The 1,153,433-nt window shown below is 43.7% G+C and overlaps 1 protein-coding gene and 1 pseudogene across 6 annotated transcripts; one reads left to right on the plus strand and one right to left on the minus strand.

Moving 5' to 3' along the window:
* Window positions 1-4,805: 4,805 nt before the first annotated feature.
* Window positions 4,806-603,545, minus strand: FRY (FRY microtubule binding protein). Of its 6 annotated transcripts, none has more exons than XM_069205566.1 (62): window positions 603,143-603,544; window positions 411,636-411,835; window positions 391,295-391,348; window positions 350,112-350,251; window positions 310,846-310,936; window positions 289,360-289,439; window positions 289,173-289,253; window positions 285,591-285,759; window positions 282,192-282,284; window positions 281,997-282,095; window positions 273,830-273,931; window positions 265,486-265,589; window positions 262,971-263,079; window positions 260,651-260,737; window positions 258,265-258,436; window positions 252,117-252,249; window positions 245,317-245,424; window positions 231,409-231,664; window positions 230,378-230,560; window positions 228,920-229,006; window positions 227,663-227,922; window positions 220,877-221,066; window positions 219,525-219,649; window positions 215,685-215,742; window positions 211,425-211,516; window positions 211,163-211,335; window positions 174,343-174,503; window positions 170,804-170,914; window positions 170,229-170,383; window positions 165,262-165,361; window positions 160,662-160,833; window positions 158,118-158,374; window positions 157,221-157,367; window positions 155,336-155,504; window positions 151,139-151,229; window positions 146,574-146,656; window positions 144,474-144,624; window positions 143,780-143,883; window positions 139,207-139,392; window positions 138,320-138,518; window positions 136,247-136,368; window positions 123,896-124,083; window positions 121,961-122,055; window positions 119,534-120,141; window positions 118,027-118,124; window positions 117,740-117,910; window positions 111,663-111,803; window positions 109,275-109,454; window positions 107,046-107,207; window positions 103,449-103,523; window positions 98,787-98,957; window positions 89,096-89,296; window positions 88,426-88,584; window positions 82,909-83,069; window positions 70,563-70,752; window positions 62,986-63,135; window positions 58,741-58,839; window positions 57,209-57,292; window positions 45,805-45,822; window positions 43,011-43,121; window positions 39,906-40,108; window positions 4,806-6,294 (listed from the first exon to the last, which is right to left on the minus strand). In XM_069205566.1, exons 1-62 carry the CDS (start codon window positions 603,348-603,350, stop codon window positions 6,036-6,038), a joined length of 9,186 nt encoding a protein of 3,061 aa, XP_069061667.1. In that variant the 5' UTR covers window positions 603,351-603,544; the 3' UTR covers window positions 4,806-6,035. The 6 variants fall into 6 exon arrangements, with proteins under 6 accessions (XP_069061667.1, XP_069061669.1, XP_069061670.1 ...); XM_069205568.1 differs by lacking the exon at window positions 603,143-603,544 and adding an exon at window positions 496,559-499,378; XM_069205569.1 differs by lacking the exon at window positions 603,143-603,544 and adding an exon at window positions 444,989-445,237.
* A 155,594-nt stretch (window positions 603,546-759,139) lies between these two features.
* On the plus strand, window positions 759,140-783,345 carry LOC138249593 (6-phosphogluconolactonase pseudogene; annotated as a pseudogene).
* Window positions 783,346-1,153,433: the final 370,088 nt, after the last annotated feature.

The raw sequence follows: 1,153,433 nt of genomic DNA on the forward strand, positions 1-1,153,433 counted from the left end.
AAAAAAACACACCGGACACTAATACCCAAACCACACCCACCCACCAACAGCACTATAAAATACAAACCAACATTATCCACAACCCCTTACGAACACGAAAAATAACGAGACAGACACTAACAAACACACAGACACCCAACAGCCATCCACCTCACACACGCACTATCCAGGCACCTGCATCCAAGTCCAGCAGACGTACACCTCCGACAACCACTCCCTCAACCTCCATTCCCATTCCTCCAACCACATCCCACCCCAATGCCCCTAAGAAGCTTTTCTTTGCACGTCTTGACCTCTTCTCTCCACCCCACCCCGTCCTGCCCGTAAGAGCAGGGTCCCAAAGACCCAGCCCAGCACCTCAGCCAAACAGTCTGCCACTGCTCCCATCAGATCATCAGCTGCTGGCACAAAGGGGCCCCAGAGTGTAACAGCTGCCACTCCTACTGAGAGTACACCTCAGGCTCAGAAAGGGAGGACAAGGGTGGTAAAAAGCAAGGGACATGAGACAGGGACAGTGGAGGCACCTCCTAGTCCTGGAGACAAGGACCCAAGTGACATTTCTAAGGCCAAGGGGACCCATCACAAGAGGGGACACATGGATCCCCCTCCACCAGCCAAGAAAGTGAAGGTTCCCACTCAACCACCAATTAAAGGCAGGGTGCCCACTCAACCACCAATTAATGGGAAGAGCCCCACTCAACCACCAATGAAAGGCAAGAGGCCCACCTCCAGCAGAGACACAGCACCCCTCACCTCCAGCAGAGGGCAGGAAGCCCCCACCTCCGGCAGACAGCAGCCCTCACCTCCAGCAGACACAGCAGCCCTCACCTCCAGCAGAGGGCATGTAGGCCACCCTCCAGGGACTGTTGTACAAGGAGCCTCCTCCAGCACCAGTTAACAAGTTCCCCACTTCAGTGACTGTGGCCTTGCACTCCCCAGCAAAGACAAATGGGCATGGCGCCCCCTCCAGCACCAGTGGGCAAGTTCCCCACTTCAGTGACTGTGGCCTTGCAATGGTGTGGTACATTGGCTGTCTATGGGAGGTATCACTGCCATGGTCATAATTTGGCAGTATTTACCGCCAGCCTGTTGGCGGTGTTACCACCACTTTATCACTCTCTGCCAATGTCATAATGACCACCTATGTCTTTTAGTCCAAAATTGGCTTTGCAATAGGAAAATGGTAATGGGTTGTGAATGGTGCCTAGGTTTTTTATTAACAGTATACCTTTATATGCCCAATCCTCTAAGCACTTATGAAGTGAAAGGGTGAATGTACCGTATTTATCGGCGTATAACACGCACCGGCGTATAACATGCACCTCATTTTAAGAGGAAATTTCAGAAAAAAAAACCTTAACATTATATCGGCGTATAACACGCACACATCATTTGCCCCCTATTTTCAGGGAGAAAAAGTGCGTGTTATACGCCGATAAATACGGTATTTGTTTCCTTGATGGCATTAGCACCAAGGTGTTAGACTCAGCTACTGCCCAACCAGGGTGAAACTCTACCAAAAGGAGTTTTGATGGCCCTTTAACTAAGGCATTTGCGTTAGGACCAGCTGCAGCTAATTGTTGCTGATTGGTGCGCTGAATGCAATGACACAAAGTGCAGGTGCTGCTGAATAGTCCCTGTGTCTGTAAATTGCACAGGTACACAATCAGCATATTTCACTCGGATCGTTTCATATCTGGCTGAACAATAGCCCTCTCTTTTCCAAAATGATAGATGGGAATTATAAAATCCAATCACCTGTGACTTGTTTTGTTTATCTAGGGCACACACAAATGGGCATTGCTTCTGAGGAGCGTCGGTCTTCTGCTTCTCATCCAGGTGGGATTGACAGAACATTTTTGTTTAAAGATTCTGGTTGGAGCTCAGGCTTTCACACCCTTTCCTTTCACAGGTCCCTTCTTAGTCACCCTATAAGCACAAAGAAAAGTCCCCAAAAGTTACTTACCTATGGTAAAGAATGGTGGATACTCTACTTGCAGATTCATCTGTAGAATAATCCCAGGTACCAGACTGGATCCAGAAACTTCAAAAATCTCATGTTGCTGGTAGGGCCGCAGGCTTCGTATTGACATGCACAGTGGCATCAAATGTCATTAACAAAGCCATATATCGCCCATCTGGCACAATGACGTCAGTATTCATCCATTGTTTCCAAACTTTTGAGGCGAGTGGACAGACTTACATAAGCAGTGTAGTACCAAAACCAATTTGGGATTTTATTAATTCCTTAACATAATCTATCAAATGAGGAGGTGGGCGGGTCGGTGAGGAATCCACCAATACGATCATTACTGCAGGTAAATAACTTTTTGCTGGATACTTATACCTGTAGATTCCTTACCTGTGGAATGAATTACAGAGCAATACCCTGCCTCGAGGATGATTATACTAGGAAATCCAGCAAGAGGGACCCAGGGTAGTGATCATCTCAGCACATTTCACAATACAGGCAATAACGCTTGGCAAAGGAGTGCAGAGAAGCCCATATAGCCACTTTAGAGATCTCTGTAATAGGAATTCCTCTTGCAAGGACAGCACTGAATGATTTAATCCTGGTGGAAAGGGATCTGATCCCTTCAGGAGGTACCTTTTTGGCAAAGCATAGCAAGTCTTGATGTGGGGGATGATTCACATGGATAGGGTTCTTTGATAGGATTCTTTTCTGCACAGCTTTGCCTTTCTTAGTACAAAGGACTCAACAAAGTGCTGGTCATCTAGTGGTATGTTTTTGTTACTAAGTAGTAGTTGAATGCGCACGTAGGATCCAACCTATGCAACTGCTCCTTTGGATGGATAGGAACCACAAACTTTGGCAGAAAAGAAGCCCTGGTTCGGAACATACATTTTTCCAGGTCAAAAGACGTGAGGTGAAAGAAGGATGGGAACGAACCTGCAAGTTGCTCACCCATCCCACCACTCTAATAGCCACCAAAAGCACTGTTTTCATAGTTAACATCCTTAAAGGACAATTGTACAAGGGCTTGAACAGAGTACCCATCAGAAAAGTTAAAACAAGATTAAGGTCCCACTAGCACACAACAAAGAGTTGGACTATACAGATTAATCTATCCTTCATAAAAGAGTATCACAATGTGGGTTTTAAAAAGGGACGGCTTGTATGGATGATAGAGAAATGCTGAAAACACAGCCAAATATCTTACGACAGTCTATTCACACAACTCCTCTGGGACAGGAGAGTGCAAATTGGAAGACTTGGGACAAAGTGGTCTATACTGTTGACTGGGCACCATGCAACAAAGATGCCCCATCTTCTAGAGTAAGCTGACTTAGTGGAGAGGCGACGCTCTGACAGAATGGCATCAACTGCCTCTGCAGGTACTTGAAAAGAGCTTATTTGTCACCGCTCAATCTCCAGGCATGAAGTGGAAGCCTGGGACGTTAGGGTGCAGTACCATTGCATCTGATTGGAAGAAGGGATCCAGTCTGAATGGCAGCTTGAGTTGTCTGTGGTTGTCACAGCCCGTGGCCCGCCCCTTTTACACGGAAATGATAATATAAACATAGTTTATTATCATTTCCTTGTAAAAGTTTTAGCTGGTGGGGGGTTAGGGAGAGGGGGGTGACGTTCCTTCACCATTCCACCATAGCAGAGGAGCCACCCCTGGAACTATATGGCTTTGGTGATGTCATCTGAAGACACTTCTGGAGTCAATATGAAGGCAGCGCCAGACATGAGAGCCTTGAAGTTTCCGGATCTAGTCTGATGCGTGGGATTATTCCACAAATGAGGAATCTGCAGGTAGAAGTATCCATCAGAAAGCTACATCTTCAAGTACTATCTCCATATGTCTCATTTTAACATTGTGCACTAGTCCATTAAATATCCACTTAGTCACCCTTAACGTGCCTTTACTGCAATGAAATGAAAAGGCTGGATAGATACAATTTCAGGCATAAAATAGTCGCAAGTCAAAAAAATCTATATGTAAGCACAGAAAACGGCTTCACCAATTCTTTTTCAAGCTTTCCTTTGGGATTGTTTGGCTGGTAGACACCAGGGAGCTTGATATTCAGTTCTTAACACGTTCCTTAATTTCTGAAAGTTTACCTTATAATTCAATTTTGTTGCGCATGACATTAGCACAGAATAACCTAAAAATTGGTACTAAAGTCAAGTGTGCCAAACAGACAGCCCCAGAATACGTAAGCAGCCAATGTTTACCCAGTTTCCTGTTCACACTGGTACAGGTTTATGTGTGCATCTGTCTAATAATTGTCGTATTTGACACAGTTAGCACATCTGCTTACTCTTTAATTTCCTCTGCAGGTATAACTTTATCATCTGCATTCTTTGTGTGTGATGGGGCATGGTGTGCCAATCTTTAACCTTACACATGTGTTGTCCCAATGCAGGTCCAAGGGGATGTAATTGAACAGGTGAGGAACATCTGCTGATTATGTTGGAGGTTTCCATTAAATGTTCTGGAAGTACCTAACATTCATCGTACACCGCTGCAAAATGACGATCAGCTAATCCTTCTTGCGATCAGGATGACTAGAGGGCAGCAATAGCAGGTTCATCAGTTTAGCATAATACCACAACATTAGCAAAAAACCTCTTTCGTGCACAGTGCCACAGACTGTTTAACTACAATGAACTTACATTAAACAATGAGGGACCTAGTAAGAGTTGGTATAAATTCTTCTTTTCGCAGTGCCCAGACTCTGTTGAATTAGTCATACGGCTTCATTTACAACAGGCACATCATTTCCACAGAACAATCAAATTACAGATACATCACAGCAATAATAAAGACGTAACATTTTGATAGACTACAGTACCTTTATCTTTCAGTTCAAAGATGTACTGAACAAAATTTCAATCGGGTTACTTCACAAAAATCGCAAGTGTATTTACAGAGTGAATAAGTTACATAGATAATGCCTGAATAAAAGTGCCTCAGATGTGCAAATGAATTCCATGCACACATTCAACACTTAACAGCAGTCCATATGAGGAAGAATAAACTTAGCAGAATGTCCTCAATATACAAGTACATGTATAAGAATAGATACATACACATTTTTGGGTATGTACATACTTTTTTCAATAAAATTATATAATAAACTTAAGGTGATAACTTTCAATTTGCTATCAACATTTTAAACGTTTGAGAACCAAATTTATATTTAACAGAAATGTGCATGCTTAACAGACTGAAAGATGACAAGGAAGATAAAAAAAGACAGTCATATTAGCTTTCTTTTTCATAGTATAAATATATTCAGAAAAGCAACCCTCTAGTAAAAAGCAGCAAAGATCCGTTAAAAAAACATATCTACTTTGATGGTACTTGGGCCATAACAGAAGACCCGCGCAGTGAGATGCGGTACCTTAAGGAGCCTAGCCTAGCAAATTTAGGAAACATACTTCATAGCAGCTCAGTGTTTTCAAGATACAGTAATTGAGTTTAAATTACAGTGTACATTACAGTGCAGTCCATTTACAGCTTGCTTCCATATGCACAGGCCCCTCAGCTTTTGACCAAAATCCTTGTTGTATCCTGCGGCCAGCTTCATTCTGCCTGTCATCCAATTAGTCCAGAAAGCAAGAAATAAGTTTACAAGTACTTAACACTGATATATATACATATACACACACATATATATCTCTCATTTCACAAAACATTGCACTTTTGCCACCCTAACATGAAGTTCTGAAGAAAGGGAATATTGTTCGAGAAAGTAGGCTTTGGTATGCAATGGAAGTCACTTTTCCTTTCAGTAGTGAGTTACCGTTGTCAGTGAAATACTAATTAGTTGTGCAACAGGGCAAGACAGTGTTCTGTCTTGGTTGTTCTAAGCTACCTTTGTTCTTACTGCATTGCTACACAGTTGAAGATCTGCCCATTTATTTGCAGAAAATGTCTTGAAGGTAACAATAGTGAGAACAGCTGGACCAATCCTTCCTAAGAGTGGGAAGACTCCAACCGACCTTGCTCCAGCACGCAAGCACTTCCAACTTGTAACGAAAGGTAGGCACGGTGTTCCTGTCAGAGACTTGTGCCGGAAATGCTGGAGTCGGGAAGTAAAGAAGACACAACCCGGTAGTTTTGGGCTCTGCGGATCATATCTCGGATCTCCACATTCAGTTCCATCAGTTTGGTGCAGATTTCAGACAGGTTCTGGTTGCATCCTACCAGTGCATATGTGCCCGTCTGTCCCAGACTTTGGTGTCGGAAATAAATATTCAACAGAGTCTGGACCTCGTCATCAGAGCTGCTTCCAAAGATGTCATTAGGCCATAGGTATCTAAAACGGGGAAGATAACTGGTAAGTCCTTCATAAACAAATGGACGGGCAAGGAGACTAATAGTATTAACACAGTATTCTACGCACAAATATTTACATTTGCATATACAAAGACAAATTTGGTATAGTTTAGGTAATGTAATTATTAATACATTGTTTGTTAGGGTTACCAAATTTATATTTTCTAAATCACCTTGTTCCCTGAACATGACAAAATGTGTACTTTATAACAAAACAACTCAAACTGCAATATGTTAATTTTAAGTGTATGATTTATATTGACTTCTGAAGGCCTCCATTTAAACCAATTTTGGGGTCTGAAACCAAAATCTGTGTAAGCCTGAAAATGCAGTTGGAATTGTAACGCTCCAAGTGACCTCATACCCATTTGTTCTACTCTTGGGACAGCCAAGTAACCCACTCGTTATAGCAGAGAGAAAGAGGGTTGAAATAATAAGTTATTAGGAGAGAGGATAAAAAGTAGATCCTCGCAGATGTGGCCTTACAAACATTTTGGTTGCAGAAAGAAACAAACCTCTACAGCAGTGGTCTTCAAACTTTTTAATGCTGCGCCCCCCCTGTTGAAAAATAAAAATCATTGGGCCCCCCTCAGAATTTTTCACAATTGTTTTATAAAGATGGCAATGTTTAAATCTGTTTAGACCTATTTAAACATTACAGTTCAGTACCGTTATCTTTAAAAAAAAAAAAAAAGCAATACCAAGCTTCTGCTTAAAACAAAGGCATGTTATCTGTACAATGCTTCTTTTGGCCAGTGTCTGGCGCCCCCGGGATCAATTGAGGCCCCCATAAGGGGGCCGCCCCCCCCAGTTTAAAGACCTCTGCTCTACAGTGTGCACCTCTAGGAGAATGATTTCAAGTTGGAAATAAAATATTTTTTTCTGCACTGGATAGATGTAATCAGCAGCAACACATTGCATCGCTAATAAGAGATAGCATTACGGAATACTTGAGTAAACAACTCACAGACAACAGAAGATGATCTATCCTATTATTCGTTTCGAGTGTATGCATTCGACAAGAGCCAAGTTTAAAACCAAATTCTCACTCATTTTTTAGAAACTGAAAGACACTGGTTCATAATGTTCATTCAAGGAACAAATGCACACTAAACGTTTAAATGTTAACCCGACAAAAAGTTACTGTGCTTCTTTTTACAAATAAAACCTTATTGCTGAACACGATTTCATGAAGGCATCGATTGAATTTATCAGCAACACACATTAGGCTCAAAGAGCACTGAATTAATTAAGAGATGGTTTAACATCAAAGAAAGACAACATTAATTCCAGGCATCGTCAGAAGCCTAAAAGGAAGTTGAGTACATAAGTGATTAATGTGTTTTTAGAAAAGAAGACTGACTTTCAAAAGACTAGATTTATGTATGTGTATGTGGTGTGTGTGTGTGTGTGTGTGTGTGTGTGTGTGTGTGTGTGTGTGTATATATATATATATATATATATATATATATATACACACATATATATATTAATTATGTATATCCATATATCTATTACCTACTGGCAGTAGCCAGTAGGTTGTTATATCTAGGACTAACTTTTCCCATAGACAAAGCGTCTTTTGTTTTGTTAATAACTTGGGCGCAATTTGACGAATCGTGATGAAAGTTTTGGGATGATTCGTAAAGTGGGGACCAAGGAAAAAGAGGGGGGGGGAGGAGGGGCCCTAAAACACCTTTTCCCCATGCAATGTCTTTTGGAATTTTTCCTTTTTTCAACAAGGCTACACCCCGAACCACTGAACGGATTGACACCAAATTTGGCAGAAAGCTTGATCTTGGTCCAGAAAGATCTCTTTGTGTTATCTGGGGTAAAACTGTTCAGTAGTTTTGGAGTTATTGAAGAAATATAAATATAGATATCTAGGGACGCGGATCTGTGAGTAGCCGCAGATCCGGGCAAAAAGCAAAGCCCTGATTGGCTGGCCGCAACCTGAGGGGGAAAATTGTGGCCACCATTTTGTTTCTTGGCTGGGCCCCCGGGGAGAAAACATAAATAAAGACACACATAAGGGATCAGGACAGAGGTATCCTGAGCCCATAGGTCACAAGGAGGTGTCTCTAAGAGACCCCTCACGAGCAAAAAATGACTAACTTTTTTTTGGGCTGATCTGCGGATCCACTGCAGTGCACAAAGTGACCCCCAGTGTAAATCCTCACTGGATCTGTTGATCCGAAGCCTAAAACAAAAAACATTACCCACTCACACACCATACCCTCGACGCACACACCCAAAGGCTGTGCGCAGCCTAGGATGGGTACATGTGGGGGGTCGGCTGCAGGCTAGGCCCTGTGGGCAAACCCCGCTACGCAAGGCTGAAGTTCATGCGCGTTGGTGGTTGTATTAACCTACAGTAATATATGTTATTTTACGTTTAAAAAAACCTCAAAAAATTCACTGAAAAAAACAAAGGTTACAGGAACGTTATAGTTAGATTCACATTTATAGTTATACTTATCTGAAAAAACTATACCACGTGCTGTTAAGTAACTTTAGGTCACGAGTTATAGTTTCTTAATGTAAGTATAACTTTAAGCATAACTATAATTGCTGAATGTCTATGGTTATGTGTGGGTAAAACATAAACCTAACTAGAACGTCACTGTCACCTTTGATTTTTTCAGTGAATATATATGGAAAATGTCACCTACCCAGTGTACACTCACATGTTATGCATAGCTCTTCCGACATCTAGTGTTGGGCTCGGATTGTTACAAGTTGTTTTTGTTTGCAGGAGTCTTTTAGGAGTCACGGGATCGAGTGACTCCTCCTTTCGGTTCCATTGCGCATGGGCATCAACTCCATTGTTAGATTGTTTTCCCGCAGAGGGTGAAGAAAGGAGTGATATAGTGTATAAGAGAAAAGAGATGTCCATTCAAATGTAAATGTATATACATATGTACAAATGTTAGTAACTTAAACGACTAGAGGCTTCCGAGGAGGAGGGAGGGTGCATGTGAATCTGCAGCACTACATGCCACGAACAAATGTACACTGGGTAAGTGACATTTTCCGTTCAATGGCATGTGTAGCTGCAGATACACATGCTATGCATAGCCTACAAAGCAGTTATTTCTCCCCAAAAAGCAGTGGCTAGCCTGTAGGAGTTGAAGTTGTTTGAAATAATGTTCTTAAGACAGCTTGTCTTACAGTGGCTTGTTGTTGTGAGAAAACATCAACATAGTAGTGTTTAGTAAATGTATGAGGGGTTGACCAAGTAGCTGCTTTACATATATCAACCTTTGGTATGTTTCCTAAAAAAAAGCCATTGTTGCACCTTTCTTTCTTGTAGAATGTGCTTTAGTAGTGATTAAAAGTTGTCTTTTTGCTTTGATGTAACATGTTTGTATACATCTAACAATCCATCTAGCTAAGCCTTGTTTTAGGCAGATATAGGATTGCCTGTATGTGATTGTTGGAAAGCAACAAAAAGTTGCTTGGTTTTCCTAAACTATTTAGTTCTATCTATATAATACATAAGAGCTCTTTTTAGATCTAGGGTATGAAGAGCTCTTTCTACCACAGAATCTGGCTGTGGAAAGAAGACTGGCAATTCCACTGTTTGATTGATGTGAAAAGGAGATGCTACTTTTGGTAGAAATTTTGGATTTGCTCTTAGTACAACCTTATGTTTGTGTACTTGGAAAAAAGGTTCTTCAAGAGTGAATGCTTGTATTTCACTAACTCTTCTTAAAGAAGTAAAAGCCACAAGGAAGGCAACCTTCTATGTTAAAAATTGAATTTGGCAAGAGTGCATGGGTTCAAAAGGTGGTCCCATGAGTCATGTAAGTACAATATTTAAATTCCATGATGGAACTGGTGGTGCTCTGGGTGGGATGATGCGTTTTAATCCCTCCATGAAGGCTTTGATAAAAGGAACTCTGAATAAAGAAGTATGTTTAATATGTTTGTAAGTATGCAGATATTGCAGAAAGGTGTATTTTTATGGAGGAAAAAGCTAAAACAAATTCTGTAAATGAAGTAAATAACATACAATATCTTGTATATATGCTGTAAGTGGATCTATGGTTTTAGATTGACAATAGTAGACAAATCTCTTCCACTTGTTTGCGTAGCACTGTCTAGTAGTGGGTTTTCATGCTTGTTCAATGACTTCCATACATTCAGATGAAAGATTTAAGTATCCAAATTCGATGACATCAGGAGCCATATCGCTAGATTGCGAGCATTGGGGTCAGAAGTGGAAGGAGTGGGAGAGGGGGAAAAGCATAAGCAAATATCCCTGACCAATTGATCCATAGAGCATTGCCCCTGGACAGGGGATGAGGGTGTCTGGATATGAAGTTTTGGCATTTTGTGTTTTCGCTTGTTGCGAATAGATCTGTTTGGTGTTCACTACCTTTGAAAGTACTTTTGAAGTACTTGGGGGTGAATCTCCTATTTGTGTGTTTGTTGGTGATTTCTGCTGAGGACATCTGCCAACTGATTGTCTATTCCTGGAATGTATTGTGCTATTAGGTGAATTTGATTGTGAATTGACAATTTCCAAATTGTTTGGGCTAGAAGGGACATTTGAGATGAAGGTGTCCCTCCCTGTTTGTTGAGATAATACATGGTTGTCATGTTGTCTGTCTTTATGAGAACATTCTTCTCCTTGAGAAGAAGTTGAAATGCTTTTAGGGCAAGGAATATAGCTCATAATTCTAAGTGGTTTATGTGTAGCTGTTTCTGTTTGACATTCCACTGCCCTTGAATGGTGTGATTGTTTAGGTGAGCACCCCAACCAATCATTGATGCATCTGTTGTGATTATGGTATGAGGCACAGGGTTTTGAAACGACCGCCCCTTCATTAAACTGCTGCGATTCCACCATTGAAGGGACATATGTGTTTGGCGGTCCATCAACACTAGATCTTGAAGTTGACCGTGTGCTAGTGACCATTGTTGTGCAATGCACTGTTGTAGGGGCCTCATGTTTAATCTTACATGTGGGACTACTGCTATGCAAGATGCCATCATTCCTAAAATCTTCATGATAAATCTTACAGTGTATTGTTGATTTTTGCTGTATAAGTGGGATTCGATTTTGGAAAGCTTGTATCCTTTGGTTATTTGGATACGCTAGAGCTAGTTGAGTATTTAGGATAGCACCTAGATACGGTTGTACTTGTGCAGGTTGAAGGTGTGACTTTTGGTAGTTTATAGAAAATCCTAGGGTGTGCAAAGTTTCTATCACGTAACGTGTATGTTTTTGGCAATTATGTACGATTGTTTGATTTTATTAGCCAATCGTCTAGATATGGAAAGACATGGATGTGTTGTCTTCTTAAGTATGCTGCTACTACCGCTAGACACTTTGTGAACACCCTTGGAGCTGTTGTTATGCCAAATGGTAACACTTTGAACTGGTAGTGTTTTCCTGCTATGACAAACCTGAGATATTTTCTGTGAGCTGGGTGGGTGGGTATGTGGAAATATGCATCTTTTAGGTCTAGAGCTGTCATAAAATCTTGTTTTTGTAGCAGTGGAATAGCATCTTGTAGAGTTACCAGGTGAAAATGTTCTGACAAGATGTACAGATTGAGGGGCCTGAGGTCTAATATTGGTCTGAGGGTGCCATCTTTTGGGGGAATTAGGAAGTATAGCAAGTATACCCCTGTTCCTTGTTGGGACTGTGAAACTACTTCTATTGCTTGTTTGAGTAATAGAGATCTAACTTCTTGTTGTAACAGAACTGTATGTTCTGAGGATAATGTGTGATATCTTGGTGGAATATTTGGAGGGGTGTTTACACATTACAGATAATTGATAATACCCAATTGTCTGTGGTGATATTTTGCAAATGAGAGTGGAACTGCTGTAGTCTTCCCCCCCACAGGAGATCTGTGGAGTGGAAGGGAGTGAAGTAAGTCACTGCTTTGGTTGTGTAGCTGGCTGTTTAGAGGTTTGGAATTTAGCTCTATTTCTAGAGTATTGACCTCTGTATGTTCCGCTAAACCCACCTCGCTGGTACTGAGTTTGAAATGGTTGCTTTGTTTGTGAGGTAGAAGCCTCAGAGGATTGTGCTCTAAAACCTCCTCGAAACTGAGGCTTACGAAATGGCCACCTATATGGTGTGGTGCACAGAGCACCCACTGCTTTTGCTGTATCAGAGTCTTTTGGTAATTTCTCTATTGTAGTGTCCACTTCTGGGCCAAAGAGGTGCTTTTTATCTAAAGGCATGTTTAACACAGCCTGTTGAATTTCTGGTTTAACACCAGAAGAGCGTAGCCATGCATGTCTTCTGATTGTAATGGCTGTGTTAACGCTCCTTGCAGCTGTATCAGCAGCATCAAGGGCAGATCTTATTTGATTGTTACTAATGGTTTGCCCTTCCTCTACCACTTGTTGTGCCCGCTTTTGGTGTTCTTTTGGGAGATGCTGTATAATATCCTGCATCTCATCCCAATGTGCTTTATCATAGCGGGCTAGCAGTGCTTGAGAATTAGCTATTCTCCATTGATTTGCTGCTTGAGAAGCAACTCTTTCCCCTGCAGCGTAAAATGTTATGCTCTCTTTATCAGGAGGGGTGCATCTCCTGAAGATTGGCTATTTGCCCACTTTCATGCTGTACTAACCACCACTGAATCTGGAGGCACCTGATGAATAATACAATCAGGGTCAGAGGGTGCAGGCTTATATTTCTTTTCTATTCTAGGTGTGATAATTCTAGATTTCACAGGTTCACTAAAAATTTGGTTTGCGTGTTTTACCATGCCTCGTAACATTGGGAGGCATTGGTATCTAGAATGTGTTGAAGATAATGTATTCAATAAAAAATCTTCTTCCAGTGGTTCTGAGTGCATTGTTACCCCATGATAAGCTGCAGCCCTGGCTATGACCTGGTTGTATACTGTGGTATCTTCAGGTGGAGATGGTTTGGATGGGTAAGTATCTGGGTCATTATCTGGGATGGATCAGGATCATAAAGGTCCCATGGATCTACTATGTCTTCCTGCAAATAACTGCATCATTGTCAAATAGAAAAGAGTGTGTTGGAGAAGGCGTTGGTGGAGGGCTGGTGTGGGTGAGAGACAGATAGCTGTGGAGAATGAGGAGGAGAAAAGTGAGGAGGTACTGGCTTCTCTTTTTGCTTTTGCACCTTTGCTGGTGGCTGTGCAGTGTCCAGTTCCTCTTGGAATGCCAGCTTTCTTTTTGTTTTTAAAGGAGGTGATGTATTAATCTTTCTGTCTCTTTATGGATGTGTATTCTGGATTGTCTCTCATCCATAACTTGTAGAATGGGCTCAATGTCCGACTCTTCCTCAGCGGTTTTATGGCTTTCTCTTAATTAAAGTCCTTGCTCCTCTGTATATGATGTCTTTTTCGGTTCCGAAGTCTGTTGTTTTTTCGGTACCAAAAATGTTGTGGAAGGTCTCGGCTCCGAAGCTGCCTTTCGAATTTTCAACTCCAAAACTTGGTGTTTCCTGCTGGAGTCTGAAATGAGGCCCTTTATGGTTTTACTTGACTCCGAAGTGGACGGAGGAGTGGCCTTTTTGGGCGCTGATCCCGAAGGTCGGTTGCTGACATTCTTTTTTTGGGGCCGAACCATGGCCTTCCGGCAGTGGTGTATCCAAGGCCTTAGGATGTTTCTTGTGTGGCGGTGCAAGGCCAGACGTACTCACATGCTGGCCAGCTGTGATGGTTCTGTCGTCTTCGGATTCTGGTTCGGAGTCTGTGTCTCGGATGGAGACTGCTGTCTGTGCCTGCTCTTCTTCGGTGACGTCGAGATGTTCACTGCTTCTCAACGCCATTTCAAGTCTTTATGCTCTTCGATCTCTGAGAGTCTTTTTTGATGGAAACGATCAACAGGCCTCACAACTTTCCTCCCGATGGTCTGGAGAAAGGCACAAGTTGCAAACCCAATGCTGGTCTGTATAGGGGTACTTCGCATGGCACCGAGGGCAGAATCAGAATGGATCCATCAGGCTCTCCACGCAGTAGGCCCGAATATGCCAGAGTTGGGTGCCAGCGCACTGAAGGACGAACAAAGTGATTTTCCGATGGTACTACTGGTTCAATGCTAGATGAAGAACGCAATTGAAACAATACCGACGAAAAGGAAGGTTTTCTAAAGTTTCCCACATCGAAATCTCGGAGCGAGAGGAAACATGTCCGAACCCGAGGGCGGAAAGAAAACAATCTAACAATGGAGTCGATGCCCATGCGCAATGGAACCGAAAGGAGTTGTCACTCAATCCCGTGACTCCTAAAAGACTTCTCTGAAGAAAAACAACTTGTAACACTCCGAGCCCAACACTAGATGTCGGAATGGATATGCATAACATGTGTATCTGCAGCTACACATGCCATCGAACATATATATATATATATACATATATATATATGGAAAATGTCACTTACCCAGTGTACATCTGTTCATGGCATGAGACGCTGCAGATTCACATGCTGTGCATTATCCTGCCATCTAGTGTTGGGCTCGGAGTGTTACAAGTTGTTTTTCTTCGAAGAAGTCTTTTAGAGTCACAAGACCGAGGGACTCCTCCTTTTCAGCTCCATTGCGCATGGGCGTCGACTCCATTTTCGATTGTTTTCCCCGCAGAGGGTGAGGTAGGAGTTGTGTATATAGTAAAAAGTGCCCATGCAATGGAGTGAGTATGTATGTACATAATGTGTATAAAAAAATATTATATATTTACAAATTTATAAATGTACAAGTTTCATCAACTTATAACGGCTACAGGCTCCCGGGGAGGTGGGAGGGCGCATGTGAATCTGCAGCATCTCATGCCATGAACAGATGTACACTGGGTAAGTGACATTTTCCGTTCGATGGCATGTGTAGCTGCAGATACACATGCTGTGCATAGACTAGTAAGCAGTTATCTCCCCAAAAGCGGTGGTTTAGCCTGTAGGAGTTGAAGTTGTTTGAAATAATGTTTGTAATACAGCCTGTCCTACTGTGGCTTGTTGTGTTGTTAACACATCTACACAGTAATGTTTTGTGAAAGTATGAGGCGTAGACCACGTGTCTGCCTTACATATTTCTGTCATATGTAAATTTCCAAGAAAGGCCATTGTGGCGCCTTTCTTCCTAGTGGAGTGCGCCTTTGGCGTAATAGGCAGATCTCTTTTTGCTTTAATATAGCAGGTCTGAATACATTTCACTATCCATCTGGCAATGCCTTGTTTGGATATTGGATTTCCTGCATGAGGTTTTTGAAAGGCTACAAACAATTGTTTTGTCTTGCAAAATTGTTTTGTTCTATCAATGTAATACATTAATGCTCTTTTGATGTCTAGCGTATGTAAGGCTCTTTCGGCTACTGAGTCTGGTTGTGGAAAAAAGACTGGGAGTTCCACTGTTTGGTTTAGGTGGAACGGTGATATAACTTTTGGTAAGAACTTTGGATTTGTCCGGAGAACCACTTTATGTTTATGTATTTGTATAAAGGGTTCTTGTATAGTGAATGCTTGAATTTCACTTACCCTTCTAAGAGATGTGATAGCTATTAGGAAGGCTACTTTCCAGGTTAAGTATTGCATCTCACAAGAGTGCATGGGTTCAAATGGTGGACCCAGGAGTCGTGTTAATACAATATTGAGGTTCCACAAGGGAACTGGTGGTGTTCTTGGGGGTATGATTCTCTTTAGACCCTCCATAAATGCTTTGATGACTGGGATTCTAAAGAGTGATGTTGAATGTGTAATCTGCAGATAGGCAGATATTGCTGTGAGATGTATTTTGATAGAAGAAAATGTTAGGTTTGATTTTTGTAAGTGTAATAAATAGCTTACGATGTTTTTTGCAGAAGCGTGTAGTGGTTGAATTTGATTATGATGGCAATAAAAAACAAATCTTTTCCATTTGTTTGCGTAACAATGTCTTGTAGTAGGTTTTCTAGCTTGCTTAATGACCTCCATACATTCTTGTGTAAGGTCTAAATGTCCAAACGCTAAGACTTCAGGAGCCAGATTGCTAGATTGAGCGATGCTGGATTCGGGTGTCTGATCTGTTGCTTGTGTTGAGTTAACAGATCTGGTCTGTTTGGTAGTTTGATATGAGGTAATACTGACAGGTCTAGCAGTGTTGTGTACCATGGTTGGCGAGCCCAGGTTGGTGCTATCAGTATTAGTTTGAGTGTGTTTTGACTCAATTTGTTTACAAGATAAGGAAGGAGTGGGAGAGGGGGAAAAGCGTAGGCAAATATCCCTGACCAACTCATCCATAACGCATTGCCCTTGGACTGAGGGTGTGGATACCTGGACGCGAAGTTTTGGCATTTTGCGTTTTCTTTTGTTGCGAATAGGTCTATTTCTGGTATTCCCCAGCATAGAAAGTAAGTTTGTAGTATCTGGGGATGAATTTCCCATTCGTGTGTTTGTTGGTGATCTCGACTGAGATTGTCGGCTAACTGGTTTTGAATCCCTGGGATATACTGTGCTATTAGGCGGATGTGATTGTGAATCGCCCAATGCCAAATCTTTTGTGCTAAGAGACACAGTTGTGATGAGTGTGTCCCTCCCTGTTTGTTTAGGTAATACATTGTTGTCATGTTGTCTGTTTTGACAAGAATGTGTTTGTGGGCTATTAGCAGTTGAAATGCTTTTAATGCTAGAAACACTGCTAACAGCTCTAGATGATTTATATGCAGTTGTCTTTGTTGAACGTCCCATTGTCCCTGTATACTGTGCTGGTTGAGGTGTGCTCTCCACCCTATCATGGAAGCATCTGTTGTGATCACGTATTGAGGCACAGGGTCTTGGAATGGCCGCCCTTGGTTTAAATTTATAGGATTCCACCATTGAAGCGAGGAGTGTGTTTGGCGGTCTATCAACACTAGATCTTGAAGTTGACCCTGTGCTTGTGTCCATTGTGTTGCTAGGCATTGTTGTAAGGGACGCATGTGTAGTCTTGCACTTGGGACAATGGCTATGCATGAAGACATCATGCCTAGGAGGTTCATTACAAACCTCACTTGATAGTGTTGGTTTGGGTGCATGTTTAGTATTACATTTTCGAAGGCTTGTACCATTTGTGGACTTGGACTGGCAATCCCTTTTTGTGTGTTGATTGTTGCTCCTAAGTATTGTTGTATTTGACACGGTTGTAGATGTGATTTTTGGTAGTTTATAGAGAACCCTAGTTTGTGAAGGGTTTCTATGACATATTTTGTGTGTAGGAGACACTGTTGCTGAGTGCTGGTTTCTATGAACCAATCGTCTAAGTAAGGGAATACGTGCATGTGCTGCCTCCTGATGTGAGCAGCTACTACTGCAAGGCATTTTGTGAATACCCTTGGGGCTGTTGTTATGCCGAACGGTAACACTTTGAATTGGTAATGCACGCCTTGGATTACAAACCTCAAGTATTTCCTGTGGGAAGGATGTATGGGTATGTGGAAATAAGCATCCTTGAGATCTAATGTTGACATGTAGTCCTGTTGTTTGAGCAAGGGAATCACGTCTTGAAGTGTCACCATGTGAAAGTGATCTGATTTGATGTAAAGATTTAGGGCCTGATTACAACTTTGGAGGAGGGTGTTAATCCGTCCCAAATGTGACGGATATACCACCCGCCATATTACGAGTCCATTATATCCTATGGAACTCGTAATACGGTGGGTAGGATATCCGTCACATTTGGGACGGATTAACACCCTCCTCCAAAGTTGTAATCAGGCCCTTAGTGTTCTGAGGTCTAATTTGGGTCTCAGTGTTTTGTCCTTTTTTGGAATTAGGAAATACAGGGAGTAAACACCTGTTCCTTTTTGATGGTTGGGTACTAGTTCTATTGCTTCTTTTTGTAACAATGCTTGGACTTCTAGTTGTAACAGATCTAAGTGTTGTTTGGACATGTTGTGTGCTCTTGGAGGCACATCTGGTGGCAAATGTAGGAATTCTATGCAATAACCATGTTGGATTATGGCTAGGACCCACGTGTCCGTAGTTATGTGTTCCCAGTTGTGGTAATAGTCTGTGAGTCTCCCCCACCACTGGTGTTGTGTGGTGGGGGTTTGTGACGTTGAAGTCACTGTTTAGTTTGTGGGGTTTTTGGGCTCTGGAATTTCCCTTTTGTTTTAGGGAACTGTCCACCCCTATATTGTCCTCGAAAACCTCCTCTCTGATATTGGCCCTGATATGTGGGTCTGACTTGTGAGGTGGAAGGCTCTGTGGTCTGGGCCCGAAACCCCCCTCTAAAGTGCGGCTTCCTAAAAGTGCCTCTGCTCTGTGGAGAGTAGAGCGTGCCCATGGCTTTGGCTGTGTCAGTGTCTTTCTTCAGTTTGTCTATCGCTGTATCCACCTCTGGCCCAAACAATTGTTGTACGTTGAAAGGCATATTCAGCACAGCCTGCTGGATTTCTGGCTTAAATCCGGAGGTCCGTAGCCACGCGTGTCTCCGAATGGTTACCGCTGTGTTTACTGTCCTGGCCGCCATGTCTGCTGAGTCCATAGCCGACCTTATTTGGTTGTTGGAGAAAGTTTGGCCCTCCTCGACAACCTGTTGGGCACGTTTCTGGAACTCTTTGGGAAGGTGTTAAATGAGATGTTGCATTTCATCCCAATGTGCCCTGTCGTATCTTGCCAGTAGAGCTTGAGAGTTGGCAATTCGCCATTGATTGGCTGCCTGTGCTGCCATCCTCTTGCCTGCTGCATCGAATTTCCGACTTTCTTTGTCGGGCGGTGGTGCGTCTCCAGAAGTTTGTGAGTTTGCCCTTTTCCGGGCTGCTCCTACTACCACCGAATCAGGAGTTAACTGTTGAGTAATGTACACAGGGTCCGTAGTGGGAGGTTTATATTTCTTCTCCACCCTAGGTGTGATGGCTCTGCTCTTGACACACCTGTTTGGCGTGTTTTAACATGCCTTGTAACATTGGCAAACTTTGGTATTGGCTGTGTGTAGATGACAGGGTGTTGAACAAGAAGTCATCTTCTATGGGCTCTGCATGCAATGCTACATTATGAAAAGTAGCTGCCCTGGAAATCAGGTGCTGGTGGCCTTGCCGGGTAGCAATCCGGACTATTATCTGAGACCGGTGCATCATACAAATCCCATGCATCCGGGTCATCTTGGCTCATCCCTGTGTGTGATGGTGACTGCATCATTGGGGGTGTTGCTACTGGGGACAGATGTGGCGAGTGCGGTGGTGATGGCTGTGGAGAAAACTGTGGTGGTGTTTTTTCTTTAGCCACTTTTGCTTTTGGCTGCATTTCCGCCTCATGGAATGCGAGCCGGTATCTCGGTGCCGAGTCTGTTCGGAGCCGGTATCTCAACTGTCTTCGGCTGCTGGGAGGCCTTTTTCGGTGCCGATGTTTGGTCACCGTGTTTTCGGGTAAAGCCATGGCCTGTCGGCGGTGGTGTCCCCTTGGCCTTCATGATTTTCGACTGAGTTTTTGCCGGGGCTGGTTTACTCACGGTTTGCTGCGTCTTCGGCTGCTCACTCTCGGACTCGTCAGAGTCCGAATCTCGAATAGAGAATGTCTCCTCTTCTTCGACGTCGGTGTGTCCGGCCGGTGACGACGCCATCTGAAGTCTTCGAGCTCTACGATCCCGCAGTGTCTTCTTGGATCGAAATGTCCGACAGGCCACGCAAGTATCCTCTTTGTGTTCGGGGACAAACACAGATTACAGACCAAGTGTTGGTCTGTATAAGGATACTTAGCCTTGGCATTTGGGGCAGAAGCGGAAGGGGGTCTGTTCCATGAGCTTTGAAGATGGACGCGGTCGGGCCGACCAGGCCCCGCCGAGGAGTGGAAGCCCCAAAGGGCCGCTGGAGCTCTTCTTTCTTCGGTGTCGATGTGCTAGCACTAACCCGGTACCGAGCGCAAACAATACCGTCAAATTTTCCGATGGATAAGTATCTTTTCCGAACCGAAACACGGAGCGAAGAGGAACACGTCCGAACCCGATGGCGGAAAGAAAACAATCTAAAATGGAGTCGACGCCCATGCGCAATGGAGCCGAAAGGGAGGAGTCCCTCGGTCTCGTGACTCGTAAAGACTTCTTCGAAGAAAAACAACTTGTAACACTCCGAGCCCAACACTAGATGGCAGGATAATGCACAGCATGTGTATCTGCAGCTACACATGCCATCGAATATATATATATATATATATATATATATATATACATATATACACACACACACACACACACACACACAAAAATAAATGTTTGAACATTTACATATGTTTTAAGCAACTCTTTTCATTAGATGTTTACCACTAACAAATACCCATATGACAAATATGCAGGTGGAACACGTGTGTCAATATGACTGCATCAGTGTCAAACAACATGACGCAGAAAAAAAGCTATCTGACAATTGTTAATCTGATGTGTGCAACACTTAAAGAGTTATGGAGACTGAGTGTAATACCATCAGGGACCACAAATTATTTTATGATTATTAGTTCAGCCTCTCCATTAACACACCTATTCCTCCACTTTGGCACAATAGTCCATATCCCTAGACCACTTTTCTAGCCATGGGCAATCAATACCCCCCTTCCCAACAGCACACAATCTGTGTTTAGCGATCAAAATTCCCATCCCGAGCAGGGTACTGGTTGAACTAGAGCCATCTCCATTCCACATTAGTCCAGTAAGGCCACGAATGGACATACATAGGACTCTACCCAATAGGATGTGTATCCATTGCCAACAAACTTGAATCAGGGGCTGTTCCCACACAATGTGATAAAAAGTTGCTATGACGACGTTATGCTTGAGACAATATGGGTCAGGCACTTTGCCCATTCTCCACAGTCTTTTGTGGTTATAGTAAACCTTTCAAAAGTAATTCCCTGGATTAGTCAGAGTCTTAATGAAATGGCTAATAAATGGGCCACCATTCTTACCCTACTGCTATTCTGAGGCCTCTATTTCAATAAGATCTTGTTCCCAACTGCACCATGCCTTTCCTAGCAGGTTGGGAATGTTAATACCAGAGACGGATACACCCTGGGAATCCTTTTACCAATTAATGGTTCCATTTTTAGTTTGGCTTCGAAAGAGTTCACGGCCATTTTATGAGATTCCAGAGAATGAGGAATTCCAAATATTGAGGATCAATGATTTTTTTTCCCAGGGATTCACTATCTTGCACCCTATCCTTTCTTCATTCTCATCAGAGCCAATGCCTCTCCTCTAATACCACTTTGAAGACCTCAAAAAGATTAGTGGATGATGAGACTGATTGCACATTGAGCCGGAAGTTTTCCTCTGTAGCACCTATCAAATGGTCTGCCAGCAGGTTGTCTTTTAAACATCATGAGGCATATTTACAAGCCCCTAGCAGCTCCTTGCACCACTCTAGTGTCACTTTCTTTTTTTACTTTAAGGCGGCGTCACAGAGCCTTTTTCCTCGCACCAGATTTACAAATTGTGCCACTTTGTAACCCCTTGCGCCACATTATGCCTGCGCCAGGCATAATGTATGCATGGGGGGCGTTCCCCCATTAAGAGGCCCAGAAAAATGGCACAGTGAAATTTATATTTCGCTGAGCCATTTTTACCGCAATTTTTAACGCATGCCCAAGGTGGGCATTAAAGTGACGCTCCCATTGTTTCCAATAGGCCTCCCCACGCATTGCTGGAATAGCGGCATAATGTTTGGCGCTAGTCAGCCAATGCGCTGCAATAGCATCAATATTTTTGAAGTTATTGTGCTAAAGTGCGCCATGGTGCACTGTACTGTAAATACGGTGCTACCATGGTGACGTTAGGGGGGCGCAAGAAAAGTGCCACTTCATAGCTGATGCGCCACTTTCTTGTAAATATACCCCCATGTAGTTAGACGCCATATTCCCCTGCAACCGTAATCCGGGTGAAAGAGCTGTATCATGACAGGAGTGATCAGAGTGCCTGCACACTAATTCGCATCATCAGTAATCCCACCCAACTTGGCCCCAGGGACAAACAAGTAGTCAGGTTTGGGAGAACAGCATTGATGTATGGAGTTGTGCGTGCATTGTCGGTCACTCATGTGCCATTTTCGCCACACATCACTGAAACCTACTGCATCAGACTACTTGGTCAGGACTGTGGATCGTGGAGACTGGGAGAAGCTGTCTATGTCTAGTGAAAGGTTTTGTAAGTCAAGCTAGGGGAGGTACATATAGTTTAAGAAGGGTGCCTGTTATTATGACCAACTTGCTCAGATCATCAGTGCAGACCATTGATGCTACCAATGGGAAGGATTAGTGTACGAGCATGGCGATGCCTGTTGAGCCTCGAGTAAAACCTGTGTGAAACACCCTAGTGTATACCTGCCTGCCAAGGAAGCTGCAGTGTGTACCCAATAAGTTAATCTTCTCTAGGAGGAGAATGTCAGGGACATGCTTTTACGTGTACTGCATCACTGCACCTCTCTTAATTTTGTTAGGAGGTCCACTGTCATAATGTGGTATTGATTATGTGCTTTAATCTGCAACATCGTAATAAGATGAGTTTTATCCGCTCATTCGTGACATGTTAATGTCTGTGTTACAAAACTGAAAACAAACTGTAACAGCACTGATTCCCACTAATACCCCTACCTATCCTTACCAAACAGTATTTGTCCCCACCAAAAAAGTAACTAAAACCCCTGAACTTGAGTAAACTAGAGGGGTTGCCTGTGACATGCATAGACCATGCTCAACCAAGGTGGCACCAATATACGTATCAAGATTGCCCTGTTTAATCAATATTGAAAATCAAACATCAAACTTCCCCAGGGGAATCCCTGACACCTAGAGAACGACATTAAGTGTGCCAAAAGTACCGCAACCCTCTAGCTTTTCCAGCGAGGGGGGGTCCCACAAGTCCTAGAAAATGCTGCACTCAGAGACTGCCAGCCCGTCCGCCCTGTATTTAAAGTGGCACAAGCTGCCAGGCTATCCTATGTGATCTGAAACCTCAGTCCAGCTAATTCAGGTGTAAAGTTCAAAGCCATTTTACAGATCCCAGTGGGATCAGTGGGTGCCTAGGGAATGGATACCACTCAAGGTGGAGAGCAGCAGTACAGTTCAGCCACAGGATCCTAACAGTGCTGGCCCCTCCCCACCGCCCACCCAGCGGGCAGGTGCTTTCCCCACAACAGGTGTGGTAGCCCCGGCTCCATCGCTGTGGCTGAAACAATCAATCAATGGTTTTATAAAGCACCCAGCTACTCAAAGTGTCCCAGTGCTAATAGACTCATTGACCACTTGCACCAAAAACCATTTACTGATTCGCTAATTCAAACAGACAGGTTTTGAGGTTGCGTTTGAAGAAATAGTCAGCCTTCAGAGCCCATAGGTGAGAAGGGAGGGCGTTCCATGCGGAGACAGCAAAGAAGGAGTAGAAAGTGCCACCCAATTTTTCCTCTTAATTCTCGGGACCACAATCAACATGGTGTCAGAGGAACACATGGTTAGTGCTGAAGAGCGTGGAATGATCCTCAGACCTGCCTGATGGATGGCTCTATGGGGCAGCATAAGCCCCTCAAACCATACTCTTTCATTGACCAGCAGTCTTTGCAGCTCTTTAAGGTGATGACGGATATGATGGCCTCTCTGACGTTTTAATAGCAGCTGAGACACTGCATTTTGTACCAGCTGGAGTCTTATACTTTGATATGTTGGTTGGCCCCAGTAAAGAGATTTGGCATAGTCAAGCTGAGAAGTGATGAAGGCATTTATTACCATCTTCGGGAACTGCATTGGTAGTTCTGCATTTCTTTAGTGATTTTAGAAGTCTGAAGCAGACATCACCACACCATCCACCTGTGGGCCAAAATAAGTTCTACTGTCAATCTTCACCTCTAGATTATGTGCTGTGGGTGGCAGGCGCTGATCGGGACGGGACAAGACTGGGCCAGCATTTGCCATTCCAGACAGTGCAGCCAAGGGGGTCATATAGATGTTGAACAGCACTGGGCTGAGGACAGAGGCCTGGGGGACACAGAACTTTAAAGGATTAGGATCAGAAGCATAAGGCTGCATCCAAAAAGAACGGCTTCTGTTACAGACATGAAGAGATCTACACCAGCGTGGATCCCCTTATGCCTATATTGTTCAGCTGTTGCAAAAGAATCAAGTAAGACACAGTGTTGAAAGCCACAGATAGCTCTAAAAGTAACAATGTGACCGGTTTCCCTTGATCTACCACCAGCTTAATGGTGAGAGTGAGTTCCACAAGGGTGGATTCCATGCTATAACCTCGACAGAAGCCCGACTGAGAAGGATACAGCAGCTGGTATTGTTATAATTACTTAGACAATGGCAATTTACAAAGTTCTCCAGTATCTCAGAAAAAGCAGGCAGTAAATATATAGGTCTGAAGGTAGCCAAAATTGATCTACCTGCAGATCGCTTCTGCAGGGGAATTAGTTTGGCTGATTTCCAGCATCTGGGTCCCATGGCCAAGAATATGGAACTATTTACAAGGAGGTCGAGGATGGGACTGATGGCTGTGCGACTAGCCATGAGGATGACACGGGTCGTTTGGTGCACCGGAGCTGCAAGTTTTTAAAGCTTTTTTAGACTTCTCCAATGAAAAGGCACTAATTCTTGTAAATAGCAAAATGTAGTCTTCGCTGAGATCGCTAACTGATCCTCGAATCAGCCCATGTCGAGGGGGCCATCAGGCCCAGTAGTGTGAAGTGCATCCACAATGGCCCTAATTTTGTTATTAAAAACAAAAAAATCGGATAGCTGTGTGCACATTTTAGGGGAAGCCTCTAACAACTGTTGGATTGGCGAAGTTAGTATAAGGTAAAGAAGGAATAATCCTTCTGCCTAAAGGACCCTGTTCCACCTTCCACGCAAAGTGAATCATGGCATATTCTGATGAATCACTCATTTTAATATCCAAAAGCTCAACCAGACAGTTTGAAAAAAATGGGTTTGCGAATATGACCGGGGGAATATGTGTGGGTTATTTAGTAATTGTCTCATATTCCAGGTGGTCATATTTTCAAGAAGTAATTGACCATGTTGGTCTGACACTATCAAGGTGAAGATTCAAGTGTACTAGGACTGTAAAATTGGAGAATGTTAAAAGACACTTGGATAGACACTCATCTAGAGATGACAGAAACTCTCCTGCTTAGCCCGGGGGGTCAACAAGCTAAGACCCCTGCCAAGGGTGTTTTGGCTGATAGTGTGACAGAAACCAAGCAATTCTACTCCAAGGAGCTCTGTCAGCTCGAACGATGTACATCTGAACAGCTGCTTAAAAATAATAGCTACACCGTCTGGTTTTTTTCCTACTCTGTCACAGTGAAGCATAGTATATCCTTCAGGAATCACTACTGCGATGTCCAAGTCTGAGCTCTCCAACATCCAAGTTTTGGTAAGAAAAAGGATGTCCAACTGTTCCTCCCTTAGTAAGTCAAAAAAGTGCAATGCATTTTTTAAAAGGAAGCACACATTAACTAGCGCTACCTCAACCGTAAAAGCATTCTCACACTTCATGAAGCGCACGGAAGGCAAGTGAGCAATACTCTCAGTCCTATACAGTCCTGACTGGAAGCATGAACAAAAACACAAACAGGGAGTAAGGTAGTATGAGGGGTTAAGCACATATCTTTGCAGTGAGAACCAGAGTGTAACGAAGAACAAGTTCCACACCTTCACTAACGCCTTATCAGGTAGAGGCAATGTATCGTTGCTGATTCCTTACCTTAGAATTCCCCCCCTAGCGTCAGTCTGGGTCTGGAGATTTTTTTTTTAGCAGTACCCCTGCGCGTAATTACGTGGCTTTGATCCACTCTGCATCCGTCATCCGCGCCAGGAATGACGTCGCAGGCCCTCTAGAGGCACCAACCCAGCGTGTTGACGTCAGTTTCTTTTCACAACTTCCACGCTAGAAGCGCAGAGCCAAGAAGAACACTGACCACTGGTGCGTCAAAATAAAGCCCCCAAAAAGGGAGTCCCAGCCCCTAGAAATCAGTTCGCAGAGCAGGGAGGAGGGGTGTGTCGGTAAGGAAACTGCAACTAGACATTGTCTCTACCAGATAAGGCATTACCATAGGTAAGTAACTTGATCATCTGATAGAGACTTCTAGTTGCAGATTACTTACCTAAGAATAGATACCCAAGCAATACCATCCCAAGAGATGGGTCTGCAGACTAAGGGCCAGATTTACAAGACCCTATCGCCACCGGTGCGTCACTTCTTGTGACGCTTCGGTGGCGCTAACCACTGCTCCATATTTCCAGGAAGGTTTAACATCACTTTTTGTGGCGTTACGTCTCCTTGTAAATATGGGCCCCTCCAACACAGTTTTCTGCAATGGGTGTTGCAGTGGATGTTCCATCGCAACACCCCTTGCTTTTGACGTTGCCCCAGAATTACAAGAAATCATAAATCTGTGGCAAAGCTAAAAACTAACTCCATTGGACTTGACTGTCTAGGCATTACTGCTTAATAAACGTGTGTAGAGATGCCAACGTTGACACCTGACAGATGTCAAGGACTGGAACTTTGCATGCTAATACAGTGGTCGCAGCTTTAGCTCTGGTAGAATGAGCACGCAAAACCTCAGGGGGTTGCTTTTTTGGCCAGCGCGTAGCAGTTCTTGATCCAGAGTCCAACCCATCTGGAGATGGTCCGCTTCTACACAGCCCTACCTTTCTTTGCACCCACATAACTGACATAGAGTTGATCATCCACCCAAAATTGTTTCGTGCAATCAAGGCAGAATGCCAAGGCTCTTTTTGGGTTTAGTTGGTGGAGTATCTCCTCTTCCTCAGTAGGTTATGAGGGTGCATAAAAAGTAGGCAAGGTGAAGGATTGCCCTACATGAGAGGGTGTAACCACTTTTGGCAAAAAGGGGGCCCTACTGCGATGCACCACTTTTTCAGGGTAAATGGAAAGGTGGGTGGCTTAGATGACAATGCCTGCAGCTCACTCATGCTGTGGGCAGATGTAATGACCACAAGGAAGGCTGTTTTCAAGGCGAGAAGCCTGAGGGGACAACTGTGGAGAGGCTTGAAAACAGCGCACATCATAAATGTCAAAACAAAATTCAAGTCCCATGGAGGCATAATGAATGGGGACGGAGTAAACCTACAAGTACGGTCATTGAGGAACCTTACAAGGAGACTTAAACAAAGGAGGTTGATCAGGCAACCTTAAACAAGCAGAACTAGCAGATAAATAACCATTGCCATACCAGAGCCCTGCTGGGCTAGAGAAAGGATAAAAACAGAACCTCAGAGAGAGGGGCAGAAAGGGGGTCAACAGACTGATTGTGCACCATGCCACAAATTTCTTCAAACAACAGGCGTATACTGTCATGATGGAGGAGCGCCTAGCTGCCATGATTAAGTTACAGAATCAGAAGGAAGGTCAAAAGCTGTCAACTGTTGCAGCTCAATCTCCATACAACAAGGTGGAGAATGAACATGTTAAGATGCAGAACCATCCCCTGCTACTGCGACAGAAAATCCTCCCAAAGGGGTAGTCTGATCGGAGGGCCGATGGCCATGCTCAGTAGCTCAGGATACCAGGCTGTCCATGCCCAGTCTGGAGCCACAAGGATTACTTGGGCCTGGTTGTTCATGATCTTCTGGAGAACTCTGGGCAGAAGTGGTATGGGTGGAAAGGGATACAGGAGGCCTCAGCTCCACTCAAGATGAAAAGCGTCTCTGAGCGATTGCTGCCTTGGAAACTCCAATGTGCAATACTGCTGACATTGTGCATTCTCTGCGAAGGCAAACCAATCTAACCAAGGATTTCCCCACTGCTGAAAGAGACCTTGCACCCCCGCCGGATGGAGACAGCATTCGTGATTGACTCAGAATTGTCAGCTGAATTTGTCCGCTCTGGCGTTCAGAGAGCCCGCCAGATGTTGATCCCACCAGGGATATGCCCTGTTGTTCCAGCCACGACCTGAAGTGGAGAGCCTCCTGCCAAAGGGTCCACGACCCCACCCTGCGAGGCTTGTCGCAGCACTACATGGCCGTGGTGTTGTCCATGAACACCTGCACCATCTTCCCCTTGATAGAGGGAAGAAATGCTTTCAATGCTAGCTGGATTGGCTGGGGCTCTAACAGGTTGATGTGGAGTCCGGGCTCTGCCGGAGATCAGATGCCTCTGATCTCTGCCTCTCCCAGATGGCTGCCCCCATCCCTGGAGTGACGCATTTGTCACTACTGTCAGATGTGTTTGGGAAGGTAGAGATTTCTGCTTCTGACCCAATCGCGGTTTGTTAGCCACCGCTGCAAATCTCGTGCAGTTCCCTTGAAGATCTGGACCATGCCCACTGGAACTTCAGGTTCCACTACAGAGGCCATATATGCCACCTGGGATGTGTCACTTGCAGGATGCAGGAGGCCATGAAGCCCAGCAGCCTCAGAGTCATTTGTTACCGAAATCCAGGATAGAGGCTGAAACATCGGTATCATAGCCTGAATATCTTGGACTCGTCACTCGGTAGGATAAGCCTGAAACTGCACTGTGTCTAGAACAGCTCCTATGAAAGCGAGCGTCTGAGAGGGACTCAAGTGTGACTTCAGCACATTTATAGTGAACCCCAGTGAATGCAGGAGGTCTGCCATAGCCTGAAGGTGGGAGACAACAGCCTGGGGCTGGCCCGCCTTCAACAGCCAGTCGTTAAGATAGGGGATGACTGCTACCCCTCATCCAAACAGATGAGCTGGTAATCACCACCATCACCTTGGTGAACACCTAAGGGGCTCTGGTAAGGGCAAAAAGGAGCACGGTGAACTGAAAATGCTTTTGGCCTACCGTGACCGCAAGTAACGTCTGTGGGCAGGCAGGACGGGAATATGAAAATAAGCATCCTGCAAGTCCAACGCTACCCTCCAGTCTCCTGGGGCCAGGGCAGATAGGGCCAGAGCGAGCATTTTGAACTTCTCCTTCTTGTGGAAGAGATTGGGGGACCACATATATAGGATAGGGCGGAGGCCCTTGACCTTTTTGGGTACCAGAAAGTATCTGGAATAGCAACCACAATCTACTTCTGGAACAGGGACCCTCTTCATTGGCTCCATTGGCCAAGAGAGCCGTAACTTCCTCTTGGAGAAGTGCTAAGTGATCCTCCATCAGTCAACTGTAGGATGGTGGCATGGATGGGGAGGTAGTCTCTGGTAGCTCATTTGGACAATCTGCAAAATCTACCTGTCTGATGTGACAGATTGCCAGCGGAGCAGATGATGGTAAATCCTGCCTCCAACTGGCTCCTGGTGGGGGAAAGTCAGATTAGGAAGGTTTGGAGGCAGCTTCAGATGGTGGGGGGCGGTGGACTGGCCAGACTGCTTGCTCCCTGATCCACGAGGCTGGTGGATCCTACATCCACATTCATGCAGAGGCTGGGCAGCATCTGTGCATGGTGGCGTGTTGGGAATGGATGGGGTTGGGTGCCCCTTCCATAGCTATGAAAGGGGCGAAAGGCAGACTGAGGTAGATGAGGGGTTGCCACGAGGCCCAAGGAATTGGCATTAGCACGAGAATCCTTGAAGCGTTCAAGCTCTGAGTCTGCCTTGTCTCAAAAGAGATGGGTGCCATCAAAGGGCATGTCCATAAGACTGGCTTGGACATCCCTTGAAAAGCCAGACATCCTAAACCAGGAGTGGTGCCTCAGGACTACCGTCGACGAAACCGCTCTGTCCAGTGAATCGCTTATGTCCAGTTTACATCAGATTGTGAACTTTGCTGCATCGTTCCCACCAGCAACTGCTTGAGAGAATACAGCCCGAGCCTTTTCTGGGACCTGTGGCAGCACTTGGGCAATCGTATCTCACAGCGTGTAGGAGTAACAGCCCAAAAGGCATGCAATGTTTACGGACTGAAATGCAAGGATAATGGAAGAAAAAAATATTCTTCCGAAGTGTGTCCAGCCTTTTGGATTCCCTATCTGGGGGTGCAGAAGGGACTGTGCTCTGGGAAGTGGAGGCGTGAATAACCAAGCTTTCAGGGGTGGGTTGTTGCGTCAGAAAGCTGGGTCACCCGGAATGAGGCGATGGTAGTGGGCAATTGTCCTGTTTACAGGAGCACCTGTGCTGGGCTTGGACTAGGTACCCCTGTAGGACATCTGTAAGTGCTTCGCTAAACAGGAGCAGGGGTTCAAAGGATGAAGGTCCAGGTTGAAGCACCTCTGTAAGGAGGTTAGTCCTGACTGCCACCGAAGGCAACCCAAGGTCAAGGACCTCAGCTGCTCTTCGCACCAGCATTGAATACGAAGCTCCCTCCTCCGTAGTCAAAGAAGGGGGAGAAAGCATCCCAGTATCTGGAGAAGAATCCAGTCCGCTGGGTTCACCCAAGTCTGCACGCCAGTCCCTAGGGCCTTGGAGCTGGTATTTTAAAGGGTCCAGTGACCCCTCCCATTCTTCACCATAATCTACCCCATAGGAAATGGGCTCAGAATCCAACATAGGAGGCAAGGCATCGTATGACCCCTATCTGACTTTATGTCGGTGTCGGCAATAAAAACGGGGATAGCACCCCTCGGGGCATGGGTGGCACCAGGAGCGTTGGCGTCAGGGCCTGGGTCAGGAAAGGTTGGGGTGGCATGACTGATGCCGGTCCGGGTCTAGGCCAGGGTCCATGGGTGCCCCTCAGTGCCGAGGCCAAATCTGATGGCGCAAAACCAGAAGGGGCACCTTCAAACTCCGAGGGGCCCAAAAGCACACAGAACTCCTTTTTTTGGGAAGGTGTTGCCCCGGCTCCTGGAAATTCGGGGAGGTGCGGAGTTGACCCAGATGCAGGCTCTGCAGAGAGAGGCCTAGAATGAGGATGCTCCCTCATCTAGTTGGCCAACGGGTGAGTAGACGTCAAAGAGTGCTTTGCCTTCTTCCTATGCCTCGACTTACCTGATCACCCCGGGGATTTTGAGTGGGATGACGACGAGGGGAGACTCCGCGCGATCGCTCCCTCAAAGCCTTCAGATGCATGGTCTGACACTTGGAGCACAACTTCGGGCCGTGGTAGTGTTCCAGGCACCAAAGACACACGAGGTGCTGATCCGTCACAGACATCACCGATGACAGGACCCGCAGGGTCTGGAACCCACTCTTCCTCAATGACATCCTCGATGCATTGAGTTAAACAACTCGAAAAAGCCAGTCAAAAATTGACTGAGGGGTATTTCTCTTCAGATCAGCGCTGGCTGGCGTGGAAAGAAAATAACTGATGTCAGTATGCTGGGGTGGTGCCTATATAAAAACCACGATGTAATTTTTGGCATGAACGACACCGACAACTGATGCGGAGCTGATCAACACCACCTAACGGCGCACAGGGGTACTGCTGAAGAAAAATCTTCGGACCCAGACTGACGCTTGGGTGGTAATTCTAAGGTAAGGAATCTGCAACTAAAAGTCTCTATCAGATTGGAGTTCCAATGAGGAGTAGAATAAGGGATTATTCCTGAGCTGGATGAAAACAGGCAACCTGGCTGCCGCTGAGCATGGGTTGAGGCAGACGAGTTTGCCTTGGGTTCACTTTTGGTGCATCAGCGGTGCGTGTCCACTGCACGTCTGCGCACCGCATCACTTTATATGGGGTAGGGACAACCCCTGCCAGTAAGTATACCAACGGCTGCTTCCCAAAATGGTGGCTCGTTTGGCAAAGGGGGACTTCTCCAACCAACTCATGACCCGGCCCTCAGACAAGAACCAAGTGAGAATGCAGATTAAAAAACAGATGCCCCAAAATTTAAAAACAGATGCCCTGAAGGCAACTGCATGCCAATTAGGAAAAACAAGTGACTACTGTAAGATTTGGCAACACAGGCAATTAAGCTTCAGTACAACTGTGATACCATTTATTAAATGATCTAAAAGCATTAAAATTCCAATGTCACATAATCCGATTCAATTTTAAAAAGGCAGCATAACATTAGCGTTTTTCGTACAAGTTTTCAACAAACCTATGCTAGCGTTCATGCACTGGATTGCCTTAAATGGGGTAGGTACTGCCACTAACAACAAGTACATTGCTGGCTGCCTTGCAAAATGGTGGCCAGTGTGGCACACGGGGATGTCTCCAACCAACTTATGACCCAGCCCTCAGACAAGAACCAAGTGCGACCTCAGCAAGCTCACAATCAGGAAGACATCTCCACCTGCCACAAATCACTGCCAATCTCAAGGGCTTTCCAGGTCGGCGCGGCTTCTACACCAGGAACTCTATGTTGCACACAGTTGCCAATATGGCAGCAGGGGCCAGAGCTATCGTTCTGTCCTTGACATCAGCCGCAGCAGGTCCAGAACTGGCCCAACAAGTCATGCTGGCCTGGGGACCTCTAGTCACCCACCCATACAGGAAGATGGAAGATTAGAGGGCAGGATCATGTTGGATTACGGATGCAAGCAAGGGAGCGCTAGAGAAAGGCCACGCCCTCCAGTGCAACATTTATTTCTAACAGTCACTACTACGTTAAAAATATTTATGTGGATACCTATTTACCATATTAAGAGATTAACTGGGTGCCTTTTTTAATTTATGCCTGTATTATTTATTAATGTTCGAAAGAACAATTTACTTACTTTGAGTAACACTCTTTGTTGTAGATACTAACCACTGATTCTTCACTTTGTGAATACCCCAAACACCAGACTGGATCATGAGATTGTTCTCAGTATTGCTCCCCTGCTCCAGCAGATGGGGTCCTGCAATTCCTGCCCCAGAAGTGATGCCGGACCCACATATAATGCCACGCCTCTATGCAGAGGTCAGTTTCTGTCTTGACTTGGTCTATGCCATTGGCTGTGGAGCTGATTGGCTATGATGTGTGCAGATCTCTAAATTGGGACCATTGTACAAATGGGAATAAAGAGACCTGTCCACAGAAAGGTGGAGGTGGGAGGATGATGCGGAATCTGTGATTAGACAGAGTATCCACCAAAAAGAGCATTACTGAAAGTAACTTTTTCCTCTGATGGATATTTCTAACCACAGATTCATCACCTTGTGAACAGATAAAGCAGTATCACTCAAGGTGCAGCTGGAACAAATATGCAAAATGCCCTTCCTGTGAGACCTGAGTATCAAGGCAGTAGTGCCTCATGAATGTGTGGAATGGCATTCATATCGTGGCCTGATATGTCCATAACAGGTACTTCACATGCAAGGCAGTGGTAGCAGCTTTGTCTCTGGTGGAATGAGCCCTCGTCCTTCCACAGGCTGCTTCTTAACCACTGGGTAGCAGAATTGAATACAGAAGATTATCCATCTCGATACGGCCCCTTTTTAACACTGAAGCAACTCTTCTTTGTGCCAGTGAAACCCACAAATAGCTGATTGTTCATCTGATGGTCCTTGGTGCACTCTAAGTAAAAGCTATTTTGGGGACCAAACAACTCAGCCTCTCCTTGTCTTTGAAGGGATGAGATGGACTAAGAATGCTAAAATAGTGATGATTGTCCGACATGAAAAGATGTCACAACCATTGGAAAGGTGTAACCTTAGTCTGCAACATTAGTTTGTCCAGTAAAAAGGTGGTGTGCGGTAGATGAACGGGTAGAGAATGTAGCTCACTCATGTGACAAGCTGAAGTCACAGCTATGAGCTATTACACCAGGCCATAAACTTATCCCAATATCTGATGTAAATTGTTTTTTTGATGGATGCCAGCCATGAGAATGACATCCACTATTTTGTGAGTGAGGCAGTCAACTGTTGCAGCTCAATCTCCATGCATGGAGGTGCAGGAACCTGTCTTACTGCTGCAACAGAAGATTCTTTGGGAGCGCCAAGCTGATTAGAGGGCAGATGCTCATGCCAAGATGTTCTTGGTACCACACTCTCATAGTCCAATTTGGATCCTGTTCGTTCCTGATCTTCTTCAGAACTTGGGGCAGGAGAGTTAAGGCTTACAGAAGTTCTGTGCTTCATTCTTAGTGGAATATGTATGAGAGAGAGCACCTTCTTGGGAATTACAATACGCAAAAGTGCAAACACTGCATTTTCTCAGACGTGATGAAGAGATCGAACCAGGGTTGTTCCCATCGTTTTTGTCTGCTCTGGAGTTTAAAGATTTCCCCGCCACCCTCAGTTGGCTCATTAATAGGGAAGCCGCCCTGCCGACTCAGTCCGCTCCAGAGGCGCAGGGCCTCCTGGCACAGGACCAGTGACCCTGCTGCCCGTTGCAGTACCACATGGCAGTAGTCTTGTCCACAAGGACCGAGACCATAAGAAGACCCACAACGCCAAGCAAATAGCTCACAACTCCAACAGATTGATGTGCAGGTGGATATCTCCCCCTCTCCCAGATGACCTCCCCAGCTCAACAACATTGCATGAGTCACCACCGTCAGGTCTCGGTAGTGTAGAGAGAGGAGCTGCTGGTTCAATTGTAGTTGAGATGCCACCACTTGAGGTCTTTTACAGGCTCCTCTGAAACCTGGATGGAATCCAACAGGTTCCATTTATGCTGAGCACACTAAGAATTTCAGGTCCCACTGCAGGGCCAGCATGTGCCATCTGGCATAGTCAACAAGCAGGGTGCAGGAGACCAAGAATTCTCAGAGCCATGTTCACTGAGACCCTGGACCAAGGGTCATTGCCTGATTGTCCTGAATTTGTTGAACTGGAGACAGAGCTCAAAAGTGAACCATACACAGAATAGCTTTGGTGAACGGGAACTTCTGCAAAGGAGTCCAGTCTGACTTTGGCACCATCAATTGAGAAATACAAACAAGTTAGGAGGTGACTTGTCATCTGGAGGTGGTCTACGACTGACTGTGGCAAGACTGCCTTAAGCAGGCAGTCATCAAGGTAGGGGGGGAAGACAGGCTCCCCAGCCCCTGAAGATGTGCTTCAACCACAGCTATCACATTCATGAAAACTTGACGGGCAACTGGTAAAGCTGAATGGGAGCACTGAAAATTGGAAATGCTTCTGGCACACCTTGAGCCACAGGTAAAGCCAGTGAGCCTCTAGGACACAAATGTGTAAATAGGAGAACTGCAGGCCCAGCACTACCATCCAGCCCTCTGGAGCCTGGGAAGATAGCTCCTGGACCAATCTGAGCATTTTAAATGTATCCTTTTCAGGAAGAAAATGAGGATGAAGAGCCAAAATAGGAAAAAGGCCTACGTCCTTCAGCATCAGGAAGTAATGAAAGTAACATCCAGCCCGTTTAGGATGCTGGGACCCTCTCTATGGCATTTTGTCCAAAAAAGCCAAAACATCCTATTGGAAAATGGACGAATGATCCTCCAACAGACATTCTGATGTAGATGCAGATCTGAGAGAAATGGTACAGCATCCCCTTGCTGGAATATCTGGAGCACATATCTCTATAATGCTCTGCCATCATTGGAGATAACACATTATCCAGCCGCCAATGGAATGGCCATGTGCCAGAGGGAAAGATGAAGTGGTTTGGTGATGGTAGTGGGGTGGGCCAGGGACTGAGCAGTACCGTGCCCTTGAGGGCCTGGAAGTTGGGTGGATTCCCAAACCTAGCCTCGAAAGGACTAGCCAGTCTGATGCTGTGGAGGAGGACCCAAGCCCCTTTCAAAGCCTCGCAATGGGTGAAACTGTTGGGGATACTTCGGTACAGGTGCAGAAAGGCCAAGGGCGCGTGGTGTAGTACTGCTTTCCTTGAAGTGGTCCAAAACAGAGCCTCCCTCATCTCCAAAGAGGCGATGCTAACAACTGGCATGTCCATTAGTGTGGATTAAACGTCACTGGAGAAGCCTGTGGACTTTATCCACACATGGTATTGATGCACCACACTGGTAATGACTGTCCTGGCTAAGCAATCAGTGGTATTCAGCCCAGAAGAGAGAACGTTTCTACACTGCATCCTGACCATCTTGAATGATCTGAGCAATATTGTTCAGGTATTCATCAGGAAAAGTTGGCAAGATTTCGCTACCCATATCCCATAACAAATGTGAATATCTTTTAAGGAGGCAGCTGGCATTTACTGAACAAAATGCCAGACTGGGGTAGGAGAAAATAAGTTAGATTTCAGTTTACTGGTCGGCACCTAGACCACCAAACTTCCAGGCGCAGGGTGTTGCATGAGAAAAGGTGGGTCACCAGATTAAGATCTGTGCATTCTGGCCACCTGCCTATTTACTGGCATCCAAAACACAAGGTTTGACCCACGTGCCCACTTGCGTGTCCACAGAAGCCTGCACAGGCTACAGGACTTCTGTCAGGACATTGGTCTTGACCCCAACGGATGAAAGAGGCAGGTCTAGCACTCTGGCAGCCGTCAAATGACCACTATGAAAGAGGTTGATTCCTCTGTAGAAACAGCAGGTGGGAATTCAACCCTGAGCCCACTAGTTTCCTGATGGTCCACATAAAGATTGTCTTTGTCAATATAATGGGATACATCATCCCCATCATCTCCAGTATCATGTTGACTGTGTTCAGAGTCTGAACCAAAAGGAATAAGAAGTGAGTTCTGTGTAATGCCAATGTTCTGTTAGAATCAGAATGTGGTTGGACTGGCTGTGCAAAAGGTTGTGGGGTGTGTGTGACTTCAGTTGAAGTTGAGCTGGGTTGCCTCAGAGTTAGAGAAGACAAAAGGTTTTTCTTCCACCGTCTGTACCACTGTCAATGCACCCAGGACTGACCAGGGCCATGGCTCGAGTTTGAAGACCGGTTGGGTGTCCGGCCTGGGGTCAGACAGGACCCTGCAGCAGGATCAAGAGGTACATTCAGCACAGAGGATGATGTGCTGATGGAATGCCAACTTGAGACTTCCTCAGATCCTTGGGGCCTGAAGGCAAGCCAGAAAGAGCTGGACAGTTTCTGAAAATGAGCATTAGTTCCTTGAAAGCCTCTATCTGTTGTAGCATCAACAATAAATTTAGAAATATGGGCGCATCAGAATTACTTGAGGAATTGGTTCCTCAGTAGGAGACCAGGCCTAAAACCAAACATCACCTTGATGTCCCTGTGACTTTTCTGGTCAAGAGTGATGGGCCAAGGGAGAATCCTGCTTCAACTTCTTTTGATTCTTTTTAGACTTGGACTTACCTTGGAATGTAAGGATGATCTTTCAGAGGCATGGCTTTGGGAACGGGTCTGTGTCCTCAACTTTGACCTGGATTGGCCCTTGCACATCTTCTGAAGGTGTTCGGCGACATAGAGCTAGGCTTTGAAGTCCCAGATCACCTTTGGGTTCATCTGGATGCTGACCCTGCAAGACTGGGAGCCGTGCAAGAACGCTAGGCACCAGACACTTGTGACAGTTCCCTACAAGCCTTAAACCCTGTAGTTTTCAGAGGGTACATGTTTCCTTGCGTACTACAGAGAAAACAATTTGCAAAACAATTGTCAAAGCCGAGAAGAAATTAGGGAGTGAGCTCAGGAGCTATATCCACAGGCATGGAAGGAAAGGAACTGACATCACAATGCAGGGTTGGCACTTATATGTGGCTCCGATGGGGGTGGTACTGAGTCAACACAGAGCCGCATATTGCCACCTGATTTCGTGTGGAAGCAATGCTGAGAAAAACGTCTGGATCCAGTCTAGTGTCCGGGGGGTATTCACAAAGTGAAGAATCTGTGGTTAAAAATTTCCATTAACATTTTCAATGCACAGTTCTCTTTATGTTAATGCATACCATATTTATTTTTATTTTCATGTGATCACCATCACTTGCATTGTTTGTAGAGGACTAACGGAGTAGCTGCGCTACAGAGGAGTATAATTTAGCAAACTATATATTTTGTTTTCAGGCAATCTTTATATCATAGTTTGTTTATGCAACAGAGATACTGATTAATTTGTTCACATATTTAGTTGCATCTCTTGCCAGAACCATGCGCAGAAACCTCCACTGCAGCACAACAGTACTTATCCTGGGTTGAAAATGTTCGGAATACTGATATTCTAAATTGTATTACCAGATTTACACCCACAAATGACCCCAAAACTGTAAAAATACAAAAGCAAATTTTCCCCCAATATATCACTAAGAGGTCCACTAGCTGGAATCAGGGAGGTACTATTAAGGGACTGTTGCAGCTTAAGGGTGGGTGGCAATGAAGAAACAAACTTTACGCCAGGTTACACCTATCTGAAATACTCCAAATGTTGTCATATACAAGTCTAAATGTATAATATTCACAAATAAAACACGTTTTTTCCTAACACGTCACTAGTGTATTTTTAATCAATAAAATCTTTCCCTTTTGATTTAAAAATATTATTCCCTCACTTGTCTCTCGTTCTTACATCCATAGGCCCTCCAGCTCTGTAAAATCAGGGGTAATTGGGGCGATTTCCTACCAGTTAGCATCACTAAGGCCTGGATCTTCCAGGTGCAAATAAAACGTTCTTAAATATTTGGGATAATATGTTTGAACTTATTTGTGAAAACACACTCAGTTCTAGCTGTAAATGTGCACAGAATGTCTGTGGTCATTCCTAGGTCACTTTCCTGGGAATGTCAACCAGTATGAAGGTTATGGACCAGTACCGAACCTGCACCTAAACTTTGGGAATGCGGCTTAACATGCGTACCTTATGCATTTTCCATGCTTAAGACAGATATTGGACAGAAAAACTTGTTTGAAAAGTTGGACCTAAGCTACTGGTTAAAATTTTATGTAGGCAACTAAAAATAAATAAAGCTTCAACAGACGAGGAAGTGCCAATGGTTTTTTGGGGCACAAATGAGGAAACAGCTGTTTTTTTGGTTAAATTATGGAGAGTATTCGAGGTTGAGTTGACTTCTTTGATGTTTAGATACTTAAGTAAACATATTGTTCATGCTGGAATATCAAAAAGGCTGCAACAATGTGCTAGTTAATTAACTATTCCAGGTGGCATTTATACAGCGCAAACCTATCGACAAAGCAATGAAGTGCTGTAGAAATATGGGGACATTACATTACAGTCTGGCTGTGGACAGGGATGGTCAGTGCAGCAATATTAAGGGATAGTGAGATGCAGTTTGGATTGAAGTATCTTCAGTTTCTAAAGGAAGAAGAGTTGGGTAGGTGCTTGTTGCATCGGGCCTAGGATTTTCTTTCTGATTCTCAGGGCGCAGCGAAAGAAGGGTTCCCGTTTGGTTTTGCTTTCTTGTATTTCTTGGTCTGTAGCATTACTTCATTGGATACTGTTCTGCACTGACTCCAATGAAAGCTTCTGCCTAATGCTGTGGATCGGCTTTCCGATGTCAATGCACAAACACTTCTAGTTCCTTTGACTTATGTAACTTAATTTGTATTTTTTCATGACGCTTACCATCGCAAAGTTAAACAGAGGTTTAAGCTATTAGGCGGAGCTCTGGTATATACGTTATACACAAAATCCAATACCGGATAAGGCCTGGGTGAATATAATATCTAGAAACGATGTCCATACACTATGCTGGACAATAGAATTGTTTTCTTTTCCTTTTCCAAGGCATGCAATTATTATGTAGTATTTCCAGACTGACATCCGCTTGTAAATACTGAGAGGATGGTACACTAGGTCTGAGTGTAAACAAAGAATTCACAACATTTAGCATTATGAGACTTATAGTTTTGCTTGCTATTTAAAAGGATGGACGTAAAACTCCCAGCATGCAACTTGCTGTTGGCAGTAAAGCCAGAACAGGCTGAGGGGGGCCATGGAGAAGCCAGACTTCAGCGAATCTGATATATATATAATACTAAACATTATGCAATGGCCATTAACCAACACAAACTTGCCTGCACTCTCGGATCTGCCGTATGGCTTTGCTGAGTTCGTTGTTCTTTAAGCACTCCAGCATTGATTGGATTGCAGCCTCAGTAGTAGTAAATGAGGGCTCAGACAAAATCGCTTGCACGTTTACAGGATCAGCAGAAATAATTGCTGTTGCCTCCTTGAGGTTTTTCTTCAGGTCGCTAAGTTCTCTTGACATGTTCAACAGCTAGGCAGAACGAAAACATGAATTAGTTACAATTAAAGCATGCACAACAGGCCTTGCAAAGCAGTCATCAACTGTCATAAAGCAACACTAGGTATATTCCAGTGTCATCAATGCACTGTTGATCCACCATGCACTCACAGCACAACGCCATCATTCCACTTTGTATTCCAAAAAAAAAAATGTAATATTGAGATTGTGATGCAAATTCTGAAGCTTTACCATTCTAAGGTTTTATCACTGGGTAAATGTGATTGTGTAACCCCCCTTGGCAAATAAAAATATGCAGTTATTGTCAATTTTACCACAAATATTCAATGCTTGCCATACAGTTCTTTGTAAATCTTCCAAAACTGCTATGATTAAGTTACGAGAGCTCTGCAAAATAAGTATTTCCTAAACAAAGGTTGCACTCCTGCTAGCAGTCCTGGCAACACCAAAGTTTGGCCTTCTCACGGAATGTGACACTACATTTCTCAGGCCTAGAAGAGCCTGTGCAGGGCTGAACTTCTGCCTGAAAGTACAAGCAGGAGTAAAGGTCAACCCTACGTCAAGGCAGAGTGGTGAAATGCTTCTGGAGCTCTAATAACAGGTTGTGCTAGAAGGCTGCAGTGGTAAGAGATAACTGACAAACTGACAGTAGGACATGCAGGCCCATGCACAGTCTGAAGCTTTCCTTTATACATAATAAATTCTATTCATTTATTGTGTGCAACTGTCCTTCTTACAACTAATGGTGGCACTTTGCTCTAAGGTGTCAAAAGGTGCATTTTGTATTGTGCATGACACGAGATCAGCCACCTCTAGGCACCTGGCCTAAACTGCTCAGAACAGGTACAGACTGAGGTCACCACCTGCCAAGCAAGAATATCATGAATAATCCATGTTCTTCAGGAAAGTCTGCTGAGGTCAAAAACGGAATACATTATTTTATGTGTTTCAGATGCAGACTATTATAGTTGCTATCAGGACGACCACTGTCGAAGGGAACTAGTACAATTCTGAGAACTTTAGGGTGAATGCATGGGTCATATACATCTTAAGAAATGAAAGAAACCCTAAGACACACAGATCTGTCTGCACCTTCAAACACAAAGGGTCTCATTGTTATCCACCTTCAGACTCAAAGGGGTCATTCTGTTTACCATCTGAAACAATGGACTTATTCGTGCACACCTTCAGAAACTATGACCTATTGTGGGTACATCTTTTTTTATTTGAAAAGATTTTATTGATTTTAACAAATCAAAATTATATGCATAATGTATTGGACCACACAGGGCGTACGTCATGTGCAACTTTGGTAACTGATTCAAATAGACCAAACTATAAATAGGGCCTTACTTGTATTCAAATGCAAAGTCCCTTATTAAAGTACACTTTCAAAAATGAAGGCCCAGAGGTATTCAGATTTGAGTGGGCACTCGTGCAACAGGACATACGAGATAGTGTCTATTTAATTGCCATTTTAAAGGTCTGCAGGTGCAGCGCTAAATTACGTTGCTTAATATCAGTGCCTGCGTATACATAAGTGAACGTGGGCTAAAACTGTAGTACACATATTTGAAAACTAACATCTTGATTAATTCGCACCTTTGGAAACTAATATCCCAATTCGTATCCACCTTTAGAAATAAGTTGATGGATTTAAAACAACAACATGTATGAGACTGTACTAGGAGCGGCTCGTGGGGCTTTGTAGAGGCGCGGGGAGGTGGAAGGGGGTGCGCACAGGAGAAAATTAATAAAAAGTTCTTTAAAAAAATCACTTACCTGCTCTGCTCCCGCACCGCTCCTCTCCTGTCGCTGCTGCAGGCACAGGCTCCCGGCCTGCCCTGCGGCCAATCTTGACACTGCTCAGAGCAGCGTCAGGATTGGCTGGGGGCGCCCAGCCAGGGCTCTCCCAGGCAGACTGGGAGCCTGTGCAGGCCCTCTCCAGCCCGGCAACTGTGTTCACACATGCGCTCTGAGGGGACTGCACAGTGCGTTCCCATCTGCTCGTCACCCCCCAGTGCCCCGTCTCTTTCACAAGGAAAGGATAATAAACAAACAGAGGAGCCGTGCCTGCTCTGTACACCTTCAGAAACGTAACTCTCAATTAAAATGCAACCTTTGCGACAAATTCTTGAGGGAGCTACACCTTCAGAAACAAAGGCCCAGTTCATGCACACCTTTCAAACGAAAAGGCCTGATTAATGCGCAATTTAGAAACAAGGGGCCTAATTCACATACAATTTTCAAATGAAAGGCCTTATTTTTCTACACCATGAGAAATTAGGGGATATTTTGTTAACATGTTCGGACTCAATTGTGCCGATTCATATACACCTTCAGATACAAATGGCTGGATTTATATAATACTTCAAAAAGAAAGGGGTCCAAAAAAAGGCCTTCTGGAACAAGGAGTTTGATTCATGTACACTTTCCAAAGCAAAGGGTCCGTTTCATGTACGTTTTCAGGACAAAATGGCCATCTGTATATCTGCTGGGAAACAAATGGCCGGGTTCATGGAGACCTTCGGCCGTACCGCTGTTCTGCAGAGCCTGGAAACTCCCAGGAGCAGCTGTGTGCTTTACAAGACTCCGCTCATCCGTTCACTATTTGGTAAGCGCCAAAGTCTGAGCATGGTAGTGTTGCTATAGGGAGCTCCCTACAATAGGACACTCACATGGTTATCATGTTCTGCACTCAATACCTGGGATATGTGCAGTTCCTTTATTTATATGTGTCCTGATGTCATCAGGACTGTTCCAAGTGTAAAAGAACCCGAGAGGGTCATGCCTTAATTTCAGGTACGCCCACCCTCGGATTGTGACCACAATAATCCTCTCAAAATAAAAGCCTGTGATAAAGGGATATCAAACAACCCTGCTTATAGAATGAATGGGTTTAAGCGACACCTACCTCTGGCATGGTGCTCACTTCATGCACCTGTCCAATGAGCTTACAGTAAGACTGAAAAAGCAGCAGCAGTTGGAAGTGGAGCTTGTACAACCTCTGGCACAGTTCCAGTTGCTGAAATAAAGATGAAAAAACACCAGAACAAAATCAAATGTGGTTGGACAAGAATGCGCATTAAAAACACCCCTGTTACTCATATATTGTATGACTGTGGAGAGGAAGAAAGAAGAAAAAAAAAAAAAACAATCCTGTGAAGGTGATGCTGCACACTCACTCTCTCTATTTTTATGGTCCCAATGAAAACCCTTATAATGATACCTTGAAACTTGTAGCATTGTCTTCTAAATTATGGCATTTTGAAAAAACGCATGTAGTTTTCATGGAAGTCTATGTTGGTTGTTCAAGCAGAAACGTGCTCGGTTTGGAGAAAATATTTGCATTTGCCAGCTGTTTACAGACATGGCACATTTCTTCTGCTAGTTGCTTCATGTACTGGCATATATAGAACATCCTACATGACCTGATCACTGTCAGCGAGATAAATGGGAACATCGAAACCATAAACAGAGGGGAACACCCTGCCCAGAGCCCATAGCTTTATGGACTGGACAGGAAACCAGCAGAGCATTCTAAGCAACTGTGATCACGGAAAGACATTCTCAGCTCCAAGGGTATCACCTAGTGTCAAGTCTAAGTAACAGTGGTTACAGTGGGATGTCGTAGGGATATTTCAGCTCAGTTTTCCACCAAGGGATATCAAGTGACTTATCTTCAACAGTGGGGAAGGGCATGCTGAGAGAAACCACCAAAGACAACCAAAATAGCTCTTTGCCTTGGCCCCTTACTGCAGTCCTTCATTGACCATTCTTCTACTGCATTATAGAAGTCTAAAAGCAGGGCTGCCAAATAGGGCTGGGGTCGGGAATCAGAGGAAACTCTACAGGTAGAATTCAGACATGTTCTGTGAACCTTCTACCAACTTCAAGACACTGTACATGGAGAAATATATTCTAGCCAAAGAAGGGGCATGATGGTGGGAGGATGCTAGGCATCGTCTTACCATAACTCACATGTTGTTCCAAATGTTATAAATAGCACCTCAATGGATGCCACTTCGTTCCTCCAATGTACTAAGATTGACAAATATAATCTAATGTGATACCCTAATGGTTAAAGTAATGCCTTAACCAAGAAATGTGTGTGAGAAATGGTTACTTGAAATTATAGCTGCCGTTTCTTAGCTGCACACTCGGACAGGACAAATACATTATTCATGCAAGGAAGGGGAAATGTGCTTATATAGCAGCACCCAAGTTTGGGCCCCATACCCCCAGCCACGTTCTAAGGGTAAATTATGCCACAGGGTTTGAACCAGCTTGCTCATTTATTCAAAGTTGACCCTTATATCCCGGCCAACCAATTTAGGCAAAATAATATTATTGTGGCACCCACCAGGAATTCAATCGTGGATACTTGTTACCATCAGAGTCCATAAATTAGTCCAATGGACTACACATTTATGTGTTTTGATTTCTACAGGCAGACATTTGTAAAGTTTTAGAACTGTTCAAGCCGTATGACAACCAGTTGAGATGGAACCGACATTCATAATGACCTTCTTGGAGCACTCCTAATTCAAGTGCAAAAACTGAAATTAATGGTGAAAACCCTTTATTCTAACCGATGTATACCTTGGGGAAATTGTCAAAAAAGCAGTGGGAAACCAGGCTCACATCAACGGATACACCTGATTACTGAAATGTTGCTAGGATCCTGGATTTTGCACAAACCCTCAATAATCTGGACTGTTGTCGGCAATTTTAGGAGAGTAAAAACAGCACCAGCATTAAAATCGCCACAAATTACAATTGAAGTGTGCATTTTGGCGACTAACTGCCAATTATGTTAAGTTTCATTTTGACTTTGAGTGTTGGTATAAAGCTCTTTAGGGAATGGCTTGTGTCACTTTATTTGAAAGGTCTTTTACACAGATCTTCTTGCTAGAAGATAGACTGCTGGACTGATCATGGGAAGGATGTTTATGTAGGGCTGACAGGACAAGTGTTCACATTGGTGGGAAGGGGTGTGGTCTCTATAGAATATGTCCTACAGGGGCCCTTCCATATTCCATTGAAAAGTTGCCCAGGCAAAGTTCTACCTAACATGGATCTTGATAAGAGCTACCCTGGGATAGTAATATCTAAGGTGGCTTCCAGGATTCCCCTGGCGTCCCGGAAACTGAGACAATTTCACACCTGATAGGGTGAAAGAGAAAAACAATGTTTATCTGGAAGTGACTGAAATGTGTTTCTGAGGCTCACAATTGTAGGAGTGTCCCTTTTTGTGGAATGAAGCTAAAATAAAGGATGAACCCTGGAAATGGGGGTCACTTGACAGTTGTACGTTGTAAGTGACTTCATCAGTGGAGGCGGGCAGAAGGAATGCACAATATATTCTGAACAACATATTGAAGTGTCTCATTTAACATTTTAATTGCATGAGTCTGAGATGGTCACTTAAATTTGAACAGGCATGACAAAGTTACCACAAAGCATGTAAAAAAGTTCACATTGCTTAACCTTTTTCAAACTGTATAAAATGATAGACTGCGTGATCAAGGCAGTTTGTCGCATTTCACAGAAACTGAGACAGTGCTAAGTTCTGTGATATCGCCCAGAATTAAAGCAACAGCAGCAAAAAGGGAAGATCAAACATTAGAAAGAAGAACAGTGATAAGTAGTGCAGTTCAAGTGCATTCCAGGTCGGTAAAGGAAAAAAGTTAAGAAGAGTAACTTACTGCAAGAGATTCCATTTGCTATACAGCAAGCATGGCACAGGAGGACGGGAGAGGAGAGAAAGTACACAGCATCAGTGAAATGCATGCAACAGAAAGCAGAGACCTTGTGTCCACAGAAATTATTACAAGCGGCATTAGCAGCTCTCATTCAGCCTGCAGCGTTTGAAGGTATTGGCTCATTCAAGACATGCACAGCACTGTTAAAGTAACAAAGACAACCTGTCATAAGTGGGAGGAAAGCTTAACAATCTGAGAACAGGGTGTGTTGTGTTGGCATATTGAGTGTCGGGTAGTTCGACTACTAGGACAATGTGGCAGCCTTTAAGATTTTGGAAAGTAGCATACACTTTGTTAACGCTGGTTATGCTGCTACAAAGAAACATGTGCATCATATTTGACAGTCAACAAACGTGATAAATAATGTAGCTGTATCTGTTAAGGTTTGAATTAACAACAACATACATCAATTACCATTGGCAGCCAAACAATTGTTTCAACCCCAAAACACTGAAAATGGCACACAACATGTAAGTTATAAGCTTACATTCTTGTTAGAATTGCTGCTCATCATTTCATTTTTACATACTGTATCCTAAATCATACAAAGGGAAACTGCCAAGTGAAAACAACCTTATGAGGAGGGAAATATGAACAGAGGAAAGGGAGGGGAAAAGCAGCACAAGGAAGCAAAAAGATCTGACGAGGAATTGTGTTTTTCTTTTGAAGAGGAAATATCATGATCTCAACTGACTTTTTAAAGTGATATTGCAAGCTTCCCCGTGAAGACTGCTTCGATTACATCAAAATTGCAATGGAAGCTTTCCTCACAAGTGTTTTCTTGCTCGTTGGGGGCGAAACCGTCTTTATATGTTGCACGTCCCTGTATAATCTTCCGAAATTAAAACAGTTAATAGAGGTTCCTTTTGCAGCTCGTGGCATGCCAATGGCTGTATCCTTTAAACCTTTTTGTGAGAGAGCACTGAGGTGAATAGCACAGTCAAAAAACTGAACCCTTTGCTTAAAGCACTGTTAGGTAAATCCCTCACCTTGCAGTCACATCGAGTTTGCTGGACATCTCCTTCAAAGCACTGATAATTCTCAAGGTATCAATGAGTGCAGGAAAGCCACCTGGATGTTCCTTGAAGTGACTGTGCAAGAAACACCACAGAATGATCCGTCTACTGATCATGGGAAACGTATATGCTGTGCATGAGGGACAGGTGGCATGGCTAACTGCAAGTTACATTAGCAGTTCCTTATGCCACACTGTGACGCTTGACCAATGACTCAAAGAATGATAAAGAACACCAGGACCTTGGGCTTCCAAGGAACAAACCAGTGCATTCTGGGGGCTGTAGTGCTGGTTCACGTAAGCCATTCCAGGTGACATTGGTTCTAAAACAAAGCCCATGATTAGGCATTTTAACCACAGTAACATGGAAGCATCTGATAAACCTAAACATTAGGCTGTCTGAGGATCTTCAGACCCAGGGCTCTTGATGTATTACTCTTGTAGAGGAATTTAATTTCAAATTGGGGGGAGCACAATATCAATGTATTTATTACCTGCTCTATTTTACGTAATGTAGAGTAGAAGAAAAGGTGACAGGGTGACAAATGAGACATATATTTCCATATAATCTTTAATTATGGGTGCAATAAACCCCTAGGCATAAACAGTGCCACTATATCGACTACGACCTTGTCCGTCTTCCTCGTGATCATTCTACACTGAGGTGAAGTATCAGTCCGAAGACAGAACTTGCCAGCTCTAGTCTAATGAAGCTTATACTATCTAGAAGTAAACATCTCTTTAAGAAAATGCAGAAAATAGTAATCACAAAATCCTTCCTTCGCAATTAATAATTTAGGGCCTGAGGTACAAAGTTATTTTGGGGTTGAAGTGCCTGCGATTCATAGAATTCCGAGGTATGACAACGCAAAATGCTTTTTAAATATTTTTTGCTTTCCTTGATATCTATCCACACATGAAACTATTTTTTAAAGCAGCATCGGTCTCTTTAATGGGTAAGGACAGCTTTAAAAAATAAAATAGTTTGTTTGCAAATGTAAATGCAGGGGCAAAAACTGCTGACTCTTACAGGGCTCTATCCAAGTTTTCAGCCAAAAACAGAGGGTCATGAACCACGCCCTGCCTGATTAATATTAATTAGGCAGGTTCTTTTGTGACCTCCTGCGAAGGAACAATTTCAATCAATCAGGATTTGTAAAGTGTGGCTTGTCTCCCGTGAGGGTATTCCGGCACTGATAGTGAGGCTGCCTAGCTTAGTCAAACAGCCAGGTCTTGATACCTTTCCTGAATCCCAGAAAGGAGAAGGAGGTTCGCAGGTGAGGTGCGATGATGTTTCAAGGACGTCCTCTGCTGTTCTCCGGTGGATGCAGGGAGAGGGATGCAGTGTGCAGGGGTGGGGGAGGGTGCCACATGGAATTTCAGGCGGTGGTTGAGGTATGCTGGTCGTTGATTGTGAGGAGTTTTATAGGTGTGGATCATCATCTTGAATTGGTATCTCTTTGGGATGCAACCTACTGTTACATAGGTTGTATTGCAAACTGCCTTCCCATTCGCCAACCACTAAGTGTGCAAATTGCGCATCTTGGGTTGGCAAATGGGAATAGTACATCACACACCTAACTTTTAGTCCTACTCTTCCTTGATAATCATTACTCATGGGACATCATGGGCCCCTGTCGAACCTCGGAGAAACATCAGAGATGAAACATCTGTTGAGGACCACTGTACCTGTAATGTGAATACCGAGGCATTATGAAGAAAGAAAAAAAAATCGAACTGCCAACCTCAACCCAATCTCATTCCATTAACCTCCACCCAAAGCCTCACACTAGCCTCCAAAACACCACAGAGGTCACTAAACTCCTTAATCGCTGTCCACTTAGAAGAAACACACAGATTCAATCAAACTAAACCACACTCTAAAGGAGGCAATGACCACTCTGCACACCTTGTAGAAAAGCGTCCTGGTACCTAGAATAATACTTCAAGGCATAGCTTATTCTGTAGCCCACCCTCTCAACCACCCTACTAAGAGATGCACTCTCCCTTCTAATAGACTGTCCTGTAAGTGAAGGGGAAAGGGGAGCAAGCAGATAGGATTCACATAGCCTGCAGCAGAGGAAAACATTCCTTACAGGGTCACAAACTGACCTGTCCTATCATGACCACATCTGCCTCCTAGCGAGTAGCTGCTGGACTTGGCCCCTTTCTGCAGGGTTATCCCCAAACATTTTGCCTTAGCTCCTCATTGTTGCTGAATTTGTTTTCTTGTTACATTTTAAAAGTGCAATTTCCAAATGGGAATAGGTAACCAGTTCATGTCTGGTGTCTCTAGAATCACATTTTAAAATCCTAACTTACGGTGAAGTCAGATTTTAAATTGCAATTTTGAAAATGACACTTTAAGAAGGGTGGCATTTTCTTGCCTTAGTCATTTGGTGCCTGCAGCCTGACTCTGGGTCACATGACTGGGTGAAGTTCATAGCTGGTCTTTGTGCTTTTTTTCCTAGACAGCCACACACAATGGGGAGCCTAGGTGTAACTGGACTTAAAAGGCACAACTGTGTATTAACAATGGACCTCAGACACCACCTCTTCAGTACACTTGTGGACACTTTGCCAAGAAGAAATATTGCTGTGCTGAGGACTGACACTCTTCTAGACTGCTGCTCTAAAGGAACTGCTGCCCTGCTGTGCTGACCAGCTACCCTCTTACCTGGGAAGAAGAGCTGGACCTGCAACTTCATCTTGAACCCAGGAGCCCAGAGTGCTAGCCTCCTGATCTGAGCCTCAGGGACATAAAAAGCTCACCAACACCCTATACCAGCCTCTGAACCCAGTTGCAGCGAGTTCCTGACCCCTAAGTGGTGCTTCTCAGGTCCTGGGCCCTTGGTGTGGCACATGGGTGGTAAAATCAAGCTTTTGGGATCTTCTCAACAGTGAACAGGCCCATTCATACTGAGACATCATTGCTCGCACCCTAAATCAGTGCAATGCTCCTTCAGCCTGAGTCTTCGCACTACAGCACTGACCGCTCACGGAGACTGACACTGTGAAGCTCTTGCAACACCTGCCAGTGACACTGGCAGACTCCTCGCAATTAACTGACAGCCTCCTGCAACGCTCTCCCTGCTCCTCACTGCCCTCTGCAACATGGCTGGGTCTCTTGGTACGAACTTGAGACGGTAAACCTTCAGTGGGACCAACCTTGAACTGTATCTGACCCGCACTGCATCTGGGTTAGCTAGAACTTTTGAATTTGACTTGGTCTTGTGAGACCAAATAGTTGCAGTTGGTGCTTTGTTGCGCTAATTTACACTTTATTCATAAATCCAGTTCTACTTACTGGATGTTTGTCATTTTGGCCTTGTTCTATTTATTACATATTACCCTGTTTTTCTAATTTGGTGTGGGTTACTTTTTGTGTGATCTTTGCACTGTTTTACTGTTTGAAGTGTTGCACAAATGCTTTACACGCTGCCTCTAAATTAAGCCTGACTGCTCTGTGCAAAGCTATGATGGGGTTGAGCACAGGTTCATTTGGGGTTTGCTGGTAACTTACCCTGACAAAGATTGTGGTTGATGCTTGACCAAGGTTCACACCCCAGTGAACCAACAACCCCATTTCTCATTGTAACTTTCGCAAAAAAGAGAAAGGTCAAAAGGCCACAAGAGATTCTGAGGCCATCTGACCAGCAAGCATCAACCTGGCTTAGGGAAATTTGAGTAAAATCCCATGAAGCAAACTGGCCCAGGAATATTGACCTGGACCACCAACAGACACCATGTAGGAGGTGGCAGCATAAGGAAAGATTATGGAAGTTCTTCAAGATCATGCTTAGCTGGTATGCTTGAACACTGTAAATGAATGACAGGCAAAAAAAAAAAAGATGGTATTCGATCCAGACGTCCTACTGGAGAACCACGGACACCAAGCACTGGGAGCAAATTCCATCTGCCTGTTATTATTATTAACAGTAATGTCAGTCCCTCTGCTCTGGGCCATGAGTGGTCACCGCTTCCAGAGTTGCACCCACTTGAATGAATAGACATACAGGATCACCATAAGTGAGGTTCCTGTGGGGAGAGGATAGCCCTGGGTATCAAACGGGGACCTAAAAACACTGGGGCTGGAGACACTTCAGCAGTCAAGGAATTACGGCCAAATGTTCTCAGACGCATTGGTCCAGGGGCTGTCTAGATGGAGAGGAGAGTCTGATAATGCAGTCGAGCCTAGAGGGCAGGAACATACACAAGGCCATATGTATTTTAGCCAGAGTCTCATCCTGGACTGCTTTTGCCTCGGAATTTGAGTGCACTGGCTGCAGTTACTTCGCCCTAGAAGCTAGGAATACTCTTTTTCCAGATCTATTCTGGAGCAAGGTATAGTAAACATCATATTCTATGTGGGAATCAAATAGAATGTCTTATCATTGATCAGCAACAAGGGATATTCCAAGGATGAGAAACTGCCACCAGGCCTTCCACCTTTTCCTCTGAGGGACAAGGCAACCAATCACTTAGGTAGTGGAGCAGAAGGCAACCCTGCAAGTGAAGGAGAGCCAACACCAGGGCCAACGGTTTGGTGACAATTTGTGCGAAAGATGAGGCAAAACAGCAGTGCTCTGAATGATGATGCAGCTTCTGTATAAGGAAGTGAAGGAACCTCTGATGTTGATCCACAACCAGTACACCATATGCAATAGTAGTCATCAAGTGTTGTGGCATGACCATGACATTTCTTGATATTGTTAGTCAAATAATCCCCTGCAAACTCCTCATCTTGATTAGAATGAACCACACCCAAGCAATAACCTTAATCTGCCCTATTAAACTTGTACATTTCATTTAATAATCTTGGGGACCATGAAAATTATGGCGTAAAGTCCACTCACTTGCTCGTCTTATGGAATTGACAGGGCCTCTCTTGTCCAAAAGAACTTTGATACCTTGAGAGAGAACTATTCTCTTGCCCTGACAGTTTACTGGGAAGTTTGAAGAATTTCTGAATTTGAGGCACAGGGAAAGTAAATCCGAAATGGTAGCCCTTCTTGATCACACTAACCATCCAGGTGTTTGAAGTGGTTTCCTCCCAAGGCTTTACAAACTATTGAACCTGACTCCAGTGTACCGGTTTTGGCCACACCTACCACTGTCAGAAAATAGGAGGCCATGTCCTCATGTCCTCATCTCCTACCTGGAACTAAAACTGTTCTGATGTTGAGTTTTAACTTGCTGGAGATGAAGCCTCCTGAGAGGTTGATGGAAGAATTTACAGCTAGTGAGGGTGATGAGACTAATGCTTTTCACAGAACGAGTATTTCTGATCATTAAAGAGATTCTGTATTCGGTCATCCTATGACAAATAAAAAGCATGGGATTTCTGAGAGATACTGGAATGCCAATCTTTTAAATGAATTTATGTCTATACCTGTAAAGTATATACCCATATGATATCGAATGAAGCAATCGGAAAGGAACTCCACATGGCGTTTGAGCATTCATTTCCATTTTCTACACCCTAGGAGAGCTTTCTAAATTTGGAAATTAAAGCCACTGCTGTATATGTCGAGTAGATTTATTGCCATGGGAGTCAAATGGAAACCCAAGTATATTTTCTTTAGGGAGGCCTTTTCATTTTTTGCAACTTTACTGAGAGCATCCTCACCATCAACATAATACTAACTTACCACAATAGAGTCAAATAATACTGAACCTGGCAGGGTGATATCCATGTCCAATAATGGGTACGTTTATTACAGAGTTTTCCATACCATTACAATTACATCAAGGAAATGCTGAGAACAGTCCCTGATGAAGTACCAAAGTTTATAGAAGAGGAAAATTCATATTATGCCTGACCCTAGTAAGCAGTTCAGGATACAGATTCTTGTCAATATACTTCTCAGCTGCTCTTCAGGTGCCAGTTCCTCGTCATGCAGATCACATTCTTCCCCCAAAACAAGCTATTTAGCATAAGGGGATGTAAGCATATGTTGCTCTGTAATCCAAACCAGATGCATCACTCCCTGAAAACAGGTGGGTTAAGCATCACAGGATAGCCAATTTGAGCTTCTGCTAAAGGTCATGTAGCAACACTAGTGCGTAAGGTGTCATTTTATAGTTCTTCTGGAGGAAACCATTGAATGCGTTTGTTTGATATATTTTCTAAACAAATATCTCATTATACAGTGATATGCTGACATCAACTCCTGGAGAGGCAAAGTCTCCTTAGCAGGTGCGTATACTCTGGCTCTTCTCTTGCATTTGTCTCATCTCCATAGCTTCGATGTTCTAACAGTTTCAGACTTGCAGATGTATTATCAATATAACTCAGAATTGTCATCGTGCCTTGATTACAGAAAAGCAGCATGCCTCGTTCCTACAAGACATATATATATCCTTCCAACAGTCAGAGGGAGTTCCTCAAGAGCACAGAGCATATGTGGTTCTGCAGTGGGTGCAAAGGGAGTAAGTGTGGTGGCTCTCATCTGAACAGCAAGCTGGGCTGGACTTCTGCCAGGGGCAAATAAAAGTAGACTCATCTGCCATGTTCATTTGTTATTTATATTTGTGTTTATTCATGTTTTTTTTAATTTTTTTTACTTGAGTGGGCTATGTTTTTTCAACTTGCTTTCTTCGAATTTCATACATGGGAGGATATACTAAATTATCAAAGAAGACGCAAACGTTCTTAGTAATTCAAAAAGGTTCCCTGGGGGTTGTTTTGGTTACATCAAGAAAAAAAATTAAAACACTAAAATGTTATCCATCTATGTTATCCATCTGTACCGTTTACTTTATCCAAAAACAATTACAGAGATCATGGCAGATGATCTACGATACTACTGTAAGGAACGTGGACCCAGACACTAAGCTGTGGAAGTTCTGCTGCTTTCCTCAAGCCAATGAAAGCAGAGTAGGTAATGGCGTTGAGTGCAGTGGGGTTAACGGAGTGTGAGGCAGAGCGAGGAGTGCTGGGTCACAGGCGAGGATACTAGTTAGCAAGGAGTACTTCACAGCTGATTTACTAGAATTACCCATCTGTGTGTCATACGTACAGTCCTGGCGGAATTTGACATAGTGCGTGGCATCAGTCTCATTGCATCAAACGCATCCTGACTTTTGCATGAACAGAAATCAATGAAACCAGTTTGGTTAACAAATAATGCCTTACAAAGTCACCTACCATGTAAGGAGCTGCGACAGTTAAGGTTTCTAAAGTCACATGCACACACACATTTGATTAATATGGACTTGCTCACATGAAAATTAATGTACATTTAGAATGAAGATATAAAATATCATCAACTGAAAAACACTGAGTTCTTGGGAACACGGCACCATTATCTTCTAAATACATATGCAGTGCCAACCATTTCTTAGTTTCACAATGCACTTTAACTCAGTACCTTTCTTTGAAAAGTTTATATGGTTTCTCTAACATAAAAACACAGTGATAAAGTAATAATAATTATGATATTAATAATTAATGAGGTGGCTTGACAGCTCAACTACTCAAAAGAGAAGACTAGCCGCATCAAAGCTGCTGGTCCATGTTGTGAACCTAGGCAGATATTCTAAGGCACTGGAAAATGGGGCATAATTAATAAGGCACTACTACTTTGTATCTAAAATTCTGTAGCCACTGCCCTTAAGTCTTTTGATATATTGCAAACCCGGATCACAAAGCTTTATTTTTCCAGGAGAAGGTGTCCCACCTAGATTTGGAGTAAGCCACGCTTACTCGACAAAAAAGAGAACTCTGAAACTAGGCCCATGTATGACACAAAATGGCAAAAATGAAACTTGAAATAAAGTAGTATGAAAGCGACAGGTAGGTCGTAATTCTCAGTGGTGCAAAATTGCAAATTTCTCTGTCTAGTCAATCCTCTGCAACTCCCACAGTGAACATTTTATCACACTCAACTAACCCCTCCATCTAGCACAATCAATTGGAGACAAACAATATCCTAGAGTATACTGTGCTGACAAATAAAAGGTGATCCAGGATTATATTAAGACTGATTGCTAGCCATTCTCCTCCTGTTGACAATTTAACTGGTTTATGAGAAGCTCACAATCGATGATTGGCAAAAATGTGAAATCAGAAGTGTACAGTGGTAGAGAAAGAGGTTTAAGATCCACTTCCAGTGGGGCTGGTCCAGGGCATAACCCAGGGTGTCACCCATTTGTTGCACCAGGGGCAGTTTCAAAGGCTCCCAGCTCTACTAAAACCATGTAACTAGAGGAATCAAATGTGGCAATGACCCGGGGTCAGACAGAAGCTGAGCGAGCACACATGCAAGCACCAATTACTTAAATCTTCACTACTAAATTGCACTGCACTAGTACTAGGTCTTTTTTATCTAGAACAATCTAAGGTGATTCAATAGGAAGTCCATGGTATGTAGGTGTTTGTCTCTGAATGCTTCTCTTATCAGTTGGAGAACTTTTCAAAAGTACTCTCTCTGCAAATCTTACTGGCCGTTATCACCTAGGTCATTGAGCCCAAACTTTCATATTCCCCCAAACTCTTAGAGCTGCATATACCTGAGGCACAAGTAACTCTAGGGGACACAAATACTTCACAATATGAGATTTTGGGAATAAACTGTGTGAATCTGTATTTCTGTGCTGATCACTGCCTGTGTGTCAAATGAAGACTTTGGCCACTAATACAATGTCCAAATCTCTGGTTGAAACACCACATAAAATAATACCTTTGGGAACAGTAACTCCAATATATAATCTATGGTATTAAAATACATTTTGCACAGCATCTTCGCTTTAGAACAGATTGTCTCACAGTGGTAGTGTCAACGGGCTAGGCTTGAATGGGACTACTACCTGCAACATAACAAGGTGATATTGTGAGGAGGATCACTGACAAACTTAGTACTTTTGCCTGTGATAATTCTACTTATGAGCACTCTGAAATGTGGGTTGATCATGTAGAGGAAAACAGGGCTTGGCTTTTCTAAGATTTCGCTCTGGAAGCACAGAGCTTGGTACCAAAGGCCTAATCTGTTACACTATATTAAATGTATTCTTTGTTTCATGCACAGTTATGATGATTTATTCCTTAAGCGATGCATTCAAGTCATTTTTTTAAACAGTGTTTTTGATTAGAGTACCTCATAAACATCATTTCTTAATACCACAGACCTCAACACTGCCAACATATAAAAACTAAAGCAATAAATACCAGGATAATGGCTTTCAGAGTTATCTATTTTATGACAACTATATGCAGATGACCTCAGGTAAAAGGTGAAAAATTAAATTGCAACATAAAAGTAGTGGCAGATACAACTGAAACGAAAAGAAAGTCAAAGAGGACAATAAAGCCATAATCCATGTAAAATTGCCCAGATGTATCCTGTCCTTTTCTCATGGTATGACTAATTCCTGTCAACCAATTCAGGCTAACACAACATTGCAACACAGACTATAAACTGGAATGATAAAATATATTTCCTGTTAAATGTGTTGCATGCAAGGGACATATGGAAGGACTGATGATTCATTTCTATCTTTTTACATTCTTTAGATTTAAATTATGTACTATGTTTTTTTTAAAATGCAACCAATACATTTCCTATGCGTGTACCAAGGAAGCAGTTTAAAAAAAATTATATCTATTGACCTATCTATTTATATATATATATATATTCACTGAAAAAAACAAAGGTTACACAGACGTATAGTTAGGCTCACATTTTAAACGCACAAAACCATAGAAACTCACCAGTTATAGTTAGAGTTATCTCCAGTAACTATAACTCACGCCCCTGCCATGCACAATTTTTTTGTATTTTTTTTTAATTGCAAATATTACATTGATATTATCAGTGATTATATCAAAGATGTCATGAGTGCTGTAATTTGTGGGGTAATTAGCAGTGCACGGCGAGGGCCCCCCTGCGCAACATTAGTTCAGTGCCCGGGGGAGGTGGTGATTCCCAGGGTTGCGGGGGCCGCGCGGCCCTGCATCATATTTCCTTAGTGCCCTGGGGAGGTGGTAGTCCCTGGGGCTGTGGGGGGCACAGCACCCCTCACATTAATCTTGAGCAAAGCCCTAGGCTGCCGGAGGGGGCATATAAATCAATGCCCCTGGCACCTGACCCACCCCTGCAGCTCTATAGAAAACAAGTGCAGGAGCCCAAGCTTGTTTATTTTAGAAAGCTTTGTGAAGATTAGTCAAACAGTGCCAAAGATATCGGCAAGTCAAAAAATGCTTGTTCTTTGGGAACTTGGTCCTAACTATAACTACCTAGTAGCGACCGCCACTAGGTAATATATATATATATTAAACCAGTCTCTGTTGAGGTAATGGAGCTAATGCAGCTTTTATCCCAAAGTTCTCACCTTTTCTTCAGAGTCTCCAGGTTGACATGTAATAACACCGTCTCTTGAACCACCAGCAAAAGTAGACTTGCAGCTTGTGAGCCACTGTTTTGGAGAAAAATAAAAAAATATTCAACCTTTACAGCACATGGAGGATCATGTACTAGTCTGTATACTGTTGGAGCACTTAGTGGGCTTGGGTATTTTGTCAATCATGTATTAACAGCATTCAGACACGGTGAGAAAAGACAAAGAAGATACAAAGTACAATTATGGAACAGTCCAAATCTATTGGCTCAAGAGTAAGTCTTTAAATATGGAGCATATGCCAGAGGCATAAAGACAATAACTAATGTTTTTCACAAGACAAATAGTGGGAGAGGTCACAAAAAATGTAAACATAAGGAAAAAAAAGAAATGCATTACTAGACATAGATCTCACCATGTGGCAGAAATTACAATGTAAAAATGAATATTTACACAAAGTCTGGCGTTTTATGCCTCTTTAATCCCACCTCCTTACTCCCTTTTTCTTTGGCAGTTGTCTTTATGTTCATTGACAAACCACAGACATAAGTGGTTTATACACAGTCAACCACAGTATTTGACCACATAACTGTGATTAAAAGACAATATTGTTTTGAATTTTGACCTCTTGCTCTGTTAACTGCCACTTTGACGGTTAACATATTTTTTTTTAATGGTTTAAGATTTTCCACAGTTCTGTTACTGGTGTTTAAGACACCTAATATATAGTCATCAAGCTGAGCTGCCAAGTAGAGCTATGTCATGACTTGTAGCTAGGGGTATTCCTGCCACAATTATAAGCCATCAAAAGACAACATCCGAAGTGATTTTGATTGAAAAGCCAGGCCTGGGTCAAGGGGTGTTACATGAGGCCTTTTAACAACTAAGCCATGGTTAATGAATTTATTCGGGAAGTTCTATGCCCTGAGCCCTCCTGGACTAATGCTTGTTGCTAAATAGAAATAGATGTCTATTAACTAGATGCTGGGGTAGTGAAAAGTACATACCTCACCCTTCAGTATCACAGGGATGCTCCCTTGTACCTCACTTTCTTATCTCCTATTAGTTGCTGAGGGTCTATGGAAAGTTCAATGAGTTCACAGAGGGAAAGCAGGTTTATTAAAGACCCGGTTATTTTCTGTTTCTTCTGCTGCTGCCTTCTTGACCAATGAGACCAGGGGCCTTGAGAACTGTGCCAAAATTATCAAAGAGCAAGGCAGAGACAGCACTGGCTACACGTGGCTACTTCTAGTTGATCTCTATGGCAACACATTATTTATGTAGGATTGGTTAGTATTTAAGAAATGCCTAAACATTCCGTAAGCTGATATCTTCCCCACCATAAAACTATTTCTGCTTCCCTTATGCCCTCACAGAAAATCTTCCAATATAATGGATTGCATTAATGCCACCAATCCATAAATTGCCATGGCCAACACCCATTTGGTCTGCACTTGCCTCAGCATTTTATGATGTAAGCGAAGGGACAACAGTGTGTTGGTGGAAAGAAAGAGAAATAAGGTTACCGAGACAGTTGCTTCTTTTCTGATGTTGTATGTGTCTAGGTATTCCTGCAGCTCCAGCACACTGAACTTTAGCTTTTCTAAAAGACCACAGGAAAGCAGCTGGAAAATAAATACAACAGCGTTTAAGTGATCAACAGCAAGGGACGCAGTAGAATTCAATTATTGTAAGCACAGAAGGCAATTGCACACCAAAAAATGATCAAGTTGAGTTTCCAATGAATCACCACTTTTCAAATGCACAAACTTATATGGAGAACGCCTTCACTGTTCAGTACCAACATGCCAGCTCTACAAACCTGGTGAATGACATTCTTTTACAGTCAAAATCAAATACTTATTTATTACATACTTTAACCCACTTGCAAGCTCTCTTAAAAACAAAGTTGTGACATTAAATGGACATTTTCAATAAGGGTTGAGAATAAACAAAATATATTGATGGACTCATTTCAAGCATTTGTATATGAAGGCATACATTTATCTCTCTTGTCAGCCTGACAAAGGTAGGTCTTACTCGTCCTTAAATCCTCTCTCTTAAATGGCTCTGTTCCAATGTGGAGATAACTAATTACAAAGTGGAGCACACTGATGTCACCCATGTTTTTGCCCTATCTTATACCTGAACACAATTACAGTGAATCAGTTTGCGTCATGTATTCTGAGTCAGTAACATTAATTGTATACAATTATTTTTTTAGAACTTTTAATTGCCATTTTCTGAAATGCCTACAAGTACCTCTGGTCACATTAGTAACAAGAACTAATAAGTACATTGATTTAGACCTAGGCGAGGCTGAAAAGGAAAGGGAAAAAATAATAAGGGACTAGGTCTCTAATGAAAATCTAATGGCAACAAAGAGATACAGAATAAAGTAAAAGCCAACAGCAGCAAAGGGAAAAAAGAAGTAGTCAGTATATACAGAAAGCATCTGCATTGCCCTTTGCTATGATGAAGTGATGGTTGGGGGTAACAATGAAGTTGCCATCAATAGCTAGACAATAAAATAATTTCAAGTGTTGTGGGAGTTTCAGGGGAAAACAAGATGGAATAGTCTGGGAGAGCAAATGTGTCAAGACTTAAGACCGTTTGAGTATTAGATTTTTTAGTGTTTGGTGTGTGTGAAGGTCTGTGCCACACTCGAGGATAAGGGGCTAACACAAAGTATTGGTATTGTCTGTGTGGGCGGCGTCTGGAACTATAACGATTGCCTGTTGTGGAGTGGAAAGCCCTTGGATGAGCTGGTTGTGGCTTAATTTCCTCTGAGAGGACCCTTGTGTAAGGCTTAAAGTGGCCCATGGAATTGGATGGCATGGTGGTCTGCTTAATCTACAGAGTGGGAATAAGTGCGGTAGAGAGTGAGCACAGTGAAGAAGATGATCACTGGGTTGGTGTAGAAAGGGAGATTCATTGATATAATAAGCACTATGGATTATGTTTTTGGTTTTGGTGGCAATGTTGCTGCTACCTTGAAGTCCATCTGGTTAGTGTTGTATTTGTTTTTTATAGTGGCAGGTAAATCAAATTCGGCCAATTTGCTGCAAATGTTTTTGGTGTGCCCAGGTAGTCTGTTGATGAGGTAGAAGATGAAAATATGTGTTGGGCTGATTTTAAAGTGGTGTGCAAGAGATGATGTAATAGTGGGAACAATTCGTATCTGTAAGTGCCCTTGTGATTCAGTGGATAGTAGAAATACCACTAGTGTTGCATATTCAATGGATTGTGTAATTGTCTGCTATGCAATTATTGAAGATGAGTGTGTCTGGGTAAGTATGCTAGATAGGAGGGGAGGCCAGGAGCATCCGCTGCCTGATAGCTACCTAATGGGCCTCCATATGGACGGAGGAGGCCCTCTTGAATCTCCTTCCTTGTCTGCAATTAGTTACAAATTGCTTTCCTTGGCTTCACACGGATTCCTAGACACATAATTTCAAATATATGTTCCAGTCCTTATGTTTCAATTTTGACCAAGCCAGTTATAGCCATTCTTTGGAAAAAAAATACTGATCCATCACTGTAGCTTGTTCTGTAATCTAAGATTGAATCATCAGAAATCCAAAGTGCACCTTCAGTAAAGATGTAAAGAGTCACTGTGACTGTGTTCTGGTATGGACAAATAGGTACCAAAGAATACATCTCTTTGGAAAGTTTCTAGGCCAGGAGGCTCCAGAGATTTCCACAGGAACTGGAATGTATACCTTCCAAAAAGAATTCCTTTTTAACAAAAGGAAAATGTAAACTCCAAGTAGGGTGTACAGGTACTGGGTACTCTTTTTTCAGACGTATTACTCAATTCTCGATTGTTTTGTGCTGTTTATAATGCTTGCTGAAAAGGGATTAGCAAACTAATGTAATTATAATGCAGTTGTTCGGTTTTGATGGTATAAAAATATGAATTAATGGCAATGCAGGCAAGATAATGTTTTCTGCTACAGCCAAATGGTTTGATGTATGCTGGTTCTTGATTGTGAAGGGCCTTGTAGGTGTGGATCAGCAACTTAAATTAGCATCTCTTCTGAATGGGGAGCCAGTGGAGCTTCTTGAGGTGGTGGGGGGGGGGGGGGGCGGGGGGGTGTCAAGTGGGTCTATTTGGGGAGGTTGTGGATGAGTCTGGCCGCCGAATTCTGTATGGCCTGCAGTCTCTTCAGGAGGTATGTGGGAATTCCTACGTAGAAGACATTGCCGGCTGACTAGCCTTGAATGGCAGTTTTTCTGGTGTTGACGGGAGCCATTTGAAGATCTTATGAGCATGCAAAGAGTGATGAAGCAGGCAGATGAGACTTCATTAATACATTTTTTCATGGGAAGCTTGCTGTCCAGGATGATGCCAAGGTTGCAAGCATGGTTGGTCGGTGTGGGTGCTGGTCCTAGTTCAGTAGACCACCAGGAGTCGTTCCACAGCAAGGTGGTGTTCCCGAAGAGCAGCACTTCCGTTTTGTCTCTGGTGAATTTTAGGCTGTTTCTTAAGATATGCCAATGCAGAAGACGTGCAGTCTTTGAATTCCTTCTGGTGAGACCTATCAGAGCTGAAAGGTATCTACCGGATGAACAACACAGCCCTAGGAAGGCAATAATGTGATTCTTCCATGAGCCAGCCAAGGGATACAAATTTCCTCTGGTTGATGTACTCTGGCAGTGGCTATTATGAACCCCACTGTCATGAATTACAAGGCACAGCTGACAATACATGGTCTAGATTAGGTCACATGAGGATCTCTGCAACTGTGTGTTAATAGTCAGGTACTGGGACCACTTAATATAATGGGCAAGCCTCATCCCCATTATGGATTACACCACAGCAATAGACAGACTGATGCAAATTGGCACCGTAACAACTGACCCCAATACGGGATGAAAAGCAGTTACACAATTGTTTGCTACACCTTTCTATGACAGACCAAGCAGCAAGTTTGTTTTCTGGTTATCTGGCTTTAGATACAATTACTGTGATGCCATCTTTAGATCTGCAAACGCCTTACCCCACTTCAGACTAACACTATGACCTATCAATGAAACACGAAAACAATGATCGCGAGGACTCTTTGGCTGAACACCATACCTCTCTTTATGCAGAAGTGCTTAGTTGATATTAAGCAATCAATTATATAAAAACATTTGATATAATCTTTTAAATGTGGCTAAGTAGTTGAGGATGTCTTTCTTAATGGGTGTCAATGTGCATTAATGACCTTTATAATCAGGTTTTACTTTAAACCTGTCTTGAATCTAGCATAACAGTGGACTAAATAAGATCTTAATGGTATCTTATCTATTGCAGTTGTACTTTATTGATGTGATGCTAGAAGTGAAGCTTTACTTCCTGCTTGAGTGAGTGGGGCAAACAGAGATTCAGAGAAGATGAAGAGCAGGGAGCAATGGCAAAAGTCCATCCAGAGCGACCATTAACAGCAATGCTTCTTGTTCGGTCAGCACAGGGAAACCACGATGCACTATTTAATCCATTTTGATAATCAACGCAAACTCTGAGAACCTCTGCAGACTTCAGAAGATCACAAAACCGTTGAGCATTTAATAAGCAGCAGGAACAAAAATCAAACTTCAAGTCACAGAACTCAGTGAGAAGAGTGTGTGCGTGCCACAGAAACGGACTTACAGGAAGGCAATCTGGTCCGTGCAGAATCCAAAGACTAAACTTGGAAGTTAGAACTTGGGAAGCTGGACCATGAGTCAAAAACTAAGATGTCCATTACACAATGACACTATAGGGCTTGCAGAACGATACTCACTGTTTCTGCATCCACAAAGAGAGTAGGGCACTCTGAGCACAGTGTCAGCATCTGTGATGTGCTCACAAACTTTGACCCTATTCCGCGAAGACTGTCACCGAGATACCCGGCTGCATCGCAGGTCAGGAAGCAGAATCTTTTCTGAATACTCTGGAAAAATGAAAAAAAAAAAAAACATTCACTAGTCTGGGAACACTAGTTTCATTCTAAAACAGTCACACAGAGTCTGCAACATAAAAAACCTTTAGCTTTTTTCTAAATATCTAAAAGTTATAGAAAACGGAGGAAGGTTTTCTAATAGATTTTCTAATGTGACTGTTAGGTTTTAACTTACTGTTTGTCAAATCTCTGTAAGAGAAAGTGAGAACATTTGGTGAGCCAAATTGAGGGAAAAGATTTCTCCTCTAAGTTTGGACTATAGTTTTGTGTAGAGACACTGTACTAGTGCTCTTCAGAGAATAGGAACCCAAATGTTTATACTGCTGTATGTACCTGTTGGGTCCCCCGATTCAGGGTGAGTTTTCTGGTGAGTGCTGTGAATAGGTTGCATGAGTGAATGTTGTTTTTAAAAGGGTGACTGACTTGTGTGCAAGCTCCTGTTGACCCTTTTAAATGACAATGCTTAATACAACTTAGTGGGAGTGGGATACTGGAGGGTGCATGTGTGAAAGCAGAACATGGATGTCCGTGTGCACAGGGTAAGTGTGTGGTTGAGCAGGTAAAATGATGAGCGGTCCTTGAAGTCTGCCTGAGCCAGCGTGCTTTGTAAGGATGACTTACTTTCGGGGTGCCTATGGAGGAGCCAGTCTCCTTGGAAGCCAGAGCTTCACACTTCCAGGGTTGCCCTCTCCTTGATGTCACAGTCTCAAAGAGATCTCTAACTGAATAGTACAGGACCCAGTGGTTAGCCTAAGAGAAGGACAGATGGGAAACAGACCCAATCTGAACAGCTGCTGGGTAAGCCCTTGTGGTGGCATGTCCCCTCAACACTTCAAAGGACATAGTGGGGGGAACCATCGGAAAAACTGTGCCCTGCACGGTAATCAGAGACCATACAATGAAGGTAATCAGGATCACCATTATAGTGGCACCCAGCAACGAAAGTGGGTCCTGATGCAGTAAGTTCATTTATTCTTCCATGGTAGAAGCTGGCCTCCTTTCTGGTAGCAACAAAATGTAGCCTGGCCAGATCCTGGTGTATAAGCCACAGCAGCTCAGTTCTGGTTGTTTCCATAGACCGGGATGGGAGGACTAGAGCTTCTCAGTATAAACTCAAAACCTGACAGGCTTGGTGGTGTCGGGCAGATGATGTTCATCTCTTTTCGGCCTACACTGAGAGAAGTCACAGCAGACAAAGCTAATAGAAGAAGGGGCCTGATAGTCTGGGTAGCCTACCATGGGGAACAACTAAGAGGCACAAAGAATCGTCTCTGTCCTCTTAGCCATGAACCTTTATGGCTAGAGGTCATTTGGGAGCAGAGTATTTGTCATCTTCTATGTAGCAGGCTCCAGAAGGTCTGAGTAGGTCCCTATTCTCTATCCGCCAATGCCCCTGTGAGAATGCAACTTGCACTTTTTTGTTAACTCCCTATTAAGGGAGTTTGCACACATTATTGGTGTCTGTGGTCACTTGGAGAGAGGTGGTGGGGAAGTAAACAGCATCTAGGCAGCTGGTATCTAGGTGGAAACACTAGAATTTATAGTCATCTGGAAGGAATCACTTACAGCACTCCACACTACAACCATCCACACCTTCAGTCCTCCACGAGACAGGGAACATGCTCTGCCCCAGGACCCCATGGAGGTCATGGAAGGCTACATGTGGATTGCACACGGCTGTCGCTGTTGCTGGTACTGCATCATAACAAACACAAAAGCGCACACACTCACAATGAAAAGAAACAGACTGTGCTCTCTGACAAACTTTAGGATGCATAACGTTCATTTTAAAACAAGGCTATGTGACCCTGCCCGAAACCATCTGAAGAGAGCTGCTACGAGAATGAGAGTCATTACTTTCCTACACTTTTTGCATTTAAGCACTTAAATCTGTTTTATGATTCATGCACTCTGGAAAATACTTGCATATTTCTACAAATGATAAGGGGATAATGGCTTTTTTTTTATGGGAAGGAGCAGTATTATGTGATGCATCACTTTACTGATAGCACTGGGCACCTTTCCATTGATTTGCTGCGAAGAGACTGACTTTGTTGTCACAGTTCATGTCGTTTATCAAACCTATTCCAGAACAGGGGAAAATTATTTAATGTTTTGTATTCCACCACTTAAAATGGCAGTACCTCTATTATTTTTTGATGATCTATTGTGTCCATGTCTCACAGTGTACTTCCATGGGCAGGTTACAAATATTAGGCAGGGAATGAAATCATTTAATGCAGGGAGAAGAAACAAGTACTGCAACACAAGCACACTGGGTGAAAGCACCCTTCTGAGCTGTATGACTCTGTAAAGTTTGGTTCTGAAGTGGAGCATGGAAGAAAGCCAGGGTACTGAGTAGTAGAGTGGAGTTACCAGAAGGATCAGAAACCCTAGAGCAGCCTCCTGCATTATTTCTAGCCAGGATTGTGTTTATGTTTCTTTATGTGACCCTTTTTGCTGCTTAAAACCTTTACGAGCATTATTCATAGTAGAGCTGAGCAATAGGTATGCAAGTGTAGTGTTTATGTAAATATTCTTAAGTAGTTACCATTTTGGATTACTGGGAGCCTTTGGTTACTGCACAGCATTGTGTGGTCCATAGTAAATGATCGGCTCAAAGGTAAAGAGCTGGTCTTGGGCCATGAAAGAAAGAAGAGTGCAGTGCGTGAGAGGCAGTGAAAGCCAAAGATGAGTATCTGTGTGCTGAAAGGAACTCAAAGTGTTAAGTGAGAGCAAGGCAACAACTGTGATAGCAGAGAAACAGAAAATGTTACACCAGAATGCCAACTTGAAGAACATGTTGCCCTACCACCTCATGAGGGTAGGATTACACCTTTCTGAGCCAATGTTCTAGGCATTCCATGTGATAGAAACATGTGGCATTACGACAGAAACCTTCAAGCTAAGGGCCACTAGGGGGTTAAGTCTTAGGATCCCTCAAGATACTGTCCTTGAATGATAGCCCTAAAAGTGAGGAAAGAAGAAAGTTGACGGAAGAGACCAAAATTAAAATACGGAACACAGGATGCAAGACTTGTAATTTGTGTCTAGAAAAGCGGACTACAAACTCAGAAAATGAAAACCCAAAGCAAAAACAGAAAAAGAGCATGAATAGGAAGTGGTTTACCTAAATAAAGTTTAGCAATGTTTTATATGTATATCTTTAACCTTCAAAAACGATTTTGCATCCAAAAATGATTTTGTCAGCTATCAGTATGCATCTCAGTTGTCTCATCAATGGTTATCAAAAAATGCATATCCATTTAGCTGTACTGAAGCAGAGCATGGTGCAGTAGTGCTGGAAGGAGGGATGTAGGCATGATGGCTCCTGAGCAGAGATAACTTCAATGCTGATTTTGGAAGCTATTAGCATCAATGATTCCAAAACGGGTTTAATATCTCCATTCTAACAGGCCAGGATAAATTGCTGCCTGTGGTCAGCACACTATGTACACAAGATAATAATCAATGTAGATGCAACTCTGCCAAGGACCAGTGCTGTCTACCCGCTAATAGTGTTAATGGACAGCACTGATTACAGGACATTTATGGACTCTTTTGTGCTGTGGAGGGGTTGGACACCTACGTGGCAGTCGTCACATGGATGGTATGGTTAAAGTTAAAAGATTATCTTTAGTCATAGTATTGTGCCTTGGGAAGGTATGTCCAAAGTGGGGGAGAACTTGATGACATCTTGAGGGATGTGGTTAGAGCTTTGTTTTTGGGGTAATCCTGTCCCTTTTAAGAGAGGTGGGAAGTGAGCTGTCCACCGTGGATGTAATGATAAATGTTTAGGTGTAAGAGCCTGGCCACGATGGGAGGCAAAGGTAATTGCTTGTTAGATTATGCTGGGATTAAAAGCAGTGGGAGAGCAACTGTTGGGCCGTTCAGAGACCCAGATGGTAGTGGGTGATCCGGGGGCTTTACGTGGAGTGGAGAAATGTAAAGTTTGTAGCTCTTTTGTGGATAAGATGCTAAGAAGCGCATCCTTTCTGATGACTGTAAAGTACATTATGTAGGTTTGGTGATGTGTATCTTAAATTATGTATATGATGTCTGCTACGCATTGTCAAAGTGGAAATGTACAATATGCAAATCAAACCCTAACGTGTTCTTTCACTAGTGAAGCAAATACGGTTCTCTTAACTGCAGAATGTCATTTTCTCCAAAACTGCCAAAAAGGGAGCTCTTTTGCATTTTTAAGAACGTGGGCGCTGATAAACATCTGCTTCACTTTATTATTGTTAACACAAATAACATCTCAAACATACACATTGTTAAAGTGGTAAGAAATGTCACTCTGCAGTTTAGGAAGCAAGCCCAGTACTGGAACAATCTCAGGAAATGCTCAGGGTCTTGCTATTTTTAATCATTAAAGTATCTGGACTGCATTAAGCACATTCAAACAGAAGGCATCTAAATAGCTGTGCAAGCTTCCCATTCTTTGAAGAACTGCCCCTTGCTCGGCCTGGGAAGTGGCCTCCTTGCACGTATTTTCCCAGAAAGGGCAAGTGTGGTAGATGATAGAGTCTAACACAGAAACTGCCAAGTAACCTCTTGCTGATGAAAGACCTGGAGAAACTGCCTCATGTACGCTGAGCACTGACATCCTTTAATGTTAATAATAAGATGAGCACTGACATCCTTTAATGTTAATAATAAGGAAGAATATAGCGCAGTGCATCTTAGCAAATCTCCATACTTGATGTCTTATAATTGCAATCATATGAAGTGTGACTGTACAACAGTCTATCCAGCCTACCGATAACTAACACTAATGGTATTCCCCGCGTTCTGGATCTACTCTTCAGGTTGGTGTTCATGGGGAGGCACGCAGCACAACGCTGCACAGGATGATGGGGAAAAATTGCACAGCACACCCTCTTATGGCACGGGACATGGATGCGTGAGGTAGCTTCTTTGGAGGGCTTCTCTCAATGGGATGCTCTAGGTCTAACACTGGTCGGAGATATATGGTCAGGCACACATACAATGCCCTTCCAAGCACTTCAACAAACCCACACCCTGCCCACTAAGCAATTTCATATATACTTACAATTACGACACGCACTGAAGACACACATCCCCAAGGATACCCATATACCTGAGAAGAGTTTCTCAGATATATCGATCCCTGACGTTGAATGCCACTGGGACCCTCCAGCTCCTGACATCCCTCTTGGAAGCATGGCTTGGACCACTAGGGGACGATGACTTGTGGGATGCATTAACAGCACCATGCGAGATCACTATCTTGGTCAGGTTGCGAGTGGTGCACATTACCTGCACTGTTCCTCTCTTAACCCGTCCAGACCGCACCGAGCCGGACTACGGCAGTCACCCCAATGTAATCGATGTTCTCACTCACCTTCAAACTTTTTCCATGTGGTGAGGGCTTGCCCAGTTAGTGCATACTATTGGACACAGATCCTGACTGAACTTTCTACAGTGCTGGGTCAACCAATAGAGCCTTCCCCCATGGTGGTCTTACTGGGTGTCATGGAAGGGTTGGGGAATTCTCAGGCGGCGAAAGACTCTCTGGGCACGGCCCTTCTGGTGGCAAAAAGGGATACTGTGGCGCAATGGATGGCGAGCAGCCCACACATGCTCTAGAAATGGAGGCGGGTGACTGGTGCGCCCAGATGGAACAGCCAGTATACAGGGCACGGTGGTGCCCAAAAAAACATGCTAAGATTTGGTCTAGGTGGATGGAGGATATCCTGCCTGTAATAGACTCATTATAATTGTTTATTGGACTGGGGAAATTGAAGCCAATACTGACTCTATATGAAAATAATCTGGGCTCTTCTGGGCTTGCAGGATATAAAGATGTTATGCTTTACTCTCTTAGCTCTGCCAATGTGACATATTACTGTATGTATAAAACAATAAAACTTGTTTATAAAAAAAAAACAATAGTCAAACGGGCAGTTCTCCAATTTCTTGCACTCCTTCTCTATACTGGCTATCTTCCCCGGATCAATAAGATCTCAGAGTGGATGATCTTCTGCTACTGCCTGCATAAGAAATCAGACTGAGCATATAAAAGAAAAAAATACCAACATCACAAAGGGGCCTGCAGATCTAATCACAGCTGGCAACATACCACAAACTATAAAAATGCACCATCGCTCTCACACTTCCTCATACATCACACCAACAAGTGCTGCCTCCCATAAAAACAATGACCACATCTCAGTGGTCATCACATTCAAAGCAAAGACAACACACTTCCAACTACACACCCACACAGTTTACTATCCGTGCACACAAATGATTCAGCTTCCCGCAAAGGAGTAGTAAGTGCTTTACAAATGCTACAATATAATATTCTGATGCAGCACAAGAATATCTCTACATGAAGAAAATCATGCCTGGTATTACTTTACTCAAGAGCTTAACCAATGACACCAACAGCTCCTTATGTGCAATGTATATTGTGTGTTATAAACATACAGCTTTAAGAAAAACGGATGCAAAAACACTTGTCAAAAGAGAAAGCATGAGGAAGAAATCATCAGCTTTTGGTATTTTGCTAGCAATATCTTCCTCTGTACTATCCACTAATGTTGATTTCTAGTTATTGGTAGCTTGGCAGCTATTAATTGCATGGTGCAATATATCACAATGTCAAGAGCTAGAGTACTAACCCATTTTAGAAGGGTAGTAGGGGTCTTCTCCTAGATTTTGACATACCTTCATTTCTATATTCTGTTCTAAATTGTTCCCAGTTTTGTAACAGTAAAAATATGTTGTTTAGGAAAATCTCTAGCAAGGGACTCTTATTTCAGGGTTATGGGTCATGCCTGTTAAGACTCAGGACCAAAAACTGATTCCAGAGTTAACGACTCGCCACTTTCCACGCATTAGTCGGGGCATAGAGTGAGCAGCCCTCGGAGGCTGATCATCCCACTCAGGATAATGCTTTCCCGGCTTTCAGGGATTTTTAAATCCATGAGCTGCTGAAGCCACAAGTAACAGGGTCACTGCTAAGTGTGTGCTCATGTCAAACAACGTGACAGGCATTATCCAAATCATACATATCAGTCATAGCCACCCACTACTGTTTCTAAAGCTGCATATGCCAAAAATCCTAATAAAAGAAAAACAAGCAAAATTTCCTACCTCTGGGCACCTAAACAAAAGAAAGATGCATCAAGGGTCCCTATGGCACTATATATATATTGGAGGAGGCTTCTATCCTGTGGCACCAGCATCAAAACCTTCTCAATATCTATTGAATTATGTCACTAAGTTATGAAAAGATGCTCATGTTCAGTCCTGAGCTCTCCAGACGTGCAAGGAGGGTACCCAATAAACCATACTTCAATATCTAGGAAATCTCTTTAATTCTGAGAAAACGTTACTCTAATACGAACAGTAAATACTTTGTCGGTTTGAAGGCACTGGCTTACCTTAAAGAGGGAGGAGAAGACATGAAATGTATAGACTGCACACGAGCCATCAGAGTCCGACATAAGCTGGTTTATATGGCTGCGCCATGCTTCTTCTGCGTCGTCGCAGGCTGCGGGCTGAAATGCAGCGATGATGGCAGAAAAGAATGGTGAAGGAGGTGGCGAGGCACTCCGGTCACTTTCTGCAAAGCTGAAAAAGATACACAAAGTATCATTATCATACTATAAAGGAGTACACACATAACAGCGTAAAGATGTATGCCAGGTGCTGCAAGAAAGTGCATAAAGCAAGGTTATGTTTGTAAGGTACAGGACTGAGAAGGAAGACAGACTAGACTGTGTGTATGTGACTGTTCTGTAGAAGGCCCTGTACGTACTAATCACTACACTAGAGTAGCAAATGTTTCTGTACAATGAGTTGAATCTTTTACGATGTATTGCAGCTTCCAAAGCCTCCAATGGCTACTCTATTGCGTATTAGCTGCCAAGTTGAAGCGTCTCCCTAACAATTACAGGTGAGAGTCATTGCTCGCTTCTTAATATTAGTTACGTGTGCCCTTCTGCCTTTCAACTGCAATTTTTATGTTTATTTGAAAGTTCGATAAGCTGTTTGTTTCTTGAAGCTGGATGTACGGTGATGCTACTCTGATCTTTAGGTAACTTGCTAATAATATTTATTTAGTTACATAATTAGTAAAGAGTGTGGTTGCCTGCTAAGGCTTCCTGGCACTAGTAATGCTGATTGTAGAATCCTTGCACAGACATCTGAAATTATTACAGATGAAGTAGTGTATAGGAAGGGAGTCCTAAATATGGAGCATTGGCATAAGCAATTCTTGAGTGTGCTATAGCCTGGAGAATTTAAATATATGCGCGCATGGGGATGAAGTGTACAATATACAAAACTTTCAGACAGTGAACAAAAAAAAACAACAACAAAAAAAAAAGAGGACATAGGTACATTAGCCACGTATGTCTAGATCGACAATCATTGAAATAAACTAGCTGGTCTCTCTCTGTCCATGCAGGAGAGGGCACTGGCCCAAGGTGTCGGCCACCAGGATGACGCTCATACTAATGGAGGTCTCCCAGCAACACCACCTCAGCCGAAGACAGTTCTGCATCATCTAGTTGGAAACTGCAGTGAAACAGCTATGAAAGCTCTACGTGCCAGGTCAGTGTTCCCATCCGCCCTCAAGATGAACTGAGTATTGTACATACTAGATATTATATTAACTGTATTAGACCGTATGAGTCGGGTCAGAGGGAACACTTAGAGTGAATAGGGCAGGGTTGGCTATATCAGGCGGCAATAAAAGGCAGATTATGCTGCTTAATTTTCACAAGGCAGAGCTACTTTGCTATTTTCCCATTTTCCCACCTTAACACTGTGCGGGCAAAGGTTAAAACTCATTCATGCCAGTTTAACACCTAAATACAGCAGTCAAACTGAAAGGTGACCACCCTCTGCACGACAAAAGGCCTCTCGACATGACTGGTTGCATTTTTTGCAGTGTTTGAATTGAGTAACCTAGGAAAAAATACTTTGCTAAAATCTATAAATTATACAGAAGATGATGGATCATGTTCATATTCATAAAGTGGAAAATGCTGCGGCTGCAGAATTGCAATTCCAGTCGTCATGAATCTGTGTGTGTCTATGTACAATACACTTCTAATAGCCATTCGACAGCACTTACTGTCTATCGCTACTCGAATGAAGCCCCGTTTTATCAACCTTAAAATAATAACAAAAATCTGATAAAAACGTGCACTGCTTCAAACTTACGCCTTGTAGGTTATAAGCAAATGTTTGAGGGAGGTGTATAACTCTGAGCTACAGTACCTGGACTATAACTTGTAACCTGCAGGTCACGCAAGGATTGCTGCAATGTAAGTACTGACCCACTCAGCAATCTTGCATCAAAAATCTGTGACTTCTGTCCTCGGCTACAGGTGCGGATTGCTTCGGCGAGTGCATTAAATGCCAAAGTTACCTTTTCAGCATTATACCCCAAACCTTGTTTCATGAACCTTGATTTCTGCAGCATGATCCTTACGCTAGAGACCTATCTTGAAAAGGAGTTTAGGAGCGACCAATTAGGTAAGCCAGAGAACTTTTACTATTAACAAAAACAAGACACTGTCAACAAATCTATTGCTCGAGCCGCAACACTTCATGACTTCGCCCTCTTTCAGGCTTGCCATTCCATGGCCCACATTTTATGGGTTTTAGAAAAGTGATTCTGAATTTCCAGCTGTCTTTGATTGCATGGGCAAGTATGCTCCTCGTGTCCCCATGGCTGATGTATCACCATAAAGGGCAGATCTAATCCAGCAGTCTGAGCTGTACAGAGGCATCCATGCTGCAAAGCCACCTGGGACAACTCCGGCATGTTTATGGGATGACAGTCAGGTGGACATTGGTTTGGTGCCACTGATGGAAGCAGAAACAATTGTTTCCCTTTTTCTCGGGGAGGGGATGGTTTAAATGATCTTAACAGAAGCCTCAAGGCTGCATCATGCTAATGAACATTAACTGGTGGTACCAACAAAAGCTACAACATGCTCACACTTAAAAGATAAGAGGCCAGGATGGTTTAATCACAAGGTTTCCAAATAGCAACATTTTTGTAGCATTTGCAAATGTTGGCTGCCTCTAAATAACTAACTTGACTCTTGAGTAGGCGGGGCTATTGGAAGGCAGCCTTTGAAAGCCCCAGAGCGAATTTGAGATCATGCCCACCGTGGTGTAGGGCACAGTTATGCTGGTGTCTAAGGTCCCTCCTCAGCAGTCTGAAGACAGTGATCTAGAGAACTTTGTGCCAAGTATTTATTTTCAGAAAATTTCACATATTGTATATACACTCAGTGCGCACAGTGATGTCTGCAAAGCAATGCTTTGAGGTGTATTCCTTTGAAAAGTGTTACGATTTCCTTCTCACAAAGGCCGGAAGTCCATTGGTGTCAGAAAGCACAGATCACAAGAGGGCTGCTGGGCTGCTTGGAAGAACTCCAAAGCCCTGTCCAGGCAGGGGCGTAGATACAGTGGGGCCGTGACACCAGAGGTAGCCTACACCAGGTCGCCGCCTGGGGGCTGACATTGTTTACCCTGGATGAGCGAGGGGTTCTAGGGCAGAATAAGGAGCTACACACAGCCAAGAAAAAAATACATGTGGGAAAAGAGATCTAAAACAGTATAAAGAAATGAGAGAATGGAGAGATGGTGTGTTCATACACTAAAGAGATGGCGAGAGCAAGGTATAAGGAAATGAGGAGGAAGGAGCAGAGATGCACGAGTTAAAACACAAATGTATGACAGAATATAGGCAAGAACGGAGATGCAACCGGGAGAGCGCAGTGAATCAAGGGGAGTGAAGAGATAGAGGTAACAATGGGGGGATAAGGGAGAGAAAGAACATAACAGGCAGGGAAGAGGAGCGACAAAGGGAAGAGCAAATAAAAGGGTCGAGAGGAAGAGGTGTAAGGAAAAGAGAGGAGACGTACAAAGAAGTAAGGAAGGTACGGGGGCGCGATGGAGAGGGGAGAGAAAGCAGAGGTGGAATGGGGAACATAGGAGAAAATGGGGAGACAAGAGAATGGGGAGGAACCACAGAGTTGAAAGACAGCAGAAAGAATGGCAAGGGGGAGGGAAGCAGAGAGATATAAAGAGGAGAGTGGAGGGAGGGTGAAAGATGGAAAATAGCGAGTTGCAGAGGCGAGAGGAGATGTACAAGAAAAGATTTAGAGCTGAGAGGAGGATGGTACCAGGGGAACATGAGCCTAGTGATACTGGGCACCTGGAGGAGAGTGAAAGGTATAGATACCGCAGAATGGGGTTGGAAAATGTCAGGGATTGAATCAAGGGTACAGGGTAGGGAACAGATGCAGGGGTAGGTACATCACTATCGTTAGTGCACCGGCTTCGATGACATCTACGCCGGTAGGTGAGCAGGCCTCACTTCTTAATTGGAATGGCTGTTTTAACTAGCAACCACTCATGAGGGTGGAGGAGCGGCAAAGGGAGGGTGTTTGTGGGCGGGATTATCCTAACTTGCATTAGGGCCTATGACTCCCTGGCACACCACTGTTTATTGTTAATCTACTTCCAAGCTCCAAGCGGTAGAAATCTATTTCACAACACATTCTGCAAAGGTTGAGTGTAAAGTACAAACTTTAAAAAAATATTATTTTTAAGTGTGTTAGGCACCTTTGTTTTTGGAAACACAAAAAGCCTCATATGTTCAAGTGCTTGTAAATTTTGGGCTTGGGCATAAACAAGAAAAAAGAAAATAAAAAACAAAAAACACAATTATAATGACTTATTTTAAATAGCACTTAGGCCCTCATTCCGACCCTGGCGGTTTCAAACCGCCAGGGTGGAGGGCAGAGGAAGCACCGCCAACAGGCTGGCGGTGCTTCCCGGGCCATTCTGACCGCAGCGGTAAAGCTGCGGTCAGAAAAGGGGAACCGGCGGTTTCCCGCCGGTTTTCCCCTGGCCCAGGGAATCCTCCATGGCGGCGCCGACCCCCTTCCCGCCAGCCTGTTCCTGGCATGGGCAGTGCAGGGGCCCCCTAACAGGGCTCCACAAAGGTTAGCAGACAGTGAAAATCGCGACGGGTGCCACTGCACCCGTCGCACCCCTGCAAATCCGCTGGCTCCATTCGGAGCCGGCTTCCTCTTTGCAGGGGCTTTCCCGCTGGGCCGGCGGGCGATCTTTTGGAGATTGCCCGCCGGCCCAGCGGGAAAGTTGAAATGACCACCGCGGTCATTTGACCGCGGTGCGGTCTTTGGGCGGTTTCCGCCCGGCGGGCGGTGCCCGCCGCGTTCGGAATGACCCCCTTAGTGCCACAGTCTTGCAGCCATGAAATATCGTGTATACCAGGTGCCAACATTTTCCAGATGCATGTGCATTTTATTGGCTTCACAACAATCAGGACACCTCTGAGATGTAGCAGATGCATTATTCCTACAGCTACTGGGCCTCAAGAGTGTACTATTGACACCCTCTGCTGTAGACTGGCAAGCAACCATCCTGCACTTGGTTTGGTGTTTGCCTGTTAACTTATTAGACATTTGTTGTCAGTATACTGTAGCATGGTGGACACTTCTCAACAACAGAAAGATATTATGCTGGGAACTGTGAAATATGTATTCCTATTAACTATATCAACTTTAAATTCCTTCAGTCATGTTTCTATGATCAAACTAACAAATGCCTAAAGGATGTGCCTGTTTCTGATGGTCCTTTTTTCGCAGCCTCGCTCCTAAGGCAAGAGTGCATTGATTCGTTTTCTCAGCCACAAATGTTCACATTCTTGTTGAAAATGAAGGTCATCTTCTTCCTTTCGCATTATCTCAGTGTTTGGATACCTGTACGCTCTCTTTGTTTTGTTGCATCACGCGATCCCCACTGCAGAAACGTGCACAAAATACTATAAATGTGTGTCTCCCTTTACACATTGAGCAAGCTTTACTCCCAGCTTTTTAGTGGAACCACTGGCCAGCTTAATCAGTGATTTACAGGCTGTTTATTTTGCTCTTGTTAATAAAAGTAGCGTATGATGAGATTTTCTTAGACAGAACAAAGTGTAACCATTCAACAGTTGTCCTGAATTTGGCTGTAGTTTCCATTCCCAGATATTTCTCACAATCCCATTTCTAGCACAAATGAAGATTCCATTCAAAAGATTACATTTTCTCTCGACAACGATAAGGTCCAACACATAGTTTCCGTGATCATTTGAGATTATCGGTGCTAGTGCCTGTAAAAGTAGGATTTTGAGTCCTCAATCTATAACCTGTAGGTCAGCTGGTGATTTAATTTAGAAAGCAATTAGGCTTCCACACCATCTACGACTTAAGTTAGGTGGGTCGAGTGTGTTGTGCGAGAGGTGCGTTTCTTTCATGTCAGCGTGTATTCAGCTGAGGAAACAATGGTCTTAAAGGATATCCTTAGGAGCAAATGGCAGGGCAACATTATGAAGATGACAAATCAATAAAGGTAGACCATTTTTCGTAGGTGAAACTTTAGGCTTATCAATTAAGTAGTTCTGATGGCTAAAACGTAACCTTTGAACAAGTATGACGTGTGCCTCTTGTACGAATGTAAAGTGTCAATAACCCTGGCTAATCGTGAGGGAAAGGCTGGATTCTGTGGAGGCCTTGGAGGCAACTGTGATCCCATCTTTGATTAGTGTAACATTCGATGGCAAGTGCATAGACAACTATGCCAACTTTTTCAGAGACTGTGGGCCTCATTACGAGTCTGGCGGTCCATTGACCGCCAGACTCGCGGTGGCTCTCGGACCACCGCCGACTGGGGCGGTCTAACTGCCATATTATGACCGTGGTGGAGGCGCCACGGTCCGACCGCCTGCACGCTCAGGTTGGAAACGTTTGTGTGTCCAGTGTTAGGCAGCCTTAAAGGGAAAGAGAGCAGCAGGAGACCCATATCTTAGTAGATATGACACTGTCCTGCTCTCCCCCTCTCACACAATACAGCACAGCAACTTTGGTTACTGCTCTGCATTATATCAAATATTAGTAAACCTGCCCCAGAACAGGGTTACAATTGTAAACTCAGCCAGTTAAGTAACTGTATAGAACAATGCACAAATGGCTTTGTTAATGACGCCCACTGTTTGTCACATAATTGTATCAATTGTTGTTGATTGCTGCTTCTTAAAAGTAAGTATTCTCTATTCAATCACTTTTTGTAAAGAGTTATGGTGCCACATACAGTGAGGGCAAGTGGTCTATGTCTTAACCTGCCCCATCCAAGGGCGCTGGATCAGGCAAACTGCAAGTTTATACCTCAGCTGTGCCTGCAGTCCTCCGCCTCCCATCTGAACAACTGGGTTCTGTTTTGACATCCCTGCACACTCCTGGCAGATTGGATGGGTACATGCAGGGGCGGGTAGTGGCTCTTTTGGCCCGAGTGCTAAAAGGAACTGGTTCAGGGCCAACATTTTACTTAGATGTTGCCTGCAAAGAGTTGCAAAGTGAAGTTGTGCCAATCTCCCTACCACTTCCCCCCTTGAGAAACCGCAGGGCCACGCTTCCCTTCTCTTCTCCAATGCTAACGCGTCCAGTAGTGCGAGTTACCACAGTCCTCCGTGTGGTGTTGTAACAAGAAGAAGCGAGGAAAACAGGCACTGAGTGTGGATGAAACATGCTGGGCACACCCTGTTGCCGCCACCTACTTTCTACACAAATTCGAAACACTGATGGTGATTTAGTAAAGCTTTCCTCTGGAAATGAAATATTCATGACTGGAGCTGACGCTCATAATAAAAGTCTATTTTATATAGTGCATAACACCACATACGCCACTTCTGAGCGCTGTAAATATCATGTATAACTATCACCCACTGTAACTGTGCCTGAGCTGCTGAGTTTAGATTAAAATCTTGTACCATGCTAGATGTGAGCAGCGTGGAGTTAACTGACCAGCCCACCGTATGAGCTCAGAGAAGCAGCAGACCACACTGCTAGTAGTATCATCATTAAAAGTTACTTGAGCTAAGATTCTATAGTTATTTTTATTGTGACTGGCAATATGAAATGCAAGACATGGCACAGCTGCAAGTAATAATCAACTAACATGCTTCTTTTGCTTCATGGGTTATAGGCATGCAACTGACCTCTTGTACTGGAGTAAACATCATGGATGTCCAGTCACCAAAATGCCAGGGGTAGTGGAGCTGCCATCACACAGCCTTTGACCACCAGTGAAATCACAGGAAGGACATTATTTGGCCTCTGACTTAGTGGTGTTCTAGGAAGTGATGTCACTAAAATTCCCAACCATGAAATAAGTGCAGTGCCTATTTTTTATGAAAATAAAAAAGCCTATGATTCTGTAGCACAACTATTAAATGCTCCAACATTCATCATTATTGCTCTAGTGTCCATCATCATGCTATAGTGCATTACAATGGTCATACTATGCTGTATTTATTTACTAGAGAAAATGCGACTTTCCTTGCCCCGTCTCCCTATTTTATCTCTCCCCTTCTCTCATATCAAATCTCTCTCTCCCTTGTCAAATTTCTACATTGCGTATATCTCTTCTGTGCTTTACATCTCTCTTGTCTTATTCTGTTGTCCTCTCCTTTGCTTCATCTCTCATATCCCCTCTCCCCGGTCCGCTCTTCCTCTTTACTGCCATCTTAAGTCCTGTTTCTCCTTGTTGTAATCTGCCTACTCTCCCTTTCCTAGATCATGTGACTGTTTCACCTGTGTCCATTTCACATCTATCCCTTTTTACCAGTCTCCCCATTAGACACCTGTTTCCCAACTGTTTGTTTTTGTCATCTCTGACATGTCTCCTCTGCTCTCAGCTAAATTACTCAGCTATTGCTTTCTTTTTTACTCTCACTTCTTTCTGTATCTCCTCTTTATCTTACATCTGTCCTTCCTTCCAAATTCCATTTCTCAGCTGTCTGTTTATAACCGGTCTGCTTCTCATTATACCCTGTCTCTCCCTTGTCTATCCCGCTTTGTCTCTATTTCAGTTGTCACTTACCTGCCTGCCTCTTTTTTGCCTCTTTCTAAAATGTCTCCACCCTTCTCATCAGTCTATGATCTATTTTCCACATGTCTATCCCTGCACACTCTTTCAGGTGTATCCTCCTAGACTGTCTCTTTATCATTGTTCTCTTGCTATCTTCTGTCGCCCTCGCTCACTCTTATCTGTCTCTCACCAGCCTGCTTTGTTATCACACCTCTCTCACTGGCTGCCTTCTACTCATTTGTCTTACCCACTCACTTGTTTTCTCCTTTCATTTTCCTGTCTCCTTCCTGCATGTCTCTGTTTTGCTACCCCTTCACACCTCTGACGTGCATCTCTCTCAAGTGTTTTCTATCTCTCCCAGCTCTATTCTCTCTCTCATACCCAAGCACACACACCTTCTCACCTATTTCTTTGTAGTCTCCTCTTTCGCTCATCCATCCTTAAGCTTTCCCTCAGGCACTTTCTCTTACCTCCTCCATAGTTCCCTTTCCCTCCAGGGGCAGCTAGAGAAACGGAGACACCTTATTCCAAGTTTATCTATTTTTTAGTTCCTTCATGCACGAGTTGCAAAGTAAGCTTAGGGGCACCTCACAAACATACCATCAGGTTACTAATGGTGTGATATGGCTGCATGATCTTTTACTGAACGTGCTTCACATGATTACGTTCCCTGTAGGCGACAGAAAGTAAAGAAAGCTCCGAGAGCCCTCCTTAATTTCTGTTCTTTGCACTGCCTATGCGGCCAGAGGTCGCAAAGGCAGTGCCAGGGGTTGCAAGGGACACGCCAGGGGTCGCACCTGTGACCCCTGGCGACCCCAAAAGGACGTCAGTGGTAAACATATCTCCTTACACCCAAAAGATGCATAGCAACTCGGTGAACAGACTCAGTTTCACATTTTGCTGATGAGCCTCCTCTATTTAGGACACTTTTATAGTAAAAAGACTAGAAATGATAGGCCCAATTTTTCTGCATTCCAAAAGCTTTCGAGAAACAGTAACCAGGAAAAGTGAGCAGAGGGAAATGGGACTGCTGAGTACCACTACATGGCTGTGCTTGTAAATCTACCATGGAATGCCCAATGTTCTTCAAATAAAAGTGCAAACGCAATTGCAGAACACCACCACACAACTGTGCTTGCAAATCTGGCATGTTATGCCCAATGTTCTTCAAATTATAGTGCACCAGCATAACTCCTCACATCAAAGATTTGGACAGAAGGAGAATTTGGGTCAAGAAGGGGACCGGTTTCAACGTATGGTTAATACGTTATAAGGTGGGTCAAAGAAGAAATCGTAAAACAAAAATTGACAATTAAGTGCACTTCTCTGTACACTATGTTAGTACCAGCATCCGAATTATGGCATACACATCTCAGACTGTTCTGCACACACTGATCCAATAGACAGCTGCTTCAATAGGCTTCTTATATTCTGAGTATAGCTCCAGCAACTAGGGTACCGTAAACATGTTCCCAGATCCCATACCAGGCAAAGGGTGTATACTAGATGGATCCCCAATAGTGTCAGGTTCCTTCAGATTACTTGGAGGATATGAGAAATGTCAAAAGTGTCATGTGTTCGCTCCTTACAGCTAGACATCCGAACCAACTACACCTTGTGAAAGATTGCCATCACAGAGACATTACACCATGGTTACATTTTTACACCCACAATGAGCAACACAGGAACTTTAAAGTACACTGACCCAGGAGCGACACGTAGCTCTTCCGCAACTATTTTTCAACCCATTATACCATGCAGCTCTTTAGCCATCCCACAACACATCCTCCTACCCTGAGTGACATATCTAAGATTTGCTCATTAGGGCCTATGAACGTCAAATTATTATTGACCAGGATCCATTCCTCCCACATCTCTGCAAACTGTTTTCTGTTGAACTTAAAGGCAAGATGCACTCATATGTACATGTACCACTGCACCCTAAATAAGAATATTTTGTGCACACACACACACACACACACATATATATAGAATTCTTTTTGTGATGTCATATGTACTATTGCAGTGGCTCTCAGATCACTGTGCTGACTTCAGCATTGGGCATTTCTATATGCAGGTAACAGCCAATATTCTGCTGTAGTCATCAAATAAATTACGTACATGTAGGTCGAATACCAAACCCCTTACACTGCATGTCTGTCCGTTCATGGACCATTAATTACTTTTTCATAACAATATGTATGTGCTGGTCGTTCTCTCGCAAGTTTAGTACATGCGATACTTGTCAGCAGTGTGACAAATATTTTAGTAATACTAAGTTTGTATGTTGATGAATCCATTATATACTTATGCCTGTATAGGTAGTGCTCTTTATGCAATGTAGGTTGATTGTGATATGTGTACACACTCTGATTAATTATATTGGCCCGATTTACAAGGCTAGATGTGCAGCTAAGAAACACCTGGATTCTTGAAAGCAAATTAAAGTTTGTGATTTGAAAACGTGAATTTGCACCAGTTAGAAATATTTACCCAACATTAAAATTCTATCATTGTGGTATAGTTTTAAGTGTGACTAAATCCCTTCCTAGGTGTTTGTTGTAGGTGCTACAGAGCGGGTAGTCTTGGAAAGGTGGTAAAAAAAACACTACAAACTCGGGCTTTGTGTGTATTCAGAAACCTTTATGCAGGCGGTTCCCGCTGTGAAAGCAGTGGCAGATGCTGTCCGGTAAAGAACAGAGAACATCTGTTTACAGTGTGGTACAGGGCAGAACGCCCAAAACTATTACTGGGGTGTAGAAGAGGTTCTTACAACAAGAAGAATACTTTCCTTTGGAGCAACAGCAAAAAAAAGTTATTCAGTGTGAATGCAAAGATTTTGTTATTTATTATGCTTTCAGAATTGAACACCACCTGAATTCCAAATGCACATCTGCTAATGCATGTGAATGACCCTGGGGACCTGCAACATTCGTAGGTTCCCCGAGATACACTTGGAATTATATGTGAGTTCCTAAAGTCAGCAGGAATTTCTGAAAATGCAGTAGTAACCGTCGGTGAGTACATTTCAGATGTTCTTAGTAAATCCGTTCCAATGGTTTTTCTGGTATCAGCACAAAATATTAGAATAAAAAATATTGATAAGTTTCTATAGGTAAGCAAAGTTTTACTATATATATATATATATATATATATATATATATATATATATATATATATCTCCACATGTGTCCCTTGGCGATATATACATCTCCAAGATACGTAGATGTGCAGTTTCGAACAGTAAATCTATACTTACCTGTTTGCACTAACCTTCAATATTTTGGACACGACGTTCTGTCCACACGGTTTTGGTGGTTCTACTATTCTCTTAGTTATGCGGTATTTCGCTACATTTCTTAATTCCAGCAACTCTCAAACCCCGTTTCTCCATACATGGTAATCCTTCTCCCCCTCTAAACGTTCTCAGGAAACAGGCCCCTCTCCCCATCTCGCCACTTCAGAACTGCACCAACCCCATTTTTGCTCTCAAGGGTAAGTCCTCCTAATTCCTCATCATATTTCCAGACATTTAGACCTCCAGAGTCTGTAAGTTAACTTAAAGTAAGTATGGCACCGTCCTGCCCAACCACCATAAACTTCACTAAACTCCCCACCAGCAGGTTCCCTGTGATGGCATATGCTCACTTATGCTGGAGGGTGATCATTCAACGGTGCTCCAAGGCAACAAAGGATCTTGTGTACTTTGTTTCAAACCTGTGGGGGTAGCATTTTGTTTACTAGAAAGGGAGCAGAGCACACAGAATTTAGGAACTACAATTAAATACATTCATGTCCAAGTTGTAAAGGGCCAATTCTGCTCCTTACCTGGTGAGAGCGAACTGGTCCAGGGCTCGGTCATCTTTCTCTTCCAATTCAGTCATCTCTAGGCTGTCATTACATTCAAAGGCAGCTGGGATTTCACTCATTGACCCTGAAAGGTCATCTTCTTGAACAGTTGCATCATCCTCTTCAAGCGCAACTTCCTCCTGGAAGACATCACTATTTAGAAGATGGAAATAAACCCCCCGCCACAGAGCTGTCAATCTCATGTACAGCCTGCAATGCCAATAAACTGTTAAGTATCATGGGCTGCTGTAAGAATTAATAGATAAATTCTGTGTTTTATAGACAGTAAACTAGTCAGCTGTGGTAGAAAACAAGTTCACCGGTGCCTTTAAGAGTGAAGAATGGTGTGAATTATAAACCATAGGCAGGGCCACTGGAATTATGTGATACTGAGACCGTGGCATTGTCTGCAGATTAGCCGCATTTGCCACATAATGTATCATCTGCTAAATAATCTACAGATTTTAAAATCCAACTCAAATGGACACAGGTTACTAGAAAAGTGGTGACACGTGTTGGAGTGGGAGGACCTTTACAATGGCTGACTGGTTCCCTTTTCTGTTGCTTTTGGGTGTTGCCTAGCACTAAAGAGGTGAAACCTTTGCCCTCCCAGTGTTAACCTGTGTAACAATAATTTGGCTCGTCTTGCTGCATAATTTTGTCAAACCTGCCACATGATTAGGTCCTCCACTGGCCCTGGCTATGGTTAGTGTCCCTTAGTAGAAGAGCTGGGTGTAGTCGCACAAGCCAGCTGTCCAATGGAGTTTGAAAAACTGTGGTAGATATAGCATAGGGAGTTCCAATGGCAATGTATAATGAAATCATGGTGTGGGTCAAAAGGGACTTCTGGGTGGACAGGGGTTGTTCAGTGGGAAAAGTGCTGGAATTACAAAAGGAGTGGATGTTCAAGGTTCGGGGTGGTCTTGGTCTTATTTTCAATTTAAGTGGGCTGGAGATAAGAGGAAATGCAGATACTGGAAGCACACGAGGACTACTAGGCCAACACATAGTTTCAATTTCCGAGCCCTCTTCAACTCTGCAGGCTCTCCTTTGTCTCAAGCTCGGTCTAACAGTGATCAAGCAGCTTGCAGGAGAATGAGGCTGAAATAACACACATCTCTACACAAAACCTGAATGATCACAGCGGCTCTTGGACGCAGTATTTTGGTTGTTCACCTCATATTTATTAGAAAGGCCTTAAATTGTGCAGATGCTAACAGTCACCTGCAGAGTGCTGAAAGAATTCATTTTCTCTCCGTTCATCCTCAACCTCTATGGTCACTTGGAAGTGTCAGGAAGAAATTAATTACGTTTTTAAAATACACAAAATGAACCTGAGTGACTAAGTCCATAATGACATAGGACGACCCCTGATCCGCCTCCCTCAACCTCAGGATCGGGGCCACATATTTAGTATAGGGAGCACTGTCTTGGTGCCATGCAAATGAGGGAACTGCTTCTTGTGACCATGCTGGCGCAAAATGTATGCCGTCTGATCCATATTAAAGAAGGGGCTGCACAAGCATCTGCAGAGGCGGACGGGGGACTCAAAATGGGTCATGGCATAAATGCTCAAACCAGCCCTACATCCTTCATCTCCTCTCACAATCTCTCTCTTTCCATCCATTCTCTTTCTTTGATCTCTCTCTCTCTCCCTCTCTTTCTCTTGAAGCCTTTCTGTGCCTGCTGCAATATGGGAGCCGTGAAAAAATGAAGATGCACCATGAGTGACTGGGGTTTCAAAACCAACCTCCAAGGGCTCTAGCTCACAGGTAAAAGCCCGGGGGAATAAAAGGCCTGTCCAGCCCCAAGCATTTGCGACTTCTTCAATAATACCAAAGAGCTGCTGGGGCACTTTTTATAATATAGCCTTAGATGTCAAGCATGTATTTAAAAATAAACTCAAGAATGTCTATCCTGCGTGAAGCTATACAGATTCACGTCCGCTGTCCACTAATACCAAATTGTTTGGAAATCACTTTTGACACAAAATTGTCCAAGGCAAACGTTATCAAGTAAGTAAAGATGGCACAGTGTCAGCTTACACTGCTGCAGACAATGAAGCCATACCTCCAAAAAACCGACCTCAATGCAGCCAAAGCACTGATTGTCTTCCACATTGATGGGATAATGTCCTCCTTGCCGGGCCCACTGCACATTGACGTACAAGTCACCACCCATCTCATCAAAGGACTAAAGAAATACAAACACATCACTCTGACGCAAAAGCATCTGTATTGTCTGCTGTTCCCAGTCTTCTTCAAAATCTCCAGCATTATGGACTTGTCAGTGTTATGAAAACTCTGGGTCTATGAACAGTCCTCAACAAACCAATAGAAAGAGAAAATTAAAATACAAGGCTTGAATAGCAGGTAGACCAAAAACTAACCACCTCATGTGGCCACTGGTGTGAACGGAGTCACAGCAACACAGACAAGCCTGAAATCAAGAAATGTAATAAGAACAAGGCCAGAGGGCAAGCATTTATGCACCAAGGGTGAGGAACAACATTCTACATTAAATGAGAAGTGCACCATCATTAGCTCATTCAGACAGGAACCACGCAATTAAGCAACTCGTTGTCCCTGGATAAAAGACCCCAGACATATTTCAATATCTGAACTCACTACTTCTCAGAACTGTGCACAATCTCATTTACCCTCGCTCCTGGGCTGTTACCTTACCCTACTATTCTGTGCAGTCAGTCAGCCCTTTCTCTCATAATTCTGTGAACATGGAGTTATTCAAGAACTAATGCACTACTAAATAACTGATAAATATCAACTAACAAATAGTAAAAATGAGTAAACAATCCATTGCATGGTTCTTGACCAATGGACCACAAAGAGAGTGCCATGTCAGTAAATATAATGAACATGCAAATACTCCTTTCAGAGCAATTTTAAGAAAATTCATCTTGTTAAAATACATTGGGGAAATCTGAACTGGCTGCCTAAGGTTCCAAGAGACACTAAGGGCCTCATTTTGAGTAATTGGGTGCTTAGGCTGCCAACCAAACTCTTTCGGATGGAATACCGCCACTCTGGTTTTCTGCCCGCTGGCCATATTACGAGTTTTCCACTGGGCCAGCGCGAAACAGGCCACAACATTGACGCCGGCTCGTCGGGAATGCTGCAGTGCGTTGGGTGCAACAACACCCGTTGCGCTTTTCACTGCCCGTAATTCAGGCAGTGAAAAGCGCGATGGGGCTGTCCATGGGGGGCTCCTGCACTGCCCATGCCAAGTGCATAGGCAGTGCCGGGGCCCCCAACACCCCCTTTTCGCCAGCCTTTGCATGGCGGTCCGACCCCAATGCAAAGGCTGGTGGAAAGGGAACTCGTAATCTGGAGGGCAGCGCTGCACTTGCGGATTACAACCACCGACACCTCCAGGTTGTCAACTGGCAGCAACCCGGTGGTTGGACCGTTGCGGCTCCACCACGGTCATAATATGGAGACCGGACCGCTGCTTTTGCAGCAGTCTGACCGCCATTGTGAGTCTGGCGGTCTCAGGGCTGCCAGACCCGTAATGAGGCCCTATATGCCTATAAGCTGAACTATAAAATTCAATTGTCTCCCATTAAAAGATATCAAATGTAGGACACAGGAGTGGCTAGGAGGTATGTACTCATTGGAAAACAAAAATTGCAGATGCACACATTGAGAGCGTCAATGTATAGTTCAACACTTCTCTCTGAATATTTACCTAAAAAAGCAGTGCTATGAAGTTAATTTTCCTATATTCCAGTATTCTTATCACTGGATAACTTAAGAGAATACATATGCAAGTAGGAGCAAAACACAAGAAAACGTGCCGCAGCAACTCAGGGGAGCCCATGCTCAGTTACAAATATTTTCACTTGAGCCAGCAAATTGTAGTTACTCAGCAAAGTGTTTGTTAAAAGTGATCCGACTCATTTAACAGCTGATTAAACTGATGCAAATAGAAATGAGTATTCAAAGAGACTCGTCGACCTCTAACCCCAGCTAAACCAACTGCACTTATTTTTATGAAGCTCGTCTCTGTCCTAGCACGCTCTGCATCTGTAGCTCTCTGTATTGTTCACTGTAAGAATCCTTTCATTACCATCTCCCAGTCCTGGATGTGTGCTATTATATGTATTCGATCATTCATGGAGAACATCTACCAACACCCGTGCAATGTAGTTGTGCTTCTGAGAGCAAGGGCTTTAAGAGGGGAGAGTCCCTCCAGGTGGCAAACCCAGTAATAATTAAAAACAGATATGGAAACAGATCCCTATCAGGCCCAATATTTATGTCCGGTCGGCGATCTAGTTCTTGTTTACATTTCACGCGTTTTATTTAATCTTGCAGTCTGAAGGAGTGCTAGCTTTTTCTAAGATGTGGTGTTTCTGTAGTATCTTTTATTGCAGCCAAATAATTTTGTATGGTGCTTACTGTGAACTCATTTGTTTATAGGTATCTGTGTGAGCTCAGATTGTGGGTGAATGTTTATAATGGCCACGAATGAGAGCTCTGAATTGAGGCTGAAGGCACTAAAGATCATCCCATTGTCTGTCAGTGGGTTATGAAGGTGTTCAGAATGCACGCTCATCCAATCCTGGGACTACCTGAAAACCGCAGAGCAATACCAACTGTCATTGTGATTCTTTGTGATAGTGTGCGAAGAAGGCACAAAGGTGTTGAAATACTGACAGGGAGAAACTACTACAAAATGCTCTGCTTACAGGCGAGTGTGATGCATGTGTGTAGAGGAATAGTGAAATAAATGGGTTTCCAGGAAGTGCATGCAAAAGAGAGTGAAAAGAGGGCTGAAGAGGAAAGGGATGAGGTGCGAAATATGCAGATGGAGGATTTCAGGCAGGCGTGGGTAGCAAAATGATGGAGATATCTAACAGACTTCAGAGAAAAAACTCTGTGAGGGTAAGAATGGTGGTGGATGAGACACTCCGAAGATCGGTATCCCTTTCACAGACCTAAGTAAATTTAAATTGACCAACTTGTATTTTCATAATTTAAACATTTTCAATTCCAATTATTTACAACAAAAATACTGTTACTCATTTATCCGATACTGCTAACAAGCACAGGGCGCTATCTGTTACTAGGTGATATGTGTGGTTGGAATAACAGAAAGGTCACAGAGCGGCACCAAAATTCTGGTCAGGTGGTACTTCTAAAGGAAGCACAGGATTTTAGTTGATATATTGACTACATAGGCCACGCCCCTTTGAAAGAATTCCTAGTTATGCTTTGGCCACGCCCCCTTTAGAGCCTCATTCCACTTAAAGTCCTGTGTGTTTTCTTAACAGTGAATGCCCTGGCAGAACTGGCTCCGCCTCTTGCGCGGAGGTTGGATGATGATATTAACAATACCTTTCTTTCAGCATACAGTGTTAGGTTTTATAGATGATCATTACAATTAACACTGCCACGCAATAATCATGGCAATTCACTGCTGCAATATTCTTACTTAAGAAGAATTGCAGGCATGGTGTTGCCTGCGCTACCTCACCTTTGAGTCCACGGACAGATGACTAGTCATATCAGGCAAGGAGGCATCGAAGCTGGAGGTTCTTGTGTTGAGGGAGTGTTGGTCCACCGAGGGCGTGTCGCAAGATGTGGAGGGAGAGTCCATATGGCTGGTCTCATCTGATGGGGAAAGAGTCATTATCTGGAGAAATAAAAACATGTTGTGAGATTCCTTTCATTTACCACCCAGGTGACAGCATGCACCAAGTTGGCATTTCAACCTTCACACAGAGAGCTTTCCATTCCCTCACCTCTTTCCCAGAGAAGGACCTTGCAAGCACAGAACGCTCTTCACTACTGCAACACCACACATGCAACAGCAAAAACAACAAAGCAACTGAAGCCGCTGCACATACGATCCAACGCTGTAGATACCATCAATAACAAGGACTTTAGGAAGCAAGCATATCTTGATGCAGTCAGGTTGCTCTCTACAGCCACCCTGGCTCACCACACACAATTTTTAGAAGGTTAACGTTGCCCTTATCAGATGTGGGGCTTCCTGTGTTTGTAATACCCGCAGATGTTCTCCTGAACAAAGGCTTGATCTTAACCCAGGCCAAGTAGGCGAGAGGCTCTCGGCACCCACCCACAGGCTAGGGCCCTAGATTTTGTTCCAGTGCAGAAGAGAAGGCTGGAAGAGGTGGTCTTACCAGGTCTGAAGGCTCCAGGATCTGGCTGGTGGTGAGTTCCTCCTCCTCCGACGACTCGTCCGAGTCCTCGTGGTTGCTCTTGCCGAGGCTGGGCGTGCTCCCGGAGTGCTGGCTCTGCTCCAGGAGCTGCAGGTCGCACTTGTCCAGGCTGTCCAGGGACCGCCTGCGCACGCCCCAGTTGAAGTTGTCCACGCTCTCGCCCTGAAACCACACAGCAGGCAGTGAAAGCTCCCTATGTCCGTCAGAACACAAAGCGTGGCGCAGCGGTCTACAGCTCGTCTTGCTTAAAGAAACTTTTTTTTTATCACTATCAATGCAATCTATTCATTCCCCAACTTTGTCACAGAAAAGACTGAAAACATAAAGAGAGTTTTATTCATGTGAAGTTGCGCGTTTGCCAGTCCCAGTATCCCTGCAGACGTGTGGAAAATGCCAGTGTATTGAAGGGCGTTGCACAAGTACTTGTGAGTATTCTGCCGGTATTGTGTACGGTGGGCTGGCAACTTCCCTTGCTGGGTGACAGCCAAAGTTTGAGGAAATAATTTGAAAGGGCTCGAGGCAAGGGGCGGCACTGACTAACCTAATGATTCATCCACCCCGCCTTGGGTCTTCTAGCTCAGTGTAGAAGAAAACACAGTGACTCCTTTAATTCACTTCCCAGCTTTCTACCCGCGTTTCACAGGTACGCAGAGGATGACGTCGGTGCCCGGCCTGGACTATACAGAACTGCCCCGTTTGCATGGGGTGCATCACTTGCAGCCACATTCACCAGTTAACCTGACACCACCATTTGCACACTCCTTCCATTCTGGCCTCGGTATCTATCCCTCGTTCAGCAAAGTCCCCGGACTGCTGGGTTCATTTGTTACATCGATTCATTACCAGCGGCCTACGCCCTGGTTTGTCAGATCTCCTTCAGAGCCTTGTAGGGTTGCGCCTCCCCTGGTATTAAATAGAAAGATGACCTCACGCTTAAACAACACTGTTTACTTTAAACGCTCGCCCCGCCGTGTTTTGGTTGTGTTGGCTCAGGACAACATCAAAGCCGAGGAAAACAACAGAGCTCCCGGCGCCACGTCTGGTTACTTTCCAGCCCGCGTCCTGCAGCGCCCCCTAGCGTTGCATTAGCTCCAGTGAAGTTCACACTTGGAGGTTTTACTTAGCACTTTACAAGTATATGAAAAAGTGGTGCCCAAGCCATTTCTAAAATAGAATTTGAACGCGGCTATAGAACCTTAAACACAATTTTTAAAAAATTGTGGTGACTTTTCTGTGTTGGTTGATTTGTTCAGTATTAGTTAGATCTCGGCGATTATGGACTACGGGTTCCAGGCTAGCACGCTCCTCTTTGACTTAGCCTTCATACCCAACGCTTTTAAATGTGTATTTGACCCTAGATATGAAATACCTTCGCTCTTCTTTAATGTATTGCGCGGGGCTGACCAGGTCTAATCGAGGGCAAGAACTTGGCACCAGAGTGAATAACTTGGCGCTAAAACTGGGAGTAAGGATTTGTGGTGGTTTATGCATATTTGTTTATATTCACCCACCAATATAATTGTTTTATTCCCTTTAATAACCTTTGCTTGAATTTCAGCAAATGTTCTTAGAACTCCGAAGAAGAAAAGGCCCCCACACCACCTTGTTAATACCTAACTACCGGCTAGAAGAACATACGGAATTTTGATCTCCCCCCCCCTTACTGAATGAAATTTTATATCCAGGGTTCTGTTTGTTCGAGCATTGGAGAACTCCGTTTTGAGACGCAGCCCACATGGTTATTTGTACCCGTTTGTACAGGAAAAAATGCCTGCTTGGTAGGTGACTTCTTCAAGGACATGCGTGCTAGATAGCTGCAAAGGTTTTCAACCCACAGCAAAAACTGACTACCAAAAGCCATAATGCAAGTGCGGTGCATTGTTACAGTCCAGTCCCGAGGATCCGTGTATTTGGATTTGAAGAAGGATCTTGTGAGGCTAAACTAACTCCTAATATTCCAGAAACACTTAAGGTATATAGTTTAAATATGCGAAGAACAGAGACGGGAACAATACTTTTTGCTACAAGTCTTTTTATTGATCTTTGTCAATGCTGCAACATTGGAGAACTGTGATTTTAGAGAATGTCAGGGCATCCGTTTTAAACTAACAATATGAGTTTTGCCTAATGTATTCTTATGCTGCCAAACAAAATCTGGAAATCCCCATCTTGGTGCAGCATATTTCCCACAAAGCATAATAATAGATTTTTTTTTTTTTTAACTCGGTTAGAACCTGATATGCTTGTCTCTGGAAACAAATGTAGTTTGAATCTGCTAAAAAATAGTTGCATTAGGATTCTTGCTAACATTTGGACCATATCCTTTTAGGGGTGTACCCCACTACACCAAATCTACAACATCAGCAGTCACTACATCGGGCATAATTATGTGAAGGCAATACCAATGGTTCTAAAATGATAAGCTGTAAATTATAGTTTAGAGCCTGAGGCTTGGCATGGTCTGGTAAAACTTACACCAGGCTTCCATAAACCGAAGTAACACAAAAAGTTACTGGGCACCAAAAGGCATGCCTTAAAATTGAATCTTTAAGTTGAGAACCCCTTCACCATGAATCTGGTCACTAAAAAATCCAATTTTGATTCTATCATACGGCAGGGAGGCCAATAGTTTGTATTAATCTTCCTTGAGTGCTGCCAGCAAAATCAAAAATAAACTTTACAAGCAGCACCAACAAAAGCAATATTGCAATTCAAGCTGACGGTTCAGGACAGTATAAAGCATCTTCAAAGATTTTGAATGACTCATCCAATGCTGCTTTCCACATAAAATAGACATGTATGAATTAATCATAACCACTAGGACCCCTCAGGCCCAGATTTGGGTCCACAGCTCACTGTTATAAGAACAGTCACTGCTCATCACTGGGAATTCCCAACAAGGCTGAAATGTGTCTGGCAATGCTTGCCTTTCACCCAGCAGTACAGGCGGAACTGTAACTTTTGGATGACATAAGGCCACTTTTGCATATAATTTGTGCCCCTCAGCAATGGTGTGGGCAAGCCAAAATGATGCAATGGAATGCCATCAGCAGAGTTCCCCATGGCTATGTTTAATTCAAATGTCTCCAGTCATCATTATGTTCTACTTGCGCAGTGCCCAGTCTCAAAGCCATACTTTATTTACATTGACAGATTCTGCACTGGCTTCGAGAAACCATCCCTTTTCTCACGAAGTATTTTAGAAATCACCACTTTAACTACTTTCAAAAGGGCACGTAGGTAATAACTTAAATTACTGAGGACTTAATTACTGAGACCTCAAGGGTCTGAGCCAGAGGCACAATATCTCTTGCCTGAATCCAGGAATTAAATGCTGGCTAACAGACATCACTCCAATAAGGACATTTGGCAGTCACTTCTAAATATCTTTTTAATTCTCTGGAAATTATTGCATCAGGGTTTTCAAGATCTTGAAATCGGATAGTTCATGTTGGCAAGTTACGACTACTGGTGAGGCATACCACCATCTGTACACGTTTTAACATTTCCAATATGTCGAGAAAGTACACAAGTCCTCCCTTATATGTCTGGTTGTGAAGGCACGGCAGGGAATCTTACATCTTTACATGGCTTACGCTGGTAATCATTGTAGTTGCTTGAACATCATGAGCATGTGAAAAGGCGTACTATCTTTAGGAAGTTAAATGTGCTGCAGCATTTGACCCTTGGTAAAGATGACCCTTTAGGGGCTTGAATACCTGCACTAAACTCACACTGTCTAAATCAATTATAGGCAAGTCTAGGCTCTCAAACCGCCATTCAACAGATGAAAATGGCTTATACTTACCAGCACATAAAACTGGACATTGGAAGGCTGGACAATGGTCCTGCAGGAATTATCAAGATGTACCCAGAATCCAAGTTTTCACATCAAAGACCTAGGGCCTGATTCGGAGTTTTCCAGATGGGTTACTCCCTCTCACACACAACAGATCTCCTGCCTGCCTTATTACAAAAACCATGGGATATAATGCACTTGCAATAAGGCAAGATATCTGTTGGACTTTTTGCATTACGCAGGGTCATCCCCAGTCTTTTTGCCTCCTTCCTCCTGGTTTTTCTGACCTCTCGCTGTTGGCTCTAGGACTCTGAGCACTTTATCACTGCTGACCAGTGCTAAAGTGCAGGTGCTCTCCCATCTAAAGTTGGTATGATTAGCTTATACCTAATTGGCATATTTAATTTACCTATAAGTCCATTGTACAGTGGTATCTCTATACCCAGGGCCTGTAAATTAAGTACTACTAGTGGGCCTGCAGCGCTGCTTGCGCCACCCACTGAAGTAGACTTTCAAACCTGTCTCAGGACTGCTAGTGCAGGGCCTGGCATCTAAACTTACTTGCCAGGCCCAGAACTCCCCTTTTATTACATGTAAGTCACCCCTAAGGTACGCCCTAGCTAGCCCTATGGGCGGGGTGCCATGTATGTAGAAAGGCAGGACATGTGCCATACTGCATGGCCGGTCCTGGTAGTGACAAATAACCTAACTTGGTGTCTCACTGCTGTGAGTGCTGCCTTCTCATAGGATTGCATTAGAAATGCCCTGCCTTATGTGTAAAGGGTATTGTCTGATTTATGAGGGGTAGCGTAGGCGTGTTTGGTATGGTTGTGATGGTGATAATAAATACTGCTTACTAGTGTGGGTGTATTTTTTATTACTATCACAGAAATGCCACTTCTAGAAAGTGCGCATTTATCTGTGCTTATGACTCTGGTGTTTTGAGGCTTGACTCCAATCCACGTCTGGGCAGAGTGACAGTTGGGGCTTTGTGCATACTTTTCAGACAGCCTGTACACAGGGAGGGTGGAGGTGTCACAGAGGTGCATCTGCATACTGAATAGTCTTCCTGGACTGAGAGAAGGGAGAGGCGGGGCACACCTACATTTGTAAAGGCTGTGCCCTGGCCTCACACAATAGGGTTGTTAACCCCCCACTGATGTTTGGAACCTGTGCTGAAAGGAGAGAGGGGGCACTCCCAGAACCAGTTGTAACTGGCTGGAACCTCCTCTCCCTACTATGGTAAAACACTGTAAGAACCGACTATAAGTACAGGGGAATTTTCCCCACAATTTGGAGACTCTTGGAATCATCTTGGAACTGGTCACCAAAGGCTGAAAGGACTCACCAGGAACCGCCATAGACTGCTGCTGCTGTGCTGACCAGTGACCTGCTTGGTCACTGTGAAGGACTTGCCACTTGCTGCCTTCCCCTTGTGCTGGCCTGTTGCTGGGCCCTCCACCTGAGGACCTTTTCTTAAAGCTCTGCTCCCCAGGGGCAGGGTGCTGTGGCCCCTGACCCCTGCATCCATCACTGGCACGAAGAGTGCTCCAAGATCTTCTTTCTTACTGAAAGTGCTTTGGAAAATGCTGCATATATGGAGGCCTAGCGCTGGAGGTAGGAAAGCGCTGCCTCTTGCCAAAGGATCACCGCCGCGACCCGGGCCGTCTTGAAGGCAGCACCGAAGTCGCACTGTGGTCTGCGCCCCAGGGGCATGAAGGACACTGCAAAACTAGAGGATTGGAGCGAGCGTGCTCCTATCGTGCCCCCGGGGTAAAGCGCGCTCAGTGGAGCACCCCCGGGGCACAAGCAGGAACCAGCTTTGGTGCCTGCTGCTTCAATCGGCCTGGGTAGGCCGCGCCGTGTGTCTGCAGCCAGGAAGGGGGGGGGTGGGGGGGAGCGGAGGCCTCATCGGAGGTTCCCCGCCCCACGGGCCCCTTTTTTTCTCGACCCCGAGGGGCAGGGGAGAAGGAGGTCTCTCCCTGCCCCGAGTGAGCCCTCTACTGAGCCGCAGGCGGGGCGGAAGCCTTATCGGAGGCTCCCCGTGCCGCTGGGCTGAGTTTTGGACCTGGTCGTGGTCCCCCCGGTGAAAGGGCCAGTGGAAGGCCTTGGGGGGGGGGGGGGGGGCCAGGGATCACGGGCTCCCAGAGGGGCCCGTCACTAAAACCGGAGGGGGTGCGTGGTGCCCCACTCCTTAGCCTTTTCTCTTGCTGTTGGTGGACCCTCCTTTTTGAAAGCCGGTTGAGGCCTGGAGGGGGGCCCCAAAGATCAAAGGCCCCAGGAGGGACCCAGTAAGGATCAGGGAGGGTGCGTGCTACCCCTCTCCATCTACAGCATCACGAGGCCCCCGTTTTGCGCAGGGAGCGCCGGGGGCCCCTTGTTTCCGTTTCTTAGGCACTGGAGGTGCCTTTATCATCTACCAGGTATTTCAAAGGGACAATATATATCAGAAGTTCTTATTAGAGACTTTATTGCATTATATATTGCCTACCTGTTTTATGATGTTTTTGTGTGCTTATGCAAATGTTCCTTTTATGGGCATGACTTGCTAATATGTTTCCCTAACTTGCCATATGTTTTCTAATGTTCCTACTATGGGCGTTTTATGATATTCTTATGACAAGTGTTCTAATGTGATAACGTGTTTCCTGACTACTGCTTATGTTGCAGAATACTGAGTAACCTGTGTGTTATGTGTGACTACTGCTAATTTGCAGAGTAACTAATGGGTAACGTTCTGACAACTGCTAAGGTAGCAGGATAGTACTAATATGTGATGTTTGGTCTGATAATTGCCTTGTGTACAATACAGTATATTTTCATATAATCTGGTGTTGTGTTTCCTTTGTGGTGGGGATATTGCGTCACATGTGTTGTGTGTGTTGTGCAAATGCTTTACACATTGCCTCCGGGTTAAGCCTGACTGCTCGTGCCCAGCTACGAAGGGGGTGAGCAGGGGTTATCTTGGGCTTGTAACTCCCTTACCCTGACTAGAGTGGGCAAGTTCTGCCTGGCTGAGGTGCATACCCTGGCCAACCAGAAACCCCATTTCTAACAATATTCATCACATTGGTGATGGAGTAAGCTGTTCACCAAACACTACATCAGGCCCCTAGTTGCAGAGAACCAGGAACTGTTTCTACTCAGCTTTTAACCTCATAACTCGATGAGCATCTAGAACGTTTGCCCATCTAAACAACAGGAATTTAGGCATTGTTGATTATGCAATGTTTCAAATAATACTCAGGGACTGAATAAGTATGTGTGACATAAATTTAACATGAAAAGCCAGCCCTAAATAATCACAATTCAGTTGGGCCATAACTGACTTGGTAAAGAAAAACCTAATAAATGAAGTAAAGGACAATTGCTACTTCACTGCAACTACCTTTAGGAGAAACAACAACTTAAACACAGTTCCAGCAATTCCCCTTACACCAAGGCAACATCACATGCAGTAAAGTCACCGTTACACATGGTTACGGCAATGATATTTCAGTCCCAGTTCACTACTAGTACAATTGCCTAATTTGAGCTGATAGTTGCAGCAGGCCCAAGAGCTATCATTTTTGGGGACTGGTTTCCTCATCAGATTTTCTCCCAGAACAAAAGAGAGAAAAACACAAGTAGGAAAGAAGGAGGAAAGAAAGGCGTACAGCACTGACAAAAGGTGAAAGCAGGTATAAAAAAGAAACTGCAAGACTGAGATAAAAAGTAAAGGGGGTGTCTGGTGGTGGATGAAAGAGGCATGAGGTGGGATCAAGACGATGCAGCCTTGGTATACGGCACGCCTGATACTCGTAATGCCAGCCAGGACTATTGAGCAAATGTTGCCACTGTTACTAATGATTAACAAATAAAGTACTGTAGCAAATATTCTAAATTTGGTGCCTGTTAAAAAATGTAGTATCCTTGAGAAAAAGAGCCAATGTGCTTCTCTTGGCCTTCTCTTTAAGTAGAACTGAAACCCACACACAAATGTGTGTGCACCACTGCCTGGGTCTTCCTTAGTTTATCAGTTTGGAAGGAATGCCTAAATGGCCATTTCAAATAAATAAGTTAATTCGATCACAGTACAATAGAAAGGAACATGTAAAGTCTGACACCTTAAGTAGATCAATAAATAAAAACTTAAGTTATAACTCCGTGAGGAAATGTAGTTTCTGTGGGGGCATATATGTGCACCCTCAAAGGCTGTCTCATTATCTTTATGGAGTGTTAGCCGTTAAATAAGAGCAGCCATTTATTCCAAAACATTGAAATATGTTTAAATTATGCAAGATTTAGGAGAAATTAACTACAGTCTACCAAAACGCACAAAGTAGAAAGAGAAGAGAATTATTTTCTATTTAAAATAACATGACTACATCAATGCACAACAATAACTAGCATTCAAGTGACAGACACCATCATCTTACCTGAAGTTCCTGGAGAGCAGATATAGTAAATGAAAAAGAGACAAACAAAACATTGATTTGCATTTGCTGTATAATAGATTACTTTAGGCACCATGGGGTAGTGTCATCTGCCCTGGTATAAATACAAAAATGATTTTACAAGGCCCTTATGCTGCAGTTTCACCCCACTAGCTACCTACCACTATCTGAATAACTACCCAATGAAAGATCAAGAATAAATACATTATACAGGAAAAAAATAAAAATGCACATCCCCACTCTTCACAAATATTTAACTAACACATTAAATAATGTAAGAGGAGTTTGCTACATGTCTCCTTTTGGTTACATCAGAGCACTTAAAAGAGGGATGAAAAATACAGTAAGGTGTCATACGAGGTCTCAGGTTCTTTGATCACGATCCATGTTTTGTATTGGGGGCAGTTAAAGGCAAGTCTAGATAGTTTGGTTTTAAGGCGCTTCCTGAATTGCCAGCAGGTGGGCTTAGATATCAAGTTCAGTCTAAGGGCATTCTAGATTCTAGGTCGAAGCACCTCCAGAAATCTGAATCTGGATTTACACCCATTTCAAAGTTTGTTAGTTGGTTCAATGAATGGACAATGAGCATAGAGGTCTGGATTTAGGATTCTATGATCAAGTAGGCAACAAAATGCAGATGAGAGTCCTTTTAAACTACATTGTGGTTTTTGGGTTCGGTCTTTTTTTATTCTGGATTAAATTATCTGCCTCTTTTTAATTTCTTATGGTTGGTTGCATCTTTGATATGTACCTCTATTAGGACAGGGAGGTTATAGAGCCATCTGTAATACTTCTGCCTCCCATATTCTCTCTACTCTGTCCCTTGCAATGACAGGTTAGATGGGACTGGCATGTTTGGTTCAGACATTTTTGCTGGCCTCCAACACTACTGGAAGGAGTGTGAGGATCTGACAGCAAGGTGGTATTATGTTCATTACGTGTACTGCTAAGATTTGTTAAGCATTTGATTTCATACATGTATCTGTACACATATACTACTGAGTGGTAAACTACCATTAACTCCTGTGTAGTTTTGATAAAATTCCAATAAAGTCTTGAAAATAAAAAAAGACAAAACAGAAAGAAAACATTCATTTGGATACTACACTGTCTTACACTGTCTTAAGAGGTTGTCTTCCAAGTTTAATTTTAAGTATTCCCCTCTTCTGTGTTTGTTGTTTAAGCAACCCTTTAAATGTATGTGCCAAGAAAATACAAAGTCCTCACCACCCCCACTCAGCAGAAGTCTGCTTCGAGCTCTCTAGGGCAACACTCTTAGATTTCACCCATCTTTGGCAATGACAAGTTTGCTATTGAAAGCTATCACAGTATGTAGTGTTGTGCTGCAGTCTGTCGGGTGAGGAATAGATGGCGGGCAAAGGACCGTCAATGTGAATGTGATGTTAGGATACTGTACCTCCCCATCCTCTAGTTCCACATCCAAGAAATCGAAGTCCCGAAAGACCCTGAACTGCTGCTCACTGTTGGTATCGTCCATGATCTCCTGCTCCCGCACGCTGTCCTCAGAGGAGACCAAGCTGGCCTGGTGATCAAGCAAATCCAGATCGCCACAGGAAGAAAAAATCACCTACAATTCAAAACAGGCAGTAAGCAAAGAATTCCTTGTAATTACTGTTGCTGATAAACTACAACTGCTCATCAGGAAGAATTTCAGCAGCACACCCCTAATTCCGTATACGACTATTTTTAGAAAGCTATTACATTATTTACGTTGGCTTGGTGCCCCTAGGTTTGGATAACAGCATCTATTTTGTGTTGCAGAGACATGTCAAAGAGTTTAGCTCTGCTCATTTTCAGTAACGGAGGACTGCACGGTGCCTAAACATTATAATGGACCTTTGAGGGGAAAGTGTGACTGTTGTGATAAAAAAAACTGCGCCTTGCAGGGACAGCGGTTTACAAAAGTGACAATGTGACCAGCATTTACTTGCGAGAAAGATAAATGGTCCTCAATCTTCGTCCACAAATTGTGTTTTGGGAGCGGTTTCATCCATTTTTAATCGCCACAGTGCAGCTCCAGTGAGCCATTCAGACAGCAGAGTGGCAGAAAGTAAGCCTATTGACTTTGCCTCAGAACTCCCTGATAAGGACACTGAATGCAGGCCATGAGAAGGGGCGCTCGGTAAACACTACCAGGGAGGAGCAAATACAGGAAACATAATTTGTATTTACCTATCTGCTCCCCCATCTACCCAACCAGATTGGGTGCCCCTCAGACTTTGGGGACATTACGACATATGGAGTGGGCATGTACGTAAAAGAGACAACTTATACTGAGGGACGGTTGTGATTGGTGTTGTTAAGCCAAGGATAACTAGAAAACAGCTCCCCGTAGCTGCTGAGTGGCCATCACACAGCAGCTTGACATCCCTTCCAATTACCATCATTGACATGTTACAGAACTGCAGATTGTATTTAGAGGTAATTGTCACTGTCATGAAGAATCCTCAAATCCTTCTCCCATTTTGCTCTCAGCTTTGTGAGGGTCGCTGGGAATTATTCACAAGTATTCTGTAGACAACGGATATGTCCCCATTTGCACTGAAGATGCTAGGACTTCGAACTGCTTTATTAGCAATTATTTAGAGTGCTGTGTGAGTCCTATATGCACTGTGCTACCTTTTTTTGCGTTCTATACCAGGATGCCTTGGTAGTCACAGTAGGCACAGTGGAGGTACATTGTCCCACAGATAGATGTTAGGTTGGGGCGATCCATTCCAAACCCCCCTCTGAGGCACTATATTTTGTGTATGTCTGTAGAGAAGTTTAGGATATTTCACCCTCCCCGTTCCCCTTTCCGAAAGGGATAGTTGAGCGGAAACATCCATTTTGTGTTAAGTCATCACCTGGAGACGCTGCCAATTACTGCACTTGATTGACACTTGGTGAGAAACATCACACAACTGCCAAGTGTGGCCAAGTTACATGAGAGAACAAAGAATAAACTGCAGCACTTTTATCAAAACCCGTGATCTATTAAACTCTCAGCAGTCTGGACGGAAGGAATCCTCGTACAGGGAATATGCAGTTCTGCTTCCCTTATTTTCTAGTTTCCAAATATCAGCAGTATCAGTGCCCTGACTAATTTTTTTTAGCAATATTTGAAACCATCATATTCGTCTGGCTACACAGGAAGGCTGTGTGTTTTTTAGCTGCTTAATTCGGAGTGGATGTGCTCCTCCTCACACGCCACCTGACGGCCAATGCGTCACACGCCATCTCTATATCATTCTATTGTTACTTAAACTAGATCACTGGCTGCAGAAAAGTATTTAGCATGTCTTCTGAGCTCCAAGTTTGTTTACATCCTGAGGATATCTAGATGTTACTGTGCTTGTATGACACGGTCAGTGCTAACTCCATAAATACCAGTGCCACGCAGCTGCGAACACCTGGATGTGCTCTGGTGTTTCAAAGCTGAACACACACATGACCAAGATGCTTTCTGTAGGCAATGGCCCTAATTGTTGTGGTAGAGACCTTTATTCCACTAAGGACAACTGTTATATGCGATGAAGGTGAGAAATCTACACCTTATCTACCTGATTTCAGATCTGGTCTCTCACATTAGTGTCAGAGTAACTTACTCCAGACTGCTGTGGGTTGTGCTGCATCAAGTCTGGTGTTTGCTACAGCAAGACATAAGATTCGACTAACACTGCGTGATGCTCTACAGCATGGGTACTCGCAAACATTTTCCCAGGGGCCAAAAAGTTTGGTCTGTGACGTGCCTGGGGGCCGCATTGATGCCAGGGCTGTGGCAGTCGGGTGGGGTGGCTGGGGGGATTGGTGGCAAGGTAGATGTAGGAGAAGCAAATTATATACATCTAGTGGCTGAAATAAACAATGGGAACCCAGAAAACCTGGAACTAATCCCGGCTTACCCACTTTTCCAAATTGTGTGATCCTAGGCAATTGTTTAATCTCACTTTCCCTACTTCTAAAAGTCTTTGTTATATGATATACATTTTTACACAGTCAAAGACATATCACTAATGTCTACTGAGTACAGGGTCTAAAATATATAACAGGGATTCTGCTGATCAGTGTAACTCATGACACCCATGCAAACTTTGTGGCGTGCAAAACTTGACATCCATTGTCTTGGTAATAGGAGAGGGCAATTCAGGCTTTTGTTAATATTTCGCTGGTGATTTCAGTGATAGAAGGATTAAAACCAATTAACAGCCTGGGCATTGTTTGTGTTGTAAAGGATGAACTATTAGAGAAAAAAAAGACAGATCCAGTTTAGCTTAACATAGGCTGATTGACTTTTTTATGTAAAGGTAAGCAGCTTGACATTCTTAAGAAAATGGCTTTTGCTGTAATAAGCAGCCCATCACAAGGAAGACTCCAAGCGCAGGTTTTTGTCTTGGCACTGTGTTAGCTGAGCTTTCAACATGATCAGTTGGAGACAGATCAGGCAGATGGAAGGAGACAAAGTGCAGAGTGCTTTAGGAGAGGGATCAGAGGCCATATTACATACAGTGCACTCGGGGTGCAAAGACCGTGTGCACCTGTTTTCTGCGCCTCCGGGACACTATTGTTTTATAGAGGGGTGTGGACGCTTTCTATAACATCAATAGCGCTGGTGCACATATAGTGCCAGTGCTATCTTAAGGGGATGCTTAAGAGGATGCTCCCTTCATTGCTGGGGGCTCTTGGCCAATGCAAATGAGAAAAACATTATGCACCACCCATTTTATAGATCGGGTGCAGAGGCAAAAAGGCTATCAGGAGGAGATCTCACTGTGCCACAGAGGTGGCGCACATGCAATGCGCCACTTCCCCTAAGGGTGCCCCTCAGTAGGGGAGAAAGGATGTCCCATGTATCCCCCAGCAGGTGCATGCAGTCAGGGGGGTGTCTGTGCTCTCTCTGAAGAACAGGCTGGAGTGACCTGCACAGTAAAGGATGGATCAGATGCTACAAACAGCTGCTCCACCCTTCCTTTATTTTTTGCCTCTGGGGCAGGTGTGAATTTGCAGCTGCCCTTGGGGCAAGGTATTGATTGTACTATGGCACACTGTCCCTGTTTGTGGCCAGCGCACCTGTTTCAATGTGTGCCATGGTGCAAACAGGAGAAAAGCACCCATCACATAATATGGGCCTAGGACTTTTGGTGGATTTGTACAGGTTATGGAGTGGTGATGTGCAGATAAAGAGGATACACATGATGAAACGTGCACTATTATTGGGATGGTTGATTACTTAGGGCCACATTAGGAGGTCTAATTTCCAATGGGGCTAATAGCACTGATTACTTTTCCAGTCAAAATTAAGAAAGCCCCCTCCAAGAAACACTGTGGATCTGTTGTTTTTCACCCAGAGGTTTTGGCTGAAGCTCAAGATGAAAATGAGAAAATATTGGGGTTGGGGTCTGGGGGGGGGGGGGGGGGGGGGGGGGGGGTAGGGGACTCAAACTTAGAATTACTGATTCACCTAACAATTCCTAATTTCTTAATGGGGCCAATACAGGAATCGCATAATTAGGCCATTAGGGCTCTGAATTCAATAATAAACATCCACGGACGTGGTTTCCTTTTTGGAGCTCTCCAACACAGCATTCTGGAGAGGATGAAGAGAAGGCATGTGATTTCCTTTTTTAAGATGAAAACCTCTAGGCCTCAAATCAGTCACATTTCTCAAAGAAGCAGGACACTGGGCTGGAATCACGCCAGTCAGCCTTTCATTGACATCCAGCACCCCTGTAACTGGCTAGGTGTACCCCTTCCCACCAGCAGCTCCTGGTTCCATTATGTTAGACTAACAACATTTTAACTTAATATAGCTATGCTGCTCGCAATCTGGAAAATGAAAGGTAACAAATAGCTAAAGCTTCTTGACAGGAGTGAAATTGTCAGTTACATTAAGAAAGTAAAATATAATTTTGTGAGTTCTCCAAACTTCTTTCCAATGCTAACTAGAAGCTGTAGAAATATCTTTGCGGACAGCTGATCTAATGAGAAACTATACCTTGAAGTCAGTCCTCTCATTAAGACAATTGTAGCTTATCTGTCAACATAAAAGTGCAAAAAGATGAAAATCATTCCCACTTACAGATGGGTTTTTGCTGAGACCCACTTCTTGTCCGCAGAGCGACAGAACATTCACTAGCTTTTCCCTTGTCTTTTTCTAAAAATAAAGAAACATTTATTTCACAGTTGTTTCAGGTTTTTAATTCGTCATAACAAACACGAGTGACAATATTTCTATACTCACTTGGTGATTTTCTTTGACACAAATAAATGTAAGTGAAGACACTGAATAAATAGCGGTGGTTGGGGAATATCATCAAATACTATATCAGCAAATATTAAGCATCTCTATTCAAGAGACATTAATATAGCCTTGTAGCCCACTGCCGTGAGCTATAGTGGTTGGTAAAGGCCGTAAGCCCCGAAGGCCTATAACAAGGGAAAGGGCCTAAAAAACCATTATAGCCTGAGGTAAAAAGTCAATAAGGCTATTAGATTGAACATTCCAACCACTGTGGGTCAACTGCTCCAAACCAGTGGGTCTTAACCTTTTGACTTCTGTGGACCATCAATGAATCATTATTAGAATCTCAGGGCCCTTGCCTAAGCATTTTTCAATGATTTGAACCTCAAAGCAGTACTCACGAAATACAGAAATAAGCATTCGAATAATTAAATATATTATTTAATTCATAAACAAATATGAAAAAAACATCGGCGGACGAGTTACTCTATCACCATGGTGACAGATATCCTGTCTGCCAAAATCGAAATTCCATTATATCCTATGGGATTTAGATTTAGGTGGATGGGATATCGGAGTAACTGGTCCACCAATATCTAAATCAGGCCCAACATTGTCATCTTAATGAGAAGGTTGGAACTTTTCTAAATTCAATTGAGGCCATTCATTGTCCATACTAAATCGTGTTTGATGCACTTACACTGCTCCCATGAATCAATCTGAGGATAGTTACTTACATTTTCGCCTCCCATTTCAAATTCCTTCACATTTCACAAAACTTTTAGAATTTTCAATTTTGCATACACTTTATTAATCTGTAAATGTTTTTTTTTTTTTTAATAGAAACAGACCCCTCAGTAGGCTTTGTGGATCTCCAGGGGTCCCTGGGCCACAGGTTAAGAACCACTGTAAACAAAAATATGGAGAACCAGAAAGACAAACATTGGGATCTTGGAGCAGAAGGCCCATGCCAGACATTACTAGCCCTGATCCACGTTTTCATTTTCAAAGGGGCTCTCAATGTTCTAAGGTTCTTTTATTATATATGTTATTCTGAAGCTTTGCACGCATCGGAACACAACATTTGTGGTATTTTGCATTGCTCTAAGATATGTCTGCCTTCTTTCCTCTTTTTATTATTTTAGCTTGAAAATTCACTTACATTATCTTCATATCCTATCCCCTGGCTCCAAACCATTATGCCACAGCATAGGTGGCAATATATGCTGATACCAAACCAGGACTGCAGTGTCACTGATAAAAACATTTAATGTATAAAATGTGTTTTTTAGGCTGATTTTCATCTAGAAGGAATCTCGTGGCACCAAGGCTGAATACAGTATTTCTTTTCTAGAAGCGCAGGCCTCTACATACAAGCGACAACACTACAGGGCAAATTGATTTTGCTGTAAATTTGATTCCAAAGGTTTTCCCAACAAAGCAATTCAAAGTGAACTAAAGGGCAGCTGGATGCTCAGGAACAATCTACAAAGAATTTTAGTATTGATCACAAACCTTACCAGAGGCACGTGACTTCTTTCTACTGGGGCTCTTTACCTACGTATGTTATTAATAGTTAAAATAGTCTTCCAGCCAGTGGTGTCAGACTCAATCCTGATGCTCCACAAGAGGTCACAGCTGAGGCTGTACTGCTTTGTGCAGCTTTGGAATACATTTTACTACCTATATTGACTGTGTATGGAATGCAAATTATAAGCAGACGGAAAAGAGAGCTCTGTGAAGGAATCATCTGACAGCCTTGGCTCTGAGTACAAAGGATTGCACACGATAGGGTGATGGTTTGTAGGATGCAACGATTTAATGTGAGTGTCAGTGGTCTTTATAGTCAGAGAAACAAAAGCAATGACTAGCTGCTGACCGAGAAGAAACCAGGTTCTTGTGTATGAATATTTGAAACTCTGAATGTTGTGTCTTGAGCAACATCTGGGTTTCTATTTAGTCTGACTACAAAGCTGCCAAATTCGTATGGGCAAGTAATAAGGCAAAGGCCTCCAGAATTAACACTCACATCCCAATGTCCATTACCTCCATTTGTGAGCCAAATCTGTTCTTGCTCGTATCTCTTGTCCTGGACTGCAGGAAGATGCTAAACGGATGGGCACAATTCACTGCGCTCTACAGCCTTTTTTTCTACTTTTTGTAAAACTAGAACCTCAAGAATCAGGCTACTGAGGGAATTGTTTTCATTGTAATATTGGAAGTTCGATATCTCTGGCTGTAAGGATGTCTCCCTCACTCTCATTACAGAGGTCACTGGAAAGATTTAACCTTGCTAGGGAGTCAGTCTCATAGGGACCACATGCCTTGGTCTGGAGGTCACTCTTTAGAATCCATTTCAAGAGACTGTGCGTCTGGTAAATACTTATAGCCAGACACCTGCTTATTGATTGGGAGTAAATGCCCTTTTTGATAACCAAAATTTACAATTGCATTCTTTCCATCACCCAAGATCACAATTCTATCCTTGCCCATCAAGATTCGATTGCTGGCCAGGTCAACACTTTCCGCAGTCATTTGAGAAAAATGAAGCACGTGCAGTGTTATGCCTTGAAGCTTCCCTTGTCTATTTTGTCAATAACCGCCATTTTTGGTACGCCCCAAACAGCCTTCACGAAAAACCTTTCACCCTCACATCAATCTGGTACGCTTCTTTTGTTCTATGTGGAATTAAATCCTTTGAAGATTATTAATCACAAAATAGTGAATAATCTAAGTCTGCTTGTGCGTTTTATTTTAATGCCAATTAAAGTAAATTTTAAAATCATCGACTTTAAGAATGTATTTGAATTTTACTTTCACAAAGGCCTAGAGACCAATAGAAAACACATTTGTACAGCGTTGTTCTTCCTTAGTTTCTCCTTCAGTGACTCTGTTAGCTTTCACTCAGCACTTCTAGCACAAACTACCACGTTTACTTTTCGCCGCAGCGGCCTTCAGGATACTAAGCAAACAGAGAATTCCAACCCAATACACACTGCAATGAATGGGTGTGGTGACTTTTTAGCTATGCCTGTAACTGGGCTATAAGTCCGGCCTACCTCTTACCCAAAAAACGTCTTAAAACAGTTAAAAAAAAAAGGTAAACTGAGTCATCCTTGACCTGCTATAAAGGTTGCTCCACTTGTCTTGTGGTAGGACAATGAATTTGCAACCACGTCTTGTGAATAACGGGCTGCCTATTTTGTTACTGCGTACACTATCAGGAGTGTGCTGTTCATCTTCTTTACATGGGCTGAACATGATGGGAAAAACAGCACTATGTGAAATGTTGTTTACCATGCAGTTAGGCCTCCCTACCAAAACAGCGCCATACTCATACCTGGTTTGGATTATTCACAAATTGTAACTCAAGTCGACTGGAAGGTCTTCATATCTATATGCTGAACACAACATACATACTTAAGTTAATATTACCTGGGAGGTCTGAGGTCTTTTCCAACTCACTGGGACCAGCACGTTGGAATTCGATCCAGAAGATGTCGAGGATGTACTGCGAGTGACCGGCATTGCTCTGCTCTTGCCATCACGGCCTGAGGAACTCTGCAGATCATCAAAGCGCCTTCCGATAATTGGAGTCTTCAAGGAGAGAAAAAGGAGAGCTTACTATGAAGTGGTCCGCTGAACGTACACTAGAAAATTGCAGAGAACCTGCATTAACTCCACCTGTGTCTTTGCTTGACGGATAGTCCGGACGTTCAAAATCTGCTTGAGTATCTGAACCATGCATTAAATCTTAATGTTTGCAGACTAAGCAATGAATGTGGCTTCCAGAATTTCCCCTCCCCGGAAGCACCTTATTTCTTAAGATACACAGACGAGTGCTACAAGGACAAAACGCGTTTTGGCTGCAGGCAGCTCCAATATAATGGGGCTGCAAGACCATTCAACTGCGACTTTATCTGACAGGCCATTCCCATTAAACATCACCAAGCAGACTATATTTATTATTTTACATCATGAAGAAGATGAAAAGCTGTAATTTGAAACCAATGGCAGAACGCTGCACCCATTAAAAAGGGCAAGTTGTTTTCGATTTGCTGCTGTCAGTTTTGCAAGCACTGCCCTCTACATCCCATCAAGAGAAGCAGATGCGAGCCCTGAACAGTTTCTGCTCTCTCAATAATTGATGAATGAACTGAGCTGCTCTCAGAATATGCACCAGCTCTCAGTGACGTAAAGAGTGAGATAGATGCTTTCTTCTCCGTGGAACATTTAGGAAGGGCCCAGCCTTACAGAGTGCTTGTTCAACAGACCACGCAGTTCAACGCTTAGCTGAAGGATTGCATGCAGAGACCGGGCTTCCTTCACAAGACTTCTTTCAGTACAGGCACTGAATGCACAGTGGGTATTGGGGGCAGCCAACCGTAGGGTGATATGAGCGCCCCCTGGCCCTCCCAAATCTCAGGGTGATTGGGGGATCAGGATAGCTCAGGCTAAGGTTGAGCTATTTTGGGCTTCATAGTGGATGGAGCCCAACATATATAACCAGCCATTTTAGGGCAAACAGCCACCATTTTTAGTAAGGGTGACACAGCGGGTGGTGGAGCAGAAGAGTTTTTTCCTGCCTGCCCTTCCCTATACTATGGTTTAAAGCTGGGCCTACATACGATTAGCACTGACCGAGTTTATTTGCTGTTTTAAGGCAGGCTTACGTTGGATACAGGTGCGCGGGGTTGGGGTGTCATGTTATGGTGGTGTCACTTGGAACAGGTGCTAGGCAGTTGGCTGATAGTTTGGCATGTTTTTTTAGGTTAAGTTTATTGTTGTTGACATCGGCGAATCAGTATAAATAGAAGGGGTCAACGAGGGCACACTTGTTTGAGGCAGGACATAAAATGTTACGCTTACATAGTTAGATGTTAATAGATGTACGTCAAGTGTTAGAGGAAGTTAAAGGTCACCGCTAGGTGAGTGCATCAGGGTAAGAGAGACAAGGGCAGAATAATTCTGTTGAAGGCGGGGAATTCAGGGGTGGGAGACCGTGACCATAGGTAACATGCCGTCTAGTGAGATTTAGTTTTATAAAGACATAAGGGCCTAGGGTTGTTTTTGTGATGTGCACCTGTTTCAATAAAGTCACCTTTCCCACCCTTAAAATTGCGTACTTGGTCTGTGCTGCTCCCCTCTCATCCAATCCTAAGGTGTCTTTACATTGTCTCAGGAGCAACCGTGCTACAGTGACGGGCACCCAGACGATACCAAGATATAGTCATTGGACCAGGTCTTAATACTAATATTATCTCATGTGGACATGGCTCATGTTAGATCTAGAAATATGCTCTAAAGAGCAGGACATTTAAACCCAGTGATAAAGCAAAGTGTGGGCCTGCTAAACTGGAATTCAACACAAGCGCCTAGAAGCATTATTTATCAAAGTTTATTGATAGGTCACATGTTTTGACGCACATTCTCTATTACAAAGCATAACTTAGACTGTACTGGAAACTGATTTATTCCTCAAAATGGCCACTTCAATTGCGTCTATGAGAGACAGTGCCTGCACTGTTAACATGTGCCTTGCACTACCACTTTTTGTGCTTCCATCGCACAGAATTCCAACATGCCTGTGCTATTTGTCTATGCTAGATGTGAGCGTCTGTATTACATGGGATACATATTTTCACCAACCATGCCTCACTTTACCTCAGAAATGTCAAAGTGAAACTCAAGAGTTTTTCCAGGTAATTCCTTGGATGTGCTGTTCCAAAGTCGACTTATCTCCATTTTCGATAGGCCGCTGTGCTTGTGTGCAGGCAACACCAGGCTTGCAGATCGAGAAACCACCAGCTTCAGAATGTTGAGAGCTTCTTTCCAGTGGATGCTCTTTCAAATACAAAACAGAAATCAGCCAAAGTGTGTGAATATATGGGAGTACTCACTATGTTTGTTCATTAATGCATGATTTCAACAATAAAACAACTAATCACATCTTCAGTGCCTAGTCGTTAAGTTTAACATAACGAAACTACACGATGAAAAGAACTGTTTTAATTCCTCTGACCAACTAGTAAATACTCTGGGAGCATCACACTACATTGTTTTTAAAATGCCTCTGCAAATCAGAAAAAAAAGCTTTGAACCGGCCTTAATGGAGACAGTATCAATAATCGATCACTACATTTGACGCTTTCTGATACATACACTAAAAACAAATACGACAAATAAATCAAAATTAGAGTGGTATACCCTGGGAGTGGTGAAAGAGAGAACAACCGAGTAAGAAAGATGGAGAGACAGAAGAAAGCAGAAATGAGAACACAGGGGCGGAGAGGAAGAGGAGGAGGGGACCAAAGAATTATGACTTGGGAAATTCCCAAGGGTATGGGGGTCTCCATCCTTCCATCCTAAACAGCATCCCAGATTATTGCTACAATTTTCCTCAATAATCTTCTCCCTGGCCTCATAAGCAAATTGGTTATGTGACAGCACGAATGAGCCATGGGGACCAACATCCTATATGGTCATAAAGCTTCGAGAAGCGTAGCAAGGACGGGTTTGCAGACGCGTGCAATGATTAGGATGGAGAGCCTCGACCATGGGATTCCTCAACCTCCCCACCCAAAAAAAACCTTTTTCTTTGATATCCTCCTCTTCTTCCTCCTCTACTCCAAACCCTTGGCATTAAAACATACCTGCTTGGCTTCTCATGCCACTGCTTGCCAGATGCCACCCACATTTTTGTCTCCATCTTTCCCCTTCATCATGCACGCCATGCTTGCATAAACGACTCCCTTCCTGCTAAGGGCACTGGCTAGAACCCATCTGTAAAACTGATCCCAGCCACGAATAAGATCACCTACTTTACCTCATTGTCCTCCCGTACAAAACAATCAAAATCTCTTTTGCCTTTTCTAACCATAACATACTCCCCCACTCTTAACACTGAACTTGGACTCTGAAGCTTAATCAACACAACAGTCACTTCCATCTGGTAAACATCTGCAGAATTCACCTCCCATCCACCTACCGAGCAGAAAAGCCCACCACATTCTTTCGCATTTGGTAAACCAGACCACACAACACCCTTCCTAATCAGCCTTTATTCAAGCTCGTTTCTTACGTCCTCAACCTAAGTACCGTATCCTGTCCTGCCTGACGCATTCACATGTCTCCTCCGGCAAGGCAAGTGTCACTCTGTGATTCCGACAAACCCAAGAAGTGTCAAACGATCTATGAAGCATCAGTTTAACTGCATCATGTGTCGCTCTGAAGCCACTGGCGTTGTCGGAGATGGATTTTGTGCTACAGCGCAGCAAAAGGAACTTCGCTTATTTACTGATGTTGTATAATCTTGACTCATTTCCCTCCGGATGCTTGGCAAGTCCTTATCGGCCGAGTCTGGTGGCTCACTGGTTTAATCTATGAACTGCACAAATTGGTGCTTAGCCTCAATGTCACAGGTTCAAATCATGGGAAGTCAACAGAGCCTTTTACACTTCCGAGGTTGATAAAGTAGGTACCACTGAGCTGGGTACAGCAAACGTGAACGCCTTGAGTATGTAAATGCAGCCCTCACAAGCGATTTCAATTGAAAATAGAACTGTGGATAATCACAGGTTCACAGCGTCCTCGTGATCCAGAAAAGTGGAAGCTACTAAAGCACAAAACTCAAGGATACAAGCCAGGATTTATTCTTTTAAAAATTGAGATTTGTGGATTTCGATGCTGAAGGTACCTGTGGCTCAATTAAAACAATAACAACTCGAAGGAGAATCAAATTTAGCAGCACAAAACCAAATTTGTCACTAAATACTGTTTTGGGCTACCATACAAGATAATATAAACTAAACAGTGCTTCTTGTGTTAAAATCAGGAGTGAAATGAAAATGCAAAATGCCTTCGCCAAAATTGTACCCCTGCATAGCACATGCCCAGCTCTTCAAGCTCTGCAGCTGCTCTGGTGACCTCAAACCACGATCATTTTCCACATCCCCTGCTGTACACGCAGGGGTCAGATGTAAGCATACATTCTGCACCGCACAGAGAATATAATATCCCATGGCACAACACTAACTCACAGTAGGCACTCACCTGCACGTATTTTTCAATGGTCTTCAATACTTCTAAGTTAAATTGCTTCACAGGAATGCCCGAAAGGTCCATGTGACAAAGAAGGCTATAAATCATTTGCAAGAGAGATTGCTGCATGCATGGTAGACCTTTCTCTAGCAGCTGAGGAGCAAAAGAAATACAAGAATATCATTTGTGCTCCTTTCCTTAAAAACATTCTTTAAACATAAAAAATAAAACAGAAGATAAAGTCTAAAGCAAACCAAAACTAGTGCTAGATATTGAGATAAAGTGAAGTATTGGGACCAGGTTATATAAAAAGAAGCTAGTGTGATAACGCACGAAGAAATGCCAATGTACCACCTGCGAGCAGTGTAAGGGCACACTTTCTCAGGGTGCGCTTATGCAACTGAGCATTCGGTGGCCCTGCTTGCCAGTTCCCAGCCACTATGTAAAGGCACTCTAGTGGATCACAGCCTGTGAGTGAGTGAACAACAGTGGGAGTTCCAACCCACTCCTCCATGGGTGGGTCAGAGGCTTGCCAGTACAGAAGCTGATTGCTCAACCCTGGGAATCTTTCCGGCTCTCGACCAGGAACCCCCAGACTGCTCTGGAAGGAGCCTTGCCATAGGGATCCCCTGGCACCTGCTGAATCAAGGGTGGGTGGTGATAAAGTGTTACTACCTCCTCGGTGGCCTGCCTTCGTCAGGAGGGGAGGTCGTTCTAATGAGAACATGCATAGGGTCAAAGCTAATTAAATTGCTCCGGGCCTCTTGTTTTCAAATGCATAGGCCAACGCATTCTTTAAACTGTGGGGCTGATGTCCTAGGAAGGGCATAAAAACCCATCAGTACAGTGGAAGAGCAATTTAGGCAAAACAACGGAATCAAAGCTGAATCCAGAACACGACGCCAAATTCATCCTCAAAGAGCAGTGCTGCCAGGAAACCAGGCCAATCAACCTACAACGAAACACTTCAATGCCTAATAATAAACATTGTTCTTCCAGTGTGCTGAAAAAGATTGATTCCAGTGTGTTGACAGAATGCATACCTACACATAAGTTCTAACTGAGCGTATTGACTAGATCGACCTTTTGTCCCCTACTGACCTGTCACTGCTTGAAATGTCCACTATTTCAATGTATATGTTTTGCTGAGCTTTACTGAAGCAAATTATAAAATTAACATAAATAAGAATTTCCGTAACATACAATAAAAAATACACACTTGCGAATTATAAACAGTAAAACAAGCAACATGTGTGGAACAATCCTTCTAAAGTGCCAAAAAACACAGAAAGAACACATCTGGTTTAAAGAGCAATTTGTAATATGTGTACAGCATTTTCCATAGGCACTCCAGCTGACGCGAACATATGGCTCTTTCCACTGAGTAAACAAATATGCAAAGCGCGCCACAGTTTTATATCACAGGAATTGCCTACCTAAGGAGCACGCTACTTACGATACCAAGTCGTTTATATATATATATATTTTTTTAATCTCCTTGCTAACAACACATCTTAGGTCCGGTCACTGGGTAGCACCTGACAAACTTTCTACGGGCAGGACTGCAGGTTGCAGCAATGACCACCGGAGGTCGCTCAAACAACGTTCCTGAAGTCTACTTTTCTTTTTGTACTGTAGTTTGACCCTGGCCAGGGGATAAGACGACGGGTCGGGTGGCGCTCTTAAGAAAAAGTGCAATTGCCTCCCATTTACATATTCAACATTTGAACAAAGTGGGGCAGTTTCAAATGGGTGGAGAGAGGAGTTTGGTGCTGCGAATCTTATTAAAAAACATTAGTGTGCCTACTAAAACCACCAACTCTCTCTTCTTTCTCTCTTCTCTCTCTCTACTTCAATTTCACACGAAACTGAACATTAAACTTCGAGGGCCTTCGCAGGTTCCAATGGTGCGATGACCATGGTACACGGTATAAATGGCTCAGCAGCCCCTGCTCTTTGCTGTGCTCCTTAGACAGAACCCAGTCATTGGCTGAGCAGAACCAGTGCTTTGGATGGGCAGGTACTGTCTGGTACGGAGTAACTGCCCTACTTTAATTTGAGAGAGAAGAGTGCCCTGCAATTCTCAGCACTGCTGCAATATATTTAATAGGAGAGTACCTGCATTCTACTTGAGTTAACAGGTAATGTGAAAAGTAAGTACATGCACTTCTGTGCATCCATTTAAATCAGTGGTTCCCAACATTTTAATGTCGGTGGACCCCCACTTTATTATCACGAGAACCCCAACTGAATCATAATTGGAATCCAATGACCCTCGCCCCCCACCCTCACCCCCCCCCACTGAGTCATTACTGAAAGCTGGGGACCTAATCTGTTAAAATTATTTAATGTTCCAAGCAGTCGCGAACCCCCTGAGGAGGCTTTACGGACCCCCAGGGGTCCCCGGGCCACATATTGGGAACCACTGAGCAAAACGACCGCATGGGAAACTGTCTCCTGAACCACCTCCCTCCACTTTGGAGCCGGTCAGGCTCATCCTAGATAGTACAAGGACTCCTTCCTCTTTTCCTGGGGCCACAGTGTTACCCAGTACCCCTCTCTCTCTTGATTAGGTTACTGCAGGCCGAGCCTGCTGTCAGCAGCTCTCGCTGTTCGAGGTGGTGCGCTCCACGCAAAGTCCACCAAATGGTGATTTTCTGCTGTTTGCCTTTGCCCAGCTGATGTTATGGTGGCCCGTGGCTAGTGAGCCTGCATATGCCTATTTAGGTGAGCATTAGCGGCAGCAAAACTGGCAGTGGAGCGGCTGTGTTCAGTTGGTGCTGTTTGAGGTCAGGTTGGTCTTACATTTCGGTTACTTCATGGAGCTCAAACAAAGGTCCTCCCTCCAAACAGACCTAGAAGTACCAGCTGCAGCCATGGTGATATCAGGGTGTTGATCAATGTCCTCCCAGATGACAGAGAAAATTTTCATCCTGGGCACAGTTCAGTGGGACAGCTACCTTCTCCCAGCAGATTAACCTGAAAGGATTGTTGGAAAACTTCTGTAAGGCCTCACGGCTATGGACACTTCAATGGTCACCAACACCGCAGGGACACCCAAGATAGTCAGACTTCACCCCTCAGCTTGAGCGGTGCAGGCCCTCCAAGTTGCAGCAGCAGATCCTGTTCCCAGCTATCACAATACCTTTGCTGTCCCCCTCTTCTAAGCATCATCCCTCTTGAACAAGGATACCTCTAGTGCCCCTCCCCATCTCTTAAGCAGCCAATCAGATCCTTCCTTCAAGGCAGGCATCTGGTCGTGAAATTGGTTAAGTGGAGTTTGCAGTCCACATTCCATCTTTAGAATACAAAAGAGTTTCTCGGTGTCCACTGGAGTAGGTCCCCAGATTCTGCTAGATTATTGGCTGGAAGTGTCTGTCCCATTTGCATGCTAAAGTTGCAGACCGCGTTTGTGCATACCAACAGTCGACTTTGAGACCATTTTGGGCAGTGCTTGCCTTTTGCTTATTCCTCAAAGACTGGACCTTGCCATGGTCTTTGTCTTCAGTTGTCAGCAGGAAGGTGGGGTGGGTTTGGGAGCCTTCTATCGGGGCACAGAACAGATCCTTTTAAAATTAGAGCTATAACGAATGTTGAATTATTATGAGCCTCGAGCTACTCTTATTAACAAATGTCACTTTTCATACCGGTAGCCAGACTGAATTGAGCGCTCAGAAGAATACATCGACAAAAGAAGTCAATCTACCTTTCTCAATGGCAGAGATTAAACGCTTTTTATTGACTAACAGTTGTTGCACAACAAGTTCGACTTTATCAAGGAATACCGTATACAATAAGGCATAGGAGTGGAAGTGGATTCAGCGTGATCTTCAACTTTGGTACAAGTTATGTGAACTGTAGATTTATTTTTTGTGTACATGATTATAGCTCGATGGAATCAGAATATATTAAATTGAAGTTCTATAACATTTCTTACTCTGTAATTTATCCACGGTTCTGTAGAGCCTATAATGATATCAGGCAGCACCAGCTGGCAGTAGTAGTATTAACACAACATCTTGCAGGATTACCCCATGATACGGGGAATAGTGGTGTGCCTTGGACTGGTCACTTCGCTATTAGTTCTTGGTATCTTTAGGGCTAGAGAGAGAGATCCTTTAGACTCAGGCTGGCTTTGGAAGAAGGAGAGGGTCTAAGTAACACAGACCTTGATACGTGCAACTTTCTTCCATGAGTAGGTGGAGACGTACTCGGGACAATTCAGCAATACCTCATCCTCTTTTCCTAAAAGATGTAGGTGAATCAGGCTTTTCATGAGGACTCTGAGAAGAATACTTGACACCGTATTGTTTTTAAAAAATTGTGCTAGCTCAGCTTTTTATTAAAAAAATAATGTATTCAAATTTATGAAGGATGAGAACTCAAGAAGAACTGTACTGACATTAGGAGTTAAATGCTTGGGAGAGAAAGTGTCAAAGGTCATTTATTTGAACAACGAAACGACCAAGAGGGAATTAATTAGCAGACAGCGTGCAGAAATGTTACAGAGATTTAAAAATCATTTAAGAGAAACAGTGGTATAATGAAATTAGCACTTCTTACCGGAATTAAGATTACTTTTGACCGCTTGTATTTCCGGAAGTAATTAAAACACAGATGATCTGCTCCGTATAAAAGTAAAACTCTAAGCATGTATTCGCGCACAGAAGAATTCTCCGAACTCCCATCTTGAAACTACAATCAGTCTTGACACCGGAGCACAACGGATGACCAGGCCAGAAGACTCTAAGAAGATCAAGTGTGCCCACGGATGCCAGCTCTTTCGGAAGATGGGGCTCTTGGCTTCATTTATCGGGTAGACACCAAGGCAGACAGCTCAGACCTCACTGGAACCATGCATCATTTATCATCCCTATGTTAATTCCAGGAATTTATATTTAGAGATAGGCTGACTTTTAGCTTCAGTATGCAAGATGCAGACACCAAGGTCTAATCTCCATAGTTGGAATTTTGTAACTGAGCAGTCTTTTTCCTATTTATAAAAATCTTCTTGAGATGTAAATTGCATTGTATTAAATAATTGCAAACATTAAAAAGCTGTTCACTCTTTACATTCAGAATGTCCCTATACCAGTTATTGATGGTTCATGATGGCATGGAACCAAGTATGGATACAAAACACAAGGCTTTGAGGTAATCCATGCAAGGTGAAAATGACTACACCGTTATTTCTTCCAGAATTGGGCTTTGTTAGCACACTGTCAAGAACATTCACTGACCAGGCAAAAAGGAATAAAATCAGGCTGGTCATTTGTCTAAGCACCAACTGATAGGAGAAGGACACAACAGCATCACCTGTTGGAGCAATACATTGATTTTGTGGCACCACACCCATCCTAGCTTTAGTCACCCTGGCCCACATTGATGAACACTCAGCACCGGTACTAGAAGTCTGCAAGATGGTGAAAAACAAGATATCATTGCTGTTGACATCATGGTAGCGACAAGTTCACCACGTTTGATATGAGAGAGCCAAAGACATTCATACATGGGCACGAGGAACTGCCTCATACTTGTGACTGAGCTATACTTTGTGATACCCACATCTCGGTACTGGCAAGCCCAGCCATTGAGGCATAGTAGCCTCAAAGAGGGCGTGGTCACCATCAAAAGATACCAGGGTTTAAACCACACCGAGGTCCTGTCACGTGCCACGACCCCAGCCGCTGAGCAAATTCTCGGTTGAGAACACAGACTTTCTCTTTGATCCCTCCAACAAGGTGCACAATAACAAACAAGCATCAATATGGTGTAGGTGAGAAGTTTGTCAGCAATGAATCTCGGGGGAAACCAATATCATACAGCTTAATAACATGGCAATTATAAGTAGATTCCTTCACTTCTTTTATGCATCTCTGCACTGAGATCCATTCATCTTTCTGTGGAATCGTTTATTGAATGCATCATTGGGTTAAACTGTCAACGTTGAAACCAGGTAACTCAAGCTCTTCCATTTGATGAAATTGTGTGCCTTTGGGCAAAATAAGAGCGTCTCTCTTTAATGCAGCATTAGACAGCAGCACAACCATGCAGACATTTACAAACTAATAGTACAACTAAGTGCTTACCTCAGCCAAGTATGTCACCATGTTCAGAGTTATGTCTGTGAATGCTTCGTGGAGATAGCGGCAAACAACGTTCACCCAGGTGGCACAGTCTCTCGTGTAAGTATGCGTCTTATAGAGGGTCATGACGTGTGCAAGGTTTGATAGCTTTGGGTTCTTTTCTTCCAGACACACCTGGTGAAGAGTCACATTACGATTGGTTAAGAACTTGCAGGTGACTGATAAGCAAGGGGCAAACAGCTAACGTGAACAATGCCTGTAAGGATAAGCATGGAAGAGGTGTTTCCTACCTGAGCAATCCTTTCTGCAACATCCTTACAGAACTGGTTCGGGGTGTCAAAGTGCTGGATCAAATGAGGCAGGAGACACAAGACATTCAATGGGAAACCTAGTGCAGACAATACAATCAGGGCAGGCCTTTGGTAGGAGAACAACAGCATTTCACAGCAACAACACATTTCGTATATCAGGGAATAAACACAGTAAATAATCATGCTGATTCCTGCACTAAATAATGACATCAATGGAATGACTTGAAGAACAACGCCTTGTGTTTCAGGGTTTTATCCGCATAAACACATACATGTAGTTTAAATGTGCAATGAAGATTTTGGGGGTGATTCACAAAGGTATGGGATTAGCCGTGTTTACATTTTTCCTTTTCGTAATAATCTTTCCAAAGATGATTGGTTTCTCATTTGGGTTTAAGTTAGGTGGTTAGTTAAGTGCAGAAAGTGCAGTCCTCAAACTTAGTGAATAGCTAGAAAATTGCAACGTTGTGGGTGTTGGCCAAATGAGCATTGCATGTGTGTGTCTTGCCAATCCTGGAACTGCCCACGGATGCCCACATTTACATTAACTTTACGCAGAGGCAGGACATACCTAACTTAGAAGGTTGTACCAACTCCTGGTTTTGAATATTACGTGTGGTATGCTACTTACACAGTATCTTTTTGTGTATGCTCGGCTTGCCTGGGCAAAAAGCTTAGTGAATATGGCCCGTGGTGTATTAAAATTATAGTCTTTAAAATTAACAATCACCATTCCCTAAATATAAATACATTTTCTTTTCATTATATTTAAACGGCTTTCAAAAACAATCTACACCTTTATAAAGGCCAATGTATTTAAGGATATTAAAATTTAAGGATATCACAAACATATTCCCATTTAATAGACTTTTCTTTCTATCAAGCAATGAAAAAGAAGTCTTGTTCAGGTGAGTATAAAAAATCGAACCAGACTTCAATAGCAATGGCATCACAAGCTCCAGAAAGTGTGCAACAGAGCTGCATAGCTCTTTAAAAGAATGCACATTGTGAGCTCTAATAAACGGCCTCTGATGTGAGAGCAGTGTTCTATGATTTGGGGACCATCTAATCTGTAGGGAATGCATGCATGCCCCTCTCCCTATGACCCAAATGTTTTAATGTTATTTAAAGCACTTCACAGGTCTGAATCCGTGACAGTATTAAACTAATACTGAACGATAATTGGAAAAGCAATTTATTTTATATAGTACTTTATACTGCTACTAATAGATAATAAATACAACGGTACTCCATTTACCCAACTCAGAAAAACAAGGCTGCGTTGGCCTTCTCAGAATATGCACAAGCAGATCACACCAAATGCCAGTACCTCATCGGTCTTAAAACAGATCACTGATGCACTTGTATACTTCTTAAAGAGCCATGTTGATGACGAGTGCAATTATATCTCAGGGTGCATCATTGCTGTGTAACCTGGCTTGCATAATCATTTTTAAAAAAGCATTAGGAGGTGTTTAGGCCTTACCTATTGCTTGAGAGGCATCCACCATGGATATACGCGACACCGGCGTCAGGGTGCTGAAGAGCTGGAGCGTCAGATCTGTCGTAGTGAGAGAAGTGAATCCTTTCAACAGCAGTTGCTGTAAGCCGGAAAAGTCAGTCCATTTTAGCTGACCCTGCAACTTCTCCAGCTTGTCCCTATTTTCGGTCTTCTCAAGGGGTAAGTGGGAAAGCAGTTTATTAAGCAACCTTAAAGCCATCAGATACTCAAATTCAAAGTCCGACTCCATCAAAGCGACAGCCACCCAAAAGATGGTGGCTAGGAGGTTGGTCGGGTTATTGATATGGGAGGGGTCCGTGATGCTGTCTTTCAGAGAGGAAGAACTCCTGGTTTTCGAGGCCACGCCTTGCTGTGTGCAGGCCTGAATCCTGTCCAGTGTGGCGCTGCGTGGTGGGTCAGACGACTTGTCCACATCACCAAACTTCTTTGGAACAGAGAAGCTTCTTTGGTGTCTACTGCGTTCTGCGGTGGTGGTATTGCCACCCAAGCCTCCAGCGTTTACATTTAATTGCCCAGTGCTTTTCCGGTTTGCAGTCTGTTTGGCCCCTGAACTCAGATCAGGCGAGGATGACCTGAATAAAGTGTAGATTTTCATAAGTTAATCAAACAGGTGAAATTTTGTTAGCAACCCCCCCAAAAAAATATACATTAAATCCACATCGTTACCTTTACCACAATGCATAGAGAGGTGCAAAACTCATTAAAGAACCAGTCTAATGCCTGCACTTTATTAAAAGCAGTAACTGGTCTTAGCTGGACAACAAAACTACCTGCCTTTCTCGTTGCCTCACCATAATGTTTAGATTTGGATACAATGGGTACACAAATAAAGACAGTAACTGATGTCATAAGGCTACTAAGAAAGTGATTGTCTGTCAATATGACATCATAAAATATCTCCTTCTACATTGGTTTAGCTTTAGTCACTGTTCAACCTTGCTATTTACACCAATTTCACAGGCTTACATTATGGAGATTTTTTAACCAACCAAGAAACTTAAGACATTTAATTAAGGTCGACGTAGCTCTTTTAACAGCTCGAAGGCCAGACTTGATTTATCATATTTTCACCCAAAACATTACAGACATCATAGCATATTCCTGAGGAAATATACTCCCAATTCTCAGCTGTAAAGCTTTGGCTGCAGTTTTTTCAGAAAGTCGATTTCACTTAACCATATTTCAGCACCAAGGACAGCTTTTACTACTGAGTGAGCCTGGTAAACCATCTACAGGGCATTCATTGATCAGGCTCCCGTCACTTTATTAGCACTGAGCATCGCTCCATTGGTCAGACGAGAGCTAAAGAGTTTATTTCGATATTGGAGGATAAGGGCAGCTGCTTCACACCGGCTCTTAGATCCAAGCAATCACTGTTGCAGACCTTCGGTATGAAGCACTAGTCGCAACCCTCCTGTCTCAAGCACCTCTCACCATAAAGGGGCCATCCAGTGAGTGATGTCACAATACATTTGAAAACTCGAGCAGACATCAAACAAAGCAACATTCGATAATGCATATTGTTGCTGATTGTTAGTGAGGTACGACTGGGGAAAGAGAATGTATTTGTCCGCCATACTGGATGGTCGCTGCAGTACACTCCAGAGCTTTATCATACCACAGATGACCTGTCCCATCCCATTATGTATGGCTGTGCATCTAGGTCATATGTTTAAAGCCACTGCTTTGGTCATAGCTCCACGGACCTTCAGGATTTCAGAGGGACTCCTTTTGAGCTACTGTGAGTTGTGGGAAAGAGAATTAAGTAGATAGTAAACGGCTTAGTAGAAGATCTCTTGGGTGCATTTTACAGTCTCTACCCTTAATTCTTTTCATCATCCTCTGAGTGCCACACAGCTGAATCATACTTTCTCTCAAGCAGAAGAACCACTTCAAAATTAGCCACCCTCCTGGAAAAGCCTGGTCCTTATTATTATATATTTTATTATCCCATGTTCCATTTTATCTAGTTTTTAGGAGCTCTGCTGCATTGGCAAAAAAAAAACAGACATCCGCTGCAAGACTACTGTAGCTGGTGGTTAACAGGAGATTATCAGGGACTGGTGGATAAGGAGACAAAAAAATCTGAATTAATTGATGAAAATGGACCTCTGAAATAATTGTAGATACAATTTAAAACTTAAAGTGCAAGGGCATCTGGACCCTTAGTGCAAACAGTCCGTGATTTATTATTAACAGGGGTCATAAGTTCACATAAACCATGGGACAGGTCACAGCACATAAAGCATGTCGTTTGTTGTAAGATGCTGCATGCTGCTCTTTTGGTGCAGTCATTCATCCCGGTCATTGCAATTGCTGATTATAAGTCAACCCTCCCAACAAATACAAAACGATGAGCTTACAAGGAGTCCTACAACAGATGCATCTTACCGGGATAAAACTGCTAGCAAATCACTGTTCTTCAGGCAGTCTGATAAATTATCCACTGCAGCCTCCAGGGTCAAGAGCGCTTCCATGACATAGCCCTAAAAAATGTGCAAAGACAGCAATTTTGGAAAGACAGTTCATCAACGTAAACACAAGTAAGCACTACATCAGTGACTACCAACAGAAATGACTGCATACATGGGGCATAGTACGGGTCGTGATCATTTCAGCCCACACGTACAATTTGCATGCAATGCTCTACAATGACCTGAGAATTATACAGTAGGCAATGTTGCACTTTGGACACAGTGATGATCACCCAAACTAGACATTTATAGAAAGCCTTCAAATGAACTTTAAAATTAAGGCTCTAATTTGAGCTCACATGGTGTCTGCCACGTGTCTGTGACAAGAGTCCTGCTAATTACATAGGATGCCCTCATTAAGTCCTATGCATCTGTGTGAAGTATGACAGTGATTATAAAAATATTAATACAATGATAATAATAACTTTTTTATATGGTGGTGCTATATCTGTAGTGTTTCTATCACCCAATATAATGGCGCTTAAAGCTACCTTTATGGACCCTCCTGAAGTCCAGAGGTTATCTCTTATTCCCAACGTCTGGGTACCATGCCATCCTAGTGCCAGGACGAGAAGACATCAACCTACCTCCTGAAGCTTTTGTAACCAACACCTTGCTGAGTCGGGTGGCCCAGAGGTATATGCATGGCGTATGTGGCCACATCCCAGTCCCTCAGTCTCACCTGGTCCTTTTTCTGCAGATGGACATGGACTGTAACCTGCTTTTGCACTCTTGACTATTCTTTTTTATTTTGATGGGACTCCTGCTTTATCGCCTGAAGGCAATTTCTTGACATTTATTTTTCTGTAACTGTTTCAGCTTGGTTAGCCAAAGGTGCATATGACCCAGGGATTGTGTATTTCCATAAGCAGTTTGCAGCTTATGACCCTCATGTTCTCTTTCCTGCTTGATGAACAGACATCAGGTACAGGTCTGCGCTCTGTGTGCTGACAAGTCAAGTAGAACATGGAAGAACTGCATCCCACAATGTAGAGCAAGGGTGACTCATCTGCATGTGGAAGCCACTGTCCACATGAGAGAGAGGCCCCATCCACTTTACAACAAATATAATGCCCTTCTCACCTTATTACACTGCTCCCCAAGGCTTTTCTTTTCAAAATGCATACAGTTCACTTAGCTACAACAGATGCTACATGTCAGCAATCCACCATTCTAGCACTACGATAGTTATCTGTCATCCATATGAATCCAAGTTTACCCTTATATTGTATTATAACAAAACAAATTAATTCATTTTGTGGTGCATATAAAGAACACTGTTTCAATAGTCTCATTATTGTCGGTATCATGATAAATACATGTATTTATTAGCAGTGGAAAGAAAAAAAGACAAAACCAGAGATTGTGGTAACATTCAGGCACAGCATCAGACTTTTGCAAAGGAGGGTGTGCCTTCATCACATAGTATTATGGCCCATACACCCTCTGTATGTGCCAGGTTATGATTTGATTTGTTCTGCAGCCTGGCAAAGTAAGCACCACCTAACTGGTTTTTAGCTTAAATGAAGACCTTAATTTAAAGTGAAACATCATGATGTCAGGAGATTACCTTAGTGAAAATGGAACTGTATTCTTTAAATGTAAGATTACCTCAGTGAACATTTACCCGCATTTAACTGCTAAAATGACGTAGGAAAACACAATGAAATGCTAAAGGGTTGCAAGCAGCGCAATGGTACGTGGCCTAAGAAGGATGAGATCTCTGCTGCTTTGAGTGCTTCCATAATTTATGTCAATGTTTCTGAAATCAAAATGCACGCACATTCTCACGTTAAAATGATTTCTTGCTGTCGCTATCCGAACACAAAATGCAATAAATGTTATGTATTACCTGGATCTCATCACCATGTTCTCCAATGACTTCCACCAACCTGGAGACAAGGTCGGACAAGGCGTGTGCAGAAAGGGGCTGCTTCAGGGCTCTCAGTATTTGGAACGACCGACCCGCATAGTGCCTAGAGGAGCTGGCAAGGGCTGTCTGCAGCGCAACCTCACTCAGGTGCTGCTCCAGATGGAAACCTGTAAGAAGAAGGATTCAATAAAGCAAGCTTACAATCAAAAACAGCTTAATGAGACCAGAACTGAAATGAAACCCAAGACATTTACTCCATGAAATATATATCCCAAATCTTGCCCCTACGCGAATCTAATGTGCATGATCACGGGATATTTTATATCTTGGAATATGCTAAACGTCCTGCAAATGTACAGAATATCCCAATTGAACATATCATGAGAAAAACACTAAAAAGCATACGAACTAAGGAAACTCGTACATGGGAAACACTGCAAAAGAGTATAAAGCCTCTACTGTAGCACTGTGACTGTTACTTAAAATCTAATTTTAAGTTGGGCGAGCAGCCTGCCGTGATGCATAAGGCCTTGTTTCTGCCATCCCCGCGTGAGGACCACCAGTCCAAACTTAGAGACACCACCCCCCCCATCTCCCCCCCCCCCCAGGCCACCCATGCTGCTGGCATGTTGCAGCCCACTCCGGATTTAGTTTAATTTTCTAAAACAAACCCTCTCAAACAGTCAATGACTGTCGCACACTGGGAGTTTTTTTTCCCCAGTACTTGAGGATCTTTTAGTTTTTTGTCCCTGAGGGATGCAAACAGGAAAAATATGTGCTGGAAAGCCCCGTCCTGGCTGGCATGGCTTTCCAAAGTGCGGCCTGGTAGTCCTGTGGCGATGGGCTGCCCCGGCCAAAGGATCCTGACAGCAGAGCCGGCTGTGGCTCCGTCATCTGAAAGATGGCAAGCGCCGGACTCTAAATGTGGTGGGGGGACCGTAAGTCTGGTATATAAAACCTATGCCAATTTACAGTTGTGGCTCATCCTGCCGAACTATAAATGATGCCGATGCATAAACTGTGATAGAATGTGCCATAACTCCCGGATCTGAATGGCAGTCTACATTGGGAGGAACCAAATTAAGGTAATGGTGCACCCTTGTACAATGCTCTTTACCATCTCCCAAACCAATATGAGTAAGTGATGCCATCGTAGAGATATTCTATAACATGGAGTATCAATGCTTGGATTTTCAACAGTATGCCGGAATAATCTCTCAAACCAAGGCTTCAAAACTGCACTCTGAATAGGTAAACAAGCTTGGAATCCCACATGAAGGAGTCCAGATTCCACAAGAAGAATTCTGTAAAGTAGTTACAATAGTAAATGGAAATGCTCTCAATAGAGCACGGAGAGCAGGACTTGGCAAAAGCACCTTACTGCTAGTTATACAAAAACCTACATAGATGTCAAAACTAATCTAAGCAACAGTCAAGACATCCATTAGGAGAGTAAAACATAAAATGCATCACAACATAGGATAAACTGTAGCGGATTATTTAGGAGACGCCACGACCTAACAGAATACTTACTGAGAAAAATCAAAAAATGCTAAAAACATACAGAGTGACCAAATACAGAGTAAGTAACCACAAGCTTGAATAGACAGGCAGACTTGAAAACGGGAGGAAACCAAGATCTGTACCCAATGTAACATGGATTTTATTGAAGATGAAGCTGCCTTTCTTATCCACCGGATCAAACATGAAGCATCAATGAGATGCTGCTTCAGAGTTTTTGCAAAGAATATGACATTTAGAAATAAGCGATGTATAAAGTTGTAAGTGTTGCTCAGTGAAAACTAGGAGATGTCACAATAGGGTAATGAATACCCAGGCGAGTGTGACAGTCAAACAAACAAAAAAATCCAGGCATGTACAGGAAGCAACACACTAGCAATCCGAGAAAATCTTTAGACAGCATGTAAACTTCACACAACAGCATATGTATACCGTATAAATGACGACCTGACAATGTAAAAAAAAAAAAGAAATACTCTAAACCATTGATACTCAAAGTACGGCTCGGGGGCCGCATGCGGCCCTCTTGACCTCTAATTGTGGCCCCCTGGTTAATAGCAGCACTGGGCTGCTGTACACATGACAGAGAAGGAACATTCAGAAAACCGTGAAACGCACATCATTTATTTACACGTTAACTAAAGTAATGGGAAAGAAGCAAAGATGGTGTCCTAGCCAACTTATCTTTGGGAACACCTTTAGTTTTCAAGACATCTATCACTAAACATGGAGAGACATGATAAACGTCTCTGCAAACTTTTAAAAAAGTGTGCTTTATTAACATGCATGAGCATTTTTCCTTAGTACATCAGGTTATGTCACTGCATTGAGAGACATTTATTAGCAGTGATATTTTTCAAACATGATCTTGGAAACAATCATACTGCCCATATTCGGAAATCAATGGCATTATTAAAAGAAGAGTCATTTGTCAGGTGCACCTTCTGCATAGTCCTGGTTGTTATATAACTGGAACAACATTATAGTTTATTAAATAAACCACAAGAAAAGGTATTGTACAGTGCACATCTGGAACTAGTGTATTTCAAGGACTCTCATGTGATAATGAAGAAAATTGAGGCAAAGTGAAATTAATCAATTGCCTAGGATCACACAATTTGGTCAAGTGGGAAGCCAGGACAGATACCAGGTTTTCTGGTTTCACATTTTGCAATTCAGCCATCAGATGAGTGACTCTTTTCCTCTTGTGTTTCACATGAGAAGTTTATGCTTTGACTTAAATTCTTGGTGCATGAGAATAGAGCATTGGTGGCAGGCAGAAGTCATGCAAAGGCTTGGTTTGTTGTCCGCATCTGCTTCGCATCCCCCTACTCCCACCTTTCATCACCGAACCCTTCCCTGCTGGTTTAGGTGCGGCCCTCGGGCAAGCCACAGAGAGTTCTTGTGGCCCCCGAGGAAATGTTTGTGAGTACCCATGCTCTGAACGAACTTTGTGTAGTCATGCCAATAAAACAGTACTGTTTTGGACTGCACTGTATTGTGAAGTTAGTACTAAAAATCTCAGAGGTCAACTGCAGAGTTATCAGACCACATTCAATACAATATTAAATCCGCCTGTCAACAGTGGAGGGGCGGCGTTACGGTGTAATATTGTAGGATCTCAACAGCAGGCTTTGGCTCTGGTGTACTAATACTATGTTGAATACTGGTTCTAGGTAAGGTAAGCTTGGCCACTGAGGTAAAATATTAGCACAGAAGTTCAGCCACAAGTTCTTCCCTACTTAAAACTCTTTCAAACAAAACCACTGAACACTGTTACAAGTTTGTTTTCTAATTTGATGCTGGTCATTTACCTGAATACAAATATGTTATGCTTCTCCACGTTTTTACCTCGGATCTCGGTTAATTTTAAGTAATACTCGTGTGCTCATGGTGCAAAAACAAAGAAAGAAAAAATAATACGGCTCTGTCTAAGGCTTGGAGACAAGTAGCATTATCATCAAAAGAGGTTACTCCTAATAAAGTTGTCGTTAATAAATAAATATAATTCATGTTGTGATTCCTTCTACAAACCACATCTGACTAAAATTAAAAACAATATCGGTTAAAACTTATGATAACAATCAAGTCTAAGAAAAACCTCCTTGCCTTTATTTTTACATGTGACTACTTGGTTAAAAGCTTCCTTAAATAAACCAATCATCTGTAGAAGTCTTCTGCGTGCATATTGTATTTATACGGGTAAATCAGTCGACCTTGAGTTTTCATGCACAGTTATTCTGAACCCAGAAGTAATAATGTGAGATTTGTTATTGCTTGGGTGTCGGGAGAAGGCAGAATTAAGCATGTTTAATTTAAGAGGAAAATATTATTAAGTGATAAATGGTGGTTGTTGCACCAATCAAAGTTTAAAGCAATATTGAATAGGAGATATCTGAAGAGCACAAAAACTTCATCGTAGTGAAGCGTGTATGAAGGCACTCTAACGTAGCCTTTGATACATACGCAAGTGTCAGGATGCACGCATGAGCATGCATCATAGCAAATGCGTCTGCATACATCATGACACAGCAGTGTCTTTTTTGGCGCGTTTACTTTACCACGCCAATGGCCTTTTTAGAACACTAAATTAAAAGTTAAAACAAAGTATGCAGGAGCATGAAAATTTTAGCAAATGGCCTGGTGGCACTGTTTTCAGCTGCCCTGCCCTCAATAAAACAAATTAGAGTTAAAAAATAAAATAAAATAAGAATTCAGACTAGCGAGCACCAGCGTCGGCGCAGGAGGAAGAGGGTGGAATATAGTGCATGAGGGTGGGTGAAAAGACGAATGGGGAGAAAGGTGGGGGTTGGGTAAGAAAACAGAAGGAGAGAGTGGCGAGGCAGGAGAAACATAAAAAGATGCTGTCACATGGGGTGCTGAACGGGCAAGAGTCCTTGCGGCCCAGCCAGAACGCTGAGTCAGAAATCCACCAGGGCGGGTCCAGCCCAGTAAGAGGTGGGAAAGCCATCAACACAAATTCAGAGACTTGAGAGAGACAACAAAGCCATCTAATCACAAGCAAAGGACTAAACAAAGCCCCGCTAAAGCTCTCTGGAGCCTAGACCTAAAAAAGGGCAAATCCATTACAGCAACCTGAGGAGGAACACCACCTGGAGGCCTTTTCAACAAAACAGGCTTTATTCAGGTCCAGGCTTCCACATTGTGATCATGACCATTCAACCCAGATTGGGCCTTTGTGTTTACTTCTCTTCTCACTTTTGCATAGAAATCCAATGCTATGACCACTGCTGGGTGGACAACCTAACAATCAAAACTCACCAGTCTTGTAAAGTAGGAACAGCAGCGGAACTGCAGACTGTGGTGTGCTTCTAGGTAATGTTTTTCAACCAGTGCATAACAGCAAAGAACTGACAGTGGGAGACTCCAATATGTGAGATGTAGACCACAGCCTCCTAGTAACAATTACCGGAGGACGGAGAGACATCAAACATCCCCTTACAAGAGACACGCCTCTGATAACTAGCACATAAAAGGAGTAACTTCAAAAACACCGTTAATATAATGGTATACTCATAATGGAAAAAAAACATATAAATACTTGGAAAGTATTTTAGTACTCGAGTGTGCCAGCAGTCTGAATATATGTCTAACAAACAGTGATCTAGATACGCTGCATTCTTCCGGAAACGCGGCGATGATGCAGAATAAACCAGACCAGCATCGCCCAGACTGCTTCACCGACCGGTTAGGGCCCAGACCCTGAGGGCCTGGCCACAACCGAGCACGAACCACCTGCCACTGACTGCACGAGAGGCGCCGTTTACCACCTTTCAGTCACAAGCCACCAGCTCATTAAACCCAGCACGAGACACGAGGCGAGGAGCCCACAAGATAACACCGCAGTAGCGGCTGCTTGTTCCCTTTGTCTTCGGAAATGAAAGCAATAGTTTCCAAACCACCGGGGCACTGTTTACCTCATAAAGGAGCACAAAGGACAAGGTGAAGGGTCGAGGCCGGGTGAATAGGGTGGAAGAGAGAATCATACAGCAGGGGCGGCCAGGACAATGCCTGCCTTTTCCCTCCAAGGCAGGCACGCGCACAGCACGGTAAGAGGCAGGTGTCCGCGCCAGGTGCCCCATCCAGGTGTCCTAGACAGAAACCAGCACGCGGGTGGAAAACAAGAAAAAAGTTCCTTCAGGCTACACGGAGGGCGTGTTATTCGCTGGGACATATTTGGCCTCGGAAGGTTTCAGGAGAGTCTAAATGTTATTGGTGCGACAGGAGAAAACGGGGCTTGGGATCATTATGATTTTTGTTCCACGAGCACAACCGCAATCAGGAAAATAATGAGAAACTACGAATGACGTCATACTGAAACTATAGGCTCAGCAGGGAAAAAGCAAGATAGAAGAGTAAGTCCTGCACAAGCACAACACCGCCGGAGCACCGAGCAGCATTTCACACCAGAGGAAAGAGAATGTGAAATCGAAGTTGCACGTGAAAGGCACTGACCATCACTACAAAAAGGCGAGTGAAAGGCTCAGAAGAGGCAGTGTCGGCACCTCTGATGGCCGTTCGGCCTAATTTCTGTGCTACAGAGAGCCCGTGGCACAAGGAACCAAACAACGTAAGTCAAATCAGAAAATGTGCTGCCACGGAACAAATACATTTTTATAGCAGAGGAGGAGGGACAACGATGAATTGTTCTAAAAGTTAGGGTGTCCATCAACTGAAGGTAAGGAACCTGTTCCTCCAATGCAGGGGTCTCCAACCTTTTCTGTAATAAGAGCTACTTATTTTTAAAGAGAATCATTACGAACTACTAATATCATCAGTGCTGTAATAGTCACCACATTAGACAAGATTACATTAGTGGCAACCCCATGCAAGATTATAGGCAGCAGTCACCTTAGCGCTTCAGGCAGGACCGCCAGCAGTAGTGTACACAAAAAGGCTTTATCATTGGGATCTGTCTCCTAATACGGACCAGCAGCAGCTGGAATGTATGACTTACCGCACATGACATTACAAGATGTCTTTTTGTGAGTTTCTGTACTTATATATGTATACATATATACACACACACACACCATATATATATGTGTGTGTGTATTACCTAGTGGGGTTGCAAGACAGAACCACACATGGCTTAACAAGGCGGCCAGAACAACGACTGCATCTTAACCACGTATGCCTTTACCACGCATGCCTATACAACAAATTTCATTGTAAAACCATGCTTAGTAAATGTATGTTTGTTAACACCATGCGTGGTTGTGTGCTACAACCCCCACCAACCCCTTTGCCCCCGCCCTAAACCCTAAAACGTACCCTGTCCTAAAAACTACCCCGAACCCCCGCCCTAAAACCTAATCTGCCCTGTCCTAAAAACTACCCCAACCACCCACCCTAAACATACGATACCAGGCACTGTCCTAAAAACTACCTCAACCCCCCACCACTGCCCTAAACCTTACCCTGACCTAAAAACTACCCCACCGTATCCTCAAAACTACCCCGACCCACCCGCTCTGAACCCTAAAAACTACCCCGCCCTGTCCTAAACACTATCCTGACCCCTGCTCTAAACTCTAAAACTTACCCTGTCCTAAAAACTATCCAACCCTCCCCCCTCGCCCTAAGCCCTACCCTGTCCTAAAAACTTTCCCACTCCTGCCCTAAACCCTTAGAGCTACCCTGCCCTGTCCTAAAACCTACCCCACCCTGTCTCAAAAGTACCCCGACACCCCACCCACGCTCTAAATCCTAAAATGTACCCTGTCCTACAAGCTACCTCACCCTGTCCTAAAAATGACCCCACCCTAAAGCCTAAAACCTATCCTGCCCTAAAAACTACCCCGATCCCAACCCTGCCCTAAACCCTAAAACCTACCCTGTCTTAAAAACTACTTGGACCCCCACCTTAAACCCTATAACCTACTCTGTCCTAAAAACTCCCCTACCCTGTCCTAAAAACTACCCCAACCCCCTGCCCTAAAACCTACTCTTCCCTGTCCTAAAAAACAACCCCGAACCCACACCCCACCCTAAACACTAAAACCTAACCCGCCCTGTTCTTAAAACTACCCGACCCCTGCCCTAAACCCCAAAAACCTACGCTGTCCTAAAAACTACCCTGCCCTAAACCCTACCCTGCCCTGTCTCAAAAACTACCCTGACCCCCCAAACCCTAACACCTACCCCACCCTGTCCTAAAAACTATCCCTCCCTGCCCTATAAACTACTCTGACCACCCCACCCCGGACCTGAACCCAAAAACCTACCCCACCCTGTCCTAAAAACTACCTCAACACCACCACTCCTGCCCTGAACTCTAAAACCCACCCTACCCTGGCCTTATAAATCCTCCAACCTGCTCCACCCCCACTTACCTGGCTGCTGCGTTCCTGTTCTGGCTGTTCCGCCTGTGTGCCTGCATGGTGCCTAGCCCACGCATTTGTGTGGTTCAGGCACATGTGTGGTTCAGGGCAAGCATGGTAACACTTGCGTGCTTACTGCCTGCGTGGCTCCGGCCGTGCTGTAAAGACCGTTTCCCACCTACTGGTGGTCACCACTAGGCAGTTATAGTTAGGACCTAGTTTCTATAGAAAAAGCGTTTTTTTTTTGTTAATAACTTTGGTCCGTTTGATGAACCTTCACAAAATAGTCCCAAAAAATACGATGCTCACTTCAGCGTATGCCTGGAAATTTTCAGGGTGATCTGTGAAGTAGGGGGTGACAAAATGAGGGGGGGTCCCAAAATACTTTCCCCCATGCAATTTTCCATTGGAGTCTTGAACAGGAATAGCGCCTGAACCACTGAACGGAATTACCCCAAATTTGGCAGAAATGTAGCTCTTGGTCCAGAAAGCGACCTTTTGTTATTTGGTGTAAATCCATTCAGTAGTTTTTGAGAAATTAAAGAAAATCCGTATATGTAGGGATGTGAAGGCTCAGCGAACCCTCCTGATCTTGTGCTGAGATCTGATTGGCTGACAACACTTCAACAAGGAAGTGTTGGCAGCCATGTTGGGACTTGTCTTCAGCTGAGCCCCAGAAAAAAAAGATTACAAAAATAAAAAAAAATAAAAAAAGGGCCCAAGGTAGGGACACCCTGATCCCTTAGCTCTATATCAAATAGAACATTAATTTTAAAAACAAAAAAAACAAAAGAAGAGCAAATGAAAGGCAAACCCGCTACATCAACTAGTCAGGCTATAAAACTGCATGGATTGGTTTAACAGAAAAGGCTCAAAACTATCCCAATCATAGCATATATATTGGAGACATCATTTGAAAGGAGAGTTCCAGGGTCTCAAGGGTGCAGCTGGAAAGGTATATTTTAACTCTTTCACAACCATTCCTCAGTGGAATTGAGGAATGCAAAAATATTCTGCCAAGGATTCTTATACAGTACTAATATCATTCTTTCACTAGCTGTGGACAGGTAAATCTGTAGGTTTCCATGCACCCATGCAGTCAAACAATTTCTCTAAATGAACCATTCTCAAACTTACTCCCTTTGCAGGTAATATACTTTGCAGATGGGCGCCTGACAACTAAGTCTTACTCTACTACCACAGTGGGCAAAGAATAAATCACCAGGGTCTGCCTTTCTGCCTTCAAGCCTGAAGGCAGAGGATTTTCAGGTTTGGATTGAGACCACTGCTGCAGATGGAGGTGGTCTTATCCTATCAATGTTCATGACGAACAGAGACAGGGCTAAAGGGGATACAGAAACAATGTATTGGCCCAGTCTGAGACAATCAGAATAACTTCTGCCCCTTGCTGCCTGATCATCAGTAGCATCATCCGAATTGCTGGGACTATGCTGGGGCCATGCATACTGTACTAGAATGACCCAGATGAAGCTGAAATCATCAGCTAATGTCTCCTGCAGAGGATATTAAAGGCAATCAAAATGCACATCCACAGCCTACCCTTGCACCAAATATCACCACTCATTGTATGCCAAACTAAAAATATTTCTCCATTAGACTGAATCGCTGTAATTAACAGTAGTGAATAGCCAATGTTAAATTGTTTGGTACATCTGCCCGCACATGCATCACAACAGTCAGATGAACTACCATTACTCAGATTTCTTTTAGAATACAGTAGACCCAGAGCTCAATGGCTTTGCAGCACAGATTCCAGGAGCCAACTCCTTTCTTCATAATAGCATAATGCGTCACCTTACTATTGTCTGTTTCTTAAGGATGGATGCAGAGAGAAGAGGAATCCCACAAATGTCAGTTAAATGTCCCAAACTGTTTGTGCACAACATACACCATTGACAAACAATCTCTCGACCTGAAGTAAAAGACATCGCCAGGCTGGAAGAACGAAACTTTCTGTTGGTACATTTTGGCAGGATGGCAACGACCTTCTTGATTACGATGGCTTTGGAAAGAACGGTGGCAGGTTGGGCAGGGGGTACTTCAGGAAAGAGGAGAGGATTATTTTGACTATAAAATGTGGAGCAACTGATTGAATGTCATCTGCTTTAAACTCAACAGCAAGTCAGATGTCACCCAATGGGTCCCTATGCTTCTGCCTGCATCCAATCATTTCCTTGCCCCTCACGGGTTGGCAGAATTGCTGGGGATGCTACAGTTGAGATGTTCATGGCAATCTATAATATTCAGGGAGGCAGTATCACAAAGAGCCTTATATCAATGAAAATGAGGCTCACAAGCACGGTTCGAGCAACACCCAAAACAGTAAAGGATCTCATCCAAGTATGCCTTTGATATCAACACTCATAAGAATTGAGCAAGCCACTGCTACAACCATGCTGGGATTAGTACGGAGGGCTTTCCTTGACACAGCCATCCCACTAAATATGGAAGGGGCGTAATAAAGGAACTTTCTTCCTATGTCATCAAACCTCTACAATTCTTTGTGTGAAAGTACAGAAAGGTGTTATATGAGATTTGTGTCAAGGGGGGCTTCAATACCACAACCATAAGTATTGGGTTTCCACCCATGAATTTAAGGTCAGATGGCACTGGCCTGAGTTTTCATTTTGCCTGCCTATATATGGTGGGAGCAGAATGGCTCCAAAATAGGATAGTGGTGGACCTTATTAAACCATAGCTCAAGCTCAGCTAACTACCCTGGGGCTCCAAGCATGTTGATCAAGGTGAGTCAATGAACAAATAATATCTTCAGGGCCACGGAAGTTAATTTTTTGTAACCCATGCAAAACAGATGTGCCCTTCAGTAAGGGAGGGAGAGGTAGGAGTGTATGTGTGTGTAAGGGGGGGGAGGGGTAGAATGGTGATCACAAGTTCTGGGAGCTTTCCCATTTGGTAAAAGGTCTACTCCACTAGAGACCAATAAAAAGCCCTGTGTCTGAATTACAAAATTAGCATATGGTTATCAGATTGTAAATGTTTATTCCCATCTGTGTCTTGGTCAGGGTAAGGTTCAGGAAATCCTAAAATGTCTGAGCGAAACCAATTAAAGCACTGGCGGTCCTCAGGGATTGGAGCAGTTTAGCTAAAGGATCCCAATTTGAAAACAGAGCAGTCACTTTACTCTTGCCTCATTTGAAAGCCTCCCTCTCCTGGCTGTTTGGTGCCTATGTGTAGAGGAGTAACAGGCCCCAGTGTCATGTTCCAGGATAAACCAGTACATGCACCACTCACATAGATCCAACCTGGAGAAGTAGCTCCTACTAGCTCCGTAAGGGTGCTGAGAGGAGTAGGGGAATAAAGTGACAGCCTAAAAAACTCAAATACGAAAACAACAAGGTGATGGATGGAAAGCCTGAATTAATCTCAGTCACTGGCAATCGCTCGGGCCACATCCCAGCCCATCGTTTTTTTGCCCACGATGCCACCTCAGTTTGGGCCTAGCCATATGCAAATCAGTCTTGATCTTGCGCCTCATGGGAACAGTCCAATGCCAACTGCCAAGCCAGGTCCTCCCTGAACAGGAACACAAGCAACCCAGGACCAATTTCGCCCTAGCTAGGGCTCCTTCAGCCAGGTATAGCTTGGTTCCTGTATCACAGTAAGCCTGGGACCCACGTCTGGGCATGCCTTGCGTACTTGAGGAGGCAAATGCAAAAACAAGGTGATGGCAGCGGCAGCTCCTCCGTTAGGGCGAAGGAGTGTCGCCCCTCACTCCCCTCCCACCCCAGCAGCAGAAACTGCAAAACCTTTAACAAACAAAACTATAATAAACCAAGTTTATTATCGGTTTGTTTGTTAGAGGTGGCGGGCCAGGGGGATGATGAACAGTGAGGGAAGTGCACTGTACACTCCCCCTCACTGCGCATGTATGATTGGTGGGCCGTCTCGAGCCAGCCAAACATACATGCGCAGTAGGCTCTCTTCAGCCCAGCAACACAGTTGCTGGGCTGGAGAGAGCATGTACAGGCTCCCAGTCTGCCTGGGAGAGCCCTGGCTGGGCGCTCCCAGCCAATCCTGACACTGCTCTGAGCAGCATCAGGATTGGCCGCAGGGAGGGCTGGAAGCCTGTGCCTGCCTGCAGTGACGGGAGAAAGAGGAGCGGCGCAGCAGATCAGTTACGTTTTTATTTATTTATTGTTATTACATTTTAACCCTTCTCACTGCCACCCCTCACATACCCCCGCCCCTTGTGAGCGAAGCGAGCCGCAACTGGATGATGGATGGAATGCTTGAATTAATCTCAACCACTGGCAATCGCTCGGGACACATCCCAGTCCATAGTTTTTTTGTCCACCATGCAGATGACCTAGCTATCAGTCATGCTGGGCTTGTAGCCCAAAACGTGCCACCACGTTTCAACACTGAAACGCACAGGCATCGAGCGCAGCAGGAAAATACAAAATTAAGCAAATCTATTTATTACCTGACTTAGAATCTTTAAAAATAGACACCAGGTGTCGCAGGAAGTTAGTAAGTTGCTCTGCACTTTTGGAGTTTGGGTTCTTAGGTGTGATGTCTTCATGACACCAAAGGGGACCAAATGCCCTGAAACAAATAAATGTGTTAATTATTTTTAAGTACTGGATAAGTTGCCAGATGATAGCAGCCTGGTCATACATTCACATATGTGGAGTTCCTAGTTGAACACAATCATGCTACCCAGCATCATCAAAAACACAATGAAGGACCCAGATAGTGGTACTAGATAGGATTGCTCAGCGGTGACGCATGAAGAGAGGGAATACATGTGCCTAGCGGCTTTACGATTACAGCAATTTCAACTTGTAACCTGTCTTCTGAGCCCTTTCTGTGTATTTTAAAAAAAATTAAATACCACCCTGGATTAGCTTTTTGTTTTCCAATGTAAATGAGCTTTACAATGTCAAACTTTGAATTTGCCCTTCACTTAGTCCTTACTTTACATAATCAGTAATTACAAGTAGTTGTGTTGTGCATGTGTTTTGTACATTTTTTGCGGCTTCGTATAGCATGAAATCGACCCAGAAACAAATCCTCAACAGTGCTCTCTCCGCACAGTGGGAGAGCTGATACTATAATATTCACTGCCCTCTGGGAATCTCACCCCATAATGCTTGGCAGACATTCCTTTTACAACACATTTCTGCCCATAATATAGCCTGTCTTGGGCCTAGGGCAATGTGTCCACCACCAAGACATTCAGAACGAGAAGCTATTTCTGTCCAGGCCATCTTGTGGGTCACACTAGGTTAGAGGGGGGCCAAAAATCATAACCTCTCCCACCATTCAATGCAAATTTAAATTATTTTATAGCTGTAACTTCTGTTTTTACAGCTGACAGAAGTTCTTGTTTCAAGGGCCTTGTTTATAATAATATTCAGAAAGCCTTGCTTGGCCTGCAAATGTGTAATGTACTATACTCTCCAAGGGCTGAAGGATGATAATTTCTCCAAGGCACTACTAACTCAGTAGGCTCCACCGGGACATCTAGCCACAACCAGTGTTATTGCACCTTCTGCTAATGCACTCACACACATTTTATTTCTTATAATCGTTTAATGTATAGCATGGCTAAATAATTCAGCCATTTCACTGAGGACCTGGTACTTCTCCAGCCCTTTCTGGGTTTGGGGGACATTCTGAGATCCTGACGTCAGAAGTTCAGGCAGTGTTCTGTGACACTGTACTCTGAGTGCTTTTAGCTCCACAGGGATATCTAGCCACAACCAGTGGTACTGCACTTTCTGCTGTTGACTCTACAGGGGCCTCTAGCCATGACCAGTGGTACTGCACCTTCTGCTTTTGACTCTAAAGGAACGTCTAGTAATGTGTGATACATTATGCCCTCAAGAGGCTGATTATATGGTTACACTGTAATGTTCTTTATCATTCTTTTTTATGTGATTATGCCCTCTAGGAGTTTAATATATGGTTACACGACCATGTTTATTTCAAATGCTATTTTTACTGTGGTGCTATGTAGGGGCTGTTCAGACCATTACAGTCTAATGCTAATGTATGAAGGATTGCACTAACACAGTTTATTTCTAATAAAGGTTTAATGTGCTGCATAGCTAAATATTAAGGTCCCAAAGGCAAGGTTGTCATTATCATTTACACACCAACAGCTCTAACTCTCGCTAATTTGAGACCTATTGCATTGCAAATGCTTGTTTGTCTTTATGAACCAATACTGAATTTTATAAAAAAGACATACATCTGATAACACCAGCATGAACATAGAGGGAAACATGAACCATGGGCAAGTCTATACTCAACCTAAACAGGATGCTGAATCAACAAACTGGATTGACTTAGAAAAGCTAGGTCAAAGTTATGCACTACATAAATTAAAAGTCTTGAAATTGTCTAGCAAATCTTAATCACTTAAAAACGATGGAATGTACTGATTGATGAACAAGCCTGTGCAAATCTTTCCGATCTCCCATTGATCATGCAAATGTCCAAACTCCCACCACATAACAGAAAACACCTGTTTCGCAAATTTAACCCTTACCTGGTGGTCAGAAATTCAATGAGCTTGTTTGCTTTTAGATCCACCTCTCCTGAATTGTTGATGTCGTCCATCTCTTGAGCAATCTGGGGGAGATTCCCACTGCTGCCTCCCAGGCTAATGCTGGAGGAGGTTGAGCTGGAGCTTAACCCAGAGTCTGGCACGGGTGAAGACTGATACTCTCGCAGAAAGTCAAAGCCGCCTGGTAGTGGTGAAGAGGAAGGGGAGAGATTAACGGAGGCAGTAACCCATTCATCCTCAACACTAGCAATTCGGATAAGGCAACCCTAAGGCCTGTCAGAGTACAAATAAATAATTTTTTTTGCATAAACATCTATTCTGTATATTGCTGGCCTTGGATTACAAAGCTATTATAAATGGCCATACCACGATCGCTGGATCACACAGGCTCTAGTCAGGGAGTAAATAAACATTCTTTTAATAGCTTCAAAGCTAAAACAGACTGATATTTGTATTTTTTTTTTACAAACTGGATCGATTTAGACAAGCTAGGCCAAAGTTGTAAAACAGTGCTTCAAATCATTCAGTATTGAAATCGCCTAGTAAATCAAGGTTGAGGGCAGTAGATGCTTTGCAATGAAAGTCAGGAATAGAATGACTAACATGATTATACACAGCTCAATAACAGAATTGTCTATCCCAAGTACCTTAATGTGTGACATTACGTTCAATGAAAGTCTCATATACTGTTCCTCTCGGTCTGATTTACTGCGGATTGTTTTTCCAGAATCATCATTCATGACTACAGTACCACGAGCTGAAAAGCTGACCTCTGAGGTACCTCGCCCACTGCACCCTTTTCCCTAAGTTTGTAAGAAGGATGTGTAAAAAGCGTTTTTCTCACCAACCACGTTTTCTTTGTATTGTACCTGTGTAGAGATATTCTGGAGGATAGGCCGGCTGAACTGTTAGAGTCTTTGTTTCATTGGTCTCTCTTGTCTGCAGAAGCACCGAAGCGATAACTTGAAAATTGCTATTGCACGACAAAGCGATCAAAAGATGAAGAAGTAACTTTTTACTATGTTCAAAAACCTCAGGGCGGTAATGGTCCAGACCTGGGCAGAAAAAAAAGTAGAAAAAGCACATTTAGTTTGAATGGTTGCTTAACTTCTCCCGAAATTCCAGAAAATAAATATTGCAAGATTACTTAATGGCACAGGAGCAGGCAAAACTCTGGCCAAAACATCACTGCAAGTGTCAAACGTGTAAGCCCCCAAAAGTAAATGATACAGATGTAAATTATTTATTGCTTTCTTCTCGAAAACATATTCATCTGTTTCTCTCTACAAAAAAACAGAGATATTTTCAAACTTTCCTAGACTGATTTCAAAAATATTTCTTTTAAACACCAGCCCAATTCTGCAGCTTTCGTCCTGTGACTTGGGTTTTGCAGTAAAACAGAGTGGTTATTCACCTGTTCACGGTCGCTTCTGTACAGTGCAGCAGCATCTCTACTACCACACTTTGTTAAGCTGGTCCCTAGGCATGCAATATGTCTGCGGGAAGCCTCTACAGGTGTGCCACTGTGCTAGACTTCACCCAGCAGTGGTGGATTATTCCACCACTGAGACAATCTGCATATGGTGCCAAAATGCTTAGGGGTTTCAGAATCTGCTTAAAAAAGTAACTTAACACAAAACAACACATTACAGCATGGTTTGATAGAAACACACGAGGAGCATTTCGTGACCAAGACACTTTCCAACCAGGGCCAGACTGGGAACCCAAAGCAGCCCTGGACATTTTGTTGGCTAGCCCTTCCTCCCCCATCCCCGCCCTAGGTGGGGTGGACAGGGTGCAAGTGTAAGGCACTGCTGCTTTTGTTAGTGGGTGGCCAATATAGCAGCACCGCTGCAAAACCAGTCCCCCACAGGCCCCCACCGCTGCAAAACTGGCCTGCAGCCTTCTGGGAAAACGCCCAATGCCCACTACGGCCAGTCTGTAGGTGATTTGGTTTTCTGGAAAGATCAATGTAATCTGGACATCCCTACTTATGAGTCATTGGCGGCTTATGGAGCATTGAGGGAGGATCAGCATAGTGGGCCACGCTAGCAGAATATATAATTTGTACTTCATGGAGTGCTTGTGAGCCACTGGTGTGATGTTCCTCACTAATTTAATTCACTAGAAATGCGGCAAGCTTTAATCTTGAATTCAACAATTCTTAAGGTCGCGTGTAATATAGACTTGGATCAAGTGAGTGGAACTGGGTGTCGGTACGTGAGTAGTCTAATGAGACACAGAGCACCCCCCACATTGGCCTGAATTTGACAATAAGTCCAAATCATTGAGGATAATCCTAAAAGTGTGTGTGTGTGTGTTTGTGTGTATCAAAATAAGAGGTGAATGAAAGAGTAAAAGCATGTCAAAGGAGGAAGTGTTGGAACTGGTAACATGAGCAGTATACACTTTCTAAACCTCCTACTGCTAAACAAATACACCCCAAGAACGAGCAAGGAAGTGGAGTGGCCACCAAGGCAGGCAATATGAGCAAACGTTACAATCTTTACAAGGCTCAGATTCCTTCTACTCCTGCTAAGCAAAATGGAGGCAAAAAGCTGGACACCCCAGTCCCCTCACAAGCTCTCAAAGCTGTATCACTGATGATTCTTTACTTGGAACCTTGAAGTTTTAAAATGTTTCAAACTAATTCTTCTTTGTTTCCAAACACAGTTCATTGGGTTTTCAATTTACATATACCTCGGCAATCAGGGCGTTCAACCACCACATATACATAACGAGTAAATAGTGTTATCTGGAGGTCTCGAAATCAAAACAAAAACAATATAGTGTTCAGTAGAATAGCTCAAGGATACAATGTAACAGAGGTGCGTTGTCCCTAATATTTTGAAGTCTCTCAACCTAACCCTCTCGCAACACTTAATAGAACCGCATAAGAACAAATCATCCTCTAACTTCCCTCCTCCCTCCCGTTTCAAACTAATACTGATTATTGGTTCTTATCAATCAATCATAATGATGCATTCCCTCCACCAGAGTGAATCGAACCTCCATAGACGAGGTCCGAGGAACAGGCTTCTGCTCTCTATGGAGCCACTGTATCTGGAAAGCAGACTATGGAAGATGGGAGACAGCTAGTCTAGGGAGAAAGGGCCTGGTGGAAAAGATTCCCTGCCCTGGAAGGACTTGAAACCCCTTCCCTGGTTGGAAAGAGGCAGGCACACAGCTCAGCTGCCGAAAGAGATCTTATGACATATTAGAGAAGTCTGAATTTACACCTGTAGAATTCCACCTGTCTGCACACAGACACTTCTTCAGGTTCTTCGGTGTCAATGAGATCCCAGGAAATTGGCAGACCTTGCTATTTCCAAGTCTAGGTTGAGCACAAAATGATACAAATACATATTCCGGTAGATGCAACAGGTGCATATTCGGCACGTGTGTTCCACACATCATGATATTACCTCCATCTGAATGTAAAGTCACTGGTAAATATGATTGCGCAATGTCACCGTAAGACAGTGAACCAAATTGTTATCCGACTGCCTTACTGGGACTGACTCCCTTCCTTTTCATTACTGATAAATGTGAACATTGTGGGTAACTGCTCCTTATACAAATGCACTTGTGAAGATATCGTTGTAAGCATGTGTTTAACCAAAAAAAGTCAATAAAAACACTTTTAAAAGAACATCTATGTGTTCCATCGTGTTTGTAAGCATCGGTCCATGCAGCTGCAACATACAACTCTGGTCTTTGTAGAGTGCCTATCTGCTCCTAGGACTAGGGATTCATATAGCCCCAATAATATGAACTAAAATAGGAAATACAGAATTCTCTCTTCTCTGTCCTTTCACTTCCTTGCCAGTAAGACATCCAAGATGTCACATACTTAGGAGGGTCATGCACTATTCCTTTTGCCAACTCGGGTACTATCTTGTAGTCCAATGAAATCATAATATGTCCTTTTCCTTTTGCTGCTTCAGTTGCTAATTTGTTGTTTGGGGAAACTTCGGAGTGCCCTTTCTAGTAGGATGACTGGCTTGTTAGACTGCGGAGGGATAAGGGCCTTTCTGCTCACTGTACAAAGGCGGGATCATTCATTTATTATATTTTGTAAAAACAAAATACATTTGCATCATAAAGTACATTGTCAAATAGCGTTACACACGCCCCGTCAGCTGTTATTTATGTTTTTATTTGCTAATGACATATGCTTGGACCGCTCCTGCAGAGAACTCATGAGCTCCATAACCTATAAAATGGGCTTGCTAAAATTTAATAGATGAGTGCCCCCAATAACTGTCTAAGTACTTCTGCACTGTTTCAGTCACGGGCTTGATGCATTAATTGCTTCAGGACAGAATAGTCCATGTAACCATCAGAAGAAAGAGAAAACTTGTGTCACTTTGACACTGAAAGGAGGGCACTACCACCCAGACCATAAGTATCCCCTACAATCTTAATCAATGCACATAAAGTAATCCATTATAACATATCTTTCTATAGAGCGCCCATTAACTACGTGAGGCGTCTAAGTGCTGAAAAACAGGTCTTTATTGTTATTCTACTTAATTTCTCATTTTTAGCAACCTCAGTAGGATGAAGGGCTGAGTGGGCCTCTCGGGATCTGAACCTGTAATCATGTGGTCAAACACAGATTTCTGGAGTGAATTCGTTAGTCTACGGAGCCGACACCTGTCTTTGGTGCATCACCCATTACATAGAGAAGAGAATGCTCTTTCACCTCACCGACATCATAATTTTTATTTATTTCCAGGGCACTCTTACAAACACTCTGCATTACCAAATCCTGGGAAGGGGTGTCACTTGCTGCAGTGAATAGCCACCTCGTGGCACATGATCCCCCCAGGACTCTGAAAAAGAGAACACTATTTCAAGAAACCTCATAATCCCTGCTTGTGTCCCTATGTGCTAAATCCATCTGCTGGAAGCAGCCACCTCATAGAGCTTGAAGTCCCACTATGGCTGAAGAGCAACAAAAATAAATGTAAGAAAAATTAATAATTAGCAAAGAAAGGGACAAGGTTGCCTAAAGTACAGTTCCACTGCAGTAGTGACTAAATGTGCGACCCTAACTTGTTATGTTACTTTTTCTACTAAAAGTGAGAGCTACTCTATGCGTGTAATTAAATGTTCAGACACACTAAGGCCTTGCCATCTCTTGTATCAATCTGCTGCCACAATTTACAATACTGCGGACCAAGATTTCATGTTGCTCAACCCCATCTCTTACTTCAGTACTCCAAGCTCCTCCCCAGTGAAGGACGGTAATGCCTTCCTCTGCTGCGCGATTGGTAACATTTGGATATATGATTTTTTCTGAACCTCACTTCTAACAAGGTATTTGCTACCACTTTCAGCAGAGTGAGACAGCAACCCCAAATGAAATGCAGGCAATACTTGGCAAAGTTTTCAAGCGAGTGTTGAAAGGGTGCACTTCGTATCATGCACACTTACCCAGGAAGAGTGCATGAAGTAACAGCGGGAGGTGGAGGGCCCAGTCCTCTCTGACACTGTGATCTACCACCATCTCGGTCATGAAGATCACAGCAATGTTGCACCTGGAAGTGAGAGAACAGGATCAACAAATTTAACAAAGTGCTGCTGCTCTAAGGCTGTTTCTGTCTAGCTAGGTCAGAGCCTGAACCTATGCTTCTAATTAATCTGATTTCACAACATTTAAACAAGAAATAATCTGGTCATTTGTTTACAAAGTTCTTTCAAATAAGACGTTCTGACAGCATCCCATCCTCTGGGATCAGAGGGTCAAGATAACTTATGAAGCTTGTTGGGTTACTGGATGTTCTGAGCGCCTTCTTGAAGGTATGCTGGCAACGCCTGTGTGGACTCTGATGTGTAGGAGTTCAATAATTTGGAGACATAAAATGCAGCTGCAATACCCAAATAGAAAAAATAACAGACTAAGAGGAGTCTTTTTGAGGGCATTGGCCAATCTAGCATTCCTTCTTCGTCTCAAACGTGTTCTAAACACGTCAGAGTCTTATCTTAATTCAGAGGCAAGCACATTTTTGGGAGGAGAGGCAGAGGAGACAGCAGTGGGAATGCAAGCTGTCAGGCTCGTATCAGCAACGAAGGCAGCCTTCCAAAAACCTGTCCATCAAGAGGCTTCTTTTTCTCGCACTTGTCTCACCTGTGCAGTGGTCCTCGCGGGGTGACGGTTTCTGGGAGGTAATCCACCAGCGGAGCCCAGCACCCTCCATTTGCAGGCATTGGTAATGGCTGTGGTTGGTTTGTTTCTACAATAGTTAACAGCCAACTAGTGTACGGAGAAACAGGATCATCTGCAAGTAAAACAACAATACCACGTCAAAGCATATTAATACCAACCCACACTCTCTAGTGTTGCGGTAAAAACCATAAGGGAATGAAAATAACAAGAACTAGTTCCCCTACTTTTGCCTTGAATTATGGAAACGAAGACATCTTATAGTGCTGAACTAATAGATTTGATCCTTCTTACACTTGCTTGGAAAGGTGAATAGTTAAGTTGAGTTTTCCAAGACTAGATCATTCACTTCTGGCTTCATACTTATTTTGCAGGCCTGGTAAAGTGGTCTCTTTTACTCAGTACTGACACTGTTACTCACTGCTTACTCACTCATCCTACAACCTATGGCTTTGATAACCAAAATGACCTCAAAGATAATTGACACAACCTGAGGACTTACTAAAGACGCACATATAGGCTTACAGGCCTACAGATCAGGTGTGTCTGTCCCAGATGTCCTTACGCTCTAAAAATAACTGAATGTGATGGTATTTCCAGTGTGCATCGTTTACTCTATGTAATTACAGCCTATGGAAATGTGATTTTATCATTCTGCTCGAGAGCCTGAAGAGACACAGAAGAAGCGGGGTTAGAGACCGACCGGAAACCACAGAAAGCGGCAGACTGGCAGATAATGCCTTACCCAGCCACAGCAAAACAGTCAAGTCTTTTCAATGGCACAAGGGATGTGCTAATTTTCACACTGGACAGGGAGCTGGAGTGATGACCTTGTACCCCACACTGAACACTAGAGCACGCAGAAATATGAAAATGAACCAAGGCTCCAAGTCACATGAGAAAGGAAAAGGGACTGGGCGTGAGAACTAGACCGCGAAAGACTAATTATCACAAACATTAACAGAGATGGATAGAAGAAAAGAACTAACCAGAGAGTGAGAATCCGTGCGAGCACGAGAGAGAAAAGGACCGAGTAAGAAGGGTAAAGAGGGAGAGGAAGAGGGAGGGATGGGGGAGGCGATGAAGTTACAAGAAGAAAGGTGGAGAAATAGAGAAAAGTGTGTGATAAACATAGGGGGCCTGATTACGACCTTGGTGGAGGGGATTACCCCGTCCCAAATGTGACGGATATCCCACCCGCCGTATAAAAGTTTCATTATATCCTATGGAACTTGTAATACAGCGGACGGGATATCAGGATATCGGGATATGGTCGTAATCAGGCCCATAATCTAAGCAGTTACAAAAGAAAAACTAAAGGCCAGCTCGGAAAATCGAAAGCGAAGGAATGGCATGCAGACAACAGAGCCACCCAGCGAAAGAATGGAAGTGATGAACACAGAGAGATGTACAGAAAGCCACACAGACACAAATTGACAAGCACACAGAGATACAGTGAAAAAGATGGACTGATACACGACACATACAGAGACAGTCGTGCCAAAGAAAGCGACTTCTACCTCAGAGACACGGACAGTAATAGGGATGTGACTTGCAGATGCCAGCAAGGGAGGCAAAGTGAATGAAAGATACACAGGGACAAGCACAGAGAAAGAGAGCGAGAGAAGGAGCACAGGGGGCAGTGACTGGCTAGTTCATAAGCAGTTTCCTTAAAAAGCTGAGATGCCGGCAGCAGAGGAGGGGCCAGACTGAAGCACAATGGTACTGAAAAGAGTGAAGCCACTGACCATCAGCACTGTGAGACAGCCAGAGGGAGACATGCAGGAAAGCCATTTAGGCAAAGAGAACATAGCGTATGAGAAGCAAAGGGGGGGACTGAGAGGCAGGGAAGAGCGCTTGACAGACAGGCATGTATTAATGAAACTTAATTAAACTTAACCTAGAGTACAAAGTGTCTGAAATAGTGACTGAAACATACCCAAAACCTATTTGGAACCTTGCAGTAGTTTCTGTGCCGGGTCTCTTGAAACAGATTGGCTTGCTTTTCCTTCTTTTTCAGCATCACAAAAACACGAACTGTTAACATCAGCAGATAGTACTTACTCTTGTCATCATCGTAGGATCCTCCGGAACTATTGCTGTATCGTGACTCCAGTCGAGAGTGCGCTCGGATTACATTGCTGAACCTTCAAATACAAGGCGCGCTGTTAGGAGCCTCATTCAGTGGCCAATCATGATTAAAGGCGCGTCTTTCCAGCACGGTTCAACCCGAGCTGTCTGACACTATTTTCACACCACAGTTTCTAACATTGTATATCTGACGACCTTTGTAAGACAGTATGAGAATTAAACAGCCCCTCTCTAGATTTTCATGTACATACATTTCACAAAGTTAAGTTAGTGGGCCCTGTACAGTTTTCAAAGCAGGTTTGGTAAAACCACCACATAAAGTGCCCCAACATTCCAATTTACAGATGCTTTTAAGAATCCCAGCCAAACTCTAACTGTTTTTAATCGCTTACTTGTGCTGAAAAGCAAGGAGAGGTGCAGGCTAAGAAAATCACGCCAGAAAAGCAGCAGATGTGGGCACAGTAATGAAAAAAATATTTTGGATGCATTTTCTTGTTGTACACAGAATGTGAAAACTGTAATCGGGAGTTTATTAAAAGAGTAATTATGAGATAAAGGGTAGCTTCTCTTGTTACATTGTTAACAAATCACGTTTGTGAGTAAATGCTCTTTGAACTAAAAAAACATGGGCATTAAGCAGGAAGAACATCCCAAATGCCGTTTTAAGATACCTAAACCCACGAACTCAGAACGAGGCTCGGTTTCAGTAACACATTTGCTTTTGCCCCCGACCTTGGTGTCCATTATGTCTAGTCTCCTTATAACATGGGCCATTTATTAAAAATATGACAATGAGGAGTTTGTAATGCAATACTAGGATCACCAGAATTATGATGCCTCATAGTAGCTGCCTGTGCACTTGGTAATGCTGAATCCAATAAAAAGAAATTCACAAAGTCTAACAGGATCTAACTGCTCATGTGGCACCTTAAGGTCCACCTCGTCTGAAACCACAATATGTATTTTGAAACTGGTCATGAATAGACATCTACACTTATAAAGCATACACAGTCTCCAGCACAAACACTACAATTGTTCAGTCTTTGATTATGCACCTGAATCTGCCTGCCCAAACACCCATGGTGGAAGTTTCAAGCAACTTCCACCTTTCCTGCAAAAATATGAGGCATAAACTACTCCCTGCCTTACATCATAAGGGTATTGCAAGTCACCGAGGAAATCTGCGACCATATAGAGGAATAAGGCTGGATGTTGTTTCCTTTATGAGTTCTTGGAACTCTTGAGTTAACTAGCAATTACCTTTTAATGTATGAAGGCCGTTTTCTTTTCCTTATAACACTTGGTCACACTATTACCCTGTCAAACAAATCACTTAAATGCACCAAAAAATCAAATCAGTTTATTGCAAAAGGATACTAGAGTCAGTTTAACCTAGGTCAGATTAAAAATGTTGTAGCACAGAATCTGTAGAAACAGTCAGAGAGATTCTGTCATGAACCAATAGTGTGCAAAAACGAGCATGGTACCATAGATATCTTTTTCTGCTGATCACTGTTCATATTAGAAAAACAGATCAGAAGAATGAAAAACTAGTTCCCGTTTTCCTTATATAAACTTTGGCTAGAATTATGCTCTGTGACATGCCTTTTACCTTGGCCACTGGCAGCAGAAATGATGGTGTAACAACTCAACTGTAATAAGTTATTACAGCTGAACAGCTATATCATTTCATTAGAACAGGTGCTAGAAACATCACAACTAGACTGTAAAAAGGAATTTGGAGAGGGGCATTTATACAGACATTGCAGGCTCCGATGTATTCATTTTGTTACTTGTTAGTGTCTCCTGAAAAGTCTTCTTATATGTCCTCTTAGTCAAGCACCACAAACCTCTGCTTGAAGTGCTTATATGTAGCAGTCATAACCTCGTTCTCCCACCTCACTCCTGGAGAGAAGTGTCTAGTGCTTGCGCTGCTTGTACCTACAGGACCTAAAATCACCCACTTTCCACTCTGATGCTGGTGGTCAGCACGTCTTGTTCTCCTCCAGCCACATATCGACTGAACCATGCAACTCTTCCTATTTGGAATGTTTTGGATTCACTGCTTTATCCTCTGCGTTGGCAGAACTCTGCAACAATTCCCCTGGAATGTGTGATGTACTTAAATAGTAGGAGTTATTTTCCATCACTTTATAATATTTCACAACTAATATCCAGATAGAAGGGTCCGTTGTCCACTTATTATCAATACTTGAGTGCTGCTGTATTAAATTGTGTATATATTTGATTCTCACTGTTTATATTTACTGTTTCACTGCACAGTCTGCACTTTTTGACTCACTTTGTTCACCATTTTCACTATTCGGATATCTATATTAAGACAGGTAATGTACTAGAATATTTACACAATAAATTGATGCGTACTAATTAAGTCTATTAGGTCAAGATAAGATTCTCAGAGGCGTGGACTTTAAAAAAACGTTGAAAATAAATTCCCATATGGAGATGTTCATAACAGTGTGATACTGTTTGCTTTGTCCAAATCTGTTATGTAAAGCTCATTATATTGTGGTTTTCCTCTGTGGAAATTCCACCTGGTACTAGTGAAAATCATTTGGGGTAGGGATAACTGATGGGGTGCGGTAATTATCACACATATTTGAATTCCAATCAGGATTTTTAGCCAAGTTGTTAAGATGGTGTTTTGTCTCGTGTTGCTTTGCCAATTTATAGTATTTTTTTAATTTATTTTTTTAGCAATTTAAGGCTAAGCCATTGCTATTTATCCCACCCATAGGTCTTATGTGCAGAAAAATATCAACAGTTTTTTGTAAAGCAATCTGATCACACTTCCATCTACTCCATGGGTAAAGTAAAAAAATGTTAGATGTATGTGTCACGACCTATTCCTAGAGCAACCATGTTGCTTTGGACATATAATTTCATAGCTTGGATAAATTCCACCCATGTGGTGCCCATTACAATGCTCAATGTGTCACAAACGGAATAAGGGCTCCAGGAACAACCCACAACAGCTATGCACTTCATAAGCGTGCTTCCCATATTTCAGCAGCCGTGAAAGCACTTAGTGACCTAGATAACATGCTTCCCCTCAAAGAATATTAACATTTTAACAGTGTTCACATGGCGATTAAGCAGTGCAGGAACTGCACATCAAATGACAACTTCCTAATCACGAGCATAGGCACTAATTAGCTTTGTGTCACACTCCTTTTTTCCAAATCAGAGTGACAGTGCATTCTGCATGCCCACAGGATAATTTATAGAACGCCTTCTTAGAAGCATGAGGCCTTCTGGAATTGATCTTGGGTCATACCTCACACATAGTCATGCAGGAGATTCACTCATAAACCTAGTAGCCTCTAAATGTCTATGGGTCTAGTATAGTGGGAGAATGATGGCACCTCACTTACCTGGATTATACTTATGCTACTCTGCACTAAGGTCCTTGCACTATTATTAGGGTGGGGTACCCGTCTCACCCTGGGCAGTGAACAACATCACAGCAGTGTGGGCAACGATAGTCATGTGGGTCTAGGCTGAGACAAACTCATATCTTCCCACCATATAAATTTTAAAGAAAGCTAGCCTGCCAAATATATTACTAAAGAGTTTATTTAGGAAACAAAGTTGTGCCAATGCTTAACAGTGGCAGCCCAGGCCTTTAAAGGACAAAACTAAAGATCCACTTGTTTGAAACCCACGATCAACCACATTCATAAGCCTTATCCATTACCTTTAGCTCCTCCAATTCCACTTAGGAGGAATGTGCTAACGATGTTATTTGTGGTGCAAATTACTTGAAAAGGCATGTAGTAACAGAGACAATCTCTTAAAAACAGAGATACGTAGTCATCTCAAAACCTATGGAACTTAAGATTCCTCTTCAGAAAGTGCAAACAGAGTTTCACACAAAGAACCATTAAAATAATTATTTATTATCATTTGTTTTAATGGGTGTAACTGGGTGATTCTGAGTCAAAATCTTTTTTAAATCCAAAGTTAGGAGGTCAGAAGTCCCACAGTCAGGTTGCAGACAGTGTGGCCGCCTCCCTGCGGGCACCATTAAAAGTTCCCCGCTGGGTCAGTGGGCAAAACGATGTTTCCGCCCTGCTGGCCCAGCGGGAACAGACTACAACATTGACGCGGGCTCATAACAGAGCCAGTGGCAATGCTGTAGTGCATAGCGTGCTACTGCCATGCAAAAGCTGGCAGAGAGGGTGGTCGTAATCCCCAGGACGGCACAGCTTGCAGCGCTGCCCTGACGGATTACGACGCTAGTTCCTCCTGTGTAAGAGAACTGGTGGTGCTGGCGGTCCCACTACGGCATGACTGCTACAGTCATAATGTGGTGGTCGGGGCACCGCTTTGGCCGTGGTCAGACTGCCACTGCGACCGCCACGGTCGTAATGAGGCCCTTAGTCTGTTTTTGGTTGCTTCAGCGTTCACCCTAGCAGGTGTACTAAAAGTTAGTCCAAGCCACGGGCTATTTTTGTCAGCTCTATAGTCAATTGTGCATCAAGTATGTATCCACGTTTAAAGAAAATTTTACACACCTTTCATCGCTTTCTTTCAGTACTTTGCCTTCATCTATATCTGGAAAGCCATCATGACCAGCCACAACAGTATTGCTGCTTGAGGTAGTTCCTAAAAGCACAAAAAAAGAAATTACCCTTTTAGAAGTCAATACATTCTCTTACATTGTTTAGTACTGGTGAAAACTTTTAAAGTATTATGTGTATCTACTTAGGGGCGCTATTCTTAAGTCGGTGAAGTTGTGTGCGATGGACAGTGCCACTAACTCTTGCAGGGCCTGAAAGTCCGTGCACTAAGGAGTAAGGCTCATGCTCAAGCTTTAAGTATCCAGCGATATAGATTATACATATGATTGCCAAAGGTACATTTTTCATTGATAGCTTCCTTTTCGTTTCCAGGGTGGGCCCTGATATCACACTAACACTGCACTTGTCTTTGTTTACAGAACTACTTCTGTTTTGGTCACTTGAAACAAAATGAAAACCTCGAAGAACTCATTCCTGAGCAAAAGACATTGGCACACAGTTAATTATCAAGAAGGTGACATACTAACAGGGTGAGAAATGTGTTGGCAGTAATTAGCAATACTACTCAATAAGCCATATGATTTTCTTTGAAGTATTCTCATTCAGGTTCTGTAAGAAGGTGGATGTAGGTATAGGTACATACACAGAGAACATGAAGCAATCCCAGCAACAGTTATCTGTAAAAGGGTGACAAAGTGCCTAGAGCCCTAAGGTTATTAATGTGTCTCTAAACGGGAGGATATGGAGTACACTAAGTGCAGGTTATCTAGGGAAAGCATATCCACATAAGATGTGGTGTGCTGAAGGCGAAAGAAAGCCTCAGTAAGCAGTGCCAGTGCAGGTCATGCCTGAGAATGACTGTCAAACTCCAAATAGGGAGTTGCCTTTACTGAATAATAGGTTGCAAATTCCTGGAGCAGGGTCCACAGCGTCTTGCACACCATGGAGAAAACCCCAAGGATTCCTCTCTCAAGTTGGGAGGACAGAGTCAAGATTTTTGTAGGAGAAGGGGGATCTCAAGATCTAGAAGCCAATTAGTGAGAAAAAGAGGTGACACTGTGGGATACAAGTGATCCATTCACCACGGATAACCATAAGTGAGGAAGAGCGAAAGGGAGAAGGAACCAGCCACCATAAAAATCCAGTCCATTCTCAGATAGGGCAAATACGAGCTCAGATGTAGGACACTCTGTTACCCGAGTGTCCCCTTCTTTACTGGCAAGTGCATGGAAGGGAAGGGTGGAGGGGTGGAGACTGGGAGGCAGAACCATTCCTTACCTGACAAACGTCTTCCTGACAGGTGGGAGGATACCAACCCTTTCATGGGAAGGAGTGATAGTAGGAATAGTCCCTCATTATAAAACGTTGTGTGGTTGGAAAAGAGAGACTGGAAAGAAGAGTTGTGAAGACCATTGATTCTAGAACTGTCATCAACGCGTCCAACGCGTTCAGCTGGCTAGAGGCCCAACAGGTGAGCTCTGTAGTGCCTTCTAACTCATCTGTTGAGAATCCTAGCATTGTGCTCCTTGCCCAACAGGATATAAGCTCAAACAATTGATTAGTTACACTGTGGTTTACAACGGATTCTTGAGCATTGTGTTCGCTTCTAGAATAATTCCATTGCCCCGGTGTTGCAAAATGACTGCTTGATATTGAATCAACACTCTACCAAACCATTGTGCTGTTATCCACGAGGACCAACTTGTTGCTATTCTTATTGTAGCCAATTTGACTGTGGTAGTAGTAGTAATGAGGGCTATTTTGCTGCCCAAAGTGTTGTAAAAGGGCTGTTTTAATGCACTCACACTTTAATTATATGACTGTGCTGCTATTATGGAGGAACAATTTGCTGCTACTTTTGTTGCTCTACCGCCTTCGTATGTTTGACTTTGTACCATTCACTTAGTAATCCTGCTGCATTCAACACGTCATGTTCAATTTACCAGTGTGGTACTTTTTAGTAAATTTTTAATGCAAATTACATTGGCCATCTAAGTGTGAATTTGCCCTCTCTTTTATTAACTGAAATTATTTTAACAATTGTAACCATACGCATTTTATTTTGTAGTATGTGTTCAGCGTTTTGTTTTTAACTGTATTAGTTTTAAATAACCACAAGCAATAAAGATTTACCAACTGTATCAGACCATAAGGGATAAAGACTTCACTAATGAGTCAAATGCCAAAAATGAGATGTGTGTGGGCACTTCTTAATCAATACATAAGTATATTCAATTAACCGAATCCAGCATGTGTGTTCTGTGGTCATTACATGTACTTACTAATCACCTGCCTAAAATGTTTTCATATTCAGTGATATCAGAAGCCTATCTAAGTGCACCATGATTGCAGATCCTTTGTATTGTATTTGTAAATTATTGTTGACAAATGCTAAAACAAGACGATCACCATAATGAGAATATAAATCAGCAATTTACAATGAAATACCATATTTGAGATCTGGTGGGTCCAAATGGTCTCACTCAAGCTCTCTTGCACTATAAATGTGACTGCAAGGCCCAAATGATTAGACAAACTTCCTACAACTTCCTAGTAGGTGATAACTGCCCAGCATCTCCTTTAGTGGACATATCATATGGGATCCAGATTTTAAATTATAATATTCTAAAGAGACTAGTGATTTTAAAGCAGATCCATTTAGGAATCACTCCTATGTAAATGAAGGATTTCCAGTAGCAATCAGTGAACGTTAAGTAGAAATAGAAGGACTTAACTGCATTGCATGGACTAAATTAGTCTAATTCTAAAATGTAATTTCTAAACAAGTATTTCTAATTCTTTTTTCACATATAAAGTGTTTACAAATGAAATCTCCTTCGGGAAGTTGAGCCTTTTACACATTTTTCATTCACTTTCCACATTGCGTACAGTGGAGTTATTCAGGTTTAGAAATGCAGATACATGTGAGAAATGCACTACAAATGCTTCTGTAAACCCATAAAAGACTGAGTGCTCACCTCATTTGCATGGAAATTTCTCTAACCGCTCGTCATCTACATATGTAAGTGTCACTTTCGATAGAAGATGCTCTGCAAAGTTTTTGGATTTTCTGCAGTTCTAGTGTTACACTGTCATGCAAAACCTAGATATTAACCCTGTGACTCAATATTAAGTTGTGTATGCCTGACCTACAACGCTTTGCATGTGTAGGTGGGTCTTAAGCATGTTAAAGTTTTGTCAATCTTTCCATATATTTTCTTTGCACAACCATTACGTATTTACTTATTTACTGAGTAATTACAAGAGGTACGCTGCATTTTGGGTACTTTAGAGTACTGTGGTTGAATAAGAAAAACATACATTGTGAGGAAAGGGAATGTATAATCCAGTCACCGAAGGGAAACTCGAGATAAGAGTAATGTGCTCTTTTTTTCCACAGGTTAAAGCACATTATGGTACCCTAGTTTTGGAGTGTTGATGAGCTTCTTCTGGAAAGTTGTCTATATGACAATCTAGTAGTCCAGATGGGCTCCAACTTAGAATTTATCATCTCACTGGTCATTATGCATGAGTGGAAGAATGAGTAAAATGTGTAATTAAATGGGATAGAGGGTACATACGGATGTCAGACCAGGACCATGCACTAAGTCGAAGATTAGCTCCTCAGCAGCTGGAAACCTTTTTGCAAGAAAGGCTGTGTAGCGCTTCATAGTTTATTTTGTGGACCCTTGCATCTTTTCTTGTAGGGTGGTATGACAATAGCCACCACATACAAGGCTATGTCTGTATCACCCAAGCTGCTTGTTTAAATAATAGCAGCAGCAATCAATTAAAACAAAACGATAATCTAACTTCACAAAACAGAACCATCATATTAGTGAACCTAAATGTGTAGGTCTGTGCTGCACATCAGAGCACCAGAAAATGAACTTTTTATTAGGGTTTCTGCAACTTCCTATATAGCCATTGATGGAATTTGTGATATGTTGGAAACTCCTGAGGGGACCTTAGACAAGGTCATTAACATTTAATTAGCTAATCTTTTGAACTTTTAACTGATGAAATTTCAGTGACAATTACTTTCATTTCCTTATCTGCCATGTACAAATCCTGTCTCTTGGCACGCTGCCTTTGGTGCCACGCCCAGACACAATGAAACACTGAGCTTCAGAGGTAGAGGATGGCAGCTAGAGTTTCAGGGTCATAAATCATACTCAGTCATTGCCATACCAGACGCAGCAGCAGAACCTTTGTTACTGGAGGCGAAGCGGTAAAAGGGTGGATTATCACAGTGCTGGACAATGGGGTTCACAGGATCTGTCTGCTGCAACTCAAACAGGAGCTCTTCCATGGTCTGAATGGTGTTGTTTCGACACAAATATATTGCAACCTTTTTGATCTACAAGGTAATATAAAAATATTGATTACAATACTGACATATCTCGCATGTGTGCAATATCAGCAGATTTGGACAAACATCATATCACTTCAATTTAGGATGTTCACTGATTTCACAACTTTTCCAACCGACATTAAACCTCTCATGCCTTGGCAGTAAAATGTAATCCTAAAAATGAAGAGGACATAATCCGGTTTCTACTTGGATGTGATGACGATATTAAACCCCTTACACAACCATGGAATACAAAAGGGCAACAGATGAAACAACACCAAAATATCCAGCTCCCTGACAGAGTTAGGGTATAAATGCTTAAGGACTGGCAGTACCTTGCCACATTAATTGGGGCAGAAGATATTTGCACAGCCCCTTCTGTAACAAAGCTAGCACCTATGCTGTCCTACGGGGTATTCCCTCATTTGGATGGAGACATGGTCCCATGTGAATAAGGGAAACACTTTGCGTCTGCATGTGCATTGTTATGGACGTAGACACAGAGGCAAGGACACCACCAGGAAGCAGAGGTGGTGCACAGTCAGTGTCCCCTCTGGTGGTGACCCCTGCAAGGGAGGGGTGGGGGGAAGGTGCTACTATGGACCCCTGAAACCCTCCGCAGGCTCAGTGCCCCAGCCTGCAGGTGCATCTCTGCTGCTTTGTGAAGCAGGCCAGGTGCCCCTGGACTGCAGCCTCTCCGCCTTTCACTAATGCGCAGTCACCACTCACGGATGCGCTAGGAGCAGGGCATTGTGTGCACTACAGCACAGTGTTCCCGTTTGCAGCCAGGTCACCCTGATAAAGGTGTGCAGCAGCGCTAAAGGGGACTGTGTGCCATTAATATAGCGTGGCCTTGATGCCTAAAGACAAGCTGAAAAAGTTACTTTCTCAACAGGCCTAGCTCCTGGCTTATCTGTTTAGCCATGTGTAGGATCCCAAACGTTTCTGTTTCACTTAGTGAGAAGAGACTGCTCAGCGCTTTAAAAAGAAAACTACAGAGCAGGGGCCGTATTACCTGAAGCGTCCTGGGGGCAAGCTGTATTCTGTAATACTGGAGGTGCTATCCTGAAGGAGCATTCTTCGTTCGCATCGGGGCATTGCCCCATGCAAATGAGGGAGAGTATCTGCCTCTGCACCGAAGCAGTATTAGGGATGCGTGTGCAGAGGCCAAGAGTTGATCAGGGTACGAGTGACTGTATGCTACCAAGAGGTGGTGCACACTCAGTGCGCCTCCCGAGGGCGACCCTCTCCATACATCTCCCTGCAGTCACCCACTGCACCTGCTTGTAGGGGATCTCCGCCCCCCTTTGTAATATAGGCTGCAAAGAAACGCCAGAGTAGCTGCTTTACACAGACACTCTGCCTTTCCCTGACGCGCAGCCCCTGCGGCTGGTGCATTTACTTCATCTGTAATGCAGTGCACCAGCCACGTTTGCGCCAGATGCGCCACCGCTCAAACGTGGACAGTGCACCCTCTGCGTAATGTGGCCCTGCGTGCAGAAAATTCCACTTTTCTTCGTTGCGCCAGTTCCCTTACCTCCAGCGCACACGAATATTATAGAAAATAGTTTGTAGGAAGGATGACAGCCCAACGATCACCGTTTTATATATTTCATTTATTGACCAGCAATACTATTACATAAACACTTTCAGATAGTACTTCCTATCAAAACAGTAACTAAAAGAAGGAGCATTTTACTTTTAAAGTGCTGCTTTACTTACGTAAGGCAAGAGTGTTGTATCGCTGCTCACGCCGCACAGGCTGATGAGGAACTGTAGTGTTATCCGGAGGTTGTTGCTCCACTTCTCATTGTTGGCTAACGCGTTCCACGCATTCTCCACCTCCGGTCCTGGGACCTCATCCCCATACTGCAAAAGAGATTAGAGGAGCACGTTAAAGATGTAGTGACAACAAATCTACACAACTCAGTCCAGTGACAAAGTTGCTAATCAATTTATGGTTCTTGAACGAAATGCTTTTGTTACATACAGCAAAATATGTAATATTTTCTGAATAATGGCACTCGTTGCAGGTGCTGGCCATCTTTGTTGAGGTGAAAAATGAAATTACAGGAGGTAGCTTTTTGTAACTGCTGACGGTGCTCTGCTTTAGGCCTTATTGAGGTAGGGGAAGGTAATGGCTATCAACGGACTTAATCATAACTGGGGAACAAAAAGAGAGTGTCTATAAGCTAGAGCCTCTACTACAAATTCTTTGGAAAACAGAACTAGACCAACAGGTGAGGAGTTAAAATGCACAGATAAATACATAGTATAGCTGAGGGGTGCAAGGCCTCTGTGGGGTTTACTTTCCCTGGTCCAGCGGTTAACGCCTGCCCCCACGCCACCCCCTGAGGAACAAAAGACTCATACATTATTGGCTGCTCATCAATGTTAACGCCAAGGGCACAAATCACTTGTGTACTGTGAATTGGCTATCGTTCATTTGCCATATACCGGGCCCCACCTTCATATTTTTCATTATAATCTCAGAAATATTATCATCAAATGTAACACCTGCTGAATTGACTAAGAAACAAATGACTGAAAATTAATGTTTGTTCAATAACATAATACGATTTCAAGCATTTGAGATGCATTGGTGCTAAACTGGTTCACCTTTGCAGTCATGTACATTAAGTTGTTCAACACAAGGGATGTGGCATCCGGAGAACCCCAGCCATTTCCTTTCAGTCCCTGCGTCGCCACCAAATCACCGTCCTTGTCTTTCAGCTCATCCTCGGGCGTGCTGGGGCTGGACCCAGGCAGTAGCAACCTGCTGTCCACCAGTTCTATGTTGTGAAGCCAGGGGAACAGGTAGGTGAGCATGATCTGACGCCCATTAGGATGTGTGGTTGGGAATCTCTGACTTACCTCTGGAAAAAAGCATGAAGAAAAGTGCAATATTTTATCCCAAAAAGACAGAAATATAACAAAGGGTTTTACATTGTATGGATATGTGAGAATTAGGGTTAATGAGTTTCCCTTTATTTTGTAATTTAGAATTGTTATTCATATCGCTGGTCAGCTGAAATTTAATGAGATATCTTCTATCACACACTTATCTATTTACCTATTCATCAAATCATCAATTCACTCTGTGATCTGAAACACACTATTCAACCAATCCCTCACACCATATATGAGGCTGACTCGCCAATCTAATATCTGCATCTTTGGTGTTTCTTCTAAGTTAGTTAGTTTTTGCTCTATATGTCATACTAATACAGTTCTTAGGGCTAGTTAGTAGTGGTTTAAAAACCTTTGGCACCTGGAACATTCAAAATGTGTTTTTGTTGTACCCAAGCACGCTAATTGGACTGCAAATGAGATGGTAAACAAAGTCATCAAAATAAGAAATACAGTTCCTGATGGAACTCTTTTGACTCCCGGTCAAGTCCACACCGTCTTGAAAAGCAGCTGCACCATTTACAACGCCATTATGACCAGCATCACTGCTTACCATCTCTGGTGGCTCTCTGCACACCACAACCAGGAAACCATTAGACTGCAGATTAAGGAGCATGAAGAAGAAAAACACACAGCAGCAGGCCTTTTCTCAATGTGCACACCGGATCTATAAGACCATCCTCATATCCATCAACGCTGTCCCAATTTAAGAAAGAGGGGACTCTGCACATCACAAAGACACACTGCATCACAAAGCCCTAGACCAGCTACTTCTCCTATTCTCCTTTCAGTCATCGCTTTTAAGCTTGTCTGTGACATGTACAGCTCCGTGCTGGCTAGGCTTGTGCTGTAGAAATAGCACATATTTAGACACACAGGTAGTTAAAAACTATGATGGTAGGACTGAAGGATAATATTTGCCTTAACACTGAACCTGATGGATTTCTGAATGCACCATAGGTATTCATACAGCAAGGCGAGAAAGCTGCTACAAACGCTCTGAGGGTTAAGACTTCTGTAAATCGCAGAACAGAAAAAGGTCTGAATCCTGGTGGGCATTTTTTAAAGTAGATTATATATATTTTCAATGGCTGAAAATATGTTTTTTGCTTCTCAAACTATTTTTGAAGACTTAAATGTGTATTACCATTCATAAAATTATTACTGTGGAACACTGCATGCTTTTAAATATTTTAATCGCTCCTTTCGAGGGCCAAACAACTGGTTTTCTTAGTCTTTCATTCCATTAAGATTTATGATGAAAAAGAAGCCTTGGATACTCAGATACTCGGCCGCCTTTGTCACGCTCTGGGATTGTTTTATGGCTCTCAATCCAATGAAATCAAATTATTTCTTTCCTCTTAAGATGAATATTGGTCAGCCTGGGTTAGTGCTGTTAAGGGTAGTCTGCGGATGCAGTACTGGTGTCGTGCTAGATACTAATCCGGTGCCTTGCCCCGGTGGGTTCAATACCACTGAGCCACGGGACTTATTGGTTTGCCCATACGAGGCCTATTTTGGGGAGTTGCCACAATAATTTGTATGATTAATGATAAAATAGGTGAGTAGGTTGAGGGCCCAACCGGGGATCTGTAGATGTAAAGCTTAAATCCTGGTATAGCGCATTCAGACTATTATAGTCTGAAGGAGAGAAAAGCACACCATAAAGCCGGGATGCAGTAACAAGTAGTATTCAGGCACCAAGAGGCAATTAAGTTGGTACTGTGCTCTAGATAAGCAACGACATAGCACTATCTTTTTATATCTCAGATTACTTGGCACAAAATCATGTCTGCAAACCTATGTTTCACCCTTGTGCCAGTGAGCAAGAAATGAATCTGGAGAATAGCCCCATCTACCTTAATGGCCACAAAAACATTATCCAAACATACATGAACAGTAAACACCCACACAACCTGACAACTTTGCACAGCACATTTGATTTCAACACTCTGACAAATACAACCTTAGGAAAATATATTAATTTTGCAACTATATTTATAACAGCAAGACTCACATTTTTAAATGCAGTTTCTTCCATAAGCATATGTGCACTGTAAGTCTGGCCTCAGTTAAGCTTTTAAACGATAGCCACATCACACCGGGAAGAGTATTACTATTTTATAGGAACTAATAAGAGCCAGAGGGAGTTAATCAGCAAGTCATCAAAGGCATAGCCCTAGATTTGAACATGGGCTCATCAGGAAAGCCCACGCTGAAGTAGCCATCAACAGGATTTGAGCCTTATATTACCTGAGAAAAGGGGCAATGTGAGCTCGGGATACATTCTTGCCAGTTCACTGGAAAGGACCGACAATGATACGCTGTACAGGGGTGGCAAGACTCCATGTGTGCCATATAAGATGTTGCCAGGTTTTTGATCAGCTACTTTCTTGGAATATACAAACAGTTTTGCCTCAAGAATCTAAAAGAAATGCACAGTGGAATGTATTATTTATTACAGTGTAATCATATATAACATGTTTAACAATGAAACACACAGAGACACACACCTTATGTAAGAAACCAAAGTGTAAAATAGTTAATCACTGAAGATTTATTAAATAAGTGGGAGACTTATTCAGTGATTCACTGGTGTGTTATTGCACAAAGTCCTGTGTCAGATCTGGTCACTGTGAAACTCTCTGAAACTGCACTAAAATACGTTTTATGTGGATTCAAAACTAACAGATTAAACATGCCATTTTACATTAACATGACAACTTAGTTTCTAATACTGCATTATGCAATTTTCTACATTACCAATATTGTCGCATAGACTTCGAGTTAGGAAATGTTACTCACCTGTTCAGTATTTATGTGGAATAGTAGCCTCAAAATCCCCGTCATTCATAGAATATGGAACGATCTCCTTACGCACAATAGCAAAACCTCTGCTAAATGTATGCACAGTGATACTAAGCATGTATACCCCACCCATAAACTATATCGCACATGTCCCACCCCTAAATTTATTAAAATCCATTGACTCACTGCATCAGCTCTTTATTGGTCCAGAGCTGTGTGGAACAAGGTTGGGTTCATGTGAAATGATCAAATGCAGGATTACAAATAAAGAGAATACTTTAGTGTCACGCGCGGCTGCCCCAAGCACCATTTCAATGGCTTCTGAAACTTGAATTAAGGTGCCTTAGCTCTGAAGAAAGGGGCATGGATGAGTAGTCTTGCACAAGGAAGACGACCCTAATGTTGTTTATTGCCACCAGGTGCACTGGGAAGTGTTAGAGTACAGCAAACTGTTCCAGAAATCCTATACCAGATGGCAGATAATACAATGAGTGCAACTCACAACAAAAGGTTAAGGAAGAAGACTTGACCCCGCCCTTAGAAGCACTGCTGGGAACCCTAAAGCAGAGAAGTATTGTGAGACTATATTGTGTAGGACCCCTAAAGTGTCCTCTGAACGCTCAATTTAAACTGATCAACTATTATGTTATCCACAGAGTCTACCTTACCCAAGGCCACATTAACAAATGCTTTTACATGATAATGCAGTTCTTACACATGCTTTGGGTCCGCCCCTCACTGCAAGCGTGCTGGGTAGAGATAACAGGGGTAATATCAAATGTGATAGGCGGAGAGGTCCCCTGCAACCCCGACCATTGCTTACTGCATTGGTTCCCACACACACCCAAGGAAAAGGCCACTAGCAGATTTCAGGACCTGGCTTTCATCTTAGCTAAAAGGGAAATAATCAGTCACTGGAAGATCCCCTAGAGGCCCACGAGTGACCACATGGTGCAAGGAACTTGTAAGGTGGGTGGAATACGAGGGTGGAGTGTTACTGTGGGAGGATAGAAAGGGAATAGGTTTGCTAGAAATGGCCAGGGCATGGGAAGCGTTAATAGATAGCGTCAGGGACCCAGACCCACCCCTCCAGCACCCTCACCAGGGAGAGAAACTGTACATAATACTCCATGAAATACATGAACATACAGGAGTGCACTGCACTACCGAAAGGACTTACAGGCCAGTCACTAGAAGAGATCATAGCACAAGATAGCTATGCTTGCTCTCTGATAGGAGCATAGAGCACATAGTACACTGCCACCATAGAATCGCAATATGGGGTATGACTCAGTATGGATTGGGTTGATTGGGGGTGGGGGGAGAAGCTGGGGAAGTCGGGGATGGGTGTTGAACATACTAATATGATATCCTTGAGATAATTCACGGAATTGGATTGTAAGTTGCTGTTGATAAGAAACCTAATAAAATATGGTTACAAAACAAAAACAATGATGAACTTCTTGGCTGAGCAGTAGAAGGTTAGTACCAGCTACAAATAATTAAACAGGAGAAAAACAAGAATTTCCATGGGCACAACAGCAAAGTGAAAAACTGCCACCAAAAATCCAATGCAGATATTGCAGACACTGAACTGATGAGGTTGACAACCTAAATGTGGTGCTATCTGGTGTAACCTTTAAGTCCCACCTGGAATTGATGCAGTGCCCAAAGCAGTCCTGTACCACTGCAGCTGCTAAACACTGGTCCTGCCAAAGAGACAGCAATATGTTGTCCTTCTAGAATGGCGAATTCAATTAGAAACTACGCCTCTCCGTCTTAATCACTGGTCTTTAATCCAGATGCCAGCTCTTTCATTTTGTGGTGAGTTATGTACGTTGGTATTTATGCTTAGAAGCAAAACCATGCCACATCATTTGAATCACTAATATACTCTCAATAATGACACTCTACCTGCCCTCTTTGATGGTATCTTAGCAGACTTAATCACATGGATCCACTTCACATAACTATGATGAGATCCATTTAGTTCAAAGGGCAGTTGGTTGCTGTCTCTTCTACCTCAAAAAGTACTCAGCAGCGCCTCTTTTCTGATTTTGTGTGTTGTTGAAATACCCTGCTGCACCATCCTTGGAGACACACCAGGAGTTAAAAGGTCTTGCAGATATACTGTTATTCAATCTAAGACGCAGTCGGGCAGGTGCAGAGTGCTACTCCCATATGTCATCAACAATATCTTGGTGATACTGAGACAGAAAAATAACACAGGAGAATAAAGCGATATTTAGTTATGAAGGGAAGTATGAGATGGTTATTTGCATGAACTATCAGCCACTTCATACAACAATATAAAACATCAGGAGTTTCTGTTGTGGATGTAGTGTAGGGTTTGGACTAAGGTACACATTAACTTTTTCAAATGGAATCTGGTATACCCATCATATCCTTTGGACTATAATGTAGCTACACTACACACTCTTGCCTCTGAACTATACTGACACCAGCATAATGGCCCGCGTAGCCTACCATTTCTATACAATCGTGAGGCTTTTCTGAGTTCACTGATGGAGGTGATATATGAAAGTATTGTGAAATAAGAAATATGAAACTATGGAAGACCAATGAGAGTATCAAAGAACACTCTGCAATATGAGTCTCCAGTTCTCTTGGTGTGGCGAATGTCCTCTATTTATATTAGAATACTGGTGTGCAGGCAACTGAACCAAAGTGTCAATCTGAGTTCCTACTTGAAGATGGTCTATGAGAACACAATACAAACTTCATTAGCACTTTGCTTGAAGATCCAACAGACTTATCAATAAACTAGGTAGCATGTGTCGGCATCAGATTTATGGAATTAATGGAGGGTTTAGGTGTCACTATCGTGTCCTATTGTGGTTGAAATTGTTGTGTGTAGCCAGAGAGAGAGAGAGAGAATGCATTCTGTCTTAGAAGAAGCTGAGGCTCTACTTTCAACATGTTACATAAGCCGAGTGAACTTTAGTCACATCTGCCATCTAGTGAGGACACCACCAGCATTTCCTACTAATGAGAATGTTTTAAATGGGACATTTACTCTTACCTCCATCTTCTATCTGATTGTGGAATGCACCACAGACCTCAGTGAGAATGAGTTCCTTATCTTCGAAATGTCATACGTCAGCATATTAAAGTGAGCTAAAATGCAATTAAAAAGGCCTGCCACGTGCTTTTTCCTCAGCATATCAAACTACACGCCATTTTTTGAAGCAGGTGGTTGGGCTAATGATGTGGGACCTGTCGTCAAACAAAGGGCAACTATCACAGCAGAAGATTGAGCAGGTGGTAGAGAGCATCACAGGCTGCTTTGTGCGCTGGAGCTACGAACACGCACGTATGTGCTTTGTCCCTTGTAAAGACTACCTGGGATTCTTCAAGTTTCACCTGATCAATTCCAGAATAACCAATTACAACATGATGGTGGCTGCTAGGCAAGACTGTTTAAGGCCTGTGAGCCATTTTATACCTTATCTGAGACTTTGATAGGCTAACTGTGCTCTGTAGTAGCGAAATAGATGGTGCCGAGTTTAATATGTTTAATGGAAAACAAGTTCTATGAGCAGAATAATAATCTGATGATTTCTGTGTTCCAGGGAACTCACACAGAGACTTCAGTGCACTAATACTGAATAGATGATGACAATCCATTTAAATCAACACAGACCATTCAACGCCCATCAGGGATGAGTGTGGGAACTCTTGCAAATTTTTTCTGTTAATTATAGCATAGAAATGTAGTAAAGGGAAAGGTCTTCCTCCACTAGGAAAAATTATTTCCTGTGATAAAAGGGAAAACACATTGTAATCTTTCATCACAGCGTCTTTGTGAGTCAGGCTCTTTAAAGGTATCCAGGCAATCTTTGTAGTCTTGCTGAAATTTGTCTTACTAACTTTCAGTCACAGATTCTTCTGCCAAAAGGGACAACTGTAAATTGGCTGAAAGAAAATGAGAAGACCTAGTAGCTCGGGGAAAGCTTTTTTTGCAGAAAAATCATTTGTATTAGCTTACTGTGATAAAAATGGATAGCTTCCAGATGCTACATACCTGCATGAGTTGCATTGAGATTTCGTACGTCTCTCGGTTGGTGTCAGATGCTTTAAACAGGACCAGATTCAAAAGTGTCACAATGTCAAATGGATAGTTCCTGTAAAATTCACAAAATAAGAATACTTATCCAGTGTGAAGATCACAGAGAAATGTGAAATTATTTCTTAACTGACTCTCCAGTGTACACATAAATTGGTCTGACAGTTCTTCCAGCCTCAAAAGGGAAAGTCATGGCTGAGATATCTGATTATTACAGATTAAAAAGATTATCAGAAGTCTGTGTCAGAGTGGCAGCATTCAGATTAGAAACAAGTGAAACGTCATCCCTCCAGAATGTTTTTTTATTCAATTTCTTTGTTCGGTTACAAAAATAAACTGGTACATTGCCTACTTTTTGCCGAAGTCTATTTTAAAACGTGCTCCCACACAATATGCTTTCCATTTTTTTTTACGTATGTCCCCTCATCATAACCAATAGGCCCTAAAGCACACAGCATTACATGCAAATTATGCAGAGAGGACATTGTGGAGTAGCAAGTGGGGTGGTGAAGACAGAGATAAAGACACAGACCCACATTTATATTTCTTTGGCACCGCATTTGCGTCACTTTTTAACGCAAAAGCGGTGCAAACTTACAAAATACAAGTGCATTTTGTAAGTTCATGCCACTTTTGCGTCAAAAAGCGGCGCAAATGCGGTGCTAAAAAGCACAAATATGGGCCACAGAGCAGGAGGCAGCCCTGCAGGGCATGCTGCAGAGAGAGGTAGAGGTACAGTGAAAAGGGGACAGCTACAGCAGAAGAGGCAAAGCTGCAGAGAAACAAAAGGCTGAAAAGAGAGGAAAAGCCTACAGTGAAAGAGGGAGAACTGCAGAGCAGACAAAGAGGCAGAACGCAGAGAAAGAGGTAAAGCTGAAGACAAAGAGAAACCACTGCAAAGAGAGAGACCGCTACAGAGCAAGTGAAACAGCTGCATAATTGCAGAGAAAGAGGCAGCGCTGAAGAGAGAAAAGCCAACTGGGAAAGAGGCAGCACTGCATAGAATGTGGCAGAACTGCAGTGAAAGAGGTGACACTCCAAAGAAAGAGTTAAAGCTGCAGTGACAGAGGAAACTGTGAAAAGTAGAGGTACACTGAGAGAGAAATGCAGAGATACACAGCAGTGCCGCAGAAAAAGAGGCAGTGCTGCAGAGAGGCACACCTGTATATGTATTGCTATGTTTATTCCTACTGCTGCAAATTTCCTTTTAGCTTTGCAACAGTATTTATGGAAACAGTACAATTAACAAAAGAAAACAACCCAACGTAGCAAACCAATGTATTGTGTGCCAGTAAACGGGGGAAAGCTATGACAACATTTAGTTTCCCCTTGAGCTGGAAGACATTATAGAAAGATAAACTATGAGACACACAATGGTAACGTTTACTGGTACACTGGCATCTCCACAGTAGGTTTGTGGTCAAATAAACTTTCATCAGATCAAAGTATTTTTGCCTTGATCCCCATATTTAGGTGATTATTTTGAGGCCCCCCGGTCTTTCACTGAATAGGTTTTTAAAGACCATACACCAATCCATCCCACAATTCCACTTCTTCTAATCCAGTGTAGTTGCATTCCGTGCCATCATCACCCCCATGTCAGAGACACCCCCTTACCAGAATAGGCAAAAGGTTTGTATTGCAGTGCATGCCCAAACTGTATTGAAGAATTCCCACTTCTCTCTTTTTTGAATGGTTCAAAATGTGATTATGACAACCATTATGGTGCATCTGTTCTCACTAGACCAGTGAACAAATTATTGAGAGTGTTTACGTAGCCACCTGTAGAGTGATAAACCACAAATACACATTTCACTAACTCAAGCACTGACACACACACACAGCAACAGCGAGTGGCACCCCTCTGGTCACTGTACTGACATGAGAGACAACTCTGTGCCTGGGATCGATGTCCCACCCATATATTGGCTGCATGGCAATGTGAGAAACAGAAGCCTGCCAAAGTGAGAAGGGGTCTGTTTGTGCAAAGCTAAATAAGAATAACAGCAATTGATGCAATGTTTTGAAGACTTTTCTGCATAGCATGTGGCATTTGTAGGAAGTTTGCTCTGTATATACTATTTCAAAGTAAGAAATAGTGTGCACAGAGTCCAAGGGTTCCCCTTAAAGGTAAGATAGTGGCAAAAAGAGATAATTCCAATGCTCTATTTTGTGGTAGTGCAAACAGGCGTCGGGTTTTCAATAGGAATCAATGGGGAGACTCGGGGGTCTCTTCAACGATGCAGGCAGGCACAGGGGGGGCTCCTCGGGGTAGCCACCACCTGGGCTAGGCAGAGGGTTGCCTGGGGGTCGCTCCTGCACTGGAGTTCGGTTCCTTCACGTCCTGGGGGCAGCGGGTGCAGTGTGGTTTCCAGTCGTCGGGTTCCTTGAAGCAGGCAGTCGCGGTCAGGGGGAGCCTCTGGATTTCCTCTGCAGGCGTCCCTGTGGGGGCTCAGGGGGGTCAACTCTGGCTACTCACGGGCTCGCAGTCGCCTGGGAGTCCTCCCTTTAGAGTTAGTTTTCCGCAGGTCGAGCAGGGGGCGTCGGGTGCAGATTGGAAAGTCTCACGCTTCCGGCAGGAAACGTGTGGTCTTTAAAAGTTGCTTCTTTGTTGCAAAGTATTGCAGTTTCTTGAACAGGGCCGCTGTTCTCGGGAGCTTCTTGGTCCTTTAGATGCAGGGTAGTCCTCTGAGGCTTCAGAGGTCGCTGGACCCTGTTGGATGCGTCGCTGTTGCAGTTTTCCTCGGAGTAGGGAGACTGGCCAGTGGGGCTGGGGCCAAATCAGTTGTTGTCTCAGTCTTCACTGCAGGGCTTCAGGTCAGCAGTCCTTCTTCTTCTTTAGGTTGCAGGAATCTATCTTCCTCGGTTCTGGGAGCCCCTAAATACTCAATTTAGGGGTGTGTTTAGGTCTGGGAGGGCAGTAGCCAAAGGCTACTGGCCCTGAGGGTGGCTACACCCTCTTTGTGCCTCCTCCCTGTGGGGAGGGGGGGCACATTCCTAATCCTATTGGGAGAATCCTCCATCTGCAAGATGGAGGATTTCTAAAAGTCAGAGTCACCTCAGCTCAGGACACCTTAGGGGCTGTCCTGACTGGGGAGTGACTCCTCCCTGTTTTCCTCATTATCTCCTCCAGCCTTGCCGCCAAAAGTGGGGGCAGTGGCCGGAGGGGCGGGCATCTCCACTAGATGGGATGCCCTGTGGCGCTGTAACAAAGGGGGGGTGAGCCTTTGAGGCTCACCGCCAGGTGTAACAGTTCCTGCAGGGGGAGGTGTGAAGCACCTCCACCCAGTACAGGCTTTGTTACTGGCCACAGAGTGACAAAGGCACTCTCCCCATGTGGCCAGCAACATGTCTGGTGTGTGGCAGGCTGGCAAAAACGAGTCAGCCCACAATGGAAGTCGGGTATGTTTTCAGGGGGCATCTCTAAGATGCCCTCCGGGTGTATTTTTACAATAAAGTGCACATTGGCATCAGTGTGCATTTATTGTGCTGAGACGTTTGATACCAAACTTCCCAGTTTTCAGTGTAGCCATTATGGTGCTGTGGAGTTCGTGTTTGACGGACTCCCAGACCATATACTCTTATGGCTACCCTGCACTTACAAGATCTAAGGTTTTGCTTAAATACTGTAGGGGCATAGTGCTCTTGCACATATGCCCTCACCTGTGGTATAGTGCACCCTGCCTTAGGGCTGTAAGGCCTGCTAGAGGGGTGACTTACCTATGCCACAGGCAGTGTGAGGTTGGCATGGCACTCTGAGGGGAGTGCCATGTCGACTTAGTCATTCTCTCCCCACCAGCACACACAAGCTGGCAAGCAGTGTGTATGTGCTGAGTGAGGGGTCACTAGGGTGGCATAAGACATGCTTCAGCTCTTAGAGACCTTCCCTGGCATCAGGGCCCTTGGTACCAGGGGTACCAGTTACAAGGGACTTACCTAGGTGCCAGGGTTGTGCCAATTGTGGAGACAAAGGTACAGTTTAGGGAAAGAACACTGGTGCTGGGGCCTAGTTAGCAGGGTCCCAGCACACGTTCAAATCATAACTTGGCATCAGCAAAGGCAAAAAGGCAGGGGGTAACCATGCCAAGGAGGCATTTACTTACAGCATTAATTTCAGAATTACTATAATCTACTTAGCATTTGGGCATGCCAATGGTAATCAGTCTTTCAAGTACATTCTGCAGATTTAAATTTAAAAATGTCCACGTTATTTTTTAATTCAGAAGTAACTTTTGTCAACAGACAGCATGCCAAAGAGTGTAGTAAAATGTAAAGGAAATAGGTTATTCCTAACAAAAATTGGGGGGGGTGGGGGTGGGGGGGAGGGGGCAGGGGGGGGCGCGTTCTTAGAAAAGGAACAAATCCACAGGAAGGCCAAGTGTTCCTCTTCAATTCCAATAAAACTGACTAATTCCCCTAGCTCAAACTATGATCAGTTTGCACCATGAAACAAAGAAAGTCACTTTCTGGGAACTAATGAGCAGCATCTTCTTGCTGAGCATTCTGGAATGACTTTGAGGGTGTCCTGTTTTGATTTCCAAAAGTAAGCCATCGTTTTCCATTCTAAGGAACCCTTCTGAACAGCAGTAAAGAGTACAATCAGGCTTGCCAATAAATGGTTTATTGTATGTTTAGTCTCCACATGAGTCTAAAGTAAATGGAGCAGCAAGAATGTAATGGGTGGCTATGCCTCGCGATATTCCAAACATGTGTTTCAAACCCTCCATAATCCCTCCTCTGCACTTGAATGGAAACATTTAGTCCGTGTGTCTCATACGGGTGTTTTTTTTATTCAGAAGAATTTTGTTTAGCAGGAAATATCTGAAAACCAAGAGTGCATTGCAGCAGTGTAAATGTATATACGTCAGCAGAGAGGGTGCAGAACAGAAAGCCACAGGCACATACTGTTTGATCTCATATAATACCTGCTTCCACACACAGTTGCTATGGCTTTGAAGCATCCAGAGGCAAGCTGGTATGATCCAGTGTAGCAGCGATCTATTGCCCAGTTAAATAGATTTATTTGGTCCGGATTGAGCTCCAGCAACAAGACCACAACTTCACAACCAAGATGATGAACCTGAAGGAATTAATAAAAAAAATAACATGTCTGGAACACAATCAGCAAGTATTGCCATTTTCAACCACTCAGAAACATCTCCACTCCACAGGACTCCTACTCGCACATATCCCATACATACACAAGAGCCATATCAGGAGGACGGGTGTTCTCTTACATTGCTCCTAAAGTGTGGAACGGCCTCCCACTCCATATCAGAGCCTCCTTCTCTCTTCTTCAATTAACCAATCTAACATTGGCAAGTCTAGGCAAACACACCTGCTTAGTGCCAGGATAGCCTTGCGAGTGATAGGGCATGTTACAAATACACATAACAACATGCTCATTTTTGTGCTTGGCTATGTATTGACTATATCAAGGCTAAAAACGCACAAGGTGGCATACTGCGTCAAAGAAATGCATCAAATAGAATATACTTACCCGCAAATCCTGACAGGCTAAAATGTTATCAAGCCATTTGTAAAGATAGCCATCTGGTGAAAGACCCACATTGTCAAAGACAGAACCACAGCACAACACAGCAGACATTGCCTAGAACAACAAATGTATATTTTAGTTAGGTTCTTAAACATCATACTTACTTATTTTTTAAGACAGACAACTTTCTCAAGGAAATATGTCACCCCACGGGAAAGCCTTAGCCACTGGTAATGCATGTCAAATTACAACATGGAATATGATGGCTTCAAGGTATCAGTCCTCTCTCCAGTTCTTCATAATAAACATCATTAAACATCACTTAGTCTGTGCTAAACAAAACCGTGATGTTCTGAGCTCTTCCCATAGGTTCTGCACAGTGAAGTTCATTTATAATAGGATGATGCCTACACTGAGATGTGATTTTTTGGCAAAAGCGCGAAACAGAAAAAAAAGAAATGGGTCCAGCAGGAGAAAAACACATGGATTGTATAAGAATGAATGCAAAATACAATGTGTGAAAAGTATACCTTTAAAGAGGTAGGGAACATGTGCAGCAAATAGGAGAATGCAAGGTGTTGAAACAGGCCAAGTGCAGGTATTTTGGATATAAGCAGGCAATGGATTCACAGACAGGCAGAATATCACCAGAACAATTAAGTTTAATTAGACATGGAATGAACACATCAAGTAAAGATTAAATGGAGTTGGTCCTTGTGGGATAGTTCTTTTAAGCCATTATGAAGCTGTACTGGTGTTAGAAAGAGTCCCTGGTATCAACAATAAAAGGAGAAACCTAATACACTGGGGTTGGGGAAAAATAAAAACTTTGGCAAGCAAAGTAAATTGTCATCACATTCATAACTACCAGTGCGGTGGTGCTCTTGAAATCTCAGAGGAATACCTCGATCTCCCACCTGGTGTATGATGAGAAAGCTTGGCATTTGTAAGACAGAGTTAAAGGTGAAAGACGGTAACTTCTTCCAATAATGGAAGAAATGTTCAGGATTGGACTGCACATTATTATTATAGTGGTCAAAGACGTACAATGGGAAATGAGGAGAATAGATTAGAAGTGGCGTGAAGAATGTAGAATAAGTTGACTATGCATGACAATAGACGAACTTCTAATTATTTTATCAGCCCAAAGTTGCTTCAGATCAGTGTCTCAGGACACTAGCTGGACTGATGACAACAGATTCAATGAGACCGTGAAAACGGGTGAGGCAACAGCTATGGAATTTGTGTGAACCTGAGCGCCACAGCCTTTCCCCTTTTTGGCTCCTGATAAAGGATCACATTGAGCTGAAGCTATCATGAATAACACAAACCACCCAAGTTGAGCAACACCTCTTGGTCCTAGGTAATGGCTTTGAGTCTGGCTAGAGATCTATAGTCAAGGAATGCCAGCACTGGTGGTAATAAAGAGAAACAGGAAGACACAAGCAAGTGGCCAGTCATGGTTGCTAAACTCTGGAAACCTCTGCTACATCACCTCACAAACCACTCCCTATCATTCAGGAAGATCCTGACGACATACCTATTCCTTGACTAATTTCAGGATTAAAGTGCCCCAGTGTACTATATTAACATGCATTATACTGTTTCTGTCCAACAGCCCCAAGATGCAAACGTGCTTGTGAATGCTGTATTTTTTAAGATGAAACTAACGTAATATAAAAACGGTGCTAACAGTAACAATCCCAATTGGGCCTAAGTGAATTGCTAAATAAAAGTATGTACGGCTCCTTAAAAAAATAAAAAAAAATATGAATTACATTTGTATAATTCTTGCACTTTTCCAAAGCACAGTCTGGACTTGGCCCAGACACACACATGAAACTAAACCTCCCATGACCATGTACTTTTTACCTCTTAATCCGGTAATGACTGACTCCCTGTGGATTACTCCTATTCTGAACACTTCCTTCTTTTGAACCTGTACTTTCCTCTTCGAGGTGACCTTGCCCTCTGAAAGATCTCCTGGCTAGTCAGGGTATTTAGTTTGTGAATCAAGAAACACAATCTGTATAGCTTGAGACTATCACATTTTTAACCGCAGGAACCTCTGGGTCAAAATTATGTCATTAAGAGCCAGTTACAAACAATTCTGCAGTATTTTAGCAAAGAACATTTTGTACTGGTAACAGTGATCCACCATGTTATACGATAAGCAAACACAGCTCTAATAACATTAATTGTATTTGGCTAGGATAAGCTATGTTAAGATGTCTCTGTCCTTAAGGCTCAAGGCAGTCGAACCGGATATAATATCTCACATTTCGCTTATTTTTTGATTTGTGCCGTGCCCTAATGAACAACGCAGAATTCAAATGGCAATCTCAGCTATTCAGTCTGTGCACAGCTCAGACCCTCACACAATTCCCATTGCAGAACTACCTGTCATTAGAAAGCTCCATTAGACTTTGCTGCAAGTGAATAACAAACTGAATGCCAGGCAGATCTAGTGTTGGCGCCATATCTCATCAATAGGCTCATAAGAGACTTTATGATGATGAATTAATCTGGGACACAGCCTAGCAGATGGACGAGAAGTCTGTATTTGCAGACACATCAAAGACATGCAGTAGGGTTAATCCAGGGAGGATGGGACGAGTGGTTTGGAAGGTGATCGCAACAATCAACACACCCCAGTGGTTATACGCTGCACAAACCCAGGGAAACAGCACCAGTGTTGGTGTGGATCTCAAGATCATCAGGCCGTAACGGGATTTAGGGTGGTAAAAGATAATCTTACAAAGAAGCCTGGGAGACAAGCATGAAGAGTTGGTCCCAGACATGTTGGAAGTGCATGTGGCAGATATTACATGAAGAAAAACGGAAATGGCCTTTAGTTGGGATCATGCTATACAAATACACACATGCATGTAAGTGGCCAAATTATGAATAAAATGTCTTCCCAAATTGAAGCCTATTTATTGACTGTTCAAATTATTAATAAGATGTCCTCCTGAGGCTTATGCGTGTTACTGTCCTGCGACATGGGGGTCACCTCTACAGAAAGACTGATAAATTAGATACAATTAAGGTGTGGACCATCAGTTCAACCAGGCTATACTTATAAATCTAACTATTAAATAGCAAAGCGTAAAAGTTCCCAAGGGATTATAAAAATAAGATTGATTAGAGAGGGGCAGATAACATGTCATGGGGACCTGAAGTAAGAACATACATGCAAAGGTTAATAAATGCATGAAACTCTCCTCATTCTTTAAAATGTCTATCACAAATACAGCAGTAGAGCATCGCTACTCGAGTAGCTGCGTTCTGATGGAGTATCTGCTTTCAGATTATGAGCCTTTAATATTTCTAGAAAACAAGCAATTGACACCTAACGCAAGGGGTGTGCAGAGAATTTTAGATTATTATTTCAATGTGGAGGCAACCCAAGCATACTTTAACACATTCTATCTGCATTTAAAGGTTCCCATGGATTTTAGCAAAGTCGTATGCTTTCATCCTTACTTGTCAATCAGGCCTCCTATTGTGCATGGCATGTGTCTTGAGAAGGAGAAACTTACCTTTAATGCACTGTACTGATATCTGGTGATCTGATGGTTCCTGTCGCTGTACCGATCCAGAGGTGTAAACATAATACTGAAGGGCCCAGCCCATTGGCTAAACAAGATAAACAGGTGGTGCCTCAGGCTCTGTTGGGGGAAGAGGAATCTCCTGTGATGCACTACGGAAACACAAAAGCAAACAGGACATTATTATGACTATAGCAACGACTCTCGGAGAAACGGGTGCCACAAGGCTGCCACCAGTACTGATCCCTATGCCAAACACTATCACAGCTACAGAACAGAAAATGCACTCTTTGACTATATTACATTGTTTTACTGGGCACTCATAATTACATGGCTAACACAGTTATAGGAAGGCAGGTGGACCCTATGATAGAGTTTTCCTCGAGCTCGTAGTATAAGCAGTGCTACCCGGCAGTGATCCCAAGAAGTAAATAAAGTGATCAATCAGTCAGGTTGTTTCGAAAAAGTAAAATAAAACATTCTCACCTTACCCAAAGATTATATTTACAGCATCACTTTTCACCTAGTCAAGGATGCCTAGAAAACACTGAACACCCATTAATGCGAAGATGTATCTCAACCAGGACATTGACAGAGGCTGCAGGTACTATCTTTGAAGGACACTTATTCCACAGCAAGTTATTTTAGGAGCTCCCGTCCTTACACTGACGGTCTAGCTCACCAACCCAGAGGGAGTAAAGCAGGAAGCATCTGGTATTTTCTTAACCATTTAAACAGGCTACCTGTGCTCCTGGGGTTGCCCATTGTGCTACAATGTGGGTTCTACTACTGCAGTGTTGTGATAATTTGTTACCATTTTCCTTTCCACATACACAAAAGAATCCCAGTCAAAAGAGTCACCAGACTGAAAGGTAGACATCAATTTCCCTATGAATTCCCTGCTGCTGTCATTTTTGAGCCTGGTACACAATGGTGCCTTCTCTTGCTGTCTGGGGTATGGCAATGGCCTCAGGAGAGTGTGTAGCTGTCCTAGATCAATTATCATTAAACCGACCCTGGCATTGCCCTTATTCAAGGCTAAGATCAAATGAATGACTAAATCCTATCCTTACTTTTGCCTGACCCTTCATAATCTTCGATTTTGCTACACATGTATCCGAGTTAGCAAAGCAATCAATCTTTAATGCTTTTAGGCAGGTTACCTATATAATTTTTGTTTTATTTATTTTTCCAGTTTTATATAGCACCAACTCGACCCTAAGGTAGTGGAGCTCTTCACATGAGCACCAGTTATATTATACACGGTCACATGGATTTATTTATTTTTATGCACAGAAGATTAAGTGATTTGCCCAGCATCATAGGATGCTGAGCCGATGCTGAGACTGAAACGTGGTTCTTCAGTTTCCAAGTCGGTACCTCTGGCCATAACACCACATCCTCTCACCTATCTTTTGTCTCTGGCCAAATGAATGAGTTAGCACACACTTCAAAACACCCTCCGAGGATCCAATTGCAGATTAGAGGTGGTCATGTAAGAGTGCCCGAAAAGAAGAGTGCCCAGATGTGTAAGTCACAACAATACGTTGCTAATTGGACTAATTTCACATCCCACACTATTATTCACATTCAACAATACTGACTCATTTCCCTGATTTGATTTGAGTATTCTATGTTATCTTAAGAACTTGTGATGATCTAGCTGCAACAGTCCGATTATTTAAACATTTCTCTTTCAATTCACTTCTTGTGCTTCAAGGCCAAGGAACAAATGCATAGGTTGTAACCTTCATGTAGAACCAAAGCAGAATGTATAGGCTCTCTGTAAGGTGAAAGAGACGGACGGGTTAGCTCCCTAAACCCTTTATTTCTAATGGCTCAGAGGATCGGTCATTGAATTCCCGCCAGAACATGACATTTTTCCAATATTAGTATATTCTTGCATAAATAGCAGCCAAAACTGCTCACATTATTATAAAAATACTCTGCTCTCAAGCAAAACTACAAGAAAACTAGAAATTAAACAGGCACTTCCAACACAAAAAGACCTGCTACACGATGCAACCAGAACTGTATGGCTCGTCTGTGTCCCACCAAGTGTGGTAACTAAGGCACTACGAGTATGAGGGACCAGAGTGGCCTATAAAGCATCAAATACGGCCTTTTGCCAATGTATGGGGTAGCACAGTGCATTTTCTCCTAGAGTGTAAAAACCTTGCAGTGGCACTCCATACCATTAATACACACCAACCGGTAAGCAACTGCTGTCTCCACTACACCAACCAGCTACTGCTCATCCTAGTTCCTGCCTCCACTGTGGAACCCTCCAGCAGCACTACCTCGAGCACCCATGTAAAATAATTATTTTGTTCTTCCAAAACTACCTTCCATGCAGCATTAAGGCAAAACATGTAACTTTAAAAAAAAAAAAATTGATGGATGTTGTAGATCTATATGATTGTTTTTTAAATGTCCGTTTTTGTTTTTATAAGTGGCCTTGTTTTCAAATAATTTTTAACAAAAGGTTATTGCTGGAAAGATGTGGGGCCCTCGTTAATCTAAAAAAAAAAAAAAAAAAATACAAAGCAGGGGCTAAAACCAAAAAATATGTCTATGGTCTCAAAAAGCACACACTGCCATAGTAGTCCCTGCCAGAGAAAGAATCAACTTTGAATGCGCTCCTTCTGAAAGGACAGAATGGCGTCACTCACACTGAAGTTAGCCAATGGCTGACAGGGGGCGACCCATTGCCCCACACTGTACACTGCAGTTGGTAGGAGAAAAATGTAAAGGACACAATAATTGACCAAATGGATGAAGAGGGCTTACTGAAAGCTACTACAGCGAAGTATATTATACACATAATTTTACTAAAATCGAAAGGTCTTTGCTAATGCCAAATGTAAAAGAAAAACCTCTGAATTGCACTTTGTGCCTGGAAGGCAAGGCAGAATGCCACGAGATATGGTACATCAATGAAACGGGAAAGAGAGGTTGGTTATGGGTCAAGGAAATGGAAAGAAAGGAGGGTAACAAGGGAAGGTTGGGAATGAGCAGGGGAGAGTGGAGTTTACTGGGGAACCGACTTTCAGAAAACAAAGATAGTGCAGAAATTAATGTAAGACATTTTCCAGAAAGGATGATTGGGGAGAACAGAACAAATACTAACATCAGTTTTTAACACCTGCTATGCCAGGAATTCCCTTTCAACTTGGTCATGGGGCTGGAGGGGGCAGAAGCGAAATAAAATCTATTAAAGGTATCAAATTCTGTTTACATATTAGTAGCATATGCCAACTTCAAGAGTTACTCTTTCAGATATATGATGGTGCCTGGCTCACAAAAACTCAAAAAGGGAACAAAGTAACAAATACAGAACCTAAATGATCAAAAGTTGGATGCATCAAGGGGGAAATGATGTATTAACCAAACATCACATTGAAATTCAACAGAGGTCACCATGAATGAATTCACAAATAATTTCACGATCTCAGTCAAAGTGGGTGTATCTTCTAACCAATGGTCACAGACTGTGCAGACAGGTTCACAGCTCCCCCTACCCCAGTCTAGAGCAAGGAATGGGATGACAAAGCTCTAAGTTTCAATGAGGGTACCTCCAATTCTTCTGTCCTAAGAAATTCAGTTCACAGGACTGTATGTGTTTAGACTAGGCTCAAACAGCAAATCTTCAAGCAAGTTAACCTTGAGTAACATATGTAAGGATTTCATACTCAGCTATACATAAATATTTTCTCCACAGATGATATAATCTCACTCAATAACACCATAAAGAAAACCCAGCATTGCCCTCAAGCAACCATCTCAAACTGAACTCCACAAAGACAGAATTCCGACTCGCCTCCCCATAACATGTCTCAGTTCTATACATGAATGGATCAACCACATAAATGCCCTGAACTGCAAGCCAGTCATCACCAAGTCAAAGAAATCCCTTGGGATAACCAAAGACAAGAATCTTAACATGCAAGCATACATCCGCGCAGCCACATGCAATGTTGGTTTCCAACTCAACCCCCTCATGAAAGTTAAACCATTCATCTGGTCACTAGGCCTCAAGAATGTAGTGCAATCAATATTTGTAGCTAGAATGGATTATGATATTGCGATCTTAACGGACTTATCAAAATCACAAACTGCACTACTCAGAGTAACCCTCAATGCCGCAGCACCACTAATAACACGAAAGAGACCGTTTGACCACATAACACCCTCCTTCTTGTTTCTCTACTGGTTCGCATTAGAGGCTAAGATCCAGATGAAAACAGTTTGCATGAGGCATAAAGCCCTACACCAAGATCAACCCAGGTCTCACGATCTCAGGAGGCAGCTTACCCCCTGTCCAAGCAAGGACCCTTACTCTAGTCAGGGTAAAAGAGAATCACCCTCAGCTAACCTCTGCTTACCCCCTTGGTTGTTTGGCACGAGCAGTAGGCTTAACTTCAGAGTGCTAGGTGTAAAGTATTTGTACCAACACACACAGTAATTCAATGAAAACACTACAAAATGACAACACAGGTTTAATAAAAAAATAGAAAATAATGATCTAAACTAAACAAGGCCAAAACAACAAAAATCCACAATACACAAGTCAAATTATCAATAAAAATGCAAAAAAAAGTCTTCATGTAATTTTAAACACACACTAACACTGTTAGCGTAAAAGTGTACCTTGGGTGCGTCAAAAATAACCCTGCACGGGCGAGTGTGTGTCAAAAAGGGCTTGCAATGCATTGATTTCACTCACGAGCGAGACCCTGCATTGTTTCTCCTTTGCTCAGGGACCCCAAACTCCACATGTCCATCCGCTCCCAAAGGGAATTTACACTTTAATCATATTTAAAGGTAGCCCCCATGTTAACCTATGAGAGGAACAGGCAACAGTGAAAAACGAATTTAGCAATAGTTCACTGTCAGGCCATATAAAACACATTACTATATCTCCTACCTTAACCATACACTGCACCCTGCCCTTGGGGTTACCTAGGGCCTACCTTAGGGGTGCCTTAAGGGAAGGTTTAGGCCTGGCAAGTGGGTACACTTGCCAAGTCGAATTTACAGTTACAACTGTACACACAGACACTGCAGTGGCAGGTCTGAGACATGATTACAGAGCTACTTATGTGGGTGGCACAACCAGTGCTGCAGGCCCACTAGTAGCATTTGATTTACAGGCCCTGGAAACCTTTAGTGCACTGTACTAGGGACTTACTAATAAATATGCCAATCATGGATAAACCAATTACATACACATTTTGTAAAGGAGCACTTGCACTTAAGCTCTGGTTAGCAGTGGTAAAGTGCCCAGAGTTATAAAAACAGCAAAATCAGAGTCCAGCACACATCAACAACCTGGGAAACAAAGGCAAAAAGTTAAGGGAGACCACGGCAAGGATGAAAAGTCTAACAGGAACCTAGTGGTTGTGTCATTATATATTTTGATGCTTTCAGTTATTCCAGTGACATCTACCGGTTGTGGTATTCTTTGAGATGGAAGCTTGTAAAGTGGGTAGTTCTTGCAACATTTACCAAAGCCTGTGCAAAGTAGATCTATGGGGAATGTTCACCCATGTCGATGGCCATCTCCAGTTAGGCACACAGAGAGTTGTGCTGGATATCAGTTCCTGGCAAAGTGGTATTGCTTAAGTACCTTTTGGGACAAGCACAGCTCTACAATGCAAAGTTACTTGCTTACCATGGTCCGATGAGTCTTTATGAAAAAAGTAAACAAAAATTTAATATTAAGCAATTACTCACTGATGAAGAAAATACAAAAACGTAATGAGGGATGAAAAACTGCTCATTTTCTATGGTAATGCTCACCATAATAATGTCAATCAAAAGCCCTCAAAGACCATGATAGAAAACTGGTCAAAAGCAAGGATTAGGCCTACAAATATAGGCTGCAGCATTCATAGAACTACCTGAGAAGAACAAATGTAGTGTGCCTGGAGTGCAACTTTATGTGAAGGAACATATATTATTAAGGCCTTAAACTAAAGGCCATTAATATATAATGGGGTTAGAAGACTGCACAATTGTCCCGTTTAAGGATATTTTAAGCATAATAACCTACATTGGATGCTTGTGAACAGTGATTATCTGAAATAAATGAAAATATCAATATTCATATGTGTAGACCAACCAATAGTTAATATGATTCGGATCCTACTGGGAAGACTGTACATTTTTCAAAATTCTGTTTTCATAGTGCTAGATCTGTAGAAACCCCAACCCATCCACAACGTCAGGAGCACCTCTTTGAAAAGCCATATTCGGTCCTAAATTATTTACCAGCATCAGTCAAAAATGCAGAAAATCAATTCCGTAAATGAAACAATGCCATCATCAGTGCATTTGTCCAGTCGAGGTTTTCAGAATATGGATTTGACTGTGTAACGTAGTTCCATTATGCTCATGCCCCTAAACAACCTCAGCAATCCACTGGAAGAAAGAACTGCTATGTGAAAGATCAAAGAAGACATGCCTTTCAAGTCTACCTTGAGGGATTAACTGAGTGATATTCTGAAGCAGGTATTTGAAATATCTAAAAGCTTCATGCTTGAGACTTAGCAGAATTGCTAGCAGGCATTCTGTGACTCTTAACATTGTTACAAAAATTAATCCATTGCTTAAGTATCCGACAGTAAAAGTGCTGCCATAAGTCAATGGTAACAATGTTATGAAAACGTATTGACTTTCTTACATAAAAAAGCACGTAAGGCATTAGTTTCTTGCCGCATAAGAATTGAACCAGGACCATTAAGTGCCTGATTAAGAGTTTGGCAGATGCATGACATTCGCTAAAAACACTGTAGAGTTTATAAACTTGAATATGCTCTAAATGAGGCAGTCATGACACCCGCTACTTTTTGGCAGATGTCCCACATCTGCCAAACCCTCACCCCAATTATTTTATCAATTTATTCACTTGTCTCCTGTGCTTACTCTTCAGTCTTTGTCTGTACTTCACTTCATACTTCACATACATGCATGGCGCACGGACAGTAGAGCAACCATGCTAATGAAGCCTTTTTTCTGGCTATGGAACACAGCCAACAATCTGCTTCTCAGAGATCTCAGTGCAGGTGTGCTGGTCTAGTCTGACCAATATGTTGGTTTCAAACTCCATATCATTTGCAGTTTATCCATAGACCAGACCATACATTAAGATGAGAAATTCATCTTGTTTACACTAAGGACTAATCACTGCAAGATGCTGATACTGTAGGCTCCTTAGTGACTAATTATCGAGAAGACAAGACACAGTTACATCATTTACCAAGACAGTAATTAGCCCTCAACTCAGCCAGAGGAAGGTGGCCAATATTAGCCGTTCCTGAACTGCTGGATGAGCTGTCCATCATATCGGCATTGTGCTACTAACTTCAATTCTTAGTGCAAAAAGCCATGTCATTGCTGCATAACATTGAACAAAGGCCACTACTTTAGTGTGCACATCCGAGGACTGTACATATCTGTACAACTCCTTTCCCTAAAGCAATTAAACAGATCACTGTACAAAAGTAAAACATCTAGAACAAATCACAGTATGGAATAAAAAGCTATTTGGTGTGCAAAAGATGTGTATGTGAATGATTGATAAGAGAACTCTCTTGCGATTTCTGCATGAGGGTAGGAGCAGCCAGGAGATTTCCTATCAGTGGTGGACTGAGTGTTGTCTGAATGGATGGGGTTTCGTCTCCTTTATAAAATAACCACTATAATGCACATTAAATTATCTATAAAGATCAGAATCTAGAACGATCTTTGTGCTTTCAGAAGCCCCCTTCAGCTAGACCACTCACAAAACACTGACTGCTCAAATGCACAACCATGGGCCAGATAGAAGGATACAAAATGCACAGTACCAATTAAACCATTTATTCAGTCGCTAGTGACACTTCCAAATATCCTGGAGGCCAAGCAACTAGCTAATGAGGCACAATACAATAACTTACACTCTAACACACTAACATAACAAGTGTCGGTGTGATGAAGTGATCCTACTCTGTCTTGTGATGTTCGAGATCCTACATGCAAAACTTGAGTTCTGGCCATTTAGGCCCTCATTACAACAGTGGCGGTATTGACCGCCAACCGCCATGGCGACGGCAGCCAACATACCGTCGCCGTGGTTACCAGCCGGCCAACTGCAGTATGACCGTAGACGGAATTCCACCAGAAGGCTGGCGGAATACCATTGACGGTCATGGCGGCGTACGGCGGTAAGGTGGTGCTGCTGTCAGCAGCAGCGCCACGCCAGCAAAACACCGCCGACCGTATCATGAGCAATGATACGGCCTGGCAGTGTTTTGCTGGCGGACGCTGCTGCTGGCGGCAGAGCTGCGTCCAGTCTCCTGCCGGAGGACCCCCTGCAAGCAGGTAAGTCGGGTTCTCCGACAGGAGAGGGGGATGGAGGTGATGTGTGTCTGTTTTTGTATGCATGCATGTGTGAGTTGCGTTGAATGAGCGCGTAAATTACTGAATGTGAGTGTATGTTGTGTGTTGTGAATGCGTGTGTGCGACAATGTATGTTGGTGTGTGTTGCGGTGTGTGGGTATGTATGTGTGCATGCGTGGGTGAATGTGGGTGTGTGTGTGTGTGTATGTGTGCGCATGTGGCTGTGTAAATTTGCGGAGGGCAGGAGAGGAAGGGGGAGGATTCTGGGGAGGGGGAAGGGGAGACCCCTATCAGTGCCAGGAAGGATTTCCCTGGCACTGATAGTGCCTACCACCATGGTTTTCGTGGCGGTACGCTTGCCACGAAAACTATGGCGGTAGGTGGGGGCATAATCCAGAGGGTGAGAATGTGACGGCCGCCTGGCTGGAGACCGAAGTCTCCAGCCCAGCGCCAGTTACCACCCTGGCGGACGGAATGGTACATTGGCGGTTTGGCTTAAGCCAAACCACCAATGTCATAATTTGGGAAAAGGTACCGCCAGCTTGTTGGCAGTACCTTTTCCCAAATTAACGTCGACCGCCAGGGTCGTAATGGGGGCCTTAGTGTTGATTGCAGGTCTGCCTGAGATGATTGGTTTCAAAGCGAGTCAGGTTTATATGTTGCTAATTACTTTGTGGAGAAAGCAGCAGGCCTTAAAAACTACACGAGGTTGTAGTGGAAGTTAGTCATGGTTCCAGTGATTTAGCAATAATGGTTTTGGTAAGCTGAGCAGTGCTGTGGTTGACTTGGGAAGAGTTGGCATTGCCAGGGTGTAGGGAAGGGACTAGGGTCGATACTAATTAACCAAAGGTAATGTCTCAGGGGAGTTAATTGTGCAGTACATTGAAGACTCACACCTAAAGTATTTAGAATTTGTGATTGGCTGCTCTAGTGCTTTTTGTGTTGAATATTTTTCATTCAGAACTTTTAACTGTGAATACAGAAATAGTCTCCGGTTTTTCTTCTTTCGTTGATTAGGGCAAACTTGAGAAGAATGTGTCGAGAGGTCGTCAAGAGTGCACAGATTGCCTGTGGGAGTTTTCGTTGCACAATGTATCATTTTAAGAGAAAACCGTTGGGTGTTCACAGTGATTCAGCAAAAAACAAACCAATTACATAAAACTGATGTGTTGAAACTGCAAACGTGATAACAATGCAGAAGTTCTTATAGTTACCCATCTATTTATTGAAAACATTACTGCTCAGTTGTTCGTGTGGTGGCAAACAAACGCAGTCACGTCACAAGTGAGGTTCTGCTCAACAGATGATAGATACAATGGAAGAAATGAAAAGACTGTGTTTGCGGACACAGATAGTTTATTTTCACAAATTGGAAAACTGGTGTTAAAGGACAATTCAATTTAATAATTAAAGAGTAATTGTTGTTGTATCTAGAAAATGACAGACGAGAATATACAAATTTTCTAAAAAAATGTCTGTGGAAAAAAAATCAGTGCATTTTCGATTGTGAGCGAATAGTAAGGCAGATATTTGGTCACTCATTGTTAACGTCATGGCATAATTTAGTTGTTGATAGATGGCTTGTGCTTCCTGCTACGATGGAAGTTGCTTTACTTATTTCTTTCTAACAACTTTATTTAAATTTTGGTCATGACAACAAGGTGTCTCATCATGAAATAACACATGTCTATGTAGGATACGACTGGCAGCACGACCCAAGCTTCGCCAACAGGAAGGACATACATGAACAGGTTCAAACTACGAAAAGCAACAGCTCTGTCTTTGTGGCATTAGTTCTCATCCTCGGGGGAAGAAGAGGAAGGCGAGATCAGATTTCTCCCACCCCCGAGCATCTGTGTTTTGCTTCATGTAGGTTTTAAATCTGAGTCAAACCCTGTCAAATGTACACTGTGTGTCATTCACCTCAGTGGACAGTTTCTCCATTGCATAGATATCCCAGTTTCCCTCACCATATGTTCAGAGAGACATAGATGGGAAGTTTCCACCTGTGAATATGGTTAGTTTAGCTGGCAACAATAAATGTGAAGAGAGTCGCCCCATGGGTGTGGTTAAAGGGTACATGCTGTTATCCATAGGATCATCTAGTAAGTAGGTCGAGGGGTGTGATGCTACAGTGAGGCCCGTGATATTTTTAATCAAGTCATGTACCGTCCTCCAAATGATCTGTACCTGAGTGCAGATACGAAACAAATACAACTCCTATTACAACCACTCAAAAAGGCATCCAGGGTGCCAAACATAGCGTATAGTCTCAGTGGAGACAAATACCATCTAGTTATTTTTTTTTATAGTCCTTCTCTTTAGGATAGTCACAGATGTAGAATTGAGCTGCTCTAGACCATATTTTCTCCCATATGTCCTCTCCTACTCCCACTAAATCATGCATTTGTGCTAATGCTGAAGTTGTAGCTCCAAGATGTGGCTCTAGAGCAACATGATACCTTTGTTCCATTGTTTGTTGGCAAAGATTTTTTTCTAGAGGACCTTTATCCCTGTCTATTAGTTATTTTGTTCTCCATTCCCCCAATCAGTGTAACAGCTGTTTTTGTAACTGCCATCTGCTGCAACTGGAGAGTGACACGGAGTTCATGTTGGCCTATCAACTTGTCCCTGCATACAGTTCCCAGAGCCTGGCGAGTTATTGTCATTCAGTATTCGGAATCAAGAGTCTGACATTCCTGGTTCAAAAGCCAGGATATACACAATTTGGGTCATTCAGGAGGCAAAGGCAGTGGTACCTTTTTTTTTTTGGCTATCTGATGCCAGTATTCAAGAGGATCAATGTGGGTTATAACAGTATCCTGTGGGGAGTAGGGGGAAGGGGTGTAAGAAATTGGGATGTTGGTTGACTGGGGTGTGAATAAGACAAAATCAAATCCCAAATTAACCTGCGCTCATCCTCCTGGTAGCATGGCACAGAGCAGTCAGGCTTCACTTAGAGGCAATGTGTAATGTATTTGTGCAACACTTCAAACAGTAACACAGAGAAAACACACCACAAAAGGTTCTGCCCAGGGATGCGTCGCTCAGCAGACAGGATGCATCAGTTCCCCTGGCAAGCAGTGTTGACCAATTTCCAAGGATCCAGGATTGTGGTGGAACTACTTGGCAGGATAGACTCACAGAAGGCAGAGTCCATGTACAGAAGCAGTGTTGTTGGAAGTCTGTTATGTCCCTGTGACTTCAGGTCAGGAGGCCAGCCAACTAGCCTTTGGAGTCACTCTGGATTTTGGGATCAAGAGACACAGGTCAAGTCCTTCTCTCCTACGCAAAGGGGCAGCAGAGAAAAGCAGGAGCCCAGCAGAGTGCCATCTAGCAGAGTGGCAGTCCTTCAGCAGCACAGTAGTCCTTCTTCCTGGCAGCGTATCCACAGGTCCAGAAGTGTACTGAAGAGGTGGTGTTTGACGAACAGTATTTATAACTTGGTACCCTGGTTCAGGAAGGGGGGAAAAACTTCTAGACAATGGCTTTGAAGTGAAAGGAACTTCCTGCCTCCCCTGCCCTGGCTCCAAGCTGGCTGAAGTGACAATACAGGGTCCGTTCTATCCTGCCCTAAATGGCCCATCAAGTCACACCTAAGCTTCCAATGTATGTGGCTGTCTAGGAGAAATACACAAAGTCCAACTGCCAACTACACCCAGTCATGGGACCACAGACAGGCTGCAGGCACCAAATGGCTAAGACAAGACAATGCCAAATTTCTAAAAGTGGCATTTTCAGAAGTAAAATCCGACTTCACCTTAAATTAGGATTTTACATTGTGATTCCACAGACACCAAACTTGATTGAGTTAGGTCTTACCTTTTAAATACATTGATCCCTGCCTGCTGGGTTGTCCAGGGACTTACCTAGGGCTGACTCAGATGTATTAAAACGGAAGGTGTGGGCCTGACTAAGGGTTTATTTTGCCAGGTCAAAATAGCAGTTTAAAATTGCACACACAGGCTCTCCAATCGCAGGTCTGAGACATGTTTAAAGGGTTACTTAGGTGGGTGGCACAATCAGTGCTGCTGGCCCACTAGTAGCATTTAACCTACAGGCCATAGGCACAGGTACTGCAATTTACTAGAGACTTAAAAGCAAATTAAATATGCCATTTGGGGATAAGGCAATATTATCATGTTTAGAGGAAACAACACATGCTCTTTAGAACTGGTTAGCAGTGATAAAATGTTCAGAGTCCTAACAGCAGCAGAAAGTGGAGGAGGAAGGCAAAACATAGGGGGGAAACGCACCCTAACGCTGCCAGGTCTAACAGGGAGCATCTGATGGCAAGAGAAGGTGGGCCGGTGTATCGGAAAGTATGCTTGTTCCACCTGAACTCATAATTTACCTCCCACGTTATAATTGCAGTAAAAAGCTGGTCTCAAAACTGTGCAGCCTGTATGCACAACTGAAAACTGGAAAGGCTCAAGCCCCACTTTTGTACATTCCGACAAAGGGCCTGCAGTAGAGTCAAGGTAACTGGAAAAATCACAAGGGTAATGTCTCAGCAACATTGAGCAAACAGTGAAAAAAAACATTTTAACACTCATCATGCAGCCCAGCCACATTATTGCCTCATCTTTATACATATTGAGTCTAGTAGGTAGGGGGAATGTTCGCCTTGAAAGAACCACCCATCTTCCATACTAAGTTGATTCCCAAGTAGTTTATGGGACAAGAGGTTCCAGCTAAACCTAGAACCCCATTCCATATCTATACTGATTTTAAAACTGAGACTGACGCAAATTTAACCAATTCTGTTTTTATAACTGGTAGAGATAGCTCAGGTTCCGTGCAGAGGATATTGTCGGCAAACAAGGCTAGTCTGTGTGTTATGTGCCCTGTCAAAAGGCCCTTTATGCTGGGGTTGCAGAGGATAGGTTAAACCAGTGGTTACAATTCCAGGGAAAACAGGGGTGATAGAGGGCACCCCTGACACATGCCTCTGGTAAATTGGATTGCTTCAGAGTACTCCTCATTTTTTTTTTTTTTTGGTGGTGGGTTTGGAATATGTAGCTTGAATGAAGGTCATTAGCCGTAGGCTTAAGTTTAAATGATTTAGGCGTTTTTTGAGATATTGCCAAATGACTCTGTCAAAGACGTGTTCTGTGTTCAGCGAGAGAAGGACCATCAGTGTGTGTTCCTGTTCCACTACTTCCATTGGGGTCATAGCTACTCGCATGTTGTACTCAGTGTTAGGCTTTTTCAGACACCGGACTTCTGGGGAGATAGGAGTTGTGGCAAATTGCATGGACTCGTATGACCAAGATGTATGTGAATAATTGTATGCTGCTATTCAGCAGTGCAATACTTCAATAAGAACCACAGTGTATCCGGTCCTTGTCAGAAGTTTGTCTGACAATATGGTGAGATTCTGTTATTGAATCAGTTACCATGTTTGTCACTACAAACATCATTAAAGACCCTAGTTAGAAGGGCTATTAGGAATTCCCGAAAGGCTTTATAGATGGAAGCTGGGAAACTATTCAATCCTGCTGCCTTTCCCCCAGGCATTGTCCCAATTGCTATTCTCACCTCTTCTTCAGAGATGGACTTATTTAGAGTGTCTAAAGTCCAGGTTTTGCATCGTGGCGTATATTCCCTAATGTAATTATCTTTTCTCTGTGGATTAAACTGCTGCCTGGCGAACAGCGCAGTGAGGCAACTGATAAACCCCTTGACAATGGGCAGGGTTATATTCAGTAAATTCTTGCCCTCATCTCGTATGGCTTGAATAACGATAAGCGTATGTTGGCCTTACGTATCATAAGCCTTTTCAGTTCCTCTCTCACCCGCCTCAGTGCCCTCTGTATTAAGTGGGACGCTTCTAGTTTGTGAAAGGTTTCCAGTTGTTGAAGATGGGCTACCAAATCCACCTTTTCCACTTAGCCATCCATATGAAGCTGGAAGACTGAGATAATAATGATCCTAATATAACTGCTTTGGTGGCATCCCACAATACCACAGGGACAAATCTCAATTGTTGTTTTCAACAAAGTAATGGTCAACATCCTCCCAAACAATTCACAAAGGTTGAATCTCTCAGTGCTGGGGCATTCACGACACACAGCTATAGTCCAGGATCATAAGTAGTGTAGACAAAAGCTAAGTGTCCAATGAGCTGCTTGTCTAAGATCTGAACTAGCACTTAGGGAAAGTTCAATCCTCATCAGATGGGAAGACCCAAGCCTCACTATACTAAGGATGGCTAAGCTTCCTGAGCTCTATCACCTCCTTCCTTGTTCCCGGGGGTCCCAACGGCAGTGATCCTTTCAGCATGAGTCAGCTATCTCAAATGCTCTTTCGCCTCCCTGACCTCTCTCACCAACAGCTGTTTACCCCCATATGTGAAATGAAGTCGGAAAGGATAATCCCATTGATAAGGGATCTTCTCTTTGCATGTATGCCATGATCTCTGTCAATTTCATTTGCTTTGCCAAGGTGAGGGGGGAAACATCCTGAAATAACATCATGGCATCATCTTGAAAGGTGATTGGTTCCTTTTTGCGAGCTGTTCAAAGGATCTATTCCATTTCCTTAAAATAGGAAATACTCTCAGCCAAGTAAACCTTGTGCGTCTGTCCAACCGAATGAGATGCTCTCCTAGCGATTGAAGCAAGGAGTGGGAAAGAGACTACATGGGGACTTCTAAGACTGCAGGGGGATCTCAATGCAGATTCCACAAATTCAGATGTCATTGCAGTGTAAATGTTTTCAAAACTGTCCATTTTGTGTAAAATCGCCTTTTGTTTCAACTCCAGTGGCATTGCTTGTTTGTGGGAGTGTTTGGCTAGGCTAGTTTCAACATGATCTAACCATGTCCCTTGAGATGGTTGATCTGCGGATCATAAGTGCCACTTCACAACTGCTAAGCAACCTATGACTTTTTAGTCAATTACCTTGGAAATGGTGCTATAAAATGCCCTTTTGCCATGCTCAATTTTCCCACGTTTGAGTCCAGTGAATATATATATATACATTCATTGGTCCACTATTGTGTCATTCACAGTTTTCTTCTGCCCACTACAGGATACAACATGGGCAAAGGGTATACACACTTCATCCTCTGGTTACCTTCACTCGTATTCTTCTCTTTCACAAGGAGCTCACCCGCACAGAAAGCAGATGCCTTATGGAATGCAGATTTATAGAGCGCACTATCACCCAAGAGCGCTGAGGAGTTGTGAGTCTAGCCAAACCTAGGGCATAAAAGGGACTACTCAAAAAGCCAGGTCTTCAGCTTTCTGTCAAATTCAAGAAGTGAGGAGGAGGCTCTTATGTGTAGAAGCAAATTGTTCCATGCTTTAGAAGAAATACAGAAGAAGGCTTGACCGCCGGATCTTATTCTCAGTTTACGTGGAACGTGTGCAAGTAGGAGTCCTGATGAGCAGAGGTGTCTGGAAGATTTGTGAAAGCAGATGCAATTGTTGAAATATGCTTGGCAAGTGTTATGTAATGCATATGGGTGAGGAGTTTGAATTGTGCTCATTTGTGCATGGGGAGCCAGTGACGCTCCTTCAGATGGTGTGATCTGAGCCTGGCGGAGGAGGTTGAGAGTGATTCTTGCTGCCAAGTTCTGAAAGATCTGCAGCCTTTTGGTGAGTTTTTTTGTTGATACTAGCACATAGGATGTTTCTGTAGTCGAGCTTGTTGTGAAGAGGGTGTGTGTGACAGTTTTACAGGTTCTGACTGGGAGCCATTTGAAAATCTTCCTCAGTATCTTCAGGGTATGGAAGCATGAGCTGTTGACGGCACTGGCTGTGGCGGTCATGTCGAGTTTGCTGTTGATGACGATCCTAAAGTTCTTGGCGTAGCGGCGGGTGTCGATCCTAGCTCTGTTGGCCTCCAGATGGAGTCCCACTATGAAACGCTCTTCCTGAAGATCACGATTTCGGTCTTGTCGGTGTTCAGCGTCGGACAGATGTCTGATCAATAATTTTATTGCAAATGTTGCAGTGATAATATGAAAGATGGCACAGAAGATGTCATCAACAATATAACATGTGGAGTAATTAACTGTGCATGGTGAATGTGCAAGTTATAGTTACCTTAGGGCGCGAGTTATAGTTACTTGAAAGAGCTCCAATTATAACTGCTGAATTTCCATGGTTTTCTACGAGTAAATTCAAAACCTAACTATAACGTCCGTGTAACTGTTTTTTTCAGTGAATGTCTATGGTGTTTTTAACGTATATCAATTTTCATTACTATACGTTAAGCCTTTGGCCGTGCGTGGCAGCGGTTGGCCACAGGAGGCTAACCCCCTATAAGCACCCAACATAGCACCATGCACAGCCTTCTCCCGTGCACAGAAGAGATTGCCCACAAGGGCCTGCAGCCAGTCCCTACTGCCAACACCCCCCCCCCCAAACGACCCAACCCGATGCTGTGCAAGGACCTTTGTGCATGCACTGCAGACGCTGTCTGTGGCCTCTCTGGTGTGTGAGAACAGGTGCGAGAGGCTCAATATGGGGGTAAAAGCAGCTGTCAGAGTGTCTGTCTGGGTGTGAGAGTGCATACATCAGTGTTTTTGTAGATGCGTCAGTATGTGCATGGGTCTGCTAGTGGATGCATCAGGGTGTCAGTGGGTCTTGTGAGTGGGTGTGTGACGCTCTGAGTGAGCGTGTGCATAACTGTCTGAGTGGGTGTGTGAGGGTCTGACTGGAGCTGTGAGTGCATGAGGATCTGAGAGGGTTGTGAGTGGGTGCGTGAGTGCCTGAGTGGGACTGTGAGTTGGTGCGTAAGTGTCTGAGTGGGTTTCTAATTGGGAGAATTGATTGAAAGAGACAAAAAGAGAGAAAGAAAGTGAGAACGTTTTTTAGGGTTTAATATCTCATACTTAGAATGAGATATTTTAGTTGGACTTTATTAGAATTTTGAGTTTATGCAGGGTCATCCCTAATCTTTTTGCCTCCTGCCTCCTATTTCTTCTGACCTGTTGCTGTTGGCTTTTGAACTCTGAGCACTGTACCACTGCTAACCAGTGCTAACGTGCACATGCTCTCTTTGTAAATTGTATGTAATTGGTCTCTCCATGATTGGCATATTTGATTTACTAGTAAGTCCCTAGTAGAGTGCACTAGAGGTGCCAGGGTCTGTAAATCAAATGCTACTAGTGGGCCTGCAGCACTGGTTGTGCCACCCACATAAGTAGCTCTGTAATCATGTCTCGGATCTGCCATTGCAGTGTCTGTGTGTGCAGTTTTTAACTGTAAATTCGACTTAGCAAGTGTACCCACTTGCCAGGCCTAAACCTTTCCTTACATGTAAGGCACCCCTAAGGTAGGGCCTAGGTAGCCCTAAGTGCAGGGTGCAGTGTATGGTTAAGGTAGGACATATAGTAATGTGTTTTATATGTTCTGACAGTTAAATATTGCTAAATTCGTTTTTTACTGTTGCAAGGCCTGTCCCTCTCATAGGTTAACATGGGGGCTACCTTTAAATCTGATTAAAGTGCAGATTCCATTTGGGAGCGGATAGACATGGGGAGTTTGGGGTCTCAGAGTTCACAATTTAAAATACATCTTTTAGTAAAGTTGATTTTAAAATTGTGTGTTTGAAAATGCCACTTTTAGAAAGTGAGCATTTTCTTGCTTATACCATTTCTGTGACTCTGCCTGTTTGTGGATTCCCTGTCTGGGTCAGTTTGACAGTTGGGCTAGTTGCAAAGGAAGCTGGGGTGTAGTCTTCATTTCCTGATGAGCCATCTGTGCTAGGGGGAGGGGAGGAGTGGTCACTCGCATCTGAAAGGGCTGTGCCTGCCCTCACACAATGCAGTCTTCAACCCCCTGGTGAGTGTCTGGGGCCTGGCCTGGGCAAGGCAGGATTTCACATTCAAGAGAGACTGTGCTTTGAAGGAGAAATTGGGTATAAGAAGGGCACCCACTACCACAGACTTTAGAACACTTCTGGAAACAAGAGGAACCTCTGCCTGGAGAAGAGCAGAGGAAGAAGAGCTGCCCTGCCTGTGACTGTGTTTTGAGGAGCTATCCTGCAGTTGCTGCTTCTGCCAGATTAAGAGAGCAAAGACTGGACTTTGTGTGCCTTCCATCTTGTGAAGATCTCCAAGGGCTTGATTTAGAGCTTGCCTCCTGTTGTTTTAAGTCTCAGGGACAGCAAAGACCCCTCTCTGCCAGCACCTGGAGTCTCAGGAGAGACTCCTACTCTGCCCTGTGGTGCCCATCCAGTTCCTGGGACCCTGAAAGGAGAAGCTGGCAGCCTAAGAGGAAGAAATCCACGCACATGACGCCATGAGGGCCAAAGATTGACGCAAATCCTATCTGCGGCTGAAGAAACGAAGCGCAGCCGACTCTGCGGCTGAAAATCGTCGATCACCGGAAACGCGACCGTAGAATCAATGCACGGAGCGCAGCATCGCTGACGGAGGCTTGGAGATCGCAACCTGCGCTACGTGGTTTTCGGATCATCATGCGGCTGGATTTCCAACGCAAACACCGATGTGCGTGTAAAAACAACGCAAGGCCTGTCCGGACCTGAGAGTGCTGACCGGATCAACCTATCGCTCTCCTGCAGAGAGAAGAAACGATGCACCCCGAACCGACGAAAGGAGAAACAACGCAAGGTCTCGCTTATGAGTGAAATCGACACATGGCAAGCCCTTTGTGACACATACTCGCGCGTGCAGGGTTATTTTTGACGCACCCAAGGTACATTTTCACGCTAACAGTGTTAGCGTGTGTTTTAAACTACAGAAAAGACTCTTTTTGCTTTTTAATTCATAACTTGACTTTTGTATTGTGGATTTTTGTCTTTTTGGTCTTGTTTTGTTTAGATAAATATACTCTATTCTTCTAAACCTGTGTTGTGCCATTTTGTAATGTTTTCATTAAGTTACTGTGTGTGTTGGTACAAGTAATTTACACCTAGCACTATGAAGTTAAGCCTACTGCTTTGCCAAGCAACCAAGGGGGTTAGCAGGGGTTGGCAGAGGGTGATTCTTTTTTACCCTGACTAGAGTGAGGGTCCTTGCTTGAACAGGGGGTAACCTGACTGTCAACCAAAGACCCCATTTCTAATAGACTTAAAAACATATATTTATTGTTTTAAAAGAAAAACACAGCAAACAATGGAAATGAGTCTGGACTCGAACCCCCATAGCTCAGTGTGAAGGTCTGCGAACTTCACACAGAGCTTTGGGGGTTTTCTTCTTTTTTTTTTTAGCCCTTTATGGGCTATCTGGGACCGGGAGGGAAACCTTAAGGGCTCCCCTGTGGTCCCTCCTTACATATGTATTTATTTATGTTAATAAAATGCCCTTTACGGGCTACCTAGCACTGCAGGGGACGCCTTAAGGCTTCAGCAAGCACAGAGCTACTTTAAGCAGCAGCTCCATGGCTGCTGAAGCATTTCATCTCTGTCACTGCAGGTGTGCAGGGGACAGAGATGAAAATTCTTGTGTTTGACAGCGGGACGTGCTGTCAAACAGCACAGTGTTTCCTGTGGCTTGGCTTCAGCTGCAGCCACACCACAGTAAACAGCTATGTCCCGCGGATGGGAACCCCGGGACATAGCCGGAGTCGGCCCTGTGGGTGGCTATTCCCAGGCTCATCAGAGGCTCCAAGAAGGGGGCTGCATGGTCCCTCTCCAACAAGGACATAGCCCTGGGGGTGGTGGTCAATGGGATGTGTGGATCCCGTAGGGACCTCTTTTCTTTTTTGAGCTTTTGCTCCAACGGATAGTGGTCCCCAGGGCATGGGGGAACCACAGCCCCCGCATATTATTAGCTCAACACCTTCGGAGGTGGTGGTTCCTGGGGCAGCAGGAGGGGGCCAGATGCCCCCCGCATACTATATGAAAGCCCTGAGGAGGTAGTGGTCCCCAGGGCCGAGGGAGGGCACAGCCTCCTCCCCCCGCATAGGGAGAGGTTGGGATCCATGCGATTCTGCTCGTAAAATTTTTAAAAAATGCTTTTTGGCCTGGAAGGGATCCCTTTGGGCTCCCAGGGATCCCACCACCAGAGCTAAGGAGTCAGGGTGTCCATACCCTGGCTCCTTTCTTTTATTTTTACATTGGGGGCGGGGGGTGGAGGGTGGGAAGGACTCTACTTCGGCAGAGTCCCAAGATGGCTGACAGCACTTCAACGAGTTCTTTTGCTGAAAAGTTATCAGCAAATCAGATCTCTGCACAAGATCGGCAGGGGTTGTGAATCCTTCACGTCCCTAGATAAGAACATTTGTTTTTCCCTCCATTTCTCAAACACTACTAAACGGAATTACACCAAAACAAAAATAAAAAGTACCCTTTCTGGACCAGGACCTACCTTCCTGCCAAACTTGGTGCAATTCCGTCCAGTAAAAATGAATGGGAAAACGTGTTTTGGGACTTCCCTTTTTTCTATGTATGTATGTGTGTATATCTATCTATATATATATATATATATATATATATATATATATATATATATACACACCACAACAGTAGTTCATGAAAACCACTGCAAAACAGAACATGCAGGCAGGCAGATAATGCCACAGTGATTGGCTTTTCCATGCTTTTTAAGAACATTTACAATTGATTATGTGTTGCCAGATTTCAGCAGCATCGGATAAATAAGGCCCAAATGGCTGTCTCAGTAGAATGATTTATGCATGTGCATGCATCACCAATCATGCATGTTTACATGCCATGACACTGCAGCGGCCAATTTTTTAATTTACTGTTCCAAGATGGTGGATGCCCATCTTGGAGCAGTACATTAAAAAGCACAACAAAAAGAGCGCAAAAGCAATTACAAAAAAAAAAAAAAGAAGCAACCCAGCAACATAAGGCAGCTGCCAGACCATCCACATAAAGAAAGAAAGAAAGAAAAGAAAGTAGGAAAGAAAATAAATAAATAAAGGTGGGAGATTGTGGGACAGAACAACGCCGAACAGTGGAAGCAAGAACATGGAGGGACAGGGGAAGCAACAGAAGCATGTGGGAGGGGATTAGGGAAAAAAAAAAACAGAAAGAGATGAGCTGGGGCCTGAGGGCGGCACACAGAGGACAAGGGGCTGTGAGGCCGGAGCAGCTCTGTGGGAAAATGCAAGAAAAAGCATGCTCTCACACTGAATGTTCAACCTTAGGGTCATCTTCACCCAACTTTTTGCCTGACTTCCTCCACTTTTCTGACATTGTTTTTGCTGGTTTTAGGACCTTACCACTGCTAACCAGTACTAAAGTGCATATGCTCTCTCCCTTAAACATGGTAACATTGGTTCATCTCCGAATTTACATATTTGATTTACTTATAAGTCCCTAGTAAAGTGCACTACATGTGCTGTGGGCCTATAAATGAAATGCTACTAGTGGGCCTGCAGCCCTGATAGTGCCACCCACATACGTAGCCCCTTAACCATGTCTCATGCATGCCATTGCAAAGTCTGTGTGTGCATTTAAAAGTACTTACCATGCCTTAAACTCCCCTTTTTCTACATGTATGTCACCCCTAAGGTAGGCTCTAGGTAACCTATAGGGCATGGTGCTAGGCAGGTCAGAGGCAGGACAGGTACATATGTGTTTTATATGTCCTGGTAGTGAAAAACTCCTGAATTCCTTTTCCACTACTGTGAGGCCTGCTCCTTTCATAGGCTAGCATTAGGACTGCCCTCGTATAATTTTTGATCTGAAATAGGTAACCAGGTCATATTTAATATGGCCAGAATGGTAATAAGAAATCCTGCTTATTGGTGAGGGTGGATTTAATATTACTATTTTAGAAATTCCACTTTTAGAAAGTGCCCATTTCTCTGCACTTAAAAACAATCTGTGCCTTCCAGCCTGTCTCCAATCAATGTCTGGTCTGTGCTGGTTGACAGCTCCTTTGTGCATTTCACCCAGACAACTACAAAACACAGTCACATCTGCATTCATCTGCATACTGAATGGGCCTTCCTGGGCTGGAAGGGGGAGGGCTGACACATTTTGAAGGCCAGTGGCCTGCCCTCACACAGTGGACTGATAACATCCCACTGGGACCCTGGCAGACAGGACTGGGCTGAAAGGGGAACGTGTGCACTTCTAAAGCACTCTTTGAAGTTTCCCCCACTTCAAAGGCATTTTTGGGTATATAAACTGAGTCTCTCACCCCACCAACTCAGACACTTTCTGGACCTGCACCCGAAAACTGTCAGAAGATCTGCCTGGCTGCCCAAAGGACTCACTGGACTGCTTTGCTGCAAAGGACTGCTGTCCTGCTGTTGCCCTACTGGACTCTGACTGTGCTGGAAGGACTCTACCGTCCCCCAAAAGTGCTCTCCAAGGGCTTGAATTGACCTTGCCTCCTGTTTTGGGTCTAAGGGATGACAAAGACCTCCACTGCTAGATTTTTGCTAGTTCATCGACTTTGGAAAGACTTCAGCGACGCCACAGCCTGCTCCCACTTCGTGAACATCGCTGCACGCAACAACTGTGGCCTGCAACACAAGTCTGGCATTGCAGCAACTCTGCTGACGTCACACTGGGCCATTGCGACCCTGCAAAGTCGACACATCACGTCCTGCTGGCCTGGAACTAGTGACCCTGCCGGGTCGCAAAGGATTGATGCATCTCTGACGCCGCAGCCTCATCTCTCCCTGCATCCGGCGGGAACATCGCTTCACCTCCACCTGCTTCACAGCGCGGACCCGACGCCTCTTTCCCAGGGCGCTGTAAGGGACTGAGGCTGCACTGACTCTAGCGATGCCTCTCTTCAACTCCGTATGGCACACTTGTTCTACATTTACTTCAATTTCGCAAGATACTGTACCTCAGGGTCCATGCGACTACGTGACCGGCACCAGTGGTGTCGAATTGTTGGGAACCACTCCGTTAGCGACGCCGTGATAGCCCCAGTTGGAGCTATTGTGTCTTCTCAGTACTGTAGTGGGATTTAAACCCCACATAACGCATAATTTAATGACTGTACATTGATTTTGCATTGTTTCATCAATAATGTAATTAGATAAATATATTTTTCTAAACCTGTGTGGTGTCTTTTTGTGGTGTTTTCATTGTGTTATTGTAGAAGGTTCTGCACAAATACTTTATACCTTGCCTTCTAAGTTAAGCCTGACTGCTAAGTGCCACGCTACCAGAGGGTGGGCACAGGATAATTTGGATTGTGTTGTCACTTACTCTGACTAGGATTGTGGTCCCTACTTGGACAAGGGTGCATACCTCTGCCAACTAGAGGCTCCATTTCTAACAAGTTCCCTCAACATAACTAGTATAATTATAAAATTAATCCATTCAGAAGGATGATCAAGAAGCAGTGCTCTTGCGGTAAGGGGGGTAAACATAAGAGCAAGAAGGAAAGCCACTAAATAAGAAGTAAGCAAATGGGATTGGCAAAGGAAAGAAAGCCAACCAATGATAAGGAAAAGGCAGACCAAAAGCTCAATGTAATTATTGAGCAGACTGCTAAAGGCGTCCGTAGATGAGACCTAAATACCTGTAGCTAGACTGTGGGGACAAAGAATTAATTAAATCCTGAAAATGTTAAAGTGAGTGTTGCATAGAATCACTTCTACTCAGTTCAGCGAAGGAGTTCAGAGTGGGGCATGCAGAAAGCAAGCAATCAATCAATCAATCAATCAATCACATTTATAAAGCGCGCTACTCACCCATAAGGGTCCCAAGGCGCTGGGGGGAGGGGGTCAGTGCTCGAAGAGCCAGGTCTTGAGCTGCCTTCTGAAGGGGAGGTGTTCGGGTATGGCGCGAAGGTGACTGGGCAGGGAGTTCCAGGTCTTCGCTGCCAGAAAAGAGAAGGATTTTCCTCCGGCGGTGGTTTTGCGGATGCGGGGAACGGCTGCCAAGGCCTGACCGGTGGAGCGCAGAGTGCGCGGAGGGGTGTAGAAGGAGACGCGGGAGTTGATGAGTTTGGGTCCGAGGTTGTAGAGGGCTTTGTGTGCGTGGGTGAGGAGTCTGAAGGTGATCCTCTTGTTGACCGGGAGCCAATGGAGTTTTCTCAGGTGTCCGGAGATGTGGTGGTGGCGAGGTATGTCCAGGATGAGTCGTGCTGCGGCGTTCTGGATCCGTTGAAGTTTCCTCTGCAGCTTGGTGGTGATGCCGGCGTACAGAGTGTTCCCGTAGTCCAGGCGGCTGGTGACGAGGGCGTGGGTGACGGTCTTCCTGGTGTCGATGGGGATCCAGTGGAAGATCTTGCGGAGCATGCGGAGGGTGTTGAAGCACACTGAGGTCACCGAGTTGACCTGTCTGGTCATCGAGAGGGAGGAGTCCAGGATGAAGCCGAGGTTGCGTGCGTGGTTGGTCGGTTGGGGAGTGCTGCCTAGGGCGGGGGGCCACCAGGAGTCGTCCCATGCGGAGGGGGTAGGGCCGAGGATGAGGACCTCCGTTTTATCTGTGTTCAGTTTCAGTCGGCTGTCTGTCATCCAGGTCGCTACTTCCTTCATGCCGTCGTACAGTCTGGCCCTTGCTGATGTGGGGTTGTTGGTGAGGGATAAGATGAGCTGGGTGTCGTCGGTGTAGGATATGATGTCGAGTCCGTGTTTGCGTGCGATGTTTGCCAGGGGGGTCATGTAGACGTTGAATAGGGTGGGGCTGAGGGAGGATCCTTGGGGTACGCCGCAGATGATCTCCGTGGCTGCGGATCTGAAGGGGGGGGAGGCGGACTCTCTGGGTCCTTCCGGAGAGGAAGGAGATGACCCATTCCAGGGCCTTGCCTCTGATGCCGGCGCTGCAAAGGCGGTCTATCAGGGTGCGGTGGCAGACCGTGTCGAAGGCTGCAGAGAGATCCAGGAGAATGAGGGCCACGGTTTCACCCTTGTCGGTCAGGGCTCGGATGTCGTCCGTGGCTGCGATGAGGGCGGTTTCGGTGCTGTGGTTGGCCCTGAATCCGAACTGAGTGGAGTCGAGGGAGTCGGAGGTTTCCAGGGCGGCGGTGAGTTGAGCGTTGACGATTTTCTCAATCACTTTGGTGGGGAACGGTAGGAGGGAGATAGGCCGGAAGTTTTTGAGTTCGGTGGGGTCTGCTGTAGGTTTCTTTAAGAGGGCGTTGAGTTCTGCATGTTTCCAGCTTTCAGGGAAGGTAGCAGTGGTGAGGGAGGCGTTGATGACGTCTCGGAGGTGGGGTGCGATGATGTTGTCGGCCTTTTTGTAAATGTGGTGAGGACAGGGGTCGGAGGGTGATCCCGAGTGGATCGAGTTCATGACGCGGGTGGTTTCCTCGGTGGTGGTAGGGTTCCAGGCGAGGATGGTGGAGATGTCGTTTGCGGCTTCCGGGGGCGGGTTCATGTTGGTGGTCGTGAAGCTGTTGTAGATGTCGGCAATCTTACGGTGGAAGAAGGTCGCGAGGGAGTCGCAGAGGTCCTGTGAGGGAGGGATGGGGTTGGTTTCTGCGTCCGGGTTGGAGAGCTCTTTGACGATGCCAAATAGTTCCTTGCTGTTGTGGGTGTTGTTGTCAAGTCTGTTCTGGTAGGCTGTTTTTCGTGCGGTGCGGAGGCGTTGGTGGTGTTGGCGGGTGGTGTCCTCGAGAGCTGTCAGGTTTTCCTCTGTCGGGTTGAGGCGCCATGTCTTCTCGCGGAGGCGGCATTCTTTCTTGGAGTTTTTGAGTTCGGTGGTAAACCAGGAGTTTTTCTTGTGGTTGTTGGTGTTGGTTTGGGTCTTCAAAGGGGCCAGGAGGTTGGCGCAGTCGGAGATCCAGTTGGTGAGGTTGTTGGCGGCCTCGTTGGGGTTGCTGGTGCTGGTGGGTTGGTTCAGGGAGAGCGTTGCTGCGAGTTGTTCTGTGGTGATTCGGTTCCAGTATCTTTTTGGTGGTTGCCGGGTGTGGTGATGCACGGTGGTTTTCTTGAAGCTGAAGTGGACGCAGCTGTGGTCCGACCATGTGAGTTCGGTGGTGTGGCTGAAGGTGATGTGTTTGCTTGAGGAGAAGATGGGGTCGAGCGTGTGTCCGGCGTAGTGGTTGGGGGTGTTGACCAGTTGTTTCAGTCCCAGGTTGGCGAGGTTGTCTAGAACGGCGGTGGTGTTGTTGTCGGTGTGGTTCTCCAGGTGAAAGTTGAGGTCTCCTAGGAGGATGTAGTCTGTGGATGAGAGTGCGTGGGGGTTGACTAAGTCTGCGATGTCTTCGCTGAACTTGGTGCGGGGTCCTGGTGGTCTGTACATGAGGGTGCCTCTTAGGGTTGTCCTGGGGTCGATGTGGATCGCGAAGTGGAGGTGTTCGGCGTCGGGAAGTGAGTTGTCGGTGTGGGTCGAGATGCTGATGGAGCTTTTGTGTGCGATGGCGATGCCTCCTCCGGTGCAGTTGAAGCGGTCTCTCCGGATGATTTTGTAGCCGTCGGGGATGGCTATGGCGATGTCGGGTGCCGAGGAGGGGTTCATCCAGGTCTCGGTGAGGAAGGCGATGTCTGGGTTCGTTGAGTTGATGAGGTTCCACAGTTCGATGGCGTGCCTGTGGACGGAGCGGGTGTTGACCAGGATGCATTCGAGGTTGCTTCCGGGGGCGTCGTTCTTGGTGGTGGCGGTGTGGGTCCGTAGGCAGGTGAAGCGGCAGTTGCTGCAGGTGAAGGGTCCGTGGGTTCGTTTGGGGGTGGCACGGTAGCAGCCCGGCGCGCGGCCGGGGTTGAGGGTGGCGGAGTCATAGGTCAAGCGGGGGCAAGGGGTTCGGGCGCTGGGCGCGGTCCAGGCGCGGACGGGCGCAGACGGGCTTGCCTTAGGCGCGCCTTCGGCACGCCAGCGGCGCGTCCGCTGCGCGCGGCCGCCATTTAAGGGGTAGGTGGGGAGGCGGGGTCAGCTGGGAGGTGGGCGGGCAGGGGAGCTGGAAGCGGCAAAAAAGAGCGGCAAAAAAGAGCGGCAAAAAACGGCGGGAAAAGCGCGGTAGGAGCGGCGGGAAAAGCGGCAAGACGGCGAAAAGGGAACAAGAGCCTACTACAATCTACTAAAAAGGAGGGGCTGAGAGGGGAGGACGGCGCACGGCACTCGGGGGCACACGCACGGGATACAAGGAGAGAAAAGGGGAATTTCAGTCACTCGGGGGCACACGCATGGGATACAAGGAGAGAAAAGGGATTTCAGTCAGCACCAGCACAAGCTCAAGCACTCGGGGTACACGGGCAAGAAGGGGGGAGCACACTCACAGGAGAGGAAGGCAGTCAGGGACTGGAGGCGCTGCGTGAGCAGGGGAGCGACCTACCCGAGGGTCAGTGGTCGCTACCTCTGCCTCGCAGCGGCCGCCATTTAAGGGGTAGGTGGGTAGGCGGGGTCAGCTGGGAGGCGGGAGGTGGGCGGGCAGGGGAGCTGGAAGCGGCAAAAAAGAGCGGCAAAAAACGGCGGGAAAAGCGCGGTAGGAGCGGCGAGAAAAGCGGCATGACGGCGAAAAGGGAACAAGAGCCTACTACAATCTACTAAAAAGGAGGGGCTGAGAGGGGAGGACGGCGCACGGCACTCGGGGGCACACGCACGGGATACAAGGAGAGAAAAGGGGAATTTCAGTCACTCGGGGGCACACGCATGGGATACAAGGAGAGAAAAGGGATTTCAGTCAGCACCAGCACAAGCTCAAGCACTCGGGGTACACGGGCAAGAAGGGGGGAGCACACTCACAGGAGAGGAAGGCAGTCAGGGACTGGAGGCGCTGCGTGAGCAGGGGAGCGACCTACCCGAGGGTCAGTGGTCGCTACCTCTGCCTCGCAGCGGCCGCCATTTAAGGGGTAGGTGGGGAGGCGGGGTCAGCTGGGAGGCGGGAGGTGGGCGGGCAGGGGAGCTGGAAGCGGCAAAAAAGAGCGGCAAAAAACGGCGGGAAAAGCGCGGTAGGAGCGGCGGGAAAAGCGGCAAGACGGCGAAAAGGGAACAAGAGCCTACTACAATCTACAAAAAAGGACGGCGCACGGCACTCGGGGGCACACGCACGGGATACAAGGAAGAGAAAAGGGGAATTTCAGTCACTCGGGGGCAAACGCATGGGATACAAGGAGAGAAAAGGGATTTCAGTCAGCACCAGCACAAGCTCAAGCACTCTGGGTACACGGGCAAGAAGGGGGGAGCACACTCACAGGAGAGGAAGGCAGTCAGGGACTGGAGGCGCTGCGTGAGCAGGGGAGCGACCTACCCGAGGGTCAGTGGTCGCTACCTCTGCCTCGCAGCGGCCGCCATTTAAGGGGTAGGTGGGGAGGCGGGGTCAGCTGGGAGGCGGGAGGTGGGCGGGCAGGGGAGCTGGAAGCGGCAAAAAAGAGCGGCAAAAAACGGCGGGAAAAGCGCGGTAGGAGCGGCGAGAAAAGCGGCAAGACGGCGAAAAGGGAACCAGAGCCTACTACAATCTACTAAAAAGGAGGGGCTGAGAGGGGAGGACGGCGCACGGCACTCGGGGGCACACGCACGGGATACAAGGAGAGAAAAGGGGAATTTCAGTCACTCGGGGGCACACGCATGGGATACAAGGAGAGAAAAGGGATTTCAGTCAGCACCAGCACAAGCTCAAGCACTCGGGGTACACGGGCAAGAAGGGGGGAGCACACTCACAGGAGAGGAAGGCAGTCAGGGACTGGAGGCGCTGCGTGAGCAGGGGAGCGACCTACCCGAGGGTCAGTGGTCGCTACCTCTGCCTCGCAGCGGCCGCCATTTAAGGGGTAGGTGGGGAGGCGGGGTCAGCTGGGAGGCGGGAGGTGGGCGGGCAGGGGAGCTGGAAGCGGCAAAAAAGAGCGGCAAAAAACGGCGGGAAAAGCGCGGTAGGAGCGGCGGGAAAAGCGGCAAGACGGCGAAAAGGGAACAAGAGCCTACTACAATCTACAAAAAAGGAGGGGCTGAGAGGGGAGGACGGCGCACGGCACTCGGGGGCACACGCACGGGATACAAGGAGAGAAAAGGGGAATTTCAGTCACTCGGGGGCACACGCATGGGATACAAGGAGAGAAAAGGGATTTCAGTCAGCACCAGCACAAGCTCAAGCACTCGGGGTACACGGGCAAGAAGGGGGGAGCACACTCACAGGAGAGGAAGGCAGTCAGGGACTGGAGGCGCTGCGTGAGCAGGGGAGCGACCTACCCGAGTATGGGTCAGGATTAAAGGGTGACATGAGATGGATGCTCTGGCATAACCTGGATTCACAAACGTCTTAAATGGTAAACGCTGCCTGCTGGCACTGGACGAATATGGAAAAATTATGTAAAACAGTGATGATCAACATAGTGCCAGATTATGAGTACATTACAATACGTTTCGCATCAATTCACCATAGGAAACTGTGGGATATCTCAGGGGCTGGTGCGGATACTAAACAGGCACTGAAAGTGAAGCTACAGCATCTTCATCCCAGCTGCCTTTCAACATGCAGACATCTCTTTTGTCATCCATCCCACCTTATGCATATCACATGGCACCTAACATTATGCAGAGCAGGCTGTGCACCAGTCGAGGAAATGAAACATGGTGGGTGTTGTAGGGACCTCTGCTGGTACAGTTTTGAAAGAGTGGGAAATACACACTGTCGTGATCCTCTAACTCTTCCCCCTCGGTTTCACATATTAACGATAAGCCCCTTCCTCTACTGCAGCCTGCAAATGCACTCCTCCCCACTTCACCACCCAGTGACTCCACAAAGCAGCATATAATCCATTGGAAGCAGGCTGTATCCTGTACCGGCTTAATGTTGGCCAGACCATCAGAGTATCAGAAGCTCCTGCACCCATCTGATCGCCTCGATCCTTACCGAGGCAGATATTTATGGACCACAGATCTTCGTAGTTACAAAATCTTTAGAAAGAATGGCACTTGCAATGATTCTACGCCTTTCTCGTGACATCTGACAAGTGCCCACTTTACGCCCAAGTCTTATGGCAAATTCATGTTGTACAAAACATGGAACTAGTCATTGACTCTCTTGCCCTATCGAACTACAAATGATTTCGTATTAGTTCAGTCGTCATATGAATCCCATACGACTTTTATGTGTGCAGGAATCCATAACGTATACTTACGCCCTCCCTTTTTGTTATTTAAATGAACTATTTCCAAAATGCCTGTGTGCCTCAAAGGCTCTGCATTACATCTATAAATATATATTTACATCTTTAATCTTAGCTCACTTGCAGGATATTTTCGCATATTTTTGGCCATCAAACGAATGTTGTTGGCGGTCCCAGGCCCAACGCAGGGACGGATACTTCATCACATAGGAAAAGGACTGAGTTACCGCCTCACCCGTTACCGCAGCTCTACAAAGCGGCCTCCGTCAGAAACCTTTGCATTACAAGACACATACACAAACCTGAGGCTTCCTTTGAATAACTGCTTCCAAAAGTAACGTTTAGGAGTCATATCCCTTTACGTTAAGCATCTGTGGGCGGTTGGAAATGGGGTGGTGAATGTTCCCATCACCACCAGCCGGGACACAGTACCGGGAAGCCTTCTGCACCATTGGAGAAGGGATGGTTGATTGAACCAGTAGTGCAGCAATCACAATGAAGCGGTCTATAAGTGTCAGGTGCTGCCAACAAATCACCAAAAATAACTAAATACACTAGGAAGCAATGCCAGCTTGGAGAAAAGAACTACAGAGTGAGAGGGCAGGCTTACATAGAGGGCACAGCTACAAGAGCACAAACAATTACCACGTATTATTGATTCACTGATTTAAAAAATAAAAACAAAAACAAAAAAACACGCCAGCTTTATCAAACGAATAATTCAAATTTCCAAAGTACGCCCACACACCTGGTGGGGATGGGATCAATGCACCAGAGGTCAGGATAACTCCTTGAACGCGCTTCTAAAAACTAATTCAAGGAACAAAACTTGGACCAAGTAACACACTTTGAATCAAAATGCACTCCCCTAAGTCATGCTAACTCCTCACCTCTGCCCCCCACCTCCCCGTCACTCCACCGTCCGTAATCATCCCTTCCCGCACCTCCCACGCCTAATCTCCCCCTCACTGGCCGATCCCCCCCCTCCTCTCCCACTTCCTCTCTCCCATCACACGATCAGCAGGGGCACCTTCGTAAAGCCACCGCCGTGTAATACTCCGCACACATCTCATCAAAATCACACATCTCCACAATATACTGAATACAGCTGTATGCACTATATACAGCACAAGCTGCTCCCACACATCGCATACTATAGTACTGACCTGAAATATCCTATATGTTACCCCCACGGGAACCTGTTGTTCATTCCTCTGTACATCTTTACTGCATCCGTACTTTACTCATGTAATCCCCCAATAAAACCTAAAACCAACCCGAATTACACCATTAATAAAACAAGCTGAAAAGTTGCGCGTTTAACGTGACAAGCTTTAGCAACAATTCACACCATTCGTACAACTGGCGAGTGTGCAGTGGTAAACTGGAACGTAATCACGGCACACTGCTTTATCGCTTAGTAAAGAACTAGAACTAAAAACACGCCGGGCTAAGAAAACTACTTAAGGTATGCGCTTGGCAAAGTAAAACCATTAGGCTGGTAGGAGGATACTGGCAGACAGAGCACGAGGTCACTCAAATAATCGCTAACTCGAAACCGCGTCCATACAAACGCTGCCACCCTCTACCGCGGCCTGGCTGCAAACAGCGGTGTATGTCGTCCCAGGAAAACATCCCCGTGCGGAGCAGCTGCTTCACACTAGAAAATGTTGGCACAGATTGACAATAAAGCCTTCTCGTCCCTGGATGTACTCTGCTTCATATGATGTTCACAAACAACAGAAAAAACACTATTTTATGCTACTTTTAGTTTAATGTTTGAGGATTTTTTTTAAAAATGAATTGCAAAGCCCACGTTAACTAGTCATTTGTAAGTCACCAAGGCTCGAAGGACAGTGATGCTGCAATGCGTGCTGCTGGCACAGCTTCTGCATTTCAAGTGACGCATGGACGATGGATGGGGGCGGCTGTGTTGCATGCCCTTCCAAGTAAACAGGCCCAGCTGTTTTGTACACACAATACATTCCTCACCTGTTATATGCCAGAGCAGAAACGCATGAAAACAAGTTCTTGAATTTTTTTTACTGACAAATATTTACTTCTGGCTTCTGTAGTTAATTTACAGCAAGAATAAACAAAATACAGTGCCTGAGAACAGTCTAAAACAAACAAGTGCAACACGAAGGTCTGGTCAAAAGAACACTGGTCCAGAGACTTAGTAGGAGGGGAGCTCCCATGTTACTGTTGTATCATAAATGCCAAGGCGCCCAGGCAACAGAAGAGCTGAAGGGATTCTGATTACCCCACCTGCCTATAAAGAAAACAAGCATTGGAAAAGTCAATAGGTATCGCCTATTGGAGAGCTATTGGCTTTGTCGATGTCTTTTAGCCATATTGTACAGTTGCGAGGCTGTTGTGCAGCATCGCTGAAACCTAAAACAAAAAAGCGCTATAATAGACAGCGCTGACTGCGAGGGGTCGGGATCAATTTTCTTAGTATGGGATTACTCTTTGCCTTCATTAAAAAAAGGTTGCATTATCTTACGTTTGAACTGAAGCCCGCTGTTTTGTGGAATGACCGTGGGAAGCTTTTTATCTGTCGGGACAGGAGGTTTCAAGCAATGAAGAGGGAGGGGGTGGATGGGCAAGCAACGATGGGGGAAGGACGATGAAAGAAGGGGTGCAAGTTAAAGGAAAAAAGTACCTCTGAAGCAGCAAGCAATGTAAGGACAATGTAGTGGCAGAGCTAAACCACAGTAAAAAGATTTATGTGTACTGTGAGGGTCATTATGTGCTATATCCCATTTGTAGGCCCTTCAGGCGTGCTATTTTGCTTGAGGAGGGATGTGCATTTGGTATGCTCATTCTACAGCTGCCATAACATTTTCCTGTACAATGGTCATCATGTTCCCTAACGAGTGGGAAAATACTTTCTGCAGCTGTTTACCATTCTTTCTGACAAATTGCTGCTTTGCATGGTCTATATAAAACCAAGCCTTTGCTTAGTCAACATCCAAGGACTAAGCTCATTCTTCGTGCAAATGGAGGAAATGTAAAACACATTCCTTACACTGGACTCTCCAAATTGTTTGTACTCGCAGGATAGATACATTTTCACACCATACACTTATGTTGACACGTTGAGGGAAATCAAACCAAACTCTCCCACAATTCTCATTGATCCATCCTACAATTCCCAAATGGCTATTGTACTGGCTGTCCTGGTCTCAAGGAATGTACGTGTCAGATCTATGGCATGTAATAACCACCAGCTTCAGGAAAACCTCATGCTATGCAATACTGGCAGCAATCAAAAGAGACTATATTATTTACTCCTGGAGAACCAAAGAATTAAGGAACTGTGTTCTTAAGAATTACGAAACAGATTTTAATAAGTCTTTGACTTATTCCCTGGAGCTATGACTTAAATCAACAGGCCTCCTTCTGGCTAAATGTAACTAAATGCTTTAAGTAGCACCAAAACAGATTACAGTAAAAAAAAAGGAAAATTCCCAAATACATTTATTACAAAGAACAATCTATTGAGTAAAACAACAACTAAAAGAGGAAAAATGATTTAGGGGAACACAAGTTATTAATTTTTTGATTGATCCATGTCAACAGTTTTACTTTCAGTCTCTAAGAAGGATGTCAAAATCTTCCAGCATACTAATTTTAAGAACTGTGGTGTGTTCTAAGGTGATTTATCTAGTGAGAAATGCTCGTCTGCTGGGATTTGATGAATTATGTTTGAAATAAACTTTTTTTCTCTCATGATTTCCCCATAGAGGTTATAGAAGGTGGTCCAGAAGCTAAAATGAGAGCACATTTTCTATATGTTTACACTATGTTCCTCAGCCATGTGGAAATAAAGGGGGTTATTACAACTTTGGAGGAGGTGTTAATCCGTCCCAAAAGTGACGGTAAAGTGACGGATATACCACCAGCCGTATTACGAGTTTCATAGGATATAATGGACTCGTAATACAGCTGGTGGTATATCCGTCACTTTACCGTCACTTTTGGGACGGATTAACACCTCCTCCAAAGTTGTAATAACCCCCAAAGTCTGATATTTCGAGTATAACATGCACTTTCAACAGCAGCAGCCCATCAGTTAATTCCCCAGTGTTCTACAGCAGTTTTACACAGTGTTCTAATGAACAACTAGAGCACAAAAAATATGTATTCATGACAAAACTATGAGACACCTGAAGCCATTGAGGTGTCATCAGTGATGTCATTAATTATGTCATTTTTGAGTTAATACGCAAGGTCATAAGAAGTGCACGGCAGGGGCGCACCTAATCATTAGCTCAGTAAACTATAACAGATACATTTCAGAGGTCTATTTATTTTTAACCCTTAGTTTCTATCTTATTTCAGCACTTAACCATACCATCACTTTAACCTTTTTTTAGTGACTATCTATAGGTAAGGGTTAGAAACACACATCACCACAAACAGACAGTGAGTCATATATATATATAAATAAAAAACAAAAAACACACACACATACATATATATGCACACACACAGATATATATATGCATTTTAGAAGGCTTACTCCTGTCACACGAGAAAAGACTAAGCAAAATATTTTCTTGAATCTCCAAAGCTGAAAGCCATTCTGAAGGACCAGGCACAATGATCTTCTGCCACCCCCAGAAAGAACATAGAAGGATTGCTCCAAGAGAAGCCACTGCTGTTGAATGACTTCTGCTAAGGTTGCAAGAATGAGGAAGACCGCAGGACATTGTATGCTGTGTTGCCTTGGAGAAAACAGTAGGATTAACTTTTGAATGAGGTCCTGAAGAGAGGGGATCTATAATCTAAGGGTGGTCACCAGAAAAACTCTACCAAGTTAGAGAAGTATTTGGAGCAGTCAGGAAAAAGAAATGTAACTTCTGGTAAAGTGGTACTCTCAAACATTTTGACTTCATGATGAACAAGAGAAGGTACTAAGATTAACCGAAGGAGACATGACCTTGCCTGGCACTTTTTCCAGGCTTATCATACTTAGAAGCTTTTGAGCATGAAATCAATGCTACTGCAGGACTGCAAAAAGGTCTTCAACCTCTTGGAGCCCTATTTAGCTACAGCATCCAGCCTTGCCCCTGAACAGGTTTGTAGCTCTGAAACGTTTTGATGAGGACAATGATCACCCTTGCTGATTTACCAGTTTGCCAGTCCTTTGTTGAAGTTGATTGGGGCAGTCAGCTCTAAATGATGCCTAGATCCAAGTCACATTGATTTACTTGGATTTTCCCCCAACTGTTTTCCCTGGCTGCTTCTCCAGACTTGATTCAAAATTCATAACTCCTGATATCCTTAACCAATTTCTGCTGATTAAATCTTTCTTCTGTTCTTATCAAGTTGGTTTGGGAATTTTTCATATTTAATTTTTTCACTTTAATATTGTTTGGGTGCTCCTAAAACACTTTAAACACTTTTTCTCTGGTGAAGTCTGTTGCTGGAGACACAGTTACTATGTGTAAGCCCAGGACTTCACACAAAATCATATTTTTAGTCTCCGGGCAACAGAATGCTCAACTATGTGGAACACATTGACTGCTCTCCCACTGGTTATAAATCATGTTCCATACACCCACACAATCATATCTTACATCAGCATCAAAGTGGGGTATTCTACAGCAGTTCGCCACTAATGCCCTATTATGTTTCTTCCATTTCCTAATTCTTAGATCGACAAAGTCATGGTCAATCCATGGGCTGGGCTATCTTTCTTGTTCGATTAAATCAGTGATTATTTCTTTGAACACTATAAATACCATTCTGACATAAGGCATATCGAGGTAGATAAACTGGTGTCTCTTCTAATAATGGACTTCTGCCAGATTTATCTCTCTACAATGCTGGAAAAATACTTGTGTTTCAACCCATAAATTGAACAGGCAATGCTAGCCAGCACTTTATGTGTGGGCTCGTCAAGCTCAGCTGTCCTAGCCCTTCTGCTTCATATGTGAAGCATATAACATATGTGCTTAAAGACCGAGTCCTATTCACCAAGCTGTTACTACTCAATCTAAAATGTGACCCTAAAATGTAAGCCCCACGTTGTAGACTGACTTGTGAATATTACGCACTGTCCAAGACACTATAGAATTCCTTTCAGCTGTACTAAAATATCAGCTCTCTTTTGGCCGATAAAAATGCCACCCTATCCACATTTACATCCCTTCTGGATGAAGCAGAGTCAAAGACTCATTCTTTAGTATTGTACTGGCAGTAAAATGGTCTTAGACTAATTACCCAAAGATATTTGATGCATCTCTGCTTTTGATCATCAGTGTAGTGGCAAATGTTCACTTATACTGTGATCAGATTAAAAGACAGCTCTTGCCTTTAAAATTACATAACAATAGCATCCTTTGCCTGCCCATGTCAAATTAGCAGTTTCCTCCATGTCAACATCTCTTTCACATCCTGTCCACTGCACATACATGCTGAAGTAGATCCACACTGAAAATCACAACTGCTTTGAAACACATCATTTTAAAACCACCATTTCCAGTTTCATTATAACCAAGCTTGATGTGGTACTGTACCTGGAACACACTGAATTAGATTGGCAATCATGGCACTGAAATGAGCTCGGATATCTTTCAAAATTTCAACCTCTTTGTCATTCTCTGCCTCCAGCAGCATCCGAGTCAAATCCACGTACTCTAGGAACAGGGCCCCGAGTGCCAAGGTGTCTCGCTCCAAGGCTCCGTTTGTACTAGAAGAAGAAGAGTTTGCCAAGCCATGAACAAAACACAAACAATGACAATCCACAAATCTGGCTGAAGAAATACTGTAAAGACTTACCTGTCACTGATAACGCCTGCGTCAGCAAGTAATTCAAAGATCCGCAACAACTGCAGCCTCAGAAGATCCCGACGCTCTCTGCGTTTCTTGTTCTAGTTTGAACAATATTTTCATAGTATTACTTTGTCGGTTAATTTGTACTTTTTATGCAGTAAAGGGCATTCACAAAGGTAAGATTTTAGAGTGCTTTAGAACACTGAACTTATAAACGTTCATACGCATTACAGTATAAAACATCATTCCATTTGTAACACTATACAGTAATTCACGATCCCCCCCACAGGAATAAAGTTTTTCAGTTTAGGAGTTTTTGTAGAATACAAACTTCTTACATCCAAGTCAGTCTATAACGTGAAGCAGAGCTACCGTCTTCTAACTGCCAAGAGGGTTATGATTTTCCTATGCAGCAAAAATACCTTTCCTAATTAGGTGCAGTACTAGGAGTTGGTGTGACATCTAAGGGTGAGGGGTCCTTGCAAGCACAGCATTTCAGGGCCATGCGAATCCTGTTGGGTAACAATTTGGCCTGCCTAGTCCATCTGCACGATGCACTACCTTACAAACTTCCTTTTTGCAAATATACATCAATGCTTCTGGATGCAAAAAGGCAGCACAAGAGAAATTCGTATCCATTTTTCCCTGCTGCTGAGGGTTTAGATGGGAATTCAATCTATGACAGGGTGCTGCAGTCCTATAAAGTAGGATGTCTGCACATTGTTATATAGGCAGTGCTGGGGTTCATCTGCTCAAACACTCCCCTTACTTTCCACTTGAAGGACAGGTTAATCTTCAATGGCATCTGTTAAACATTACACAAGCAGTCATTATTTTCTTAAATTTTTTTTTCAAAGTTTCTCTAAGTCTCTCTAGGACCTTTAACAAAAAATATGCCTGTCAGTACGAGGTCATGCTTGGAGTTCACGAATATAACGAGCATTGGAAAAACCAAAAGCGGTTGCCTTTGGGGCCTATTTGCTTTGCCAATAGTTTTAGCAATGCATACAGCATCGCTACAGAAGAATACAAATGTGCAAACCTACAAGATGATACAAACTTCTTTTTTTTTTTTTTTTTTTTTTTTTTTTTTTTTAAACTTTCCAATCCAAGATGAATCAGTACATAAAAAGAAATAAACTGTTAAAAAGAGTTAAAAAAAAAAAAAATGCGAGTGGTAGAAAGCAATTCAGGGAAAGACAGATGCAACACAGGGGACAGGGCGGTTGGAAGCAACACAGAAGTGCAGGTGGGGAGGAAGCACTGCTAGGGGTGCAGAGAAAAGGGAACAGGTAAGAGAGAAAGAGTAACGTGGATCTTGGGCAGAAGAAAGATAGGCAATATAGCACCGTGGAGCTGGGGGGAGAATCACTCAGGCAAGAAAGCAACATGGCGGAGAAGCACACTAGGGAGACAGCTTGAAAAAAACATGCACTCTTGTGGAGTGCTTAAGCAAAATAAAAATTTAGTTCCCTAAAAGTAAGCAGTGGAAGAACACAAGTAAATTGGTAATGCTCTTGAGGAGGGAAAAAAGCAAGACGGATAAGGCAAGTCATTGAATGAAAAGCAAGCAAATGAGAGTGACAGTAAAGCCAATCGATGGCAAGCAATTGGTGTACTGCAAGCCACCCTATGTTCTTGGTAAGCCCACAATATGTCTTTCACAACCAGAAAGCTGCACCGTTGATCTAAAAATGTGCTTGATTTGCCATCTTTTCAGAACCCAAATGGGAAAGCCCTGATCCAAGGAGATCTGGCTAAGCACCACAAGTGCCCTTTCTAAATAGGTTGCGCCTACGCCTAACGTGCACACAACCCAAAACGTTATTTTATGCATGAGCTTCCTAAAGTCTTGATCAGTCTTGAAACTTCCGACTTTCTCATTCTTAAGGCACCAAGCATCAAGTCGTACACACAAGCAAGTTCTATATCACATCCTTGAAATATACAGGTTGGTGCTTCATCCTATTTCGGTGCTAACTGAAAATCATTTATTTTTCAAGCTTTTTGGCAAGCCTGATTGTTTTGGCTGAAATTCCTGATTTTGGAAGTGGGCCTGCTGTTCAGGTCCTATCATATAGACTCCTCCAATTTTTGAGGAATAGTGAAACTCCCAATTCCTTCTCCCACTGTTTCTGTCCCTGTTGATGCTGGACCCATCAGATGTTTATAGATATCAGATATTACATGTTTTTGATGAAAAACATCTTTAAGCTATCTTTCAAAGCGTGTAAATGATCTTGTGGCACACTGCCTAACCAGGGGTTGTAGAACCCAATGTTGGGCCTCAGCATAGTCAAATCTGTCCAAATCAGACAGATTTTATTGGTCTTTAAGATCCTCTAATAGTTTAATCTGTCCATTTTGTAACAATGGCCCTCTCATGACGCATCTATTTTTCCAACAGTTCTGTAAGGAATCTTGTGCTGTTGTCGGAGTGGAATCCGAATTAGAGAAGATAGGCATCAATGGCGACAAATATGATGAAAATCCATAACAACAGACTACTTGGTCAAAGACTGCTAAGGAAATTCTTGTTCCGGGAGAGGAGTATTAATACCAAATCCATTGTATACCTCATAGCCACTGTACTAGGCAGAAGGGGTAGCCACAATGCGATACTCAATGTAAAACCATTGCTTAGTCGTAAAGTGACTTCCGTGATTAGAAATAAATGAATAAATCACATTTTCTCAGCATACAGTAATTTAAATATAAAAATTACATTCATTTATCAATAAATATGTGAGATTTTATTGTAAAACAGTAACAGCCTCTCTAATCGTTCTAATGTTTGCTTCTTGAAAAAGTGTCCGCATATACAATCTACTGAGTGTTAATTTCAGACAAATGCACAGTAAACGTGCGTTCCTTAAAACCACAAAGACTACAAGCACTTTCCCCTTTGAGTTTCGGATTCCATGTTCCCTTGAATTTAAATGTTGGTATCTAAAGTAATATGAATCTTAAATATTTATTTTTTAATGCACCTTGTGAATTTGAATCAATACATTCTTGATTGACCGATAAATATGATACATACACCAAGTGCATGTGTCTATACTTCAGCATAGAGGCAAGGTCATTCTCCCTGTAACCTCTGTTAAGATTCTTCCTTTGTAGGTCTTTCCGCATGAACGCAATTAATTTTTATCCGATGTATGAAGTGCTGGTTGATTAAATTCTTTGATTACCTTGTTTATTGATAAGACATTTAATTCCATGTTTCTGTTTGAAATTGTTTTTAATTCCAAAAAGATTAAATATTTTAATGTCAAAATCTCTACTGCAGCACAGTCACTGAAATAGTCTATTGTTGACCCAATATGAGTTATGGATAAGGATTTTATATTTATTTGCAGCCTTCAAATGCAGTATGTGGTGGACATTCCAAGGTTTAGGAGTCACTTGATGTTTTGCATATAAATGTTTTCCAATTCAGCTAGCTATTAGCATTAAAAGAGGGAAAGCATATAATAGCAGAGAAGCAAGTTTCATTCTTAATACTTTTAGTGATGGGTCAATTGCTCTACCGCCAAATAATTTAAAAACTGGCATTATCCCACTCAGTCGGGCGGACCAAATGCTTGTGAAGATTTTAAAATCTAAATTCAAGAGGGATATGGGACTGTAAAACATGCACAAATAGAGACCTTGAACTGGACAGGGCAAAACCCCAATCACAGCTTCTTTCATTGATGGTGTCAGTGTGTCTGTGGCTTTAAATCCAGCCTAGTCAAAATAAGGTCTAAAGTATGACCAAAGGTTTTATATAAAAACAAAAAAAAACTGGTGTAAAGCTGGCAGCTCCTGATACCTTGGCATTTTTCAATATGCCTATTGCAGCTATCACCTCCTCCAGTAGTATAGGTTCATCGAGGGTGGCAAACTCGGTTTTAGATCGGCCTCTGTGTACTGCTTTACTTGGGGTGGTAGCACATTTTCTTTAGTATAAAAAGTATGTTATTAAACTGGTAGTTCCAGCTTTATCACCCGCACAATACCCAGGTTATCAGGGAAAAGATAAACAACAATGTACTCAGACATTTAAATGAAGATTCTGGCAATCATATATCGTGCTTGCCATGCAGCCAGATGTGTATCTGTTCAGTGCATCCAGATGCATGGAAGAGCAAGGTTTTCAGACAACTCTGCATCCTCTGCTTGAAAGTGCCACATGGGAGATACTGGACCATCACAACAACTTTCATGCAGGTCAATGTGTCCTTTCAAACAGCATAAAACATAAACCAAACAATAATCCACCTCTGGTCTGCGCTCCAAGGCCTCTTTCATCAGTGGGTGAAGCTCCTCTACTAGTTCCCTGAAATGAGAAGACATTTTACCAATGATGAAATCATCGTTACAATGTTAACACTCTTTAGGATAACTTCTAATGCCAATAAAAAGTGGTAAGTGGCAATGCAAGCACCGCACACGTCTGTGATGTTGAATGAGAATGCAACTTTAGTAAGTATGAATTGGGATCTTGGTGGTGACAAATGTATTAACTCCTCTACTGGGTGGAAAATAAAAAACCTGCTATTTAGCCAGTAGTCCCACACGTGATAAATACCTCACCCTATTGCGAATAACTTGTGATGAGGGCTTTTAAAGGTAAAAGCACTCCAGATGCAAGCAGTAAAGATTGAGATAGTCTGATGATACCAGGACCCAAGGCCAGACTGAGCCTCACAGATACAGTTGGAGTGTCCTAAACCTCTCAAGCTCTGCTTTCTCTTCATTGGACCTCAGAGACTGCACTGTAGTCTGACATGGACAGTGTGAACATTTTCCCACCAAGGATGATGTGCAGCACCTGACTGAAGACCAAAAAGGCATAGCACGGCGGAGATATGGCAGCAGCGGTGTTTCATCTTTTTAAGCTACCCATCTGTCCATGACCTATATAATAGCTAGCTAATCAGTTCTACAATCCATAGCACATTGCGCGTTTCGAAGCCTAAAATGCAAATTTCTGGTTTATAATTATAAGATCTAGAGTCCGTGAAGTCACTGGAAGCTATAAGAAGAAACGAAGAGCAAGAACACAGGCAAGAGGTATGAGAAGCAACACACGGGATGGAAGGCGGCACAAGGGAGTTGGGGGGCAACAAGGAGACAAAGAGGGGAAGAGTGAAGCAGAGGGTGAAGAAGAAGTGACACGGAAGGAATATGAAGGAGCAAGCAGGAGTGAACTCTAGAGGAGAGGAGCTGAATGACAGAGAAACTATTTTTTAATTTTTTTTTTTTAAAACAAAAACAATGTGGAGAGGGATGGGTGATGCAACAGACATGCTGGGGTACAGAGGGGAGCAACACAGAACATGTGGGGGCAGGTGTGCTAATCAGGAAACAGCACTGGAAAGAGAAAGCAAGACAATGCATGCACTTGTATGGAGTGCTGGAAGAGAACAGTAGTAGTTTGGTCTAGCTTTGTGCATTTTCTAGAGTGGTGATACATTGTCACCTGTCCACTCTTGAGTGTTTTTAACCTTGATCAAGATCCATGTAGTCCCAATTAAAACTGAATTTGTGTTGAGATTCGTGAGCCAAGTTTATCCCACTTTTGTTCCTGCTCTTTTTCTCAGCAGACTTACTTTATCCTTACTGGATTTCATCACTGCACCTACTTCTTTTCCAAAAGATCTCCAGCAAGAGCCCCCCGTGGGGCCCGTCAGACATTGCAGCGCCAGTCTGACGAGGAGCTAGCCCTATGATGCAGCATGATATCCAATGGATGTGTGAGGGCTCTTGCTTTTAAAGGTAGAAATGTCCTTAACACGTGTGCCTTAACATTCTCACTGTTTTCTCTGTTTAGGAACTGTGTACTTTTTTGATTGATTGTACTTACACAGCTGCAAGGACCCTAAATACACCGATGTACACCATCCTATCTGGTATAAAACTATAATACCTGATGCGTTAAGTTAATGCAAACGCATTGTTAGGGAAAAGGGGTATTGGGTACTTTTAAACAGATGTTGATATATTACAATATAGTCAAAATTTCATTTTGCTTATATGCTCATAAAGGAGCTGATCTATCCTTTCCAAAGCAAATTTGCAATTTTGGAATGGGTCAATAGAATTCTCCTTATACACGGCAGTCTACGGAATGCCACAGTGGTTATTATAAAATGTACCATGTGAACATCCAAATTTACAATGAAAACACCCGCATTCACCTCTCACTTGAAAGCAGGAAAGCAGACTATGCCAGCATCCTGACATGACTGGACGACACATTCTACTGAATGAAGGAGAGTTTCTTGCACATGGGTAAACCAAAGGCCAAGGCTACTGGTGCTATGAGGAGTGCAGCTCTACTTACTTTCCTTCAATGGTTATCCAGTCACTGAGCTGAGTATGGATGGAAAGCAGTAAGAAACTTACAAGTGTTAGTCAACTCTGAGTACTACTGCTAATCAATATATTGGTCAACATGCAGCTTGCCATGCTCAGAAAATTCTACAGCTCCTCCCAACTCACCAGCGAGTGGTAATGAAAAGACCTTCGGAGAGATGTGCTATTGCAACAACATTTATAATAGGCTTCCAATGGAACAGGCTGCAAAATGTTTAATACCCTACAGCCAGAATGCATCCGACCCCAAACCAGCCCTGAAAGCGCACTGCCCTAGTGGAAGCAAGGATCATGCTGACAATTCATGGTACCCTATTTAAAGACTATTTATCAAACAATAAAGATACCCATGGAAACTACTGCCCTACTACATGCCTATGTGGCACCTATTCCTTGTAAGCACATATTAGATCCAACAACGAGCACTGCAGTGAAAGAGAAATCAGAGAAGATTAGTGGTAGGTCTATGGCCCCAAGCTGTGGAATATATTGAATTAAATGAGCTCCAGTTAAAACAGAAACCTGAATTATTTCAGCTTGCCTACCACCGAATTCCACGCAAAGTATCTCTTACAAATAAAGAATAACAGAATGAGTCCAGTCCTTTCCAGATCAAATACCAACTTCTCCACCTCACACCTACAGGACTTGGAAGTTATCATAAATTGACCCAATACATATCATATAACTACCTCATAAAACATTTTAAGTGTTTATTAAATGTCATGGTTGGTATAATTCATGGGAGCCTGCAAGCCCAGAAGATAACCCATCTCTAGTTCCTCATTACTAGAGACTTGTTATGTCTCTATTCACCTGTAATAAAGAAATGACACATCTACTCAGCTGTAGTCAGTTATTAGAGTTGTGGGCTGATGTCTCAATGTTTCCTAAAAGTCAGCAGCGAGGATGAAAGGCAGGTCACAGAGCACAGTTGCAGCCACACATTAAAGAAGGAAAACAGGGGTTCCATGACCTTAAAAAAGGAATGCGTTTCTCTATATAGTAACTCCTCAGTGACTTGCAATAGCCATATAATGTACAGAAAAGGGTAATTTATCCAATATATAATAATACGTTATCATATTATTTGGAGAGAATAGCAAGGCCTGCTAATTGCTGCATATGGTATTTCAATGTAACCTTTAAGATCTGTCAGCCTGACGGTAGTCTTTGCCCAAACGTTTAGTCTTACTCCTCCGTATTTTGTTAGGTTTCACCCCACTCAACCAGGAACCCAATTTCCTACAGAGCCCAAGTTACAATTGTATGAACCCATCCCGAGGTAATACCCTTATTGCTCATCCTTCTCCATGTGTCCTAACTCCAAACTCAATGCAGAGCACAATAGGGTTTGATGCAAATATTGCCATGAAGTCAAATCATATTGGTAGGGCTTTGCTTGAAGATTCCGAAGCACACCTCCTTGCTTCTTGGAGCTCAGGACACTTATTCAGGGCAATTATTTGTGCGCTAGACATTTAAAGGACTACACAAAAATACTATTAACTGGGGCCACAAAGCCCACTGTATGCAAATGTTACGAAACATTAAGGATAGGTTAATCTTTGAATAATTATGCACTAATCCCCGCAGACGTTTACTAACTGCAATGGAAACAATTAATGTGTGCCCAGCATTTTTCCACCCTACACAAAGTAAAGTAGAAACAATGATGAGAGTGGAACCATCATACAAAACTGAGCTATGACAAAAATAATTCCATATTGCATGCAGTACCTGAAAACAAGTGAATTTGTTCTTCCAAATCCTAGCACCAATGATTCTGTGATTTCTATGCTTTCAAGTCTCATTAAAGGCACAAGCTGCTTCAGAAGGACTCCAATGGAGGGGGTTCCTATCACCTGCAACACAAGGTTAAAATAATTAACATCAAAGGGGGAAGCAAAGGCCCATTCAACTTAGCCTTCCAAGGGATGGCACAGAAAACTCTTTGGTAATGGGTTACTTATTTAAAACAAATAATCTGTAAACCCCTCACATAATTACAATAACCATCAAAACACACTCATTGTGTCATGTCCATATCTTTAAATGTTTCACCAACTTTTACTTTAAGTGCATTTAGTCTTAGTGAAAGATGCTGTGTCAAAGCGTCAGGCCTCCGTGTGTCAACAAGACAAAGGCATTTTGAACAGGTTTACTCACACATATTAGGTGCAACATTGTTCCTCTGCTCTAGTGCGAGACTGATGGCAGACCCAAAGGGGAAATCTTGTAGGGGTTAAGATGAAACGTGTGTGAAACAAATGTACAGTGAGTAAGGTGGGGGCAAATAAATAGTGTGTATGAAAATGAGACAGTCTGGTCAACCGGGAGAAGGGTATGGCATAGATGGAAGAAGCCAAGATGGACAGGCAGCAGTGGGTACATCAGTGGGAAGAAGCAGCATTGGATTAATGGCCATGAAGAGCTTTCCAAGTCAAAGTCCCAATAGAAAGTGATAAAAGCTGCAGAGCCATGTTTACTAGACTAGAAATGTTAATTTAATAGTATTTTCAATTTATTGTTTTATGTTAAACCCTCATTCTGATTCTAAATGTAAGCCTTTTGCACGGTCTCTCATAGAACATCATTGAAACTCTGGAACTCTTTATGAATGATTTAAGAATTGTCAACAAGTGAGGCGCTGAAGTGGCCATCCAGTTTAGAGAAAAACAGACTTCTCTTCCATTCAGCGCTGCACTTCTAAAAAGTGCAAACAATATACATTCCAGAATATTTACTGTTTGATGGTGTCTGTTTGGGTTTAGAGATCTATTGTGATCATTCACCAGACGTCCCCTTTAATGTCTGATGGCACCAGGTTTCGCCATTAGAATGACTGTCCTGGACGCTTCATAATCCTGTTTTCAAATTCTTTTAGTACAGCACATGCTCAATAACCTGTTTGCCACAGAGACTACAATGAACTCATCAGCTCCAATGATGCCACTTAAAATATCTTACTGTATTTTAATGTAACAGATCATATTAAAAGAGGATTTCAGAAGACAAATGTCTGCAATCTCTTTGGGAAAAGAACAAGCCTGTTTGTAGCTATAATATTTTTTTTAAAAAAACAATCTTACCTTGTTGTCATAGCTGATGGAGCCATCTGGCGTGGTAGCCATTATTTCTGGTGTGGAAGCACGTAAGTGTCCGGGGCTCATAATGCTGGGCCTTGCCACCCCAAAGCACAGAATTAAGTAATTCCTCCATAGAGTCACATAGTTGTCTCCACCACTCGCTGTGCTGGTTTTCTTAGCATTAACAGGGCTACTGGATAAGCATGGTGAAAAAATAAATGTAATTTGGTTTACCTTTAATCTATGATGGCAATTACAATGGGAATGCCCAGTACTAAAACAAAACAATAATATAACAAGCAACACTATGTGTCACTGTTTTAAAAAATTACAATTTTTATAAATTCCAAGAATTAAGAGTATTGATTGTTTAATGCTACCTAATGTGGAGCTATCAACACATTATTAGGTGTTCAATAGAAAGCCAAGTGAATGAAGCATAATATTGTTTATCTCACAAAATGCTACTCAAAGTGGGTGAAATGTTGCCATATATATATAGAAATATCCACCACAGAAAGGGTAGAAGTGATTAATGCAGAATATGGATGCACATTATTAGCTGCTCCAAAACAATGTATATAAATAGTAGCAATAGAGTATCAGTGGGAGAGTGGATAGCACAGTTCATAAGGACACGCCACTTTGGAACAATAAGAGAAATACTGTGGATCGGCAGCCGATCAGACGGGCTTCTATGGGAACAATGGGGAAATAAATCAATTGGAGATCTCCTTGATGGGGACTCGCATTGACCCTTTGAATCATTAAATTCAGAACTTTCCTTTCCCCAGTCACAGCTCTGGAAGTATTGGCAAGTGCGTCATTGCTTGAGAGATAAATAAGGGCAAGATCCGATACATCTTTCAACTTCCCCGACTGTGGCCTACCTTAGCTTGTGAGACTTTTCCAAGGGTAGTGTGTCTAATATGTACCAAATACTTATTGACAATTCATGCTCATGTGATACTCGTTTCACGGCTAACTCCTACAGGCAGGAGCGGTTAGGAGTGGAATACTCAGAGGGGGCTGGAAGAAAATCTTAGAGTATTGTGCTAACTTGATCAGAGAAGCATGCTTAAAGTTTGTTTATTTTAAAATTCTATATAATTGGTACTGGTCTCCTTTTAAATTGTATAAAGCTCATCTAGTTCCCGATGTGGCGTGTTGGGGGTATTCTAGCATAGCATGTGATCTGTATCACATACTTTGGTCATGCCCTGCATTAGATACATATTGGCATTATACAAGAGAAACACTAAGTGCAGCTAGTTTAAGGAGGAGTCTGTTACAGGACTATCGATTTGGATGATATGACGACCCACTCTCACAGATGGATGTCGAAGGCCCTTACGGTAGCCAAGATCTGCTTTTTGAGACATGGGCATACATCACAGGTGCCCACGCATTAAGAATGGGTAGCTGAGCTTTATAGGCTGGCTATGTATGAACGCCGAATTTATAAGGTTCTGGATGAAATCCATGTTTTTTTATAAGGTTTGGGGTTCTTTTTTGAGATTGTGATCGTTTTCCTTTGGCATGGGGCTACTACTTATTTTATCCATTTAACTGAGATACCGTTTTGAGTCCATTCCCTTAAGGATTAGAGTCTTGGATGATTTTTTGGGGGCTTGTGGCATTATATGTTTGTTTAGTGGGAGTATGTTTTACATGGGGAAGGGTTACATTAGGTATTGCTTACTCTTATACAGACTTCTATTTATTGTTACCTGTGACTATAAAAAGTTCAACATTTGGTAAAACCAGCAAACACTGTTTGCAGACTTCTGTTGTTTCAAAACAGAGATGTTTCTTTATGGTTTGTTCTAATTGTTTTAACTGAATCAAACATGGAAGATCAACCTAGCACAGAATCCCACGGTTGTAAAATTATGTATTCACTTAAGTTCATCAAATGTAAGGGGGCCTGGACTGATAATGTTTCCAAATGTAATACAGAAGCTTTATGTTTTAAATTTAAAAGGACAAACTCTGAGAAACAAGGTTGTGTTCTAGCCATGATTACAGTTGTTACAGATTACCTTTCTGTGATATACTTGCATGAGGTAGATGGTTCTCTTTTAGCTTGACTGATGAGTAAACAATGCTCCTGCTGCCAATCAAGTTGGCTTAATGGGCTGCGTCATGAGAGTATATTACGGGGGACAAGTTCCATTTAGAGCTACTTGTCTGTGGGTTGAGCTGGGGTTTTTGACTTTTGAGATGTAGCCTCTGACCCCGGTCTCAGCACTCTCCCCCGCTGCCTTGCTCCTCATGTCTGCTGCCCAGCTGCAGCACACAAGGACACAGGCTCAATCCCGCCATCCGCCTGGACTGACTCACCGCCTTTGTGTAATTGCTGTCACAGTAATTATTTGTTTTGTGAAGTGTTCTTTTTTAAAGTGTATTTATTGCTTTGTTTTTCTGTAACCATAGTTGCCCTGTTCTGTTTTGCCTCATTGCTGTGCCCTGTTGTTGCCTATACTTTGTTTTTTACCAACCTTTTTCCTGCCGTTTTTTCCCTCCCCGTCTGACCGCCACCCTTCCACCTCCCTGCCAGCCCCTCTCACCTCCCAGGACTACTTAAGGAGGCCACTGTATAAGCCTTCAGTGAGCAGCTTCTGATCCCGGCCTCAGCGCTCTCCCCCAGTGTCTCTCCCTTGCTCCTCGTGCCTGCTGCCCAGCTGCAGCACACTAGGCTGCCGGTTCAATCCCGCGGTCCACCTAGACTGATTCACCATCTTGTGTGATTGCTGTCACTGTAATTGTTTTTTGGGAAGTGTCATTAGAATCTCGTTTTTCTGGATTCTTGGTAACGCTGTTCTGTTTTTTGCCTCCTTCCTGTGCCCTGTTGTTGCCTGTACTTTGTCTGTTTAATCCTGCCATATTTTCCCTTCCCCACCCGCTGCCCTCTGGCCTCCTTGCCAGCCCCTTCCATCTCCCAGGGCTACTTATTGTGGGCCTGTGTGTAGCTGGCATGACAAAACCACTCCAAAGGCAAGTTTGTCTGCGCCTGGACCATGCCCAGCGCCATGGACCCTGGCTCTACTCATCCCCACATTTACACCTCTGCAGATCTCTGAGCTCTCAACCCCGGACGCAACAACAATTGTCTTGCATTATCTTGCCACACACCCGGACCATACACTTGCACAGACTGCTAATACTCCTCCACCCTAGGACTGACCGCCATCACTGCCACCAACGCCTCACCATCCTTGCAGACCGAGACGGCCTTGGAACGACTCAGGTGCATCCTGTTCAACGTCAGATCACTCTGCAAACAAGCAACCGAAGTCTGCACACCCATCTCCACCCTCTCCCCTGACCCCCAACCTTCACCACAAAAACCTGGTTCACCCTCGTCTCAGCCCTTCACATAGCCACAGCAACACCCCCAGCTACAAAATGAAACACTGCATCTGCACCAACAGGTACAAAGGTGGCACCACCATCATAGACCAGGAAACCACACCCATCATGGAACACATGAACTTCCAGCTCCACACTGATGAAAACACCACCATCAAAGGCACCCTCGCATAGAGACCACCAGGACCAAGAACCGGCCTCAGCAACGCCCTCACTGAATTCATCACCCCGCTTGCCACTGAATCCAAACACTATGTCTTCCTGGGAGACCTCAGCTACTACCTGGACGACCCCACCGAAAAATTCCACTGACCTACTGGAAAGTCTAGACAACATCGGCCTCAAGCAGCTGGTCCCGGGCCCCATGCACAAAGCAGGACACACGCCGGACCCCATCTTTACGTCCAGTAACAGAATCAGCTACAGCTATACCATGGAACTCACCTGGTTGGACCACTACATTGTGCACTTCACCCTCGCTGGATCCCTCTGCACCGCCCCCATCTGCCACAGCGCCCCCTCCCTTGGCTGGACCACGGTCACTCAGCAGCATGGGATCCACGCCCACAGTACCTCACAGTCTAACATCTCCACCAATCTGGATCAGACTGTACAGAACTTCAACAACTGGAGAGGAGATGGCACACCAACAAGAACCACGCTGACAGAGCCACCTTCAAAACGACTACCACCACCAAATAAAAGCTGCAAAAAATAGAGGCCCTGCCCCGCCTGACCAAGAACAGCACCAAGCAAACCAAAGAAATCTTTACCATTGTGAGAGTTTGTCAGCCCATCAGCCATCAAAATCTCCATCCCCCTCTCACAAGAACTCTGCAATACCCTCATTGACCACTTAAACAAGATAAAAACCATCTACAGTAACTTTGGTCCCCAACCCTCCGACCTCCCCAGCATCCCATCAACCTCCACCGCCAACCACCCGCTCACCACATGGGGACAACTCAGCATACTGAACACGATCACACTTGTGAGCTCCATCCACTCGGGAGCACCCAACAACTCCTGCCCCCACAGGATCTTCAACCTCAGAAAAACAAGATCAGCCGCCAGCTCACTGCCATCCTCAACGCCTCCTTAACCACAGCCACTTTTCCAGAAGCCTAGAAACACGCAGAGATCAGACCCCTGTTCAAGAAGCTCTCTGCAGATATCAGCGAGCTCCAGAATTACCACCCGATCTCTCTGCTTCCGTTCCCCGTCAAAGTCCTGGAGAAGGCCATCAACCTCTGACTCACTGAAAACCTGGAGAGAAACAACCTGCTAGACTCCCTTTCACTCAGGCTTCCGAGCTAATCACAGCACTGAGACAGCTTTGATTGCCAAAACATACGACATCCACACCCTGCTCGACAGAGGAGAAGCAGCAGTCCTGATACTGCTTGACCTCTCCGCTGCCTTCGACACCGTTTAACTGACTACACCAGATTGGGATCACAGACGATGCACTCAGATGGATGGCATCTTTCCTCATGGGATGCACCCAGAGAGTATGCCTCCTCCACTTCACGTCACAGGTCAAGCACACCATCTGTGGCGTACTCCAAGGCTCCTCCCTAAGCGCAAAACTCTTCAACATCTACATGACACCACTTGCAGACATGGTGAGATCGCATGACATCAACATCATCTCCTACGTTGATGACACGCAGCTTGTCCTCTCGCTCTCAACAGACCCCACCAAGACAAAGACCAACTTCCACAACTGTATGGAGAACATATCTGACAGGATGAAGGACAACTGCCTGAAGCTCAACATACACAAAACAGAGGTTCTGATCGTCAGCAGACACTCATCCCTCTGGAACGACTCTTGGTAGCCAGCAGAGCTCAGATCCACCCCCACACCGAAAGATCACACCTGGAACCTCAGCATCATTCTCGACAGCAAACTCTCCATGAAATGCCAGGTCAAAGCTATTTCCTAAGTCTGCTTCCACATGCCCTGCATGCTCCAGAAGATCTTTAAGTGGTCCTCATCAGCCTGAGGAAGACTGAAATGTAGGCCCTCATCACCAGTCGACTGGACTACGACAACGCACTCTACCCAGGCACCACCACCGAAGTCATGCAAAGACTTCAGACGATGCAGAATGCAGTTGCCAGACCTGTCCTCAACCTGACCAAGAGAACCCACATCACCCAGCACTCCATTGGCTCCCAATCCAGAAAATATGTCATTTCAAGCTCCTGACCCTTGCCTACAACACCCTCCAAAACCAAGGACCTACACAGCCTTCTCCTCTACCAACCAACCAGTAACCTCCACTCGGCACACATCAGTCTCGCAAAAAATACCATGCATATGCCGCTGCCACGTCGGAGAACGCTCCTTCTCTCACCTCGCCACAAAAGCATGAAAGGCCCTTCCCTTCCACCTCCAAACTGCACCCTCGCTGATCCACTTCAGGAAGGGACTAAAAACCTGGCTTTTCGAATAAACACCTGCAACAACTGCCTGGATATCCACCTGGGTGACAAGTTATGCTATACAAAAAACACCTGATGGATGACTGATAGCAGCAAGATGCTTACTTTGGATAATACTAGAGGTGCTTAGGTCCTACTTTTAGATGTTGGCTCTTGGAGACTCCTGGGCTGGTTACTGTGCCCCTTAGAGCACTGCACCCTGGGATTGCAAAAGGGAAGAGCTGGAATGTATCAGGGAACAGGTGCGGGATGAGAGAGGAGGTTTCTGAAAGAAGAGGCTTCAACTTGTTTGTAACAGGGGCGAAGAATTCATTTGAGTAAATAGGAAAAAGAAAAGCTTTCTGAAGGCATATCTCATGCTACCAACTGGTTATTTTAGCCTGATGCAACCTTCCTTTAATTGTAACATGTTTCAAACATCCCAGGGCAATAAACACTTTGGTTCCAGGAAAAATCACAAAGCAATACTGACAATTGCTATAGCGTACACCACAAAAGAAATTCTCTGGGCACTTACATATTAAGGATTAAGGCACTCATTGTATTGTACTCAGAAGGATAGAAGCCAAATTTGGGCCTGCTGGGATTCAAAGTTATCACGTACCGGTCTGTTGGTAGCAAGCCAACCCTTTCAGCTACAGTATATAATTGACATATTCATTTATTAAACATGTATATGTATTTTGTACACAATTAGTCTATTACCAGGTCCTAGGAATACTGTTCGTGGTACAATGGCACTCCTGTCATTGTTTATATTTTTGTCTATATTTTTATTATATTAATATAAACTCAATTTAGAGTTTTGGAATTGGTGCCCAACATTCAAGATATCATCAGAATGTGCTATTAATTTATTGATAGCATGCTTTACTTAACAAAACAGTGAAGGAAATGCAAAGATCCTAAAATCAGAAAACATGTTTGAAGAGGGTTTAACCAGTCGATAAAAGAAGGGTAACTTACTTTGGATCCACAAGTGGCATCAATAGCTGTAATCTGGTGAATGCATATGGCCAAGCATAACTGAGAGCTGTGGGGCAATGTTTTGGTAGATTTTCCTGGCGAAGGAAACTGAAGAGGCAAAGGATCCATGGGTCTTTAACAGACTGTGCAAATATCCACACATGGGAAGGACTTTTGACATCATAATGACTGTTCACCAGGACGGCATTCCATTCTACCAACCACTGCAAATCCACATTGTGAGTGAAAGGTAAGGTTGCCTGTGAAAACACACAAACACACTTTAACAAATTTAATGTAAGGGTCAAACAGAACATAATGACCTAACAGTTATTAATTCAAATAATAGTGTGCAATCTAATTCTTGTGCAACTACCATTATATTCATTGGTACTGGTTGCACAAATACAGAAAATGTGTGTTGTCATCACTGAGCGCCAATGTATTTGATTACAATTATGTTTTTCACATTTTGTATGGCATTTATTAGATATTTCCTAGAAATATAGCTATTTATTTTCCCGCTAGCTTTTGCCAAAGCTAAGGTGTGTTTTCTGACAAACAAGAAGACAGCTAGTGATTACCGCGTCTTAGAATGCAGATTTCTCATCTGGCACTCACAAAGGCCCATATGTATGGAAACCATTCCTCTAAAAAATACAGCACACTCACTCCCTCTTGTATTTTAGAATCCCCTTCAGTGCTGCAGAAGTCCCCCATCTAACAAAGCAGTGTTCCCTCTTTCACTGCAGGGCTGAATTTTCCTGCAGTTTCTTTTTAGCAACAGCACCACAACAGCAGAAGAAAACTATGCAAACAAGAACGCCCAGTTGAACTGGTACAGGATCCCACCTGAAATCGGAAGTCATCCTTTATGATCAATTAAGATCTGTATCCAAAAGTACAAAAAACAATATGCAGCGGCATAGGAAACACATTATAACATAAAAAATGCATGTAACCAAATACATCTGTACTCCTCGGAAGGCAAAGCGGAAACAGCAATGAAGAGCTGAGGAAAGAAAGTCCAATCTTTAAACATGGAATTATGTAGCTCATTTGCAGAATATTAATATGTACTTTCACACTGAAATAAATAGCAGACTATATTTTATCTATGGGATGGCACCCTCTTACAAAATACTTTGTTGAACATGTGGGCCATGTGCTGTTCTGCATAGCATTACCTAACATGAACTATGTATGGAGTATTTAATGAGGTATATTACCAATAAAAATTAAAACAAGACTACTTACTGAATCAGAAACAGCAACATGTGCAAAACTTTCGAGGACAGAAGAGCTAAGCTGATCCAGGACATCAATCATGGGCCGGTCATCATCCTGGATCAAGGAAGGGCAAACCAGTCAGTGCTGCTCACAACAAAACAATCTGTTCTTATTCATCCTTAATTATCATGAATACTTTCCTGGGATGCAGTGCTTTCTTATAAACTTGATGGGCTTGCTCCTTCCCACTAGGTTTGATATGTCCTTTATGGACAGTCACTCACTTATGACTTAGAACATCGTCCTTTACTTTTCAGAATCTGTTTCCATCCTATCATTGTCTTATTTCTATTTCTATAATGCACAATGGGTTGCACATAAGAGGATATGCGTGTGTCACTCCCTCGCATCTCTTTTTCTCACTCTCTTTCAATGTTAAGGAAAAGAATAAGTGGGTCAGAAAGAGATGTTTTTAAAAACCTGAGGCCCTATTCATGAAAAAAAAACAGGAAAGTAGGGGAGATTTCACCTCCACTCAAGAATATTTTTCCTTTTTTTTTCGCTCTTTGCAAACATCCTCATAAATATGCCTGTAAAACAGTTAAAGGTGGAGGTTTCTAAGAGCACTACTGGGAATGCCACATGACCTTCATGTGAAGGCTCCTACTCCCCCTGGGCAGAGGTCTCCTTAGCAGAAAACTCCGCACAGAGGGAACAGAGGTAATGCACTTTTTGTTTGTTTGTGGGGAAAACATTTTTCCTAGTAGAAAGAAATCTTTTTTCCTTCAATGACTGTAAATAAGAGCCGATCCAATGTACTTCCTATGTGGCAAAGTAAATATTCAACTATGTCCAGAGTATGAAGAAGAAAAATTCAAGTTAGAGAATGTCCTGAAATGTATATCTTTGTGGGAATTCTCAAACTTCCAAAGCACACCACGCCTTAGAATGCCACTTTCCACCCTTGAGTCGGTTTTATTCCTGCATATTTCTCTGTCACAGTAAATGCACTTATACCTGCCAAAAATCCCTTAGAGAATCCATAGCGTTACAACATTCAAAGTCAGCACTGCCAAGCACAGATGAGTTTCTCAGATGAATTGTAATGGAAATGCTATGTCATTATGTCAGGAGATTACTTCAGTGAAAATTGAACTGCACTGATAATGAATAAAAAGATAATTTTATTAAAATTGATCCGTTTTTTTTACTGCTAAGTGAAGAATGAAACAAAAAAATTAAGATGCAAGGACTATCCACAAAAATGGTATGGCGACTTACTGAAGACCAACTGTACAGCTTACTTTGACAGATCACACATTCTATGTTTATGGCAATGGAATTTCCAATGTGAACATACCCTTTTACAAATTATAATAGTTAAATACTGCTTAGAGGTATGGGCACACCATCCCAAGAAATTATGCATAAAAGCTAAGCGTAGATCTGGTAATACTGTTGGAAAACAAAAAAGAAAAGGCTTACCTCTGCCTGCCCCAGTGCAATAAATAAGAAACGAATTTCCTTGAGAATCAATACAGCTAATTTACGTGTAGCAACCTGAAAACTACACAGCAACAGTAGTGCAAAACCTTCCACTGCGTGCAACACACTGGAGTAAGGGCTCCTTTCAGATTGTGTTCTGTGACTGGATCCATTTGGAATCAGCTGTAAAGTAAACCAGAGACAAGGGGGTAGGGCAAAAATGATACATATAAGAAAAATATGGAAATATTCAAATAATGCTAGCTCACATGAGAAAGAAAGAAAGCTAACATCTATGTACACTTCATAAATTCCGCGTACTGCTTAAAAATGATTAAAACTAGCTTCTGGTGAAAACAATAAGCACATATGTGTAAATCTTACCACATACGTTTACCAAGACATGACATGCTAGCACTTCTGTCCAGTCCATCCCCACTAAGTAACTCAGTTTTCATACATGTCTTCATTTCTTTAAGTGTTAACTGGTCCTTTTAATACGAATATGTTTTTTAGATGAGAAACTTTCCACTCTAAAAAATACATTGTTTTTAATGTTATACACTAAGCTCACATTCAAAATTCATATGGTGTTAGCTGTTCTCAGGGTGATAAAGGGTGATTGATTTAGAACTGTTACTTCGTTCTTGCACATAAAAAACAGAATTTATTACATGTGTAAATTAATTCCAGTTAAAGTACCTCAGGAAATGAGAACGCTGAACATATAGTGTCAATTGTGCATAAGCTGGGCCACAGAATCAATCCGGTAACATTTCAACATATCCAATCCCATCTCTGCACCAGTCTAAGGATTGTGGTGCCTAAAAAATAGACTTCTGATTTCTTTTCCACCGCAGTACGACACTAATGTAAGAGTGACTCTGATAAGGGAATTAAACTGGTAAACACTGGACAAGCAATAACGTATTCAATTAACGATAACTGTATTTGGTTCCAAAGCAAATGCTTCAAACCTTACATTGAACCTCGCATGAAGAACTACGTCCTTTGCGTGAGTGGAGACATACCTCTGAGGTTCTGAGCTTAGTTTGATCATAGGCTGCTCCGGGGGTCTGAACTACAAGTTTCCATTGGGTGAGCAACTGCAGGAGCAATTTCAGTGATGTATCGAGAAGCATCTGGTGCACATCTGTGACTTCACGCAACAGGAAGTTCGTAAAACCGAACAACACATCTTCTCGCCAGTCAACAAAGTCAACAAGAAGACCCTGAAGGGAGTTCTGAGCGATATGTCGGAGTTCATCATCCATGTGGATTGACAGCCTGTAGGAACAAACATTTTAAAAAAAATACAAATAGACTACTGGAGGCAGTTTGTGCATGTTACTTTTAAGGGGGGTGTACATCACGAAATTAATATCTGGTATTAGAGCAATTACAAGTAATTCACTTTTCCATTAATTTTTTATTGGTCAGCCTCAGTGAGCATGCCTGTGCTCCTAGACCACGAAAGGCAATTTTTGAATCAAGAAACATATCCTGTGTTATATTTCAGTTAAATAGAAACAGTACACTTAAAGCTAGGATGTATGCAACAGTATGTTCCGCTGTCAATGCATGTCTATGTTGAAGTCAATGAAATGTGACAACGTAAACAACCTTCTTTAGAATAGCAACACTAGGTAAGGCAAAAACGTGCTTATATCTACGTTAAGGCCAGGAACAGACGTATACAACAGCAATTATTTTTTGCAAAATTACCCTCGTTGTATTTCAGCCTTTCATTCACATCTTTAAAGGAACAAAAAGAGGAAACAAAAACACTGGACACATCGATAGTAAGCTTTGATGAGGCTGAATCGTGAAATTAACTACTATTGAAATTAACTACAATTGAATGTAGCTTGCTACTTCCTACTGTGCATCCAGTCAACATCTACTAAAAAACCTCTTAGTTCTTTTTGAAGTTTTATGTCTTACCAGAAAATAAATAAAACATTCTGTACAAGAGATAAAATAGATATACACACACAAGAATTCACAAATTATGGTTAACAATAACTCACACCAGTGCACCAGCTCAAGACCTAACATACGATATCACAGATGACAACACAAATGTCATTTTTGAGGAAGATGATAGCATATCCCCACACGCAACAAAAATAAACTTTATTTCACTCTGTACAAGAGCAAGTGTATGTCTGTCAACATATCAGGGCATAGCATCAAATCTACTGAAATATCCCTACTTAAGTCTTACAAAGACCTGCAGGAAATGCTCAAATGCAACAGCTTCTTCCAGTGTCTTTCCTCCTCCAGATCAATATTGCACGGAAATTCAGTGTAAGAAAATAACCATAGATTCCAATAGTTATTGGCGATCTGCTGACAACAGAACAACGGTGTATTCAAGCTGCTGTTTTGTTTTTGAATCAATCCTCTATCCCAGAGTCTCAGTTTGTAGGTTGATGTAATAATATTGACCAACCTCCTTTGTATATATTAAAGAGTTATAATAAGTCTCCCAAATTGCTTAAGTTCACATAAGTAGCAAACAAAAAAACAAAAGCACAAAAAAGCTATGTCTAATACATAAAAGGCAGTGTTTAAAAGTCGTAAATTTCCTCCTCTGTTTGGAGGAAACTTTTCACTTTCAGAGATTTGCACAGAAAATGCCAGGAGTAGTCCTGAAAATTCCAACTAGTCAAAGATCCCTAGAGCACTGACAACGGTAAGATTTACACATGAAGAAAGACTTTCCAGCAGGTGGGAAATGCAGCCAGGATAGATGTACATTAGCACCCGTAAACCTTTTTGGTTCTCCACACGGAGAAACCACCTATCTTATTGTCCTGTATGGGGTGTTACAAGGATGGCGCATTATGATGCCTTTAGTTAAAGGAGACTGAACATTATTTACTTCTGGTAACCCCCGGTGAATGCTTATTGTAAAGCTAACAATGGGGTCCTACAGCGATAAACAATGGTATGTCTAAGTGGAATCTTGATAACACCGCTCTCAATAAACAAAAGATAGTCAATTCATGGCACTAGATGGAAGTGTCATCAGCAACAGCTTTCTGTAGAGCAGCAACATGTCTGTGCATTATTGTGACTGTAAAAAAAAAACCTTCAAGACACAAGAGTCCTTAAAATTTCACTTGGATGGTCTGTGGCATACATCCAAACATTATTTTCCCAGTTCTTGAAACCCTGTGGAGCAACTTACAGTCATTCACGTATATAGATAGGCTCAACTTGCTCATGGAAGTGACCCTTTGCAGAAGTACAAAGTCATGTTTACGATTTTACACATGTATAACGATTTAGTGACAAGTGCTTTTTTTCATGTTAATAAATATTGTGTACAAGAACGTCCTTATAGATCAATCTAACAGGTCAGGCCGGGAGTTCTAGGGCGGAAATCCCCTGGAAAGTTTGGTACCATTCACATACTTGTTTCTGGGCACTCACAATGTTTTTCCACAGCCCATTTCAGTGTCTGGGAGTTGGAAGTCAGTTGTGTTTTCCAGAAGTGGTAGCTGGAATCTGACTGAGTACAGGGGTACTCTTGAGATAAAAAGCGCAAAACAAGGGACATCAATGAGCGAAGGGGTGAGCTATGATTTTGATGGTGGGGGCATGAGTAGCGGTTTGCGTAGCAGACCTTAACTGGGGAATTTCAGGGATTTACGTTCTGATATGGAATCATATAAGTTTGTTCAGTTTTTTAAATAAGTGAATGCTGCAGTTTTTTAAAAGGCGCGTTCAGTTATTAGTGTTTAATGCAGCCCGTTTCCAGCTTAACGGAGCGCATCTTTTCCACGCACTAAATTCATTTGTGCAACATAATATGATCCAAATACAACAACATAATTTTACTTTCCAACCTATCTCTCATTTCCTATTCTCAAAATATTTCCCCACCTATTTTTAAAATATGCAACACTGAAGATAGAAAGCATTTTAGAATAAATTGTAATCTTTGAAGTAAATGTCTGACCATGGGATCCCAAGGTATGGCATCAGGGGCAACACTAAAAAAAAAACTCTGAAGGGGTAGAGGGTACCTCGAGGACTTCCTGAGGTGTTGGTTACAAAAACAATGGCTGAATTCACAACATCTCTGGAGAGACGTAGGAGTAAAGTATTACAGGAAAGCAAAGGCAACGATGGAGACCATGCAGGGTCCCCGTGTGAGTCAGAGGAAGGTAGGGTAACGAGTAGACAAGAAGGGCACAACATTACTAATCTCCTGTAGGATTCCATTTCAAAACACAACTTTATACCCAAACCAGACCGGAAACAATTAGAAAAAAAAGCTTGCTGACTTGTTCTGGGATTTGAGCAGATAATATCTCGAGTTTGTGTTTAATAAGGCAAACAGAGCAGAAAGGCAGATCGCTAAACTACCGATCTCAGCGGAAAATACAAACAAATCCCACAGCATATTTTGGGACAAGATACGAAGTGTTTAAAAGAGACAACAAACACCCCTGTATCGTATTCCAATAAATCATTGTACTGCCGCTCCACGCCCACTTAATCTGTCATATTCTATATACCACATCACCACGTGGAGTGACAGCTGTGGTACGTTTACCACTGCCAGATTCTTCCCTGAAAGGCTTCTGGAGAGCTGTACTGCAGGAAAGCGGACTACAATGCTTAACTGCTGTATGCTAACAAACAACACCCGCATTCAATGTGATTTTTAAAGAAATTACAATTGCAGACTAAGTGGGAAATTAGACTCTTCTTCTTCTTCAACAACTCTTCTTCTTCACCAACAAAGTTGGTTGAACAATGACGATGTGTGGAATGGGAGAGCCAGTTTGGAATAATACCACTTCCTGTGTTCTTTGTACCTGCAGGTTACTATTGGTCAATGAAAGGCACGACTTTGAGATGGCACCCAATGGGAGTGTCTAACCTACGTCTTTGCAGTCAAAATAGTTTAAACTACACAACCAAGCTTTTACAGGTATCCAGATGAGAAAAATCCTCCAGAAAACAGCATTTTTGTTAGACGAATAAAAGGTGAACTTGGATAAGTTAATAACCCAGAGACAACTCTTAAGCCTGGTTGATGCAGACCTTCCAAACTGGTTCTCGATAAAGGGTAATGCCCTTTCCTAAAGAGCCACTATTTTACAAGTTCTTTTCCATATTCGCAGGAGCATATCTTGCTAGTGACACCCAGTTAACCATGCCAAGGCCCGCTTTCTATTGGCCCACTGGAATTTACAGAGTCACGGTGTGTTGTTTAATGCTTCCAGACTCTTCTGCAAAACGCAAAAGAGGACTGCCATTAGTTAACAATTAGAAGCACCTGCAGACTCTTGTGCAGAGGATTTTGGATGTTCCTGGCAGGTCCAGGGGCACTGTGCTTTGCTTTGAAACTCTGGAAATTCAGGAAGCTGAGAAGGCTACTCTTCAATTTCGGGCTGACTGGGTAGATTGGTGCTGGCAGAGGTATCTGGATGTCATTGTATGTCTTTTGATAAAAGTGGGTTTAGGATATTTTTCAACTAATTGCCCTAGATCCACGCGGAGTCGTGTCTCACTAAATAGCCTCTTCATAGTTAATATAATCTAGGTGGTAGACTTATGGGAAACGCATGTTTGAAGAGTCTGCACTTACACTAGCGCTGCATCTTTTGTATAATATGACAAATATGATCTGTTTTATTAGCTTTGTGCAAAAATTCATGCTGAAGACTACAGGAATATATCCAAATGTGACATTTATGGAATAATGGGTTTACTTCGCCCTTGGTGGTCTTGTCTCTGTCCTGCCAGGACAGTGGATGGATTTACTCTGCTGTCCTGGCAAACTAGAGTCTGCCAGATTTAGAGATCTCCCCCTCCTCCTAAAGGTCTCTCTGCCTTCTGGGTTGTGGCTGGTGCCGCCACAGCAGGTCGGTTGAAGGCAGTGAAGCTTGCTGGGTGGGCACCATGTTCAGTGCACCCACACTGCAAAGTATTTTGTTTTCCAACAACTAAATCCAAAAGTTGGATTTTTTACGGTCCCTGACAGTCAGTTTTCTCCCAGAATGGAGGATTTATTATTTGTTTTCCTGTTTATGATCACCAGGTTTTGCCTGGTAGCCTCAAACAGGAAAAAAGTATGTTGGAACATCTACTTTAAATTGGGTGAATGGTTACATTTACCGACAGCATAATGTGTGTTGGGCCACATGTCGAAGGTTTCCATCCACAGAGAAAATACAGGTGCCACTGGTAGAAATATAAAGTGGCGCCTGACTAAACAGAGAAGGCAAATTATGAGTTTGGTGAATAAAGTACCATTCCCACCAAACTGTACACAAATTATTAAGTATTTTGGGGGGCTTCATGCATTAAAGTAATGGATACAGAAAAATAAGAGTGCCGTTCATGGTCCGCTTTAAATATCTACAAATCGATCCATTATTTTTTACTCTTTTAATGTGATACTATTTTGTAAACTGCCACCCAATATAAAATAGTATGCAGAAACAATCACAATAAAATCTATGAAAGGACCGCTACTTTAGAACCATGACATTAATTATTTAAGATGCTATGGGACAGATTAAGAATATTTTGCTTCCCTCAAACGAGTAGGTATGGGTTTTGTTGGTGCCTCAAGGACAACGAGAATAACACCGAAGGCTTTATTTTCATAAGTCATATGGGTAAAGGAAATAAGTTGCACTTTGTCTTCTGTTGCTTTAGCATTTGGGCAAACGATGGGGAGAAAAGGGCATCTAAATCTCTCACACCAGGCTGCACAGTGGCAGGTCTGTCTTGCAGCACATGGAATATCAATTATTCAAAAATAAAGGTCTTTCTTCCTCTGGTGAAAATGTCACTGTAAAACGGTCACTTATTTTTGTGATCTGTAATCAGATATGAGCTAATGATAGACCTGTTAAATGTTTTTATATCTGTTTCCTCATGTTAGGGCTCAGAATAGCTTACTACACTTTGGGGATCCAGTATTCTTCACTTATAGATTTGTAGATTTAGTTCCTCCTATAATTATTTCTACATTCATAGCCATGTCTTTTGAATTAATGTGTCTATTTTTCTACTTTTCAAGACGGCAACCGTTACTCTAGAGGAGTACAACATTGGCCCTTCTTTATGTCTATGCTTTTTAACCAAAGTCCTGTGTGACCTTTCAAGGATGGCGACCGCGCTCTTTGTACTATTAACGTAGTCCTTTTTTGATTTCTATGCTTGCCTAACATGCTCTACCTATCTATAAAAATTGGGCTTCGCGCACCGGAGCATGATTCCGGATACACAGAGCAGGGGTATGTGCTGACGACAGCTACGGTTCTGTAATAAGTAAGTACCCCTTAAGACCCCCCCTTTAGAGCCCTGTATAATTCATTAGTTGTATGATAACTACCGGTAGCGTAAAGCTGTACTGTCTACCTAACACAAGCCTTAATAGTGGCGATAGGGGCAACAGAGGTTCTTATCTCTCAATGAATCCTGGTACCTACGTGGTTCACTACTAATGTATGTAGATATTTATGATTATCTTTTGCACAACTGCACCCCTTACGCAGTGGTGAAGCGGGATGTATCTATAGCGTGTGTCTACAATATGAGACAATAACAAGTAGTTTATGTGCCAGTGATATAATGCTGAATCCGGTTGATTAAATTCTTTCTTCAACTGGCTGTATTAGCTTATGGTGGGAGCTGCCATCTACTCACTCCACCGAAGTTTTAATTATTGCTTAGACAATTTATAACAGCAGTTCATCTTGATATAATCCTTCTGTTTGGTTGTTTTGTGTTTATCACGCAGACAATGGTTACTACCATATGCGAGGTGACTATTCATTTTCCCGAGGAATATTAGATTTCATTCCCTGAGACAGTGGTCTCATATATACTTAAGGTACTTTCAGTCTTAGTATGCATTCTCTTCTTGATATGTATTAACCATTGTTCTTCCTGATATTCCAGATTTGCTGATGAATATATCTGCATGATTACGTAAGCCTCCTGCTTTTTTCCATTGGAGCCCATTCTCTAATAGGAGGCTGGTAAGAAACTCAGCTTTGGTGTGATTTAGAAGTGATAATTCACAGGTCACTTGAGCACTACTAGGGTTTTTCACTCATGTGCTCACTGACACGTTCTTTCTGATTTGGTAAGATACCGAATTTTGGGGTCCATGTTAATTTTCTCTATATTTTCTCTTTGTGTTTAATTTTTCAGGTTCCTGGCCATCAAACATGTGCTTATTATAGTAGTGAGTTATAGGTAGGTTCTATTTAAGGTCCTGACAAATCGCGACCAGATCTTTTTGGACGTATTTTGAGTGAGAAACATGTTGACCTTTTTTTTATTTTTGGTAGTATTGGGATTTTCCAATCCTACTGCATAAGCAGTTGACCCCTAGACTATAGGGCTCACTGGGATTTGATTCTATTTTGTGTAAGGGTGAGATAGGCATTATTCTTTCTTCTCCTCGTGTAGTTGTTTATAACCTTGACAGGGGCCCATATCTTCATTAAACATTCTACCACATGGTCCCTCTAGCAAATTTTAAACAGTTGATATATACCAGTCCCACATTACTTGCATTCACTTTCGTCAATTTTTCTATAAAAAGATCTCGGGTAAAGAGCCCCCTCATAGGGCCCGTCAGACGAGGAGCAAAGCCCAATGATGAAGCATGTCACCTATTGGTGAGTGAGGGCACTTTTTCCTGCTTAAGGCTATTCCCAAGAACCACAGCTGGATCCCCCTGAAATCAGCACAGTTCAAGATGATAAAGCTGTTACCCTATCATTGTTTTTCACTTATTTTTATCAGCATCAGCCAAACAGAAGGCAATTTGTGTGGGTGAAATAACTCAAGAGAAAAAGACTGCTGGGCCAAATCCATTCACCACTGTAGTTTATTCAGAACTAAAGTGTAATGACAACATTTGTGTCAGTAAATTCAACTATTAATAAAAAAATGTACAACCTCTATTGTTAATAAAGCACCTTTCTAGAGCTCGCTTACCAGATAGCTGAAGCTATCTGTTGGTGAAAAGACCTATTGTCTGCTTACTTTGGGCTTAGAGTCCGCCATTGCTTACCACTGGCTGGTACTGTCACTCCGATTTGCTTGTTTATTATTTGTCAGGTCTTGTGGGGGCTTTAATTCCTCTTCTTGTGTTTCGACTTATGTTCTTACATTGCTCACTTTTTTGAAGCACTACTTTTTTGTTCTTGGTTAAGCACTTCATAAGAGTGTCTGTGTTTTCCAGCTGTTTCTCTTGTGTATTGCTCTTTCGCTCCACAGCCCTGTTATTGTCTATCAACAGTGTGCTCGTGCCCTGTCCCCCCCTGTGCTGTGATTGCCATTGTGTACTTCTCCCCCATCTTTCTTTCTGGCCTATGTCGTTCCCACTAGAGTTACATGTTCCTCTCTCTAGCCTATGTGCTTCTCTTTCCTCTGCATTCCACTTTCCTCTGTATCACCCATGTTAAATACCTTGCTGTCCAGATTACTTCCCTCACCTGCACTCTCTGTGCTGATTCTAGCCCTGTATCCTTCACATTGCTGTTCGTTTTTGCTTCTCTCCTCCCCATATTGCTTCTTTCCTTACCCAGGCCCTCTGTGTTGATAGTCCCTGAAAAAAAGGTACATGTGCCATTTTGAGTGCCGCACACACCTACAAAACGAGGAGGGCGTATAATGCGTCATAGCACCTTTAAAAAAAAAAACTTTTTAACCAACCTGGACAGAATAAGGGATCATGTATAGTATTGCTAAGGAAACACTTTCAAAGCCAGTAGGTCCCAAAGACAAGACCTATTGGCTTTGCCAATGCTTGGTAAATTTCCCACTTCACCAAATGGGCTCACAATACTCACTACTAATTGGTCCAACAAAATGCACCCTTGGCTGAAAGGCCAAAGTTTTGATCAGGGCCACTGGAAATATGTGCCAAAGAAGGATCAAATTATGCAGAATAGTTTATTATATTCTGCAGCATGCATATTAACTAGGCATGCTGCACCTCACTACTATCAGCATCACGGATGAATACAGCACTTAGGAAATGAAAGGTAACCAGGTACATTTTTTAAGAGTTTGTCACTGCAGGCAACCTGGGCGGTGTTTTTTTTTTTTAACCTGCTTGACCTAGAAACAATTTTTTTTTTACAAAATCTGCAACTAATGCAGCAAACGGCAAGCACATATATTCATAACAATGCATAACAAGCATTTACAATGCATCGGGTCTCGCGTTTGCTCATGTTAGAGCTGATCGCGTTGTAAACTCCTAACCTGACTTTTCACCTATCGGGCAAAAGTGCATTTATGTACATAACCCGAAAAAGTGAAATCAAGTACGTAAAGCGCTCGACTTCTGCCAAGCGAGATCGGCTCGTAAATTAGAGAAAAAAAAAGTCCACGAGCCCGATGGAAAACAGCGAGCCTCGCATGTTTTCTGTACTTGGTCGCTGCGCTGGAGGAGGGCTAGCCACCGGAAAAGGCATGCCATATGCGTGCCTTCGACTAATGAAAGCAAGCGGATTTTATTAGGGAAGCCCACCAACCAATAAAAAAAACTGATGTGAAGTTGACAGGGCTCCGAGCCCTTTCATAAATACAAAAGAGTCTCCTTGCGAAACGCATGCGCGAGCGCATGCAACGCAGGCTCGACCCTAAAAAGGTTACTGTGGCAGAATCGCTTAATACAATGTTCCTGCTTCCGGTATGCCTCCCTAGGCATTTAACCCATGTATAATGTACCTGCAATTTACTTAGAATTAATGGACTGAAACATTTTTTTAAATGTGATTCTGAACAAATCACTGACAAAGGACACCAAATAACTCATAGCCCAATTAAAAAGTGTATTAACTGTGTGGGATATAGATTCAGCTATTAAACCACTTACCTGTAGTTCAACTAATCTGTTCATAATGACACTAATAGCAAAAGGGATACATTGACTTTTGAGCAGAATTGTGTATTGTAACTGAGTAAACATATATGCCCTCATTATGAGTCTGGCAGTCTTGAGAATGCCAGACTCATGGTGGCGGTCCGACCGCCACATTATGACCGTGGCGGAGTTGCCACGGTCAAACCGCCGACCACCACCAGGTTGCCGCCAGCCTGGTGGTCTTGGCGGTTGTAATCCACCAGGGCAGCGCTGCAAGCAGCGCTGTCCTCCGGATTACGATTCCCCATATCGTCAGCCTTTCCATGGCGGTGTACCCGCCAGCTTTTTCCACTTCCATGGAAATGCTGGTGGAATGTGTGAGTCGGGGGGCTCTGCACTGCCCATGCACTTGGCATAGGCAGTGCAGGAGCCCCCATGCACAGCCCCGTCACGCATTCCACTGCCAGAATTATGGGCAGTGGAATGTGAGGCGGGTGCTGCTGCACCTGTCGCACTGCCACATTGCCGCTGGCTCAATTACGAGCCGGCTGCAATATTAAGGCCCTGTTCACCGCCGGCCCGGAGGTGAACTTCAAATAGGGCTGGCGGTGTTTGAACTGCACAGGCGATCTCTTGATGGTTTGAGTTTGGTGGGCGGCCTCTGCTGCCCGCCAAACTCATAATGAGGGCCATAGTGTTGGAAAGTGTACACTGCTTGTTAATATAATCTGTTTGACGACTGCAACCTCTTTGTTTCCAATGCCCCACCTTATCCTTTCCCTTTCTGGCTGATTTCAATCATGTGCTCACTGGTTAAACAATCAGTCAAAATCTAGATGAATACATGGCTTTGTGAATAGCATATTTAGCTAATAGATTTGCTAACTATTACTAATGCATTGTCTGGTATTATGTGTCAAGTACTGAAATCCATCTTTCATTCACTAACTTTAGATCTGCTTACTGATACAGCTATTAAACATGCAAATACAAGTCTACCTGGTGCCGTCTCCCGCAGTATGTTGACAAATATATCCAACGAGATTTGAGTAGAATTTAAAATTGGAGTGTTTTCATATATCAGTATTTACAATTGTGTGCCTATGGAAACCAATCCTTATATTTCACTTTTTGAGTAGGGGAGTGTATAGGCTCAGCATTTCAGGGAGGAAGTGTTTTTGAGGGTAAACAAGCAGTGTGTGGTTTGCTGCATGACACAGTGTCAACCTTTTGAGTAGGAACTTCGCAGTACAAGCTTTAGTGCAACAAGATCATGATAAGATATTGGTGGTAATTACTGTACATGTGTCCAGGTTTATCTCAGAGTTCATGAAAAATGTCAGCCAAACAGAGAAATGTCTTCAGCAATGGCCTTCACACATGGGTATCACATATGTGAGCGGGATTAATCCCATGACAACAAATAAAAAGTGAGAAACTAAGCACAGAGAGTCATTTGCATAACGCCATTTCAATGTTTAATCAAAGGTTAGTACACAATGCTTTATCCACATTTCAAAACTGTCATGTCCATTAAAGGAGGTTGGGCTGTGAAAGTCTGTTGTTCTAAAAAGTGGGTCATGTTTCTAAAACGTTTGGGAGCCACTGATCTAGAGACATCTGCACTTCAGAGAATGCCTTGCATCAGTTTCATCAACAAAAGATTTTGCGTCAAACACACTGGATGCCTTCAGTACAATTGTTAGCCACAGTAAACAAAAGAGCAGAACAGCAAATTAAATTCTACCTGTAGACACTAGCTGGCAGACAAGTGGATACTGTTACCTAGTTAAACTCTGGAGTATGAGTAAAGTGAACCACCTTTTCACAGTCTCTGGTTCTATACTGTCTCCAAACTTACCCAGGGAGGTGAACTAAACTCATCACAAGTATCACTCTACTTTGGCCCATTGGAAGACTCAAAGGGATTATTTCCTATAAATGGTGTAATCACAGCGATAATTTGTAGGTAGACACTTCTCACTGAATTATAGCTAACCAATTTCCTGTAGATATGCCATCAGTTTGTGGCAGGGAATTATCTGCTCGCACAGGATCTCATCATCAGGACTCACCATCAGACAGGGCGTACTCTGTCCCACTGGCAACACCCATGGGCACAGAAAAGGGGGGTTCACTCCCTCCAGATGCTTTCTGAGGCCCATTTGCCACAATCCTTAGGATGCAACTTGACACAAAGACAGAGGACTGACCCAACCAAGCAACAGTCACACTGTTACAGGGTGTGGGCCATTAGATACCCTGGGAAATACTGTTTGTATAGCCCAGGAGGCCTAGCTCATACCTACAACTTACATAAGGGCATAGTCCCGTCCACAAGATCGACTGTTAACCCTAATAGAGGTTACAGAACGCTACCAATTTCCTGTTATCATTCAGGACCCTTCTTCTTTGCTGTAGCAATAGTTGGGCATCTCTGATATACACCAGAGAGCCCACCACCTGTTACTCCAGCCTACCTAATGTGGACACATCAGACAAGGTCATTGGGGCTCATTACCAGGTAAGGGCTCCAGAGGGAAGAAGGACTGTGATTAATGTTCTTCAGTTCCAACTTTCAACCCCCCCACTCATTTACACATACCAGGTCCATAGACCACATGACCTTTCAGATACAGACCACCTCTAGTTGTGCAGCCCTATTTAATGGATACCATATTGTATTCTCACTTCAGGCAGGCTAGCTAAAAACCTATTAGTCAACAGGAGCTGGCAGGGTTTCCTCTGTCCTAGGGCACACACAGCCAGACACACCAAGTGACACAAACCTAATTCTCTCTCACAACATACATCCTGCAAAGAGAGAGAGCAGAAGAGGGTTTTTACATGTAATGGGCCTGACCAACCTAAAGAGAAGCAATAATATTTCCTGAAAGATGGCATCCAAATTTTCATATAAATTTCATATCTGTAAAAGAGTATGATGGGTTGGTGGCAGGGCCAGCTTTAGTGCTGGTGGTGTCCTGTGCAATAGTCTTTTTTTGCACACCCACCCCATGACCACCGCATCCGATTCCCTCACTTCCACACGGCAAAATGCCCCTCATCTTTCCATAGCCTCTCTTTCACATACATTCATTTGTTTTAAAGCACTTGGAAAGGCTACCTTTACTAATCTACCCCGCTATTCACATAAAATATAGGGCTAGATGTATCAAACGGTTTTACCCATTCTGAGTCTATGGGAAAATGTTTTCGTACATATGGCCCATAGTTCTGTTCACTGCAGCAGACTTATTAACTCTCTACGCTACTTTATGATGAATCAAAGCTGCTGTTAAACAAAACTTCTATCTCTTTCCCTAGCAAGAACATTAATCACAATTGGCAACATTGACACTATAATCGCTTCCTACAGACTGGACGCACAATGAACTTTTCAGCAGGTGCTTTTAAATTTCAAGTTTCAAAGTTATTGCTAAACACAGTGCCCCCCCTAAGGTCAGCACCCCCCAGTCCAGTTCAGCACCCAGTGCGGCCGCACCGCCCTAAAGCTGGTCCAGGTTGCCGGAAGCAGAGGTGGGATGGAGAATCGGATGGGCAACTTGAACTAAGCTGATTTCATCTCCCAACATCCAAGTACACCTTCCAACACACTGCACTGTAAACCCAGTGAAAACAATTTTGCCACAGATTGTAATGCAGTGCATTATTATTTCAAAGCTACACATTATTTCTGGAAAAAGTACTAATATCTCATTAGCAGTTTTTCTTTTTAGTAAACTAATTTGCCTATACATGTACTCTCAAGGCTAATTTAAATTTCTTCTAAACAACGTAAAATAGAAGAAATGAGAATATCATGTGTAATCTGCAAATAAATGTTGTTGCTAGCATTTAGCTTGATTTTTTCTCCTGATCATACTATTTCAAATGGCAGGCAGTAATATATTTCATAATGTAAAAGGTTATTTCGCCTTCTTCTACAATCTATTTTATTTAATATATTGGTTATATTATTTATGAGATTTCTTATGAACTTTGTTAATGCACCATTTCGCCTTCCCATTAACTCCCCCAAAAGATATACTTTTAAAAATCACAAACTAACCTGGACAGCAGATCGATCAGTTCAAGCTTGGACATTCCATCAGGAAGTAACCGAGGAATAGCAGCTACACACGTCCTGAAAAGGTCAATTTTTGGCTTTCTCTCACCACTGAAAAGTAAAGAGAATTTCTGCATCAATAAAAAATAGAGGTAAATAGTGCGCACACATAGATATATTAGAACATTGTAACGTGGAGCGCTCCGTTTAAGACAATGGAGTAGCTCTGGGCTTCTAATGGCTGGTATTAGCCTGGAGCTCCATCATTCCAATGTTTTGTCCTTCACAGCTGCTGCTGTGAACAAAGGCCTCACGGAGCTCGAGGGGATTTCACCCCTCTAGGGCTCAGTGAGACCTATGATTTACTAATGCGAACATTCTGCCCTCTGGGGCGGAATCTTCTAGTAGGCCGCCGTAGCTGGGCTATAAGGGTCATTAAAGGTCTGCTCCCTTGTTAAAGGTCCTCGCCTTCGACTTGGACGTTTAACGTTGGAGGGGGCCTTTGCTGCCTGGTTTAGCCCGCTACTGTGGGCTATAAGGCTATATTCCATAACGTGCTGAAGTCTTCTTTATTCAGTGGTCACAGTGGCAACCACAACATATACATATATATATATATATATATATATATATGTATATATATATATATACACACACACACACACACACACACACAAATACATACACACACTTTAAAGTCCATTCTATTAGGTTCAGATTTTGGGAGAATTGTTTACCCCGACCAAATATGGTTTGAAAAAACAAAGAATCATATTTTTATTTATAGTGCAGATGAGACCCCAGAGTGTCAGAGCGCTTCACAGAATTAAATGGCAACACCAACTTTGCATACAAGAGTAAAAGTCACTCTCTTTTTAATATATGAAGGGGTTGGCAGTACATTAGTAGAAATAAATGGTATAGATTAGGTTGCAGACCAATAATTAGTGAGCAGATATAAATTTACAAAAGCTGCTTTTAATGTGTCAATATTTTTGCTATACTTGTCATTAGGAAGTTACTAGAAAATAGGGCTACTGGTTTGAAATCATCTGATCCGTCGACAAAATCTTATTTGGATTTGTGGTGCTTTGGTCGAAGCACCTCTGTCATTGCCTACTGCATAATGCCTCGTGATTGGGCGAACTCAATAATTGATAGTTGGCAGTCAAAGATGCTGAAGGAATTTAGCCATGATTTCACTGGGGCTGGGCATGTGGAGGGAGAAGAGTTCAATATTTTAGAAATTTACTTTAAGGAGGTGGTGGGTGAACCACACATGCATCTTTCCAGGATCCTAGAAAGCCTGGTAATGTCTTTCAGAGACGTTATTTTCAAATATAGCTGTGCGTCATCAAGGTAGAAATCTCATAAAATATCACCTTTTTCCAAAACACTGGTAGATTAACAACACATTCCACCCGGAAACTACTTGGCTGACCTCCCAGTATAATCAATTTACTGGTAGATTATTTAAAAAATATTTGTTTAGAAGAGAACTGTTGAATAGGGAGTCCATAGACAGGCATTACACAAACCAGCATATTATAGCAGCTCGTGTCAACTGCTGTAATTTTACTTCAATGACAGTCACTTAAAAGTAAGCATGCACTTGCAACCTGCCAGTACTGCATCCCACCTTAACTCTCTTGTACAGGTTTACACTGCTTTACGGCGGGGTTGTGATTCATAGGTACACGTACATACAGGTTACGCTGATGTAACATAGTATGTGCAGCCCTCTTCCACTGGCACCCACTGACCTCCACATAAAGGAGGAAGGAAAGAAGAGGTTGCTGCTGCCAGTATCTCATCCTCTACCCGTGTATCTACACAGTTCTTCTGGGCAAGCAGATGAGAGGGAAGCTGGGAATGGGCCGGTGATGAGGTGTTGCCTTCCTCGAGTCCGGAGACATCAGGGGGGAGAAGAGGAAAAAAGGACGAGGATGTGAGGGCTCTGTCATTCTGACAGAACAGATGCTCAGAACGTGACTGTTCCTGCTCTTATAGCAGAGGCGGTCCTAGCACATGGGGAAGGAGAGATTTATGGGAGTAATGTGACAATAGCAGGAAGCTAGGTATATTTTTTTATAAATGTAGCATAGAGAAGGATTACACTAAGGCAGGTGAAGGAAAGTGGCTTGGTGACATTGTGGCCTTACTCAAAAACGGTACTTTGCAGTACCTGATGACTCATGTACTACAAGTGCTATTTCTAACCCTATGGCTGTAGACCCTGTCTCTCCTATCTTTTCTGTGCAGAGATCTTTGCACATGTAGGTTACATTTTGGTAGTAAACATGGGCGGGATCAAGGGAGTGCTGGGATTTGTGACAATCTACTACTACATAGGACGAGTGAAGGGAAATCTAAAAAGGGATTTGATGGGGCATGCTCATACAAACATCCATACACAAAACAGTAAGACCGTTACTATTCACAAACTACTCCTTTAAAGTCAGTAAAGCCATAAAGGTGTCAAAACATGTACACATGTACTCCAGCCCAGCCTTGGACTAAGTCAAGAATCACATATGACCACTCACAGGTAAATATTGAAATAAATTAGCACCCCATAAGATCTACCAAAGTAGTTACATTATTTTGGCATTTGAATATGCGTGCGTGTGTGTGTGTGAGACGAGAGAAGGAGTAAAAAAGACTAATATATGTGTTGTATTACTTGTAAATGAAACCAGAAAGAGAAATTAAACAAAAATAATGTGACTTCATTCAACACAGCTTTTGACACAATTAACTACTTTTAAAGTATGAATAAAAATGCTAGGGAGGGCGCTTTTTAAACTATTGCTGAGAATGATTCATAAATTAAAATATTTAGATTCATTAATTATTACACATTGAATCTGATTAGTTCATCTCCTGTAACATTTTATAGTACTGGTTGTAGAATAATAAGTAATATTATTTACATTTATATTACACATTAACATATTTTAAAATATTTGTAAAGGTTAATAATAATACTTCAATAATTTCACAATGATTATCTATAGGGAGTTCTCTACGTGCGCGTGCAAAGCAACTAGTAGTAACTAAACACTTGCAAATCCTGTTGTAGAAAGCTCCATCCTCTGATTTAAAGGTTGGGGCATTTAACTCTACACCTCGGTATAAATCTACATTCAGAAATGGTGAATAGAAAAAAGTGTGCTTACACCCAGGTGCAGCACTAAATATAGATTTGAGTACACCTATTTTTGTGAATAGGCACAGTGTTTCAAGGAGGCAGGGGCATCCGGGGAGGGGAATGGCAGGAGGCAAGTGTTTATTTCAGGGGAGGGATGTGTCTTGCAGGATGGGGAAGAAGGGCATTGCACAACGGGGACTTTTAATATTATTTATAGCTGCCTCTTCTTATGAATTACAGTGATGTCTACAGGGACTGCCAAGAGGGTGAGGAAGGGATGGCTATTGCTCAACATGCTGACAGACAATTTAAGCTTTGTTGTCATTGCCTGTTATGCCAGTCTGAAAACCTCGGAGGAAAACATGCCTGATATTAATATTTATTGATGTGTTACTGAATATATTGCCTTCTCCGGTTGTTTGTCAAAGGTACTTCCCATTTCATGAAGAGCAGTCTGTGCATAATGTATTCCAATAACAAAATATGCTATAAAGACATTCTATATGGTTACTCTGGTTTTGAGTTCAGTGACTGATCAGTTCCATTAAGGCGGCGGCGGGGGAAGGTGAGAGTTTAATATGGAAGTGGATGTCTAGTTCCCAAATCCATGACACTAACACACTGTCCTCACTTGCTTAGGAAGCTGACCGACAAGTAATGGCTATAGCCGACTTCCTACAAGCAATTTGAGGGAACATCTCTATAATAATGATGGCCTGGCATTTAAGGGGGACATCCTTTTAAGATTTTTGAAAATACCTGCTGAATGACTATGGGAGAAACGATAGAGAAAAATGCAGACTTCTGTACCTTTCCTTTCCTACTTACTGAAACCAGACAATATTCTGATGATACTAGTTTTATGGCTGAATTGACTTGAATGATTTACAGTGAAGGATGTGGGAATATGGAAAGGGCATCCACTGAGATGTGGGGTGGCTGCTTCAAAGTCAATACATGTTTCACAGTGGCATGCCTGCAGTTTAAGAAGGAAGAGCGCGTGCCCCTGCAGAGGTGGGTGCAGTGAGTGATTGCACTCACCTGCAGGGGGGGTAGCTGGGGAGGGGTCCATGGCGGCCCCATTCCTCCCTCCAGAGGGCTACGTTCAGGCGGCGCAATGACAGTGGGGCACTTTTTTGTGGCATATTGTGAGTGCGCTTCCTAAGGGACTGTTTGCGTTTACATCTGTGCCTGCATCAATAATATGGCGCTGGCACAGAGGCAAAGAGTTCGCCTCCCTTGAATGGGACCACGCCCCTGTGGAAATGAAGAAACACCCTTTCATGAACGCTCTGGGGCCTCAGGTGCGCCAGCGCTATCAGTATTACAGAAGGGGACGCAAAGCATCTGCAGCCCCGTCTATAATATCATTGTTCCCCAGGGGTGCACAAAGCGCGTGCACTTCCTTTGCGCCCTCTAGGAACGATGTATAATATTCCCCAGATGTTCTTTTATGAAAGTTTCCAAAACAGAGAAAAATATTGAGAAAGAAGCCAGACATTAATAGGTATAATGTAACAAAAATGGCCTTAGCTATCAGAACCTTTGGGTACATGACGCGTTTTGAAAATCTTAGTGACGTCAGAGATTTTGTTTCTCTGATAAAACCCTGTCCTTCGTTAAAGTAATTTGGCTGTAGCGAATTTAGTCGAGTCTTTATGCATACTTAGTATCCGGCCAGGAAAGTAGAGTGTTGTCATGTGTGGTTCTCTAAGCCATGTTATACAACCAGTTACTTTTTCTCTGGGAAACTTGTCGCTATAATGGTGCCCCTTCCTTCAATCAAATGTCCGGAACTAGGTAAGGAGCTGGACTAATAAATCACCCAGAGACATTCATGTAATCCTTCTTTGGAAAACATAATGAGAGATTAACTGCTAAAAAGGGCAAAAACTGGATTTCCAGCAAGTTCAATCCTCCCTATCTGAAAACGAAATCAGAAAAAAGTGAATCGGACAAATGCCCAAGATATAATTTAAGGATATCGACAGCCTTTGAGAGGAATAACTACAATTAAAGGATATGGAAATATATGTTTTTGGGCACCACCTGTTGTGGTCCCGTTGCAAATGCTTGGTTGATTGATGCAGCATGCTCATGGGCTCGTTTAGACCGAAGATGTCTTTGTAGTCGCATGGATTTTATGAGTATATACATAATGGGGTACAGAAAACATCGATACAACATAACTTTATCCACCTCGTCTACCTCTCCCTCAAATGGTTACAAGAGATCTACCCGGACAGGGCTTAGGATGTGTGCACTGTCATCATGTAGTTGCTTTCATACATGTTGTGTGGGGATGCCCGATTATAGCGCACTATTGGGAGGAGATACTAGCTCAGCTTAATATGATAACGGGTTGGGTGGTTGCTCACATGGCTAAGCAATGCTTGCTTGATCTACTCCCTGAAAAAAAGAACAAGAAAATGAGCAGAAAATTCTTAATGATGGGCCTGGTTTTAACCAAGAGGCGGATTGCTATTAGGTGGCTGAGCATGACCCCTCCCAGGGTAGAGGAATGGAAACGAGACCTACTGGAGTGGGGCGGGGCCAAAGAGGCGCATAGGAAGGGTGAGAGAGGACGAAAAACTGGCGGATGACCTGACTGCCTAGGGGGACCTAATGTAGGCCCTCACCGACCCCCTGGATGATTGAACTCTCTGAAGGGGCTGGGGAGAGATCATACACACCAGGCCTGAAAGTAAGGGTGTTGGGGGGGGGGGGCAGTGGGGAATAAGGAAAGGGAACTGGGATTACATGATTGGACCTACTGTTGAAACATGGAGAGTGGAGGGTGGGGGAAGGGGGTGATGTAGTATTTTGGTTGCAACGTATTTGCTGGTTTTAATTGTATCCTGTGATATACTACGCCATTGCCCTATCCTGATACACCGAAGTGAATGTACGCAGTCTCAACTGTAACACTGAAATCACTTATACGCATGTATTTATTGTCCTGCACCGATTGTAGATCTGTTTTTAAAAAAGCCAATAAAGATAATTAAAACAAATATGAAATACTTTTCACATCGTTTAATGGTGTCATCATGGATGATACCAGAACTCGGTGAGCCATAGGAATAGTAAAAGTTTAGGAGCTTTGCAGAGAATGGCAAAAGTGTTTGAAGTCTGGGCAATAGTCGTGAAAATAAAAAAATCTGAGAACACTACACCGAACAATTATAAAACTAAGGTGAACAAACAGAAAGAAGCAAGGAAAACAGATTCTGTAAACAATATTTCAGACCCAGACAGAGATCAAAATGAAGTCCGAATCAGAGACACAGATAAGAAGATGAACACAATCCTAATGACCAAGTACAAATTAAAGGCAAAGAGACAAACTGAAATGAACTCTAACACACATAGAAGCGCACATTCTTTAAACGAAGCATATGTGTCAAAACATTTTAAAAAAGACTGGCATTTTTTAATGCCACATACGGGACACCAGGTGTGATTTCGTATCAGTAACACCTGCACCCTTCGTGCACAACGGAAAAATGCACAACCGTGCTTTGCCAAATACTTGGCATAACACGCATTCTGAAAAGCTTAGCATTTCCTTCCTTGGTCTGCTTTCGATCACCTAACAATGCTGCAACCCACAGGCTTGACATATATGGTGTGAGATGTATGTGGCGCTCACGTGATCATGTCTTCCGGCTCCTTGTTTAACATCTGCACGTTGGTCAGCATCATACACCTGCCCACCTCCTTGTCAAGGTGCCGGAGCATGTTGTCCACTGCCTTTCGGACTTGGGAGTAATACAAGGACATCCCTGCAAAACATGCAAAAAACAGGCATGAGCACATTTTTCAGACATGCACATCCAACACGGTGGCTTCAAGGAGGCGTTGGCAGTATCTGCTTCCTAAATTTAACTGAAAAAGATGGGAAGGTAAAAGTGACAAATAGTTACAATTATTAGACACTTCATAACTGTGCAAACAAATATTTCAATTGTGCCTGCGTGGGAGGACCCAAGGTGCACTCCCTGTTTTTTTTTAAATTTCATATCGCACACAACTTAATTGCTCAACAAGACAGAAACGGGTCTGGGATTGCTCGTCCTACTATTGCACGGACGTGGCTTTAGCTGCTCTGTAGTGCTTAAAGCAGCATCAAGGCCAATTTGCATACGGTTGGTTTCTGTTTGTATTGACACAGTGAGCAAGAAATGATGGTCTGGAATAGGACTCAAGGTAATTATCACTGTGTGAGGCGAAATTTAGCACTGCACCTAGCAATTGTTATTTTTCCTACTTTGGGTCGAAATACTCAAACTTTATGCCGTGATTTGGCCATGATGACCCCGCATAAGTGTCTGAACCTGAAGTGACTCCCATCCGACAACCCCCTACTTTTAGACTACAAAAATGACATAAAGAAAGGACTGCATCGACAGGCTACGGGTAACTATGACACATTCTTCAGACTGCAAGCACTCCCCGAGGATGACTGGGAAATGACAACTGTGCAGCAGTTTAACAAGAGAACCAGGCTCCTACCAGAAACCTACTGACCATGAGAAGTTGTACCTTGCAGAGTAACCTGCACTTGGCCGAAAGCGCCGGGTGGACCTAAATATACCCAATGCTTCAGACTGGAGGGCGAGCTTTTGAGAGGACAGGGATGATGATGTGCAAAGATGTATCTAGCGTGACACACTCTGAGGAGAATCTAGGCACTCTGTGTCATTTAAGGGAGCCTAGCCGTTCCTATGATTCCCAGCCCAAGGGCACAGCTTCTAACCTGACCAAACGTTCACGAGTAGCAGGGAAATAAAGACCTATTCAGCATCCACATCAGAGATCTCTGCAGGTGATAAATCTAGCAAAAGAAGTCTTTTCGTCATGGGTCCTTCACCCCGCGCCCACAGGCTAATTGCTGCGCTACATGGTACATTCTGATTGAGCAAGGAGTATTTTTAGCAGACAAGCTGAATATGTTTGCCAGCTTAAGTCACAACCTTAAGCATTACCTACATTGCTGCAGCATAAATGTAATGTCTAGGAAGAAAAAAGAAGAAAGAGGAATAATCCACCTCCCTATTGGATTGGATAAAGTGCACAGCTTGTACTCTCACTTAACACAACCTAAGTGCAAATGCACACTTTTGGCATTGAATGACCAAAATGCGAGGGATTTCTGATATGGGAACACACACCTTTTGACCTGTGATGACATCACACTGGACCCTTTTGCCTAATATTCGCTGCTGAAAGGCTAGGGTACGGGCACGTGTTAGTAAATATAAGTGGAAAGGGCTCTCAGAGCTCCGGTCACTGTCCATTTGATTCAATAAATATTTATTCAGACCACAAGTCTTTACACAGCATAGAACACCTTGCCTGTAAACAACTTCCACATAAATAACATAGAATAAAATGTTCCCGAGATAAAACATTTAAAATCGTTTGAAACCCTCAATTCTTATCTATACATGCTTTATATATTTATTTCCCCAACGTACTGTATACGACCAAACTCCTAAAATAACCACATTCAGAATGATAATAATCTGCTTCAATCTCTTCATGTCACTATCCTGAAGAGTCCAGAATCCAGATGTAGCTAGGGCAGTGCCAATGGCAAAGCATGGGTACCAGCTGCTACCGCTTTCTACACCCAATTGTCGTCCATGATGTGCATGTGTTTTTCTTGCAGCAATGAAGTTTCAAACTCCTGGCATCATGAAAACAGAAAGACACCACTCACACCCACATTCAGAAAGGTGATCGAGAATATCACCTGTATTTCATCAATCGAAACCCAACTGTGATCTTCACTAAGGGCTGTGCACGTAGACCTCTTTATTTTTTGTGACTGGCCTTGTCTTTGAGAAGTGGTCCAAAACTGTAATAACCCTCAATGCACTACAGCCACCATATTCCTCTCCCAAGAGCTTGCCCTTACGTCTTTTTTCATTCCAAGAGTATTAAACACCAGATCCAATCCCACCTCTGGCCTCTCCCTTTACTCAGCTCCTCAGACAGTACCCGAAGAATTAAAGCCACACACATTTGAATTCTCAGAAATACCCAGAAACTCCACCACGCCCTTCCTCCAAGGCCTCAACCCAAGCAAAAACCGCTGTCACCCTATTCAGAAAAAAAAACCACTCGCTGGAATAACACCACTCAAACGCATTCTTTGCACGCTTATTTTTTTTAAAAGCTGGTTTTGTTTCACTTTGGCAATAGATCTGGGGAAAACCTTATTCTCATTCCAATCAGCTCTATTAACTGCATATGCCTGGTGGATTTCAATATTTGGATCGACCAATCTATTCTGTGTGGGGTCATTCAATAGAATCCTTCTTAACAATAGGTTAGGCCCCTAGTTTATAAGAACACTCATTGGGCTGGTCACACACGCGACCTCCTCTTTGCACAGTCGGACACTAACATCTCTAACGGAACCCCGATTCTGCCTCAAACTGCAGAAATACCTTTCACCTAGGCTATCTCTTTACCCCTATACTTTCTAACCCATTCTAAAAACGACCAAAAATCCACGGCACAAAGCCTCGACTGCTAATTTTACTGTGACACTTGCGATTAATCTCCCACAAAACAAAACAAGTCATTTGAAGAACTGGTCTCCAGTTCCAGTAATTGGATTACACACAATGCAGATCCCATTACTCCACACAAAACAGTCAGCAATTACAAATCAAAACTTCCGCTCCCTCTTTTAAAGAAATTCTCCAAACAGCAAAAGTGGCTTTTAAGAAAGCTGAAAGAGAATGATGTTCTGATTAAGCCACTGATGAATATTCCCTTTGCCAAAAATCATTGAGGAGCTATAAGTAACGACCCAGGAACGTCAGGGCATCATACTCCATGTCGAAACAGACAACACTGTTAACTTCTCAAAAGCAATTAAAAAAGTGGTAAAGTAGTCTCTAACTTAGTTAGCCCAACGTGTTGTAATATGCCAATAAATTATTCACAGGTCTTGTGCAATGGCTTCTTTCACAATAAGCAAAATGTGTGACTCTCTATTCAAATACGCCTAGACCATTACAAAAGATACTACACTTGATATGATGAGCTGCACTAAATCCGGTATTTCGGAATTCAAGCCGCATAAACTGGATACTTCAAGAAAGCTTATTCTTTCCGTAAATCAGACTCGCCCCTTGACCTGTGTCAAAGCACACATACTCCAGTTAGCCACTAACGTTATCACTGCAGTCACAACTAAGCTTGATAACATGTCACTTGTACAATGCTGTGTTCCATCCATTTAAAAAAGAAACATTGATGCTACCTGATAAAAACACTGTTTTTATGTAACTACCTCCCCATTTTGCTGTAGCCTTTGTTGACCACATTTATAGAAAAAGAAGTGCATTCCCCAGTGTGCATCTTTCTTGGAAACCAATAAATTCCTGGAACTCAGCTATCTGGATTGCACCCACTCCACAGACCCACTTAATATCTCTACTTGATGATTTAAGACTCTTAGTAGTCCAGGTTGACTCAACAGCTCCGGTTTTACTCAATCTCTTGGTGACTTGATACTGTATCGTGATATCCTGCTACAGCATCTATACTATGTGGGTGCCCAGGATAAAGTTCTCACCTAGACAGCTTTGAATTTGCATTGCCGTGCCCTGTCTATCTTCCTTCCTTTCAGTTGAACTCAGGAAACTCAAGAGTATGCACAACTGAGCTTATCTTTGAGCCCTACCCTTTTTAATGTATATGTTTATCCTCTTGCACAACTCATCTGAGCTACATGACTCAGATCCTGTTTTGGCCAGACGTAACTTCCTACAACCCTTGCTCGAACTTGCAAAACTTTCTCATAGAAATGATTCATGGATGAACATCAATTTTATAAAAATCCCCACTGACAAAACAGATTTCAGTTTACCCTGAAACTCAACTACTCTCTGATCGATCAACTGGTGACCTCAGAAAACTGGGTACCCCCAGGTACTGGAAGTACAAAATCTTGGTTTCTGGTTAATCATAATTTTTACTTAACCACATAAGGGACTAGTTGTGTTCTTCTTGTTTCCACCAACTGTGACTTGCATAAGTGTTTTTCTCATCTATCCACAATCTTGTGGTAGGTAGCAATAAAGCCCATGGCATTATTCAGGTTAGACTATTGCAACTCTTTGTATTTAGGTCTTCCAGCTTACTTTCTTTCTAGATTCCAGCGAATTTAAAAATATGGCTGTGCACCTTATTTTGAAACTTCCTTGCCACTCTCACATTTTGCCTCATATGACTGTCCACTATTGGTTAATCATTTTCAAATGTGTATTGTCCAAAATTCTTCGGATGGCTCATCATGCTTTAGCACAATCAGGGCTCCATCTATCTTTGTGCTAAACTGGTCCATAATCCTCATTCCCAAGCACTCAGATCTTCTCATGGGTTGTTTCAAGTTCTTAAATTCTGACACTACTAGATGGGAAGTCTGGCTTCCTTCTATGTAGCTGCTAAACACGGGAACTTACTACCATTGGCAAGGCCATAAAAACATCTCTTCGTTATAAACCTGCTTCAGCCAAAATAGCTTTCACAAACGTTTTCCTAGCACCTGGATAACCTTCTACTTGATCGCTGAGCTCTATAAATGCTAAGAATAAAATAAACTTATCCCATCTGATAAGAAGAACTATTGCCCCATCAGTGGTCTCAAATACATTTGTAAATTTTTGGCGAAAGTGGGAACCTCCTGGTTTCTAATAATATATTGGCCACCAATTAACCTGGCTTCTGCCCCAAAGATGGGACATAAACAGCTGTCCTACATGCTTGTGATGTTATCCTTGAAATTACTGGCCATGGATCTCCTTGCAAAATGATCTTCTTTTGATGCTTTGATAAGGTGGACTACGTCATTCCTGCACAAACTCGATCAGTGCCCCATGTCACAGGCCAAACAAAATGGTTTGAAATAATTTATCAAAGACAGGTTCTAATAAATATAAAAGTGGAAAGCTCAACCTTAGTCTCCAGCTGTCTCCATAAATCTTCAACATTCACATAAAGCTCCTTATGGGCCTCCTTTGCTCCCGTAAGCTCCTACTCAACTCCTATGAAGATAACATACATATTTACCTGTGAACACCTCGAAGACGTAAATCATACTGCTGGGCCACCACTTAAAGAGAAATTACATCACCTACACACACTCCAGCCTTCATGGAAAAAAACTGTGGTAACTAAAAATAAGTTTGACAACCTAGGCAACCTGTGAAAGGCAGACCTGAGCCTCAATTTCCATATTAGCAATAGTGGCCAAAGCACATGCCATCAAGCAAACTTGCTCAAAATAAACATTACTATTGATACCCAAATAACAGCAGCACCGTTCTGCCTACCAAAACATACTTCAAATGGTCTGCCCTGAGCAAATCCCATAATATCACCCAACATTGCTAAAATCTCAATCAGTTATAGCGGACCCTCCACTCAAACCACCTGTGGCTGGACCTCACCTGTCGAGCAACTGGTCCCAACAACTATGCTATGCCAATAACCACCTGGCATTCAGAAAACTACTGAAATCATTTCTATTATAGCTCCACCTCTCCGTCCCCATCCACCCGCCCCCGTGGCCTGCTCTCCTCTCTCTTGCTCTCGCACCTGGAAGCGACACATTTATGCAATGTGCACTATTTTAAAATGGATAAATAAGTAAATATTCCCAGTGTCTATGGATGGGTTTCCAAGCAGCTGAGAGTTGAACTCTTAGGCACGGAAGCAAGACAGGAAGCCATGCTGGTAAAGAGATGATATCAATAATACTGTCACTGGCTACTGACCTATCGTCTTAGCTTCGTCCTCAGTGAGGGTTTTGCTTAGGTAAGTCTTCTTCACCCTCAGTGTGTTACCCGAAGGAAGGACGGCTCCAGTAACTGGCATGGGAGGCTCTCCGTCTTTCTGCTGCAAGCTGTCTGCGATGACCAAGAAGGCTCGCAAACCAATGTTCATTCTCTACAGATAAGAAAATATAAGGTAACTGAAATATACCCATTTAAATAATCTCATGAAGCAGTTTGACCATTCATCACAAGAGCACCGTACCAGGTTATATAACAAATAATGTCAGAGACCATACTGTCCTTCTTGTGCCAAGAACACACAACTGGAATTCTGTAACCACCTTAGAACTTGAATCTTTAGTTTCTGAGATGTGTTAGTTGCATATTCCTTCTACTCAAAATGATTCACTTTGCAGGGGCGTTCTCTCAAATATCAACTAAACCATAACTTAGAATGTTATGACAAATGCACATTTTGACAAGACCCAACATCATTATAGATATCAACTCAGAACCATAAGTGTTAGCCAAGATAGCTCAGCGAGCACTGCTGAAATGTGATGCAACCGACAGGTCACACATCTGAATCCTGGTATGGCCAACTCAATGTGATATCCTTCCAAGGTGCTGGAATCAAGTACCATACAACAGTAAAATAACTTGCTATTAAGCACCACATACACACATATTACTATCATTAGTACTGTTACTATTATCATTAGTACTGTTACTATTATTATTCAGCCCCTGTTTGAACCAGGTGGAAGCTTCACATACTAGAACACTTACTGGCGAAGCTTAGGATACCATTGGCTGGCTGAATAATGAAAATTAGGAAGTCTGAAAGTTTAGGACTAGGTTCCCTCACCAAGGGTTAAAACTGGAGCATTCGTTGGAACCATGACAAAAACTGTGAACTGAAGATCGACTCCTTAGGCGCAAGAACTGGGCACAAAGATGATTCTTTTGTGTTGAATTTGGCCAACACATTGATGGATGTGAGCAGATGACTTCAGAGAGCAGCAGCATTTCCACCATCACACCACTTATCACATATTACTCTCAAAACCTTAGCTGTCCAACTTTGGAGACTACATTGCCTTTACCATATTATTTAGATGAACTTCAAGCAACCCATCCATGGTCCTTCTAGCTATTGTACCTTCAGGCAGTCTAAATACAAACTTATGAATGAAATATGCTAATTTACAATTTAAAGCTACATTATAGAACTTGTGTTTGCTACTGCTTTTACACTATTTACAGCAAACGTTAGTGCTGTGTGGCTGCAACAAACAAACCAGCAGCTTGAATTTATCTCTCGATCCAGCCTTTCAGTTACATCAACTTGGAACACATTAGCTTCTTTTTTAAACAGTTAGTGTAACACCTGCAAGTATGTTCCTACCTCCATAACTTCAGAGTCAAGAGGTGGAAAAATGTAGCACTGGATCATTATCTTTTCGTGTTGATTACCTCCCGGTTCTAGCCCCATAAACCTAAATTTGAAATTGGATATCCTGACCAATCACTGCAATCGATATTAGTGCATATTACTTTTCAGCGACAATTCGTTACTTGTCTGTGAAATACACTATTATGGGATTACTATACAGCAACCACACAGTATATTTTAATGTTTGTATACTAATTCACCCTATAGGAGTGCAAGTGGGTTTTAACTTGTACTTGGGCATTAGATTGTACAAGATATGCACAGAATCCTTGAGATTATGCATTGATTTGGGCACATTTTTGTTTAAGAAAAGTTGACAGGTGATCCAAAATTTGCATTGATGACAGGCTTGGACAGGGAATCACACTGTTTGCTAATTTATTAAAATCAATCTATATGACAATGCTTGGAAATCAATTGGTAAAGGCTTTTCAAGCCTGAGTTTGCTATCAGTGAAACGTTTTAAGTGTGAGAACCGCGTGAACATCCCATTCCACATACATCTTTTACAAGTATTAGCTTGCAGCCAGTTCATAACACTTGTATGTGCAGCATATGTTCACAATGTGCCACTACAAAAGTCACAGTGATAACATGGTACATTCTACATTGTGCAATTGCAACTACAGATTGGAAATTCATGTTTCATTCTTGAGAAGCAAGATTATTACATAACTTTGACCAAGTATATTACTTTGGATAATGCGAGGTAATTAAGCATTAAAGCATCAATAATGCAATCCAAACATTTCCTTAATAGTCAAAAACTCAAACACAGAACCTTAGTAAAGTATGCAAGCAGGCCCGGCGTGGGAGTCAAAAACACACCGTTAGCCATTTTCTCCCTTCCACCATGCCACACAGAGTGACAGCAGACCCACTCAAAACACTTCAGACACACTTCAACTACGGAAACACAGGGGGTTCTACCTCTGGGTTGAGACTGAAGGCTTTTGCTGGCTTTCCCACAGAGAGCAGGTCGAAGATAATTTCTTTCATGGCGAAATCAAGCCTTTCCTAAAGCGAAAAGACAATGAAAATGTATGACTGAAATTTAATTACATGTCAAATTTATCGGAAAAAGGGCTTTAAAAAGGCAGCAAAACAAAGGTGTGCGGGGTGCCATGTTAGGTGGTGCTCTTGCCTCCTGCTGTAATTAAGTGGCCTAATTTGTGCACCTGAATGCTCCTTATATTCAGCTGCAGTCCATGTGCAACAATCTCTTTTTGATGGGGGAATGGCATTACAGAGAAAATGGCAGAAGACTGCTGATTTATCCTCATTTGTGTCCAGCTGTCCTGTAATGGACAGCTTGGCTACCTCGTGCAGTTTAGTTTAAATTTTTGCTTGGGTAGATTATATGAATAATCCCTTTTGCTATGTTGAGATTTGGGTTTCAATCAAACGCTATCTTTATTTTATGTTTCCCATATTACATTATGCTGAGTGCGATTTATTTGATATATGCAATTTTTTTATCAATTAGGTCCAAAATGCACAACTTTTTCTTCCGTGAATTACATAAAGATGCATTTTGATGGAACCTAGCACACACCTGAAGTGAAAACGAGAGAGGCATTGGAAATTTAAGCATGAAAATCTATACATACATACTTACCAGTTGATATTTTAGTTGCAATATTGTGGCTACTAAATATTATGGAGCTACCATACTTAAAGACAAGTGTTTTGATTCCTTATCTCATTACTCATATTGAGTATTTCCCCATTAAAAGGTGTCTACAAGGCTTTTCAATAGGCAAAAAACACTGTTAATTAGTAAGGCTTACACAAAGTAAATAGATCAATTTTCACAAAACCCTGATGTGAAATAAATATGAAAACAATAGAACATTTCCCTGGTGGTCACTTTGTGGCCTATTGGTCAGAATATTGTTTTGGAACTGATTACCCTAGCTCTATGTCTGGCATTTATTTTTAATTGAAATGTATTTCTATCCACTAAAAAAAATCCTACTCTTCATTGGTAGAATATTTAAGTTATAGAAAGACTCACAAACCAATATTTATTCTCCTGGGATAAAAATATACCTGAAGTGTAGGTATATCTTAATGACTTTTGCTCAAAGGGTGCTGTTTTACTTGGTTTAAACATATTCGATGGGACGTGCACAAAACTGTTTATCATGTGTGCAATAATGTCAGTAGCTTTAGACAGTCTGATTGTCATATATGGAAACATGGCTGGTGTCATATATGGAAACATGGCTGGATAGGTTTAAAGCATGTGAAATATCTGCTATACATACATCATTACCCAAATATCCTCCAGGGTTATCCACTGCCTATGAATCGCTGTTTTCTATAATGGGAATGGTACGCACGGTCATTCTGCAGGATGGAGTAGGAGAATATATGAAAATTGCCTGAAACAACAATGCCTCCTGGCCAGTCACTATCAAGTGTGGGCTGAATTGCAGCAACTGCAAACATACGGACACTGTTGGGATTAGGTGCACTCCTAGGAGGGTCTACCACAAAACGCAGATGAACATTATTTCGAAAGACACAAAAATATTTTTTTCTGTGAAGAGCAGGAATAAGTGCTTTTCCGGAGTGTAAATAATTAAGGAACACCCCAACAGGGCTGTAAAGGAATGGGGTTCTCAATAGGGAAAACAGTTACCCCTTGAATAAATAAAGAAACAGTTATTATGCAAATACATATTTGACCCAAATTTAAGCACACAGAATGCATAATTTTTTACTTGTTTGAAATTTGCCCATGCATACAATTTACACATTCGTGTGAGCGGGTGGTGGTGTGTGCAAGTCTGGGTTTTTTTCGCGACTGCTTAAAAAGCTATAATTTTGGACTAGTGCTACATGAGTACATTTCTAGCTGGCGTACCCAGGACTTTGCGAACCAGGCCCCAAGTACCCTTATGAGAACAACACATCACACACCCATTTTGGCTGAGTAGACTGTACAAGACAAAAGACACAACAAGTATGCATATCTGAAAAACTAGAAGGCTAAGGTAAACTATAAAGTGTAAATAACCTATCAATACAGAAGTACAGGAATGATGCTAGGGAGGTTATACCCTAAACTTTTGAAGAAAAAAAATAAACGCTATTTATCGTCACCCTAGAAGGCATTTACTGTTTGTCGTAAGCTCTTCCAGTCACTACTGCTCTTAAAAACATACAAGTGTCCTTTTATCAAGTGTGCAAAAAGCTAGAGGCACTATACAATATGTACTTACATAACCGCTCTGTTCCATACCTGTGCAATAAACTGTATAATTTTTACAAAGATGTTGAGCGGCATATCCCTTGGTACCACAACACGGGAGCCCTTGGGGAAAAGTGTTGTGATGATGGTTATCAGTCGGCTGGGGGAAGAAGAGAATAAGACATTGTTAAGCATACTATTACTTAAATGAAAAGGCATAGTTTTCTGCACTCTGAAGAGTCCCTTGTTGGGGCCACCAAACTCGCAATCACGCCCATAGTCTATTGATAAATATTTATCTTGGGGTATAAGAGCACAACTTGATGTCTGCACATGTCTGTGAAAAGTATGCCATTAGTAAGTGCTCAGTCTTTCCAAATAACCAACTTTATAGTCATTTTCAGTGCACTAAATCTCAAAGGACGTTTGCAGTAATACAGATACATCCACCTAGCAAAACACCATTTCAAATGATATTTAGGCGACTCTAAAATATTACACCAAAGGGCCCTAAATCTTCTGATGCATCTGCAGGCTTCACATAATGGCGTCCTTAGTACCTTACAGAAATCGAGACCCGCCAACCCATTTGCCAAACAAGGGGCCTCCATTGTTCTCCAGTCCTGAGCAATGATCCCCTAAGCTACAAGTCGGTGTAAACTGATAAAAGCCTTCCATTCCCAGTGGCTTTGTGGTCCTCAAATATACAGAGTAGAGATTTCTCCTGGGTGAGGACCAGAGCCTGTGAATGGAATTCGGCTAGTCCATCCCAGCATTCCCAAAAGACCCTGCATCTCCATACCGTATGAATGAAATCCCAACACTGACCTTCATAACAAAGGCAGAGTGTGGAGGAGTTAAGTTCGCCAGTATGCTAATATGTATACATATGAGGAATGTTAAAGGTTTTTACATTAGTGCCCAGAGCCAGGGGAAGCTGCCAAGAGCAGTGAAAAGTAACTATTATATTAAAAATAGAAGAAAACTGATTACAAGTATACCAGGCGTTTTTATTGACTTTTGACCCAGAACCAATATCCAGACTTCTAATTAAGGCTCTCTTAAAAAATGTGAGCATGTGGATATCAGGTTGTAGAGTTAATCTAATGTCCGTAACCACGCAGGAAACATTGGTAACCCCGAGTCACATTCGATTTTTTTAAAAATCCTTCACAATTAAAACAGTCAGAGGAATTTGCATCAGAGGGCCACTGGGCCGAATTCTTAATCTTCATTCTCTTCCGTCCATGCAACCTATTGCTCAGGTTCACAAATCCAAGATAAAAGCACATAACATATTCGTAAAATGGACCAAACCTGAGAAGTAGGACGTAACCAAACTTAGCCAAGTACATACCCTGCTTCTGACACCAGGACAAAATAAAGAACATGTAAACACACCTTCTAACAAACAATGTATGCTCCGAAAATAAGTTTGTACTCTATGCACCAAAGAAGCATTGTTTTCAGACAGCTTGGTTACTATGATTAATGGCACTTTCCACTGGGCAACAAAATCTTATGCACAATGAGGGAGAATACAACAGAGGCAGTGGGATGAAACAGTAAATACTAAAAGAGGTAACATACTGAGATTAAAAACTGCAATGCAAGCAAGTTCTGAATGGATGACCACCTAGTTCACAATCAACTGAAATGATCCCCTGGTCACAGGCGTGACCTATTGACCTATACGTATGTTAAGTAGTGTGAAAGTTTAGGGGATCTACCAGCCATTTGTCTGTAAATTGTGCGTTTGTTGCATGCTGCTTTACCCTTCACTAAAGCCTGTATTCCTGCCTTATCCTCTTGTGCTCAGAGAGTCTCGCAATATGGTTATTGTGACAGGTCAGCCAAACTTGCCAACATGGTCTTTTACCACTGCATCGCTATCCCACCCCGCCCTCCTTCCGCAAAATCTGTTTCTTTAAATCGGTGTAATTATGTAAAGAAATTATAAGAAAACTACATAGGATGGAATCTAGTACTGCCCCCTTGGAAACTAAAATGCAAAACCAGGCCTGCAACACAATCTGACGGGACCTTGCCTGCTTCTTTAGCTTCGACGGTACAAACAAACGAGATTATGAAATGGGGTGGTGTCCTTAGGACAAGGTCATACCAATATTTTAACCTGCAATTCCCCTCCGCCCAGCTGACTGGATATGGGATTACAGCGCATCTAGACTACTGCAGCATGTTTACACTGAAAGCTCTCCTGACGTCCACTGCAGTTCAGTGTTACATTCAAAGTCATTTGCAATTTGTGCAAGACTTACTCAAGCAATGGCTTATGATACTCTGCTAATAAATCCTTTTGTACTAGGAATGCCCTTGGGGTTTTGGCATTGGCACAGATATCAAGTAAGAATGAGATGTGCTCGTTTCTCCTTGAGTTACACTGAATACTGATGCTCTGCAGTCCATTACTAAGCTGGGGAAGAAGGGTGTACGGTTAAAAACAGTGTGGCGTGAAGCACATTATGAGGTGTCAAACATACCCAAACTTTGATGACCTTTCAAACTGATATGTTTAAACGCTACAACCATCAATGGTGATACTTACCCCTGTGTCGCAGTATTACTTTCACATTTAATTCTGATCATGTAAACCCATAATAATCTATACAAGGATTCCAATGCAACTCGAGCCATTTTGGGGTCTTTATTCTAGAACAAAGGGAAACAACACAAAAGTAAAGAGCAATGACTGGGAACCTTCTAATATAGCACATTAAAATGACATATATATATATATATTCACTGAAAAAACAAAGGTTACAGGGATGTTATAGTTAGGTTCTGAATTTACTCGTACAAAACCATAGAAATTCAACAGTTATAATTAGAGTAATTTCAAGTAACCATACCTCGTGCCCTAAAGTAACTATATCTTGCGCCCTTGCCACGCAGGTTTCTTAGCACTAATTTTATTGCAAATGTTGCAATGATAATATCAAAGATGCATAGAAATGTCATCAATGATATAATATGTGGAGTAATTAACCTCAATTTCTCAAAAACTACTGAATGGTTTTAAGCGTCAAGACAAAATGCATTATTTTTGGCACCAAGATTGAGCTTTTTGCCAAATTTTATATTTTTCAGTTCATCAGTTTTGTGGTATCGCTGTTCAATTTTGCTATGGGGAAAATTAATAAAGAAAATGCTTTTTGGGACCCCCCTTCTTCATGGCCCCGGTTGACGGATTACCCCAAAACTTTCCAGGAAAAGCTGAGGTGGATGAGACTTTGTTTGGAAAGTTTTGTGAAGATTCGTAAAACAGCATCAGAGTTAGGCACAAACCAAAAAATCCAGTTTAAATGGAAATGTGGTCCCAAATATAAAAACCCACTGTTGTGTGTACAACATATATGTATATTTATATGTCTGGCTGTGTGCGTATATATACATACATAGTCACCGAAAAACAACAAAGGCTAAAGTAACATTATAGTTAGGTGTGATAAAATGAGCTGTTTTTGTTTAAATAAAATAACCTTAGAAATTCATTGGAAAAAAAAAACCAAAGGTTAAAGTAACCTGATAGTTTGGGGAATTTTTCAGTGACAATATTAACATTTTGAACTAAAAAAACAAAAACAAAAAAAAAACAGAAACTCACCAGATATAGTTAGCATAGCTAACTATACCTTGCACTCCTGGCCAAGCATCCCTTATAACCTCACATACGATAGGCCTGATGATGTTATACGATATCATTTATGACATCACTGATGACATCATCCAATAAGTGTGTTCGTTTGTTTTATAATTTACATAGTGGAAGGTAAGTACCATGTTACTTGTCTACCTAATTTTGTACAGCATGTGTCCAGTTAATCGGTATAAGTGTTTCAATATGCATGTGTTCTTAATGCACCATAGATGTATAGAGGTATTGAACATGTTATAAATCTTTGTACTGAAGAGTAACTCTGTGTGCAGGTGACAGTTGACTTGTGTTTAGTATGTTCCAGACACTTTTGTTGATACTGCGGAAAAATGTTCCAGCAGGGCAAAGATTCAACGTAATACATACTAAGTATTGTAGCATCCTTGAGTTATTAGACAGAATCATCTAAGCATGACAATTTCTATTTAACATAGAAGACTGTCTGCACCAGGTACTAACCTATGTATATGTGATTGTTTTGCTTCAGAAGATGGGCTATCTGAAATGTTTTCACCACAGTATGAAGGCGGCGGGTAATATGACCTTAAGCACCTTCAGGCTTTGCTTATTTTAAGTGAATAATAGCTCTTTAGACAAGTTCTACATTGAGTGCACACCGTGCTTAGTAGATACTTTTAAATACTCTATGGTGTATTCCTCATGACAGTTTCAATGTCTGCAAACAGTGTGGTACATAGTAAACGCTTTCCATAGAGGAAACAGTGTTTCCAATACCCACTTTTCTACGAATATCCACTTAATTCCTTTCTATGTAAGTTCAGTGACCATCAGGAGTTTATGACAGGTAAAGACTGTCCATAGTATTTCTGTAATACAGCTTGGGTATCTGGAGGAACCGCTGTATGCAGACCGTGTCCAGGATAGTTTAACCTTTCATCTGTGGTTCATAGTCAACATTAACTTGGCTGCCCATGCGGTGAATGGTATTGAGTTAATGTTGCAAATTACATGAGCTTGCTTTACCTATGGAGGTATTATGTATGACATCAGTAAAGATGCTTCATATTATTCTGAGCCAGTTTGCACTAACTGTCATAGGTCAAAGGATATATCCATTTATAGAGAAATGTGTACTAAAGAAGCTTGGCTAATGATGTTATCAGTGATTACAGTGTTATTGGTGATGTTATCAATGATGTCATTTGAGATGTAATCAGTGATGACAAATTATGTAATAAAACAAGTCATGAGTGATGTCATATGTGAGGTCATTGGCAGTTCATGGTGGGGCGCAAGTTGTAGTTAGCTCTGCTAACAATAACTGGTAAATTGATGTGTGTTTTTTGTTTTAGCTCAAAACGTTAAGGTGGTCACTGAAACATTTCACCTAATCATAATGTCACTTTTATCTTTGATTTCAGTGAATTTCTAAGTTTTAATTTTTTAGGGGTGGGGCAACATGCCCCCTCCTTCCCAAGCCTATAATGGCCCTGGGAACCCCATCCCCCATGGCCATTACTAAAAATAATGGGGGGGGGAGGGAGGGCGGGCAGTGCGCCCCCTCCTTCGAAGCTGTGTTAGGCCCTGGGGACCCCATGCCCCAGGGCTGCTGATTTCAGGAAAGGGGAGCACGGTGCACAGCCCCCTTCCCAAGCTTCTTTAGGCCCTGGGAACCCCATCCCCCAAGGCCTAGGTTAAAAGGGGAGGGGGCATCAAAAGGCCTTGGTAAGCCCACTTATGGGGCCAAGATTATTTGTAATAGGGTGGGGGTGTGCTACCCCTCCCCAAGCCTCTAAAGGCCCAGTGAGAACCACCCCCGGGCCGAAATTTTTCAATTTTACAAAATAAGAAGGGGAGCTGTGCAGCCCTGTTCCTGAGCTGCTATCAGCCCTGGCGAATCCATTTGCCAGGTCCCGCATTGTAAAAGGTGGGTGCCCTGGAGCCCACCCAGGACATCTACCATGCTCTTGTTGAGGACCACAGGGGGAGCTACAAGGCCCTCATGGCCCCAGCCGGCTCTCCACATGCTACGGGATCCAGCATTGCTCCTGCCTGCAGGGAGCAGCTACTTATCCTGCTCCTTCTGGGCGGAAGCATTATTTTGATCTGTGTTTCTGCCCACATCAGTGCGGGCAGGGAAACAGATCAAAACTCCCCTCCCACTGGGTAGGAGCATTTTTAAAGCTCTCTCCTGCTTGGAGCGGACTTGGTGTTTGCTCCCTCTTGGCAAGAAATTGAAAAATGCTCCAGCCAAGTGTGAGCACAAATAGGTTTCACTTCCCACGTCGCTGCAGGCATGAAAACTGTATGTACCTGGGGTGGGCTCCCCGGGACATAGCTACTGAACTGGACTGGACATGGGGGGGCATTATTAGCTCAGTGAGGGGAGCGGCATGGCCTCCCTACCATAAAGTGTTCAACCCCAGGTGGTCGGCTCCCTGGGGCCTTTTGAAGTTCAGGGTGGAGATTGCAGGGCCCCACCTCCCCATATAAATTGATTTCAGCCTAGGGATGGGTTTCCTGGGGCCTATCTAGGCACAAGGAGGGGGGGCTGTGCGGCTCCCCTCCCCATATAAAGTAATTTTGGCCCCAGAGGTGGCCTCCCCGGGACCTCTGGAGGCTCAGGGAGAGAGGCCACGCCCCCTTTTTTCCTACAGCATGGGATTGTGGCCGTAACGGCTGCCAGCAACATTTTTGCCAATGTTACTGCCAGCCAATCAGAACACTCGTTCTCGCTGGAGTCTGACTCCCACAGGAGTGAGATGTCCCAAGGAAAATAAAATATCCTACACTAATCAGAATGTTCTATTTCTAAATTGCCATTCCTGCAAGAGACTTAAGTCTCTCACAGGCCCAACAGTTCAGATATACAATTATTTTTCAACCTTAATTTCACAAAAACTACTGAATAAATTTACACCAAATCACAAAGCACAATCTGCTGACCAAATTCTAGCCTCCTGGCGAATTTGGTGTAACTCCGTTCAGCGTTTTTAGCTGTGGACCATCTAAAAAAAGTCTATGGAAAATGCATGGTGACTTTGCGTTTTGGTACCCCCTTTTTTTCTTGGCCCTTGCTTGACGGATCACCCTAAACTTTCTACACATAAACTAGTCAAAAAGTAGCACCTTCTCTGAAAGGGTCGTGGAGATTAGTTAAACATGCCAAAGTTATAAGCAACATAAAAAATGCTTTTCCTATGGAACAGCAGACCTAACTATAACTACCTAGTGGCGATTGCCACTAGATTCTATATATATATATATATATATATATATATACTTTATTTTGTGAACATTTATATATAACATATGTAAGAGAGAGTAAAAATTCTACGGTGGCTGCCAATTTTGTAGAAAACTCAAATTTCAAAGTAGATGTTCCTGAACAAATAAGCCATCCATTTATAAAAACATGTACATCCATGGATTTCATCCTTCCACTACTACCCACTTTCTATGCCCCTACCACTGTCAGTCAAGAAACGGACCATTAGATTACAAACCATGAAGGACCGTATAGTACATACAGCTAGAGGTTCAGCAAGAATTAAGTGTCAGGTCAGATCCTAATACTTGTTTATCCCCTTTACAGCTGCATTGTAAGATAAATTCTGAAGAAGGGGAGACATTATCCCAACAGATAATGCTAGCTTCAGTTAATAAATATATGATTTGAACTATGTGAAACTATCCTTCCTCAAAAGATCCTAGAAATAAGCTGTAGGAATCTTGAGAAGGCTTGTATCGATAACATTCCAATAAATACTGCTAACGAAAAAAGTCACAAAAAGAGTAATTAAAAGGGGACAGAACTAAACACCTGCCATCTTAAAAGAGTAATTGTGTGCAGATTAAACATGGTTGACAAAAAGAAGGAAACAAGAACGCTGTTTCAGTATAGTATATAAATATCAATTTCCAATTACCTATGGGGTTGCACATGTTTTCATTAAATTATACTAAGCCTCAATGTCCCCCTGTTCCCATCATCCTTCATTAATTTATCTTTAACTGGACGTATACAATGATGTCTTTCAAACTGCTGCTGCTTCATTTTTCTCCGTCTGCTCTATGCATTTTATATTGCTGGTCTAACAGTGGCAGACTGCATTCGCTCCCAATATCACTCAATTTGGGCAAGTGGAAAATCAACGGCTAGGCTCTGCTCACCACTACGTTCTGCAAGGTTTATCTATCTAATCTAATAAAATGGTCTGATATATATGTAAAACCCAATATTTTGCTACGCTCAGTGCTTAATTTGTGCTTGTTGTTTCCGGTGCTGAGCACCAGCGCTTATTTTTGAGGGCCGGCACCTATTCTTCTGCGTCAAGCATTTACTGTGAACAAAAAACACATATGGGAAAGACGGGGGAAGAGAAAAACGAAAAAGCGTCACAATGGGGGAAAGCAGTAAGCTGCAAGAGTGAGCTGAAGGGGCAGGGAGTGGCTTTAAATGGATTGAGGAGGCCCGAGATGGCTTCAGGATTGCGCTGTCTCGGTATTCCGTGTTCGCACATTTAATTGCAACAGCCGCGTGTTTAAGATGAGGGCTTTGGGCACTGGCACCTTTTTGTTTACAAATTAAGCACTGGCTACGCTGTCATGTTAACTAAAATCTTCCAAGGAATTCTACCTCATCCTCCTCTTTCGGAGTCTCCATTCGCCTTCTCCGCTCGCCTTTCTTCACTACCATACAATGGAAATCCCTACCAGAGTGTATAGTGTACCAGCTTCACATCACTACTTACTAACATTTAGAACTTCTCAAATCACATCTCCTTTAATACACTAAATAATTATATATTTTTCCATTTCAAAGTATTCCTTCTTCATTTCTGTCGATGTAAACACAAGCTCCATGCAACACATCAACTCAACCATCAAATTAATGTTTGAACTCCAACAATAACAAGTGCAGTGCGACTTTACATTTTACGGCTGTACACGAATGACATGACAGCAAACTCAGGAGTGGGTTTAATGGAGTGCTGGACAAAGTCAAAGCCGAGCATAAAGTCAACAATTGATAGGCGGAGGTGGGTTATGGTCAGTTAATGCCCTGTAGTGTAGTTATCTTCCAAGAGGTGAGTTGTCAACTCTTTCCTAAGGTGAGGCAGCGTTGGGGAAATATCGGACTCAGAAAATCAAAAATTGTGAATATTTTCGTAACAGGTGTAAGGTTTTTTTGGCACAGTGGCAGTAACCTCTATGAAATACCAGCATCTCAATCAGCACTAATCAAACAGTCCGTGCACACAAGTAAGAAAGGTTAAAGGATAAAGTAAAAAAAACAGAAAGGATAAAAAGAGAACCCAGGTTGAGATTAGTTTATTATATTTTCAAAGTGGATTATGTATAATAAATGTGTTTGCTTATGTACCGAAATGCAAAACATATACCAGCTTGGCCACAGCCCTTGGGCAATAATACCCCGGGGAAGTTGTGTTCCAGCTACTCTACAATTCACTGATTCGACTATAATGTGCTCTAAATAAACAATAAAGGACACTGAGCATTGCCTTGAGCAGTGCTGGTGCTGATTGCTTTTCCCAGAAAGTTGCTCATGATTGTAAAACATTAACGGAAATACCTTGGTACTGTTTGGATCTGGCTACAGAGAGGTTTCGCTGTCTAGAGCTCATGCCATCAATTATTTATGTGCAATAATGCAGGGTAAGAAAGATAGTGAGTGATTTGGGTCAGGCCCTTCAGCCATTGCCTTTCATATGTTTTTCGTGGCTTGCAATTGCTTGGAACAGTTGTCCATCAAGGCCATGGCATTGCATGGATGGTTACACTCGTACTTTTTTGTGTGTTTAAGGTTTTGATGATAGCTAGTAGTAGTCCACTGACTTCACCTATGATATCATGTGCAGCTTGTAATTGATAGCTAGTGTCTGTTTTTTTTATATATTTAAATACTCTTTAGATGCTAACCATCATATAAAGATACAGTGCTATTTACTAATAGCCCTTCCATGCTCATTTGTTTTACTATGCTCTCATGATAACATGTGGGAATTACATCCTTTTTGTTCCTAAAGTACAGATAATTACATAGGTAGGCTTTCTTAAAGGTGCAAAAAATAGTTGCCATTTATTGAAAGTGTCTACCTGGCAATATTTGCTGTGTGTGTCTCTTAGATTTACCATTTCCAATGCAAACTTCCGATGTCTTTTAATAAAACTCTTATTTGAGGGTACAACATACTTTGTCTAATGCTGTCAGATGAAGAATGGGATCCCACTCCCAGCTTTCATACAGTTGTAATCTAAGTTGCTTCATCAGGTTATTTTATTTCTGGAACTGCTGGGGCCAACCCACAAAGCCACAGAACTCTTACCAACACTTCTGCTTGTGAAATGCTGGAACTATGCACTTTGCCTATGCTTGTTCTGAGCTTTAGTTTTTTGTGCCCTTCACCCACTCACCTTAAAATAAGGGTAAAAACTAACGCATCAAACAAGCAAAAAATGATGTGAAGAACGCTTCCAATAGGTATAACCACTGGCCATCACTTGAGTAGCATTCTATCCCCACCATGCCACTTCACTTTGGCCCAGTCCTTTGCAAATCAGTCTTCACCTTGCGCCAATGGGAACAGCCCAGGTCGACCTGCCAGGCCAGGTTCTCCCTGAACCGGAACACCAGCAATCCAAGACTGATTTTTCCCTGATTGGGGATCGTCAAGTGGGTGTAGCTTGGTGGCAAGGGCACAGTGAGAACAGGACCCACTTCTGGCCATAACCTTGCCACTTAGTACGGTACACCAAAAGCACAGAAAGTGATGGGAAAAATGTTTGCAATAAGTCCAATCACTGGAAATCAGTTGGGGTAGCATTCGATCTCCTCATTCTTTGGCCCATCATGCGACATCTGTCTGGACATGACAATATGCAAATCAGTCTTGACCCAGCCTCAATAGGAACATAGCTGGGACCAAACTGAGGTGGCATAGTGGGCAAAAGAACGATGGGTTGGAATGCTACCCCAACCAATTGCCAGTGGTTAGAATTATTGCAAGCTTTCCTCCCATCATTCTTTGCATGTTTAAAAACTACCACAAACAGGGAGGATGGGCAGCCATTGACTCAGCGAACAGTCTTCCAAAGGCTGCTAGTGCAGGATGAACGCATTTTATGAATCCTTAAATTGTCAAGTTTGAGAAATTGCAGAGTCGGCAGGATATTTACTGGTACACTGACCAAACAAAACTAAAGCGGGTAGGAGGTAGGTCAGTGTAATGTTACAAACTAATGTACTTACTTTGAGATTGGATAAGCAGTTGTTGAGAAAAATATGCCATCTGTTTAGGAAAAACTGCTTCTGGCTGACACAGAGCAGACAGGTCACCAGCGGGTACAGCGCCTAACAAGGAAAGAGAAGAGAGGCAAACTCTGGATCAACACTTCGGGTAACAGTTCATCTGAATACTTTGGGGGTGTTTCCATGGAAGGGGAAGTGGAAAGTTTAGTTGAAAAGGCATGCATGCCATTTATCACACTTCAAATGAAAACTGCACGATGATCTGATGTAACCTATAATTATATGTTAGTCTGACAAGCTGAAGAGTGACACGTTCACTGGTGTCTCTACCGTTCCAGTTATGTTGAGATGGTTTGACAGACGTCGCTGTAGCACATCACTGTCTCAAACAATTAACAGTAAGAGGGAAGCAAAGAGATTTACAAACACCACTCAATTAAAAAACAAAAACAGGAAAAAAACGCAAATGACTGTTAATTCAAGACAAATAAACCCTTGTAATTCCAAGTATCCTATTCATTGTACGTATCATAAACATTGCTGATATTTTACAATAAAAAAATCCACACATCTGTTTTTTTTTGTTGTTAATGTCAACATTTAATTTTTTCCAGCTATCAGTAACAATACTTACTCATGTTTCTTCCGTCAGTAGGACATTATGTATAGGCTGATGTACGAAGCACAATAAACTATCACTCTACAGGGCCCTGTTGCTGAAAACAGAGGGGTCTGTGCCTCAAAAGCAAAAATCTGTTCACGTTTCCAAAGAGATCACACATAACATGAAGTATCAAAGTATAAGAGGCTTCTATGAGGAAATCGGTATGTTAGTCTAAATGTATGGTTCTTTTTGACAGAAGATTAAGTTTAATATTTATTTCATACACAGGAAACCAATATGTAATGAATCTATATGCCATGATGTTTATTGTTTGCAGGTATGGGTTAAATGAATGTCTGGGTAATTAGAAGTTTGGAGGGAGCCACTTCTTTACACAATATGCATGTGACTAATTAAAAATAAAACTAATGGCAGGTGTTAAACTGCCCCTCAAGCCACTGCTGGAAAGTGACAATAGGTGAATTTCAGAGAGTTTGCTGCTGCCGGTTTCCTCGTTTATACTCTCTTTTAAAGACAGTCTCCAGTGGGTCAATTCCAACAGCAGCCAACTCAATAAACCGTTCTCAATATTCATTTATTGTACAGCGCGCACCAGGCCCCTGACAGAACGGGGCTACATAACTTAGGACGAGAATGTGAAAGCAAATAAACATAATATTTTATGAGAAACGGAGCATTACAGAAGCAAAGAAAAACATACTGCTAAGCCCATGTTCACGAAAAGGGATCACATCTACTGTGACTTCTTTCCTGTCCGTGTCCCCAGGTTGTTTCTACCATCACCTGATTCTCGCCCATTGTGTTTTGGTTCCTCTCCATTTCCCTGGTCTGCCACATGCTTCCAAGGCTCCCTCCCTCCAGATCCCAGCATCTATTCGTTCTAGACCCACAGGCCGGCTCTATTTTTTAACGCTGTGGGAATCTCCCTGTTCAACATAGAAGACTGTCACCAAAGACATGTTAGAAATGAATAAGCACTATAGCAAAACGGTTTTTATTTGTTCACTGTCCCTAAATAATGACAGATTCACATTCGATTCCTTATATTTATGAAATTGCTGAAAGATTTGAGGATTTGACAACATATGATTTTACCATCTGCCGCCGATTTCATAACAGTTGTGTATTCTGTCATCGACTTTACACGTGAAAAGCTAATTGTCAAGCTACCCATTATTCAGGAAATGCTCAAAAGCTCGCCAGGAAGATATTGCTAATTCTTGTTTTGTTGAGACAAAGTAGTGACCCAAAGAAGTCTGTGGTTTTATGATCTGCGGGCCAGTGAATAAATATTAACCATGAATATCATCAGCCAGTGTAGCATACAAATTCTCGCATACTCTGTGGCAGAGTTCAGAACTGATTTCCCACTTTAAAATTCTATTGCTGCAACAGTGGTTTCATGATGCATCTTTCTAGCAAAGGTGACGTGGTTTAAGAGGCACCAGAGTTGTAGATTCTGTTTTATTTTCTATCTGTTGGCACTATACGTAGCTTTAACACCTATAAATTCACTCAGCAGATAAATACTTAGGACCTCCCTGCTTCATGTTGCTGGACAAGCTAGACAACTTTCGATACAGAAAAGAAAGCTAATTGAAAGCAAAGCATTACATCAACAGGAAATGCAAGTTGGCTCATAGGCAAATGTTTGGAGCTGAAAATGCACCAATGGGCTTCCTTTGCTTGAAAATAATATCTCCCCCCTTGAGAAATGTCCAGAGCCGTGCAATTCTTAGTAAGCGGCCACCGAGATCTCAGAAAACGCACATACACCAGGGATCTCACGAGCTACCCTGAGAATAATACGGGAAGGCGAGCAAGCGAAGCAGTGGCAATGCTGTCGATGTGATGCATCATTACCAGCCTTGTCCTATGTGTTCATTGTCACAACCCCCCGGTGTGATAACAAGCCTTCTGACCTGGGTTTGAAAGGAACATCAGTAGCAAGACCCACAGTCTCCCTCTTTGAAAATAGTTAAGGTGAATTCGTCAAAAAGGGTCAATAGTATCCAGGTTTCCATAATGCAAACAAACCAGTGCCCTGGACTTATACAAGTGTGCTTCACACATGGGCACGTAGGTAAGATGATGGTAATGTTATACCATCTGGAACGTGGTAATGTGGCACTTGACAGGATCTGTAAACCAGCACTACAATACATTGGCGTAACAAAACTTAGAGTCCCACCTGCAAAGTAGCTGTAGCCCCCCCCTTCTCCCTGGACCCAGTCAGAGGCCTGCCCCCCGTACACAGTGCGTCTCCCTGGAGCTCTCCCCCTCGGACTACGGGGGCTGCGGGGTTCTTTGTTATGCCACTGCTACAATAGGAAAAGCTGCCTTTCTAGACGAGAGGTCTCGCAATCTGTAGGCACATGTGCATTACAAGGAAAAGCATGCAAATTAATCATGGAAAGGGAAGAGGACTGGTAAATTGATTTCACCATCTTAAACAAACAAGCATTTGCAATGCAATAGGTCTCATATTTGCTTGAGTTAGAGCAATTGGCGTTGCAAATGCAGAACAGGACTTTTCTTGCCACAAACTGGTCAACCTGCCGCATAATTTGACACCTTTTAATGGCAATTATATGACGGATGACTGTAAAATACACTATCTAGAAAATATCTTATTCCCTTTCAGTCTATTGAGGCCCGTTACCTCTTGCTGATCCACGAGATCACAGAGCGGACAACAGCTTGCCAGAGAAAGTAAAAGAAATAAGATACTAGGCATAAAAGATCACCTCCAAACACAATAAAATGACCTAGAGAGTCGTTTTTAGCTGTCAGGGTAACTTTTTAAGTATGTGCGTCTCTCACACTTAATTATCCCTCACATTGCCAAGTGATATGCCCCATACCAAGATGGCCAGTGAGGTGCAGTTATCATACATGACTGTGAAACAATTCCAAAATGGGCTCAAAGTGAACAGCATTCTGCCAACAACACACACCAACACGGTGCAGTGTGATACCAGCGTTGTGTGCCACACATGCTATAAAACAAAACTACATCTGGGTAAGAACAAGCTTTATACGTACACAAGAGACTAGTACACTTGGGCAGGCAACACGAAAAAAGGTTAGATGCAAAATCAAGTGTGTAAGGAAATCGATGTAAGCACAGCTGTGATCACAATTGTCTTTACGCAATGGCAGGGAGTGGAAACAGGTGCCCTCATAAAACAGCCTCTAACATTTGACATCAGTCTTTGAATGCACAGCACATGTAGCCAGAGAAGAACATGATTTAGAGCCCTGTTAACAGAAAGGGACTGGAGCCACTGAAAACATCCAGCGCTCTGGCCAAATGCTCTTAGCCTAAGAAAAAAGTAGTCCCTAAGCACATGCTACAGTTGAACAAGTGGAAGGGTACTACTATTGGGGCCATGCTCCAGTGGAGTGTACAACTGAGGAAAAGCTGGGACAAAGAGGGAAGACTGACCACTAGCAAGCAAAGATTTTTTAAGGACACAAACAAACCAATGAAAAAGCAGAGAGTCCACAAAGAAGTATATACTAAAGTATATGCAAGAGGTCTCGAATGCTCGACCTAAAAAGGCGATGAAATCCGAGGAATTACATGTCTCATGCTTACCCTCCATGTCCCTATAAAACCCACCCCGAAAATCAACAAAAAAGACACAAGTGTCAGAAAAGACATAAATGTCAGAATTGTGCCTGAGTGTTGTAATCTATGGATGAAAACAAGACATATTTTGGATAGCTTCCTTTCCTGTTTCAAGCATTTTCCAGAGTTTCCAAAAGATAGCCAAGGAAACATGAAGCAAAGGTAAATTATGTTGAAGGATAGAGCACTGAATCAAGTAAGAGAGAATGCCAACTTGTAAAGGTAGATACCTAAGTGGGTACCTGTAGATTTTACACATTGTTCCCTATTAAAAGCATTGATAGGACACTGGGGCCTGCAGAGGGGGGAAATGCGTCCAGTGCTCCAACTGTATTTGTCTCCAGCTGATCCCAACCCCGGCACCCCTTCTCCCATCCCCTCCTCCTGTCATAGTGCCCCATCTCCACAGCTGCTGACAGTTGCTCCATGACAGCAGCGGCATAGGGGAAAAAATTAACCCTGCATCTTGCAACACATAGGTCCACGTATCTTTCTTTGCAGCAATTCTTTGAGGCTCTTTGTGAGGCACTACAAATATATATTTTTACAATACTTAATTTCTGTTGTCGGGAGATCATAACCCTCGCAGGTTGGCCTCGGCGTGCGGGAACGGATACCCGCTGTCATTATACTTTCACCTCGCCCTCTAGAAAAAAAGAAAATGCTGTACACCCAACTTCAGTGCGTTCTTGTCAGGTATTTATTTTATCCTCAATACAAAAGATATGGCATATCGCCACAAACCCAACGCGTTTCGACTCGCACTGAGTCTTGCTCACGGACGGGTGGTGTCAGTCTGCCCCTCCATTTTGAAGTGACAGTGCAAAATGAAAAAAAAACTAAGAAACAACTCATTTCCTATCCTAAACTATTTCTTTTGGTTTCCATCCATGAAGGAATTAAATCTTCTTTAAAAGATACAATAAACGGAAAAACAGGTGGGGAAGGGGGCTAAGGGAACTTCATTTTCTTCACTCAAACCCTGATGGATATAACTTCCTATTATGCAGTCAACTAAATATTTTACAAACAATCACACCAACAAATGGGAAGGGACTCCCTCGAAAAAAAGGAAGAAATCATAAGTAAAGGCTAACCGTAGGCTCCCCCCACCAAAAAAATAAATAATAATAAACCTGACGGAGACTATTATTTCAATCAGCAACCTCGCAGAACATTAGTAGTCATACCACACATTATTATTTGAAATGCTGAATATCCAGGCAAAGGGTGTATTAATGGCCTCCTCTTTTTAATGAAACGAATGGTTGAAGAATCACTTTCTACTCAAGCACCTTTTGGATTTATATGTGAAATTAAGTGGACATGCTCGGTCTCTGTCATTGTGATTGGAAAATTGGAATGCAGGTCAGACATTTTACCTGGACACTCTCTTTTACCGGGAAACTCTTTGTTTGTTTGTTTATATAGCACACTGAACAGAAATGCTGGTTGCAGCTCACATCAGTGCTGGAACGAAAACACTAGATTCAAGGAAGAAGAGTAGATGGGGAGCCAGCACAAGATAATGAATCATTTACACGGTAGCCCTCACAAAGAACATGACCATTTGTTGATGTATGAGTTTTGTAGACTACCATATGTCAGCTTACGGCCACTAGCGTGAAAAGTGGTAACGTCTTGGGAATACCACCAGAGTTGAGAAAAAATAGTGTTCAACTAAAAGTGAAGTGTAGGTCCTATCCAATATTCTTCATTTGCTACACTTGTCCTAACCTGCATTCAGTAAACAGTTCAGTTTTCAGGCTTTTTATGTAGCCCAAATGGGCTCTTAAGGTGGAGTGTAAGGCATTCCGGAGTTCGAGGCACTGAATGCCGAATGAACTGCCTCTAAATTTCTGTCGTCTAAAAGGTTTGGTCATGAATTAGCTAAAGAACAGCTGATCACAGCTTCTATAGCTAGGGTCTTTGTTTCAGTATACCATGTTTATGGTGCAAACAGCTTTGAGTTTAATCCTTGGCTCGAACGGGAACATGTGGAGTACATTCAGGGTTGGTTTCATGTGATCATGTTTCTGAAAGTTGAAGGCACAGATTGTCTGATTTTGTTATCTCCGATAGTCAATGATGTTTTGTTCTGAAGTCCTATCGAGACAGTGTTACAGTAGTATAGCTCAGCCATCACTATCGCACGCCCGGTTTATCTTACGTTTGGTGAGCAGTATGGAAGATAGGGCATGGCACCATGCTTTAGTGGTCTACAGGTGCACTGACTACAGATTGAAGGAGTATACCCAGGTAACTGTGAAATGTATGGAACGGCCATGAAACTTGAGTTTTTGCCAGATTGCAGAAAAACGTCCTCAGGGGAACTAGGAAGATTGGAATAGGCCACTATATTTTTATACTGGAGATCGCAGGGAAAAGACCATCAATATAAAAACTTTAAAAGGGGAGAGCTACAATTTTTCATAGCAATTAAGTCCAGAAAGCGTTTATGAGCAATGGTAGCATTTTACCAATTCTCCATATTGCTCTTCAAAGGACGTAGGGTTAGCAAAAACCTTTTTAGTTTGATCCTTCTGTGTATGAACCTATCTCCCTTCTCTAGAGCACACTTCCATCTAACTAGGTAAACAGCCATTGTTATGACCATCACTGTGATCATGCAACCAGGGAATCACAAGATATTATAGTAAAGTTAGTAAATAGCAAAAAACAGCAAAGAATAGTGTTTAAATTCAGAGCTAATGTACAATATATGGGTTGCGTTGTTGATTTGATTGAAATCTGACAATTCTCTGTCAATATCCTCTGCCCATCTAACAGCCCGCTAAATAGAAGCTATCGCTTGGTATGGTGGAGGTGTACAGGGAACTGTGAAAAATCTTCCAACCTGGGGCTATTGCCCAGTAAGGACAGTGTGTAGAATACTTGAAAGAGTTTACTTATAAGACAGGGGTTACTGCCCATTATGGACTGTGCTTATTGTTCAGGATGGTGGACAGTGTACAGAAAAGTATGAGGAGTATGATTAGTACCAAACTGAGGTTATTGCTCAGGATGGACTGCGGTTATTGCACAGTATAGATGAGGGTGTTCAGGGTAATGAGAAAGGTAAGTATACGCTACCAAATTGAACAATCTCTTCCAGTCCTAAGGGATCCATCCATGATGAGTGAGTTGAAAATGGCTAGGTAATTTCCTCCTCTGCCCTGAACCCTCCTCCTGTGTGCACTGGTAAATCCTGTGGGACAGAATTACTTACTTTTACATGTTTTTAGGGAATAATACACAAAACGCTAAAGGTTTGGGTGAAAAACATCAGAACACTCGGAGTTGAGTGGGTCCTGCAATCCAGATGGAGCCAGTAATTCCTTTTACCAGCCCCGTCAGGATTACTGGCACGCGCACATGGAGGGCCCATGTTGTTAAGTACAATAGATGAGTATTGCCTACATTGTCACAGAGCTGTTCACAGCCCAGATGGAACGGCGTTGGATTATCCATGGAACCAGCAAATGTCAGTATAATATGCCTGCGTAGTATTTTCAAACAAGTATTCTGGCCTTCCCCTTGAACGTTCACAAGATCATTCAAACAGGACATCAAGTGAAGAGAAAATAAATCAGTTGCGTGTACCACCAGTCACGTATCACTAACAATCACCAACAATGGGCATTCCAGGATGTTCATTTTTTATGTTGTCTCCTTGGGTTTTGAAATCTATGGAGACATCATTAAATGGATGCCCCCTCTTATGAGTTGCAGCAAAAGGTTAACGGGCAGACAGGAGTTAGAGGGCATTCTTGCAGCAAGGTTAAGGAGAGGTTAATGAGTAACTGCATGACATACAGCATCTAGCAGAGCCATGGAGAGCATGCTCTGCGTCTCCTATTTATAAATAATTATAAAAGAGATTCATCATAAACCTTTTAACCACTGACCAGCGAGTGCTTCTTTCGCGAAGAAAGCTCAAGTGTTGTGTCGTACAGGCTTTCAACAAAATTCCTGAGACATGGAACATTCACTTCGTTTTTGACAGCCTAAAACCAGAAGGAGACATCGTGAGTGTTTTCACTACTGTAGTTAGGGTTAGTGCTTAATCTAACTAGTGCTATAGAAACAAATCACACACATACAGCAGCTACAGGAACGAGGATTTCCACAAAGAGGCCAGCCAAAGCATGCTTGATATCTTTGTCTTTAACTTCTAAGAAGTAATGAGCACAATCCTGGAAGACAAAAATAAAATAACCAGTTAGAGTCAGTCATGAAGTAGAATAAAATAACACTAAGAGCAAACATGACATCTTTAGATCTAATGTATCTTCTGCTGGTGTACTTATGCATCACATAACGTTGATCTCAAAGTTTTACTTAGCTGATCTTTCTCACGGATATTTTTCATAGCCCAACACATTTGCAAATTGAGTGCATCAAACTAAAATTTCAGGTCAGCTTCTTAAACAAAGTGCAATTTACACAAAGTCTATTGAAGATTCTGAAATGAAAACACAATGTGGCATGTACTTAAGTTAGCATCTAGAATGACCCTCAAACTCCAGGAACCTTGGGTTCGCCTCAGAACCTGCACCTTCAAGGGTACTAAGATGAATCTGCCTGCTTTAACCTTCAAAGAGCATGTGTTTCAATCTTCCACCAGTTGTATTATGGCAATGACCTATGCTTATTTGGCTTTGGATAGCACGTGCTGCAAATCTAATTGCCTCTACATGCTAGTGTAGCAATGGGGAATCCAGTTGTCAGGTTACAGACTGCAAAAGAGCCTGAAACTGTGCACTTATATGTCAAGTTAAACGCACGTGGCCCCTAGAAATCTGAAGGCACGTTATAAGTCCCTTACTTACATATGCAAGCTCTAAATCCCCTGGCAAATGTGGAATACGAGGTGAACATCGGTTGCCCTAATTTTCACATTTTGAGTCGGGCGCAAATTGCTCACCGACTTGGGTTTTTCCCCGTGCAAATCCATCCATCAATCAATCATCTGTAGGAATGTGGCTTGACAAACAGGTCAGAAAGGGGAAATGCGTATGGTTATACCATTCGGAGAAATGGAAACCCACATAATTCACTATCCTGATCTCTGGCTGTTGAAATCAGGCAGTAAAACCACCCAGGTTAATGCTGAAACTTACGTTAATAGAACGTTCCCTGGCTGATAACTCTGACAAGCTCATAATGAAAGCCTTATTCAGAAAGATTCTGTTAAGATCGCAAGAAGTGACATACTTAGATCCTTACATGCACTCAAAGAGGATGAATTTGAGGGAAAGAATTGGCATGTTACGTGTGGCTTTAGATGTAATATAATGGGATTGTAGGGGGTTATGGGGGGGGCATTTCTTTCTGAAGGTGTAGGGAGTGGGCAGTGTTCTGGCTCCCTAAAAAACGTATCCAAATTAAAGCAGGGTGTGTAAATGCTGGCCATACATGCTGAGCCAAGGTCACCCATCCTCGAAGCCTTTATTTTGCCCTCAGGACAGGGCAAAATACTTCTCAGCCTTCAATGACGGGTGTGGCATTTCCGGCTTAGAAAAATCTCTGGAAAACAACGGACCAGACAGTTCTCTCGCTCTGAAAGTAGTATAATGCCCACAGTCAAGGAACAACCATATATTAAGGTTTTGAGTCTTCTGTAGAGGGTTATGCCAATGGACCTCTTTAGCTGTGAGAAAACCATGAACACAGTCTGTGCTTCTAGATGTCAGGACTCTTTAGTCCTACCCAGCCCACCTGGCACTGCTACCAGCAGCCGAACTGTACGGCTTGCATTTCAATTCCCAGCTATAAGCATTCGAGTGGGGTACAGCCTCCCGGCCCAGCCTTTGTGTGCGATAAAAAATAAACTAACAACATATGCATTTCAGAATTTGAGTGCTATAGCTTGTAGGGGATTAAATCACACACACAAATAAATCATAAAAAAGTACAAATTACATTTCTGTGTGTCTACATATAAATATATACATTATAGTGTGGATATCAGTCTTCCCTCGTTGTCCATTTATTCCCTCCACTGTGAGTGACAGCATCCTTCTTTGTGCACATCTGCCTAGTAGTCCACTTAGGGACAGGGCTGGGAGGCAAAATTCGGCTTTCACTTCATGTTTTTAAACTTACTTTGCCATTTCTTTTACTTTCTGATCTTACAAACATTATGTATTACTTTCACGTTTTAATGTCTATTTCATATGTTTAAAAAACAAAGAAATAGACAAAACATTGCAGACTTGCCAAGGCAAGATCTTTGACATTGCCCTTGCTTGTTTCAGCTGGGGCTTCCTCTGTGCAAACGTTTTAACAACGAAGCATCAGGCCTTGAGCTCTGGCAACCCTTGAGGTAGGAGTGCCAGGGCTTGCCCCTCTGCACCGGTCGGAGCGCTTCTTTCCTCACACCTGATGCCTCAGCCTCCCATTATCCTCAGAGCTCTTCAGGACATGAAAAGGAATGCAGCCAGCATGCCCTTGCTTGCCCTTCCTCAACCTTTCAGCTCTGCAGGTGAATATTTTGATTATCAAGGGTGGAAGAGTGAGGTTCTGGGAACACATCAACAATGATGCAGGAAATGCACTGACATTGTAAGGGTTGAAGTCTCCATTCTGCAGTAAAAGGATGTGTCTTGAGCGGCATGGAAGATCATTAGATCAGAGGTGGGCTGGATATCGATAGGCAGGCTACTGAAAGTTCTTATCAGATTTCTGACCCCATGGCCATTTGCAGACAAGTATTTGGAAACAAACATTGGCAAATCCAATAGGTCTGGCTTAATGTGATAAGTCAGACAGCGTTACCACATTAAAGCTAGGCACCTGAGAGGGAGCCAGCAGGAGTGCACTGAGAGGGCTATAGTTGTAAAGCAGCCCTTCATGCAGTCAATGGAGGCACTTGAATGGAAGCAGACAAGACGTCCAGACAGCCAATGCCTTTAGGTGAAAAATCGGTACTCCAGAAGGTTGAACCATGAAATATTTGGGATAGTCAATAGCCAATGGTTTAAAGAGGATGGTTGAAAAAAGCCAATAGCTGAAAGGGCAGGACCTTAAGCCCATTCTGTTTATATTGTTTACTGCTCTGTCAAAGCTCAGACCTAAGAAATCATTCTGAAGAGTGTTTGATGGATGAGGTAGACGGGGACTGGAGCTGATTGGCATCTAGAATCAGGAAGAGAGCTGAAACAAGAGCAGCACTGATAAAACACAGCACATTTTAGAAAAGAAGCCGCCCATGGCTCAGTAGAGTTTGAAAAAGGCTACAGACACGCCGGCTGTGCTGCAGGGGTCTAGGCATGAGGGAAATGAATATCACTTGAAGTTTATGTCAATTAAACATGGACAGTATGAGCACGCTCTCCACACTTTAGAAAATCAAACATCAGAATAAGCACCAGCGGGCTTGAAACCGGTTTCAAATAGTCCAATAATTTGCAAGTACAGAATTGGGCAGAACATTTAGGACTGATCCAAGGTGGTGGCAAACACGGATTTTACTCGGACGTTATATTGAGGGAAATTACCTGCATAAACAGAAGGGAGGCTTCAAAATCCTCGACAGGATACATCTTCACACGGAAGAATTTCATCCCCATTATGAGGCTGATCACGCTCTGGACCACGTAGGGGTTCTGCTCCTTGTGTCGCAGTTCTTTTAACTCTGCTATAAATTTCTTCTTCACCGCTGGAAACCTGTGGAATTACAGACATGGTCCTCAGACAAAACTTGCAACGCAACTAGACAAAGACATTTCTGAGTAAATTTATGTTCACCTAACTCAGTAATTATGGAGCAAGAAAGACGGTAAAACTTGAGCACTGTGTTTGGAAAGGCTCAGTGTAATGAACCCTCGCTGCGGTGATCTGCATCTCACAAGTGCAAATGCCAACAAGGGAGACAGCCTTCTATCCTTCTGAGGCGGTTCAACTGAGTGCAACTGAGATGAGTAATAGTAGCGCCTATCATCATTACTATTTTTCTATAGCCTCGTTTTTTTTCTTCACTTTTTGATATCTGAATTTGGCCTATGCTGGGTTTTTGTGGCCTATCCCTTTACCAACAATATCTGGCGGATTCTGCAGCACAGAAATGAATAGCACGCATTCACTGGCATCCAATGCAAGGCAGAGTCTTCCTTGTAACATTGAATAATTATGCCACCTCATTAGCCACTAATGGAACAGGGTGGTACAATATTAATCATTAACTGCATGTTTAGTTAGGAATGTCACTTTCAGAATGGAACCATGAGTTTTAAAAATCCCCCAAGTCAAAAAGTAGGTTGCTTGTTCTCAAATTAGAGGGACACTTTTCCCAATCACCCTGAAATGCAGCCCTTTATCAATGAAAGCAGTACAGATCACCCAAACTCCTTCCCCATGGAAATTCTGCCCGTGACCACTTGCAGACAGCAACTGATTCCCAGTTCACAGCACTCACACACCCAAAACACAAAGGCCACATAAGTGACCCTCTGCCCCCGATCCCCAGCACTCTGCTCCAATGCCATGGAAGCATGGCTCACCCTACTAATCTCTATTCTCCAGCACTCATCTCCTGCTTTGCTTATATCCCCAGGACTCACAAGAGACTGTCCCATCGCCAGCAGTAAGTGCATTCATGCTCGTGCTTTAGATCCCTTAAACTTGGGTTGCAGCCTTGGTTTCCATACTAGTATAAAGCTTCAGTAGAGCAACTTGAGGCATCACTGAAGAGTGGGGACTGATGGAGTGGAGGGGGTCTGCCTGTGCACATATAACCAGGGTTGGTGCTCCCGTAAGTATTTATGGGAGCACAAACCCTGGTTTACATAAGCAAAGCTGTACTATTAGGGCCCCGTGTAGCTGCAGTGCAAAATTACATCAAAAAAGCCAAAAATGTCCTTGCATCCTGGGAGCTTGCCTGCGGGCATGCACTTTATTTTAGCTTGGAGTGCAGAAAAGCGTTAAAGTGTTGCCGTATGTACCTGTGAGTGTATCCGCCGTATGTGTGGGCTTGCCGGCATGTGTATATCGGACAGTGGCAATATGGCTGTGTGTGGAAATATCTATTTGTACGAGAGAGAGAGAGACTCTCTCTCTCTCAATTGATACTCTGCGAGTCATCATTGATCATCCTGCCTGATATGACATTAGTGCCAATGTTGCCTGGTGTTTCCATTATTAATATATTTTGCAAGTATTGCTCCTAAAACAAGAATTAAAAGAATATGACAAGATGATTAACTTTCATGCAACAAGGTGTACATAACGAGGCGGACGTAAGAGCAGACGAAGGTAAAATCGCAGGGCAGTGTAGTGGGAGGGAGGCGTTTCCGCCTTCACGTCTTCTCTTAGAAGATAAGATTGTGACTCTCTTTGGAGCAGCCGTGTGAGATGTGTCTGGCCTCGTGCTTTCTGCTCTGCTATCTTAAAGTCTGTGCTGGTCTCCAACTCAAACTGCCCAGCAACCTTAAAACCACAAAGGCAATGAAGGAGCCCTTCATATGTTGATCTAGTATGTTCTGTGTGCCAACTAATAGGGTTTAAGAGTCGAAAGCACGTTAAAGTTAAACATTCAAAGTTGCTTTTAACGCATTTTTAAACCTTTTTAAGAAGTAAATCGGGCATGTGTGAAAGATGGACGTAACTCAGAGTCTAGTAAAGTCACCTATCCACCTTTACCTTAAATACAATTTAAACTTTTAAAATATTTACAAATTTATTAACATGAATTATTAAGAAACAACTTTTTACAAAAAATCATAGAAATATGTTTCTCGCATACCATTTAGAAGCGGCCTTAAAAAACACAAAGCATGGCATATTAAACGTTCGACTATAAAATCAAGGCAACGTTTTTGACCAAACATTTGCTTTTTTTAACGAAATTCAGCATTTGTAAACATAAAATAGGTTTAAGAAACAGAACATCTAAAAAACTGTTAATAAAATTGCAATCATATTTAACTTAAAATGACAACACACTTATGTTTGAATAAACTCTTCAACTATTTCCAAACGTGAAAAATTATTATCGAACAGTAGTTCTGGATTCAAGGTGTTTCAATCCGTATTACATTGTCAAAAGTTTTGCCTATATTTCTACCTAACTTTTATGGAATTGAATTTGCTAGCGTGTGTTACAGTCAGGGTCGAAGTGGAACACAAAATAGGCAGGACACCGAAATAAAAGTGCCCCCCCCCCCCCCCACCTTTGGCAAACCACATAGCTGAAAAAAATGCCCCACACTTGCAAACTGTAAAGGCAGCTGTATGAATATTTAGCACGGTATGTGAGACTGCATGCATTTGTGTGTGTTTGCTGCAGGCAATGTTTGTGCTAATATCAGAGAAATCAACAGTAAAACCAGGCCCACCTTGCTGTAAAACCGCCCATAAACTGCTAAAATACCGGCCCACGCTCTGGTCTGACAGACCACGCCCTGCCTGATTGCCCTATAGGCCAGTCCAACTCTGGCTACTGTTTTCCAGTTATACACAATCCATCATTTTTGTTGTTGTTAATGGAGTTGATTTTCGGACAGCCACTCATGCTTATACTTGACAGTTTGTTTTCACTTTGTGACATCAAGCTAGTCTCATTGTAGATCTCAATGTAGGCCCATGATCTTTTTTTTTTATTATCAAACATAAAAAAGATTACACATAAAAAACAATATATATCATTGCAGAACTTAAAAGGTCCTCGAGTCCTAAACCCACAGTACATTCTGCAGTTACTTTGATGGAAGCCAGCCAGGACTAGGTAAAGCAGTGTTGAGGGTTGCTTTGACACACCACTGACACATGAAGCTTCAGGTCAGTTTATAGTTAAATAAACAAACAAAAAACGGAGGGTGAACATTACATTCCGTCACATGCAAATACTTCTAAAGAAAAGTGCAGGATTGCAGTTCTTTGCAATACGTACCATAGGAGTTAGACTGAAGCTTCCTGCTTACCGTGCGACCGACTTTTTGTGATCGCCTAAAACGATTTGCCTGAGCAATGAAAGAGTTAGCGCACAACTAGAGCTGTTCGAAGGTCAGAGAGACCCACACCGGAGCAAAGATGCAAATAAGGACTCAGGAAAGCATACCAATTCTCACAACACAACCACTTACTTTGACTGTGCTAAGACACCTATAACTTCAGCATACAAATCAGCTACTATGTGCATATTTCCAGTGTTGGGACCGAGGTACCTACAATAAAAGGAAAAAAACATGCGGCTCATAAGACATCTTCCTGCTCAGCAAAGCACAGAACAAGCAGTAACAAACGACTGGAAATGAAAAAAAGCTGCATTACCCTTCTTTGTACTTAAAGTGCTTGAAAGCCAAGTTAATGACGTCATGTACCAGACTGTCTATGACGGGATGAAGTGGGATCTAAAAACAAAAAAAATAAGCATGAATGAACATTAAAGCTGAGGTGATCTGAAATCTGTGTACACAGAAAGGTGATTTAGATACATCTCTTCCATAAACTTAAGACAATTGAAACGGATGGGGCAGCCTTGCACGTATGGTTGCTTTAGGTCAGGTGGTAGTGATGTCCCTAGGACCAACCTCAGACCTGCCTCTAGCGCCATGATCGTTGTACAGCACTTTAAGCTGCTTCATAGGGCAGGCAGTCTCTATTTGAGCCTGTGCACTCTGTTAAGAGCTACAATCTCACAGCTGCTCTGTAAGGAAGTTCATAGCTACCCCACAAAACTCCTTAGGCCCAAAGATGGTCTGCGTCAGCGGGTGTAGAACATCACTGGGGTCCCTGGCTCAAGGCAGGAGAACCATGTGATCCGGCCACGCTGGGGTGCAGTGGGGATGCCGTCACTAGCATGGGGAGTGCTCGACCAGGAATGAAGAGCTCCTCAGAGCACTTCTCCAACACCTACGAACAGAAGGAGGTCTAGACCAGACGGGGCACACATTGACACAGTCCATTACATTTGTGGTGTAAGGGCTATTGCTTTCCTTATTATACCTGCTTGCCCAGGCTCTGTTTTTAGAAGTCAGTATTGTAATCAGTGGCGGCCGGCAGCTATAGGAGGGAGGGGGGCGGGCGGGGCGCGCACACACATTCTTTCACACACATACATGCACGCACATCCATTAACAACACTCATACCATTCAAACATGCACGCACGCACCAAACTTTCATTTTAAAACATCACACACACTCATTCTTTCACACACGCACATCCATTAACAACATTCATACCATTCAAACATGCACGCACGCACCAAACATTCAACTTGAAACATAACACACATACACACACACACTTACCTTCGGCCTCCAGGTCCCAGGAGGGTTGGGACTGCTGCCTTCCCTCATTGGCTGACCTAAGGTCAGCCAATGAGGGAAGGCAGCAGTCCCAAACTGCCTCGTCACAGAGTGGAATGGGGACAGTGAGACTGCTGACCCCACCCCACTCTGTGACGAAGTGTCATTGATTGACACTCGCCCTGGGCACTTCAGGGCTTAAACTGAAGCGCCCAGGGAGAGTGTCAATTGGTGACGCTTTCCTCGTCACCCAGGGGAGGGCCTCGAGGCACCTTTGCTGGGCTGAGGAGGTCACACCCATAGGAGCTGTGATCTCCTCAGCCCAGCAAAGTTCAGCTCAGGCAGCCAGGAGTCTGCGCAAATCGCGCATGTCTGCTCCTGGCTGCCTGACCTGAACATGAAGAGTGTCTGTCAGGCTGACCTTTGTTCAGCCTGACAGACACTCTTCTTGGGGGGCAAAAGGTGGGGGGCGTGGCCCCTCCGCCCTAAAGGACGGGCCACCACTGATTGTAATAAGGGGCATATGTCACGCTGAGATAGAATAACAATAAAATATTTGCATCGGTCCATAAGCCTTGAAATATTTTCACAAATTCCAGACTATGCATTAATTATCTACTTAAACGAGAGGCCGTTCTAGCAGCATTTTTGGAAGTATTGACCTGGCGGCTGCACTAATACACAGGTAGCCGAAAGGAACCATAGATCGTAGGTTGCTAACAGGCGTCACAACAACCCATTTGCATTCAGGAAGCTTGAAGCACAAAGTCAACTACCCGGTCAACCCTCGAAGCTTTAAACTGTGCAACATTTTTATGTATTCTTCTGAAGTGGTCGTCATACAAATGTCACATAATTCCCTTAACCTGTCTTTGATGTAACTATCAAAGACCCTTGTATTCATGGTATCCCCTCCCTTATTTGTCCTCAATGTATTTCTCTGAGCAGGCTAACATTTCCTGTCTAGCACTCTCTATTGTACTAACACACATCAACAGCCTTTCTCCACTCTATCTTCACCTGAGATATTTGTTCTACATCCCAAAGCCACTTTTCTATGTACGCTCCAAACACTGCACGCGCACCCAAAATATACTACTTTTCTGTCAAATATGTTCACATTCTGGAACCCTTTTCCGATGTATTTGCTCAGCAACCACTTGCCGTTTCTTGCTTTCCCTGGTTACTCATTTACTAAATCAACGTTTCGATATTTCGGGAAAGGGCAATGTTTAATGTATTTAGTTTGGCAACTTTCCGTGGTCTATCAGTAACCACAACTACCATTAACTCATGATTTGATTAAACAAATTATTTTTACATTGGAGTTCCTAAATATCAAACTTCCTTTTTACTGATGGTCCAAAAGCTGCAGGTGAACTGGTAGATGAGAAGTACATTGGGGTCTTCATCCTTGACATCAATACATTCTCGTCACTACCCGAGCCATCACCAACAAATGCATCCACGAGAAAGCCTTGAATATTCCGTGAGAAAATACACAACTATATCACTATACATTCCCTGCGCATCTAAAATAAAAGCCTCCCTCAGGACCACTCAACATACTACGTCCCGTACGGAAGAAAACATTTCTGAGTCATCCCCAGGGCGAAGAACATAACATAGGTCTATCTGTGGTTATGTCTTCTTCGCCCATTCACAAGTAAAGATTTAAAACCTCTCTTTTATAAATCTCCCTTGAGTGGAAAACTCCCTACACAAACAAGCTCCATATTGTGCTCAAAATGCTTGAGCAAACAATTCTAAACCACTACCCCTATTATTTTTGTACCTTTGTTGAAAATGGAGAGGCTAGATCTCCTCTTCTGATAAATGAACGTTTAATGGACAATAACTACTTGACTTGAAACATGACCTTCAAATAAGAGTATGCGAAGTGTCACAACATAGACTATGAGCCTACTGTGAGGGTATAGCAAATACGCTGTCATGAATAATTGTGTAATGTAATGATATGTAATACACATTGCCATGAATAACTGCAATCACTCCCTTCTTTGTAAGGCATTAACTATTTCCTAAGGAATCCCAAGACAAGCAGTATTTTTTTATTTCCATTACAATTTTAGAAATGTTATACCGTACTCCCAAATTATGTAATATTAATGATGCAATTACTAGATTAAGTAATACATTGATTTTCAATCATTTGAGGCCCAAAGTGACCAGAAGCAACGTGGTATTCCAAGCCTCACAATATGTGGGACAGCCATCCTAAAATTCCTTATTCTCGCACTGAATGCAGAGGATTCCGGCTGGAGAAGGTGATGGTGAACTGCTCCCCTGACATGAATGACTCTGATGGACAGTTCTTCAAGTGGAGCACTAGTGACCAACTCTTCCTTCGACTATTCATACCGTGTGACATCCTCACGGCAGCAATAAGCTCAAATTAATCACAAGTGTGGCAGTGCTCACCATGAAGCTCACAGGACCTGCTTCTCCACACGTGACACTGCTTGTAAGTGCTGCATCTAACAACTGAGCACTTGACAGTGATTTTGTGTTAATATACAACAGTCCTTATGATTCCTTCACTATTTTGACATGCCACCGAATCCTCGAGTAAGGATAAATTTCCCTTATTCCACCCTAGGTGCCATGAATCTCTGGCACTCAGATAGGTGAGTCCATGACCGTATGAGTCAATCGTTGTTCGCTATATGCGTCATGTCTCTAATCTTCCCAATATTAAGACGGGACCACCTATGCTATGCAGAACGGTACCACTGGACCACGTATTCACCCTTGTGGCCATTCTCACTCCTGTGACACAAGCAGCCAATCAAGCAACACTACCTAAATCCTACTCTGAGGAGTTTGATTAAGTTCCCCTACTTAATGTTCCACATATCTGACGAGATCACAATAATACAAACAAGATCAGAATTCCGTCACACAAATACATTAGAGCTTACATAAATTGACATTATTTTGGACTGTAACTGTGTGCAAATAAGTAAACACACACTGGATAGTGTTCAGCCTGTAAATAGAACCATTTCCTATTCTCTTCTATGTGTTGTTCACTATGAGACAGAGCACAATCGTCATCTTGTCTATTTTGTCTATATTGTGTATAGTCTCCTTTTGATTATTTATATTCAACTGGCTCTAGTTTCCTGTTCCAATTAAACTCACTCAACTGTCTAGAGAGTAATTTTGTTTTTCTACATTAAGTAAATGCATGAAACATTTTTCTGCTAAACAATATTCATGCTTGAATGAATTCCAAATGAACCAGTGTTCTATTTATTGAAGACATTTCCATTTTTTTGTTCGTGTGTACCATTATATAAGGAGATAAACTCAGTGCAAATTAGTCTATTCCTGCACCAGAAGAAGCTATTTAACTTAAACGTTTAGAGCATGCACCATCTGCATGGCATGTGTATCCCACAATACATTCTGTCAGTGAGGGGGGTGTACCAATACAGAAAACAGGCTCTAGATCTTGATATATTAATTCCACGGAGATGTTTGAATAAATATCCAGCTAATAATTCAACAAAAACAGTGGGTCTAATATTGTGGGTCCCGTTTTTATTCCCCCATCAGTGTATTAGGTCAGCACTTCGTATCATATCAAGTCTACAGAAAAAGCTTGGAACCTGTTCTTGTTCTGAAGCAAAGGCAGGCGAGATGCTTAATGCGGGGCTCTCCCACCATTATGGTTGAACAGAAGAGTTTGCACCGCTCTAGTGTTTGAAATCGCTACGGACATCTTGGTTCCGCTCTAAATTCAAATCAGGTAGTGTTACTCATAAGCATATAAACTTCATTGAATTTCCTCTGCGTTATTAACCCCAAACAAAAACCCACCTCCTTCAACAGAAACGTTTATTGTCATGGCTGTTCGCCTCTAAAATGTTGTTCCTGTGACTAGTGAGGAAGTAACAGACAATCAATGAGTTCATACAGCAAGTAATATATGGCTTTACCTTAATGCTCACTGTTTGCCTAAGGTACATCTAATAATGTTCTTCCTCAGGACAGACATGGCTCCTCCATGTAGAACTTGTGCTCTGCAAATGACCGTACAAACATTTGATGACGCTCTAGAAGTAATGTTTTGAGGCTCACCTGGCCAGGTGTACAATGATTACTAAAGAAACTCCGTTAGGTAATATTTAGCAAAACATTATTCCTGTGGTTTATCAACATGGCCCTAATATTTTCTTTAAAAATGCTGATCAGCTCCACTATTAACGCATATTAAATAGACAGGGAAGAGGCTGATTTTTCTTAGCTCTGTGTTCTAAATGCTTTCAAATTTGAGGCGACCAAAACTCTTCCAGGACTGGGTCAGCACAGCTTTGTTGTCGAGTGAACTGATAAAGATTGTTTGGGAACCAAGAGTAGCCACGCAGACTTTTGTTATACCAACCGCAAATTGAATCTAGGAAGCTTAGCAAGTTGCCTGTCTATCTGAAAGGGTATTTTTTTTATGCGGCGTTTAACAAAATTGAGTCAAACCCTTATTTACATCTGGTGGAGCCACAGTGACATTCCACTAGATCAGCAAAATTGGCCTATGTCATTGCTGCCCTTCTAGGAATCATGTCTTTCCTGTCCTGGGCCGAGTGTCATCAAAACTGACCGGTTTGGCGATAAGATATTAGATGGAAAATAGATATACACGTGTTAGACAGGTTTTCAACATGATGTGAAGTCAGAATTCTGGGTACCTAGATTTTAACTCCTCTAAAACCAGCTCTCTACAGCGACTTCATCAATTAAATTGCCCTACCTTTGCAAACGTGTCAATAATTAATCTTGTTGCTATCGTGCCAGCCCCACAAGTCCTCTCTTCCATCTTACTTCATTGGGAAATTATCAATAATTGGGCCTCGAGGGAGCAATGGAGCTTAAATCATCTCCCACGGAGCAAGAAACGTTGCAACGTGCAAAGTTTCCATAGAAAATCCAGCTGTTGCAAAATAAAAGAAACCTGCATGCATTATTCAGTCTTTTCCGTCCTCCGTTTCTTTGCTCTCAACAAATATTTGATCTTTTAAGGGTTTTAAACAGTGTAAAGTGAACAGAATGCACGTATTACACCAAATGAAACATCAGTCTTTGCCTATGTTAAACTTATTCCACTCACGTCTGTGGATTTAATCTAGAAGTATCCATTAAGCATTATCAAATAGCGCAATTTTGCTTTACTTATTTCTCGATGAACATGTGACTTTTATTCTGTTATCAAAGACTGATATTGAGGGCCTTTAAGTACATCTAATGTCAAGTCGAACTTGGCCAAAGGACCATGGCTGCTGCGTAATGCTGACAGGCATGGCAAAAAAAAAAATTCTATGAAAACCAAGTTATATTGAAAACAAAACGTGGTTGGAAAATTGTCACGCATTCACCTTAATGTTGATATTTTCCATCCATGTTCGCAACATTATTCGTTTAGTATACATGCAAGGATGTCTTTGCAATGCGTGCCATTACCACACATGTAATACCAATGTGTTGACATTTACAATGCGTGGCATTTTGACATGGACCCTTACAGCACATTTTTGTGAAAATATTTTATATATATACATAAAAACCAGTGTCTGTCGCCAATGGGTAGTTATAGCTAGGAACGTGTTTTCATAGGAAACACATTTTTTGTTTGCTTAGAACGTTGATGCTGTTTGACGAACCTTCACGAAACTTTAAAAAAAAAATGTTCTCTACCTCAAGTTCTTCCTGTAAAGCTTTAGGGTGATCTGCCAAATGAGGGCAAGAAAATGGGGCGGTAACCCAAAAAACATTTACTCCATTGATTTTTCCATAGTAAAATTAAGACACAGCTACAGCCAAGACGGTTGACTAGCACTACACCAAATTTGGCAGAAAGCAGAAACTTGCAAAGAAAGCATGCTTTTTGTGAATTAGTGTAAAGTCATCTGATTGGCTGTCAACACACTTCAACAACGATGGGCAGCAGCCATTATAGAAGTTGAGACTCAGTCTAGAGTCCTAGAAAAAACTATGAAAGAAAGTATAAAAAAAAAAAAAAAAGATATAAGGTGTAATGGTAGAGATACCCAGAAGTTGGGACTCAGTCTAGAGTCCTAGAAAAAAAAAATGAAAAAAGTATAAAAAGGATATAAGGGGTCATGGTAGAGATACCGTGCACAATTAGGCCTAGTGTGCGCCCGCCTCCCTGAGCATTTAAAGTCCCTCGGGCCCCCCATTTTCTGGGGCCATATTTTTTTTTAAATGGGTGGTAGTGCATCCTCTCCCCCCCCCCTGTGCCAGTTCAGGCCTGGGGAACATATTTATTTTTGAAGGGGAAGGGGCACGAGCCTCCCTCTCAGAGAGAGATTTGGAGGCTAGATGAACCTAAGCCCTCTCCGCATAGGAATAACTACTGCCCCTATGCATCACTGCATGTAAACAGACTAATTTTAATACTATTCCCATTGCCGCCACACACACAGGTAATGCAAATCATAACAATGCAAGCTTAGTGGAATTACCTAGGTTTGTAATGCTTATCAAGCCTTTGCAAACCTATTACTGTTTTAAGAAATTACCTTAGACACAATAATGCTGTTGCATACAAGCAGTGAACATTAAAATAAAAAAAAGGAAAAATTAAAAAAATGCAAATACTCTGCTTCATTGTTGCTAATTTTGCAAAATAATCTCTTTCATAAATAAATTACTCTAAAGAGATTCCATGATATATCTTAAATCTTACTGAAGATAAATGAAAAATCCAGCCAATGGAAAAAAAAAACTCCAGTTCCTTGTGCAGTCATTTAATTCAGTAAATTTATTTTTGTAACAATTTTTATCTTCATTAAGTTGTAAAAATTCCATGAGAAGGTACAATATCAAACTTGGACTATGTAGAGTAAATGACAACATCCAGCAAGACCAAAATCTGCACATGAAGTCAAGTAAAGATTGAGTCCGATGGGTGTGAGCTACAACATATCTGATCACACTATGCACTACATGAAATCCTTTCAGAAAAAAATTGATCTCATGTATATTCTTCATCTCCACAACAGTATAGGTCACATGTGCATTTAAATATAGCCACTCAGACATCTTCTATTCACCTAAGCGACATGATGTCTTCAGCGTTTTTTTTTTTTTTTTTATAACCTGTACTTGATAATGAAAGAACCTAATGGCCAGACAACAGGGAAGTGGATAAAAAATAAGAAGTGTATGAGGAGAAGCATAAAAGGGGCACACAAATTAAAATGGGGGATAGTAAGGGAATGTGAGCAAAGGTGATCAGATTAGCTATGCACCTGATGTTTCACAAAATGCCATTAAGGATCCCCATATACGATTAAACAGAAACTTGATCCTGTTGCCTTTAAATGACTGGTTTGTAGTCAAGTAGCCTGAGGAGTTCCGAGGTCCATTCGTTTTAGTTGGGCAATAATGCCGATCTCCACTGCCTAATTATGCAGATTTTAGCCACTAATGATGCTGTACTCACCCATATTCGCCAATCTAAAGTGGTGTTAAGTAAGGCCAGTTTGGCAAAAGGTTGGAACGCGCAGTCACTGGTTTTAACCAGAAAAGTCTATAATTCCAGCCAATACTGTGATATATTAGGGCACAGCCAAAGTACATGTTTTGGGGCCTGACACGTCCAAAAGAGAGCATTAGGGGCCAGGTTTGAAACAGAGTCCGGAGAGGAGACAGTACCAGCCATGCACAATTTAACAATATGTGTTTACAAGCCGTAACTCTTTGTCATATGCGGCTAACAACCAAGTTCAGTCTTCCTTTGTGCACTCCAGTGATAACTTTGCATGCAAATACAGTCATGTTTCCTCTTCTACCTGTTTGGAGAATACTTCTGAGATTAAGATGGAATATATGCCCGACATCCCCCATATCTTTGCCCCACAATATCACATATGAAAGTATTGGGGATTCCGGCAGTGTAACGATGCCCAACATAATCGTCCCCTTAGGTCATGTCTTAATGTTTGATGTTTCCATTGTTTGGACGGTCACAACTGGAATTTCTCATGAAGAGATTCGCAGGGCTTCTGTGTATCTCCATTAAACAGATATTCTATATAATTTATGTTATGGAGGACCACAGTGGCCCTTGGTGTGTGGAACTACAATTTATGAGAAATGTGCACTGTGCCATATGAGTGCTCCCACACGTATGCACCTACAAATTCTGGGGTTCCTATGAGTTGCAGCCCATGAATCCAGTGTTGTGTTAATTATCGGGGGCACTGCAACATCTTTAAGAGGTGTATTGCTATATAGCGTGCTGAAGCCAAGAAGGTTCTCCATGAGTGAGTGCTCAATGATGACCTATTTCAGGGATCAGATTTGTTGCAGGCCAGGTATATATTAATTGTGAAGGCAGCTTTAGAACTCCTAGCGCTTGAGATGCATGTAACTTAACTGGTTTAGGCCTAAGTCACCTGCCTGCTCATTTAACGCTTTTTTTCTTTGTTCATAGTCTATACCATCGATTTAGAATAAGGAAAGGTAGCATGCCTAGTAAATAACTGTACCTTGGAGCCACTACAATTTTGACCACTTGTATCTGGCCCCAGGGTGATAGCTGTTGTGATGGTCATCTGACCAATCTGTTTTCTGTTTTAGCACTGAGAGGCTGACAGCTATCAATGAGCGTCACCACCAATCTCTTATTGACCAAAACAACCTGGTATTTCAAGTCTGACATCAAAATGCTTTTTCCCGCCACTGGTACCCTCATTGTACATTTAGAAAGGTAAGTACCAATTTATCCTGTAACCCGAGAGCGAAGAGAAGTCAGAAATGATGGGTATCAGCCACACTAAAGGAGCTCCTAGGTTCCCCGAGGGTGACAAGGATTTCATCCGTGTATAACATGTGTTTGGAGCATCCTGCAGTGGTATTAATCCCATGGGTGCTCACAGTTCGCCTAATAGTGGCTCTAGCACTAATAAAAATAGAAGAGAAGAGAGACAACAAGTATGACTTTTACCTTTAGCAATGGGGAAAGTGATCTATGTATCTATCTATCTATCTATCTATCTACCAACATATGTCTAATCTGCCAAATAATGATGGAGAAGAGCCTCATATGGCTTTAAGACGTGTGATCAGTCACAAAATCCACGCAAGTCATAAAGCCTGGGATGACCCTTCCCAGTCGATTTGCTAACACATTTGACAGTATCATCGTATCAAAAGGGAGATGGTTCTGTACTGGTGTATAGTAAAGGGTCTGGGTTTGGGTGTAAGACCTTGTTGAACTCACTACAAAATCCACTTGTTGCCTCTGCCTCCTTAGACATCTTAAAGTATGGGGATGATCTGAGTTTTGTTAATTTTTTTTAAGTTCACAAGAAACGTTCACCAGGAAGACCACAGTCTACAGGTGCTCTAAAGTATGGCAGTTCTGATATTACCTGCAAAATATATTTTACCATGATTTACCCATGTAATAAGTTCCTATCTTCCTTAGACAGTACTGATACAGTCACTACAGAGAGAAATTCTATTTCTTCCACTAATGTGTCAGTACTGAGTGATATAAGTGGCTGACATACCTAGTAAAGGTCTCACTTATTTCATCTGGGTGTGTACTAACTAGACTACCAGAAGTGTTGAAAACAGCAAGCATGGCAGTTTTCTCGTCTTTCTCCCTAAATTGTGCCACTAAATGATATGCTACCTTCTCTTCTTGCTCATAGTGGGGCCGCCATACATGCATCAGAGTATACTTATATATTTTGATGTGAATAGTGCAGTAAGATCCATTTTTATCTACTCATGTAGTATTCATTCTTTGGAGGTAGGTGCTCATTGTAGGGTTTTGTTGCCAATGTAATCGCTTACTCCAATTTAGACTGTTCCTTTCTTGATTTGGACATCGCTGAGTCCCTCATCAGGTAACCCCATAAAAGTGAACAAGGTGAGAGGGATATACCCTACGACCTTGGTATTGGAAATTATGTAAAACATGTGAAAATATCTTTATGCAATTCTGTCTGGTTGTAGTCAAATGAGGAGGACACACCCAGGACAGCCCAAGCACACATTCTGAGCTGCTGAGCATGGTTGGGCTTGGTCTTTAGTTGGATCAAATAAAGAAAAATCTTAGAAATGGGGTCTCTGATTGGCAGTCAGTTTGCACTCTGTCCAAGCAGGGACCCTCACTCTAGTCAGGGTAAGGGAGTTACACTCCTAAGACAAACCCTGCTCACTCTCTTGGTAGCCTGGCACAAGCTGTCAACTCATGTCAAAGGCATTGCATAAAGTATTTGTACCACCACACACAGTAACACAGTGAAAACACTACAAAAATGAACACCACACCAGTTAAGAAAAAAAGGTAATATTTTATCTAAATCAATCAAGACCAAAACGACAAAAATCCAACATACACAAGTCAAGATATAAAATTTAAAAGTAAAAAGAGTCTTACTCCATAGAAAACAACGGAAAAGTTGATTTTACACAAAGTACCTCGCTAGCGTCAAAAATAAAGCTGCACGGGCGAGCGTGCATCGGAAAAGTCAACGATGCCTCGATTCCTTACTCACAAGTGAGACTGTGCGTTGTTTCTTTTCCAGTCAGGCAGGCGATGCATAGTTTTTCTCCCCCGCAAGAGAGCTGTGTGGGGTTTGCATCATTATCAGCAGCTGCAAGCGGGTGTTGCGTCGTATTTCCAGCAGCAATGCGTCGATCTCCCAGCCACGATGCAGGTGGAGCATCGATTTCAGCCACGAAGCGGGTGGCACATCGTTTTTCAGCCACGTTGAAGGTGGTGTGTCGAAATTTCCCCCGCAAGGCTTCCTGTGTGTGGATTTCCATCCTTTTTCTACCAGCTTCACCTTTCAAGGGCCAAGGGACTGGACAGGGAACCACTTGGCAGGGCAGGAGTCTCAGAAGAGGGTCCAGGTGCTGGCAGAGGAAGTCTTTGCTGGCCCTGAGACTTCAAAACAGGATGCAAGCTCAGCCAAGCCCTTGGAGATTCTTCACAAGCAGGAATATACCACAAAGTGTGGTCTTTGACCTCTTTCAGGCAGAAGCAGCAACTGCAGGCCAACCCAGCAAAGCACAGTCACAGGCAAAGGGCAGTACTCCTCCTCCAGCTCTTCTCCTTGGCAGAGGTTCCTCTTGGTTCCAGAAGTGATCTAAAGTCTGGGGTTTTGGGTCCACTACTTATACCCCTTCCTGCCTCTGAAGTAGGCAAACTTCAAAGGAAAGTCTCTGTTGTTCACAAGATCCTGCCTTGCCCAGGCCAGGCCCCAGACACACACCAGGGGGTTATAGACTGCATTGTGTGAGGGCAAGCACAGCCCATTCAAGTATAAGTGACCACTCCTCCCTCCACTCTAGCTCAGATGGCTCATCAGGATATGCAGGCTACACCCCAGCTCCCTTTGTGTCACTGTCTAGAGGAGATTCACAAACAGCCCAACGGTCAGTCTGATCCAGACAGGGAATCCACAAACAGGCAGAGTCACAGAATGGTTTAAGCAAGAAAATGCCCACTTTCTAAAAGTAGCATTTTCAAACTAACAATCTAAAAAACAATTTCACTAAAAGATGTATTTTTAAATTGGGTGTTCAGAGACCCCAAACTCAATATTTCCATCTACTCTCAAAGGGAAACTGCACTTTAAGGCTTTTTAAAGGCAGCCCCCATGTTAACCTATGATGGAGATAGGCCTGGCAACAGTGAAAAACGAATTTGGCAGTATTTCACTGTTGGGACATGTAAAACACATCAGTACATGTTCCACCTTTAACATACACTGCACCCTGCTGCCCATGGGGCTACCTAGGGCCTATCTTAGGTGTCCCTTACATGTATAAAAAGTGAATGTTTGGACCTTTTAAGTGGGTACACTTGCCAGGTCGAATTGGCAGTTTTAAAACTCCCACACAGACACTGCAGTGGCAGGTCTGATCCATGTTTACAGGGCTGCTCATGTGGGTGGCACAACCAGTGCTGCAGGCCCACTAGTAGCATTTGATTTACAAGCCCTGGCACCTCTAGTGCACTTTACTAGGGACTGACTGGAAAATCAAACATACCAATCATGGAAAAGCCAATTACACATACAATTTCACATAGGGAGAACTTGCACATTAGCACTGGTCAACAATGGTAAAGTGCCCAGAGTAACAAAAACAGCAAAAACAGAGTCCAGCACACAGCAACAACCTGGGAAACAGAGGCAAAAAATTAGGGGAGACCACGCCAAGGATGTCAGGTCTAACAGAGGAGGACACACCCAGGACAGCCCAAGTTCACATTCTGAGCTGCTGAACATAGTTGGGCTTGCTCTTTAGTTGGATCAAATAAAGAAAAAAAGAGATGGTTTAACAAAAAGGGTTTAACCACTGCACAGCCTATGGGGAGATCTAGAATTAGCTCTGCCTCTACTTGATTACTCTCTTCTGAGCTGTTCCTATCATCCCATTTGCTTGTGATCAACTCTAGCCTCTCCCTTTCCGAAAGTGAGGATTCTGCATTAGAGGGTGAGTTACCTTCCCTGCTACAAATGTGTGTTTCACACCTGCACCATGTGGCTGTGCCTTTGATGTGTCCATAGCAGATTTCATCATTTCCAGAAATGTTTTCCGATCTCTGTCTGGAGGCCCTGCAGCGGATTTAATACCAAAGATACCAAAGGGAGCTTGTGCTCTGAACTAGTTCTGGCATCCCTAAAACATTAAATTATTTCAATGGCTTCTGCCATCCAGCTTGTCTTTCTTTACAGATCCCACAGTTCTTGTCATTGGTTGTGTTCCTTGTTATCCAGTTGATGTGTCCTCCGAGCCAAGCCTGTTTTTAAAAGATGCTGAATCTGTTCTTACAGATTTGCCCTCGGTGGCCATTGTTGTACTATCTTCTCAGACTGACTCTCAGATTTTATAGAACTGGGAAACAAAGAACAATGGGGATACAAGTCTTAAATTCCTGATTCATTAAAGAGTTTCCACACATCCTTTCAACTCAAGAGATGTCAGGACTGGAAGTCTTAGAAAACAGTTGGAGATTAGCTCATTATGCTTAGTTAGACCAACAGGGAACACTGTCTGATTCTAAGGAGTAGAAGTAGCAGTATAAAACCTTCTTCTGCACCAGCTCAGGTATCACAACCTCTGAGCACTGATGTGTTAATTACCGAATGCAAAATAACAGATGCCAGTTATTTGTATTATGAGTATTCTGATTATTTCATGTTGTATTCTTTTCAATGAGTATCAAGCAATGGTTCCATAAATGTCCTGTGCCAATATCCAGTGTCTGTTCTTAGCCCCCAGTGTCTCTGGTGTCACTTCTCCCAATTTCCCCTGGATTCTAATTGAGATATTTTGTCTTTATTTCAATTGGAATGTGTTCAGTTTGGGTTAAACTACTCTTTCTCCCAAAACAGAGACCGACTGCATTATTGTCATTATGGACAGTAGAGGTTTGAAGGTGATTTCTGGCTCTCTGTTAGAGAAGGTGGTAGTAGCAGTCATGTTCCACTTCCCGCAAATGACTCAACAAATAGGAGCTGACTCGATCGTTTGAGTTTCAACATGTGGGTGCAAATGCTCTGGGCCGGATGGAAACAGCACTTCAGGTACATGGATCACATCACTTGGGGATGAATAGATGTGCTTTCTTTTCCATTGTCCTGAGTCAAACTCAGAAACCGTGCAATCGATCTCTGTAGTAAGAAAATCAGCAATTGTACACTGCCAGAATTGTTTTCTTCCATTGTGGTTTAATCAACCTGAAGATGTGGTTCTGCCTAGGCAAATCCACAACTGCCAATCTTAGTCCTATCTGCAGTATGGAACAGGCATCTCACGCATTCACCGAGAAGGGTGAATTGGCCAGGGCGGGAGAGTTACAGGGTATGCTGCAATGTGAGTACCATTATCCCCACCCCACAGAGGTAGGTCATCATTATGTGTGTTTCATTATTCAGATGCAAAGGCATAAGTAGTATCCATGCATCATTATTGGGGGAGTTTCTGTAGTTGGTGGCACATCCACTGTAATAAAATCATAAACTGTTTGGCTGCCTTCGATCTTCATTAGAGCCCTAGATGGGGAGGAAAAGCAGCCACAGAGCCTTAAAGTCTCCCATCACTGTCTTCCAGTTGCCTTGTTCATGAAGGTCCACCTCTGAGGAGTCCCTGACAGAGCCCTCAACTCTCCATCACTGCCTTCCCCTTGCATCGTTTATGAAGGTCCACCTCTGGGAAGTCCCTGACAGCATTTGGGCTGCTGCAAATACTGTGTAAGTGGTAAGCTGTCATTGGTGTGCTCGGGCAGCAGGCAGTGCCATCTCAGTGCCCCTCCACATCCAGATTAATGGCGGCATCATTCACCTCTGATGGGTTAGAGGAGCCTTGCCATGCTTTCCTCCACAGACCCTAGAGCCACATTAGTCATTGTTCACGGATTGCACCCATGCATCGCTTAGCCACAGTGTGGCGGTTCAGGTCAGGAAGACAAGACGAGAGGAGGAGTGGCCATCACTGCAAACTGGACGCTCACTCCAAGGCTCAACCGCGCAGCAGTCTGTCACATGACATCAGAACAGTATCGCACTAGGTCGTAATTTTGGGTATCCTCGGTTTTCCTTACTAGAGCGTTAAGCTGGGAGAAGAGCTTTATTGGAAGCCCATCATCTTTGTTGAAGCCAAACCCTATCTCTCAGTAAAATATGTTTTTAAGCCTTTGGTGCAGGATTTTCTTAGAATGTTAAGGTATCTGCATCAGTTTAATTAACCTTTAAACACAGGCTGGTTAAATAAGCTTGTTAGCCTTTAAGCTCCGTCAAATTTCCAATTCTACATTTACTTTGACAGTATTCTCTTGTTACAGTAAGCACCGAACAAGAACAATGGGATTTAAAATGCTCGGTCTCTGGTATTTCTAATAGGCTGCTTATTGTCACTGTGCAGTCAGGATCATAATGCTTGTTATAAAAAATATTTTATGGAACACAGAGAAACCAGACATGAAAACGTACTATCCTTCTCTTGTAAAGTGTGCTGGGTGTGTGTTTAGTGGGTAATAGCACGTGACCTTCAGCGCGGGCTTAAGTTTGAGAAATTCTGCACAGCTTCAGAACTAAAAAGAAACCAAAGTGCAATGTCACTTTCATCGGTGTGTGCTTTCTCAGCAAGAGAATGGAACACTGCAGCTTGATTTAGAGTAAACTATACCTGTGAAGCAGGGAAGAGCCTGAAATCTGCGTCTGTCCACGCTTCACCACTGCTACGTCACACCTACTGTTTTTACAGGTATGGCCTTTATAGAGAATAATGAGTCCTTTTCAGGCCTTCACAGTATAAGCTAAATTACCTGCAACAACTAATAACGAGATAAATGGACAATGGCTGAGGCCTTCCGCTGTCAATGTAAATTGTACATTTAAAATTCATATTGCTCAGCGATGACTGAATCGCTCACTGTCACAGAAATATCCTCATGCTCAGAATAATTTAAGGGTTCTAAAAATATATATTCGAACACAAGATATTAGAAAATATATTATTTAAAAGCGTGCTTCTTCGTCTTGGAATTTACCTTTGGGACTCAATAACTAAGTATTCATTCCAAACTATAAATGCGGCGGTAAATCATTTACATCGGGTTTTCTTAAATAGTTTCATAGATGCCACACAAAGGAAATGGTTAACCATGTTGCAGTCTAAATACAAATGGATGTGAAGTGAGAAGTAAAAGACAGTGTGAGACTGTCAAGGACTGGACACAGTGAAGGTTGGTTACGCGCCTTCTTGTTGGGAATCTCTTCAGATGCTATGTGCCATCCTGCACTTAATAACACGTGAGAAAGATGCCACATGTCTCCCTAAGAGGGTCCCAAAGAGGAGGAAACACCACTTGAGTAAGAGATCTCCTTGGCAATCTGATATCTCTTGATTGGAGGTGGAGATAAGTGCAGCAGCAGTTAAACCAGACACTAGACTCTGCTGGAGATAAGGCAAGAGAAAGGAGCCACGCCCAGACATCCATAAGAAGATGCAAAAGAAAATCCAGCTTAAGAACCAAATAGATGGAGCGAAAAGAGAAGCAAGTGTGAGATGAACACAATGAAAAATAGGAAACGAATGCATGGGGATGCATCTACCATTACTGACTACCTCCTTTACATGTGATTCAACAGAGATGGACATTGCAGGAAAGAGTCTCCTTTATCTTAAAATGGGAACCTTTGCTAGAGTTCTCTGATTCTCTATTCAAACCACCCTATAGAGAAAACTGTTATTCCAAAGCTCAACCACGCCCCTTTATTCAGACTCACGGCATTTGTTTGATACACATTGTAGAAGCCATTGTATCATGTAATTTGCTTGTTGCAGTACTCTGCAATCACACCGCTACCTTTCCTGACCGATGCTTCCAGGTGAACTTGGAGGAGCCTCAAGGTGACCACAACCATGGAACTGTCAGCTGGTAAGGGCACGTGGACACCTAGGCAGGCAGTGAGCGAAGCATTCAACAACATACCACCTTAGTGCACAATACAAGCACATCTTTCTTCCTTCCGAAGACAGTCGCTGCTAAGTTCTCTGCATAGATATAACAGAAATTATGCATTCTCGATGTGTCTTTGAGGTCCTAATGTTTGCACAGGCAGTGTAGTATTTGTAGAAAATCTGGGGGTTTGAATTAGTATCTAATGTGCAGAGGATATGGTAAAAGCTATCTTGAAATTACAATTTGTCTGGAGTTTGCTGTTATTGTGAGCACCTTTTCCGTTACATTATTCGCGACGTGGAAGACTCTGATATGCAGCGATACACATTCATGATTGAGAAAGTTTATATTACCATTGTAAAATGTACTATTATCTACCTTGATGGATCAGCATAAACACTTGAAAACGCTTCCATGTGGACAACATCCACTTGCTGTCTTGAAAGCTACCAATTTCCTGAATGCTTAGAGCGTAGTGGTTTACATTTTCCCTGTTGGTTTGAGCTCAGAATAGCATGTTTGTGCTTCGCTGTTAGAATATATGTTCTTTATGACTTTTGTTGTCTTTGTGGTGCGTACCCCCAGTAATCAATCAATCATAGATTTGTAGAGCGAGGCTAATCACCCATAGGGTCTCAAGGTGCGGTTTGTGGGCGTGCTGCTCAGTCGAAGAGCCAGGTCTTGAGGTCCTTCCTGAACTGTTTTAGTGATGCTGTCTACCTGAGCTTGAGAGGTGGAGTGTTCCATGTCTGGGCTGCTAGGTAGGAGAAGGATCTTCCTCCTGCTGTGCTTTTATGCATCTTGGGGATTGCTGCAACGGCGAGCTAGGAGGAACGGATTTGTCTGTTGGGTACGTAGAAGGCGAGGCAGTGGTTGAGGTATGCCAGCCTTATGTTGTGCAGTGCCTTGTAGGTGTGGATCAGGAGTTTGCATGAGATGCGCTTGTTGACTGGGAGCCAGTGTAGGTCTCCGAGGTGGGAGGAGATGCAGCTGTGTCGGGGGATGTCCAGGATGAGTCTGGAAGCTGCATTCTGGATTCTTTGTAGTCTTGATTTAAGTTTCTTGGTGATGCTGACATAGAATGCATTGCCGTAGTCCAGTTTGCTAGTGACAAGTGCGTGGGTGACTGTCTTTCTCATGTCGGAGGGAATCCACTTGAAAATCTTCCACAGGAGTCAGAGGGTGTGAAAGCATGACAAAGAGACGATGTTGACTTGGCAGGTCATGGTTAGAGAGGAGTCCAGGATGATGCCCAGGTTGCGTGCGTGGTCCGTGGGGGTGCTTTTTGAGATCGGTGGGCCACCAGGAATCGTTCCAGGCAGATAGGGTGGAGCCGATTACGAGGATCTCTGTCTGAGTTGAATTCGAGGCAGCTGGCCTCCATCTAGGCGGTGACTGGTCTCACCCCATTGTGGAAATTTCTCTTGGCCTTTGCAGAGTCCTCGGACAGGGAGAGGATCAGTTGGGTGCCGTCTGCGTAGGAGACTATGTTTAGCCTGTGTTGTTTGATGAGCTTGGCAAGCGGGCCATGTAGATGTTGAAAAGCGTTGGGCTGAGTGAAGATCCTGGGGGCATCCTGCAGCATGTGTCTTTGCGTTCTGACGTGAACAGCAGTAGTCTGACACTCTGTGTTTTTAAGGTGAGGAAGGACCTGGACCAATCCATTGCTTTATCTTAGATGCCGGTGTTGTGTAGTCTGTCAGAGAGGGTGGAGTGGAAGATGGTGTCAAATGCAGCGGAGCGGTGAGGAAGATAAGTGCAGCCGTGCCGCCGTAGTCCACTATGATGCATATGTCATCGGTGGCTGCTAAGAGTGCGGTTTTAATGCTGTGCTTGCTTCTGAATCCAGATTGGGATAGGTCTAGGATACAGTGTGTCTTGAGGAATTCGGTGAGTAGCTGGTTGATGGCCTTCTCCGTTACCTTGGCTGGGAAAGGGGGCAGAGAGATGGGTTTGTAGTTATTCAGCTCCCTAGGGTCGGCGGTGGGTTTCTTGAGTAGCGGGTTGATTTTGGTGTGCTTCCATGCTGAGGGGAAGGTGGCGGTCTTAAGGATCGGTTGATAGTTCAGCAGAGCTCCAGTGCTATGGTGGTGCTGGCCAGGTTGAAAATATAAAGAGGGCACGGATCCGAGGGTGCTCCCGAGTGGATGGCGTTCATCAGTCTTTGGGTGCCCTCTTTGGTGATGGGGCCCAGAAGTTCAGTATCTGATGAGGTGCTAGGTCCGTGGTGGTGAGCGGTGCTGGTGGGTTTTGGTTCCTGAAGCCTTCGTGGATGTCCTGGATTTTTCGGTGAAAGATGGTGGTGAGATCATTGCAGAGATCTTGGGAGGAAAGGATGAATGAGGTGTCTGTCCCGGGGTTTGTGAACTCCTTGATGATGGCGAACACCTCTTTGCTGTTGTGAGTGCTGGTGTTGAGGCGTGCTTGAAAGGTGGCTTTTTAGGCGGCTCTGATGTTTTGGTGGTGCGTGGTGACTGCATTCTTGTAGGCTGTGCGGTCTTCGGTTGATTTGCTGATCCTCCATTTCCGTTCCAGTAGTCTGCAGGAGCACTTGGATTCCTGCAGGTCTGCCGTAAACCATTTAGGTGTTTTGCTCTGCCGATTTCCTGCTGTTTTCCTTAGGGGGGGGCTACATTGTTGGTGCAGTTCGATAGCCAGCGGTGTAGGTTGCGTGCGGCTTCATTTGAGTCCAGTGGGAGGGAGTGGTTGAGAGAGTTGGTGAGTTGTGCTTCCGTGACTTTGCACCAGCGTCTGCCGGGGGCATAGTGGCGTACGGTGTTCTTTGTGTAGGTAAAGGGGATGCACTTGAGGTCGGTCCAATTGTGTTCAGAGGTGTGAGATATGGTGATGTAACAGTACACAAGTCCTAAGTAGGCCGAACCCGACCTGAGGTTGCTTGCGTAGCCATCTGGAAGGGATCTGGCCTGGCACTGGTTCCTGCTGGAGAAGGACCAAACAGGATTTATATGTCAGGTCTCTGTCTACAGCAGAACAGGAGGCAAAAATGATGGACTGGAATGCGACCCACGGGGATCACTAGTGGCTGATGCTAATTTAAATGTTTCTTGTTGTTTGTTACAATACTATAGAGCATAACACATTTCAGAATATCCTGAATAGTTCTTGTGGAAACGCTTTGCCGTTAATCTGTTACTCTTTTCTCCATGCAGGACCTAACACTGTCTTAATAACAAATTCTGTAGCGACATTGAATTCCCTTCATACAGGTCTGTCTCTCCGTTTATCCAAGTCCTTTAGAACTACTACCTTTAAGAAGCATTAGTGTAGTACTTTTGGCATAGGTGCAACACATCCGTATCAAAATCTGGCCAACATATACATAGGTGGAGCTCAGCCCATTATGGAATAAAACAATACCTATTCTGTTCTCACACTCCATGCTCCCTTTGCACACTGAAGTGGCGGGTGTCTGAGGTGGGCTAGCAAGATATATTTTGTTTTAATAGTTTCATTTGTGACAAGTTTTACTTTTTAACAACAATAGTGTAATTATACATATGCTTATTGTAATTTTTTTTTTTATAAAAACGTTTACAAAGAACTCTAGCACAAATATTTCAATCGAAGCAAAAGTCTGATCAAAGTATGCATTGTAGTGTAATAGCACGTAATTTTTATTCCATTTTAGTTTTCTACACGGTGTGTATGGCTGCCCTGCACTGTACCACTGCAAGCAAGAATAAATGTAATAGAAACAAACAGTCACAACTGCATTTCACTCCACCTCATCGATCCACACTACCAAAAGGCACCCAGCACCTTGTCAGCCTAGATCTAAATGACTGCTGCCAACAATACACCAGCAAACCTCACTTGATTATCGCAACGCTTCTCCTCCAAGACCATGATTTGTAATCAATAGTAGGACCAGACAGTGTCTGCGAATTTTACATGTTAACAACACAGCTTGACAAGGAGTCCGAGAGATAAAAACATCAATTGTCCTAGACGCGGTGCCTGATTATTTACCGCAAAAGCAAATGAATAAACCATCGGACGCCACACATACCTGCTTCAGAACTTCGATCAATACTAAGGAAAAAATAAAATCAATTGCCAGATCTCTTCTCTCCATTAGGAAGTCTCGATGCTGTTCATCACTGCAAAAAAAGAAAAAAAAACACAAATGATAAAAAATACGCGATTATTGATTCATATATGAGATTATTGATTCGTATATAGCGTGATTCATACAGAAGTACATTTGGTCCTGTGGTCCCAATCTGCAATGAATAGCAAGTTGTAAAATCAGGGAGGAGCTGCATATATTCACATTTTTTTTCCAAACTAAAGGACAGACTTGCCATTTACCTCCCCTGCCCAAGTGTAAACGTTGTGTTATTTCAGGGACCACTCTGTGCTGGCTCGCTTCCAGACACTAACAACCTGCTGTCTGTGTAGGAGTCAGGCTAAAGCTAGTGCCTGTTCCAGGGCTGCCTTAAACTTAAACCACACTGGGGGTTCGCCCTTCCCTCGACACCAACCAGTGACACTTTGTAAACAAAAAGCACAACGAGAGCCTTGTCACCTATGTGCTTCTTTCGCAAGCTTTAAGGGCTCCGCCGCAGCAGCAGCAAAACTCCTGGGTACTCAGGATGGACGTGTGGAATAGGAGACAATTACATTTATTTGTCACTTACTGCATTTCCATTTCTTAATGAGTTGGAATTACAAAGCAGTTAGCACGACTCATCTCAGAGACCCACACGGTTCGCAGAGCACATTAACTTCTAAGCAAACGGAGTTTGTCCCACAGGAGACATTTCCTGCGTTTCAGAAACTGCTGAAAACCTATGCGTTTATAAGAAAGTACTCATAGATGGTTTTCTCTGTGTCACAACTAGAATTCAACTGGAGTCAGGCTAAATCCCAATACACAACACTGTAGAAAAACTCAAATAATTTAATACAACGAGGTCGTTAAACCCATGTACTCTTGGCCGAATGTCGTTTGTGATGTTACTTTATCATTTTATCCAGACATTAAAATTCCGTTTTGCACTTCAAGTGGTGCTCGCCAGGAGACCATCTGGAGGAAAAGGCACCTGCAGTGCGGTCATTTAGAAATGCTTGGATGAGCAGACCCTAAGTCTAAGAAAAGTATAGAAGCAATGAGTGGGAGGCGATGGAGTTGAGTTGGGCGCGTTAAATGCACTGTGATGTAGTTTTCTTTAAAGAGGTGAGCCTTCAACCCTTTCCTAAAGTGAAGCAGTGCTGGGTTAGTCCTGATAGGGACGGTGATGTTTTAACAGATCCAGAATGCATAGATGGAAAAGGCTTGTTGTCTTTTTTACTCCTCTTAGCCTGCATTCCGATACTGTTGTGGCTGCAGGTGTGTAGAGATCCACCTGAGATAGTAAGCTTATCTGTGAGATAAACTAGGGTGCTACTCATGATAGCTTTGTAAATGTTATAGCTGGTTTTGAAGATGGTGTGGGCCGCTAAGGGAAGCCCATAGAGTTCAATCAAGATGGGGAAGACGTATTTCTTCAGGTCCTGGATGAGACTCGCAGCAGTATCTAGGTGCCCCAGAGGGGTGCCAGTGTGGCTTTTGGGACACCATGGAGTGGGGCATTACCACCATCCAGATGCAACACTACGAGGGTTTGAACAGCTGTTCTAAAGTCATTTCTCAGAAGGAATGGTCTGACTTGCTCAAGTAAAGAGAGCTGGTTCCAGGTCATCTTAGTTTTTTGTCAGTGTTTTCATTGAGGGTGAGGCTGGTGTCCCGGGTGAATCCAAGTGACTCAGCATTTGGTGAAAGATAGGATTAGATGCCATCAAAGTGTGGTCGGGCAAGATATACTGGTATATCGTGGGAGAGAAAATGGGAAGATATCTTGAGTAAGGAAGGCATTGACAATGGTAAATAGGCATAGAAGAGCACCTCCAGAGAGAGCTTTGATGAAGGACGATGGTAGGACATTGCCTTGATAGGAAGTGGCTTTGAGGGACCTGAGGATGTCAGCAGGATCTAGGAGCACTAGGTTTTTGAAGGCTGACCATTAAGCATGGTACTCTAAAAGATTCACCTGCTCTGTCATTTTTTATCCCACGAAATACCAGCATGCCCGGCAACACCAATTTATTTCTAGATCATTAAGCATTCTCTATGTCTAGATCATTAAGCATTCTCTCTCTGAGCAGCAAGAAATTTCCTTCCACGAGAACGATGCTAGATACTTCACTAAATGATGTTGTAGGTGTTAAGCAAAGAAGCCTCCTCCATCCAGTTATGGGCTGGAGACCTTTTTTTATTTTGTCCATCGGAGTTGCTTAATAACTCCGTATAGTGCGAATGGACAGTCTCACAACAGAGTGCATTTTGCCCCATACCAATTTGCTCTCTCCCAAGAAGTAACTCATTTTTTTTTATTGTTCCATACTTGTGGCATAATGCAGATATCTCTGAATTGTTGATGGACTATCAGCAGATTTCATCTAATCGGATATACATAACTTCTCTCCTGTTAGCGCTAATCCAATAGTTTTATTGGGGTATCCAGATTTTGAGAAGTTGTGCTTCACAATTATTTCCCAAAATTTGTCAATGAAACTAGTAATTTTGAACACAAAATATAGGAAACTTGTGCCAATAATATACGTCCAACGTGGAGCAGATATTTCACAAATATACAATTATTGCGGCCTATGAAGACCTTCAGAAAATCCCTATCCGATATTTTTTGCGTCAAGAGGCTAACTCATTTTTAATCTCTGATTTATGGTCAGGGCCACTGGAATCATACCCATCATCTGTTGTGAGATCTGCAGATTTTGACAAAAAACAGGTTTCTCGCTCACACGCGTCAAAAGTTAGGAAAACACGGTGACACGTGTTCCTACGAACCGGAATGTAATTCTCAAAAGGTTTATTATTCATCTCGCAGTTGCTTACTGCTGTATTTGGGCGTCAAACTGGTACTAATAAGGTGCAAGCTTTCCCCCAGCCAGTGTTACCATTTGTAAAAATGACAAAATAATGAATACGGTTACGAAATGTGCTGCTTTAGGTAACGTAATTTGCCTTTTCTTCCGCGTAATTTAGTTAACCCTGCTGCATAACTTGGTCCTTCCCTCCCTCATGATTTCAGTGGTACCATTTGTAGGGCTCTGGAACGTGCTATTCTTTATTGCGGAATTCTCTTTTGATAAGGGAGATCAACAGATAATAATGCAAACAAACCTAGATTGCCTTTAGTTTTCCAAGCTCAAAAGAAGTAACAAAGCACCTTCAGTTGTGGACACTGACTGAAGCAAGGCAAAGCTACACAGTGTAATCGATTCTAAATTTGCCAGAAAAAAAAAAAACAATGGAAGAAGGTATTCATATTTGAAATAAAGAAGTCAACACTTCAGGCAAAGCAGTTGTTTTGCTGCACTTCAGCAAGAAAAGAGTGTAAACAATTTCTGTAAGTTTCTGCCTAGCTACAGCTTCTACTTTTTTTTTTAAACAAAAAACGCTTTATCTCATTTTATGAAACGGAAAACAAACTCCCTCTTCCAATAACGTGAATTCACAGAACTGTAACAATAGTACGGCTGCATTGCATAATATAGATGAAATGCACCGTAAGACGATATCGATCAGCATCAAGACGGAAAAATCCCAAGGTAGCCCCAAATAGCAGTGTAATCTACAGGAAAGCATTAAGTAATGCAGATCATTTCTTTTTTCCTTATTTTTGCAGGTTTATAGAACGTGAATGTGGCCCAAGGGCATTGGAGTGCTTTATATGAGCACCAGTTACATTACACAAGGTCGGAGGCATGGGGAGATTAAGTGATTTGCCCAGACTCACCGGATGTTAAGCCACTGGGACTCAAGCCTGCTTTCCCATATTAAGACTTGGCAGCTCGGCAGTAATGCCACATCCTTTCTCCATATACAATTCACTGTTGGCTTCCCGCCACCCGTGATAGGTCACTGGCTCATCTTAACAGTAGGATGAGCATGAAGTATCTTTAGGCCATGCTGTATGTTTCAGGAGAGTGGAATGTGTCGTCAGCATTTTAACAGAAGACCCAGTCAATCATTCACTCTTCTCCTGTGAGTTTTGGGCCCCGTCCCAAGCTCATCACCACCCTGCTCTTTGCTAGTAACAGTGCCAAGGTAGTATATTACCTGTCCAAAGGTAGACAACTTGTACATATCCTATTAAAGCAGAGGGGGAGGGTAAAACAAAAAATAACATTGGGGAGAGCTGCAGGAATACATTTGACCAAAATCCTAAAATAAGAGGGCACTGCCAAGCACAATGGATTGTCAGCCTTGGGGAGAAAACACAGCTGGCGTCTACATTGAGACCTAAGGCCTGAAGTTCAAAGGAGTGTGGTGGATCCCATTTATAGTTTTATTAAAGTAAAGCTGCCTGTGCCTACTCTTGAAGGAATTAGTCCTAGTGAGGTTGCACCACTGCTCATCCCACTGTGAGCAGACAAGGCCCGCATCTCAATGCTTCTTCGTGCCTACACACCCCCTGGCATGGATCAATAGGTTGTAAAGTAAGATGAGAGAGAGCAGCATTTGCCATGCCAAGGTTTCAAGAGGCAGTATGGAAAACGCCACCAGTATTGATCCCTGTAAACGGTAATACAAATTCAGCGAAATAATTATCGTCTAATTCATCAACTAGCACCAGGTGAGAAAAATACACTTTGGAAAGATATCACCCATTAGAATAAGGGTAAGCTGCCCATGGGGTTTAGGTCCCAAAGTCTGAGGCAATAGGGGGTTGGCGCCCAACTGCATACACAATAAATAATGTAACCTAGTGCAAGCAAGGTGGCATTACTTTTAATTTAAGTTTAACTCCCTCTTGTTCACTTATGTTACAACGGGCAAATATCTTTAGTGAGTGGATATGAAAGGTCATCATTTTTAGGCCACAGCCTACCAGATAGCACAGCCGTTTGGTTTGCAAAAGACATCTTGCAGACTTTCCTAAAGTTGAAGTAGGAAAGAATTCCGCTTATTGATTACAATTGGCTTTGTGGTTTGTAACTCACACTTTCTGGCTTCCCGTTTACTGGCTTTATTTGCTCTAGGCTCTCCAGGTTCAGTTTGTCCTTTCCATTGCCTAAACCAAACTCACTTTCTGTTAACAGGCCTTTTAATCTTGTTCCCATTTGCAGTGCGTTCAAAGATCGAGGTCAAATGTCAGGCGCTGTCTTACAAAGGCGGTAGTTTACTTTTCTTTCTCTGACTTCAGAGCAAGAGGATATATGTGACAATCTGGCAGGATACTGGGGGGTAGGAAAGTTTTTTTCCAGCACAAGCCAACATTTAAATAAACTCTAAGTATTTCAGAATATATCAGAATCATGAACGCACATATGAAGCACATTTTATGTTATTTCTGAAGTGTGTTGGAAACAAATACTTTAATATCATCAAAACATTAAACTAGGTGATTACATTTCCACACATTGTCGCCTGTGCACTGTATAGTTTTATTAGTAAAACTGTATGTCTGTGCAAATGTAATGGTAATTTCAATTGAAAATGTGCTGTCTGTAATGGAAGTGTGCCACACCACACCATAAATACTCCACTCAATGCCACTCCACTCTACTCTGCACCACTTCACCTTACACCACTCCAAGCCTCTGCACCACTCCACGCCTCATTCCACTAAACCTCTCTACTCTACCCTGTACCACTCTACTCTATGCCCTCTTTGCCACTCTACTCTACACCACTGCACTCTTAGTCACTGAACTCTACACCACTCAAGTCTTGGCCCCATCAATCTACTCTGCACAACTCCACTCTACACCACTGTACTCTACGCCACTCCGCAACACTGCAATCTATGCCACTGCACTCTATGCCAATACACTCTACACCAATGTGCTTTACTCTGTAACACTCAACTCTATGCCCCTGCACTCTACGCCAGTCCAATGTACGCCACTCTAATCTACTTTGCGCCACTACACTCTGTGCTACTGTACTCAACATCACTTTACTATACGTCCTTACTCTTTATGCCACTTTATGCAAATGCACTCCACCCTATACCACACTACTCTACGCCACTTTACTCTGAAAAAAATCTACTCTACGCCACTCTACTGCACTCTACGACACTCCACTCTTTGCAACTGCACTGTATGCCACTCTACTCTTAACCACTGCATTCTACACACCTGCATCTCTCTCTTCACTTTCTGCCAAGGAATCGACCGCTGACTGCTCTGGACGCCTGCAAAACCGCAACAAAGTAGCAAAGACGACTACTGCAACCTTGTATCGCTGATCCGGCCGCCTTCTCGACTGTTTTCCTGGTAGTGCATGCTTTGGGGGTAGTCTGCCTCCTCTCTGCACTAGAAGCTCCGAAGAAATCTCCAGTGGGTCGACAGAATCTTCCCACTGCAACCGCAGGCAACAAAAGACTGCATCACCGGTACTCTGGGTCCCCTCTCAGCACGACGAGCATGGTCCCTGGAACTCAGCAACTCTGTCCAAGTGACTCCCACAGTCCAGTGACTCTTCAGTCCAAGTTTGGTGGAGGTAAGTCCTTGCCTCCCCACGCTAGACTGCATTGCTGGGTACCGCGTGATTTGCAGCTGCTCCGGCTCCTGTGCACTCTTCCAGGATTTCCTTTGTGCACAGCCAAGCCTGGGCCCCCAACACTCTAACCTGCAGTGCAAAACCTCCTGAGTTGTCCTCCGGCGTCGTGGGATCTTCTTTTGTGACTTAGGGTGAGCTCCGGTTCACTCTTCTTCGTAGTGCCTGTTCCGGCACTTCTGCGGGTGCTGCCTGCTTCTGTGAGGGCTCCCTATCTCGCTGGGCGCCCCCTCTGTCTCCTCACGCAATTGGCGACATCCTGGTCCCTCCTGGGCCACAGCAGCATCCAAAAACCCTAACCGCGACCCTTGCAGCTAGCAAGGCTTGTTTGCGGTCTTTCTGCAAGCTTCTTCACGACGTGGGACATCCATCCTCCAAAGGGGAAGTTCCTAGTCCTCTTCGTTCTTGCAGAATCCACAGCTTCTACCATCCGGTGGCAGCTTCTTTGCATCCTCAGCTGGCATTTCCAGTCGACTTTGTCACGACTCTTGGACTTGGTCCCCTTGTTCCACAGGTACTCTTGTCCGGAAATCCACCTTTGTTGCATTGCTGGTGTTGGTCTTCCTTGCAGAATTCCCCTATCACGACTTCTGTGCTCTCTGGGGAACATAGGTGCACTTTACACCTACTTTTCAGGGTCTTGGGGTGGGCTATTTTTCTAACCCTCACTGTTTTCTTACAGTCCCAGCGACCCTCTACAAGCTCACATAGGTTTGGGGTCCATTCGTGGTTCGCATTCCACTTTTGGAGTATATGGTTTGTGTTGCCCCTATACCTATGTGATCTCATTGCAATCTATTGTGACTGTACATAGCTTGCATTACTTCCTTTTGCCATTACTGCATATTTTTGGTATTGTGTACATATATCTTGTGTATATTTGCTATCCTCATACTGAGGGTACTCACTGAGATACTTTTGGTATATTGTCATAAAAATAAAGTACCTTTATTTTTAGTATATCTGTGTATTGTGTTTTCTTATGATATTGTGCATATGACACCAGTGGTATAGTGGGAGCTTTGCATGTCTCCTAGTTCAGCCTAAGCTGCTCTGCTATAGCTACCTTCTATCAGCCTAAGCTGCTCTGCTAAGCTATCCTTTTCTATCAGCCTAAGCTGCTAGAACACCTCTTCTACACTAATAAGGGATAACTGGACCTGGTGCAGAGTGTAAGTACCCCTTGGTACCCACTACAAACCAGGCCAGCCTCCTACATTATATGCCACTGCACTCTACATCACTGTACTCTACACCACTGCACTCGGACACTCTACTCTGCAACATTGCACTCTCTGCCACTAAACTCTACGCCACTCTACTCTGCACCACTCCACAGCACTATACACCATTCTGCACCACTCTATGTGACTACTTTTCACCACTCCATGCCACTTGACTCTACATCACTGCATCATTCAACTCTACATCACTTCACTCTGTCCCACTCCACACACTCCACTCTGCACCACTCTAATCTATGAAACTGCATTCTACAACACTGCATTGTAAGTCGCAGAATTAAATGCCACTGCACTTAATGGCACTGCACTCTACCCAATATTCTGCAACACTCTACATAAATGCACTCTACACCAGTCCACCCTACCCTGTGTCCAGTGTATTCCACTTTATGTGACTCCACACAATCCCACTCCAATACACAATACACTCTGCCACTCCACTCTATAAGACTCGACTCCACTCCACCATTCCACTCTACGATACTCCAGTCCTCCATGCCACTAACCTTTAGCCATGCTGAACAGCACCCGCACTGGGGAACAACATGGCTTAAACAAACTGGCAAAGCCAAGAGCTCTTGATAGGCACGGCCTGTTGGCTTTGCCAATGCTTGTTTCATGATGTGCTCAAATACAGATGGGACCTAAACACAGCTCAATCAAATAGTTCATAGTTTGGAGTTGAAAGTAGTTTCTTAATGCAGGTTTCCCATATGAATAACAAAACAGAAATTGGCATCCCTTATGAAAGAAAAGTAGGTTAGTAGACAGGATCTGGCAGATGCCATAGCTATTCTCTTCCCTTCCAATCGCTAGATGTGGAGGCTCCAAAGGAGGCTGGTCGTAAGATCCGAGTAAATGTGGCAAAAGGAGCAAGAGAGTGTACCGTGCTTTAGCAAACAAAAGGGCAAACCTGTTTATATTTAGGCTGGTCCTTTTACTACCCACTCAAAAATATAAGCAAACCTATAGATGAGGACGTTTTAAACACTGACCCAACCAAATTGTGGTGATCTTTCCAAGCCTCCAATAAAATGTGAAAACGTGGCTGTCCTTTGGTTAGTTCCCAACTACATGTTGTTTTAAATTAGGCTCTATTTAATAGTCACTTTTGAGGGAAAACATAGCTTTTTTAAAGCCATCGTGACTGTGATGGTTGGAAATGGGCACAGCAGAATACCTACTTGAGAAGAAACACAAAAAAAATAACTATGTTGTAATTCTTATACATCACATGCTACATAGTGGGTCAATTGTTTGTAGACTTGTAAGTAGTGGGAGTTATTACTGCTCATTGTAACTGTACTTAATTTACTGAACCCAGAAGACAAAGCCTTAGGCTGGTATGGGAACCTATGACTTTTAGGATATTGAGATCTCAACAGCAAGTGCATCATAACTTCCCTAGGTATCCTATGGAAATCTGTTAGTGACCAAAGCACAATCTGACTAGTAGGGAAATTAAATTATTAAAAACCAGATGTCTGAAATAAAAAACAGTACTTAACAAGCAGAACAGGCCAATTTAATACACTCAGTATCAAAATAACGCAGCATACAAGAATCTACAGTGATTGACAAAAAAAAAGGAAAGGGTGTACATTTAAACAAATAATCCTAGTAAAAGTGCCATATATAAAGTAAAGCAAAGGGATCAGCAGATGAAATCCCTGGATATTCGCCCCAAAAGAGCACCCCGGTCGGTTGGATTGATAATTCCACACCACTGGACTGTTGCGACTGATGTGAACCTGGCACCAGAACTGCAAAAGCAACCAAGACAGAGAGACAGAAGATGGAGCCCCACTCAATGTGCTGAAGCCACATATCGCTTGGAGCATTTACTGGCTAAACGAAGGTACCAAGACACCCTGAGATACAGGGAATAAATAAAAAAGGAAAAAAATGTTACCCATTCTAAAATATCTGGATCAAGCCACCTAGGCGGAAATTGCTGTACAAAGAAGCCAAGGAAAATAACTAACATCTGTTTTAGTGCCAAACAAGATAAACTCATTCAAACCCCTTCACTGGTCAGGAGCTAAAGTACTCTGAACTGTGATGGGTGGACTAGACGGCAAATTGGCAGCTAAACTACTGTACCTATCACATAATTTGGTGCATTTTGCTTCGCTTTTGGAGATTACCTTTAAAGTCTATAAATGTATTTGCAGGCTTTTATTGCTTGTCCATAGGTATTCCTACTTTCAAATACAAATGAGAAAAACATTAAAATGCCCTTGCCTAGCAAATATTAAAAAACAATTACCCACCCCTCAGGGACAACGCCTTGAGCAATCCGCCCTCACTAAAAACCAGTAATCTGCTCACGTTTACACCCATTACAATTCCACAAGTTGGTAAGCCCAACTAAAGTACGTCCAAACACGACACTTTCAGACCCTGTTTTAAGTACAGAGTGGCGCATAGTTGTCAGTTTTGTGGTGGTTTCTCCAGTAAAACAGTCTCCTGCCTCCTTTAGGATTCGTTTGTACAAAGGAAAACAAACACCTGTAGAACTAATGAATCGAAAGGCATGGCTGCAACTGCCACCAGGTGGGCACACTGGTAGATGAAACACTGACAGTTGCACAACGTTCTTTGTCGGGGACAAACAAGTCTGTAAGGTGAATAACTCCTGCAAAAGAACTCACAAATGATGCAGCCAACGCTTCAAAAGCTGTCTGCCAAGCAAAATAATGTGAATACTCACTTGGGTCTGCGGCAAAAAAAGAGCTCGCACGTAACATCTAAAGTGAAATGTCCACTCGTCAAGTAGAAGTCAGGGATAAGTCAAGAAACAGTTGCAGCAATTAGCCCACGAGTTCAACTCAATGGTCAGATTGAGGATTAAAGGATAGGCAGTAACCATTCCAGCGCGAAGCACAACACAAATGAACTCTAAATATGGGCTGGACAGTCTGCCGAACAACCTCAGTCCTAGATTTTCGACAGAATGGATGGGGACAACATGAAGGAAAGCAGGAATAAAAATTATAACTCAAAGACAACAGCATTTTACGAAAACACAAATGAGTGGATGCCTACGACAATGGGTAGAACTAGACAGGTCAGTACTGAGCTAGACTATACAAAAGACTCAGCTTCCAGCACAGGGACCTGTTAGTGCTGGAGAATGTCAGACCCTTCCTCGTGTATGTAAAAGATCTGCATGATCAGTCTTAGACTTCTTAAATTTCAGGATAGGAAGATGGACTGTTCAATGAGCACCTCTGGAGGCAGAATACAGAGCACTGACTTCCAGAAGAACCATACTAAACTGAATAATTTATTTCCATTTCTTTCAGTGCCTAATTTATAAGAAATAAATAATTAAAATAAACGTAGCAGTCAAAGTTTTTCTTAACAGCTTGCCACTAGTGTTGCCAAAAGCCAGGGTTTTCAGAATACCATGGCTTCCTGCTCCCGATTCCACCTCATGCGCTTTCTTCCACCAACCTGCACTTCCTCTAATTTTATTAGGTTGAGCGCGCAAGCGCTCGGACATGTTGTAATCTATCCGAGGGCTTTTAACCACGCCCACCGCACGTCCATCACTATCACTCATTCATGGGCTTGCCTTTCTAAAAGCTTTTATCATCATTGGTAAATGCTCTACCTTTGTTCCTCCTTGGGGCGATTTTGTTACCGCCTTGGCCATCGACCCTGCTACATGGATAATTGAACGTTTGCCAATATATACGAGCAAACTGTTTTCCTTTTGTGTATCTCCTTCGCGCTCACACTCATGACAGCCAAGGCGCTTTGAAATGGCTCGCTTATGTCAACTGTTTTACTTTTCATTTTCAATTCATGTGGCAAGAAAAGTCCAGTTAGGAATTTTCAACGCTAATAGATCTAACTTGAGCAAACGCAAGACCCACTGCGATGCAAATGCTTGCATTGGTCTTGTAGCTCCTTTTTTTGCCTCTGCTCTTTACATTAGTCACAGTTTTCTCACCTTTCTCTTTTTTTCTTCTTCTTTTCCATTTGCTGCCTTTCTCTTGCTTGCTTTGGGTTAAAGTCTGATCAATAAAAATAAGTCCACAAATTCACTGCTGGTGCCCATCAGCTCTAAAAACCTACACAAACTTAGCAAGGTTTCCTCCACGCCAGGATAACAGGTTCCAAGATTGAAAATCACTCGCAGTATTTCTGCCAAAACCTGGTAGGTAACACAGTGGCAGCAAAGTTTACTGCTGCTATACTGTACTTGAGGGGTGCGCTAAGCTGACAGTTTTTGTTAGCAGTTCTTGCGGACTGACAAACTTTCATTAGTACATTTCAAAGGTAAAAAAAAGACAACCCAACTAAAAGAACATTTTATCTTTGAATGTGATGCCATACAAGGATTGAATTTATGATATATTGTTATTAACATTACTGGGTGTAAACTAAATATTGTAAATAAGCTTCCACAAGTACCTAACAAGCAATAGCAAAGGCAATCAATACATTTTGCCTATGCAAAAGCTATTGGCTTTGTCAATGTGATTTACCATGGTATACACCAGCGTGGCTGCTGTTCAGCATGGCTAAGAGTGAGTATCGTAGAGGTGCATGGCACAGAGTGAAGTGGCGAAGAGTGGAGTAGAGTGTCATGGAGTGGAATAGCGAAGAGTGCAATGGAGATGAGAGGCATAGCATGGGGCAGAGTGTGAGAGTGGAGTGGCATAAAGTGTCATTGAGGGGCACAGAGTGGCGTTGAGCAGAGAAGAGTAGTGGGCTGTAGATTGGAGTGGCATAAAGAGAGTTATGTAGTGTGGAGTAGTGTCAGAGTGAAGTGGTATACTGTGAAGTGGCATAGAGAGAAGGGAGGTAGAGTGGAATGGCGTACCACAGCATTGAGTAAAGTGTCATGGAGTGGCGTAAAGTGGTGTGGCGCAGCCTAGAGTAAAATGGCATGGACTGACAGAGTGGAATAAAGTGTTCTAGGGCGGAGGGGCGTGGAATGGAGTAGAGTGTTGTAGAGTGGAGAGGAGTGGAGTGGCAGGGTTTTGCAGAGTGGAGGGGCACAGTGTGACGTACAGAAGAGTGGTGAGGAGTAGAGTGTCAGAGTGGAGTGGCACAGAGTGTTGTATGGAGGGTTGTGGAGTAAAGGGTCATAAAGTGGAGTGGTGTAGAGGGCAGCTGCTTTGAGTGCAGGCTCATAGAGTGCAGTGGCTTTGAGAACAGGGGCATAAAGTGCAGGGGCGTAGAGTGTTGTAGAGTGGAGTGCCATAGTGTCATGGAGTGGTATAGGGTGGAGTACAGTGCCGTGGTGTAGAGTGTAGTAGTAAAGGAGAGTGGAGTAGCACAGAGTGTACTTTTGTGCTGTAGAATGGAGTGCCGTAAAGTGTAATGGCGTAGACTGGAGTGTCATAGAGGGGAGTAGATTGGAGATGTATACAGTGAAGTAAAGTGGCATGGAGTGGCATACAGAAAATTGTTAAGAGTGGAGCAGAGTGTTGTAGAGTAGAGTAGATTGGCAAAGAGTGGAGTAGTGTGTTGCAGAGTGGCCTAGAATGGTGTACAGAGGAGTGGTGTAGAGTTGAGTAAAGGGGAGTAGAGTGTCTTAAAGTGGCGTGGCATAGAGTGAAATTGAGTGTCAGAGTTGACTGTCGTACACTGGATGTCCTAGAGTGGAGTGGTGTATAGTGAAAAAGCATATAGAGTGGAGGAGCGTAGAGTGGAGGGGCATAGAGTGTTGTAGAGTGAAGTGGCATAGAGTGGCATACAGTGGAGTAGAGTGTTGTAGAGTGGAGTGTCCTACAGTACTGTGGTGTGGAGTGGTGGAACGCAGAGGGGAAGAGCACAGAGTGGAGGGGCATAGCGTGTCGCAGAGTGGTGTGGCCTTTGGTGGCATACAGTGGAGTAGAGTGTTGTAGAGTGGAATAGAGTGTTGTACAGTATCGTGTCACAGAGTCCTCCATAGGCATAGAATTGAAGGGGGTGCAGAATGGAGGGTTGTAGAGTGGAGAGCTGAGGGGCCTAGAGTGAAGGGGCAGAGAGTAGAGTAAAGTGAAGTGGCGCAGAGTTTAGTGAACTGGCACAAGTGGAGTAAACTGACATGAAGTGGAGTATAATGGAGCTTCAATGCAGAGTAACACAGAGTGGAGTGGCAAGGCATAAAGTGGAGTTAGAGTGGCCCAAAGTGAAGTGGCATAGAGTGTCACAGAGTGTAGTAGGGGGTCAGAGTGTAGTGGCATAGAGTGGAGCAGAGTGTCAGAGTTGAGTGGCATACAGTGAAGTGACGTAGAGTACAGTGGAATAAAATGTTGTAGACTTAGGTGAAGTGGCGCACAGTTAAGTGAAGTGGGGTGGAGTACAGTTAAGTGGAGTGGCATAGTATTAGAAAGTGGAATGGCATGGAGTGGAGTAGAGTGGGGGTTTATAATGTGCAGCAGAGTAGAGTGGCATGGAGTGACAAAGTGTAGTTAGAGTTACAGTGAAGTCGCAAAGAGTGTTGTAGAGTGCCATAGTGTGGAGAGAGTGGAGTGAAGAAGAATGTCAGGGTTGAGCGGCAGAGTAGAGGTGCGTCAACTGAAGTGGCGTAGTGTAGAGTGGAATAAAGTGTCAGAGTGGATTAGAATGGAGTGCCGTGGAGCAGAATGGAGTGGGATGGAGTGGAGTAAAGTTTCACAGAGTAGAGTGGAGAGGCATAGTGTGGAGTGGCATATAGTTGACTGGGATGGAATTGCACAGTGGCGTAGAGTGGAGTTAGGTGGAGTGGTGTGGCAGATTGTCAGAGCGGATGGCGTAAAGTGGATTGTAATAGAATGGCATAGCTCAGAGAGGAGTAAAGTGTCGCAGAGTGGGGTAGAGTGGAGGGGCGCAGCACAGAGTGGAGTAAAGTCTCAGAGTGGAGTGGTGTTGCACTGAGTGCAATAGAGTGAACAGTTATAGAATGAAGCAGTGTAGAGTGGAGTAACATGGCGTGGAGAGTTGTAGAGAGAAGTGACGCAGAGTGGACTGTCGTGGAGTGAAATGGCACAGAGTATAGTGTCCCAGAATTGAGTGGCAGATAGTGTTGTAGAGTGGCCAAGAGTGAAGTATCCCTGAGTGAGGCAGAATGGGGTGGCATTTGGTGTGTGGTAGAGATGAGTGTCACAGTATCAGAGTGCAGTAGAGTGGCATAGAATTGAGTAGAGTGTAGTGGTGTAAAGTGGAGTTCGCATGGTGTGGATACACTGCCATTACAGACAACATATTTTCAAATGAAATGACAATTATATGTGCACATCCAGTTTTACTGATAAAAGCATACAGCACACAAACGATAATGTGTGGAAATGGCATAACCTAGTGTATTGATTTGTTTTGACTGTATAAAAATGTGTTTTCACCACACTTCAGAGTTACAAAAAACGTGTTTCATTTGTGGTTTCCCAATTGTGATATCATCTGAAATATTTGCACAGCTCATTTACAGATATGTAAATGCTATTGGCTGCTAGGAAAAAAAGGTTCTATTCCCACCCCCAGTATCCAGCAAGACTATCACATAAATCCTTTCACTTTGAAGTCAGAGAATGTAAAGTAAACACCAAGTTCTCTCAGAAGACCGAGCCTGACATTTGACCTCTGTCTCTGAATGCACAGCAAATATGACAATAAATAAGGAAATAAGAAACAACATTTAAAAGCCTGCTTACAGAATTGAGTACTCGTGGAAGAATAAAAGGAGAGATGGTAAACAGGCCATACTCCAAAAGAGGGACAAAGACATACTGGACAGTCTAAAATAAATAAAACCAGCAATTAGAAAGCAAGCAAACAAGTAAAAAACAAAACAAAAAAACACAAAGCCAATAGTAAGCAATGGGTGGAATGCATTCCCAGGGAAGCTTTCAGAATGTTCCCAAGACGTCTTTTCTCAACCAGCATTGACTTAAAAAAGGCCATGCTTGACTGCAAAACTGGAAGAAGAAAGGTAAAACACTGTGGACGAAAAGCCGAGCTAGAAAATGCATTTCACATTTTAACACAAGGAACATGAGCAACTGGGGGTGTTATACAATTGGGGGAAATATCCTTTGTAATCTGTTTGCAGATAAAGGCATGAGTAGAAAACAGTCTGTACCAGACTAGAATCTGTGGTAGCTTTCTAAAGGAAGCATTAGGCAACATTTAATTAAAAAAGAACTTTACAATCTACTACAGAAACAATAAGAAAAACACAAAACAATGATTACGACTTTCACAAAAACTTTTTTTTTTTTTTAACCTTGTGAAATACTTATCTGCCATGTTAAGAGCAGCTCACACTCATGTTTAATGGCCCTATCATTATAGTTCTAAAGCTTGCTTGCTTGGCCTTTCACAAGTAAATTATAGTAAATGTATCATTTTAATGGGAAAGAGGTCAACACGCTACATTGCATATGTAAGCCCTGGGAATGTCTAAAAGATAAGAGCTCAACCATGTGACAATTCCCTCAGTCTGGCCAAAATAACTGCAGGTTCATAGAAGTTTCCTATAACTTAGACTTTTGAAGAACATTTAAAATGTGGGTTCCCAATAAAATGTGTGATCTCAATCACCTGATTCCAGTTACATTTCATTTGGCCTAGGACGTTCTTAGTTACTTCAACCGTGACAGTATGTATGTATATGTTAGACTTGTCAGCTCTTGGAGTGGTTTGCCCTGTGTTTCTGGCTTCTGCCCTCTTGTTTTTGATCATGTGCTGAATCTCGTTTGTGCTATCTTTAGGACTCTGGGCACCTCACCACTGCTGTCCAGTGCTAAATTGCAAGTGCTCTCTGTCTAAACGGTACTGGTGATTAGTTTATCCATGATTGGCATATTTGATTTACAAGTACGTCCTTAGTATAGTGCACACTGTCTGGCCAGGGCCTGTGAATCAAATGCTACCAGTGGGCCTGCAGCACTGACTGTGGCACCCACATGAGTAGCCCTGTAAACATGTCTTAGACATGTCACTGCAGTGTCTATGTGGACGGTTTTAAACTGTCATTTCGACCTGGCAAGTGCCCCCATTTGCCAGGCCAAAACCTTCAGTTTTACCACATGTATTTGACCCCTAAGGTAGGACCAAGGTAGCCCGATGGGCAGGGTTCAGTGTATTTAAAAGGTAGGACATGTACTGGTGTGTTTTACATGTCCACGTAGTGAAATACTGCTAAATTTGTTTTTCACTATCGCAAGGCCTATCTCTCCCGTAGGTTAACATGGGGATTGCTCTGAAATATCATTTAAGTGTAATTTCCCATTGGGAGCAGATAGAGATATCGGGTTTGGGGTCTCTGAACTCATAATTTAAAAATACATCTTTCGGTGAAGTTGGTTCTTGAATTGTAAGTTTGAAAATGCCACTTTTCGAATCTGGGCATTTTCTTGTCTAATCATTCTGTGCCTCTGCCTGTCGGAGGAATATATGTCTGGGTCAGGATGACAGTTGGGCTGTTTGTAAATTTCCTCTGGGTAGTCACACAAAGGGAGCTGAGATGTGCTCTGCATTTCCTGATGGGTCTTCCTGAGCAAGAGTTTTGGGAGGAGATGGCACTTGCACCTGAATAGGGCTGTGTCTGACCTTATACAAAGCAGTCTCTAACTTCCTGGAGTGTGTCTGGGGCCAGGGCAGGGAAAGACAGGGTCTTGTGCACTATAAAGACTGCTCTTTGAAGTTTGCCTACTTCAAAGACAGAAATGGGTATAAGTACTGGACCCCTGACCCCATATAGTTAGAACACCTCTGGACTGAGGACATTCTGTCAGGAAGAAGAGCTAGATGCTGCAGGAGGGTCTGCCACTCTGCCTGTTGCTTTGTTGTGCTGACCCGCTACTTGCTGCTTCTGTCATGGGAGTGAAAGGACTGGACTTTGCTTTCTACATCCTGCTTTCCAAGGTTCTCCAAGGGAGTGAGTTGAGCTTGCCTCCTCTTAAGAAGTCACAGGGACATTAATGACTTCATCTACCAGCACCAGGGGTCCTCTGCTGAGAGCCCTGTACTCTCAAGTGGTGCAAAATCCAGTTCAGGGCCCTCGAAGGAGGTTTCTGGTGCTACAAGAAAAAAATCCATGCATTGACTCACAGCATCATTCAGAATCAACGTATCGGTGCAAGGATTCAGCACATACCTGCTACCCACACCGGAGCATGGTCCCCGCTTGACACATTGGCCATGGTTTTCAACGCAGGCCCCAGCTTTTCATCGCAGCATGTCAGAAGAACCACTGCTGCATGGGTTTTGAGCCCCGCATCACCAAAATTTGTGATGTAATGCCCCGACCCCAAGGCACCGCCTGCTTCATCGTTGTAAGATCGATGCATCACAGCTTGACTTGTGATGCATCATCAATGCATTGTCCCTGGGTGCCATTTTCTCCATCAACACCGGATCTCTGCAACCATTATCCCCATTGTTGTTTTCCTTGGCCGTGGAGCCTCTGGCAGCTAGAGCGAGGCAGGGAACATGTTATCAATGTCTGAAAGTAAGGGGGCATTGGCATAGAATAGCATTATATGCGTATGACATGTTGTTATTTTTACAAGATGCCAAAGAGGAACTAGCTGGGGCCAAGAACATGCTGGAAGAATTTGGGCTATTATCAGGCCTTATGGTACACCGGCAGAAGTCTTGGGTGTACCCAGTGGTTGAAGGATAGGCACCACCGGAGGACCTAACCTCACTGCAGTGGGCCCCTGCATGTGTGTCTTACTCGGGTGTCAGGATCTACCCTGAGAGAGCAGACTTATTGGATGGCAATGTGGGCAGTGCTCTGCGGGCCTTGAAAACTAGTATAGCATTTTGGTCAACCCTTCTGCTATCAGTCATAGGTAGAAAAGCACTACTGAAGATGGTTGCCCTGCCTTGCCTCTTTTATTACTTTGGAGCACTACCCCTGTGGATACCGTGGGCGACTTTCAAGGAACTAGACTCAACAGTGATGTGATATTCATTTGGGGATCTTCCCGCCGAGGAGTCCCATTAACTACACTGCAATGCCCTGTAGCAGAGGGAGGGCTAGAGGTGTCAGATTTTGAGTGATATTATTTAGCAGCCCAGCTGCATAGGTTTGCCCAATAGGTGGCAGGGAGACAAGGACCAGAGAAAGGGGGGAGCCCGTTTATACCAGATTTGTCAGATCTGATACGAACATTCCCGAGTGTGAAGTGCACTACTGCAACGGACTATGAGAAATTCAAGGTGATCATCAGGTGCTGGAGGAGGTGCCTACAGTGAGCCAAGTCAGAGTGCCCTACTCGCCTACCCTACCGATAATAATGCTGACCACACTTCCTCATGGGGGAGATTGGAGAGGCCTGGCAGTGTGGGGAGAAGCGGGGGATTTCCACTATGGGGGATCTCTATAGAGACGGGGAGTTGCTGTTATTTGACGACCTTAGGGTAGACTATGATATCCCAAGGGGACACTTCCTCTTATATAAAGCAGCTACTATGGCGATACGCCACAGTTGGAGGAATGGTACGGTTGAAGCAGCGGTGATGGGTAGCTGTGATTATTTGGCTTGCTTTTCAGGCACTGTTAAAATAATTTCTGATTTGTATAAGGCTATAGCCAAGGATTGCCGCCAGCCACTTGAACAGTTGAAGGCTAAATGGGAGGAAGATCTAGGTACCCCGATATCAGAGGAAGCCTGGGGCACCATCCTTGACAGAATGCCCAAAGTATTACGAAACATCCGATTTAAGTTGATTAATTTCTACGTGCTGCAGAGAGCATACTTGACCCCAGAATGTATACAACGCTACTTTAGAGTGGAGGAGACAGGCTACACAAGATGTGAGGATATCAAGGCAAGGCTGCTCCACATGCTGTGGAGCTGCACCCACCTGTACCAATACTGGATGGGGGTCACAGAGCAATTATCCATGGTGCTAGATAGGACAATCCCCTGCACACCGGAGCACTGCCTGCTAAGTTGGTACCCTTATAACTCGAAAAACAGAGTGACTAGTAAGTTACAAAAGTGTGAAATAATGCGTAAATGGAACACAGAAGTGGGGCCCAGGCTACCATGTTGGTGCACTAAACTAGAAGAAAAGGTGTCATAGGGCGCAGTATTATTTAGAGAGGCAAATAGGGGAATCGGGTGCCTGGAGAATGCCCGAGCATGGGAGGCATAGTAGAAGACTTTCGGACAGCTCTTGTGGGATAAACTGCCTCAGCCCGAGAATATGATTTACTTGCAGGGGCCCATACTGCCACGAAGTGGCCGCTGCTGAGAGAAATTAGTTTGTGGCCCTCTTCGTGTCTGACTACTAGTGGAGCTATCAGGTATTTGGCTTAAATAACATACACACGATATGGCCCAAAACCCATAAAGACGAGCACTGTTTTCCTACATTCAATGCAATCGATGGGGGATGCGGTTGGTTGCTGAAGGTTGGAAGTGGGCATCATCAGTAGAAGACGTAGTGATCTGATTATGTACAAGACATGGCATGGCATGGCATGGCGTGTTCATGGCATTCTTGACTCATTTTGTAAATGGATCATATGCTGTAATGAACTCAATTGGGCCTTCTGTGTTGTTGAAAACCAATAAAATCGTTTTTTTTTTAAAAATGCATCACAGCAAGGAAACAATGCTTTGTGCTGCAAACAACGCAGCACCTCCCCTGTGGCAGTAAGGAACCTATGCATCACCTCCACTGTTAGCAATAAGACACCAACACATCACCTCCCCTGCAATAGTAAGGAACCAACGCATCTCCGGCTCTTTCAACACATCACCTCCCCTACAGCCCACATTGTCTGTTTTTGACGCATCTCAGGTACTTTGCCTCAGTCAAGCGTTTCATTGATTTCAAGGAACTACAATTACATTTGATCTTTTAGAAGTGAAAACTTTGCTTGTGTATGTTGGATTTTTGTCGCTTTGGTCTTGTTGTACTCAGGTAAATATTGCCTGTCATTCTAAATTGACGTGGAGTCCTTCTGTAGTGTTTTCACTGTGTGTGTTAGTGTGTGTGTGTTAGTGCGTGTGTGTGTTAGTGTGTGTGTGCGTGTGCGTGTGTGTGTGCGTGTGTATAAACACTTTACACATTGCCCCAGAGATAAGTTGGACTCCTCGTGACAAGCTACTGATGGAGTGAGAAGAAGTTATCTTAGCTGTGTGACTCCCTTACGCTGACTGGAGTGAGGGTCCCTAATTGGACAGGGTGCAAACCACTGCTAACTAGAGACCCAATTTTCAACAGTATGTATGTAAGGATATATGTGATAATGTAGGTCTGTCTAGGAAGCAATGGAAAATTTTGCAGAGTGCATGTCTAGAGGTATGATCCATGATTGATGCCCAAACACGGTCTGAGTGTTCGCAACCACAGGCTAATTGCTCAAGGACTCACTTACACACACATTTGAGGTTCATTAATAAGCATTTGTTACTGTGTGTAATGAGGCACGGAGTCAATTCCTACCACTTGAATATTAATAAGGCTAGCATTGTCTGACTCATTGCACGCAGTCCCTTTGCCAAGGTGGTTATTTGTAAAATCACTACTGTGCAAAGGAGGCAGCTGCTCCCAATCTAAAGTAAAGAACTTTACACAAACCAAGCCCATGTGAATCAGGCCCTAATCAACACATCAAAGAATGTATTTGGCTTTTTAAAAAGGACACTGCAGTATGCTCCAGTTACTAATGTTCATTGCTCCTAATGTTTCTGACCAGTCATTTTTAGTAGGGGGAATGCAATGTACTTCTCATACTTGATATGGTCGCCATCTGTGTGCAGACCCGTAGCTATCAATACAGGTGCTCAACAAGAAACCTTTTGACCATGAAAAAAACTATGTGGTGCTGAAGCACTTGCACCAGAAACAGGCTCTGGCAGCCAGAGTCGTGTAATATGTTAATAGTCGAGAATCTTAATAATTAATGAGAAAGATTTGTGCATTTCTATGTGAAGACATACACACTCTACTCTACTGTGTGTGTTTTAATTCTAGGACAAACACCACTGATAGACTGCTGAAGGTTCGGGGTGTTTGGTGTCTGGTCAGAGGTAATGTTTATTTTCTTCTGCACTAATATATCACACAATGTTTTTCTAGTAACAACTTAAAACACATATTTAAGAAGAAAATATTGAACACAGTAGTGCTTCAATTTTATAATGAGATTACAGCCAGTTCTCTTCTAGAGATACTGCAATGAGCTTGATGACTTTCATCTACTACATATCACAACAGTCACAGAGTGACAGGTCGAGGCCCAGGTAAATGGAGACACCTCTGGCTATAACGTCATCCACTGGGAGAATGACCGCCTTATAGTAAGCCTAATGTCACTGTGCCTGGTGCAACCCATGCATTAGTGGTCCCCCCATGCCTAGGATCCTTTTAAATCTACAGGAAGATAGTCACTTACTCCAGGAATTTGTGAACCCTTGCTAACGGTTCTCAGACATCTTGGATGAACACAAACTCTTAATAGGATCCCCAAATATGGTTTGAGTGTCCACAAACGCTGGGTAAATGTTCATGGAGCCCCTTGCACACATTTCAGACTTATGGTTCTGACTTCAAGATCTATGACCATCAGCAGTGCTTTTTATTTTCAAACCTTTAGTGAAGGTCTCTTTGGGCTTCTCCAACCCCCTTTATATTGGCCTGGGAGTCAGAGTGTGCTCCCCTCTCTCTCCAATGTGGCATTTCATAACTTAAATTTTTCAATGGCATCTTACAGTGCGGATAAGAATGTGCATGGACTCTTGGATGAATGCATCTTTGTTCATAAAAGCACTGCATATGTTCCAGTGATTATATCAACCAGGTAAGAACATCCAGGAAGCATTCGAGATTCATTTGGCACATACATTTACAGGGCAGGTAAATCACCTAGTATGATCATAGATATTTGAGGTCTTGCAAAAAAGCAGACAGTGTGGTGGAACAATGATTTTAGTCGAGCCTAGCTGTGCTATGCACCCTGAAACTAACAACACCTCAGAGCTTAACTGGCTACTAGATTGTGACATGGAAGAAAACAAAATAAATAGATACAAAATGATCTCAGAGAGCAGGTTTAAAGGTCAGGCCCCCAAAACAGTCGCAAATCAGAAATGTGGAACTAAGTTAAGGGTATTCTCACCTAAGCAAATATACTGATCTGATTTCTTTTGTGTTTCATGCATTCTTTGCTTTTTCAAGAGAGGAATGAAAAGAGAACTAATAGTGATGTTTGACACCCACTGCCTGTATTCAAAAATCTTCATAACATTTTTCTATGAAAGAGCTTAGCTTGGCTGTGCCAGTATGTCTCCGAAATATGAAAGTGAAAGGGTGGTCACTTTCTTGTGGTTACGATTTGGTGGCCATATTTTGTATAACCTGACGAAGTGCTTTTATATGCCTGGAGTGCATCATTGCATAGAACATTTAAGTAACGTTTCATGTATATCTATTTGAAGCTAACATTTTGGAAGTATTATTATGTACAGTATAATCTTTCGTATATTGTCGCATGTAATGCTTAGAATTAATTTAATTTGAAAGTATATTCATATTTTATTAACAAGGCCTACACACAATTTTCTTCTCACAGTTAACTTTCAATGTGGAGTTTGTTTTTAAATGTTTTCTCTCCGAGATGAGCTGAGACGGAGCTAAAAAGGAGCTAAAAAGGAGCTTTTTGTGTGTGTGAGATAAGAAAGCCTGAGATGAGCTATACATGGATGTAGAGGGGTATTCTGGAAGTTGGCAGCTGTAAATCTTTTGAAAGTGCTAAGACCAAAGAGTATCAAGATCGGAAATGCGGGGTCTCTGAAAGTTGTAACTTCTAATTAAAATTAATTGTTATGTAATCGTCTTGGGAAACTTTGAGTTAAAGAAGGTTTAGTTGCTAAGAGAACTCAGGTTCTTTTTTTCCTTTGAGCTGAACGGATCCTTCCGAGGTGCAGACCTCATATATTCTATGTGGCTTTATGCCTCTGCACCTCTCAACAGAATATTCTACTGAATTTCTGTTTGCAGACCCTTTCTCAAATACTCTTAGCATTAGAATAGTTTAGGGTTTAGTCTGAATGGTTAGGCAGGAGAACTTGGTTCTGGTACCCAAGAACGACATGTTTTTTTCTGATATTCTGCATTGTGGCAATCGAAGTCTTGGTCTTGTACACGCTGACTAAATTCAATATTGTACTAAGCTTTACGTCACTTTAACTCTCCATTGGGACTTTATATAGCTACACTACGGTTTTGAGACTCATTTATGTAACGTTGACTTTGAATCTGTAATAAAGCCCTATGAATCTCTGAGTCGACTCTGAGTATTATAGTGTGACATCTGGGTTGCACAGAAATTGATTGAAATGATTTGATAACTGTTTTTCTCTACCTCTCGGAACTGAGAAGAAAAGATTAATCAGACCCCAAAATTAGAGATAGGTCCTCAGGCTCCATCACCTTTAGCAGGATTCAACAGCAAATGTCCTAGCACTCACTGTATTACTGAGTCTGCTTTGGTGACTCAGTGACGACAGCATCTCTTTAAAAAGTTGACCGAAGCACTTTTGTTTTTCTGCCAACATCGTTTTTTATTCGCCTGCCTACAGAGGCAAAAGTTAATTAAGTATTTGTGGGTGTGAATTTACGTGAGACGTTGTTTGTGTAGGGACTTGTACAGTTCCCGAAAAATATACAAGTCACACCATAGGTATTAGGAATATTGTTCATTTCACCCTGTCCTGCGTCTTTTTAAATACAAACCTCTATCTATCCAATTAACCACATGGACCTCGGTTCACCAAATGGAAGTGGTAGCAAGCAAAACATCTTGAACCTTTAATACCTGATGACGTAACAAGTTGGACCCCTTGTGGTTTCCCCCAAAAGCCCTTCAACAGACTCCTATTTGTTACTGGGGTGAAAATAAATTGAATCTACAGAAACGTACAACATTCTTTGAGTTCTGTTTAATTTTTGTATCAGTTTTCTTGACTTCTGAGAAAAAAAGGTAGAAAGGATTGTTCAGTGGTATCAAAAAAATAATCTCCTGGCTAATCTCTTTGATGATAGTCCAAGACCAAACAGACTGCACAGCTTGGCAACCATTAGGGGCCGTTGCTCCGATTACTTCTCTGTCAATCATATAAGTCAGCTTTTGCATCTATCCTCTATTCCCAACTCTTGATCTCCTTATGGGGACATTAGTTATTTGTGTTCTCTGGTGTTGCTTTGATTTATAAACATGATCTATACAATGTTCAGTTTCCCTTTGAAATATTTTCCACATATTCTTAAGGGAACCAAGTAGAAAACGTATCAGTGAAAGTATGTCCACTCCTGGTTCAATCACATAACATGAGTTCCGGGGCGTAGCTTCCATTGGTGCAGCAGATGCAGTGGCACCAGGGTCTAAGGGGCCCACGGAACCCTGATGGTTGCTGTATTTTTGCACTACGGCCATGACACATTAGCAGGCTACTGCATGAGTTAACATTTTGGGCCACATGAACCAAATGTCTTTGCACCGCACCCACTACAAGTGACTTTGAAAAACTAAGTTACCAATCAGCAATGCACTGATTTGCAAAATGCAAGGTGAAAGTTTCTGGCACTGCACACTCTGAATTAGCAGACATCAAGAGGAGCAGACATTCTTAAACAGACATTCTTAAAGATGCTACACATGCCCGCTCAATATCTATTCAGGTTTTCACTTTGTGGTATTGTGAATGTACATTGCGAATTCAAACTGTTTCAGCGTTTGATAAGGCAGAGAGTCAATTGGTACCTCTTTAATATTAACAAGGATAGCATTGCCCGTCTCATTTCACACAGTCTCTTTGCTAAGGTGATGATTAGCGAATACTCAAATGTTCAAAGGCGGATGCTGCCCCCAATGCAAAGTAAAGCACTTTGCTGCAAACCTAGCATTTCAGGACTTTTCTAAATAGAGGCTGCAGTCTGTTCCCTTTACTAATGCCCATTGTTCACAATGTTTCTCAGCAGTCATCTTTTAGTGGGGGGCCATACAGTCTACTACCCATACCGGATATGTTCGCCAAGTGTGTTAGGGTGTGCAGTCCTATAGCTGTTACTATAGATGCTCAGCGAGAAGCTTTTCGGCTAAGACAAAAGCAATATGTTCTACTGCTGCTCATTCACCAGAAACAGGCTCTGACGACCAACGTCCTATTTAGTATTAGAGCACCTACAACCCGAAAATAAAACGCAAACTATAGTTTAAAGGCTAGTAGCTCTGCCGCAGTTCCAATCGCAACCTGAAACTATATTCACAAAGCCAGGAAAGTGTTACCTATAGTCTATTTCCATACCCTCTGTTTCATGGTAGTTTCCTAATAGTCAAGGATCTTAACCGTTCACAAGAAAGATTTTGTGCTTTTCTATGTGAAGGCATGCACACTCGTTTCTATTGTTTGTGTTTTAATTCTTGGACACATACCACTGATAGACTGCTGAAGATTGGGGGTAGCGGGTGATTGGTAACAGCTAATATTCATTTTCCTCTGCACTTAGCTTATCACACAATTTTTTTCTTGTAATAACTTGAAACACAAACCTTAAAGCATACAGTTAACACCACAATGCCTCTGTTTTATAAAGGGACCAGAGCCGGTTCTCTTAGAGAGATACTGAAATTAGCACGACGGCTTTCATCTACTGACAGCTATATCATTGCAGTCCCATGCTGACAGGCAGAGGCCCAGGCAAACTGAGAGACCTCCAGGGTTCACCTCATCTACTGGAAGAATGACCTCCTGTATAGAGAGAATAATGTCCTGGAAGCCTGGAGCAACCTGTGTTCTAGTAATCCCCCAGGGCTGCCGGGCCTTCGTACTGGGACTAGCTCATGATGCACCCCTGGCAGAGACCCTTACAAGGCTGGGTACCGACTTCTATTAGCCCCGGATGAAAATGACCTCATATGCATTCTGAAGGTCCTGTTATCACTGCCAAGCCAGAGGGAAGACAAGGATAAAGCAGAAGGTTCCCCTGATTCCCCTACTGGTTCTAAGTGCCCCCACTGGAATAAGTGGGCATCAGCAGGGTAGGGCCAAGACAGACCTGGGCAACAGGTTTATCCTGCTCTTCGTGGACAATGCCGCCTGGTACCCAGAGGCAGGGCAGTGACTGTGCCTGCAGTGGCAAAGACACTGATGAGGATATTTACTCAAGTGGATTTCTTCATGGAGACAGTGCCTGACTCGGTCACCAACTTCATGCTGGCATACATGAAGTTTATGTGGGATGAGTGTGCAGTGACCAACAAGTTCTGCACACCCTACTATCCCCAGACCAATAGGCTTGTTGAGAGGTTCAACAAGACCTTCAAAGGCATGATCATGGGTCTGTTATAGCCCTTGAGGTGTAAATGAGGCATCCTATTGCCATGGCTGTTGCTTGCTTACTGGGAGGGTTCATTCCCATTGAACTTCTGTTTTAAGGATAAGCTGTCCGAAATGTAGTAGCTAGGGGTGATTAGCACATCAATAGCTCTTGATCCAGGCCAGTGGTTCTGGTATTCAAATCCGCCGACCAGGCACCTCAGCAGAATTTGGGATCTGTGTTGATTACCGGGGGTTACACTCTGTAACCAAGATTGATGCCACACAATCCCTCAAAGTTGATGAGCTCACTGATCGGTTGGAAGCTGACAAGTTGCTGAGTGACTAACTTGACATCGGGGTACTGGCACATTGTTTCTTCCCAGGAGGTTCAGGAGAGGTGTGCATTCTCCACCGCTGACAGCCCTTTCAATTTTTGAGTGATAAGCCTTTGGGTTAAAGAATGCCCCGGACACCTTCCAGAGGTAGGTTAACTGGGTCCTGGCTGGGTTGAGGGACGTCAGTGGCACCTACTGAGGTGGCCATGTCATATTTAGCTGGGATGACCACCTGCACCACCTCCAGGCAATTTGTCAAGCCAACCTGTAGCCTTCATCAGCAGAAAGCTGCGGGAACAGAGATAGAAGGCAATAAAAAGAGAAGCCTTTGCAGTGGTCTGGGCACTGAAGAAGTTGAGACCATATTTGTTTGGGACATACGTTCGGATTCAGACAGACCACAGACTCCACCTATGGCTAATGCAAATGATGAGTGAGAACTCAAGTGTTGAGCCAATGCTTATGGTCTTTCCAGGTTTTTCTGCCTTACCGAAAAGAAATCCCACGTGAGTGGGCAGTTCTTCCTGTTCTCTGCTGGGAAGGGGTGGGGGGAACACGTTAGACCTAACATGGTATTCCCCTAAAAGATAGGCCTTCACTCCCTTACTTTGCTGAACTCATTTTTGTTGCCATTAGGACTTTATTCCTGCTAACCAGCGCTAAAGTGCTTGTGTTCTCTCCTTGGAACATGGTAAAATTGGCCTACACCTACTAGGCTCCTTTAATGTACTTGTACATCCCTAGTAAACGGTACTACATGTACCAGGGCCTGTAAATTAAATGCTACTAGTAGCCTGCAGCACTCACTGCACTACCCACTAAAAAAAGCCTCTTAAAACATGTCTCAAACCTGCCCCTGTGGCCTGTAGTGCAGTTTTAAACTGTGCTTTCGACTTGGCAAAATGAATCTTTTGGCAGGCTTTAACCTTCCTTTCTAGTACCTGTAAATCACCCCTAAGGCAGGCTCTAAAGGCTCATAGGTCGCTTTTAGAACATTGTAATTTGTCTGCTCTAAACCAATTGTGCCTTCCTGAGAGTGTCCTGGGTCACATGACTGTGAATGGTTCTGAAGTGTGGGTGCTGTATTGCTTCCAGACAAGGGAACAAAGGGATAGGTGTGAGGGGAGTGGGGCTTCCTGACAAGATGGCTGGGGAAGAGCTGTACCCTGCAGTGATTACACTTCAAAGGGCTCTGACTGCTGCACACACAAAGGAACCTGACACCGGGCCTACCCTTGCCTTTGTCACCCTAGACAGCTTGCAGCCAGAACCAGAGGAAGGGGAAGAACTGACCAGAACCAGTTTTAGGGTAAGTCAGGGAATTCCCCCACACAAAGGCTGACACCAGATATAATAGTGAGAGACTCAAAACCTCTCATCAGAACAGTCCTAGACCCACGGATGATTGACTGCCCTGCTGACAAGATTGGACTGTGCCTTTAATCCAGGCTCTCCAGAGTGACTCTGGGGGTCAGCTGGCTAACCTCCTGTTTAAGTTACAGGGACACAACAAAGTTTCAGCAGCCACTCCGCAAGTGCCCAGCTGACCAGCGCCAAGTAGTTCTGCCTGAGCCCTGCTGTTGGTTTCTGCTGGAGTGAGTCTTGATCTGCTGGTATCCTGGATCCTTGGCTGGTATCAGTGTGCACTCCTCCAGAAGAAAAGGTGAAGATACTAAAGTGTTGGGCTCTTTTTGATCCTGAAGTGGCCTCTTGCACCGAGAATCCACCACCACCACGACCCCCAGTGCAAAATTCCACCAGGACCTGCTCTTTCCGCCAACAGCAACCGTTCATCATGATCAACAACAAAAGACCTGCACTTCGCGCTGACCGGAACAGCCAGTATCAACTGCCAATGTAGCGCTCTAGCAATGACTGGTTCTTTGTGCTACATCAACGACCATCCATGACGCTCAAACTGCTGCTCGCACCAACAGCCTCCTACTCGTGATCCGCCTGCAATTGCGAAACTAACTGTAAGAAGATAAAAAGATAAATCTTCAGCAAGATTTACCTGGCCCTTGAATCTGACTTGTGCTCCATCACTGTCAATCTGAACTTGTGGCTTTCCCTTGGTCCACAGACTCCAGGTAACCATGAATAGGACTTTGTACTTCTTGGCACTATTTTCAACTAGAACTTTAAAAACGCATATCTCTCGTTCCACTGATTGGATCTTCTTGTTTGGTGTTACTTTATGTATTAAAAAATACTCTTTTTCTAAATTAGTTCTGCATTTTTCTTATGTTGGGTTTTCCCTTTATCACTGTTTGTGTGCTGCATAAAGTCACTGTAAACTGGCATCTGCCTGCCAAGAGGTTGCCTGGTAGTCAGGGAACTGTTGAGTTTCCTGCCACAGAAGCATGTGTTTCATACTAGGTAATTATCAGCGCAAAAAAATGGAAAACCTGATGCTTAACATATTTAATGAGCAATGGGCAGGCAGCTCTTTGATTCTAGAATGCTTGATTAATTATTCCAGAATGCTGATGCCTCGTTGCGTGTATATTTCGGAAGGCTGCACATTCTTCATCGAGCAATTATGGCTCTAGAATAGTCCTTGGTGTTTCAGGTCTTTCTAGGTTGCTGCACAGCTCTGACTTCCTCTTTGGTCTCTCATGTGGTCTGGTAATTGTATTTAAGAACAGAGGGGAGAAATGTAAACAGATCAATGTCTGAAAGGACACATATGGTGATATATATTTTCATATAAGCCAATCTCCCTTTGACCCCTAAGAGACTGCATACAATCCACGTGGGTGATGGGGAGAGCCTGATGAGAAAAATAGTTCTGAACAATTCTTTCACACAGATTTTTTATATAGTTTAAGGAATTTACTAATTATATATGTCAAAAGCATTATTTTATTGTTAGTTGAAGACTAAGATGTCAAAGACTGACTAACTGAAGCACTAAGAAATATCTAAAGTCCAGAGAGCGCTAACTTACGATTTCATATGTAGATGACATATGTAAGTGGGGTGGACAAACTTGTTTCGGTAGGCTATGAGCGTTTAATGGTTTCACATGATAACTTAGACCTGGTGGCAGAGGGTCTCGCTAAAAGGTAATACAGTGCAAAAAATACCCATTGTTTTCAGCACGTTTTCTGTGTATACTGAGTTGTGACCTATGATCTTGTAATGTGCCTCCCCGCCCATGGTAATCAGATCCTTTGTACGTGGGTAATCTGATCGTCTAACACTAAATATTGACTAATCTTACTAAGTGATTTCAATTTCACTGAGCAGAGACTCCAAGCTAACAGACGCCAAGCGACTTTACCACGTCCTTTAATCCAGTTCACTTTGTAACCAGATTTAGACATACAGGTGGTAAGACACGATCTCATTCTTTTCAAATATTTGGACATTTTAAGGTCCGGCTGAATCCTGTTTTCACTACTCAAATGATCTGGCAAGGTACGAAGTATTACTCTAGGTGCGCTGTGTAGCATTTTAGGCTTTCAATGGCCAAATTACAAAAAGTGCCTCGGGCCCACAATGTGCTTTTGGGGCTCCCTCGGTCATGCTAGTATTATAGAAAGGCCCATAAATGCGTGAGCAGCCCCTTCTATAACATGGATTGAAATGGCACACGTTTTGAGCTGGCGCGATCATGAAGAGTGGACGATCTTTTGCATGGGAGAGGCCCCATTAAAATGCAGGGTCACTTTGCCTTTCCACCGGAAAAATATTAAACACGTGGGTGCAGAGGTAAAAGAGAAGTTGAGAGGAACCACTGACTGTTTGTCACATCAAGCTGGAGCATCCTCAGGGCACACCCAAAGACACTGCCCAGAAGTCAATTGCTGTGCTAGGATCTGAAGAAGAGGCCGGATACTAGGGTTACGTTTTCACTCCAGATAACCCAAACACTAAGGGTTGAGTCCTGAAAATCAGTGCCATTTTGAATGTGTAGTCTTTAGGAAGAATTTGAAAAGGATAACCGCTGTTCTGCTTACATGGAGAGGTCGGTCAAGTCAGTACTGACATGCAGTGAGTTACTCAACTGCAGTTTGACTATCCCGCAGAGGATGAAATGGTGACTCAATGGTGATCTTACTCAAGGATGACTGCCTCAAAGGGAACAAGGAGTAGGTAAGCACAAAGACGTAAGTAGAGCAAGAGGTGGATATGATTTCGCCAAGAAGAGTCCAAGGATCATTCTTACAGAGTGAATGTGATTTCTTTAAAGGCAGGACTACATCTTAAACCTGCTTCTTCACAAAACAAATCATGCATCCATCCACCACTCATACAGTCATGTTTATTCCCTCTTTCTGTTCTCTGGTTCCACCATCCTTTTTTGTCCATCTTTTGTCTGCAAGGGTCTCTTTATATCTATTGATCTGTGAGCATGATAGTCTGTATGCCTGTTGGTATGTTTACATGGGCAAGGGTCTCTATATGTCTGTTGATCAGGGAGCATGATTGTATGCCTGTTGGGATGTTTACAAAAATGCATGTGCATCTCTTTGACCGTCGGTAGAGTGTATGTCTTTTGGTCTGTGCGCATTTGTGCCTGTATGAGTTTGGGTGAGTGCCTAAATGTACCTATTTATCTGTTGTTCAGTTCATAGGTGTGCTACTTTGTATACAGGTGTTCTTCATGCACCCATGCTCTCTGTAGCAATGCGTCCATGCGATTTTTGGTAAGAGTGCATGCACTATATGAAAGATAAACCGATTTTCTTTGTCAATTCTTGTTAAGTTCGTTTTTGATGAGACCGTATTTACAAGGGCAAACAGCATTTCCTAAAATATCTGCTAGAAGGTGGGTCAATTAGTCTAACCACATATACTTTACAGGGTGTTCTGTATTAGTTCCTCTTCCCTTGCCAATACACACATTGATCCATTAATAGAACAGAGCAGTACAAGCCGCAGAAGAATAAGGACAAACAAAAAAAAATAGTTCACGTGCAAGGACGATTAACAATCCCTCGAATGAAGTAATAATAGAAACAGGGCACTGCCGTCTCACGTACAGACTGTGGCTGGTAAACAGGTTTAGAACAAGTATGGTAAGGTCCAAAATAAATATTATAAGAGCTAAATTATTCTTAACTGATGGAGAAATGTTTACAAACCCAGCCGTGATGGGAAATCTACTTGACACAAATGTACTGTAGTCAAAATAAAGAAACAGAGTTTGTGTTTTTCAGTTACAATCGATAATGACCAATAAACCCACTCCCAAGCTAATATTTTCTTTCCAATTTAAACCAGAAAGCACAGCATGTTGCTGCACTTATACTGTTTTGGCGCCCTGTGTTATCAAAGCAGTATAAGTGCAGGTCCAATCTCGAAGCACATTTTATGATAGACGTTCCCACTATGCCATACTTAGGGAGCCTTGGTAAGCCACACATTATGTTCTTGTGTCAATACCCAGTGCCCTTGACTCCCCATAATCTACTTCCAAAACGTCGGCCCAGCCATTTTGAGAGCATTGCTCAGCTCATCTGTAATCAGATTGAGGCTCTCTGCATTCTGCTGTGCTGATTTAATGGCACCATATCTAGTTGTGCATATTATTTCTGCACAAGGCAGAAAAACACACCAAATATGTGCATGTTGGACACCTCTGCACTTAATGAAAAGCTTAAGTACCTGATTTAACTCTCACAAAAGCTGGCCAGGACCACAACTGACCTGGAATTGCTTTCAAATAAACATAGGCCCAAACGCCGGGCAGAAATAAACCATTAGCGGTCCTCACGCAGACTTCCAAATAAACAAGCACAAGATCTGCTAGGCACGACAACAATATAAAAAAAAAAAAAAATACGATAAGAAGGAAACAAAGGTTTCATGAAAATGAGCAGGTCTTGCTTTGTAGTCTTCCCGTATTTAGCAGTTCATTTCCTATGTCACATAAATTGACTTCATTCACAATTTGAACCAACCAGTCAAAAGATCGAAGGTCTCTTAGAGGTCATAAAGGACAATTTACTCACCTTCGGCAACACTATATCTGGTAGGGACTCTGTCTAACTGCAGATTCCTCACCTTAGAATTTTCCCCGGGCGTCGGACTGGATTGGGAAAATCTTGAGCAGTAGACATCTGTGCGCCAATAGGTGGTGTCCATTGGCTTCACATCAACTCTGTCCGTCACCTTCATAAGCGCCATCCGGAGTGATGACATCAATTTGTTTCATGACTGTTTCCATGTCAAAAATGCAGAGCCACAATAAAATCAATGAACCAATGTTGACCAGTGTGCAAAATCTAGAGGGATCTTTTGGGAAAGTGCCCAGTTTGCAGAGTGGGGAAGATGGAAGTATTGGTGAGGAATTTGGAGTTATAAAAGTGTCTCTATCAGATAAGGCGTTACCGAAGGTGAGTAAGTTGTCCTTCTGACAGACACTTCTAATTGCAGATTCATTATCTCAGAATAGATACCCTAGCAATACCTCTCCAGAGGTGGGACTGTAAATAGACTAGACCAAAAAGTCTAGACGACCGAAGGAGCAAAATTCCTGTCATGCCAGACCTGGCTGTCAAGGAAGTAGTGTTTGGTAAATGTTTGAAGAGACGCCCACATGGCTGCTAAACAGATGTCTAGGATGGGAACCCCATGTGGTAATGCAGTAGTGGCAGCTTTTACCCTGGTGGGATGGGCATGCAGCCCTTCATGTGGCTGTTTCTTCACCTGTGCATAGCGGATTGTGATACAATGCACAAGGTGATGGTGCACTTTTGAACAGCTTTGCACTTCTTTTCCCTGACAAACCAAATAAAGAGCTGATTGTCTACCCAGTGAGGTTTGGTGCAATCAATGTAAAAGGAAAGAGCTTGTTTGGGGCCTAGGTGATTTATTTATTTAAACATTTATAAAGCGCTCTGTGACCATTCAGGTATCCTGGCGCTAATATAAGCTCACCGTGACAGAGGAGGAGAGGGCGAGGCAAGGAGTAATTGCTTCAAGGAAAAAATGAAAGCATGTAAAAAGCTACAGTAAATGATATAGGGTACCGTAATCTGACATTACTGTGGAAAAAGCCACACTTTCAAGGCTTTCCTGAAATGCAAAAGGTTCGGCAAGGATCTGATACATGATGAAGTCTTTCCTCTCCCAGATGGCAACCCGAACCCAGAAGTGACACTTCTGTCACCAGTGTGATGGGAGTGAGAGGGGTCTGCCACTAACCTAATCATAAGAGATTACCCTAATGTTGCTCTACTGAGTCTTCAGGTCACACTACAAAGCCCGCATACGCCAGCAACCTCAGAGTCAGTCTCACAGAAATCCAGGATAGAGGTTGAATCATAGGTACATAGCCTAAATATTCTGGACTTGCCGCTTTGCATCAAGCAGCCCTGAAGCAGCACCAGTCAACATCAGGAATTATGATGAGCTCGTCATTAAGCTGTACCAACAACACTCTGGGAAGTGACGGATGGAACGGAGCTGGGATAGAGGGAGGTACTCAAGGCATCTCAGATCCAGGGAGGCCCTCAGGGCATGGCAGGCATCGAGGGAAAATTAGCTGCCGGTAACCCAATGGGGGCACCTGTCTGTTTCATGGGGCACAAAGGCACACTACAGGGAGGCAGGGCCCCAATGATGGCAAGCACAGAACTGCTGTAACTGGGCAAGTGTTGCCCCAGTGCCGGGAAACTCCAGGTAGCGTGGGATGGACCCTGATGCCATTTCTACAGGTGGAGAGTGAGAGTGGGGCTAGCGCGAGGCTGAATGGCTGAAGCCGAAGAATGCTTCTTCTTTTTGTGCTTCCTCGACTTTCCCAACTTCGACGAGGAGGTCTTGGAGCTCAAAAGATAGCCATCTGCTGGATCAACTCCTAGACCAGCCTTGATAATGTTCATTGGAGCAAGATTCGGAACGACTCAGAGTCTTCTTCTGTGGCGCCGCCAGGAGATTCATCGCCGACTTATGAATTGCCTAAGAGTGCATTGACTTGCACTAAAAACAGGCCTTGGGGTCATGCCCTGAATCCGGGCACCAGAGACAAACCAGGTGGGCATCTGACACCGACATTCTAAGGTGGCAATCCCCATACGGCTTGAAACCAACCGGTTTTGCAGGGGACATGTCCGTAACACACATGGAGCAAGCTCAAAAATAAAATCTTTGACAAAAAAGTTGGCCAAAAGTGACAGAAGTAACTCTCCAGATCCGCACACAGAAAGGAACTAATGTAAGAGCGCTAGGGTGGCGCTTATGAAGGCATAGCAACACCACTTCCAACACAGACAGAGTCAGCACAGACCTGAACGACACCAACTATCGGTGAACAGAGATCCTGTTGAAGATTTTCCAGATCCAGCCTGATGTCTGGGGAATATTCTAAGATGAGGAATGTGCAGGTAATGTCTCTATCTCATGTTTCTTTACCACTGCATCTGTTTTTCCAAACAGCAGGACAGTACAATGTCATCAAAGGTCATTGAGCCAACACTATGCATAATATTCCCTTTGCAGGCGACTGTCATATGACCAGACCAGGAAGAGACCGAGGTCAGACAGTAACAGTACATTTATTAGTCAATTTGCTATCTTGGTATCTTGAAGCACAGAAAGGATAAACGTTAACTGCGGCTTTTAATAATGGATCACAGAATTTCCCACAACATATTCCCCAGGTAAGAAGTAGAAAATCCTCCTTCAGCCAATCACTGCCTTGTGACTAAAGTAAAGAGCAGCAAGATGGTACATTAAATGCCTTAGCCTTGTATGTGCTGCAATCAATTGTTAATAAGATGCAAACTTACAGTTTTGGACATGGGAAGGGAATGGGCACTGAGAAGAAGAGAAGAAGAGGTTGAGTAATGAAATACAAGACAGACAGGAGGTGCCGGGGAGGGGGGGAGGAATTATAAAAGATTACATGAAAGACCAAATTCAAGGAAAGGTAGAAGTATGGGATGAAGAACAGGAAGAATAAAAAAAAGAGCACTGAATGAGGTCTGGAAGGATAAGAAAACAAAATTATTTCTAAGCAATGAAAAACACCATACCCGTGGTTAACTACTGATTTCCATGAGTTTAGAAAACACTGAAAAACCCGAGCAAAATTCACAACAAATACAAACTGAAAAAGGAAAGTTTTATCACAAAGTGACGCACTATTTATTGTACATACAATGAGACCTGTGCGGAGGACGAAGCCCATAGTTGCTTATTACAATGTACACTCACTCGGCTTACACTCCTATGTATGTCCTGCAGCACTATCTACCGCTCCACCCTTTGACCGGTTGAGGCATTCCCCTTCTTTACCGAAAGATTCCTTATGGACTACATATATGGAGTTATTCCTCTTCATCTTCGACCTAATATCCTACTAACTTATTGGGCACTTACAGATCTCTTCTGACTACCCTTGCACCATGAAGGATTACAGTGTACCCTCTGAGCTGTCAGTGAGCTACGTCAAGTGCCCCATGCACTTAGGGCAGTCCCGGACACAGACAGTAGCGTATGCTCCTATGCACTGTGGATAAAGAGGTGATGCCAACTTTATGCATGCTAAATCAACAACAGTTAGTCCCACTACATACCTACTATTTGCCACCCTTCCTCAAATTAAAATAATCATAACAACATCACCGCTACACCACTCTGCACTTCCCCACTCCCTCTGGTCTCCCTAGATAGCCCAGTGACGTGATCTGTGCAATTCCTCCACTGTTCTTGGTAGTATTCCACCTTGGTTAGCATTTCAAAGATCAAGCAATAATGTAAGAATACTCGACAGCACAAAGTTAAGGCACAGTGTTTTTTCTTCAGACTACAGTCATCCGTCCCAGGATTAGGCACTCCCCTGGCAAGTACAATAATCTTTGTTCATCAATCTAGAACGGTAGGCACTCATATCTGACTCCTAAGAAGGAGTTCCTCTCACCAACAATTCACTTGAGTGTAGTCTTTACCGTCGGTTCCCAACTCCCACACGTCATATTCTTCCGAATTAGCTACCGTAATGTAACTAAAGTTCTGATGACTGTAAATCCACTTCTTTCTGAGATCATCACTTATTTACCTGATACTTCAAATGCTCCTGCCTACTTTCCCCCTTGCATTCAATAAACTATCCTCACAGCACCACTACAACATGCACTAATGAACCTAACTCTTTGTCTTATACCCAGTTGCTATACTGCTCTATTGCTAAAGGCTATTGTGTGGATGACAACACCCTAAGCACAACAATGTGTAGAAGCTGTCTTTAATGCTCTCACATTTGGGTTTTTTCCTGTATTTGTCATACGGGCCCCCACCCTACCTGTCTGGGACTATGCATCCTGGATAAGATTATTAAGAGTCATTTGTTACTCTCTGTCTCCTTACTATGTTTGGCTCTATTGATCACTAACTACTTCACCATTAATGCCAAGATATAATTATTTGGCTCGTTGAAAATTTAAAATGATTGCTTTGCACGCAATCTCTTTTTTCCCCACACACAGTCCTGCATCTGAAAAAATCTAAAACAAAGATCCTTATATTTGGTGTCTAATAAGTTCTAAAACAACGCAGTGTGCACCTTCTCTACTCCTTCCCCCATTTCAGTGTGGTCTCCCTCATCTAGCCAGTCAGATACCTCAGTCATCCTATATCCTGAGAGTGTTGCCCTCCTCCGATTAACATGGCCACAAAAACATTCTGACAGCTAAGCTACAACCTTCCCTTCATCTGCATTAGTAACAAACATATAATGGTTTGATTCAGAATGTGATTTAAATGAACTTTCACTGAAAAGAGAGACTCTACATTGGGTCTACGTGGATTCACAGTTGTCTACCCTCCTACTGCTTTCCCTCTGAACATTCATCCCACTCCTAACGTCCTCTCTCTGAAAGGCCCATTCAAATCCCATCTTGTCAAATAACATCACTGGCCTGATCTACGTGAAAAACTGCTGACCTCACTCAAACATTTCTCTAGGACTACAGATTTGTGTACAGTCGCCAACAATAATTTTAATTTCACCTTATAAATTGGGCTTCCTCTTACAAAGTCTAGATGATTTTCCTCCTTTCATTCTTGTTCATATTTTTCAATGCATGACAGCTCTTTTAGTGCCAAATTAAAGCTTTAAAAAAATCTACACCTTTCCTGTAGATTATCTCAGTATATGCTATCAGGGTCTCTTGGATGAAGAACCTCTTGAACCTCTTTCCTCTTCGGAGCCCTACGTCGTCATCTTTGATTTAGCTATTGATAACCGGCTAAAATGCTTTAGCCACTGGGGACTATCCTCCCAAGGAGTTATTCATATCTCAAAATCAGAGTAAATCTTATCTGGGTTGTTTGTACAGACGCTCACCACAGCTTATGACAGGACACAGGATAAGTAACTGACTCTTAGTACATCAATAACATTTTCCTCCTGGACATACTAATTGCCAGTCTACACAAGTCATAAAAGTTCGAAGTACAAATAATTGAACACACTCTCCGATATAACCCTAACAAGACAGAATATTAGTGGAAGCATGTACTAGCATCCGTATTAATAAGTGTATCTCTTCACACAGCCGCCTATTATGTTAATTCATTCACAAAACCTCAATAATGTAGATGGTAATCTTTGTCAACAACGTATCTGAAAGAAGTTTAATGAATGTTCAAGAATAAGATCAAAGACAGCATAGACATGTGCCAAACTACTCGGCATACATTATCTACAGCACCATAAACAAGTGCAATAATGAATGGTTGATAACATTCCCTAAATAATTCCACTTTTAATACCATGTTTGACATCACCCAATCTCAAGTCCTACTCTGATACAGTGCAGATAAAGATCTTAACTGGACGCAATAAGCAAGAAACGCGTAACATTTTGTATTCGACATCATGATACCTTACATGCATGTACCTTTTAGACTTGGCACTGGTTCTCGGCCTGTATTCATGTGATTCATCCTCAATGCCATTTTGACGTTTATACCAATCAAATAAAGTCCTCAGTATGGACGGTAGACAGTAGTCAGACAGTGAGCTCATAGAACTTATTACCTGTGAGCAGAAAAGAAAGAACAATTAAAACACAGGAACATATTCTGGAGCTAATGCCATAATTTCCAACCCACATTGATATTGTGTGGAATCATGGGTTTAGAGGCCTTCTTTAGTTACCTGGAACTCAGTTTGGAAGTTTAACAGCCAAATACACAGCAAATTGTAAATTAATAAGAATTAAGGTCACATTAACAGTATCAAAACAAATTTCCGAAATGCTCACATGAAAGACCAGCAATAATGAAGTCTGATTTTGTCTGTGTTAGCTACATCAGCCCTAATCCCCTGATCACGTGTGAGGGCATGGTAGCACATTTATATGGTTACCAATTGGTGACATGCCTCAATTATCCATACATATTTACCACCATTACGTATAGGACCCCCTAGATGGATACATAAATCTTTCTGCCAGAGTGCAGATTATAACAGAGTAAAAAAAAAAGTTGGGTTACGTTTGATGTCTTATGATGAACTATCTGCCTTCTAATTTTGGAGGCTTATACAAAAGGAAACTGGTTTGAAAGATATTGCCAATAGCGACGCTGAATAGATGGACAGGTTTTTCTGTTGACACCGGATTTCGGTGTTGAATGAAGACCTGAAGAAGTCGTTTGGGATGAAAGAATTTCCCATGACGAAACACGTGTTGGCTTGAAATGTTTTTCCATGGATGAAGTATTAAGATATTGGATGATTTGATTCAATAAATCATTTGATTGGACCGGATACTACGGAACTGTGTTTTAATGTTAATGGACTGGTTTTCTACAACATTACTCATTTGAGTTATCACACATCTGGATTATTGAAATTGTTATTATTGTGGGGTGCCTCATTTTGTTTTCTATATGGTGTTGGGTTTATTGATAAACCCTTGAGGAATGGGTTTTTTCCCTTGTGAGGGTGCCTCTTAGTTTAATGAATTTTGGCTAATGTGTATCCAGAGCACCAATTTTTCCCTTATTAATACACCCTATTAGTTAGACTATATTGCCAATATCTGACCTATAGTAAAATGTTCTATCTCTGAAACAATACATTACCTCTTCCCCTCACTTTGGTCACACCTGTAACTACAATTGCAGAGGACTACCCGATTAGAGGTTTAACCCGGAGAAGAAGCAAGTTGGGAAGGCACACTATACCCAACCAAACTACACAAGGCCAAATTCTCTTCTTCAGCCAATCATACCAATATTTTACTGATCATGGGCATTTCCACTGAGCTTTTTCAAAGCAGCTGTAAGCGAGTACCCATCTATTATCCACTTGGTACTGGTATAGAGTTTTTTTCTATGTCCGGTAGCGTCAAATAAGGCAACTTGAAGGCATCAAAAAAGCCAATTTACATAAAACACACACACTTTAATTGCTTGCTTTTCTCAGAAAAAAAGAAAAGTGTAGATCTAAAAAACACACAAGCTCAACCCATATTCTTGTCATATTTGAGCAAATACTGAACTTTCCAAGACCTAATGATCAGGTTTGCATATCACTAACACATACTGAGGCAAAGAGACACACAGTTTTCCAAATTCTAGATCTATATTTATAAAGGTATATATGAACTTCAAATCAGTGTTGAATTGTGTGTATGTTTAATCTACACAATATTTTTGTTGCTGAGATATTTGACAAATGAAAGGAATACAAAACACAAAATGTAAATTTTCTCAGAACAGGCAAACCTCATCTATGACTGGGAGGCAGGAGATAAGTGAGGTTGGACAGCACTGGAGGAAGGAGAGACTAAGCCCTCCACTGTCTTGGTCTCTTCTCTCCAGGAATGCCAGCGATACACTTCAGCTGTCTCTCAAAACAACCTTACCTTTATTTTTGTAGACAAGACATAAGTATCCAAAATGGACCCTACATAACTCCATTTCTTTGGGTCCCTCTTGCACACAATGCATGTACTACGCAGGCACACACAACATGCACTTCAGATGTTAGCACTAGAACATGGATTAGCGCATAATAGCAAAACTTTACACAAGTTAACTAATATAAATCCACTCCAGTGACACAGATAAAAACCTCTGGTCACCACTATGGATTCCCATAATATGACCTAGACAATGGAGTGGGGAGAAATAAGACAAAGCTCCTCTACAAATTCTATTAGGCCTTTGGCAGTCAGAGTCTGCTGATAAGGCTTCCAGTAGCACTGCAATTTAGTAGATGGCAAGGGTGAAGGGTCAAGTCAGTCTTTAGTCTTCCCCGGAGTATTGTTCAGGGTGGCTGATGAAAGCCAGATACTGAGAACTCACACCTTTTCATGTGCCTCTTGTGGGCACTCCAGGCTGGAGACTACTGTGCACTGAGGAGCATCACTCTACACAAAGACTGTCTGGAGAGGTGCCTGATGCGGACACTTAAAAGAAGGGCCAACCCAAACTGACAGCAGATAAATATTGCCCGTCTGTTTTTTGCTTTTTTTGTAAGTTTGAGTTTTTTGACAAACAGTGAACTGCGTTTGTAATTGCCAGTCTGTTTTAATGTTTAACAGTGGGAGCCAATGGCCCACTTGTGATTCCAGATCCAAGTTCTCTTTGCAGTTTTTAATCTGATGGTTGCACCAGCACTCACTCACGTTTCGGGATTGGCGTTTATTTTTCCTCAGCAGGCTTTGGTCTAAAGCGAAAGAGAGAAAAATGTAAAAGAATGCATGAAGGAAGAGAAACCCACCAAAGGAGTGACAAAGGGAGGATGTGGCATGGACCACTATAACAGTCCACCACATTCAGAACCCAGAAGTAGGCACAAAACCAACCGTGACCTGCCCTGTCCAACTGGGCCACTGTGACTCCAGTTACCTGTACTTCTGGGCTCAAAGTAGGTCACGCCTGAAGAAAAAGGGTATACTGTCCCAGAAGTGGGGAAAAGAGAATGCATGGGTTGCTGGTTCACTGTGGGCTCTAGTCCTGAATTGGGAAGACCTGCGTGTGGTGACAATTTAAAGGCAATAAGGGGAAATTTACTGAACTACTTCACATAATAGATGGGGTAATCTGCATATGAGCCTTGAGTTATTCCCACAGGGAAGATCCACTGGATTAAGAAAGGAGGCAGATAGCATACCGAGACTCAGTAGCCCCACTACCAGTTCCATAGACTGTCTTTTATAGATTACTAGTGGGGTATTTAGTTTTAAGTGTGTAGTAAATGAATTTTCTTTTATAAAAATAAAGTATTGGGTTGGACAGTCGGTTATTGGCCGGCTGGGTGATTGTTGAGCTCTTAATTTGCAACAACTGGTGTGTGGGGCAGTGTATTGGGCAACTTATCACTGGTTCCCAGGTAACCGCAGAGTTAGGGAAGCAATGACAGACTACATCCCTTCATGCTGCAGGAAAATGCTGCCTTGCAATTGGCTCTACAGGTTGCCACAGATGTTGCTGTGGAATCATAGACTAGTGTAGTCATCCTCCATGAAGGGTCTGTGTGCAAAAGGACATAGCGTTGTTCCAGCCTCATCATCAGCGCCTCACAGCAAAGTAATTCCATAGAAAGAAGGTCTTGGGGGGGGGGGCATAGCAAAATTTACTGGTGCACCTACGTTCCTTTAGTGTTTGCCCCTCCCTCTGTGGTCTCCAGGGGATTTCCACATTTCTTTACCGACAGGCTGATCAATGTGTGATTGAAAGAGCCAACAACTAATGGCTGGGGGGAGGGGGGCGGTGTGGATCTTTTGTATCGTTTTGCCATAGGACGCATAAACAACTAAACCTTTTTCAAGCCAACCCTAAAAAACATCACCAGCCACATCACATTTACATCACGACATAATAATTGTATGTTCGCATTGCACTGGAGGAAGTTTTACAGTTCCAAGCTAAGACCTGCATGAAGAACGGATTAAAATGTACTACGAACGCTCAGGAGACATTTACTTCACCTTGATGTAACCGCAATGCTGGAAGCCCAACTCGGTGCTATGCTGGAGAATGACTTCATTCACCGTAACAGTGAGGTGATTCATGCGGCCCGAGCTCCGCGCCAGGCTTTATGTGCTGCACCCACACTGGCGGCCTTCTCTCTGCAGAATCGCCCTCTTTAGGCGCGCTTCACGGCTTTCTGTCACCGCGCTTTCAAGTCCCTGCAGGAAGGAAGGGTGGGTTTCTGAAAGACCTGGCTGCCAGGGAACAGGAAGGGAGGAGAGTCTCGGCTCCCTGTTGGCTTACTCAACGCCTCCGTTTATTGGAAGCGAGGCCCGGGCCAGATGAATCCTAGCTCTGTGCTGCTGCTCAAGGGCGCGTGCACGGGGACAAGTGCGGCCTTGTTGCGCGGGCCTCATTAATGAAGGATGCTCAGCGCCAGGGTATCAGGTCCGCCTCGGCCCTGCGTTCATTAGGCATCCTACGTACCCTGGGTACATGCTCTCTCAATATTTACGTTGGCATCCTTTAAATAAATAAATAAACGGCATGGCACGATGTGGGCACTGGGCCGTGCTTTGCAACTTATAGAACTAGACATTAATGTCTTATTCATCTTAAAGCAAAGCCGGCGGAGGGACACGTGAGATTCAGCGCCAGGCTTGGAGTACCAGAGGTGGTGAATCGCCTAGTGAATGATTTCACAATCGGCTTAGAGTCTAACCGGACATCAAACAAAGGAGCATTCTGGAACCCTTAATGCTGGTCACTGTTGATGAATTAAGACTGGAAGACAAACCTTTTTTTCTTTTCTCTGCTTGCTCTCTACAGAAGGAAACCAATTGACCGTCTTCTGTCACTGTATCTGCTATGCATTTGTTGAAAGGGCCTAAATGTTCATCTACATAAGGTGGATACTTACCACGTATATAGCAGGAAGCTCAAAATGCACTGTATCTTGAGGATGAAATAATAGGTAGGATTTGTCTTAGTAGGATGAATGGTTTAGTCTGAGCCCTTCTAGGATTCGAACATGCCATCTGGGGCTTAAGCACAGACCACTGTAATAGGCACTAAACTCACTGAACTAGCCTGGTCTACTTCTGTATGTTCTAGTCAATTCAGGAAAGCCGCTAATTCAAAGACATATACCACTGGTGCACTTGTGTGACTTTAAGAATTGGATCCCTAATTAGGTCTGGCGTTAAATAATTTTTTTTTATTAGACTTCTATTTCTCTCTGTATCTTTTGACTGGCTTTACTATGAGAGATCGCATTCTGATCTTCCACAAGGAGCATATTGGCACAGAATAGTAGTTTTGTTCAGTGCCAGGAACTACTGTGGCAATCAGTGGCGTAACAAAACTGGAGGGGGGGCCCTTGCAAAGAACATGCCCCCCCCCCTCCAGACTCACTCAGGGCAGGTGCAGTACTGAGGGAGCCCAATGGAGGGGGGGCGGAGGGGTCTTTGTTACGCCACTGGTGGCAATGTGTGGTTTTTGAGACCAAAACATTTTTTTTTCTTTTTGCCAGTGTTGGTTACAATGGTGAGGGCCTGGAAGCTCCCACAAAAATAAAGTGTTACAAAAGCCAGGTCAAAACAAGACAAGCATTGACGAAACCAAATGACACACAAAAAATGTTGGATCTGTTGGCTTTGCCAGTGCTGGTTTATTTTTATGCTTCCCATAATGTTGTTGAAAACGGTGACACTGATTTTTCATTAGGAATATTTTTTAGAAATACCAGCATGCATCAATACATTTTACTAAAGGATGGTTCAAAGAAATAGCACCTAAAATATCACAGTAGCAAAACTTGTTTTTCCTACTCGCATTTTTTTCTCAACATTATATTTTGAAAGCAAAGAAGCATCACTCTTGCTTACAAGCTTCCGTAAACATTTGCATCTCATCAGAGAGCATTCTCAGAGCATTATACTTGGCATCATATTGTTAAACTTTTTCAAACGTGTGTACACTTTTTTTTTTTTTTTCACTGGAATCACTATCAGTAGTGCAGTGTGACCTTAAAACGTATACTTACAACGCTCACACTAATAAGGAAGGCTTTTCATTAATGAACCAAACATACAAGTTCGAACAGCAATAGCATATGAACACACATTACCTCAACTGAAGACAGATCCCTTCTCTATAAACTGGCAACCAAAGGGTTTGTGCTGTAGGTGGTTGGCCTACTTGTCCCAAGGACAAAATAAACATGAAAAGGCGTTGCCCTTTGCCCAAAACAATATGTCCCAGGCCTCAGGCATATGAATTCCACATCCGTGAACTATGGAGCAGATCTGTTCACATCCAGGGCAGCAGTTTAAATAGTTGCATTCCTTATTTTTTCTAATCTTAATACAAAGTTTGAATAAAAACTTTTCCAGCTGGCGTCAAAAGTGCAATGACTTCGATAAATGCCACGGGCCCAGACACGTGCCTTGAGCTTAATGCATGTAACAGCTGTGCGGTCACCCCCGAAGACATGCTTGCGCCCACAAAATTATTCTTTCATGTGGAGGATGGGAAATGCACTTATATAATGTAGGTAAAGTAAGGTAGACATCTGTGATAGGGCTGAAGTACAATTTCGCATGCACTGCTTTCTTTAATCAATTGCTGTCCTACGGTGGGCAAGTCTGTGGTCTTGCTGCTGAAGCCCTTGACAGATCTACACGATTTTAACTTAGAGCTTCCTTCTGAGTCGCTATTGCTTGGTGCCTTCTTTGGTCACTGATTGGGCTGCTTAGAATCCTCTGGCGGGTCTTTCAATAGTGCAGTCATAAGACAGACTTGCCTGCGACATGCAGGCGTCGAGGACACATTCAGTGTTGAGCTCTACTTGTTATGATTGGGTTGGAAACAGCCATTAAAGCAAAATCTTGGGTAGAGCACCAAGCGTCCATGTAAAGATTTAAGATAACAAGGGACAGTATGAAACCCTGGAACGCCCCACAAGTGATAGGGATCTTTTCTGACCTGGACATGCACATGTGAACAAACTGGTATTGGTTGAAATGCTAGAAGGAGAACCAGTGAAGTACATTGCTGGTGAATCCCATTTGAAACTCCAGTGTGCGTATGAAAGTGGGATGATCAACTGTGTCGAAGGCACTTGAGAGGATCAGAAATATCCGGGGGCAAGGGTCACCTTTATATGTGTTCAAGAGGGCACTATTTACAATTTACAAGGCAGCTCTTTCCATGCTGCAGTCTGAAGTTATACTGGTAGTGTGCAGAAGCTGGCTATCACTGATGTGATCTTGGAGTTGAACACAAACTACTTTTTCAATTATCTTGTCGATGAATGGTAGGTGAGTGATGGGCCAGTAGCTGGTGAGGTCATCAGGGACTAGTGTAGATTTCTTTAGGGGCTGAAGGATCTGGCCTGTCTTTAGAGCTTCTGGGAAGATGTTCCGAGTGAGAGAGGCATTGGCAATAGGAAGAAGTTGTAAGAGATCTTTCCAAGAGACAGCTTTGAAGCTTTGATGAAAGACAATGATAAGACAGCATTTTCATAAGGGGTCACTTTGAAGGAGTTAAATATGTCAGAGTAATCTGGGCGAGATACGGCTTTGAAAGCTGACCACTGCGAGATTCTAGGGGAAGGGGTGGGTTTAAGGGATGAAGCAGGCTTGGTGTTGTTGATGTACTGTTGAATTTTCTGTATTTTTTCATTAAATAAAAGGTTGATGGCACTGCAGTTTTCTGTGATGTGAGCAATAGGTGGATCTAGCAGGGGACTGATTCAATGCTGGATAGTCTTCAAAAGTGGTCTAGTTCTATTGATGGCTTCACTGATAGTAGTAGAGTACATTGATTTGGCTGATGTGATGAGCTATTTGCGTGTTGCACAGAAAGACTTATGTATCATCGGGTTGTTATGAGTTCTGCTTTTCTTACATTTCCTTTCCCTTATGACTATGGATTGTTTATTTACATATAAGGAGGAAGGACCAGGAGATTAATTGGTCCAGTGTACAGTCTCCAAATAATTATGTTACAAATAAAGGTACACTGTTCCATGTGTTATATAACGGCATTCTGGAGGGTAGGTCCTGAGTTTTGGACCGGAATCAGTGATACACAGTGTTGTTTCTGAGTCCTTGGAACGCGCCTCCCAAGGAGCCTGCTTTCTATTTGGGGACGGGCGACCTGACTTTGACATAGCCAGTTCTCTTTAATGTAAGTGACCGGTTTATGTAGTATTATTCTTCTGTTGAGACCTTTTTGAATTGGAGAAGAACACAAATGTTGGTCCTGATGAAGCGTCATTGGATCCTTTTGGACCGCACGACGCGAAACATGTCGACCTTTTCCTAGAGGTACTATAATAATTATAGACCACGCACATTAGTTGTCTTTTTGAGAGTAATTGAGCATCATTTACTCAAGCTTTACTCTCCTTTTGTTTTTAACCTTGGTCTTCATCTACTCACATTGATTAAATTAATGATATTGGTGGTGATGAATAACCAATTTTAGATTCTTTTCTTTTTCTGTTCTCTTCTATTTGTGCTGGTGCCGGATTAAGAGGCATTTCTGTTTAGATAGTTCGAACCCACCAGTCACTATCAGAACAGTACGGCTTAGAGCCCCCTCACGAGGAGCCCGTCAGGCGTTGCAGCACCAGCCTGGCGAGGAGCATTTCCCGATGATGATACCGGTCATCCATTGTGATGCTTGAGGGCTCTTGCTCCTGAAACTTCAGGTCCCCTTGGCCATTATATAACACATGGAACAGTGTACCTTCATTTGTAACATATGGATTGTTTATTGTCAGCAATAACTTTAGAGTGCCGGGGTACTTACAGCTTTGGCTTGAATTTGTATAATGCAATTGAGGGGTGGATGCTCCCACAGCTTTCCAAAAAACTAAGTTTTCATAAAAGGGTTTGGTGTCTGATGTAGAGTTGGCAGGGTGAGAAATGAGCTCAAGTGGGTTGTCTATGAAGCTGAAGGTTTGGTCTTCTTGTATGTGTCTGATGCTGAGCAGGGAGAGAGGGTTGGCAAAGTGGTCTGTCCAGGTCAGGGCTATGGGCAGTTTGCGCTGGATTATTGGTGATGTTGAGGACAAGGTTGAGGATATGACCTTTGGAGTATGTTGGTTGTGTGACATGATGTACCACATTGAGTGTATCAGTGTGGTTGAAGAGAGTGTCTCTTGTTTTTTGAGCTTGTGTTATTTTGGAGGTTGAAGTCACCCAAGAGGGGACTGAGGATATGTTGGATCGACAAGGTTATGAGGAGATCTGAGAATTCATCAATGACGCAGAGCCTCTTCTCTTTTTGTGTGCGCAGGTCATACGATAACTGTTGTTGCGTGTTGTAAAAAGGACGCATTTGATGACGTACAAAGATAGGTGCATGAATCATGTTTTTGTGATGAAGAGGGTGTCAAGCATGTGACAGGTGATGAGGTCTGGATTTCTGGTGTGTTGAGTACTCCAGAGCATGCCTTACAGATAATGAGCTGGAATGTGTGTTCTGTAGTTTGAGTGTGTGTGGTAGTTAGGTGGATGTGAACGAGATTGGGTCTGTCTGTAGTGCACATGGTATTATCTGCCCCAGGGCCCTTCATGGCCCTAAAAGGCCCAAAAAGGTCCAACCCTTGTCTGTGTCCACCCTTAGCAGGGGACACCCTGAAGTCTTAACTGAAGGCTACTGATATCTCATGCACCCCCACATCCTATGTGTGCACTATTTACTCCCCTGTCAGTACTTGCTTATCTTTCACACCTCAACGCTATCCAGTCTCATCCTCATCCTGTTCCCCATTTTTAATTCACTTTATTTATGCTTTACGGGGGCTTAGCAGGTTTAAAGTTCTAATGGGCAACTCACTTCCTTTTTTGACACCCCCCATACATTTTTCGCACTTTTAATTTACCTTTCTAAAATAGCTATCAGTCATTCTGGAACTGTAAATTAAAACATACAAAATAGTACCTGTGCCTCACAATCACAGTGCATATGCATGCATGTGTCACTGGCTTCATGTAGTGGTACTAGGTAATGGCAAAGTAGTCACCAGTGCATCACAAAAGGTGTCCTGGCACACGCACTCACATGCAGATTCAGGGGCAACCATCTTGAAATATGCTTTCTCTCAAAGAAAAGCCATTCCAAAATGACTGCAGATGCATATGCGTGTGTTGGGATACATGCATTCATCCTGACACACGCATGTACATGAAGCCAGTGACACGTGCATGCATATGCACTGTGATTGTGATGCACAGGTACTATTTTGTGTGTTTTCATTTACAGTTCCAAAATGACTGCTAGCTATTTTAGAAAGGTAAATTAAAAGTGCAAAAAATGCATGGGGGTGTCAAAAAAGGAAGTGAGTTGCCCATTAGAACTTTAAACCTGTGTAGCCCTTGTAAAGCATAAATAAGTAAATAAAGTGAACTACTGATAGCTGTGACCCAATATTATTAAATTTTCTAAGCAGTCGCAGACCCCATGAGGAGGCTTCGCAGCACCTCAGGGGTCGCCGGCCTACAGGTTGGGAATCACTGGTGTACGCTGCTCTGCAATACAAGTTTTCAATGTTATGTTGGTCTTCCTTCTGCAGACCTGGGAAAGTGAGCAAGCTTCCACAGGTGCTAACTTTCCAGAGGTATGATCAGTGCTTTACTTTGAGCCTGTGGTTTCTGGTGCTCGGCACCAGCACTTTATTCTAAACATCATGGTTGGTTGACTGTCTATTGTACAAATGAAGTATAGAACAGTCATTTATTAATTCAATTTACACTAAAAAGGGCAAATACCTGCTGCACAAGCCATTCTTATAGTGTGAGGCGCTGGAATACTGTGAATAGTCACACTTATAAGTGTGCAATGGTTAGTAGTTGTATTGGTACGGCCATTAGCAGTCATGGCAGTGTAATGGATGGTGCAAACTGCAGTGGCCTCCTGATGAGGGTCATTTAGGCCTGCCTTGCCCCTTGTGACCCCCGGCACTCCCTTTGCGACCCCTAGCCTCAGAGGTGGCAAAATCAGTACCAGGAGCACAGGGCCAGCTCATCCTTGCAGACATCAGTTGGAGCTCCATTTTTTTGTTTTCCGACAGTGTTTTACTACACTAATAGTGAATAAGATGCTATTCACTATTAGTGTAATAATGAATGGAGTACAATTAGCTGGAACATGACCCTCACTGGAATCTGAGGTAAGTAAGGATATTTTTAAAAGTATGGTGTGTGCGTGGTCGCGAGTGAGAGTCTGTTTATGTGGGAGATTGTGTGTATGTGTGAATGTGTAAAACTGTGTGTGTAAGCATGTGTGTGAGTAAAAGTAAAGGTCAAATGGTGTGTGATGTCACTTCCGCTACCCCTGGCATTCTGGCGAATTGACGTTCACGATCCTGGCACTTAATTTGTAAAAAAAAAAAAATAATTAAGGACAGCAGAAACAAGGTAACACACAAGTCTGAGAAGCGCTGCTGGGCGGCAGGTTAGGAAGAAGCAGGTAAAGGGCAACTACACCACCAAAACAATGAGGTCCCGATGCACAAAAATACTTATAAATTATAATCTGCAGGTTTGCTTCCTGGCCTGCGTGCAGATTTTTGAATTTGGAATTCTAAAAACGTTCCCAGCAGCAACTTGGCAGCGCAACAAAAGTACTCTTGGAAAAGTTCTGTGGTTGGTTTTGCGATTCCCTAATAGTCCTGGAAGCGTGAGGGAATAGGACACACTTGTGCACGCATAATTGTTTTAGATGCAAGTGCAACGGCACTTTCATTTTTGAGCCATTTTTTAACGAACGGGGGATGTCAAGAAACACCTTCCTAACACACCCACCAGATTTGAGGGTGTTCATTCCCGTTACCATGCTTCAAACTGATGTATTGATGCCAATGACCAGATTTAACCTGTTTTCAGGATGGGAACTGGTTGAGAATACGTTTGTAAATACCCAAACTTCCTCGCCCACAACTACCCACTATTTGTACCGGTTAATAGATTTACACCTGCAGAGCGGTGCGCGGGCTCAAGACTGGCAAGGCGACAGTCGGTCTTGGGCCGAAGGGCTTGTGGTCGAGGCCAGATGGTGGGCCTTTTTTTGGGTGGACTAAGTAGTCCAATTAGCCATGGCAGCCCCATCTCCACTGCAGGTGCACAAGGTGAAAGAAAGGCTGTTGTTACAGCCTTTGTATACATATAGTGAGCCCGGACCACGTCAGGCCGGATAATTGCCAGAGCAGGGCGATAATGGGCTGCGCCCTTAGTCGTAGCACGAGGTGTGCTTGCCCCCTGGCTCCCTCCAGGTGTGACAGAGCCCTCAAGTAGCGGCTGATGGGTATCCATTTGCACTCGCTTTGCAGAGCATTGGAGTTATGAGGGCCAATGAGGGAGTTTCTTAATCCCTTAATTTGATTTTGTGCAGTGTAATTTGTGCTCGCGTAATTTTTCCAGTACCGTCGGGCCGAGTTCAGACTATAGAAAAAAAGGAAATAAATAACGATTCGGGAAAGTGGGCCACTTTTTTGGGAGTGCCCGGGCCGAATTTTGATTCCAATCCGACCCTGGCGGTACGCCATCCCGAGATAAAACTGCACACGTGAATTAATTTCGGGCTGTATTTGACCTTCTTGTATTACTTGCACTTGTGTGTAAATCAAGTCACCTGCAGGTGTAAATTGGACACACAGGTGTAAAATGCTGTTTGTGAGGGGCGCGCACTCTTCAGGAAAGTGCCCGCGTGAGGGCCCTGTGTTCGTTCGGTCAAGAACTGCATGAATGGCAGTCTAAAAAACACGTGTATATCTTATTATTTTTAGTTCACGCGAGACATTCCATAACTACTACGCTAATAATGAGGGGCTATAAATACTACGGATGCATTTTTATGTCATCTAAAGTTAGACGCCAGAGGGCCAGCCAATGGCTGACGGCCCACGCTGCCTTCCCACCCTAACCTGCGCTGCCTTCCCGCCCCCAGCCTCGGGAGCTTCCACAAATCTGTCCGGCGTTAGTGAATGGTGGAAGCAGGGCAGACAGAAAAAAACACATCAAGACGTTTATGACACGGCTGAGGCGGCGACAAATAACCCCACAAAAGGGGGGCCATTTTGGGACGACGGGGCAGCACTTGAGATAAGGCGCACAGGGTTTGGAGAACGCGGCTGAATCCGGATATTGCTCAAGTGTCCTATTCCAAGTCCCGGAGATAACAGCACCTCTGACGAGGCATCGAGGCCTGCTCGGGGCACTGCAGCTGCGGAGCGACGGGGCTCTTGAGGCGAACGACCATCTCCAAAAGCTCCGGCACTGCGTGCCTCATTATCAGCAATAACTGGGCTCATGTTAGCATTTGCGGGGGCCTTTCAACCACTTTGAGATGCTGCCCTTACACATGTTCTGGGGCTCCTCTTGGACCATCTAACATGCAAAGTTATTAAATGTATAATTAATACTGTGAATCAAACTTTAAACATCAGAAGACATCTGGGCCAGCATTTGCAGGAGCTCCTTTACTTTAGGTTCATTACATTTGATGTTTCTATTCCACTGTATATGCCCTCAGATTGCTTTTATGGTGTGCTGACTTTCATTCTAGTGCAGCATAAAGCGCTCGATATTTCCTTAGATATGTACTATATATACACTTCACGCATCCAACCCCTTAGCTGGCCAGCTGTCCTTGCTGAAGCAGTGGTCTAACAGTAGCCAGACAGTGGACAGACTATTTGTCTGAGTTTAGGGCCTATCAAAAAGTACCTAATATAGCCCATCTCTCATGGAAATAATGATGTTTTTTTCTACGGTTTTGTATCCTCCGAGTTTTAAAAGTCTACTCTTATGTTCCCAAAACCCTGCATTGACTTAAAACTTCCAACTGTCCCTTCTCCTTTTTCTTCAAATGGCCCTTTCCTTACTTAACATCCTAAGTATTTTCCCTCTCCTTAGGTACAGCCTACTTTAAGTGGTGTGCATAATGGAATTCATCTCTATTCTGTATTTCTAATAACTGATCACACTTCATTTCAAGATCACAACCTACCCTCATTTGAAAGTCATAGCCTGAAACCGAGCAATACTTAGTCTCCTCTCGCTACTAATCCCATCAGCTATTTACATGAACTCACATACTTCCCCACCCACTAATAACCACTCTGAACTACTAATAATTTAACCCACCACAAACGTGTTGAACTAAATGCATGCAGTGTTCTTCTATTTCATAGCACAAGAGTAATCCCCACATCAACTAATTACACTGGATTAATCACTAACCCCGGGTTTCCTTCTATAAAGTGCTTCAACGCCTAATTAGGAGTAGTAAGAACTATATAAATGCAATTACAATAAAATGTAGAGTTTTATAGCATCTCTGTCAGTGGTGCACTACTAGGTCCCCTTGAAGGGCACGAGTTAGAACAGATTTTTTTTTTTTTTTTTTTTTTAACTTGGGACCTGAATGCAGTGAAAAAATGTATCAACTTGTACGTTTTTAGAAAGTGAATTTCAAGTTTGGATTTTGAAGTTAGCCATGCTACATCATTCCCGTTTTAGTACTGGTATAGTACCGGCCTGGCGGTTTGATAAGGTTTGATTTTTCTTACCCTTCTTATCCCTGCAGCTGAGTGAACCTCCACATCCTTTGCCTTTTATCGTTTTGTTTAATGTTGCTTCCCTATGCTAACGTAATACATGTGGGTACAGCCAATACATCAACTCACAATGTATCCAATAGTTCTAGGCTCTATGGGAACCAGGCCTATTGCCATTTATAAATGCAAAAGAGGGTACATAATAGCTGAATTGTTGGCACATTGATAGATTTTTGTTGAACTCCTCCACCCCTTACTACAACTCTACTGGTAATATGGCCATTTTATAAAGCATTAAGGCGGAGAGCTTGAGCTATGGAGAAAATGTCTTTGGTCGTTGTCCCTCTGATCTTGAATCTAACACTGATTCATGTGTAATTTCTCCTGTGACAGGCAATCTAACATGTTGCCATATTGATCAGCAGTACTACAGGTTTTTGGTGCTCTGTGCCAGCAATATATTGTTGCTAATATGTTACGTTCATAAATGTTCCTTAGGAATAGCTTCATATAGATCTATCCTCCAAGTAGAGTATAATAAAGACAAACAAACCCTGATGCTCCCACACTCTAATTGCCTCCTGGTGAAAGTAAAGCTACAAACCTAACTAAAGACAATCTGTAAGTAATGAGGAAAACCAGCCCTGTGAAGTCCCCTGACTCCTGTAATCCTTTCTAGGTTCCTGACTAACAATTAGTGGTCCACTATGCCACATGCATCAAAGACTTAAAGCATGAGCAGCACAGCCATTTTGTCCTCATCCATCATCCTTGACAGATAGTCCCTAACATAAATCAGCACAGACTCTTTCCAATAAAGGGTGCGGAACACAGACTGGTACAAAGATGATCCCACGTCTGTCAAAATGATTTTGCAACTGACTGTTAAATATTTTTTCTAAAACCTTACTGGCTATAGGTGATCCCCTGTTTGGTCTAATTACTGAGTGTCATAGCATCCAACCATAATAAGTGGCTACTTTTGAAAATGATCAGGCACAAATCCTTTTGGGAGGGAACAGCTGATAATGAAAGCAATTATGAGCTTGAATGGCCTTGGGAACTGATAGACGAAACACCTTAAGCCTGGGTATTAGCCCAGATTGCTTACTTGACAGAAACCAAAATGATTCTCCTGCTCACTAACCAGATGGCGTAAAGCTGGGCAATACTTGGAATGTATTAATCAAGTTTAATTTGAAATGTCAATACTTTGTGCTTGTATCTGGCTTAGATGTTACCAACCTGATTCACGAAGAAGTTTTGAGTGGCAGCCAGTACCCGAGTTAGAAATGTACATGCTGTACCAAAAAAGGCTGTTGATACACTTTGTACTGACGTAATCTTGGAATCAAAGTTTCTTTACTTGTTTTGAGATAGTTTCACGCCCAAGTTCTATACTATACAAAAGTGTCACAAAAGACTCAATGAGGCTCAATGAGAATTGCACTATTACTAAAAAGAGTTGCTGAGCATCTGCTGATTATACTATAATATATTAAAAATGTCATTGTTGAGTGGCAATTTTTCTTACTTCACAGGAAACTGCTGAGGATGTTCATGTAGTAGAGGGCTACAAGTTTCCACTCCTGACCTACTTATATGACCATGCTGTACTATTCCGAATAGCCAAAACCCTCCAGCAGCTACTGGACATTGGCACCGGATGCAGCAAAGGGAAGAAAATTGAAATGTACAAGCAGAAGTGCACGGCCAAAGCCCGGGGCCATCAAACATCGTAACTTAGAAACAAAATGTTATTCTCTGAAGAAACCTCCTTACAGTAAGTAAAACATGTCAATGTTTAAGTCTCACCTTCTGTACAAGTAGCTCAAACCACACTCGTATTTAAACACAGCTGCAGAATCCATGGCAGAAAGTGTACTAAATTATGGAATAAAAAGCATTTCACAAACTACCCTTTCCTTGACAGGACCTGGAAATCCAAGGTGAACACTGTGATGTTGTTGAAGCAGAACTACGGGGGGTAAGTCCTCGGATAACACGCAGTATATGGATGGATGTTGGGCCTACACAAAGGTGCTACCCTTGTCTTGATACTGCAAAACTGTAGATTAACGTCTATCTCGATATAAGGAAGGAAGGACATTACTACACACTTGAACACAACTGCTCCTAAGTACCGAAGCCTGACAAATATTTGCTGAACAGTTGGATGAGGAACAATGTGCCTGAAAACTTTGCAATTAAACTGAAGAGTGAAGGACATTCCTGTAGCAAAGACAAGGTGACCCCAAAATCCCTGAAAAAGACATCCCATGAACAACTGACTTACATTTTGAAGACTAAATTGGTCGACATGAAGGCGGTTGCAGAGACGTAAATATTTTGAAAAGAGTCTTTATGTCCACGTATCAGTAATATTTTATGCCTAGGGGTATTTTGCCAGGGAAAAATTTATCACACTGAGATTAGATAAAGTCCAAGAAGCTTGATTGTTTCAGGAAACTGTGATCTCGCCTTTTTATAACTGTCCTGTTCCACTTCCAGACTTAAGGAATCAAAGAAAAAGATTTCTCATGAAAACTATGAGAAATACTAAAAGTGTCTAACAACATGAAATCACCAGCTATTTGCTGCGCCACAACTCAGTAGCGGCTGGAGTCCTGTTTATGGACAGACCAACACCTCCAAGAAGGGTGGTACCTCCATGGAAGGACGTGCACAGGGGAAAATCAGAGGGTGTAAGTGGTTTTAATTGTATTTGTCTACCTGCAAGGGTAACCCACACTTAATTGTTAACACTGTATTTTTTAAACCACCTTTAACGAGGTATTTCCGTTTTCAGGTCTCCAACCTATTCCGTTTTAAGCACATATATTTCTAAGTTTAACATTCTAATACTTCCCCCATGTGCATAGTTTAACAGTACATTGTGCTTTATATCATCTAGCACTTAAATGTAAACACTCCATAAAACCTTTACATTTCTATCATATTTTTACCAATAACCCTCACTATCCTTATGTTCGGCTTATTACAATCATTCTAAATTATTTGATTCTTTCACGCACTCACTGCTGAATACAGTGCCTGAAGTTTTTGGTACTTACCCAGATCGGTTTCTCACACCATTGTGCCCCATTTTTGCTCTAGTGCAGCGGTTCCCAACCTGTTGTCTGGGGACCGAGGGGGGTCCGCAAAGCCTCATCAGGGGGTCCGAGGCTGCTTAGAAAACTAAATAATATTAACAGATTAGGTCCCCAGCTTTCAGTAATGACTCTGTGGGGGTCCCCGGATTCCAATAAAGATTCAGTGGGGGTCCCCGGGCTCCAGTAATGATAAAGTGGGGGTCCACATAAGTCAAAAGGATTGGAACCACTGTTCTCGTGTGTAATGTTTATATCACCTTTTATCTTCTTTTTCCCTTGAATGTAATGGCCCAAGAGGATGAACTACTAATAAAATAAACAGGTATAGGCAAAGCCACTAGGTCTTGCCTATACAACAGCTATTGGCTTTGGCAATGTGTTTTGCCATGTTGTACACCAGTGTGGCTGCTGTTCAGCATGACTAATAGTTAGTGGCCTGGAGTGTCAGAGTGGAAGGGGGAGTGAAGTGTTGTAGAGTGGATTTGTTGGAATGTAGTAAAGTGGAGTAGGAGTAGAGTTGACTAGAGAGGAGTAGAGTTCAATGGTTCAGTGACAGAGAGCTATGGAGTGGACTGGGTGGAATACAGTGGAGTGGTCAAAGGTAGAGGGGTGGATTGGAGTACAGTGGGGTGGATTAGGATTGAGTGGGGTGGATTGGATTGGTGTTGATTGATGTGGGGTGGATTGGAGTGAAATGAACTGGGTTGATATGGATGGGATTGTGGTGGATTGGACTGGAGTTGGGTGGAGTGAATTGGACTGGAGCGGGGTGGATGCATGGGGTGGACAGGAGTGGGGTGGATTGGTCTGAAGAGGAATTGATTGGGATGGACAGGATTGATGTGGGCTGGATGGATTGGAGTGGATTAGAGTGCGTGGGGTAGAATGGGGTGGGTTGGGTTGGAGTGGACTGGATTGGAGTGGACTGAAATGGGGTGGGGTGTGTTGGAGTGGGGTGGATTGGAGTGAGGTGGATTGCATTGCGGTGAGGTGGGTTGGAGTGTGGTGGGGTGGATGGATTGGACTGGAGTGGGGTGGAATGAACTGGGGTGGGGTGGACTGGAGTGGGCTGGCTGGACTGAATTGGAGCGCAGTGGACTGAAAAAAAATGGGGTGGGCTAGATTAGGGTAGAGTGGGTGGACTCGAGTGGAGTGGGGCAGATTGTAGTATGATGGATTGGATTGAAACAGGGCGGGGTGGACTGGGTGGGGTGGATTGGAGTGGTGTGGACCAGAGTGGGGTGCATTTGATTGGAGTGTATCTAACTGGGGTGGTGTGGAGTGGATTGGAGTGGGGTGGATTAGGATTGTGTGAATTAGGGTGGGGTGGACTGGATTGAGAGTGGTTGATTTGATTGTGGTGGAATGGATAACCTTGGGGTGGATTGAATTGGGGAGGGTGGATTTAATTGGGGTGGGCTGGGGTGAGTGGACTGGAGTGGATTGAGGTAGATTCGAGTGGACTGGATTGGATTGGAGTGGGATAGATTGGATTGAAGTGGGATAGATTAAAGTGGTTTGGAGTGGGGTGGATTTGACTGGAGTAGGATGGGTTTAATTGGAGTGGGGTGGGATGGAATAGAGTGGGTTGGATTGGAGTAAGGTGGGTTGGATTGGGGTGGGATGGATAGAATGGGGTGGGATGGGATGGACCGGAGTGGGGTGGATTGGACTGGACTGAGTGGGTTGGGGTGGATTGGATTGGGGTGGACTAGATTGTAGTGGGGTAAATTGTGGTGGACTCGAGAAGGGTGAACTGGGTTTGAGTGGGGTAGATTGGATTGGGGTGAGGTGAAGTGGATTGGAGTTGGGCAGGGCAGAGTAGTGCAAGTTGGAGTGGGGCAAGTTGTTTTGAATTAAAGTGGGGCAGACTGAAATTGATTGGAATGGGCTGGTTGTTTTGGACTGAAGTGGGGAAGATTGTTTTGGATTGGAGTGAGGCAGATTGTTTTGGATTGGAATGGGGCAGATTGGAGTGGGACAGACTGCTATGGATTGCAGTGGGCAGACTGGAGTGGGGAAGATTGTTTTGAATTGGAGTGGGGCAGACTGTATTAAGGTGGATTGACGTGGGGGGGGTTGGTTTGGTGTGGGGTAGATTGGATGAGAGTGGGGTGGGGAAAAAAGTGGGGTGGATTGGATTCAGGTGAGGTGTACTGGACTGGAGTGGGACGTATTGTTTTGGATTGAGTGGGGCAGATTGATCCAAGTGTGGGGTGGAGCAGACTGGAGTGGGGCAGATTGTTTTAGATTGGAGTGTGGCAGATTGAGTGGGGCAGATTTGTTTCAACTGGAATTGGGCAGATTGTTTTGGATTAAAGTGGGCCAGATTGGAGTAAGGTGGACTGTAGTGGAGCAGATCTTTTGGATTGGAGTGGGGCAGACCTTTTTAGATTGCAGTGTGGCAGCTTGAAGTGGGGTGGATATTTTTGGATTGGAGTGCAGCAGATTGCAATGGGGCAGACTGTTTTGGATTGGAATTGGGCAGATTGTTTTGGATTGAGTAGGGCAGATTGCAGTGGGTTAGATGGGAGTGGGGCATATTGTTTTGGATTGAAGTGGGGCATATTGTTTTGGAATGGAGTGGGGCAGGTTGTTTTGAACTGGAGTGGGGCAGGTTGTTTTGGAGTGGTACAGATTGTTTTGGATTAGAGTGGGGCAGATTGGAGCAGGTTGGGAGGTTTGGAGTGGTGTGGGTTGGACAGAACTGGGGTGAGTGGTTTCGATTGGAATGGAGTGGATTGGGGTAGGTTAAAGTGTATTGATTGGGGTAAACTGGAGTGGGGTAGATTTAAGTGGAGTGGATTGGGGTGTACTGCATGATTATGTGTTAAAGCATAATTTTATAAATTACACATGAAGAAACAATGTTGCATTGCAATATTTCGGACAAAATAATCTTTTGAGAAGAGCGCCCACGAGTGAAAACAAAATGAATCATGAGTGAAACGTGAGAAAACACGACTTGGAAAAATAAAAGAAAGTTAGCTGTAAAAAAGAAATCTTTGCAATTTTGTTTGTCCTGTTGGGCACGTTCTTGCCAGTGACAAGCCTTCAGTTTTCAGGGTACTAGAAGTTAAAAAGAACAAAATAGTACCTTGATCACTCCGGGAGCAGCGGACTGACAATGACTAAGTTAAATCAATCAGTGCTTGGCCCCTGCACCCCAGAGAGGAATGGAAAGATGCCAGAGGTGGACGAGTTATAAGGCTGGAAAGAAGAGTGCCATGCATGTCAGCAAATGGTGAGCAACAGGCGGGCTCCAATCCCTTTACTGTACACAGCAAGTGAGATGCTAGCACATGCAGGTTAGTGCCTAAAAATAGCAGCTTTCTTTTGAGGTAGTTTTATGCCCACATACTATTTCTATTTATGTTACTAGCATGGTAAAAAAGAATCAGCTTGGTAGTCCCCAGGGGTGTGTGGGCTTTACAATGAGCGACTCCAGATCTTCCACCTAGCTCAGATAAATGTCACTAGCCCCCGCTTCATTCATATCATTTTATAGCAGCATTTGTCAGTGTCTCAAATGCTTTTGCACATCTAAGTAAAATACTGGTGAGCAAAAATGTAATCTTAGTGTGTCAGCACCGCAACCCTCCTACAAAGAGTCAGGATCTGTTTGCAAATACTCCTGTTCATGCAACTTATCACTGCAGACAGCCGCTAGAATTAACTTGGGGGTTAGGAAATAAAGTCTGTTGGGGGAGGAGATGGCCATAAAAAAAATATGAAACAAATTGCAAGCTTGGGGCTTTTCAAAAACCTTGCTCAGTAATTTCCCAAGTGGCAATATCCGTAAAACTACACCTGCAACCGGAAGTATTAAGTGTGTTACCGGAGGGGGGGGGGGAAGATATCTCGCCCACATTTCATAAGGATGAACAAAAAAGGGGTTCTCTAGCTAGAAAGTATTTTTCCTGTAGATAAATAAAAAGAAGCATGTTGTTTGTTTAAAGACACAAATCAACGAAACTTACATCTGCTGATGATCACTCTGGGCCTGGAAAAAATCCATTGCCAGGTAGTTAAGCAATTTAAATTCTCTCCAATCAAAACACAGTATTTCTTTGTTAACATCAAGTTTAACACTTTTTGATGTAACTTAGTTCCATTGAGCAGCCCCAGAGGTACCTTACTTGCCCACGTCCCTGCTGGATCGAGGGTAAATTCTCCGTACAGTCTCCCATCCAGCTGAACCTCTTCTCCAAGTCTGCAATTAATGCACTATTCTGAGTAATGGACACTGGAATGAGGGGTAATGTGCTAATTGAGTACAATTTTCTTTATTCCAAGGTAAACAAAATTAAAATGTGCTGTGTCCGCCCTCACAATATGTGCAAGGTATTTCCAGCCACGAAGCTTGGGGGCAAAAGCCCTTGTAGTGTGCAATTAGTTCAACAGTAATAATTCTGTTTAAGCACAAACTTGTGCTTGCGCCCAATAAAGATTTGTCCAGCAGTTAGAATGAGCCTCTTAGATGCAAGCTACACACAAAATCCTGAATGAAAAAAGCAAAAGGTTGTAATGTTCTTGAAAAATGACCGAAACATGAGTCGGCTGGTTAAAGAGAAAATGCACCCATTGAATGAGCTGCTCTTGTCAGTTCTGCCCTGGAAGGCATGTCCCCGGAGGACGAGAAATAACCAACCACTGTCTCTTTGGGCTATCTTTGGCTTCCCAGGGAAACTATCAGATTCCTATAAGACTAGCCGGATCAATTCAGTGTGAAACCAGACTCCTTCAGTTTCCACAGGCCCGAGACTAGACAAATGCAGCCTCTGGGCAGCTTCTTAGATTCCCATACGGCCTGGTCTTTTGTTTCCTCGCCTCCGAGCGAGACGCAGGACAAGTAGAGATGCAGAAAGATGGGGGAACACTGTACACCCTGGCGGCCATTTTAACGTTTCTGTTTCAGTAAACAGGGTAGGAGTTTCAACGCAAGACCACAGTAGCTTTATAAAGTTCATTTCTGCAACCAGGCCCACTTTTGCCACTTAAGTAGAGGATGTTTACAGACTTAACTCACACGCAGTGCATGTTGCCGTTCATTTCGCCATGGATAAACATCAAGTACCAGCGCTCTCCATGTAAAGCCAATCCTTCTACAATCCGTGATGGTGGAGACTTTGATCTCACAGCGTTTACCATTCACAGTACTACAATTTAAACCGCAGTCTATGCCTACACGGTGCAGGGAAGCTCCGGCTTAAGTAGAAAGAGATGGGCCACGGAGGTAATCTGAGTGAAGGATACTTGAATACTAGAAAAATGTGATCTCCTCAACCTAGTTTAAAAGTATGTACACAATTTATTAGTATATTACTTTTATTTGTCCATGAAAGTACTTTGTCCTCAAACTAACAGGTCCTTCAGACCTTCTATTCGAAACCCCATTCTGCATATCCATAGAGGGGCGTTCTATATACAGTCATATAATAGTGATCTGGAATTCCTTACAAAGTACTACACTGGGAAAGTCTTTAGATCGATTTAAAGTCAGACAAAGACCACTCTTTCCATAACCCTCCACTTTTTCTTGGGCTTGGCAGTAAGAATTCAAACACCATCAAGTTATACTAAAAGGCCATGGTAATGACAAAGGGAGGTGTTGGGACGGGATTGTCCCTTGTACAGCACATAGGTGTGTTACACCCCTGCGTTTAGTGCTTGGGGTCATGACTTTTGCTATGTGGCCCTGCCATCATGCTTATCTAGTTTGTACAGCGTCATCCGCCTATCCGTGACAACGAGTAGGTTCTGGACCTCTCCTGCGACATGATGCGGCACATCCAATGTGCCCTCAGTTGATGACAGGGGACAACTGTTCCTGACAATAGATTTAGTACATAGAAAATTGATAGTGTAACCAGAACTTTTTATCTGAGTCACTGGAGTGGAGGCCTCCTGGTCCACTCATGTAAAGTTCCACTTCAGTACACTTGCTCATGTTTGTAGTAAGCTAACATCTTGAGTGCGTGTAAAGCATCCTTGAGCATCTGTTGTAGGTGCTCCAAGCCAGAGACTATTCTGCTGTGAGAGACATTATTCTACATAAATCATGTGTCTAGAGAACATCCCGGAAAAGACACTTGAAAGGAGAACTACCCTAAATCGGCTCTACAGTTTCAGACAGTGAATCCATATTGCCTGTCTGCTAGTTGCGTATAAGAGTGGGTCTCCACTACCCTATTTGAGCACTCAGATCCAAGCCCCCTATGACCAAGGAAGGGAGTATTCTGCAGAGTACTGAGAGGGCTACTGTGCACTTATGGCTGGTTTCTGCCTGGCAGCCAATCTCCCAGAGGTGATATCTTGCTAGAGATGCTGCGTATCTGTCCTGAAGTACCTAAAAGCCTGCCTGCTGGCAGAGGGAAGGGGCCTGCCTACCCTGCAGGTGGAGGCACAGTGCAACCCCAGCAACTGTGGCGTCCCCAAAAGAATAGACTTCCGAAGAACAATCCAGAAGAACCTAGGCACCCAAAGGCCCCCGATCCTTCTCAATATCTCCAGGCAGGCCTCGTCTCTCTACCACTGCCCAGAGATAGGCCCGTGTGGGGCTTCAGCTGCCAAAGTTGTGTCTGGACCATGTGGGACGGCAACTAAGTTGTATCTGGCCTGTGCAGGGCTGTATCTAACCAGAGGTCGGCCTGTGGGAGCCTGCAACTGCTCAACTTCTAACCAGCTGGGTGGGACTGCTACTGCTGAATTTACCATCAGCTCATGAGGGAGTTATAACTCCTGAGTATCCCAAGGCCCTGTTGGGGCTATGGAAAAGGACCCTGTCTTGGGCCCATTACCAAAACCCAGAGGCCCCAGACACTCACCATCTGTCTAGTCAGGACTGTACTGAATCCAGACAGCTGCCTCTATGCTCCCACACACCAGAAGAGCCAAAGTGGGGTGCTGCTAAACACAGGCCAGCTGTTGAGGTGCTAGAGATTGAGGACTGCCTGCCGATGTACTGCAGCTTACCCACGTTTGCTGGCTCGCCCTATTGGGTGGGGCAGGCCAGCCTTGGACAAATTGATAGTCACCCATGTGTTTGGGGGTGATTTAATCTACATCTGTGTCAGACTCATTGTACTCCTATTCCTTCTAAAAAACAGAAAGGGGAGTTACTGAGAACTGGGGAAGAGAGAACCTGGGGACACCAGTGGCAAGGTCAGGGAATTAGGTGAGCACAGCACCTGCCTAAACTGCGTCCAGCATCACTAACTTGTCTTCTGTTGCTAGTAGTGTGTAGTATTATGTCTGACTGTGTAATAAATTACGTTTTATCTTCTAAATACAAAGCACTTCATTCGATTTTTGAATGATTGTTGATCTCCGAGCTCAAGCACCTCCACACTAAACCTTAGAGAAGCCTTTGACTGCTCACCCTCCTCCATACTCTGAGACAAGTGTGGAAAGGTTTGCATTTGGCCCAGTGTGCAGAGCCATAGTAGGCTTGATCTCAAGACATTAGAGGCAGGAGACCTCAACCTTCACTGTAGAGACCAGTAGCCCATGCTCGCCCGTGTTTCCCCAAAAGGGGGTTTACTTGTGGTAAGGAATCAGTTAAGGCATGTCAGGTAAATGTAGCTTGCGCACTCCCTTTCTTTATATAGCCTGTGAAGAGTTGCATCTTTTTCAAACGAGTGCCCATATGCACACAGGGTCATCAACTTCAAAAATTTGAAGATGAACACAAGATACACAATCTGCTGGTGGAAATACAAGAACTGGTAGAAAAGACAGCAGAGCACTTGACAGCTTTAAAAACTATCACTGGAATATAAAAAGCTTGAAACTTGTAAAGCTTTGCCAACACTTGCAAATCCATAAGACATGCTAATTAAGACATACTGTACTGCCAAGAGCAATAATGAGAGTAGGCAGAATATTAAGTGTGTTTCTGTCTAAACTGACAGAAGTATTAGTGCATTTGGTCCTGTGTGACAGCGATAACCAGAGACCATATTTGGAAATCACTGCATGGCTTAGCTATGGGTCATCTCAGTTCTGGTAGGCATTGGCACGAACAATTACAGAGAAGAGAAAACAACAAGTGTCCCATCATCTATGGTGGTAAGGAACCACCATCTTCCATTTTTGTCCATATTAATAATCCACACAACACAGAGGCATGATGAAACCCAGAATTGTGTGCTTCCTGCATAAAGGAACAGCATAGTCTTGCAGGGATGATGAAAAAGAAATCACTAAAATCTACCTGGCAGTTTTCATCCTATCGCCTGGGCAAGAGAAAGTTCTGGTCTACTTTATGTGATGTTCATTAGTTCACTGCATTACCTTGAATCTATGGGATGGCGAAGCATAGCGTTCTATTGCCTAGTTGGCAATTTTCATTGACATTTACTATATTCACTCAACCCAAAACTATTTTAGATACTTTGAAAACATTGCTTCACAATGGGAGACAGATAATTTGGGTGACGGCCATACATTGCACTGGCTAAGGATACATGCACCAAAATACTTTAGCTCACCCTCACAAAAAAGCTCAGGTATCTTTTTGAAACCCTCGTGTGCTCACTACCTGATGCGGGAACTGCGTTCTCTTTGTAGATCCACAAGTTGCTTTGGTTTACTGTTTCCCCTTTACTTATGTATGATAATCTGGGAGGCTTGAATCAAGCCCAGGTGTGGCATTTCTTCAGCCATGTTAGCCTACTTTAATCTTAGCACCCTGAGTAGGCACAGTACCTTCACTCTTTTCACTAAAAACTGATCAATTTCATAGCTCATGTGGCTGTTGAAACGACTGAAATCTGCATGTATCCCAGCAACATTACAGCATTTAGATTTTGTCGGCTGTGCACGTGCTGTGGGATGTTTAATGATCCACTGCATAAGTGTCACGACCATTGCTAATGTGGGGTTTTCAACTATACAACAAACATTTTAAAAGTAAGTAGGGCCACAGATGGAATTTAGCTGCATTATTAGGTGTTGGCTACACTACAGCCCAGTTTCCTACCAAGGACAGCCTTAAAACTATTACAATACCACAATACGAGTTATCACTTGCTATTAGTGATCTCAGTGTGCACCAGTGCACCAGTGTGGCGTGCGCTCCCTCGGTACACACCCCCGTGCTGGCCTCTGCTGGACAGTCTCACCCTGGCCTGCCGTCTACTCAAAGCATCTGCGGGGCGGCGAGAGGTGACGGATACACGGCGTGCCAGGACCTCGCTCTAATGCTTGAAATCTCAGCGAACCACCAGGTTCTTTTTAATGATGGACTTGGGGACCAAAAGAAGTTGCCCACTTTAAGAGCTGCATTCAGATAATGACATCAAGACATCCACGACTAGTGCAAACTATATTACATATATAATGAGAGATGCGCGAACTACTGAGAGCTGATAACAAGGGAATTATGTTTAATTTCACTACGTCTTTAATCAGACACATTTCCGAAGTTGGGAATGTGAAACTCCCACGGCGGTCTCAGAACCAGGTCTTTTTACATTAAAGGTTCACTTATTCAACATGCAGATGTAAAACGTACTATATACAAAGCAATGGTAAAATGTACAACGATACACGAAAGTGAAAACAGTCAAATAAATACACAGATCACAGAAACAGAAGCAAATCTTAGCACCGACACGGCAAAGGCTGCTAGGCGCTAGCAAATAATAAATCACATCACAGACATATTAGGAACCTGCAATGCAATGGGACGTCTGGCAATTCGCGGAACGTTTTACCGCCTCAAAGACGTAACATAAGTTTCCTGTACTACTGTAAATGGGGGTTTGGCGCTGACAGCACATTAAACAATCCTTTTTCAAAACTAAGTCTTCAAGTCAACAAAGAGAGGCCTGTCGTGCCTTCGCCTGTACATCATCTTGTAGACTCAACAGGTTGAGTGCTTGCATAAAAGCATGCTTTGACAAGTGGATGGCAGCTCACATCCTTAGTCTGTGTTGGCAAGTGTGTGCCGTACATCATATCTGATATGTTTAAATATGCTGCGGCATTGACCTCTCTGAAACTTGGCAACTAAATGTGTGCCAATGCACCACTCCAGATGCTTTTATAACAGCGTTTGTCCCTACCAGTCATGCTGCTTGCAAAATGTCATTGATATTTTGGTTGCTTTCTGGTTCTGTAAGGGGAAAGGCCAGCTATTTGCCTACGAGTGCCACAGAGAAAGAAATTATAACTGTTTTCAGGTCTGGCATCAGCCAATACCTTTTTTGTTTTACTAAAATGTAATTATAGGGGCTTTCAGCTGCCCCTCTTCATTCAATGAGCTCTTATGTACCACATGATAAACGTGGACTGCATACCACGTAACTATTGCGATTAATTATACATATATGTATTTATATAGAGGGGTGTAATCAAGCAAATACAACTTTACAAAGCAGTGTGTGTGTATGTGTGAGAGTGTGTATACATAATTTACAATTTGCTATTATAACAAAAAACCCTTCCCATGTCTTCTCCATCTGACTCACCCCACACTTTCTGACTTCTATGAACTCCGAAACACCCTTCTCAGTCTTCCCCCATTCTTTCTAGCCAGGTCACCCAACTAACAAGCACACATGGCCATTGCTTACAAAACAACTCACTACTTCCCTTTTCAAATCTACTCCTACCATTCTATCTCTACCACAAACTACTAAACACACAAGACATCATGAGCACAATCTTAACACAACTAATGCACAAGGAAAAGACAAAATAAAAACATTGTACTAACCTATTAATTTTGGGTTCCCGAGAAGAGTGCTACTTGCAGAAAAAAAGTGCGTCAATGCCTCGTTAGGGGATTGTAAGCGCTCAATACATTTACAATTAAAATTCACATTTTTCTTCTCACTACAGAATACATCATGGAGCAGTGGGTCCGCCCTCTTCCGCCATTTTCTAAATTCACTGTAAGTGATGCCTTCTGACTTTTGACAAAGTGCTCCAACCACCACGGTCTATAAACTGTATGCATAGGAAGAATATTTTTTCCAGACTGCAATGCACAATGCATGTAATTAAAAAATGAACCAGTTTTGAAAATAAATGAAAGGAAGTAACAAAGGGACTGAATATTCACAAATATTTTCTGCAACATTCAATGCAGGAGTATTACAAAAGTCTGCAAAATCCGAATGGACTTTGGTCGATTTCGCCAACGGGTACACGGCCGAGGTTGTACTTTGGTAAAGAAATGGGAGAATGTGTGGTATGTTTTAAGCCATATTTTAAAAAAATAATAAATACTGAAAAGGCCAAATCGTGAAAATCGACAAATATGGGCATAATGAACTTCCTCACTGTGAAACACAAACAATGTGTTCCTTGGCTTGGAAGGATACAATGCTCTTATAAATGAGCCCTGTTTTTTGCTGTGATTGATTGGCAACGTAAATAAAAGCAAGCATTGGCAAAGCCAACTGACCTGGTCCTGGCAAACTGGTGCAACAGTTATTTCTTCTTACTTTTATTATGTGGTTATGCAGCAAAAAAGGGAGTTAAAACAACCTGCTATCACCTAAATGAGGCCACATTAGGCTTGCAATAAAAATGCTACATTTACAAAATAATCCCTGGTGTGGCAGTTTACAAAAAGATGTTTTAACACTAACATTAGCCAGTGCTGGCAAAACCACGGTGTCCGGTATTGGCTGCCAGCCTCCAGTTTTTTAAAATTTTGTAATGGGTTTCGCAAACTTTAATGTGGGGGACACTACGGGGACCTCGCCAAACTAGAAGGCAATAAAATATATCTTGATCTCAAAAATCACACATTGACAAGGCAGACTTTAATTTTAATGTCGGTGTGCGCCTAGTGAGAGGATATACTGTCATCACACATAATGACGCTATCTGATGACTGTAAGCTGTGGTGGGTGGAAGAAAATGTGCCTAGCACAATAATGCATCAATGGATGCAGAGATCAAATCAAAAGTCTCGGCTATTGCTAGGTCTAGAAAGGATATAGAAAACAAATCACCATCTCATTGGGTACCAGAGGTGCAGGCACAAATCGGTAGCATTTAGAATAATCTAAAAAATAAATCAGAGCATAAATCAGCATCTACTGAAGCATTCAAGCTGCAGGCTGCTACAACGCTACAATGTCACTTTGTAGCACCAACTTTATAAACAAGATGGGCAATAAATCACCATCTAACCAGAAACGGTGAAGTGTAGACAAAAGAAAAAGGCAGTATGTAAATCTAATGTAAAACTAAAATGAAAAACACTTTAAACCAGCTTTCATACTGAAGACTAAGGGATTATTTTTACATAGATGTGAACAAAGTGTACAGGCCTTGCGCAGTCACTCAAAGTGAACAGAGCCAATGGGTAAAATGAGCTGAGCCAAACCACATGGTGCATTCTATGGTGGGTGGAAGCAAAATGTGAATTACAATTAAACACGCCAGTGGATAAATCCAGATAACCAAAGGCCCCTCAGTGTAGGTGTTTATGTATTATTATTTTGAAAAAAATCAATAGTAAGACAGCTAAGCTTATCTCAAAGGCAAACCTTAAATAAGCATTTGCAGTGCAATAGGTCTGCATATTTCGAACAAGTTAATCATCATCTTTTGGGAACATCGTCCACGAGCAAAAACAAAATAAAACATGCAGAGAAACCGAGAAAAGACGACTTGGCAAAATAAAATAAAGTTTGCTTCAAAAAAATAAAACTTCGCAAGTTTGTGCCTGCTGGGCACGTTTTTGCCAGTCACAAGCCTTCTGTTTGCAGGGCACTCAAAGTTAAAAACAACAAATCGTACCTTGATCACGTCAGGAGCAGAGGACGTGCACTAATTAAGTTGCATCAATTAGTGCTTGATCCCTGATCCACATAGAGAAACATAAGTGATGCCAGGCGTGCCTTGACCAATTACGAGGCTGTAAAGAAGAGTGCCACGCAAACCAACAAATGGTAAGCGACAGGCGGGATCCAAGCCCTTTACTGTACACAACAGAGTCTCGCAACCGAGACGCATGCGCTTGCGCGTGCGCTCACAGGCTCGACCCTAAAAACAGTCATTTGAAATGTAATGGATTTGGGGTAAAGGGGCAATGTCATCAAAGCAATTTCTGTCAGTCCTGGGTAATCGACTAACACAGGCCCCAGAAATCGGTCAGTTCTGTGTGACCCATTAGTGTAGATTCTGAAATGGAAACTCTGGCCCTAGAAGTGACTTACACTTTCTTGCCACATATTTCTCATTGCTGACACGGATTTCGCATTTCTAATTGTCCCTCCCACACTAGCTTTACTTTCAATGGGGCTCTCACCTGTTTAATGAGGAATTTCAGGGTTTTTCTTCACATTCTTGTTAACATATTGCTCCACTCCTACTCTCCGGAGTACCATACTGCGTAGAGAGAAGTCAGATCTCCGTAGCAGCTTAATATACCATTTTTGACATCACAGGACTGAAGTCCTACAGAGTGCATAATGTCAGATCTGCTACTACCTTTTAAAAACCTGTTGTAAATTTATTCTAGCTATCATTACCTCATGCGGTTTAGTGCACTCTGGGCAATAGCATAGACTCGTAGCGCTGTGGGTTGGGCTGGGTGCACCAGGCTGACACAAGCCCATGCTCATGACTAAAGCAATGAGTAGTTACACAATTTAGTTTCAACGTCAGACACAGTTCTGTCTAATTGAGGTGGGTTGCTTCAGTTACAGCATCCTCAGCCTTGCCAGTCCCACGCAAACTGGGCAAGGAGAGAACTGGAATATTTCATGATGTTATGTTATGCTATTATAGAGCGCATGGCTACCCTCGGGTTTCCCAGCGCTATCGGACCATGACCTAGGAACGGCGTAACCCATAACAAAGCTAAAACAGCCAGGTTTTCAGTGCCCTACAGAAGGCGTATTCTTGATTCATCTGTCATAAGCTAAGAGGTAGGGAATTCCACAACTTAGCACCCAGAAAAGCTAATGTGGAGCCTCCCCATCTGACCTTCTTTATATTGGGGAGGATGGCCAGAGAGGTAGTGGACGATCTAAGTACTCTATTAGGTTTATAAAAGGTGGTGAGATTTTTAACAAGTGGGGACCCTTTATCATAAAGGGACCTATGTATATAACATAGGCCTTGAATTGTATCCGCTGTTCAATGGGTAACCAATGTAAAGTAACTAGAGCAGACCTTACTGAAGACCATCTCTGGATTTCTTGCAGCAAACGTGCTGCCGCATTTTGCACCCTTTGCAGTTTCTTCTTTACATAAGAAGGAGAGCCAAGGAAAAGTCAATTGCCATAGTCTAATCTGGATAGAATGATAGCCTGCACAATGAGCCTTCTTGCTAATGCAGGTAGAATAGAAAAGACCTTCCTTAGAAGTCTAAGTAAGCTGAAGCACGTCGACGAGATGTGCTTCGCATGAATGTCCAGCGTCAAGAAGGGGTCAAGCCAGATGCCTAAACTTTTTATCTCCTTCTTAGGAGGGGGAAATTCCTCCAGCACCCGTGGGATCCAGTTCCTGATCTGGGTTCCGGACCTAGGATCATTATTTCTGTTTTCTCCTCGTTTAGCTGTAATTTGCTGTCAGCCATCCAACCTGAAACCGCTTGTAGGCAGGAGGATAATGTTACCCCTTCTAGGGCTACATTAGAGGAGGTGCATAAGACACCAGCGTTAATCCAAAAGATTCCACCAAAGATGCTAATGTATATATTAAATAGTTTCAGACTCGGAGATGAACCTTGTGGGACGTCACACTGACACTGTAGGGTGTCTGAAAAATAGGAGCGAGCCAGGACCTGAAAGGACTTGTCTTCCAGGAAGGATGAGAGCCACGCAAGAGCTAGAACCCTAATACCAATTTCTCTCATCCTCTGGATCAAAACTCTATGTTCTACAGTGTCAAATGCTGCACTTAGGTCCAGCATGATGATCACTGTGGTATGTCCCTGATCAACGCACTTCCTGGCTTCTTCCATAGCAGCAATGAGTGCTGTTTCGCTACTATGCCCTGGTCTAAAGCCTGTTTGAGTAGGATGTAGGAGACTATCATCTTCAAGAAATGAAGAAAGTAGAAGATTAATATATTTATCCAGTATCTTGATGGGGGTAGGTAGTAGGGAAATCAGCCTATAGTTCTTAAGAACTCCAGGATTCAGAGTGGGTTTTTTAAGCAGAGGCTTAATTATCGTGTGTTTCCACAGGCTGTGAACTGATCCTCCAATTATAGATGAGTTCAACAGTTCTGTGAGCACTGGAACTATAGCTTCCGCCCCTTGTACTAGAATGTGGGGGGGTGCGGGATCTAACGGAGATCCTGACTTAAGAGAAGTAAGCGAATCAAGAACCTGTGCCTGGGAGAGGGGGGAAAAACGAGATATAGAAACTAGTCTGTTTTCAATATATCTCTCCCCCTCTTCTACTCTGGGACTATTATTATCAAAGTTAGAGTAAATTTCCAATATTTTCTGTTGGAAGAAATTAGATAACACATTACTGTGATCTATCGAGGCTTCCGTAGAATTCTCTTCCACCGGTACTTGGAGGATTTCCTTGAGAACCTTGAACACTTCTTTTGAGGAACCAGCAGCGGCTTCTATTCTCTGCTGATAAAAGGAGCTTTGTGCTCTTTTAATCTCCATATGATACTTACTGATAGCTTTTCTATACGTGTCCCTGCCTGACCCATCATATGCTTTCCTCCAGTTCCTCTCTAGCTTTTTACACTCTTTTTTGAGGAGATGCAGCTTGGGGAGTGAACCACTGGGCACTGGTTTTCCTACATGGATCATTTAGTTTTCTACGGGGGAAGAACAGTGTCTAGGCTATCAATGATCCAATCATTGAAAGCCTTTACTGCAATGTCAGTCCTGTCCTTAGCCCGGAGTTTGTGGAGTTCTAAGGTAGCTATGAATTGCTTGCAATCCAGCTTACTCCACTGTCGCCCGACCTGCCTCGTTGGCCTAGATCCCTTTACCACAGAATCCTGAGCTAGTTCAAGCGGGATTAAAAAATGGTCTGACCATGCAAGTGGGGTGGGGGGGTTTGCAAGTTAAGGCCGCTGTGTTATTAAAAACTAAATCAATTGTGTGTCCCTTTTCATGTGTAGGGCCTCTGACAAGTTGAGCCAGCCTCTGACAAGTTGTTTCTGCAGGCAGGTCGCTCTCCGCTCCGCCATCCGCACCACCTCCACTCCGTATTTTATCTTCCTTTTCCCCGCCGCTGCGTCCCCTGCGGCCCCTCCCGTCTCCCACCTCCTCCTCACCGTCTTAGTTTCCCCTTTTCCCACCGCTGCATCCCCTGCGGCCCCGTCCGCCTCCCCCCCCCCCCCCTCCTCACAGTCTTAGTTTTCCTTTTCCCCGCCGCTGCGTCCCCTGCGGCCCCTCCCGTCTCCCACCTCCTCCTCACCGTCGTAGTTTTCCTTTTTCCCGCCGCTGCGTCCCCTGCGGCCCCGTCCACCTCCCCCCCTCCTCACCGTCTTAGTTTTCCTTTTTCCCGCCGCTGCATCCCCTGCGTCCCCTCCCGCCTCCCCCTCCTCCTCACCGTCTTAGTTTTCCTTTTTCCCGCCGCTGCGTCCCCTGCGGCCCCACCCCCCCAGCCTTCTCATTCGACAAGCCCTTCATCCTCCCAGCTGCCACTCCCACCCTCCCCTCCCCTCCTCGTATGGCAGCAGTGGCGCGCCAAAGGCAAGCCCGTCTGCGCCAAGACCACGCCCAGCACCAGTCCCCCTGGCCCTCTCAGACACACCTACTCACCCTCCACTCTCTCAACCCAGGCCCCCGCCCCACGTGCACCCCATCTAGCCCCACACACACTCATGGCCCCTTCACCTGCCACACCAGTCATTTCTCCTGCTCCTCATCCCTCACACTACACACTAACCATAGCGACCCCACCTTCAACAAACACAACACCCCAATGCAAGACTCACCCGTTCTGCCCCCACCAACCAACCCCGCCGCACACCAGCCCACAACCAGAACACACCCTGCAACAACACCCTCACGCACCACACCAACACCACCCACCACAACCACCTCAACTGCCTGCTCCTTAACACCCACTCCCTTCACAAACATGCCATAGAACTCTGGGACCTCATCACATCACACTCACCTGACATCACCTTCCTCACGGAAACCTGGACCAACCCCTCCTCAGAACCAGACATAGCCATCGCCACCCCCAAGGGATACAAACTCCAATGCAAAGACCGCCTCAACAGGCCAGGTGGTGGCACCGCCATCCTACACAGGGACACCATCAAAGTCACCACCAGCTCCCAAGACCCTATCAACAACACAGAACACATGCACTTCCTGATCCACATCAACAACTCCTCCACCCTCAGAGATACATTAATCTGCGGTCCACCAGGACCACGCCCCGCCTTCTGCGACACCATCACCGACACCATCAGCTCGCACGCCCTCACCTCCACAGGCTACATCCTCCTCGGTGATTTCAACTTTCACTTAGAAAACCTACAAGACCACAACACTACCTCCTTCATAGACAACCTCACCAATCTCGGACTCAAACAACTGGTCACCGCACCCACCCACTCAGCAGGAAACACGCTCGACGCAATTTTCACCGCAAGCCAACACATAGCCTACACCCACACCACCCAACTCCTCTGGACTGACCACCACTGCGTCCACTTCTCCTTCACCAAACCCCCCACACACTACCATCAACACACCACACCCTACAAGATCCCCACAGAACGACTAAACTCCAAACTGGCCCATAACCCCCCCCCCCCCCAACGCCAACGACCCCAACGCAGGAGCACACAACCTCTCCAAATGGGTCACCACCTGCGCAGACATACTAGTCCCCTCAGAAAACACATTGCCGCCCGCAACATCAAGAACGCCCCATGGTTCACCCCTGAACTCCAAGACTCCGAGCGCAAATGCCGCCAAGTTGGGAAAATATGGCGACTAGAACCTTCCACAACCAACTTTTCCACCCTCAAAACCACCATTGGCACCCATCACCAACTCATACGCACCGCCAAAAGAGATCACTACAAGACACGCCTTGACAACAGCTCTCAAAACAGCAAAGATCTCTTCACCATCATTAATGAATTTGCCAAACCCAAAGCCAGCAACATAGACCCCGCACACACACAGTCCCTATGTGACGCCCTTTCCAACCACTTCCTCCACAAACTCCTGGACATCCACAATAGCTTCATACCGCACACACCCACCACACACACACCCCTCACTCACCCAACATCAAGACCAAAGTCGACAAAGGCGAGACTGTCGCACTCATCCTCTTAGACCTCTCCGCAGCCTTTGACACCGTCTGCCACCACACACTCCACACACGCCTCCACAACATAGGAATTCACCACAAAGCCTTAGACTGGCTCACCTCCTTCCTCAATGACCGGACCCAGAGAGTCCGCCTTCCACCCTAACACTACCAAGATCACCGGCGGAGTCCCCCACGGGTCCTCCCTCAGCCCCACACTCTGCAACATCTACATGATCCCCACTAGCCAACAACCTCCGAGCACACGGAATCACTATCCTCTCCTATGCAGATGACACCCAACTCATCCTCTCCAACATCCGCAACCCCACCACGCCAAAACCAACCTACACGCTGCTCTCCTCGACACCGCCAACTGGATGACCACTAACCACCTCAAGCTCAACTCCAACAAAACCGAGATCATCATCTTCGGCCCCAACAAAACCACATGGGACAACTCCTGGTGGCCCACCGCCCTAGGCCCCACACCCACCCCAACAAACCACGCACGCAACCTCGGCATCATCCTGGACCCCTCCCTCACCATGACACAGCAAATCAATGCTCTAACCTCCTCCAGCTTCCACACACTCCACACTCTAAAAAAAATCCTTCAAATGGATTCCCCCATAGACCAGGAAGACAGTCACCCACGCACTCATCAGCATCAGCCTGGACTATGGTAACGCCCTCTACGCCGGTACCACACTCAAACGCAAACTCCAGAGAATCCAGAACACAGCTGCACGCCTCGTCCTTGGCCTCCCCCACCACGAACGAATCTCACCACACCTCAAATCCCTTCACTGGCTCCCCATAGACAAGAGAATCACATTCAAGATCCTCATCCACGCACACAAATCCCTCACCCACACCGGCCCAACCTACCTCAACGAAAGAGTGAACTTCCACACGCAACCTCTGATCAGCCGACCTCGCCCTAGCCACAGCCCCCCCCCATCCAACGCACCACCACAGGAGGCAGGTCCTCCTCCTACCTCGCCCCCAAAACCTGGAACTCCCTCCCCACCAACCTTCGCAAAACCAAAGACCTCCTGCTCTTTAGAAAGAACCTCAAGACATGGTTGTTCGATCAGTGACCCTCCCTGCCCCCCTTAAATCCCCCCCCCCCACATGCCCCCCCCCCCCAGTGCCTTGAGACCCTCACGGGTGAGTAGCGCGCTCTACAAATTTTTTTGCTTGATTGATTGACCCAACGCCTCCATATTCCCTGTCAGACGTCTTGAGTCCGACTGGTCAAGAGTTTCACCATGAATATTAAAATCACCTAAGATAGTAAGAAAAGGTTTAGAGCAAATAAGATTGGCTGTGTGATCGGAGAGGGAGTCCAAGAATTTCTCTGATGCGCCAGGAGGGCGGTAAAGTAAAATCCCTGAAAATGTATCGTGGGGGTTGAGTGCCAGTGAGAAGGACATGCCTTCACCTTCAAGTAATTGTAGAGATTGGTAGGTAAGGTTAAGAGAGTCCCTGTAGATGATTGCGATTCCTCCACCTTTAGAGGACCATCTATCCACCCTGGCAATTAGGTAACCAGTAGTGCCAGATTAATGTCTGGACCCGATCCCTCATGTAGCCACGTTTCCGTGAGGAACAAGGCTGCAGGGGCCGACTCAGTTAGTAGTAAGTTAATATCCAACTTATTTTCAGCCAAAGAGCGACAGTTTGTATATAAAAAAGGAGGTAGAAAATTTAACTCCTGTATCTGGCCTTACCTCCCTACACTGAGGAGTCCACTGACAGATGGAGCAATACAAACTATTTATAGTACCATCCAGGCAAATCATACAATCTTTATCTCGGGGAAGTCTCAGTGCGTTCAACTGCTCACTAGTATAGCAGTAAGTCGGCATAGTAAACCCTGAGGATTTCATAGCGCCAAGGGGACGTCCCTAAGGCCCGGCCTGGCGCAGACAGGCTTGCCTTTGCACCTGCTGCGCGCGCCCGCCGCAGCGTGGGTTAAAAAGAGTTACTGAATCCCGAATGAAGAGGCTGAGCAAGACTAGAACGGCAACCCCCTAAAATGGCGGCTAAAGAGCGTGCTTCTTGCCTTAGATAAAAATGGCAGCCGCAATCAGGGCGCTATTACAAATATTCAGATTCACACCAAGAGAGAAACGAGGGCACAACTGTTTAAATAAAACCTGGATTTCCCCCGCCCGAAGCTCCTAAAATTATCGTCAGATTCAGACATTAAAAGTATGAAGTAAAAAAATATGAGCAGGTTAAAATATTAGAAGTAAGGAGTAACAAATTTGAGCGTAAATCAGTGCAGATATAGTGCAGTACAGTGCAAGGACTGGCAGAGGCTCACGGCCAAGGCCCTATCAAAGTGCTTTTTAAGTGCTAAGAAATTTTTAGCAAATGTATTTAAATACTGAGCTGTAAAACATACTTTTCAAAGTTTTCTTGAGGGAGAATGATGCCAACCTTCGCTAGAGGAGTGCAAGCTCACACACTTTACTTGCTTGCTGCAGTCCAACTTTGGACATTGTCATCCATGTAGCACTAGTGGTGGATGGGGGCAGCAAACCCCGTTTGGGAAGTAAGCGTAGAATCTTAAGAGAAAACATTAAAAAAAACACACACGCATAAACACACAGACACATACACACTTAAAAAAAAAAAAAAATTAAGTATAGGCAGGGAGGTGGTCATCCTTCGGCCAATATAAATTTTGGGCCCCACTACTTGGAAATCTTTTAACCTTTTGTCATTTCCAGCTAATTCAAGTCCTCATAATGACGAACAAAAGACTCACCTGAATGCCAAGACCTTCAAAAAGGGGCATGTCACTACAGTCAAAAACTTAAGCTGCCAGGCGTCTGCCAGCCAGAGCAGCAAGAAGCAAGCTTGAATAAGTATTAATAAACACACTTGTTTTTGTGCTTGAATGTATGTTTTTCAGAATTTCAAAAACAATATTTTATGAAGAATTCGAGTTCTAACGAGCTTGTTTCTTCCATTGCATGAAAGTTATGTTAAGGACGGATGATTAGTTGACTAGTGCCTAATATTAAACAAGACATGATGAACAACCTTGACAAGTGGCTCTGAAACAGGAAACATAAAACCACCTCTCCACGGAAAGCCACAATGTCACTGGGTGAATACTGATAATATTCTCCACAGTTCTCTCCCCGTCCCCTCCTCTTCTCCTCCTGTGTGGCTACAGAGTGGACCATGGCTTCCCAGAGCATGAGTGATGTTAAAGGGAAGGGGACAGGAGAAAGTCTGATAGGGGAACCGCCAGTCAGACCCGCACAAAGAGGGGGGTGAAGAGGAGAGGGCGGTACAGGCAGAGGAGAGCCAGTGGGGTAAGGAAGGTGGAGGGCGACCAAGGGTAAAGACAGAAAATGATACGGAGAGAGGGAGAGGAGGTACGGAAGGGTGGAAGAAAGACATGGAAGGTGAGCTACAGGCCGGGAGAGGCAGAGGCAGCGTCAAGAGGGGCGCCAGGGAAGGGGCGAGGCCGGGAGAGGCAGACAGGCAGAGAGGTGAGGCAAAGACAGAAGCAGCGAGATACACAAGGCGCAGAGAGGGAAGAAGCATATTTGAAAAATAGAGCACCAGTGAGACTGAGGGGAGGATCTTGTGGTAAAGAAAGAAATGGAGAGAGAATCTTGCGGTACAGAGAGTGAGCTGAGGTAGAGCGATGTCCGAGGAGGCAGAGGGAGACCTTAACTAAAGAACTGAAAAGGAGGCGAAGCAAAGAGATGAGAAACTGTGTGAGACTGGAGTAAATGACAGATGGAGAAAAAGATAAGGAAGGCGAGAGGTAGTGAGAAATGAGTATGGTAGTGGGAGACCTGAGGTAGAGACAGCAGAGGTAGAAAGGGAGCGGTGAAGTAAATGAATCTTCAGGTAAGCTGAAATGTTAGACAATGGGAGAGCGCAAGGTAGTGAGAAAGATGTGAAATAGTAAAATGAGATAGAGCAGCATGAGGGAGAATAATGAGAGAAAGAGAAAGAGATGAGGCGTATAGAGTGAGGGGGGAAGGTAATGAGAGATATGAAGTACACGGAGGAGAGACACAGGGAGGTGAGATGGACCCAGAGCAATGAGAGGTTGGAGGTAGAGGTTAGAGGTCGGTGCAGAGAGTGAGAGGGGAGGCCGTGACACACATGGAGAGGGGTGGGGCACAGTAAGGTGTACTGAAAGACCGGTAAGTAGAGTGAGTAGAAGAAGAGATAAAGCGCAGGCAACCAGACATGCTGAGATAGGCAGACAAACAAAGGAAAGAACGAGGGTGAAATGGAAGAGGTGAGAATAGAGAGAGATGTACAGAGAAGTGACAGTAGGAGAAGGGTAGCCAAAAGAGTGAGGTACAGAGTGGGCATTCCATGATTGGCGAGGCAGAGGGAGATATGATACAACAAGATAGAGCGGAAGGCAAAGAGAGAAGTAGATAAATAAACTTTTGATCCAATGTTTAGGGAAAGATGGTCTCTACTTTTTGGTTCCAGTGCAAAAAGTGGTGGTAAAGAGAAAGACATCCAAAATGGCACAATCGATGACATCAGTGATGGGTTATTTCCTGCAACACCTCTTGAAGGCCACATGCTATAGAAAGACTGACAAAAAGATGTCCTAACAGGCCATAGCTCTCGTCACAAAGACTAAAAGAGGAGAAAGGTTACAACTCTGCTGACAACATAGTTGTCCAATGGTAGCTTACTGCAGAGGAAAATCTGCAGCTCACAGACAGTCAGTAGAACTCCCCACTAGAGGAAACAATACGCCACAGTTCTCCTAATAGTCAATAGATGCGATCATATGCTTATTGGGGTCTCTCCTAAACACAGATAATTAGTGATGGCAACAATTAATTAAATGAGCCATTAGAAACTATGATATGTTCAGATTTAGAAGACTGACCATTTTTGTTTATTAGCATGTGGATTTAAAATATTACCATTGCCCCCTCATCATTTACACTCATTTAAACTCATTAAGGTCAATCAGTCAAGTCTGGCAGATGCCCCTTAGAGTACTTGACTCGGTATTTGCGTACACACTCTCCATAATGAATGTAACCGCAGTTCTCAATCTAACATAGATTCAGATTGTAGTTCACAATTGGAGACCTGGACAGTGTAGAGGTTACTAAGTCTGACCCAAAAACCAATCCCATCTAAAGGGGGTAGCTTAAGTCACAAGATGTGAAAAGAAACAAAACAAGCAAAAACAAAGGAATGTCAAGAAAAGCAACACTTACTTGATCAAACTGGGGATCTTCGCCTCGTTGTAGAGATTTTGTCAATGGCTTCTCCTGCAGAAACAGAAAATAGTTACTAGTGTGACAACGAATGAAGGGCAGCACTTAATATTACTCTGAGTTGAGATTTTAAATGTGTAAGTGCATTTTCACATATTTTAGAATGCCAAAACAGAGGGCCAACTGTGAAGGGTGTTTGGCAGTGCATTCTAAGGAATTACCAATGCCCACAGTTATGTTTTACTTCTAGGAATACGAATCGAATGCTGCTCATCTGATCGACACGCTCCCAGTGGAGAACAGAGAAAGGGGTTGGGGTTGGTAGGCTTAACAGTGGTCCGCAAGGGTTTGAGCCACGTCATTTTTTAAAGGAAACCACTATGTAAATATCTGCCATTTAGGTTCATTTTGAGCAAATCTATATAAAAATCTGCCACTGACAGGCTCTCTTAGACCAAAGCATGGTATAAGAAGAGAGTGAAGGGTTTGCTCGTAAAGATACGTAAGGACTGCATAAATCTTAAACCAGGTGAAAGTGAAGGCGTGGCAGAATGTATATATTTTGCCACTGCGAAAGTGACTAATATGAATCTGAGTCCAGTAACAAAAAAATAATTGCATCTGGCATTATGGTCTCTGATGTGCACCACTAACCTTCTCCTCCCAACATATTTACAAAGAATTCAGAACACTACAACATGGGAAGTTGTGTCTCTAATGCCTGTACACCAATGGTAGAAGCCCAGTGTCCCTCCTAATCTCCCATTACAAAGCTATATTCCTCAGATAAAACAGGAAAAGTGAGTTAGGGGTGCTCGTCTTTTTTCAAGGCAAACTTTATGGCATTATACTAATCAAAATGCCTTTGTCAGTTTCAAGCTTGGCATTGATGTGCTCCTTTGCTAAGCCTAAACTTAAAAGACTGTATCAGAATGCAGACAACAGGGACTAGCAACAGAACACTGCATCTCACTAAGACTTGCTACTGTTACAACCATCTTTACATGAGGCAGGGAACACCCAGGTCCAGCAAAGGTAAAAGTCGCAAAGCGCGTGAAAATGCAGAATGTCAACAAGACTAACTGGAGGACTTAATGGTGCAGCGTACAAAAAGTGTGTGTGTGTGTGTGCGTGTGCGTGTGTGTAAAACAGTGAACGAATGTACCACTGCACTCCAGGAAACGTCTTTCTTAGCTTATTTATTCAGCACAGTGTGAATGCCTCGACCAATATATCAGACACAAAATGCAATGCCCCTGACCACTCCCTTAAAACCATTAATATGAGGCAATTAAAATTGTTGTAAATTATCTTACACATGATATTACATTATTGCATATCACCCTTCCCTTACCACTTTGACAGAGATGGCAATGAATGTAGTATCATTAACTAGTTTATGTGTCGATTTATCTGTTATTTTGTTATATTTCACTTACAGATGTTATTTATTGATATAAATATTATGAGATCAAAAACATTGCATTTGTAGTTTGAGTTATGCTTGCATGACTGAGTTTTTTAAAGACATATGTTGGGGTGTTACACCCAAAGCTAACCATTACTTACCTTTAACCTTTGTTTGTTTCTGTGAATTTTGGATTTTTTTGCTAATACACCACAATTAAGAGTTCCTGCACCCAATTCCCTGTGAGCTGCTAACCCCCGCAGCGTGGCAGTCTAGAACGGACCTGCACCCAACGCTCCATGGGTGCCCATTCCCTGAAGCGCATTATTTTGGCAGGGGTTGACAATGCACTCGCAAGGCCCTGCTCAAACCCCGTCACATGCAGTTAACCCTCACGTGTGGGAATTGTAAAAGTGCAGCAGCAGTTCAGTGAAAAGTTTTTTATTAATTTATTTTACATGATTCACAAAACTCATGCTCGGTTCATAAATCCTGGCCCCTCCATGGGCACCACAATCCAAAACCCGTAATTTTGATTCCTACAATATTTTTTTTTGATCATGATTTAATTACCAAGGGTTACTTTAGTCTCCCCCCACAAAGTCCTTGGGGTCAAGGTAGGTTCACCCTGTCCTATTATGCCATTTTTTAATACTTTTTTTTTGTTTTTGTTTACTTTTTCCAACACGGTACACCATGTTGAATTATATTGGCTGCAACAGCAATTCTTCTGTGGCGCCAATCAGATCATGGCATGTTTGTGAATTAGCAACAGGTCAAGAAAACAAATCTTTCAATGGTATACCTTTTTCAATCAAATTTGCGAACCTTCTGTGAATTTGCGAATCCATGGAAGATCTATACATTAACAGTCCAGGTATCTCTAAAATGTAACATCCAAGCCCACACTGGGACACTTTTAAAAGCTAATTTCCTGAAAATAACTGAACAGATTTGCACCAAACTAAGTAAAGGCATTTCCTTGAGTAAATGTCCATGTACAGGCCAAGTTCGTTGCTATTCCATTTAGCTGTTTTTTTTCTGTATCAAGCGGCAAAAACCTCTATCGAAGTTAATAATGGGAAATGAACATTTTGGAATCTCCACCCACCCCCCTTTTTTCTCCTAGGGCTCCACCCGACACAGCTGCCTGAAATTTGTCGGGAAGAACCCAAAGCAAATGTGCTTCTTTAAAAGTTGTATGCAGATTTGTTGGATTGCACCAAAGTTATTAAGAAAAAATGCCTTTCAATGGAATGATTTAGCCATAACTACAGAGGTCGTACACCTCTTCAAGCAGGGCGCCTCATAATGGTGCTTCAGGTGTCCCCTCTAAATTATACCAACTTCTAGACCCGGGATGTGTTGGGGACGAGGGCTGCGTCATTTCTCTGAGACTCTCCACACGTTTGAATGCTGCGCCTTGTGACAAGTCGAGTTTGTTTTCCCTAGGAACGCTAATGTTAGCATATTTAGTAAGAAATGCTTGTAATTGCCTTTGAAGGGCTATTTCTGCCCCTCACCCAGTGGACTGTTTAACTCTACCGTGCCTACATGAAGAAAAGGCAGAAAGGCAAGAACTACATTTTATTTTGCATTTCACAAGCCTGCCAAGTGGCACATGATACCATCGGCCATGCCTGCCTTCTCAGCCAAGAGCATGTTGCATTGCAGGCCATGGAATTTTGTTTTAGCTCAAAACCACGACATGTAAGGTGCTGCTGGTTAAAATGCCTGAAGGTGTTATACATGACATGAAGCCTCTTGGCAGATTTGTTTTACAATTTTGCAAAAAAGTCCTTTAATCCGTTTAATAAAATGCTGTTTCGCATATGAAACAAAAATAAACTCTGCTCACATATTTTGTGAGGATTCACATCAGGCATTAAACCCAGAACAGAAAAAGCAAATCGTTTTGTCTTGTGTATTGGGAAGCATTGTACTGAGCTTCACAATGCAACAAAGGCACTACCTGGGCAGCAGAGCAACCTCCCCCGACACAAAGAATAAGTAACAAACAGATGTCAGTAGCACAGGGAACATTAAAGGTTTCCCTCAGTAACAGGCACGACACAGATAGCTAACAGGTCAAAGAGTGAGTCACAGGTGTAAAAGGACTGCTGTACACTCTCTGTAAACAGACAAGGATATAAGAAGTGCAGCAACCCTGGAAGAAACAGCCAAACTTCTTTTGGAACTACCATATATCCATGTACTCACATAGGATGGTGAACCCCCAATTTTCTAGTGTGGTATGCTACATCAATGGGTTCTGCATCTAGCACCGAAGAACATTCGAGAGCACTACTGTTCATAAGTTGTATAGGTCCCTAGTTATGGGTTCCCTACTTTCAGTGGGTTTTTGTCCATTATATTCTCTATATTATGGGTTCCCTACTTTCAGTGGGTTTTTGTCCATTATATTCTCTATTTCTTAAACTGATAGATGTGCATTAAAATCGTATGAGTGAGCTAAAAGGTTACTGGTGTTTCCATACCACTAGTATCAGAGCAGGAGGGTCAAGCAGCAAACCCTGCTTCTCTTTTACGTCAACATGTTTCGGTGCTTGATCGCAGCCCAAAAGGATCAGGGGCATTCCTCTGGATCATAGGTCTTAATATCTCAAGCACATATTGTGAAGCCGTCGCTAGTTCACTGGGCAAGTTGTGCAAGTGCACTCGGTATATATCCTTTGTTTTTTCATAAGAACGGGCAAAAGCAGTGGATATAACCCTTCTTCATTGAAGAGGTACCCCTTGGGCAGAAACAGTGAAAGCTACCCTTCTTCAGAGGATAGGTACAGCTAGGGCAGTACCAGAGCACACTTTCTCAATCACAGGACACGTACCAAATCAGGCAGCAGCTGTGCAAGCTTTGCTTCCTCAAAAAATAGATACAGCTTGGCAGGAGCCAAGAAAGCATCCCTTTCTCACAGAAGGCAACAAGTGCAATCGTCCATTCCCTGCAGAACAAAATTAGTAGCACTGACCAAAACAAGGTTTCATTGCTCACAGAACATGTACAGGTAAGGCCTGAGTGACACATAGGTTACAGGTAGATTTCTGTAGCTAGTGCCTAACTCATTAAGAGGAACTAATAGGTAGAGGAGTTAGTGAATACGCGAGCTCTAACACCACGCTCACTTAGGTGATATTTCATGTCATTATCCTGAAAGCCCTGCTGCTGTCACTAGGTAACCTGCTGATACTGCTCTAATTCAAACTGCCATATCCCCTAGTCTTTCTGCTGTCACATCTTGTAGTTCCAACTGCTGCCATGCACATTTGTCAATAAAATTAGATCTCAAAGGCTGGGCTTATGGTATACCAATTCTGAAATTTTCCCTACATGAAGTTTGAAAGGAGATGGAGGGAGAGGCATATGCCTAGTAGAGTTGGGCGAGCCACAGAATTAGTGGCAGAAGCCGAGCCAGTGGTCCTGCTTAACTCTTAAAAGCCCAAACACGAGCCATGTCAACAAAAGAGTGATCATTTTCCAAGACATATAACTGGGGTCTCTAATCAGACTCTAAAACAGAGTTGTACTCAAACTTCCGCATATTTATCACTATATGCAAACACTCACCTACTCACCCTCACACACTTCTTTCACATTCACTCATTCTTTTACTCTGACACTCGATCACTCCCTCACCTTCTCTCTCTGTTTAGTCTTTATATCTTTGTCTCTCTCCCTCTTTCTAACGTATACACATATTCTCTTCTCCATCGCATATCTTTCTAACTCTAGGTCTCACTTTCCATTTCTCTCTGTCTCATATTTCTTCACCACTTCTCTCTCTCTGCCTACTCTCTCTCTTGTTCGTCTCTCTGCTCCTTTTCTTTTTATCCCTCCTTCCTGCAAAGCAGTGAGATGTAAAACTAAAAACATTCCTGAAGTTACCTACAGATATCTACGTGGCAACATTGCAGAAGTTCTGTCTACACGGGTGAAGCAAAGCAAGCGCCAGCATTAGAGAGGGCCTTTCAAATGTTGAAAGGCCCAAAGCACTGGGGCTGCCTCGGGGCACTGCAGAGGAGGCCTCAGAACTAAGGACTTTTTGCATTTTTGATACTCCATAATGAAAATGCAAAAGTCCTGTAGCTGGTCTCATTTTTAGCCAAATGGTCCCAGCGGTCTTCCGGCTGAACCAGAGCCAGACATCATCACCTCCTGGAGTGCTTGGTCCAGCAATGTAAAATCGAAATGGTAGAAACAAAAAACACACCTCTATGCTGCTCTCTTGTTCTCTTCCCTCCGTCTCCCCTTCTATCTCTATACCCCCCTTTAGAAACTCCTCTTTTCTCTCGGTTACTCTTTCTCTTTCCCGTCTCTATCTGAATCCTTACTCTCCCTTCATCCGTTTACTCTCTTCCCCTCCCTCTCATGTTCACCTATTCATTTTACACCCCAATTCTCATTTATGTTCTTATTTCATCTTCATCTATCTTTTCACCCTTTTCTCTTATCCTGGGCTCCCTCTAACTCATCTTTCACACTTGTCTCTCTCACCCGCCTTTATCCCAACTTGAATTCTTATACATACCCTCTTGTCACACTCTGGTCATTTTTCCCTCTTGTCACCCCCTTTACCTCTCACCCGCCCCTCTTTGCCTTCCTCCTCTTTACTACTTCTGTCTCCCTCTGCAGCATCTGGGCCCAGCACGTTTTTATGTGATTTAGTTCTTTGTATATATACCCACTCTAGCACTGTTGTCACATTTGTTATTTGTACTGGTAATAGGACACCTCCTGTTGGTAGTGTTTCTTTCTCTAGCAATTACCCTGCTCTCTCATATGTCTCACATCGCTACCTCTTCTGATAGCTACTCAAACTATTGTGTAATCATTCACCCTCTACTCTCTTCTTAAACGTATGATTCTCACACTATCCTTCCTCACCCTTCTACCTCCCTGTCTCTCTCACATACCATCCTCTCATACTTTGCACTCATATACCTGTTTCTGTACTATTTCCTGACTATCCTCTAATATCATCATTGAGTCTCGTACATCCCTTTATCATGTCCTTTTTTCATATATCTCCGAGTCTCACCTTCTTCACACCCTTCCCTCAAACATCCCACACACTCCTCTTGCCCAAATACTCACACCCTCAAGTCTCCATTACCAGCTCCTCTGAAAAGCACACATGTATACATTCCGGTCCTCTTTCAAATCTTCCTTCCACTCACAAACCCCACTTACTTGCCCTTCTCACAGACTTAGCCACCCACACAGTGACTTATCAAGCTCACTCACCCCCCTTAAACCGATGCAAACACTCAATATGACTGTTCTATGCTCCCTATCACCATTGCAACTGTTGAATAATCATTTGTTCACATTTTTGGTGGTGAAAACAGAGGACCTGATTTACGAACTGCCTTCGGTAGCATGTAGATAAGTACAACACTAGCACTACTTACTACGAAATGTGATTTAAAAACCTACAAGTGTTATTCTTCACCTCTTCTATTGCTTCCATGAGGAGATCTTCGCACATACAAGTTTACTACTTAGTGATAAATGTGGTGGGGGCCGGAGGAGTGGCTGGAAAAAGGAGGAGGATACTTACTACTAAATAGGGGGGGTGGTGCTTTACGGATAGGATGACCAGATTTTCAGAATTAAAAACCAGGACACAGCCATAAAAATAGAAAACTACTGCTTTGTTCATTTTTGGTTCTAGTAACTTTACAAACTAAGCTTCACTCTCTGTTTCAGGGGCTGGAGATATGCAAGTCAACACTTTGTAGTAAATTTACACTCCGGAATGTTGAAAAGTAAAAGGAAGTAAATTTACTACAAAGTGTCAAAGTAATGGAGATTTACTCATGTGTAAATTTAGCTTTGTGTATAGGTCCCAAAGTTGTGTTCCATAACTATGCACTATCTACTTAGAGGCCATGCTGAGGCGTCTTGAAGAAAACGTCCTATACATGATGGCAGACTTAAATCAAAGCAATGATTATTTCAAGATGAAACACTAATACTTAGTTAAGAAAATGGAGCAATATGAAGGTTTGGTGTCTACCACATTGTTCTCTTGGTAGCTCTTTTTCTACACCATACAAACAAATGCCCTCTTTCTGGGTAAAGTTTTGATATCATGCCCAGTTTAATGTAACTCCTTTCAGCTGTTTGGAATGTAGGTGTGAGCAAAACCTTCTATAAGAGCTGATATAGAAAAATGCATCTTTTTTTCATCCTGCCCCTAATATTATGCAAATGTTCTGCTCCTTGTCTCCCCTAAAGAGCTGATAAACAGATTGCAGCGGGTGCAGAATGTGGCTGCCCGTCTGGTGCTGAACATACCATTTCGCCAATCAATTCAGAGGGTCTAAGAACCCTTCACTGGCTGCCTCTGAGCCAAACCCTCCTTTTCACATTTATGGGTCTGTAACAAACAGATCCTCCCTGCATTTAAAACAGATAAAAAATACCAACCCCTCAGAAATCTTAGCTTGTCTGAGCAAAATTTGCTGTGCATCCCTAGGATTCACAAATCAAGGGCGGGAGCCCAGCCTTCTTCTTTCCTGGCTCCCAAGCTTTCAAATTCCTTGCCCAACTATCTTCAAAGTATTTTCTCAGAGTCCATCTTTAAAGCTTGAAGACCCACCTCTTCAAGGACATTTGACTTTTCTTTTGATGTTTTTTCCTTTTTTTATTTTATTTATTAGGGCTTCCCTCTCAGTTTATGCTTCTTTGCAACTAGCGCCGGGATGCTCCATTTGTAGCGGCTGTTGTGCTCTATAAAAAAAACTTCTCATTCATTCATTTTAAGGTATGTTGCACTCTATAAAAAACGTCTCATTCATTCACATTAACGTATGTATAAAAAATCTTTGAAATCCAATATCAAGTACAGTTATGATTAACTTTACAATCTAAAAATCGTGCAAACGCCATGCAAATCTTTACTTATCCACCAAATGCAATGCTTGTGGCCTATGGCTAGGCCATTCGCCCAAGCCCCAAGTGACAATGATCCCACCATGCATATCAGTGGTTAGCATGTGGTCAACCTTTGCGGTGCACAGCTTTGAATGCTCTAAGCAGATATTGGTTGCACGGGGGTTTGGCCCCTGTGCAGGGGAGATGGTTATGGTCGCATATCTAACCATGATTAGCAAATTTCAGAATGTTTATAGAAATCTATTGAATACAATATATAGCATATAGAGCTGTACACCATTTTTACATACAAGACATTGTTTCTACTAACAGCAGTATATAACACACAGATGCACATCATCATGTACATGTTTGCAATTGAGTCTGTCTTTTCAGCACCAAACTCCCATGCTGTTGTGACAGAATATATAGTACCACTCTCAGTTCAACATGCATGTGAAGTCCTAACCTCAAGGAAGCACTATTCAATAAGAACGTGCACTAAAAATGTCTGTACTTACAATTTACTCAAACTATTTTTGCCAAAGCCACAAGGAAGGCCACCAGTGCGTGGCTCACTCTGTAAACACCTCAACATTCTCACAGTTCACGCCCAACCTCTCTCCCTTCAACCTCTTCCAACACCCTCTGACATGTGTAAGGCTGTTCCCTCTCGCCACTCCTTATAAAAACAAAAGCCTAACTCTCGCCACTTCCCTCTCAACAAATCATTATCTTTCTTACCTGTTCCATTTCTGCACGTTTTTCGTGCTCGTGATTCAGTTGTGGTTGCCACTTTCTGTCCCAGGAGCAGTAGGCATGAAAGATGGACTACCACAAGCTGGTTCACTTTTAGGTCTGGCTGCAGGCAGTGTTAGCTATTTGCACAACTTATGTCACCAATTCTACAAAAATGTATCATAAGAAAGAAACAGAGGGTGAGCTTTGGGACGCCGGCCTTCAGCCATTACCTGTCATGCATCTTTCCTGGTTTACCATTTGCTGGATGGGCAGCCAATCAAGGGAATGTTATATTGCTCTGTTTCAGTTCTCAAACGGTTTTAGTGATAACGGCATCAACTAGTCCTTTTGTTAGGCTGCTGATATGACATATAAGTAGCTTGTCATTTAGAGCTTTCTCGATATATTTACTGTTCACAATAGTTTATTTGCTGACTGAAGGCATTTTTTTTCGGAAGAGCTGTGGTTTTGATGCTGTAGCAGGTCATAAAAGTTATGCCCTATTCATCATTATTTTCCTTTGGAGTCATGATAACATGTTAGACTTGCAGCTTTTTGTTCAGAAAGAATTACGCACGGCATTGATACTGGATCCAAAGGTTATTATTCCACAATTTTTAGGTGTGACTAACTGATCATTTTCCATTGTGACCATTCATCAACATGTCCTTCTGTCAACCTGGATTCACCAATTTGGAATTCACTACATTTCTGGTATTCCAAGTTGACACACAACAAAAATGTTTAACTTCTTGTGGACCTTCTCCTTCAGTCATAAAAAAAGTCAATTGCTGTAATTCAATTTGCAATAACGTACATCCCTTTGTTGACTTCCAACAATTATAGAATCACTTTGCTAAAATTGACAGTAAATCCTGGGTTTACGGAAGTCACAGCTTTAGCTATAGAGCCTACTGAGCACCCAGTGGGCATTTGTTAGGCATCTTGTACCGTGGGAGGTTTCAGAAATTACCTCTAAATCCAAATAACAAAGCCTTCGTCAGTCCACAGAGAATGCATTTGTTTAGAATGGAAAGTTCCTTAATCCCAATGTGCTCTCAGAGTATTTTATATCCGAGTTCCAATCCTCTAGCACTATACAACGAAATTCTGGAAATGCACATTTATATGTAGTATTCATGTAGAGGGTATTCAAGGAAAAATGTGACTCGTGCATCTGATGCAATAACCAGTGTTTCACCGCATGGTCACAGGTTCGAATATTGGCAGGTCTGCTTAGCCTTTCATCATTCCAAATTCGATCAAATTAGTACTAATACGCTGGGTAATAAACATCAGCGTTCTCTTCCAAGATGCCCCTTGTGCTCCTTTACAACTATGTATCTTATTTTATGCTGTGTCCTAGCCGGGAATCCAAAACTATTCCCACCAAAGAGCCACAGAAGGGCGGTCCAAGAAAACACATGTCCAAAGTCCCAGACAAGTCACTTTCTAATTTACACTTTAAGTCCCAAGCCATCAAATGTGGATACTCGCTCAACTGGGTATCTTGGGAAGATATAGGCACTTTACCACTAAAAGAAATTCTGTTTCTGAAGTCTCAAAAAGGAAGATAAATTGTTACTCTGAGTTCTCATTAAGGACTAACTAATGAAAGGGCCTGCATTTGGATTTTCCCCAGTAACATATTGTTCAGATTCAGCAACTCCAGAGTTTGGCAGCTCGTGTGGCCTCTAGAGCATACTGATATTTTCAAATGTTTACTGTACATCATTGCTTACATAAACCAGTCAGTAAAGATTTAAGGTCCTTTGTGTTATTCTCAAGGTCATATATGGACTTGGGTCTGCATTTTTTGCTGTCAGACTTGCTCCTCACATTTCCCCGTTTTCGAAGGTCATCTGAGTGCTGGACTCTGCCCTGCAAGCTGCTTCCTTGTGCAATTCCATGCTCATCCCCTAGAGGATGACAACTAATTATTTTACATTCTGCTGAAAATTGAAAACATAACTTTTCTACCAATGAGTTGACTACTATCACCCGTCTAATTATTTTTAGGTCTGGTCAAGACACAGTGCTAGCTTTCTCGTCAGCCTTATGTAATCTTAAAACTTCACACAAAATACAAGAATTGGCAAAACAGATAGGTGTTAGCTTGGCTGCATACCTTTTGCCTTTGCCAATGTTTGGTACGGTGTTAAATAGTTTTCGTAAAACTTTACTATGAAAGGCTTTCAAAATTGCTATCCTTCCATGCACAAACATTCGCACACGTGCACAGGCAGCCATTTAAAGAGTTTCTATAATAAAGTTCTCAAAAAACATTAATAGACGCGTACATGAGCTTCCTGCTTAGAATTCATTTTTAACAAAAGGGAGAACATTCGAAATGCTTCTTACAGTAATGCCACTGGTGTCATTTACTTTACAGTAGTAAAAGTAGATGGTAATCATTACAAACGACGTTAAGCGGTGGAAATCGTAGTCGTTTTCATTGTTCAACTTAAAAACGTTCTGTTCCCTCTCATATCCGCACGCCACCGGGGCCACTCACTTCCGTGCCTGGCGTAATCGCTTTTTTTTGCAGCCTCACCTGAAAAACGTGCCAGTTAGAAGAGCAAAGTTTGGTGCGTTAATACCAAACTCCTACACATACCCAACTATCCATAACGAATAACACGTCGACCCCAAATGTAAGGCCAAGAAAAAAACCCAGAAAGAAACATTCGCCTTTCATCACATATAGGCCAAGAGCCAGACAAGGGCAACAAACCCAGCTACAAATTTATATTAAACATTTCCCCAAAAGATGGAACTATAAGCAACGGCAGCTATTCTCATGCAGCTCAGGGGGTGAAAGAGCAGCGGAGAAACATTATGGAAAAGAAAACACGAATACAGCGCATACATGTCCCCCCCCACAGTCACATCCCCAGTGAGGTAGCCCCCTTGTCTTCAAACCTGAGGAGTATACAATGCCCCTTCCTCCAGGCATGTGAAAGTGTGCCATGTATGGTGCCATGTCCGTGAATGTCATTATCTAGGGCCTCAAAGAATGTCTTCGCCAAACTGACCTGAATTTGCATTTTTTTCCTCTATAAGCCACCCTGCTGGAAAGCTCACTGGTGCCTGGCATCCTTTGGCTGTGACGTCTTCCTTAATTGCCATAGGTTCTCTCTTCTTGAGCAAAGTGTTGGTATGTAGATATAGAAATTAGCAACAAGTGACGCTCCACCATCATCACAATTTTCATCAGTACTGCAGCAGAGAGAATTTGCTTTCTGCATTCAGTCAAGAAAACCATCACCGTGCCACCTACAGCATCTCAGCTCTTCTTCGTAATGAGGTAAGTAGATAGGTCTTTCCCACCACTCTTGGCTGATCACCCTGTCTGCCTCCCATGAACTCTAAAGAACAACTTCTTCCATAATTCCTCGAAGTCACTTTGTGGGATTCCACCAGGGACACCCAGTGCACGCACTTGGCTACCCATGCTCATGTTGTCAGGAATTTCAAGCTTGTCTTCCAGCTTCAAAAGGACATCCACAACATTATCCATGAATGTCCTCAGGTCCTGCACCCGATCTGTGGACTTGGACACCGAATCACTTTTTGGAGCTCACCTCTTAGCGCCTCATGTGGTTCACCAAATGACAAGACTCTTTTCTTCCAAGTCTCTAAGTTTTTCTACATTCCACATACTGCAACCTCAATGGTGCCCAACCTCTAGTGGCAGTCATCAAACAAGTCAGTGCGTTCACCCAATCTCAGTCCTGCTTCATCTGAGGGTTCTTGATATTAACCCTTTTCAGCGCCACTAGATTGTGGCCTCAGCAATGTAACAAAGTTCTCCATACCAGTGTTTTACTTCATCATCATTTTCACCTCTTTTACAGCAGTGATAGGATGCCCTCTCTTCATATTTAAAGAAGAGGGGCACATCTTGTGTTCTCTTCTCTCACTTATAGAGTAGTGTCCTCACTAAAATCATCCTGACCGGGGGCAGGACACTAACAGTTTGTGAATCCCACCCTGCAAGCTACAAGGGTCCATAATGTCTCCTCAGGTGGATCTTCAGGAACTCCACCTCTCCTAGCACCTCAGAATAAAGACACGTCTGGTCCTCCTTGCCACAAGATTACCGCTGTCCCAAAGCTGACCTTCGCAACACTGAATTCACCAGTGCTCCTTACAGTGCCCCCTCTTCCTGTCACTCAGAGGACAGTCATAGCCACGGCATCACCACCAGGAACAGCAATCTGTGCCACATTCCCACTCTCATGTAGGCCAGAGATTGCGTGGGGAGCTGCTGTGGTGTCATCAACAACAGGCAGGTCCAAAAGGTGGCCTCCAGTACACCAACCTCTTCTCCTACAGAAATGTGATGGGGAAGAGATAGGAGAGGCTGGGAAGTGCCCTTAAAATAAAATAATGAAAACTCCAAGGCATTACACTGCTTCACCTAGGCAGGGTGCCCTGATATCCATGAAAAAAACAGTAAACAACCATTGGCAAAGCCAATAGGCCTTGCCTATGCAAACACTAATGACCAAAAACTACTGACTTTGTCATTGTGTTTTAGCCATACTGTACACCAGCATGACTGCTGATCAGCATGGCTAAAAGTTAGTCGCGTAGAGGAGAGTGGTGTGGAGTGTGGTAGAGTGGAATGGTGAAGAGTGGAGTAGAGTGTTGTTGTGTGGAGTGGCAGAGAGTGTCGCATACTGGAGTGGCACAGTGTGGAGTTGCACAGAGTGGCATACACATATAGAGGGGAGTGGACTAGTGAAGAGTGTGTTGGCGGACAGAGTTGCAGAGAATAGTGGCACTGAGTGCAGTGCCGTAGCGTGCAATGGCATGGAATTAAGCGGCGCACAAGGCAGCGTAGTAGAATGCTGTAGCACAGATTAGAGTGTGCATACTAGAGTGCAGTGGTGTAGAGTGGAGCAGAGTGGAACCGGGCAGAGAGGAGTGTTGCAGAGTAGAGAAAAGTGGTGCACAGTGCAGTGCGGCAGATTGGAGTGGCATAGAGGGGAGTGGCGCAGAAGGGAGTGGCGCAGAGTTGACTGATACAAAGGTCAGTGGCATAGAGTCGGGGGCACATAATGCAGTGGGGTAGAGCGTAGAGTCGAGTCGAATGGCATAGAGTGCAGTGGTGTAGAGTGATAAAGAGCAGAGAAGCATGGAATGGTGCAGAGTATAGTACAGTGCCGTAGACTGCAGTGACAAAGTGCAGTGGCATAGAGTGGAGTAGAGTAGAGTTTAGTGGAAGAGAGTTTAGTGGTACAGAGTACAGAGATGTAGAGTGGAGTGGCACAGAGTGCAGTGACAAAGTGCAGTTGTGGAGACTGAACTGGTGTCAAACGCAGTGGTTAAGAGTAGAGAGGCGTAGTGTGCAGTGGCCTAGAGTAGAGTGGTAAAGAATGCATTGGCATAGAGTAGATTGTCTCAGAGTACAGTGAACTGGTGTAGAGAGGAGTGTTACATAGTAGAGTGCAGTTGCGTAGAGTGGCATGGAGTGTAATGGCATAGAGTAAAGTGGTAAAGAGTGCAGTGGCATAGACCATAGGGTTGTAGAGTAGAGTGGTGAACAGTGGATTGGCATAGAGTGTGGGGGGCATAGAGTTGAGTGTTACAGAGTAAAGTGCATTGGCGCAGAGTGTGTTTGCATAGAATGCAGTGCAGTGGTGTGAAGTTCAGTGTTGCAGAGTGACGTAGTGTACTGTGACGTGGAGTAGAGTGGAGCTGTGCAGAGTAGATAAGAGTGGCCTAGACTGAAATGGTGTAGAGTGCAGAGGCGAATAATGCAATGGTGTGGAGTAGAATGGAGTATTTATGGGTGTGGTGGCACACTGCCATTACAGCCAACACATTTTCAGTTGAAATGACCATTACATTTGCACAGACATACAGTTTTACTAATACATCTATACAGTGAACAGACAAAAATGTGTGGAACTTTCATCATCTAGAGTGATGATTTGTTTTAATCATATTAAAGCATATGTTTCCAACACACAAGAAATAACAAAAAAAAGTGCCTCACTTGTGTTCCTAATTCTGATACATTCTGAAAACACACACTTCATTTAAATGTGGTTGTGTGATAGAAAAAACATTTTCCTACCCCCACTATCAGCAACATTGCCACATAAATCCTCTCACTTTGAAATCAAAGAAAGAAAAGTAAACACACACCCTCAGAAGAAAGCACCTGACATTTGACCTCGGTCTTTGAACGCACAGCAAATGTGACGAGATAAGAACAGGAGTTACAGGCCGGTTTACAGAAAGGGAAGGTACTAACTGAAGCTGGACAGCCTAAAACAAATAAAGCCAGCAAAAGGAATGCAAGAACATTTGAATTACAAACCACAAATCCAAAGCAAGCAACTGACAGAATGCATTCCTAGATCAGCTTTCTGAAAGTCCCCAAGATCTACTTAGCGTCGGATGCAACCTAAAAAGGAATTAGAACCTGGAGTAAAGGACCTTACGTCTTAGACTGGCACTTAAGTGCTAGATCACCTACTGTGTTTTTCAGGTTGACAAGCTTTGCAATAAACAGAAAAGCAACTGTGTGTGGGAATGCAATGTCAAAGAAAACAACAAGAGTCTCCCACTTCCTCAGAAATACCCAACAGCTGAAGTAGGTTGTAACTTGTTCACAAAATAAGCAAAATATAAACAGCAACTGGATACGCCTTCAGAGCACCAACAATGAAAAATATCTGCACTTTAGCTACTGTAAAGCAGCTCTTCCAATCTGAGAGACACACAAGTACTGCAAGGACGCAACAAAGGAAACCCCACCTCAGTGTTAAGATGAAACCACCATTTAGTCTTTTTACAAGAGCTAAATGTCTGGAAGGGAGACATGTCACTCGTCCACAAGAGCGTTGTCTCGTTGTAAATTATCTTTGCAGTATGCAGCAAAGCTGAGTCCATGTTAATTATTGTTTGTAGACAAAACCACCACACATCAGCAGAGCACTTTTAGAAAGATCCCTAGGAATGTAAAAACCCAAGAAAAAAGACACTTCTCTATTTAAACCATACAAAGCTAATAATTATTCTAAGCATTATACAGGAATGTTCTAGGGCAGCAGTTCTTATAATCTGTGGTCTGGGGATCGCTGTGGGTCTGCAAAGCCTACACAGGGGCTCAGCCACTGATTAGAAAATTAAATATTATTAACAGATTAATAAAGTGTGTATAAACAAGGGAGCAAAATCTAAAATTGAAAAATTCAAAATGTTTGGCAAATTCGAAGGAATTTCAAATTGAAGGCTAAAAAAGTAGTTGGTATCCTCACATTGATTCATGGGACAGTTCAAGTGCATCAAACAGAATATAATATTGGTGATGGGTTGCCTAAATTGAATTTAGAAAATCTCCAACCTTCCATTTAAAATTTCAATTGTGATTGTTTTTTTAGAAATTTTGTGAATTAAATAAAACAATGTATGTATTGTTTTGTGGCTCAAATCATCGAAATTGGCTAGGCCGGGGTCCCTGACTTCCAGTAATGACTGAACAGGGATCCCTGGACTCCAATAACTTCAGTGGGGATCCGTACCCTCCTGTAATGGTTTAGTGGTGGTCTGCAGACGTGAAATGGTTAAGAACCACTGTCCTAGGGTTTATTTTCAGATACTGGAATGAAGTGTTACAAAGGGACACAACATTATATCAGCAACTATGCAGTGCAATGTGCATTTGTTCAAGAACATCATGTTGCAGTTTATAGAGATGTAAATATACATTGGCTAAATATTATAATTTTTAATAGTTAGTATTCACTTATGTAGGAATCAGCAGGATTGACCATTTAAGCCGAGAAATGATTATCTACCAGTGGTTTTCTTCTATGGTAACTGTAAGGTTCGAGCAAGTGCCAACAACTGGCAGTTTGTTTCTATGGTAACTGTGTAAGGATGGAGCAAATGTCATCCATTGGTGGTTTGCTTCTATGGTTACTGTATGGACTAAGCAAGAGTCAACTTTTCTACTTTCTGCATTCAACACCGTCTTCCACCACACCCTACTCACACACCTCAACAACACAGGAATCCGCAGCAGAGCACTGGACTGGATCACCTCCTTTCTCACCAGCAGAAGTCAGAGAGTCTGCCTCCCTCCATTCTGCTCTGAAGCCACCAAAATCATCTGCGGCGTACCTCAGGGTTCGTCCCTGAGCCCTACCCTCTTCAACGTCTACATGGCTCCATTCGCTAACATCGCCTGACCTCACAACCTCAACATCATCTCATATGCCGATGACACCCAGCTGATCCTCTCCCTCACCAAGGACACCACCAAGACCAACCCCCACGAAGGAATGAAGGCCATCGCCAAATGGATGAAGAACAGCTGCTTGAAACTGAATTCCGACAAGACTGAGGTCCTCATCTTAGGCTCCACCACCTCCGCATGGGACGACTCCTGGTGGCCTGCCACACTGGGAACCACACCAACATCCACCGACCACGCACGCAACCTGTGACTCATCCTGGACTCTTCACTATCTATGACCCAGCAAGTCAACGCCATCTCCTCCTCCTGCTTCAACATCCTCTGCCTGCTTCGGAAGATCTACAAATGGATCCCCACTGAAACCAGAAGAATAGTCACCCAAGCCCTTGTAAGCAGCAAACTGGACTACAGCAATGCCCTCTACGCAGGAACCACTACCAAACTCCAGAAAAGACAGCAACGCATCCAGAACTCCTCTGCACGCTTAATCCTGGACATCACCCGCCACTGCCACATCACAGCCTACCTGAGAGACCTACATTGGCTCCCCGTCAACAAGACAATCACACGTTCAAACCCCTCACCCATGCTCACAAGGCACTGCACAACACCGGACCAGAATACCTCAACAGACGACTCTCCTTCTACAACCTGACCCGACAACTTTGTCCGCCGACCTTGCCCTCGCCACTGTCCCACACATCTGCAGAACAAGCACCGGCGGCAGATCGTTCTCGCACCTCGCTGCCAAGACGTGGAACACTCTTCCCACCCACCTGCGTCAGACCAAGGACCTCCCTTACCCTTCAGGAGACATCTCAAGACATGGCTGTTCGAGCAGTAGCACCCCCCTCCCCCCCCCTTAACCCCTTTTAAGCCTAAATACCTTATAACATGCTTATATGGTGTAGTGCTGTCTCTATTTGCTTAATGACAATGGTACACAATTACACTTTCCCATACGATGGATCGCAATACAATAACTCTGAAAATAGCTTACACAATGCTGCATGAGCCCTCTGAATAATACAGATTTCCCTACATAATCGTTTTATTTGGAGAGCTGTGTAAGGAATGGATCTTACTCTGAGATCGGGGGGCCTGAGACTGCTCTGAAGAGAGGCGCGAGGTGACCCCAATCTGAAGGGAGTTTGGATAGGGGACAAATACAATAAAGGAAGGGCAGACGTTGTGCCATGAACCTGCTTTATGGAAACATTTTGTTTGTGGATAGGTTCTTTGGGATTATTAGCCGAGATCTGGTGACAGCGGCATTCATCTGATACTTTGTGCAATGACTGCACTGCCAGACTTAGTGCAACACCGTGGAAAATCAGCTAAGTGCCGATAGAAAATTCCAGTTCATCTCCTGTGGTGTGGAGCACTCGGGCTCCACCTTGGACCTCGGGCCCTTTAATGTCCACGTGTGACAGAAACTTACAATGCAATTAAATGTAAGGTTCTTGCACGGTACCGTCATTGCTAGCCAGCATGTCCCAGTAAGCAGACGAAAGCAGGAAGATGGCGGATACATTTAACAGGGTAGCCATTTAATTTTCCCTACTCATGTATATATTACTGCTCCATCTTACTGCTTAAGGCAAGCATAAATACTCTAGCTAAAGTACTGGCAAACAGATTGCTACCACCAGTGCTTAAAATGGAAAAATAGAAGTGCAGGTATGGTGTAACAGAGTACCTGCTTTGTTTTGAGTGCCGGTACTCTCCAATGAAAAGTATTATGTTTTTCTGGAGAAGTGCAGCTTCTGCCTCTCAAAATAAAAAAGTGGCAGTACTCAGTACCGGCCAGTACCGGCCAATTTAAAGCCCTGGCTACCACAGATAGAGCAATAAGTGCAGCTGGGAAGATCAAGGGGGTTTTGTAATAAGAAGGCTGCTGGCTCATGCGATCTGAGGAGAGTGAGAAAAGGTGCCTAAAGTGGCAGTGTCACTGGATGCGGAAAAGGCTTTTGTTAGGACTCAATGGGCAATGTCGTATCATTCGACTTGTTTTACTTTAAATGAACACATGTTTTGAAATATCAGAACAAAGTAGATGAAATGCCTAAGTCATTTTACTGCACTATTGTATCAAAATTGTCATGAGCTTGTGTTTGTTTACAATTACAGCAGCAAATAGATGGCGTAAAATAAATGTTCTGGGTGAGACATAAGGGCTAGGAAGAGCCTAAAATACATGACTATTAGTAAGGTCAAGCGACAACAATGACTTACCAAGACAGAACCTGGTTTTTATGAACAACATAACAATAAATAAAAGCAAATGCATTTGGAAGAATATGAAGTGGTGGCAGATCTCCACGCCTGAAGGGTGACAATGCATAACTCTCTTGCTCGGACAATACCAAACCCAGCAATTTAATATCGCCCCTGGGCTCCTTAACCTCCACACAGATTTGGTGTGTCAGCGCTGTAAGCACCAGTCACAAACTCAGATCTAAAAGCATGTTAGATTGATGTAATTGTGTTTTATGAAAACACCTGTGTAACATTTGGTAAATAATAATCACAAATATATTAAAGTGAAAACAGACAAAGCAATGTGATCTTTTTGAATTGAGCACTGAGAACTTCACCTACTACCAAAAAGTTTAAAAAAAAATAAATATTACACAACAAAACTCAGTATTAACAGAAGCATTCAACATAATATCTGAATTGTTCAAAATGATTTTCACTACACCATTAATCAATTGCATCGACACTAGGACACAGAAAGAGCATCTTAAGCCACAAGAAGCACAGTAGTGCCCGGAACTGTAGACAGCTTGGGCCCGTCATCAGGGTTCATGGTGGCTTGTCAATCAATAGGAGAATATGGATGCCAAGTGGGAGATGTGTAGGAAGCTCGTTAAGAAGAGAATTAACAGTAAGGGTTGGCAGTGCTGATACTAAGATCTAAGGACCCTGGCAGTGCTGTGACTCAAATTTGCAAACCCAACAGTGTTTAATATATCGCTTTCTTAATAAAAAAAAAATCAGGATATCTATCACTTGGTGCATTATTCAAAGTGTGAATCATTCATAGTTCTAATTTTCTCTTAACTCTACCCACCAGCGGTTCAGCCATGATGATTCGAATCTTGCGTTCAGCCAGTGTAGTGAAGTTTGCAAACAAGCTTTTTAAGATGTATTCCCCTGGTTTGCTATCTGGGTCAATGTTGATGGGTAGCATGGCTGGTGGTCCTTTTTCTCTCTGGGTGCTGGAAACAGGTGTGACTGGTGGCTTGATGTATCCGTTACCCACAGGAGAGGCTGTAAAGACAACAGAAAAGAGATTTCATACATCTGCACACCATACTATTCATTACAGTGTTACCTCATTCATACAGATAATAATAAAATATATTAAAAAATACAAATACTTTTACCCTCCAAATAGCTGGAACATACTACAAGAGCTTTACATACACACTTGTCTTATTTAGCCATTTCTACAATTATCTCATTACAATGGTCCCTGCAATAAAACTCGGGAGCTATTCAGCAAACTATATGCATCTCTTAGCGACATCAGGGCACACGCACTGCTTTTATATAAAACCAGAGAAAGGGGCTTATGTGTGCATCCTACACTAAATTAGTCTGCTGTTAACACTAGATGTATCGTTTAGGGTAGGTTGACGAAGGGCAAACATGCTCTGCTGCGTCATGAAAGAAAAAACAACTTCAGAACTGGAGGTCGAGCAAAAAGAAAGTAGAGATTAACATCCTCTTGAAGGTAGTATCTACTGTTAGTGATCTCAAAAAAGTGATTGGGGCAACAAAAGAGGGAGAGGGATTGCAAACAAGAATATATATGTGCCTAGCATCATAGTGTAAGCTAAATGGTATTTTCTGACAGTCATAGATCATATGCATAAACAGTGATGAAGGAAAAACTACCTGAAAGATGGATCTAATTTGAGATAACCACAGAAATTTGGATATAACCCGAATCAATGACCCTGTACCAGCAAGATGCAAAACAAGCATTTGCAATTTAATGGGTCTCGCATATTTCAAACAAGTTAATTGTTATCTTTTGAAAACAGCACCCACGAGCTAAACAAACAAAAAAAACGAGTGGAAACTGAGAAAAGACGACTCAACAAAATAAAGTTAGCTTTAAAAAATAAAACTTAACAATTTTGTTTGTCCTGCTGGGCATGTTTTTGCCAGTCACAAGCCTCCTGTTTGCGGGACACTGAAAGTTAGAACAAAATAGTACATCGATCACATCGGGAGCAGCGGACGGGCACTAATTAAGTGAAATCAATTAGCGCTTGATCCCTGCTCCACACAGAGGAACAGAAATGATGCTGGTGTGCCTTGATGAATTACGAGGCTGTAAAGAAGAGTACCACGCAAACCAACAAATGGTGAGCAACAGGAGGGCTCCAAGCCCTGTACTAAACATAGCAGCGCCTTGCATGTGAAACGCCTGCACTTGCGCCTGCACTCACAGGCTCTAACCTATAAAGGAGAGGTTGGTGTTAAAAAATTCAAGTACATCTGTGTAAGCTGTGAATCGACAGATGTTTACTAGCTGAAGCAGGTGGATTGTTCCCTTCTCAAGTGCAGACCCACTCAGATGGTGTAGGAAGGTAGCCTCTTTCTAGCCTTGTTACCCCCACTTTTGGCCTGTTTGTATTTGTCAGGGTGTTTTCACTGTCTCACTGGGATCCTGCTAGCCAGGGCCCAGTGCTCATAGTGAAAACCCTATGTTGTCAGTGTGTTTGATATGTGTCACTGGGATCCTGCTAGCCAGGACCCCAATGCTCATAAGTTTGTGGCCTATATGTGTTCCCTGTGTGGAGCCTAACTGTATCACTGAGGCTCTGCTAACTAGAACCTCAGTGTTTATGCTCTCTCTGCTTTTAAAATTGTCACTGCAGGCTAGTGACTAATTTTACCAATTCTGTTCGGCACACTGGAACACCCTTATAATTCCCTAGTATATGGTACATAGGTACCCAGGGTATTGGGGTTCCAGGAGATCCCTATGGGCTGCTGCATTTCTTTTGCCACCCATAGGGAGCTCAGACAATTCTTACAAAGGACTGCCACTGCAGCCCGAGTGAAATAACATCCACGTTATTTCACAGCCATTTTACACTGCACTTAAGTAACTTATAAGACACCTATATGTCTAACCCTCACTTAGTGAAGGTTAGGTGCAAAGTTACTAAGTGCGAGGGCACCCTGGTACTAGCCAATGTGCCCCCACATTGTTCAGGGCAAATTCCCAGGACTTTGTTAGTGCGGGGACACCATTACACGTGTGAACTACATATAGGTCAATACCTATATGTAGCGTCACCATGGTAACTCCGAACATGGCCATATAACATATCTAGGATCATGGAATTGTCACCCCAATACCATTCTGGTATTGGGGGTGACAATTCCATGCATCCCCGGGGCTCCAGCATAGAGCCCGGGTATTGCCAAACTAACTTTCCAGGGTCTCCACTGCAGCTACTGCTGCTGCCAACCCCTCAGACAGGTTTCTGCCCCCCCCCTGGGGCCTGGGCAGCCTGGTCCCAGGAAGGCAAAACAAAGGATTTCCTCTGAGAGAGGATGTTACACCCTCTCCCTTTGGAAATAGGTGTGAAGGGCCTGGGAGGAGTAGCCTCTCCTGGCCTCTGGAAATGCTTTGAAGGGCATAGATGATGCCCTCCTTGCATAAGCCAGTCTACACTGGTTCAGGGACCCCCCCAGCCCTGCTCTGGCGCAAAACTGGACAAAGGAACGGGGAGTGACCACTCCCCTGACCAGCACCTCCCAGGGGAGGTGCCCAGAGCATCTCCAGTGTGTCCCAGACCTCTGCCATCTTGAATGCAGAGGTGTGAGGGCACAATGGACAGCTCTGAGTGGCCAGTGCCAGCAGGTGACGTCAGAGACCCCTCCTGATAGGTGCTTACCTTTCTCAGTAGCCAATCCTCCTCTGTGGGCTATCTAGGAACTTTCCTGTGAGCATCTCACCAGATAACAAATGCAGGAGCTCACCAGAGTTCCTCTGCACTTCCCTCTTCAACTTCTGCCAAGGATCGACCGCTGACTGCTCCAGGACGCCTCCATACCCGCAACAAAGTAGCAAGAGGACTACCAGCAACATTGTAGCGCCTCACCCTGCCGGCTTTCTCGACTGTTTCCTGGTGGTGCATGCTCTGACGGCTGTCTGCCTTCACCCTGCACTGGAAGCCAAGAAGAAATCTCCTATGGGTCTACGGAATCTTCCCCCCTGCTAACGCAGGCACCAAACTTCTGCATCACCGGTCTTCTGGGTCCCCTCTCATCCTGACGAGCGTGGTCCCTGGAATACAGGAGCTGGGTCCAAGTGTCTTCAACAGTCCAGTGGCCCTTCTGTCCAAATTTGGTTGAGGTAAGTCCTTGCCTCCCCACGCCAGACAGTAATCCTGTGTTCTGCGTGAACTGCAGCTGCTCGGGGCTTCTGTGCACTTTTGCAAGACTTCCTTTGTGCACAGCCTAGCCCAGGTCCCCAACACTCCATCCTGCATTGCCCAACTCGCTGAGTTGGACTCCGACGTCGTGGGACCCCCTTTTGTCGTTCTGAGTCGACCGTCGTCCTCAGATCTTCTAAGTGCCTGTTCAGGTACTTCTGCGGGTGCTGCCTGCTTCTGCGTGGGCTCTCTGTATTGCTGAGTGCCCCCTCTGTCTCCTCCTCCAAGGGGCTACCTCCTGGTCCTTCCTGGGCCCTGGCAGCACCCAAAATCCTCAACCGCAACTCTTGCAGCTAGCAAGGCTTGTTTGCAGTCTTTCTGTGTGGAAACAACTCTGCATCCTCCAGCACGCCGTGGGACATCTTTTGACCATAGGAGAAGTTCCTGGCACCTTCCATTGTTGCAGAATCTTTGGCTTCTTCCACCCGGAGGCAGCCCTTTTGCACCTTCATCCAGGGTTTAGTGGGCTCCTGCCCCCCCTGGACACTTGTGTGACTCTTGGACTTGGTCCCCTTCCTTTACAGGTCCTCAGGTCCAGGAATCCATCTTCAGTGTTTTGCAGTCAGTTGTTATCCTTGCAGAATCCCCTATCTCGACTTTACTGTCTTTCTGGGGTAGTAGGGTAACTTTACCCCTAATTTTCAGGGTCTTGGGGTGGGGTATCTTGGACACCCTTGGTGTTTTCTTACACTCCCAGCGACCCTCTACACACTACACTAGGCCTGGGGTCTATTCGTGGTTCGCATTCCACTTTTGGAGTATATGGTTTGTGTTGCCCCTAGGCCTATTTCTTCCTATTGCATTCTATTGTGTACTACATTGTTTGCACTACTTTTCTAACTGTTACTGATTTTGGTTTGTGTGCATATAATTTGTGTATATTACTTACCTCCTAAGGGAGTATATCCTCTGAGATACTTTTGGCATATTGTCACTAAAATAAAGTACCTTTATTTTTAGTAACTCTGAGTATTGTGTTTTCTTATGATAGAGTGCTATATGATAGAAGTGGTATAGTAGGATCTTTGCATGTCTCCTAGTTCAGCCTAAGCTGCTCTGCTATGGCTACCTCGATCAGCCTAAGCTGCTAGAACACTTCTAATCTACTATTAAGGGATAACTGGACCTGGCACAAGGTGTAAGTACCACAAGGTACCCATTATAAGCCAGGCCAGCCTCCTACAGATGGTGAGAATGGCCCCTGCATTGAATAAGGCAGTCAGGCATTGTACAGGAAAATGCTAAGGCCTTCCTTAGTGTGTGCGGAAACGAAGACGTAAGCATGATAGAAAGTGACAATTTTAGAGTAATAGCAAGGAAGTGTGACCACAGAAAGCGTAGCAATCCTAGAACCTCTCTGCGATAACATCCGGACCTTTTGCCTACCAATAAACATTAGTGCCACTACTCCTTGGGTCATTGTGGCTTCAAAACAGTTTTGATAACAGTTAAAAATGCAAACTATGAAGCAAACATTTTCCGGATCATCTAGGTGGCATGCCAGCACAAACCCAGCATGTGCAGGAAGCCTCACTGCTTCACCTCAGAGTGTGGAGGCATGCATGACACAGCATGCTCACAGCCGCACCAGCAGGACACACCACCATATAAAGAGGACAGGGTGTTCCTCTAAGGCCATGATACTCCAAGTACGGCCCAAAGGCTGCATGCGGCCCTCCTGACCTTTATGTGTGTCCTCATGTCAACAACAGCACTGGACTGCTGTTTACTCGACTCCGCACTCATTAAAATATTTTTTACAAACTGGGAAGCATTTATTTAAATGTTAATTGCAGCTAAAGAAAGGCATTAACTAGGATGTCTTGCACCGCTTAACTTTAGGAACACCTTGATTTATAAATGCAGCTTGTAGCAAACCTGGAAAATTATGATGTCTCTCAAAATTCAAAAAATGAATTTTGTTAACAAGCAGAGCTGTTTCATTTTAGTAAACCAGGTTGGATCAGTGCATTGAGAAGTATTATTTTTAAGTGACAGTTTTCAAACATGAACTTAGAAACATGTATACTTCCTTACTCACCCTGACAACGTCAATAGTGAACTAAAAGACAAGTCAGTTATTATGTGCTCTCTTTGGGTGGCCAGGGTTGCTATTATACATAATGCAACATTATAGTTTATTAAATCAAACATATGAGAAGTTTTTATACAGCGCACATCGTGAAATCATGTATTTCGAGGTCCTCATATGTGATAATGATGAAAAAGGAGGGAAAGTGAAATAAAACAATTGCCTGGGATCACACAATTTGATCAAATGGGGAAGCCAGGATTGATCCTAGGTTTTCTGGTTCCACATTGTGCAATTCAATTCAGCCCCTATATGTACATGCTTCACTTCCCCTACTTCCACCTTAACACCCCGCCCCCCCCCCAATCCACTGAGCCCCACCCTACTGGCCCCAATGCGGCCCTCATCACACCACCGAGCAAACATTTTGACCCCTGGGAAAATGTTTGCGAGTACCCACGCTCTAGGGCATGGTGAGGCAGAGTATGCTCAGGGTCCGCCCCCTTTTCATGAATTGCGCATTGACCAACTACAAGTGCAGAAAGTACATTTGGGTTGTAACATTTAGCAGATAAAATTAAAATCGGAGCTCTGCTAGTCTGGTTACAGGTCTTGGTTATGTTGGAAGCTAGGCTCTGGAGGTTGATTATCTTTGATTGCCTATCTTTAGGCAATTTCGTGGCCACACCCTGGCTTATGTATGTGAAGACGGATTTTATTTATTGTGGCTCGAGAGCTTGATTTCCACCTTGATGAAGGATGACTTTATTTATCTCCAACAAGAGATCAGAGTGTGTGCATTTGGCATCACAAGTGTGGAAACTATCAATCAATCAACTTGACATCAGGACTAGGATGATATCTCTTTCACTTCTAACCCTCAGTATAGATTCCTTTTAACTCGGCTCTGCTTTTATATGATCCATTTTTAGTGGCATTCCCCATCCAAGGCACCTGGTTTGCAGACTTATCAAAATGTCCCTGTGACAATGCTACATATTAAAATACATCACATCTTTCACTCTTCTATGCACTTTATAGCTCTATTTCGAAAAGTTATTTAGTACCAGTTTTAAAAGGTAGCTAACATTAGAAAGCCTAAATCAGCATTAGTGTTCCTGCAGCAACTGAGTTCCACTACGATCTGTGTGGCAACATCAAATGTTATCAGTTCATTGATTGTTAGAAAGCGCTATGGAGTAAATGTCATTATGTAGATTACACGCATTGCTTTTTTCGTATGCTATTTAGGTTTACCTCTGATGAAATGCTGTTTTATATTACTGAAAATTGTATTTTAATTTGTGTTGTTACTATTTGTGCTTTTATGGTTTGTTTGTCTGTTCAGCTTTATTCACATTAAAAAGACTGAGCTGAGAATGTTGTCAGTAGAACAACATGTGGGGGAAGGGATAAAAATTAAATGAAAGAATGGATTACAAGCCTGCTTTGCTATTATGGCTGCTGGCAGCAGGTTGCATTTTCACGTACTGGGAGACACGGCAGAGGGAGAGTCAGAGGTTGAACAAAAATACACACTCTGGCAGATGCAAAAGAGCAAAGCACAATTGAGTTCAATGGGAACCTTATTTGGTTGAGAGTCAAACGAATGCAACAATTACCTTAATACACATTATTTCCTGACTCCGAAATTTTACATGACACCTGGTTGAAAAATACATTTTTATCACTGAATAATTATTTAAGAGTGGGCAACCTTCCAAAAGGAAGACAAGGGAAAGAATAAATTGAAGAAATCAATTAAGACCAACACAGTGAGATAAAGAAGGTAGAGCAGGGAGAAGATACAAAACAAAACTACGACCGAAAAAGATGAGTGCTACATTATGTTAGACAATCAACTGAGAAGAACTGTAGCTATCAATGATGTTTGCATAAGTCAAGAGTTAAATGTCACAATAATTGTGCAACTATCCAAAGAGACTGGGCTCCTTCATGTTACATCTGTTCACATATAAGGGTCTCCGACCTTTTCTGTAGTAAAAAATTACTTGTATTCAATTAAAATCATCCAGAGCTACGAATATTAGAATTTTAATACTGACCACATCAGACAAGTTAACATTTTTGTTTTGCAAATACACTTTTCAGTTTTTGTAGGCTGGGCTACACACAGGAGAGCTACTAGTAGCTCACGAGATACTCAGACACCTGATATAGCAACCACTTGGTGACTTAATTTAATGGGGAGAGCAAAACAGGGCCACTACGAAAAACACAGGTAAACTTCCAACAATTCGCTCCAGAAGCTAGGTAGGATTTTCAAGAGAGGTGTCCTCTCCCTGGTGAAGAGGGCCTCCCAGTAACTTCTCGGGCTCAAAATCGAGACAAACCGTAGGCGAGCTTCAGGGAGTGTGCTGAAGACTGCAGTAGACTTGGCCAGCATGGCTTGCCACTGTGCTGAAGAGCAACGGAGGCACATTTCAGCACGCTCCTTCCATGCTCAGGATTCCAGCCTTTAGATTCCCAGGCTGGCTGCCAGGAGAAGTGGAGCATGCTGTGAAAGGGAACGCTCAACACTTGACTTTGTAGGCTATCGCTTCTGCAAGCTTCCCTCGCCCCGCTCATGGCAGCGGCTGACATGGAAACATATTATCTGGTGCCAGATAAGGGCCACCGGATCCTTCCGGTCGCGCCTACACCCTCCTGACCCCCGTCACCACAGGTTTAATTTAGCCACTGATAAGTACAGATGTACTGGGAATGCTTGACTTACTGCTGGGAATAGCTCTAGGCGCATTCATGTTTTGTTTTCCATTTTGTCTGTGACATTACAGGGGACCACGTTTGTGCAACGCAAATCCACAAGGAGAGTTTGGGCCCAAGACTACATTCCCTGTGGACGAGAAACCCCACTCCATGCGAATCCCAGACTAAACAGGCTTCAGCAGTAACATGCAGCTTTCGTCTTGAACACCAAGAATATTCAACTTGAGTCCAGGAGTGTTGGATCTATGCCAGGTCTGCGGGAGAGCCCCTGACAATAGATTGAATTTAGAGTCATTGTAAGTACATTTATTGTAGGTGGTTATCCTGAAAATATGACATGGATTCGCCACCCATGTGTCCATGCTGCTCTTCCCACACAACACGTCCACCCACCCTACGCACAGGAACCAACAAATTCCATGTCTGGACATATATAATCCGGTTGGAAAATCTTTAACAAAAACTTTCAGATCTCTGTGAAATTGAAACAATGCCGTTGCCTTGTTTGGGCGCTATTTTTAGCTTGACTGTGCGATTACATAAGTGGGCCTACCCTACCGCATGATTTAGTATCTTAAGTGTGGTAGTCAAGTGATGTTTAAAAAACAAGTGATATTTGTTTCAATCAAATTTCTTTATTAGCTATATGATTTAAATCACAACTTTAATACAGATATAAAATGCTGCAATTATATGTCCATAAAAGAAAAATCAGAATAAATATTCCCGCGCAGACAGGACTAAAACGCATCCTTCGCAAACTTAAATACATATAGCGTCAGAAGGTAAAACAGCGGTGGCGCGCAGCACAGACGAGTGCGTTGTAATTATCCAAGTCACCAGAAGTATTTCTTCCATTCCTAAACTCGGTCTCACATTACGACGGAATCAGTGCGTCTGCCTCGAACACTGGTCTCTGATCTGGACTGTGCAAAGGTCAAAGCCTGCTGCTGTAGGAGGCCAGGTTTGGGTCACTGCTCAGAAAAGGACTCGGGTGACGAGGCGAAAATGTAAACCCAAAACAATCCAATTAAATCAGGAAATGAGCTGCGTCACCAACGTTTCTAGGCGTTCTCCGATTACAGTTCATTCATTGGGAACTGCAGGTCAACGACGTGACTCAATATTAAACATATACCACAACCTTGAAACACAGGACGTGGCGAACTCTCTTGACAAGCGGGGGTCTCCGTAGTGTAGCCCCCGCCCCCATTGCCTGGTAGTGAGCGACAGCCATGAAAGGTATCCCGGGGTCCCCTCACGCCCCTAGGCCATTGTGCCAATGCACCTGCTGCTGCACACTGATGGCTAACCTCCTGGGAGGGCTTTAATGAAAACATTCATCTGGTTCCAGTGTTGCTGCAATCCCACAGACCTGCATGGTCGCGGCGGGCCCCAGCATGCCTGTCTCGGCCACGCGTCCTTCCTCGGTCAATGAAACTATTACGGGGATGAAAATATGTATGTTGGGGCGCATTAGAGGCTGCAGGAAAATTTAGATTTGAGAGCAAATTCGAATTTGCGCCTGAGTCAGGGATATGAATGGTGGACAAATAGTGCACCCCGTGGGTTTTGACTGAACTATTTTATGCAGTTAAATCGCTCTGACAAGTAGTTCCCACACCCACGCAAGGAGCAAACCACACGTTAATCAGAATTTTGAAGGTTCTGCTGCCCGCTGTGACTCAACATTCTCCGACGCCGCACTCTGCGGGCTGGTGTTTCATACGGGTACCCTCTCCCCACCCGCACCGTAGACGCATCACATAAAATACATCACATAGGAGATACAACGTGTCCCGCTGTAAAAAACAAAGTTATGTCTGATCCCCCCAAAAAATAAAACGCTTCGGGTAGTTAACAAATGCCACAAGCATTAACAGAATAGCAAAGATTAGGCGTGCAAATGCTAAAGGCCTTACGCATTCATTGCAAGAGGAAAACTAAAGGTCATTCCTGCCAGCCCCCATATACAGAACTTTCTTTACATTTTTACTTTTCTCGATGAAATGTAAATGTTAATATTAGCGAAATGTTGCCATTTTTATTTCCTATTAATAATCGTTGTAATTTCAGCATCGTGAAGAGGTGGACTGTGGATGGTGACAGGTGCAGGAATTTACTGAATAAACAGCACATCAAGGCCGCAGGTCTGGCATCCCAAACAGGAACTGAGCACAGGGACAGTGAGGAGGCCAGGGAAGGAGGTGAGGGGATCTGACTTTAAGATGAAGCAGAGCAACGCCAAGTGAGGCCCTAACTCACTATGAGTGGGGGACTAAGTCAATCTCAAACCTTCAGTCAGTGCAGTGAGCGTGTGGTACGGAGGGCGCGCAAGCACTAGCACAATGAAATCTATGTATTACTACTAGGGGCACTGGAATTATGTGGAACGGAAGGCCCAAATTATGCAGCAGGGTTGACAAAATTAGGCAGCAGTTTAACATTAAAATTTAGCAATACGCCAGAGAAAGGTGGCCAGTCAACCTTTGCAAGTACCTTCCACTGTGCAGCAACACATATTGCTGCATTTTTAATAACTTTAGGACCGTTTGAGCTGGAAACTATTTTTTTCTAAAAACTGCAGATTATGCAGCAGACGATGGATTATGTAGCAAATACAGCAAATCAATATTCTTGCACAAATAAACACCACGTCCGCGCAATCATAATTCTTGAGGCCCTTATTACTACTCTGGTAGGATCCAAAGGAAGAGCTTAAGAGGCAAACGCAGAACTTTCATAACCCCAACATTCCAAAGCCTAGTCAGCACGCACCTGACAGCGCACCTGACAGCGTAAGAGCACATACACAGGGACAGTAAAACAGGGGAGCTCAAATAATGGAAATCTTCAGACACACCTCTGATAATAAGGTTATTTCAGATAATTTCAGTTCTTTATAAAACAGTGGCAGCACCAGCCTTGAACCTGTATGTCATGGGCCCTAGTGCAAGGAAGAAAATGAACCCCGGCCCCCACTCTCTGAATTACGAATTACAGCACAAGTTACAGTTCAGTGGGTCCCTCAGGTCACTGGGCCCGGTGTCAATGCATCTTCTACACCAATGACAGTTACAACCTTCTGTAGCCCACAGTGCCTAGTGTTACCGAACCAAATTGGTATTTGGATATCTGTACAGTCAGTTGTCGAAAGGAACTGACTAACATAAATCAACCATAAAAAGTTAAATATCATAGAAAGACACAAAAATCTTTCTGGGAATACTTTTTGTAAGGCTGAAGCGTATCAAGTGGACTCTGTCGATAAAAAAAAATAAAAAAAAATTGATTAGTCCTTGGTCAAGCGAGAAGAGTCTCCATGCACTCGTAGGTCCAGGGTAAGAACATTAGATTTTGCTAAGTGCCAACATGGACTTGCTTTCACATCTATTTCTGCTTGCTGTAGCGCATGCTTGTCCGTCCCACCTTGCAGCGCTCCTCATAAAGACCTGACATGTCCAGTAGCATGACCTTTATCATTGCGCCTTGCTAAGAAGCTGAAAATGAATGCATTTGCTGCACCAGGCAGGCACATTAAACATGAATTGCAGCATTCATGTCTGCAAAAGCAAATTTGCCAATGGCCAACACAAACCCGAACGCCCTTGGGAGCTCTCAGCCCCCTTTCACAGCCGGGTTAAACACTGGACACATTGTGTACATTTACACCAGAGCAATGCCTCCATAATTAAACTTGCATGTCATTAGGCTGCGGCCTGACGAGTAGTCACTTAATGCTAGCATGGACAGCGCTTTTATGTCGCACTGAGTTGTCATTTTCATACAGCACTTCATTTATAATAGTTCACAATGTTTGCAGAGTGCGATTGAAGGACCAAAAGCAGCCCTGGCAACATTGCTCAATTTGTTTCCTGGCATAATCTCTTTATTTACTTCCATCCATTCCCTCCGCTCCCTCTCTTCTCCAGGGCTTTAGGTAGGAAGACCCAGCAGTAATTTAAAATGGACATTAAAACTTTAAAAAACTGTAAACTTTGCACTTGTATAGCGCACTACTCACCCGTTAGGGTCTCAAGGCGCTGTACTCATACCGCTATGGAACCCCTCCTGGCTTTTTCCCTGTGAGGTGCCCACTCATGGGCACCCCCAGGGTGAAGCCAGGCATCCAAGCGCTGTTGGGGCCATTGTGGAGATTAAGCAAGCTATTGCCCAGAGTTGCAGAGTGGGACTCATTAATTAGATTAGGCACCGAGGCGAGAATTATCTGGTCCAAGGGAATTGAGCCCAAAACCTGCCGAAGCGGGACTTGAACGCTGGTCTTGAGCCAGATCTCTGCTCCAGGGTCTGCCGCTCTAACCATTGTGCCACACTTCTCCACACTGCCACACTTCTCCACACATTGAAACTGTTCACTACTGGGCCCTATATTCATGCCCTTAACTTCACTGGTAAAACCACTGGTGATTTCGGTACAATTTATGTAAAAAATGTCAACTTATTCCATGTCAGTGATTTAGTTGCTGTTTATATTTCACATGTTTTACTTAATCATACACCCCATATGAGTGCTGACTATTTCCAGGATGTTGTGTTTTTGTATGTTTTTCGAGCAGAATATAATTTTGTATAGTGCATACTTTGAACTAAGTCACCTTGAGGTTTATCACAGCACATGATTGGGAGCTCTGGAGTAGAGTTTTAAAGTTGTATGCGGTTTCATAGAAAAATGATTTAATCTCATTACTGAGAAAACATTTCATCTGAACGGTTTAATGGACATTTTCAGGATGAATGGTATTTACCATTTCATGGAAACCAATTCATAGAATGTCTTTTTCGAAATTAGCTTCCCCATACTTATTTTCTACGGTGTAAAAAAAAAAAAAAATGGTTGTGGGTCTTTCTTTCAAAAAAATTTTTTTTCAAAGGTATTCAATACTTTGGCCCTTATTACGAGGCTGGCGGTCTGCTCACTGTGGCGGTCTTACCACCGCGGACCCGGGGGTAAAGACCGTTGCATTACAAGTTGTGGGGTTTGGCAGAAGCCAAACCGCCACAACGCCGCCTGGCCCGCCAGTGAGGTCGCACCGCCGCAGCCGGTGGTGAGATCCTCCAGCCCGGCGGCAGGCCCCAGCCTGACGGCCAGATTACCACGGAAAGCCTGGCGGTCTGCAGATTTGTAGTCACCCTGCCACGAAAACCCTGGTGGTAACACACCCAGCGACAGGAATCCTCATACCTGTTGCCGGCACACACATGCACACATCCCCACACCTTCATGTACTCCCTCACACACTTCCTTAAACTCCCACCCATTCAAACACTTCCATACACCCCCACAACTGTACAAATGCATCCAAACAACCCCACCCGCCCTCCCCCTGCACCGCATACATACACTCACCCAGGTCTCCCCGTTCACTCACACAAACACGCACCTCCCTCCCTGTCCACTTACTTTAACACATGCACACCAACAAACAGCCCCCCTCGTACCACTATCCACAAACACTCACTCACCCAATCCACAAACAATCGCTCACACACACATCCCCCATCCACATTCATTCACACCCCCACCCCCTTTGTATTCATGTACACCCCCACTCATAATACGGTGGGCGGAGTCTTGCTGGTGCTAGTGATGCACCCGCCTCTTTGGAGTTGGACTTAGTCCTCCAACGACTCCTAATATGGCAGTCTGTCGGCTGCAGTGACTTTGGGGGTCTTTCAAAAAGACCACCTAAGCCGCAATGAGGGCCTTTATGTCAGGATACATTTCAGATTTAAAGCTTTTACATAGTCACACAATTACCCTGGATGCTTTTAATTAGCTGAACCCTCACCATCCGTAAACACCAGCCATCTCTGCATCCTAAAAATGCCTCCCTGTGCATTAACTCCACCCATCCCTGGCCACTATACTCCACTGATTTAAAACCCCAAACATAACCCATCCCAGAACCAAAAACCCCCTTCACCACACCTAAACCCTATCCATTTCAGACCCCTAAACTCCACCCATCCCTGAACCCTTCAAACTCTTTCTACTCCTAAACTCTACCCACCTCTTAACCTAAAACTCTCTCACTAATCCTAAACTCCACCCATTCCTGAACCATAAAGAACACTTTCTATACCTAATCCCTACTCATCCCCGATTTCTTAAAACCCTGCACCACCCCTAAACTCCACTTATCCCTGAACCCTAAAATCCCATCATCACCCCTAAATATCACCCATCCCTTAACCCTCCCACCCCCCAAAAAAACTAGCCCTAATCTTCACTTACATGTGTGATTTTGGATGTTGGATGTTTTCTTAAAATGATCTGTTCTTCAAAATGTTTCTTTAATTTTGTATTTATTTGTATTTCCTTAAATTTGTCCTTCTTTAAAATTGTTTTCCATTATTTGTTTTCCTCTAATGTGGTTGCTCAGTTTTCATTTTCCATTAACTCACATACATCAGAGGCTGAAGACACTGCTAGTTCCTCACAGTGCCTGTCACATGTTCAGAATACCAGGTCATCTAATCCTTGGCTTCTCTGATAAGCACACAACCATTGACAAAGCCAATAGTCCTGTCTGGTTTTAGGTGTAAGTCGGCTGTTATGATATTATATATATATATATCTCTGGATGCAATAATGGAAAGCTCAAAGAGCTACCAAAATACCAGTAAGGGTGGCATGCTATGGGAATCCCAGAAATGTAGTTCATGTGTTTAAGCCATGCATTTAATTGCAAATGCCACGCCCCATTTTATACCCCCCCCCACCCCCCCCACCCCCCCCCCCCCAAAAAAAAACTTTGGGCATCCTGCTTGAAACCCTGCACTTCTTCCTGTCCAATTGCTTTCTCACGACCCTCCCCCTGCCTCCATCCCTCTGTTTCTCTCTCTTGAAGCACTCCCATGCCTGCTGCAATTAACATGGGAAGCAGTGAAAGGGTCAGAGGCTCCAGAGTAGCTCTGGGGTTTCAAGCCCCACCTTCGAGGTCTTCAGCTCACCGGGAAAACGCCCGGTGCAACAAAAGCTATTTAAGAGTTAATAAAACGGTCCGCGTGAAATAACATTGTGAGCAAGGTAAAACTGACTGTGTTTCATGGCATGGCGTGGCCACCAGCACATAACCGGCTGGTGAGGTAAAAGTGTCCTTCAACAAATCCATTCGCGGGGCGGGGGATAGGGGGGTGCGGGCGGCGGGAAAAGACACGTAGACCGCGCGCCTTCAGTGTTCAGAGCTAGTGAGCCCCAATGGGACTCGCAGCAGCCTAGAGCCTCGACGCTCCGCGCGGGCACGTTTATCTTCCACACCCACACTTCCATTCCCACAAAGCTTTTAATCCCCGAGATGACGGACGTTCCCAAAACCTTTCCGCATTACCATATGGTTTATTACGTGGAAAGCACGCCCGCTTCCGTTCGAGGGATAATAATAAAAAATAAAAAAAAAAACCAACAACAGTATTTCGTCTCTCTAGCATTGACCTCCGACTTTTATTGCTCAGGCCCACGATGCGGCAATAGAAATTTAACCCTTTGCTGTTTGCAAAGTGGATGCGATGGCAGGCGACTGTGAGTGGGTGGCGACTATACAAATGCACACAGTCTGTGAATCCTAGCGTGGCAGGAAGGAGCTGCACAAGGTACAGCCCTGAAACCCGACTGGCATTCAGGCAGCGTTTCGTACAAAATCGTACTGTTCATGGCGGACGCTCTTGGGACTTCTTATTCCACATTAAAAACATTGTGGTCCTGAGACACAGCTGCAGGAAATAGGGGCAGGCAAGGAGTCAAGTCAGGCCAGGCAAGGAGTCAAGTCAGGCCACGAGACGCATTAGGGCCTATGCTGTCGTCAGAAAATAATTTATGTCCAATGACATTTTCAAGGCAAATACTCAGCTCTACCATAACTGGAAAAAACCTAAAAATCAACATTCTGACCTTTTCAAAATTATAGTTCAATTATAAATTGAAATTAATTTATGGATAAATATAAATAGCGTTAAATAAAAGATAGCTCATGCTTTTCTCCTTCCAGTGCCTAGTGTAATTTGAATTAATCATCCTTTCTACGGTCACTGTACAAACAACTTGTACAGGTACTAAGCACGTCCCCTTTCCACTGTAATCTTGTCCAGCGGCAATAGCTAACAGCCATGCAGGTATTCACCCTAGGCTAGTGTAACACAAGGACCCCATCCCCCTCAACTACCATGCAAAATGTGCCAGCCAGCTACCCTAGCCTCCTCTTATGAACATTCCACCTTCTTACCGAAAAAAAAAAAAACTTTAGTGACATTCCCAGAAATAGTTTTTCAGTTGTGTGTTGGGATGAAATGTACTTTGAACCTGAATCAGTGTTTGAAATTGCCATTGGTTTATAGGAGGGTTGGCGGAGGCGTTCAGGCGCAGGAGCAGACTGACATTAAGACTAGCCCTTGCAGTTGTCCGGGATCACTTTTGGTGGATTGTTATTCCGTGAGCCCACTACTGCTTATTCCATGGACGACCATCTCTCTCCATTAACACATACACTACTTAGTTACAGTTCGAATTAGACACTCCGTTGCTGTGGTGGCGTAGTGCGCTCCCTCATGAAAGGGGATGGGGTCAACCACCCTTACAAACTGCACAGTCCTCTCTCCCCCCCCCCCCACACAGAGGCAACAGACACAACTTCTTGGGTTAAGTGGTGGCAGTGTCAGGCAAATGCGAAGAGACAAACCAGGAAAAAGGCGAGCAAGACAATGGCAGCCCCCCTTAACGTGTGCAATAGCTGAAAGTCTCTCTATCAGTACATCTTTGAGTGAATGCATCGGCCCAAAGCTCTGAATCAAGCAATAGTAGAGTCATAACTACAAAGGCCCAAATTGGATCCTAAAGACGTGGCTAATTTTACAGCAATCTTCCAGTTATCTTGGTAAATAAAGTTCTATCCACAAGCCTTACCAGGCGAGATGCAAAAAATCACATATGACTTCATGTGTTTTCAGTCTGCCAAAAGTAACAAATGACATAGGACAGAAACTGACGGCGGGCACAGACTGTGGACAGGCATCGGTTTCATACATACTGAAGCTCACGTTAGACTTTGATACAGCAGAGTATCAAGTTATGAAGAATGGGCTACAGCAGTGGAAGGGTGATGCAGCAATGGACCTATAACAGAACTCCTATTTCTTGAGCGACTGACACCATTAGGCTGAAAGAACTAAATTCTAGACTCTGACATAACGGCAAAGTTACATGGTACCACCGCAACCTGTAGTCTCCCATCCTTTTTAAACTTCTGAAGGGTTCTTTCTGCTTGCAAACCTTCCACATTTGACATACTCTGAACTTCTATAGGGACCTGAGTATGTTGGCAGTGTAGTTAGAGGATAGTTTGTCATTGGAAATGCAATTGCAAGATACAACTCAGGATAGTAGTGGCTGTACAAAGAGATACAGAATTGGATTTAAGTTTGATGGCTTTTGCTAGAAGGTACTTGTGGTTTTCAAAAGTCGTTGACTAAATCTCCATTAGATCAACAATTTAAATCAGTTATTTGCAACACAAAACAACATTTCAACAAGATATGCTGTGCATAGCAACCGAGGACCATACATGGAATATTTTGACCGTTTTGGATGGGAACACAGAGCTGTGATTTGGGCATGATGAGTGATGACCAACAGAGGACAGTACATATATTGATCATAAAGGCATACATACAATACTACGGTGATATACTAATGCCACAGATATATCGCAAAGGTGTATATATCCCGGTCTGTTACACTTTATTGTAAGTACTCTGCCAGGTGCATGAGTGAAGTCAGTGCCCATCCAAACCCAAAACAGCCAACGGTTAGCAAATAACAGTCCCGCTGGTACTCGTTTCTAGATGTATGGTGATTATCGTATGCATGGGTAGATGCACAATGAACCCACACCTATGCTACTTGCATCTCATCGCTTTGTGCTCCCTGCAATCTAACAGTGTTGAAGAAGGCACTCGCATGCAAGATGCTTGTTCCTAACCGGGGCAGTGCATTAAGATAAAGTACCCTCTGTGTAGCTAATATAAGGCTTTTCATTTCTATTTGGCACCAGAGTACACCTTCAAAGTCATCATATTATATTTCAGAGACATTCTACCTTCTCAGAGAGGGGCAAATGAGGCAACAGCTACTGAGAGAATGAGAAACGATGAGTCGCAAGCAAACCGTAGTCAAAACAATACCTGCTGCAATGCCAAAATTATACTCAATAGCTTTTCTACTCAATGCCAAACACATCAGTCCTGTACAAGACTGCCTTACTTAATTTGCATAATCATGTTATAATTAGAATGTTTTATCTCAAAAAATTAAGCAGGCTGGGAAGTGATTAACAACATAAGCAGAACTGCCGATTTCCTCTGGCCTTACTTCCAGTTTTGCAGTCAATGTGGCAAGGGCACTTTCCTGACGTGTTTCTAACCCCACCACTCACATGCTGCTGATATGCCTCTGGTCCTTTACTTAATACTGCTGTACTTCTGTGTCTGTGTATGTGGATTGGCAGTCAGCATTTTAAGTGACTAGCTCATACAAGACAGTAATTAATGCTCTCCATCACACTGAAATTTCCTTTCCATTCTAAATTTGGGGTCCATCAGTGCCATGGTCCCTATGGGTAATAATCTAAACACATCACAGGTGGTGCACAGAGGTGCATATGGCCACTTGGGGCAATGCCCAAAGGCTTGTCCGGGATTAAGAACTATTAACCACAACTTTCCATGTTCCGTGCTTCCATGAACTAAAAAATTGAACATGCCCAATAATAAGAGCTCCTTGGAATCACTGCAATAAACTGTGAGTACTTTTCTGGTTACCTTTTGATGGAAACAAAGTGCCTGTTCACAATGATTCCAAGAATGAATCCCAGCCTCAAACTAGATCCCACATTTTCTCGCAACACATATGTACAACTCCATGGCATTTGTCTGTGGCACACTCACATGCATCTCGGGCCAACTGCCCTGAAGAGGAAGGAAGCACCCCAAATCCTAAAAAAAGTTTAATCTCGGCATCCTCAGCACTTCTTTCAAATGAGTCATGCTGGAGTAGATGTTTATAGCATTAACAATGAATGTCCTTTACGGTATCCTAACCTCAATGTCCTGGCTAACTCCTGAAGCACTGGCACCTCAAAGTAATCCCATTACTTCTCAAGCGCCATACGGTTCGGAAAGGGATGCCATCCTCCTGCACGCAAGCAAGCTGTGGTCATTACCTTCTAAACAAAACACGTCTTGGCATTGCCCACTGCTACTACTAAATGAGCCATATTGTGAATATTTCCTTCTTTCATGAGAGGGAATTCCATCTAGACATTACACCATAAAGTCATTCTCGATGTATGTAATGCACCTGATTTCCATGGAGGTGAAACCAAGCGTCCTAAAGGTACCAATGCCAAATGAAATTCCAATCTCCGCCTACCTGGCATGCAAGAGCATTCTGACAGCCAGCCTCCCCGACCTCACTTTGTGAAGCAATCCACCACCTTCAGTGACAAGAAGCTTCTTAGCTCACATTGGCAGGCACAGACACAAATGTAAGGTTGCCTATAGGATTGACCCGAACATTATAGCCTCTGCCAGTGCTTAACTTATAAATAAAAAATGAATGCCGGTGCCAAGGGCTCTGCTCAGGGGCCTGCGGCCGGCGTTTTAAATGTTGGTGCACCTGATGCCAAAGCTGGTAGTCTTCAATCCCCTTCCTGCCTCTGTACTACACTACCAGACACTGCTACCTCTTTATCTCACTCTTGCAAGTTCCTGCCTTCTCAATATATGAGGCTTCTCCGTCCTTCTCTTCCATCTTTCCGCTTGGTTATATTTTTAACGAATGCCAGTGGGTCCCACCAGCAACCATCGTCTCAAATTAAGCTCTGGCCTCAACCATACTTCATGTCCAGAAGTGCATAGCACAAGCAGCAACTGTCAACCAGCATGTAAACAATTTTGGATGCAATGACCATCATTACAAGGTAATGCACATAACACATACCATCCTCAAAACTGGTTTGATAAACTGACATGGCGAATGCAAACGTATGTTAAAGTACCCCTGAAAGTACCCTGACCGTAAAAATGATTAAAACTGGTGCACACTAGGCCTGACAGAAAACTGGCTCCCCGTAACTCCGTGGCCATATTTAATTAACTACTTATTTAGCTACAATAACCATGCACAACACACACAAAGTGACAAGTAGAGGAAGAGTAGTACCAAACCACACTAAAGAACTAATCTGTGAAAAGCTGTAGGTACTACACAAATACTTCCAACACTGACGCTCAGTTAATCCATATACCTTCTTCAATACCGTCCCCTCTTTACTAAAAGTTGAATGCAAAATGTAATTCCTACAGCAGATTCTCTACTTCGCATTTTTCTCCAAACCTCATCCGAAAGAATATTCTTAGTGGGTGGCTTTATCCTATTGTTCAACGAAAAAGACAATAATCAAACCTCCAAAGTATTAGACAAAGTGGCATCCCGAAACTTAGCGCAGCTAACAAAAGACCCTAACCTATAATGCCGATGACACATTAGCCTGGATGCTCACCGAGGATATTCACCACCACCGTCAAAAATGCAGCCTTAATGAAAGACAGATCACTTCTTAATAAGAGTTGACAAAACCGGCCTTTCCCTTCCACACACGCTGCATGTGTGGTATCTCCATCCAATGCCGTCTTTTTACACAACACTTTTCATGTTGTTGGCTTACTGTCCTTCAAGGTCAAAAGTGAAACAACTGGTCCCAGAATGCAACATGTCCTTGGTTACACCTTACTTGGGAGTACTCGGCAGTGCAGACACCACAGAACCCCTGATCAGAGTCCATTTCGGGCCCCAGCAGAAAGTCCCAATAAGATGTAGGTTTAAGTTAAAAACGGCAGTCTTCGTTGCAACCTTGCTGCACTCAAGCATCACCGTTATAGGCTCCGTGCTGCGCGCGGGAAGCAGTACACACTATAGAATAATCATACTTATATATATACAGCGACGGGGTCGTAATCAATTAAATGAAACGAGGTAACTAAAATGTTTGATAGAGTTCTTCTAGTATCATTTTAGTAAATTGTTAACTTGTCTAAGTTGGGCGGGATGTTTATATAGAGTGGTTTATTGGTTTTATTGCATTGTACTTCAAGGCCTTCTCGGGACATTCCGGGTTGTACATTATGGAAGCACTCATTTGGGTCTCTCCACAGTTACTCTTGTGGAGATGGTTATAAATAACGTTGGCAATGTTGCTGTGCATACTTCGATGACGTATGTTACTCAAAATGCCAATAAGAATATATAGTTTTTAAAATGTAGCCGCGAGATCAGGTACATCTACGCGGAGGACCAATGTCGTCCTCAAGTCTGATGATGCTATCGCGGGAGTGTGGGAGGGAGAGTCAGGGCGCAGTCTCCCCTGTAACATTAAATGAAGCAGGCATTAATGGCTGCAGCGGGGCCACTAACACACCTATTGCTCTGCTATTTTCAATGGTTCATAGCTGACCTCCCCCGCAATGCTCTTTTCTTATCCCTGTACAGCACTACGCTCTCAAAGTTGGCCCATCTTATTACTGTGTGCTGCCATTATGTCTGGAAGGGGGGCACCGGAGACTTCCACTCCATGGCAATCACTTTCTTAGCTACTAACAGTGCTGAGTCTACAAATGTGGTGCCCGGTTTCTTTCCCTTGAAACAGGGAACAGTCCCAATATACTGCTGTTCCGATTTCCTGCGTTCTTTCTCCCAGCGATTTTTGTTTGCACCGTGTGAACTCTTCCCGACACCCCATTACCATCGATCCGACAATCCCAAGCCACGAGAAAGAAACCTGCATCTCAGAGAAGTTTTAAGGCAAAGTGGGCAATTGTCCATGGTCCCCAACTTCCGCGTGGGGGTGGGGGGCGGGGGGGGAGGCTGCCTGGGGAAAGTGACTTTTTTAGCTCCACTCTGCGCATTTTTGTATCTTATATTTAATTCTACTTTAAAAGTTGAGGGCGTGGATTAGCAAAAAATAGGTTATAACGTTCAAAACTGTTCCAAACAGGGGCCTCCAAAATATTTCTGGCCAAGGGGTCCCAATATCTTTAAAATGGCACTGCTGCATCTGCAGCAACTCAAAGTGACTGTAGTGTACATTCTTTTAGTTTTCCGCAGGCTTGGGTGTGGTTCATGTAAAACGTTGGATAGCATATATTTGAACTAAGGTGTTTGTGAAACTTTGTGCACATGTTTTTCTGGTCACCCCTGTTCACCTCTCTCCTCAGGTACCCGGGTGTTCCACTTGTCCTTCAGTACCTCCATGTTCACCTGGATCATGTTTTGTAGGGCCTTATACAATCAGGAAACCATCCACCTACCCTCACCTATCGTAAACCACCACTTGCCTTATGTTTGGTTCCATGGTCTCCTTGTACCGACCCCATAGGAAGTGCCCCCAACACTGCACTACATTTGAGTAACTGCCCTCCAGGAAGCCCGTGTTGTTTGTGTCTAAAACATACTTAAAGATAAAAATAATTCCTTACAGCTCTAACTTCATAGAAATTATGGTGATTACACAAACTTGAAAAGCAACAAGCTACAAGCAACAAGCTACAGTAGATTACATTGTAGAAAATAAATGTGGCCAGTGTTGAATGAAAATAATACTAAGCATTGGCAAAGCCAATAGGTGTGGAATTGGTCACCTTCTAGCAATTCTGGTTTTGTTTTGTCATGCTTCCATTTTCTTGCGATAATGGCATTACTCCTAATCCTACTCCCTCGCCTTCCTTTAAACCAATGAGGCCTCCCACCTCCCCCTAGACCCTCCCTTCCCCTTTTAAACCCCCCCCCCCACCCTTACCTCCTCCTGTACAAAAACCAAGCCCAAGCAGCAACTCGGACAGTCTGTACCGGGAGGGCGGGAGGGAACGGAAAGGAAGGCGAGGGAGTAGGACTAGAGGAGTAATGCCATTATCGCAAGAAAATGGAAGCATTACCTCCCGTCCCTCCCTCGCCTTCCTTTAAACCAATGAGACATAGCAAGAAAAACACAGGAGACGGACACTGAGTTGCAAGAACTTTATTAACCGCCTGCACCAAGGCCACCAAAAACCCTACCCCTATTACCTCATAGAGGATAAGACTCAGTGACCTAATACCGACTCCAAACTACCCAAGTCCGACAGCCTATAATGTTGCACAAACATCGAAGGAGAAGCCCAAGTGGCAGCCCTGCAAATTTCCACCACGGAAGTCCCCTGAAGCTCCACCACCGTAGCTGCCATACCCCTGGTAGACGGACCCTGAATCCCTTGAGGAGGAACCACCCCTTTTAAGGAATAGGCCAACAGAATCAATGATCTCACCCACCGACTCAAGGAAGCCGTGGAAGGCTTCTCACCTTTACGTGCCAAACCGAAATGAACAAAAAGCGAATCACCCTTACGAAAAGGAGCCACCACCCGCAGGTACTCCAACAAAGCCCTGCGTACATCCAACGAATGCAAACGGACCTCCTCCCCTGAGGAGGGATTCGGACAAAATGAAGGAAGGATGACCTCCTGGCGAGCATGGAATGAAGAATTGACTTTCGGAATAAATGAAGGAATCTGAACCAGAACCACCCGATCTTGAAAAACCTTACAAAAAGGAAAGGAACAGGCCAAGGCCCCCAATTCCCCTAAACGGCAAGCCGAAGTAAGGGCTACCAAAAAGATCATCTTCGAGGACAGATGGCGCAAATCACAGTCCCCCAATGGTTCAAAAGGGGCAGCCGTCAAAACATCCAAAACCAAAGAAAGATCCCATAAAGGAAAAGAACATACAGGGCGAGGAAACAAATTAATAAGACCTTGAAAAAATCTAGGCATCAAGCGCCCTTCATCCGGAAGATTACGCCACGGACCTCTAAATGCCTGAATAGCCGCCCACTGTACCCGCAGAGAAGCCACCGACAACCCCAACTGCGCACCGTCCTGCAGGAACTGCATCACCTCAAAGATAGACGCGCAGGTAGGATCCAACTCATGACTCAAGCACCAAGAAGAAAAAACCTTCCACTGTCTACCATAGGAAAGTAAAGTGGAACGCCTCCTGGAAGCCAGTAAGGTAGAACTCAAAGCCACAGGTACCCCCAGACCCGTCAAGCCTCGTCGTTCATCTTCCAGGCCGTCAAGTGTAACCTCCTCAACGACCCCAATGGGAGGCAGGGAAACTCCAGGGGAGATGGACAAAGAGGCAGAGGCCACATCCTCCCTGCTGCCATCAGCCGCAACAACGGGAACCAATTCGCCCGTGGCCAAAGTGGCGCAATCAGGATAACCCTGGACCCCAGATCCCTCACCCGCAACAGAAAAGACCTGAGTAGCTGAAACGGTGGGAACGCATACAAAAGGCCCCTCGGCCAAGGACATGACATCCTGTCCACCTCCCAGGCCTGGGGACACCGAAACCGGGAGCAGAAGCGATCCAACTTCGCGTTTTCTGCGGACGCAAACACATCCAGCACTGGAAGCCCCCAAAGCCGAACCAGATGCAGAAACAGAGACTTCCGGAGGGAGAAAAGTTGAGAGGAAGGAATCACCCTGCTCAGCAGATCCGCCCAAACATTGACCACCCCCGAATGTACGTAGCCCTGAGAGAAGGAACCCACTCCTGAGCCCATACAAAAATCTTTCTGGCTAGACCGAACAGAGCCCTCGACCTGGTCCCCCCTTGCCGGTTGACATAAGCCTTGGCCACTAAATTGTCCGTCTGAACCAGAACCGCCGCACCCCTCAGGGACACCTGGAAATAGATCAGAGCCAATAAGACCGCACTCAACTCGCACCAATTCAACGACCGACTTGCCTCCAGAGGGGACCAGAACCCCTGAATCTGAGCCGACCCCATCCACGCACCCCAACCGGAGAGGCTGGCATCCGTAGTCACCACCACGGGTCTCAGAGGTGACAAAGAAACCCCTACCCGAAGATGATCTGCATCCAACCACCATTTCAACTCCCTGCGAATCAATCCGGACCCCGGAACCCTGGCCCTCAGAGAACCGGACCCTGGCGCCCACCTTCTCAAGAACCATGTCATCAAGCACAGGAGATGGAAACGTGCCCAAGGGACCAGAAATACCACAGACGCCAAATGACCCTGTAGACGTAAACATAGAAGAGCTCGGGGGCAGTCTGTAACACTACCTTCCTCACCAAGGACTGGAGTACACCTAGCCTCTTTTCTGACACTGTCACCAAGCCTAGAAGAGTCCGAAACCGAGCCCCTAGAAAAACCAGATCCTGGGACGGAACTAAATCTGATTTCTCCCAGTTGATTAAAAACCCATGGTTTTGCAGGACAACCAGAACTTGGGCCACCTGCCTCTGCAACAGGACCCGTGACGGGGCATGAATGAAGATGTCGTCCAGTTATGGATGAATAAACACCCCGTCTGAATGTAGCAAAGCCACCAGGGGAGCCAGCACCTTTGTAAAAATTCGAGGAGAAGACTTGAGACCGAAAGGTAGAACGCAAAACTGATAGTGTTCCTGATCCACAGCAAACCTCAGGAACCTCTGTGAAGACCTTGCCACAGGCACATGTAGGTAAGCATCCTGCAGATCCAGCGACATCAGAAAGTCCCCTTGCCTGACCAATGGAAAGATAGTCTGAAAAGACAGCATGCGGAAATGCACCGTCCTGATCCAAGCATTCACCTCCTTCAGATTGAGCACCGGTCGAAATCCCCCTGAAACTTTCTGAACAAGAAACAAGACCGAATAAGTGCGTGACCCCTTTCGTCCAGCGGCACGCGGGAAATGGCCCCTTTGACCAGCAAGTCCCGGACTCCATCCAATAATGCCCTTCTACGTGACCCCCTTGAAGGCAGAGGGGTGGGACGTACCCCTGAATCTGGAGGCACCACCACAAAATCGATGACATCACCATTGGCCACAAGGTCTAGCACCCAACGATCGCTGACACTCGCTTCCCAAGCTGAAAGAAAGTGACTCAGCCTTCCCCCAACCGGCCCTATGCCAGGCCCACAGTGATTGTCAGGACCCCTTCTTGAACCCACCCCGGTTCGCAGGAGCAGACTTCTTAGGAGAAAAACGAGGCTGAAAACGCCGCTTCCTAAATGAAAAGGATTTGCCATCCATTTTAGGCGAAGAGCGGGAATGTTTCTTCCACCCTTTACCCGAAGTAGATCCCCCTTTAAAAGGCAAGGCATGCTTCCTTTCCTTAAATGCTTTGGAAAGCATGGATGGCAATTGATCCCCAAACAAGCTACGACCCTCAAAAGGCAGTCTCAGCAATGCGGCCTTTTCCCCCGGGTCGGCTTTCCAGGAACATAACCAGAGGGACCTACGAGCCCCAATCAAAGCACCAGAGGCCAGAGCCGAAGTACGGACCACATCAGAAGACACATCTGCCAACAATCTGGCCTGCTGCTCCATACCAGCCAGGAGCTCCGAACATTCTGCCCCTTCCTGAACAGCCACCGCCAGCTTATCAAAGTCCTGCACCAACGATTGGGCCGCATAAGCAGAATATATACCTGCCCTTAGCGCCAGATTCTCAGCTGCAAAAGCTCTTTTAAGACCTGAATCCACTTTACGGTCCATGGCATCCGTAGGCACACAATCCTCGGGATTGACTGCCGTTTTGCCAATCAGGGTAGCTAAAATTGAATCCAGGCGGACCGAAGGAGGCAATACCTCCTCACCCTCAAGTAAATACAGTTTCTGCAGGAATCGTGGAACTTGAGCCTTATCCACATCCTTCCATTCGCGAAACACCATATCCTTCACAGGTCCCTGAAAAGGCATGGCAAACTTAGAAGGCGTCTGATATTGTGGAAATAAGTGAGATTCCGAGTTTGAAGGTTGAAACACTGGGAAACCCAAATTGTCCCGAACATGTGCCATCACCTCCCACATTTCTTCTCTGGAGACATATTTACCCCCAGAGGACATAGATGGGGCCTCATCACCCTCACTATCTGAGGAGGACTTCCTTGCAGATGCCGAAGTATGGGCAATTTTACCCTGACCAGGCCTGGCCTTCCCCGCTTGAAGAGCCCTGGTAACAGCCACCTCGATCATCTCCTGCCCGTCCTCCCTGGGCATGAGGGGAGTACCCCTACCCTCCTGTAACTGGGAGCCCCCAGGAGCGGAAACGCCAGCAGCACCCTCCTCCTCGGAGGAGGAAGAAGAGACAATCCTACATCTCTTAGCCGGAACCTTAGGCATAATAACAATCCAAAACACACTGCCCTTCACATAAAAGCACTCCCAATATATAGAGATCTGGACCTCCCCCAACAGGAATCCACCAATCCCTAAAAAGGTCAAAAACTAAAGGCAAAGTCCATAAAACTACCTCCAGAAAACCAAAATCAGCACTTCCGCATCTCCCCGCGGTGCGGAAAACCGGAAGCCGACGCCCCCAGCCACAAAGGGCTGGCTGACCCCGTCAGCCGGCCCTCAGAACGCGCCTCCAGAGCAGCCCGGCTGCTCGGCAAAGCCGTATCCTGGCCGTAGCACTCCTCGCGGAGCTCCGCGTCCCGAGGAGTGCTTCCATCGATGACCCCCAGGCCCCGCCGTGCAGGTAAGGAGAAAGAAAAACGTCTAGCGTGGGCTGGACAAAAGAACAGGAGGAGGTAAGGGTGGGGGGGGGTTTAAAAGGGGAAGGGAGGGTCTAGGGGGAGGCGGGAGGCCTCATTGGTTTAAAGGAAGGCGAGGGAGGGACGGGAGGTAATGGCTTTTGCAAAACGTTACTGTTTGGAAACATGCCAGGCCCTCATAAAAAAGGCAGTTGCTAAAGGCAAAATGTTTTTTAGTCTCTCAAAAACTCACACATTACTACAGCAGTTCCTGGTACTGACAGGAACTACTATGTATGTGGATGCGTTCCTTGAGAAAAGATGCCATGACATAACTCAAAGTGAGGTCAGCCAATGGTTGAAACAGGCTGATACATTGTCCCTTAATGCATGTTGGAGTGAATGGTATAAAACTTTGAATGACACAAACCACAGACTAATGGATAAAGTCTGGCTGAAATCCCTGTAAATAACTATGTTATACACATAATTGTAGTGAAATCAAAAGGTCTTGGCTAACACCCAGACCTAAAAAGTCAATCATTCCGTCATTGGCTGCACGTTTCTAGAAAGAAAGAAAGAAATAGGTATGAAAAGGACAGAAGGACAGGAAGGAGGAGTTAAAGAACAGGAAGTAGAAAGAGAATAACTATTCAGAACAGTTTCAAATGAATACAGTCTGCTATGCTGTGAAATAGCAGCAGTCAGAAGAGAAAAATGCTCCAAAAGAATTGACAATAGTATTGGCAACCGATGGGATTTGATATAGGTGGTGTGCATCAGAAGTGTCCTCTTATCACATATGGCTCTAAACACTGAGGCAACCCTAAAAACATTATAAAGTAAAAACAAAAACACTGGCATTGAAAGGAACTAGCTTGTGTGCATATGTGCTCCATGTGAAAGAGCAAAACGCAGTCACTCAAAGTGGAGTTAACCAATAGCTTAAATAGGCTGACCCATGCTATGTGCTGTAGTGGGCACAAGCAAAATGTGAATGACAACAATAGATCAATGAAAAGAGGTGCTGACAGCCACTATATGCAACTATATTATACATACTTGAGTAAAAGCTAAAGCTCTTGGCTAACATGGACCTAAAAACACAAAATAGCACTCCGAGCAAATAAAAACACCAAAAAAAACTGTTCAGAAGACCATTACGCATGTAATTTCAGGGAGAGATTTTAACACAAAGTGTATCATATGGGTAATTCTGAAATGTGAGCAGCATTTCAGTTTTTTTTAAATTTTCTTTTATTTTACACAAGCGTATTGTTTGGATAATTTTACCACTAAACTACAAATCTGAATGTGAGTCAATCAATCAAATAAACATTTACAGGGCGCAACAAATCACCCGTGAGGGTCTTGCGGTACTAGAGCTGTATGCTTTCTGCGTGGAGGAATGATAATCGAAACACCAAGGTCTTTAGTTCTCTTCTGAATCAATGGAGTGACAGTGCTGTCCTGAGGTGCAGGGGGAGGTTGTTCAAAGCCTTGGCTGCCAGGTGCGAGAAGGAGCGACCTCCACTACTGGCAAAACAGATCTATGGGGTGTCTGCGAGGGACAAGGAAGTTAATCAGAGGTGCCTGGTCGGTTGGTGGAAGGTCAGGCATTGGTTGATGTATGCTGGTCCTTCGTTGTGCAGGGCCTTGTAGAAGTGGGTCAGCATCTTGAACTGGCATCTCTTCTGAATTTGGAGCCAGTGTAGTTTTTTTTAGATCGAGTGTGATGTGGGTCCTTCTGGGGAGGTCGAGTACGAGTCTTCCCGCTGAGTTCTGTATTGTCTGGAATCTCTTCAGGAGTCGTGGTGTGATTCCTATGTACAGCGTGTTTCTGTAGTCCAGTCTGCTGGTGATGAAGGCCTGCATGACGGTCCTTCTAGTGTCTGCTGGGAGCCACCTGAAGATCTTGCAGAGCATGCAAAAGATGTGGAAGCAGGCAGATGACACTGTGTTGACTTGTTTCTTCATGAATAGCTTGTTATCCAGAATGATGCTGAGGTTGCGGCCGTAATCTATTGGGGTAGGGGGTGTGCCAAGCTCTGCGGGCCACCATGTGTCAGTCCATGGTGAGGTGTTGTTCCCAAAGATGAAGACTTCAATTGTTTTGGTGTTGAGTTTGAGAAAGTTGTCCTTCATCCAGTTCCCTACATTCATCATGCACCTGTGTAAGTTAGCTTTTGAGGTGGAGGGATCTTCGATGAGCTGTGTGTTGTCGGCATTGGAGATGATGTTGAGTCCATGTGATTTGACAGTGATGGCCAGGGGGGTCATGTAGGTGTTGAAGAGAGTCCGGCTGAGGGACGATCCTTGGGGGTCTCCACAGATAATCTTCTTGGGCTCGGAATAAACAGTGGTAGACTGATTCTTTGGATTCAGCTAGTGAGGTACGAGGCAATCTATTTGAGGGTGTTTCCTTGAATCCTGATGTGGTGGAGGGTGCTGATCAGGATGTGGTGGGAGACGGTGTCAAATGCGGTGGACAGGTCCAGGAGGATGAGGCCTGCTGTTTCCCCATGGTCCAGGTGGGATCTGATGTCATCTGAGGCTGCAGTCAGGGGTTGTCTTGATGCTGTTGTTCGATTGCAATCCAGACTGAGAGGGGTTCAGGAGGTTGTGGTTTTCTAGGTGTTGTGTGAGTTGCTGGTTGATCGCTCTCTCAAGGACTTTTGCTGGATAGGGGAGCAGAGAGATGGGCTAGCAGTTCTTCAATTTGGCTGGGTTGGCTGATGATTTTTTCAAGAGAGACCTCCTTAAGTATGTTTCCAGATCTCCGGGACAGAGGCCACAGTGATGGAGGTATTCAGGATCTTCTGAGCTCGTTGCCGATTGTCTTGCTTCTGAGGTTGTAAACTGGTGGGGCAAGGGTCTGTGGGAGCTCCAGAGAGTTTGGCGTTCATGAAGAAGATAGTGTCTTACAAGGTGAGGAGTTTGCCAGTGGGTGAGGTGTTCGGGGTTCGTGCGTGTGAGCTGGTTGATGCTGTCTGAGGCAGAGGGTTGGAGTTCAAAGTTTTTATAGACAGTGGAGATCTAATTGTGGAAGAAGTCCACAAGGTTGTCTCACAGCTCCTGGAGGGAGTGATGTCGTTCTCAGTGGCTGTGGGATTGGCCATCTCCTTCACAATGTTCTTTGTTGTGGTTTGTGTTGGCTTTGATGCGGTCTGCCAGTGCGTTCTTCTTGGTTTCTTTCAGGAGGTGGTGATACTAGTTGAGGGCGGTCCTGAAGGCGGTGTGGTCTTCTGTGCTTTTTTGGCTAATGCACCACTTCCTTTCAAGTTGTTGGCAGTTGCATTTGGAGGAGTGCAGTTCCTTGGTGAACCAACTTGCTCTTTTGCTTTGTTCTTTGACCTTGGCTGTCTTGGCAGGGGCGATGGCATCAGCGCATTCTGTGATTCACTGGGAGAAGCTCTTTGCTGCTTGCTCAGGGTTGTTTTTAGAGCCTGGGAGGTGGGAGGGGAGAGTGTCCTTCCACTGGTCCTCTGATACCTTTTTCCAGTTTCTTTGCATGGATTTGATGGGCACGGTGCTGGGATATGTTAGTCCGGAAATGGTGAAGTGTAAGCTGTGAAGTTCGGACCAGGTGAGTGGTGTGGATGTACCTGACTCTGTCACTGGAGGTGAAGATGGGGTCAAGCGTGCGACCCGCGATGTGGGTAGGGTCGGTGACAAGCTGCTTGTGGCCGATGTTGCTCCAGCTTCCTGGGAGCTGCAGTTCCTTTAATGGGGGACGTCAACAAACATTTCAGGTAGATTTTTTACCTGAGCGGACCATCAGAGTAATTTTTTAGCGCACAACTACAAATTTGAAAACAAGTGGCAGTATTTTTGATGTGAGCAACCAGAAACCAACTTGAAATTACATGTTCGAGATTAAATTTTACCTGATCAGACCTTTTGAGTTTGAGATCTATTTTGTATAACTAAACAAAATTTCACACAATTTTGTATTGATTTGGCGTATTTATGCTGCAGCAAATTATGAGTTTCGCACACCCCTTAATCTTAAAATGAAATAAAACAAAAAAGAACCTGCCTTTAGGTTTGTCCATACATTAAAGGTTTGAAGAGACTTATAGCATACCTAGTCAGGAGAAGTAATGCAAAGCTTCAACCCCTTTTAGTCAATGTGGGAGGATCCTGTCAGATTAAAATCTCACCATGTACGCAGATACAAGGCTTAGTCTACAGCAACCAGCTGATGCCTTATGCTACAGTCCTGCCAGCTTGATGACGCTCATCCTCCTTACATGCACCATAGTGACTTCAAAACACATAACAATCCTATGACTTGCGGAACCTGTGATCTTTCACCTCAAGAGGTGAGGTGACTGTGTGTGAAAATATTACTACACACTCATATTATAATTTTACTGCACAAAATCACTGATTGCCCAGTCTTACTTAGTGAACAATTGGAACACACAGGATTCCATTCCGCAAACACACTCAGAAATCACACTGGAGTACCATTTTGACAAGTGAGAGTTATGGAACATCACAGTGTTCCCACAGACTCCTACAGGAAGCTCTGAGAGAAGGATGCCTTACATCCATAAAATAAGATAAAAGTGGCAAAACACAAAATCACACCCTTGCTTCCTGCGGAGTTTATTTTTTATTTGATTTCCAGAGGCTGGAAACAATAAGGACTAAGGAAGAAGACTGGCTTGCTGTGTTCGAAGCATATTCAAATCCATGTGGGACTGGTTCAGCCTTCCATTCTACCGAAGTCTGTGAATTGAGTGGCAGTAAATTGGGTATTTAGAGTACCTACTACTTGCAGTGCTTAGAAGGAGCTAAAGTATCTATTATGTCCAAAGACTAAATGCAACACCACATATTTTTGTAAAAAAATCTTTCTCAGATCTTATGTACCTAAAAAATGAAATCAAAAATCGCTTGGGAAATGTAGACTCCGACATAAGCATTCAGCTTTCCTAAATAAAACCAAACACTGAAAGTTAGCTGCAGAGAAGCAGAGCCACCCTTCCCATTAAAATACAAAATAATGATATCTTTAGTAATTCGAGTATTTGTTTGGTGTGTACTCCTTTGTGTCTTTTTTAGGTATTACTGTTTTAATGTTTGAAATTTAAATCGTACAAATTTCTTGGGGGCCGCTGGTTTCCAGTAATGATTCAGTGGGGGTCATCAGAGTCAAAAGTTTGGAAACCACTGCTCCAAGTTTCAGCTTTTTCAATGCTGCTGCCTCCCATGTCATAACAAAGGGACTGAAAGGACTTAACAAGAGCATCCTTCAATGAAAGCGCGCTTTGTCTCCAAGAGATGCCACTTAGAATGCAGCGGTACTATGTCAACAATAGCACTTTATCAGAGGCTTGGGCACTCTGCACAATGCTGAATGTTTTTACTCACAGTTAAACTGCCGGGAAAACAAAACAAAACGCCAATGTACCCGCTTAAACCACAGTGGCCTCTTTCAGGCCATCCTTCACGTAAACAGCAACGTCTCAAGTACTCCGCGCACTATTTTACCATTTGCAGAAAAGGCGCTAAATTACTTCAGTACACGCAGTCTAAGCAACCTGCGAAAGTACACTCACACTCGGGGCGCGCGCACCAGTCAGGTACCTACCAAGCCCCTTAATGAAGCTGATGACACTCGACCTCCCCCAACACGCCGCTGTAATCTCCATGAGTTTGAGAGAAGGGTCTCAAAAATCCGATGTTTTAGAACTCCATTTTGAAGAAATCAACTTGCTGGGGAGCCCAGTGCCTGGAAGCCATGGGTGGCAGCGGCAGAGGCTTGGAAGAAGTCCTGCGAGCAGGAACGCGGCAGCAGGCCTCCCTAGCCACAGGCAGCTTCCCATAGCCACGCTAAGAAGCAGGCCATTTTTAGCCCGAGCACACGGAGGCGGCCTGAAGCCAGCAGCACTGCTGGGCTATATTTACCCACAAGTACATGCTCTGCTGACAGATGACAGAAGCCACTCCGAGGATAAGGCGCTACCCACAAACAACATACACATACCACAACGCGTGATCAGGAAAAGGCACCCTCGGTTTGTGGGCAGGCACCGAAGGCGGAGAGGAAATTCACACAGGGTGGTGGGCAGGCCCTCCGTGTACAACTACCTGGGATTCTGGAAGACGTCTTGTTCGCAAGCGGAAACTATTTGTATATGGAAAAAGAATAAACAGAGCGAGGACGTGTTCTGTGACAAGTGCGTGCGAGGAACCATCTACCCTGCAGGGAAAGCACACAAAGCACACCTGCTCGAGAGGCTGTGGCTACAATGAAACAAACAAACATGTCCAACAAAAGCTGTTTAAGAACGTAGGGCACATTCACAGAAGCCTCCACGCACCTGTGGTATATTTAGTTTAGACAATTCAGTGAATTAAAGAGGCCACAACAGAGAAAATATCTAAAAGCCCCAGCTGACGTCATCAAACAATGCAACATCCTAGGACACTGGTGATTAAATTGTGGTGTGTGGACCCCTGAGGGTCCGCGACACCTGCTCAGGGTATCCGCGATTGTTTGGAAATGTAAATAATAATAAAAGTATATATAAAGCTGTGAAATGAAAGAAAAAAAAAACCGATCTGTGAATGTGAAGGAATTTGAAACTAGTCTATAGATTAAACTGGTATCCTTAGCTTGATTCGTTGGAGCAGTGCAAGTGAAGCCAACATAATATAGCAGAAACGACGTATAGCATTAAGTGAAGCAGCCACAAAAAGAAAACATGCATTAGGAGTAAAAAAACACAAAGTGATTTGCTAGAGTTTAGCTTATCTATTCATCTTTAAGACGTAAAAAACAAACCTTCCAGTTAACACTGAAATTTCATTATTTCTGTATTTGATTGTTAATTCAATAAAATATTTCAACATTTGTCTATTACATGTATAGTTGAGTCTTTATTTTTGTGCATTATTTTGAGGTTTACATCATAGAAATTGCTTAGGCTGGCGACACTTGATTTTCGATATTGACTCATGTGGGTCCCGGACTCCAGTAATGATTCAGTGTTGGGGGTGGTCCAATAGACGTTTCATCCATCACAGATCGATTATGCAAATACAAATGAGTTCAGTGGTTGGTGCCATGAAATCGCTTGGGAGGTAGAGAAGGGATCTATAAAACAAGATATTATTTAATGTCACAGATGGGGGCTACAAGCGCAGAAAGTCAGATGGGTGGCTGGATTTTCCACATTTTTTGGATGAGAATGTGGTAAGGAAAAGGATTTGCCAGTACACAGGCCAAGGGTGATTACTGAGGATGTTAGGCACATCCAAAGTTCAAAAATTCCAATGCTTTCCCCCATCAAAAATGCAAATGTTTATTTCCACCCAAAAAAGTCTTGGGAGTTCATGTGAAATGCGGTTGGGAAAAAAGTCAACAACATCACTATATTTTAAGGGGGAGGAGGGTTTATACACACAGTAAAGTGTTTTCCTCTGAGAGAAAAACACAGAGTGGGAAATTGTGCGAATGCAGGTTATGCCTAACCAGCAGCAAGCAAAAGTGTGCGGACAGAGGCAAGCACCTAGAAGCACAAGAATTTCTAAATCATTCAGATATACTCCTGTGGATTTTTGTAAGCCACACTAAATTAATACCTTGATCAAAATAGCAGGCAGTGGACTACGACCGAGACATACCCACCGGTATAATCGAGGAGTGTTTCTAGAAGGTTAGCAAAAAGCTGCCATAGTACGTTTCTGTCTGTAACAAACAAGCATGTCTTTATTTATCGTGAACACAGCTCGAATGTTCACTTCTTAAAATAACATTTGGAAATGCTACCAGTATTTCCCTGTTCTCAGTACCCCTTAACTGTCTTGGGGCCCGAGAGTCAAAAAGCAGAAACAAAATTCCATGTCCGATTGGCATCAGTTTGGGTAAATTACTCATTCCATGGATATACAGCAATCCCAGGGCCACCCGAAGCTGTAGCATTGCACCTCAAATCCCTTCACTGGCTCCCCATAGACAAGAGAATCACATTCAAGATCCTCATCCAGGCACACAAATCCCTCCACAACACCGGCCCAACCTACCTCAATGAAAGAGTCAACTTCCACACTCCCACACGCAACCTCCGATCAGCCGACCTCGCCCTAGCCACAGCCCCCCGCATCCAGCACACCACCACAGGAGGCAGGTCTTTCTCCTACCTCGCCCCCAAAACCTGGAACTCCCTCCCCACCGACCTTCGCAAAACCAAAGACCTCCTGGTCTTCAGAAAGAACCTCAAGACATGGCTGTTCACCAGTGACCCTCCCTGACCCCCCCCACCCCCAGCACCTTGAGACCCTCACGGGTGAGTAGCGCGCTCTACAAATTTTTTGATTGATAGCCATTTAAAGAATGTTAGCAAACTAACAGTGCTTAATTTGTGCCACTGCGTCAGGGGGTGGGCACCGGTTCTCACTTCTGAGGGAGGGATTTTATTTTCCACTATCAGACTTTGACCCACAGAAATAAAGGGACAGAAAAAAATGGAAACAGAAGAAGGAAGGGAACGATTGGGAAATAGCTACAAAGAGGGAAAACAGACCTGAAAGAATCTGCAATGACGAGAACGCGTCAGGAAGCGTAGGGTGTTGGAAGACAATGGCATGAGCTGGGCTCAAGACTAAACAGCTATGGTATTCGCAACTCGTGCATCCAGCAGCACCTGGTTCCTAAGACCAAATATTTATATAGTTTTACACATTAAGAACTGTGCACTTCAACCTTTATGCTGCAATCCTTTTCTTCTGGGGCATCCAGACGGGTTTAAATGGAGTAGAATTTCCCCTGATGACTTTTCTCTCATCATCTGTCTTGTTTACAGTTGTCAACACATAATACTTCTCCAGGACTGAACTGGGAACCCAAAGCAGTGCTGGCAAATTTTGTGAGACCAGCCCCCATAGAGTGCACAGCGAGCGAGCCTGACCACTACAACGTGGCTTTGAAAAAAATTGCAAAACAGTGCATTCTACAACACAGTTTTCATCATATATACCCTTCTCCTCAACTGTGGATCCTATCTATGCTGCAGCTACCTTTGCCTACTGAGATGCATCTGTGAGCAAGTTAGACAGTAGCCAACAAAGTGATGTGGCCCATTCCACCCCTTGGGTCGGACTTCTGTCCCCAACCCAAGGAAAACTCTGTCCGCCAGGGGTCTGTGACCTCTGTGGTTTCTCAGAGTGGGACACAGCAGCCCCAGATGCCTTGCACCCTTTAACCACTCTACCACGCACCAGTTCAGAGGTGGCATCCTGAAACTCACCACCCTGCCTAGGGTCTGTACCCTGAGGCCGAATAGAAGACATGGGTGGCTTCTCCCCCACCCTGTTTCTTCATCTGGAGTCCTACATCCTCCACTTGGGAGTGGTACCTCCAGAAAACTGAACTATTAGAGTGCCTGTGGCAGCTGCCCATCCCAGTTCCCCTGACATGGGGGGTAGGGGATTTCTCATTTCCCAGAATGTGATTTATGGGCATCTGGGGACTAACTATGACCATCCTCTGGGTCACCTCCCCACCCCACACTAGGGATACCAGGGCAATAGGGAGGAAGAAGTCCTGCCTATGGGCAAGTGTCACCCTACACACCTGGCCAGCGTACTGCTCTGGGGAAACTGGCCTTTCCATAACCATGGTCTGACTAGCCCCAGTGTCTCTCGGAGCACTGACTGAGACCCCATTCACTGTCACCTGGTGTAAGTGATGACTCCCACCCTCAGGGATCACAAACTCACCCTTTGAGTCCGCATCCCAACTAAGGGAGATTATGGCAAGGTCTATGATCTGTCCATGGGGACTACTTACCTCTAATGCCACATTGGCCAACCCTGTAGAAATCCCACCAGTGGATGGGTTCTTAGGACATACCTCCCTGCTTGTGTCCTAGTTGAAAGCAATCAAAGCAGTGGGGTTGAAAATGAGGCATCCTGGGCCACCGCCCACCAGAATCTCCTCCATGTTTCTCAGAAGGGGCATGGGAACCCTTTCCTCCCCCTTTACTCTGGGACTTGTCTGTGTCTCCCTTGACCACCCCATCACTCTGCTGGAAGGAACCTTCTTGGGGTTACTCCCAGGTACCTTCCTGTGGACCCTGGTGCTGATCCAGCGGTCCTTAGCAAGCTCCCTGGGGTCAAGGAGCTTACTGTCAATAAGGTATTGGCGCAGATCTGGAAAGCAAAGACTGAACATGTGCTCTTCTGCAAACAAATTATACAGCCCCATGCAATTCTTTACCTCACTGCCCTTCACCCAATTATCCACTGTCTTGCAAAAGGAATCAACACAATCTACTCAGGTCTGTTGGGATAGCTTTTGTCCCTAGACTTCTGTCTGTACTTCTCTCGGGTCAAAACAAATTTCCTGATTAGGTCTTCCTTCATGGGGAATATCTTATCCTGTCACTCCACTCTAGGGCCAATACAGTGTCCCTCCCCTCACTAAAGATATGCCTCCATAGACTAGCTTACCAATCCTCCTCATGGACCTTGTACATCTGTAGGGCAATGTCATCGGCCTCAAACCATCTATGTCATCTCCCAGCACAGTCAGACACCAGACCTCTGGGCATGTGCACCCTCCTGTCAGAGGACACAGAAGAAATTCTGCACCATTACTGCTGGACTCAGCCCAGCTGGCCTTAACGTCCAGCTACTTCAGACTCCGCTCATGAGCTAATATGTGTTTCCGCTCCTCCATGGCCACTCTTTTCTCCTCTAAGGCCACCTCAGCCTTTTCATCCTCCAATTTGAGCTTGGCCAACTCCAATTTCAACTTTTGTCCTCCCTTCTGACCTCCAGCTTCTCTGGGGATAGGCCTCTGAATGACACACTGCTCCCTCCCCTGGTTGGAACGGGTCCAGCTCCTTTTCATCCAGTTCCTCATCATCATCCTCTGGGGTTACAGCAGCTGCATCACAAACTTCTATCCAGGACTCATTGCCTTTTGCAGCTCTACTTTCCAAAGCCTTTAGTAGAAAGCTCAAACCCCTTGCAGAAATCCTTGAGCTGGGCCACAATGTAACTATCAAGTTTGGCTAGCTCAGAATCCATTCTTGCAGGTGCAGATGTAGATGTAGATATGGAACCTCGAGTCAAAGACATGATTTTATGAAAAAGTAAAAACACCAATCAGGCAGAATAGAAAAATGAAAAACGCCAATTAGTAAAGGTAAAGAAAAAATGTCAGTCAAGAAGAATTTATTCAAATTGGTCGAAGGTATGGAGTGGTACTGTACACCAATTTACACAAGCTCATCCTCACCGTTGATCACCGATGTTAGTAACTGTTTTTCTGGCTGGCACAAGTATGCACCCTGTCCAAGCAGGAACCACAATCCTAGTCAGGGTAAGTCAGGTACACACTAAAAGTTAACCTGTGTCTACCCTCTGGTAGCTTGGCAAGAGCAGTCAGGCTTAACTGAAGAGGCAATGTACAGAGTATTTGTGCAACACTTTAAACAGTAAAACAGTGAAAACACCACACACAAAAAATCCGCGCCAGGTTGGAAAAATAGAGCTTAATTTAAAAGAAGACAAAAACTACAAAAATCCAATAAGTAAAAGTCAAGATATGAATTTTTAAAGAATAAATCTGACAGTAGCGCTTAGAAACAATAAGTGTCTATTGGGGTAGCTGGCCGCGCTGGACAGGGACCAAGTCAAGAGTTCAGGTTGCCCAGCTACAGGACTCACGCAAGGCCCACGGAGCAACAGTACATTAATCCTTGTTGCAGCACAAGTTGCGTCGATGATCGTCATGCAGTCATGGTGTTGTCGCATTTCTTAATGCAACTGCAGCGATGCGTTGGTTCAGAGTGCGGCAGTTCCCAATCTGATGCTCTAGGTTAATCCATGTGGGAGGGGTGATGCATTAATGTTCTTCACACAGTTGTGGCGATACGTTGGTTCCAAAGAAATTGTTCTGGAGGCGATACAGCAGTTTTTAATGCAATGCACCGGTCCGGTCCCTCCAACAGTGGTGATGCGTCAATCTCACAGCCTCAGTTCTGATCGGCGCAAAGGCGTTGGTGCGCAGGTTCTGGCAGATGCAATCAATCAATCAGTATTTGTAAAGCGCGGCTCCTCATCCGTGAGGGTCTCAAGGCGCTGGTGGAGGGGCCTCATCTGAAGAGCCACATCTTGAGGTTCTTCCTGAAGATGGTGAGCGACGGGCTTTGCAGCACTTCATACTCAGTTCCAAGGGCTCTGGCCTGGGTTGGCACCACTTGGCAGAGGAAAACATGCAGAAAGCAAAGGCCAGGTGCTGTTTGTAGATTGAAGAGAAGTCTATGATGTCCCTGAGACTTCAGAACAGGAGGCAAGTCAGCAATCCCTTGGAGTAACTATGGTTCTGGGTTGGATAGATTCAGGTCCAGTCCTTCTCACTACCAGGCAAGAAGTACAGCAAGAAGCAGGTCAGCACAGCCGAGCAAGAGTCTAGCAGTATCCAGCTGAGTGACAGTCCTTTCAGCATCACAACAGTCCTCTTTCCTAGAAGAGTAGCCACAGGTCTAAAAGTGTATTGAGTTGGTAGGGTCGGAATTCCAGTTCTTATACCCGGTGGTGCCTTTGAAGTGAGGAAGACTTCAAAGATAGGCCTTTGAAGTGCACAGAGTCCCTGCCCTGACTCACCTCATGGGGTTATGCAGCTCTTTGTGTGGGATCAGGATACAGCCCATTCAGGTGGGTCATCTCCTCCCTCCCATCCTGCCTAGGATGGGCCACCAGGATGTGGATGGCCCATCAAGCGCACCTAAGCTCCCTTTGGGTGTGGCTGTCTGGAGGCAATGCACAAGACCCCAGCGGTCACCCACCCAGATGTGTGTTCAAAGACAGACATAAGGCACCAGATGATTTAAAGTAAGAAAATCCCAACTTTCCAAAAGAGGCATTTTCAGAATTAATATTTCAAATCTGACTTCACCATAAACTGTGATTTTAAATTCACAGAGACACCAAAGTTTTGGGGTCCCATTTCTTCCTGATTGGAAATGACACTTATAAAATGTAATAAGGCAATCCCAATGTTAAGCTATCGGCTAGATAGGACTTGCAGTACTGAAAAACAAATTGAGGAGTTTTTCACTACCTGGACATGTAAAACTTAAAAGTACATGTCCAACTTTTTAAATGCACTGCACTATGCCCTGGGGGCTGTCCAGGGCCTACCTCAATGGTGACATATATGTATTAAAAAAGGAACAGCTTTGCATGGAAAGAGGGTTTACTTGCCAGGTCCACATGGCAGTTTTAAACTTTACACACAGGCTCTGCAATGGCAGGTCCTAGTCACGTTTGAAGGGCCACTGAAGTGGGTGGCACAATCAGTGCTGCACAACCATCCGTAACATTTAATTTACAGCCCCTGGGCACATGTAATGTACTTTACTAGGGACTTATAAGCAAATTAAATATGCCAACTGTGGATTAACCAATGTTACCATGTTTTAAGCAGAGAGCACATGCGCTTTAGCACTGGTTAGCACAGGTAAACTGGCCAGAGTCCTAAAACCAAGAAAAAGGAATTCAGCAAAACAGGGAGGAGGAAGGCAAAAAGTTTGGGGACGACCCATCACCAATTTCGGGTATGTTGCTGTTCACTCCTTATACCCACCATGCACACAAATGTACTCCTCCCCTTGATAGCAGTACATCTCCAATTGTGTCCACAGAATGTCAACAAACTTGCCTGTTACTAGGTGTTAACCTACTTTGTAAACCATCCACCCATTCGAATGCGCACTCCCCACACCTCGGATTCAATTTGTTCATAAGTAATATCACACCACACTGGTATTATACTAAGTGCAAGTAAATGCATTTGCACACTTAAATGTACACGTACACACAGAACACGCTTTTACCATTGTGAAACTAGGCATTTGCCCACAAAGGTTTTCCTACTCGAAGTGCTACAGAAATCTTTGCCACTTTCTGAATGCTGCAAAGCTTATCATATTTGTTTAAAAGTTGTGACTTTCGTTACAATATATGTAATATATACCCTTATTTCACACTAATGTATTGGTTCTGTATAAAATATCCTTTGCTGAAACCCTTGATTATTTTACCCGCACAAAACTACAACAAATAGTAAGCTCCATTAAAGTAAACGTTCAGACAAATAAAAATCTACATACGTGTGCAACTGTACACAGAAAATCCCCATAAAAGTTAAACTTGCAGAGAAAAATACTGTATACATTTTGTAGGGTGTCTGTGTTCGATTACAGCTAACATTACCTGGCTATCCAATGAACAGTATCTCGCAATGGTATACACAGAAAACCTTTGCACAGGTGACGAAAGACCTGTGACTTCGCAAAAATGTGCAGAGAAAAAAAATCCCGAGCACGCCCAAATCTAAAAATGAAACCAGATATGACGCGTAAATGGCTTTGTGAGTTCAGCCCAATTCACAACGCCATTTACGTGTCCTGCGGAGGCCCCACAGCAGTTTCTATACTGTCTCCCACTGCCCCAGGAAACACATCCTTTAAAGCTGAAAAAAAGTGCACTCGTCGTCCAGAAGCATTTAACTCGAAGATGCGTCATCATTTAGGTAATAGCAAGGCACCTACCTGCATCCCTATTCAGACCCTTCACAGCCAGCTCGATCGTCAGTCTAAAGCAAACATGCCGGCTGCAGTAGCTGCGCTCCCGTATTTAACTTATGTAAATAATTAATAGAGAACCAGGCATGTTTAGGACATGACATCATTTTTGGGACGTTTCCTCTTTCTTGTGATGAGACTGCTAATAATAGCCGTGTTGTGACCTGAGCTGAAGACACATTTCCCTGCACTTGCAGTCATTACTAAATGTTTCCCATTGAAAGGCCGACCCCAGCTTAAGAGGCCTGTTGTAGGAAATCCTGACATCTTTCAGTGATTACTGTAAAAGGGCCCAGCGGCTCTACTAACCTTCACTGTTAGGAAGCAGAGGTTATTCTTAGACCAAAAAAGAACTACTGAAAAGTCATTTAGATCTTGTTCTTTGCACGGTTAACGTGTAGGTGAGCAAGCCCAGCCGGACTGCACATCCCAGATGCCCGCAGGCGACCTATAAAAATGTTCCAAATCTAGCCTTTATACTGAAAGCAGATACAATAAAAATCGCTAAACGAATGCAGAAAAATATGGCGTGGAAAAGCACATTAGTTACACAAGCAATGCCATACCCTGGACAACCTAGGATCCGGTGGAAAGCTATTTGGGGAGTGCAAATGAATGAATTGTAAAAATACCACCAATGATCTGACCAGCATTCTTGGAGAGCATCACACGCCTGCTTTTCCCTGGCAAAAACTACTTTTAATGCTATTTGCAACAAACTGACAGCACAGGGTGTAATAATGGCAGACCCTTTTGGAACACCACTAAAACAACCCGCAGCTCACTGCTAAGGATTTATCACTATCCAGGGTCACCCACACCTGACCAGGCCGGAGGAACAAGTCCCTGTGCTCAATTGTTTCATTCCATGGATCGAGAGTTACATTAAGGGCACTGTGGCAGCAGGCTCATGGCACAAATTTTGCCTATGGATTCAGAAATCCTTGCACATTTCCTGCCCGAACCTCTCGTACAATACTGTAGGCGTGCCCACTGCTTACAGAGAGCTTTACAAAGTGACAATCAGCTGCTCTGCAAAGTTCATTCTACTTAACTTGGGGCCAGATGAACAAAGCTATTTTGCCATTGCAAAGTGTGAAATTCACCTTCTGCGACTGCAAAATGGCCTTGTTGCATGTACTATCCATTTTTTGTGAGTCAGTATCCTGTTAGGAAGGGGTGTGCCAAGGACGTCCCTAGTTAATTTCAAATTGGTGGTAACCCATTTGCAAACGGGAAGGGGTCCCCAAGGGACCCCTTCCGCTTTGTGAATGGGGGGTGCCAACATTTCTTCAGAGCAGGTAGTGGTCCCACAAACCACTGCCTGCTCTGAAAAAATGAAAAGGTAACTTTTCATTTTTGTTTTTCCAATGCAACCCATTTTTAAATGCATCCTGTTTCCCTTTAAGGAAAACGGGATGCATTTTTTTTAAAAATTGCTTTATTGGCAAAGCAATCACAGACATGGTGGTCAGCTGACCCAAGCAGGCCACAATCCCTTTGAGTGTTGCCATTCACAAATGGGTCGCAAATTGCAACCTGGCTCATGAATATTGATGAGGCAGGTCCCTTGTGATTCATTTGAGTATCGCAAAAAGTGTGGATGACATTGTTGCACATTTTGTTTTGCGACTCACAATTAGCAATTTGCTAAAAATCACAAATTGCGAGTCGCAAAACAAAATGGTCGTACATTTGTCCCTTGGTACTTTATCATCATCTGTAAGGAAGATGGCACAAAAGGAAAATGTCAGGGCACCAAGGAAAGGAGAGAAAAGGAGGGTAAGAAGTGGAGAGTTCAATAAGGAAAAAAGCAATTTAAGAAAACAAAAATAGTAAAAAAGATTACAATACATTACAGGAAAATGATCTAGAAAACAATTGAAATGTAGAAAAAGGGAAAATACTAGGATGAAGATATCTGCAGGAAAAAACAACAAGATGAGAGTTGAAAGGATGGCAGAATGTTCTAATAACCTTAGAACCCACTGTACCGGGCTCTACCGGCTATTAAAGGCCCTCTCTGTTGTTAAAGTCCCTCGCCTTCGGCTTGGGCCTTTAACACGGGAGCGGGCCTTTAATAGCCGGTAGAGCCCGCTACGGCGGGTTCTAAGGCTAGAGTGGTGATTTGGTACACTCATTGAGTTATGTAGGTGGCCTAACCTGGCCTGTTACACCCCTATAATATTAAGGTCCTGGCTGTAACTTTAAAAAAATGGTAAGGAGGCAGTTGGTCTTGAAAAGGCTTTTTCCTTTCATAAAAAAATGAGTGAGAATAAAAGAGAGCTCGAGTCATGGAAATGTTAGGAGAACATAGGCTTGTACAAACAATTGGCATATTCTAGTATGTACAATTGAAACATTCATCAAACTCAAAATATCAGTGGCCAAATATACCAGGTGCATGCAAAGCTTTTAAACATGTGCACTGGCAGTTTATATGGTACACCAATGAAAACAGGAGTGGTTAAGAATGTATTGTCACCATGCATAGATTCCAGTCATGCCTCTAAACAAAACTTGCAGTAAAGGATTAAAAATAAGAAGAGGCATTTTTAAGTCTGTATTTTATAGCTATTTGAATTTTTATTTTGCATTAAGTCATTAGTTAATGGTGCACACATCAGGGATAATAACTGTGGATGGTTTTAGACAACTTGGACTAGAAGAAGGTTGAACAGAAGAGGCTAGGGATGAAAAACATAAATAATCAGGGAATATTTGAAGGTCTCTGGCTTCAAGTTGAAGAGGGGATTTAAAAAATAGGCTATACTAATACTATAGATATGTGACATGTCTAGATTTCAGGCATTCAAATACCCAGGAATATTGGCCCTTTGTACTCGTAAATATACTTTACAGGTTAATTATAGGAGCATAATTATGAAATACAAACAGACCTAGCGAAATGATCATGGTGTTTGGGGAGGTAGCCTGTTGGTTGGCCGGAATAAATCTTCGAGTTGGGGGTTTGTTTAGTTGCTTGGTAAATGTGAATGTTTGAGAAAATTATAAGGTTAATATGTATGAAAAATGATTCACTAAATACACTGTACATCATAAAAGTGTCAATCAAAAGCATAATAGAATGTAGGGAAGGCTACAAGTGAATGCTCTGTGTTATGTCTTAAGTAGAGTGAGAATGGTAAAGCTGTGCCTGCTCTGGAGTATTACAAAATATAAAGCCTATGCACTCACATACGTATGAAGAAGACCATTCACTGTAGCAGGCAAAAGTCCCTTATAATCAAGGGTTGCGTATTCTTCAAAATATTACAAATTAGTTCACGCCTGCCCAGAAAGTTCCTACACATCAAATAAGAAACTCAGCTAAGAAGCCTCACTATATCCAAACAACTCAAATATACATGGTGGATCACATTGGATTTACTATGCGGAAGGGGAGCAGTTTCATCATACACACCTACTTATGCAATACCACAAATCCAAAATGTCACAAGGAAGAACAAATATTGGCCTGAAGCCATGAATTAAGATATCTTGTTTTACTGATTTGTACGGATCCCGAGTTTTGCAGAAGAGTTAATCCTTCCACGTTTTTACAGGGATGGCTGAAAGTTGTTGTTTTCTGAATATGCCTACAAAACAGAGTCTTGAAATTCGACACATTAAATGACAACACATTGTCCCAGTACCCTGGACACTGCACTTACCCGAACAAATGCATATTATTTGATTGTGACCGCGTGTGCTTCCCTGCAACTGCTTACCGAGAGCTACCATGGATTGATTATTTTTCTGGAGGCTGCCAATTGGGGCGGGTGGGTGGGAGGATTGGGAGGGGGGTTCACACTATTCTGAGTCCTGAGGAACTTCAGATATCCCTGACTCACCCCACCTGCCTGAACTCTATTTACCAATGCTCTCCTCCCCACCCCCTCTTTCTGGCTCCAGGACTTCCAAGTAATAGCAAACCTCTACAGAAGCCCTTTCTGCAATCAAGTTACTCTATGTATGTAGGCATTTATGCAAATCAACGGGATTACTGGGTGCAAGTCTTGATGTGATGCGAAGCATTGCTGAACAGGCGTGACAGGTGTGATGTTTACATCTTCATGGCTAACAATGTAACCTTCCAATCAGCCCGACAGCAGTTCCTCTAAGGATGCGAAATATTCTTGAAGACAGTAAACATTCTTGTTCTGCAATGATTGGACCTGCCTTCACGTTCTTCGTAGACCATAACAATTCAATTTTCCCACCAGAGAGGGATGTAAAAGCTAGCTCGACCAAGCCACTAAGGTAAATAGTTTAGAATTCTGTCCCTATACTGATTGCATAATAAAAAGAGAAATCCTCTTTATTACTGCCCACTACCTGTTGAGCCGTACTATAGACCTGGGCTCCCAAATTCTGACTGCGCTTTCCAATAAGCCACCATTAGGCAATGTTTCGTCAATACATTTCCACAGTTCCACCAGCCCCATGTGTATCACTTGCCTCTAATTCTTCGGCTTCGAGTAATGTCCTAAATCACCTTAGGGCAACGAGTCAACTTGCAACTACTGCCGCCAGGCACAGAGGCAACATAAAAATCAAGATTATCTATTTTGCATATCATAACAGAAATTCTCAAAATCGTCAATAATGTTAGTTATACTTATGTTTGACAGGCCACAATTAACTTTACCTATAATTAATATTGAGATTTGCATTCTTGTTACGCTTTTCTGGACCCAGCCACTACTACAGACATCATGAATTCAAAGATTATGGCGTGGACGCATCTCCAAAACATCCCCAAATCTTCATTGCCACCATGCTCACAAATCTTTGGATAGGCCATAAAATGCACTTTGGGTATTGCTGCACAGCTGCAAAATAAAACTCTCCAGATCCATAATCAACCCTCATATTCTTTGCTTCATTAAAGGCAACTACAAACGTGCATTAAATCCCCAATGTCTCCTGTGACAGCTTATGTTTTCAGTGTACTGCACATTTCAGTTTTTATGTTCCTAAATTTAAATACTGGAACTACCTTAGCACTCATATGCATGTCTCTACTATTATACATGTCTCCACTATCACAGTTAAATAATTTTGCAAACCATATATAAAAGGTCACCACATGCAATCAGAAGGGCCAAAAAGGCTTACCAGCTATGACTACAGGCATTAAAAAGTGAGGGTGATCTTTACAATTAACCAGAACAAGCTCAATGCTCCGAAACGCAATCCATGCGCATCTACCAATAACACTGCAAAGACTTACTAAAGTTCTCAAAATCCAAAATGTTAATCTGTATCTCCTATGCACCAGTATCCTCTTCATGCCCACCTATCATGAATACCCCCACTACCATCCACAGTCACCCTTTTAAGGCCTGTAGAGTTTAATTTGTTGCTAAGAGACCTGGATCCAGAGTAAAAGGATGCATCAGATTAGGTTTTTAATGCCCAAATAGAACTTAATTATAAGTACAGGCCAGCCTTATTCTGGAGACACCCTTACTCTGGAATGCACTTCAGTCTGAGATAAAGCTTTCCATCACCCTTATTTTCAGGAAAAGGCTGAAAAATCTATTGTTCTTTTAGGAAATCTTAGACCAGGTCCAAGACACCTCTTCATGGTGATGGGCGATTTATAAATGCTGCCACTCACTCATTTTCATCTATACTGGCTTCCCTAAGACACTCACTGCCAGTTTACAAAGTCTACAAAAGCATGCTGCCAGAATATGCCTCCTTAAATGAGACCGGGATAAAATTCAAGATTCCCTGCACCATACACAAAGCCTTCAGAGGAAAAGGCTCAAAGTACTTGTAGCCATTACATCCATGCCACAGCCAAGTTAGCAACCCTCTGTCCATCAGCTGCCATAGGCAAACTTGAAGAGTTCAAGGCTCTAAACAGGGGAATGCCCTCAATCCATTTTTCAGATCTGAACCAATCAACCTGCATTTCAGAAAAATCCTAAAATCGGAGCTACCATACCCTGCAAGTTAACACAGAGCATCACTTATGGGCATTCCTCTACCTGCTCGGATGCTTTCTTCTAATTTATTTTGTTGATTGCACATTGTTTCAACAGATAAATAATACTGTACCAACCATATCTAATCTGGAATGAAGGACAGGTAAAACTATTCAAGTAATTATTTCCCAAAGCCACCCTATTGCTTTAACAATAAACTCAATAGCTGTTGAGGCATCCTCTCCCCTTTCCTTATAAATAATCTCTGGTGTATAAGTTGGGGAATCTGCGTACTGCATAACTGGTAGTATGAAGGACAATGAACGTGTGGATCGGTGCCAACCACAGTTGCCAGAAGTCCATATCTCTCTTCCTCCAAGCTCTTAGCATACTGGCACCAAGTTAGCCATGCAGGTCCAATTGAGAACTGTGGATGACACCCAAGTGCACATCCTCTCAGAAAATGTTGTAGATTTAATACATGCCTACGCAAAGAAATGCTGCAGTCTATTCTCAACTACACTGTTTACTGCTCTACAAATTATTTTAGTTGTTATCCCCAACTACTTAAGGACCACTACAAACTTCCTCACTCATATCTTTGTTACTTTCATTACGCGCTCATATATGCCTGCTAACACATTTGCTAATGCACAGGTCATATCTTTTTTCCTTAATGCACCATCTTAAGAGGTCATCATCAAGTGGAATGATGTTCTTCTGCGTCCTCTTCAGTGCCCCTTCTTTTGCCAGTGGGTCACTGGGTCTCTCATCCCTTTAGGTCTCGCCATGTCCTAAATACTACTACACAACTTTCACTTGGGTCACAGAACTCACAGAAAAAGCAACCCAGGACGCTAAAAAGGGTCTCATATTTTTTCAGGTGCTCTTATAACTCATACCTCCTAGGGCTTTGGTTCGCAGATGGAATATTGTAACGATTTAAGATATGCGAACAAAAGAAATTCAGAAACTCAACAGATTACAAAATCAAGTAGTCATAACAAAGAAATCTGACTGTGTCATTACAGCTCAGAATGATCATAGTTCTTTTTTCGCAATGGGAGCCACTGAAACACAGAATTAAATTCAGAATCTACTGTATGGCCTACAAAGCTTCTGGGACAAAAGACATTCCTAAAGATTACAATAGATCACGTGACAAGAAAATTATCATCCTCCCTATGCATAACCAAAAAGGTATGAGGTAGAGCTTCAGAGTACTGCATGACAAGTCTAGAGCACCTCGATCCCAGACCAGAAAAACAAACATAACCTAACATCCTTCGAAAGATCTCAGAACACCACCACATCCAAGAAAGGATTCACTTCACACCGCTCATTGTCATCTAGAGTACAGTGAGTCTGACTTCCCTGCAAAACGGGACTACTAGCCTCCTGCAATTACTTTCCTTCTGCAAAACCAATACAACAGAAATCCAAGTTGACATCCTGTCTACTCATGCATGATGGGTCACACAAAGCTCTTGAATGACTCCAACTATTTTGAAAACAAATATGAGAAAATTCTAACTGTTTGAGCTCAATAACATCTTGAACTAGCTCTGAAATACATTCACCTATTCAATGTCCTCAGCCAAATGTCAGGAGGGATGGAATAGTTCACCAATGCTATAACAAGGTCTAACATTTTTAAGATATTTGCAGCCTGTGGACTGTGCGGACTTTGACCATTTAATGAACAGTCAGACCCTTCATGGTTGTAAAGCAGGCCAGCGGTTGTAAGTGGCTGACCTGCTCCAGGATTTTTTTTAAAGCTAAACATGATGGACATGGATACTTTAGTTACTTGTAAGCACTAGGAATTCCTGAGGATGGTGGTCTCTTGCATTATTTTTCAATCAACTGTGCCATTAAAAAGTGGATAAGAAAATGCAAATCAGCCTTGGCTCTGTCCCAAAGCAGTCCATCCTGAACGGATGTAGTCACTTCCTGTTCTACCTTAGACCTTCTCACTGCTGGCCAGTCTTTAAGTTGCTTTGGGCCTCCTCTGTGTAAACTTTACTTCTGCTTTACATGAACTAGGTCATTGGGCTTATCCTGGCCTTTCTTTTCCCAAAAAGAGACAGATACGCAGTTCTCATCTCACCATGTCACCCTTACGTAATCAAATGACATTACTGATCCTATGATTTGTATGACAGTGAAGGAGTAAAGTCAGCAGCCACAATGTTCTCCTGAACCCGGCTCAAAAGAGCAGAGGACACCTGAATAACGGAACTGACAATATATGCAAAAACAGAACCTATCAGGATTCAACCCTGTGGTGTCTAGGTTACGAAAAGTGCACCGCCACATCGAGATGGTGCCCCAGATGCCATTAGAAAACTGCCTTCCCCTTCCTCGAGTATCAAATGATGCAGTGGAATAGGCATCTCAGCAGAAATTCATTTGCAAAATGTTCACCAGCAACCTAATCAAAGAAGTCGCCACCAGCTGTGAATTAGTGAAGTAAATATACATGGGCCCATGGAATCCACGTCAGAAGACAAAGGCTTGGATCGAGTTCCTGACACTAATCTCTGTGGCTGACTCTTTGATGTGAAAGTCACACTTCCCACAGCAGCCTGCATGCACGCAGCAAGAGTCTGTTGACTGACTTCCTACTTCCTATGGACCTGTCCCCAAAACACACAACATCTACATCAAACGCATTCTCTGGAATTTGAAAGGGTGAGTTTAAACTTCACATTGTACTAGATATTTCCCAAAATGAGTGGCTGCTCTCTTTTTCGTAGTAGGGGGTTAGATTTTTTTGAGAACTGTACCTTTTCTAAATCTTTCCTAACAAGAAAGGCATTTGTAAAGACACAACTGTATTTATTTTCCCAAGGATTGGTATGTTTTGTGCTGAGATCTCATTCAATAAAGTTAAGACTATAAAATCTGTCTTCAGAGCAATTTTGCAGCCCTGGTTTCAGCACAGATTTTTTCAGTGCCATTCCTTTTTTATGGGTATTGGCCAAAGTTTAATGTCTGAAAACGCAAAGGCCAGAATGCTTGTCCAATTATATTTTTTTGTTAAAAAATTATTCTACGATAAAATAAAACGTATTTTGTAATTAAAGTCTGTGATTGATTTTCTATGTAACCTGGGGTCTTTGTGGTCAGTGTGCGACACCCACACATCGGTGGTGTTTTGCTGTGTAGCAAATGCTGTATGTTCAGTTGTGTTTTCTTCAATCTCCTTACTTTTCCAATGGTGTCACTGGGTCCTTTCTTCCCTTTGAGACTAGTCAATCGGAGAGGAGCAAATTGTCTGTTGTCTTCCTACACATCATTTACGCAGTGCTTGAACTGTAAAAGTGCAGGTACCCCCATACCACAGCGCGTGCTTGCTTCTGAGAAGCGCCCGTGCGGTCTAATGAAAGTACTGCACCTCTGCTGAAAAGTACAGGTACTCTGCCGTGCAAAATAAAGAAGTGCGGGTGGTCACCACCTGACAGAACAGGCCCATTTAAACCTTGCATTTGTCCCTGATGGAAGAATAAAAGTAAGGCACGCATCTGTCACAGCTTCACCACAGTTATAGATGGACACTTAAGGACTGATGAAAGTTTTTTTTTTACTATGGTAAACACTAACTCTGCACTTTATAATCAAAACGCTCTTATGCGCTGAGGGGAATTCTGGAGAAAAATTAAAGCTAAAAAGAAAGTAATTGCTAAAGGGCTTATCAATCCAAGGAGGAGTACTTAACTAAAAATGGCTGGAATTTGGAGCATTCTGTGTTAGCGGGGCTGCATAAGAGAAGTAAATGGGCATTTTAAATACCCCACGTTCTACAGGGTGTATGTCTTCCTCTGAAGGTTGCCAATCTTGGCAGATGAGGGTCAGATGGCACAGGGGGTGAAGCCGCCAAACCACCTCCAGGCTCCTGGATCCTAAGTCAATAGAGGCCATTGTGGCACATTAACTACAGCGTAGAGCTCCTTGCAATGAGAAAATGTTGCACCAGGTAGGCCATTCAAGCAACTCCACTTTGTTCCAAATTCACAACTTGAATGCATATCAATCAACAGAAAAAATACTGTGATGCCCATTTCTGCGTCAATCAAAGCATGAGGTAATTGTATTTTAGATTCATTCCATTTCCTGTGATTCACTACATTTAGTAATAATATGAACGAGTCCCACAGTTATCTGTATTATGATTACCTTGCACCAGGTGGTCAGACTGGGTTCGTCTTTGTTCATATAATACTGCACATTAAGTGTCAGGGATTATATGCCAGTTCATTTAATTGCATCTCGCACCACCTGCACCTAGTAAAGCGCAGCCCTTTGCACTGTCATGCTCACCTGTCCTCCCCACCCCGCTGTACACCATCTGGCTCCGTACTCCAGTAACAGAATGTTCTATGGCACCATCTACCTTTTCTACGTACAGCTGTTCTCGTCAAAATGCTTCAGCAATCAATAAGTACTAATAGCTGTACTTCCCTTACTCAGAAATCCAAAAATACCATTTAATGCTTACTTAATGACTTTTATTTCTACAAATTAGTTTGCTGACATTCATCTTTTATAGCACTGAAACAAAGAGGAAGACATTAGTACCACTAAAGCTGCATCAAAGAAAATGTATGGTAGTCACCGTGATGTCAAGTTGACTCTAATGGATGAGAACTAACATTACTTCAGATAAGAACCACGGCTGATGTTCATTTTAGGATGGAAGTGGGCATCCTGCCTCAGAGATTAGATTAACTTTACTTTGCAGGTTCTACATCAGGAACAGATACACTGCAGGAGTTACATCGGGTAAGTCACAGGTAAGTTTTCAAGAGCTTTAGACGGAAGGTAAGTTACTTTTCAGGGTTCTCATGTTAACAAAATACACATATGTCCTAACATACATATATGTTGGTAAAGTTAAGTTCTTTAATATTGTCATAATTTAAATTAAATTTTAATTAATGTTAAGTGTTTATTAAGTAAAAACAATCTGATATTAAGTAATTATTTTAAATTAACAAATAAGTAATTTAATTCAAAAAATAACATTAAAATCTGGATTTCTAGTTTTAACTTTTTTAAGTTAATACAGGGGTAGTAATAGTATTTCAGGGTTGAGGGATGACAAATGTACCACTATATTCAGGATTTTTTAGGGTTTGTGGATGGATAGTGTATGGGGTAGGATGGTGTTTTTATGGCTCCTAGATTAGAAGTCTATACAGGGAGTAAGGAGTTTTTAGTGTTCAGGGAAATGGCAGTTTAAAATATTACATTAAAATTACATTAAATTAAAATTACATGAAATCATATTACACTAAAAGTAATATTACTTTGTATTAACATAATCAAACGTGAATGAAAAAATGATTACATACAAGACTTAAAATATCAGATTTAAGAAAGTACAGACATATATATATATATAAATACATATGCATGCACCTACCTTCGATGTAAAGGTACCCCTAATGCAATGACCACGATGAAAAAATACCTGCGATGTAACAAGTGGCCATGGTCACAGAGGAAATTCCTTCCTGAGATGTCTATTAGTACTTCCATTTCCTCTCCTTCACCCTCCCACCACCTCGCTTCTTTCTCTTTGTTTCTCTCTACTGAACCCTCTTCAGTAGTCGATTCCCATCTCAACAGAGTTACCCCTCAACTGCCCTGCTTCACTTGGCACGCACCACTTCTTTTCATTTTTTGTAATCACTGATTTTTATTTCTTTTTTAGAAAGCAGCTTTGTCCAAATTTATGTTCCATCAAAAAAGCTTCAGGGTCACAGTGCGAACACCCACCCTGACATGCCAACACTTTTTCACTTTCTTTTTTTCACTCTTTCTTCTATTGGGGATTGACCCACCTTAATTCTCTCCCAAACCCACCGTTTCATTTTTTCACCATTTAGATTAAACAACCTATTTATTAAAAGCATATTTAAACTCCAATGCTGCTGATGCTCATCATTAGTGCAGACATCTCTTTGTCTGACTTTCACAAAACTGTAAAGGTCAACACAGAAAGGCTTCTGTTTTATGCATTTCTCTTGTACTGTACTGTACTGTGGCTGCATTTAAATAGTACTTCGTCTTGGTGAACTACTTACTCGGAAAACTATGTTAAAGTTGATTTTGCTGCTGCTCAAATAGAAAATGTACTCTGGAAGCAGCCCTCTGATCGTGACCACTTGCAACCACCCAAGTTTGTAAAATCTCATCAGAACTCCTCCTAGCGACCAGAAGTCATACTGGGGGATGCTAAATCTCACTTCCCCTTGCCAGCTCACATTCTGAAATCTTGTGCTGTTCCCATTGTCATTGCATTGCTCCAATGGGAAACAAGCATTTGCAATGCAATAGGTCTCAAATGTGTGAGAGTTAGAGCTACTGGTGTTGTAAATTACGTCTTTTACATATGTGTTTTAGTTTGGGGTGTAGTGGATGTATGCCAGGTGCCACAACAACCCTCCCAGACCTGTTGCTGCAGGAGAGAGGACACAACAAGGCTGCCATCTTGGGAGTGTTTTTACCTCATTCCTACAGACTGGCTGTGATACCCTAGAGAGCAAACCCTTTCTAGTGTGTTAACCTAAACCTTTATAGCACCAAACAAGCCACAAAGAGGCACCTTTGTGGCATTTTACCCTGAGAATGAGGGGGTCAAAAGAATTAGGAGCAAAGAAAAGGGGGCAGCCATATATTTCTGTGCATCAAACTTTTAAAGGAATTATTCCTCTACATTGGCTATATCAGCCTAACTTTTAAAAACATTGACTGCCTACAAAGAGAATAACAACAGAGGCAGCTTAACTGCAAATGAATCATAGCGATTTTGCTTCGCAGTGCTATGAAATGGACCTGTATTACCAAGCAGTATATATAAAAAAAAAACATTTACAACAAGTGTTAGAAATGGGGTCTTTGGTTGACAAGCAAGCAAGGACCCTCACTCTAGTCAGGGTAAAAGAGAATCACCCTCAGCTAACCCCTGCTTACCCTCTTGGTAGCTTGGCAGAGCAGTAGGCTTAATTTCAGAGTGCTAGGTGTAAAGTATTTGTACCAACACACACAGTAACTCAATGAAAACACTACAAAATGACAACACAGGTTTAGAAATATAGAAGATATTTATCTAAAAAAAACAAGACAAGACCAAAACGACAAAAATCCACAATGCACAAGTCAAGTTATCAATTAAAAAGCAACAAGAGTCTTTATGTAGTTTATAACACACACTAATAATGTTAGCGTGAAAAGTACCTTGGGTGCGTCAAAAATAACCCCGCACGGGCAAGTGTGAGTCAAAAAGGGCTTGCAATGCTTCGATTTCACTCACGAGCGAGACCTTGCGTTGTTTTTCCTTTCGTCTGGTGTGTTGTTTCTTCTCTCCGCAGGGGAGCGATGTGTCGATCTGGTCAGCACTCTCGGGTCCAGGCAGGCCTTACGTTATTTGTTACACGCCCAGCGGTGTTTGCGTTAGAAATCCAGCCGAACGATGATCCAAAAACCGCGAAGCGCGGGTTGTGATCTCCCAGCCTCCGTCAGCGATGCTGCGTGTCGTTTCTCCAGCTCCGTGCGTCAATTCTTCGGTCGTGTTTCCGGCAAGCGTTGATGTTCAGCCGCGGAGCCAGCTGCACATCGTTTCTTCAGCCACAGATCGATCTTTTCCCCGCACGGCGCTCTGTGCATGGATTTCCTCCGCTTAAGCGGCCAGCTTTTCCTTTCAGGGTCCCAGGAACTGGATGGGCACCACAGGGCAGAGTAGGAGTCTCTCCAGAGACTCCAGGTGCTGGCAGAGAGGTGACTTTGCTGTCCCTGAGACTTCAAACAGCAGGAAGCAAGCTCTAAATCAAGCCCTTGGAGAGTTCTTCTCAAGATGGAATGCACACAAAGTCCTGTCTTTGCCCTCTTACTCTGGCAGAAGCAGCAACTGCAGGATAGCTCCACAAAGCACAGTCACGGGCAGGGCAGCTCTTCTTTCTCAGCTCTTCAGCTCTTCTCCAGGCAGAGGTTCCTTTTGGTTTCCAGAAGTGTTCTAAAGTCTGTGGTTTTGGGTGCCCTTCTTAATCCCATTTTTTCCTTTGAAGTAGGCCTACTTCAAAGTAAAGTCTCTTTTGAATGTGAAATCCTACCTTGCCCAGGCCAGGCCACAGACACTCACCAGGGGGTTGGAGACTGCATTGTGTGAGGGCAGGCACAGCCCTTTCAGGTGTAAGTGACCACTCCTCCCCTCCCTCCTAGAACAGATGACTCATCAGGATATGCAGGCTACACCCCAGCTCCCTTTGTGTCACGGTCTAGTGTGGGGTGCAACCAGCCCAACTGTCAAACTGACCCAGACAGGGAATCCACAAACAGACAGAGTCACAGAAATGGTATAAGCAAGAAAATGCCCACTTTCTAAAAGTGGCATTTTCAAACACACAATCTTAAAATCAACTTTACTGAAAGATGTATTTTTAAATTGTGAGCTCAGAGACCCCAAACTCCACATGTCCATCCGCTCCCAAAGCAAATCTACACTCTAATCAGATTTAAAGGTAGCACCCATGTTAACCTATGAGAGGGGACAGGCCTTGCAACAGTGAAAAATGAATTTAGCAATATTTCACTGTCAGGACATATAAAACACATTGCTATATGTCATACCTTAAACATACACTGCACCCTGCCCTTGGGTCTACCTAGGGCCTACCTTAGGGGTGTCTGACATGTAAGAAAAGGGAAGGTTTAGGCCAGGCAAGTGGGTACACTTGCCAAGTCGAATTTACAGTTAAAACTGCACACACAGACACTGTAATGGCAGGTCTGAGACATGATTACAGAGCTACTTTTGTGGGTGGCACAACCAGTGCTGCAGGCCCACTAGTAGCATTTGATTTACAGGCCCTGGCAACTATAGTGCACTTTACTAGGGGCTAACTAGCAAATCAAAGATGCCAAATCATAGATAAGCCAATTACATACACATTTTGTAAAGGAGCACTTGCACTTTAGCACTGGTAAGCAGTGGTAAAGTGCCGAGAGTAACAACAACAGCAAAGTCAGAGTCCAGCACACATCAACAACCTTGGAAACAGAGGCAAAAAGTTAAGGGAGACCACGCCAAGGATGAGAAGTCTAACAATGTGTTAATCCCAGACTGCCCCAACACGCACCAGATAAAGAACCCTCGGGGAGAGAGTGTAGCGTAAAGGTCAGAGCTGCCAACTTGGGAGCTGGGGAACACAGTTCAAGTCTTGGCACTGCCTCAACATCCTGTGATTCTGGGCAAATTACTTTACCTCCCATGCGACCAAAAATGAGCGTGTTCTTGTGTAATGTAACCGTGCTCATGTAATGCACTGTAATACCTTTGCATCGAGCTCGCGCGAACTGAACTCTATTTGAAGAGGTTCAATTTACATCCAAAGGCTAGTTTTTTTTTTTTTTTATCAAGCTTGAGGCCGTGAAGTGCTTGGATCTAGAGTCACAACTTCTTTTCCACCATTATGCAGACAACATTTTTCGCCATCTTCTTGCCTAGATCTAACCTATGTGCTTGGTTGTGATCCTCCAGAGATTGTCAAGAGCATGTGCCATCACCTAGTGTTAAGTTCTATTCAAGTCAGTTGGTTAACGCATCTACTGCAGAGGATTTGACAGCACAAGAATGTCACAGATTACAATCCTGACATAGCTTTTTCACCTCTTCACCTCTGCAAGGTTGATGCAAATGAATTACAGCGATTTTGTTAAGAATGGCACCTGCTTTGCAGTGTTATGAAATGGCAGAACCTGTATTACCAAGCGCTACATTTAAAAAAAAAAAAAAAGTTATTCCCAGACTCCCCCCTACACGCACCAGACAAAGAACCCTAGGGAGGAGGATGTGGCGTTAGGGCCAGACCTGCCGACTTCAGAGCTGGGGAACAAGGTTCAGCATCGTCTCACCATCCAGTGATTCTGGGCAAATGACTTAATCTCCTCTTGCTACTGAAAATGAATGTGTTCTTGTGTAATATAATCAGTGCTTTTGTAAAGCGCTGTAATATCTTTGCAATGAGTTTGTGATAACTGAACTTTATTTGAAGAGGCCCAATTTACATCCAAAGTCTAGATGTTTTTTGCTACAAAGCTTGCGGCTGTGAAGTGTTTGGGTCTAGATTCACAACTCCTTTTCCACTATTTTGGAGACAACACCTTTTGCCACCTTCTTACCTCGAACTAACCTATATGCTTAGGTTGGTGATCCTCTGGAGGTTTTCAAGAAATATCACCTAGCGTTAAGATCTACTCAAGTAAGTTGGTTAATGCACCCACTGCAGAGGTCTTGACAGCACGAGAATTAAACAGATTACAATCCTGATATAGGTTTTTTCACCTCTTCATCTCTGCAAGGCTGATGCAAATGAATTATTGCGATTTTGTTAAAAATGGCACCTGCTTTTCAGCACTATGAGATTGCAGAACCTGAATTACGAAGTGCTATAGAAAGAAAAGAAAAAAAAAAAAAATTCTTCCCCGACTGCCTCAACACACACCAGACAAAAAACACTATGGGAGAGGATGCGGTGTAAGGGCCAGAGCTGCCAACTTCAGAGCTGGGGAACACAGTTAGGGTCTGAGCGCCGGCTTAACATCCTGTGATTCTGGGGAAATCGCATGGGGCCTCATTACGATGCTGGAGGTCTTACGACCGCCAGCCACGCAATGGCGGTTGGACCGCCGCAGACAGGGCGGTCCAACTGCCCCATTATGACCGTAGTGGAGCCGCCACAGTCAAACCGCCAACACCATCAGGCTGCAGGCTGGCTGAAGCCTGGGGGTCCCAGCGGTTGTAATCCACCAGGGCAGCGCTGCTCTGGGGATTACGAGTCCCAATCCGCCAGCCTTTCCATGGCGGTAAGCACTTTACTTTTGCAAAGTGTAATTTATTTTATTTTGTTGACTGAAGCCCCTGAAAGATAGACAGCAATAAAAAAAAACACAAGCATGAAGCAAAGGAGATTGAGGTGCGTGCGGTACACCCCTAGGGCTGCTCCATGCTCCTCCCTATGCTCGAGCACATAGTCGCAAACTAGAACCTGTCCCTTGTGGGTCGCTTTCACTTTGAAAAACCAATATCACCCTCTTTTAAGGAGGTGGTATGTCATTAATACTTCACGACTGCAATTATGGCTGCCAAAGTGCTGATACATTCGAATGTGATTTGTAAAGGGACTGACCCCTCCCCTCCTTCCTTAGCACAATGAGTTATCTAGTGCACCTTGATAGTTGGAAAGACATTTTCGGCTGGTGTGCCTTCTGTGCATTGAGTTACAGAATTCGGCGCTTGCAAAGCCTGAGGTATTGTGACTTGTCGACTTTCCAACAGCAAAATAGTTTTAAATCAGGTCCTAAATGTCATATAGTTTTAGAAAGTGCCTGAAATAGAAAAACATCGCTGTTTTCGCCCCTCCAGGAAATTCTGCATTTAGTTTCTCTCTGGTCTTCACAAACAGTGTTAGTTCCTTGCCTCGCTAAATATTTAATGAACCGACATTCTGTGATGTTACTGCCTATGCCTCCAGCCGTCCAACTGGAGATGGCGGAAGCAGGAGGAATGCCTTGAGCCCTCAGCATATAAAGGCAATGCCCTATTTGACTGCTGCTGGGGTAGTCAAACACAATAATTCTATGGGTTCGAGTAACCCTTCTGTGCTCCCGGGCACCACTGCGCCTGCTGCACCTATTGCATTTACGCCTCTGGATGGCAGAATTCAGAACCAGGCAGAGCAACCACTCACGTGAGGAGCATGGAGGCGGCCACGCGAGCAGTGTGTTCTTAGAAAGCTTTCGATGTAAAATAGGTAGGGATTCTCTTCTAATTGAAAGCAGCGCTGCAAAAGCAAAGATAATGCAATACCCGGTATTTTTTAACAAGCAGCAGAGCAGGCTCAGGTACACGGAGAGCCTGTCCTAATCCCGTCTCGCTGTTCCTAAGGCTGGATCAGTGTGCTTCTAAAGAGGGATAAGCAACTCAAAATTAATGAGATTTCTAAACAACACCAGAATACAAAACGGTTTAAAAGTAAAAAAGCAGCTGCTGATCACATAGCTAATCCAGGGATAGGGGTGCAGAGTTAGTCTATTAAACAAGGAACCAACAGAAGGGTCAAAGGGAACACGCGTCATATTGTTTACAAACGTAATATCTGTACAATCATCCGAGCGGCCATTTTTTTTCTACTAGGCCCAATAATTGCGTTCTATGTGTGTGCAGCCCGAGACAGTTGCCTTTCAAGAGAGACTTACTGGAAGGCATCGCTTGTTTATTGCAGAAGGGTGCGTGTGAGTGCGTGCAGCATATTGATGGAAGCCCGTCCCCTGGGCCCTGTGAGCTCACCAAGTGACTTCACTGACAAGCAGAAAACAAGTGCGGAAAATACACGAATCCCTGGGGGTGACGCAACGAGCCGGGGCAGAAGGTGACCAGCAGGACGTATCCTCATCCCTTCACCCTTCAAGAAAAGGCAGCATGAAAGACAATTTTAAGTTGGCACTTGTATTTGTGAAACATGCTTGGAAAATGCTTAGTTATGCTTGAAAACAAGCGTTATTAAGTAAACACTAATTGTAATGAAATAAATATATAGATCCATGCGCTGCTTCTTCTGAGGCGGGGAACTGTGTCTGGTAATCAGGGCTTTAATATTAACGAGCAACTATTTTATTTTTTGCAAAAAAAAAAAAATGAAATTTTCAACACAAGTAAACAAAAGTTGCCACTCTACTTTAACTAGCTTTTATTTTTACAAAAAACAACAACACATACAAATAAGACCTAAGTTCGTTAACTTCAGTAACATGTACATTTTCTGTAGGATTACAGACCATGTTCTTGATGGTGTATTATTGCTAAATAGTCTGATGCTGCATGCTGACGTTATGTAAATATTGTGAAACATATGGAAAACCCCAAAAACAAATGCGCTCACCACAGTTCCAATAGGACTGGCTCTTTCAGGCAGAAGTTGAGCGACTGGAGTTGGAAAGACTGGTAGTCACATAATGGTAAGCAAGTATGACTAGATTTCCCCCCCCCCCCCCCCCGCCCCTTCCAAACAAGCCTACTTGAGCAAGTGCTCTACTGGGAAATGTCTGTGCTTCACTTAAGGCCAGCAGACCCATTATTGGGAATGTATGCAGTCTAATTACTAACTTGGCGACTGTTGTCCAAGATGATCTAGGTTCAAACTTTGGCTCAAATTCATCACAAAGTCGATCTTGGGCAAATATCTGAACTTCCCTGTGCCTTCGTTTTGTGAGCGGTCAATATCAGAAAAACTCATACAAGAGTGTAATGTTAGTGTTTAGCAGTTAAACATTGTTAATTGGTCTTGGGTATTTATTGTAAGGAAATGCCTCTTTCTGCATGAACACCCCCCAAGGTTTTGAGAATGATGCTGCTGTTTTTTTTCTCTGAGAACAAGCCTCAGTGCCAGTGCTCTGCCCCTTAAAATGTATATGCTTGATTGGTTCACCCACAATTGGCATGTTAGCTTACCTCTAAGTCCCTAGTATATGGTACAAATGGTACCCAGGGGGTGTAAATATAAGAATCTCTTGCAGAATGCAGCACTTATTGTGCCATCATGAATGTGACAAAGCAAAGCGTGACTCCAGCCCACCACTGCTGGCTGGCACAGCAAGTTTCAATCAATAACTTGACCGCCACTCAAAGTAATGGCAACGTCCAAACCTTCCTTTTTAATATTCATAAGTCACCCCTGAGGCAGGCCCAGTGAGCCCTAAAGGCAGGCTTTACATTAAAAAGTTGGACATGTCGTTCTTACCTTTACATGACCTTACAGAAAAAAAACCTGCATTGCCGTTTTTATTGTGAAAAGATTAGTAGCACCATTGGGGAGTACAGAGTTACACAATTACAACTTACCAGTGGTAACTTCTGAATGGGACTACTAAATATGCTACTTCAAGCTATCAAATAATCACTGCACTAAACCAGACCTGAGGCTCAAGTGGAACTTCCTGTAACTTTTGCACAAGTGGCAGCTTTACTAAAGCCTTCTGTCTTCCTGGGAGGAGGGGCAATTGTGAACGACTCTCAGGAAGGAACACAAAGGGCCTGCTGTTTGGAGAGGGGTCACTTCTCCCTGGCAGAAAGGAAATAAAGGATGTGAGCCCAAAAAGCAAGCTTTAATGGGGACGTCACCTTTGAAGGGTAAATGGGGGATACACATGGGAAGGGTTAGTCTTTTGCTCTTGCAGACACGTTTGGTTGAGGACAGAGAAGGGGAAGCCGTTGCCAAGCTGTATTTTTGTGAGGCTCCATGCATACACACCGCTGAGGTTGGCTAGGGAAGTACATACCATTAGAAGGGTACTGTCACCTTGGAAATGGGCAGAATAGTGCATTCTATTCTAGCTAGATGCCGCACTTTGCTAGGTGGGAGGGGACTTGGTAGCCCACTGGCTAGTAGCTGCCACATCACCGGAGAGTACAAACTGAGCATAAAAGTGGCACCCCTGGCACCCAGACCACAGATCACATCAGTGCTGGAGAGAAGATCAAAGAAGAACGTCCCTGCTGTTCCCTGGACCCAGCAAAGAGAAGCTTCACCAAGACTGGACTGCACCTGCTACTCCTTGGGTTAAAAAAACACGAGAAGCCTGTGTGTCTTGTGCTACTCGAGGAAAAGTCATCCTCACCCCAGATACAAGAACTGACTCCAAGGGTCAGTTGGCTGACTGTTACAGCTACAGAACCACAAAAGATGAAGTCTACCTTGTCGGGTTGGTAGCTAAGAACATCTGACTGCCGCTGACAACCAAAATGCAGCCTGGAAGACTGACACCCGGCCTCCAAGAGTTTACCTGAGTCTCCTGGACCTGGGAGAGCCGGCTGAGTGCAGTTTGGTCATCTACAGCAGAAGTTATCACTAGAGTAGACCACTGGCAATTGATTTTTGGCTGGACTTCAATCAGACTTTGAGGGACATCCAACCCTGTGGCTAAAGTTCCCCCACCGTGGTCATGGACCAAAGAGTAGTGTCAGGAAAACCCACTGTCACTGGATAAACACAGTTCAACCAAGCCTCATTGACCTCTGTGACTCACTCCGTGCTCGTGTTAGCCACCCAAAGCAGGCGGAAGTATAGTTTACAAATTTATACAAATTTTACACAGTTTGCAACGTTTGACCGCAAGCGCTGCCTATTACAATAATTTATTGTGTTGAATTAAGCAGTGATTTATTGTTCCTTTAAAAATTCATATCTTTCGAACCCTCCAGTGTTTTTGGTTGTTGAGGTGTCTATTTGAAAATAAACCTACAACCTATTTTTACAAATTGGTTTTAGATTTTTATTGAGTCTGGTTTCTTTTCCAATGATTTGGTACTTCTTAATGCTTTACATGTGTTCCTTTGATAAAGCCTTTCTGCTGAGTCACAGGTACCCAGGGTTGAGCTACAGTTTTTCAAAAGAACCTGACTCTACCCAGCGTTGGTAGTGAGTTTATCACACAGATGAAACTTCGCAACCACACCATGTAATAGACCGCTTTCCTTACAGATATTTATTAGCAGCATCTGGCATTACGATGTGTGCTTCAAGGGCTATAGGGAGAACATAATACATGTAACAGCCAGTTGTGAATAACTACAAATGTGGTGGAAACCAAAATACTAGGTATTGAAAATAGTCAGGGGAAGCAACTGTCACTATTTAGGGAAAAAAATGCAAAGCGTTCCTGTAAACGCATAAGAGCCAGTTTGTGTACAATATGTATGTTTTGCAGTGTGGTTGAAAACTGAGAAATGTTCAACAATTGCTGCTTTTTGTTCCCACACACTGAATGCTGTTGGGAATATACCTTAGTGATACAATTGAGAGGTTAGCCCACACAGGGGATAAAGTAAGGGGAAAAGAGGTGTATTTCTGTCAAAAACAGAGCAACAGACAAAAGAGAAAAGGATGTTACAAACAGGAATGGGGATTGACATTGTTTGAGAAAGGGAGGACGACATGGATAAAGGAAGATTCTTCCATCTTTAGTCCTGACTGTACTGTGAAACAAAAGAGATGTAAAAGTTTTATGCAGGCAAAGTGAAAGGTTAAGTGAGAAAGGAGACAAAGCTCAGGGGAGAGTACTAGGTTGCAAAGATAGACTGACATTTTTCTAGATCATGGGAGCTGCCTTTGAAAATTAAGGCAAACAGAGTAAAAACTAGGAGTTGTCCAGGCGCCATACTAGTCAATAATCAGCAACCTTGGCCTGGAGTGGGATGCCTCTTTTACATAAATCAGCCCATGAAATCCAACACACAATCAGATAAAAAGTCAACAACTAGGGAAGCCTGAGTAAGTAACAGCAAAAGTGGAACAAGAGCCCAGTCAAACAATGCAGGACATCTCTCACCACGCCACCCCTCAGATGTGTAAACATTACAAATTTACACTTGCAGCTATTCTGGAGAGTATGCACCATTCCTCTGTTGGAGACAGACATTTCCTTGGTCTCACAGGTAATAACAGAGGGAAGGGATTTTCTGCCTGTCTCTACGCAAATCATGCATAGGAGGAAATGATAAAACAGAATGGATATGCAATATACATATTAACAAACCAAGAAAGGGGAGTTCAATACATGTCACTGAAACCCTTAACCACTTTGGCACCACTATCACACAGCACCAGCAACATCAAACTAACCTATTCCTTTAAGTAGCTTTTCAAATCTTTGCTAGATAGATGAACTTTCAGAGAGGAAGCACAGATCAGACGTTCCCCTAGCTATTTCATATTAACGCGATGCACCTTAAGGTCTGGCATAACAACACAGCTGTCATCAGCCATTTTAGGTTATTACCAGAAAATGAGCTTTAATAAGCAGTACTGAGAGAGGGGCTTCAGCTCTTCCAAAATGTGGGTCTTCTCTAAAAGATTTTGACTGCACAGAAAGTGTGTGCCTCCACTGAAAATGAGTGCTTGCATTGCCCTCTTTACTTTACGGTAAAGCTTATGCTCTCTGCAGCAGGTCTGAGTTGGTTATGGTGACAAACCTATGATAAAGGCTGCAGAGCTGATTATATCATTGGCAAGTATGTCAGATGCCACAGGGATGATCTTTTTAGTATAAAAAGGTACAACAGAGACAGTAGACCTGACTCGCTTATGATGAAAAGCATACGTGAAAGCTAATAGGCTTTAAAAGGTGGATTATTAGTTCAATATGTTAAAGCCAGTAAATGATAATTAGTTACATGGAATCACTGTAGCATGCAAGGATTTGGTGTTGGTTATTCCATCTGGCAAACCCCGGGAGTCAGAAGATTTGTACCGTGGTAATCCATTTTAGACCCTCGTAGGAGGTGCAGTGTATTGTTTTGTCAAATGTATTTGTGTGCTTGTTTTTTAATTTTATGGTTGTATAACTGATGGCTGACTTGTGGGAAGGCTTATGCTCATTAAAGCACACTCCAGTTGGTTATGGTGACAAGCCAATGACAAACTATAGGCCTGATTGATTCACTAGAAAAACAATTCAGATGCAATAGATCTGATCTCTTTATTGTGAAGAGTTACAATAAAGACAATATCCCCAATAGTTTAAAAAAAAAAATTGTTTTTAAAGTGCATGTTAAAGTTAAAAAGCCTTCCTGGGGGAACTGTTATTACTGTGTTTCTAGGGCCGTCTTTAGGGCAATGCGAGTGGTGCGGCCACACCAGGTGCTCACGTGAATTGGAGGGAGCTGACCTCAGGGAGGCGCTGTGTTTAGCAATAACTTAGAAACTTGCTATTTAAAAGCATCTGCTGGGGGGGGGGGGGGGGTTAAAGCTCTTTACAGACTACAGTAGGAAACAGTTTTAGTTATCCCTGTAACAAATCCTGTTTTTATGGAATATTATTGTTTATTAAAGGTATGGCTTACCATTGCAGCTGTTGTCCAGAGATTATGTGGTCAAAAAATATTTTTCAGACATAATAACACAGTACTAAGAGAGGGGGTTTGCCTCTGCCCACATGTTAAGCATCTATTCTACTAGAGGCGGGTAAGCCACTGAAGGCTTGAGCCAGAAGTCTGCTTCACGCTCAGTTTAAGCTCCTCTTGGACCCTAGAGCCCAAAATGAACCAAGCTTTCACACGGCTTCTTCCTGCCACTCACGCTCTAGCCTCACACGCCAAGAGTTAAACACAAGTCATTAATTGAGCTTTGATGTATAACTCAATAGACAAGGAGATACCCATCTAGTGGATGAACTGCACAATGTAAATCCAGAAAATTTGGGATTAATCCCGGATTTCCCGCTTGACCACATTTCATGATCCTACGCAAATATTTTATTTCCCAGTGCCTCCCTTTTCTTCATTATTGCATGTGAAAGCACCTTGAAATCCTTGAGTACAGAATGTGCACTGTATAAAAACCTCTCTTGAATTTCATTTAGTATTCTCAACTAATGCTCCTTGTATAATACAAATTTAAGCTGCACATGACAACAACTCTTATTTCACTAATAGCATTGCTTTAAGAGTGGGGGAAGGCATGAATCTTTCTAACTTTATGTTGAAAACTATCACTTAAAAATGCCCCTCTATGCAATGATATAAACTGGTGTACTAAGGTGAAATTCTTCAGTATGTCAAAAAAAGACACTTTTCCAAATTTTGAAGAGACTTGATCATATTTTTATATGATGTTTGCTGCACAATTTACATACATAATTTTTATGGCTCAGCCCTTGCTCAGGCTTTTATGCTTAAGTTACACTACTGGCTTCGGCTCGCCCTGTTAATTTGTTGGCTCACCCATCTCTATTCTTTATACACATTTAATTGGTCGGAAATTGTATCAATCCATCTGACAAGTAGTTCCATAGCTCATAAGTGATAGGGTTATTGTTAGAGGAGACCCCTTGTCAAATTCATGTATGAAGGGGGCTTTGCATGGTGTAACCTCATGACCAATACAGTAGAAAGGAGTTTCACATTGTAAACCCTCTGACAAACACAGTAAGAAAGGGTTTACTTTATGAGCTCTATGACAAAAGCAATAGTAATGGGGTTTACAATGAACTTTTTACCAATTCAACAGGAAAGGGTTCTCCATTGTGAACACTCTGACAAATAGAATAGGAAGGATTTAATATACATATCCCTTTTTAGGTCTAGCCACAATAAATTATTGGTTTTTCAAGGGAAAACGTAATGTTCATGTCACTGTATACTTTGGGTCTTGCTGAAATATTTGGTGGATTTCTCTAGTCAGAGACCACATGGTCATGTCTGTGAGCTTGCTAAAGCTGGTAGGTTGCATCATTTGTTATTAAATATGTTGACAATATGTTGACAAAGGCAGTAGATCTCTCATTTTGCACTGTCAAGTTGACAAAGCCTGTTACCTACCCTAGTTGAGTGGGAAAAGCTTTAGGTTTTGCAATAGGCCTATTCAGTAGCATTAGTTGTTTTCAGGGTAGAGCCTTCAGGTGCAGAAATGGTCACATGGTGCACCATAGATAATGGAAACAAACTAGATTTAAAGGGACATTTGCCAAGTGTGATATTTCTTTAGGGAAAGTGATTTCCATCCTGGTTATTCTATAAGGCCCCTTTAGGAGGAGTTCCAGTTATTAATTCCTCTGGAAATATTGAAGATTTTTGTAATTTTGTATAAGTAAATGTAAATGTAAATTTCGCACTTGTATAGCGCACTACTCACCCGTTAGGGTCTCAAGGTGCTGTACGCATACCGCTGTGGAACCGCTCCTGGCTTTTCCCTGTGAGGCACCCACTCCTGGGCAACCCCCAGGGTGAAGCCAGGCATCCAAGCACTGTCAGGGCTGTCTCCACTTGTATAGTATATAGTCTTGCAGTGTATGCCTGGACATCATTTAGGGGTCGCAGTTGCGACCCCTGGCTTGCCCTTTACGACTCCTGGCACTGCCTTTGTGACTCTTGGCCTGAGAGGTGGCAAAACTAGTGCCAAGAGTACAAGGGTAGCTCGTATTACCAGCGTCAGGCTCCAGCCTCCTTTTCTGCTAATTTTGTATTACATTAATAATGATTAATAATCTGTCATTCACTATTAATCTAATAAAAAGGTGGAACAACAGGACCTGGAACAGAACCTCCGCTGGCATCTTAAGTGAGTGAATTAAAATACTTTTCAGTGTATTTTATATGTGCGCATGTAGATGAAAGAGTTCAGGTGTGTATGTGTGAGCATGTATGTTAGTATGGAGAGAGAGAGTGTGTGTGTGTGTGTGTGTAAGAGTGAGAATGAGTGAGATAAGGTAAGAGTGAATGCAATTATTGTGATGTCATGAGGGGTAAGGTCATGTGACCACTTTCTGTGACATCATTAAGGTCAAAGGGTGTACAACGTCACTTACTCTACTCCTGGCATTTTGGTGAATCAACGCTTATGGGTGTAAGTACATGAAATTACTTGTCTACTTTAAAGAAAAAGCCCTGGCTGGACAATGATTTAATAAATGTTAGTTCTGTGCCTGGAGGAGTGCAGAGTTACTAGCTTACAGCACTTTAGTGAGCCAATCTTGAATTGTTCTACCCATTACCCTGAGATTCAAGTGCTAAAAAGCGTACATGGTTCCCAGCCTGGGGTTCTAGAGTATGGAGGCCCAATCCCACAGGTGAAAGACCTCCTTTGACACAGTTGAGGCCCAGTAACTTGTGACTGTTCTGGAACCTTCCAAACAGGGTTTCTAAAATATAATACAAAGGGGTTTAATTTGTGAACTCTGACAAATACAATAGGACGGGGTTTTACACTGGGAACTCTGACAAATGCAATGGGAAATGGGTTTTCAATGTGAACTCTCTGACAAGCACAATAGAATTTATTTTTTTCATTGAGTACTTCATGCTAAACACAATGATGATGACCTTTCCATTTTGAGGTCTGTTACACATACAATAGGAATGGGTATTACAATGTGAACTCTCTGACAAACACTAAACAAGGGGGCCTTGCTTTTACAACTGACAAAATCAGAAGGCGTTTTATACCATAAACCTTTGAACAAAAGAAATAGGAAGGGGTTTAATATGCATGTCCCTTTTTGGAAAGGCCACTGTAAATGCTTGATGTTTTAAGAGGGAGCTGCAATATTCATGTCAAGGTATAATGAGGGCCATACTAAAATGTTCTAGAAGAGACTACATGGTCAGGTTTACTTTTAATTCTAAGCCAAAAAGCTTGCTCTAATGATTATTAAAGGTGGTGAAAGGAGCAGTAGGCCTCATTTTACTTTGTGAATGACGTGACGCATGTAGGTGTATCCTTGTTGAATGTGAAACGCCTTAGGTGTTGTAATAAGCTGATATACAAGCATTTTTTTTTTTTTTTTTTAAGGTCAAAGCCCATCAGTGCACAAATTGTCATGTTACATTGCAGGTAATGGAAAAGACTAGATTTGTAGTATTAGTTGTCCCCTGTGATATTTATTTAATGTATGTGATTTGTGCTCCGGTAGTTCTGCAAGGTTTCATTTCAGGGATTCCAATCTGCAGTTCCGCTTGAAATATTTTAAATATTTGTATTTTGTGGATAGTTTAAGCTTACGTATGCATTAAAGTAAATTTCCTTTTTAACTAAAAAGCACTGGCTGGAGTATGATTTAAAGTCTGTGATTCTGTGCATTTTTTAGTTCTAAATTCCTAGCCCACAGCACGGAGTCATCCTTGAACGTCTTTGCTTGTTACCTCCAGAGTCAAGTGCTAAAAAGGCCACTTGGCCCCCATTTGTAGTACAGAGGCTCCAGGATACCAAAGGTGAAAGGCCCCCATTAACAGAATTGGGGCCCAGTAAATTGCAACTGGTCAGAGATCTCATGATCCGGATTTGTCAATACATTAGGAAGGGGGGTTCATTTTGAACTCTGATACATACATTAGGAAGACTTACACTGTGAATTCTCTGAAAATAACAAAACGGATTGGTTATACTTTGTGAAAATCTCTGACAAATATACCAGGAATGGGTTTTACATTGCAAACTCAATTTCAAACAACACTTGGCAGGGCTTTAAACTGTGTAACATTATAAAAAAGCAGTAGGAAGCAATATTACTTGTTGAACTCTCTGACCAAGACAATAGAAAGTCGTTTTATACTATGCCCTCCTGAAAAAATACCGGTAAGTAAATTTACCTCAAACCGGTTACATGAAATCCCCGTTGGTCTTACTTTTCAGTTAGACAAGTGAAAACAATGTAGGAGGCACTTGGGCTATGAATCTCAACTCTCTGCTTCAGCCCCGCATACCCTCTCACATGCTTTGATCCTCGTCTCAAGCACTCTTGGTTGTGCCCAGTGCTTAATTTGTAAATAAGAATGTGCCGGTGCCCAAAGCTCTCCTCTTAAACACGCAGCTGCTGCAATTAAATGTGTGAACACGGAATACCGAGACAGCGTAATCCTGAAGCCATTTCAGGCCTCTTCAATCCGTATAAAATCACTCTCTGCCCCTTCAGCTCACTCTTGCAGCTTTCAAATTTCTCCCTTTGTGACGCTTTTTCGTTTTTCCCTTCCTCCGTCTTTCTCATATGTGTCTTTTGCTCGCAGCAAATGCTTGAGGCATAACAATAAGCCCCGGCCCTCAAAAATAAGTGCCGGTGCTCAGCACCGGAAACAACAAGCACAAATTAAGCACTGGTTGTGCCCATGCTCCATCACGCCCGAGCTAGAGAACAATTTTGTGCTTCACGTTCCCACTTCCAGTGACCAGCGGTAAAAGACTGTGTTCCAGTGTGAGTGCAACGTAAATATTGTGCCTGTGTACGTGCAGGATGCAACAGGTTACGGACAAGCCTGTAGACACTGCTAAATCTTTTATTTTTCCTTTTTCAGGAGCGCAATAATAAATTTGTGCAGGCATCTGAACTTTGTTTGTTACCCCACAGCCGCCTCTCATCCCACCGATTCCACATTTTGTGTGTAGGCCAAACTTTTCAATCCCAATAGTAGAGAATACATCTGTTCAAGTAGTGCATTCACTGTACTCTGCACCCACAAACTGTGCGGCAGTGTAGTGCTTCTGTGTCCCTTTTGACAAACGCATGTTGGCAGTCTAAACACATGCTTGGGACGTCTACGCTCGAAGCCAGGCCAATCGTGTGTACTTCTCAATTAGCTGAATGAAAGGTATGCTCTTATTTTAGCATTACTTGCACTGTAAACATTACTTGAGTGAACTCTTTGCCAAAACACATATTTATTCTGAGTTGGGCTCACAATATACGATCATTAGAACGCCTGTTCCATTCAAGCATTGCTCTATATTTTACATGCTTTTAAGGTAATAATGCGCACTGTGCTCTGAATAGAGGATACTAAAATATCCTTCTTCATACCACTGAACAGATTAGCTATACAAACATACACACTAGAATTTTAGCCTCAACCTATTCAACAAGAAAAATCTGTAGGAATCTTTAACGATGGAATTATTTCCCTAGAATCAGGGCCACTGGAATTATGAGTCTGGCAAGGCCCAAATTATGCAGCAGTATTGTCCAAATTATGCAGCAAGAAAAGGTAAATATTATAAAAGTATTACTTAATTAAATTGTCATTTTTTTTTTACACATGGTAACACAGCCTGGGCAAAGATTTCATTTTATAAGTACTATTTTAACACCAAAATACAGCAATTAGTAATTGAAAGATGACCACTCAACCTTTGAGAAGGGCCTTCCACTGCGCAGGAATGCATGTCGCCTCACATATTCAGTAAATTGTCATCTGTTTGAGCTATGAAATTTTTTTCGTCAAAACCACAAAATTATGCTTGCAGCAGATGATGGATTATATGGCAACTGTAGCAAATCCATGATTATGTGGAAAACGCCAAAGCATCACATAATTTCAATGGCAGCCTCGAATCTTTGCATATTTACTTAAAAAAACAATTAAGAAGACTGGGCCCACGTATGTTATGAAGTATTGTATATGTCTTATAAGGAGATTAACATCAGGTGAGCTGTCCGGGCTTGTAGCGGAGGATGGAGTGTTTTTGTTCTCTAGAGACCCTGAGCAGCTAAGCAGACCCATGGAGTGAAAGCAATCCACTTACATTAACGTTGACAGACTCAAATGACCACAGACCAGAGGCCCCTTCTTCCACACAGCACAGCTTGCTGACGATCCTAACTAGACAAGATCTAAGAGACCACACATATTATGGTACACAAATAATGGGCTAAAAGTCAACTACACTACTGAATGCCCTCAGGCAAATACATTGTTTATTCATTTTTGCAGATGGCGAACTTGACTCTAGGACATTAGAGTCATGTACATGAGAAACAGACGTTTTACACGACAGCCAGACGTTGCACATTTTTTCTTGGGCTCGGGGAAGGTTAAGTCATTTTCCCAGAATCACAGGATGTTGAGCCGAGGCGGGATTCGAACCTAGTTTCAAAGTTCCCTAGTCAGCTGCTCTGGTTATTTCTACATCCATCTCCTCCGTTACAAATAACGACCACGAGTACAGAATGACGGGACATAGCTAAGCAAAGATATTTTAACTCGCTAGCAAGGGAAATAACATATAACCATAAAATATATGTGATACATATGAATGGATGCATTCAAGTAAAAGCAACAAAAAAAAATTGTGAATACAAAGTTTTGAGGATTTCAAAGTGACCTGCAATTCAATAAGAAGGATGAAATCAAAGAGTTTGTCAAGTGCTGAAGGAGCATCAGATGTGTACATCCTTGATTACAAGATATCAGTAGCAATAAACAAATGTGAAGGCAGGAAGTGCACATGGAGAGTTGCTAAATACGAACACACAGATCTCAGCAGGACAACGTGATGTCCGTGATACACAATGGACTTATTCTTGTTCATGCAAGTGGGTGGTTCTCTGGTATTTTAAGCAATAATAATAAACAAGAAAAGGGGAAAGACAGAAATCACACGGTGACCCTCTTTTACATCCAATTTAATTTTGGAAGTGGCTTTTGGTCACAGACTTTAGCTTGATGATGTACAGAGTACCACTGATGCAATGGATGGACTAATATGGGTTGACTAGAAGGCTCAAAATCATAAAAATAGGTGGTTATCAAATCAAACTCAATCCTTGATCTTAATGAAAACCTCACTATAGCTCAAACCTAATCCGAAAGGAATCGAGTGAGTTACATAGATTAACTTCAGTTAGCAACACAAAAGGATGATGGACGGAGTGCTGAACAATGCAAACACTCACCTCCAGTCAGATCTGGGTTTAATTCATCGTTCTTTTGCTCACCATGCCACCCCAGTTTGGACCCAGCCTTATGCAAATCAGTCTTGACCCTGTTCCCCATGGCAACAATCCAGCCCGAACTGCCAGGCCAGGTCCTCCCTGGACCGGAAACAAGCATCCTGGGAACAGTTTCAGGGTTCTAAGTGTCTGCCTTCACATAAAACGTTGACCACTCCACTCGTGTTAAGCAAGACTAAAAGACAAGGATTTCATAAAGTACAAAACAGTATCCATCTCTTCTGTGAGAATGAAACTGTCATCTTCTTTGTAAATGCACACAATTCAAAACCCACCTGTTTGTATAGCACAAAACGATCATTGCCATCGTCTGAGCCCGTGAATGCCCTGCTTTCCAGCCCACCACCACCTCGCATGGTGCACAAAGCATGCTTGCATGTATTGACCTCACATACCCATTTACTCATTCAAAGAGGCGCTCAGACACAACGTAACAAGAGTATAGTGGTTCCATTGTCCGCTACCTGCATTTCCACTGTGCACACAATAAATCATTAAAGGTAGGTGATCACCCCCCGTAGATGAAAATGCAGACCAGCATTTGCCAGAGCAGCAACTTTAAGGTACATTAGCCAAAAGCAATCCTACATGTTTCCTCTGAACCAGGCAAAGCTTGTGGAACCACATTAGTATGCAGACTCCAGTGCTCCATATCTGCAAAAATGCCACACCACATGCAGCTGGACACAGACTGCTGCTGCCACTCTAAATACCATTGTTTGATAGGATGCTATATGACGTTCTTTGACGTTTTCGTTTTTTCTATGTCTGAAGCTTGTATTTGTGCTGTTTTAGTAAATGTGAGGAAAGTGCTATGGTCAGTCTCTGGCCTCAGCAGATTGTATGAACTGAAGCAACCAGCTGTCCGCTCAGCACTTCCCTTGAAAGGTTTGTCAGCACTCAAGATTCCACAGCATCAAAGTAGGGCTGAATTATGATACTGAAGGGATGAAGATCATGCCAGAGATCTAGGGCTGAACAGTTGTTATTTTGTGTTACATTTTAGCAGAAGCATCATCATTTATGACCCTGCTAAAGCAGACACCAGGGCACTAATAATGCAAGATGTGGGAGCACTGCTGCATAGGGGGAAATTGTGTTAAAAAGAGCAGACGCCATTGGCTCGCATCTCAACGGATCAGATGGTACATACATCAACTAACTGCTTGCTGAGCAGTACGAACTCAGACGTACCACTCTCAATAATCAGACTCAATGGAATGAATGCAGCAATTAATTCAAGACAATTACATCCACTGTAATCAATTCACTTAATTGAAGTCAGCACTGTACATCAACACTATTTTCTTCTTCCAATAAGTAAATATAGAGTGTCTATTAAGAGAGATTGCCGCCCAAACATAAATTTTACTTTTCTACACTGATCCACCACTCTTTACTTTGGACTTGATGGCCCTATATTTTGACATTGTGGTCTGCCCCGGTTGCTAACTGAATGGTCAGAAAAACATTCCAAATGTTATCCCTGTATTGTCAATCAAATTCTTCATTTAGCAATGAACTTAAAACTTTATAAAATTCTTATGCAGAGAGAGTTTATCCTATTTATTCTAGTTTCAACGTGCAGATCAGCAAGGAAAATTCAAACAGACGTGCAGCCCCTGACTTCCCTCGTCCACTACCTACTCCTGGTAATATGATGAATGAATGCAAATGCCCCATTGTAATGCATGTGCAATTCCAAGAATGCTCATAAGCATTGTTTAAATGAGGCTGAGAGACCCTTGTTGAAAAATATGACACACCACGATCTTACCAAGGCACTTCCCTATGAGGCAAAAACAATGGTTTCCATCATGTGTAAAAAAACAAAAACAAACACTTGGCTCCAAAAAACATGGGTGATAAGTCTTAAGGAAGAAATGTCTCACTTGGGGCCATATGTACGAACACATTTTCCCATTGACACAGAATGGGAACAACCCTTTGATACATCTGGCCCTTGGTGCTTAAGAGGCCTACATGACTCTGAATCCTAGCCTTGCCGTATCTGACTCAGCTTAGGGCACTGAATCTATGTTTTGCAATTATCATGTCAGACTACATCTGTGATGATGATGGGGAGGGGCACACCCTGACAGAAGAAGGGGTACTGTAAAAGTCTATGTGTGAGTCCAAAAACGGTTGGATGTGGCATTGTCCTGGATGCTCTGCGGTCATAAGTGGTGGGTCCAGGCACAATAATTAAACGTTTACTGGGCAACCTCTTACCTTTCCCTTGCTAATGTAAGGTAGACATACCTTTTGAGTATTTCTAAGTGACATGTATGTGTTTTCCTAAAAACTCAATACAATGCATTCTGCGAAAATTAGTAATGAGACAAATTGAAAGCATCTTGCTGCCAGTAAAGCCCACTGTACATAAATATCTGTCTGAAACCCAGGATTTCCATTAGCAAAGGCAATGTGACATTTTGCTGTTTCTAAATATCTTGCAAGGGCCTGATATTTACAAAACAGGCACAGAGCACGTTAACCATGAACTGTTTCTCTGATCGTCAACTTATTTCAACTGATGTTTTTTGTGTCGACGTAAGGAGAGTTATTGTCATTTTCAACATATTCATATGTAACTTAGCCAAACTTTGTGTCATCACTGTGTTCAATGTAACAGAAATTGTAATCTCCGTTAACTGATTGCAAAAACTGCATTTGATTGCATTGTTTTAGGCAGAGAGGATATTCTTTAGTTTTTAACTTCCTGAATACAGTACAATCAACAGGTCAAAGACAACCAGTTAAGTGTTACGATATGCATTGCATTTCGTATGCAAAATTTTGTAACTTTTCACTTTTGAACTAGGAAAACGTTTCTCGGTGATATTTGCAGGTTATGAAGCATATGATGATTTATGAAAGAACATTATGGGCCAATTCACAATTTACCACAGCCGCTGAATCAAACCCTCCTGTAGCCCAGGCCCTAAATCAAGCAGTCCTTTTTTCATGCTCCTTAACTGGTAAACACTATAGAAGCGGTTCAAGCCCAAAGAAAGGCAAGTGACCCCATTTCGGAGCCGATGTGTTCTAAAGATGTGGAGCAACAGCCAAGTGCATAAGAGCCAATACAGCCAACTTGCACTTAAAGGCAAACCCTCAGGCTACCGTGCTCTGCCTCAGAGCCTCTCTCAATCAGCCAGAAACCCGTGCTGAGTGAGTACATTTCTGGATCAATGTGGTACCCTTGCCCTCAAGAGCTCCAAGATGCAGGCAGCTGTCATTGCAGGGCCCCTTATTTGCTTTGTCTAAAATATGGAATTGTTTTTCTTGTTTTAAAATATATATGTGTGTGTGTATATATGTGTATAGATATGTGTGTGTGTTATATATACACACACACACACACACACTAAAAAAAAACAAAGGTTAAAGAGACGTTTTATTTAGGTTCAGATTTTACATGCACAAAGCCACAGAAATTCAAAAGTTGTAGTTACACTTTCTCACAACACTATAACTCGTGCTGTACTGTAACTACAACTCAACTATAACAAGAATGGCTTTGACTGAATGGCCACATTTATTTAAAAAAGAACATCAAGATGGATTGTAAATCCAACGCCATCTTCTCTTTTAGGAGCCTTTGTTTTAGTGGCATTCTGTCAAAGAGAAATATGGTAAGGAGGTCTTGTTGAAGTGGATGTCAGAATTTTTCATGAGTGGGAAGACTATGTAGGGAGAGGGAAGAGTTTAGGCTAGAAAGAGATAAAAAATATGAAGAATGGCTAGAATATGCATCTCTCAGCACAAGACCCTGACTTTGCCCTTGGATACTAGATGTTAGTTTTGTCTAAGATAATGGCATTCAATGGACTGGCCACTGTAAGATGAAAGATTGAGACAGCTATATCGGAATTCAAACTGGTGACCTGCAAATTATGGGTGTCGTGAGAAAGGAGGTGGCAGTTCTTAGAGATCTTCTCGGGTTATAAGGGTCAATGAGAGCACGAGGAATTTGAGGTCCCTTCCTGTAAAAGGCCATGTACCTGTTGCTCTATAGGTAACCAATGAAGGTCGGCCAAAGCCCTCCATAGCGTGGGGATCCAAGATTTAGGGAGTCCTGGTTGTCCAGCTGGAAGATGACCAGGTCCTGAACGATGAGGCTTTGTGACAAAGGGGGAGGAGATCTAATACTTTTCTTAGAAATTGGAGTATTCCAAAACACTTCCCTGCTAGTGTATTGGGCTGGCTGTACTTCCATCGTGAGTGTGTCCTGTAACCAGGTACCCAGACTTTTTATTTTTGTTTTTCTGACTCAGTGTGGGGCCCAGAGACATTCCGGCCATGGTGGGTAACTCCCTATTGGCTTTTTTGTTCCCTAACAACATGAGCTACATCTTGTCCCGTTTAGTTTTAGGGAACAGCTGGCCATCCAGTTGGTGTCCTCCTTAAGGCAGGGGACAAGTTGTTTGCAATTTGAGCCTTGTTCAAGGGCAATTTAGGCAACTAATTGTGTAATGTCCACATACAATCTTATGGTCAGGTCAAACGACAGGACGGACTCTGCTAGGGGGTGCTTGCAGAGGTTAAAAAGAGTGGGGCTTAATGTGGAGCCCTGTGGTACTCTGCATTTCAGGGATAAGATAGTCAAAATACATATTTGGTCCAATACCTCGAAGGTTCTGCCTTTGAGGAAGAATGTGAGCCATTTTAGGGCATTGTCCCCTATCTTTACCTCAGCGAGCCTCTTGATAAGTCTTGTGTGATCCACTCTATCAAAAGCCGCGCTTAGATCCAGGATGATGATTGTCGCTGAGCCTCCCTGATCTAGGAGTTGACTATGTTCTTCTTTTATGGCTAGCAGTGCAGTCTCAGTGCTGTGCTGTGCTGAGATCTGAAACCTGTTTGGGTGTAGTGAAGGAGATTGCTGGATTCCTGAAAGATCGAGAGATGTTGGCTGGCATGTTTCTACAGGAGTTTGGATACACCTAGCAACAAGGAGATGGGTATGAGGTTTTCCAGGAAAAAGTGGTCTAAATTTAGCATCTTCTGCAGTAGCTTTACCACAGCATATTTCCATTGTTGAGGGACTGTGCTGGAGGAAAGTGACCAGTTCAACTAGGACTTGAAAGATGCTCTCTGGGCCTTGTGATAGGATGCGGAGGGGAGCTGGGTCAAGAGGAGAGCCTAACTTTACCTGGCTAGGCAGGAGTTGGCTGTGAGCTATCGGGGGAGGGCCAAGATCTTGGCAGACCAAGGGTGGAATGCCTGTAGGATGTATAGTCTCCTTTATACTATCTGAGAACGACGAACAGATGTCTAGAACTTTTTGGTAGAAGGAGGCTAGTTCATTGCAGCAGGCAACTAAAGGTTCTATGGGTGAACAGCCAGTTATCACCTCTATGAGTGATTTTAAAATGTAAAAGATTTCCCTAGGTGAGTTTGAGGGGGTTCTCAATTTTGGTGGTGTAGTAGGTTGCTTGAGAGGCTCTGATCTCAGAATGGTAGAGCCTGATTGCTTCCCGGTATTCTCACTTACTCTATCCGTTGTATTGTTTCCTCCATTTCCTTTCTAGCTTTTTTGCACTGTTTCTTGAGTGTTAACAGATGAGGGGAGAACCACTGAGATTTTTTTCTTTTGCTGTGAGACCTTACAGGATTTTGCCAGGAGAACTTGGTCCAGGGAATTTCTGATTCAATTAAGGAACTTAGAATTGTCCCCAGAGAGATGTTCCCCTAAATCAGGTTTGGTTTTACTGGTCGTCCAGAGTTCATTATCTAGTTCGGACCAGCAGCAGTCCTTCGTCTTAGGCAGGGGAGGGGCTCTAAGCGGGGAGGAAAGGTGCAGGATGATGGGAATCAAGTAGTGATCCGACCAAATGACAGGGATTGGTTGTAGAACCAGCAAGCTGGGGTTATTGCAAAGAACGATGTTGATGGTGCGCCCTTCCTCGTGGCTAGGGCTCTTGACCTTGTTTCGAACTGTAGCCCTGGAGGAGGCTAACGGAAGCACCCACTGTGCTGTCCTCAGTGTGAATGTTGAAGCCTTCCAACAGGGAGAAGTTTGTTTTATTCAGAGCCATATCCACAATTGTCTCTGGGAGTGTGTTGAGAAAATAGGAGGCTGGGTGGCCTGTAAAGCAGGACAACAGAGAAGGTGAAAGCTGAGTTAAGCGAGACGGCAAAGCAGAGGCTTTCGCAGTCTTGGCAGGTGGAGAGCGTGAAAATGCTGTTAAGGTTGTCTTTAAGGATAATGGCCACGCCCCACCTCCTTTGTTTGCTTGGTCGTGACACGTGATGTGGTATCCTAAGGGTAAAGTTTGGACTACACCAGATGCAAAGCCCTCGTATAGCCATGTTCCTGTCAAAAACAGGATGCCAGGGCTAGTCTCCCCAATCAGGGAGAAGACATCCAGCTTGTGATAAACCAGTGAACCACACTTGATAGACAAGAGGCATAAGCCTTTTCCCCCTTTTTCGCCTCAAATGTAACAAAAGTTAACTATAACTGAGCTGGCCCCGGTGTTTGGAAGCAGACACAAGCCTGCTCCAATATGGGCGTGGCTTCTACGACCAGGTTCTGCTACAGTGCATATGCAAGTGAGTGGGAGCTCATAGCACAAACATACAAAGTTGGCACAGAAACTTTACTGAGTGGGCTGGTTCAGTTTGCAAGATTTGCTTCAATCTGACATCACTCATCCTGGAAGTATGAAAAGGGAAGATGGGTGGAAACTGAAACACCCCATCCAATTGCAACAAGACTAGGCCGTCTGCCTCATTACGGCCAAACAAGACCATGCTGGAACAAAGGCTGGCTCCCGTCACTCAGTAGACTAATGCATACACTGCAGACGGGTCTGTGTCTAAACCCCTACTCACATGTTTCAATCCTTTCGGCTTGATCTAGCCTTTCAAACTTCCATTGTCAATAAAACCAATACCATTGAGTAGGGTAATAACATTCTCTAACTTGTGTTTCCCAACTATGAGGTTGAATACAGCAACTGGTTGGGTGGATATTAAGTATTTACTCTTCAATCAGTGGTTTTGACGGTTTACTCAAAATTAGATAGGTGTGTGATGGTATTCCCAAAACGGAACCTTCATCTATCGTCTTCCCAGTATTCATCAGTGAATGGAAGACTGAGCATATTACTGAAAACTTTTAACATTCAACACGAGAAAAATAATCAGTTTTTCTAATTTATTTATTTAGTTTTTTTTTATTTTATTTATAACCGATTTTTCTTAATTTAAATGCTTGCTCACACAGCTTGAGCTTTCCTGGCACTGTATGAAACGTGTTTACTATTAATATTAACACTTTAGGACTAAAAGGTGTTATGGTTTCAGACTAGAAGCAAAAAAGGATAAAGCATAGATAGGAGACATCTTCAAAAATTATATTATAAGAAACCTCAATGGTTCTGCTATTTCTAGAATTCAAAAGATTATTTTGACCAGTTGTTCAAAAACCCAGAATTTGGCTGCCTCTTCACCTATTTAATAACTATATTGCGTCAGTTACATGTACAAATTAGAAGAAAAAGAGCATTTACAGATCCCAAACATTTAAACGGAGGGCCGCCGTGTGCTCGACATGGTAGAATAAGCCCTGCAGCTAAACCTGCCAAAAGGCTAACTGTGGGGTAGGTCGTGTTAAATACTGAAAGGTTTCCCTTCATATTCTGGAGTGTTTCTCATTTGTCCATTGTGAGAGTGCCAGGGGAACCACCAATAGTAAAGGGGCTGTCTCCACCAGGTGTACCAGAGCATTACAATTTCATAATCCAGAACTCTACACATGTCCCTTAAATTCGAAGCAGGGGCATAGCTATCATTACTGCTGGAGCTGCAGTAACATTGCAAGTCGATGAGTGTGTTTGTGTGGGGGCATTGCACCCCAACAATGTCTGCCTCTACTATACAACCTTGAGTTGGGGAGTTTCCCCAATAATGGGACCCGTGGCACCCGTGCTATCCCAACTGTTCAGTTTCCAGTCATTTATGAAGCACGCCCGATTTTTCCATTGCATCTTGGTCTTTGCTTTTGCTTATTTTAGGTGTTTCACGTGGCATCCAACATAATGGCTTATGCAGCTGAAGCGCTTGAGCACTTACAACTTCCACCGGACTAAGTATTGTCACTCGGATACTAAAACGACTGTATTTTGAATGATGCAGCAAAGAAGACTTGCCAATGATGGCGCCCCTCCTACAGCATGCTTCCACCTTCAAATGACACAAACCATCAACATAATTACTTGCTGATGAAAGAAACCGATTAATTATTAACAGTATTTGCTCTTGGTCCTAGCATCAAATCGAATGCCCTGGCTCCAGGATGCAAACGGATTGTACTAAGCGTCTTTCTTCTGTGACACACAAATATTCCCACATTACTTCTTGCTGCAATGGGAACAGCATTGTGACTTTTACCCACTGTCGCTAGAATTTCATAAAGCACGCGGATGACATCAAAGCTGTACATTACAGTCAGCAGATTATGGGCTTGTTATCCTATTTTTCAACAACAGTTTTTCCTTAAAACACTACTTTTTGTGAAATATTAACAAAGATGTAAATATTACATATAACATGTTCTGCACATAAACATGCAATATGATAGATAGATAGATAGATAGATAGATAGATAGATAGATAGATAGATAGATAGATAGATAGATAGATTCTGTTATCTGCTAGCAGCTATATAGGTAAGATCACAATGGGACGTTTAATGAAATCCTAAGCTCAAAACTTTAAAGATAATAAACGTCGATCAAACTTGGCAAAGTTTTCACACCAATAATTACTAAGCATAGTGTTGGATTGATATCAGGAGGCCTGATCAAAAATGTTGATTTCTTTCTATCTGGCACGAGTAGATGGAATCTGAGCCTTTTATAGATTTGTAGTTTCTGCTCCTGGTGTCAACTTTGATTGCTTTCACTTTTTCCTCGCTCATCAGCTGTATTCAACCAGAAGCAGTCAGTACTCCCTGCCTTAGAAATGTCATGGATATTGCTGAAGTCACCAACTTCCGCTCCTGCCCAATTGGCATCATTTATTTGACTGAGAACATCTGTTTTGTGCACGCTGTCACATAGATCAGTGGCCCTTTCCAATTGTCCCCTTTTTGGTGTAAACGCACACAGCACCCTACTACCCCTTGGCTAGGTTGGGACTGCCTAGCATATTACTGCCTAATACTGCCTATTATTAATACGTGTTTTAGTCTCCTGAGCCCCCAAGAGGACTACCTACAGCACACACCATCCAGATGAAATCAGTGCCTTCCCTCTTGCCTCTAGAATTACAGATCCCACGGAACACAACATGGTATCTGCAGTGTACACCACAACCACCAGCTGATTACAATTATATTTTGCATGCATATTTTCTCACATCTCCTTCTCCATCACACTGTAAGACAGGAGCCCCTCTCGGGTCACTCAGCACAACTTCGAAATGCTTCTCACATAGTACCACAACATATAAAATTCTCTACTAACTATGCTATGTGTCCACAAATGCACGTTGGCGTCCACAATCAGGTATGCCACACAATATAATGCTGCAATGCAAGTAATCTAATTATCAGCAATTTATGGAGGAGGACGGGCAATGTATAGACCTTGGTTGCTGCATTCCAAAACGTGAGATTTTAAGCCTGACCCTGCTTCAAGAATAGTTTTTCAATAATGTGTTTTGGTACTGTACCTTGACATCTACCACCAATGTTCACCACAACTTCAAATTAGCAGTTTTATTATAATGGAAAAACAGCACACCTCGTAACACTCTCCTCCCCCTCTCGATCTGTAGTTAGTGCTCTTTGGGCATCTTTTATTTACCTTCCTGACCCTTAACTTAGCCTGCAACACCTGGAAGCCACGCGTTGCCTCGCCTCGCCGCTATACTGTAAGGTTTCCTGGGGCTTGAAACGCTAAACTTAGCTTTTATGAATGGCCAGGAACTGCACAGTTGGGGTACATCGGGCGCCAGGCACCCTACTACCGGAGAATCTGACCCATGTTTGTATAGCAGCGGCAGATATTGTTGTCCACCGCCCCCCCCCCCCTCCCCACCACCCACACCTCCACTTGCCATGGCCACTGCCGCTCCAGCAGTAGTGATACGTATGCCCCTGCTAAGCGACATGGCAAAGTCCGGGATTAAAGATGTAATGCTCTGGTACACCTGAGGTAGGCAGAAGCTATACCTCTGATAGGAGCAGGGAGTCCTGTAATTATATCTATGTAGCGCTTACTACCCCCGACAAGGCGTCGAGTCGCACCCCCCTCTCCCTGTCTCCAAGAGGCCTCTATGTCTGTGACACGTGTGCCTTCACTTTTAAGGCTCTCTAAGGCCACTCTACACCGAAGCCCCCTGCGAGAATGCCCCGGCCAGGGCGTGCTCTGTGTAAACACAGTGAGACCGGCTCAGACTTGTTCCGCTGTTCCTTGGCCTTCCTCGCAGACCCAGGGCGCTGCTTTCCAGGGACGGCGGCTCACTTCCAACTAAACGACTAGACCTGGCCAAGGAGAGCAGGTGCGCCTCTCCTGGCCTCCTCCACCTAACAAGACCCTCAAAGGCTTGGGATGCTGAACGCCACTGGCCTGGGCAGCAGACATTCTACCCAGTGCAGCCCGACACAGAGCCACAGAGGACGGCAACAGCGAGCGCTGTCCTTTGGATGAGGAAAAAGCATCGTTATTGAATTAAAATGAAAGCCGCAGATGGACCAGCCCGGGGAGCTCCGCCCGCTTGTTTACATTGCAGCCCGTATCCTCTGCGTCTGGAAACGAAACAGGTTGGCCTTTCAGGGGGATGACATGACGTCTGAGGGTGAACTACAGCCCCTATGATGGGCGAGGAGAGTGGGCTGCAATTACCGCCTTACCCCGGTGCTTGCATTAGCAGCACCCACAAAGCAGGGCGAACCCCAATGTTTGAAGTTTGGCTCCTTTTTGCTAACCAAATCACAAAAGGCGCACAAACATGCCTGTCACAGCCTGGAGCAGGCATATGTAGGGATGCGCACATCTGAAGGTTAAGGGCGCCAGATAAACATCAGGCAGGAAGTGCAGGCGCGCATCACCAGCTCCATTCACACACACGCAGGAGCTGGGAGAAAGGGGCCTTTCAGGTTGCAGTGAAGCAATATCTGCGCTTATCTCACCACAGGGCTTTGACTTAATGAAAGGCATTTAAAAGCTCGGACGTTTGGCTGTTCGCGAGAGCTTGAATGGCAGTAAAAACACAAGACTTGTTCCCAGCCAGGCACATCTGCGCACGCACAATTCCCTGACTCATGCGCTCCCCACGCCCCTGCACCGTGCCCTCCTGCCCCGGCCACGCCGCCCTGCGTGTACTCACTGCTGCTCCACGATTTCAGAAGGTATTTGATGCTGATCTCGAAGAAGCCCGAGTCCTGCTGGCTGGCCATGGCTGCCGCATGCAGAGAGGCGCCGGGAGGGCCCGGGCAGGTACACGCCGTCTGAAGAGGAGGCTGTCAGCGGCAGCAGGGGATGGGGAAAGCCCAGGTGAGACGGACGGGGCCTGGGAAGGGGTGTAGCCCCTCTCAGACAGCTCTGCCTCCCCTGCTAGGGATCTGTCATTGAAGGCAGCGGCGGTCCTGCGATGCACCTTCAGAGGTGGTACCCGCGCTCTCCTCCCCGGCGCTGTTGTTGTCTATCCCTCCCATGCAGACATCATGGGGCAGAAACAAAAGGCGGCTCTGGGGCCCGGGCATCAGCTGCCTGCCAGCATCGCACGTCCGTGGGGTGGGTTTGAGGAGCAGCTGCTGGAGCACACGCTCGTCCGCGATCTGCAGAGCCCCGGCCCAGTCAGTGCCCTGCCATCACGGCCGGCTGGCAGCTGGAGAGGATGAGCCCACTGCACGCACCTCCTCCGGCCCCTCCTCCGGGAGACACCCAGCAGCAGCAACCTGGAACCTGCTCCTGCAGCCGGGAATGTCACAGGTCCAGGGGGTCGGATGGGAGGCGAGCCTGCGCTGAATGCGCCTCAGAGTGCTGCTGCCCCGCCGCCCCCAGGACAGCACACACACACACTGCGGTAAAGCGGGGCTGCGCCCACAGATCTGGTTGCAGTGACGTGAAGCAAAAGGAAAGCGCTTGCAGCAGACCAGGAGCCGCAGCCAACACCTCGGCTTTCGAGTTATTACTAATTAATCACCGCATTTACATCTATGTGCTGTATTCCAGCTAGACAGCACTGGGATGCTGCTGACAGGTCATTTATTTCTCCCAGTGACGTCTAGATCGTTGCTACGCCCCGTGTGTTTTTTTTCATAACACACGTGTGCTGCTGCCGCCTGTTTTTCATGTATTGGTTTGCTCCTCTCATTGCACTGGGGATTTCAGCACCAATGTAAGAATAACATATCACACTTCCCTGCAAGCAGGCCTTCTTTCACTCGCAAATACTTTTTCCTTGAAGAAGCGTTGATGGTGGCACTGAGGTTTTGTGAATCATGACAACACTGCTATGCTCGATTTTCTCAGCTGTTCTTTCCGAGCGAGCCCACTGGATGCCTTTTTGCCCATATGGACCTGCACTGCATGCTGGGAAAATCTACTAGGCATGGCTTTCAATGCATCAGTGGTACCTTTATCCCAAATGTACAGTATGTCAGCTTCCAGGTGTTCATACCAGCTGACAGTTTGCAAATGGCCTCTGCTGGTGTTTGGAGACCCAGCTCACTGCTGTAGATTCACATTGCCTCTTAGAACTGGGTACTAATGACACAATTTGCGACAACTTTTGGGCACCCAGCTACTGACTCTAGTAATACAAAATCGCGTTTGTTATCAATTATTCATCTACAGCATCTATATTTCTTTATGCTCAGAAAAATTCTTCTTGTCCAAACAATGACCTGCATAATTAAATCGTGGTTAAAACACTATTGACAGCCTTACAGCACCGAAGGACATTAATGACTCACTCGAGAGATTAGTATAGTTGTTCCGAATTTCATTTATTTGATAAGTCTCTATTTCTTCTCAAAATTACCAGCTGTCTGTTTGGCTGTTATTGAATTACTTTGTCTGTGATCATGTTGTTGGGCCACCATCCACTCCGCAGCACCACGTGTTCAATACATACACTGAGTACATGCTTTAAATTATGCATTTACTGGTCTTTATGACTAATTATTGTTTAGCTACATTTATGCATTTAATAACCATGGGTCCTGTCTCTTATGCTTTTTTTGTTCTTTTGTTCAACACCTTCATTGTGCTCACAATATACATTTTCGAGCCCTGACTACATATTCACCTTTTTTTTTTATTAATACATACTTGGATGCTGTTGAATTAATCTTATCCACCATCAGTCCATTGTTCTATGCCTTTCTAGAAAGAGACCTGCCAGAATTAAAGCAGTCTTGTTCCAGTAAAACAATCCAATAGGAAGCATCCAGCCCAAATGGCTGTGTCCACTCCAGACGATCCAGACGGCAACACAAGCAACTCCAGGTTAGTTTCAGCCTACACAGACTTCGTCAGTAAGGAAAAGCTGAGTCCTGTGGCACAGTGAGGAAGGGGCCCAAGTCTGGGCACACCTGTTTCACTTAGGATGAGGAATGCCACCAATAGGAAAGCAACAGAAGCATTAATCCCACCCATGAGTGAAGGCCTGGGTGTATGCAGCACTTCACTTTACCTGTGAGGGGAACAATGTCCAGATCAGGAGTTGAAGACCACCTATTGCAATCTTCAGGTTGTGGTGTCAGTTAATGGTATATTACTGGAGTGTTGCAAGTGCATTTTAGTGTGGCTCACTGAAGACTTCTTGGGGGAACATTTGATGGTTGACTATTGCTTCTGGGTGCACTTAGCCAATAGTGCGAGACTGAGTGGAGAGATAATAAAGTACTTAAAACTCACTGCACACATCTTTATTCTCTCTGCACAGATGAAACGGGCAACTATAAAATGTACATGTTTGGGACAAGTGATACGCCTTCGCAAACTATTTGCAGCCCTGCTACAAGAAGCCGCTATGAAATACACATGACCCTGCATCCCAGCCACCAGCAGGAGAAAGACTATCATCACAATCCCAAAAAAAAGGAAAACAGCCACACACTTCCAAAGCAGATGCTAATATGTCCCCCACATCAAACTGTGTAACAGCATAAAAGGGAAAATATTTACAGCTCTGAAAAACTTGGCCAAAAAAACAAGAATCAAAACAAAGAAAAAACACACATCCAGACCAGTTCTGGTAGGCCCAAAGGGTTCAGAGGTAGTGGTCAATCTTTGCGAGAAGTGCCATTTGTTAGCACTTCAACCCAAGAGATTGGTACGACAGTGCAGTCCACCGAAATGGCAAGTCTGTCATTTTTAGGCTTTGACTTACAGGGAACAGCAAGGTAAAACACTCAATATGCTTTACTCCTGAAAAGAAAGTATCATCTTATATCAAATAGTCCTATTCTTTTTTTTTATAAGGTTTAATTACTCAGTGTCTGCAGTAGTTTCAATTTAAATATGTTTCTGTACAGAAAAGGACCCCTTTTTTTTGCTGGTTAGGATCACGTCCAAGCACAAGGATCTTATCAGGCACAGAACACAGCTGTGTTTGTTCTACATTTTGCAGCTTTGCACTGTATGTGTGACAAGTGCAAACAGTTGAAAACGGTTATGTGAGATTGTTGGTGCGTATTTACTTGAAACCTTTCATTAATTCCTCCATCACTTGTCCCCACACCACCTCTTGCTCACTGTTCGACGGCTCTCTTTCACTCCTCCTCTACTGCCTTCCCATCCCTCCTGTTAAAACCCTTCCATTGTAACCATATCAAAGTCACATTAGAAACCCACCTCCTACATCATTTCCTTTTCCAAAAAAGCTTCGCATCCCATCCCACAACATCCCTTTTCTTCTCCATCACTACTCATTTGTATTCCCTTCCCTTTCCCCCGCTTCTTCTTACTGCACCGCCTTCTGGTTCAATCGGAACTTCTTATTTTATGTTATGGAATGTGGCATGAAATCCCATTATTTTTATTTTTTTCCGCACGATACAGCAATATCTCTAATAAAGTGAATAGCAGAAATTGGTCGGGCCCTGCACTGCTTGACTATTATCAATGCCGGTCCCATGAAAATACTCATTACCGTTGCACATGAGTACAACAATGCGCCACTGGTCGACAATCAAATAATTATTCTCAAATGCCTCTTGTGCCGTGAAAAATGCACCATTAAACTAGACCAAGGAGTCCTGCGGGTGCTCAAAAAGGTGCAATAGCATGAGCAAGGTAGAGTCCTCTACAGCTGCCCTCCATGGGATCCATTGATGGTGAGGCAGTTGTTCAGTTAGCTGACGTGATTAATATACAGCACTGTGGGCACTCTAATAGTACCTGAAATGCAAACTTATCTTCTTAGAGCTTCTCAGTAGCCAGCGTCCGAGATTTTCAACAACTTTTTTTCATGACCTCTCTCACAACCAATCAGAATGGTTTGACAAAGAGGAAAAGAAAGAGAAGGTCCTAACTAGTGTCTAGGGTTCTGGCAAAACGGTGCAATTAGCAATGTTATTTTTACTGTGAAATTACTCCAGAAACGTGCCCAAATTAAAAACGTAAACGTTTTTAAAATTGATTTACGCAATCCTTTGTTTTTACTATACAGTTTACACAGTTCATCATTCGGGAACGCAATAAAGCAAACCCCCCCTACATAGTTAATATTTTTAAATCTATTCTGGAAGATGTGAGGGACAAGTGATGGAGGAATTAATTAGGGTTCAAGTAAAAAAAAACACACACACACACACACACACACACACACACACACACACACACTGCAGTGATCTCATTAGCCAGCAGAACTTTCATAACATAAAAGAATGCACTTGCTACCATTTACAATAACCTACATATATTTTAATTTAAGGAGCGAGGGTTATATTTTATATGTATTTACCTAAAGGAGAAATGCCAACAATATATTTGCAGAAGGCTTGTTCTGTTTTTTGGGTACGTCTCTGGCCCCATTCCCTCAGGATCACGGTTTCTATACGGGGGGGGGGGGGGGGTTGCTCCAAACTCTAGGTAAGGCCCACAGTGTTGGAGTGCATATGGGAGGTAGAATTGTGAACTGGCTTTCTGGGGAGGGCAGTGTGGGAGCTACTTAAAAGTTATGGTCTGCTTTATTAAGAAAAACGGCAACCGAAAATCAACTTCTGCGTGTTATACAGCAGTCAATTAGATGGGCCACAGCATAACAGCCCCCCTTTGCAAAGAAAATAAGGGTCAAGGGACACAGTGTTCCAGAACAATCTAGCAAGTGCTAATCCCCAATGAAAATGGACAGCATCGGGGAAAAAAATCTGAAACATAAACCCCTGCTTTGAAGTCCGTTTTCCTCCTTTACTTCAGTTCGCCTAGATCTCAGTGTTTCTGGTTCGAAATCAGTATGTTTTCATCAGACACCAGAACATTTCTCTGATAGCAGCACATTTTTGGCAGCATTTAGGAAACATTCTTCAAACAGCTGTAACAAGCTGAATGGCCTATAAAAAAAAACACGAGGCCTTATTCAGATGGACGGAAGCCCTGCCTGCCAGAGTTTAACAAGAATAAACTTTCAAAAACAATTTCAGTTTTGTTGTGTTATGTATTAACTAGATTTGTTAGATGTTTTACATTTCTGCTACGGTTGGATTTTGGTGCGAGGTGCATTTGGGAGATGAGACTTATTCTTTTTTTCTTTAAATGACTATTTGTTTTACCCACCATCGCTTAAATCAACAACAAAAAATGCAAACATTTCTGCTTGGCCTTGTATATAAATATCAGCTCATCGGGAACTGGACCGGCAAAGAGTCACCTTGATTAGAAAGAACAGGAACCCCGTGAGCAGCACAGCTATGCCATTCTGAAGTTAGCTCTCCACCGTTCAAGTCATCCAGCAAACTCAACAATGCATCGACGTCCGGACATACTGATCATCTGACAAGCCTGCCTTCACGACACAGACTTTCTCTCCAAAAACACAAAGGAACTCATAAGTACCAAAAGCACTCGCCTACAGGCTTCCTAGTCCAAGCAACAATTCGAATGTAACTGCCTGCTACTAAATTCCAGTTTAACCAATGCTCATTATCCTGAAACCCCAACCTCATTTCACACCAAACGTAGCTACGTACCTACCATGAATATGGTTTTATTTTTCTGCTGCTGGCTCAGTCAGCAGCATATGAAGATAGGGGCAGGCTGGACCTCGGAAAGTAGTAGGGGGGACGAGGAGAGAGTGCACTAAGTGAGCATGTGTGTTTAGACGGCCTAAGAAGGCCCTTCAAACACACATGCACACTTAGGTTTCTCCAGTCAGGCTGTGAAAAAATGCACAGGCCCCAGGGTTGTGTCTGAGCAGCAGTCTGAGCCACTCAGACCAATCCCGGTGCTGCTTTCACGCTAGCTTGAGCATGAAAGCAGCACCAAGATTGCTGGGGAGCCTGTTCTGTTCTCCCAGCGAATCCTGGGACACCAGAACAGGAAAGAAGAACGAGCAAGGCTGCAGGAGAGGGCGGCCACTGCGACGAACTTTAAGCCTTCTCTTTTTTCAAATGTATTTACCCCCCGACCGTCCCCCCTTCCCCTCTCCTTGATATTTGCAGCAGCTGCTGCCGGTATCTAAAACAATCTATGAAACACCTGAATTACACAAAATTACACACATGCAACACTATCTACCTATATATTTTCACATACTCAAACTTAGAACTATTTTCACCAGCAAGTTCTGATTTTTTTTTTGCATATGATATGTGACAAAATAGAGTGCACATTTTATTCTGTCCTAGACAATGTAGCAATACTTATATCCGCATTTCTCCAACCCTGCGATTCTCTAGTTAATTGTCACGGATCCAGAAGTCATTAAATGCATCAACTCCATTCCAGCAACTGGTCAGACAACTTTCTTAATTCCTTTGGCATTCTTCCCTCAGCATCAGCCTTGACCAACATACCTCTGTCACGTAAGGGTGGATTTGTCCTGTGATTAATTTACATCAAATACTACTCTCCAAGACCCTGCCCCGCTTAAATAAAGCAACTGGATACATCACCAGACATCAATGGCCATGCCAAGAAATCTAATTGTGTCATTTAAATGGTAGTGAACTTAGCAGCCTCTCTTGAGCTAAAACATTCTAAAACAAACACTGGCAAAGACAATAGGTCTTGACTATATTAAGATCAATTGGAGCTCTCAATGATTTTAGGCATGTTGCCCAGCAACATGGCTGCAGTGCAGCATGGATGAAAGTAAAGAAAAAAAGTTCCATGGTAGGGCCAACGCTGCCCGCGTCATAGCGTGTTTATTTCTTTACTTTCATCCACTGCGGGCTGCTGTGATACCAGTGAGGTTGACTAGGGGGTAATAATACGGTCATTCTAGCAAGGGGATTACGAAGGTAATCAGGACTATTACGATGTCAGTAAGGGTGCATATAGTATCCACAAGGGCATCTATAATGTCATTGGAGTTGCTATGCAGTCAAAGGGGGTGATTTTATGGTGTCAGTGTGAGTGGAGGTAATATCATAAATGTTTTTATGCAGTCACTAAGGGTTATTAGGATACTAACAAGGAGATTTATGATGGCAGTTATAGGGACAATGTCAGTGAAAGTGGCAAATATTTTTCAAAGGGCAGATGTGATGTGAGTGATCATGGCTGTGACGTCAGCGAGGGTCGCAGTATCGTTGTGCGGGTGTTGCCTGCGAGAGTGCTCTCGTGCAGTGAGGGTGAAAGGGGTCAATAAGGGTGGTAGATGTCTGCTCCCTGCTAGTGGGGCGATGTTTACACACTGCAAGCCACTGATTCGCAGGTCAAACGTTCTGCTGAAGTTGGAGGTGAAAGCAGGATTGGTGCTTCCTTACCATAGTTAAGAGTAGCATGGTCGTCTAATGCCGTGGCGCTGATGGGTACAGTGGGTGGTAAGGTATTGGACTGAGGCGAGAGGCGTGGGATCGGAGTGAGACCCGGAGTGCCCTCTGCACCCAGACTAACCTCTGGAGATGGAGCTGCCGTCTCCAGGAGCCTGGGGCTGGGCTCTGCTCCGTGGCATAGGAGGCCGGAGACAGGCTGCCCTGGCTGCCCCTCACCTCCGTCTCCAGATGAAACAACAATGTCTAATTGGAGTCTTTGGCGCACACGTTTGAAGATAGTCTGAGGAGGGCCAACATCACCACAGTTGCGAACAGAGGCAGCAGGCAGGGCAGGAGTTGTGTGAGGGAGAGAGGGAAGGAAGAGTGGGAGGGAAGGAGTCTGACAGGTGGACAAAGGAAGGGGAGCACAAGGTCAGGAGAAAGAAGGAGCTGCAAGCTATTAAACAAGCAGAGAACAACAAAAGCTCTTGGACCATCTAGCACTGGTAAAGTCAACAAACTCTGCTTAAGGACCTATTGAGTTTACTAAAGCATCTGCATTAACAAAGTGATGCAGCCATAGTGTCCGCATCATCACACCGATCTGTAGATTGAAAAAAAAGCTAGCATGTTTTTAAAATAATATTTCCCATGCTAATTGGATGGGGAAGGGCTGAAACAAGAGCAGGTCAGGGATAAGAACAAGGAGGAAACAGAGGAAAACGGAGAATGGGGTTGAGGGGCAGAGAACCAAGTGGTGAGAGAGAGTAATCGGGTTTTAGGGGTCAGGTGGGGTGTGGCACAAAATTACACGCAACATGGAACGCAGGTTGTGCACCGAAGCGCACAGTGTCAGAGCACAGGAGGGGAGAGAAGTAGGCAAGGGAGAAAAATAAAACACATACACTCTAAATGAGTGCTTCACAAAAAGGGAAAAAAATAGTTCCTGGAAAGCACCTGTGGAAGAATATAAGAAGCCAATCAGAGAGATTGGCTCCAAAGGGGGGACAAACACAATCTGGACAGGCAAAAAGAAACAAAGCCAGCAAACAGAAAGTAAGCAAATAAGAATGGCTAATGGCAAAGCCAATGGTAAGTATTGGGCGGAATGCATAACTAGGTAAGCTTTCAGCATATCCCCAAACTGTCATCCGCAAGCAGACAGCTGTGCTAGTTGGTAGGCTTTGACCCAAAAAACAAGCTAATCGTGGATTTCCAAATTACTATAGAATAGGAAAAGACGGATTATAAACATGAAACATATAGAGTGTTGAACAGCCAATTTTGCAAATATGTTTTGTACATATATGGAGGAACTAATGGGAGGAGTGTTAGTAGATCAGTTACAAATTGCAATTGATTATCCAGAACCCCTTGCGCGAGTTACCAACCCAGTGCTGTTAAGACTCAATGGATATACCCTCAAACAAAGTGACCATCAGATAAGTCCATGCAAGCAACAGAGGAACACTCTCCCGCTGTTCCAGCTAAATGCCTCTTTTTTATCCATAAAGCGCGTGCAGATTGTAAAGCAGTTTTGCTTCACGTCTACAGAAAACGCACCACCTAACAACAGACCTGTCATTTCTTTATAATAAGGACCTTGAATTTGAGCTGATAGAAGGGACTCCAAATATGTGGTGCAGGTGACCTCAAAACAACAGAAAAGGTCCTAATCAGCGGCTACCAGGCACTCAAGCATCCGGTAAGTATAGAGAACACTTGCAACTATGTCAGAGAGAAGTTGAAAGATCCCAAAAAATGTGTGCAGTCATGTTCGAAAGTAATTTCGCCGAAGCAATGTGGACGTTAACAAACCTGAGGCTATGAGAAGAACAATAGCTTGTCAGCCTTGAAGATCAGCAGACCGCAGTGCCATAATCCCAACATGGTACAATATGAAAAATGACATTTCCATAGAGCCACTGTAATCCCTTGTAAAACCAGAGTTGCTACACCAGCGTCTGCTTTTTTTGTTTAAATAAAATTTAAAAAGATGATTATTAGCTGCTAGTGAATGTCCAGTTTCAGAGCCGAGAAATATTGCCCTTTAAGGGCTAAACAGTGGAAATGCTAACTCAAATAAAGCATGTTTTAAAAGACACGAAAAGTCTAGTGTGGTAATATCTTTGTACCTACCCATATCTTACGCTTAAAAGGTGCTGTTTATGAAGCTAACCATCTTGCCATCTAGATACCAGTATTAAGGTACTCAGAGGTCAAAGTTCCTTACTGTAGTGCTGATTTTCAACATTTTGCTAACAAGACGTTTTGACAGCATCAGTTTTTCATCAAAATCATTCACAATAAAAAGGAAAGGTACCGAAGGCGTGATAGTGCATTGAATGCTATTTAATTACAGAAAAGACTGTGAAATATCTTTGCCTACTTGAATCATACAGACATACACCGATCCCAGATTCCCAAACAGTTGGCCAAAGATCTAGGTATTTTGATTGACCACATGCTTAGCATGAAAAACCAAGTGGGTGCTGTGCGTGGCTCCTCTTTGGAAATTTGGCGTATATTATGGAAAACATTTATATGGATTCCACCCCACTGTCGTAAGCAGGCCTTGACTACCTGTCGATTTTGACAATGGCAGTGCATTTTTGGTAGACATTAACACGACACTGCTGTCCGGCTTGCAAACTGTACAAAATTCAGCTGTCAGGTTGGCATGCCATTAGCCACCTGGATCATCTCCATGTCTACTATTGAAAACCCTTCCCTGGCTGGCAATTAGAAAGGGCAGCATTTTCAAACTACTCTGCCAGACACATCCTCTTGCTGCCTTGGTCAGTTTTTGACCAAGCCTTAAGAAATCTTAGCTCTTCAGCTGTGGCCTTGGCTACCCGTGGGTGCAATCGCAAGGTCAGAAGTGGTGAGCACTCCTTTGCCTCCCTCCTCTGGGGCAGGCTCACTCTCCCCCTTCGGTCTTGCAAGTCTTTGTCTAAGTTTAAGAAAAGACCCCAAGAAAAATAAGCTTTTGCAATGCAAAGGGTCTCGCGTTTGCTCGAATTAAAGCTATTAGAGTTGTAAAATTTTAACTGGACTTTTCTTGAGCACAAATTGAAAATAAAAAGTAAAACAGTTGACATAAGTGAGCTGATTCAAAGCGCCTCCGCCGCCATGAAGGTGCGCACCAAGGAGAGACACAAAAGGAAAAAGAAGTTCGCTCGCAGTCAAAGTTACAGGCAAAGGTGCAATCATCCATCTGACGGGGTTGATGGCCAAGGCGGTAACAAAACCGTCCCAAGGAGGGACAAACGTAAAGCATTTACCAACGAAAACAAAGGATTTTTGAAAGGCATGCCCATGAACAAGTGATAGTGACGGGCGCAAGGTGGGCGTGGTTAAAAGCCCAGATACATACGAACACGTTGGAAAGCAGTAATGTACAAGTGTTTATGTTGAAGCTGCCGTGCCAGAGCTCAATCTCCCTCCACTGCAGTAAAGTTAGGTGGAAGGATGAAGACTCTTGTATTAAACACCCCATTCCAAACACCGTTAGGAAGTAGTGCTGCTCTTCATGAGCCCGCGCTGATCTTTTCATGTGTGTTCAGTGGCGAACGAAGCACCAAGCAAAGATTAGAAAAGGCCTAGTCAAGATCAGAGAGGGCTGTTCAACTTTCCTTCATGACAGTATGGGCTCTCTTCCTTCCGGCCTCTGACCACACTTAGCAGGTGGACAATGATTGTTCGCAGAAATTGTCATAATATAACATTCCATTGCATAACATAGCTCAGATTAACAATCCGCTATTTGTGCCACTGAACCCCACAAAGAAGAGTTACTTCAGTGATGAAAAAGAGCCGTATCGAGATGGATAATCTTCTGTATTGAAATCTGCGAGGCAGTGATCAAGAAACAGCCTGTGGGAGGTCCGAGGGCTCATTCCACCAGAGCCAAAGCTGCTTCCGCTGCCTGGCATGTGGAGTACCTGCTATGGACATGTCAGGACACAAAAGACATACAAGTGCACAGACCAAGCGTCATCCTCCAGTCCTTGCCAGGATGGAGAGTGGTGACAAGAGTATACAAGTACCAATACAATACAAAACAATGCAACACAAGGTCACATATAACAAAGACACTACTGCCCGATTTAGAGTTTGGGGAGGAGGGTACTCCGTCACAAAGGCATCCGAGTACCCTCTCCGCCAAACTGAAGGTCCGCTGTCAAATATACCAATGGGGGTACATTCACTATATACGAAAGCCAAGACTATTCAGTCTTTGCCACCTACATATCCCTACAACAGAGTATGGGCCATCGGAGGTTTGACCATGTTTCTGCCCGCCCAATTTAGAGTGGACAGACACATGGCTAGATTTTACTTTTACAAATCCCCACCCAAAATGTGTCAATATGTAAAAGTAAAAACTTTTCAATCACCTCCATGTAACAGAAGAAAGCTCACATGGTGAGGGGGGTCATTGCTTTTTTTATTTTCAAAATCAAAATATAGCTCTGGAATTTATTTTTTATAAGTAAACACAGAACATGAAAGTGTGAAATACATTGATATAATGTGGACAGAGGTGCACAGCACACTTTCAATGCATTTACAGGAACCACCTTAATGTTGGTTCCTGTAAATGCAAGTGATGTCTCAGGGCTGTCAAACATCTCTAAAGTTGGTGGGTAGAGTGTCCATGCCATTAGTAAAGTACTCCACTACGGCAACAGCACTAATGCCGTCCCCAAATTCAAAATCAGGCCAGATATTTAAATAAAATTTAACAGCAACTGGAGAATCTACTTAAAAAATAATCTAAAATAAAAGGTTTGTTATTGTTTGCTGACAGTTGGCCTATCGAGTGGCACGATGATTCCATATTACAGAAGTACATATATCTTTATGAATTATGTAATGACAACACCAATGGAGTGGATATTTTAGGGCATGTGCAAATGTATGCACCCCTGATTAATTCCTGAGGTAAGGACGAAACCTGTTGGCTGAGCTGAGTGATTGTTTTGAAGAACAAAAAGGAGTGCACAATGAACTGGCTTCCTTGAATAAATTAATTAACTGGAAGAAGTTACTATTGGACTCTAGAAACCTAAAACTGTTGCATTTATACTGAAACTGTGAATTTGACTTTGCACACTATATTGAGTGTTCCTCTCTCTGTTGCATGTATCTATTTGTGAATTACATGAAGGTTTATTGGCAATAGGGCCTCAGGGAAGTGAGCACCAAAACTGAGAACGTTAAAGAATTGCCTGTCAGTGTGGTAGAATACAACCATTACAGCCCTGATCTTATGTTGCATTATATTCTACAGAGAGACTAGATTAAAAAAGGGTCAGATAGCTGTGATGTTTGGTGGGCTCCACCTAAATTGGTATGGTCTACAGAGGCAGGGGTATAACACGGAGATATAGGACCTGATTTAGAGTTTGGCAGAGGAGTTACAAACGTGACGGATACCCCATTGGCTGTATTGTAATTCTATTAGGCTATGATGGAATTGTACTATAACGGATGGGATAGCCATCATGTTTGCGACGGAGTAACCCCCTCTGTCAAACTCTAATGGCCTGGTTACGACTTTGGCGGTACGACCGTCGGACCACCAAAGTCGCAGGGAGGAGACCACTGTCAAACCGGTGGCCTCACCCCCGTTGTATTACTCTGTTTCCACCAAGTTGACTGGTGGAAACGTTGCAATTGCAATGCTTTGGGCAGTCAGCCTGGTGGAAACAGTGCAGCGGCATTGGTCTCGACTCCCTGAGGGAGCAGAGGCCTATGCTGTCGCACACCCGCACCCTCAGAATGCTCACTGTCTGCACAGCAGACAGTGCACATTCCGAGGGTGATGGCAGATGGACCACTGCAATGCCCATGCCATAAGCAGTGCAGGGCCCCCCTGCCAGCCCCAGCACTGGTTTTCGCCAGCCTTTCCTTGGCGGTACAACCGCCATGGAAAGGCAGGCAAAACTGGAGTTGTGCTCAGCACGGCAGCTGACCACGTCTCCGACCGCGGCCAACCCATCTGGATTCCTGATCCTGGTGGAGGACTCCTGGCAGTACGACCACCAGGATCATAATCTGGCTATGAGACTGCCTGGAGTGCAGGCCTATAACCTAAAGAGGCACAAGTATTCAGGGATTATGAAGCAGCCTTCCAATTATTTTGGCCAAAACAATAGCAAGTTTATGTTTAAACTGTGCCAGTACTAGAAACATTGTTTAGACAGAAAGTGTGTACCAATTCCAAATAGCATTTAAGGTAGCAGTTCATTAGGCCAATGGGCAGGTAAAATGAAAGAAGTAGTCTTCATCTGTACGTATTGCCTAAGTTTCTTTCTTGAGTTGATAAAAAAACATGCATTACTAACCTGTGGAGGTAGTGGACACATATTTAGTATTCAGAAGCACTGCACTGCCTAGGAAACACAGTGACTATCAGTGTAGATTGTTATTAAATAGCAACTACTATGAATTGATAAACCCTCTTAAAGGTAATGTGTACAATCCTATTGACAGTCAAGTACTGACTCCTTTCCAAGTTTTCCTCTCTAATTAATTCGTGCATTTTCATGGCTTATTCCCCTTTGGTACTACTCAGTAAACTGGGAGTTCGTATTTTAACAAATAAACTGTGTTGTATTCGCCCATGACTTGAAAAGTGAACTGTGCTATGCACAGTGATGTCAAATGAGGCGCTGTGGTTTGCATGAGATTTTCAAGCTCTCATAGAAGGCAAGACATGCCCTCTGATAAGCGCTTAGTATAATTTAAAAAGGTACATTGAAAATGAAACAATATTATGTAAAGAGTAAACTACACTAAACTAGAAAAATTAAACTATTAAATTCAACTCTAAAGAGGAGAGGAAACCCCCAAAAACTTGCAATTTCTGAAGCAATAATTCAGCCCCACAGCACTTTGAAATTGACAGCTGTTACTCGCTAGGTCAAAAATGACAAAATAAATCTTACACTTTTTTTTTTGTTTACATGCCCGAAGAACAAAATGTATAAACATTTCAGTCGTTCTTGTCATATTACACTAATCCGACCTAGTCGCAAAAATGCTTTAAACTGCTAAGAAAGGTGTTACATTTAAGCAGCTCCCAAAATTATCTCTTCTAAGGTTTCAACTTTGTGCTCCACTCCCACCTTCATTTATTTTTCTCCATCACAGTTTTTCACATACTGATGTCTGATGGCCCCAATCTAGTTTCATACTGCATCTTTTAAATGGCATCCGAAAGTCTGGTATTTACATTTAATCCAGGTGAGAGAGTCCAACATCATGTTTAACACAAATATGTCAAAAACTACCGAAGGATTTACTCCGAATGACAAGTGAATCTATTATGAGTAACGTTTTGAGTAAAATTCTACTTTGGTAAAATTGTGCTGTAATTATGTTCAGCTGTTTTTGCTGTAGGGGCTGTAAAATTTTCGATGGGGCCCAAAATAGTACACTCTTCATTTTTTGACCACTCTTAAGTCTTTCATGCCCTGGACAGATCAGCATGAAACTTCACATATTGAAACATGAATGTGCTAATGATATGATACACATCATGAAACTCCACTAATGTTATTACTAAAGCTGGTGTTTTCAACGTTACGTGAAATGTAACCATACCTACAGACCAGGCGTTGCCACCTATGGTTCTATAAATGCTCATCTTTCCAAAACCTTCTCAGGAAATGTGCCCCAATCCAGTAACTTGCTCTCCATGGGCTTCCGTCCAGCACCACTAAAAGAAACTGTATGCCACCTTTCCTGCTGATGTCTGATACTTGATCTAGCCTAGTAGATTCCTTTGATGAACAAGCAAGCCCTCAATCCAGGTGACTTGAACATCTGAGATGAGAGCCCTTCCAATAAATATGCAATGGAAGCATGGAAGGTCTCACAACTAATGGAGAACCAACCTGCTTGGGATGGAATTGTCTTAAACTGCTGATGTACCTGAAATAATTTAATTACATGTTATCATGTCCTCATTTTCTTCCATAGGAAACACTTGGGCACAAAGCTAAAACAAACAATTTATTGATGCTTGGCCCATCCTACAGAATTTGGAATAAAATGCATTATGAGACATTTGTGCATGTGCAACTGACCTCAGAGTACCTCCTTCTGAATAGTCCATCGGGGCTCCTTGACGAAATTGACTGTTTATGCAGGATTCGCTGGGGCGAATTGGAGTGGCCCCACTAAAAAAATAAAAAACAAGCTCATCCAGGAGCACAAATAACTGGCTTGTCAATGGCCTTCATCAGAGGACGTGATAGCAGAACACTCAAGGAAAGATATACAGGGAGTGCAGAATTATTAGGCAAATGAGTATTTTGACCACATCATCCTCTTTATGCATGTTGTCTTACTCCAAGCTGTATAGGCTCGAAAGCCTACTACCAATTAAGCATATTAGGTGATGTGCATCTCTGTAATGAGAAGGGGTGTGGTCTAATGACATCAACACCCTATATCAGGTGTGCATAATTATTAGGCAACTTCCTTTCCTTTGGCAAAATGGGTCAAAAGAAGGACTTGACAGGCTCAGAAAAGTCAAAAATAGTGAGCTATCTTGCAGAGGGATACAGCACTCTTAAAATTGCAAAGCTTCTGAAGCGTGATCATCGAACAATCAAGCGTTTCATTCAAAATAGTCAACAGGGTCGCAAGAAGCGTGTGGAAAAACCAAGGCGCAAAATAACTGCCCATGAACTGAGAAAAGTCAAGCGTGCAGCTGCCACGATGCCACTTGCCACCAGTTTGACCATATTTCAGAGCTGCAACATCACTGGAGTGCCCAAAAGCACAAGGTGTGCAATACTCAGAGACATGGCCAAGGTAAGAAAGGCTGAAAGACGACCACCACTGAACAAGACACACAAGCTGAAACGTCAAGACTGGGCCAAGAAATATCTCAAGACTGATTTTTCTAAGGTTTTATGGACTGATGAAATGAGAGTGAGTCTTGATGGGCCAGATGGATGGGCCCGTGGCTGGATTGGTAAAGGGCAGAGAGCTCCAGTCCGACTCAGACGCCAGCAAGGTGGAGGTGGAGTACTGGTTTGGGCTGGTATCATCAAAGATGAGCTTGTGGGGCCTTTTCGGGTTGAGGATGGAGTCAAGCTCAACTCCCAGTCCTACTGCCAGTTCCTGGAAGTCACCTTCTTCAAGCAGTGGTACAGGAAGAAGTCTGCATCCTTCAAGAAAAACATGATTTTCATGCAGGACAATGCTCCATCACACGCGTCCAAGTACTCCACAGCGTGGCTGGCAAGAAAGGGTATAAAAGAAGGAAATCTAATGACATGGCCTCCTTGTTCACCTGATCTGAACCCCATTGAGAACCTGTGGTCCATCATCAAATGTGAGATTTACAAGGAGGGAAAACAGTACACCTCTCTGAACAGTGTCTGGGAGGCTGTGGTTGCTGCTGCACGCAATGTTGATGGTGAACAGATCAAAACACTGACAGAATCCATGGATGGCAGGCTTTTGAGTGTCCTTGCAAAGAAAGGTGGCTATATTGGTCACTGATTTGTTTTTGTTTTGTTTTTGAATGTCAGAAATGTATATTTGTGAATGTTGAGATGTTATATTGGTTTCACTGGTAATAATAAATAATTGAAATGGGTATATATTTGTTTTTTGTTAAGTTGCCTAATAATTATGCACACCTGATATAGGGTGTTGATGTCATTAGACCACACCCCTTCTCATTACAGAGATGCACATCACCTAATATGCTTAATTGGTAGTAGGCTTTCGAGCCTATACAGCTTGGAGTAAGACAACATGCATAAAGAGGATGATGTGGTCAAAATACTCATTTGCCTAATAATTCTGCACTCCCTGTACATTCTTCCTCAGCGGCGACTGCTCTGAGTGATGGAAACATGCTGATAGGTATAAGCATAGTTCCCAATTAAGGACTGGAATTTCTTCCCCTCTGCACTCGGTGTTCAAACCAGCAATTTTGCTCAGCCCTTAGAGGATAATAATTGAACATGGGGTTCTATGTAAATACAGGCATTGCTCAAGGATATTGTGAATTGGAAACAACAGAGGTAGTTTCAACTAATTACAGTTCAACCTGTTACCTCGCTACTTTACTGCAACCCTCATAATATCAGGGATGAGTGGCTAATCACCACTGAAAAAGGCAAACTGTGTGAATGAATTTATGGGGAGAACTTCATGGTATAGAGCAAACAATTATGTTTGATTGTATGTAATGTATAATAACAAATGGGTGCCCGTCCTAATTTAGATCTTCCTACCTAGGAATCATTTAAGATCTCTTTTTTACATTATTCAACTTACAAAAAAGCATTGAGCCAACATACAATCTCAAATGTAGCGATGGTGGCCAAACTGGTTCAACACATTCAAATGGCGATAATTGAGAGAAAAGGCTGGAATGGGGAACATAAAGAGTTTGCTGTAGAGAGCTTACTGATGATAGGAAGAAAGATTGTACCAATAGTCCCATTTGAGATAAGACAGGTTTGCAGTGTGTGGGACAAAGCAGTCAGAAAGGTAATAAAATATGCTCAATTTGTGCTAGGTATGCACATTTGGAATATTAGCCCCATAAAACACATTGCCCACAAAACACCAATGGATAGCTAGAAGTGTGGGGTTGTTACACAGTGGCATATTTGTACCACACTAGGTGGGATGAGATCGAGGAGGGCCTTTTACCTGGCCAGAAATCGTTAGACTGTTGGCTGATCCTCCAGATGGGTGACATCCCTCCCACCCAAGTAGGGCGACAGACGGGCCAGATGGGAATTCACTACAGAAATGGTCCGATATGGTGTGTATTTTTATTTTTAGAAAAAGGGTTGTTTTTCCCAGTCAAAGTTTGCTGGATATGGGGCAGCCACATTGTCAGTTGTGGGTGGTGGAGTGCAAGGAGGACACTATTTGTGTGTACTGACTGTACATCAGCCCTGGGGAGAAATGAGAAGTAAACATTGTTTTAAAACTGTGTGTGGGGAACGTCAGGGTAAGTTGTTAATGTATGCAAGTTATTGGATAGTTTCTGTTATGTTTTTCCTCACAGTTTGAATTAATGTAGGATGTACTACGTAGGAATTGGGATAATGTTGAACCTGCTATGGAATTTGTATGGTAAATATGTGTAAAGCAAGAGGAAAAAAAGACAGTGATAAGATGCAAACAAACGCAACGTTCAAACTCCAATACTGTCGCAATGCAACTAGAACACTGTAGCGAACAAATTCGGCCGCCCAAGCTTGTTCCATCTACAGCAAAGTGCTGCTTCCTAGAGGTCAAGCACCACACCATCCACTCTCCTTCTCGGTACCAGAGGGGCCTGCTAAAAGAAAACAGCTTGTGTGCACATGCCAAGAGACCCAGTTCAGGCGAGACTACCACCTGAGATTACCTCTGCTTTCATATGCCAACAGGCAAAATCTCCCTGTTTCCAGTTTTGAAAGGTTGGCATGTAGGCCTGTGTGGCGAGTGCCAGCAGCCCATGCCTCCCGATTACCGTCTCGTACTTTGTGTACTGCACGCTTTGTGGTGGGACTAGCTGGCCGAGCGGTGCCTGATGTTCAGTGAGTCTGTCATGGGAACGGGGCCGATGGCTCCAACAAGCCAAAATGAAAACATTGCGCAAAGGTCAAGAAAGAATCCAAATATTTTTGTTGGAAGAAAGAGCCTTATGTTCGAGATTGGGAGTAAGCATCTAGTGGGAGGTACCAGCTTCGGGAAAATGTCCCAACTTTACTGGATGCCTTGGGTACAGTATCTGCAAGGACAAAAATGTTAATTACTAATTTAAATATGACTGAAAATATACAAGAATACAATACAAACTTGCTGGCAAGCACACTCCGACGTACGATGTATATTTACATCCACAGAGAGAGGTAAAAGAAAATAGCTTAATACATCTCATCCTAGAATTGTACAGTTACAAACATTCTTAACATCAGTCATTTAAAAATTACAGCTTGGCAATGTCTAATACACAGGCCTTAATTAAGATATACTACTCAACATCTGTTTACAGCCACATTCCTAAGCCTGGGGGCAGACTGCCTGCCCTAGACAGTTCATAACAAATCAAAAGACTAGTGAGAATCCGGAATGATGATACAGGGTTCCAGCTCAGTGAGGCAAAAGTGATGCAAGAAACTGCACTACAGTAATTAAGCGATATTTTAACGAAACACTTTTTTGGTACAAAACGATGAGGAGGCCCCAACATTAAACGTGAAGATGTCCATGCACGTAAAACTAAGTTGGAAACCGGCAGAAGCCCTCCGATGGCTGAACTCAGTGCTGCTTCCTCTTTGACTCGTAAGTGGCAGTGCAATCTTCCTCTCCTAAACTTTTGCGTGCATTTCTTCTTTATTTTATATTCCATAAATGTTATCTCATGAATATACAAAAGAAACGCGAGTAAAAGCTTAACGTTAGCTACCAGTGGATGCTTAGTTCAGCTTATAATCCATTCTAGCATGTAAAACGTGTCCGCATTCAAAATAAGGGGGCGTCAAAGCTCCAAAGTGGACAGAACCAACTATCTGACACACGTTTAGTTTGTGATGCTGGGACCACATCACACCTCATTTAAACATATTGCAAAAGCCTAGTCTCCTTGCATCTTCCAAAATACACTTCGTGGATGCATCCCAGCATACTTCCCTGGAGGTCTTCAGTGCCAGCAACCAACCACACTTCAGAGACTGGTCGCCCTCAACTAGCATGCCACTCAACCAGCAAATCACAATAGCTCTGAAGGCAGATCTCTTTATGCACAGAACTCTCACATATGAAATCACCCACTTCACACGCAGACACACATAAAAGCACATATTTGGCAAAAGGAGTCACTTTAGATTTTGCAAGAGAAATATGATCATCACTTCGAATTAATAAATGATTAGATGCACCTTCATCCATTAGCCAAGTGTATTCCTTATACCTTGACACCCTGGGACCCACCACAATTTTTCACTGCTGTCCAGTCAGATGCGTAAGACAGTCAAAAGATTTGCCCCACTCTTCTTGGACTGTTCACTAATGTTCCATACTAATCTCCACCAATGTATTACCTTCTGGAGACCTTCTTACTTGCCAATCTCTCCGATTCCCCAACAAAGATGTCAACTAATTACACCGGATCCTTTCCAGTCACATGAACATTACCTACACCTGATGGGGCTTCAAAGATTCATGACTTCTGCATTTCTTCTGAGGATCCAGATACATTTTCCCTTCAGAGACTAGTGCTGCCTTAGCTGTATCCTACATGACCCTATCACCCTCCCGTAGAGCACTCCTGAAAGGCCTTCTATTATAACTAACACATTCCATAAAATTGAAAATAAAAGTAAAGATTTAGTATTGCATTGTAAACCTTTCCTACTAACAATGTAGTGTTTGGAACTTATAGGGAATTCCAGCTTCATCCTCAACAAGACTCATTTATATTCATGTTAATGACTGTAGAGTAGCAAAATCTAGTAACTACTTCCGAAACACTGACATGGAAGAGCAGCATGAGCAACTGAGTCCCGGCCTCTGCTCTCAACAAGGTAGTGCACTGAAGTTTGTAAAGTTAGGCTCAAGTCCTAAGCCCCCAGACATATCACCACCTCTTTTTGAAGGAGATGAAATAAAACATCGGTTTGGAGATCCAACTTGGAAACTCTGAAGATCAACCACTGCTAAGCAGGAAAGGACTGCACAAATCCCAGTACACACCTTTCAGCACGGGAAAGTGTATATAAGTCCACAAAGAAAATAAAGTAGTGCGACAATTCTAAGTAGCGTGCCAGCACACCGCTGACACCCCTCATACTATATCCCAGCACTGAAGCCCCTTATACCCATAAAGGAAGACTTGGCTTGTGGTAGGAATCTCACTTTAGTGAGAAAGAAACCTATCATTATTACACCAAAGCAAGGTACCAACTGAGTTCCCAAATCAAAGAACCTTAAACCACATCGATAGAAAGAGGGATCTAAACGAGTAGATATTTACAAGCTGGATTCAACAGTCCAGTACTTTGAATGCATTACTACAACTACAGAATTATGAGTCAGTACTTCCAGTGAAACCACGTAAGGAAATGGTCACATAAAACAGTACAACATGAAATTAGTGGTCATAAAATGTGTCTGTCATATTAAAAAGAGGGAGTATCAGCGCTGTCTGCACTGTAAAGTGGAAATCTGTACTAGCTGAGCACACACGGCAGTGTACCATGCACATACAAGAATGCTGCAACTTTTCTTTGTGCTCCTAAATTAGAAACATGTCATTGAACCCAGTCTCAGTTCAATAGGTGGCTCAAAGCCCCTTGTGCATCAAGGACTTAGCAATTAATGAGCGAGATATTTCTGCAGCAAATTCCTAGAAAACAAAGCCATAGCCCTGACGACAGGACATAATGCTGCTCTAATGCAAGTAAAGCTAGAGCAGGTGCATCAAACACAAGATGCTGAAAGAAAACAGAACACACACTGGTTTCACAAACACAATAGCACTGATCCTTATCATATTATGCAAGTATTACTTTTGAAACAAGCAATAGACAACAAAAAAGTCACTCTCTTGCAGAAATAGTACATTAACCAGTTTGTAGTACAAAGCAACCACCCCCTAGGTGTGGACAAAATTGTAGAAATGTCGAGCAGGGTAAATATTAGTGAGGGGGTGGTTTCTTGGAAATACAACTAACCCCTTTCCTTTCAAACTTATTTTTATAATTTATTTGGCTTCACATTTTAGATTTATGCTTACCGTGTGTGTCATTAATCCTGTTTAATTATTATAAGAGATAACTAACACCATAGTGTTGCAATGGAGCTAGTTATATATATTCCTTTCCAGCTTCATCATCCTGACAAAGATTCAAAGGTCTCATTTCAAAACTGAATTTCTACTGCTACAAAGTTCACATGTGGTCCCCAGCTTGACTTTAGATAGTACCTCGTACTATGGTGGACTGAGACCATAGTATTGTACATCATCATAAAAAAACAAGAAATACACCTGACACTTAGAAACAGGAACACAGAGGGACCTTCAGATTCCCCACCACAATCTCCTCGCAACCTGAAAGTGCTAAAAATAAAGGTACTCCTCACCCTCTACCAGCTAGTGGTGCTCAAATAATTTACACATAATTTACAACAGAAGCACAAAAGGTCGGACTCATCTCATCTATGTTTGCCTCAAATCTGACTGGCTGGTCTCATGCACATCTCACCTGCATATGCTCAACCTATTAGCTTCTGAACATTAAACTAACATTAAAAAAACATATTTGATAAATCAACCGTGCGGTGCCAAGGTGTATCAAAACACTATTGGTAGTCCCAAAGAGAGATTGCTGTGAAACATGCTTATTTCTAAGAGGAGACCTCAGATACCCAGAGCCCTTGTTGATAGTCGACAGTGGCTTGGGCTGTAGTGTGTGAAGCTTATTATACTTATCGACAAAGCACATTTCTGATAATTGTTCCAGGAATAATGGATGCACGGCTTACTTTCCCAAAAATGTAGAATCAGCAGAATAATAATATGTAATACCTAACACAAATTTTCTATTTGCTTTAACTGTATATTCTGGTTAAAATAAAAATAATAATGAATACATTCCACACTGGAAAAAGCCTGAGTTACATTGAACACTACGCTCTTTACTTGATGTCCAAGGTACCTCAATCCAGCTGAAAGAGGATGACACAGAATATAATGGAAACCCTAGTTAGCCATTGACATATTTCACCTTCACCCGTTTGACTTCAAAACTGGATGTCAAACGATTCCTAATGCTATATCAGCAATAGCGTTCCTACTTATTACGTCTAGGCTAGGCTTCTCCAACGAGTAGCTCATGAGCTACTTGTAGCACTCAATTGTGCAACCCAGCCTACTTAATTAGAACCTTGCTTGGCTAAATTTATATATGTATACCAAAATTGAAACATGTGTACTCTAGATGAAAATGTGTGTATTTTCAGAGCTAATGTTTGGAGAAAATTGGTTGAATTTACAAACTATATTTATAGCGGATATATGAGTGAGAAAATATGTTTCGCGGGAGGCCTATTACTGATATTGTTACCTTGGTGCCAGTATTACTGCAGCCATGGTTCTTATGTATTACCCATGTAAAGACATTCCAAACTGATCAAAAGCTTTTTTTTCTTTTTTTTAATTTTAACATTAGTGTTGACAACGTTGCCTGATCCACTGAGGTGATCACTGCTAGTAATATTGCATAAGCTGGGCATTGTAATTTAGTTTGATGTGGTCACTATTACAACACTAATAATATCAGTAACTCAGGATAATTTTCATTGAACTTAAATAGCTCTTATTACAGAAACGTTTGCAGATGCCTGGTCTAGACAAATTACAAAAACTTCTCCTTCATTGAAAAACTAAATGTAGGAGGTTTCTCACCTTCCAAGTCTATCAAAGTTAAATCACTGGGCTTTACTTTTGACTTCACCTTCTTACTAGGCACAAACACATCAACAACAAAGCCCAAACTGCTATTTAACTCTAGCACTCACTAAAAAAAAAAAAAAAAAAAACACTCCTATTCCTCTGACAACTTGAAAGCTGCAATATTAATTATTCATCTTGACCGTGGGAATGTCCCATCCGCAGGGATATCTCAGTCCTCTGTAGCACATCTGAAAACAAATCTGCCCTCCAGAATAGGACTCCTAATCCTGACAAACAATTGACCCCATTTCACCTATTCCAAGAAACATGTGCTGGCTTCCCCTACAGACCAAAATGAAATTCAGGACTGGCTGGTTATAGATCTACTAATGTTATGCAGTATTTCTTAACCTGGGATCCCCACGCCGCTAAAGGTCTGCAATGTCTAGTCAGGGAGTCTGCCACTGTTAAGCAAATTAAATAATAATAGTAAAAATAGATAAAAAAGGAAACTATAAAACTGAAAATTGTTAAATGCTCTGTAAATGTGAAAGACATTGAAATTAAGCTAAAAAAGAAAGTTGGTATACTTTACTTGATTCGAGGCTAAAAAGCGAGTACAGCACGCAGAATCTAATATGAATAATGAAGTACTATTATGCAACATCATAAAACACAGCATGCATTAGGAGTAAAAAGACAGATATGGTGGAGACTCTCTAGTATGTTAGTTCATCGTTTAGAAAGAAAACTACATTTTGAAAAGCTCTTACCTTCCCATTAAAGTTAAAATTTAGATTTTTGTATTTTCTTAGATTTGCAATTTAAACAAAAGAAATTCCTATCAGTGCATGTGTGTGACGTACACTACTTCTGCATTGTTGTGTATTGTTTTCAGGTTCAAACAAAAGTAATTGGTTAGACCAGTTAGTCCCCTGCTTTCAGATGGGGTTAATCGATAAGTCAAACCACATCAAAATGACTGAAGAATTCTCCCAATTTAACCAACCTGCTTACCATTTCAGGAGGCCAAGGAGGACGTACAAGCAAGGGCTTTTTTCTTCTTGAAATCCTGAAGTTTACATCATGTCAAGCGAACAAATAAAACTCTCTCAATGTTGGCTACATCATTCTGGACCCCTGCTTCTTGATTTACAAACCCAGTCCTTTTGCTTCACCTTCAGGAAGTATTTCATAACTCACCTTCTGAGGTTAGCCCTGAATAAATGAGATACCCATCTGAACTGCAATATCTGTTTGAACTGTTTTTCTCAATCAACAATGTCTCACCCTTCTAATGGTCGCAGATGCTCAGATGCAGTGTTTGTGACAGTTAAAATGCATTTTGCTTGGTACTAGTTATATTTTAGGAGTCGGAAAAGGCTTTCCGACTCCTGAAATGGAATTCTGAGTCAATTACAATTCAGTATGGGTATGCCATTGGTGCCCCTTTGGTATCATATGTATCACTATTCGTGACCAAAATCATTCAAATTTTAACAACCTCCCCTAGGTGGGGTGGTAACCCATGCGGAAAAGGAAAGAGGTTGTTTGGGGGTCGGTAGTAGTCCACAGGCCTACTGTCAACTCTCAAACAAAGCAAGCTTTTCGTTCTAAAAGCAGTCCTGGTTCATTTATGGAAAATGGCTGTGTTAAAAAAAATATTATTTTATTAAAAGGTAATCACAGACCTGGTGGCCTGCAGACCACAGTGGGCCACCATTCATGGGATGGCCTTTAATCTGAGCGAGTCGCAATTTGGGACTTCCCTCACGAACGTTATTGTGGTATTTAAGATTGCAACTCTCTCCGAATCTGAAATTATTTACTGGTCAGAAAAATACTGGTCACAAATTGCAAACCATATTTTGCAAGCAGTCAATGGGACATCTGGTCCCTGATAAGTTGTTGCACTCCTTGTACTTATGTAAGTCTTGTTATAAACTACACGAATTGCACTTTGTTCTCACTGCACTGCATAAAACTGTAAAATAAATATGTGAATTTATGTCAATATCATTGCATATTCATTTTTGCAAAATCATTCCAAATCACACAAGTAGCAGTTACAAATTATTCACCAGCAAAAAATGCAGTTGTGAGTTTTGCCTCTTAAAGACCATTTCCCCACAAAAATAGTGTTCAAAGAATGCTAAGAAAGGAATTCCCAAGCGACTTCCTCAGCTTTCAAATTTTACATTCAGTGGGTTGGTTTGCTGGCATTCCAGGTTTTGCATGCTATGACAGAGTGCTAAACTGTAGAACTTTCTGTCACGAATACCATGGGATAATACAAACCAGGATGAATTCATATTTAGAAACAATGTAAGAGAACAGTTTTAAGTAGAAATAAGGTAAATACTGGTTGCAATAGAAAGCGCTGTGGGTTTGATGCTTAAGACAGGTCTCCAGTAAACTAAAAAAAAAAAAAAAAAAACACAGGCAGCACTCTGATGGTTTCTTTAAGTCTGAAGACACCATCCATTCAGCTTTTCTCCTTTAAATAGTGGATACAAACACCTGAGTGTGTATTTATGAACTATTTAAACACATACATATATATGTGTATATATATATACACACACACACACACACTTCATTAAAAGCAATTTCAATAACAGACATATAAGCACATTCTTGAAGAGGATTTAGAACATCATTTTAGTTTTTCTTGCCTACCTACTCCATTCAAATATTTCACTATAAGTACAGCAACATGTGGTGCTGACTTTTTAATTAGAAAAAACAGTACATGTGCAGATTAGGCTATTGTTTTCATGCACGTTATTGTCTTTAACTGCAAACCAATACTAAGAAACTGATAAACGTTGAAGTACTCAAAATGTAATGGGTATCATGGTAACTGTAATCCTGAGATACTTTGTGTCATAATACCTATTTATTATCTGGATGCTTTGTATGTGTCACCTTAGCTTGATTATATGAAGAATTCAAGGAAGGCTTGGAAGTAATCGTTGTTTATATTTATTTGGACTGCAGCATTGGAAATGCGGTTTTAGACTGTGGAACTTGTGTCCCTTACATCATGAAAAGTTGGGCCTATAGTTTATGAATGAATACATCTTTCTTGAAGACAATACAGCGGACAGGTCCAGTGAACTAAAGGACTGAACAATTGTACTATTGAAAGTGGATTAGTGTTACCTTAGGGTGTCTCAACGCACTTTGTTTCCAGACTCATCAACTAAGGGGGGGGGGGCTGTTGAGAACAGCCAATGGTATTCGGTCTCCTTACAAAATATTAACTCCTCCTTCACCTTCCTCACTACGAACGAGCCTCCACTTAGGGACATCCGCACAAGTAGCAATCAAGAAAACAACATTGATGCATCAGACTTTTTAACCCAAAGCATCCACATGGAAGCAGTGCTCCGTTCCTATCTCTGTAGACACAAGGGGAGAAGTCAGCCAAGTTTCGACCTATCTTTCTCCTCCATCAGTCTGCCGCTCCCAGTAGTGCAGGTCCCAGGGTTGGCAGCTCGAGGCATTTTGAGCATGTTTGAGATTCTGCTAAATCACTTGTGTTTTGGCATCCTGCACCAAGCATCCGGATCCTTTGCCAGGCCAATGGACACCCACAGACACCATTAATCCATCCCAGACACCATTAATCCATCACAAAAGGACAGGGTGCACATAAGATGTTATTTGAAAATAAAATTGATGAAAAGCAAGGAAGCAAAATACAGGGGAACGTGTGTGAGCAGAGGTGACAAGTCCAGATCACCAAGTTGGGAACACCGCTATCCCAGACTTATGAACCAAATGCAAAAATCTGTGAAGCACTGTGCGTACAGGTGAGCAAGATAGAAGTTTCATTGAAAGGCCCGAGTCAGGGATCCACCCTGGCTCTAAAAGCTGGTAGAAAGTCAGCATGTGCATCCCCTCTCTCTTCACGAAGATTCTGTTTCTCTCGCTAATTCTCTATTTCAGTCTCTCCTCTGTCTCTTTGTGCCTCCATTTTTTCTCTCTCTTTGGTCTCTCCCCTTTCGCCATCCCTCACTCTTAATCTTCCTTCTCCTCTGCCCTCCCTCGCAATCTTTCATTACCGTTTGCAGTGTCTCACTACTCCTCTGATTCTTTGATTACCTCCTTCTCCATCTCACCGTTTCTTCACCCTGCCCCGTGTTTACTTTTTCATTCAGAATGCCTCCAACCAGCGTCCTCTGCCTATTCTGGAGCCTACATCCTTCCTTTTCAGTCTCTCCTTCACCCCACTTATTACCACATCATTGTACAAGCCCCCTGGGTGCAGCAGAGGAGGAGCTGGTCGGTGTCCTGGGCTACTCTGCACACAGAGGGGCTTGAAAAATGATGTAATGGTCAGGGCCGGCTTAAGCGCTGGTGACGCCCTGTGTCTTTTTTGCCGATCCCACCCCATGACCAACTACTCTGAATCCCTTACTACCACACAGAAAATGGGCCCCTCATCTCTCCATAGCTCCCATTTCACATACATTCATTTGTTTTAAAGTGCTTGCAAAGGCTGGCTTTACTAATCCACTCAGTTATCCACATAAGATTTTGTTCTGTTCTTTACAGGAGGTACGTTACCTCTCTACGCTACTTTATGGCGAGTCAAAGCTGCCACTAGACAAAAAACTCCCATTTCTTTCTCTAGCAGGAACATTTATCACAAAAGGTATCTCGAATTGCTTCCTGAAGGCCGGATGCAAAAGGAATTTTTCAGCAGGTGCTTTTAAATCACAAGTTTCGTAAGTTATTGCTAAACACAGTGCCCCCAAATCCAGGTCAGAACCCGGTGGGGCTGCACCTTTCACATTGCCATAAAGCCAGCCCTGGTAATGGTGCACGAGAGGGGTGCAGAAGAGGCTGAGCTACAGCGTTTCAGCTTGGCTGGCTTTTGGCTTGAGTGCCCAGGGGCTCTCAGGCAGAGTCAAAGCAGTATATATGGCTCCTTCAGCATCTCACCTCTCTCGTACTGTGTGGTTGTGCATATATGTTTCCCTCTGTTCGCATATTCTTTTCCTGCAGAGTATAACCCAAAACGGCCTTCAGTGCTATTTTTTTGTGCTTCACAGTTTACTGGGTTTGCAGGGGTGAAGGGGTTTAAATATAAATGAAAAAAATAAATAAAGTTATACTTTTGTTAATTATTATTTCTAATTATATTGCGATGTTCAAAATATTTTAACATTTTTGGTGAGTTTGTACAGAAGTAGGGTTAGTGGAGCATATGAGTATATTTTTATTAATTTATAAAATGTATTTACTACTTGCTGAAATCATTTATTAATTTTGTAACTAAATGTTTTATGTTTTTTTTTTATTTGGTTACTTTTTTATTTATATTTTTAATTAAGTCACATTTAAATTTAATGCATATTTCTATATGTGTTATTTATAATTTTATAAATGATTTTTTTAGGAGTAGCTTTTCATTGATATGTTTAATTTTTATTATAATGAATTAATTAATATGTTTAATAAAGATGTGTTTGGTTGACTTATAGTGGCAATTTGTTTTATTTTTTATACTTTGTAAGTTGGTTTTAATGTCATTTTTTTTTTTCCCAAGACATATGAATAGAAGGTTCATCCCTCCAAAGTCCAACATTTTCTCTACTGTTGCTCTGTGTGGGGTGGAAAAAGTAAATATAATGTTCTTTCAAAAACATGTTTTTTAATTTTTTATCTGAATTGAATTATAATTATATGCTTGCTATATTGTATAATGAATCTTATTTACAGTTGTATTTGTGAGTATATTTAATTATTTTATTTGTGTTTTATTTGTATTTGTTTTAGTATTTTTGAATTTTTTTAATTTACTTTTGAGGTATATTTATTTTAATTTTACATTTTTTTGTTTTGTTTGATCAGTTTAATTTCAGTAAGGTATAGCTTATTTTAATGATTTGATTGTTGTATTGTAAAAACTACTTTTTATATAGATGTCATGTTTTATACAGTTTAAAAATGTGTTACTTTTACTTATTTTTTATATTCTGATTTCATATTTATATTTTTACGTTAATTTCGGTTTATATTTTGAGTTTGCATATTTTCACATTGTAAGTTATAAAATGTATGTTCATTTGATTATACATTTTAAATGTTATATCTGACTTTGCTACAATGTTAAATACTTTAAAAAATATAAACATATCTATATTCACTATATTTTCCCACTTTACATAGCAAGTATGTAAAGTCAATATTTTTGTTGCAATATTTTTGCTTTGCAACACTATGCCAATGAATAGGTTTTTTTTTTCTCCAAAAAAGTTTAGTGAGGACTGGGACAGCTCCAGGCAGAGTTTGTATTAGGGAGAAAGAAATAACAATCATAATTTGCACACAGTGAGGTAGGACCAGGGATGGCAAAATACTCCTGATGTTGGATGAGGACAAAAAACGTTTTTACCAACCAGACCTTTTTTATTTTTTTTAGATCAAGGCTTGTTTCTGGTCACGTAGTACAGTACCAGAATCTCGGCTTTTGTTCTTGCCTTATTCCTCCAGTTTTGCTGCTCTTGCTTATGTTGGTCTTAGGAGTATGTGCACTTTACCACTGCTAATCAGTGCTAAAGTGCTTGTGCTCTCTCCTCTAAATATAGTAAAACTGGCTTACACCCAACTGGCACATTTAATTTTCTTGTACGTCTCTAGTAAAGTGGCACTTCATGTACCCAGGGTGTGTAAATTAAATGCTACTAGTGGGCCTGCAGCACGTATGTAGCTTTTCAAGATGTCTCAGGCCTGCCATTGCAGCCTGTGTGTGCAGTTTTAAACTGCCATTTCTATCTGCAAAATAAACCTTTTGACAGATGGAAATGACAGCTTACAAGGAAGTCACCCCTAGGGCAGGCTCTAGGCAGCCCATAGGGAAAGCCCTAGAAAAGTCCACATATCACGGTGCACGGTCTTTAAAAAGTTGGACTTGCACTTTTAAGTTTTACATGTCCTGGTAGTGAAAACCTCAAATTCATTTTTCATTACTGCAAGGTCTACCTCTCCTATAGGATAACCGTGGGTTAGATCATCATATTTAATAAGTGAAATTTTGCTTGGGAACAGGTAGAAGTTTTCTGTTTGGTCTCTAAAGAATTGTAATTTAAAGCCCTCTTTAATGGTAAGGTTGGATTTTAAGTCACAATTCTGAAAATACCAGTTTCAGAAAGTTAGCATTTTTTTGTCCCAACTATTTGCTGCCTGCAGTATGCATTCTGGGTCACATGACTAGGTGTAGCGGGAAGTTCGTCTTTGTACAGTGCTCCCAGACAGTTAGACAAAGAGGGACGAGTGTTGGCTGGATGGGCTAGCTCTAACTTGATGAGGGGGAGGAGCTGTCACCTACCAAACTTGCCTATCACCAAGGCTCTTTCTGAGCACATTCACAAAGGGTTTAACACTAGTCTTTTGTGGCCCCAGACAAGCATGGGTCAGGGAAGGGAGGCAAAAAAATTGAAACCTCCAGAACCTTCTCCTACTTCAAACTGGGCACCAGGTATAAATAGTGTACCCTCAGACCCAGTTCTTCAGTGCACATCTGGGCCTGTAGAAGACTCAGAAAGACTACTATGCTGCTCTGCAAGAAGGAATACTACTGTGCTGCCCTGCTGCCCTATTGCCTGAGTGAGAAGGGCTGGGCCTGTATCTTGAACCCAGGACCACCAGAGGGGCACCAAAAGCAGCTGGTTGGCAGGCCTCCTCATCAGAGCCTCAGGGAAAAGAAAAGTCTCCAACCACTTTGGACCCAGAACCTGGACTCTGCCTGTTAGGAGTCTTCCCTCAAGTGGAGCCACCCCAGGACTGGACCCCTGGAAGTCAGCCTGAAGGTGCTCTGCCAGCCAAGCTGTGGTCCTGTGAGCAGAACCAACGTGGTGCCAGTCATCTTGTTGCAGCCACTTCAAAACTGCCACTGCCCAACTGTTTCCTAACGCGGGACTTCACATCGCAGCCCGCAGCTTCCCGGAACTGTCACTGCATATCGCATCCTTGATGCAGGCCTTTGCATCGAAAGCCCCTCGTCAATGCCATTCTTGACAACAACGTATGACTCCACATCGCAGCAGTGCAGCTTCTTTGGAACCGCCCCTACATGACCCTTCCTTGACGCGGGTTCTTGCAACAATCCACAAACCACGATTTAAGGTACTTTGTTCAGCAGGCCTAACTTGATCCCTGCAGCTGGCCAGCACACCATCGTGGTCAGCCTGAACTTATTACTTTGCCCCAGTCAAGAACGACTAGATAAACACAGATGGTGCTTTGTGCTTCGAGGCACTATTGTTGCTTAAAACATTTAAACTGCATATCTCTGGTTCTACTGATTTGATTTTTGTAGTTTTGGTCTCAATTTATTACCTTTTGCTCTATTTTTGTAAATTGATGTGGGAATTTTCTTTTGTTGTGTTTTCACTTTATTACTGTTTGAAGTTCTACATAAATATTTTACACATTATCTCTAAATTAAGCCTGTCTGCTTTGTGCTAACTACCAGAGGGTTAAGCACAAGTTAATTTGGGGTTTGCTTGTGTTCCACTCTGACAAGAATTGTGGTTGCTGTTCAAGTAAGGTTTCTACCCCCTTCAACCAGTAACCTAATTTCCAAGAGTTAGTCCATGCCATCCATTTCTCAATAAACATTAACTACTCTGCCAATTTGGAGGTGTCCTTTTTTTGCCGTAGCTTTGACCTGCAAGAAGATCAGAGCACAGTCTGCATAACTGAAGTATGAAACAACTCCAATCAAAAATAAAAATATCCAATTGTGAGCTAAGTCCCAGGTCACAATTTCCCAGCTAATCCAAAAGTACTTCGACAAGGTTCAACTAATGTCAGGTATCTAACACAGTTTTACCCACCATCACTATTAGAATGTTGAAGGCAACCACTAGGGATAGGCGATAAAGATGGGGTTTCGCAAATGACCTGCTTTTGATTGACAACTAGTAGTTCAACAGTTTATAGATTTAGCTGACCAGAAAAAGTTGATATGTTTTCTGTGTGTTGAGATATAGAACATTAACACAATTTTCTTTAGGCTTTTGGCATCAGATCCTCAGTAAAACACGAATTTACCAGACTGCACATAAAAGGGCCATCTGCTGTACAGTAGCTATCTTTTGAATAAGGTTGGAAGTTACCTGGCGAGCCAGCAGGCAACTGTCATATATTTAGTGCTTGTTTTTTGTTTGTTTTTTAACATAGTTTCTATGGTGATGTGTGGATTGTCAAGTTAGAAAGTGTGACACTTGACTTTCTGAGATGAACCTACGAATTCAGCTTTAGCTAGGAAATTGGTGTATATCCTGTCAAATTAAACCCAGCACTGATTAGATCTATTTTTTTTAGTACAGATAGCTCCAAGATATATAATGAGTTCAAACAAGCTGTGGGATAAAATAGTGTTAAGTATTTTCTTAGTGACAGATTCTTTTCAAAGATTCTCAACAAATCCTCAAAGTCTTGCATGTGGCATACTATTATTTTATTAGTGGGTTTGTTATGTTTATTTCTTAAAGGAGGTCTCAAGATGCATAGGCGATCGCAGAGGCCAAATGAAAGAAAATATGGGGAACAACTCACAAAAACATGTATGAGTATGGGACATTTTGTAAGAGGAGTACACTTTTTTATGTACTCTTACATGTCTTTAAGAATCAGTCAGAAATGCTCAACTCCCCATTAGTAAAAGTGTGAAGAGGGAACAATTATTTAGACTTGTACTAACTATATAGGAATAGTTACCAAATATTCCCATTTTAGAGGTTTTGAGGCAAATTCACAAAGCCATGCAAGAGTATATAAACGAGGTTTATGAGGCAAAATCAAAAAGACATGGAACAGTATGTTAACAAGTACTACAGGAGGACTACTTATCTATGCCAAATTACATTTGTGATGAGGACCCCATTTATTTGCCAAATGTCTTTACTATAGATGTTTGGAGAATATCTTTACTATGTATATTGGGAGATTGATTGATTTATGAATTTGATGCAATCAATCAATCAGGTATTTGTTGAGCGTGTCTTGTCACCCATGAGGATATCCAGGCGCTATATATGGGCCTCATTTGAAGAGTCAGGTATTGAGTGCCTTCCTGAATTCAGTCAGCGAGGGGGAGGTGCAGAGGCGGAGGGTGTTCCAGGCTTTGGCTGCGAAATGGGAGAAGGTGCATCCTCCAGCGTGGCAGAGGTGTGTGAGGGATCTGTGGAAGGGCTAGGTGCACTGAGCAGAGGTTCCTGGGGGGCAGTGGTAGTGCAGGTGTTGGTTCAGGTAGGTGGGTCCTTGGTCGTGGAGGGCTTTTTAGGCGGGATCAGGAGCCTGAGGCGGCATCTCTTCTGGACCAGGAGCTAGTGTCGGTCTTTTCAGGTGCTGGGTGATGTGGACTCACTTGAGCAGGTTGACGATCAGTTGGGCAGCTGCGTTCTGTATTCATTGTAGTCTCTGCATGAATTAAGTGGTGGTGCCTGCATACAGTGCGTTGCTGTAGTCCAGTCGGCTGGTTATGAAGGCATACGTTACTGTCTTACTTGAGTTGGTAGGAAGCCACTTGAAGATTTTCCAGAGCATGCAGTGTGTGTGGAAGCAGGCTGAGGAGACTGCATTGACCTGGCATTTCATGGAGAGCCTGCTGTCAAGGATGATATTGAGGCTGCAGATGTGTTTTTTGGCATGGGATGGGTCCGAGCTCTGACGGGCACCAGGACTCAATCCAGAGGGTGGTGTTTGCCAAAGATGAGAACGTCTATCTTAGCTGTGCTGAGTTTTAGGCAGTTGTCCTTCATCCATTATGAGACATTCTTCATGCAGTTGTGGAAGTTCGTTTTAGTTGAGGTGGGGTCGGCGGAGAGTGATAGCACGAGTTGTGTGTCGTCAGTGTAGGCGATGATGTTGATGTTGTGTGTTCTGACTATGTCAGTGAGGGGTGTCATGTAGATGTTGAAGTGTTGGGCTGAGCCCTAGGGAATGCCACAGATGATGACCTTATCTTGCGATGTGAAGAGGGGAGGTGGACTTTCTGGTGCACCCTGTGACGAAGGAGGCCATCCATTCAAACAAGTTATTGGTTATTACAATCTGGTGCAGGCGGTCAACAAGTGTGTTGTGGGAGACTGTGTCGAAGGCGGCAGAGAGGTCAAGTATCATCAAGTCAGCGGATTCTCCTGTCAAGTACAGCGTAGATGTCATCTGCTGCGGCAATCAGGGCTGTCTCAGTGCTGTGGTTGGTCCTGAATCCAGATTGGGAGGAGTCTAGTAAATTGTTTTCCTTCAGGTGTTCGATAAGGTGGAGGTTGATGGCCTCCTCCAGGACTTTGGCGGGGAATACCAAGATGGGTCAGTAGTTCTGGAGTTTGTTGGGGTTTTGCCAAGAGTTTCTTGAGGAGCGCTCTGACCTCTGCATGTTTTCAGGCATCGGGGAAGGTGGCGGAGGTTGGTGAGTGGTTGATGATGGTGGTGAGTTGACGGATGATCTTATCTTTTCCAAGGTTGCAGAGTCGGTGGGGATAGGGGTCCGTGGGTGCTCTGGAGTTGAAGGAGTTCATATGGGTGGATGTGTTAGATGAGCTGAGCTGTTTCCACGTGGTGAGCTGGCGGACAGTAGCTGTAGATTGGAGGCTGGGCATGTTGGAGGTTTGGGGATCGAAGTTCTTATAGATTGCTATCTTTGTGGGGAAATGGTCGGTGAGGGCATCACAGAGTTCCTATGAAACAGGAATTGAGTTTTCAGTGGCTGTGAGGCAGGAAAACTCTCTGATGATATTGAAGGTTTCCTTTGTTCAGTTGGCGCTGGTATCAATTCGGGAGGTCTTTGTCACTCCGACCTGTCGATGGTAGTTGTTTTGGACTGGTTTAAGGGAAGCTCTGTCACTCTCATTCTTGCTGTTGTGCCATTTTCTTTCAAGTTGTTTACATCTGCATTTCGACGTGCTGTGTTCTAGGGTGTACAAGCTGGCGTGTTTGGAGGGTCTTTGCCTTTTGGCTGGTCTGATGAGGGCGATTTGGTTAGCTGCGCTGGAGGTCCAGTCATTGAGGTTCTGTGCTGCCAGGTCCAGGGGTTCACTTAAGGCTTAACATTTTAGTGTACCTGAAACTGACTCGGGGAAGCAAGTGACATTCTTGCAGAAGGAGATTCATAAGTTCCGTTTACGGCCAGCAATCCTATACATGACACAGACAGCGTCCTTTGACCTGCTGTACACTATGCCAGAGTAACAGCCAAATGGTTAATTGCACCTGCTGGAAAATCACCAATCAGGGGTCATCATTCGCAATTTTCAGAAACGTATGCAGAACGGCAATCTCCAGTGATAGAGGTGAAGCTATTTTGCCTCTATATTATTAAAAACACAAGTGTCGCCGACTTTTTAAATGAAACAAGTAGGTAGCAGTGCTTAATTTGAGCCAGTGATTTCCGGTGGAGGCGCCGGCATTTATTTTTGAGGGCCGACATCTGCATCATGCATTTACTGAGAGCAGAAGACGCTAAAGGGAAAGACGAAGGAAGAGAAAAACGAAAAAGCATCACAAAGGGGAAAAGTAGAAAGCTGCAAGAGTGAGCTGAAAGGGCAGGGAGTGGCTGTAAATGGATTAAAGAGCCCCGAGATGGCCTCAGGATCACGCTGCCTCAGTATTCCGTACTTGCACCTTTACATGCAGCAGCCGCGTGTTTCAAAGGAGAGCTTTGGGCACCGGCACGTTTTTATTTACAAATTAAGCACTGGCAGACAGCTACGTCAAACAAATCAAAAACGTGCGGGAGCCCTGTGCGGAGCAAAAAAATGCACAATAACAGTACCAATAACGCGGCTATTCAGAGTTTCACATGAAGTAAAATTGTAATTATCAAGTTCTCTCCTAGCACAAACTCACTGTCTATGGAGTGGGTTAAGGACAAAGGCTTTCTTCCTTCATAAAGAATTCTCACAAGGATCTTATTTTTTGTTTAACCACGGTGCCAAGGTTCCTTGCCAAACAAATTCGCCGGTGGGGTTTGTTTGCTGTTGCAGTAGTTTATGATGGACAGCACTGTCTCGTGAGCTTGACCCGTCTGTGATTTCTCTTGGCCCTGTCACAGGGCAGCATGCTTTCAGACCCTTTGTGGTTTTGACTAGCTGCCCTTGAGGTCTAGTAACTGATTCCATGGGTGAGACTTTAAAGTCAAGAGGGCGAGAAGTAAACATTGCACTGTCGCTTCAAAATGAATCTGAAAAGTAATCCCAGAAAACAGACTATATACTGTGGCTAAGTGAAGTCCGCCTGTCAGTTCCATATCAGCAAAGCCCTGAGAACTGCCCTGTGAGATATGCGACTTTTAGCGTCTTTTACACGAATCGTCTTTTCTCAGATTGAAATGAACGCTGAGCAAGTGCGTGCCAAACCCGGCCCCGGTGCAAGTGTTTGTGTTTACGCAGGGACTGCACGCCTTATTAAACCAGACCACTGTTTGCAAGTCTAAAGAAGCGCCACTTGCCACAATCCAAACAGAACTGGCTCCGTGCATTTGACAGGCGAAAAGGAGGGTGTGGCGAAGCCACGCAACCAACAGCCGGAACGAGGCTAAAGTTATTTGTACATCTTGTGGGAAAATGCAATGAGCGCGAGAGCAATTAAAACCGGGCGTGAGAGCAGGGTGGATTGCGATCGTAAAAATATCAACTTTTTTTAACCTCGTCACTTTGCCAAAGCGGTCATAGACAGATTAAGGCAAAAGGATAATTTTAAATGTTTTGTGCACAATAAAAGGAAACTTCACCTCCATTGTCATCAAGCATTGGCAAAACCAATACACGCTGATTATTGATTTAGTCACGTGCCTTTTGGCTTCGTCGGTGCCTGTTCTGTAATGGTTTCTGCAAACTTTTTCGTCAATGAAACTAAAAACATTGACTAAAATTAAAATAGGTCTTGGTCTTCACTCACAGTGAAGTTAGTCAATGGCTGAACTGTCCTGACCCACTGTCCCCTGCGGTGTGCAGCAGAGGGTGGGAGAAAAATAACCAGATTGGAGAGGCAGCCACTATGTTTAACCACTCAACAGATAAACAGTACACATTGTGGTTATATGTTTCTCATCTCGACTGAGAAGAGACATAAGTCAATAGTTGGCACATTCTAGATAGTTCCGTAGATTTACACCAGATCATTTAATCTTTTCCTTTAAGCAGATACAATCTTTTTTCAATCTTCACAAAGAGAAATATGGAACGAAGCTCTACCTAATCATCCAGTCGCCCCTAGGTGTGATCAAATCCATCAGTAATCTAATTAATTAGCTCCCGTTTTACTAACAAAATATGTGCCCTCCCTTTCTAAGATACATAAATGTATTCAAAATCAACGACGTGTAAGTTTTCCCAACATTAAAAGAGGATCTGGAAACAGAATGATATCTTATGGTGACAGCGGGAAGAGACACTGCAAGCTGATCCGAATCTCAATCCTTCATTTGACAACGTCTTACTTAGTAATGGCTACTGTTCGGTCCTACTGGTCATCCATGAAAAATGTCTAACTAAACCTAGCAAACGGCTAAACCTGTTAGAAATGCAAACCTAAAATTAATCCCGCTCACATATGTTGTGCAATAGTTTAATTGCCTAAGAGCTCTCAAATTCAATTCTTACTAGATTTTCTTTGATACAAGGGGAACACATATTAATAAACCTACTTGATCTTCTTTAGGAAAGTTACTTCTGTTTTGGAAAACGCGTTGGAGTGATAATGATTAATACAAGATTTAATGGTTTCAAAATCCATGCTTCTTGAAAAATTGGAAATCTGCACTAAAATGTTTATTGACAAGTAAATAAGGCAGACGTCCTCCAGTGCTGGACCCGGAAGAACATTATATCGGCTAATCGACAATTAAGAACTGATTTCCAAATTCTGAAATCCATTTCGGGAAATGTAAATTTACCAGTGATATTTGCTTTAGTAACCTCACCTGTTTATTAAGCAATGTAATATTTAAGTCATTTCCACTTGTAACCTGCTCCTCCTATTGTGTTATGTTTGTGGTTTGTGTCAATTCAGTCTCTTATTTACTATTTTTTAGTTTAATCTTGTAAAAGTAGTATGTTTGTGCTTACTGAGGTTTTATCGGATATGTCAAGTTCAGGGAAACATGTTTCAAGGGGTTGCTTTGCTACTTAATGAAAATTCCTAATAAGGTCACTTTTAAGACAAAAAGAAAGTATTATCGTCATGTATACACTCTTATGATATCAAATAATGAGTCTCAATTAAATGGCCACTGACTAAAATACATCACAAGAAAATTGAGCAGTCATCCGATCTACTCAGTATGGCATTATCTCCATTTGTGTCACCTGCTTAAGAACAACAAATATCAATTCAGGAACCAAGCTTCTACAGAAGGCACAAACAGAGACGATGAAAACAGAAGGGGTGGTCAGGTAAAAGTGGTGGAGAGGACAGACGAGACACAAAGTGATTAAAGGCGAAAGAGCGAGTCTGAGGGTGAGGCTCAAGTTGCTAAGCAAGGGAACTAAGAAAAGAAGGGTTTGGGATTTGGGGAGAGGAGCGTAAGACAGGCCGTGAAAGAGAGGGGCGGAGGGCTAGACTGAGGTGTGTCTGTCTATATTTAATATGTGCATGAGCGAAGATTAAAAAATGGCTGCCATATTTTATATTTTGGTGTTATGTAAAACACAGATTTCACTTTAAAGATATTCCAGAACGCTACAAGAGTGATGTTGCAACATTTGTGTTTAAACAGATCACTCAGCCAGCACTGCTGTGCCTCATGGCTTTACTCAATACCTTTTGGTAACCCTATGAATGAGTGCACTTTGTTCTGCAGTTTTATAACCACACATACACTGCATTTAAATATATACGATGTTAAAAAGAACAGCACGTGCGTACGTGAAAGTTCTGAGCCGAATCATTTGCAGTAGGCAGCGTTTCACAACATTTTGCTTTTTTGTTGCTCACAAACAGGAAGAACAAGTATTGCGCTTGTCTTAACTGGGTAAGATTGTTCTGCAAGGATGGGGCTCTAATATTTGCACAAATATGGCATTTTAGATTGTTAGCTCAGTCTTAATAAGATGATGCAAGCAGTCATGCACAATAAAATCTCGGTGCAACTGTGCCAAAGCAAAGCAGCCATTATCTTCCGACAAATCTTCTAGCATTATAATAGGCCTTACATTAAGCACCGGACAAGGCTACTGAAGATTTCATTACAAGCCCAAAACTAGTCAACCCTGTATTCCTCTAGCAATAAATTGATTCCCTTGAAGAGGAAAGTAGAAGTAAGTATGTGTGGGCCAATGGATGCAATACTAAAACATAACTCATTTTAAAAAATACAACCTCTGTGTACAAACAGCAAACCAGTGTACTAACGCCATGCGATAGCGTTCAGTAACTATGATCTGCAACACATCAAGGCAGCATCCAATTACAATGATCATACCTGGAGAGGGTAGCTTTGGAAATAGAAAACGAGTGGCAAAATTCCAACTTTAATGGTATAAATCATTCATAAGCCAACAAGAACGCCTATGGCTATTGCTATCATAACCTCAAAAGGATATGACACGACCATCTCAGATTCTGTACCCAAGATAGTTTTTTTATTTTTGCGAAATAATACCCAGGAATAAATTCCACCACCAAACAAGCGATAGGTGGATAAAAAGATCCTACACTGGGAATCCATCAGGGGGTTGAATCAGAAGGGCTATTCGCCACAGAGAAAGATGCAAATTGTTGAAGGGATTGTTCAAAGTTGAAGACCTTTATAAGAAAGTCCCTGCGTGAAGCAATGCTTTACTTCAGGTGTTGGTTAATAGTAAACTTTTGTAAATGTTTACTGACAAATCCTTCCACAACATGCCTCTGCCCCTGCTTGCAACGACACTAGGCTGTCAAGCATAAACTTACCCTTCACTTGCTCATGCTGCAGGAGGCACCAAGGATCACAGGAGTATGGGTGCGCACATATTACAAAGTAGAGACTATTTTAAGGGGTTGGCTATGCACATAAATACGTTCACTTAGAAGCCACTGTTTTTTTTAAATATTTACCTGGTTCTTAGTTTACACATTTCAAAGAAATAGTTGTAGTGTTAGCACAGTCTTGCCTAGAACGTGAATATTGCTTACTCTTGTGTATTACTAAGATTAGATGGTGCTACTATTCATCTTGGAATGTATATATATATATATATATATATATATACACACATACATACACACACAACACACACACACACACACACATAATATTCTATAGGTTCTAGGAAGAATGAGGTAAAGATGTGTTCAGGAGCTATGGCTGTATTTGTCCTGTGCCCAGTCTGCTAACACCACTGTGATCCCAGGTGTACTCCGGAGAGCCAATGCAGCACAACAGACAGATGTCAACAGTGTTGACATCAGGTCTGTTAGTCTCTCCCAGCAGCAAACAAAATGCCGTGATATTATAGGGGCTCTGAAGGAGCGACCACCGATTTACCTCTTTCCTAACCACTCAGCAACAAATAGGAAGCTACTGACAGGCCAAGTGTTGGGAGATTTGAATTATAACTAAAATTCCCCGTGCCTTCTCTAACGACCGAGGACCTTCTATATTTCTGCCAAAGAGTTACTGGAAGAACAGCAAATGGGAACATTTCCTATCTGGTCCATGCCACTAGGACATGGGCGAGAGGAAAAAACACAGAAGGAAGACTGCAGCCAGTGCCACGTGGAAACCATAGGAAATCGAAGGGTTAGCACTCCCATGTGCTACCCCGCCTCTCTCTAACCTCTAGTGGTGCAACCATGCAAGATGCACATCACAGATCATGAAGAGTGCCCCTCCTGCTGAGGTAATGGTAACCCTTCACTCCAGGGTTTTAAATGGGGTGGGGTTTGGTCTTGCCAGGGCCCAGACCTGGTGGTAATTAATAAATTGATTTTGAAAAGGGGCCCCTAACGCACTCTATATCCATGTCCTTTACCTTACAGATAAATACACTTATCAATTTCTCAAAAATGTCTGTGGAAACGCTCAGGGTAATCCATATGAGCAGTGCAATCCCTGTATGCTTTGCTTTTTAACGGCTTTACTTCATCTTGCATTCCCTCAAAATATTTGGCCTTCCTGATGTTCTGTTTCATGCAATATCACACATGTATAGTACATACTATGAATTGAGTCACATCCAAATCTCTGTGGGAATTCAGGTTGTAGATGGGTGCTTCAATGGACTATACTGAAAACTCTGGAGCGGAGGCTGAAGGCAGTGCAAGTTTTTCACAGTGCATGTCAGTGCATCTTAAAAGGGTTCAAAACATATACTTATCCAATCGCTGATGCACAGAGGAATGGTCACATATGTAAACTTTTATGTGGAAAAAATAAATTGTCCACAGTCAAGGAGAAAGAGTGGAAGGGTGTGTGGGCACCGGCATATGTGTCTATGTGAGAGAAATTGAAATGAAAAAGAGGAAGGAGAGATGTTAGATATGTACATTTTCAGAAAGATGTAGGGTGTACATCACTAGCAAAGTGAGAGCCTGCAGACCAAAGTAGTGTGATTGAACACTCCGAAGAACTTTACCCCTTCCACAGACCTTAGTAATGTTTAAGTCAAAGTCTCCTATTTTCAGATTTCATACATTTTCTATCAGAATTATTCATAAAAAATGAATTATGTTATTCGTTCATCTGATGCTGATAAACATTGGCAAAGTCAAGAGGTCAGGTTTATTTTAGGAGCACATTGGTTGTGTGAAATGGCTGGATATAATAACAGAAAACAACAGAAAAGAAACTAAGTTCTGTTAAGGCGCATGGTGTGTGAAGCACAGGATTTCAATTTACATATTTTAAGTCATGCCCTTCACTACAAAAGATTAAGCTTCTTGGAAAAGATTTCTAATTATGCTTCTTTGGTCATGACTCTTTTAGAGACCCACCACACCTTTTTAATCCTTCTTATATTATTCCTGTTCTCCCACCTCCCACTCCATGAAGGAAGCGTCAAGGAGGCTCTAATCTATCATGTCTTTCACAGTAGAGTGGTGGAGACGCTGTGGATAGGGGGATGCAACCAAATATCTCTTCTCCTACACTTGCACTGCAAACCACTTCTACAAATCCTACAATCCACTTCACTGCCAGACTCCGAAATCCTAACCCTTGCATCCTATCAACTCATCAAAGACTGATAAAATAAAGTGGGTCGAAAAGGGAGAAACAAGACTGCACTGGTTATAAGGTGCAATACATGTCCGCACGGGGCTGTACCTAGAAAAATGGGGCTGCATGGCATATGGGGCCACCTTTTAATAGAAGATTGTAGCCAGGTATCTGAAGCAATAACTAGGGATTCTGAGGTGAAAGTGGCCCATCTACAGCTGTGCTTATTCTTGACATAGTGTCTTGGGATATGATGTCTGGGGACTGGAAGCTGTGTCTCGCCACAGAAGTTTTCTTAGGCATAAGGTCAATATCCTAGCCATCAAATGAGACTGATGATGTAACAGCCTTAATGTGGCATTTTAGGCTATAATTGGGCACCTCGAGCTATTTCTGTGAATCAGAGGCTCTATTTATTAATAATATGATGCACTTGTGTATGCTTGGCTGCACCGCTGGCATATCAAGGATGTTCGACCAGTAACACATTATTGGTCCCCAAAGAAGATGTTAAACTGCTTTATCAACTTCACTGACTTGAAGGCTTCGTGATATCATTGGAGAAAAGGGCAATTGATGCAACGCCCTGTAATAGAATAGGCAGAAAAGTGTGTCCGGACATTACTTCGGAGTTAAGGAACATAGGAATAACTTGGCAATCCTTGTAACAAGCCAGTGTCTGTGGAATCTCAGACTGTATAAAAATGTCAGACCTTAACCCACTTAGACCTCACAGAAGCTGTCCCCTTGCACTGTGCTATCAGGAGAGGTTTTGAGAGAAATATGGAAGGACTGTCTGAGGAACAGCCCTGAACCCCAACGTAATAGGTTTGTACATAACTATGTTTCTGCCAGGCATCCAAAACGCTTTGTGTTGATATGCAGAGGTGAGTGTTTGCCTGGGGATGCTAAATAAAGCTGCACATCAACGTTATTAATAATAATAATATTGTTAGTAATTATTTATCACTTCACACAGAAATTCCTTTTTCTAAATGTTAGTAACAGGTAGTACTAGGACTTAATTTAATTGCACTACATTTACACACCTTAGGCCCTCATTCTATGCTGGGTATATTCCGGGCACAAGTTCTGCACCCTGTAAAAGTTGAGAGAGGGATGTCCAGTATTTAGCACATGTGCCAATTGCTCTCCATTCCAATTTATGCACCTCACATATTATTTATTATTCCTCATTGCAATGTGTGCATCATCAGGCTATATGCCATTGCCTTGCACAATTTGCTTCTGGTTTTATCTCATGAATATCATGGAGCCAAAAACCCCAGTTGTGCATAAATTGCATCAAGGTTATAATTGCAATTCAGACGCAAATGGGAGTGTGCTACATACTGGGATTTGTGCCAGACATGGAATGAGGGCGTTCGAAGGATTAAAATCTGAGCTGGATCCACCAGGTTCAAACTCAATATCTGCAGATTATGCTAATGTTAGCAGTGAGCATTTAACTCAATCAGACACACTGGCACCAGATTGATAACTTTGTCCACGGAAGAAAATGGGTGCTGTAATCCGCAGTCTAGAACTACTTCCAGTAGTCATGTTTTCTCATTAATTAGGGACAAGGTTGTTTGGTTTTATTTACAATCCTTAAAAACATTATTGGAGATAGAGCAAGGGAAGTTTAGCCTGTATGAAACAGCTTTCAAACAGTCTATACTGGAGTCTCCAGGTGAAGGAGGAAAAGCGGGAAATATTAAAAGATTTGTGTTCCACCCCTCAGACGTAGGTGAAGTGTAAGGTGAAGTAGTGCCCGGAGAAAACAGGGGTGGATATGCGACAGAGGCAAGGGAGTCCCCAATATGTAAGGGAGCAGGCAGGGAGTGTAAGGCATACACCTGGGAAAATCAACTGAGAGTCTGTGGTGCCAATCCAGAGTTGTGCTCATGATACCTAGGGAAACATTGTTGAGCCCTGGGGCCGCCCTTGAGATTAAGGATGGAAGAGAGGTAATAGTGAAGTGATGAGATGATAAAGTATCATATGTATGTAACAGCAGTTAAAAACAAGTATATGCAATGCACTAGGGTCTCGCATTTGTCGGAGTTACAACTGTTCACAGTTGTAAACTCCCAACCGGATTTTCCCTGCATTAAAAGAAAAAAAACAGCGCGATTGCGCTGTACAGTTGGCACAAAGTGCAATTATGTTCGTAACCGGCAAAAGTGCAATTAACGAAGCACTCGACTTCTGCCCAGCGAGATCAGGCTCCGAAAACAGAGAAAAAGTAGTCCACAACCCCAGCGAGCCTAGCATGTTTTCCGTACTTGGTCACTGCGCTCAAGGCGGGCTAACCACGGAAAAGGCATGACATATGCGTGCCTTCCACTAATCAAAAGAAGCAGATTCTAACAGGCAAGCCAACTTGCCAATGAAAGACACTGACGTGACGTCGACGGGGCTCCGAGCCCTTTTCTAATACCTAAAGCGTCTCACTAGCGATACGCATGCACGAGAGCATGCGACGCAGGCTCGACCCTAATAAATGGTGATGCAGGACACATGCACCCAGGCTCATGAGCATCAAAACTGTCTCTTTCTAGGGTTTCAAGTGCTTGAGATTCACCAACCATGCACAAAACTGAAGAAGGGCGTTGAAGTACTTTTTCTTTTTTTCACCTTACCTTTCATTATATAATCTCCACACCTGAGTTGGCCACCAAAGAAATACAGGGTCTAACGCACAGAAAATGTAGATTGCAGCACATTTTTTTCCATTGAGCAGTTGCCAGCCTCGCCTATGCTATTCAATAAATGCTCAACATCCTCACACTACAAAGTTTTTTTGTTTTTTTTAATAGAAACACAATCTTCCTACCTCATGACTATTAATAAGGCAGGAATAGAATTATGACTCCTTGTGTAAGTAGGAATGTTGGGATGGAGGCCAGTGGCGTAACGAAACTTAAGTGCCCCTCTACCCCCACCCTCTGCGAAGTACCTGTAGGGGGGGGCACTACCCCCCAGAATCCTGCCAGGGGTCTGTCGCCATGCAGTGTACTATGCCGAGGCGGATGCGGGGGCCATTTTTACACCTCTGATGGAGTCCTGCACGGGTCAGCAGACCTTCAAACTACCAGTCCCTTTCACAATATATATGCACTGTATCCCCTGGCCCTCAGAGGGATACGGATTATAATAATTATCTGCACCTCCCGATGTCTGCAACCTCCACAAACTATCAGACTTTGACAGTTTACACTTTGTGAATGGTTTCTGCGTGACCTCGGCAGGCGCTATCCTTTCCATCCTTGTGACTGCAAAAACGATGACAACATTTTTCTGCATTTCCTTGCGAATTGCAAAGCGAATGGACGTCACTTTGCTGCCCCTCCTCCCTTGTGACTTGCAAAGGACTACAATGCATGCCTGCGAACTGCAATGCACTTTTCGCACAGCAAATTCTGCACGGGCGCCCTGATTGGGGTGCCCCGCTTATGCCGACAGCGTCAGGCCAAGGAGAGGAGGGATTGGGGCTCGGGAGGGGAGGCTCCCCGACCCCCACCCTCCTACAAAATCACAGCCGATTGGCTGGGGGGCTACAGCGGCCCCAGAAGCACTGTTTGTGTTTCCGGGGTCATGCACAATTATGTTGTCACAGGGCTGGCCTTGAAAAGGCGGCTGCGGGCGGCAAGTGCATCTCTTGTTCGCACTCGCCGACCAGACTAGGGCACCTAGCGACCCCCAGAAGACATACCCACCCGCCTCCCCCCATTCTTGGGCATTAGTTTCTTCTGAATTAGGATTTTGTTTTTTAAAGTTAAATATGACTGCTCCTAAGGTATAGTTATAATCTGTGTGCTAAAGCCCCTTTTTTCTTCTCAAGGGTCTTGATTAGCTGTGCAATTGGTCAAGTAGGGATTGTTGTATTTTTATGTGTAAAGGTGGGCGGGGTGAGATCATGACTGGGAATACAATTGGGTACCTTTTATTGCAGGGTGGCAAGCTAATTGGACCCTTCAAGGGGTGCTGGCTGGAAAGTGAGGATGACATACAGGGGCACAGGGGGGTTGCGAACGGTTGCTGGCCAACCACCCGCGCATGCGCAGAAGATAAGACGCAAGCACTGGCCCTTGGGGGGGGGGGTTGGAGTCTGAGGGTGGTGGGGGCATCCGAGATAGGTATCCTGGCAGGCCCCTTCCACAGTAATCCTGTTTGGGAAGGGATGAGAACACCCTGATGGAGATCCTACACCTGGGACGCTTAGCGGGAGGAGGGTCAGGGATTGAGGGTACTAGAAAAACAGTCATGATCTCATTCACAGCCACCAACATTGGGGACGCAGGAACGAAGTGTTTTGTTTAGTCAGTGTCAGGAATATGAATGTATCAGCGTACTCTGTTAAGGCTAGGTATTCACTGAAAACTCTGTAAATACTTTGTGAATATGGTTGTGGTCACTGCATATAATTTTGATGACTATGATTAACAATTTCTGTCAACAATAAAACACAGCTGGGGGTCCACCACCCCTAACTCCAAGAGAAGTGTCTCTGAATTTTGAAAGTAGGTTTGGGGGAGGAGGGTGAGTGGTGGTTGGTGGTAGGAGGCCTCAGCGATACCCGGCCATATGACTTTGCAATAACAGTCAGTTGCACTGGCTTCGTGGATGCAAAGTCTTCTGGAATCAAGCCCCTGGCCTGTACAATTGAGGCAATAATTTTTATATCTCTTTGAAAATGGGATTGGCGCTGACCTGATGGACAAAACGTAAAACACAGAGACTTTCCAAACATTTGCAATACACGATTCAAAGCCAATAAAGAACAAAACCTAATGAGACAAAACACCAAGGCCATCAGGTTGGTGAGCCCTCAGCAGAGACGGTGTTGAAAATTACATTTTTTCCAGTTAAAATTAGCATCCAGTACTCAGCGAGAACCCTCTTTAGGTGAAACTAAAGGTAAATGGCAAGGAACCGTTGTAGGATATGCTTTCATTAGTGTAACTTCTTAACAATTTATATATTAGCAATTGCTGTGGAGTGATGATGAAACTAAGCACACATAATTCTAGGGCACACCTAGGCCTGATTTACTTGTTGTTACAAGCACAGGGTGGTTAGTGTAAGATGACCTCAGAGGAACAAGTTACTAAGCCTCGGTGCGCGCTCGCTAAGTGGGTTACTATGACCTCATCCTCCTGTCACTTAATAAGACCCAGGAGGCTTAGTAGCATGTCAAAACAATTAAACCGTGCCAATCTTTCACACACGTGCCTACCAGACAAATTACAGGAGCATGGCACGCTAGTGTCCAGCATTATCACCTCAGAAACAAAATGGCAGGGATGCATGGGTGCCTTTGGTGTTCTCCATTATGGTTTTACGCAGGTTAGGGCTATCATCATAAACACCACGTGGAAACCGTGCGCTGACATTTAGATGTTATATTACTCAGATGACGTCACGGGGCTATTACATACTCGTATTGTGACTCTAGCTTTCATGTAAATAACGTGAAGTGGTATGGCTGCTATAGCATGGTGCGTCACTGGAGGTAGTATAGTTTTGCTTTGGCAGTATTGCATGGACTCTATACAGTGTGTTCTTCTGGCAGCGGTGTTGGTGGACACTACCACCGACCATGGCGCACCCCATGTGGCCACGGCCACGGTTTGTACCGACTACAACCCTTATTTGATCAAACCAAGCTCCCTTTAGAACGGTTTTTGAACCTCATTAAATTGCACTGATGCTTTTGGAAAAACTTTTTTTTTCTCCATTTGATAGTCCTCAACCAAAAATGAATCATGTCTATCCATGGTGGAAGGATGGACGAACATGTGGAAGTAATCTCGCTTGTACGGCTGTTTTGGAGCGACCACCCATTTAGACCAGCTTTACTCCGAAAGTTTGCCATTCATCACATGTATCCTAAAGATTCCCAGCGGGCTAATAACCCGGCTGCAAACACCTTTTAAATTTGAATTAATTTTTATCAATGCAACTGCACGGGTGTTTAAAAAGACTCACCTTTCGCTACAAGATTTGCTGAAAACTCCTTGGGGAAGAAGCCCTAAATTCCTGTCTCACTGATTCTAAGCCGTGCTCAATGGACCAACTTTCACCCAAGTTACAAGTCCAGAGCACTTACAAAGGTGCAATCTGCCACAGACTTCCTTAGAAATTCCACGGTGAGAGCAGCCACCTAGTCTGTAGAGATCTGTTCAGTGTTAAAAAATCTCAATTTGTAGCAATTGCAGTGGAGATGGAACAATTTTCATGGGGTGTGGGGTGCTGATCATCAGTGTCACCTAACACGGCTTGTGGAAAATAGTTATGATTATTAAAAAGTGAGCAAAGCCCTCCTGCAACAGTGTCAGGGAGCAGTGGGATTTAGTGGTGCATTTGTGTTCCATTTTCCCAAATTTATCACTAAAACATGTGGTACGCAATTTCATTTTCATACACCACATTCTCAAGCAAAATTATATTTTGTGCAAATCCTGCCAGGCATACGAAAGCACTATTTAAATGTTCCAGAAAATACAGTCACCAGAAACAACCACTGGCGTGCCAGATCCTTTGACTGCGGAACATCGAGGCCTTCGTCATGTTTACTACCTTAAGAAGGTCTGTTCTAAAAACAGATTGTGAAGAATCGTGTCTTCTCAACACAAATTAGCTCCATTCTATAGGCCTTTCAGTGCCAGAATCCATCCCAACAGCCACCAATGACAGGTCCATGCAAATATGTGAAATAGGTAGAGGCTTTTAAGACCTATTCCTGGTCGTTATGCTCTTCCTGTGTGGACAACTGCTGTAACCCATGACAAAAATGGACAAATCGGTGTGTTCACTTCCTGATAATTAACTGTTCAGAAGAAAGGCATACTGCGGCTGGTAGATTATTTTTTTTAATCTCTCTCCCTTACTCGTCTAACAGTATTTCTCAACTAGTCAACCTTCTAAGCAAAAAAGGTGTAGTAAATAATGGGGGAGTGACTTAAGCTGCCACAGGCAATGTGGAAAAAGATCTGTGCTGTTGGAGGTGTAATAGTTCTAAGCTCTCACTATCCACTCACTGTAAATGTACAAAATCTCCGTAAACACAAAGACACATTTGCTAGTGAACTCAGGAAATCACTTAAAACTTGACAACGGTCAAGGGTACTTTGCAAGTATTAATCCTTTGCACTTTAAAAAAATGTTAATATTTCATTAGGAATATATGACCACCTTTCATGAATTTAGAAACTGAAACACTGAGCCTCTTCCGAAGAACACTCCACTGTAAATGCTGCCTAGGGAGAACTGATGGCACTCAAAATTATTGCACGTTTTTGTAAAATAAAAATAAATCAAAAAATCAAAAAAATCAAGGTGGTCAACTCTGATAGATACAATTGCCCCTGGATGCATTCTATATCTGGTAGATTTCATGTGCTGCAGAGTTGACCTGGAATGTAATTATTATTTCCACCAGGTTACCACAAAACTGTACTTCTCAGAATATCAGACCACCAAGCACACATTTAAATATGTGCCAGACGGCAATTCCACCCAAACAGAGGTAATTCTTCCTAAAATGCGGTCCCAGATTTCTCTGTCACAGGAAACAATGTCACCAGTCGCTTTCTTTTTAAGGGTGGGCCGAACTCGCGATGTTTCAACTCAGTGCAATTCTGCGAAACTACCTAAAAACTCTGCAAGATTCTGTGAAGTTCTATGAGTGGCATAATTCAGTACGTTGCGCTGCTGATGCTGATTTTTAGCACTGGGAGTTGTACTGCGCTACACAATCATCGTGAACAGCATCACATGGCATGCCATGGAGGCTTCATCTTTTTGCTGCTCAAGTAGATTTTCTACACGAGCAGCAGCTTTCTCAGTGCAAGCGGTAGTGACCTGACACGACCATCCACATTGAGAAATCTCACTGGGAGGTGATCTTCCGCTCGATTTTCTAACTCACCAACTTAAAGTTGGTGAGCCCCACTTTAACAAAAAAAAAAAAAAAAAAAAAAAAAAAATCTGTGACGTGGCAATTGGGGGATTTTTCCGAAACTACAGCATACTTTGCAGAAGGAGCGGACGTTACTGCCCACCACCAATTAAATTTACTGATCAATGTTTTCAGGTGTGTTGGGCCAACTGGCTTCCCTGAAGCAAAAAAAAAAAATGGCGTTCAGAGAATCCACTGCTTTCTTAAATGAAAGCCCATGTCTAGAAACATGGTGTCATACTGACGACATTCGACACCGATATCCCTAACATTGCCAAATGCGGCCAGAATCCTTCCTGTCTACAGCCTTTGCTGAGAAACACTCTCATCCAGCTGTCATCCCACGGACCTCATTTAGAGGTTGCCAGGGGTCGCAGCTGGCTTTCTCTTTGCTACCCCTAAGCACATCCAACAAAAGTGACAGAAAAAAACCACAGCGCTCTAAACAGCTATGTTTATTTTCTTCAATTTGCAATTTCGTTTAAGCTCATCAGCATAATTAACATCCCAGCAGCTTTTGTGCCACTTGGTTTTACCCCAGAAACCGCACCTGCTCTGTGCAGCATGCTCAAGACTGATGCCATGTTGTCCCCGGCCTCTTTGAATTTGCTACTTTCTTTTTCAGGAATCAGAATTAAGAATTAAGTTGGCAAGTACTGGCTCTCAGTAAACGTGGCTGCATTCTCGTGTATATGTATAGTTACAAAGCGTTGCCTGGCTTCAACCCGCTCATCCTTTCATCTGCTGTGTCGGAGATTTATCTGCCAACCCATCTGACATCTTAGTCTGCTTTCCCGAAGGCCCGCACTGCCCTTCTGCAGTATCGCGTCAATGGATGGTAAAATATTTCGCTTCGTGAATGTTCACACAGAGGCCTCTACTTTCCAAAGTCGACGAGTGAGAAGCTCACACAGTTCAGGTTTTTGATTTGCATACGGAGTCTTTTAGTTAATTTTCCCCATAAACTCTGGATTGCAAGTCACAGAGTGCACAAACAAAATCTGGACTTGGTGACGGACCCATGTGCTGAAAAAGGTGAGAGCTCTGCTTTACCATAACTCTTGGGGCATGTATGCTGCACTTGTCTGTCTCCGGTGATCAGGGGCCTCCTTAAGTTTCTCAGTTGATTGTGTGAAACCTCATATAAATTCACAACAACTTCCATTTTCAACTCACTCATTTATTTATATAGATTGTATTGCGGAAAACCTTTCACTGAACTAGAAATTGCATTTTTTCCACTACTGCAAGGCTGTATGTGGAATAAAAGGGAACACTTCTTTCCTTTCTATTTCTGTTCATGGGTAGCTCCACCCTAGGAAGAGAGGTGCTAGAGTCTTGATTCTCCCCGAGTAGGGCACTATATATGTACACTTAGTCACAGCAGCTCTGGGATAGTCCAGATCAGATCCTCAGCCTGAACCAGACTATTCCATGTCATATAGAAATCTTTATATATTTATTTGTGAGATCGGTAGCCAGGTCACATTCACCTCACTTTCTTTCTCACACTACATTATTTATCTACACTACCAGAATATCAGAACAATTTAAAAGTGACCTTCTCACTTTTGACTGCGACAACATTAACTACTTTAATTACTTGTTGGGCCCGATATTATTGGGCTACCGCCTGGTAAATCCCCAAAGCCCCAAAATGAAATGTGACGTTTTCAGAGAAAAGGATTCTTGATGGTGCCTGGCACTCCTCCTCCAGGGAGAAATGATCTGATATTTGGAAAGTGTTAAGAGTCAGACAAACTTCTCCGACAACCTCTTGTCTGCAGATTTAATAATGTAACGCCCTGTCCTCAACCATTAATCACACAATGGCCGGCATCTTATACTATGCGGTTATTATACACCATTCATCTACAATAATTACAATGCACGTGATTTGTAAACAACTCCGCAATTATTACAGAGGGTGCTAATCATATTTTATCATACACTCCAAACTTAGTCTACAGCTGACCAAAAGTTTTGTCAGTCATATGACTTTATCGATTTGTTGTTAATATTATGCCAGGTCATATATAGTTCTCCACATAATGTTGCCGTTAGGCCTGAAGTTGCAACTCCATCTCTCAGCATCTCCATCCAGCAATTGGTCCATATGTCTCACCTCACACATGCAGCAGGACCTCATCTATCTTTATCATGGATGGTTTCTAATGGAAGTAGAGGGTTCAACTCATGTTTAGCTCCAATTTGGTATAACAGTTTGCAAAAAAAAGTTTCTTGCCTTAAATTCTGCAGTAAGTGTACAGAAGCTATACGCTGCTTTCCCTCCTTTCTTCACGAGATGAATTCATCTCTCCCTGTAGCCGCTGCCACTGAAGGGAAATTGTCCTTCTCTGTTTTGTTAGTTAGGTTAACCTAGATGGTTTAAAAAAAATGTGTACTTTAAAAGTAAAGCATGACAGTAAAACTCACATTAGTATGACTATGTGAATCGATTAACCTGCTTTCTAGGCCATGTATCTAACACATGTATCCGAGCTTGCTAAGCATGCACAAAAAGTTGCCATGTCTTGTATGTAACATTCAAAGGACTACATAAGTCCTACATAAGTCCTACATAAGTCCAGCCAAGTCATGATGACAGTCAGTTGCATTTTTTAAACAGAAAAGACAAGAGAGGGAGGCCTGATGCACCAAGGTTTTTTTTCCTGTTTGCGTCTATGTAAAAATGTTATAGTTCATATTGGCCAAGATATTAAATGAAAATGCTTATTATTACAGTGACCAGGTGACCACTGACACTCATAATAGCCTTTAAAATAATTAAAGTAATGACCTCACTTAAAGTTATGGGCAAATAGCCAAAACTAATCGCTTGATAAAACGGTGCCAACAGTTTCTGCACATTTCATCCTTTTAACACCATTTAAGTTAATTGGTAAAATGGCTGATGTGATGCAGTTTTATTCTACTGCACTTTGGAGAATGGGCTAGGCCGAAGGTCGCAGAGGTCTGCATCTGCTTCTTGCACCTTTTTCAGCCTTTGCATGCTGTGCAGCAGTACTATGCAAGGACAGAGAATATGGACACAGAGGAAAAGCCAGCAGAAGATGGTGAGAGGTCAATCACTCATGAAACCAGGACTTTCCTAGTGTTTAGTAGTAATTGGTATTCCATGAGATAGTAAAGACTCAAATGTTATATTTACTATTGTGCTCCAGTGTCTGCTTCAGGAACAAGCAATCTGTTCATTACTTGCCAGGTTTTGGTCATAGACCCTCCACTGCTTCCAACTCTACCCTTGCTGATAAAGCACAAATGTTCTCCTGTTACCTTCTAGCCTGTGTATTATTTCCTACTCATTCTTTGCTTACAATTGTCACATGCTCTTTACACTTCTTTCTTTAAACTGCAACTCAACCCCAGTTGGGCATTTAATTGCTTTTATTGCAACCGATTCTGCTGGAGTCTGGCCTCCAGGCACAGAACGTCACTCACCCTGCTGGCCTGTTGCCACTGTTAATATACTAGGGCACTATGTTAATAACATATCAACATAAGATGAGACTGGTGCCAGATATTTGACTGACTGCCCACTTGCGTTGTAGAGGCACGACTAGCCTCTCTAATTCATGTGTGGTGGCGTCTGCCCTGTTACAGTAGCTTAACTTCTTGACATCAGCCTGCAATTCCCTTTGGCCTTTCATCAGCACAGGCCTTTTTGTGTCACCCAGGTATCTCTGATCCACCTACTCTGGTAATTCAGTGGCATCATTATGCCTGCCTTTCTTTTTGCTGGCCTCCGAGGCCAAGGAGGGTCAGTTTAGCAACGTTTTAATCTGTGGCAAAATAAAACAAGCATTTGCAATGCAACCGGTCTCACGTTTGCTTGAGCTAGAGCAATTAGCATTGTAAACTCCTAACTGGACTTTTCTTGCCACATAAATTGAAAATGAAAATAAAACAGTTTCACATATGTAACTGGACTTTTCTTGCCATATAAACTGAAAAGTAAATGTTTCACATAAGCGAGCTCACGGGCGCCATCAGTGCAAAGCAGGCACACAATGGGAAATAAAAGTTCACTCGTAGTGAAACCTAACAGCAAAAGTGCAATTATCCATGTAACCGGCAAAAGTGCAATTAACTATGTAACAGGGTCGATGTCATGCAAAGCCTCGACATCTGCCCAGCGAGAACGCGCTGCGAAAAAAGAGAAAAAGTAGTCCAGAAACCGGACATATAACGTGGAGCCTCGTATGTTTTCAGTACTTGGTCACTGAGCTCGAGGAGGGCTAAACACTGGAAAAGGCATGACTAATGCATGCCTTTCACTAATGACAGCAAGCAGATTTTAAAAGGCAAGCTCACAAAACAATGAAAGAAACTGACGTGATCTGGGTGTGGTTTGAAGCCCAAAGAGAGATTACAACACGGGACGGAGCACTTTGAGCTGGCCCATAATAAGAAGCTGCGTGTGATGGATTGCGAGTTCCAAATTATTTTTCTTTATTGTGGTCCGATGGAGTTCTCAGCGTATTTCAAGCTGTGTGCATTTGTGTAACTTTCAAATGTCAGCCGTGACCAGGAGAGACTCATGGTTACTGGGGTCCTTCATTTGGGGTGTATCTCCATAGAACATATTTTGTTGTAGCCAAGACTTACCCACAGGTAGCTCTGGCTTGTGAAAGGCTGCATAAGGATGCTTATAAATGGCAATTCTACATTGGTGATTTGTGGTGTGGCCAGTGTGGGAGGAGGACAAGTGACCATGTTACTGCTTTGTTGCAGTTTGTTGATCCCCACTTATGATCTGTTCAGAAGGCTATCTTGAATAGAACGTGGCAGTCTAAATACAACATATCCACTAGACGTGGTGTATCACCTTTGACAGAATGAGTGTTATGATGTTTGAGAGCAGTTGGAAAGTACAGAGAAATGCAGGTAACTAAGAATCCGAAGGCAAGCCCAGGAGGAACGAATGGACCATGTCTATTGGATTCCTAACACCAGATGACAGTTTCCATTCTCCAGAGAGAATAGGCCGACTGCCAGGTGTCATATGAATGCCATAAGACTGGAGTTGCATACACACTTAAGGAACATTAAAGATGCTTTCAGCCTGTTCCAAGACTGCAAGTATCCAAAAGAGATTATTTTGGTAATTGTTTGCTTTAGATTGATGGTACTGCTTTGTACTAATGTATCAGTGTCACACTTATAGCATTCAAATGTCACACATACGGACACTGAGAACATGGAAATGTCACACATAAGCAAACTGAAAGTTTGGCAGCGATGTACAAACCGAATTGCAGGGACCAAGTTGCAAAGAATACATCTAGACTGGATACGATACTCAGCAATGGATTGGAGAAACACGAGAGTTCATACAGCATGATACAGATTTCGGATTCACGCACCCCCCTGTCCATGTTTTTAAACTGAACATTATTATATTATTCCCAAAATGAAAAAGGAATGCAGTACTGTAACCGTTACTAGTAGTGCCCAAATTACTACAAAATGTGTACTGTAATGACTTAAGCAGTTGTTGGTACTCCATGTGCCATTTGCTGAAGATGCGCGTCATACTCTGTATACATTTGCAGTATATTCTTGAATTCTTTTATGGTACACTTTCAACTCTGCTCAAAACAGTAATGTCTTTAAGGGCAATACATCATGTGTTTAGAGCTTGGAAGGTGATGCTTTGATCCTTTCTATCAAATAAGACAGGCAGTGTCACAAGCATGCCATTCACTGGCCTGGAGTAGGTCCTTTTTTTGGAGGGTCACAGTAACAACAACAAACCAAGTGAGGGTCACCTAAGATATAATAGATTGTGTTAGAGTAGTCTAGGTTGCATTTACGAATCATGCTATGCACAGGAGCATTGTCTTGTGGAATGTGGAGTCAACGATCCTACCCAATTAGAAAAAATGCCTAAATCATTATCTCAAGCATACAATTTATTTCTAACCATCTATTGCAATGTGCCTATTCCTTTATGATGTTTTAATCTGGTCAATAAGCCAAGTGCTTGAAGTGTTGCACTGTGCATTTCTGTCAAGGGATGCTAAATATGGCGTCAATCTGTCAAGTTTAAGTAAGGTTCATTTGATATTTTCCCTTTGACAATTAATTGCCCAGAATTATATTTACATGAACTAGTCCATGATACAGTGGCATCATACACTGACAGTCAAAAGTAATGTAATGCCACTTCCTGTGATGTCTTCCATAAGGCAACAGACATGTGATGTCACTTCTGTTACCCCTAGCATTGTTATTGACTGACGTCCATGTGTCATCCCTTCCCACATCACTGTAACGAGAATGGTCCTGGCAACTGTCAGAATGAGTATACAGGCTGGCGCAGTGTGCCGCACTAGGAGGAGAGCTGAACCAAGACTGGGCCTGTTTTGGGTTGGTAATCAGAAATCATGTTGGGCAGAGACGTATCCCTTGTTGGACCACTTCTTAACCCCTGACGAGATGTCAGTGTTACACAACCTGAAATGAAAGGGCGCAGGGACAATGACTATTTTCCCTGCCAGGAATTCTGCCCAGTAAAATTTAGTTGTAAATGAGCACGGCCTGGTGGCATGAGTGTAGCCCAACCCCGGAAGAACTCCTTCCTATTGCACAGTGGCAGCATTGAAGGCTTTCTACTCTCTGGCACCAGCCACCCTTGATCAGCTGACCTCCCTGCCTGCTGTCCTCAGGTCCACAACAGTACCCTTGTTACCATTCGCCAAATGATAAAGGACCCTGGTAAAAGGACACAGAACATTCCCAGTTATTCTGTGTGGACTGGGAATCTGCATGTTGATTTTTCTACAGAGTACAAATAGATCCGCCCTTATCTCCCATTAAGGGCAGCATTGCTTGTAAATTTACCATGCAGGGAAAGAATTATTATCCAGAATTTGTAATTTATAACTGAAAAAATGTGATATACTGCAAAAATAAATGTGAAATGTATGAGATCACGAAGCTAAAAGAAATATAGTAGTCCATATAGTATAATAACTTGGTTAAGATCCACAACAGACCTATTTTGTGGTGATCTTGGAGGAACAAAGGTATAATGTGGATAGCGCAATTCTTTGAAAACAACGTTCCTCTCTCTTTTCCTCAATTCAAACAGACATTTAAGTGTCTCCAATATTTTCATACCTGTTTTTTCTACTTAGAAACACTACCTTGGATACCCTATTCTTCTTACAGGACAGTCCTCTCTCTATCACACAGGTCTCATCTCACCAACCTTCTTACTTCTTTCCCTAACGCATTTACTATTTACAAAGTTCTTTTATCCTTAAACCAAATCTAAAGCCGAACATCTTTAGGAAGAAGAACTTGGAGTGAACTGGAATGTTACTTATAAGATTTGGTCACGCATGAGTAAAATCTCTAGAATACCTAGTATTACTCATACCCTGTTTTTTTTATTAATCACAGACTATTTTACACCCCCAAACTGCCCAAAATTTTCTTCATCCACCTCATGTCAATGCTAGTCTTGTGAATTCCCCAAAGGTGATCTTAATAGATATATTATTTTGGTGTCCCAATACACTTTTCTTTTGGTATAAAATCTGGTCACAACTTAAACATATATTCTATTTACAGCACTCCTTTAACATTATGCTTCTATTTTTAGGTACCTTAACTAATTATCTCCTACCTTTCCAGAATGTAAATTATTAGATATTTAATTGGAAATTGATTTTCAACAAATTGCTTATAATTGGAAATGCTCCTCTAGATTATCGTAAAAGACTTGGGATTGCGTATGTTATCACCATAAATTGGATAACATATATATATATATACTCCAGTTCTCATAATACTCAATTGTTATGGTTACCACTAACATCTTTTCTTAATAATAAGGATAATTAGATGGCACTGACAAGTTGTGTATTGTCTGAGAACTTTCAACCATCATGAATTTTCTATCACTCTGTTTCTTATTAGTTCAGCCTACTATTGTTTTACTGTTATATTATTATAATAGAGCAATCTCTTTAGCTTCTTTATACTAGATTTCTAGTTAACAGGACGACTTCTTATATTTATGTAGCACTGTTTTCTCTTAATCTTTCTTCCTCCCCCACTCTGTGTTTTTACCCTTTTTAAAAACCCTAAATGACTAAGGGCCAGATGTAGTAAAAATCTGGATTGCGACTCGCAAATTGTGAGTCAGACGACTCGCAATTTGCGAGTCGCAATCTAGAATGTAGGGATGGTGTCCCTGACACCATCTGCGACTCGCAAGGGGGTCGCAAAGGCCCATCTCATCAATATTAATGAGGTGGGTTGCAATTTGCGACCCCCTTGCGAGTGGCGGCACTCACAGGGATGGTGGCCTGCTGGAGACAGCAGACCACCATGTCTGTGACTGCTTTTAAATAAAGCAGTTTTTTTTTTGTAATGCAGCCCGTTTTCCTTAAAGGAAAACAAGATGCATTACAAAACTAAAAAATGTAACGTTTTCGTTTCATTTTTTCAGAGAAGGCAGTGGTTCATAGGACCACTGCCTGCTCTGAAAAAAATGTTTTCATGCCATTGACTAAGGGGATCCCCTTTGCGAATGGGTTACCACCAGTGTGAACTGCGACTGCTTTGCGACCGCGTTCGCGGTCACAAAACAATACAGCATCGCGCTGCGACTCGCAATTAGGAAGGGGAACACCCCTTCCTAATTGCGACTTGCAGTCCCGTTTTGCGAGTTGGTAACCAGGTTACCGACTCGCAAAACGGGGATTGGGCATCGCAATGTGATTTTTGCACATCACAAACAGCGAAATGCGCTGTTTGCGACATGCAAAAAGCTTTGAACATCTGGCCCTAACTGTTTTATTGTAATGATATTCCATTGTAGCAGAATTGTGCATAACTTTGATTTTGAATTTCTGCTCACTTGTTAAATAAAGTTTTTTTAAACACAAAAAAGAAATATAGTATTTCTCACTTAGAACACAGCTGTAAGTAGAGAGTTAAAAACTGATAGTGCAAATATTTGGAGGGGAAATTAATCAATGTTTGTTTGTATGTTTGTTCCAAGTTTTACCATTAGGGTTTTGGCAGTGGTAATGTGTAACAGTTTTACACGTTGTTGAGTCGTTATACCATCCCACAACTGATTTTAAAGCTACACTCAGTGCTTTAAATGGGCAGGTACTCTCAGGTACTGAGCACCTGCACTTCCTTAATTTGCAAGGGATAGTCCTGTGCTTCCGAGCCGGCACTTCTCAGCAGTAAACATGTACTTTGGAACAAGAGTACCTGCGCTTCTATATTTCCATTTCAAGTACTTGTGTGTGTGGTTCTGTTCCAGGGTAAATTAATCGAACCGAAAAAGATGTAGCAAAAGAAAATATAGTTAATTTGATATTCAAGGACTCTAACCTCAAATAAATCTCCTCTACTCACTCTCTCCTCTCTAATCACCTCCTCCTCCCCCATTCTCTCTCTCACATTCCACAGAGTGGAGAGAATGCTAAGATCAGAGGATTCTATGGTTCTAATACAAAAACAATCCAAACATAAAACATGATAAATCACTTAACAATGAAGAATGAAACTAAATATACATAATGAAGAAACAGTAAGTTACTACAAAGTTACAAATGCAGTACTTAATGCAAATACATTGTGATTAAAAACAAAAAAAAACAAAAAAATACAAGCAAAATTATGCATTAACTACAAAAATATGTTTCAAATTCCATATACGCTCATCTTGAAGTTTTAAAGTACCCCAAAACAATTTGATCACTCTGATCAGTTTGGAAAGTTTGTGAACTGATTATTTGACAACCATCAAACCTCCTCCAGTTACCTTCATATCTGACACAGCCTTATGTATCTCATATTTTTTTTCCTCTGTGCTTGTCTGGGTCTTTCTTTCACCAAACACTTATAGGAAATCCCCAAATTTGGATCCAACCAATCAACACCACTAATGATGGTATTTTTTTCTTGGGCAAAAAAGGCATACTTTGGTACATGGCTGTCTCCTACGAAATAACTCAAAGGGAGTGTACCCAGTAGTGGCATGAGGAGGAAACCTTCAAGTTTCTATTTGTTGCCACAGATTTTCCTTCCAATCTTTCCCACAAGACTTGGAGATCTGCAAACATTCTTTTATCGTTCTATTCAATGTTTATACCGTACCATTGATTCGAGGATGATAAAGTGAACATTGTTTTGTGAATACCCCTTTCTCTTAGAAAATTCTCCATAGTATATGATGAGAATTGAACATGAACACCATTATCAGTGAGAATGGCTATAGGTTTACTCTCCCTACTAAACACCTTTTCCAAAAAACTTGATCACTTACACTGTAGTAACTTCCTTTAAAATGGCAGCATATGGCGACCTAGAAAACATTCGTTAGCACTAACAAATTCGTGGGCATAGAACACATTCCAGTTGGTACCACAATGTCAATGGCTACCTCCTTCAATAGCCCTACTGGAAGTTCTACACATCATGGGAAGAGTCCTCACTTTCCTCATCCTCTCACTCTAAGCACATTCAGTACAATCTGTTAATCCCTCGACACTAATAGTTACACCCTAATCTCTCCTTAGTTTTGCTCATACCTGGATATCAAACATGTGTTAAATCCATCAACTGTCATCTTAAAAGTTCTGGAGGTACTAAACATGTACACATCATGACAAATCCTCATTTACTCACTGTGTCCCTTATCTAATCTTTTCTCTGACTCGTTGGAAGATTGTCAAACTCCTCTTTTTTAGAGGTTTATTCCAAATCTCAAATTCCAAAACACACCCACCTATAATTTTACATACTTTGAACTCCCCTTCTACCCAGCAATCATTAACCAAACCAGCTCCACGGTCTTCGTTCACCAAGCTAGAGAGAGAGTCATAATTTGCAGTACCAGATATGCATCTTACATTAAATTAAAACTCCTGCAAAGCCACAATCCACTTGTAAATGTGGCTAGGTACAAAATGTAACCCTTTTGTTTCTAAAAGGTCTCATGCAAGGGTTCGTAATAAGAAAGCAACTCTAACCTTACTCATCACAAAAAATTCTTACATTTCTTTATTGCCCAGTAAACAGCAAGTGTCTCTCTTTCTATAGTCAAATATTTCAATTCTGAACGTCTCAGTGCTCCGGAAGCAAGTGCTATGACCACTTCCTCATTACCCTTGTTTTGCTTCAACATCCTTTTGTCACTGGCATCTGTGCAAAAAGTACAAGGCAAACGTGGACTAAAAGTGCTCAAGTTCTGCGATTCTTCCAAACATGTTTTGATATCCACAGATTCCTTCCCACACTGTTAATTCCAAATAAAATCAGACCCCTTTTTCAAACAAACACATAAAAAAGTCCTACTGGCAAAATTAGGCAAGAAGCGAGAATAAAACTCAGCCGTCCCCAAGAAAGTATGCACATCATCTTTTTTCCAAGTCCAGGTAATTACTGTATGGCACTGACAAGATCTTCTTGAGGTTTAACACCCTCAACAGAAATAATATGCCCCAAGTACAATAATATGCCCTAAGTACACACCTCTTGAGCACAATTGCATTTCTTTGCTTTCTGTGTGAAACCATTTCTCATCAAATAAGCCTTTGACTCTTTCTAGATGTCGCTTTTCATCACATCCAAATATCAAAATGTGGTATTGGAAGAACAAAACCCTTCAATATTTCCAAACCAGTCTTGCCATCAAGCTTTGGAAGACCGATGCATTAGAACAAAGTCCAAAGGGCATGAGGTTGAACCTATAAGTTCCAAATGGTCAAATAATGATGTGTAATCTTTAGATCTTTCCGGATGGTAGACAGAAGAAAGATATCATGTAGTGAATCATTTTGCTCCGGAGAGAGTTCCTACCATTTCTGAAAAATTAGGTAGAGGAAATGTATCCTCCATCACTCTTTCATTAAGTTTCCTCAAGTCAAAAAAGAGTTTAATTTCATTGTTGGATTTGTGGGCAACAATGACAAGAGATAACTACTCTGTTGAATCCACCTGCTCAGTGATACCTTCATCATACAAATTATCCAACTCCTCCTTTACAGATTCTCTAACACTATAAGGTATATTCCTCGCTTTGCAAGAGGATGGGATTGAGCCTTTCTTGAGTTTGATTCCATGCATATAATTGTTTTTAACACACGCCTTTCCCATAAAATACAGTGGAAAATTCTGCAACTAAATCCAAGGGAAACTGACTGATACAGTTAACCTTAACGTGTCGCCAAATTTGTGGTGATGTTCCCAAGAAAATAAATCACGCCGGAAACAATGTGTCCTTAAATTCCATAGTTGAGGACTCTAACCTTCAATACATTTTCTCTCCTCTCCAGGCACCTCTTATTCCTACACTCTCTCACTTTCACATTCCATAGAGTGGAAAGAATGCTGTGATTATAGGGTTCCATCGCTTTAATACATAAGTAATGCAATTTCCACAGCGTGCAAATCAAAACTTGTTTTCTGCACATTTTAACATTTACCTGGCATTCTATGCAAGTGGCAATGTGTAAAATAGAAGATTAAATGTATCATCTGCCAATAATACTTTGGACTTACCGGTTATGTTACAAAATACAATTTTGGGATTGTCAATGCCAAACAACAGTAGGGCATATTTAGGAGAAATAAAAATTCAGAGTGCTGCAACCTTGTATGCATGCACAAAGCAAAATTAAAGTATCTAGTCTTGTACCTAAAAATCCTCTACACTACAGTTTTAAGATACACTTATCCTGATATGCGAAACCATTATGGGGTTACAAACATTTCAATTTGCAAAATGCACCTTTAAATTTGTGTTAACCCCATATGCAAATTGGAATGGCATTTCTGACATTGAAACTGGGGTTTACAACCCATTCTTAATCACAAATAGGCAGGGACATGAAAGGGACAACTCTCTAATTGCAATTCCAAATTACTGTAAGCTACGAATAAGTTACCAGCTCCTCAAAGGAGGCCAGTAGTCAATTCACAAAGAGAAAGCGGTCTCAGTTGGACAGTTTTCCTTTTGGAAATTGTGTGGGGCGACCTTAAGGAGAGTTGGCTGTGGTCCAAGGAACCACTGCCTGCTCCCCACAGGTTTCCCATTTCAGAATGAAAACGCAGTGTTATTGCATCGCACTCAGGCTGAGCCCTCAACCCTGGTCTGTTCCTCTCTCTCCAGCTCACCTACCTTAATACATGGGGGCAGTTTAAGGGTGGGATGTTTGGGGTGTATAACCTCCTGATTGGCCATCTCTACTCCCAACCGCAGGCAAAACGCTTGATGGCAGCCTGACAGGCTCTCCTTCAGGTTGAGGACGAGGAGGCGGATTGTATTAGCTTTTGGAGAACCTATGCCAGGGAGCACAGAAAGCCCAGATGAAATTAAGCCTTTTCAAGATTTTACAGGTGTGGCATTGGCCGCCGGCCTGGCTATGGTCCGCATATCTATTGCCCCACTCCTCTTCTGGACATGCAACCATGCTCTTTGTAACACTGCTCATCTGCTCCACAAAAGTCCTCCGGCATCGCCTCCTTCTGGACCAAGGTGGGGTCCATGCGGAGGGAGTCCACAGCCATGCCCACCCCTCTGCCAGGCCCACTGGTCCTACTCAACGACCTGGCGGTCTTCCCCCAGTTAGGTCATCATGCCCGTAGACTACTCACCACCAACCTTACAGAGGCCAAGATTTGTATCCTATGTCTCTGGTGAGCCCCGCAGCTGCAGGTGTACGAGGAATGGCTCCTGGCTATGTATTAAACCGCCTCTTATGAGAGCACAATCCATCACCTACTGGACACGGCTGACAAGTTTCTTCTTATCTGGTTTCCTTTCTTGAAAGAGGACTGAAGCTGTTGAAGCTGTGCACTCAGTGTCTGTCTCAACAGCTCGTTCTTACGACCTTTCACCCCTGCGGTCCCTGCCTTATTCCCCCGCTCCCTACAGCCTCCCCCTTTTTTTTTTTAACCCCTCCGTCTCCTCTGCCTCATCCACTCTCCCCTTCTATACCTTGCCCTACCTCCTCACTCTCCTGTACTCCCCTCTTACCACCTCATCTCCTCCACTCTGCTCTCCATAGGAGACGTACGCCACTGCTGACCCCTTAACATCCTGTTTCCATCTTACCCTGCTCGTGAATTTCTTTTCTGCACTCTACCCTCGCCCATCCCATTAGTTATCTCCCTATTGGGTTGGTTACGTCCCTTTGTTTAGAACCCACGTACTATCACTGACGGTCGTAATCGTGCATTGCACTTCAGTCTGTTTGACTTACTGTATTCTTGATGGATGTACATTGCGTTGCTTTTAAAAAAAAAAAAATCTATAAAAAAATTACAACACAAAATAGAATGGAAACATTGGGTGGTGATATGCTGTTCCTTGAAGGCCACCCTTCCTATGTTTGTGGTCAACCAGAGGGATTCGCAAATAGCAGTCTGCCTAATTAATATTCCTTAGATAGACCATTCTGCGACCTACTACGACTGGAGATTTTGTGATGTGACCTGTTAGTCACTGATGTACTTGTTCATAAATTACCACTGGAGTAACCTAAAAAGTAAAACAGATGCAAGCCTTACAATGCAGAAAATAGGCCAGTGAGTACAATCATCACTTGTTATTAATAAATTCAATCAAGCAGGTTAGGAGACCCAGTAGGTACTAAAAGATTGTCTCCCTTGCACAGCTGGGCATGCTTGAAAGAAGCGCACCTCTGGCATGACTCGCGGTACAGGGCACCCTCGGAGTTTCTATAATATAAACAAGCATTTGCAATGCAATAGATGTTGCGTTTGCTCGAGTTAGAGCTATTGGCATTGTAAAGTCCTAACTGGACATTTTTTGCCACATAAATTGAAAATGAAAAGTAAACAGTTGACATAAGCAAGCTGATTCAAGGTGCCACGGCCGCCATGAGCATGAGTGCGAAGGACAGACACAAAAGGAAAAAGAAGTTCGCTCACAGTCAAACGTATCGGCAAACGTGCAAATATCCACGTAACAGGGTCAATGGCCAAGGCAGTAACAAAACTGCCCCAAGGAGGGACAAACGTAAATCATTTACCAATGATAAAGGATTTTTGAAAGGCAAGCTCATGAACGAGTGATAGTGATGGGCATGCTTAAAAGGCCTCAGATAGATTACAACAGGCCAGGGTGCTCGACCTAAAAAGCGGAAGCCTGAACAGCAATGGCAGCAAAGGTTGGGGTGGGGACAGAGTTTGAGGCCAGGCGGGAGGGGGAAATAGAAGAGTGTGCATAACATTTTAAGCTGCAACTATAAATCTGGATTCCTTAGCAAAGGCTGTTATAAAAAATTAATGAAGTCTAAATGCATAACACAAACTGGCTAAACATAGGCCACAAGAAGGAGAGATTAGCCAAAGTAAGAATGTTGCCATTACTATGTGCATTTGGAAAATACCAGGCCCTGACCCAATCAAGTCATTTCAGCGGAGTTCAAAAATATTTTTATTAAGACCATAGTCTGTGAAACCTAAAATAATAGAATACATAACATTATTATTTATGTAATTATCACTTAATAAAAAAACCTACATTACAGCATAATCTAATAGCTAATAGAAAAGTCCTACTACACAAACAATATTGAAAAACTGAATAGAAAATAGAAATGTCATTGCTTCCCAACAATTGTTTACTCCATATTTCATTAAAACTGTTTTTAAAACTCTGCTCCTTTCCTTGTATACAAGTAAACAATGTAATAAAGTATGTGAACTCGAACATTTCATCTTTATCCCACATTCACAGAACACCTCAGCACCCCCTCCCACACACTGCCTTCTAGTCACCGTGCCATCTTGGGTTGGATATAATACGGATTCAGGCTTATTCTAAAATTTCAGGACTGCTTGCCTCATTTCAGGAATTGGCAAAGGAGAAATATATGGGAAGGCTATTTCCATCCTCCACGAATCCCAAATTGCAATTGTAGACTTCCAAAAAAAAAAATACCTTAAGTTCCTTTGTTGGGAGATTTCGTAACTCCTTCTCAGGATTTCTGATTTTAAAATCTGCACTGGAGATGCTGGTGGTGTTAAAACAGGAGGGTTGAGAGAGAGCTATTCTGCAATTCTCCCTCTTAATCTGCCGCACATTTTAACTCATTCCTTGAATCTCAGCTCTAAAATAAAATGCACTAATCTCCTGATATCAGTAGTCTATTCCAAAATTGTAGTCTTAACCTCACTGAAATGTGATACCAGGAAGTCAGATCAGTCCCCACTGGTATCACCTCTACTTTAGAAGCTTTGAGTAGCGTCAATTTATTTTTCAAGCACTGCTTATACCCACTATGGCGAGTCATATTTTATCAGGTCAAGCTACTTTTAGGATCTACTCAACCCTATCCTTCTGGCGAGTTGACAAAGAACAGGTGTTCTGTTCAGTCAGAAAGTAAAGGAGGCCTTTAAATATTCTTGTGACGTCTGTTCTGTGTTCAGAGACAGAGGTCAAAAGTTAGTTTATCTTACAATTAATTTCCCTTCTGACTGCAGAGTTCCAGGATTGTCAGTTTTTTCCTAACACACAACAGTTAAATAGCTAAATCAACTGTATAGATGTTTCAAAATATATTTCAGTAGTTGTGAAAGTCCATTATTTGCACTTTTGTGTGATATAAAATTATTTTAATAGGACGAAAACAAATCAGACCTTTTTACTTGGTGATGTGCAAAGAGTAAATGTTTTCTGAAACTCAATTTTCACAGATTTGTTAATACATTGTATAGTTTTATTAGTAAAGCTGCAAGTTAGTGGGAAGGTTTTTGGACATTTCATGGATCTCTTCTCTCTGTAAATAACAGTGTGCAACCACATCATGCTTTATTTATTAAAAATGAGTGTTTAAACATAAACCTAGAAACCCTCCTGCTTTGGTAGCAATATTGTTAGTAAACTAAGAGACAAGTTATGGATCATGTGTCCCCCTATATGTGGGCTAGATTCTTTTTATACACAGAGCAAACATTTACTCCATTTAATCAAACAAAGAAGTTTTTGTACAGCAGAAATGCGAGCTCACATATTTGAAGGTACACTCATGTGAGAATGAAGAAAAAGGCGACTCTGTAAAGTAAAATATTTGCCTACGGTCACACAATTGACACCCACTTAGGGGTCAAGTATATTACAGTTATGGTTGAGTAGATTATTCAAGTTACTCGACTAAAATTGTTATAATTTTGAGAGGCCTGCAATATTTATCAGAGTAAAACAAGACCAAAACAACAAAAATCCAACACACACAAGATACACATTTTTTAAGATTAAATCTTAGTATGGCGTTTGGAAACACAATAGCTCCAACTGGGGATAGCACAGCTTCAACAGAGTTGTTCCCAACAGTCTGATGCCACTCGGGAGGAAGTGCGGGCCAGTCACGGAGTCGCACAGACCCGAGGCACAGCACCTTTAAAAACAAAGAAGAAACAAAGAAGTTTCACGGAGCTAGGGAGGTGAGGTGTCATTGGAGCCAGTGGAGCATCAGTTCCTTACTTCTACTGGGGAGATGAAGAGTCGGCTCATCACTGCTAAACAGGGGAGGCTAGGCGCTGGTTCCTTACGGCTGCAGGGTCGATGAATCCAGCAGGTCAAGACGCAAGGAGTCAGCTCTGCGGTGTTGCGATCACACCACGGGGCTACATATGCTGCGGCAGAGTAGGAATTTAGTGTCACGGACATCAGTGACACAGCACTCACGCTTTGATGTAACTTTGGAGATGCTGCAGCGACGTCGGCCCTGCAGCATTATTTGAGTCGTTGCACTTAGCAGGACTTTGGCTCCAGTGAGAGCAGCGTCACGGATTCGAACAGCGGCACTGTTTTCGAAGTCGCTTTGGAGTCGACGTGCTTGTTTCTTCTTGGTTACACCAGAACTCACTCCCAAGGGCCCAGGAACTGGATCTGGCACCTTTTGCAAGCAACTCCCTGCAAAAGAGCCCAGGTCCTGGCAGATGAAGTCTTTGATGTCCCCAAGACTTCTTAACAGGAGGTAAGCTCAATCCAAACCCTTGGAGAACCTTTGAAAGCAGGATGTAGAAAGCAAAGTCCAGTCCTTTCGCTCCCAGGACAGAAGCAGCAGGCCAGCACAGCAAGGCAGCAGGCAGTGGCAGCCCCTCCTACAGCATCCAGCTCTTCTTCCTGGCAGCATTTCCTCAGTCCAGAAGGATTTGTGACTTTGTGGGGCCAGAGGTCAAGTACCTATACCCATTTCTGCTTTTAAAGTTGGCAAATTTTAAGGAGAAGTCTTTGTAGTGCACAAGATCCTGCCTTTTCTGCCCTGGTCCTAGACATGCTCCGGGAGGTTGGAGACTGCTTTGTGTGAGGACAGGTACAGACCTACTGAGGTGTGCAAGTGTCAGCTCCTCTCACCACTCTAGCTCAGGAAGGCCCCATCAGGATATTCAGGGCACACCTCAGCTCCCTTTGTGTGACTGTCTAGAGTGGAATCACAAACAGCTTAACTGTCAACCTGACCCAGGCGTGTATTCTATAGATAGGCAGAGGCACAAAATGGTTAAGCAAATACATTTACACTTTCTAAAAGTGGCACTTTCAAACTTATAATTTAAAAACCATCTTCACCAAAAGATGTATTTTTAAATTGTGAATTCAGAGACTGCAATCTCCACATCTCTAGCTGCTCCCAATGGGAAATTACACTTGGGAGGTATTTCAAGGCAATTCTCATGCTACTCTACAGGAGAGATAGTCCTTGCGAGATAGTCCTTGCAATGTAAAAAAAATAAAATGAATTTAGCAGTATTTCAGAACATGTAAAACACACCAGTACATGTCCTACCTTTACTGCATCCTGCCATGGGCTGCCTTGGGCCTACCTTTGGGGTGACTTACGTGTAGCAAAGAGGAAGGTTTGGGCCTGGCAAGTGGGTGCACTTGCCAGGTCGAAATGGCAGTGTAAAATTGCACACACAAACACTGCAATGACAGGCCTGAGACACGTTTGCAGGGCTACTCATGTAGGTGGCACAATCAGTGCTCGAGGCCCACCAGCAGCATATGATTTACAGGCTCTGGGCACACCTGGTGCACTATACTAGGGACTCACTGGTAAATCAAATATGCCAATCATGGATAAACCAATCACCAATACCAATAAGACAGAGCACTTGCACTTTAGCACTGGTCAGCAGTCGTAAAGTGCCCAGAGTCCTACAGCCAGCAAAAACAAAATTCAGCACAGGATCAAAAACAGGAGGTCGGAAGCAAAAAGTCTGGGGATAACTCTGTAAAAAGGGCCATTACTAACAGCTTATAATGTCAGGAAAAACAAAAAGCCAACGATTTTCGATGTCAAAGCAAAAGACAATATTTAACACAAATGTTTTAAAGAAACAAAATAATCAAAGTATATGGTAACAGGTTAGTAAACACACTTGTGCTCAATTTAGCCATAAGGACTACATCTATGAAGATTTACTTTAGAGTATGTAGATCGTCTTCCTACTAATTGGTCTACAATGCACATGCCTATTCATGCAGCTGGCAAGCCTCCAAAAACATGCACTCCTGTAGCAAGTCAAGGCTTTTAAAAGCTCTTCGTGTTCAGTCTACCTAGAGCTCTGGATGAAATGAATTATTTCCATATAATCACGCACATTAGCAGTAACTTGGAAGCGAATGACGTTGTTCTACTGAAAGAAAAGGCTATAAAAAGACACACAAATTGCAACCAAAGGAATTATATTTTATGTAAAACACGTGTGTTTATACAAATTGCAGTAGAAATAAAATGTTCCTGTGAGAGCCCATGAAACACTTTGGCTGTTTTCCTCCACAATTACAAGAATTCATTCACATTAGAAATCAGTCAAATAAAGAATAAAAGCTTAAATAAAGGACTGTGCTTTGTCAGGGCTGGCCTGACTCATAAGCATCTCATGACTGCAGGCAGACATAAGGTGGATGGCTTCGACGTAGCTTATGTTGGGAGGCACTATTGTTTTTGTAATAGCTTCAAATTATGCAAGTTAGATCTTTCTCTGCTTTGGGTGCTCTCTGACGGAAAGGCATCTGAAGCATTCTAAAGCAAAAGCTCACATAAAAATTGGAATACAAATATTGGCAAAGCCAATAGGTCTCGCTTTTCGGACCAATTGGCTTAGTCAATTGCTTTTAGGCAGGCAGTTGCTTACCTGATTGTGTACAGCATAACTAAGTAAGGATAAAAAAAAAGCCTTCGAAACGGGCGGCAGTGTCATTTTATGGGCCACAAAATGATGCAGATGCTTATGGTTTTCTTTTTATTTACCCATCGGAGTCAGATTGGTAAATGAAAAGATGAAAGTAGCATGAAAGCATTTTTTTTTTTTTTTTTTTAAGTAGGTGAGGGAATGTAAGTAAGTAAAATGGGTATGGGGGAATGTAAGACAGAGGGTGGAGGAAGCAGCACACAGGGTGGAGGGTAAAATAAAATTGGATGACATGAGTGGGGGAAGCAACACGGACAGCCAGGGGGGTTAGAGGCAACACGGATGGCCTGCAGTGGGAGGTCGGAAGCTACACTGAGGGCACGGGTGGGGAGAAAGGACACAAAAAGAAAGCAATGTAGAGTGGGGAGTGAGGGGGCAGAAGAGAAGTACATGGACGAGAGAGCAACAAAGACACTTGGGAGAGGCTCACGTGAGAACGCAACGTGGGGGTGAGGGAAACACTCTGGCAAGTGAATTACAGAATTGTGCAGGGGAGAAGCGCATGGGTTAGAGAGAGCAATGCAGCACAGCAGAAGGGTCAAGAGGGATACAAGTGGGGAAACACATGCAGTCTCATGGTGTGTCTGAGCAGAAAGGAAAAAGTAGAGCTTGAAAATTAGGTAGTGAAAGGACACAAGTAATCCGTCCATGCTCTAGGGGAGGGACAAAAAAGAAAAGGAACAAAAGCCAGCACAAGCTTACGCATGAAAAGCAAGCAAAGCAGAGTTACCATAAGCTAACCAATGGTAAGCGATGGGCAGGCTCTATGCCCACTAGAAGCTTACAATAGCTCTTTTCGCCAACAGACAGCACTCTCTGGTAGGTGAGACCTAATAAATCAGCCAAAGTCCCAATCACGAACTGTTGATGCAGAGTGTAAGAATACAAAACAATATAGAAAAATGTAAATCAAAGTAAAACATTATCACATAACAGCTGCAAACTGTCCTGTGTAGTGAGCATCACCTTCACCAACGTCAGGATATAGTTAAAAGGCTTTGGATTTTGTTGGATTCTGAGGCTTGCACAAGTCCCAGCAAGGACTGCTGACTGACACTCCAGACCTAGTTAAATGTGACTTTTGCGACACTGTAATATTATTGCACAGATAGGACCAGCTACTTCAAAGGGCATCACTAAAGATTAACTTCTTAGATACAGTGTAGCAAGGGCGCATGTTTCTGATTTTCAGCACTTTTTGCAGATCAAAACCAGGTCCTAACCTACAATGCAAAGTAAATTTTGAGAGCTGAAGTAATCTCTTGGGTAAATATGAGGAATATAAGAAGCGCTGTATAGCATATTATAAAGTATTAAAGGGTAAGTTTATTTCAAGCACACAATAACCTACCACATGTTTATGGCACCATGAAAGAACTGCAACTCCAACCCATATTTGAATAAAGGTGTTGAAGACAGACAACCATGTTCATTTGATTAAAACCATCTTCTCAAATAAATCCATAAGCAGTCTTTATAGATGTATGGTAGGAGAGTCTGGTTTCTTTAACGATGTACAAAACTATTTATATTCAGGCATGCTGCACAAGTAGGGCACACAAACTTTAGAAGTGGTCCAAAGAAATGGCCAGTAACTCATCCCCTGTAGTTATCAATACCTGGGGGCACTGAGAAAAGTTGAGACAGAGGGCAAGGCAGAAGAGGAGGGTCCAAAAGGCAGCAAGTCTATCTTTAAAGCATACTCGACTTCCATCATTTTAATGCCTATCAATACTTTTCTTCCTGCGTTTTTATTAATTTAGGTTTACGTTTACACTGCAGAAATCTATCCAAGAGCACCTGGTTTTCAGCACTTTTGTAGTCACTGTATTGGTATTGAGATTACAAGCTTCTATTATGAGCGACAGTGATCATATCTAAAACGCTTCATTGATATTAGCCACTTGCTGTAGTAATACCAGATCTGTACAGTTAGCACTGGTTCTACGTAATTTGCTTTGCATGTGAAGTCACAGCTGTTTAAACACAGCTAGTATTGGGTCTACGTAATTTCCTTTCTAGGTAAAGTTCTAGCTGTTCAAACTGAGCTTTGAGACCATTACAACGGATGGCAAACATTGCATAATGTACTAAGGCAGGGACACTGGCTTCAATATAATACAGTGTTCTCTTTTGCTCAATCTGCTGCCTCAAATTCCCACCTGAGATTATCTTTCTTACAGTGAGATTATTTGCTAATTTCACCATTGCTATATCATATTGTGTTTTCTACCAGGTTTGGTGTGTTGTTGTGTGTATACTGTGCTAATTTGCACTGTAAATATATCATTCTAAAGGATATTGGATATTATTAAAAGTGGGAACATACAACCTTGACTAGACATTTTAACTTTATTGCTGCTTGGATAAGTGTGTTGCTCTGAGCCTAGACTGAACCCGCAGAACTTCTAGAGTTTGTGTGGCCCTGGACGGCACTCCTTCATCTGTGCAGAGTCAAAGGTGCTCAAATAAAGTCCACTTTCTGTTGTGGACTTGATCTCTTGAGCATTAGAGACCAGGAACTCTTAGCTTTTCCTTTAAGAAAAGCTAAGCAGTCACTGAAACTGCACAATGCAGAGAACCCGGCCCAATACACTGTTTAGAACATCATACAGAATTACTACATGCTTAGGGAGAATTGTATCACATTTAGCAATTGTTTTAAAAGGAATAATTCACAGATGAAGCATCAGGCATATGTGGTTTTGGTCTCAACTGTAATTGATTAATCATCCTCTTGAATTACAGTTTTTCAGCCAGTGAAGACAAACACCACAAAATAAACATATTGTTGGATTTAACACTCTTTGCAGGGTCATCCCCAAACTTTTTGCTTTCACCCCTCCAGTTTTCTGAGCCCATTTTTGTTTTCTTTTAAGATTCTGTATTTTACCACTGCTAAGGTGCTTGTGCTCTCCCTCTAAAACATGGTACAATTGGATTGCACCCAATTGATACCCGTCACTTACTTGTAGCTCCCAATTATATGGTAGCATGGGTACACAGGGCGTGTAAATTAAATGATACTAATAGACAGCAGCATTCACCGTGCCACCCACTAAACTGGCTTATTAAGCATGTCTCAAGTCTGCTGCTGCAGCCTGCAGTGCAATTTTAAACTACCAGTTCAACCAGGTGAAATAAATCTTTTCCCAGGCATTAAACCTCAATTTTTAATATGTACAAGCCACCCCTGTGGCAGGCACTAGAAAGCCTATAGGGCAGGGTGCACTGCATTTAAAGGACAGGACTTGTGGTTTTAAAGTCCAAAATGTATTCTTCACTACATTGAGGTCTATCTCTCCCATAGTATAATATTGGGTTACCTTATTACATTTACTTAGTGCTAACTTCTGACTGAGAACAGGTGACAATGTTATGTTTGGACTCACACAAATTGTAATTTGAAATCCTCTTTAATGGTAAAGTTGGATTTTAGATTGCAATTTTGAAAATTTCACTTTTACAAGATTCTAAAGAACAGTGTTCCGCTAGGAATCATACAACCTATGACTGATATACGATACCATTGGACAAATATGCATGCATGCATGATAAACCGACGCAATACATTTTTAATGGTAGCTGATGGTTTATTCGAGTATCAAAACATGAGTCCAGAGGATAGCCAAAATAGTCAAAAATAGTCAAAAAACAGGTGCTCCAAGTGACAGTGCAGCACAAGTGCAAATAAGTGAGACAAATAATACCAAGTATATATTTGATAGCCGATATTTACAATATGTACAAAGGGGCCCCGCACACAGGGCAATAAGACTTCTTAAAAAATCCAACGATATAGACATTTAGGTTTGAACTGTCCAATAATCAATGATGTGGCTGGAACCCGATAAGTTGACATTTCGAACCCTTAAACAGAGTCATGTTGGGGCCACATCAGGACAGAAAAAAGTAGCAACATAGAAGGAAAGGTACAGGAACTATCAGAGACATTGTTTTGACTATTCAGACTATGCATTTGTTGGAAAATGATCCTCTCCAAAGGGTGAACCCAAACTTTTTGCCTTCGTCTTTTTCTGACCTAATTTATGTTGGCTTTAGGAGTCTAGGCACTTAACCACTGCTGACCAGTGCTAAAGTGCATGTGCTCTCTCCCTAAAACATGGTAACATTGGATCATACCCAATTGGATTATTTAATGTACTTATAAGTCCCTAATAAAGTGCTCTATATGTGCCCCGGGCCTGTAAATACAATTCTACTAGTGGGCCTGCAGCACTGATTATGCCACCCATATAAGTAGCCCCTTAATCATGTCTCAGGCCTGCCATTGCAGGGCCTGTGTGTGCAGTTTTACTGCGACCTTGACTTGGCATTTAAAATACTTTGCCAAGCCTTAAACTACCCTTTTATTTCATGTAAGTCACCCCTGAGGTAAGCCCTATGTGACCCACAGGGAAGGGTGTAATCCATCTACAAGGCAGGACATGTACTTGTAAGTTTTACATGTCCTGGTAGTGAAAAACTCCCAAAGTCTTTTTTCACTATTGTGAAGCCTGCTCCTCTCAAAGGCCAGCATTGGGAATTCCCTTATATAGTTTTAAGTGGTAATTTCGGATCTGAAAGGAGTGGTGTTTTCATGTTTGGTATATTTAGATTTTGTAGAGAGAAATCCTGCTTACTGGAAAAGTTGGATTTAACATTACTATTTTAGAAATTCCGCCTTTAGAACGTAGGCATTTCTCTGTTCTTACTGCTCTCTGTGCTTTACAGCCTGTCTCCAGTCCTCGACTTGTCTGTGCTGGGTGACAATCCCCTTGTGCATTCCATCCAGACAGCTATAAACACAGGACACTCGGCTGCATTCATGTTCATCTGCAAACTAATGGGCCTTTCTAGGCAAGACGGGTGCAGGGGTTCTCACTTACACTTCAAAGGGTAGTGGCCTGACCCCACACAAAGGACCAATAACCCCCCACAGATGTCCTGGCACATAGGACTGGGCTGAAAGGGTAACTGGTGCACTTCAAAAAATTGTTTTGAAGTCTCCCCCACTTTAAAGGCACATTTGGGTATAAGTACTGGGTCTCCAACCCCCTTAAATCAGACACTTCGGGACCTGCAACTGGACTCTGTCAGAAGGACTGCGATGTGGATCAAAGGACTGAACTGGACAGCGTTTCTGGGAGTACTGCTTTTCTTTTTGTTGCCCTGCTGCCTGCTGCTCCCTGACTCTCCTGGCAGGGCTCTGCCTTCCCACTACAAGTGATCTCCACGGACTTGTTAGTTTGCCTCCTGTTCTCAAGTCTCAGGGACATTAAAGACTTGACCCATCTGCACCTGGACTCTACAAGCTGTGAGTCTGCCCTGCCTTGGAAGTGGGCCTAAGGAGTTCTACCTTCGGTAGTGTTCATCAGAACTGTCGCGAAGCAATGCAAAGCCACGCTGCGCAGCTGCCAGCCTCACCAGACTCAACACCAGGCGGCGCAAAGCCCCACAAAGCCTCGCCATGCAGCTCGCCATCAGAACCAACGTAGAGTGGCAGCAAGCCATGCAAAGCCTCATCGCACGGCTCCCCAGGATCGACCCAAAGCGATGCCAAGCCCCGCGGCCCAGCTCACCAGGATCAATGCGCAGTGTCTTCAAGCCCCACAAAGCCTCGCCACACAACTTCTCTGAACCAACAGTGTATGACGCAAAGCCTCGCACAGCAATATTGTGCAAACAGCGCATCAGGATTTAAGGTACTGTGTTCACCGCGCCCAAGTGGGTTCCTGTAGCCAGCCCGTGCTCCATAACGGTCAGCCTGAACTTGTGACTGTGTCCCTGTCTAGCGTGACAATATAACCACAGTTGGCGATTTGTGCATCTATGCACTATTTTCACCCAAATCTTTAAAACTGCACAACTCAGGATCTTCGGATTGGATTTTTGTCATTTTGGCCTTGTATTTATAAAAAGATAATCTATTTATATAAACTGGTGTGAAGTCTTTTTGTGGTGTTTGCACTGTGTTACTGTATGAGTTATTGCACAAATACTTTGCACAGTGCCTTCAAAGTTAAGCCTGCCTGTTCTGTGCCAAGCTACCGAAGGGTGAGCACAGAATAATTTAGGTTCTGTTGCAACTTACCCTGACTAGGATTGTGGTTCCTGCTTCGATAGGTGCGTAGCTCTGCAAGCTAGAGACCCACTTTCTAACATCACTGGATTCATGTTTTGATACTTGAATATAAAGTATCGTCCAGCATTGTAATTGTGTTGATTGCATTTATCAAGTATGAATATGTGGCCAATTGTATCTTGTATCAATCATATCTTAAATGATTCCTAGGGGAACACTGTTCTATATGAGGGTTTTTCCTATTCATTTTTGAGCACTTATTTCTATTTTTGTACTTAGGATTTTGCTATTTGATGTGTCTGAGAAGGACATGTTTTCATATAATGAGTAATATACTGAGAAACTTTTAAGGGACTCGTCCTTTTTGGGATCAGTTCCAACTCCAAAAGATAACAAATAACACATGTAAAGTTGATAAATTAGAAAAACTGAATAAGAAAATAATACGCAGACAATTCCATTGTCATCATATGTCCCAATATTTACGATCTAATACGCTTCCACTAGGCCTCCAGGTGAAAAAAGTGCCAGCTTAATTTGTTGATGATCCTAAATAATCAAGAAAATGTCAGCTTTGTAGCAAACTATTGCTCAAGACACTGGATGGTCTCGGGCATCAATACAGCTACAGAACATGTAAGGAAATTTAAACAAGAAATAGCTGACTTAGTGAAGGAGAGTCTGGATGATAAGACTTGGAAGACCATTGAAGAGGCATTAACAGTGTTGGGGAAAACTGTTTCAGAGTTTAGAATTGTTACACAACAAAATAAACTAGATAAATTTACTAGGGATATCAAGAATTACTATAACATAAATCACCTATCTTTATCTCTCAGAAGAATATTTTAAACATTGAATAGGTAAATTTACAATCATGGGGTGTTAACACCCCAAAAGGCTAGTGTCTTTTTCTGATACATCACCATCAGACTGCTCAGTTTCTGAACCAAGGCCGAGCACAGCTCATCACATACCCAGGAACTTCAACTATAAGAATTCAACTTTTTGGGAGCTAGAAGGAAGAGACCAATGGCCACAGGGGAGGGGTTCCAATCGGGGATACCAGGACAAGAGATGCAGAGGCAGGGGCGGGGCAGAGGGAGGCCCCGTCGATATGGCTACTACCAACAAGACACCCATGGGGAGGGACAAACCAGGAGTCAGAAATACGAATGGTGAACAACAGATCCACCAGCAATGTGAACAAAGTAGCACCAGTTTCCAAGTAGTCTAAGCATACTCTGACACCAGGTGGTGTAACAATACTAAATCAAATCAAATCATTAACATTTATAAAGCGCGCTACTCACCCGTGCGGGTCTCAAGGCGCTAGGGGAAAAAGGGGGGGTTATCGCTGCTCGAACAGCCAGGTCTTTAGGAGTCTCCGGAAAGCGGAGTGGTCCTGGGTGGTCCTGAGGCTGGTGGGGAGGGAGTTCCAGGTCTTGGCTGCCAGGAAGGAGAAAGATCTCCCACCCGCTGTGGAGCGGCGGATGTGAGGGACAGCAGCGAGTGCGAGGCCAGAGGAGCGGAGGAGGCGGGTGGGGACGTAGAAGCTGAGGCGTCTGTTGAGGTATTCCGGTCCCTTGTCGTGGAGGGCTTTGTGTGCGTGGGTGAGAAGTCGGAAGGTGATCCTTTTGCTGACTGGGAGCCAATGCAGGTGTCTCAGGTGTGCGGAGATGTGGCTGCTGCGGGGTACGTCGAGGATGAGGCGGGCTGAGGCGTTTTGAATGCGTTGCAGGCGATTTTTTTGAGTTTGGCTGTGGTCCCGGTGTAGAGGGTGTTGCCGTAGTCCAGGCGGCTCGTGACGAGGGCGTGGGTCACGGTTTTTCTGGTGTCGGCGGGGATCCAGCGGAAGATCTTGCAGAGCATGCGGAGGGTGAGGAAGCAGGCGGAGGACACGGCGTTGACTTGCTTGGTCATGGTGAGAAGAGGGTCCAAGATGAAGCCGAGGTTGCGGGCGTGGTCTGTGGGGGTCGGTGCGGTGCCGAGGGCCGTGGGCCACCAGGAGTCGTCCCAGGCGGACGGGGTGTTGCCGAGGATGAGGACTTCCGTTTTGTTCAGAGTTCAGCTTTAGGCGGCTGAGCCTCATCCAATCTGCGACGTCCTTCATACCCTCTTGTAGGTTGGTCTTGGCGCTGGCGGGGTCCTTGGTGAGGGAGAGTATAAGTTGGGTGTCGTCGGCGTAGGAGGTGATGATGATACGGCGTTTTGTTCCCATCAATGATCCGTTCCTGGTCAAGATGGAATTGTGAACATTTTTCTGCAAGATTAGATTGAGGATTTTTTACCGTAACAATCCCTACACAAGAAATAACAGTGCCTCAGGGCTGCACTCTTCCTTCACTTCTAATCCTCCCACAAGCACTATTCAACCAGAGACCACTACCTATGAAAATGTTGTAACCAGGGATATAGAAAAATTTCACAATGTCTGAAGATACATCAGGTATAATATCACAACAGAGGAAAGAGAGGCCTTGCAGACACTAGAGTCCAACCAAGAAATCTTAATAAAATCTCTTGACAAACAGGGAGATATAGTCATACAAGATAAGGAATCATAATGTTCTGAGATTTTGTGACAACTCTATGTGGAGGACCATTACACCAGAATTAGAGGGGACCCCACTTCAGAGGTCAAATCCCTTGTCAAGACAGTCACACAGAAAGCTCTAGAAGAGGGCTTCTTATTTAAAACCGATCTTATCACAAAACTCCCTACAATGCTTATGATATACACTCTGCGTAAGATCCACAAAAACGTCCCATGCCCTTTGGTCATCCTACCTCCAGTCGCTGAGGTTCACTATGTCAATATGTAGACATCGTCCTCAAACAGTTTTGTACCAGACAGCATGGATTTGATCCAACAGATAGAAGATATGACCTTTGATAGTCCTAGCCAATTATTGGCGACTAGGGCTATACATGCTTTGTATACCACTTCTCAACAGGAGACTCTCAAATTTATCAGAGACACGTTGGACACTAGGGAAACCTCCCATTGGGTACCCACCTCATGTACGGTACAATTACCTAATTGCACTGAACAAAAAATATTTTTCAAATTATAAAACACACACTACAATCAAAGAAAGGAAGTGGTGATGAGTGCTGGATTCTCTCCAGATCTAGCTAATCTTTAAATGGACGACTATAAAAGGGTATATTTTTAGCAACCAGAACTCTTATGCAGAATGCTACCCTTTGGCATCACTATACTGATGATGTCTTCTTGATTTAGGATGGTAACAACACTTTGTTTAAATTGTTTGTTGAATGTATCAATTCCTGCTAGCCCGACATTCAGTTCACTATGGATCCTAACACAAGCATAGCATTCCTTGATTTGACCATTATGATAGAAGAAGGCTCATTATATACCTCGTCGTTTAGGAAACCCAGAGAGGAATGCTTTACTCGTGTACACCAGCCACCACCCCAAGCGTCTTTGAGACAACCTTCCCTATGGCCAGTTTTTGAGGGCATGCAGGAGTTGTAGTAGAAAGAGTTTTCCCAGTTAATCTGATTTATTGATCACAGGACTAGCTGATAGGGGGTATGCCCTGCGAATGTTGAAGAGAGCCAGGAAAAGAGCCTGCTATACACACACAGAACAGCTGAAAATACCCAATACACACTGCAACACCGAAGATCACATTATGTTTGTGAGCACACTTCATACCAATAGTAATGCTGTTAGTAACAGTGTTGGCAAACAGGGGCATCTTGTCAGGGGCACACTTGAACGTGATCAATATGCTCTTTCAAAAGGGGACTCAATATCCGGGACGGTGAGGGCCGCCCAATCTGCCCGTTTCCCCCTCAGTACAATCAAAGAGGGGGCTGACACCCATCAAAGAACATTTCAAGTGTAGAAATGCTTAGCATGTAGGTAATGCCTTGAAACAAAGTATTGTTTCGTGCACACAGATGTCAAACATAAACTGAGTTCCTCTTTCGATTGTAATCAAAAAACTATTTTCTAACATATAAATGTAAAAACACATCGATATGATCATATATGAACACCTTTACTTAGAAGCACTCAATACGAGGAAAATGCAAGCTAGATGTATAAAAATTAAAAGCCGACCAGGAAATGCAAAAATTAAAAGCTGACTAGGGAGTTATGCAAGCTCATGTCACTTGCATTACCTCTTGTGAACTCTGCTGAGCCTTTCCGGAAGAGACAGATGTACATTAGAAATTACCTTGTTACGGCGAATGAGCGGAACCAACCCACACACCTGAGTGATAATACTTAGCCCTTTTATCTGAACAGGCCCCAGGCAGTCAGTCCCACGTCTGTCTGTAGTAATTCCGGCTCCCTCCCTGCCCACTACATGCAGGAAAAACAAGGGCTGACAATCAAAGGTGATGAACAGCCAACAGATCGCTGCGTTTTACAAATACCAATTAGATAAACAGGTAATCACCGAGTCGTGACGTAAGAGTTCCTTATATTTACCCACGTCTTTACTCCACAGGCAGACAACACGCACTGACAAACCCACCAATGAGTACACTGAGATATCCATACGCAGGCGTTAATGGTGGAGGAGACAACATATGCAGAGCGGTGCATGTGGCAAATGTTATTAGAGGCGCAAGCAGCATGTGCCGTGAAAGGTGTATAGTTATTCATAATACAACAAACAGTAGATTTAGCTGAGAAACATATATATTGAACGATCCAGTTAACATACGCCAAGATTGTTATGAGAGCACTGTGGTGTAATGTTTTAAACGGTGCACATTATTTGTAGTAAATTATTAGTAGTAAGATATGTTCGGAAGTCTGTTAACGGGAAACAGAACTAGTAAATTGGGTTAGATACTGAAAAGATGATTGCCAGCTTGATAAACCTCACAGAAGAGGTTGCACATGGGCAGCAGTAATTGATGCTTATGTCCCACTTATAGGGAATTCAGTCCTGTCGCTGCTCATATTTGCCTGCTCTGTGCGTAAGAAGTTTACGCAGCTGCTATCTGCTCAGTTTGTGTTCTGGAGATTCGTACCGTTACAGTCTGTAGTGGCAGGAAAATGAAAGATGCAAGGCAGCTGTGTTGTCTCAATATTCTTTAATTCAGTGCTATAAACAATAAGCCCACGAGGAGCCGGCAAGCGCATCAGCGTCCGATCTCCGCGCTCCGCTCCCCTTTGTCCCTCGCACCGCCCCCTGACGTCACGACCATCCTCGATCCGGATTGGCTGCGACGTCATGAGGAGGTCAAACACAAAGGAAGGACCAAATTCTGTCCCCCCGCGTCTCGTACGTTAACTTCACGTACGACATCTCCCTTTTTTTAACAGAACAAGAAAACATATGGAACTTCATCTCATAACAAAATCTTCAAACCTCTTGGGAGCTCGGATATGCCTCACTGGCCTGCTCAGAGTAATATACTGGGGTGAACCCATCCTGACGGCGCATGCATCCTCTCGGCCTGAACTCATTACGTTGTGACTGTCGCTTTTCACAGGTTCGGGCCTGCTACCATTCAGTCCCTCGGCATCCACCAAGCTGCGCCATGCTTCCTCACACCGCTCTGCACTTCCGTGCCCGATTCGCCCTCGCATGGAGGGCGTATTCACACACTCCTCATCACCAGCGACTACATTCCTGGCTTCGTGACTTTGCCACTCATCTACATCGTCCGTGCTCTCAGCACCATACACACCACTACCTCTCATGATGATTTCCTCTTGACCAGCCTTGAGCCTGACGATGTCGTCCTTGCTTCGCCACCCCCCTCCTTCCAAACAGACTGCCCCTCTTGTCACTCCTTGCACACGTACAGGGGTTTGGAACACAGATTCCCCTTTCTTCACCTTGTTAGGTTTCTTCACCAATACCCAATCCCCCTGCACTATATTTTTAGTTTTGGCTCTGTTCACAGTGTCAGCATATCGCTTGTTGCTTTCCTGTTTAGCTATTATTCTTCCTTTGACTCTCAAACTCTCATCAGATACCACCTCTATTTCCTCCCTCATGTCATACCATTTATTGAATTTGGGGGTAAGCTCACTCATGCACCTTCTCCCTCTCATCAAGTAGAACGGAGTGTGTCCCGTAACTTCACTGGGCGTGTTATGAAAAGTGTGCACCTTGTCCGCCAGAAACGCTTTCACATCCATGTTGGAGGCGACTGCCTGTTGTACACCCTCTTTAAGGAACCTATTCATCCGCTCAACCTGCCCATTGCTCTTCGGGCTGTACAGCGGTGTCTTCTCCTGCTTAATCCCTAACCTGGACAGAAAATCCGTCATCTGCCTGGACACTAGCTGGGTGCCATTGTCGGACACCATGATCTTCGGCTGCCCCTCAATAGCGAAAATTTTCGTCAATGCCTTGATCACTCGTTCAGTGGTAACTTCCCTGACGAACTTGTAGTGAATCCATTTGGAGAAGTAATCCTTGAGGACGATGAGATGTCTACAATCTTCTGGTAGCAGGGTGAATGGGCCCGCGAAATCAATGGCAATCTTGTTCCATGGGCCAGCAGGAATGTCCACCAGCTGCAGCTCCCCTTTTGCCGTCTTCCAGTGCTTGTCGGCCCTTAAGCACGGTCCACACCGATCAATGAAGCTGCTGACGTCGCTGCACATCCCTGGCCACCAGTAGTACTGCTTGAGGAGATTCTTTGTAGCGGTACTGCCCGGGTGGCCCTTATGGGCAATCCTGATTAGCTTGTCTCTCAAACTTTCCGGAGGTACAAACAGCTCGTGTCTCTTCACAAAGCCACCCTCAATGGTGAGTTCAGAGCTAACTTGTTGAAAACTCCTGAGTGCTCCGTGCAAGTTCCGGACTGGGGGCCAATGAGCCTTCATGTGGTCCATCACCCTCCGAATAGTCGTGTCCTTCTCCTGAGCCATCAACCACTCTTCCTCCAATATGGATCCCTCGCACATGGCTGTCGCGTCAATCATTGCCACCACGCATTCCGTGTCATCCAGGGAACCATCCTCCTCACCCGTGACCGGTAAACGCGATAGGCAATCCGCCCTGCAGTTGAGACCACCCTTGATGTGTCTGATGATAAAGTGATATTCTTGCAACTTGGACAGTAAACGTAGGAGCCTCGAGCTGGCTTTGCCATTGCCACGTCCTTCACCGTCCATCATGTATATCAAAGGTTTGTGGTCAGTGACCAGTTCGAACTCCCTGCCCCACAGATAGTTCCTCAGTTTCTCCACGGCCCAGACGCACGCGAGCGTCTCCCGCTCGATGGTGCTGTAGTGCTTCTCTGCTTCGTTCAATGACCGGGATATGAATGCAACTGTGTTCTCCTTCTTCCCTTGGAATTGGCAAAACACTGCACCAATACCCTTGGCACTAGCGTCAACCGTGATTACGTTCCGGAGGTCCTTGTTGTACGGCTGTAATACTGGAGCCGCGGCGATTGCCTGCTTGACGGATTCAAAAGCAGCGCTTTGTTCCTGCGTCCACGTGTATTTTTCGTTCTTCCGCAGCAGTTTCCTTAGAGGTTCCACAGTGGTCGCGTATCCTTGCATGAACTTGGAATAGTATTCGCTGAGTCCCAGGAATGATCGCAAGGCGTCTTTGTCTCCTGGGCAAGGAGCATCTCGTATGGCCCTCACTAAGTCATCTTTAGGCGCGATGCCATTTGGAGTAAGCACATGCCCTAAATATTCTATCTTCGCTTCCATGAACTTGCACTTGTCCTTGGAGACCGTCATCCCCCTTCTTTTTAGCACCTCCAGCACTCTGCCTAGCAGTTCCAGGTGTCCCTTCTCATCTTCTGTGTGTATCAGAATGTCGTCCTGGAAGGCTTCAACTCCCTTCATATCGCAGAAGAGAAGGTCCATCAGCTTTTGGAAGACGCCCGAGGCCGATGCAAGGCCGAACGGAAGACGGACGTATCTGTATGCTCCAAACGGGGTAATAAAGGTGGTCAATTCCTTGGAATCCTCCGTGAGACATACCTGGTGGTATGCGGACTTCAGGTCTATCAGGGTGAAAAACCTCGATCCTGATGTGGAAGATAATATCTCCTGAATGTTGGGCAGGGGATGGCAGTTCACCAGGATATTTCTGTTCAAGGATCGCAGGTCTACACACAACCGAATGTCCCCTGTCCTCTTCTTCTTGGACACCACGATTGCGGACACCCACTCTGATGCACCTGCTTCCTCTATTACTCCTTCCATTTTCAGCCTATCCAGAACAGCCTTCAGCTCCCCCCTTACAGAAAGAGGAATCGTTCTAACCTTGTGCTTCATTGGTATGGCACCCTCTTTCAACCGTATGGCATGCACAAATCCTCTTACACACCCTACCTTGTTTTCAAAAACGGAATCAAATTCTTCGAGAACCTCAGCTAATCCTTCATGCAAATCCTCGGGCTGTACGTAATTGACCCAGTCATCCCTCAGAACTATGGGATCTTCTGCCCCAGGGACTAGCATCACACCCAGCTTCGCCAGGTCCTTCCATCCCACAAGGCTCCTCCATTTTTCAGCCACATATATCTTTGTTCTCACCGTGCGCCCTCGAAAGGTGAGAGAGTCCCAGAAGTACCCCCTCATCACTATGTCATGTTCCCCGAAAGCCTTTGGATTCACATCCGTCTCATGCAATCGTACATCCTGCCATTTCAAATCGAATGTCCTATCAGAGATCGGGGTAAGGGGGGGGAACCAGAATCAGCCGTAAATGGCAATTCTACCGCACCGATCATGACGGAGCCAATAGGCCCTTTCACTCTTCCGTCCTCATCATCAATGGACAACACGATGTCCGCATCCGCATCCGTATCACTCTCGCTCACCGAGCTCACTTTCATGCCCGTACTGTATTTCTTGGCTTTGCACACTGCCGCAAAGTGGCCCATCTTCCTGCATTTAGAACAGCTTTTGTACAAGGCAGGACAGGTCCTGCTGTCCGCTAAGTGGTCCCTTGACCCACATCTAAAACAAGCGAGAGGCCTCCTGCCTCCCCCTCTATCGCTCGCCGCCCTGTCTGGAGTCTTGGGCGCATGTTTATGCCTGTCCTGCACATAGAACACATTTGAGGCCTGACTAGTGCTCGCCAGTTCCTTAGAAGACACCATGGAGCGTTCCACTGCCTTTGCAATGGCCATCACTTCCTTCAATGAAGGGTTCCTGCATGCAAGCAAACGTTCCTGCACTTTCTTCGAATGGCAGTAGAACACCACCTGGTCTCTAATGTATGTATCAGTCATCTCCGCAAATTCACAATCTAGGGCCAAAACTCGTAGGCACGCAATGTACTCTTCGATAGTCTCTCCTTCCTCCTGTTTCCGCAGTGCGAATTTATGGCGCCCCACCATGATGTTACACTCCTCAGCATATTGCAGCTCAAGTCGCTTAACGGCCTCCTGGTATTCATTCAGAGGAGCTGTAGCCCCAGGGGGATTCACATAAACCAGCAAGCTATCGAAAAACTCCTGGCCAGCCTTCCCCAACAGTCCGAATAACAGCGACTTTTTCCGCTCGGGGCTATACCCCTTACCATCAATGGAGACGATATAGTTCTCAAATGCGCACAACCATCCCTTCCATTTCATGCACGGCTTACCAGGAGAATCGAGGAAGAGAGGAGGCACGCAGATATGACCGGTCTGCGACATGGCCGGAAAGCGATCACCACACCGGGAGAGACCACGTGATACAGGTGCAGCAGCAACTATGGAAGGCTCCTAGGCGGCGCGGAAGACAACCACAGCACGCCGGATAGCCGGGGACCACCAGTACACTGACCGCTTCCAATGAGGTGTACACACATGTACAGGAACCCGGAACATAGGCCTAGGGCCTGGTCCTCGCGTGGCAGGGGTCGTCAAAGATCTATGATACGGAGCTCCCCAGCATCAGTTCATCCGAGGCAGTGCATGTGGTCACCGGCGAGGAAATATCAGCGCTCCCACTGGCATCAAGAAACATCAGGTATGGTGGGCTACTCTCGTGGGCCTTGTTATAAGCTGTGACCCTCGTCGCCATTTGTAGTGGCAGGAAAATGAAAGATGCAAGGCAGCTGCGTTGTCTCAATATTCTTTAATTCAGTGCTATAAACAATAAGCCCACGAGGAGCCGGCAAGCGCATCAGCGTCCGATCTCCGCGCTCCGCTCCCCCTTGTCCCTCGCACCGCCCCCTGACGTCACGACCATCCTCGATCCGGATTGGCCGCGACGTCATGAGGAGGTCAAACACAAAGGAAGGACCAAATCCTGCCCCCCCGCGTCTCGTACGTTAACTTCACGTACGACACAGTCTCTTTTATAATTGTAATGTGTAAAGGTGGAACTTAGAAAACACCTTTTCACTATTACAAATGCCAAAGGGATTGGCACCATTAATAAGGTAAAATTAAGCTCATGGTGTAAAGAGTTAGGGGAGTGCAGCGTGCATGCAAGGTGGATGTAAGACGCAAACTCAGGTGTGCCTGCACCCGGCGGTTTTGGGACCCCCCACTTGCCTTTCTGTGGCAGACAGTGCTCCTGACATGTGACAGGCTCTGCTAAGCCCTACCAGCCTGCCACATGCCGGTCCGACACCGCCAATCGCTCTTTGCTTGGCAGAAGAGTCCTTAGATGTGACTGGTATCGCTCCCTTTCTACGAAGGTGCACCTCACACGTATGTGGCTGATGCTGCAACAGTCCTAGCAGTCTTTTTAGAGTTGCGACTCACACAACTGATCCTGCCTCTACTTTTACCAACATGACGGAGATGCAAGCACCTGCCTGCTAAAGATGTACCTCGTATGTGGTTGAGTCTTCCACAACCTAAACAAACTTGGAGAAGTGCATCCATCATGTGATGAATTCGGTCTTAGCCAAACTAGCTTTCAAAGGTCTGCCTATCATGTGAATGACACTGCCCCAGCTCTAGTCAGCTTCTGGAGGCTCGAATGGAATGTGATTAAATCTAGCAGCATGTCAGATGTACAGCTGGCATGTGACTAACTGTGCTCTAAACTTACTGCCCTGCCCCCGCTCTGATGTGAGCGAGTCTGCCCCAGCAGAACTAGGCTAAAGGGATGTGTGTGTCTGGCATGCGCCTGACTCCGCGCAGGATATTGCCTTTTCAGAAGCATTGCCAGTCAGGAATTCTATCTATCTCAGAGGTCAGACTTGATCCACCACTACTTTCCTCCTAGTCTTCTACTTCTCTTTTAACACTCTTAAAAATGGGTCATCAAAGATATAAAAACGCCTATTTTTCTGCACACACAGAGAGGCAACGTGCCCTCCCTAAAAAATGTGTATTTGTAAAGCTCAGGTTCACCTACAAGCCGATCTTGGTGCTGAAATAACAGATGCTTATTGTTAACCAGCTTAATGGTACACATTTTAGAGACCTCAGTATGATGAAAGGGTGAGTGGCCCCTCTGAGAATTGAACTTGTGGCCATGAATTCAACACAGACCCTGCAGTGGATGCATTAGTCCACTATGCCACCAGACTTTTAAATATCAGGCAACAGTAAAATTTAGAAGCACGCTGTGTCATTACGTTAGTGGAAGGTTGTATGACTTTGCAAAGCATGCCTTTCCTTCACTTGTAAGCAAAATTAGGGTTATTAAAAGTTGTGGGTGTGTTTAAATTTAACAGTAAATTTACTTTATTTTTTTTCTTTGGGGGAGGGACTCCCCCCAAACGCCCCTTATTTAATTTACTCCTAACCTGCCTGTACCACATGCTTACTTTAAACATACCACCATGCATGATAAAGGCATGTGTGGTGAAGGCATTGTAGGTAGACCCTTTTTCCTAGTGAAAAATGTTTCCCAGCTTAAAAAATAAAACAAATAAGTGTCTCAAAACATACAAAAGAGAACACACCACCATAAGAGGATAATTAAATGATGGCATGCCTTACCGTAATTGTGCAGAGAGAACAGAGGCATATGTAGAGGGGCCCTAGCTCTTTAAGTACTGCCTCCCCCCTCCTCCAAGGATACGAGAGGGAAAGATCAGACACTGCACCTTGCCACATATTAATTTGCCCAACCACCTTCCATTGCAAAGCAGTGTTTGCTTAAAATTTGTAAATGACTTTCTAGGAGGGGGAGGGTGTGTGTTTGTGTATATCACATACATATATATTAAACAAAATCTACATGGATATATGCATGAATTAAAATCGAAAATATATACTTGCATATCTATTCACTGAAAAACAAAAGGTTATAAGAAATAGAATTTTTAAAAACCATTCAAATTTACTTAAAATTTTTTTTTTTAAAAAGGCTGCAGGGACATAAGTTAGGCTCACATTTTAAACATGCAGAACCTTAGAAATTCACCTGTTATAGTTACAGTTATCTCAAGTAAATATACGATGCACAGTTTTTAATGAATAATTTTAAAACAAATGTTACAGTGATATTATCAATGGTGTTATAAACAATGTCATGAGTGTTGTAATATTAGCAGTGCATGGCAAGGGTGCGAGTTATAGCTACCTTAGGGCACGAGTTATAGTTACTTGAGATAACTAACTATATAAGAGGTGAATTTCTATGGTTTTGAACGTTTAAAATGGGAGCCTAACTATAACGTCCTTATAACCTTTGTTTTCTTAAGTCCATTTCTATGGTTTTTTAAAATTCTATTTACTAACTACAACGTCCTTGTAACCTTTTTTTTTTTTTTTTTTTTAACATAAAGTAATTTCAATTACTGTATGTTAATTCAACCACCGCCGTGCACGGCCTTTGGCTATGCACAGCTGCGATTGGCAGCAGCCCTGTGGCCAACCCCTTATAATCATCCAATTCTGTGTCGCGTACAGCCTTCGGCAATTGGCCGCTTGGACCACCCCACATTCATTTAACAACATTTGCCCTGGGGAAGTGGCGGTCCCTGCTGGGGCGCAGGCGGGCTGAGCCAGACCGCCCACATACATAAACAATTATTGTCCAGGGAGGTGGCGACCCCCCACAATCATTTAATAACAGTTGCCCCATGGACTTGGCGGTCCCTGAGGCACGGGTGGGCTGAGCGGGCCCCCCACATACATAATATGCAGTGCCCCGGGGAGAAGGCAGTCCCCGGGCTTTAATAACCCCTAGGAGGAGGGCCCTGTGCCCCCCTCTTGTATGATGGCAATACCCCCAGGACCTCACCCTTCCAAGAGCAAAATGAAATGCAAGCATAGGAGACAGCGGTTGCTTTTAAAAAAAAAAAGTTTTATTATCACAGTGAAATTCGCTGACCCACCGTGATTTTTTAAAAGAAATGCTTTTAACCCTGGGGGGAGTATCTTCAGGACCCCTGCACCACAGTTTAGGGCTATGTGTATCCCTACCTTAACCCCTTTTCTTTTTTTAACATTTCTTTTTGAGACTCGGCTGAAGCAGAGTATTAAAATGGCTGCCAACACTTCCTGGTTGCAGTGTTGGCAGCCAATCAGATCTCTATACGAGATCGGGAGCGCTCGTGAAGCCTCAGCACCTCCGGATATACCAATCTGATTTTCTTTTAATATTTCAAAAACTACTGAACGGATTTACACCAAGTAACAAAATGCATTTTTTCCCGGCCCAAGAGCTATCTTTCTGTTAAATTTGGTGTAATTCTGTCCAGCAGTTCAGTATGTAGTCATGTCTAAAGTCTCTATGGGAATTAAAATGGGAAATGCACTTTTTTTGGACCCCCATCTTTTTCTCAGCCCCCGCTTGATGGATAACCCCGAAACTTTCTATGCACAACAAGATTCTTGGGGACGCTTTTCTGTTTTTTTTTGGAAAATTTCGTTATGATTTGTGAGATAGTGCCAAAGACATAGACAAGTCAATAAATGCTTTTTCAATAGAAACTAGGTTCTAACTTTAACTGCCGGTGACCACCAGAAGACATAGAATATGAAATGCAAATGGTCTGATCAGATTTTCGATCAGCGCACTCAGCTGGTGAAGGATGAGGCCACCCTCAAGATAACAATTATAACGAAAGGTAATTCACTGCAATCCAGAAGGTCCCAACAAAAGTCTCTGTATTTAAATGTTTCAGCAACCACCAACGCATTTCAACGCCCTAAGAGTCTTGCTCACGGTTAGTGAGTCCTTCTACTATTGGCATTAAATAGTGAAAAGTCCATTTTGCCCTTAACGTGGCATTCTGGACCTTGTAGTTTATATAAAAACCTAAACAATCAAATAATATAAATTTTAAAAAGTAACAAGTCATGATGGTTATAAACACATAACGTATTTGTAAATCAGCTGAAGCCATTAGCAATCAGTGCTTAACATTGTGTTATCGATGATCAGATTGAGTCATGCCAGTACTTTTTAAGTGATGCCTCTGGGCAATTGTATCTTACTTGAACTTCAAATCGTTCATGCATCAATATTCATCAAAAGATTTAAAGTGATGGTTTGAACAGTACTGGCTAAGAGCCATTCATATGTTGTGTTTAATAAAATGTTGCCTAGGTAGTTCCTTTGGGTGTCCTATACAATCACAGCTAAGTGCTGTATTTATTATCATTACAGTTATGTTCTTAAACTTGAAGGCAAAACATTATCAAACCTTCAACATCACTTATACATCACTTACATCAGCAAGTACCTATCAATTGTGAATTAAAGACATGCTATAGGAGTGTACTGTTTTGAGCTGTACTAATCTGTCATTTCTAAAATGTACAAAAAGTTCCTCATCTATATTTAGTCCATAAGGTGTCTTGTTTCGGAGTTGAATTGTATTTACTCTCAAGTTGTTACAGTTTTAAGATTCTATCTCCGCCACGTTCAGTTTTATTGACCAGAGCTAGGACAAAAAACTTCAGTCTTCTCTAGTCTGTGGTATGATGTTTATTATGATGTTTCACTATTGCATCACTTTGATCCTAATGTTGTATCGCCCTAATGTGTTCCAATATTCCCCTTTTCAAAAGGCAAATTGTACTGGCTAGATATCGTAGACCACATTCGCATTCGATCAAATAGACAACGAACTCACTGCTGCATGTTATTCACTGTGAGACGCAGATGTCTTTCCCCTTATGGTCCTTAAAGGTTTTGACAGTTTTGGCTATTGCACAGGGCTTGCAATTGTTGCATTTGTAAAAGCCCATGGATTCCTTATCTAGCCAGTTTCTTGTTGGTTGTATAGTAAAGTTACTTTTCACCAGCATGTCTTATCGAGCGCAATCTTCTATATGTTACTAACGGTCTTCCTCCTATTACTGGTGCAATATTATGATAAATTCTTAGTATTTTCCAATGTTTTTTTAAAATATTCACAATTTCTTTGCTCTCTTTCCTATATGGGAGTATTAGGCGATGACATTCCTTCTCTGCCTGCGAAGCAATAGGTGTTTTATCAATTAGGGTTTGCTGGCGATTTTTTCTCCTGCTTTTTTAGTTACTAACTCAATGTGAGATCTAGAGGGACGTTATAGTTAGGTGACGTTTTACCCATACAAAACCTTAGAAATACAGCAGTTATAGTTATTCTTCTAGGTATACTTACGTTAAACTATAACTCATTGCCCAAAGTTACTTTCCGGCACTAATTATAGTTTCTTCTTATAAGCATAACTACAAGTATAACTATAACTGCTGAATTTCTATGGTTTTGTATGGATAAAGTGTCAACCTAACTAGATCGTATCTTTAACTTATGTTTTTTTCAGTGAATTTCTATTTTTTTTGTAACTCACACGTTAATTTCTGTCAGGTTGTGACCAGCCAATCAGGGTCTTGCTTTTCCACAGGATCCGAGGAGGATCCTCGAATTCACGGATCAGCGATAAACCAAAAAAATTCGCATTTTTTTTTGCCCACGAGGTGTCCCTAACCCCTCCATGCGTCCTATGGGATCAGGATACCTGTATCCTGAGCCCTTATATGGTTTTTAGACAGTTCCACCCCAGGCAATGCGAGAAACAAAATGGCAGCCACAACTTTTCCGTCAGATTGCGGCCAGTCAATCAGGCCCTTGCCTATCCCAGGATTCGAGGAGGATCGGAGGGGAATCTACAGAACAGTTTAACACCAAATGACAAAAAGGTCACTTTCTGTACTACGACCTAGCTTTCTGCCAAATTTGGTGTAAATCAGTCCAGTGGTTCGGCTGCCATTCCTGATCAAAATCTCTATGGAAAAATAAATGGGGAAAAAGTGTTTTGGGTCCCCTCCTTTTTCTCAGCTCCTGCTTGATGGATCACCCCGAAACTTTCCAACTTTCCACTTTCTTAAAGTGGGCGTTGTATTTTTTAGGAAAAGTTTGTGAAGATTCGTTGAACGGCGCCAAAGTTATTAGCAAAATAAAAAACACTTTTTCTATAGAAATTCGGTCCTTACTAGAACTACCAACTGGTATCGCCAGTAGGTTAAAAAAAAAAAAAAAAAAATTATATATATATATATATATATACACACACACACACACACATACATATATACACACACACATACATACATACACACACACACACCTCAAGAAAGACTGTACCTACACATATATGTGGTATATGCAATTTAGAGCAAACCTAACCAAAAGACAGTGGGACACTGCAGAGGGTCAAAGGCAAAGATGCATTCATTGAACGAGTATGGAAGCCGTGATGCAGTGTTCTTTAAAGAAGGGGCTGATTAATGTGATGGTTGACACTCATAACAAAACCAATGGGGGAACTCGTGATATTAACACCAGCACCGGGACGCCTCCCGAGTTACACGTCTTATGTAAGGCAGCTAATGGCGGCCCCGTCTTAATGTGCTGCAAATAGAGCTGCGCGTCGCAAGGAGCTGCTAAGTGATATCCTGCTTCCCACCAGTCCTCTAGATGAAGGTATTCAGACTCCCTTTAGCATGCCTGAGATTCTACGCTGTCGCATTCACTTCCTCCTGGGAGCCACTGCAGTCACTGAATAAACACTGATTTCCAAGTGCCTTCCTGGATTGTTTTTTAGTTTCCGCCGCTGGTACCTTAGAACGTCTTTGGAACTAACCTGTAAATGTCTGAAATAATGTAGGTTTTTGTACATTGCGCAGACTAATGGAACATAAGACACATGCAAACGTTGTATAAATGAAAAACAAATAAAAAAATAAACACAGACACTGCTATTTCAATTGGTATAGTGAGTTTTAAAAATACCGGCCCATCTTACCTACGGATTGTCTCCAACACCAGAGAACCATTTGAACACAGGGCCTCACAATCTTGTTGCTGAACGTGGAAGAATATCGACGTTTGGGGCTGTCTGCAGGCTACTAGCACATTAAACTAATGAACGCGTCCACCGCAGGGATCTGTGTTTGACCCAATGTTCATAGGTTCAAAACCTAAAAAGCTTTAATCCTTTCGAGATTAATAAACTGAATATCATTGGCGCTAATTACGAGCTGCATGGCACTAAGGCCATTTTACCACATGGTAAACTCGTGATTTTACCATTCCCAGAGAGTACAATTGTTCCTATACTATGCAATTATGAGTAGAAAGCCATGAAATGGGAAATTAGCGTGGGGCCGATTTTTCCAGCCATAAAACCATACAGAATCCTCTGTTCGAGGCTCTGAGCAGGTGCTAAATGTATGGGAGACCACTGTATGCGTCCCCTGGTAGGAAAAAGGAAATCAGACTGAAAAAGACTCTCTGCTGCTGCAGTGAGTCTCATATGATTTATGTGTTCAGAAAAATCATGCCTGGTTCTTCCACACCCAGTAAATATGGGCGAGGAAGAACATCACCACTAACAATCAGGTTGAGCCCACCTAACAAGCAAACGTGCATTAATTTTGTTCCGCATGACTTGTGATCAGGCCCTTGGGAGAATGCGTGTCAAGAAATGACCATCTATTGTTACTAAGTTTAGGTGTGCTGGCAAATATTGAGCCAAATATAAGGCCAGTGATATAGCAAGGGTGCCAATGCCCTCATGCAACCAGGGAGATGGACCACCATAGCTAAAATACAGCCTTCATTAGGGTCCAGAGGACTCCTCAAACCCCAGTACTGGTGTCACCGCACCTGCTGCACTACTGATAGCGCACACCTACATAATGCTGATTCATTTGGCTGCAGTGACCTAAAACAGAGCTGTCATGAACAAAACAATATCATTTTTAATTCACCATGCATCGTTTTTTGGTAGGATGTTTTTGTCACCTGTCCGTCTCACCCTTTGGTCACTTCAGAGCTTTAGTGGAACATGATCATCAGATCAGAACGGGTGTTGTGCACCCACTGTAATCTTCTGTCAATTTATATTTGAATTGGTTGGAATAAAGGTTGCTGATTTAATTGGCAGTTGAGATGATAAAAAAATCCCATAGTTCCGAAGAAGAGCGTAGGCAACCATAAAAACCAAGATGCGAGGCAATGCCAAAACTCATATGGTTGATAAAACACAGCTATATGGGAGTTTCCTTTCATTTCTCTAGAGATGGATTCATCAATGAATAGTTTCAAAGGGAGAAAGCAGAAACTACAGTATAGGTTCCACTATGGTTTGATATGTTGCAGGATGACTTCCATTAACACCAGTCATCAGGACACATAGAGCTTAAATCGATCCTTTTATGAAACTAGGCTAAATGTCTCTGTTTAAGTTTAGCTTCAAAGAGCCAGATGGTGGACAGTGCTATGAGGGGAGAGCTACACATACAAGATCTTATTAATATTTTAGCTTATATACCAAGTTCTACATTGCATTATTTGGCGATAAAGAATGTTTCACCTCTTCCCAGAAGTAATTCCTCACCATGATAGCACACTTCTCTTTACCAGAAGATGATGAGCTGAGTTTTACCACTGAGGTACAGGAAGCATTCCATCACGCCAAAGAAGGTATGACTGAAGTCCACAAGGGTCCTATTCTAGCCATCCTGGCCTTTCTTTGGCCTGATAGGGATCTGTGGACTATCCCCATACATATGAAATTAAAGCAGGTGCTGTGCTATTATATGCAGCAGTGGCAGTGCTTAAGTTATTTTTTTTTTAAAGTGAAAGGCCCAACTTTTCTTAGGAGTCTACATCCAGGGCTGCCAAATGCTGGGGTTGCAAATACAAAGCTTGCCTAATCTTTATTCCACGTCAATACTTCTCCAACCGCTCAACACTTAGTGTTTCTTTAGGTCAGTGGTTCCCAAACTGTGGTCTGGGGACCCCAAGGGGTCCACGAAGCCTCCTCAGGGGGTCATATTAACAGATTAGGTCCCCAGCTTTCAGTAATGCCTCATTGGAGGGTCCCTGGGTTCTAATAATGATTCAGTGGGGGTACACAGATTCCAGTAATGATAAAGTGGGGGTCCATAGGTATATATATATATATATATATACACATATATACACACACACACACACATATATATACATATATATACATACATATACATACATATAATACGTACACACACACACACACACACAACACAATACATAAATAAGAGGAGTACAATGGAGCTGGGTCGTGGTAACATTTGTGATATATAGAACTTCAAAGTCATAGCTGTTCGGAATATTACTGGGACTAACGTGCTCAGAGACCTTATTTGGGTGTTTATTAGACAAGTGCCCATTAACATGATAAACAAGAATCTGTTGTGAGAGTCATAATTCTTCATGGGTCAGTTCAAAAAGTGTTCCTCTTTATTGAATATTGGGAACTCAACAAGGTGCATTTCTACATTTGTAGACGTAACACTATTGTGGGCGTCTTTGCAAGGAGAAGATATACTCATGGCCTAAGCTTTCATGGGCACAGTTTGCAGAAAAACATACGTCCCCTTCTCGGTTACTAAGCAAAACATCTCAGTTGACTATTTGGAACTGCACTGTACCCACCATGCATATTGACAGGAGTCACATTCGGGCCCTCGTCCCCCATTTATACAAACATATTCTTTTTAGGTATCACAGCACAAAGAGCATTACAGAACTGTTAAGTATTGACCACCTAGAGATGGCTGTCACTATTTAACCATGGCACCCTCATCAAGCCACAGCAACTAGTGTTCAGTTGGTCTTCAATCTTGCTTTCGGTTAACTGTATCTTCTTGAATTGGCAGGATTATTTCTACAAGAGACACTGTACATAGCAATAAGTATTTGCACATAGGTCGATCTTGGACTGGATGGTAATTGAAGACAATGACAAGACTATTACACATACAACACACTCCACTTGTACACCTATACTAATTGCTTTTGTGGTGAGAGAACATGGAGGTGTTAAGAAGCAACAAGCAAGGATCCGAGATGTAATTTACCAGTATGTGTTCTTGAAAGAGGAGGCGAGCTTTCAGTACAATCTTAAAAACTTGAAATTAGGCTATTGCTTGTAGGTTAATAGAAACCAAGCTCCAAATGAGGGGCACCAGTAAGTTTAATGAAGACAACCACTACATGGCACAGGAAATTTTTCGAGTGGCTAGTAGGTTTTGGCTGCCTAGTAAAAGTTGGAGCTGGGATTAGTCCACATTAGATAGTCTAGAACTATTCACCCACCATACTGCAGGCTCTACAGTGTCATCTATGAACTCACACATTAACGCTGGGTGGCCACCATTTCATTCTCATTCACTGCCTGGCCAGAGCTGCTTCCTTTTTCAATACAAGTCAACTTGTAGTCACAAAAAAATTAAAACATTTGAATGAGTTTCCACGACGAGGAAAGTGTAAATTGGATTTGCCGCTATTCATCCACAATTACCACAAACGTATAGCTGATGGTAAATTTCCATGAAAGACATTGGGGGGAAAAAAGTACTAATATGGGCAAAACTTGCTCTCATTATTGCTCATTGAGTAGCACTGACATAAATAGGTGGAAAATCACACTAGAAGTCTGCCACAGCTATCACTTGAATCAGGATGATTTTGCGCTAGTTATTACCACAAGAGTCTAAAACACCTGTTCCCAAAGTTTTTGGAACGGCAACCCACTTTTTAGAACAACAAACTTTGACGGCCTCCCTAAATTTAAGGGACTTGAGGTGGGTGATTTCTGAATGTAACTAAAGCCTTGTGTGTTAGCATATTGTCATTTACAGATAGCACATTTTCCTATGAAATGGTTACTAACTTTGCTCAGCCATACTGTTTTAATAATAATTTATAGAACGCAAAAAATGTGTGGAAGTCAGGTTTCTGTGACTATTTATCATTTGTGCATCATCAAGCGTCTTTAATTGTTTTGATCCTATTAAAATGTCTGTTTCAAGCACAATTCAGAAATACAAATGTGCTTAATTTTTGCTTTCCTAACTGCTGGATTCATACAGTTAATTTACAGATATTTACATTTTGTTGTGTACTGCAAAAGCAAAATTCCGACATTGTCACGTAATTCACTTTGAAAATCCCTCTCACTTAGGAGTGAAAGAAAGAAAGGTAAACATCAATCCCATGCTAAAAGAATAAAACAGCCATACATTGACCTCTATCTTGTAATCACCGCAAATGGGACAAGGTAAACACAGAAATTAAAGGCATCTCTAATTATTACTCTGACCTTCGTGACCCCAAAAAAAAGCTCTCAACACACTACATTCTTTTGGAAACACTGGTCTAAGTGATTCTCCAAGTTATACTAAACCAACATTCCTCTCTGGTTTCTCTCCCCGACTGTCTCTGTGAGTTGACCCTCAGAAATCAGGGCCAAGAAGAGCATGACCACACATTGTGTGCACCAATACAGACTGGGAAGGTGAAAGAAGCAGCAGTTCTCCTTTATATACTTGCTACTGCAAACCCCAACATTACGTACGGTCAATCAATATCCCAGATCCTCATCATTCAACACACTTTCATTTGTTAAGTGAGAATATCCCGAGAAACAAGAGCAGCAGTTATGCCCCCCAGAAAAGGAAAAATGCTAAGAGCCTAAATGAGGTGCAACTGCTCTTGACTCATGTTGGCCCCACACCCAGAGTTGAGCACCAGTGCTGGTGTTGTACTAATACACTGAAAATTCATTTTTCCTGAACGCAGACAAACATTCTCCACTACAGATCCTGAATACCAGCGTAGAAAGTATGAGCTATGTGTATATAATGTTCTTGCAGAAACAGCCATATGTCCAATTCAATTATCCATGGAAGCAGTGCTTAATTTGTGTTTTAAAAAAAATGCCATGGCTGTCGTCAGGAGGCCACTGCAGCTTGTACCCCACATTGCTCCTGCCATACTGCTAACGATAGTAGCAGCACAATTACTAGCCATAACACTCCTACAACTGTGACAATTCTGACTATTTCAGGCCCCTAAAGCTATACGAATGGCTTGGGTGGCAACAATAGTCGTTTTCAATTAATATTGAATTAATAGTTAACTGTTATGAGGTCATCTCTAAATTAGCCAGAGAGAGCCACCTTGGTGTCAGACTGTCCAAATCGCCAGTGTGGACAATTAAGTGCCAGAGTTGAGCACCAGAAACCATCAGCTCAAATTAGGCACTGCATGGAAGACCCATTGTAGAGGCATTTTGGACAGAGGTCTCTAGTGTGGAGCACTGCCCAGGTAAATTTCATGTCACTAGTTACCATTAAGTGAATTGTGGATAATGCCAGATGTATGTGTTACATCAGGTTGAGTGCTTTTCTTAGGTGGCAAGCATGTAGGGAAAGATGGTGCACTTACAATGGAGCCAGGTGAGTTGTGTTAGAGAGCAAATATTAGTAATAAAATAAGAGTAAACCAATCGTATAAATAATGTGTACTAAAAGGCCTAATTAGAGAAACTAATACTAGAACAGTAAAACACGCATGTTTGAAATGTGGTTGACAAAGTGTCCACCAATTCAAGTTCTATGTGAAATAATGTCATTGAACTGAATAATGTACTAAATATGTTTTGAAATATATGCTATTAATTATGTCATGAACTACTAATTAGAAGTCTTATGGTTTATTTATCAAAACTGTTTAATTCTTCATATATAAGTATTAGTCAAAAGGCCTAAGCTTTAATATTATGCCACAGTATAGTGTTGAGATGTTAGGCTGACTTCACTGAAATTATTTTGTAAACTTTGTCTGTTAGCTATTCAGGTGAAGGCTCACATTGGAAATCTACTACCATTTTTTACTCTGTTCATTCTGTACTTCCTTATGATAAATACTGAAAGTTTTACCAATGGGCCTTAGTACCTGGTAGGAAGTAACATTAGTAAAAACGTCATGTTCTGTGCTGTTTTCTACAATGTTAATACTCTGCCGAAACTGCAACCCAGAGAGGAGTGTCAAAATGGGCCTATCTTGAACAAACACAGCAAAAGTTATAAACCAAAGAAGAGATGTAATTTGATTGGTTGCTCACTGTCACACTGCATAGTCTTGTCGAATTGGAGTTTAGCTAGTACCTTTTAGGACTTTAATTAATCAAAATTGCAGATGATGTAGTTCAGTGATGTTCAGTTGTTCACTGCTTTCCAGTTCAGTTTCTGTCCAGTTCTGTTCCAGTTGGTAGCAATTATGTCCAGTTACTTATAATTCTAACAGTTCTGATACCTTATGCCCAAATCTACTGAACTGTTACCCTTTTTAAGTCCCTTATACAGATCGCTGAAGGCCAGTTGTTCTTGTGCTTTGCTGACGAAGATTCGGCTAACTAATGTCTCTTTAAGGAGAGGTATAACCAATGTGCATTTTTTTTTTTTTTTTTACAGGTTTTCCCTTAGAAATCCAACCACATTTTGTTAGTGCCATAGTTTAGATGTTTTCCAAATTAATTTTTGTCTTATTTTAATTTTTGCATGTGACCAAGCCCGGCCCCACACATGCTTCTCGAATTTGAATTTGGTAGCAAGGATGACCTACCCAATAATTGAAATGAATGTTTATTAATTGAATATGACTGATTCAACTACACAATTAAATCTGTTGCTATTTCTCAAGTAATTATATTCTGTATAATTCTTTTAGAGTATTTAATGGTGATTGTTCTTGTTAGACTAAATTGATGTCGTCATTCATGGCCACATAGGTCACAGTGTGTGGAAATTACTGACTTCGTATTGCACACTGTGGTTGTTTATGGCTATTGGTTCTTATTGTTTGATTTGATTATCTTATTACTCCTGTCTGAGTCAAGAGATTTGAGTCAACTTCTGAGGGTAGTAGATGTCACTGCCCTGTTACGTGTCACCTAAGCCTAATATAGGAAGTCACATGCCCACAGTTGTAGTACTCTGCGCATGACGTGGCATCCTCATGGCTTAGACCATGGCATTATGTCTGCAGTCATCCTGAGTTATGGCCTGCAACTTATGAGAAGAGCTGAGTACGAAAAGCACTAGCAGGACTGTGGATTCATAATTGGACAAAAAATGTCAAACTTGGTCTCTTTCTTGGTGTGCCTCACCTGCCAGCATGGCTCAGCATTACAAAATGCCCTTACTAACATGGTGGTCCATCCAGGGATTACTGTGTGAGCTATACAATCCAAGATGAAGTTTAATCTTTTTCTTCGATGCACATTTCTATTTAAATCAAATCTAAATGAGACCTCCATGAGTGATGAATGTCACTGCTATTTTTGTTCCTGATTTATGCTCATACTGCCAGAATTTCTATTGGGTCATCTTTTTAGATGCTCTGGCACAGCACGTTTTTCTGCTCTGAAATCAGGGAGAGTTTGGTGCCTTGTTTGTCTACTTCTGCGTTAATCTTCATATCTTTAATCTGGATCAACAACACTGCTGAGTGGCATCTTACAAGGGGATTAAAAGATGTACTCTTAACTTTTGCCTTCTAACTGGGACCCTCTTAGGTGACTGCATGTTTGTAGGAAAATGGCTCCTTGTTGCAGTTACCCCCCCCCCCCCACACTTTTTGCCTGATATTGATGCTGACTTGACTGAGAAGTGTGCTGGGATCCTGCTAACCAGGCCCCAGCACCAGTGTTCTTTCCCTAAAAATTGTACCATTGTTTCCACAATTGGCACACCCCTGGCACACAGTTAAGTCCCTTGTAAAAGGTACCAGTGGTACCAAGGGCCCTGTGACCAGAGTAGGTCCCTAAAGGCTGCAGCATGTGCTATGCCACCCTAAGTGACCCTTCACATAACACATGTACACTGCCATTGCAGATTGTGTGTGTTGGTGGGGAGAAAAAGGCAAAGTTGACATGGCATCCCCCTCAGGATGCCATGCACCTAAAATACTGCCTGCGGCATAGGTAATACACCCCTGTAGCTGGCCTTAAAGTCCTAAGGCAGAGTGCACTATACCACAGGTGAGAGCATTGCTGCATGAGCAATATGCCCCTACAGCAGGGGTCTTCAAACGGGGGGTGGGCCCCCCTAGTGGGGCCTCAAGTGATCCCGGGAGGGGGGGGGGGCAGGGGTGCCAGGCTCTGACCAAAAGAAGCATTGTAAAGATAATAGGGCTTTGTTTTAAGCAGAAACATGTATTTGCGTTTTAAAAAAAGTAACAGTAATTAACTGCAATGTTTAAATAGGTCTAGAAATATTTAAACATTGTCAGCTTAAAAAAATAATTGTGAAAAATTCAGAGAGGGGGCAATGATTTTTATTCTTCAACTGGGGGGGCGCGGCATTAAAGAGTTTGGAGACCACTGCCCTACAGTTTCTAAGTCCATTCTTAGACATTGTAAGAACAGTGTGGCCATATTAAGTACATGGTCTGGGAGTTTGTCAAAACGAACTCCACAGCTCCATAATGGCTACACTGAATACTGGGAAGTTTGGTATCAAACTTCTCAGAATAATAAACCCACACTGATGCCGGTGCTGGATTTATTACAAAGTGCACACAGAGGGCATCGTAGAGATGCCCCCTGTATTTTTACTCAATTCTTCAGTGCACGACTGACTGGTCTGTACCAGCCTGCCACTGAAACGAGTTTCTGACCCCATGGGGTGAGAGCCTTTGTGCTCTCTGAGGCCAGGAACAAAGCCTGCACTGGGTGGAGGTGCTTCACACCTTCCCCTGCAGGAACTGGAACACCTAGCAGTGAGCCTCAACGGCTCAAGCTTCGTGTTACAATGCCCCAGGGAACTCCAGCTAGTGGAGATGCCTGCCCCCCCCCGACACAGCCCCCACTTTTGGCGGCAAGTCCGGAGGAGATAATGAGAAAAACAAGGAGTCACCCTCCAGCCAGGACAGCCCCTAAGGTGCCCTGAGCTGAGGTGACCCCTGCCTTAGAAAATCCTCCATCTTGTTTTGGAGTATTTCCCCCAATAGGATTAGGGATGTGCCCCCCGCCCCACAGGGAGGAGGCACAAAGAGGGCGTAGCCACCCTCCAGGACAGTAGCCATTGGCTACCCCCCACCCCAGACCTAAACCAACCCCAAATTGAGTATTTAGGAGCGACCCTAAACTAAGGAAATCAGATTCCTGATGGCCTGAAGCAAGAAGGACTGCTGACCTGAAAGCCCCCAGAGACGACAACTGACTTGGTCCCAGCCCTACCGGCCTGTCTCCAGACTCAAAGAACCTGCACAGCGACGCATCCAGTGGACCAGCGACCTCTGAGGACTCAGAGGACTGACCTGCACCCAAAGGACCAAGAAACTCCAGTGGATAGCGGCTCTGTCCAAACAACAACAAAAAAGCATCTTTAAAGGGACTCCAGCCTCACTCCGGAAGCGCAAGTCCCCAACACTCTGCACCCGACGCCCCCGCTCGTGTTTAGAAGAACTAACAATGCAGAGAGGACCCCCAGGCGACTCCAACGACGTGGACACCCTGAGACGACCTATTGGCACACCCACAGCGACGCCTGCAGAGAGGATCCAGAGGCTCCCCCTGACCGCAACTGCCCGGTAACAGAGGAACCTGACGCCTGGAAGAAGCACTGCACCCGCAGCCCCCTGGCCCGAGAGAAACCAACTACTGGTGCAGGAGTGACCAGCAGGCAGCCCTCATCCTTGCCCAGTCGGTAGCTGGCCCGAGAAGCCCCCCTGTGCCCTGCCTGCATCGCCAGAGTGTCCCCCGGGTCTCTCCACTGATTTCTACCTAAAACCAGACACCTAAATCATACACTGCAACAGGCCGCACCTGTGCCGCTGAGGGTGTATTTTGTGTGCCTGTTCGTAACCCCCCCCAATGCTCTACAAAAAACCCCTGGTCTGCTCCCCAAGGACACAGGTACTTACCTGCTAGCAGACTGGAACCGGAGCACCCCTGGTCTCCACTGTCGCCTATGCTATTTGGGCCCTACTTTGACCTCTGCACCTGACCGGCCCTGTGTTGCTGGTGCTGGGTGTTTGGGGTTAACTTGAACCACCAACGGTGGGCTGCCTATTTCCCAGAGACTGAACTTGTAAGTGCTTTACTTACCTGAAAAACTAACCAATACTTACCTGCCCCAGGAACTGTTGATTTTTGCACTGTGTCCACTTTTAAAATAGCTTATTGCCATTTTTGCCAAAACTGTGTACATTACTGTTTTCATTCAAAGTTCCATATTTACCTATGTCAAGTACCTTACAATTTATGTACCTACTTGAATGCTGAATCTTGTGGTTCTAAAATAAATTAAGAAAATAATATTATTCTATATAAAAACCTATTGGCCTGGAGTTAAGTCTTTGAGTGTGTGTTCTCATTTATTGCCTGTGTCTGTACAACAAATGCTTAACACTACCCTCTGACAAGCCTACTGCTTTACCACACTACCACAAAATAGAGCATTAGCATTATCTAATTGTGCCACTATCAACCTCTAAGGGAAACCCTTGGACTCTGTGCTAACTATCCCTCACTTTGAGATAGTATATACAGAGCCAACTTCCTACGATGTTTCATGTGTACTTTAAAGCGCAGGGTAGTTCGTGGCTACTGAGAGTAGCACCCTTTCCACAGGCAGTCAAGAAGGAAACTTGACGGACCTTCAAAGAGTTGAGTCCCTGACCGCATGGCTATAAGTAATGGTATTTGTGTTGCATGAACAGAGGCACTGAAAAAGGCCAAGAGGCAAGGAGTCTGATTACAGTGATGGAAGTAACATGTAAGTTATACTGTGTTGTGGACAGTGTTGCTTGAAGCTATGAATCCTCTGCTCCTTTCTGAATAGCAGGAGGGTTTTAGAAGTTCTGATGTCTGCACATAGGGACAAGGGAAAGGGTAACAAATGCAATCGAGAGGTACAGCTATCAATTGGCATCATATCATGGGACCCACCTTCAGCCAGATCGGTTCTTAACAACCAATAGCACTAAGCAGGCTGCCACTTCTTTTTCAGATTTCCCATTTTAATTAAAAGCATCCAAGTCCCAGCGTGCAAAGCGCTGGTGTCCCAAAAGGCAGGAGTAGCAGATAATCACCCTCATAAAACAGAGACAGTAGACCAGCTATGCAGCCAATACGCAAAACAACAACAGGAAATTCTGCTGGTTAAATGCAACTACCGCTACAGAAACAGGTGACCTCAGAAACCGGTCCCAACATGCACTGGAATTCCACCAGGAAGAGCACTAGTTGTAAACACGATTACAGTGTTACACGCCACACTGTGAATAAACCAACTTAACCTACACCACCCATCACATATTCCTCCACAGCTGCAAGCGCCCCCCGCTCTTGCTGAGCCAAGAGGAGCGTTAAATAAAACTACTTACTACTAACATTTTCAGGCTCCGTCTGAGGGCAGGAATTCAGAGCATGCACAGGGCCTGAAACGATGTCCATTTTCTTCCCACGCAATAACAACCACCTCAAGTGGAAAGGGGCGACTGCCCCTCCCCCACGTCAAAATCAGCCATCAAATCCTCCAACGTGCACTCGCTTGAAGGTGAGCCTGATAATTGCCCTCCCCCCCCCCCCAGTAAGAAAACGTGCTGTCTAGCAGCACTTGTCTGTGCCAACCGGCTGCGAGAAATGGAGCACGCAGCGCGAGCAACTTTCAAAACAAACACTGCAAACCGCACTGAGCATAAATTACGACACAGAAACGTTGCGCTACGACGATCTTCTTGGCAAATGTTTTCTTCCTGTGCTTATCACATTAGCAACTACTGCAATGTCTGAAATAGCAACGCGACCTTTGCCAGGTGTGAGAATTTAATCTAATCTAGTTTTTCACCCGAATTACGTCGCTTTCGGGTCTACTGTACTAAATGGGACTGCAGAACTACCAGTAATAGATGCCACAGACCGCAGAACTGGATAAACTGTCCAGGAACAACTTCAGAACTCGCCCAACCACAATTCGTACACCTGCCTTTGTCACGGATGGGAAGCAGCGCCGGAGCCCTACCTGGGATGATGGAGGGCCTCTTCCTCTGGCGCCTCAGGTATATGGGCTCCAGGTTCTTCATGTTCCGCTGTAGCCTGACTCTAACGTCCACCCCCGCGAGCAGCAGCTCCTGCGGCAGGCTGCACCTCCTGGGCGTGCTGTATTCATTGTGATAGAAGACCACCTTCCCCCTGGACCCGGAGAAGAGGCTGCTGTCATCGCGCGCCATCCTGCGCAGTAAGACAATGCAGCCGGGACTCCCGGTGGGGCTCTTTTCTGTCCCCCGTCACCGGGCGGGCGCCCAGAGCCGCGGTGCGCTCATGCCTCCATGCACTTGTTTGGTAAGTTCAGCTCGTGGAAGGGCGTGTGCTCAGACAGGTGTAGGATTACTAACGCGGCCCCTCCTTTCCGCGGCTAATGGCACCCAGCAGCAAGCGGGAGGAGGATCTACAAAGCCGTTTAAGTTAACAAAAGATTTCCGATGTCTGGAAAGTTGCAGCGCAGCTGAGCTCGTGAGAATATGCTGCCAGCTTCTTCTTTGTCAACGGCCCATCCATCTGGTCACGACCTCGCAAACCCTCGGCGGCCACTCCAAGGGACACAATTAGGACTCAGATCAAATGCCATTGTCTTTTAAGTTTTAACATATGACAGAACGCGCCCATGTTACAAAACCAGCCCAGGTAGATCGGGTTCAGGCTCTTGTGTTTGTGCGAGTGTGAGGCACGCTCATTTATAATCCCGCTCTTTGATTAGACGAAACAGAATAATTTTAAAACAAAAACAATTACAGAACGCTTCTTCGATTTAAAAACATACCGTGTGCTGCATCCAAACCCACCTGTCCTCGTACTTGCCGGTCGGTATTCCTAGCTTTTCCCCCCCGAACAACATCAAGCCAGCATATCGCTTACTAAAATTAATGCTTTTTAACCTTTTCTGAAATACTTTACGAATGTTTAACTTTCCTCCAAATATTTCAGGACTCAGTTATAAAGTTTTACTTTCCTTATGTGTTCTAGAATTGCAATTAGAATAATAAATTTGATTATCCTGCGCCCACCACAAGCAAAAATGCATTAGCAAAACCAATAGGGTTTCAGCTATGCAGGCGCTATTGGCTTTGCAAATATGCTTTAGCCATGTTGTACCCCAGCATGGCTAAAAGTTAGTGGCATAGAGGAGAGTGTTGTAGAGTGGAGTGGCAGAGGGTGTCGTGTACTGGAGTGGCATAGTGTGGACACATGCAGCATGGCATTCACTGGGGTGGCATAGAGTAGAGTGCATTGGCGTAGAGTGTTGCAGAGTATAGTGGCATTGAATTCAGTGGCGTATAATGCAGCGTCATAGAATGCAGTCTCGTAGATTAGAGTGATGCTTAGTGCAGTGGCACAGAGTGGAGTGCAGTGGCATAGAGTGCAGTAACATGGAATAAAGTGGTGCAGAGTGGAGTGGCATAGAGTTCAATGGAGGAGAATGAAGTGTTACAGAATAGAGTGGCAGAGTGCAGTGCGGTAGAGTACAGTGACACAGAGTACAGTGCAGTGGCATAGAGTGGACTGTTGCAGAGTGGAATAGAGTGCCATGGTGTAGAGTAGATTGTTTCAGAGTAGAGTGAAGTGGCGTAAAGTGGAGTGGGGCAGGGTAGATTGCCGCTGCACAGAATGTAAGAGTTTAATAGCATAGAGTAAATTGGTGTAGAGTGCAGTGGTGCAGAGTAGATTAGAGTAGCGTACAGTGGATTGGTGTAGAGTAGGGGCATACAGTTGAGTGTTACAGGGTAAATTGCATTGGCGTAGAGTGTAGTGGTGTAGAGTGGCATAGAGTACAGTGGCGTAGAATGGAGTTCACTATTAAACCAGCCGACAAGGGGGGAGCGATTGTGATTATGAACACTGAAGATTATAGACAGGAGTGCCAACGACTTTTAAGTGATAGAGTTCACTATGCCCACTTGACTCATGACCCTACTACAGATCTACAGAAAACTATCAGAAGTATGATAGAAGAGGCCAGAAACAACACATGGATCTCCCCTAAGGAAGCCGAGTTCCTAGATACTACACACCCTAGGACTCCATACTTCTATTGCCTGCCAAAAATACATAAAGGGACTCTCCCACCTCCTGGGCGACCCATTGTATCAGGCATTGGATCTGTTCTAGAACCCCTCTCCGTTTTTTGCGACTTCTTCCTTCAACCACTGGTAAAAGAATCAAGCACCTTTTTGAAGGACACGACCCATGTTCTTAATTTGTTTGAGAACATCAATGTATCTAATGAAGCGAAAGCCCTCATCACACTTGACGTGGAAGCTCTATACACGAACATTCCACAGGACTCGACCTTACAAGTAGTGGAATCTGCTCTACTTGCTAGTACATGGACATCGACTACCCCAGTCCATTTTATTATGCAGTGTGCCACTCTAGCAATGAAAAACAATTTCTTCCAATTTGAAGATTCCCTATTTCACCAAATTCAAGGGACCTCAATGGGTAGCACTTTTGCCCCTAGTCTGGCATGTTTGTATATGTATAATTTTGAGATACTTTTTATATTACAAACATCCAATCCATTCCATAATAAGATTTCTTTATGGAAGAGGTACATCGATGACATTCTTATCATCTGGAATGGTCCTTATGATGAAATTGACGAATTCACCATTTGGATCAATTCTCTGGACCCATTCCTGAGATTCACAGCCCACTCATCTCTCACACAAGTACCATTCCTGGATTTGGTGATCAAAATTGACAATGGCATACTTACCACCACCACTTTCCATAAAAGCACTGATTGTAATAGTTTACTTGTGTACGATAGTCATCACCCAAAAGCATTGCGGGATAATCTTCCATTTGGGCAATTTTTGAGGTTACGACGGAATTGTAGTACTATCCAAACCTTTGAGACCCAATCCCGTGAGCTGAAACACAAACTACAGGACCGACACTATCCGAATAAAATCATTAATTCAGCTTATAAAAGAGCTCGCAACAACCATAGGGAGGCTCTGTTAACTTCAACACCCAAAGATCCGGAAACACGTCTGACGTGTGTCTCCACTTTCACTCCATTGTCCAATACCATCAAAAAATTAATCACTAAACGATGTAACATACTACAGAGTGGTGGAACGATAATTCCCAAACCTCTTTTTGCCTTCAAAAGATCAACAAATATACGAGACCTACTTGTTCATACTCGCCCTCGTATGCCCAATGAGACACAGAAACAAACTACATTATGGAATTTACCTCCAGTGATGGGTCACTATCCATGTGGCACATGCAATGTCTGTCCCCTCACCAAACGCTTAGACAGCATTGACCTTAACTATTTTGGGATTTGGCATCTTAACAAACACACTAATTGTAATACACGACAGTGTATCTACCTAATCTCCTGTCCTTGTAACTTAAAATACATTGGTATGACTACTCGTCCAGTGAAATTACGTATTAATGAACACCGGAGCAATATCAGATGCTCCCGCATTACCACGAAACTTAGTGCACACTTTTTGGATGCAAAACACGGCCCTGACGATATGTGGTGGATAGTACTACAAGTACCCAGATATGACAGCAATAACCCTAACTATCTATTCAAGATCGAACAGAAATGGGTCTTCCGATTGAAAACCCATAAAGAAGGACTGAATGACGACATACCTTGGAATTTATTAACTCCTTAATTTTCTGAGAGAACAAGGGTCATTATATTACGTTCAACATTGACAGATCATTATTTACCAGTTATTTGCTCCCTTTTTCTGAATTCAATTGAAATGCAACTATAACAGATTGGGCAATATATATATATATAGAAATTTTTTCTTGAATATGGATGATCAACTTCTCCTCTTTCACAGTGATAAGAATACTTTTTCTATACTGAATTGATTATTTTTGAATTGTGGAATTGTTTTTTTCAATATAAAGAATGGGTGCCTCCGGTTTCTTTGCCTTTACAGTTCCATCACATGGTTTTTTTGATAACTCTGTGTTAATAAAATATGGCCCCCATAGTAACAACCCCCCTTTCCCTGTTCCTTTTTGGGGCGCCTGCACAGGAATAGCAACATTCGACTATCACTCGATGTCTCTGAATTTCCTAAGATGGCCGCCGAGATGTTAGTCCTTCCTTTAGTTTTAGTACCCGGAACAACCGGCTGGTGTGTTCCGGGTTACTCGCGCTACACAGCGCTAGCTTAAATAACCTCCCGCCTCACTAACACGCCGTCTACAGGCACGCAGCAGAGGGCAGGTTCCCAGACGAACTGAGGATTTAACACAGTAAGCGTATGACCATAGGCGAGATTTGTTTGCGCTGTTCAAGCGCAAAAGACCAGACTATGTTTACTTTGTTTGTTTTACTAGTTGCATGGTGACTCTATCTTGATCGGGCGATCGCCACGATTTAGTAAGACCAGGGAAGATCAGGATATTTTCTGCTATATGTTATGTTTTTCCATTCAGACGTGTAGTATTGTGCACTAGCCTTTCCTGGGACACTGCAGCATATAATATTTTTATAAGAGGTAATTAAATGGCCGAATAGAGGTGCATTCGCCACACGTGTTTTTGGCACTATGATCCCTAAATATTTTTAGGATAACCTACTTTTGAGAGGATTGTGCAGCCTAATAGCACCAAAACCTTTAAGGTCAGAGACATTGCCATCAAATGCATTAGAATATACTCTTCTCCATACAATTGCTCCTTAACAAACACTATAAATGTGTATATACACATCTGTATGCAAAAGTGTGTCTAATATGGAAGTTATTGACATAACTCAGACGGAAATACTCAGACTTGTCCAACATTAGGTCTCCATGTATTACTATGTGGCGCTACATTATTACTTTTTGTTAATATTTTTATTTAGTTCGTTTTCCTTGGTTGATGCTAGCGCAGACCTAGGGAGCCCAATCTCTAATATGGGATGGTAAGCATCGCAAAAAACTTTTTTCACCTTTATGTGTTATACACTGATTATGGGTGGTTGTTCACTATAATTGTTTTTCGATTGTATGTTTTTTTCTGTGTTGACTATTGGCACTAACTGTTTTGTGTCTTTCTGATTACATGCAGGGCGACTATACTGACCGATTGACTTAGACATATTTTGTCTCCGACTCTGTAAGTGACTGTATGTGCACTTGATAAATTACTGATACATAGGAGAAGTAGTTTGATAATCAAAGGCTTTTTTCGAGGGTCCTGAAGAAGCGTCACTGGATCACTTTGTGACCAAACATAGACGCGAAACATGTTGACCATGTAGGATTAGGTGAACTACCTTCCCTGATTATAGAGTGTAACAGTACATTATTTCCAGTAACACTCTTATATTTTTGTTTTTAATATTGGCCTGAACCCAATTTCTATCGCATTAAAACAGTGGTTTAGGTTCAGAGCTAATTTTAGAATTTTGTCTCTTGTTCTACACTCTCCGTTTCTGATTTAGTTTCTTTCCCAGACCTTCGTTGTTAGCAATTTTACAATGGTTGAGTGCCACCCAGAATGTTGGGTGGCCCGCCAGGCATTGAAGCACCAGTCTGGCGAGGAGTAAGCCCGATGATGATACCTGTCACCCAAATGGGTGCTTGAGGGCCCTCCTAAAGAATACCCAGTATAGATTCGCCACTTTTAAACTCAATTATTTTTCTTGTTTCTCTCTCTGTTGTGGAACAGTGCACTTATTTTGATATTATAGGTAGAATGGAGTTGTGCAGAGTGGATTGGTGTGGCTCTGTCTGGAGTGGTGAAGAGTACAATTGAGTAGAGTGGCAAAGAGTGTATTGGCACAGAGTGGTACAGGGTAGAGAAGAGAGGTATAGTGTGAAGTGGCGTAGAGTGGAGTGGTGCAGAATGCAGTAGTGTGGAGTGGTGTAAAGTGGGGGATGCAGAGTAGAGAACAGTAGTGCACAGTAAAGTAGAGTTGATCATTCATGGTGTGGTAGCACACTGCCATTACAGACAACACATTTTCAATTGAAATGACCATTACAATTGCACAGCCATACCGTTTTACTAATAAAACTAAACAGTGCACAGACAACAATGTGTGGAAATCGCATCACCTACTGTAATGATTTGTTTTGATCATATTAAAGTATTTGTTTCCAACATACTTCAGAAATAACAAAAAAGTGCTTCATTTGTGTTCCTAATTCTGATATATTCTAAAAATACTGACACAGTTCATTTAAATGTCATGTGCTATAAAAGAACTCTTTCCTACCTAGTATCCAGGAAGATTGTCACATACATCCTTTCACTTTAAGAAAAGTAAACATGCATCCTCAGAAGGCAGCTCCTGGCATTTGACCTCCGTCTTTAAATGCACAGCAAATGTGACAAGAACAGAACAAGATTTACAGGCCTTTTTACAAAAAGAGAGCATTTGGAAGGATACTGTAAATAAGGTTTGGGCAAGGGAAGTTATGAACCCAAGCTGGACAGCCTAAAACAAATAAAGCCAGCAAATGACAAGCAAGAAAATGTGAGTTACAAAGCCAAACAAAGCCAAAATGCATTCCAAAGTCAGCTTTCTGAATGTCCCCAAGATGTCTTTTGCAAACCAGACAGCTGTACTGTCTGTTAGGCTGCCACCTAAAAAAACATGCAGGTCAATTTCATAGGTATACCAATGACTTTATCACACTGGTGATTAAACGATTTGGTAAACTTCACACATCTAACAATTGTGATTTCCTTTATAAACAAGTGCTTGCGCCTTAGAGAGTGGTGTATTTGGACTACAAATATTAAGACAGCCAACATTTTCAAATCACCCTGAAGGACACTTAGAGCGCACAGAGACACTTTGCCGTTGCATAGCCATCAGAAGATGCTTATTTGGGATGGGAGGGAGAGTTGCTGAGGATGTTTTGTGTTTTCATTCCGTAACAAATTTCTCTAAATAAGGCCCCTAGTTTCTATAACAGCTGTAGGTCTGAGTGGACACAGAGTTACGGAGTGTGATTATTGTACAATACTGTATCCAAGTTGCAGTCCGTTTCTTTATCATCTCATGGATTTAGTATTGGATGTTCATTACCGCTACCTTTGAGAGTCAAGTGTACAAAAGGGACTAGCGAGGTCACTGAATTTGGATTAAATAGTACAATAGGGCCTATATCACCAATAATAAAGGGCAGCATCTACCATGGATACTGCCTAGCAAACTCCACTGCCCTAGGACCCTACCTTTCTCTTTTCCTATTTGCAAATATGGGAAGGACTTCGAAATAACCTTAATTTATGTAGTGAGAGTTAGTAAAAGCACCAGCAAGATGGCACCATTAATCTTTAAAAGTGGTCCTGGGTCTTTAGCTAATATATTTATGATTTCATACACTGTCATGGCTAGGGGTGATAGGTGATAGGTAATTACCACCTGGGCTACATTGGTCCCTGATTAATGAAACACCATTACATACTATTTAGTTTCAAATGTTGTCTTTGCTCTTTCATTATGGTTATATTAAAGATGTGCTGAAATATAAAACTTCCAACACACTTCAGAGTGCTGGAAAATAGATTTCAAAGATTCCTAAAACCACCAAGTTGTATTTCCCTTTTACCTCAGACAGTAAACTTTTTACAATCTCTGATTCATAAGGGGTCACCGAATATTTAGTCTCCAAGGCTGGCTGGGCATTAATTCAATCTGCCTTGTGTAAATATTTAAAATTTAAAACTGCTTCCTGGCTTGTTCAGGGCCACTTCAATGCAGGTTCTCAAGTTCTACTTTTTAGCACCTCTAAATATGAATGTGTTCTTGAAGAAGCCTGTGTGGGATACCTTACGTGCTGCAACTACTAAATATCCTTCATTGTCATATTAGGAACAAAAGTGGCACATTTGAGGCCCTGCACTAGCTGGGTGCAGGACATGGGACAGACTTCAAATCCAGGACAATCCAGCAGAAATAGGACTAATAGCTACCCTAGTCTACAGGTTTCAAAAGAATGGAATGCTACTTGGGTAAGTGGGACAGCCAGATGTGTTTCACGGTGGTTTAAATAGAATTAAAATATGGGGAGAAGGCAGTGCGGAGGGGCGCAAACATCTAAAAGAGTCAGGTTCACAGATTTATTAGTGGGGCTCACATCTGCTCACGTGAGCAGAACCATCAAGCCCAATGGTCTGATTACGAGTTTGGCGGTTGACTTTACCGACCCCCATACCCGTGGTGAGGAGACCGCCATTGAGGTCAGTCTTCCCACCAGCCCTATTACGATTTTCCGACTGGGCTGACAGTGGGAACCAAGGTTCCCACCCGTCAGCCCAGAGGGAAAGGTGAGGCAGGATTGCCGCCGTCTCATAATAGAGCCAGTGGCAATGCAGCTGCACGCAGGGAGCCCCAGCACCTTCGAAATATGCACTGTCTGCACAGTAGGCAGTGCACATTTTGAGGGTGCTGGGAAGGCGGACCCCCTGCATAGGCCGACTGGGCTACATGCCATAGGCATGGGCAGTGCAGCCCCCCCGCGGTCCCCTGCACTTGCTCTCCGTCAGCCCTTTCATGGCGGTTTACAGTAAACGTGTAGCAAAAGTTTTTAGGGAATTGCTCTGAGAATCTGGAACTCCCTGCCCCCTGAAATCAGACTAATCACCTCAACTGCATCATTTAAAAAAGAAGTCAAAATGCTTCTATTAATACATTTCTGTCCTAATACCAATTGCTCTTCTCTACAAATACCAATATGACGCAATGTCTACTTCCATGATTCGTACTCTCTCGCTTTGGCCTTCACCTTGTGGTGGCCTCAGCCCCCACCTTGGAGCTGCTACACGTTGTAATGTTTGCAAATATGATTTCCGTATAATATACATGTTTCTTCTTACCTAACGTTTGTAAGGAGCTTTCAGACCCTTTTAGGGTCATGTTCGAGCTATTTAAAACTTTATAAATAAATTATGGGGCCTGTTCACAAACTGCATTTTGTAGTATTGTACTATTACGTTACTAGTTCTACTAACTTACTTACTACAAAATGCTGTTTGCATACCTGTGTGTGAAGGTATACACTGCTGCCTCTCCTGTCTTTTATATGCATAGATATCAACCCAACTGTGGAGATCTCTGCACGCAAAAGTATGTTTTAGTAGTAAATATGGAAGGACAAAGGGGAGTGGCTGGAATATCAGGATAAGGTACAACTAAAGTGGAAGTGTGAAGGGAGGAGTAAGGAGGAGTTAAGAGAGGGGCAGAGACAGGTTTAGGGAGTGCCATGTGCTCACCCACAAGAGTAAGGTTCTTCCTGTCCACTAACTGCCCTTCTGTAGATACTACAGAAGAAATGACCCCAAAACAGTCATAAATGTAGTTCAGCTCAGAGCTGGATTAAATCCAGGACCACCCATGACCACTCACAGGTACTGAAACACCCTCCCACAGAAAAGAAGGAAGATACAGACTTAAAATCCCATAGAAACGAATGTTAAAATAAATGAAATTATTTTAACAGTTTAAACATATGATTACATTATTTATTTGTTCTAAAACAAATCATAATTATTAATGTAACAACAAATTACATTACTTTTAGATATGCACCACTTTTAATCATTTTAAAAACATAATAAAATATGTATTTTTTACTTTTTTGCTGTGAAGTTTTTGCATTACTTTATATTTAAAATAAATATACAAAATTAATTAACATTAAAGTATTTTCTCAATTTTTTTAAAACTTTAAGAAACTTGTAAACTTTTCCCTAAACTTTACCATATGTAGATCTCTGGCTCGTTGGGGCCAAGTAGTAGTTTTACACTCATAAATTAGGTTCTGTCCCCTCAATTCATGGTGTGGGTCTATATAACCTTAACACTCATAAATGGTGAATAGCCAAAAGTAGTAAAGTTACCCAAAAGTGTAAAAGTAAACATACACATGTAGATTTACTTACATATAAGTATATCTTTGTGAATAGGCCACTATTTATCCACCAGAAATATCATTATTGAAAGTAAGTACCTTGTTCTACCGAACAATAGATCTTCCTGCACCTTCCTTATCCTAATAATGTGGCCCAAAGCAATACCCTGTGGGAGGTAGGAACGAGTAGTGCCAATTAACCAACAATGTCATGCAGACCAGCCCCAACAAAGTATCCGTCACTGCATGCTTAGTCTGTGAGGCAGCAATGTTTAACAGACATTCGCAAGGATGGCCAAGTGGCCACTCCACTGCTCTCCAGAGGGTCTTTCTTGGTCAAGGTGTAGAACATTTTGATACACAGAATGACATAATTAGAAGTGGAGAGCTGAGTCACCAACTTGCCTTTCATGACCGGCAGATCCTACAAAGAGCTGTTCATCTGCTCTGTACTGTTGGGTTTGGTCTGTGTAGTAGAAAAGCACACACTAGTCTTTGCAGCTGCTCTTTCTCAGTAGGATGAAAAAGAGGGAATAAAGTGCGAAAGGTGATAGAGTGGGCCACATGAAAGGCCAAAAATGTTGGGCAGTTGAGGAGGACCAACTTGTCTGGGTAGAAAACTATGAAATGGGGACAAACTAAGAGGGCATGGAAAGCTAAGGCATGGGGAAGAAAAGAGAGGGCATAAAGTTCTCCAACCTATAAGCTGAATCTATTGCTGCTACAAATACTATTTTCGAAATAAGGAGTCTGACTGGACAACTGTGTATTGGTTGGAAAGGAGGAAACCATTAAAAAAATTCATCACAAGTTTTAGATCCCACTGAGGAATAATAAAAAGAATTGGAGGAAACAGGTAAAGTAACATTTTCGTATTAACCTGTTACTAAAGGCAACATAAACAATGATGGTTTACCAGGGAGACACATAAAAGGTGACATGACAGCAAGGTAAATCTTGATTGGAGCCACTAGCAACCGTTATGACACTAGGAACAAGATGGCTTCCTGGATGGTAGCTATCTAGTGAGCTCCATGACCGGGATCACCATCGGTTGGAAATCTCCATTGGTGATCTAAGTATAAACCAAAGATAGAAGCATGAGTTTGAATGCTGTGTGATTGCTGATGCCGGCTATATACTGCGTGGTGGTAATTTGCTGGGCCTAGCTGGTGCTGAAGGGTCAGCTATGGTACAGATGTTGTTGGGCATGACCCTAGATCAGAGGTATACACACTGTCGGGCATCCCCCCAGGGGTCCGTGGCGGCATTCCTTGGTGGCAAAAATGCCTCAGTAAGCTCTTGTAAATGAAAGTGGCCTGGAGCTGACTTTGTTTATTTTTTGAGTTTTCAGTTCATCTTCATTTTCTTGAAGTGTTTGAAGTTAGGGTTGCCCCCTTTCACAGTGAAAATGATTTTATTGCTCCTGAAGATACGCGAGTGGTCTACGAGTCTGTTGGCGATGCAATTTGCCTTGTGCGAGGCTGTGGGAAAGGGTCCCAGTTTGCAAAATGCAACATTAAGGCGTCTTTCAGGCTGTTGCCCATTCACCCGGAGGATTTTAGTTTGCTTGGCATGCAGTTGGATGGGGAGATTTTCGTGGACAGGGTCCTCTAGTTGGGATGTGCTATTTATTGTGCACTCTTTGAGATGTTTAGCACATTACTTCAGTGGGTTTTTGTTAAAGTATGTGGACACAGGGAGGTGACTCATTATCTGGACGATTTCTTGTTCATTGGTAGATTGGACTCAGACGACTGCGGAAGGGTACTGGCATGTTTTTAGGGGTTGGCTAGAGAGATAGGCGTTCCATTGGCCCCTGAGAAGACTGAAGTCCCAAGTTGTGTTTTGACATTTTTGGGTATTGAACTGGACACGGTTAACCTGGTGGCTCGTTTGCCACAGGGTAAGGTGGAAGAGATGTTGGACTTTTTGCGGCAACTACGATCCTTACATAAGATGAAGCTACGTAGAGCGCAGCAGTTGTTGGGTTACCTGAATTTTGCATGTACAGTCATGAAAGGGGGCAGGACTTTTTGCAGCCGTCTGGGCTTGGCCATGTCAGGCGCTTCCCTTCCTCATCACAGGATCCGAGTGTCGATGGGTCTACGGGAGGACATCAAGGTGTGGGAAACTTTTGTGACACAGTTCAACAGGGTCTCCATGATGTTTTGGGAAGTTTGGCAGGTACCAATTTTCTCAGCTGCGGTGGGCGCGACGGGCTTTGGTCTTTTTGGGGATGGACGGTGGTGTGCGGAACAGTGGCCGGCATGCTGGTTGCAACAAGGCAAGAGCATTGCTTTCTTGGAGTTTTTTCCCCTGTTAGTGGCCTTGTCCGTGTGGGGAGATGAACTAGCAAACAAGGTGGTGTTCCACGTGGATAACATGACAGTGGTGGAGTTAGTGAACAGACAAAGGGTGAGGGATGTGAGAGTCTCTTTGATATTTCATGCTCAAATGTTTATCACTGAATGCAGTATTCAAAGCGGTGCACATTCCGGGAGTCAGTAATGCTATCGCGGATTCCCTGTCTCGTTCGCAGTGGCAACATTTTTGGAGTTTGGCACCAGCGGCAGAACGACACAAGACGGCGGTCCCGGCCGACATTTGGGAATGGGGGGCGTGAGAATCATTGAACTGGCAGAGATGTCGCTAGTGGATTCCACACAGAAAAATTACCGGCTGGCATGGTTGGAGTTTCAGAATTTTGAGAATGTTGCGAGGAATTTTTGGGAGCAGAATGAGGCAGTGCTGCAAGCTCGTACGATGCGCTTTGTTTTTGATCAGTAAGGGTTTGTCACCGGCAACTATTAGGGGCAAATTGGCAGGTGTTTCCTTTTCCGGAAAGTTGTTTTTTGGTTGGGACCCAGCACGGGACGACATCCTAAGGAAAATGTTAAAAGGTTGGGGCAGGACTAGGGGGTGTGAGGGAAAAACGGCAAGGGAACCCATCACGTTTGAGTTGTTGTTGGAATTGTTACATGTTTTGCCAGTGTGTTGTTATGACGTGCATGAGCTGGCATTGTTTCGCCCGTGCATGGTGTGGATGTTTTTTGGGGATTTCCGTGTCTGAGAGCTTTTGGGAGTGGGGAAGGCAGTCCTGAAAGTGTGTGAGGTGTGTTTGAGCGGTGAGCGATTGGGAATATGGCTGCGTAAGTCCAAGACAGACCAAATGGGACGGGGTAAGTGGGTTTGGTTGGAGATGGGGGGGGGGGGGGGGGTTAATGCAGCAGCCCGTCCGGTGAGGGAGTGGTGTGTTTTTCAAACACAAAAATGCATACAGACAGCGATGTCGTTTTTAGGCATGCCAATGGTGAGAAGGTGACAGCTTTTCAGCTGTTGGCAGTGTTGCAGACTGCGCTGCGTCAGGTAGGCAGAAGGGCACAGTGCTATGGGACTCATTCATTCCGGATAGGTGCAGCTACGGCGGCGGCTCAGGTTGCATTGAGGGCCCCAGGTGTGGGGAAATGGTCACCTGGATTGTGGGCCACTCATTTGTGCATTGGGCAGCGAGATATGCCGAACGGCAGATCTATGGACGATCTTTGGGACTTCCCAGCTGGAGACATGAAGTGGTATGGTGGGGAAAGAGTGGCATGCGGTGGGGTAACTTGCTTCCTTTTTTTACATCCATCACGCCAAGCTGGGGTTGACCAGATTTGCTGATATTGCACTTGGGGGAAAATGATTTGGTAAAGCTATCAGGGCTCAACTTACTGCAACATATGCAACGGGATCTGGAGCTGATTGGGCAGCAGATGCACGGTACATGCATAGTCTGTACGGAGATTGTACCCAGAAGGAAATGGCAGGGCGCAGTCAAGCATAGGGCTATTGACAGGGCTCGGAGGAAGCTCAATAGAGCAATGAGGGTTTTCTGCTGGACACACGGTATTAAAGTAATGAGACATGAGGGCATTATTGAAAGGGAATCCGGTCTTTTTTGGGCCGATGGTGTACATCTTTCAGAGCTGGGTAATGCTTACTACCTGATGGAATTGCGTCTGATTGTGGGGGATCTGTTGGGGGAAAGGATGTGGCTCCAAGAAGCTGTATGAGTTATTGCAATGTTGCAGTTGGTTCGCCGGTGGGGCAGCACAACGCCTAATGGGTTGTGCTGGGTGGCAGTTGATGGGGAAGGGTGGAGAGTCAGATGCAAGCCTGGCCACCCTTCCAAGGGGAGAAAGAAGCAGGTGATGCATGATAATGTGGGGGGTGCCCGAAGCAAGTTGGGGATGAAAGGAAAGGGGAAGGTGTAGGTGAATTGAAGTGAAAGATGAGTGAAGAGAGGCATAGTGAAAGGATGAAAGGGAAGAAAGATGGAGAGAAGTTCAAAGGGTGGGGGGGTTTGTTAAAGTTAACAGTTTGAATTTCAGTATACATAATGTTGATGTATGACATGCAATCCTGTCCTAATAAATGGCCTTTTGCACTAAGTACCAGTGTGTCAGTGATTATGTCCCAGTGAAGGGTCCCGCGGAGAGCAGACTCGGTCTAGTCTCTCCACGGGATCATTTGGGGCAGGGGAAGTGATGCGGGGGAAAGGGATTGGAGGTAAGGTACGTGGGGGAGGGAGTTAGGGGAGGTATAAGTAGGGGATGGGAAAAGGGGACTGGCCTCTTCCACCCCAGCTCTATTGCGGGAAGGACGTTTTTGTCTGCCCGCCCACCCTACAGGAGAAAGGGTTTTTGGGGATTTTTTTACTTTTGAAGTTGGGGAGGTTCTGGGGGGATCGCCAGTTAGGGCAGGTTGAAGTCGGAGTTGAGGTGGCAGTGGATGGGGGAGGGCGGAGAGTCAGATGCGGGCCTGGCCACCCTTCCAGGGGGGCGAAAGAAGCAGGTGATGCTTGATAGCATGGGGGATGTCAAAAGCAAGTTGGGGATGAAAGGAAAGGGGAAGGTGTAGGTGAATTTAAGTGAAAGATGAGTGAACAGAGGCACAGTGAAAGGATGAAAGGGAAGAAGGATAGAGAGAAGTTCAAAGGGTGGGGGGGTTTGTTAAAGTTATCAGTTTGAATTTCAGTATACATAATGTTGATGTATGACATGCAATCCTGTCCTAATAAATGGCCTTTTGCACTAAATACCAGTGTGTCAGTGATTATGTCCTGATAACAAGGCATCAGAGCATAGCGGGCGACTACAAGCGGAGACGGGTGCAGTGAGTGAAGGTGCACTCTCCAGGTAGGACAGCAAGCGCCACTGCACATGGGCCTGCCACTACGCAACATGAGAGTGACAGCGCCATACTAGTCCACCAGGGACTCTAACGATTGCCTCCCTTGCGGATGCGACCAGATGCAGAGATAGTCAGCGTGCCTTATGTTGTGCTCATTGCAGACTGACCGTGACTGATTGTACCAGTAAAGCATCACACCTCATAAGAATGGTTGTGCTGGAGGACTTCTTGCTGTATTGCATGCTCTCTAGTGCCTCTGCGACCTACCATGTGGCCTAGTAACATCTACATCACATTGTGAAGTAATGCCGGGCATATCGCCCATGGGAGACTTGCTTGGGGGTGTTTAGAACCTGCACTCAGCACCCGGCAGGTGGGGGAAACGATAACCAGGCCATGTGAACCCAGCGCCCCCATCACCAGTTGCTGCACAAACACACTCAGTGGCAGTGGGGTTTCCTCACTAGGCACAGGTCTCCTTGCACGGGGATGTCTCCTTTACTGCAAAACACTAGTTGTGTGGCTCAGCATTCTGGGACCTGAAAAGCGAGGGGAAAATAGGTGCAAAATCATCTGTTGGTCCACTTAGTCCTGCACCAGGACAAAGCACCTCTCCAAAAAAGACACTACTTTAAAAGACATGCTGAGCAAACCCCCCCACAAAAAATCAGAGCAGCACCCTGACACCCCGCCTGACATATCACCTCAGTTAGCTGTGCCTGAGACTGAAGCTTTGCCGTCTGAAGAGCCTGTGACCCGTATGTTTCTAGAGCAGTTCTTTGGGGCCCTCTCAGATGATATTGCGTGATATGACAGCCGATGTAAAAGAACTTAGAAAGACTTAGTGGAAATGGGACAGCTCCTCGACACACTGGAGCAGGTGGGAGACCAATGAGAGGAAGAACTTGGCAAACACCAGAGGGAACTACTGGAGCTATGGGACAGGAACGAATACTTAATTATCACTTGGAAGACCTTGAAAATAGATTGCGCCACTCCAACATATGCATCAGGGGTGTAACTATTCTGGCAGGTGGCGCTTGAACTGATGAACGAAGACATTACATTGGACTGCACCCACAGAGCGGGCAGACCCATCAAGATCCCCGGCACACCTCAAGACATTGTCACATGCCTCCACTCCTACAAACAAAAGGAAATCATTATGGTGGCTGCCTGAGACAAGACAACCATCAGCTTTTAAGGCACAAAGGTAGGGATCTTCCAAGGCCTCTCCCCAGTCACGCTCCAATGACGCAAGACAATAAGACTGGCTACAGCATTTCTGCATGAGAAAGGGATTTGCTATAGTTGAGACACCCCTTTCGCCTTATTTATGTTTGGAACAAGAAGCCTCATGCACTGCATACCCTTGAGGAGGCACACTCTGTCCAGGACCTCAAGATCACCTCAGATGACAATGCTTGACTCGTTCACCTTCTCACCCCACTGTTGAGTCGCATTGGTGCTCACGAACGATGAAGAAAATAACAGCAAAACCTTCTGCATCCCAAAGCCACATGAAGTGGACAGCGCTCCTGCGACAACTCCAACAACAAGGAAGTACATCTAAGCCTGAAAATGACTGACTTCTCCGCCGATGTTTCATATAATGAGTGCCAGTCATCCGCCTCCAGATACGGCGCTCACCTTCTACTTCTGGCCCTAGCGGCGTGGCTACAGCAGAGTGATCATTTGCACCTCATGTGGCAAAGCTCCCCCTCTCCACTACGCTTTGGTAAGGAGATGCCAAATCAGCATAGACATGGATCCTCATAATTTGAAGAAGCTGGTTCCCAGGAGTGGGAACATTGTTGTTCTGTAGTTTTCCTTCCCTCCCCATGCCAACCCCCTTGACAACTCACTCTCATGCTCACACTGGGATCAATGCAGTCCTAGGGTCATGACAAGAACACCTGTATTGCCCACAGTTCTAGACCAGACCACTCTTCCTTGTAGACCGGGCATGACAGACTACCCCATTCTATCATTAAAGTACTTAGCCTCAATGTCCGAGGACTTAATGCTCAAATGATCCAAATGAGACATCTGCCTTATTCAGGAGACTCATCTCCTCAACAGGGACTGGCATTGGCCGCACGCCAGCTGGTTCAATCACCAGTTTTTCTCCTCGGTCCCACAGAAGCGAGTTGGAGTGGCTGTACTTTTGGCCACACTTCACTGGTTGTGTAATACAAACACTAGCAGAGATAACCGGTAGACTGCTTTCCCTTTGCATTGCCATACATACCTACACATTCACTGTGGCCACAGTATGCGCCCCCAACGACCACCCCTATGGCCCTACTTTGAGACACCTTGAAGGTGGTAATAAGGGGTACCTTTATAGCCATTTCTGCATGACACAATAAAGATAGGATGGATAACAGACTTCACCTTGAGGGCTGAGTGAGCAATCTCAAAGAGGAACATGAACAATCAGGTTCTCACCAAGTGCGGCGCCAACTCACATCAGCCCGTAAAGAGCTTAAAGCTCTTTATGAGGATGAAGCAGAGTATAGATTACTATGCATTAATTAGACTTTTTAAACTGGGGGTAACAAGGCGAGACGCCTGTTAGCACACCAGGTACGTGCCCAAGCTCTCAAACAGAGGATAATTGAGATTGAGACGTCACAGGGTGACAAAATATGTCAGGATTCACAAATTGCACAGGAATTCAAGCACTTTTATGCTGCATTATATACAGCAGAGATGTTGAACTTAGACAAGGCAAGTCTATATGTGCCCCACTTCCTATGGAACATATCCCTGCCAATGAGTCCTCTCATATGGATAGAGATAGCCACATTATTCAAACTGATGAGGTGCTTGCAGCCATAGCCCGACTGTAGTCAGGAAAGGACCTAGACAGGATGGCTTCCCTTCAGATTTTTATGAGTCCTTTGCACCGACACTGGCTTCCCTATTAGCCTGCTTATACAACTCCTTTAGCATATTAGGAACCCTCACAGACACAATGAGAGACGCCATCATTACAGCGATTCCCAAACCAGGGAAAAACCCAGTGCACTGTGCCTCTTAATGCCCCACATCGCTATTCAATTTGGAAGCCAAAATATTCACTAGCATATTAGAAGCCCACCTGGCCCCCTATATGCAGGGTCGGTCAACCCTGATCAGACTGGATTTATCCCCGAAAGAGGATGTAGTGGTGATAATAGGTGCTTCTGTAACCTTCAAGACAAGACGCATCGCTCCCATATACCAGCTCTCCTGCCCTCGGTCGACTTGCATTGGCAATATCAGTTGTTATTACCGGCCAAGATTGGCCTCGGCCCTCAGTTTCAGCGATAGGTGTGGTGTAGTTATGTGAACCCAAGGGTCCGTGTAAATGGAGTGGTGTTGCGACCTCTTCACATTGCTTGCTGCTTCAGGCAGGGCTGTCCCCTATCACCTCTTCTCTTTGCTCTATATATGGAGCAGCTGGCTGAGAGGATATGGGGTAACTCGCAGATAGTGGGCATCAATATGGGAGGCAGGGAACATAAATTGGCTATGTACAGGGATGATGGTTTGGTATTGCTCACTCAAATGTTTGTGCCACTTCCACAGTTGATATCAGAGCTAGAGGCCTTTGGGAGGGTCTCAGGTTTTAAAGTCAATCTGCAGAAAATGCAAATTCTGGGACTCACAGTTCCACAGACGGACCAACTACATCTTAGCTGCTTCTTGCCATTCACATGGGCCACCCAGGGTGCCCCTTACGTGGGCCTACAAATTCCATCTACGGTGGAGAAAACTGAAGAGCGTCATTACGCGTTGCTCTTCTCCAGAGCAGACCTGCAGTCCTGGAAGGGAGGCTCCCTCTCCTGGATGGGAAGACTAGCAGCAGTAAAAATGACTCTCCTGCCCAAAATACTGTATGTGATGCAGACATTACCGTTCCACCCTTTACCCCACATGCACCAAAGAAGTTGCAGCATTTAATCAGGAATTACATCTGGGATAGCAAAAAGGCCAGCATAGCGAGGAACCGGGCTTACTGGCCCCTTAAGTAGGATGGACTGGGAATTCCCCATTTAACACATTACTACCAGCCAGTACAACTTAGATATATAGTGGAGTAGTATAGATCTGTGACTGAGAAACACTGATGCTTTACTGACCAAGCAGTAGTTGGGATCCACATTTCAAAGATACCCTGGCTCCCTAAACCTCAGACACCAGTGGGGATTTATAACTCCCCAGTGCTCCGAGCTAGAGTTGGCACTTGGGACAAGGGACAGATACCAAATAAATTGTCCTACCACATCTGACCACAGACGTCGATACCTGGGAACCCTGACATCCCACCAGTCCTGCAGGGCACGTCATCCTCACACTGGTAGTTTGCTGGCTGTACAAGGGCGGGAGATCTTTTTGACCACAACAGCCTTATGGATTTTCCACAAATCCAATTGGACCACAACGTCCCTTCTAATGCACATTGGCAGTATCTGGCTCTCAAACACTGGACCACACAACCACACATCAAACCACATGCCAGTTGCCCACTCACACCTTTTGAGAGGTGGCTTCTCACTCACAACACAGACAAGTGACTTCTTTGTGATATCTATGTCTTTCTTAACACACCGACATGTAAGGTCCCATCCCCTGCACAACGGTGATGGGAGCTCGGGTGCAAACTTCACTTTACTGCCAAGGAATAGGCAGACATTCTGCATCGAACCCGTACATCCACCTGCAGTGCCAGTGACAAAGAAACACTCTTAAAAATCATACATTACTGGTACTACATACCTGCAGAACTGGCCAAGTGGAAGCTGGGAGGGGTCTATAGTTGCTGGTGACATTGTGGTCACCCTGGAACACTGATGCACATCCTCTGGCATTGCCCCAAACTGCAGACCTTTTGGTATAAGCTATTAGAGGATATCAATGAAATGTATGACGCTGACATACCACGCTTTCCCAGCTACATATTGCTAGGGCTCCCAAATGCATTAACATACCCCCTGCACTCGATGCGGGGCAGAGCCATCACTCTTGCCCTATATGCGGCAAAACAAACCATCTTAGCTAAATGGGGTATAGATAACATCCCAACGAAACTGGACTCGGTACACAAACTCTGGGGCCTCCTGTGCATGGAGAAACTGACATCAGTGGTTGACCATAGGCTGCCCCAATTCAAAAATATATGTGGACCATGCATATGCTTCCTTTCCCAGGAGTTTCGGGAACTGTCCTGCCTGAGATATCTAAGAGTACTCTGCCCCACCCAGGTGGACCATGATCCAATTGGAGGAGGTACAGCTACTTCATAATTTGAACACTGTCATTGCTGACTTGCCAACATTTTACTCTACATTATTGAGCTCTGTTGAGGGTACTACCCTTATGTTCTTCACGTTTTACTCGCCTCCTATGTCCCCCCTCTACAACCGTTCCTTCCACCCCCCCTTTTTTTTGTTTGCATTGTTATGCCTTTCTAACCCCACCAGCCTGGGTATGTAGGTGAGGTTTCATTTCTATGGTTTTGATTCTTCTTAATAGTGTAATAAAACTGATTTAAACCTAAAGCTAGCACTGACTCCATGCAAAGTGATCTTACAAGCATTTAACAGAATATGCAAATTCTGAACTCAGCCAAAACCATGTCAATCACCACTTCAAGACTGGAGGGGAAATATTTGAATCTTTGGCCTCTCAGAGGGCTCTGAGGATTTTGCCTGTTGTTGGGCCACTTTCATAGAAAAGTGGATACCACAAGCCCTAGGCTTAAGTCTTGCAAAGTACTTTGAAATAATTTGGGCTCACAGAAATCCTGAAAAGAAATCTTCACCAAGAGCCCTGATTTTCTACCCAGTCCATTGTACACACACAGAACTACTTCTCTCCCAGATGAAAAAGGTGCAGAAGATCAACTGGCACAGCTCCTCTATCGGTATCTCTCAAGACTGCTCCAAGGACACAGTCAGGAGGAGGAAAGCATTCCATGCCCAAATGAAAGTGCTTAAAGACCTGTCAGTACAATTCTCCTTCATTGACCTAGCTCGCCTGAAAACGATCTACAATGGGAAAGTATCAATCTTTAATGAACCAACTGACTTGGACTCCTTCATCGTGGAAATTCAGGAATTGAAAATGAACTCTTAAATTACCTATCTTTGGCCCAGTTAACCTAATGTAGTAAGCAGCTAACCCTCAGTCGCTTGCACTACACTATTATGCTACTAACTTTTCAGTTCCTATTCCTTTAAACTCAAACGCCTACCTAACTGACTAAACACTCCCCATTACTCAAACCACTTTCATACAACATTGCCATAGTTACTTATAAGACTCATGAAACTAACGCTTTAAACTCAACTACCTACCAATAGATGTTGTGTTACTAACAGTCTGCGTAAAATTAATCCTTAAACATCTAAAAACATTGAGCAGTAGCTCGGATATTAATGTTTCTTAGATTTCAAATGGTTGATACGCTCACTTCAATTGGTGTTGACTCACACCCTCAAATACAAGATTCACTTTTTGCCCCGTCCATAAGTTTTTTTATACATCTGCTTGGGGTATTGCCATAGGAGACTTTGGCCCTCATTATGAGTCTGGTGGTCTTAAGACCACCAGACGCATTGTGTCAGTTGGACCTCCAAATTACGGCACCGCCAGAAACAAGGTCCCCGACGGGTAGGTGGCAGTCAATGTCGTGCTCAGCCGTGACAGTACTTAAAGCAGCATGGCTGAGTTGATCACAACTTCACAGGGTCCCCGCCATGAAAAGGCTGGCTGAAAGCTAGTGCTGGGGGCTACAAAGGGGCCCCTGCATTGCCCATGACCCCTGCCAAGCACCCTCAGAATGTGCACTGTCTGCTACAGGAGACAGTTCGCATTATGAGGGTCCTGGGGGCACCCTCCTTGCGATGGCATTGGCTCCATAAGGGCTGGGCTGACTGGTGGAAACCGTCAGCAGGGCTGGCTTTAGGGCGGTGCGAGTGGTGTAGCCGCACTGGGTGTTGACCTGGATTGGGGGGCGCTGACCTCAAGGGGTCGCTGTGTTTGGCAATAACTTAGAAACTTGTGATTTAAAAGCACCTGCTGAAAAGTTCATTGTGCGTCCAGCATCCAGGAAGCAATTAAAATGTCAAGATACCGCTTGTGATTAATGTTCCTGCTAGGGAGAGAGATGGGGGTTTTGTTTAGCAGCAGCTTTGACTTGTCATAAAGTAGCATAGAAGGTTAATATGCCTGCTGCAAAGAACAGAACTATATTTTACGTGGATAGCTGAGTTGATTAGTAAAACAAGCCCTTACAAGCACTTTAAAACAAATGAATGTACGTGAAAGGGGGGCTATGAAAAGATGAAGGGCACATTTGCCGGGTGGTAGTGAGAGAATCCGAGGAGGTGGTCATGGGGTGGGGCTTGCCAAAAAAGACTGTCGCACAGGGTGCCACCAGCGCTAAAGCCAGCTCTGAACCTCAGATTTCTGAGGTTTCCGCCGGTCAGCCCAGTGGAAACCTTGTCATTTTCCTGGGGGGCATGGAGGGGGAGACCGCCATCTCCATGGCGGTCTCCTCTCCATAGGGCTGGCAGGCCAACGGTCAGTCCGGCAACCTCGTAATGAGGCCCTTTATCATCTCGCTCTATCGGTGAATTATATGTTCAGTATGAAGCGTTATAGCTACTCAAACATAATAGGTACTTGTTATGCCAGGCGCTCCAAGATCACTGTGATTGCCCAAGTTTGTAAGAGTATAAGCTAAACACTTTACTCTGTGCCATAGTGGACTCTTGTACATGCTCCACAGCCAGTTATAAGATTTCAACAAGGTTGTATTAAATTGTGTAAGACTACAACAATTTCTGCATTACCAATAAAGCTTGACTTTTTAACCACGACTTGTTAACCTATCGTTAGATAGCTTTGTCTGCTGCCTTTCCAAGAGGTGTCTCTTTTCATCCTATCTCATACACTCATACCCCCTCAATGCTGTATCCCTTAGCAATACCAATATAAGCCCTGTCTTCCACCAAAAAAAACCAATCATTCGTGCCCAAAGATCGTTTTACCCCATTCCGCAGAAGCACCCAGTTGTACACTGCTGATGGCTCTACGCTAACAGCATACTACGATTCATAATTCTTCTTCTCATCAATGCCCCTCCATAATTATTTTATGGGATCTGACCAGTTCAAATACTAAACATCCTAAAACCACATTAGGGCATGGTCTCTAGCCTTGTGATTCTAGGCTCAACCCCTTGTGGCCTCCAGCACCTAACCTCTTGTTGAAGGTAGCACTATTCCTGAGCATTCCTCTCAGGTACATGGATTCTTGCTTGTACTTTCCTTCTTTTCTTTTTCTCTCTCTCTTCTCCTCTCTTTGCTCTCCTAGCTTCCCCACTCTCTTCCGTCCTCACTGACCACCATGTCCCTCTACATAACATCTCTCTCAACCCCCCTCACCACGCCTCCCCCAACTGCTTTCCTGGCCCTAACCCCCCTTTTCCTCCCTACTTACAGTAGGTGGCATCAACATCATCAATTGAACCTCGGACAGTACTATACAACTACAGACATCTTCTGTGAACTTCATATATCCCAATATGCATAATATAAAGATATTATCCCTTGGTGTGAAGGGAGTGAACCACCCCACGACATGTCAGATAATTGTGGACTACTACATAAACAGAAGGGTGACCTAATCTTCTTACAAGAAACCAAGATCGCTAATAAAAAATCATGACTCTTACGAAACCTTTGGGTGAATGACCTCTCTTGGGTCCCAGCCAGCAAAATTAAAAAAAGGCCTCATTACCCCTACCCCCAATTCCTCAGGCCTCTGGATCACATCCTCGCAGTCAGACCCTGAAGGCAGATGGCTAATAACAAATCTCCAAGAGGATGACAATGAAATCGTTGTGGTAAACATTTGCTCTCCCAACAACTACCTCTCATCCTTTTAGTTACAACTACACAAGAAGTTATCACAAATTTCCCCCAAAAAGTAGAATCATTATGGTTGGTGACTTCAACCTACCATGGGACTGGATCCTAGACAAAAACTCCACCAGCCCCCTTAGACCAAGCAAATCTCATAACCAAATACAAAATCCATGCAATGTCCTGAAGCAGAAAGATGTATGGGAACTATTTAACCCTACAAAGACTACTCTTTTTTACTCCCACCCTCACAACTCTTTTTCTCGTATACGCTACATCTTAGTAGACGAGTCTCACATCCCGAACACCTCTAACCCCATCATCAAACCAATTCTAGTTTTGGACCTTGCTTGCATATCCCTCCTAGCTGACATCTTCCAACCCACAAATAAACAAAACATTGGAGAATGAGTAACCCTTTCAAAGAAGACCCAACCTTTAGGAAGAAGATTAAAAATGATATCATTCAATTCATAGAAGGCCTCAACCCCCACATTGTATGGGATGCCTTGATATCTACAATCTGTGGTCATATTATCAGACTAATGCCTTAGAAAACAAACAAGACAACACCAACCTAGATAAACTAGAACAACAAATAAAATCCCTAGAGAGAGTTCTTAAACTAAACCCAGGCAGTTCAAGTTCATGTCCATACTGAGAATGCTTGAGCATTCAAACTACTCAAAACTGGGAAGCCGGATACTTGGGGATCCTCTCACATCACACCCCTGGAAGTCCTCTTCAACTACTTCAAAATCACAGGAATAGTCTGCTGCGGAAGCCACAACAATAGTCATTCCCAAGGAAAGTAAATACCCTTCTATCCCAAGAACTAACACCCAATCTCCCTAATAAACAATGACTGCAAAATATACACAATCTCCTAGCCCTCGGATTGGAATGTATCCTCCAAACAATAATACATCCATCCCAATCTGGACTAATTAAGGGTAGGTTCAGCACAGACAATATCAGACTCTTCGGTCATGTTATAAAGAAAGCCCAACACCTTACCTTCCTGTGCGATTGCACTAGACGTCGAAAAGGCCTTCAACAAGATCTTGTGGTCTTTTCTGCAGGCTACTTTTACTGCATTTAGACTTGGTCCTAATCTGTCTAGGATGATTCTCACACTATACAAGAAATCTAAAGCCTTAATTAACATCAACAGACACCAGTCGAACAACTTCAACCTACAAGGCACTACACAGGGTTGCCCCTTTTTTTCCTATTCTAGTCCTAATTACCATGGGACCACTCCTTATAAAAATGAGAGAGAACCCCTGTATTCCTGGTATCCCATTCTCTGTAGGACCACAAAAATTGGAAGCAGACAACATCCTCCTCTTCACATCTCAGGCTGACTCTGCCATACCTAACATCATGCCAACTATTTGAGATTATGCTGTAGTCTCAAGATACACTCTTAATAATGTCAAAACAGAGGTTCTCCCCTGAACATCTACTGCAACAGCTCAGTTATCGAAATCCAGGGCCTTAAATGGACTCCAGACAAAGTAAAGTACCTAGGCATTTGGTCATGTCAAAATCTTAGAGAATCCTTTGGTATCAACGAAAAAATAGCCCTAACCAAAATTAAAGATTCTGCAGATCCCACACCCTTCTAAAGATTGCCAGACATAAACCTCTGATAACTCCCAACCTTCCCTCCACAATGGAGATTATAGCTAAGGAAGGGCACATAGCCTCAAACCTTCACTTCAAATTGACTCCCATGAACACCTACATCACTAAGTCATTACAATCTAAATGGGAATCTATTTTGAGTAAAACAAACTCTACTCTTAACTCAATCCTAAACTGGCCAACTATTTGGTCCAACTTAACAACCAACACATTTACACCCTCTTTAGCATAAGGAACATTTTGGACTGTACACAGGCCCACTGGACTCCCTGTAAACTACACAAACTGGGTCTCCTAGATTCAGACAGCTGCTGGAGCTGCGGTAAGGCACCCGGAGATCTATTCCATATGCTATTTGAATGTGACTATGATAACAAATTCCGGTTGGAACCAGGGCTTACCATCTTGCAGATTCTTCATATAAGCTGGAGCCCCAACCTCACCTCTTTAGCACTGGGTATTCTCCCTCCTGAAACATATCATTGTCTAGACAGCAACGGACGTAGCTTATGGAACATACTTGTTTCGATGTGCCTTAAATTTATTCTGCCTGAATGGAAAGACGTCTGCAAACTCCCAACCCATGTATGGTGAGAATGGGTCCAATTTACCAGGGGGACAGATAATTCCCTGAACACCTATCTAAAATCTCAATTGAAGAAAAACAAAAAATCCGGGTGAAACTAGATTCATTCACATCCAACATCACACATCAGAGATGCCACCATCTCCCTTCCCTCTACACTTCACCCTATCTGTTTCCCCTTCCTCCTCCTTGTTATGTGAAAACACTGATACCTTGACATAATGTCAATATTTTTACCTGTAGGTTACCCTATTTTAATCAGCATAATCCATTATACATCACTGTAGGAAAGTACCATCTTGCCTGGCATGTTACCCCCATATTTCACTGTATATATGTTGTTTTAGTCTATGTGTCACTGGGACCCTGCCAGGCAGGGCCCCAGTGCTCATAAGTATGTGCCCTGTATGTGTTCCCTGTGTGATGCCTGACTGTCTCACTGAAGCTCTGCTAACCAGAATCTCAGTGGTTTTGCTCTCTCTACTTTCCAAATTTGTCACTAACAGGCTAGTGACTAAATTTACCAATTCACATTGGCACACTGGTACACCCATATAATTCCCTAGTATATGGTACTAAGGTACCCAGGGTATTGGGGTTCCAGGAGATCCCTATGGGCTGCAGCATTTCTTTTGCCACCGATAGGGAGCTCTGACAATTCTTACACAGGTCTGCCAGTGCAGCCTGAGTGAAATAACGTCCACGTTATTTCACAGCCATTTACCACTGCACTTAAGTAACTTATAAGTCACCTATATGTCTAACCTTCACCTGGTGAAGGTTGGGTGCAAAGTTACTTAGTGCGTGGGCACCCTGGCACTAGCCAAGGTGCCCCCACATTGTTCAGGGTGAATTCCCCGGACTTTGTGAGTGCGGGGACACCATTACACGCGTGCACTGTACATAGGTCACTACCTATGTACAGGGTCACAATGGTAACTCCGAACATGGCCATGTAACATGTCTAAGATCATGGAATTGTCCCCCCAATGCCATTCTGGCATTGGGGGGACAATTCCATGATCCCCCGGGTCTCTAGCACAGAACTCGGGTACTGCCAAACTGCCTTTCCGGGGTCTCCACTGCAGCTCCACTGCTGCTGCTGCCAACCCCTCAGACAGGTTTCTGCCCTCCTGGGGTCCAGGCAGCCCTGGCCCAGGAAGGCAGAACAAAGGACTTCCTCTGAGAGAGGGTGTAACACCCTCTCCCTTTGGAAATAGGTGTGATGGCTGGGGAGGAGTAGCCTCCCCCAGCCTCTGGAAATGCTTTGATGGGCACAGATGGTGCCCATCTCTGCATAAGCCAGTCTACACCGGGTCAGGGATCCCCCAGCCCTGCTCTGGCGCGAAACTGCACAAAGGAAAGGGGAGTGACCACTCCCCTGACGTGCACCTCCCAGGGGAGGTGCCCAGAGCTCCTCCAGTGTGTCCCAGACCTCTGCCATCTTGGAAACAGAGGTGTTTGTGGCACACTGGACTGCTCTGAGTGGCCAGTGCCAGCAGACGTCAGAGGCCCCTTCTGATAGGCTCTTACCTCTCTTGGTAGCCAATCCTCCTTCCTAGGTAGACAAACCTCCTTTTCTGGCTATTTAGGGTCTCTGCTTTGGGGATCTCACCAGATAATGAATGCAAGAGCTCATCAGAGTTCCTCTGCATCTCCCTCTTCACCTTCTGCCAAAGGATCGACCGCTGACTGCTCAGGACGCCTGCAAAACCGCAACAAAGTAGCAAGACGACTACTAGCAACCTTGTATCGCTTCATCCTGCCGGCTTTCTCGACTGTTTCCAGGTGGTGCATGCTCTGGGGGTAGCCTGCCTCCTCTCTGCACCAGGAGCTCTGAAGAAATCTCCCGTGGGTCAACGGAATCTTCCCCCTGCAACCGCAGGCACCAAAAGACTGCATCACTGGTCCTCTGGGTCCCCTCTCAGCACGACGAGTGTGGTCCCTGGAACTCAGCAACTCTGTCCAAGTGACTCCCACAGTCCAGTGACTCTTCAGTCCAAGTTTGGTGGAGGTAAGTCCTTGCCTCCCCACGCTAGACTGCATTGCTGGGTACTGCGTGATTTGCAGCTGTTCCGGCTCCTGTGCACTATTCCAGGATTTCCTTTGTGCACAACCAAGCCTGGGTCCCGACACTCTAACCTGCAGTGCACAACCTTCTGAGTTGTCCTCCGGTGTCGTGGGACTCCCTTTTGTGACTTCGCGTGGACTCCGGTTCACTCTTCTTCCAAGTGCCTGTTCAGGTACTTCTGCGGGTGCTGCCTGCTTCTGTGAGGGCTCCCTGACTTGCTGGGCGCCCCTCTGTCTCCTCCTCCAGGTGGCGACATCCTGGTCCCTCCTGGGCCACAGCAGCACCCAAAAACCTCTACTGCGACCCTTGCAGCTAGCAAGGCTTTGTTTGCGGTCTTTCTGCGTGGGAACACCTCTGCAAGCTTCATCGTGACGTGGGACATCCATCCTCCAAAGGGGAAGTTCCTAGCTCTCTTCTTTCTTGCAGAACTCCAAGCTTCTTCCATCCGGTGGCAGCTTCCTTGCACCCTCAGCTGGCATTTCCTGGGCTCCTGCCCACTCTTGACACTGTCGCGACTATTGGACTTGGTCCCCTTGTCTTACAGGTACTCAGGTCCGGAAATCCACTGCTGTTGCATTGCTGGTGTTTGTTCTTCCTGCAGAATCCCCTATCACGACTTCTGTGCTCTCTGGGGGTAGTAGGTGCACTTTACACCTACCTTTCAGGGTCTTGGGGTGGGCTATTTTTCTAACCCTCACTGTTTTCTTACAGTCTCAGCGACCCTCTACAAGCTCACATAGGTTTGGGGTCCATTCATGGTTCGCATTCCACTTTTGGAGTATATGGTTTGTGTTGCCCCTATACCTATGTGCTCCTATTGCAATCTACTGTAATTTTACACTGCTTGCATTACGTTTCTTGCTATTACCTGCATAATTTTGGTTTGTGTACATATATCTTGTGTATATATCTTATCCTCATACTGAGGGTACTCACTGATATACTTTTGGCATATTGTCATAAAAATAAATACAAATTATTTTTAGTAATTCTGTGTATTGTGTTTTCTTATGATATTGTGCATATGACACCAGTGGTATAGTAGGAGCTTTACATGTCTCCTAGTTCAGCCTAAGCTGCTTTGCCATAGCTACCTTCTATCAGCCTAAGCTGCTAGAAACACCTCTTCTACACTAATAAGGGATAACTGGACCTGGCACAAGGTGTAAGTACCTCTGGTACCCACTACAAGCCAGGCCAGCCTCCTACAATCACTTAGGGCCTCATTCTGACCCTGGCGGTCTATGAACGCCAGGGTGGAGGCCGGCTGAAGCACCGCCAACAGGCTGGCGGTGCTTCATTTTGTATTCCAGCCGCGGTCGCCCAGCCGGGTCCGGCGGTTTTCCGCCGGATTTCCCCCGGCTGGGAGAATCCTCCATGGGGATTCCGACCCCCTTCCCGCCAGCCTGTTTCTCGCGGTTTTCACCGCCAGAAACAGGATGGCGGGAACGGGTGTTGTGGGGCCCCTGGGGGCCCCTGCACTGCCCATGCCACTGGCATGGGCAGTGCAGGGGCCCCCTAACAGGGCCCCATATAGATTTTCACTGTCTGCTTAGCAGACAGTGAAAATCGCGACGGGTGCAACTGCACCCGTCGCACCCCTGCAACCCTGCCGGCTCCATTCGGAGCCGGCTTCCTTGTTGCAGGGCCTTTCCCGCTGGGCCGGCGGGCGCTCTTTTGGCGGTCGCCCGCCGGCCCAGCGGGAAAGCCAGAATGGCATCCGCGGTCTTCTGACCGAGGAGCGGCCATTTGGCGGTTCCTGCCGCCCACCAGGGTCAGAATGACCCTCTTAATATCTTCCTTCTGTACTGCTTATGTATTTTCTGTATTACAAAATCTCAATAAAAATGATTCTGAATTTAAAAAAGGACACTTCCCAAAACTCAGCATCCTTACATTACCTCTCTAAATTAATAAATGTTTATCATCATAATACTTCAAGTGACTCCTTAAATAAAAGCATCCTCTCCTTTCAGCACCCTCCAAGTACTCCAGGTGCCCAATAACAGTTCAGGGTTGGTTGTTTTTAACAAAATGTATGGAATCCTTTTTTGTAAATGTAAAACATCTTGGTCCCCATGCACGTGGCCAAGTTTGACCTCTGTTTATATGCAGATGTTCTCTCTGGTGAGTCGAGGGGGTGGCAGGGAAGAGGACAAAAGGGTCATATTCAGAGCCCCGATAACCCTAACCCCTGGGGTCTAACAGCAATGGCCCAAGAGAAAGTGGAACAGAGCAAAATCCATGGATAGCATTAAATCGATAGCCTAGAGAGAAGTGGTTGGTATGTAGGGTCTAATCTTTTCATTTATAAATGGGCAGAGACAGCTTCCCAACTTCCTCAATTAGATGCCCTGAAGAAGGTGTTGAGAAATGCAGACACTTTTTTTGTAAAGTGTCATCACTACTATTAGTGCAGAAGATGCATTGGTACTGGGGCAATGGTGTAAGGGTTTGCTTTACCCCAATTAAGAAAATGTAACTAGCAAAAAGGGGCGGGAAGTGAGACATTTTCCTTGCTAGCATTGGTGCCCAAGTCCCCTTTGCTGCACAGGTAACAAATCCCAAGCGACAGGAGGGTGAGATGTGGGTCTTGTCCCTATTTTTTACACGAAAAGGCAGGCAGCGTGCTTCGGGCCTCTGGCCTAGGAATGATGGCCCAGTAGCGTGTCCTGAGGAGTGGGTATTATTGGTGAAGGTGCAGTGGCACCAGAACCCAGGGGTGTGAGGCCCAACTAGACCCCTATTATGGCTGCTTTACCATCATTCCTTGCTTGTATTATTAAGGCTCAGTGCACCCTTGCTGTGCCCATGTTGCTTTGGGCATTGAGCTAAGGGCCCAAGAGAGGAGAACACTGAAGCAGAAGAGACATCCTACCTCGAACCTCATAAAGATGGCAGAAAGGAAGATGGGGACACACAAACTGCCTGATTCACAAGGCATTAGCTTTCATGTGAGGCAGATGCAGTGGCACGGCTGCCCAGGAGTGTGAAGGGCCCACACATCACAATAACGGCTGTCTTACTTTACAATCAAGGAATGAGGGATGAGAGCACTGTTGCTGCAAAGACGCAGGCAACACATGAGAGCACATTCTTCTGCAATGGACAGAGTCAGTTTCCGGATTGAAGTGATGACCAGGCTTGGTGGGGAAAGGGTGAAAGAGGCAAAGGATTTAGCCTACTACTCAGGACTGCATCTATCATTAGTGCAGCAGCATTACGGCCCAGGGGTGTGTGGGGCTCACAAGACCACCAAATAATGGGAGTAGTGTTTGTGTCTATTTCAGACTTTTTTTATATGTATTTTCTCATTTACAAGACTCACATTTAGTACCTCTTATGAGATACTAAAAAGTACTCCTGAAATGATCTCATACACCGCTGCTCTCAGCCCAGCCTCTCCCGCTCACCCAATTCTTTCCATAAAGTTTTGGATGGGCCCCACTTCAAAATATTTTAGGTAGGGGGCTCAGAGTAAGCAAAAATTGACAACCTCTGCCCTAGATGTTGAGGCATCACCAGTGGTTCCGATTGTGTGCAACACAGCTCTGCGGATGATTCGTAAAGCCTGACCTGCACTGAGTGGACAGGCTCGGCATGGATAATGTTTGGCGCGAAGCCCTGAATCAGGAACCAGGCTGGATCTTGGATCTAGGGACTATGCCCTTGCTCATTGTCCCCAGTAACACCAAATTCAGAACATGTGAGCCTTGCTAGTGAAGAAAGAAGGCCCCACCACCAGTCCCTATTGGTGCAAAGAAACACTCACAAACACCCAGCTTGCATGAGTCCTATCCATTTTTCCAGTGGCAGAGTGAGCTGGGTTTATGGGTCACTTACTTCTGCATGCACAGAGCTTCAGCTTGATTTTGAGGCTGGGCTATCACATGACGGTTCAAAATTGACTGCATTCCTCAAACTATCTGTTTTTGATATCATTTTTACTCATCAACACAATGAGCAGTCCGGCTGTAAATAACCAGCATCTTTAGCTTCTTCACTATATTGCCTAATGTGTACTCCTACTGCATAGTTAAACAAATAATTTGAGCTAGAGAAGACATGACAGAGAGAAACGACTACTGCTCCTCCATCTATGAAACCATAAGGAACCATAAAGCAACCCCACACACTCTACAAAAATAGGGCCTATTCACAAAAGTAAATTTACATGTGAATAAATCTACACATGCAAATTTACTCTTACACTTTCTAGTAAATTTCTACTTTTAGCTATTCATAATTTCTGAGTGTAAATTTACTACAAAGAGTAAACATCCATGACTCTAACCCCTGAAATCGGAGGTGGAGCCAAATTTATGAGTGCAAAGATATTACAGCCAGAAAGAACCCAAAACAGCCAGTGTCAGCTTCTGGTAGGGAAAAGTAGTGGGGCAGCGTGGGGGAGGAGGGCAAAAAAAAACCCAATAAAAATACAACGTACCTGCTGCCTCGCTGCGCTCTTCAGCTCCCGGATCCCAATGCACATAGGCTCCCAGACTTCCCTTGCGCCAATCCAGACGCTGCTCTCATGCTAGTATTACCCAGAATGATAGAAGAGCCAGGATTGGGCAGAGCAGGCTGGTTTCACGCTCCAGCAGGGGCTGGGAGCTAGCGCTCCTGACACCTGCTGATATCTCCAAGCAACAGCCTGGAGATATCCAAGTGCACATGTCGGTTTGCCATCATAAAACTGGTTAGTGCCCTGTGCCCACCATTCCTCCTGCTGCTGATGGCCCCGTCCTCAAGACTTGGCAGCAGCTCCTAAAAGTAAAATAAAATGATAATAAAGCAGTTTTATCAATTGCTTTATCATTTTATTTTATGCTTTGATCTGCTGGTTCCAGCAGTGGGGCGACTCTCCTCTGCCATAATGGCAGAGCTGTCCCTGAAAACAGCAGTAGCTTGGATTCAAAGTACGTTGAGCACCACACATGGCCAAAGACTGGTATTGCAACACTCTCCCAAAGATAATATTGGAGACAGGAACTTTAAATAGAAGAACCCCGTAGCAAAAAATGTTAAACTACTTCAAATTAATTAATTTTGACATTTTAAAAATATATATAAACTTAATTTAATGTTAATAAATTCAAATAAATAAAATTATATATGATTGTATCATAAGATATGTTTAATAATAATTTTGAATTTGAAAGTAAATTAAACTATTTGTTTAAATATTGTAATACATTTAAATTCATTCCATATATAACTTTTCATAATCTTTAATACATAATAAGTAAATACACACATTTTACTTCAGGTGGGATTTTTTTCAAATAAATCTTTAAAAAAGAATTTTAATTTATTATCTTAAAATCAATGAAATACTTAATTAAAACTTAAGTTAATAGTGTAAAGTTACTACTAGTAGCTTTTCACATGTAAGCCGAGGTCGCCACAGCTGGGATGGAGAGCTCATTATCGTGAGGTATAGGGAAACGTTTATTAAGCTTTAACAAAAATGAGTACAAATATGTTTATGTAAAAAATGTAAATTCATTTTATAAATTTATTTTTTAAAATAACAAAATAAAAAAGATACGTTACTAACTTAACTGAATAAAATATTACATATATGACAATGAATGTTTTAAAATATTTACTGAAAAAGTCACCTGAAGTAATATGTTTATATTTCCATATTATTCACTAAAAATGAGAACAAAAGTCATCTATAAAATTTATTTAAACTACATTTCTTTAAAATAAAATGTATTTATTTTTAAATTTCAAAAAAAGTAATCAAAATATTTTACCAAATAATATTTATTATTTAGTTATAAATATATATATATATATATATATATATATATATATATATATACACACACACTTTTCAAAAATATATTTAGATGTGTGTAAGTGCTGTGTTTTGATGTAAATCTGTTCAGTAGTTTTTGAGCAAGTAATGCTCAAAAACATTGTATATCCTTGGATTTGGAGGGCCTCCACAGATATGACAGATCTCCTATTGAGATCAGATTGACTGCCACCACTTCAACCAGGAAGTGTTGACATTCATCTTAGGATTCCTAAGAAAAGTGCAGGAAAAGACCTAAGGGGGCATGTTACAGATACCCTGACCCATGTACCTGGTGGTGCTGTTCCTCTGGGACCCCATCCGCGGCCAAAAATGTGTTTTAAAAATGTTTTACTGCTAATTCATGGAGGAGCCACAAATCCACAGCAATATTTTAAAAAACACAGGCACGGGTTTGGGGCAATGCTGGCTCCTGCTGCACCCATGATGGGTGCACAAAGGGGAGCCAGCAGGACTGCGGGGGCCCTGAGCCTCCCCCTGCAGTTTCCAATAATGATTGCACTATGAGGTGCCCAGGTGGGTACCTGGGCACCCCACTAAAAAAAGAGAAAAAGAACACCTCTAGGTGGGGCATGCCCTGGTTGGGCACCGGGTCATGGCCATTTTTCTTTCCCAAAAAATAATTAATTGTGACTTACCACTGGTGGGCACCAGGGCATGCCACTTTACAGAAGGACAGTCCAGCTTCCCCTGCTGGTTTTGGTAACTATAACTTGTGCAGTTTTTTTATCAATAATTTTAAAACAAATGTTACAGTGATATTATAAATGATGTTATAAAAATGTCAAGAGTGCTGTAATATCTGGGGTAATTAGCAGTGCATGGTGAGTTATAGTTACCTTAGGACACGAGTTATAGTTACTTGAAATATCTCTAACTATAACTGCTGAATTTCTGTGGTTTTGTACGAGTAAATTCAGAACCTAACTATAACGTCCCTGTAACTTTTGTTCATTATTATTATTATATATATATATATATATATATATATATATGATAAAAGTCGAACAAAATAAATTAATTAATTATTTCCTATAGGGTTCTTTCTAATTTAAGTCCCTGCCTTCATTCTTTTCATTGAACGGTATTGCGGTTGACAATGAGTAGTGATGGACTTACTCCAGGTCTGAGCTGCACTACATCTACTAGTGTTTTGATCCATGTTTGGCTGTAGTAACTTGATAAGTGTAGTTTGTGAATAGCAATGGGTTTACTTTTTTGTGGGTGTCTGCCCTCCCTAAAGCCTTCCTTAGTTCTCCCGAAACCCTACCTTACTCCTCCTGAAACCGCTCATATTTAGTAGTAAGTATTCCTCTTTTCTAGCCAATCCACCTGGTTCCTCCCTCATTTGCTACTAAGTAGTAAATCTATATGTGTGAGGATCTCCTCTTAGAGAAGATAGTAGAGGTGGGGGTGGAGATTTACATTGGTAGGTTTACAAATTGTATTTTGTAGTTAGGTATACTACTGTTGTACTTCTTTAGGTTATTACAAAATGCAGTTTGTGACCCAGGCTCAATGTGTATAGAAGAATCAGTCTTATCACCCAAGAAATACTCTCTTCCAGTAGATAACTTAGATAGACTTCCTCACATCCCGCTTAGAGAGAATCATGCAACTTGAAGATCAACATGAAAGAAGCCCTTTTCTCTGGAACCTCTATTGGTACTAGGAATACGTAGTAATCTTTACACAGTCAACTTGAGTTATATGGATTGAGAACACAAGTCACTAGAGCATACCAATGTTATAAAACTGATGTGACTCCAAGATCTAAGTACATATAGATCTGTACACCTACATCCTGATAATGGCCACCTTTATGTCAACAAAATTAATCTACTCTGATTGCCGAACTTCTCGTAAACCTACTTTGACTCTACTTCTTACAACCATCTAACCACTTAGCAACCAATTGTTTCAAACAAACGACTTCTGAACATAGACCTGGCTTTTAATGATAGTCCATAACAACAAGAACTCCCTTTCAAGCACATAAGTGAAGCTGGCCCTAATTCACACAAAAGGTTTACCCTACCTAATCATTTGAAGGCTGCCACAAAGAATTACAGACACAAGGTTATACATTAATTCCCTGAAACACTCGGTGTGGATCAATACATTTATGGTTGAATCAACAAAAACACTGTTGATCACAATAACCTCATCTCAATCCTGATTCAATTGACCAAGAGCTCCTATCTCGTGTCTACTCCATAATTTCAGATTAGCGCCCAAACACAATCTCGAAATTGAGGTTGTGATAGAAAAACACAATACAAATGTACTATTCTTTACAAAAAATGGCTATCCCTCTCATTCAAATCCACTCGGCACCTCGTCATCTCTCCTACCTATGAAATGACTTACAGTGCTTGAGAAGGAAAACCTGTTAGTGGAGTGGCAGCTATCCCCAAATACTTAATACAGTGTAAAACTTTGAAAACAGTCCAATCATCAACCTTCTGATGCGTATCTACGGAAATCAAAAACATCTCAACTGAAATAAATAGTATTACACACCATCTACTGGGGGAAAATACACTATAGACGGAACATGTTATTGAATTCATGGTAGAAAATATCAGTTTTATCCCAAACTACATAATTCTACAGGGCTTCAATCTCCTACAGACGCACAAGATGATATACTAGATAGATCTGAATAATCCCAAAAAGAGCAAGAATGAAGATGGGCTTGCCCATTACTGTTGATTTGTCAGACTATACCTTAATACCCTTCGATCTTCTATGCTGTAAAACAATGTCATCCAAAGGCCTGGATCAGGAACTCCAAAGAGGTTAGCTTACAGTACACAACTTGACCTCCATAAAAATACTGATGATCTCAGATGACCCCAACCCTAACACTTCTATGTGAACACTGATTTCCGAGAAGAGGCAGACAAAATTACCCACCTAAAACTAAAACAAATCAGGATGAGCATAGTCAGAAGATGGTACACAAAAGCACATACTGAAGAATGGAAATCCCTTAGACTAGTGGAACGCCCATGGCACAAAAATCCCTTTTCATCAAATCTATTATCTCTGTGAAATAAATACACAGAGTTCAAACTCACACCATGGAAACCAATGCTAACTATATCAGATCAGAAATCAACACTTGTAAGAATCTTCTAAGGAAACTCGGTGGTGTTGTCAAGAATCTAATCGAACCACATATTGCCACGGTCAACCTGCAACCAGAGTCGCTTGCGATAAATTCTCACAATTCTTTGACAATAAAATAAAAACAATCAATTGCTCTCTTCATCCAGCAACTAACATGATGCCAGAACTCCTTTCAGAGGGCCACAGGGCATGCAGGATTTACTGGGCCCAACCGTGGGCGGTTGAGGCCTTTTACTCCTGATATCCTGGGACCGACCTTCTATGGGTCCTGAGCAACTGGGACAAGTACCCCTTATGTACTTGACTGTCAGTATTACCTAGGGTCGAGTACTCCATGGCGCCGTCGGGGGAGGGTGTGTGAATACACATCAGTGAACACAACTCTTAACTCTAAGACTGCACAGCAGTGTCAATTAATCGATTTCCAATCAAGTGCTTCATTTTTATAATAAAAAGAAGTATTTTATTTCAAACTCTATGCATTCAAAGCAATGTTACAACATATAGAAACAATAACACATTTCTCCTTCAAGTCATGGCTCTAGTGTTTCACTAGATGTCCTACTTGCTAATGTGGTTGGGGTTATTCCCTACTCACTGTTGGCCACATCCAGGGAATGCTTACTAGTAGACCTTAACTCAAGTATCCACTCTGACTCTTAGCAAAATAGTCAAAATTGGTATAGCAACATAGCAGGGAGTCACCTGGGGCCTACAGGCCCATAACCAGTCTTACCCACTCCAGCAGTGAGAAGCTTGTGATGTCCCAGTGAGTGCCCCAACTGCAGGTACTCCCAATGCTCCACTCCTGTCTGGCGAGTTGGCTGCATGCTGGCCCTCTCCTGAACATACTCAGCCAGTTCCAGCAACAATCAGAGGTACTACAGTGCGCTTCAGGCATGATAAGTGTTGTGCTGTCCAATTGGCAGAGGGTTGGGGGGAGGGCAAACCCAGGCTCAGTCCTTGATGCGTCATGGTGATCTATGGGATACATCTCACAATTCTCTGGCCTGATAATTGCAACAACTTGGGTAATGGCAGCTACTCCAGGCATGTAGGTTTGTCATTGTCCTACTGGCCAAGGGTGGTCTGGCATACAGGGTTGCCGCTAGGCTTCACACAGGTTTCAGTCCTTCTTTTACGGCAATAACTTTCATGGCAGCCCCGCCTGGCATATGGTGTTTCTGCATCCTGTGCCACACAGACATCACTTTCCCAAAATGCACTGCAACCCAAGAGCTTCGACCTGATTGGTGCACCAGTTGTCTCCTCACACCTTGCACTGGGAGTAAACTTGGCTGGGGTCTCAACTGGACCTCGCTCCCTCCAATGCTGTACTCTTTCTCTCAGGGCACACTGGCATAATTGCCAACATTTTAGAGGAGGCAAGTGGGAGAATATATTTTCCCCATTGATTATATTATAGCAGAGGCAATCTGCCTGAATGAGGGCTATTGGTATGTATGGTGACAGGCAATCATCATTTCACTTTTGGTCATTTAATAACATAGCGCAAACAAAAACAGAGTTTTAAGCTCTATTTTTGTTTATGCTATGTAAAACTGCCAAAAACAAAATGTTGAGGCCTGTCACGTGCTCTAATCCCCCCTCCAAGAATTAAGACAAAGGGCCTCATTATGACCCTGGAGATCACTAGACCGCCAGGGTCTCAGTCGTGGTGTGAACGCCGCCAAAGTGACGGTCTTACTGCGACATTACGAACGTGGCGAAAGTGCCACAGTCAACTGCCGGCACCGCCAGGTTGCCACCAGGCAAGAGCCTGGCGATCTCAGTGGTTGTAATCTGCGAGAGCAGCGCTGGGGATTACGAGTCCTCTTTCTGCAACCCTTTGCATGCATGCAAAGGCTGGTGGAAAGGGGGTGCCGGGGTCCCTCATGGACGGCCCCGTCACACTTTCCACTGCACCCGCCGCACCGTCACATTGGCGCCGGCTTGATTACAAGCCACCGTCAATGTAAAGGCCCTGTTCACGGCAGGACCGGCGGTGTTCTGCTGTAAAGGTGGCCTGATGGCGGTATGAGTTCACCCTCCAAACCCATAATGAGGGCCAAACTGTTAACCTTTGCTGTCAGAGGTCATTCTTGACGGGAGGGAAACTGGAGCATGCGTGACAGGCATCAACATTTTATTTTATTTTATTTTTAGCAGTTTTACAAAACTGCAAATCGTGTTTCTGCATGCAGGAATCGGGAGTCTGGAGACCAGCCTTGAAAATGGTAGTCTCCCACTTGAATAGAGAGGATTGTCATGTATGCACTGGTCTTGGTAAGCAGACAGGCGCTAGTGCTTCAGACTCCATAGCAGGTGGTCTTGGTTTCCCTGGGTGATGACCCTCACTCAGCAGGGAGACTAGCAAGCCTTTGCCCCCCCGTCCTAGCACAGGCAGAAGTCTTGTAGACCTTCCCTTCCTCAGGTAGCCCATCTAGCCGCATGGTAAATGACAAATGTTTGAGGTTTCAACCCCCCTTCTTATAGTCCATTTCCAGCCACTAAATTTGATTTAGGGTCTGGCTCTTTAATGATTGATGTTCTGCTTCTTTTGAAGTACACCACTCTCCTCTCCCTCCTCCTTTTGAAAGGTTGACTGTCAGAGCAGGAGAGAATCTGAAGGAGATAGTCCCATAAAACAGGCCAAGGGAGTGACTAGAATTCACACCTGGATGTCAGCCAAAGTAATATGTGCATTAAATATTTTATCTGGGGTTCCCAGACATCCTCTTTAAGATTCCCTTATTGGTCGCATATCCTTCTTGAGGTGTGTCCTGGCCCCTTCCTCGTGATCTCTTACTGAATCAAAAGCACCTTTTGAAGTGCAGAGGGGAAGGCTCTCTCTCCCGTCTCCAGTGTGTTTCACCCAGCTTACAGAAATGCAGCGATACACTAATCTGTCAGTGGGATTTCTCTACCTCCGCATGCCTTCACTAGGTAGGCCTGGGCTTCCCAAAATGTAACTTAGTGTCCTCCATGTAATGTACCATTACATGCATACTTGCACTCAGAGCTATGACTTTGGACATTTCAAGGAAGGAGACTGTTTCCTCATAGAATGAGAGGATTTCTCCATCACATGGTGCTTTTTGTGTTTACAGAATATCGGTCATCAGTCTTAAGTTCAAAGCTATTTTGCGGCGGCAAAGGCTCTGATTCAGAAAATCTGGGTCATTGAGACCTAAAAATAGATTTTGGGTAAGTACAAAACCCAAATTGTGATTCAGTAACTTGTTACTGTATCACAAAATTGATTTCCTACTACATGCTGAATGACAAATTGTAAAAGACGTTTTTTAAGGCATCCCTTCCAATTTGCGATTTCTTAGGATATGTATCAATGTGGTCGCAAATCATTGATAAGGAACCGACACTTCAAATTAGGTGCTAACCCATTTGCCAGTGGGAATGAGACCCTTTAGAATGCCTTTCTCTTTATGAACAATGTATAGAACATTTTTCAGGAGTAGGCAGTGGTCGCTGTGACTTTTCAAATTCTTTTTTTAAATGCCGCATATTTTTCTTTACGGAAAACCGGCTGCCATAAAATAAATGATTGCTTTATTTAAAAGCTGCCACCAGCAGGCCACCACCCCTATGATGGCAGCAAATTGTTTTGGGTCGCAATTTGAAACCTACCTCATTAATATTCATGAGGCAGGTCAAATTGCGACCCACTACCATTTGGTATTTTACAAACCAACATAATTTAACATATGTTGGTTCAGAAAATACCAATGCATTATGTCAAAATCAGTGCATAAAGTGTGACCCCTTTTACCAACTTCATTGTATAAACGTAAGGCCCATTGTTCCGTACCTAGAAACTTACTTATGAAAGGGTTATGCTTTGGTGTGTCCCAGGCGGGCTTGGCAAAAAATTAACTTTGCATCCTGCTTCCTGGTGGCCTTCGGGTGCATCAGAGAACATGCGCCAAACACGCCGTGGAGTCAAGGCGGTAGCCAAGACACCACATGTCTGGATCTACTTGTGGTGCTTATGACAGGGCTTGAACTTACAAACTTTCATAGGAGATACTTGACCTAGTTGCTGTGGAAAGCTGAAGAATTTCCATTTATAAAGCACAGACTGAGCACTTCAGAGCACGTCAATGATGCACAAAAAAGCAGGATCTGATGTGAGCACGCATCTAGGCATCTATGATAAGCCAGTATTGTCATGTTTGGTGGGCAGAGTTGCGGCACTGAAGAGCTACTGGTGGAAAACAAACGTTTACTGGGTCAGCCAGGCACCTACAGTGATATTTATTCTTAAAGTGAGGAATTTGTAGAAACGTATCTATCAGAAAACCTCCCTTGTTTGGGGGGGATCCCTTCAGCTCCTTACATTGCAATGCTAGCCTTTCCTATTCCCTTTGCCTTCCAGAATAATTCTTATACATGATCTCTTCTGATTGGTTGAAATGGTGGCCAGCTATGTGACTGGACAACCTTTCCACCTATCAGTTTGGGGCCTTGTGTTAGGACCATTTTAATTAACTGCTGACTGCCAATCTTAAATGCTGTGACATGGACTGCTTCTGACTTGCATGCAGGCTGGCATTCTCAAAGTAGCCTGTAAATTGTTGTGGAATGCTGCCTGCTGCTCAAATTTTATGACAGTGAGTGGTAAGAGGCAACATATCCACAGATAAAGACATATTTGCTACAGGAATCACATCAGATTACTGCAGGCAGAAACAAAGTATTTGTCCAAAGTCACCACCAAGCCATGTGGTGCCAAGGTCTACTGGATCTCAGAGGACTTAAAGCTGCTGCCCACCGCAACTTCAGTTCTGAAGAGGATCAACAATGACACCCAGGAGGAAGTGGCAACCAAGTGACAGTTTGGGGGTTGCTGGGAGTTTGAAAGACAGAGAAGCAGTAGTGAGGAGAGGGTTGGTGCAGGCAGTAATAGCTAACACAGTATTGCAAATAAGTCAGTGCTATGCGTCCTCCTGTTGTTGACTTTGCCTCCATCATGCTAATCAATAAGAGGAGGAACTGGAGCTTTGAGGGATTTGCATATGTCTTCTCAGAGCTGAGCTCCTCAAATGTGCTCATCTGAGCCTTAGAAAATCATACGCTTTTGGTCCCTCACACACTCCATGCACAAAAGTGTGATCTGAAATTGAAGGCATCACTTTCACAAACATTGTGTGTATGTGCGTGATTACGTATCTGTGTGCTCTGTGGCACGCCTAAAGCCAAAATCAGTGGTGTACTTGCAACTGAACAGTCTTCTAACCTCTTCCTAGTCTATCATTGCTTAGCTGGTGGTGTTATGCCCAAAATGATCATGCAAGTGAATTGCCCCTGTTAATTTCTCACTTTTAGGCTCCGGGAAGTAGTAAGAGAAATCAGACTACTATTTGTTCTCATTGTCTAACCCCTACACAATGAACTCGATCTCACAGATTACCTGTCATTGGCAACCACATTTATTTTGATGCACTGAGCAGTCAGGCTTAACTTAGAAGGCATTGTGTAAAGTATTTGTGCAATAAATCAGGCAATAACACAGTAGAACACCACAAAAATACACCACACAGTGTTTAGAAAAAATATATAACATTTATCTGGTAAGATGCAGGTCAAAACGATTAAGATGCAATAAGTATATGTTGAAATATCACTGTAAAAATGATATAAAGTGTCTTTAGTCTTTTAAAAAGCAACAAGTGTCTCTTGCAAGCACAGAGTACCAGGTTTGTGTTCAAATTCCCCACATGGGACCGCAGAGGAGGAGATGCGTGGAAAACAGGGAGGTGTGCATCTAATTTTCTGGTGCACACAGACGATGTGTTGTTGAGTTTTCACGCAGGGCAGGCTTTGTGTTGATTTCCGGCACATAGACTGGATTCCTCTTCGGGTTTTCAGACGCCCCTGGGAAGATGCGTTGAAATCCGGCGCTGGCAGGACGAAGTCACAGGGGCTGCGTCGATCCGCTGGGAGTTGCGTGGAAAATTCTAGTGCACGGCAGGCACTGCGTTGATTCCTCTCAGGAAGTCGGGCTGTGTCGTTCCAGCTCCTCTGTGCTCTGATCCAGTGGGCACTGCGTCGAATTTCTGGTGGCTACACTGGCGCTGTGTTGATCTACTCCTTGCAAAGTCGGGCTGTGTCGTTCCGATTTGGAGTGCAGTGATTTTCTCACCGCGATGCAGGCTGTGCATTGTTTCTGGCAGGCTGTGCATCGGTTTTCGCCGAACCAGGATTTCTTCTTGCAGGAACAACATTTTTTTTGTCCTGAGACTTCAGGGAACAGGAAGTAAGCTCTATCCAAGCCCTTGGAGAGCACTTCTCAGCACAGCCAGAGAGCAGCAAGGCAGCAGTCCTTCTCAGAAAGCAGTCAGGTGAGTCCTTTGGGCAGCCAGGCAGTTCTTCTTAGCAGGTTGAAGGTTCTGGTTCAGGTTCTCTTCTCCAGGAAGTGTCTGTGACAAGAGTGTCTTGTAAAGAAATGTCTGAGTTGGTAGGGCCAGAGACCCGGCTTAAATACCCAAATGTGCCTTTGAAGTGGGGGAGACTTCAAAGTGTGGCTTAGAAGTGCACAAGGTCCCCTTTCAGTTCCATCCTGTCTGCCAGGGTCCCAGTAAGGGGGTGTGGCAGTCCTTTGTGTGAGGGCAGGCTACTGTCCTTTGACAAGTAATTGTCAGGCCCTCCACCCTCCCACCCCAGGAAGACCCATTCAATATGCAGATGTATGCAAGTATGACTGAGCATCCTGTGTTTGGGGTTGTCTGAGTGAATGCACAAGGGAGCTGTAAACTAAACCTAGCCAGACCTGGATTGGAAGGCACAGAAAGATTTAAGTGTAGAGAAATGCTCACTTTCTAAAAGTAGCATTTCTAAAATAGTAATATAAAATCCAACTTCACCATTAAGCAGGATTTTGTATCACCATTCTGGCCATACTAAATATGACCTGGCTACTCCTTTCAGATCAGGATCTACCACTTTTACAGTATATGAGGGTAGCACTAATGCTATCCTATGGAATGAGAAGGCCTCACAGCAGTGTAACAGGCTGGCGGTGCCCCGCAGGGCATTCTGACCGCGGCGGTTTGGCCGCGGTCAGACAAGGAAAACCGGCGGTCTCCCGCTGGTTTTCCGCTGCCCTGGGAATCCCCCGTGGCGGCGCAGCTTGCTGCGCCGCCATGGGGGATTCCGACCCCCTCACCGCCATCCTGTTCCTGGCGGCTCCGACCGCCAGGAACAGGATGGCGGTGAGGGGTGTCGTGGGGCCCCCGTAAGAGGGCCCCACTTTGTATTTCAGTGTCTGCTGTGCAGACACTGAAATACGCGACGGGTGCCACTGCACCCGTCGCACATACCCACTCCGCCGGCTCCATTCGGAGCCGGCTTCCTCGTGGGAAGGGGTTTCCCGCTGGGCTGGCGGGCGGCCCTCTGGCGGTCGCCCGCCAGCCCAGCGGGAAAGCCAGAATGGCATGTCCTGCCTTTTACCTACATAGCACCCTGCCCTACAGGTTACCCAGGGCCTATCTTAGGGGTGACTTATATGTAGGAAAAGGGGGGTTTAAGGCTTGGCAAGTACTTTTAAATGCCAAGTTGAAGTGGCAGTGAAACTGCACACACAGGCACTGCTGAGACAGGTCTGAGACATGGTTAGTTGGCTACTTATGTGGGTGGCACACCCAGTGCTGCAGCCCACTAATAGCATTTAATTTACAGGCCCTGGCCACATGTAGTGCACTTGACTAGGAACTTACAAGTAAATTAAATAAGCCAATTGGGTATGAGCCAATCTCAGCATTTTTTAAGGAGAGACCATATCACTTTAACACGGATGAGCAGTGGTAAAGTGTGCAGAGTCCCAAAGCCAGCAAAAATGAGGTCAGAAAAAGATAAGGAGGAAGGCAAAAAGTTTGGGGGTCACCCTGCAGAAAGACCATTTCCAACACTTAGCAATTAGGTAGTAACCTCTTTTCCTTCTGTCGTTTCAAGTGCCCTTACCAGCACACTGCTATGTAACACTGCCCAGTCTGTCACCTTCTGCTGTTCGCAATACAAAGCGTGTGCTCTGTAAATGAGGGTTTTGTGGGAGTGTGCTGTTTTGAAGGATGTTACATATTGCATCAAAGCACCAACCATAAAAACACGCACACAGAAAGATATTCCACCAGGGTACCTTTGTAGATAGGTTCAAAAGCTAGAAAACTAAAACAAGGGCACTGAAGTCTACTTAGGATGGTGTGAAGCCAGTGCACTGCTGCATCCAGTGTCAACCAATTCATATTTCAACCACTGCCTGACACACCACCCACATGGAAATGCACAGAAAACGTTTATGGACTGAAAGCAGCAAACCATAAGCTGGTCCTAACCTGGCTATTACAAGTGAGTTGAAACACTTGTCACAGAACTGAAAATGTAATCAAAGCAAATGCAAACGGTCGCGTATTTGGTAATGTTGGTTGTATGTCGAAAACAGAAAAATTACCTGAAAAATTTCAGGAACCGTTTCTAAATTATTCAAAGATGAACTAGTCTTTGAAGGTCTTACGACAGCCACTTCTACCACACAAAGCACAACATTTCTTAACCTCTACATCTCTCAAACCATCCTGTGGTCACTACCTATTTATGCTTCTGGCTTTTATTTTTGCAAAGTAGGGCTCTCTGTAGAACAGGTTGCCAGGAAGGAATGTGTGATAAGATCCTGTGTTCTGTGCCGCATTTAGGCACTTTGTCCACGTGACTAGGGACATTCCGAAACTATGTGCTTCTGTGACTAGGAAAGCAGAAAACGAGGAAACCATTTGTGATGGGGCTTGATTTGGTGAGAAAATGGAATCAAAGGATGTATTATTGAGTCATAGTGTAGTTTTGCTAGAGATCATGATGTTTGGTTTCAGTCCTGTATATATTTGGGGGTGAATGAAGAGTGTAATATTTATATACAATCAAATAGATTTAATTTGAACTCTTTTCACTCAAAGTGTGTAGCAAACACGTCTGGAGTGCCAGTTCAGACATTGCACTTTTATGTGTTTACTGGTTTCCCCTACCACTGGTGTACCATAATGGTGTTAGTATTTGCAGCAAATTCGCTTTTTCTGCATGGTAGCCCTAGATTTGTTGTCTTTTTCTAGGCAAAAATTTTGCAGGCAGTAGGGCTGTGTCCTGTGGCACTGCTAATCAGTGCGGGTCTCGGACCCTAAAATTGTAGTGGTCTATTTAATTTTGATGGAAGATTATTGTAGTTGGCACAGCAAATGCACCTTTGGGCACAAGTTATAAGTATAGTGTAGTGTGCAGGTACACATTCCACATATAGGACAAAAATATATGTCTGCTAAGAGCACCACTGTCCTCTGGCTGGGCTTCAGTTTGAAAGAACTGCAGAGACACATGACAAAGAAATGCGACTGGCCGTGTAGGAAAAGCCTATTTTATATACCCATACGTCACCAATAAAATATGTCTTATACACTCACAGGTCAGGGAGCTAATATATAACAATCAGCCACACTACATATTGGGGTTAGTGTGCTGTCACAGTGAAATAAAACCCAGATGGTATTTGACTGTGTAGGCCTTCGTAGACATCTCCTTATCTCCTCCTGGGCAAATGCTAGCAAAATGCTTCAAAGCGGGACTGACAAGAAGAAACATGGTTAGAGCGGCAGACCCTGATGCAGAGATCTGGCCCGGGACCAGGGTTCAATTCCCGCCTTGGAGGGTCTTGGGCGGTGCCTAATCTAATTAATGGGTCCCACTCTGTAACTCTGGGCAATAGCCTGCTTAATCTCCACACCGGCCCTGACAGCGCTTGGATGCCTGGTTTCACCCTGGGGCTGTCCAGGAGTGGGCGCCTCACAGGGAAAAGCCAGGAGGGGTTCCACAGCGTTATGCGTACAGCGCCTTGAGACCTTAATGGGTGAGTAGTGGTCTATACAAGTGCAAAGTTTACAGTTTAACATAGCAAGAATTTGGAGGCTAAGAGCCTGATTTAGAGTCTCGAGGACAAGATACTCTGCCACAAACATGGCACAGTAACCTGTCTGCCAAAATGACTGCCTGTCCACTCTATTTTGAGTGAGTCAGACAATCATGTTTCCGATTTTGACATGCTCATTGGCTCTTCCAGCAGAAAGCCTACATTGATGGTCCAACAGAGGTGGCGCCGTGGTGTAGGTACACCAGACCTTCCACTCTATTTAGAACAGACAGTTTGATGTACATCAGACCATCCACTCTATTTAGAATAGACAGTCTGATGTACTTTTCTTTTTCAGTTTGAGACCATAAGAGGAAACTAAAGGTCTGGAGGCTGGAGGGGGCAAACCGAAAAAACAAATTAATTGCTCCCCAAAGCCCTGGGAGAAAACTCCCAGGGCATCAGGATTTCAGAAAACAACTTCCAATTTGTGAGGTCTGTTTTTGTAAAACAAAAAAGTTTGAGCGGCCACCTAAAACATGGCACCAGCTCAGCAAACTTCCAGGTTCTGCAGCAAAGCTGCCATGGAGGTAGCTTCTTTGAAGAAACAGATTTCTCCGCAGGGCCATGGAAATCTCAAAATGTGGTGGGCAGTACTAGGACCTCCGCCATCTGACAATACCGCAAGCTGCCCGCAATACTCTAAATGACGCCTTAAATCTGAAGAAAAAATCTTTGACTGGGAAGACTCACGTGGTATATCCGACCTCTGGCTCATTGCGGGTGGCCTGAAATTGTGCCTAAGTCCCAATCTGCTGCATATTGACGTTTTTCAATGGTGATTTGCTTTTTATAGGTGTTTTTTGCCTTAAAATAAAAAAATCATATCTCTGGTTCCCCTTAACCGATTTAAATGATCTTGGTGTTTTTTTAGTCATTAAATTTCATGTAAGAGGACACCTGATCACCAAACTATGGGGGTTATTACAACTTTGGAGGAGGTGGTAATCCGTCCCAAATGTGACGGATATACCACCAGCCGTATTACGAGTTCCATAGGATATAATGGACTTGTAATACGGCTGGTGGTATATCCGTCACTTTACCGTCACTTTTGGGACGGATTAACACCTCCTCCAAAGTTGTAATAACCCCCTATATCTTCGTATTCTGCCTTTTTCATTTTCATCACTATATGTGTTTTTGTTCTTTTTTTCTGCTAACTCTCTTAGTTTTGATAAACCCTATTGATATTTATTGTACAAGGAGAAATTGTAAATTTCAACATTAGTTACAACAGATTTACATAGATGCCTATATTACTAAATGTCCTTATTAATTGACTAAACCCTATTGGTGTGAGTTATTCAATGACAAATTGGATATCTCAATACCGAGACTGTATGCTGTAGAGCAGGATAGTGATAATGTTTGTGTTTCAACATGAGGTAGTTAGGATTTAGTATAATGAGTGTGCTGATGTTCTTTACATTAATGTATTCAGCAGAATCATCTACCCAATGTAACTCATGATTCCTAATTGAATCTGACTATGCTAGAATAAGAGCATGTTCCTTGATTCAACACATTTACGACTTGATAGTATACTGTTCCTTCAGAACTGTACACCATATTGTACACCCTAATGGTATGTATTTTACAAAGACTCAAGAACATTTTAACATTTAGACTGTATGCTGTATTTCAGGATATTTTGTTTTTAGTTTTTATGGGAGAGTAAGAATTTATTATAATACGACAGCTGGTGTTATTTATGTTTCCATATTCATCAGACACCCCTACCTTCTTTAATGATGTTCATCAAGGCAGCTCACTTACAAGGGTAGGAGCTCATACTCGTTCAACATTCTACTCAATTTAAAATCCATAATCCAGTCCAATATTGCCACCAACAACATTTAGCCTTTTGTTATTCCGCAGTTTCTTTTCTTCCCTACACTCCTCACTTCTTTAAATCATATTCACTGTCCATCAAAACTCTTACTTCTAAACAGAAATATAGATTACACTCCCCTTTCTACTAAATCTAGTTGCCATTCTACATTGAAACATCAAGTTTTGTGTACAGTTAGATTTTTACTTTTTGGACACCACCGATATAGGACAACTAATTTTAGATATATACAATTTTAAATAATACACTCCAAGACGGTAGGTGAACACCTGGCAGAACTCGAGGTCGTCTTATAGGATGCATTAATCTGCCATAATGGATCTACATCTGATGCTATGACATAGACATACTTGACTCTCTAATATCCGTGCATTACTCAACCTTATGCTCTTAGTTTTTCAGCAAATAACTTTTCGTATTACTATTTTCGAGTAACGCACTACAAGGTGGTGGACCAACTCCTAGTGGGACAAAACACGAGTTATTAGACAATGCACTGCAATATAGTTGGTCCACCTCTGACGCCATTAGGCTGACACACCAGATCGACCCCTCCCTCTGTTACTCTTAAAACTTCCTATTCCTGTGCACACACAGAAGCTCTGCACACTCATTTACAGACTGCATAGGGACATCATACGTGGGACTAGATGGTCAGCAAAAGACTAACATCTGTAACATTGTTTCTTCCCTTCCCTTGTACTTTGCGCTAATCTGACTTTACTCGCTTTTTATTGCAGAAGGCAAACATTTCTTTGCTATACTTAGGATCTTCTGAGACTTAAGCTTTACATTGGTAAGATCAGACCCCTTACCTCTCCTTTGACCTATTTTTCTAACCTTATTCTGACCACTGTTTTTCAATTTAACATACGTGGTTCTTTGCCTCCCGTGCTTTCTCAGGTACATAATCTTGGGCCGTTAGGTACACACCCCTTTGGTGATAAAGGTGCATCTTTTTCCATGCCGGTACCAGAAGGTCGTTCTTCCAGTTTTTAACTCAACAAACTCGTACATTGCTCACCTAGGAAGCTGTGCACTTTGAGTTGTATCCTTCACTGACACACAGATGCCCCAGCCCTTTATGTGCTTTTAGATTTCCCCGTCCTCTTCCCTCTCTGATAATTCTATGACAAGTTTCTCATAAACCCCCTCACCAACCATGTCCTGCTCCTTCACCTGTTGTCTGCCCTTTTTTTCATACCGCCTTCGGAAGTCCCGCACGATTTCTGAAATGTTTACCGAGCCCGGATGGAAGTCTTCGCTTTGGAATGAATACTTATTATGGCCTGACTACCTACAAGCGTGTTACCTTTTCATATGGTCTTGTGACTCACGCTTGCAATGCTGCACAGGTGTGACCTCACAAGTACGAATGCTCCTAACCGTTATACAGTACTTTCACTTCTTACATTAATATTATGTAATTTAAACAAATCCAACCTTGGAAAAGCCGAAGTCTTGCCAGTCACACTGAAGTGAAACGTACTGTCTGGTAGAAAAAAAAACTTGATAAAAAAAGGCAGACTAGATAATTTCCGTGGATAAATAGGCTGTTACGTTTTGCCTTTATATAATTCATTAATGTGTCAAACTAGGTATGTTAGAAAATATCCAATAAATGCATTTGTGAAATTAAATGATCATGGACAAGATGTATCATCAAGGCCATTTGCGATTCGGAAATAGCAATTTTTAAGAAATTGCTATTTCCGACTCGCAAAGTGCCATGTATCACATTTGCAAATCGGTAATAGCGATTTCCTAAAAATCGCAAATGCTATTACCGATTCGCAAATTGCGATACCGGCCCCATTTGCGCCTATGGGCCTGTTGGCCCATATCTGAAAATGTTTTGCATTTCCAAAATAGCGATTTCTGAACCAGAAATCGCAATTTTGGAAATGCAAAACCCCAGGGTTCTGGGGGCCTAGGGCCCCCTCTGCTGCACCCCAAAACATTTTTTGGGGACATGTAAGATGCACACATGCCAAAAGGGCATGTGTGCTTTACATGTACAATTTAAAATTGCATTTTAAATGCATTTTTAAATTTTGCACACGGTTACCACCAAGTTCAACTTGGTGGTAATTAGCGATTCCTAAATGCCAAAATTGCATTTAGGAATTGCTTCATACGTGTGCTAAGGAATCGCAAATAAGGAATCCTTATGTGCGATTTCTAATTTAGAGAGTCGCAATTTGCGACTCTCTAAACAGGGTCGCAATTTTAAGGAATCGCTATTTTAGCGATTCCTTAGAATTTCGTTCAGAATGTATTTCATACATTCTGAAATGGCATTTTGCATTCGCAAACGGGCATTCGCACCGTTTGGGAATGCAAAATGCTTTCATACATCTGGCCCCATATGTGAAGCTCCTTTCGCACTCTTGATCATGATTTTTTTTTTTTTATGAAATGAGTGATTAAAAATATTCCTTTTGGATACTTGCATTCTCAGTCTCAAAACAAAATTGAGTACAGGGCCTACTATTTCATCAAGGACTGTCCCTTTTGCCACTGGACAACACATGATTTACATATGGTTATTCTCCCTGTGTAAACGGCAAATACTTCAGCACTTCCGCTATTAGTTTTCTACTGTGCTGTTGTAAAAGGACCTCAGACAGTAGTAATCAAACCCAGCACACAGACAAAATGTTTCCACCTAGGCTTTTCAGTTACATCAGAAATAATGACCTGGTGTGTGTATGACTGGCTTCACTGGCGACTCTTCCGGGGAAAAAAATAGTTGTTTATTCAATTTCTTTAACTACGTGTCCAGAATTAAATATGTTAGTGAGCATTTGTTTTCAGCTAACACAGTAAGTTATCGCTTTCTTAAAATGTACTTTTAAGTGGCACTATTTTGTGAGATGTGCACAAAAGATCCTTTCATTGCTTTTGCTAAACAGTGGCAGGCAACTGTCTCGGGAGGAGTTGACTGGTGCCCAATTTGGCATCCAGGAAAGTCCCTTTTAAAAGGAACAATTTAATGGTACAATCGGAAAATGGGACGGGCTGTTTATTTCTGTTTCTGGAGTTTAACACTAAACACAGCTTTTGAATAGAGAGACAACTGAGGCAGCATCTCCACTAAACTAAGGAGAGTTTGAACTTTACAGTGTATGAAGAAAAGCGTCAAGGAATACTGTTCTGCAACGTGTAGGTGATTTGCTGGGCCTCGCCTTGTAGCCTTCTCATGTTAATGTTACCCAAGAGGAGGTGGGGTTTATAGAGCGCTTTCAACTAGCTCTTCACCTCTGAAAGTGCTTAATTTGTAAATATTGTAAGTGCAGGAACTGAAGAGTCATCTTAGAAGCCCATCTCCCGCTCTGCTGAATGCAGGGGTCGGTGCATACCAGGGTTGCTTAGTTCTGATTCCACCCCATGCCTCTTTCTTCCAGCAACCTCCCCTTCCCGCCTCTGCTTTAACCAGTGCTTGAAATGGACACATAGAGCACCTGCTTGTTTCCTAGAGGTGCCGGCACTCTCCCAATTAAATGTATTACGTTTATCTTGAGAACTGCAGGTACTCTCCCTCTCAAAATATTACCGGTCAGCACCGGCCCATTTAAAGCAATGGCTTTAACCACGGTTTTCTTCCTTAGTCATCGTTTCCAAACATTCTGTTCCCCCTCGCTCCTTTCTGCCTTGATCTTTGTTGGTGCAGCAATGGAAAACAAGCCCCGGCCCCCAAAATTGTGTTTCAGTGCCAATCAACTGCAAACAATGGCCAAATCCACTACTGGCTATACACCACCTTCAAGTTGTCCTATTACATTAAGTGGTCTTGTTTAAGAAATACCGTCTCACAGTCAGTGCTTGAAATGGAAAAAATAAAGTGCCGGTACTCTGTGCCAGAGTACCTGCTTGTTTCCGAGAAGTGCCGGTACTCTCCAATTAAAAGTATTACGTTTTTCCTGAGATGTGCCGGTACTCGCCCTCTCAAAATAAAAAAGTGCCGGTACTCAGTACCGGACAGTACCGGCCCATTTAAAGCACTGCTCACAGTATAAGAAGGGGGTACCGTAGTTTTGCACCATGAAACCTGCTGTAAATCGTCAGGACTTCTGCCCGGCCAAACTTGTGATCTTCCCACCTCGTTTAGAATTGGGCAAAGCCAGTGTTTCAAAGGCGCAGCCTTCGCCGGTTCCCTTTGCATCAGGGCCATGGATTGTTTTATATCTGCCAGGCAGATATACTCATGGCTTAAGATCTACTGCCGCTTCAGCAGTTGCGCTAAAAACTGAAGAGTTTGCCTAGCGGGAACCATGTTTGTAGTATCTGCCTGGCAATTTTTTTTTTTTAAATAAAAAAAACATTTTATTAGTTTGTACTCAATCAGAATGTTACAACATAATATCGGGCCCGATGCTCCAAACCTGGGTGTATTGGCTCCACAGCAGCAGTCCTAGGTCCCCAACATCAGTCTGTTGACTAGTTTCACCCCATGTCTTGCTTGGCACAGATTTTAGGTTTTCAAGAATACTTTTTTAAAGCGGGATTTTGCTCTTGAAGAACAAAAATACATTACCCCCCTGAACTGTGGGGGCCATTGATTATTTCCCGGGCCGAGGCTGCCATTCCTAATCCATGACAGCTTGTTGGTCCCAGGCAAAAAAAACTAATGACAGACGTCTCTAAATGAGGTGGAGGCGACTGTCACTGTGACCTGGCAGGTCAGTGGCTAAAAGGTCATCTGATCAATGGTTTTCAGCTGCTTACATCCCTTGCTATTTATAAATGAGGGCCTTAGCCTTAGTTATGGAGCACAGCCTTGTGGGAAGCCCCACAAAGCCAAACACACTATGTCGGTGATCATGATGAAGAAGTTTTGAAGAACAGCAAAAAGTTCTAAGTTGGAGAAGGAACTTTTGATAACTTATGCTTGATGCCCAAGTGGTTCAACTTAGTTTCTAGTTATAATCGTCAGTTAAGAAGATGGCTATATTTTTCTCTTCTACATCAACTTCTATATAGATTTCCAGAGGCATTTGGTATGGAATGTTTTTTTCATTTTTTTTCCAAACAGTATCAGATCTGATTGAGCGTTAGTACCCTGAAGAGTGCAGTTTGACTCAGAAGAGATGTACCCCTAATAGGCTGAGCGAGGCAGCCATCCACATAATACAAACTTTCCTTGGCTGCAATACTATTTTCAGGAGAAAATGTGTCACTAGTAAAACAAGGCAATGATTCTTTTATAGAATAAATGCACTTGCAGAACGTGCAGTTGCATGTTGAATTTCCACTCAGACAGGGCAACCATAGTTCAATAATGTTCCAACATCTTGAATTAACCTTTCATTATGAAAGTCAAAATCATTCCCTAAATTGTCGCAGACTGGATATAAACTGGCCTCTACAGGTCCCACAGTTTTCACCTTTAATTGATGAGCTCTCCTCATCCGTCTAGAGGAGGGCAAAGACCTTAGGGAGAATGTGTGGATGTCTCCCTTTTAGGGGTAAGGACTATAACCCTGGAATGCTGCTTACGAAATCCAGGAGATGGGAAGCCTTGTGTGTAGAGGACCTGCCCAGTTCAGCCAGAACAAATATTCAGAACCATGCCATTCAGAGGTGCCAGTTCTGCTGAGATTAAGAGCCTGAAACTGCGGCCAGTCTAAATCGCATCTTTTCATATTGGCCAGCAAGGCACATGCCCTTCAACTATGGTCACTAAATGAGACCCTCAGTGCGGTATTAATTACAACGTGGAGTACTGTGCATCTGCACCCTATATTGCCATCCACCTTCAGCCCATAGGGCAGATGGCCACATGAAGTCTGGTTGACTGCATCCTGCATTGTCAAGTTTATTAGTTTTTTGGTGATGTTGATGGCAGTATAGTATCCTTGAACCTGTACTCTGCATCACGCTGCATCTTTCTGCAAGTTACCTTAGTGCTCTTGTGAGGTCCAACTGCTCCACCTCCACTTTACCACTATGGATCTCCACTTGTTGTGCCACGCCGCCTCCCTGTGAGCACCCCAATCAACGTTCCTCCTCCTTCATCTGTCGCTCAGTTATCCACTGCACCTGGAGACTGTGCCTCTTTCTCCTAGCAGATAACGAGTGATCACTGAGTGACAGCTGCCAGCCTAGATGGGTCAGAGGGATTGGTCTCCCACAGAATTCCATGGAAGCCGATTGAATAGGACTCAAACCAGGTATGAACTGTGCTGTAGAAATAAGAATGCTTGTAACAAAGAAATGTGTGCATGGCTACAAAGTAGAATTAGCTTTACTATTCTAACTCTTGATAACTGCACATACATAAAAGACACAGAGAAGTTACAGAGTAACAGAGATACTGCTTTCAGAAAAAAAGTGTTAATGCCACAGAAGCTATTAACGTTACTGAACCTTTTCTCTAATAATAATGATAATAATAGTAATAGTAATAATAATAATAATAATATCACTGATAATATTACTACTTCTACTAATATTAATAATAGCAAAAATAATGGACTTATATCTTATCACAAACAAATAACATTACTTATACATTATATTTAGGTCGATTGATACACATATTGCTTGATCTAGATTTACACTACCCTCCAAAAGTAAGTCCTGACTGCTTAACTTTGCTACGTTCAAAAGTCAAAGTTTAAAGAGGAAATATTGGCAATTTCCTGAGCTTGCAGCAGTATCTAGGTCCTGGGTTTCCAAGGACAGCAACGTTACCTGTCACAAGGATTGCCTATCTCGGAATCATACAGGCCCCTGAGAACTGGCTTGGCTGCCAGTCACACAGGCAGGCACAATTTAGGGACCCAGTTTAATGAAAACCCATATCCCCAGCTACATACCACTGGGCATGATATATGGCATGCAAAACGCATACTATCCATGTGCCTGTAACTGGGGCGAAACCTCAATTCAGTGCAACCGAAGAATGAGGGCTGACATGCATGAATTAGTGCAGGCCAAAAATTGAAGATTCAGTGAGGCAAAAATATGGATGTTACACTGTTAAATCCATACAACATACATCAGATAAATGTCTGTTCACTGGATTTTGGTTGATCTAATGGAGAGCTTACTGATAACTAATAGGAGTGTAGCATAATGTCTTCAGGTGTTAGACAGGAGGCCTCTGTTTAAATTGTAATAATAATTGTATTCATATAGCACTTATTACCCCTTATGAGGCGTCAAAGCTTTTTTTTGGCGAGTAGCACTCTACTCCGGAACCCAAGAGGAATTAGCGGTGGATTAGTATACGGAAATATGAGTACAGTATTAGTATTATTATGAGGTAATTTGAGCCGAGGATATGTGAGTTTGTTAGTTTTATTGACAAGAGTAATGGAGCGATAGAGGAGGGAAAATTTCAGAAGTGTTAATTGGGAGTTTATAGTAATAGGATGAGGCTTGGGGTGGGTAAAGGATAGATGGAGGAGGGATGAGTTGGTTGAAAGGGGTTAGGGAGATCATAGAAGGAGGAGGGGTTTTGGATGAGTCAAAGGTGAGATAAATGAGGGAGAATTTAGTAGGGGGGTTTGGGAGATCATAGTAGTAAACTGAGGTTTGGGGTGAGCTAGATGCGGTAGAGGAGGGAAGAGCTTAGGCAGGGTTATTTTGGAGATTAAAATAGTAGAATGGGTTTGGGATGAGTCAGAGTGGGGTAGGAGGATGGATTGATAGAGACATAGGATGATGGGGAGACAGAGTAAAGCTTGCGAGAGAGTAACATTTTTATTATTTTTTATTTATTAATTATTTTATTTATATATATATTTGTTGTTATTTTTTTAAAATTTAATTATTTACACTTTGAATTTTATGTATAGATTTAATTTGATTTATTTTTAATAGTTTTTTTCACTTGTAGAGTACGACTAGAGTAATAACTAAATAGATATGTAAATGCATAGTAAGGGAATATATGTGCAATGAATATGAAAATGGGTATAACAATATGAGAAGAAAAGTAGTATTGTATAAACACAGACTTTCAATATTAATATTTGATCTTAATTAATAAGTGTACTTTTCTAACATTCATTTATCTTTCCTCAATTTTTCAATAGCGAAATGCTTGCTGTTAAATAGTTAAGATAATATTTGCTCATTGTGATATAAAAAGGAAAGCACACACATATATATATATATATATATATTTAACTGTGAGTAAATATACATTTGTTAAAGAGGCTTAAAGGGTATGTGTATAATTTATTATTATGAAATAGTAACTATACATATTTCTTAAAGAACTATACATATCTAGAATATACACATAATCAGATTATAAATATTTATCAACACAGGCATATGCAGTCCATTGCTGTTTGAATATGGTGGTTTTGAAGGAAAGAGCCAACTCTTGAGTAGTGTTCAGAAGGCAAGATAGTTATCTGTTGATCTTATATTTGGGGGGTAATGAATTCCATAGTTTGGCTGCTTGAACAGAGAAGGATGTACCACCTGCTGTCTTTTTCTTGTATGATGGTGTTTTAAGGTGGGGTGCCAAACTTGAGCAGAGGTTTCTTTGTTGAATGTATTTGGTTATTGTTTTCTGATGAAAAGTGGTCCTGTTCCATGTATATCTTGTGGGTGATAGTGTACCAGTGTAGTGCTCTCAAGGCAGGGGAGATGTGGGCTTGTCGCTTTACATGTAATAGTAGCCTGGCAGCTGAGTTCTTAATACTGCTTGTAGTTTTTTTCATAACAGACAGAGAAGATCCATGGTAGAGGCCATTGACATAATCCAGCTTGGATAGTACAAGAGAGACAGTAGCCTGCACCTTGTGTGGAAATCCTAGGTGGGGAAAGATGCATCACAGAGCCTTCAAGGTGATGAGCGTGCTAATTTGTCCTCTTGGGCGTTCATTGTTAACTTGGAGTGTATGGTAATTCCAAGGTTTTTAACTTCCTTGGATACTTGAGGAGGTGGTCCTAGATTGTCAGGCCAGGAACACAGTGGGTCATAATTTTTTCTGTTGCCACATGTATTTCTGTTTTGGAAGCATTCAGTTTGAGATAGCTCCAAGTCATCCACTGATCAACAGCTCTGAGGCAACTGAATATTTTTGAGTTTTCAATATCTTTGGGGCTTTCCAATTTAAGTAGTATTTGCATGTCATCTGCATAGTTGTAGCATGTGAGTTGAAAATCATTGATCAGTTCTGGTAATGATATCATGTAGATGTTGAAAAGCATAGGTGAGATGATTGATCCTTGGGGGACCCCTGCTTTTGTGAGGTAGGGTTTGGATGAGAAGGGGGAAGAGTAGATAATATTAGTTCTGTTTTGAATGTACTATGTAATCCAGTCGAGAGCAGTCCCTTCTATGCTGGCTTCGAGGAGTCTTTGAATTAGGGTGTCATGGTCAACAGTATCAAAGGCAGTTGAGAGGTCCAAGAGAAGTAGTGCAGCAACTCCATTGTGGTCGACTGTGTATTTAAGATCATCCCAGATTGCTATGAGTGCCGATTCAGTGCCTTTTCCTGGGCGGAATCCAGTTTGGTAGTCTGAATATATGAAATTGTCTTCAATGAATTATGACATCTGGGCAAATGCTGCTCTTTCTATTAGTTTGCCCAGGAAAGGTCCATTTGTGGTTGGTCTGTAGTTGGGTCTAGGTTTGTTTTCTTTAATAACAGATGTATGTATGCCTTTTTCAGGTCTTCAGGAAAAGTTCCTATAGTTAAAGAGTTATTGACGATTCTCCTTACAGGTGTTGCAGCAGAAGTAGATAAAAGAATGTTCTTGAAGATGTGTGGTGGACAAGGGTCAGAAGGGCAACCGGAAGGCCTTCTTGTTTTGACAAATCATTAATTCACCTTGTGATATTTGTTTGAAGGATTGCAGAGGCTGGGTTGGTTTACTCTTGGATGGGAGTTTAGAAAAGGGGTTGGTGCTGATGGTTTTCTTCTGTTTTAAATAGGAGTGCAATGTGTCTGCCTTGTTTGTCTAATGAGTTGCCAATTTGTTTGTGAAATTTTGAGTTGTGGGATAACTTCCTTCCATGCATTTAGGTTTTAAAAATTAATTGAGAATTTTATCAATTTTTTTAGTGCAGATTTAGCATTTAGAATTCTGTGTGAGTAGTACCTTTTTGAAGCTTTTTGATTGATGATTTGTATATTCTGTTAAGTTTGTGTAGCAGAAGTTTGTCTTGAATGCTGTTTGTTTTGAGCCAGGTCCATGTGATTTGTTGCTTTATCTTTTTAAGTTCTGTGTTTCTCCAAGGTGTAGGTTTTCTTTAGCCCTGTTTAGTTTTTCTGAGTGGTATTAGGATATTGAAAGCTTCCTGTAGCCACTCATAACGGGGTGGAACAGAATTAATGGTGTCTCTATCTGTGTTGGCTGTTAGTTGTGTTTTTAGGTCTTCAAAATTGAGTTTGCTCCATGGTCGACAGATGCATGTATGTAAGGTGCTATGGGGTGTGTGTTTATTTGTGGTGTTTTATGTCTGAAAGTTATCAAATGGTGGTCTGACCATGTGATTGGTGTGATACTTTGAACGGTAACTAGTTCAGACTTTGCAAAAATGACATCTAGGATGTGTCCAGCGATGTGTGTGGGATTGTGTACAATCTGATGTAGGTCCAGTGTGACTAGGCCAGTGGTGATAGGTTTTGGGTGGGGCATATTGGGTTTGTCAAACCAAATGTTTAGGTCCCCAAGAATGCATAGGTTTGAGTATAATGTTATTAGGTTTGAGACTGTATGTAGAAAAGTGTCTGGGAAAGTTGAATTGTTAGGCGGAGGTCTGTAAAGGAGGAGAAAGTTACAGGAGTAAGTTGGTGTAGGGTTGCATCTGGTGAGGAGGGCCTCACAACTTTGTATGGAAATGTCTGTTTTACTGAGATTTATTGCTTGTTTGAATATAATAGCTAGACCACCTCCACTCTTGCCTATACGGTTTTGTGTGATGGTGTGACAGCCTGGAGGAACGACTTCATGCAACACTGGGGCCATGTCATCTCCCAACCATGATTCTGTTACGAATAGTAAGTCAGGTTGTGAGTCGGTGAGCAGGTCGTAGATGTGGTGTTTGTTTTTTTAGAGTGATCGAGCATTTACGAGTAGGCAGTTAAGACAATGTGTGTTTGTGGTGGTGCTGTTTTGGAGAATGGTGAGCAGTATATTTTGAGCTTGTAGCAAGTGTGTTGTTAGTTGTGATAACTGTGTGAGGGTCACAATAGTCCTGTTTTTCAATATGGTGTTCCTCTTCCAACCGGCTTAGAAGACATTTTGTTGGGTCAGTGTGTGTTGGTGGTGGACTTGGTGGCTGAGAGTGACATGGTGAGTGTAATTTTTTTCGTAGAGTAGCCTTATTGTGTAATAGACAACGGGATGCAAAGTTGTTAAGAGTGGCATGTTGTTTATTTTGTTTGCGTCTGTTTAGTGTGGCAGGAATATGGGTTAGGGGTGGTGGAGGAGCATGCGGATCATAATGTAAGGCTCTAAATAGTGCAATGAATGAGAAGCAGGTGAATGAATGTTGCTGTGTTGGGGTGCTTGTGGTAGATGTTTGTGAAGAATGAGAATGTAGGAGTAGAGATTTGGCAGGATTTGTATTATTTGTGTAGTCATGAGGGTGGGAGTGAGTGTGACAGAAAGTATTATGAAAGTTTGTGTTATTTTGATGTGCTGATGTGTGTGGTCTGCTTTGTTTTTGAGGAATAGTGAGAGGAGATATTGATGTAGTGCTTTTCCGTGAATGATTTGTATGTGAGCTAGTGCTGGTGAGTGGTATTAGAAAATTACTGGGGGTGTTGATGTGTTTTGGAGAAGATTGTATGAGGTGTATAAGAGGGGATGGATGAGGGTTAGGGGTGTTTGTGTTAGTTTCGATCACTGGGAGAGGTAATATGTATGGTGGAGTGGAGTGTAAGGATTGTATGGTTATGTGTAATTGGTGAAGAGAGGGGGAGGGTGTTTGTGGTTGATGTGTTGGAAGGCTGGGTTTAGGTATTGTCATGGTAAAAGGGGTCTGGCAGGAGCAAATAGAGGATGGTGCTGTTGGTTTGTATGAACAGGGGGTGGCTGAAAGTAAAGTAAATGTGGTTTTGTGTTGTGTAGGCAATGGCAGGATGTGTTAATGGGAATGGAGAGAGTAGTGTTTGGTATGAGAATGCAGGTGTCTTACTGTTGTAGTTGTGGTGGATATGTGTATAGCTGTGGCATGTCGGATTTTGTGTTGGTTGATGAGACATTGCAATATATATGAGGTCAGTTTGCGGTGCATGAGTTGGATGCATTTGCTGATATTGTGTCTGGATGTTGGAGGATGTGGAGGGAATAAGGTCCTTTCTGGTAAATGGAAATGTGGGTAGAATTTCTGGCCCTTTGCCAGGCCAGTCCCAAACAGGCCCAAACAGGCAACTGCCCGAGTCCTCTACGCCCTTAGCCTCGATGCCCAGGCTGAGACACCCTGAGCCCGAAGCTTAAATCAGCCTTTTGGCCAATAGAAACCTAGTCCTAATCCTAACCAATCAGATTTGTAACCCTAAACCCCATATCCATTGGGAGACCTAGCCCTATTAACCAATCACACCCCTAGTCCTGACAACCAATCACAACACTAACCCTAAAACCATGAACCAATAGGAATCCCAACCCTAGTATCAATCACAACACCAAACCTAAAACCATGAACCAATAGGAATCCCAACCCTAATACCAATCACAACACCAACCCTAAAATCATGAACCAATAAGAATTCCAACCCTAGTCCCAATCACAATACCAACCTTAAAATCATTAACCAATAGGGATCTCAACCCTTGTACCAATCACAACACTAACCCTCAAACTACGAACCAATAGAAATCTCAACTCTTGCACCAATAACAACACCAACCCTAAAACCATGAACCAATAGGAATCCTAACCCTAATACCAATTACAACACCAACCCTAAAATCATGAACCAATAGGAATCTCAACCCTTGTACCAATCACAACAGTAATCCTAAAACCATGAACCAATAGGAATCTCAACCCTTGTACCAATCACAACACCAACCCTAAAACCATGAACCAATAAGAATCCCAACCACAGTACCAATCACAACACCAGCCCTAAAACCAGCACCAATAGGAATCTCAACGATTGTACCAATCACAACACCAACCCTAAAGCCATGAACCAATAGGAATCCCAACCACAGTACCAATCACAACGCCAACCCTAAAACCATGACCCAACGGGAATCTCAACCCTTGTACCAATCACAACAACAACCATAAAACCATGAACCAATAGGAATCCCAACCCTAGTACCAATCACAATACCAACCCTAACATCATGAACCAATAGGAATCTCAACCCTTGTACCAATCACAATAGAAACCCTAAAACCATGAACCAATAGGAATCTCAACTCTTATAACAATCATAACACCAACCCTAAAACCATGAACCAATAGGAATCCCAACCACGGTACCAATCACAACACCAACCCTAAAACCATGAACCAATAGGAGTCTCAACCCTTGTACCAATCGCAACACCAACCCTAAAATCATGAACCCATATGAATCCCAACCCTAGTACCAATCATAACTCAGACACTAATCCCTAAACCAATAGAAATACTAAACCCAGCTACTAATCACTTCAACATATGCAACAACCAATAGAAACTTATATAAGGGTCAAGTTAACTGAAGCCCAAACCCCTGTGGAAGGGAGGAGGGAGCTGCTGCTCTATTCAGAATCTCCTTGGATCTAGACAGGCAGAATCCACACTTCCAAGCTAGCAGAGTCTACTTTTCAGGCAAGGGAGAGATTGAAAAGCACAGAAATACTGCTTGTTGAGCACTCCAATATTTGGCATTTTCAAGGCAAAAGCAAGTGATGCAGACACCTGCTAAACACAATTTAAATCCCAGAAACAGATTAAGCAGTCTCCGTAAAATACTCTGGTTAGCCGCTGAGGTGTTTGTAGCTTTTTGTCTATAAAAAAGTGTGGGGGGGGGGGATTGGTGGTTGGCTTTATGCAGTCTTTAACCACAAACTAGGAGGGACATTTAAAACAGTCAGAGGTAAAAACAGCAGTTTAAAAAGGCCAAGCTGGCTGAAACACAGGGAGCCTACAGTAATCAGGCATGGGTAGCAGTACAAACACTTTTTAACAAATAACAAGATTTCCCAGAAGGTCTGGGGCTCTTACCAATCTCCTAGGATTTCTTGTTCACTGACCTGTATTAGGGTGCAGGGAAAAAGGTGGACTCACAAAATGGAGGTAGCTGTCTTGGGGTTCACTCCACAAACGTAAAGATCCAGTGCAGGTGTTAGAGGAGGGCTCAGGTTGCCTGAGAGCTGGAGAGCCAATCAGCAAGCCCAAGCCCCTGTGGAATGGAGGAGGGAGCTGCTGCTCTATTCAGAATCTCCTCGGATACAGACAGGCAGAATCCACACTTGCAGGTAAGGGAGAGATTGAAAAGCACTGAAATACTGCTTGTTGCAGACTCAGATATTTGGCTTTTTCAAGACAAAAACAAGTGATGCAGACACTTTCTAAACACAATTTAAATCACAGAAACAGATTAAGCAGTCTAGTATAAACTATGGTATTATACAAACAAAAGAGGTGATGATATGGAGAAAAAACTACAAACCCTGAAAGCGGAGATACAATGACATGCTAGGAATGCAACTTGAGGACTCAATATCCAAGATGAAATATTTATTTTAATAGCCTGTGAAGTAGATCCCTGTGTATTGAAATGCCTTGATTATTTGACCAGCATTATATGGTGTTTTTTTTGATAGGATGACAGAAAAACTTATTTGAAATTTGATGTTCACTCTGCATGTTCTTCAAACTCAGAAGCAAAATTGATGACACCTGACATATAGGGATTTCCTTCTTGAGGGACTCCCATTGTACCTGATTTTATCCGTTGCTGACCCAGCCACGTAAGTTAGGTAGCGTTTTTATCAGGACAAATGAGGCAATGTTCTGTGGTAGGAATTTTGTGTCTTACTGCAGATTGCAAAACTTGCCCTCTCAGAAATGTAATGCAACCCTTTGTTTTTAGCCAAAATTTTATGTTTGCAAGGGCTTCTGGTTCAAATAAACATTGTGAGATCCACAAAGTCACACCACCTGGGACTCCCCTCGGTGTCTAGTTTTCAGCAATGCCTGGGTTTGATAGTTTGTCTCAGGGTGGTGGCAGAGTCCAAACTCAAAATCCACAGCCACCCACATTGCAAAAATAAGGTTGGTTTGGGCAGAAAAGTTATTACTGTTCAGGCTGCATTTTGCACTATTCTTATCAGAATATATGTGAAAACACTGGGTGGTAGGAAATTTGTGGATCCCTGCAAATTCCGGAAATTACCCCTCACAGAAATATGAGGGTAATGTGTGTTTTTAGTCAAAGTTTGAGGTTTACAAAGACTTCTGGGTAAAAAAAAAAAACTATTGAGATCCACGCAAGTCATTCCACCCTCAACTCCCCCAGGTGTCTATTTTTCAGAAATGTCAGCGTTTGTTAGGGTTCCCTGGGTGCTACTTAAACTAGGCCCCAAAATTCACAGCTACCCACATTGCAATAAAAAGGTTGGTGTTGAACAGACATATTTCACCTGTCGATGTTGTGTTTTGGGCCCTTTCCTGTCAGTTGTGCTATGACCACGCACATAAGTAATGTACTGTTTTTACCGGGAGACAAGTAGAATTGCTAGGGGGGGTTAGACATTTGTGGATCCCAGCAGATTTCCACACATTCATTCACAGAAATATGAGGTAAATATGTGTTTTAACCAATGTTTAAGGTTTGCAAGGGCGTCCGGGTAATAAAAACCTTGTGAGACCAACACAAGTCAAACCACCCTGAACTCTCAACGGTGCCCAGTTTAAAAAAATGTATGAGTTTGGTAGGTTTCCCTGGGTGGCAGCTGAGACCAGGCTCAAAATCCAAAACTGTTCAAGTTGCAGGAAGACGGTCAGTTTAGAGTGGAAAAAATATGATCTGTCCATGTTGCGTTTTTGTCCCTTTCTTGTCCCGGACACAAGGCCCGCCCACACAAGTGGGATACAGATTTTATCAGGAGTCATCAAGGAACACACTCTGGTAGAACATTTGTTATTACCAATTGATTTCCCGGCATTTGTGGCTTCCAGATGTAAGCCAATACGTATTAAAAAAAGAGATTTTGCAAAATGCCCTCTAAATCACTATAGTATATGTACCCACAAATTTGGAGGTGTAGAAATAAACCACTGTTCCTAAACGTAGTATTTTGTGCACATTTCTGAAATATGTAGGTTTCCTTCATACCTATTTTCTATTCTTTAAATTTTACAATATGAATTGCTGTATGCACAGTACACATTGAAAAATCATTGTAAGTTGCAGCTCAGTTGTTGGCTCTGAATATTGCATGTTTTTAGAGAACCTACAAACCCTATATATCCCTGAAACTAGAAAGGTGATGGTATATTGCTATCGTAAACAGGCCATCGTGACAAGAGGCTACAGATAAAAACATTGTCACAAACGGCTGTTTTTGTTCCTACTCATGTTCATTTTTTTTTTATTCAAACAGTGTAATCTTGAGGGATTGTGAAAATTTGTATTATTGGTTGAGGGGGTGGAGGGGTGAAACCCTACTCAAGCAACAACCACAAAAGTCACTCAGTTAACCTATGCTTATCCTTCTGGTAGCTTGGCACAAACACAGTCAGGCTTAACTTAGAAGCAATGTGGAAGGTATTTATGCAGCACTGAAACAGTAATAAAGTGAAAACACAACAGAAGAAAAAACCTTCCTAAAGTTTGGCCCAAAGTGTTCAGTTCATGGTGGAGACTGTGAGAGGCAGGGAGAGAGTCGAAGATGGTGGTCACTGTAGCACAAAGACCAGGCCGGTCATCATGGAGGGGTGCTGCTCTAGCACAAAGATCCTGTTGGGCATTGTTGGTGGTCGTTGCTGAAGCATAGCATTTTCGGTTACCCCGGACTGTTGATTCTGTAGCACAAGTGCAGATCTCGTGTTGCTGGTCGTCACTGGCGGCTGCTGGACTGCGCAGAGTATAATCCACCATAGTTTTGTGTTGCCGGTCGGTGCTTTTGGCGAGACCTCACTGTGAAGAGCCCAAAACGTCATGATTTCTTGTGTTTTTCACAAGGTGAGCTCACTGATGCCAGCCAAGGGTCCAGGTCCTGGGGAGGCACCTCTTAGGGATCAGGAACTCACTCCAGCTGAGACCAGAAGGGCTGAGGGAGGTTCAGTGCAGGAGGTCAGCTGGGCAGGTGTGGGGAAGCCTCTGGAGATTCTGTCCCTGTAGTTCAGAACAGGGGGTCAGCTACCTGAGCTCTGGAGTCACTCTGCCTAGGATGAAGACAGCAAGTCAAGGCTTCCTTATTATAGAGCTGAGGTCAGACCTCTAGCAGCAGGGCAGTCCTCTCACAGCAGGACTGTACTTCTTCTGTAGTATCCACAGGGCAAGGAGTCTACTAAAGAGTGGATCTCATGGTCCAATATTTATACCTGGGACCAGATTTGAAGTGGGAGAATGTTCCCCTCACAAATTGTTCTGGAATTTCCTGCCTTTCTGCCCAGGCGCCACTGGCTCTGGGATCACAAAGAATAGTATGAAGTTATTTGTGTGTGCTGAAGCAACTCCTTTGAAATGTAAGTGGGGCTGTGCACAGTTCCACCCGGCCCATTTTGCCAGGATGGCCCATCCTGCCAACATCCAGTCCCCCTTTGTGTTACTGTGTGGAAGAAATACACAAAGGCCAACTTCCAACTACACCTAGTCATGTGACCCAGGACACAGACTGCAGGCACCAAATGGTTAGGATCAGAAAATACCAACTTTCTAATAGTGACATTTTTGGAACTGTGATTTAAAATAAACTTTACCATTAAAGAGGCTTTTAAATTACCATTCTTTAGATACCAAACATGGCATTTTGACCTGTTCCCAAGAAAACGTTTTCACTTATTAAATGTAATAAGTTAGCCCGATGTTATCCTATGGTGGAGGTAGGCGTTGCACTAGTGAAAAATAAATGTAAGAGTTTTTCACTAGCAGGACATGTAAAAATTAAGGGCCAGATGTAGGAAACATTTGCGAGTCGCAAATGGCCCGAATCGTAATTTGCGACCGCGCAAAATCGGAAATGGGATGCAAAAATCCCATTTCCGACTCGCAAAATGCGACGCGAGCCATTACCGACTCGCAAAATTTGCGACCCCATTTTGCGACACGCAAATAGGAAGTCGCAATTTGCGAGTCGCAAACCATATGCAATAGCAACTCGCAAATTGCGACTAGTCGCAAAAAGCCCATTTTGCACTTCCAATTTACCACTAACTCAGAGCAGGTGGTAACCATTACCAGAGTATAAAAGGAGACCCAGAAGGCATCTGGGTTACTCAAGATGGCGGAGATATATGTGATAGGAATGAGGAGGAGAGCCCACGCTGCACAGCAGAGGAGGAGGAGGAGCCAGAGACAGGAGAAGATATACAGAACCAGGCAAACACTTTTCCAACAAACTGAGGAGGAGATCTATGACAAATATAGACTCAGCAGTGCAGCAATACTAGATTTAATAGAATTACTCAAACCACAGCTACAACGCCAGACTGTGCGCGGCTGCGCCATCCCTACGCATGTGCAAGTGCTATGCTCACTGCACCTCTTGGCCTCGGTAGCTATCAGGGGTTCATTGCTGTGGCAGGTGGGGTATCCCAAAGTTCACTCTCACGGTTCTTTAGGGCATTCCTAGACGCCTTACTTACACACATGTCCAGATACATATACCTACCCAGGAATGAGGCAGAAATTAACAGCACCAAGTTGGAATTCTACAGGATTGCCAACTTCCCCCATGTCATAGGGTGTGTCGACGGGACACATATACAAATATGCCCTCCTGCAAACCTGGAATATCTGTTCCGCAATTGGAAGTGTACCCACTCACTCAACATCCAGGTGGTATGTGACACCCATTATGTCATCACTGACATGGTTGCCAAATTTCCAGGGAGTACTCATGACTCCTACATTTTTAGGCACAGTGGGATACACCAACGCCTAGAACGTGGGGAGTTTGGACACGGATACCTCCTAGGTAGAGCTGAAAACACCTTGCAGACATACACACAGGTCAATGTGGAAACAATCCATGCCCAGCTAACATTGTACTGTTTTTTGCCAAACAGGTGACAGTGCATATGCACTCCGACCATGGATTCTTACCCCGTACTTAACACCCAGCAATGAGACAGAGAGGCGATACAACAGTGCACATAATAGGACTAGGAATATTATTGAACGGACCTTTGGACTGCTGAAAGCAAGATTCAGATGCCTCCACAGAAGTGGAGGTGCCCTCCGGTATACCCCAAAACAGCTTTCAAGATCGTTGTCGCATGCGCTATACTGCACAACATTGCCACCAGACGTGGGCTACCTCTCACCCCTGATGACCCTGATTCTGAGGATGAAGAGCAAGAGCTACCACATCGCCATCATGGGGATAGGAGCATAGCAAATCAAGGCAGACTGAGACGGGAACACATTGCAAACCAATACTTTGGAAGGTACGTTCTAACTGTGACCATACTCACTAATGTCACACACAAAGAGTCCATGTGTTAAGTGGAAAGAACAAGTGATTTAATTGGTGCAAACAAAAAAACTATATACATATTGAACAGGTCAGGGGCTGTAAAAGTCCACCTGGCATGGGACACATTGACTTCATGTGCCCCAACCCCAGGACTGTGTGGAGCTCAAACCCTACGCCGGCCTCGGCCAGCATGGCTGGTACTTGGGGGGTCAGCAGTGCCCTGCCTTGCGCTTCCACTTCGAAGCACCCTGGTGTCACCGGCAGAGACACTGCTGACGGTGGAGCCCTCCTCGCTATCTTGCGGCGTGTCGCCTGTTCCCCTGGCCACCTGCCGTGCCTCCATTAAGTCAACAGCATGGCTGAGACGGCCCAGTCCACGTCCCACGTCACTGGCAAAGTGGCCCATGTCCACTTGGAGGCTGACCGTGCGCCTAGAAAGACCAGTGGTATTAACGGTCAGCCTTACAATGGATGCTGACATTCTGTCTAGGCGGTTCAGCAGCTGCCTGTCCCGACGCCGTGCACTCTCTGTCTGCGTTAGCAGTCCAGCCACAAGTTGATGCATGGAGAGTACAAGGTCGCCCATGTGTGTACTTATCTGTTGCAACTCAGAACGTACAAGCTGCATGCTTTTGGCTTGATTGCGCTCAATGCGCCGCAATGCCCCTGTAATCCTCCTGATCTCTTGTGTCTGCAGGCGCTGACCCCGTAGGAGTGCGGCCTCAGTACGTGAAATGGTGGCATCCCCTGACTCTGCCTGCCGCTGTGATGATGTATTACTACATCGCCTGCGACGCAGTGGAGGCTCTGTGACGTCTACTGTGGCACTTTGGCTGGGACCTGGTGCAGGCTCACACACCAATATGCCAACTGGTGTCTCGGTAGGGGACAGGGTGTTGGTGGTGCAGGTCGCAGTGGTGGCTGATCCAGATCCCTCTGTTGGCTGCTGGCTGACCAGTGGCCCCTGGCTGCTTTGGCTGGTGGGGGTGTCTTGTGGGAGACCTGTGGGACATAGGGAACACACTGTCAGTATGTACTATCTGTTATTAACTTCCTAATAAACTGTTGCCTATCAACTGCCTACTTGACTACATTGCCCATAATGCACCATTCTGGTGATTGCTACCCTGAAATGGAGCTATTTTGGTTGTGCATGCTCCTGTGTACAAGGTGGGTGGGGGTATGGCATTAATGAGGGTACATGCATGTCTCATGGTACTCACCGGTTGATGGTCCTGGCTCAGATGTGTCCAGCTCTCCCATCCCGCATACTGCCTCAGGCTCAAGGGTCTGCTCTACCCTTTCCTCCAGGGGTGTGGGTGGTGGTAATGTTGACGGTCCCCCTTCGGTGCCCCTCATCTCCCGGAGCCGCTCTGCCACCCTCTCCTTGGTCCGGGAGCGCAGGTCGTACCACCTTTTCTTTAGTTCATCGATGCTCCGCTGGCTGGCACCCAGGTAGTTAACTTTCTCCTGGATGTCCATCCATAGACTCCTTTTCTCAGAGTCTGGCACGGTGAGGGCTGCTCTTCCAAACAGTTTGTCATGGTGCTGACAACACTCCTCGGTCAACACCTCCAGCTCTTTTTCTGCAAACTTGTGTTTTCGCTTCCTTGGGGTCTCTGCCATGGTAGCTGTTCTTCTGTGTGTTTGCAGTGTGGCTGTTGAAAATGGGTGTGGTCCTCCCTCCTCCCAGGTGTATTTGTAAACTTCCTGGCTGTGATGTCATCATCATGTGCAAGGAAGTGTTTTCCAGAGTGTTCTGCAGCACCTGCATTCAATTTGAGGCACAGTCGCAATTTGCGACACCCACTCGCAAATTGCGTGTCCGTTTTTCGCGCGGTTGCAAAAAGCGACCTCGCAAACAGCAGACTCGCTATCTGCGGTGCGACTGCATTTGCGAGTCGCAAATTGTCGCCGCATTTTCTTCTTGCATTGCATTGAGCGAGTCGGAAATTGCGAGTCGCAACGACTCGCAATTTCCGACTCGCTAATTTTTCCCAACCTACATCTGGCCCTAAAAGTACAATCCAACTTTTTAAATACAATGCACCCTTCCCTATGGGCTGCGTAGGGCCTACCCTAGGATATTAGAAAGGAAGTTTTAGGCCTGGCAAAAGGTTTGATTTGCTAGGTCGAAATGGCAGTTTAAAACTGTGCACAGGCTGCAATGGCAGGACACAGACACGCTTCAAAATGGTACTTACGTGGGTGACACAATAGGTGCTGCAGACCCACTAGTATCATTTAATATTTTTTAAAACTCCTTTTTGATGAAAAATGCATGCTTCCACAGTAAAAGGCCATGCAAGAACAATCAATGGTAACAGCTGAGCATATGACATCAACCATCAAACTAGATCACTTCCCGTAATAAAGCAGTAACCTAACCGTAGTACAATAAAGTTTAGAATAGAGTCTTCTTATTGGGCAGTTTACATGGAGTCTGGAGTCCAATGGCCCCAAATCTTGAGGCCCTTTTGGGTGTAGCCTCGCCATCTGTACATCTCTGTTTCTACATTACAGGTTATAGGTTCATTCCTCTGCACCATGTGCATATAGAGGGGTGTTCTGGGAATCTATAGTTCCAAGCAATGTCTTTCTTGGCTACTAAATAGCCAATACCTGCAAACAGTCTATGATGTGTATTTTCAGCCCTTCTATCTATAATCCCTAGGAGTGCCATCTTTGGGGTCAATTCTGCCATAGTGTGCAATTTTTGTGTCATCTGTGAATGGACTGATAACCAATATGCCTTGATAACTGGACAAGACCATATGACATGTAAAAAGGACCCTTCTGGATCACCACATAAAGTGCAACATGGTGATCTCTTTGCGCTGTAGTAGACATGGTGAAAGTAGTGAAATTAAATAAGCCTGAGATTGGAGGGGATGGTAGTAGCATTTAATTTACATGTCCTGGGTACATGTAATACCACTTTACTAAGGACTTATAAGGAATTAAATGTAGAAATTGGGCATACACCAATTCTACCATGTTTAAATGAGAGAGCACAAACACTGTATCACTGGTTGTCAGTGGTAAAGTGTAGAGAACCCTAAAGCCAACAAAAATAAATTCCAGTAAAACAGGGGTTGAGAAGACAAAAATGTTGGGAGATAAATCCAAAAGCTGTTAGGTCTTACAGGGATCTACACAAATGATCCCTTGCTAATTTCAGAATTTTGTGTACGTTTTAGAAATGTATAGCTGTCTGGGATCACCAATAGGTTTCATACTTGTTTCCATCACAAACTGCATGTGAGTTTTGTTAAATAAAGTTCTGCTTGTTCCTGGAAGCTGAGAAAATGTGATATTAGCAGAACAAACCCATTATTGATGCCATTTTTAGAAACAGAACATCTTTTCTTATACAGACCTTTTTTTTTTCTTTTTTTTTTAAAAGGCTATATTTTGCCTATGTTCTCTACCGCCATCTTATATGGGAAAAAAGTTATCATGGAATAAGTGTTAAGTACCCCGAAGAGCAAAACAATGGCTTAGCACTAGCATGGAAAAGCTTAGAAGGAAGAAATATTTTTTGGGAAAAATGTACCATTTTTCGAATCGTGCTAAAATTGCCAGGGTAACCAAGATTGTTTTCACATATTCTGTTGATTCGAATTAGTTTGACAATTGTTACTAAATCTATGGAAATGCTGTTTCATTTCTCGCAAAAGCCATAAGTGGTTTTATAATTAACTGAGCTATTTCAGTTGAGTGTTTAGGGCATGCATGTTGTGATACGTGGCACATAGTGTTGGTTAGGGAATATGATGATTGAGCTCTACTGGATGGGATTCTGGATTGTGTGGAGTTTTAGGCATTTGGTATTACCTATCTTCATGCAGGGCCCATTTTGTGCAATGGAGTCCTTACTGTAATAATGTATATCGATAATGATTATTTTTGCCTAAGAGCTTTCTGCTAGGTGAATTTTTCACAGCTCCTTCTTCTGATATTGGTATTGTTCTGGATAAGGTTGTCTTCTCACAAGTCATGCGACCCTTTAATTGTACCTTCCAAGACCCCATTGAAGATTTATTTTATCTTTCTTTTACCTCTCTATGAGTGTGACGGTATAATTATTACAGAGGCATTTTTACCAGGCTTTCTTTCTGGAGTGCTCATTCTCTCAAGCGTGTCCATTACACTCTCCTAACCCACTCTCTCCCTACTATGTTTACCCTTTCTGCTCTATCCCACTTCCTCCTGTGTTCACCCTCTCACAATTTACATTTCCCGTTTTACACTTACCTTCTCCTTTGTGTACTCATACATTTCTATTTATTTGTTTAGGTTATTTTTTTTGTATTATTACTTGAGATGTTGCCTTTTAGCTACTTTAAGACGCTTTTTTTGTTCCTTGAGCAATCAGCAGAGTTTTCTACACAAATGCAAGACAGCCACCCTTTCAATCAGAAACACTGATTCTGAGTTAAGATCGGACAGAATGCAACCACCATGGCTGATGGTTGGATTTAGTATGTATTCTTTATGTTTACTAATGATGCTTTGTGCAAAATCTCTGTCACATCAGATCTCCTCAACTGACAAACTTTCACTGTTCTTACAATTGGATACTTCTGCTGCAGCATTTTCTTCTTCCACGTCAAAGATGTCTTCCTCATCTTCTTCTTCGCCTAAAGTCTCAGACTTTTTCTACAACTACTCATAAGAGGGTCAAACAAGACCCACTTTCACCAGTAAAATCTCCCTCACCGATCTCTCTTGAACTTGTGCTTGACGAAATACATGCATTGCGTCCTTTTATCGAAGAAACTAATTCTCGGATACAAAATCTTAATACTAAGTGGTCTCAAATGTAAGTGAGAGTCTCTGTTTTGGAGCAAAGAGTCGGTGACGTGCAAGATGAAACACATAAGATTACTAGTTTGGAGAAGGAAGTGGCAACTTTGGAGACACTTGCGGAGGATTTCGAAAAAAGAAACAGACGCAATAATCTTCGCCTTTATGGATTACCGGAGGGTCTTGAAGGGAGTGACCCAATTTCATTTTTTGCTTCATTCTTTCCACAGTTAGTGGACCTACCATCTTCTACAGTAGTGAACATCCAAAGGGCACACCACATTGGTCATCGTCCTCCGCATTCCTCCAGATCTAAACCAAGAGGCGTGATTATTTTCTTTCTTGAATTTACTGATCTATTGAGAGTTCTTAATGCTGCGAAAGCCAAAAAACAAATCTCTTGGCAAGGAAGTAAAATCTTCATCTCACAAGATGTGTCCAAAGCTACAGCAAACTGAAGGAAATCATTTTTGGATCTTCATCCACAGCTTTGTGCCTTGGAAGCTCGTTTTGGATTATTCCATCTGTGTTTGTTCAAAGTGACATATCAAAATAAGACCACTTCATATACCGCTCCTGTAGCTCTACGTGATTTTTTAAGACTACACTCCACGAACCCTATGGAAACGGCTAGTCCTTCTACACGTTGACTATATGCGTTTATTAATCTATTATGCCCTTGTTCATTACTATTGTGATACAGTTGATGGTCCTTAATATGCAGTCTAACATTATACTATATTGATGTGACTATAGGTCCTTTTTGTTAATGTACTGTTTTCTTTCCACAGGTTCCTGGTGTTCTATAAATCTTTATTCCTGCTCGTATCATTTGTCCGTTGATGCATTCCGTTTACTTGCTGTGCCGTCTTCAGTCTGTGCTATCACCACCCCTCTCCCATTGTCCATTCATCTCAGGTATATTTTTGCAGTCGTCTTTATTTGACATGTATTGTCTCCTCTTTTTTTCTTGAATATTTTCCATCTTTTTTCTTGTTGTTCCCCCTTTATTCTTCTCTCTCTTTGTTTTTCTTGTCTTCCTATCTCCTATATGTATTTTCAGTTATTTATGGTACAAGACCTTTCGTGTATATATATGGATATGTGACGTAAAAATTCAGAGTTATTTCTTGGAATGTCAAAGGATTTATTAACCCAATAAAAAGGCAGAGAATTTTATCCCATTTAGCTAAATATAATCCAGACTTGGCTATTTTACAAGAGACCCATTTGATGGATTCTGAAGCACTGAAACTTAAAAGAGGTTGGGTGGGCAATGCTTTTACTGCTCCTACATCTACAAAGAAAAATGGTGCAATTGTGCTCTGCCAGAAAAAAATTATCAGTTAACGTTATTTAACAAGACTCGGATTCCGATGGTAGATGGCTCTTTGTGAAGCCAAGTATTAAAGGGATTATAATGACTATTGGTAATATTTATGGTCCTAATCGCTCAGGTTATCATTTTTGGCCTAATGTTACTAAACAATGTTTGCATTATATTGATGATTTTTTTCTTCTTGGAGGGGATTGCAATCAAATTATTGATCCTTTTATAGACAAGCAATCTGTAATAAAATTTTCTCCTCATAAAATGCATAAACAATTTAAGGCATTTCTCTAACAATCTAATTTAATTGATTAATGGAGAACCTGTAATCCTGATAGTAGAGATTTCTCGTTTTATTCTCCATAACATGGCTCCTTATCTAGACTTGACCATAGATTTGTTTCAAAATCACTATCCCAAAATCTTATTAATTCCTCCATTGAACCTATAGTAATATCTGATTATGCTCCAGTCATCACAGATTTTGATTTGCTCCCGGTGCATCCCAAATCCAATTTAATAATTCTTTGTTGCTTGATTCTAAATTGTCCACATCCTTTGTTGCCTTTGCAGAGGAATTTTTCTGATTTAATGATGACTCTCATGTTTCCCCACAATTGTTATGGGATTCGTTTAAGGCTGCGGCTCGTGGACATATAATACATTTTGTCTCTAATAAAAAGAAAACTTTTAAAGGACATCATCAAACTCTACTTCTCAAAATTAAACGGTTAGAACATCAATATTACTCTTCCTCTTCCAATTTTAATCTACAAGAATTTATTCAAGCAAAATTGCAATTTAACAAAATCTCGACGGATAAGGCCTCCTCTTTTCTTCTACTTAGTAGCGCCCGCTATTATGGAGGTCAAAATAGATCGGGGAAACATCTGGCTAATTATTTAAAAGTACGAAAGCAACACCACACAATGAAGTCTATAATTACAGATACTAGTGAGTCCCTTTTTAAAGATGACGATATCTTAGCTGAATTTGTCAATTATTACCAGACAATGTATACTCCTGAGTTAGTCCCGACCTCCTTACAGATTGCTGATTATTTGAAGAAAATTCTAAACCCTAATAAGACACTAGTTGATGTTTCTTCACTTGAAGTAGATGTTTCTTCGTCAGAAATTTTAAAGCCCTTCAGTTTCTAAAAAAAGGTAAAACTCCTGGTCCGGATGGATTTACAGTGGAATTTTTTCTACATTTTTCTGACATTTTACTTCCCAAACTTTTACACCTTTTTCAATTCCTCACGGGTTCTGGATGTACAGGGGGAACATTTAAAGGAGCTTCGATTTGTTTAATTCCAAAGGAAGGTAAGGATCATACTTTCTGTAAAAATTATAGGCCAATTCCTCTGCTCAATACAGATTATAAAATCTGTGCTAAATAGTTTGCCTTACATCTTGATCCCCCTTTACCTGCGCTGATAAGTAAGGAACAAACTGGTTTTGTCAAAGATAGCCTTGCTTCTGACAACTCTAGAACATTCTCTGAATGTACTCAGCAAAGCTCCCGCTCTTTCGTACTCCTTAGCAGCAATTTCCATAGATGCTGAGAAAACGTTTGATTGGTTAGACTGGTCTTTTCTATTAAAAACTTTAGCCTGGCATGGTTTAGGGCCTCATTTAATTTATCTCTTTGCTTTATCAATCCCCAATGGCATCGATATTGGTGAATGGGAACTTGTCCGGATACTATTTATTAAGTCGAGGCATTCGTCAACGGTGTCCATTCTCTCCACTCCTATTTATTCTAGCTCTAGAGCCCTTTCTATCCTGTATTAGAAATAACATTAAAATTGAGGGTTTCCAATATGGTGAAAAACACTTAAAATTAATGGCATATGCAGATGATATACTTTTATATACCTCAAACCCTTTTCTTTGATTTCAGGTTATAAGATAAATTCGGATAAAACTGAAATCTTTCGCCTAACAAAATTTTGTTTTAGATCATCATTCAATTTTACTGGCTTTCATTGGAATTCTTCCAAGATTAAATATTTAGGTATTTAGTCCACCTCTTCCATTAAAAAGCCCATTGAAGTAAATATCTCGGATGCTTTAGAGAAGGTTGATAGATCCCTTTTGTTATGGAATCTCTTATTTTTATCTTGGTGCGTTGCCTTGACTCTATCAAAATGATGATTTCACCTAACATTTTATATATCCTATCTATGATTCAGATTCCTCTGCCTGTTACTTTATTTTAAACAACTGGACTCCAGATTGTCTAAATTCCTTTGGAACAATAAGACATTTAGAATTTCTCTTAATCACCTTCGTCATTATAAACAGGAGGGAGGGGAGCCAATTTTCCTGATTTCAGACTGTATCACAAATCCTTTTGTTTGCGTCAAGCTTCTAGATGGATCTCCTTGTCAAGCTCTGTGTTTACTCCCTTATGGTTAGATATTGAATGCTCTTTTCTTCTACCTTTTCCTCCTCGTGAGGTGGTATCCTTTTCTTATAATGTTTTTCATATCTCCTCCCCGCTCATACTTGTGTTCTTCTGTGTTCTCACTGTTTATCTCCAACCATCACTTATTCCTCTTTTCTGAATTCCCCTATTTGGCATAATGGTCTTATCACTATCAATAAAAAACCTTTATTTTGGAAATCTTGGAGACAAAGAAATATAGTGTGGGTCAAAGATTTATTTTCCAATGATACTTCACCTCTTTTTCACAATTCCAACATCTATTTCATTGTCCCAATTCATTTATGCCTAAATATATTCTTCTTAATAATATTATTCTTGATGTACTTTTTTCCTTGCCTTCCCTTCCTTCTTCTTTGGAATTACCCTTTTCTTTGTCCTCCCTTCTTACCTCATTTCCTAAGGCATCAAATATTTATAAACTATTTCATTCTCCTGTTTTGACACGGCCTAAATCTAAAATTGAATCTTAATGGAAATTGGATTTGGGATGTACCTGGACTGTTCCCTTCTGGAATAAGATATGGCATCGATCTTGTAGAATATCTAGATCAGCTTCTACCACACAGTCACTTTTCTTTCTTTACCACAGACTTTATTTTACCCCCTCTACTATAGTTAAATATTCTGTATCCTCAGCTTCAAATTGTTGGGCCTGCGATAGCCCAAAGGGAGACTGCATTTTTCATTTGCGATCCCCATTTTCTCCCTCAGTGCTTTTTCTAGGTAGCCTCTCTGCTGACATTGTTTCAGATGATGATAATTTAAAGTTGTTGGATCTCATGTTATCTTTAGCGTTTCAGCAAATTACTCTTCATTGGAAAAATTCATCCAACATTTCCTATAAGGCTTGGTGGTATAATGTTTGCCACTACCATAGACTAGATATTGCTTTTACCTCTTTATGCTGCCCCTCCATAAATAGAGATCTGTATTGGTTACCTTTGACTGATTATCTAAATGCTGTTGCTTGCAATTCTACTAATTGTACATTATCTGAGAATGTCAAGCCACCATCAATTGTTTGTTTGCTCTGTTCTTGATTGAATTTAATTTTAGCTCAACTTTATATCTTTACTGAATATCACTGTTTTTAGCTGTTTAATACCCATTGTATCTTTCTAATTTTCATTGGTCTTGTTCCGTTTTTATCCTTTCCCCCCATTTTACACTTTAAAGTGTTAAACAGCTTTTACAATTCCTTTCAAAATTATATCATTATCATTGTGACAGATATCTTGTATTGTTATTATGAGACCCATATGTATTTTGTTTTTAATAAAGCTGATTTACCTTAAAGGTGGCTTTGTGCTCAGAGTTTTCAGGAAGATGCATATTTAGTTTAAAATACTGACCAGTGCATTGATCTTTTATTTCTTTCTTTCCTGTCTTCTTTACTTTGTTCTGACCTATGTCATAGTGATAAATGTATATCTTTTCATGACGCAAATGCATTCCTGCAACAGTAATCTGAACTGGGATTGCATTGGGGATTCAGCTTGCCTACTCATTTGACCTGCATTAAAGTTTATAATGTTTTAAAATGTTAGTTTAATCTTATAAAGTTGCTTCTTTATGAATAGAGTTTGTTAATATAAGTGTATGGGAACGGGAGTGATCTCTTGAAGTAATGTATTGTACTTACCTTGACTTGTTTTGTTTTATAGAAGGAAATGCTGAAGGCATTAAACCATTTTGATATAACTGTCCTGGGAATAGCAGTTAAATGTATCTTGTGATTAGAACGTTCTTTGTTAAAACTTGCTAAATTGATGGAAGCTGTCCTGTTCCCATGAAGACATTATCATCTCATTGGTTGAGACCAGAAGCTATTTTCACAAGACTTACAATATTTTGCTTTTTGAAAATATATAAATGTGTGTTCCTAAACTAAAAGAGGAAGGAGAAACTTTCCTAGACTGCTCGCAGACTTTCCTGAGAGCACTTCGAATCAGATACATTCTGGCTAAGGGCCTGCGTAAGAAACTGCTGTTTTACGAGTCATACAGGCAGGACTGTCAAGCAAAAAGGGCAGATAGCCAGCGGCATTGCAGCTTGGATATAGGTGATATGACCTCCAGTGCCGTGGCCAATCACTGAACATATTACAATCACACAGTCGCCGTGGCGGTCCCCTCGTGCTGATCAGCCAATGGTGGTAGACCACTGTGGTTCATGATCAGCAAAGTAACACATTGGACAAGTACACAGTGGATGAATTCAAAACACCAAAGCTAACACACATTGACCAAGTGGATACACCTGCAAAGGACACTATAAAAAACACCCCTTCACAGACCACAATCCTTTGCATTTTCACACGATCCTAAGAACCACGAACAGCACATATTGATTGTTACATAGATTAGGCACCCCTTTTTCCACCATTCCACAGGACACCCTGCACACACTTTTGTCCATTCATACCCTATTGCACTTCCCTGTTAAGTAAGTCCCTGTCACCATCTTTTTTTCCACCATGTCACGTGTAAAAAATCCCAGTTTCTCTAAAGATGAGTTAACAGTTATGATGGATGAACTCATAAGTGTAGAGCCACAACTGTTTGGGGCACAAGTCCAGGATACTCCTCTCAGTAGGACAATGGAAATGTGGGACAGGATAGCCACCCCCCTGCGCATATAGAAGGACATTAGGAAGAGGTGGAATTACCTCAGGGGCATGGTCCATTCCCTGGTCTCCAGGCACCTGCTGCGGGCCAAGAAGACTGGTGGTGGCCCTCCCAGTGCCCCATTACAAGTCTTTCCCTGGCCAGAAAAGGTATTGACCATCCTGCATCCTGAAGTCTTGACAGGAATACCTGAGAGAGTGGAGTCTGGTAAGTTACAACACAAAAACTGTCACAAAAATGTAATAACATGCACGCTACCAGCTCACCTTTTGCCACTTTCTTGTTCATGTACCTCACCAACATTCAGTACCCAGAGTATGAGTGTTAACACTGGTAATCAGTATTGTTGGACCCAATATCACAGTTACCAGGGTCATTCACCTGCTATATGTCCAAATGGTGATTGGAAATCTAACAATAACGAAAACACATTCCAGGATCCTTGGTATGTCCCAATATGTAACTGTATCGCAAACCTAAGTGCAGCCTGCATACAGATATGTAATACATAACAGTTGGCAGATGATGGGGTGTAGAGGGAGTGACTTGGCTACAACTCCCAGCAGGCCCTGTTTCAGTAATTCCAACCACCAGCAGTGTTTCCTTGTCCAAAGACCCCTTTTTGTCAACTCCCAAATGAAATTTGCACAACTCGAAGAATAACATTTGTCAAGTGTGTGTAGTAGAGAAAGTTACTTGACTGCAACTCCCAGGACGCACTGTTTCAACCTAAATGCAGCCTGCATACAGATATGTAATACACAACTGTTGGCAAGTGATGAGGAGTAGAGGGAGTGACTTGGCTGCAACTCCCAGCAGGCCCTGTCTCGGTAATTCCAACCACCAGCAGTGTTCTCTTGTCCAAAGACCCCTGTTTGTCAACTCCTTAGTGAAATTTACAGAACTGGAGGAATAACATTTGTCAAGTGTGTGTAGTAGAGAAAGTTACCTGACCTCAACTCCCAGGAGGCACTGTTTCACTATCTACAACCACCAGACCAGTGTTCTCTCGTCCAAAGTCCCCTGTTTATCAACTCCAAAATGAAGTTTACACATGTGTGTGGGGGGGATAACATTTGTCAAATATTGGGGAGTAGAGACAGTGACCTGACTGCAACTGCCAGCAGGCCCTATTTCAGGAACGCCAGCCACCAGCCCAGTGTTCTCTTGTCCAAAGACCTCTGTTTGTCAACTCCCAAATTAAGTTTACACACCTGGGGGGATAACATTTGTCAAGTCTTGGGGAGTAGAGAGAGTGACGTGACTGCAACTACCAGGAGGAACTGATTCAGTAACTCCAACCACCAGCCCAGTGTTCTCTTGTCCAAAGACGTCTGTTTGTCAACTCCAAAATTAAGTTTACTCACCTGGGAGTATCAAGCACAGATCATGCTCAAATTAGATATGTGTCTGTCTACCTAGTTCCATCATGACCTGCTAACCCAAGATGAAACTACTGAGGACAGGAATACCACCTTACCCAGTGTGTATGAAAAGTATTCCTAAGACCACAAGATGCATCACCAGACTGGTAGCAGCAGCAGACACACTGACATGGTACTGTGCACATGATGACTCCAGTCACATATACAATAAAGTCCTGGGTCTGCATCCCAGTCAACTAGGCCTCCAGATGGTCAAAGCCATATCTTTCCTCTCCATTGTGTTGGCTGTACTGGTGGTAAAATGTCATTTTCAGGCCATCCTCCAAAGTGCAACTGATCTGAACATCTCATCAGCTGCTTGAGTCTAATGGGGTTGGCATGCTTCACACAACATGTCAAATCACTCAATGCCATGGTTACTGGGATTACCTACAACTTAACATTGCCCAAGGTCTCTGCTTCCTGTAATGCTAAAACGTTGGAGGTAGATGTCACAATACAACCAGTAACAATGTATGTTTTACATCAACAGGTGAATCTGCCGCTGTGCACACAGAAGCCACAGAACAGATTGCCTGTACCCTCACTCCTGGATGTCTGGACGTGGAGGACGGTTCTGGCCCCTCTGTGTAACCTGGTCAGATGACAACAGTGAATCTCACGATGCCCACAACGTCACCGCCCAGCCCTGTTGCTTTAACATCCCAGGCAACCATTCGCCCCCCAACCTGTGCCCCTAGCACAGAGTCCATCATTCTGTGCCCCCCCAGTTGTAGATCCTGAGTTGCAGCACAATACTTTGGACAATGAGGGTCCAGGAACAAGTTGGAGACAGCATCCTGTGGCAGGGGCACAGGCCCATGAGGTTAGGGCGCATGGGAGAGTTACTGTGGGCCTGCAAGATGAGGCCACTGGAGTTGCTCTTTGCCAGGACACCATCAGCCACGTCTTGGGGGTCTATTAAAAGTCCCAAGGCATGATGGGCCAGGGTTTGAACGAAACTCGAGAAATCAAGCAGCTACTGAGGTACATGCATAGGGACATGCGTGAACAGACGGAGGCACACAATTCCTAAATGGCCTCCCTAACAGGGACATACCACCCCGAGCAGGGCTATTCAAAACCAGTCTACCATTTCCTTTGGCTCACCAAAAGCAGGCCCATAAACATTGACGCCAGCCACAGGAAGGGAGTCCCTGCCAGTGGAACAACAAGTCACAGACACCCCTGCCTCTGTAGCAGCTGATCCCCTCACCATAAGTGGGGATGTCCAGCAAGGAATCCAGAACGTGCGGACGGCAAGACACCTATCACTGCCAGCAATACCCCCCTTCCTTAAGGACCGCCTTTGTGTGTTACACTTTGGACTGATCCTGAACCACCTTCCATTTCCAATGGGAGGAGTACTCTGGACTTTGGACATCCAGTGGTGTGGCATCTACTCCAATTATTTCATTCACCATGACTGACCCCTTCACATTTGAATTTTTGTTGAGTCATGTCACGTAAATTTTCTGTTAGTTGTAGCTTCACAATAAAATCACCCTTCACTGACTCTCTGTCTGCTGATTTTGATTTCATATTAAGCCATGAGACATGTCAGACCATGTGAACCATACAATGATGATCCAAGGTGCTTGTTCAAGATGGGATATGTTGCATGTACACAGTGTCCAGCTCAGGATTACAACCATCCCACACAAACACATACATACAAGTGTATGGTCAAAGTAAACATGTTATTTAAGTGTTCAACACATAGGCTGCCAACATGTCTGAACTATTTGAAACCATAAATGATTGATTCATAATGAGTAAATTAACATATTTATAGGTACAGACCCCCAGACCACGGAAGGAAGGGATTTGTTGGACACTGTCCTGTAGAATAGGCAAACATTGAAGTGGTTGATGTCACCTGCTTGAGCTTTATCACACCAGAGTAATTCAACGTCACATATTCCAAGATACAGACAGATAGCAGTACAACAGTCTCTGATCACAGGGCCATCATAATCCAATGCTCATGCATCTGGGGGTGTGACACAAACATATTTAAGTTTTGTGGCACAGGCACTGTGGTCTACAAGGATGAAACACATCTACAGCTATATACAGGTCATGCAAAAAGTGTGCTTAGCCAATGTGAATGGAAAATGACTTGGTTGTGGTCTACGACTACATATTTTATGCCCACATGATGACACACATGATGCATCAGGCACACCACAGCACAAAAAACAAGTCTAATGGGCACTTTTGACCTTCCACCCGAACACTGCACAAGCTGTCTTGCACAGGTCTCATACACCCAAACTCTGTGACCTACATCACCTGGAACAATGCAGGTCCACTTTGTATGTCAGAACAGAATCACATACCTGCTAATGTCACAACTCTGAAATGACCTCATGAAGATGTCATGGTGAAGGTACCTATACAACGAACAAAATAAGGAGTATAGGCTTAAAACCGTACATATGAAACAAGTAACACAGCAAGCTTCTGGAAAACAAAGTACAAAGGAAACTAACAAAAACAAAGCAACATCATCAAGGTGGGGATGTGGCAAAAGCTATCTAATCATAAGCCTTTGGCTGAATATTGCAGAGTATCAGCTCCCTAACGGTTTCCAAAACACTCAACTCCACACATTCTCACAACTACATGTCGTTGTACAGTCACAGTCATAACATCACGACATACACTCATGAGAAGTAGCTATGGATGAGATCTTCTTGCAAGTCAGTTCCTTCCTCTTCACAACTGTCATCCTCAGTTGGCATGTCAGGATTCTCACCCGGTGGCACTGCAGGCTCCCCGTCCTCTGGGATGTATGGGATATTCCTCCACAGGACGATGTTGTGGAGCATGCAGCATGCCACAGTGATCTGACACACTTTCCCGGGTCAGTAGAGGAGGGTTCCACCAGTCCTGTCCAGACAGCGGAATCTGGCCTTCAGGAGCCCGAAAGCCCCAGGACTACCCCTGGTGAAGTTGGATTCCTCAGCAGCATCAACAGCCAAGGACGGTTTGGATATGCTGAGTCTCCTGTTAAGGAATGGGACACAAGTGAAACAATGAGTCACTCACTTCATGATTGTAGCACCTGACATTACTCACACACAATCATAACAGATGTGACATACCAACCAGCCAGGCCCCCTTTTGTTGCAGTTGTGAGATCAGCTAGGGTATGGTGCTGTTCCGCATTAAGAATGAATCATGTGCTGATCCTGTATAACGGGCACACACATTTGAGATGTAGAGATCCCCCAAACAGACAACTTGCACACTGATGGAATGGAAGTTCTTTGTGTTGCAATAGACTTGTTCACTGGCCTTCGGTGGCACCAAGCCAACATGTGAGCTATCAATGGCCCTCACCACATGTGGGAGGTGGGCAAAACCATAGAAGTCTGCCTTCACATTAGCTAAATCCACACGTCTGGGGACCCTGATATGGTTGTCAATGTGTTTCAACATTGCTGAGAGGAAATCCTTCAACGCCAGACTGAACATAGACTGGGGTATACCAGCAGATAGAGCCACTGTATGTTGAAAGGACCCTGTGGCCAGGAAGTGCAATACTGACATGACTTGTACTTTGGGTGGTATGTAGGTTGCATTACTGTTAGCTGGCATCAGATCTGGCTCCAACTGACGGCATAAGTCCACTATTGTTTGCCTATTCAGATGGTAGAACTGGATGACGTGGCCTTCCTCTGTGGTGTGAAGGTCTGTCAGTGGACGGTAGACAGGAGGTTGTCACATCCTCCCTCTCCAGGGGTACCTAAGTGTAACAAGACATGATTTGTAACATTAGTCAGTGTGCCCACAGCAACATGCATGATGCATGCCAACAATAACATGTGACAAATCATTTCTGACTGGATAGACATGACATCCAGTACACATCACAGTTGGCAACTACACAAATGTCAAATGTGAGCCACACGATTGTCAACACATGTGTCTACAACATGGATTTAGGCGACACCCAACTATTTGCTACACATTTGCCCCTCGAAATGTGACTGTATTTTCTGACCACCACAAATATCGTCAGCGGTGGTGGACCGTGCACCGCCGTTATATGCCATCTGTGCCCTGCAACACACTACCCTGGTTGTTGTTTAGTTGGACCTACACAACATGACAGATTTAGGATGTCTCTAATGTTATGAAACCTTAATTGTTCTAGTGATGCATTTTACAGGGCCATATACAGCATTTCAAGCCGCCAAAATGGTGGATGCCTTATCTACTCCACTGGACATCAGGAACTGCCACGTCCACCAGCGGAAGTTGTCTGCGCAGTAGGCATTTTCAACCACAATGGACACAGCCATAGGCTAACGTTCTTCCCTGTGGCGGTCGCAGCCCAATATCTGTGTCTGTCGGCGGTGATGAATGCGTACTTGGTGTACCTGTACGCTGCATTGTGCAAAACCAGTCACTTCATTCCTGACACTGCTGCCAGCAACACCTCCACCACTTCAGCTGCTGTGTGCCGCCCCTGGGAGCAATCATGCCATGTCCAGCAGGTGAAAGGGCCCCTGCCTTCTCTCCAGAGAAGCTGGGGAGGCTTGTGAGTGAGGACACTTTCCTGTATGGACAGCTCTATGGCTCAACAGAGGAGCAGGTAAGTACCTCATTGGCACAATTGACTCTGTTCAACCCCATCTTTTCCCGCCTCACAGGCTACAATGTGCCCCTGTGTGCCAGTCAGACTGCTTGTGTGCCTTTTGCTGCATTCTGTGTGGTATCAGTGGGATGTACATGGTGCAGGTATTGGTGACTAGTACTAAATGTTGTGTTCATTCACATTCTGTTGTGTGATGTTTCTTGGGATCCTAGATCCTCCTTGTGTTGGATGCACATAACTGGGCAAGGAGACTTTACTGCCATCCAATGACATTTCTTTGTTTATGATGGTTGTAAGTGTTAAACAACATGTACATGCATGTACATGCATGAGTTGTGAATCTGAGTCATTTGAGGATCTTGTTATGTATATTGTGCCACAGATCTTTCACCCCACATCTGGCCTTGCTGAACTGTTGTCTGGAAGGAATATAAGGGCTCACTGTGTCCTTCAGGTTGTCACACAAGCCACAGGCCACATTGCTGACGACCACATGATGTACTGTCATGCATGAACGTGATGGAAATGTGAGTGTCATGTAGGTTCTAAATGCTCAGTCTGCAGAGACCAGGGCCTGACAAATGTACCTCCCAATATGGTACATAGTCCAGGGTGTGGGAGAGGCACTGTGGCTATGTAAATGTGGCACTGTGCCTACTCCCTGCACACCAGCAGATCCTGGCATGGGGCCAATGTGAGGCAAAGTTGCAACACTTGCCCTGAATGCCTCAGTCCATTTACTAGATTACGAATGGATACTGAGGTAAATCCCAGAACTAGTCCATATGTGCATTTGCATCATTGTCAATGTGTGTCTTTGACTCATGACAGGTCTCATACTCCCACCGCTTTGTTGTCACCTTTACAGAAGTCATATTTGTCCTGTACAGGCTTATTGCATAAATGGCAGGCCCGTAGTGCAGACATTGTGTAGATTCCCGGGAGGCCATTACATGTGACTCAGTAGCTTGGTTACATAGCAGACATTGTACAAAGCATACCTTTGTATGTTGGAGAACATCATTGTAGTTTAGACACATATATCCAAAGAAGTGTTCTCATGTACATTTTTTGTAATTGCTTGATTTGTCTCTTGCATCCATACCGGTAAACGCCCGTCAGCAGAAGGAGATAGCCATTGCCTGAGGGTTTACAGCCAGGGGAGTGCCCACTGTCACAAGAGGTGGGAGGTCCTGAGGTGGTGGGCATGGAAGACCGTGGAAGTCCAGCTGGGGCTTTCCTCCCAATGTGGACGGGGTGCACGTCGGACCATGACCTCCCTAATGTCCTGCATCCTGGTGATGGGCATTTGAGGGTAGCCCAGCAGCCACAATGTGGTGAGTACAGGGCATGTTTCTGCCTGTCACATTGCCAAGTTGATGTGTTAGGTTCTGACATCTCCCCCTAACGATTAGGAATGGGACATGTGTGACACAGTAGATGAGTAACTGTTTGTGTAGATATGTAATGTGCTGCATACTGATGTGCCTTGCCTACTGGCCCAGGGACCTAGGACACAACTGGGTAAAATCCACAAACAATTTGCTCTCCAGGGACAACACATGGCTGTGTACATTGATCAATCAAGCAATGTTTGTTGTTGTAGTGGGTGTAAATTCTATGCTACAGACCACTAATCCTCAAAGTAATAGGACAAAGAAAAAGAAGTGATAGATTACTGTCCTCAGCCATGTGTCTGGTCAAATGAGTGAATCAGCATCTTCCCCCCCAGAGGCCACTTGTCTTCAGTGTGTGACGAGTGCTGGTGCCTCACTACTGTCTGTCATGTGAAGGTGGCCATCATACAAGTGACAGAGCATACATTGTTCTTTGGGTGCAGCTACAAATCAAAACTTTCCCTTAGTAAGTGGGGAAAGTCAATTGACATGATTTATGTGCCATCACTGTTACCAACATTCCTTGTGCCTACATATTAGCATGGGTTCCTTCTTCTTTTGACAAAAGGCGTACACTGCTGTTTCATGCATGATCTACCTGTGTTCATGGGATGATCTCTATATTCCCTCACATATATGTGCATGCAAACCTGTGCTTGGAATAAGACATTTGCAGTGGGGCTACCTTTCATGTGGTGCCACTGACAGGAGTGTGTCACCATTGATTGTTGGCTCACACATACCCTCACCTGTCATAGCATGTGATTTGCATGTACAACTGCAGTAGCAATGAGGGACATGACGGAGAGGACTAGAGTTGTTACACACAATGTGCCTTTCCATGCCATTGGTATGGCATCATGTGGAAAAGTGCAATGCACATGTGTAACGGGGACAGGTTGTTACCTGATGTTGGCATGCATCATGGAGTGACTTTTAGTTATGTTGAAATCACATGTGGTTGGGTACAATCATTCATCTATGGACACCTGTGGAGAAGTGTGGCTCAATGGTTAGAGCGGCAGACCCTGAAAGCAGAGATCTGGCTCAAGACCAGGGTTCAAGTCCCACTTCGGCAGGTCTTGGGCTCAATTCCCCTTGACCAGATAATTCTCGCCTCAGTGCCTAATCTAATTCATGGGTCCCACTCTGCAACTCTGGGCAATAGCTTGCTTAATCTCCACAACGGCCCCAACAGCGCTTGGATGCCTGGCTTCACCCTGGGGGTGCTCAGGAGTGGGCGCCTCACAGGGAAAAGCCAGGAGGGGTTCCATAGCGGTATGAGTACAGCGCCTTGAGACCCTAACGGGTGAGTAGTGCGCTATACAAGTGCTAATTTACATTTACACCTGGGTTTGCAAAATGGAGACAGTGATGTAGCTTCCAATAGGACTAATGGTGTCTACTGATGCAATCGGAGTATGTCATTGTAAGGGGTGCCAGACATTAGTGGTGATTTCCCTGGGACATGCTGATTCACTGTGTTGTGGATTTTAGAGCCATATCCCACTGAAAATAAATTTGCACATTTTGTCTACTATGTACATTTCCATGCCAAATGTCTAGCGTACCTGAGCAACATTAGTACTACCTCCATGACTCCATTAGGACAAATTACACATGAAGTGAAGTGTGCATTGTTGATATGTTTCCACTGTGACATGAGTATTTCCATGTCACCTTCTCCAGGCTACTGTACTGCTGTCAGAAACATGCCAGGTTTTTGGAGCATCATTTCAGATTGTTCTGTTATTGGGTATGTGACAAATAGATGTTTGCATGACCATGTGTGGGATCTGTGGGAATGAACTTGGTATTGGCCTACAATTGTATGATAACAGGTAACTGAGGTATGCCTCGTGAGGCAAAGTATTGAAGGTGATGTTGTCTCCTACTTGTTCAATGGTTACTGTGATTGTACAACTTCAGCAATATAGTTGTAGTTGTCTGAGATCCGGATTTTTCTGTGGGCAACAGTTGACAGCTCAGATGGCATGCATGCATATGGTGTGGTACATGTATGGGCCACTTAGGTGTAGTTTGTTGCTGGGGGCCTACTTGACATCATGCTAATGTTTGTTAATCACAGGTGTTGTTCAAGTGTGATCAGGATAATGTGGTGACCCTTTTCCTCTTTGTATTTGCAGCATCAACCCAGGCAAGCGAGGGAGACAGGACACAACCAAGTGGGGAAGCATCTGGCAACGGTACCTCCAGTCATAACACCGCCAACATGGAGGTACCCAGTGGCCCGGAGGGTGAGGGGAGTGCCACGGAGAAGACAGGATCAACATTGTCATCATCTGATTCTACCTCCAGTGGCCACTCCCTAGTGGTGGCGGACCCATTAGGACCTGCTCGTGTACCATCTTTGTCCATCACCCCCAGTTCTATCACCACCCTCCCTGTTGCTCCCCACCCACTTGGCCGTGCCCTCTCTCCCAAGAGGGTGGACGCCTCCTTTGCTGCAGGCACCTCAGCCCCAGCCCCTGCTTCCCCTGCTGCCCTAAGTGGAGAGGTTATTGAACTCCTGAGGAGTATCTCTGTGGGGCAGACTGCCATTGTGAATGCCATCCAGGGGTTGGCCAGCCAGCTTCAGCAGACCAATGCTTCCCTGGAAGGCATTCATAATGCCATGTCTGGCCTACAGAGATCTTTTCAGGCTCTGGCCTCCTCACTGACAACAGCCAGTCACCCCCACATCCCTCTTCCCCTCCACCTCCCTCTTCCCAATCCAAATCCCCTCCTCCCCTACGTGTCCCAAGCACATAGACACATCTGCATGCACCCACCTCAATGCACAAAAGCAGCACACATAGACACAAACTCAACATTCACCCACAAACACCACATCAGCCACCACTTCACCAGAGAACCTCACCACCCCCACCAACCCACACACCACATCCAGCATACCCATAGACACCACCACAACTGCCAGTGACACTTCCACCACACAGCCAGACAACAGCTCAGAACCCACGGACCCTCCCACCTAAGACACCATGCTCCCAGACACTAGCACAATACTCACAGACACATCCACCATATCAGCCATACTTGCAGACACCACCCCAACTCACACACACACACATCCACCACTCTCACATCAGCCAGCTGCTACACCTTCCAGCCCCCCAAGACATGCAAACGCCCACACTCCCACACCCAAAAGACAGACTCAAACAGGAGTATAACTCACACCTGTAATGAGGTTATTTTAGTAGCTTTTATGGGCATGTTATTTCAGACATAGGCCTGCAGCTTGTGCCCTTTAGCTTAGCAACAATTCATTTTTATTTTTCATTTTATTTCCTGAGCAGAGTCTTCATTCTGCTGTGATGTTTTTATTTCTTTTATCTCATACGCTTTTATCCCAGAAACAGTTTTCATTCTTTTTACACTGACATTCTCATTCTGTGCTCTGCTCATGGCTGTACCCGATATTGTTGTCAGTACAAAGTGGAACACCACAATCTTTGCCACTTCACGAGAACCATACATGTTCTTACATTAGGACAGTTTTCTCAGAACACATACTGTTCTATTATAAAACCTCCCTCTTCTCCCTATATGTTAGAGGGAGAGTTCCAGCCAGAAAATTGACACTGCATGCTGTTACTCCACTGTAGGGGACTCTCAGTAGATCAACAGCCCTATTTGCTACTACCATATTCAGGTATGAGGGATGGTGTCTTCCCAGGGATCCTGTAATGTGGATTAGGGCTAACACTGCTGTGCTCCAGTAGTACTTTAGAGGCATAGCTAGGAATTCCAACACATAGCATTCTGACACTATGGAGGGACTTTGCTTATGTTTCACTTTCTTTGTCACCACATTGCTTTTATCATGTTTTATTATCCTGATCATTGCAGTACATGCCATGTTAACTAGAATGCAGTTGAACCAATTCCTGCTTCTGGTGTTTTTGCATGTGTGAGACAAAGTAACTGAGAGAAAAGGACGAGATCTGTTACACCATGATTTCCCCTGAGAGATCAGAATGTCATGTGCATGGCTGCCACAATTCACCGCCACTTTCAGGTGATAGAGTGGTACTGCTATCTGGCCAGAAGGGTTAGGCCGACAGTTGTCACATGGTGTGGAATTGAACTTAGTTCCCCACAGCCTAGTTAGTGGTGCTGCAGCCCGAATCCAGCAGTCTTATTAGTATAATGAGAGCCTACACAACATGGCACCACCAACTTTTGGTCAGGCACAGAATTACGGATCTCCCTGAGTATCTCCGTCTCACTACGTGCTAAAGGCACCCCAATACTATATACGGAGACGTCCGTGGTACTGAGGATTTCCTCCTCAGCTAGATAGATAGCACCTATTTTAGACTGAAGGTTGTTCACGCTTGAACCTTAAAAGGATTAATCCCCAAACGGTGTCCTCATCTCTGAACCAGTACATTTACCATGGCAAATCCGCAATGGGTGGTAATTGCAGTTAATATGAGGCCCCCCTCACTAATCATTTATTAAATAATGGCCTTACAGCCCGGGGTGCTGTTACGTTTGTGGTTAAGGCTCATCCAGCCTATAGAACAGAAATGTTCTACTCTTGGGTCTATATTCCAGCAGTTGATGGGAACACTAAAAAACTTCATCATTATACACATGCTAATGCACCTAGACAATACAGAGCATATGCATACACAGAAATACCTCTAACTTTTCTAACCACCAGAACTGGCTTGTTGGCACCCTGCCCCATACAACATTACATGTTAGGCTAGGTCCTCTGGGCAATGACTGTCCTACCTGGCCTCAATTGGCCACATACACACTACATCATGATGTATGCACCTTGGAGGTAGCTGGGATTCACCGCTTATACATTGAGCTTGTAGCAAAATATAGGCTCTTAGTACAGTTTCTAATGCAATCATTAAATACAAATCCAGCACAAGCTGCACAAGCTGCTCCAGCACAACTGCACGCAGTCACACCAGGCATTAACTCTGCCACGGTGCATTCGATCATGGGAAAAGTACCCACCAAACGTGAAGAAATTCTGTTTTGGCTAGCTCAAAAAATAAACGCCTGGAAGATGTGTTACCCCATACGGAACCACAAGATAAACACAGAATTCTCGCTATATGCTTGCCATTTGGAATGGTTCCCGCTGTGGATAACTGCAACACTTGGGGCACGGTATTTGCCACGCTCTGCACTACCACACACGTTACACCAACACTTGCCAATCTTCCGGAGGTGTTAAAACAAATTCAAGATGAATATGGGGCTGCCCTAGTTCTAGACTTGGGGATGCAATTAATGGGAAATTTTGCTACAGTGTTCTCAATAATATTAAGTAACCTTAAAGGGGAAGCCCTAGCAGTGCACATGTGGCTCCGGGATGTTCCTGCACAGGATCAATAACGCGAGCTGCCTACATTTATTGCCGAAACCTATTCAAGTATAGGTTAGAATAGTTTGGGAGCCAGGCTTAGTAAACCACAACTACAAGGTAAATCCAATAAGGATTCTACCAAGCAAGCAGCTGAGGGTTCTCAAAAACAGTGGGATAAACAAAAACAATCATTTAAGAAAGATAGGGGAGAATCTCTCCAATCGGAGACCACTGAGAAACGTTATAACTTAAAAAATAGGGATAATATAAAAAGTCCTGGTAGATATCAATATACTGATAAACACCAATCTTTTTCCTTTTAGGACTCTGTGGATAAACATAATGAGAGAGGTGGGTGAACAGAACAACAAACACAGTACGTGAAAACGAAAAAAGATTGACAATGCTCAGCAGAAGTTTCAGCTAAAAAAGAAGAGAAACTTCAACAACAAAAACCCCAATTCAAAAAGAAGAAGGTGGCAGCTATTATGCATGAAATGCATAATAGATGAGAGTTTTATTGAAGAATAGGAACTAGGCACTGGCTCTGCTAGACAGCGCAGGGTAGGTCACAATAGTTCACCAGAATCTTGAAGAGCATCTGGAGGTTAAAGCAACTGACGACGTTATAGAATTCAAGACTGCGGACATGTGAGTCTCCCTTCCCAAAAGGGTGTATAAAAATAAAATATAATTAGATGGAGACATTGAGCTCACAATTGACATTATATTTTGGAAATGATTAACTGGCATTTATGACATTTTGTTGACTGAAAAAGACTGGCCGCCAGAATTTGCATGTGAAGTCCCACAGGGTGAAAAGGTCATTAAGTCATCCTCGCCCCTGAATCTTATAGAATGAATGGAGTCATAATCATTTGAGTGGGCATTGGCACACGCCTCCGTGCTGTATCGCAACCATGTAGGGTGAGATAAAGATTCTCCCTACCATATATTACCAATTAGGTCCAAACCACAGCCTCAACATCCTATTAAGCATGAGACTAAAACATCTGTGAGAGAAATTCCCGCACAATAAGATTATCAGGGTGTATTTGAGCCCTACGTCTCACCAATGAGCAATCCTCTATTTCCCGTTGCTAAAACATACCATTCATATAGAATAGTCTTAGATTACAGATATTTAAACAGTCGTACATGCACCTTTTCTATCCACAAAGCACATAGCACAGCACTCATTAACAATATAGAGCGCAAAAAATACAAAACAAAGTTGGATATTTCCAACAGCCTCTCCTGCCAAAATATATCACCTGAAAGTAGGGAGTTAACAGCATTTAGTTAATTAGGTTTGCAGACAAACATTGTAAGCTCCCATAGGGGTATAAAACAGTCCTGGGCTGTTTTCAGCAAGTGGAACATCCATTTTATATGACACTCACCCTGAGGTGTTGTCCTATGTTGATGACATCTACCTAACAGATGATGATCTCATTTACCACCTGAAGCAGGTGTCCTGCATTGTTGTGGGATTTGCCGAATTTGGCTATGAATTCAATTTTAAGAAAACAAAGATTGCCTTTTTTCAGTGTCCTGTTTTTGGGAAACAAGTTATCAGATGAAGGCAAGAGCCTAGCGCCCCCACTTTCTAGAAAAGTGTGCACAGTTGTAACCACCAAATACCATAAAAAAGCTCCAGTCTTAAGTGGGCTTTTTAAACCGTGGCAGAACTTACATTCCAGATTATGCACAATGCATTGAATTATTATAAGATTTAATACGTCCCGACTTTTCAAGTTAATTTTGGACATTCAAGCACACACACATTTTCAGAGCATTACAACAAGACATGCTTGCGGCAAAACATTTACACACAAAGGACAACAAAACACATTTGGTCATCAGAGTAATTGCTAGTGCCATTGGTATGTAACATTTAATTAGGATTATACCATCCCTACTGCATACAAATCACATCTGTACTCCACAGCTGAACAATGTTTTGCTCCCACAGAAAATAATCTGACTGCTGCTGAAATGGCTGTCATTACAGTGTGACCTCTGGCTCAGGGGAAATGCATTATTTTCATGTCTCCGATCCCAGACCTCGAGGCTGTCTCAAAGGCCAGCTTTCCAAACGCTAAGGAATTACATCCATGTTGGATCCAATGGGCAACGTCTCTGACAGCCACTGATGTTGTCTACATTTTTGACCCAAAATTACAATCTCAAGAATTCCTTCAATAAGAAATGAAATATCCAATACTGGCAAACACTGATCAACATCAAACAATTATATGCACAGATGGTTCAGCCCATATTGATGTTAAGTGCTATAAATACTAAACACCAATAGTCCGCCGCCTGCATGGTAGTCAGTGGCTACATGAAGGATGGTGAATTCCACCCACAAAATACTTACACACAGACCCTAGGTGACTGCACTGCACAACAAGCAGAGCTTAAGGCTCTTGTCATGGCACTGGAACACAAGGATCTAGAACAACTAACGTTGACAGCCTGAGATTCGTATTACCACGTACAGTCCTTCAATGAATATCTGCATTACTGGCATCAGAAGGGTTCAGAGATTCAAAAGCCAACACCATCAAACACAGGTTGCTGTGGGGAAAAGTAGAGGATCTGAAGGAAACGCTACCCAATGCCCATGTAGTTCATACACTGGGACATCAACGTGTAGGAGTACATGTTGCAGGCAATACCTTGGCTTATGAAGTGACCAAGTCAGCAGTAGCTACAACTTCTATTGCTGCAATAACAGGTTCACAAATGAGGTTGGATGATGAAACACTTGCTGCTGTGAAAGCTTCGACTGACCGCAAGCCATTACCAAAGGCATATCATGCCAAATATTCCTACAGCACAACTAGCCTAAATACTGCCCTGGTAAAAATACCAGGGGTTGGTGATCGTGTGATCCGCAACCAAGACCAAAGATCTGAGTTGATAGAAGCGGAACATGAGGGAGTTGCTTCTGACAAAGCAGGTGTGGCGGCTACTATTTCCGTACTCCAAAAATGCTACTGGTTGCCAGGTCTATACAAACAGACAAAACAATATGTCATTTGCTGTGACATCTAATAAAGGGGTCAACTGTTAAATGACCAATTTAAAAAAAACACTACAATGTGTGTACCTGGACCATTGTGGTCCCCTGACACCTGATGGTGCATACAAATACATTCTAGTCGCTGTCAACTGTCGACTCATGCTCCAGATTTCTATGGGTATGGACACAACAATCAGCTGACGCTTGAACTGTTATTAAAGATTTGCAAGCCTTTATCAGTACATATGCAGTTGCGGCTTTCCACTCGGACCAGGGCCCCATTTTCTCCTCAAGGACATTTAGGGATACCATGGCTACATTAGGGATCCAGCTACGTTTCTCGTCCCCCTACCGTGGGTAACATTGTAGTTGAGCGGAAGAATCAAGACTTAAAGCAATCCTTAACAACACGAGTATTAGGCACAGGTTGTAGTTGGCTTTGTGAGCTGTATGGAGTCCAGAAAGCACTTAATAATCTGCCCAGAAGGTCCTTGGGACGGTCGACCCCATATGGGGTGCTGATCGGGAAACAAGTGTATGTTCCAGGTCTTGATGGCTCTGGTGCGGCGGTGGCAGTCACACATTTTGGCATAAATGAATGTGTCACTGTCTTGCTGGAATTACAGCAGTTCCATGACGAAAACGCATCTGCCTGTGCCACCTCCACGGGACTAAGGAATACACCAATAACATCTAATGGCTGGATTCTGAAAGTTGGGGATTAAGTACGAGAAAAGGTTGCTGTGAGAAAGGAGTGTGGTCCATCATATCGTGCATTGGTTCCAGTCCTGGGAATACACGGTACCAGAATTGTTATTCTACCATGGCTGCCTGGATCAAAAGAAAACTGCTTTGTCTCCATTGATAATGTCAAACTACACCATGTGGCCGATCCTGCACAGAAGACCTTGAGGACTCCTAAGTAGTTCCCGAATCCCTCTCACTACAGACCAGGAAATTCCTCTACAGGTTTAAAGCAGTGATGCTGACACTTTCCTGAGCCTGGGGAGGGTGGAAAATGATCTTTCATTAGTACCACTATCTTCATCAGCAACAAGAAATGATCAAAATAATAAGCACTATTACACAAATGCAACTCAAATCGATGGCATTGTCTATTACAAACCACTAAAGGAGATTTCTTTTAGTTCTCTACTTCCTAACATGGCTCCAGCCTTTCAGTAACTGCTTCTGGATATTTTGCAGATCGAGATTACTCCTTCTCTGACTCATCCACTTCTTCTGCGAAACCATTGTCAAGAGCACGTAAGCTGGCAAATTGGCTTACAGATAATTTTTTCATTCATCCATGGAACTATCTGTGGCTTTTACTAACTGTACTTGCCTTTCTTCTTTGGATTAGGCTTTTCATCGTTTTTTCCCTACTGATACCTGGTCATTACCTTCCTGAACGCTCTGCAGTCAAATTGGTGGATGAGGTCCTAAAACCACATTTGTCCTCACACAAGGTCCGTGGAGACCTGACCCTTGTGAACATTCCTGCCAGCCCACTTGATGCCCCTTCCTGTGGAGGTTACCTGGCAGTGACTGGAGTCAAGTGTAGGCACAGTTATGTGCATGGACAATATGGACTGGCCAATGGCCATTGTTCTAAATCCTTTGGATCGAATAAACCCAAGTTGTTGTTTTTTCGGGTACACATTTGTTCTGCAGTTACTTTTCTACCTTTATGTTGTTCCTGAGTAACTTGTGTTATATGCCTACAGTTGTTTGTGTTTCACCCAGATCCATTTGCTGCTGTTTGCAATAACTGACTTTGTGGCCAGTGCTGGTGTCACCCAAGTCAAAGGTAGATGTTGATTGTATCGATATGTGGGAGTTACTGCAATTGGGGTGTCACTGCATTGTGTTATGTTTGGTATGGTAAGTATTTCACATTGTGTTGTCCAATGTCAGCATGTATGGTGCTAGACGTGTCCCCCTGATATGAATTTTACATTTGTTTCATGCGTGGAAGCTTGAGTTTTGTTTGTCCACACATGGAGGGTGTGCAATTGTGCTAGTTCCTTTTCCATTACACTGAACATGTGCCCATTTTGATGTGTGCACCTTACAGCTACTTCAACTAGATGTATGGCCCATGCTGTTGCTGTTGTATGTTCTTTTTTTGACTTGCACTTACACATTATGCAGATAGGCATGTCACTTGGCTGCACTATTGTTTGTCCCTGAGATACATGAAGGGTCAGTTCCTGTGAAAATGTTGTTTTAGGAGCATGTGCAAAGTGTATTGTGTCCCAGGCCAGCATCCTTCCATGAGTCCTCCTGATGCCCCATCCCTATTGTGCAGGTACTGTTTGCATTGTGAGCTTAAGATAGTTGTCTCTCTAACTATTGTGCATCCCGTTGACTAGTTGGGTTGCAATGTGGGTGATGTGTGGGTCCATTGCAGAGGTGTTTCCTTGGAGAGGTGACATCCATACATATGTGTCTTCAATCTGACGACAGTCCGTGGCATGTGTTTAATGTCTGGGTGTCATTTGAATTATGTATGATGTTGCTGTTGTGTGACACAATGTTCTGTACACTTCACTGTCCCTGTGCCTGAGATGGGCAGACACATGTTTTTGTGGAGTATGACTGTGCAGTGTCGGTGACCTGCCCAAAGGGGGCATTTGATGGATGTAAATGTTTCCTCCTTTGTAAATGACTCCGAGTGTGGACTTGGTGCCCGTAGCGTGACCCCATATCATGTGGGTGACGGTGCAACGATCTGTTGTCAAGCTTAATGACACAGGTAGGTGTGTGTTCTTACCATCGGTTGCATCCACGGCGGTGCTGATTTTGGTTACCTTTGATGAGTAGCAGCAGCGGCAGGACATGTGTGATGGGCTCCATTGTGTCACAGGACATGTAACACTGCCTGTGGGTGAGTTGCTCCCTTTTATACTCTCCGTTTCTGCCTGCTGGAACGTTGTGGTTGGACCGCCATGGTCACATTGATGGTGTAAAACATCATAAGGTGCCCGGCGGAAACACTGGCTCTGTCGGCCTGACAAGCCGAAGGTGGTCGGACCGCACCTCCTCCATGGTGGTGCATGGACCGCCAAACTCATAATCAGGCCCTAAGTCTCTGCTGATTTTTCAAATTCATTCTGGGAAGACTTTGACTTTATACTTTAAACTTATGCGGCTACTCTACTGAGTTTTCATGAATTTCTCTTTATGGGAAGTTCTTCTACAGCTTATGCTTTCACCTCTCGAACCTAGAACTCTTTATGGGTTCTGCTGATATTCTATTTACCTATCTCTAGCTTAGAACTGGGCTGATTTTATGGATGGCGCTTCATGCTTTGTTCTGTAATTGCATTTAAATTATTATGAAATTCTAATAAAGAACTTAAATACTAACCGATTTGAAGAAAGAATTGAAACTATACCAACAATCTCATTATTGACTCCTATTGAACTTAATGATAATTAAAATGTTTATAACTTACTGAGTAAATTGCAGCTCGATCTTTCTTCCCCTCACCTCCAAGATCTCACCTCTAGGGCCCAGTGGTATGTGGGAACTTCATGTTTCTGGATACCTTAATCCTTTAATAGTGAAGTCTCCTATAGTCCCCACTCCACCACTATCAGTCTGAGTTTTGTTTCGGTTACCTCACTGATATTACCTTGCTCTTGCTTTTGAATGATACTCTTTGTGTTAGTGTGCTGGTGGTGCTCGTTTAATCTGCACAGCATCTTTGTGGCTTTGGGAGTCACTCACCATTGGACTTATCAAAATACTAGAAGATGAAATGGACTTTGTATGCAGGGATTAAACGACTTCTCTTCTCTGCTGCCTCACCAGTTTCAGTGGGTCAGTTAAGCCTACTGATTCTCTCAGCGACCCACAGGATGCCATTTTATCTACACTGCTGTTCAGTTTATATACACAATCTCACAGAGATCGTATTTGCCAGTTCAGCACCTCCACTCATCAATATGCAGATGACTCTCAATTATATGAGGGATGTTGGATTCCGCAAACACCCTACGAGCACTGAATATTCAAGAATGGTTTTAAAATAAATCCATTAAAGGCATGAGAAAAAATGTCCCTTCCTATACAGTCATAGCTATGAAAGCCTTACCTTGAAGCTGGGATACAGTTGGTCTGTGGGAACTTGGAATCTCTTTACACAGTGAATTTCAGGCTTCCAACTGTTCTGCATGGAAGATGCAGAAATCCCAGTGGGAACTTCAACTTATACCTACCTCCTTGCTCCACCCACTCCACACAGTTCTCAGTATCTACTGTGGTCATTAATGCTGTATGCTGTTTAGAGCATATGGTATTAATGACCTGGCTAGCTTATTTTGAAACCTACTAATTTGTATCACATTTGAATGTACCATTTAAGCAACATATTTTGAAACCCATTTTCTTTCACCGTTTTCACAACTTTAGTTAAAGAATTGTGGGCAAGGTACACTCCACACACTAGTAGCAGGTGCCTAATCCTAAAAAATATCCATAAAGAAGGATATCCTGTTTGGTCCTATAGCGATGACTCTCTTGGGTTTGTAGATGGTTGTGTGGGTGGTGCTGTGAAAAAGGTGACTAATCTAGAAATGTTTGTACCATATTCTACAGGAACTTGGAGGTAGCCTATGAAACCTGCATGTTCTCTTCCAGCACTCTGCTGACAAACGTTTCAGATCTATGAAACATTCCCTTAGCAGTACTTAGTGTTCTCAATCTATGGAGGAAAGGTACATTATGACTCAATCTCCAGTGTGCAGATTCATAGATAAATTACTCCCAGCAAACTAATGGGTTATATTTGTGTCTGCAGGAAATTTCCCCTTTTCTGACAATGCTTAATAGTAAGAAAATTGAGATTTCTGATATTTGAATAATGAAATAAAGGATCTAAAATACATATGTTTCCCATGCCTCTTTGAAAAAAAGTATTTTTTCTGTGATTTGTACTCAATCTTCACCCTTGCTTTTAATTTAGCTGGAATGGCAACCTGACCCTGCCTCATGTAAACATGGTGAAAACTCCACTTATCAACCTTCAAAGAGCCGAAGCATGGTGACCATGAGGTGATAACAATTTAAACACCTATTTCTCAAATATGCCTTACACATATAGATACAATTGTCTCATACTTTAGGAAGGCTTTGATATGTGGTGAATTTTTGTGATATATTGTCGTGCAATATGCGGTTCACCCCTATGCTTTGCAGTCTTCCTGGTCGCTGCCCTTGCAGTGTGCAGTCCTTGTTGAGACTCCGCTTTTCTTATGCTGTCATCTTAGGTCTAATAACTTCTAAATTAAGTGCTCACTCATAGTTAAATTAATATATAATATTTGTCATAATAAAATATAAACTCATTGTGGGTTTTACACATAAGCCAAGGAACCCCATAAGATAGAAGTTTGCACTATGTGTATTAGTAGTCCCTTAATGAAATGTCGAAGGTATCAGCCAAACTCACGCAGAGGACAGGTTTATTTAATTGAAAGCATTTTTAGAGCCTACTAGCACCATACTGTTATCCTGGCGCTGGTGCCTCTACCAGGACTAAAAGGAGAGAAGGCGCTGCAGCTAAAAAGTGCTAAAAACGTGACGGGGGAAGACTTGGGAGACAGTCAAGTTTTCAAGGCTTTTCTGAATTGCAGAAGCTCAGGGTGGGATCTAAGGAAGGCAGGTAGGTGAGTCCAGAGCGGAGCTGCTCGGACTGTAAAAGCTCGCCCACCTTGTCTTGACTTCCTGAATTTAGAAATGCAGACAAAATTGGCTGTTGTGGAGTGGAGGGGCACTGGGCCATGATCCTGGAGTGCTTTAAATACTATGCATAGTAATTTAAAAACTATTCTCTGTCACAGTGGTAGCAAATGAAGATCCTTCACTACATTAGAATCTGATGATCTCCTGGGCCTGTTCAATGCCAATTTAGCCACGGAAACTTGGACTTTATGTAGTCTCGCAAGAATTCTAGTGCTCCTAGCAGGAGGGCATGAACTTTAGCCAGCAACTTTATTCACATGGATCATATGGACTGCTTGTTGTAAAAAATGACTCCCGGGTTACAAACCAATTCGGAATGTGTCAGCTGTTCATCAGTTGGTACTGGCCAGAAATTTGACAGAAGTACAACAGGGAATTTATTGGATGAGCAGCGCAGAAGCTTGGTTTTATCCCAGTTGCATTTGAGGGAGTTAAGGTTTAGCCAGCTGAAGACTGACGGTTGCTGTTGAATGACAGGATTAGTTGAGTATCATCAGCATAGTTGACTAATCCAATATTGCGACATTTTATGAGAGTAACTAACGGCCTCATATATATGTTGAAAAGAACTGGGCTAAGTGCCGATTCATGCAGAACTCCATGTTTCATAATCTTGAAGTTAGAGCAGTAAGGGGTACAAGCAACCTCCTGACAGCGTTCTGACAAATAGGAGCACATCCAATTAAATACAGTGCCACAGACTCAAACTGAAGCGAGTATATCCAGGAGTGTATTTTGGTAAACCATATCAAATGTGGCAGAGAGATCTAATAAGATCAAGACTGCTGACTGGCCGCCATCAACTAACATCCTAATTTTGTCCATGGCCAGGACCAGAGCAGATTCAGTCCCATGTCCTGATCTAAAACCAAACTGCTCCTCCTCTAGGAGGATGTGGTCTTCAACATAGAGAGATAATTTTTTGCTGACAAAACATTCCAATATTTTAACTGGGTATGGCAGGAGAGAAATTGCCCTATAGATATTAAGAACTAATGGGTCCAAGTAGGAGTTTTTCAAAATAGTGGTGACTTTGACCTTTTCCCAAGCCTGAGGTACACTGCCAAATTCAAACGACTGATTGTATATTTGCAATAGCGGAGGGAATGATTCATCAGCCAGGTCTTTAAAAATCCTATGGGGCAGAGGGTCTAGTGGCGATCCTGATGAAGTAGACATGGCAATAGTTTGAAAGTAGTCTTCTGTTAGTGGTTCACAGTGTACAAACTTGTTCTCCCTATTGGGGGAATTTGGCCGAGTAGAAGGTTCAGTCTTGGTGACACTGGACATTGCTATAGCTGCACTGACTCCAAGGCAGGTGGCACCTAAACTCAGATCACTCAGCTGATGGGAGTCCCTGATATCCTCCAAAATCTTACTGATCTTTTCCAGTCGTGGCTCACGCTGACTAAAAGGGGTGGGGTAGCGTGTGCAGGGGGAGGAGAAGAATTAAATTAAATTAAAAATAATAATAATGAAAAAAACAGTTACCTGTGCTCCTGTGCCGCGCCGTTCCTCCGCCTCTTCCTGTCTCGCTGCACGCAGGCACAGGCTCTCAGCCTGCCCTGTGTCCAATTCTGACGCTGCTCAAAGCAGCATCAGGATTGGCTGGGGGCGCTCCCAGGCAGACTGGAAGCCTGTGCAGGCTCTCTCCAGCCCAGCAACTGTGTTGCTGGGCTGGAGAGAGCCCTGTGCGCATGTGTGTTTGGCCGGACCTAGACATCTGGCCAAACCCACATGCGCTCAGAGGGGGAGTGCTGTGCACTCCCCCTCTTTGTTCGTCACCCTTGTGGCCCAGCACCTTTTTCCCAAAAAACGATCATAAACAAAGTTTATGATCGTTTTTTTTTTTAAAGGGTTGCAGCTCCACTGTTGGTGGGGGGCAACGCTCCTCCGCCCATATGGAGGAGCTGCCCCTGATCTTTTTCTCAAAGAACTCATCAAGGTTATCACAGAATGCCTATGACGGCATAATATCTTGGTTAAGGCACTCCGGATTTGAGATTTCACGCATAATGTTGAAAACCATTATGACATTATTTGGAGCAGCGAGAATGGCATTAGGTATAAAAGTATGCTTTTGTCCTGTTAATCTCCCTATTGTAGTCATGTACAGAATTCTGTAGGACCTTTTTGTGTTTCTCTTTACTGGAGCTGCGCCACCTTCTTTCAAGTTTCTTACAGGCTTATTTTAGCATTTTCAGGGATGAGCTATACCAGAGGGCATAACGTCTACGGGAGATTTTCTAATTTTTTATAAGTATTTCTGCGTCAAGGGTTTCTAGAATTCTATCCTCCAGAGCTTTATAATTTCCTTCCACTGTAGTACCAGAGTCAATTGTAGTGACAGGTTAAATAGCCTGCCTTGTATTGGCTTGTTAAACTTGTGCCATGCCCCACCGAATCGCTGCCTGGCTACGTCCAGTTTAGGGGAACAAAGTTCTCTAAATGAAGGTGAAAGGTTACTAACGCATGGTCAGACCAGCAGAAGAGTAGAGTGTAGTTAGTCCCCCTGTGGAGTAAATAAGAAACAGGTTATGCCCACCCTGATAGGTAGGGCCCTGTACTAAATTTTGCATGCCTACAATATTGCAGGACCCCTGCAATTCTTTGAAAGGAAGTGAAAGGTCCCCATCACCCCACATATCAAAATCTACTAAAATAAAGAATTTTGAGTGGGCTAGGGCCATTTTGGCAATGACCTCAATGAAAGGTTGCAAGTATGTGCTCAATGGGCCTGGTGGGCGATATCAGAGAATGCTACAAAATCAACAGACTGTGGCTGATTCTGAAGAAGTTCATGTTTCGGTTATAAATAAGAGATCCCAGTTATCAGAGTGTAACAACAGTTTCCAAGGAATGTATGACCAAATACGTAGTGTGAGTAATCTGACAGATGACGGGTAATCTGTCATCCACCGATACTTTCCGATTTTGTTTTTTCATTTACGATCCTAATGTTGAGCTGCTGCCTCCCTACGTTTACTGGGCAAAATTTTGCTTTAGCAAGTTAGCTGGACGTAAATTGCGAAATGGCTAGCTAAATGAGTTTATTGGTCACGGAAGCAGAAGGCAGAGGTGAAATGTTCTTCAAAAATGGAACTGGAACGCTTCCTGCTTCATGTTAAGGATGTTACAAATGTGTGCACAAATGGTGCAGTGACTTTATGTGAACAATACTAGGGTGTGCTTTATCCTTTTTGGAGGGATGTTGGAGACTTAGATCAAAAGCTTTGATCTGGAGGTTAAAAGTGGACATCTGGACATCTGGTAAACACCGCACCAGCCTCAGTCACTTCGGGCACCAGAGCTTGGTTTGATGGTTGACTTGAATAACACTTCCCTGCATGGCCACCGGTTCCAAACCTGGCAGACACAATAAACCTTTCATTCTTCAGGGGTTGAGAAAGTTTCTACCATCAAGTTCAGTAACAATAATCATCTGCTATATTGTGCTAAGAGACTCCTTGACATAAATGTGGAATTTACAAATATATGTAACGTTATGTTATTGTTATGTTGTGTTTTGTTGCGGTTATGGCCAAGCCTGCAGTAGGCACACTCCTGTGCCCTGGTTTAAGATTAAGATCTCAGTTTTAGCACAGTTTCTTTGAAGACAGACCCCAGTTAAAATGACAGAATGTGTGACTTTGCAATATTTGCCTACACTCCAGTCTATGATTTCCGAAACACACAGAGGGAGCATTACAGCCATATTAGGATTAATCTGTTCATTCGGGTACCCGGTCCTTCAGGAACCACCCAAGACATTTGAGCAGCCATCTCTTGTTTTTAATATTATACAGTCATGAAAAGTCCCTTAGCACTTCTACTTTTGGTTAAAATCTACCAAGTAAGGCCAGCCTGCCTGAAGCCCCTTACTCATACTGGCCCTCTGTTGGCCGATTAGACCTTCATTCCAAGTAGCCATAAGTAACAGAATGTTCTAACCTTTGTGCTCAGAATCCAACCGGTGCAATGCACTTTTACATCTCTCGCCACCTTCACCAGTGACCACGTACACAGGGGTATGATGGTCAGTGGTAGAAACAGGGGGAAAGGTTAATGGGATAAGTCAAAATACACAGACACATGATCCTATTCCTATGGCTCTCAACTTTGGGTTGATCAGGGGTTTGTATAGGATGCAGTGGATAGTTACAAGACAAGAGATATATTTAAATACGTTTTTATTGATATACGTAACACTATCTCTGTTTAGCCAGCTCAGCTCAACATTGAATGGGTATTTGTTATTCCTGAAAACTAAACATACAAAGAATGAGTACCCCAAAACATACATACACTAGTGCTTCTTTCTATGATTGGAATAACTACACCATGCTTTGTCACTATGCACATTCTAGTGGAAAAGGAGTTATAGTTTTGATTTGATTTCTGTAGAAATGCATGGTAACCAACGTTAATATTCTTTCGTTCCCTACTTTTGGCAATTGGTATGTGCATGCTAGGATGCATAACTTATGCACGACTTTCATATAAACGTGCAAAAGAGACCAGTGAAAGATTCCTTCCTGTTTCCTTACAAGATAACCTTTGTTAAATGTAGCAACACCCAGTCTTAGACTCTTTCATGTAAATGTTCAAGAAACAGTTCAGTTAGCTTCTCCAAAACATGCAAAAATGTATGGCCTGCTGGGAACTGCATCTTCCTCGCAGAACACTGCCATGCTGTGCATGCTCATGGATATGCAGATTCAGTTCTGACAGGACGGACACTCCATGATGACTTCCAGACTTATCCTCCTCAAAATGAACTTCGTGTGAGCAGGTGTGTGGTATTTGCTCCCTTGTGCTCAAGTCATACTTAGTGGTAAGCATAATTCCAGCTTCCAGACAGTTAGACCTAATTCTACTGGTAATGGAAGGTACCAGCTGAATCTGAATTACAAGTTCTATGGAATAGTTGTGACCCCCAAATTTTGCCCATCCCCCCCAGACGTTTCCTCAGTTGAAGCCTGAGGAGGTGTAGTCAAAAAATAGGCCCAGTAATCAGGAAAAACGTGCAAAAATCAGTGTGAAAGTAGCAATTAATGAGGCAATTCTCTGTTTTTCGTTAAACTGTATTTTGATTTGAATGTACATAGCATACATTTATTGGTGTCTTAATCATTACAGGCGTGGTGGTATAGCTTTCCGCTAAGAGTACAACATTGTCTTTTAATTCACAGATTCATTGGTTGTCTCATTCATCTTGTGTCCTTTGCGGCTTATGCCTGTTCTCTATGCGCTAGGTGAATTCTACTTTGTAAGTGGCATTTTTAATATCCATTGTATTTGTGTTTTCTGGGTAACTGTCCCTGAATCAGTTTGCCTCTCCAGTCTGGCCAAATGTTGCGTATTGTTTAACTTATTTTTCTTAGGCATTTTCGTGATCTGGAGGCTGGGTGTACTGTCTTGGAATAGGCGTCCGCCTGTTCATTGCAATGTACCATGTCTACTAGCCAGTTTGTAGGGTGGGGTGTTCCATACCTTAACCATTGCAATGTCACTCCCTTATTTAGCTAATCTGAGGGTCATTGATACATATTTACTAAGTCCTTTTGGTTTGCCAGCAGTGTAGACCAGTGAGCACTGGCATATGGTATGCTAACCTGTGTCATTGCTCTTAGCATATATATTACTGCATTCCAATATCGTCATGAAATTGTGCAGAGAGTATGCATTTGATATACGACTTCTCCTGCAGCTAGGATCTGTACCTGGCAAAAACATTAACATTTGTTTTGGTGTACAGTAATACTGGTGTACACACTTAAAACTGTGTTAGTCTTTGCCAGTTGTTTACGAGGGCCTGTCGCACCTTCATCTAGGGTTTGTCCTAGGTCATGTTCCTATCTGTCTGTTGCCGCTGTCAGTGAGTTCTATCTGCTATATTTTGCTTCTCTTCTACATATGTGAATGATTCCAACTGTTACCCCTCTGATTAATTTACTTAACACATCATATAATTCTGGGCCTCGTGAGAATGATTGCCACAGAGCCCTCGCGGCCTCTTGAAACCTAAAATATAATAGTGGCCCCAGGGGTCTATCTCTATCGCTAGTCATCTACTGTCACATTTCATCCGTCATTAAAAGTTCATCTAAAGTGGGGATAATAGGGGTAATGCTGGTTTATCAATTATAGGGAGTGTAGCTGCCGGAGTAGAGCTAGTCCCCACCAGGATGTGAATATAGTGTTCACTGAGTATTTTTGTATTCCCTCTGTTGGGCTAAACATTCAGTATTGCTGATAAGGGATTTGCTCTATCAAGTCTTCTCTGTATTCTCATGTTTTTATATTCCGTGTTAGGGCAGAACCACCAGGCAACATATTGTGCCTGTATATATATTTTAAAGTGCCCCAAGCCCACCTACCTTTGCTCATGGACGCCGTTGGCACCTCTCATTATACCCTTGTTTGTTGCCCTACCCAAATTAACTTCAGAAGTGTGATTTTTATTATTGTATAAATCGTCAGGTTAGTGATTTCAGAGTATTACTGATTATGCAGAGGAACCTGGACAGCTCCACCATTTTAATCACTTCACTATGTCCCATCATAGATAACAGGGGGGCGGTCCTCCTGTCTACCTTAGGTACAGGTTTATAAAGCACTTTCAGGTGATTTTAACATACCATTTCTTATTTGTCTTTACAAACAGGTATACGTAAGTTTTTAAAGAATCAGGTTTTCATATTAGTGTAATGTCCCAGGTTACACTGTCAGAGCCCGTAGTCAGTGGAACATCTTCGATTTCCCCAGAGTGTCCCCCGAACTGTATCATGGTTTATGTTTATCATTGTTTTCTATGTGTACAATAGCACATCGCCCGCATGTAGCAATGCTGTCAGCGGCCTCGTTCTATGTCTTCCATGACGTCGATGTCTCTCCCCCAGCAGACCTACCAGTGCCTCCATTGCTGAAGCCAGCAGCAGCAGTGACGGGGGCGTCCCTCTCAGGTGCCTCTTTCTATGGCTACTGGGTTTGAATCCAAGTCATTGACCCGAATACACACAAATGGATCGATTCAGAGTATTTTTCCTAAGAAATAATATTTCTAGGTCTGCCTTATTTTTAAAAACGTTCAGGGTGCAGGGGTGGCTCCTCTGTTAGGGTGTAGAAGCATCACCCCCCCGCCAGCAGCAGAAGCTGCAAAACTTTCACCCCTTGTTGCGAAAGGGGTGGGGCATCTGGGGTGCGGAGCTGTGAGGGGGAGGGCTCAGCACTCCTCCTCACTGTGCATGTATGTTTGGCCAGCTGGCTCAGGCCAGCCAAACACACATGCAGCAGGGCAGGCTGGGAGCCTGTGCCTGCGTGCAGCCAGTAGGGAAGAGGAGCGCGGCGTGGGACCGCGTCGAAAAGTTGTTTTTTTTTAGTTTAATTTTATTAAATGTTAGGTGCAGCTGCCAATGTCCCCCTCATGCGCTGCACTCGCCCGCTCCTTTTGAGCGAAGCGGGCCGTGACCGAAAGTATGTGCTGTATGGATACGATTAAGAGGGGGTCTAGACTTTGGGCCATCCTGAGTGAGCAAATTACTTTCACAACCATAGATTTGGAATTAATGCTTTTACTCCGAGTAGAAGACACTCATGGTTTTTAATGTGGTATCCCTTCCAATCTCACTGTCCTGCTTTGCCCTCTCTGTTTCTTGCCTGGTGACTGCCATTACAGATCTCCTCACCTTTCACCAGTTTGTGGTGGTGCCTGCGCTCACCGGTGGGAGCTCTCCCTGGGTCTAGGCCGCTGATTGTGATGGTGAACCTGGGTTTGCTTCAGTGGACAATATTAAGACGTGTTTAATATATCTATCTTGTTTAAATACGTGTTTTCAGATACTCTGAGGTATCATATGTTCGCTCGCCAGATTGTCGATAGGAAGTGGAGCATCCTTTCTGTTCCAATACGCTGGCTTCAGGAGATGCAGTGCAGCGACCTGTCCTCCCGTCCTGAATTCACAAAACAGTCTACATTAGTTTGCTTGGGGTGTGACCACGTTCACGTTTAGGAGAATGAGCTACAATGAAGATGGATTATGGAGTGTAAAATATGTTCTGTCTCAATAGAAGTTACATGAGGTCAAGGCGATAAGCAAATGGAAGTATAAGCGGTCTCCACATGCAAAATGAGTCATCAAGCATCAAGATGTGGCAGGCAATGGGTAGTGTTTTTGGCTAACCACAACCCACTGTTTACAGCTTTTCTAAACCCAAGTCACTCCTATGAAGGCAGGCACACCCAGGCCCCCAGAAAATATTAGGCAACGTGAAGCACAATTCATGTCCCGCTTCGTGGTTACTATTCCAAGTCATGCTCCTGGTGGGGCAGGACATCCACCCAGCAGCCCAGGTAAAATCAACATTTTGTCATGGGCACTATGTTGCCCTCTTGTGGAGTTTAGAAAAGGGCAAGTTTGCCATTCTGATTGGCCAACGTCACCAGCCACGCAACAGAGGTGACGTCCCATTGCACAGGAATATCTGGGCCCAGATAATGGGGTGTGCGCAGGCTGTAGGTTCGTCATAAAGGATAAACAAAAGCTAAATCAGGGGTAGACAGAAGCCAGAAAGTGATTACTGTTTCACTGGGTGGTACCGCCCACAAATGTATTGCCTTTTGATTCTTGAGTTTTGCTTATCCCAACACTTCTGGAAGGGTCATATTTTGAGCTCAGGCTTACACAACCATTAGCGAACAGTACTCGAAGTGACCTTTGTCGATATCTGCCCAGATGAGCTAGATTTATGGTGTTATGAAAGCTCAGCTATAGTTCATTAAGCCACTAATTTCACTTCCTGTGATTTCCTTAAAAATAAACTCCCTAAGTGACACCTGTGGGGTTCTTCAAGAGAGGGAAGTTTGGAAACATGACAGGACCAACCACAATATTCCTTTGTTGCTTGCTCAGGGCAATGTATTAAATGCTCCTGAAAATTGGTGTTGAATACCACTGAAATACTAATGCAACTAGCATTATCAACGCCAACAGGTGTCAGTTAAGTATGCTAATATATGCAAACAACGTGTTGACATATTAAATCGAGACGATTAAAAGAAACAAAAGGTGTACTACACACAAATATCCCTTGCCTTAACTGTAGTCATATTTTGCTTCTATGCGCCATGTAGGACGATGCCATTTCGTTTCTATGACATAGAAAGAACTACAACAATATAATTAAGTGGTATTTGCTACCAAAACTTCATTTCACATAGAAGGACTCGACACACAAGGGAAAAAGTGAAGTGTGGATTGCAGCAATCGGGGTTGGGCTGATAAAAGAACAAGGAGCCAAGGCACATGAGAAAGAGGGAGAAGTAAGAGAGGGCAACAAGGAGCAGACTCATGATGGGAGAGTGGAAGGGGCAGAAACAAGCAAAGAGAAGCTGTTAGTTGTGAATTGGACCTCGTGCTTTGTAGTGTAAGCATTCCATTGGAGTTGGAAAGATACAGCCATGAAACAATAGCCTGAGTTGAGTGAGAAATAGTCCTCTTGGTAAAACTGAGACGTGACTGACAAAGTCTCACTCCAATGGCTGAAAGAGGTTGACCTAAAATAACCAATAGTTGAAGAGGGTAGGAACAAGTACAGCTACTTGTATATTGTAAGCAATGAATCTAATTGACAGATGCAGTGTCGAACTCAAACCTAATAAATTAGTTCATTCATTTTTGTGCTCGCAGTTAGGAGCCATTCTGTGCCTGTTTGTACTGAACACCTGCTTCACCATCTGACAGCTTAACTTTGCCATCAGTACGAGCTGTTATACATGTAAAAAGTTGGCAGAGGCCAGTAGGAGGCTGCTTTGTTGTTTTCAATGGCAATGATTCTCCCTTAGGTGAAGACCTGGGGAGATGCCTGCTTTCTGGGCGAGGTAGTATTTACCAGAGCCCATGTGCAGTTCCAGGATGCTGGGTCTTTAGTATCACGAAAAACTGATATTTTTTACACCTCTGAAAATCCTCATTGCATCACTTTAGTAAGCATGATCAGAATTAGGGGATTACATTTTCTTTCATGTAGACGCTATTTATTTAGTGTCAGTAGAACGCCATGGCTGTGGTTGGTACCTCAAAGTTATAAATGTTAGGGATGCCTCCAAACTACAACACTCCTCATCATCTTCAAACTATTCTGTTCGGTAGAGATATTCTAGACTCTCACTCTAGTCGAAGTGCATACAGGCCATGTTTACATTTGATAAGCAACTGATAATTTCACATATCAATAAGGAAACAGGACTTTCTGAAATGTATTGTGAATGAATGCCACTACCAGTCTGTTTCTTCCATTTAGCTTAAAATTAGGCTCTTTGTGGTTGCACATTTATTTTTTCCCACAGCCAGATTTGATTTGCTGACTAGTCTGTGCTCTTTTCTGGACAAAACCTGGCAGATCCTTTATGGTGCTAATTGATACCCTTTTCAGCCTAGGAATTTTAAGATGATCCATGACTGTTTCCAAGTCAGAGTCTTCAGTTTGTGAGAGCAATGCTGCGTCGAGCTTTGTTGTCTTTGCAATGGTGGCTAGTCAGTGTTTAATGTATGTACTGACTGCCAGATTAAATCAACCAGATACCCATTAATCCATGGCCACAGAATTGTCAGCTGTTATTATTTTCCACTTTGTCATCTTCAGCAAAATTTCTGTGACTTTTCATTGACCTATGTCAAATGAAGCCCGACATAAAAAGACACATTGCATGGGTGGTCAATTTCCATCTTGTTTTATTTCATGTCATTCAACTCTAAATATAGGGGGTCATTCCGACCCTGGCGGTTGCCTACAGCCAGGGCCGGGGACCGCGGATGCACCGCCAACAGGCTGGCAGTGCATCCATGGGCATTCTGACCGCGGCGGTACAGCCGCGGTCAGAAACGGGAAACCGGCGGTGTCCCGCCGGTTTCCCGCTGCCCAAGGGAATGAAAATCGCGACGGGTGCAACTGCACCCGTCGCACCCCTTCCACTCCGCCGGCTCCATTCGGAGCCGGCATCCTCATGGAAGGGGGTTTCCCGCTGGGCTGGCGGGCGGCCTTCTGGCCCAGCGGGAAACTCAGAATTACCGCGGCGGTCTTCTGACCGCATAGCGGTATTCTGACGGCGGGACTTTGGCGGGCGGCCTCCGCCGCCCGCCAAAGTCAGAATGACTGCCATAATCTGCTGATGGTAGATCAGTTTTCCAATCCCTGACACTTTCAAACTCAATTAGGGAAACTCAGTCTTTGTTGGACTACTGCAGTCCGCCCTCATTCCTCTGTGGACAGGACAGAATTCTGAAGCCAAAGTGGTTGATGGAGTTGGGAAGTTTGATCATGTTATTCGCCCAACTTGGAGTGCAAGACTCGCTACAAAGTTACCTTTGCCTATTTCTCACATTAGCAGTGCACGCTCCGGACGAATTTATTTATACTTGTTTCTGATTCCATGATATGTGTGAGAAAACAAGATAATTTGTTTCTTTTAAGAATACATCTAGGCAGTCGTTGAATTCCTCCTTCTCCACTGATCGTTTTGCAAGAGCTTATTCATTCCTGTTACTTTGTCACACTCTTTAGTTTCCTCAAGTACAGCTGATGAGAAGACTTTCAGCTTGATTATCCATCAGGTAATGGCAGCAGTTTGTGATGGTGTGCAGGTTCAAAGACCGCACCCTACGAAGCTTTGGGCTCTTCACTCTATTTGAATGCTCATCAACACTGGTACGAACTGTCAAAGTTCGTAGGTGCACTGGAGAAAGTACAGTTAGAAATCATGGTGTGGTGACTCGCAGGCATCTCCCTGGCCTACCTTTGGAAGACTGCAGTAAAAAGTGGGTAGGTCGCTGTGGTGGTCTCTCTGACCCTCTGTGCTCCCCCTAAGTGGCAATTTCTGGTGGCACACTATCCACCTCTTACTTAGTGTGAAATCCAGGTGCCCTGTAACTGTAATATGAGTTTGGTGCTTGGTCTACCGTGGTACCTGATGCAAATGAGGGAACAACAACTCTGTACTGTGTGGGTGCAAAATGTGTGCCAGAGCAATGTGTATTGCAGAAGACGGATTACAATAGCGTTCCTTTTTGTTAGAACCTCATTAGTACATCAGGAAAAGAGAAGGCATAAGCAAAAAACAACCACTACCTCTAAACCTAATGCTACAGCATATTTATTTCATACAGCTCCTATATACTCCTACCACCACTGTCACCATTGTCAATCTCCTGCTACCAACATCACGGATGAACATGTGGGTGGAAGCTTTGGAGTTAGAAGGTATTTAGAATATAAACATGGTCAGTTATGTTGAAATGGAATCAGGAGTTTGTGCAGTATTACAAATTAAATTCAGAGAAAGAAAGCAAAAAGTCAAACATAGATATGAAACCCAGAAATCAGTGGATAGATCAGGGAAGATAAAAACAGGAATCGGAGATATTAAAAGCAAATTCATACAACACTTCAAGAGTGTAATAGCAAATTATAAATCCAATAGATAAACAGAGACTCTAAGACTACAGGAAAGTTAGATCATTATTAAGGTGCTTAAGGCAGAGGTGTATAGCTCAAAAACTGAAAGTGATCTTGTCTCATATAGTTATTGTTCAGTAACTGGTGGTTGTGAGTTGAACCACGATTTCATTATCATCTTTCATGCAATAGCGAGTGAATAATTTAGTGACAAGTCACTTCCTGAGAGTATATATATTAAATGATTGGTGCAAAAATGTTGGACTCAGGTCATGAAGCAAAGGATGCCTGGTACACTGAAGCCAAACTATGGACAAGGTCTGACATGCATCCTACTACAGTATTCCAAGAAAAAGAGGTTGCAGGGTTGGGGAGGGGGGTTAGAAATACACATTTTACATTAGGTACATACAAATGAAGACTACTGTGATTGTTAACATTACCATGCTAGTAAAAGTGATAGGGATGATGTAGGAAAGTACCCTCTTTTTGCCATGGTTACCCGCATTTTCTGCCTGATGTCAGTGTGCTTGACTGTGTTGACTGGGATCCTGCTAACCAGGACCCCAGTGATTATGCTCTCTCTCCTCTAAATTTTGTCACTGCATACTGGTAACCCAGCATTTCACCCAAAATTGGCATACTGGTGCCCCCTTATATGTCCCTAGTATATGGCACGTAGGTACCCAGGGCATTAGGGTTCTAGGGGATCCCTATGGGCCTCAGCATTTGTTTTGCCACCCATAGGGAGCCCATGCAAAGACTTCTGCAGGACTGCCATTTCAGCCTACGTGAAAAGGTGCCTTCACCCTTTCACTGCCATTTACACTGCACCAGGTCACTTATAAGTCACTCATATAGCAGACCCTCCAGCCCTGAGAGCAGGGTACACAGTACCTGTGTGAGGGCACCCCAGCACTAGTAGAGGTGTCCCCACGACCTCCAGTTCCTTTTTCCCTGACTTTGTGAGTGCGGGGATGCCATTTTACATGTGTACTGGACATAAGTCACTACCTATGTCCAGTACTCAGGCATGTTTAGTATCAAACATGTTGAAATCATACCCCAATGCTTTTGTAAGCATTGGCTGTAGGATTCCATGCACTCTGGGGGCTCCTTAGAGGAACCCCAGTATTAGCATTCTAGCCTTCTGAAGTTTTCCAGGCAGTCCCAGCTGCTGCCACTTCTCAGACAGGTTTCTACCCTCCTGTTGCTATAGTAGCTCAGGTCTAGGAAGGCAGAACAAAGGATTTCCTAGGCTTGGGAGGGGTAGCCTACCCAAGCCACTGGAAATGCTTTGAAGGGCACATTTGCTGCCCTCCTTGCTTAATCCAGTCTGTACCAGTTCAGGGACGCCCAGCCCCTGCTCTGGCAGGGGTGGTGCTCAGAGCTCCTCCAGAAGGTCCCTGGGTTTTGTCATCTTGGGTTCCAAGTTGGCAGGGAACTCTGGGAGCATCTGAGTGGCCAGTGCCAGCAGGTGAGGTCAGAGCCCTCCCTTGATAGGTGCTTACCTGCTTAGCTGATCAATCCTCCTTTCAGGGGTATTTAGGGTCTCTCTCTTGGGTGGTTCTTCAGATTCAGATTGTAAAACTCCAGCAGGAATCCTCTGCATCCTTTTCTTCACCTTCTCACTGAAGAAACTGCATCTGAACCCTTCAGGAACTCTACAACTGCAACAAAGAAGCAAAGACAACTTCTGCAACATTGTATCTTCAGCTCCTGCCAGCAACTGAAATTGTTTGCTGGTCGAGCATCCTCAGAGGACAGCCTGTCTTCAGCCTGCACCAGAAGAACGAAGGAATCTCCCTTGGAGTGAAGGAGTCACTCCTCTGCTTCAGCAGGCACCTCTCTGCAATGACGACCGGTTGTGTGGGACCTCTCTGCTGACGAGCTGCATGGATCCTGCATCACGGGTGGTGGACTGAAGTGGTCCCAACGGTCCTGACGTCCAACTGTCCAACATTGGTGGAGGTAAGAGCTTGCCTCCCCACACAAGATAGTACCCCAGTGCACCGCGTGTCTTGCAGTTGCCAAGGCTTGTTGGCATCCTTCCATGAAGTTCTTCATGCACCATGCAGCTCGGGCCCCCTGCACTCCTTCCTGTGAAGCACAGCTTCCTGTGTGGTTCTCAGGCGGCGTGGGACCCTTTGCTGAAGTGCTGCGTGGTCCTCCTTTTGCACCTTCTTTGTCCCCGTGCTGTGGGACTCCTGTGTGCACTGGCTAGTCTTCTGAGGGCTCTCTGAGTTGCTGAGAGCCCCATCTGGCTCCCCCTCCTGGGTACAGTTTACCAGCTTTGCGTGTGCTAAGGCTTGTTGGCGTAATCCAGCGACGCAAACCAGACTGCAATCATCCATCCGGCGTGGGACATCATCTGCACCAACCAGGAACCCGCATCCGTCTTCTTGGGTACAGTACTGACTGTTGTTCTTCACTGGTGGTTCTTCTTTTGCACCTTCATCTGGGTTAGCAGAGGCTCCTGTTCTCCCTGGACTCTTCATTCCTTCTTGGACTTGGTTCCCTTCTTCCACAGGTCTTCAGGTCCAGGAATCCATCGTTGGTGTCTTGCAGCCCCTTCTGGTTCTTGCATAATCTTCTTTCTCATGTTCTTGAGTGTTCTAGGAAAGTTACTGTGATTTACTCCTGCTTTCCTGGGCTCTGGGGTGGGTTACATTACTTATCTTTAGTGTTTTCTAACACTCCCAGCGCCCCTCAACACACTACACTTGCCTAGGTTGGAAACCGACATTCGCATTCCACTTTATTAGTATATAGTTTGTGTTCCTGGTTTGTGTTCCTCCTAGTTCCATTTCTAACTATTGTGATTTTCACTATTTGCACTGCTTTCTGTTTCTACAGCTATTTCTGCATAATGGTGTATATAATTGGTGTATTACATACCTCCCAAGGGAGTATAGTCTCTATGGTATTTTTGGCATTTGTGTCACCAAAATAAAGTACCTTTATTTTTGTAACACTGAGTATTTTCTTTCATGTGTGTGAGTACTGTGTGACTACAGTGGTACTGCATGAGCTTTGCATATCTCCTATATAAGCCTTGGCTGCTCAGCTACTGCTACCCTTAGAGAGCCTGGCTTCTAGACACTGCCTACACTTCACTAATACAGGATAACTGGACCTGGTATACGGTGTATGTACCTTAGGTACCCACTACAAACCAGGCCAGCCTCTTACAGAATAATGCTGTTGTTTTATCCACAATATTGGAGAACAAGCTCATTAATTTAATTATTTAACAGAAAATTGTGAACCATTAGCAGCAGACAATGAAATGCCTAAAAAGTCATGGACAACACTGCTTACCTGTGTAGTGGAGTGGAGTGAGGAATAACCTTAAAACCAGGAGTGAGAAGCTAGAGGAAAGAGATAAAACAGAAACATCCACATTACAAGTGTAGGTAATATAAAGTCAGCCAAAAACTATAGCAAGCCATGTTATTAATGCTGAGAATGTATTACTACCTACAATGTAAATGAAGCATCAGCTCCCAGCAACTGTTATTTCATCAGGTTTTACAGTTTTGTAGCACGGCAAAGTTACACATGAGATCTAGACATTTTCTTTTCACGGCTATATCTGTTTTTCTTTCCTATTTTACTTGAACAAGGTGTGTGCTCCTTTTATTATTACGCTCAGCCTCTCCAAAATCGTTTATCTTAAATTAAATGCTTTGTATCATATTATAGAACAATAATCAGTTAGTTCAATGTTGATAACTGGTCCCATTATCCTACAGACACCATACTTTGTGAATACAGCTTTAGGAAGATAAGAGCCAGATTACCACTGCAAGAAACCCCATCTCAATATTCATATGTCTCTTCGCCATCTCGCTCTCTCACTTTCTAAAAATCAACTGACTTGTCCTAACATAATCTTGGAGGTAGATGAGAGGGGATATTTGTAAGTATCATCTCACCAGTGATGTCATTACCGAAGCCATTTGTGACACCATCAACAAAGTCATGGGTTAGGTCATAAGTACGAGCAGTGCTATGGCTGCACAGCTAAACATGACTCACTAATTTCAGTCATTTTTCGGATGGATTTTCCAATTTTTAAAAACATGCTACTGTCCTTGGACAAAAAATAACCGAAACTTCATAATGTTTGTGTGTGTGTGTGTGTGTGTGTGTGTGTGTGTATATATATATATATATATATTTACTGATCCGTCAACTGAGAACAAAGGAAAAAGGGGGAGTGCCCAAAATTTCATATTTCATTTCCTGTAGGTTGTTTTTCTTTCAGATGCAGAAAGAAATAGTTGAACAGAATCATACCAAACTACGCAACAAGTTAGAATTGTATTCAAGGACTGTGCTTTTGTTAGTTTGGTGTAGGGCCGTTCAGCCATTTGAGAAACTAAAGAGAGGCTTGATTTGGGCATCAAGGAGTTACAATTCAGGAAAAGTCTGAGATATGTTGATAGTGTTAGATCTGTGGGTACTCCTAGAATCCTTAATTTAAAAATGCTCGAATACGGTCTTTTTTTCACCCGCCAACCATTCTGCATCGGATCCATGGATGAGAAAGGATCTTGATTAGTTGGCTGCAACATCAGAAAAAAGGGCTGCAGCTGCCATTGAGGGCCTGAAAAAACATAAGAAAAGGGCTGATAAAGGAGCAAGTGAGCACACCCTGACCACAAGGTCAAAAGGAACCCCCTGTGTGGAAAGAAAATAAATTGTTCAGGATTCCCAGAACCAATGCTTGGATTCCTGGATTCCTGTGAGGACACACCAATGTGGATCTGAGTAACCTGTTTTATATCCATAGGTTCAAACATTTTTTTTTTTAAAAGATAGAAGGGTCTGCTCTTAATGGATAGGCCCACCGATAACCCATCACTGAGTGCAAGCTTTATTGGCCCAATAGACCTGGCTGAGAAGGCATTAATACTGCCTGCCTGATACATCATCAACGGGTGCAAGCTTCACATGCTCAGGGAGCTTTGTTGCAAAGGGGCTAGTGTTAACCATCTTGCACACCACCAAGGGATGCAAGCTTCACAGGCTCAAGGGGCCTAGTTGTGGAGTGCAAGGATGCCTGCAGTAGGAGTGGAACATACATTTGAGATGTCATCAGTGAGGTCATCACTGTTACTTAACATGTAATTAGCCCTCCAGGAGCCTGTTTTAGAGCTGCAGATCACATTTTTTGTTTTTTTAAAGATAGGAGGGTCTAGTACCAATCAGTAACCCAGCACCAGGTGCAAGCTTCATGGGCTCAAGAGGTCCAGCACTACCTGGTACACCATCATAGGGTCTAAGCTTCTTGGGCTTAAGGGGTCTGACTGTGGAAGAACAAGTAAAGCCTGCACAGTGCTCTACCAAGGGGTGCCAGCTTCACAGACTCAAGGAGCCCTGCTGATGAGGAGCTAGCACAGATTTGTGGATCACCACATACAAGCTTCAAGGGCTCAAAGAGCTCAGCAGCTAAGATTTAGTACCTCCCGCCTGGTACACCACCAAGCGGAGCCTTGACAGGTTTAAGGGGCTGGGCTGCAGAGGACTCCCGTGAGCTGAAGGATGCCCGCAGTACGAGTGGAACCTTCATCTGAGTTATCATCAGTGATGGCATCAATGATGTTATTGAACATATCATGAGTGATGTAATATGTAAGGTCAATGTATTTGAGGGGTGAATATTATAGAGAACTTCAGTGTGTTTTAGGTTTTGTAACTGGACACTGATTGTGTCTTTTCAGTGAATATCAGAGGTTTTTTTAAACATACATTATGGAGGATATTAGATGTCTCATGGGAAGAGGGCATGCTTATGATGACTTTAGATGTGTCCACATTGTATACTAGCATACATCATTGTGATGAATTAAGAGCTGTAAGACACTTTCTGAGAGTAAGACAATTGAAATTCTGTGCACGTAATGAGATGTTCCTTAAGATTATTGAGTGGTATCTAACATAGAATATTTTCATGTTTAATGGTGAATTGTACCAATAAGAGAGGGGAACAGTGATGGGAACCTGCTTAGCCCCCAGCTATGTGAATTTGCATATGGGCTGGTGGGAGGAGCAGGTTCTGCATAATACTGATAGGGACAAAGAAGTTCTTGCCATGGGTGAGATTTATTGATGACCTATTTGTTTTGTAGCGTGGAGATGAAACATCAGCTAAAAAAATTGTGGAGGTCATAAATGACAACACATTTAATCTGCGTTTTGCCTGCAATATAAATAAAAAAAAAAATTGACTTCCTAGATATAAGAGTACAAGTAGAAAACTCCAAATTGGTGACTTCGGTTTTCAGGAAGTCAACGGCAGGTATAGTACATTGCATGTGCAGAGTTTTCACCCTGTGGCCTTAAAGCAGAGTATTCCTTATGGAGAATTATTAAGGGTGAAACAAATGTGTAGTACCCAGTCACAGTTAGAGATCTCGCAAGAGGAAATGATTTTGAGGCTAAAGGTTAGGGGGTGCACAGATACTACATTATCATTATCTAGATTTAGGGTTTGTACCTGTAGGAGAGAAGAACTGCTCTTTGGCCCGAGTAGAAAGAAGAAAGATAAAGAGCAGGACAATACTGTGAGGTTTATCACAACTTATAATGTTAGAGATTCCCAGTTGAGGAAAGCTTTAACTAAACATTGGCATTCAGTTAAGAATGATCCATTCATAGGAGAGAGTATTGGCAGAAAACCACAGATCACGTTTAGGAAAGCGAGGTCTATGAGAGACTACCTGGTTAAAAGTGAAGTGACTGCAAAGAAACAAATCTGGCTTAAACCTATTCCCGGGTTTCATAAATGCCGGAGATGTAAGGTTTATAAGAATGGCCAAGTTAGGGACACCCTGACCACTTAGCTCTGGTGGGGGAGGAGGTCACAGAGGGACCCCTCAAGTGCAATAAAAGCATTTTTTTAAATGATTTTTTGCCGCAAAATCGCGGTATTCGCGGCAAAGGTTTTTTTAAAGAAGCAAGCGAAGGCTCCTGTGCCTGTTTTTGATAGGCCCACGGGTGGGCCAGGTCCCAGGGGCATTAATAATTTTGAATGTGCTGGGGCCCTAAGGTAACCACAGCTCACGCCTTTTACCTGCACAGCTAATTACTCCACATATTATATCACTGGTGAGACCTTGTATGGCATCTTTGATATTATCACTGCAACATTTGCAATTTATTCACAGAGAAGCAAGTGTTTGAAGTGCTGATCTGTGAATAAATTAAATGGAATCTGCTAATCTTTACCTCTGGGAATGCAGCAATTCTTGTTGGCTTATATATTTTACACAGTGCATAGTTATAGTTAGGACTCTGTTTGTTCTGTAGGACATGGATTTAGTGGTTTGCTAATAACTTTGTAGCCATTTGATAACTGTTCACAAAACTTTCCAAAAATAAAGAAAGGGTTCATGCATCTTAGCTCCATCTCGGAAAGTTTTAGAGTGATATGTCAAAGGGAGCTTGAGAAAAAGGGAGGACCCCAAACTGTGTTTTCTACATGTAATTTCCAATAGGAATTTTGAATACTACTACAGCAAAGGCTGCTGAACGGAATCACATTAAATTTGGCAGAAAGCTAGATCTTCACCCAGAAAACATGCTTCTTGTGATTTGGTGTAAATTCTTTATGCTGTTTTTAGGAATTTAAGCTTCAAAATGTACAGATCTCTAACAACACAGTACTACTGCATACTACCGCAGAGTACCGCAAACTTGAAACATGCGATCAGGCCGGATGGATGCAACATAAAGAGAAAGTTGCTGCTGCCCTTTTATGCCTCTGGGACATGGTCCCCGTGTCTAGAAAACAAATAAAAATCCAGTGAAAGACAGAACACGGGTATCAAGGCTCGGCTAAGACTTTCACAAATGTACTCTCCTCAGTGCAGATGTAAACTGTCAGAGTTCGTGCCAGCATTGAGAATAGTAAAAAATGTTGTGTAATCAAGTGCACTGCCCTGGCCTACACTGGGATTCTAGAGCTAGCGGTGCACCCCGGCACAGACCAAGACAATGCACTGATGCATAATTGGGGCCCTGATGAGTATTCTGTTTTTCATTACAATCATTGAAATCAAAAGCCGATGTAGCAAATATGGTTAAATGGCTTTAAAGACCAGGTTTAGTGCATGCACAATTATGAGCAGCAACAACCCGATGTGATCAGTAATATCACAAATGCATCAATGGGATCAATGTTGGTCACTTTAGTATTGAAATTGTAGATGATATAGCTATGGATGCAGTATCATGTCTTTCTTTGGGGAAGTGTTTTAATGATGTACCTTACTATCATTTATTGGTGTAAATACTGTGCGGTCATAAGCCGTGCATTTGCTGGCAGATTTATAGTTTCCATGGCAGGGGCTCAAGTTCTGATTTGTGTAACCAGAGCTTATCATGTTCATATTTTTTTAATTTTATATATTATTATATGTCATGATTATAGATACACTATAACCTTGTCTTTTTAATGGAGTAGCAGAGGGTTTTCTAAACATACTTGCAATCTTATGAGCTGAAGAAGCATCATTTTCCTCTGGCAAAATGTTTCAGTGAATTTCTGCTTTGTGATGATATTCTACAGCAGTCTTCTATAAAAGCAACCTCTGCCACACATGGGAGTTTCTTTCAGCTGTGTGCAGTGGGAGTTGGCTGCAGGGCTTGGATTACCACCAGGCACTATACTAAGCCCTACAGAGACTTTGCTTTGATAGAAAAAACATTTCACCTGTAGACTGGAAAGCTGTTAGTATATATAGACAATCATAATGTTTTAAAGAAATGCTCACATATTAAAATCTATTGTTATTTTTTATCACAGATTTCAAGAAATTAAAACATATTTATATAAAACAGGCCATCACATCTATGGAAATGACAATTATATCTGAAGCTTGCAGATGTACTTGATAACCTTCTCAATCTATCTCACTGTCTCTCCCACACTGTATATCAAACCTGTAATAGAGGCTTGGAAACTGGCTATGGGGCAATAAAAGAGCAGAAGAAAATACTCCGCTCCAAACAAATCATTCAAAATTTGGAGGGCAAACATCCCTAAATCATGCCACTGGGAGCACAATGCTGCAAACCCGCGCCAATCAGTGCACAGGGGCAAGAGAAAACAGTATTTGTTCTGGCCACTAGTGCTTGGTATGCACAGTGGGTTCCCACAGCCCACCGGGCTGGGAACAACTTTAATGCACTTGGCTGTTCATTTGGAATTTCCCAGGAGAAGGCCTTAGCTACAAGGCATCAGAGAACAATGGGGCATGTTGTCCCCCCCTTCTTTTACTGATTTTCTGCCACGGAGGGAGGAGTGTGGTGTTCACCCTATCACTGTTTGATACCTCTGGGAGGAAGAGCCAGTACCCTGCGGGAGAGACCCCGCTTTGAGTGCCTCCACTGTCCGGTTATCAGAGGTCCGAAGGAGGACCAGAGCCCCAGAAGCGCTGCTGTGTGCCACCCTGCTCCTTGTCACCAAGAGGCACACAGCGTGCAGTCTCCTGCTTGAACGTGTTGATTGCGGGCACCACAAACCAAGACACTGGCTCCCCCACCATCAGGGAAATATGCTGAGTGAAGGGAATGAGGAGGCAGGGGGAATACCATAAGCGCAGGAAGCAGGGGTGCGGCGGGTGCTACAGCACCCCCAGGAATAACCGTCCTGACGTTCAGAAGGTGAATGAGCAGTAAAGATGCCTTTACATTTTGTGTTTATCCTTTAAATTTGGTGTATGCTCAAAGCAGAGGTCAAATGTCAGCCTAAGACTTCTCAGAAATGGCTGCTTGTTCCTTTAACATGGAGACTGGTGTTTATTTTGTATTTTCTGATTGCAGAGGGAAAGGATCTTTTAAAGTGAACTGTGTGCCAATCTTGCTGGAGTACAAGGCAAAGCTGGACAAACTTGCTGTTGTTTTAGCAAACTTATACTATTAAAAGAAAAGCTTTAGGATGTCAATGTTTTTCTAACACAATACAATCTAAATGCATGTACCTGTGTTGTACAAATATTCCAAAATAACCCAGCAGCTAAGAAAGCACACATGAAGCACTGTTTTTATAATTCTGAAGTGTGATGAAAGCAATGATTTTTAATGGGATCAACACAAATCAAGCTACTTAGTGATTTGCAAATGATAATTAGTCACGAAAACTTGATTTCCACACATTGTCGGTTGTGCAATATATACTTCTATTAGTAAACGTGCATGTCCGTGAAAATTTAGTTGCTGTTTCAATGAAAGCTGTCCTCTATGTAAATGACAGTTCGCTACCATACCATGCTATACTAATATATTTAAAACAGTGTGCTCCAAAATGCACTACCAGCTACATACCACACCCTTACTACTCCCTGCTGTACGGCGTGGCTCATTTGCTACGCTTGTTCTTTGTGTAATGCCATGGCAGCACCCCCCTTCTGAAAATTATTTCAGCGCCACTGGACAGGGATGTGTGCTGCGTGAAAGGAGTGAGCAGGCTTCAGCTGAAGGGCCTTGCTTGGACTTCTACACAAAGCTACAGAAAAGTCTGAGGTGTCCCAATTTAGGAGCAGGGGACCCACGTGCCTTTGTTATGCTGAGAGCACATTTTAAAACTAAATGTAATGGGAAGCCTGCGGCTACACCAGTGTGCCTAAGTGAAGTTGCGCCCAAAATGCCTTCTGAGGACCTTGAAATATGTGCACATTTGACACACGGCTGATGTGGCAGACTGTTCTTGAGCAATCTATTATTTACTTTGTTTACTTACTTTATACTTAGACTTTCTTTGTTTTCCTAACTATGGAGTCTCTTTGCCAGTCTGTCATAAATTTATACCTACAGACTTTTGTTTACTTGTTTTAGAGGCAGACTTTATGTCAGTCCACTTCCTTAACTATAAATTGATTCTATCTGCTACTTACTTTAAAGGCTGAGTCTCTTGCATTATTTTATTTTGATCATTATTGATACCCCATTATTAAATAACAACTTTATGCCTTCTGCAATGATCCTAAGTTTGAATAATCATTTATGGCTTTGGCTCGAATTATTGTCTTGTGGAGGTTTCATCTGGTAGCATAGGACTTAGTACTATGCCTCACCCCTCTTACTTTTTTAATTAGAGTAGTGGTTCTCAATCTGTGGTCTGGGGACATGCAAGGCCTCCTCAGGGTGTCCATGACTGCTTAGAAAATTAACTAATATTAACAGATTATTAAAGTGTATAAAATAAAGTGGCTAAATGTACAATTTAAATGTTTCAAATGCACTGTTAATGTCACAGATTTTGAAAATGGAGGCTAAATATTAAATGAATATCCTCAGATTGATTCGTGGGAGCAGGGCAGGTGCATCAAACTGAATATAGTATGGAAGAATTGTGGCTTCAATTGAATTTGAAAAGTTCCAACCTTCCTATTACATTTTTTATTTTATTCGTTTGCAAATTAAATACAATGTGTTATCATTTGTATATGTGTTTGATAGAATGCTTGTTTCTGTATTTTTCATGTATTGTATTGCGGTTCAGGTCATCAACAATGTTTAGGCCTGGGTCCCCGGCTTCCAGTAATGACTCAGTGAAGGTTTCTTGGATTCCAATACTGATTCAGTGTGGGTCTCTGTGTTCCAGTAATGATAATGTGGGGGACCACAGAAGTCGAAAGGTTGGGGACCACTGAATTAGAGTGTCAATAACTACTAGGTTATTAGCAGATTCAGATTGAGAGTTTCAGTTTTTTCATACATTACTGGAGCTGGTACATTTTGGCATATGGCTCTGGGATGCATGGGACCTTGTTATCGTGCCCTGGAGTTGTTTTGCAACCAGGACAAAGGCAGAAGAAAGATTCATACATAGCATAGTACTGAACACAAAAATCTTTATTGGCATACTAGGGTTGGAGTGTGGCCCAACTCTAGAATGTTGCCTCATAATATTTTAGTGATACCCTGATAAAGTGAGCAGGCCTGACCATGCACCCACTATTTTTGATAAGGCACGTGGTGGTGGTATTGTTTTTAAGCACCAGACTGCTGGTGCACAGACTATTAGAGATGCCTCCAGTGGAGGGTCTCTACATTAGGGGGTTATCTGATTTGTTGGACCTTTCTTCAGTATGTGGCTCCTGCTGGCTTTGAGGCCCTTTTGATGGTACCACCATAAGTATTTCCACCAGCCATTTTGTATGTATTTGTAAATCTGTGTGCAGTATTTAGAAGAGTGTGTTATAAAGTGCTTTTCATTTTATAATGAAAAGCACTAACTGGACAGCAATTTATTAGGTGTTGTTTAATATGCACTGTGGAATAATGAGTTTCTAGCCAACAGCATTTCCCTTCCTAAGCCTTGGACTGCTCCGCTTTGCTGGCTTGAACGTAAAGTGCTAAATATGAGGCCCATTATTCCCACTTAGGAGTTCTTTAGTTCAGGGCTCCAGGACACTAGTGACGAAAAAACCCATTTGTTTCAAATGAGGCCCAAAACCCTATCTGTTGTTTCAGTTGGTGCTGGGTGAGGTGAAAGAAAGATTGGTGAAGTTGGCTCGGCAGAGTGCTGCCCCTGGCAATGAAGGAGAGTTGAGTGCAGCAAAGGATGCACTGCTTAATAAAGCCAGCCAAATAATCGCAACCCAGCTCCGGACCATCATCAACTGCTCCTTCAAGACCGCCATCTTCCCAGAGAGCTGAAAACACGCTGAAGTCAACGCCCCACTCAAAAAACCCAAAGCCCACCCCGAAGACCTCAAAAACTTCCGGCCCATCTCCCTACTCCCCTTTTTCTGCAAAGGTCATCAAGAAGATAGTCAACAGCCAACTATCTTGCTTCCTGGAGGACAACAGCCTACTCGACATCTCCCAGTCCGGCTTCCGCAAGAACCACAGCACCAAGACTGCTCTCATCGCTGCTACCGACGACATCAGAAGCAGGCTCGACAAAGGTGAAACCGTTTCTCTCATCCTCCTTGACCTTACTGCAGCTTTCAACACCGTCTGTCACCGCACGCTTCGCACACGCCTCCACGACGCTAGAATCTGCCACAGAGCCCTGGATTGGCTCACATCCTTCCTCACTGGCAGAACCCAAAGAGTCTGCCTCCCCCTGTTCCTGTCAAAAGCCACCAACACCATCTGCGGTGTCCCCAAGGGATCCTCTCTCAGCCCCCCCCTCTTTAATGTCTACATGGCACCACTTGCCAACATCGTCCGATCCCACGTCCTCAACATCATCTCCTACGCAGACGACACTCAGCTGATCCTCTCTCTCACGAAGGACCCCGCAACCGCCAAGACTAACCTTCACACCGGACTTCACGCCATCGCCAACTGGATGGAGGCAAGCTGCCTCAAACTGAACTCAGAGAAGACCGAGATCATCATCTTTGGCTCCAACAAATCAGCATGAAGCAACTTCTGGTGGCCGGCCACTCTAGGAGCCGCCCCAACGCCCACCACCCACGCACGCAACCTCAGCTTCATACTGGACTCATCGCTCACTATGACCAAGCAAGTCAACGCCATCACATCCTCATGTTTCAACACCCTCAGCATGCTTCGCAAGACCTTCAGATGGATCCCCATTTAAACCAGTCACCCACACCCTCGTCAGAAGTACACTGGACTATGGCAACGCACTCTACGTGGGAACAACTGCCAAGCTCCAGAGAAAACTTCAGTTCATTCAGAACGCCTCAGCACGATTCATCCTCAACCTCCCTCACCACAAACACATCTCAGCCCACCTCACAGACCTCCACTGGCTCCCCGTCAACAAAAGGATCATCTTCAAACTCCTGATCCACGCTCACAAGGCTCTCTATGACACCGGACCCGCCTACCTCAATGAGCGTCTCAACTTCCACATCTCGACACACCAGCTCCGCTCCGCCAACCTCGCCCTCGCCACCGTCCACAGCCGCCGCCAAAACCATGAACTCCCTCCCCGTCACCCTATGTCTGATCCGGGACCTCCTGACCATCAGGAAGTGTCTCAAGACCTGGCTCTTCGAGAAGTAGCGTCGCCCCCCTTTACCCCACCCAGCGCCTTGAGACCCTACCGAGTGAGTAGCGCGCTTAATAAATTAATGATTGATTGATTGATTGATTGAATTCAATAGAGGATGTGTGTTCGGTGAAAAATGATTGGACTAAGATCTCAAATTGTAAGCAAAACGAGGATGAAGAACCAGCTTACTACCAAGACAGATTTAAGAATGTGGTTGAGATATACTTGGGTACAGCCCTCTATGTGAAGATGGCTCAGAAAACTGTAGGTGCTGCCTTCATGCAGGGATTGTTACTGAATGTTAGGACTCAGGTGATGTCAATCTGCATCAGATGCATACTAAGATGCTGGCCAAACTGGTAAAGGTCAATAACTATTGTGTAACGTCACAAGAGAAAAACAAGAAGAATGTAGAAACACAATAAATTGAAGTTGCAGAATAAGCAGAGAACTGTCAAATCTGTGGGGACCCACAAAAGGAGGAATAAAGGTAGAGTGAAAGATAGGGGGGAGAGAGGAGAGAGGCAATGGAAGGGTTAAGGGAGAGGCCATGGAAGCAGTAGGGTCAGGTTTTGCCAGCGAACTACTGGTGCATTGGAAACAGAACTGTCCAAGTATTATATCTAATGTGCCAGCCCTCACTGATCAGTCTGGGGTTCATCAGACTATCCAAAACTTTTATCCTGAATTTTAGGACGGCTCAAGAGGTTCCAATCGTGACATGAATTCCAGTAGATCAGAAGGGCCTCTATGTAGATTGCATTGTGTTATTAATCGTAAGTGTATTGCCTGTTATGTTGACATGGGCACCTGTCACTTATATCGAATTCTGAAGTTTTTAGAGCTATTACCTCTCTCAGGCCTGTCCATACACACAGGTGCTATTTCTAGCCAACATGTTCCCCATTATATTACAGATCCTGTTTCCATTTCAGTTGAACACAGGTGACGAGCACCCCTTTTTGAACAGCTTAACTTCCCCACCTAATCTCTTAGGCAGGGCATTCTCTGTAAACCAAATTGTATTGCATTTTGCACTCTGGAAGGTGTGTTCTCAAATTTACTCTGTCAACAAGAAAACTACTTGCCCTATTGTGTGAGAGCACAAATAGCCCAAGTAATACAAATGAAACTGTCAGGTCTCCTGATTGAAACATATTATTTTCACAAGTAACATCTGCACCGTGATCTACAGGGTCCAACGATATGGGGTTCATTTCATTGACGGAGCCCAAACAGTCGAAGATTGATCCTCAGGGAGAAGTTACCCAGAATAGCTAGTACCACTTAAAACCTGGGGCAGAGTAAGGGATCTGCCCTGTAATAGCAGATTTGATTAAGCAAGGGGCTTTACTACCTATTGATAGTAGATGTAATACCCTGATGCTCCTGAAACGCAAGGCAGGTAAAACCAATGTGTACTGGTTTGTACAGACCATTACGGCCACTAATAATGTGTTATCTTGAGCTTCTCTGTGGTCCTCAACAGTCCAACCATCCTTACTTGCGTCCATGCCAAAGCCCCATTTTTTTCTGTGGTTGACATTTGTTCTGCTTTTTTCTCCATGCCCATATACTTGGAGAGTCAGTACCTTGTCTCATACATGTTCTGAGAGTCTCAGCGTTCATAGACCCGGCTTCCTCAAGATCTTAGGGAGTTCCTTTCAATCTTTTTCCAGACCCTGAAGAATGATCTTTTAGGACCTGTCAGCCTTAGGGTAGTTCTCCCTCAAACCTATTACCTCCCTCCTCCACCCTGAGTCACATGACTGAGTGTAGCTGATGGTTGGCATTGTGTATTCCTTCTAGACAGCCACACACAGAAGACAGCTTAGAGGTTTGCCTGGATGGGCCATGAGGGGCAGGATGGAAGGGTGGAGCTGACCACAGCACTAAGTACATTTGAATAGGCTTTATTCTGACTCCACACAAAGGGCTGCATGCCCGCTCTAGTTAGTCTGGAGCGAGATCAGGGAAGGCAGGATGCTTGGGAACTTTTAGGAAACCTAAAGAAGCTTCTCCCCCATCTCAAAGGCACAACTGGGTATAAATACTGGACTTCAGACACCAACTCTTCTGTACACTTTTGGAGCTGTGCACACTTTGCTAGGAAGGACTGCTGTGCTCCTGAAGGACTGCAACTGTGCTGGACTGCTGCAGTGCTGGACTACTGCTGTGCTGGACTGCTGTCTTGCTGTGCTGACCTGCTGCCTGCTGCCCTCCTGCTTGGGTGGGAAGGACTGGACCTGCATTTGTTGAAACCAGGACCCCAGAGTGACTCCAAGGCTAGTTGGCTGGCCTCCTGACTAGTGCCTCAGTGATAGAACGCTTCAAAAACCTTGAACCCCACAACTGGACTCTGCCATCTGTGAGTCTACCTTGCCAATTAGTGCCACCCCAGTCCTGGACACTTTTAAGTGGGCCTAAGGTGCTCTGCCAGCCTCTGTGGATTCAGCAGAAGCAATGCATCTCCTCTGCTGTGCAGCACAACCCCGAGCAGAACCTATGTAGTGCCTCTGCTGTGAGGATTGGAACCATCACAAAGACCTACATTGCATCACCACATCAGAGCTGCCACTGTGCAACGCATCCTCAGTGCAGGCCCTCATATCTCTTGTCGACAGCAGCCTTGATGATAATGCTAGACTCAGCATTGCAGCCTCATGGCTCCTCGGAACTGATTTATTGCCCGACTGCGCAACGAGGTCAACACCGTACTTCACATTGCAAGCCCATTAAAGGGATCCTTAACGTCGCTGCAGGTCCTTGCACCACAACCTCACCATGGCTTGGAACCAATCAGCTGTGCAACGCATCTTTGAAGTGGACCCTCGCAACGCTTTGTAAACTAGGATTTAAGATACTCTGTTCAGTGGGTCTAACTGGGTCCCTGGAGCTGGCCCACACTCCATCCTGGTTGGCCTGAACTTGTGACTTTGTCCAGGCCTGGTGGGCCAAATATCCACAGTTGGTGCTTTACATCTTTTGGCATTATTTTTTCTAAAATCTTGAAAATAGCTCCAGTTCTCCTGGTTGGATTTTTGTGGTTTTCATTGTTTCGTTGTTTTATTGATTGAAAACTACTCTAGGGGTAGGCTCCTTTTGTGGTGTGTTCTCACAGTGTTACTGTTTGAAGTGTTGCACATATAATTTACTTCTTACCCCTGACTTAAGGCTGACTGTTCTGTGCCATGCTACCCCAGGGTTGAGCACAGGTTAATTTTGGGTTTGCTTGTGTCTTCAACCTGAGAAGAACTGTGGTTTCTGTTTGAGAAAAATGTCACCCCCCCTCTCGACCAGTAACCCATTTCCTTTTTTACAGATCCTAATAGCTTGGTTTTCCCCAGGCTTCTTTTTTAGTTGACAATTTGCTGTTGACATCTGTTACTGTAGATCAGGGGTCTCCAACTTCTTCTGTAACATGAGCTACTTTTATCCCGAGCTACTAACAAACATAACAACTGTTAGACTAGATACCACATCAGACATGATCCTGAGAATCAACAGCTAAAACATGCCTATACTTACAATAAGGAGATACATTCCTTCAAAATGCATCCAGGCACTGTGTATTTCATTATATTGTCTTGAATTTGCAAAGTGTACACCACAGAAAATGGCTGCTTCATTGGTTGTTGCTCAATTTAAACGTTTTTTAAATGAGAAACTGCATCAGTTTATTTTGAAGTTTCTAAATGAAGAGTGTTTCATTGAAATGAATTAAGTCCAGTGTTGCTGTTGAACTTTGAATTGTTCTATTTTGGATAGGCTAAAAATACCTGTAACATTAATTAACAAACCTTAAATTAAACATATTTCCAACTATGAGTCTAAACAAATGTAATAACTCGGATGAGGTTTATACCCTTATGGCCTAACCCCTCAATCTTCAGCCCCTATACCCTTAACCATTCTCTCCATATCCAACGACTTAGATCTATACACTTTACTCTTACTCTCTAACCCCAACCAAACAGCCATAACTACTGTATCATACATCCATATACGCTGAAACTCTAACCCTTAACCCACAGCACTTTAAACCATACCCCTTTAACACCTATAGCCTAAAACCTTAACTCAGTACTCTAAATAATTAACTCTATACGTTATGTTCATAGCCCTATACCTCAAACGCTCAATCCTATATCTTTAAACTTATACCCTTTACTCTAAACCCCAATCTCTTAACCTCATGCTCTTAACGTTAAACACAACCCATTAACTGCACACCCTAAATATTTAACCCTATACTCCAAACTCTTAATCCTAAACTTTAACACTATGCACTTATTTCAAACCCTTAAAACTATACCCTTAACTGTATATCCCTAACCGTATACCACTAACAGCTAAACCTTAACTCTGTACCCTAAGCTCTTAACTTTATTCCACAAATCCTTCATCCTTTACCCATTCAATTAATTCTATGCCCCAAACAATTAAACCTATATCTATAATCCCTATCCTCATATCCTTGACCCTTATAACCTGTACCCTTTATTCTGTACACCAACCCTAGAACCGAAACCCTTGATCACTACACCCAGACTCTGTACCCTAATCCCTTAAACATATACCCTCAACAGTATACCTTAACCTCAACTGAAAAACCCATACTTCCAATCTCTGTATCCCTAACCCTACACCTCTCATCCTTAACTCCTCACCCTTAGCCTCTAGCCACTCAATGCATAACCCTTATACCTCAAACCCTTAACCATTTGCCAAATATCCTTACTATAACCCATACTGTACTGTGAGCACTATATGTTAAACTCCATCCCTGTACCCTTAACCTCTAAAACCTACTCCCAATACACATCATCCCAAACCCTTAACTCCTTTTACTCTGCCCTTACTTCAATATATTCTGGGAATTAACACTTTGGAAATTCTTCCTTTTTAAAAGTATTTCTTTGTAGAACAAACAAAGGAAACTGTTGTTTTTAGAAATGCTTTCTCCGACGACCTGATGAAATAATACTTAGCCCTGTGCAACTGATTTATCTTATTTTATTGGGGTTTTTATACAGCACAAACCTAGCCCTGAAGTTCAGCAGAGCCCCACACAAAACACAAGGATGATTAGCCAAAATATGAGATACATACACATGCAGGTACGTTTATAATGAGAACGTAAGACAATAAACACCAACTAATACAGAAAACATAAGAAAGATAACATCACAGTGGGGTGATGCAGAGAAGGGATGGGGTACTGTCCTAGATGGTGGAAATAATGTGATGAGTCTTTTCCTCTGCGACAGCTTAAGAAAGATTGACAACCCGGAAAACAGCAAGTGATTATGTTGATTTTTTTTTGTCACACTCTGAGCTTGATCTGGAGATCACTGAGACTCAGGCATGCAATGCCCACAGGGCTATAAGGGCTTTAGCCCTACCACCGCCCTGCCTCCTGTTGTGTGTCTCAGCCCAGGGTGCTGCAGCTTGACATGCTGTGGCATCGACTTGGCAGTGTCTGGAGTCTTATCTTCGACATGCCTGAGTTTTTCACAGGTCTTGAAAGGCCATTTACATGTGTATGTGAATGGGTTAAGGAGCATTTGCTTGTTTATTTCACTGGTTTCAGTACCCTCTAGGTCCCTGCTCTGCCTCTTCCTTAAGAAAACAAACCTGCACAGAGGCATTTGTAGCATTAATGTGGATGAGACAGACATTTTGAATGAGGGAACATCCTCAATGAAAACCTCTATTCGTCAATAGGATTAGCATATCAACAAAAATATGGTCTACAGTGTAGTTTAGGCAAACAGTGAGCATGTCATGATACCTTAGGAATATTATAAGCTAATACTATTACCACATAGTAAAGAAGTCTTCACATTGTAGACTGCCACATTATTATAGTCTTTAGGTGATTGAACTCCCTTCAGGATACAACAAGCACTGCTTCTCAATGACCGCACACGCCTTCTGCGCAATCAAATATTGTACTCAAGGTAACCAACATGTGGGCGGAGACAAAGCCCCTCTCTCAGGTGTGCTACTTAAAGCTCTTTTTCTTTTGATCAGATATGGCCAGGTTACTACTGTGATGTGCATCCAGACCTACAAAGCAAAACAGTGAATCTCAGATGTTCTGAAACACATGCGTTATCCACGGTGCTTTAAAAAAAAAAAGCTCATCACAACACTATACAAGTATCTTAATTTTTCCAGAACGACGCATGAAGTTATGTCAGTGGTTGCTGAGTATTAGTCATTATCCAGAAGTAATGCAGTGGTTTTATTACACTCTGCCTTATTCAAAATCACATTGTTTTCAATTATTGCCAATAATCTGGTGCAGTTCCTATCTGCACCCATTCTACCTTTCATTCATTGAAACCTTAGTAAGTGGATGACAGTGACTACAAGGAGCTAGATCGTGCACAGTGGTCTTGTTGGAATATGTACCCTATCTAGTAGTGCCTATTCATGTGTGTAGGAAAGTACCATCTTGCCTGGCATGTTACCCCCATTTTTCACTGTATATATGTTGTTTTAGTTGTATGTGTCACTGGGACCGTGGTAACCCAGGGCCCCAGTGCTCATAAGTGTGCCTGAATGTGTTACCTGTGTAGTGACTAACTGTCTCACTGAGGCTCTGCTAATCAGAACCTCAGTGGTTATGCTCTCTCATTTCTTTCCAAATTGTCACTCACAGGCTAGTGACCATTTTTACCAATTTACATTGGCTTACTGGAACACCCTTATAATTCCCTAGTATATGGTACTGAGGTACCCAGGGTATTGGGGTTCCAGGAGATCCCTATGGGCTGCAGCATTTCTTTTGCCACCCATAGGGAGCTCTGGCAATTCTTACACAGGCCTGCCACTGCAGCCTGAGTGAAATAACGTCCACGTTATTTCACAGCCATTTTACACTGCACTTAAGTAACTTATAAGTCACCTATATGTCTAACCTTTACCTGGTAAAGGTTAGGTGCAAAGTTACTTAGTGTGAGGGCACCCTGGCACTAGCCAAGGTGCCCCCACATTGTTCAGAGCCAATTCCCTGAACTTTGTGAGTGCGGGGACACCATTACACGCGTGCACTACATATAGGTCACTACCTATATGTAGCTTCACCATGGTAACTCCGAATATGGCCATGTAACATGTCTATGATCATGGAATTGCCCCCTCTATACCATCCTGGCATAGTTGGCACAATCCCATGATCCCAGTGGTCTGTAGCACAGACCCTGGTACTGCCAAACTGCCCTTCCTGGGGTTTCACTGCAGCTGCTGCTGCTGCCAACCCCTCAGACAGGCAGCTGCCCTCCTGGGGTCCAGCCAGGCCTGGCCCAGGATGGCAGAACAAAGAACTTCCTCTGAGAGAGGGTGTGACACCCTCTCCCTTTGGAAAATGGTGTGAAGGCAGGGGAGGAGTAGCCTCCCCCAGCCTCTGGAAATGCTTTGTTGGGCACAGATGTGCCCAATTCTGCATAAGCCAGTCTACACCGGTTCAGGGACCCCTTAGCCCCTGCTCTGGCGCGAAACTGGACAAAGGAAAGGGGAGTGACCACTCCCCTGACCTGCACCTCCCCTGGGAGGTGTCCAGAGCTCCTCCAGTGTGCTCCAGACCTCTGCCATCTTGGAAACAGAGGTGCTGCTGGCACACTGGACTGCTCTGAGTGGCCAGTGCCACCAGGTGACGTCAGAGACTCCTGCTGATAGGCTCCTTCAGGTGTTAGTAGCCTTTCCTCTCTCCTAGGTAGCCAAACCCTCTTTTCTGGCTATTTAGGGTCTCTGTCTCTGGGGAAACTTTAGATAACGAATGCATGAGCTCAGCCGAGTTCCTCTGCATCTCTCTCTTCACCTTCTGATAAGGAAACGACCGCTGACCGCGCTGGAAGCCTGCAAACCTGCAACATAGTAGCAAAGACGACTACTGCAACTCTGTAACGCTGATCCTGCCGCCTTCTCGACTGTTTTCCTGCTTGTGCATGCTGTGGGGGTAGTCTGCCTCCTCTCTGCACCAGAAGCTCCGAAGAAATCTCCTGTGGGTCGACGGAATCTTCCCCCTGCAACCGCAGGCACCAAAAAGCTGCATTACCGGTCCCTTGGGTCTCCTCTCAGCATGACGAGCGAGGTCCCTCGAATCCAGCGACTCTGTCCAAGTGACCCCCACAGTCCAGTGACTCTTCAGTCCAAGTTTGTTGGAGGTAAGTCCTTGCCTCACCTCGCTGGGCCTCATTGCTGGGAACCGCGACTTTGCAAGCTACTCCGGCCCCTGTGCACTTCCGGCGGAAATCCTTTGTGCACAGCCAAGCCTGGGTCCACGGCACTCTAACCTGCATTGCACGACTTTCTAAGTTGGTCTCCGGCGACGTGGGACTCCTTTGTGCAACTTCGGCGAGCACCGTTTCACGCATCCTCGTAGTGCCTGTTTCTGGCACTTCTCCGGGTGCTACCTGCTTCAGTGAGGGCTCTTTGTCTTGCTCGACGTCCCCTCTCTCTTCAGGTCCAATTTGCGACCTCCTGGTCCCTCCTGGGCCCCAGCAGCGTCCAAAAACGCCAAACGCACGATTTGCGTGTAGCAAGGCTTGTTGGCGTCCGTCCGGCGGGAAAACACTTCTGCACAACTCTCCAAGGCGAGAGAGATCCGTCCACCAAAGGGGAAGTCTCTAGCCCTTTTCGTTCCTGCAGAAACCTCAGCTTCTTCTGTCCAGTCGAAGCTTCTTTGCACCCGCAGCTGGCATTTCCTGGGCATCTGCCCATCTCCGACTTGCTTGTGACTTTTGGACTTGGTCCCCTTGTTCCACAGGTACCCTAGATTGGAAATCCACAGTTGTTACATTGCTGGTTTGTGTCTTTCCTGCATTATTCCTCTAACACGACTATTTTGTCCTTAGGGGAACTTTAGTGCACTTTGCACTCACTTTTCAGGGTCTTGGGGAGGGTTATTTTTCTAACTCTCACTATTTTCTAATAGTCCCAGCGACCCTCTACAAGGTCACATAGGTTTGGGGTCCATTCGTGGTTCACATTCCACTTTTGGAGTATATGGTTTGTGTTGCCCCTATCCCTATGTTTCCCCATTGCATCCTATTGTAACTATACATTGTTTGCACTGTTTTCTGAGACTATACTGCATATTTTTGCTATTGTGTATATATATCTTGTGTATATTTCCTATCCTCTCACTGAGGGTACACTCTAAGATACTTTGGCATATTGTCATAAAAATAAAGTACCTTTATTTTTAGTATAACTGTGTATTGTGTTTTCTTATGATATTGTGCATATGACACTAAGTGGTACTGTAGTAGCTTCACACGTCTCCTAGTTCAGCCTAAGCTGCTCTGCTAAGCTACCATTATCTATCAGCCTAAGCTGCTAGACACCCTATACACTAATAAGGGATAACTGGGCCTGGTGCAAGGTGCAAGTACCCCTTGGTACTCACTACAAGCCAGTCCAGCCTCCTACAATGTGACATTATATTTTTCCTAAATTGATATGGACTCGCTTATGGTTTGATCACTCTGTCCATTGTCTAGTGGACGCCATTAAATGTGTCAATACATGAATACTAGACTTATGCATATTTGTGCCTCAGTATGTAATCATTGAACCATATATATATATATATTCTTTCCAATACTTGCCCATGTCTGTACAGGAAACACCTACAGGAATAGCCACTGCTCAGCCTTTATCTGGTGAGCAGCACAGATGTTTAATTGTCTTTTCTTCTGAAGAACAACCCAGGAGTAGGTAGCAGGAAAACCTGACTGGAGCAAGAAACGCCATGAGACCTGATAGCTGCCTTGCTTCACAGTAACTTCTCTTGTGTCCTGGAAAGCTGACCTGCAGCCTGAAGAGAAGACAGTGGTCAAGAGACCTTGATATGAGACAGGAGATCTGAACCGGGAGAGCTGATGATGGGCCTCAAGGTCACAAAAACATAGAGGGTCCCTCTCCATTCTCCTCACTCAGGAGCTCTCAGAACAGGGAACTCTGGAGCTCAGGCCCCCGCACTGCGAGGGCTGTAGGGGCCTTTGTTACACCAGTGCTCCCATCCAAGTTCCATGAAGGAAATTAGAGGGTGCTCTGTGACTCTGTGACAACACAGGATACCTCCAGGAGGGGAGAAACAGTCCAGGGAGAAACAAGGCGGGTTGGAGTCACCCCAGCCTTGGTGATCTAGCAATAGTAATGCAGTGGGTCTTTCAGGGTCTCTCGGATATCTGGTAATTTGCTAAGCAAATAAAATGGATGAACGGGTTATTGGTAATCATTTCAATCTGCTTTGAAGTATAGATTTATGATCTGAGTTACCACCGCACCACTCTCTAAGAATAAACCTTGTTTGTTCAAACTATCTACAGTTGAATGGCAACCCTAAAAAGGGTGTATTTGTTATTTCAGTTCATTTCCAGGGGTACTTGCCGATATTTATACTTTTTTAGTGCCGTTTTTGCGCCACTTTTTGACGCAAAAACGGCGCAAGCGTACAAAATACAATTGGCCCGTATTTATACTTTTTGACGCTAAACTGCGCTAACGCAGTTTAGCGTCAAAATGTTTAGCGCCGGCTAACGCCATTCTGAAGCGCCATGCGGGCGCCGTATTTATTGAATGGCGTTAGCCGGCGCTAGCAGACCGGCGCTGCCTGGTGTGCGTGGAAAAAAACCACGTACACCAGGCAGCGCCGGCGTTGGGGAAAATGGCGTTAGGGTGTCTTAAATATGGTGCAAGTCAGGTTGACGCAAAAAAATCGCCTCCACCCGATTTGCGCCATTTTTAACGACGCCCAGATGCCATTTACATGACTCCTGTCTTAGTAAAGACAGGAGTCATGCCCCCTTGCCCAATGGCCATGCCCAGGGGACTTATGTCCCCTGGGCATGGTCATTGGGCATTGAGGCATGTAGGGGGGCACAAATCAGGCCCCCCTATGCCAAAAAAAAATATAAAAAAAATACAAATTTATACTTACCTGAACTTACCTGAATGTCCCTGGGATGGGTCCCTCCATCCTTGGGTGTCCTCCTGGGGTGGGCAAGGGTGGCAGGGGTGGTCCCTGGGGGCATGGGAGGGCAGCTGTGGGCTTCTTTTGAGCCCACAGGTCCCTTAACGCCTGCTCTGACCCAGGCGTTAAAAAGAGGGGCAAATGCAAGGTTTTTTGCCCCGCCTACTCCCGGGCGTGATTTTTGCCCGGGAGTATAAATACGACGCATTTGTGTCGCAGTCATTTTTTTGGACGGGAACGCCTACCTTGCATCTCATTAACGCAAGGAAGGCGTTCACGCAAAAAAATGACGCTCTTTCCTCATACTTTGGCGCTAGACGCGTCTAACGCCAAAGTATAAATATGGCGTTAGTTTTGCGCCGAATTTGCGTAAAAAAAAACGACGCTAATTCGGCGCAAACGGAGTATAAATATGCCCCAATTGTATTTTGTAAGCTTGCGCCGCTTTTGCGTCAAAAAGTGGCACAAGTGCGGCGCTAAAAAAGTATAAATATGGGCCCAGGTTCTTCTAGCTGCAGAGGCACAGCAATTACTTGTCTCAAGGAATAATCGGTTTCTCCTGTGTTCCACAGTTTCTAGGGAAATGGCTTGATAGCTTTTGTTCATCCTTTGTCTCGTTCCTCATTTCCAAGTGAGGGGGGGGTGTGTTAACGGCGCAACAGCAAACTCGTGCTTACATTTTTACATTCATGTCTTAAGGCTTTTCTGCCTCATTAAATGTGTGTCCCTGGTGTCAGAGTCCAGTTAAATTGCCACCCTGTCGGCAACCCTCACGCACTCTTGCTTTTCTCACCTCAGAGTATCCAGGCTACAAGTAAACCTACTGCGTTCACCAATGCTGTCGCCCTAGCTGCTGCTCTTGTACTGCAGCAGAGCACTGTGAAGTCAAGTGACCAGCCTTTGCTGACATTGCCATGCCTGCTCGTAGAACAACTCAGTGAGAACACACAGGCGCTGCCATGACTGTAGTCACAGCTAATTCTGTTCTAGAGATGAGATAGGAAGAAAGGGGTGAATAGCACCGCCCCAGGCAGCTGGAAACCCGCCAGTCCATACCAAGAAGGTATAAGAAATCCCCTCGGAAACAAATCATTCCATGAACCTTGAAGAGACACCTATGGAAAAACTAAACAATTTCTTCTATGCTAAACTCACCTGAATCTTCCTTACCCCAAATGGAACCACTTTTTCAGGTCAGTGTGAAAGACACTAAGGGCCAAATGTATCAAACATTTTTGTGATCGCAAACGGACCAACGGGCCGCAAAAAAGCATTTGGTTATTTATCAAGTCCAATTTGTGATTCAGTAACTTGTTACTGAATGGCGAATTGGATTTGCGACTACATACCAATTTGGTATTAGGAAAGGGCGTGTCAAGGGCATCCCTTCCTAATACCGAATCGCAGAGGTATGTATGATTGTTTTGTGACCTTGAACGCGGTCGTAAAACAATCGCAGTTACCATCAATTTCAAATTGGTGGGACCCCTTCCCCTTTGTGAATGCATGCAAAAACATTTTTTAAGAGCAGGCAGTGGTCACATGGACCACTGCCTGCTCTTAAAAAATGAAAAGAAAACTTTTCATTTTTCTTTTTTAAACGCATCCCGTTTTCCTTTAAGGAAAATGGGCTGGATTTAAAAATAAAAATAAATTGCTTTATTTAAAAGCAATCGCAGACATGGTGGTCTGCTAAGCCCAGCAGGCCACCATCCCTGTGATTGTAGCCATTCGCAATGGCTTGCAAATTGTGACCTACCTCATAAATATTAATGAGGTAGGTCCATTTGCGAGCCCTTGTGAATCGCTATATGAAACTCCTGGCGTTTCATACATTCCAATAGCGATTACTTAATTGCAATTCGCAAAAAAACACAATTTGGTAATCGCTATTGGAATTAATGATACATCTGGCCCTAAATCCTATTTTCCCCACATAAAGTGTTTGGGAAAATATATAAGTGCCTAGAACGATTACTAGTAGCTGCGATTGATTCAAGCATTCCATCTATCACTTTCTGCCCAAACAGCCCTGTTTGAGGGTGCCATTCATCAAGCTACTGATAGGCTTAAGCATTTTGGGATTCACATATTTTCTTTTTACTTTGAGTACCCATCTTACACCTCTCTTAGAACTATCCCTGTATTTTCACACTTGATTCCTAAATAATGTTCACCGAGTATCTGTGTAGGCGTCCAGACTTTGCCCCTCATTATCTATGGTTGTTTTTCCTGTTTTAGCTGGCTGTAAACATAGGTGTTTGGTTTAAAGAGGATTTCTGCACACAGTGATGGCAAATGCTGTAATCAAACATTTGTACTGGGGACAAATCCTTCAGGTCACCCAGAATACGAGTTTGCATTCAGAAATCAGTGCAATAACACCATTTTCGCATGATATACTACATTCCATGGGGACTGTGAAATCAACTTGTGGTCCCCTGGAAATACCAGGACCTTCAATTACCATTAGGTATTGTTTATACTGGATGCATTATTAATGGCCAGGAATACCTGAATACCTGAATACTCAAAATAGAGCCCTTAAATGTGACTTACTCCTGATTTTGAAGGAATAAAATATATTTACTTATCGACCTGATTCGCAAAATGTTATTTTTGTAAGTCAAAAATGTCAATTCATTTCCGAAGTTAAGTATAGACGTAACTTGTTTACTGACATCCACTCAAATAACTACTGTTTATGTGGTTTACATATCTCCACTCCATATATTGTTGGTAGGAGATGGGACAGCCTTAATAAACAACTTCTGTAAACTATAGCTTGTGAAGAACATGTCGTAGCAGATGTTGTATCTCCAATAAACTGATTAGGGTAGTTTAACTAGATACACATTTCAAATTGTGGGATCAGAGACTCGGAATTGGATAAAAAATGTCAAACCTAAAGAAATACCCTTGCTTCATAGTGTAAGGATTTAACACATTCAGTTTCACGCGGTTCAAAGCTGATGTTTTCAATAACCATTTTGAACAGTCCCTCGTGCATACCAAGTACAAAAATCAATTTTGTTGACAACGTCTGAAGTATATGCTCTGTTGGCTGATAAATGTTGAAAGATGAATTAGATACCACAATTGTAAATAGGAGATCATTTGTATTGTGGCTGTCAATCTTCAGAAATCCATTCATGACACTGACTCTGAGCCTTTGCCAAATAGTTATTTTGAGACAAGGCAGGCATGTGCTAAAACAGTGTACCTCTTGAAAATGGCTCTGAGCCCTGCCGGGTGGTTGCACATTCCGCTCAATCACTGGCCTGCCAGACATTTTATGCAGTAGTAACATGAGTTCCACACGCCAGGCAAGCAATTCAGGTCTTCGGCTAAAACAACTCATTTGTCCAGAGGCTCTTTTGTTCAGAGGCCAGCTCCAGGAAGTACATGGATGAAAAAGTTTCCCTTTAGGTAAAAGGCGACCCCAGGTTAATTAATGATTTAAAAAAATGTCAGCAAGCAACTAACTGCTTTTCTGAAAACTAATTCTTAGCTCAAACAGGGAAGATGCGTGAGAGGCAGTAAAGAGAAACCACCACAAAAGCATCTCCACATTGTCTTGGTTAGCACCGAGAAGGAAAGAGCGGCTTGAGAAACAAGTAATAATAACTGCAACTGTAAACCACTCAAGAGATACTTAACCCGGAGTGCCTCCGTCCAACCTGCAATTACCCTGCAGGCAACCGGCCGATTCACAAAACTCAAATTAAGATTTAGGTTACCTAAATCAAAAACGATATCTACACATATGCACCTGTTCCGACTTTTTGCTAATTCGCATAGAATTACATGCAACATATGAGCAATGTAATCACTGCGTATCTTCCGTGTGTCATGTGTGCTGTTCATGTACATTCATGACTTGCAGTCCTTTTGAAAGCCTAGGATTGTGCATTGCAAGGCACGTTTAAGAAAATGTGTCAATTTAAGTACTGTCCGTCTTCTGTACATCCGAACCCTTATGAAGACGCCAAAGGTACTGACTTCAGGTTCTACACCCAAACTACACAGGCCGCCTTACCAGCTCTTTTCATCCTTTTTCCGCACGTAAAAAGATAAGCAGACCCGTTCTATCGTTTAATGTGCAGAGTTCTCCGCTGATTGCGGAGTCATAAAGTTACAATTAGTAAAATCAAACTTGCAGTTTGTGAATACCAACAAAATAGTAGGCATACACAAAAGTGTAAGCTTACCTCTGTGAATCAAGCCCTATTTATCTCTCGTGTGCACGAATGTTGTCCATTGTACCTACGCATGGCTGTGTGTGAATAGTGTGTGCATAAATACAGTATGACTCTTTCAAGGTCTGGGAAGCTTTGTGATTCAGGCTAAGCAAGGGTGCAACTAGACCTGACCTTTGGGGTGTCTGCTATCCCAGCCAGGGCCAGCTCTAGCACTGGTGGCGCCTGGTGCAACAGTCTTTTTTTTCACCCCCTCCCCCATGACCTCCTTCTCTATGAGTTTCCTCACTACCACTCTATAACAGTGCACCTCATCTATCCAGAGCCTTTCTCTGACATACATTTCATATTTTTATATTGCTGCTCATAGTACACTCAAACTCAGTTCTGTGATCTGCACGGTACAAAGTCTTTGCAGCGGGCACACTAACCCTCTGCAATACTTTACGATGAGTCTAAACTGCCAGTAGGTACAATTCTGATCTCTCACCAGTAGGGACTTTAATCATCAGAGTTATCCCGGCATTTTTATTGTTGCCTGAAAACTGCTGAATGCACAAGGACATTCATGTGCTTTTAAATCAAGTTATTTTTAAATACAGATCACCCATCAAAGTCAGCAACAGGTGGGGCTGCACCAGTCGCACCACCCTAAACCTAAAGCCAGCCCTGCTCTCTGCAATGGGGCAGGACAAGCATTTCCAGAAATGGGTTTGGAGCCACTGTAGGAGGAAAAAGAAGTGACCAATTGTGCAGTTTAAATATAGTTAACAAACCTGATATTTTTTGTAGTTTTGACATTGTTCTTAGGCTTCAACTCATTGCAGGTCCAGAAAAATGCTCCTGACCCATTGTTGGCTGAATGTACAGTTTTAGACCCATATTTATACTTTTTTAGCGCTGCATTTGCGTCATTTTTTGACGCAAAATCTGCGCAAACTAACAAAATACCATTGTATTTTGTAAGTTTGCGCCGATTTTGCATCAAAAACCGATGCAAATGCGGCGCTAAAAAAGTATAAATATGGGCCTAGGTTTACCCAATGAGATATTCTAAAATATTCATAGGTGAGGCTGCCCTTATGTACGACATCAAAATATTAGGCTTAGTAGCAGTGCTCAGTTTGGGCCAGTAGTTGAAGGTGAAGCCTATGGTACTACTTTTCAGGGCCCCACACATATTTTTCCTCATCAGACTTTGTTACAGAACAAGAGAGAGAAAAGTGAAACATAAGAAAGGGAAAGATGACAAAATTGCGACCAAGGAAGAAAGCACAGATGAAAAATAATCTGCAAGAGTGAGAAAAAGCATAGGGAGTGCCCAGTGGTGGATGAAAGAATCACGTCTAGGCAGTATTGGTATTCTTCTCTCACAGCTTTTGAAATTGCCGGGTACAGGCTCCTGAGCAAGATTTTGACCCTAGCATTTATCATTTAACAAATTAAGGACTTCTTAGTGGGTTACGCCATGTTACATTGGAATTGCTATGTGACTGGTAAGTCAAAGATTCAATTCATAAAATACAATTTCTTCTTTGTCAGTTAATTGGGTGCAATGGCTTGGCAATATTGCTGCCTGTAAATCCACTGCCTCACACCTGTGCTACATTAAGTAAAAATCTGATAGTTTTTGTTACCATGCCACATTGAGCAGTTCCCGTATAGGTAGCATATTGAGCCATATCCAAGCAGGAATGCACCAGGCTGTTATTGTCAAACTCTCCAAAAAAGTTGGCAAGTAGGAAGTATTATGGTGCATAGGTGCCAGCCGTGGGGGTTCAGGCCCAGCTAGAATACAGATGTAAAGTTATTTGTTTAGGAAGATTGGTATAATTCCTGTTAGAGATTAAAAGAATCAAAGGCAAGGGAGAGGTCTAGGATAGGCATTCTGGTTCTCCATCTGAGTCCACTGCAGTGTTTAAATTATCCTGTGTGGACATCAGTGCTGCTTTTGTGCCACAGCCATGCCAGAATCTGTTTTGGTATTTTGAGAGAAGGTTACTTTCTTAGATGAATATAGTTATTTGTCTTGAAGCTGATCTTTCAATCTTTTTGCCTACAAACAATTGGTTATTGACAATAAGTTAAAAAGAGCCTTTGTTTGAAGGCCTCTCTGTTTTAGAGAGTTCTTTTGGGAATAGACCCTTAGCCAATGAGTTGTTGATATCTCTGACTGGATTGGCTGTAGCACTGTGAATAAGGATATTCTTTCATATATGAAGGGGACTTTGGTCTGCAAGTGATCGTGCAGGCCTACAAGCTTTTGCAGCCTTCATGAAGTCCTGTGTGGTCATGAGGCTAAAGGTGAGTAAGTGTGGTTGTTTTCATGATTTGTTTTCTAGTAAACTGCACAGCACTGCTGAAATTGTGATTGGGCAATGATCACACTGAGCCCACACCAGGCATTGAACCGCAGGGCCACGCAATCCACCACACATCAACTTTCACTGGTTGCTCAGCTGCCCTGGGGCAAGAGGGACAGTAGGGGTGTCACCATACCATCCCAAGGCGAACGTGGATCCGCTAATCAGAGATGGGGTGAGACAAGCCCTCACTGTGGAAAGTTGTCCAAATCAAAATGCACCAATACACCAACCTTCAGCGGATCCTCGAGGGACCACAGAAGCACCTCCCCCCACAGGTAACACGCCACAACACACAGACTTGGCCATTAGCCTTATGGCAATTCAAGACTCCAGGGAAGCAGGGGAGACCAAAGTAGACAAGGTCCTTGTAGATATCTCCTTATGCAGTACAAACTTTGCAAAGTGGCAGACAGAGTGACTGACGGGATCGAGATCCTCCAGGGGGCTAGAAACTGCCAAGATCTGCATTTCCACAGCGCCAGGATCTAGATGTTCCTGTACTACACCTGTACAGTCCAACAGCGCAGATGCTCTTTTGAGGACGTTAAACAGAAACTCCGGCCCCTCAAGATCCAGTATTTGCTCCTCTTCCTCCTCTTCCCGACTCACATGAAAGTAATATTTAACTAATCCACTTATAATTTTAACACTACAGAACAAGCCTGGGAATGGGTAATGGTGCAATTGGCACTCCGGCAAAGTCGAAGGCAGGGGGTCCTCCTTAGGCCCCCCTCTAAGTTACCACAAAGAAAGAGAACCAATTTAAGGAAGGGCAGACCGAATCACAGCAATAGACAAGGATTACCAAGCCAATGCTAGGAATTCAGTGGGTGCTCTGGACCCAGAGGCGTCGCTCTCCAACACTCCTGCTCTCTTTTAGACTCAAGACGATGATCATGGAACCCTGACATGTTGTTAGGTACACTGACCCGGTCATAAATGGACAATCTTTACTGCAGGCACCGTGAGATACTCTGCTACTTATACTTGTCTATGGTCTGTTTGGAGGCAGGGGAATGGCGAGGAGGGGGAGTTCTTCTATGTTCCTTTGTTGTTGTATTGACATAATCAGAAATTGCTGTCAGGCATCACATTCCTTGAATTGGGCAACAGGGAGCCTTGGATGGATTCTGAGACTCCCCTACAAGTTTCTTTATGTTTGAACGTGGGGTGACAGATGCTTCAGGGTTGGAAGTATGGCATGGGGCTAGTTGGGGGGGATGGGTTAATGTTCTCTTTTGTTCTGATTTAATTTTTCCAGGCCACTACCACAAACTTCATTTACTGTGTAAACTCACCTAAACACACATCACATTACCACTCCACCGAAAAAAATCCCCCTGGGGACCGTGAGGCATCTCCTGGGGGAAGAGACATTTCCACCAATTTCCTGCACCACCCTGAATGATTAAGGTCCTTTCCTGGAATGTAAACAGTTTCCTTGAACGTATTAAGAGATCGGCGGTACTGCACTATATAAAATGTTTTTACCCAGAAGTGGTCATGGTCCAAGAAACCCACCTTTTTGTCCTTTCCTTCGCTGGTTTGGTTATGACCAAATATTCTATGCCAGCTTCTCCAGAGGCTTGTGGGGGGTCAAGATCCAACTGCAAAAGTCCTTCTGATGGTGGTATCCTCCTCACACATCTACCCACAGAGGAGATATGTAGGGATTGAGGACAGTCTAGAGGCTAGACACTACAACTTCATATCAACGAACCTCTCCCAACAGATACTGCACTTGACATTGCAAGCACTTCAAGACTTTGTAGTGGCTCTCCCCCTAGGGACCTCCCTCAAGAGAGGTGATTTTAACATAGCCCCAAACCCCAGAATGGATATCTCTGAACTTCCCTGGTCGGGCCGAAGCGTGTGCTCCTCCCAGCCTCCATTGTGGGCTGACTCTATGGGCCTATGCCATGCACTGAGATCACAGAACCCCTCAAAATGGCTGTACACCCACGTGTTAGCAGTGCACAAAATGGATCCAGAAACACCCATATTTGGCTCCCACCCAGTGACATCCTTTTACTGAAGCACGTACAGATCCTACTCTGAGGTATCTCTAATCATGCACCCCTCCTCTTAGAGATGGGACCCCTTCAGGCACCCTACATCCTATGTGGCGCATCAATGCCTGGTACCTTGTGGATCAAGAATGCACTGACTTCACAGAAGAGGAACCTCAGTTGTCCTGTAAGCTTAATTGCGACACTGCGCCCTCTGGTGAAACACTATGGGCATCCACATAACCCATTCTGAGGGATCTGATCAAGGGATACATTAGGGGGAAGGAAGCATGCCAACTGGCACAGGTGATAGATCTAGAAACCCAGATCCTTTTTCTGGAGCGGCAGGCACAAAGCCGGCCCTCTGGGGATATTGAGTGCCAACTGGCACAGCGAGGTCCACAATCAAACACATTTCTTTAGAGGAAGCCAGGCAGTGCTGGAGAGCATCAACCCAGCCAGTCTACCAACAGGGGGACAAATCTAGCAAGCTCTTAAGTTGGCTGGCAACTAATGACATTTCAACTAGGATTGTATCGGCCATTTGTGGCTTTCACCGAGAGCTCCATGAACGCAAACCAATGTTGCCCACAAATTTGCAGCTTATTACCAGGAACTTTATGTAGCGATCCCCTTTGCCCCACAAGAGCTCGCATCCCCACTATCAGAGGATATTCCCCTGCACTCGATCCCCCTTTCTCTGACTCAGGACCTCAACCAACTGATTACGACTGAACAGATAATCATGGCCATATCATGTCTCAACCCCGGTAGGACCACTGGCCCAAATGGGTTCCACATCGATTTCTTCAAATGATACTGGACCCATCTGCTCCCCCTAAGGTGGAACAGCCTGCAGATGAATGCTCCTCGTACAGTCCTATCTCTCTCATAAATGCCAACATAAAAATATTTGCAAAGGTTCTAGTGGCTAGATTAAGTCAGACACTAAGCTATCTAATCCAACCAGACCAATGCAGGTTCATGCCTGACAGGAGCACCTGCTATTGCATACAGAGAGTGCAACTGGCACTGTCCCAGGCGCAATGAAGAGGTGACTACCTGGCCTTACTCCTAATTGACTTTGAAAAGGCCTTCAACACTGATGTGTGGATCTTCTTGGAGGCTGTGCTGAAGCGTGAGGGCTTTGGGCCTTACTTCTGCATATATTCATTGGCCTACTGTACAATTGCACTACAGCTCAGGTCTGGGTGAAGGGAGTCCCATACCTGCCCTTCCTAATTCACACGGGCACCCACCAGGGCTGTCCCCTATCTTCATTACTATTCGCCCTAGTAATTGAACCCTTGGCACACCTCATCAGATGAGAAGCCCGAGTACGAGTATGGCTTTGGGAGGGAGGTCCAAAAGAACGCATAGCTCTATACACAGATGACATCCTGTTATTTCTTAGAGACCCACAGCCTTTAGGCCCAAGATGCCTTGAGATCCTTCACTTTTATGGTGAGGCCCCTGGCCTGCCGAACAACATGAACAAGTTGTTGTTAGTACCGGTTAAGGGGATGTGGGAGGCCATTTCTGGTACACTGTGATCCGATACAGCAGTCTCTTTCTAGTATCTAGGTATCTATTTCTCCCACATCCCAGAACAAGCCTGGCATGTTAATTTTCAGCCCCTTATGAAAAGATTGACTAAAGACCTGTAGAAGTAGGGCAACTTGCCTCTAAGCCCTATGGGGTGAGTAGCCTCGTTTAAGATGATTTGCCTCCTGTGCTTTCTATATATCCTTCTGAACTTTCCTTACCTAATCCCCCAAATGCGGTTTCAGACACTCACATCAAAGACCACCACATTCTTCTGGGTAGGGTGTCGTCACCGAATGGCCTTTGTCTCCACCAGGAAATCCAAGTATGAAGGGGCCTGGGGATGACCAACCTCTCTGGGTACTAACTCGCGGCACAAACCATGACCATAATTGACTGGTTTACTGGGGGTTGGGATGACCCCGCCTACCACGTAGAACTCTACTTTCTGGGTCTAGACAATCTCCTCAGCCTACTCTACACTGTGCCAATCCTACAATCTCTCCCGACTGTACCTGGGTAACCCCCCTTTGCTGGAGAGCAGCTCTACGTTTTATCAACTGAGATTGTAAGCTCACTGGGATGACACAGTTGTGGCATGGCCCATGGCTGCATCAAGGATTGGGCCTTCAAAGCTTTACGCAGTAGGATAGGATAGGCATTACCTATCTGGAGGATCTTAGACGCAGTGTGACATTGTCATGGTCATTCAAAGATTTGCAGGAGCTTTAACAGCACTCACGCACACAATTCTAGCACTATCTCTAATTGCATCATGCTCTTCTAGTCCATATCCCCACTGATACAGTCCCCTCAACTTCTGGGGAAACTGGGCAAATGGGCCATCTCTAGGATCTACTTCGCTTTGATGGTTAACGCACCAGATCATTTCCTGGTCCTATGACAGAAATGGGAGGCATGGGTGCGAAAACTGGATGATGATGACTGGTGCAAGGCCTCCAAACATAGGAGAGAGCCAAATATTCCACCTGCCCCTCCCCCTTGTCCCAAGTATTCCGTACTGTTGGGCCCCCAGCCCAGGCTTCTGCCGCTCCCAAGGTGCAACCAATAAAGGTCCTAAGTCTATGTAATGCAATTGGGGGGCCACCAACAAAAGGAACGTTGTAATCTCCAAATATATCGCTATGGCGTCTTACTGAGTGACAGGAAGACTTACGAGGGTGGCTTATCATGGCTATCTAGATTGCAATTATCTGAAATTGGAGTTACTCTACGTGATACGAATGGACATGGCAAGTGAACCTATTCAGTCAAATCTGTCAAGTCGATTTATTTGGAGATTACAATGTTCCTTATAAAGTAATAATGCCCTGAGGAAGTTCACATGTGGTGAACGAAATGGGTTGACTGTTTTCCGTTGTATGGAAGAAAATAAAGGCTGCATTGGAAGCACCTTGTGTGAAAACCTTTGTTGGTGCCCCCCCCAGTTGCGTTATATAGACTGGTGTGAGGCCTGCCTGGCCCTTAGAAAACTGGCAATCTCCTCATGCCTCCCTATGGTTCAGCTTAATTATCTTCACGTGACATATCTGAACTCCAGAGCTTACACCGTGCAGGTAAAGCCTCACAAGCCAGATGTGCTAGATGCTCCCTACTTGAAGCTGACTTTTTCCATATGGTTTTGTCCTGTCCAATACTGTCTTTCTTACGGGGAAAACTATGCAGTGAACTCTCCTCAGTCCTCGGCCACCAGATTGACCTCAGTCCTAGGGTAGCCTTACTGGGTCTATTGGAGCAGATTGGGGGACTGAGAATGGAGGAACTTTTAGCGGAGTAGCCACCTTGGTGGCCAAACAAGATAGTGCCCATAATCAGAGGTGGAGGAAAGGGATGGACTGGTGTGCTTGCCAATAGATGCCTATCTACAAGGCGCATGGATGCCCCCGAAAACATTAGAAGATCTGGAACAGATGGTGGATGTATTATGGGTTGAGTGTTTGATGATGATAATGATGCTGTATTTAGTGTGACTACATACTGGATGCATATTGCTGTAGTACTGTACAATTGTTTGTGAAAGTGTTGACATCTGACAAAATTACTAAAACTTGGTTATCAAAATAAATTACCAGATAGCACTTTAAAGAAGCTGAATGGAAAGCTATGGCTAATATTGAATTAAGGACAGCACCTAGAGGTGAGTGGTCTAGCATGCAGGTTTATGTCAACCAGAGTTTGTGGCTATTATGATGGCAAGAAGCTCACCCTCTGAAAAAGCTCACAAATCTCATCTTCTGACTAATGCAGACTGAACAACCCCCTGGGACATACTCTTTGAGAAAATTCTCTGTTCTTAGTTTTGCTGTCTCCTCTTTTTCCCCAAATAGTTACGTGACTGGTCCATGCTGAGCCATGCATCCATTGACAGCATCATGCTAACTCTCAGGAAGTTGGTGCTACTGACGGCACTGCACACGGCTGGGAGGAATAGGGAGTTTGAGAGAGTGGGATACCCAGGGCAGGGTAGCAAAGATTTGCCATTGACATAACAAGTCAAAGGTCATAGTATGAGGCTGAAGAAAAGGGACATAGAGGAAGACATAAATCAGGAGAAAAATAGGAAGTAGGTAATAAATAGATTTGTTAACATATGAACTGAAAATACTTGAGCTAGAAACTCTGAAAGCAGTATCTGCATCAGCAGAGACCACTATGCCTCAGAGTAGTACTAGTTGGACTAGCCTGTCAGGCGTGGCTGACTGGACCACAAACACTGAACCACACACTGGCCTTTCAAACTGGCCCTTCTGGCAGTGTCAGACTGTCCAATAGGCCAGTTCAGCACTGGTATTACCTCTCCAACTTCTCATATTCCAACAGTTTAATTTCTTCCAGTACACTCTTAAGTGACTTCTTTGTTAAACGACTTTGAACTGGCATGTGACAGGCAGAAAATGAGGATGGGAAAGTAGATGCTCTCAGTGCAAACGTCCTTTGGCAGAACATGAAGCTATTCTGTTACTGAGTAATATTGAAAAATGATGCTCAAATGATGGATGTAATCATTTGGAGATTTGGACCGGCATCTGCTTAGTGTTTTAGGTTCCCAGTCACCAATACGTAGCTAAAGGTAGCTGGAGAGTCCAGCTAGTCCTTAATTTGGACTGACTGCTGTAGGAAGGTTTTAAAGGCTGTGATCCACTGGAGGCTGTGTTCACCAAAGTATAGGTAACCAAGGCATACCAGAGACAGAGAATTTCCCTGAAAGAATGTTTCGGCCCAAAGACCAGAAGTACAACAGATGTGCCTAGGAAAACGGAGTGTGCCAGTGGTCAGAGAGGCTGTCCCACTCTCGAAAGCTTGCATACAAAGAACAATGAATCTACAGTGAGCTCTCTGACCTAAAAGGAGACCAATAAAAAGAATGTTAGTTTGCCAAGTGAACAATAACTTGCTGAAATACCTGGGACATGGGGTTCTCTTGTTGAGAGACTTGTGGATTAAAAGGACCAAGAAGAGTCTTTTATCGCTTTTCTAGTAGCCAGAAGTGGCCACAGAAATTGAGCGATTTTGCCCCTCTTGTTCGACTTGTAAGTCATGAAGACAGACAAAGGCTACCCTAATTGCACTTTTGCATCAGGTTTGAAGGCCAGTGGCTACTGAAATTGAGAGGGTTTGCCTCTCTTGTTCTACTTGTAGGTCAGGAAGACAGACGAAGGCACCCATATTTGCACTTTCACGTTAGTGTTGAAGGCCAGTCACGTGGTAGAAAAACGTGCCTTGAAGAGATTTCCCAGGAGGTAGTGATTGGCCACAGATGGAGTTTTGTTCTCTCCCTTCATTAGTATGAAAAAATGCAATGGGTTCTTCCTCTCATGACAGGATTAACATGGTTAAGTTGGTGTGCCTCACTGTCAGGGTGAGCAGTGTCAGTGAATACCTGATCTTGGAAAGTTCCTTGGTCCCAGGCAGCAGGTCCTCATGGCAGCACTCACAGCAGCTGCATGTGTAGTGTTGCAGTTGAATAAGACACGTTCTGTGTACGCAAGACAGTATGGGGGTGATTCTAACTTTGGCGTGCGGCGGAGGCCGCCCGCCAAAGTTCCCCCAACAGAATACCGCTACGCGGTCAGAAGACCCCCGCGGTTATTCTGTGTTTCCCGCTGGGCTGGCGGGCGACCGCCAGAAGGCCGCCCGCCAGCCCAGCGGGAAACCCCTTCCCACGAGGAAGCCGGCTCCGAATGGAGCCGGCGGAGTGGGAAGGGTGCGACGGGTGCAGTAGCATCCGTCGCGATTTTCAGTGTCTGCATGGCAGACACTGAAAATCTTTTAGGGGCCCTCTTACGGGGGCCCCTGCAGTGCCCATGCCATTGGCATGGTCACTGCAGGGGCCCCCAGGGGCCCCACGACACCGCCATCCTGTTCCTGGCGGTCACAACCGCCAGGAACAGGATGGCCTTGGGAGCACCGCCAGCCTGTTGGCGGTGCTCCCGCGGTCGTTGACCCTGTCGGTCAATGACCGCCAGGGTCAGAATGACCCCCTATGTCTCTAGCTGATTCAGATTGCAGCAACAGGAGGTCTTTTGAGGAGTCTTGGAGAATGGTCTCAACTCCTTCAGGGCAGTGGAGTCAACCAACCTTCCTGCTTGTGGTTCACGCCATTGCAATGTGTTGTTGCACAGAGCTTCTTGAATTTAAAAGGTGAATATCAATACCTAACTCAGAAGACCAGCTTACATCCACATAAAATGGCAGTTGGTGTCAGGCCAACTAGACATTCTGTTTAGAAGTCAGACTTCAAACAATTTACCTCTGAAATCCGTTAATTGCTTCCCTGGTAGATAAAATCATAAAAAATCTACATACCACACAAGTCACATCTAAAAATATCATATTATCTAAAAAGCTTATTACATCATATCGGGTCTTAATCCCATATTTAATTAAAACAGGTTTTAAACGACAACGCATTAAAGCTAAAAAATGTAAACCAGTGGGTCCCAACCTGTGGTCCTGGAACCCTTGGGGGTCCGCAAAGGCAACTCAGGAGGTCCCTGACTGCTGAGAAATTTAACTAATTTTAACAGATTAATAAAGTGTATATAAAAAAAGTGGCTAAGTGTACAGTTAAAAAATTGAAAACGTACTGTAAATGTCAAGGAATTTGAAATTGGAAGCTAAAAATTAAATTAGTATCCTCAGATTGATTTGTGGGAGCAATGCAGGTGCATCAAACAGAATATAGTATGGATGATGTGTGGCTTCAGTTGAATTTAAAAAGCTCCAACCTCCCCATGCAAATTTACATTTTGTATGTTGTTTGCAAATTAAATAAAATGTGTTATCATTTGTGTACATATTTGATGGAATGCTTGTTTTTGTATTTTTTGTGTATTGTTTTGTGGTTCAAATCATCGTCAATGTTTAGGCTTGGGTCTTCGACTTCCACAAAAGACTCATTGGGGAGTCCCTGGATTCCGATAATAATTCAGTGGGGGTCCACAGGAGTCAAGAGGTTGGGAACCACATGTAAACAACCACATAGTAAATGCACAGTAAAACATCTCACCATGAGGCTACAAGTGCAGGGTCCCGCCTCATCTAATGAATGCTACAATAGGTCACCTCGTATATATGAGAGGTTTAACCCTATCCTAAACCTTAGTAAAGCTGAGCGTGTTGTGTTGTTTGGTAGATTCACAGCGTACGGGAACGTTGTTGCTTCCTACCAAGAGGCTTTTAAATACACCTTTGATTTCTTTAAAGACACATATCCGAGATCCCTGGCCCTTATGTCAATAACACTCAGTTTTTTTTAGATCCTTTTAAGATGAAAGACATGGGCCTTAATATTAAATTTCTCAAATTTAATGTCCCTCACAATCTGAACTAGATGAGCCCTTACTTGTTTTGCTCATTTTAGTTCACTGCCAAATATTTCTTTAGTACAGAAACGTGATATTTTTAAAGTATGGGCATTTAATTGTCTATATCCGCAGTACATACAAAGATTCATGGCTATATAATCCCAGGTTTTCAGGCTGGCTTCTAGTCTTATAACTTTGACCACTGCACAGTTGGGAAGGCCAAGTAGACTTTTAAGGTTTTGCCCTTCTGTCTTCTTCTAGTCAAACTCTCTCCCTAAACACAGTACCACTGCCCCATATTATATTTGTTGATGGTCATACTAAGATATCTATAAGTTGAGACTTCATCAACCGCTTGGTTACCAATGAACCAAGTGCAGGGTTGACTTTAATTTCCTAGAGCCAATATTTTTGTCATTTCCATGTTGATGATCAATTGATTGGCCTTATAACAGGTACTAAACACCCTTCATTTTCTTTGAAGCCCTGCTTGAGTCAAGTCCAGTAGGGGTAGGTCATCGGTGTACAGTAAGGAAGGAACATGATGATCCCACATTTTGGTTGAAAAGGAATGTGTATTCTGAATTACTGCACAGAGGTTAGAGGTTAGCAAGGTATGTTGCAAAGAGAGTAGGGGCACATTTGACGAAGCCCATTCTCAACTGGAATTTTATGAGATAGCAAACCTATTCGATCTCGTTCCACTCTAGCTCAATTAACTCCATGCATTTATTTTACAACCATTACGAAGCCCCTGGGAATTTTCATATCTTCTAGCTTACTCCAAAGGGTCTTCATATTTACGAGATCAAAGGCTGAGTGGAAATCAATAAAACAACAGTAGAAATTAACCCTTGTTTTTCATTGCTTTCTGGTCCGGTGCCCAGAGACTTAGGCACTGATCAACGGACTCATGGGCCCACATTACGAACATGGCGGGATAGCCCGCCGGCGACCATGCTGACAGTCGACGGAAGACCGCCAGTGGCGGCAGCAGGCATCCAGCCATATTCTGACGCATGGAGCCTCACCGCCATTGATGGCGGTGAGGCCCGCCATTCGCCATGCTGGTGGTCGGTGGCGGGGGTGGATGCTGCTCCACCCTCACCGCCACGTCAGTCCAGACACCGCCACGCCTATAATGATGCAGCCATAGGCATCGCGGTGTATGGAGGTGTGGCGATGCCGGCAGAGCAGCATCCAAGGAGCCCGTTCCCTCCTGGAGCAGTGCCACAGAACAGGTAAGTGATGTCCGAGAGGGAGAGGGGGGCGGGTGTGTGTGTTGAGTGTGTGAGTGCATGGGGGTGTGCGTGTGTGTTTGTGAAGGGGGGGTTGTGTGTCTGCGTTTATGAATGCGTGTGTGCATGTAGGGATATCGGTGCATGTGGATTGTGGATGCGGGGGGGTTGGGGTTTGGGGGGGACCTGTATGGAGGTGGGGGGTGGGGAATGGTGAGGAGGGATTTGGGAAGTCCTACAGGGAGATTGGAGGGTGGAGGGATGGGGGGGGGTCAGTTTTCAGGGTTCAGGGGGTGGGGCGGTTCTAGGGGCTTTGCTGGGGGTTATGGCAAGGGGGGGCTGGCGTGTCACATACAGGAGACAGGAATGAGAATTCCTGTCACCTGTATGCTTTCCGCCAGGGATTACCTGGTGGGGTCTCCGCCAGGAAATCCCCGGTGGAAATGGGATCATTATCCCACCGCCAGTCTGGCCTCCACCACTGGGTCGCAAGTGCCTACCGTCGGCTCGTGGGTCGAATCTGGCCTGGCGGTGGGTAGTAGTTCACTACTGTGTTCATTATATGGCGGTCTGAACCTCCATACCGTCTGCGGTAATGACCGCCAACGCCGACGTGGCGGTCATTACCGCCGTGTTTGTAATGACCACCATAGTCTTCTTTAAACCTTCCCTGTCCTATAGCAATAAGGTTGTTAGTTTCAATCTAATCTTTCATGTATTGGAGGAGTGCTTTGGCATACATTTTAGCCCCAACATCCATCAGACAGATCAGACAGTAGTTTTGTGGGTCAGAAGCAGCATTTTATTTATGTATGGGCTTGAGGATTGCTCCTTTCCAACTATTTAGAACATTTTCTGTTGGTGTGAAGAATGTGTATGCTGGTTCGAATATTCTAATCCACCAGTCAGTATTACTTTTGATGGTTATTGCAGGCAAATTATCTGGAGCCTGCGGCTCTAGATAAATTGAGGGTTGATATTATTTTTCTTAGGGAGTTGTCGATATGTCAGTAGACCCTCATTTACCTTGTACTCCTCATTCTGCATACATTTGTCTCTATCCTCATAAAGTTTGCTAAGAAAATGTATCCAGGTTTGTAAAGGCACCATAAAACTGTGGACACTTGAATCAATCTTTCTTTATTTCTGCACTAATCTCCAACATTACTCATATCTTTCTAAAATACATCTCTGATCACTTGCTACCAATTTTTTTTATAATAGTTTGCCTTATTTCTTTTGATTCGAGCAGTATATTCCACCTTTAATTTACAATAGTTTATTTGAGTCATAAAGTAACGGTTTTTATCCACTTGTTTTGTCTCAGCTGTCCCATCTTCCTTTCTAATGCCTGACATTGACTATCCAAGCATTTGGCTGTCTTAGTAGACCTCGTCAGGCCTCGGTTTGCATTACTAATTCTCTTATTTGAGAAGATTTAAAGGCAATTTCCAACAACCGCTATTTTTTTAAGAATACTTTTTACCAAAACACTTTTTATCAACCACAAATCTTTCCAGATTAAGCATACTGAAACTGAGTAAGTAAAGTTGGGAATCTCTTCGAATATGTTATCTCGCAAGGTAATACCTCGGTTCTCTTTATCATTTTCAGGTTAATTTCCTCTCTTAAAGGGAAGTGGTCGCTGCCCTAGCTGCCTGAAAATCTGTAAAGAGGGCAAAGTTCCAAGATTGTTGGCAGCGCTTGATTTGAGCCGGTGGTTTCCAGTGTGGGGGCACCTGCACTTATTTTTTAGGGCAGGCACTTCGTTTTCTGCCTCAAGCATTTACTGAGAGCAAAAGGCACATGGGAAAGACAGAGGAAAAGAAAGACGGAAAAGCGTCACAAAGGGAGAAAGATGCAAGAGTAAGGTGAAGGGCAAGGAGTGCCTGTGAATGGAGTAAATAGGCCCGAGATGGCTTCAGGATTAGCTGCTTCAGTATTCTGTGCTCACACATTTAATTGCAGCAGCCACGTGTTTCAGAGGATAACTTTGGCACCAGCACGTTTTTATTTAAAAATGAAGAACTGATGGTTGGTATATATAATCTATGCGCCCATTCTAATGCTCTTATATAAATATTTGCGAGGTTGGGCAATCAGTTACAAAACGACTGTTAAGACAGATAAAACTCCTGTCTGACAAGGCTTTTTGCATTAATCGACCCATACTTGTTTTGACACATTTCGGAAATACAGCCTGCAGGATGTTGTATGAGGCCAACATAGACCCCAGGATAAAATCCTTTTGAATGGATTCAAGCGAAGGTTAGTCACCCAACAGTATTGCCGACATATTTACATACATATTACAGATTGTAATTCAACCAACTTCCAAAAATTGAATTTCACTCATATTATACTGCTTGCCCCCTAGTAATACATACACCTTTATCACAATCACAGATTCAAGGGCCACAAAGGTCTTATGCAAGTTATATAACATGCTTGCAACCAGTGACTTTCAGTATTTAGTTGCTTTACCTCCTTACACAACCTTGGTGGAAATCAAGGTGATTAGTCCACTTGACGGATGCCCTGTACCCAACAGTCTCCTGTAAACGGATAATCATATTTTCCTCTAAAACATTGAGAAAATATTCAGAATCTAACACTCTATTTAAACCATGTACATTTCATAAGGAGACCCTCTCAAGTCTGGTAATCTTTCATCCTAGTCTATATCACTCATGCCTCTGTTTCCTGCTTCCTAACCTGAGCCCAGAAAAGCATTTCAGCTTTGTTTAAACAAAGTTGTGTTTCCCTATGCCTCATGAGTTTGTGGAATGGATACTTGTAAATTACCTCTAGTAACCACTACCGCATGCCTTTGGCTTTCCCACAGGTCATCATTAAGCAACAGACTGAGTTGGTTATAGGATGGCCCTAAATCTTTATTTAAAAATACATTTTCTTGACCTTTTAACAATGCTTCAACATGTATTAGCATTATGCCTTGACCAGTTAGTTCTTTCACAGGAACTCGGAATTAATATTTTTTAATCTGAATTATTATTTTACAAGGGAGTGAAACTCTACTCTTGAAACCTCTTTCCCTTTCATATAGGAGTCAAACCCTATATGCTTCATATCTCTGAGGAAGACCTTTAGAGAAAGGAACAAGCTTGAAAACCTGTTGTAATTTAAATCTATTGAAGGGTCTCTATTTTTTTGCCTGATCTTTGGAGGTCAAAATATAATAGTGAAGTGTCCTCTTTGCTCTCATCCTTAGTCTTACAAAATTCACTATTTCTTGAAACTCTTGCATTTTGTATAGATCCCTTGTTATAGGGCAGTCAATTCGCTAAACTAAACCTGAGTGTTCCTTTTCTTTTTAATTTGCAAGATTTCTTTTATTTTAATCTGAAATGATAATCCGGCATGATTTAATAAATCAAATGCTACTACTGTTCCTTTCAGATTAAGGAACGTATTATTGCCTAGCCTGTTTCGGGCTAACAACGTTTTTCGAGGCTACCCTAGTCTTATTCCTGCTTTGGCTATTTTTGAAGTCACGCTATTTGCCGTCTTCCCTCCATGTTTGACATTTTTTAGAGGGATGGCTTTCTTTTGATAATTCTAGAGTTACTTCTAGTTGGGAACTGTGTCTGTAGATTGCTTGTTCTTACAATTACCATTGGACTTTTGGAGACATAGGGCCTCATTACAAGTGTGGCAGTCTTCAGACGGCCACACTCGCGGTGGTGGTCTGACCCCCACATTAAAACCCTAGCGGTCAGACTGCCAGGGAACAGCCAGCACTTCCAGGATCCATGATGGGTCGCCACGAAGGCAGCGGCCACCCTCTCTGGAGTTTGGCAGATGGTCTTTCCGGTCTGCCAAATTCTTAATTAGGCCCATAGACTGAATATTTCTCGTCAGACCTCCATCGATTTTAACTTTTGGCTCACGAGCGGTCGGATCAGTATCAGGGTCTCACTAGGCGCATGTAGGTTGCAATGCGTGCACTAGGCCCCCCAAATTCACCTGAGGTGCTGGAGGAGTTATGAAGGGCTGCATCTCCCCATTAAATTTGTTGGGGTTATACGTCAGTCAGCTGTCAGCTGGGCTCTCAAAACACCTGTTAATTTGAAGATGCAAAAGGTGCAAGCAAACAAAACCCCCAAAAACAAACGGAGTGAGCAGTCTTAGCCAGATTCTCCCATGGGCCGAAATCTACCTGAACACAGTCTGAACAAATGCACGCTGTTTGGCATGTGGGAATTACAGAAAATCTGACAGCGTTGTAACACTGCCAGGAAATGCAGTGTCTTCCCTGCATCTTCCACAGGCTTTCTGGTGGGCACAAGCATGGCGTTGAGCTGCAGAACATAACGACACTGATACAAAAGAAGATTATGGGAAGTCAGAAACTTTTGTAAAGTAATTTCCCACCTTAGGCAAAGGGTGTAAAACTACTATTACAAGCAGGAGTAGGTGCCTTTCCGGTGTGTGTGTGTTTGTGTGTGTGTGTGTGTATATATATATGTATATATATACACACATATATACATATTTATATACATATATATATATTCGTTGAATATCCGTCGGGACATCCACAATCACCACACTGGAACAAGAACAACCGCACCGAGGACTCCAATACATTTTTAGCTATCTTATTTGTTTTGAATGTTTGAATGCTCGTAACATAAAGTGCAGAAAAGTACAATACTGTAGAATTATGAATAGTAAATCTATATTTATCTATATTTACTTACCTCATTTATATTTGAGTAGTCAATATTTTTTCAATATTTTTGCTGCATTATTTTGGAAGGACAATATTTAAACCCAGTAGTCTGGCACACACATTGATCTGTCAACCCACTATCTTTACGGGACAATTTACTGAACGCCAGTATTTTGAACGAATGCTATAGCTCTGCCAAAGCCATTACAGGGATTAGTAAACCTTACTAATTACTTATCCTTATAAAATATTTGTAATTGGCAAATTTATCCGGCAATCATCTTTGTGTGTCTTCTGACTTGGTTTAGAAATTTTCAATGTGACAGTTCTCAAACTTACCAAACAAGAGTGTTATATGCGGCGTAGGAGCCACTCACAAATAACACAGCTTTTGGGGCTGTTCGGCTGCATTCATCCTCCGTTGCACTGTGTAAGTGCAAAGCCATAGAAGATACAAGTCTACAGATTCTGCCATATAAATGCCAAAATCTTGGACTGGAGATGGGCAACGAAAGCATCCATAATGGGGAGAAGTAAGTTTCTGAATAAGTATAAAAACCTAAGAAGAACTTCCATGTATATCAAATTGATTAGTCTGATTAAAGTCAATGACAAAGAGCGCAGTCTCTTTAAACTGATGAAAACTTGTTGAAAGTTTGTAAATAGCAGACCATGTTTCATCACAAACATCTACGAGTAACACTTAAGTATTTTACAGATTTGACCACAAATGGAGATTGAAAATTATGGAAATTCAAGGTGATTACAATAGTTTCATTTGTGAACATGTCAGAAATTCTGGAGTTTGTTGTCTCCTGGGACTGCAGTCACTGTTGCTTAACGCAGCCACATTTTTCAGACCTCACAATACAAGCATGCCATGGACCAGCCTTCGATATTGTGCCAGATGGCCCTTTGGTGGCTGGGGGGGGCAAAGAAGGGTTGAGTTAAAGATTAGCAGAGATCAGCACTTCCTGGGCAAAGTGGAAAGATACATTACATTCCAGAAGGGCGGAAAAATTCCAGAATAGCTGGAAAATTCTCAAAAGAGCTCTATAGTTCCTGGTCAGGAACAGCTAGCAAGATTTAAGCACCATTCACATTTTGAAGCGCAACATCGGTTGGTGGGTTCTCTATTCTTGTGTCACAATTCGCACCTTTTGGGTTCCCTGCACCTTTTTTTGGGTTTGCTTCCCTTAGGTTCCCTTGGGTAGTTATGAACTCAACTTGCTGTCGTTTAGGAATACCTGCTCCAACTTTAAACACTCCAAGTATTCCTGGCATCGCTAATATAAGAAGCGGACCTTTGAATTTAATGCTCAAACTGCATCCTGGATATCTATGGACTAGTCACAGCCCCTAGGCTTCCATACCGTTGTAAGCCAGTCTACTGATACTCACAAGTTATTGTATCCTGTTGTTCAGAAGTATATTTAGATGAATGGTACCTTTCCTTGTAGGATTACAGACGTTACCAGTCACTTCATTGACGATTGAGGCTTCTTGCACCATGCCTTCAACCAGTGGTGCTCTGGAGGTCAGTGGGCTAACAGGTGTACGGAGTGTTCTTTTTCTCTCTGCTGCCCTTCTCCTTTTTCCTTCTGTGCAGTTATTCAGATTCTGGAGTCCATTACAGGTTTTTATTTGACTGAAAGGGGAAGGAGTGGGGTTAGCACTGGAGTCCCTGTCCTGAATTCCAGTGTAATTCTGATAGTGTGCCCAGCCTAGGTCCTCCAAGGATTTTGATGGTAACACATTACTCGCCATAGCTCAGGCCATTGGTAAAATACAGGAAGAGATGGAGGCATCCTGATAGGAAAAGGCTTTACCCCTAGACAGGTGGAATCAGTTACAGCCCTCCAATCCTAGTTCTAGAGGCTCAATGCAGCTTACTCTTCTTGAGCTGTTTCAAATAGGACAATCCAATGTTGCTTCTGTTAGCACATCTTACAAGGGGACGCAAATAGGTCAATGAACCTTTTGACCCTCAATTAAGATGTTCCCACCATAGAACCAGTACAGGCAGACCAATAATCAATGATCAATCAGTAACATCAATAATCAATGATAATCAATGACATTAATAATCATTGGAGTCAGTAATTGTTACACACCATGACCTTTCAGTCATGAATAACCACACCTTTTAGTAAAACTTAGAATATTTGTTTCTTTATACAAACAATGCTAAAGTCATGTAAGTTAATCTTAAAATCAAATGATACACATATAGAAACAACACTGGCTGTCCAAATCTGTGGAAGAAACGCAATCTAATCAAAGGTTGGACTATTACACATTTTAAGGTTATGGTACAAATTAATAACAAGAACAGTTGCGCAAACGATATCACATAAATCTAGATTCAGCAGAGAAAATCATCAAACATTATTCCCTATTGGCAGATTTTCATTAGTGAGAATCCTTATATAACATCAGATTAGCATCAGCATGGTGGGCTTCATGCAAAACAATTTAGTAACCCAAATGTGAAATGCATCTAACTATGGCTTTATCAAAACAGTGCAGTTGGTACCTAGAAAGAAAAAGCAAATAGGCATAACAAACACAGGGGTGCAATAATACCTCTCCTTAATTGGATCGGCAAGCTAAGACAGTCTTCGTCATCAGGACATCAGTCGGTCAGCAAGGCACCAGGACTCAGCATCAAAGTTCAGAAACGCAAAGTCTTTAAGCATTTAAGTTAAGCATGTCTCTTGTCAAAATGCAAAAGAAAATATTGACCTTTCGACCAGCAAGAAAATGGGCAATGGGCTCTCTTCCCTCAGTGCAGTCCTGTTAAGTTAAATTCCCTAAAACTATTTCCCATGTCCCTATTGGTCAAGGGGTTGCATGTTCACACTTTGTCCAATAAAACTAAAACTTCAAATCTATGAATTCTACCACTACTCCATTTACATGTTGCTGATTAGTTTCTCCTGCAATGTCCTCATCATCCAGCTCGTCAGGTAACAATATTGTTGTGGCTTATACTCCAGTCAGTGTCTCCATTGTTCTCCTCCTGAAAAAGTCAGTCTCACACACATTACACTCATATTTTTACATTTAGCAAGAACAGCATCTTCTAGCAGTCGCTTCTCATTGGGAAAGACTTTCAGTTATGAGCACATTTAAACATTACAATGGAAAACCACAGTTTAACTCTCTAGGACAGCTATTTTATTAAACGTTAAGAAATACAGCTTGACATGAGGCCTGGCAACTAGGCCAAGACCTCCGTTAAGTTAAGGCCTACACTTAATAAAACTAATACGTAATACAAAACCCTTTAAAGGACACATTACTACTGAACATTTTAGATTAATAAACTATTAATAAGTACACTTCGTGAACATTGGTGGCCAGTCATCCTGATCACATTTTCAAATGCGTGCATTATTTTTCTATTGTTATTATATTTTCTATGCAAATTCATTACTCAGAATACATGAACACTCATTAATAATTGTTATTAAAATACTTGCGCTAGCACTTCCATCTTGTTCTACTTGGCTAAGGACAACTTGGTGTGTTTCATTCCATTAATTAATATTAACATTTCCTGGTTGTCGAATTATTACCTTGTCCTGGAACATTTCAAGAGAATCTTTGGAAAATACCAAATTAAACAACATGCCTATATGGGACTTATTACTTTCAGACAAGGGCTAAGAGAGCTGATTAACTACCTTAGTTATTACAATCAATTGGTCTCAGAGTCAGGATGGAAAGATGAAGCGGCAGCTTCAACCTTCTACCAAGATTTACATGATGAAAGACTCCACCTCACCAGCAGTAAACAACCTATTGATTCTTACGTTCTCACAGACTTAGCACTATAGATTGCCAGCAAAAATAACATTGGAGGGAGGGAAGAGAATAGCACACAGGATGCCTCTGGTTACAGCAGGAGAATCTAAGTCAACGGAAGGATGGGAAGAACCTGTGCAGTTGGGGAAATTACAGAAAACCTAAAAGGAGAGACATTTGCCATGAGGTCCCACTGAAATGGTTTCAGAGTCGCAAAAATATTTCGCTTAGGTGGTCATAAGGTACCAGACATATCCAATGCACAGGCCAGTGACTGGAGAGTTCCCTACTCTCAACCCTAGCTACTTTTTCACAGAATTCCGACCTCTGTTTTCAGTGCTTTCTTTCCCAGCTTACTGCAAAGCCAGAGCCACTGAAAATAACCCTAGCCTTCTAGCTTTTGCAGGGGCCTTGGTCCTCCCTGTCTCTACCAACTTCTTGAAGAAGATGAGGTGGGCTCCCCTTTTCCATTTCTAGAACTGGGTTTAGTTTTTGCTTAGGGGGCACAGACAAAACCTCTAGGGTCGCTCTGTGAATACATTGCTGGGGATCCCGACAGTCCAGTTTGGAATTTCTTCGTCAAAATAAGCCTGTGAAAACAGCCCTTCGTACTCACAGCTGTTCCTATTTCCCTACTAGATGACTAATCCCTAAGAGGCCACTGTTAATGTCACTCCTGCCTTCCTGCTCAGGGGACAAGCCACTGACTTAGAGGAGGAGGGACATTAAGAGTAGACAGGGATGCACATTTACTCTGAAGACGGGCTGTGAGGCAAACCAGTTTTAAGCATATTTTCTCTCAGTCTGCAAAATTACCCTTTTCCAAAGTTATAGTGCCATTAAATGTATTAAATATCTACTTTCAGTCATGAATTAGATTTTTAAATCTAAGGGGAAAACAACTTGTAAACCCTGCTCTAGACTTTTCCAAGTCTAAGTAGGAAACAGTGATTTCTTCCTAACTAGGGCTGTTCATAGAATATGCAGCTTTGCTTTAACAAAGAATGAACTTTTTTGTAACTATCAATTTTGGGGGTATAGTTTACCCAATTTCTAGTATGTGCTGTTTTATGTATTACTACCCACCATGTAGGCTTACAAAGCATACTTTTGAGGGGACTTAGCTAATACATAAAATACATGTACATGGCAAAGGCACTTTTCCTTGCTATGCGTCACAGTAGCCACGCCAGAGTTTAATGGGGCTCCTTTCAGCCATACATGTTTCTTATAAATCTGTGTGGTGTACCTACACAGTGCAGCACACATGGCTTTTAAATACCACAACCCTGGTGAATTACTTGCAGCATCTTGCCAGGCCTTATTGGAAAGTTAAAACAATGGCCAGTACTAATTTAAAGGGAAAGCACAGCTGCTGAGCAACTGTTCTAAAGTCATAAAAGCAAGACAATTATAATCAGGGGCATGCGCTTTCTTACTAATATACTGCCAGGCCTGCACAATGTCTTCAACACAAGTTTAGAACATTCCCACTTGAACTGTAAAAGGAACCAAAAGCGTAAGCTACCAGTGGGACCTGGACGTGGGAAGGGACCCAACTACAACAACCCCTTGAGGTCTGAGACAGCACCAAAATAACCATGCAGGAGGTCCGAAGGGGAACAAGCATTAAAGAGGATTTTTTTTTTTGTTTTTATCTTGTCACATTTGCTGAGCATTCAAAGACAGAAGTCAAATGTCAGTCTAGTCTTCTGACAAATTGCTAGTTAATATGGAGACTGGTGTTTACTTTACCTTACTGCAAAGTGTGAGGATTTAGTAAAGGAACTATGTGAAAATCTAGCTAGTGTGAAAGGAAAGGGAATAGGGTGTAGTTTTCTTCTAAAACATAAGAACATTGAAACATCTATACATGAACTGTAAAAACATTTGAAAATGAATAAACAGGAACGCACAAATGAATTGCTGTGTTCTAATTTAAAGGTGTGATGAAAAAAAGCATTTTAATAGGGTCAAAGCAAATCAAGGAACTTTACTTGGTGATGCGCAAATGCAAATATTTGCTGGAACTTAATTTCCACATATTATGGTTGGTAACATTATAGTCAAATTGTACGTCTTTGCAAATTTAGTGGTCAGTTCAATGGAAAATGTGCTGTCTGTAAATGAAAATCACACCACATCATGCTTTATTAGAAATATATATGTGAGAGTGTGCTCCTAAATGCAACAAAGGCTACATATTACCCCATTACTACTATCCTGCTGAATGTGCGTGGCACATTTATGACACTTGTTGTCTGTGTGATGCTTGGATTTTTTAGAATCCCTGGAAGTTCAATGATGGAACATTGATGGCAGAACATCCAGTATGAAAATTGTTCCAGCCCCACTGCCTACTAGGGGGCCACAGGTGCTTGTACATCACTGGGAGCCTGCTGTAAGCTGTGTCCGATTCCCTCAATTGCAGAAGTTAGGGACAGAGCCGCACAATCTACTGAAGCACCGGTGGAGGCACTGTGAAAGCCTCATTGGGTGCACACTGAGTGGCTGGGAATGCTCACTTTTGTAAATGCAGAGTGTGCCATTCGGCCCTATCTGCATGATGACAGCAGAGGTCAAAGAAGAAGTTATGCCTAAGCTGCGGTATGGCTTCTGAAGACAAGACAATCACAGTATTCACTAGGTTCAGCCTGATGGGTGCAGGTCAGATGATGGCAGTTAGTATATAGACCTAGTTAGGATAGAGTGATGGAGCTGGCAAAATTAATGATTTGTGTTGTTTTTTATGCTAATAAAATGCACAGGTAACTTTAAACAACTTCTTGGGGTAGCTAATGCACAATTATTCCTTTTTAAAACCAGAAGAAGGAATAATTATCCTTCTGAGACCCATGGAAACCTGCCAAAATCTCACAAAACAAGATATTGCAACACAGAGCGAGATACTGAGAAAGAAGGAACCCGAGTAACAGTCCTATACGGTACTGTAGGAGAGGTGGGCGAGCCAACAAATCAACAGGGAAAGCCCAGCCAAAAGTCTCTAAGAGCCTTAGCATGAGCAGAGCTGAGCCAAGGAAACATTTGGCATGTAAATTGTGCAACAAATACTATGTAAAAATATGAAAAAGTTATTTATTTGACAAGACTTTCACCTTAGCACATCAGATTATATCACTGTATTGAGAGGTGCTTATTAAAAGTGACAATACCATTAGTGAATAACGAGGCAAGTCAGTTGTCATGTGCACACTTTTTGTGGGCTATATTCCTATTTTACACTGAGCAACATTATAACCCATTAAGTCATACACAAAAGAGATTTTTGTAGAACACACCCTTGCCTATTTCAAGGTTATTTCAAGGTTGTTTCATATACAATGATGAAAAATAGTAGGCACTATAAAATAGAATCATTGCCTAGGATCACATAATTTGTTCAAGTGGCCAAGACAGGCTTGATCCCACATTTTCTGGCCTCACATTGTGTAATTCAGCCACTAGATTGGTATCCCCTTCTCTCTCCTCTTTGACATCAAGGTTTAATGCTCTGTCTTTCATTCTTGGTGCATGAGTGTAGAGCATGTGTATAAGGCAGAATCCACAAGAAACCTCAGTTTATTTTGGGCTGGAGTACTCAAGAGGACCTTGAGCTGAATCAGAGCCTGGCATATGACTCGAGCCTACAAAGGCTCACCCACCTCTATGCTTTACTATGGGTACTCTGTCCCTGAAATTTAGACACTGCTGCCAGCAGTGTCATACCTGTTTTGTAGGTGAGTATATCTTATTGTGTACCCGTGCTTCATGTGAGAGGAACTTATAATGTTGCTAAATACTGCTGCAGATGCTGTCCATATTCTGTCCATGTGAAGGAAACTTGCATTGTCACTGACCAGATCAGTATGTGTTCTGTGGGTGTGAGGGAAGCGTGCACTTCTGCCTAGTGCTGCACCTGTTTTGTGTGTGGAAATCTTGCTACACTTGTGATTCAAGCTTGCACGGATACACCCAGGTACTATTCCTTACACTTGCATCAAATCTGAAATGCTGCTTGTGCATTGCATCTAAGGGATGCAGTTAATGGTGCTGCCCAGTGCCATACTTGTTCCGTATCTTTGAATGAAGCTTGCACTGGCCCAGCAGTACCACGTTTGTTCCATGTCTTTGAAATACAAAGTGTGCCCTGGCTGGCCCTGCAGTTGCATGCTTGTTCCAAGTTTTTCATGGAAGCTTGTACTGGCTCACACTGTGATACCATGCTTGTTCCATGTCTTTAAAGTAAACTTGCACTGGCCCTGCAGTACAAGACTTGTTCCATGTCTTTTTGGGAAGTGTGTGATGGTCTTGGCCAGTGCTGTATTTCTTAATCTTGTGAGCAAAGGACCCCCTGCACCCTTGATCCCTGTGCTCTATTTCTGTGTGTTTTAGATCTGACCAAAAGACTGTTTTAGTTGTCTCCCCAGTCTCATGTTTTCTGAAAAAATAATATATAATCTTGTTTATAGAAAATGGGCTTTCGGTAAGCCCACTTCAGTTATTCATCACACAGAGTGTCATTCACATATTAGTTCAGCCCTTCAGAACAGCAGACATACAACTTGGCAGTGGATCAGCCGTTTTCATCCATTGTCTTTGTTGTTAACGTTTGCTTCTGCCTAGCAGACATGCTATGTAAGAAGTTACTGTGTTACTGTGCGTCCAAAGAAGTCTGACCTCGGGAGATATTTCCCTTAATTCATCCCCCAGCAGCTCACTTGCACATGCAAACTAGTACTAATTGAGTAATGAGAGTATCAGCAGCTCAGCTGCCATTGCTAGTAGACCACAACTTTCTTAAGAAGAGTTCCCAGCATCACTAATGCAAGCTTCAAAACCATTGACAACCTTGAAACGGTATTCTGCATACTCTATAATATTTCACTGTTTCAAGATGGCAGACCGTGCAAAGCTTTACTTTTTAATTTTTTTTATTGAAGCACATGTCCACCACATTTAGTTGGCATATTTTTTCCTTTTGTTTTTCTATATTTCTTTCTTTATTTATTTTACATATACTTACACTACAAAGAAAACCACCACTTGTTTTTAACAGGCAAGTGGGACTGTATTTTAGGCCAGGGCTCTTCCTTGCAAAAATTACAAGGATCACATAGTCTGACATTTGGGCGATTTGAAAACCCCAGTGGAAATTCAGGCTTCAATGCACCTTACTTTAAGAGCTTGGAATTACACTAGTGGACTGGTGCACAATATCCACAACCTGTGTCTCCTATGACACCATCTGTCCAAACTCTTCTCCTTCCTATTGTCAGTTTTACCTGTGTGTGAGCAGTGTGCTTGTATGAGTACAGGATAGACATAATGTTTTGTGAGTGCATCGTGAAATATGTGCCTATGTGAATGAGATTAACATTGTCTTTTGTTATATGACGTGGGCGACAAGGCTAGCAAACTGCTGGCATGGCTTGACAGACAGGACTCGGAGCGGAGTGGGGTGTAGAAAGTCTTGAACGACAATGGGTTACCACAAACAACCAGTGCAGCAGTAACAGACACCTTTGGCACTCACTATGAAAATGTATATACCTCACAACGATAATGACAGAGGGGGGCTGTACTGACTTTTTGAAAGACATAGACCTAGCAACACTTATGGTAGAGGACAGGGTGACTCTTGAAGAAGACATGACAAAGGAGGAAAGAGGAGTGGTGATTCATACCCTCCAGTCAAGGAGAGTGATGGGGCCTAATTGGCTCCCAATGAAACTGTGCAAGGGCATAGTGGGTAAACTTGCCGAGTCCATGCTGGCCATGTTCCAAAACACATTTATGAAAGGTGGCCTACTGGAGGACCAACACCTGGCAATTATCGCTGTCATGCATAAACAAGGGAAACAGGCAACGGACTGTGGGTCATATCGTCCTATATCCCTGCTATATGTGGATGCCAAAGCCTTGGACAAAGCCCTGGCAATCAGGTTACCGAAAGTTGTCTCCTCCATGAGCCATCTGGATCAATCTAGTTTTATACTGCATAGGAGCACATGCCTCAATTTGCGACAACTCTACTGAATATTGCACATGACTGGGTCCACGCACATGACTGGATCCACACACCGAACAGGCTGCGCTCAAGGCCCTGGATGCTAAATGGTGTTCAATAGTATCAAGTGAAAGTATATTTTTGTAATCCTGACTAGGATGGGCTTTGCGCCTAAATTCTGTGGCTGGGTTAAGCTTTTATATCAGAAACCACTGGTCAGGGTGAAAGTCAACAGTGCGGGGTCTCAGCTCTTTGCCCTTCAGAAGGGCACGAGACAGGGATGTCCCCTATCACCAATGTTATTGCACTGGCTGACCTGCCAAGATCCACTCGTTTGGGGATATGGGGTGCTGGGGGCTGGGGGCAGCTCATCTCTCTCTATGCAAATGATGTGTTGCTCTTTGTTACTAAACCGACCCTTTCTTTTGATAGACTACTGCAAATTTTTAAGATCTTTGGGGACCATTTAGGTGACTGCATTAATCTTGATATGTCCCTCTTCTTCTCCCTGATGGGTAATATTCCAAAACGTACTGCCCATTGCAAGATCACGCTAATGCTCAAGGGATTCCAATATCTGGGAATATATGTCACTCGTGATATGATGGAATTTCTGCGTAAGAACCTATCCCCGAAAGTGGATAGACTACGCAAGGATGCAGACCACTGGAAACACTTACCACTTACATTAATAAGCAGGGCTGCCTTATACAAAATGATGACACTTCCCCGCCTCCTGCATATTTTTCAGAATGCTCCTTTCATGGTTCCTACCGCATTGTTTCAGAAAATAGACCAGGAGGTTAGGACACTGCTATGGAACGGAAATAGCTTGTGGATTGCGTTGTGCAAGCTCCAGACAAGAGTCTATGATGCAGGACTTGCAGTCCCTGACATACTTAAACATTACTGGGAGACGCAAGACGTGGTGGTGACTGAATGGGTCTCTGGAGACCACACAGAACCGGATTATCAGATGGATAAAAAAGCAATGGGTCACAAGAGGTACTATGCAGATGGGGGCAGGAATGAGTTGTGCCAATACACACCCAGGCAGTTGTGAGGATATGGAGGGTAGCCATTCACTACTTAGGATGGGAGGAAAAGCTTACTACACAAACCCTACTGTGCGAGAGCAAACTCTTGCGGGAGGTGGTTAACCTAGCGGGATTCTCAAAGTGGTCCCTAATCAAAGTAGAGCACCTGGAGGATACTTGGATGGAGAATGCACTAGTTACATTTGGGATCTCACACCAAGAACACATTAAGGCAGAGTCCCAAAGATATAAATACTTACAGTTGGGCCATGCCCTCAAGAGACATATAGACGGAGAGGAACAACTGCTAGAGGCAGCGCCATTAGAAGACCATCCACTCATGGAGCCCATAACAGGCCACACCATCTACACAGTCTTCAAAAACTGGTTAATACCTCCCCATTGTGACACTGAGGGAGATATTGGGGGGGAGGGGGACCTAGGACCCCTTGAAGATGATGACTGGGCAAAGGCCCTCCAGAGCCTGCACGAAATAACGATCTGGGCCCAGTTTCAAACAATACAACTCATAATCCTGCACAGGTCATATTTCTCCAGGTCTTTCTCCAAAAGATAGGAAGAGGTTCTTCTGAGCTTTGCCTGCAGGGTTGTGGGCAAAAAGGCACATTCTACCACATACTCTGGGAGTGCCCTATGATACAGCTTTACTGGGGAGAGGTAGTGACAAGGATGACTCAGGTAATGGTTTCAACAGTCCGCCTTGATCTGAAATGGCTGCTCTTGTTCATTACAAGAGAGGTCTCATAGATGAGGTATCAACAGGCATGGGTGAGGCTCACAGTGGGGGTACCCAAGTGTAACATTGCAAAGGTGGCCCACTGCCCATGAATCAAAGATTAGGAAACAGATTTGGATTGGTGTCAGAGGGCCGAGCATGGGAGGGCTGAGCATGTTGTTTACCAGAGGAGAGGCTGCCTAGAAAAAGGAAGAAGGCATGAAGCCCCTGGAGTTCGTTTTGTGGTACTGAGAGAAGGAGTAGAGGGCAGGGTGGGAGGGAAGTAATACTGCAACATCATGAGATAACACTCTGGATTGACGTTATTATGGCCAACTGGGTTCCACCTTAAATGTAGTGATCTATATGTGTGTTTACTCCTCCCTATTATGTTGTGGTCAAACTGTATTCAAGATGATCGCTGCAGTTTACCTATGGTATCCTCTGTATGATGTGCTCTGTTTAGTAAAAAGAAGCTTAAACAACATTGCCTTTTGTGAGTGCAGAGTAATTAGTTTACAGGCTGAAAGCGGTGCCTGCGCAAGTGCAGAGCGAGGCATATACCTGCATGAGTGCAGTGTGAGCAATGTGCCTATATGAGGGCTGCTACACTGACAGCAACCAATAGAAATATTTAATTTTCAAAACTGGACTAACAGCACCAAATTATAATTTACACATGAGTTATCCTTTGCATCATAGGGAATGAGATGCTGTGCTCCCTCTATAAAAATGTGTAACAGTGGATAAATTAACACATCTCTAAAAGTCGTTTCAACTCAGAAATTGGGATTTACGGGAATTATGAAGTACTAGGAGAACCCACAGTATTGTATGATGGCAGAAACGTCTTCCTTGCTGATATAGTGTTAACAGGGGAATAATGCTGAACCCCCCTACATATGCATTGGCATTGTTAATGGACAGCAAAATGACTGCATGGGTCAGCTGGAGTAGTGGGTCTTCTGAGTTGGAATCTCATGTGTGGGAGTGTCCAATGCTTTATTTAGTGACAATTACTACAGAATAGGGCAGAGGCCAGTAAAGTTACGTTTTAATGATTCTTCAGAGACCAACGAAGATTCTTCCTCCCAGAGCTCCACTGTTTGACATGAACTTGTATTTGATCCATTGTGGGTGGGCATGTTTCTCTCAAGGTTGAATTGGTCATTTGAAATCCTTCATACCATAAAGGGAGAATTTCTGGCATACTTCAGAATAACTGAACACAGGCCATGGGCTGCACAGAGGCCAACCACGCTGCACACGGGCATGACATATAGCTACCTTTTGGGCACGAGCTATAGTTACCTTAGATAATTGTAACTTTAACAGGTGAATTTCTGTGGTTTGATGTGTTTGAATGTGAGCCTAACTAAAATGTCCCTGCAACCTTTGTTTTTTTAAGTAAATTTCTATGTTTTTTAAATTCTATTTCCTAACTATAAAGCCCCTGTAACCTTTGCTTGTTTTAGTGAAGATTTAAAAAAAGCTAATGCCCTGCCATAATGGCACTTTTATACCAAAGTCTGTCATATTACTGTCACAGTCTGGGGGACAGGGCTCAAATGTAGAGGGCTCGAACCCATGCAAATTAACACCACCTTCTTTATCAGAACACAGATAGTGACATGCATTGGAATCCTGCAAGAGTCACACAGCACCACCATTGCTTGCCTTTGTATAATGGACGGTATAATACTGCAGGGCTGTAACTGAGTTTACAGCCAATTGGTATTGCCCAACTCACGATGGGCCATTTCTCTCTGACATGTTTATAATTATAACCCTTACATATGGGTTACAGAGCCTTCAAATGCCCTGGTTTGGTAAAGCTCTGCAAAAGAAGAATATTTTTCATAAATACTGCTCTTAATACAATCGGATACAGCTGAAATCTGAAACTTCATGTCACAATTAATCCAAAAACTTCAAAACCCTCAGCTGCGAAATTAAAGACATGTTCCCAATACCTTATTTAGGCATCTATTCTGAAAACATAAGTTATTGATAAAAATGATGATAGCAGTACTCTGTCATGGACTAAGGCATGGTACCTATGGTATGGTACCTGCAAATATATGTAATTTTATGTTGTAAAATGTCCTGTGTCTGCTTTTGTTAGCTGGCAGCTAGGATGCAAATGACGTATTTCAACATGAGGAACCTCTTTTCTGTAGCTTCTGTTTAAAGATGCTTTCAGTGAATTTTGAATAACGAAAGCATTACAGTCCTGTCTGTAAGAATTGTTTTCATCATTGATTATTTCAATTCTAAATACCTACATTCTGTTTCTGCTGACATTTTGGCAGGCAAGAGGGCTTTTATCATCACTACGCCTTGCTCTCCTATTATGTGCCTGAAGAAAATATACCCTCAGAAGAGGTGTGAATGGACGGAACAATTAGCTGTTCTCTCTAGCAAATATTTCTACCTTTTGTACAGTTGGTAAGTGGATCCGCTACAATTATCTTTGACTTCTAGGTATTGAGCACATTCACAGTACATTTATTTTCAGCTGAAACTGCAGAATCATACCTTCCTAGAATGTTAATTCCCCTGTACTCATCCCTGTTTTCCATTTTCAAACAAAACCTCAATAACATTATTTGAACGTGAATCTACATGAAGAAAGCTTTACCAATGTATCTGTTATCTAGTTTATGTGTATCTATAGGAATGACTAGGGGACAGGATTTTTGCAATCACATAAATGAGCAATTACCAAAGTTAATGTACAATGCATGCTCTGAAGAAGCATATGACAGAGCCTACACAAAACACCACTAATAGCAAAAACAAAGCAAACCAATAGGTGGATTGCACAAGCGCATATCCCAAAGTTCCTGTCCCCAGCTCGCAGTGAAGCTAATCATGGAAGTGTGTGCATTTTAAACCTTCACTTGTGAATCATTTTAAATAATAAAGGAACATACAGATTCACAAAACAAGGAGAGCAAGGTGAACCGCACAACAGATTTCAATCAATCATTAAAATTAAAAATGGTAGTAAAAAGTATAAGTAAAAGACTGTTATTGACAGAGCAAAGTCCCAGTTGGAGATTGTGCATAAATAGGAAACTCATTATTTACTAAAACGAGACTGGTAAATGTAAACACAGGCTTAGTTCAGCTACTCAGCAGCCCAACTCATGACATTGGTCACATCTAAACGTGTCCTTAATTCTAATCTCATCTAAGACTATAAGAGGGAAGATAAAATAGGCATCAAACCCAATATCACTCCAGGCTCAAGGCCCTCAGCAGAAACTTCCTTAACATTCAACCAGCCACCTTCAGTCAATCACTTCTAGCCATCATATACTGTAAACCCATCCGATGCAGACATGCAAACACCAAAACAATTAACCTGGTGGCACTACTTACACCCGGGAAACAGACTGAGACAATAGCTAAGTTATGGTACTCAGCTGACCTCTGAAAATTAAACAGTCAAGGAAAATGTTGTTAAGGTCCTAGATGTCACCAGTACCCATTGCAAATATCAAAAACACAGGAAAAGCCATAAGCGAACTCTTCATGATCTAGAGTGAACTGGTGACTCCCCTAGTCTACTCCCCATCCTGTCTTCTCTCAAACACTTTAAGATTACATAATGACGTTCCTAATTTATGAAATTGACACTCCATCTAGCAGCTTGTCAGATTTCCTACACTGCAACTTTATCACTCCAAAGACGCCCCTGAGTTCTGCTCTCTTCTGGCAGTTCAAGTGCATCATGAAGGTTCATGTCGTACAGATCTTCTTCTTTGATAAAGAGACCTCTTCATCATCACACATCTGCAATACTAATATCGCAAAACTAAGTTTTCAAGCTGGATCACTCATCACCCCATTTGTGAATGCCACATTTACCACGGGATAAGTTCCTCTGGAACACTAGCATGCTGTCCTTATCTTTACACAATAAGACTGGCACCTCACCTGCACCTAGAAATATATATTACACATGAAGAAGAATGCCCTTCTGAAAAAGAAGGCCCCTGACTTCTGACTCCTGTTGGAAGAAGAGGATGCAAGAATATCTGACTCCTGCTGGCACCCAGGAACTGGAACTGCTCTCCAAGTGTCACTGGTTGGTACACTGAGTGTCTTCTCCAGGACACAAAAAAGAAGGATTCCTGACCGTAGAGGAGTACAGCCTGCAAGAGCCCTGACTGGAGAGAGACTAGTGCCTAGTGCAACAGGGGAACCTAGGGGCTACAGAACAGACCATCATTTTTACACCAGTTGGATTAAAATTAGACATAGTCAGTTTCTAACTTTGAAGGACCAGACAAGGTCCTGAGGCTTGCTCAGAAAGGTTACACCATAGGTGGACTAGAATACCAAGTTCATACCTCTTGAAACTTTTTTCTGTGCTGAAAATGGGTTCAGCAAGACCTCTCAGTAAAGGTATCCAGTCCTAGTGCACCCTCCCTGGGTATAGCTTCCAGTCTTGCCTCGCTGGAGGACTCTGATAAAGTCCAAAGTAAAATCTTAATCCAGGGAAAGGTGGCAAAACCATCCCTGCCATGAAGAAATCTCGGCAGCTATGAAATCAGAGGTTTTGCCACCAAAACCAAAGGATTTGGTGGAAGCCTGACAATGGTACATTCAATTTCGAGAAACCCTTACTGGCCTTAGCCTTGGACCTTGCCCTGCTGAAGAGTTTTGATTCTGATTTCAGAGGCTAAGGGGCAGATTGAGAGACTGATGGACAAACTGTTGTTTCACTCTTATGGGTGACCTGATTTGTCCGTCAGGGTGGTGATTTACCTGTTTTTACTGCTTGGGCTGATGGACCACCTTCATCTTCAGTTCCCCTGTCCTCTCTCAATGGACAACCCTCTGTTAATATTGTTATGGTAGACACTATATTTAGAGCTGCCTGCTGTCAAATTGGGGTGAAGTAACCCACGCGATGGAGGATAGCAACTGTGGATGGAGTTTATGATGGCAGACTAGTCTGTCAACAGTGATGGATGCTGCCAAGATACACCTGTTCAAAATCTACTCAGTAAATAACACCTGCAGTCCATACTACAAAAGACACTCCTCAAACCACACAAATCAATTACCCCTCACATCATGCAGCAGCAGAAGAACTCCTGAGTGGAAACTTTTAGACATAGCTGGTAGAGGACATCCCAGATTCACAGATAATGAGCCAACTGTGACGGTGTATGAAATAATTAGAATTGAGCCCCTATTTTCCGGAGCACAGGTCCAGGCAATATTTATGTGGCAGAGAAAGGTGTGGGCCGAAACTGTGGATAAGGTGAATGCTTTCTCCAAAGCCAGATGCTCACAGGAGGAGATCTGCAAGAGGTTGAACAACCCGCAGAGGATGAGTCTATTCCCTCACTCTCCAGACACACCAAGAGGGCCTGGCAACTGGAGGTTGGTCTCCCAGACCCCTCAACCTCCTTTCCTGGGAGGAGGACGTGTTGTCCATATTTCAAATTAAAGACATTGTGGGAATTCCAAACAGAGTGGAGACTGGTAAGTACAAACAATAGCTCACTCTCACTAACTAATTTACTGTCTCTGCATTATGCCCCCTACAGTCCTTAACACAAGTCTCTCAAATAAATGCAAGCCTTTCACACAAGTATGCTACCTGATGTGTTCCTCAACTCAGTACATTCCCAATGCAACCACAATTTACCATTTCCTCACTCTGGAACACCATTCTTCTTACATTACTGCTTTTTAGGGAACCCATTCAAATAGGCGTAAAATCATATTTTGACCACAACTCACGCCCTTTTCTATCTAACAGCAATATCCATCAAGTTACTCATCCCACTTTAAGATGCCCCCTCTCTTACTATATTCAGATAACACATACTAACTCATAGGAGCCACTATAGTACCATATCAATAATAGCCAGTAGTAAAAGGTTAACCAGATGATCTCTTGTCCTGGAACTACACTGTTCCAGGTCAGGGCTTTCTTTTACTATATCACTGTACACAAAACAAGACAAATATTGGATAAAGTAGACATTTTTTTCAAATTTATGTGCCTAAGAAAATGGCTCTCTAAACCCATATGTAGAGGGTACCTGAGGAAAGGTTGGCCACATAGTTTGCAGCACACCTAGGTCAGCAAATGTAATGAGCACAGTAGGCCACAGCTACTGTGCTTGAACAAAACAATAACAAAAAGTGCCATAGTGATGTACTAAAAACAAACATCAAAATATGATAGATGCAACAAACCATTATCATGACATATCCCATTGGAAATATTAGTTGTGTACTTACTCTGAAATTACTAATCCGAGAAATTTAGCAAGATATGAGGACGATCACAAAGATTTCAAATGAACATGTAACTCAGAACAAATGTGGATTAGCATAATATCTCCAAACACCACACAATGACTGTATGTTATTCCACAAAGAATAAAGGAATATTGAAAGAGAGAACATTCAGTCACAATACTTCACTCTGCATGCCGGGCTTAGGGTGCGCCAAGGTGTCAGTCTTCCCTTTGGGCCTGGAGCTGGTTGCCCCGCCAGCGGCGTTGGTGTGGCAGGAAGTAGGTTGGGGCTCAAGGCCAGGCAGGCGCTTCTCGCTCTGTCTCTTGGGGGCAGCCTGGTGCAGCTGCTGAGATGCAAGTTGCCGCAGAACCCCCAGCTCTGCTCCCACTGGCTTCTGGCCTACTGCAACAAGTACAGGGTGCCCTTAGAGGACCCTGAGAGCACTCACAGGCAGGACTGAACTCAACTCCTGTCCAAGATCTCCATCCCTGAAAAGCAGGTGCCAACTATTAACCCCTCCTTGCAGTAGAACAGGTTGCCTTCGATTACAGTAAGAAGCTAAAAGAGGAGTTCCCTGGTCAAGAAATTCATGTATTTGATCTCCTAATTTTGGGTATAGGATCAGATGGACATACCGCCTCCCTTTTTTCCAGATCACCCTCTTCTACAGAAGACACAGAAAATAGTTGCTACTATTAGTGATTCACCAAAGCCACCATCGGAGCGCATAACGATTATTCGCCAGTTCTCAATGCAGCACAAACTGTGGTATTTTTGGCAGTCAGAGAGAGCAAAGCCTCCATTGTCAAGAGAATCCTAGAGACGGAGGAAGAGAACCCTTTGCCAGTGGCACAAGTCCGGCAGGAGCATGCCAAACTGTTCTGGTTCCTGGATGAGGTTGCTCCCAAGGAGCTAACTGGGCCAGTGAAGAATACTCAGTCCTGCAGAACCAGGGATTGCATCCAGTGAGGAGCAGGCAATCCTGAAGCGCTTCCTGCAGAACTGGCGCACCACTTGCTGCAAAATGTATCAGATCTAGGGGACCAGAGCGGTAGGCCCACAAGAGGCACTAACCTAGCACTTGTCATTTTGATGTTTGTATGTGTGTATTTTTTATGGATCAGAGGGTAGTACTTTGCAGGGTTGTGTCCTGTGTGTGACGCGTAGGACCAGGAGGGAGGGTGGTCATGTGATTTTGCGCATAGTTCTCATCTAGCTCAGTGGTAATGAAGGAGGCTGCTGGGAAGGTTTGCTACCATTTTGTGTGTAACTTTTACCATGATGTAAAGTAAATGCCCCAAACAAATGCACACTTTGTATTAGTAGGCCACTCAGCATATCTCAGGTACACTTCTTAAAAGTAAAATCAGGCCCTCCATTACTTTAGCAGGGTGAGGAAATTAAGTGATGAAGTGTTTAACACTAAAGGACCAATGTTCAATGGCATGTGTATTTGTTGTTTTTTTCAAGGCAATTTACCAAGATCATAGTCATCTGCCTCTACAGCAATGTTCACTCTGGCAAAGGATACAAGATCCCAAGCCTCAGTTGGACCAGCACTCCTGCAGATGAGGAAGATCTAGATGACTAGACTAGCCCATCAATTTGGCTGGTCAGTGCCCTACATCTCACCTTGCCACTGAGGATACAATACCTAGAAAATCAAATCCAGCAGAGTTCTGTCTCCATTACCAATATCAACACCCGCACAAGCCCACTGTGGAACCACCCCGAGAAACTATGGCCACCTCTGACCTCTTTCCTGTAACAAGTACAGTCAATAACTTCTGCTGTGAGAAGAAGCCCTAGAGTGGAGCCTCATTTACAGCACCAGAGTCGGAGTTGGAGAGAGTGAATGAGTGGAGCCGGAGCTGAATGGGGTGAACAGGAGACGAGCAGCTGGAAGTGTGAAGTCCAGAGGTCCCATGGTAGATTTCCACTTCTGCAGTCCCCGGCAGATACTGGCTCCACAGAGAGAACAGTATGGGACTGCGGGCCAGAGTTTGAGAGGCTTCACAGAGCTCGGAGCTGGTGCAAGCCACTGGGTGTGGCTGGGCATGCTAGAACACTGACCTAGTGCTGAGAGTTGCATTTGTGGAAGCAGCCGGCTTAAGCACAAGTCCAGCCTGTGTTTGCAGCTCTCCCCGCTCTGAGTATTTAGGAGGCACACCTACCTGCCCATAGCGCAATACAGCAATACAATAGGATTAGAGTATATTTTATTTTACCCGTTTAGTCATATTGGATGCAATGGTGTCCATTTAAAGCAATAAGCACCGTGACTGGTGATGAATGTTTATTGATGTTTTTCTGCTACTCTTTCTCATTGCTGTGGTTTATTTTTTTATATTTACCAGTGTCCACTGATGCCCAGTTGGATGAAGAGGGTTTAGGGATGGCAGAACCTGTAGTTTTTCTGCAGTTTTGGCACTGCAGCTGTATTTGAGGGAAAGCTAGCCCTAAGAACTCTCTGAAGAGAATTCATTGCCATATGTTTACTGTTCAAACAGGCTGAGGAATTCTGAGTGGGAACTGTTGAAAATTAGAAAAGGAGAGAAAGTAGCAGAAAGCCAATAGTCTCTTCTCCTCTTCTGATATTTTTGTTGCAGGGGGGCTTGGGTCAATTTGACGAACCTGGTTCTGCCAGCTGGAAGAGTTAATAGGCGGGGAGGGTGGCGTGTCTGGGCCTTCTCAGGGTGGCTCTATCCCTTTTATGTCATTTAAGGAAGGACAGCTTGCTTTGGGTGCTCCTATTTTTATCCTGGTGACACCTGTTTCTGGATGCTTGAATCTGTTTTCAGTTTTACTCTGGATACTACGTAATCCTAGTCCATATCATAGACGTTGCTCAGTTTCTGTTAACTATTCAAACTCCTCTTTTTAGGGCTGCGTGAGGCCTTGTGTATCACCAAGACCCTTGGATTGGCATAAGCGGTATGTCTCTGGGTACTTATGAATTGCATAGTTGGACTGTCTCATATCAACCACTCTAGTATGGAGCAGCCAGTGTCATTGGTAGCCTCTCAAGAGGCTCCAAAACATAAATTCATCCATAAGAAGAGAACAATTCTGGATCATTCCCTTCTCTTGAGGGTAGAAATTTGAAGAAATCGAGAATTTACTTTAGTGAGTCGGCTTGAATCAGTCACTGGAAAAAGACAGTGTCACAATACATGATTTGCTGAATGGATTTTGATGAAATCCTCATTCTCATTTCAATAAATTAATGAGGTAAAGAGCTACCTCTTTGCCACATTTTAATGATATAAATTACATTAAAAAATCACATACATTTTGTGAAATAAAGGGGTTAGAGTTAAAATATGATGTTTTTGATAAATCCAATCTCTGCACAGAGGATTCACTCTCTTTGGATAAACTTCTAATGAAATATGTACCAATCTTGGAGTGAAGAAACATCAAATTGGGTGGTAATGTGCTTCAACCACAGATAAAGGACCCTTAGATCTCTAGTATGATGACCTTGAGTCATTCAGTCTTCTTTTCATTATTGAAATTAAATGAACCAATAAACAAATAATATTCCAAAAACATTTTGCTGTTAATGCTATCATCAATTCTAAAAGTGCTCACGGATAAGTCTTCATGTAACTATAAACCTAACACTGAAGATTCCTTGTCATCTAGGAACTGTTTGTCTCTTGTCAGTAGCTTAGATTCAGGGGCTAGTCATCGTCCTCTTGCTTAAAATCTCTAGCCTTGAACAATGGCCTATTGATAATTGAGATTTCGGACTTAAGCCACATGATAAATCCAAATGCAAGGTCCTTTTGTCCCTTGTCAAGAGTTCCAGGTTTGAGATAATGGGTGATTTAATCAAGATGTAAAAGCCCCCACTGGAGGGATAGTCAAAAAATTAGGCAAAATAAATATTGAAATTGCTACTGCTATTCAACCTGACAGCAGAAAATCTGACAATAAATCTGATATTTCTACAAATATATCAATATAAGAAGTATCCACGTTTCTGAAGAAGAAGAAACATTCTAAAGTACATAGAATAAAGAAGAAACCAGAGAGGAAAAGCAGGTTTGCCAAATTCCCTGAACCAGTTGTGTTGGAGGTTGGGTGGACCTCTACTCAAGAGGTTCCTATGTCTCTTTTGTCTTTTCAGGATAGTATCTCCATGACAGGAGATATTGTGCGTCACAAGGTGTTGCTAGCTCACTGTGTGAATCTGGTAGGAGATGGCTGAGGAAACATTGGTGGTAGGTGTAAATCTGATGCCACTGTGGCCAGCAGCGGGGAAAATTCAAACCTTTATCTGAATGCTGTTATAGTTTCTCCACAAATTGAGTTACGAATGAGAAATAGTGAGTTGACCACCTCACAGGAAACACCAATCTCTGGTGCTCGTGTATTTTAAAATTTATTGAATTGCTTTCCACATCTAACACCCATTCTTTCTGGAATTGCTAGGCCATTTTACATAGATTTGTTAATGTATATGACCTTGGGTTCATCACGTCTCAGGATATTGCTTTAGCTGAGTTCAAGTTAATGAGGGCCAGATTGTTCATAAATCCATTGTACATTTTCATTCTCAGTTAATTTCATTCCCTTATTTTAAAACATAGTGGTCTTTTTTTATAAAATGGTCATAGATTTTCAACCTGTCTTTGGGATTAGTGTGAACAATGGCCTTTGTAATTCTCTTATTTGTCATTATTTTTTGCATCAATACAGTTCTTTTCAAATTACCTCACCTGGAAAGATAAAATGCCTTGTGGCCAATTTCACAGTAGTCAAATACAATGGCAATAGGCAGGTTAATGAGAAAATAAAGTATGTGGCTAACTGTGACTTTATATCGTTGAAGGATAACACCTGGTCTTGACTTCCTAACATGCTGACTAGTAGTCGTGCCTCCTAGTATTTTGTGGAAAATATGCAGTTGGAATGTGGCTGTGTTACAGACATTTTTGACACTGGCTAGTTGTGGATCTTATATTGATTGTGCATCAGTTATTTATTTACAGGAAATCTGGTTACAAATGTTATTGATTTAGATAAGTACTTAGTATTCTGTTCCTCAGCCACCCCTTCAAACAGAGGTCACCAAAATGGGGGATAGTCCATATTGTTGAAATCTTCCTATGGTTGTAAACACTCACAAATGCTACAGACATTAACTTATGCCAAGGTTGTTTATTGGTTCTATATGGGATCAGAATTGCGGGCCTACTAGTAATTTTACATTGTTATATCTTCAAAAGGCTGTTCTAAGTTTATTGGCTAAGTACTCTAAATCAATTCTAATTGTTTTTGGAGATTTTAATGCCAGAGTAACTACCTCAGCTTAAAGGAAAATAGGATTTTCTGAATTAGATGCAGTTTTGGGACTTTCGTCCCCCATTCTGTTGCCATTCTTCTCCTCTATTAACTTGGGCTCTGTAGTTACATTTGGCTCTGATAAATGGACAGTTTATCAAACATTTACTCATATTTGTACCTGGCAAAGAGGGCTGCAGCACTCCCTGATTATTTTTTCGTACAATATTGGGGCACCAATGTTATCACCAATCTAGAAAAACACCTTAATTCATGAAGTGATCATTCACAGCTTTAAGTCACACTTGGTCTTCATACGGTTAAAATTAGGGATGCCAAGGCTTCTAGTTTTGATATAAGAACTTGCTATGATCGTTTTTATATTTGGAAATATGTGAATGATATACTTATGGATTGGTTCTATGAAGTTTTATACAAGCTTCCTAAAAAATGAATGTTGCTGCTTTCGAAGTTGTTCTGAGCTCATTGCGGGATACTTTTGCAACTAGGTGAAAGGCCCCAAAGTTGCTGAATAATTGTATTTGTAGATCTCTTAAATATTTTAAGGTTGAACAGTAAATTGATAAAAAAACAAAATGAAGAGGCAAAGCTCTAGTTTGATCTTCAATCTGCTGTTACTTTTCACAATATGCATATATTTAATAGCCACCAGTTTAGGTAAGGATACCAAAAAATACCAATCCTGGTAGATAAAGACACTTGGCATTCTTATTTTTGTATTTGAATGCGTCAACTTTCATTGACCTTCCTGTCCTGAGATTGTGCTTTCCAGATGGAGGTTCAGGCCATCTTCAGTTTTCTTTGGATGAAATTGCTAAGGTTATTTTGGAACAAAATAAAAGTTGAGCACAGGGACCAGATGATATACCAACTTACCTAGTCAAAGGTCATCCTCATTTATGGGCTGGAATTTTTAAGCCATTGTTTGACTATTGTTTGAAGGCAAACATACTCCCCATGTCTTGGTAAGGTAGTATTAACATCCCTCTCTTGCTTATCGAACAGTCAGGCTTCTGGAAGGCTTGTTCCACAATAGACAATATTTTGTGTTTGCATATGTTGAGCGAAAAGTATGTGTAATCAGGGAAAATGTAGATGTACATGGCATATGTTGATTTTAGTAATGTTTTTGACTCTGTTGATCGATTAACCCTTTGGCATAAACTTGTGCGAATCAGCATTCTGTACGAGTTATTATGCCTATTGGTATCTCTTCACTCGGATAATTGGCTAAAAGTACTTCTGGACACTGGCAATCAATATTCTGATACAATTCCTGTAAATAATGGTCTTAAACAAGGTTGGTATCTCCTCTTTACTTGTCCAGATTCCCATCTCTTTTAAACCAAAGTGTCACAGATCTCCCTAATGTGGATCTCGGGAGGTTCCAACTTTGTTGTATGCTGATGACTTGGTACTAATAACACTTACCTCAATAGCTTTACAAAAGCAACTTGAGTTTTTAGCATCTTTTGCTCTTGTACATAATCTTTCAGTTAATGAGAGGAAAACTAAAATTATGATAATGGGGGCAAGCAGTATTAAAGCTCCCAGGCCTTGGTTCTTTAACAGTAGAAAATGAGAGGTTGTAAAAGGATATACATACTTAGGTGTGACTATGTTGAATAATTTGTCATTGGTGCCACATGACACAATATAGATTCCTAAAACTAAGTCTATACGAATCACCATTTTGAAATTCTTTAACACACAGGGATGAGAGATTTGCAACTGCTGTTAAAGTTAAAAATGTACAAAGCTAATATTCTCCTTGTTGCGTTGTATGTTATACAGGCAAGGTCAATTACCATACTTAAAAATGCAACTAATATTGAATATGTTCTGTGGAAACATTACCTTTGGGTTAGTTCCTCAAGCTCAACTGAAATTATTTGTCTTTAGCTAGGTTTGACTGGAATAATCTATTGAGCTTATTCCCTGGTTTTTTGCTATTTTTTTCAACTGTTTAGCAGCCAGGAGAAAATGTTGTAAAATAAAATTGTCTTGACCTTTCTAGGGACAGTAAAGAGTTTTATACATTTGGAAATGTTTACACCCATATGTTTTAAATAAATGGATTTGTTAGTGATCAGGTGTTGTCACATCTGGGTAGTGGTGTCTTGAAATCTGATTTCAATATGATTACTAAAACAAGATGTTTTTATGAAGACTTGCAACACTGTTCACAGTTAGAAAGACTTCATTTAAATTGTATGTTTGAAAGATGCAGTGAGATGCAATTTCTTTGAAGGCCAATTTATGCCCCTTGGTACTCTGATTTTTTAATGAATTTTAGGTTCAACTAAAGTTTGGTGAAAATGTTTGGATTAAAAAGGAGGGGTCGTCCTTTCATCCTGGTTGTCAATATTATGGTGCTGTTAAACAGGATTTGAATCATGTTTTATTTTTTTACTCAGGCCTTCGACATCTCCAGAGTTTATGTGTTTATTGCCATTTACAAGAACAACCATACAAGAAACAGACATTGTATCCATATGTCATATCTAAGCAAATTGTAACAGGAAGGTACAAAGCTATATCATTAACTCAATGATCATATTGCACATATGAAACGGTGGAATCACCACAAGAGACCCTATAAGCCGAGAGTGTTAGCCGCCCAACAGGACGTGGCTCGGTTCAGAGTCTTACAACGGATGTGTAGCCAGGGACTCCACTATATATTCTCCCGACAGGGCCACGCCTATGGTGCAACCTACAATCTAAGCAATGTAGAGCCTCTGTATGTGTAACTCTCAGTGGTAGTCTGAGTGATCAGACAAACTTTAACTCAGGAGGGAGGGAAAGGGGAAACATGAAAACAAAGTTATAAATGAAAACCAAACTATCTCAGGGTGCAAACCGCCCGCAAACAATAATAGGCATCAAGGCAGGTGGGCTCGGGTAGCCCCCAGCAGGCCAGGGGCATCCGGGATGTAGAGATAATTGCCACTGCTCTGGGAGGAGGGGGCAAGCCATCAGGTAGATTGTGGCAGGTAAGGGTGTTGTGTTTCGGGGCATGAAAGATGAACTCCCCTAGTGTGTATTTTTCTCTTCCATGGCTCTCACAGTGGCCTCCTGACCCCCCACACTGAGTTGTCCCATGCATCAGGTCCTTGCCCTGAGTCTCTCTTCGAATGTTCCCAGGTCTCCAAAACATTTGCCTACAGCCCCGCTGTTAGACCGGGCATCCTTGCCGTGGTTTCCGCTGTCTTTCTGCCTCTGTTTCCCGTGTTTTTGACTGTGTGCTGGACCCTGTTTTTGCTAGTTTTGGTACTTTGGGCACTTTACCACTGCTGACCAGGGCTAAAGAGGAAGTGCTGTCCGTATCCTTAGTAAGTCCCTAGTAAAGTACACTAAAGGTGCACAGGGCTGGTAAATCAAATGCTACTAGTGAGCCTGCAGCACTGATCGTGCCACCCACATCAGTAGCTCTGTAAACATGGCTCAGACCTACCACTGCAGTGTCTGTGTTTGCAGTTTGAAACTGCCAATTCCACCGTCCTTTTTGTACATGTAGGGCACTCCCAAGGTAGGCCCTAGGTAGTCCCATTGGCAGGGTGCAGTGTATGTTAAAGGTTGGACATGTAGTGATATGTTTTACATGTCCTGACAGTGAAATGCTGGCAAATTCGGTTTCAATGCTGCGAGGCCTATCTCTCTCATAGGTTAACAGAGGGACTGTCTTTAAATATCTTTTAAGTGCAGTTTCCCTTTGAGAGCAGAGGGAGATCTGAAGTTTGGGGTCTGTGAACTCACAATTTAAAAATACAACTTTTGGTAAAGTTGTTTTTTAAATTGCCAGTTTGAAAATGCCACTTTTAGAAAGTGGGAATGTTCTTTCTTAACCATACTATGCCTCTGACTTCTTGTGTATTCCAAGTCTGGGTCAGACTGACAGCTGGGGTGTTTGTGCATCCCCACTAGACAGTAACATAAAGAGAGATGGAGTGTAGCCTGCATATCCTGATGAGTCTCCTGGGCTAGAGTGGGAAGGAAGGAGCTGACACTTACATCTGCAAGGGCTGTGTCTGTCCTCACACAATGCAGTCTCCAACCCCCTGGTGTGTGTCTGGGGCCTGGCCTGGGCAAGGCAGGATCTTGTCAACAACAGAGACTTTCCTTTGAAGTTTGCCTACTTCAAAGGCAGAAAGTAGTAAGTAGTGGACCCAAAACCCCAGATTTCTAGATTACTTCTGGAGTCAAGAGGAACCTCTGCCAAGGAGAAGAGCTGAAGAGCTGGAGGAGGAGCACTGCCTCTTTGCCTGTGACTGTGCTTTTCTGGGTTGGCCTGCAGTTGCTGCCTCTGCCTGAAAGAGGACAAAGACTGGACTTTGTATGTATGCCGTATTTATAAAGCGCATTCCCACTCACAAAGAGCATCGAAGCGCTAGAGCAAAAAAAGAAGAGAGCAGAGGGAGAATGCAATAATGCAAGACACCACCCAGGATACAAATAATGATAAAATAAAAAGCAGGGAATTATTTAAGAGTACAGAGCAAGGTACAAGAGGTACAAAAAGATGTTATCGGGGAAAAATCCATGTTTTAACCAATTTCCTGAATTTAAGATAGCAGGGTTCTTGCCTTATGTTCAAGGGAAGCGAATTCCAACTTTTGGCAGCAGCCACAGTGAAGGCTATGTCACCCCTTTCGGCTTTATAAGTACGGGGTACCTGAATCCGCTAAGCTTTAGAAGACCTAAAATTTCTCTTCGGCACATGCCAACAAAGCCTAGTGGTGAGATATCGTGGTCCGATCCCATGAGCTGCCTTATATTTTAAACAAAGCGATTTAAAAATAATTCGCTGAGCCACCGGCAGCCAATGTAATTGTTTAAGGCTCTCTCTAACTGATACCCGCCGTGGGAGATTGAGAACCGCTCTGGCGGCAGCATTCTGGACCAATTGTAATTTATTGATCAGAGCCTTATCCGGAATAAGGCATTACAATAATCTACCTTAGACATCACCAGCGCTAAGATAGCAGAGACTCTCCATTCATACAAAGGATAGGGAAATATTTTCCTGAGCATTTTGATGATCCAGAGGCAGGTCTTTAAAGTATGGTTAACCTGTTTTTTAAAGGATAAATGATCATCAAACAAAATGCCAAGGTTCCTGCTAACAGTGGTGGGTACAGGAAGCGTGCCACATTCAGAAGGCCACCAACGTGAGTTCCATAACTCCTACCCTAATCCGAAACAGAGAATTTCGGTGGCATTCATTTTAAGCCAATTAGTATTCATCAAATTGCTCACTGCTAGCATACAGTTGCTGAACCCGCCCGCAGCCTCCTCCCAAGGCTGTTTAATTGGGATGATAAGCTGAGAGTCATCTGCGTAGGAGGATGGAATAAAACCAAAAGATCGAATCAGACTGGCCAGAGGGGCTACATACACGTTGAACAGAGTGGGACTTAGGGAAGATCCCTGAGGAAACCCACAAGGTAATAAATAAGGTGTGGATCTAAAATCTCCGCAGCTAACCGTGGTCCATCTGTTAGTAAGAAAAGATTCCAAGAACTTGAGCGCTCTCTCTCTAATCCCCACTTGATAAAGGCGGGACGTTAAAAGGTGAGGGGAGATGGTATCAAACGACGCCGATAAGTCCAAAAGAACTAGGGTAGCCCCTTGGCCTTCATCTACCAATTTCCAGATAGCATCAGAAGATGAGATCAGGGCCGTCTCCGTGCTGCGCGCTTTCCTAAAGCTGTGTTGGGAGAAGTCAAGGGCATCCGCTGCTACTAACAAATCAGCCAGTTCCAAATTCAAGATTTTCTCTAAAATCTTTGCCAAATATGGAAGAAGTGCTATTGGCCGTAAATTGCTTAGGTTCTGACTATCTCCATCTGGCTTTTTCTTGAGGGGTACCACTATGGTTTCTTTCCATGAGGAGGGGTACACCCCAGATATCAGTACCTCTTGATAAATGGGAACTAACGCCCGAGCCATCAGGTCAGGGGCCAGATGAAAAATGGAGGAGGGCACGGATCGAGAGGGGAGCCAGACTTAATTTCAAGGATCCTCTTTCTAGTACTGTCATGGGTAGGGGTGTTGAAGTCCGATAATACTTTGCAACTCGCATTAGAGTTGGTAAATGCTGTGGAGGGAGGTTCTCTAAGGTTGTCGTGAGGAGCAAAATTTGCGTGTATATGGAGAATCTTGTTCTCAAAGTGCATGGCAACCTTATCACAAAATTCCTGAGAATTTTCCAAATCAAAAGGCCTAAGAGGCGTAGATAATGCCTTTATCATCTTAAAAAGTTCCCTAGGGTCATTTAATGCCTTCTTTACTTTGGCAGTGTAAAAATTTGATTTGGCCTTAAATTGCACCACTTTGTAAGCCTTGAGATGGGACTTTAATACCGCCTTTTCCTCTGGGACTGGATTTAATTTCCACCGGCGCTCCTGTTATCGGTACTTTCTTTGGAAAGATTTAAGTTCATTCGTAAATCAGGGTTGACCGAGTTTCTTCCGGCTGCTAGGCCCCCGGATTTTGGGGGGAGCCAATTGAGCCATGGCCATTTCCACCCCTTGCTGAAAACTATCAAGCAGGGGCTTAGCTAATTTCTTGGCCCTATCCCGGCCTTCCTCTAATGCCGGGACTAACTCCTCCACTTTAATCTGCTTCCATGGCCTGACCACTCTGCTCACCTCCTCATATGGGTTCAGGAAATGCATAGTGTCAAATTTAAAATGTAGCAGATAATGATCCGTCCAACTTAGCTGGATGATGGTTAGAACCAGCTGTAGAGAGGTTCGAACAAAGACCCCATCTAATATATGTCCTGCCCTATGGGTAGCTGCCGAGACTCTGAAAGTCCAATCCAAGGCCTCCATAAAATCTAAGAACTCCCGGACCACAGGGGTACATATCGCGTCAAAATGGATGTTAAAATCAACCAATATGATAGCCTTGGGGAACAGAACCATTGGTTCTATCAACTTAGCCAAGGGTTGTATAAAGTTTGTGGGAGGGCCTGGCGGACGATAGATCAAGAGGCCCTCTAACAGTACTCTACTGTTCTGAGTAATCTTGAAGGCCATGGCCTCACACGTTTCAGCGGTGGGGCCAGACCAGGTGCACACAAGCGTAGTCCTGCAGATAATAGCCAGCCCCCCCCTTATTATGGGATCTGTCTAACCTGTAATAAGTATACCCTGGTGGGAAAGCAGCAACAAAGTCAGGATCAGATTCTGTTTTACCCCAGGTTTCTGTAATAAACAAACAATCAATTTGCCAAATGTCAATCATTTTACTAATTTCAAGTTTGTGCTTGGGGAGAGAACGGGCATTTAACAAAGCGTACCAGATTGGCTGATTATGGTCCGCCTTCTGTTCCTGTACTGCCACCCCAGGCCTCTGCGGCCTCCTATACTGGGCTCTGACCTCCTTTAAAGTTTGAGGGGCTTGTACTGACCAATTGCATGCCTCACAGATCCAGGCAGCCCCACACTCGGTTGGCGCCTTAAAATTAGAATTAGGCTTAATATTATTATTATTTCCCAGAGGAACCGCACATTCATGAAAAAGGGCATAATCCCTGGCCCCTGGACCCGTTCGGGCTTGGACGGTGCGCCAGCGGCACGGCCGCTCAACTCGGCTCATTTATAGCACCGGGCCTAGAGCCCGACGTCAACTAGACCGCTAACTTGCGGTGCAGTGTCTCCAAAGGCCAGAAGGAGGGCTCTTACTGACCCTCACTTCCGGTACAGGCTCAAGAAAAATGCCTGACGAAGAGACGTCCACAAACCAGGTTAAAAAAAACAGTAAAAGAGATAAAAACAATGCTCCCCCGTTTCCCCCTCCCTAATCTAAAAGTATTTTTGCCAAATAAAAGTTGAGAAAATAAGTTTAAAAGCTAAAAAAGTTTAAAGAGTTAAAGTTAAAAGAATAACCTTCTCCCAATGCCGCAAGTCCGCCTAGTAGCGCGCTCTCCTATTTAGCGCGGCCGCTCAACTCGGCTCATTTATGGCGCCGGGTCTAGAGCCGGATGTCAACTAGACCTCTAACTTGCGGTGTAGTGTCTCCAAAGGCCAGAAGGAGGGCTCTTACTGACCCTCACTTCCGGTACAGGCTCAAGAAAAATGCCTGACGAAGAGACGTCCACAAACCAGGTAAAAAAAAACAGTAAAAGAGATAAAAACAATGCTCCTCCGTTTCCCCCTCCCTAATCTAAAAGTATTCCAGTCCTCCAGATCCCACATCGGTGGGCCCCCTTGCCTTCATAGGTATAACCAGTATGAGTGAACATCAGGGCCCCACGGAGGTAGGTGCCTCAAGCAGGGGGCTCTGTAAGCCACTGGCCAGCAAGATGGGGCCCCCCACAAAAACGCAGTCCACAGTGGGCCAAAGTTCCAATGCCACCATTCCTCAAATCGGTTAATCTATTGTTTGAGGGGTCACCTCCGGGGGGGGGGGGCGGGAGGGGTGATGTGTCACCTCCATCCACCACAGAGCTTTCCGATTCTGAATCTGCTGACTGTCGGTCGGAAGGGGTATCTAATCCAGAATCTGACATGCGTAGCTGTGATCTCTGCTGTTGCCTGGAGTGGGGCCACCCAGTCCTGCTTAGTCTGTAATTTGGATGGTTTCTTCAAAGTCTCCCTACATGCTGCCCCCTGGGAGCGCTTCCTGGGCCTACACCTGTTCTTGCCTGCACCATATTGGATAACCAGCAAAGCCAACCTGGATTTATAAGCTACGTCGGGGTCATCACAGAAGTGCCATCCAGTATAATTTTCAGCTTGACTAGGAACATCAAGGAGTACTGTAGTCTTTCTTGGAGGGCCTTCTTCACCACCAGAAAGTATGCTCGTTTGGCCTATACAGCAGCAGTGAAATCAAGGAACACAGACACTTTACTATTGCCCGCATAAAAGGACCACCCACCCATGCTTTTTGTAGTATTACATCTCTGTCTATGTAGTGGAGTAGACTGGTCACCACGAGCGGCCCAGCACCTGGCCGGTACCATGTGAGCACGCTCCAAGCAAAGAAGGGCAGTAGATGATTCAGGGCGACCTTCGTCTGAAGCCTATGTTCAAGGTAAGACACCATGGCGGTCATTCTGACTTTGGCGGGCGGCGGAGGCCGCCCGCCAAAGTCCCGCCGTCAGAATACCGCTGCGCGGTCAAAAGACCGCCGTGGTAATTCTGAGTTTCCCGCTGGGCTGGCGGGCGACCGTCAGAAGGCCGCCCGCCAGCCCAGCGGGAAACCCCCTTCCATGAGGATGCCGGCTCCGAATGGAGCCGGCGGAGTGGAAGGGGTGCGACGGGTGCAGTTGCACCCGTCGCGATTTTCAGTGTCTGCTTGGCAGACACTGAAAATCTTGGTGGGGCCCTGTTAGGGGGCCCCTGCAGTGCCCATGCCATTGGCATGGGCACTGCAGGGGCCCCCAGGGGCCCCACAACACCCGTTACCGCCAGCCAGGTTCTGGCAGTCAAAACCGCCAGAACCAGGCTGGCGGTAAGGGGGTTGGAATCCCCATGGCGGCGCTGCCTGCAGCGCCGCCATGGAGGATTCCCTGGGGCAGCGGGAAACCGGCGGGACACCGCCGGTTTCCCGTTTCTGACCGCGGCTGTACCGCCGCAGTCAGAATGCCCATGTATGCACCGCCAGCCTGTTGGCGGTGCATCCGCGGTCCCCGGCCCTGGCGGTAGTCAACCGCCAGTGTCGGAATGACCCCCCATGTCTCCCCACTTTGTGCCCTCGGGAGTCCCACAAGCCGGATATTGTTTTGTCTCTCTACATCCTCCGCACAATGTTTCAAAATGCACACCCTATCGGTCAGATCTGCAACTTGTCGATTTAGTGTCTGATGTCCCGGTTGCAGCTCTCCCACTGAGTTCTCCAGGCTCTTCATCCTGTCCGCAAGTTTGCGGTGCTCAGCTCGCAAGAGTCAGAGGGCCACTGAGACAGCGCTAATATCTTGTTGGAGGGTACTCTTAGTATTAATTATGGCTTTGAGGATCTTGTCCACTGAGGCTGTGTTGGGGTCATCATGGGTACAGTGCCCCCGTTTGGGTGCCCAATGGTCTGGTCCTCAGTTTCCTCACGCTTACAGCGGGTCCAAACATCTGCTACTGCTCAGTCCAACCAGCAACGCTGTCCTCCAGTCCACTCCCAGCTGGCCAGTGGAGTTCACCCACCACAAGCGAGCGAGGGGGGTTGAGAACGCTCATCAGCTCCTGGGCCTCACAGGCGCTCTACGCCCTGGCTAGGGGACACCATCCCAGCACGTACTGCGAACTTCAAATATCATCAAATAAGATTAATCACAAAAAATATATATAGTGCAAAACCAAAATCGCATGATATTCAAAAACAAATCACATCTCCTTCGTACACTTTAGTCCAAAAAAACTACCAGTATCCACCGTAGCATCCAAATTACTTAGAGCATAGGTTAAATCTCACATCTGCCCAACCCCCCTCACCACACTGCACAGACTATAGACCAATATCACTGATTAATACTGAAATTAAAATCTTTGCCTCCATCCTTGCCACTCATCTCAAAAGGGTCTTACCGCAACTAATCCACCCAGATCAATGTGGGTTTATGGCAACCCGCAGTACACGCACTGCATCCGTAGATTGCATGTGGCCTTGACAGAGAGACGCCGACTGCCCCGAAACCTTGCCCTCTTGCTTATCGATTTCGAAAAGGCATTCGATTCGGTTGACTGGGGATTTCTTTTTCTGGTACTCAAACGTGCGGGCATCGGAGTACGATTCTGTCGACTGGTCCAAATGATATACACTAACCCTACGGCTCCTCGTGTGCAGGTCAATGGGACTCTGTCCTCTGCGTTTGACATTCGCAGGGGCACGCGGCAGGGATGTCCTCTATCCCCTCTTTTATTTACCCTGGCCATTGAGCCTTTGACCGAGATGATCAGGACCAATTCAATCTACAGAGGATGGAAATGGGGTCCTACCCGCGAGGATAGGATAGCACTATACGCGGACGACGTCCTGTTATACATGGAGGAGCCCAGTATAACCGTCCTGAGAAGTCTTTGCCTTTTACGACATTACGAACAAATATCGGGACTTAAAATAAACTCCACTAAATCAATTCTGATCCCACTGGCAAACTCACGTGACTGCTTTGACTGGTAAAATACAATACCCCTACGTAGGCTTAGCTTCAAATATTTAGGTATTTGGGTGTCCCTCCTGCCTGAAATTACATGAGCTAAAAATCTATCTCCTTTGCTAAAACAAATCAAATTAGATCTCCAGAAATGGCAATCCCTGCCACTAAATGTGATGGGCCGAGTGGCCCTATATAAAATGATGATCCTACGAGGCTCCTATACATATTTCAAAACTTTCCCCTTCACATTCCTCACTCTTGGTTCAAAAACCTTGAAGGTATTACAGGGAAATTTCTTTGGCGAGGCACCAAGCACAGAGTAGCAGTACATCACTGCCGGAAAGGAGTATACGACGGGGGCCTAGGTGCCTCAGACCCTTACCTATATTACCTGGCCACCCAGTTAATTGTAATCCATGATTGGTTCACCGGGGGATGGGATGACCCGGCCTACAGGACAGAGCTGGCAATCCTGGGTTTCCCTCGTATCCTTGACATACTAAATGGATCACCACTTCCCTGTGATATGGAAGACGTAACTAAGGTGGTCTTCCTGGCATGGCAAGCAGCATTGCGATACACCCACTGGAATGCCGTTGTCACCCTCCAGACTCCGTTTTGGAGAGAGAAATGGTTGAGCGCCTCAGCTGCACTAAAAGGATTTACAGAATGGGACCGAATAGGCATTTCCATGGAGGGAGAAATATGGAAAGGGAGATCCATGAAATAATTTCAAGAACTGCAGACAGATTTTCAGCTAAACCCAACACAATTCTTTAGATACCTCCAACTACGACATGCACTGAGGGTCCACCTGCCCACCACAGGCCCCATGCCGGAATTCAATCCACTCGAAGCCAAATTACTCATGGGAAACCTGGGGGGAAAGGGCATCTCTCAAATTTATAAGGCACTAATTAACAATACCCCCGATACCATAGCCCCAATTAGGACCAGATGGGAGTCCTGGGTGGGAGCCCTGGAGGAGGCGGAGTGGAGGGAGGCCCTGATGGCACCCAAGGTACTGGCGGTGTCGGCTAGGCTCTGTGTAGTACAATTTCACTATCTGTACGGAGCATATCTGACGCCATCCAGACTATACAAAATGGGAGCCCACCCCTCTGCCAAATGCCCAAGATGCCCGAGTGACCCAGCAGATTTGCTCCATATGGTATGGACCTGCCAAATAATACAGAAATATTGGGATAGAGTGATTTGGGAACTGAAAAGAGCCCTGGGGCAAGAAATACAGAAATCTGCGAAAATTATCCTATTGGGAATAATGGAAGAAATGGGAGGAACACGCGTAAAGCGCGCCCTAGTGGCCACGGCATTACTAGTTGCCAAGAGAGACATTGCAGCTGCCTGGAGTTACCCTGAGGGTCCGTCACTCAGGAAATGGTAGAGAGGTGTAGACTGGTGTGCAAACCAGGAGAAAATAGTGTTTGAATCTAGAGGATGCCCACAAAAATTCGAGAAGATTTGGGGACGATGGTTAGAATTATTGACATAAACCAGAAAGATCACGTGGCTAGTAATATTGTAATATTGTAATACTGTACTATGGTAAGGAAGCACGGAATACTACTAGAACAATTGTCAGCCTCACAACCAATAATGTTGTCAAATGTGATTATGAAAATGGAAACGATAGCAAAACTTTGCAAGATTCATATGTCTTTTGCTTTGTACTTTACTTTACTTTCTCTCCTCTTCCCCTTTAACCTTTGAAAATAATAAAAAATGTTTATCAAAAAATCTCACATCTGCCTCAAACATGCTACATAACATCGCCTTCCAAACCTCCGGTGCGTCGAGAGCACAATTGAATCACTCCTTCAAAACAGGACATGGCATCACTGCGCAAGCCTCAGAATCAGACTAACAAAAAATTGTCTCCTTAAAGTGTACTGTTTTAAGTTTTTGAACTCAAAGTATTTCCTTTTTCGGTCTGGGATAGAGATGCTTTAGCTGTCTCCACTCCCTCATCTCTTTCAAAGTTTAATAATGAAAATACATATACAATATAAATTACATGTAAAGGAGCATTCGGCCAGCTCCCTTGATCCACTAGTCTGTTCAAGTGCCATTCACATATTACTTCTGCTCACCGCAGCATAGAGCATGGGGGAAATGAGTTGTCCACTGAATTTCTACCCTGTGAGAGACTACATTCTGCATGTATACATTTGCCAAAAAACGTAGTCGACTTAAGTGTCTGCGGTGCTAGGCCAAGCTTTGCTTTCATTTCTTTTTACTTTCATGTTTTAATTTTGCAATGGGACATTTTTTCTTTTTTTTCCACATATGCATGCCACTATTGGCAGAATTTTCCCTTTTTAATTACCATCCCATTTTGTAATGCCTACTGCGTATCTTTGGAAACAATCAAGGGAAGACACAAGACACTTCCTGATAGATAGTCACTCTTCAGGAAGGAACCCATATCAGACCATCTTTAACATTACGTTTCTCACACTAACTGACTGTATTCTTGCACGGTTAAGCGATCTTTCAGAGCAGGTTTTCATTTACTGCACTCATTCTTCCATACCATTGTTTAGTTCACTGTTTGTGAAATACCGCTTTCTTTTTATGCTAAACCCATCCTTACTATGTTGCTTGCTCATCTTTGCTGCGCTCTAAAGCTCCTATCACAATTTTTTGAAGTCAAACAAATGTCAGTTTACAATTTCCTATTTTTTTACGCCAGCTCATACTGATTCACTCTGCTGTCCTTGACATTGTAGGCACACAGGGGATGGCAACTCACAAATTGTGAGTAAATAGGATCTGCTATTTAGGAATCACTAAACTGCAAGTTCGTACAGGGGCTCTCAGCATTTTATGGCTTTTCCTATGGTTGAGGAATACGGCAGCACACATATTTGAATGTTGTCTTTTGTTTGAGATGTTCCCTGTGAAACCATGTAATTCACAATTGTGCATCACCCGCCGTGGATGAATGTAGTTTTGTTTACTTGACATTGCCTCCTGTGTCCCATCTGGATGGTGCCACATTTTGCACGTCGTGCTCCGTGCCGCTCCTTAGAACATGTTGTTCTATTGCATGAAGTTGATACGTTTTTAACCCCCATACACCATTTACTTATACTTGAACTGAAAGCACCAGTTTTTTGCAAATGTTACTGGTGTGCGCTCATGGCCGACAGTGATACTTTGGGCTTTAGCATTTCGTTTAACAGGGCTGGTAGTACATTATGTGCTAGATCTTATTTTACTTCAGTTCAGTAATCTGTATGTGTTGAATACATGCTGCGTAGAATGCACAGTTGAATGTCTTCACCGTGGTACACCACCACTCGCTGCAACCATTCCTAAGTGCATTTGACCGGACCATGCTTCTAACCTTTTTTGCCAGCTAAATAAATGTTCACATGCAGCTACCCCTGGCATAACCAAGAAACTCTGCTCAGCACCAATTGCTCACTCAACACAGCTTGCAAAAAATGTTTGAGACCTACGCCATCGTGATGAAGCTAGAATGTGTCAAAAAGGTGAAACCAGGAGTAATCTAAAAGTCACACCTGAGTTTCCTTAAACGACTACTGGAAATCCTACTATTTCCAAAGTCCCTTGTTACTAATCACATATAGCAATGATGAGCACTCTGCTCTGGCTGTTTCACCAACGTTCACACCTTGTCCAAACAGCACTATAGATCAGGAATGTTATGGAGTTAGAGCATATTGTCGCACACTTCAAGTCTGCGGAATCACTCAACACTCTCATAGAACAGAAAAATGCACTGTCCAACAAACAAGCAATGTACAACTGCAAGAATACCCAAAGCAACCCCCTTTTCTATTGCGCCACATGGTAAGAGAATGCAGCGGTGCAGACCTTTGGGCACTATGAGGTGCTTTCCCCTAGTGACTGCTGGGACTGTGCCAGCAAGGCCCTCTGCCCCTCCCAACCTTTCAAGAAGCAGTTTTTTCCCAACAGAGCATCAGACAGAAGACCACAACTACAGGGTTCTGCGGTGGATAGCAAGGGGGAATTTCTGGTAGCCTTGAGGTAGTCCTCTGGGGTGGCTCAGGACGAAGACCCACATCAAAGCAATTAATCCACTCTCTTCTGCTCGCACACCAGGCATCAGTTCTCCTTTACTGGCAAAATAAGGCTACTCCAAGAAAGAACTAGATGTGCTCGCTTGTCCAAGGGCTAGAACTTGTTCTTGCAGAGTCTTTCTGGATGAGGGTCATTATGTGAAATTGTAGTGTGCTTTCATGGCTGTGGGATGAGGTAGGTTATCGGAAAGTGTGCAAAATAGATGAAACGTTCACCCCCTCAACTTACTGTGCTACAAATTCTGGGCATCTGTAGGACTTCTTGGCCTCTCAAGATCTCTTTGAAGGACTTTTTAGATACACAGAGTCCTTTAGAGATTTTAATCCCATAACATAACTGTTAGAAATGGGGTTTTTGGTTGGCAGTTAGGTTGCCCTCTGTCCAAGCAAGAACCCTCACTCTAGTCAGGGTAAGTCACACACAATCCAAAATCAGCCTGTGCTCACCCTCCGGTAGCTTGGCACGAGCAGTCAGGCTTAACTTAGAAGGCAATGTGTAAAGCATTTGTGCAATAAATCATACAACACCATAGCATAACACCACAAAAATACACCACACAGTATTTAGAAAAATATATAATATTTATCTGGGTATCTTCAGGTCAAAACGATCAAAGTTGCAATATGAATTTGTAAAGATATCACTGAAAAGTGATATAAAGTGTCTTAAGTCTTTAGAAAGTAAACAGAGTCTCTTTCAAACACAAAGTACCTGGTTTCTGGTGGAAAATCTCCTCAGAGGGCCACAAAGGAAGAGGTGCGTGGAAAAAGGGTGTGTGCGTCGATTTCTCCCCAGCAGACACGGACTTGCGTCGTTATTTTCCACGCGGGGAAGTCGGGCGTCGTTTTCCGGCGCGCGGACAGTCTCTTTCTGTGGGTCGCGGGGATTACCAGATGTCCCTGGTCTGTGCGTGGATTTTCCTGCTTGTTTTCCGGCTGCGCGTCGTTCTGCGGGGCTGCGCGTCGAAGTTTCGATCTCACGGCAGGCGTCGCTTCGATTTCTCCTGCGGAGTCGGGCGGCGTTGTCCTTGCGAGGCCGTGCGTCAAAGTTTTGATCTCACGGCAGGCGTCGCGTCGATTTCTCCTGCAGAGTCGGGCGGTGTAGTCCTTGCGAGGCCGTGCGTCAAAGTTTTGATCTCACGGCAGGCGTTGCGTCGATTTCTCCCGGGAAGTCGGGCGGCGTTGTCCTTGCGAGGCCGTGCGTCAAAGTTTCGGTCGTCCCGAAGGCGTCGCGTTGATCAGCGTCGGTGTGCGGCGTTTTTCTTGCCGCGGAACAAGCTGTGCGTCGAAAAGTTCGGCGCACGGAGCGTCCAAGAGGAAGAGTGAAGTCTTTTTGGTCCTGAGACTTCAGGGAACAGGAGGCAAGCTCTATCCAAGCCCTTGGAGAGCACTTTTACAGCCAGGCAAGAGTTCAGCAAGGCAGCAGGCCAACAGCAAGGCAGCAGTCCTTTGTAGAAAAGCAGACAGGTGAGTCCTTTGAGCAGCCAGGCAGTTCTTCTTGGCAGGATGTAGTTTCTGGTTCAGGTTTCTTCTCCAGCAAGTGTCTGATGAGGTAGGGCAGAGGCCCTGTTTTATACTAAGTTGTGCCTTTGAAGTGGGGGTGACTTCAAAGAGTCTCTAAGAAATGCACCAAGTTCCCTTTCAGCTCAATCCTGTCTGCCAGAGTCCCAGTAGGGGGTGTGGCAGTCCTTTGTGTGAGGGCAGGCCCTCCACGCTCCCAGCCCAGGAAGACCCATTCAAAATGCAGATGTATGCAAGTGAGGCTGAGTACCCTGTGTTTGGGGTGTGTCTGAGTGAATGCACAAGGAGCTGTCAACTAAACCTAGCCAGACGTGGATTGAAGGGCACAACAAGATTTTAGTGCAAAGAAATGCTCACTTTCTAAAAGTGGCATTTCTAGAATAGTAATATTAAATCCGACTTCACCAGTCAGCAGGATTTTGTATTACAATTCTGGCCATACTAAATATGACCTTCCTGCTTCTTTCAGATCAGCAGCTGCCACTTCAACAGTGTATGAGGGCAGCCCCAATGTTAGCCTATGAAAGGAGCAGGCCTCACAGTAGTGTAAAAACGAATTTAGGAGTTTCACACTACCAGGACATATAACTACACAGGTACATGTCCTGCCTTTTACCTACACCGCACCCTGCTCTAGGGGTTACCTAGGGCACACATTAGGGATGACTTATATATAGTAAAAGGGGAGTTCTAGGCTTGGCAAGTACTTTTAAATGCCAAGTCGAAGTGGCAGTGAAACTGCACACACAGGCCTTGCAATGGCAGGCCTGAGACAGGGTTAAGGGGCTACTGAGGTGGGTGGCACAACCAGTGCTGCAGGCCCACTAGTAGCATTTAATGCCCTAGGCACATGTAGTGCACTCTACCAGGGACTTACAAGTACATTAAATAGTCAATCATGGATAAACCAATCAGTAGTACAATTTACCCAGAGAGCATATGCACTTTAGCACTGGTTAGCAGTGGTAAAGTGCCCAGAGGTCAAAAGCCAACAACAACAGGTCAGAAAAAATAGGAGGAAGGAGGCAAAAAGTTTGGGGATGTCCCTGTCAAAAAGCCAGGTCCAACAATAACTACTGTATGGTGTGGAGCATCTTTAGACATCGTTATCAATGTGGCCACCTCTGTTAACTCTAAGTACTTTTTTACTGCCAAATGTTTTATTGCATTTACATACGTACGTACGCTGACTGATGTTATACATATATGTATTTTAAAAATTAACTCAGGACAGGTCTACGGATCAGCACTGTGCTGTTGAGGCAGTAACAAAATGCTCTGGGCATTGTTTGACAAGAACCAAAACAAGTCCTGTAAAAAATAGAAGAGAAATAAAATCATGCGAAAGAGAACAGACATGCGTCTCTTGTACGCACCTGGAAGTTAATACTCCACCTACCATCAAGCTGGTATATGATACTATGGACTAGGATTAACCTTGCTACCGTTCTCCTTTTCATCCTCAAGAACGAGTTCACAATCTTCATTTTCATGAAGATGTAAATTAAGGTGTCACTCCCAAGCAAACTGTATTCTGCTGTCACAAAGATTGTTGTGTGGGATGTTGTTCTGCAGCAACATGAGACAGCATCGCCATGGCAACAGATAATAACAGGCTCCATCCTTGCAAACATCACAGAACTACCTAAGCAGAAGTAAACAAGTCATAGGCACTTTGATTGGTCGACATATGTCCACTGAACCAGTAAAATTGATTACTTCTGTGCTGGCAGTAATGAAGCTATGCAGTAAACTGGAATATTATGTCTCTAGTATCTTGATTGCGCGCATTCCACATAATGTTATACATATAAAGAAATAGATGCCATTGGCTTTGCACAATTTACATTGCTTCCAGGATGAATATGCACTTGGGGAAGACGGATTTTGCCGCTTTCTCCACAGGTGAATAATGTCACCAATTCCGGGGTAACATTAATTAGTAACGTTTCAAATTTAATAAAAAAAAAACACGCATTTCCAAAGCACAAAACTATGCCGACATTTAGTTTTTTCTTTTGCACTTTTTAATAATTGCCCTAGAATTCTTATTGACAAGTATATAAGAAGTGTACGCATAATATAAATGTGCGTGCGCATATGATTTGCATGTGACTACTTGTTTTCATTTGAACCAGTGTTGCTGGTAGGTTTTGGTGCCAGAGGGTACGACAGATTCCTCAGTGGCCACTGGTCCAGACGATCCCTCTAGGAATTAGGCATAGTTTTTTATAGACTTATATATCCGGACAGCAAGCATTACTTGGAAACTCTTGCCTATGGATCACACTACAAACCCACACCGTGCCAACCAAGCAAATCCTTTCGATTGCATGCCAACCTTCTGCTAAGTGTTTTGGCGCATTATTAAGGGTATGAAACCAAAATTCCAACCAAAATACAAACCAAACCAACTACAGTCTACGTTATTTGCACTTTGACATTCACTTCACCATGGAGGGGAACTCTTCCTGTGGCATATGAGACTGTTTGTTGTATTATGATATTTGAAGTGTAAAGTGGGACCACTGGGGGTGAGCAAGAAAGCTGTCTGGCAAGTATGGTAATGGGCCTGGTGAAGTTACAAATTACAATTATGAAATCTGTAATCTAACTCTAAATTTATAAAATAAAAGGAGAAGAATTATATTACAAATGTTATGGCACCAGATTTCAGAAGCTCCACTGATGCCTTTGCATGTGCCACAACCAGGGCCAACTTCAGAGCTGGTGGCACCTGGTGCAACAATCTTTTTTTGTTGTCCCCCCCTTCTATATCCTTCTTTACGGATTCTCTCTCTACCACCCTCCAATAGTGCCCCTCATCTCACAGTAGCTCCTCTCTCACACACATTTCATTTGTTTCCTAGCACTACTCATTTCAGTGTAGGGTGTCAGAGCACTTTACATCACACACATTATTCAGGGACAATGAATCATACACTTGTAAATCAGTCTATTGGAGATTTGACATAAAACAATGAGGAGTACAAGGTGAAGGAATCACATATCATCTTTACTAGTTGGCAGTATATTTTCAGAGTGTTTTTGCCTGGAGAAGCATAAACTCAGGATTTAAAATGTACAATAGTGGTGGGGTTTGACTACACTAATAAGAAAGTATTTGAACCCAATCGACCCCTTTATAGCAACATTAGGATAATGAAGGACTAGGAAAAACACATAACGTTCTTCACAATGCAGTTGGCATGCAACTCTTTGATTACAGTCCGTAAGTCACTGTGCTATAATAGAATTGTCAGTTATGAATTCCAAGCAACAAAAGGATCTCTATGACAAAAGCATTAACCAAATGAGCTAGCCACATAAAATACAGTTATGTGATCCACATGGTACACGTTCTTTGCAGCAGACAAATAATCCCTCTGCACTACTTTATGATGAGTCAAAGGTGCCACTAGACAAAACTCCAATCTCTCTCCAGCAGGAACATTAACCACTAGCGTTAGATTGCCATCTGTATTGTTGCCTGAAAACAGCTGAACACACAAGGAACTCTGCAGCCGGTGCGTTTAAACCTACTTTTCTATTTCTAAACACGGAGCCACCCATCAGACTCAGTACCAGGTGCGGCTGCACTGGTCACACAGCTTTAAAGCTGGCTCTGGCTTGAAGTAAAGGTACTATGTGGTGCATTGCTACTTTTTGCACCCTTTTTGAAATGTTTTGTAAGCTAAAGAATAGAGAATGTCCATAGCCAACAGAGTACTTACATCTCCCAAAATAGCCAACACAAAACAAAGGCAGGAAGCTGGCTCGCTGTGCTGTTGTACATATATATCTGGTACGTGTTTTTGTTTTTCGGCATGCATTGCTCAGTCTAACATCGGGTTCTAGTAAGATAAAGCATTTGAGATGAGCAGATCTCCAATCTTTAGCTTCACATCTAGCTCATCCAGCAGAGAGTGACCAGATGGTCTGGTTTATCAGGACTATGACAATTTTCTTACATGCACACTGGTGCCTCAAGCGACTCTCGTTGGACAGATGATTAACCTGTTTGCAGAAGTAGGCTGTGCTTCTCCAGGGAAGGCAGATATATAGGTGCCACATGAAGGTGCTAGTTTGTGCCTTCATCTTACTGACACAGAGTGGCAACTTGAGCCCACCCCACTGCCAGTCAAGAAATTCTATGGCTGGATCTGAGTGCTAGCACACTTAAGGATGGTGACTGGAAAGGCTCCAAACTCTGCCTACCCATGTGTTGGCGCACACCACGTGTGGTGCATAGAGGTTAATAAGCAGTGCAGGTGATGGTAAATGTCATGGCCACTACACTTGGATGGGAACTGTTTGACTGGCAAGTTTTTCATTGTTCAAATTAAAATAGCTTGTTTTTTATTTATGCTTGATAGGATAACTTTGCCAAGAACTAGCCATAATGTGTTACTGTTACTAATTAAATGGGAACAGAGAGCAATTGCTCAAGGCCACCACTGAATGCTGATGGAATATTATGGATCCTAGTTTAAGGAGGAATGTTTGGTGTAGGGGGTCAGTGGCTCATTTTTGTCAGTTAAATTTTTCTAACTTGGTTTGGGATTTTTATTTGGTTGGTGTTTTAAACATTGTTACTGTTTTGGTACTGCATAAATACTTTACACACTTCTTTATGTTTAACATGTCTGCTGTGTGCCATAGCAACCAGGGGGTTGATCTGAGATAAATCTAGTGACTTTGAGGGTTCCCCTTGACATTATGTTCCTTGTATTTTATCCTAGGGAGACTCCGCCGTCAGGACAGAGAGCTTCAGATGGTAAAGTATAGGGATTTTTTTAATTTTTTTTATTCAACTCAAAAATAAAATAAACATTTGAAATATACATATGTTAAATATTCCTGTAAATGCATTATATGTTTACTACAACACTATTAAATTAGTTTTGAATTACAACATCAATTAATGGAAATACATTTAATTAAAATTGTAAATAGGCGAGACTTGCCTTCCTACACTTACAGTTAATATCTGATGTGTGCACTCGTATCCATGTGACACATTCTTTTGCAGGTGCTATAAAATAGGGAAGCTTATGGAGCTTGCTTAAGTTTACATAAAAAAATAATTCCTACCTAAATATTTTTTATGTGGATTCATAATTATCAAAACTAATGTATATATTTCATTAAAATTAATTTAATTTTTAATTGAACTTTATTGTTATCTTATTTTTTAAATGAAAAATAGCTTATCAAAATATTGTATAACTAAATATTAAATATGTACTTTTTAATGTTTAGTAACATTACTTTATACATAATAACATTTTTATGTATCCTAAATATTTTAATTTAATTTAACATTATTCCAAATGGGATTTTATTTTAGTCCCAACCTCCATTATTTTCTACAGGAGTTTGTTTTAATACCAGTGGGTGGCCTTGTGTAATGCTGGACTTGATACTGTTTTGCTTTTTTTTTGTAGTAACTTACATTCAGAGTTTGTGAATCCCGAAAAAGCATCTAAACTTACTCAAAAGCGTTAAACTACTCAAAAATGTAAGTTACCTATGTTAATCAGGCCTAGAGTTTGTGAATATCGAAAAGTAGTAAACTTACTCAAAAGCGTAAATTTACTCAAAAGTGTAAGTTACCATTGTGAATCCGCCTTAATGTGAATAGGGTCCATGATATAGTAGATGCTTTACTCATTTCCATTCCAAGACCACTTCTCATCAGATCATGTTAGGACATTGGAAAAATTCAGCAAGAAAAAAAACAAGAACATGATTGTGGTAGAAGCACTACAGGTCAAACTAATCAATTAGATACCATTCTGTTTGACACAAATACTCATATACTCTGAGTATGTAAGGGCACCTAGGGATATGAACAGCAATGCAGTCCGTGGTTTTTAACAGGGATGGAAAAAGAAGCTGTCCAACTATTTTTAAAATCATTGCAGGTTAAAGTTTAATCTGCAGTCTTTTTAAAAAGAGAGGGATTGCTCCCTCTTCCAACCCCGTTTAAAAACCAATACAGTGGTAACTAATTATGTCAGCTGAGCAGTGGAATCTTTCAGTAATTCTATGTTACAAGAGTACACGGAATTACTAAATTCCTCCAATTCCGCTTGTGAAATAAAAAATTCCGCCCACTCCTACTTAAAAATAGGAGACCCAGTTTTGTGTGAGATTTACAATGTTACCTATTTTAAAACATGTTTTTATCAACTAACTTTGAATGAAATCATTTCTAGGTTTGAGGCAATACATATTTTAAATGTCTTTTATAGTTTCCTTATACTTAACTCACTGTAAACTATGTTGAGGAATGTGCACAACAATGCAGGTAGCTGCAATTGTTGACAAAAGTAAGTGGGGAAAAACTAAAAGGAAAAAGAACCCTTATTCAGAGGTCTCATTAACCATTGGAGACCTAATCTGTTAATTATACATATCTTACTACAACTCTGAAAGAATATACTCCCATACGTTTAAATTGAATATTAAAAAAATCTTTGAAGTTTACCAAAATGTTATTTTATTAAAATTGAGGCGGTATTAAGCAACAGAGATGAGGCATAACCTGACTAAACAGATGTGGAAGGGGGATGGTGGAAGTAGGTAGTGATCTTTTGAATTAACTACTTTTAGCCTTTTTACAAATTTATTATGCAATATTGACTAGAAACATATACTTTACCTCACACCACTGGTTTCATATATTTATTAACAAGTCAATGCTCTTTTACATCAGGCTGCTGCACAGGACAGACTTTACTTTCAACAGCTCCTGTTTCAACAAAATGGCACTCAGGAGTGCATCACCGTTGTCTTGAATTTAGAATGTTTGCATTCTAGTTATTTATTATAACTCAGTTTTGAAGCTACAGTAGTACACTGGAGAGACAGCTAATAGTCTGATGCTCATTGATGACTGAGAAGAGTTCCTTAGAGTTGCGTGCGGAGGAGTTGATGCACTCCTGGAGTGCCTCCTTCCTTGCATTCTTGATTTTTTGTCGGTGGGTGGCGGTTGCAGCTCTGCATAAGGCGAGGTCTTTGCTAGTTTGGCTGTTCCATTTTTTGTCTAAACGTCTGCGGGTACACTTTGATTCTTGGAGTTCGGTGGTGAACCAGCTGGCTCTCTTAGGCACGCGTTTGGCCGATGTCAGTCAAAGATGAGCTAGAGTGTTGGCGCATTCAGTGATCCATGCATGGGGCATGGGTGCTTGCAGGGGGGCAGGGGAGGCCTTGGAGGTGGAAAGGCTGGCCTTTGGGAGGGGTAACGTCAAGCCCACAAAGGATAACTTTCTTAGACACATGGGGATGGTCATCTGAAGGGGGTTGGGATTTGGAGATTGAAGGAGTGGTTGTCTGATGTGTAGGTGTGGATGTCTTGGGTGCATGTTTGTGGGAGCTGTGCTTGTGTGTGTTGGGTACCTGTTGGGTGGGTGAGTGAGGGTGTTTGTGTTTTGGGCTGAGGGATGGTGAAGGTGCATGGGGATGCGGCAGTGTGTGGGTGGGTGTCTGTTGAGGTGGTGATTGCAGGTATGGTGAATGTGCTGCATGTAGGTGTGTCTGCAGGTGTGGTGACTGGGGTGGATGTCTGAGGTTCTGCTGGGATGGTATCTGTGGGTAGGATGGGTGTGGTGGCTGTATCAGTGACTGTTGATGTAATGGCTGCAGGTGTGCTAGATGTTGTGTGTGTGATAGTAGGGGTGGGGGGATGGTGTCAGGGCAAGTCGTGACTGTTGCTGTGTCTGCAGGTGGATATTGTCTGTGTGCGTGCAGGTGTCTTGTGGTTCTTGTGTGCATTACCCTTGTCTGTTGAGGTGGATGTATGTGAGTCTGTCTGTGTGCTTTTGGTGGGTCGGAGAAGGGAGGATTTGGACTGGGAAGAGGAAGATGGAGGGGAACGGAAGACAAGAGGTCGCTGGCTGCCGTCAGTGTGGAGGCCACAGCCTGAAAAGATCTCTGTAGGCCAGTTATAGCACAGTGTATGCCCTCCAGGAACGAATTGCTCTGCCGGACTTGGGTTGCCCGTCCCTGGATGGCATTCACGTTGGTGGACTGACCCACAGAGATCAACCTCGGGAGGTCACTAGCTTTCTTTTTCCTCAAGTCTCTCTGTTGTCTACAACACGCTGCTTTTACTTCCCTCTAATCCAGCTATTTTTCTGCATTACCTCCTCTAAACTCGTCCCTTGTACTCCTCTGCCTCTCTCTGCATTTCCTTCTCCCTATTCTAGCTCTTTCTATTGCACTCTAAAACATTACTTATTTCTCTGTCTTTCTTTCTTGTCTCACCTTTTGCTATTTACTTTACTTCTCTACTTACTTCCCATATTCCATTTTTCTTGTTCAGCAGGCACAGGTAGCTCTGTAGCCAGAGAAGTGCACAAATGCAAAGAGCAGAAGAGGGATAAAGCAGGGGAAGAGACATTAGAAGAAAGTGATTACATTTCAACTAGTGAAATGGTGCATATCCTCAGAGCAGCACTAAGATTTGCACTGTTGCAGCATTAACCCCTTGGGATATAGCTGTGATGACAAATATTCAGCAACTAAAGCTACAATTGCAAGGGGCATGAGCATATGCCTTGCTTACTTTAATATTGTGCACTGGTCCACTAAACCTCTTTTAGGTCACACTTTGGAGGTTTTCCTACAATGGGAGTTCCAAGCTGGTAAGACACTTTATTCCACATAAAATGCTCCTTTTGCAAGTAAACAACTCTAGATCCAAACTAAAACACCGAAATAGATCCATCTATACACGTTAAGGCTTTCTTTTGGTATTACTGGGCTGGCGGGAGTCAGGAAGCTTCAGCATTTGGCTGTTTTACATACCTTCATTTCTGTAGGTTTACCATACAATGGAATACTGTTTGGCATCACAAGGGCTTAAATGAGCAAAAAATGAGTAATACAGTCAAAGTTGCTCCAAACAGGGCACCCAAAATATTTCTTGCCCTGGACCACACAGGTCCTTAAGATCTCATTGGGCACCAACCTCTTGGCTCGGAGGGACAGAACAGCTACCTGCAACTCTTGCCTACATCATAAGAGGAGTGTGGTTGCAAGCTGGCACTCGAAGAAGCGAAGAAGGGGCAGAGCTAGGATGCCTACAAACTACAGTGGCTCTGCACGCTCGTCACCCACTTCTCCTCCAGATACCTACTTTCTGTCACTGGCTGAGCCTTGGTCAGGCCAGTCAGTGAGGAAAGGAACAAAGACATATGATGAGGTATTTGCCAGCACTCGGGGAAAGCAATAACACGGTCCCAAATGTTGGCAAAAACTGATGGGAGTTGCCATATTGCTTACCCTCACCCCACCTTTGGGCACGGTTACTCGGCAGGTGAGTTGGAAGCAATTGTTATGGCACCCCCAACCACATGTGTGGTGTTTGTCTAATGCTTTGCTGCACTACTACAATCTGTCAGTCACTGGCAGAATGATTAATGGAAAACATTTTGAGAATCTGTCACCTCCACCCTCCCTACTCTCGTGGGGCACTATTAATGTCTTCCTCCTGGGCGAACCACCTGTTCTTCCAAGTGGATTCTCATAGTATCTTAAGACTGAGATTCTACCTGGACACAGCAAGGAGGATAGATCAAAAGATATATGAATCTCAAAGCATTGTGCAGCCTCACCAGTGGTTTATGTGCTATATAAAAGCTGCCATGCAATAAAATACATGATCACAGGCTCTGAGAGAAGCGCTAGACAAATCGTACAGTGTCATTCATACAGCGATGCTACTGCTCAATTACATAGAGCTCACCAAATTAGATAGAAGAGCAGACACAGAACACATATGTTCTCAAGGCTCAGACAACAGCAGTAATATTATCAATAACGATGGAGATGATGAAGTACCTCCATGCAAATCAATAAATAGCAAGAATGGAACTAATTGCCATCTGGTACACTGAATCAAAATTGCCAGTTACTTTCCTGTACTCAACAATCCCCCAAATACAAGCAATACATATATTTCAGTGAATTATTTGGCAGAATAATCAGTTTGTCAGTTTTTGAAAATACCTCCAATTTGCCACAGAATAAATGATCTTCCTTCTGGATAAATTAGCTCACTTTCTCCAAACAGAAGCTTGCATTTTTCACAAAAAATATTTTGTCCCAGAATACCATATTTTCATTTTTAATGAACACTTTTTGAATGCTAGTGATTTTCACCGGGCACACACATATGCTGCTGTCACACATGGGCAGACTCTGCCTTTCATGTCCATTTACCATCATCAAATACCAGTAATACCAATCATATAGCAAGCATGTTGCCTACATTATGCTTGCCATAGACAAATTATGGCCCTCATTATGAGTCTGGTGGTCCCGGGACCGCTAGACTCATGGTGGCGGGCGGACTGCCGTGGTCATAGCGGTCCGCCCGCCATATTATGAACAAGGTGGAGCTGGCATGTTCAAAACGCCGCCACCGCCAGGCTGCCGCCAACCAGCAGTAATCCTCCAGGGTGGCGCTGCATGCCTTGGGGATTATGAGTCTCCTTCCGCCAGCCTTTTCTTGCCGGTTTATACCGCCAAAGAAAGGCTGGCGGAATGGGACACCCAGGGCCCCCCTGGGGGCCCCTGCACTGCCCATGGACTTGGCATGGGCAGTGCATGGGCCCCCATGCACAGCCCCATTGTGCACTTCACTGCCCAAATTGCTACTCCCGCTGCACCGCCACATTGACACCCGCTCCATTAGGAGCTGGAGTCAATGTAATGGTCCTGTTTCCCGCTGGGCCGGTGGGTGGAATCACTGTTTCTGCCCGCCGGCCCATCGGGAAAATCATAATAGGGCCGGCAGGGACTTCACCACACTGGCGGTCACGTGGCGGCAATGAGTTTGCCAGGTGGGGGTGCCACCTGCCGAATTCATAATGATTCCCTATGTCTAGAAGTGCCACTAAAGGTAAATGTAGAGAATGGGCCATTGTTATACTCGGGACAGACAGAATTGTTCCGAGAATGCCCACTAATATATCAGTCATGGGTAAGCATTATTCAAGGGCTAACTAGGCATTCTAGATATGGTCTAGAATGCCCACAAGGTGTCACTGATAGATCACAAAAATACCAGCTCTACATAGCATGTCGTCTAGAATGCCCATAATATGCTGCTGATGGGTCGTCATTATTTCAGGGCGACGAAGGTCACTATAAATGTCCACAATATCACCAATGGACCACCATCATGCCAAGAGTTTCCGGAACCTAGAATGCCCAGTGTCACTGATGGGCCAGTTATATGCTAAGGCCAATAAGGATGTCACCGTGAAAGTTCATTATGTCACTGATAGGACACCATTATTTCAAGATGAGCCATGAAGAATGCCCAGCGTCACTGATGTGCCATGATTATGCCCGGGCTGAAAGGATGTCAGTAAGAAAGTTTAAAGGGATGCGCCACCACTATGCTGGAGCTAGCCAGGAAGAATGGCAACAGTGTGATTGATGAGCCACCGTTATGCCATGCTAGATTAAACATGATGGCTTGCCTTCTCAAGGTAGTTTCTAAAAGATATGTAGATAGAAAATGAACATGACGGTTTGGCGCCTCAGGACCATTAGTGACAAATATGTAAAGAGAACAGTGTAGTGTATATTAAAGAGGTAAGAGCCTTATGAAGTCCTCATTTCGGGGGTGGTCCAACTCCTTTGCCAACATTTAATAGTCTTTAATAATGTTACATATTTATTTAATAATCGATTGGGTAATTTACATTTATGTCATCTGGTGAACATGTATAGAAACCGGATAAGTAAGCTCCTGAAGGTGTGTGCTTGTGAATGAAACACACCTTCAAGTATAAATCAAACTAATAAGATTGGATAACAAATCAATTAAATGTATTCAGAAATGCACTATAAAGAGGTTTTGATTGACTTTGCTTCAAGGTGAGATACGGATTTCAGTTGTGAAAGGATGTGCATCATGGCTTAGAGGTAACGCAAACTAGGGCAATTATCCCTAAATGTTAATTCATCTGGTTAGGAGGGAAAAATTGACTCTGGGACAGATGTGTATTAAGAAACATTGTGTGCATCTGAAGAAAAGGAATGCTGCCTTAAATTGCTGTTTGTGTCAAGGATGGACAGCATTGTCACGGGTTAGCCCCTGTTCCCACATACACTTACTCAAACATTCATGCACGTGTACACACAAGCACGCTCACACACAAGCTCACACTTGCACAGACATACCCTCTAATTACCCTCTGAGGTGGCAGCAACCTGTGATGAGCAGGAGAGAGATGGAGGACCCAGTGAAGGCCAAGGAACAGACCGAAGTTGGCCAAGGCTTTCCATGGCTCTGAAGATGGAGAGTGCCTTCTGAGCCATTAAGAGGCCAAGCTATTGTCTCAGGGGCTAAGGAAGTAAGGAGGCCGAAGATGTCAGGATGCTGTGAAGCACAGAATGCATGACCCACCATGTGATCCCAAGGGTGGCGAGAAGGGTAGGATTAAAGACTAAGGCTCAGAATCCATTATTTCCCAACTTGTCACAGTTGAGATGTCCTCAGCAGAATTTCTCATGGAACAGTGCGAATAAAATACAACAAGTATCGAGTTTTAAATATTTTTAAATATTGTGATGTCAAAATGTTGTGGCCTTAACATAGACAATCAAAATATTACGAAGGTAAGTGCATATAGGTAAGTATAGATTACTCGATTTATCTCCACATACATGTTCTTTATAGAAATATATATATATTCAAAGAATATAGCTATGGCTTTAAGAATAATAAGCCTGTACTTACCTAAATGCACTTACTACCACGATACTTTGGCTATACATATTTAGGCTGCTATATCTGGCACCACAATATTTTTGTACTGGATATTTTTACATACAATTTCTGAATAGCAGACAAAAAGCAATGCACATATATTGTACTTTAGTACTGTGTCTGTGAAATACACGAAAATCTTTTTGGGAATGCCAATATCTGACTCATAGTGGTGTTTAGCAAAACACATATTCTAAAAAACGGAAAAGTACACTAGAGCTGGAAGCTATTGACCGGGAGCACAGCAACAATGTAAGGAAAAAACAACTATTTTCGTTTAATTTCTCCATGACTAGTTGATGGAAACCCAAACACAAGGATAAACAAGATCACAGCAGGCCTGACAACTCAAGTGGCTATTCCTTCATTTAATTGTAAAGATTATTGAAACTAAGTGGCAGGCCATGCTTTGGGAAGCATGCGTTTATATTTCCATTACTGCTTTAAGTATCATTTGTATGCAAGATAGATTTCCGGACACTTAGACTTTGGAAAACAAGTGCAGTGATTTTCAGACCTATGTTTTTAGCAGAACACTCGAAGTTTCAGGGGCAGCATAGTATGTGAAACAGCTCAGACGCAGGATATTTTCAGCTCAGAAATGGTAGGTCTTGACATGCCAAGGTCCAATCAGTTACTCATAGCACAGAGAAACTGGTGAACGAGCATGCCCTTATTGTCAGTGAAGTACTGTCACTGTCATGGATTTAACATGCAGAATGGTGGTGACAGGATATCTTGTTTTGTTAACTAAAAGTTGGCCAGACTGGAGGGGAAGCATACTGGCCCTCTCATGCAAAGTTGCTCTTTTGTGAGCTAACCCAGATCCTAGCATTAATGTCCTAAGTACAATCTGTGCATGATTGTGTATGTGACCTGTGTGGTACAGGCATTATGGCCCTCATTCTGACCTTGGCGGGCGGCGGAGGCCGCCCGCCAAAGTCCCGCCGTCAGGTTACCGTTCCGCGGTCGAAAGACCGCGGCGGTAATTCTGACTTTCCCGCTGGGCTGGCGGGCGGTCGCCTTCAGACCGCCAGCCAGCCCAGCGGGAAAGAGGCTTCCACGATGAAGCCGGCTCGGAATCAAGCCGGCGGAGTGGAAGCTGTGCGACGGGTGCAGTTGCACCCGTCGCGTATTTCACTGTCTGCGCAGCAGACAGTGAAATACATGTAGGGGCCCTCTTACGGGGGCCCCTGCAATGCCCATGCCAGTGGCATGGGCACTGCAGGGGCCCCCAGGGGCCCCGCGACCCCCCCTACCGCCATCCGGATCTCGGCGGTCCGACCGCCGGGATCTTGATGGCGGTAGGGGGGGTCGGAATCCCCGCGGCGGTGCAGCAAGCTGCGCCGCCGCGGAGGATTCAATGGGGCCGCGGTACACTGGCGGGACCCCGCCAGTGGTGCCGGTCCGACCGCGGCTTTACCGCCGCGGTCGGAATCCCCATTGGAGCACCGCCGGCCTGTCGGCGGTGCTCCCGCGGTCCTCCGCCCTGGCGGTCAAAGACCGCCAGGGTCAGAATGACCACCTATGTGTATGAGTGAACCAGGACATGGAGGCCTGGGGTTTCCATTTTGGAAGTCTATAACCTGTTCCTGTGCACAGGTTGGAACAGAGCTTGTTTTCGTAGACAGTGGAAGGGTACTGCTGACATTCCTTATGCTGGACAGGGGAGACCTAGGCACTGAAGTAGGGACAGAGGAGGTGAAACTCCTTTAGAAATTCGATTAGTTCTTTTTGCTGAGAAGGATTGCTAGTTAGCCTTTCTGTAGCACTTTCATTTGGTAGATGGTGTGTGTTAAGTGTGGGTCTGCAGATACAGTTGTTAAGAGAAGGATCCTTTAGGTGAGACCTTCCTTTTGTCTTTCCTCTTATCACTGTTTATTGTGCTCATTGATAAGCTAAGTGTATTGTTGTGGGTACTCCAAGCTGAGACTACCTTGCTGTGAGAAGCATCATTCTACACAAATACTGTGCCTAAAGAAGGGAAACGGCCATTACAATGCCAGTGGTGGCTGGTGACTGAAAGCAGTGGTGGGGCACAAATACAAGATGGAATTGCACCTTGTGAGTGAGCCTCACTACCCACGTATTTCCATTCACCTACTCACCCACTGCCTTTGGTCACCTACCCATTTACTCATCCACATTGTCATCCACTGCCATTCACACAACTCTTATACACAGGCACCCATATTTTCTCAGCCACTCAGTCAAGCCCTGCAAACACTTATTCAAACAAAGACACATTGCCTCACCCATCCAGAATCCAGCAGTTTCAGTGATTAAAGGTACAAGTTTATTTGACCTGCAGATTACATGTTTAATATGACATATCACGTCATTAGTCTGCAGAAGAAATAAAACGAGCATAACTAGCCATGATAAATTACTGGAACCGTTACTGCCTTTGAGAGACGAAATCACCTACAGAGGCAGTGAAGGGAGAGGAGAGCTGAGAGAACAGATTTTTTTCTTATTGTCTGTAAAAAAGATAGAGCTCTAAATTACTTGTGTGCAGGGTTATCTTTGCCATATTTATGACTTGTGGTCTTAAGGTCACACTCCTGTCTCCCGGAGAGCCCTGGATGGAGTTATTTATTGTATTTATTCAATTTCTCTGCCACAGACTGCTTGTAATGCAGGAAAAGGGGATTTTCTTTGCGCAATGCCACATTCTTTTAATAAAATGTGACCTCTGGTATGTAGACCCTTCTGATCACACCCCACCATTTGAGTAAATAGGAAAGGGTGGATAATAATATCAGAGTGACATGAAGTTTTCAGAAACCCGGGCTGAACAAAAAACGCTCCAGGCTGTTTACTATCAGGGCTTCTGGTGGAGGAGGAGATAAGCCAGGGACGTCACTGCGTTCTAAGAAAATGTAAGGGCTTTGAGTGGACAAGCCCTGTCAGCCCTACTGTGCAGCTTTCAGCCACATACTGACTCAGGCGCAGTGGGGCTTTTCAAAGTGCACAACTTTCACTCGGAAAATGTTGTGCAGAAAATGTTTTACTTTTATCATGTAATTAAATATATGCTTAACTAGAGAGGCCAGAAAAGGCTAGGGGCGCAGCCCCTTAGCCCTTGAACACCAGCCACCCCTGTACAATGCTGTGATTACCACGCATGACAGTTACCACAAAGCCATTACCATGCACATATATATTTAAATATATATACATATATATGTGTAGTAGTTGCATGTGTGGTTCCATCATACAACCCCTGGAGAATAGCCGGTTCTGTAAGTGCAGGCAGAGAATCTACAACCCCTGTCTGCTTCAATGCTGTAAAAGTGGGACCCGCTGAGCCACTTGTTCAGTTTGAACTTCTTTTTAGCCAGAGAAAAGAGTGCTCCTCAGAGTACTTCGAGGACTGCTGTACAACCAGCTTGGCATCTGCCTAAAAGCCAGCTTACCAGATTTCCAGAGCTGAGGTAACATTACCTCAAACAAGGACTTAAATATTTTCTAAGAGCTACTTATGTTCACTAAAACTCATCAAGAGCTTCTAATATTATTAGTGTTGTAATAGTGAACACATCTTGAATTATTACATTAGTGGCCACCATATGTAAGATTTCTGCCAACAATCACCTCAGTGCATCAGACGTGGTTGCCAGCAGTAATGTCATAGTGCCGTTGGCAGTATGGAATGCCTTTACATGGGTAATAAAAAACAGCCATAGCAGTAATGCCTCTTGTACCAATGTAATAACACTAGCCATTTGACTCAAATACACACTCTCAGTTTTGATATACGTATGCAATTCAACTGAGCAAAAACCTTTAATTTAGCAGGCTTGGCTGCACAGAGGAGAGCTTCGCATAATAAGCAGGAGAGCTACCAGTAGCTATTCACAGGAAGCTAGAGCACTACCAGTAGCTCACAAGCTACTCACTAAACAAACCCGATCAGAAGTCTTGCCTTGTTGAAGAGCTGTACCCCTGACATGAAGTGCCTGGATGTCAACATGCCTGCTGAGATAGTAAATACCGATGCCAACCCTGCAGGAGGTGTGTCTGTTCAGAGAGTGCTAGAAGCAGCCAGACCCCAGTGCCCTGAGTCTTCCAGGCCAAAGAAGACTCAAAAGAGCGATCTATGAGCTCTAGAAGTATGGGTGTTTGGGAGCAGTCTCTCCAGGAGTGTGTTTCCAAGCAATAGTAGAGTATTGACTGCAAAACTCAGCACTGTGCAAGAAGACCAATCTCGTCTTATGCCTCAAAAATCTAAATAACAAACTGTGCCTGTGGTGGATGTCACCACTAAAACCCAGATGTATACAACGATGGATTGTTGTATCAAAAACATGATCTGCAATGCATATTATCACCAGAACTGTGCCCATGGCAGTCCCCACTGAAACCAAGAGTGTGCCTGTGGTAGTAGCGATGGCCATATTTTCAAAGAGAATCTAGTGGCTGCCTTCACGCAGCTGCCGCTCTATCATGCTGAGGCCTGATCAGACTGAGGGATGTGTCTGCAGATGGTGGGCCTCCTCTCAGAAGCAGGAGAGAATGGAGACACTTTTGCCTGTTTACACATGGCAGCAGAAAAGCCACCTGTGTTGTGGTAATACTGCGTTACTAATGAGAGCACCACAGCTACTGAACTGGGGTAGCAGCACCAGAACCTTGGTTTAAACCACAAAAAACGTACTAACCTGAAAGGGGACATGCCTGCTGGGTGGTTATTATGTTTTATGTTTGCACCCCTCCCCTCACAAGACCTCCTTGAGAAGCCATTTTCACCAGCAAGAGTTAAGTGCTAAAGGGGATGTACTTGGCCCAGTTTATAAAGTTACAGTCATAGTAAGACAGACCTCAGGACATTAGAGGAAAACTAACTCAGCCTCCACAGCTGAGGCTCCGTAGCACCTGCTTACCCCGTGGGCAACTGAAGGGGGTCTGACAGATATGTTAGTAGTGAGAGAGATTGCTTTGTGTCAAGACCTGGTTTCCTAAGAAATGGTTGATACCTCTAAGGAAGGCCTATAATAAAGAGCTGAGTTTTCTTTCTAATAAACCTTTTTAATAACCTTTATTTTCATTAAAGAAGTAGACAGACTTTATATTTGTATAGGAAGTTTAATCAACTGCTAGTCTTAGCATAGCTTTAACCATTGTAAACCCCTTATCTTAGTCTCTCAGTGGAAGGCATCACAGGCTTTGCACCTTCAAATCAGGTGCAAGTTCCCTGTGGTCTAGGGCCCGCAACCCCTTTGAGAGTATTAGTTTAATGGGCTTTGATGAGACTCCCCTTCTATGACTTCTTCCAGTCCAATCTAGGCCCCACAGTCTATTGAGAGCCCCTTGTCTTTCCAGAATTTGTTAGGGACAGCTGCCCTCTCAATATATCACCTTTGCCGTGATCCATTCCTGTTTGCCATTTCACCCTGGTGGATGTTGTTGGGATTCCCCATTACCTCATTATATCACAATTTGCTACCATGATCCCTAGCATACAGAGGGTCGGTCTGTCACTCAGAGGTTCAGCAATTCTTAGTAACCCCAGTTCAGCAAATTGAGGCATCATATGGTTGTTTGTATCCAGCACTCTTGAAAGTTCATCCCCACACTTCAGTCCAAAATCTATGTGTCACCCGTGAGGACATAATAGCATGTAAAGAGGTTCCTCTGATTTGCACTTTTGATACTCTCTACTCTCCTTAAAGAAAGGTTCATCCTATCTTGCACAGAACGACACAGGACATGAGCACATCTCTGCACCAACCTCTCCATGAGTGGGTCTTTAGAGGAATCAGTAAGCTTTGCTTCCCCTCATCTAATGGAAAAGTATTTGATTAGAAGCCTCATTAAAACAAGGGGTTGGGGGATGAACTATAGGAAGAGTCAACAGCGTACAAGATAATGCTGAGGGCTGAGTTTAGTTTATTAATCATCTCGGTTCCACCCCTTGTATCACTGATTTTATTCTGAAAGTAATTAGCCACAGCTTGACTGAGTTGAATGCCTGTAACTTCCCGATTGCACAAAACATGGAATGTCCAAAGTCTGTCTGAGCATCTCAAATACACGCATTTCCTGGGTGTACGAGACTGGAGAAAAGAAAGATAGAATTCTTGCATGATGCAAAGAGCCCGAGCACATAAGGTGGTGTGGCACGCATCCATAACCAGGGACAGCCTAGTAGGAGAATCGCAGAGCGCGACCGAGTTAATCACAGTGATCCACAAGAGACCTAAACAACGGTAGAATGAAAAGGGAAGGCTATTAAGATGCTATGACTAATACCCTGATGAGTAAGACCAGGGGTGGTTTCGAGGACCAGGATGATGAGTTAACTTGTGATTACACTTCTGCTGAAGTCGAGCCACAGACCACTCAATAGATTGGACTCAGGTGCTATACTCTTCCGGAGTATGATTTCCCCTTTGGCAGATGTCTAGGTAAGATCTAATCTGACGCATGGCTCACTAAAGGCTTAACGTGCATTAGGTGCTGGTGGATGTACTACACGAAACTCACAATGCAGAACCTTTAATAATGGCAAGACAATAACAGACATGAAAATAAGAAAAAGCTATTTGCTAATTACCTCTATAAATTCGAAATCAACTATGAGATACTGGCATAAAACAAGTAGTCAACTTTCAACAGTACTTAGGGAGAGATCCATATAATAAAGGCTTAGGTACTTATCAATGACTGTGCCAGTAAAACAAAGATAACAAAATCTTCTTAAGGTCTTCATGTTCTTTTTATCATGGGTGGTATTATGGATCAGACCACTAGCGAATCACCTAGGTCTGTACTTGAAATCTGTTTGGAAGAGATAGTAAACGAACTATAACGGCATACTCAGATTGCCTTTATACGCTCATCAGTGATGATAAATTGCTCATGCATCCCAATGTGATTCTCTAGAATACAAACATCAGCTCAGAGGCATATAGTTAAACGTATACTGAGCAAGTCTGACATTACACTGCTGAACTGCAGTTCAATAGGTATACCTTATTAGGGGCCAATGAGGGATTATGTTTTGTTGGGATGGCGAGAATAGCCTGCGAATTGAATTCCAATTACCTCGAATATATTTTTGGGTGTGTGAGGTTTTGGTGAGGTAAGGAATGAGGGAGAGAGTAGCAAAGAGGAGTGCCCCATATCCTGTGCTGTTTTGTGCTAAGAGAGCTGGTATGGCTCTCTCAAAGTTTTGCCAAGGTTGTTGAGGGAGGGACTCACAAAATAGAGGGTAAAACTGAAATAATTGAAGAAATTGACAGCTCTGAATAGCTTACCCCTATGGTTTAATCAAGAATGGCCAATGAGGCGCTGCACATGTATGTTGATTTGTCTGCGCTCAATGCCAAAGTCTTTGAGGGCCATCAATCTTTACTTAACATTGGAGAAATACTGGCATTGTTAGAGGGCCCTGAGTTGTTTTCACATTAGACCTATTCTCCGCATACCATCAAATTACTTTGCTCACCACTCATTTCTTTCATCTGACCAGAGGTGGTAAAGACTAGAAAATGTCATTCAGTTTGGCTTTGACCTCCACAGTTTTCAACTACTCATGCAAGCCCTATTTACAAATACATGTCTGGTTGCTTTTCTGCAGCACACAGCATTCTTTGAGAGGTTCTGAAAGTTTTAAGAAAACTAGCTTGTTCTTAAAAAGAGAACAGTGTAAAATGAAGGATTATGCAAGGTGTAATAATTGAGAGGGACCACATTTGGAAGGACAGGGTGAGACCAAAACACTGCTTAGTACATAATTCCCTGTAGCCTCAACAACAAAGAACAGCTGATCTTTTTTCACACCATTGTACATTTGTTTACCAAAACACAGGTTTTAGTGACTTTATTGCGGAAAGGTGAGAACCTTGTTTATAGTGAGGCATATGAGAAGGCATTTGACGTTTAGAAAAGTGAAACTGTGAGCACTGCACCTTTGAAACAGTTTCAATACCTTAAATCCTGGGTAGGAGCAGTGCTCACTTCCTGAATGTTACAATGGACATCGCAGGGACTAACTACTCTGTGATAAAGAAGGAGACCGGACTCCAGGTTACTGGTGCGGTCGTAACCATTTTAGATTGTGTTTGTACATTTCTGTGTAAGGGCTAATCACAAATGGCGGCACATTACAGAGATTTGTGGATAAGATGCAGTTAATTTCCTAGTGAGAGGATGCCATGGAGGATTTCCTATAGCGATTTCCACTGCTGGAGAGAAAGTATAAACTGAGTCAAGAGTAAGAATTGTAAGTATTGTGAACTCCCTGGCAAATACAATAGAAATGGGTATTATGCTGCGAACCTGTCGGAGAGAAAGTGTAAACTGAGTGAAGAGTAATGGAATTTGTGTTGCTAGTGTGGTTTCCCACAGATACTGGTGCATACATTTTTTGTAATTGTCACTGATACACATAGAGCTAGTGTCATTGTCACCATGGTGGACTAAGCGAAGTAATTGGTACAATCTGCTGATTGCAGGCAGCTGATAACTGGCATGCAATTAAACACGTGGTAAACTTTACAGATTCCAAGTAGCATCAATGCACCATTCTTCTGGAATCTTTGAAGTCAATATATTTCAAAAATTGGGTGGCCTAGATATAGTGATTTTCCAAAAGCCAATTTGAGTAATGCAGTTTTGAAAGGATAAGGCATTGCAGTACCTTGTTCAGGAGCTACAGCTCCAATGGCAGGCCTTGACTACTTCGGAGTTCTGACACTCCAGCATTAGGTTGGCATCTCATACCGAACAAAGACTGTTTATTAGGCAGTGAGGAAAGGGTGGTACGCTCAGATGGTTACCACTGATATGTCTTCAAACTCTTCCTGTTTCTGCGTCTCTTCTGTGTCTCCTGCCACTCCCTTTCTCGTGAGGTTGCACTGTTGGTTTACACCTCATGGCCCTGTTGTGCGGTCTCCTTCGCTCTTTCAGGAAGAAGGATTATAAGTTACATGGGTGTGGTGGCTCATGTCCTATACATCTGAGTATGTCAGGTGTGCACTTCCCTTGATAAGCACACACTGACTGGCCAAAATCAGTATTTGCATTGTATGTAAGGCACATATTGACTTGTCCTGATCCACATTACCACACCTTAAGTAAAGAACATACAAGCGTGTAGGATTCCTTCTATCTTGCCCGCTTTTGTAAAGCACACCTGAACAGGTGTCGGAGCCTTTCTTTACTCCCTTCTATTTGCCAATATTTCTGGAAGAGTTTGCATATACCCCCAACACTTAAATCTTCCTTGCCAAATGTGTGTAATGTTGTTGCTCTTCCCCTTCTTCTTGCTACTTTTGCTCCCCATCTTCATTCTCCTGTCCTCCTCCTTTTTCTGCTGTTTTTCCTTAACGTCCGCCTCATCCTCCTCAACAAGCGGCAGACTGGCAAAAACTGATGGAAGAGCAGGGGATATTTAGGTCTGGCTTAACACGATAGGTTTCGCCTACGCTTATGCAAGCTACAGAAAACAAGCTTTAAGAAACACTAATGAGAGAGGAGCTTCGGCTCTGCTCACAAGGTAATCTTCCTCTATACTGGATTTGATTGGGCAAACATTGTGTGCATATGATGAAAAAGAGTGTTTAATTGCACATATTATGTTGTATGGAGACCTGACTTGGTTCTGGTGACCAGCCAATGATTATGGATGCAGGGGGATTGGTTCATTGGGAAATGTTATGTCATATGCAATAGGTCTAATCTGCTTTTATGAAAAACATATGTCAAAAACAATAGGGCTACATTATTTATTGTGAAAAGTACTTGTTAACACCAATATGCCTTTATCGGTGGATTGCTATTAGATTGTGTTAAAATCTGTAGCGAAGTATTTTCTAACATGGAATGCCACTGATTACCCTACTAGGCAGTTTCATTACACCTCTGCCTTCCAAAAACATACAAAGAAGATTTACTCTGTAAACTTACTGACAAATGCTATAGGAAGGATTTTTACATTGAGAATTCTTTGCCAAACACCAGAAGCTTGGGTTGCAGCTTGTAATTCTCTAGCAAATGCAACAAGAAGGGGTTTTACATTGTGAACTCTCTGACAAATACAATAGATAGAGGTATTACGTTGTGAACTTTCACAAATGCTGCTGAAAGTGGTTTAACACAGTGAACCTTCTGACAAATGCAATAGGGAAAGGCTTCAACTTGTAAACACCAAGACAAACACCATAGGAAGGAGTTTTACATTCTTAACTATGTGGCAAGTACAATAGGTAAGGGATTAACTGTGTGAACCCTCTTACAAATGCAATTAGAAGGGTTTGTTACACATTTCCCTTTTCTTGCAACATCAGAGTCTGAATTTCAATTTGAAACTCTTTGACAAATGCCATAGAAAGGGAGTTTGGGTGTAGTGTTTATATTGTGAACTCTTTGACAAATGCAACAAGAAGAGGTTTTACATTCAGAACTCCCACAACCTACAATGAGAAGAACGTTCTGGTGTGAACTTGACAAAACACAAGGGGCTATACATTGTTTAACAATTCTGACACTGATCTCTAGGTTAGATGGTTTTAGAGAGTTCTCAAGTTAATTGTGTGTGAAATAAATTTCTCTTTTCAGTTAAAAGTAGAAAAAATAAATATTGATTAATTGGGAATTTTTGCACACTCTTTGGAGTTAGTTAACATTTATTTAACACCTTTGGTGTCTTCGGTTAGTTCTTTTGGTTCTTTTGGCTTTACCTTTCCACTCTGCTGATATTCAAGTCCAGATGAAACAAGGTGGTAGTAAATGTGACTTTCTCTCTAGGAGTCTCTTGTTTCAGTGACCTATTTGATTGCCAATGACCTTTTAAAGTTGAATGTAGATAAAACAGAATTGTTTGTTCTAGGGAATCCTCTTTCGACCTGAATCTCCTTTTGGCAGACTGCCTTGCGGGCCCATTCCCTGCTACAATCAGCAAAACTAATGGTGTTGCTATCAGTGCTGATCTTAACATCTGACTGCACATCAACAAGATCACTGGTACATGTTACTCTCCCATGAAGAGCTTAGGACATTTATCCCTTGCCTGGGAATTGAAGGCAGTGATCCAAGCAGCATTCTCGTCCTCTTTGGATTGTAGGAGTAAAGTCTTGCTTAAATAATTTATTTGTCACCTCCAGATTGCGCAGCTGCTTCATCTGTTATTTTATATAACTGAGTAAGCTTTGATTATGTCACAGTTAGAATTCCTCCACAGGCTAGCATTGAAGTAACAGATCTTGTATAAGACACTTTGCATGGTGACTAAGGCACTTGCTGGCACTTGTCCTGAGTTTCTCTTCTTCCAGCTTCACCTCTTCTTGTTTTCGCACATGCTTCATTCTTATTCTCATGCACTCTTTGTGTTGTCCATGTTACATCACACCAGAGAAGACAGATAGTCTTGATTCTTTCAATCCTATTACCAGTAAACCAGAGATAAAGTACTCCGTCCATGTGATTAGAGGTTGAATGATGTGTCTGTGAGAGTGCAGGGTGCATAACAGTAAAGCCAGATCTACTGGCATTGCCGATGCTTGTTTTATTACTGAATGAGCAATTCTGCAAACTTTGCTGTTCCATCCGTATTGATCACACTTTGCAATTCCTCAGCAACACCTGTTTTTACCTTTAGTGCAGGGGACCAATGAGAACGAGAAACCCTGCCATGGGGAGAATTCTTAATAAAAAGACACATATAGGAGGGTCACCCCACTTCCTTAAAACTTGTCAATCTTTTGTGAGACGCAAGCCCTTCAAACAGAGAGTGTGGAGGTTACACCCAGGTAAATCAATGCTCTTGCCACATATCTTAGATATATTAATTGGGTTCTCACCCATAGGTACCACCTGTGGCCTGCTTCATCATCGGACCTACACCCACAATGCCTAATGTGGGTGGGTGGGCTCAAAGCATTTGTAAACGGAGCACTTTTTGAGGGAAGAAAGTAGGGGAATAGGTGAAATGTTTAAAATTGCCTCAGATAAGTCTCACTGGTTACTTCTTTGATAAGCAAGGCCTAGGGCAAGATTAAAAACAATATGATGCCATCAGGATATGAAGGTCCTGGATATCATTGATATGGTCGACATGTTTCAGCCATCTCAATGCCCAGAAAAGGTCAATCGGCTTTCTTCAGGACCAAGTTTTACATTTATTCAAATCACATGATAGGTTTGCACATTCAACCTTGTGTGTTATGCAATCATAGTATTTGTGTTAGGAGGCATGCAAGCACCTTATACAGACCTACTTAAGACCTTTTCCATTGTATGGTTGTGGATGCCCTATCTATTCAGAGGCATCATAGGAATTCGCTGGGGAGCGGTCTCTGTAGTTAAACGTTCATCAAGGGTACACATCGGGCAATCACCTATTCGGTTTCCCCTGCAGCCCTGCATCTGTAGGTGAATTCTTAATAAACAGAATTCGAGGCAAGAGGGATGCTGAGCTCCTGCTTGTTTTACATTACAAAATCAAGAAAAGACCCTGTTCTCTCCGTTTTGCCCTCCAGCAGCAATCTGAGGCATCCAAATTGGCTGATTTGTCTCTCCTTGGGGATATTACAGCCTCTTAAAATGGGGTGAGATAAGGAGAACAAGAGGGCATATCTGAGCTGATGGAAGGAGATAGAGAAGCTCATTTTGGCATTATAAGATGATGGAAGACATTGGGCCAGTGAGGCACAGGTCTTTACTGGGAACAATGTAAGACTTTTGGGGAGCTATGATGAGTCCAAAGGGGATCCTGAGAGGTTGATGGGACAACGTGAGATCCAGCGGGTTGACTGGAAAGTGGGGGTGGCCTGGAGAAACAGGGGGATGACATGTACGTATGTGGTATTTCTGTAGCGGGGGCCTAGCCAAATGGAAGCAGAGCACTATAGACAGATATAAAATGATTGATAAGACATGTAGCTGAGTTGTAAGAGTAAATGCATTGTGATGTTATGTTTTGTTAGAGAAGTGGGTTTTCAAGTCTTTCCTAAATTTGAGCAGCGTTGGGGCAGTATGTATTTATGTATTCAATATTTCTATGGTGATATCATACCAATGGCGAGACATGAAAGTGTATGGGAATGACATTATTGAGATAATGATGGGAACAATTGGGGGCTGAAGCGGGTGCATTTATCTAGTCTTTCTTAGGTCTCCCAAGTGAAGAAAGTACACTTTTTAGACTGCACTGACTCTTTGATGCATCTTCTGCATTTGCAGTACTCTAAGTTTCCCACTGATGCTCTAGGCCATTACTACCCTGGTCCTGACTCATTTATGTTGTGAAAATGTAAATAACATAGGGGCCCTGCTCTTAGTACTGCAAGGATAGCGGATAATTCAAAATGTGGCTGCAAGATAACTCCTACACTTTTGACTAGAGAAGCGCATCCCACTGGCCCTCTTAGCATTCCATTGGCTATCCATGGCCAGATGCTCCTCTTTCAAGGCATTTTCGATTGCAAGACCATCCATGGCGAAGGCGCATACTTCACCCAAATACAACTGCACAGGTACTCATCAAACAGCTCCCTCCACTACAGACTGGCATATCATCAGCTTATCCTGCCCTACAAGAAAAAATATATTTGTGGAAGCAGTTGAAGCACATGTGACATACAAACACAGTGAGGGAACAACTCTGGCAATTAAGCTTAAATATAAAAAATCAACATAACTAGAGTGCATAGCTGTGAACTTAAAGAGATGATCATGGTAGTAGCAAGTAAGAAACACTCCAAAAGAGGAATGTTTCCTGGCCCATATCAGATCATAAAAGCTCACAAGATGTAATGACAGATGGGGCCATCAGTTTTGAATCATTTTCACATGGAAGGTGAGCTGTAGCAGATTCAATCGCTAACCGCAAAATGGCAATGTAGTGGTGCCCCTGAGATTATAACCAACTCCACAGACTGAGAGAGAAAAGTTAGAAAATAGCAAAGAAGAGAAAGGCTGGCAAACCAACTTTAGACATGACTAAAAGAAGGTCAGGGCACTTCAAGGACCCTGGAAAGTGAGTGAAACTAGTTGTAATTGCAAATGGTTCACGTGGGCTTTGAGTCTGAATGGGGCTGGATCATTGAGAAGCGGGGTTTGGTAGTGCCTGGGTCTCATTTCTGCTCTACTGACCGCCACAATGTCCCAGAATGGTAGATGGAGCCGAACAGGGGACAAAGGTTGGAATAGAGGGATGTTTACTTTGAATCAGATGTGTCTTTTGGGGTGTGACCAGGTGGTGAAGATGCCAGTCATGTACTCCTGAAGCTCTGGTGTGCACCTGTGGAAAATCTGTCCAATAAGATATTCTGACAAAAATATTGTGTAAAAACTATAGTGGTTCACAAATTCTGTGTCAAAAGTATGGTGGTGCCAAAAATATCATGGAAAAGAATATAGAAGGAAGGAATAGTGTTTCAGGTATTCAATATAAATTTTCTAAATATACTTCTGTACGTTATTTTCTTTAATATATATGTATATGATATCATTTTTTTAATTATTGTGACCTATTATGGGCATTTATAGTATTGAATGACATTAGCATTATAATATATGTGTTTAATTGTTTTAGAATAGGTTGTAAGTTATGTGAAATTAATATTTTTAATATATTAGAAATTGTAAATGTAGTAGCAGGTTATTGGGTTTGTACGGGATTAGGATGGAAAGTTTTTTTTTAGAATCTAAATTATTGTTTTTAATTTATAAATAATTTTATTGTTGTACAAATTGTTTTTTAGTTGATGATTATGTAATGAAATTAACTGGTACTTCAATTTGTTGATTTGTAATTAGTTGGTAATTGGTTGATCAATTTATTTGATTATTAAATTGTGTACATTTTAGATTGTGGGCCTCATTATGAGGCTAGTGGGCGGACTGCCGGACTGCCAGCCCTGTGGGGAGGAGACTGATGTGGAGCTGGCACTCTCACCCCGTCCCAATTACGATGTTTCCACTGGGCTCCCCGGGGGAAACCTTCATATTTGGAGGTTCCCGTTGGTCAGCCCAGTGGAATCAGTGTGGCAGCATTGACCTCGGCTTCACATGAAGCCAATGCCAATGCTGTCGCACAGAGGATGCCCACAGCACCCTTGGAACGCTCACTGTCTTCCATAGCAGACAGTGCGCATACCGAGGATGCTGGGCAGGGGGGCCCCTGCAATTCCCATGACAAGGTTGTGGGCAGTGCCCCCTTTGGCCCCTAGCACTGCCTTCAAGCCAGCCTACTCATGGCGGGAACCCCTGCCATGCAAAGGCTGGCAGAAAGGAGAGTCGTGATCAACACAGTGGTGCTGAAATCAGCACCGCCGTGGCTGACCACAACTCCGACAGCCGCCACCCATTTGGAAACCATGTTCCTTGCGGTGGCAGCAGTCCCCTGGGGGTCCGACCACCAGGGTCGTAATCGGGGAGTCGGACTGCCAGGAGTGTGGCAGTCCGACTGCCACCGCTAGTCTGGTGGGCTTAAGACAGCCAGACTCGTAATGAAGCCATTAATCAATTAATTGTGTTTATTTAATTTAATAATTATGTGATCATTCAAGCTGTAAGGTGGGAGTTGAGACCTGTAGCCTGGAGCACGCTGGCAGATGCCAGTGCCTTACGTTTTTATTTTTTATAAAAAATGTGGTACCTGAGATATTGTCAACTCTTTCCAGTAAGAGGAAGCCTGTGACGATAATCCTAAAGAGCCTGGGAGACCCCGACATGCAATCTGAAGGCGATATAGCAGGGAAGCTAGTCAAATCAAGAGTACTCTCAGGCAATGTGCTATCAAAACCAGCAGGAGTGAGGACCTTCAGTATCTCCAGGCCAAAAGTTCAGTTACCCCCTTCTTACTTTCCATGAATTGTATGGACCTCTTCCTGTACCTAAATAAAATCCTAGATAAGTTTCTACAAAACAAAATTCTGCCGCTGAGGGTGGAAATTGACCCCGGTTTGCGAATACTGGGGCCAAAAACTGAAATAGTTGAGAACTGACTGCATATTATTCCTTGAAAAAGGAGGAATATTCTCCGGTCAGTTTTTAAAATGTATGGGATATGGCCAAGCTCAATAGGTCTTTACTTAATAAGTATCCTTAGATATCAGGATGTAGCCACTGCCATTGATCAATACCTACGTAAAATCACAACATCCCATCCTAGGCTTTCCTCCTCTTAGTGTTTCATGATCTAGGCTGGTACTCCCCAAGGTCGGTAGTGCTGGGCCGCAGACTGGTAAACGGCAGCTGACCAAATTAAGAGGATGTCCTGACAAGGTCTGGTTTGGAAATGGGAAAATTTGACTTTATTAGTAAGGTTGATTAAGAGAGTCCCTTATGATAGTAGTAAGGTGCTATACACTGCATTTTTCGATGTCTTACTTGGGTAAAATGAGTTGTATACTGCTGATCAATTTGCCATTTTTGTTTTTTTTACTAAAATGTATTTAATATATGTGGGACTCTGAGCAGCTGATCTTCTATTGAGTTTTAGTGTGAAATAATAAATGTTCATATTACTATACTCTTGTAAACTGAAATTATGTGTTAGATGATTGATTTGAATGTGTGCTGCGTTTGACATATGTAATTGTTTGTAATAATGAATTGGGTAATCTGCAACATTTCTGTAAGAATTTATTTCTTGTAAATAAAGTATTTTGATTGATAATTTAACCATTAATTAAATCTTATTTTTTAGTTTTTTTAATATTGTGTAATTATTTTTATTTGTTTGTCTGTGTTAATTATTTAGGGTAGAAGGGAAAGAAATATTTTAGCCTCAAATATTTTTAGTTTTTTTACATTACAATTTAAAAAAAAAAAAACATAGGAGTGGCAATAGTAAATCTGCCCCCCCCCCACCCAAGGTCTGACACTCTTCCTACTGTTGCTTAGAGTGGAGAGGGAATACTAAATCTCCCCCATTAGAATCCAACACTTTCCCTACTGTTGCTCAGATTGGAATAAGAATAGTAATTCTGACCCCTCCAAAGTACAAACGTTTCCTACTGTTGCTCAGGTTGGAGTTGGCTACCTCTCCAAGTCCATTCTTTTATTTGATTATTTATTTTTATTAATTTTTTTGTAATTCTTTTTTATGTTGTATACATTTCTTAATTTTTTAAAATATCTAATGTTTTATATTATTATTAATTTTATTAGTTTCTTTTCAAATATATTTTAATCATATTGTATTTTTTTCAATTGTTTAAAACTACGTATTTTTAATATATGTTTGTAAGTTATACCATTTTTATACATGCTTTATAAGTATAGTTTTTTTGAAGTCCCCACAGGATCTTCAACCTCAGAAGAGACAAGATAAGCTTTTAGCTCACCACCATCCTCATCGCCTTATTAACCAAGGACACTTTTCCAGAAGTCTGGAAACAGGCAGAGATCAGACCCCTCATCAGAAGCCTTCTGCAGACTGCAGTGAGCTCCAGAATTACCACCCAATCTCTCTGCTCCCATTCCCCGCAAAAGTCCTGGAGAAGGCCATCAACCTTCAACTCACTGAAAACTGGAGAGAAACAACCTGCTAGACCCTTCCCAGTCAGGCTTCAGGGCCAATCACAGCACCAAGACAGCTCTGATCGCCACAACAAATGACATCCGCACCCTGCTTGACAGAGGAGAAGCAATCGCCCTGATCCTGCCTTCGACGCCGTCTCTCACAACATACTGATCAACTGACTACGCCAGATTGGGATCACAGAAGAATGCACTCAGATGGATGGCATCCTTCCTCACAGGATGCACCCATAGAGTCTGCCTCCCCCCTCCACCTCACAGGTCAAGCACACCATCTGTGGTGTCCCCCAAGGCTCCTCTCTAAGTCCAACACTCTTCAGCGTCCACGACGACACTGGCAGACATTGTGAGATCGTACAACATTAACATCAGCCCTACGCTGATGACACAATTTAATATACAGGCCCTGAGTATATGTAGTACCACCCTACAAGGGGCCTATAAGTAAATTAAATATGCCAATTGTGGATAAGCCAGTGTTACCATTTTTTCAGGAGTGAGCACACACACTTTAGCTCTGATTAGTCGTTGTAAAGTTCACAGAGTCCCAAGGCCAACAGAAAAGAGATCAGAAAAATAAGGAGGAGTGAGGAAAAAAGTCTGGGAGAAGACCACCTTAAGGCTGACAGGTGGAACAGTATTTGGACAAATATTCAGCTTTTAATATCAGGAGACAGAAATATTGGAAAAAATATTGTAGTGCAGAAATGTCAAGAATATTGTTTTTACAGATAATATTGTTGTTAACAATATCTTTGTTTTTAATATGGGTTTTAATAATAAGGTTGATTATATTGTTTTTTGATAATTGTATTTGTTTTAGTGCATATATTAATTTTATGTGTTATTCTTGTTTGTATAATTGTTATTTTTTTTTAATATAGTTTGTAATTTTATGTAATTTAGAATTTTTAATTTTACTGCTCATAATAATTTGGTGTCATAGTGGGTTGTTGGGTTTGTATGGGGATAGGGTGGGAAGTGAATTAAGAAATAATTCATTATGAATGGTTAATAATTTTTAAGTAAGTATGTGACTGATATTCAGTTTGTACATTATGTCATGATGATTTATTTTAGCTGTATTTTATGTGGGGTTGCTATGTTTGTAGGGGTATAAGGCGGAGGTTAATTATGTAACAATTACATTTAATTAGGTAATATTTTTTATTAATAATTGAATTGAGTAATAATTATGTGTATTGTGCATCCATTATGTATTTTATGTGTATTTTTTGGTGAGGGCCGCTGGGATTGTAGTGGTATTAGGTGGGAAGTTTATTAAGTAATAATTAACAATGAATTATTAATTGTTAATTAATTATTTAATTAATTATGAATTATGTAAATTATGTTACACTTATGTTTTTTAGTTATATTGTAGGTGTGTGCTACTAGGTCTGTAGGCGTATAGAGTGGGAAGGTAATTAAGTAATAATTATATAAAAATAATTTTATACTTATCAAATTGTTTTCTAATTATAGACATTGTTTAACTCTTTTTAATGTATGTTTGTATGTAAATTAATGCAGTTTATATTAAGAGTTTTATATTTTTTTATAAGTCATTATGGTTATTCAAATACTCTTGGACAGACTGGACTGGGAATAGAGAATCTAACACTTCCAATGTCCAACACTTTCCATACTGTAGCACAGACTGGAGTGGGAACAGTAAATCATACCCTTCCAAATTCCAACACTTTCCCTACTGTTGTAGGGATAGTACATTTAACCCCTCCGAAGTCCAGCGCTTTCCCTGCTGTTGCAAAGACTGGAGTGGGAATAGAAAATCATCCTCCCTCCAAAGTCCAAATTTTTCCCTACTGTTGCAGAGACTGGAGTGGGAATAGTAAATCTTACCCTTCTGAAGTACAATGCATTTTCTACTGTTGCACGGACTGGGGTGGGAATAGTAAATGTAACCCCTCTGAAATCCAATGCTTTCCCTACCGTAGCACAGACTGGAGTAGGAATAGTAAACCTTACCTCTTTGAATGCAAATGCTTTCCCTACTGTTGAAAAGATTGGAGTGGGAATAGTAAATGCAGTGCTTTCCTTACTGCTGTATAGACTTGAGAGGGAATAGTAAATGTAGTTCTTCTGAAGTCTAACACTTTCCCTACTGTTTACAGTCTTTTTAGTAATTTTTTTGTAGGGGGTTTAAATTTGTAATATTTAATTTACTGTCTAAATTAATATATTTTGGTTTGTGGATTGTAATATTACACATGTGTATAGTACTATTTCATGGAATTTATTTAATTTACATTATATACAATTTATATATAGAAATATTTAACATTTACAACTTTAAACTCTATTTACATTAAAAAAACTCTATTTTTGTATATTTTTGACAATATTAGTGTCAATTATATTTTTCCCGATATTTTTGTACTTACCATTATAAGTAAAGGGACAAAATACTTCGGTAAATTATATTTGTGACACGATTTTTGTGTTAACAATATTACTTTTAGCTCAATATTGTGTCAGTGGTGCAGCTGTAACATATGTCCCCCAAGCTAAAAGTTGGGAGAACCTAACAGGGTATTACCCTGAACTAAAAGTGGCCCTCTGGATTCGAGAATGCAGACTTCTCTTTTGCCCCCCTCAGTCAGATCATTATGTCAATAGCCTGATGTGAGACCAAAGGTACTCTGAAACTTGGAAGCACCCAGCCTGTCTATGAGCTCATCCGCTAAGGGGAGGGGTGCGCGTCAGTCTCAGTGACATAATTAAGTCCTCTCTTGCCTACACAGATTCAGAGCTCTGGAGTGGTGCCCAGTGTGGCAGTTTTGGGTACCAGCACCAAAGGGGCAGGACAAGGGACTGCTGGAGGGCTAACTCACCCTTAAGACACAAACTTCTTGGAGACGTTGTACTTGGATGCTGGCCCTCACCTCATCCGACAGCCTGTACATTTTATTTTTGAGAGACAAATTGTCTCAAGTGTCTGTCATGGGTACAGAAATGTATAAGCCCAGGGGTGAGGGAGAATAGAGCTGAAAACTGCAACAACTTGTGACAGTCTCTCTGCTGTTAAGGTTGGGAGGAGGATAACACCCTCCAATGACCCATTGTGCACTTGGGCAGGCAGTAGGTCAGGAAGAGGTTCACGCTCCCCTTCCACTATCATGCACTCAACGAATGTTCCCACATGAGTGAGCTGGACAAGCAATGCTAATTCTCAAATCCCCCACTAGGATAAAGTCGCCCATCCACATAAGGTGACTAAAGCACAATGGGGAAAGAGGAGTGGGAGAGACAAGACATGGCTTCAGATCCATGGACCTTTCTTGGAGGACTGCTGCCTGGCATACACTGGACTTCACTCCCTAGAGGATGAGATGTAAGATTAGTGTGGTGAAATGCAATAATCGTCCAAGTAAAACACCGGGTAGTAATGGCTAATCCTTGTTCCTCCGCTTTCCCCACCTATCTGAAGATTGTCAAGAGAAATCTATGCCAAGCACAAATACGAAGGAACAGGAATCCCTGGAGCTGGACAAACTGCAGGTATGTATTTGGGTAATAGAGTGTTAGTCTATCTATAGCAGATCTGAGAACCATAAATTTATTATGGTAGCATGAAACAAGGTACATACCACAAGATATACAGACATTGCCTCGTACCTATGTCCTGATATCTTGTAGGAAATAAAAATAGATTACCACAAGCTTAAATAAAATATCTTGTAGGAAATAAAAATAGATTACCACAAGCATAATTAAAACTTATACATATGCTCTTATTCTTTATTGGGTACTGCACACTGAAAACCTTCAGGATTCGAGGAATCAGAATATAGTAACCAGGTAAGTTGATTCACTCACCAGTCATGTTATGCTGCTCTACAAACAGAAATGTAGACATTTATTTATGGCAATTACAGTTTTGGCAAAATCTTTTAGAATGTATAGCATGCAGTAGATAGGAGGATTTATATAAATCTTGTACGTCAGCAAATCATTCTACTGTGACCACAACTTTAAATGTCACATTTTGTCTCCATTTAGCTGCAGAGCGTGACATCAAAAACGGTGCCAGCAAGAGAAAACAAGCTTGCTGGAACTTGCGGAACTAAGAGGAAACTACCAAATACAGATAAGTCAAGGTAGTGTGTGCAAGCAGCTAGTAAAACAAGTATGCGGCTGAGGAACTAGGACGTGGAATACTGCAGTATGTAGTCATGTGCGTGAAAAAGAAGACGAGCTGCTGAGAACAGCAGCCAAAAACTGAAGACACGAGGCAAGTCAGAAAGTCTGAATGCAAACGTGGGTAAGACTAGAATGACAAGCGTTGCTTCCGGCTTCCTCTGCGTTTATATAGTCTACCTAAGCAAGATGGCCACTTTCTCGCAACACCAGGCAAGACTTTGGCTCTGACTTGCCTTGTTTACTTTTCCCCATAAGGCAGGCATGACATCCACCCCTTCGTCTGTCACTAGGAGCATCCTGACTTCAGACCTCAAAAAGTGGAATTTGAGGCGGTTTAGGAGGAGCACCATTATGGGGTTTCTAGAGATTCTGAGATCCATCAGGTAGGTTGACTTCCCCTTGCACTCCATTAGTTAATTTCAGCCCATCCAGCCATCCTGGAGAGCTCTGGGCACTACAGTCTCCATAACCCACATCTTCTGGCAAAGCTAAAACACTACCAGAATGGCTTTCTCGTCATACCAGAGTTCCATGACTTCCTGACTGGCCTAAAGAATGTCTTTCGCCATTTTTCCAGAAGCAATGCATGTGGTTGCCAAGTGCCAGCATGTAGCTGACCACATCCTTAGGGAAGTTACTGGGAGTGTGCTGCCACCCTTCTCTGACAAGGCTGAGCAGTCACCTAACAGGGTGGCAATGGAGGAGTTTTAAGGGGCTAAACCAACCCCCTTCTTTGGCACCTCCCTGTAGGTAAACAGAAGGCATGGTAGGAGGTCATCCCACCTACACCTCATATGATCAGGTAGGCATGTTGTAATGCCTTTAAGAGTCTCATTGAATCTCTCCACAAGCCAGTTGGGTTGGGGGTGAAATGGTGTGGAAAACTTGGAAGTTACTCCACACTCATCCCACATGGATTTCATGAATGCTGACATTAAGTTAGTGCCTCTGTCAGACACTACCGCATTTGGGGAACGCCGCACAGGTAAAAAAAAATCACATCATGGTCCTGGCCACTGCAGGTGCAGTCACCCATCTCAGAGGAATGGCCTCTGGGTATCAGGTGGCATGGTCCACCCAGGTCAGGATGAACATGTTTCTAAAAGCTGTTTTGGGCTACAAGAGACCAACAATGTCGATGCCCACCCTCTCAAAGGAAAGGCTAATGACAGGTAATGGGGTCAGGGGAGCCTTGAGCTTTTCCCCTTTCTTTCCACTGGCCTGGAGGCTGGGACAGGACCTACAGAATGCATCTGAGGCCATCTTCATCTGGGGCCAACAGTAGTGGGCAACAAGCCTAATGAAGATCTTGCCTTGCCCTAGATGTCCTGCTAGGGGCATATCATGAGTCAACCCCAGGAGGCAGGCCCTGTAACACTGAGGGACCACCAGTACAGTGGCTGCCCCAGGTCCAGGAACTTTAGGCTCACAGTCAAGGAGGTAATTCTCCCAATAGATAAGGTGGTCTCCAGAGGTATCACCAGCTGTCTGGGCCTCAGCTTGCCATCTCAGGCCTTGTAGAATGGGGCAATCTTTCTATACTTTGCAGAATTCCTCCTTGGTGTCCACCCTCATCCTGCCATTCAGCAATCTCAGGCACGTCACCCAGGGCAGCAATGTACTCCCTGGTAGGCTCAGGAGCATCCTCCTCATGTGCCCCATCAACCTGACCTGCAGGAACTTAAGGGGCTGGTTTCCTGCACCCCTTGCCCTTATTTATCTTGACAGCTGTCTGCGCCATTTATCCAGGCTCCCTTAACTCTCTTCCTGGGCAGCAAACGACCTTGTGGTTATACAGACCAATTAAGGCAATCCCAACATCTTAAAGTGTGACCTGAGCCCTACCTCTTCCAGATGGAGTGCTTCAGGTCATTGCCAATCAGGCAATCTACAGGCATGGCAGGGCTCACAGCTACTTTTTGAAAACCTGAGACCCTCCTTCACTCAAAGGGAACCAGAGCCAACGGTAGATAACTCTCACAGCTGTCTGCGACTATGACTTGATGGAATGTGTTAGGGACGACCTGCTCTGAGGACACCAGCCTCTGCCTGTTTCCCATTGATGGTAACCCACTGCCTATAGTTAGAAGTATTTGCAGGCGTATGGGCTTTTGGCACCATCTCCTTATTTCCCAGGGCACAAGGGTAACCTCTGTCTTGTCCCCAAAGCTAACTGTGACCACCTCTTTCCTAAGCAATACACTTGCCAACCCAAGTGTCTGCCCACTGGTGGGGAGCTGCTGTGCCCAGTTGGGACATGTTGTGTCTCCCTCGACGTGCCCATATTTGTAGGACTCGGTACACTGGGGAACAAACTTCCCTGTCTGTCAAAGAAGCCTTTCTTTTTTGGCTGAGATTGGGACTGGTTACTGCTGTTCCATTGGGAATTATTATGGAGGCCTTTTGAGAACTCCTTTTTTAAGTTTTTCCACCCTCTGTCTTCTGGTGGCACCCCTGACCACTCTTTTGGAGCACCCCCCCCTCAAAGGTTTTTTTTGGACACTGTGGTACTGGCTCAGAGGTCCGCCTACTCAGTAAGCTTTCTGGGGACAGTCTGCTTGCCCCACTAAGTGCTGGTGCAGCTCTGTAAAACAAATACTGAGCATGTGCTCCCTGAGAATAAAGTTGAATAATCTTTGGTAATCGTTAACCTTGCTTTCCTTCACCCAGTCATCCAATGCCTTGCTGGAGTAGGCCAAGAAATCCACACAAGACCGATGTGGGAGTCTGTGGCTGTCAAGGAACCTCTGGTGGTACTTCCCAGGGGTCAGTCCAACTTTAGCAAGAAGTATTGCCTTCATGGGGTGTAGCTGGTTTGATCCTCTACTTCTAGTTTAGTCTCAAGAAAGGTATGTTATGTTATATAGATTTGGTGAGTGCACTATCACCCGGAAGAACATCCTGGCACTCAGCAGGTGTGTATCTAGCCGCACCTAGGGAGATAATACTTCTCTTCCTTTTTGCAGAAAGTTTGCCCCACTTTCACTAACGGGGTATGAGCAGGCTACGCTGTACTGTCAGTAAAGGTAAACATTAAGGAGTTGCTTTCTAATCCAAGTAATATTGTGAAGTGTCTAGACAGCGTTACCCTCTCTCATCCTTTCTATTCGATCTGTATCTAGAAACCCTAGTGCTGATTATTCACATCTACAATTATATTTAGGTTGTGGCGGAACAAAACTTGAGAGGCTCCCCTGCAAAGTACATGTAGGGGGGGCCCTCACCAGCCCACCAGCTACCACGTTTGTTGAGGGTGTCCTCTGGAGCCCAGGGGTCTGCACCGCGGGCACCAATATTACACCACTTTATTTAGGAAGGGTGCCTTGGTCTTGATCATTTTAAGTTAACAACGTTTGTAGCTGACATCTCATATTTCTATGTCTCTGAAGCCACTCTTGATGGAGTTGAAGCACATGGAGCAGCTAGCAGATTATATAATCAATAAAGGTAAATCTGAAATGCTTATTTTAATATGTCCCTCAGAGAAAATCAACCAAATATGCAAGGTAGAGCTATTAGGTGGGGTACTACTTGAATAAAATACGTAGGTATGCATTTTACCCTATAGTAACTCACACTGTTCGCAGCCTGATTGGATATGCAGTCTGAGTAGGAGAACACTTTAAAATTAAAAGAAAATACATTGAACATCTAAAACGTTATAAAACAGCTAAATAAAAAGGTGCAGAAATACCAGGTATTCTAAATGCAATTTCTACCCGGTATTTTAGGCCTCTCTTTACGAAAATGAACTCCCGTGAAGAAAACTGCAATTATGACACATTTGTACGTAGACATGAACTCCAAAGTTGCCTAAATAGGGCTGTGATATCCCATTGCTAAATGGAGCGTTAGCAATAGACAGCGACAAACTTTAGTAAATTGAAGCTTCCCAAGTATGCCCTGACATTTTTTGAGCCCATCGTAAATTTTCTCACACCACTGTAATTTAGCTGTCTGCTAAGTCTTTAAACCATCCCTGCCATTTACTGCTCAATTTACTTTTCCCTGCAATGATCATACATCAAAAATGACAACTGAAAGTTTGTGCTGCCTGCTCTAATTCCACGTATTAAAGTTTTGTTCTGTGTCGACAGAACTCCGCAAATGGATCACTTGCAATAAGGTTGCAATACCCTTGTGTATCATATGCATTAAAATAACTGATCACATTTAATAAAGCAGTGTGAAAGACAAAACGAGTGCCTTGTCATTAACCGGTTCCTATTCCTTACTGTGCCTTGCTAATGCTATCTGGTGTGGCAATGGAAGTCGAAGATATGAAAGCCACACCGATGACTGGAACCGAGGCATAGGTTACAATGCTTCTCATTAAAAACAGGACGTTGATAGTTTTAAATGGAGGATGGCCTGAGCAGTCAAGATGGCAGTTGAACTTTAGACCAGCAAGTATTCGCCAACGTCCTGCCTGACACTGCAATACAAAAACTCCCTGACATCCCCCCGTTATTGGATCATCCTCGGGGTGTGGAAGACACAAAGAGACACAAAGACCATATAATGCAGTGACTGCAGCGAAGTGCCTAAGACAAGACGGCGGCTGCCCTTGCACTGGAAATCGGAATCATGGCACCACAGCTAATGTCAGCTGTCGCTCATTGATCCCCTGGCTTTGCGCGGATGGAGATGCACACAGAGAGTGGTCTCTAGACTGCCACACTTGGCGAGGTGAGGCTTGTAACGTGGTGTTTGGAGACACTACTGTCGGCCAACCTCGCTGACACTAGGAACTACTCTCTGGGGTCAACCGAGCTGGGTGACCTGCCCATACAGCGGCTCCCCTTAACCATGACATGTGCTGACCACGGTGCGTGTGACGGCATTGTGATCTAGCAATGCGATCTGCCCCCTTCAGTCTGCGGGCAGAGTGAATCAGTCTGGCTGCTTGGGGCCTCCCACACCACCATATGCCAGAGCAACCCTGACTGTGACCTCTACCTGCGGCAGTGGTAGTGGCCCCATCCGCCTATGTCGCTGCATGATCGCTTGATCCATGAGGGTTTGCAACCTATTGAGTAGGCCTCACTTGCACTGAGGCATATGCAGGGTGGTGCTGCTGAGGTGAGGTGACGTGGCCTGGACCGCATGGCTTCCTGGGCAGCCCCAGGGACTGACCCCAAGAGACCCTCTGTACTTGAATTTACACTGCATTGTCGCCCAAATCCCGGATGAAAGGCAACCACCGACTGCGACCAATCTGATACAGGCCCTGGGCTGGGCACAGCCTGGGTGGGTTGAGCTTTCTGAGACTGCAACTGGGACCTGGCAGACCACAGTGGGCCCCCACAACTGGTGCACCTCTGCTCAGGCATGCAGGTGGGGCTGGATGAGCGGACAGGAGCCATCGATCTTTGGCTCCCCTGAGGCTATACTGAGCATAATCTGCCCACGATAATGCTGTAGGACCCAAGCCATTACTACTTCGAGACCGCTGAGGCTGGGTGACGCCTGCACTCGCCCTGTTTCTCTCCAGGCAGTCTCTCTCCTCCAAGAGACATCATGTGATGTATGAGATCGCACAGCACACACTAATTTGCACAGTGGAGCTTGGATGAGAGTGGGGAACTATCAAAGCCTGGAATCCTGTGCAGAGGCTACACCAGGCCTTGAACAGCTATGAAGATTCTACAAAAATCACTACACATCAACCATCACTGGCTGCTCATGCTGCCCTGGAGGCAAGCGTGCCAGTAGGGGGGTTTGCTATACACTCCTGAGGCGGCTGTGGATCTGGAACCGGAGATGAGACAAGACAAGCCCCGCAGCCAAAGCAGGTCCAAAACAAAATGGACCAATTCACCAAACCTACTGTGGATACCTGAGGGACCGCAGAGGCACCTCTCCCGACAGGTAACATTCCACAACACACAGACCTTGGCGTCATCCTCAAAGATATTCAAAGCTCCAGGGAAGCAGTGAGGATCAAAGAGGTTGAGGGCTGAGTAGATGTATCCCTCCTGTGCCACAACCATCATAAAGTGGCGACAGGGTGATGGTGGCTGATGCCAGGTTCTCCACGGTCAAAGATGAGGTAACAACCATTAAACGCCAAATCGCCAGACTGCTCCCCACAATGGCTCCCTTGGAAGAACGAGCACAGACACCAAAAACCAGTCCCAGAGAAACAACTTGGGTTTCCATAAGGGGTTTAGACCTCCAGGGTGACCAATTTATTTTCTCAATTATCAAGATTGAGATTTCTTTCTCCAGGTGGCTAAAAATCACCAAACCTGCTCTTCCTCAACACCAGGATCATGATTTTCCTGGACTACACCTGGGCAGTACAACAATGCAGACACTCCTTTGAGGACATTAAACAGAAGCTCTGGGTTATCAAGATCTAATAGATGCTCATCTTCCTGGCCCATCTGAAAGTAATTTTTAACTCATCCACTTATTTCTTTCACACTCCAGAGCAAGCCTGGGAATGGGTAATGGAGCAATGGGCACCCCGGCCTGGGAGGCAGCAGGGTCAGGGGTGGGTGGGTCCCTCCGGGCTCCTCCCACATTAACCTGGAGAAAGAGAACCCACTCATGGAGGGGCAGACTGGGCCATTGCGAGGACAAGGATGACCAAGTCTGTGGTGGGTGCTCTGGACGCTGAGGCATCATTCTCTGACACCCCAACTCTCTCTGGACTCCAGACAAGGAACCTGGGACACTCACATGAACCCTGACATGCTGTGAGGTGCAGAATTGACCTAGTCATAGATAGAGAACCTTTGCTGTAGACACCACAAGATACCTTACTAACTATAATTGCTTATGGCCTGTTCCGAGCGGGGAAGGGATGTGAAGGGTTTTTGGGGCATATTTATACTCTGTCTGCGCCGAATGTGCATCCAAAATTTGAACGCACATTCAGCGCAAACCTTGCCCCGTATTTAAACTTTGACGCCCGAGCCCACGGATGACAAAATTCCGCTGTGTGCGTCATTTTTTGGATGCAGCAACCCGCCTTGCGTTAATAATATGAAAGGTAGGCGTTCCCGTCCAAAAAATGACATAAACGGCTGTGCGTCATATTTATGCTTTTGGGCAAAAATGACGCACGGCCGGGAGGCAGAGCCGGAAAATGACGCACAGCCCGATTTGCGGCAAAAATTAACGCCTGGGTCAGGGCAGGCGTTAAAATGGGGCAAACACACCTGTATTTAATCAGAACACACAGAAGCAACAGCAGAGCAGCAGAGCAGCAAAAGGGAGACATGGAGGTGATTCTTATCCAGCGTGCACGCAGACGCAGAGCCCAGCAGCTACAACAACAGCTACCACAACACCAGCAGGGACCCCAAAGGCAGCACAGAAGGCAGGAGAGGATATTCCGCCCCAGAACAACCCTTCATGGCCTCAGGGAACACAAAATCATCCAGAGGTACAGGTTGAACTGGCAGGCCATTCAGCAGCTGCTGCGCAACATTGAGCTGCAGTTGGCACCCACTTTGCTGACACCCGCACCATCCTAACAGAAACCAAGCTGCTTGCCGTACTTCACATGCTGGCAAGTGGCTCTTTTCAAACAACTGGTGCCCTGGTTGCCAGAATATCACAGCCATCATTCTCTGCCTTTTTGCCCAAAGTACTGGATGCCATCATTGGACTTACACCCGCCACATTTGCTTCCCTAACACACTGCAGAAACAAAACAGGGGTTTTACCTCATTAATGGCTTCCCACACGTCCTTGGTGCAATCGACTGCACACATGTACGCCTTGTGCCACCTCCTGCAACTGAACACCTCTACAGCAACAGGAAGCACACACATTCCATCAATGTGCAGGCCATTGTCGATCACCAGGGATTGATCACCAACATCGTGGCTAAATATTCTGGGAGTGTACATGACTCATTCATTTTCTGTCACAGCACCATCAATCAACACTTCCAGGATGGACGGTACGGCAATGGACTACTTGTTGGTAAGTACAAAAACCTACTTATATACACACTGCACACCAACCCTCTAGGACACACAACACATTCACCACAACAGCAACATGTCGACAGGAACACATTGAGGTTGTGACACCGCTAGCCATGTTTCTTAGGTCACCATTGAACCCGTCACACATCAGAAATTACTGTACAGTCTAATGTTAAGACGTCAAAGATCACAATGTTTGGAGTGGGTTGCCTAAATTTCACCTTGCAAATTGTAAGTGTCTCAATGATTAATCCATTGCATAAGTCTAAAGGTATGGTATGTCCAGGGTACATTGATATGAACGTGTTAACAACACTGTCAATTTTAACCTGAGTATGGAACTATCATCTCACTCCCAGTGAAGACACAGGGACACCTGTATCACAAGTCACAGTGCTAGGGAGGGCACACTGTACTGCAAATCCCAAAAAATACTACTGACAACCGGTTAGCAGCCAAACACTTGTTCAGCCAAGGAATCAACACAATGCAGATGGTACATCCTACAAGCCTAGGATGCGACATAATAAAACAAAAGAGTCACAGACAACAAAAGACAACTCCTCCATGAAAGGTGATTTCAATAGGGCTAGCTACCTCAACATGATCCCATTCATTTTCTCTTGCAGCTGATCAGGGGCATGGCATCCAGCCATGGATAATGACACCTATTGGCAACCCGAGTACTGCAGCAGAGCGTGCCTACAATGACGCACATAGGCGGACATGCACCATAGTCTAGAGGACCTTTGGCATCCTCAAGTCAAGGTTCCGGTGCCTCGACATCACTGGTGGTAGCCTCCTATATTCCCCGGAGATGGTGTGTAAGATCATCCTAACATGTGCTATTCTGCACAACATTTGCATGAAAAGGAACATTCCCCTCCTGGAACCCGAGCCACACATGCCTGAAGAGTGGGAAGAGGAGGATGGTTGCCTGCAACATGAGGGGGAACTACAGAACACGGCTGCTGGTTTACGCAGGCGGCAACATATCGTGAACAATTTCTTTTAAATATAATCACCATCACCACTTTATGAACTAATTTAAATAAACACCTATAATAATCACCATATCATCGTTTGGCTATTCATTTTTGCACACCTTCATCTCTAACTATCAGAATAAGAGTGTTGCCTCATGGAGCATTGCTGATATACCGATTAGGACACTGAAAATCCCAGAGCAAATGTGATGCATATCATACAATGATCACATACACACACACTGTAAATGACATATATCCTGTACATTTCACCTTTGAAGGGCAATAGCAGAGGACCACACCTATTTCACACATACATGTTGCAATCATGGTTCATCGCAGCATATGGCTCACAACTAAGACACCATCACTCAATAAGGGGAAAACAAGCCTCATTCATGAGGCAGAGGATGTGCTTTTTCATCAGTAACAGGAATGTCTGACCAGAACCTTGACAGCAGTAACTCCAACTGCATCCACTATTTGCAAGGACTATCTGTGACGAGAGTTCCATAGAAGCAGTACACAGACAGCACAAGTGCCACACATATGAGCAGCATTGCGCATATGACATTCCATGTACATGTCAACCCATTTCCTAACTCCTGACACACCCATGCACCTGGTCACAACCCACCTGTCTGAAGAGGTCCCTGGAATAGTAAGATATTCCCTCCTCTACACACACAGCTTGTCAATAGCAATCCAGTGTGCTACACCCTTTCCTATGGTATACCATTGTCATAGAACATCTGACTGCATGGACGTCAGGTCAATTAATACACTGGCTTCTAGTTTCCAAGCCCTGTTAGCACCTGTAGATTGCTTCCTTTGTGAAAATGTCTGTTGGCCATTAGAATGCAAATCTCACCTACAGGACTTGTGAGAAACTGATGCAGCTGACACCTGTGATCACCTCCATGCACACCACCCATTTCAACAAGCAATGCCCCTGCTGATGCCTGGAACAGCATAGGGGTTGCCATTTTGTCAAATACACCGTCAAGCATTGATACTAATTAAGCCGTGTAACACAGCCCTTGGGTTAATTTGTCACCTTCAAAAACACAAGAGATACACAGTTTGACATGTCAACTGTCTAGTTCGTCCTCCAAACAGTCTTAGTCAGACCACTGATTATGTAACTTGTCAAATTGCTGGATCCTGATTCACCCTGCATCCCGTCAGCCTGACTAGCATCTGTCTGTGCGTCACCCTAAAGTATCCCTGTGGCTACATATGTACCACACTTGCGTTAGCAAACCTCTCATTCATCAGAGGGTATTTGGGCATGTGCATCTTCAATGCATACCCAAATACATTGTATAGCATCATCTGCCTTTTAACTGTACCATATGAGTTAAATCCTCTGTGAAAACCAAAATTCATGGCCCATCCCTTGTCTGGGTCTCATTTATGCATGAATGACAAAGTGTGACAGTGTCCCAGGGCCGTATGCAGGGATTGGGTACGGGGCCTTCAGCAGAACCAGCAACCTCAGATAATGCCCATGAAAAATCCACACATGTCAGGACCCTGACAGTTCACACACAGAATTACATTGCTCACAACATTTTGATGGGCCGTGTGTGGTGAATAGCTGGGAGAATAAACAGCACAGAGGCTAAGAAATTCCCACATGCAGTGGGAATTGCAGAGGCTAACCTGTGTAAAAATGTTGTAATGACACCTGCCGGAACATGACACCTGAGACATTATCTCACTCAGCACACCAAGGTTGCCCTGTTGATTGTCTCATTACACGTCTTTAGTGACAGGGTGGGACCATCCCCATGTAGGTTCTTATGTCCACATCCACTTTATTCACATTGATCAACAAAAGATACTCAGTAGATAAAGGAATAGCTGCCACTGACTCATGATGAGTCCTGGACCTAACTGTGACAAATTACACCCCAAAAAATATACAGGCTCAACATTGGACCACACACATGAACAAGACACCTATGTGCAATTGATCACTGGAAATATGTGGACACGTGCTGCCTCGTGTGCTGGTCCACCACAGCCACTTGAGAGTTGTGGCTCAGTTATATGACCTCAACTGTGGCGTCATCATACATTTGTGGTTCACCTTTCTCTGTCTGGGCAAATAACATGGTACCCACTTCCTCAATGCATGTGTATGACTCACTGTGGGATTCACCAACAAGTGCCTAGGAAGCTGTTACCAAAAATCTAGGACATAGGATGTTGAAAATGTGGACCATTGACATGAACAAGCGTCTGCCATCTATCTGGTGCATGCTTTGTCATATGTGCTGTCTACGTTACCCGAAATCTTGGAAGTGCACATAACGGATGTTGCTACATGTATGACTAACACATGTCCTCTCTCAGTTCCACAATGACTTGCATCTAAGGTTTGGACACATGGATTTCACATTCATACAAGCATATGTGCAATAATGCATCATGTGATGCACACACACTTGGTCAACAAATACATTAGTTGCCACAACACACACATTGAGCCATAGGCATTTTGGTATTGTACATATGTGCATCACATTGCTATCCTCTCCTGATGCCAAACATGCCCAATTTGTGCAATACATATATGTAGCCCACACATATGGCCATCTAGTGCGTCGGCCAACTGTCAAAATCCTGTTAAGGAAGTAGCGGGTCATGGTCCGCTGCAGTATGATGTCACACATGTGAACATACACCATCAACACCATAGTGGGTGTCATCAGCCTATCTCTGATGTGTCCCAAATGTAACATAAAAACAGAAAAAATGCCCAAAACCAGTCCATGCACTGAAATTTTGACGTTGCTAGCGTTATGCGTCATTTTTTGTCCACCAATACAGAATTTGTGTCATTTTTTTTGACGCACAGGAGTGAAAATTAGGCCGCATCCAGATAATTGTACAGACTTTACTATTATTTGGATGCTGGCTCATTTTCACTCCTGTGCGTCGAAAATTATGACGCACAAACTGTATGTGTGAAAAAAATATGTCGCATAACGCGAAAAAGGGTGGACATTTTATTCAGGAATTGATGTAATAGGATATCCTGTTTAGAGATCATGTACAGATATGTCCCTAAGGAAGGGCAGAGTATGATGCAATCATGGGCACTGTGCAGAATTATCTGACTACATAATATCAGGACAGTTGTGTTGACAAGCTACGTAATTTGACAGTAGGCACATTTCAATTATCTACTGCACAGTTGATATGTCACATTACCCAGAGACGGATTTGTTGTGTAAGTGCTATTTATTGAAAAGTGCTATATGTACATTGTCCGTGATTGTGAGTCCATTATAGTGACATCTTACATTGTGATCCTATACAAGGGGTTAAGGAAATGCTTTTGACACGCTGGGGTGATGTTTCAGACAGTGCAGAGGGACAGGATTTGCCAATGAGTAAGAGATAGACAATCACTGGGCAGGCTGACAAGATATACAGTGGTAAGCAGAACAGTCATTAAGTAGAGTTGTTGTAAGACTGGCATGTTACAAAGTGCAGAACCTTGGTAATAGTTGGCCATGTGGCAGGGTCTAGTGCTTCCGAGTACTTTTCCGTGTGAAAGTGATCTGTTCCATGTCTTCTTCTTCTGATGTGTGTGTTGCCTCCTCTGTCCTTGTTGGTGGTGGTTGTGAAGGGGAAACACACACCTCAGTGTTTGAAGACGTGGAGTCAGACATCCCGGTCGCTGCTACCTGTGAAGGCCTTAAGGGCAGTATTGCAGCAAGGAGGATCTGCTGGTTCTTGAGAATAGCAGCCACATCACGATGGTAGGCAGCCAGGTCGGCCCTGAGGGGTTCAATGTTGCATTCATGCACGCGTTGACAGGATTGCTGTTGTAGGTATTGGGTCAACTGTATTACAGCTGTGCTGATTTCCTTCAGGCTTTTTTGCTGTTCCTGCAAGATAGATGTTAGCGCTTGCATAGTTGCTGCCTGATCTGCAGATTACATCATGCTCGAGCGCACCCCCTCAAAGCTGGCTGCCATAGTTTGCATCCCTACCCACACCTCCTTGGCCAGTTCCCGCTGTACTCTGAATACAGTTCTCTCAAAGCTGGTGCCTGTGTCGTCTGAGTCCTCAGCTGTATTGGAGCTGGCAGGTCTTACAAATGGGGTGGTGGGTGGGTCCTCTGGGGTGGCTGCTTGTTCTGTGCTCCTTCTTGTGACTGAAGGTGGGGTCTGGAGGGTTCCAAGGACCTCTTGGGTGGTCTCTTGAGGAATGTTTATCAGCTCGTCATCCATGTCATCAGGGTATTCTGGGACAGGCATATCCGCAGGAGATCCATTGTCCTCTGCAATGAAACGGGGTACAATAAGTGTGTCTGTGTTGTGGCATTAGTGATGTGACATGCCTGCCTTGTGATGAATTCACATTGTGATCTTGTTTCGTGTTCATTGCTCCAGTCTTTCAGATGGGCATTCTCCCAGGCCTATGGCCCACCTGCATGTCACATGTATAGTATTGAGGTATTGGACTTCTCTGCATCATCTCCTCTAGTCTTGTTTTAGGCCAAATAGTGATTTGCCACCTTCTTGTCCTACTCAACCCTCTGTCTACATCCATTCTCATGGTGAGACCTTTCACCTGCTGTGGGTGTTCTGATGGCACTGGCAGCACACTTAACAATCTGAACCTGCACCAGTCTCTGATCTTTCACATCCACTTAAATGTAGTTGACATGTAGCATATCCTATGCATAGCAATGTTATGGCACAATATGGATGTTGGCATTGGTAATGTGTACAGCTGATGTTGGGAATGTGTGGTACATTGGATTGCCCTGATAATCGTATCAGTGTCCTATTACCTCCTCTGACTGTGCAGGTGTATTTCAGTGACCAGTTACATGTGTCCTCCCCCTCAATGCTGTTGTCTGAGCAGTATGACGTTTGGGATGTTACATTGTGACCCAGGCACAGGATGGACTCTGACATTTGCAGCATGGGTATGTCCTTAGTGCTGTGTAGCTCCTATTGTTGTTGACATTGGCTGATGTTTGCAACAACTATGGGCATTGACATTTGACAGTACGGGGGCCTTTGTCTTTTTTCAGGGGATTGTTGAAGTTGTCATCCTCAACCCTCTAATTTAGGTGTGTATGATCCATGGGGAGGTTACTGCCATTGGCTACTTGAGCTGCACACACAGCAGAGGTGGTAGTGGCAACTGTTGTCGCAGTTACATTCCAATTGTTAGTATGGCTAGAGGTTGTTAATAGGGCCCTAGTTAATATAGTGGGTATGGTGGCTGACGTGTGCCAGGATGTCAGTTTGACGTTGTGCCCTTCCCTCCTGGCGTGGCTATCCCTTTGCTCCATCGTTGGCATGGCAGCATGCCCCCATGGGACTGTTGTTGGTGTAGTGTAATGGTGTGCCCCAGCTTCTGTCTGTGCAGGTCATGCCCCCATGCCATCCCCCTATACCCATGCCACTCCATGTATATGATGACTTACATGCATTGTGTAGTAGGTATTCCCCCCCGCTGGCAGTTAACATTAGTGCATTTTAATTCCCCATGCGACTTACCCTGCATGTGCGTTTTCTCCTGATAGTCTGCGCTGTCCTGTCCTTGAATCCCTGTGATGGTCTCCTCAGGGATGACGGCTGCGACCATCTCCTCCATGTGGTCCAGGGCCTCCTGGTGTGCTGGACTCCCACATCCAGTCTGCAGTGCTGCCTTCCTGTTCCTGGCCATCTTTTCCTTGGTCCTGCGCTTGCAGTCATGCCAGCGTTTCTTGCACTCGATGAATGTTCTGCGTACTTCTGCCACACTGTTGATCTTGTCGACAATTTGTTGCCACATAGCCTCTCTTCTACTAATTGGCAATTTAGAGGTGATAAACAGTTGGTGTTGGTGTTCCGTCACCTCTTTAACCAGAATTTCCTGCTCCTCTGCACTGAAGCAACACTTTCTTTTCTCCTTAAAAGTGTCCTGGTTCTTGTGTGGGTCCTCCTGGCTGGTTCCTGGTCTTTTGTCATCTTCCTGGGGTATGTAGTGGCATCTGGGATCCATTTTAGCTCTCCTCTGCTGAAATGGCAGTGTTTGCGTTTTTTTTAATGCTATTGCGTCAAAAAACGCCACATATCCGGTTTGCTGGGTCGTAAATCGACCCACAGTCATTTCCGCCGCGTTAACGTCGTTTTGCTTTACGACTTGACGCTGCGGTGTGCGTCAAAATAAATGACTCCCACCTGTGGTTTGTGCCGCCGTGCTTCAAAGTATAAATTTGATGCCCGCACGGCGCACCAATATGGCGTTAGCCGGCGGTATTATTTTTGACGCAAAACTGCGCCAGCGCAGTTTTGCGTCAAAAAGTATAAATATGGCCCTTTATGTTTTTATGTTGTTATATTCAGATTCTCAGGAATTGCTCTCAGGCATCACGATCATTCAATTGGGCAACCAGGAGCCTCTGATGGATTCCGAGACCCACTTCACAGTTTCTTCGTGTTCGAAAGTGGGGAGACAGATGCTTCACGGTTAGAAGTATGGGGTGGGGGGAAGATAGGGAGATGAGTTATTGACCTATCTTGTTTTGTTTTCTGACTTATTTTTTCCAGGCTCCTACCACAAAGTTCATATACTATGTGCACTCACCCAAAAACAATGTACATTATGGCTACACTGGGCTTCTCCCGTTGAGGATCGCAAGGCTTCTCGTGGGTGGAGGGGCTGATCCACCAATTTCCATCACCGCCTTGGATGGTTACGGTCCTTTCCTGGAATGTTAACAATCTTCTTGACTATGTTAAGAGATTGGCAGTATTGCACTATATAAACCATTTTCACCCAGAGGCGGTCATCCTCTAAGAAACCCACCTTTTAGGCTCACACAGTTTTTCCTTTGCCAGTTTAGATATGGCAGAGTCTTCCACGCCGGCCTCTCCAGAGACTCGTTAGGGGTCGCATCCTACCTCGGGGCATCCCTGATCATGCACCCCTCCTCTTAGAAATGGGACCCCTTCAGGGGCCCCTAAGACCTATGTGGCACATAAACACTTGGCCACTTGTGGACCAAGACTGCACCAACTTCATAAAAAAGGAACTCGCGATCTTCTTTAAATTTAATTGCAACACTGTGTCTTCTACTGGAAGAGTATGGGCAACCAGTAAACCCATCCTGAGGGATCTGATCAAGGGATACACGAGGGGGAAATAAAAAACGCCAATTGGCAAAGGCTACAGATCTAGAAGCCCAGGTCCTTTCCCTGGTGTGTGGAAAGCACATGGCTGGCCCTCCAGTGACGTTAAGCACCATTAACAGTGGCGAGGTCCACACTGAAACAAATATCCCTAGAGGAAGCCAGGCAGTGCTGGAGAGCACTGACCCAGTGGGTCTGCGAACAATGGGACAAATCCAGCAAGCTCTTATGTTGGCTGGTAACTAATGATGCCTTGACCAGGAATGTACTGGCTATTTGTGATGTTCACAGAGAGATCTATGAACGCACACCTGAGGTTGCCTAGGTCTTTGTAGCTTACTACCAAGAATTATATGTGGCAACCTCTGTGCCCAAGCGCTCACAACCCGGAGCCTGCAATCCCCCAGTCTTTGGCCCAAGAACTTGACCAGCTAGAGCTCAGGTCCATGTGAACGGAGTCCTATCCCCGCCTTTCCCAATTCACAGAGGCACCTGCCAAAGTTGCCCCATCTCTCCATTATTATTTGCCCTATTAATGGAACCCTTGGTACGCCTCATCCTATGTGACTCTTCTCACACTCTTTATCAGAACCCTTTGGTATTCCTTATTATTACTTTCTCACACCGGACTCAGACAAGCTTCTGTTTCTTCTTTTTTATCCCTTTTTTCATACATGTTGACCCCCTCTGTGACAACACTCCCTTTGCATGCAGCAAGATATATTGCAAAAATACTTTATGAAACAGTAGTGGTATCACTTTTTGTTCATTAAAGCCTTGAAAAAGACCTAGGCTTGCAGGCCAAGACAGGGCGAAACACGTGTTGGCTATGCTATAACAATGGAACTTTGGAACAAAAATATGTATGGATATAACAAAGTAATTTTGGAATGAAAACAACAAAATAAAGCCACAGAACATATGAGTGCATGGACTGAACTGTTTCTTCTGAATAAAAATGCAATAGTTAATTTATCTGGAAAAACGGGAGCATATCTAAATTCCTGGAGAATACACTCACTTGTACATAACTTTAATAAGAGGAGGAGGTGCTTGTGCCAGCTCCCCCGTGACAGTCTCCTGTCCAGCCTGACCTCTGCCACCCTCTGATACCTAGTTTCTGCTTGTTCTCTGCTCCATTTTCCCTCTGTTGTGCTTGTTTTTGCTCTGTTCTTCACTCTTTTCTGCTCGTTTTCCCCCTTTGTTCTGCTCATGTTCTGGACCTTTTCCCCTCTTTTCAGCTTGCTTTTGCCCTGCATGCCTTTTCTGCTCCTTCTCCTCTCTTTCCCATTTCCCTTCTCCTGCGTTTTCCCACCTCCTGCCACCCAGCAGTCTGCCCTTCTCCCAGGACCTACTTAATGGAGGCTGCAGTGGGAACCCATTGAGCAGGTCGTCATGCCAGCTCCCAGTGACAGTCTTCTGTCCAGCCTGACTTCTGCCACCCTTTGCTACATGGTTTCTGCTCATTGTCTGCTCCTTTTTTACTCTCTTCTGCTCGTTTTTGCTCAGTTTTTCACTCTTTCCTGCTTATTTTTTTGCACCTTTGCCCCCTCTATTCTGCACCTTTTTTGCCTCTTTTCTGCATGTTTCCTCCCTCTTTTCTGCTCATTTTTGCCTTGCTTGCCTTTTCTGCTCCTTCTCCTCTCTTCCCCATTTCCCTCTGCCCGCTGTTTCCTGCCTCCCGCCACCCAGCACCCTGCCATCCCCCCAGAACCTACTTAATGGAGACCACAACCATCCTGAACTCCTCCTCCAGGATCACCAAATGTGCAACTCGTTTGCCCCGCTGAGACTAGTTAGAACTAACAAAACCTCTACAAATGCCAGCTGGTACATTCCGGAGTACAGAGCCACCAACCCAGCAGCTACAAACTTGAGAAACAATGATGATCCACCAGGAATCCCTCCTATATACAGCCCACAAAGCAGCTTTCAGCAACTACCACCAACAACTCAAGAAGGCCAAGAGAGTGGAAATCACAACTCTGCACCCAACTGCACACAATACATTTTCTAAATAGTCAAAGAATACACCATCTCAGCAGCCACAGAGAACACTATCCACCCTTCCCAAGACCCTTCCAACACCCTCTCAGACTACTTACACAGTATGATTGCCACCAGCTACAACATCTTTGACTCCCAACCCATGATCTCCAAACTCAGCTCTCGACCCCATCCAGTGCACACTAACATGCCATCCATTCACTTCAAGGCACCCACCGACCCATGCCCCCTTCACCTGTTCAACCTCCAAACAAATCTCATCAGCACGGAACTCACCAGCATCCTCAACACCTCAGCAGTTTTCCCAGAAAAATGGAAGCATGCAGAAATCCAACCCCTCTGGAAAAAAACCTCCGCTGACCCCAACAAATTACCCAAAACACCTCTCTATTCCCCTACCCGGCCAAAGTACTTCAGAAGGCCATCAGTCAGCAGTTCACCAGCTAGCTGGAAGAAAACAACCTACTGTACACCTTCCAATCAGGTTTCTGTTCCAACCACAGCACCAAGGATGCACTCCTTACCACCACTGATGACATTACATCACTTTCGAGTGTAGGGAAACCACCACCCTGATCCTCCTCAACTCAGCAACAGCATTCAACACCATCTCCCATCACACCCTCATAAACAGAGTCCACAGCATCAGACACAAAACAACTCCCTCAAATAGATCACCTCCTTCCTGATAGGATGCACTCAGAGTGCCTGACTACCCTCTTTCACCTCTGCACCCAAGACCATCATTTGTGGCGTACCCCAAGGTTCATCCCTCAGCCCCATTTTGTTCAATACCTACATGAACTCCCTGGCCAACATCGTTAGATCCCACAGACTCAACATCATCTCCTACGCAGACGATACTCAACGGATCCCTCACTCAATGAAGACCCCCACCACCAGAACCAACTTCTGCAACGCCATGATCACCGCAGCTAACTGGATGAAAACTAACTGCTTGAAGCTCAAATCCAATGAGACAGAAGTCCTGATCTTCAGGAAAACACCTCCATTTGGGGCCATAACTGGTAACCAGCTGAACTCGGACCCACTCCCATACCTACAGACCATGCTTGCAACCTTGGTATCATCCTCAACAGTGAGCTGACTATGAAGTAGCAGATCATTGCAGCTGCCTCCTCTTTTTTCCACACTCTCTGCATGCTCCACAGTATCTTCAGATGGATCCCAGCCAACACCCGGAAAAATGGCATCCAAGCCCTCGTCACAGCCCACTCAAGTACAGCAACATTCTCCACTCCAGCATATCCTCCCAGCTCCTTAAGAGACTCAGGACAATACAGAACACTGCCACCAGACTCATCCTGGACCTTCCCAGGCGCACCCACATCACCCCACACACTAGAAACCTCCACTGGCTCACCATCCAGAAGAGATGTAATTTCAAGCTACTCATGCATGCCTACAACGATCAAAAACGACATCAACCACCTTCTACACTTCCACCAACCCACCAGACACCTGCCCTCCTACTCTCTGGCCCTCGCAACACACCCAGAATCCAGCACAGCCGCAGCAGCGGACTCTTTTCTTCCTTCATAGCTGCCAAGGCCTGGAATTACCTACTCCTGCACCCTCACTGGCAGACTTGAGGAAGGGACTCAAAACCTGGCTCTTCGACAGAGACACCTCACCCCAGCACCCAGATACTCCCAAAGGTGACAGCAACACTCTCTACAAATTACTGTTTGATTGATTAATTGATAGTTGACCCCACCCTCATATGACTATTTTTCAGAGCCTCCATCACAAAATCGCAAAATCTAACAAAGGGTATGAAGTGAAGCGCCTGAGTGTGTCGGGCAATAATAATAATTGTTAAGAAATAAACAAATCTGAAGGAAATATCCGCCAATGAAGCAACATGCTCAACACATTTAGTAGTCAAAATAATAAGGACGAGATTGTCGGTTCAGCTTCAGAGATTTATTAAAGTAGCAGCTTATTTTGTACAGCCTCAAGTTAATTAGCGTGCTTTAAATAATTCGCTTCCTAAAAGACCATGCAGAAAAAAACAAACTTGACTTACAGGAATTAGAACCACTGTACAACTGAAGTTATCTTGCATGTTGGGAAATTTATGTCCATGCACATAATGGTAAGTTAAATTAGGTCTGCTGAAGAACCACTATGAAACAGAAGTTTATTTTGCTTTACAAACTATATACCATTATACTTTTAGTAAGGATCTAAAAAATCATTTGTTTTGCTCATTTACCTTGATTTCTCTGGCATTTGGGTTAGATCCAGTGCCAAGATACTTTTGGAATTCAGAAATGTGTTGACTTGTCGCTCCTGAGTGTGTGGCAGTGGCAGGTGGTGATTTTTTAAAGTGGTTGGGGCATAATACCTGCCAGGAGTCTTCACCATTCCCAAAAGTCTTTTGGGAGTTCCCCATATGTTAAGAATCACTTTAATTGTGCCAATGCCAGCATTTTGTTATGGGCACACCCTTGTGATGAGAATTACGTATACAATATTCCAGTACCTAAATTTGTCATTAATACTGTTATATACTATTGGTGGCCTGTATTTCAGATCCAGTATTTTGTCATGGTTACCTCTCCCCAAAGCACCCGCTCAGCCTCAATATGCAACGGCTGCCCTACCGGAAGCAAAGAACTACCTTCAGTGTTCCAGCAGCAGCATTTTGTCATAGGTGTCCTTTTATATCAAGCATTACTTCCAGTATTTCAGGGTCTTAATTTTGTCTTGAGTGCTTTCCCTTATGCCAAGAATTATCTTCAATGTCCCAGCACCAACATATTTCCATGAGTGCCACCATGCCAAGAATCTCCTCCACTATGAAAGCGCCAGTATTTTTCCACAAGGGCCCCTATGTCAAGAATTACTTCTTGTATGTCAGAGCCTGCGTTTTGCATGGGTGCCCTTTCTTATGCCAAGAATGACTCACAATTTGCCAGAGGCAGCATATTACCTTGGGTGCAGTCATAAATCCAGAATTATACTGAGTACATACTGTCGAGCAGCAGACTCAACCATAAGATATGCAAACTCCTGCTCACTCACACTCTCTCATTTTCAATCTTACTCACTCCCTCTCACATTCACTCTCTACCCCCTCACTCATTCTACTCACATTTTCACTCATAATCATAGCCACTTACTGATACTCACATACAAATGTACTCATTCTCATTGGTTCTCACTTTTACGTACAAACACGCTTACCCACACTCATCCTTTCACACTCACTGACTGATGCAACTGCATCTGCTGCAGCAAATTAGCTACACTGAACTCTCTGCATCTTCCTCTCACAATCTCCCATCTCTCATAACTACTAACCCACTCACACTCCTTCACTAACTCCCTCACACTCACTTTCACTTATTCATACGCACACTCAAACTCATATTCTCACTCGCTTTCATTCATTGGCAAACTCAAACACACACACACCCATACCCCCACCCCACACACACACGCGTTCACTCAATCTCAATCGGTCTTATTCACTTACAAACACACACAAACACATACACACAGAGAAACTACATACACAGATGTACAGAGAAACTTTATCTGTTTTACTTACCTTGCTTCCTTTGCTGGCACCTCAGAGGCACCAGGGCCGCAGCAGAGCACGAACACTGGGCATTGGAACCAGCAAGCCAGGATTCCAAATGACTAACAGAGCGGCAAGGAAAGGTGTGAAAAGGGGATACCTACCTCAATCTCTTTCTCAGCTCCTTGAAAGGACTGTAAGAACACCCCGTAAGAACCTGGGACAGTACTGGGGACCCTGCCCCTGCTGCTCTGTGGGGCTTCCACCTAGCCTCACGGATGCATTTTAGCAGATATACTGTGCTGTTTGAGGCTAACTAAAATGCTTTGTGCCTGTGTGAGGGATAATAATTCAACTACACCCCTCATATGCACAATCCAGACATTTACCTATAGAGTGCCATGTTTATAAACAGCACTCTGTAGCTAAATAGTGCCTCAGCCCCTCCTCTGTACCAGGAACCTGGAGGCAAGGTAGAGAGGGCTGACCTGTGCGTTGGCAGTGTACGAAAGTCTTGTTTTCTTGAATACTGCCAAATTAAATAATGGGCACTGTTGGGTGAGGTAAGAGGCAGAATGTGTGCTCTCGCAGAAGGCAAGGCTGTATCCTGAAGCCCCTGATAGCAAACTGGCACTAGTTATGGATGCCCTAGAATTGAAATAACCTGTAGCAATTCCAAAGTTCACATGGGAAATCAGACTCCCCAGGATCAATGTTCGTTATGCGATAACAAATACTCATAAGAGTTTAATTCCCCAGATGCAAGAAAGGTTTGAAATCATTGCTATGGTAGACACTTTTCAACTAGTCAACCAGGGACAGAGAGTTCATTCTTGGGTCGTGATAACAACTTTTTGAATTGGCACTAGTAGACTTCAGAAAACATTTGATTTTCTGGACCATGCTTTGCATCTGGGAAGTCTGGACCTCTATGCTTTACAATCTAGGAATCACTTTTGCGATGATACTGGGCCTTTCTATAGGACAGGTGTCATTTGACCAAGACAGAATATTTGCAGGAGAGCTTAGTGCAGTAAGCTCACCTAAGTGGTAATTCCACCAAGTGGAAATGAACCTAAATATGCATTTTCACATGTTAATTCTTCTCACAGGAAATATATTTTCATTGCACAGAACCCCTTCATCCACACACAAATTAAATACGGTGTGTTGCCTTTCATTTTGCATGTTTCATTTTTGCAGGTACAATATAGTCCAGTAGAACACCCATAAACCTTTGTGTAATGCAAACCCTGAAATTAAACCATAGTGGCAGACATGTGCACTTTATTAATGTAAAAGTCCACACATCCTAATTATCAGACTCAGAATGGGGATTCAAAGTTAAAAAATGCTGGCTTTGTGAACCTACGTCGTGCCTATTTGTTCAAAAACATTTGTTAATAGGGCCCTCCAGTGCAGCTGATGTGTAATTTCACAGGTGATAGAACTAAACAAATTTTTCACAACAAACATTGTTGTTTATGATTTTGCTTAAGTCTGTTATAATCTTTTAACAGTAACATGAACTTTATACTGTCTTTGGTCAATTGTTTTGTCTTTAGAATGTTTGTAGAACCTCCTTACATATTTTACCATTCAAATGTAAAGCTAGCAAGTCAGAGAAGTGCCATAGATCGAGTCATTTTACGTTGTGTTCGATCAAAGGTGGTTTCTAGAAAGTATTTAATTTTATGGTATTTTCACTTCATTAGACTGGACAACAATGAAGTTTGTTTCTGACATTAATGAATGGATCAGCCCCACACATAATGAATGCTGAACACCTTTGAGGTGTCTGGCTCCGATTCACACATCTTTTTACAAACACAATAGCAAATCTATATTTACCGATGTGCATGGCTCTATATATGTCTGATATCTATTCACGAAAGGATACCTGCAAACAAAAATGGTTTTACTGCTGCGTAATTCTCCACCTAGAGTGCGTAGAATTATGCAGTAATAAAACGTATGCAAGGCTGGGGAGTGTGAGAAACAATGTATTGTGTGCCTTGTAAGGTTGCAAACAAATTCGAGAGGCTGAAGGCGATCACAAACTTCTGTCCACCACCGTGGATGCTGTAGGAGCTTTACTCCATCAAAGGCATGGAGTATATCCCTTTGTAAGGTCGTGAGGAAAATGATTCCCTTGGTGGGGGTGTAGGTAAAGGGATTTCTCGAGGGAAAAAAATAATTTACTCATTTAAAAAAAACTTTAAAAAAGAAAAATATATTTATGAACGTGCAGCCTTTATTGCAATCACTGGGAAATGTCAGGTCTGGCCTTTTTGGGGTCGAGCGCACAAGTGCTCCGTCCCTATTGTAATGTCTCTTTGGGCTTTTAACGTCGCCCATGTCACGCCTGTCACTTTCATTGGTTTGTGGGCTTGCCCGGTAAACTACTGAAAACTTACGAGGCTCTATGTTTTCAGCAGTACTTTATCTTTTTATTTTCCACACAGCGTGATTGCGCTGGGTTTTACATAGCGCAATCGCGCTCGTTTTATTCTTTCAATTTATGTGCCAAGAAAAGTCCGGTTAGGAGTTTACAACGCTAATAGCTCTAACTCGAGCAAATGTGAGACTTGTTGCATTGCAAATGCTTGTTATTTAATTTGTAGCAAGTACACAGTTTTGTTCATGCACATAGCAATGTCACTCTTTCTCTTGCATACATACACAACAATGTCAAACAAATGTCCTGGTCGTAGTGGTAATGGTGTAGATAGCGGGAGGAGTGATGACATTAGTAATGGAGCTAGTGACAATGATAATGCAGTGGTGGTGCTAATGGCTTTAGTGTTGGCAATGTTTGTGGCAATGAGGATAGTAAGAGTGGCGATGTTAATGGGAGTGGTGACTCTGTTGAAGGTGATGGCAATGTTGATAGCGGTAATGGTGGTGATGGTAATAGTAGTGAGAAAGATGGTAATGGTGGTGGGGATTGGTGGTGATGGTAATGGTGGTAGTAGTAATTGTGATGGAGTTGGTAATGGTTTTAGTAACGGTGGTGGTGTTAATGATTGTAATGATGGCACTAAAGGCACTTTTGCTAAGAGTACATACCACAGACGTTTTTCAGTATTGCCAACACCTGTTTCTTAGTTTAAAAAATATCCTCCAAGTTAAGAGAAAAAACAGCAGCTCCAGCGTCTGACACTGTCAACATGTATAGCAGTGTTAGCTGCCTCATCATCAATAAATAAGGCTAAGCCTTCAAAATGTGTAAACAGATTGAGGAGGACCAGAGTGGTCCCTCAGAAAAGCCACATGTGTGGAGAAAAATGCCCTTTTGCCTCATTTCTGACTGCCCTCGGTAATGGGATTGGTGCGAAGGGTGGTGACAATGGTTACAATGGAAATGATTATGTGTTAATGGTAATTGTGATAATGGTGTGGGCAGCAATGGTGGTGATATTGGTTGTGGTGATTATTAGTAGTGATGCTGCTAGTAGTATAATGGTGGTGATATATTAGCAGTATGCACATCTACAGCACTGTCACAAACAAACAAAAGCAAATATCATTGCAGGATAGTTGTAATGGAGATTGTGGTAGGAGTGGTACTAGTGATAGTAATGATAATGGTAATCATATAGTGATGATGGTGATGGTTGCTGGTGGTAGCATTAGTGGCCATTGGACTGGTAGTTGTGATAGAGTGAAAGTGGAAATAGCCATGATGGTAATAGTCCTGCTGTCTGTGGTGATAGCGGTGGTTGTAGTAATGGTGATGATAGCATTAGTGGTGATTGAATATGCAGGATAATAAAGCAGTAAAAAAGTATTGATTCTTGGCTGCCTGCAGAGGAAGCTGCCTAAAAAGCAATCAAGCCACTAATAAACATGAAATTAACAGTGATGGCAGGTCAGGACCCTCATAAGTCATAGTGAGGATAGGTCAGGGACTGTGCCAGGAATGCTATGAACCATAGTGAGATGGAGAAGGGGGCAGAGTAGGTAGCAGGACCAGTGTGAGCTATGGTTAAGCTATGGCAAGACAGACATGGTAGGGAAAGTGCTGGGACCGTCTTGGGCTGCGGTAATAAAGAGAGCTGCGCCCAAACCTTGAGTGCTGACAAAAACCTTTTAAAGTCTACTGAAAAAAATACAAAGATAGATTGCTTCCTGTATAAAATGCATGTATAAGATAAAGAATTGAAGATGGATGATTGGGTGTTCGCTTTAAACGTAAAATCCCTTAAACATAAAAGTCCCTTATGAATTGCAATGTGACTACTTCCTATGAGGTGGAATAGTACATTGTTAGAAATTCGGTCTCTAGTTGGCAGAGGTACACAGCCAGTACAAGTAGGGACAACAGAGTAAGTCAGCTTCACATCCTAAATTAACCTGTGCTCACCCTGAACACAACAATAAGACTCCACACATGTTTAAAAAATAGAGAATATTTATGTGAGTAAAATTAGACCAAATCGACAAAAATCCAACAAGCAGAATTCAAGATGCTAATTTTTAAAGAATAAATCCAAAAATAGTGCTTAGAAACCAATAGAGCTAAAAGGTTACTTGAGATCTCATTAGACTGGGGACTATCCAATGTTTAGGCCGACTGTGATGGAGGGTGGGTCAGATACAGCTCCAAGTAAGTCCTGCTGAAGTATTATCTTCTCAGTTTTGTACGAAGAGTCCATCTGTGGGTGGGAAGAGTCGCCTGGTGTCGCAAGCGGGCAGGCTGGTGCTTCACGTTCGCGAGCAGTGATGCTGCTGTGTGAAGAGATAAAATTGTGTCCACTGATGCTTTGTGCGAGCAATGCAGTTCCAGTGTGAACGGATCCATTTGCATATAGCCAAGAAGCTTGATATGAAGAGCAAAAAAAGCAGACAGACCACTTCCAGGGGCCCAGGATGGGAGAGGCGCCCCTTGGGGGTCATAAGATGATTGAAGACGGATCCAGGAGCTGTAGCAGGTGAGTTGGAAGAAGTCTTTTGTGTCCCTGTAACTTCAGAAAACAGGAGGAAAGCCAGCAAGCTCCTAGAGTTAATATGGGTTCAAGTGAGATGGGTCCAGTGGGAAACAGTCTTAATAACAACAGCAAAACTGGGTAATTTTAGGGTTTAGGGTGGGTAGGGGTTTTCGTGTGGCAAGGGTAATTTTTAGGGTTTAGGGTGGACATGGGTTTTGGGTGGGAAGAGTAATTTTACGGTTTAAGGTGGGTATGGGTTTTTGGGTGGTAAGGGACATTTTAGGGCTCAGAATGGGTATGGGTTTTAAGTGGTAATGGTAATTTTAGGGTTTAGGGTGAGTATGTTTTTTTGGGTGGGAAGGGTATTTTTTAGGGGTTGTGGGTTAATAGGGTGATATATATATATTCACTAAAGAACCAAAAGTTACGGGGATGTTATAGTTAGGTTGAGATTTTATTTTACATGCACCAAACCATATAACTTCAGCTGTTAAGAGTTATTTCAAGAAACTGTAGCTTGTGCCCTAAAGTAATTGTAACTCGTGCCCTTGCCATGCACAGTTTTCTCATCAATAATTTTACTGTAAATGTTACAGTGATATTATAAATGATGTAATGGAAGATGTCATGAGTGATGTAATATCTGGGGTAATGAGCAATGCATGGCGAGAACACAATGAAATCAACTGACAGGCTACTCCTGTTGGAAGTACATATTTCACTGAGAAAGTCAGACTTTATCCTCATATGGCTGAGAAAGATAATGTGAATTTACAGAAAATATGCTCTTATTTTACCTTCTGGAGCACCTTCCATAACCTCTTTGGGAAAATCATGAGAAAACAGTTTTCTCTCAAACATGATTCATGAAATCCCTGCAGAAGTCTTTTTCACATACTAAAATCACCTCAACAACAAATAATTTATATTGTAACTAAAATCTGTTATCACCCTTTATACGTTCTCCTTTCAGTGACTGTCCAAACCTGCCATTCAACACAATCCATTTCAATGGGGAGCTATTGTGTATATTGGTCCCAAGAGGGCTGGCATCACTTTCTGGATGAAGTGCTGACAGTCAATTAGATCTGTGTTCAGGTTCCACCTAGATCTACACATTCCTTTTTCCTTTAATATCTCACAAACTACTGAATGGATTTACACCAAATAACAAAAAGCGTGCTTTCTGGACCAAGAGCTACTGTTCTGCCTAATTTGGTGTAATTCGGTTCAGTGGTTCAGGCTGCACTTAACATGGGAAACACACTTTTTTTGCCCCCCCTTTTTTTCTCAGCCCACGCTTGATGAATCACCCTAAAACTTTTCATGCACAACTAGATCCTATAGGACACTTTTTCTGGAAATTTCCATTAAGATTCGTCAAACTGCGCCAAAGAAATAGCCAAGACAAAAAACTATTTTTCCTACCAGTAGGTTTTATATATATATATATATATATATATATATATATATATATATATATATATGTATATATATACATAGATGTATAAATATATATACACATATTTATACATATATACACACACACACATATATATATATATATATATATATATACACACACAAACACATACATGTATAAAAATAGAAATAAGTTTGCACTTACCTGTTAATTTTTTTACCTCGAGTATGCCTTTACCATGCATGCCTTTACCACAGAAATGTAAGTATTTTATAAGTAAGTATAAACCCATTACACATATATTTGGTGTAATTCGGTTCAGTGGTTCGGGCTGCACTCATGTCTAAAATCTCTATGGAAATTAAATGGGAAACACACTTTTTTTGCCCCCCCTTTTTTTCTCAGCCCACGCTTGATGAATCACCCTGAAACTTTTAATGCACAACAAGATTCTAGAGGACACTTTTTCTGGAAATTCCCATTAAGATTCGTCAAACTGCACCAAAGAAATAGCCAAGACAAAAAACAATTTTTCCTATGTAAACTAGGTCCTAACTATAACTACCTAAGGGTGACCACCAGTAGTTTTATATATACTGTATACATATATACACACACATGTGTATAAATATATACACACACACATACTGTATATATATATATATATATATATATACACACACAAACACATACATGTATATATAAAACTACTGTAAGTATTATATAAGTAAGTATAAACCCATTACACATATATTTGGTGTGTGTATATATATATATATATATATATATATATATAATATTTAAAAAGGATTTATACTTAACCTGTAAAATAAAATTTCTGGTAAAGGCATTTGTGGTTAGGGCAAACTTGTTTTTAAAAAAAATAGTTTTATCATGTCTCTGTCCTGGTTCCAGCGTCCTCTTAATGGCTTTCATTGTAAATGCTGTCATAATTCTGTCATACATTTGGGTCCAGTCCTTGCCTCAGAGGGGCAGAGATCAGCAGGCGTCAGGGGCAGCTCAGAAAAGCAGTGAAGCAGTTTCTCAGAACAGTCAGTCAAGCAGAGTGGCAATCCTTGAAGAACAGCAGTCCTTACTCCAGCAGAGTTCTTCCCAGGTCCAGTGGTGTGCTCATGTGGTAGGGTCAGGGTCCCAGTTCTTATTCCCAAATGTGCATTTGAAGTGAGGTTGACTCCAGAGAAGAGGCTTTGTAGTGCACAGAGATCATTTCTTCCTAGCCCCAGCTCCAGACAACCAGTCAGGGTAGTCAGCCCTTTGTGTGGGGATAGGCACTTCCCTATTCCAATGTGTCAACTCCCTGCCACCCTTCCTACTCAGGTAGATCCGCCAGAATGCAGATGAATGCAGATGAGTGCTCAGACACACCTAACCTTTCTGTGTTTGTGGCTGTCTAGAGGTACTGTGCAAAGTGTAGCTGTCATCTACCCCAGACGTGTATTGAAGAGAGGCTGCAAAACACACAGAGCAGCAAGAACAGAGAAATGCCGACTTTCTAAAAGTGGTATTTCTAAAATAGTAATATTAAGCTGGACTTTACCAGTAAAGAGGATTTATCATTACCAATCTAAAGATATGAAACATGACAAAGATACTCCTTTCTGATCCGGAATTACAGCTTAAGAGTATATTAAGGAATTCCCAATGCTGGCCTGTGAGAGGAGTAGACCTCACAGTAGTGAAAAATGACTTTGGGAGTTTCTCACTACCAGGACCTGTAAATTTAAAAGTACACTTCCTGCTTTTTACTTACATATCACTCTGCCCTATGGGCTATCTAGGACCCACCTTAGGAATAACATTTCTAAGAAAGGGGAGTTTAAGATTTGGCAAGAAACACACAGGCTCCGCAGTGGCAAGCCTGAGACATGTTTAAAGAGCTATTTAACTGGGTGGCACAATCAGTGCTGCAGGTCCACTAGTAGAAATTAATTTACAGGCTCTGGGCATATGGTATACCACTTTACACATGCACTTTAGCTCTGGTCAGCAGTGGTAAAGTGATCAGAGTCCTAAGGCCAACAAATAAGTGCAGCAAAAAGTGGAGGGTAAAAGACAAAAATATTTGGGAGTGACACTGATGAAAGGGCCATTTCCAGCATACATCCTCTAGTTAACAACATGATAGCGAAATTAAAATACTCACCTGGGCTGATCCGAAATATGATTGACAATGTGTCAAGCCACTGGAAGAAGACGGTTCGAACAAAGAAGCCAAAAGCTGAAGGAAGCTGACTCAAAACCCACTCTCAGTATATAGTACAACAGTTTAATTTTAAGAACTGGAAAAAATGGTAAGTATGTCAATGTGCACCCTTGAGCAATAATATTTCTAGGCGTGCCCATTTGACTATGGCATACACAACCACACTTACAGTGTTGTAAGGGCGTATCCTTAGTTCTTTCTATGCCTTACGTAGATTGTACCGTAGCAGGTGTGCGTGGTGTGTTTCTATACCACTGCAAATGCTGTAGGCAAACTACATTAGTTAAAATGAATGTCCTAATATATTGCTTTATTATGATCACTCGGATAAACATTTAGGCATCTTTGTAAGGTTAAATGACAATACGACGTTTCTCTGCATCTGTTGAATGGCGTGAGCAGTCATTGTTTTAGCAGAAAACATAAAACGATGCCTGGATTCTTTACCACATATCCCTTCAAGAAAATTATGCTAGCAAAAGTAAACACATGTTGGTTTATGCCTTTGGTTACTATAAGATGGGAAGTTTAATAGTCACATAAACAAAAGCAATTTAAAAATTAAAATCAAACAGACTGCAAAGTATGCCCTAAATCCAGTCATATATAACTGTGCTCTAAAGTAACAGCAAAGGTTGTTTTAATTTCAGTTGAAAATACGGTGCACAATTTACAACATGTTGAATTTGTTCTGCTAAATAAATTATGATTATATGATGTGTTTCTGTAATGAATCTAACCGCAGCCCTGTATTATTTCTGTGGTCCTGACAGACCATTTGTTGTGAAGAAGCAGAAGAAACTACATATATGGAGTAATAAAATTAGATTGAAAGTGTAACAACGAGCTGTAACCAAATTTGCTCATTTCAGCAGTCTGATAGCGTCTCCTCTACCGCTGCTTGCTAATGGCAACTCATGCAACTGTCAAGAATATACCTCGCCCTAGACTGTCTAACGGCGGATGCACTTGTTACGAGCAAACTGTTTACCATTCCGTTGATTCGGGTACATGAGATGGAGATTCATGATTTACTCAAGTTTTATTTACCCTGATACCATGACTAGCTCTCATCAATAAAAACAGGATTATTTTACTTATCTGTAACAAAGGTTGTGCACCATGCATAATAAATGCTTAACCTCCTCAAACTGCTGGCAGGTGCAGAACCCTAGTGAACCTCGTGTTTTCTTCAGCTAAGATTTTTCTAGCAACAAATAGCTTTGCTAAGGGAATCAAACTCACAAATGTGCACCAAGTGTTCGATTTCAGTTTGCTAGCTGTGGCTAAGTCTATTTTTTCCCGAAAATATGGCAGAGAAGACCAGAGGAAGACCAGCAATAGAATACTGCTCATCTCTGCTATATTTACAACAAACAATCCATTATCGGTTCTAGGGAACCTGGGCACACAGGAACTATAATAACACAGAGGTTATCCCCCGAATCACCTAAAAGCAGATTATTGTCTTATTCACATTCATTCGCAAAAGGTCGAGCAATGCAGTTATCAATGATTCGTGCAAAAATAAGTCAACTTATGACATGAAAGTAGGGATGGTAAATACATTGTTCCAAACCCTGATGCTACATGTAATACCTGGCGGGGAGTGCACATGAACAATGAAGAAGGGAGACAGAGCACAAAAATAAAGAATAAAATAAAGTTTTTAGCCTGTCAATTACAAAAAAGTAAGAGCTCGATCATCAATGAAATTCTTCAACCAGGACCCAAAATGTATTTTGGCCAAAAACATTTTTTTTGTCGACAGTTGGACACCTAAAGGTGCACATGTAGCCAGGGACCTTCATCGGGACAAATAATTTTGCACAATGGAAATAAGACTGGGAGAATAATCAAAATCCATTGAGAGATTTAATAATCAATGATTCCTAAAGGATATGGGTTGGAAACCCTTAATCTCTTTGACAGAATGGACGGAGATTGTATAGTAGCTGTGGACAACAGAATACAATACATGAGCACAAACGGTTCCGGAAAATTATTTCAAAATAATCTACATAGGTAGCTTGCGTCATGCTGGTACGAAACACAGACAGATATAAATTAGCTTAAAGCCACCAAAAGTGTAACAAAACGAGGCAGCGGCTGTGACGAACAGAAACGCCAGATATCTTAAAATACTAAATACCTATCTTGTGAATGAGGTTAGACTATATCTCACACTCATGCCTCTGAAGAAAAGCAGAAAAATACTGAAAAAGATAACTGAGAACACATTTGCTGAAGAGTCCGCGTTGACACTCAACACAGAAGAACACTGACATAGCTCACGATCAAATACCAACAAATAAGTGTCCCAGTCAGGTGAAGATTCATAAGGCGATAGCAACAGACAAGTAACGAGAACAGCATTGTAAACCTTATGGACAAGCCAGAACGGGATGGCGAGGGGCTGTTTTTACAAGGCAACACCTTTTTTAGTGGCCAGTTCTGGCAAAGAAGAACAGCATAAGCACAGTCAAAGGATACACAAGATGGGCTCTGAGTCACACTTAGGTCCAGCTGAAATTTATGCTAGACATCGGAGTTTGGACGCTGACAAAATACAGTGCAGTAGACATGACAAAATGTAGTGAGGAGCCACACTGAATAGCTGTTTTAGTGGCACCCATTGTGCGGAAACACATTGGGTAATGGCCAATATCGTGCACCTTGGAATTAGGGCACACAAGCAAAAACTGCAATGTAGCACAGATGTTGTTGGATCATCGCAACTATGCCGCTCAAGGAACAAGCACTGTTTTATCCTCACTGCACAAAGTTACAGCATATGCACGTCTCAATACAACAGCCTTCTGTGGATGAGCACACACATGCACACAAATACACGCGTGCACACACAACATGACATACCTATAATTATGAGGACCGGCCATTGACCGTAATGAAGTGTGTATTTACTATTCTAACTCCACACACACTTTGATAGTAGGGAAGGTTATAAAGCGGACCGAAGCAAATATAACTGTACTTTTAGTTGTTTGTTACACTCACTCAAAACTACTTAAACACAGAACAGGGATTGGTCCTCATAACGCACCCGTCCTCACAAGGATAGTGTTTGTCTGGAACTGACAGTGTTTACCCGCACTATGAAGACCGAACCTGTCCTCACAGCATGGGCTATCCATGCCCCCACACACACACACACTCACAAACACTACATCGCTCTCCCAATAGGGTTTTCCTTTCCGCTTGCAATCACATCATCTGATTAATAGAATAGATTAGATACTGGTTGAAAAATGAGGCATAACCTACAGCATGACAAGGTAGCTCTATGACTATTCCATCTTCATTCACAGCACAAAGCAAGGGACCTCTATGGATGTAGTAACAGTGTGGAAAGAAATTTCCCCAACATGATGGGATGTAACAATGTACTTGTTGTCTTTCTCCGTAAAATGTTGAGAAGTTTAATGACCCTGTTGTGTACGCACATTCATTTCCATCTAATATGTTGCATAAGCGATGGGGCAAGGATTATTTAGCACTGAATACAAAAACAACTTGTACTTCTGGAGAGTTCCTTATATGCTAAAACAAGGGACATCCTTTAGTACTTTTGTTGAAATTTTGCACCATCAAGTGATGATGCCCTAAAGCTTATTGCTTGCATTTACTGATGGAAATATTGGCCCTTGGATACCTTCAACATCTGGCAAACGTGTCCTCTCAAATGTCGTAATGCCAAACTACTGTACGACAGTATTAACCCTGATGATTTGCATACCAAGTAGTGACTTGCATAGTATTGCTGTGATACTGTGAGGAGGTAGTTTGCATGTCAGAATAGATAGGATAACACATCCTGGGCATGGCGACATCCTGGAGTCAGGGTAATTGAAAAAAAATGAAGAATGGTTCAAGGGTGCAAAAAGTTAGGAGCCACGTTGAAGTGGTCATGATGCCAATGGGATTGATAGTGATTTATAAATGCAATGGGTCTGGCGTGGTATAGAGACTTCTGCATCGAGCATGTGGACAGGATTCTGAACACAATCATGCACAGATGATAGAACTGGACAGTCGTTATGAGACTGTATGTGATACAGGTCAATGTGACTGGGTAGCATTTAACCAGCCTCAGAGCAGTGGAGTAACAAAAGCCCCGTTAGCCCCTGTAGTGGGTGGGTCCCCAGCTCCAGGGGGCCCCCTTAACACAGTACCCTGGCCACAGAGCTCCTGAGTAAGTCTGAAGGGCCCCCTCAGGTTTCGTTACGCCACTGCCTCAGAGATCCTCAGAGAAGCAGCTTAGGATGACACACCAATATGTCCATGCCAATACACATCTCATCACTGATGCAACTGAAGATCTATGCAGTTTTCTTAGCTTTTCCACCTATTGGCAATGAAAGCGCAAAGGCACCTGGCTGAGTGGTATACCCTGAGTGAATTGTAAATTGTTCCCACAACAACATTGTTAAAAATATTCACTTTCTACAGGGTCGCCTCACAGATTTTTTGCCTTTTTGCTGATCCCTATTTTAGTCAGCTATATAACTTGTGCACTCTACCCCTGTTAACCACTGGTAAAATGCTTGTACTCCTCTTTTAACATGGTAAATTGGTACTCTCCCGATATGCATATTTAACTTGCCTGTAAGCATTTACCAATTGCAATTCACCAAAATGCCAGGGGTATTGGAAGTGACATCACCCACCATTTCTTCTTTACTTTCAATCATACACACGTTTACACATACACACAGATTCACTCATACACACTCTCTTTTCCATAAGTATACTCTCACCGCAAGCATTCACACAGCATACTTTTAAATGTGTTTTTACGTACTTCAGCTACCAGAGAGGGTCATATTCTAGCGAACTGTATTCCATCTGTAATTACATTAATACTGAACAATGTATTTTTAGTCACTATTTATATAATAAAAAACTGATTGAAAAAAAGGAAGTGGAGCCCCAAGCAACATCCATAAGGATGATCCCCTGTGTTCCAGGCAAAGATTTTGCCACCTCTGAGGCCAGGGGTCGCAAAGGCAGTGCCAGGGGTCGCAAGGGACAAGCAGGGGTCACAGCTGGAAACCTTGGCAACGCCTAAATAATGTCCATGCCTGTAAGTCCCTATTATATGGTACCAAGGTGTACCTAGGGCCCATAGGTACATCTTACAAGTAAATAGCAGCACACATTCTGCCATCCTACTACAGAGAGAATGTAAACATGAGTGCAGGCCTGCCACCAGTAGCCTGACTGTGCAGGTTTTACCTGCAAATTCAAACTATCAAAATAACCCCAGTTGACAGGGCTAAACCCACAGGGTGCATTGTATTTAAAGGTAGGACATGTAAAAGTTAATGTTAAAGATATTCCTGTAGTAAAAAAACTGGCCCTACAGTACCAGAGCCGGCTGTTCCAAAGGAAAGCATTGTCATACAATAATAAATACTAATACTGTATCTTGGAAATGGGAATAGCTAGAAAAATAAGTACAATCGTTTTTAATAGTTATTCAAAATCCAATTCAATGGCGATGGCAGATGTTTTGTAGACATTACGGAAGAGTAACATTTAGAAAGCTACCCTGCCTGAAGTCCCTGGAAGCTAAATTTGCATTTTGCTCTCCAGCTTCCGCCAGTCAGTAAATAGCACTTCAATGGGTGTGAATAAGGTGGGAACTTGCTCCCAAGAGAGGAACAAAGGACCTTGGGTGTGGGGAGGTGTTGTTGTCCCCTTTACAGTATGGCCTGTGGGCTTGACTCAAGAACTTGATCAACTTCAAAGAGGCTTCCCTGTCACACGCAGATGCAGCAAACACCCAGGTCTGAATCCTTATTTTGCCCCCCAGCAAGACCACCCTCCTTCACAGCGAACATCTTGTTGACATTACAGTGTCACAACCTGTTTGACAGGCCTGTTGGGTCTACAAATCACATTAGGGGTGCACTTCAAAGAAGGGAAACACAATGGCAAAAAAATCAGTGTATATCCACTGTCTGGTTGTTCAGAACTCAACTTTGGTTCTACCAGACTTCTGTTTCTGAGTTTGTTGAGGGTACCGGGACTACCTAAAACTGGGTTGTAGTATTAGATAAAGGAGGACACTAGAATTAACATGGTACACTCCAGTCACAAACTCCCCCAAACCCTCAGACCCCAGGTTTAGTGTGGCCAAAATGGCTATCATGAAAATGCTTAAAGCGGGTAGGGTTAGCCCCAGCAATCTTTACCCCATTGGTTAGGGCACCCCAAACGGTCATTTCCACCCACTAGTTCATGTCAGGCATAAATATGACATCTAAAGGCACTCTCTTCGGAACAGTCCTGGACCTGAGGAAGATCAGAAGAGGAATTAACCTGCTATCTGCAACCTGAGAAGAGCCCTAGAGGACTGGACCTGCCATCTCTCTCTTTTGTACCCAGGAAATAGTAGTGTATTCCAGGGGCCATACGGCTGACCTCCGGCTCAAGCTACAGGGAAACAACAAGCTACAACAGGTCTTTTCCTGCATCTGCCTGCTGACCAGTGGCAACTGGACCTGGAGTGAATCCTCCTGTTTGCTTCTGCCTACCTCCCTGTGAGTCTCTTAGTGCCTCCCCTGAGGTCCTGGGGGACTTTTAAAGTGTATTCCTGTGGTGGATTGGTATTTAAAGGGCTAAAGTCAGCAGGTAAATTCTTCGACCAGGACACACCCGGTTACTGTATTCGACCCCCACTCCATTGTGATCAGTGTTCAGTGCCTAGTTGCTGTTCTATCATGACCATTAGCTATCATTGGTACTTTGTGCTTCTTGGTGTTATTTGTACTTAAAACTTTAAAAATCATATCTTTGTTTCTTCTCATTGGCTTTATGTCATTTTAGTGTTGTTAGACCTAGTATCTTTGGTTTGGTTTCCCTGGAATTTTATCCTTCTACCCTCCTATTTTGCCTATTTGTGCCTGCTGACCAGTGCTAATGTGCAGGTACTCTGTACTCCAAGTGTGGTAGCATTGGCTTATCCACAATTGCCATATTTAATTTACTTGTAAGTCTGTAATAAAATGCACTATATGTGCCCAGGGCCTGTAAATTGGATGCTACTAGTGGGCCTGCAGCACTGATTGTGCCACCTCCTACAGTAACCCTTTAAACATGTCTCAGGCCTGCCACAGCAGAGCCTGTGTGTGTAGTTTTAAGCCGCCATTTCAACCTGAAAAGTTCACCTACTTGCCAGGCCCAAACTTTCCTTTTTATTAAATGCAAGCCACCCCTAAGGTATGCCTTAGATAGCCATAAGGGCAGGGTGCAGTGTATTTAAAAAGTGGAACATGTAGTTTTAAGAAGAACTGTTAAACTTGTTTTTCAATACTGCTCTCACAAGTTAACATTGAGATTACCTTATCACAGTTTATAAGTATAAATTCTGATTGAGAAAAGATAGAGATTTGGAGTTTGGTGTCTCTGGACTCACAAATTAAAATCACAAATTATGGTAAAGTTGGATTTTAAATTATAAATCTGAAAATGCCACTTATGGAGAAAGTCAGCATTTTCTCAATTTAACCATACTGTGTCTGTCTCCGAATTCACGTGTGGGGTGGGTAACAGCTTGGCTTTGTGCATTCCCTCTAGACAGTCACAGACAAAGGCAGAAGGGGGGAGACATTCACACCTGATAGCCCATCACTAAGCTGATGGGCATTCCTGAGCTAGATTGGGAGGAAGGAGGTGACATTTGTACCTGAATAGGGCTGTACCTATTCCCACACAAAGAGCTGCATAACCCACTGCAGAGTGTCTGGAGCCAGGGAAGAAAGGACAGGCACCTTGTGCACTTCAAAGGCCTCTATTTGAATCCTCCCCCACTTCAAAGGCACAACTGGCTAAAGGTACCAGACCATAAACCCCACCAACTTAGTACACTTCTTAATCTGAGGATATTCTGCCAGGAAGAAGGACGGTTGTGCTGTCAGGAGGGACTGCCACTCTGCTGAACTGCTTTGCTGTGTTGGCCTGCTGCCTCTTGCCTGGGAGTAAGAAGGACTGGGCTTGCCTCTCTACATTCTCCAACAACCTAAGTGACTCCAATGGCTTGATGATTTGCCTTCTGTTCTGAAGTCTTAGGGCCATCAAAGGCTTTCTTCAACCCTGCTTCAGCTGATGGACTCTACTAAATGTGAGTCCTACCCTGCCAAGAGGTGCCGATCCAGTCCTGGACCATGAAAGTGGCTTTGCAGCTGTTTTTCTACAAAAATCAATGCATTGCCGCTGTTGTGTCGATCAGAATCGTTGCATCCCTCCTCAAAGCTGACGCATTGCTCTGAAGATGAGGACTTTGCATCGCTGACTGCACAGTTCTGGATCGACGCATCACCACCAGCCTGAGCGCATCTTTGTATTGTTGACTGCGTGGCTCGATGCCAACGCATCGCTTTCACCGTGAAGGGTTCAACGCCCTACCTCGAGGACATCACATTGATTACTGTGCGGCTCGATGATGACACATACCCTGGCAGTGCGGATCGGTACCGCCTTCAAATCACCTCCTCGATGTCGATGCAACCATCCACCTAAGTTACTTATTCAGCAGGTCTTTGATGGGTCCTGTAGCTGACCTGCCCTCTATCGTGGTAGGCCTGACCTATGTATTTATCACAGCCCAGAGCAATCTCAAGTAACCTTTAAAGCGCTATTGACTTCTAAGCACTATATTGCAGTTTATCAATTAAAACATAATTTCTCATGTTCTACCTATTGGATTTTTGTAAGTGTGGTCTTGTTTTACTCATAATAATATTCTTTATTTGTCTAAACTGGTGTGGATTTTTTTGTGGTGTTTTCACTGTGTTACTGTAATTTAACTGCTGTACAAATAATTTACACACTGCCTCTTAAATTAAACCTGACTACTCTGTGTCAAGCTACCAGAGGGTGAGCACAGGTTAATTTAGGGTGTGTATCTGACTTGGTCCCTACTTAGACAGGTACATATCTCTGCCAACTTGAGACCGAGTTTCTAACAATGGTGATCAGCAGTGAGGATAGGAATTGTGTTTGTGCAGTGCCTTACAGTAATTTGGTGTACACTACTACCCATGTCTAGACCAATTCGGATTAACTGTCTCCCCACTGGCATTATTTTTTACTCTACCTGATTGGCCTTTTTTTATTTTTCAATTCTCACTGATTGCATTTTTGATTTTCTATAAATCATGTCTCTGATTGGAGGTCCCAAAACTGCACTTGCACCTGCACCTGCAAACCTGGCTTTTGAGTTGGCCAGCCTGGAGAAATACACACTGACCCACCTCAAGGATTTGTGAAAGGCATTTGAGGTTTCCACCAAAGGCTCCACCAAGAAGGTGGACCTGCAAAAGGAGCAGAGGGTCTCGATAGAAGCTAGGGATGCAGCCCATGAGACTCCTGAGGAGGATGATGAGGAGATAGAGGATGATGGGGAGCTGGACCAGGGTTCAGTGGAGAATCTGGAACTGTCTGTAAGCTAGGATGGTGATACCTTACAAGGAGCATTGATTACCCCACCCCCCCCAGGCCAAGGAGCAACATTTCATCAAGATGCCTGTCACCAAAGCAGCTGGCTGACAGGAGGGAAGAAAGGATGTTAAAGCTGGAACTGACTAAGTCCAATTAGCCCTGGAGGAACAGAAAATGATGTTGGCTCAGGAGTTGAGCCTGAGATGTGGACATCAATGTCAAGAGGGCTTATTCCAGCCAAAATGGTGGCAGCAATTCCTCAGTGCCCTCTGACAAGAGGGTCCACGTACCCAAGGATCTGGTGTGGTGGGAGACGACATAGATGATTTGAGGCCTATTAGGTTGCTCTACAGATGCACAGGGACCTGAGAAGGAATGGGGAGCTAGTCTGTGGAGGCACATTCCTAGTGAGGGGGGACACTCTGCTGGCCCTAGAAGAGAAAGACAGGATGAGGTATCCCTCACCATGAAGGAGGCGGTATGCAGGAAGTTTGGTCTGATCCCAGAAAAGTACAGACAGACGTTTAGAGACAGTCAGAAGCTATCCAAACATTCCTGGTTGGGTTGTGTAAATTCCATTTGTAACGCACTGGATGGTTGGGTGAAGGGCAGTGAGTTAAAAGATTATCAGGGGCTGTACAATTTGTTAGCAACAGAGCACCTGTTCAGTCTTTTACAGATCTGTGCAACACCTTGTTGACAGTAGGCTCACTGATCCCATGGAGCTTGCTAAGGAGGTCGACAGGTGGATCAGCACTAGGGTCTACAAGAAGGTATCTGGCAGAGGATCACCACAAGCATGGGCAGGTTCCTCCTAAGAAATAGGAGAGTGGGAGCAAAAAGAGCAAGGAGTTCTCTAAAGGGCCCCAAGCTAGTTCTGTGGTCAAGGTTTCCTTCTACGTGCTGAGAAGAAAAAAAAAGTGGTTCCCTGACAGTAAGTCTGCAGGGAAGGCTCCCGTGCTATGAGTGTTATCAAGAAGGACACTACAGACGGGATGGCAAGGATCCCAAGCATGCACAGCTCCCCAGTGGGCAGTCACTGGGGTTGGCTAGAGTAGCTTTTGGATAGGCGATTGCTCCACATAGTTTTTGGGAGAGTCTGGACAGAGGCGTACCAGAAAGCTTTTGACACCCTGAAGGAAGCCATGTGCACAGCACCCCTGCTCAAGGCCCTGATTTACGAAAGAGTTTGTTGTGCAGACAGATGCCTCAGAGCATGGCAGAGGGGCCGTGCTCTCAAGGCTAAATGAAGAGGGACTGGATTAGCCTGTAGCCTTCATCAGTAGGAGGCTACGTCCCAGGGAACAGAGGTGGAGCGCAATTGAAAAGGGAAGCCTTTGCTGTCATCTGGGCACTGAAGAAGCTGAGGCCATACTTGTTTGGCACTAATTTCCGGGTTCAGACAGACCACAGGCTCCTCAGATGGTTAATGGTGATAAGGGGTGAGAATCCAAAACTGTTGAGGTGGTCCATCTCTCTACTGGGAAAGAACTTTATGGTGGAACACTATCCTGGCACAGACCACGCTAATACTGATGGTTCCTCCAGGTTCTTCCACCTCACTGAAGACAATGTCCAAGGGGTTGGGTAGGTTCCCCCACCTTCAACTGGGGGTACACGTGTTAGACCTGGCATCATTGGCATAGTTTCCCCAGACTTTTTTCCTCCTGACCTATTTTACTGACTTCATTTTTTTGCTGGCTTTAGGACTCTGACCACTTTACCACTGCTGACCAGTGCTAAAGTGCAGGTGCTCTGTACTAAACATGGTAACATTGGCTTATCCTTAATTGGCATATTTAATTTACTTGTAAGACTCTAATAAAGGGAGTCCTGCCCTGCCAAGTGGTGCCAACCCAGTCGTGGACTTTGAAAGTGTGTTTTGGAGTTGCTATTCCTCAGAAATCAACACATTGCTGTTGTTGCGCTGATTAGAACCACTGCATCTCTCCTTGATGCTATTGCATTGCCGTTGAGGATGAAGACTTTGCATCTCTGACTGGATCGACGCATCACCACCAGCCCCGGGGTATTGTCTTCACATTGCTGGCTGTGTGGCTTGATGACAAAGCATCGTCTTCACTGCAAAAGGTTTGACGCTGCACGTGGAGGACATCGACGACTGCTTGGCGAAAAGAAAGCATATTCCCTGGCTGTGCGAATCATAACCAATGCATTGCCTTCACATCGTCTCCTTGATGTCAAAGTAACCCTCCAATCAAGGTGCTTTTTCAGCAGGCCCTACGTGGATCCTGTAGCTGGCCTTTCCTCCAGCATGGTCAGCCAAAACTTTGGATTTACCCTGGTCCAGACCAACCAAAAGTAACCTATAAGCACTATTGACTTCTATGCACTATATTGCGGTTTATTCTTTAACAAAATCATATCTCAAATTCTACTTATTGGATTTTTGTTGTTTTGATCTTGTTTTACTCATAATAATATTCTTTATTTTTCTAAACTGGAGATGAGTCTTTTTGTGGTGTTTTCACTCTGATACTGTAATTTAGGTGTTACACAAATACTTTACACATTGCCTCTTAAGTTAAGCCTGTCTGCTCTGTGCCAATCTACCAGAGGGTGAGCACATGTTAATTTAGGGTGTTTATCTGACTTACCCTGACTAGGACTGTGGTCCCTACTTGGAAATGTTGCATACCTCTGCCAACCAGAGACCCAATTTCTAACAGGTGTTTTTTATTTAAAATTTATTACATTTTGATCTATTTTTCTAGTTCATTTTTGAAGTTTAATTGTTTTACATTTCAACTTTATTACTGCTTTAGTACTTCATAAATTCTATGCATTCTGCCTGTAAATTAAGCTAGTCTACTGTGTGCTACAGCTACCAGGGGTTTGGGCTCAGTGACTTTACTGGTACACTCTAACAAGGATTGTGATGATTACTTGAGGTAGGTACCTAGCCCCCTTAACTAATAATCCAATTTCTCACTTTGGTGTTCAACAGTCTGATTCAGGACTTATGTTTTTCAGCAGCATTTGGTGATTTAAGTTAAAATCAAAAATCCCTGTTGCAACCTGACATCAAAATGACTTTTATTTTTCAAGTAGATGTTTTTAGTTTTAATTTGCCTTTTCTTGATTTCTAAATGAATTCTACCCACCGTGTATGCAACCTTGACTTTTAAAAGGATGGAAGTAGAACTGAGGAGCAGTGAGAGCCTCAGAATGACAGACCCAAGGAAGCCATACAGAGACGGAAGCTGAAGATAGGAAAGGGATCCAAGAAGGGGGATTACCAGATTGCCTTCAGAGTATAGGAAGAGATCAGCATGCCGCAGTGCACCTCCTTAAGCCTGTCTCCTCTAGTCCACCTGAACACATGTGAAGACGACTGTTGGGTTCAGAGTAGTCCACTACTCAAAGGCCACCTTTTTTGTGTAGCATTTTAACTTACCAGGTCACATGTCCCCTGAAAGGTGCTTCCTGTTTTCTATTTTAAATGGTTTTGCCAGTAGAGTTCTAGTCTATCCCGGGGAGTGGTACACCCAACAACATAGGTTGTAGATTGCCTCTTCAGCCAGCTGGTGAGTAAATGATTGTTGATGGCAGTATTAAGTCAATGGAGAATGTAAGAAAGTGGGTTATTATTTGGGGGGGTGGGGGGGGGGTGACTGCCCACTTCAATGAATAATAACACTTCCTGTGAGGGTCAACCCTCAAAGTCATTAAATTAACCTAAGCTCAACCCCATTGTTTCTATAGCACAGAGCTGACAGGCTACCATAAGCCAATGTGTAAACTGTAATGTGTTTATTCAGTACCAAAACAGCAATAAAGTCAAAACACCAAACAAACAAAATCTCAAATTGAATTAGAAAGATAGAGTAACATGTAATAAACAAAATGACATCAAAACAACAATAATCCAATTAAGGAGTGCCAGATATATGAATTTAAACAAGTTTTAAGTAGACGTTGCACCAATAAAAACACAAAATGCCAATGGTAGTTCATGGAGCAGTAGACTGAGACCTAGGCATGATTTGTGCCCTGATCGGATACACCAAGTGGTTTGGCCCCAGTGAAAGGACTGGAGGTTAAAAAGTTCAAAAAATGTTTCTAAGTCTCACTTCAGAAAGGGAAACTTATGGGCTTTGTCACTGTTGTGAACTCTGAAGAAAAGTCTTGAAATATCTTTTAAGTCAGTCATGCAAAAAGGGATTTTGTCATTTTTTTAGAAAAAAATAAATCATCCCTGAAGGTGCCCCGCAGAAATTGTTGCCACAGCCTGAAACTGAAAGCTGGATACTTGAATTAGGTTGGTCCTACTATGGCTCTGGAGCTTTGAAGATTTATTGATGAAACGTTTTCAAGTCTTATTTGTTATGGTAATTGTTAATCCCCTGGTTCTGGGGGTACCTTTCCTCTCACTGTGTTTGGTGCCTGCCTGACTATCGGGACAAAGGCTGGGCCTTTCTAAGTGTCACCTAACATTGGGCAGTTGTTGGAAAACTAATGCAAAATAACCAGGGGTGTAGCTACAGGGTGTGTGTGTGGGGTGAGACACCCCCTAACAAATGTATCTTGTAATGAATAGTTGGGTACAGAGGCTTTTTGTCAGGTATGGTGAGGTGTCTGTTGGATTTCACCAGGAATTTTACACACAAATAAAACACACACATCGCTGTGTTTGGGAATACTAAAAACATGCTGTCTATTTCACAACATAATGTGCTTTCTCCCACTTAGATCCCTTACCAGTCTGCACCTCTCTCCCTTTAAGCTGCTCTTAAGCCCCTCTTGTGTCTCAGGCATGTCATAATAATGTATTTCAACACTATGTGCCAGCATGATTGTTGGGAAATCTGAAGCTCACCCACTCCAATCTTACTGACCAAGCTGCACCCCTGAAAATAACCTCCAATAGCTTCAGGCAGGGTATAGATAGCTTTCTAAAATTTACATTTCTAAAATATTTAATACAAATCTGACATCACCATTAGATTTGATTTGTATTATTATATATAACATTAAGGGGGTCATTCTGACCTCGGCGGTAAAAGGCCCTTACCGCCGGTCAGAAGACCGCCATAACACCGCCGCGGCCGCGGTTAACCGCCACGGTCATTCTGACCCACAACGGCCAAACCTCCAAAATTCCGTCCTCCACGGCAGGCCGCCACATCAGCGGGCAGCGATAAACTGGAGATGACCAAACCTCCACCGTCACGCCAACAGAAATACGCCCATGCCATTACGACCCACGAATCCACACGGCGGTCATTCAAACGCGGTATTCCATTGGCGGTACACACCGCCGCGGTCAGAATACACACACATCACCAAAACACAGCCACATTGGACAATTTGAAATACACACACCTGATACACATACACACACCACTCCCACACAATCAACCAACTATAAAACACACACCCACATCACCCACAAACCCCTGCGACCAGAATTACTGAGAGAAGGAGAGAGAGACACAGCAGACAATCCAAAGCAAGACACACTGAGGCACACTACACCATCACACACACCACATAGTAGCACAAAGCACCACTCACCAACATACTTATCATCACATACACCACCCCACACCACACCCACACCACCCCATGGCACCCCAAAGGCACCCACGCTTTTCGGACCAAGAACTCCGGGTCATGGTGGAGGAAATCCTAAGAGTGGAACCCCAGCTCTTCGGCTCGCAGGTGCAGCACACCAGTATAGCTAGGAAGGCGGAGCTATGGCAGCGGATCGTGGACAGGGTCAACGCGGTGGGACAGCATCCCAGGAATAGGGAGGACATACGCAAAAGATGGAACGACCTACGGGGGAAGGTCCGATCGATGGTCTCCAGGCACAACATCGCGGTCCAGAAGACTGGCGGCGGACCCCCACCCACCCCTCCCGAATTCACATCGTGGGAGCAAGACGTCTTGAACATCCTGCATCCTCAGGGCCTCGCAGGAGTAGCCGGAGGAATGGACTCTGGTAAGTACAATCTCAACTACTAGATCCCCCCCACCCCACCAGCATGCCAACCCACACCCCCACCCTCACCCCCAACCCCCCAGCACACATCCTCCCTGACAATGTCTCACCAGCACAACCCACCCATCCCAACACCAACCCCTGCATGCCAACACAAATCATGGGCACCCATCACCTAAGCATGACCACTGCACTAACCCCCCCCCCCCTAACTACCCTCACAACACCTCCCTCAAGGGAATGCCTGCACTGGGGGACAAGGGCACCCATAACACGCACGCTATTGCACACACAGAAACAATAACCAAACTCTCTTACCCCATGCAGGACCCGAACGACAACACACCAGCCAGGAGGGTCCAGAAGTGTCCATCCCACCCCCGGAACAGGCCCACACTGAGGATAGCAGCTCTGTCGACAGTGAACCTGATGACCAGCCCGGACCATCGGGGACCTCTGGGCAGTCGGTTCCCCTCAGGCAGCCACAGGCCACACCAGACCCGACCCCCTCTGCCAACACCAGCACAGCTCCCACCCAGCGGGCCCATGCCTCTGTCTCTAGGACAGCTCAATCAGCGGTGTGTCCGCCACTACAGGGCACCCAGGCTAACCCAACACCCCAACAACAACAGGGACCTGGGGGCAGTGGTAGCGGGCACACCGGCCAGGGGACAGAGGCCGGGGGAAACCGGGCAGCTCGGAGGGCTGCTGTGCGACAGGGGGGGGAGGAGAGGCCCAGGGAACCCACTCTCCAAGAGGCCCTCACCACCATCATGGGGGCATACCACCACTCCCAAGAAACGATGGCGACGGTACTGGCCAGGTTCACTGAGATCCAGGCACAGCAGGAAGAACGCTACATGGGGTTCAGGGAGGAGCTGAGAATCATCGGGACCGCAATGGGGACCATCGTCCTGGCCCTCCACAGGATAGAGGACGCGTTGCGGGACCATGGTGCACCACACAGGGCCCCTGTCACTAGGCCGGACCAGGAACAGCCTACCACCTCCGCCGGCGCTAGTGGACAGGAGGTCCCAACACCTCGACAGCCCCCCAGAACCCCACCTCCTGCTGAAGAACAACCACCCCGTAAGAGGAGCCTGAGACCAAAAAAAAAGACAGAGTAGGATGTCAAGACCCCCGCAAGCAGGACATACCCCCTCAAGTCTTCCCACTGTCCCACATTGCCACCCTGTCCAACCATGAACTGCCTATGCTCCATCCTTCCACAGGCAAAAGAACAATGCACCTGTGAGACTGAGAACTGGACTCTGCCATGGATATTCCTCCACCCCCACCCATCACCCTTAGAATCACATGTACCGATATCTAGCACTGTAAATAAATCACATTTTGCACACAAATCTGTTTTGAGTCATGCTGTATTATTAACAAATGTATTACATATTACTGTTCCATTTCTGTTCTGTCAATTAGTCATGACAACATACCAATGTCAATACGCTGTATTTCATGTGCGAACCAAGCAGAAGTCAGGTACTGAGTCAGACAGCACTGAGAAGGGAAGGGAAAGGCAAAAATTTATGAAAAACATCTGTGGGGAACTACAGAAAGTACAGATGCAGGAGGCTATAAGCAATTATGAAATGGCGTGGGTGATTCTTACCTGGGTGTTACTGGAAATACTGTTGTATCACTCTGTCCCTATTGTCTGTGTCGTCCTCAGAGTCTTCCTCCTCTTCACTCTCCACAGGCTCCACGGCTTCTACAACACCACCATCTGGACCATCCTCCTGCAGGAAAGGCACCTGGCGTCGCAAAGCCAGGTTGTGGAGCATACAGCACGCCACGATGATATGACACACCTTCTTTGGTGAGTACATTAGGGATCCACCAGTCATATGCAGGCACCTAAACCTGGCCTTCAGGAGCCCAAAGGTTCGCTCAATCACCCTCCTAGTACGCCCATGGGCCTCATTGTACCGTTCCTCTGCCCTGGTCCTGGGATTCCTCACTGGGGTCAATAGCCACGGCAGGTTGGGGTAACCAGAGTCACCTATTAGCCACACACGTTGTCTCTGTAGCTGCTCCATCACATAGGGTATGCTGCTATTTCGCATCACATACGCGTCATGCACTGACCCAGGGAACTTGGCATTCACATGGGAGATGTACTGGTCAGCCAAACAGACCACCTGGATATTCATTGAATGGTAATTCTTCCTGTTCCTGTACACCTGTTCATCGTCATTTGGGGGGACTAAAGCCACATGGGTTCCATCAATTGCACCAATGATGTTGGGGATGTGTCCAAGGGCATAGAAATCAGCTTTCACTGTAGGCAAATCACCCTCCTCTGGGAAAATTATGTAGCTCCGCATGAGTTTCATCAGGGCAGACAACACTCTGGATAAGATCTTGGAAAACATAGGCTGAGACATCCCAGATGACATGGCCACTGTTGTCTGGAATGAGCCAGTTGCAAAGAAATGGAGGACTGACAGAACCTGCACCAGAGGGGGAATTCCTGTGGGTTGGCGGATGGGGGACATCAGGGCTGGCTCCAGCTGGGCACACAGTTCATGGATGGAGGCACGGTCAAGTCGGTATCGTAGTATTATGTGGCGTTCTTCCATTGTCGACAGGTCCACCAGCGGCCGGTACACGCGAGGATTCCTCCTTCTCATCGCTAGTCCCAGCGGACGGTGCCTAGGAAGGAGAATATGGAGTACAGAGTCAATCCACTCACAGGTACGTACAACACAGCTTGCACAGTACAGGTAAATGTATGGTTTGATATGTTTGTATGTGTGCCATTGCAAGGCCTAGGCCTGTGTGACGCATTAGAAATTAAGCCATGTGGGCCCTTGAAATGGCCGATGCCTGACCTGTGAAGTGGGACAATGGGATGTGAGGTCACTGCGCTGGCGGGGCACACCGTGGCAGTAGGCGGTCGAAGACCACTGTGTGAAGACGCATTGGTTAACATTGAAGCCTATGGGTTTCAGGAGCCAATGACGATGTGCGCCGGCGGTCGCGGGACGCACCGCCGCGGTACGCACCGCCGCGGGTGTGACCGCCATTTTCTATCAGCTCAATCATTCGAGACCTGATCATCCACAGGAGAGGACCTATACTGCAAGTGCTGCTGTGAACTCGGTCTGGAATTGACAATGGCTGCTGCTACTGGTGAAAGGGCCCCCGCCTTCAGTTCAGAAGATTTGGAGAAGCTCGTGGACGGGGTCCTCCCCCAGTATGCGCAACTCTACGGTCCTCCAGACCAACAGGTGAGTACACTCAGTGCACATTGAATGGGTTATGCCTGTGTGGAGGGGGGGGATGTAAGTTGGTGGGGTGTGGAGGGAATGGGGAGTGCAACGCACGACAGATGAGAGAATGGGAACCATGACAAGGTTGGGGAGGGGGGGGCATGTACTCCAAACATGCAGATATGTGACGGTTTCTCTTTCCCACCCTGTACATGTCAAACAGGTGAGCGCCCACCAGAAAATCGATATTTGGCGTGCCATCGCCGAGGAAGTCCGGAACTTGGGGGTCCACAACAGACGGGGCACCCACTGCCGCAAGAGGTGGGAGGACATCCGCCGCGGAACGAGGAAGAACGCAGAAACACTGCTGGGGATGGCCTCCCGACCTAGGAGGGGTGCCAGTCGCACCATGACCCCACTGATGTCCCGGATCCTGGCGGTGGCCTACCCTAATTTGGATGGGCGCTTGAGGACAGCACAGCAGACACAAGGGGGTGAGTATCCGCACATTCTCCCATCTGTATGTGCATTGGAGGCGTCTGGGGGGGGGAGGAGGGCTGTGGGTGACATTAGGCCCGGGCGCTCTCTGTAGTGTAGTCTGCTCCCTTAGGCATGGCCCTGTGCCCCCGCCCCCCACCTCTGTAGGGTGCCAAGTGCAGCTACCCATGCTCCAGCATCACCCATGTGCGCGTGTGTTGTCCCTAGACCTGTTTGCCTAGTCAGAAGTACTGAGTAGTGTACCCCAAGTTCGCGACTTAGTGCACGAGGCACCTGTGTCTGTCCTCTCCGCAAAGGGTATTGCTAAGGCATGCACTCAACTTTGTTTAATTTCTCCCCCCACCCTAATTCTTTGTCTTCTTGTGTTTTAGCATCATCCGGCGGAGGAGATTTGGCGTCGGAGCAGGAGGGAGCTGCAGGTCACCAGGCCCCGGTGGGCACTGACACAGACACCGAGGGCACCAGTGATCCGGAGGGCGAGGGGAGCACCACAACGGGGGCCGGTGGAGACACCAGCGACACGGACACGTCCTCGTTTGGGAGCTCCCTAGCGGGGGCGGCACCATCTGTGCCCCCCGCAACAACAGGTACAGCCGCCACCCAGCGCACCAGCACCGCCCTCCCAGCAGCCCCTCAGTCTTCGCTCCGTGGCCGCTCGGCCAGGAAGGCGCGCGTCTCCTTCGCCCCAGGCACCTCAGCCCCTGCCTCTGTTACCCCTGCTGCCCTCAGTGCGGAGCTCATTGACCTGGTGAGGACGCTCATTGTTGGGCAGACTACCCTTCTGAATGCCATCCAGGGGGTGGAAAGGGAGGTGCATCGGAGCAATGCCTACCTAGAGGGCATTCATTCGGGTCAGGCTGCCCATCAACGAGCGTTCACTGCTCTGGCCTCAGCACTGACGGCAGCCATTGTCCCTGTCTCCAGTCTCCCTCTTCTATCTGCCTCCACCCTTTCTCTGTCTCCTGTACCTCAACCTATCCCATCCACACCATCAGACCAGCCTGCACACACCTCAACACCCAAGGCCAGCTCATCCAAACATAAGCACCACAGAAAACACAAGCATTCACCCAAGCAACACACAGATGCAGACATATCAACAGTCACTACCACCTCTGTGTCCCCGTCCTCCTCGTCTCCCTCCTCCCTCCCTGTGACGTCTACACTCACACCTGCATGCACCCCAACATCAGCCAGTTCTTCCACCACCAGCAAACCCTCCACTACAGTCCGCACACCTGCAGTCACCACCCCCACTGGCATTTACACGTCCCCTGTGTCCTCTCCCACTGTGTCTGTCACCCCCTCTTCCAAGACACATAAACGCAGGCAGACACCCAAACAACAGCCAACCACCTCACCACAGCCTACGTCCCAGTCACCTGCACCCAAGGACAGCACACCTGGCTCTCATACAACCACATCCTCTTCCTCCACTTCTCTCACAACTACTCCTACCCCTTACCTTGGTCCCAAGAAAAATTACCACTCCAGTTTTGACCTCTTTCCCTCCCCCGACCCACCCCCTCCAACTGGGAAAAGTCCCAAGGGCACCTCAGCCACCACCAGCCCAACTACTACAGTGCAAGTGGTGCATGGCATGTGGAGTCCACCCTTTGGTGGCAGTAACACTTCGGTGAGCAGCAAGGAGACAGCCAGCCCCCCCCCCAGGCAAGAGGACCCGGAAATTGAAGGGCCGCCGTGAGCGGACAGAGACGGCTGCCCCCAAGGAGGTGACTCCGGCCACTTCACCGGCCACAGCAGCCAGGGGAGGCAAGGGCCCGAGAGCCCCATCTAAGGAGCGGAAGGACAGCAGGGCGGAGAGGACAACCACCAGGAGCGCGGAGCAGGAGGGCCCCACAAGCCCCATCCCGGCTGCAAGGGACGACACCAAACGGCCCAGGACTCACTCCCCGAAGGGGCCTGACACAGCACGGTCGGAGGGCGGCTGAGCAGGGTGTCCAGGCCAGGTATGACTCCCTTGACATACTGCAAGAGCACCGCTGAAGAGGGCCCCGCCGTGAGGACAGGTACCGCTGAACAGGGCCCCGCCGTGAAGACAGGTACCGCTGAACAGGGCCCCGCCGTGCAGAAGAGCACCGCTGAAGAGGGCCCCGCCGTGAAGACAGGTACCGCTGAAGAGGGCCCCGCCGTGAAGACAGGTACCGCTGAAGAGGGCCCCGCCGTGAAGACAGGTACCGCTGAAGAGGGCCCCGCCGTGAAGACAGGTACCGCTGAACAGGGCCCCGCCGTGCAGAAGAGCACCGCTGAAGAGGGCCCCGCCGTGAAGACAGGTACCGCTGAACAGGGCCCCGCCGTGCAAAAGAGCACCGCTGAAGAGGGCCCCGCCGTGAAGACAGGTACCGCTGAAGAGGGCCCTGCCGTGGAGACAGGTACCGCTGAACAGGGCCCCGCCGTCTCAAGCACCGCTCCGCTGGGCCCTTCCTGTCAAGCACCGCTCCGCTGGGCCCCGCCGTCTCAAGCGCCGCTCCGCTGGGCCCTTCCTGTCAAGCACCGCTCCGCTGGGCCCTTCCTGTCAAGCACCGCTCCGCTGGGCCCCGCCGTCTCAAGCACCGCTCCGCTGGGCCCTTCCTGTCAAGCACCGCTCCGCTGGGCCCTTCCTGTCAAGCACCGCTCCGCTGGGCCCCGCCGTCTCAAGCACCGCTCCGCTGGGCCCTTCCTGTCAAGCACCGCTCCGCTGGGCCCCGCCGTCTCAAGCACCGCTCCGCTGGGCCCTTCCTGTCAAGCACCGCTCCGCTGGGCCCCGCCGTCTCAAGCACCGCTCCGCTGGGCCCTTCCTGTCAAGCACCGCTCCGCTGGGCCCTTCCTGTCAAGCACCGCTCCGCTGGGCCCCGCCGTCTCAAGCACCGCTCCGCTGGGCCCTTCCTGTCAAGCACCGCTCCGCTGGGCCCCGCCGTCTCAAGCGCCGCTCCGCTGGGCCCTTCCTGTCAAGCACCGCTCCGCTGGGCCCCGCCGTCTCAAGCACCGCTCCGCTGGGCCCTTCCTGTCAAGCACCGCTCCGCTGGGCCCTTCCTGTCAAGCACCGCTCCGCTGGGCCCCGCCGTCTCAAGCACCGCTCCGCTGGGCCCTTCCTGTCAAGCACCGCTCCGCTGGGCCCCGCCGTCTCAAGCACCGCTCCGCTGGGCCCTTCCTGCCACTCCGCTGGGCCCCGCCGTCTCAAGCACCGCTCCGCTGGGCCCTTCCTGTCAAGCACCGCTCCGCTGGGCCCTTCCTGTCAAGCACCGCTCCGTTGGGCCCCGACGTCTCAAGCACCGCTCCGCTGGGCCCTTCCTGTCAAGCACCGCTCCGCTGGGCCCCGCCGTCTCAAGCGCCGCTCCGCTGGGCCCTTCCTGTCAAGCACCGCTCCGCTGGGCCCCGCCGTCTCAAGCACCGCTCCGCTGGGCCCTTCCTGTCAAGCACCGCTCCGCAGGGCCCTTCCTGTCAAGCACCGCTCCGCTGGGCCCCGCCGTCTCAAGCACCGCTCCGCTGGGCCCTTCCTGTCAAGCACCGCTCCGCTGGGCCCCGCCGTCTCAAGCGCCGCTCCGCTGGGCCCTTCCTGTCAAGCACCGCTCCGCTGGGCCCCGCCGTCTCAAGCACCGCTCCGCTGGGCCCTTCCTGTCAAGCACCGCTCCGCTGGGCCCTTCCTGTCAAGCACCGCTCCGCTGGGCCCCGCCGTCTCAAGCACCGCTCCGCTGGGCCCTTCCTGTCAAGCACCGCTCCGCTGGGCCCCGCCGTCTCCGCCGTCTCAAGCGCCGCTCCGCTGGGCCCTTCCTGTCAAGCACCGCTCCGCTGGGCCCCGCCGTCTCAAGCGCCGCTCCGCTGGGCCCTTCCTGTCAAGCACCGCTCCGCTGGGCCCCGCCGTCTCAAGCGCCGCTCCGCTGGGCCCTTCCTGTCAAGCACCGCTCCGCTGGGCCCCGCCGTCTCAAGCACCGCTCCGCTGGGCCCTTCCTGTCAAGCACCGCTCCGCTGGGCCCCGCCGTCTCAAGCACCGCTCCGCTGGGCCCTTCCTGTCAAGCACCGCTCCGCTGGGCCCCGCCGTCTCAAGCACCGCTCCGCTGGGCCCTTCCTGTCAAGCACCGCTCCGCTGGGCCCCGCCGTCTCAAGCACCGCTCCGCTGGGCCCTTCCTGTCAAGCACCGCTCCGCTGGGCCCTTCCTGTCAAGCACCGCTCCGCTGGGCCCCGCCGTCTCAAGCACCGCTCCGCTGGGCCCTTCCTGTCAAGCACCGCTCCGCTGGGCCCCGCCGTCTCAAGCGCCGCTCCGCTGGGCCCTTCCTGTCAAGCACCGCTCCGCTCGGCCCCGCCGTCTCAAGCACCGCTCCGCTGGGCCCTTCCTGTCAAGCACCGCTCCGCTGGGCCCCGCCGTCTCAAGCACCGCTCCGCTGGGCCTTTCCTGTCAAACACCGCTCCGCTGGGCCCCGCCGTCTCAAGCACCGCTCCGCTGGGCCCTTCCTGTCAAGCACCGCTCCGCTGGGCCCCGCCGTCTCAAGCACCGCTCCGCTGGGCCCTTCCTGTCAAGCACCGCTCCGCTGGACATCGCCATGTCATGCACCGCTGCGCTGGGTCCCGCCGTCTCAGGCACTGTTTATGGTTCACTGTGCCCACCATGCCTCCTCCTTGACCAGTGGACTCTGTAATCCACCTGAGAGACTGTGGCTTTGCACTCCCCAGGATGGTACAGTGGGCAACCCACCCACTCTAGAGACTTGAGAGACTGTGGCTTTGTACTCCCCAGGATGGTACAGTGGGCAACCCACCCACTGCAGAGACTTGAGAGACTGTGGCTTTGCACTCCCCAGGATGGTACAGTGGGCATGGTGGCTCCTCGTGGATCTGGCGTCGTGGACTCATGTGGCTGTGGTGGCCCCCCCTTCCCTTCCCCCTGAGGTGCCTGTAGTTTTGACATCGGATGCCCCTGCAGTGTTCTCTCCAAAGGACTCAGGTCTTGTGTGTGGGCTTTGCCCTTGTTTGGCAGAACCTTGGCCCACGGACATGTTAGATTCGTAGGATGTGCAGGACTTGTTGCTTCAGTGATACACTGATGTGTATATATTTTTGGTTTTTGTAAATATTTTTCACGGTTGCTCAATTATTTCCAGGTGCTTTTTTTGAACATGAAAATTTATTCCAAATTTGGTTGTGTCATTGTATTTTTAAAGGGTGTTTGTGTGGTGTCACTGTGACTTCCTGCTATGAATTGGTGTGTACATATTGGGGGGGTCGCATATGTGTATGCCCGTAACCTTTCTTCCTCCCCCCTCCCGTGTGTCGTAGGTGCAGTACTCACCGTTGACGTCTGCGCCGGAGTTCGTACTCGTGGTAGATGAGCAGGTAGACGAGAGCAGGTATGATGTTCAATTCGGGTTCCATGCTGTCCGGATTCCGCGTGGAGTGTCTCGAGGTGAGCGTTTTCCATTGGAAATGTCTGTTTCCGCCGTGTTTTTATCGGCGGTGCTCCCGCCCCGGAAAAGGTGGCGGATTGGTGGGTCGTGATAGGGTGGGCGGTACATTGTCTGCCGCCTGGCTGTTGGCGGTGACCGCCGCGCTGTTTGTTTGTTCCGCCGTGGCGGTCGGAGTGTTAATGCGGCGGGCTATGTTGGCGGTTCCCGCCAGGGTCAGAATTGCATTTTTTTGACCGCCGGCCTGTTGGCGGGTTGGCCGCCGCTTTATCACCGACCGCCAGGGTCAGAATGACCCCCTAAGTCTTTGAATGGAGTTTGTAGGTGGCACAGGTAAAGATATATATTAATGTATTTAATCTATATTTGTGGTACATGTTTTATTGAAATGTTCATGCCATACAATAAGATCCATAGTTAACGATGTAGGCAACCATATTACATCAGGAAGCATTAGGACAGTATAAGCATTGCAGATATAACAAACCATGAAAAGATGCTATCAAGAAACCATTGATTATAGGACATGTCAATAACATCTTAACTTATAATTTAGCTTTTGCTATGTATCAATTACAGATTGACCAGTGACAGTGGTTTTGGGCCTGGTCACTTGGGACACATGCCATTTCCAATGTCACGCATGCTCCACTCTTAGGTATTATGCACTCTACCTTGTGGGTAGAGTGCACTTAAGGGCGACATACTTCATACCAGGGTTTCCTACCTAACTTTACATGCCAGAGTATATTTCCCCATTACATACTATGGCCTTATAAGGAGGTTAATTGCACCAATTAGGGTTAAGCTGATTTCAACATGTTTAATGGGGAAACACAGGCACTTTACTCCTGTTTACCTGAGGTAAAATCCACATAGTTCTAAATCCATCAAAAATAGAGTCCAGAAAAAGGCAAAAAATCTGAAAAGCAGAAAAAGCAAATTTCATACAAAGGGGTAGAGACCTCTAGTGACACAGGCAATGTGGTGTGGTAAATCTTCCCAGGCTCTCATAACCATAACCCCTCACTTCACTTTCAATACTGTATGGATGCTGGGGTGTACTGCTGGGTCTCCATGAGAGAATGAGTGCTCTTTGCAGAGCCCTTATAAAAGAGATCTAAATTTGTGGTTCCCGTGCCATAGCATAGGACCTGCCTCCAATTCCCTTGCGAGACAAAACAGCAGGTCAACCACTCTTCTCATCTTCTGCAGGTCGAGTAAGAGTTTTAAGGATGGTGCCTGGGGATGTCAATGTTATAACTGGCACCAGCTGGAGTGTTCCTGTGTGTCCTACTGCATACAATTTCACAATGCTCCTCACTCAAAATCCAAGATGGGGGAAATCCTTCTTCCCTTGTCCATAGCCTGTGTGTCCTCACAGAGATGTGGGCAGGGTAATGGTTAGTCCCCTGCTCTGTAGTCAATCAAAATTGGTTCTATATGGTAACTTTCCTCCCTCTAGGTTTGGTGCCAGTCTGACCAAGAGGAGAAATGTAGGGTCTTTCCAAATGTCACCTTGCATTTGTTTGTGACAGGAAAGACCCTTCAGAGAAAAAAAACAACATGGTCACAGTGATTTTATTAACTTCCAGTTTCTGGTCACAGTGAGGCCTCAGTCACCGCATGCAGAGTTGCATTTGTCTATAAGAGTTGACTATTTGTAACCTCTAAGTTGAGCTAGATGGCTACAGTTCATTAAAAAGTACAAGATATTGGCTATAACCATTTCTACTGTTACGCTAAACAGGCATTAGAGTTGGATCAGAACATGTTTGGGAAGGTAAAGTAATATTGTACACCATCATCCTAGCTTTACGTAATTATATATTTGGAGCACCTATATAATGCTACATGCAGCTGGGGGCAGCGTTCAAATGACCGCAAATCTGCAGTGGAGATTTTAATATATGCTGCATTCTTCTCCAATAGTACTTTGCAATAAACATAATGCTCTGTGTTTTCTCACTAAAGGTAACAATGTGCCACTAAAGGGGATGCATTTTCTGATATATCATAGTTTGTCATTTGTCTTATCATTTTTATGGCTCAAGGTTCCTATGGAGTTTTGCAATGCCGTTCTTTTTCTGTTTCTATATCTGAAGCCTGCCATTCTAACATTATTTCAGTTTCACTTCTATACCTTTCAAGCACCTCGAGTGGGTAGGTCATGTTACATTTTTTCCTTAGGTTATATTTCAAAACAATACTTGCGTACTGTGACAAATTATATCTGCCTAAGGTATTTGACCTATTTTCTTGTCTTTGTACAGCTACATAAATCACCTCTGCTGTGCTCTGATATCTCCTGACCAAACTTCAGGCACATAGGCCCTGGTGAAATGGTGTTTCCTTCTACCTCTCAGAAGTGTACCTATCACAATGGAGCTGAGCTGACCTTGTTTGAAGCTGACACCAAGGGATGACGAATAATAACTGATGTGTTGTCTGCTTTAGTCCTGGGCCATCAGTCCAGTTATCTATGTACCAAAAAGCTTCTGTAGCGTGCAACATTGTTCCCTGCAATAATTTAGGTATCTGTGGCCTATATGCCATAATGTAGACAGACAGGCTAAGTTCAACAGTTGTTGTCCGAGAAGAAGATATGTAATTTAAATATAATTTCTCCATTCTAGTGCAGGTACCAACTTCATTTCTCAAAGGTACATTACATGGCTCAAATGAGCATGACCACAAATACAGAGTTAATGATCTATCATATATTTGGATCTTTGGTTCAGTGTTTTCTGCTTCCTGCCATGGAATGATTATATCTTCCAAAGGAAATCTGATTGCCATATTTATATGGACTCTCCCTAATCCTCACAGGATTCTTCAACAAAGGAGATCAGGGTTAGAGGCTGTCTATCCTTATAGGTGACAATGACCATCACCTCACTTTAGTCTGTAGTCGATTCTTTTCAGATTTTCTAGCTTCCATCTCTGTGGGATTCCCATCTGATGACCTTACCAGAGCTACCTGAATTCCACTGTCACAGAGAAAATCTAGATTCATAACAGGTCGATATTCTTTAGGGTTTGGAAGGGATCAGGCTTGCCAAGAATGATTTCCACCATCTGGGACTTTGCCTATGAAGGAGTTTTAGGGATGACCTCTGCATGATAAGTGCTCCGAAGATAGGGAATGCCATATTGTTGATAGTGTGAGAAATTAATAGCAAAAATGAGGGTTAAGACCACTCTGGACTATATTCCCTTGAAACAGACAGTGCAGTATTTGTAGGGTGATTTCACTCGTCTACTTTCTGGGCTGCAATTCACATTTAGCTCAGAAATCGGTCTGATTTGGCTGCCTGAGCACAACATGTTGTGTACTATCCAGCAATAGTCTGAGGCCTGGTCTGTGACTTTTCAGTCTACATTCCAGTAACAGTTTGCTCCTCCCTCCTTTGCCTCCAGTGATGGAAGCCTAGGAAAGATGCCCCTCTCATAGTTGCCAGCAAGAATTTTAAGTTGAGATACCTCGCAAGTGAGTCTTGGCTTTCAGTCTGTGGCCCCACATTTACTGTACATCTTTAATTAGTACTTGGTACTTGTTTACAGTATATTACTATTGGGGGCATAAGTGGTACACGCCCCATTGGTGGTGTCCAGAAACCTTTGTTTGTCCAATGGTGGCGAGAAAAAGCCCTATACAATCACTCCCAACACTGCAAAGGTCGCCTCTCAAAAATCTACAACAGCGTTCAGAACAGCCCCAGGGAATCCCCCTTAAACCGGTCACACAACCTGCACTGCAAGAGCCTCACTATTTGACTTCAACACCTGACACAGCATTTGAAAGTTCAACTCCCAAAAAATGCAGCTCCCCTTTCATACTCATGCCCGCATCAACAAAGTAAATGTGAATGTTCTCCTTTTAATTGAGTCTTTCTACAGCGCTGTCAATACACAGAACGGGTTAAAACAGCCATGTAAGCATTACATTATTATTGTGCCTCTTGTTAGAAGCCAGCAGCCATTTACTGTCGTGCATATGTGTTGTGGTCTTGGCTAGACTCTGACATCATTGACCAATGATGTCAGAGAATGGAAGGGAGATGTCCTGAGGATTCTCGGAGGGACGGTTGGGGAGAGAAGGAAGAAGCAAGTAAGGAGCAGGACTGTTGTGGATGCTGTATAATAAAGACTTAACCAACAAGTCTTGGATCCGTGGATTTACTTCATGTAACAGTGGCGACGAGGATGGGATCGGACAGAGGAACATCTAATCGCTCCAATGGGAAAGACTTATGCTGTTCATCAATGGAAACCCTACGAGGCTTCAGGGAGTTCTTCAACTTAGCTGCTTGAAAAACGAAATCTCTCACTAGCCATCCCCAAAAATATCATGCCTCCGCTTCGTTATGTTATGTCGTATTGCAAATTTGTAAATTGTGCAGTGTTCATTAAATGCTTGGCCTCTTGGCGCCAACGTGTTGCCTGCGATTGCGAGTTAAAAATGCTTTTAAACGGAGACATTTTCCCAACAATAATTTCCTGAAGTGTTCAGTGACAAATTAGGGGTGTTGGCAGATTTCAAGCATAAGATTATTTTGAAATCTTCTGCCAAACCAGTAGTACATAAAGTAAGGAAAGTGCCTCATTTGATGTTGTCTCCGTTGCAGGATGAGCTTAACAGGCTGCTGAGTTTGGGAGTTATAGAAGAAATTGAAGCTTCGGAATGGTTGGCTCCCATTGTTTTAGTCCCCAAGGACAATGGTTCTAAAATTAGAATGTGTGTGGACTTGAGAGGTCTCAACCAGTGCATATGGGTAGACCGTCAACCTTTGCCAAATATTAATGAAACTTTAACCATGCTTTCACAAGCCAAGGTATTTAGTGTGTTGGATTTATCTGCGGCCTACCATCAAATTTTGCTTCATGAAGACTCAAGACACTTAACTTCTTTTGTTACGCCTTTGGGAGCTTTTAGGTTTATTAGGATGCCTTTTGGCTTAGCGTCGGCTGCTGCATGTTTCCAAAGAATAATGAAAGAAGTGCTTAAGGGTTTGAGTTCTGTCTTATTCTTCCAAGATGATATGCTGATTTATAGTAAAGATGAAGAGGAGCATGATATTGTTCTCAGAGCAGTTTTGAGGAGATTAAAGGATAAAGGGTTAACATTAAAAAAAGAAAAGTGCAAGTTCAAGGTTGGAACAGTTTCTTATCTAGGGCACACCATATCTGGTGATGGTATTAAACCTAAAGTGACATTGGCAAAATCTATCATATCAATGCCTACTCCTTCTGACAGAGATCAAGTGCGCTCATTTCTTCGTTTAGCAGAATACTACTCGAAGTTCATTAGAAACTTTGCGAGTGTGGTACAACCTTTAAGAGCTATGCTAAAGAAAGGTGTGGATTTTGTGTGGACCTCGGAGTGTGAGGAGGCATTTGACATTGTTAAATCCAGAATTGGAGAGATGCCTACTCTGGGTCATTTTGATACCAAGAGAAGAACTTTGCTGTCTACGGATGCTAGCCTGAAGGGTTTGGGTGCAGTCCTCTCACAGTTGGTTGATGGTGAAGAGAAAGTGGTGGCTTTTGCTTCTCGATCTCTTAGAGAGGCAGAAGTCCGCTATTCAGTAATAGAGCGGGAAGCTTTAGCATGCAATTGGGCAGTTAATCACTTTAAGTACTATCTATGGGGGTTACCCTTTGTACTTAGAAGTGATCACAGACCTTTAGTGCAGATGTTTTCATGCCGTAATATAGAAAACACAACTCCACGTATCAAACGTTGGGTAGAAGATTTGTTGGAATATAATTTTCATGTAGAATACCTACCAGGAAAGGAAAACATTCCAGCAGATTTCCTTTCTAGATTACCTTTGACGGACTGTACTACGGATGATCAGATTCCAATTGTGTGGATTAAAGAACCAGCTATTGATAAGGAAGGATGGGAGTCAGAATGTGAACGAGACACTGTTCGCATGCTAATTTGTGAATATGTTGTGAAGGGTTGGCCTGATTTGTGTAACTGTCCGGATGGTGTTAAACCGTTCTGGAATGTCAAAGATGAATTGAGTATTGTTGGAAATGATCTCTACAGATGTGATAGGTTGGTTCCTCCAATTGGATTGTATGAGAAACTGATCAATTTAGCTCATGAGGGACATTTAGGCAGGAATTTAACCAAAGCCAGTGTCAGAGAATGCTATTGGTGGCCAGGCCTTGATAGACAAGTTGAAGCAGTTGTAAAAAATTGTATATATTGTGCAAGGAGTGATAAATCCAAGAGTGTAAGAACTGCTCCTTTATCCCCGGTCCGTGTTCCTGATGAACCGTGGTGCAAACTTGGATTAGATATTGTGGGACCGTTTGAAACTTTACCTCACAATGAGAAATTTGCAATTGTGTTAGTTGACTATATGTCCAAGTGGGTCACTGCTAGTTGTGTGAGTGCTATTACCACTAAAGTTGTCATAGAGTTCTTAACTGATGTCTTTGCATGTAAGGGTATTCCAAAAGTGATTGTCACTGATAATGGTGTGCAATTTATCTCATTGGAAATTAAGAATTTTCTTAACAATTTAGCTATCTCTCATTTTCGCACTGCTTTATATTCCCCCCAGGCCAATGGGTTAGTTGAAAAAATGAACCAGTTGGTAGTAGCTAGTGCACAGGCAGCTATGGACAAAGGTATTCCTTTAAAAACGGTCCTCAGGGAGAAGTTGTGGGCCCACAGGAATACTCCTAATGCTGTTACTGGTATGTCTCCTTTTAGAATATTGAGAGGTAGATTGGCGGGTTCTAAACTTAATCCTCCGTGGTTGTTAGCTGATAAGGAGATTGGGGATTCACTGGATGGTAAAGATGTATTCCGACACAAAGTTATTGCAAATCAAGCAAAATATAAGAAAGCATTTGATGTGAAACATGGTGCTCATCAAAGGTTTTGGCATGTAGGTGACATGGTATATGTTAAGAAACCTTTTTGGTCAAGGAAAGGGACGTTTAAGTTTATGGGACCGAAGAAGATTGTGCAAGTGAGAAGGAATGTTGTTGTTCTGGAAGGGGGTGATGTGTGGAGCATGTCGCGTTTAGCCAAATGTGAGAATGTTGGACCAATGACTGAGGGAATGTGCAAGGAGGAAAATATTGGTGGATCTGATCCTGATCCTGGAGAGAAGATTAGAAGGAGTGTAAGAAATAAAACAACTCCCAGATACTTAGAGGATTTTACATGTTAAAGAGGCTCTTTGTGTGTGTGATTACATATTTGATCATTTTGGAATATTCCATTTTTATTTCCATTGCATTAGCTTTAGTTACATTTTTGACAAATGAGTTTACTATATATTGTTCCTTTTTTATGGTTTTGCATTGTGTTAACTTTCTTTGTTTTCCTTTCCATTGTATTCTTTTTTATCAATGTGTTATAACGTTATTGTAATATGGATAAGTTAAGTTTACTGTTTTTTATGGGAAGAAGATGTGTTGTGGTCTTGGCTAGACTCTGACATCATTGACCAATGATGTCAGAGAATGGAAGGGAGATGTCCTGAGGATTCTCGGAGGGACGGTTGGGGAGAGAAGGAAGAAGCAAGTAAGGAGCAGGACTGTTGTGGATGCTGTATAATAAAGACTTAACCAACAAGTCTTGGATCTGTGGATTTACTTCATGTAACAATATGTTAATCTTATTTTACAGGCACGGAAAGAAAGGATTTTGCAGAGTGGCTGGCACTTTCTGGTCGTTGCTCTAAGCTCTTCCACAACCACAAAAACACAGTGTGGCGTACACTTAAGAAAGGCACATAAATCCTTCATAAACAGAGAAGGGAGTGACTGTCCAGTGACTTAAAGCCACTGTTATTGTTTAACCAAAGACATCAAGGGCCATATGTACGAACACATTTTCCCCTAGACACAGAACGGGTAAAACCCTTTGATACATCTGGCCCCAAATGCGCTCCAAGCCACATGTCCAAGCTCTTCGAATCTGCAGCCATGTTAAGCTGCCGGGACGTCCTGGAAGCTTTAGCCTTTCTTGCAAAACTAAAAGGAAACCATAAAATGTCACGCAAAGCTGGCAACCCAGCAACGTTTTTCCAGGAACAAGGATTCTCTTCCTGTGATAACGTAGCCAAAACCCAGAACCACCTTAAGTGCCACAATGGTAAATTATAACCCATGATTGGAGTTGAAGGAAAATATTTTGCCCCACCGTCGCTTTATCGCAGGGGGTCCAACAAGGTTCCATTTTGATTCTGTATCTTTTCAAACACTATACTGAACCCATCAGTGACCTACTCAAGTACTCAGGTATTTTCTATCATCCATACCCTGACGATACTCATATTTCTCTTAAGACACCTAGCCCGTCAGACATGACACACCTTGGCCAAACCCTGCAAATAAACTGTATGGTTCACACCATAGGAACCTGAATCTTAAATACTGAAATTCTCCTTATTTCCTCACCACATTCGATGCTCCTAGTCCAAACCTGGATTGACTCATGTGGAGTATTAGACTGAAAACCAGCCCTCCCTGACAGCGCTAAGACATTTGGCTTCATGCTAGATGGGCATCTTAACATGGACACTGATCACTGCAATGGCCTAAGTACTGGCTATCATCATAGACTACTCTGAGGGATCCTTCTGTTCATCCCAGAGCAAAATATTAAGATGCTAGTTCAGTCATTGGTACTTTTCAGACTCAGCTATTGTAACTTTCTTCTGACCGGCCTTCCTAGAGTGCACTTCATTTCCATAAAGGTGGTGTTGCATGAAGCTGCCTGGTTTGCTAAATTTATGTCCAAAAAGTCCAACTATATTGCTCCAGTGCTTCTAATGTTACGCTGGCTAACCACTGATGCTAGAACAATTTATAAATCTGCGTGCATTGCCTACAAGGTACTTCACATGTCCACCACCCAATACCTGTCCTCGAATCTGAAAAGCTCAGGAGGTCTATGATGTGATTGCAGCTCTGATACACTTCTAGAGCCATCTACTTTCAATAAAGAACAAACGGTGGCCTTCTCAGAGAGCACGACAAGAGTTTGGAATTCTCTCCCACTGACTTTATGCACAACCACCTCTCTGGTTTCCCATAAGATCTGAAGTTTCTACCCTTCCAAACATACTTCTGTTCTACCAGAATGTAATCACACGTCCCTTTTTCTCCCCACCAGTTTATGGCTATTATAGTCCCCTGTGACCTCTCATGTCCCTTGTCTGCTTTCTTCTTCTGGACATTTACAACATGATTCTTTTTACTATAACAGTATATAGGTTTCCACATAAAATGTTACTGTATATTTGAATCTACATTGACGTTCAGTTGATTGCTTTGTTGCTCAACATGGCTGCTGTTTTTGCATCCCGTCGATTTTCTTTGCAACCTCGTGACTTTAGGTAAAGTTCTTACACCTAAGTAATATTAGCGCGATATAAAACTGGATAAATAAATATGCATTCATTCCTAACATCATTAAAAAAAATCATCAAGGTGAGGCTACCCAGAAAAAAACCCATATCTTTTATGGGACATTAATGGGGGCATGGACATGTGTGCTACTGAAGGAGAGATCCACTGCCTATGCCGAACACACCGGATTTATATTCTACTTTGATCGTGCCATCCCACATCTGAGAAAGCTTTCGCTCACTTATATCAATAAATTGGGTAAAACAAACACCCACTACAGGCTTAGGAGACTATTATACGTTGAGTGTTCCGGAGTAGGAGACTGGCAGATAAAAGCCTCATTCAGACACCTGGCTTGACTCCTCAGGCAGTGTGAGCGGCTGAGAAGCTACGTGATTGGCCATGAGATAAAGAGATAATGTCTGCTATCGATGGGCTTCAGGTAGAGCCTTGAACCATCTACCTTCATTAAAAGATAAAATCCAGCTTCCTGGCAGAATCCCAGTCTCTGCTGCCTGCCTGTCTGTCTGATCTCCCACTCACTTTAGAGTAAAATAATTGGATTGGAGTAACAAAGGGACATCATTGTAAGGAGAGTGGTGAAGGTCCAGATGTACTTAAGGCACCTGCAGTTACATTTTACACATCTAGGCCCTGAGTATGAGTCGCGGTGAGTGAAATTACAGCATGGTTTCTTGCTTTATTATCGCCTCTCACAAGGTTACCACATACAGTTTTCCGCACGCATCAACGATGCATATAGCAAACCTTGCAAAATACTGTGTTAAACGTGCATGCGTAAAACTGGCAAAATTAACTTATGAGTTGCACGGTAACTAATTCCACAGGAGAAATCAACACAAACGAACTACCCCCAGTCCACAGCCAGTAGTATGTGTCTTAAACATATAAAGCACTAAGGGGCATATTTATACTTCGTTTGCGCCGAATTTGAGTCGTTTATTTCGACGCAAATTTGACGCAAAACTAACTCCATATTTATACTTTGGCGTTAGACGCGTCTAGCGCCAAACTTCATGAAGTTAGCGTCATTTTTTTGCGTGAACACCTTCCTTGCGTTAATGATATGCAAGGTAGGCGTTCCCGTCTTAAAAAATGACTGCGATGCATATGCGTCGTATTTATACTTCCGGGCAAAAATGACGCCCGGGAGTGGGCGGGACTAAAAAACCCGCATTTGCGCCGGATTTTAGCGCCTGGGTCAGGGCAGGCGTTAAGGGACCTGTGGGCTCAGAATGAGCCCAGAGGTGCCCTCCCAAGCCCCCAGGGACACCCCCTGCCACCCTTACCCACCCCAGGAGGACACCCAAGGATGGAGGGACCCATCCCAGGGAAGAAATGGTAAGTTGTGGTAAGTATTTTTTTTAATTTTTTTTTTGGTATAGGGGGGCCTGATTTGTGCCCCCCTACATGCCACTATGCCCAATAACCATGCCCAGGGGACAGACGTCCCCTGGGCATGGCCATTGGGCAAGGGGGCATGACTCCTGTCTTTGCTAAGACAGGAGTCATGTTAATGGCGTCTGGGTGCCCCAAAAAAATGGCGCAAATCGGGTTAAGACGATTTTTTTGCCTCAGCCTGACTTGCCCCATTTTTGGACGCCCAAACGCCATTTTTCCCTACGCCGGCGCTGCCTGGTGTACGTGGTTTTTTTTCACGCACATCAGGCAGCGCCGGTCGGCTAACGCCGGCTAACGCCATTCAATAAATACGGCGCCCGCATGGCGCTTCAGAATGGCGTTAGCCGGCGCAAATTTTTTTGGCGCAAAACTGCGTTAGCGCAGTTTTGCGTCAAAAAGTATAAATATGGGCCTGAATTTACATCTCACAAATCCTCAAAACCGATTACGAAAATATCAGCGGATATAAAAAAAATCAACGACCGAAATAAAATAAATATCATAAAAACAGGCATAACACTGCAAAATATGGCAGTCCCCAAGAGTCTCACAAATTATTCAAAAGGCCGTTCAAGATTAATTTTTATTAACGTTACTGACAACAAAAGAACGAGATTTCTCATCTACCCGACTAACCTTACAATACAAAGGTGAATCAGATTAAAAAAACAACACCCCAGTGACTATCGTACCTCTCGGCTGTATTGCACAGTAGGCCTGCCATAGAGCTCTTTCCTAAATCCATTACAACATCACTTACCACTGTTGAATCTGTACCTTAACTTAATCTCTCGTATCCCCGTTGCACCTCCACTCACAACATCAAGAAAGTTCTTAACAAAACATGCATTGTTAAAACCTAATGAAACAACTTTTTTGTGTTGGGGTCGGTACTGGATCATGTATCTGTGCTGTATGAGCCGACCTCCTTCGGGGCCTGATGGAGGACACGTGTTGGGAAGAGTGTGATGTGAAAAAACAGAAGGGGGTGAAGAATGACTGCGGCTACTGATAGCTGGGGGGTGCATGGCACAGCTGGACAGATGCCTTATTGCCCCTGCTGTAGCACTTAGGTCTGTGCCTCCAGTGAACCAAAAATTCCCACCTGACTATCTGATACCAATCTGGTAAATTCTCGGAATGGATCATGCAGCGTATTGTCCGCCTGTTTGCTCTATGTTCTATGGAGTCCACCACGTGTTGTCTTTGTGCTTCACACAAATCATGGTGCATCTAGATGCCTTGACTCATATTCCCTTTGCTGAACTGAGAACAGATTTTGGAGTTGATTGTCAACTCCTACTGTGGCCTCCACTGATTCTCTTGAGTTGTTCAGAAGCTTCACATGACCAGACTCAGTGGCAGAGATTCTGTGGGACAACAGTTCCAAAGTTTGTGCCACAGTCCTGAGGTTGCTAATGTCAGACATTCATGGTACTGTGGTTCGAGGCTGAGTGAATAATCATCATCCAATATGTCATCTATAATTATATCACTTTCTTCCTCACCATCCCTTTCTTACAAAGGTACTTCTGCTCCTGAATATAGAAAGGGAACTGAAACAGCTGGCAAATTAATAGAGGTACATGGTAACTGACATGCACCTCTGCCCTGAATGCCCAAATGTACTGTTATGTGCACCCGTAGTGCTTTAATGCTGATGTTTGTTATCATAAGCAAACACAGATCATGCATGTGTGACATGACAAAGGCCTGTCTCACCAATTTGGTCTTGTTGGACTAGGAGAGGTGCCCAAAGAGCTAACCTCATAGTGGAGGAAGGCAACTTCCTTCACCAGGAGCTAAGCAGCATGACCAGAGTGGTGGCAGCATATTGTGTAGTGATCAATAGGAGTTAACCTGTGTCACTGGAGTGAGGCCCACAGTCTCTCTTTTGAAGTTCCACAGCTGTGTGCTTATTTCACCCTTGGCCTGCATCAGATTGATGTGAAGAGCTGAGTAGGGCAGAAGTGTTGTATCTGTAGGGTTTACATGTGCCTGAGATGGGCACAATACAGGGATAGTTCAGTACTGAGCAGTGTGTGCATGGTGTATGCATGTGCTGGATGTACATGTGCCTATGAGTGTTGCAGTATCTGGTAAATGTAGGGCTATGCTATGCATGCAGGATAAATGGATGTGCTGGATATATGTGTGCCTATGAGTGGTGCAGTGCATTCATGCTAAGTACATAATCCAGGTGTATGTTTGTCATGAGTGACACAATACATAAAGTACACATTACTGGGCAGTGAGAGCATATTAAATGCAAGTGCTGAATGTGTGTGTACCCGTGAGTAGTACAGTACATGGAGAATACAGGACTGTGCAGTACGTGTATACTGTATGTATGCACTGGGTGTATGAGTGCCTGTGAATAGTACAATAAATGGAAGGTACTGGGTTTCATTTGACAGATCCAGAAATGCATGTTGAAATGTGGAGAGGAGGTACAGAAATCCTCCCTTGACAGATTTGTGCATTGTTGCTTCCGTGTAAGCTGGGTGGGAGTGGGGGAGGTAGAGGGGGTCCGGCCTCTCTTGTACACTTTAAGGGTGCTCTTTGATTCAGTGAGATGTCACGAAGAAGGAGCCTGGGCAAATCTCAGGAAGGAGATGGGACCGATAAGAGAATGATAAAAATTAGGGCTGGGGGTCTGGGCTAACCTTTTTGATGCACATTTCACGGAGGCTGATATTCGGGTATCAGTTTTAGTCAATCCCATGGCCTGTGCTGTGAGACTATCAGCTTTGGAGACGCTTCTGCTGTGACAGACTGCTTTTGAAGAGGATGAGGAGCAGACAAGTGTACACTTCGGGAGTAGCTGAACCCCAATATACAACTTTAAAGGCTCAGATCCTAAATAGTATTTGGTGCCTGGAAATGGACTACAAGAAGGTGAGATTGAGACCACAAATATTTCCGTCTGCCAAGCAGCCATATGGGCTGTGTGAGGAGGGGAAGTTCTGCAAGACTTCTGTCTGTGACCAGGACTGGGAGCCAAGGCCTCTTAGTCTCCCTGCTGGGCGAGGGGATATCACCCAGGGAATCCAAGTCCACCTGCCCTGAAGCCTGGAGCATCAGCACCTGCAGCTTGCCGAGTTCAGTGTGCCCTGTGAAGTAGGGGAACGAGCTGAAGGAGCAAGCTCCAATGGGGAGCCCTGTTTAGTGGGCTTACTGTGGAATGTGTGAAGAAACAGCTGGAGGACAACGTTGGCAATACCTGTTTGCCTGGAGAGTGCCACCTTGAATTTAGCAGTGTGTCATGCTGCCCTGTTTGGGGCAGAGCCCATGCGTGGTAGCGAAGTGGCACCCCCATATGCCAGGGAGGGACGCCAGTGAAAGAATGCTTTGACGAAAGGGGCCCCTGACCTGTGTGACAGTGAAGTGGTGACTCTTTATGCCAGGAGGGTCAGTCAGGAAGAGTGTCACCATGCTGATCAGGCGACCGCCTGTGGCCAGTGTACTGTGAATTGAGGTGAACCTGTATGCCAGAGGGGGTCACCAGGAGCATCAAGGACTGTGACTTCACTGCCCTACGGGAGAAGTGAGAATACCATGTCAGTGCCGTCACCAAAGCAAGGGACCCCAGACAGGATCATCATAACCCCCGTCCATCGGGAGCTGAATGAATACTTACCATGCAGGAGGAACTGCAGAAGGCCCCTGGTTGCTTCCGGAGTGTGACCCCAAGAGAGAACATCCACTGAGTGCAACGGCCTGGGCCACATGCAGCTGACTTACCAGAATTGGCTGCAGCTGCTGTGAGCGCCCATGGACGGGGCGCACTCAGGAACTCTGAACGCTGAACAGTTGCCAGTGTGGGTAAGATTGTTTTCAGGCTTGTTGGTCCTGGGTGAACTTACTACTAGTAGCGCTGTGGCCCTATAACACTGTTGACTTTAACTGAGAGTCAAAGTGGACTCTTGAGACTCAGACTGCCAGTCGGACATACCCTGGATGTTACCAATATTGAATGAGAGATAACCACTATTGCTAACGAGAGGAGGGAGTAGCACCGGAAATCGCCATAGAAACACTAGAACCCCAAACCCAAGAAGAATTGTGTAACTGTGTGTATGTCATATTTCTTCATTGTGTTGGTTGCTGAAGAAAATAACATACTTCCCTTTTTACATAAAAATGAGTTTAAGTCTGGACAATGATTTATTGCTGCATGCATTTGGAGTAGTGAGCTTGTGTTCACTCACCTGTATCACCTTCCTCTGTGGGAGTCTTGGACTGCTCAGACGACTGTATCCTGAGAGTCAAGTGCAGAAGGGGTACTTGAACCAATTACTCACAATCCACACTAGGTCAAGAACCGGGACATCAGGAGTCATAGGCCTCAACCCCGACAGTTGGGCCCAGTAGCTCTTGCGGCCCTGTGGCCCTCTAAAAGGGGTTCTGACAAGATGCAGAAGCAGTGAGTGTTACAGTGGCAGTGGTGGCAACTGAAGTTGTGTTTACAGTCTTTGTGCTTCCAGTAAGTGGAGTTGTTGTCGAGCCGCTTCGGACCGCGGCACGAGCCGAGCGTTCGGCTCGAAGCGTGGCCCGTGGCGGCCGGCCGTGCTACGTCCCTGACATTCTTTACTTTTCCTGAGGCCCCAAATTGGGCATGTGGCTTCGGTGAGTTGCTGGCACAGTGCACCCTCACTATATTCCTGGACACCTCCCTCTACATACCCCACTTACCTCATGAGTCTGTCCTTGTTTCCTTTCTTTTAATTCTTCTTTTCTTACAGTAGCTATGCACTCTTCCAGCTACCATGTTCTTTCTTCCTCCCAGCATACCTTCTTTCCCCCTGCATGCCTTAGGAACCTTTTTTAACATGGTGTATTTCTCTATATGTTTCTATGATTTCTTCCCAATCCAATATGGTGCCTTTCTACTTCCTGTTGGTCACTTACTTTCTTGGGTATTTAAGGTGAGTGATGCTTGTTCTCCTTGCGCTGCAATACTTCCTTTGGTGGTAATCTTCGCTCCTGACTCTTTCTTCGCCAGTTATATTTGTTCCTAGGCTGTTCCAGCTTTTTTCAATACTATTTTTGCCCTGTTGAAAAGATTTGCCTTTTTATTTTTTGTAGTTGTTCCAGGGAGTTCCTGCTTAGAGGTTTTTTCCCTTTTGGGTTTTTTCCCTCTGGGACTCCTTCTGAAGGGCATGGACTGCTTTGGCGTTTCCTCTGTCGGCAGCACCGTGGCTACCAGAAAGGGCTGCCCCTACCTGGGTCAAGGCAGAACCTGCAAACAGCAAGACCTCCCCGCAGTTCCAGTGGGTCAAAGACATAAATGACGAGTAGTCCGTGACAGTTGTTGTCACTGTTCTGTCTGTGAATCGATCAGTAGCTGAAGTGTATATGTAAAGCTTGCCCTATAATCTATTAACAGGTTGTGGTGCACAACTTGCAGATGATTCTTCAGGGTCCTCCTTTTGTGCTTTGTCAACTGCAAGTACAGGAAATACGTATATGTAATATTCTTTATGTAAATGTATGATCTTACAAAATATTATTAAAGCCGTTGTGTAACGTGCATGGGACAAACAATAAATACATAACTATGGATTTACTCTGACAAATTATATTAATCATTTATTTAGTTTCCATGTACATAAGTTAAGCATGTATGGTTATCAGATTGTTTTATGATGATGAACTTTCTACCTGAATATATATTTCCCTGTTGTGGGACATAGACTCACATCATTTATATTAAGGAATGAGAGTGTGAAATATTTGAATTAACAACCAGCCAAAATCCTATGTTATGGTACAATCATCAAATATATAAAAATGTAATTTTTAGTGTGTAGGAGGCTGGACTGGCTTGTAGTGAGTACCAAGGGGTACTTGCACCTTGCACCAGGCCCAGTTATCCCTTATTAGTGTATAGGGTGTCTAGCAGCTTAGGCTGATAGATAATGGTAGCTTAGCAGAGCTGCTTAGGCTGAACTAGGAGACGTGTGAAGCTACTACAGTACCACTTAGTGTCATATGCACAATATCATAAGAAAACACAATACACAGTTATACTAAAAATAAAGGTACTTTATTTTTATGACAATATGCCAAAGTATCTCAGAGTGTACCCTCAGTGAGAGGATAGGAAATATACACAAGATATATATACACAATAGCAAAAATATGCAGTATAGTCTTAGAAAACAGTGCAAACAATGTATAGTTACAATAGGATGCAATGGGGAAACATAGGGATAGGGGCAACACAAACCATATACTCCAAAAGTGGAATGCGAACCACGAATGGACCCCAAACCTATGTGACCTTGTAGAGGGTCGCTGGGACTATTAGAAAATAGTGAGAGTTAGAAAAATAACCCTCCCCAAGACCCTGAAAAGTGAGTGCAAAGTGCACTAAAGTTCCCCTAAGGACAAAGAAGTCGTGTTAGAGGAATAATGCAGGAAAGACACAAACCAACAATGCAACAACTGTGGATTTCCAATCTAGGGTACCTGTGGAACAAGGGGACCAAGTCCAAAAGTCACAAGCAAGTCGGAGATGGGCAGATGCCCAGGAAATGCCAGCTGCGGGTGCAAAGAAGCTTCTACTGGACAGAAGAATCTGCGGTTTCTGCAGGAACGAAAAGGGCTAGAGACTTCCTCTTTGGTGGACGGATCCCTCTCGCCGTGGAGAGTCGTGCAGAAGTGTTTTCCCGCCGAAAGAACGCCAACAAGCCTTGCTAGCTGCAAATCGTGCGGTTAGCGTTTTTGGACGCTGCTGTGGCCCTGGAGGGACCAGGAGGTCGCAAATTGGACCAGGAGGTAGAGGGGACGTCGAGCAAGACAAGGAGCCCTCTTAGCAGCAGGTAGCACCCGTAGAAGTGCCAGAAACAGGCACTATGAGGATGCGTGAAACGGTGCTCACCCGAAGTTACACAAAGGAGTCCCACGTCGCCGGAGACCAACTTAGAAAGTCGTGCAATGCAAGTTAGAGTGCCGTGGACCCAGGCTTGGCTGTGCACGAAGGATTTCCGCCGGAATTTTTGCAGTTTTGCAGGCTTCCAGTGCGGTCAGCAGTCGATTCCTTATCAGAAGGTGAAGAGAGAGATGCAGAGGAACTCGGCTGAGCTCTTGCATTCGTTATCTAAGGAATCCCAAGAGACAGAGACCCTAAATAGCCAGAAAAGAGGGTTTGGCTACCTAGGAGAGAGGATAGGCTAGCAACACCTGAAGGAGCCTATCACAAGGAGTCTCTGACGTCACCTGGTGGCACTGGCCACTCAGAGCAGTCCAGTGTGCCAGCAGCACCTCTGTTTCCAAGATGGCAGAGGTCTGGAGCACACTGGAGGAGCTCTGGGCACCTCCCAGGGGAGGTACAGGTCAGGGGAGTGGTCACTCCCCTTTCCTTTGTCCAGTTTCGTGCCAGAGCAGGGCTAAGGGGTCCCTGAACCGGTGTAGACTGGCTTATGCAGAATTGGGCACATCTGTGCCCAAGAAAGCATTTCCAGAGGCTGGGGGAGGCTACTCCTCCCCTGCCTTCACACCATTTTCCAAATTGAGAGGGTGTCACACCCTCTCTCAGAGGAAGTCCTTTGTTCTGCCATCCTGGGCCAGGCCTGGCTGGACCCCAGGAGGGCAGCTGCCTGTCTGAGGGGCTGGCAGCAGCAGCAGCTGCAGTGAAACCCCAGGAAGGGCAGTTTGGCAGTACCAGGGTCTGTGCTACAGACCACTGGGATCATGGGATTGTGCCAACTATGCCAGGATGGTATAGAGGGGGCAATTCCATGATGATAGACATGTTACATGGCCATATTCGGAGTTACCATTGTGAAGCTACATATAGGTAGTGACCTATATGTAGTGCACGCGTGTAATGGTGTCCCCGCACTCACAACGTCCGGGGAATTGGCCCTGAACAATGTGGGGGCACCTTGGCTAGTGCCAGGGTGCTCACACACTAAGTAACTTTGCACCCAACCTTTACCAGGTAAAGGTTAGACATATAGGTGACTTATAAGTTACTTAAGTGCAGTGTAAAATGGCTGTGAAATAACGTGGACGTTATTTCACTCAGGCTGCAGTGGCAGGCCTGTGTAAGAATTGTCAGAGCTCCCTATGGGTGGCAAAAGAAATGCTGCAGCCCATAGGGATCTCCTGGAACCCCAATACCCTGGGTACCTCAGTACCATATACTAGGGAATTATAAGGGTGTTCCTTTAAGCCAATGTAAATTGGTAAAATTGGTCACTAGCCTGTTAGTGACAATTTGTAAAGAGAGAGCATAACCACTGAGGTTCTGGTTAGCAGAGCCTCAGTGAGACTGTTAGGCACCACACAGGGAACACATACATATAGGCCACAAACTTATGAGCACTGGGGTCCTGACTAGCAGGGTCCCAGTGACACATAACAAACATACTGAAAACATAGGGTTTTCACTATGAGCACTGGGCCCTGGCTGGCAGGATCCCAGTGAGACAGTGAAAACACCCTGACATACACTCACAAACAGGCCAAAAGTGGGGGTAACAAGGCTAGAAAGAGGCTACTTTCTCACATAGTGACACATTTTTTACACAAGTCTAAATGTGGTAATTTAGTTCTGCTTTACCTTATGCATCTGTTAACCAGCAATATGTATGAGGAAAATATATATAGTTATGAGATGAGTGTGTGAGAGCGCATGTGCTCAATTCCACTAGCTTTTACTCCACCTTATTTTCCATCTATGCTTGCTTTACTCCTGATTTGCTCTTCCTGAGAGCTTAGGGTAAATTGTAGTGCTGGTACTCCTCCAATGGCCAAACTTTTACATCTATGTTTTGACAGTTAACCTCTCACACAATGTTTAAGGACTTCAAATGGTTTTTAACAACCCTACACTGTCTGATTGTGAAGACACAGCAGTAACTACTTCTCTCCTTGCATCAAATGTCTGATTAGTCTTGGCTGTTCTGTAACATCTTCTTCTGCAAGTACATACAATTCTGTCCCACTAAATTTCACCGAAGTTGAGACGGAGATCTCACCAGGGCAAAATATGGGGAAAACAGAAAAATTTAAAATAAGGAAAATTAAAAAAAGTATACTAAAATTGAAAAATATTACACATATTTTTAAGAGAACTATTACTGTAAATTAATTGTATATATTATTTTAAAAACATGGCTAAATAAAAAGTGCTACATCACTATTAACTCAATTTTGAATTCAATCTTTAATTTATGCTAATATAGTACACTAAATTTAAATTATCTTTCTGAAGGATAAATTAAAAATAATATTCCCAGCTAAAGTGAAAAAACATTGTATTTTAATAAAACCAATTGTTATTTTAAATATTTATTTCCTATTTTCATGACCACACATTTCCAAAAAAACAAAACAGAAGTCACAGTGTATTCATCTTCATAATAAATATGCTAATGAGCTCAAAAGCACCTATGACGTATATAGGTACACCCCCCTTCAGCACATTTCACAGCTCCCTCCTGCAGTATTTACCTCCTATTTTTTAATTGAAATATAATTTCTCACAACAGTATTATAGCACATTTATTTTAATAGGTTTATCCAGAACCACTTCCACTTGTTTTCTGTGCCTTTTGAAGGGATTCTTTCTAAGAGTTAACTCTCGGTTACTATTACTGTGTCACGTAAATTTTTCTGAATAATCGTCATGTACAAATTGACCTATGACTTTCACCCAGACCTTCAAAGCTAAGTACGCTCTTTCATCTCTCCTGGAAAATGTAATATGTTTCTCCTCTACTAATGCTCATTCCAGTACATCTTTATCTGACTGAGACATAGATTTCTTGTGCTCATTCACCATATCAGTATACCAAAGCCAATAATAAAATGTATTGTCACATACATTTTTACCTACAAAAAGGTTATTAAATATTTACTATTTTTTAACATTGAATTATATTTAATTTATATATTAAATATAATACACAGTATAGAATTTATATTTTAAATTAATTAAAAATAATTTACTTGTATTTCCTGTTGTTTACTGTGGGGTTTTATTTTATGTTCCTACCTTCTTTATTTTATATTGGAGAGTGTTCCAGTGGTTCACCGTGTGAGGAGCTTGACTTGCTCCTGTTTTTTTTAGTAGTAGCCTACACTTGTAAATTTGGCTCCACCCTCTTTTTCATGGAGTGTAGAGAGGTGTAAGTCTACACTTTTGGGTAACTATCCATTCAGATTTTGTGAATAGCCAAAAGTAGGAAAGTTACTCATAAATGTAAAGTAAATTAAACGTGTAGATTTGTACACAAATATTATTTACCTTTGTGAATAGCCCTGTTCATCATTCAATAGGGTATTCATGAAATATAGACATTTTCTTTCGAAGGAGTCTCAGTATATGGTGAGGCTTACAGTTCAGGTAACCATCCATAGCATGACAATCAACACAGTGGTGTATCAAGTATTCATGATCCCAGCCCTCATCGTCCTTCCCATTCTGTATTCATATATGACAGATTGTACAAGAGCTAGCTCATCAGAATTAGTCATTCAACAAAGGAATAGTAATCATCCAAGAAATTCTTCAACCTATTCCACATCCTTATTCACACATTTCCAGAGGCCACATTTTATTAAATTTTAGGGAGTAACCTCTTGCCTTATATATTTGTTCCTCCATCAACAAACACCAGTCCATATTGGACTTCCACATTTCCAATGTTGGAATGTTAACTCCTACTCAATAACTAAAAATGTTGCACGTAGCCACAATCAGTGCCATTTTACAAAAGATGAGCGAGTATCTCTCCAAGGTCTGCTATATCCATATGCCTAATGTAACCATCTGGGGAGTGTGCGCTGTGTAGATTCGGCAAGAACTGAGGACATTCTGTTCTGCACACCTGCCCGATATCTCAGGGGATCCCCAGACAGTATGTAATAATATACCCCTCTAGCTACATCCTCTCAAGCACCTTTCACTATCTGTCCTATCCATAGCGAATAGTTTGGTCGGGTGTAGTAGGCCCTATGAAACAGCTTTAGCTGAACCAGCTGGATCCCAGCTCTAATAGTCACCTCCCCAGAATACCTAAAGGCTTTGCCTCAATCATCAGCTTCAAGCCTTCGCAAGTCTCATTCCCATTTATGTCTCGGCACTGAAACTGCCCTCATCACTGCAATAGATGACATCAGGACCATCCTAGACTGAGGAGAGTAGGGGGATTTTATACTACTCGACAGCTCAGTCGTCTTCAACACCATCAGTCACTACACCCTCACCTCAAGAGTACACTGCATCAGGATCAGAAGCAACAGCCTAAGATGGATCCACGCCTTCATCACAGGATGCCCCCATAGAATCCGCTTCCCTCCTTTAACCTCAGAACCCAAGGACATCGTATGCGGAGTCCACCAGGGCTCCTCCCTTAGCCCCACTTTATTCAACACCTACCTGAAACTATTGGCAGAAATTGTGCACTACTACGGACTCAACATCATCTCATATCCTCACAACACACAGCTCTTCCTTGCCGAAGGACATGCCCCACCCTGAGACCACACCTCCCCCATTGAAAACTTCAGCAAAGCCATGTGCCATGTAGCCGACTGGATGCAAGACAACTGCCTACAGCTGAACTCAGAGAAAACAGAAGTGATCATCTTTGGGTACACCCCTCCCCATGGGACAACTCATAGTGGCCCACAACTCTCGGACATCCCCCAACCCCATCAGAACATGCCCGAAATCTAGGCTTCATCGTAGACAAGCTCACCTTCAGAAAATAAGTAAACACCATTGCATATTACTGCTTCCACCAACTCTGCATGCTTTGTACAACATTCAAATGGATCCCCGCCAAATCCAGAAAGGCAGTAACCCAGCCCACCATCACCAGCAGACGGGACTACGGAAATGCCCTATACTTGGGACCCCCGCACAAGTCCTCTGCAAACTCCAAACCACACAGAACTCAGCAGCAAGACTCGTCCTGGATTTACCCAGAAGAACCCACATCTCCCCCCAACCCAGGGCACTACACTGGCTGCCCGAACATAAAAGTGAAAATTCAAGGTCCTCATCATTGCCTTCAAAGCCCACCACAACATCAAACCCAACCTCATCAACCACAGATTCTCCTTCCACCAGCCCACTAGGGAGCTCCGATCAACCAACCTCACCCTCGCCCAAATCCTGAGAATCTGACGTACCGAAAGTGGAGGACGAGCTTTCTCCTACGTTGCAGCCAACTACCTACCTGTCTATCAACCACACCCACCCTCGCTGAATTCAGGAAGAAGCTCAGGACATGGCTCTTTGAGGAATAACCTAACCATCCCACAGCCAAAACTCCCAGGGCCTGGATACCCTCCTGGGTGATAAATTGCGCTCTATAAATCGATTTGGATTGAATTTGGATTGGATTAGTTAACTGAGGCAAACTATTGTTGAGTAATGTGGTACTAATCTGGGAGATGGAATGTTTATTCAAGAGCTCCCAAGAACTGTAATCGCCCAATTATATAATTGAAGATTGGGGAGGGCTATACCCTCATGAAACAGCTTCTTGGTTAAAGGGAGAGTGCTATCGTTGATGCCTCTCTGTCCCAGAATAACAACCTTGTCTCAACATCAACAGACTTGAAGAATCGCTCAGGGATCTGAAAGGGAGGAAATATGTAATATATAAATAAACTGGGTAGGTATATAATTATAAAGAGCTGCTCTGCTCACCAGCAATATGGGGAACTAATGCCAATATCCCACAACCCAAATCCAGACTATAAATCTGTTTCTGGTGAGTGGTCACACACATATGTAAAAGTCCCTTTACTCTCACTCTCGAGGGCCATCTCATCCCTCACTATTTTTCCAGTTGAGAAGTGGGTAAGCAATCAATTTTCTCCAGTTGTTGCGGACATCCAAACAGATCCCAAACACAAGAAGGATATCAAGAACCCTCGAAATGGACTATTCAGGGTCTGCTAGATACAACAAGATATCATTCATGTATAAGGAAATAAAGTCTTCCCACTCGAAATTCCACTGTAATCTCCGAATCGGGGTGTCACCTCATATCCAATTTGCCAATAGTAACAATGGCACTACGAAAGTGGGGGGTAGGGCGCACCTCTTTTGGGTCCCTGTGCCAAGTTCACATTCCTCTGAGATGACACCCTGAACCAGGATGTCGGCTTGTTGTATAAAAGTTTTATCGAAGCAAAGAAGGGGAAGGACCGAATCCCATCCGCTCAGACATTGCCACTAAGTAGGGCACTCCAAAGAGTCAACTGATTTCTCATAATCTAACCCCAGCAACACCACCGGTTCCCTAATAACCTCCCTACGCACCAGGCACTCAAACAGTTTTCTAACATTATTCCTCATAGATCTTTAAGGCATGAAGCCCAATTGACCCAGTGCAATGATTGTATCAGTCACCTGCATCAAGAGATTCACCAAACCTTAGCAGTACCTTTGTTTCTATTTTTAGGAGTGATCTTGATCTGTAAGAAACACAGGGGGTCATTCTGACCTCGGCGGTAAAAGCCGCTTACCGCCGGTCAGAAGGCCGCCACAATACCGCCGCGGCCGCGGTCAGCCGCCACGGACATTCTGACCCACAACTGCAAAACCTCCAAAAATCCGCCCTCCACTGCAGTCCGCCACATCAGCGGCCAGCGGTAAACTGGAGAAGACCAAACCTCCACGCCACGCCAACAGAAATACGCCCATCCCATTATGACCCGCAAATCCACGCAGCGGTCATTCAACCGTGGTATTCCATTGGCGGTACACACCGCCGCGGTAAAAAAACACACACCTTTACAAAACACTACCACATTGGACAATTTGAAAGGCACACACCTGAAACACATACACACACCACTCCCACACATCCAATACCATATAAAACACACACCCACATCACCCACAAACCCCTACCAACAAAAGCCAGAGACGAAGGAGAGCGAGACACATCAGAGAATAGAGAGCCAGACACACAGAGGCACACCACAACATCACACACACCACATAGAAGCACAAAGCACCACACACCAACACACACATCATCACATACACCACCCCACACCTCATACACACCACCCCATGGCACCACAAAGGCACCCACGCTTTTCGGACCAAGAACTCCGGGTCATGGTGGAGGAAATCATAAGAGTGGAACCCCAGCTCTTCGGCTCACAAGTTCAGCACACCACCATAGCAAGGAAGGCGGAGCTCTGGCAGCGGATCGTGGACAGGGTCAACGCGGTGGGACAGCATCCCAGAAATAGGGACGACATCCGCAAACGATGGAACGACCTACGGGGGAAGGTGCGATCGATGGTCTCGCGACACAACATCGCAGTGCAGAAGACTGGCGGGGGACCCCCACCCACTCCACCCGAATTCACAGCATGGGAGCAAGAGGTACTAAACATCCTGCATCCTGATGGCCTCGCTGGAGTACACGGAGGAATGGACTCTGGTAAGTACAAGCCCAACCACTTCACCCCCCCCCCCCCAGCATGCTAACCCCCACCCTCACCCCCAACCCCCCAGCACACATCCTCCCTGAGAATGTCTCTCCAGCACAACCCACCCAACACCAACCCCTGCATGCCATCCCCAAACTATGGACACCCATCACCTAAGCATGACCACTGCACATACCCATCCCCCCCCCCCACAAAACACCCTCACAACACCTCCCCCAAGGGAATGCCAGCACTGGGGGACAAGGGCACCCATAAAACGCAAGCTAATGCACACACAGAAACAATAACCATACCCTCTTACCCCATGCAGGACCCGAACGACAACACACCGGTCAGGAGGGACCAGAAATGTCCATCCCACCCCCGGAACAGGCCCCTAGTGATGACAGCAGCTCTGTCGACCTGGACCCTGATGACCAGCCCGGACCATCGGGGACCTCTGGGCAGTCGGTTCCCCTCACCCAGACACAGGCCACTGCAGACCCAACCCCCTCTGGGAACAACAGCACAGCTCCCACGCCTCTGTCTCTAGCACAGGTCAAGCAGCGGTGTGTCTACCACTACAGGGCACCCAGGGTAACCCACCAACCCAACCACAACAGGGACCTGGGGGCAGTGGGAGTGGGCACACCGTCCAGGGGACAGAGGCCCAGGGAAACAGGGCAACTCGGAAGGCTGCTGTGCGACAGGGGGGGGTGGAGAGGCCCAGGGAACCCACTCTCCAAGAGGCCCTCACCACCTTCATGGCAGCCTACCACCACTCACAAGAGACGATGGCGCCGGTACTGGCCAGGTTCCAGGAGATCCAGGCACAGCAGGAGCAATGCTACATGGGGTTCAGCGACCAACTCACCAACATCTCAACCGCTATGGGGAGCATAGTCCAGGCCCTGAACCGTATAGAGGACACGTTTCGGGACCATGTGGCATCACACAGGGCCCCTGTCACTAGCCAGGAACAGGAACAGCCTACCACCTCCGCCGGCGCTAGTGGACAGGAGGCCCCACCCCAACGACAGCCCACCAGAACCCCACCTCCTGCTGAACAACAACCACCCCGCAAAAGGAGCCTGAGATCAAAAAAGCCGACAGAGTAGGATGTCAAGACCCCCGCCAGCATCACATACCCCCTGAAGTCCTCCCACTTTTCAACATTGCCACCCTGTCAAACCTTGAACTGCCCCTGCTCCATCCTGCCACAGGCATATGGACAAAGCACCTGTGAGACTGAGAACTGGACTCTGCCATGGACATTACTCCACCCCCACCCATCACTGTTTCACTATCATGTACCAATATCTATGCACTAATAATAAATCACACATTGCACTGAAATCAATCAGGACTCAGCCTGTCTTATTTACAAATGTATGACACATTACATATCAATTACGTATTTTTAACATTGTGAATTACACATACCGAGGTAACTTAGCATTAGTCCATGGGCCAACCAAGCCGAGGTCACGCAGTGGCTCATACAGCACAGAAAAGGGAAGGGAAAATCAAACATCATGTTTATAGTTCTGGGGGGAAATCGACAAAGTTGAGATGCAGGAGGCTTTCAGGAAGTGTAAAATGGCATGGGTGATTATTACCTGTGTGCTACTGGAAATACTGTTCTATTACTCTATCCCTGTTGTCTGTGTCGTCCTCTGAGTCTTCCTCCTCTTCACTCTCCGCAGGCTCCACAGCTGCGTCAACAACACCATCTGCACCATCCTCCTGCAGGAAAGGAACCTGACGTCACAATGCCAGATTGTGAAGCATACAGCAGGCCACGATGATATGGCACACCTTCTTTGGTGAGTACATCAGGGATCCCCCTGTCATATGCAGGCACCTAAACCTGGCCTTCAGGAGGCCAAAGGTCCTTTCGATGATCCTCCTAGTTCGCCCATGGGCCTCATTGTACCGTTCCTCTGCCCTGGTCCGGGGATTCCTCACTGGGGTCAGTAGCCAAGGCAGGTTGGGGTAACCAGAGTCACCAATTAGCCACACACGTTGTCTCTGTAGCTGCTCCATCACATAGGGGATGCTGCTATTTCGCATAACATACGCGTCATGCACTGACCCTGGGAACTTGGCATTTACATGGGAGATGTACCGGTCAGCCAAACAGACCACCTGGACATTCATCGAATGATAACTTTTTCTGTTTCTGTACACCTGCTCATCGTCTTTTGGGGGTACCAAAGCCACATGGGTCCCATCAATGGCACCAATGATGTTGGGGATATGTTCAAGGGCATAGAAATCACCCTTCACTGTAGGCAAGTCACCCTCCTCTGGGAAAATGATGTAGCTCCGCATGAGTTTCATCAGGGCAGACAACACTCTGCTCAAAATCTTTGAAAACATAGGCTGAGACATTCCAGATGACATGGCCACTGTTGTCTGGAATGACCCACTTGCCAAAAAATGGAGGACTGACAAAACCTGCACCAGAGGGGGAATCCCTGTGGGTTGGCGGATGGGGGACATCAGGGCTGGCTCCAGCTGGGCACACAGTTCATGGATAGTGGCACGGTCAAGTCTGTATCGAAGTATTATATGGCGTTCTTCCATTGTCGACAGGTCCACCAGCGGTCGGTACACACGAGGATTCCTCCTTCTCACCGCAAGTCCCAGCGGACGGTGCCTAGGAAGGACAACATGGAGCACAGAGTCAGGCAAACCACAGGTACGTACAGACAGCTTGCACAGTTAAAGAATGGCAATGGGTTGAAAGGCGTGTATGTGTGGCAATGCAAGGCCTAGGCCTGTGTGTCGCAGTCAAAATTAAGCCATGTAGGTCCTTGAAATGGCGGCTGCCTGACCTGTGAAGTGGGACAATGGGATGTGAGGTCAATGCGCTGGCGGGGCACACCGTGGCGGTAGGCGGGCGAAGACCGCGGCGCAAAGCCGCATTGGTTAACATTGAACCCTATGGGTTTCAGGAGCCAATGACGATGTGCGCCGGCGGTCGCGGTACGCACCGCCGCGGTACGCACTGCCGCGGGCGTGACCGCCATTTCCTAGCTGATTGATCACTCGAGACCTGATCATCCACAGGAGAGGACCTATACTGCAAGTGCTGCTGTGACCTCGGTCTGGAAGTGACAATGGCTGCTGCGACTGGGGAAAGGGCCCCTGCCTTCACGTCTGAAGAGTTGGAGAAGCTTGTGGATGGGGTCCTCCCCCAGTATGCGCTACTCTACGGTCCTCCAGCCCAACAAGTGAGTACACCGGGTGCACATGGAATGGGCTATGCCTGTGTGGATTGGGGTGGATGTAAGTTGGTGGGGTGGGGGGCGAATGAGGAGTGCAACGCACGACAGATGAGAGCATGTGCCATATGGCAAAGCTGCTGGGGGGGGCCAATCACATCTAACATGCAGGTCATTGATGATTTCCTCCTTTCCACCCTGTACATGTCAAATAGGTCAGCGCCCATCAGAAGATCGAGATTTGGCGTGCCATCGCCAAGGAAGTCCGGAACTTGGGGGTCCACAACAGACGGGGCACCCACTGCCGCAAGAGGTGGGAGGACATCCGCCGCGGAACAAGGAAGACCGCAGAAACACTGCTGGGGATGGCCTCCCAACCTAGGAGGGTGCCAGTCGCACCATGACCCCCCTGATGTCCCGGATCCTGGCGGTGGCCTACCCTGAATTGGATGGGCGCTTTAAGACATCACAGCAGACACAAGGGGGTGAGTATCAGCACATTCTCATATCTTTCTGCGCAGTGGAGGCGTCTGGGTGGGGGAGGAGGGCTGTGGGTGACATTAGGCCAGGGCGCTTTCTGTAGTGTAGTCCTCTCCCTTAGGCATGGCCCAGTGCCCCCGGCCCCCACCTCTGTAGGGTGACAAGTACAGCCATTGATGGTCCAGCATCACCCATGTGCGCGTTTGACGTCTCTTGGCTTGTTGTCCTAGTCAGTAGTACTGAGTAGTGTACCCCGAATGCGCGGCTTAGTGCATGAGGCTCCTGTGTCTGTCCTCTCCGCCAACGGTGTTGACATTGCATGCACTCAACATGGTCTTCTTTTTTCTCCCCCCACCCTTTCTCTTCATCTTCTTGTGCATGTGTGCATTAGCATCATCAGGCGGAGGAGATTTGGCATCGGAGCACGAGGGAGCTGCAGGACACAAGGCCCCGGTGGGCCCAGGAACAGACACCGAGGGCACCAGTGATCCGGAGGGCGAGGGGAGCACCACAACGGGGACCGGTGGTGAGACCAGCGACTCAGACACGTCCTCGGATGGGTGCTCCCTAGCGGTGGCGGAAACATCCGGGACCCCCGCCTCTACAGGTACAGCTGCCACCCAGCGCACCAGCACCGCCCTCCCAGCAGCCCCTCAGCCTACGCTCCGTGCCCGCTCGCCCAGGAAGGCGCGCGTCTCCTTCGCCCCAGGCACCTCAGCCCCTGCCCCTGTTGCCCCTGCTGCCCTCAGTGCGGAGCTCATTGACCTGGTGAGGACGCTCATTGTTGGGCTGACTACCCTTTTGAATGCCATCCAGGGTGTGCAAAGGGAGGTGCAACAGAGCAATGCGTACCTGGAGGGCATTCATTCGGGTCAGGCTGCCCATCAACGAGCGTTCACTGCTCTGGCCTCAGCACTGACGGCAGCCATTGTCCCTGTTTCCAGCCTCCCTCTTCTGACTGCCTCCAGCCTGTCTCTCTCTCCTGTTCCTCAGCCTATCCCATCCACACCATCAGACCAGCCTGCACACACCTCAACACCCAAGAGCAGCTCATCCAGACACAAGCACCACAGATCCCACAAACACTCACCCAAGCAACACCCAGATGCAGACATTCCAACAGTCACTACCACCCCTGTGTCCCCCTCCTCCTCGTCTCCCTCCTCCCTCCCTGTGACGTCTACACTCACACCTGCATGCACCCCAACATCAGCCAGTGCTTCCATCACCACGACACCCTCCTGTACAATCCGCACGCGTGCAGTCACCACCCCCACTGCCATTTACACGTCCCCTGTGTCCTCTCCCACTGTGTCTGTCACCACCCCTTCCAAGACACACAAACGCAGGCAGACACCCACCCAACAGACATCCACCTCACAACAGCCTACAGCACCTGCACCTTCACCCAATGACAGCACACCTGACTCTCCTACAACCACATCCTCTTCCTCCACTTCCATCTCCACTTCTACCTTTTACCTTGGCCCTAAAAAGCTTTTCCTGGCTAATCTTGACCTCTTTCCCTCCGATGACCTACCCCCTCCATCTGCAAAGAGTCCCAAGAGCACCGCAGCCACCACCAGCCCAGCTTCGAGTGTCACTGTTGTGCATGGGTTCTGGAGTCCACCCTTTGCCAGCAGTGACACATCGATCAGCAGCAAGGACACGTCCAGCCCCCCCCGGCAAGAGGACCCGCTAAAACAAGGGCCGCCGTGCGAGGACTGACAGGGCTGCCCCCAAGGAGCAATGTGCGGCCACTTCACCAGCCACACCATCTAGGGGAGGCAAGGGCCCGAGAGCCCCATCAAAGGAGCGGAAGGGCAGCAGGAGCGCGGAGAAGGTGGACCCCACATGTCACATCCCAGCTGTGAAGGAGGACACTAAAGAGGCCAGGAGTCCGTCCCCGAAGGGTCCAGAAACATCACGGTCCGAGGGCGACTGAGCAGGGAGTGCAGCACAGGTCTGGCTCCCTTGACCTGCTGGATGAGCACCGCTGAAGAGGGCCCGCCGTGCAGAAGAGCACTGCTGAACAGGGCCCCGCCGTGCAGAAGAGCACCGCTGAACAGGGCCCCGCCGTGCAGAAGAGCACCGCTGAACAGGGCCCCGCCGTGCAGAAGAGCACCGCTGAACAGGGCCCCGGCAGAAGAGCACCGCTGAACAGGGCCCGCCGTGCAGAAGAGCACCGCTGAACAGGGCCCCGCCGTGAAGATAGGCACCGCTGAAGAGGGCCCGCCGTGCAGAAGAGCACCGCTGAACAGGGCCCCGCCGTGAAGATAGGCACCGCTGAAGAGGGCCCCGCCATGCACAAGAGCACCGCTGAACAGGGCCCCGCCGTGAAGATAGGCACCGCTGAAGAGGGCCTGCCGTTCAGAAGAGCACCGCTGAACAGGGCCCCGCCGTGCAGAAGAGCACCGCTGAACAGGGCCCCGCCGTGCAGAAGAGCACCGCTGAACAGGGCCCCGCCGTGAAGATAGGCACCGCTGAAGAGGGCCCGCCGTGCAGAAGAGCACCGCTGAACAGGGCCCCACCGTGCAGAAGAGCACCGCTGAACAGGGCCCCGCCGTGCAGAAGAGCACCGCTGAACAGGGCCCCGCCGTGAAGATAGGCACCGCTGAAGAGGGCCCCGCCGTGCAGAAGAGCACCGCTGAACAGGGCCCCGCCGTGAAGATAGGCACCGCTGAAGAGGGCCTGCCGTGCAGAAGAGCACCGCTGAAGAGGGCCCGCCGTGCAGAAGAGCACCGCTGAACAGGGCCCCGCCGTGCAGAAGAGCACCGCTGAACAGGGCCCCGCCGTGCAGAAGAGCACCGCTGAAGAGGGCCCCGCCGTGAAGATAGGCACCGCTGAAGAGGGCCCGCCGTGCAGAAGAGCACCGCTGAACAGGGCCCCGCCGTGAAGATAGGCACCGCTGAACAGGGCCCCGCCGTGCAGAAGAGCACCGCTGACCAGGGCCCCGCCGTGAAGATAGGCACCGCTGAAGAGGGCCCGCCGTGCAGAAGAGCACCGCTGAACAGGGCCCCGCCGTGCAGAAGAGCACCGCTGAACAGGGCCCCGCCGTGCAGAAGAGCACCGCTGAACAGGGCCCCGCCGTGAAGATAGGCACCGCTGAAGAGGGCCCCGCTGTGCAGAAGAGCACCGCTGAACAGGGCCCCGCCATCTCAAGCACCGCTCCGCTGGGCCCTTCTTCTCAAGCACCGCTCCGCTGGGCACCGCCGTCTCAAGCACCGCTCCGCTGGGCCCTTCATCTCAAGCACCGCTCCGCTGGGCCCTTCATCTCAAGCACCGCTCCGCTGGGCACCGCCGTCTCAAGCCCCGCTCCGCTGGGCCCTTCATCTCAAGCACTGCTCCGCTGGGCCCTTCATCTCAAGCACCGCTCCGCTGGGCACCGCCGTCTCAAGCACCGCTCCGCTGGGCACCGCCGTCTCAAGCACCGCTCCGCTGGGCCCTTCATCTCAAGCACCGCTCCGCTGGGCCCTTCATCTCAAGCACCACTCCGCTGGGCACCGCCGTCTCAAGCACCGCTCCGCTGGGCCCTTCATCTCAAGCACCGCTCCGCTGGGCCCTTCATCTCAAGCACCACTCCGCTGGGCCCTTCATCTCAAGCACCGCTCCGCTGGGCACCGCCGTCTCAAGCACCGCTCCGCTGGGCCCTTCATCTCAAGCACCGCTCCGCTGGGCCCTTCATCTCAAGCACCGCTCCGCTGGGCACCGCCGTCTCAAGCACCGCTCCGCTGGGCCCTTCCTGTCAAGCACCGCTCCGCTGGGCCCTTCATCTCAAGCACCACTCCGCTGGGCCCTTCATCTCAAGGACCGCTCCGCTGGGCACCGCCGTCTCAAGCACCGCTCCGCTGGGCCCTTCATCTCAAGCACCGCTCCGCTGGGCACCGCCGTCTCAAGCACCGCTCCGCTGGGCACCGCCGTCTCAAGCACCGCTCCGCTGGGCCCTTCATCTCAAGCACCGCTCCGCTGGGCCCTTCTTCTCAAGCACCGCTCCGCTGGGCCCTTCATCTCAAGCACCGCTCCGCTGGGCCCTTCTTCTCAAGCACCGCTCCGCTGGGCCCTTCATCTCAAGCACCGCTCCGCTGGGCACCGCCGTCTCAAGCACTGTTTATGGTTCGCTGTGCCCACCATGCCTCCTCCTTGACCAGTGGAGACTGTCATCCACCTGATGGACTGTGGCTTTGCACTCCCCAGGATGGTCCAGTGGGCAGCCCACCCACTGTAGAGACATTGAGAGACTGTGGCTTTGCACTCCCCAGGATGGTCCAGTGGGCAGCCCACCCACTGTAGAGACATTGAGAGACTGTGGCTTTGCACTCCCCAGGATGGTCCAGTGGGCAGCCCACCCACTGTAGAGACATTGAGAGACTGTGGCTTTGCACTCCCCAGGATGGTACAGTGGGCAGCCCACCCACTGTAGAGACATTGAGAGACTGTGGCTTTGCACTCCCCAGGATGGTACAGTGGGCATGGTGGCTCCTCGTGGATCTGGCGTTGTGGACTCATGTGGCTGTGGTGCCCCCCCCTTCCCTTCCCCCTGAGGTGCCTGTAGTTTTTACATCTGATGCCCCTGCAGTGTTCTCTCCAAAGGACTCAGGTCTCCTGTGTGGGCTTTGCCCTTGTTTCTCAAAACTTTGGCCCACGGACATGATGAATTCGTAGGATGTGCAGGACTTGTTACTTCAGTTATACACTGATGTGTATATCATTGGTTTTCTTGTAAATATCTTTCATGGTTGTACGATAATTTTCAGGAGCTTTTTTGTACATAAATATTTATTCCAAATTTGATTATGTCATAGCATTTTTCAGGGGTGTTTGGGTGGTGTCACTGTGACTTGTTGCTCTGCATTGGTGTGTACATAGTTGGGGGTGGGGGGGGTCGCATATGTGTGTGGCCGTAACCTTTCGTCCTCCCCCTCACGTGTGTTGTAGGTGCAGTACTCACCGTTGTCGTCTGCGCCGGACTTCGTACTCATGGTAGATGAGAATTTAGACGAGAGCAGGTAGGATGTTTAATTCGGGTTCCATGCTGTCCTCCTTCCTCCTGGAGTGCGTAGTGGTGTGCGTTTTCCCGTTCGTAGTCTGTTTCCGCGGTGTTTTTATCGGCGGTGCTCCCGCCCCGGAAAAGGTGGCAGATTGGTGAGTTGTGATAGTGTGGGCGGTACATTGTCTGCCGCCTGCCTGTTGGCGGTGACCGCCGCACTGTTTGTTTGTACCGCCGTGGCGGTTGGAGTGTTAAAGTGGCTGTCTGTGTTGGCGGTTCCCGCCAGGGTCAGAATTCAATTTTTTTGCACGCCAGCCTGTTGGCGGGTTGGCCGCCGCTTTATCACCGACCGCCAGGGTTAGAATCACCCCCACAGTCCTCTAGTGGTTTACCTTGTTTGTGAATAAGGACTATGGTTTCCTGTCCAAGATCTTATGGGACATCACCCCCTGTTTTGGACCAAAGCGACCTCACACTCAACCCTCTGCATTATAAAAATTCCAGTGGAAGACCATTAGGACCCAGTAATTCACCACTCTTAATCTGGGTCAAGGCATCAGCAATCTTGCCCTCAGAATCTCCCTGCTAAAGCTATCTAGACCTCCTCTTGTATCTCCCCCAGCCTGTGAAGTATATAATTTCCTCATGAAGACTCCAAAACCTTGAGCAATGCTGCTGGCCGATTCCACTAAGGCATCCCCTTTTTATATATCTTGGAAACCTGCTTTTTTCATGTACTTATCAATGTCTCCACGACGGCTCCAACAGTGGTCTGCATCAAAACCAAGATTTAAAAATATTAAATCGACTAGCTCTGCTTGTAGACCAAGTGAGGCTTCCCTTAAAGTCCAGCTGTGTTCATACTAATGCAAATTTTATCTGAGTCGGCTGGCCTGTTGGTAGTTAGATAGTTCTCAAAGCAGATAAGCATGTAACTCTAATATTTTGAGATTTCACATGGGACGTTAGAGGGAGCAATTTGAAACTCTTAGCCAGGTGCACATTGGGATATATCAACCCTTGCTCCACCTCCTCTTCAGTAAGGCCTTTACAGCTTGCATACAGAAAGGATTAATGAATTCAGAAGTCTTTTTACTTAGAATTTTTTAGACACAAAAGGGGTTATTCCAACTTTGGAGGAGGTGGTAATCCGTCCCAAATGTGACGGATTTACCACCAGCCGTATTACGAGTTCCATAGGATATAATGGACTCGTAATACGGCTGGTGGTATATCCGTCACTTTACCGTCACTTTTGGGACGGATTACCACTTCCTCCAAAGTTGGAATAACCCCCAAAGTTCATAGAGCTCAAGGTAGCTAGAATGTCCTTGTTGCAATCAAAAGCCTGTGACTAGCAACAGAGCATATTTGAATTCTTTACTGAGTGGGGCTCACCCACTTTCACAGTTTATATGGCTCAAACAGCTTGGTAAAAAGCTTCTGTCACTGGAACCTCTCTGGTCATTCACCTCTATACTTCTAGCTCTAGGCATTGACACATTATGCATTAATGGAAGAAGAAACCACTGTCGAGCAAGCTTGGCTATGAGCTGTAAAAGGTGTGAACTTCATTTCATGGATGGACATCTGCCTACATCTCTAAGGTCTCCTGAAGCCTCTCCAGAGCTACTGGCCCCCCAAATGAGAGTTCCCTGTGTGCTTATGTGACAATAGTGTGCTGCAAAAGTGAGTAGAGTTGCAACAGAACTGCATCAGAAGTTAATTGTGTGTTGAGAAAGCTCACACGTTACGGGGCATAAGTATGTCCAGCTGCTTCCACAGTGCTGGACTGGAAGATAAGGACATCAATGCACAAGAGAGAAAAGTCAGCGCTGACAGTGATAATGACGTGCCAAGACAAAGTAAGCACAACTGTGTACGCATTTAGAACATAAATCTAAGGGGAGGTTTATTTTATTGTGTTACGATTTTGATGCCATCCATAATGTGTGGTGCTAAAGCAAATTACACATAAACTGGACCATAGAAATCTTACATCTCAACATAGAGCTCAAAAATATATTTTGTTGCCAATTCTTTTCATTGCTAATGCAGGTTTTAAATTACACATGTTAATGTAGGTGGCCAAATGTAGCAGTCGTGTCTTCTGCAGGCAAAAGTTTTAATTGTAGCATGGGGAATCTCAAGCTTGTAGCCTATAGAAATTGACAGAGCGAGCATCATCGGGGGTGACTAAGAGAAACACTTGTTTTAAGGTGGTAAAATAGAATAAAATCTACTGGAGGAAAACCTACATAAACACAAATGTTAGGTATATAGTGCATAAAAAAATACAAACTGGAAGGAAGCAGAAGATAATTCATGTTGTGATATCCCAAGGAGTGGAGTATTGGTGATCACTTAGCATGAGCATTTTAATGCTATTTAGTTATCCTTTCTAGGTGTTGTATTCTGCAGCCGTTGCACCCTTAACACCCAATGAAAGCTTAGGGCCTCATTATGTGTTCGGTAGTTGAACCGCACGAACACCAAAACGGCAGTGGGGAGGCAGCCGTTAAGCTGTCGGCCTCACAACTGTCGTGTTATGATGTTTTTGCCAGGCTGACTGGCCAATGCTATCACACACAGCACCCTCGGAATGCGCAGTCTGCCAAAGCAGGCAGTGTGCATTCCAAGGGCTCTGACAGGAGGGCCTCAACTCTGACTTTCCACTAGCCTTTTACATGAAGGGGACCCTGCCTTGAAAAGCCTGATGGAAAGGAGAGGTGTGATCAGCACAGCAGTGCCGAACTTGGATCCGCTGTGGCTTACCATGACTTTTACCACCGCCAACCTGTCGTGATCCTTGATTCCTGGCAGTGGCGGCAGTCTCTTGGCAATCTGGCCACCAGGATTGTAATCTGGCGGTCAGACCTCCTTGATTGCAGCGGTCGGAGCACCACAGCAAGTTTGGCGGTTTTTGACACCAAACTCATAATCAGACCCGTAGTTTTAAGTGAATGAAACCGAATCAATAAATAGAATAATGTGGTTCGTAATTTTGTGCGAGTAGGTTGTTTTTCGATATTATATAGTGCTGAATTGTCATCAGAACCTCATAATACATGTAATAACCACAACAGCAGGCAATGCAGTTATTTATGGATGCATTTCTTTTAATTTTTATAGTGCTGTGTGAGAAATTAGGTTGTTAAATGACTGTTGGGTAAGCCCTGGTGAAGCAACATCCACAAGCCCTGGCATGGTGATCCACAAAAAGTCACTAAATTAACCTGTGTTTAACCCTGGGTAGCTTAGCACAAAAAAGCAGTCAGGCTTAACTTAGAGGCAATGTGTAAAGTATTTATGCAGCACACAAACAGTAATAAAATGAAAACACAGCACAAGAAAAATCCCACACCAATTTAGAAAAATAGAGTACATGTGAAGAGATTATTTGACACCAATACGACAAAAATGTAATCAGTAAAACTGGAGTTATGAATTTTTGATTTTTTTGTAAAATGTAGTGCCTAAAAGATCAAAGCGCCAACGTCTCACATCTTGTTACACAAGACCAGATCAAAGTTGAAAAATATGGCCAACCACAATGGAGTGCGGTCAATACAAGAAGTGGATTGGACCTGGTCAGTGCTTACCTTTGGACTTAGGAGAATTTTCAAGAGAACTGTTTTGAGAAGGTAAAGTTCAGTGTGGTAAGGCTGCATATGGTGTCCAAAGAGGAGGCGTCATCATCGGGGAACTCAGCACCACCCAGCATCAGTGTGAGGAAGGCTACGTGACCACCATTGTGGATCCAGATGCTCATTCATAGAATTTTAGGAAAAGAAGTGAAGATGCTCATACATGTTAGGTGCCTTAACCTCCATAAAATAACCTGGTACTCCTTTCAGGCAGTTTATCAAAGAGGCTACTGACTGCAAAAACATCTTAAGTGAGGACTCCTATAAAAGGATGGAGGTCTTTGATGTCATTAAGCACCAAGTATAACCCAACAACAGACCCCGCACTCACTCACACACCTTAGTAATGTGCTTAGACATCAACAACATCTTCAAGGACAGTACACAGTACATTCATGAATAACTCTGCCATAAAAATCCTAACAAACAGCACACCTAAACAGTATGTTCCACAAGCTTTAATCCAGACTTTGAAGGCCACATCCTATTTAGATAATAGAATTCCAACATTATTCATGCAGAACATATTTAGTGAAGCACTTGTACAGGCAGTGAATATCATCTGTATATTTCTCCTGGGAGGCACTTATGCTTATGGTTCATGACTGGACAGGCCCTGCTGCTGCTCAGGAAGTGAAACACGGCCCTTGCAACATTGCTAGGTACCACTCAGCTCCACTCTTACAATTCCTGAGAAAGATCATCAAGAAAAAAAAGTTTGTAAACCGCTTCGTGATAAGATCGAGTGCCCTACAAACATGCACAACTAGCAGTCCTGCTTCAGGTCCTCCTGAAGCATGGAGACAGTGACCATCCAAGTGGCCGATGAAGCCCTTCGGATCAATGACAACAGTGAGGCTTCACCTCTTTGAAGCATTTAATACCACTGACCATGAAGCATTACTTCACACATCTATCAGCAGCATCGTCTAGGATTGGATTTCATCATATACAAAGAATAGAGCCCAGCTAGTTCAGAGCTGCTCCACTTTATCCTTTCCCTGTAGTATTAGGCATCCCTAAAGCCCTAACTCTCTCTGATAATCCTGAATAGTAATTAGAACATTTAGTAATCCTACTGACTAACAAAGATATCAGCATCCACAGTTGTAGATGAAATCCAGCTTGACCAGCAGGTCACATTTCGCCTCATATCACCCGGCTGAAGACGTGCCTCAGTACCATCCAAGCGTGGATATTCAAGGCCTATCACAAGTTGAACCAAATCAAGAAGGAGTTTGTTCTCCTCACAGAGATGAACCTCCATAGCTTCACACCTTAACTCATGTTTAGCTCCATATTGCTGGGCTTACTCTTTGATACCGCCTTCAGGTTCAGGATGCACAAATCCTACAAGATCAAGACCAAAAGGCATACATTTTTGCGGTGCCATAGAGTGATGTAATGCTTTGCAGAAAAGGATATCATAAAGGCCACCCATGCACTGTGCTTGTATCACCTCAAAAGAAGCAACACTGTTCTGTGGTGGAACCTTTGAAACTCACCTGACTTCCATGCTTTAAAGGGTCTCAACGTTCTTTAGAGATTTGACAAGATACCTTCAATGCTCGGATTACTCTATTGGTTCCCTCTGCCTATCCACATCATTTTCAAGAGCTTCTGCATTACAACTGTGCCAGCAATGTATCATAGAAGCAGGTACAATGACAAAGAAGCCGTCAGGAAATGCACCAATAGTGTGCCACATCGAAGGCAATGCATAGCCAGTGCACATTCTGTGAGTGCCTTTTGCAGAAGGGTTGGTGGGACAGGCATCTCCCAGCAGGCAGAAAGCAAGTGCAGTAAGGTACCGCACCTGCCTGTGCTAGTATATCTTTCCCTTCTTGAAACAGAGATCGGTTCGCCTCCAGGGAAAGGAGTTGTGGTATCAAACATTGTCTCTCTTTCACCAATGGACTCTCATCGGTGCAGACACAGGCTGTCAGAGTGTGACTGTAGTGAGAACATACATGGTTTGTTTTTAATTGGGCACACTGTCCCGGTCGGCAACACTGGCCACACAAATCCAAATATATACCCAACTGAGAAATCCACTCTCAAACAGTTCTGAGTGAAATGCCTGTTGCTCCCCACATTCTATTTTAGTTTGCTAAAAGTACCCTTACAGTTCAATGCAGCAAGTAACACTCTGCAAGGAAAACATGTATTTATTCTTAGAGATTTCAGTTAATTACTGAAAAACACTGCTAGCGCTCACCTGGCAAAAGTTTGGCCATATGCAAACCTGACACTAAAAGACCAGAAAATTAATGAAATAAACCAATGTGGTTATTGTGAAATACGAAAAATAATAACGTGCTTTGAAACTAGACGAGTTTTGTCGTGACCATACACTGAACAAATTACTATGGAACAGCGAGGTCACAGACAAGAAAAACCACAGTGGGCATCAGAGATGAAACAATGGTAAGAAGTGTAAGGCTATCGTCTCAAGTATAGGAGGTGGAGACACACAGCTCACAGCAAGAACATCTCTGTGTAAACCGATTGATCTTAGACTAGCCTCCCCCATTCAAACCATGACATTGGTTTGGGGGAGGGGGGCCGGGTAACCCACGACTCCCTACAGGGCACGAGTGAACAGAATAAGGCAGTACGTTATAACCTACTGTCATTGCACGGAGAGCACGCTGCTTCCAGCAATATCTGGGGATTATCCAGGGACATTGAGAGCTGCCATGTAATGCCAAACCCCTGATTCAGGTTGGAGTGGCCATGTATATTTTGGCATATATGCCAGCATGATATAAAATCCTGGTTGAGCTTTTGATCTAAAGGGAAACAATGGGGTTCTATCAATAGTATCCATCAATAGCAACCAAGCGTTGACTGGTGATTAACTGAACAGTGAACATTTGTTGTTTCGTTCTGGACACACAGGAGATGTTATATTACCAAACAACGATCACAGAGTACTGAACAGTCCCAAGATATAGGGGGTCATTTTGACCTTGCCGGACGGCGGAGGCCGTCCGCCAAGGTACCGCCGCTGAATGACCGCACCGCGGTCAAAAGACCGCGGCGGCCATTCAGACATTTCCTCTGGGCCGGCGGGCGCTCTCCAAAAGAGCGCCTGCCGGCCCAGAGGAAATGCCCCTGCAACGAGGACGCCGGCTCAGAATTGAGCCGGCGTAGTTGCAGGGGTGCGACGGGTGCAGTTGCACCCGTCGCGTATTTCAGTGTCTGCTTAGCAGACACTGAAATACTTTGCGGGGCCCTCTTACGGGGGCCCCTGCAGTGCCCATGCCATAGGCATGGGCACTGCAGGGGCCCCCAGGGGCCCCGCGGCACCCCCTACAGCCATCCTGTTCCTGGCGGGAGACCCGCCAGGAACAGGATGGTGGTAGGGGGTGTCAGAATCCCCATGGCTGCGGAGTGCGCTCCGCAGCCATTGAGGATTCACAAGGGCAGTGGTAAACCGGCAGGAGACCGCCGGTTTACCCTTTCTGGCCGCGGCTGAACCGCCGCGGTCAGAATGCCCTCGGGAGCACCGCCAGCCTGTTGGCGGTGCTCCCGTGGTCGGTGACCCTGGCGGTCACCGGCCGCCAGGGTCAGAATGACCCCCATAATCTGGAAAGAAACCTTAAAGGTGCTCTAGTGCATGACTAAATGTTGCAAACATATTTAGGCCATCAATAGGCAACAACTCGTTCCACTGGTGAAATGGGGGATGTGTGATCATGATCTTTAGGATGGAAAGAAGTTTCATAAAAAACAAAAGTTGGGTAAACATTGATTGTGTTAGTGATGCCACTGGAGTAGAGCACACCAACATTGACTCTGCATTACGTGTTTGCGAGGTAAAACGTCTTATTGACATGCTCTCTGTGCAGAATAGAAACAGATACTATTTATTTACTCTCTGGATTAATCCTCAACGCAAGCGATTTGCAAGTCATTTCACTACAATTAGTACCTTTGCGTAAAGAGCAACGGGGCAATAAAATCCCCAACTGCCTACTGTCCTGCCCTTATTATAAAAAGTGATCAGTGCCTGCCCTAGATCAGATCACGAGGGAGCCCCTACTCCCTGGCAGGAGTTGAATATTCCTCTAATATTTCCAGTTGCCTCATCAGTGCTTTAAGCCAGAAAGCCATTCAAGTTGGCATTTTTCCTCACTATAGCAGTTTCACTACCTCCATCTCTCCCCTATTTTCATTGCATTATTTCTTCAGTGCATATGCCCAACATAATGTCTGTCAGCAATGCCTAATACCTCATACATCCTACCTCTGGATGTGCAATACTCTGTGCAGTTTTAGGCACAGCTATCATACATCTCTGTAAATAGTTTCAAATATTTTCAGCTTTGATACGTTATGATTGACATGTATGGTCTTCATTAAATTGTCCTTAGTTTCATAGATATCATGGTGTTTTTTCTTGTATGGCAGTAAAACTGCATATTTAAAAACTAAATTTAGCTCATGACCCCTCTCAAAGCTCAATTGCAAAGATTCGCTATTAGGAATTCGCAAAAGAAAACCTAGGTGCATGTGGCCCCTGGTGCCATCACATCTGCTGGATGCCAGGGAGGATTTATTTGCATGTTACAGTTAGGTTCGGTTAAAATGGCTCCAACAGAAAGATAAAACCTGGATCCTAATCTGATTTTGGAAATACCTACACAACTGTGGTTTTCTGCCACATGTCGTTGCATGGCATGTTGCATTACAGCTCATTAGATGGTTGCATTCAAGAAAAGGGAGCAGGCATTTACATTTTTCTTAATTGCCCATATGTATGTTGGCGAATGCCTTTTGTTAGAAATGAGGTCTCTAGTTGGCAGAGGTATTCACCTTTGTCCAAATAGAGACCACAGTCCTAGTCAGGGTAAGTCACACACAGTCCAAATTATCCCGTGCCCACCCTCTGGTAGATTGGCACTGAGCAGTCAGGCTTAACTTAGTAGGCAGTGTGTAAAGTATTTGTGCAATAAACCATACAGTAACACAGTGAAAACACCACAAGATATTTATCTGGTTAAATTAAGGTCAAAACGATAAAGATTCAATAAGCACAAGTTGAGATATCACTTTTGCAACTTTAAAAACAGTCTTAAATCTTAGAAATCAACAGTTGTCGCTTGATGGGGCTTTGCATCAATTTCCAGCTGTAGGAGGATGGCCTGGTGTGTGGTGGGTACCTATGGTACTTACACCTTATACCAGGTCCAGGTAGCACTTGTTAGTATAGTGTAGGAGGTGTCTAGAAGCCAGGCTCTCCAGAGGCAGCTGTGGATGAGCAGCCAAGGCTTATCTAGGAGACATGCAAAGCTCATGCAGTACCACTGTAGTCACACTTACTTCTTACACACATGAAACAAAACACTCAGTGTTACAAAATAAAGGTACTTTATTTTGGTGACACGTATACCAAATATACCACAGAGGCTATACTCCCTTAGGAGGTAAGTAATACACAAATTATATACACTAGTATGTAGAAACAGGCATACAACAGGTAGAAAACAGTGCAATTAGTGAAAATCACAATAGCGACAAATAGCCCGGGGGGAGCACAAACCATATACTAAACAATTGGAACACAAGAGTCGGTCCCCCACCTAGGTAACTGTAGTGTGTAGAGGGAAGCTGGGAGTACTAGGAAAGCCCAAAGGTAAGTACCAAAACACCCCCCAGTGACCAGGAAAGCAGGAGTAAATCACTGTAAATTCCCCAGAACACACTCTTAGAAGAGAAGAATAATGCAAAGCCCAGAAGAGACTGCAAGACACCAACAGTGGATTCCTGGACAAGAGGACCTGTGGAAGAAAGGGACCAGTCCAAGAAGCACAGCAGAGTCCAGGAAGGGCAGGAGCCCCTATCCACCAGACTGAAGGTGCAAGAGGTGAGTCGACAATGAAGAAGGAGAGTCAGCACTGCACCCAAGAAGACGAAGTCCAGTTCCTGGAGGATGCAGGTGATGTCTCACGCCGGAAGGAGGATTGTAGTCAGGTTTACATTCTCAGATTCCACCAACAAGCCTTGGCACACACACAACTCGCAGTTAGTGGAAAGTGGAGCTGCCTGGGACCAGGAAGGACAAAGTGGGCTCTACCCAGGTGGGAAAGTCCAATAAATGTGTAAAATGGCATCTCCGCACTCACAAATCTGGGAAAGTGGGCCTGGAGTTCGTGGGGGCACCTCTGCTTGTGTGGGGGTGCCCTCACACACACGTAATTTGCACCCTGTCCTCTGGGCTAGAAGGCCTGCATAGGGGTGATTTATAAGTGACCTGGTGCAGTGAAAAGTGGCAGTGAAAGGGTGCTCGCACCTTTTCACACAGGCTGCAATGGCAGTCCTGCAGGACCCTCTGCTTGGGCTTGCTATGGGTGGCAAAATATAACCTGCAGCCCATAGGGATCCCCCGGAACCTAAATGCCGTGGGTGCCTAGGTACCCTATACTAGGGACTTATAATGGGGCACCATTGTGCTAATTGTGGGATGAAATACAGTGTTTTGGGAGAGAAAGCATAATCACTGGGGTCTTTGTTAGCAGGATCCCAGTTAACGCAATCAAACACACTGACATCAGGTAGAACAAGTATTTGCAATGTAACAGGTCTCGTGTTTGTTCGAGTTAGAGCTATTCCCGTATTAAACTCCTACCAGACTTTTCTTGCCACATAAACTGAAAAGTAAAATAGTTTCACATATGCGAGCACACGGCCCTAATAAAGCGTGACGGAGGCACACAAAAGTAAACAGAATTTTGCTTGCAGTGAAACGTATCCATGTAACCGGCAAAAGTGCAATTAGCCATGTAACTGGCAAAAGTGCAATTAGCCATGTAACAGGGGTGATGCCATGCAAAGCGCACAACTACTGCCCAGCGAGATCACGCTGCCTGCGAAATAAAGAGAAAAGGTCATCAAGAAACCATACGGAAAACATGCAGCCTGGTATGTCTTCAGTAGTTGGTCAGTGCGCTCGAGGAGGGCTAAACACTGCAAAAGGCATGACGTATGCATGCCTTTCCCAAATGAAATGAAGTGAATTGCGAAAGGCAAGCCCACGAACCAACCAAACTGATGAGCATGACATGGGCATGGTTACAAGCCCATAAAGAGATTACACCAGGGACAGAGCGCTTTGCGTGCTCGACCCTAAAAGGGGGGTAACCATACCAAGAAAGAGGGCACTTTTCTAAACCCCCAAGCAGTCTTGGTTCCTCACTGCAAAGCAGGGATCTTTGGACGCCCAGGGACGATGCAGGGAAAATCCTGGGTGTCTGGGAAGAAGTCACAGGTGTTGCGTCGATCCGGTAGGTGATGCGTCAAAGTTTCTGTTGCATGGCAGGAGCTGCGTCGATTCTTCACTCAGGAAGTCGGAGTTTCTGGCTGCAACGCAGGCATGGCATTGATCTTCAGTCTGGAAGTTTGGCTGCATTGTTCCGGTTCGGCTGTGCGGCGATTTTCATGTCGGAGGGCAGGCTGTGTGTCGTTTCCAGCAGGCTGTGCGTCGATTTTCACCAAACAAAGAGTTTCCTTGAAGAGATGAAGTCTTTTTGGCCCTGAGACTCCGGAAAACAGGAGGCAAGCTCAATCCAAGCCCTTGGAGATCACTTCTCAGCAAAGTCAGAGGCCAGCAAGCCAGCAGGGCAACAGCAAGGCAACAGTCCTTCACAGCAAGGCAGTCAAGGTGAGTCCTTTGGGCAGCCAGGCAGTTGCTCTTGACAGGTTGCAGGTTCCGGTGCAGAAGTGTCTGATTTGGAGGGGTCAGGGACCCAGTTTATATACCCCAAAATGCCTTTGAAGGGGGAGAGACTTCAAAGAGTGATTTTGAAGTGCACAAGGTCCCCTTTCAGTACAGGTCTGTCTGCCAGGTTCCCAGTAAGGGGTTAGATAGTCAATTGTGTGGGGAAGGCCACTAGGCTTTGAAATTTAAGTGTAAGGCCCTCCACACTTGCAGCCCAGGAAGACCCATTCAGTATGCAGATGAGTGCAGGTCTGACAGAGTATCCTGTGTTTGTGGTTGTCTGGGTGAAATGCACAAGGGAGCTGTCAAACACCCCAGCCCTGACGTGGATTGGAGACAGGCTCTAAGGCACAGATGGATTTTAAGTGCAGAGAAAAGATCACTTTCTAAAAGTGGCATTTCTAAAATAGTAATATAAAATCCAACCTCACCAATAGGCAGGATTTTGTATTACCATTCTGGCCATACTAAATATGACCTTCCTACTCCTTTCAGATCAGCAGCTACCACTTCAATAATGTATGAGGGCAGCCCCAATGTTAGCCTATGAAGGGAGCAGGCCTCACAGTAGTGTAAAAACATTTAGGAGTTTTACACTACCAGGACATGTAAACTACACAGGTACATGTCTTGCCTTTTACCCACACAGCACCCTGCTCTAGGGGTTACCTAAAGCACACATTAGAGGTGACTTATATGTAGAAAAAGGGGAGTTTTAGGCTTGGCAAGTACTTTTAAATGCCAAGTCGAGGTGACAGTGAAACTGCACACACAGGCCTTGCAATGGCAGGCCTGAGACAAGGTAAAGGGGCTACTGAAGTGGGTGGCACAACCAGTGCTGCAGGCCCACTAGTAGCATTTAATCTACAGGCCCTGGGCACATATAGTCCACATTACTAAGGACTTATAAGTACATTAAATAGTCCAATCAGGTATGATCCAAGGTTACCATGTTTAAAGGGAGAGAGCATATGCACTTTAGCACTGGTTAGCAGTGGTAAAGTGTACAGAGTCTAAAAGCCAGCAAAAACAGGGTCCAAAAAGTGGAGGGAGGCAGGCAAAAAGTTAGGGGTGACCACCCTAAGGCTGTCAGGTCTAACAGAGAGCTATTGCAATTAAGTTTGTGGTACCTCAGATTTCCATGTAGCTGAGACTTCTGCTTATCTCTTCTTTGGCAAGTAGTTGCCATAGGTTTCAGATACCCCTCCTCTCATTTTGTTTTCATAAATCTGTTTATTGACGTTTTATCACAACATTACATCGTATTTATAAACCATCAACATTTTAACACAATGCATTGTGCAGCGTCATTATCGCTAAATACCACTCGGCTGGATAATAACATGATGGTGCAATATACTATGCAACGTAACGTGTAACCGCCCAGGTTTTTGGCTCTCCTTCTGAACCAGCTGCGAATTGAGTCCAGCAGTACTTTCACATTTAGAATACCCTACTAGTGTCAGCCTAGTTTACATCTACGGGCTTAGAGGATAATAATCTGCCTAACATTAATTGGTGAGCGCGTGACTTGACAACACCCATTGGTACACCATTACTCCCATCACAGATTTGCAGCTCGAGTGTCATTGCTGAGAAGGCAGATGCTATAAACTTTATATAAACTAACCGTGGAAACAATAACAACTGCTGGTTGCTGACATCTATACAATTATTTCTCATACAATCATTTTCCGATCGGGCTGAGGACCAAACTACATCAATCTGGCATGCCGGTGGAGGGGCTGAGCCAGGCGCCAAGTTCAGCAAACTGTGCCTCTCCGTCTTCCAGCGGTGCAGCAAATCTCGCTAGCTCCAACACATAGTCCCCCAGCGTGGCACACCACTCTTTTAATGGACACTCATTCGTACTAGTCCAAACCTCCTTCCTCATGCCCCGCAATCGCAACATCAGCTCCTCCCAACCGGTCGACAACGGAAATTGGCGCAGCCCCAACACCTCCTCCCTCTTCAGTGCTGTACCCTCTGCCCCCGCCCATACCTCGAGAGAGCACCTCCAGGCCTGCACCGGCGGGGGATCTGGTGATTTCCACCTACGAGTCACCAGTCGCTTTGCCACAATAAGTCCCAGGTCTGAGAAGAGCACCTCCGCTCTGTGCCGTTTACTTCTAGGGAATAACCCCAGTATGCATGACTCACAAGTGAAAGGGATCCGCCGAGCTGTGCAGTCAGACAAATTGTCGATTACCACCCTCCAGTAGGAGCACAGACTAGGACAGGACCACACCATGTGCAACAAATCTACGCCAACTTCATGGCATCGGGGACAAGCCGCGTCCCGGCAGGCAAAGTATTTATTCACACGGGCTGGTGGAAGGTAGGCTCTGTGCACTATGTAGTACTGAATTAGGCGAAATCTGGAATTACGGGGTATGTTAAGGTGGCCCAAAAGACCTAACCTCCACTGCGCCTCCGCGATTGGACCACATCCACCTCCCACGCCGCAAGCAGCGCTTCACTCTCCAGGGCAGTGTGAGTTCGCAACGCATCTGCAAGCCAACTAATCAAACGACGACCTGACCCATCACCTGTAAGTATTGAATCAGCAGATGAGTGGGAGGAGCCACCGAGATATCCCCCCATCCGGACCTCAGGGCCCGCAACAAGGAGCTGTGCAGCAGGAACTGACCGGGCGGTAACCCCAGTCCCTGAAGCCCAGCAAACGGGAGCAGCTGACCCTCCTCATAAAGATCGCCCAATGTACACAGTTCCACTTCGTGCCACGTGCGAAATTCTGAGTCCGACGTGACCCTGGGACCCCGCGGTGTGCCCGACAGCGCCAGGGCTGGCGCAAACGGGACCAACGGCCCCGTGAGTCGGAGAGATCTACGGAAACATTTATAGGCTACTCTGAGGAACAGTTGCCGCGGACTTGGCGCACGTGTAAGCGGATGGAATAAGTGCTGAATCTGCAGCAGTGACCAGGGACCCCGCACCGACCCCGTGTCTGCGAGCTGAGCATTCGCCAACCACCTGGATACCCTCTGAAGATGGGCCGCCAGGTAGTAATGCTCCAAATTAGGGACTGCCAGTCCGTCCCTGTCGGGCGGCAGATACAACTGCTTTAGGGCAACTCTGCATCGGCCGCTGTTCCAGATAAAGTCTCTCAGTCCCGTCTCCAGGGCCCTAAAGAAACCAGGGGGAACATAGTGCAGGAGTTTGGAGAAAAAATACAAAAGACGAGGCAGAACCCCCATCTTCAAGAGTGCTATTCTGCCCGCCACTGACAGCGGCAGCGTCCTCCAAAATGACAGTTGAGATCTGACCGAGGACACCGCCCTTGAGAGGTTGCCCTCAAGCAGATCCTCCTCGTGATGGTAGACTCGAATGCCCAGATATCGGAACGTGCATGACTGCCACGGAACAGGACTCCCAGCCAGACTAAGTCCCAGATCCGAGAGCCCCGGATCAAAGGGGAAGAGGCACGACTTAGACCAATTGATCTTGAGGCCGGATATCATCGCAAAGCGTTGTAGCAGCGACCCAACCTCCGACGGGATCTGCGTGACATCTCTAAAGTACAGAAGGAGGTCTTCAGCATACAACAACACCGCGTGCAGACCGTCCCCTAGGGTGATACCCCAGTCACTCCCTTCTCTACACAGGGCCGCTGCCAGAGGCTCCATGGCGTGTGAAAACAACAACGGTGAAAGAGGACAGCCCTGCCTCGTGCCCCTGCATACTCGGATCGGCACCAATATCACGGACCCCAGCCTCACCCGGACCTGTGGTTTGGTGTATAACAGTTTAACCAGGCGAATAAAGGACGGTCCCATACCAAACCGCTGCAACACCCTAAACAGGTAGGGCCACTTTAGGGAGTCAAAGGCCTTCTCCAAATCTAGGACAAGGCAGCCCGCCCGTGGCCAATCCCGCCTTGCGTACTGCATGACCCGGAACAGCCTTGTGTGAAGTGTCTCTCGCCGGCACAAACCCGTTCTGATCGGGGTGGACCAGGCCTGGCACACTCGGCGCAAGACGCACCGCCAGCACCTTAGCTAATATTTTATAGTCGGTGTTCAGCATTGCTAGGGGCTGGCACGATCCCATCTCTGCCAGGTCCCTCCCAGGCTTAGGAAGGGAGACCAACAGCGCTTCCCTCTGAGTAGCTGACAGATAACCCCTCTGCTCAGCCTCCTCCTATACACGAAGCAACCTGGGTGCCAAGTGCAGCGCGAAGGCCTTGTAGAAGTCAACTGGCAAACCATCCGGGCCCGGCAGTTTACCGGATGCGAGCTCACGAATACTAGACTTTGGCCCTCATTCTGACCTTGGCGGGCGGCGGAGGCCGCCCGCCAAAGTCCCGCCGTCAGGTTACCGTTCCGCGGTCGAAAGACCGCGGCGGTAATTCTGACTTTCCCGCTGGGCTGGCGGGCGGTCTCGTTCAGACCGCCAGCCAGCCCAGCGGGAAAGAGGCCTCCACGATGAAGCCGGCTCGGAATCGAGCCGGCGGAGTGGAAGCTGTGCGACGGGTGCAGTTGCACCCGTCGCGTATTTCACTGTCTGCGCAGCAGACAGTGAAATACATGTAGGGGCCCTCTTACGGGGGCCCCTGCAATGCCCATGCCAGTGGCATGGGCACTGCAGGGGCCCCCAGGGGCCCCGCGACCCCCCCTACCGCCATCCGGATCTCGGCGGTCCGACCGCCGGGATCTGGATGGCGGTAGGGGGGGTCAGAATCCCCGCGGCGGTGCAGCAAGCTGCGCCGCCGCGGAGGATTCAATGGGGCCGCGGTACACTGGCGGGACCCCGCCAGTGGTGCCGGTCCGACCGCGGCTTTACCGCCGCGGTCGGAATCCCCATTGAAGCACCGCCGGCTTGTCGGCGGTGCTCCCGCGGTCCTCCGCCCTGGCGGTCAAAGACCGCCAGGGTCAGAATGAGGGCCTTTATCTCTTCAAGGTCGAGAGGCACCTCAAGTGCCTCCATCTGTTCGCCCTCTAAACACGGTAGCTCTACCTCAGTGAGAAATTCGGCGCAGGAATCGCCCCTGGAAGGCATTCCCAAGGCATAGAGCGCCCTGTAATGCCTCATAAACTCAGCCTGTATCTCCCCGGGCGCGTGTACCAGTCCCCCCGCCTGCGAGCAGATTTCCACTATCGGTCCCCTCTCACAATCTCGACGGATCAACCAAGCTAATAGCTTACCCGCTTTATCGGCCAAAGCATGAGTTCTCCCAGAGTGCACAGCGTAGTTCAAACATTGCAGGCGCTCGAACAGCGACAGGTGTTCAGCGTGTATCGCTGATAATATAGAATTTTCTGTCTGACTGCCAGTTACCTCCCCCTCCGGTCGCAGCAAAACACGCTCCACCCGAGTCAGGTCGCGTTCAACGGAACAACGCAAGTTACATTGAGTTCCCAAACAGTGCCCCCGGATAAAAACTTTGAATGCATCCCACTATACCAAACCCGACAAAGCTGTGCCATCATTGTGCTCAAAATATTCCAGGATCGCAGCGCTCAGTGATGCTCTGAATGCAGCGTCGTCTAACAGTTCCGGCCTCAGGCTCCATGTGGGAACAGTCGGACAGGAGGACTCCCAACTCAGGCTCACAAGCAGGGCGTTGTGATCCAAGTGCGTGCACCCCAAGTAGTCCGTATTCACTATTACTGAGGCCAAGTTCGGAGTGCAGAGCATTCTATCTAAATGCACATGGAGGGAGTGCGGGGCAGAGTAGAAGGAATAGACCATGTCCTCTGCATGCCGCTGCCGCCATATATCTACCAATTGCCATTGCTGAGTCCAGGTCACCAGACCACGTGAGGCAGCCACCACCGGAGACGTGGGCAATGGAGGAAAGGAGCGGTCCAGATCTACATCAAGCACACTGTTGAACTCTCTGCCCAACAGCCATGGAAGGTCACTCCAGTCCGCCAAATGTTGAGACAGGCCATGCAGAAAAGATGTCTGGTCTACATTTGGAGCATATATAGATCCTAGCACAACAGTATGACCTGCCAGTCTCTCCCTAACCAACACAAATCTACCCAGCGGGTCCGCAATCTGCTCCTCTGCTGCAAAGGGAGTGCCAGCTCTGATCCAAATCAGTGCGCCCCTAGCATACGCTGAGTGACCTGCCGCGTACAATTGCCTTCTCCAGCGTCGACGCAACCGGGGGATCTCCAGCCCCAGCAGGTGCATTTCCTGTAAAAACTCCAAATGGACTGAGTGCCTTCTAAGATGGGAATAGATAGCGTATCGGCGCTTGGGGGTGTGTATGCCTCTCACGTTCCAGGTAATCGCTGTATATCAAGACATACCATTGGTAGCACACCACCCCTCTTCCCCCACCACCCCACCCCTCCACACAGCCCCACCCCGACATTTACCTCCTCCCAGCCATCGATCGGGTACTCAATAGATGCCCTCCAGCAGAACAAAAACTTAACTAATACCATCAGCGCAGATAGACAACAGGTCACCGCCCAAACCCAACAACGAAAACAGTAGCGTGCTACCACACAACGACACATTATGTGTCTCCACTAGCAGGAGTATGGGGTAGGCCAACCCCACAGAAAAACAGTTCAAACACAAGCCATTCTATCCGGCTATAGCAGATAACAGAAAAAATAGAGGGGAGCATAAGAGGAAATTCACTGCTTTCAGCCGCAAGGGGGTGCAGCACGCGAGGGTGGGCACCGCGCCATCAGCCACACACATAGCCACACAGAGTCAGATGCCCACATTCATCAACCGGATCCGCCACCAGCGCATTTCCTGAATAATACTAATGTAAGTCTAGTTAGCCTGCTGGGCAGTACCAGCGATGTACAATTTCCCAACACAGCACGAGGATCCTTTAAAGGAGCTCGTCCGCAGTGGCCGGTGTCACAGGAGGGCTCCCAACGAGGCTCGACTCCAATAGGCAATCCGGCATGACAGGTCGGTCACTGGTCGGCTGCGAAAGTTCAGTGTCTGACTCTGACGACAGTTGGGACACGCTGATAGCCGCAGCAGAGTGGATCGCTTCCCTTCTCTCTTGTATTAATTGTTCCAGGTCTGGCACGCACGCCACAGGACCAGCACGGGTTTCATCTCTCCTCCGGACACGTCTGGTCCGGCTGCGCTTGCCTCGAGGCACCGGCACAGTCGCTCTACAGCACCACCCGATGCCATGCCCGATGCCTCAAGCCACTCCCACGCCACCTCAGGTGTAGCAAAGAAATGTGACTTGTTCTCCACCACTACACACAGCTTGGCAGGAAACAGCAAAGAGTAATTTAAGCCGAGGGATCTGAGTTTACGCTTCAAAGGCAGGTAGGAGGCCGTTCTCTCTGTACCGCTAGGGTATAGTCCGGGAATCATAGGATCTGCGCACCATCCACCCGAGGAGGCGAGGCAGTCCTCACAGTTCGCAGTATAACGTCTCTGTCTGCGTAGTGGAGGAGGCGGATGATAAATGGACGAGGAGAACTCCCCGGTGGCCTCGACCGCGCAGGAATCCGATGGGCGCGCTCCACAGAAAAGAAAGGAGTAAGCCAGCCCGCTGGCACCAGCCCCCGCAGCCAATTCTCTGAGTAGGCCACTGGATCCTGACCCTTGGTGCCCTCCGGCAAGCCCACCACTTGAATATTGTTCCTCCTGGAGCATCCCTCTGCATCCTCCACCCAACGCTCCAAGTCCGCCACCCGGGCCTGCACATCCTCCATCTCCGATTTCTGTCGGTGTCAGTTCATCCATTTTTGCCTCGATCTCGCCAGTTTTGTCTGCCAGCTTGCGATGGTCAGCATGTAGCAGGACAAGGTCACTGGCCACCTTGTCTATCTTGGCTTCCAACGATGTACGGGCACGCTCCAGCGAAGCTCCAATGCGCTCTACTGCAGCGAGAACTGCATCCAGTTTCTGGCTGTCCTGTACCACCGAGTCCTGTGATCTCCCGGCTCTGGCACCAGAGCGCAAACGCCCCGTCCCGGCCATGCTCCAGGTCACAAGGAGCCTCTGCGTGCTCCCAAGTCTCCACTCACCGCCTCGCCGCATGCTGTGGCCGTTCCGTACCTTTGATCAGTCTCAGATGGGGCAAAAGGACCAAGCGGGTGACCCACCACCAAGGGAGCACTACCTGACGCAGGCAGGACCACCAACGACTGCTTCCAATTCTGCATCACCGATCCTCATCTGCAGCCGGCTCTGCAAAGAACAACACCGGGCGCGGTCCTCCACGTGGCGTCCTCCCTGTTATTGACAAGCAGCTGGCCGCGAAGGCCTCCACAAATCTTCCTCTCGCGCAGACACCCAAGATAATGGGACAGGCCGGATCCGCTTGTCGGGTGCACCAGCTCGCCACCACTCTACAGCACGAGCAGCCCGGCCAACTGTCTCCTCGTCTCCACTCTTCCGCCACTCCCAGTCTCGCAGGTCCCACTAACAGCCCACAAATTCCCAGCGGGCCAGTCAAATCCAAGGTGGGCAGAGATGTAAATCAGCTGCTCCCCCGGGGCCCGGCAAGGCCCCGATCACCTCTCTCTAGCAACGCTTTTGTTGCGCTCCAAAAAGCCCCCAGGAGGCCTGCGCAGACCGCACGTCCGCTCCGCGCTCTTCGTCCCGCGGGGCGTCTCCTTACCTCCCCGGGGAGCAGCTACCGCTGAAGGATCGCGTCGGAAGGGCATCCTGGATCTGGTATCCAGCCCTCGCCGCTCTTGCCGCGCCTCTCCGCTCTTGCCGCGCCTCTCCGCGCGGCCCCACGGCCCAGCCCTGCAGGCCCAACTCACGCGGTCACGGCTCAGCTCCGCCGCAGTCAACCGCAGTGGGTCTGTTCTCGGCCCGACAGACTTCAGGGACGCCCGGGCTCTGGTCCAACCGCCTGCAGGGCAATGCAGCTCCTCAGTCCCCTCAAATGGTGGTGGATAAGCCGGGCGTGGCGCGGAGCTCTAGCAGCTTGCGTCCGCCATGCTCGACGGCTTGGCCACGCGCCTCTACCCCTCCTCTCATAAAAGGAACTTGATTTTAGTGTGTCCCCCTTCTTAATATATTTTTGACACTATAGACTTAATGTTTAATTCTTTAATTTTCCACAAATCCAACGCTGAATAATCAGCGTTGTAGAGCGCCACACGCACAACTGTAGTATGCACTTTCCTTACTCTACAGGTTGTATGGTATTGCTTTGTATGACCTTTTACTTAGCTTATGTTACGTATGGCATTGTTGTGTATTGCACTTACTGTATGATGTATTGCTGCATTCTTTGAGACTGATGGTGGATTCTGGAATTCTAAGGTAACAGCAGTTGCCTGAAAGTTGATGAACCTGCCAGGCGCCTCAAGGGTTGTGAGTTTGTTGTTCAATAAAATTACTTTTAAAACTACAAACTGGATTCCTTATATTGGAAGAAGAAGTTGCATGCCTGTTTTCTCTATGCTGCCACACTACAACAATGTGGAGTGTGCTACCCATGGTGATGTCAAGACATACGTCATCAAATTTCTCGGCGTGCAGTAATGCTACTAATCCACTGGATCAATGAGGGGTGTTGTGGTGTTGCTGCTCGCATACAGTGCAATGTAGGATATGAGTCTATGAGGTAAGGTGGAATGGGAGAGGGATGAAGGTTCTGGGAGGAGCAGTTGGGAGCAGAATGAGGCGATGGAGAAGCTGTATTCTTGACTTTCCCTGCTGCTAAGAGAGTTGAGAATAAAGGATAGTGTTTACTACAAAAGTGTGGATTTCCATCACTACGGGTGTAGTCTGTCATTTGTACCCCTTGCCCTGGCCCACCACAGGGATGTCTTGATTTTCGTACCTTGGCAGTCATTTTATTGGCCATGTCGGAATGAAAGGTTGCATCAAATATTCAATATTATCAGGTTATTGAAAACACAGCTTCATGACATCATGATGCAATAACCAGAGGTGATGTTTGAAGCAGACCTGGAATGAAAACAGCGGTTCTCTTTACACAACCACAAACATAAATTCGAAGCTAGTGTCTGCCATGCAACTGCCTCCACTCTTTTCAAGCTAATCAAATAAAGCAACGCAATTACAATATATTACTTGGTCCAAAGTGTCTGCAAAATAGCTGTCCATGTTGAAGATATGACTGAAATACATCCCTCCTAAAAAAAAAAGAATTTGTCAATGACCTGCAAGGCACAATGAATGTACAAATGGCCATCAGTCACTCACAGCTTTCATGATGGCCCCTTTAATTCTAACAAGCCAATCCCTTAATAACAATAAAGTGCAAGAGAGAACATGAATCTGCAGAGATGCTACTAGACCCTTGACAGGACTGCCTCTTTCCTGGTAATGAGGACAGTATGGTTCCTGTGCAGGATGGGGGCCGGGTCCACAGGGATAAATGTTCCTGGCTGTCGAATGGGTTGACTATCTGGATGCCTCTTTAATGCAGTTTTTAGCCTGCAAGCGCACTCGTACAAGAACTGCCATATATACATTATTTTGCATGACAAAATCTGTAAGTTAAAACAAGTCCTTCTAAAATATAAAGTAAGAGAACTAAATGCTTATGTATTGTAACCGGTGGGCTGTAAAGTGTTCTGCTACCCATCAGGTCTAGTTTGTGTGATATAAAAGTCTAACAGTAAAATTAAGAAATGTAATATAGAGTTCAAAGGATGCCCTCACACATACGTTATACATATAGATAACTAGAGGTGAATAGGTGATAAGGCTAAACACACTCAATTTCCCATAGCCTCAGCCACCGTATGCTCACTCATGCTTAGGCACTTGCCGTGCAGAACATCTGTGCAACAGAAGAAAGGCTCACAGATGTCAAGGTTAGTCTGGGTATCTGGAGTAAAGGCATAAGTACCCAGCTCCCTTCTACTGCCCCAGACACATGTAGTGATATGTGGGTAAGTGGTAGGTTTCAGTGTGCCTGATGGTCGGCCCTTGTTAAGAGGGCAGTCCCGCTAACATGTACTCATGGATGTTACAGTACCCTTCCTTGTCCACTCTCATCAACGTCCTCAAGAACACTCATTATCATTTATTGCTATGCTACATCACATTGCTCTCACAAAGCCATGCTATTATTTAGATGGCTCAAGTATCCCTGTTTTCATCATTCATCCCTCACAATCATACGCTTTGCTATCATCTTGTTACTAAGACCTCGTACTCACTGACACTCAGTTCACTGTAAGCTCTGCATATCCATGTTAACAGCTCATCCCTTCATATACAATCTCAGACTCATACATCCACTTCTCCTCGTGCAGGTTTTACTGGGCACCATGCATACTTCTGAAATGAGACAGTTATAAACCTTGAACATTTTACGTTTTCTGATTGGGAGTGGAGGGCTCTTGACTCCCCCAGCACCTCCGCCCATTCCTCAGTCATCTATTGCCTGTGAAGTGGTGAATGGTTAGATTGCTCTTACAATTTACACTAATTAAAAGAAAAAAGAACTGACTACGATCCGCAATTTCAGGCAGAAATCTCAAAAACTGGGGCTGGGTTATGGGGCAACCATTTGAGAGATGCTGGTTCTGCCACTTACTGTAACCACTGATTGAGGGTGCGTACCCATTTCATGGTGCAGCCATCATATGCAATTAGTTTCTCTATAAGTTTCACTGAAGTTTAGGGTGTCAAACAGAAGGCACACATTTCATATCTGACTACAGTTAACATGTGGAAAATAACTGAAGCCCTTGTGTACCTGGAGGTGATTTCTAGACCCTCTATTACCGTGGACCTTGAGTTAGATGGTGGCTGGCTTAGATATGTCTCTGTTGTTAGGTGTTGCCAATTGGTCCAGCCGTACTCTTCCCAAGCATTACAACCACTTTCAAAAAATGAAATTATTTTATTAACGACTGTACTCACTTTTTATAGAAAGAGGAGACAGAAACGTGTAACATCAGGACACAAAGAGATTCTTACCTTTCAGACGTTAATGCTCAGGGTTTTAAGACAACCACTCGGAGAATAATTCAACTAATTTTTACCCATTGTTCTGAAACATTCTAAAGTGTCAACCTGAAAAGAAAAGAAACTTCAGCTTTAACATAAAAACCTTTCATTTCCAAATCACAATTGGCACACTTTCTGCTACTGTGCAGGAGTCCGCCAGTGTCCTGCTACTATTTATGATTGATGCCACAATAATCCAAATATTTACCAAGCTCCTGAGTTCAAACTCGGCGTCTTTTCGCTATTCAGCTTATTTAGTTATATAATTCTACAGCACGAATTAGTCCCTAGGGAAAATCAGAGCGCTTTTCAGATGTCAAGGGCGCTTTAAATCTGTCAAGAGGTGATGCAATATTAAGTGCAGTTTGACAAACATGATAAAAAAAAATAGAGAATATGATAACTATTTGCAGGGCATAAGGTATACAAAATATACACAAAATAACTACATTTTCCGGGTACAAAGGAGAGTACATATTAAATACAGGGATTAATTAACAGAGAATATAACGCATCACAGCAGTCGAAACGGGTGCAGAGGAAAGCACATCGTATTTTCAGACCAGAAATAAATATGCACAGAATTAGAGATAAAGCAAACCAAAAGAGGAAAAAAACAACCCGTATCCTAAAAGCGTAGGGGTTAAAAGTACAAAGATGAGAGATGTCCATGAAACATGAGGAACTTCAGATGCCTTTGAATGCCCATAAGACTTAGATACCCAGGGCTCCAGTGGAAATGAGTTTCAGATTCTTAAAAGCAATCCGATTAGCAATTGTGTCACGGTGCACTGCTTCTTTAAACCCAGAATACCCAGAAGAGCGTCAGTATCACAATGACTCAAGAGTTATTGAGATGCTCAGTTTTGATACCAGATAGCACCGAAAATCTGTGCGCAGGATTTAATGAACCACGCTGGATCGTATGAGAATGCAGTTTGAGGCATCAGGCATCCACTGGTGGGCAATGAGAAAGGAAATGATGTGGCCACGACCCCCACTCCTTGAGATAAGGTGAGCTACAGCATGTCAAGAAGGCATGATGGAGACAAGTTGGACTTTAGGCAGACCCATGAGAAAAATCTTGTAGCTGTTCATGCTTCTCAAAACCCTAAGTTTATCCCAAGGCACTTAACACTGTCAATAATGATGGTGTGGGTTCAAGGGCCGTCAGGGAATCCAGACAAGATTGGACACGGAGAACTGCAGAGGAGCGAGATGAGTAAAAATCTTAGTTTCCTGGGGATTGAGTTTTTGATGATTTTGAGTCATTCAGGAGTGTTTTTTTCCAGGGTCTGGAAGAGATACGAGATATCAGCTACTGAGAAAACAGGTACAGCCAAGTATCATCAGTATATTGGTGGGAGATGCTCGATTCACAAATTACGTTACCTAGAGTTACATATTTGGGTCTTCAACATGTACCTGCTGTGCTCAGGTGGTCTCCAATGAGTAGCTCATGAGCAACTGGTAGCTCTCCAGCTACCTGTAATCATATAATTTTTTATAGCTATAAAATTAGTGTTTAAGGTACAGAAGTCTAATATAGTTAATATGAAACAACTACACTGGAACATCAGATACAGGGGCTGAGGTGGCAATATTAGATACTCCAGAGATGGCTTCAGCCTGCAACGTTGTCTCATTTTTGCCAGGGGGTGGTTAGTGGCTCTGTAGCTGCAGTCTCCTTCCTTCTGGTAGCTAACAACTCCTTGCAGTGCAGAAGCAGTTCATTGTAGCTGCTTCTATTTTCCTGTTTCCAATTGAATGTCAATTCCTAAGACCCATATTTAGTATGTTGGGTTTCTTGCACAGTGCCCAAATTACGTGATATAACTTATTAATTGCCTTACATTATCTTATGAGATTTGCAGTGATCCATTGTGGTTCTGTACAACATCTAGAGAAATGTTAGCTTTCATGGCCGCTGAGGATTTATTTAGTAATCTAAGTCTCCTACAAGACATATTTCACAACTCCAAGAAGTACGTATCAGAAAAATATGATGACTGCCTCCTCCTTAAAGATGTTTTGCAGAACCAAATGCATGGTTCAGAAACGACTAGGCAGGGAATCCTTATTTTGCTTACACCTGGATATAACAGAAAAAAATACCAAAAGCAGAAGCCAAAAAGCCTTTGCAGTTTTATGGTCAGAAAGAAGAATATGGTCAATGGCATCCATATTTTAATTCTCTCCCTAGAGCAAGGTTAGCTTTAATGGAGAACTTCATGGACTCGTGCTATTAGATCAGTACTGTTGATTGCTCAGTGATCAGTCGAATTCTAGCTCATGTTTCAACCCTAGCCCTATACACCTCACCAGTTACTAACAGCAATTTGAGCTGTTTATCATTTACCCTCCACACAGTATTATTTATGCCACAGCTAAACTACTTAGCTTGGCATATATATATATATATATATATATATATATATATATATATATATATATATATATATATATATATATATATATATATATATATATATATATCAGTCCTAAACATTAATTTGGGCATTTCTTAGTTCCTATTTCTTGTGCAGCTGTCTATGAATTGGATTTATTGCTCATCTGTGTTAATGCAGTGCTTGGGCAGTGCTCTTGCTCTGTTTCTAGCTCTGTTCCAAAGACCCATTCTCATTACATTCCGGTTTATATCTCTAGTCTGATCATATGTCGGTATTGAGGTCTCTAATAGAAATTTCATGTCTGTAAATTCAGCTCCTATATTTAGTTCCATGTTAAACCACAGTTGGGTTCTTGTTCCTGTCCATAAATGTATTCCCATTCTGTATTCTAGCCAAAAGGCCATATTAACAAACAAAAATAGTATACGTATGTAAGAAATTAGAATATTAATTGAAGGTGGTGAGAACTCACTTCAAATAATAATCACAACCCTTGCCAGGGTGAATCACTAAAGACACTAAAAAACCCTGAGCTCAACCCTCTGGTACTAATAGAACAAGCAGACAAGTGTAACATAGAGGCAATTTGTAAAGTGTTTATGTAATCCTAAAACATTAATAAACTTTAAATGCAAAAAATGAAACAAAAAATACAGCAAAGTTTCATAAACAAAATTACACAGAAATTACAAAGATTCAATAAGGTGAACTGGAGACATGTTTTTTTAAAGCATTAGGTAGAAATAGACCCAAGAAGCAGAAAGTGCCAAGGATAGTCAATGGTCATGATAGAACATGGCCTAGGGACAATTTGATGCTCACTGCATAGGTGTACAGGTCTGATACCCTAGATAGGCTTGCCCTGGTCAAAGATTTTACATTCTGACTTTAGTCATCTAAGTCCCACTCCACCATACGAGTACATGTCTGCCTGCCAGGACCTCAGGGGAGACACTTAGGGACTCGTTGGGTGAGCGGCAGAGCACCACAAAAGGGGCCTTGTCCAGTTGCCACTGGTAAGCAGAGCAGTTGCAGGAGAAGGTCTCTTGTAGCTTCACATTTCCCTGTAGCTTTAACAAGAGGTCAGGCTCATGAACAATGTTCCCTCAACTTCTATTTGTGTGCGGCTGTTGGACATGGCTCTGCTGAGGGAATTTTACTGAAACCTTTTGCTTTTTTACTCCCAGTCTTTGCTGACTCTCTGTGCTTGACCTTAGGACTCTGGGGACTTCCCCACTGTCTGCCAGTGGGAAAGTGGGCACGCCTGTCCTACCTATTTTAGGAAGGGGGGGATAGGAACATGGTTGAGGTGCTGTACCCAGGAAGGCCATGTGAAACAGGTATGCCACATATCCGGGGCAGGTACGGCCCTGGCTACTGGGGGGACGTGTATTGGGTATGCCAAACCCTAGAAGACCGTGTTAACCATGTCCTAGGACACAGGAAGAGGCCTGCGGGGGTGCTAGCGAGCCTGCGCTCAAAGTGGCTGTCCCAATGTGGGGACCAACTCTGAGCTGTCTTACGCCTTTCCCGGAGGGCCCCGATGGTGGGGCTGCTGGTAGGCGGAGGGCTGGGCGGGGGATAAAAGGGTGTAAATGTCTGTGTGGGGGATCAACCCCATGTGGGTGTCCCCTACCTAAATGGGAGGGTCGGACCCATCCATAAGGGTGGGCCAGTCCTCTACTGGTGGCTGTGGGCCACGGGCACTGTCCCCGTGTATGGGCAGGGGAGAAGTGTGCATGCATGTCCCCCCTAAAGGGGAGGTGGTGCTGACCAACAACAGGGCCCAGTGTGTGCCTAGAGGCCATGGGGCCTGCAGAGGTACTGAGTCTGGCATACCAGGCCAATGGGTGCACACTTTCACAATGGGGATATTTCATGTATGTTGCACCTGGCACAGCTTGCCAATAGGGGCACCCTTGTCAAGGGGCACCAGATACTGTAGTAGGCCAGGCCTACGGGGGCCCATGCCCTTGTGCACATGGCAGCTTATATATATGGGGAGCTTGGCACAGCTAGCCTCGAGGTGCCTACTTGCACCAGGATGACATACGCTTATATGAGACTGGCACAACTGCCAGTGTGTGGATACTTGCACACAGGTGTTGCCATGTGTGATTGGCAAACAGTATCACTCGCCTGGGTGTGAAACTTGCACACTAGTGGTTTTACTATACAGGTACTGGAGCTGGCATTACTTGCCAGGGTGTGGACATCTGCACACGGTTAATCTAAGACACCCATTCTTGTTTGCACTACCTATGAGCGCTGCTAAACCCATAAGGTAACATGGGAGAAAGGGTCTTATTAAGTTTGGCTCCAATAGTGGGTTGCAAGGAAGCAGCCTCATGATGCTTAGTATCGTTGGACTCAGGGTGACAAACCCCGTCTGATGGTAAAGGTGGGTTTGTCATTGATGCCACAGAAATGCCACTTCTAAGAAGTGGACATTTCTAGGTGCTAAAACGGTTGTGATGCCTTGTAAATTAGGCTTAATTCTACCGGTCACTGGGGTAGAGCACAATTGTGCATTCCCCAGATGACTGGTATAAACTTCGGGCATCCAGAATGACAGATCCCTGCGATTTGGGGCCTGGATAGATAGATTGGGGGTAGAGGTTTTTGACACTTTTCCTCTCAAAGCCAGGGCATGGTCCCACTAAAGATAAAAATCTACATTCCAGAGCCTCAGGGTGGACAGGGAGGAAATTTAGGGGAGACATTTGCGGTTCCAAAGACAACCCTTTGAACCACCCTCAATTTCAAAGGAACCATCTAGTGCAACTAGGGGTACTCAACATCTGCAAAGCAGAGAAACCTTTACAGTAACACGGGACCAGTGCTGCTGGACCACGTGGCCACACTGCCAGAGGAACCTGTTGGTGTCCCGGAGGATAGCTGTCCGAGGAGGGGATCCGTGCTCCCCTTCCAGCTTAGAGATGAGCGTGTGGCTGATTGCCTGTTGTTGTGTAGCATCCCAAAGGGTAGCCCTCCAAGGACAGGTTGGCTTGCCCCCTGTTCTCTGAAGAGGTCTCAGGGACATCAATAACCTCCTGAGAGGGAGGCACATTGACAACCGGTAATATCTGGAGAGCAGTACCCTCTGCTGCGTCTATATCGTATGCTGGACTTCACCTATCAGCAGCGGTATTAGCGTGGCCTAGGTATTCCGGAGACCGAAATGGCCTTGTGCAGAGCTTGCCAAGGACTCACTTCAGGCAAGTGGCCCTTCACCGTGGGGACCACTGCAGGCCGAAATGTCTTGTAGGTGTGAACAGGATCACCTGGTTCGGGACCCTGCGTGGCCCGCTATTTTCGAGTGTGTCGCATTTCTCTTGTGTGAGCCTCGGCTGCATGCTCATTGTGTGTGGTGCCCTATTCAATGGTTGCAACCCTCGGAGGTGGGGATACAATATGAGTTGTGCTGTACTTGGCCTCGTATGGCACGAGTGAACTTGCCTCGAACTGTGCGACCAGGGAGACTGGTGCAACTACAAGTCATTGTGTACTAGACAGTGTGCTTCAATCCAGAGAGGTACGGAAACCAAGTCCTGAAATTCTGAGTGTGACCGGATGGTCTAGTGTGACTCAAGTCATCATGTACTAGACGTTGTGCCTCCCAGAGAGGTGTGGGATGTACATCCTTTGTGTGAGAGTCCAGGAAGGCCTGGTGTGGTTCAAGTCATCACACAACAGACTGGTGCCTCTGTCCGAGGAGGTACGACCTTGGGAATTAGCTAGTAAATGATCATACGGCCAAGGCGACTCAGATCAGCGGACCCCTGTTGTTGTGCCTCCTTTTTGTGAAGGTACAGCACTGAGCACTTTTCACATGGAGAAGTAACTGTCTGGGGTCATGTGAGCCTTCGTGCCCCAGATGTGGTATCTCTTAGTACAGGAGGTGCGGATCTAGTAACCTGTCATGTGTGACTGAAAGTAGAGAGGGCAACTCCCATCAGCAAGTCCCAGCGGCACCTCTCTGTTCTGGAGATGTTGAAATTAGTAACTATTTGGTAACATTGAACTATTTATCTGGGCTGGTCACCTCAGTGTTTAATAGCGGCCCCAGTGACCCTCCACCTGTGTTTTGCAGGCCTCTGAGTGAACCTCCCGTGGGGAACCAAAATGTCTTCGCTTTCATTGTTTACCAGCTGTTGTTTATCTTTTCCCCCACCTTGACCCCGGAACCCTGAGACTGATGACCTAGCTGTGAGAGGCCCAGTAACCAGGGAAAGGTTGATGCAATCTTTGGCTTGTGGAGGGGTGGGATAATTGAAGCTGGTTCATGGGTTGAGGGGCGGTCTGGGACCCAGGGTGCTTGCAAACACAATGACATCCACTATCTAGATATCAGTGCACTGCATTAGGGAGCCAGAAGTGACTGCATATGAGTGAGTGTGTGCACACGCCGGCTGATACCTGTGGAACTGCACAGGGGTGCAGAGTGGATGTGTGGGAGGGACTGCAGGTGAATGTGAAGGCAGTGCTGTGGTGCTGCTGTTTGCATTTATCCTGTGAGTAAGTTCTTACTGTTGGCATTACGTCTCACTAGTTCTGCTCCGGCCGCAATGCTATGTGAAAGTGTTGTAAACGTTCCATGTACATTTTGCTGCTAACATTGGGAACTGGTTTATAACCTGAATTTATGTGTAACACTGTGGGGAATTCTAGGGTGGGTTATGTGCTGACAACTTGTGGCACCTTATGTGGGTGCAGGGAGGGAATGTACCATTTTCCTCATGTGTACATACAGTAGTAGTATTTAACATGGCTGGGCCTCATAGCCAGACTTCCATTACAAATTGCGGCATAGGCCCAGAGTTACATTATATTCGTACTGTGTTGACAAGGTGTGTGTTGAATACAATCTTTTTTATACATACACTGTGTGTGAAGTCTCCTTTGTGGCACTCAGCGTGCTAGTGGCGGAGAAGTGCTGTGTCTTTCCTTTACACATTGCCTCTGTGGTAAGCCTGACTGCTCTGTGCCAAGCTACTCAAGGGTGAGCACAGGCTGTAAAGTAAGTGTAATCACCCAACCATGATGGGAGTGGTGGGTTCTGCGTAGCTAGGGTTTTGCCTCACCCAACCAGAATATGCTTCTTTCAACTGCGGCAATAAAGGGTCTCTGTGCACTGCAGCCAAGGATGTGTGTGCCCAAGGCATGCAACAACTCACTATGCAAGCGATCACAGTGCGTGCGCTACCAGTCAAGAGGTTCTTTCACTTAAAATTAAATGTAAACAGTGCATTTTGTCTCACTCTTTGTATGTAATAGGCATACTTAAATCAGACATATTATACATTAACATGTTTACACCAGTTTCCCAAGACACTTACATCACCAGCCCCTGCACTCCACAGGTACAGAAATTACAGAACTCAAATGTTTGTACCATTAGATAAATTTTTCTTAATAGTGGGAGGCCATTAAACAGAGCTGTCAAGTTTTCCCATGACAGGACATGTTTGCTTGCCATTGCATAACATTTATTTTTTCCACATTATAAACAATAGTACAACCACTAGAATGCAAAGTGAAAAGAAGGAATGGGTGAGCTAGCCATGCCCTGACGCTGGACAGCAACAGATATCTGTCTCTGGTGCCTTGACCCCAAGCATAACTCTGGGTCATGTCAGAAGTGTAGCTTCATGCATGCAAATCCCGTGAAGGAGTGGAAGACAGAGGTCTTCATAGCAAAAGTGTAGGATGACCGCAGGGGGTGTTACTGCTCCAGGTAATTCACTGACTCAAAGTAGTCAACATCATCCTCTGGGCCGATTTTGGTATAGATGTAACTGGGTGGTGCCTAGAGTCTCATGGTTTCTACCTACAGTTTCCATCTCTCTCAACCTTCCCCGGCTCACTCTCAAAGATTCTTGTGGTGCAAGTCTTCTCTTCTCTTCTTTGAGAATCCTGACTCTTTCCTCTCTACTCCCAGAGGGGAAGTATAAGAGGACTTAGGCAATGGGGAAGGTGTTCTTTTCAGGAAGTCTTGCCATTTCACTTGAATTATGCAATGTACCCATTGACCTGTTTCTTTAACAGTCTTTAGGAAATTTCCCAAATGTTTTTCATGAACCTTGCTGATCCCCGTTGGGACCATTTTGCTGAAGTGTTGCATGATGGCAAGGACACGACCAAAGAGAACCTCTTCTGCTTTGGCCTACATACTGTAGAATGGTTGGTTAGGTCCATAGACTACTTTAATGCTGTGCATTACGATGCCTGGATGCACTTCACTGGCCGCTTGGTGATGTACAGTTTATTCTTTTGAACATGATGATGCTCATGTTTTTGTTAAGAAGGCTGACTTGCTTTTGAAGCATTTTAAACAGGGTTGTGCCACAGCCCTCTCACTGAGCCTGCCTTCCCCTGCTCTTTGGTTTCAAAGACAATACTATAAGTTCAGTATTACTCCAAAAGTATAGTCTTTTGGCAGTGCCACCCTTCATGACTTGTACATTAGCACTCCCACCAGCTATTTCCGCAGTAGAGAGGGCGTGGCAGTTCCAAAGGTTGTCAAGAACAGCAGCATAAGCCTCCTCCTCTACAGAATTCCCAAACTACTTTGAAGTGCCCTCAAGGGAACACGTGTGGCTTGTAGTGGGGAGGGTGCCCTTTCACTTACATCACTAGAGGTCAATTACTACAGACCATTGGTTCCTCCTGAATGTCAAGCAATGCACATCCTTCCAGGACATGTCCTCTCCCATTATGCGTTTCCTCCATCTTCTGAAGAGCTAGGTTTCTCTTTCTCTATCACAATGTATTTTCTTAATCTTGGCACTGTCAACAGCTCATAAAGGTGGAGAAGCCACTGCAGGCTTGAGCGAGATGCCTGGCACTAGCTCACCTTGATGTCCTCCTGGAAACCTCAAGACCAAAACAAGCTGAGCTTTTATGTGGCTTCTAAATGCCACCCATAATCAAAGCTCATGCACCAAGAACTAAAGACAAAGATAAACACATGATGTAAAACAAGAAAGAAACTATGATACTCATCCAGTGCCGGAATTGCACAATATGAAACCAAAAAATGTAGGATGAATTTAGGCTTCCCTGCTTAACCAAATTGTGTGATCTTTCATTTCATTTACTTGTACCTATTTTTTTTCATTATTGCACATGAGCGGATCTTGGAATATAACAGTTGAGGATGTGTGCTGTACAATACATATCTTGTGTTTGATTGAGTAGAGTATAATGTTGCTCCACCTATAACAAGAATATAGGGTGTACATGACAACTGACTTACCTCTTAGTTCACTAGAGAGATTGTTGTCATGGCAGCAAGCATGAGTGTTTCTAAGTTCATATTTAAAAACTGACAATTTTATTAAATGCTTTTCAAGGCAGTGAAATATTTTGATGTACTAAAGTGAAATGCTGCTGTATGTTAAAGAAATATGCTATTTGGAATTTTGAACAGACTTTCTCGAACATCTGCATTATGTTTCTTGCATACTTTACATGCCAAACATTATCAGCACTTGGCTCAAGCACAGGTTCTTAGTGCCAAGCCAGAACCTTGCCTCAGATTGCCTTGTTAATATTTTGAGCCTCCTTCCTCTAAGACTTCACTGTCAATATCTCAGTAGCAATGTGTTGCTTTTGTTCCAAATAGCACAAATGTGACCTTTGCTCTGTGCTCTACACAGAGGTCAAAGATTGCATGAGCATGTTTTCTAAACACTTTAATGACCCATTGAGAGGCAGTAGGACAAACTCACACTGCTTTCAGATGCAATTTCATTATCAGGTTCAGGTAGTTCACACCTCTTTGTGCCTCTGTTTTGGGTGCTCCAAGCTGGAGACTACCCTTCTGTGGAGACCATTGCCCCACACACAGGCTGTGTCCCCGTAACAGAAGCCACCCCAAACCAATTCTCCTGCCTGCTGAAAATATAGCACATTCAACAAACTAAGCATGTTGGCCGGGTCCGTGAGTATGTTTTGCTTTCACATCTGTCTTGTGAATACAGTTTGTCTGCAGCCACCTCACTGTAACAAGCCATGCGTTTTTTTAAATCATTTGAACTGTTACAGAAATACATCTGAAGTACCACATCAACCCATCATAATGCAATATACTATAAACAAGCATTTGCAACATAAAAGGTCTCGCATTTTCTTCAGTTACAGCTATTGGCGTTGTAAAGACATAACAAGACTTTTCTTGCTATCTTCCCTGACAACTGCAAAAGCATCCACAAGGACAGAGCTAACCGGCCTGGAGGAGGAATTGCCATAATCTACAAGAACAACATCCACCTGACTACCACCATCGATTCATAGTCCCAGTCAACACACAAAGACCTACACTTCCAGATCCAGACCAACCCAAACACCTCCCTACATGGCACCCTCATCTACAGGCCACCTGGACCCCGACCCTAGTTCTGTGAAGACATTGCTGACTTTGTCGCCCCCCCCCAAGCACTCACCTCCTCCAACAACATCCTACTCAGCTACCTCAATTTCTACCTTGATACCCTCGATGACCCCAACACCTCAAACCTCCTGGACAACCTCAAAACTCTTGGCCTCAAACAACTCGCCAACGTCCCCACCCACAGAGGCAGACACATTCTTGACCTCATTTTCTCAGCAGGGGACAACATCAACATCTCCCACACCTCTGAACACCATTGGACTGACCACAAGTGCATCCACTTTACCTACGCAAAGAACACCGCACGCCAACACACCCCCATCCCACTAGCTGACGCTGGGGAAAAGTCACAGAAGCACAGCTCACCAATGCTCTCAACCACTTCTCCCATTGGACACAGGGTACGCTAATGAAGCCGCAAGCAACCTGCACCGTTGGCCCTCAAACTGCGCTGACAACATAGCCCCCTAAGGAAATCAGCAGGGAATCAACAGAGTAAAAGACCCAAGTGGTTTACACCAGACCAACAGGAATCCAAACGTGCCTGCAGATGATTGGAACATAAATGGAGGCTCAGCAAATCCACCGAAGACCGCACAGCCTACAAAAATGCAGTTACCACGCTCCACCAGAACATCAGAGCAGCCTAAAAAGCTGCCTTTCAAGCACGCCTCAACGCCAGCACTCACAAAAGAAAAGAGCTCTTCACCATCGTCAAAGAGTTCATGAACCCTGGGGCAGACACCTCATCCATCCCTCCTTCCCTCCCAAGACCTCTGCAACGACCTTGCCACCTTCTTTCACCTTAAGATCCAGGACATCTACGAAGGCTTCAGGAACCAAAGCCCGCCAGCACTGCTCACCACCACAGACCTAGCACCCCACCAGATACTGACCTTTTGGTGCCGCATCTCAATAGAGGACACCCAAAGACTGATTAACTCCATCCACTCGGGAGCACCCTCAGCTCCTTGCCCTCATCACATCTTCAACATGGCCAGCGCCACCATATCTCCGGATCTCTGCCAAACCATCAACCTATCCTTCAAAACCACCACATTCCCCTCAGACTGGAAACATGCAGAAATCAGCCCGCTACTCAAGAAACCCTCACCGACCCGGGGGAGCTGAAGAACTACAGACCCATCTCTCTGCTCTCTGTCCCAGCCAAGGTAACAGAGAAAGCCGTCAACCAGCAACTCACCAAGTTCCTCGAGACACACCATATCCTAGACCCTTCCCAGTCTGGATTCAGAACCAACCACAGCACAGAAACCGCACTCTTATCAGGCACTGAGACATACACATCATACTGGACCAGGGAGGCACGACTGCTCTCATACTCCTAGACCTCTCTACTGCATTTGACACCGTCTTGCACTCAACCCTCTGCAACAGTCTGCACGATGCCGACTTCCGAGGCAAAGCCCTGTACTGGATCGGGTCCTTCCTCACTGGAAGAACACAGAGGGTCAGACTACCACAGTTCACATCAGAACCTAAAGACACTTGCTGCGGAGTGCCCAAAGGATCCTCACTCAGCCTGGCTATTTTCAGCATCTACATGGCCCTATTCACTAAGATCACTAATGAACATGACCTAAACATAGTCTCCTATGCCGACAACATTCCTCTCCCTGTCCGGGGACTCTGCACAAGCCAGGAGGAATTTCCACAATGGGATGAGAGCAGTCGCCACCTGGATGGAGGCCAGCTGCCTCAAGCTTAACTGGAACAAGACAGAGATACCCATGATCGGCCCCACCCTTTCTCCCTGGAACGACTCCTAGTGACCCACTGCTCTGTGTAATGCCCCTGCCCTCACTGATCATGCGCGCAACCTGGGCATCATCCTGGACTCCTCTCTATCAATGACCCGCCAAGTTAACACTGTCACCTTATCTAGCTTCCACACCCTCCGTCTCCTGCGGAAGATTTTCAAATTAATTCTCCCTGACACAAGGAAGACTGTCACCCACGCACTCATCACCAGCAAACTGGACTACGGTAATGCACTCTATGCTGTCATTACCAAGAAACTTCAATCAAGGCTACAAAGAGTCCTGAATGCTGCAGCCAGACTCATCCTGGACATCCCGTGTCACAGCAAACCTCCTCCTACTTTAGAGACCTACACTAACGCCCAGTCAACAAGCACATCACATACAAACTCCTAATCCACACCTTCAAGGCACTGCACAACACAGGACCAGCATACCTCAACCACTGCCTCACCTTCTACGTAACCAGCAGACATCACCGCTCCTCCCAGCTCGCCCTTGCAGCCGTCTCCAAGATCCGGAAAAGTACAGCAGGAGGAAGGTACTTCTCCTACCTAGCAGCCTGGATGTAGAACACACTTCCCCTCAAGCTCAGGCAGATCACATCACTAAAGCAATTCAGGAAGGACCTCAAGACCTGGCTCTTCAACTAAGAAGCATGTCTACATTCAGCGCATTGAGACCCTATGGGTGATTAGCCGCGCTTTGCAAATCCATGATTGACTGATTGATTGCCATGTAAATTGGTAAATTCTGCTGCATAATTTGGTCCTCTCTGCCACAAAATTCTAGTGGCCCTGCATATAACTAAAACACTTCCATTTACCTTCTTCCTCTCTCTGCAGCAAAAAATTCAAATATTGCCATTATCTATTTTATTGTTTAATCTAGTGTGGGGACCCAGAGGTGACCTACACAGAAAGAGCATGTTGTCCTGTGAGTTATGGGCAAAAACGTTTTGTGAAAGGAATGCCCCGCAAAGCATTATGTGGCGATTTTCCAAGTGCAACGAATATTGCAGTGTCTTGACTGTAATGCTCAGAACAGCCCCCAGAGGTCACCTTAATAAAAACAGCATGTGTAAGAAACATGAACATGTAATCATCTAGTCAGCCCCTAGAGGGCACAACGGCATAAAAACAGAATAGAAAAAAGTAACACAGTGTAATCACATAAGTAGCCCCTAGAGGGCGTAGTGACATATTTTGAGGCCTGACAGGTCTACTGCAATACTATTACAAAGAAAGCCCTTAACATACAAATTATTCCCAGCTGTAAAACAAAAGTTTCAGTCATAAGCGAAATTAAAAAGACAATAAATAGTGGGAGAGGTTACTATTATGGGGTCCCCCAGGCCTAGTGTGGGGACCACCAGATGACCTCCTAGACAGAAAGAGTGCATCCTGTTGAATGTTTTAATGGTTGTCTTCTTGTCCTAGGACCTCCACAGACTGAGGTATGGGCAATAGTGTTTTGAAAAAGAAATGCCCTGCAAAGCATTATGGGGAGAGTTTCCCCAAGTGCAGTGAATATTGTAGTAGCTTGAATGCAATGCTCAGAACAGCCCTTAGAGGATGCCATAATAAAAACAGCATGGTCATGTAACCATATAGTCAGCCCCTAGATAGCCTAACAATATGAAAACAGATTGTCAGAAAATAATGCAGTATAATTATATATGCAGCCCCTACAGGGCATAGTGCCTTATACATTTAGAAGCCTAGCAGGCCTACTGCAATACTATTACAAAGAATGCTCATAAAATACAAACTACACCCAGCTGTAAAACAAACAGTCTAGCCATGAGAGGGTTTTAAAAGACATTGACTGGTGGGAGAGGTTACTATTCAGGAGTACCCCCAACTTAGTGTGGGGACCCAGAGATAACCTAGACAGAAAGAGTGTGTCGAGCTGAACGGTTTGGTGGTGGTCCCATTGTCCTAAGACCACCACAGGCTGAGTTATGGGCAAAAATGTTTTGAAAAACAAATGCCTGCAAATTATTATGGGGTGAGTTTTCCTGAGTGCAGTGAATATTGTAGTATCAGCTCTCCCGCTGTGCTGGGAGAGCCGCGTTGAGGATTTCTGCGTTTTTTACTGTTGTAACTGCTCCAGTTTGTATATTTGTAACTGCTAAACTTGTGGTAGTCATGTAAAGCACTCCTTAGATTGAGTTTGAGCTATATGAAACTTCACTGTTATGTAAAGAGTTTCTCTGATTGAGTTTGCGTTCTATGAACCTTTTTAAAAAAAATAAGAAATAAATGTGAAATAAATGAAAAAGAAACAGAGGCATGCCCAAAACAAAGAAGAGGAAAAAACAACATCCAGCCATGCAGCGCGAATCGGCAAGGCAAAACAAAAAAATAGAGCGCCACACTATGTATCTCGCAGATCGTGCAATAATCCATGTAACAGGGTCAGTCTCCAAGGAGGTAACAAAGCTGCCTCAAGGCGGGACAAAAGTGAAGCAGTTCCCTGCGAAACAAGGGAATTCTGGAAGGTAGGACAATTCAAGGAATGAAAGTGATGGGCGTGAGATGGGTGTGGTTAAAGCCCTCAGAACAGAATACAGCAGATCAAAAAGTGCAGCGCTTGCATGCTGCTATGCTCAGCCCAAAAACTAAGGAAATCCCTGCTATCTCTTAGCTCCCTCCACGCCGCTCCTTTGCCTATGTGCTCCAACTGCCGTGCTCCGGAAATCTATGGACTTCTAACGGCTGTATCGTTGGGCGGAATCAGAAAACGTAAAGCAGTCAGTCGCCCAGTCTGACACGCCATTGCCAGCACATGGAATATCCCACTTCTGGTGTACATGAAATAAAGGGCGGGATCACCTGCCAAACACGTGTCCAGATTAAATAAGGACCAAGTCAAAAGTAACTTGCGCCCCGGTTCCGGGACTCCATCCACGAATCTTCAAACCCATCACAGGTGGGTTCATCTTCCAGGTACCCGGCTGCCACCGACTCCACTCAGGAAAATACCCACCCGAGCAGCCTTGAAAAGGTGCCTCTAGGGACACCGAGTTGTTCCCAGTACTCAGTAAAGTTCTCGCTCCAACAAAAACGTCTGGCTATTCAGTGGGCTGTGTACTCGTGGCGCAGTATTGTTTAAAGACCACGCATAGACCAGTATCTTAGCTGCCACACTCGGAACTGCGTCACCACAGTTCCGTCCTTTATTTATAGCTTAGTGCTCAGTGCCCCTCCCGGACACGTTGAGCACGCTACTGAAACACGGAGAGCCCGCGTGGCTCTCCGTTCACTCTTTACATCCCTCCCATGTTTTACTCCACATGGAAGGGGACAAACAAAATGAACTTAAACAAATAACGAAAACATTTCCATTCGAAACAACCCTCAATATAAAATTGAATGAATAAACACACATAATTAATAACTGAGAACACTACAAACTTGTTTCTTAGCACCCTAAACCTTCATGTCACTCACAAGGTCCAAATTAGATGGCGGGAGGTCATTGCACCTTGTTCAACAAACAAAGTCTCTCAGCTGACTATTCGGCACAGGATTAGGGCGTAAATTATACCTCGCACTTCTGGTGCTACCACTCCCGTGTTCAAGAGCACAACGAGGTCTAGTTTGCTCAATCCTTGTTGGCTCTGTAGCATCCTTCCTTTCCTCAGCCGGTAGTGGTAAATCATCGAAAAAGTCCTCTATCTCTCCTTCATCATTGGCCGACTCTTTCAGACCAGCCCTCTTAAAATGCAATACATTTCGTGTTACCCTTTGTCTCCCTTTTGCTGCAGTTATCATGGACCCTTTTATGCCAATTACTTTCCATACGTCCGGCTCAAACGGCGTTCAGAACTTTCCTCCTCCTCGCCGATGTTTCACGACCACTCGATCCCCTTCTTGGAACCCTCGATACTTCGCTCGCCGTCGGACACTCGCTCGTTGGTTGGTGGCTTCTCGCCGGTTCTGAGTGGCTTTTACGTCCAATGCAGGAGGTTTCCATTTAGAACCGGAAGGAATACAATCATGTGGAGACACTTTGAACATCAAAGAGGAGGGAGCACAGCTAGTGGTGCTATGAGGCGTTTGACGATATGCACTCAAGAATTGATACAGACATTGTTCACTATTTTCATTTTGTTCTACTCCAATCCTTAGAGCTCTGTTCAAAGTTCGCATGAACCTTTCCACGTCCCCGTTTGCCTGGGGCCAGTAAGGCATTATCTTCTTATGAAGTGTTAGCCCTGCTTCCATCAATCGTTTCAACGTTGACCTTAAATGACGATGATGCTCTTCTCTCGTCTTGGAGTATATCAAGATATCATCGCTTAAGTTAATTACCCCGGGCAATCCAGACAACGTTTCTCGAATCGCATTCTGAAATACTTCAGCAGCTGACGACACTCCAAAACTCAGTCTCTTGTACCTTCTTAGCCCCACATGTGTCGAGAAAGTAGTAATGTTCCTACTTTCAGGGTCCAACTCCAACTGATGATACCCTGCATTAAGATCTAACTTGGAGAACCATTGGGCCCCATTCAGATCCGCAATAATGTCATCCATAGTGGGGGTTATGTGCCTCTCTCTCTTGATGGCCTTGTTTGGCAGGCGCATGTCAACACATAGACGAATCGCTCCCGGCTGTTTCGGCTTCGGTGCGATCACCAACGGTGATACCCATGGCGTAGGCCCATCCACTTTTTCAATGACTCCTTGTTCTTCCAACGACCGCAACTCTTCCTCAACAACTGGCCGTAGATGAAAAGGCACCCGATGATGTCGTAGAGCCACAGGAATCACGGTGTGGTCTATGTGCAACTTGATGCGTTTTCCTTTCAAACGTCCTAGTCCCTCAAACAACTGTGAGAATTCATGGAGGAGGCGTTCCACTTGAGTGTCATATATTTGACGCACAAAGAATACCAGCTCTAACTCTTCAGCCGTGTGACACCCTAGCAAAGTGCCGCGATCCCCGGCTACGACATAGAACTTTGCATCTGCTGATCTATCTCCACTGCTTACGGCCACTTCCACGATTCCTTTGAGGGGAAGTGGCTCTCTTCCCCCATAATTATATATTTTAGTAGCTGTTGACATAAGTGGTGGGGCAGGTACTAATTTTTTTAAAAGGGTTTCATCCATGACATTGACAGACGCTCCAGTGTCAATAAGTACAGAAACCCGCGTGCCATTGACGTAGACATCACTCATGGGCGGCGGCCTCTTTTTCCCTGGTTTTCCTCCCGTGAAAGATATAACAAAAATGTCCTCATCTTCATCTTCCTCAAACACCGGACCACTCGCTGTCGCCGATCCCTTGCTTCCTCCGCACTTTTGGATACAGCTCTGACATTAGTTTCTCTTCCTTTCTGTTCACCTGGCTTGTTTCTCCTGGACCTGCACATTTTAGCAAAATGGTTCGGCTTACCACAGCGGTTACATGATTGCCCTTTTGCGGGACACCCAGCATTCGATCGATGTTCATAGCCACAACTTCCGCAGGCTCTCTCGCTAGGTTTAGCGGGGTTCAGCTTACGAGGTGTTGTCGGACGTGTCTGGACGGCATCTACTTGTTCCTCCTTGACTTGAACCACGCGAGTCGATGACGCTGCAGCCATTGACTGACCTCTCACTGGCGCCATGGCATCTGCTCGTACCGCCGATAGTTCATGCGACCTCGCCAGAATCAGAATGTCATCAAGGGACATTCCCTGTTGCCGAAGGATAAGTTTTCTCAAAGCATTCGACCGACATCCTTGAATGATCTGTGCTCGGATCTCTTCTTGTTGGTTGAGACCCGTGCACGAACTTACCAGTTTTCTCAACCTGGCATAAAACATATCCATCGATTCTACCTCGGTCTGTTGCGCCTGTCTGAGCTTAAAACGTTCATAATCGGAGTTAAGTTGAGGATCAAAATGTCTATTCAAAGCAGTCACCGCTGCGTCAAAATCAGATTTATCCCCTGTATCAGGGAGAGAATCAAAAAGCTCCTGTAACTCATCTCCACCCATCAAAAGCATCACAGACCTGCGCACTGCTCCATCCGTCTCTCGGGTAGCACAAAAATAATTTTCTAAGCGATTTATCCACAGACGCCACCTTGGCGCAGCTGTGGCTGGATCAATCAGCTGGCTAAACGGTGGTAAAGAAGTAAGCGAGGAGTGAATACTATTATTTAGTTGTGCTGGAAGTTGAGGATTTCCTGGTGGTTGAGGAGGATTGGCATTATTAGCATTGTCTTGTGGTGGGGCACTCATATTTGCACTGTCTCACTCTAGTGCTTTGCACAGGTTAAGATATCTCCTGCCCTTTTTTCTAGTTTTTTTTTTCCTTTTGGCAGGTCTTCTACCTTTTTTTCCTTTTTTTTTTTATATATGATACCTCAGTCTCAGGGAGCACATGTGTCCGTTTAAAAAAAAAAAAAATTATTTAACAATTCCCCAGCCTCGGGGAAAACACGTCGATTTCCAAAGATTCCCCAGCCTCGGGGAAAGCGCTCCTCACTCGCCGCTTTCACTCCGTCTGGAGACGCTCATAGAGAGAGCGCTCAGCTGAAATTGACGAGCCTCGTCAATTTCAGCTGCTCTCCCGGCAGCAAGAACACGCCCTAGGGCAGGGCACTCTACGGAGCGATTCGCTCCCGTCCACGATCCTCTTCTGGGGGCGGAGCGGGGCAGGGCTCACCTTCCTGGATTTCCCCGATCGGGAAATCAGCCGGCACCAGCCTCCGCTAATGCGAGGCACACCAGGAGGCCACGGGCTTCGCTCCTCACCGGGTTGACGCCGCGCCGCGTGGTTTACTTTTCCAGCAGCTGTCTGCACCATTCATCCGGTACGTCGTTTTTTTTTTCAGGCTTTTACAACCTTCTATATTTGGTAATTATTGCGCGATGACTCGCATCCCACCTTCGTCGCCATTGTACTCGTGGCGCAGTATTGTTTAAAGACCACGCATAGACCAGTATCTTAGCTGCCACACTCGGAACTGCGTCACCACAGTTCCGTCCTTTATTTATAGCTTAGTGCTCAGTGCCCCTCCCGGACACGTTGAGCACGCTACTGAAACACGGAGAGCCCGCGTGGCTCTCCGTTCACTCTTTACAGGCTGATTTGTGTTTCATACATAGAAACAGCGCAGCATAATGTGGCCCACGCGCTACGACGCTGTGTCAATGGCAGATTGTGCGCTATGCAAATGCCAATATGAAATTACATAAGAGCAGAGCGGGAAGGCACCGGCTCGTCATACAAGCTGTCAGATGGAGGCGCAGAGTTTTCACTGTAGTTGCCATTTGTATTGTTTTTATCACCCACTGTATTGTGTTTTGGGGTTTCTTCTATGCAAAGTGGCCATCGGCTGCTGTATAGCAGCTCAGTTTGTATGTTGATGTTTTCGATGTAGTCTGTCGTTTTCTTTCTTTCCCTGGGTAAAGCGCTCAAAAGCAGTTCTTTGCTCCATACAATGCTGAACTAATGAAGCACAATAGATACATATGCTATGCCTTGCAGCCCCCTGGAAAGCATTGAGGCAGCGACTCAGATTATTAGCACTCCTTGTACCTCACCTGAATTCATACATACATAGAGCTAAAACACACACAGACTTAAATACATACATGAAAAGATACACAAACAAACGTATGACTTGCAAAATAAAAATAGGAAGACACAAAAATAATCACCTAATAAGTAGGTAGCATAACTCATCCTATTATAGGAGAAGGAAGCCACACACCACGCAATGAGTGCCTCTCCTCTCCGCCTGCTCCACTTATGGCAATCCCACCTTCTGACTTCGCTCTCATCCCCACAGTGTTCATTTCACATTCTTTTTTCCAAAACCAGTGCTTTAAATGGGCCGGTACTGTCCGGTACTGAGTACCGGCACTTTTTTATTTTGAGAGGGAGAGTACCGTACTACCGGCACATCTCAAGAAAAACTTAATACTTTTAATTGGAGAGTACCGGCACTTCTCAGGAACAAGCAGGTACTCTGGCACAGAGAACCGGCACTTTAATTTTTCCATTTCAAGCACTGTCCAAAACCACATATAAACAGCAACAAATAGGTTTGCAAAGGTTATGCTTCATTCAGAATAAGGCTGTCAGGTGCAGCTCGTACCACTAAGGACCCAAAATTGCCCCAGAGGGCCACCACAATTCTCTAAAACCACTCATGGGGTGACCGAGAGTGCCGCCATGCACAAAAAGAAACTTGCAAGTCACTTTAAAGGAACAATTGACAAAGTCTCTCTTTGTGCATGCTGAGTGTGCAGGCTCCAAGACAGAACCTGGGTGCTTTTAAAAGGAAATGTGCAGCTGCGCACATTAAAGGGAACATAGCTTATGACCCTTTTGGTGCACTTATTTGTCCTGGGTGCATGAGAGAGAGCAGGTCCAGTCCTCAAGGAATGTTCTCAGGTTGCAGATAGCAGGTTTAGTCCTCTTCTGAAATTTCTTAGGTCAAAGAGTGTTCTGAAGAGATGTCTGTGGGTTCCACATTTATACCCAGTGCAAGCCATGGATGGATGGCAATCTTTTGTCCAAACTCTAAATTAGTTCTTGTTAGTTCCTCCCCTCCCACAGGGTTTGGAGCTAACGTGAATAGGGAGAAAAGGGAGGCAGAACTAGGTGTAGGCTTAATCCGCCAGCGACAAGGTAGGCATCCTATATAGCTAATGAAGGGGCTGTGCATAGCCCCCAGGCCATCCTGTCAAGGGAGGAGACATCCCTACCCCCACCCAGAGCCCTTTGTATACTGGCTGGGAGAAATTCACATCTCACCACGGGAGAGCAGGTGATAACTGCACAATGGCAGGAAAGTCTGTTGGTTTTAGGCAGGAAAATACCTTTCTAAATGTATCAATTCCACAATAGTAGGATAAAATCTAACAACCATTAAGTTGGATTTTAAATTACTTTTCAATGAGTCCTTGCTATAGTGTTCCAGCTATTCTCACTGAATTTAACACTTATTAAATGTAATAGTGTAAATCAGTCTATTGGAGTGCCAGCCTTGCCACACTAAAAAACATTTTTTTTTTCACTGCCAAGACACATAAAATATTAACTTATTCACGTCCTACTTTTAAATACCGTGCACCCTGCCTCATTGGGGCAATGAGTCCTAGCTTAGTAGTGACTTATGTATATTACAAAGGAAGGCTTAGTTTAGGCCTGTCAAAAGGGTAAGTTTGACAGGTTCAAATGGCGGTTTCAAACTGCACACCCAGTCTGCAGTGACAGGCCAGGAGACATGCTTTACAGGTCTATTGCAGTGGGTGGCACAATGAGTGTTGCAGCCCAGTAGTAGCATTTAATTTACTGGCCCTGGGTAGTATAATTTACTAGGGACTTATAGGTAAATTAAATGTGCCAATTAGGTGTATGCCAAGTTTAGCATTTCTAAAAAGGAGGGTGCAAGCATTTTACCATAGGTTAACCGGGGTCAAGTGCACAGAGTTCTACAGCCAACAAACACAGGGTTCAGTAAAAAGACAAAAAATTCCGGGTGACCCTGCAGGAAGTTCAAATTTCCAAAAAGATCTAAATGTGCAATGCAGAAGAGTGCTACAAGCGCAAACATTGTGCAAAGATATTGATTCACACAAAAGTGATGAACAAAGTAAACAATTCATAAACATGCACAAATCCTTAATATTCATTATTATGTGGGAAAAATAAGCATATGTGGCAAATGTTTGTTTAAATGTTTGGAAAACACAATGTCCCCTCTTTGTAGAGGCACTGAATGTTCACCACTCAAGTAATGGTGAGTGTTAGAAATGGGGTTTCTGGTTGACTGGTGTATGCACCTAAGCTAGGCAGAACCTATCACTCGTGTGAGGGTGAGGGAGTTACACACCCAAGATACACACCCCTGCTTGCCCCCTTGGTGGCTTGGCATGCACAGTCAGGCTTATCCCAGAGGCAATGTGTAAAGTATTTGCAGAACACACAAGACACAATAAATACACCACAAAGGCGACACAACAACAAGTTATATAAAAATAAACTATACTGCATAAAACATCATTAGACCAAACACAACATGTACCAGTACTACCCTGCTATGCAAGCAGTTGTCAGAACAATACACAGGTAGCTAGTACTCTGCAAAAATAAGCAGTAATCAGGTAAAGATAGAGGTTACTGGTATTCTGCAACACTAGCAGCAGTCAGGTTGTCATTAGCACCAACAATGCACATGTCAGAATGAACATATTCCCATGAATGCACCTAGAATGAAACGTTCCCCAAAGGGCAAGTCATCATTATCACCAACATAGAGCCACCTGGAATAATAAATACATTACTCTGAATGCAAAGACATCATCAGGCATAAACAGGGAAGAGAAACATTTCCCTATGGCTTAAATCACATAAAACATGTCATGAACACTAAGACATCATCCTGAATGTACATGGAAATGAAGCACAGCAATGCAGCATGTAAATCACCAAAAACTCCTTGCACACAAAGGTTGCAGCACGTCTGCGCTTCTTTTACAAGATCTATGGTAGGCACAGATTCACCAAGCAAGGCGTGGAGTCCCCTATGCACATATTATATCCGGGGGGTAACTAGAAAGCCCTCGTCCACTCAGGAGCTCCTGCGCTCCTATTACCACAGGGTGGTACATTTCCCATTAATGCGAGCAGGATCAGGGACATCCATTGGGGGTTGCCACCCTGTCCTGCAGTCCACTGGTGAGTTCCCCAAATGTATGCTACATGGGTGGGAGGAAAAGAACTTGCAAGACTACCACACCTGCTGGGTATCTCTCCTGATCTCCCCACGTGGAAAACAACTAAACGGCCACTGGGGCTCCAAAGGCTGTCCCACTACGTGAGATACAGTAGTTTCAATTCGAGCCCCCTGGCTCTGGGGTCTGGTCTGTGACCCCACTGGGTCCTTGGCCACCAAAACGCTCCTGCTGCAGCAGCCAGCAGGCATGTGGAGCAGCTGTCGTCCTTGGACAAGTACCTTTTATCAAGGTGCGCCGGATTGGAGCCTGGGAACGGTCTCCTGCACATAGGACACCAGTGTCGTCCTCCAGGGGCATGTTGTGGGGCCGGAACTCTTCTATCCCTTTGTGGGTAAGGAGGTGCCTCCCAGGGCCCTGGTGTGCCTACTGGGGCCACAGCAGTGCAAGCACCCAGCTACACAGGGCTCTGCCGCTCTCATCAGGGCTCTGACAACAGGAGCACGTTTCTGCTTGTGCCCTGGGGGCTCTGAAGGGTGTGCTCTGTCGGCACTGTTGGGGAACTCCTCTTCCACCCCGCAGAGAGACTCCCCTTGCAAAGGACATGGGTCACCCCTAAGGTAGGCCCAAGGCAGCCCATGGGAAGGGTGCACTGTATTCAAAAGGTAGGACATGTACTGGTGAGTTTTACATGTCCTGATAGTTACATGCTGCTAAACTCTGTTATCACTATTGCAAGGCACATCTCTCCCATAGGGTAACATGGGGATTGCCTTAAAATATCTTTTAACTGTAATTTCCCATTGGAAGCAGATAGAGATATGGAGTTTGTGGTCTCGGAACTCCCAATTTAAAAATACCTCTTTTGGTGAAGTTGTTTTTTTAAATTGTAAGTTTGTAAATGCCACTTTTAGAAAGTGGACATTGTTTTGCTTAACCATTCGTAATATAAGAGTAGCACTGTAAACTGTAGGTCTTAGTGGACCCAGCCTGTCATGTTCTGTTCCGGCAGCCAGGAAAACAGAAACGGGTGTCCTCGATCCCACGCAGCGCATAATAACGCTGCCGTAGGATGAGCGCTTACAGTGCTACTCTTCTATTACGGATACGCATATATGGCACAGTTGCTTCACACTGGGAATTTTCCCTTCTCTCTATCATAAGAGATTACCATACAAGTCTGCTGAAATATTCCGTCATATTTGGCTGGGTCCACTAAGACCTACAGTTTACAGTGCTACTCTTATATTACGGATACGCATATATGGCACAGTTGCTTCACACTGGGAATTTTCCCTTCTCTCTATCATAAGAGATTACCATACAAGTCTGCTGAAATATTCCGTCATATTTGATTTAATACTACTTCCAAATGGTTATCAGAAGCAATTTTCGAACAGTTTACTTTAACCTTATTCTCTAAGCCTTGAAAAAGTCAGAGAGGACGAAACACGTGTTGGCTGTTGTTCTGATTTCTTATATGCCTTTCTCTCATGTATGGACATGATGACTTTTTGAGTTTCATTTCGTTTCTCTTAATGCAAAGGATTAAAAATATTCTACTGTAATTTTACTTATCTTGGACTTTATATTGGAGTGCACTGGTTTGCTCTTGTTTTACCACAGTAAGGAAATTACACTTTGTGCCACAAACAACACATCACCTCCCTTGTGGCAGTAAGGAACTGACTCATCACCTCCCCTGTTACAACGAGGAACCAATGCATCTCTGGCTCTTTCGATACATCACCTCACCTGTGGCCCACATCCTCTTTGATACATCTCAGGTACTTTGCCTCAGTCAAGCGCTTCATTGATTTCAAGGAACTACAATTGAATTTAATCTTTTAAAAGTGATATCTTTGATTGTGTGTGGTGGATGTTTGTCATTTTTGGTCTTATTTTACTCATATAAATATTGGCTATTTTTCTAAACGTGTGTGAAGTACTTTTGTGGTGTTTTCATTGTGTTACTGGGTGTGTGCAAATACTTTACACATTGCCTCTGAGATAAGCCAGACTGCTTGAGCCAAGCTACCAAGGAGGTGAGGAGGGGTTATGTTAGTTGTGAGACTCCCTTACCCTCACTAGAGTGAGGGTGCCTACTTGGACAGGGTGCCAACCACTGCCAACTAGAGACCACAATTCCAACACTCACAAACAAAATGTTGCCATAGTCTTTGATGGGATCACCTTATTTTCAAACCTCTATCACTCTTCAGTGGAATCACCCTCTTAAACGTCTGACTTGACTAGCATTTTTGAGGCAAAATGTTGGCAGTTATACTCTCAGTCAAGGGCGTCATTGACCCCCCACTTTAGCAGCTTGAGCGGAGGTGAGTGTCACCAGACACTTCAGTGTAACATGAAACATTTAAGATGTTATTTGTGGCTCCTTTCGTTTGATCTTCAAGAAGGTAGTAAAGATAATCTCTTGGAGTGGAAGGGAGGAAGTGAGGACAAGAGTAGAGATGAGAGGATGGATGGGTGATTGTAGAGATGGATGGAGAGAACGATGGGTGATGGATGATGGATGGATGATGTTAGAAATGGGGTCTTTGGTTGACTGTCAGGTTACCCCCTGTTCAAGCAAGGACCCTCACTCTAGTCAGGGTAAAAGAGAATCACCCTCAGCTAACCCCTGCTAGGAAATATTTATCTAAACAAAACAATACCAAAACGACAAAAATCCGACATACACAAGTCAAGTCATGGATTTTTAAAGATTAAATTAAAAAACAGAGCTTAGAAACAAAAATGCTTCGATGAAGTGTTAACACGGCGTTGTGAAGGAGTCGTTCCCAACAAGCCGACACCAACGGCGCCGGACACAGGGTTGCTTAGATCCCCAAGTACAGTACCTTTGGTGAAGAGTGAAAACAAGTCGATGTGCGAAGTCGGGGATCGCGGCGTTGGTGCAAAACGTTGAATCTGCGCACTTCGAGCGGCGCTGGTCACGATGTGGTGCAGTGACTTCCACGGAGTCGCGGGCTTCAGCGGGGCTGCAGCGGCGTCGGGTCTGCGAAGATCGTCGCGTTCCAGAGAAGGTCACGGCGCCGGGTGCAGGCGGCACCGGATTCAGCAGCGCCGTTGGTCCGAAGTCATCCGAAGTCGATTTCCCTGGATTTCCACCAGCTTTCCTTTCAAGGGTCCAGGGACTGGATAGGGCACCACTTGTCAGAGCAGGAGTCTCTCTAGAGAAGCTCCAGGTGCTGTCAGACAGAAGTCTTTGCTGTCCCTGAGACTTCAAACAACAGGAGGAAGCTCTAAATCAAGCCCTTGGAGATTTCTTCACAAGATGGAAGGCACTCAAAGTCCAGTCTTTGCCCTCTTACTCTGGCAGAAGCAGCAACTGCAGGATAGCTCCACAAAGCACAGTCACAGGCAGGGCAGCACTTCTCCTCAGCTCTTCTCCAGGCAGAGGTTCCTCTTGTTTCCAGAAGTGTTCTAAAGTCTGTGGTTTTGGGTGCCCTTCTTATACCCAATTTCTTCTTGAAGTAGGACTACTTCAAAGCAAAGTCTCTAGTGAATGTGAAATCCTGCCTTGCCCAGGCCCGGCCCCAGACACTCACCAGGGGGTCGGAGACTGCATTGTGTGAGGACAGGCACAGCCCTTTCAGGTGTAAGTGACCACTCCTCCCCACCCTCCTAGCACAGATGGCTCATCAAGAAATGCAGACTACACACCAGCTCCTTTTGTGTCACTGTCTAGTGTGAGGTGCAACCAGCCCAACTGTCAAACTGACCCAGACAGGGAATCCACAAACAGGCAGAGTCACAGAAATGGTATAAGCAAGAAAATGCTCACTTTCTAAAAGTGGCATTTTCACACACACAATCTTAAAATCAACTTTACTAAAAGATGTATTTTTAAATTGTGAGCTCAGAGACCCCAAACTCCACATGTCCATCCGCTCCCAAAGGGAATCAACACTTTAATCAGATTTAAAAGTAGCCCCCATGTTAACCTATGAGAGGGACAGGCCTTGCAACAATGAAAAACGAATTTAGCAATATTTCACTGTCAGGACATATAAAACACATTACTATATGTCCTACCTTAACCATATACTGCACCCTGCCCTTGGGGCTACCTAGGGCCTACCTTAGGGGTGTCTGACATGTAGGAAAAGGGAAGGTTTAGGCATGGCAAGTGGGTACACTTGCCAAGTCGAACTTACAGTTAAAACTGCACACACAGACACTGCAATGGCAGGTCTGAGACATGATTACAGAACTACTTATGTGGGTGGCACAACCGGTGCTGCAGGCCCACTAGTAGAATTTGGTTTACAGGCCCTGGCACCTCTAGTGCACTTTACTAGGGACTTACTAGTATACCAAATATGCCAATCATGGATAAACCAATTACATACACATTTTGTAAAGGAGCACTTGCACTTTAGCACTGGTTAGCAGTGGTAAAGTGCCCAGAGTAACAAAAACAGTAAAATCAGAGTCCAGCACGCATCAACAACCTGGGGAACAGAGGCAAAAAGTTAAGGGAGACCACACCAAGGATGAAAAGTCTAACAGATGAAGAAAAGGATAAATAGATGTGGAGAAAAGACAGGGATGGATGCAAAGAAGAAAATTATGTTGGATGATGGAAAAAAATAATGGAATGAAAGAGAGAAGGTAGAATAGGTAAAAAGATGAAGAGAAGGATGGATGGAAAAATAGAGAGGTGGAAACAATAACATAAAGTAGGTAGGGATGAAAGCAAAGAAAGGCCAAAAAAAATATTGAAGTATGGAGAAAAGTATGGAACTAAATTTAAGAATTTCTGAAATCCCTCGAGGGGAACATTTCCAGAATGACTGTAGTGTTTGCTTGCCTCCCAGCTCACTCAGATTTATTTAGGAAATTACTCAAAGTGCGGGGTTATTTTATTTTCCTGGCTACTCCCTTGAGTTCGGTATAAGACCAAATCAAGTGTGCCTTAAATAATGGGCAATGTGTCACAGATTTTTTTTTTTTTTAGTAATTTGCGTATGCTTTATTTTGGAGCTAGGTTTGTCAAGATTCAAGGCCACACTCTTTCTTACAGGTGAATTCTGTACTAGAATAGATACAATATTCATCTTGAATTAATACTTGAGTCCCATTGCAATAAAGACTGCACGAAAAGTAAATCAAGCTTGAAGCTCTCCTGGATTAAAATGCATAAAGCAATCCACACAGTAAATAAACAAATAAGTGTAAAGTACGGCCTTTACTCTTTGAAAAAATACAGCAAACTAAGACTGGTAAAACGTTTACAAAAATTAATTGCTTAGACCTAGCAAGCACACAGCTACACATGACGTTAAAATTAAATCATATGAATGCACAGATTCACATATCTCTGAACACTAACAACCGAAAAGGTAATTGAATGGTCACACTCAAACACTCCCAAATCTGGACTCAAAGGGACTGATTCACAAAGGTTTTTCTGTGAAAAAATGTAACTTACTCTTGACTTAAACCTCAATTTCCATACGTGAGTCACACCTAATCATAAAAACCTTTATGAAGCTGATTGACAAAGATAATGGTGAAGTGGACAGGACATGCAAATCTTCCCTCCACACATGGTCTTGCAAGACATAGGGAAGTAGAAGAGGGCTCCATGGAGAAGAGAAATCCAAGAATGGAAGACACTCCATTGCTAAAGAGACTGGTAATGCCTAGAGGATATGTCTAACAAAAGGTGCAGCAAGAAATTTCCAAGACACAAGTGAGAAATGTATTTCAAGGTAAGTAAAGATATGAATCAGAAACCAACAAAATATGAATCAGACTTTTTTTCAGGAAACGTGTTTGCAACTTCGACATACGTGCAATATTTTATCAACGTAAGTAGCAGGAATTTTGTATAGGACTGGAATTCGAGATCATTTGCACGCTTCATTTGTTATAAATTAAGTCAAGATTTGTCCAATCTGTATCTGACACATTTTGCAAGATGTGTGAGGCTAAAAAACACAAAGAATAACATTCAGAGACTTTGAGTTACAATTACACCAAGACAACAAGAAATTGAAAATACGAACTTCAGCTATCTTTGCAAATATAAACAAGCATTTCAATAACAGTAGAGTCTGTGACTTACTAAGATATGAGTTCGGAGGTGGGATATCAGAAACGTGATAGCAAAAATATTGTCTAAAGTCAATAAAAAATAACACACCCTAACATATAAAATACAACAATTTTAACTAGTATGAAAATTAAAACCTTTCAAGTGCTATTTTAACATCCAAACAGTACATTTCAACTAGTAAAGCAACAGTGTTTCACTATGAGGTGAAGTGACAAAATATTTAAAAAATAAGGGCTGCAAATATCACCTTTGGTACAATAAACATAACGAGCAATCTATGGAAAGGTGGATCATAGTGTTTTATACCTCATTGCATTCAAACAATGACCACTGACTCTATTGTAGACAGTATTAATAAGGCACCCAGGGTCACCCCAACAATCTAAAATACGATTCCCCCCCCTTGCATCATTGGTGGCCCTCCAACCAGAGGACCTGCTGGATCTAGGATTGCATTAGTAAAGAAACTACATAGCAATAACATGCCTACAACATGCGGAGGATTGTTCAGGGGCTGAACAACTCATTTAGGTCCAGGAACATGTTACTGGTCTCCGAAATAGGAAGAGTGGCATTGGCGACTAAGATCTTTCTTCCATGTTTGTATACATTAAAAAACTCCCTATGCCCACACACCACATACACTGTTTGGGAGCTGGGCAGATTATTCACTTCACTGGTGTGGGCGGGCAAGAGAAACAGGAAGCAATTAGTGATATTGAAAAAGGATCAAGAGGAAGTGGGATTGGGGCTGCCAGATGAGGAGCTCTATTATCTTGCAGCACAACTCAACTAGGCAGCAATGTGGTGTAATGACGTGGAGAACTCGGCAACATTAGTCCATAGATGAGGGATAGAGGCATCATCACTACCGGTGTGCTTGAGAATGGGAACGAGTTAATTTAATGAGATCCCATACATTGTTCAACAGGTGTTGTAGGCCTTGGAAACAGCAGTTAGAACAGTGTTGTCAAGAGCTGCATTATTCTAGGGACCGCCCTTTGACATGGCTTCAGCCTCATGCCCAATGGGAGGAAGGGGGTGCAACACACTGGGGGACTTGTATCCCACTAATAAGTTGATCACACTCAAAGAGGCCTGTGAGACACGCAATGGAGGCAGGGGGCACATTTTTCAGTTTGCCAAGTTAGCTAACACTTCCAGAGAAATGTGGCTGAGCTTTCCGGATTCCCCACAGACGAGTTGCAGTCTAGACACCTTGTTGGGGAGTGAACATACTCGCCACTTGATGCCATCACTGTATAAGGCATTTAAGGCAGACAGACCTAAGCCCTCTTTGAAAGTCAAGCAGAGATGGGAAGGGAATTTACCTGAACTGTTGGCTGATTGGGAGTGGGGGACCGAGTGTAGCTCATAACAAGTAATGTTTGGTTTAAGCTGATACATTTTTATTTTTTGCATCGCACGCACTCCACGCCTAAAAGGTGTCACAAAATATACTAGGAACGATCGCCAGCTCGCACACAGTGTGCTGAGAACAATGCTATATTCCAACATACGACATGGGTATGTGGTCCTGCGCGAACCTATTAGGAGGAAAAGTGCTATATGTTAAAGAAGATTATTTTTCGCATGAAAAGACAAGCATAACACAGGAGATGCATAAGGACATTGGAGTGAGTAAGTTATTTTGAACTAGACACCTTGCCCTCTCAGCATCTTGCCCATGTTTTGAAAACGCTGTCTCAACACTTCCCCCTTTTAGGGAAGAGCTGAAGACTCACCTCTTCAAAGAACATTACCTCCCGTCCCTCCCTCGCCTTCCTTATAACCAATGAGGCTCCCTGCCTCCCCCTAGACCCCTCCCTTCCCCTTAAACCCCCACCACCCCACCACCTCCTGTTCTTTTTTGTCTAGCCCCGCTAGACTTACCTTTCTTCTTCCTCCACGGCAGGGCCTGGGGGACATCGGCTTCACTCTCGACAAGCGCGGAGCTCCTTGTGGAGAGTTCCCGGCGGTCGCATCTTCTGGAGGCAGGCGAGGTAGCCTTGGAGACGCGTCCTTGGAGTCGGCTGACGGGGTCGGTCAGCTCGTTGCGGCTGGGGCTGTACTTCCAGATCTTCGGCTCGCATGGATGAGCTGATGTGCCGGTTGTGGTTTTTTGACATTCTGATGGTAGGACGGGCGTTCTGCCCGCGTTTTTAGTAGTTTCGGGCTAATTGTTGCCGCTTTTTCATTTGCTGCTATTTTTTTAGGGGGGGGGCTTTCTCCATTATTTAATGGGGGCTGGGACCTCTGGCCTGCATTTCTTGTTGGGATTATGTCGAAGGTTCCTGCGAAGCGACGCAGGATTGTTTCCTCTTCCTCTTCTTCAGGGGAGTATGTTGAGGTTCCCCTCTCCACTCCTGGGGGTCGCCAGGGGATGGTGGGGGCTCCTGCGCCTCTCATGTCCAGAGAAGAGGTTCAGGACATGATTGAGGTGGCTGTGTCTCGAGCTCTACAAGCTTGTGCGGCCAAGCCTGGACGTTCTTCGGCTGCCCGTCATCCTGGGGCTGCGGAAGGGTCCTCTTCTTATGATGATGATGACGCGCCTTCTACTTCTTCTGGTGGGAAATATGTCTCCAGGAAAGAGATGTGGGAGGTTATGTCTCATGTTCGGGACAATTTAGGTTTTTCTGTTTTTCAACCTGCGGGGACGGATTCGCACTTGTTCCCTCAGTATCAAACGCCTTCAGAGTTTGCCATGCCTTTTCAGGGCCCTGTTAAGGGTATGGTACTCCGGGAGTGGAAGGATGTGGACAAGTCTCAGGTTCTGAGGTTCCTTCAGAAGCCCTACTTGCTGGAAGTGGAAGATGTGTTGCCACCCTCGGTTAAACTGGATTCTATTTTGGCAACTCTGATTGGCAAGACGGCGGTCAATCCGGAGGATTGTGCTCCTGCTGATGCCACTGACCGTAAGGTGGATTCTGGTCTTAAAAGGGCATTTGCGGCGGAGAATTTGGCCCTCAGTGCGGGTATTTTTTCTGCTTATTCAGTACAATCTTTGGTGCAGGATTTTGACAAGCTGCCGGTTGCTGTTCAGGAAGGTTCGGAGTGTTCGGAACTTCTGGCTGTTATGGAGCAACAGGCCAGGTTGCTGGCGGACATGTCTTCTGATGTTGTCCATACTTCGGCTCTGGCGTCGGGGGCTTTGATTGGGGCTCGTAGGTCCCTCTGGTTACGGATGTGGAAGGCAGATCCTGGGGAGAAATCTGCTCTCCTGAGACTGCCTTTTGAAGGGCGCAATTTATTTGGAGGTCAGTTGCCTTCCATGCTTTCGAAGGCCTTTAAGGAGAGGAAACATGCCTTGCCTTACAAAGGTGGTTCTTCTTCTGGCAAGGGTTGGTGGAAGCATTCGCGGTCTTCTCCCAAAATGGATTCCAAATCTTTTTCTTTCAGTAAACGTCGTTTTCAGCCCTGTTTTTCTCCTAAAAAGTGTGCTCCTTCAGGGCAGGGGAGATTCAAGAAGGGGTCCTGACAATCATTGTGGGCCGGGCAAAGGGCCGGTTGGGGGACAGCTGCGGCACTTTCTTTCCATTTGGCAGGAGAGTGTCAGCGATCACTGGGTGCTGGACATTGTGAACAATGGCTACGCCATAGATTTAGAAGTTGTGCCTCTGGATTCCGGGGTGCTTCCCACTCCACTGCCTGTGGACGGGGCCCAGAGGCAGGCGTTGTTGGAAGGGGTCCGGGACTTACTTCTCAAGGGGGCCATCTCCCATGTTCCTGTGGGGGAGAGAGGTCTGGGCACTTATTCCGTCTTGTTCCTGGTTTCAAAGGTGTCAGAGGGCTTTCGTCCTGTCCTCAATCTAAAGTGGGTGAATTCCTGGATCAGGACTGTGCATTTCCGTATGCTTTCCATTCAGGCGATTTTTCCTCTGGTTGGTACAGGGGATTTCCTTGCGTCTCTAGATCTGCAGGATGCTTACCTGCATGTTCCAGTGGCTCTGTCTTCTCAGAGGTTCCTACACTTTGTGGTGGGCCAGGACCATTTTCAGTTTTGTGTTCTACCATTTGGCCTCAAGTCCTCTCCCCGAATTTTCACCAAGGTGCTGGCCCCTCTGGTGGCTCTTCTACATTCCGAAGGGGTGTTTGTACATCCTTATCTGGGCGATATTCTAATCCAAGCACCCTCTCAGGTGATGTTACAGAGGCATGTGGCCCGGGTTCTGTTGGTCCTGCAAAACCACGTTTTTTTGGTCAACTGGGGGAAGTCAGATTTGGTTCCTTCCCAGGATCTGGTTTTTCTCAGGGCCTGGTTTCTGACTCTTCAAGGCTTGGTGACTGTGTCGGAGAAATGGTTTGTGGGCCTCCAGTCACTGGTGTGGACGATCTTGTCGCAGCCAGCTCCCAGAGCCCTTCAGTGGTTGCGTCTGCAGGGTCATTTGGCATTGGTGATTTTTCTAGTGCCATGGGCACAGTTCCATCTTCTTTGCCTGGTGAACTGGTTTCTAGTTCATTGGTCTCCGGGGTCGAGTTCTCTTCGGGCACGGATTCCGGTGTCGGGGTGTGTACGCAGGGAGTTGGGTTGGTGGCTGGTGCCGGCTCATCTTCGTGTAGGTGTGTCTTTATCTCCTCCTCTCCCGGTGGTAGTGACGACCGATGCCGGCCTCTCAGGTTGGGGGGCTTGGATGGGGTCAGCTCAGGTCCAGGGGTTTTGGTCACCTCTGGAAGCCAGACGTTCCTCGAATTGGCGGGAGTTGAAGGCGGTGCTTCTAGCTCTGATTCATTTTCAGGACTCCCTGAAAGGTTTAGCGGTTCTTATTCGGACAGACAACTTGGTGACCAAAGCTTACGTGAACTGACAGGGGGGGACCAGGTCGTGGGCGCTGTTCCGAAATTGCAAGGGAAGTATTTGTTTGGGCACAAAAATGGGTTCTTTCCCTGCGAGCCACCTACATTCAAGGGGTGGTCAATGTTTGGGCAGATCTTCTGAGCAGGGTCATTCCTTCATCTCAGCTTTTCTCCCTCCGGTTGTCTCTGTTTCATCACCTGGTTCACCTGTGGGGTCTTCCGGTGGTGGATGTGTTTGCCTCTCCAGAGAATGCGAAAGTCAGTCGCTTTTGCTCCCGGTTTCGTTGTCCTCAGGCTTGGGCGGTGGACGGGATGTCGTGTCCTTTGCCTCAGGTTCTTTTGTACGCATTCCCGCCCTTCCAGTTGCTCCGTGCGTTTCTGGTGAGGGTACGTCTTCTGAAGGCTAGGGTTCTCTTGATCACGCCCCATTGGCCGAAGGGCAAATTGGTTTCCGTTACTTCGGTTGATGGCTTTGGATCACGTGTGGACTCTTCCTCTCTGTCCTTCGCCTCTGGAGTTTCCTTGCCTCCCGATGAGGTCGTTGAGGCGGTTGCACTTGACGGCCTGGAAGTTGAACGAAGGGGTTTGACGGGTTTAGGGGTTCCGGTAGCTTTGAGTTCTACTTTACTGGCTTTGCGGCGACGTTCCACTTTGATGTCTTATGGTCGGCAGTGGAAGGTTTTTTCTTCTTGGTGTTTCAGGCATGGGTTAGATCCTACGTCTGCTTCTCTGTTTGAGGTGATGCAGTTTTTACAGGGAGGAGCCCAGTTGGGTTTGTCTGTGGCTTCCCTGAGGGTGCAGTGGGCGGCGATTCAGGCTTTTAGGGGTCCATGGCGTAATCTGTCTGATGAGGGTCATTTGATGCCTCGGTTTTTTCAGTGTCTTCTTAACTTGTTTCCTCGTCCTGTGCGGTAATTTCCTTCCTGGGATCTTTCTTTGGTGTTGGATGCTTTGACTGTTTCTCCCTTTGAACCTCTGGGTTCCTGTGACTTGTGTCATCTTTCTTTGAAAACTTTTTTTCTGGTGGCCATTACTTCGGCCCGCCGTTTGGGGGAATTGGGGGCCTTGGCCTGCTCTTTTCCTTTTTGTAAGGTTTTTCCAGATCGGGTGGTGCTTGTCCCGGTTCCTTCGTTTGTTCCCAAAGTGAACTCATCTTTCCATGCTCGCCAGGAGGTTATCCTTCCTTCTTTTTGTCCGGAACCTTCCTCGGATGAAGAAGTTCAGTTGCATTCGTTAGATGTTCTTCGGGCTTTGTTGGAGTATCTACGGGTGGTTGCTCCTTTCCGGAAACGGGATTCTCTGTTTTTGAATTTCGGTCCGGCTCGAAAAGGGAGAAGCCGTCCACGGCTTCCTTGAGTCGGTGGGTTCGCTCTCTGATTTTGTTGGCTTATTCTTTGAAAGAGGTGGTTCCGCCTCAAGGGATTCAGGGCCGTTCTACCAGGGGTATGGCTGCTACGGTAGAGGTGCTTCAGGGCGCTTCTGTTGTGGAAATTTGCAGGGCCGCTTCTTGGGCCTCACCTTCGACCTTTGTTTGTCATTACAGACTGGCGGACTTGGGCAGTTTGGAGTCAGTATTGAGTCACCGTGTCTTGTCCTCTATGATGTAATAGGAGGGTGGTTATTCAGTGCCCTTTGTTGGTTGTGATTAGACTTGTTGCAACTCAGTGTCCGTCTCCTGTTTTCTCTTGCTATGTCTCATTGGTTATAAGGAAGGCGAGGGAGGGACGGGACGTAATGCGTCCATTACTTACGTTAATGGCATTACTCCTAGTCCTGCCCCCTCGCCTTCCTTTCCGTTCCCTCCCGCCCTCCCGGTACAGACCGCCTGAGTTGCTGCTTGGGCTTGTTTTTGTATAGGAGGTGGTGGGGGTTTAAGGGGAAGGGAGGAGTCTAGGGGAGGCAGGGAACCTCATTGGTTATAAGGAAGGCGAGGGAGTAGGACTAGGAGTAATGCCATTAACGTAAGTAATGGACGCATTACATCACAATGCACTAATCACCCACAACCCAGCTATCTCGCCTGTTACTCGTTGACTTTATGCCTGTCATTGACCCTGAATAGCGCCCTGCTGCCTTTTGTCCAGGTATCATATACATGCGTTTCTCCAGAGGCTATGATCGAGAAATATTCCTAAATTCACCTCACTGACGTAATTCATTTTGGGAAATGGTGAAAATGGCTGCCTGGGTAAAGTTTGAACAGTTGACACAAAAAAGCCACTTAAAAAACATGCACCAGGGCATTTGTTTTACAGCCCTCTGACAACACGTCATGTTTTATAATGTTTCAAGCACATTTTGATTCTTAACATAACCACTTCTGTCTAATGCAATAAGGCCCCTTCACTAAGCTCCGCTCTTGTAAATGCCTCTAAAGCACGAGCAATCCTTGTTTGAAAGTACAAGCTATGAAGAACGCTTTTCCAAACTTGGCAGTTTCTAACCGAGGTTCAGTGTTGTGGCTGTTCAACAAGTGACAACTGCAGTAACAAGGATCGCCTGCTTAGCAACAGGAGGGAGGGGTGGAAAACAAACACACACCGCTGTCTCTCTGCTACCGGGAAACAGCTGATGCTCCAAGGAGTTTGATTACAAAAGCGAACACATGTTCGTGTTGTGTTTACATTTTTTGCTGAGATTCGGACGAAAGAAGCTGTCTTATAAAGAAGTGCATGCAGCATTTTGGTAGATCACAGTTCCATCGGATTAATCTGAAGAGTAATAGGTCACATGGGGAAAGTACATCAAGAAAGCCAAACTGCACACAGGTGATACGATTACATATTCAATGTCAGGCCAATAAATGGCTAGTAGCTATGAAAATGTATCATTTTAGTCCTGGCAAAAGAAGATGTTGGGAATTAGATGCGGCAAGAGCTGCCGACCTCGGGGCATGGAGATCCAAGCTGGAACCCCAAACTCGGCTCAGCACCCTGTTATTCTGGAGAAACCCCTCAATCTCCCTGTGCCGAAAACGAAGGGCAAATGCGTAAGTAGTCCGGTTCTGTTATCAAGCGCCCTAATGACCTTGGTGCCAGGGGCATATCTATCAATTGTGCAGCAGATCCAGTGGCACCGGGACACACTTTGGCCTAATTAATGTCAGTTTTTGCTACAAAACCAGAGAAGGGTGTGGGGCTGCTAAATTATTTGCCTGCATTAGGATCCATGCCACCTTAGCTGCACTACTGCTTGGGCCAGGTCTGTACCATACAAAAATGCAAAAATGTAGTGGGACGGAAGTGAGGTAGAGAACAGCGCGAGGGGTTGAACATTCTTTTACGCGTGGAAGGGGTATTTGCAGACCTCGAATATAGCTGCAACCAGGAGGTGTAATCATTTGGGTGAATTGCCAGACCATGTCAAAAGTACTTAATCTGTTTTAATGGCAATTGAGTCCTAGCTTGTTACACCGAGAGGTCTGGTGCTGTGTGTGGCCATCGGTTACTTTTGGGACCTCTTCTGCTCTTAGTATTGTTGCAAAGTTTAATCAGCTGGATGCTTCTACACTTGCCTTAGCCAACATTCCAGCTTTTGCACCTGAATCTGAGAAAACCTGGCCCGAGACGGTGGTTTGCACATAGCTCCTGCATTTCTAATAATCCTGAATGCTGGACTGAGTCTGTTTAAATGTCCAGTTAAGAAATACATCATGTGGGACTATCATAAAGAGAAATGAGAAGAGCTGACAATGTGTGCGCTTTATAGTTCATGATGCTGGGGATTATAAAGCACATAAACATTACATAAGCAGTCCTCCATATCATTTTTAATTGCTTTGATTTCTTCTTTTCTGCTAAGGTTGAATTCATAACTTTCCCAATCTGTCTAGGAAAAGGAAAATACGTCACCACTTCACATATTCTATACTAAGGCTAAGCTTTACAAAAAATGAGTCATATTCCATAGCTTACATTATCACACAATTCCACACAAACGATGAGTTATACCAATCCAAGTAACTTACAAAACCCTAAGAACGTTGGAGGGTATAAAAACTGTGCACAAACATGGTGTAATCTAATGTAGCATTGCATACTAATACATCTCATACTAAACCATCTGAAAACTGCCCTAAATAAAAAGGCACTTAATGTAACATACCCACATCCAAACACACGTAGCTAAACAAAAACTGACTAGCATAACATACCATACAAATGCTACAACAAAAGTAAACGTTAAATAAACAATTTACATTAAAAACAAAACATAACATAACCATTAACAACTTGGCTGCTGAGCCTTTCCCCCCTAGAATGCTAAGCCCTTATTTGGCTATTTGGGGTAGTTTGCGCTTTGGCATCCATACTACTTTTTTGGCACATGAGGTATCCACCAAATTTGCCTCCTTTTTTCCAACATACTGGGGATCCAAAGGTTCCCAGGGTCTGTGGAGTACCCTGGAGGGAACTGAGAAAATATGCAAAATAAAGCTAAATTTTGAGTTTTTTGGGAAAAGTAGGAAAAACATGCTGCCAAAAAGTGTCTGTTTTTTTCCTAAAAATTACATCAACAAAAGGCTTACTGTGCCAAAGTCCCCATTTCCCAGCTTTCAGGAACATGCAGAGCTGAATCAATGGTATTTTCTACCATAGTTTTACCATTTTTCAAAGAGGTAGCCAATTTTTCCTAATTTTTAGCTTTCAACCCACTTGCAGTTTGTGGTGGAAGCTCCTGTGAAACCCATGGGCGATTCTGGAGAGCTATAGAGTTCAAATAAGTAGACAAAATTTCAAAATTCAGCACAGGGTCATTTGTTTAGAACCCCCAAGGTTTTCTCAAAGAAACTAACTGTTGCAATAAAAAAATACTGAAAATTCGTAGGAAAAACATCCATTTGTGATGCTTTCATTTGTAACGTCTCATCATGATGGCTGATTTACAAAAGCAATATACCTTTACATCCACTAGACCCTTCTGGTTGCGGGGATATTTAGGGTTTGTGGGTTATCCAAGAAATCGAGGTACCCATAGTCAATAACTGAGCTGCACTTTATAATGGCCTTTCATTGTGTATCAGTTATGGAACAATTCATATGGCAAAATATAAAAAGTGAAAAAGAGGTATCAAAGAAATCTATGTATTTTCAAAATGGGTGCAAGATATCGAGTTTAAAGGCCGTGTTTATTTGTACATCTCTGAATTTGTGGGTACCCATGCTAGCAGGTGAATTAGAAGGCATTTCTCAGACTGCCTCCTTTCTTATGCACTGGCTTACATTTGGAAGCCACAAGTGCAGAGAAATACTATTGGTATTAACCCTTGTTCTACTATTCTTTGTTCCCCTAGGTCTCCTGATAAGAATGGTACCACACTTGGGTGAGTAGGCCTAGTGGCCGCAACAGGAAAGGTGCCAAAACACAACATGGACACATCACATTTTTCCACTGAAAACTGATCTTTTTTTGCAGTGTGGCTAGCTGTACATTTTGGGCCTTAGCTCAGCAGACACCTAGGAAAACATAGCAAACCTGCACATTTGTTACAACTATACACCAGTGAAAATCCATGTTGGGCTGACCTGCATGGCTCTCACTGGGTTTTCTAACCAAGAAACTCTTGCAAACCTCAAAATGTGACTAAAACACATTTTCCTCACATTTCTGTGATGCAAGGTTCTGGAGTCTTCACGGAGCAACAAATTTCCTACCACCTACCATTCCCCATGTCTCCTGATAAATATGGTACCTCACTTGTGAGCTTGTGGCTAGGAGCAGCGACAGGAAAGGTGTCAAAACACAACTCCCTCATTTATCTCTCCTTTAACTCTTCCCAAATCCCATTTTACTACTATGATCTCCCCAATCCCTTTCTACAGACTCTTCCCTCCTCTATCTCTCCTTTACTCATCCCAAACACCCTCTTACAACTATGGTCTCTTAATTAAAATTCTGGATTCTTCCTTTCTCTATCCCTCCATTATTTCTCAATCCAACTAACAGACTCACATGTCCTCTGATCAAATTAACTCATACCTCCCTATACTGGACCTAATATTGTACTCATATTTCCCTGTACTAATCCACCAATAATCCTTTTAGGTTCTGGAGAAACATGCTACTCACCAAAAAGCGATTCAACAAAATGTCAGGGATAGTCAGCGCTATATAAATACAATTGCAATTACATGGACACATCACATTTTTCCACTTGAAACTGACTTATTTTTGCAATGTGGCTGGCTGTGGATTTTGGGTCTTAGCTCAGCTGGCACCTAGAAAAACCTAGCCAACCTGCACATGTTTGAAAGCTAGACACCTGGGGGAATCCAGGGTGGGGTAACTTGCATGGCTCCCACCAGGGTTTCTTACCCAGATGCCCTTGCAAACCTGAAACTTTGACTAAAAAACACATTTTCCTCATATTTCTGTTATAGATAGTTCTGGAATGTGCAGGGAGGAACAAAATTCCTACTACCTAATATTCCACCAAGTCTCCTGATAGAAATGGTACCACACTTTATTAACAAAAGTTTCCTGAAAATGAAAACGTAGAAATCACTGTTAATATGATACTTATAATTTTTCAATACTGAACCAGTGACTCACATCTCGTGAGCTGTAAAGACACATCAAGGCACCAAGCCCTTTAAACACCAGTCACATACTTTTTATTCTTCACACACACAAAAACATTCACACTGCTAGCCGCAGGCCCATCACCTTACAACAATCACATCAACAAATAGCGTCATTCAAGAGCCCATCACTTTCATACGCCCACAGGACTGATGCAACAATCACCTGTCAGCTGGTGGAGTGTGTGGACTGGCATTTGGCTGCCAATGTGTGTGTAGTGATCCACAGCAAATCATTACGCACACAGCCAAACACCAGTTCACACACACTTTCAGGCAGATGCCAGTCACACACACCACCAGCAAGATGCCAGTTCAGACACATAAATCACACCGTCTGGCAACTGTCAGAATGCGTGCACTAGTGTTTTGCTGACAGTGTGTGTGTGTGTAGTGACATGCAGCTGGTCACTACTCACACACTGGCAGCCAAATACCAGAACACACACCACCAGCCAGATGCCAGCCACACACACCACTAGCAAAACAGCACTGAGACATCACCATGAAACTCCACACCACTTTAATTTCTAAATCACTCCCACAAGGAGCAGATTGCACACACAAAGCAAAGAGAGGAAAAAAAAACATCCAACCAAAAAGAGCACATTTGTTTCAAATAGAACAAACAAAACTATTGGTAGAATATGAAATACCAACCATGACTGCATATACAACAGATGTAACTAAGCACATCAAGCTACTGCCAAACAGGTATCTAGCCAGAAAATATATAGCAATGCAGACTACAATCAGTTCCCTTTTACTGTCATGGTTGCTTCCAATTCTTGAGCTGTGCATGGTACAATTTAAAATGTATGGGCACACATAGGCAAGGATAAGAAGGACACTCTGGGCAGTACATCATGACTCTCTTTTCGTTCTCCTCTTTGGACACAAACTCTATATGTTCGGCAAGGATTTTTTGGGTGTTGAAGGAACAGTAGCGGCTTGTGGGGATTTGAGGGGTGGCGGCGCACGGTGGAGGTAGGGGGAAGGACATTAATAACATAAAAATAAATACATTAAAAAATAAAAAACTTACCTCGATGCCGCCGATCCCCCGTCATCTCTGCACCAGGCCAGGCAGGCACAGGCTCCCAGCCTGCCCTGTGGCCAATCCCTATGCTGCTCAAAGCAGCATTAGGATTGGCTGGGAGCGCCCAGCCAGGAAGCCCCCAGGCAGACAGGAAGCATGTGCCTGCTCCCTCAGCCCAGCAACACAATGCCAGGCTGGAGAGAGCACACTGCACATGTGTGTTTGGCCGGCCCGAGACGGTTGGCCAAACATACTTGCGCACTGAGGGGAGTTGACAGTGCACTCCCCTCAGTGCTCGTCATCCCACATGCCCCACCCCTTTAACAAGGAAAGGATGATAAACTTAGTTTATTATCCTTTCCTTGTTGAAGGATTTGAAGCTGTTGCTGCGGACGGAGGGGCGACGGTCCTCCACCATAGCGGAGGAGCCGCCACTGTGAAGGAATGTATTCAGAAATGTGGAGATCTTTCATTCTAGCCACAACCACTCCAATCTGAATCTAGGAGCACTTGCCTGCTCAACTGCAACAAGGTTGTGCTAAAACTGTACAAAAGTCATCTTGGATTCTAGAGAATCATCTTTGAAAACAATTTAAGCATTAAAGGATGCTACATGAAATAGATGAACAGCAAACGTCTTGTACCAGATATAGGCGGTCATTATGAACATGGTGGGAAAGACCGCTGACCGCCGTGGCGGCGGTGAACAGAATCCCGCCAGCGGCGGCGAATGGAAACCCGCCATATAATGAACAAAAAACCCAACCCCGCCAAACATTCCCACAACACCACTCCCCACCAGGGGAATCCCGGCCCACCCCACCCCCGCCAAGCAGACCCGCATCCCGCCCTCCAAATAATGATGCACAAATCACCTCAGCGGACAGTGGAGGCTGGACGACCATTGGCGGCTGTGACTGCCATGGGCGGCAAGTGGGTCCAACAGCAACCAGTGCACACATTGGATAGGCTTAGCACCCAAACACCTGACACACATCCAGAACACCATAAAACACCCCTAGGCACACCCCACAATCCCTTGCAAGGAAACCAGGACCAGAAGATGGAGAGTACCAGAGCCAGACAGAGAACGCCAGCAGACAGGGCACGCATAGCGACACACACAGGAGCACCCAAACACCGTCCCAGTCCCGACGCCATCCACCACCCTCACCATGTCCCCCCCAAAAATCCACGCTTCACCGAAAGGGAGCTAAGGACCATGGTGGACGAGATCCTAAAAGTGGAGCCACAAATATTCGGTTCCGAGGTGCAGCACACACCCATCGCCTGGAAAATGGAGCTGTGGCCGACCATTGTCAACAGGGTGAATGCAGTGGGACACCATCCACGCACCAGGGACGACATCTGCAAGAGATGGAACGACCTGCGGGGGAAGGTCCGGGCCATGGCATCCAGGCACCACATTGCAGTGCAGAAGACTGGGGGAGGACCGCCACCAACACCACCCAACTACACCGACTGGGAGGAGAAGGTACTCACCATTCTGCACCCAGAGGGACTCACTGGACTCACTAGAGGAATGGACTCGGGTAAGTCATCTACATTTACCCCATATACACCATACCTGTAATGCATGCACCACCCCACCCACACCCACCTAGACCCATACCCCTCCCAGCCATTACCCACCACATCTACCACCCTACATCACCCACAACTCACTACCAGGCCCACATCACTCCCACTGTGCACAGCCACCCACCCCTGCACGTACCCACAATGGAATAATAACCCCCACCACAATGTAAACCCACTACTGCCACTAAATGCAATGTCCACCTCACAAAGGCACCTCTGAAGGCCACTGAAAGGCACACCAGCACTAAATTGCACAGTACAGCCCACCTCAAACCCTCCTGCATATGTAACAATCATTTCTATGTCTCCCAACAGGCACCACCACCCATGCAACCCTAATGGAGGGGACAATGAGTGCCACAGCATTCCAGGGAGACAGAGGCACATCACAGGACACTGGTGAAGGATCCCTGGACACTGATGAGCAGGCAGGCCCCTCACACAGCCCTGGATGCTCACCATGCAGCAGCCCTACCCAGGAAAACACTGTCACCCCTAACACCCAGTCAAGACCAGCAGGCCAGGGGAGGCGTGCCCACACCAGTGGACCCAGGGCACAAACAGGTGGAACACAGCAACAGAGGCCACAGTCTCCCACCCACAACATGCAGGAGGACAAGGGCCCCAGTACTAGTGGCATGTCAAGACCTGCGCAGGGGACACAGGCACAGGGGGCCAGGGCAAGGTCAAGTGCCCCAGTGGGTCAGGGGGTAGGGCACCGGATAGAGCAGCAGCCCAGGACATCATTGCAGAGGTATTGGGGGAATACCAACATTCCCAAGACAGGTTGGCACAGCTTGTAACCACCCTGGTGAAAAGTCAGAGGATGCAGCTGGAACACCACCAGCAGGCCATGGAGCAGTGGAAAGAACACAATGCCACAATGGCCTCCATTGCTGGAGCACTGCTGCAGTTGGTCAACAAACCCTCAGACATCCACACCGGACAAGAGGCCCCCACAACAGCCCTGGACAACCAGCAACAGTTGTCCAGAGCAGCTGAAACAGCACAGGAAAATACCCTCCCAGGAATCACAAGGGCCAACCATGTCACCCCAAGTAGCTCCACAGCAGGCGCCCAAATGTAGTCTCAGGCCAAGATATGGCACTGGAAACCCAGCTAAGAACAAGCCCCTTCCAACAATTGACACTGCTACTACTGCCAAGCAACCATCCCACCCATTCACCAACTGCACTTAGCTGAGGGCTAACTAATGTACTAAACTACAAATAGGACCCACCTATGATATCAAACAGGCCTACCACCAAGTTGGTTTTGAGGACACCCAACCATAATGACTTCCATCACTGTACATAGCACATTTCACTGTATTCCACCAAAAAACAACATATCTCACCTGTAACACTGTCCCCTGTCTTCAGTGTTGAACAAAGTGGAGTAATGATGCAACAGGCAGGGCTAAACTTTATTGTCAAATTGTGCATGCTGGTGGTACAGTGTGTTTCAAAATAGTCAAGAAGGGAATGCTTATATTGTCTGTCTGTACCATGCTGAAGAGGTCCATGTCTCGCATATCCTGACCAATTCCCCCTAGTTGACATGGCACACTTACAGTATCAGTCACTAACCACATATACAGGCTGAAGTCCCAGACAGTTATTGGAAGTAGAGTTGTATCAGTTGGTTTCTGGAATTTACATCTTCCCCTTCCTCACCATCACTCTCCTCACCTCTCTGAGGTAACAGATCAGGACCTATAGCACCCTCCACCTCCAAAAGGGGGATTGAATGTCTCACTGCCACGTTGTGCAGCATGCAGCACGCCACAACTATCCTACACACCTTATCAGACCCATAGGCCAGGGAATTCCCAGAGATATGTAGGCACCAGAATCTAGCCTTCAGGAGACCTATAGTACGCTCTATCACCCTCCTAGTACGTCCATGGGCCTCATTGTATTTCCTCTCTGCATCCGTCCTGGGATTCCTCACTGGTGTCAGGAGCAAACACAAGTTTGGATAGCCAGAATCACCTAGAGAAATGGTCAATACAGAGTCGTCATTGGAATGTCCTTAGTATGACAGGCTGTTTTTCTGCAATGTGTCAGTCAGTGACAGGCACACTTACCTAAGATTGACCCTCTGTCCTCTTGGAGTTGTTCCATCTTTTGTGACACACTACTGTTCCTCAAAACAAATGAATCATGGACTGAACCCAGAAACATGGCATTCACATGGGATATGTACTGGTCTGCTGTACATACCAATTGGATGTTCATGGAGTGAAAGTTCTTCCTGTTTCTGTACACCTGTTCACTCACTCTTGGGGGGATGATGGGTATGTGGGTTCCATTGATGGCACCAATAACATGGGGAATGTTTGGAAAGGCATAGATGTCTGACTTGATGGGAGGGAGCTCAGCACTTTGGGGGAATCGCACATAGGATTGCAGATGTTGTACAAATGCATTCAGAAATCTTGTAAGTACCTGGCTGAACATTGGCTGTGAGAAACCAGCACCCATGCCCACTGTCACTTGAAATGAGTCTGTGGCCAGGAAATGGAGTGCGGAGAGCACCTGAACCTCAGTTGGAATGGCATGCTGATTGCGATTTCCGGGAGTCAGTGCAGGATCTAGTAATGCACATAGGTCCTGAATAGTTGGACGTGTGAGTCTGTAAGTGATAATGATCTGACGCTCCACCATGTGGTCTGTACACAGATGTTGCCCTTCCTCGCCACAAGAGTCGGTACTTGTGAGGGTTAAGAACAAGGAGTCATATGCACACATACTCTGGCATATTTGCTAAACACATTCACTGCATTCTTCAGAGTAGTGTCTGTACAATAACTGCAACCTAACAGATGTACATTGACATCACTAAGAGGGAACGGAGTAAATTATGTATGCTTATATACTCTATGGATAGAGACATAGGTGCTTTATATGGCTAGTAGGCCCAGCATTGTGACTAAATAGAATTTCAAGATGCGTAGGTGATGGCAAAATGTCTGCCCAATGTAGTTCTGCCCCTTTGTTGTGGAAGTGACCTAAGACCGCTAGCAGTTGACGTCACAGCGTACGGCGGTGTTGACCGCTGTTCGCACCCTCATTGGCTAACAAGGATGCCAATGGGGAATCCTGGCGTATCATGATCACCGCCGGTGGTGACGGTGCATTCTGCCGCGGAACGTATGCGCGTTCGTCATCGTGTGATCACTTAACTCCCTGATCCTGTGCAGACAAGTACTCCATTCTGTGTACTGCTGTGGCCTGCCTCTGGCTATGGATGTTCCACCTAGTGCAGGGGAAAGGGCCCCGACCTTCAACAAGGAAGAACTGGAGAAACTGGTGAAAGGAGTACTGCCCCTGTACGGCAGACTCTACGGCCGGCCAGAGGTACAGGTGAGTCCGGGTTTGGGGGGCACTGTTTGTGTAATGGATGGAGTGGATTGCTCTGATGTGCGCTCCTGTGAGCCAGGATGGGGCTTGGTGCATGGAATGCTGCGTGCCACTATCATGCATGTCTGGGAGTACTGCCTGTCCTATGTCTAACAATCAGCCAGCTATTGCCATCGTGCAGGTGCCTGACCTCTGTGTTTCTTCTCTGTATCTCCCTACTAGGTCAGCGCCCACCAGAAGAGGGCACATTGGCATGCCATCTCCAAGGAGGTACGGACCCTGAGGGTCTACAACCAGCGGAGCACCCACTTCGTAAGAGGTGGGAGGACCTGTGGCGCTGGGCACGGAAGATCAGTGAGGCCCAGCTGGGGAAGTCCTCCCAATGTGGTAGGGGTGCCCGTCGAGCACTCACCCCCATCATGCGAAGGATCCTGGCGGTGGCGTACCCAGACCTTGATGGGCGCTTGAAGGCTGCACAGCAGTCACAAGTGGGTGAGTACTCACAGCCCATACTTCAGCCTGGAAGGATCAGTGTGTGTGTGATAGGGCTCATGGTGCTTAAAGCAGGGTTTTTGACTGGTGTCCAGCTCCCCAAAGGGTGTAGGGGTGCCCCTGTCAGGTTTCACCTATCTCAGCTTCAATACAATGACAGGATATGGGTGTAGGTCAGTAGACTGCTCAGTAGTCAGTGCCATGGTCATGGGCCTAGTGCACGGTGCTGCCTGTTGGGTTTGTCTGCTGGGTAGGTGTATGTCTGGCCATTGTGTATCAGCATTCAGCTACTTACAAGTGTCTCTCCTGTTTTGTCTCCCCATCCCTGTTCTCTTTTGTGTGTCTGGTACAGCATCAACATCAGGCGAGGGAGCTGAGGCACCGGCTAGTGGGGAGACAGCGGCCCACGGATCCTTGGAGGCAGAGACAACGGATGCCCAGGGGACCAGTGGGTGGGAGGGCGAGGGGACTTCCACAGGGAGGTTACTACCACAGGGGGTAGTGACTCTGAAATCTCCTCTGATGGGGGTCCTCCGGCGGTGGCGGACACTAGTGGACAAATCACGACCGTGAGCTCTTCCACCACCACCCATACCATCAGCACCCTCCCTTCTGCTCCCCATCGAGTTGGCCATGCCCGCCCACCCAGAAAGTTGGGCGTCTCCTTCACCCCAGGCACCTCTTCCCCTGCCCCAGTCAGCCCTGCTGCCCTCACAGAGGAGGCTATTGACCTCCTGAGAACCATCTCTGTAGGGTAGGCAAACATCGTCAATGCCATCGAGGTGCAGCGGACTAATGCCTATCTGGATGGCATTCACGGTGCCGTGTCTGCCCTACAGAGATCTTTTCAGGGTCTTGCCTCCTCTTGGACGGCAGCCAGTTTCCCTGGCCATTCCGTCCCCCCTTCAACCTCCTCTACCCCTTCCAGCACCCCACTCCCTTCACCCTTCCATGGCACACATTCAGACACGCAGTCAAGCACATCAACACACAAAAACACTCTTCCAAACACAAGTACCACACCTCCCACCACAAGCATTCACACAGCCAACAGACACCTGCACACACAACAACGTCCACTTCCCCCAGTGTTCCCGCCTCTTCCGCATCCCTGTCTGTCCCCTGTACATGTACACCCTCATGCACTGCACCTTCACTCACTGTTACTGCTCCTCTTCCTGCACTGGCCACAATAACAGACAGCCATACATGCACCCCATACACCACACCTGCACTCACCACCTCCACTGTAGTTGACACATGCAGCACACTCACCCGACTTGCAGACACCCACCCAACATACATCCACACTAGCTGTCTGTCTTCTCCCACTGTGTCCACCCCCACCTCCCAAAACACTCAAACGCACCAAGACACCCACCTATCAGACATCCACCACGCCACAGCATACTGAGCAGTCACCGGCACCCACTACACGCACACCTACACCCCATACATCAACTCCCTCTGCCTCCACTCCCACTCCCTCATCCACGCCCACCCCAATTGCTCCCAAGAAACTTTTCCTCTCCCGTATAGACCTGTTTGAACCCACTGGCCCACCCCACCTTGTCCCGAAACGTGCCCACCTCCTTGCCCTTTCCGCTCCTTCCACATCGCAGCCCACCCCGGTCCAGCCTTCCTATTCCTGTGCCCCTTCTCCAGTTAAGAAGAAGGCCCGCTCAGAGCCTAAGGCATCCTGCTGCGCCCGAGCCAAACAGCCCCCACCCCCTTCAAAGGAGAAGCCCACCCCCCTCCAACCTCCTCACGCAAGTCAAAGTCCCACCCCCGTCGTAAATCCCCACCACCACCCCCCTGCCCCAATTCTGTGAGGTGCCTGGATCCCCCTATGGTGCCCTGTTGAGTGGAGTACCCAGCACTTGTGGGAGTCAGGTGTGCCCAGTTGTGGCCAAGGAAAATGGACATTTTATGGACTGGCCATTGGCCCTGTTATCATCATTTAGCTCAGTGAGCTACTGAATAAAGTTTCTGTGTGGCCTGTGTTTGGGCTGCACACAGTTCCACCCTGTTATTTGTTTAAATAATTTATGGCTGTGGTGCTATTGTATGTCCTATGGCCAAATTGCAGTGGCCTTCGGTCGGGTACGTCCCTCTTGGTGTGGGGTGTCTGACTATTGCTGCTGGGAAGGGTTGGGGGGGCTTTGCGGGGTGGGTTGTGTGGGTGGGTATGTAACTTTGCCCTTTCCTCCCTTGTGTCGTAGGTTGCGGTACTTACAGTCGTAATCTTCGTCAGCGGTCTCGGTCGTGTAGATATATGGCAAGGAGCAAGGCTGGCATGATCTGCAGCTCTCTGTCCATGGCTGCCGCTGCACGTTTTGTTGAGCTCCGGTGAGTGTTTCCTTCTATTTGTTTCTATTTCGCCTGGCTTTGTGTGGCGGTGGTTCCCGCCCCGGAACTGGCGGCGGAATGGTGGTTCATTATTTGATGGGCGGGTTGGGCCTTTCCGACGGCCTGTGGGCGGTCTCTGCCATCGTCAGCGGGACTCCTTTCCTGACGGTGGGTGGTGCGCGGGATGCGTGAGTTTCTTTTGCTTCATTATTTGGCAGCCCGGACTGCTCCTCTGTTGGCGGTTTCTACCGCCACCGCTGGCGGTGCGGAACGGACCGCCATGTTCATAATGAGGTCCATAGTACTTTTGAGCAGCATTTTAAGGCTCCAATATTTGATCCACTCTGTCTACACATCCCATGTGCTTGTTGTAGTCTAGAATGCATGCACGTTTGAGCACTTCAGCTTCCAGACGGTGTAAGACTGACTCAGTCACCAACACTCAGTGCGCTGCCGGCCTAAAACACACAGGCGGTCATTCTGACCCTGGCGGTTGAAAACCGCCAGGGCAGAGTTCCGCGGAAGCACCGCCAACAGGCTGGCGGTGCTTCATGGGCAATTCTGACCGCGGCGGTAAAGCCGCGGTCAGAAAAGGGCAACCGGTTTACCCCTGCCACAAAGAATCCTCCATGGCGGCGCTGCTCGCAGCACCGTCATGGGGATTCCGACCCCCTTCCCGCCATCCTGGTCCTGGCGGTAAAAACCGCCAGGAACAGGATGGCGGGAACGGGTGTCATGGGGCACCTGGGGGCCCCTGCACTGCCCATGCCACAGGCATGGGCAGTGCAGGAGCCCCCTAACAGGGCCCCATAATGATTTTCAGTGTCTGCCTAGCAGACACTGAAAATCGCGACGGGTGCCACTGCACCCGTCGCACACCAGCAACTCCGCCGGCTCCATTCGGAGCCGGCTTCATCGTTGCTGGGGCTTTCCCGCTGGGCGGGCGGGCGGCCTTTTGGCGGTTGCCCGCCCGCCCAGCGGGAAAGTCAGAATGACCGCCGCAGTCATTTGACCGCGGTGCGGTCTTCTGGCGGTCTCCGCCCGGCAGGCGGCGCCCGCCGGGGTCGGAATGACGCCCACAGTCTTATTACCAAAATAGGAACCGCCCAGCACTCTTTAGGGTAACTTTCACGGTTAGAGCGGATTGTGCCACAATGCCCACTTTGCACACTTTTTAAATAATTGCACATCTGTGTACAAATTGTCCACATATAAATGGTGACCCTTGTGAAAACGTAATCTGGCAAGTTCCCACACAATTTTCTCACTGACTCCAAAAGTGGAAGGACCATCAAGTGCTCAACTGAAGTACCCATACCAGCGTGCATCCTGAAATTATACTTATATCCAGTAGCACTTTAATACAGCTTATACAGCTTTCTATAATGTGCTCTCTTGCTGGGAATGTATTGTGTGAAAACCAAACACCCCTTGAACAAGACCAAAGACTCATCAACTGATATATCTTTCCCCAGAACATAAATCTCTGAGAAAAATCCACTAACTGGTCAAGGATAGGTCAAATCTTGAAGTGACTGTCACAATCATGGTGATCTTGTGGCAATGTTATAATATTATCCACAAAATGTAGCATCCACTGAAGAAGCAAATACAGATCTTGACTCATAGTTGCTTGAAATATAGCAGTTCCCATCAAGGAACTAGTAGACCATTATAAAGAAAGCAATTACTTCCTTATCAATCCCATCAGGAAAGTTAAACCCCAGAAGTGCTTAATCTCATGGAGATTTGTGCGAGTCCAGTGGGTAGCTTCGAAGTGGGCCTTAAGTGTGGCACTGTTGTCCCTCAAAAACTGTTCTGCAGACAAATTAGGAGCAAGGACCCTCATGCATCACAATGGATGACTGGCTTCATCATTGGGACAGCTCCTCGTTAGGCTGGTACTGCAATGCCTAACGGGCTCCCCACACGGGGAAGCTCTTGACCGGGGTGCTCAGTAAGTTGAACATCCAAAAACCTTTGTTTTGAAAGGGTGCCCAATTTGGAGAGCCCATGTGTAAGTGGAGTGAAATAGAAAAAGTTAAAATTGGTTCATCATCAACAAATATCACTCATAATTTAATCAGTTATATGTGATGAAGACCAAGATTAAAAACAAATCAGAGTGTCAGGGTGATGGATGATGGTCACCCACTCTAAAAAGATAGATACTATGTGGTATCGCTCTATAACAGGTCTACATGTTTCGCGTCCAAGTGGTCCAGCCGGATCCTATGACGCTTCTTCAGGACCAAAAAACAATCTACTCCAACATTCCGGAATAAATATTCAACGAAATCTAAGATAGGTAGTCACTTACTTAGTTATGTTCGTATAACAAAGTCAACCATCCCCAATATCAGGATAGCGCTTAGAAGGATCAAGGTCAGTCAAAGGAACTAATAGTTTCTAGTTCCTTGATAGCAGGTTTAATAACCTACCCTCGAGACCTGTGTCCTTATCGAACGTTCAAGGACACAGGTCTCGAGGGTAGGTTAATAAACCTGCTATCAAGGAACTAGAAACTATTAGTTCCTTTGACTGACCTTGATCCTTCTAAGCGCTATCCTGATATTGGGGATGGTTGACTTTGTTATACGAACATAACTAAGTAAGTGACTACCTATCTTAGATTTCGTTGAATATTTATTCCGGAATGTTGGAGTAGATTGTTTTTTGGTCCTGAAGAAGCGTCATAGGATCCGGCTGGACCACTTGGACGCGAAACATGTAGACGTGTTATAGAGCGATACCACATAGTATCTATCTTTTTAGAGTGGGTGACCATCATCCATCACCCTGACACTCTGATTTGTTTTTAATCTTGGTCTTCATCACATATAACTGATTAAATTATGAGTGATATTTGTTGATGATGAACCAATTTTAACTTTTTCTATTTCACTCCACTTACACATGGGCTCTCCAAATTGGGCACCCTTTCAAAACAAAGGTTTTTGGATGTTCAACTTACTGAGCACCCCGGTCAAGAGCTTCCCCGTGTGGGGAGCCCGTTAGGCATTGCAGTACCAGCCTAACGAGGAGCTGTCCCAATGATGAAGCCAGTCATCCATTGTGATGCATGAGGGTCCTTGCTCCTGTACATTTCTGGCTCACTTTAAATGTCTAATTAGATAGGAACAGTGTACTCTTTGATTGTTTACGACTTTATTGGGAGGCTGTACACTGGACCTGTAATCTCCCGGTCCCTCTCCTTTTGATCCGCTGCAGACAAATTAGTCTGCTCAATAATATCATGAAAAAACACACCATCACTAAACAGGTGGAAAATATTTATAGGAAAAAAGTTCTTTGTATTGACTATACATCCTGAAACACCACTAATGGCAAGCAAAACAGGCAGCACTGTGTAAGGGGTTCCGCAATTTCTATGGGGAGCCTTCTAGCCCCTGACTGCAGTTCAAATTGCACTTGTTGCACTACCAGCATATCATTGTCCTCCTCTAAGAGAGGCACTTCTTCAGCAATAATTGTGGATTTATCATCAAATGATTACTCTTGAACATAAAACTCACTGCTAGAATCTTCCATTTGGTCCTCTGCCTCAGATACAGAGAAAGTCTCTGAGTCATTTTCAGGTGCAGATTCAAAAAGCAAACCTACAACCTGCTTTGCGGTCAGCCATAATGCTTACTTAGACACTAACACAGCAAACAAGACAACAATAAAAAAGCAGTGTCAAATTAGAACTCAACAAGCTCAGCGGTATCAAACAGTAAATATAACTATTGACATATGATCTGGAAAAAAACTATCAATACAATCCACGCAATGAACTAGATACTCTAAAAAGATACCTCTCAATTGTCAAAGGCAGCTAGACTGATGATCAACTACACCTACTCTGCATAGACACAGCAAGCACCAAAGATATCCGACTAGAAAGGAAAAACAAAAAAATATTAGTTTCCTTACTGAACACATTTAACTGCACAAACTGCAACTCTATCAGTGCTGAAACCACAAGCTGGAGACACCACCAAGGAAATCAAAAGCTTTGCACTACAATAAAAAGGAGATAAAATATTAGGATCACAAATGCAAATTATGACAAGAAATAAAACAGTTAACATTATAAAACACTATGAAGTCGGCCCCTTTGAGCTGATCGGCATAACAAATATCCGATCCACCCTCAAGGGCTAGAAATAGGCACCCCAGAGGGAAATGACCCTTGCCCTAGCCACCAGCCAAACACAAGTTAAACACCAGTTCACACACCACCATCCATATGCCAGTCACACACATTGCCAGTCACAAGTCAGTCCACACACACCAATAGCAAACACCCCAGTTCAAACACACCATCAGTCAAACGCTAGCCACATACCACTCCACACACACACCACTAGCTAAATGCCAGTACACACACACCCCTAGTCAAATGCCAGTATACACACACCACTAGTCAAATGCCAGTTCACACACACACACACACAGAAACGTATTTCCTGGTGTCTAATGGTTTTCTACCCCCTTACACGGGCAGACTGGCCTACAAAAAGGACATGTGTGGACAATACTGGGAAACAGCTCTGACCAAGGGGCTTCCCTACCAACATATGATATGGTGTCTAGTAGTTGTCTGCCCAAAACAGGTCCCCAAACATGGGGAGCAACCGTTGCCGAAGGAGCCACTCTCCAACATACACACACAATAATGTCCCTGGTGTCTAGTGGCTTTCTAGCCACCATGGGGGCAAATTGGTTAAAAACAAAGGCTGATCAGCCCCTAGGGGTGCAGGAAATGTCCAAAACTTGCCCCCAACAACGAGAAGCAAGCCTTACCAGAGTGCACTCCCCACTATACATGTATAATAAAATCCCTAGTGTATAGTAAACCCCCTAAAAAATGGCTGATCTGGTCCCAGGTGAGGGGGGAACAGCCAAATCAAATGGGCAAATATTACGGGAGGGTGACCCTTGCCCAAGGGGCTGTTCCTCAACATGCAGACATTTAAAATCCCTGTTGTCCAGTGTGTTTCCACCCCTGGGGCAGATCGGCCTAAAATATGTCTAATCTACCCCTTGGGGTGGAACCCAGAGACAATTGTGCCCCTGGGGAGAGACTCTTGCCCAAAGGGTTGCACCCCATAAAAATAAATAGCCATTATAATCCCTTATGTCTAGTGGCATTCCAACGTCACCCCAGGGGGGCAGAAAAGACCAAAACAAATGCTTGGATATTTTGGGGAATGGCCCTTGCCCAAGTGGCCACTGTCCGCACCAAAAAGATATCCCTTGTGTCTAGTGGATGCATTCCTGCAGCACGATTGGGGTCCCTGCCATGATCCCAGTGCAGGAATGCACCTAAGAGAGATACTATGGAAAAGGAAAACTCTTTTCTTTCTCTCAGTGTGCCTCTTGAACCTCAATCCCTCCTCCAGCAAGCGGACCTTCCGTGGAAAGGTCCTGGACTCATGACGTGCTGGAGCAAATGGCTTCCAGCGTATCCGGGCTCCTTATGATGATGTTGGTGTGCTGTGCGTGTGCTGACGTCATCATCACATTGGGAGAGGGGGGAAGAGATGGCAGAGAAAGTGTTTCTGCTGCCATCCTAGGTGGGGGCATGTAGCAGTAAGTGCCCTCGAGGGGAGCACTAACGCTTCTCCCGTCAGTTGGTGGTAGGACTTACTGGTTAAGTCCTCAGCACCCGAGCACCAGTGCTGAGGACATGTCCAGCATGTCCTTACTCCCAAGGAGTTAAACAACTAAGTACAAAACATTAAAAATAACAACAATCAAAAATAAACAACACTAACAGACGTGTTCAGTTTCAAAGAACCAAAATAAGATTACTTAACTCCAATTTAATAAGATGTATGAAAACTGTAGAAAACTGCTAATCCCACTGCAACATAAGCAACAGCAGGGAAAGTGTTGGACTTTCGAAGGGTTACAATTGCAATTCCATTCTAACGTATTCAAAAGCAGGAAACGTATTGGACTTTGGAAGGGTTAGATTTGCTATTCCCACTCAACATAAGTAAAAGCAGAGAAAGAGTTGCACTTTGGAGGGCTTACATTTACTATTCCTACTCCAACACAAGTAACAGTAGGGAAAGTGTTGGACTTTGGAAGGATTATATTTACTATTCCCAATCCAATAAGAAAACAGTATGGGAAGTGTTGGAAGTTGAAGGGATTAGAGTTAAAATTGTTGTAACAGTCTAAGCAACAATAGGGAAAGTGTTGGTCCTTGGATGGTTAGATTTACTATTGCCACTCCAATCTAAGCAACAGTAAGGAACGTGTTGAATATTGGAGGAGTTAAATTTACTATTCCCACTCCAATCCAAGCAACATTAGAGCAAGCGTTGTTCTTTGCAGGGGTTAGATTCACTATTCTATCTCCTATGGAAACAACAGTATGGAAAGTGCGGGACTTTGAAGTGGTTGGATTTACTATTCCAATTCCATTCTAGGCAACAGTAGGGAAATCATTGGACATTCTAGGGGTTACTTCATTATTCCCACTCCAGCATTAGCAGCATTATCAAAATCAGAGAAAGTGTCTGATATTTGAAGGATTAGATTCACTATTCCCACTGCAGTCCAAACAACAGTAGGAAAAGTGTTGGAATTTTGAAGGGCATAAACATAATATTCCCACTCCAATTTAAGCAACAGAACAGAAAGTGCTGGACGCTGGAGGTGTTAAATTTACTATTCCCATTGCAATGCATGCAAAATCAGGGAAAGTGTTGTACTGAAGAAGAATTACATATAGCACTTCAAATAATTTTAAACAGACATTTAAATACTTAACAACATAAAGTTATTAAAACATATGACAAATATATATTATATCAATAAATACATTTTAATGTAGAACAATTCTGAACATAAATGTTATACAAATGCACATCCCTTCCTGCTTCCAAAAAATACACAAACCCTCCAAAGAACTCTGCTAAATTATATGTGAAAACAAAGATAACATTAAATTAATGATTAAATAAAACTAAATTAAAATGAAGAATAAATATGAAATAAATTTTACATATTTTATTATTAGATACACTAAATAATCAATTAACAATTATTTGAAAACAGCAAAAATGTACATAACAAATAATTAAATAATAACATAATTACCACTTAAAAATGTAATTAGAATAAAAATAATTAACACAAATAAATATATTTTATGGAACTTCCCACCCTTTTTCCCTCCAAACCCACCAACCCGTAACTAATGTATAAATCACTAATTGTTACAAATTAATCTACATAATTATTCACCAATGAAATATTTAATTGACATAAAATAATGTAAAATAAAAATCAATCATTTAGAATTTAAATAACTTCCCAACCTATTCCCCTAAAACCCAACAACCCACTATTAAATTATAAAGTACTAATTAAATGTAACAAAATAATTATACATAAAAAATTATAACAATAACAATAATTATATTAACACATATAAATAATATGACTAACATATATATTAAATGAATTACAAAACAATATTTAATGCAACTATATTAAGTAAGTAATATCATATATACTCTTTTTTAAAACAATATTAAAAAGTGGTACATGTAGAAAATTAATGTTAGCATTTCCCTATAGTGACAATGCCATAAAAGCTATTTTCACAGTTGCAGGTCTAGCTGTCCTAAGCAGAAAACCAGAGTATAGATTATAGTACTGGTACTGCTATCTCGGGAATGTGTCAAGCTATAAAATAATTATATTACTATTTGTAATAGTTATTAAAATTCTAATTCAGTGGTGAAGTTGGATGTTTAATATAGCCTTAGAGCCAGCGTAGTGGGCTCTACCGGCCATCAAAGGCCCGCTCCAGCATTAAAGGCCCAAGGCAAGGACCTTCAACATGGGAGCGGGACATTAATTGCTGATATAGATCAGCTACGAAGGGCTATAAGACTATTAGGACATTCTGCCACTAGAGGACAGAATGTTCTAATAAATAAAACAAAGACCTCATGGAGACCGAGGGGATTAAAATCCCCTACGGCTCTGTGAGGCCTTTGTCCACAGCTGTTGCTGTGAATAAACAACATTGGAATGTTGACGCTCCGGGCTTTTACCAGCCAAAAAAAGCCCAGAGAACTCCAGTGTTTACAATGGGGCTCCTAACATTCCAATGTTCTAATAAACATTAAGATAAGTAACGTTTAGAATGGTACCCTTTACCTACTTGAACTGTCAGAAGGCTAATTTAACACCAGTCTCTACCAGCACCCAGTCTGTCCTCAAGTCCAAGTTTAGGCGTAAAAAAGACATGAAATGACTCCCAGGAGCAAACAACAGGCTTTTCTGACTTGACAAAGACAACTCCTCTGGGCTCCACAGAAAAAAAAATATTCTTACTTTCCACATTTTGTCACCTAATAGTTTTGTATTGACGATATTCTGACATGGTATTTATGTCACACAATATTTTTGAATCAATATTTCGTGCATTCGCCTAAATACCTATTCTCAGAGGTAACGTGTATTGGAAATCGTGATTTTATTAAAGACAAGGTGGCTAACATTATGCACTATCCTTTTTATTCATCGCTCTGAGGAGGAAATTTAAGAACAATAGAATTAAAACCTTGAGTGTGCACAAAGTAAACTGGACGCTGTAGTCCCATATAAGCCCTCTGTCCCTCCATGTTCCTCCTCCTTTAGTTTTGCTAACAAAAAGGAATACACATATATTTTAACCAGTTTGCTCCGTACTTTAAACTCAAAACAATTCTTCATTGACTCTACAAAATAAACATAACATATAAAACCTACGCTTTTCAATTGTAAGCACTTTAATATTTATGAACTCCTTTCCTCCGCTTACTTTTCCATACTTTTACTAAAACACTAAAAATGCATCTTCTATCCCAAAACAGGTTCTTCAATTAAACAAAACCTCACCAACCACTTTGCTATCGAAGAGTGGGAGGAATAATGCTAACTTCCTAGACTTTAATAAAATAATGATCCTCTATACATTTACTGGCAAGACATGAGGCTAACTTTATGCATGTTCAAAGTCTTTTAAAACAAAGTCTTATAAATGCTCCACAGGCTTAAAATACATTTTACTAACAAATCCTTGCAATTGATCAATTTGCTGCTTTTATAATTTCTTCCAACCTGCCACTTGCACAGTAAACCATAGAGGCCATAGCATCACTTAGAGAGTGAGCTTTAAATACATTTAAATTCACTCTAGCCTCCTATAATATCACCTTTATACATACTGTAATAGTTGCTGATTAAACTGGACCACATGGCTTCAAATATGAGATTAACAAACAATCTACATCTGCACCATTGTTCTATTGAACCCTGCTCTCATACATTTTATTAAATCTCACTATACACAAGTTTGGATGATCGTCAAATTTAGGATAATAAACTGAATCAGACATGGTAAAAAGAACATTTTGCTAGAAAAATCTATTGCTCAACTTCAAGGCCTTCACGTCAAATACTCCTTTGAACAATATCTGCCAACATGACATAGCCAACTTCCATGCTAATTCTCAGAGAGACAAAACATATTTATTAGTTATTTCTCAAATCATTTAAAATCAGCATCCCAAAGACGTTCATACCTAGCTCTCTTTTCAAATTAATTCCTTTTATAACTGCCTGCAATTTATAGGACTTCTTCCTATTGATATACCATTTAGAAGAAAAAGTCATGCTCTTATAGCTGACCTGTAACAATTTACTAATCAGTAACTCATACTGTTTCCAAACAGTTAATCCAGATATTTTGACACTATTACCAGCCTGTATGAGATCCATATCCCTTAGCAAGCACCAATGTAATCAGACATTCCTGTAACCTCTGTATCTTTTACTTGTCCCTGGGGCCCGAGGTTCATTGAAGTGCTCCAAAGCCTCACCGGAAGATCTTTGAGTGTTCCTTAATCCATAAAATCATCCTGGGTAGAAGGGTAAGCATTGCTGACTCTGTTAATGGACATACCTCTCATTCTACACCTATGAATAAACCCCTAGAATTTCCACCACGAGTTCCAGAATTGAAGAAAATTATGCTGAAGTTGTCAAAAAATTAGTCACTAAAACTATCTAACAATTCTGCCTTCTCACATACAACAACATTTTCTGAACCATTTTAAATGAAGGAAATGCATAGACTTTCAACACTTTCCACTTCTTGACCTGGTAGCCAACTGATGTGTTCTTTTAATTGAAATGATAATCAGCACGATAAATTCACTTTCAGTGGTCCTAAAATCTAATGTATTCTCTGAATAATATCCCTTCTCAATCTTGAATCGCTGTAGTCTAAGAGGTGATGTGAGTTAAAGTCCCTCACTCATTTAAACTTGACAGTTTAGGGCAGTCTTCCCCCAACACTTTGCCTGCCTCCCTCCAATTTCCCAACCTCGTTTTTACTGGTTTTAGGACTCTGTGCACTTTCCCACTTCTAACCACTGCTAAGGTGCTTGTACTCTCTCCCCTAAATCATGATAAAATTGGTCTAACCACAATTGGCATATTTAATTTACTTTTAAGTCCCTAGTAAAGCGCACACCCTGTGCCCAGGGCCTGTAGATGAAATGCTACTACTGTGCCAGCAGCCCTAATTCTGTCACCCACAACAGTATCCCCCTAACCATGGCTCAGGCCTGCCATTGCAGAGTCTCTGTGTGCAGTTTTACTGGCACTTCGACTTAGCATTTAAAACCCTTTGCCAAGCCTTAAACGTCCTATTTATTACACGTTACCCCTAAGCTAGGCCCTAAGTAGCCCATAGGGCAAGGTGCTGTGTAAGTAAAAAGTAAGGTACAAACTTTTACGTTTTACATGTCCTGGTAGCGAAAAAATACCCAAATTCGCTTTTCACTGCTGTGGTGCCTACCTCTCTCATTGGTTAAAATTGGGAATTCCTTATTACACTTTTAAGCTGCAATTCCTGATTGGGAAGGAGTAGCTATGTCATGTTTCATGTCATTGAAATGGTAATGATAAATCCTCTTTACTGGTAAAGTTGGATTTGACATAACTATTTTAGAAATACCACTTTTAGAAAGTTGACATTTCCCTGCTCTTACAGCTCTGTGTGCCTGCAGCCAGCTCCAATACATGTCTGGAGGGGGGTGACACCTACACTTTGTGCGTGCCCTCTAGAGAGCCACAAACACTGGAAGGTTAGGTGTTTCTGAGCACTCATCTCCATTCTGATGGCTCTTCCTGGGCAGGAAGGGAGGGAGGGTCTTACACATCTGAATAGGCAGTGCCTGTTCCCACACAAGGGGCTGATTACCCCCTAGTCAATAGTCTGGAGCCAGGGCTGGGAAGAAAGGGCTGATATGCACTTCAAAGACCCTTTTCTGAAGTCACCCCCATTTCAAAGACAGAACTGGGTATAAGTACTTGGTCTTTGACCCCACGAAATCAGTACACTTCTGAGCCTGTGAACACTCTGCCAGGAAGAAGGACTGCATTGCTGCTTAAAGGACTGCTAACCTGCTGGATCCCTTCATTGCTGGGTTCTTGCCTTATTGAACTACCTTGCTGTCTGGCATTCCCCTGCTTGGGTCAAAGGACTGGACCTTCATCACTTGAACCCAGAGTGACTCAAACGGCTTGCTGGCTTGCCTCCTGTTTTCTGAAGTCTTATGGACACAAAAGACTTTCAGCAATGCTGCTACAGCTCGTGTACTCTGCCAACTGTTAATCCTGCCCTGCCAAGTGGTGCCAGCCCTGCGGGTTTTTCTTCCTGCTCCTGCAATTCAACCGTGCATCGACCGCTCTGCGCTGATCGGAACCAGCACATCGCCTTCGACGCTTCACTAACACATCGCAGCTGCTGTGTGGATTGAGGACACTGCATTTCCATCCACGACAATGTGCCATGGCTGCGAGAATCAGAGCACTGCATTGCCGACTGCACGGCACATCATCCCTTCTGGGTGGAACTGAATTGACACATTGCCTTCCCTTTCCAGATCGACGCATCGCTTCACTGCTTTCTTCAGCACGGAGCCAGAACAGATGCATCAACATCGTTGTGATGATCGGAACCAACATATCTCAAAGACCAAGGTACTCTCGCTCAGTGGGCCATACATGGGTCTTGTAGCCGCCTGCGCTCCATTGCGGTCACCCTGAACATTTGACTTTGGCTCAATCGAGCACGATCGGGATAGCCCTGGTTGCCACTTTTTTCCATCTAGGCAATACAGTTTTATTTATTCTTTAAAAATCCATGTCTCGATTTCTACTTGATTAATATTTGAAGTGTTGCACAAATACTTTACATGTTGCCTCTTAAGTCTTAAGTTAAGCCTAACTGCTCTGTGCTGAGATACCAGAGGGAGATCATAGGTTAACGTTTAGTGTGTAACTGACTTACCCTGACTAGGATTGTGGGTCATGCTGGGGCAGGGTGCATACCTCTGCAAACTAGAAAGCCAATTTCTAACACACTCCATTCTCTTTCTCTGACAAGTACGGTGCTCTAAAAGTTATCTTGTGTTCCATACAGAACTCACACATCTCTTTCACAATTTTTCACAGTTTCCTTGAACCACTTCCCTCTAGTTTGTTTATATAAGTCATAGCAGTTCTGCTGACCATCCTGAATGACACCGAAAAGCCTTGAACCTATCTCTTGAAACCACAAAGGGCAAAGTACCCTGCTGTCATTTCAAAGAAACTGATATGTTCCTTCTTCTCCACTATTCTCCATTTTCCTCCTCATCTTCTGTTCTAGTAACATTGCACCCCAACCTACATTGTTTGCTTCTGATTGTAAAACAAAATGTGGAGCTGTTCCAAAAATTGCAGGACTGTTCTGTACTTAAGGTTTTGCATCCACCAGATCAACTCCTCTCTTGCTTCTTCTGGAAAAAATACTCTGCCTCGATACCAGAGACCCTTTCACAACCTGAATTCTTCATACTGTGCAATTGCCCAGTGAACACAGTTAGGACCAAGGATGCTATCACTGGAGCAAAATCCCTTAAACACACTTCCTCTTTTTTTAATAAATGAATCACCTCTCACTTTATTATTTTCACTCTGTTCTTCTGCAACTGAAGCTGACTCGTCACTGTTTTGTCCCTGGAAACCCAGGAACGGTAAACTCTGAGAGGGAATCAGAATAGATTTCTCCAGATTCATAATGAACCCTGTTTTTTACAACAGGGATCTTACCAAAATTAACAGAGATTCCAATAAAGCTGGATCCTGATTCAATATTATAAAATTGTTCAAATAACTTATTTCACCTTTGCTACGGCACCTTTCTCTAACATCTGCTATACTTTGGTGTTTAGAACTGACTTTACCTTTCCCTCAGTTTTTTGACTGAAATGGGAGTGAATCGAATCCTGTAACAAAATCTGCCACTGGATCTAGCTCCCATGGATCTCCTGTAATTTTCTGTCATTCTTCCAAAAATGTCATTAACTTGCTTCCAACTTTTCCATTTTGAAAAATCAGATCTAACCTCGTTCCGAATTTGAACACTGGCCTTTTGATGGTCTATGCATCCGCATCTGCCTATCTAAATAAAGAAGCTTAAACTGCATTGACTCCCTCTATATGAACCCCTTTCTTGGCCACACTGGGAGTTGCAATTACTGTGGTTGCCCGTCTCTTACTGGCCCTGCCATATAGAATATTTACACCAAACACCTTCTTCAAAGATGTCCAAGCTTTAGCTATAGCGGTAAAGGAGGCCATAGATTTTACAAGAGACTTTACCATTCCCTCAGCAAACAAGAGGTCTTTCCCCTTCTCACTACTCTCCTTTTTGGCCATATCTCCCAATGTTTATGCTGATCATTAATAAAACTGACTTACTTCTTTCTGAAATAGGACCTGCAACTACACAGCTCTCTGACATCAATGCCTTAGTAAAGTTAAATCTTATTTTCTACCCTTAAAATAAGCTTCTTCTATCAAATCAAAAATTTAGGTAAGACAGCCTGAGACATCTAACACTTTGTCATCGCATTGTTAGAGGGAATTTTTTAACCCCTTTCTAGGGCACCTGCCAAGTTTGAATGAGTACGTAATTGATCTTTATGTATAGTAGGCATGATAGACTCTTCTTTGCAAATAAATGGTGTGAACACTCTACCATCATCACACCTTTCTCGTCTCTTTCAGAGGGCTTTCCAATCCAAACGTATATTGTGAGAAAATGCCCCTTTTTGCATGCTTACCCCTATTTTTTGATTAATTTTATTGGTGATTTTTAGACTCTGCACACTGTTTTCCAGTGCCTATTGCAAGTGCTCTGACCCCTAAAACATGCAGAACATGGCTAATCCCTGTTGCTTATTTAACTTTTCTGTAAAATCATAGTACACTTTGCAGAAATATAAGCATGGCATTAAAAGTTAAATGTCACCTGTGGACTACAGCACTTCAGGCCTACCATTGTAGTCCAACTGCTGCAGTGTAAAATTACAGCTCAACCTGTTCCAATAACCTTATTTAACAGGAATATTAGTAAGTCAGCCCTATGTTAACCTTGTAGCCAACAAGGTAGGCTGTACAGTATTAAAAAGTTGTACATAAAGAAAATTAATGTTACAATAACCCAGCAGTAACAATGCCCTAAAAGCTATTTTCACTGTGGCAGGCCTAGCTGCCCTATAAAGAAAACCAGAGTACAGATTACAATACTAATGCTGCTATCTCGGGAATGGGACAAGCTACAAAAATAGTTTAACTAGTATTTTTAATAGTTACTAAAACTCCAATCCAATAGTGAAGTTGGATTTTGAAAAGATTGTATGAAAAAGTAACTTTTAGAAAGTTATCCTTTATCTGGTTAAACTGTTAGAACGCTAATTAGCATAAGCTTCTGCCAGCTCCCAGCCTCTGCTCAAGCTAAGGAATAGGTGGAAAAGAGTTTTGAAATGCCTCCCAGGAGCAAACAAGAGGCTGCTCTCAATGGACAAACAATTCTCCTCTGAACTTCACAGAATATTCAGAGTGGGGGCTGTGGCCATCTTGTTGAGGCCACACTATCAAATTCTACTCGAAAGCTCTGTTGAGCCACATGTAACACTTGAGGTGCACTTAAAAGGGAGAAAGCAGGATGATGTGACAATGCTGGTATATCCCCTGTATTTGTTGATGAAGGACCCTCCTTTTGTCCTATCAGAATCGTGTCGCTGGGTTTCTTGTTTATAGAGTACCTGCATATAACTAGATTTTAGGGTCAGATGTGGAAGGGCACTTGATTTCCAAATGACACTCCCATATGTCCGGAACCCTTAAAGCACACTTTTAGCATAGACAAAAAATTTCCCTATTTTGGAAAATGCCATGGCCCAACGTATTTGGGCCTGTTTACAGTATGGCAAACAGAACTACTGAAAAAGAGGGTAGGGTTGTCCTTGGGAGATTTTACCCCATTGGTTACAGAGTGCCCAGGAGTCACCCCTACCCACTAGCTGGTGCCAAGCATAATTGTAGTCCCTCAAGGCACCTTCATCAGAACACGTCTGGACTTAAGAAAGGATACAAGGTGGACTGAGCCTGCTGCACTTGGGATCTGTAACCTGTGACAAGGACCTGGGGGGTTGAACTTTCTTACACTTGAAATCAAATAACAGAAAGATTTCCAAGGAAAATTAGGCAGATCCCTGGATGGCCAAGGAACATAAAAAAGCTTTAGAGGACACTCCTGTGATGAATCCCACTGACCAGTGGCAACTGAAACTGGACTTTGCTGCTGCCCTCTGCCTGGCACTATGGTAGTCTCGTAGTACTCCTTCCAAGGTTCTGGGGCTTCTCCCGTGTTTTTTTGGGCAGCAAAAGGAGTTTGGGAACTTTTTCAAAATGTTTTGCTCTAGATCTTCAAGAGGATCAAATGAAAAGTATCTAACCGGCAGCTAAACAACATCCGTTTACATTTTTGTTTTGTCCCACATGGCAAAATATTTTTCCTTAGAAAAACGATTCAGCCTCTTTTCAGAGGGGGACTTCAAACCGTTTTGGAACTTCCCTACTTCCAGGCTCCAACCAGGTCAATATACTTGTACTCGATCAGGGCCCCATCACGGTGAGCCTCAAACCACACCTAGGTACAGATCTACTGTGACCTTTGACTACCATTGGCGAGGTGTGCTTTTTGGTGCTATTTCCACTTAAATCTTTAAAAGTTCATATCTCTGGTTCCACTTGGAATTTTTTTATAACCAATTTTATTGATTTCAAACACAACATGAGATAGGAAAAGAGAAACCTCCCTCTGACCAGCTCCACCCGATAAGACAATAAAACCAGGTTTCCCTACAAGGAGAATTACACAGTTGCTCTCAGTCCAAAATGATACAATCGCAACCACCAAATGCGGTCAAATTTGGGGGTATACACTTATGTCACATACACAGTTTCCTTCTTTGCAGCACACCGGTCCATCCCCTTTTTCCACCCTGCCACTGTTGGGGCAGTGGCCAATTTACACCCACAAGCAATGTCTCTTTGCCACCACCGTGGCCAGCTCAATAAGGTACCTCTCCCCCCTGGTGTTACCAAGATCCTCCAGAACCCCCAGTAGGGCCTCCTTCGGCATAAATGTGAGCAAGTATCCCAACACCCGGGACAATGACTGAACTATTTTCTGCCAATACTCCATAAATACGGGACTGAGCCAGGTCATGTGGACAAAATCAGCATTCGAGAAAGGACAGCGAAAGCACATATTACAGCACAGTTTCTGGGCCCACCACAGCCTCATAGGCATAATGTACATTTAGTGCAGGTAATGCAACTGAATAAGACGTAGGCGAGAGGACATCACTATCTGGGGGGTGGGGGCACACAGGCAAACCCCCAGCCAGTATAGTCCAGAGGACCCAGCCATGACTTCCATTTCATCCACAGGGGGGCCACGGCATCGGGGGTGTTGTTAATCAGCATTCGATAAATACATGACACCCCTCCTTCCCCAGTGTACCCATGAGCAACTGCGCCTTCAGTGGGCTGTGCTCGAGGAGCGTGCCATGTCCATCCCTATAGACAACGAGTGATTGCAGGAGCTGCAGGTATTGGTAAAACTGTATCCTGTCATTGGATTTTTGTCAAATTAGTGTAATTTTGCTTATTATTTTTTTCTTTATTTTTATAACTTGGGTTTTTTATTGTGTTGTGTTTTCACTTTTTAACTGTTTTGATACTTTTACATCTTTAAACATTTACCTTAATTTATCCCTGTTTGCTTTGTTCCATAGCTAGCAGGAGGTGAGCTTAGGGTTAAATTACTGAAACCTTTGACTGGACCTAACAAGTTAGTGACTTAATTGCTTGTGGTGACTACAATTTACTACAGCTTATAATTCACTTTGTTACATGTATATACTCTGCCACATGTTCCAATAGCCATCAGTCGTATCCAAGGAGATGACCACCTCTTGGATTAAACAGCTTATGAGGTAAACAGGCTTTCGACGTTGTTAAGGTCTGTGATTTTAAATCATCACCTTTTCCAAACATTCCCTGAAAACTCATTTGTATTAAACTCTAGTATATATTTATCTATATTGTTATTTAGATCATCTTGCAACAAAGAACGCTGAAGTGTCCCATCCTGTGCAGGTGATATCCTACCGTCTGTGAGTGCCTCTTAGGACATCTAATCTATGGGAGTTGCTTAGTACCCCACACTCTCTAAAACCTGAAACTTCAAATGTATTGAAATGGTTTCTTTTCTCCCAGATGTCCTTTAGTCATACCTAAACTCTTAACCTTCGTTGATAGTTCCTCGTCTTTTGTTTCCCAAACGCGTCTTGACTCCATCATGTACAGCTATTACTATCTTCTTCTGACATCTTTTTTGAAAACAAAACCTCTAAATTGCACACAGGAATACTCTAATATACAAGAAATTTTTTTTGTTGGATAAGCTTATCTACTCGTAATATTACCATCAATTCAATTAATTTTAAGGTTTCAGGGCCAACACCAACATAAATGTTCCTTCAGTTCTATCACCAGTTTCTAATAAAACATGTTTAAGCCAATTGCTTTTTTAACCACTTCCGTAATGAGGTCGGCTCGGAGCCGTCCTCAGTCACAGTGGGCATGTGTTGAGGATGGCTCCAAGCCGTCCTCGCATCCACCCACCCACTGCAGAAGTGCAGAGACTCCCCCTGTGGGCTGCCTCTCTAAAAACTCCCACCAGGGACGGCAGCGAAAGCGTTTCCCCTGCCACCACCACCACACCCGTTGGCGATCTGACGATGTTGGTCCTCCAAAGCAGCCAGCGATGTGCTGAAAGCCATTTGTTTCCAGCACACCAGGAGGGATTTTGTTTTTTTGAAAGGAGACACAGGGGAAAAGGAAATTGTTTTTCCTTTCTCCCTGGGCCTGTTAGGAGTGGATTCCTGCTCTACGATAGCGGTGAGGACCGCAATCGTGGAGCAGTAATCCTACCACTGGAATACCAGGGATTTCATTTGTGTTAGGGGATCCACCACTTGGCCCCCCACAGGGGTAAAATATGTATCTATGTTTTGGTCCTCCTGTGGGGATGGGTGATTGGCCATTTTATATGGCCAATCTCCCCCTCCCCCCCCCCCATGAGGTTGAAACTCACTATATTACCTGGGATACTATGTTTTTGCATTAATTATGGGAAGCAACCCTTTAGGCAAGGGTTGCTTCCCTTGGGGGAGAATTGTTTTGGGAATTCCAGCCCCCCAAGAGGGCAGATCACTGGTTTGTTTTGTTATTTGGGGGATCAACCCTTTAGGCAAGGGTTGCTTCCCTTGGGGGAGAATTGTTTTGGGAATTCCAGCCCCCCAAGAGGGCAGATCACTGGTTTGTTTTGTTATTTGGGGGATCAACCCTTTGGGCAAGGGCCACTCCCTTTGGGGGGCATTGTTTTTGTATTTTGCCCTCCAGAGGACAGATGGGCCATTTGTAGGCCGATCTGCCCTCTGCCACTAGACACCAGGGATTTAGTCAATTAGCACAATTTGGGGAGCGTTTATTTTCGGCACATATTTTAGTTATTTCTGCCCTCCTTGGGGCACACCAGCCATATTTCTAGGCTGATCTGTCCCCAATAGGGGCACACCCCACTGGATACCAGGGGTAATAGCACAGTTCTGGGGGCTCCCCTTTATTTTGTGCACATATTGTGGCCTTTTCTACGCCCTTCGGGCAGATTGGCAATATTTTAGGCCCATCTGCCCTAAGTAGGGCAGAAAACCACTAGACACAAAGGAAAGGTTCTGGGTGTGTGTCAACTGGAGTTTGGCTGACCGTCTTCGTGTACTGGCATTTGGCTGGGTGTGTGTATACTAGCATTTGGCTGGCTGTGTGTGTGGACTTGAACTTGGCTGAAGGTGTGTGTGGACTAGCGCTTGGTTGGTGGTGTGTGTAGACAGGCACTTGCCTGGTGATGGCTGTAGACTGGTGCCTGGCTGGCAGTATGTGTGGACTGGCCCTTGGATGGCGGTGTGTTTGAACTGGGGATTTTGCTGGCAGTGTGTGTTGACTGTCTTCTGACTGACTGTGTTTTGAGCCGGCTTTTGGCTGGCGATGTGTGTGGCTGGTATTTGGGTGGTGATGGGCAGAATTCATAGTGTTTTATAATGTTAACTGTTTTATTTCTTGTCATCATTTGCATTTGTGATTGTAATGTTTTACTTCTCCTTTTTATCCTAGTGCAAAGCTTTTAATTTCCTTTGCTGTGACTCCTGCTTGTGGTTTTGGCACTTGTTGATCTGGAGTTTGTGTAGTTGCATGTGTATAGTAAGCAAAAAAAAATCCCACTGTTTACTTCAAATGAGTATCATTGTCCTACATTAATGCGTTTTTGGGGAAATTGTGTAATAATAGCAGCATATTTAGCTTGTTATATTGTATGTGAAATTCTCCTTGGATTTGTGCAAGATGTGCATTGTGTTGTCTTGTGTGTAATATTATTTTGTTTATCCTTTCTAGGGAGATATTATTGTTGCCTGCTGTGTCTGTGCAGAGTAGGTACAGGTGATCATGATTCTAGCTGTCTCTGGCAAGTGAGTGGTATCATTTTTGAGTATGTAGATCTTTATGTGCTTTGCATTGACAGACTTTTCCTTCCAGATTACAATATGTCAGTAGTTTTACTTTTTGTTTGATAAAGTCACATTTTGTTTATTACTAATTTAACACAGTGTTGATTATTGTTGACATATTAGTCGTGTTAATTTTATTGGTAACGATTATGGCTACATGCAGGATTACTGCTAAGTAGGTTGTTGGTTTGCTTTTTGAATTTTCCTCTAACCATGGTTCTGATATTGACTCTGCATCTGAGGCAGAGGAGGAAGCCCAAGATTCTGGCAGTGAATTTTCTTTCAGAGAGGAATTATCCGATGATGAAGCCACTCGCAGTATAGAGGAAGTTCCTCTTTTAGAGGAGGACACTGGTACATAGATAGTGCAGCAAGAGGTATCTGTATTGCAGCCTGGGGCTGAAACGCTTCCCATTGGAAGTGCTGAGCTCTGGATTTCCCCAAACATGGTGCAGCCTGTGTTGCCTGTCTTTACTGGTGTCACAGGTTGTAGAGTGAATACTGCAAACTTTTTTCCTAAAATTTCTTTCAGTTGTTTATGAACGGTGTATTTTTAGATGAGATTGTTGACCAGACTAATTTGCATGTTGAAGAGTACTTGAGGGACAACAGTGCCAGGCTTAAGCCCGACTCTAGAGCTAGCCGGTGGCTTACACAAATGTGGATAAGTTGAAGACGTTCCCTGGATCAAACTTTTTTGATGGGCTTGTTAAGGAAGCCGTTGCTGTCTTCAAATTGGTCTACTAGTCCCTTGATAGCAACGACTATGTTTCCTGCACCCATGAGTCGTGACAAGTATTTGCTTCAGCTCCAGATGCTGCATATAGTTGATAATGTTTCAGCATGGCCACAAGATCAGCCTGATTGTGAGCGTCTCTTCAAGCTTCAGCCTGTCCTTGATCATTTTGTAGATCACTTTTCAGAGATCTATGTTCCGGGGAAAGAAATATCTGTGGATGAGTCTTTGGTCCTGTTCAAGGGCCGTTTTTTTTTTTAGGCAGTATATTCCTAGCAAGAGGACATGTTATGGGATTAAGATGTATATGTTGTCTGAGAGTAGGACTGGATATGTCTATAATTTCAGGGTGTACACTGGAAGGGGTTGTTTAATTGACCCCTCCCCTGGTTGTCCATCCACTTTTAGAGTCAGTACTTGGTAGAGGACTTTTTAACAGAGGTCAGCATTTATACATAGATGACCTGTACACTGGGGTGCAATTGTTCAAGGAATAGTTCAAGGAACTGTTGCTTGTGGCACAATCCACCCTAACTCTGAAGGTTTCCTTAAAGAGCTTGTATGTAAAAAGCTTCATAGGGGACAGTGCAATGCCTTCCATAGTAATGAACGTCTAGCTGTGAAATTTTCAGCCAGGAGAGATGTTCACATGCTGACAACCACTCATTATGAAAGTACTTCACCTGTGACTGACTGGGGTCAGTTGCTGATGCACGCAAACCTGTATGCAATAAGCACCTGGATGGTGCAGAAAGAGTAGATTAGGGGTTGGAGCCTCACACTGTTGTCCGTAAGGCTTACATTTGATATAAGAAGTTGGCTATCCATTTGTTTCATTTATCAACCTTGACTGCTGCTGTTGCATGCAAGGATTGTTTTCTAGATTCAAAGATGACTTTTGTTCACTTTCAGCAGTCTGTGATAGGCAGCCTTGCTGGGGTAGAGCACACAAGTCTTCGTAGAGTTGGAATGGTGGAGGATGTGACTAGATTGAAATATCGCCACTTTCTTGATTACATTTCTCCCACACCCCAAAAAAAACCTTTCCCTGTAGGAAATGTACAGTCTGTGTCTGAAGAGGCGTGCGGAAGGAGAGTCGTATATACTGCACCCAGTGTCCCTCTAATCCTGGGCTATGTGTGCTAGCATCTTTTAAATTGTACCACACACTACAGAAAAGTGAACTGACTGGTCTGTATCATTTTATATTGTTTGTTCAGTTTCATGGTTGGCAGTAGCTGATGTATGTAATAGACCTGTTGTGTTTGTAGTCATAATTGTTTTCTCATCTCCTTCAAATTGGTTTGTGTTTTTTTGGGTTACAAATAATAATGTGATAATGGTGTGTATGGGCTGGCGCCTGACTGCTGGTGTGTGTGGACTGGTGATTGGCTGGTGGTGTATGTGGACTGGTGCTAGGCTGGCTGTGTGCTTGTACTGGCGCTTGGTTGGCAATATGGGATGGAATATTGTGTGCACTGGTGCTTGGCTGGTGGTGTGAGCAGTTGGCACTTGGCTTGCGGTCTGCATGGATGGCACTTGACTGGTGGTGTGTGTGGGCTGACACGACTGGCGGCGTGAGTGGATGGGCCTTGGATGGCATTGTATGAGAACTGGCACTTGACTGGTGGTGTGCATGGACTGCAGCTTGGCTGGTGGTGTGTGTGAGCTGGAATTTGGCTGATGGTGTGTGTACAGTGACTAGCTGATGTTCATTAAACACACCTTGCGAGCTAAATGTCAGTCTACACTCTCCATCAGCAGGTGCGATTGCTGTTTCAGTCATGTGGGTATATGAAAGTGATGAGCCTTTGAATGGTGCTGTCTATTGATGGGAGTGTTGTAATGTGTTGGGCCCACGGCTGGCAGTGTGGATGGTTTTGTCACGCAAGAAAGGTGTGTGAATGGCCTGTAAAGCAGTTGGTTCCTTGTTGCGGCTTTACAGCTCACAAGCTATGAGTCATTGGTTCAGTTTTTTTAAATTTCCATTATTAACAGTGTATTTCATTTTTCTGAAAACTTTTTGCACCTTTCACTCACCCTCGTGCCAAATCAACCAGTATGTGTGTGCACTTGAAGAATAGATGGTTATGCAGTAATATTAGTCTTTTCTGTATTTCACTGTTAGAACGTATATTGTTTCTAGGTAGAATCTACCAACTCTCAACGTTTTCGTAAACTAAAAACCATGGGCAATACAGGGCGGTGTGCCTTTCATGGATGCGCGCAAGTCCTCTCAGCCACAATGCCATGAAAACCTCAGCATTTGACTAAAATGACACATTTGCCTTGCATTTCTGTCCCATATTCTTCCAGAATCAGAAGGAAACCACAAAATGTCTACCACCCAGCATTTTCCCAGTTGTCCCAATAAAAATGGTGCCCCACTTGTGTGGCTGGGACTAGTGCCTGTGACAGGAACACATCAAACTAAAATCAATTAGAGTCCTGCAAAGGGACCCTCACTGACCTTGGTTTGATTTGTTCTGTTGCAGGTACTAGGCCCAGCCACACAAGTGAGATACCATTTTGATCAGAAGACTTGGGGGTGCTGAGTGGATGGAGGTTTGTGGCTTCCCACAGATTCCAGAACTTTCCATCACAGAAATGTGAGGAAAATGTTTGTTTTTTTGTCAAAGTTTGAGAGTTGCAAAGGATTCTGGGTAATACAACCTAGGGAGCGCCATGCAAGTCACCACGTTCTGGATTCCTCTAAGGGTCTTGTTTTAAAAAATTTATGGGTTTGTTAGGTTTCACTAGGTGCCAGCTGAGCCAGGGCTCAAAATCCACAGCTAGGCACATTGCAAAAATAATTGATCCGTTTTCAATGGAAAAATTTGATGTGTCCACTGCGAATTTTGGGCCATTCCCTGTTGTGGACACTAAGCCTACCTACACAAGTGAGGTACCATTTTTGTCAGAAGACTTGGGGGGGGATGCTGGGTGGAAAGAAGGACGTTTGTGGCTCCCCACAGATTCTAGAACTATCCATCACAGAAATGTGAGGAAAATGTGTTTTTTAGTCAAAGTTAGAGGTTTGCAAAGGATTCCGGGTAGTATAACCTAGGGGGAGCCATGCAAGTCACCTCATCCTGGATTCCTCTAGCTGTCTAGTTTGCAACAATTTACAGGTTTACAAAGTTTCCCTAGGTGCCTACTGAGCTAGGGCCCAAAATCCACAGCTAGGCACAATGCAAAAAGGGTCAGTTTTTAGTGGAAAAATGTAATTTGGCTATATTGCACCCTGGTCTATTCCCTGTCACAGGCACTAAGTCTACCCACACAAGTGAGGTATCATTTTTATTGGAAGTCTTTGGGGAATCCTTGGTGGAAGAATTTTTTTGACTCCCCGCAGATTGTGAGGTAAATGTATTTTTTAGTCAAAGTTTGAGGTTTGCAAATGATTCTGGGTAACACAACCTAGGGAGAGCCAAGTCACCTCATCCTGGATTCCTCTAGTCTTTTAAAAAAAAAAAAAAATGCATAGGTTTGCTAGTTTTCCCTAGGTGGCCGCTGAGCTAGGGCCTAAAATCCACAGCTAGGCAGATTTCAAAAATAAGGTCACATTTCAGGGGAAAAATGTGATATGTCCACATTGCGTTTTGGGCTGTTTCCTGTTGTGGGCACAAAGCCTATCCAAACAAGTGAGGTACCATTTTTATCAGAAGACTTGGGGGAATGCTAGGTGAAAGGAAGTTTGCGGCTTTCTGCAGATTCCATCACTTCCCATCACAGCAATGTGAGGAAAATGTGTTTTTAGCCAAAGTTTGAGGTTTGCAAAGGATTCTGGGTAACACAACCTAATGAGAACACACATGTCACACCATCCTGGATTTCTTCTAGGTGTCTAGTTTTCATAAATGTATAGGTTTGCTAGGTTTCCCTAGGTGCAAACAGAGCTAGGGCCCAAAATCCACAGCTAGGCAAAATGCAAAAAGGGAAAATTACAGTTGAAAAATGTGATGAGTCCACGTTTCGTTATGGGCTGTTACAGGCACTAGGCTTACCCACACAAGTGAGGTACCATTCTTATTGGGAGACTTAGAGGAACACAGAATAGTAGAACGAGTGTTATTACCTGTAGTATTTCGCTGCATCTGCACATTCCAAATGTAAGACAGTGTGTAAGAAAGAAGTAATTTAGAGCAATGCACTTCAATTCGCATGTTAGCATGGGCACCCACAAATCCAGAGATGTGCAAATAACGACTGCTTCTAAGCTCTATATCTTGTGCCCATTTCGGAAATACATAGGTTTCCTCAACACCTATTTTTCACTATTTATATTTTACCATACGAACTGCTGTATATCGCTTACACGATGAATTACCATTGCAAGGTACAGCTCATTCATTGGCTCTAGGGACCTTGAATCTTGGAAAACCCACAATCCCTATGTATCCCCGCAAGCAGAAGGGTCAGGCAGATTTAATGGTATATTGATTTTGTAAATTGGCTATTGTGAAAAAGTTACAAATTAAAACACTGTCACAAATGACCGTTTTTCCTATAAATGTTCATTAATCTTTTATTTCAACACTTAGGGCCTCATTACGGACCTAGTGGTCACTAGACCGCCAGGTTTACGGGTGGCGGCCGGACCGCCGCCAATGCGGCAGTCTGAGCGCAACATTTCAACCCTGATGGTTGGCCGCCAGGGAACCACCAGCTCTGCCAGGATCGGAGATCCCAGCGTTCTGGAGGTGGTGGCGGTCCTAATCCATCAGGGCAGCACTGCTTGCAGTACTGCCCTGGGGATTACGACCCCCTTCCCTGCCACCTCCATGAAAATGCTGGCGGAGAATGGGTGCAGGGGGCCCCACTATGGGATTCACACCTGTTTCTACCACAAACTGGAAGGAGGTTGAAAGCACAAACAATAGGAAAAATGGGTTAGTCCAAGTAAAATGCCAAAACTGGGGTAAAAAATAATACAGATGGTAATTTTAGCACTACGAACATTTAAGTTGATGCCAGTTGCAGGAAAAAAAACAGTTTCTCCTGCCCCACTTTTCCCCCTTTTTTCCCCAAAAACTAAATGTAGTTATATTTTGGCTACTTTCTCTGTCCACTCCAGCAGAATCAACAAACCATGGGTACCTTTAAAATTCCAGTGATGTTGGACAAAAAGACACAAATTTGGCATGGATAGCTTATGTGGAGAAAACGTCATGGTGGCGTAAGCGCTAACTACCTCAACCCCAAATAGACAAAAAAAGACTTAGCACTGGGGTGGGGGGAGGGTTGAAAGGCCTAGTAGCAAAGGGGTTACATTTTTCAACAATTTCAGTCACCCCAAAACAAAAAAACACACACACATATATTCAAATCGGGCACAGCTAATGTGGGGAACTGTCAACTGACAGATTTCTTTTCAGCATGATCAGCTATGCCCTATCAGTCAATAAAACAAAGGTGTCTTTGTGTAATACAATGGTGCAATACCCTTTTTCAAAATGGCACTAACGGCTTAACATGCCTGTGTACTACTTATATAAAAGGGATTCAATTTAAGGGTGCAAGCACTCCTGAAATCCTCTAACTACTGATCTTCCCAACAGTCGGATATTGAGGTAATTAAAAAATATATTTTAAGTTTTAGTCTTAATAAATGCCTCATGCTCTGACCTTCTACCATAAAAAACAAACATTTGACATTGAAAACTATCATAACAAAATATAAAATGCTCAATTTCTAAAGAGCATATTATAACCATACTTAAAGAAGAAAAAGTAACTACATTAAAAACAACCAAACTTGAATGCCGTAAATTGGGAGAATTACCTATTCATAACAAACCATTCAATACAGACAAAAATAAACATGCTACTGAAATGAACTGTCTATTCAACCGTCACACTTTGTTCTGTTCAGATCAGCAAAATAAAGGGCAGGGTGGTTATTTGGAGCTGCAGAGTTTTATTTACTTTATGTGTTCGTGCAATGTTATAACTCTATTGTTCTTTAAAGGGCAGCTCAGAGTGGTGAATAAAAGGGATAATGTATAAAGCCAGCCTCCTCCTGTCTTGCCAAAAAATCATACTAAATGCCCTATATGCTTAATGAGCCTATGAAACCCTTGCATGATGTCTGCCTGATCATGATCGAAACAAATTGGATGCAATGATACCAAGGTGAAAGAAAACTGCAACAACAAGAAGGAATAAATGACATTTTTAACGTAAAAAAAAGAGACTGCACTTCCAAAGATGGGGCCCACAGTGCTGTAATACCAAGTAGCCCAGCCGTGAAGAAGGCAGTGAGGATGTGAAAGGATTGAAGCTGTCTGAGATGTCAGCTCCTCAAAGATGTCACCACCCTGTAGCATGCAGCAGGATGGTGATGCAATGAGCTGATGTGACAGGAACCTATTGTTAGTGAGGGTGAGAGATGCTGACTAATGCTCTGTGCACCCCAGCTGAATGTGAAGAGCTGTCAGGAATGTATTTCATGTCTAGAATAGGATTCAAAGTGACTGGGCTAAGCTGTTGATTAGAATCTCTGAAAATAATCATTGGTGTGGGCAGAACCGGTGATGCTAGTCATGGTTGCATGCTTACACTAATGGAACTTTTTGCTGGCGATCAACTTACATCTAGTTCAACTCCTGCATGCAAAACCACAATCACAAAGATAAATAGGCTTCATTCCACTCACAAACCACCAACATTAGCTCTAGTGCACATGCTCATGCACCAGTATGGCTCTGGGTTTTAGATAGCATGTCTGGGCCACACCAGTTGCAATAATGTGTTTTATAAATGACAATGACATTGAGCTTCAAAAACCTGGTTAGCAGTTACAACATTAAACAAGCAAATGAAACAAATCATGATTCTTATCTCAAATTATTTTGATTACAGCCATTGCACCACAGAGTTGAGCAAGACATAGGAATAATATGGTTGAGGTTAAATTCACACATGTGTAGACCTTTCAAACACTAACCTTACATGAATAAAAGACAAAGATATCCACAGGTGCAGTCTATACTTCTATGGATACATCCTGTCTATTATAACATTACAAGAGGGACCACAGAAGACAGATGGGTTTGAATGCATCATCACAGGACAAGGAAGCAGTATGTCTTAGACAGTTATTTCTCAAGGTTTTCAAATATTTCTTGACCATCAAACACACCACAATGGGAACTTACCAAGCAAGGACAACTCCCTGAATGGACACAATAGTGTCAAAAGTGCTTTAACTTCAGATACAATATAGGTTCTTAAAAGAGATGGATTGCTATGTAAACTGATAAAAACTGGATATTAGACAAGCGACTATATATAATGAGGGAAGGTGCTCTATTAAGGGTCATTCAAAACGAATAAGTACAGAAATAACAATGGAGCCACATTGACAAGGAAGCAAGGTACAAATCTTCAAACGTTACGGGCATACGGACATGAACACACAGAACCCACAACAAAACTGGAAGAAGTCATTGTGTAGAACACACACACATCATACTACCGAATAGAACCATTCTAGAAACCATCATTGGGAAATATCACCAATAGAAATGCAACTTTGAACTATAGGATGGTTCTCTATGTTGGAGGATGTCACAAGGGATTCAACAAGAAACAAATGCATTTGTGATGTACCACAAGTGATAAAAAGCATCAGTAGACTCTGTGGGATATGTGAATTGGGGAAAATGCAAGAATGCAGTAACTGATGAATACAATCTAGTCCTTAAAACAGAAATAATATTAAAGTGACTGCAAGAGTAGTAAGACAGTTGATATTTAAAATACAGCTACTTATATACAGTGGTAATAAATCAGTTTGAAAATTGTTCCACCTACGAAAGTCAGCAAGAGATTACATTTACTATCAACAGAGTAGATACGTAACACACTTAAAACTAATAAAATACTGTAAGAACAGATAAAACATATTTTTATAAAGCTTTCTGAATAAAACATACAAGTAAGTTAGACATAAGAAGAATCTATTTTTTTTATAAATCATTGAACCCATAAACAGACATATAGGAACAGTGAAAAACATGACAGGCCTGATTCACATAGGTAAAACCCATAAAGAAGATAGGTCACTGACGATGGAATATTGTGACTGATGTGTGAAAAAACAGAAGAGCAAGAGAAAAAGGTGTCTGCGCTGTCAGGGAGACAGAACTCCTCATTACATCAGGACTGGGGCGAGGAAGACCCCATGAGGGGGTAATGCATCTATCTACACCCTACACATTCTGGCAGTGCATTGAGGGGTACAGGCCCTGCTCCTGAGGATTTAGATATTTCTAGAATGATTACAGGACTGGCGTGACCTCCAAGAATATAATGTGTGAACTTGACCTACTTGTAAATCATAAGAGAATTTTAGAATAGCTACAGGGAAATCATAAGTGGTTTGGCATGAAAAGTGGGCAGCAAGAGATACGAAGCATAAATTTGGGACATGGTGTATCTGTTCAATGAATATGCATCCGGCATTTGAGAAAATTCAGACCACCTTTGACAAATACAAAAAATTGATAATTGCTACTATTTTGAAAGCTTTAACCTTTTCTTAGGGGTGTACTAAAAAGACATGTATGTGTGCACATTCTGTAAACATCCAAACGTTTATAAATGCATATGGCCTGTATGAAAAAGAAAACATTTTGGAACACTGCAGATTACAGTATATATCATTGGCAAGTATGAAAGTTGAGATTGCATATCCTATCTGATTTACTTAGAATCTCAAGTAAAACAAAATCTCAAAATAAGCCTTAAGTATCGAGTCCTTTAAATTGTGACTTACTGTTATCTCCAAGTCCACAGCATAGACTCCAGAAATAAAGTGCAAGGCACAGACACATCCTAATTCTGTCCCAGCAGCTCCAAGGTTTTGAAAGTAACAAAGTGGCTTTCCATCTTCGTACACCGTCACATAGATAGGGTGTTACGAATATCAGTTGTTTATTTTGCATTACTGCCTGCAACAGCAGCCTGTGCTGACCACTGAAAGCCAGCTCCAACATTACTGGCCCAAGCTGATGACTCACTGCACCCTCATGGGGGTGGGGTCTCACTGTGCTGGGCATTAAGGCTTTTTACCATGCCCTTTTATTTTAAATGTGGGTACATGTTTACGGAAGCAGTGACATGCTAACATCTGCACTTGAAAAGTAATCTCTGCCGTCTTCCCAAGATAACTGATTGAACTTTAATTGCCTCCTGCCCAAAACTGCAGAGAATCACGAACTTGAACTTTTAATAATATAATCAGCACTAATGGACAGTGTCATACATGACATCGAACTAATTGGTTAGTATGATTTTACATTTTGCAAAGTAATCTAGCCCATTCAGAAAACCATGACTACTTGTTTCACATGACGAATCATACATAATCCCTGTTTGTATATTGTGCGGGAATTCAACATTTTTCTTTCCGAAACATATCAATGAGAACAAAAACACGTCCTCCATCCATTGTGTACAAAGTTATTTAAATGTAGTAAATAGATTAAAAGTTAATTATTTGACAATGTCCATATATAAAAGAATTATAAGAATATATAGTAAAGGACCGTTTTCATGTTATCTTGTTTACATAGATATGTAAAGGTCATTAAGTAAAAGAGCGGGAACCAAGTAGCCTTACCCCGACATGTTTATTTTATTAGGCTATTAACACGGTGTCATCGTAAGAGTATTTCGGGTCTGTCCAAGACATGTTTTGTGGGACTTCTTCAGAACAACTTTTATTACTCATTATCTGCTAATTCAATGGCTAGGTCCAAACCGGACTGGCACGGCGAGCAAAAAAACAATGGACTTAGGCCCAGATCTGTGACTGGGCGTGAATGCATATGGCTAGGTCCAAACTGGACTGGTGCGGTGAGTAAAAAATACTATGGACTTAGGCTCAGATCTGTGACTGGGGGTGAATGTTTGACATTGTTCAGCATTCCGTCCATCATCTGTTCTTTTTACTTTTAGAAAGTTAGCATTTTCTGTTCTAACCATTTGGTGCCTGCAGCCTGGATCCTGGATCACATGATTAGGAATAGCTGACAGTTAGTCTTTGCGTATTACTCCCAGAAAATCAGACAAAAGGGTGTAGGTGTTGGCAGGGTGGGTAATCTCTGACTTGATGAGGGGGCTGGGTTGTCACTTACCACACCTGTAAATCGCAAGGACTCAGCACACTCATAAAGGGTTTCCCACTAGTCTTTTGTGTCCTGAGACAATCTGGAGCCGGGGCAGGGTGGTAGGAAATCCCAAACACCTCTTGGGGTGGAAACCTCCAGACCTTCTCCTACTTCAAAGCTGGACCAAGTATAAATACTGGACTCTAAGACCCACCTATTCAGTACTCTTTTTGACCTGTGGATACTACAGAAGAAGGACATCCTGCTGCCCTGCTGCTTGAAGCCTGCCATGCAAGCTGAGAAGAGAAACTTCATCCTAGGCTGAAGTGACTCCAAGGTCAGCTGACGCACCTCCCATTATGTGCTACAGGGACACAACAAGCTCCAAAGGTCTCCCTGCAACTGCCTGGCTGACTTGCTGCACCGGATCTGACTGGACCTGCTGGACTCTGCCGTAGTGAGTTCCTTATCCCACAAAAAGTGTCCTTCAGCTCCTAGAGCCTTGGTGTGGCATCAGTTGAGCTGCTCCTTGAAGAAAAAGCTAAATCCTAAGGTTTTGGACTCGTAACGGCGAATGGGACTGCTCGCACCAAGATCTAACGGTCCGCGCCGACCGCCAGTGTGATGCTCAGGTGAACCTGAGTCTTCGTGCTACAGCAGATGTCAGCAACAAATGGCAACACAAGATCTGCACTTCGCACTACAGCATTAACAGACCGTAGTAACTGCAAATGTGAATCTCCACAGTGACAGTCTGTGATGCCCGACAGGATCTTCATACTACAGCGACGACTGTCACTGACACCTGGCCTGTTCTTTGCGCTAAAACAACAGCCATCTGTGACGCTATCCCTGCAGCCTACTCCACCGCAAACTAAACTTTCTGTACCAGACTCTAAAAGGCAAATATTTCAGCAGGACTAACCTGATCCCTGGATGCAGCTTGTGCTCGATTGCAACTGGCCTGAACTTGTGACTTTCATCCGGTCTCACATGGCCTGATAACTGAGTGTAGCGCTTTGTGCTTTAAGATGCTATACTTACTTAAAATCTTTCAAATTCCATATTTCTGGTACTACTGATTAGATTTTCGTCATTTTGTGTCAAATTATTTGTTACATTTCACTCTACTTTTCTAAATTGTGTTAGATATTTCATGTGTTGTGTTTTTACTTTGCTCTTAAAAGTTCTGGATAAATACTCTACACATTGCCTCTACGTTAAGCTTGACTGCTCTTTTGCTTGGCTACCAGAGGGCTACGCACAGGTTAATTTGGGGTTGCTTGTGACTTCACCCTGACAGGAATTGTGGTAGCTGCTTGAGCAGGGTTTCACCCCCTCTCCCTTCAACCAGTAACCCAATTTGGCATACTATAGTACCATCTATCTATCTATCTATCTATCTATCTATCTATCTATCTATCTATCTATCTATCTATCTATCTATCTATCTATCTATCTATCTATCAATCAATCTATCTATCTATCTATCTAGATGAACAATGTGTGCCTTCATACAAAACATAGTCACCAACAAAGCATGGAAAATCCAAAACACCAGCAGATCAGTTTACTATGGCAGTGCTTGTTCTAGACAGCACGTTTGTAGGTTGTTTCAGTCTACTGTCACATCTGCGATTTCCAAGCATCTCTAATTCTGATAAGAAAGCTGAGAAATCCTCCTCAGTATTTGGATCTTACTCTAAATATACAACAACATTCAAATCACTGATGTCTCAATAGATAAAAATACCAAGCTACCCATCAAAATTAGACTTTTGAGTTTGTTATATATGTTTGTTTATTAATGAATAACATATATAATCATTTGTTTATTTGGGTGATAAATGATTGTTTTTGTAGTTCAAATTATCTAAAGTGCCTAGGATGGGGTCCCTGGATTCCAATAATAACTCAGTTGGAGAGCTCAGAATTCTAGTAATAATGAAGTGGGGTTCAGGAGAAGTCAAAAGGTTAAGAATCACTGGCCTAAATTATTCCTTAAAGTCAATAGGCACATTTTTTATGATGGATAGCATTTTTTGCTCAATGCTTTTATTTCCACATCATTTAAAATTGTGCCCTACAGATTATTACAATACTCTTCAATTTCAATTTAGTTTATACTTTGTCATCATTGACTCCTTAACCATGCGTTTTGACTACTAGTATTGCTTCTTTTGGGTTTAAAATGCACAACACCGATTACAATGAGGGATAGGGATATAACGTAGAGGGGTGATTGTGTATTTATCCAACCATGGTGCTCATTTTCAGGTCTAGCTTGACAGTGCAGCTGTTGTCATACCTAATGTAATCACCATAAAAATTAGCTTTCAGGAGTACTACAGAGGGGATTTGGCTCCGTCCACACGTTGATTGGAGCACATGTATTGATTCGGCAGAAGTTATGTGCTTCCAAGAAAAATGTGCTTCCTCTTCATGGAGCTTTATTGTGTTTATTTGTCCAGCTTTTTAAGACAGCAGAGGTATGGCTTCATTGACTTTTTTGGGGGTTGGGGGAAGAGAAAGCGATTCAGCAGAGTTTCAGAATTCACATATGGCACTGTAATGCTGTTAATGTAGCTTACATAAGTATATCATTTATGGTGTTTTTTTCTCTGGCAGCAGTGTACACAGGAGGAGGGACGTCTTAAGGAATGTATTACTATTTTCCAGTCCCATCAACCTCCCCTTTCATCTTTAACTTCAGGGTGCAGTTATGTGTTTGAGAGCTGTATGTGATGCCCACGCATACCCTAATCTACATGGGTTGTTAGGTCTGGCTTGGCAGCATAGCTGTGCCTGACCTTAAATGATCCACAAAAAAGAGCTTTCTGAGTACTACTAAGAAAGAGGCTTAAGTTCCACCCATATGTTATTTCCCCTGAATTTAGGATTTGATTGGGCCACGTTTGTGGGCTTCCACTAAAAAGGGTGCTTATATTCCACTTCTTAATTTGTGGAAAAGCTCATAGTTAATAGAGCAGGACTGAATTGGTAACGGTGGCAAGCCAGTGATAATAACTATAGGTCTGATCTGTTTATTATGAAATGTTATAATAAAGACACAAGGCCTGCCATATTTATTGTGAAAAGCATATATTAAAGTCAATAGGCATTTAAGGGTAGATTGCTATTACTCCATATTAAGGCCTAGAAAAAGGTATTTTGTTGCTTGGAATTTCACAGACAATAGTAGGCATGGGTTTTGGTGTTGGTTACCCTTGTAACAAACCATTAACATAGAAGATTTGCTCAGAGAGAATTTTTGTTTGGCCCTCTTAGGAGAGATAGTATTTTGCTTATCCAATCATAATTCTGAATATGTTTCTGATTTTATGGCTATGTGCCTGACAGTTGCCTTGTGGAAAAGTTTATGTTCAAAATAGTAGGCCTGAGTTGGTTATGGTGACAAACTAAAGGCCTGATTGCTGCATTGGTAATTATTATGTCTGATGGCATATCGTCGAGTCTGTTTATTATGAAACATAATGACAAAGGCAGTTGGTCCAGCTAATAAACTGTGAAAAGCATTTGTTAAAGGAAGTAAGCTTTCAATAGGGTGGTGTTATCACATTATGTTACAAGCTATAGACAGGTATTTTGATACATGTAATCTCACAGATTACCATAGTAGACAAGGGATGTGACATTGAACACCCACTCTGGCAAGTCCTGGGGCGGGTTTCACTGTGATGATTCTTGTTAGGGCCAAACGAGAGGGGATGTATATTGTTTTGCAGACTCTATTTTTCTACATATCTGTAATTTTAAAACTGTATTCATGACTGCCAGATAATGTGCTTTACATAGACCTGTTTTGATTAGTGTATAGACCTTATTGGTCCATTGCGAAAAAGAATGCCAGATTCCACAGGTTTGATCTGTTTACTATAAAACGTTATGACAAAGCTGGTAGCTCTAACCTACTGTGAAAAGCACATGTTAATTCCAATATGCTTTTAAGGATACATTGGTAATAAACTGTGCTAAAGCCGGTAGGAATGTATCTTGTCAGTAATCTAACAGATCCCCATAGTAGGGAAGAGGGTTTGGTGTAGACGATATGTCCTAGGATAATGCTTATTAGGATGTCTTAGAAGAGATAGTATATTGCTTTGCCAACTGTCATTTTGCAAACGTGTAATTTTATGACTGCATGCCAAGTGATTGCCTTGTGAGTATAGTACGACTGATTTGGTAATGGCTGGTTATGGTGACAAGCCAATAATAATAGCTATAAGCTTGATTGGTATTCAGGAAAACGTTATGCCAGTTGCTGTAGGTACAGTCTGTTTATTATGAAAAGTTATGACAGAGACAGTAGGTCTGGCGTATTTATTGTGACAAACATTTGTTAAAGCTAGCAGTGAATAGTTATCACATTCTGTTACAAGCAATAGACAGGTGTTTAGTTACATATACCTTCACAGATTATCATAGTATGCAAGAGGTTTCATGATGATCACCTGCTCTGACAATCCCTGGGAGGAGAATTTCACTGCGATGATTCTTTTTAGGCTGTATTGAAAGTGGTTGTATATTGTTTTCCCAATTATTATTTTGTACATATTTTAATTGTATAAATGTATGCCTGATGGTTGACAGTTTCTGCACACTTCAATAAGTCTTTGTTGGATACAGTGTCAAGCCAATGGTAAAGGCTATAGGCCTTAATAGTTCACTGTGAAAGGTTATGTCAGATTTCTAAGGTGTGATATGTTTATAATAAACACTTATGATTAACACAGTGGTCTGAGCTGGTTATGATGGTAAGCAAATGACAAAAGCTGGAGGCCTGATTGTTTATAGCTAAAAGTTCAAATAAAGTCAATAACTATTTAGCGGTGGATTGCTATTGCTTTAAATTAAAGCGTGTAGATAGCTATTTTGATACATGGCATTTCACAGGTTACCACCGCAGGCAAGGGTTTCATTGACTGTACCCCTCCTCTAACAAACTGAGGGTATAGAAGCCCTGCACTATTGGAATCCTCCTTAGGCCCTTTTAGGAGAGACAGTATTTTGCTTTGCAAGCTGTAATTTTGTATAACTTTGTAATTTTATGACTGCATGCCTGATCTGGGAAAGTATATGCTCAATACTGGAGGTCTGAGGGGTTACAGTGGTAATCAAAGGCCCAATTGGTTCACTGGAAAAAAAAAATCAGCTGCCATAGATCTGATCTGTTTATTATTAAAAATCCCCATAAAGGCAGTAGGCCTGACATATTGATTTTTGAAAAGCATATGTTAAAGTCAATAGGCGTTTAAGGGTGGAATGTTATTTCTCTGTATTGAAAGTCACAGGTAGGTAGTTTGATGCATGAAATATCACAGATAATCTTTTTAGGGAAGGATTACTGCCTCTGACAAACCCCAGAGTTGGAAGATTTGGACTGAGCCAGGATCTTGCAATAAAACATTCATTAAATAATACATACGTACATGTGTATATATAGTGCAATGTTTACAAGCATGATAATGATAGTGCAGTAGGCTACATTATTGGCTTTAGTCATTTCTGTGTACATCTTAATACTTTGATAGGTTAATCACTGTATCAAATTTCAGACGAGTACGAGTGAACATTTTGTTTCTGCATGGCAATAACTACTAAAGGGGAAAACAGAAAAGGAAAAGAAGGGTCACCTTGAAGAGATATATGAGGCTCTTTGAGACGTTGGAATGCTAGTCAGGACAGGGAGAGGGGCTTGCTGGGGAGAGGTGAGGTATTTGATCATTGCTCTTATTGTCCGGTAGGGAGTGATAGTGTGGAGTATGGGGGGTTTGTGTGGTTCTGTGTGCTACAACTATGATATTGGTGCATGTTTCATGTGTTTTCCATGTCTGGGTAGGTCTTCTGTTTCGGTATAATTGTGCTGTTACTCTTATTAGGTAACAATCATGCTGTTTAATTTAGTGTGTGTGTGCAGTTCAGGGGGGGCAGGTGTCATCTTTCTCTTCCAGTTGTTCTATGAATGCTTCCCATATTTACACTCCCTTTACTATTATTCCCCTATTGCTGAGCGCGCGCAGCGTTTGTATCTCCGCCACCGCCCACCGTAGTAAGTCGGATGTCCAATGGCGTACGCTGGGAGCACTCAGCGATTTCCAATGCGTCGCAATAAGTCGTTTTAATATAATGAACGCCAGGTCTGCGCATCTCTGTTTCTGTTTAGCTTTACTGCTTCTTTTGCGTATCCCTAGGATGCAGGACTCGGGTTTGGGGATAGGGGCAGCCCGGTCAGGAGTGCGGTCTGTTTGGTTACAGCTTGCCATATGTGTAGTATTGGTGAGCAATCCCATGTCATGTGATAGAAATCAGCTGGTGAGTGAACGCACCTTGGACAGTCAGACCCTGCTTGCGGAAACATGCGTTGTACCCTGGCTGGTGTTAAGTACGTTTGATGTAGGTAGTTAAATTGTGTATAGCGGAAGCGGGCATTGCGTGATATCTCGCGTGTAGTTGCGAGAGCCATGGTCCATGCTTGTGTGCTCAGAGGTGTATGTATTGCCTCTTCCCATTTGATCTTGGTCTGTGATTGTGCTACCTCTGGGATGGCTTGTAGGGTCCTGTATAACCAAGAAATATCTGACTGTGTTTCCAATACCTGGAGTAGATCGTGTAGGACTGGTGATGTTTGTGGTTCATTATTACTGCTTCTCCATGCGTTTCGTATCAACCGCTGTATTGCCCTGTATGTGATAAATTTGCCGCTGCCTAGATTGTACTTTTCAGCTAGCGTTTCATAGGTGAGGAATTGCCCCTCCGAGAAGAGGTCTCCTATCGTCTTAACTGCTTATGTGATACATTATTGTGTTGGGGGATGACCTCGTGGCCCAGGAGCCATCTTAGTATATCCGGGTGTCCTATATTTGTGCTTAGGGCGCTGATTTCTGGGCCTTGTGGGTCCTCCAGCCACTTCATAATCCAGTGTATTTGCGCCGCTGCGTAATACATTTCGAATTGTGGGACACCCATCCCTCCCCTTTCTAGAGGAAGGTGAGCTTTGGCGAGGGCCACACGGTGTCGTTTCCCTCCCCATATCAAGTCGGTCAGTATTCTTGTTAGTTGTACAAAGAGTGATTTTGGTAGTACTAGTGGTAGTGCAGTGAAATAGTATAGAAGTCTGGGGAGTACTATCATCTTAGCCACTGCGACTCTATCTATCGGTGATAGTGGTAAGGAGCACCAGAAGGGCAGTGAGCTTTTTACTGATCCGATCATTCGTTCTCAGTTTCCTTCTTTTAAATCTGCATCGTAATATTTAAAAGTGGTATTTCTCCATTGTAAGCCATGTATTGTGTCCGGGTTGTCTTGTCGGTCTGGTTGCAGTCTCATTGGAAACAGGCATGATTTTGCCCAATTCACATGCAGCCCAGATAGCTGCCCGAAAGAGTTCAGTAGTTGAAGCAGGTCGGGTAAGGATTTGGGGTAGTTGCGGAGGAATATGAATGCGTCATCCGCATATAGGGAAAGAATGCGGTGGTTCTCTCCATCTAGTATGCCCCAGCGTGTTGCCTCTGTACGCAGTCTGGCTGCGAGTGGTTCTATTGCTAGCGCGAAAAGGAGCGGTGACAGGGGGCAACCTTGCCGGGTGCCACGCCCTATTGAGAATTCCTCAGAAATGGTCGTTCCTGTTCTGACTCGCGCTTTTGGGTCAGCGTATAGAACTGATATCCAGCGTATGAATCCCATTTCTTTTAGTGTGGCCATTAAGAATGGCCATCCTAGTGTGTTGAACGCTTTCTCGACATCGAGGGATACTGCCGCCCGTGTGGTGTGGGTTTCTGGTGTCTCTGCTATTAGACGTATCAGGTTTCTAATACTGACGAAAGTGTTCCGTCCTGGTATGAACCCAGATTGGTTTGGGTGAACTAAGGTAGATACGATTGGGAGAAGGTGATTCGCTAGTACTTTCCCTAGTATTTTACAGTCTGTATTCAATAATGATAGTGGGCGGTATGAGCGGACATCCAGAGAATCTCGATCTTTCTTGTGGAGGACTACTATCATTGCCTCTCGTAGGGAATCGGGTAGTCTCCCCACGGCGTATGCTTCCTGAATCATTGCTAGATAAGGGGCCAAATGTCTGGACTGTGAAAGATTGGTAGTATTCGATTGGGAGTCCATCTCTCCTTGGGGCCTTATTGTGGGCTAATTGTTGTTTGGCCTGTTTTATTTCATCTATATCTATGGGTTTGTCTAGTTCTTGTATTTGAATAGCCGTTAGGCGAGTTAACTGAGCAGACTGGAGGAAGGCTTCTATCTGTTCCGGAGGTGGAGTAGATCCTGCGTTCTACAGGGTGCCATAGTAATGCCTGAAGGCGTTATTTATTTCTGTCTGTGTATTGATTAGTATGCCTGTGTCTAGGCGGATGGCATTGATAGGAACTCATTTTTGTTCTCCCTTCACCAGCCATGCTAGCATTCTACTAGAGCCGTCCCCTTCTGTGTGGAGGCGCTTCATGTAGTGGAGTTAGTCAAATTTTCTCAGTCGGGATTCTACTTCATTCCATTGCTTTTGAAGAGTGAGTATGTCATCACCAGCGTCACCTTGTATCGCTGTTTTGCACTCTGCTTTGCGTTTATTTTTCTCTATTTCCCTGAGTTCTGACGTCAGTGCACGCTTGACTCCACTTGCTATTGTCATGCACATGCCTCTCATCACTACCTTATGTCGATCCCATTCCATTGCCCTTGTTGATGCTGATCCCGTGTTGATTTTGAAATAGGTATCAATGTCGTCTGCTATTTCTTTGCGGAAGGGGGGGTCTTGTAGCAATGTGGGCTGTAGACGCCACATGGGGATACATGTATGTTGTCTGCCCCATTGTAGTGTGGCCATTAGTGGGCAGTGGTCGGACAGTGTCTTAGCCATGTAGAAGACATTATTGATTAGGTGCGTGATCTCATCTGTACATAGTATTAGGTCGATGCATGTGTGTAGTTGGTGTACCGGGGAATAGAAGGAGTATTCTTTAGTTGTGGGATGTAAGGCTCTCCAAATATCGTGTAGTCTCCTATCTGAGATCCAGGATTTTAATGTCTGGGATAGTCTCTTGCTGTGTGTATTCTCCAATGGGGGGTGTGACCTGTCTAGCGTTACGTCCGGGACTCCATTGAACTCTCCTCCCACACTGTGGGCATTGATAAGTCATGTGTTAGCAATTTAGATGTAGCTTTGTAGAACTCCCCCTGGCCGGTGTTGGGTGCATATATGCCAGTTATGGCTAGTTGTCTGCCGTCTAATTCACTGTTCAAGTAGACATATCTGCCGTCTGTGTCTATCTGTGTTTCATTGATCAGTTACGGGATCCCAGGGGCAATCCAGATTAGGACCCCTTTTGCGTATGTGGATGTTTTAGTGCTGTATATTGTGCCCGACCATTTGTTGTTGATTATGTATAATTCTTGAGCGGATAGTTGCGTCTCTTGGAGTATCACTATATGTGTATATGTCGCTTGAGATAAGCATATATTCTACTACTCTTATTTACGTTTGCCATTCCTCTTACGTTCCATGTTAATATGTTATAAGACCCCATTGTAGTTTTTGTTATATGTTGGATAGGTACATTTTACAAGTAGTTTCGGCTTGACCCTCTGTCCTTTTCCCTTGGTCCCCGTTCGTTCCCTCCCCCCCAGCACAGCTGAGTCCAGAATATGATGGTGACAGTTAGAGTGAGGACAAAGACAGAGGAAAGGAAAGAGAAAATAGTTTACTAGTAATAGATTTAACCGGGCACAACTGGTGCCCACGCCTGGGTAGTAGTTCGGTTTATGTCCATGCGGTAACCCATTCGGGTTAAGGGGTAGGGCCGAGATGGATGTGGGGGTGGTCAGCGAAGTCGGCCTGTTCGGATGTGTTCATTTCCTTTGTGAGCTTTCCTGTTCTCGGGGCAAAGTCACATTATCTTGTATGTGGTATCCAGTTCAATAGTATCCTTGGGCTTGTCCTCAAGTAGGGCTAGTGAACGCATGTGGGATGTCTGGTGTCTTTTGGCCTTAGTTGTTATTACTGTGATTGAGACCGAGGTGGTGTCTCCGTGCGTGGTGTAAAAGTCTGGCCAGATAACATAGGCGACGACGGGGGACTGTTATTGCTTTTTGGTGAGTCTGAGCCTGTTACGCTGGTTTCGTTGTTGAGTGTTGAGCATAGGGCCATGAACATGTTAGTGTCTTTTATGACTTGTAGTTGCTCAGCTTCTGCTTGCAATCTGGATGGGTGTGATTTGGGTCCCGGGCCCATTTTCTTCCCTCTGCGGGAGCGTTGAGTGTGCCAGTCTTTTTGTTCAGTTTGTTCGGCAACGTGGTCTGTGAAACCTTTTGCATGTATCCATGTCCATACATCCTCCGAGGATGGGAAGATATGGGTTCTCTCGCCATCCACCACTCGCAATCTAGCCGGGTACATGAGGGAGTAGGGTATGTTTTTGTCTCGTAGAATTTGCTTTGCTTTGATGAATGTGGTGCGCTTGCGTTGAACTTCTGCTGTACAGTCAGGAGAAGCCGTGACTTGTGCGTTCTCTATGCTTACAGGACCCGAGGTCCGGAATTCCCGTAGGATCTGATCTCTGTCACTGTAGTTCAAGAATCTCGCTATCAGTGGTCGAGGAGGTGCTCCTGGGCACGGTGGGCCTCCCGGTATCCGATGAGCTCGTTCCACTGATAGTAAAGGAGAAGCGTTCTGCGTTAGTGCAGTTTTTATTAGCCAGTGTTCGAGGAATGTTTCTGCATTTGGAAGTTCTATCCGTTCCGGGAATCCCAAGAATCCAATGTTGTTTCAGCGTAATCGGCCCTCTGCATCTTCAGCTCGTTTTTGCAGCATTATTATTTCAGATTCTTGGCGTTGAAGTTTGGCTTTCAGGTCCTTGATGTTGGGGTGGATCATTACAATGGCCGATTCGTTAGTGGTAACCCTTTCCGTCAGTTTGCAGTGGTCAGCTCTTAAGATGTTGACCTCCGTTGCTACTGAGTCTATTTTGGCTTCCAGGCAGGTTTTGGTTTCCAGCACGGCCTGTAATACTCTGTCGAATTTTATGGAGTGAGTGGCCAGAGTTTCGGTCACTTTACGTAGGGCGGTGGCTGTGGTGTCCATGCTTGACTCTATTGGCGGGGTCTTGGTGCCTTTTTCAGATTGTCCTCTTGGGGGTTTAGGTTTAACCATGTTTTATCTGTGGGCCTGGGAGGTTGGGCAGTATTGTTGGCTGTATTGCTTGAGGGCTGTGGTTGAGTAGTGGATTGCGCCCTGGCCTCTCGCCTGTGCTTTGATTAGCAGTTGCGGTTCATATATGCTTGCAGTTAGTTTCCGTTATTCCTTGCATTTAACTTTGGTTCTGGGGAATGTTGATTGTGTGCCCCCTCACAGTGTCCGCCGGGGTCGGGATTGTCTGGTTTAGCATATAATGTTTGTTGATATTCAATTTCCTTAATGTCTCTTTCACTGGGAGTATTGTGCAATGAGGTGCCTGTTGTTTTCCCGTGCTGCTGATTGTGAAGGAAGTCTCTGCCTTGTTCTGGATTTTTGTGTTTCTTTTCCGGGGTTTTGTGATCCCTTTGGTGATATCTCAATTTCCTTCTTCACTGGGGATCGCGGTTACTCTCTTTATTGCTACCCTCCTATTGTGTTCCCACTAGGCCGGTTTCGTCAATGCCCGTGATCTTCTGTCCCCTACGTTGTTTGATTCATTTGGGGGGGTACCTATAGACTCCTATTTTCGACCCTGTAGCCCCACGCAGCCTGCCTCGGGTCTTGTGTGCCTATGCCGTGAGCTGGTGTGTCTCAGTGTTGAGGTGCATCTCCCTGGGTCTCCCACTCGAGTGTGTCAGCTCATGGGTTCCCTTCTGTTCCCCTCAGGTGGTGTTTCGTATTGATAGTCGGGTTGTCCTCTGGGGCAGACCTTGCCCGTGTCCGCTTCGCTACCGATGGCGTGCGCACAGCGCGGCGGTGCTGCCTGCAGGTCAGTAGGAATCACAGCGATCCCCCAGTGTCGGGTGGGTGGGGACGCTCGTGCGCTAGGCAGCTCTAATCCGGAGGGGTATGCCCATCTACATTCTAGTGGGGATCGTGTTCGACCGCTCCTACGATCCTCCGCATTCCGCGGGGGCTGCCCCGCAGAGAATGGCACCTGTGGCCCACTGCCCCCGCCGCAGCAGCTCTCCTCACCTCCCTTTGGTTTGGTGCTTTTGTCTTCTGGAGCCTACACAGTTCAGCGCTGGGTAGAGGGGTCCCTGCCCCGGGTGTGGCGGCGCACGGCTGCTCTCTGGCCACAGTTCATCGGCAGCACGCGCAGGCCGAGAATGGCTCCTCAGCTCGGCCTCAATTTCGTGTTTGTCTCATCCCGTCGTCGAGCCCATGCATTCCTGGTCCGCACGTGGTGTAGGTCTCAAGCACTGCGTTCCCCCGGGCTCCGGGGCTACCTGTGTCTTTAGTACGACGTCTGCTCCGAGTTTTTGGTGTTTAGTATCCTCGAATTAAAGGATAATTGTAGAACGTTAGTGAATCTCTTTTTTAGGCGTCCGCTCTAGCCGCCATCTTGGCCACGCCCGTGGCCTAAAGTTTCTTAATGGCACGAGTTATAGTTTCTTCAGATAAGTGTAACTATAACTTCTGAATTTCTATTGTTTTGTATGAGTAAAACATTAAAATAACTCATTGTTTTTTTAATACAGGGATCCTTTCAGAGTTTACACAGAGGCCGCTCTGGGTGCTGCGGTTGATATGTGGATCAGCCCAAAAAAGAAAAAGGGCAATTTTTCCTGTGAAGGGTCCCTCGGGGACCCCTCTATTTCTCCTATGGTGTCTGGATACTTGTATCCTGACCCCCTTATGTCAGTGTTTTAATGTTTTTTCCTCCCCAGTCCAATCCGAGAAAGAGAATGGCAGCTGTCACTTTCCTCTCAGATTGCAGCAAGCCAAACAGGGTGTTGCTTTCCCCCCGTGGATCTGCTCAGGTTTCGCATCCCTAGATATCTATATTTATTTATCTTTTAATTACTTCAAAACTACTAAATGGATTTACACCAAATAACAAAAAAGTGATCTTTCTAGACCAAGAGCTACATTTCTGCCAAATTTGGTGTAATTCCGTCAAGCGGTTTGGGCTGTAGTTATGTTTGAAATCACAAAGGAAAAGTGCATGACCCTTCCTTTTTCTCAGCCCCAGCTTGAAATATCACCCCAAAACTTTCCATGCAGAACTAAGTAGGGCATCTTTTTTGGAACATTTCATGAAGATTCATCAAATGGCACCAAAGTTATTAGCAAACAAAAAATGTGTTGTCTTTGGGAATTAGGTCCTAACTATAACTACCTACTGGCGACCGCCAGTAGGTCATAATAAATATCCATTTTAATACATAAAGGGGCTTTGGGTAAAATCTCTTTAGCCATTGGTCTCTCATGGCATTCACACTATGTAATCCATGATAGCGTACTACATGGAGCAATGGTTCATATCTCATCCATCATTGGCTCGCTTGCCCTGGGAATAATGGCATTTTCTGATCATGCGCACATCCACCTGAAAATGAGTGTTGCTTCGGTGTGTTTTGTTTTGATTTTCTGCTTTTATGGCTCTCCTTTCATTTAATTTGGTTCTCCTTTTTGTATTTTCATTTTTCTTAAGAGAATTCTACAACTTTCTAGGCACTGCTAACACTTCGTCTAGACAATTATGGAATGCTATTGTCCATATTCTATCACTGTTTTGCCATTCCAAGATGGCCAACACTTAAGTTCTACATGAGGCAGCAATGATAGGAACTTTGCAACAGTGACAGACGATATATAGTACTATTGCAGGTTGAAGTCCCACTACTTGTTTAGATTTCCAATTGCAAACATAAGACCGCCAGGTTAAGATGACTGTATGCTTTCTGTTTTTCTCCTTATGTTCTTTTCATTTACCGTGCATATGTTGTTGAGTTTGTGTGTCTATTACTGTGGTTGTGTTAAAAGAATTGTAAGCATTATTTAGTGGTTGTGTGAATGGATGCATGATTCCAAACATGAGTGACAAAGTGACTGTAAGTTGATTTATTAAGTAGTCAGTGCCATCAACGATCCAAAAGGCAATTTAATTTATAAGCCAGACCGATGCTTGTTTTAAAGCCTAGTGTGTGCGTGGAGAACCAGAGAATGTGACTAGCACGTAACAAATATGAATCAATTTAGTTTGAAGGTGATGTTTGTTTTATATTGTTTGATATGCAAATGTACGGAAAGTGGTGTATAGGTACAGGTGTTACCTTTCTTAATCAAAACCAAATGTAATTCACAATGTTATTGAAACTCGCAGTTTCATAAGGCACGCAGCAGCAAACACTGCAAATTTTAACCTATAGCCTGAAGACAGTGATTTCACATTCAACATTGCCCTCTACCGGCATTAGTGTTAATAACATTCCTCTCTGACAGCAATATCAAATTCTGCTAATCTGGATTAGGCAAGTAATAACATAACTAATAATCCGAAAAAACACAGTTTATTTGCAATGGAACATGAATTCTGGCAGCAAACAAACAACGGAAAATATTGGAAATTATCCACACAGTCACTCTTCGGTGTCAAATCATGCTGCCTGGAGCAGTCTCCCGGACTGAAGGTTCTCCAATGACTACACTTTCTGAAAAAAGTTGACAACTACACCGAGACAACATAAAAAGCATGAAAAACTAATAATCACAGTGGGTAAACTGACTCCGGAAACAAACAGGGCCTGGTTCGCAAAGGCTTTTGTGTAGGACTGTCCTCTATGTGCGGACACTTCGCAGTCGTACAGATACTACTCATAAAATACCTTTGTGACTAGCAAACACTTGTAAACTGACAAAAAACTACCTTTGTAATTCAGGCACACAGTCTTCTTGTCAGGGGGTTTGCAAGGTATTTTGGAGAATTTTGCCCACATGGTCAAATTGTTTGGCAAACCCATTCAAATCACGCAATGACACATACATAACAATGTATGATAGATTAATTTCTAGATTCTGCTGTCAATTACATTTTAAATAGAGCATTTACATCTGAAAGTAAGCAATAATCAAATACGTAATGTTGTCATGAGTAAGCAACGGGGAATATAGTTAGTAGTGCGCATTATAAGGAATAGCATTATATTCCATTGAACTATTCATTGTTTTCGTTATTGATGATTTGCTTGGAAACCTTCAGTTTGATCAAGTACAGATTCAGTCCTGGTGTCCTGGTTCTACAACCTGCAATGGAGGATCCTTCGTTTTTTGCTTAACGTTTACACGCATGCACAATGTCTTGTGTATTCTTGTAGTTCAAGAAAAAATGCGTCCTCTGTGTTAGGAATGTTTATGACATCTCAAGGCTCATTGCACAAATGTATGCCATGAAACTGCACAGAATATGAAACACTGTGGAAAAGTGATACTTTAAAGTATTAGATGGTTTCGTAAGAGAGAACTTCATACATGAGCAATAACTACAAGTATGAATGTTGTAATAAAATCCATAAAGTACTTTTTAATTGTAATAATATTATTAGTTGTGTTTTCTCAAAATGGACTAACACCAACAAAACGGTGAGAATAAACTGAAAGGCAACATATTAAAAAATCATGATAAATCAGACTATCGTACTTTAAAGTTGGGAGGGGGGGAAGCAGGAGAGAAACATTAGGTCATATCAGCAATATTTGTAAAAGACTCCCAGAATAGTCAGAAATTGAACCTGTGAAACTGGCCTTGAAATATCTCCGGTGCTCTGTTCTTCAGACGCTTGTGCGGTCGGGAAGATAAACTAATTTACAGGACAGTAAACTGAGGAAAGCTTCAGCTGGAGCGCAGGTATGCAGCACTTTTATTCTGCACCCATATACTGGCTGCCCGACAAGGGATACAAGGATGCCAAGGCTGCAGTGAACAGTAGGGAGGTGCAATGGGCAATGACCTACGTGGCCTTCTTCGCCACCCTATTTCTTGGATGTCCTAACCATGCAATTAAAAGCAAGAGAATAAGATGTCACAAAGTCTATTTCACATCAACATCATGATCTACATTTTGGCCCCGCTGACCTCCAGCTCATAAATGCAAGTTTAAACGGAGACCATGGAGGCCATTGAATGGCCAAGGGTAGATTCGGTGTGAAACCTCTCTGGAGCAAATAAAACGTGGGCCAGTTAATTGCTGAGTTTCCTAAATAACTTGGGCTATTATTTATACATGGGCACAGTAGCAAAAGTGGGTAGAAAAGGATTTTGCTCTAATTTTTACTACTGCTTCCATTGCGAGCTAAATACAAACATCACGTTCTTGGTAGAATTTTGCGATCGAGCTCACTGCTCCCTCTGTGCTGATGGTAACACATTACTCAGATTTGAAAAGATGGACAAACATGGGTGCCAAACCGTGATGCTTTTCCAGCGTACATCACCACAACTGCAGGTCTCACACCACTCTGAAGGTGAAAATCTGATGGCACTATTTGACTTTGCAGAGTGATGCCATTCCTGTTAGAAAAAAAGTTGATTAGCATCTCACAGGCAGAAGCTTGTTTCAGCAAAGGTCTGCGAAAAAAACAAGACGACACCAACCCTCAAAGACTTTCTGCTTTGCCTATTCGTCAGCCAGCTCTTACACAAAGTCAGCCAGTTCCTACACCCCATCCTACCTGAAAACCAAAATCTAAAGCTCGGGGGGACTGTGCTAGCATCACTGGCAAGCTAAGATGAAAAACAGAGACAGGTAGATGCCAGACCTTCTACTACACCCCAATAAGGCACACCATCTCAGTCCAGATCATCAAATCCCTCCTTAACTTCAAGAAAGATCTAAAAACTCCCCTCTTCAAAAACACTTTGATAAACTATAAAAACTCCCAATGGCTACACGGGTGTAGCAATTTCCTCTATCCCCCTCTTAATCAATAACTCCCCTAACTCAGTCGATACCAACCTCAGAGAGTAGTGCACTTTAACCCCTTTGCTGTACCACCTCCCCTAACTTTCATTAGTGGAACATTCCTGTTTCCTCATTACCCTCCTTGTCAGTGACAACTATCTCCCCCTAGGATCCCTTTTATGCCTCACCTTTCGAGCTTCTTTCTAATCCCTTCTTGTACAACACGCTCTTGTTTTGTATCATCTATCATATTTAATAAGTCTATGCAGACATTCATTTTCACGCAGGGGCCTTTTGGCTCTAATGAAGCATCAACCTGTAAATAACCGCCTTAGAGGCTTTCCCAAAATGACCCACAGCTGGTGCAACCAGGTGCTGTGTTGATTTTACACTTATTTTTGGCATTCGTTAGCTACTGTACCACCAGCTTGTGGCTGCTGACAGATTGCAAAATCCAACCAGTTTAATAGAAAATAGGCATTAATGTCTAATCTATCTGCGTCTTCATACTGTATTAATGCATATAGGTTAGAAAATATTTTTCAAACCATTTGACCTCATTTATAAATAATTAGGAGCTCTTGAACTCAAGTGAACTCATCGGAACAGTGAGTTTACAATACAATTGCATCAACACAAATACAGACCAAGGTTGTTCATAAACCTAAAATGTGTAGAGACCTTGGCCATTGAATTTGACAAATACAAGAGCAGCACAGGATTCTGTTCCTCACTGAAACTGGATAGCAGCAGGGCCAAGAGAGCAGACGGGAAGATAGCAAGAAAGTATTTTAGGAACCGTACCATATCCTTCAGATCTGGGTGCCCTGGAGACATTAGAAGAGGACATAAGTACAGTCTGCAAACTAGTCTGATTCATAAAATCTCACTCGGACATGGGAATCTCAACAATCAAACAGATACATTTTGGCAGCTTTGAGGGGCATGCCTACCCGAAGATTAGCATAGCTTCTCCCTAAGTCAAGACACTATCTGGCAAAGGAAAGGGTTCAACACCAACAACAGATGCAAGGATACTGACCATACAGATGCAATTCCTAACAAAATACAAGAAGGAAGGCATTGACATGGTGCGTTCCTAACAGTGAGAGAAACACCTATTGATCCGTAAATATTAACTAATATGTTATTTCTCACCACAACGTTAAAAACAGAAATGACGGTAAATCAATTTCTGCAGTGCTTGGAAAGTAGGCAAACTCCAGGAACCAAGAAAGTATCTATATTCCAAGGTAAACTATTTGACAGTTAGTTCCTCTCTCATCAATCTTTAACTGCTACTGACCTGCAAGGTTAAAGTGAGTGTGAAGAACCCCTGCTTTCTACAATCCACTGATGCAGAAGAAGTTGCATACAAAATATCTTTCCATTTAGTCACTTGCACAATTCAGCCTATGTACACAAGTGATAAACACCATCATATCTCTTCCTACACTTCCATCTTTGGTCCCTATATTGTATAGAAATACTCGAATGTGATGAATAATTCTATCAATTAAAAATGACTGCACCTCTTCCCAAAAGAGCTGACCCACATCATGTGATGTTATCCCCATGATGTGACATTAGGTAATCTGTTTAACTGTCCTTCCTGAAATATGTCTCTGAAATGTTTATTATTTATTAGAGGTAACTCATACATGAAATCTACTTATTTTGAGGTGTCATCTACCAGCACATGCAAAACACTTACACCTCCCCTCCCCCATAATCTCCATGGGTCTCTTGATATCAATAATTACTTTACAATACGTTTCCTCATGATACTCCACAGGTGACAAAAGTTGTACTGAGTCTATGTACCATTGAAGTTAGTTGACATACATTGCAATGTTGTAGCAAAAATCCACTTTGACACCCATGACAAGCCACCAGTGGTGACGTAGTGACTATATTTTTCATTTGCATTTATTGACACACTAATATATAACATCCATAATCCTTGCTCGAATATACATATTTAATATTTCAAATTTGGATTACTCACAATGAGTGATTTATATATTAATGATTAAATACAGTTAGTGTATGTTTGCATTCATTTAGCAAGATCCATGGTAGATCTCAGATGACTGACTTTTAAATGAAATGTGCATTATCTTTTTTTTTCATTCCAAGGACGAAGAGCTGCAGTGATGTCGGTAGTCTGAAATGTTATTGTTAACAATGTATACCAGGGCTTTTCTTGTAACTTAATCACATGGATGGTATCTCTCAGCACCAAAGAAAGAAGCCAGAGGAAAAGAAGTCCTGTCTTTGTATGATTTCGCTAGATGCCAGTGGGCTGAAGCTGATTGATGTCTGATTCATATGAAAGGGGCTGAAACCGATCTCACTGTGAATGTTTAGATTTGATTGGTTCTTACTCTGCGAGTACCTGTTTAATAAGTGTTAGCAATGGGGTCTTTGGTTGGCAGTCAGGTTACCCCCTGTCCAAGCAAGGACCCTCACTCTAGTCAGGGTAAAAGAGAATCACCCTCAGCTAACCTCCACTAACCACCTTGATAGCTTGGCACAAGCAGCAGGCTTAACTTCAGAGTGCTAAAGTATTTGTACCAACACACACAGTAACTTAATGAAAACACTACAAAATGACACAACACAGGTTTAGAAAAATAGAGAATATTTATCTAAACAAAACAAGACCAAAACGACAAAAATCCTCAAAACGCTAGTCAAGTTATCAATTAACCCCCAGGGTGCCGCGGGCAAGCTGGTCTCGGCCAGGCACACGGTTCCCATGTGCTTGGGACGAGACCAGCTCGTCCTGCACCTGGCCCACGGGGGAGCGCTAGTGCTCCCCCCGTGGTCCTCTCTCCCACACCCCCTAGTAGGGGATGGAAGGGTGTAGTGTGGTCAGTTTTATGTATCCTTTGCGCGTTAGCTTCAGGCGTTAGGCCTTTGTGCACTTTGCCCTGGATGTATTTTATTCCTTTGCTCGCAGCATAGAGCCTCTGTGCACTTTGCTCTAAATGCTTTTTATTCAGCCTCATACTGTTATATTTCAAATAGCCAGTTCTACGGTCTTGTTTTATTTTTTATATCACACTGTTTAGCCTACTTCAGCACTGGAGTTTTCAATAACACATTCTTGTTCACTCTGTGCTTCAGTCAAGGATACAGTCTGGTACATTGCCGATAGACGTGGTAGGAGTTTAGTCTTTGGCATTCTTGCGTAGGGACATTTTGTGATCACACTGACATGTTAGTTATAAAAACACTTCCTTGTCCTAATACTTGAGAGAGGGAGATTCCGACTAGGGAACCACAACTAGACGCTGACTGCCTCGTTGCAGATGCTGAACCAGATCACAGACCTTTGCTCAGGTATGAGGGTTGATGGCTTCCCAGGGAATCTAAAAGGCAAGTTAGAAGCTTAACATGCTGTGCTCGAAATAGAACTAACTGAGAGAGAGTAGAATTCATTAACACCATGATAGCGTTATTCTTATGTTTCACTCTCCTCGTGACTATTTCAATCCTAGTGTGTTGTATTGTTCTGGTTATTGCGGCTCACGCATTAATATCTAAAATGCAGTCATTTTATTAAAACAATCTATAAAACTCAAACTGCCTTTGTCATTTGTATATGAGATCATACTGTAAATGAGAGAGTTGGTTTGGATCTGAGTGACCACGACTTCCCTGAGAAGTTCCAAAGATGTCATGCGCTCGGCTGCCCAATCATCTCTTCCCCGTGGGAGAAATGAGGCACTGCTAGTTAGCCGGAGCAAAACCGGATTTGGGGTGACAGTGGTCCTACCAAGTGGGTAAGACTTAGTCCCCCTCACCAGGAATAACCCTGCTACCTAGAAATCCAGTAGTCTCATTTAGGATAATGAGAGCCTACGCGACATGGCGCCGCCAACGATTGGTCTGGCTCTAATTTTCGGATCCGGCTGACTCTCTCGGTCTCATATATATATTGACTCCTCGGTTCCGTTAACGGAGACGTCCGTGGCGCTGAGGATTTCCGCCACCCCAATATAGGTACGTCCTATTGTTTTGTGGTCGGTTGTTCAAACTTGAACTTTGAAAGGAAATCCCCGATATTGGTGTGCCTTCTCTGACCTAGTGCTGTTTTTATAATGGCGAATCCTCAGATAGTGAACATAGCGCTTAATATGCGACAACCGCTCACAGGACATCTGATAGCACATGGTCTGACGAACCAGGGGGGTCCGGTCACGTTTGTGGTGGACGCCCATGCAGCCTATAGAACAGAGATTTTTTATTCTTGGGTCGTATTTCCGGCAGTTGATGGGGGAACACACACTTTTCATGATTACACTATTGCGAATGTCCCTGGACAATACAGGGCATATGCATACTTAGAGATACCTTTATCTTATCAAGAACACCATAATTGGCTTGATGGCGCCCTCCCACACACAGTAGCACAAGTTAGGTTAGGTCCACTGAGTAATGATGGTCCTACCTGGCCTTTATTGGCTACATACACACCATATCCTGCGGTTGCTAACTTGGCGGTGGCTGAAGTTCGTCGTTTATATATAGACTTAGCGACTACGTATAGAACAGTAGTTCAGTTTGTAATGCAGACACTAAATACAAACGCAGCGCGTGCTGCTCTGGCGCAACCACATGCAGTGGTTCCGGGTATCAATCCGTCCACTGTACACTCAGTTATGGGTAAAGTACCTGCAAAATGAGAGGAAACTCCATTTTGGCTTGCGCAAAAAATTAATACGGTGGAAGCAGTGTTTCCCAATACGGGAACTCAGGATAAACATAGAATATTGACGATGTGTTTGCCGTATGGAATGGTTCCTACTGTGGACCATTGTAATACCTGGGGCACGGTCTTTGCCGCGCTCTACACTACAGCACACGGTACACCAACATTGGCTAATCTACCGGAAGTGCTAAAACTAATTCAAGATGAATATGGGGCTGCCCCAGCCTTAGATTTAGGGATGCAGCTGATGGGCAATTTTGCCGCAGTTTCTTCTATTATATTGAGTAATCTCAAGGGAGAGGCAGTGGCACTAGCAGTGCGTATGCGTATTCGAGACGTCCCGCAGTTTAATCAAGAGCGGGAGCTGCCGAGAATAATAGCGGAAACATATTCGAGTATCGGTCGTGATAGCCTAGGGGCTAGACCGCAAAAACCACAGTTACAGGGTAAGAGTAGTAAGGATACTACTAAACAACAGCAACCTGAGGGTACTAAAAAGCCCTGGGAGAAAAAACAGCAAACACCTAAAAAAGACAGAGGACAATCTCCGCAACCGGAGACTCCACAGAATAGGTATAATCTCAGGAATAGGGATAATTTGAAGACGCCTGATAGATATCAATATACTGATACACGCCAATCTCGTTCCTTTCAGGACTCATCGGAAAAAGAGAAATGAGAGAGGTGGCCGGTCAGAGCGGAGAACAGAGTACGTGAAACCGAGACAGGAATCACAACGCTCAACGGAGGTTTCTGTCAAGAAAGAAGAGAAACCGATCCAACAAAAACAGCAATTTAAGAAGAAGAAGGTGGCGGCAGTCTCAGTTAGACATGCCACACAAGAAGAGAGTTCTCTTGAAGAACAAGACATGGGCGTTAGCACTGTTAGACAGCGCGGCAGAGGTCACAATAGTTCGCCGGAATCTTCTAGAGCATCTGGAGGTGAAAGCAACTGATGACTTCATACAAGTCGAAACAACAGATATGCGTGTCTCTGATCCCGATAGAGTTTATACAGTAACTTTGCAATTAGAAGGGGACATTGAGCGCACTATAAACGCCATCTTTTGGGATCGTGTGGTCAAATTGTATGACATTCTGCTGGCCGAACAGGATTGGCCCCCAGACTTTGTTTGCGACTGTCCAGTTGGGGAGGAGGTTATTACACCTTCATTCTCACCACTTGTTCCGGGAGAACTAGCAGAGTCCTATAGTAATACATGGGCTCTGGCACAGGCCCCCTCCTTATATAGAAATCATGTGGGGTGGGATAGGGATTCACCTTATCATGTAATTCCCATAAAGGGCGAACCTCAGCCACAACCGCAATATCCTATAAAATTTGAGGCAAGGGCATCGGTACGGAAAATACTTACACAATTGGAGTACCAGGGAGTTATTGAACCCTGTGTCTCGCCGATGAATAATCCCTTATTTCCTGTAGCTAAACCGGATCATTCTTATAGGATAGTGGTGGACTACAGACATTTAAATGGACATACACGCACATATGCAATACAAAATTCACACAGCGCAGCGCTCATGAATAATATTGTGCGTAAGAAATACAAAACGACTTTAGGTATCTCGAATGGATTCTTCTGCCAGAATATAGCGCCCGAAAGTAGGGACTATACGAGCTTTAGTGCGTTTGGCTCCCAGTAAAAGTTTTGTTGTTTGCCTCAGGGGTACAAGAATAGCCCAGGACTATTTTCGGCTCGTGTGACTGAAATTCTGCACGAGTTGGACCCTGAAGCTTTGTCATATGTTGATGATATATATCTGACAGGTGATGAGTTACTTCAACATTTAAGGCGGGTAGCGCGCATTGTTGTGAGATTTGCTGAAATTGGCTACAAATTTAATGTAAAAAAATCAAAAATTGCCTTCCTCAGTGTCATTTTCCTGGGATATGAGTTGTCGAATGAGGGAAAGAGCTTAGCGCCACACTTTTTGGAAAAATGTGCACAGTTGCAACCTCCTAATACGATTCGGAAACTCCAGTCGTTACTGGGGTTTCAAAATTTTGGCAGAACTTACATTCCTGATTACGCTACACGTATAAAACCATTATACGAGTTGATTCGCCTGAATTTCTCTAGTAGATTTTGGACGAATGAACATACACATGTTCCTACTGTGTTGTATTGTTCTGGTTATTGCGGCTCACGCCTTAATATCTCAAATGCAGTTGTTTTATTAAAACAATCTATAAAACTCAAACTGCCTTTGTCATTTGTATATGAGATCATACTGTAAATGAGAGAGTTGGTTTGGATCTGAGTGACCACGACTTCCCTGAGAAGTTCCAAAGATGTCATGCGCTCAGCTGCCCAATCATCTCTTCCCCGTGGGAGAAATGAGGCACTGCAAGTTAGCCGGAGAAAAACGGATTTGGGGTGACAGTGGTCCTTCCAAGTGGGTAAGACTTAGTCCCCCACACCAGGAATAACCCTGCTACCTAGAAATCCAGTAGTCTCATTTAGGATAATGAGAGCCCACGCGACAAGGGGAATCGCTTCCCCTTCTACCCTGACCCCGCACCACCTCCCCCAGTGACCTCTCATCAGAGGTCACCTCGGATTGCACTGGAAACATGCTTCCAGTGTGATCCTGGAAGAGAAATGCTTTTGCTTTTCTCTTCTGACTGGAAGGTGGGGTGGGAGAGACAAGAAAGGAAAGGAAAGACCTTTTGTCTTTTGTCTCTCACAGCATTTCTGCTGCTGCCCGATCGCAATGCGATCAGGCAGCAGAAATGGCCACTAGACACCAGGGATTTTTTTATTTTGTAGTAAATTTCTATAAGGGAAGCAGCCCTTGTGGCAAGGGCCGCTCCCCAGGAGGCCAAATGATTTTTAGGCCATTTCTGCCTGGGGGGGAGGGGGGGGGCAGAAAACCACTAGACACCAGGGATACATTTTTTGTATCATACTTGCGCATAAGGGGAGCAGCCTCTTGGGCAAAGGCCGCTCCCCGGGGGGCAAAATTATTTTTAGGACATTTCTGCCCCCGGGGGCAGATCAGCTTAATATAATTAGGCCGATCTGCACCTGGGGGGTGGGGGATGAAAACCACTAGAGACCAGGGATACCTTTTTTTTATGTGTGGGGAGCGACCCCTTAGGCAAGGGTCACTCCCGGGGGCCAAATTATTTTTAGCCCATTTCTGCCCCAAGGGGGCAGATCGGCTTAATATAATTAGGCCGATCTGCACCCGGGGGTGGGTGAACCACTAGAGACCAGGGCTAAAAAAAAATTATGTGTGGGGAGCGACCCCTTAGGCAAGGGTCGCTCCCCGGAGAACAAATTATTTTTAGGCCATTGCAGCCCCCCAGTAGACCACTAAACACCAGGGATTATTTTTTTTAATCATACTTGCGCATGAGGGGAGCGGCCTCTTGGGCTAAGACCGCTCCCCCGGGGGCCAAACCACAAACCACAAGACACCAGGGAATCTTTTTTCTTCTTATAATAACGCATAAGAGGAGCAGCCCCTTTGGCAAGGGCCACTCCCCAGGGGGGGGGGGAATCTTTTTAAGCCTTTTCTGCAGAAACCTCTAGACACCAGGGATATATATTTTAATTTACTTTATGTTTTTATGTATGGGAAGGGACCCCTTAGGCAAGGGTCGCTACCCTGGGGGGCAAATTGTATTTAGGCCATTTCTGCCCCCCTTGGGGCAGATCGGCCTATTTTTGTTAGGCCAATCTGCCCCCAAGGGGGGCAGAAACCTCTAGACACCAAGGACTGGTGTGTGTGTATGTGGGTGTTTTGTTTGGGGGGCAGCCCCTTGGGCAAGGGTCGCTCCCCTTGGGGGCACATTACTGTTGGTCTTATCTGCCCCACCTTTGGGGCAGATATGTCTTTTCGGAAGGCCCATCTGCTCCCAAGGGGGACAGAAAGCCCATCAGAGACCAGGGAAGATTTTCAAAATAAGAGGTTGGGGGTATGGCCATATCCCCACCCCAAATAAATGGGGCTAAAGTTGTTCTGCCCACCAGTGGGCAGATTGGGTAATTATCCCCAATCCACACCCCAGGGGGGCAGAAAGTCTACTAGATGCCAGGGAATAAAAAAAAAATAGTGGGGTGGTGGCTACCAACCACTATGGGCCTGGTTATGCCCCTACCCGAACTGAAGGGGGTAACAGTCTTTCAGCTCTCCCCGCACTCTGGCAAGCAAGAGGACATTTGATTATTTTGGGTTTTGGTTTTTCATTTGGGCCATGAGAGCTTGGTAACTCCCAAAATCGTCCCACTTGGAACTTTGACTTTGAGACGCTGCCATGTAGAAAAATCCAAAAGATCTAGACACATCTGAAAACTAAACATCTGGTTGATTCCAGGGTGGTGTGCTTCACATGCACCCCGCACCATTTTCTTACCCACAATGCCCTGCAAACCTCCAACTTTGCTGGAAATCACACTTTCTTCATACATTTTTGTGATGGGACCGTCCAGAATCTTTGCAAAGGATTCTGGATAGTATATCATGGTGAGAGCCCCACAAGTCACCCCATCTTGGATTTCCCTAGGTGTCTAGGTTAAAAAAAATTGTAGGTTTGGTTGCTTTTCCTAGGTGCCGGCTGAGCTAGAAGCCAAAATCTACAGCTAGGCACTTTGCAAAAAACACGTCAGATTTCAATGTAAAAATGTGATGTGTTCATGTTTCGTTTCCTGTCGCAAGCATTAGGCCTGCCCATGCAAGTAAGGTACCAATTTTATAGGACGACTTGGAGGAACAAAGAATAGCCAAACAAGTGTATTTGCCCCTTGTCTTTCTCCACATTTTGTCCTTCCAAATGTAAGACAGTGTGTAAAAAAGACGTCTATTTGAGAAATCGCCTGTAATTCACATGCTAGTATGGGCGCCCCGGAATTCAGAGATGTGCAAATAACCACTGCTTCTCAACACCTTATCTTGTGCCCATTTTAGAAATACAAAGGTTTTCTTCATACCTATTTTTCACTCTTTATATTTCAGCAAATGAATTGCTGTATACCTGGTAAAAAATGACAACCCACTGCAAGGTGCAGCTGAACCTACAAGCCCTATATATCCCCACAGCCAAAAGAGTCCAGCGGACGTAACAGTATATTGCTTTCAAAAATCTGACATTGCAGGAAAAAGTTATAGAGTAAAACGTGGAGAAAAATTGCAGTTTTCTTCACCTCAATTTCAATATTTTTTCTTTTCAGCTATTATTTTCTGTAGGAAACCCTTGTAGGATCTACACAAATTACCCATTGCTGTTTAGCTTTATAGGATCCAGCATTGGTTTCACACCCATTTCTGTCACTAACTGGAAGGAGGCTGAAAGCACAGAAAATCATAAAAATGGGGTATGTCCCAGTAAAATGCCAAAATTGTGTTGAAAAATTGGGTTTTCTGATTCAAGTCTGCCTGTTCCTGAAAGCTGGGAAGATGGTGATTTCAGCACCGCAAACCCTTTGCTGATGCCATTTTCAGGGAAAATAAAACACAAACCTTCTTCTGCAGCCATTTTTTCACTTTTTAAAAAAAATAATGGATTTTTTGCTGTATTTTGGCTAATTTCTTGATCTCCTTCAGGGGAACCCAGAAACTCTGGTTACCCCTAGAATCCCTAGGATGTTGGGAAAAAAGGACCCAAATTTGGCGTGGGTAGCTTATGTGGACAAAAAGTTATGAGGGCCTAAGCGCAAACTGCCCCAAATAGCCAAAAAAAGGCCTGACACTATAGGGGGAAAAAGCCTGAGAGTGAAGGGGTTAAAAAGGAAAAAGAGTCTTCATGTAGTTTTAAACACAACGCTAACGCTGTTAGTGTGAAAATTTACCTGAGTGCGGCAAAAATAACCCAGCACGGGCGAGTGTGTGTTAAAAAGCGCTTGCGATGCATCGATTTCACTCACGAGCGAGACCTTGCGTCGTTTCTCCTTCAGTCCAGTCGGCGTGTGTTGATTCTTCTCTCCACAGGAGAGCGATGCGTCGATTCGGTCCGCACTCTTGGCCTTGCGTCATTTTTGCACGCCAAGTGAAGGTTGTGTCAGAAATTCAGCCGCACGATGATCCGAAAACCACACAGCAAGGGTTGCGATCTCACCAGCCTCCATCCAGCCGCGGGCATCGATATTCCCGTCGCGTTGTAGGTGGCGTATCGATTTTTCAGCCACAGATTGGAGTTGCGTCGATCTTTTTCCCCGCACGGCAGTTGGTGCGTGGATTTCTCACTCTTGGCCTGCCAGCTTCTCCTTTCAGGGTCCCAGGAACTGGATGGGCACCAATTGGAAGAGTAGGTGTCTCAGCAGAGGCTCCAGGTGCTGTCAGAGAGAAGTATTTGCTGTCCCTGAGACTTCAAACAACAGGAGGCAAGCTCTAAATCAAGCCCTTGGGGAGTTCTTCACAAGAAGGAAGGCAACACAAAGTCCAGTCTTTGTCCTCTAGCACAGGCAGAAGCAGCAACTGCAGGACAGCTCCACAAAGCACATTCACAGGCAAGGCAGCTCTTCTTTCTCAGCTCTTCAGCTCTTCTCCAGGCAGAGGCTCCTCTTGGTTTCCAGAAGTGTTTCTAAAGTCTGTGGTTTTGGGTGCCCTTCTTATACCCATTTTGCCCTTTGAAGTAGGCCTACTTCAAAGGAAAGTCTCTCTTGTTTGTGAAATCCTGCCGTGCCCAGGACAGGCCCCAGACACACACCAGGGGGTTGAAGACTGCATTGTGTGAGGGCAGGCACAGCCCTTTCAGTTGTGAGTGACCACTTCTCCCCTCCCTTATAGCACAGATGCAGACTACACCCCAGCTCCCTTTGTGTCACTGTCTAGTGAGATTTGCAACCAGCACAACTGTCAAACTGACCTAGACAGGTAATCCACAAACAGGCAGAGTCACAGAAATGGTTTAAGCAAGAAAATGCTCACGTTCTAAAAGTGGCATTTTCAAACACGCGGTCTTAAAATCAACTTTACTAAAAGATGTAGTTTTAATTTGTGACCCCAAACTCCACATATCTATCAGCTCCCAAAGGGAATCTATACTTTAATCATATTTAAAGGTAGCTTTAGCCTCCATGTTAACTATGAGTGGGACAGGCCTTGCAATAGTGAAAAACAAATTAAGCAGTTTTATACTGTTAAGACATATAAAATGCATAACTATATGTCCTGCCTTAACCATACACTGCACCCTGCCCTTGGGGCTACCTGGGGCCTACCCTAGGGGTGCCTTACATGTAAGAAAAGGGAAGGTTTGGGCCTGGCAAGTAGGTAGACTTGCCAAGTCGAATTTACAGTTTAAAACTGCACACACAGACACTGCAGTGGCAGGTCTGAGCCATGGTTATAGAGCTACTAATGTGGGTGGCACAACGAGTGCTGCAGGCCCACTAGTAGCATTTGATTTACAGGCCCTGGGCACCTCCAGTGCACTGCACTAGGGACTTACTAGTAAATCAAATAGGCCAATCATGGATGAACCAATTACATACACATTTTGTATAGGAACACTTGCACTTTATCAATGGTTAGCGGTGGTAAAGTGCCCAGACTAACAGCAAAAACAGAGTCCAGCACCCATCAACAACCTGGGAAACAGAGGCAAAAAGTTAAGGGAGACCACACCAAGGATGAATAGTCTAATAATAAGTCTTTTAGATAGTTCATGATTTATGTGTTTGATTTTGACCTTAACTTATTAGACCTGCTCCTGCCCACCTCAGCAGGTGGATGTTCTCTTTCCCCGCGCAAGACCCAATACTTTTTTTACTTCTGCTCGTAGAGTTGCTTTCTCCAGCAAGCAAATTTCTGCCTGGAATATCTCCACATATGCTGTATTCAGATGATTATCGATTTATGACTAAACTGATTTCATTTGAAATGATAACTTTACTAATTTGTTAATAAGCCTTGATGGTTTGCAAATTTAACCCACCCTGTCCATACTGTGGGGCAAACTCTGATTTACTGTCATTGATATATTACTGAAGTTATGATATGAAGCCTCAGTTTGAGATGAAGATCCCTCCAAGAAGCCATAGAGTTTCAAATTTGCACCAGGTTTGCATGGTACAAACACCATCCTTATCATCACAATATCACTAATATACTTTTCTAATGTCCCTTGGTATGTATGTATAGTGCAAAACTAGCTGCAAGGCAGCAGTAGCAGTATAGTGACAAAGATACAATGAACATGGGATAGGAGAGGCAGCTTGGGACTGGAAGTCAATGTGGACTGTTACTGTGTTAGGAGGAAGTATTCTTTAAAGAGGTGGGTCTTCGGCTCTTTCCAAAATTGGAGCAGCATTGGGCACTACAGATGGTTACAGGAATGTTACACCTGATCCAATCTGTACTAATGGAGAAGGACTGATCCTTGTTTTTTTTTTTTTTTTTTTAAAGACTTTTTTATCTCCAGGCTTATGGTGTCCTCACAGTGGGAGTGTTGAGCGCTAGTGGAAGTAGTGAGCCTGTCAGCCATGATGCAGCTAGTTTTGAAGATGTTGCTGGTCAGCAAGAGGAAGCAGAGGAGTTCCATCAGGGTAGAGCAACGGGGTGGTTTGGTCATATTTCATAGGTTCTTTGATGAGGTCGGATGCAGCTTGCAGAATGCATATGAAGGGGGCCAGAGTGGAGTCTGGAAGAATGTGGAGCAGGTCACTGCATCCATCTATATGAAGAGTTTAGGGCTCAAATGACAGTCCTGGAATAATTTTCAATAGGGATTGCTTCATTTTCATTAATCGAGATAAATGGTATTCTGCCATCTTGGTTTTCTTGGGGATGCTTTCCTTGAGGGTGTGTCTAGGGTAAATTCAAGTGACCTGACGTTGGAAGAAAGTTAGGATTTTAAAATGTCCAGGATTGTGTGGTTAGGTAAAGTTTCAACTAGTTGTTGTGTGTTGTTCTTTGTAAAAAGCATGATTTCTGTTTTTGTTTGGATGATATGCAAGTAGTGTTTGAGGTACTGGATATCTTGAGGAGAAAAAAACTTTCAAGAAGAGTTGTGCACCATTTGTGTATTGGTACCTTTTGATGCTCTTATTGGTGTGTAGAGTCCCAAGGAGCTGCATCTAGATGTTGAGGATGATGACAGGACAACATTAAATGCTGAGGGCTCTGCAAAGGGATAGGGATCTTCAATGTCCTGGAAGTGCTCTTGTGAATGAAATGGTACAGAGGGATAGGTAATAGGAGAACTAGTGAGGGATGCACAATGTGAATCCCATTAGAGGCTTCAGGTGTGGGTGGTCTATGGTATCAACAGCGGTTGAGAAATCTAGAATTATCATGAGCCAAGAGTCTTCTTTAGCTGTGGTCAGGAGAGGGTCAATGATGATGTGTAAGGTTGTTGTGCTGCAATGAGGTCTGAAACCAGATTAGTAGTTGTACAGGAAATGGTTGGCATTGATGTCAACCAGAAGCTGTGTCTAGACTGATATGCTGTTGGATCTTCAGTATTTTTTTTTACTTAAGAAAAGTAAAGAAAAGATTGGCTCCACTTTCCCATGTAGTGTGGGATAGGTGGGTCAGGCACAAGTTTGAAGGAGCTCAATTATGGTGAAGAATGTTTTGCTTCTGTTGGCAGCTTCATTGAATGCGTTGGCACAGTACTGGGCTTTGACTGATGTGACAAAATGTGAGAAAACTGCAAAATTTCAGCAGTTGAAGGACATAAGGGTTGATATTCTGCCATTTTAATTCCTGTCTGCAAAAGAAGTGCTTTTTATCCATGGTGGCTTTAAAGTACCAGGAAGCTGATAGGTTTGTCTTGCACTTGTGTGGTTTAGGTGCATGGGCCGGGTGAGTGGTTAGTTGTAGTTTGAGGCTCCTGATAGTCATGCAATGCCTTAAACAACTTTAATCTTTCCCTTCCCACCATTGGGGAAGCAGAATAAAAGCTATTTTTATTCCCCACTCGCTTCTTAGAGCTCTTCCTTGATCACCATATACCTCCCTAAATCATCACTTTGCTCTAGCAACCTGTCTTAAATCACCCCAACTTATAAATCATTATCTTCCCTTACACATATTTCCATTGTGCTTGTGTGTTGTTCTGGCCACTAGCTGCAGCCCAGTTCTGTTCTCCCAGAACTTTATCTTCATTCTTCTCCCTATCAATTCTATTTGTGTTCAATCTAGATATTAAAACTGCCAGGCAGTTTTGTTTATTAGGCATAATCTACTTTGAAAAATTATATTCCTACAGATTTTCCATCCTTCTAGCTATTGTTGCAGTGCAGTTTAATTTGAATCTTTTGTTGTCAACAAACGTATGTTGTGTGTTCTAATAAGCTTCACAAAATTCTGCTTTCTGCATCTCTAAGAGTGTGGAATTAATGAGCTATTGTCACTTCTTTGCTTTCTTGTAGCTGACTGAAAACCTCCCAATCCCATTAGTACTGGTATCCGTCGTGACAATGAGGTGATCTTTCCTCCTCCTTCATATTCATGGATCTCTCTATCATTGTCTACCACCCTACTCTATTGTGCTGTCTATGTATTACTGGAAAACACACAACTGACCCACATCAGATCTCTCTGGTAACCTATTCTCACATGCAACTGAAAGACATTGACACTCGGCCCTTTATCCATAGGGTTCATCTTTGGCCTCGCCTTCTCCTCTACACAATTTCCCCCAGCAGCATTATCTCCTTTATTGGTTCTATCACCTCTATTTTTATGGCACAAACTTTTTCTCCTTTCCTACTTTTACATCCCATCTACACTGCACTCACATATGACAAACTGCCTCACTATGATCAGACATGTGTAGTATTTTGGCCACTCATACTAAACACCTTAAGAAATCAGGTCCCATACTATCCTGTTTCAATTTCAATTTATTTTATTTCATGATTTGGAACTCCAAAGAGGTCCACATGTACACTCATCATCAACACAAAAAAATAACATAAGAATCGAAATGAAGTCCATTAAAAAATATATATACTGACTATCTTGAATACTATACTTTCTATACATAAAATCAATGAAAAATGTAAAACAGGGTTATCTTTAAAATACAATACAATCAAGTCTCTACCCATCACTTGTGACTTAAAATACCGTATGATATTTACATGAAGGAAATGACAATCGCAGAGAAAACTACAGTTTGATCACTTTAGTTCTCAACCCCCTCCAACAAATTACACAAATAGAATCCAATGCTTAACATTGTGATATAAAAACCCAGTAACAGCACGACCCAACCTGTGAGGTATAATAGTGCATTAAAAATGTGGCATACGTCCACCAAAAAAGTGAAAAGAACAATAAAGATTTTAAAAGACTTGAAAATTTTAAAAATCCTTAAACAAACTATTTCATTCGGAGGTTTATACTTAAATTTCAATACCTCACCTGGTGAACGTATATTAAAATTTGCAAAAAGCGGTTTCAGTCATTTTTTCCTTAACTCAACGAAGGTGGGACAAAGAAATATCACATGCTTAAAATTCTGTATCCCCAGCTGACAAAGATCGGAAATATTCGAGGATCCATACCACTTAGAAGTTACATCTTTAAGGGGTAAGCTATCAGATGAGAAAACGTTGTACTCCATGTGGTTAGTTCCACGATAAGTAAAGTTGAGGGTATTTGAAAATCACCAAAATAGTTAATGGCCTAAGCCTCCTCTTTTTGCGACAAAACTCCATATCCACTAAAAAGCTTTAGCCCCTTATAGCCTCTTTCAGGCTCTTTTTAAATGACAAGGCGTGTTGAGATAAAAACGGTTCAACATCTAGCCGAAGCAATTGCATAGCAAGATTGAAATGTCTAAAAAACTGAGATTTATCTCTTAAAGTACCAAATATTTCTTTATATGCTAGGAATCTTAAGGTGAAATCTGCACTCTGAGCTAAGCAGAAGGCCCTCCCAATTACCGCAGCTAGGCCCTGTGTGTAAATACTCTTAATGCCAAATTCATGCCTTAAGGCTGAAACGGATACCGAATTATTACAGGAGACCAAGCTTCTTAAAATCCGACCTTCTTTCTTGTTTAGAAACTCCCATTTTGAGATTTCAATTCCTTCTATGGCATACAGGAAGGTGGGTGGGATTTTTGCTTGATAAACAGATAGTAAATGAGAAAAATGCTGCCGGCCCACTGAATTATAAAAGACCAATATACCAGGTGCCTGAGACAGAGCCTTGCTGATATTATGACATATAAGGTCTTGATCACTAAGAGAAAAGGATGATTTTTTTTCCCAAAAAACAGTAGGATTTCACCCGCTCCAATCTCTGCTGACCCACTCACCATACAAATGTAATTTTTTACGGGATTTGTTCCCTAACACGCATACCATTTGAGACTTTAACACATTGATTTGTAAATGATGCTCCTTAGAGTAATCATTGCTGCCTGTTGAGACCTTTCGGGGTAAGATCAAGCACCACTATGTCATCAGAATAAAGAAGGCAAGAAATCAAACCACCTCCAATTTTAGGTGCAAAGCCTTGGGTATTCCCTAATACAGAGGGTAGATCATGGATATATAACGAAAAGAGAAGGGGTGCCAACAGGCAGCCCTGTTTTAGACCATTTTTTGTAACAAATTCTGTAGACAGACCCACCTAAAATCACTTTACACCATTTGGAAGAGTGCAGGGCTATAACTAAGCGTAACAAATTTGTAGGAACACCCAACTTAGATAATTTTTACGATCCACCCTGTCAAAAGCTGTTGAGAAGTCTATAAAAGCTGCATATGCCTCCCCACCTCTAACCTGAACATACGTTTTGTTTATAGTTTGCATTAAAAGGATATTGTCTGAAGTATTATGATCCTTCTTAAACCTGCCTGTTCATAAGGGAGGATCACATTTTCTTCAACCCAAGATGTTAAATGCACATGTTTGTTTTTAGCAAAGATCTTACCAATAGCATCCAGCAGGACTATTTGCTGATGATTTATGGTTGAAGATTTATCACCCTTTTTATACAAAGGGACTATGATACTCCCCATCCAAAACGCCAGGATTATACCATTTGAGTAACAGGAATAGAATACCAGATTAAGAATCCTTGCCCAGAGCGAGGGCTCTTGTTTAATTACTGGCATTGGAACCTCGTCTGGGCCCATTGCTCCTGAGGCCCGCATAGACCTCATAAAACCCTCAATCTCGGTAACTGAAGGGGCACCAAAGGCATCAGGGTCCAACCAACTACCAATCTTAAGGTCCAATTCACCTAATTCAACTTCCTTATTTTATGCATACAGGGAGAGAATATAGTCCCTCCATTCTGTCTCAGCTATGGGGGGGGGAGGCTGAGGGAGTTATACGTGACCCACAGCCTTCAGAAATGAGTGACCAAAATGTATGAGTATTTTTAACCCTGGCTGCTTCCCTCAAGGCTATCCATCACTGGTCTGCCTCTTCCTTCCTTATTCCCAACTTCATCCGTACTCTTCTCCTCTGTTTCAACAACACCATGTTGCTGACCTCATCCATTCTCCCTTAACTTCCAGAAATTTGCCCATTCAAACAGAAATCCTGGGGTTCCTTTCTGTCCATCCACGAAAATGTAATCTTTCATACCCAAATAGCTACTGTAGAGAGCTTTCAATTTCTATACATATGAAAGTTGCGGGCACATATACGGATTAAAACAGTCAAAATGTTATCGACCCAGTGATGTGACAACCTGGTAGGTAGTTACACCCAATATTACTTCTCAATACTAGGCAAGCTCATAAACCTTGCTACTTTCACGCTGTACAGTTTACCGAAGCATACCCCAACAAAACCCCATTGGACAAACTGGCTCACAGCCGTAAACTGTGCCAAACTGCTTACAATTATCTTCAAAACTATAAATAATTTAGCCCCAATTTACTTCACTCATAGCTGATAAACATACACTTCAAACCTACAATCCACTATCTTCAACCTCCTAGTTACACATAAACCCCATGCATCGCCTATAAATTCTGATCTTTCCCTCTACTAGGCTCTCTACAACATCTGAGCCTTGTCCTCTCTACAAGACATCATAATACCACTGGAAATTCACCTGTTGCAACTTGAGAGGTGTGATCGCTCCCCAGGTTTCTGGGATACTTTAGCTAGTATATGTCTCAGCATAATTTAATGTTTTTGTCATCCTCAATCTGAACTTTTCTAACGATTCCATTCTAACTAACATATGTGTTACCATTAGTTACGTAAAATGTTTCTAAGTTAAATGATACTAATGGCAATTAAATTATTATTTATTATTGAATAAATACTTTTGCATATTGAACATACCTAAACTTGGTGTATCCCTAATTTCAATGTCCATTTTTGTCAAATTCCTCTTGACAATTATTATCCTAATTTTTTCAATATTTCCCTCATATGCTCAGAAATCCCCCCAAAGCATTTGACAAACTTACAGAAATACTCAATTAATCCCAAATAAGATCTTAATTGTTCATTTCCCTCTGGGGAAATCACCCTTAGCACCTCATCTGCCAGCTTTCTTCTTGTCTTTTGGTACGAAGTAGTCAGGTCAGAACAACGAGGGCATTACTGTAACTTAGCATTTCACTGCAAACCTACCTCATTGCAAAAGTGGTGCATACCATAGCACTGAGGTGAACCCTGGCAGGCAACAACTGACTGTTAACTACTCCAGATTTCTATTCTTAGTATTATTGTCTGAGATAAGGTAATCATTTCTGAAGTATGGATGCTATCCCTTGCTCATGGTTGTCATTCCTAGTATGTGACGGTGATACATGGGCAAATGCAGTAGGTAGTGGAATAAGTGAATAATTGATGAAAATGAGAAGCTAGTAATTGGGAATCAATTTCATATTTGCCAAAAATTTAAGTTGGTATTTGAGGGCATTTTATTCGCAAAAAAGTGTCAACTTTACTGGAGGAACTGGAATATTTACCTCAAATGAAAAGCTGGTGTTTGAGAGCAAAATGTGTATTTATTTTTTAAATGTCAAATGCACGTTGGAGGAAAAATCTACTGCATTTCTATAAAATATTATTAGTACATTTTTTAACATTAATTAATGCTGAGTTTAGAAACCTTACTGTTGATGCTATTTCCTTGGTTTCAGATAGCATATGCGGTTACGCTATTATATAAGGTTTTATTAAATTATTTTTTATCTGCACTTTTGTGAAAGGTCTGAGTCCGTATGATGTGTGAATTTATATGTTGTCTTAACTATTTAGATCTATGAAACCTGTGCAGTTTATTTAGTGTCCAAGTCTGTGAATTATGACTAACATGAGGTATTACACTGCTTTCTATGAGATTCTGAGATCTGTGTAACCTCAGATTGTGCAATCTGTGTAGCTTCACATTTTTCCACCCTTCCCTTTCAAACAGATGCTCAATCATATATGAAATATGAAAGCAATTGGAAAGCACAAGAAAAGAAAGAGAATTAGACATCATGAAAAGCAAAGGGAGTTAATGTCAACCTGCATACCCATATTTGAACTACCTATTAAACCTATGTTTTTCTACCACTTTTTAATAAAATGTAGAGACAAATGCACTGTTAGAAGAGAAATATACAAAAAGATTATGGGTGGAATGCATGAATCAATCTCAGCCACTTGTAGGTGCCTGGGCTGCAATCCCAATCCATTGGTATTTTGTACACTATGCCATTTCAGTTTGGACCCAGCCACATGCAAAGCAGTCTTGGCCCAGCTCCAACAGGAACAGTCCATCTGGAACTGCTAAGCCATGCCCTCCCAAAACTAGAACACAAACAACCCAAGACAGGTTTCACCGTGATTGGGGCTCATCAGTTGGGTGTAGTTTGTCTCCCGTGGCACAGCGAACACTGGACCCACATCTGGCCATATCTGTTGCACTGAGGGCTGTACAGTAAAAAATACAAAAAGGTGATGAGTGTAATGCTTGTGTGTTCTCTGTTAGAAAAGAGAGGTAACTTTAAATCTGCTGCGGAAGATTATGCACCTTTAGAAAATCTCTTTGCAGAACTAACACAAATTTTAATTCTGTTGGCAGTAATACTACTGGTGCAAAGATGGAGCATCCTTATTCATTGCTTTTACCACCTCTGCCGCCCCCACCTGTAAATCAGCTCATCATTTTATTAGGAGCTTGATGTTTTGTGTTAGGAGTTGCTCTGAACTACTTTACATTTCAACATCAAGAAAGGAAACGCTTTACCTGTCTTTCCTCAATAAGTTGCCTCAGCTACTATAAAATGCTTATCTTGTTTTTAAGAAACCTAGTAATCTAAAAGCCTCTCTTCGTTGAGTCAGTTACGGGACAGGCTAATTCTTCTTCAATCTAAAACTCCCATCGTCCTCAAGACTCCTCGGTGCATTAAGGTCTTTATTTGATGCTGTTGCACATGGCATGTCTGCTAAAAAATTGCCTTTCAATTAGGTACTGATTGACCTGAAGTGAGTGGCCCATAGGAAAGAATTTGTGCACAACACCCAATGAGGAACTCCCAGCACCTGCCTGCATCCCGGGTCACCTAGGTAACTGGTGTGACTTAATTATCAGGCTTCTGCTTCAGCAACTCTTTTGGCCCTGCACTTGTGCTCTGCCTAAAATCAGGAGGAACGTCCTAACTCTTAAAATATGTATCACATGCTCTCCAGTAACAGTTCATTGCATATTTAACTGGTGATGCATTAAGGAACAAATCCAGCATGGATCACAGTACTGTGTAAAAAGGGTAGGGCTGGAGCAAAAAATAGGACTGGGTACCAAAACATAAGTGGCCTCCATTAGTGAATCCAATAACTGAAAAAGTGGGCCGCATTTGCAAATTGGGTAAGTTTTGAACTTGTAAAGACTAGCTGTATTTGTTTTGCAAAGTTTGCAGATTGCATGCGTTTCTGCTTGCTGCAGGTAATGTTTGTGGTAATATCAGGAAATCAACAGTAAACAAGCATTTGCAATGCAAAGGGTCTCATGTTTGCTCGAGTTATAGCTATTAGCATGGACTTTTCTTGCCACATAAATTGAAAATGAAAAGTAAAACAGTTGACATAAGCAAGTTGATTCAAAGAGCCACGGCCACCATGGGCATGAGTGTGAAGGAGAGACACAAAAGGAAAAAGAAGTTTGCTTGCAGTCAAACATATCGGCAATCGTGCATTTATCCATATAACAGAATAGATGGCCGACGCGGTAAACAAACTTCCCCAAGGACGGACAAACGTAAAACATTTACCAATGATAACAAAGGATTTTTGAAAGGCAAGCCCACGTAGAAGTGATAGTGACAGGCCAGCGGTAGGTGTGGTGAAAAGCCCACAGATAGGTTACAACAGGCCAGAGCGCTTACGTCCATGACCTAAAAATGAGTTTTGATATGCTCTGCAGAGATTAACACAGTTCTGGCTCCGTACATACAAAAATAAGACAGAGAAATTACAAACTGGGGCAGTCACTGAAAAGCCACATGTAGTATCATGAGAAGGTGCAAGCCTTTCTTTTAACATTTGGAACAACTAGAATAAAAGACAGTGGGGTTGTGGTGCATCAATCTGATTCGACTGAAACGTAACATGCAACATATAAAACTTACTAAACTAATATTTAAGTGCAATGAAAAATATGAACATATGTTCTCAACATCAGTAACTACCTCTAAACTAGATGATACATAGTTCTTGCTGGGTTAACTGTTGGTCGGGGGAGGAAGTGGGCAAGTTTCTTAGTCTCTCTCAAGATTACTTAATGCTATTCATCACATTTAAAGAAATCATATGATCTGTGTTTCTGAGTATTACACAAATTAAACTGAATCCCAATACGTGCAGATAGACAGGGCAGAGATGGCCATCTAAGAGCCAGATATACTGGTTTGCGTTGTCACAGTTAGTGGTGACACTAGTAAACTGGACAAGCCTGCCACTCAAAAGGCTAAAATAGCATCATTATTTATGGATCCCAGCCAGTAATGTTTCTGTTTTGAGGAAAAAATAAACACTTCCCAGCCAAAGTTGTACCTTGTAGGACAACTGCAAAGTACGAAATAGTACACTCTCTGCAGACAGCACAAAAACATAAGCATTCTGAATGTGTAATTGATACACTCTTTGCAACTCTTAATAAATAAAATATAAAGCAACAGTCAAAATGCCTAAGATGCTGGGCATCGTTTATGAACTGCAGCTTGCTCCTTAATAGACAGAACAGATGAAAAGCTTAGAACATCGCATCAGAAGCACTTTAGTTGGGGACAAACACAACTTCTCCAATCTTTTAATGTCTCATAAAATTCCAGTTTCTTTTTAGGAAAATAAGTGAGCCCCCGCCCACTTGCAGTTTAAGAATGTTTAAACTGAAAGCCTTCACTAATATCCCTCAGCTTGTTACCTATAGCAACAGCACTGGGGTGTCTGTATTGCATGTGACTGGACTTCTACAGGGTTGGCGGAGAGATGTGAAAGAGTCAGCTGGAGGGACCAGATCTATAACAAGCCATAACCAACTTGCAGTGTTTAAATAAAAGATAGCAGTGTTGTGCTTGAGTTGCTAAAGTAAAGTGAGAAATTAAAAATAAGGATAACATCAGTAGAAACGGTCGACATCCCATCCTGGGCTGAAAGTCACAAATTGTCCCACTACGAAACAATCCCACCCTTACTTGCAACTTTGGTGCAGGGCCAAAAATATGGAGCATCCAGAACTTAGCATAGATCCTTCACACACTTCTTTGAGCAGAGAGTTGAAGAAATTATAAACAAAGTAAGTCTGCTTCAGCTGCACCAGCAATTTCCTCCCTGTGTGAAGTGGTATCATTAGCTTGCCAGCATGATCTTTCCAAGCCATGCGGCGAAGCTCAAACTGGTGAGTCCTGCTGCGATTCTCCCAAGTCCCTACATGAAGGTCCTACTGCCTAAAATTATCATGCCTTCTGGCTAAATTCTACAGCATAAAAGACAGTCTTCATTATCATTTCTTTGTGTTGACTGCAATTACAACAAACATCTTTGGGTCATTAAAAGTAGTTCTTATTTTCTTGTAGTTAGGATTTAACAATGTAAAAATGGTTATCATCTTCATGCAATAGTGTATTATAGCAAAGTATTTGATCTGCAATTTGTGAAGCGCCTTAACAACGGCAGTGACACGGAAGTATTTAAAACCACATAAAAATATAGTGCTACAGCCCATAATATTGGTACTACTAAACAGGAAGTGAAATATAATGTTAGTTACAATAATAACTTGAGATTGCCGAACAGTCCACCTTTTACTAAAACCAAAAGCCCTGCTCGGACTCAAAGTTCAGGTTTTTTTTTAAATGTATTTTGATATCATCACCACATCCCTTTCATCACAATTTGTGTCATTTGCATGATTGAAAAGTAACAGTTATCTGGGCAGCAAGAGGTGCGGGCAACATTTCAAAGCAACACAGTGTGATGATCTCTAAGCACTAAAAATATCCAAATGCCATAATGCCGTACACACAGATTTGCTTGATTGTCTGTAATACAAACATTAAAATGGCTAGTATTTTGATTTACAACTTGGACCATCTCACAAGAAATGGAGCGACTTATGTTGTGTAAATGTCTGAACAGAAATTGGAAAATAAGTCTGGAAAAGTATTTTATTTTTATTTTAACACATTTAAAAGTCTTGCAAGCATTCTTGCCTCGCATTTCAACGAGCTGAGCAGCCTGAGAAGATGTATGGCCCCAATAAAGGAGATGAGCAATGCCCTGTGTGCAATGTTGTGTGTGCTGGCAGGGAGGGGGCCTGGAGAGAAGGACTTGAGAAGCAATGCAAGGCTAAGCAAGTTTCACATCATTGCTTCTAGGTTTGGCTACATTCTACCAGAAAGGCCATATGTGGCTTTCGAGAGCAGTGAGCTAAACGACCAGGTGTTTCTTTTGTAAAATAAGCTTACTTTATTTTAGGAGCCAGTGGTAAATGGGGACAGCAGTGGAATAAAGCCAAAATAAATGTCAGCGGCATGGGAGTAGATGGGAGGATCGGAATGCTACAAAAAACACAGGCAGCTACCAGCTTAAAACACCCACAGTAACAGGGAAGCACCAAAGAAATAACAAAAATAGTCAGTCACAGCAACAGATAAAGAAGCCAAAATGGAATAATACAGTAGTTGGTCACTGCTCTGAAAAACAAAAAGGAGGGAGAAAAAGGCAGAACTGACCACGAGCGAGCAAGATTTTTTAAAGGACATTATAACCAACAAATGAAATTGCTTCAAGCCATAAGAAGTATACTAACTGTATACATGAGGTCGAACGCTTACGCTCGACCTAAAAACTTGCCACCAGATCATTAAAGAGGGCCACAAACACCCAAAAAACCTGTCAGAATAGTCCTTCAGGAACTGCCAGATTGCCCTCTCAGCTGGTCCGACAACGTGAGTATCTATGCTCAAGTGTAAATAATTCACAATAGTGCCCAGTCAGATATTTAATAAAACAGGTTCCTACTTTAATTAAAGTTATTGACATATGGTACATAGCTTAAGTAAGGAGTGAGACGCTTCACCGTGAGAAATATACAACCCTCCAGGTTCAAAACATTAGTCAATTGTACTCAAGCAGACCACGAGTAAATATGATTTACGCTGAGCATTACCACACACACTGAACACAAGGACACCTTGAGGCTGGTGCTATATCCTGCTGCCGTGCATGTGTATGTGTGCTTTGTGTAATTGTGGGTGTGACTCATACATGATTCCTGACTAAAACGGTCTTCTTCAAGAAAAAAAAAGAAATGCTGTCCACATAGAATGGATATATGAAATAAACAAATTTAAGAACAACAGGTATATTAGCAACTTCCATGGTTTGTGACTTCAAGAACCCATTTGCTAATGTACTGCCTGTAACCCCAAATGTTTTTCCAATTTGCAAAGTTGGGTTTCAGACTCCCAAATGAATGGCAGTTTGGTAGGAGCATGTTTTGGACATTCATTCCCATCTACGAGCCAGTAATGTACGTAACAATGGTTTACAACCACAATTTCTGTTGCAGACTATTGGTTGACTCCTAAGTTGGGCTAGTAACTCACCTGCGAGGTGAAGGGGTCCCGCTAGGGCCCCTCTCCCTTTGGGAATCAGGGTAGCAACTTTGGAGGGAGTATTGAGCGGTCTAAGGGACTGGTGCCAATTCTCATTGAGGTGTTTCCTTTTTTTTTAAAAGCAGCCCCATTTCCTTTATGAAATAGGGCGGTTTATAAAAAAACTTTTCAATTTTGTAATGAAATCACAGGGATGGTGGCATTCAGTTCCTTGCAGGACACCAGCCCTGTGACTATATTCCATCACAGGGGTCACAAATTGCGACCTGCCTAACAAATATTCATTTGGGAGGTCATTGTGCGACGCCCTACTACTCCCTTTTTTGCGGGCTGACATATTTGCTATTAATACACAGTTCAATTCCAAAAATCTGACTGGATTCCCAAATGTTGGTGTACAATTTGCAACTTTTTGTGAATCCAATCTTAGTGCTTCCGGCAATAGATCTGATAGATGATTAGATGTAGTTTTAAAATATAAAACTGTCCTTCATGCATTTCAATGCAAGCACTCCATAGTAGGCAGAATGATAGATCAAATAGCTTGATGTAAGGAAGAAATACTCCTCTGGGCACAGCAAAAGCCCACTCTTTTGGGGAAATATACTTATACTTTGTGCCGGGTTTGCATCACAAAAGTGACAGAAACTGGAGCAAAGTGTTGATTTGGGGATTTTCTTTCCCACACAAAACATGTTTTATCCTGGAAAGTAGCCCCAAAGTAAAGCAAAGCGGCACTTTGCACTACTTTGTGCTTCTTTCCATCAATGTAACATTCAATAGGTGGCACATGGGGAGTTCCCATGTAACCATCTATGTCTTTTGAAGCAAATCACTAGCTACTAACAATGGTAGACGAGAATTGTTCCAAAAATGTACACCTCCATGGGGAGTAGGAGGAGAAAGAAATGGCATTATAGCTTAGTAGATATGGTGCAGTTCTGCTCTCTCCCTTTCACGCTACACAGGGCCATGGCATTGAATGCTGCACTGCATTGAGTGAAAACTTTAGTCCTCAGTAAATTTGGAACTCAGTGAGCCACCCATGGTATCACTCTATAGTACGTCCACTTGTGACAAAGAAGCTCAAAGTAACAAAAAGCGCTACTTTGCAGCCACTTGCCAGCACAAAACATATTTTACGCTGTAAAGTAAATCCAACAATCAACACTTCTATTAAGCAAATTGGTGAATGGTGTTGATAGAAATTTGTCCTGTATTTTTTAAAGAATTGTTAAAAATAAGTATTATGCTGTCAAGTAGACCTAAACAGAGAATGAGCACAATCGGACAGTAGTTTACATACATAATTAAGTAAATCATGACTCACGATTAATGTATTTATATAATTCCATATTTATTGTATATACAAACTAATTAGGCAATAGGGATAGACTTTAGGAGGTGTTATGTGTAGGTCACAATGCGATGCCAACGCAAGTCCCTATTTCTATTATGAGCTGATTATTATTTATGGAAAACACATTTGCCTGTGTTAAGTTGCAAAGAACAGGGTGCCAGATACTTCCCTCTTGAAAGAAACACACTCTTTTTGTTCTGCCCTTTCATTTAGCAGTTGTAAACTTCACTCACTTTTTTAAATCACATGAACTAGAGTACCAGCTTACAATAGTTTACTTGGAAACTTTTCATGACCTGTGACATGACAGAAACAAGTTATGCCTAGCTGATATGGTCACATCTGGTAACCTTTTAAGAAAAAGACTGGCTTTAGAAAACTTTTGGATAACAGGATGCTTTTGACTTGGTGTGTTAAATTGTTCTCATGGTGACTACTGTACTTTTAATTTTTGTATGCCCCTAAGGTATTTCCGCATTCCTTTAGTGGGTGGAGTTTTGGATGCTGCTTTTGATTTTTCCTTCAGTCTTGGAAGACTGATGAATAAAATGTCACCCTTTCTACCACAACTACACTTGGTTTCGAACGCGGAGCTCTTCCTCCTCTGAGAAGATACTAAATACATCAGAAGAAATTGATTCAGTGAACTGTTGTTTATGAAAGTGAGGAGGTGGGTGTGCCAATGACACAGTTCTGGATGCTGGCATGTTTGATGGCAGACTTTACATTGTATATTGCTCCAGTAAGAGATCTAGTTGTATTAGACCTGAAAGAGCATGCTCAAATGTTCATTCCATTATTTAGAGATGCTGGAGGTATGACCAGCCACCACCATCCCTATTGCACAATTGGCCCCAGAAGGTAAGCGTTTAGAATAGATTATATTAGGTAGCAGCTTCTAGGTCTTAATTCTAACACTTTGAGTATTGAAGCTTGAGGGACTTTACATTGAAACCATGCACAGAGGGGTACATTTAGCAAAATTTTGAGCATAACTTCATTAGCCATTTCATTGGCTGCAGTACAAAACTGATGGCAACAGTGAATCCAAATAACACACTAAAGCCCACATTATAACTTTGGCGGTAAGTGCCACCTACCGCTGTGGCTACTGCCGCGAAAAGACCATCGCCGTGGCTAACATCCGTCCGCCATAATATGACCAAAGCCCGATTTCCACCACAAGAAGGGCAGAAATCCGGCTGTGGCCATGCTGGCGTACGGTGTTAAGGTGGCGCTGCTACCACCAGCAGTGCCACGCCAGTAGACCGTCGCCAGCTGTATTCTGAAAAATAATACAGCCTGGCGGGTGCTGCTGGTGGAAGCAGACACCCGTCACGTCCCCTGCCGGAAGACCCCCAAGATTCAGGTAAGTCGGGTTTCGGAGAGGGGAGGGGGTGGGGGTTATTGTGTGTGTGTTTGTGTGGGGGTGTGTGCATGAATGTGTGAGTGAATGCAAATGAGTGTGTAGTGTTGCTTGTGTGTGTGTGTGCATGTGTGAGAATGCGTGAGGGAATGTAAATGTATATGCGTGTCTACGTGTAAGTTTGGATGTGTGTATGGATGTGTGCGTATATGAATGGATGCATGCATGTATGAATGCGTGTATGTGTGTGAGTGTGTGAATGCGTGATGTGTGCCTGCGAGTGTGCATGTATGGGGGGGATTAGAAGGGGAGAGTGGATAGAGGGGGGTTTCTGGGGAGTGTTAGGGGGGCCTCCTACCAGTGACAGGGAAGGAATTCCCTGTCACTGGTCGGGCCTACCACCATGGCTTTAAACCATGGCGGTAGGCAGGGTCATAATGCCGCCGCCGGGACAGTAACGGCCGCCGGGTTGGAGATTGTTATCTCCAGCCTGGCAGCTTCTACCGCCAAGGCGGTCGGTGTGGTACATTGGTGGGTTGGCTTCAGCCAACTCGCCAATGTCATATGTGCGGTATGTACCACCAGCCTGTTGGCAGTACTACCGCCACATTTCCACCGACCGCCGGGGTCATAATGACCCCCTAAATGTGTTAAACAACAAGTAATTCATTACGAAACATAAAAAAACAAAATTTCAGTTGGATTGCCAGCAATATATTCAACATCCTATTTTTATTGAAGACTTTGATGCACAAAGCTTTGGGTCCTTAGCTAGTCATTGTGATTCTGCCAGGATATAAGTTAAAAAGAGAAGATGAGTCCAACAAGAGGGGGGAAGGACTGCCTATAATTTTTTTATGACTGGATGACGGAAGGACTGCTTAGGATGGATTGTTTCCCACATGCAATATTTATAGATTTAGCTTTTAAGATCTGATCAAGCAGTTACTCCCTCAGTCACTTTTATGGGAGCCATTCTATGCCACCCTCCTGGACTGAACAGTACATTTAACCTAGGCCTCTTAAATTTTTTTGCACTTTTGTTGTTATCAGCAGTTAATTTCCTCTTTGTTAGGGATTTTACTCTTTGGACATACAGACCAGCTTGGAATGATACACAGCTGATTTTATTAATGGTTACTACTCCTTACAGCTTACATTGTTAGTTGACTTTCAGACTCACAGTGAGGGACATAGTCGTATTTAATGTTTTGTTACTTCGTCATGTAAATTCCATAAACTATTTGCCTCTTCCATGGACAGACCATTTTGCTATTTTATTGAATTGAGAGATACATTGCAATCATCGGAAATCCAACATGAAAGTGGCTCTGAAGAGTCCCATTTCTAGGAAAATTACTGGTGAAAATATCACTTCTGAGAATGCTGGACCATTAAATTCTTATAACTTTATGGAGGCAGAACAAATGTATGGGGAATATGAATCCTAGATCAGAATCAAACAAGACTTGTTAGTGCTGCTTACAACTAACCTCTCTGCAGGCACAAAACTTTCTGCCCTTTGGTACAACCCTAAATTAGCACAAGCTAAGTGGGATTTCAAAAGATCAGAAAACCTGGAGGACCAAGCTTGAATCTTAACAAATAAAAATGTATTCAGTAGCACTTAAGAGATAGAAGTCAAACAGTAACATTGTCAACTGACTTTAAGCCAGTATATCAAGAGGTGCCACAGGGATCTTCTCTTTTTTGTTTCTTTTTTTTTGCTCTTATTTAGGTGTGGTGATACTCTCAAAGGAGTATCTTGGCACTTTCTACTCAACAACGTCACAGCCAGGTTTTTAATATTTTGTTTTACTTGGGGAGGTCCAGGCAGGAACGAATGTGGAGAGGAGTCTGTTCTAGTGGAATGGAGCAAGAGAAGAGAAAGAATGGCCCAAAATCTGGCAGCGCAAATCTATGAGATCTTTAAAAGTGCTTCAAGTGTACCTGAGCAAACGAGTAGGTTGGTAATAGTGGAGTCTGGGATGGAGGTTGGAGGGTAATGGGTGCCTGAGGTCATTGCGAGTCAAGCAGTAGAGCTTCAAAATATACGTTTTCTGATGGGCAGCCAGTGTAAGATGTGCTGCTGTATTTTGCACCACTGCAGCTTGGACAGCAAGGTGCTATTGCCTGCCACAAGTAGAGCATTGCCTTATATACTGTAGGGCCACATTTATGACCTCTTCTGATGAAACCCATGTGATAAAACTGGATGATGCAAACTGTGACACTAAATCTAAGTTCAAACCTGTCTTATTGTAATTATGGCCAAAATCATGAATACTGGTGATCGCAATTCTTTCTGGTGCACAATTTGGCAGCTCTCTGAATTAAGCATTCCACCAAGCCCTGCTGAGTTTGTAAAACATCTCGGGCTAATCATAGATACTTCTTTATCTGTGAGACCTCAGGTCCACAAATTGACCTCTAAATGTTTCTATTATCTGAAACATTTGAAGACAATCATAGCTTGCCTATCTATAGTGCTGAGAATTAGGGTTTTATGGCCATTTACTCTGGCTGTATTTAGCAAATTGGAGGGAAGCAATACAAGCCTTCTAGCATACTGTTCTTCATTCATTCTTTCTAGTGGGGATTCCTGTTGGAGTGACAGGAGCTGGGACATTGCTGTCAAAATCAGTGTAAGAAGAGATCAAGGGTTTGAATAAAACATTAAATCAAGTTTCAAACAGCAGTCTTATAAGCAATGCGCATAAGGCACAAATGTAACTGGTTTTCTGGCGAATAGAAATGCATAGGAATCCATGGAGGCTAGTTTGAATGCATACCAAATTATCTGAATTATGCAGAATGAGTTGAAAGCCACAGTTCTATCCACGGATTTTAGTCTATAGTTGGGGCACATGTTATAAGATTTTGAACAAGCTACTAATTTCTTCATTTTAATTCTGTAGTGGAATCTTCTCCCCCTTATTACCTTTGTTTGAAATGCTTAGGGTTTTCTGTTTTATGGATGGATGTTTGTTGAATATTTAGAGTCAGGCACATATAGCTATTTTTATTATCTATGGAAAATAGGCTTTTTTAAATCACACTATATTTATTGGAAGTTGGTGGAAAGGCAAAGTGAAGTAATTCTCTCTTTACTTTCAGTGCATAAGATGGGTAGTGGTCCATTTTAAGATTGTGGATAGTATGAATAAATAATTTACTGCGCGGTTAATTAAACCATTACAAAATCATATATTTTATCACAATAAGAAAACATTAATTCTAATCATCATAAGAAACACACAATTCATAAAATTGTAAAACAGATCCATACATAAAAAACTGAAGTGCCCATATATATATATATATTGTAGCACAAAGCAGTCCTATTGCGGTGCGGATGATTTTTTAGCTCCTTTGGTATCTACCCTTAGTTTGTATATAAAGGATACTGGTGATTTTCTCAGAATATTGGCTGAGACAGAATGGGAAGAAGAATACAAATTGGCAACAATAGATGTAATATCTCTATGCACATCGATAAGTCATGAATTGGGCTTGAAAGCAGTACAGTACTTCCTGCAACAGAGAAACATAAACAAACTGAGACATTCACAAATGTTAATACAGATGATTGAGTTGCGTCTTAGGAACAATGTATTTCTCTTTAACCACCAGATGCACTCACAAACATGTGGGATGGCAATGGGAGTTTCCTTCTCACCAAGCTATGCCAACCTTACCATGGGTTGGTGGGAAAAACACATAGCCTGGGGAGAGAATAATGAGGAATATGCGGAGAAAGCAGTAATTTGGTTACGCTATATTGATGATTTGTTCCTTATGTGGAATGGAACAGAAACATAATTCATGCAATGCTTTGAGAAACTGAATAACAATGAGGTGGGCCTACAATTTACATGCAATATTAGTACCAGTCATATTCAATTTTTGGATGTGCTAGTATATATAGAAGACAATACGATCCAGACCACATTATATCATAAAGTAACATCAACAAATAGTATACTGCATGGATCTAGCTTTCATCCAAATACATTAACGAGAAGCATCCCATATGGTGAGTTCATTAGGATGAAATGTAATTGTGTAACTGAACAGGAAATAGAGGTGCAATCTGCTGAAACCAAACAAAGATTTATTCAGAGAAAGTATAGGTATAGAGATATTGAACGTGGTGAGGAAAAAGCAAGATCCTTAACAAGAACTCAAATATTAAATAACAAATCTAATATAAAGAATATAAGAAAGAATGAAGAAACCAGAATAAGAATGGTGATGACATACAGTAAAGAAAATCATCTAATTTTGAACATGCTAAATAAATACTGGGATGTAATAAAAAAAGATCCAGACATTGGGAAGTCATTGGGAGAGAGGCCCAAGATTACATATAGAAAAGTACCATCATTACAAGATCTCCTGGCAAGGAGTCATTTCCAAATGAATAACCCAGCAAACTGGTTAACGTTTCAAGGAAACGGTTTTGTATGTTGTGGTAAATGCAAGGCATGCCGTATAGGAGTCAATAAAAAAGAGTACAAAGACTCGAAAGGCACCAATATTATTATCAATAAAAGAATCACATGTAATACCACTCATGTGGTTTTTATGATTGAATGCTATTGTGGACTTCAATACGTGGGAAGTACTGTATGTCCCCTAAAAAAATGGATCTTGGAGCATATCAGAGCTGTACAGAACAAAGATGTGAACTTTGCCTTGTCAAAGCATTTTTACAACACACATTGGGAAAGATTTGACAAATATGAGATACTTTGGCATTGCAAGTATTAACCAGGATGATAGAGGGGGAGATTGGGAGTTGATACTCAGGCGATTGGAGTCACGACTAATTATACAACTAAGGACCAAGAGTCCCAATGAATTAAATGGGGATGAAGAAATATTTAGTCATCTGTAATTGTAGCGTTTAATTGTAAGAGCAACCAAGTAATAGATCAGGGTATCTATCCAAATCACCAATATATAGAAAGAAGTGGAGAGTAGCTTTGAGGTATGAGTTAAACTTCAAGTAGAGACAATGATAAACAGATAGTTATAAAAAACTTTGGAGTTATGTTAAAACGCTGGGCACTGAGTCCCAGAATAAGCAAAAGTGCATATAATGTGATAATAATTATCCATACTGTTACTAATGGGAGAATGTGGCATATAAATTTGAGATATCACAGATTGAGTTGAATTTACACACACATAGAATATATCCTGATATAGTATTAGGGTCACTGAGACCAAAAAATATAACAGTTGAAAGGTTGTGTATTTAAAATTATATATCAATATGTAAAGGACATTGATATGTGATAAGGAACATTATTGTGTACACTAGATAAGTTCAACAATGAGCTCAAAAGAATATGTTTATTGGTCTTGCAAACCAAACATTTTATTTAATAAGTTTTTTTTAAATAGCACTATGTATCCCATAATGCCTCATTATGGATATGACTGAAACTGTATAAATGTGAGACATAGAAAACGCACTCACGAGCTGTGAGCAAGACCTGTTGGTCGAAATGCGTCAGTGGTGGTTTAGGTGTTGTTATGTGTTGAAATAAAATGATATACTCTCCTGGAGTACAACGAACGAGCAGTTCTTTGTTGGAACACACACACATATATATATATATATATATATATATATATATATGTGTAAATTCATTTTATTCATTTGCTTACTGTTTTGCACTGGGACCAAATAGGTAAGACAAAGTTCTCAATTCACAGTTGTTCAATGCTAGAGAAACCTACACATTTACACATCTACCCAATCAATCCAGTCTCTTAATATATTGCACTCATATCAGTCTTATTTACTAAACCCACTGCAGCTAAAGAAGGTTACATCCCATTTGCCTAGACCTTATTACTGACATCTTGGGGAGCCATATTCTTATCAGCCACTTTTAAGAATTTTGCCATACGGGAGATTAATATTGCCTCTATTGGTTTAAGACATGGTATTACTGCTTGTCTACATGTTCGTATGCCACATTGATTGAAAAGTGGTTTTAACAAAAATCTTCTTTCCTGCCCTAAAACTGGGAAGATACATACAGAATGCATAAGATTCCTCTTTTCATCTTTACATAACCTACAACTCTCCAGCAATGTCTCCTTATTCCTTAGTTTTTTACTTGTTTCACCCGGCAGATGTCCCAGTCAGAAATACATGAAGGCTATTTTAATAGAGAAAGACTATCCGATTTCCAAATACGATTGGGACCGAAGGATCTTATAATCATTTAGGACCCCCTCCATGCATCAGACCTTTTTGAATATAGTTCTTTATCCTTCAACAATGACAACCTCTTCATGTTACCATTTACTACTTTTGTAAAACACGCCGTCGATGGGGCACTTTCCCAAATACTATACAGACCCAAATCATTTATTACCTGAGACAAATAATGGCACGGAGGAAACCCACTGCTTTTTTGCAGTTCTTGCCATAACGCCAGCCACAATTAATTTTCTTTGACCATTCTTATTCTATACCAGGCCTTCACATAGATCCATTTCCTGGCTATTATCTGATTTAGTAACATGAACTCCAAGTGTATTTGAGCTGGAGATGCATTTTGCGGAATGCGAAAAAGTAGCCTACACACTTTTATTGTTATCGTATTTAAGCATAATGCATCTCTTCCACAAAGGACTTCGCTACCGTAAGTTAAACTTGGTACCAGCTTAGCTGATAACACATTTAATAATGGTGATATGCTTGGGCCAATCAAAGATTTTGTTAGGGAGGAAAACGCCAAGCCAAATGGCATACTTTTCCTCTTTAGCTTTTTCTTATGTTGAAGAAAGCTTCCACAATTATCAAAGAGAACTCCCAAATAGCTATAAGACCGGTCTTGCTTCACTTGCTCTCCATTTAAGTACCATTTATAATTTTAATTAAACGTTCAGCTGCATTCCATTCCCTTCATCTTGTTTAAATTGACTGTTTTGAGAATATTCTGCAGATACTAAAAAGGAACTGGGTTGCAGGTCTTCCTAGCATGTCCAACTCTAAATCTGTGCTTGCTATTTCAATATAGCCACTATTGGAAGCGAGACAGGCAAAGGCCCTGTTTGAACAGTCCTCACTCTAAATCTGGGGTGGGGTGTAATACAATTAATGAATGGTGAATTTAGCAGGGGCTAAGTGGGGTTGGTGTGGTCATGATTCAGGATCACCATTTGTAGTGCTAAAAAGAAGCTGGAATTGGACATCTTATTACTGGGAGATTATCACTTTCCTCAAAAAGCACTCAAAATGTTCTCTCATACCAATGGAGACAACTTCTAGTCGTCTGAAGCCTTACAAGTCATCAAAGAGCCTAGAATCAGTTTTGACGCTATTGAAAATGACAACAGACTAGACCGTACTCTAGAAATGTTAAGCATAATATTAACATCTTTCACCAGTAACAATGCTCCCTGTGGGATAACATAAGATCTAGCTAGGTGCCAAAATGTGGAACTTAACTCCCAACAACTGGAAGCCCAAAAAAATAAAGGATACTAAAATAGATAAAAGAAACATGGTAAATCAAGCTTAGAAATCAAATATAGGGGAGAGTAGGAATCAGAAAACATCAGATACAGAGAAAAGTTTTTTTTCCCTAATGTAAACTTTTTTCAGAAGCTTGTGCAATCCAACAGACACCGATAAACATACAGGGGGTCATTCTGACCCTGGCGGTCGTCGACGACCACGGAAGCACCGCCAACAGGCTGGCGGTGCTTCCATTAGTATTCCGACCGCGGCTGTGAAGCCGCGGTCGCCCAGCCGGGTCCGGCGGTTTCCCGCCGGATTACCCCCGGCTGGGAGAATCCTCCATGGCGGCGCTGCTTGCAGCGCCGCCATGGGGATTCCGATCCCCTTCCCGCCAGCCTGTTTCTGGCGGTTTTCACCGCCAGAACCAGGATGGCGGGAACGGGTGTCGTGGGGCCCCTGGGGGCCCCTGCACTGCCCATGCCACTGGCATGAGCAGTGCAGGGGCCCCCTAACAGGGCCCCAGAAAGATTTTCACTGTCTGCACTGCAGACAGTGAAAATCGCGACGGGTGCAACTGCACCCGTCGCACCCCTGCAACTCCGCCGGCTCCATTCGGAGCCGGCTTCATTGTTGCAGGGCCTTTCCCGCTGGGCCGGCGGGCGCTCCTTTGGCGGGTGCCCGCCGGCCCAGCGGGAAAGCCAGAATGGCCTCCGCGGTCTTTTGACCGCAGAGCGGCCAAGTGGCGGTTCCCGCTTGGCGGGCGGCGACCGCCGCCCGCCAATGTAGGTATGACCCCCACAATCTCGTCCTTCCATACTTTGTTTCCTGATTTTAAACAGCTAAAAAAAATTGCAAACATTCACAAACACAATTACATAGGAAGAATTAATGGCAAATGTAGTAGCTAAACCTCAAAGAAAAACCATCAGGAGAAAGGTAGAGGACATAAACGAAGAATCATTAAAAAAAGATCAAGATGTATCAGAGTTAACTCACAATTGACAGTGGTTGATCCCTACCAGTTTGGAAAAATAGGAAATATTAATCTAAACAAAACAAGACCAAAACGACAAAAATCCGACATACACAAGTCAAGTTATGAATTTTTAAAGATTAAACTCAAAAATAGCAAAATGCTTTGATGAGGTGTTAACACGGCATTGTGACGGGGTCGTTCCCAACAATTCGACACCAGCGGCGCCGGACCCGGAGTCGCGTAGACCCCCAGGTACAGTACCTTTGGTGAAGAGTGAAAACAAGCCGATGCGCAAAGTTGGGGATCGCGGCGTCTGTTTGAAACATTGAATCAGCGCACTTCGAGAGGTGTCGGGCACGACGTGGTGCGGCGAGTTCCATGGTGTCGCGGACTTCGTCAGGACTGCAGCGATGTCGGGCCTGCGACGGTCGTTGCGTTCCAGCGAAGATCACGGAGTCAGTTGCAGGTGACATCAAAGGATTCAGCAGCGGCGTCGGTCCGGAGTCGTCTGAAGTCGATTTCCTTGGATTTTCACCAGCTTTTCCTTTCAAGGGCCCAAGAACTGGATAGGGCACCACTTGTCAGAGCAGGAGTCTCTACAGAGACTCCAGGTGCTGGCAGAGAGAAGTCTTTGCTGTCCCTGAGACTTCAAACAACAGGAGGCAAGCTCTAAATCAAACCCTTGGAGATTTCTTCACAAGATGGAAGGCACACAAAGTCCAGTCTTTGCCCTCTTACTCTGGCAGAAGCAGCAACTGCAGGATAGCTCCACAAAGCACAGTCACGGGCAAGGCAGCTCTTCTTCCTCAGCTCTTCAGCTGTTCTCCAGGCAGAGGTTACTCTTGTTTCCTGAAGTGTTCTAAAGTGTGTGGTTTTAGGTGCCCTTCTTATGCCCACTTTCTCATTTGAAGTAGGCCTACTTGAAAGTAAGGTCTCTTTTGAATGTGAATTCCTGCCTTGCCCAGGCCAGGCCCCAGACACCCACCAGGGGGTCGGAGACTGCATTGTGTGAGGACAGGCACAGCCCTTTCAGGTGTAAGTGACCACTCCTCCCCTCCCTCCTAGCACAGATGGCTCATCAGGAAATGCAGACTACACCCCAGCTCCCTTTGTGTCACTGTCTAGTGTGAGGTGCAACCAGCCCAACTGTCAAACTGACCCAGACAGGGAATCCACAAACAGGCAGAGTCACAAAAATAGTATAAGCAAGAAAATGCTCACTTTCCAAAAGTGCCATTTTCAAACACACAATCTTAAAATAATCTTTACTAAGAGATGTATTTTTAAATTGTGAGCTCAGAGACCCCAAACTCCACATGTCCATCCACTCCCAAAGAGAATCTACACTTTAATCAGATATAAAGGTAGCCATCATGTTAACCTATGAGATGGACAGGCCTTGCAACAGTGAAAAATGAATTTAGCAATATTTCACTGTCAGGACATATAAAACACATTACTATGGGGGTCATTCTGACCCCCGCGGGCGGCGGATGCCGCCGGCCTGCCTGGAAACTGCCAGAAGACCGTACCGCGGTCAAAAGACCGCGGCGGTCATTTTGAGTTTCCCACTGGGCTGGCGGGCGACCGCCAGAAACCGCCGTCCCGCCCAGCGGGAAACCCCCTTCCACGAGGATGCCGGCTCCGAATGGAGCCGGCGGAGTGGAAGGGGTGCGACGGGTGCAGTTGCACCCGTCGCGATTTTTAGTGTCTGCCACGCAGACACTGAAAATCTATGTGGGGCCCTGTTAGGGGGCCCCTGCACTGCCCATGCCAGTGGCATGGGCACTGCAGGGGCCCCCAGGGGCCCCACGACACCCATTCCCGCCAGCCAGGTTCTGGCGGTGAAAACCGCCAGAACCAGGCTGGCGGGAAGGGGGTCGGAATCCCCATGGCGGTGCTGCTTGCAGCGCCGCCGTGGAGGATTCCCTGGGGCAGCGGGAAGCCGGCGGGAAACCGCCGGCTTCCCTTTTCAGCACCGCCAGCCTGTTGGCGGTGCTTCCGCGGTCGTTGGCCCTGGCGGTCCATGACCGCCAGGGTCAGAATGACCCCCTATATGTCCTACATTAACCATACACTGCACCCTGCCGTTGGGGCTACCTAGGGCCTACCTTAGGGGTGTCGTACGTGTAAGAAAAAGGAAGGTTTAGGCATGGCAAATGGGTACACTTGCCAAGTCGAATTTACAGTTAGAACTGCACACGCAGACACTGCAGTGGCAGGTCTGAGACATGATTATAGAGCTACTTATGTGGGTGGCACGACCAGTGCTGCAGACCCACTAGTAGCATTTGATTTACAGGCCCTGGCACCTCTAGTGCACTTTACTAGGGACTTACTAGTAAATCAAATATGTCAATCATGGATAAACCAATTACATACACATTTTGTAAAGGAGCACTTGCACTTTAGCACTGGTTAGCAGTGGTAAAGTGCCCAGAGTAACAAAAACAGCAACATCAGAGTCCAGCACACATCAACAACCTGGGGAACAGAGGCAAAAAGTTAAGGGAGACCACGCCAAGGATGAAAAGACTAACAATACTCATAACTTTGCTTTTAACATCAGAGGCCAAAGTAAATCTTAGCCAAGGAATAAACTCTTTAGAGCCAGAACTTTTTTGTTTATCGACCTACTACACAAAACATGGCCATTTCGTTCAACACTATTGAAAAAATAACCATGGAAACTGGTCATTCTCATATTTATGAAGTAACTCTCCTTAAACCTCTTTATGTACCTCATCAATTATTCAAATTATCAATATTTTTCCAGGGGAATACAGTCCATTAAACAGACAAAAAATCAGTGCCTGTTTCATTCTTAGCCACAGCTGAAATCTTTATCCTTATTAAAATTAAGTTGAGTTATTTTTCCAAAAAACAGAACCCATCTATGAGAGTGGAATTCTGGTCAGATTTAGTACCAACAATCATTTTAGGTGACCACGATCTTCTTCACAAAAATTGATTTGATGAGAACACTTCAAAGTAGGACCAGTTCATTCAACAGGAAAAACAATTCTATAACTTGGAGTACAAAAATAAACCATACTGCTGCTTTACAAACTTAATGGTCACCCAAGTTAATTCTGAAGGTAGAAAAATAAGTGCCTGTGATCAACTGTACATAGAAGCATCTGATAAAGAGATATCTTGGTCACGGCTATCAGAAGAGCTAAATGAAAATAAATTGAACAAGGATTGAACAAGGATTTCATATTGCCTTTTTAACAAAGAAATTCCCCTTTTCTCTTGGAATTTAGCTAGTCTATAAGAAGAAAACATTATTAAGAGCATCTAATATGTGCTGACATGGGATGTAAGGGGGCTTAGCCATACCATTATTGATAGATTACAATTGGAACTATGAGATTCTTTCTTCCCCAGTAATAAAATACAATGTATCAGAATAAAATTGCTGAAGTCATCTCAGGAATAAATTCTCCTTCTGTTCAGTGAATATAACAGCTCAGTATATTTGAGAACTGAATACAGAGGAAAATGACTATCTACTAAGCCTATCAGAGCTATCAGAGTAGGCATTAAAGGAACCTCAATAGTTGACTATATAATCTCAAATTACAGAATATTTAGTTTAATCTCAAAAGTAAACATGCTACATCTCAGTTACAGTGATTTTGCAAAACCATTGAGTTTCTGTTAAAACATGCCCTCAATGGTCCCAGGAGATCTCCTATTGCCATTGATGTTGATTTGAAACATGGTTGAATCCATTGGACCACCACTAACATATCCATTTTGATTAAGATGATTACAACAAGCTTGGACCTGAGAAAGGTTGCTGAGGTTAATATAATAACTGAGAATGAGAACTGCATATCAAATGTAACAAAAATAATGGGAAGACGACCGAAACAAAAAAAAGAGTAGAAAGTAATATGAAAGATGTCACAGATGCTGAACTATATGTGGAGATAAATAGCTTTACATTGAAACAATTTTTGCTCCACTTCATAACCAGGAGCAAAGACATTCAGGATTTAAGGAAAAAAGAAAAGGACATAGAATTGGTCACAATAGGAAGGTAAATGACCAAAACTGGCTCAAGTGTCATCATGCTGCTTTCAGCAAAAACTCAAGGCAGTTTTGGAGATTAGTAACATTAAATTCTTTGACAAAAAATATTTCAGCTGTTGTCTCTATTCCACTACAGACATGGATAGATTACATCCCCATGTTATGTGCTGAAATTATAGTTGAAAATATGGAAAAATGACTGCTGATTCTGCTCTCTCTCAAAATCAATATTCTGAAGAGATCCCCCCTTGTGTAGAAAATTGCTAAATACATAAAAAGAGCTAGACACTCCGGAGCCATGGGCTCAGATGACATTTTGGTGTTAGTGCTGAGTGAAGATCCCAGGGCAGGGGGCTAATTTCTAATTCCCTTATACATCTATTGCTATGGAACACATCGCCTACCTAGCTCCTGAACAGGGAGCATTGCAATACCATTGTTTTAAAAAAGAAAACCATACAAATACTTGTAACTTCAAACAAATTGTTCTCCTTGATACAACAGTTATGATCTTCATGCAAAGTATTTAGACCATTTGCAAGACTGGGCATATCAAAAAGAAATAATTTCAAGTGAACAAACGGGGTTTAAACCAAAATGCTCAATAATGGACAATATTGCTATTGTACAAACATTAATTTATAAATTTGTAGTTTATAAATCACAAATAATTTATACTGCTTTTATAGACTTTTCTACCATTTTGTATTGAGTAAACTGACCAACCCTATGGAGAAAACTCTATGAGCTAGGGATCAACCAAACTTATTAATACTGATAATTGCACACTCCACACATCAACATGGTACAGGGTACTTGTGGGAGGAAACAAAAGTAACCATCAGAAATAAAAACTAGGGATGGTTTAAAACTTGACTTTATACTACCAATAACTTTTTTCCCTGTTTTTATATGATCTACCATCTCAATGTTCTTAAGTTGAAAGCTTACCCCAAGAATAGGCTTTGAAACACTCCTTTTGCTGATGTATACGGATGATGTAGTCACATTTTACCTAACCCTAATAGTGCTACAGAGCAACTTAAATGCACTTTATGCCTATGCTGAAAAACATTTCCCTATAATAAACACTTCTAAAACCAAGGTGGTAGAGTTTATGGGCAAGAAACAATACAAACAATTTGATGGTCAATAGCTGATGATAGATTGGAAAAGGTTAAGTCATAAACCTACTTAGGTAGACCTTGTTCTCAAAATCTCTATAACAAACAGCACTTTAAACAAGTAGGGAATAAGGGACTAGCTTATGCTATACATTATATAAGTCTGTGATAACATTTTCTACATTTACTTGTAATCTATGAAATAACAATTCCACCCATCCCAAGCTATGCTCTAGAATACACCCCTAGAGAAAAGTGATTGTCTTTGAATGTAAATGTAGGTAAGAATCTGTGATAATGTTTTCCAGTAAGTTCATCCAACCCAATTCAAGCCTTCCGCAGGAATTTTACTTATGTAGTACGTAAGCCTAAGCTATCGCTAAAATAGTTTGCTATGCCTTTTCTATAATACACAATACAAAGACCTCCTTCAGAGAACTTGCAAACCTTGAAACCATTACGTCTTCAAATAGGAATAACACTTTTTAGTAAAGCTACAATATGCACTTGATAGACTGGAATGCAAAACTGAATTTCTCAAGTTATGGTCTCCCAAACAATTGCAATTATTCTTGAAAAATACCATCCTGAGATTACGTTTTATATTAGATATTGAATACCGTGGTAATTTAAAATTATACAGGTTGTTCCCTAATAAAGCACTATATAAAAGGTCTTAAGTGTACCTATCTGTATCTGTAGCGTTAGAAGGTTATTATTATTATTACTAAGATCAGACCAGTGAAATGACTCATACATGTGCAATCTCTGTTCTGGAGGAATGCAAGATCTGCATCATGTGTTCAATATTTATCCTGCACTATCATAATCTTTGAGATGTTATTAAACCCATTCAATTTTAGGTACAATATAACAAGATTAGATGAATGTATTCATTTTACAATGTTACCTTTGAATAAACAAGTAAGGTACAATATTTTGACATTTTTACAAGCTTCTCGAAGGTATTTTAATTGATAATATGAATTGCTCAATCAATCAAACCAATCAATCATCATTCATATAGCGCAGCTTATCACCCAGGGGGCCTCAAGATGCTAGCTGCGGGATGCGGGTCAGTCGAAAAGCCAGATTTTGAGGTCCTACCTGAACTGAGCCAGCAATGGGGACTGCCTGAGGTGGAGCAGGATCGTGTTCCAGGTCTGCACGGTGAGGTAGGAGAAGGATCTTCCTCCAGCCATTTTCTTCCGGATCCTGGGGATGGTGGTGAGGGCCAGTTGAGCTGCACCGAGTTGCCTGGAGGGAGTGTAGAAGGAGGGGCGGTGGTTGAGGTAGGCAGGTCCGATGTTGTGGAGGGTCTTGTGTGCATGGGGCAGGAGTTTGAAAGTGATGTGTTTGTTGATGGTGAGCCACTGTAGGTCTCTCAGGTGGGCGAAGATGTGGCTGTGGTGGGGTTGTCCAGGATCAGTCCAGCAGTGTTCTGTATTCTCTGGAGTCTTGATTGGAGTTTCTTGTTGATTCCAGCATAGAGTGCATTGCCATAGTTGAGTTTGTTGCTGATGAGTGCCTGGGTGACTGTTCTTCTTGCGTCAATGGGAATCCACTTGAATATCTTCCAGGGCAAGCAAAGAGTGTGAAAGCATGAGGAGAAGATGGCGTTGACTTGGCGGGCCATAGACAGTGGTGAGTTGAGAATGATGCCGAGGTTGCGTGTGTGGTCTCTTGGAGGTGGGGCAGTTACGAGGGCACTAGGCCACCAGGAGTTGTCCCGGCAGGTAGTGGTGGCGCCCAGGATGAGGATCTCCGTCTTGTCCGAGTTGAGCGTGAGGCAGCTGTCCTTCATCAAATTGGTGACTGCCTTCATTTAGTTTTGAAAGTTCTTTTTGGCTGTTGATGGTTCTTCTGTGAGGGAGGGAATGAGCTGTGTGTCGTCGCCATTTGAGACAATGTTGAGCCCGTGGTGTCTGACGATCTCGGCGAGCGGAGTCGGGAAGGAGCCCTGGGGAACTCAGCATCTGGTTTCCATCAGCACTGAGGTGAAAGGTGGCCTGACTCTCTGGGTTCAGCTGGTGAAGAAGGAGAGGATCCATTCCAGGGCTTTGTTGAGGATGCTGGCGTTGTGTAGTCTAGTGCACAAGGTGGCGTGGGAGACAGTGTTGAAGGCGGCGGAGAGGTCAAGGAAGATGAGAGCAGTTGTCTCACTGCAGTCCAGTAGGTGCGGATGTCATCCGTGGTTGCTAGGAGTGTGGTTTTGGCGCTGTGGTTGCTCCTGAATCCGGATTGGTAGGGGTTGAGGATGTCATTGGCTTTGAGGAACTTGGTGAATTGTGCAAAGTTTTGATTATTTTGACTGGAAAAGGGAGCAGTGAGATTGGTCTGAAGTTTTTCAGCTCCACTGGGTCTGCGGAGGGCTTCTTCAATAGGAGGTTTATCTCCGCGAGTTTCCAGTCGTCCAGGAAGGTGGCGGTCTTGATAGAGCAGTTGATGTTACGGCATAGTTTAGCTGCAATGATGGCACTAGCTTGAATAAAGATGTGGTGGGGGCAAGGGTCCGAAGGAGCCACAGAGTAGGTGGTATTCATAAGCTTCAGGGTGTCTTCCAGGGTGAGGTGGTCCAGTGCTTCACAATCGGTTGGTGACTGGTGTCTGTGGTGGTGCTGGTGGTGGAGGAGTGTAGGGGAGGGGGTTAGGGCATTTGCTTGTGCATCCTTCGTAGATGTCTTGAATGTTCCGGTGGAAGAAGGTGGCAAGGCTGTCGCAGAGGTCTTGGGAGGGTAGGATGTCTGTGGTGTCCGTGCCGGGTTTGTGAATTCCTTGACTACGGTGAAAAATTCCTTGCTGTTGTGCGCATTGGTGTTGATTCTCTCTAGAATGGCTGATTTACTAGTCAGTCTGATAAGCTGCTGGTGTGATGTGACGGCTTCTCTGAAGGCTTTGGGCCTATTGAGCTCTTTCTGCTTCTCCACTTATTCTGGAGTCCTCTGCATGTGCTCTTAGATTATTGGAGGTTGGGAGAGAACCAACTAGGTATCCTGTGGTGTTGACTGCCAGCGGGTTTCCTTAGGGGGGCTAGGGTGTTGGTGCAGTCGGTGATCCATTGGTTGAGGTTGTGGGCCGAGGTGTTGGCGTCCGTGGTGTCTGGTGGTGGGGAGTGGCGGAGTGCGGCAGTGAGCTGGACTTTGGTGACCTTGGTCCAGTTCCTGCAAGGAGGACGGTGGACGCTGGAGTCCAGGAGGTCCCAAATTTCTATTGCGTGCTTGATGAGGGAGCAAGTGTTGAGTAGTATACATATGAGGTGCCTGGGAGGTCCAGTGGGGAGGTTTAGGGTGCAAGGACAGATGAAGGTGCAGTTGTTTCAGGAGAACAGGCCTTGAGTGTCCTTGAGCGAGGTGCAATGGCAGGCGGTAGAGCCTCCGGTGTTGAGGGCATGCAGGGTGCTGGCGTTGTATCAGTGGATGGTACCAGAGTCCGTGGCACTGGGCGTGATCCAGGCCGACAGGCACAGATGGGCTTGCCTTTGGCGTTCCACTGGTGCTCCAGTGGCGTGGCCACCATTAAGAAAGGGAGGGAGATGGGAATGGTCGCTCAGCTGAGAGGCAGGAGGGTGGGAAAACACAACGCCTTGCCACAGGGGCAGCAGAAGCAGGGGAGATGCGGTGATCGGAGGAAAGGAGAAAAACTAGGCAAAAATAGTAAAAAGACAAAAAGAAAGGCCAAGGAGCAAAAAGGCAGATAAAGGGCACAGAAAAGGCAGAATGCAGCAGAGAGAGAAATAAGAAGGCAACCACTAGGCCACCAGGAATGAGGCGTACGTGGGTGCCTGCAGTTGGAAGAGGGCCTCGAACACACCGAACCAGGCAGGCTCCGAGGGTGAAGGGCAGCAGCAGCAACAGGTGGAGCCGCCTGGGGGGAGCGATGCTCCCACTGACTAGAGGTCAGTGAAGTCACCCCTTCACTGCTCAGCGGTGCCATTAAGAAGGGGAGGGATCGCTTAGCTGGGAGGAAGGAGGGTGGGAAAACACAGCGGTGGGAGGGGGCAGACCACAGGGGCAGCAGCGGCAAGGGAGGTGCAGGGATCAGAGGAAAGGAGAAAAATGAGGCAAAAAGATTAAGACAGAAAGAAAGGTAAAAGAGCAAAAAAAGGCAGAAAAAGGACACAGAAAAGGCAACAGAGAGAGAGAGAGAGAGTGAGAGAGACAGAAGGCAATCACAAGGCCACCAGGGATGAGGCACAGGAGGGAGCCTGCGGGTGGAGGAGGGCCTCAAACACACTGAGTCAGGCAGGTTCAGAGGGCAAAGGGCAGCAGCAGCAACAGGTGCAGTTGTGCGGGGAAGCGATGCTCACGCTACCCAGAGGTCAGTGAAGTCGCCTTTCTGAATATATGTAATGAATACTTCATTTGTAAAATGTAATTTTAAATAGTTAACCCCAATCAACCTAAATCAGTCTAATTAATTTGAATAAGCTTGAAACTATATCACTTGTGACATGCTGAATGACATCATTGATGACGTAGGTTTTTTTTAACATAAGCTAAGAATTTATCACTAAACCTAACCAAAACATCACTTTAACCTTTGTTTTTTCAGTATATTTCTAGGGTTGCTTTAATGTAAGGGAAAATCTTATTACTATACTTAACTATGATATGACTTTAATCTTTGCTTTTTCAGGGAATTTCTGGGGTTTTATGCTCATATTCAGCCAACAAACACACACACACACAATATGTGCACACCTGACTGAAGAGCTCCTAGCAAGGTGAAACAGGTCTTGGGTTTGTAGTGTTCTGGTTAAGGAACATCCTAACCTGGCAGCTCAGCCTGGACGGTTACTTCTGGAGCAGGGTTAAACCTGATTTGCATACGGCTGGGTCAAAATTGAGGTGGCATGGTGGGCAAAAGAATGAAGGGTTGGGGTGCTAAATCAAGCCATTGCCAGTGGTTAGAATAGTTGTAAGCATTCCTCTCATCACCTTTAATGTAGCTGATGTTTGCAGACAAGGTTCATCTGTAGGTACTTTTTTATAAGCAGATGCTTATCCATTAGGTTGCAACCCATCTTGGCTATATAGGGCCTTATTCTCAAACTGCATGTTGTGGTACATTTTGCCTATACTTATATGTGCGGACTTCTTCGCCCAACCTGCGGAGTCAACGCACATGTAAGTATAGATTTTAATAGTTAATATGGAAGGAATACAGGGCAATGGGTGGGAAAAGGAGCAGACTTACTTTTAAAGGGGATGGGATTAGGGAGGATTAAGAGGGGTTTAGGGAGATGCTGAGGAAAGGACATCACCCACCTACACAAGAGTAAGCCAATTTCATTACTCTGGGAGTGGAGACAAGTAACTTACACTTTTGTAGTAGGTTTACACTGTGAGTTTGTAGATAATGAAAATTGCAAACGTTATTTCTAAGTGTAACCTTACTCAAAAGTGTAACTTACCTGTGTGAATCAAGCCCTTGTAGTAGTCTCTGAGCTGTCTAAAAATAAAAAAGCCTTCTTCCCTTGCAATACTACCAAATAAGTGAACAGTATGGCAGATGGCAGGGTTCAGGACACTAAGGCTCATATTTATACTTTTTTAGTGCCGCATTTGCGCCGGTTTTTGACGCAAAAGCAGCGCAAATTTACAAAATACAATCGTATCAAAAGGCGGGGCAAATGCGGCGCTAACAAAGTGTAAATATGGGCCTAAATTGCTGAAAATAATTGTTTTTAGCCTTGCAAAAGATCCTCTAATCAGTATTAGATCCTCTTGTGTGTTCTTAGCTCTAAAATGTCTCTAGTGAGTCTTCTAAACTAAAATTTGGATGTTATTTTACATATTATTTCAAAAATGTTTTTCTTTATATGAGAACACATGGTGTCAGGGATTACTGCCAGGGTGTCAGAGGGAGGTTTCCTTAGGCAATAAAAGACGGTAATGTGAGAACAAGTAAAAGCAAACAAAGAAAGCTACCTCTTTCTCTTCTCTGAAACACCAGACAGTCGCTTTGCTGGTGCAACATGACGGGCAGGACATTTGAAAAGCAAGAGCCATGCATTTGCAAAACTTTGAGACTAGACAATTCTTAATTGCAAGCAGCCATGCACCGAAGACTTCAGTTCGTTAACTTTACTTTGTAGGGGGTAGGATGTGGGTGCAGTGCTTAATTTGAGCCAGTGGTTGTCATGGCACTTAATTGCCAACACTGGCACTTGTGACAGTCTGCCATATGGTGACATTTTAGACATGATCACAAAGGTAGTTCCTCAATTAAAAATACATTACAAATGATTAACACCTGCCACCAAAGCCATCCTTGTATCTTTGGGAGCCTGGACTAGTCCGAATTGTCATACTCCTGATGGTTGGTAGGTTTGTTTGTATTGTCATTGGCAGTGCTGGCAGGGGCAATGGGTGATGCAAGCTGCAATGGCCTTCTGATGAGGGCCCTGGCACTTAATTTTTTTTTAATGAAGCACTGTGTGGGTGATGCATCTAGTACTTTATAAGTCAAAGCTTTATGCATTAGGCATAAACAATGCAGAAGCTTGGCAGACTAGCTGGGAGTGAAGGTGATGCAACAAGACTGAGGGCCTGATTTAGATCTCCGCGGAGGGCTTACTCCATCGCAACTGTGACGGATATCCCGCCCGCGAGATCTAAATACCATGGTTTTCTATGGTATTTAGATGTCGGCTGCAGGATATCCGTCACCGAGATCTGAACTAGGCCGTGGATCCTAAAAGGCAGGCGAGACAAGGACATGTCTCTTGATGTCCTCATGTAAATCTAACTCAGGGACTGCTAGTAGCCTTCAGAGTGGTGGCAGGTATAACCTATTCAATGCTTTTCACAGAACATCTCAATGGAATCTAATTAAAATAACTAGGCAACCTAAGGATCCTTGCATTCTATAATCAGAACTCACTCTTAGTAAAATCTGTGGTCATGGTAACGAGCTGTTATATGTTCTTATATATACATTTTGCAACATTCACCGATATGGCCCTATTGAGTTATCTTTAATTGATATAGTGGCTCTATTCCTTTTTGTACCCACTTATTCAGTGTTTCACAACCTCGTTTAATGATAGGTGCAAAATGTGCGCAGCAATACATGTGATGCATACTGAATGTGCGTGGAGGACTGGGGTAAATAAAAGATAATTTAAGGGTAAGATCCCATGCAGCGCTAAAGCACAAAGCTAGCACTACTGGTGTTAGAAGGGCATTTACACAACACGCGACAAAAAGCCACTGCTGAGAACAGTTTGATCACTGGAAGCAAAGCAGTTCCAATACAAATGTATAATTCCACGTACTCATTAAGGAACCAATGGAACTGAGTAATTGATGATATCTCCAATCTGCACATTGTCCAGCTCTTACCATGATATGTAGGAAGAGTCATGCTGCCCTCACCACAGCTCCTTGAGTTCCAGGTGCGATTACAATTTGCAATGGACGAAAGGTTTGTGGGTTCTACATGTTTCCTGGGGTAGCACTGCAGTTGCTTCCTTTGCAAAGGCCATGGCTTTAAATCTGAGTCCGGTTGTAACTCGTGCTAACACTGGTATTTTTGTACAACTTTGCCTGTTGCTGTCCTCGTGTAGTAATAACTTGCTCGAGTCTAACCGTAGCCGTCACAGGATCCAGTTCCATTTGCATAAACCTTTGGTCTACCACACAACTGCTCACAAAGTTTGTACCATTTACATGTAGCTCTACGATTGACAATTTGTTGACAACTAAAAATGTGACATTTTAATTTCTGCAGTGAAAACTGTAGTACCACAATTTCATAAAATGACTGCTAACATCGACGTGAAGCTCCAAACATCTGTGGAGTTACATATGGAAACATTCACTGAATCCAGCGCAGTTGTTGTCTTCATGAAAAACAATAATATGAGTCACACAGTTGAAAACAAAGCGCTGCTTTTTAGAAGCACAAAATACCCTAATTTTTATACTCCGGATAAATACAGACTGCTTGTATATGGTCCTAGCTATTTGAGGTAATTGTATCGTTGTATTTGTGAAATGTGTGAAGAAAGGAAACGGTGACTCAACACCTCTAGGGCTTCATTGCTGTAAAGATACAAAGCACTGTTCCTACCTTACTTTTGAACTGGCATAATTGTGCAAGACTTGCTTTGTCTTGCTCGATGAAAAGCGATTTTGATTGTGAGTAACAATTCCTATTAAATTATGGCTGAAGGGACTTGTTCATGACAGTTTCTATCAAAAGCACATTTGCATCCATCGTTTATGTAAGTTTGAAGTTGTTCCTGCTACCACCTCAGTTTACCACGTATCTTGATTTAAGCGACTTGTCTCTAGAGGCTGAGACGTGTTGGAGAAGGGCAGCAGCGAACGCGTTTAGTAAGAACGGTTTAACAAGGCCTGGAATTTTAGCACGTGATTTTGTATGTACCACCCTTCAGCAACTTTCATACTCCTACCCTGAAATAAATCATCCACAGCATGGCAGACAGTTCCCCCTAGACCATGCCTTCTGATCTCTATGCCCTGGGTCAGTTCAGTGCTTAATTTGTGCTTGTTGTTTCCGGTGCTGAGTACCGGCACTTATTTTTGAGGGCCGAGGCTTACTCTTCTGCCTCAAGCATTTGCTGCGAGCAAAACACACATGTGGGGAAGACGGAGGAAGGGAAAACGGAAAAGCGTCACAAAAGGAGAAAGTAGAAAGCTGCAGGAGTGAGCTGAAGGGGCAGGGAGTGGCTTTATATGGATTGAAGAGGCCCGAGATGGCTTCAGGATTAGGGCGCCTCAGTATTCTGTGTTCACACATTTAATTGAAGCAGCCGCGTGTTTAGGAGGAGTGCTTTGGGCACCGGCACCTTTTTATTTACAAATTAAGCACTGGGTCAGTTATTGTGAATTACTCTCTGTGTGGCATATTCGTCCTCGCTGCAATCTATCTAGAATGTGGGGGTGAGAAGTGGGCGAGATCGTGCCCGCCCTCACACACAGTTTATAATATTCAACTCCACTCAGCTTCCTTTGGGGCAGTTCCTACATAGCTGTTCTACAGTTCATCGCTCAGTACATTTGTACCCATCTCTTAACATTATGTCACTGCCGCACTCGTCGCCTCTGCGTGCCCATCAAAAAGCATTTCCCATGTCTGCTGCTTTAGTCTGTCAGCTCCTAACAGCGTCCTGGCCAATGTGTCTTCCAGCACCGTGGCATGTTGAAAACCTGCTTCCGTCGCCGTCATGAAGTGCTCGAGGCGCGCTAAGGCCCCGTTTGCAAGTGGCCTCGTAATGTCAATGGGGCTGGTAACAGCAGCTCTCGGTCGCATCGAAATTATTAGATCAGAAGTAACACCAGTGAACTGCGCACTTTTGTCCAGAAATGTCAGAAACAGAAAGCATTCGAAATCACTGGATGAACATCTAGGGCAAAATTTTGAATAAGAGTCGGAATTACAGTTTCCCCGCTTATTCCTAATTTCTTAGGATCAATTCTGTTATATATTATTCCTCATTTCTTAGGAACAATTCTGTTTTATATTATTCCCCATTTCTTAGTAGAAGTTCACGGTCCAACTTGTAATGCCCCCGGAATTACGGTATCCCACTATTGGTAACTCAGTAGATGTGGAGAAATCTGCCTATTTCTCAGGACACTCCTAATGGGTCCCTAAATGTTTTATTTAGAACGTGACGTTCTGAAGTTGAAAACTGTGGCTCCACCGTATATATAGTAATTCTAAGATCCATGTGTCTTTGTATCAATGTCTTCATTTAATTTATGTCCTTAAGACATGCTAACAGGGCACTTTCCGATTTCTGTGCCTGGTTTTGTGAGAGTTCAAAAAATATAATGCAAGTGTTTTAAAGGGCAAAGACCATATCACGTTCCTCAAATTAGTGAGATAAATTATTAAGATTCTATCTTCTAGTTAGGTTTGTTCACATGATATTTCTAAAGGACATAATTAAATGTAAGCTGGAACTTATACTCGGCCAAATAGGTACGGTATTAAAGTTAAAGATGTGTTGTAGTATCATCATGGCTCAGTGGCCAACAGTAGAATGATACACTACTGCACGTGTATGTGAACACAAAGGCAGCACATATCAGATCAAGGCACGATTATCAGAGTCACCCCAAGCAACATGGGGCAGCGTAACACCCTCATTTTCTACCCCTACTTATGTACCACCCGAAGACAAACAGTAATAGGACAGGGGACAATACATACTATTGCTTCAGCTAGTATATTTATTTACTGGGTGCTTGTCAAACAGAAACAGCTTGATATCTGTCCGAAAAGTGTTGGTTATGCCCCAGAAAGTAGTCAATCCAGGCACATAGGAGAAGGTACTCTCTCATCCCACTTTAGGAAGGAGAAAGCACGTTTTATTCTGAATAAAAACATTACTATCATCTTTATATTTGATTTTTGCCGAAAACTATCAAGAATAACTGGATCACCAGCAAGAGAAAGGACATTTAGGGAAGGCTATGCTTGCCATTATTCTGAGCACCATTGCTGCCTACAGACGGGTACAGTCGTCAAACCAGCCAAGCGTGCAACCCATTGAAAATAAGAAGTACTAATAACATGAATTCGGTTTCAAAGCTTGAAATCAAGTCAGACATTAGAAAAAAAGGTTCTAGCTCAGTAACCTCTCACCTAGCGTCATTGAAGGCTTTAAACATTTTCTTGATAAATTAAAAGTGATTTAAAAGGACAGAATATGCAACTTTTTTACCCCAATTATTAATAATAATAGCTGTGTAATTTACATTTTTTAATGCATTCACCTCCCGGAAAGTCAGTTGTTTTGTCATATGTGCCATCACTATAGCTAAACTGCCATGCGTTTTTTTATAGACTAAGGCCATTCAGCACTGGTTCAACTTCCAGTGCTCGCTGGCAACATTCAAGGTCTTTGTCTAACAATGACACTTAGTAAGATGGCTTCAATGCACCTAGTGATTCCAGGGAAGCAGATACAGGCCTGGGAGACCCATGCTTTCAGATGCGAATGGAAATTCACATATTTCTACGCATGGGAGTTGGCCCATCTATCTTTACAGAAGTGCTAGACCACCAAAAGTTTCCAGGGCGGAGGGCAGCGCCAGATTTGTGATGAATAAGGAAATAGGATGCCATAAAACAAAACACCTTGTGCACATTGTACAGCTTCTAACGGAATTCATTAGCCAATTGTCAGCCAGAAATTGTGAGAGAACAATGGAAAAATTTATTCATTAGCTGAAGTGTCAGAGACTATTATAGCCTTAGAACCCGCCGTAGCGGGCTCTACCGGCTATTAAAGGCCCGCTCCCCGCGTTAAATGCCCGAGCCGAAGGCGAGGGCATTTAACAAGGGAGAGAGACTTTAATAGCCGGTAGAGCCCGCTACGGCGGGTTCTAAGGCTATTAGAACATTCTGCCGCACAGGGCAGAATGTTCTATTAAAAAAAAAAATGTTCACGGAGCCCGAGGGGATTAAAATCCCCTCCGGCTCCGTGAAGGTTTGTTCACAGCTGCTGCTGTGAACAAAGCGAACATTGGAATGTTGGCGCTGCGGGCTTTTACCGGCCTGTAAAAGCCCGCAGCACTCCATTGTTTTCAATGGAGCCCCAAGCATTCCAATGTTCTAATATGCTATGGCTAAAATATAAGGTGATGTTGCATAATACCCACATAAAGACTGTGACAGGTTTGACAATATAACCGCTCCAAAATCCTGTTTGTTAAAAAAACAGAACATCAATGGGTGAAAGGACACACACATGAATAAAACTGGATGTAAGTGTAAGAATTGTTAGAAAAACAAAAAAATGTTCTATGAGAAACAAAGGAAAATCAAATAGCAGTTCTTCAGTATCCTTGCTGTGCTGGATCCTGGGAGCGTATACGTTGATGATTTGGTTGGGTCAAAATGTTTACCTTTAGTAGGGCAAAACTGGATACTATGGACAAGGGCTTGATAAGCCTGGACACCTCTTTCTGAGTCTTGCTTTAGGCTGAAACTTCGTGGTGAGGAGAGGACTGTGTCTTGTCACGATCCACCTTGTATCGATCCTTCAGAGATGGATTTTTCAATCTCAACTTTTATTTACCTGTAACTTTGTTTCTGTGGGTGCCAGTCTCCAAACTTTCAAGAATGACTCACAGCAATGTTTATGATTATTTGTGGTTCATTGGAGTCCTTGGTAGCATTTCCATTTCCTTTCTCCACAGAGCATCCTCTACTCCACACACAGGAGAAGATTCTCAAGTGTAGATGGGTGAAATGTCAAGTTACAACTGTCTACTGGCTTTCTCCCAGGCAGTCATAGCTTTGACTGTCTCCAGGATCATCTACATTTTCCATCTTCAAGAGGGTAGATCCAGAGGGCAAGCAGGCCCATGTGACAAGACCTTGAAACTCCACGTCCTGGTCCGTCAACAAAAGGTTTTCTCCCTCAGCTTTAGGCATAGCTTTCCAGGCTTTTGTCAGGCTTATATGAATTATTCTAGCAGCACCTTCTTATCTTCATAGGGCTGAATCACCTCCATGATAAGAATGTGTCAAGCAGTGTAACTTAAAGGGAGAAATCAGTGTGCTAAACTAAAACTTCTACGCTTTTGTTACACATAACGTCCTATTTCAGAGATATGCTTTTCGTCTAAAGCTGTCCCAGGGTAGCTTGCACCACAGAAATATTTCAGTAATTACCCACTATTCCCCTACCTCTATAACTAAAAGACACCCCAGGCAGGTCTTGTTTCTCATATCAAGAATCAAAGACCATTTCCAGCTTGGTTCTTCCTTCCATGATGCGGGAGGGTTTGCTGATTCAAAGAAACTTTCTCATTTAAAAATAACAGGTTGTTGAGCATTTCATTTCACAAGGAAATGTGACTTCTGTGTGCTTAGGTGAGTTTCCATCCCTGCCAACAATTCATGGATTCTTTATGGAGGATTTTGGCCTTCTCAGCCTCATGGAAAATAAGGTGTAAAAAGTAAAAGAGGAGGTATGAACAGCAAGCGGTCAGCCAGGTACTTGAGTAGCATATTGCTACTTAGGGCCTCAATACGAGGCTGGCAGTCTTGAGACCGCCAGCCTTGTGGTGGTAGTTGGACCTCTGCACTCCAGGCGGTCCGACCACCAAATTACAACCCTGGCTGTCGGATCACCGCCACCGCCAGGAACATGATTCCCAGTGGGGTGGTGGCTGTTAGAGTTGTGGTCAACCTCGGCAGTGCTGAGTTCAGCGTTGCAGTGCTGAGCATGAGTCCAGTTTCTGCCATCCTATTCATGGCAGGGGCCCTGCCACAAAAAGGCTGGCAGAAATCCAGTGCTGGGGGCCTCGATGCCCAGCATCCTCGGAATGCACACTGTCTGCTACTGCAGACAGTGTGTATTAAGAGGGTGCTGGGATCACCCTCTGTGCGACAGCACTGACCTCAGCTCCTTGAGGAGCAGAGGCCAATGCTGTATCACAGTGTCCACTGGGCTGACCTGAGCAACCTCTGATTTCAGAGGTTTGCGCTGGTCAGCCCAGTGGAAACTTTGTAATCTACCTGGGGGGAGACAGCCAGCTCCGCAATGGTCTTCTCTCGACGAGGATATCAGGCCTATGGTTCGCCCGCCAACCTTGTAATGAGGCCCTTAGTGTTGCCAACTGGCAGACAGGCTTTGTTTAATAATGTTAAAGTAAAACATGAATAAATAATAGAATTAATTTAAAGTAAATGATACTGCCTTCCTCACTCCCTACTTTAGTCCTGCCCTTCTTGAAGTAACCAAACAATGAAAATACCCTCTACTTTGATCTGTTTGTCTAACTCCATTGAGTAAGCCAGATCAAACCAAGAAGAGTTCTTTTCATCCTACCTTTCATCCATCTATGATTTCTACCTTCCATCCATCAATTCACATTCCATTCATCCTTTGTTTTGCCATTCTATACATCTACCGACACATCCGCCAATTTATTCACCCATCCATTCAATCACCCTTTCCCTACTTCATCTGTTCTCCAATTAATCCTTTAACTATTCTATCTTTCCATATACTTAGTCATATGTTCCTTCAAACCCCCATTTCCCCATTAACTCACACATCAATCCATCCATACACCCATCAGACCGTTCATTCATTCATTACTCCTTGCACTCAATCATCCATCTCTGTTCCCTTATCGATCATCCCACAATTCCTTCCATCAGTTCTTTCATGCATCCATCCAGTCTTTCACCAGTCTATCATTTCATTGATGCAACTATTCTTTCACCGTTCTGTACAACCATCAGTACTGTCACCCTTGCGTCTGTCCTTTCACCCTTCTATCCAAGCAACCTTTTGCCCTTCATTATTGTTATCTCCCTTCTTCTCACGTTTACTTCTTTGTACCCTTTCTTAACACCTTTCACTGATCCATTCCTTCATTTTACCTTTATTCATATCTTCTTCCATTCTTTTATAGTTCATTCCTTTCACTTTTCCTCAAAACTTTTCTGTCTCCTTTTCTCTACGTACCCATTTTCCTCCCCTCTCCTTCTTCCTTCATCTTATCTTTCTTTTCTCTATACCTCTTTCTCTCTCTGTTCCATCTTTCTGTTTCTGCTTCTCTTTCTCCCATTTATATTAGTCCACTTTCCAAGCTAGTCTCCTTCACTATACATCGCTACATACCTCTTTGCTTTGTCATGATCCTCAATCACATTTATATTTATGAGTTTTTTTCAGCTTATATGCAGGCAGAACCAGCCTGTGCTGTCGTGTATGTATTGTAGAGGGGTGAGTAGGACCTAATTTTTGCAGAAAATATTTGTTAATGTTGTTACTGCCATACTGTGTTGAATTTTATGAATGCCATTTTGAAACTGCATATGCAGGAGAGGATGTGCATACGTGTAGTGCTCCTGGTTCTATAGTGCAGAGTGAGAAGGTACTTTATTTTGGGATGAATGATTCTAAAAACATGTAGTAACCTGTGGTACAAGGTTGATCGAGGGTTGAGAGACACCTCTTTGCCTACTGTTGTTATGCATGAGTGAGGGTGAGTGGAAGACACCCCTCAAGTTCAATTTTATGTAGTATCCTATTTGGGATGAGTGAGGGTTGAAGTTACCCTTTACCTACATTTATTATGCATGAGTGAGGTGGTAAGTTACCCATCTTGTATTAGTGATTGTGGGTTGGTTCTAATTCTATGTAGTATCCAGTGGTGCAAGGATGAGTGAGGGTTGGGAGATACCCTTTGCCTACTTTTGTTATGCATGAGTATTGTTGGAAAAAAAACTTTTAGCGGAATTTCTACCTGTTTAAAAGAGACCCTTTTATGAATTGCAACCTGAGTACACAAGATGTCCTTTTTTGGGATTTGAGTGTGGGGGTGAAATAGTTTCTTTTCTATAGTCACAAGATGCTCTGAGTTTTGGGTATGAGTGTAGGGTGAAAGGAACCCTTTTCTATGGTCAGAAGATGCCCTATGTTTTGGGGATGAGCGTGGGGTGAAAGAGATCACTTTCTATGGTCACAGGATGCCCTGCGTTTCAGGGATGAGTGCAGGTTGAAAGATACCTTTACTTTGTCTACCGCAATGAGGGTTGAAAGATACTCCGTTACTATGCGCAAGATGCATTTGGGTCGTAAGAGACCTTTTGCTTACTTCTTCGATGAGGGTTGAAAGATACCCATTACGTATTTTATTTTTATAATTTTTTCAGGGGGAAGTGTGTTACATTCTGATTTAGGTATGATGCATTCTCTCTCCTTAGTTTCCATGATCACAGCTGCTCAGCCAGTATGTGTGTGTGATGTCATAGAATATTTATGTATGCCTGGAGAGATCAGTTGGAGAGACTGGGCTGAGCAGCAGGATACTGCTACTGGTGGGGCTTTGATAGAGCATTGATATAACATATTTAACCTGTAACTAAGACTTTATTCTTTAAATAAACTTCATGATAAAACCTATGTTACCTGCCTACTAAGGATCAAACTTTGATTGCATCACAGCCCTTACAAAACTAGTTGAATTCCTTGAAACTCAGTTTTCAGCTCGTAGTGCCTGTTGACAACCTAATACCTCTCTTTAGTTGATAATGCAGAGTGTTTGCGACACCACTGTTTCTTGATACTGCCTCTGAGTGTTCCTCCCTTGCTATCAACAATTTTTACACTTTTTGCATTCGCCTTAGTTCTTCTTTTGATCAACTGTGACTACTGCTACAACTATTTGCTGTCATGCTGTTCTTCTGTTTTGTCATGATGTATTTTCATTTTGTTGTCTGGATCAGTCTGTGCTCCAGGGCTTTTACGCAACTCTTATCTTTTTAGGTACAAGTAAGAAAAATATTACTTTCACTGCTGCATTCTATATTTGAACTTGTGCAACTGGCAAAAGGTTTTTCTCACAATTGCAGTTGACATATCAGTGTGTCAATTAAGGCAATTGTCGTGTCTGCAATTTTTTTTTGTTTTTCGGGAAACAGCATGATATTAACAGTAACACCGGCTTGTAGCTTTCAGCCTAATAAACTATGGAAGTCAATTCCATCTATCAGTAGATACTTGTGAAACTGATAAAACTTCCCTGATTGGTTTAGAATTAAGACTAGTGCAACTCTTTTTATATCTGATTCACTAGCTTCAATGTATAGAACACCAAGTGGCTACATTCGTTTTAAGAGCCCTTCTCTGCTTTTCAAAAGCACCCCCCCTGCTCCATCAAGTACAGTGGTTGGCAATTAGATCAAGGATTCAATTCAAGATCCTGCACTTAGTTCATAATAGATCTTACAGTTTGCACAGATTGCCTATCCCAGCAGCTCCACACATTCATCTAGAATGTCCTACTTTGTTCTCCAAGCCTTCTATTGTTATGAGTCCATCGCATTGGGAAAGCTACCATGGGAAGTCACTCATTCTCCTACCTATCTCTAAAAGCTTGCAACCCACTTACTCTGTTTCTAAGCTATACTCTCCCATCTAAAATTCAGAAAGAAAAGTAAAACCTTACTATCACACTCTCTAAGCGCTAAGCAAACTAGCAGTGCAAATGCATTTTACAAATCTGTCCTGGCATACCTGAATCAGGGCCTGTCAACAGGCCTCAGCCAACTAGCAGGTCAAATTCCAGAAGCCCCCCAAAAAATATGGGGAAACGCAGCAAAACAATGGTTTCCTATTAGTAGTCTAAGACAGAGGTGCACTGTAGGAGATCAGTAAATGGCTATGGGAGAACACCGAAGAGTAAAATGCAGGCACTGACATTGTCACTTGCAAGCTCCATTACTGAAACTGGTTTTATTTTTTCGGCTCTTTTGAAGGGTGCTGTAGCTAAGAGCGAACAACATTCAAATCTAATTAGCAGTGCTTTGTGATGGTGAAAGCTTGTGAACTCAGAAAGTTCTACAGGTTTCAGCTTTGTAAAAATGTGCCTGTGGGCTAGAACTGCACCAAAAATGTTTGCTGAAATATTTTCCTCTAAAACTTTTTATTCCAGATAATTCTCTGCTACATGGATTTTTTTACAGGGGTTATTTATCAAAACATTCTTTTTTTCCTTTCTTCCCCTAAAATATGTATTATTTAAACTTTATAACCTTTGTGAGCTTCATAAAATGTGCACAGTTTTAAACGCCTAACATGAGAGGATGTAGGTTTGCTACAGAGGGAGGAAATAATACAGAATTTGTATTTTCAAACAACATACATCTGATTTTAGCAAGGTTTTCGAATTAAAAATAAAAATAAAAATAATTGTGTGTGTGACCTATCAATAATGGCATATGCCACACTACTTTAAATGCTGCTCATTTTCTATCACCTGTGAAGCTAACATTTACAACGCTACCCACAAAGGTAACTTGCATCTGTGTGTAAGGTACATGTGTAAGATTACTCTTAAACTGTACTACATTTGGGTATTCACCATTTGCAAGAGCAAAATTACCCAGAAGTCTTGCATGTCTGTACTCTTTGAAATAGGGGGTGGAGCCACATTTATGAGCGTTCTTTACTGAAGCCAAAAAGGAGCAGTAGCAGTGGCGGATGGTGAAGTTTGAGAGTGGTGGGGCTGGGATTCCGCAGCTTGGGCAAGAGGGGGGCGAGTTAACGTTCGGTGGGCATGGAGTTATTTGGTAAGCCAGCCTCGATTCCCCATGTTTTTTTTTTTAATGGTATAAAATGGTGCATTTCCAGCACAATCTTTTATGTTAATGAATTAAACATTTGTTTACTTCTACTCTCCGTGTGTTGCTTTGCTAGCTGCCAACACCGGTTATTTGCCATGAAAAAAACACTAAAACAATAGTGACCATTAACTATGCCACATGTCCATCATAAATGAGTATTTACTTACCAAAAGCTCTTGCCTGTCCGCTTAAACACACGCACAGCAGCATTAACCAGGGTTCACATGTGAGCCTGCATCTTTGTGGTTCCTGCCCATGCAAACAGCAATGCAATGGTTGGCTGCGGCTCCATCCACGCTAAGTGGGTCAAACAGCTGTGCAGCAGGTGTGCGGAATGTGCTGTGAATCGGATAACATTCCCCTGGTGAGGGAGGGGGTGTCCCCTCTGAACCTGATGAGCAGCCTTTACTTCAGTGTTTGATGTGAACGTGAGACTGCTGCCTGGAAGAGCTGAGCAGACATTCTGCACAGTCTGGCACCTCAGAAGACAATTTTGCACTTCTAAATGGAACTTGTGTGTTTTCGGTGGTTTTAATGAATATATTGCAGGACAAATTGCATATCTAGTCACCTGGACAAGGCGCTGTACTTGAATAAAAACAATAACTGTAAAAGGGTACTGTTTCAAGGGTCATCTGCGAAGTATCAAAGCATGGGCAAGACGTATTTAGAACCTCGGCGGGCTATTACACAATTGAATACCTCATATCAAGCAGTTTACGAGAGACAGGTGGGGTTGTGGAAATGTCCACTGTGACAAACCCGACCCCTGCCTCCGAAGGTTGCAGTTGCCTTCGATTTGGTAACTCCACTGAGCCCCTTTGGTGTGGGGGAGGGAATGTACCACTGGGATTTGGCAAGTACCTAGCACAGCAAAAAAGATGTCAGATGAGCCTGCATAGATCCGGCTCTCGTGTGATTGACAAGTATAGTAGCACCTTGCCTTCCTCCTCTCACACCATCCGCAGCCCACGGTACCATCTGCAGGAGGAACAAATAATCGGCTGTGCCAAGGAGTCAGCGCCTAGTGCATTCAATGTCTCGTCGGCGATACCAAGCACTAAATAAATGCAATTTCAGTTTCAATGCATGAGGACGTCCGGTACAAAGAATGGGGCAACCGCTCAAAGCTCACCTCGACTAGTAAAACGGTCATTCTTTAAAATGACACGGGAGAGGCACACAGTAACAACACTCCGAAGCGGGCGCATGCAGGAGGCAAACAAGCAGCTTTGTACAGGTGTCTGCCTCAAATGTTAGGTGCGAAAATGCACTTCATCAATGCTTCAACCAAAGTAAAGGATGGAATCTCGCTCAAGACCACTACACCTGCTGAACGTGTAAGAAGTATCATTTCCATACATTACAGTATGTTCCGCACTGGGCAGTAACAGTGCCCGGGCCAGGTATGCCCTACACACAGTTGAAGCACGCACGCAAACCTAGATGTACCTCAGTAAAGTGCTAGAAAATCCACAATAAGCCCCGTGCTATTGGAAAGTATACAGCAGTAGCCATCCATGCACAAAGACGCTTCCCATGTATTTTACGTCCAGCGCCCCCTCTGTAGGGAACCCGCAGCAGGCCCCTTGCAGAATAAACCATGCAGCCCAGGAGCTCACGAGACCACTCACTTTGTAATTCCAAGCAGACTGGACCCTCCTCCGATTACAAACAGGCATGTTTCAAAGATAGGGTGCTCTCTGCCGGTGCTAGGCGGTGTGCTCCGGTACAGAGGAGCACGCTTGCAGGAGCCCTCTGTGCAGCAAGGCTGAGGGATGGAAACGTGGAAAGGGAGGAAAGGGAGACGGAAGGGGTCAGAGCATTCCAGAAGGAACGGCAGAGGTGCAGGGGACACCGAGGTCCGTGCGCTGTGTTAAAGGAGACTTAGTACTTTGAGTCTTGATATCTCCTCCCAAGTGCAGGGGCCTTCCTCTGCCAGAGCCACGAGGGTCTGCTGATAGCCATCTGGCAAGATGTAGCGGGCCTCAAGCGGGGGTGGGGTCTCCTCAGAGGCACGCGGGCTCAGGCTGCTCTGACATGGACCATAAGCACAGGGAGGAGGTCCTTTCCCACCTCGTCACAGGGTGAGTCCCACCCCACCCTGTGACGAGGTGGGAAGGTGGGGTGTCGATACTCTCTCCACTACCTGACTGACGTGGAGGCTTAGCACTTCAGGGATAGGGTCTGAAGCGCCCAGGGCTAACTTATCTCCACGTCCTCAGGGGGTGGAGACTGGCCCTTGTGGAAAGTCTTTGCCGAGCTGATGACCTCACAGACCTCAGGGCTGAGAGATTGTCAGCCCGGCAAAATACTCTCGACTCTGGGCCCGCCCACCAGGGGAGCGACTTGCAAATGTATAAAAAGCATCAGTCTTGCAGAGAAGCCCCTTGTTCAAGTTTCTGTTTGTAAGGGTACATAACAAACAGGTAAAAAAATGTAAATAAAGGCAGATTTAGCAATGCACATTGCTTTCTTTTTCACCCTGGAAGTAAAGAGGGCGTAGCCCCTACGCCCTTACACAGAAACCGCCACTGAGCAGTAGTAAATCCAGCACCACAGATGACCAACCACTGATACTGCACTGCTCTCACTAAGAAAATAATGGTGAAAGTGACTTAAAATAGAACCCCATAGGAATTAATGTGAAATCAAATTATTTGTTATTTATATTTACGCCATAAATATATATAAATATATTATATATTAGTCCAAAACACCAATAACGCCATTCCACAAGGCAGAAAAGTGGTGCAGCAAACAGTTTATTCAGATATCCATGACCTGATTGGGCCTCACAGTCTTGTTCACATGACCCTAATATCCAATCAGTCCAATATACATTGTAAAGTGAAAAACGGCAAAAGACCAACTTCAAGAGTGTCTCATTTCCAGAGTAAAAATAAACAAGGAGAAACTCATTGTGCTAATAACGTACACAACGGGTGCCATTTTGATTTGTATAATCAGATAGAGACGATTGTGGACATTGTGGCAAATTTAACAATACAATTTGACTGCTTCTTTAGGTCCGTCTCATTCAATATTTGCACAATTTGATGCACAGTTTAGGGCTCTTGAGTGTCCAACACAGCAGGTAACAGTATTCTTCATGGCCTGAGCAGCCACCAGGACACCGCCAAATGAGACATCCCTTATGGGGAACTGCTCAGGGCAAAAATAAACTGCCAAGGAAGATAAGATCATAGATGAAAGATTCAGGAAGAGAGGAATATCACAAATGGACCCTCAAGAGCGTTAAAATGCACGTCAAAGATGTTACCAAGGATACCACTCTCTTCCAGATAACTCCACCTAGTGATAGCACTGAAGATAATACCCTCAGATTGGTAACTACATACAATGCAGGGGACAGAAAGGTTACAAATATTATCAAGAAACACTGGAAAATATTAACCACTTTCCAGTGTAAGGCCCAAGAGTGAACAAAGAACTGTTTCACCTATAAGAGAAGTAGAAATCTCAGAGATATGCTTGTTAAAAGTGACATTACAGTCAGTAACATGCCGGAGAACCCTCTTAAAGGCTTCCATCCATGCAAGAACTGCAAGGCATGGAGGTATAGTGATATCAAGAATGAGTACACTGTTCCATAACGGAGGGGTACTAAGACCATTAGCCAATTTCTTACATGCAACGCTCCCTTTGAGATTTACATATTAGAATGCCTACGTACTAAGAGGTATGTGGGAAGTACCACTCACCCTCTTAAAAAGAGAATATTGAAGCATATGAGAGCCATTGATAAAGGGGACTCTCGTTATCCGATGGCCAGGCATTTTGAGGAAGCCCACTATAAGGGCAGGAGCAAGTCAGTATACTTTGCCATTGAACATATCTATATAAACAGATGGGGGAGACAGAGAGTTGAAACTTAGGCAAACGTTGTCACAATATATAATCAATATCAAAACAAAAGCACCAGGAGGATAGAACACTGGAGAAGAGGTAAGGACACATCTGATTGAAAGATGAGGTGGATATTGTTCCTGTGGGGAGCTTCCTTTCCTCTCTAGAGTTCCCAGTGTGATTCTTTTTTAGTGGTGGGAGGGGGATGGGGTGGCTCCATGCTCTTGCGCTCGCCCCTTTTTCTCCACTGGGAGATTGTTTCTTTTCCACCCCCAAGTTCTTCCCTTTTGGGGATTTTATTTTTTAAGAGCCACTCCATGTCCCATACTTGTGCTCTAAATCAGTGTTAGAAATGGGGTCTTTGGTTGACAGTCAGGTTGCCCACTGTTCAAGCAAGGACCCTCACTCTAATCAGGGTAAAAGAGTATCACCCTCAGCTAACCCCTGCTTACCCCCTTGGTAGCTTGGTAGAGCAGTAGGCTTAACTTCAGAGTGCTAGGTGTAAAGTATTTGTACCAACACACACAGTAACTTAATGAAAACACTACAAAATGACACAACACCAGTTTAGAAAAATAGGAAATATTTATCTAAACAAAACAAGACCAAAACGACAAAAATCCACCATACACAAGTCAAGTTATCAATAAAAATCCCAAAAAAGTCTTTAAGTAGTTTTAAACACACACTAGCGCTGCTAGAGTGAAAATGTACCTGGTGCGTGTCAAAAATAACCCCGCACCGGTGGGTGTGCGTCAAAAATAAGTCCACACGGCGGTACGTGAGTTGAAAATCCAGCCGCACGATGATCTGAAAAGCCTGCAGCACAGGTTGTGATCTCCCAGCCTCCGTCAGCGATGCTGTGCGGCATTTCTTCTGCTCCGTGCATCGATTCTTCGGTCACGTTTCCTGCAAGCGTTGTTTCTCAGGTGCGGAGCCGGCGGCGTGTCATTTTTTTTAGCCGCTGATCTGAATCGCGTCAATCTTTTCCCCGCACGGCACTCTGTGCGTGGATTTTCTTGTCTTTAGGCTGCCAGCTTCTCCTTTCAGGGTCCCAGGAACTGGATGGGCCCCACAGGGCAGAGTAGGAGTCTCTCCAGAGACTCCAGGTGCTGGCAGAGATAAGTCTTTGCTGTCCCTGAGACTTCAAACAACAGGAGGCAAGCTCTAGATCAAGCCCTTGGAGATTTCTTCTCAAGATGGAAGGCACACACAGTCCAGTCTTTGCCCTCTTACTCTGGCAGAAGCAGCAACTGCAGGATAGCTTCACAAAGCACAGGCAGGGCAGCTCTTCTTCCTCAGGTATTCAGCTCTTCTCCAGGCAGAGGTTCCTCTTGGCTCCAGAAGTGTTTCTAAAGTCTGTGGTTTTGGGTGCCCTTCTTATACCCAATTTCTCCTTTGAAGTAGGCCTATTTCAAAGTAAAGTCTCTTTTGAATGTGAAATCCTGCCTTGCCCAGGCCAGGCCCCAGACACTCACCAGGGGGTTGGAGACTGCATTGTGTTAGGACAGGCACAGCCCTTTCAGGTGTAAGTGACCACTCCTCCCCTCCCTCCTAGCACAGATGGCTCATCAGGAAATGTAGACTACACCCCAGCTCCTTTTGTGTCACTGTCTAGTGTGAGGTGCAACCAGCACAGCTGTCAAACTGACCCAGACAGGGAATCCACAAACCGGCAGAGTCACAAAAAAGATATAAGCAAGAAAATGCTCACTTTCTAAAAGTGGCATTTCAAACACACAATCTCAAAATCAACTTTACTAAAAGATGCATTTTTAAATTGTGAGCTCAGAGACCCCAAACTCCTTATGTCCATCCGCTCCCAAAGGGAATCTACACTTTAATCAGATTTAAAGGTAGGCTCCATGTTAACCTATGAGAGGGACAGGCCTTGCAACAGTGAAGAACGAAGTTAGCAACATTTCACTGTCAGGACATATAAAACACATTACTATATGTCCTACCTTAACCATACACTGCACCCTGCCCTTGGGGCTACCTAGGGCCTAACTTAGGGTTTTCTTTTTACTTATGTACTCAGAGACTGCATGCTTATGTGCTCATTTGGGTGTTACATTGTATTCTCTAATACTCTTTTATATACGGGATGCGTACTCTCCCTCTGTTCCATTTGCCCACTTATGTCGCGTTATGCGACGGAAGACGTACGCTGCAGTGTCTATGACTACAATTATATAGAGATTTTTAGTTATGTTCCTCAGTATCTTGCATATCCCTTTTTGCCCACCGGGGCTAAACTTGAACACAGGTGCATGATATTACAGGCAGGAATACAGTAGTTAAGGTACTTGCCTTAATATTGGTTAAAGTCAAGTTTCCACATTTATATCAGACTTTGATGTCATCTACGTCTTGTGCCCAGGGAGATTTATAATCCAATGAGAGTATTCAATGAGCTAGATATTTAAGAGAGAACTGTAATTTGTGTAGGACAATTATCCTGTATTCTTTATTTTGATGAATGAGACGCACCTCAAGAAGAAGTCACATTGAAATGCTAAATTTGTCACAATGTCCACAATCTTCTATATCTGGTTATACATTTCAAAATGGTGCCCGGTTTTTACATTATTAGCATAATGAGTTTCCCAATGTTCATCTTTACACTGGGAACAAGTCATTCTTAATGTCTGTTCTTTGTTGTTTTTCACTGTACAATATATACTGCACTGATTGGATATGGTGTCATGTGAACAAGGCCATGAGGCCCAAACGAGTCATGTCCGAATAAACTCTTTGCTGCACCAATTTTCTGCCTTGTGAAGCAGCTTTATTGGCGTTTTGGACTGAGACATATTCACAGAGTTTTAGTTTCCTCTGTAGCCAATCCTCCTCCAAGTTGGACGGGTGTCATCAAAGAGCCTATGTTTGAAGTAGGACTATATCTTTTAGTTTCCTCTGTTGCCAATCCTCCTTCAAGCTGAGCGGGTGCCATCAAGGGAGCCTATGTTTGAAGTAGAACTATATCTATATATCTATATATAATATATATATATATATATATATATATATATATATATATATATATATATATAGCTAGATATATACATATCTATCTATCTCTCTCTCTATATATATATATATATATATATATATAGAGAGAGAGAGAGAGAGAGAGAGAGAGAGAGAAAGCGTGTGAGAGAGAGGGAAAGAGAGATTTTTAATGTTAAAAATATATAATTACAAATAACATATTTTATGATAAAATATTTTAATAACCATAATAAATGTAAAGCTAATCTATAATAAAACGTTTATTTCAATTAATTGTATAAATAATGCTTTGTAATTTATAAAACATAATAAATATAAACATTTTATTTTACAAGAGAGTTTTTAAAATAAATTATTTAAAATGTTTAATTCAATATACTAGAATTAGTGTAGTAGCATTTTTTGCTTCTTTTATGTTTAAAATATATACAATTAATGTGCATTTATTTTTACAATAAACATTTTTTCACTAATGCTTCTCATGTTTGATAAACTTTTAAAATGTACCCTATACTATAAAATAGGGTAATAGGTGTCCTGGTGGTTTGTAAATAGCAATGCAATGGGCTTACGTTTTGTGGGTGGTTCTAAGCCCTTTTTTAAACTCTTCATTATTCGTCCTAACCCTAACGTTTAGTAGTAAGTATGCCCTTCTTCCAGCCACTTCCTTGGTCCCTCCCACATTTACTACTACATAGAAAAGATAAGAGTGGTGGAGGTGGAGATTTACCCTTGAAGTTTTTTTTATTGCATTTTGTAATAAGCAGTACCACTGTAGTATCACTTTACATTCTACAAAACACACTTTGTGAATTGGGACCCCAGTATTAATGGACAGCTACAACACATTCTCAAGATATTGTCATTTGTCATAAATATGGCACCTGAAAGAAATGGTTTACTTTACCAAAACTCATTCGTACTGCAGTTGCAACAGCTACACATTACAGCCCTGGAAATAAAAACAAACTTGTAAAAAAATATATTTCACATTAGCCGTGCCTGTAAAGTCCGGCAAGCAAAGTTCATGTTTTCTGAACTTTATCATGGTACCTAGGAAATTGAATCTGCTCTCTTTGCATCATCATGCATGAACAATACACCAAGGTTAAGGCATTGGCAACATGATATAGCCAACTATTGTGCAAAAGATCACCACCTCCACATGACATTCACATCAGATTACTCAACAATTCAATTAAGAGGTGGCAATGAATCTGTTATTTATTTATGGTGTTGTTTCTATTCATGATTCATTTCCTTTGGCAACCTGACAATAGTTCAAGTTTCAAGTTATTGTCATTGTAGACTATGCTTCTCTACTGTCAAGAAAACAAACTCACTTTATTTCATTAGAATCCATAACTGTAACCAACAAGGGCTGACTACAATTCAGATCTGTTTCAAGATGATTCATGGTAGGCCAGGTCTTTGTGAGCCTACCACAAGTTGAGTTTTAATGCATATTCTTTCATCACCATCAAGGGATACCACTGTACACATTGTACATATTCTCAAGTTTCAGGGATACACTGTGCCATGCTTCCATTTAACCATCTTATAGCTAACACCATTACCCAACGACCATTACCCAACCACCAGCACTCAGTGACTAGTTCAGCTGCTCAACACTGTCATCACTCCTCTTTTCTCTTTCATACACAAGGGGTACCTCAAGGTAGCACTAGGCATTGCCTGTATATAACTACAACATCTAGCCTGTGCAATATGCATGGGTACAAACTTTAGGAAGGATTATTCTGAGTGTTGAAAGAATGATATTGGTGTAGATATGCTGGGGTGTATTAGAAAGTACATTGTCCTCAGTATGAGTGATGCTCCAGCCCTCAGGTCTCTCTCTAACCAGGGAAAGAAGGTACTATGTGTGATTATGTCTTTCTACATATCTTAATTAAAATTAAATTAGTTACATTTCAGTGAAAAATATTGTTACATTCATTTTTATATTCAAAATAAAACATTAACATATTTTAAAATGCAAAAATGTAATATTTTATATATTCTTGACATTAAAGTATATGTAATATTATGTTTAATTATTTCAAATATATATATTTTTAACAATATGTTCAATAGGATTTTGTTTTAAATCTCTACCTTCATTATGTTCTTTGGGAGGGTGTGGCCATGTGTGGCGTTTCACTTACTACAACTTGTTTGTTTTTTAGTAGCAACTAACAATTGGCTTTTGTGGCTAAGCAAAAAGTAGTAAACTTACTCAAAAGTGTAAATTGCTCAAAAATGTAAATTACCTTTGTGTATCAGGTCCAGTGCCTCTAGAGATAGGGACCCCATTTAAGAGAATCAAATGTGGTCTTGTTCCAAAAGGAACAGTCCTACATAAACTGTCAAAACCTCCTAGCATCCAACAATTGTACAGCATGACTTTCAACCCTGTGGCGTCTCTTGGTGGCATTGGCAGATAGCATATGTTTCTCGCTACCTAAACTGAATTGTACTCATCTTGTCAGAAGGATGGAACGCTGAGTGTACCTACTGGAATTTAAATCTTTGACCATGGGGTGTAACAAGGTTTCTCAGAGTGGGTGCATTAATCCAGGGAACCAGTAGAACTAATTTCCAGTGCACACTTGCTCTCCTCTCCTGCCAGTTTTCTGGGGTGCTGCCATTCTGTAAAGAGACTGAGGCCTGCTCTTAAGACACGTAAATCTCCAGTGGTTTTCCAGAAGGGAATAGGTTAAAGAAGTGAGTAAATATCCACAAACTCCTGGGTTTTTGGGTACTCACAGACATTTCAGGAATGTCCACTTCTCATCCCTGTTGCAGTATTTGCACATTGGTACTATACAGGGTTTGGGTGATATTATGTATAAGTGAATCCCTTTGTAAGCTAGGGCTGAGACGCCTTAAGAAGGAGGCTACACATGCCCTGCTGATGCCATCCAAAAGTGTAGATGATCAATAGTGAATGATTCTTCTTTCTGCAAATGTGCAGGACACTAACCTATGCCTCAGTATGGTGCCCAGTGTAGTGCAGTATAGTTTGGACTGCTGAGTATTAAAGTAGTGTGGGATGGGTTGGAATTTGCATTAGAATTTACTGAGATTTGGAAACCCTTTAAACTGAAGGATTATACATGTTAACAAGTTATAAAATATTCATTGGAGAATTAATAAAATGTAGCCATAAACAAGACACAGCACTTTAAGTTTTAAGAAGTGAAGTTTCAGTGACTGTATAATTTTGGTGAGAGGTGAGTGGCTCCTATCAGAATGGAGAGGCCATTCCAGAAAAGAGGTCATAGTTCCTGTAATGATTTAAACTATGAAGGAGCACTGGACATTTTTGATATAGGTATGAGATGGAGATTAGCATAATGCAGTATACGACAATGAGTTTACCTCACAGTAATAAGGAACCATGTAATGGATAACTTTAAACACAAGAATGTGCAGTTTGTGTTAAGTTTGACACTTATTGGAGAGCCATTATACCTGATGTAGGTGTAATGGTAATACTGGGACAAGATGGTCACTATTCTGAGCGGAGAATGCATAATGGGAGAGACCAGTTACATTAACCACGGGCGCAATTTAGACTATGGGGGACAGGGTACTTGTTTACAAATGCAATGGAGTACCCTGCCTGGCACCCGTTGATTCAACTGCCTCATTTAGAGAAAGACAGACTTCAATTATTATATTGACTGACCCCTGTCGAGGTAGGTGACACAGGGAAGTTAACTATTTCGTTTTTTGAAGAGTTGAACACAATGAGTGGAGGACCATCTGGTATCAGAGAGCCATCCTAGGATTATATTAGACCATTTTAAAATTTACCAAGCATCATGCAAGCCGTGGCATTTACATGGAAAAGGTGCTGGGATGGATTTGACTAGCAATAGTGGGATCTTTAAAGATGAACCTGGTTTTAATGCAGGACATAATGCAGATGTTATTCTGTAGGCAATCAAAGGCTTTGGTTGTTGGATTGAGGTTTAAATCTTTATTAGGTTTTGTACACATACATCCACCTACAACCACTAGTCAGTGAGGTGCCAGAGAGTTGCGGAGTAGAAAATTGTAAATTTGAATGTGAATGTATGTCACAGGGTCTGTTGAAGTAGTCTTTTGCCAATGTAACTTTAAAAATAATGATTGCCTTTATGAAGTCCTGAGGCAAGGATGAAACGTTTTGACTGGGCCATTGAAAATGTACTGGATCAAGAAATATATGATGGAATAATTTCAAGATGAATAAGTAAAGAAGTTGCAACTTTTCTGGGCACTAATATTTTTTTCATTTGGATGAAGGGATTGCGGAATGACCTCCGGTCATCAGCTTCTGGAATATAAATGAACTATGATTTGATGACTGAATAGTATTTTGGATATCCAGAATGCCCTCCCATGTTTTAGATTTCTTTTTACAATTAGAGGTTTGATGACAGTTGGATCTCTGAGAGTGTGCAACTTTGATGAAGAAACAGACACTAATCTGTGTGATGTATAGGCGCAACAACTGACTTCAATTTTGATTAACCCTTTTAAGATGATCTGCCTGAATCATCCCTTTCACAACTATTATGGCCTTGTTAATGTTAGCTTACCTCACATGAGCATCACCACTCGGACCAACCTCATCTTTAGCTATGCTGAATGTGTTACGGTTAATATCAGGATCCATGTATTTTGTACTTTGTGTTTATGTCTCTTTTTGTGTTTATGTCTCACTTACTACCCTTTGGGTGTCGCTTCTAAATTTAGTTTCCTCCCTAACCTCTTTGCACTCTATGCCCTTTCAAGGTTCTTTTTTCATTCTTTTAGGGAGTCTAACATCTGGGTAAAAGCCACTGTGCATCTTCAGCCTGTTATAAGCCTGGGAAGCCATCAGCTCGATAAAGAAGCTCTTTGGCAACACTCACCTGGTCAGGCACAATTTCACCATACATTCACCACCTTCTTGTCCAGCTGGGACAGGCCATGTTCTTTTATGCTTTGACTTGTGAGGACAGCCTCCTGGGAACCCTATCATTATTAACCCAGAGAATGGTCCAATGTCAACAGTGCTATTTTATATCGTATTTTGGGCAGCCCTGCATCCATGCTTCCAGCAGTCCCCTCTCTTCTGGCTGCTTCATTATCCTAGAAACCTGTCTGGAATTGATCAAATAGCTTAACTTAAAGAAAATACTACTCAATAGCAAGGCACCAGTGCACCTTTGCATAGTAAAGAGCCTCAACCGCTCAACTCATTTTGTAGAAAATTTGATTGTACATGGGTTACTGTGACACTCTTTAGAAACTCTATTTTAAAGCCAGAAATGCCTAAAAAGAAGCTCTGAATAATCTGTACTGCCTTCACTGTCAGAATAATGGCCTCTCCTAACTCCTCACAAGTTTTTTAAAATTGTTAATTCACAATTCCCAGAGCATATAAATTGATCATTCCAGCTTCTGAGGCCTGTGTGAGGACATTTAATTATCTTTCTCTCCTAACATTCCTTCAGTGTTCTTCCCTTAGGCTAGTGACCCAGCACTCCCATCACCTTATCTTGTCATGTCTAACCCTTAAACTCTGGAGCTAACTCATGTCATATTTATTTTGAATGTTGGAAACAATCATCTTTTGCATGGTATTCCCTCTGAATTTTGCCTTCCATTCCAGTGTGCCTTTCATGGCCGGTCAAGCGGAGTTCCTCAGGACTCCTCCCTACATTGTTCAAAGTCTATATGTCTCCCTTGGTGGTCCTTCTTAGATCTGAGACATTCCTATTGTGCTGCTGCATGGACAATAGCTGGCAGATTCTTAAACTTGAGGGGTTGCCACGGTTTGCCAAGAAGTGCTAGCCACTGGAAGTTAAATACAGATAATACTGAAAGTTTGTTTCAGGAGGTATGAATTCCCATTGGTCTGAATCCTGGTGGACAAACTCTAGGGGTAAGTCATTCACTCTAACCCACTAACGTAGAAATCTTGCCAATATATGTGACACCAACATGACATTTACAACTTAAACTGCTGAAGTAGCAGCACTTGGGTGTTCTCACTTTTGAGAAAGACCCTCCCCCTGCTTTCCATGACAGAAATACTGTGACAGAGGCTAATTTTGGATTCTGGATGGAGAACCTAATCATATATCCACACCTCATAGATGTGGACGACAGGTCACCAGTCCTCCCACAGCCAATAGACTCTATCCACAGAGAAAATCTTATACTCAGTCCATGGTATGTCCACAGACATCCCCCACAGAGCCACAGCCCCAGTGCAAACCCTCAACTGCAGATACATTCTACATCAACATGTTAGGAGACCAAGTAATTGGTGAACATGCTACACAAAAATGTGTGACATCATGTTGTTGCATCTGTTGCTGAAAATGTACTTTATGAAAAAAAAAATGTAAACGTAAATGCCGGCTTAAATGATATATTTTTGGACTATTAATCTGATGTGACTAAAGCGGCTAGAAAACAGTGGACTGGGATGGGGCCCTAAGCAATTAACAGTAGCTGAGATTAAATCAGGCATTCCTCCCATTATTGTTTTGTACTCTTCCTTGTTATACCCTAAGCATTTTTCCGGTCGCAAACAGACCACCGGGCCATTTGTGACGGGAAAAATGCTTGTTTTCACCATGTTACTGACTCGCATGTTGCGTCTGCAATTTGACATTAGGAAGTGGTGTGTTTAGGGTGTCCCATCCTAATACTGAATTCCACTTGTAAGTATGAATGTTTTGCGACCGGAATGGAGCTGCAAAACATTCATGCTTCACCAACACCGTTCCATCATGCTTCACCATTTTTTAGAAGCAGGCAGTGGTCCCACGGACTACTCCAGTTTTCCTTTAAGTAAAAAGGAACTGCATTAGAAACAAAATTGCTTTATTTAAAAAGCAATCACAGACATGGTGATCTGCTGACCCCAGCAGGCCACCATCCCTGTGAATGCAGACCATTCCCAATAGGTTGCAAATTGCGACCTGCCTCATGAGTCTTGATGAGGCAGGTCCCTTGCAACCCAGGGGGGAATCACAAACAGTGTAGTACATTGTAGTTTGCTACTTCCTAATAGTGCATAACAAAAATGCGTTATTAGAAAATTGCAAACTGCTTGTTTCAAACATCTGGCACTATGTGCGAGGGGAAGCCCAGACAAGAGTCCTGTGCTTACTGTAGCACTGGAACAGAGGTGCACCCAACTGAAGAGGCCCAAATAGACCGAATCTGGTCTTGTAATGCATGCGTTCCCGTTCAGACAGACAGGACGTGGCTTGGCAGTCGAGGCTGGCTCTTCCTAATGGAGCAGGACCAAGACTGATTTGCATATAGCTTTGGTATAAACCAAGTTGGCATGGTGGCCAAAAAAATAATGGCCTGGGATGTGAGCTGAGTAAATGCCAGTGCCAAAGATTAATTCATGCATTCGTACCTTTACTATTTTGTATTATTCATTTTAGGGTGAGGGCATGGCCCAATAGGAGCATGGGCTGTCCCACAACTTTTCTTCTTCTCTCCAAAAAGTCCCTGTTTTCTAACGGCTATCAGCCTCCCTGAGGAAGCAGTTTGTGTGTATCCCCCCTACAGATCCTGCTGTGGTGCTAGAAGCTTGCTTTTCCCTGGCAGGGTTAGGAGGGGGGCCAGGAGGATTTGCCCAGGCACTGGGCACAAAATTATTCCCGGTGTCTAGTGGGTAGATGCCTGCTTTGGGATAGTGTTCCTGGGTGGTATCCTCAAGAAACAATGCACATAGAAAAAATGCAGCTGGAAAGTGGACACTGCTCCCTTTCCGGCTGAACCTCTCCTTCACAGATGGCTGACTGTGGAGCAGAGTTATGCCCCTCAGCACTGATCACAGTGGAAGCCTTATAGTTCTGTTTGATTTCAGCTTGTTTCCTATGATTTTTTTTAAAACATATTTTATTGCAGTTTCAGTCATCCATTTAACATGTAGTCATAATACAGTACAACATACAGTATGATAATCTTGTAATCTAGTGCATGGGTTCTACCCGATCTGTAAAATCCTGATTCCTTGGATATCTGAGACCCAATAACTCCCCCCGCCACCCTCCCTCCATGCACCCCAACTTCTCCTTTCCCCCTAGGTGAGTCCTTTAGTATATTGCTATGATGCCAGTGGAACTTGGTACGCAGGGGTAGGGTATAACCTTCCTCTCTCAGTATGTGGTGTATAACTAATTGACCATGATCCTAATCATAAGGGGGACCGTCTGTACGTGGGTCTTAACTGGGTCCATATAGTCTATCTGACAGTTATTCAGTCAGGGGGCGGGCTCCGCCTGGCTCCCCTCTCCAAAAGCATCTAACACAGTATCCCAGCCTTGCGCTCAGCTTGTTTACTATGATGATTGTGGTGCATCTCATAGTAAACAAAAAACAGACTCAGGACAAAAGGGAAGCTTTTCCTGTGCATCCAGGCTTTGTTTGTTTTAAAGAAATCCTTACGGTGCATGCACCAGAAGGAGTTTATTTACCAGTGCAGTAAGTGGACTATTCAAATCCACAGCACTACAAAGGTAATGTGGTGGGCAAGAACAGCTGACCACCACATTGAGGAGGTTAGTTTTATGAACAGTTATTACTCAATTACCATTTTCAGTAGCACAGTGATGCCAGACGTTTATGTGTTTTATGCTTGTTTTCTGGGTACATTTAGAAAATGAACATCTTTTGTAAATGTTTATGCATTTTCAGCTTTGACAGAAATTGTAACACTACATTACACCTAGCTCTCTATGCTCAGTTAATGCTAACTTCCTGAAGGTTCACAAATTTAGGACAGCGCAGGTTAGTGGCAGAACAATCTCTGTACAGGCAGCCAGCCTTTGGAACTGCATGCGGATCTCGCTACGCTCTGCTCAATCATCAATAGCTGGTTCAGGAAAACCTTCAAAATTTGGCTTTACAACCTTTAGGTATTACCTCATGTCTGTACTGGTTTCTGAGAGCTAAGTTCCAGGATGCCTTTTTAGGTAACATTTGCGCTATATGAAATGTAATAACAATAATATTTTCAACACATCACCCATAACAATATATTTAAAAACGTATAGTAAAAACATCACACAAACATAGAACAGCAATAAATACAGGTACATTAACCACCTGCGGACGCTCATAGTTTACATTATTTTACAAAAACTATTGGACATAGTTTGGTATAACCCATTGTGGATAGGTTTCCCGTATTGAATCTATTGCCATGATCACCACTGAGGTAAAAGGTTGTATTATAATTGTATTATGATACGATGGCCTCTTCTGCAAGTGTAATTAGGTGCCTCTGCCAGGTTGTAGTCTGAGACACTGGAGGTTAATTATATCTATATCCTTACCCACATCCTGGTACCTGATGTTTCTCTGTTCCAGAAAAGAGAGATACAATCAACAAATTCACTCGCTTACTCACTGATTCCCTAACTCACTCACTACCCCTAATGATTCATGGATGAAGACCATTTACCTTATCTTACACATGGTCAACAAAAGTCCTGGCTGTATGATATTTACATGGCTGAATACATGTTTTAACCTGTGCAAAAAGACAAATACATAATTTAGGTTATCGGAATCACCTGATTTATGACGTTTTGCCAGTTTCTATCACTTATTCCGTACATTGCTTATTTGTTATGTTGATATGTCTGCTCTGAAGAAGCAGGGTGTTGCATCTTTCCCACTCGAAAAACGTCCCTCTCCGTTACTTTTTTTGCCCTTACGTTCACCTTTGCATTTTATATCCCCCACTTTAGGACACTTAAGGTTGCTTTAAATATTCAATGGAAATATCACGTTTTTCTCAGAACACCAGCAAACTCTTTACTAGAGAAATCGTGAGGTCATAAATAGAACACCAACATTGCACACAGGGAGACCATCAATAGCGAAAATAAGATAGAAAAATAAATCCCAATCCTGAGGGTGTAGCTGGATGCTGCCCAGAAATACAAAATGGGAATGGAGGAAAGAAAGACGATGGTTCCGACTAAGGAGGTGGGAGGTCTTGACCAGACTTTATTTGAACGAGATACCCCATAAATGGCTCTTATACTTACCTAAGCTGAACACGCTGATTGTCATTCTGTATGATCAAGGACTCGAAGAGGTCAGCCTTGACAAATTCATGCCATCAGTTCAACTGGTTGGGAGCCTGGGCCAGTAACCGACGGTGAGCCAGAACCAGTCCAGCCAGAGCAATAGCAAAGAAATATATGCGACTTAAATGGCAAGGTAGAAAAGGTGAGTGACCCAAGATGATTAATTTAGTATCCCACCTCAGAGTGGTCGGACAGAGTAATTTCAGTTTGCCAAAAACTGTCTACTAGTAATAAGAAATATACAAAAAAGTGGCAAAGATATGTATTGAGTCAGCCATTTCCTCAGAACCATTACGACATCTGGGGCCAGATGCAGGAAACAAATAGCGAGTCGCAAACGGCAAAAATTGCCGTTTGCGACTCGCTATTTGCGTTTCCCAATGCAGAAATGCATATTGCGAGTCGGTACCGACTCGCAATATGCATTTCCGAATCGCAAATAGGAAGGGGTGTTCCCTTCCTATTTGCGATTCTGAGTGGTATGCAATACCATTTGCGACCGCATATGCGGTCGCAAATGGTGTCGCAGTTACCATCCACTTCAAGTGGATGGTAACCCACTCGCAAATTGGAAGGGGTCCCAATGGGACCCCTTCCACTTTGTGAATGGACCCACAAATATTTTTTCAGGGTAGGTAGTGGTCCAAGGGACCACTACCTGCCCTGAAAAAAAAAACGAAACTAAAGGTTTCGTTTTTTTTTTTAAGTGCAGCTCGTTTTCCTTTAAGGAAAACGGGCTACACTTAAAAAAAAAAAACTGCTTTATTTAAAGCAGTCACGAACATGGAGGTCTGCTGACGACAGCAGGCCTCCATGTTTGCGAGTGCCTAGACTCGCTATGGGGCCGCAATTAGTGACCCACCTCATGAATATTAATGAGGTGGGTCATTGCGACCCCCATAGCGAGTCGCAGTCGGTGTCTGAGACACCGTACTGCATACCAATTTGCGAGTTGCAAATTGCGAGTCGCAGGGACTCGCAATTTGCAAGTCGCAAATTAGCATTTTGCTACATCTGGCCCTTAGAGTGCTGCCTCAACTTCATGATATATAAGCGATACAGAGTATAGTAAAAGTCGTTGATAAATTTAAACTGGTGAGTTTTGACCTGAGAGACATTCAGGACTGTGTGTGAAAAGACAGTTGTACATCTTATTTCCTCCTGGGTAACTAAGATACCAAGATAACTGCTTCACTTATCAGCAATATTGAAAAAGATATCCGGCCATTCTGAGACAGCCGTGGCCAGAATCATTTTCTAAGCACGACTGAAGCCCTTCTTAGATGTACCGCTCAGCAAGTGTTTGAGAAAAGTATTTGCAGAACATGCAACCTCCAAAATCAGACTTCCGATAAAATGCCGAATTTGTAGGTAACGAAAAGAACCAGAGCGTAGGATGGAGATCTATTATCATGCAGATTTATGCAGAAGTTCCTTCTCTTGTTTTTTCACTATCTTTTCATGTTGGACCCCAGAGTCCAGGTCCCGTTTATAGCCTAGACTCCGGTTCTAATTGTAGCCTTTGTAGCTTATCCTTATGTAGTTTAGATTTTATTGAAAAATATTGGTTTTTATTAACTCTGTAAATGCCCGGGAAATACAGGGCATTTTTAATAAAAGCCATTGCCCTACTAAGCCTCATACCAAAAGTGTTTCTAAAGGGGTTCAGTTTCACATTTTGGAATAGTTGCCAAAGTCCCTCTTAACAATATTCCTTAGACTTCCAATATGGTAATGTCCAATTCCATGGGGTGTCATAATCCACTGATGCCCTACTGAAGCACCATGATAAGGTGGACCACTAAGAATGTCGAATAATTGTGGAAACTTGAACTTGGCTCAATTACTGCATGCTTTTCCACATTCCAAATTATTTTCCATGAGTACATTTTGAGAATTTTTTTCCAGGAAAAATGTTCACCAGGCACAACATCAGGAGAGTTATGTTCTCACACAATTTGTAATCCTGTTTCGATCATTAACGCTTGTTACTAGCTGAATAGGAGTTCCTCAGATCCTTCTAATGAGGGTCTTAGAATGAACAGTTTTGTGTGCCACCGAGGTCCATGTATAGACTAAAGTGTTCATGAGCAGCTTTTGAGTCAGATATATGTACAGGAACAGTTGAAAACTGTACTACATATTTATTTTCCCAGTAATATTTAGTCAATGTGTTTTGTGACCTAAGTTCCCAGTGTATGGCTTGCTTGAAATGATTTGTTTTCAAACTGGTTCTGTGGAGAAAGTAGATTGTCTTTATTCGCAAAGACGAATTTAGCTACGCTTTGGGGAAATGGCATTAGTCAATTGGGAAAACGTGATATAGGGGGGCAAAGTATTTACAATTATCCCAATTTGGTTTTGGGAAGCCAGTCTAGAGCCTATGGGACCTTTTTAGAACTACAGACAAGATAATGAGATAAACCCTCTCTGAATTACAATGCTAGGTTAAATGTAGAATTCGGATCACAACCAGGGGTACAAAGGTAGGTCTAAGAAAGTAAAAAATTGTACCATAAATTAGTAGTGTAAGGACCTCATCTGCTTCATGTGAATCCAAAAATTTAAATTTTCTGTATCCTCACTATGAACTTCCACTGAAGGTGAAGGCCTGAAACGTTGCCGCAACCCTTCCATCCTTCTTCTTTCTTAAAAAATGCAGATAGTATTTAAACTCAATCAAGCCCCATGTGTAACACAAATATGTTCTGACACCATGCATGGCAATTGGATGATATATACGGATGTCATTTTCATTCAAAGTGCATCTTAGGAAGTGTTTTAGGCATGCTGATAGTTATCTATGCACAACACTGTACTACCTTTAGAAAGAAATGGCAATTTTCCCTTCATTTGCCTTGTTTTACTATTTTTCTGGGTCCTGTCAGCATATGGACGCAGCAGTGCCTGCAGGCCACTGTGAATCATAAAGTATGACATGGGCTGCATACAGTGATATTCTGAGCCATATATTTTCACAAAGAGTGATAATACTATATGTTTTTAGATTAGTTTGCTTTTAAAGTAGTGGTATCCAGTCTAATGAAGGACCTTGACCACAACCCTGGTAAATCCAAGATCTCAAACATTAAAGACATTTTACATAGCGCACCTAACCTATGGCATAACTGCACAATCATACATAATGATGTATTGCTATTGTTCTGAGGTCAGACCACTGGCTCCAGCCACAGCTGATTATTACCTTCACCATTTCTGGCAACTGGTCTCGGTGGCACCGATACTCTTTTGTTTCTGTTTTTGAAGGTAAAGGCTTACTTGGAAGATGGCGAAAGGAAGTAGCTGCAGTAGGAAATAGTGGTACTCAGTGGAGAGCAGCTTTGTGTCCCTGGCTCCAATTGAAGATGCTGACCCAACTCTAGGAAGAGGTTCCCAAAATGGAAACAAGGAAAACTTCCAAATCCACAACGGCAGTTTGTATTCCCTGTTAGAAAATTACTTCAGCTGAAGTGAATTGTGTTAAGAAAACAGGAAGTTGTCTTGCAATCCAGAATGTTCCTAACTACGGCCGTGGTGAACTCTCTTAATTTTGTTTTATGATATTTTCTCTTTGTATCTTTTTCTGTATTTTTGGATTCCAGTTGATGATTCCAAAATAATATTTTTCCATACTAAAAAGTTAAATTTTGAAGCCTTTTCTTTCAACCATCATCCTCAGGTGGGTGTTGCATTTGGGGAGATAGAAGGTTCCTCTTAGGATATGCTTCACTTGAATTCCTTGTCCTGTGTTACCCTCTATTCTCCTGCTGTTTCCTCAGTGATGCCCTAGTTATCTCAGTTGCAGCTACCCCTGGTTAATATCTTTTGGACCGGGTGTACTGTTCACCGAGTGGCTAGAGGGCACTGGGATTGTTACACAGTGGGCTGCCTTGGCATCTTGTGGCTCTCCACAACCATCTGTCTAAAACCTCACAATTAGCACTGGGATGTCAGAATGCAATATAAGAGGGTATATATCACATTTTATATAAAGGTTAATATCCGTGCCTCCATCATTTGAAAATTGCACCATTAGGATTATGGCTATCCGTTTTAAAATTCCAAACTGTGCTCACTAATCTTTATTACTTGGAATGAGAAGGAATTCCCAACTTCCTGATCCAAGAAGCTATAGAGAGCTATGGTCCACTTCATCAGTTTCCTTTCCTGTCTATTCAAGCTAGGGAAGTTGGCTTCTTAATCTACCCATTGAAAGTAGGATACTCGATCTCCTGTGGTGCCTGGCCTGCTTGCTGCAGAGTCCCAAACATCAGGTAGCCTCAAGATCTAGCACCTGTGAACATCATGCGTGATTTCAGTGGAGTCTGAAGTATGCGGAAAGGAAACTATTGGTAGCTAAGAACATTTGACACCCAGTAATTCCTGTGAATAGCATCTGAACAGTAAACAGTATTACCTGTGAATAGCACATGAAACCTACAATAACATCTTAGCATCCAAACTCTTTGCAAGACCCATCAGATGCTAAAAGGTAAGAACAAGCAGCTATCTAGAAAAGACACAACCTGCAGCTCTTTCATCTCTTTAGAGGTTTTCTTTCAGCTCCTGTACAAAATATCTGAGCATCTGGATGACTTGAGGGCTACAGCATTGAGACAATTGCCTCTGGATAGCAGTGATTTCTATGGAACATTTACATATGAAGGCATATTTTATTCACAAGGTTGTTTCATATGACTATCTGTCCGCAAATGAAACCAGGCTTTTGGCCTCAAAACACAGAAATGCTGACTCATTTTCATGAATTTAACTGAAGCGATTAAAGCATAAACATTTTATAGTTACAGAGCTGTGTAAGGAAGTCACTCTCCCAACAACATGGCGTCCCAATTAAATTTAGACAATGAAGCAAGCCATTTTCATTTTTCACATCTGAAAGTACATCCCTGAAACATTACTAAACATTCATCATTTTTATTTGTTAACTATTAATTATACCTAAAATGTAAAATTAAATTTACCCCTCGATGGTTACATGGCAAATGAAGTATATGTGATAATTACAAATCTGAAATGCTAAACCGCACATAACGCACAATCTGCATGCACATACACTGACATCAGTCAAAACAGTGTGTAAGCAGAAAATGGTGGGGTAAACTATCTTCCCATAATTTTTATCTCAGAGTTACATCACATTTATATTCGTATAAAATTCCATGAAGCGAATCCAATTCGGTTGTGCTTTCTTTATTTCTTGATTGAACGTTTATAGGAACAGAGACACAGCTAAAGTGTCTCGTCCCATAACATCGGGACTTCTTCAGGGCCAAAGTCGGAATCAGAAGGTGGCAAGCAGTCACACTAGAAGGTTGTTGTTGCACTCGCAACAATGCCCAAAACGAATATTTGACTATGAAGACCATCAGTAAACTTTCCAAGGCAAGGAGAATCTAGTTAGAAATCCTGGCAACAAGAGTCCACGCACCGTCAGAAAATGGCTTGCAATGCTCGTTGTCTGTTCCGTAAACTTTCAATCAAGAAATAAAGAAAGAACAACAAAATTGAATTTGCTTCTTGGAATTTTATATGAATATCAATGTGATGGTATGTAAATCTGAGATGAAATAATACGGGGAGATAATTTACACCCCTATGTTTGACGGCTCTTCAGAGTGCTTCTCCCTAACTTGTGTTGTGTGCATTTTTGGGGCGTTCTTTTGGCACGGTTGGCCCTGGGAGTTGAGCACCTTATATAGGAAACTATTCAGAGCGCAGTAAAGAATACTAGAACAATTCCAGTGTTTTAATTCAAAACATACATTAAGATATTTGCTTTTCTCACCTCTGGCTCCTCCTGTACTAAAGTCAATGCTTCACAGTAAAATGGTTCAGGGCCACATTTCATAAAAGTGGAAGGCAGCACAAAATTCTGAGAAGAAATGAATTATATAAGTAAAAAACTTTGACACAACCAAGCAGAATTTATTAGAAAAGTAAGGTCTAGATCCAGGATAAAGGAATTATAATTTCTTTAGCAAACCATTTTCATGTTCATGTTTTGAGGTGCAATGCCTTGCTGAAGTAATTTACATAATTCACCAGATAGTTGAACCACATGTAATCAATGGCTGAACCATTTCAAAGCAGAAATAGCTAAATAACGCAAAATCACTGTGGGTAAGATTAGAATATTTAAATATATTTAAAGAAGTCTTGCATGCCTCGCAAATGACAACTCACAAATCACAGAACCAGGTATCATTAAATATTTGTGTGGGCCAATAGCTCTCAGTATTCAAATGGAAGTTCCATGTGAGTGTTCAGAGCAAATATGGTGAAGTTTAAGTAGCCTGTCGAACTCATGGATAATCAGTGGCGAGTTGTTAAGGCTTAGCTTAAAGGAGAGGGTGTATGGAGGAGTCCAGGCACAATACAATAATTATCACAATTCCACAAAACAATGTTCATCTCAAATTGTGGGTGCTTGCAAAGGCACATTGATTTATTTTATCTCAATATGCTTCCATATCTCCTTACTTTTGTCAGAATATAAGTGCAGCACTATTGGGCTTGTAACAATTTGCAAACTCCGCCCTCCTGTGCAGGAAGATCGTCTAACAATTTTGTAAAACCACTGATGTCATGGCAACCATTTCTGTGCCCATCAACAAGATGGCACCTGCAGTGTCTGCAGATAACGTATCTACTATTGTTGACAATTTCCTTGTCTTGTGATCATTCAATATCACACCTACTGATAGAATTATAGCACCAATACCATCCCCTACAATCTCTAAAGCACTACCACCTCTCCTGATTGTGATGTTTGATTTCTCATCCCAAACTGGATCATTAAAATGGTCCACATGATATATCTTTGGAAAAACTACTCCCAGGTAACACATACCATACCTGCCTTTAAACAGCCTGTAATAGGCGTTCTTTCCACAAATGAAATAAACAACTGGTATGACGGGATCGTGTCCATTCAACATGAAGGTTCAAACTCTCCTAAAGAAAAACACATCTACATTCACTAGTCCCTACAAAATGTGTGCCATCTAAGTCTATATACACATAACCTCCCTACGTGTTGCCAATCTGAAGTAAGAAACTCTTGATTTCTAGCTAATGTGTTTCATCTTTTCCTTTTTTGCAAAACTATTCCATTTTTTTATTTTAGCTTTCATAGTTCTCCTTCTTTCTTCAACTTGTCTAATGAACTCCTTTTCTAACGGTGTAAGAATAAAAGCTAGATTATTCTTATGAGCATAAACTGTACCAAATGTCGATGTAGGCTAAAAGAACTCTTCCACTATTTCACTACTTTTCACCTTTGCAATGTTGCTCAAATGCTTAATGATTGGGACAACTGAAAACACAAGATCATAATTTGTATAATAATACTGCATTTCCAGCGCACCTTCCGGAGCATAAATCATAGGCATTTTCTCACTGCGTGGGATGTGCCAGTCAGAGCCAGGACTACAGGCCCAAGTTCACTCTGTAGCAGGAGCTGGACGCCGCATTTCCAGCACGCCACCCGGCGCATAAAGCACAGGCACTTTCCCTGCTGCGCAAGATGCACCAGCCAGGGCCAGGACTACGGGCACCAGTTCACTCTTCAGGAGGAACTGCACGCCTCATTTCCAGCACGCCAGCCAGCGCATAAGTCACTGGCACTTTTCCTGCTACACGGGATGCGCCTGCCAAGGACTACGGGCCCTAGTTCATTCTGCGGCAGGAGCTGCATTCCGCATTTCCAGCAAGCCAGCCGGCACATAAATCACAAGCACTTTCCCCGCGGGAATGCACCTGGGCAACTCCTGGGCCAAGGGCAGGCACGTCCATACCGGTCAGAGCCTGGAGGAGGTTGGGTACCCCCTCTTGGCTGATCCATCGGGGATTGGGATGTGGACTGTTAAGGTATTCTATTGAAACTGACTGAGATGCTGTGACCATCTTACTTTCTGCATCCTACAACCCAGCTGATTTGCATCTTAGGTCCAATAGACTAAGTGGCTTTTTCATTCATGCCAACTCAGGCTGTTCTGTCTACATTGTATTAAGCAATTTGACAATTCTAGTCCCCTATTCATAAAACGAAAGTATTATTACAGCATCATTTCAACTCCAAACTAAGGTGCATTGTAATCTATTGTGGGCAAAAGAAAAGCAGCTGATCTGGTCCAGGACACTGCCAAACAAAGCTCCACCACAAAAAATAACTGCACTCCTAAGTTGATTGATCTCCTGATTAAGGAAGTGGAGTCACTAATTGCTGCAGATGAACCATCACAAGTTGAACCTGGGGTAACTTCGAATAGTACAAATAGTAATGTTCTCCCTACGAACACAGGTGCTGTTCCTAAACAAAACATTCCTAGAACCAGGAAGAGATCCTCAAAAGCAGCCTCAAAATAGTCCCTCTAGGGAAACGCAAGCTTGTGAATCACCCTCACACCAAGTATTGACAAAACCAAGTGCAACTAATATAGCTTGTGCATCTGCTAATCAAAGTTTTGCCAACTATCAACATTCGACATTAAGTAGCAATCGCTTTCCACTGATCTCTGACTTGGGTAATCTAGCCTCTCAACTTTATTGTCCGAAAGGCTGCAGTAAGGCAAAGCAAACAAGTTAAATGTTGACGGCGACTTAGTTCACTTAAAACAGCAAATTGTAGAAATGAGGTGGGAGGGGTCTAAAAAATGTGGTTCAACATCTTTGTACTTTGTTAAATAAGCTAATTCCTAATAAGAACATCAATACTAGTAGGGTTGCAAGCACTAGTCATCACTGTCAGAACATTCCACCCAGTAAAGATCCCGAACGCCTTTTACATGATAGTTCAACTCATTCAAATGTCCTTGGGTCTGAGCAATACGATTGGGATAGCATAGAGACCAAGGGGTTAGGGCAACATCAATATGCATCTCGCAATGTGTTCCACGTGCCCACCGCAACCTACCTGTAATCTTAGGAAGGAGTTGTGTTCAAATAGGAGCCTCCCAGTACCTCCCATTATCAAGGCCACTCCAGAATTGGGTCCTTTTGTTAGTGACCATGAATGCTCAATCTTTATGGTTAATGTCCCCAAACTCAAGCCTAAACAACACAAAGAAGAGGAGGGTACACTAATAAATAAATACATTCATTGGATCTACGAAGTGAAAGGTAGTAGTTCCGCTATTAAAGAGGACATTCTCAGAGCTTTTAGACATATGCGCCCGATTCCAAATATGACACCATCGAGTTGATTCTTTCTAGCAAAGAGTTAGGGGACAATTTAGTGTCATTTGATGTGTGGACATCTACTTTGATACAAACATCCACTTGAAATATAGATTGCAGGATTCTAGCCACCTTAAAAATGGGTGTTTATCTCCACCTTACTCCGCATAAGAATCAGTAGATTGACAATCAGTATCTAATACTAGACCGTCTGCAGTAGATGGGCTCCCTTAAAGGACTAATATTGGCAAGAGTATGGCTTCTAGCTTTATTAACTCTCTTTTCTTGTCAATTGATGACCCTGTTCTCCCTTGTAGTAGCAGTCAGCTAGTTGGGGTTTTATTGTCAAGCCCACCCCACCCACTTCCAGTATCTCACTGAAGAGCAATGTTAGAGCCATAGGGACACCCTGTCCATCACCTACTCTCACACAGGATACAGGAGTACTTTCAATAATTTCCTGGAATGTAGCTGAATTAAAATCCAAAACTGATTTGCCAGATTGGATTGATTTTATAGAGCCATTCAGCATCTGCTTATTGCAGGAAACTCGGTCTCTGGAAGCTGTTTTTATATTTGTCTTTTTAAATTTCTGGATCCCTGCTAGATGCAGCCTCACTCAGAGACTAGCTGGAGGCTTTATGATTTCTATCCGAGCCAGTAAGAATCCCATAATTAGACAACTCCACACTAATTGCCCAGATATTGTAGCTGTTTGAATAGAGACAGGTACCCCAAGACCTATCGACATTTAAAAAGTCTAGGCTAGGGGGGTTAAAGATGGCCTTAGATCACCTCCCCCTTCTGCGTTAGAGGAGCTTCTGGGTAAAAGTTGTGGTGAATTATATCAATTAATAGCAGAGGATTTTAACACCTCTTTTGAGCCTCTAGGCAATAATGATGCTAGCTTAGAAGAGGATGAGAGCGAGAGATGAGGCATTCCACAACTTGATGTAATCCTGATACGCAGGTGGACAGAGGTTGCCCTTCAACTGAAAACAGTTTCATTGGAATTTGAGGTGAGGGCTGCCAACGGAGGAACCAAATCCGACAGTAGGGGGGGGCTAGCACTTTTGACAATTCCTTCCACTCCAGCCATATTAACTACATTTCAGTAGATCTTCAGTTATGGCCACACCTTAATGATATGGTTGTAAAGACTAGGGAAGAAAGTGGCCATAATACGGACATTAATGTCTTAAATGTTCTCAAATAGTAGAGAAGCCAGACCTTTTGTCTGTGATTAGTGTTGATCTACAGTCACGTCTAGATGAGATGGAAGCAAATGTTTTAGGAGGGAAAAGTATGCAGGCTATTATTGATATCCATACTTGTTTCTTTGGGAAAATTTTAAGTTACTTCATAGTTTCATCTACTAAATCTTGTAGGAAAACAGGTAGAGTAAAAGCCTGGTCTAATATGGAATATAGATGTACTGATCGACAGCTGGGAGATGCACTGAGGTCCAAAGATATTCCCCTGATTCACCTAGCAAGGAAAAATTGCAAAGTGGCTCAGGTTTGTGCAAAGAGGGACTGGGACAGGGATGTGGAAATCCTATCACCTGATGCCGGGGACATATAGTTTGGGGTCAAGGGCAACACATTTTCATGTTCATTTTGTCCGTGGTACAGGTAGGCCCAACTGCCTGCAGCCCAAACCCTTTGGCTGCCAGTTTACAGTGAAGGGGACTGTCTGCAGTTGAGGTAACACGTGTGTCCACAGCTTAATGCTGTTTGAACTTGTAGTTATGGTTCATTAATTAAAAGATGTCATTATTAGGGTGAGCGCTGTAAATAAGGTCACACTGCTCTACTGACAGTGGTTTCAGTAAAAAAATAAAAATAAAGTGTTCACACGTTTGAAAAGTTAAAAAATATGAGGCTAAGCATAATGCTCACAGAATTCTCTCTGGTTAGATGCAAATATTTGCAGAAGCTTGTAAGCAAGGTGATGATTCTTTGTTTTCAAAATAAAATGTTCAGAAAAAATGCAAGTAGGAAAAAAAAGTTTCGCTACTATGAAATTTTAAGTGCTATTTCTGTGAAGTGTCATTTAGTAAAATGTGCTGATGCATGCTAATATTTCCCATCTAGGGGGCCCCCTCAGCACAGCTCCTGCCCTGAGTGAGTCTGAGGGGGACTCCTTGTTCTTTGCAGGCCCCCCCCCCCTCCAGTTCCGTTACACCACTGATTGCCACAGTGGTTCCTGGCACCGAACAAAACTAATTTGTCTGCCAATATGCTCCTTGTGGAAGAGCAGAATACGATCACTCACAGTAAAGCCAGCCGATAAACAGTGAAAGAAATAGAAGCTTAATATAAGCAAAATGTCTTTGTTAACGCCAGTCCTAACTAGGGACCCAATTCTTAACGAAAGTCACAAAATTGCACCCATGCTATAAGTCTTTGAATTAGTGGCGTTCATGAATTCACAAGAACTTACAGAAGTAGACCAGCATAGAAGCTTAATAAAAACAAAATGTCTTTGTTAACACCAGACTTAATTAGCTACCCAATTCTTAACGAAAGTCACAAAATTGCACCCATGCTATAAGTCTTTGCATTAGTGGCTTTCATGAATTCACAAGAACTTACAGAAGTAGACCAGGAAATTATACTCCTAGAAAATATTACTGTATTTTAGCACAAACAAATTTGCATGTGTAGATTTGCTCACGTGAAAATCTATTGAATGTTTACGAGTTCACTTTCCCTCCAACCACTTTTTTCCCAACCCCGGAGGAGCTTCTACTTCTGCCCTTGTCAGGAGTACATTTTCAACCTTTCTCATTATAGGAAAAGATTAGAGAAGAGCTGGTGAAAATCCTTAAAACATGCAAGTTAGTAGGTTTGCCAACAGCCCTGGAACTATTGCTTACTGCTTCCTCCAACCCCAGTATGTAGATCTACGAAAAGGTGGCAAAATAAGGAAATGTCTATAGTAGGGATTGAAATTGCAGATATTCAAGCCCTACTATAGTAGTAGCCCTGGCATAATCAGAGAGGCTATTATCAGAGCTCTTACATAATGAGATTGCTGCCATAATGTATTGCTGCACTACATGGCACCAAAGGGACAAGTAGATTTCTTTTTACTGGACAAGTAGATTTAAGAAGTAACCTGTCCCATGGACAAGTAAATATTTTATTAACTTGCTCACTCCTGCTGGGATGAAGGGCGGTAGTGAGAATTGAGCTTGGCTTGTTCTACCAGGGGCTCCACTAAATTCATGTCCCTTGTAAGGTGGGGCAGCAAGGGCTGTTTAGACATTCTTCAAAACCATTTAGCTCCTTCTGCCTGATTCAGGCATTTTTTAGCCCTATATTCCTTTAGCCACCCTATTACCCTAATCAAATATGTAGGGGAATTTCCCTGTACTGATAACCCCCTTCCCTCTCTTGAGCCCTCCCTTGACCCATAAGAGGAAAGCATTTTAGTCATACCAGAGTTTTTCTTTGATCTTTCAGTTGTCATGGTGATGTGTTCAAGCTCCAGTATGTTGTGATGGTTTGGCTGTCATGCTGGTATGCTTGTTTTTAATCTTGTTTTATAGATGTATATGTTCTGTTTTAAGTGCTTTTATGACTTAATTGCTGAATAAAGTGTATCTATGAAGTTTAAAAAAAGAATACTGATAATATTCCTGCTGCTACAAAAATGTTAATAACAAGCTTCAAGATATTCCATAGGTTAAGGGTAAACTATGGTAGGTGATTTCCTCACTCACAGTCTCTAACATCCATGGTATCAACATAGCTCATATACATTTGCGGACAGATCATCTCCCGAGCCATCAGTGTGTACGTTTTTTTCATCATAATATAGAAGATCTTGCTCTGCTATGGAATTTCCTAAAATTGGGGCACCTGTAGATGCAAGTTTCTCTGAATCAGTTGTTGTGGGAAGGCTCAGTCCAATGAGCAACAGTATGATCATGATGACTGTCACAACCACTACACCTATACATATGCATTTACACTTACAACCTCTATTTCTAATCTCTAATTTCAGACAAAAAAAAGTCTTTTTTTATTTGTGAGCAAAGCAAAATCAAAAATAGTCCTTTCAAAAAGTTCAAATTATTCACAAAAAGCTTCTTGATTTTCTACAAAGTTCATCAAGTGTTTTCTCTACTTGCAAATGTCCAAAGAGCTCCTACTAAAAGTTCAAATATCTCTCATAACAGCACAGCTCATAATCACTAATAATCACTTCCACAAAGTAATGTCTTTGTTCATCAAGCGACAATGACATTTCAAAGTTCAGCTCCACCACAATCTCAAACTCAAGAATATTGAACTGGATTCGAATTGTTAAAGAAAAAGGTTACAAACTCCTTCTCCCAGACATTGACAGCAAAACATGTCCATTCACATGCAGAGTATTTTCAACTTCGTACTCTCTCTCTGATCTTCTGTTTACACGACCTTCAGCATCACTGCCACTATGACTTGACTCTTCAGTCTCTCAGCAATTGTCAGAGGCACTTTTATAGCTGGCAATGTTTGTCTTCTTGTGCCATTATCTCCTGGTAGAGCTCTTTTATCTACAGCAACTGATTCTGTCTCAATCCTTCTGTACCATCCATGTTGACTCGCTCAGTCCCCCTCAGACCGTAATTGTGCTGTAGAAGCCACTTGTCCAGCCCCAACAGCTTGACTAACCTGATCCCTTTCACTCACTGTAACCATACCTTCTGGGACGGGTGCTGTATCATCTAAGGGACCTGGGACTTCGTGAGTATGGCTTGTGTGTCCCAGTTAGAGAGACCAGCACACTTCACAGCCTTGGTAGTAATCAAGACCACCTGGTAGCAACCTTTCCAGCGTGGTTCCAAGCAGGATTCCCTTACATGTTTGTTCACCAAGACCTAATCGTCCAGGTCATGGCAAAGCTCCTGCTGCAGCTCTACTGTAGTTTCTCCAACCTGATGAGACAAACAACAAACCACGTCAGTCAGTCTTTTGCAATAATCCAGCACCAAGTCATTGGCAATGCTCACAAGCACATTTGCAGGCCCAGCTGGCAATCTCATAGACCTCCCTATGATGATTTCATGTGGAGATAAACCAGTCTTTCTGTACGGTGTACTACACACACTGATCAGGACAAGAGGCTATGTGCCTGGCCGTTTCAAAGTGGTAGATGCTTATACTTTCACCAGTCTAGGCTTCAGAGTACCATTAACTTGCTTCACCAGTCCAGAAGCCTCAGGTCTGTAACTGAAATGTAATCTTTACTCAACTTGCAATGCCGCACATGATAATTTCAGGACCTCACTGTTGAAGTGGGTTCCTCGGTCTGACTCTAGAGAAGTAGGGAAGCCAAATCTAAGAATCAATTGGCTAAATAACAGCTTTGCTACTGTGAGACTTTCATTTCTCCTGGTCGGGTAAGCTTCAACTCACCGAGAGAAAATGTACACAGTGACCAAAATATATCTCAGTCCTCCAATGCACATGGGCAGCTCTATGAAATCAAGCTGCATCCTGTTGAATGGTCCTCCTGATCTGCCTATGTGACTCAGTGTAACTACTGTGTGTTTGCCTACATTCATCTGCTGGCACGTGACAAACATGTGACACACGGTTTATACTATTACTGTCAATCGGGGGTTAACCCATGTCTGTCTGAAGGTTCTGATCACTGCATCTCTACCTACATGTGCCTGTCCATGATAGAGTCTAGCCATGGGTGACAACAAGCTATTGGGCAACTCATCTATTCCATCACTTGAAACCCAAAAATCATACTCATTTCCCTTGACACATCCTGCTCTGGCTCAACTCTGCTATTCCTCTTCTGTCACTTCTTCCTGCAATCTTGTAACTTCCTCCCACGTATCAACAGCAGTTAACAGGAAATTCTGACTTGTCTCATCATTGGTATTGTTGTTCCACTCCCAATTAAAGGAGGTACAGCTTAGGGTGCAATATCTCGCCACCTCATCAGCATATGCATTTCCCAAAGCCAGTAGATTTTTTTACGAATGGCACACTTGACGATAGCAATTTTTGCAGGCAGCTGTAATTCAACAGATTATAAATTTTATCTCTATTGCAGATACGGGATCCAGAGGATGCCATGAACCCTCTCTGGGACCACACACAAGCGTCTGAAATCATGAATAACACCAAAACCATACTGACTATCAGTGAAGACTGAAACTTTCTGCTGTTCAGAAACACAGCATGCTCTAGTAAGAGCAACCAATTTTGCTACTTGGGCATAAAAGACTCCTCAAAGCCAGGAGACTTCAATTACACCTGAAATTGTGCAAACTGCATTACCAGCATAACCAGACCTCAGGGTACCATCTTTATCCCGTAAACAGGAGCCATCAGCAAACGTGACATAGTCATTTTCATTTAGGGGAATATCTTGAATGTTATGTCTTGGCTTGGTGTGCAAGTCAATAATATTTAGGCAGTCAACCTCATCCATACATCCATTGGCATTTTCAATAGGACAAGGAAACAGTGTAGCATGATTCAGAATGGTACATCTCTTGAGATTGACATTTGATGGAGAATGATCTGCTCATAATGGGTCAAAAGCGCACAGGTGTCACAGTGCCCTTTCCTCGGGATCTGCACGCTGCTGAACAAAAGGCCCACCTCCCGGCGTCACCAACTCAGAAAGCTATTATAGCACAGAGTTATGATGAAGCCAGGTGGGGGGGGAGGGAATTAGGGTAGGGAACTGCAGGGAGAGAGATCTGAAAAGAAAAGGTTAGAACAAATATGCATATACTCATTCATAACAGTATAACTCACCAATAGACTCTTGAATAAAGGCGTCTCTGTGATATCAGATTGAGACCCTTTGTGAATTGGGCATATCCCCTTCTTTGAATTATGGAACAAGAACAAAGTGCAACCTCTGAACCTAGAGATGGCAAGAGCCTTGAACTATGGACATACTCTGAATATCAATCATGAAACAACTATTCATTCATAAACATATACGTTTGATCTCAGCCTAGAAATTCTCAGACTTAAATATGTATCTCACATATTATGCTTCCCAAAAAACAATGAAACTATAATTTGCTTATCTCTGAAACGTTTTCACATTTACTACCTAGGCCTAAAGGTTTTACTCATTGAACTTGAAGCGCTTTGTTCGTTGGGCAGAAGCGCCTTGCTTATTGTTCAGGAAGCGTTTTGATCATCATACATGAAGCGCTTTGTTCAATATGCCAGAGAGCGCTTTTACGTGCTTTGTCTGAAGCGCTATGTTCTTTATGCTAGGGGCACTTTACTCATGTGGCCTGAAGCGTTTCAATCCTTGTGTCAAGATCGCTTTGCTCATGTGACTTGAAATGCTTTGATTGTTGTGCCAAGGGCACTTTACTCATGTGGCATGAAGAGCTTTGATTACTGTGCCAAGGGCGCTTTACTCTTGTGGACTGAAGCGCTTTGATTGCCGTGCCAAGGGTGCTTTACTCATGTGGACTGAAGCGCTTTGAATGCCGTGCCAAGGGCGCTTTACTCATGTGGACTGAAGCACTTGATTGCCGTGCCAGGGGCGCTTTACTTATGTGGCATGAAGAGCTTTGATTGCCGTGCCAAGGGCGCTTTACTCATGTGGACTGAAGCGCTTTGATTGCCGTGACAAGGGTGCTTTACTCATGTGGACTGAAGCGCTTTGATTGCCGTGCCAAGGGTGCTTTACTCATGTGGGCTGAAGCACTTTGATTGCCGTGCCAAGGGCGCTTTACTCATGTGGACTGAAGTGCTCTGATTGCCGTGCCAAGGGCGCTTTACTCATGTGGACTGAAGCGCTTTGATTTCCGTGCCAAGGGCGCTTTACAAGTGTGGCCTGAAGCGCTTTGCTCGGTGTGCTAAGGGGCGCTTTACTCATGTGATCCCAAGCGATTTAATCGTCGCGCCAAGGCCGCTTTAATCTTTGAACTGAAAATGTTTGCTCGTTGTGCTAAGGGGCGCTTTAATTTTGGAAGTAACAACTCCCTTCAAGATTGGGCTCATCAAGACCTTACTGCTACGAGTACAACCTACTCGTATCTGAATTCACCATGGAAACAAGGATACTCTGATTTACTGTCAATCTGCCATGCAGGAAATCTGCTCTTCTTCAGAGGAACCCCCACGAGGTCTAACTGCATCGAAGTCTTCAAAGTAGTGAGCAATGTGCTTGGGTTTGGCTGGCCTTTATAGGCCTGCCACACCCCAAGATGGCCGCTGCCTCTAGAAACGTGGGAATTGTAGTCCATTCCTAAAATAGCACTGATAAGTGCATCTTGTCCACCAATGTCCTGACCATGCAGCTACGTGATCTTTACCACAGGGCAGACAACGCTGATAACTGACAAGTGGTGCGCATGAAGCGCCGCAAATATGCGCAGCGGAGTTTCAGGCGGGACCTGGACAGCGCACAGCTTTATTCCTGACAACAGCTGAAATACTGTGTCTTGGTTCCACGGAGTGGGGAACAAAAACATTCAGAGAGTGACCCATAATAATGCCTTCACTCTGTGCAATGCTGATGCTCAGGGCTGTGACCGCCTTGAAACAACCAGGCAATGCAGAGGCCACAGGATGAAGTGTGGCAGAAAAATAGGCAACAGGCTTGTTGCATTACCATTCAACTGAGCCAAAACTGAGAGAGCATATCCATCTCTCTCACCAAAACATAAAGAAAAACATTTGTTATAATCAGGAATTTCCAGAGTCAGGGTGCGACATAGGCTTTCTCCAAGCTCTGTGAAGGCACATACACAATTGTCATCCAATGGTACTAGATCAGACACATCTTGTGTGTCACCCTCTGTAAAGGCTTGGCCAAAAGGAAAAAGTTTGGAATCCACAGATGACAATAAACAACCATTCCCAGGACCATTTGAACTTCTTTCTGAGTGGCAGATAGGTTCATTTTCATTATTGCTGAGATTCTTTTTTGAAACACCTTCCGCACACCTTTCTCAATGTGGTGACCTAAGTACAGGACTTCTTTTTTAAAATATTGTAATTTTTCTGGGGAAACTTTTCTCCTAAATGATTCAAGAGAGCAATTGTATCTCTCCTATATGCTTCACAAGTGTTTGATGCCACAAGTAGGTCATCAATATATTGCACTAAGACTGAATGATAGAATGATAGAGCATTTTAAGTGACTCCAAATTCTTCTTCAAGATCTGATTACAAATTGAAGGAATCTTGGTATAACCTTGTGGAACTATGCACCATGCCAAAACACGACTGCTGAACTTGAACATGAAGAGAAATTAACTTTCTTCATGCAACAGAATGGAGAAAAATCTGTGGCACAGATCAATCACAGTGATTGCTTCACAGGGAGTTTGGAATAAAATCACTGCAGAATTTGGTAGCACGGGACAACATGGAACAACAATTTTGTTAACTTTTCACAGGTCCTGGACTATATAGTATTTTCCACTGGGCTTCAACAAGCCTAGAATGGGAGAGTTACATGGATGTCCCTTTATCTCCTTAAGAATACCTTGTTCAGTTAAACAGTTTATCAGGGGAGTTATTCCACCAATTGCCTAGGGGTCATGTTATATGGAGGGATTTTTGGATACACTGCATTGGGCTTCACTGTTAATTTTACAGGCCCAAATCCTTTAATGAGTCCTACCTGTTTTCTCGAAACATCCCAAACTTCGGGTGTCACTGTGTCTCTCAAATCTTTGGTTAAGTTGTTACATGTCAGCATTGAGTACAATGTGGCTCAATGTTTAGAACGGCAGACCCTGATGCAGAAATCTGGCCTGGGACCAGGGTTCAATTCCCACCTCGGCGGGTCTTGGGCTCAATTTCCTCAGACCTGATAATTCTCGCATCGGTGCCTAATCTAATTCATGGGTCCCACTCTGTAACTCTGGGCAATAGCTTGCTTAATCTCCACAACAGCCCTGGGATGCCTGGCTTCACCTTGGAGGTTGCCCAGGAGTGGGCACCTCACAGGGAAAAAGCCAGGAGGGGTTCCACAGCGGTATGCATGCAGCGCCTTGAGACCCTAATGGGTGAGTAGTGCACTATACAAGTACAAAGTTTACAGTTTACACTCGGACACTGATTTGCAAGTTGACAGGGCACATCGTCATCAAATGTTTGTATTGTGATTCCTCTGGGTGTGCAGCTAATAGAACAATTTAGCTTTACAGTACGTCTTGTCCAAGCAAACTTACAAGACTTGAATCAAAGACCACAAATTGGTGCTCATTTTCAAATGAGCCTATTTTTACATAGACAGGATCGTTACAGGGTTGGTCAATTGTTTACTTGCGACTCCTACAACTTGGATTCTGTTTCCTGAAAGGGGCAAATTCTGTACTACTGCTGTTATGACAGTGGAGCATGTAGTCCCACAGTGTCAACCAGAAATGACACATGGTAACCCATTACATCAGCATTTACATAGGGACCACGTTGATCTACTTCTAAGAATACACCTAACATGCAATCTATGTCATGTGAGCTATCTGCTTGAAAAATTACTAAAAATTCCTTATCGCTCAGATCCATTAAGGGAAATTGTGATGCTAGCTGATTCACATTTACATTTCCAATTTGATTTAAATTCTGTTGTGGAACAACTATTTGCTGTTGTGTTGTCAGAGCTTGTGGTATCTGCATATACTGTACTTGGGACACATTTACACTCTGCACTTGGGGTCCTTGAACTCTCTGAATTTGAACCTGATTATTGCCTTGTACTTAAGCAACTCCCTTACTATGTACTTGGTTATTCACATTATAGAGGGAACACTCCCTCCGCCAATGGCCCAAATTTCCGCACATATGATACGCCTTAGTTCTCTTCAAAGCCTAGATGTCAGCAACACTGGAATACCACGTCTTCTACTTCTAGGCTGGAAGAAGTTATTTCCCTGCTGTTGTACTCCTTGCATACCACCAGTGTTCACCATCATCTGCAGGCCTTGACTAACTTTCTGTACAACTTTTAATGACATGATCATAACCTTCTCTTTCAAACTTTTCCTCTTCAATTCCAATTCATCGCTGCAGTATTTTGCATACCAAAGGATCTCATCAATCGGTTTGTTCTGCCAACAAATCAAATGCTGCTGAATCATCTCACGTATGCCTGGTTTAAAGCCTTGCACAAATCTGAACACAAAATATCTTTAACTTCTATGGTTTCTGTACCACTAAAATGTTTGAAGGCCTGCAACAATCTCTCATATTATGCATTAATCCACTCTCTCAATTAATGTGTTGTCCTGGCAATACTCGTCTTTCAGTGACACCTTGTTTTTCAAGAACTCATTGACCTTGTAATATCATATTATCACTTCTTCAGATGGTGCACCCATTACTAGGTCTCTTGGAGTTCACAGTCTGGCCAATCTACATTAACTTTACACTCAGCCCACAGATCACTCGGAACCACAATGTCAAACAATGTATTTAAATCTTTCAACAGGCATTTTGAAAGCTTCACCAACCTTTCTGTCTGCTTGTATCATTCCACTGGTTTGTCTCTCAATCGCTGGTAATAATTTGTGAATGATAAAATATCACACCTACTGTAAGGGACATAAACATAACCTCCACCTGGTATCTCTCTCATCGGCAGCATTTTTACATTGGCGTCAGCTTGATTTGCTTCTGCAGTAGGCCGTCTGGCTTTGCTTTCTTCTGATCCCTTTTCTTTGCCATCTACTTTCCACTTATCTATAGCAACCATTGGCTGAATGTATGTGATTAATTCCTTAATATGTGCTTTCATTCCAGGGGATCTATGCTAACTATATATATAGTGCTAAACTCCAATCTGTAACTTCCCTTTAAAGGCTTTGATTTCTCCAAATCCACATCATATTTCTCAGCTACTTCAGCTAATCTTTCAAAAGCCTGTCCTACACGTTGGGAAATGTCTTTGCACATGAACCACAGTTCATCTTCTGTGGAAGTTTCCAACTGGTCTATATCTAATGTACTTAGAATCATTTAATTTCATTCTAATTTTAGACTGGGCTCATTCAATGATCTATTTCTCTCTGAGGTCACTTCTGTTCTCACATTCCAGTTTGTTATACCCGTTGCACCTTCAGGACTCAAATTATTTAGCCATTCACTCAATTGTTGCACAGTGAAGCCTAGTAAACTCACAGGATTATTCTGCAACACCTCTGCTCTTGAAGAACCTACAGTCTGCTGATTCTGGGCATATTCTCTGGGGTATTAAAGGGTACTCCTCCTTGTGGAGTACTACAATTAATATTTGGGATTTGGTCTGGTCTGGGCACAAAATAAGGTGAGGCTCCCTGAGGAAACCTCCCATCCGGGGTAAATCCTGTGTTACTTGCCATTGTGGTTGGATCTGCAATTCGTATAGGAGTTAACCTTCTCAGCAGAGAACCTGTTCTCTCTATCTCTGAGTTGTTAGAATATACTGATCTCTGCATACTAATTTAAGACATCCCAGCGGATGTAATTGGTGTAGAAGGAACTACTGGGACACTTAATGAATGTACACTTCTTCCATACATACCTGGAGCATACAGGGGAACTATGGCACCGATAGTCACAAGAGCTGTTAATGCATCTGGACCAATATGATTAGTCTGATTTAGAGGACTTGTCATTCCCACAATCTGTCCTGTTAAAACAGTACTGAAACTCTGTCCTCTTTGACCTGGCCCGAACATTTGCATAGGTTGATTTGGAATAAAATTTGGCACAGGAGGAGTCACCGTCTGCACCGACTGGTTCACGTTAGGATTTGGCACAATCTGATTCACAATAGGACTTGGCACAGGCTGAGCTGCATAAAAGCTCTTAACTGGTTGATTTGCTTCAGGAATATGTTCCACTGAAGTTATAGTTGTACCTGGTACTATCTGATTTGGGGTTTGTGCAAATGCAGCAGTAGGTACTCTTGAGATTACATTTCATGCAGCTTCACTTCTTGCCCCAGCCTCAACTGAATGGTATGGAGGCGGGCGATTCAACAAGGTCTGATTTATAAATTCATCAGCTGAATCACTCTCATATGCAACTGTCTTTTTATCCTCAGTATCTGTTGTCTGCTCTGTTTTTCCTGTCTTTTTCTTAGTCTTGGGTTTAGTGCTTTTCTCCTTCTTCACTAAAAATAACTGGATACATTCTAACTCCCTCAATTATGTCTGCTCTCCAAGCTTTCTGCTCTTGATCCCATCTTGCCTCAGCAATTGCCTTTAATGCTTTCTGTACTCTATTCTCATACTTGTTTTTCAGTTTCTGTCTTGCTATGTGTTCCCATATTCTAAGCGCTTCAAACTGTGTGGGTCTCGGAGGCGGTTTCATTTCATAAAGCACTCGCCTCAGATTGTCTAGAATCATTAGGACTAAAGTTCCATAAGGACAAACGCTAATGGACCTTTTCTCTCAGTAATCTTACACCACTGTTCAAGCCACAAAGATGCATGAAAACTTTTTTCGAGCTACAGGAAGTATCTTTACTCTCACAATCCTGTTCTCTTGATGTTCTCAACCAATAGCACCATGGCACTGTCCATCAATATCAGCCTGGCTTCACACCAACCGACCTATACCAGCTTGGCACATGAAGACTTCACGCTCACTTCTTTCAGCAATGCATTTGCTTCGCAATTGTCTCTCACACAATCGCTCACACACACGCCTATTGCAAAATACTGCAAGCATAAACCAACAACCTGTCTGCATACTACAGGATAAGGACTCAAACACTTCAAAGCAGTATGGAGATACACTTTCCAACTATAGCTTTCACAACTACACAACTAGTGAAACTTGACCAGCAAACCTTGCTCTAGTTGATACAGATCCTCCATGTGCAGTTAGAATTCTCTTAATACCAACCAAACCCACGCTCATTCAGGGAAAACTATTGGCACTGTCAATGATGTTTCTGGGCAAGCACCTCACTTCAGACAATAAATTAACCAAGTGTTTTCTACACTTGTGCATTTTCCTGGGATTTTAGGCCACAACAGAGCCATCAACAACAACAACAGCAACAGCTGCGGACAATTTTTAGCAACGAGCACCACAATCACATAAGTACAGTGACTCCTCAAAACACTTCACAACATCACACTTTACTGCAATCTTCAGGCCAAAAGCAATGTGAGTGCAAAACCCTATTAATACTCACACATCCGGACCTCTGGCAAGAACAACAATAGAACTTCATCAGTCTTTGGAACGGATCATGGGACAAAATTCGGGGTGGGCAAACTTCAAACTGGTCAATCATATGGGACCATTCCTATCTTCCTAACACTATACTTCAATAGATTTCCCCCCTAGTGGGGCAAACCATACTTCTTCTACCAGATATGCTGGAGCATTTCTTCCTTCGCAGGAATTAATGCCTGGCAAGGTCAACAGATCTTTGGACCTAGCATAAGAGCCTGGAAAACCAGACAACAAATTCCAATACAAGCCAGTACAATTACTCAGTATGACAAATGTGGCCATAAAAGGAAACTCCAGTCAGGAATAAAGTTAAGGGGTTTTATTACAAATATAAGCTCAAAGACATGTGGACAATTCTCAGGACAAAGTTATAAAGATACAGTATCACCAATGGTTGAGAAAGGTTACAGGATAGGTTTAGGTGAACTAACATTAACAAAACTAGGCACTCTACAAATATGATACAAAACATCAACAGAATTATCTGATGAACAAAAAACAAGCATTGCTCAGTTTTGATAAGCGAAGGTTCAGTTTACAGATTACCCAATCAGGGAATAATATGTGCTGGGCGGATCACATGTGGGCAAAACCCCCCCCCAAAAAAAAGGGCAAAAAGAATTTGGAAAAAGTAATCTTGGGAGTCACGTTATTAACTAAGATAGGCAAAAAGTAAGTAAAAATTGAAGATGTCAGGATTTAAATAGCTCAGTCAAGAGTCTTCTTCTATGGGTCAGGGGAAAATCTCTAAGTCTCAGCAAGGCATTTTAAAGGGGCAAGGGCAGAGAAAACAATATTTCTCAGAGTCCAAGGGGCTCAGCAAGCAGTAGGGGATGGGGACAAACAGCTGGGAAAGGACAGCTACTCTCCTGCATCAGGTCCTTCTTCTCCTGGTTCTGTTTCTCTCCAAAGTCCAGCTGAGGAATGGTATATTAAAGTTCACAGAGCAAAATGATTTGTCAGCTCATCAGTTGACCTGACGCTGAAGGGGCAAAATTCAACAGAAATCGTTAATGCGACGCCAACCTGAAACATTGGTGTGGTTTCCCAGGTTTGTCATGAGAACGGTGTCCATCTGTACTCTTCCATGCAAGATTGCAACAATTTATGTCAGTCTACAGTCCTAAATTTTCCATCCTCAAGGGAGACTCCGTAAACTAACTATGTGTAAAACAAGGCTGGCATTCTCATGGGAACAAAATCTAAAAGAAAGGTACATGTTAACAAGATGACTTGATTTTTCTGCACAGTCACGATTGCAGGGCCTAACAGGCCTCATTTAGGCTAATTCAAGTGAATTAAAAGAACACATTAATACATTCAAGGAAAACATAATTTTGATTTATAAATTCAGCATTAATAAACCTTCATTAGCATTCATGTTACAATGATTTTAAACAAAGTGACTCGGTTAATACATTTAAATCAATGTAACACAGAACTGCATTTCTCTATTTTTGCAAACAAATTTAAAACACTTTTCATCCGAAATTTACTATGGTTTTAACGCAGACTATTAGTTTAGACTCTATAATATAACATAATGACAGATTCATTATTCAAACATGTCATCTAACCTCTATACCACATAGGCTCCTGTGACTAATCTAATTGTGAAGGCACACTAATATGGTTTCTCAAACTAGTAGTATTTTGATTAACATAATGCATAAACTGTCATGTATAGGTAATCACTGTGAGCTGGGAGACAGTACTAAGAATCCTGCTACATCACGATATGTAGATGGCTAGCACCTCCACCCTAAAAATTGTTCCAGCGCCACTGGAAAAAGTCCAGAGTGATTGGTTTAGGATTAGGTGATCAGTCCCTTTAAAGGTAGTTACTGTGTGAACTGAGGGAATGGGTCACAGTGACACAGTTGGACACACCTGCGAGAATCAACTCAGGTGATTGGCACAAATTAAAAAGTGAACTATCAGAACTTGCATTAAATTGAAAACATGGGGCTCCCCATGAGACGTCATTGCTGCCCACCTCCTACAACAGCAATATTCAAACTTTAGACCTCCACTGAATCACTACAGGAAGAGGGGGACCACGGAACAAGCAATTTCTATGGTTTAAACCTCAAAGCACCACATAAAAATCTAGAAACAAGTATAGACCGAATACACACAAATTATGAAATATTTAAATTCGTTAACAAACAAAAAATATGCAGATATTTACATTTTAATGCAAAGGTTAGATATTTTCAGAATGTAATTGGTAACGTGATAGGCCAGATTTTAGTCTATCACTATATCTTTTTGTTTCTAACGCATGCTCTCTTTTATTGGCACCAGTGCTTCTATTGAGGAAATTATTTGCCCATAGTAGATTCTGTCTCATGCTTAATTTTTAGCCTCTAAATGCAAGTGTCCTCACATGTACAGATCACTTTCAAATGTTCAATTATGTATTTTGCTTTTTTAATTATATTCACTTTATTAATCAGCAAATATTAGAGTATATCTGAAGAGTATTGGATCCACTGAGCAGGTATTGCAGACCCTACGTTAACAAATGCTGCCCTGGAATACACTGGGTGTTTCAATAGTCAAAAAGGGAGGAGAGACAGCACAATTTGCATGTTACTGGCCATGGCAGGTATAAGTAACTCACTATTCCTGTCACTTGGCTCCGGTTACATCACTGTGAATCATGCAGATGGTGTTTGGTGGCACTGGTGACAGCTCCTTGACCTCTAAAGTGATCTATTGCTGAGGGTCCTCTGAGACCTGCCATGGTGCCCTGGGCATCCACCTATCACCACAGGGCATAACAACACTTCTGAGATATTGTGTTCTATCTCTGCAGCTTATCCACTTGCCACGAGGATAAGCTGCAGCTGAAACCACTACTGCGAAACACAATGTTTTGTACTTACCATCTGTTATACATGTATATTTGGGGGGCTATTATAAGTTCTTAGGAAACTGATAACACCGGACATCTCATGGCCTTTATGAAACAGTACATGATACAGGACAGATCATGCCATTTATGAAACAGTATATGATAAAGGTAGGAGTACATTCCTCTTTGGACCAAGCGTGTAATATATGTTCATTAAATCCAACTTTATCAAAACCAAAATGAACTCAAACTCCTCTCATTTTTAATACTATAGAAAGTTTATACGATAACACTGGAGGGCCACCGATAAATCTGGAAATAAGTCTGTGTGTCTAATCAAGTGGGTCCAAATTGTTCTTTATTTTCTTCAATTTTAAAAAGAAGACAGACAGACAGACATTGGACCTTATGGTTGCACATTGGTAGTGACAGGTGCTTTGGTTGGGTGCACAATTCCAACAATAGTGGGGACAAGAGGAAGGTGTGGTTGGATGATTAGCTCGCTGCACTGTTCTTGGTGAATAACTAAAAAAAGTTTGCTGTCTTGTCTACAGTGCTCACATTGCATGAATAAATTATGTGGATTTCTCAATTGGGCCATCACACAAATAGTCCCAATGAATTAAACTAAAAGCCTTTTCTGCAGCAGCTAAGACAGCCAAGAGAGGATGGAAAGGGGCTGTGGTAGAACCCAAATATGTCAGAAACTCAGAAATATTGTGTTTTGTTTTTTAATCTGATACAGTGCAAACATGGCCCAAAGGCATCACAGCTCTTTACATGAGCACTAAATTACATGATGCAAGGTCAGCTTGTTTTTCTAGGCATGAGGAGGTCAAGTGATATGCCCAGAATCCCAAGATGTTGAACCAATGCTGAGCCTCGAACCTCCCTTCCCAGTTTTAAAGTGTGCAGCTCTGCCCTTTAGGCCACATCTCCTCCCCTCATTGTTTAACTGTTGACCCCTAACAAACCCTTGTTGATCCTTATGATTTAATTCTATGGGGGACTTACAAAAGTGCTCAGCAGATTTTTTAGAATACCTGTTATAATCATGATTAAATAGTCAAATATTTTTATATGATGATTGGAGTGCTGGATCCCTACTGGATTTGAAGAATCATGTTACTATAGACTCTGACCAAAACTGTGACAAACAACTTTATTTAAAGCATGCCTGGCATCAAATAGGCACAGGAAGAATTATATGATCCAGGAGACACATGCTCCGCTATTATGCTTTTTAGATTACATAGCGTTGTAACAATTTTGCCCAAAGTAACAAGACCCTTCAATTTGGCTAATTGTATTGTATCTGGAGTTGGAAGCTTGAGGTGGGAAAAAGTAACTGTTCATTATGTAAATCTGACTGAACTTGTCTCATGGGTCCATTTCCAGAAGATGAAGAGGAGGATTTTCAAATGTCTTCGAAATAGCACCTGAAGAACCATCAAACACACCATGGTCACAAGGAAGCTGGACTACGGGAACACACTTTATGCTGGGATCAAGAAAAAAATCAAAAGAAAGCTGCAGACAATTCTGAACTCGGCAGCCAGAAAGAATTTCAACTCCCCACACCGCACACACATCACACTACAAATGAAGGAGCTCCACTGGCTCCCCATTCACAAGCAAGCACAATTCAAACTCCTCACCCAAACTTTCAAGGCACTACATAACACAGGCCCAGCATATCTCAACAATTGCATCTGCTTTCACAAAACTTCCAGATGCCTAAGTCCATCCAGAATCCAACTTGATCCAGATCTGTCGCTCCTAAAGCATGGAACGGCCTGCTGCTACACATAAGAACCTCCTCCTTACTTCTTGAATCCTGTAAGAAACTGAAGAACTGTTTTTTTTAGTTGGCACTGGGTGTGCCTAGACTCACAACTGCTTAGTGCCAAGATACCCTCCCACGTAGTAGTGCACTATATAAATCTGCATAAAATAACATGTGGCTGAACAGTTTGAAAATAAACAAAGGAAATTGCGTACTGCTCCTTCTTTCCTGTACTGATGAATTTGATAACTTGTTTCATATGTTGCTTTTTCATTAAACTGCTATACCTTTTCTTGATGGAAAAGTTATTTGGATAACATTTTTTCATAGATCGACTGAGAGTATATTCTTTGTTCGAGTGTGACCAACATGTTTTGGTTAGCCGTGAGTGGCTTGCTATCTGTCAGGGTGTGAAGATCTTTAATTCTTTTTAAGAAACCAGATTCTTCTAGTTGCAAGTTACCCCTCAACAGAGTTGTACTTTAAAAATTACTCTCTTTAAAAATGTCTTAAAAAAGGTATAGTGGGGACCATAGCTGTTTCTCATTCATAGTTTTCTAGATATTTATTTTTAAAAAAAAGTGGCAAGGGGCCTTTGAAGGGTTGATATGTGT

This window comes from Pleurodeles waltl, chromosome 8, assembly GCF_031143425.1.
Source record: "Pleurodeles waltl isolate 20211129_DDA chromosome 8, aPleWal1.hap1.20221129, whole genome shotgun sequence".
NCBI classification, from domain to species: Eukaryota; Metazoa; Chordata; class Amphibia; order Caudata; family Salamandridae; genus Pleurodeles; species Pleurodeles waltl.

Coding starts and splice junctions, on each gene's coding strand:
- FRY (XM_069205566.1), bottom strand. CDS start 603,350: ATGGCGCGCGATGACAGCAGCCTCTTCTCCGGGTCCAGGGGGAAGGTG. Junction 158,375..160,661: donor CACATTGCCCCTTTTCTCAG/GTAATATAAGGC, acceptor GCTTTTTTCCAG/AGGTAAGTCAGAGATTCCCA. Junction 143,884..144,473: donor CCGCGAGGACCACTGCACAG/GTGAGACAAGTG, acceptor TCTCACTTCCAG/GTGCAACATTGCTGTGATCT.